Source organism: Scyliorhinus canicula, chromosome 6 (genome assembly GCF_902713615.1).
Source record: "Scyliorhinus canicula chromosome 6, sScyCan1.1, whole genome shotgun sequence".
Lineage (NCBI taxonomy): Eukaryota > Metazoa > Chordata > Chondrichthyes > Carcharhiniformes > Scyliorhinidae > Scyliorhinus > Scyliorhinus canicula.
The window spans coordinates 188,777,236-189,776,399 of NC_052151.1; the positions used below are offsets into that span (position 1 = coordinate 188,777,236).

General features: G+C 47.2%; 4 protein-coding genes and 1 non-coding gene across 10 annotated transcripts; 3 read left to right on the forward strand and 2 right to left on the reverse strand.

The window, feature by feature from the left end:
- Positions 1–107,369: 107,369 nt before the first annotated feature.
- On the forward strand, positions 107,370–110,031 carry LOC119966849 (testis-expressed protein 50-like). Of its 2 annotated transcripts, none has more exons than XM_038798815.1 (2): positions 107,370–107,738; positions 109,816–110,031. In XM_038798815.1, the coding sequence occupies exons 1-2, from the start codon at positions 107,415–107,417 to the stop codon at positions 110,002–110,004; spliced, it is 513 nt and encodes a 170-aa protein (XP_038654743.1). In that variant the 5' UTR covers positions 107,370–107,414; the 3' UTR covers positions 110,005–110,031. The 2 variants fall into 2 exon arrangements, with proteins under 2 accessions (XP_038654743.1, XP_038654744.1); XM_038798816.1 differs by having other exon boundaries at positions 109,819–110,031.
- A 300,981-nt stretch (positions 110,032–411,012) lies between these two features.
- b3gat2 (beta-1,3-glucuronyltransferase 2 (glucuronosyltransferase S)) lies at positions 411,013–597,039 on the forward strand. The gene is made up of 4 exons (XM_038800675.1): positions 411,013–411,759; positions 540,739–540,883; positions 592,298–592,446; positions 596,683–597,039. Exons 1-4 carry the CDS (start codon positions 411,238–411,240, stop codon positions 596,767–596,769), a joined length of 903 nt encoding a protein of 300 aa, XP_038656603.1. The 5' UTR covers positions 411,013–411,237; the 3' UTR covers positions 596,770–597,039.
- A 477-nt stretch (positions 597,040–597,516) lies between these two features.
- smap1 (small ArfGAP 1) lies at positions 597,517–926,808 on the reverse strand. Of its 5 annotated transcripts, XM_038800670.1 has the most exons (12): positions 926,463–926,808; positions 861,952–862,085; positions 855,779–855,864; positions 843,152–843,227; positions 822,170–822,247; positions 820,095–820,175; positions 787,788–787,883; positions 716,505–716,577; positions 654,977–655,104; positions 615,501–615,672; positions 603,855–604,168; positions 597,517–599,594 (listed from the first exon to the last, which is right to left on the reverse strand). In XM_038800670.1, exons 1-12 carry the CDS (start codon positions 926,578–926,580, stop codon positions 599,460–599,462), a joined length of 1,491 nt encoding a protein of 496 aa, XP_038656598.1. In that variant the 5' UTR covers positions 926,581–926,808; the 3' UTR covers positions 597,517–599,459. The 5 variants fall into 5 exon arrangements, with proteins under 5 accessions (XP_038656598.1, XP_038656599.1, XP_038656600.1 ...); XM_038800671.1 differs by lacking the exon at positions 822,170–822,247 and having other exon boundaries at positions 599,453–599,594; XM_038800672.1 differs by lacking the exon at positions 787,788–787,883 and having other exon boundaries at positions 599,453–599,594.
- Positions 926,809–956,458: 29,650 nt separating this feature from the next.
- trnam-cau lies at positions 956,459–956,530 on the reverse strand. The gene has a single exon. It is a non-coding gene; the product is annotated as a tRNA-Met (tRNA).
- A 48-nt stretch (positions 956,531–956,578) lies between these two features.
- On the forward strand, positions 956,579–968,279 carry sdhaf4 (succinate dehydrogenase complex assembly factor 4). The gene is made up of 3 exons (XM_038800676.1): positions 956,579–956,680; positions 965,224–965,373; positions 967,502–968,279. The coding sequence occupies exons 1-3, from the start codon at positions 956,632–956,634 to the stop codon at positions 967,609–967,611; spliced, it is 309 nt and encodes a 102-aa protein (XP_038656604.1). The 5' UTR covers positions 956,579–956,631; the 3' UTR covers positions 967,612–968,279.
- Positions 968,280–999,164: the final 30,885 nt, after the last annotated feature.

A 999,164-nucleotide genomic window follows, 5' to 3' on the forward strand; every position in this document is an offset into this window, starting at 1 on the left:
GACATATACTTGGCAGTGTGACCTCCCACCAGCAGGTGGCCATGCACTCAGCAATGTGACCTCCCACCAGCAGGTGGCGTCAGTTATAAGTCAGGTGACATCCGGCTATCGCCAGAAGGTTGTAAGGCGTACATTTATAAATGTTTTTTATTCAGTTTCCATGTTTTATATTGAACAAATTACAAATTGTTAGAGAGAGAGAAAAAACAAAAAGAACAGGCAAAAATTAACATATATATTTACAGGTAAGCATCTTCGTAATAATAACTGTGGCCTCCCCCCTTTAGCCGGCATACATATTTTACATTCCCCAATATGGCCGAGGCACATGTTTATTGGCATTTATTTACAGTTTGGTTTTGGGCCTTAGCTAGCCATCAAACCCCCATAACGAACCCGTAGCCCCCCCTCACCCCCACCACTTTGGACATAGCCTCGAAGAAGGCTGTCCAGTACTCCACAAGTCTGGGGCAAGACCAGAACATGTGGGCGTGGTTGGCCGGGCCTCTTTGGCACCGTTCACATCTGTCCTCCACCTCCGGGAAGAACCTACTCATACGGTTTCTCGTTAAGTGGGCTCTATGTACCACTTTTAGTTGCGTCAGACTGAGCCTTACGCACGTGGAGGTGGAGTTGACCCTATGCAGTGCTTCGCTCCAGAGTCCCCACCCTATCTCCATCCCCAGGTCGTCCTCCCATTTCCTTCTTGTTGCGTCCAGTACCGTGTGGTCCCTTTCTACCAGTCGGTCATACATGTCGCTACAGTTCCCTTTCTCTAGGATACTTGCGTCCAGTAGGTCTTCCAGTAGTGTCTGTCGTGGCGGTTGTGGGTACGCCCTTGTCTCCTTTCGTAGGAAGTTTTTGAGCTGCAGGTACCATAGCTCGTTCCCCCCAGCTAGCTGAAATTTCTCTGTCAGTTCGTCTAGTGTTGCGATCCTGTTGTAAGGCGTACATGAGGACAGTTGTGCATCAGGGTATTTCCAGGAGTGTCTAATGTAACTCTATGATAACTTGGTATGTATCTGATTGTAACCTTACCACATGTACATTAATAAATCCTAGTTCTGGCTAAATCCCCAGCAGTTCTGTAGACTCATTGCAAGACAAGATCACGGAACACAGCAGGTGGAAGGCTGCAAAGAATTCTCAAAGGTCATCCATGTTGCCTGACTCATAGGGGTAAAGATTCCACAGAATCTGCACCACAGAAACTATCCGTATAACCTAGCTGGTTCACATCAGTGCTTACGCTCAATGAGTCTCCTCTCATAATAAAAGCAAGACACTGTGGATGCTGAAACTCTGAAATAAAAGCAGTAAATGTTGGATAAACTCAGCTGGTTTAGCACCATCTGCGGAGAGAGAAACAGAGTTAAATTTTCGAGTCCATATGACTCTTCCACAGAATTGAAGAGGGATAGAAATGTCGTGAACTATATACTTGGTGGGGGGGTTGGGGCAGAATAGGCAAAGTAAAGTTGCCATAGTCCAAGATGACCATAGGCTGCTTTCCCCTTTGAGGGGGAGAGCTGACTGGTGGCGATTTAATCTGAGGGTCACCGCACCTCAGGCGAGGGGCAAGTTTGACAAGGAGGGTCCAGGCAGGTCCTTCATGAATAACCTCTGCCGGTACGGGAATTGAACCCACGCTGCTGGCCTTGCTCTGCATCATGAACCAGCTGTCCAGCCAAGTGAGTTTAACTGGCTGCCCTGGGGCCGAATGGAAGGTCAGGGATAGGTCGGAGGTAAGGAGAGATTGACAAAGATGCTATGGACATAAGAGAAAGGGGGTGTTAATAGCGCCATTATGGACTGAAGAATTACTGATAGTCTCCCCTCACCTTACATCATCTAACCCTATCGGCATAATTTTCCTATATTTCTTTCTCTTGTGTGTTTATCTAGCTTCCCCTCAAAAACCTCAACTGCTCCCTGTGGCAGTTTCTCCTGAATTCTTTATCGGATGTATTGGCGCCAATCTTATTTTTATGATTCTGAGCTTTCATCTCTCACAGAAATTTATTTATTTATTTTTCTTATAAATTTAGAGTACCCAATAATTTTTTCCAATTAAGGGGCAATTTAGAATGGCCAATCCACCTACTCTGCACATTTTTGGGTTGTGGGGGCGAAACCCACGCAGACACGGGGAGAATGTGCAAACTCCACATGGACAGTGACCCAGAGCCGGGATCGAACCTGGGACCTCAGCGCCGTGAGGCAGCTGTGCTAACTACTAGGCCACTACTTATGCTGCCCTTCTCTCACATAAATGGAACGATTTCCGTTACATGCATCCTATCAAGCCCCTTCCTTTCCCTTCCTCCCCACCCTCCCTCACGTCTCCCAGACTTCCCTTCCTGAGAGAAGAGAGTCCCTGTCCCGTTCCTAAGTGCCAGTTTGAACCTATTGGGTCCGATTTGTAAAGCGCGACTTGCTGCTGTGTCCTTGTTAAGTAGTAACTGTGTCTGGTCACTACACCCCAGCGGCAAGGGTAGCAGAAAGGATAGGATGAGAGCTGAGGACCCAGGCTCATGAGAAAGCAGCTGAATAACCAAAGCACGAGTGGGTAAAGTGGAAAATGCTACCAGGCCAAATCCATCGTGCCATGAGCAGAGGAGGGAGTTGGCTGTCAGGCTGGAGCACGATCTCAGGGAATCAGCAACATTACAAACAGCTACATCACCCTCTGGATCCATGACATCATCTAAATCCCTTTGAGGGGATTGCAGCTTTGTAATAATTTCTGGACATCTGCCAGCCTCTGTTTAAATTTATTATAATCACACTCATTCCAAGGCTGGTAAAGAGCTCTCACCCACCCTGTCATGGATAAGGTGGCAGATGCAACTTTAAGAAGAAAATTGTAATGTCAGTTATGTCGGCCTCATCAGTCATAGAAGCCTGGAGTTAAAAGCCCTGATTCTGAGGCTTTTTAGAGCCCTGAGGTCGTGGCAAGTACCCGGGCATCACCCTCTTCCTGAAGGGTTGCCAGCTCTGATATTTTCAGAAGTTTCATGCGATGATCTTGTGCCTCCAATCGCCCCGCCCACCCACAGACCAGGACAGTGAAGGGAGTCTTGGGTGGAAAGGGAGCTAAATTGTTGAAGCTCGGAAATCTGATTAAGAAGTCCACTGACTGACTGACCCTATAAGAGACTGTTCTGAGAGACACTTGTACATTTTTGTAATTGGTTTCCTTGTTATTGAGAATATTAATCTGGCACTTTAAAAGGGGAGGGATGTGGTTGGATGCCCTCCCCCCCTTTAAGTGGCGGCGGGGTGGGGGGTGTGCGGAATGAGTCTGCAGAGGGTCATGTGACTCAATCGGAGCGCAGGAACCATGGGGATCTCCCAGTCCGTTAGGGGTTTAGAGTCTTGGAGCATGGTAACTTTTATCTAACTCCCTATACATAGATTTGTTGTGTTATGCTTCTTCGTGTAGGGCTACATGAAGAAGCATAACACAAGATCCTTACTTTAATAAATTATTCTTTCGTTAATCCATTTGATGGTCGCCTGATGTCAGGATTTTACACGTGGGCACATATCACACTCCAGATACTTAAACACATAATAATCCAGACTGGCACTCCATGCTGTACTGATGGAATGCTGCACAGGCAGAACTGCCACCTTTTGAATTAAACCTGTTATGTCAGCCCCTGCCACCCCTCTCAGCTAATGGATTCCATGGTAGATTTAAAATAAGACCAGGGGATTGCGGCCTATCCCTTGATTGACATCACACAACCAGCTGCTCATTTATCTCATTGCTTTTGTGTGTGGGACCTCTCCATGTGAAAATTGGCCACCGCATCTTCGACATTAACAACCAACATTAAATTTGAAAAAGCAGTTCAGTGCCTACGGCATGAAAGCATAAGGTAAATGCAAGTCCTTTATTTTTTTTTACCAGAGTTCTCTCATTCGCAATCAAAAATCCCCTGTCAATAACAAGTTTATTCTAAAGGCTCAAAGCTATCTTGTTTTTCCTGGTCGCTGATTCATTGTAGCCTGACTTTCTTGGAGCGCAGTTGGGATTAGTTACCTTGAGTGAACCGCACAGGCTAATGAATAAGGTAGCGACTGTCAATTAACATCTGTACAATGGTCCTTCTGTGTGAGCTTAATCCAACCGCACAAATCTTTGCTCTGCTTTATCCTCTTGTGCTGGCTCGCACGCTAGTAATTGGAGTCACGCTGGCACAACTGATCAGTCAGACGCTTTCTTCACCCTCTTCCCAGAGCACCATGCCGATAAAACACTTTAGGTCAGTGAGCCTGATGAATAAGCAAACTGTGTACCAATGCCTATGCTCATCATATTGACAGCTCATGATGCTGCTGTCCTGAGATCATGTGTATACTGATGATCCCGGTAAAGAAAGAAAGACTTGCATTCATATAACGACTTTCACAACTTCAGGGTTTCCCCAAGCGATTTCGAACCAATAGAGTGCCGTGCGATAATGTAGGAGACGTGGCAACCAATTTGAGCACAGCAAGGCCCCACAAACAGGTATCTGCCCATGACCAGTGCACCTGCTTTTGTGACATCGATTAAGGGATAAATATTAGTCAGGGCACTAGTGAGAACTACCCTGCTCCTCTTCATTGTCATGCAAAGGGATCTTCCGAGAGGCCAAATGAGGGCTTCCGTTTAAGATCTTATCCAAAAGATGTAGCTACAACAACTCTGTGCCCCTTCAGTGTTGCACTGGAGCGTCAGCCTGGATTACGAGACTAGATCTCCGGAGTGGGACTCACAAGTTTCTGCCTCAGTGGCGAGAATGAGACCCATTGAGCCACCGTTGAAACCCTTTAAGAGACATCGGAATTGTCAGCCATCCTCTGGACTGTTTTTTTCACAGCGGTAATGTGCATGCAATAATTCCACTTAGGGAATAACGTCAGCAGAATGAGGTAAGCTTATTCATAGATATTGTGCCAAGTGTTTTAGCTCTAATAATAAAAGGCGGGTGTGGATCCTGCAGTTTAATACGAACAGGTGACTGTGATATTAGATATTTTGCTGCTGTTATGAAGCAATCAATTTCACAGTTAGATAAATTCACAATTTGGTGTCATATATTGGAAATGGAACCTGCATAGAACCTCACTGGAAGGCCTCAATCTAAAGGATTACTTTCTCTACCCCAGGGCGGCATGTGGCACAATGGTTAGCACTGGGACTGCAGCGCTGAGGGCACGGGCTCGAATCCTGACCCTGGGTCACCGTCCGTGTGGAGTTTGTACATTCTCCCTGTGTCTGCGTGGGTTTCACCCCCACAACTTAAAGATGTGCTGGTTAGGTGGATTGGCCACGCTAAATTGCCCCTTAATTGGAAAAGAAAAATAATTGGCTACTTTCTCAACCCCAAATAAAGATTGCAGTCCAGTTTTTCAGGGAGTCGTATGGATTCTGTGGAGACTCCAAAATTGGGGAATGTACCCCAGATCCAAAGGTTCCACCCCCATCTCCGACAAATGGGCAGCACGGTAGCATGGTGGTTAGCATAAATGCTTCACAGCTCCAGGGTCCCAGGTTCGATTCCCGGCTGGGTCACTGTCTGTGCGGAGTCTGCACGTCCTCCCCGTGTGTACGTGGGTTTCCTCCCGGGTGCTCCGGTTTCCTCCCACAGTCCAAAGATGTGCGGGTTAGGTGGATTGGCCATGCTAAATTGCCCGTAGTGTCCTAAAAGGTAAGGTTAAGGGGGGGGGGGGGGGTTGTTGGGTTACGGGTATAGGGTGGATACGTGGGTTTGAGTAGGGTGATCATTGCTCGGCACAACATCGAGGGCCGAAAGGCCTGTTCTGTGCTGTACTGTTCTATAAATCCGATATTTATCGGCAGGGGAAAGGGTGTGGCTCACAAACGAAGGAAACCCAGCAGGGGGCATTTGAACTTCTTCACGCTGAGTTCAAACAGATTCCTTTTCCAATGAAGCAAGAGCCTTAACCCACAATGCGGGAGTTATGAATTTGTCGATTATTCAGAAATGCTCCCAATGGGCAGTAGGCATCTGCAAAACTGTTAAGTTATTGAGTTACTCAAATGCTCAACCCTGTAAAAAAAAGTTTTTTAAAAAACAGGCTGCCTGTGTCAGTGAGAGGTAAGAGAACTCCAAGTTATTTAAATCCCCAGCTCTTTAGAACATAGAACATAGAACAGTACAGCACAGAACAGGCCCTTCTGCCCTCGATGTTGTGCCGAACAATGATCACCCTACTTAAACCCACGTAACCCGTATACCCATAACCCAACAATCCCCCCATTAACCTTACACTACGGGCAATTTAGCATGGCCAATCCACCTAACCCGCACATCTTTGGACTGTGGGAGGAAACCGGAGCACCCAGAGGAAACCCACGCACACACGGGGAGGACGTGCAGACTCCACACAGACAGTGACCCAGCCGGGAATCGAACCTGGGACCCTGGAGCTGTGAAGCATTGATGCTAACCACCATGCTACTGTGAGGCCCCCAATTTTAAAAAGGTAATTAAAAAGAGACGCTGCCTGTGTCTGTGAAAGTTGAAAATCAATTGTTCCAGCTGTTTCAATCGTTTGTTGACATAATCTTAAAAGTGACAAATGGAATTAATCCAGAGAAGTGGAAGGGAATACATTTTGGGAGGGCAAACAAAGCTAGGGAATACTCAATAAATGGGATGAAACTGAGAGGGGTAGGGGAAGTGAGAGTGCAGGTCCCTGATGGTGAAAGGACAGGTAGACAAGGTGGTAAAGAAAGCTTATGGAATGCTTTCCTTTATTACATGAGGTATAGTTTACAAAAGCAGGGATGTAATGCTGGCTGTCATTGTATAAAATGCTGGTCAGGCCACAGCTGGAGTTTTGCATACAGTTCTGGTCATCACATTAGGACAGAAGGACATAGTTGCTCTGGAGCGAGTGCAGAGGAGATTTACAAGAATGTGGCCAGGGTTGAAAAATTACAGTTATGAGGGATGATTAGAAAGGCTAGGGTGGTTTGCCTTAGAACAGAGGAGGTTGATGGATGACTTGATTGAGGTGTACAAAATGATGAGGGAACTAGATAGAGTAGGTGGGGAAGACTTGTTATCCCTAGTGGAGCGATCAATTAACAGGAGGTACAGATTTAAAGTAGGAGGATTAGATGCAATACGAGGAAAAACCTCTTCACCCACAGTGTTTTGAATTCACCGCCTGGTATGAGGCAGAAACCCTCAACTCATTTAAAAGGTACTTGGATCTGCACCTGAAGCTGTAACTTGCAAGGCTACGGACTGGGTGCTTGAAGGTGGGATTAAACTAGGTGGTTAGTTTATTTGGTCGGTGCAGAGACAATGGGCTGAATGGCCTCTTTCTGTGCCATAACTTTTCTACAGTTCTGCGATATCATTATTAAAAGCTGGCTGCTTTTCACAACCTATCATCACAGTTTGAAAGCAGAGTTTAGCTGATGGAACTGCCACCAATGGTGGAGCAAACTCCTCTCAGAGAGCTGTACGACTGGAGGTAGTTACACATCGCGTGGCTCAGCCATGGAGGGATTCGAACACAAAAATGGGAATGTGTTGCCTATTAACGTGGGTCAGCGAGGATAGCACTGATGGGTGACCTCAGTGTGAGGTAGAAAATGGGCTGCAGTGTTCAAATCAATGGAGGGTGGGAGGTGGAATTTCACTGGGCAGGAGTGGGGTCTGAGTCAGCATTCAGTGAACTGGCTGGTGACTTGGGGAGTGTTTCCTCACTTTATCTTGCTCCCTTTATTGTGGTATCAGCACAGAGGCAAAATAAAATGCTAAACATTTTGGCTAGCAAAGCAGATTACTGATTATGTAGTTCACACGACAATGTCCAAACCTGAACATTCTATCAAAGAGTCCTCAACAAACTGCAACGGTTATCATGATAAAGCAGGCAGTCGGGATCATTAAGCAGTTCGCCATTGGCCTTGGTGACTGTAACCCAGGAAGCAAGCTCTCTCTGTAGGCAATTAGTATGATGTATTTTCTCTTGCCTGTGCCCAGAGAGTGTCTAAAAGCAAGATGAAATTCTGAAAGGCAGCACTGTGCTCCGAGGCTCAATAATAATTCAGGAAAAGCTAGTGGCTGTGCAACCTTGCAAAAACATCCAGCTAATAAGATTGTGTTAAGTGCGAGGAAGAACCTGCTGCCGCTCTCAATTAAACTTTAGTCGCCGCTCCCCCCCCCCCCCCCCCCCCCCCCCCAGGCATTGCTTCAATTTGGCATCCTTAAATACTTCATACTCAGATTACTTACAATGCTATTGCACTGGTAGGGTTGTGTGGGTGACAGAGTCACATTCAATTGGTAACTCTCTCAGAAGTATACAAAGGGTTCTGTACAAAGCGCGTTTTGTTTGACCTGACGGTAAGGATTAGTACAATGAATGATTCAGCTGCCATGTGACTGCAATGTCTCCTTTACATAATTATCTATTAGCATATTTCACAACCAGACATCAAACCAGTAGTTTTGGCCAGATGCTGAGCATCAGCAAAGAGCAAGTTAACCGTTTTCCTGCCATGTGTTATAGTTGGTTAACTGTGAGCTCGCAACCACCTGAGAAAACACTTACGGTGCATAGCTAGCTTTCCTAGAATTTAGAGTGCGGAAGGAGGCCATTCAGTCCATCGAGTCTGCACCGGCCCTTGGAAAGAGCACCCTACTTAAGCCCCACGCCTCCACCCTATCCTGTTTATCTCTGTAACCCAGTAACCCCACCTCATCTTTTTGGACACTAAGGGCAATTTAGAATGGCCAATCCACCTAACCGGCACATCTTTGGACATGGGATGGGTTAGGATAGCGAGAGAGAGCCAATGGGGTTTCAAAGCAAATAATGTGTCTGTGTCAGTGTACATATGTGTGTGTGGTATGTAGGAGGAGGTTTTTTGAAATGGAAGTCAGAGTTGAATAATTATTCCCCAGTCCATCTCTGCAGTCAATGGCTCTGGCCTATTATTGCTGCGCTTATTTCACTTTAGCTCCACGCCTTGAGTCCATTTGACTCACTAACATTTGGGTGGATTCACTGTTAGAGGATATGTCTAGTTGCCTCTAACTGAGACTAACAACATTGGGTCTCCAGCTTGAAAACAGTACCCAGATGCCAAAGCATGCCAGTGAGAGAAAAAGGGCACTTTAAAACAAAGGCACCTATCTTTCCGGCTTTTTAAAATCTTTAACAGAAAAGGCTTTGCACCCAAACCATCATGCTGGGTGTGCTGGTGGGTGTGGGGAGGGGGAGGGATAAGTGGGGGACCACCTCCATAGGGCAGTCTGAGGCTGTTGCCATGGTGTCTGGGGTGGTTTCTAAGTCTGTGCAAAGTGCTGCCCCCAGGGTGCCACCTGCTGGTAACTGGCGGCTGACTGCATAATCCCAGTTGGCCTCCACCAATAGGCAATTAAAGGCCTTTACCCACCTTAATTGGCTGTCAGTTATGGGCAGGCAACATCACCACCCCCTGGGACATTGGCAGAGGGTGGGGTGGAGCCAGTGAATCAGCATAATAGCCAATGACATGAAATTTATGCCCGCTCATCACCATGTGTCATAATATACACCAGTATATCATGGCGCAGACACACACTGATGGACACACAGGGACCAATCAACATGTACAAACACTGCAGCCAATCACCAGTTAGAATACACACACTATAAAGGCAGAGGTTACCACGGTTCCCACTCATTCTGGGTGCTGCCTCTGAGTGCAACAAGAACTCATCCAGCCCAGCACAGACTCACACCACGTGCTGAGAGAATCAACTGGTTCAGACAAGGCTTAGGTCTCTAGTTTAAGTTAGCATCACTTAGACCCACAGTCATCGTGTGTTAGTTAGTTAGAAGTTAGTTAATAAAATTGAGTTGAACCTTCATCATTGTTGGAAGTGTCTGTTCATCTCTCAAGTCTACACTAGCCAACACTTCACCATGCCCACGTCTTCGGAGGTGGGGGTTGGGTGGGGCGCAGGGATGGTGGCAAAGATTCAGTTGGGTACCTCACACCCGTCTGGATTGAAGCACATTTGCCAATTCTTCAAATCTATTAATGTCCTTCTTTATTCTGTCACAGTCTTCCTCAATATTTGCTACACTTCCTCGATTCACAGTTTGTAGCACTTGAGAGGGAATCATAAACCGTAGTCTGAATTTGCTGTTCACTCATTTTGAAATTGTACTTGTTATTCCGAAGTCTAAATTGTTCATGTAAACTGTAACGTGCAGTGTTGCCAGCATCGGTTTTCCCAGAACATTTCTGCCCACCTTCTGCTATCCCGAATAGTTACCCTTCACCCCCACTCTTTGTTTTCTCTTCTGTAGCTGGCGTGCTATCAATTCTGCTACTCGTTTCCCAACTCTACATGATCTGACCTGGCATGAGCCTACCAAACCTTATCAAAGGCCTTTTGAAAATCCAAATATATTGGCCTGGATTTTCACTCCCTATGGATTGTTTGAGCCAAGAAATCTCCAGGCTCACCTAATGTGCTCCGAATGGCACGATATATGCTCTCGTTTAGGTGGGTGCAGGTTTGGGATGGAGTTAACACTGCCACTCCCAGAAGCAGACCAGAGGTGCCTAAGCATAGAATAGAATACAATACAATACAATACAATACAATTGCATTCTAAGGGATGAGCCCTTCTCAGTTCTCTGGACTTTGTCTCTATTGCCTAATTACATTTTAGCCCCTCTTTTCCTCACCCGTCACATCCCATCACCCTCACCCACACGCCTCCTCCATACCAGCTCAATGCCAACTCATGCCCCCACCTATCCATGGACCTATACAGCCACCATGCCAGCTCATTGTCCTCCCATGCACATTCATCCTCCCATGCCCATTCATCCTCCCCATGCCCATTCATCCTCCCCATGCCCATTCATCCTCCCATGCCCATTCATCCTCCCATGCCCATTCATCCTCCCATGCCCATTCATCCTGTATCCCACTGTATAGAACCTATGAATCCTACGGTGGCATGTTTCGAACTTCTTAAAAAAAAATCCATGCATAATTTTGTGCAAAAGCATTTGCATTCTTACACCCCTAATCAAGTGTCAATCTACCTGTATCAGTAAATAAAGCTTCATGTACTTTACATCTCTTCATCATGTGTAAATAAGCATGGAACCATTGTCAAAAGAGATCACATAAAAACTTAATGAAACCTCATAGAGCTCTCAATCGAGCAAAGTCAACACTTTGCTTCAGCTGTGTAAGCAGAGTGAGTCCTTTTATAAGTTTGGACCTTCATATTAAGAGGTGTCAAGAGTGTGGTGATATGCATCACTGTAAATACACAAGGAGTTAATGTAAATACACATAGACTAGATAGACACTAGAGGGAGCACCAGAGACATGACACACAGGCATTCAACCAATAGGTTAGTAAGATAGGACACGACCAATGGGCATTCACGATACACACAGAGGTGACACTACCAGAGGGGAGCATTACACCAACCCATATATAATGACACAGCACACATGATCTCTCTCTTTCCAGTGGAGACACTCAGTGAGTACACAGGGTTGATTTGAAACGCATCACACCCACCACGTGGATTGTAGCAGACTGGTTAGATAGTCTGAGTAGCTATAGCAGGATTAACAGGAGAGTCGAATCCAAGTAGGAGAATCGTAAACAGTTTAATAAATGTGTTGAAGCTATCTCCAAGTCTGAACTTTCCTTTGTCAGAGTGTACATCAAGGAAGCAGCTTATGCTACGTCAAGAGCATAACAAAACAAAGAGGTTAAAGCTTCTGTTATTGATACTTTAAAGGTCTGATTGATTGTCAATTTTATAGGGTTGTAGGGACACCAGGATGTTGTAGGGGCTGTTTAGCACAGGACTAAATCGCTGGCTTTTAAAGCAGGCCAAGGCAGGCCAGCAGCGCGGTTCAATTCCCATACCAGCCTCCCCGAACAGGTGCCGGAGTGGTGACTAGGGGCTTTTCACAGTAACTTCATTTGAAGCCTACTTGTGACAATAAGCAATTTTTCATTTCATGTTTTTCAAAAAAACATGTTTTTTTCGTTCTGAAGTTTCATACATGAAATGATTACTATCAGTTTGATTGGTTCTGTACTTTGTGAATGGCTATGAAAAAAACCATGTAATAAAAGCAAAATACAGCAGATGCTGAAAATCTGAAGCAAAAACAGAGCTCTGAAGAAGAGTTGTGAGGCTTGAAAAGTTAACTCTGTTTCCTCTCCACAGATGCTGCTAGAAGTGCTGGGTTTTTCTTGATTTTTCTTTTTTTATTATGGAAGCGTCATGTGTTGGCATGGAGGGCATGGGGGGGGCATTGGAGATGGTAGGGGGCATGAGTTGGCATCGGGATAAAAGGGCCACATGGGTGGGTAGGCAGCATGAGTTGATATTAAATTGGAATGGAATGGTCATAGAGGAAGCAAGGGGAAACATGACTTTACCTTTCAAAAATATTCCGACTATGGTTCACAATGTCTCTGAGGGGCTGCAAGCTATGAATCATGGAGAAGCTGGCCTGACTCCATTAAAATTGAAGTGGGTTGTGGGGATTAACAAGATGCCCAACCTCAAAATGGATCTGGCTACCCACACCCTTATCCTGCGCCAGGGAAAATTGGAGCAGTGGGAATGGGGGCGGGAATCCTGGAATTAGTTCCTGCCCTCCATTTTTAAATTGCTCTTCAAAGAACTTAACACAATTGATCCATCAAGGCCAGTGGGATTCTCCTTCGGCCAATGCCGCAATCGCGAAACGCGATTGGGCGGAGAATCAGTTTTGACACTGAAATCGTGGTGGGCGCCGGTTTCACGCCAAATAGAAATTCTCTGCTGCCTCGACAACGGCATCAATGCATTCCACTCTGCATATAGAGGAAACACCGTTTGCACATCATTAGCGGACCTGACACGGTATTCTCCACGGCCTCCGCGATTCTCCGCCTCCGCTGGGGAGGGGGTTGGGGGGGGGAGGGGGATACCCAATGGCGAGGTTCATTTGTGCTTTTTAAAAATTGAGAAATAGGCGCCGTGGTTGCTGAAGGAGGGAGCAGATAGGACATGGAGAAGCGCGACTGCGGCCTTCCTCCTAGTCGCCGAGCGCTGGGAGATGCCCTGCAGCTGTACGAGCTGGAGCTGCTCGAGGAGGAGGAAGCTGCAGCAGCAGAGCCTGCCCCAGAGGAACAGGAGGCAGCTACTGACGATGGAGAGCTGGCCGCCCAACAGGCCAAGGAGGAGGAGATGCAAAGAAGGCTCACACGAGGCCTCGTGTGTACCGGCAGTGTCTGTCGTTCGAGGACTTGCCAGGGCTGGCATGCTGTCGAAGACTCCGGCTGAGCAGGGGGACAGTGCAACATATCTGCCATGTCATGGCGCTCCTGAAACCGTGGGGGAATGTGGGAGGCCACCTGCTCCCGGTGGCCGTCAAGGTGTGGGTGCTGGTGGAGCTAACCCCAGAGGCTCCTCCACCACCTGGTGCTGCCAGTCCTGGAGGTCCGCTGCCACCTTGGCCAGGGTCTGCATGTTCGTGACCATAGAGCACAGGGAGTGGACCATCTCTGCCTGGGACTGCGCGACATCGCACTGCGACTGTGCCACCACGTTCTGGGTCGGTGCCACATCAGCTGGTGACTGCGCCATCTCCCTCTGGGACTGGGCCACCTCTCTCTGGGTCTGCACCACGTCGGGCAGCGCCTGGGCAATGCCGCCGACGCTCTCAGCCATGGCCCGCTGTGACTGGGCAACACTCAGGAGCACCGCTGCAGTGTCCAGGTGGCTCGAGCACATGGCGACCTGTGAGAGGGCAGCCATGTCCTGGGCCTCGGCCACCACCTGCATAGTTTGCCCCAGGCCTTGGACATGCTGATCTATGGCTGAAATGCTCTCCGCCAAGGCCTCCACTGTGGATGCCATCCGTGCGGTGTTGGCCTGTGTGGCTCACGTGGCCGACACCACCTCCTGCTCCTGCACATGGCTGGACTCCTCCACCTGTAACTGCAGGTGCTGGATGCTCGCTGACAACCCCTCATGTAGTCCCTGGCTCTGTGACTGCATCCCCACAATTGATCAGACCATCTGATCCAGAAGCCCTAAACCCGTCTGGACGGCAGCCCTGGGGCCGGCTGGCCGTCTAACTGTCTGCCCCCTCGAGAATTCCTCCCTCCACCTGCTGTACTGAAGCACGTCTGTAGGGCGCACCAGAGGGTGTCTCAGACGCCTCTTCACTAAAGTGCCCAACCGAGGTGAGTGTCTCTGGGATGGTGGACGGTTTTGGACCTGTGACGGGAAATCTGTGTCATTCCGGACTCGAGCCCCAGGGTGCCCTGAGATTCGGGTCGATGGCTCCCGTCCATGTCAGTATCGTCCACGTCGCTTGCCAGCACCTGGGGTTCTGGCTGAGGTCAGGGGCGGCGGACACCAGAAGGGCCTGCCCCATCGCCACCAGCTCCTGCAGGACACAAGTCAAGACGCATGATTAGACTCTGGACCGAGGGTGGTGGTTGGGAAAGGGGGGGGAGTGTCTGGGAGGAGGGAGTAGAGGTGGTGGTGGTGATAGAGGAGCAGGGGTGTGTGTGGGTGGAGTGGGTCCAGTGCCCTCTGCTCTGTTGCGGTGAGTGGCCACAGGTCTGGCGATCCCCTTCCAGTCTTCCCCTGCTCCCGGCGGTTATAAGCGGCCTTCTCCTGGGGGGTTGGGGAAACAGGAAACGCACATTGTTAAACAGTTCAACGCATACAGCCCAGGAGATGGGTATCTGGTGGCAGCAGTGGCCAGGGGCACTCGTCATGGTGCTGGCATGCGGTGCAGGGTGGGGGCTTGTCTGCCCTCCAGGTGGGTGGGTGGGGTGGGGTTACAGGTGTGTAGGAAGGGCCAGGGGCCCTCTGAGGGGGTCGTGCAGTTTCTTCCGGCACTGCCAGCCGGTCTGGACGATGTTGCCCACAGTGCTGACCACCTCTGCCACCTGCAAATGGCAGCAGCTGGCAGCCTCCTTCCCGTGCCGGGGTACAGAGTCACCCACCTCTTCTCCACGACATCTAACAGGGTCTCGAGCTCGCCGTCCGCAAACGGGGGTGCCGCAGTCCTTGCTGCCATCTTGTTGGCTGGGATGGTGTGTGGTGGGGAGTGCAGTGTGTCCATGCAGCTGCAACCTGTCAGCCTCCCGGGTGTCAATCGCGGAAACGCTGAATCCGACACTGTTTCTCATTGGAATCGATTGTGCTCCACGTGGCATCGGAGCTAGCCCCTCAATGGTCGCTGAATCAGTCCAGGGGCGGCACCCGTTTTGTTGTTGTAGAAGTCCATGAATCCTGCCCCGGCGTCAACACTTAGTCTCAGGAGCGGAGAATCCAGCCAGACCTGTCCTTTTGAAATCTGTGCTGTCTAATCCTTATTATATTTATCATTTCTTTCTGCTTTTCTATCACACCCTTGAATGGAGATTCCATTGTCTTTCCTACCACTGATCGTAAGCTAATTGGTCTTTCGTTCTTGGACATGCTCTTTCACTTATAAAAGATAAGAATAAATTTGGTGGCTCTGCCAATCCTCTGACACCATTCATTTTTGTAATGAAACTTTATATATGTAACAGCTTCTGCAATCTTCTCCTTAACTTCCTTTAATATGTGCAAATGCACGCCAGTCATTTTATCCTCTCTCAGTTTGATTAATTTATTAATTATGTTATGGGCCAGGGTTTAGAGAACCCCACAGTGTATCATGGAGTTCACCTGACCCACAACTTTTACTAGATTGTGGTATGGGGAGCACACGGCCCACTCTACAGGTGTGGCACAGCAGAAATGGAAAAGTATATTTTAAAGCAAAACAATGTTTATTCTATGAACTCAAGTTAACCTTTACACACAGTGAACATCTTAGCAACCATCAGTTCAAATACAACCCCCAAAGAATACAACATTAAGTAATCCTTTAAGCTTTCCTTTTAACATCCATAAGACTTAAAACACCTTTTACCAGAAGCACATCAGATTAAAGTCACGACTGTTATTAGTTTTAAATCACCAGGATCGATTTACAGTCATTAGATTACAGGGAGAGACTCTAATGCACCTGCTGGCTGTGACTGCAGCTATCCAGCTCTGAAAATGAAACTAAAACACACCCTGCAAACAGCCTAAAAAGAAAGTAAAAAGCCGACAGACAGCCCAGCTCCACCCACTCTCTGACATCACTGCAGTAATAAACACCCATTTCTTAAAGGTACTCTCACTACAGATATTTATATACATACCCATTTATAAACACCCATTTCTTAAAGGTATTCTCACATGACAATTATCATTCCTCTTCCCTGGACCTTCTTTGTGCATCTCTCACTCTAAGGTCACGTCCTTGTTAGTTCCTCTGGTAAATATTGAGCCAAGGTAGCAAATTAATATAGGAACATAGAAAATAGGAGCAGGAGGAGGCCATTCGGCCCTTTGAGCCTGCTCTGCCATTCATTACAATCATGGCTAATCATCCCCATATCCTTTGATCCCTTCGCCCAAGTGCTATATCTAACTCCTTGAAAATAAAGGGCAGGATTTTACGTTGGCTGACGCCAAAATCACAAAACACAATTAGCCGGAGAGGTTCTGATGCTAAAATCGCAATGGGCAGCGATTTGACGCCAAATTGCGATTCTCCGTCACCTCGACAATGGTGTCAATGTGGGGGTGGCGCCTGTTTTCGGATGCTCCGCCCCCCCCCCCCAAAACGGCGTCATCGGTGGGTACGCTGCACGCCGTTGGGATGGCCTCAGGACGTCACTTGAAGGCCCTCCCCCGATGCTTCACCCCCGATGGGCTCACTTCCCGACAGTAGGGGGCACATGTGCTCTGAGTTTTCGTCAACCTCGCATGGCGGCTGCAGACTGTGTCCAGCGCCGCCACAGTTTGGGGAGGGGGGTGGGGAGCCGTTCCGCTGGCTGGGGGGACTGGTGAGGGTGGTGTAGAGTGTTACAGTGGGGCACTATCTGGAAAGCAAAGGTCTGTACGTGGTCGGCACCATATTGTAAGGAGTGACCGCTCCGGACATAGCCTCAGAAACGGAGAATCCAGCCCTCAGTCTCAGAAACAGAGAATCCCCCCCAATGTTTTACTCTCAACTGCTTTCTGTGGTAACGAATTCCACAGGTTCACCACTATCTAGGTGAAGAAATGTCTCCTCATCTCTGTCCTAAATGGTCTACCCCACATCCTCCGGCTGTGACCCCTGGTTCTGGACACACCCACCAGTGGGAACAACCTTTCTGCATCTATCCTGACGTGTTATAATTTTATAAGTTTCTATGAGATTCCTCCTCATTCTTCTAACTCCAGTGAACTCGTAACTGAATCAATTTCTCCTCATACGTCAATCCTGCCATTTTGTTGTCATAACCTATGACCTTAGCTTGTGCATCCCTTAGTGACGCAATCCCAACCCTGATTTTCCTTTTTGTTATTTATGTGTCTGTAGAATACTTTACTATTTGTTTTTATGTTCCTTGATAATTTAGTTTTGCGGATCCTCTTCGCTTCTCAAATTGTTTTTTTTGTATTCTTTCCAAACCTCTTTTGAACCTTTTTGTCCCTCTCTCCTTTTAATATCTTTGTGCTCAGTGTGTGTCACTTAGTGTGAGTCTTTTTTTTCAGTTCCAATTTTATGCTTATCCACACTGCTTCATTTTTGGCTAGTTCTCTCCCCTCGTTCAGTGGGATATATTTCTCATTAAGTTTACTTCTCACTGTTTTAAATACTTCCCACCACTACATTGGGCACAAACCTAAAATTCCACCCAACATGTGCTTGAAATTGCATTGGGGGTTGGGTACCGGACACAGAGTTTCTGCTAAAATTTATTTGCATAATCCCAAAGTAAAATTGTCGATGATCAGCAGAATCAGGCAGCGGAACAGAATGTTATCCTTTCTTTCTCTTTGACTTCCACTAAAACGTATTCTTTGCCGTATTTAAGAGCGGTAATCCATTTCTGTTTTATTAATAAAACTCAACATGGGTTTATCATCAAAAAAGCATTTTTGATTAAGGTGTCCAATCTTCCACATGTGAATAATCCCATTGAAAATCGCGGAATGTAGCTTTAAAGAATCTATACTGAACCATTTAATAATTTAGTTGGTGCATATTAGGCAGCTTTTCAGTGAATTAAATATCCGGTGATCTGAAAAAATGTCTTCCCGCGTGCTAGCTACTGCCCATGCACTTCGGAGACTGAAATGCAATTTGCAGAGCCTTCCTGAACCAGCATAATCTGTGAAACTTCACAATTCTGGCCTTGGGCTTTTCCCAGTTTTTTTGTGCCTGATCTGGTCAAACTGAACCTTGCAGCAGCACAAAAGATAGCTTAAAAGTTAGCACGCCAATGTAAATGGGGCAGGGTTAACCGACCCCGCCGCCGGGTCGGAGAATCGGCAGGTTGGGGGGGGGGGGGGCGTAAATCCGGCCCCGCCGCTCCGACGCCGCCCGCCATATTCTCCGCCACCCAAAAAAGTCCCGGCGACGTGAATCGCGGCGTGCACCTCGGCGAGGACCGGCGCGACGCAATGGGACCCGGGGCCGCTCCAATTCTCCAGGCCGGATGGGCTGAAGTCCGTAAATCAAACCACCTATGCTGGTTGATGGCGGTAAACGCAGAGGCAGGGCTCGGCGTGCGGTGGCCGGCGGAGAGGGGACTGCAGTTGTGGGGGGGTCGTGGGTGCTGCTGGACGGTATGTGCCGGGAAGGGTGGGGCGCTGGGGAGGGGAGGCGGGGGGGGGGGGGGGGGTTAGGGAGGGTGCATGCCGGGGAGGGGGTGGGGTTGGGGCAGGTGCGTGCCGGGGAGGGGAGGGAGTGGTTGGGGAGGGTACGTGCCGGGGAGGGGGGCTAGGGAGGTGGGGGACAGGGGTGGCTGGGGAGGTTGCCGGGAGGGGGGTGCATGCTGGGAAGGTGGGGGGTTGGGGAGGATGCGTGCTGGGGAGGGGGGTGTTTGGGGAGGGCTTGCCGGGGAGGGGGGGTGGGGTTGGGGAGGGTGAGTGATGGGGCGAGTGATGGGGAGGGTGAATGATGGGGAGAGTGAGTGATGGGGAGGGTGAGTGATGGGGAGGGTGAGTGATGGGGAGGGTGAGTGATGGGGAGGGTGAGTGATGGGGAGGGTGAGTGATGGGGAGGGCGAGTGATGGGGAGGGTGAGTGATGGGGAGGGGGGTTGGTTGGGGTGAGTGATGGGGCGGGTGAGTGATGGGGCGGGTGAGTGAAGGGGAGGGCGAGTGATGGGGAGGGTGAGTGATGGGGAGGGTGAATGATGGGGAGGGTGAGTGATGGGGAGGGTGAGTGATGGGGAGGGTGAGTGATGGGGAGGGTGAGTGATGGGGAGGATGAGTGATGGAGAGGGTGAGTGATGGCGAGGGTGAGTGATGGGGAGGGTGAGTGATGGGGAGGGTGAATGATGGGGAGAGTGAGTGATGGGGAGGGTGAGTGATGGGGAGGGGGGTTGGTTGGGGTGAGTGATGGGGAGGGCGAGTAATGGGGAGGGCGAGTGATGGGGAGGGCGAGTGATGGGGAGGGCGAGTGATGGGGAGGGTGAGTGATGGGGAGGGGGGTTGGTTGGGGTGAGTGATGGGGAGGGTGAGTGATGGGGCGGGTGAGTGAAGGGGAGGGCGAGTGAAGGGGAGGGCGAGTGAAGGGGAGGGCGAGTGATGGGGAGGGTGAGTGATGGGGAGGGTGAGTGATGGGGAGGGCGAGTGATGGGGAGGGCGAGTGATGGGGAGGGCGAGTGAGGGGGAGGGCAAGTGATGGGGAGGGTGAGTGATGCGGAGGGTGAGTGATGGGGCGGGTGAGTGAAGGGGAGGGGGGTTGGTTGGGGTGAGTGATGGGGAGGGTGAGTGATGGGGCGGGTGAGTGAAGGGGAGGGCGAGTGAAGGGGAGGGCGAGTGAAGGGGAGGGCGAGTGATGGGGAGGGTGAGTGATGGGGAGGGTGAGTGATGGGGAGGGCGAGTGATGGGGAGGGCGAGTGATGGGGAGGGCGAGTGAGGGGGAGGGCAAGTGATGGGGAGGGTGAGTGATGCGGAGGGTGAGTGATGGGGCGGGTGAGTGAAGGGGAGGGGGGTTGGTTGGGGTGAGTGATGGGGAGGGTGAGTGATGGGGCGGGTGAGTGAAGGGGAGGGCGAGTGAAGGGGAGGGCGAGTGAAGGGGAGGGCGAGTGATGGGGAGGGTGAGTGATGGGGAGGGTGAGTGATGGGGAGGGCGAGTGATGGGGAGGGCGAGTGATGGGGAGGGCGAGTGAGGGGGAGGGCGAGTGATGGGGAGGGTGAGTGATGCGGAGGGTGAGTGATGGGGAGGGCGAGTGATGGGGAGGGTGAGTGATGGGGAGTGTGAATGATCGGGAGGGTGAGTGATGGCGAGGGTGAGTGATGGGGAGGGTGAGTGATGGGGAGGGTGAGTGATGGCGAGGGTGAGTGATGGCGAGGGTGAGTGATGGGGAGGGTGAGTGATGGGGAGGGTGAATGATGGGGAGAGTGAGTGATGGGGAGGGTGAGTGATGGGGAGGGGGATTGGTTGGGGTGAGTGATGGGGAGGGTGAGTGATGGGGAGGGCGAGTGATGGGGAGGGCGAGTGATGGGAGGGCGAGTGATGGGAGGGCGAGTGATGGGGAGGGCGAGTGATGGGGAGGGCGAGTGATGGGGAGGGTGAGTGATGGGGAGGGGGGTTGGTTGGGGTGAGTGATGGGGAGGGTGAGTGATGGGGTGGGTGAGTGAAGGGGAGGGCGAGTGAAGGGGAGGGCGAGTGATGGGGAGGGTGAGTGATGGGGAGGGTGAGTGATGGGGAGGGTGAGTGATGGGGAGGGTGAGTGATGGGGAGGGTGAGTGATGGGGAGGGCGAGTGATGGTGAGGGAGAGTGAGGGGGAGGGCAAGTGATGGGGAGGGTGAGTGATGCGGAGGGTGAGTGATGGGGCGGGTGAGTGATGCGGAGGGTGAGTGATGGGGAGGGTGAGTGATGGGGAGGGTGTGTCGGGGAGGGTGAGTGATGCGGAGGGTGAGTGATGGGGAGGGTGAGTGATGGGGAGGTTGTGTCGGGGAGGGTGAGTGATGGGGAGGGTGAGTGATGGGGAGGGTGAGTGATGGGGAGGGTGAGTGATGGGGAGGGTGAGTGATGGGGAGGGTGAGTGATGGGGAGGGTGAGTGATGGGGAGGGTGAGTGATGGGGAGGGTGAGTGATGGGGAGGGTGAGTGATGGGGAGGGTGAGTGATGCGGAGGGTGAGTGATGGTGAGGGTGAGTGATGGGGAGGGTGTGTCGGGGAGGGTGAGTGATGGGGAGGGTGAGTGATGGGGCGGGTGAGTGATGCGGAGGGCGAGTGATGGGGAGGGTGAGTGTCGGGGAGGGTGTGTCGGGGAGGGCGAGTGATGGCGAGGGTGAGTGATGGGGAGGGCGTGATCGGGGGGCGAGTGATGGGGAGGGTGAGTGATGGGGAGGGTGAGTGATGGGGAGGGTGAGTGATGGGGAGGGTGAGTGATGGGGAGGGTGAGTGATGGGGAGGGTGAGTGATGGGGAGGGTGAGTGATGGGGAGGGTGAGTGATGGGGAGGGTGAGTGATGGGGAGGGTGAGTGATGGGGAGGGCGAGTGATGGGGAGGGCGTGATCGGGGGGTGAGTGATGGGGAGGGTGAGTGATGGGGAGGGTGAGTGATGGGGAGGGTGAGTGATGGGGAGGGTGAGTGATGGGGAGGGTGAGTGATGGGGAGGGCGAGTGATGGGGAGGGTGAGTGATGGGGAGGGTGAGTGATGGGGAGGACAAGCAATGGGGAGGGCGAGTGGCCCAATTTCTCCAGGAAAATAAGTCAAACTATTGTAAAAAGACGACAATAAAAAATCCCGGTAAATGTTACCTCATTTCTGTTCATTTTTCACACCACCTCTTTGAAAGACCAACAGGCACATGCTCAGAATCACTATGGTGATTGACTCTTTAAGGGCAACACAGCAGAGTAAGGGTCACATGGCCTGTATGGCCAATCGGGACTCCATCGTGAGAAAACTTTTAAGCCAAGCTAGCGACAGCCATGAGGCTGCTGTATAATTATTATTAATAAACATCTTTTGCTTCACCCTAACCCTAACCCTAATGAAGTCTGTGAATGTGCATTTTTACACCTGGCTCCGAGGATAAATTTTCCTGACACTGCTCTGGCCCGACACCTGTGGCTATCCTGTTTCAATCGATGTCTAAAAAATGGTACTCACCAGAATGCCTCTCTTTGGGTGAATGGACCCATTTGACTTCTCCATGGAGGATTGGACATAATACGTTGAGTACCTTGGGTACTATTTCCAAGCAAACAAAATAGGGGAGGTTGCAAAATGCAAAGCAATTCTCTTAAGTGTTTGTGGAACTCCGATCTAATCTTATTTGCAGTCTTACAGTCCCGACTCCAACTCATTTAGTTGGCTGGGAGATTTAATGAAGGCTCAACTACAACCTCAATCATCAGTTTTACTCCAGAGATTCAAATTTAATTCAAGGATGGGAGCCCCAGGTTAATCGATCGTGACTACGTTGCTATCGGAGTACTGTGATTTTGGAGCCACCCTAAGCGACATGTTGCGGGATAGGTTAGTCTGTGGCATGAACAACACTATTCAACGCAGATTACTTGTGGAGATCAACATGAATTTTAAACGAGTAATGAAAATGAAAATGAAAATCACTTTATTGTCACGAGTAGGCTTCAATGAAGTTACTGTGAAAAGCCCCTAGTCGCCACATTCCGGTGCCTGTCCGGGGAGGCTTGTGCGGGAATCGAACCGTGCTGCTGGCCTGCTTGGTCTGCTTTAAAAACTAGTGATTTAGCCCAGTGAGCTGAACCATGTGCTGGCCATGGAAAGCACTTTAAAAGGTGCACAAGACCTGCAAAGCACACAAAATGGCACCGGTCACTAGTTAGGCAGGAATCTGCAACTGCAAAGTGGGGAACAATTGCAGCCACCAATAAAACAAGAAGGCACAGAGTAGGAAATCAGGCAGTAATGTTCAAAGTGGCATGTTACAGATGTGGAGGTAACCATACTTCAGAATCATCTCAGCGTAAGGAGGCTGAGTGTTTTCATTGTCGCAAAAGTGGACATTTGAGAAAGCAGTGCAGAGCAAAGTCAAAATTGTTGAGTTATCGATCAACAAAAAAGTTACAGGTATACAATGTGGAAGAGTCTAGCACTCGTGGTTCGGCAATTCACTCTCTGTTTAATCTAAAAACAGGCAAGCTAGACCCTATTACTGGAATGCTCTGGGTAAATGGGAAGCCTCTTAAGATGGAAGTGGTTACAGAGTCATCAGCCACTGTGATGGGTGAGCATACATTTCAGTATGCACAAGGATTACACTCTGTGGAAGACACGGTTAAGTCAAGAAAAGAGGCGTTTTCCCCTCACATACATAACTGAACTCAGATTGTTTTTGTGGATGGTAAATTTTTATGGACATTTTTCACCAAACGTATCAACAGCATTGGCCCCCTAAAATATTCTGCTAAAGAGACACCATTGTTGATCTTAGAATGCTCCCCAGAAGAAAGTTTTCAACAGAGTAAAGCAATTGCTGCGTTCCTCCAACCTGTTAGCACACTTCGACCCATGTAAAGAACTGATAATGACCGGCGACACCTCGGCATATGGTGTTGGTGCGATGTTGTACCATGAGATGGACGACAGCTCTGAAAGGCCGATAGGGTGTGTGTCAAGAACCCTCTCAGAGGTCGAAAAAGGCTACTCACAAATCAAAAGGGAAGGACTATTAGTAGTCTTTGGCGTCAAGAAATTCCATCAGTGCTCACATGGTAGATACCTCACCTAGTTTCTGACCACAAACTGCTCTTGGGTCTCTTGGGCGACACGGTAGCACAGTGGTTATCAGTGTTGCTTCACAGCTTGAGGGTCCCAGATTCGATTCCCGGCTTGTGTGACTGCCTTTGTGGAGCCTGCACGTTCTCCCCGTGTCTGCGTGGGTTTCCTCCGGGTGATCCGGTTTCCTCCCGGTGCAGGTTAGGTGGATTGGCATTGCTGAATTGCACCTTAGTGTTCAAAAAGGTTAGGTAGGGTTACTGGGCTATGGGGATAAGGTGGAAGTGTGGGCTTAAGTAGGGTGCTCTTTCCAAGGGCTGGTTTGGACATCAAAGGACCTGTCGACCCGTTATTGATGATGTTTCTGTAAAATGTCAGACGCTTTAACCAGTTTATCAATCAAACATTTTACTCATATGTCTTTATTGATGAGACGAACAAAGGATAACAAATTCAACCACAGTAACAATAATCCTTAAATTATCCCAAAAACATTAACTAAAAGCTCCCAAGATTCATAATTACCCATGCTGATGGACTCAGTTGTGCCGCGGGCCCCATTCACTGATTTTCACGTTCCTCAGGGTCTTTGTTGTGAAGGTGGGTCTCGCTGGCTGCTTCCTTCCGGCTCTGGTAAGTCATCTAAATCTTCATGGTCATCTCCACGCCGAGTCTTTGCTTGGGTGTGTCCTGGACGTCTACCTTTATCCCCCTCCCTTCACGCCTTTCCTGAAACTTCACTGGCCTTCGGCCAATGAGGTCTCACGAGGGGGGGGGTCACAATACCCAATGGACTTGGTGATTGTTTTGTTATGCTCTTGACATAGCATAAGCTGCTTCCTTGATGTACAATCTGACAAAGGAAGGTTCATACTTGGAGATAGCTTTAATACATTTATTAAACTGTTTACGATTCTCCTACTTGGATTCGACTCTCCTGTTAATCCTGCTATAGCTACTCAGACTATGTAAACAGTCTGCTACAATCCACGTGGTGAGTGTGATGTGTTTCAATCAATCCTATCTGTACTCACTAAGTGTCTCCACTGGAAAGAGGAAGATCATGTGTGCTGTGTCCTTTTATATGGGTTGATGTAATGCCCCCCTCTGGTAGTGTCACCTCTGTGTGTGTCATGAATGCCCATTGGCTGTGTCCTATCTTGCTGGCCTATTGGTTGAATGTCTGTGTGTCATGTCTCTGGTGCTCCCTCTAGTGTCTATCTCTGTGTAGTGTGTCCATCTCTGGTGGTGTTGTTCGCACATGACCTATTCCTATATTAGGTAACTGCAGAAACTCTGGGTGCCAGAAAGTCTGACTCGAACTGGGCAACCCAAAACAAATTGGTGCAAATGAATGGAGCCAATTATTTCTTGATGGGTGATTGACAAAGCAGACCCGGATATGTCCTGACAGTTTGTTTGTGCTTAGTGTATTTGAATTTGGTCAAGTTTGAATTCCCGTCAGCCTGCCTGGGGTTGACTGCAGATTTGATTTAAAATGTCCAATTCTTAAATTAGAGTGTCCAATGTTAAAGGGTCTAAAATCTAGCCGTTCCAGATTACCACAGACATAACTGATGTCTCTGTGGAATCAAATAGTGATGAGTCGCCTGTGCCAGCAGAGGTACCCGTTATTGAAGTTCCTGTTAACGTCAATCCTGTGGAAGCATCTCAGACAGCAGTATTCTGCCGCTGTATGAGGAACAGGAAAATCCCTCAAAGACTCGATTTATAATTATCCAACTCATTCACGTAAACTTTAGGACTGAGTGAATTAGTTATTGAAGATTGTGTAAAGGGGGACGGATGTGTGATTGTCCTTTAAGGGCAACACAGCAGAGTAACGGTCACATGGCCAACATGATCAGTCTGGACTCAAGAGTGTGGAATGACCCTATAGTGAGAGAAGCTCTGAGGAAAAGAGACAAAAGGAGCAGCTACAGCCATGTGATTGCTGTACAATCCTTACTCATAAATATATTTTGAAATCTGTAAAAGGTTTTTTTGCAGTTACCTTGGAAACTATTGCTAAAATGTGTTCCGTTTGACAGGAGTTCATGGTAGCCCTCAACGTAAAACGGACTGAAAGCTTTGAGGCCTGTCAAAAATCCGGTGGAAGGGCTTTGGTTCCTTTGGTTGCCAATCTCCGGATGGAACAATCCCCTCGGACCATTAACAGTTCCTTCATCCTGCTTGCTTTTCCCACAGGCAGGAAACTGAGCGGACGCAGGCGAACTCTCTGAATGGTCACCTTTGACCCAACAGGCAGATAAATCACTCTTTCAGCTGTCTTGACACATTTGTCTGCAGACAAATTCCTCAGCAATAAATGAAGCTGAAATACTGCTTCGGAGGATTTCAATCTCAGAAGCTGCTTGTTAACGTCAGTCACTCGGGAACTGGAATGGAAACTATGAACACAAAACTAGCAAATTCACAACTGCAGTGACCTGTTTTGATTTTCCTCCCCTGTGTTTCCTATTATCAAGGTACTTGTGTGTGGAAATTCCTGACTTTTAGCATCCTTTCAGGAACCGTCAATTTAATCCATGCCCCTATCTTTCTATGGCCATGCAGTTTGTAGAATGTTCCAGATTCCCTTTGGGACTTTTACATTGCTGCACACGGCTACTGAATGTTCCACGTTATCTCATACCTTACCCAATTTGAAAAGCACACCAATCTTTCTTTCAAAAGTAATGAACTAGCTCTCTAAAAGAATGGTCTATTATGGAATCGATCGACAGGATTCCATTGGCTATGAACAAGCAAATAAAAAGTTACTCAACGAGTTCAGAAAGTTAAAACAGTTTACAATGTCTATCTGGTACCCGAAGATTCAGGGTATGTATGAGGTGTATATAAATCAGCAGACAAACTGTGATCGAACACTTTGCACTCCAGAGTAAATGGCAAGTGCAGCCAAGACAGAGTCCATAGATTTCTCAACAAATCACCCAGCCGTTAGTCCCACTGTGAGCTGAAAATCTCACTGAAACTTTGTCTTACACATGAGGGCTTTCAATCCCCACCTTTGAAGATCTCTCCTTGGAACACTCTCCAAATTCCATCTCCATTTCACAATGGCCCACTTCACAGGGTTTCAATCCCGCCTTCTGGAGATTCCTGGATTCCCGAGTAACTCAAACACAAGCTGACAAGCATACTTTCAGATCTATGGCTAGGCCACTGCTCCAAAGAGATTCCTTTGCTCCAACCTCCTAACTTGTAGTCTGCCTCCTGCATCTTTCTTTAATTTACTTCACTGACCAAGAAAGCCAGCGATAGGAAGCAAAGATTTATTTTAACACTTTACAATAATCTGCCCAGGGCAGTAACTATCCACAATCGCAGTCTCCGTTGGGTCAACCAACTTCCCCGGTCCCTTTTTGAGCCGGCTTTTGTGTGTAGGTCTAACGAGCTCCAGCTGGGTGACCTTTGCCCCCTACCTGGGAAGATCGTACTCCACAAGCCCCACTGGGAGATCGATAATGGACCTCGTGAGGGGTTATGACAACCCCCCCCCCCCCCCAAAAGTCTGGATGCTCCCCCTCTGCCATCACCAGCGGGGTCTCCTGCGCCATTTACCCCAAGGCTGAGCTTCTGCCTACGACGTTAGTATAACTCTTGGGGCTAAAGGGACATGAGTTGAAAGGGGGAACAAGTTACTGAGTTGGAGGATAAACCATGAACATAATGATTGGTGAAGCAGGCTTGAAGGGCTGAATGGCCTTTTCTATTCTTCATCTCTGTTACGATGAGGAACATAGGACAGGAGTAGGCCGGTTAGCCTCTGGGGCCCCCTCTGCCATGATGTGAGATCATGACTGAGCTGCAGCCTAACTCCGTGCACAAACCTTTACCACGTAATCGCAGTCGGCTATCAGAAATCAATCTCAGATTTAAAATTTATGCCTGGAAATTTCATCTGCACCATCGGAATTGACAACCCTCCTCAAGAGCGGTGCACAGAGTTGAATGCAAAACTCCAGCTGAGGCCTAACCAGTGATTTCTAAAGGTTTAGCTATAACACTTGGTTGCTCTATTTACAAACTAAAATATGAAAGCTCTGCCCATTGTTACTTCCAGCCTGTCTGCAGCTTATTGGCAAGGAGCTCCGCAGAAGCTTCGTTTATACATGTTAACTTCACAATACATTTCAGGATCATGGGAAAATGTGTGCTGATGTTTAATATATTGGGCTGTATTCTGGAACATTAACCCTTAGATTGCTAGCAGGTCTAAGGTAATTCCAAGCTAGTTTTGTATTATCGTGCTTAAAACACTTCCAATAATTGCAACATTTAAATCATTTATAAAACAATTTTCACCTTTTCTTCCATTATCAATCCTGCACTATTTGATTCTCCCTATTTTTATTATTTTTATTTACTCTTTTCATTCAAAGAAACCAAGAGCATTCCCCCCCCCCCCCCCCCCCCCCCCCCGCCCCAAATAAAGTAGTTTGTCCCACTGTTACAGGTCCCACCTTACCCAGAAACAATCCCATGAATCTAAAACCCTCACTCCTGCACCAACTCTTAAGCCACGCATTCATCTGCGTTATTCTCCTGTTTATGTACTCGCTAGCACGTGGCACTAGGAGTAATCTCAAGACTGCAACATGAGAGGTCCTGTTTTTTGATCTACAGCCTAGCTCCCTGAATTCTTTATGCACAACCTTATTCCTCTATCTACCTATGTCAGTGGTACCAACATATACCATGATCTCTGCCTTATCACCCTACCCCTTCAGGATGCCTGCAGCAGTGTAGTGACAACCCAGACCCTGGCACCAGGGAGGCAACACACCATCCTGGAGTCATGTTATCGGCCACAGTAGTATGCCTATATGTTTCCCTGAGTATAGCATCCCCTATTACTATTGCTATTCCTGTCTCACCCCCTCCTGTTCAGACAGGCAGCTGGTGGTGCCAAAAGCATGGCTCTGTCCACTCTCCGTAGATAAATCAGCACTCTCATCAGCCTACAAAATGGAATACTGATTTGTGAGCGGTGCCCAGGGGACTCCTGAACTACCTGCTGTTTCTATTGGACTGCCTGGTGGCCACCCATTCCTTTCATTCCTCAACTCTCTTCAGCTGCAGTGTGACCACCTCTCTAAACGGGCTATCCAGGATGCTCTCAAACTCGCAAATGCTTCACAGTGTCCCAAACCGGCGTTTCAGCTCTGAAACCTGAGCTTCCAGGATCTGTAGCTGAACACTGTTCCTATACGAATGCTGGTCCCGGGCATTGAAAATGTGCCCAACCTCCCACGTAGAGCAGGAGGAGCATACCATGGGCAGCACGGTAGCATGGTGGTTAGCATAAATGCTTCACAGCTCCAGGGTCCCAGGTTCGGTTCCCGGCTGGGTCACTGTCTGTGCGGAGTCTGCACGTCCTCCCCGTGTGTGCGTGGGTTTCCTCCGGGTGCTCCGGTTTCCTCCCACAGTCCAAAGATGTGCTGGTTAGGTGGATTGGCCATGCTAAATTGCCCGTAGTGTCCTAAAAAGTAAGGTTAAGGGGGGGTTGTTGGGTTACGGGTATAGGGTGGATACGTGGGTTTGAGTAGGGCGATCATTGCTCGGCACAACATCGAGGGCCGAAGGGCCTGTTCTGTGCTGTACTGTTCTATGTTCTATGTTCTATGGCTTTGAGCTCAACTGTCATGACTAAACCTTTGAAATTTAAAACTTTAGAAGATTTTTTAAAAATCAAATAAGCCCCTACCCTTGCTTAAACAATGACTTAGAATTTAATATAGTTTGTTTGGTGAGGGCAACAAAGAATCTAGCCTGAGTTTGGAAAATCAAAACAGAAAGTAACTTTATTTACGAAGATATGTACACAGCAGTAGTTCACCACTGCTTCCTTCACGAGCTGGTACCACATTGGCCAGCTCTATTTATACAGGTGTAACTGCTGATGATTTCGCCCTACCCCCTCATTGGCAGGTGCTCATACTCCCGCAGAGTTGTGGGATAACCAATAGCCACAGCCAATAGGATTCTGGCAGGTTATAAAAGTTTGAAAATACCCGACAGGATGGACTCACCAAAGTGCTTTTCTCAAGTACCGAGCTCCACCACCACCGCTGAGAAGGTAAGTATAAGATCATGAATCTAGCATCACCCATCGAGGATCATTAGGCTAGATTCACCCATTGAGGATCAATAGGCTAGGTTCACCCATCGAGGATCAATAGGCTTGGTTCACCCATCGAGGATCAATAGGCTTGGTTCACCCATCGAGGATCAATAGGCTAGGTTCTCCCATCGAGGATCAATAGGCTAGGTTCACCCATCGAGGATCAATAGGCTTGGTTCACCCATCGAGGATCAATAGGCTAGGTTCACCCATCGAGGATCAATAGGCTAGGTTCACCCATCGAGGATCAATAGGCTAGGTTCACCCATCGAGGATCAATAGGCTTGGTTCACCCATCGAGGATCAATAGGCTAGGTTCACCCATCGAGGATCAATAGGCTAGGTTCACCCATCGAGGATCAATAGGCTTGGTTCACCCATCGAGGATCATTAGGTTAGGTTCACCCATCGAGGATCATTAGGTTAGGTTCACCCATCGAGGATCAATAGGCTTGGTTCACCCATCGAGGATCATTATGTTAGGTTCACCCATCGAGGATCAATAGGCTTGGTTCACCCATCGAGGATCCTGAGGTTAGGTTCTCCCATCGAGGATCCTGAGGTTAGGTTCACCCATCGAGGATCGTGAGGCTAGGTTCTCCCATCGAGGATCGTGAGGCTAGGTTCTCCCATCGGGGATCGTGAGGATCGTGAGGCTTGGTTCACCCATCGAGGATCGTGAGGCTAGGTTCACCCATCGAGGATCGTGAGGCTAGGTTCACCCATCGAGGATCATGAGGCTAGGTTCACCCATCAAGGATCATGAGGCTAGGCTCACCCATCGAGGATCCTGAGGTTAGGTTCACCCATCGAGGATCATGAGGTTAGGTTCTCCCATCGAGGATCATGAGGTTAGGTTCACCCTCGAGGATCCTGAGGCAAGGTTGACCCATCGAGGATCCTGAGGCTAGGTTCTCCCATCGAGGATCAATAGGCTAGGTTCTCCCATCGAGGATCATGAGGCTTGGCTCACCCATCGAGGATCGTGAGGCTAGATTCACCCATCGAGGATCAATAGGCCTGGTTCACCCATCGAGGATCAATAGGCTTGAGTCACCCATCGAGGATCCTGAGGCTAGGCTCACCCATCGGGGATCAATAAGCTAGGTTCACCCATCGAGGAACAATAGGCTAGGTTCACCCATCGAGGATCATGAGGCTAGGTTCACCCATCGAGGATCAATAGGCTTGGTTCACCCATCGAGGATCAATAGGCTAGGTTCACCCATTGAGGATCAATAGGCTTGGTTCACCCATCGAGGATCAATAGGCTTGAGTCACCCATCGAGGATCATGAGGCTAAGTTCACCCATCGAGGATCATGAGGCTAAGTTCACCCATCGAGGATCATGAGGCTAGATTCACCCATCGAGGATCATGAGGCTAAGTTCACCCATCGAGGATCATGAGGCTTGGCTCACCCATCGATGATCCTGAGGCTAGGTTCACCCATCGATGATCCTGAGGCTAGGCTCACCCATCGATGATCCTGAGGCTAGGTTCACCCATCGAGGATCAATAGGCTTGGTTCACCCATCGAGGATCAATAGGCTAGGTTCACCCATCGAGGATCAATAGGCTAGGTTCACCCATCGACGATCAATAGGCTAGGTTCACCCATCGAGGATCATTAGGTTAGGTTCACCCATCGAGGATCATTAGGTTAGGTTCACCCATCGAGGATCAATAGGCTTGGTTCACCCATCGAGGATCATTATGTTAGGTTCACCCATCGAGGATCAATAGGCTTGGTTCACCCATCGAGGATCCTGAGGTTAGGTTCACCCATCGAGGATCGTGAGGCTAGGTTCTCCCATCGGGGATCAATAGGCCTGGTTCACCCATCGAGGAACGTGAGGCTAGGTTCTCCCATCGAGGATCATGAGGCTAGGCTCACCCATCGAGGATCCTGAGGTTAGGTTCACCCATCGAGGATCATGAGGTTAGGTTCACCCTCGAGGATCCTGAGGCAAGGTTGACCCATCGAGGATCCTGAGGCTAGGTTCTCCCATCGAGGATCATGAGGCTTGGCTCACCCATCGAGGATCGTGAGGCTAGATTCACCCATCGAGGATCGTGAGGCTAGGTTCTCCCATCGGGGATCGTGAGGATCCTGAGGCTAGGTTCTCCCATCGAGGATCATGAGGCTTGGCTCACCCATCGAGGATCGTGAGGCTAGATTCACCCATCGAGGATCCTGAGGTTAGGTTCACCCATCGAGGATCGTGAGGCTAGATTCACCCATCGAGGATCCTGAGGTTAGGTTCTCCCATCGGGGATCGTGAGGATCGTGAGGCTTGGTTCACCCATCGAGGATCGTGAGGCTAGGTTCTCCCATCGGGGATCAATAGGCCTGGTTCACCCATCGAGGATCGTGAGGCTAGATTCACCCATCGAGGATCCTGAGGTTAGGTTCTCCCATCGGGGATCGTGAGGATCGTGAGGCTTGGTTCACCCATCGAGGATCGTGAGGCTAGGTTCACCCATCGAGGATCGTGAGGCTAGGTTCTCCCATCGGGGATCGTGAGGATCGTGAGGCTTAGTTCACCCATCGAGGATCGTGAGGCTAGGTTCTCCCATCGGGGATCAATAGGCCTGGTTCACCCATCGAGGATCGTGAGGTTAGGTTGACCCATCGAGGATCCTGAGGCTAGGTTCACCCATCGAGGATCAATAGGCTAGGTTCTTCCATCGGGGATCATGAGGCTTGGCTCACCCATCGAGGATCAATAGGCCTGGTTCACCCATCGAGGATCGTGACGCTAGGTTCACCCATCGAGGATCGTGAGGCTAGGTTCACCCATCGAGGATCGTGAGGCTAGGTTCTCCCATCAAGGATCGTGAGGCTAGGTTCACCCATCGAGGATCATGAGGTTAGGTTCTCCCATCGAGGATCATGAGGTTAGGTTCACCCATCAAGGATCGTGAGGCTAGGCTCACCCATCGAGGATCATGAGGTTAGGTTCTCCCATCGAGGATCATGAGGCTAGGTTCACCCATCAAGGATCGTGAGGCTAGGTTCTCCCATCGAGGATCATGAGGCTAGGCTCACCCATCGAGGATCCTGAGGTTAGGTTCACCCATCGAGGATCATGAGGTTAGGTTCTCCCATCGAGGATCATGAGGTTAGGTTCACCCTCGAGGATCCTGAGGCAAGGTTGACCCATCGAGGATCCTGAGGCTAGGTTCACCCATCGAGGATCAATAGGCTAGGTTCTCCCATCGAGGATCATGAGGCTTGGCTCACCCATCGAGGATCGTGAGGCTAGATTCACCCATCGAGGATCAATAGGCCTGGTTCACCCATCGAGGATCAATAGGCTTGAGTCACCCATCGAGGATCCTGAGGCTAGGCTCACCCATCGGGGATCAATAAGCTAGGTTCACCCATCGAGGAACAATAGGCTAGGTTCACCCATCGAGGATCATGAGGCTAGGTTCACCCATCGAGGATCAATAGGCTTGGTTCACCCATCGAGGATCAATAGGCTAGGTTCACCCATCGAGGAACAATAGGCTAGGTTCACCCATCGAGGATCCTGAGGCTAGGTTCACCCATCGAGGATCATGAGGCTAGGTTCACCCATCGAGGATCAATAGGCTTGGTTCACCCATCGAGGATCAATAGGCTAGGTTCACCCATTGAGGATCAATAGGCTTGGTTCACCCATCGAGGATCAATAGGCTTGAGTCACCCATCGAGGATCAATAGGCTTGAGTCACCCATCGAGGATCATGAGGCTGTTCACCCATCGAGGATCATGAGGCTAAGTTCACCCATCGATGATCCTGAGGCTAGGCTCACCCATCGATGATCCTGAGGCTAGGTTCACCCATCGAGGATCAATAGGCTTGGTTCACCCATCGAGGATCAATAGGCTAGGTTCACCCATCGAGGATCATTAGGTTAGGTTCACCCATCGAGGATCATTAGGTTAGGTTCACCCATCGAGGATCAATAGGCTTGGTTCACCCATCGAGGATCATTATGTTAGGTTCACCCATCGAGGATCAATAGGCTTGGTTCACCCATCGAGGATCAATAGGCTAGGTTCACCCATCGAGGATCATTAGGTTAGGTTCACCCATCGAGGATCCTGAGGTTAGGTTCTCCCATCGAGGATCCTGAGGTTAGGTTCACCCATCAAGGATCGTGAGGCTAGGTTCTCCCATCGAGGAGCGTGAGGATCGTGAGGCTTGGTTCACCCATCGAGGATCGTGAGGCTAGGTTCTCCCATCGAGGATCCTGAGGCTAGGTTCTCCCATTGAGGATCGTGAGGTTAGGTTCACCCATCGAGGATCCTGAGGCTAGGTTCTCCCATCGAGGATCATGAGGTTAGGTTCTCCCATCGAGGATCATGAGGTTAGGTTCACCCTCGAGGATCCTGAGGCAAGGTTGACCCATCGAGGATCCTGAGGCTAGGTTCTCCCATCGAGGATCATGAGGCTTGGCTCACCCATCGAGGATCGTGAGGCTAGATTCACCCATCGAGGATCCTGAGGTTAGGTTCACCCATCGAGGATCGTGAGGCTAGGTTCTCCCATCGGGGATCGTGAGGATCGTGAGGCTTGGTTCACCCATCGAGGATCGTGAGGCTAGGTTCACCCATCGAGGATCGTGAGGCTAGGTTCACCCATCGGGGATCAATAGGCTAGGTTCTCCCATCGAGGATCATGAGGCTTGGCTCACCCATCGAGGATCGTGAGGCTAGGTTCACCCATCGAGGATCAATAGGCTTGAGTCACCCATCGAGGATCCTGAGGCTAGGTTCACCCATCGAGGAACAATAGGCTAGGTTCACCCATCGAGGATCATGAGGCTAGGTTCACCCATCGAGGATCAATAGGCTTGGTTCACCCATCGAGGATCAATAGGCTAGGTTCACCCATCGAGGATCAATAGGCTTGGTTCACCCATCGAGGATCAATAGGCTTGAGTCACCCATCGAGGATCAATAGGCTTGAGTCACCCATCGAGGATCAATAGGCTTGAGTCACCCATCGAGGATCAATAGGCTTGAGTCACCCATCGAGGATCAATAGGCTTGAGTCACCCATCGAGGATCATGAGGCTAAGTTCACCCATCGAGGATCCTGAGGCTAGGTTCACCCATCGAGGATCAATAGGCTTGAGTCACCCATCGAGGATCATGAGGTTAGGCTCACCCATCGATGATCCTGAGGCTAGGTTCTCCCATCGAGGATCATGAGGCTAGGTTCACCCATCGAGGATCCTGAGGCTAGGCTCACCCATCGATGATCCTGAGGCTAGGCTCACCCATCGATGATCCTGAGGCTAGGTTCACCCATCGAGGATCAATAGGCTAGGTTCACCCATCGAGGATCATGAGGCTAGGTTCACCCATCGAGAATTGTGATGATAGGCTCATACATCCTTGTTGTTCAGGGGCAGGCTGTGTGCAAGCTGTCTTCTCATTTAAATGATTGCAGCATGTAGCCAGCAGTAATCCAGCTGAAAAGTAGGTGCACACTTGAGGAAGGGACCCAAGTCATGCAAAGTAAAGCATGGGTTGAAACTATCGTCTTTGCCCCACACCTTGTAAAAAAATGGGGGTGGATGTAGATGCGAGCCATGTAGGTGTTAGAATTCATTCTGAAAAAGCTTTTGACCCGGGAAAGACACGGGAATTGCAAACCTTGGCAGGGTGAGCACTCCGAGGATCTCTGACACGGCAGTGGAGGGCTTTATGCAGGTCAGTGGAAAGAAGAGACCCTCTATCCACAAGGGATCAGGATGTCCTCTGTCGTGTTATTCACCCTGGGGTAACACGGACTGCAACAAGATGCAGTTGACTGATAAAACACACAGCAAACGGAGGCGTTGGTTCAATAGAGTTTATTGAACTCCAGTAACGAAACACACAGCTGCCTGTGGGTTGACTCTCTACTCCTGTAAGTAAACTAACACTAACTATCTAGACCAGGCTAGCTCTGATCCACATTTATATTGTGTTGAATGATTTGTACACCCTGACTGTCAGCACAGTTATCACCAGTGGAAAGAGGCCGAGTGCTGATGCCTCGTCTGTTTTATAGTTGGAAGCCGTCCCTTGGTGATTGGTCGTGTTCTGTTCTGTATATTGATTGGCTCACCTGGGTGTCTGTCACTGCCGACTTTTACCTCAGGATGTGCATGGGTACATATTATGACACCCTCCAGGCACTCTCTGACAAGGTAATGGAAACAGATGTCTGTGCAGGTGAATGGAGGTGGGTGCAGTGCTGAAAAGAGTTCAAAGACCTTACACGAGTGGTCAAGGTCAATAAATTCATCCTCGACTGTCATATCAAACTGAATGACTAGCCTTGGACGCCATTCAATTGTAAACCCCTTCACTCACATTTCAACAATCTCTATCAATGACATTTCCGGTTTCATATTCAGACCTTACCCACACCCTTACACACTGAGCTGAAAGTCCCCCCACATAATAATAATCTTTATTGTCAGAAGTCGGCTTACATGAACACTGCAATGAAGTTACAATGAAAAGCCCCTCGTGCCCACACTCTGGCGCCTCTTCAGATTCACTGAGGGAGAATTCAGAATGTCCAAATTACCTAACAAGCACGTCTTTCAGGACTTGTTGGAGGAAACCGGAGCACCCGGAGGAAACCCACGCAGACAAGGGGAGAACGTGCAGACTCTGCACAGATAGTGACACACGGGACCCTGGAGCTGTGAAGCAACAGTGCAAACCACTGTGCTACCGTGCTGTCCACATCTCACAGCTTGCACACATTGCTATCTATTCAACCATGACAGCCACAGCACACCGCACCACATTCACTGACACGCTTCCCTCCCTCTGGTATACAGTTCATAACTGGAGGCAGCAGCAGTTAACCAGGGTCAGACACTGCTGCAAACTTTAATCCCAATCAAGGAGATGGCAATCACCATTACTGTTGCGGCCATGACTCGCGGCGGAGTCCAAACCAATGGAGATGATAGGATGCTGATGCGTAATCCTGCTCCTCACACCCCACTTCACCCTCAACTCGCAATCTATTCTGATAAGCAAGCTGAAGACGCTCTAAGCGTGCCCTCCTGCTTTGTCCTTCCCCCCTCCCCTCACTGCAACCTTATCCTTTCAACCTTTTCCTTTTAGTTACCTGGGAACTGCAACCTGGCCAGGCAGCGGTGCAGGAGCTGGAATCGGCGGAGGAAGGACACAGTTGTGATGTAGAGACCCCATCACTCCCACTTGCTGTCACCAACACAAATACAGACACTGCACTCAGTTCAGAGAGGATAGCTTTGAGGCAGAATGTGCACATGGTGGAACACCAGGTCAGTGGCCTGCAGCCAGAGCCATGGGCAAGAGTGATGCAGCTACTATCTCACCACAGCGCAAATGCTGCTGCAGAAGATTCAGGTGAATACTTTGATGGCCGACAGCAAAATGATGTACGTATATACTCAAACGCTTGGTGCATTGGCAGTGTGGTCACTGTCAAACCACATGGAAGAGTTTGGCATCAGCCTTGTACAGGGCACCACACAGACGTAGATTGCTGTTAGCATATCTTCACACCCAGCCGTGCAGACTCGATGGGCCGAATGGCTTCCTTCTGCATGGTAAATTCTATGATTCAATGATTCTATGACCTCTGTATTGAGATGAAGCTACCGGTATGTTTTCACTAGGAGAGAAATATAAGGGGCGGGATTCTCCGTCCCGCCAGAGCCATTTTCTGGCGCGGTACACGCTGCCGGAAGCGGGATGCTCCGTGCCAGCATCCGGTTAATGATGAAACCTTCTTACACCGAAAATGATGCTCGAATCTTCTTTTTCTAATTGAGCATAGTTCGGCTCAGCGTTAGTTAATACTCCAGAAGCAAATAGTACTGGCCGTTCCTCTCCTGAGGGCGTCACGGTAGCACTGTGGTTAGCACTGTTGCTTCACAACGCCAAGGTTCCAGGTTTGATTCCCGGCTTGGGTCACCATCTGTGCGGAGTTTGCACATTCTCCCGTGTCTGCATGGGTTTCCTCCGGTGCTCCGGTTTCCTCCCACAAGTCCCGAAATACTTGCTGTTAGATGAATTGGATATTCTAATTTCTCCCTCTGTGTACCCGAACAGGCGTTGGAATGCGGCGACTAGGGGATTTTCACAGTAACTTCATCACAGTGTTAATGTAAGCCTACATGTGACAATGATAAAGATTAATAATAGAGATGATTATGTGCAGGACATCTATGCCAAACCCACAGGCTGATGCGTCGCAAACAAACTCTAATCTCAGTTTTGTAATGAAGCAATAACTCGGAATTCTTTAAAACTCATTTGACAGTTTGATAAGAATTTTCACATTCCTTAGTCCAGCGCCAAGCTTATTAGACACAAAACAAAGTGTGTAATGACTTCAGGTTAGGAACAAATTTGCCATAAGAATTGAAGAATCCTAAAAAAGGCCTCAAATGCATCTCATTCAGTGGATATGGAGCTTCTAATATCTCAGTCATCTTCTTTGGTTCTTGATGTAAACCATCTCTGTGAACGATATGACCCAGATAATCGACAGACGACTGTAATAATTGACACTTTTGCTTCTTGACTCTAAGATTGTGTTTCTGTAAACTTGCAAGAGTAGCTTCTAAATTCCTTGCATGTTCTTTGTCATTCAAACCTGGAATAAGGTCACCGAGGTAACATTGCACACAGATAGCCCACTCAGATTTGACCCATGGACCGCTGAAAAAGAGCACGTTTCGAAGTTATCCCAAATGGAAACCGTCAATACCGAGAAAAGTCTTTATGTGTCACTGTGGTACGTAATGATTGTGTTCATCTGAAGACATGCTTGTAAAAGATCTATTTTGCTAAATATTTGACCTGAATGTCCAGCGAATAGATCTTGAATAAGTGGTGGAGGCTAATGGTCAGCACACAATAGTGGGTCGATGGTGGTTTTAAAATCCCCACATAGTCTTACTGTACCATTCCTCTTTAACACAGGGACGATTGGTGTCACCCAATAACTGATGCTAACAGATTCAGTGACTCCTGTCTCAATTAACCTCTCAAGTTCTTCTTCAACTTTTGGCTGGGTGGCAATGCACGTTTTTTTTTTTTTTTTTTAATTTAGATTACCCAATTATTTTTTCTATTAAGGGGCAATTTAGCGTGGCCAATCCACCTACTCTGCACATTTTTGGGTTGTGGGGGCGAAACCCACGCAGACACGGGGAGAATGTGCAAACTCCACACGGACAGTGACCCAGAGCCGGGATCGAACCTGGGACCTCAGCGCCGTGAGGCGGTTGTGCTAACCACTAGGCCACCGTGCTGCCCTGCAATGCACGTTTTAAGATGCTTAGGCACACTGTATGCCTTGATCTTCAGTTTCACATCTACACCAGTCATGGGTCCAAATGACTCTTCAAATATCTTTTGCATACTTATTCAGAAGTGGTTGTAGAATCAACGAGTTGATTCATGGCAGACCAGTTTAACTTTATCTTCCTTAACCATGATAGAACATAGAATTTACAGTGCAGAAGGAGGCCATTCAGCCCATCGAGTCTGCACCAGCCCTTGGATAGAGCACCCCACTTAAGCTCCACACCTCCGCCCTAACCCCATAACCCAGTAACTCCCCCTAACCTTTTCTGGACACTAAGGGCAATTTAGCATGGCCAATTCACCTAATCTGCACATCTTTGGACTGTGGGAGGAAACCGGAGAACCCAGAGAAAACCCACGCAGACACGGGGAGATCGTGGGCAGCACGGTAGCATTGCGGATAGCACAATCGCTTCACAGCTTCAGGGTCCCAGGGTCGATTCCGGCTTGGGTCACTGTCTGTGCGGAGTCTGCACATCCTGGTCATGATAAATTGCCCTTAGTGTCCAAAATTGCCCTTAGTGTTGGGTGCGGTGACTGGGTTATGGGGATAGGGTGGAGTTGTTAACCTTGGGTAGGGTGCTCTTTCTAGGAGCCGGTGCAGACTCAATGGGCCGAATGGCCTCCTACTGCACTGTAAATTCTATGATTCTATTACAACGTGCAGACTCCGCACAGGCAGTGACCCAAGCCGGGACCCTGGCGCTGTGAAGCAACTGTGCTAATAACTGTGCTAATGTGCTGCCCGTGATCTACCAAAATAATTCTGGAAAGTTTGTTTGGACAATGTGGAGAGGCAACTCTGCTTTTTGACCATTAACTTCCACATTCACGTTGCATCCCTTCAGAGGCACCCCCTCCTCGTGCATGTTTTCAAGACAAAATCTGATGGTTGTAAAGATAGATGGTTTTGCTTATGACTGTATATTGCCTCAGGTATGAGTGATACTGCAGTGCCCGTATCCACTTCCATCTTGATAGTCTTTCCATTTAGTTTTGGATAAACTCAAAAGCGTTGCTGAATCCCTTGCATTGATAAAACACCAAGCTTCAATTCTTGAAGCTGACTTGACACATTGTCCCTGAGTGAGTTTTTCGTTCCATCACTAAACTGGTAAACTACACGAACGGACTTGGCTGTATTTTTTTTGGTACACTTCTTTTGTGTTGATGAAGGTTGGTGTGACCAACATGCCTTGGCGATGTGGCCTACTCTACCACAATTGTTGCATTCATTTGCCTTACATCTTCTGTCCCATCTGAGTGCAAAGATAACATGGTAGATTTTTTGCAGCTTATTGTAGTTTGCATCTTATGAACCTTTGCTCGGACTCCAATCAACGAACCTCATTCACTGCAAGTTCCAGGGAAGTAGCGACTTCTGCAGCAATTTTCAGGGTCAACTGTTTCCTTTGGATGACTTCAACACTGAGACCGCAGACCACTCTGTTTCAAAGTGTATCATCAAGTGTTTGACCGAATTCACGGTACTTTGCTAATTGACATTATTTTGCTATGAATTGCTAAATGCTTTACCCTTCTTCTTGTGCATGACTATGGAAGCGGAATCTTTCAGCTATCAACAGCGGACTGGGAGAGAAATGTCCTACCAAATTTTTCATTAACTCTGTAGGCCTTTTCTCCTGGTTTAGCTGGGTGGACTATGTTTGGTAACAATATGAATATTTTTCGCCCAACGGAACTGGGAAAGTAACAGCATGCAGATTTTGCAGTATTTAATTTGCTACAAGATACAATTAGAACAGTTCCTCATAAGAATTCCATGTCTCTTAATCCTCATCAAATGCGTCCGTGGCGCCACTTTTTCCCCCCATTCCTCAGATCCCAGTTCTCTGGGGCGAAATTCTCCGACCCCATGCAGGGTCGGAGAATCGCCCGGGGCCGCCAAAAATCCCACCCCCGCCGTGGCAGAAATTCTCCGCCACCTGAGAATTGGCAGGGGCGGGAATCGCGCCACATGAGCGGCGAGCCCCCTGCGGCGATTCTCCGGCCCGCGATGGGCCGAAGTCCCGCCGCTGGGAGGCCTCTCCCGCCGCCCAAGGTTTGAACCACCTCTGGTGGCTGCGGCATCGGCGGCGGGAGTGGGCCGCCGGAGTCCTGGGGGGGGGGGGGGGGCGCGGGCCGATCGGACCCCGGGGGGTGCCCCCCGGTGGCCAGGCCCGCGATTGGGGCCCACCGATCGGCGGGCGGGCCAGTGCCGTGGGGGCACTCTTTCTCTTCCGCCGCCGCCATGGCCTACACCATGGCGGAGGCGGAAGAGAATCCCCCAGCGCGCATGCGCCGGTGGTGACGTCACCACCGGCATATGCGCGAACCAGCGATGGCCTTTCGGCCAGCCCCGGCGCCGGGCGGCGGGCGTCAAAGGCCGTTGGTGCCGGTTTTGGCGCCAATCGGCGTGGTGCCAACCGCTCCAGCGCGGGCCTAGCCCCAAAGGTACGGACAATTCCGCACCTTTGGGGAGGCCCGACGCCGGGGCTGGCCGAAAGGCCATAGCCATGGGGGGTGCCCCCACGGCACTGGCCCGCCCGCCGATCGGTGGGCCCCAATCGCGGGCCTGGCCACCGGGGGCACCCCCCGGGGTCCGATCGGCCCGCGCCCCGCCGGGTAGGGGAGAATCCCGCCCCTGATCTGTACAACTTCAGCCATCAACCTTTCTCCCTTCTGTATATTTCCCAAAAGCAAGCGCACATGCAAACTAGCTCTTCCCTTGTCTCGACTATTGTGATGAGGGTGGCACGGTGGCATGGGTCTGCATAGTGGCATAGTGGTTAGCACTGCTTCCTCACAGCATCTGGGTCCTGGGTTCAATTCCAGCCTTGGGTGACTGTCCGTGTGGAGTTTGTACGTTCTCCCCGTGTCTGTCTGGGTTTTCTCCGGGCGCTCCAGTTTCCTCCCACAGTCCAAAGATATGCAGTAAGTTGCAACGTCGGCAACCTTCTAGGATTCCGGTCCTGCAGCCCATTTACAGTGCCATGTGCGCGGTCCCTGCAGCTTCTACCCACTGCAAGCAGTAAGTACGCCTGAAACGTTGATTCTCTTGTATGAACAATAAGCTCCAGTAACTCACAGTTGAGTCCTGGTTAATTGTCTCAACCCTTATTTCACCCTAGCGGCTGTCGCGATCGATTGACTGATTCACCGGCGTCTATTTTCAGCTCAAGTGTCACCGATGGTTGTCTTCAGACCTCCAAATCTTCATTGATAGATGTTTATGGCCAAATCCTTGTCACCAGTTTTCGTTTCTGTTACATATTTGTTCTTACCCAATTAGAGAAAAGAAGTAGAGGTGCCACGCTTTACGTTTATATAAACATAGTGCAGGGTTTATTAAAAGGTATTGCTTCTGCAGGGTAAGATGGTGAACTCCGTAAAAGACTGCAAAGTGCACCGCTGATATCACTGAGTATCCATAGTGCCAGGTCCCGCTTTTAAGGACTTGTATCAAATTACGCTCACGTGACTCCCGGCTATTCAGGAGGGGGTGGATCACAGGAGGCTGTTGTATTGGTCTTCCAATACGATAATTGCATTCAAATGAATGCAGATGAGGACTTTGCATGTTCCCACCGGGAATGGTCGGGAAATTCGTCGGGGCTGCTAGGTTGGGCCACGAGAGTCGTAACGGGTTTGACGTCTGGAGTGAAACCCCGATTTTGCCCGATGCCCGATTCAACTGGCCGTCACAAATCCCGTAACTAGCTCGTGGCACCTGGGAATTTCTGCCCCCCCCCCCCCCCCCCAATGTGTATGGAGACTCCATGCCCATGAGAACTTTATGCTAATGTCAACACAACACTTATAAGGCATTGCCAAGGCAACTGGGACTCATCTAACATTCACATCTTCGAGAGATTAGGAACGTCGTCCAGGAGGATGGTGAATGGTCAACGGAAGGATTGAGCTTGAGGGGCTGAGAGGCCTCCTCTGTGCAGTTGTGTCATTTCTTATGGTATTGTGTAAATCTAATCAGGAAGACGTGAAATGAATGGAACACCCACAGCTCTGTCACTGAGGTCACTGACCAATCAGGTGCATCAGACAACAGAGTATCAAATGTTAGCGAACAATCTCCGCCAGTGTGCCGACACATCACCGGGATTCCAAACTTTAACAGAGCCAAACACAAACCCACAAACAAATTGTTTCACACCACATCAGGTGCAGGAATTGCACCACTGCCAGATGAGTTTTTTAAACATGCAAGGTTTCATGAAGAAATACTTACAGTGGCCCGTAAAACATGGCTCTATGTCTGCCCAGCTCATTTTCTTGGCCTCCTTCTAACAAAACATGTTTTTGCATGTACTTGGCATTAAAGTCAACCTTCCGCCCCATTCCCTCAACTCTTTCAGTCATGAATGGTGAAACTCACATTTTCACCTCATGGACACATGTTTACTTACTGGTACCTTACAACTGGGCGCAAGGAATCAAGCAGGTGATGCCCACACAGAGAATACCCGACGTGGTGATTCACAAAGACCGTGATTACCCAGACCCATGCCAGCGGTTCACTTTCATATGTGCTGTATAGGTCGAGTCCTGGTCAGATGACTTTTTCAAGGCTTCAAAGATCGACTTAAACGCCGACATCTACACTATAGGGCTGGTTTAGCTCACAAGGCTAAATCGCTGGCTTTTAAAGCAGACCAAGCAGGCCAGCAGCACGGTTCGATTCCCGTACCAGCCTCCCCGGATAGGCGCCGGAATGTGGCGACTAGGGGCTTTTCACAGTAACTTCATTGAAGCCTACTCGTGACAATAAGCGATTTTCATTTCATTTCATTTCATATGGCGCCTTTGACACCTCAGGAAGCTCCAAAGTGATCTCCAAATTTGGTTCGCAGGTCTCTATTTTTTTTCACAATTCAACACAAGTTTATTTTCTTTTTAAAAATTGTATTTTATTACAAATATGCATCAAAGCAGGTCACAGCAAATAAACAACCCGAGAAACATACTTCCCAACAATCAACTATACAATCTGTACAGACATTTCCCCTTTTTCACCCCCCACCTCTCAAACACAGTCGCAAACATCCCTCACCCTTTTCTCAAACTCCCCTGCTGATCCCCTTAACTCATACCTTATCTTCTGTAACTGCAGGAAGCCCCTACCCCCAGTGGCGATGCCGACCGCCACTCCAGCAAAATTTGCTGCCGTGCAATCAGAGAGGGGAAGGCCACGACATCGGCTTTCCTCCTCTCCATGAGCTCCAGCTTCTCTAAAACCCCAAATATCCCCACCAAAGGGTCCGGATCCATCTCCTCCTCCACTGTCCTGGCTAAGACCGCGAACACTCCCACCCAGAATCTTCCCAACTTTTCGCATCCCTAAAACATGTGTGCATGATTCGCTAGCCCCTGTCCACACCTCTCACACTCATCTGCTACCCCCTGAAACAACCCACTCATCCTCGCCCGAGTCATACGCACCCTGTGCACCCCCTTAAACTGTATCAGGCTGGTTCTCAGGCCTCTGAGGTGAGCACTTGAATCCCCAAGCTCTTATCTCAGAGGCAAGAGAGCCACCAACCGAGCCTCGGCTGACACTGCAGCGAACGCAGAAAATCAATAATGTGTCTCTGAAACAAAGCGCACAGAACAGGGATACATTTAAAAGTCAAAAGAATCAATATTCCCTTTAACCGTGACCGAGATAATCAGTCACTGCCTGAACTATGTGTGGTGAGGTGAGACACGGCCAGCTTGTTTAGAAAGAGTGAAGTCATCCATGCAGAGGGAGCACAACAAAGCTTAGCATAGTTGCAAATTATCTCCTGTATTCTGGGAATTGACACTAAACACACGTGGGCATCTAGCTTCTGCTGCCAGCAAATCATCCAGCAACCGAGGAAACCAACTGTGATGTATCAATAGCAGACTGGTGTTTGGAATTTTTAAATTGGTATTCCACCAAGCCTGCTAAGTGAGGCTTTGCCATTTTTTCTATTATAGAAAAACCCCAACTTTCATCCAGTCGGATCTCGTCAGGATGACTTTAGAAATGGCAGGCGGGACCTATTCCCGGTTTCCCACCCCTGTTCCCTTTTCTGCCAACTTTGGCCAGCGTGGGGTCAGGTGTGTGTATTGCCAGTTGACCTCATTGGTGAGCACTTCTAACTTTCTGCAATTTTCATTGAGTAAGGCAGGTATCATTAGTCGATACGGTTCACGGCCTCTCAGAGAACCATTGGCGATGTCCAGCCCCGAGAACGACAACCAAACAAAAACATTCAACACGGCCATGGAAAGACATTGCTCCTCTGACATTCTTTTTTTTTATAAATGTTTTTTATTCAGTTTTCATGTTTTATATTGAACAAATTACAAATTGTTAGAGAGAGAAAAAAAAAGAACACGCAAAAATTAACATATATATTTACAGGTGAGCATCTTCGTAGTAATAACTGTGGCCTCCCCCTTTTCGCCGGCATACATATTTTACATTCCCCAACATGTTTATTGGCATTTATTTAGTTTGGTTTTGGGCCTTAGCTAGCCATCAAACCCCTGTAACGAGCCCGTAGCCCCCCCCCCCCCCCCCCCCCCCCCTCCCCGCCGGCTACCTTCCCCTGACTATTCTTCCTCTTGTACGTTGGCCACAAACAGGTCCCGGAACAATTGCATGAATGGCTCCCACGTTCTGTGGAAGCCGTCGTCCGACCCTCGGATGGCGAATTTGATTTTCTCCATTTGGAGAGAATCCGAGAGGTCGGACAGCCAGTCTGCAGCTCTGGGCGGTGCTGCTGACCGCCAGCCAAACAGGATTCTACGGCGGGCGATCAGGGAGGCAAAGGCAAGGGCGTCCGCCCTCCTCCCCAGGAATAGATCTGGCTGGTCTGAAACCCCGAAGACCGCCACTATCGGGCATGGGTCCACCCTCACCCCCACCACTTTGGACATAGCCTCGAAGAAGGCTGTCCAGTACTCCACAAGTCTGGGGCAAGACCAGAACATGTGGGCGTGGTTGGCCAGGCCTCTTTGGCACCGCTCACATCTGTCCTCCACCTCCGGGAAGAACCTACTCATACGGTTTCTCGTTAGGTGGGCTCTATGCACCATTTTTAGTTGCGTCAGGCTGAGCCTTGCGCACGTGGAGGTGGAGTTGAACCTATGCAGTGCTTCGCTCCAGAGTCCCCACCCTATCTCCATCCCCAGGTCGTCCTCCCATTTCCTTCTTGTTGCGTCCAGTACGGTGTCGTCCCTATCTACCAGTCGGCCATACATGTCACTACAGTTCCCTTTCTCTAGGATACTTGCGTCCAGTAGGTCTTCCAGTAGTGTCTGTCGTGGCGGTTGTGGGTACGTCCTTGTCTCCTTTCGTAGGAAGTTTTTGAGCTGCAGGTACCGTAGCTCGTTCCCCCCAGCTAGCTGAAATTTCTCTGTCAGTTCGTCCAGTGTTGCGATCCTGTCGTCCGTGTATAGGTCCCTGACTGTCAGTGTCCCCCGTCCTGTCTCCACCTTTTGAAGGTGGCGTCAGTCAGTGCTGGTTTGAACCTATGGTTGTTGCAGATGGGAGCCTTGTCCGACATTTTGTTCAGGCCAAATTGCTGCCGCAGTTGGTTTCAGGATTGGAGGGTGGCTGTCACCACTGGGCTGCTGGAGTGTTTTTTGGGTGGGGATGGGAGTGCTGCCGTGGCGAGGGCCCGGAGGGAGGTCCCCATGCAGGAGGCCTCCTCCGCACGCACCCACTCGGCTTCTGGCTCCTGGATCCATCCCCTTACTCGCTCGGCTGTTGCCGCCCAGTGGTAGAATTGTAGATTCGGGGGGGCTAGCCCCCCCCTGGATTTTGTTTTCTGTAGGACCTTCTTTGGGATCCTAGCATTTTTACCCCCCATACGAACGCCATGATAAGTTTGTCCAGCGCTATGAAGAAGGCCTTGGGGATGTAGATCGGAATGGATCTAAACAGGAAGAGGAACCTGGGCAATACGTTCATTTTGATCGTCTGGACTCTTCCTGCGAGGGAGAGTGGGAGTGTGTTCCATCTTTGCAGGTCCTTTTTACTTCCTCCGCCAGGCTGGTGAGGTTCCATTTGTGGATCCCTTTCCAGTCATGGGCTATTTGGATCCCCAGGTAGCGGAATTTATGTCGGGCTTGTTTGAACGGCAGCCCCTTTAGTGCTGCCCCCCCCCCCCCCCCCCCCTCCCCCCCTTGCTGGTGTACTGGGAAGATCTCGTTTTTGCTCATGTTGAGTTTGTAGCCCGAGAAGGCTCCAAACTCTTTCAGGAGCGCGATGATTCCGTCCATGCTGCTTTGTGGGTCCGAGATGTAGAGGAGCAGATCGTCTGCATGGAGTGAGACTCTGTGCTCTCTGCCTCCCCTTCGGATCCCCCTCCAATTTTTTGCTGCCCTGAGCGCAATTGCTAGCGGTTTCCTCTGACATTCTTAAAAGTTATCAATCAACCACAGCCAACTGTAGTATCAGAAGCAGCTGTCTATTTTCCAGATGGCCTCATTATGAATGCTTTCATTGTGTGACAAGAATTACAAATTCACTTCGCTCTGCAGGCAATCTTTACCACAGCTTGAAGGGGATTGCAACTTTGCTTGATTGACATGTTTATTAGTTTGTAATAATCTGATCTCTCCTTGGTGAGTTTTTTCAATTCTTGTGTGTTTATTGACACATGGGTAAGAGGTCTAAAGTGGATAAAAGCTTTTGAAATTGATACTATGAATGCCTCTAGTTGTTTGACACTTTGATAGGGTGAAAGCTCAGCAGTTTTAAAAATTCAAAATATATTTACGAGGCCTCTGTTTATGTTATCAGTTTCAGGATCATTTAAAAGACTTGCCAGGCTCACCAATGAGGTTAATTGGTTCTGGATATAATAGATACTGGGAAAGCGGGAGGATGCATGAATGGTCTGGAAGGGGCATGGGGGTAATTCATAGAGTTCATAGAGAAATACAGCACAGAATAGGCCCTTCGGCCCATGATATTGTGCCGAACTTTTGTCCTAGGTTAATCATAGATCATAGAATTTTGGACACTAAGGGCAATTTATCATGGCCAATCCACCCAACCTACACATCTTTGGACTGAATTGAAGGTAATTGAAGGAAGAAGGGAAATATGAATGAGCACAGGAGACATAGGAGATATCGGGGCAAGGAGGAGGCATGGGTATACATTCCAATAATAGTGTGTGAAGAAGTAAGTCTGAAGCTTGTCGTTTACCTTAAGAAAGTTTATTCTCAGAACAGCTCAGCAGAATGAAAGCCTCCTACTGCTTTCCTGCACCCAACTGCAACCACTTATAGTTGAGCCAGTGAGCATCACATGTCTTTAACAATGCAACTGCCAAAGGATGCAATTGCTGATACATTGAGTGTTAATGTAAGCCGACTTGTGACACTCAAATTCCCTTTCCGAGATGTTGAGGGACTGTTTCATTTGTGGCATCAATAATACAGTGATCCAAAGGAGGTTGCTGGCTGAACCATCATTAGACCTTAAGAAGGCCATTGAAATTTTGCTTTATGGGATTTTGTTTTTGAATTAGAACAGTTAAGGAGGAATTCATTAAGTGTTATACATAGATTACTGTAGCTGTGGGGTACCTGTATGTTTGTAGTTGATAAATAGTCTTGCAGTGTTTATATAAATGTGAACTAAGTTCTTAGAATAAAACTTACTTGGATACAGTGTCTCGGAAGACTGTTGAATCGCACCTGAAGGAAGGCTATTGTGCTCATCCTAGCCAAATTCAACATAAAAAGTTATAGGTCAGGTGAACTCCAGAGTTTACTTTGGAGTTTTTAAACCCTGGCCCATAACAAAATATAGTAATAAGTTGAGGCCCCAATATAGATCCTGGCAGGACACTGCTAGTCACATCCTGCCGATTACAGAGAAACATACATAGAAAATAGAAGCAGGAGGATGTCATTTGGCCCTTCGAGCCTACTCCGCCAGTCATTATGATCGTGGCAGATCTTCAAGTTCAATACCGTGATCCCGCCTTTCCCTTGACTCCCAATGTAAACAATGAAAGTATATGTCCCATTATCCCAACTCTCTGTCTTGCCGCTTCCCCCACAGGTCAATCATTTTCCCACAATTCGATGGGCTTCAACTTGAACTGCCAGTCTCACATCAGGGATTTACTTACACGTCTTCTGGAAGTCCATAAAAATGGCATTCCTCTGTCACCTTTTCAAAATATTCAGTCGTGTCCTCAAGGCCCAAATATTTCGCAAATTCATGCTGTCTCTTTCTCTGCTCAGCTGAAATGAACCGAGGAGCTATCTACCCTTCTCGGTGATTATAAAGGATCCCATCGCCACCATTCCAGTAGGGAATAAGTGATTGATGGCAACAGGAATTTTCAGAAGCACAAAGTAGGTGGCGCGGGCTGGATATGACTGCGCTGTGTTCATCGCACGTCCACCTCTGACTGAGAAGTCGGCCGTGTGCCCATGTAAGAGTAAAGTCGACTGCCCTGCAGCCGTTTTACGCTTGGCATGGCATTGACTGATTGAGGGAGAGACGCCCATCCCTGTCCGGGAAGGAGGTCCTGCCACTGAAAACTGCCAGCCAACCGGACTGGCCAGTCTCTGAAGAAGAGGAGGTTAAGGAGGCTGGAGTGAGGGGGTATGGGGGTATGGGCGGGGTGAAGTTGGCGGGTGAAATGAAATGAAAATCGCTTATTGTCGCAAGTAGGCTTCAAATGAAGTTACTGTGAAAAGCCCCTAGTCTCCACATTCCGGCACCTGTTCGGGGAGGCTGGTACGGGAATCGAACTGTGCTGCTGGCCTGCCTTGGTCTGCTTTCAAAGCCAGAGATTTAGCCCTGTGCGAAACCAGCCCCAGATTCCAGTGAGGAGGGTGAGGGGTGACAGGTTTGAGCAGTGGGCAGGGGAAAGGATGATATGTGATCCTGGGAGGTACCTTATTTGGACATTCTTTAATGACGGTTTTTGGCAACTTAATCGCTGGCATTTGGGAGACGGGCAGACGGTGAGAAATGGGGATGTTTGTGACCGTGTTTGAGGAGCTGTTCGTCGTAGGGGAGGGGGGCGGGGAGGGTGAAAAAAGGGAAAAATCTGTGCAAACTGTACAGTTAATTGTTGGGAAGTGTGTTTCCCGGCGTGTTATTTTCTATAACCTGCTTTGATACATGTTTGTCACAAAATACATTTTTAAAAAAAGAACTGTGAAAAATGGAAAACGAAACCTGCATTTAAACAGCACCCTCCACCTTTGCAGGAAATTACATTTTGAGGTGGTAATGCAGGAAATACTGCAGCCAATCTGGGCACAGAAAGATCCCATTATTTGATTAATAGCCAGACGCTCCATTTTAGTGAAGTTGGTTGAGGGATAAATAATATAATCCCTACAGTGCAGAAGGATGCCATTTGGCCAATCAGATCCGCTGATAGCAATTGACTTTTCTAATCAGCTACACCCATGAGAGTATACCATGGTATACCCTGAGTATACCAGCAGGGGAGATGATAGAGGTTTAATTGAGAACTCATTAAGAATAATTAACTATAATGATATTAAGCATTACTTCAGTGCAACAATAGCTGGGAATCCAATAAGGGTCAATCCAGATAATACTTTCTTAGGTTTCACATTCCGCAAGCCGCTTGACACTGCAAAGACAGTGACGTCAACTAGCTAAAAGGCCCCATTGAATGGTAAAAACTGGGCGGCGGTCCCAGTACAAGTAGTCCTGTTTCTATGGAAACAACCAGTCAAGAGTATAATTTCTTAGCGAAAACTGTGTTTTTCTAATTAATGAGGTGTGGATAATTTGGAAAATTGGCAAGCGATGATATGGGAAAGTGGCACCAAGATATTTAAATACACATATCTCTTAAATTGATAGAACATAGAACATACAATGCAGAAGGAGGCCATTCGGCCCATTGAGTCTGCACTGACCCACTTAGGCCCTTACTTCCACCCTATCCCTGTAACCCAATAATCCCTCCTAACCTTTTTGGTCACTAAGGGCAATTTAGCATGGCCAATCCACCTAACCTGCATGTCTTTGGACTGTGGGAGGAAACTGGAGCACCCGGAGGAAACTCACGCAGACACGGGGAGAACATGCAGACTCCACACAGACAGTGAGCCAGCAGGGAATCCAACCTGGGACCCTGGCGCTGTGAAGCCACAGTGCTATCCACTTGTGCTACATTGCTGTCCGTGATAGACAGACAGTTTGGCCGAATTGGGTGAATTATAAATTAGTTAAAGCCAATCAGAAGTAAAAAGAAGGCTAGACCGTAAGGTAATAATCTCCTTAAGAATCACTTACTCGGATGGAAAAACACATCCCGGGATTATCACATCTATATTTCTGAAACCTATTTCCTTTGCTGCTTGCTTTTGCTAATTATCATCTTTCTTTTGTTTAAATTACTTAGTTATTTTATCCTGTGTATTAGGATTTGAAGAATTACTACGATCTGGAATTGACTCAACCACTGTATTCGCTAAAGACAATCAATCTGACTAGCTTGCTGCAGGGTTAGTCAGAACTTCCTAAATGTTGTATTGAAAATAAGCTTACCAGTGGCAAAGCTGACAAATCAAGTACCAGTGGACTTTGCCAAAAGCACAGACTTGACCTCTGTTATTTGGGAACTGAGAAGGGATAACAGATATCCAGGGTTCCGAATAGATACAGAGATCCATCACCCGTCCAACCCATCCTTCCACTGTAACCTCATCTGCACATCCCTGGACACTAAGCTGCAATTTAGCATGGCCAATCTACCTAAGCTGCACATATTTGGACTGAGGGACGAAACCGGAGCACCTGCAGACACGTGGAGAAAGTGCAAAATCTACGCAGACAGTCACCCGAGGCCGGAATTGAACCCAGGACCCTGGCGCTGTGAGGCAGCTGTGCTAACCACTGTGCCACCCCCCCAAGGCAGGACAGTGGGGTGAATTTCCCTGCTCTTCTTTGAAAAGTGCTGTGGGATCTTTTGTATCGATCTGAGAGGGCAGACTGGGCCTTATTCAGCATCTCATGCAAAAGGTGGGGTGGTGAAGCACTCTCCATCAGCTTTGAACTGGAGCATCAGTTGAAGTAACCGGAAGTGAGAGTGCTGTGATGAATGATTAATGCACCTTTAATGTAATGATCCCTTTAAGACGGGGTTTGGAACCCTGGGGGACTCCGCCTCCAGCTCCACCCCCCAGGGAGCCATATATAAGGTAATGTTCAGTGGGCAGTGTGCAGTGAGCACACTTCTTGGTAGCTGTCTGGTTCTCTGCTACTTGAAGCCTTTGTATTACCAATCATCTCTCTCTCGAATTGTAATTGAGGGTATCTCAATTTAATTTGCAGATTACTTCAAGGTGGACAGCGGTCTAAAGCCGGAGAAGCCCAATTTGGACGCTCGGTCACCGGAGGCCGCAGAAAATTTTAAATACTGGCTTCGGTGTTTTGAGGCCTACCTGAACTCCTCAGACACTCCAGTCGACGGATCTCGCAAGCTGAGCTTACTACATGCCCAGGTGGGCCACAGACTCTCCTCCGCGATCGAAAAGGCCACCACGTATGAGACGGCGGTTGAAATCCTGCAGAAGCGCTTCGTTAAGCCAATAAATGGGGTACACGCCCGGCATTTGCTCTCGACCTGCCGGCAACGCTCCGAAGAAACGTTGGACGAGTACGTGGAAAGACTCACCGCGCTCGCTAGGAACTGTGACCGCAAGGAGGTGACGGCAGAAGTCCATATGAACTTGCACATCCGAGATGCTTTCGTGTCGGGTATACGATCCACATGCATCAGGTAGCGACTCCTCGAAGACGGAGCAAAAGACCTCCAAGGCACGGTAACGCTCGCCTCCTCTCTGGAAGTGGCCCACCATAATCTCCGCACGTACTCCGCGGACTTTGCGAGCCCCTCTCGGTCCCCTCCCGACTTGGCCACGCTACAGGCCTGCGCCGCATGGCAACCCGTTCACACTGGGGGCACACCATGCTATTTCTGCGGGCAAGGCCAGCACCCATGTCAGCGTTGCCCAGCCCGCTCCACTATCTGCAACGACTGCTGAAAGAAAGGGCATTTCGCAAAGGTCTGTCTAGCTGGACCCAAGGTTCAGAAACAAAAGTCTCATCCTGCCCAAAAATCGAGCTCCCAGGCCCACAGTCCCCGCAACGCGGCTGCGCGCCGGCCGGACACGCCCCCTTCTGACGCGTCATCGGCCTCGTGCGAGTCATGGGGCGGCTATCTTGGCGGCAGCCGTCTTCAAAATCCGACACGTGCAACCGACGGCGGTGGCCATTTTGTGAGTCTGACTCAGCTGAGGACTCTGACTACCCGCAACTGGGAGCGATCACCCTCGGTCAATCACGGCCGAAGCACCGACGGAACTCCATGATGCAGGTCTAAATCAATGGGTGCGACATCCCCTGCTTTTTTGACTCTGTGTGCACGGAGATCTTTATTGACCCAGAAACGGTAGGGCACTGCTCCCTGCGCACCTATCCCACCTCCCAAACTATGGCCTTGGCGTCCAAGTCTCACTCGGTCGAAATCACGGGGTATTGTATTGCGGATCTCTCGATTCAGGGCGCCGAATACACCCATTTCAAACTTTATATCCTCCCTCACCTCTGCGCCCCCCTGCTGCTCGGTCTGGACTTTCAGTGCAGCCACCGAAGCCTGACACTGAAGTTCGGCGGACCCCTGCCCCCACTCATGGTATGTAGCCTGACAACACTTAAAGTTGCACCACACCCCCTCTTCGCGAACCTCACCCCCGACTGTAAGCCCGTCGCCACCAGGAGTCGGCGGTACAGTGCCCAAGATATGACTTTTATCAAGTCAGAGGTTCAGCGGTTTAGAGGCTAGCAACAGCCCCTGGAGAGCACAAGTATTGGTAGTCTGGTCTGGGGAAAAGAAACGGATGGTGGTGGACTATAGTCAGACCATAAACCGTTTTACACAACTCGATGCGTATCCCGTTCCCCGCATAGCAGAAATGGTTAACCAGATTGCCCAGTACCGGGTATTCTCCACGGTTGACCTAAAATCCGCCTACCATCAGCTCCCTACCCGCCCGGAGGACCGCCCCTACCATCAGCTCTCTATCCGCCCGGAGGACCGCCCCTACCATCAGCTCCCTATCCACCCGGAGGACCGCCCCTACTCGGCCTTCGAAGCAGCTGGTCGGCTTTTTCACTTCCTCAGGGTCCCTTTTGGCATCACAAATGGGGTCTCAGTTTTTCAAAGGGCAATGGACCAAATGGTGGACCAGTACGACTTACGGGCTACTTATCCGTAATTGGACAATGTCACCATCTGCGGCCATGACCAGCAGGAATGCGACGCAAACCTGAAAAAGTTCCTCCAGACTGCCCGGGCCCTCAATCTGACCTACAGCAAAGAGAAATGCGTTTTCCCCACAACCCGGCTCGCCATCCTCGGCTATGTCGTGGAAAACGGGGTCCTAGGCCCAGACCCCGACCGCATGCGTCCCCTTAAGGAACTCCCCCTCCCCCGTAGCATCAAGGCACTCAAACGGTGCTTGGGGCTCTTTTCCTATTACGCCCAGTGGGTCCCCAGATATGCGGACAAAGCCCGGCCACTCATTAAGACCACGGTTTTTCCCCTGATGGCTGAGGCCCGGTTGGCCTTCAGTCGTCTCAAGGCCGACATCATCAAGGCCGCCATGCACGCGGTGGACGAAGCCATCCCCTTCCAGGTAGAAAGCGATGCACCAGACGTCACCCTGGCTGCTACCCTCAACCAGGCAGGCAGGCCAGTAGCATTTTTCTCCCGAACCCTCACCGCCTCGGAAATTCGACACTCTGCAGTCGAGACGGAGGCACAAGCCATTGTGGAGGCCGTGCGACACTGGAGGCACTACCTAGTCGGTAGGAGGTTCTCCCTCGTCACCGCCCAACGGTCGGTAGCCTTCATGTTTGATAACGCACAATGGGGCAAAATAAAAAATGATAACATTTTGAGGTGGAGGATTGAACTCTCCACCTACGCGTACGATATTACATATCGTCCGGGGAAGCTCAATGAGTCCCTAGATGCCCTGTCCCGTGGCACGTGCGCCAACGCGCAGAAAGACTGTCTGCGGGCCATCCATGATGACCTCTGTCACCCGGGGGTCACCCGGCTTGCTCATTTCATCAAGTCCCGCAATCTACCTTACTCCACCGAGGAGGTCAAGGCCATGACCAAGGCATGCCAGATCTGTGCAGAGTGCAAACCGCAATTCTACCGACCAGACAATGCTCGCCTTCTGAAAGCCTCTGGGCCATTTGAGCGACTAAGCGTGGACTTCAAAGGGCCCCTCCCATCCACCAACCGCAACATCTGTTTCCAGACTGTCAGCGACAAATTCTCCCGCTTCCCATTCGCTGTCCCCTGCCCCGATATGAACTCGGCCACCGTAATCAAGGCACTGCACAGCATCTTCACCCTGTTTGGTTTCCCTGCCTATATCCACAGCGACCGGAGTACATCGTTCATGAGCGATGAGCTGCGTCGATATCTGCTCAGCAAGGGCATTGCCTCGAGCAGAACGACCAGCTATAACCCGCGGGGAAACGGGCAGGTGAAGAGGGAGAACGTGACAGTTTGGAAGGCTGTCCTTCTAGCCCTCTGGTCTAGAAGTCTGCCGACCCCCTGCTGGCAGGAGGTCCTACCCGATGCCCTGCACTCCATTAGGTCGCTCCTCTGCACGGCCTCGAACGAGACCCCTCACAATCGTTTGTTTGTCTTCCACAGGAAGTCCACCTCTGGGGTCTCGCTTCCACGTTGGCTGACGACTCCGGGACCAGTTCTACTCCGGAGGCACCCGAGGAGCCATAAGACGGACCCTCTAGTCGAGAGGGTCCAGCTGCTGCATACGAACCCCCAATACGCCTACATCGAGCACCTTGACGGAAGGCAAGACACAGTTTCCCTGCGAGACCTGGCACCCGCTGGCTCTCCCACTGACGCCCCCCCCTCTACTGGCGCTCCCCTCCCCACACCAGCTGCCGACTCTGACAGCGCCCCCTGCTAGCCCCCCCACCCCCCCGCCGGCACCAGCACCAATCACCCTAGTCACCCCGGATACCCCCACCTGCTCCAACACGGCAAAAGCCTCAGACCACCGTGCTCCCGGATATACTCCCACCGCAGACGCCCGTGTCTGCAGCACCACCGCCGGAGCTGACAAGGTCAACAAGGATAATCAGACCACCCTAAAGACTGGACATGTAATTCCACTTCACCCCCCGATGGACTCTGCGTTTTCTTTTAAAACAGGGGGTGAATGTGATGAATGATTACTGCAGCTTTAATGTAATGATCCCTTTAAGACCGGGTTTGGAACCCTGGGGGACTCTGCCTCTGGCTCCACCCCCCCAGGGAGCCATATATAAGGTAATGTTCAGTGGGCAGTGTGCAGTGAGCACACTTCTCGGTAGCTGTCTGGTTCTCTGCTAATTAAAACCTTTGTATTACCAATCATCTCTCGAGTTGTAATTGAGGGTATCTCAAGTGCTATTAATTGAAGCCCCCTGTGGACACCTAAAGGTCAAGCAAAGTATCCTCCCCAACCGAGTAGTAGTTCAGAAGTTTTTGTTCAGTTCTTGGCGTATGGCATACAAAAATCCAGTAGGTGGCAACCACCACCTTCGCAAAGTGTTGCTCTCAGTTAAAAACCAACTCTAATAGTTGCCTTCAGTTCAAACCGGCAGCACACTCAACACCAGGGACAATATTGGTCACAATCATTGGAGAAAGATTAGCAGTGAACCAAACTCCAGAAACGACAGTGATACAAACAAGATGTGTCAAAGGTGGTTATGGACACGGGGCAGATGCGCAGTCCTAATGCGACCATGGTTAGGAAAGGTTAGAAAATTACGCTGCACCCGGACTTGTGGGAGAAAGGTTACCAGCCAAATCGGAGCACATTGGGCTAATTGATCGGTCAGCCAAAGGTAAAAGTTGGGTTGGCGGGGGTGTGGCGTCACGATGGTGGTGGTGGAGGGAATAGTCTGGAAGCCATGCTGACCGCAGTGAAGGGCTGAGCCACAAGATAACTCACAGGGTGAACTTTACAGGGAATCACCTTCCATGCATGATGGGCATGAATGCTCTTGTTCACGAGCATGAATCTGTGTTGGGAGCAGATCATCTTCATCTGGGACCCAGAGGGGGTTGGTGGGGGCTGCAAATATGACGGGTGGAATCTTGTGCCCTTCCCAGTGGAGGGTTTAGTGGTGAGGGGGCGTTTAATTAATGCCCAATACTGGGCCTGATTCTGCTGCCAGTAGTGGGCAGGGGATTGCTATGCAGGGAGTATGCAACTGCTTGCCTACAGCTCCTGGGGGAAGGGCTCTTATTTTCAGGCACACAGAGAGCGACACCCCAGCCCTTGCTGTCGATGCACATTGCCCGTGACCCCCCCCCCCCCCCCCCCCCCCTTCTCCTGAAAACACCTTTCTGCCATCACTCACCCCCGTGGCTGGGTCCATCCACCACCCTCAGCCTCGGGTGGGTGTCGTCCCTCCTCGGTAACGCTGCCGTTCGAGAGAGCTACCAGTCTCTGATTGGCCAGTAGCTCTCGGTAGAGAGATCTTTCACCTGCCCCCACCACCCACCATGGGACCCCACCTCCCCCCTTCCCCGCCGGGGTCCGTAATCCTGGGGGAAGGCCTGTTAAGTGCCTGAGTGGCACACAATGTGGTGGGCCTTTCATTCAGTGGACAAGACCTCCCAGCACCTCCATTAAATCCAGCCCTATGTGTGGAGGTTAGAAATTCAGACCTGATGTAACGATTGCAGAATCACTCAGGGGAACGCCCCATCGAATGCAGTTATCTTTTGAGGTGGACAGCTGCAACAATAAAAACAACACCTGGCATTTATATAGTGCCTCCAATGTCATAAAACACCTCAAGGGGCTTCACGAGAGCATCATCAAAGAAAGATTGACACTGGGCCACATAGACGATTGTTGGGTCAAGTGACAAAACACACCTGGCCAAAGATGTAGGTTGTAAGGAGTATCTTAAAGGAGGAGAGAGAGAGAGAGAGGAGGAGAGGTTTAGGAACGGAATTCCAGAGCTTAAGGCCCAAGGCCCCTGCCGGTAAAGTCACTGTGGGTTGTGCGATGGAAATTGAGGGTGAACAGAAGTTCAGGACTGGAGGAGCACGAAGATCTCGGAGGGTCATCAGGCAGGAGGAGGTTACAAGGATAGGGAAAGGAAATGGAGGGGTTGGAAAACATGGATAGGCGTTTTCAAATCAAGGTCTTTCCAGGCTGGGAGCCAAGGGAGTTCAGTAAATTCAGTGATGACGCGCGTGTGAACAAGGGACAAGAGGAAGTGGGTTGCAGATTATTACAGAGGCTGCACGGTGGGAAGCCATTCAGTGAAGAAAACCTATTGTCCAGCCTGGAGGTAACAATGGAAAACGTGGTGCCATGCTGGGAACGTGAGGCATGGAGCAGGATACCCAGTGAAGGTAATGATCATTGAAAAGATCTGATTGGGTAACAGTTATAACTTGTTAAATACACCCTAACATTTTCATGGAAGGCGTTCAATTGAAGCAAAACATGAGTTCAAAGTGCCTTCTTCAGCCAAACAGGAACGGACAACAAATTGTCAATGATACCCACACATCCCAAATAAAAAATACAAATTGTCTAGTGAAACCCCACTGATCCACAAATCTCAGCGATGTGCAAGCTCATGCAGCAGACTTAGTTGCAAATATTGTTGCAAAGTGACCTCTTGTGGTGTAAAGCAGGATTGCTCAACAAGATACCTCAGATTCTGTGAGCTGCAGTCACCTTCATTCATTTCAGAGAAGCATTGAACATTTTAGCCACTGTCCTCCTTCGGCCATTTGTTATTTTATAACTGATTAAGCGCTAAGGTCTGGAAATACAGACAGAAACGTACACCCATCCACCCACAAACACACATACACAAAAACACTCATATACACAGACACACATATACACAAACACACACCCAAAATGACACGGATTTTGGCAGAGTTGTGGAGATTCCACGCATTTTTCAAAATGGTGGATGGAACTCGGATCCGCCCACTAACTCTGTGCCGAGTTCAAACATACCCCTATTTTCACTGCAGCGAGTGTCTTATACAAAGCTTTAGAAATGTCATAAAAGCTTTTAAAAGGCGGATGCGATCTGTGGAACTGTCAAGTTGCAAAGTTATTTAAATAGCCAGCCCTTTGGAATTGAGAAAACAAACAGCCTGCCTGTGTCTATGACAGTCGAAAAACTCAAGCAGTCAAGTTATTTATATCCCCAACCCTTTCAAAATATAAAAGATAGAGGGCGGAATTTCCTCCCAAAAATGTCACGAGTCCGGTTCTGACAGAATACCAATGTGTTTCTCTCCAGAAACACAGTCGAGTTTTAAGACCAGTGGCACTTAGTGCACGGAAAATCTGGGGCAAAGGTTAACGCCGTCACTCTGGCGGGGCAGGGCCTGGTAGAGTCAGCAAGGCCAGCTCACTAAGGCCAGCTCCACAGAGATCGGGGCACCATCCTTAAAGGGTGTCCAAATCCCATTTAAAATTAGTTCCCCCAACCCCCTCATGGACATGGAGGCCCAGCCTCAAAGGCATCAATGCCACCTCCCTCCAACAACAAAGTATTGGGGGGGGGGGTCTCTGCCCCTCTCCCTCCCCACCACACATAAGGGGAAACCCCCCCCCCCCCCCATTCACAGCTGTCATAGAACATACAATGCAGAAGGAGGCCATTCGGCCCGTCAAGTCTGCACTGACTCACTTAAGCCCTCGCTTCCATCCTATCCCCGAAATCCAATAACCCCTCCTCCTAACCTCTTTGGTCACTAAGGGCAATTTATCATGGCCAATCAACCTAACCTGCACGTCTTTGGACTGTGGGAGGAAACTGGAGCACCCGGAGGAAACCCACGCAGACACGGGGAGAATATGCAGACTCCGCACAGACAGTGACCCAGTGGGGAATCGAACCTGGGACCCTGGTGCTGTGAAGCCACAGTGCTATTCACTTGTGCTACCGCTCTGCCCATTGGAGGCGGGTTACCCCCCTAGACCCCACCTTGGCACTGCCCTCTTCATGTGCTCCCTTGGCACTGCCTTTGCATATGTACTCTTGGCATTGCCCCCTTCATGTGCCCCAGATGATCCTACATAACCTATCTGAGCTGTCAGTCGACTTGTGAATTTGCAGCTTCCTATTTTAACACTGATAGGCTGTAGGCTGTAGAAATCAACTGAGCATTAATAATACTACAATGATAGCATTGAAAATTATGTCAACAAGCAGCTATTGAAACTACTGGAAAAGGTTTTTACATTTCTCATGAACAGGAAAGCAGTTTTATCCAATGTTTTTAAAGGGCTGTGCGTTCAAGCAACTTGATAACTTGGGTTTTTTAAACTATTACCAACATCGACATTCTGGGTGACCTGCAGTGGTCCCTTTACCCACGGGCTCAAATCCAGTTAAGGCTGCTAAATCTCGCAAGAGGGCTAAAATGGGATGTGCGCTGGCAAGATCTCGGTTTGAGATCTCCCACACTCCCCCATTGGTGACGTGATAAGGCTCACGCCCGGAAAGGCATGTTTGTTTTTACGTAGATTTTAATATCATTAAATGGCTTTACGCTGAAGTGACCAGACATGCTGAATCCTCTGCCTTTGGCGGTGTGACATCATGCCAGCGAGATTTACCACTGGTTTTCAGAAACAAAAGCCAGTCGTAATGACAACGTTGGGGGTTGCAGAGGTGCCTGGCGGCTCTGGAGTATGAGGGCCAAGTCTAGGCACTGCCCCCGGCACGCTGGCAGTGTCCCCTGGCAGTGCTGGGGCAGTGCCAAGTGGGCAATGCCAGTGGAGCTGCCAAGTGGCAGTCCCGGGGATGTGCCAAATAGGCAGTGCTGTGGGAATTGCTGGCCACTGGCCATGGAAGCCAGCAGACCACAGATACAGCAGGTTTTAGTGTGTGTGTCTGTGTATGTGTGGTCTGGGGTGCGGGTGTGATGATAGGCATAAGCAATCATGTAAATAGTAATGTATATGACCTCCAACCAGCAGGTGGCAATAGAGAACAACCACGTGACACTGTTACGTCAGGGAGTCTGGAGATAGTCGTCGTAGTGGATAGTCATATTTGTAGCAGCTCTTAGATCACATATAATAGTAGTTTTTGATAATTTTCTTATGGTTGTCTAACCCACCCCACGTTATTGTTCAGCAGTAAACACGAACTAAATGTTCTCTAAGTACACATATTACGGCCAACCAAGCACCAGAACGTAACGGGGGGGTTACTGGTTACAAAGATGTAACTGCTGTGGACCCAGGGGGAGCGTCTTCATGCTGTGCAGCCCCTGGCAGGAAGTCTTGAGGCTGACTAACTGCTTCTTTCAGGGCAGCCCGATTTCCCAGAATGCTTTGAAAGCAGCTCTGAAACTTCTGTCAGAAAATGCAAGGAACTCGGTGCCTGTGTTCGGTGGCTGTCTAGAGGCCTGAATATCTAGGCAGGCCAAGATGGATTTGGACGACACCCAGGACATGTTGTGGTTGTTTAGAAGGAGAGAATATTTTTTTGGCACTCATCAAATATAAACAAAATGTTCCCGTTCTCAAGATGAGGCGGAGTTAGTGGCCTAGTGGTCCCGTCACTGGATTAGTAATCGACAGACCCGGGGTAATGATCAGGTTCGAACCCCACCACCGCAGGTGGTGGAATATAAACTCAATAAAATATCTGGGACTTCCGGTTGCGGCTATGACCAGCTAAGTCGCACGTTTGGCTGCTCCTGCTACAAAGGTGTTTTCGGGCCGATTGGAGGGCCCCAACGGCGCTGTAAGGACAAATCCCGGTGGGGGAAGGCTCCCTGAAGAGAACCAGACCAACTTTATGGTCGGTACCCGGAGTGGGGTGGTAAAGAAAGCAACAGCAGCTCCCAAAAAAAAGCGGGGGAAGAAGACCAAAATGGCGGCCGGTGGAGCACCCGAGGAATGGAGGAAATGGGCGGAGGAGCAGCAGGCCGCTCTCCTGCGCTTCTTTACGGAGCTGAAAATGGAGCTCTTGGAGTCAATGAATGCGACGACCACCAGGCTGATGGGAGCCCAGGCGACCCAAGAGGCGTCGATTCGGGAGCTGCAACAGGAGATGACTGTGAGGGAGGAGGAGGCCACGGTCCTCGTGGGAAAGGTAGAGGTGCACGAGGCACTCCACCTGAAATGGCAGAGCCGTTTTGAGGAGCTGGATACCCGAATGAGGCGGAAGAACCTGAGGATCTTGGGCCTGGCAGAAGGCCTGGAGGGGTCAGACCTCCCGGGATATGTAGCAGAAATGCTGAGCTCCCTGATGGGGGCAGGGGCCGTCCCTTCGCCCCTGGAGCTGGAAGAGGCCTACAGGGTCATGGCTAGGAGGCCAAGAGCAAATGAGCCCCCGAGGGCGGTGCTGGTGCGGTTCCAGCGACTCAGCGACCGTGAGAGAGTGCTGGAGTGGGCCAAGAGGGAAAGGAGCAGCAAGTGGGAGAATTCGACGGTGAGGGTCTACCAGGACTGGAGTGCGGAGGTGGCAAAGCGGCGGGCCCGGTACAACCGGACGAAGGCGGTGCTACATGCAAAACGGATCAGGTTCGGAATGCTGCAGCCAGCGCGCTTGTGGGTCACCTACAGGAACCAACACCACTATTTTGAGTCCCCAGAGGAGGCGTGGGCCTTTGTACAGGAAGAGAAACTGGACTCGAATTAGACCCAGGGGATACTTGGCGGCCGTAGCCGCTCGGGTACTTTCAGCTGAATTCTTTGTTTGGATTTTGAACTCTTGCTGTGGTTTTTCTTCTGATGTTTTTCCCCCTTTGCCAACTTCCCTTAGTTATTGTTATTGTGGTTATTCATGGTTATTTATGGTTATTTATGCTGTTTGGTAGAGGGCGACTGTTAAGTACATTGTTATTTGTTATTTATCTGTTATTTATAATGTTAAGTTGGGGAGGTGGGACGGGGGGGAGAGCAGATCGGGGATATGGGCTCCTAGGGGGGGGTTCTTTTACAGGCATGGACGGGGACGGGGGTGGAACTGAAGATGGCGGGGTGGGGTGTGGCAGGGCGAAAGCGCGGGCTTTCCTCTGTTTTCCCGCGCGCGGGGCAGAGGAGGGGGGAGGGGAGGAGTGCGGGGCGTGGCTAGCAATGGCGACCTTTCCCGCGCTGGAGCGGGGCCAGGGAGGAGTGGCAAGGGGGGGGGGAGGCCCCCCCCCGAGCCGGGGGGAGTCGGAGTGGGGCAGGAGCAGCCGGGTCAGCGTGAACCAGCTGACTTACGGGAGTACGATGGAGGGTACATCGCGGCTAGGAGGGGTCCTAGCCTGGGGGGGGGGGGAGGGGGGTTAGGGAGGGACACCGGGTTGCTGCTGAAAAGACCAGAAACGGGAAGTGGAGGACTGGAGAGGTGGGGGGAGGGGGACATCGCCATGGGGAGCGGGTCAGAAGGGGAGGGTCGACCCGGGGCGAGCAGGGAACAGGACATGGCTAATCGGCAGGGGAGGGGGGCGGGTCGTCCCGCGACCCGGCTGATCACTTGGAACGTGAGGGGGTTGAATGGGCCGGTCAAGAGATCAAGGGTATTCTCACACCTGAAGGGACTGAAGGCTGATGTAGCAATGTTACAGGAGACCCATTTGAAGGTAGTGGACCAGGTTCGCCTGAGAAGGGGGTGGGTGGGACAGGTGTTCCACTCTGGATTGGACGCAAAGAACCGGGGGGGTGGCGATTCTGGTGGGAAAGAGGGTGTCGTTCGTGGCGGAGGAGGTGGTGGCGGATAAGGAGGGTAGGTATGTGATGGTGAAGGGTAAGCTGCAGGGGGAGAAAGTGGTGATGGTCAACGTATATGCCCCGAACTGGGATGACGCGGGTTTTATGAGGCGCCTATTGGGCCTCATTCCGGGACTGGAGGCAGGGGGCTTGATCATGGGGGGGGACTTTAACACAGTGCTGGACCCCGGGCTAGACAGATCGAGCGCAAGGACCAATAGGAGGCCGGCAGCGGCAGAAGTGCTGAGGGGGTACATGGAGCAGATGGGAGGAGTAGACCCATGGAGGTTTGGTAGGCCGAGGGCGAGGGAGTATTCCTTTTTCTCCCACGTCCATAGAGTGTACTCCAGAATCGATTTCTTCGTGTTGAGCAGGGGGCTGATCCCGAGGGTACGGGAAGCTGAGTACTCGGCCATTGCGATCTCTGATCATGCACCGCATTGGGTGGATGTGGAAATGGGGGAGGCGCGGGACCAGCGCCCGCTGTGGCGGCTGGATGTGGGGCTGTTAGCGGACGACGAGGTGTGTAAAAGGGTCCGGAAGAGCATTGAGAGCTATCTGGACTTGAATGACACGGGTGAGGTGCAGGTGGGGATGGTCTGGGAGGCCCTGAAGGCAGTGATCAGGGGAGAGCTGATCTCCATAAGGGCGCATAGAGAAAGAAAGGAGAGGCAGGAGAGGGAGAGGCTGGTGGGGGAGCTATTGGAAGTGGATAGGAGATATGCGGAGGCACCAGAGGAGGGGCTGCTGGAAGAACGGCGCAGCCTGCAGGTCAAGTTCGACCTGCTGACCACCAGGAAGGCAGAGACGCAGTGGAGAAGGGCACAGGGCGCGGTCTATGAGTATGGGGAAAAGGCGAGCAGGATGCTGGCACACCAGCTTCGCAAACGAGATGCGGCTAGGGAGATTGGGGGAGTGAAGGAGAGGGGCGGGAAGGTAGTGCAGAAGGGGCAAGAAGTGAACGGGGTCTTCAGGGATTTTTACAAGGAGTTGTATCGGTCTGAGCCGCCGACAAGGAGAGGGGGAATGGAGGACTTCCTAAACAAATTGAGGTTCCCAAGGGTCCAGGAGGGGCTGGTAGAAGGGCTGGGGGCGCCAATAGGGCTAGAGGAGCTAGTCAAGGGAATAGGTCAGATGCAAGCGGGGAAGGCGCCGGGGCCAGATGGGTTCCCGGTGGAATTCTATAAGAAAAATGTGGACTTGGTGGGACCGGTACTGGTACGAGCCTTTAATGAGGCGCGAGAGGGGGGGGTTCTGCCCCCGACAATGTCGCAGGCTCTGATCTCCCTGATATTGAAGCGGGATAAAGACCCCGTGCAGTGCGGGTCCTACAGGCCTATCTCGCTTCTGAACGTGGATGCCAAGTTGCTGGCAAAGATCCTGGCAGCTAGAATAGAGGATTGTGTGCCAGGGGTAATCCATGAGGACCAGACGGGGTTCGTGAAGGGGCGGCAGCTCAACACGAACGTGCGGAGATTGCTGAATGTAATTATGATGCCGGCAGTGGAGGGGGAGGCTGAGATAGTGGTAGCGCTGGACGCGGAGAAGGCATTCGATAGGGTGGAGTGGGAGTACCTGTGGGAGACGTTGAAACGGTTTGGGTTTGGGGAAGGGTTTATTAAGTGGGTGAAGTTGCTCTACTCGGCCCCGACGGCGAGTGTAGTGACAAACGGGAGGAGGTCGGAGTATTTCGGGCTCCACCGAGGGACCAGGCAGGGATGTCCCCTATCCCCCCTACTTTTCGCACTGGCGATTGAACCGTTGGCGATGGCACTGAGGGGTTCAGGGGGGTGGAGAGGACTGACTAGGGGAGGGGAGGAACATCGAGTATCGCTGTATGCGGATGATCTACTGCTGTACGTGGCAGACCCAGAAGGGGGAATGCCGGAGATAATGGAACTATTAGCAGAGTTTGGGGACTTTTCGGGGTACAAATTAAATTTGGGCAAAAGCGAGGTTTTTGTGATACACCCGGGGGACCAGGGAGAGGGTATTGGGAGACTCCCCTTCAAGCGAGCAGGAAAGAGCTTTAGGTACTTAGGGGTGCAGGTGGCAAGGAACTGGGGGACCCTCCACAAGTTGAACTTTTCTAGGCTGGTGGAACAGATGGAGGAGGAGTTTAAGAGGTGGGACATGGTACCGTTGTCGCTGGCGGGGAGGGTGCAGTCAATCAAAATGACGGTCCTCCCAAGGTTCTTGTTTTTATTTCAGTGCTTGCCCATCTTCCTCCCTAGGGCCTTCTTCAAAAAGGTGACGAGTAGCATCATGAGCTACGTGTGGGCGCATGGCACCCCAAGGGTGAGGAGGGTCTTTTTGGAGCGGAGTAGGGACAGTGGAGGGCTGGCACTGCCCAATCTCTCGGGGTACTACTGGGCGGCAAATGTGTCAATGGTGCGCAAGTGGATGATGGAAGGGGAGGGGGCAGCTTGGAAACGAATGGAGAGGGCGTCCTGTGGCAACACAAGCCTGGGGGCCCTAGTAACGGCACCATGGCCGCTCCCCCCCACGAGGTACACCACGAGCCCGGTGGTGGCGGCCACCCTCAAGATATGGGGGCAGTGGAGGCGACATAGGGGTGAAATGGGAGGTCTGTTGGCGGCGCCAATAAGAGGGAACCATAGATTCATCCCGGGGAACATCGACGGGGGATTTCAGAGCTGGTACAGGGTGGGCATACGGCAGCTGAAGGACCTGTTTATAGAGGGGAGGTTTGCGAGCCTGGGAGGGCTGGAGGAGAAGTTTGAGCTCCCCCCGGGAAACATGTTCAGATATTTACAAGTGAAGGCATTTGCTAGGCGGCAGGTGGAGGGGTTTCCCCTGCTCCCCAGTAAGGGGGCGAGTGATAGGGTGCTCTCGGGGGTCTGGGTCGGAGGGGGGAAGATATCAGACATCTACAAGATAATGCAGGAGGCGGAAGCAGCATCGGGGGAGGAGCTGAAAGCCAAGTGGGAAGGGGAGCTGGGAGAGCAGATAGAAGACGGGACGTGGGCGGATGCACTGGAGAAGGTCAACTCTTCCTCCTCGTATGCGAGACTGAGCCTCATTCAATTTAAGGTGCTGCATAGAGCTCACATGACGGGGACAAGGATGAGCCGGTTCTTTGGGGGTGAGGACAGGTGTGTCAGATGTCTGGGAAGCCCAGCGAACCATGTGCATATGTTCTGGGCATGTCCGGTGCTGGAAGGGTTCTGGAAGGGGGTGGCAAGGACGGTGTCGAGGGTGGTGGGGTCCAGGGTCAAACCAGGATGGGGGCTTGCGATCTTTGGGGTCGGGGTAGAACCGGGGGTACAGGAGGCTAGGGAGGCCGGAATACTGGCCTTTGCATCCCTAGTGGCTCGACAAAGGATATTAATTCAATGGAAGGACGCGAGGCCTCCAAGCGTTGAAACTTGGATTAACGATATGGCTAGCTATATTCAGCTAGAAAGGATCAAATTTGCCCTGAGAGGGTCGGTACAGGGATTCGCCAGGCGGTGGCAACCTTTCCTTGACTTTTTAGATCAGAGATAGACGTTCGGGGTCGTGGCAGCAGCAACCCGGGGGGGGGGGGGGAGGGGGGGGGGGAGGGGGGGGGGCAGCAAGGGTCGTGGGGGGACACGCACGACTGTAACGCGGGCAAGCCTGCTCGCTGCTCATGTCTGAAACTGTAGGCTGCCTTGGTTGTTAAGGTTGCCTGGGGGGGGGGGGGGGGGGGGGGGGGAGGACTGGTGCGCGCGAGGAGGGCGGGCGAGGGAGGGACATTTGCCTAGAGGGATTGTGTTGTAAATAATTTAAAAATTAGTAGGGGTAAATGTCTGTATGGAAAAACTCTTTCAATAAAAATTATTTAAAAAAAAAAAAAATAAAATATCTGGAAGTAAAAGTCTAAATTATGATTGTCATAAAAATCCGACTGGTTCACCCATGTCCTTTAGGACTCCAGCCAAACAGCAATGTGGTTGACTCTTAAATGCCCTCTGAAATGGCCGAGCAAGCCACTCAGTTGTATTCAACCGCTACAAAAAAGGAATGAAATAGACCACTGGCATCGACCCAGGCGCCGGAATTAACAATGGCAATGCCTTCCTTACCAATATCTGCGGGCTTGGGCCTAAGTTGGGAGAGAGGTGGTGAGGGAACCAACAAGAGGGAAAACATACTTGACCTCATCCTCACCAATCTGCCTGCTGCAGATGCTTCTGTCCATGACAGTATTGGTAGAAGTGACCACCACTCAGTCCTTGTGGAGATAACGCCCCTCCTTCACATTGAGGATGTCCTCCATCCTGTTGTGTGGCACCACCATCGTGCTAAATGGGATAGACTTCAAACAGATCCAGCAACTCAAGACTAGGCATCCATGAGGCGTTGTGGGCCATCAGCAGCAGCAGAATTGTATTTAACTACAATCTGCAACTTCATGGCCTGGCATATCCCCCACTCTACCATTACCGCCAAGCCAGGGGGCCAACCCTATCCCTGCAGTCCTGCAGCATCCAACCGTGAATGATGGTGAACAATTAAGCAATTCACTGGAGGAACAAACTCCACAAATATCCCCACCCTCAATGATGGAGGAGCCCAGCACACATGTGCAAAAGAGAAGGATTCGCAACAGTCTTCAGCCAGAAGTGCCGAGTGGATGATCCACCTCGGACTCCTCCAGAAGTCCCCAGCATTACAGATGTCAGTCTTCAGCCAATACGACTCACTCTTCATGATATCAAGAATGGCTGAAGGTACTGGATACTGCAAAAACTAAGGGCCCTGACAATATTCCAGCAATAGTACTGAAGACTTGTGCTCCGGAACTTGCCGCGCCCCATCCAAGCTGTTCCAGTACAGCTACAACACTGGCATCTACCTGGCAATGTGGAAAATTGCTCAGGTGTGTCCTGTACACAAGAAACAGGACAAATCCAACCCAGCCAATTACTGCCCCAGCAGACTACTCCCCATCATCAGCAAAGTGATAGAAGCCAACATCAACAGTGCTATTAAGTGGCATTTGCTCAGCAATAATCTGCTCACGGACAGTCAGTTTGGGTCTGTCAGGGCCACTCAGCTCCTGATCTCATTGTAGCCTTGGTTCAAACACGGACAAAAGAGCTGAATGCCAGAGGTGAGGTGAGAGAGACTACCCTTGATATCAAGACAGCATTTGACCGATTATGGCATCAAAGAGCCATAGCTAAACTGGAGTCAATGGGAATCAGGGGGAATATTCTCTGTTGGTTGGAGTCACACCTGGCACAAAGGAAGATGGTTGCAGTGGTCGGAGGTCAATCATCTCAGCTCCAAGGGCAGCACGGTGGCGCAGTGGGTTAGCCCTGCAGCCTCACGGCGCCGAGGTCCCAGGTTCGATCCCGGCTCTGGGTCACTGTCTGTGTGGAGTTTGCACAGTCTCCCCGTGTTTGCGTGAGTTTCGCCCCCACAACCCAAAGATGTGCAGGCTAGGTGGATTGGCCACGCTAAATTGCCCCTTAATTGGAAAAAATATATTGGGTACTCTAAATTTTTTTTAAAATCATCTCAGCTCCAGGATGTCACTTCAGGAGTTTCTCAGGGTAGTGTCCTCGGCCCAGCCATCTTCAGCTGCTTCATCAATGACCTCCTTTCTGTCATAAAGTCAGAAGTGGGGATTGTAGTGATCAGCATATATGTATGTGTATAAAGGGTTAATATACAGAAGTAATAGCTCGGTAACCACTAGATGGCAGCACTAGAGATGGGTATAAAAGACAAGCTGAAGCTGTGTTCAAGCGTCTTCGTGTTTTGAGTGACTAGTAACCAGCGGTAGAGAGAGATAGTTCAGAGTGCAGGCGTTGTTAATCATAGTTAATATATATTTAATCTTGTTAATTTAATCTCTAATTCAGTTGTTGAAGAGAGAACAAACTCACAGTTTATTTGTTAATGTTACTCAATAAACAGTTTGCTTTAATTGGAGACTTTGAGTGTTAATAAACATCAAGTACAGGATCATCTTGAAAAGAAGCAAATGAGTAATAAGATATTACACAATGTAATATAACAGGGATGTTCACAGATGACTGCGCAATGTTCAGCACCATCCGTGACTCCTCAGATAATAAAGCAATCCATGTCCAATTGCAGCAAAATCTGGACAAAACCAGGCTTGGGCTGACACGTGGCAAGTAACCTTTGCGTCACACATGTGCCAGGCAATGAACATCTCTGACAAGAGAGGATCTAAACATCGCCCCTTGACATTCAATGGCATTACCAGCGCTGAATCCCCCACAATCAACATGCTGTGGGGTTACCATTAATGAGTAACTGAACTGGACTAGCCATATTAATACTGTGGCTGCTAGAGTAGGTCAAAGGTTAGGAATTCTATGGCAAGTAACTCATCTGCTGACCCCCCCAAAGCCTGTCCACCATCTACAAGGCACAAGTCAGGAGTGTAGTGGAATACTTTCCACTTGCCTGGATGAGTGCAGCTCCAACAACACTCAAGAAGCTCAACATCATCCAGAACAAAGCAACCTGCTTGATTGCTCCTCCTTTCACAAACATTCAATCCCTCAGTGTCAGCCGTGTGTACCATCTACAAGCTGCATTTCAGGGATTTACCAAGGTTCCTGAGGCAGCACCTTCCAAACCCACGGCCACTCCCATCCAAAAGGACAAGGGCAGAAGATACCTGGGAACCCCACCACCTGGAGGTTCCCCTCCAAGTCTCTCACCATCCTGATTGGAAATATATCGCCGTTCCTTCACCGTTGATGGATCAAAATCCTGGAACTCCCTCCCTAACAGCACAGTGGGTATACCTACACCTCAAGGACTGCAGTGGTTGGAGAAGGCAACTCACCACCTCCTTCTGAAGGCAAACTAAGGGCGGGCAATCAATACTGACCTAACCAGCGACGCCCACATCCCGTAAAATGAATTAAACATAAAATAAAATAAATTTTGGTGATTAGCAATATTGGTACATTGTTTAAGCCATACAGTTGGTGCCTAACTTCACCTGTGTCTACTTTGTGCCCTAGAACCCCTTAATCTTGCAAGACCGACCATTCCGTCCCAGTATATTCCCAGGATGCACAGCAGAAGTTGAGGTGGCCTAGGCCACCTCGACCTGACGTGCATTCTGCAGCCTGAGATGGCCTTGGTGGGTATTCTTTGGACGGCCTGGACTTGTAGGGACCTGGCTGTATTTCAGATATTACCGGTGTTGCAGTGTCACCCTGCTCTGCCTGCTGCTCCTGAGATGCACAAGTGCCAGGAAGGGGGAATTCAAAGGGCCGGAGGCTGTCAGATTCACTTTGGTGGAAGGCCCTGGGAGGGCTCCAGCACATCCTCCTCCCTCAGGGTACTCTTGGGTCCCTGGGATACTCCCTGGGGGGGGGGGGGGGGGGGGATGGGCAGCTGGAGTGAGCTCCAGAAGCTTCAATGTCATCTGACACTACCAGTCCTGAAAGGCCGCCATTGTCTGAACCATGGTGTCAAAGCCCTCAACAATGATCTTCTGTGTCTGGACCCAGATCTGGAGCCCCTCGGCCATGGTCCTCCGAGACAGAGCCATGTCTTGGACTCCCCCAGTCATGGCTCTAATGTCTTGCCCATGCTTTCCACTGTTGATGCCTCCCTTGCAGTGTTGGCGTGGGTGCCACGCAATACTGACAACATCTCCTGCGACTGAGGGATTTGGGCCTCCTCCAATTGGCCTTGCAGTCGCAGGAATATCGCTGACAACCGCCCCTGGAATTCCCGGCTCTGAATTTGCATCTATAGCAGCTGAGGGATGAATGTGTCCAGAGGCACGGTGCCTGATGGGGCACGGCTGTGTCCTGGGATCCCGCAGGCCTCTGACTGTCCGATCCCTGGGATGTTCCTGTCTCCACCTCATGTGCATTAGAAGCAGTGTGATGTTCACCAGATAGTAACCCAGAAGGCTCTCTGCTAAGGGGTGTGTGTCTCTGCAATAGTGGACAGTGCGGGTGATATCTGTGACGCTTCTTCAGTGTCCTTCTTGGAGATCATCTCGGATGTGCTTGGCAGGGGAGGGCTCTGCTCGTGGAAAACCCGGTCTCATCCGTTGATGTTCCTACAAGACAAGGGACATGGTTTTAGTTCATGGCAAAGTCAAGGGTTTGGTCATTCATCAATTTACTTGAGACAGGTCATCTGGATGAAGGTGCAGTGGCTCCTCACTTGCCGGCTGTAGGCCAACCTTGCTGTCGGTGCAGGCATGTCCTCCGCCGTGAGCCCATTGCCCCTTCCTTGCAGAGAGTGAGAATGCGCAGTTCAGGCATGCCCCTGCCCATTATCTCCCGTTCGTGCCTCTTATAGGCTATCTTCGCCTGCAGGAAACCATAGGGGACTTTGTGAGCCAGACAAATGGCAGGTCAGAGGTCAAGGACAGCTGGCATTCGTGAGCAACTGGCACAGGCCGAAAGGGTTTTCGATGAGGAATGCTGGCGGGCATTTGAGGATGTTGCTGGGAGGTTGGGTGTGGGAGGCAGTGAGGTGGCAGCGAGTCGGTTAACGGTGACATTCCGGAGTGACGGAAGGAATGAATGCCAAGGGGAGACAGGGGCACTCGCCCTTGCAGCTCATGGGAGCTCATTTATCTTTTTGCGCCATTGAAACCCCTTCCTCCCGGCCATGCTGCTCACACTAACGTACTGCTGCCACCGTCTTCCCAGGCGGGGTTTCTCACCTTGCTTGGTGGTGGTGGTGGTGGTGGTGGTGGTGGGGGGGGGGGGGGGGGGGTTCTCCTGCCAACACGCAGGTTGATGATTGCCCACCTCTCCTCCACCGCATCCAATAGTCTTGCCAGGGGCCCCTCTGAGCATCTTGGCACGGGTCTTCTAACTGCCGTGGGCAGCACGGGAGCACAAGTGGCTTCACAGCACCAGGGTCCCAGGTTCGATTCCCCGCTGGGTCACTGTCTGTGCAGAGTCTGCACGTTCTCCCCGTGTCTGCATGGGTTTCCTCCGGGTGCTCCGGTTTCCTCCCACAGTCCAATGTTCTGCCATCCTCCTGAGAGTGAACGCTGGGACTCTGTTATTATACAGCGTCCCTGACCCTGGGGGCTGGTGAATCAGACGTGCCGTGTTTCACATGGGGAGAAATCCTGTTACTAAGAGGCCACTGGTGCCGACAGGCTTTTCTCACCAGAAATGACGCTATCATTTTTCGGGCAAATTCCGCCCTTGATCTCTTAATGAACCACAAAGACTGTGGATATGTATTAAATTGCATTACATTTAGCTATGTCAAAGGCTGATCGGCATTTGGGCCTATAGATTCTGTGCCACAGTTGGATTCTTTCGATCAGCTGCCAATGACACTGGTTCTATTCTTTCATAATGCTGGTCACAGTATTAAATATTAAAATGTAAGTGTGAATTAAAAGATATGGGACTGGATTCTCCATTAATGAGACATATGACCGGAGGGTGTGCAGAGGAGATTCACTAGGTTAATCCCAGAGTTGAAGGGGTTGGATTATGAGCAGTGGTTGAGTAGACTGGGACTGTACTCATTGGAATTTAGAAGGATGAGGGGGGGTCTTATAGAAACATTTAAAATTATGAAGGGAATAGATAGGATAGATGCGGGCAGGTTGTTTCCACTGGCGGGTGACAGTAGAACTAGGGGACATAGCCTCAAAATAAGGGGAAGTAGATTTAGGACTGAGTTTAGGAGGAACTTCTTCACCCAAAGGGTTGTGAATCTATGGAATTCCTTGCCCAGTGAAGCAGTTGAGGTTCCTTCATTACATGTTTTTAAGGTAAAGATAGATAGTTTTTTGAAGAATAAAGGGATTAAGGGTTATGGTGTTCGGGCCGGAAAGTGGAGCTGAGTCCACAAAAGATCAGCCATGATCTAATTGAATGGCGGAGCAGGCTCGAGGGGCCAGATGGCCTACTCCTGCTCCTAGTTCTTAAGTTCTTATGACCCCACGCTGGCGTAAAAACGGTGGAGTTTTACTCCTGAAATTCCTGTAAAAAAGTTAAACGGATTCCCAGCCCTGCAGGGGGCTAGCAGCAGCGCCGGCCCTAGGGTTGCTGGCGCCCTGGGCAAGCTGAACTTCGGCACCCTTCGGGGGGGGGGGGGTGTGGGGGGGGCTGGGCTGGGGGGGGCGGGGCTGGGGTGGGTGGGCGGGGCCAGGGGGGGACTGGGGGGGGCGGGGGGCGGAGGGGGGGAGGCCGGGGGGGGGGGCCGGGGGGGGGGGCGGGCCGGAGGGGGGGGGCCGGGGGGGGGGCCGGAGGGGGGGCAGGCCGGGGGGGGGCGGACCGGAGGGGGGGCCAGAGAGGGGGGAGCGGGGGGGGGTGTGTGGGGGGGGGGGGCTGGGGGGGCGTGGGGGGGGCCGGGGGGGGAGGCCGGGGGGGGGCGGAGTGACCACCGGCGAGCCTGGATCCATCCGCCATGTTTGTGCGGGGCGGCCTGAGGGAGGGCGGCCACCGCGCATGCGCTGGTTGGCACTGGCCCAACTGCGCATGCGCGGGACCTGCACTCCTTGATGGCGCCCCCTAGCACATGGCGCCCTGGGCGACTGCCCGAGTTGCCGGTACCTTGAGCCGGCCCTGGCTAGCAGGGACCCGGAGTGAATCCCGCAGCTTTTGCTGCAGATACGGGCCCGCGCATGTGCACGGCGGCAGCCTCCAGCAGCCGCACAGTGCTCCATGGTGGACACGGACCACAAAGCCAGACCGAAGAAAGAGACTCCCCGATCGGCCGCTCGTCCAAGCCTCAACCCACGCACATTAAATCCTCGGCCGCCCACAAGGACCCCCTGGTCTCCGATCCGCCCGCCCCCGACTATGGTGGCCGTGGACTGAGTCCGCAGCCGCCACATGGGCGAGCATCCCGCCCGGCAATAAGTGATTAGTTCCACGCTGTCGGGAACTCGGTCGGTCGGGAGCGGAGGTTTTGCTGATCGGGCCTCTGGCAATGACCCCCCCCCCCCCCGGCGTATTCTATGGTGACGCCGATTGCCGGTGGCCCGATAATTGGCAAACCGGCGGTGAATTCGTTGACTTTCACGACAGCAAAACTGGCGCCGAACCTGGACCGATTCAGCGACTGTGGAGGGGCTAGCACCGGCGCCACGTGGAACACAATCGATTCCAATGAGAAATGATGCTGGAAAGAGCCGGGACCGTGATTGACACACAAGCTGCAGCTGCATCTACAGACTTCACTCCCCACACACATTCATCCCAGCCAACAAGATGGCACTGACTGTGCTCGAGCGGGCCCGTACAGCTGATGGGTGGGCTGGGGCCAGAGGGCAGTTAGGGTGGGGTGGCCTCGGGGGACACCCATACAATCCATGGCCCTATGTTCCCAGTAGGCAGTCAGCGACTTGTGCAGCTGCATGGCTGCCTTCCTATCTGAAAATGAAAATGAAAATTTGCTTATTGTCACGAGTAGGCTTCAAATGAAGTTACTGTGAAAAGCCCCTAGTTGCCACATTCCGGCGCCTGTTCGGGAAGGCTGTTACGGGAATTGAACCGTGCTGCTGGCCTGCTTGGTCTGCTTTCAAAGCCAGCGATTTAGCCCTGTGCTAAGCAGCCCCAGACTGTGCTAAACAATGGTGCTCCGTTCCCATCCACCCCACAGCCCACTGGCCACCCCACGCTACTCCTCCTGGCCCTGGTAGAAGCCCCCGGCCAGCGTCACAACTGTCAGCAAACTCTGGCAAGACACTCTCTGTGCCGCCTCTCTCTCCCTCAGCAGCCACCACGCCGGTTTCACCATTTTTCAAAGCACAAGTGAACTGCGCGGTCAGGAACTTATCGGAGGCGGAGAATCGCGGAGGCCCTGGAGAATTCTGGGTCAGTCCTGCTAATGATATGCAAACGATGTCTACTGTACGTGCGTTCTAGACCAGACTGACGTCGCGGTCGAGGTGACGGAGAATGGCGATTTGGCGTCAAATTGGCACCCACCGCAAATTTGGAGTCGGAACCTACTGTCCGCCCAATCGCATTTCGCGATTTGGCGTCAGCCAACGGAGTACCCGCCCAAGAAATTTGGATTCAGTTTGATAAATTGCTGAGTTTATTCAATTAACTTGCTAACTTGTGACATTTAGCAATAGATTAGCAGAACATTCGCAAAGTACCAGTCTGACCTCCAGTCGATAACCACACGACAATGCCAAGTATCACAGGAAACCTTGGCACCAGTAAAGTCAAAGTTTCAAAGGGGGTCGAGCAATTCGGCCTACTGAATGTTTCTGTGTTACAATACCTTTGCTATTATTCCCTGTGTGCATCGCTGTCTGACAAAGTATGAGGTAGATATGCATGCAGGGAAAGCAAAAGGTTTTGTATATCCTATGTGAATTGGAAACACTGGAAATAATAATACTATTAGCCACTTATTGTCACAAGTAGGCTTCAATGAAGTTACTGTGAAAAGCCCCAAGTCGCCACAATCCGGTGCCTGTTATCTCAGTGGGCTAAACAGCTGGCTTGTAATGCAGAACAAGACCAGCGGCACAGGTTCAATTCCCGTACCAGCCTCCCCGAACAGGTGCCAGAATGTGGCGACTAGGGGCTTTTCACAGTAACTTCATTGAAGCCTACTTGTGACAATAAGCGACTATTGTTTTTATTATTTCCAGTGTTTACAATTCACACAGGATATACAAAACTTTTCGCTTCCCCTACATGCATATCGACCTCATACTTTGTCAGACAGGGATGCACGCAGGGACCAATCAGCAAAGGTATGAGAAACACAGAAACATTCATATTAATAGGAAGTGTGGATACCACTGACACAGAAAGTCTCAGAAGTAAAGGAACTTGTTATTGAAGATGGAACAACATTATTCACAGTGAAACCCTTTGCAGCTGTTATTTATTTTAACAGCGCTGCGGGACGAGAAAAATGCCAGAAAGTTTTTACGAACGTTTTGTGATCTGCTGCTTCCATTGAGCAACTGATAGATGTTGTCAGGATTTTAACTCATATTGACGAGGTACCGCCTCAGTGCGAGCACCGCCATATTTCCCCAGTCATGTTCGAAGAGCAATACAATGCCAGGTGCTCCGCAATTCATTTACAGCGATGCTGTTGTCCCAGTTTCACGCCAATCACGTGATGAGGTTCACGCCCAGGAAGGTCGATAACCTCATTTGAATGTATGATCATGTCATTAGCGGGCAGTCCCACTGTAATCTCCCCCTTCATTGTAAATTCCGACGTGATTTTTAAAAATGTGAAGGGGGGAGGGGGGGGGGGGGGGTTCGGAGATGAGCTCGCAGGTTGCCAGGAAGCCCATGGGAGAAAGATTACTGGAGAACTGGGATGGGTGTGGCGGGGGGAGTATGATAAAGGGATGGCACTTCGGAGAGGTGTGTTCACGGAATCGGGGGTGTGGTAGCCTGTCAGCGGTGAGACGGAGGCTCTTCGTGTGGACACATTTTTAATCAGAAAGGGAAACAAGGGTTATGGGTTAAAGCAGGTGTTAGGAAAGAGTTTGTTCCTTAGCACTTAAATGTGAATTGAGGTTTAATAGATTGCATTTATTGTTTAATGGACTGCACCAATATATAAAGGGGATACAGGCACTGTTTTGTTAGTGATTGTGAGAAGCGAAATTAACATAATCCAACTTTGATGCATGCTGGGAAATGCTTGACTATAGTTCAACACTGCTTTTTAGCGAAAATAAGTAGGTCAGGTAACATAAACAAAACACTGCTTAATATTCTAGTTTCGGCCTTATTATGAAAACACATTGTCCTCCGAAAGATAACAAAATGTGTACTCGAGTTGTTTTTAGCCAAGGGCAAGAACATACGTACTACGTATTTAATCTTACGTACTTTCCAAGGTCTATTTAATATAAACATGGCTGTTTACTTCAAGCTGTTATTTCAGACTATAAAAAATATGCTTCCATCAATCGAATCTCAGAGTGCAATGCACTGACTGTTGCAGCCGAAACACTCTCTCTCCACAAATATATTTGTGTAAATAAATTTCCTTAAATCGAACTTCGAGGAATTTGTCTTTATTATGATTTCCACGACAATGATGAAGTGATTACTGAACACAATAAACGTGGAGTCAAAGAAGAGCTGCTTCCTGGTTCTTATTATAGTGTTACCATTGGAGTTTAACAATGGGGAAGTGGAGTTGAGGATTATCAGATCAGATCAGTCATAATCTGAACGGTGGCGCAAATTTGATGGGCCAAATGGCCTGTCTCTCACTCACTTATTCATAGGAGATTTGTTTACATTTAACCTTCAGTGTGGTGAATCAGCTCAGCTGAGTGGATCATAGAATCATAGAATTTACAGTGCAGAAGGAGGCCATTCAGCCCATCGAGTCTGCACCGGCTCTTGGAAAGAGCACCCTACCCAAGGTCAACAACTCCACCCTATCCCCATAACCCAGTAACCCCACCCAACATCTCTCCTCCTCAGCCTACTGTCCATGTTCAGGTTCCCCGTGGCCATGTCTCCCAGTACGTCCTGCGAGAGCGGAATGGCCAACACGTCTCCCTCCTTTGCCTCCTCCATTGAAACACAGCCTGGAGCCCCAGATCTATTTGCACGTTTGCCTTCTGTACGAAATTAAACATTGAAGGCAGTGATAGATAAAGGGTGAACAAAGGGAAGCCCCCCTCCTGGCAGTGCGCATGGCACTGCCCCGGCACTGCCCAGCCAATGCTCCCTGGCTGTGTCAGGGGTACTGCAGGGAATACTGCCAGATGGCACTGCCCTGGCATGAACCTCTGCCTCTGGGTTGTACTTAGCTGTGTGCCCCTGGCGGGTTCTGTTCAGCGTACTCCTGTTTGCCAAAACCTGTTTGACGTCATGCCGGCGGGGAGGAGAAGGGATGGGGGAGCAAAATTCCCCAAGTGTGGGATTATACTGGGGGCAGGTCCACTAAGCGTATTTAAATATATTTAAATAGGGTTCCCATCATTGTACGGCAGGAATCCCGTTACATCTTAGAAGGAGGGCACGGTCAATCGAGCAGGTAAATCCCACCAGCATGACCACTGTTTTGGGATTCTACTTCGAATATCCATCCCCGTCACCTTTAAGGCCAATGGCAGAAGGAAGTCTCTAACGCCACATGGTGCCATATTTTCCTGAAGAATGTGGTAAATGTGGTGTACAAGGTCTCTGGACAATCATAATAATAATAATCGCTTATTGTCACAAGAAGGCTTCAACAAAGTTACTGTGAAAAGCCCCTAGTCGCCATATTCCGGTTCCTGTTCGGGGAGGCTGGTACGGGAATTGAACCCGTGCTGCTGGTCTTGTTCTGCATTACACGCCAACTGTTCAGCCTACAGGCTGCAGATGCCCCCTGTGACCATCACCATACCCTCTGCAGCTGAGTATGGAGCCTGCCACACTCAGAGGCATTGCCTGCAGGACGGTCAAGCTGTGTATTTTAATCTATGGGACACACAGCTCTAGCCTCTCCCTGCAGCTGGAGGTTACCAGGCTTGCTCCTGTTGCACGCCCGTTGCTCTTCTGCACTGTCTCCTTTCGCTGACTTCAGACTGTGCGGTTCACATACCCCCTGGATTGCCAATCATTTGTGACTCTTTTCCATTTTGCAGCAGGGATGTCTTCACTCTGCACGTCCTGTCTACCAACCCCTTAACTAAAACAGGAAACTTAAAAAAAATAAATTTAGCGTACCCAATTCATTTTTTTTCCAATTAAGGGGCAATTTAGTGTGGCAATTGGGTTATGGGGGAAAAACCCACGCCAACACGGGGAGAATGTGCAAGCTACACGGAGTGACCCAGAGCCGGGATTGGACCTGGGACCTCTGCGCCGTGAGGCAGCAGTGCTAACCCACTACGCCACTGTGCTGCCTAAAACAGGAAACTTGACAGTTCCCATTTCCTAATAAGACTAAGTATAGCAATGACCCTCGCAAATCACTAAAGCCCTGACTTATGAATGTTGCTGCGATCCATCCCGAAGGTGCCACATGAACAAGCCCCCACGCCATGTTCTGGAGTGTGTGTGCATCTCCTTCCAACATATGATGTGTGGCACCAGGAACGGAAGACCCTTTGCAAGAACCATTTCTCTTTATTTCCTTTGTTTCCATTTCTTTCCTTTTATTTTGTAGCTTTTGGTCCATGGGCCCATAATCGGAATGAGCATTTTAGCAGAAGAGTGCTCGCCAGGACAGTGTGTTCCCAGGTCTTGTTTCTTCATGGCCAAGTGAATCAGTTTTGGAGGAAGTCAGCTCGATTGGCTAACTGGCATCCAGTGGGTCGGCCAAGGACAGTGTTCTGCCTGGCAACGGTCATTGATTGGTTCATGGGTGATACTTTCTGAGAGAACTTGCCAGAAGTGTTTAGACCTTGGAAAGAGAAGGAATGCGCTCTTTCTCTGTTGCCTGCTGAAGTGAAAGAACTGCTTAATTGTTCGAAAACCAGTGACTGCCTGGCACATCTTTGCTGTAAACTTGAAATAATCCTGAATCTACAGAGAAAGTAGACAACCTTGCCAAAGAAAAACCATGGGCGCAATTCTCCCAACGGGAGACTAAGTGCCGACGCCAGAGTGAAAACCGGAGTGTTTCACTCCAGCGTCGGAGGCCGCTCCTCGCCCCCTATTCTCCCACCCCCAGGGGGCTAGGAGCGTCAATTTCGCGTGTCGGGCCTTTGCGCCACGTCAAAGCGACGCCGCATAAATGACGCGGGCGGCGCCGCTTAAATAACATCACCCGTGCATGTGCAGGTTGGCCAGCGCCAACCCGCTCATGCGTGGTTGCCGTCCTCCCCTAAGGCGCCCCACAAGACATGTCAGAGTGATCTTGCAGGGCGGTGGAGGAAAAAGAGTGCGTCTTTAGAGACGTCGGCCCGCCGATCGGTGGGCACCAATCGTGGGCCAGACCCCTACTGAGCACCCCCCTGGTGCTCTATCCTCCCTCCCCCTCCCACAGGCCGCACACACAGCATTCGCGCGCTGTTCAAGCCGGCAGCGACCAGGTGTGGTTGGCGCTGGCGTGAACCGGTCAGATTGGGCAGGCCGCTCGGCCCATCCGGGCCGGAGAATCGCCGCTCGACCGTTAGAAACGGCGAGCGGCGATTCTCCGAGCGGCCTGTTGTAAAACCCGGCACGCCGTTTTGGGGGGGTGGGAGAATCGCGTGCGGGTGCCAGGGTGGCGTGGCGGGAATCGCCCGGCACTCCCGTGATTCTCCCACCCGGCGTGGGGGTCGGAGAATCGCGCCCCATCTCAAGCCGAGAAAAAAGAAGTACCTAAACAAAAACCTAAACTTCAGAAAGGTATTAACTGGAAGCCAGCTTAGTGCATCAAAGATCCTTTATCTTTTTACTTGATAAACATTTTCGGTACTTTTCAACCATGTTTTTCTCTCTGTGTTGTTTGTCTGTGTGCACGTCGAGAGTGAGGGTAGTTAGTTGGTTGGGAAAGGGGTAATGGCTTGTCAGTTAATATTTCTGTCACTTTATTTATAATACTGTACACAATAAAAGGTTACATGTGTTAAAGTTACAACCCTGTTGACTATAATTTATTAGGCTCAGCCAAAGACCCTGGATGTTATAAATAAAATCAAATTTCACCTGTGTTGCGCCTCTGGGTTGGAAGTGACCGCACAATAGCCCAGGCTGTCACGGTATGTTGCACTCCCCAACCACGGGTGTAGTACTGATCTGAGTCAATGAAACGGTAGAGTCCATGGGTCTAGAAGCACAATGCTGCCTATCAGGACCGACTTGGCATGGAGCTGGAGGGCATGAACCAGTCTGCCCCAACAGAGTGGCATTCAGCGCATCAGGAGCGGAGCAGCTGGCAGGTGGCTATGTATGTCCCAATCACCTCGAAGGCTCGAGCGAACTGAGGTCTCCCTTATGCACGCCACTCTTTTTCAAATGGGCTGGGTAATTTCCCGCCGGTGTAACACAGAGCAGCTGTTTTAATGAGCATTCATGCGATGCAAATGTTTGTTTTGCCAACAGCCAGTGGGAAAACTGACCTGCCATTGGGAAAATCTCCAACTGTTTTCCCACTGGCGGTTTTCTGACGTTTTAGTTGCTGCTGGATTCTCCGTTTTCAGAGTCAGTATTAATAGAGTCAATACCTGCCTCCACCCCAAATAATTTGTCTTTCAGCGATCTGCATTCACAATTTTCAATCAATATAGCTCATCAATAAAGGAATTCAAGCTTTTCCCCTTTTGGTGCGCCTATTAAATGTTGCTTGCTCTATAACGGTGTTTTTCCGAATACTAAAATAAATACCAAAGGCTTCGAGGATTTCATCACATGTTGCAGTGCATTTACTTATCCCCTGTCTGACCATTAGGTCACCTGCGCTACTTCCCATGGCATACAGTAAGGTACTGACCTGCGCATTCTATAATTCTGTGATCCAGCAGAGACGAGTCTCAGTTGTCCTTTTTTAAGTTTTTAAAAGATATTTAGAGAAGCCAATTCATTTTTTCCAAATAAGGGGCAATTTAGCGTGGCCAATCCACCTACCCTGCACATCTTTGGGTTGTGGGTGTGAAACCCACGCAAACACGGGGAGAATGTGCAAACTCCACATGGAAAGTGACCCAGGGCCGGGGAGCACACCTAAATACTCACATTTAGTGGTTTCGGAGCAGCCGGGGATGGAAAATAAATGGAGCTGTGCCAGAGGAAGCAGTGCTAACCACTGCGCCACCGTGCTGCCCACCCCCCCCCCCCCTTTATAAATTAAAAGGATTGAACAGTTGCATTTGCTCGCCTTACTTTCTCCCTTGGGTGACCGTCTGTTTGGAGTCTGCACATTCTCCCATGTCCACGTGGGTTTCTCCAGGTGCTCCGGTTTCATCCCATTGTCCAAAAATGTGCGGGTTAGGCGAACCTACGGGGATAGGGCAGGGAGGTGGACCTACGTAGGGTCTGGTTCAGAGGGTGGATGTCGATGGGCCAGATGGCCTCCTTCTACTTAATGTTAAAGGTTATTTTCAGTCAAGCTTTCAGCTCCTTCTCTTATGTACTGTATATATGTTGGTGTGCAGTGCAAGATGTCCTAAACCTTTTAGATTGACTCTGTTTTTAACGCTTTCTAGTAACCGTGGACAGCTGTATCCGGGAGATGTGTGGCCCCTCATAGCTCCTGCTCGGCAGATTCCACTTTTAGAAACAGCCACTAGAGGGCGAATGAAACCTGCTTTGTCTGAATCATCAAGCAAATTGCCGAACAAGCATTCTGGTGCATGTCTGTGCATAGCTGCCAGTTTCAGGTGGGAAGTTGCAAAGTAATGATTTTTAAACCAGGAACGTTTTTGCCACCAGGGGTTTCTCTGTGAGACGGGGCACAATGCCGTGTGGCTGGTTGTTTGGCCAATTCTCTGAGAGCTGAGGTTTCTAGCCCCTGCGTTCCGGCCTTTGCTCATTCCGGTTGAGATTTGCCTGGTTAGCCTGGGTCATCTATGAGCCCATTTACCTGTACTCTGAAGCGTCTCCATTGTGGTTTTTCAGGGCCTGTTGCAGTACCAGCAGCGGCCACTCCTCCCGGTGGCACTGCTAAGACTGAAGAGCTGTCGGCCATCTGATTGACCAGCAGATCCTGGAGGAGGGATACCTTGCCCTAGAGGGGTGGAAAACCCAACTGCGTGCATTTAACTGCCCGATGACTGCAAAATGGGACTGGCCTCCAGGGCTGACTAACACCCCATAATATCCCCCACCCTAATGTTTAATCCTTGTAGTCAGAACCTTCTTGAGTGTTCACCTGATTGATTACTCGTGGGAGATTGTGCCGACCCTGGGCTGGATTCTCCGATTTTGAGACTATGTCTCCATGTCGGCGTGGGAACGGTGGCGTTTTACGCCAGAAGAAAATGGCACAAATCAGCCACCGATTCCCTGTTTTGCTGGGGGACTAGCAGAACGGCAGCGTAGAGCACCCGGCTGTAGCTGCCGATACATCCCGGAGAATTGCCGGGTCTGTGGCCGCACATACGCACGGTGGCGACCTGCAGCGGCCGTGCTACATGGCGGAGGCTGCTCGCAGACGCGCCCTGCGAAATAGTGCCTCCCCTTCGGCCGGCTCACACGCCCCGGACCACCCCCACAGTGCTGAATAATGTCCCCACCTTACTGCGGATCGGCACTCCTCTGACTGTGGCAGTGCTGGACTGAGGCCGCAGCCGCCACACCGAGTTCTCGACGGGTGAGACCACACGTGTCCAAGGCCGGTCGGGGGGCGGAGCACCTGGGGGTGGGCCTCGGGCAATGCCCTGAGGCCGTCGATACGTGGCAGGGCGTGCTGTCTGAGTACGCTGTTTTAGAGGGGGTGGAGCATTGCGAAAGCAGCGCCGGCCCCAATTTGGTCGGAATCGGGTATTCTCTGGCCGATCGCCGAACGCGATTTCAGGGTCGGCAAGTGGAGAATCCCGCCCACTCTTTCTGTGTGAACCCAGGGTTCTGTCAGAGTGGTAATAGCCAAGCCAGAAGAATCCACGAGAAAATCCTCACATTTAGTGGTTTCGGAGCAGCCGGGGATGGAAAATAAATGGAGCTGTGCCAGTGTCACCCAGAATAAACCTATTAAACGTCTCCGCAATAGATTACAAAACACAAGACTATTTTTCTACCTGCTTCCCTGAAAGCCTCTTAATCTTTCATCTGCGAATGGATCTTTTGAAAGCATCTCTTCAATCAAAAAGCAGAGATGTCCATGATGAGGCATTCCTGTCTGCTGCTGTGTGGAATGAAGTGGGGGTAGGCGGGGGAGATTTGGTGGTTGTTGCTCGCAGGCAAATAAATGGCTCAGACATTAAATCCTGTGAGAGAGCGGTGGAGAATTCTCAGCCGCAATGTCAGTGACAGAGAGATTCACTGGGGCTAAGCCTGGGTATGAAGCTGTAAATTCAATTTCAGAAACAAGGTCGAGGAGGTCAGTCATTTCAGGGATGGAGCCAGGTGCTTAGACTGCCGAGTCCTTTCCGTCCCCTTGGGCAAAGCCCAGGGTCCCCCACCCGGAGAAGGGGAGATTGTGGATGTAGGTGGTAGATTTATCTTGGAGTGCGAGCGTAGATCGAGATGTAACCAGTACAAAGTTAATAAGCAATATGATTTAAGGTGTTCATTATGTCATTACAGTACAGATAGAGGCCATTCAGCCAGTTGAGTTGGTGCTATCTCTCCACAGAGTGAGTCATTTGCCATTCCCCTTCTCCATCCCTACATGTTTAATGCTCTCTGGTTCCATCCCATTCTTTTCTGAAATAATTCATTGTCTCCGTTCCCACCCCTCTCATAGGCAGGGTGTCCCCCCCCCCCCTCCCAAAACCTTAAATCTGTGTCCCTTAGTTTCCCGCTACCACCGCCCGACACACGGAATGGGTTGGTTAAAAATAATCCCTGCCGCTCCGCAGTAGAATAGTGGGTTCCCTGGAAAGGAAATGGATTTGGCCCGATCGCTGAACCTACAAGGCCGAATGGAGGAGTCTCAAAGCCTTGAGTCGCAAGACAGTAACTTCATTGCAGTGTTAGTGTTACTTGTGACCCTAATAAAGATTGTTGCTTAAAAAAAAGGTTATTATTATTATTGGTGTGGGTTTGCACCTGTTGTGCAGGTTGACAGACTCTCCCAAGATTTCAGCCGATGGCTTCCTCATGAAGAAAGACTGCTTGCACAGATGAAACGCCTGTGCAATGTCCTGGGTTGGGGGTGGGGGGTGGGGGCAATGGTGAGCATGACCAGGGCTGCATCAGCATGACTGCGTCAATCCAGTGGGTCGGGGGAAGAGGAACAACTATTGAGCTGCCATTCTCTCAGAGGAAATTGAGGAGGCGTCGTCGCTGCCCTTCCAGCCTAAGGGTTAGGGTTGGCTGTGTATCCTTCAATGAAATGAGAGCAGGGAGACACTTTTAGGGTGCATAATGTGATTTTTAAAATACATTTAGTGGTGCTAACGTAGGTGATCAATCTTTACTCATGTTAAAAAAATCACCTGTGTCCACTCTACAACTAATCTCTTAAGCTTTCTCATCCTCTCGCTACGTCTAGGTGTATCTCCAGGATCCACTGCTGAGGTGGAGGAGGCCTGCTGACTTCCATGTCCTGTTTCCTGGGATATTCTTGGTGGACAGCCCCTGAGGGGTCGGGACCTTTTGGGTCTGGATTTGCTTTCGAGCTGCCTGGGTGTTGAAGTGCTACCCTCCTCAGTATGTGGGGCTGCAAGTGTGTAGCTCACAAGGAGGCGGGGCGGGGGGGGGGGGGGGGGGGTTGGCAGATGGGCTGGGCATCCCCAGGGTCTTCTGGGTTGAACGCCCCAGGCTATACCGGATGATCCTCCGTCCCCTGCGTGCCCAGCGACCCTTGTGCTTCTCCATGGGGAAGAGGTCCAGCTGGAGCCCCGCCGTCCTCTGCCACTAACACTGGTGGTTTCCCACAAGTGCCTGAACCATGCAGTTGAGGCCCTGCACCATGGAGCTCATATCCTCAGCCATGAGGGTCACGGACTGAACCATGGAGCGGACATCTCCCGCCATGGAGTGCACCTCCTGCACCACTGCAGTGTTAGTCTCGGTGCGTTGGAGAGACGTCGCCATCTCCTCGGACAGAAGGCGATGGAGCTTCTCCAGTCAGCCTTGCATTCCGAGGAGAGATGCTCATCCCGTCCTGATGCTCGTGACTCTGCCTTTGTAGCTCCAGCGGCTCTGGGACAACGGCACCCAGGGTGACACCTTCAGCCGGGCTCTCAGCAGAGTGCTGGGCTCCGCCATTCCTCCGAGCAGAATCCCTGGGACATCCCTGCCTCTTCCCCTGCTGTGGATCAGCAGCTGTGAGGTGCTCACCAGTGGGTGACCCAGAAGCCTGCCTGCTCGTCACTCCCACCAAGGTGCGAGTACCTGCGCTGGTGGAGGATACGGGTGACAGCAGTGATGCTTCAGAGTCGGTCTCCGATAAATTGTCCTCAGATCTGCTCGGCTCCGTGGTTTCCAGAGGATGGTCCGGTCTGGTCGGCCTGCAAGGGAAGCGAGATGGCATTAGTGCAGGGCAGGGGTATAAGGATAAAAGAAATGACCTGGTGTGAGGATGCCGCCACAGCTGGATGTGTTGAAGGGACTCACTTTTGTCTCCTGCCCCCACCGCGCCCTCTGCACAGGTGCCTTCCAGCTCCTCACCGGCTATTTCTTCAAACAGTGTGAAGGTCTTCACCAGCCGGCTGTGCCCGTTCACACTGATTGTGATTGAATTTTTCCTGCAATGAGACCGATGGCGAGAATGTTGGCAAAACCCGCGCCAGATCAGGTGGCAATGATGTCGGCATGTGTGGTGGGTGAGTCAGAGCAAGGCTGTAAGGAGGATAGGGAGGGGTAAGGAGGCCTCGGTGATTGTCTGTGTGGTGTCTGCATGTTCTCCCCGTGTCTACGTGGGTTTCCTCCGGTTTCCTCCCACAGTCCAAAGGTGCACAGTTAGGTGGATTGGCCATGATAAATTAGAGTCCAGGGATGTGCAGGTTAGATTATGGGGTTGTGGGTATAGAGCGGGATGACAGGGGGAGAACATGGGTCGAGTGCTCATTCGAAGGCTCGGTGCAGACTCAATGGGCCGAATGGCCTCATTCTGCATGGTAAGGATTCTATGATGCAGCAAGCCATGGTGATATGGGAGGTCCTTTGGGGGGGGGGGGGGGGGGGGGATACTGGTCACCTGACCAGTCCATATCTTCAATGTGCCAATTGTCTGCTCTTTCAAAGACGGTGTTGCAGAATGAGCAGTGTTGTACCTCTACTCCGAACGACTTTGTGGGCACAGAAAGGGCGTCATCAGCAATGTCTCTTGTGGGTAGCTTTTGTCACCAAGGAGCCAACCTGAGATCCACTGAGGGCCCTCGAAGGTCTGATACATCTGCGAGTTACTCAGGATGTACAAATTGTGGGAATTCCCAGGGTATCCCACACGGACCTGCATAGTCTGCTTCTGGTGGTTGCTGACCAGCTGAACATTGAGAGAACATGGACAGCCTTATCTGTTGGTAAATTGCACTAGCTGCTGCCAAGGAGCTCTGAAAGCCACACTTTAAGAGACGGCACCCTGCCCCTGTGGAAATCTGGCGATTGATACAAAGACCAATGCTCTGGCAAACCAGCCGGCTTCATCCGGGGAGAATTGGATGTCACGTGTCCCTTGCTAAATAGGGCATTGGTAACCTCGTGGATGTATTCATGAGCAGCTGCTTGAGATATTCCACAGGGGTGACCAGTGGAGCCCTTGCAAAAACGTTGAGTGCGGCAGCCACTGGGTTTTTCAAGAGATTCAAATTCAGATCCCGACAGAGTGCAGTGGACAACCTGACCACCCCTGAAAGCCGGGGGCACAAAATCTCAAACTACTTATACGCGGGGGGGGGGGAAACGGGGTTTGGGGGGGGGGGGGGGGGGGGGGGGGAGGCACTCCATAATATTTTTCTTGACTGGCACGATGCCTGGCACTGGCAGGACTGACAAATCCCACCCAGGAGGGAGCCTGAGTCTCCAATTGACCTCTAAAGCGGGAGTGGGAAGGGAAAGGACGATTTGTATTTATATAGTGCCTTTCCCTATCGATCAATGCCTTTCCCAACCTTAGGATATCCCAAAGTCAATGAAACATTTGGAAGTGTTGGAATGTAGGGAACGCAGCAGCCAATCCACGCACAGCAAGATCCCAATGTGAGAAGGATCAGATCATCTGTTTCGGTGTTATTGGTTGAGGGATAAATATTTTCACCAGGACACTGGGAATGGCTTCCCTGTTCCTCTTCAAGGTGGTGACATATGGCTTCCTGAGAAGGGAGATGTGACCTCGGTTTAACGTCTCACCCAAAGCTCTCCTCACTCCCGTGCTGGAGTGTCAGCCTTGACTTTGGAGGGGGGGGGGGGGAGGAGTCAAGCTTCTGGAGTGGGTCTTAGACATGACAATCAAAAACAAAAAGCCACGGTTGACACAGTGACAAAGCACCTTTGGAAACCGATGGAATTAAATACTAATAGGGTTGGAGATGAGGATAAATAATCTGGAGTCTGAGTGTTTGTGCCAACCCGTCCTTCAGGATATTAAGCACATTCCATAATAGATTCTCCATGATTTAAGGAAGGCGCTTGCTTGAAATGCTGGAAGGAACTTTCTCAGTGCTTGCTTTCATATGATCGCATTTTCTAATTGAGCGGAATTGCCTTGTGGGGTAAACTATTATGAAAAATGTGGAGCATATGTCCTGAAGGACCAAGCTGATGCGTCCCGTATGTTAGCAGTCAGATCACATTATTCCCACTCAATGATAATATCCTCCCTTTGCCAAATAGAGCGAGTAACGTTCGGTCAGGATTTGCTAACAACTATTAGTGACAGGAATTGTCGCGGTTACTTAGGATGTAAACGGAATAAAAACAAAAAAAGATGTTGGAAACACACAGCAGGCCAGGGAACCTGGTCAGGGAGCGAAACACGCCCTGCCCCATACCCCAGCAACACTGGCTGCTGTGCCTGGTGGTAGGAAGCAGAAAGGGAATAATATTCCCTGTCAGCAATAAGTTGTGGTTGGAGGAGGCTGCAGCAGTCTATAGTGCCCTATACATGGATCTAATGCAGGAAGGAATTTCATGACTTAATCATTGGGAAAAGGAATTCAATTTACAGAGACACCTACATTCTGTAATACACACACCCCCACCCTCTGCCTTGCTAAATGTACCCCTTACCCCACTTCAACATCTCTCAGTCACTTTCTGTGCACTTCCTCACCTCTTCCTGTTTTCCATCCACTACAATGGTGGCACAGTGGTTAGCACTGCTGCCTCACAGCGCCAGGGACTCGGGTTCGTATCCGACTTGGGTGACTGTCTGTGTGGAGTTTGTATGTTCTCCCCGTGTCTGCGTGGGTTTCCTCCGGGTGCTCCGGTTTCCTCCCACAGATGTGCAGGTTAGGTGGATTGGCCATGCTAAATTGCCCTGAAGTATCCAAAATGTTTTTAGTTCCCCGGTCGGGTACGCCCCTCCCCCAAGGCCACACTCATTGTCATTTTCTTCACTGAGGAGCTCCGGTGAAGCTTTTCAGTACAGGATGAGATCGGGACACCATTTCTAAACCTCTCGTCCCACCAGCTCAACCCCCAGACCTCCCCAACTCACCTGTTGGGGGGTCCTTGGACCTTCCCCCTGCACCCCACCTCACACAGGCAGGGCACCCCCCAGGCCCAATCTCCAATGTGGGCAAAATGCCAGCTTGGCACCTTCACACTGCCAGCCCAGAACCCTGACAGTGCCCCTTCCCTCCTGGCAGTGCCATCCGGGCACCTAGTAGTGGCAGGCTGGCATCCAGGCAGTACTGCCAGGGTTCCCAGGTGGCATGGCCAGGGTGACAGTCTGACAGTGCCAAGGTACCAGGCTGTCACTATCAGTGCCAAGATGCCAGCATGCCCAGAGGTCGACCATCCAGGGGCCTCCGATTGTTTGGGAGACCCCCCCCCCCCTCCCCCCAGGTACTGTTCCGCCTGGTTCCCGTTTCTGGGGACCAGTACTGAACGGCGCTCGGCTGGGGCCTGCTCAGCGAGGTCGGCAGATGCTGGGTAGCCATTAGATCCAGTGCTAGGATGGCTAATTAGATTCTTAACCTCATTTACCTGTGCGAGATTGGGTCCCGCCCATTGTGGGAGGGATTCAGATTGCGACGCTTCACGTGATCTGGTTGGATCTCGTGAGGTGTAATGATCATCGGGAATCCCGAGGGAGACCTCTCCGGGGATCTACTGGCCACTTTTCATCCTGGTTCCGGCAGGGTGCGGCCAGTTGATCGCGCCCTGAGTTTCTATGATTTATTGATTCCTTGCTGATAAATAATGTGCTTCGCTATTGGGTCAACCAATAAAGGAGCGTGTTCACTTGTTCAGCTCCTGTCTTTTAATGTAGACCTAAAACAATCCTCTACAAAAGGAATCTCTTTCTCCAAAGCCCACAAGTTTAGGATTGATCTAGGCCTTGGATAAGCCCAAATTGCTCTGGAAGATTGGATTTCTGATCCATGCTTAAATGGATTTTTAAGTGTAGGTTCAGCATTAAACAGTTGCTGAAATTCAAGATGGAGCTGTTCTTCATTTGAAGACAAAGGGTTTACCTGCACTGGCTGGTTTCCGCGGATTCCCACTCCAATGAGCCCATGCCCATCTTTGAAAATCTTTAAAGAATGGCTGCTTTAAGGAACTAACTTAGACTTCTCTGTTTTGTGCTGTGCTTTCGGGTCACAAATCCAGGCTATTGCTGGTCTTTAAAGCTGATTCTCTTTGTGACTTCTTCGGAATTAACTCATGTTTTTGACTTCGCAGACTGAGACCAGATGCCCTGGGCGGGAGTCTTCCGTACCCGGCGGGGGGTGGGGGTCCCGACGGGACATGGTGCCGTGAACCACTCCGGCGTCGGGCCGCCCCAAAGGTTCGGAATCCTCCGCACCTTCAGGGGCTAGGCCTGCCCCGGAGTGGTTGGCGCCCCGCCGGCCGGCGGGATAGGGGCCTAGCGCCACAGCAGCCGGTGCCGAAGGGCCTCTGCTGGCCGGCACATGTGCGGGAGCGCCAGGGTGTGCTGGCATCATCCCCGCGCATGCGCAGAGGGATTCACTTCCGCATCGGCCATCACGGAGGACCACAACGGCCGATGCGGAAGGAATAGAGTGCCCCCACAGCACAGGCCCGCCCGCGGATCGGTGGGCCCCGACCGCGGGCCAGGCCACCGTGGGGGCACCTCCCGGGGCCAGATCCCCACCCCCCCAGAACCCCAGAGCTCGCCCGCACCGCCAGATCCCGCCGGTACGGGACCAACTCTAATGTCACCGGCGGCACCGGGACTTTGGCCCATTGCGGGCCGGAGAATCAGGACAGCCCCGGGGTCCATTCAGTCGCGCCGGACCCCACCATGCTCCGAGGCGGGCGGCGCGACTCACGCCGGGCTGGTTTTTGGGGGGGCGGGAGAATTGGGAGGACGGCGGGGGCGGGATTCACGCCGACCCCCAGCGATTCTCCCACCCGGCGTGGGGGTGGGGGGGTCGGAGAATCCCGCCCCCTGTGTTTGGGCTTCTACTTGGGAATTTGGTTTCACTGACAGAGTTATTAATTGGCAATTTGTAATAAGTTCACGGAGGCAGATGTCCCTTCACCAGAATTCCTTTTATTTACAAAACCAACAGCTGAACAACCAGGTGCATTCAGCCTGCAGTCTACACTGGGAATGCAGAGGATCTGACGCTCTCAGTAAGATACAGAGACAGATTCCCTGATTGGCCACTAATCAGGGAACTCATATTCTAATTGGCCAATCTCAAAGGCCTGGCCTAAGTCATTACACCCCTCCCCCCCAAAGTCCGAGGAGCCCCCCGTGGTCCTCGTGACTCACGGGTCTCCTGCTTCGTTTTTGCGCCAGGTTCGGCTCCTCCACTTTGGCCTCCAACCGGGGGGGGGGGGGGGGGGGGGGGGGGGGGGGGGGGGGGGGGGGATAAAGGCAAGGCGCCTGTCTTTTCCGATGTGAGCGCCTGAGGGTTGGTATGCCCCCTTCCTCCGGCGGCAGGGGTACAGCTGCAGCATCATCCACAGTGTCCATATCCGAGTCCGATGTCCTCACCAGTGGTGTCGGAGGGGCATGAATAGTTTGTCGGGAGGACTCTCCACGGACCTTGGTATTGATGCACCATCGATTGCACGTGAGGCGAGTGATTTACCAATGTCAGGCTTTAATTAACTAGAACACAGCCTGGCGATCGTCTACAGTGGAAAGGGACGATCGTCAGGCTTCTGAGCATTTATACCTCGTTGATAGAGGCGTGGTTAACTCAGCCTCTCGGCCAATCGGTCGAGAGGCACATGACCGACCAGGGCCAATGGTAAGCCGACGTTCTGGCCCAATGGCAGACGAGTATGCAAATCATATCATCACAGGTATGCTGGTCTGAGTCCGCTCCAGAGGGGGATCGAATCTGAGGCCTGCACCTGGTCCAGGTGTTTCTTTATTACATGTTTTCCCACAAGTAACCCATACGACACAGGTCCTGTGTTGGCCTTGACTGTTCCTGCTACCCATATGGGGCCATTGGCATAATTTCTGACCTATACCTTTTTTCCTGTATTGAACTGCCTTTCTCAGGCGAGTGTTGTCGTGGACCCTAGATTGGTCCTCTTGGTGTCGCTCTACTCTTCTGCCTAAATTTGGGAATAGTAGACTCAAGCTGGTTCGGAGTCATCTGCCCATGAGTCGCTGTGCGGGTGCTATTCCCGTTGTGGCGTGCAGGGTTGTCCTGCAGTCAAATAGCCAGCGTGACAGTTTGGTGTCTAATGATGCTGTTGACTGTTTTTTCAACCCGACTTTTAGGGTCTGTAGCTGTTGAATTTGCAGAGTTAATTTTGTTGACATCCAGCTCTTTGGAATGGGCGTCTACGATGACAAAAAACATTGAACCCATAAACTGGCCTGTCGACATGAAGTCACGACCATGGTCTGCCTGGCCATTCCCACGGGTGCAGCTGTTCTGCCGGTGGCATCTTCTGCCCTTGTTGGCATTCCTGGCACTGACCTACCAATGCCGCTATGTCTGTGTCCAGGCCCGGCCACCAGGCATAGCATCTGGCCAGCATCTTCATTTTTGAGACTCCAGGGTGCCCATGATGTAGTTCAGCCAGTATGGCTCGATGGCCTTGGCTTGGAACTATTACTCGAGCCCCCCATAGCAGTATCCCGTCTTCCACGGTGATTTTCTCTCTTCTTAATGAATTTTTTGTGCACCCACTGGAAGGGTGTCCAGGAAATGTAAAGTCATCACAGTTTCCTCTACTCTGGGTACCGGTAAAGGCAGTCTGCTTAGTGCATCCGCGTTTGCCACCTGGGTTCCTGGCCGATGCTCCAGTTGATACTGGTACGCCGCCAGTAGTAGGGCCCAGCGTTGGACACGGGCCGAAGCTATTGGTGGTATTGCTTTGTCTTCTTTCAATTCACCCCTGCTCCGTCTGCTGACTCCGCACTCTGGGAATTGAAGCTGGGCTTTCAAGAGATCCTACGGAGTCTCACGCTGCAGTGAGGAATGTTAAATAATTGCATTCAGCTTCCAAGCCTTTCTTTTAGGTTTTTCCCTGGCAATTTTCTTCTAAACTTGAGATTTTCCTCAGGTTAGACTGTTTCTTCGCATTTTTCTTTGGTTTTGAAGGATTTTAGTTTTCCCTGTGTGTTTTTTAAAAGGATATGTGTTTTTCCATTTGCTCCTCCATGTTGTAAAGTGTTGGATACTATTCAATAGGTCTTAATTAAGTGTCCTTATTGTTAAGTCGGTTAACGTTATGTATTTATTAATTACCAGAACTTTGCACATATATACAGTAAAAGGGTTCAAGCTGGGAGATGTCTCCACGCTTGCTTGTGCACACAGCTCTGTCCAACACTAAGCTGCAGGTCATGTGGTCTCACAGTGTGATCACTGTACTCAGTCCACCATTAACCCTATACATGCCATACCTTATGGGCGAGGTTTACCAACCAACCAACCCACCGCCTGTTTTTCGGCAGCAGATGTTGATTTACTGGTCCCGCTGTTGTCAAAGGGATTTCCCATTGACTTCACCCCTCATCGCCCGGAAGCCCATGTCGTGGGATTGGAATATTCCCGCCAGTGTGAACAGCTGGGAAATCCCGCCCGATAATACAAGTTTGCTTTTTCTTATGTCCTTGCCAACCTGTGGCATCAGTTTTACAATCCTGAAAGTAGTTGATGATCTGTTGAAATAACACTGGGGAGAAGGTGGGGGTCCTTTCTATTACTGAATGCCTAAACATTCAAAACAAGGCCTAAAGCAGAAGTACATGCGTGTGCCCTGGATGCCATTTTGGACGCAAAACGTCACTTGTACTGCAGAAAGCTCAAAGTCTTTGTTGCTTGTTCTTTAGGGTTTTGGCCAAGGTTGGTATCATGACCAGTACAGGCTTGGAGGGCCGAAGGGCCTGTTCCTGTGCTGTATTGTTCATTGTTCTTTCAGTTGAAAATGCCGGATTTGCCTGCATACGGAATCTATGGGCAGTAACTACTGCAACGTTTGAGATTGTGTTTGTGCAGAGAAGACAGAAACATTTGTCTTTTTTAAAATTAATTTATCCCAGGGCCATCTTTCCTCAGGAAGGAGAGAGGAAGATCCACGGGTTTAACAAAATATAGTCAGGGAGCAGATGTCAGCTGCAATATGAGTTGCAGAAAAGTTATTAGCCGATGGTGTGTGGGCACCGTAGATCTTTATTTTCTTTCATGACAAGTTGCTAGTCTAATAGAAATACCTGAGGGGCAATGCACCCTGTCGTAATATAGTACATCATTGTACAGGATGTCAGGCAGAGAAAGATAACTGAGAAAAATGGTGCTCTACTTGAATTCAATCTTACACACCATGCATGCCCCATGGATACATCTTGTAGCTTTTTTAAAAAACATGTAAATTAAGTCTTTAATGATTCTCCTCGCTGTCTCCTGAAAGGAGCCTCACAGACACCTTTCCAGACCTGTCCTGGGTTGTGTCCTCCTTAAAGGAAGACTGTGGTATGAGGAAGGCTTGTTTGTTGGGACTATTTTCCCTGAGGTCAACTCAGACACAATTCTGAGAAAACGTGGGGAGAAAACACATGCGGGCACCGTCTAGCGTACAACAGCATCCTCCAGGCTCGGAAGGCCTGTGGCCTGCCCTGCTTCGGCCGCTGGCCTTGGGCCTTAGTACAGCCATTTTGTGATGTGGTGGTGAGGGAAGGGAGGGAGGCCACATTATAAGCAGCCAGTAAGAAATAAGGGAGGGGGTGCAGTGGTGAGGTTTGAGAGGAGGGACGTTTGGGAGGGAGAGATGTGGGAGTGAGATGGCGAGGAAAAGTGAGGGGAGAGGAGGGACAGAGGGTAAAGAGGGATGGAGGGGACTTCGGTGGTGGCCATGAGTTGAGCGCTCTCACAAAAAATGGCTCTCTACTAGGAACATCTGATTAGACTTTCTAACCCCACCAAACAGGCACCAAAGGTGCAAAACGTTCCCCAGCTTAACCCTGTGCACCGCTCAAGCAACCAGAATGCCGACGAGCCAGCAATCAGGCCACAAAAACAGTAAGAGCAGGGAGAGGAAAACCTCGACTCCTGAACAGGACATAGATCTACGTGACGGCAAAGAGCTAACCATGGCGGCCCCAATGGGATCGCAAGCCCAGGAGATGATGGAGAAGCTGATGGAGTTCATCAGAATGTTACTTCAGAAACTCGGATAGACAATGAAAGAGGACCTCATGGTGATGGTGGGGTCAGCAATAGAGACCATGCTGGCCCCCATAAAGGAGGCAATGAGGTGAGCAGAGATTGGGGGCCCAAGAGGCAATGGTGCGGGCTCTATGAAAGCAGCCACGGACCAGGGGGAGTGGATAGCCTCGTAGGAAACCAAGGTGGCAACGTTGGTCACGACCCAGAAGGCACTGATGGAGAAGGTCGATGACCAAGAAAACAGGTCCCGCTGGCAGAACCTACGGTTCTTCGTGCTACTGGAGAGCACAGAGGGGAGGAGTTTGTGGCATCGATGCTCAAAAACCTGGTCGGGGAGGAGGGCTTCGTCAAGCCCACGGATGTTGAGTGGATACACAGGTCACTTTGACAGAGACCTGAGTCGGGGGAATCACCACAGGCTCCACAGATTCCAGAGGGACCGGGCCCCCTGAAGTGGATGAGGAATACACAGTAATGTAAGTGGGCAGGACACACCACAGACTTGTACCAGGGTATTGGAGCAGATCTGGCCAAACGAAGGGGCCAAATCCATGTTGCTTAAGAGCAAGGTGCTGTTCAGTATGCCATACTGGTCAGACTATGGGTCACCTACTGGGCAAAGAATACTATTTTGACTCACCGGAGGATGCAAACAAATTTGGCGGAAAGAACGAGCGCGGGAGGAAGCAGTGAGAGACAATGAACTCAATGTGGAATTTAACGATCCAAGGGGGAAAGGGATAACTGTTCTTGGGGGCATGGGGGCGGGGAGGGCAGGTTAGCCTCAGGTCTCCAGTCAACTCAACATAGTGTCAACCCACAGTGCAAGTATGTTTAACAGCTCATAGTTCAATACAATGGAGTTGTACCTCTACAAGGGTTAGTAGCCTGTCTCTCTCACTGCTATGGTAAACGCAGTCCTCGCAGACCCAGCATACCCAACACATCAGATACTGCGCCTAAATAGGGCGGGGTTTTGATGCGGAGTGCCGGGGGGATTTTGAGGATGATGCTGGGGGGTCAGGCGAGGCAGCAGCCTGTAGATTCCAAGTTCCATTCTGGGGTGAGGGAAGGGTGGAGTGCGGAGAGGAGACAGGGGGCACTTACCCTTGTTGATCATAGCAGGTCATTCATCTTCTTCCGACACTGCACTGGTACTGACCAGATGGCTGCCACCATCTCCCAGGAAAGATTTGTGGCCTTTGCAGGAGGGTCTCCTGCCAGTCTGAGGTAGATGGTTGTCCTTCTCTCCTCCACGGTATCCAACATTCTTGGGAGAGCCCGTTCGGTGAATCGAGGAGTTGGCTTCTTGGCTGCCATCCTCCTGGCTTGAGTGTGAGTAACAGCCATGGAGGAATTTAAATGCAGTGGTGCCCCCTTGATTGAAGTGCTCAGGTGACTCCCTTTTTCACTTTAAATTGCCTAAAGATTACGATCTAGATTGCGCCGTCGGGGCCGGAGAGATGCGCACGGATTGTCTTGCCGAAAATGATACTTTGCCATTTTGCGGGAAAATTCCGGCCAATGTGTTCAAGTGGAATGTGAGGTGATTTAGGAATCCCTTGAGCTCTTACAAATTCCCTGGAAGTCCTGTGGAGTGTTTCTGGAAGCATTGCAGCCAAAACATTCCTGAATCCCTCCCCCCGGAGGTCAGGGGGTAGGCCAGCCTGTCCACACAGAGGCTGTGACAGGTACGGGGGCAGCAGTGACAATGCCTCAGGTTCTGTAGCACAGCCGGCAGATGGGGCAGAGGCTGCGGAGAGGACAAACTCTTCACCATGCCCTCTGCCAACTATGAACGGGCACCTGGGCATTGACAGGAGATTGTCGGAGTGGGCCAGTCAATACAAGTAGCATTCCAGTATACATGCCCAGTGCTCTCCTGTTTACCACCCTCACCGGAGGCTCTCAGCTGAGCCCCATGTAGTGGAACTTGTCTGTGAGTTCGCCCTCCAGTAAGCTGGCACGCAAACTATCCCTCACCCAGGCCTGGCTGCAGCCCAGTTGTGTCCGGTGATGCTGACTCTACACTAGTCACTAATCTACGTACAGTGCCTGTACCTGAACTGGTGGCTACGAGTGTCAGGTTCATGTGATGGGGGCCTCGTCATCAGCACTGCGCTGTTCCTCTCTCTCCTACTCCTGAGGCTAATGTGACTGGGCGGGGGAGGGAGCTCTTGGGTGACTGTGAGCAGGAAATCAGAGCTTGGTGTGAGGGACGGTGTTTGAGGGTGTGAAGCACAAAGTCCGTCACCTGCAACTTGTTCGTCATGCCAGATAGCTGGATGAAAATGAGCTGGAAGTGAAGGGTCACAAGGCAGAACCATACTCTCAACATTCAGCCCATGCTGCTGACAACCACCCCTCCCCCCAATAGTGTTCAGGAGATGAAGGTGTCCTCTCCACTTCGCTTCCTTCAACCGTGTGAAATCTCATCCCGCAAGCGAGAAAACAGAATATCGATGATCGTGTGGTACACTGTTTGCTTGGGTAATGTGCCTGCCGTAGCTAAATGGCCGCAGGTGAGTGAGGCTGGTAGCATTGGAATGTGTGTGAGCACAGTATCTGGATGTTGGGTGTGAGTCCTGAGAAGCAGGGGGTGCGTACGGCTGAGTAATGGGTGTGGTCCATTGAGCAGTGTGAGATGTGGTGGCTGGCCAATGTCAGGGGTGGGATGATTGAAGACGCATTCGCTGACCTTGACAACTTCCGTGAGGTTATTCGACTTCTTGTGTTGTCAGGTCCTGACTCTGGGAATTCAGCTCCCAGGCTACCTGGCAGCAGATCCTTGAGGATTTCCTGAGCACCCCCGGAAACATGGCCACTCTCCTCCTGCTCGCCACCACCACTAATATCCTGCAACACTGTACCTGTGAACCAAGGAATGCAAGCTCTCCCTCTCTTCATCCCCTAGTACCCCATCTGTGCAGTTCCTACTTAGTGTCAAGGGGAGCTGGATGACCACACATGAGGGAGAAAGGAAAGGATGAGGTGACAAGGGGTGGGAGGAGGCTCGTGTGGAGCATAAACACCACACTGTTGGACAGAAGGGCCTCATTCTGTGCTGTAGACTTGACGAAACTGACCTCTTTCAGAAGTTCATTGACTTCTGCTCAATTCGAGTGATCTTAGTTCTCCCCAGAAGCCAATCTTATGATCAGTCACCCTGCTCCAATATTTGGGAAGACACGGCCAGTTTGCGATGGGCAGGTTGGGTGCTGACATCAACTCAGTGCTGGACTTGGGTGGAATTGGATATCCCGCACACGGAGGGACTACAGTTCTCTTCTGCCTGATATGCGGCACGCTGTGGTGGGAGACAGTGATGGTGCCTCAGTGTAGAACCAGTATCAGGACTCCCACAAAGTCAGCAACAGCACAAACCACTCACACGCTGGCCAAGAGTCCCTCTTGGGAGGGCTGCGAAATCGATGATCCTGCCATTATTTAAGAAGTGTGAATCAGTCACCTGCTAAATGCAGTGAGATAGCGGCGCGCTGATTAATGGCAGCAGAATTAATCTCAGCTTCCTGGAAGTATTCCCTCCTCGGGAAGGTGTTGTTGTCAGTTACACAGGTGCAGACGGAGCAGTTGTGATCAGAGAGCAGGCCTCCAGACGCTATTGACTGGCACAGCTCAGTAATAACCTCCCCCACCCCTGGATTCTGAATCCTCTGGTTCTCTGACACATGATTAATCAGAGGTTGGAAAGTGGAGCCCGTTGTCCATTGGTGAATCAGCTTTTGCCTTCCTCTCGCCAAATCCAATGTTTCTGCAATGCACCATCTCCATCGCGATAAAACAATCAGGAAAATAAGCACATGGCGCTGTGCAAGCATCGATTGTCTAATCCTGTCACAATAATTATGCACCTCTTGAAGAAAAATTGAGAGCTCCACTCTAATTTTTATGTCCGTTGTTAGATCTGTTCAGCTGGGAGGGCCTGTCCATTGGTGACTTCAAGGTGAAACAATAAGCAGAGTTTGAGATCAATAGTGTACTATTGCTCGATGTTACTGGGCTTCTGGTCTCTTTAAACCTTTAACCCTTCCACATGTGACCACTCCATACATCTCCCCCAAGAGCTGTCAACAGGAGGAAATGGTTGGAGTGAGACTTGTGATGCGAAAGGTGAAAACATTTTGGCACATTTGAAATCATTTGACAATGACAACTTGCATTTATAGCGCACACTTAAAGTTGCAAAAATAAAGCCCTGGGCTTTAATAAAGCACTTCATGGGAACGCTATCAAACACATTTTGCCAAACGGGCCCGGTAAGGAATGATTGTCAAGTGAAAAAAGGCTTGGTTTTAAGGAGTGTCTACAAGGAGGAAAGATAATTAGCGAAGCTGAGAGGCCTGAGGAGGGAATTCTTGACCTTAAGACCCAGGCACTTGAAGCGCGGCCGCCAATGGCGGAGTGATTAAAATTGAGCATGTTTAGCAGACCGGAATTGGAAAGGTGCAGATATCTCAAAAGTGTATAGGTACTGGGAGGGTTACAGAATGGAGTCTTTTAAAGGAGTTTGTCGTAGTCTCCAGAATAACTGAAAGATATTATTAAAAGTAGGTCTAAATGCATATGCACAGCAAAGGGTAGAAGGTCTTAGGTCTCCACCAGTCTTTGCTCAACTCCGACACTGATCCCTCGGTCTAGGTCATGCGCCATGAGTGCCATTTGGGGGCAGTAGAGTAGCACAGTGGTTAGCACAGTTGCTTCGCAGCTCCAGGGTCCCAGGTTCGATTCCCCGCTAGGTCACTGTCTGTGCGGAGTCTGCACGTTCTCACCGTGTCTGCGTGGGTTCCCTCCGGGTGCTCCGGTTACCTCCCACAGTCCAAAGACATGCAGGTTAGGTGGATTGGCCATGATAAATTGCCCTTAGGTTAGGTGGGGTTACTGGTTTACGGGGTTAGGGTGGAGGCGTGGGCTTAAGTGGGGTGCTCTTTCCAAGACCTGGTGCAGTCTCGATTGGCCGAATGGCCTCCTGTACTGTAAATCTATGTACTCAGTATCAAATTCTGTTAATGCCAGACCCTTTAGGGGTGGAGAAGATGACAGAGGTAGGGAACGGGTCTGTAAACAAGGATAAATTCAGGAATCCTTATAGCTTTAAGTAGCTACACTGCTGAAGCCCCAACTCCGACTCATTCTGTCTTCGCATGCAATCTACCACACCATTGAATCTGCTCTGCGATTTTTGACTGTGATGCAATCAGCAAATGTTTTACATCAAGCAGTGAGAGGAGTGTTGGTAATGAGTGAGTCGTTAGGTGAACAACAATGAACTGGTACACAGCACATGTATGATAAAGGGTGTAAAAATAAGCAGAGGAACTGGAGTGAGCACCATTGTTCAGCGAATTGATAAATGCCAGATATCTTTCCACACACTTTCAGGTTCAATAGGTCTTCTTGACAGGCAAGAAATAGAAAGCAAGTGTTGCCATGGAAATCCCAAATTTTGTGAAGTAAGCCTGTCATTTAATAAGTGGATGATAGGTATCAAGAAAGCTCCAATGACATCTGTATAGTACTTTGATCTGCACACCACTTCTGATGAAAAGGTGAGAGTATTGAATCCATTTTTGCTATTGTCAGGATGTGTGGGCAGCTGACAGACTGTGGAGCTCATAGTTCAGGAACTGAAGTGGATCTTCGAATTATTCCCATTTTGTTTTCCTCAGCACATAAATAAACTGCTTGGGCGGGATTCTCCAAATCGGGAAGTGTGATCGGGCGGAGAATAGCTTCCGACGCCAAAATCGCGGCAGATGTTGGTTTGACGCCAAATGGCGACTCTCCGTCACCTCAAAAACAGGGTAAAAGCGTTTCACTCCACGTGTACTTTAGACGCAGTTGGCATATCATTAGTGCGCCCACCCGCGATTCTCCGGCTCCGATGGGCCGAGTTCCTGACGGCGCGGTTTACTTGTGCTTTCAAAATCGCGAACCTGGCGTGGCGGCTGCTGAGAGAGAGAGAGGGCGTGCGGACAGTGTCCAGCACCACCATACCTCATCGACAGTGGTTCTGCTGGCCGGGGGGAGGGGGGGGGGGGGCTTCTGCCAGGGCTGATGGGAGTAGTGGGGGGTGGCCAGTAGGTGGGCTGTGGGGTTGGGGTGGAAGGGCAGACAACGTCATTACCGCAGCCGGCAAGACAGCCATGCAGGTACGCATGCCACTGAAGCCCACTTTAAACCTAGTGCAATGGGTTGTCTAGGCCCCCCCTCCCCATGGGTGCCCTCTGGCCCAGCCGACCCATTAGCTGTATGGCTGCTCCAGCACAACCTGTCCCATCTTTTTGGCTTTGGTAGATGTGTGTGTGTTTACGCGTGGCTGCAGCTTGTCAGCCCTGCGAGTGTCCATCACGGACTTGGCAAATTCCACACCGTTTTTCATGGGAATCGACGGTGTTCCATGTGGCACCGGTGCTAGCCCCTCACCAGTAGCAGAATTGGTGCAGGTGCAGCGGCAATTTTTCTCTCGTGAAAGTCCACGGATTCTCCGTTGGCGTCAACACTTCGGGCTGGATTCTCTGATTGCCGACGCTTCGGCGGGGGCTGGGGTGACTGGTGGGGAGGGGGGGGGTCCGGGGTTGGCGAAGGGGGTTACATTGGGGGCACTGTCTGGCAGGCCAGGTCCACACGCGGCCGGTGACATGTTGTAGGGCGCGACCGCTGCAGATCGGCGCCGTGCGCATGCGCGGCCACGGATCCAGCAATTCTCTGTCCGCATCTGCAGGTAGAGCCGGGTGGAGCATCGTCGATCTTTTTGGTTGTAAAACTAGACACATGCTCCGGATATAACCTCAAAATTGGAGAATCGCTCAGAACGTCACCTGAGGCCAACCCCCGATGCTCCGCACCCAATGGCCCGAATTCCCGACTGTGTGGGGCACTTGTGCTCAGAAATAATCCCGCCCATTGACTCTCTTCCTGAAAGGTCAAAAATTAGATATTCATAGGCTGTTTCAGTGGAGAGCGTGAAATGTGCCTGAGCTACACAAGCTGCTTTGCGATTCCCAGTAATTCTTTACCAGTCAGCAAGGCACAGGTCAGGAATGTGATGGGATTCTCTCTCCATTTGCCTGGATGAGGGCAGCTCCAACAAAACTCAAGAAGCTCGACACCATCCAGGAGAAAGCAGACCCTCTTGATTGATCCCCTTCCACCACCTTAAATACTCACACCCTCCACCACTGACGCACAGTGTCAACAGTGTACACCATCTACAAGAGGCACTGCAGCGACTCAGCAAAGTTCCAGCAACAGAACCTTCCAGACTCGTGACCTCTACTATCTAGAAGGACGAGGACAGCAGATATCTGGGAACACCACAAACTGCAAATTCCTCGCCAAACCACACACCCTGCTGATGTGGAAATATATCTGTTGCTGCGCCATAATCCTGAAATTCCCTCCCTAACAGCACAGTGGGAGTACCTACACCACATGTACTGCAGCGGTTCAAGAAGGCAGCTCACCACCACCTTCTCAAGGGCAATTAGGGATGGGCAGTAAAAAAAACCTAGGGTTACCAACTCTAGCTGGACATATTCCAGGAGATGTTGGCGGAAATTATGCCATGAAATGCTGATGGGGAAATGCAAGCAAGTTGCAAGGATGCGGGGGAGAGGAAAACAGATCACCTGAGATTAGGCAAAGGGAACAAATTTAAAGAGAGGGTGAAAGTTTCGGGACAATAAAAACTTTACCCACTCTGAAGGAACTCAGTGCAAGATCCGAAGCCATGGTTTCAAATTGGAATTTGTAAAGCTGAGGAGACAATAAATGTTTTCCTCTCTCTGACTCAGTTTTTAAAGACTTGTGAACTGAACGAAAGCTCACTGCCCGCGCCCAGTCTCTCACTGAAATTTAAACCCCCACCAATTCCATCGCAGTCTCCAAAATCCCTACCAATCAGAGTGTTCCTGGCTTTCTATTCCCAGGGTGAAGGTTTGAATTTGATTGGGTAGTGTTCCGCCGGATCATAGAATTTACAGTGCAGAAGGAGGCCATTCGGCCCATCAAGTCGGCACCGGCTCCTGGAAAGAGCACCCTACCCAAGGTTAACACCTCCACCCCATCCCCATAACCCAGTAACCCCACCCAACACTAAGGGCAATTTTGGACACTAAGGGCAATTTATCATGGCCAATCCACCTAACCTGCACATCTTTGGACTGTGGGAGGAAACCGGAGCACCCGGAGGAAACCCACGCACACACGGGGGGGATGTGCAGACTCCACACAGACAGTGACCCAAGCCGGAATCGAACCTGGGACCCTGGAGCTGTGAAGCGATTGTGCTATCCACAATGCTACCGTGCTGCCCACGTGGGGGCATGTTCCGTGGGGCTATGGTCTCCGGTTCCCCAGCCGCGTGTTTCTCGGTGGCACGCCTTCCGCTGGTGGCGGGAATCAGTATTCCCGTCGCTTGTCAATGGGATTTCCCATTGAAGCCACTCCATGACCTGGGGAATGCACTGCTGGTGACAAACGTCAGTTACCACGGCTGGAGAATTCCTGACGTCAGGTACTGTGTAGCAATACATCATGATGGGAGTTGCAGTTCCTTCTTGGTATCTGCTGGTCTTGCTGTGGAACTCTGGTGTGAACAATGTCATTCTCAACCTAATATTATTGTCAATTGCATTTGTGGTGATCTTTTTCCACAGAGAACCTTTTACTGTGAGATTACTAATTAACACTGCCTCATTGAACGATACTGCATCTAAAGCAATTCTTCTCCCTGCTGTGTAGTTGCACTCACGATGGATTGCTGTTTGATAGCATTGACAGACTTGGTGGCCTCAATAACCTCCTTGCCTGCTGTACTATCCGAAAATTCCCTGATTCTAGGAGAAGCATCTTTACCCAGATATTTTTTAAAACTTGAAATAGAAGAGAAACTGGCTTAAATAGAATTGAAGGGAAAATTAGATAAACGGATGAGCAAGAGAGGAATAGATGGATATGCACATGGGGATAGAGGAAGTTTTTAAAGATTCGTTCTTGGGATGTGGCTGTTGCTGCCGTTATTGCCTATCTCTCATTGCCCTTGAACTGAGTGGCCTTGCTAGGCCATTTCAATGCGGGGCAGTTAAGATTCAACCACGTTGTGTGGGCCTGGAGTCACATATAGGCCAGACCAGGTAAGGATGGCAGATTTCCTTCCCTGAAGAACATTAGTGAACCAGATGGGTTTTTACAACAATTGGCAATGGTTTCATGGTCATCATTAGATTTTAAATTCCAGATTTTTATTGAATTCAAATTTCACCATCTGCTGTGGTGGGATTCGAACCTGGGACCCCAGAGAATTACCCTGGGTCTCATGGAAAGTCTAATGGAAAGGGTACTGAGGGATAGGATTTCTGAGCATCTGGAAAGACACTGCTTGATTAGGGATAGTCAGCACAGGTTTGTGAGGAGTAGGTCTTGCCTCAGAAGTCTTATTGAATTCTTTGAGGAGGTGACCAATTATGTGGATGAAGGTAAAGCAGTGGATGTGGTGTACATGGATTTTAGTAAGGCATTTGTTAAGGTTCCCCATGGTAGGCTTATGCAGAAATAAGGAGGCATGGGATAGTGGGAAATTTGGCCAGTTGGATAACGAACTGGCTAACCGATAGAAGTCAGAGAGTGTTGGTGGATGGCAAATATTCAGCCTGGAGCCCAGTTACCAGTGGCGTACCGCAGGGATCAGTTCTGGGTCCTCTGCTGTTTGTGATTTTCATTAATGACTTGGATGAGGGAGTTCCTATCATAGAATTTACAGTGCAGAAGGAGGCCATTCAGCCCATCGAGTCTGCACCGGGTCTTGGAAAGAGCACCCTTTCCAAGGTCAACAACTCCACCCTATCCCCATAACCCAGTAACCCCACCCAACACTAAGGGCAATTTTGGACACTAAGGGCAATTTATCATGGCCAATCCACCTAACCTGAAGGGTGGGTCAGTAAATTTGCAGACGATACGCAGATTGGTGGAGTTGTGGATAGTGAGGAGGGCTGTTGTCGGCTGCAAAGAGACATAGATAGGATGCAGAGCTGGGCTGAGAAGTGGCAGATGGAGTTTAACCCTGACAAGTGTGAGGTTGTCCATTTTGGAAGGACAAATATGAATGCGGAATACAGGGTTAATGGTAGGGCTCTTGGCAATGTGGAGGAGCAGAGAGATTTTGGGGTCTCTGTTCATAGATCTTTGAAAGTTGCCACTCAAGTGGATAGAGCTGTGAAGAAGGCCTATGGTGTGCTAGCATTCATTAGCAGATGGATTGAATTTAAGAACCTTGAGGTGATGATGCAGCTGTACAAAACTTGGTAAGGCCACATTTGGAGTACAGTGTGCAGTTCTGGTCGCCTCATTTTCGGAAGGATGTGGAAGCTTTGGAAAAGGTGCAAAGGAGATTTACCAGGATGTTGCCTGGAATAGAGAGGATGTCTTACCAGGAAAGGTTGAGGGTGCTAGGCCTTTTCTCATTAGAACAGAGAAAGATGAGGGGCAACATGATAGAGGTTTATAAGATGATCAGGGGGAATAGATAGAGTAGACAGTCAGAGACTTTTTCCCCGGGTGGAACAAACCATTACAAGTGAACATAAATTTAAGGTGAATGGTGGAAGATATAGGGGGATGTCAGAGGTAGGTTCTTTACCCAGAGAGTAGTGGGGGCATGGAATGCACTGCCTGTGGAAGTAGTTGAGTCAGAAACATTAGGGACCTGCAAGCGGCTATTGGATAGGTACATGGATTACGGTAGAATGATGGCGTGTAGATTAATTTGTTCTTAATCTAGGACAAAAGTTTGGCACAACACTGTGGGCCAAAGGGCCTGTTCTGTGCTGTATTTTTCTATGTTCTATGTTCTATATGTTAATAAAAGATAGTGACGTCACCAACTGTTGACTGTGGCATCACAAGAAAGGTGGCGGTTGAATGTTCCTCGGTCATGACATTCACATGTTTTGTGAATCACCTGGCAACAAAGTGTTGGTGAGAGGACTGCCTGGGAAATGCAGTTTCGAATTGGGCTCCGTTTGCCCCCGATGTTAATTTTCTTGTTAAGTGCTGGCCCCTCAGAAGCCATTTCCCGCCCAGCTTGGTTCCGAGTTGGAATGGAAGTGTTCCCAGAGGATCTTGCTGTGACGCAGCCTGATTTTTCGCAGTGGTGTTTGCCATATCCGCTTGGTGCAATATGCTTCGAAAACGCCGACGCGACACAGATCCAGGAGTGGGCCACAAACCTAGGCTTTCTATTCCTCATCTTGGGATTGCTGTTGTTGACCTCGTTTGTCGTGTTTCTCAAGAGAAGGTGGCTCTGGAGGCCCTCAAGGGCAGTAAGTGAACTTCCCATGGATAAATATTAACCAGAAATCTGCTTTGCAGAATTCGAATATTCCTGGAATAAAAAAGGGTCATAATGAATTCTTGTCTAAATTAATGCAATTCTCTTTGTAAGGAAAGATTGAAAGAGGTTGACAGTTCACCAAGTGATTAGATGCAGTGTGCTGATGTAATGGAAATAGTCCATTTAGTTCGTCGTGACTGTGTCTGTCTTTGAAAAGAATGCCAAGAGAACCCTATTTCCCTGCTCTCTCCCTGTAACTCCTAAAATCCTTCCCCTGCAAGCACTTATCCATATTCCTTCTGAATATTTATTTATTTATTTATTTTAATTTAACTTAGAGGACCCAATTATTTTTTTCCAATTAAGGGGCAATTTAGCCCACCTAATCTGCACATCTTTGGGGTGTGGGGGTGGGGGTGAGACCCACGCAGACACGGGGAGAATGTGCAAACTCCACACGGACAGTGACCCAGGGCCAGGATCAAACCCGGGTCCTCAGCACCGTAGGCAGCAGTGCTAACCACTGTGCCATCATGCCGCCCTTTCCGGAATTTATAATTGAATCTGCTTCCGTTACATCTTCCGGCAGTGCACTCGGGAGTATTTCACCAGGATGTTGTCTGGGATGGAGCATTTAAGTTATGGAAAGATGTTGGATAGGTTTGGGTTGTTTTTATGAAGCAGGGCAACGTGATCGAGGTGAACAAGATTATGAGGGGCATGGACAGGATGGAAGGGGAACAGCTGCTCGCCTTAGTTGAAGGGTCAGTCATAAGGGGACACAAGTTCAAGGTAATGGCAGGAGGTTTGGGGCGGGGGGGGGGGGGGGGGGGATTTGAGGGAAAGCCTGTTTACCCAGAGGGTGGTGATGGTCTGGAACACACTGCCAGGGAAAGTAGTAGAGACAGGTTGCCTCACATCCTTTAAAAAGTACCTGAATGAGCACTTGGCACGTCTTAACATTCGAGGCTATGGGCCAAGTGCTGGATTAGGATTGGCAGATCAGGTGCCTTTTATGTGGCGGTGCAGACTCGATGGGCCGAAAGGCCTTTTGTGCACTGTATTATTCTGTGATTCTGTGACTATCACAACTTACTGTGTTTGAACCAAAAACGCACCTCACCTCTAGTTCTTTTGTCAATTGCCTTAAATCTTCGTACATTTAACAAAAAACATTGTCAGAAAATTAACTTCAAGTTGTTTTGGTTAATTAGGACGGTATGATTCTTAATAAACAAAATAACTCTGATGATACAGGGACACATCAATTCTCACCTTTTTTACCATTGAACATTTGAGCTGTGACCCTCAGAGCACAGTCAGTTAAATTGCTGGTTGATGATGTGCCACTGTTCACTGACCCTTCACTTGATCAGGGATCCGAGTGAAACCAATTAGATCCTCATAACTAAAAGAACAATCATACTTAAGTAAGATCTCTTCAGGATGTGCTGACCCATTGTTTGGAGGATTTTGAATGGGCAATGGATTGACCGGCAATTCAAATGTGACAGAAAGGAGCAGTAGGGCAAGCCATCTTGTCAGCTCAGCACAGAAGGAGCTTGGCTGTGAGGCAGTGGCATACAGAACCAGCTTGCTCCTGCTGCGTATGACTCAGATAGTCCATCTATTCACTGGCGAGGCTCACAGATCTCATTCTGGAGTTTAGGATCGCCAGGAGAGAAATGACCTTTTGCATTGTTGCAGCACTTACTGAATGCTTTCCCAATGTCAACCAGGTTGAACCAGTGTGACGTGCTGAGTAAAGCCACGGAATGGAAAGTACGCATTTTCAACGCTTGGGAATGGAGTTATTGAGCAGCAGAAGCCAAGACAGTGGGTAGTCAATCTGAGTGCAGTGTTGACAGTGGTTTCGACACAGATCCTAGATCACTGTCCAATAGATTATGCCACCCAGCAGAGCAAAAACATAGGAGAAAAAAATTTGTGGCATCGTAGGCTGATGAAAAGATAAATCACATTTAATTTTACAACCATGTTTCTAACTGTTTCTTATTAGCAAGTAAACCAAATGTTTTTTTTTTTTTTTTTTGCCTATTTTTCAGCAGCACTGTCCAGGCCCTAATTATTTAGATTCAAGTTCGGAGAATGACATCTGTTCGAATGTTCCTGAAGATATCTGTAAAATTATTTTCAAGATAGAGGATCTTGAAAAGAGGAAGAAGCAATTAGAAGCCAATTTCCAGATGCTAAGGAAAAGTCGTGCTTTTCCCACAAAGAAACATTCATTCTGATAGCTCAGCCATTCAGCCTCTCTACGCTACCCCCCCCCCCCCCCCCCCCCCCGGCAACACCCCTCCCTCCCCCATGCCAAACTGTACTCCCTGTGGTATATTTAAAAAGCTTCATGCAGTTTAAATTTCTGGATTATATGAACTCATATCTTTGTACAATTTACAATGTATTAAAAATGTTTACATCTGTCACACTTCCTGTCGTCTTGTAAAGCATAAAATTTGATTTCACAGTTATAATGGTAACTGCCTATGTAAACACATCACGTTGCAATTCTGCCTTCAACCAGTGGTGGTGCTCTTGCATCTCAAACATTCTGTTTTTTTTAAGCTGCTTGGCATAAAAACTTCAGCCTTCCAATCAGTCTACTTTTTGGCTTCCCAAGTTACGATATTTTCTGCTGTTAACTTCTTAAATTATATCAAAGTCTTAATATATAAAAATAAGAGCAGCATATGATTTTATAATTGTTCTGCATGCCCAAGGCTGATGATTCCCCGTCCACGAACCCTGCTTTACTGAAGGCTTTGGCCCTGGTGCTCCACATTCTCACCCAGACTTGTGACCCTGGGCTGCTGAGAAGTGTACACTGTAGCCACACCTGGAGTCCACCCAATGCAGTGCAGCAGAGTTGGGGAAAATGAAGCCACGCCCACTGTTTACAACACTGGGTGCTGTAAAGTGCAAAGTTAAAACATCTCAGGCACTTTAACAGGAGAGAAGCTAAGTGTATAAAGGTAAATGGGTGACGTGGTAAGATGGTCGGAGCAGCTTTGTGGTGGGGTTGGCTGGTCAAGTGGGTAGTAAGCAGGGTGTGAGGGTTCAGGGATGGTGGGGAGTAGTTGGGAGGGGGCCGGGTGGCAGTCGGGGGTTGGGAGGGCAGTTGGGGGTTGGGGTTTGGTGCGGTAGCTGGGAGGTAGATTCAGATTATGGTCAGGGGTTGGGAGACTGGGCGGGAGCAGGTAATAATAATCTTTATTAGTGTCACAAGTAGGCTTGCATTAACATTGCAATGAAGTTACTGTGAAAATCCCCTAGTTGCCACAATCCGTCGCCTGTTCGGGTACACAGAGGGAGAATTCAGACTGTCCAAATTACCTAACAGCATGTCTTTCGGGACTTATGGGAGGAAACCAGAGCACCCAGAGGAAAGCCACGCAGACACGGAGAACGTGAAGACTCCACACTGGGACAGTGACCCAAGCCGGGAGTCGAACCCTGGACTCTGGCACTGTGCCACCTTCTGCCCCGCTGTGCGGAGTAGGGTAGTCATGGAGAGGGGAATCAGGGAGTGGAGGTGGGTGGGGATGTTAGGGGTGTTGTCAGGTAGATGGGTTGCGCAGAGGATGGGAGTTTGAAGCTGTCAGGTGATAGGGCAGAGGGGTGTAGTTAGTGGGGGCTCCCGGGGGTGTAGTAGTGTGGGGGTGGGGGGTCGTTGGGAGGTAGTCAGGGTTGATGGTTAATTTGGGGAGGGGATTGACTAGGGTAGTTAGAAGATCAGTACCATAATTATGCAGGAGTTCAGGATGTGGACAGTGGGCGCGATTTTCCGCTCCCATGCCGGGTGGGAGAATAGCGGGAGGTCCCCTCCCGCACCTCCCGCTATTCTCCCACCTCCCCCAAAATGGTGTGTCGCATTTTCGCGGGCCGCCGTTTTTCACGCGCATGCACGGGTTGCCGCCGTCCAACCTGTACATGTGCGGCTGACGTCATTAGGTGTGTCAGCCACATCATTTTCGGCGCGCCGGGCCTTGACGCCAACGTGTCTCCCGACACGGCCCTCCTATTCCCCCCCCCCCCCCACCCCCCCCCCCCCCCCCCCCCCCCCCCAGGGAAGGGAGATTAGGGGGCCGGGAGAGGCTTCCAACGCCGCCGTGAACCTCTCCAGGTTTCACAACGGCGTCGGGCCTCTGGGAGAATTTTGCCCGTGGTTTTAATCCTAACTTTTTCTGGGGAACTATTCTGCAAAGAGAGTCAGAACCAACCAAAATCTCTGCTTTAATTTAAAGCATTGGATCGCTCCAGACACAGGGTTATTGTCCATCAGAAGTTTGACCTTCTCAGGAAATTCCTATTATTATGGGCCAGGGTTTAGAGAACACCAGAGTATATCATGGAGTTCACCTGACCCATAACGTTTAATAGATTGTGGTTATGGGGAGCACAAGGGCCCACTTTACAGGTGTGATGCAACAGAGATCTTAGTATTTTTAAACAAAAACAATGTTTATTCTATGAATCCAGTTAACATTTTCTGAACACACAGTAAACATCAACTACCAACACTGATACTTCCCCTTAAGATACAGTACTCTATTGGGAGCCCTTAGTAACTTTCCTAACAGCATCCATAAGTCAAAGACCCTTTTTAACAAAGACAGTAGGTTTTCATTCCTTGCAGAAACGGGTATTACTTTGAAATCATCAAGTGATCTGGAGACATTCTTCAGCATGCAGAGAGAGAGGCCAAAATACACCATCTTGGCTTGAATGCAGCTCTCCAACTGAAAACGAAACTAAAACTCAGAGCCAAAAACAGCTTCCAGCTCAAAACAAAAGTAAAAAGCCGAGCCAGAGCCCAGCTCCTCCCACTCAATGACATCACTGCAGCCACTTGAGAAGACAAACATTTCTTAAAGTGACATTCAGTTAATTTTCTGGGATACTCCCTTAACATGACCACCCTGAGATTGGAGATTCCGGGCCTTTGTTTTTATTTCTCAAGTTCGCTACTTGACATTGGAAATCGGAATAAGAAGAATCAATTATTTATTAACGTGAGGTTCAAACAAAACAAACCCCCCCCCCCCCCCCCATTTTCTTCCTGTATATTTGTAGAAACATAGTGATGTACATCACGATAATGATGGTCATTGACATAGGGATGATCATTGGCATGGCGATCATCATTGACATAGCGATGGACAATGCCATAGCGATAGTCATTGCTATAGGGATGGGCATTGACTTAGTTATGGACATTGCCTAGCAATTGACATAGCGATGGCTATTGACATAGGGATGGTCATTGAATTAGAGATGGACATTACCATAGTAATGGACATTAACATAGGGATGGATATTGACATGGCGATAGACATCACCATAATGGTGGTCATTGACTTAGAGATGGCCATTGCCATAGCGATGGTCATTGACATAGTGATGGCCATTGCCAGAGCGATGGTCACTGACATAGCGATGGACATTACCGTCGTGGTGGACATTGACATAGCAATAGTCATTGGTATAGGGATGGACATTGACTTAGTTATGGACATTGCCTAGCAATTGACATAGCGATGGTCAGTGACATAGAGATGATCTTTGACTTAGAGATGGACATTGCCATAGTAATGGACATTGACATAGGGATGGATATTGACATAATGATGGTCATTGATATAGCGCTGGACATTTCCATAGCAATGGACATTGACATAGCGATAGGCATTGACATAGTGATGGACATTGACACAGCAATGGTCATTGACATAGCGATGGTCATTGGCATAGTGATGGACATTGACATAGCACTGGACATTGCCATAGTGATGGACATTGACATAGCAATAGGCATTGACATAGCAATGGATATTGACATAGGATAGACATTGACATAGCGATGGACATTGACATAGCAGTGGACATTGCTGTAGCGATAGACATTGACATAGTGATGGTCATTGATATACCAGAGGTCAATGGCATAATGATGGCTATTGACATAGTGATGGTCATTGACATAGCGCTGGACATTGCCATAGCAATGGACATTGACATAGCGATGGTCATTGACATAGCGATGGTCATTGACATAGTGATCATCATTGACATAGCGATGGTCATTGACATAGTGATGGATATTGACATAGTGATGGACATTGACATAGCGATGGACATTGAAATAAGATGGACATTGAAATAAGATGGACATGGACATAGTGATAGACATTGACATAGCAATAGACATTGACATACAATGGACATTGCCGTAGTGATAGACATTGACATAGTGATGGTCATTGATATACCAGAGGTAATTAACAAAACCTTCAAGGCCTTCTACCAAGAGCTATACACCTCGGAGCCCCCAACGGGGAAGGCTGGGATGAACCGGTTTCTTGATGGACTGGACATACCAGTCGTGGGAGAGGGCAGAAAACGGGATCTGGAAGCACCACTAGCACTGGGAGAGATCATGGAGAGCATTAGCTCCATGCAGACGGGGAAGGCGCCGGGACCGGACGGATTCCCGGCGGACTTCTACAAAAAATTCGCGACAGCGCTAGCCCCGCACCTGCGGGAGATGTTCACAGACTCGCTAGCTAGGGGCACACTGCCACCCACGTTAGCACAGGCCTCAATCTCGCTGATACCTAAGAAAGACAAAGACCCAACGGAATGTGGGTCATACAGACCCATATCTCTGCTGAACGCAGACGCTAAAATACTGGCCAAAATCCTAGCCAAAAGGCTAGAAGACTGTGTACCTGAGGTGGTCACAGAGGACCAGACGGGCTTCGTCAAAGGTAGACAGCTTACCGCGAACATCAGGCGCCTGCTGAACGTGATAATGACCCCCTCCGGGGAGAGAACACAAGAGGTGATCGTCTCCCTGGACGCAGAAAAGGCCTTCGACAGAGTCGAATGGAAATACCTCATAGAGGTACTGGAGCGGTTCGGGCTTGGAACAGGGTTCACCGCTTGGGTAAAGCTCCTATACAACGCTCCCATGGCGAGTGTACGGACCAACAATACCAACTCCCAATACTTCCAGCTGCACAGGGGCACCAGACAAGGATGCCCACTGTCCCCGCTGCTGTTCGCACTAGCAATCGAACCGCTAGCAATCGCGCTCAGGGCAGCAAAAAAATTGGAGGGGGATCCGAAGGGGAGGTAGAGAGCACAGAGTCTCACTCTATGCGGATGATCTGCTCCTCTATATCTCGGACCCACAAAGCAGCATGGACGGAATCATAGCGCTCCTGAAAGAGTTTGGAGCCTTCTCGGGCTACAAACTCAACATGAGCAAAAGTGAGATCTTCCCAGTACACCCGCAAGGGGGGGGGGGCAGCACTAAAGGGCCTGCCGTTCAAACAAGCCCGAAATAAATTCCGCTACCTGGGGATCCAAATAGCCCATGACTGGAAAGGGATCCACAAATGGAACCTCACCAGCCTGACGGAGGAAGTTAAAAAGGACCTGCAAAGATGGAACACACTCCCGCTCTCCCTCACGGGGAGAGTCCAGACGATCAAAATGAACGTACTGCCCAGGTTCCTTTTCCTGTTTAGATCCATTCCGACCTACATCCCCAAGGCCTTTTTCAAAGCGCTGGACAAACATATCATGGCGTTCGTATGGGGGGGTAAAAATGCTAGGACCCCAAAGAAGGTCATACAAAAAACACAATCCAGGGGGGGGCTAGCCCTCCCGAATCTACAATTCTACCACTGGGCAGCAACAGCCGAGCGAGTAAGGGGATGGATCCAGGAGCCAGAAGCCGAGTGGGTGCGTGCGGAGGAGGCCTCCTGCATGGGAACCTCCCTCCGGGCCCTCGCCACGGCAGCACTCCCATCCCCACCCAAAAAACACTCCACCAGCCCAGTGGTGACAGCCACCCTCCAATCCTGGAACCAACTGCGGCAGCAATTTGGCCTGTACAAAATGTCGGATAAGGCTCCCATCTGCAACAACCATAGGTTCAAACCAGCACTGACCGACGCCACCTTCAAAAGGTGGAGGCAGGACGGGGGGACACTGACAGTCAGGGACCTATACACGGACGACAGGATCGCAACACTGGACGAACTGACAGAGAAATTTCAGCTAGCTGGGGGGAACGAGCTACGGTACCTGCAGCTCAAAAACTTCCTACGAAAGGAGACAAGGACGTACCCACAACCGCCACGACAGACACTATTGGAAGACCTACTGGACGCAAGTATCCTAGAGAAAGGGAACTGTAGTGACATGTATGACCGACTGGTAGACAGGGACGACACCGTACTGGACGCAACAAGAAGGAAATGGGAGGACGACCTGGGGATGGAGATAGGGTGGGGACTCTGGAGCGAAGCACTGCATAGGGTCAACTCCACCTCCACGTGCGCAAGGCTCAGCCTGACGCAACTAAAAGTGGTACATAGAGCCCACTTAACGAGAAACCGTATGAGTAGGTTCTTCCCGGAGGTGGAGGACAAATGTGAGCGGTGCCAGAGAGGCCCGGCCAACCACGCCCACATGTTCTGGTCTTGCCCCAGACTTGTGGAGTACTGGACAGCCTTCTTCGAGGCTATGTCCAAAGTGGTGGGGGTGAGGGTGGAGCCATGCCCGATAGTGGCGGTCTTCGGGGTTTCAGACCAGCCAGATCTATTCCTAGGGAGGAGGGCGGACGCCCTTGCCTTTGCCTCCCTGATTGCCCGCCGTAGAATCCTGTTTGGCTGGCGGTCAGCAGCACCACCCAGAGCTGCAGACTGGCTGTCCGACCTCTTGGAATCTCTCCAAATGGAGAAAATCAAATTCGCCATCCGAGGGTCGGACGACGGCTTCCACAGAACGTGGGAGCCATTCATGCAACTGTTCCGGGACCTGTTTGTGGCCAACGTACATGAGGAAGAATAGTCGGGTGGCCAAGAACCAGGGGAAAATGGGCGGGAATCGGGGGAAGGTAGCCGGGGGGAGTGTGGGGGGGGGGGGGGGGGGGGGGGGGGGGCTACGGGCTCGGTATGGGGGTTTGATGGCAAGCCAAGGCCCAAAACCAAACCATAAATAAATGCCTATAAACATGTGCCTCGGCCATATTGGGGAATGTAAAATATGTATGCTGGCTAAAGGGGGTGGCCACAATTATTGTTATGAAGATGCTTACCTGTAAATATTCATGTTAAATTTTTGTGTTTTCCTTTTTTTTTTCTCTCTCTCTAATAACTTGTAATTTGTCATATATAAAATATGAAAACTCAATAAAAAAACATTTATAAAAAAATTGATATACCAGAGGTCATTGGCATAACGATGGACGTTGACATAATGTTGGTCATTGACATAGTGATGGACATTGACATAGCGATGGACATTGACATGAGGCAGAGTTCAGGGTCAGTTTATTGGCATTGGAGTCAGTAGAAAGAATTTGAGACGTTTAATCACAATTGCCTGTGGGGTGGGCCAAAATCATGTAATCAGGCAATTATATCAGTTTGTTCAGCAACAGATCAATTGTAATCCTCAACATGAACTCTTCCAGCTTCTGGGGCGGGATTCTCCGACCCTCTGCCGGGTCGGAGAATCGCCGGGGGCCGGCGTGAATCCCGCCCCACTGTCTCCCGAAGTCTCCGGCACCAGAGATTCGGCGGGGGCGTGGATCATGCTGCGCCTGTCGGCGGGCCCCCCCCTCGGCGATTCTCCGGCCCGCGATGGGCCGAAGACCCACTGCTGTCATGCCGGTCCCGCCGGCGGGAATCAAACCACCTCCCTTACTGGCGGGACCAGGCGGTGCGAGCAGGCTCCGGGGTCCTGGGGTGGGAGGGGGAGGGCGCGGGACGATCTGGCCCGCGATCAGGGCCCACCGATCGGCGGGCAGGCCTGTGCCGTGGGGGCACTCTTCTCCTTCCGCATTCGGCACAGTCTTCACGATGGCGGTCGCGGAAGTGACCCCCTCCCCTGCGCATGCACGGGGATGACGTCAGCAGACGCTGACGCTCCGGCACATGCGCGGACTTCCGCCAGCTGGCGAAGTCCCTTTGGCCCTACCTGGCGTGGCGCCAAAGGCCTTTCCCGCCGGTCGGCGGGGCGTCAACCACTCCGGCGCGGGCCTAGCCCCTCAAGGTTAGGGCTTGGCCCCTAAAGGTGCGGAGAAATCCGCACCTTTACGGCGGCCCGACGTCGGAGTGGTTCATGCCACTCCATTCCGCCAGGACCCCCCAACCCGCCGGGTAGGGGAGAAACCCGGCCCTTATTTTTCACTCTCTGTAACCTTCAGCTCATCCAGAGATCAGCTGCATACATCCTAACTTGAATCAAGTCCCATCCCCTGGTGTTCATTGTTTCAAAGCCCAGAAACTGATTCACATTCTTGTTTCCGAATCTCTCTCTGCCCTTGCCTTGCTCTTGCTTTATAATCATCTCCAGCCCCACTGACTTCTCTACACTCCTCTGACTCTGGCCTTGTGAGCATCCCTGGTGTTAATTGCCGCATCATTGGTGACCGTGCCTTCAGTTGTTGAGGCTCTAAGCAGTCAACTTCTCTTTCTTCCTTTCAGACACTCTTTAAAACTAAGATCATCTGTCCTAATATCTCCAATATACATTAGCCAACACTTTACATCCCCCCCCCCCCCCCGGGACAGATTCTGAGGCAGGTGGTGGTGGTGTGGCAGGCCGGCGGGGGGGGGGGGGGGGGGGGGGGTAGAATAGATTTCAAGGATGGGATTCCCTGCCCATTTCTTTAATGTCAGGCCAGGCAGCCCTATGACAGGAAGTCCATCCTTGCCTCAGTTAAGGTCCTTAAGTAGCCAAACTCCTGTGGGTTTAGCCCTGTTAAATTCTGGCCTTTCTCAAAGTTTGAACAATAACACTCATTTCAACTGCCTCGGGATATATTTAACGTATTAAAGAAGTCATGTGAATGCCAGTTGTTGTTGCTGAACAGAAGACAACATGTTCTGTCAGGCAAAGTTATGGACAGGTTCGGGACCGACCTGAGACAGTTGTATCCTTGTACCTTCTGTTTTAGTGTATGGTATTGGAAAGGTCGGAATCAGTGTGTGAATGTCAGTGTGTGAGTGGGTATGTCGGTGCAAGTGTGTGTGTGTGTGTGAGTGTGAATGTGAGTGTGTGTGTATGTGAGAGTGTGTATGTGTGTGATAGACAGTATCTGTGCAAGTGTGAGTGGAAGTGTGTGTGTATGTGAGAGTGTGTATGTGTGTGATAGACAGTATCTGTGTAAGTGTGAGTGGAAGTGTGTGTGTATGTGAGAGTGTGTATGTGTGTGATAGACAGTATCTGTGCAAGTGTGAGTGAGTGTGTGAGAGTGTGTATGTGTGTGATAGACAGTATCTGTGTAAGTGTGAGTGAGTGTGTGAGAGTGTGTATGTGTGTGATAGACAGTATCTGTGTAAGTGTGAGTGAGTGTGTGAGAGTGTGTATGTGTGTGATAGACAGTATCTGTGCAAGTGTGAGTGGAAGTGTGTGTGTATGTGAGAGTGTGTATGTGTGTGATAGACAGTATCTGTGCAAGTGTGAGTGAGTGTGTGAGAGTGTGTATGTGTGTGATAGACAGTATCTGTGTAAGTGTGAGTGAGTGTGTGAGAGTGTGTATGTGTGTGATAGACTATCTGTGCAAACGTGAGTGAGTGTGTGAGAGTGAGTGTGTGACTGTGTGTGATAGACAGTATCTGTGCAAGTGTGAGTGAGTGTGTGAGAGTGAGTGTGTGACTGTGTGTGATAGACAGTATCTGTGCAAGTGTGAGTGAATGTGTGAGAGTGAGTGTGTGTGTGTTAGTCTCACTGAGTGAGTGTGCGCATTAGGCTCGCTGAGTGTGTGGTCAATTTGAATAATTAGCAGAAAGCAGCATGGGTTAAACAAAAAGGGTGATTTATTCCCACAATTCACCCAAAAAGTCGGAAAACAACATCACTCACACACACACTCCACAAAGATACAGGGAATTAAACATGATTAGTTCATAATCCATGGAATTTGCATGCATCCTCCAAAAGAGGGGCAATTTATCATGGCTAATCCACCTAACCTGCACATCTTTGGACTATTGGAGGAAACTGGAGCATCTGGCGGAAACCCACGCACACACGGGGAGAAAGTGCATACACCACACACATAGTGACCCAAGGCTGGAGTTGAACCCTGGTCTCTGGTGCTGTGAGGCAGCAGTGCCAACCACTGATCCACCGTACCGCTGGGGTGGCTGGGTTAGGGTATCCAGTCTTTGTTGCCTGGGGTCGGTTGGGCCCTCGACCATTGGCCTTATATTATCCTGTTCTCGATGCTCGTCATGGGGGATTGGAGGTGGCTGATCATGGTGAGCTATCTCCCCTGGTCAGGGCCTAGACTTTGGGGGCTGGTTTAGCACAGGGCTAAATCGCTGCCTTTGAAAGCAGACCAAGGCAGGCTAGCAGCACGGTTCAATTCCTGTACCAGCCTAATTTTTCATTTCAACTCCACGAAAGTTCGTTAAAGCTTAAAGCTGGCCTGTGCATAGAATCATAGAATTTACAATGCAGCAGGAGTCCATTCGGTCTATCGAGTCTGCACCGGCTCTTGGAAAGAGCACTCTACCACCCAATCCCCGTAATCCAGCAACCCCACCCAACATTTTTGGACTAGCCCTCTAATGACAATTTAGCATGGCCAATCCACCTAACCTGCACATCTTTGGACTGTGGGAGGAAACCGGAGCACCCGGAGGAAACCAACGCAGACACGGGGAGGACGTGCAGACTCCGCACAGACAGTCACCCAAGCCGGGAATCGAACCTGGGACCCTGGAGCTGTGAAGCAATTGTGTTAACGACTGTGCTACCGTGCTACCCACATGAGGTGTTGTTTTAGTACAGAGGGCTAAACAGCTGGCTTGTAATGCAGAACAAGCCAGCAGCACGGGTTCAATTCCCGTACCAGCCTCCCCGAACAGGCGGCGGAATGTGGCAACGAGGGGCTTTTCACAGTAACTTCATTTGAAGCCTACTTGTGACAATAAGCGATTATTATTCTGACTCTGTTGGCTGAGCAGAGAAGCTGGAGAAACCATACTGTCAGCAAATCTCTCATCAGCAGGGTGCTTCCATGCGTGGAATGTGGAAAATAAAACTGTTGATTGTGAAATTGCTTGGTAAATGGCAAGGGGATTGATATGGTCATGCTTTCTCAGTTAAAAATAACAAATTTCTGAGAGAACACCAGCAGATGGGAATCAGGGCAGCAGAGAATCTCACCCACTGGTTGAGCATGACAGGGATATTCAGGCGTGCCGCACTCCGCGACTTCCCATTTAGAAAACGGAAAGCAAATAGACTTACCAACCCTGGCTCAATGACACCCAGCCGCATTCTCCTACCCCAGTCCAAAGATGTGCGGGTTAGGTGGATTGGCCATGCTAAATTGCCCGTAGTGTCCTAATAAAAGTAAGGTTAAGGGGGGGTTGTTGGGTTACGGTTATAGGGTGGATACGTGGGTTTGAGTAGGGTGATCATGGCTCGGCACAACATTGAGGGCCGAAGGGCCTGTTCTGTGCTGTACTGTTCTATGCTCTATGTTCTATGACTTCACCACTGACACCAGTCAGCAGTGCCAACCTGCGCCGGGGGCAATGTCAGAGTTCGGCCCTCTGGGCAACGCTATGGGAGGGGTTCCCATTCTGTATGTTGGGGAGGGCTAGTTCATGTAAGGGGGGGGGGGGAGAGTGACCCCAAGACTGAGATGATGACGGTGGGAGGAGGGCGGGTGTTGTGCGATTCTTGCAGCACCCTTTATAACTGGTGCCCCAAATCTCTGTGGTGCCAGACTTTCCGGTTCTATCAGTCCCTGCCCCACCAGAGTGATGCCGTAAATCCCGCCCACTATTTATTTCTTCTCAGAGAGGCTCATGACCTGGAGTGAATACTGGACAATGCAACTGGGGAGTTACTGGGGAGTAACAGGGGAGTTACTGGGGAGTTACAGGGGAGTTACAGGGGAGTTACTGGGGAGTTACAGGGGAGTTACAGGAGAGTTACAGGGGAGTTACTGGGGAGTTACCGGGGAGTTACAGGGGAGTTACAGGGGAGTTACAGGAGAGTTACAGGGGAGTTACAGGAGAGTTACAGGGGAGTTACTGGGGAGTAACAGGGGAGTTACTGGGGAGTTACAGGGGAGTTACAGGATAGTTACTGGGGAGTTACAGGGGAGTTACAGGGGAGTTACTGGGGAGTAACAGGGGAGTTACTGGGGAGTTATCGGGGAGTTACAGGATAGTTACTGGGGAGTTACAGGGGAGTTACAGGAGAGTTACAGGGGAGTTACTGGGGAGTTACAGGGGAGTTACAGGGGAGTTACTGGGGAGTAACAGGGGAGTTACTGGGGAGTTACAGGATAGTTACAGGGGAGTTACAGGGGAGTTACAGGAGAGTTACAGGGGAGTTACAGGGGAGTTACAGGAGAGTTACAGGGGAGTTACTGGGGAGTTACTGGGGAGTTACAGGAGAGTTACAGGGGAGTTACAGGGGAGTTACAGGAGAGTTACAGGGGAGTTACAGGGGAGTTACAGGAGAGTTACAGGGGAGTTACAGGAGAGTTACAGGGGAGTTACTGGGGAGTTACTGGGGAGTTACTGGGGAGTTACAGGGGAGTTACTGGGGAGTAACAGGGGAGTAACAGGGGAGTTACTGGGGAGTTACTGGGGAGTTACTGGGGAGTTACAGGGGAGTTACTGGGGAGTTACAGGATAGTTACTGGGGAGTTACAGGATAGTTACTGGGGAGTAACAGGGGAGTTACTGGGGAGTTACTGGGGAGTTACAGGGGAGTTACTGGGGAGTTACAGGATAGTTACTGGGGAGTTACAGGGGAGTTACTGGGGAGTAACAGGGGAGTTACTGGGGAGTTACTGGGGAGTTATCGGGGAGTTACAGGATAGTTACTGGGGAGTTACAGGGGAGTTACTGGGGAGTAACAGGGGAGTTACTGGGGAGTTACAGGATAGTTACAGGGGAGTTACTGGGGAGTTACAGGGGAGTTACTGGGGAGTAACAGGGGAGTTACTGGGGAGTTACTGGGGAGTTACAGGGGAGTTACTGGGGAGTTACTGGGGAGTTACTGGGGAGTTACAGGGGAGTAACAGGGGAGTTACTGGGGAGTTACTGGGGAGTTACAGGGGAGTAACAGGGGAGTTGCTGGGGAGTTACTGGGGAGTTACTGGGGAGTTACTGGGGAGTTACTGGGGAGTTACAGGATAGTTACTGGGGAGTTACAGGGGAGTAACAGGGGAGTAACAGGGGAGTAACAGGGGAGTAACAGGGGAGTTACTGGGGAGTTACTGGGGAGTTACAGGATAGTTACTGGGGAGTTACAGGGGAGTAACAGGGGAGTTACTGGGGAGTTACTGGGGAGTAACAGGGGAGTTACTGGGGAGTTACTGGGGAGTTACTGGGGAGTTACAGGGGAGTAACAGGGGAGTAACAGGGGAGTAACAGGGGAGTTACTGGGGAGTTACAGGGGAGTAACAGGGGAGTTACTGGGGAGTTACAGGGGAGTAACAGGGGAGTTACTGGGGAGTTACTGGGGAGTTACAGGGGAGTAACAGGGGAGTAACAGGGGAGTAACAGGGGAGTTATTGGGGAGTTGCTGGGGAGTTACTGGGGAGTTACAGGGGAGTAACAGGGGAGTTACTGGGGAGTTACTGGGGAGTTACAGGGGAGTAACAGGGGAGTTACTGGGGAGTTACTGGGGAGTTACAGGGGAGTAACAGGGGAGTTACTGGGGAGTTACAGGATAGTTACTGGGGAGTTACAGGATAGTTACTGGGGAGTAACAGGGGAGTTACTGGGGAGTTACTGGGGAGTTACAGGGGAGTTACTGGGGAGTTACAGGATAGTTACTGGGGAGTTACAGGGGAGTTACTGGGGAGTAACAGGGGAGTTACTGGGGAGTTACTGGGGAGTTATCGGGGAGTTACAGGATAGTTACTGGGGAGTTACAGGGGAGTTACTGGGGAGTAACAGGGGAGTTACTGGGGAGTTACAGGATAGTTACAGGGGAGTTACTGGGGAGTTACAGGGGAGTTACTGGGGAGTAACAGGGGAGTTACTGGGGAGTTACTGGGGAGTTACAGGGGAGTTACTGGGGAGTTACTGGGGAGTTACTGGGGAGTTACAGGGGAGTAACAGGGGAGTTACTGGGGAGTTACTGGGGAGTTACAGGGGAGTAACAGGGGAGTTGCTGGGGAGTTACTGGGGAGTTACTGGGGAGTTACTGGGGAGTTACAGGATAGTTACTGGGGAGTTACAGGGGAGTAACAGGGGAGTAACAGGGGAGTAACAGGGGAGTAACAGGGGAGTTACTGGGGAGTTACTGGGGAGTTACAGGATAGTTACTGGGGAGTTACAGGGGAGTAACAGGGGAGTAACAGGGGAGTAACAGGGGAGTAACAGGGGAGTTACTGGGGAGTTACTGGGGAGTTACAGGATAGTTACTGGGGAGTTACAGGGGAGTAACAGGGGAGTTACTGGGGAGTTACTGGGGAGTTACTGGGGAGTTACAGGATAGTTACTGGGGAGTTACAGGGGAGTAACAGGGGAGTAACAGGGGAGTAACAGGGGAGTTACTGGGGAGTTACAGGGGAGTAACAGGGGAGTTACTGGGGAGTTACAGGGGAGTAACAGGGGAGTTACTGGGGAGTTACTGGGGAGTTACAGGGGAGTAACAGGGGAGTAACAGGGGAGTAACAGGGGAGTTATTGGGGAGTTGCTGGGGAGTTACTGGGGAGTTACAGGGGAGTAACAGGGGAGTTACTGGGGAGTTACTGGGGAGTTACAGGGGAGTAACAGGGGAGTTACTGGGGAGTTACTGGGGAGTTACAGGGGAGTAACAGGGGAGTTACTGGGGAGTTACTGGGGAGTTACAGGGGAGTAACAGGGGAGTAACAGGGGAGTAACAGGAGAGTTACTGGGGAGTTACAGGGGAGTAATAGGGGAGTTACTGGAGAGTTACTGGGGAGTTCCTGGGGAGTTACTGGAGAGTTACAGGACTGTCTTCCGTCTGCGCCTGACACTGATAGAACATGGGAAACTTCCACCCTGTAACTTCATGTGTTTATGCTTCTGTCCTTGTCTGTATTTCTGTATGTGGATGTGCGTGACTGTATGCATGTATCTGTGTGTGCGTGTGGGTGGTGCATATTTGTGTGTCTGTGCGTCTATCGAGTTGGGTAGGCTTGCCCTTTACCGTGGAGATTCCCATACTTGAATCAACAGCTGGGGCCTTGGAGGTTTGCATGGGCCCGATTTATCGGGTTTGTTAGTCAGGGCGCAAATCCCGTCATGGCCACTGAATGTCGCGAGAGGGCAAAAAACGGGATTTGCGCTAACGAGATTTTGGTTTGAGATTTAGCCCGCCCGATCCCAGTGACGTTATCAGGTGGGCATGAACCTGAGTTCCATAAATTTACATGTGTTTAAATATAATTTAATGTTGCGTCCGGCCCTTGGAAAACCAATCGTGACGACCATGCCAGAGGTGCAGAGGTGCCTGGAGGCTCCGGGGTTGAAATCCAAGGCTGGTCATTGCCCCCTGACACCACGGCAGTGCCCTCAGCATTGCAAGAGGGCACAACCGGGGGTACTGAGGTGGCCAGGGGCACTACCAGGGGTGTAACCATCCTTCATTGGGAAAGAGTGGGGGCGGGATTCTCTGAGCCTCCGAACTGAAATCGCGCTCGGCACGGGATCGGAGAATGGGGCGGACCGAAGAATTGCCGCCAGTCACGTGCGCACAGTCGACGCAGCGCTGGTCGGGGGCCATTGAAAGAGGCCCCCCATGGTGATTCTCAGCCGGCAGCTGACCGAGTTCCCGCCGGCGTGGTTCCCTCATGGTTCCACCCGGCAGGAGCTTGGAGTGGCGTTTGCGGACCCAGTCCGCGGCCGCCCTGGTGGGGGGTGGGGGGGCTCTGTCACCAGGGGGGGCCTCCAGGACGGCCAGGCTCGCAATTGGGGCCCACCGATCTGCGGGTCGCACAATCTGGAGAAGGCCTATATTGTAGGTGCCTGCTTGCTGTGTGGGTCCACCAAGTTGCGCGGGGCCCCCGCCGCAGGTGGCCGGCACGCGCATGCGCGGACCGGCGGCCGGATGTCCAGAGCCTCGTATTGGCAGCCGGAGCTGCAAGGACTGCACAGGGGCCCTGCTAGTCCCCTTCAGAACAAAGAACGTAGCACCATTTTCAGAGAATCCCGCCCGCATTTTCCCCTTATGTGTGAAGGGGTGGTCAAGGGGCGAATGGGTCCCCTAAAACGTCCGTGCTAAGGGAGTTCACCTCATTTGAACCTCCCCACCAGACACCCAAGGCGCCCATCAGAGAGCCCACCAGACACCCTAACAGACCCACCCCACACCAGAATTCCCCATTAGAGACCCCCTTATCGGATATCCCCTCCAGATCAGAGAACCCCGAATATCAGATCCGAATATCAGAGAATACCCCATAACAGAGAACCCTCCATAACAGAGCCATCCCCCTCTCCCTATCAGTCCAGGTAGAAACAGTGAGCAAATCTGTGCGTTTTCACTCAGCTGTTCCTTACAGCTGCTTTCTCCAACAAATGTCTAGAAAGCAGCAGCTGTTACTTCATAGAAAACCAAAACCACTTCACAAAGCTTTAAACCCCCCCCCCCCCCCGATCCTTTCATCTGCAAGGCTTCTATTCATTTCAAAGAGAAATAGCTTTAAGTTGGCTGTAATTGACAGCTTCCAGACAACCTGCTGGATTGCTTGTTTTCATTTCCCTTCATGTTGAATGCATCTCAAGTAGCCTGCTTTGAACCTAACCATTATATTTATAAACATCAAGGAGTTAAGTGCTTTCACTTCCTCTTTTTCTCAGTAAAAAACACTTAACTGCTTTAGATGTGGTCAGGAGCTGTCAATCATGATGAAGGTCTCTGGTGGGGGTTTTTGGTGGGGTGTCTGATAATGGGTCACTGGGAGGGGGTTGGGTTACCCTCACGTGTATGTTCCTTTGGGAGGGGTGACCTAGAAATTCTCATGGTGGGGGGTTGGGGATTATGCCCGCTTGTCGGGGGATGGCAGAATTTACGTTGCAAGGGGAAGGGGGGGATAGCCGCCAGGCCTTGCTATTGGACCGCCCACTCAAAATGGTGGCTTGATAACGTGATTCACGACTGAATCCCTTGTGATCCCTGCCACGCAAAATCCTCTGGCCACCTCTCCCAGTGCCAGCGCCAAACTAAAGCAATTCCGCTCTGGCAGGAGAACATAGTTTCCCGAATGGAGAATCCAGCCCGCAATAAACTATTACTTCAAGCAATTTATATAATAAACTGTTATCCCGTGCAGCTCGCTAAAGCAGTGAACAGTGAACAATCAGCCCATTTAGAAGTGGAAATTTGAGAAATGGAATAGGTGGAAGTGTCATTATTGACTCAGTCAGGAGTTCCTTCAGCATTTCTATTGCAATGAATTAAGCCAATATCAGCTGCAGCAGACGTCACATTTAAAGCAACACAAGCCACTTGTTTAAAAATAATCTATATTCCTTTTGCACTCATATATAACAGAGCTGCCAGTTGCTGTGTAATCATATCACAGTTCACGTTGCCCTGCTCCCTCTATTTGTAACCAAATAATTGTGACATTTTATCAGTCAAACACATTGTGATACAGCGTTTATCATTTGGGCCCATCCATCTCATTAGATACTGTTGTACAGCACAGAAACAGGCCATTCAGCTCAATTGTTCTGTGTTGTTCGTTATGCTCCTCATGAACATCCTCCCACTCGGCTTTACCTCCCCCTATCAAAAAATCCTTTGATTCTTCCCCCCCCTCATGTGTCTGTATAGTGTGACTCCCACACTTGCACCTCTCTCTCTCTCAGGGATGCGGAGGAGATTCACCAGGATGTTGCCTGGTTTGGAACCTGTTAAGTTACGAAAAGAGGTTGGACAGGCTTGGGTTGTTTTCGCTGGAGCAGAGAAGACTGAGGGGGTGACCTGATCGAGATCGAGGTACAAGGTTGAGGGGCATGAACAGGGTGGATAGGGAGCAGCTGTTCGCCTTAGTTGAAGGGTCAGTTCAGAGGGGACACAAGTTCAAGGTGAGGGGCAGGTGGCTTAGGGGGGGGATGTGCAGGAAAACTTTTTTACCCAGCGAGTGGTGACGGTCTGAAATGCACTGCCTGGGAGGGTGGTAGAGACGGGTTGCCACGCACATCCTTAAAAAGCATCTGGAGGAGCACTTGGCACGTCTTAACATTCAAAGATATGGGCCAAGTATTGGCAACTGGGATTAGGTAGACAGGTCAGGTGTTTTTCACATATCGGTGCCTCTTCTGTGATTCTGTAAAGTTGTCTCATCTGTATCCCCAATTGGAATCAATTGGGGATACAGATGAGACAAATATCAGCGGTTGTATGATATTTATAGCCCCAGATTTTGGTCTCCCCCATTTTCTCTATGTCCATCCTCTTATAATTTTAAAGATCTTGTTCAGGTCACCCCTCAGGCTTCTTATTAAAATGGGCCTTTTTTCCCCCTGAGGTGTTCAGATCCATGGCAACCTCCGGTCCCAGTCTGATATTTGTCTTGTACCTGAGCACAACCAAATAAACATTGAACTGCTCATCGTATTGTGTCCTTTTGGGATCTTGGGCTGCACATAGAACTTTCTTTACAGTCTCCCCTTTCCTCGCCTTCCATCATTTTACAATTAACTTCACAACTAAATGCATTGCTTTTGAAAAACACTCAATGCCTGGATGAAAGCGCTCCACCGCCTCCACTGCCTCCTTTATGATCTTCCTCAAAATCGACCCCTTTGACAAATCTTTCGGTCATCCTCTCCTCATATCTCCTTCTTTGGTGCACTGCCAGTTTTCCTTTGCTTCACTGAGGCGCTTAGAAACATTTCTCCCCATTAAAGGTGCGGCATGAAGGATGTGAAGACATTGGGGAATGGTGGAGAAGGAATTCACGGGAATGGTTCCACAGATGAGGAACTTTAGTTCTGTCGATGGGTCGGAGAATCTGGGACTGTTTTCCTTGGGGGAAAAGAAGGAGGAGGTGCTCAAAATCATGAGCGGGTCTGTGTAAAGTAAATAAGGGGAAACCCTTCCCGTCGGTGGCAAGTTCGAGAATTGGATAATTATCTGGAGGATAAATGTGCAGATCTATGGGGGAAAAGGCAGAGGAGAGACTCCAGGTGAATTGCTCCTCCAAAGAGCTGGCACAGATGATGGACTGAATGGCCTCCTCTGCGCAGTAACCATTTTATGATTCCATGGATGCAAATTCTTATTGAGCAAAAATATGGCGGCTTATTTGCACATTGCTAATTTGTACAAATAGTGAGCGCAAGCTGGAAGAGACATGGCAGACAGCTCAACCAACATGCTGCCTTGCCCAGCATTAACAGGCCAAGTGTCAGCAAGCAGGAGGATTAAGGTTGGAAGTGTTGGCGGTAGGGGGGGGTGCGAGTGGGAACGTCGGCAAGTGGGAGGTTTGGGGAGCGGAGTGATGAACGGGAGAGAGAGACGGAGGGAACAGAGAGTTGGGAAGCCGGGGGTCAGCAAGCTGGTGGAACGGAAAGCGTGAGGGTCACGGAGGGAAGAGTCGAGCAGGAGAAAGGCACTGCGCATGAAATAATTGGCAAGCAGGAGGGATGGCCAGCAGGAGGATTAGGGTATGGCACGGTGTGAGGCCTGTGTGGGGCTAGCTGGAAGGCGCAGGGCGTTGGGGGGAGTGGAGGGGGTTGGATTGGTCTTGATAGTCATTCTTTAGAGTCAGGGAGGGGGTTCCCTCCAGCATCCAAAGAGCAAATCTCCCAGTACTACATGTCCAGCTGGGGACATGCTAGGGCCTGGTGTAGCTGGGGTAGGCCTCACTCATTCACCAGAGACTGCATGTTTCGGGTCAGGCATTTTAGCACTGAGCGAGAGGCTAATTGGGGGCCTCCATTGTCATCGTGAGGGGTCATTACTTTATGGGGGGGGGGGTGTATTTTGCTTTGGTGAGGAATTATTTAGAGCCATAGTTTCAATGAAGTTTCATTGTTTCATTGAAGGATTAATGAGGGATTTATAGTGTGGTGAGGGGATTGAAAACTCATTATAATATCTGCTGTGCCTAATGCTTCTTTCGATGGTGCAATCATGGATCTTTTTAATGCAGCTATTGGTTTATCCTATGATTTACCATGTGATTGCATAATCAGGCCATCACATTTCTGCGAGTATTGCCAGAAATGTTTTAATGCAGTGTTTTTCTATCAGCAGGTAACATTTCTACCATCAAATATAACATTAATAGCTTTAAAATGTGAATATAAAAATACATGCTTCAGTGTGGCACGATAGAATTTTACCAGTTGATGGTCAATGAAAGTAGGCATTAAAATCTTTGCTCAAAGGCCTCAGCCTCTCCTAAAACCTAGGTTTCAACTCAGTAATTCTGCCTCAGCTGTAACTCAAAGAGCTGAAGTAGATTGTACAGTCTTGGGATGCACAACGGGCGGGTTTTCCTGGCTGTTCACGCCGGCGGGAAATTCCGGTGCCAACCCGGTGCACAGGTTTCCCGGCGATGACCGATAGATCCCGCTGCCGGGCCGACTCTGCCGCGGGCTGCACAGAAACCGCCCCCCCCCCCCTCCAATTCAACCAGATACATCAGCACTGTTTAGTCAGCTGGTCTGAAGAAATGTTTTTCTATAGTTTTTCACACCTTCTGCACAGTAGCTTCTCTTCAAATATGTTTTGTGAAACAAGAGGCTAAAACGTTTCAAATCTTGATCGAGATGTTCACTGTTCTTTCTGAAAAAGGGCACAGGCAGACTCCGCGAACATATTGGCCTGAATGTGACAGTGTGTCGAAGTTAAAAGGACCGCGTTCTGATCTAGCTTTTATTGCGGTCTATAAACTTTACGTACTGCAATAAACTGAGGAGGATGATAATGCTTTCTTCATTTGACATTACATCAATTTTCAAAAGGCTAGACTGCTGTGTTGGCAAAATATCAGCTTTGACATGTCTGCTGCAGAAATTCCACTTTCTTACATACATCAGACAAAAGAGTAGGAGGTGGAGGAGGCGGTGGAGACAGAAAGGGAAAATGTCATAATCCCCACGAGGTTCATGAGGAAATCATCATTGATCTTCCTGTGGGACTCGCAGAGTACGAGCTCCCCAGATAGGGAACGGAGGCCGACCACCTGGGGCCCGTTATGAGAAAAGGTGAAAAAGCAGCCCCAAAGGGCGGCACGGTGGCGCAGTGGTTAGCACTGTTGCCTCATGGTACAGAGGACAGGGTTCGATCCCGGCTCTGGGTCACTGTCCGTGTGGAGTTTTCACATCCACCCCGTGTCTGCGTGGGTCTCACACCCACAAACCAAAAAGATGTGCCGAGTAGGTAAATTGGCCACGCTAAATTGCCCCTTAATTGAAAAAAGAGAATTAGGTACTCTAAATTTTTAAAAAACCAGGCCCAGATCAGGGTCTGGTGAGATAAGTCCTCCCTGTTGGGACTGCACTGGGAGCGAGATGCAGACCATTGTAAATACTTGTGAATAAATCTATCGTATGTTTGGCATCATTAGAGAAACAAAGAAAGTATTGAATACGTCGAAAAGCAGATCGATGTAGCTCCCCCTCATTCTTTTTTTTAAAAAAGGTCAGCTGCAATTCAAGAACAAGGGAAGCCTTTTTGTGGAATTGGGAATAGGAAGGTTGGAGAAGGAGGGAAACTGTTTGGGATTGAAGAGCAGAGATCGCTGGTCACTTGTCATTAACCGAATGAGTCGGTCAGGATTATATTCGCTGGAGTTTAGTAAAAATGAGGGGGTGTCCTTACAGAAACTCATAAAATTCTAACAGGACTGACTGACAGGCAGGAAGGCTGTTCCCGATGGCTGGGTGTCCAGAACAAGGGGTCACAGCCTAAACTATTTAGGATGAGATGAGGAGAATTATTTGCACCCAGAGGGTGGTGAGCCTATGGAATTCTCTGCCACAGAAAGCAGTTGAGGCCAAAACATTCATTAAGGATTTGGATATAGCTCTTGAGGTTGAAGTGACCAAAGGGTATGAAATGAAATGAAATGAAGTGAAAATCACTTATTGTCACAAGTAGGCTTCAAATGAAGTTTCTGTGAAAAGCCCCTAGTCGCCACATTCCGGCGCCTGTGGGGGGAAAATGGGAACAGCTTACTGAGTTGGGTGATTGGCCATATCATAATGAATGGGGGAGCAGGCTTGAAGGGCAAATGGCCTCCTCCTGCTCCTATTTTCTATGTTTCAGTTCCATATTGCCCTGACTAAGGCCCCTCTCAATTCATTGAGGTTTGTCCTCATTCATATTAGAAATTCTGCTTTTGATTTGTCCTTTTTTTCCCCCTATTACTAATCTAAACTTTGTGATAATAGTCTCACTCTTACCTGAGTGACCCCCCCATAGACACTTACTCCACTAGCCTACCTCACTTCCCAGCACCAGGTTCAGCAAGGCCTCCTTCCTTTAAGAATTTTTTTTTAGAGTACCCAATTAAGGGGCAATTTAGCGTGGCCAATCCACCTAACCTGCACATCTTTGGGTTGTGAGGGTGAAACCCACGCAGACACGGGGAGAATGTGCAAACTCCACACAGACAGTGACCCAGTGCCGGGATTCGAACCCGGGTCCTCAGCGCCGTAGGCAACACTGCTAACCACTGTGCCACCCTAGCAAGGCCTCCTTCCCAGTTGGATCGAGAACATACTGCTCAAGGAAGTTGACCTCAACAGATTTCAGAAATTCCTCCCTTTTCTTCCCCTTTACCCCAACATTATCCTAACTGATATTCAATTAATTAAAGTCTCCCATTGATATCAGTTTATATTTCTTGAACATCTCTGTGATTTCCCTTAAGATTTGCTCCTCTATCTCTCCCTCTCCCTAGTTACAGATCAATATAATACATCCAGTAGCATGATCATATCCTTTTACTTTTTAACTCTAACCAAATGGACTCTTGCCTCCTCCAAGATGTCCTTCCTTTCCAAACCACTCTGCCTTCCCGAATAATACTGCCACCTCTCCTCTCTATTCATAGAATTTACTGCAGAAGGAGGCCATTTGGCCCATCGAGTCTGCACCGGCTCTTGGAAAGAGCACCCTACCCAAGGTCAACACCTCCACCCTATCCCCATAACCCAGTAACCCCACCCAACACTAAGGGCAATTTTGGACACTAAGGGCAATTTATCATGGCCAATCCACCTAACCTGCACATCTTTGGACTGTGGGAGGAAACCGGAGCACCCGGAGGAAACCCACGCAGACCCGGGGGAGGATATGCAGACCCCGCATAGACAGTGATCCAAGCCGGAATCGAACCTGGGACCCTGGAGCTGTGAAGCAATTGTGCTATCCACAATGCTACCGTGCTGCCCCAACCTTTGATCACCTCATCGGAGATAAGTCAGCCCGCTGGATTACATAGAACAGTACAGCACAGAACAGGCCCTTTGGCCCTCGATGTTGTGCTGAGCAATGATCACCCTACTCAAACCCACGTATCCACCCTATACCCGTAACCAAACAACCCCCCCCTTAACCTTACTTTTTAGGACACTACGGGCAATTTAGCATGGCCAATCCACCTAACCCGCACATCTTTGGACTGTGGGTGGAAACCGGAGCACCCGGAGGAAACCCACGCACACACGGGGAGGACGTGCAGACTCCGCACAGACAGTGACCCAGCCGGGAATCGAACCTGGGACCCTGGAGCTGCGAAGCATTTATGCTAACCATCATGCTACCGTGCTGCCGCTAAATTACTGAAATTACTGAAAGATGGCTGAACAGATCTGACAAGGAATGAGCAACGTGAGGGGAAAAAAAGGATGAGTTTATTAATTACAGAAATTAAAGTCAAACGTTGGAGTTTGTTTTAAATTAAAGTGGACAGGGAGAATTTCTGATTGAGTAAAGACATAACAAGGTTGTAAATTAGTCTGTGATTGTAGTGACTGAGACCTTCATCTGACAAATTTCTGCTGTTTTAGCAATGAAGTCATCACATTAGGTGAACATTAATATCGTGCAATAGCATCTCTGTATCAAGGGTTTTTCCACTATTTGTTTCAACAGTCATTTTGCAGCTTTCTCCATCCTTGAAAAGAAGTATTCGAGATGACTTTCAAAGAGGCTTGTCTACCTTCCAGCCCACTCGGGCTGAGATTTCAAATCCGCTGAGGCTGGAGTTACGTGTCTCCCGATTCTCCTGTTGTTGAGCAGCAGACAGGCCGTGACACGTTGACATCTTTCACCAATCCTTGGACATGGTAATTCCTGGCAGACAATGGCCTGTTCTCCCTATAACACTGCCCTTACACTTTGTGGTGGTATGATTAGCATAGCTGCCTGCCATTGGTGCAGAACACCGGCTTACCATTGGCCCTGGTCGGTCATGTGCCTCTCGACCGGCTGGTTGAGACCAGTCATGTGACGGCTCCCCGATTGGTCGAGAGGCTGAGTTAACCCCGCCTCTAGGGCGGGGTATAAATACCCAGTACTCCCGGCGGTCGTCCTTCTCCTGTAATCGACCGCAGGGCTTAACATCTAGTATATTAAAGCCATACTTTTGTTCAGCAACTCGTCTCGCGTTCAATTGATGGTACATCACACTTTCCCACGGGGAGCAGATCAATGTTAATGAGCTACAGCCACAACCTACCTCCTCTTATTCCCTTTTGTGTCGGACATTAGCGGTGGTCCAAGAATGGCTGCATTTTACCAATCTCCTTCCAGAAATTTGCCGTGGCAAGATTTGTACTAAAGATGTCTCAGTTGCTCGGCAGACACTACATCTACAAGGCCACCCATACATATCAGACTGGAATTGGGCAGGTGCCGACGCAAAATGCTTAAATTCACTGGCCCAGGAATTCATAGAATCACTACAGTGCAGAAGGAGGCCATTCAGCCCATCGAGTCTCCACCGACCATTTGAATGAGGTACTTTTTTAAACTCCCCCATCCCATAACCTAACCCGCACATCTTTGGACCGTGAGAGGAAACAGGCGCACCCGGAGGAAACCCACGCAGAGGCGGGGAGAACGTATAGTCTCCACACAGATAGTCACCCAAGGCCGCAATTCAACCCGGGTCCCTGGTGCTAGGAGGCGGCAGTGCTAACCACTGTGCCACCGTGCCGTCCTTTATTGGCAGGATCAGCAACAGGCCCAGTAGGATGGAGGGGGGGGAAGGTTCAGAAGGTCAGCACTGTCCAGCTCAGGCTGCCCCACTAGGAAGTTCAAAGCTGTTCACAACAGCTTGTTGGCCTGGTGGGCTCAGAGTAATCACTGGCATCAATTTTATGGCCCATGAAAAAGTTAAATCAATGCCAAAAGAGATGCAGTACCCCATTGTGAGAAGGAAACGCTGCGGCTGTTATTGGTTTTAAACACTTTGAAATGTATGTCCACCACGGAAATAGGAAAACCTTGACACATCTACTGACCCCTGACCTGTTATGGAAACATTCAAAACCCAGAATGCCAGGCTATTTTAGTGGACTTTCTTATTACAGACCCATCACTTGAAGATTGCCCACATGGCACACGGAGCGGCAATGTGATAGCAGATTGCTTATCTTGCATTTAAATCCAGTCAGGATTGTTCAAGAGCAAAGCTCTATTCATTAAATTTAAAGGCCGACATTTTCCAGCCCTTCACACAATCTCAGCCAAAGGGTGAATGGGTGTGAGTGTATCTGTGAGGTAGAGGTATTATGAAGCTGTGTTATATATAATATCACTTGTCGTGGTGGTTAGCACTGCTGCCTCACGGCACCAGGGTCCCGGGTTCAATCCTGGCCTTGGGTGACTGTCTGTGTGGAGTCTGCACGTTCTCCCCGTGTCAACGTGGGTTTCCTCCGGGTGCTCTGGTTTCCTCCCACAGCCCAAAGATGTGCAGGTTAGGTGGATTATTCTGAAAGGGTGTGGGCCTAGGTAGGGTGCCCTTTCAGAGGGTTGGTGCAGACTCGATGGGCCAAATGGCCTCCTTCTGCACTGTAGAGATTTTATTCTATTCTAATGAGGACACATATATGTATACATTGAAACAGAAAATGCTGAATAAACACAGCAGGACTGGCAGAATCTGTGGAGAGAGCAACAGAGTTAACATGTTGAGTCCTTATGACCCCTCAACAGAAGTGAAGAAGGGGAAAAATGTAATGAATTATAAACCTGAGAGGGGAATGTGCAGAATGGAAATCAGTAATAGGTCGGAGTTAAGGAGCGATTGACAAAGATATCATGGACATGAAACATGAGGGTTATTAATGATGCCATTAGGAATTGAAGTGTGTTAATAGCGGCAAAATAGAATGATAGACTGTGTTAATAGTAGAACAAAGGCCAGTGCTTTGTGGGAGCAAAACTGAAACAACAATTGACTGTGGTCGTGCGCGGAAGGTGGGGGGTGGGTGGGGGGGGTTTATGTTGGGCAAAGCCAGGGAAACACAACACAGAAAACAAAAGGGGGAGTCAAGATGGAGGGAGATGCCTGTTGTTTAAAGTTGCTGAACTCAGTGCTGAATCCGGGAAGCTGTAACGTGGCTAACCAGGAGATGAGGTATTGTTCTTCCAGTTTGTGTTGGGCCTCACTGGAGCATTGCAGCAGGCCAAGGGCAGACATGCGGGCGTGAGAGCAAGATGCGGAGTTGAAATGCCAAGTTTGGGGCCATGCTTGAAGATGGTGTGAAGATGTTCCGCAGAGTGGTCTCCTTATCTGAGGAATGATGGGCGGGAATCTCGCAGCCCGCGCCAGTTTGGAGAATCGCCGGGCCGGCGCGATTCCGCACCGCCGCCCCGACGCCGGTCTGCTGATTCCCCGGTCACCGGAGAATCGGCGCCATTCGGTGCGGTCGGCGTGGCGCCAGTCGGAGGCCGCTCTATGCGCCTCCCCCCCCCCCGGCGATTCTCCGCCCGGGGTGAGCTGAGTGGCCGCCAAGAAAGCCCGAGTCCCGACGGCGCCGTTCACATGTGGTCTTACCCCACGGGACCTCGGCGTCCATCCTGTCAGGGTGGCCTGGTGCGGGGGTGGGGGGGGTGTGGGGGGGTCTGACCCTGGGGGAGCGGGAGCCTCCACCATGGCCTGGCCCACGATCGGCGCACCGGCCCCTGTAGCCCTACAGGATGCTACCGCGCATGGGAGAGTTCGCGCCGGTTGCAGCGTGCATACACAGACCCGCGGCGCACGTTTGGTGCCGGTATCGGCAGCTGAAGCGACGCGAGTCACTCCAGTACCGTGCTGGCCTTCTGTGGGGCAGAGCATCCCTACACTCTCCGGTTTTTATGACGGCGGCAACACTCAGAAGAGAGAATCCCGCGGCATGTTCTTGCTGTAGATGGAATGCAGCGAAGACTGACTCCTGGCAGGATAGATGTCTGGGGAGAGAGTCAGTTAGGATTGTGTTCGCTGGAGTTTAGAAGAATGAGGGGGAATCTCCTAGAAACCTGTAAAATTTCTAAAACAGGACTAGGCAGGGAACGATGTTCCCGATGATGGGTGAGTCCAGAACTAGGGGGTCACAGCCTGAGGAAATGGGGCAGACCATTTAGCATAGGGATGAGGAGAAATTTCTTCACCCGGACAGTGGTGAACTTGTGGAATTCGTTACCACAGGATATCGTTGCGGCCAAAACATTGTGGGTGCAATTCTTCCAAAATGTTTCTAAGTGTGGTAGCAAGTGGGAATTGCCGTGAGCTCCCGGCGCTCGGCCAGGTAAGGCCGTCGCTGCCGTACAACATTAATTGGGCCACTTACGAAGGCCCCACGGCTTTGCGCCGCCAATGAAGGGATGGCAGCCAATTCACCGGGACCGGGCACACCAGCCTCCCTGGTAACTTGGTAGAACAGCACTTAAACTGCTCTTGCTCAGTCAACCTCCCTCAGCTCGCAGCCATGACGCCGAGATGACCGGCCGCACGGTTGGATGATGCAGAACTGGGGAGGCTACTAGAGGTAGTCGAGGCCAGGAAGGATTTCCTGTTCCCCTGAGGGTCCCAGAGGGTCATCCACAGGGCAGCCAGTGCCACCTGGGAGGAAGTGGCAGCGGCCGTCAGCTTGGGCAGTGGCACGAGGAGGACCAGCACTCTGTAAGAAGGTCAATAACCTAACTGGGCCACACGGGTGAGTTGGCACCACCCCACCCCCCTCCACCTGACACTGCCCCCGCCCAGCACCATGCCATGCCCTGGCTCACCCATGCCATTCACGCTGCCCCATTGATGGAACCATCAATTCACCAGACACGTGAATCTAGGCTTTAATCGACTTACTTCAGAGCCAGCCTGTTACCTGTCGATGAACTCGTAGTGAACTCAGGCTGACTCTGGACACGAGTATTTATACAGCTGCACTAGGGGGAGGAGTCGTGGGCGGAGCCAAGGGTGGAGCCCAGTACAAGTTCCGGAGTGCTCCCTGCGCTACTCCCCCTAGTGGTAGGATAGCGCAACTGCGCTTACAAAGACAGTGTGAATTAACATATATAAATCTATATTACATTCACCACACCCCCCCCCCCCCACCAAACCCCTCCACGAAACCCTTTGCCGCCCCATCCGAATCCCCCTCCCTAGCCTCCATGCCCAGAACACTGTGCGGTTAACAATGCCCTCTCTGTGTCTCCGCAGAAGAAGTTGTCCCACAACCATCGGGAGGAGGCCCAGTCTGTCAGCGGAGTGCCTGGAATCAGAATTCTCACCACCTTTGAGGAACGAGCCCGGGTGGTTACAAGGGTGGCCGAGGTCAGAGCTGTCACCAACACGGAGGTCGGAGCATGGCGCAGAGATTACAATCCACTGGGACCCACCCAATGACCTGTCAAACGTAAGTTGGTTTTTTTTTGTTCATGGGACGTGGGCATTGCAGGTTGGGCCAGCATTTATTGCCCATCCCTAATTGCCCTTGAAGGGGCAGTTAAGAGTCAACCACGATGCTGTGGGTCTGGAATTACATATAAGTCAGACCAGGTAAGGATGGTAGATTCCCCTCCCTAAAGGACATTATTGAACCAGATGGGATTTGATGACAATCGACAATGGTTTCATGGTCACGTTGGACATTTTACTGCAGATTTTTATTGAATTACAATTTCACACAGTAGCGGGATTTGAACCTGGGTCCCCAGGAGATTACTCTGGGTCTTTGGTTTACTAGTCCAGTGACCATACCACTATGCCACCACCTCCCCAGAGAATGACCCATCCCTCCCACTGGCCACATGTCCATTTTCCCGGCCTATCCCGGGTGGTTTCCAAGCCCCACCCTCCCTCCTCCAATGAGAACACCTCAGAGGAGTGCTCTGAGGAGATGCATCACTGCTGTCATCCCCAACCTCCACCACCACAGAGACACACACCTCTGTGGTCAATGTTGGTGGGCAGACTTCTGGGGCACATTCTGGTGAGCACCACACAGTTACAGATGCACATCAGGGGGAGGCAGGAATGTCCAGGCGAGACAGCAGTCGGAGGTCTGCTGGATCCCAGGGCCCAGCTGGGTCCCAGTCAGATGCTGAGCCTGTGGAACAGGTTTACCCGGAGCTGATGGAGACGTTAGGGAGCGGCCAGGTGGTGATGTCAGTGACACCCCTGCAGGCCCACAGTCGATTGGAGCCCCAGAGGCTACAGGTGCAGACGATAACATCGGCAATCGTGGCACCGAGGCCAAGACTGCCAGGGTGGGGGCTGCCAGCGGAGAGCCTGGTGCACAACATCAGCAGCACACGTGGAGGTGGCCAAATTGTGGCACAGTCGGTGACGGCCATGGCTAAGGGCCTTAGTAGACTGTCCAACTCGCTGGGGGATGTGACCCAGTACCAGGCTGACCTTGATGAGGTTCTGCAGGAAATCTCATGCTCTCAGATGGGAACGGTCGAGGTGCTGCGGAGCTTGTCCCAGTCGCAGGTGGGCATTGCTGAGGCGCTGCACTGCGTGTCCCAGTCACTGAGGAGCATCGCTGAGGGCATCAACACAATGGTGCAGTCAATGGGGAGTTAACAGGGCTGGCAGGGTTGCAGCTGTCCCTCCGTTCCGAGGTCAACCCCAGAGCCGTATGGGCACCTACCGGGGGGAGGGGGCACTAGGTGCCATGCTAGAACCGTCCCATGCAGTGCTGATAGTGACTACCAACGCCCCCTGAGTTCCACCCCTCTGACGACGCCGCATCCCGCGGCTAATCCACCTGTTTCTCCCCAGCATCCTCCTCCGGCCCCTACTGGTCCTGTACCTCCTCCTCATTATTGTCCTCGTCGCCCTCGGTGGCCACATGTTTTTTTTAATTATTTACACATGGAATGTGGGTGTTGCAGGCTTTCTTGCCCATCCCTAATTGCCCTTGAAGGGGTAGTTAAGAGTCAACCACATTGCTGTTGCTCTGGAGTCAGCCAGACCAGGTAAGGACGGCAGATTTCTTTCCCCAAAGGACATTAGTGAACCAGTTGGATTTTTACGACAATCAACAATGGTTTCACGGTCATCATTAGACTATTAATTCCGGACTTTTATTGAATTCAAATTTTACCATCTGCAGTAGCGGGATTTGAACCTGGGACCCCAGAGTACTCTTGGTCTCTGGATTACTAGTTCAGTGACACTACGCCACTACCTCCAGCACATCGCCCCGCTCGTGCGTCAGGTTGTGGAGGGTACAGCAGACCACCAAAAAGTGGGGTGATCCCGAGATGTAGATGTTCAGGGATGTGGTGGCCTTGATGGCCATTCGGAGCAGGTGCCATCCTCCTCCATGTGGTGCCAAGTCCGCGAGGGCATGGCACAGGTGCCGCTTGTTGAGGCGGAGCCTCCTGTGGCACGCACTGTCAATTATTTGCTTGAAAGACCAGCGACACCTGCATACCCTGGCCATCGCTGGCCTCCCCCTCTGCGTCTCACCCTGGGCTGGTGGGTAGCAGGGTCCTCTGGTTGTGGGGCAGGGCGCAGCAGAGGGGCGCCACCTTGAGCTTCTGTCGACGCTGCTACTGTTGTCGTCTCCGGCGCCTGGCCGCCCGGCCTGCCAGCATCACCACGAGGGCAAGTTCTGCGGAGTCCAAAATATCGTCCATACCGTTCATTATCTGTAAGGAATTGGGAAAGGGTGCAACACTGACAAAGAGCGATGTTTTCCATCCCGGGACCCTCCGTTCCCCTATTGACCCCCCCATCCCCGCCACACCCGGAACGCCCTTCCCACACAGACCCAGTTGCTGCGGGGTCTCCCTCTCAGCAGACCCCAGACTCTGTCCCCCCCAATACCCTCACATAACTTTACCTGGACCGGGCACAGGTGCCCTCCCCGTGGCACTCACCCACCCTCCGGCTACAGACATGTCCCCAGCCGCGGGTGTTGTATCTGTGTTGTTGTCTCCTACAATGTTCAGGCACAGTGTCCAGGCATCATGGTCTAATTGGCATACGAGGCAATTAGTCCCACATTCTAAATGGCCTGCCCACCCACTTGAGATGTGTGAATGCTCACTTAACTGCAATTGCAAATTCCCTAATGGCAATAGCGTTCAGCCGCACGGCCAGAGGCCTCCGCTGTCAGTGCGGGTTATGGGTGATCGGTGGGACAGACAGGCAGGGACCAGGGTTGCTCCCCGAACAGGTAAACATGATCCAGGCATTGGCATGGCAGAGCCACATGCGGTTGCCCCCTCCCCCCCAGCGGTGCCCCTCCTCAGCTCCAAACCGGCTCCCCCCTCCCCATGGCGGACCACCTCAGCCAAGGATGGACCCACCACCGGTTGCCCCCAAACCCTCTCCGAACACAGGGGCAGCAAGACCACCCTGTGAGCAAAGATGGCTGCTCACCTCCTCGGCTCCCCACAGAAGCCCTTCCGCCAGGTTCACGTTTTGCAAAAGGAGTTCTAATCGACGCCAGCGTGACCACTTGCTGGGGAGGCCGCTGAATGACGGGAGGCCTTAGATACGGTGTGGCTCTTGTTAATTGTATGGAAATGGGGCTTAAGAGGTGATAATTGGTTTCTCGCCTTTCTATGTTGAGATCCCGATTTTGCCTGCGCGGGGGGGGGGGCCGGCTGCATCACAAACGGTTTGGTGCCTGGCGCAGTTCTCGTTTGTGGCCTCTCCTGCTATTCACCGGCTTCGTCGCGCTCTCGCTCGAGTGCAACAAGGCCACTGAATCATGCTCGTTATGTTTTGGAGAAGCCGTTAGATAAAGCACTTGGGACAAAGTGGATTAAAGGATATGGAGGGAAAGGCAGTATTAGGCTATTGAGTTAGGTCATCGGTCACAATCATAATTAAAGGCGGAGCAGACTCAAAGGGCCGAATGGCCTGCTCCAGCTCCTATTTTCTATGTTTCTATGTGACTGACAGGGGAGTTTCCAATTGCCTCCATTCTATATGGTTATAGTGATGCGGCTGTTTGTAGCACATTTAACAGGTGTAGTTCTCAATTACACTGTATGCAGTGAAAGATAACGGAAAGTCAGTCATCTCGTGTTGTTCAATTGGCACGGTTAAATTTGCTTTCTCTCAATAGGTCAGCATTGTGATCACAAAGCATTTTTTAAATTATCCAGCACCTCTCCTGAACACAAAGCACTTTACAAACATTAAAATACTCCTGAAGCGACCTCAGTATTGTGACAATTTGCGCACAGCAATCTCTAGTAAACAGCAATGTGGGAATTGCCAAATCTCCTGTGTTTAGCTGTTGGTTGAGGAATAAATGTTGACCAGGACACGAGTGAAACCTCCACTGCTCTTCTTCGAAATGCTGCCTTGGGCCGGAATTTACCGGCCGTTGACGCCGGCGGGATCTTCCAGCCGCGCTGACACACACCACCGCCACCGGTTTCCCAGCGGTGCAGGGCACAGCCAATGGGAAACCCTGTTGGCAGGACTGGATGCCTCCTGCCTCAGTGGATTGGGTGGAAAATCCCACCCTGGGTCTCTTTTACATCCAACTAAATGGGCAGACAGCGCATTGGTTTCTCTGCAAGACAGCACCTCCAACAGTGCAGCCCCCCCCCCCCCCCCCCCCCCCCTTCCTCAGGACCGCATTGGAGCCTCAACCCAAAGTTCGTGCTCAAGTTTCTGGAGTGAGGCCATGACCTGGTGAATTCAGAAACATTTGCGTGGCTTAGGGAATCACAGCTGAAGGCTGCCATCATCGCTTTCCAAGCTGGCATTCACATTGACAATTCATTCTGGCTCCTTCCTGAGCTTCTAAGGGACCTTGGCAAATGGGCACAACCTCTTTACCCACTGTGTGAGACATTTGTCAATCTAATAGGTCGGTTTCTTAATCACTGATGTTCATTCAGTGAGAGCTGTTAGTGATACTGGGTCTTACAGAGCAAACTATTGACTGGCGATGCCACACTGTTGCACCAATGTAATAATGATCATATGTAGCATCAGCAACAACCCAAAGGACTAATAAAAAGAAGCAGTGCCTGGGGCCTGGTCTGTCTAACGGTGTAAGGTATTCAGTATGTGGATTATACATTACTGTGCTGCTATAGCCTGGTCTTACTGTTAGAAAGATTGATCTATGGAGAAGGCTTTTCACTCACAAAGCACTTAACTGGCATTAAAAGAGTCATTAACCAACTACCTTAATGAATCAACCTTAATTATGCAGTTGATATAAAACAACATCATTATTTAATAATCCAACAGAATTATGATCTCAAACATGTGCACAAAAAGGCCTTTGATTCACTGATCCGATTTGTCCTCTAGTTTCAGTATGTTGTAATTCAACAGGGTTTTTCTAACTTTTTTTCCAGGGGATCCATTTTTACCAACCAGCCGACCTTCGGCACCCACGCCAGCTGACCGTCACGACCCAGGCCTGCTGACCGTCACAACCCACGCCAGCCGACCGTCATAACCCACGTCGGCCAACCTTCAGGACCCACACCATTCAACCTTCGGGAACCACACCGGCCAACCTTCACGATCCACACCGGCCGAACTTCGGGACCCACACCAACCGACCTTCATGACCCAAGCAGGACGACCTCTGGGACCTACACCAGCCAACCTTCACGACCCAACCCGGCCGACCTCCAGGACTTACACCAGCCGACCTTCACGATCCACACCAGCCGACTGTCACATAAGAAACATAAGAACTAGGAGCAGGAGTAGGCCATCTGGCCCCTCGAGCCTGCTCCGCCATTCAATGACAACATGGCTGATCTTCTGTGGACTCAGCTCCACTTTCCGGCCTCAACACCATAACCCTTAATCCCTTTATTCTTCAAAAAACTATCTATCTCTATCTTAAAAACATTTAATGAAGGAGCCTCAACTGCTTCACTGGGCAAGGAATTCCATAGATTCACAACCCTTTGGGTGAAGAAGTTCCTCCTAAACTCAGTCCTAAATCTACTTCCCTTATTTTGAGGATATGCCCCCTAGTTCTGCTTTCAGCCTCCAATGGAAACAACCTGCCCGCATCTATCCTATCTATTCCCTTATAATTGTATATGTTTCTATAAGATCCCCCCTCATCCTTCTAAATTCCAATGAGTACAGTCCCAGTCTATTCAACCTCTCCTCGTAATCCAACCCCTTCAGCTCTGGGATTAACCTAGTGAATCTCCTCTGCACACCCTCCAGTGCCAGTATGTCCTTTCTCAAGTAAGGAGACCAAAACTGAACACAATACTCCAGGTGTGGCCTCACTAACATCTGATATAATTGCAGCATAACCTCCCTAGTCTTAAACTCCACCCCTCTAGCAATGAAGGACAAAATTCCATTTGCCTTCTTAATCACCTGTTGCACCTGTAAACCAACTTTTTGCGACTCATGCACTAGCACACCCAGGTCTCTCTGCACAGCAGCATGCTTTAATATTTTATCATTTAAATAATAATCCCTTTTGCTGATATTCCTACCAAAATGGATAACCTCACATTTGTCAACATTGTTTTCCATCTGCCAGACCCTAGCCCATTCACTTAACCTATCCAAATCCCTCTGCAGACTTCCGGTATCCTCTGCACTTTTTGCTTTACCACTCATCTTAGTGTCGTCTGCAAACTTGGACACATTGCCTTTGGTCCCCAACTCCAAATCATCTATGTAAATTGTGAACAATTGTGGGCCCAACACTGATCCCTGAATTAATGTTTTTTATTAATTAACCAATCCTCTATCCATGCTCCTACTTTACCCTTAATGCCATGCATCTTTATCTTATACAGCAACCTCTTGTGTGGCACCTTGTCAAAGGCTTTCTGGAAATCTAGATATGCCACATCCATTGGCTCCCCGTTATCTACCGCACTGGTAATGTCCTCAAAAAATTCCACGAAATTATTTAGGCACGACCTGCCCTTTATGAACCCATGCTGTGTCTGCCCAATGGGACAATTTCCATCCAGATGCCTCGCTATTTCTTCCTTGATCATAGAGTCCAGCATCTTCCCTACTACCGAAAAGTTAAGCTCACTGGCCTATAATTACCCGTTTTTTGCCTACCTCCTTTTTTAAACAGTGGTGTCACGTTTGCCAATTTCCAATCTGCCGGGACCACCTCGTGGTCTAGTGAATTTTGGTAATTTGCAATTTCCCTAGCCATCTCTTTTAGCACTCTGGGATGCATTCCATCAGGGCCAGGAGACTTTAGCCCCATTAGCTTGCCCATCACTACCTCCTTAGTGACAGCAATCATCTCAAGGTCCTCAACTGTCATAGCCTCATTTCTCTCAGTCACTGGCATGTTATTTGTGTCTTCCACTGTGAAGGCCGACCATAAAAACCTGTTCAGTTCCTCAGCCATTTCCTCATCTCCCATTATTAAATCTCCCTTCTCATCCTCTAAAGGACCAATATTTACCTCAGCCACTCTTTTTTGTTTTATATATTTGTCGAAACTTTTACTATCTGTTTTCATATTCTGAGCAAGTTTACTCTCATAATCTATCTTGCTCTTCTTTATAGCTTTTTTAGTAGCTTTCTGTTGCCCCCTAAAGATTTCCCAGTCCTCTAGTCTCCCACTAATCTTTGGCACTTTGTATGCTTTTTCCTTCAATTTGATACTCTCCCTCATTTCCTTAGATATCCACGGTCGATTTTCCCTCTTTCTACCATCCTTCCTTTTTATTGGTATAAACCTTTGCTGAGCACTGTGAAAAATCGCTTGGAAGATTCTCCACTGTTCCTCAACTGTTTTACCATAAAGTCTTTGCTCCCAATCTACCTTAGCTAGCTATTCTCTCATCCCTTTGTAATCTCCTTTGTTTAAGCACAAAGCATTAGTGTTTGATTTTACCTTCTCACCCTCCATCTGTATTTTAAATTCAACCATACTGTGATCGCTCCTCTCGAGAGGATCCCTAACTATGAGATCATTAATCAATCCTGTCTCATTACACAGGACAAGGTCTAGGATAGTTTGTTCTCTCGTAGGTTCCATTACATACTGTTCTAGGAAACTATCGCGGATTCATTCTATAAACTCCTCCTCAAGGTTGCCTTGACCGACCTGGTTAAACCAATCGACATGTAGATTAAAATCCCCCATGATAACTGCTGTACCATTTCTCCATGCATCAGTTATTTGTTTATTGCCTGCCCCACCATAATGTTACTATTTGGTGGCCTATAGACTACTCCTATCAGTGACTTTTTCGCCTTACTATTCCTGATTTCCACCCAAATGGATTCAGCCTTATCCTCCATACCATCGATGTCATCCCTTACTATTGCCCGGATGTCATCCTTAAATAACAGAGCCATACCACCTCCCTTTCCATCCACTCTGTCCTTCCGAATAGTTTGATACCCTCGGATATTTAACTCCCAGTCTTGACCATCCTTTAACCATGTTTCAGTAATGGGCACTAAATCATAGTCATTCACGATGATTTGGGCCATCAACTCATTTACCTTATTCCGAATACTATGAGCATTCAGGTAAAGTACATTTATGTTGGCTTTTATACCTCTGTTTTGGATCTTAACACCTTGATCAGTCACCTCTCCTAAATTATATTTCCTCTTAACTTTTCTCCTAATTTTCCTTGTCGTTGAATCCATATCTTCATGTAACGACCTGCCGCATCACTTACCATTTATGTTTTTACTTCCTGTTTTATTCCTTTTAGTATTACTGGGCCTATTCACTGAGCTCCCCTCAGTCACTGTACCTTGTACTGTCGCCCTTTTTGATTTTTGACTATGGCTTCTCTGCCTTACACTTTCCCCCTTACTGCCTTTTGTTTCTGTCCCTGTTTTGCTATCTTCCGACTTCCTACATTGGTTCCCATCCCCCTGCCACATTAGTTTCAACGCTCCCTAAAAGCTCTAGCAGGACATCGGTTCCAATCCTGCCCAGGTGCAGACCGTCCGGTTTGTACTGGTCCCACCTCCCCTAAAAATGGTTCCAATGCCCCAGGAATTTGAATCCCTCCCTCTTGTACCATCTCTCGAGCCACGCATTCATCCTATCTATCCTGACATTCCTACACTGACTAGCTCGTGGCACAGGTAGCAATCCTGAGATTACTACCTTTGAGGTCCTACTTTTTAGTTTAACTCCTAACTCCCTGAATTCAGCTTGTAGGACCTCGTCCCATTTTTTACCTATATCGTTGGTGCCTATGTGCACCACGACAGCTGGCTGTTCACCCTCCCCCCCCAGAATGTCCTGCAGCCGCTCCGAGACATCCTTGACCCTTGCACCAGGGAGGCAACTTACCACCCTGGAGTCTCGATTGCGTCCGCAGAACCGCCTGTCTATTCCCCTTACGATTGAGTCCCCTATCACTATAGCCCTACCATTCTTCTTCCTGCCCTGCTGTGCAGCAGAGCCAGCCACGGTGCCATGAACCTGGCTGCTGCTGCCTTCCCCTGGTGAGCCATCTCCCTCAACAGTATCCAAAGCGGTATATCTGTTTTGCAGGGAGATGACCGCAGGGGACACCTGCACTGCCTTCCTAATCTTGCTCTGTCTTTTGATCACCCATTTTCTATCTCCCTCAGTAACTTTCACCTGCAGTGTGACCAACTCGCTAAACGTGCTATCCACGACCTCCTCAGCATCGCGGATGCTCCAAAGTGAGTCCATCCGCAGCTCCAGAGCCGTCAAGCGGTCTAACAGGAGCTGCAACTGGACACTCTTCTTGCACGTGAAGGAGCCAGGGACAGTGGACGTGTCCCTGAGCTCCCACATCGCACACGAGGAGCATGACACGGGTCTGGGATCTCCTGCCATGTCTTAAACTTTCGGTTAACTTATACAACTACAATTCCAAAAAAAAAAAACGAAGAAAAAAATAAATATACCAATGAAAAGAAAAAGAAAAAAGAAAAACTACTTACCAGTCACTTACCAGGGATAAAAAGTACCTCCTCCACACCCACGACCAGCATTCTGCCAGAACGTCACAACCCATGCCGGCCGACCGGCAGGACCCACGCTGGCCGATTGGTACGACTCACCATTTTCGCTTACCGGTGAAATATGACAGGTGAGCCTGCTTGATCCTCACAATCTCACTTGCTTTGTCATTCAATGTTACATTTCTGTATACGTTGTTCTTCAGCGGTTCTCGAGCTCACATGCCACTGCTTTGTCCTGTTGTGGACCCTCCTGAACAGCTCACACCAGCACTGCTTTGTCCTGCTGTGAACCCGGCCTCGGAGCTCCCAACCTGGCCTAACAACCGACGGCAGCCCCCGGATCGCCCGGCCCAGCGCCCGGAGCTCCCGACCTCACCCCGGACGGCGAGACCCGGCCCAACTCGACCCCGAGAGACCTGCCTAGCGACCCAACCCGGAGAGGCCCACCCAGCAACCCGACCTACCTGGAGATGGAAGAAAGAATAATCCACGTGAAGGCCCGACCGGGCCTACTTCAAGACCCGACCCTAGGAGCGCCCAGGGAGGGAACAGACCACGGAACTCAGCCCAACCTGCCTCGGGAAGCCCCTGCCCATGACCCAGGACCCCTGAAATGGCGGAGACCCCGCGCGAGGACCCGAATGCGCCGCAAGGTATTCCCGTGCCCGCAGAACGCCGGGACCCATCTGAATTGCAAACATGCCCCCCTAGCAACCCCTATACCTCAACCAGCGCCCGGGACCCTGCCAGACGCGACCCTGGAAACCTAACCAGTGCCCTGGTCCCTGCCAGTGCCCTGGACCCCGCCAGAAGCAACCACCTACCTTCCACAAGGTCAGACTTCTCCCATCGGATCCCAGGACCATCCAGCCGCAGACGGCAACTGAGGAAGTGAAGGAAACGCGGTGGTCTGCAGGTTAGACTGAAGGAACGCAGTTTCAAGACCCCTCTCCCCAGCATACTCCTGGCAAACGTCCAAGCAATCGAAAACAAGCTGGATGAACTTAACTTCTCAGAGGGAAGTAAGAGACTGCTGTGTGATCTGTTCACACACCCTGCCTCACCGGACTGTGCCATACAACCTGAAGGCTTCTCAATTCACCGGGCGGACCGCACAGCGTCATCAGGCAAAGAGAAGGGTAGAGGGGTTTGCCTCCTCATCAACTCCTCCTGGTGCTTGGATGTGGCAACCCTGGCGACCAACTGCTCCTCATACCTGGAATACCTGACCGTGAAGTGCCGCCCATACTATCTTCCACGTGAGTTCACTTCAGCCATTATCACAGCGGTCTACATCCCACCCCAGGCAGAAGTGAGGAAGGCGCTGGATGAACTGTATACAGTCATAAACAACTCCGAAACAGAACATCTGGAGGCCTTGTTCATTGTGGCCGGAGACTTCAAAAATGCCAACCTCAAGAGTGTACTGCCAAAATTCCACCAGCACATCTTCTGTCCACCAGGGGTGACAACACTTTTGACCACTGCTACTCAAAAATCAAGGGCACCTACCATTTCACCCCCTGACCACACTGTGGGAAATCAGACCATAAGACTGTGCTCCTTCTCCCGGCACACAAGCAGAAACTCAAGCGGGAGAATCCAGCTGAGAAGGTGGTGCAGTGCTGGTCCGAGGAGACAGAAGAGCTCTTACGTGACTTCTTAGAGACAGTGGACTGGTCCACATTTAAGAACTCAGTGACCAACTTAAATGAATATGCCACCACCGTCAAAGACTTCATCAGCAAATGTGTGGACAACTGCTTGCCAAAGAAAGCAGTACGTACGTTCCCCAACCAGAAACCATGGCTCAATCACGAGATTGACTCCCTACTGAAGGACAGATCTGAGGCATTCAAGTCAGACGACCCTGACCTATACACGAAATCCAAGTACGACATCCGCAAAGCCATCCAAGATGCCAAGAGAGAATATCAAACCAAGCTAGAGTCACAGACAGACTCTCGGTGGATGTGGCAAGGACTAAACAACATAACGGGCTACAAAGCGAAGCCTAGGATTATCTCCAGCAGCAGCGCACCCCTCCCCGATGAACTCAATGCATTCTATGCTCAGTTCGAGCAGGTCACCAACAATCCGCTGTCGAGTGCACCAGCAGCCATAATAACTCACCCATACCCATCATCACAGCTTCCGAAGTCAGATCGGCCTTCCTGCAAGTGAACCCTCGGAAGGTGACGGGCCCGGACGGGATCCCTGGTCGTGCACTCAGAGCCTGCGCATACCAGCTGGCTGAATTATTCGCGGACATCTTTAACCTGTCCCTACTCCACTCTGAGGTCCCTACTCGCTTCAAGAAGACCACCATTACACACCGGTGCCAAGGAAGAACCAGGCAACATGCCTCAATGACTACCGTCCGGTGGCCCTGATATCAGTCATAATGTAGTGCTTCGAGAGGTTGGTCATGAAACGCATCAACTCCACACTCCCAGAATGCTTGATCCACTGCAATTCGCATACCGTTGCAACCGATCCACATCAGACGCCATTTCCCGGGTCCTACACTCATCCCTAGAGCATCTCGACAAAAAGGACTCCTACACCAGACTCCTATTTATTGACTACAGCTCCGCCTTCAACACATTAATCCCAGCCAAGCTCATATCAAAGCTCCAAAACCAAGGACTTGGCTCTCCACTCTGCAACTGGATCCTCGATTTTCTGACCAACAGACCACAATCAGTAAGAATGAACAACAACACCTCCTCCACAATAGTCCTCAATACCGGGGCCCCGCAAGGCTGCATACTTATCACCCTACTCTACTCCCTGTACACACACCACTGCGTGGCAAAATTTGGTCCCAACTCCATCTACAAGTTTGCTGACGACACGACCATAGTGGGCCGGATCTCGAATAACGATGAGTCAGAATACAGGAGGGAGGTAGAGAACCTAGTGGAGTGGTGTAGCGACAATAATCTGTCCCTCAATGCCAGCAAAACTAAAGAGCTGGTCATTGACTTCCCTGTCAGCATCAACAGGACACAGATGGAGATGGTTAGCAGTTTCAAATTCCTAGGGGTGCACATCTCCAAAAATATGTCATGGTCCGCTCACGTCGACGCTACCACCAAGAAAGCACAACAGTGCCTATACTTCCTCAGGAAACTAAGGAAATCCGGCATGTCCACATTAACTCATACCAACTTTTACAGATGCACCATAGAAAGCATCCTATCGGGCTGCATCACAGCCTGGTATGGCAACTGCTCGGCCCAGGACCGCAAGGAACTTCAGAGAGTCGTAAACACCACCCAGTCCATCACACGAACCTGCCTCCCATCCATTGACTCCATCTACACCTCCCGCTGCCTGGGGAAAGCGGGCAGCATAATCAAAGACCCCTCCCACCCGGCTTACTCACTCTTCCAACTTCTTCCATCGGGCAGGAGTTACAGAAGTCTGAGAACACGCACGAACAGACTCAAAAACAGCTTCTTCCCACTGTTACCACACTCCTAAACGACCCTCTTATTGACAGACCTCATTAACACTACACCCTGTATGCTTCACCTGATGCCGGTGCTTATGTAGTTACATTGTATACCTTGGGCGCGATTCTCCGCTCCCATGCCAGGTGGGAGAATCGCGGGAGGGCCTCTCTGGCACCCCCCCCCGCGATTCTACCAGCCCCCCCAAAGAATCGAAGAATCGCGGGCCGGCGTTTTTCACGGCGACCCGTGATTCTCCGACCCGGATGGGCCGAGTGGCCTGCCGTTCCCGACCGGTTCACGCCGGCGGCAACCACACCTGGTCGCTGCCGGCGTGAACATGGTGCCAAAATCTGGTTTGTGGCTTGTGTGGGGCAGAGAGAAGAGTGAGCACCACGACCGTGCTCGGGAGGGGACTGGCCCGCGATCGGTGCCCACCGATCGTCGGGCCGGCGTCTCAAAGGGACGCACTCTTTCCCCTCCGCCGCCCCGCAAGATCAAGCCGCCACGTCTTGCGGGACAGCGGAGTGGCAGACGGCAACTGCGCATGCGCGGGTTGGCGCCGGCCAACCTGCGCATGCGCGGCTGACGTCATTAGGCACGCTGGCCGCATCATTCTCGGCGCGCCGGGCCTTGAGGCCAGTGACAAGGCCGGCGGCTGAGATTTATGGCACGGCCCTCCTAGCCCCCCCCCCCCTCCGGGTTTCACAACGGTGTCGGGCCTTGCGGAGAATTCCGCCCTTTGTATTGCCCTATTATGTATTTTCTTTTATTCCCTTTGCTTACCATGTACTTAATAATATCTTGAGCTGCTCGCAGAAAAATACTTTTCACTGTACCCCGGTACACGTGACAATAAACAAATCCAATCCAATCCCTCCTGAACAGCTCTCACCAGCACTGCTTTATCCTATTGTGGATCCTCCTGAGCCTCTCTCTCCAGCAGGTTTAGTTTTGAGATCCTGGCCTGTTTGTGTCTCTGGCCCTCTCTTCCGTATTTTAAAATGATCCATTTTAATTTTTACCCTCCTGTTGCTTGTTTGCTGCTGACAAAATGGGGGAATCGCAATCGCGGCCGGAGTACATGACGTCAGTGTTCGGGACGCGACGTCGGCTCCTTGCCTCGTTTCAGACAGGAAGACTGATTGAATTTTAAAAAAATATTCTCCTGTGTCAGTGCCCTGACGTCAGGAGGAGGTGATGCTTCTCACTGGGCTCCGGGCATGCACCCTGATGACCAGGCACACATGCGCAGCGCGCCACATTTTTAACGGCGGCCACGACCATCATTTTTAAAGCCGCTCGCAGCCAGCATTTTTAAAAGCCGGTTGCTGCAGCTGTTGCGCGTTCAGTCCAGCGATCGGGAACGCCGCGGTGGATGGCTCCGTGACACTCTCGACACCTGCCGTGACCCACCCGCGGGTCGCGATTCCGACTTTGAAAATGACTGTCAGTGCCATGTCTACAGACTGTTGCTGCTCGGGGTATTTTGAATTTCTTTTGTCAGGTCTGGCACTGCTTCAGATGAAAGCCCATAATTTAGCAGCAATTTGTTTACTCAGACCCTCTATCATAAGGTCAGAAGTGGGAATGTTCGTTGCTGATTGCACTGCCCAGCACTATTCGCGACCCCTCAGATACTTAAGCAGACCATGTCAATACACAGCAAAACCTGAACAATATCCAGGCTTGGGCTGATAAGTGGTCAGCAACATTCACACCACATCATTGCCAGACAATGACCATTTCCAACGAGAGAACGCATCTAACCATGCCCCTTAGCATTCAATGGGCATTACCAATGCTGAATCCCCCACTACCAACATTCTGTGTGTTATCATTGACCAGAAACTGAACTGTGCTAGCCACATAAATACTACAAGAGCAGGTCAGAGGCTGGGAAGTCTACGGAGAGTAATTCACTTACTGACTCCCGAAAGCCTATCCACCATCTCCAAGGCACAAGTCAGGATTTTGATGGAATACTCTCCACTTGCCTGGATTAGTGACAATAACACTCAAGAAGCGCGACACCATCCAGGACAAAGCAACCCACTCAATTGGCACCCCATTGACCTCCTTCAATGTTCACTCCCTCCACCACCGATGCACAGTGGCAGCCGTGTGTACCACCTACAAGATGCACTGCAGTAACTCACCAAGGCTCTTTCGGCAGCATCTTCCATACCCATGACCTTTACCACCCAGAAAGAAGATGAAGGGCAGCAGCCACGTGAGAACACCACCACTTGGAAGTTCCCCTCCAAACCACTCACCACCCTGACCGTTCCTTCACTGTCACTGGATCAAAATCCTGGAACCCCCTCCCGAGCAGCACTGTGGGCTCACCCAAACCATGCGGACGGCAGTGTTTCAAGACGGAAGCTCACCACCATCTCCTCCAGGGCAATTCGAGATGAGGACCGAATGTTGGCCAAGCCAGTGGTGTTTATCTCCTGTCTAAAATGCCTTACTGACAGCTGAGATGGGGCTGTAGCGGCAGATTGCCTACTCAGCGTCTTGGCCACCTGGTTGAGTGTGGCAGCAGAAGACATTAAAGTGGTAAGTCTACCAAAACAATCTAACAACCAATAAAAAAAAAGACATCAAAAGCAAATAAAACATCGGGAGCTGGAAGGGGAATCAATTTTACAACAGAGACCAGCCTCCAGCAGCTTTTAACAGATTGTATCTTGCTTCCTGTCGCATTTACTTCCCAGTTAGAGCAATTTTTAGTTTATTCATATATTTTCTGTTCAGCACCTCATGTTTTTTATTAAAGGTATTTTATTCCAAGCATAGTCAACATGTTGACACAACCTTAACCCATAAGGTTGCTAAAAGAGATGGCTAGGGAAATTGCAAATGCACGAGTGATAATTTACCAAAATTCACTAGACTCTGGGGTGGTCCCAGCGGATTGGAAATTAGCAAACGTGACACCATTATTTAAAAAAGGAGGTAGGCAGAAAGCGGTAATTATAGGCCAGTGAGCTTAACTTTGGTAGTAGGGAAGATGCTGGAATCTATCATCAAGGAAGAAATAGCGAGGCATCTGGATAGAAATTGTCCCATTGAGCAGACGCAGCATGGGTTCATAAAGGGCAGGTCGTGCCTAACTAATTTAGTGGAATTTTTTGACGACATTACCAGTGTGGTAGATAACGGGGAGCCAATGGATGTGGTATATCTGGATTTCCAGAAAGCCTTTGACAAGGTGTCACACAAAAGGTTGCTGCATAAGATAAAGATGTACGGCGTTAAGGGTAAAGTAGGAGCATGGATAAAGGATTGGTTAATTAATAAAAAGCATTAATTCAGGGATCAGTGTTGGGCCCACAATTGTTCACAATTTACATAGATGATTTGGAGTTGGGGGCCAAGGGCAATGTGTCCAAGTTTGCAGACGACACTAAGATGAGTGGTAAAGCAAAAAGTACAGAGGATACCGGAAGTCTGCAGAGGGATTTGGATAGGTTAAGTGAATGGGCTAGGGTCTGGCAGATGGAATACAATGTTGACAAATGTGAGGTTATCCATTTTGGTAGGAATAACAGCAAAAGGGATTATTATTTAAATGATAAAATATTAAAACATGATGCTGTGCAGAGAGACCTGGGTGTGCTAGTGCATGAGTCGCAAAAAGTTGGTTTACAGGTGCAACAGGTGATTAAGAAGGCAAATTGAATTTTGTCCTTCATTGCTAGAGGGATGGAGTTTAAGACTAGGGTCGTTATGCTGCAATTGTATGAGGTGTTAGTGAGGCCACACCTGGAGTATTGTGTTCAGTTTTGGTCTCCTTACCTAAGAAAGGATATTCTGGCGCTGGAGGGTGTGCAGAGGAGATTCACTAGGTTAATCCCAGCGCAGAAGGGGTTGGATTACGAGGTGAGGTTGAGTCGACTGGGACTGTACTCATTGGAATTTAGAAGGATGAGGGGGGATCTTATAGAAACATATAAAATTATGAAGAGAATAGATAGGATAGATGCGGGCAGGTTGTTTCCATTGGCGGGTGACAGCAGAACTAGGGGACATAGCCTCAAAATAAGGGGAAGTAGATTAGGACTGAGTTTAGAAGGAACTTTTTCACCCAAAGGGTTGTGAATCAATGGAATTCCTTGCCTAGTGAAGCAGTTGAGGCTCCTTCATTAAATGTTTTTAAGGTAAAGATAGATAGTTTTTTGAAGAATAAAGGGATTAAGGGTTATTGTGTTCGGACCGGAAAGTGGAGCTGAGTCCACAAAAGATCAGCCATGATCTAATTGAATGGCGGAGCAGGATCGAGGGGCCAGATGGCCTACTCCTGCTCCTAGTTCTTTTGTTCTTAAAATCTAACAGAGTATACAGTTTGAATATTTGTTCCAGACTTACTACCCCTCTCCCCCCACCCGGTGACAAACAGCTTCTCAAATAGAGCCAAGAACGGCCTCCACCATACCTTGAGACCCTCCTCCGAAACACTTCCGGCAAATTTGATTATCTCCAACCCGAGAAATCCATACAAGTCTCCGAACCAAGCCGCAAGCCCCGGTGACTGACCACCTATTTAAAAGTATCCGTCACTGGACAATCAGAGAGGCAAAGGCCACGATACCGGCCACCTTCGCCTCTCGCAGCTCCGGCACCTCCGACACCCCAAAGATCGCCACCAGAGGGTGCGGCTTCTTCTCAGTCCCAATGATCTTCGATACGCTCCCGAATATCCCCTCTCAAAAGTTCTCCAACTCCTCACACCCACAGGGCATGGTTCACTGGCCTCCTCCCATACCTCTTGCACCCATCCGCTACCTCCAGGAAAAACCCACTCATCCGGGCCCGGGTCATGTGGATCCGATGCACCACCTTAAACTGTGTAGAACTCGTCCTTGCTCAGGAGGAGATTGAGTTCACCCGGCGCATTACTTCGCACCAAAGTCCCCACCCAATCTCCCTTCTCTTTTTTTTTTTTTTTTAATTTTTTTATTGGAATTTTTTGCAGAAAATATAACAAAAAGTATAGCAAAAAGCAGTAATATGCAACTAACAGCCCCATAACACCCACAATTCCCCCCATACCGTAACATCACATGTATCACATTCCCCCACCCCCCCCCCAAACAAGAGAACTTAACCATAAATTAAAATTAGATAAATCAAATTTAAATAAAATAAGCTAACATAATCAACGCCCCGCCCCCCCCTCCCCCCCACCCCCCCAACCCCCCCCCCCCCCCCCCCCCGGGTTGCTGCTGCTACTGTCCCAGTACCCTATCGTTGAGCCAGAAAGTCGAGGAAAGGTTGCCACCGTTTAAAGAACCCTTGCACCGATCCTCTCAGGGCGAATTTAACCTTCTCAAGCTTAATAAAGCCCGCCATGTCATTGATCCAGGTCTCCACGCTTGGGGGCCTCGCGTCCTTCCACTGTAGCAAAATCCTTCGCCGGGCTACTAGGGACGCAAAGGCCAGCACACCGGCCTCTTTCGCCTCCTGCACTCCCGGCTCTACCCCAACCCCAAAGATCGCGAGTCCCCATCCTGGCTTGACCCTGGATCCCACCACCCTTGACACCGTCCTCGCCACCCCCTTCCAGAACTCCTCCAATGCCGGGCATGCCCAGAACATATGGGCATGGTTCGCTGGACTCCCCGAGCACCTGGCACACCTATCTTCACCCCCAAAGAACCTATTCATCCTCGTCCCAGTCATGTGGGCCCTATGCAGCACCTTGAATTGGATGAGGCTAAGCCGCGCACACGAGGAGGAAGAATTTACCCTCTCCAGGGCATCAGCCCATGTCCCGTCTTCGATCTGTTCCCCCAGTTCCCCCTCCCAATCTCCCTTCTCAACTCCACCTCCTACTTCCACTTGATCCTTTTCACCAAGGCCATGCTCTGCTCCCCCAACCACCCAAATATATCCCCAATCCTAACATTCTTCACCCCTCCCATCTGGGTGCAACATTTTCTCCAAAAGTGTGTACTCCGGCACCTGAGGAAACAAAGGCAGCTCCTATGCGCCAAGTCCCGCACCTGCCAATATCTAGACTCACTCCCCATTGGTCGCTCTAACCTCTCTCACAGCTCCTCTCGTCCAGCAAACTTCCCCTCGCGTCCCTGGCCTGCTCTAACCACTCCTCCCCTCTATCTCCTATACATCCCCTATACATCCCATCCATCCCGCCCAGCCTAAACCCCTCCGCGCAGTGCGAAAAGGCACGAAGGGTATTTCTGTGAGGTGGCTGTGGCTGTGGGGCATCAGCACCCGGGGGGGGGGAGTTTCCGGGGATTGGGACCAATGTGGAATTCCGTCCGAGCAGGGGTCTCCTCAGACGGGATGCCACCGCACAACCGTGCCGTTTCAAGTTCAAGTGTGCCCATGGGGCTGAGCACGACCGTTTTGAGGCCTTGGATAGCATTGGCTGTGCACCGGACAGACACCGCTCCGCACCTGGCAAACTCGTAGAGTGTCACCCAGCCAGTCCCTCTGACATCCAGCATGTCCCCGATCCTGGTTACCTTGGCATCTACAGCCCTCTGCTCCGCCAGCTACCTGAATGGATATTGGCGGAGGTGCGGATTCCTGAGCAGCGGCTCCGTTACGACAGCAACTACTCCTGACGGGGGTTGGATTGGATTGGATTTGTTTATTGTCACGTGTACCGAGGTACAGTGAAAAGTATTTTTCTGCAAGCAGCTCAACAGATCATTCAGTACATGGGAAGAAAAGGGAGTTAAACAGAATTCAAGAAAATACAAGAAAATACATAATAGGGCAACACAAGATATACAATGTAACTACATAAGCATTGGCATCGGATGAAGCATACAGGGTGTAGTGTTAATGAGGTCAGTCAATAAGAGGGTCATTTAGGAGTCTGGTGACAGTGGGGAGGAAGCTGTTTTTCAGTCTATTCGTGCGTGTTCTCAGACTTCTGTATCTCCTGCCCGATGGAAGAAGTTGGAAAAGTGAGTAAGCCGGGTGGGAGGTCTTTGATTATGCTGCCTGCTTTTCCCAGGCAGCGGGAGGTGTAGATGGAATCAATGGATGGGAGGCAGGTTCGTGTGATGGACTGGGTGGTATTCACGACTCTTTGAAGTTCCTTGCGGTCCTGGGCCGAGCAGTTGCCATACCAGGCTGTGATGCAGCCCGATAGGATGCTTTCTGTGGTGCATCTGTAAAAGTTGGTAAGGGTTAATGTGGACATGCCGAATTTCCTTAGTTTCCTGAGGATGTATAGGCACTGTTGTGCTTTCTTGGTGATAGCATCGGCGTGAGTGGACCAGGGCAGATTTTTGGATATGTGCACCCCTAGGAATTTGAAGCTGCTCACCATCTCCACCTCGGCCCCGTTGATGCTGACAGGGGTGTGTACAGTACTATGCTTCCTGAAGTCAATGACCAGCTCTTTAGTTTTGCCGGCATTGAGGGAGAGATTGTTGTCGTTACACCACTCCACTAGGTTCTCTATCTCCCTCCTGTATTCTGACTCATCGTTATTCGAGATCCGGCCCACTATGGTCGTATCGTCAGCAAACCTGTAGATGGAGTTGGAACCAAGTTTTGCCACGCAGTCGCGTGTTGACAGGGAGTTGAGTAGGGGGCTAAGTACGCAGCCTTGCGGGGCACCGGTATTAAGGGCTATTGTGGAGGAGGTGTTGGTGTTCATTCTTACTGACTGTGGTCTGTTGGTCAGAAAATCGAGGCTCCAGTTGCAGAGTGGAGAGCAAAGTCCTAGGTTTTGGAGCTTTGATATGAGCTTGGCTGGGATTATGGTGTTGAAGGCGGAGCTGTAGTCAATAAATAGGAGTCTGATTTAGGAGTCCTTGTTTATGAGATGCTCTAGGGATGAGTGTAGGGCCAGGGAAATGGCGTCTGATGTGGACCGGTTGCGACGGTATGCGAATTGAAGTGGGTTAAGGCGTTCCGGGAGTATGGAGGTGATGCGCTTCATGATCAGCCTCTCGAAGTACTTCATTACAACTGATGTCAGGGCCACCGGGCGGTAGTCATTGAGGCATGTTGCCTGGTTCTTCTTTGGTACCGGTATGATGGTGGTCTTCTTGAAGCAGGTGGGGACCTCGGAGTGGGGTAGGGATAGGTTAAAGAGGTCTGTGAATACCTCTGCCAGCTTGTCTGCGCAGGCTCTGAGTGCACGACCAGGAATCCCGTCCGGGCCCGTCGCCTTCCGAGGGTTCACTTTCAGGAAGGCCGATCTGACTTCAGAAGCTGTGATGGTGGGTATGGGTGAATTATGGGCTGCTGGGGCACTCGACAGCGGATTGTTGGTTACCTGCTCGAACCGAGCGTAGAATGCATTAAGTTCATTGGGGAGGGGTGCGCTGCTGCCAGAGATACTGCTCGGCTTCGCTTTGTAGCCCGTTATGTTGTTTAGTCCTTGCCACAACCGCCGAGAGTCTGTCTGTGACTCTAGCTTAGTTTGATATTCTCTCTTGGCATCTCGGATGGCTTTGCGGAGGTCATACCTGGATTTCCTGTATAGGACAGGGTCATCTCCCTTGAACACCTCAGATCTGTCCTTCAGTAGGGAGTCAATCTCACGGTTGAGCCATGGTTTCCGGTTGGGGAACGTACGTACTGCTTTCTTTGGCACGCAGTCGTCCACACATTTGCTGATGAAGTCAGTGACAGTGGTGGCATACTCATTTAAGTTAGTCGCTGAGTTCTTAAATATGGACCAGTCCACTGTCTCTAAGCAGTCACATAAGAGCTCTTCTGTCTCCTCGGACCAGCACTGCACAACCTTCTTAGCTGGATTCTCCCGCTTGAGTTTCTGCTTGTAAGCTGGGAGAAGGAGCACAGTCTTATGGTCTGATTTCCCAAAATGCGGTCAGGGGATGGAACGGTAGGCGCCCTTGATTTTTGAGTAGCAGTGGGTAAGAGTGTTGTCGCCCCTGGTGGGGCAGGAGATGTGCTGGTGGAATTTTGGCAGTACACTCTTGAGGTTGGCCTTGTTGAAGTCTCCGGCCACGATGAACAAAGCCTCCGGGTGTTCTGTTTCGTCGTTGTTTATGACCGTGTACAGTTTATCCAGCGCCTTCCTCACTTCTGCCTGGGGTGGGATGTAGACCGGTGTGATAATGGCTGAAGTGAACTCACGTGGAAGATAGTATGGGCAGCACTTTACGGTCAAGTATTCCAGGTCTGGAGAGCAGTAGGTCGCCAGGGTCACCACATCCAAGCACCAGGAGGAGTTGATGAGGAGGCAAATCCCTCCACCCTTCACTTTGCCTGAAGATGCCATGCGGTCCGCCCGGTGAATAGAGAAGCCGCGAATAGAGAATAGAGAATAGGGGAAGAGCCACGGCGCATGGCGACCGTGTTCCAGACTTTGAGAAGGTCCTGGTACAAGATGGGCAGCGCCAACAAAGAGTTCCGAAGACCATCCCGGTCAATGAACAGGAGCTGCATGTTGTAGTTCAGGCTGTGCACCTGGCGGAAGAAATACGTCGCCGGGGCACAACATCGTGGAGGAGGCTCAACGTACAGGTATGGCTGCAGAGTCTGAAGGCGGAAAGTAGCAGGCTCCCCCCGCGATTCACGGTCCGTGGGCGGCTCCGGCCCCGCCTCCACCGTCGATGCCAGGCTCTCAGAGAGACCTGGAAAAAATTTCCGTGATGGAACCTGGGCTCCCTGGCATCATCTGCTTGGGCATAGAGAATGGGGAGCTTTCTTCGCCACAACCTGCCCATGACCCGAGTATGTAGGGGCTCTGGTGGCTGCCACCGGCCTCCGCCGACGAATAGATGGAGGTAACCGGGGAGTAAAACTCCACCGGGCGGAACGAGCCCTCGTCTCCGCCCAGCCCCGGCTCTCCCTGCTCGGGGTACGACAGCAACCCAAACGCCTCGGGGGCCTCCCTGGCTTTACTCTTCTTTTTAATAGGACTGGGTGTGAGGGGGATGGGAGCAAGCACCGGAGTCACCCACCCCCTCTCGCTCGGGGAGGGGGCAGCGAGAGCCACCATATCCTCCTGCCCCGACAGACGGCGCTTGCGGGGAGGGGGTGGGGCAGGATCGCCTTGCTGCACAGCCTCCATAGCCGGAGAGTCCTCCGCAGCATCCCCCCCCCCCCCCACCCCTCCACATCGCCTGGCCCCTGGGACAGTGAGGAGATCGGGTCGTATACAATGTCCCAGTGACGTATACTGGGACAGTCGCCGCCGCCCTCTGGAGCCCTGTCGGTGGTCTCTCCGGGCCCCTCAGGTTGTTGCAGGGCAGCGGAGACTGGAGGTGGCAATAAGACGTTCTCCAGCTCACGGTCGGGCGCAGGATCCCCGACTCCCTCTGGAGTCCGGTCGGTGGTCTCTCCGGGCCCCTCAGGTTGTTCCAGGAGGCGATGTCCCGAGTTGAGGCTGCGGCCGCTGAGCTGGATGGGATGGGCACGGGGACAGTGGCCGGGGCCAGGCCTAGGTCTTGGAGGGCCCAGTCTGACCGCCGTGCCGTCGCCCGTTTTGCTTTTCTCGACTGTTCGCTGGTCAAGCGGAGGCTCCCCCTCACCCCCGCCAGCAGCAGTGGTGTTATCAGGGGCCGGCTGCTGGGCAGATGAAGAGGTGGTGGAGGAGAGGGGGGGGGCAGTGCCAGCCGCGCCCGCCCTGGAGGTGGTGTTGGCGGCGGCCATCAGGGTGGGGCAGTTACGGCAGATGTGCCCCAGCCCTCTGCAGGCATGGCACCGCATGCCATCCGCCAACCAGAACACTTTATGGTCCTCCCCTTGGTGGGAGACCACGAAACCTCCCTCCATGGCCTCCTCCCAGTTCAGGCAGACAAAAAGCTGACGCCGGAAGGAGTATACATGGCGGAGGGAGGGGTCCCGAGCGTCAGCGGCGCCACCCCGGACCTGACCTCCCCCAGTAGGTTGAGATGGGGGATGAGGAGCTCGGTGGGGAGGTAGGGCGGGACGTTGGAGAGAACGAAAGGTTGGGCGGTGGCCTCCAGCGGGTCCACCGCCACGTGTGCCCCGCCCACTGTGAGCCCCCTTTCCAGGACACGGTGGACCGCCTGCTCGGCCCGCGGAGAAAACACTTGCCGTACATCCTTGAGGCGGCTACGATGGCCGAGGGGCCGACGACCCTGGCACGAGTGCACGCCTCGATGGTCATGGTGGGGTGGGCATAACATTTGACCCCAAGTTGCCGCATTAGTAGGCGGAAGGGCGAGGGGGAAGTGGAGGCAGCGGATGGTCGAGAGGCTGCCGCCCCCGCATAGGTTCTTGGCCGCCCTGCCCCCGGCAGAGTGGAGGATGCCCCGGTGTACTGGCCATGCCCACCCCTGGTACGGCAAGGCCGTGTAACTGAGATCAGGGTAGTGGGGGGGGGGGGGGGTATGGGGTGATGGATGTGGCACCACAACAGCAGGCGCCACAAGGGAAAGGTGCTGCAGGGCAACAGCAGAGCGGGGCAGCATTCTTCAGCCCTGGTGGGGCCTAAAATAATGTCCCGAGCTGCCCCACACCAGAGGTGGTGAAAAGGATGGCAGACAACGCTCTTCAGCCCTGTGGGGGCCCAAAGCAAAGTCCTTTGTCTTCACAGCAGCCCCAAGTGGTCCCACTCCCACCTCGGGCAGAGGGGTGGGAGGACAGAGGCAGGCAGCAGGGCCTTCACCCCGGGAGGGGGCCTACAGCAATAGGCCCGAGGTAGTCCCACTCCCACCACAGGCACAGGGCTGGGCGGACTGAAGGTCTGGAGGAGGCAGAAACAACAGGAAAGCAGAGCAGTTTTGAGCTCGGAGTCCAAGCTGAAGCTCTTACTTTGGTTAATTCACTCAAAAGTTGATGTTTGGTTAGACCTTTTATGTGGTCTCACTACTCTAATTTAACAAATGAAAAATATTTATGTTGACGTGTTTTGTCTTTTTTTTGTTGTTGTTTTTTTTGGTGTTTTTTTGTGAAGTGATGACATAGAACATAGAACATAGAACAGTACAGCACAGAACAGGCCCTTCGGCCCTCGATGTTGTGCCGAACAATGATCACCCCACTCAAACCCACGTAACCCATATCCCAACAATCCCCCCATTAACCTTACACTACGGGCAATTTAGCATGGCCAATCCACCTAACCCGCACATCTTTGGACTGTGGGAGGAAACCGGAGCACCCGGAGGAAACCCACGCGCACACGGAGAGGACATGCAGACTCCACACAGACAGTGACCCAGCCGGGAATCGAACCTGGGACCCTGGAGCTGTGAAGCATTGATGCTAACCACCATGCTACCGTGAGGCCCCATACAGGATAAACCTGTATGTTTATCTACGCGTACAGGGGTTAAGCCAGCATCCACCACTGACACTGACGTGACGCTGGGTGTGACAACCAAGCAAAAGAACATAAAGTGACTGATGGATAAAACAAAAGAGGGGAGTGCCCCAAAACAACAAGTGGAGCACAGCCCAAAAAGAACGCGGCAGGAAACAAAAACTTATCACAAACCCGTCAAATTAAAGTATGAAAATCAGGGTCGATAAGGCAATCCAACCCCTGCGATGCCCACCGAGCATGGAAGTCCTCGGGTGTGCCCGTGGACACCGCATGCTCCCGCTCCAGGGACACGTGGCAGCGAATGAGGCCACGGAAGATGGGAAGACAGTCAGGCTGAATGACCCCCTTGGTCGCCCGCTGCCTGGATCTATAAATGGCAAGTTTGGCCAGGCCCACGGGGGACGTTCACGAGGAGGTCCTCCGCCCTCCTCGCCCCCCCCCCCTCTGCACCGGATGTCCGTAGATCAGGAGCGTGGGGCTGAAGTGCAAAGAACCTCAACAACAATGCTGTCAAGAAGCCAAAAAGGGAGTGCAGCCTAGGACAGACAACATAAACCTGCTCCAGGGTCTCCACCAGGCCCAAAAAGTGGCAGGTCTCTGGCAAAGTCGTGAAGTGGTTCAAACAATGGTTTCACGGCACTGCCATGCGCAGCCCCCTCCACCCAGGTCCCCTAGTTTTACTAGTGGGGGGGGGGGGCACCTCCATAGAAGGACCTCCAGTGGGGACCTCAGTCGCCCGACAGCAACGAGGCATGTTTGGTTTAGAAGAGGGTGAATTTTCAATCAGCTTTAAACAAAGGTTCTACTTGTAGCTACTTGCAGCTGGAGCTAGTTAATTAGTTATTTGGATTAGGCCAGTTTTCAGAGGCTAGAGTCTCAGTATAAAGTTGAGCCAGCTAAAGTACAGACTTTGTTTGCACTGAGTGCTGAATTTGGGTGCATTTTAGTGCTATGGTGAGAGTTTGGTTACTGAGGGAGTGCTGAATTTGGGTGCATTTGAGTGCTGTAGTGAGAGTTTGGCGACTGAGGGAGTGCTAAATTTGGGTGCATTTGAGTGCTGTACTGAGAGTTTGGTGACTGAGGGAGTGCTGAATTTGGGTGCATTTGAGTGCTGTAGTGAGAGTTTGGTGACTGAGGGAGTTAGGTGAGGAGGGAGTAAGGTGCTCCTTTCAGTTCATTTCGTACATTTCCTCAGAGCATGAAGGGAGCCGGGAGTTTACTGAGTGCTGCTGACTGGGAGCAGAGTCAGAGGGCGGAGTTCCAGTTGGTCCACAGGGCAGCTATATTCTGTAAGGTAAGAGGGGATGGAGTCTAGGGCAGTTGCATGCTCCTCCTGTAGGACGTGGTTGGTGAGGGATACCACCGGTGTCCCCGCTCACTATACCTGCAGGAAGTGCACCCAGCTCCAGCTCCTCAGAGACCGTGTTAGGGAACTGGAGCTGGAGCTGGATGAACTTTAGATCATCCGGGAGGCAGAGGGGGTAATAGAGAAGAGTTACAGGGAGGTAGCCACACCCAAGGTACAGGACAAGGGTAGCTGGGTTACATTAAGGGGAAGGAAACGAACGGGCAGACAGTGCAGGGATCCCTCGTGGCCGTTCCCCTTCAAAACAAATATTAAGTTTTGGATGCTGTTGGGGGAATGATCTACCGGGGGAAGGCCGTAGCGGCCAAATCTCTGGCACTGAGTCTGACTATGTGGCTCAGAAGGGAAGCGTTACAGCAAAAAGCGAAAAGCAATAGTGATAGGAGACTCAATGGTTAGGGGAATAGATAGGAGATTATGTGGTCGTGAGTGAGATTCCCGGAAGATATGTTGCCTTCTGGGTGCCAGGGCTCGGATCAAGCCAACAGGATTCTTCAGGGGGAGGGTGAGCAACCAGAAGTTATGGTGCACATAGGCACCAACGACATAGCTAAGAAAAGGGATGAGGATCTAAAAAGTGATTTTAGGGAGTTAGGTTGGAAGCTAAAGGGCAGGACAAGCAGAGTAGTCATCTCAGGATTGCTACCGGTGCCACGTGCAAGTGAGGCAAGGACAGAGAGCGAGTGCAGCTGAACATGTGGCTACAGGGCTGGTGCAGGAGGGAAGGCTTTAGATATGTGGATCATTGGGATATCTTCTGGGGAAGGTGGGACCTGTACATGAAGGACGGATTGCACCTAAACCGGAGGGGAACCAATATCCTGGGTTGGAGGCTTGCTAGAGCTCTTCGGGAGGGTTTAAATTAGTTTGGCAGGGGGATGGGTTATGGATCAGAGGATAGGGTAGCTGTTGAACAGGCAGAAATAGCATGCGCAAGTCTGTGAGGAAGGATAGACAGTTGATAGGGCAAAGTTGCATTCAGTGGAATGGGTTAAAGTGTTAGGGTCATGGAGAGCGATAGGAACATACAGCATGGGAAGGTTTTAAATTGGGGGAGGGGAAATTATACTGCTATTAGACAGGAGCTGAGGAGCATAAAGTGGGAACAATTGTTCTTGGGGAAATGCACAACAGTAATGTGGGGGTTGTTTAAGGAGCACTGACTGCGAGTGCTGAATAATTTTGTCCCACTGAGACGAGGAAGGAATGGTAAGGTGAAGGAGCCTTGGATGACAAGAGAAGTAGAGCTTCTAGTCAAGAGGAAGAAGGAAGCTTACGTAAGGCTGAGGAAGCAAGGATCTGACTCGGCTCCAGAGGGTTACAAGGTAGGCAGGAAGGAACTCCTGAGGACTGAGGAGAGCTAGAGGGGGACATGAAACAGCCCTGGCGGGAAGGATTAGGGAAAACCCCAAGGCATTCTACACTTACGTGAGAAATAAGAGGATGATCAAAGTGAGAGTAGGTCCGATCAGGGATACTGGAGGGAACTTGTGCCTAGTGTCTGAATAGATGGGGGAGGCCAGAAATGAATACTTTGCTTCAGTATTCACTGGAGAGAGGGACCTTGTTACCCATGAGAACAGTGTGAATCAGGTTAATAGACACAAACAGGTTGATATTAGAAGGAGGATGTGCTGGAGATTTTGAAAAGCATCAGGATAGATAAGTCCCCTGGGCCTGACGGGATATACCCTAGGTTACTACGGGAAGCGAGGGAGGAGATTGCTGCGGTTTTGGCGATGATCATTTCATCCTCACTCTCCACTGGAGTAGTACCGGATGATGGGAGGGAGGCAAATGTTGTTCCCCTATTCAAGAAAGGGAATAGGGAAATCCCTGGGAATTACAAACCCATCAATCTTACGTCTGTGGTGAGCAAAATATTGGAAAGGATTCTGAGAGATAGGATTTATGATTATTTAGAAAATCATAGTTTGATTAAAGATAGTCAGCATGGCTTTGTGAGGGGCAGGTCATGCCTCACAAGCCTCATTGAATTCTTTGAGGATGTGACGAGACACATTGATGAAGGTCGGGCAGTGGATGTGGTGTATATGGATTTCAGTAAGGCATTTGATAAGGTTCCCCATGGTAAGCTCATTCAGAAAGTTAGGGGACATGGGATACAGGGAAATTTGGCTGTCTGGATACAGAATTGGCTGGACGAAAGAAGACAGCGAGTGGTAGTGGCTGGAAAGTATTCTGCCTGGAGGTCGGTAACCAGTGGTGTCCCGCAAGGATCTGTTCTGGGACCTCTTCTCTTTGGGGTTTTTATAAATGACTTGGGTGAGGAAGTGGGTGGGTTAGTAAGTTTGCCGATGACACAAACGTTGGTGGAGTTGTAGATAGCGTTGAGGGTTGTTGCAGGTTACAACAGGACATTGACAGGATGCAGAGCTGGGCTGAGAAGTGACAGATGGAGTTCAACCTTGATAAATGTGAAGTGATTCATTTTGGAAGGTCGAATTTGAATGCTGAATACGGGGTTAAAGGCAGGATTCTTGGAAGCGTGGAGGAACAGAGGAATCTTGGGGTCGACGTACATAGATCCCTCAAAGTTGCCACCCAGGTTAATAGGGTTGTTAAGAAGGCGTATGCTGTGTTGGCTTTCATTAACAGGGGGATTGACTTTAAGAGCTGCGAGGTTTTTGCTGCAGCTTTATAAAACCCTAGTTAGACCACACTTGGAATATTGTGTCCAGTTCTGGTCGCCTCATTCTAGGAAGGATGTGGATGCTTTGGAGAGGGTACAGAGGAGATTTACCAGGATGCTGCCTGGGCTGGAGGGCATGTCTTATGAAGAAAGGTTGAGGGAGCTAGGGCTTTTCTCACTGGAGCGAAGAAGGCAGAGAGGTGACTTGATAGAGATGTACAAGGTGATGAGAGGCATGGATAGAGTGGTTAGCCAGAGACTTTTCCACAGCGTGGAAATGGCTGTCACGAGGGGACATAATTTTAAGGTGGCTGCCACTTGAAAAATCTGTGAGCCGAGGTGATATTCCTGCAGGAGATGCACTACCAGGTGAAAGATCAGGTGAGGTCAAGGAAGGGGAGGGTGGGGCAAGTGTTCCACTTGGGGTTTGACTCGAAGTCAAAGGGAGTTGCCATACTGTTTAACAAGAAACAAAACAAAAGGGAGGGTGCATCCACTCCCAGCCCTCAAAGTGACCCAAAGTCTGTCCGGGTACAACGTTCCAACGTACAACACCCCCTTGGCCTTGTTGAACCATGTTTGTCGCAGCTCCCCTGCTCTTGGTCTCTGCCTCAGGGACCTGTGGGCCCGATCCATCTCCGGGGCATTGTCCAGCACCTTCCCATCCACCAACCTGGCCAGCATCCTCGCGACATAGCCTGTTGCACTTGTTCCCTCCATGCCCTCCAGTAGGCCCATGATCCTCAGATTTTACCACCTGGACCTGTTTTCCTGGCCCTCCACCTTTGTTCGTGTCGTCTTAGACACGTCCCCCAGGATCGCCATCTCCACTTCCAGCGTCACAATCTGGTCACTCTGGTCAGACCTTGTCCAACTCCAGTCTCGTTCCCAAAGCCCCACAAAGTGGTGTCATTGCCCCCTCAATCACCTTCCACCAGTCGCTCTGCATTTCTTTACACTGCTGCTGTAGTCCGTCCTTAATGAAGCTCATCAACTGCTCCATTTGTAGCTTTCTAGTCAATAATGAGCTCCCCTCTGCCATTTTCGCAACTGATGCAGCACCACAAATCCCCCTCACTGTCTTCAGGGTCTACCCTGTGCAGACAGGTCCACCCGGGGAGAACTAATCCCCCTCCACTCTCTGTACAACTTTTCCTTCAAAATTCCCCAAAACTCGGGTAAAAGGGGCTAGAACCAACGCCTTTCAAGCTGGAGCGACCCTGTGTGCGACCACTCACTCCATGGCTGGCACCGGAATGCACACCTGCTGTTTTTGATATTTTTCTTCATCTTTTTCGCATTTGCTGCAGTGCGACAAGAAATTTATGCGAAAAAGCTGGAAGACAGGTCCGGACTTGTACTGTGTGGAAACGCAACAGTCTCCTGCAGACAGATCAGAGTAATAATGGGAGGAAATCTCACCATTGAGCAGATTTTACTTTGCCCACCTCAGGGAATTGTTCAGGACGTGCTGCCAAAGAACATGACAGAGTGTTAATGAATCGAAATTTAGACGGTGCTTATAAATGGAAGAAGTAGTAAACAGCTTGAGCGGGATTCTCCCTTCCGCCAGCCGCTTTTTCCTGGGCAGCGCGCCATCGCAGGCAACGGGATTCTCCGTTCCCACCACCTGTCAATGGGATTTCCCATTGCGGCCACCCCACGCCTGCCACCGGGAACTCCGCGGAGGGTGGTGGGCTGCTGGCACATCGGAGAATCCCACTGGTGGACAATTCCGCTGCATAGGTTTGGCGTGCGGTTTGAAAATAAAAGCTTCAGAGTTACTGTACCCGAGTTAACGGGATTCATGATGAAACACTGATGGCTTCTGGGGAATGTTCACCTGCCCACATAACTTGTTGCCGATACTTTTAACGACATGTCAACCATACAGACGGGCGGGCTTCACCCACTGTCCCACCACGTGTTTCTCGGCTGCGGAGGCGGCCTGTCAGCGGGATTTACCAGTCCCACCGTTGTCAACAGGATTTCCCGTTGGATGCGCCCCTCATCATTGGGAAACCCGAGTGCCAGCATGGGATTGAAAATTCCCGTGAGCAGCTGGCGTGAGCAGCCGGTAAATCCCACCCATTGATCCCCACACATTGGTCTGGCCAAAGGACTTTCGGCATCACTTAACTGGCTCAGTAGTGTTTAAATGGCTGAACAACAACTCAAACATGATCTTCAGAGTAAGAGTTAGTGTCAGTGACAGGATTCCTGGGAGTTAACCATTCAGTTCCCGATGAGAGGGTTACTGATGTGGTGGTGTTAGATCTACGATCCGGATTCAGCTGCACTTTGCGAATCACTAAATCTCAGTAGAAATTTAAGTTAAAATTTCTCAGGCACAAATAAGAATCGTTTTATTTGTCTTCTATTGATTACAAAAGAGAGCCATTTAAAGGTCTTATTCTCTAATATGTCCAGTCAGCATAGGACTCAGAGGCAATTTGTAGAGAATTGAATTTTCAAACAATTACAGAAATGATTTTCTTGCTTAGGCAAATGGCTCACAATAACTTTAAAAGTCTGAATATGACATATCAAAGACAGGAAGATAGCGAATAGAAGTCAAAGTATAGATGATTCATAAGAGAGAGAGAGAGAGAGAGAGAAAGACTGTAGAATGACCCAGATAAAAATGGCTGAACGGACCTCACAGTTATACTGTATCATATCTGTCTTCAGCCATCTAATTACACCCCAATGTAATCCTAATTGATTTGGGTTAGAGTCAAATACATTTGATTTGATGGTAAGCTGTCCATCTTCCATATGCAATATTAGTCTAAAATGTTTCATAGATGAATTCCTGTATGAGTTACGGAATGCAATTTAGCGCTGTTATCGCAAGTGGCCTGAACTGGTTTGTTGCTGCCTTGACTGTTAGGACAATAGTCCTTTTGGGTTCTATACTGTTGCTATGCTGTTGTCATGGCTTGGACTGGACTTTATCTTGCAAATGTATTTGTTGAACAATGAGCCTCAGTAGAGTGAGTTTTTCTGAAATGACTTGCGCTGAATATGTGTTTTGAAATGACCTGAGGTTATGAGAGTGCTGAAATTCTTAATTCTAAATGGGTAAACTGGGGTTTAATAGACTAGGGGCGTAATTTTTTCACCAATCAGATGTATTAGAAATAGTTGGCTTCTACAGTCGGGTCTTTGATAAATCAAAAGAATAAGTGAGCTATTATCACAATAAGATAAAAGGCATCATTAATGCGATAGGAAAGGTAAAAGCGCAAAGAGTAACTAATTCATTTTGGCATTGCAGTTTTAAACAACAGGGTGGATAAGCATTGCGTTACAAGCATTTCAGCAATAATTGTTATAATTATTAAAGAATAACAATTAATCATATTTGATACTACTGATTCAGTAGTAATTATACAATATGTCAATACAGTCAAATAATAATTTCATGTGTACAAATAAAATGATTATGCAGTAAAAAGTTGAGTATATGATTTAGTAATAAATGGTTAAATAATTATCAAAGTTGATTATATGATTCAGTAATAAATTATTAATAATAATTCACTAATAAATGAATAATAATGCAGTAAATAATAGTTTAACAAAACCTTTCCATTTTGATATTATTGGCTAGTGGTGCATGTGAATAAATATGAACCATGTGGATTGGTGGGGAATTATGGGTAGACATGCATTAGCCAAAGTAGCTGATCAGCAGAATTAGTACGTAAATCATAAGTCCAAATATGCAAAATAGGAAAAATCCCTTAATTATGTTAATTCCTGTGCCACCCAACCAATTGGAAAGTCAACCCCAATAAGTGTAATCAAAAGGTTGGTCAAGTTTTAAAAAAAAACTTTGTATTGGATGTAAATTGCTAAGTCTTTGACATCTTGTGGATTATACACAAATGCTTGTTGAAAGGGTTAATTTTCCTGCAGAGACAAAAAGGGCGTATAGTGGGTGGATACATTGGAATGATTCCATTTGCATTTCTAAACGTTTTTCATATATGTCAGTCAAATGGACTGGGAGTAAAAGTTGGATTGCTGCCAAATTCCCATTATCAAACGTCTTAGAACAATGTGTTCTCTTTGAATATAGATTTGCTTTTAATCAGAGGTGTGTTTTTAAAAAAAAACAGCTTCCACATTGTCTGAAGTTTTAATTTCCAGGCTAATTTTGAACATTTATTTTAAAATATCAAACACAATAACTTTTGAGTATATGACTGAACCAATCGTGCGCTGAATCTTGGTTTTCTGTAGATGAATTTGTCGATTCTGTTAAAGGAAGCACAGCTAACAAGATATGTTAATTTCTTTAAATTAATAAAGCAAGATTCAAAATAATGACAGTTTTCTCAAGTTGACAGTTCTCGGCAACTTTTTAACGACACGTGACTTATGCTGTATCCCTGTAGCCAGGAGGCTGACCTTCATCGTAGACCAGTCTGCAACCATGAAATCTGAAACTTGCAAAATGGCTGTCTTCAACACGAGAAAGGAATCTTCTGGAATTCTTTTTTGAAGTGAATGCAAGGGTTGGATTTGTCGTTAACGGAGGAGGAGAGGCAACGATTGACGTGCCTTTGTTAGCAGTTGAGGTTTCGGACTGAGGTCTGGGAAGGATCAGTTTAAAGCTGCAGACAGTTCTGGTTTTAAACCAGTGACAAAAACAACTCTAAGCTGTTTGGTGCTTATTGGGCAAAGTTGCATTACACTTTGTTTGCCACGAGGCTTGTTGCTTAACTGAACAGGCTTTTCTTGTTTAAAAATCTCACAGTCTATTAAAGGTGCCATGAGAGGCTTTTGGATCGGGGCCAGCAGCATTTTGTGGTTGGTCTCAGAGTAAGATAACGGTTTGTTCTGGGGTAAAAGTGCCCTTGACAGATAGTTAATTTGGCCAGACCCCCCTTGTGGAACCTCGATCAGTGTATTCATTGTTTTCATGTCAGTAGCAGCTTGCAATAATGTAAGATTTGATTTAGTTATCACTGGTACACCTTGGGTCTTAGTTAACATCATTTCAACTTGTTCGGCTGGTGGCGCTGTTTGCTTTGGAGAGTTCAGCTGATTTTTTAAAAACAGATTTGAAGTAGCTTGTGCTGTTAATTTGTCTGCCAGTAATTTGTTATGACATTTCATGGTGACAATGTCACTTTCCAAAATCCATTTTTCCTCAAGTAACTGGCAATTTTGACTTTTGATTTGCTCAGTTTTTGTTTGTAACTGTTGGTATTTTGACTCTGATTCAACAACTTTACATTGTAATTCTCCATTTTGAAATGATAGTTGTTGATCCTTAAAGGTTTCATTTTCCAACAATGTTTTAATCTGATCACATTGTTCAAGTTTAGATTTTGCATCTCGTAATTCTTCAACAACTGCTGCTAGTTGGTCTTTCGTGGACTTAAGCCCATGATCGAATTTGGTTTTTGCAATTGCCTCTTGATGTTTTTGGAGCTCTGCCATTACTGCAAAAGACCATTTCATACGTTTTCCACCGTTTAACCGTGTGGTTTTCCCCCATGCCTTCTTGATATTATCAAGGGACCACTGTCCTTTGGGGACATCATATTTTGATTCACTTTGTGGCAACCTCAGACAGTCCAAATTGTCTACAAATCAAAGATCCAAGATCATCCAATATATTGTCAATAGAGATGTCCGGTACAGCGCGACCTCCCTTGGACATTGTGGGAAGTAGTTCTCTACATTTTGAAGGTTCTGAATCTATTTTAGGAATCATGTCCGCCATAAATTCAGCCTTACACCCAATATTTTGGTCGTCAACTCCTTTTGTGTATCTGTGTACACTACCATGATTTTTTAATGTCCCGTTTTATTTTAGTTGCAATGAAATGAAATGAAATGAAATGAAAATCGCTTATTGTCACGAGTAGGCTTCAATGAAGTCACTGTGAAAAGCCCCTAGTCGCCACATTCCGGCGCCTGTCCGGGGAGGCTGGTACGGGAATCGAACCGCGCTGCTGGCCTGCTTGGTCTGCTTTAAAAGCCAGCGATTTAGCTGAGTGAGCTAAACCAGCCGGCACCTGATTGAATTAATACAGTCTATAAACATGTCCTTTATAAGGGGTCGAAGCACTGTTTGATGCGGCTTTAAGGATGGGCGAAAAGGATATTTGTTACCCCAGTCTAGCCGTTTTCTTCCTGGCTGGCCCCTCCCCTTTTTGCCAAACTACGCCAAGTGTTAGATCGACCATTCGGTTTTAGCAGCACTTTGCGATCACGAGAACTCAGTAGAAATTTAAGTTAAAACTTCTCAGGTGCAAATAAGAATCCATTTCATAGGGCAGCATGGTGGCGCAGTGGGTTAGCCCTGTTGCCTCACGGCGCCGAGGTCCCAGGTTCGATCCCAGCTCTGGGTCACTATCCGTGTGGAGTTTCCACGTTCCCCCCGTGTTTGTGTGGGTTTCGCCCCCACAAATCAAAGATGTACAGGTTAGGTGGATTGGCCACGCTAAATTGCCCCTTAATTTGAAAAATGAATTGGGTACTCTAAATTAAGAGAGCCATTTAAAAGTCTTATTCTCTGATATGTCCAGTCAGCATAGGACTCAGAGGCAATTTGTAGACAATTGAACTTTCAAACAATCACAGAAATGATTTTCTTGCTTAGGCAAACAGCTCGCAATAAGTCAAAGTCTGAAAATGAAATATGAAATACAGGAGGATAGCGAATACAAGTCAAAGTACAGATGATTCATGAAAAACAGAGAGAGAAAGGGAGAGAGAGAGAGAGAGAATGTAGAATGATCCAGATAAAAATGGCTGAACAAATCTCAGTTATACTATATCATATCTGCCTTCAGCCATCTAATTATACCCCAATATAATCCTAATTGGTTTGGGTTAGAGTCAAATACATTTGATTTGATGGTAAGCTGTCCATCTTCCATCTGCAATATTAGTCTAAAATGTTTCATAGATGAATTCCTGTACGAGCTATGGAATGTGATTTAGTGCTGTTATCGCAAGTGGCCTGAACTGGTTTGTTGCTGACTTGACTGTTAGGACAATAGTTCTTTTAGGTTCTATACTATTGCTATGCTGTTGTCATGGCTTGGACTGGACTTTATCTTGCAAATGTATTTGTTGAACAATGGGACTCAGTAGAGTGAGTTTTGCTGAAATGTCTTATCCTGAATATGTGTTTTGAAATGACCTGAGGTTATGAGAGTGCTGAAATTCTTAATTTTAAATGGGTAAACTAGGGTTTAATAGACTAGGAGCTTAATGTTTTTACCAATCAGATGTATTAGAAATAGTTGGCTTCTACAGGTGGGCAGGCTGGGGGTGGGTGGTTATTTTATGTGAGTGTTGCTGTTCAGCATGGTACACCAAGCCTGGTCCATTAGCTTGAAAGCAACATAAAAGATATAGGACGCGATTCTCCGCTCCCCATGCAGTGTGGGAGGGTCGCGGGAGGGCCCCCTGACAAAATTCACGCCCCCCTGGCGCCCCCTGCGATTCTGCCCCCCGCTCGGAAGAATCGCCGCTCACCGTTTTTCACGGCGAATGGCGAATCTCCGACCCTCATGGGCTGAGCGGCCTGCCGTTCGCGACCGTTTCATGACGGTGGCAACCACACCTGGTCGCTGCCGTCGTGAAACGGGTGAGATATGCCCGTTTGGGGCTTGTGGGGGGAGTACAGGGGAAAGAGCACCACGACTGTGCTCGGGAGGGGATAGGCCCGCGATCAGTGCTCACCGATCGTCGGGCCGGCGACTCAATAGGACGCACTATTTCCCCTCTGCCGCCCCGTAAGGTCAAGCCGCCACGTCTTGCGGGGTGGCTGAGGGGAAAGACGGCCACCGCGCATGCATGGGTTCAAGCTGTCAGCGTTGTGACATCAGCCGCGCATGCGCGGGTTGGAGCCGGCCAACCTGCGCATGCGCGGGTGACGACGTTAGGCACGCCGGCCGCGTTATTCTCAGCGCAACACCCCCGTGGCCGAGATTTACGGAGCGCTGCTCCTAGCCCTGCAGGTAGGGGAGAATAGGGGGCGAAGAGCGTCCTCCGTGGCCGTCGTGAAACTCGGCCGAGTTCACTACGGCCCTCCCGATTTTTCCCGGGAGCGGAGAATTCTGCCCATAGTTTGCATTCTGGAAGGGTTTCACTGTGCCAGTGAGACGAGCTGAGACTCTCAAGGAGAGCCAGTCTTGTTCAAGTGAGAATGCAGAGTGCTGGGCTACGCCCTTGAAAAGGGGTTTTTGGTTTATGGGTATTTGTTTTTGAATTGGAACAGTTAAGGGGGAATTCATTAAGTGTTGGTTTAGATCTTTAAAAATAAATTTAGAGTACCCAATTATTTTTTTCCAATTAAGGGGCAATTTAGCGTGGCCAATCCACCTAACCTGCACATCATTGGGTTGTGGGGGCGAAAACCACGCAAACATGGGGAGAATGTGCAAACTCCACACGGGCAGTGATCCACAGCTAGGATTGAACCTGGAACCTCGGCCCCCTGAGGCAGCATGATTGAAGTCTCTGGGAAGACTGTTGAATCACACCTGAAGTGAAAGCTCTTGTGCTCATCCCAAACATATTCAACATAAAGGTTGTAGGTCAGGTGGACTTCATAACATACTTTGGAGTTTTTAAACCCTGGCCCATAACAACAAGCATATCCTTGTTAGACCACAAAAGGCCCCCTAATTATACTGCAGTGTTACAAGCCGCAGCTCATAACTGGAAGCATCTTAAAAATGCTTAAAGTATTTTGATTTCAGAAACCTTTATGAGGCAACCCAGCTGCACAATATTTATTTAGAACATAGAACATACAGTGCAGAAGGCCATTCAATCCATCAAGTTTGCACTGACCCACTCAAGCCCTCACTTCCACACTATCCACGTAACCCAATAACCCCTCCTAACCTTTTTGGTCACTAAGGGCAATTTATCATGGCCAATCTACCTAACCTGCACTGGACTGTCGGAGGAAACCCACGCAGACATGGGGAGAACGTGCCGACTCCGCACAGACAGTGACCCAGCGGGGAATCGAACCTGGGATCCTGGCGCTGTGAAGCCACAGTGCTATCCACTTGTGCTACACTCCAAATTTACATTTGTATTTGATCTCGGAATGCAGCTGGTACTGTTTGTATCGCCCAGCCCTAGTTGTCCTGAGAAGATGCTGATAGGCCTTCTCGTTGAACTCTGTCGTCAGCCATTTAAAAAGTAAATAAATTTAGAGTACCCAATCCATTTTTTTTTTTTCAAATTAAGGGGCAATTTAGCGAGGCCAATCCACCTACCCTGCACATCTTTGGGTTGTGGGGGCGAAACCCACGCAAACACGGGGAGAATGTGAAAACTCCACACGGACAGTAACCCAGAGCCGGGATTGAACCCGGGACCTCGGCACCGTGAGACAGCAGGGCTAACCCACTGCGCCACCGTGCTGCCCTGTAGTCAGCCATGATTGAATGGCAGAGCAGACCCGATGGTCCAAATGGTCTAGTTCTGCTCCTGTGTCTAATGGTCTTATGGTCCTTGCGGAACAGTTGTTAGGTTTGGAATTCCGAATGTACCAGCCAGGGTAAAGAAATGGAATGACATACCCAAGATAAACACATCCAAGTCAGGCTGGGGTGTGACTTGGAGATGGACGATCCTTTCATGACATTACTGCTCTTTGGGACGTGCTGTCAAAGTAACCTTGGTGAGTGACTACTGTGGATCATGAAAACATACCCACGGCAGCCAGAGTGCAACAGAGGTAGACGGGGTGGAGGGGTGCATTTGTCTACCTTAACTCTGCAATCTTTGACAACTTGAGCCAACAATCATAGAATCCCTACAGTATAGAAAGAGGTCATTCGTCCCATCGACCCGTTGAAAGACCACCCTACCCAGGCCCTATCCCTTGCCCTGTAACCTTGCCCTCATAGGCAATTTAGCATGTCCAATCCACCTAACCTGCACATCGTTGGACTGTAGGAGGAAACCAGAGCATCTGGAGGGAACCCACGCAGACACAGGGAAAAAGTACAAACTCTACACAGGCAGTCACCCGAGGTAGGAATCGAACCCGGGTCCCTAGCACTGTGAGGCAGCAGTGCTAACCAACGCAGAGAACAATGCACTGAAGAAGTTGCATTCAGTCACATCCATTGTCTGGGTGCTTTGAGTACCTTTGGGGTTCCAAAATGGTATCTGCAGTGTTCACACCGACCTCTGGAGAATGCCAGATGTCATCTTGGTAAAGGGCTTCATGCAGGCTCAATAAATATCACAGAGCACATGACGTTAAACAGTGTGCATTGCTGTTTTGATACCAGTGTTGTCACTTTGGAGTGTAACAGCCCAGCTACTGTACTCTGTTAACCACCACTCGCCCACCCAACTCCTCAGTGCTATTTGATGAGATTTGCAGGTTAGTTGCTGGTTGATTTCTTCTGCATGTTTTGTTACTTTCTATGTGTAATCTCGACATGGGACCAGCGGCGTGCAGAGGGGGGGGCCGACGGGGCGCTGGCCCCGGGCAGCGACTGGATGGGGGCAGCACCGCGGTCGGCCCGAGCGCGCCTGCGCACCGCGGTCGGCCCGAGCGCGCCTGCGCACCGCGGTCGGCCCGAGCGCGCCTGCGCACCACGGTCGCCGCGGTCGGCCCGAGCGCGCCTGCGCACCGCGGTCGGCCCGAGCGCGCCTGCGCACCGCGGTCCGCGGTCGGCCCTAGCGCGCCTGCGCACCGCGGTCGGCCCTAGCGCGCCTGCGCACCGCGGTCGGCCCGAGCGCGCCTGCGCACTGCAGAGGCTGGAGAGGGAGCAGAAAGGGCGCGAATTTTCCAGAATGGACGGCATTGCCACCATGGGTGAGTTTTATTTATTCATTTATTTATTTTATTTATTTGATCTATTTTAAAACTCTTCTCTGCACCCTCTCTGTAGCTGTCAACTTTTAAACTGTCGTGCCCAGAATTTGACATTTGGGCCAGGGGCACCCATTTGGGACAGAACCAGTATTTTATAAAAATTCATCATGGCCTCTTAACTTTTGCCCTCTTACCCTTTATACTTAAAGCCCAGGGTCAGCAGGGTGCAGGGGAGATTCTCAGAGACTTGACTGCAAGCTGCTGGAGCTCGGATCTTGAACAGAGCTTTTATATCTGGATTTGGGGACCCTTTATGCACTGGCATAGTGCACAAACAGGCCCCACATGACCAGGGTTTTGTGAAGAAGAAGACTGACCAACCTGGCTTTAATAAGCATTGAAAAAGAATTTCTCACAGCTGATGTAAAAAATGAAGTAGTTCAGGTGTTTTGTGACAGGAGGTATCATTTGGGGAAAAGAACTTAATAAATTTGATTGATTAATATTAAAATCGAATAAATCAGGGTAGCATGGTGGTTAGCATAAATGCTTCACAGCTCCAGGGTCCCAGGTTCGATTCCCGGCTGGGTCACTGTCTGTGTGGAGTCTGCACGTCCTCCCCCTGTGTGCGTGGGTTTCCTCCGGGTGCTCCGGTTTCCTCCCACAGTCCAAAGATGTGCGGGTTAGGTGGATTGGCCATGCTAAATTGCCCGTAGTGTCCTAATAAAAGTAAGGTTAAGGGGGGGGGGTTGTTGGGTTACGGGTATAGGGTGGATACGTGGGTTTGAGTAGGGTGATCATGGCTCAGCACAACATTGAGGGCCGAAGGGCCTGTTCTGTGCTGTACTGTTCTATGTTTAAAGCGTTTATTTCATGTTTCATCTGTGTTTATATATTCAAAATGTTTTCCTTTCTCATAATATTTCTCAGTATATTAGGCCTTATACTTGAGTCTTTGGGGGCATAGAATCAAGATTTGCCCCGGGCATCACCAGACCTCTGCACGCCGCTGCATGGGACTCATCCAGCTGGGGATGATTGTTTCCCAGTGCTCAGTGGACTGTGAGTTAACCCAGCACTGGTAAATATAAGTGTCCAATATAAGGCTGGCTAGAAAGGAGAGAGGACCCGGTGAGGTGTAACAGGGTCCTATGTAAATAATGTTGTTGCTTAATGAAGGTCCTTTTTGAACTCATCGGACTCCCCTCGTCCTTTCTTAAACAGGAGGTTGTGTGGCAATTGCTTAAGCATTCTTTTGTCGATTTCAAGTCTGCAATCTTTGACAGTTTGAGCTAACAATCATAGAATTCCTACATATAGAAAGAGGCCATTCTGCCCATTGACCCTTTGAAAGACCACCCTACCCAGGCCCAATCCCTTGCCCTGTAACCCTGTAAATTGTGGGCCATTCGCCCCACAAACCTGTTCCTCCAAGACATGTGTGCATTAGTGGCCATTTCTCTCGGAATACCACATGACAGAGAATGAGCAGAGATCACACAGAGCAGGACAGTCTGCTAGAAGAGGGAGGTGGAGGAGGGAGGGGGAGGGCTCTCAGCATGAGACCGTATCTATGCAGGGTGTTCAGGAAGCAGTTCTTCCCCTCGAACCTCAGCGATGACAAATATTTGAGACATCTGTGCTTCACTATGGGTGATAGGCCAAGAATACAATTTGTGAAGGATGGAACTGGAGCCAAGTTTCACACGTTCCCTTTAAGCATTTATTCACAGAGTTACACATTAAAACCTTCGAACGCAACTGTAGTCTCAGTCTGCATCAGTTTAAAGAGTGCAAAGAAATCCCTAATTAATGCCCACTGTCTGCATACAATTAAACGTAACTGATATACAATTGACAGATTCCCTTCCCTCTCTTTAAATAAAAAAGTATACAACCAAAATTTCAAAACAGTTTTAATCAGAACTTCGGTATTCTGCAGTATGCACTACATTGCAGATACCCCTGCTCCAGGACCCAAAAACAGTTCTTTGCGTATTCAGTTCCTTTTGTAAAACTTTCCGACAGTGAATTGTATTCACATCCCTTAAGACGACAGGATCAAAGATCACACTCGCTCTCCAGCGGAAGGATGTAAATGAATGCAAATCACCCATTTGCATCCATTAAACAGGCCCAGTGCCCTACTTCCGGCCTTCTGGGCCGGGAATCAGGGTGGATGGGGATTACTACAGGACTCACCAAATGTGAGCCTGATGTGGTTGCCCTCGCTGTGGGACAATGGGGTAACTCCTTAAGGGAGTTGCCCCCAAAGTCCATCCAAGAGCCGCCCTCCCCCCCCCCCCCCTCAATGCGCTACCTGCCCACCACCCATACCCCACAGAAACCCCCAAAATGGAAGAACCACCCGAGACCCCCTTAATAGGGAGACCCTCCCCCGGGACCCCTTTAATAAGGAGACCCCCGGGATCCAATGAATAGGAAGATCCTCCAGGGACCCCATAAATAGGAGACCCCCTCCCCCCAAGAGACCATCTAACTGAAGGGACCGTCCACAGCGACTCCCTAACTGAAGGGACCGCCACAGAGACCCCCTAACTAGAGGAACCACTCATAGAGACCCCTAACTAAAATGACCCCCCACAGGGATGCCCTGACTAAAAGGACCCCACCTACAGACCCAGCCTCTCCAGGAAAGAGACCAGTGTCTGGAAAGCTAGAGGACAGCGTCCATTCTTGGAAAGAGAACCACCATGACCCCGCACAGATCCATTATCTGCAAGCCATTCATTCCTTTCCATGAGTGGGCTGTGATTGGCAGCAGCCACCTCACAGCGGCAGCCTTGATTCATCTATCTCCCTTCATGGGTGAGTGACTCTAAGTGCAGAAATCCCAAAGTTTGCCAACAGCAACCACATCAAAGAGAAGTAAGTGCATTCTAATCACAAAATGCATTCCAATCACTAAGTGTCTTCCAATCACTCAAGAATGTGATTACAATGCACTTGCCTCTCCTTGATGTGGCTAATGTTTATCTATCTCCCTCATAATTTTGTATGCATCAGTTAGGTCACACTTTAGCCTCCTCTGTTCTAAAGAAAACAGTCCTAGCCGATCTAATCTCTCTTTATAGCTGCAATTTTCCAGCCCTGGCAACAGTCTTAGAAATTTCCTCTCCATTCTCTCCAGAGCAATTAAGTTATAAGAACTTGGAGCAGGAGCAGGCAGTTCAGTCCATTGAGTCCACTTTGCCATTCAATATGATCATGGCTGATCTCCTCACACTCTCAACTCCACTTTGCCTCTTGTAATATGATGACCAGACCTGTACACAAAATTCCAGCTGTGGCCTGACCAGCATTTTATATAGTTACATGATTACATCCCTATCTTTGTATTCAATAACTTGCCCAATTATAGCAAGCATATAATCCCTACAGTACATAATGAGGCCGTTCGGAAAGTCAAGTTTGCACCCACCCTCCGAAAGTGCACCCTGTCTGGGCCCACTCCCCACTCTGTCCCTGTAATCCCGCAACCCCACCTAACCTTTGCACACAAAGGGACAAATCAGCATGGCCAATCCATCAAACCTGCACATCTTTGGATTTGCAATTATGGAAAGCATTCCATTTGACCACCTAGTCCACCTGATCTTCCAACTTCACAGACCTGTGAACATGCACTCCAAGATCTCATGCTACTGGAAGCCTCTGTCCATTCACAAATTCATCCATCGACCACTACGCTATCTTTCTTCTCACTGAGCCAATTTTGCGCGGCAGGGTGGCGCAGTGGTTAGCACTGCTGCCTCCCAGCTCCAGGGACCCCGGTTCAATTCCGAACTCGGCTCACTGTCTGTGCGGAGCGTGCACGTTCTCCCCGTGACTGCGTGGGTTTCTTCCGGGTGCTCCGGTTTCCAGAAGATGTGCAGGTTGGGTGGATTGGCCACGCTAATTTGCCCCTTAAGTGTCCAAAAGGTTAGGTGGGGTTCCTGGGTTACGGGGATAGGGTGGAGGCATGGGCTTGAGTAGTGTGCTCTGGAGGGCAGCACAGTGGTGCAATGATTAGCACTGCTGCCTCATGGCGCCGAGGTCCCAGGTTCAATCCCATTCACTGTCCCTGTGAATTTTGCACATTCTCCTTGTGTCTGCGTGGGTTTCGCCCCTACAACCCAAAAGAGGTGCAGGCTAGGTGGATTGGCCATGCTAAATTGCCCCTTAATTGGAAAAAATGAAATGGGTACTCTAAATTTAAAAAAAACAAGTAGGGTGCTCTTTCCCAGGGTTGCTGCAGACTCGATGGGCCGAATGGCCTCCTCATCAACCCCTGTATTACATGCAATCTCACTTTTCTGAACAGCCTGCCATGTGGGACTTTGTGAAATTCCTTACTGTAACCCATGTAGACAACACCACCTCCATTTCCCTCATCAAACCGCCTTGTTACTAGCTCAAAAAAATTGATTTAATTAGTAAGACGATCTTCCCCTGAGAAAACAATGCTGGTTATCTCTGATCTGTCTGTGCCCTTCAATCTGACAATTTATCTTGTCTCTCAGAATTGATTCCAATAATTTGACCAACTAAAGTCAGGCTGACCGGCCTATCATTTTCTGGCCTTTCCCTTGCACCCTTTTTAAACAATGGTACATCATTCGCAGATCTCCAATCCTCTGGTAACTTGCTTGTGTCTAGTGAGGATTGGAAAATAATCCTCAGAGCATCAGCTATTGCCTCCCATTTAACATTCTCATCCACTAGAATTCCAATTCTCTTCCCGCACCTAGTCATGCACTAAGGCAGACTTTCATCTGTTTCCAAGCTAGTAATTCCCGGAACAGGTCGCTCGTCTGTCGTCAGATGTGTGTCACTCCACATCAAGGGTGCTGACCAGGAGTCTCTCTCTCTCGCTCTTACCCCCAGCCATTGACATGTTGGAAGGATTCGTAGGTTAACACAGGCAGCCTGTTTGATTGCGTTATCATCGCACCTTCCTTGGCCATCAAGTCCTGGGTTGGGATTACGAATCCGCAGCCTCTAGCTCAGAGTCAGGATGTTACCCACTGCGCCATAAGACCTCCGACTCACTAGAATGCTGCACTAAAATACCCATCAGAAAGACTAAATAGGACTATTTTTATGTTTTTTGGGACACCTAAGGATGCACGCTGAAGTGCGTACTTCTTTTTTTATAGCCATTTATTTGCCTTTAACACAGTTTTGTATCAGGATATTTCATCATTGTACTTTCAGCTCCAACACATCAAAACTAACATCTGGTTTAGCCTTAAGGCACTGATCAATACACCTTTACCATTGTTCTACCTCTTCTTCAAGTACCTTTCTGTTACAGTGTCATGTGATTTAACCAGGATGTAAGTAAATAGGATTGTTGATTTAAAGCTATTACAAACCTCTTCTGCTTAGTATCTAACCTAACATATTTAACAGGCCTATGAACCTGACTCCCAGGTTTAAATTTTACTCTAATCTTATTAATAACTGGCACAATTTAATGGCGAAGCCATCTGCTTCCACCGCCCTAACTCTTTCTGTGCATTTCAGATGCTGCTGCTGTGCCCACTCAGAATGGTGCTGCATATAATCTCCAAAAGAGTGGCCACTCTGTCAGTGGAGGAGCTCATGCCCTTAAATCCCCAGCCCATCACAGAGCACATACGTGTTGCATGGTCATCTCCATCGGCAGCCCGTGACACCCATAATGCCTCAAGGATCTCCAACAATAGGGATCTCATCCATCTCTGATGGTCCAGAATGACACTTCTGCGATATCTTATATCCCGTACCATCAGCCTGTAGAACATGGCTGTGTCTGCCCTATGTCCTCCGAAAGGGACTGCCCACAGTTGACTCTGCCTCACACTCCTCCCCCTGTTCCTGTCGGAGGTACAGTTCATCCAGTGCTCCCCTTTCTAAGCTTAGACTAAGGTCCAACTGAGATGAGCATATCTATGGTAGTGGGAGGTGCGATTGAGAGGGGGGGGGGGGGGGTTCAGTGTGACGGTACTAGCTTTGGCACTCCACCAGCAGTCTGAGACATTCCCTGCAGGTTACGTGCTTTCTACAGGCTGAAGAGAGGAATACTTATGAAAATTCTGCTCTCCTTCACCTATTTCAGCAATAATATGTAGGTTAAATATGGCTTCCCTCAACCTTGCCCCTGTCCAATTGGTGAGGGCTGCAGATGCCTTCATGATGCAATTGTCCACTTGATCTGACAATGTTACAGAGAACAATGTGCACTCACTCAGACTAGAGAGCTCGCCTCTGTGCTCTCTGCAGTTCAGCACATAATGGGACGTCAAGCCACATCTGAAGCACTTATGAACTTTCTCTAAAGCCCTTTCTCCCTTCCCACCCTTCCTTCATTCCTCTTTCCTTCCCTTCCTTTCTCCCCTCCTTCTTTATTTCCCTCCTTCCTTCCCTTCCCTTCCTCCTTGCGGGAAAAAAAAGACACCTCATCCGGCAGGACAGAGTGCAAGTAAAAACATTTCATTCGAGTGTTGGCATTGGCTGTTTTATAGAATCGTACAGTAGAAAAGGAGATGATTTGGCCTCATTACCCCTCTGCTGAATCTTTGATAGAATTATTTAACTAATCCCATTGACCTGCCCCCTTCCCATCCCACTACATGATTATATTTTTAATTCCCTTTTTAAACAGGTCTGTTGAATCCGCTTCTACCGCCCTTTCAGTCTTTGCAGAACATCCCTGCTCACTGTAAAAAAAAAGTAATCTCCTCTCTGTGTCTTTTGCCAACCAGCTTCAATCTGTAACTCCTGGTTATTGGCCCCACTGCCACTTCGTACATCCTGGTTTCTTCATACTTCCTCCATCAAAATCCTTTGCCATTTTAAACATATTGAGGAGAGGTGGTGGCACAGTGGTAGTGATGTTAGACGTTTAGCTGCTGTAGTATAAAGAGTCAAAGGTTCTGCTGCTTTTCCTCAAAACACCTTTTAATTCATTCAACTGCTGTAGGTGAATCTACCCTTAAATCCTGATCTTCTAAATTTTCTTCAAATCCCCTTGCCACAAGCCTGGCCTTTGCCTTATAAATTCCATCCAGAAGAACCTTTTCTGTGCAAATCCATCTGTGGGATTGAGCTATTTTTCCCCTATCTGGTATTTCCGTGTATACCCCAAATTCACTCCAACTATGCAGTTCTTGCTGGTTGGCATCTTTGATAACTTTTTCATCCATTCTGTTGGAGACCACCAAAATCTCACATGCACGTGGGCTTCTACTCCTATTAGTATTCGTAGTCTTACTCATGTTCCAAGATCTTGATTAACTACATCCCCTCTCCCGCCTGGTATCTTGTCTGTCCTGCTACTGCTTGATCTTTCCCTTCTGCTGTGGGATGTCCTTTCAATAGTTCTCGACCTTTTCCTGCGGATCTGTTCACTATCCAATGTACTATCAGAACTGGCACTGCGTTTCTGTGCCCTCTATTTTTGAACTTCGTTTTCCCAATCCATTGTCTTGACTCCCTCCCCCTGAATGCTGTACACTCAACCAATGTTTATACTTTCCAGTGGCCTTCCCTGCTCTACTAATAACAGTTGCATCCTTCCATTGACTAGACCCTTCAGGCAAGTATGTCACTTTTGTACCAACTTTTGGCATTTGCCTTTTCAGAAAAATAGCCTGTTCTAATTCATCAGAAGTGTTGTGTTCCTCTACAGAAACCCTGTCTACACCAGTTAACTGGTCCTCATAGTTCTGTAACACGTGCGTACCAGATGACTCTGGTTCCTCGACATGTCTGTCTGCTCGGTCTAAATTTGAAAATTTGTAATCTGTACCCATTATCCTTGATGAATATACCCTAACAGTTTGATTACCATGTTGCAAAATAATTGCTTTTCCATCTATGCCTATGATCTTCCCTGGGCCTTTCCATTCATTAGAATTGTATCTCTTATAGTATACCATGTTTCCTTGCTGAAAAATGGCATTGGATGGCCGTACATTATGTCTTAAAGCTCTGCGAATTCTTTCAGAGACTTCGGCTTCCAAAAAGGCTTTTCTACTGCTATGTAATCCATTTAAATGCTCAGCAAAAGCAGTGCTAATTGTAGTCCCTGCCCAAGCTGGAGGCTGGTCATCTAAGATGGATGGAATTTTTGGGTTTCTACCAAACACTAATTGATAGGGACTATAGCCCCCAACCATCTGCAATGAATTCTTTGCATGTACTGCCCATGCTAAAGCTGAATTTAACTTGTCATTTGGTCTATCCACCAAACTTTTCCGGATCATGTCATCTATTCCACGTGGTTTCTTTCACACACACCATTACTAAATGGGCTTTCCACAGCCGTATTCATAACTGTGATATTCATATTTTCACACATATCCCTAAACTTATTAGCAAATTCTCCCCCATTGTCCATAAGGAATTTTGCCGGTAGGCCCATTCCTGTCCGTATCCATTTTTCCACGATTTGATCCAGAATTACGCTCTTTTCTTTACTTCGTACAATCGTTGATTGACTAAATATGGTTGCTAAATCTACAAAATGCAAAATAAATATATTATTGGCTTTATCCCAGATCTTAAGGTCCATGGCCATAATGTCGTTAAAATCCTTGGCCAAAGGTAAGGTTACTATCGGTCACGTTGGTGTCCTCCTGTACTTCCTACAAACTTCACAGCGATCACTAACCTGTTCTATCAGTTTAGTATAGTCTTCATCCCTTACCCCTGCATCCTTTAATACATTTTTCAGCCTCCGAGGAGACGGATGCGCAAATTGCCGATGCAGTTTTAATACAACAAGCTTATTATCAGCTAAAGTCCCATTGTCAACTGCCATTAACACATCCTTAACAACTGTACTTGAACTATTATTTGTTAGTAATGGAATACATTAGTGTCCCAACTATGTAAATTGTAAGTCCACCGTCTTTCCAAAAACTGTTCCTTATCCTGTTCCATATCCAGTTTCATGTGTGCTTTCTTCATCGACGGTCTGCTCAGAAGCAAAGGTATACAACATCCGTGCTAATGAAATAATTCACTCCGGCAATATTGCAAGGGATCACTACTCTTTTCAGCTACTTCAGAATATTATCATCCCCAAACCTGAAACTTGTGGAACTTTCAAATTCCTTAACCTTGTTACGATTTTCAGCATTCAAGGAGTCCAGGTAACATTTTGACAAGTCAATTCCGCACACAGTAGATGTGCAGTCACTGTCCAATACAGCACAATTTAATAATTCTGCAACCAACACTCTCATTACCGGCGTAAAACTGCTTGTTAATAGGACAATGCCTTCTTTCTGGTCACAATCCTTTTCCTCTTCTGACTCTTCCATGTCATGTGTCGCTTCAAACACTATTATTATAACGTGTTGGGCAATTGAAAGCATAATGGTATTGAGAGTCACATCGAAAACATCGATTTATCAGACCCCAGGCATTTCTGGGGTTCATCTTTCTATTGTAGGTTCTAACTGGGTTTCTGTCTTCATACTTTCCGGGTCCCGATCTCCCTCTATAGTCTTGGAACCTGTTTGTAGCCCGTAGCCGTGCGATTTTGCCATCCTGTTAGTAGTGTGTCTTCCATATTCTGCTTTATTGCAGACTGACCTATGTGGGTCAGAGCCAGGGCCATCGGAATCGAATGTTTCCCCAAAAACTTTTTTAAAGCTTCTGTCATCTGATCGAATAAGGTATCCGTATCCGCAAACTGAACTCCTGTCAAAACTAGGAGCCTATCCATGTTGCTCACTCTAGCACAGTCAAGTAATTTAAAGGCCAACACAGACTATGGGAATTCCAGGTTGTGTTTCTGCAGCCTTTTATATAGACTGCCAAATTCCATTATGTAGTCTTCCATAGAGAATTCCTCTATTTTCTGGAAGCTATCAAAATCCGACCATGCTTCATGTGCCCTTAACAAGTCATCCTTTTTATAAATCTTATCCATATAATGTAATAGAGTCTCCAGACCTTCTTCTGAGTCTAACTTTTCCAATTCCAGCTCAGAAAACACTTTGCTTTATTGTCATAAGGGAAAGAAAGAGCCAATGCCATACCTTGTTTTCTCTTTCCCAAGAGAAACCACATAACTACCGCACTTCTCCATTGATCGTACGATCCCCTTTCAGAGAATAAGGGTGGGTAGTCATATCCAGCCGCCTTTATCCTGGGTTCAGCCATATCTTTGTTTGGTCTGGAAAAGTTGTATCTTTCAACCCTTCGCACTTGCACAGCAACCGTCCTCTGCTACCATTTGCTAGACGTTTAGCTGCTGTAGTATAGAGTCAAAGGTTCTGCTGCTTTTCCACAAAACACCTTTTAATTCATTCAACAGACTTTGCACAAAAACTCTAACATCACATCACTTGACACAAGGGCCAGCTGAAGCCCCTTTACATATCAGTGTCAATTATTGGATGCTTAACATAAATGAGACAACTAATTGGAACGTCTCTTAACCCATTACTTAACATTGATACAGGACTAATCATCCAAAAACCTGGTGAATGTGGTTTCGAATCCCACCAGGGCAGGTGGCAAAATTTGAACTCAATGAAAATCTGGAATTAAAGGTGTAATAATGACTGTGAGACCATTGCCAATTGCTGTTAAAACCCATCTGGTTCACTAACTCCCTCTAGGGAAGGGAATCTTACCCGGTCTGGCCTACATGTGACTCCAGACCCACAGCAAGCGGTTGATGCTTAAAACATCCTCGGAATTGGACGGAACCTTTATATTATAAAGATATACAATTCTACAATTCACACATGCCGAACAGCACTTTGGGTGTACCTACACCACAGAGATGGAAATGAAAGCCGCCAAAGTCCCATCGGATCCCCTCCCCGTTTTTCAGAGAGAGATGACTGGTGGTGATTTAACCTCAGGCGAGGGGCAAGGTTGGGAAGGTGGGGCTTTCATGGATAACCTCAGCTGGTACGGGAATAGAACCCGCGCTGTTGGCACCTCTCAGCATCACAAACCAGCCGTCCAGGCAAATGAGCTAACCGACCCTCATCCACAGGGACTACAGCGGCTCAATGAAATAAAAATGAAGTGAAAATCACTTATTGTCACAGGTAGGCTTCAAATTAAGTTACTGCAATAAACCCCTAGTAGCCATATTCCGGTGCCTATTCTGGGGGGGGGGGGGGGGGGGGGGGGGGTGCTGGTACAGGAATAGAATTGTGTTGCTGACTTGCCTTGGTTTGCTTTCAAAGCCAGCGAGTTAGCCCTGTGCTAAACCAGCCTCATCACTACCTTCTAAAGGGCAATTAGGGATGGGCAATAAAAATGCTGGCTTCGCCAGCAACGCCCATGATATAATTTGTAAAAATCTATTTATAATAGGTTCATAATGTGGGCAGCATGGGAAATTAACTGCATTTCAATCATAATCGCTTGAATTCTTCTCACTCGCTGAACTGCCAGACAATCATTGGATGAGTTGCTCCATGTGGGATACAGTTTGAAGAAGGTATTCGGAAAACAAAGACAAGTGTTTCTCACAAAGATACGCAACAGATTGTGCACAATGGGTACCATAATGTCCTTTCTCATTACGCGTAATTAGTGCATGCTGCACTTAAGATTACTGTAATGTGCATTTATTAGAACAGTCTGAGCTGCTCACTTCTGTACGTAGACAATTTCCAACAGCACATGTTAGACGATAGAATTCACTGATTTTCTATCCTGCATAGGAGATATTTGAGAGAAAATGAAGTTAAAAACACACTACCAAATTAATGAATGCATAATGACTCATTATAATTAGGTTACAGGTAATGTGTGCAAATTGTAAATTTATTAGACTTCTATTAACTTGATAATTCATAATTTGATCAAAAATATATATATATACTTCTGTTCCATTTTTGAGTGCTTGAGTTACCTTGGTTACCGACCCCATGAGAGGTATTGCAACCAGAGAGGCCTGTACACTAAAGCTGGTCATCACGGACTCTATATTTTCTTCATGTATTCATTTATTCAGCCTTTTGTCTTTAGTCAATGCAGTTGCAGTTCACTTCAGTCCCAAGGTACAGCCATCTTAATTATTGGTCAATACCTTGCTGATTTGATGACAGGACAAACTCCAGGAGGTGGAAAGAGGAACAAGGTGCAAAGTGCTCAATAAGTAGCATTGTTGTCTGTTAAGAAAATACATTCATTACTCAGATTCAAAAATGACAACTATGGACCAAAATGTAAAACAAATCTTTACTCTATGACAGGAAAGCAATAATTGTACCTTTGTCAATCCAACTCATCAATCAGCTTGTCTAGTGAGGAGCGAGCGGAATTGAACACAGCCATATCCAATAATGCCTACACTGATAAAAGTGATAGTGCTGACAATAACATCTCAGCAATTTGCCTGCTGTGAGTTCCCAGAAACAAAGCACATATAATTTGCTTTGCAAACATCTTAAAGGCACTGTAGCGACTGTAATGCTATTTATCTGGCAGAAAGAAGTGATGTGTTGGGTATGCTGGGTCTGTGAGGACTGCGTTTACCAGAGCAGTGAGAGAGACAGGCTACCAACACTTGTAGAAGTACAACTCTATTTTATTTAACTATGAGCTGTTAAACATACTTGCACTGTGGGTCGACATTATGTTAGGTTGACTGAAGACCTAAGGCTAACCTGACCAGATTATACTGCTGGCACACGGTAGATCTTCGAGCTACTGATTATGGGCTCTGGCTGTCTCAGAGGCTGCATCCCGAATGAGCGGGAAAACTAGTGGCCTCTGGCTTTATAGTGACCGTGTCCTGTCTGGTGATTGGCTGCTGTGTTGTATGTGTTGATTGGTCATTCAGTGTGTCAGTCAGTGTGTGTCTATGCACCATCATGTACTTGTTTGTATATTATGACATCTCCCCTTTTTAAAAAAAATATATGTGTCCGTGGCAATAAATAGTGTGGTCTGTAAATGTTCCTGACTATGTGGGGAATATGTGAGCATATTTACAGGGCTATATACAAAATTGCTAACATATTTACACAGGAAGGTGTCTAGTGCAGATAGACTGTATGTAACATAATACGGAACATCAATAACAGTATGTACAAACTCGTGAACAAATAAACAGGATAACGAAACTATCAGTCCATGAGTTTAGAGAGTCCATAAATTCAGTCTCTGTGGCGGGTGACAAATTCTGGTTGACCGCCTCAAGGGTGGGTCAGAGGCCGCCTGTTCTGGAATGGGCGGGACTGTATCAGTCGCAGAGGGTGGCAGCAAGAAAGGGATATCTGCAAGCTCTTGGACGGGCCTGTCCTGAAGGTGAGGCAGGGCTTGACGATATGGCGGCGAGCATGGAAGGAGCCGCAGTGCCCGCCTATTTCGGCGAAGAAGAGAGCCATCCTGCAGACGAACCAGAAACGACCTGGGGGCCATTTGCTTGAGTACCACAGCGGTGGCAGAACAGCCACCTTCAGGAAGTTGTACACAAACCTGGTCATCAGGAACAAGAACAGGGAGATCTGTGGCATGGGCGGCGTACGCCGATTTGTGTTGGGCCCGAGACAACTGCATTCGATGCAGGACCGGAAGGTTGTCCAAGTCTGGGACGTGGATGCCGGACACCGTCGTTCGTAACGTGCGGTTCATCAACAATTGAGCTGGCGACAGGCCAGTGGACAATGGAGCTGACCTGTAGACAAGTAGTGCGAGGTAGAAGTCGGATCCCGCATCGGCCGCTTTGACAATGTGCACCCCCTTCTCAGCTTTGCCATTGCACTGGGGGTAGTGGGGACAGGAGGTGACATGCGTGAAAATATATCGCCGGGCAAAATTGGACCACTCCTGACCAGCAAAACACGTGCCATTGTCGGACATGACCGTGAGTGGGATGCCATGGCGAGCAAAAGTCTCCTTGCACGCACGGACGACTGCTGTCGATGTGAGGTCATGTAGCCTAACTACCTCTGGGTAGTTAGAGAAGTAGTCCACTATGAGGACGTAGTCCTGGCCTAGTGCATGGAAAAGATCAATGCCAACCTTGGCCCAGGGGGACGACACCAGTTCATGTGGCTGCAAGGCCTCCTTTGGCTGAGCTGGCTGGAATCGTTGGCATGTCGGGCAGTTGAGAACGGTGTTGGCAATGTCCTGGTTGATGCCAGGCCAGTACACTCCCTCACAGGCCCGCTGGCTGCACTTCTCCACCCCCTCATGGAGCTGCTCAAGGATGAGTTCCCGCATACTGTGCGGAATGACGATCCTGTCCAACTTTAGCAGAATCCCATCTACCACTGTCAGGTGATCTTTGATGTTGTAGAATTGAGGGCCCTTGAGCCATCTGTCTGTCAGATGGCGCATGACGTGTTGGAGCAGAGGATCATTGACTATTTTACGACGAATCTGGATGAGTCGTTCGTCCGTGGCGGGCAGGTTAGATGCGCAGAACTCAACATGAGCATCAATTTGGCACACGAAGCCCAACGGCTCGCAGGGCGTGGTGACAGAACGGGAGAGTGCATCGGCGACGATGAGCTCCTTACCCGGGGTGTAGACCAGTTCGGTCATACTGCTTGAGTTTAAGAAGGATGCGTTGCAGGCACGGCGTCATATCATTAACGTCCTTTTGGAATAATGTTGACCAATGGCCTGTAGTCCGTTTCGACCGTAAATTTAGGGAGTCCATAGACATAGTCATGGAATTTGACAATTCCCGTGAGAAGGCCCAGGCACTCGTTTTCGATTTGCTCGGTGGGCGTCATTGTGCACGATGCGTATGCGACTGGAGCCCATGAGGAGGCGTCGCCCCGTTGGAGGAGCACTGCTCCAATGCCGGACTGGCTCACATCAGTGGAGATCTTCGTCTCCTTGGCAGGTCGAAGAATGCCAATACCGGGGCCTTGGTGAGTTTCGCCCTGAGTTCTCGCCATTCTTGCTCCTGGGCGGGGAGCCATTGGAATTCAGTTGTCTTCTTCATCAGCTTGCGGAGAGCCGTGGTGTGGGATGCGAGGTTGGGGATGAACTTCCCCAGGAAGTTGACCATGCCCAGGAAGCGGAGGACCGCCTTCTTGTCCTCCGGTGTCTTCATGGCCTTAATGGCAGATACCTTGTCAGCATCCGGCTGCACGCCAAACTGTGAGATGTGGTCTCCAAGGAACTTAATTTCTGTTTGACCAAAGGAGCATTTGGCCCTGTTGAGGCAGAGGCCATGCTCATGGATTCTCCGGAAGACACATTGGAGGCGATCAATGTGCTCCTGCGGGGTGGTAGATCAGACAATGATGTTGTCTACATAGAACCGCACCCCTTCGATGCCCTCCATCATTTGCTCCATTATTCGGTGGAACACCTCCAAGGTTGAGATGATGCCAAATGGCATCCGGTTGTAACAATACCGGCCAAATGGGGTGTTAAAGGTGCAAAGCTTCCGACTGGATGTGTCAAGTTGAATCTGCCAGAACCCCTTGGATGCGTCCAGCTTTGTGAAAAATTTGGCATGAGCCATCTCGCAGGTGAGTTCTTCGCGCTTTGGGATAGGGTAGTGTTCCCTCATAATGTTTCGGTTCAGGTTCTTGGCATCGTGCAGATACGTAGTTCTTCGGATGGTTTCTTAACACACACCATGGAGCTGACCCAGTCAGTTGGTTCTGTTACTTTAGATATGACGCCCTGGTCCTGGAGGTCCTGCAGCTGCTGCTTGAGGGGCGCCAGTACCCGGCAAGATGCGTGAACCACAGGTGTGGCATTTGGTTTTAAAAGAATTTTGTACGTGTATGGGAGTGTGCCCATGCCCTTGAAGACCCTGTGGTATCGAGTGATGATGTTCTTCAGATGTGTTTGAAAGTCGGCGTCCGGTGATGCTGAAGCCTCAGCGGGTGACGTGGAGTGAACCCTTTGGACGAGGTTTAGGATCTTGCACGCCTGAGCACCGAGCAGGGAAGCTTCAGTGGGCCCTACTATCTCGAAGGGCAGGGTGGCCTTTAAAGAACGGTGCAACACCACAGCTGGCATGAGCCACTGGCAGCAATGGAATTGCCATTGTAGTCAAGAAGCATGCAGGCGGATGGCAGGATTGACGTGGAGGCTTTCGAGGTCAGACCGCGCAATGAGGTTGGCTGAAGCGCCGGTGTCCAGCCGGAATCGGATGCGAGATTTGTTGACCGTGAGGGTGGCACACCACTCATCGTCCGGATCAATGCTCAGCACTGGGAAGGACTTGGCTTTTTTCTCCTGAAGTACCTTGTGCTTGGTGATGATGCCCACCCGGAATAGGGATTTGAGATCATCGGTGTCAGGGTCCGGAACCATATCGGAGTCGGAATCGGTGACCGGTGGTTGGACGGTTCATCCTTACCCTGCAGACGCTGTTGAAAGACGTAGCGTTCAAAACATTCGTTGACTTCGATATCACAGTGGCTGTCGAATTTGAGCAGGACTGTCTTGAACTTGGACTTGTCGTCACCTTCAGCGAATGTGAGGGAGTTGAAAATATGGATGGCGTGGTCCCCGGCCATGGAGAGGAAGAGAGCAACCTTCCTGGTGTCTGAGGCTGCTTCCAGATCTGTAGCTTCAAGGTACAGTTGAAACCTTTGTTTAAAAATCTTCCAGTTCGCACCGAGGTTGCCGGTGATGCGGAGCGGCGGAGGAGAGCGGACGCTCTCCATACTACCGGATGGCTGATCGCTGGTCGAATGCAGATTATTTGAGGGTAGGTCCATCAAACTCTAACATCACGTACTGGTACCATGATGTGTTGGGTATGCTGGGTCTGTGAGGACTGCGTTTACCAGAGCAGTGAGAGAGACAGGCTACCAACACTTGTAAAAGTACAACTCTATTTTATTTAACTATGAGCTGTTAAACATACTTGCACTGTGGGTTGACACTATGTTAGGTTGACTGAAGACTTATTGCTAACCTGACCAGACGATACTGCTGGCACACGGTAGATGTTTGTGCTACTGATTATGGGCTCTGGCTGTCTCAGAGGCTGCATCCCAAATGAGCGGGAAAACTAATGCCCTCTGGCTTTATAGTGGCCGTGTCCTGTCTGGTGATTGGCAGCTGTGTTGTGTGTGTTGATTGGGGTGTGTCAGTCAGTGTCTGTCTTTGCACCATCATATACTTGTGTGTATATTATGACAAGAAGATGGTAATGCTTTGAAAATCAGAGCGATTAACTTGCTGCTTTATTGCAACCCTCGACTATTTTATTGAGCTCTCTGAATGGGTGACCCGGGCGTATATGGGCCCTTGACACATATTTAAAATGCTGGAGGGTGAAGCCTTAAAGGGGCTGATCCTAGACCGACAAAATTCTTCCATTATGTCGCCCCTTGCCATGCTCCCCAAACCTACGATTCCCACACAGCCATCCAACAAATATAAACTTCCCAGCTCGGCTACTTTTTGGAGTTTCCAGGATTCCTGAAATCCCATTCTCCCACCTGTTCCGCACTCACCGCCACACCACCCCCCCACCCTCCATCACCATAATAATAATAATCTTTATTGTCACAAGTAGGCTTACATTAACACTGCAATGAAGTTACTGTGAAAAGCCCCGAGTCGCCACAATCCGGCCCCTGTTTGGGTACACAGAGGGAGAATTCAGAATGTCCAAATCACCTAACAAACAATGGCCAGAGGAAATCCACACAAACACAGAGAGAACGTGCAGACTCTGCACAGAGAGTGACCCAAGAGGGAATAAAACCCAGGACTCTGGAGCTGTGAAGCTACAGTGCTAACCACTATGCTACCGCACCTCACGTTCTCTCACCCAATCAATGGGTCTCCTGCAAACTCTGGGACAGCTTACTGGGAACTATGGAAACAAGGTGCAGCCCACACAGCAGGCACCAGTCAGGTAGAGCTGTCACACTTACCCACACCTTCCCTCCAGACCTGACAGCCACCAACAGGCAGGAACAGGGTGAAAATCATTGTCCAGTACTGTATTTTCTCCAACATTACGATTCTAATTCCAGATACTGGGTGACTAGGCCAGAGCATCATTTCCAATACACTATCAGATTCATTGACATACAAAGGACCCCAACATAACCTTTAAGGACCAGGGCATGAGGTGCCTAACCAGGGGTGTTAACAGGAATCCTTGGAGGCTGCTTAGGATTTCTCTTCCCAAACACACTAAAATCATCTACCCCACTGTCAGCCCATCCACACCTGCAACTCAGAAATACTTGCACTTATATACACTGTCACCATAGTAACAATGTCCCAAGGTGCTTCACGACAGAGATTATCAAACCAAAGTCGACATTGAAGCAAATATAGAGATATTATGACGAGTGACTAAAAGCTGAGTCAGAAAAGCACAATTATGGGAAGAGGGTTTAGGAAGTAATTCCAGAGATTCGGGCCCCAGGCAGCTGAAGGCACGATAGGAATGGAGGATGAGCCAGAATTGGAGGATAAGAGATGTCTCACAGGTTTGTGGGACTGGAGAAGATTACAAAGATAGGGAGGGTCAAGTGATTGGAAAACAAGGATGGGAGTTTTAAAATCTCCCAGAGGAAAATCTCCCAGTCCATTCCCGTGAAGGTTCTATGCTCCCAGTTGACAAGCAACAACGCTTGCCCTTTCCCAGTTTGATATTATCATCGAATTTACAGTGCAGAAGGAGGCCATTTGGCCCATCGAGTCTGCACCAGCTCTTGGAAAGAGCACCCTACCCAAGGTCAACACCTCCACCCTATCCCCATAACCCAGTAACCTCACCCAACACTAAGGGCAAGTTTGGACACTAAGGGCAATTTGTCATGGCCAATCCACCTAACCTGCACATCTTTGGATTGTGGGAGGAAACCGGAGTACCCACTGGAAACCCACGCACACGGGGAGGATGCGCAGACTCCGCACAGACAGTGACCCAACTCGGAATCGAACCTGGGACCCTGGAGCTGTGAAGCAATTGTGCTATCCATAATGCTACCGTGTTGCCCTATTAATGATTTAAAGGTTTAGCATGGTGAATGATAATTTACAGCATAAGCCATCTGTTGGCAGTTAACCATCTGGTTAACGATCCAAGTGTGCCGGAGTATTTGACCAGTCCAGGGGGCTCCTCACTTCAACAAAGCCCAACCAGAAATGTAGGTTTAATTTCTTCAATTGCTTTTAACTTCCACTCTCGGAAGCTCTAACTGAAACTTAGGACATTGATAGATGTGTCTCCTGAGTAACTAAGCCAAGTTACCATTCTTCAAATGTCTGCATTTCCAGCACCTTTCACAACATTGTCAGGTGGATGTAGCTTTAAGAAATGGGTGTTTATCAAATAGCTGCAGTGATGTCAGTATGTGGGTGGAGCTGGGCTGTCTGTCTTTCACTTTTATTTTTGAGCTGGCAGCTGCAGTATGTTTTTGGCTTCATTTTCAGAGGTGGAGAGCTGCATTCAAAGCATTCAGCTGTATAATGATCTCTCTCTCTACAAGCGGAAGAGTGTCTTCAGCTCATTAATGATTTCAAAGCAATACCTGTTTCTGTAGAGAATTTAAACCTACTGTCTTTGTTTAAAAAGGTTTTACCTTATGGATGTTGTTTGGAAAGTTATTAAGGGTTATCTATAGTGTACTGTATCATTTGGGGGTTGGTCAGGGTTGGTAGTTGCTAAACTGTTTACTGTGTGTTTATAAAATGTTAACTGGATTCATAGAATAAACATTGTTTTGTTTTAAACATGCTCTCTGTTGCATCACACCTGTAAAGGGGGCCCTTGTGCTCCCCATAACCAAAATCTATTCAAAGTTGGGGGTCAGGTGATATACTTTGGGGTTCTCTAAACCCTGGCCCATAATCATATCAACAGATCCCAAAGTGCTCAACAGCCAAGAGGTACGTTTGTAGTCACTGGTGTGTTGGGAAAGTACAGCAGCCAACTTGCACACAGGAAGCTCCTGCAAACAGTGTGAAAATGACCCGATAATTGTTTTTTGTCATGTTCATTGAGGGATAATTATTGGCCAGGAGACCAAAGTTGACAGTAACATGACAGGCTTAAATTTTAAGGTTCCATTCCCAATCTCCAGTCTACCCCATCCCCAATCTGCTGTCTACCTCATCCCCAATCTCCAGTCTACCCCATCCACAATCTCCAGTTTACCCCATCCCCAATCTCCAGTCTCCCCATCCCCAAATTCCAGCCTACCCCATCACCAAACCACTCGACTAAATCCCCAATCTTCAGTCTACTCCATCCCTAATCTCCAGTTTACCCCATCCCCAATCTCCAGTCTACCCCATCCACAATCTCCAGTTTACCCCATCCCCAATCTCCAGTCTCCCCATCCCCAAATTCCAACCTACCCCATCACCAAACCACTCGACTAAATCCCCAATCTTCAGTCTACTCCATCCCTAATCTCCAGTTTACCCCATCCCCAATCTCCAGTCTACCCCATCCCTAATCTCCAGTTTACCCCATCCCCAATCTCCACCTCAGCCCCATCCCCAATCTGCTGTCTACCTCATCCCCAATCTGCTGTCTACCTCATCCCCAATCTCCAGTCTACCCCATCCCTAATCTCCAGTCTACCCCATCCCCAACCTGCTGTCTACCTCATCCCCAATCTCCAGTCTACCCCATCCCTAATCTCCAGTCTACCCCATCCCCAATCTCCAGTCTACCCCATTCCCAATCTCCAGTCTACCCCATCCACAATCTCCAGTTTACCCCATCCCCAATCTCCAGTCTCCCCATCCCCAAATTCCAGACTACCCCATCACCAAACCACTCGACTAAATCCCCAATCTTCAGTCTACTCCATCCCTAATCTCCACTCTACCCCATCCCCAATCTCCACCTCAGCCCCATCCCCAATCTCCACCTCAGCCCCATCCCCAATCTGCTGTCTACCTCATCCCCAATCTCCAGTCTACCCCCACCTCTAATCTCCAGTCTACTCCAAACTCCAGTCTATCCTCATCCCCAATCTCCAGTTTACCCCAACCCCAGCCTCCAGCCATTTCCCTTCCCCCATCTCTGGGAGGGTAAAGATGGAGGAAGGGAAGGGGTTGTGAGCTTAAGGCACAGCAGCTGAAGACATTACCACCAATGGTGGAACAAATCAGACTGGAGATCTTCAAGAGGTCAGAATTTGAGGAGCTCAGATCTCTCAGAGGGTCGAGGGAGATTGCAGAGATAGGGAGGGGCAAGGCCATGGAGGGATTGGAAAACAAGGATGATCATTTTAAAACCAGGATATTGCTCGAGTGGGAGTTTGGATAGGTCAGTGAGCATAGTGGCGTTAGAGGATCAGACTTGGTGCGAAGTACCGAGGAAGCAGACATTTGAATGAGATCAAGGTTATGGTGTGTAGGATGTGGGAGAGCAGCTGGCAGTGTGTTAGAATTGTCCAGTCTAGATTTAACAAAGGTATGGATGAGGGTTCAGCAGCAGGTGAGCTGAGGCAGGGCTGAAGTCACATAATGTTCGAGATAAATATGGGAGTGTTATGGGAGCGGCGTTTTCATAACCCCAAAATATATCATGGAGTTCAACCAACCTCTCCCTTTAATGTATTGTTGCTTTTGAAGCACACGGCTTGGTCTCCAGGTGTGGTATTACAATTATGGAAATGCGTTGGCCCCGGGCATCCGTCGCCCCCCCTCTCTGCACGGCGCTGCCCCCAAACCCCCCCCCCAATGCCGCAAACCCCCCCCCCGATGCCGCAACCCCCCCCCGATGCCGCAACACCCCCCCCCCCAAATGCCAGAACCTCCCCCCCCCTGATGCCGCAACCCCCCCCCCAAATGCCGGAACCCCCCCCCCCCCCAAATGCCGGGTCTGTCTCTCGCCTCCCCCCCCTCCCAAATGCCGGGTCAGTCTCTCTCCTCCCCCCCCCCCCCCAAAACGCCGGGTGTCACCACTTCCGCAGCTGGTGAAACTGACGCGAATCGCGTCAGTCCGCTGCTGGCCCCTCCGGGAACGGAGAATAGCCGCCTAAAAGAAGGCCCCGACGCCGGTGTCATCTACTCCAATTTTGCTCGCCGGAAATCGGCGTTACGACGGTCTGCAGAGAATTTCGCCCCAGGTGTGGTATTATAATTATGGACACGTGGGTTTTTAAACACAAAACAATGTTTATTCCATGAATTCAACGTAACCTTTTTAAAATAATTGTTACTGAAAATTTTGTATTTACATAACAACGAACCGCAATAAAATACCAACAATAACAATAATGATAATAGCCATAAACATTCGCCCATCCTCAATGAACAGCAAAACATATTAACAACAACTTAAATTAACACAATATTAAGTTAAATAACCGTAGAAAAAATAGAAACAATAATTTTTTTATTTTTTTAAAATTTAGATTACCCAATTATTTTTTCCAATTAAGGGGCAATTTAGCGTGGCCAATCCACCTACTCTGCACATTTTTGGGTTGTGGGGGCGAAACCCACGCAGACACGGGGAGAATGTGCAAACTCCCCACGGACACTGACCCAGAGCCGGGATCGAACCTGGGACCTCAGCGCCGTGAGGCGGTTGTGCTAACCACTAGGCCACCGTGCTGCCCTTAAATAGAAACAATAATAATGAACCCCCTCCTCCCCCACCACCCCCTGGGTTGCTGCTGCTATTGACCAAGATACCTATCTTTGAGCCAGAAAGCCCAGAAAAGGCTGCCATTGTTTATAGAACCCTTGTACTGATCCACTCAGGGCAAATTTGACCCTCTCCAACTTTATAAATCCCGCCATGTCACTGATCCAGGTCTCCACACTTGGGGGCCTCACATCTTTCCACTGCATCAAGATCCTCCGTCGGGCTACTAGGGACGCAAAGGCCAAAACACCGGCCTCTTTTGCCTCCTGCACTCCCGGCTTTACCGCAACTCCAAAAATCGCGAGTCCCCACCCTGGTTTGACCCTGGATCCAACCACCCTCGACCCCGCCCCCGCCACCCCCTTCCAGAATTCTTCCAGTGCTGGACATGCCCAGAACATATGGGCATGGTTCGCTGGACTCCCCGAACACCTGGTGCACCTGTCTTTACCCCCAAAGAACCTGCTCATCCGAGTCACAGACATATGGGCCCAATGCAGCACCTTAAATTGGATGAGGCTAAGCCTCGCACATGAGGAGGAAGAGTTGACCCTCTCCAAGGCATCCGCCCAAGTCCCATCCTCTATCTGCTCCCGTAGTTCCCCCTCCCATTTAGCTTTCAGCTCCTCCACTGACGACTCCTCCACCTCCTGCATTACCTTATAAATGTCAGACACCTTCCCCTCTCCGACCCACACCCCCGAAAGCACTCTGTCCATCGCCCCCCGCGAGGGCAGCAAAGGAAATTCCTCCACCTGTCGCCTAGCAAACACCTTTACCTGCAAGTATCTGAACATGTTCCTTTGGGGGAGCCCAAATTTATCTTCCAGTTCCCCCAGGCCCGCAAACCTTCCGCCGATAAACAGGTCCCTCAATTTACTGATGCCCACCCTATACCACCCCCTAAATCCCCCATCAGTGTTCCCCGGGATAACTTAACCATTTTAAATAAACATTGGATCATTTACCACCCCTTACTTCAAAGATAACCCCGAAAATAATACAACACTAAATAATCCCTCAAAATGTTCCTTCAAACCTCCAAAAGACTTAACACACCTTTAAACAGAATCACATCAGGTTAAAGACATTACTATTATGAGTTTAAATCACCCAAATGATTCAGAGATAGTCTTTCCTGGCAGAGATCACCACAGATCCAGCTCACTGCAAACACAGACACACCCAAACTCTTTTCCTCAAAACTGGATTTTCCTTTCAAACAGCTCACAGCAAACCAGCCGGGCACTTTTCAGCTGCTCTCTCTCAAACTAAAACCTAAACACAGATGTGTTTGGGTTTCCTCCGGGTGCTCCGGTTTCCTCCAACAGTCCAAAGATGTGTGGGTTAGGTGGATTGGCCATGCTAAATTGCCCGTAGTGTCCTAAAAAGTAAGGTTAAGGGGGGGGGTGGTTATTGGGTTACGGGTATAGGGTGGATACGTGGGTTTGAGTAGGATCATTGCTCGGCACAACATCGAGGGCCGAAGGGCCTGTTCTGTGCTGTACTGTTCTATGTTCTATGTTCTATGTGAGCTCAACTGAGCTACCCCCACCCTCTGACATCACTTCAGTAATATGAGCTGCTCTATTTCTTAAAGGTACATTACTTAAACATCTCACATGGCAGGAGGTTTTATTAATGGAGCATATATGTGGTCTGCAGCTCAACTTGGGGTCAAATATGATACCAAGACAGTGAATAGACTATTTTGGTCTCAGGTAGTCAGCAGGTCAGGCAGCATCTGTGGAGAGAAACAGAGTTAGCATTTCAGGTCAATGATCCTTCTGCCTAACCTGCTGAGTATCTCCAGCATTTTTTCTTTTTATTCCAGATTTCCAGCACCTGAAGTATTTTAGTTTTGTCTGATTTAATCTTAAACTGTTGCCAGGGAAAGGGATGCAGGTGGTATTTGGAAATGGAGTTTGAAGCAACCTCTGCAAACAATGGCTTCAGTCTTCGGCACGGTGGCACAGTGGTTAGCACTGCTGCCTCACAGCACCAGGGTCCTGGGTTCAATACTGGCCTTGGGTGACTGTCTGAGGAGTTTGCACGTTCTCCCCGTGTGTGCGTGGGTTTCCTTCGGGTGCTCTGGTTTCCTCCCACTGTCCAAAGATGTGCAGGTTAGGTGGATTGGCCATGCTGAATTGCCTTTCAGTGTCCAAAGATGTACAGGTGGGTTCGGGTTACGGGGATGGGACGGAAGAATGGGCAGGGTGCTCTTTCAGAGGGTCGGCATCGACTCGATGGGTGAATGGCCTCCTTCTGTACTGTGATTAATTGGAGGACATTTCTGCTCATCCAATACTGAGTGTCAGAAAAACCATCTGATAATTCAGCTGGAGTTAGTGGATGAAATTGTGACACTCTCCTAGCAGCTCCTGCGCATGGATTCCCTCGACAATGAGGGTTTTACTCAAAGCTGCAGTGGAGACGACAGTGGAGGCCACCTTCCCCTGCCTCTGCACTCACTTGCAAGTAGCTGCATTCTCATCACGAGCTCACAGCACAGTGCTGCAAGTCAGGACAATAGCCCAGCTCAGGGGATTGCCTCTCACACCATCCCATTCTTCCAACCTCAACAGAGGCCTTTTTGTGATTCATGCACGAGGGCACCCAGATCTCTCTGCACCTCAGGGTTTCGCACCTCTCACCATTCAGATCATAGGTTTCTTTTTTATTCCTCCTGCCAATCAGGACAATTTTACAGTTTCCTACATGGACTCTATTTGCCAGATCTTTGCCCACTCACTTAACCTATCTGAGCCCCTTTGTCGCCTCTTTACATCCTCTTCACAACTTACTTTCCTACCTAGCTTTACGTCATCAGAGAATTTAGCAACCAGACCTTTGGTCCCTTGATCCAAGTCATTTGTATAAATTGTAAGAAGTTGAAGCCTCAGCACTAATTCCCTGTGGCACATCACTCAGCACATCCTGCTAACCAGAAAAATACCCATTCATGCCTATTTTCTGTTTCCTGTTAACTAGCCCATCTATGATCCATGCCAACATGTTAGCCCATACATCATGAGCTTTTATTTCCCGCAATAACCTTTAGCGTGGCACCTTATCATGAAGCCAGCTGCAGGTAGAACTTGTGTGCGCTGGTATATTCATCAATAGTGGAATCCTGGGGAGGCACAGTCCCAAGGTATGGGAAACACACGGCCAAAGTCACAATTGAGTTTCAAAAACGTTAACAGTTTCGATCTTAGAATCCGAGAATTATACAGCCCAGAAGGAGGCCATTCAGCCCATCGCGTCTGTGCTAACCCTTTAAAAGAGCTATCAATTATCCCCACAGCCCTACTCTTCCCACAAAACCCTGCATGGTTTGTCCTTTCTGAGAGAGAAATTGAACTCCCTTCGAAAGCTCCTATTATATCTCAGTCCCAACAACTGGCCGAGGAAAGGAACTTTTCCTCATTGCCTCCTGGCTTTTTGCCAATTAGCTTCAATCTGGTCCATGTGGAGCTTGCACATTTTCTGCGTGGGCCTCACCCCCACAACCCAAAAGTTGTGCAAGGTCGATGCATTGGCCACGCTACATTGTTCCTTAATTGGCAAAAAAAATTGAATACTCTAAATTTATTTTTAAAATTATCTTCATTCTGTACCGAATGAATATTTTGTCTCTTACTCTCTCCCGCCCTCCACCCGATCACAGGAGCTCCCTTTGCTTCTTTTTCCTTCGTTCTCTCCCCTTTCACTTGCGTGGAATTGATTACATTTCAAACTTCTCCCAGTTCTGATCAAAGGTCACCTTGGCCTGGACTGGGCGGGTGCCCTGGTCCCTGGTCCGAGGCGACAGAGGTGAGATGGGGAGGGGATTGTAAATTAACGGGGGCCACATTGGACATTTTCCTGGCAGCAAGACTGGATGTGAAGCAGCTGCCCCAGTCTGAGGAGGCAGACAGCCAATCAGCATAATTATAGGGCCCCTTTATGGGGCGGCTGATGTTTTGCCAACAGCGGGTGAGCCCACACTCCCGGGCCACATGGGGAGGATGCCAGCTTAATGGAGGCATCACCCTTTGGCTACCCAGAGGGCAACCAGAATCTGAGCCTTGATAAGGGGTCAGAGGGCAAGGAATGCAAGCCCCCTGTGGTGCCAGCCATCTCCCTGGTTTCTTCCTTCTTTTCTGACCTCCAGCCTCACGAATGATTTCTGGAACTTACCTGTGTGGAGGTTTGAGGTCTCCTGCATTCTTTAGCAGCCCCCACCTCTCCTAATGGCACTGCTGAGGTTTCAGAGCTGCCTGCCCTCTGACAGCATCAGGCACCCACCCACCTTCAATAATTGGATGGCAAGCCTGTAGCCGGCCAATCAGGATTGCCATTCACTCTATTTCTCTTTCCCCAGATGCTGCCTGAGCTGCTGAGTTTATCATGCATTTTCTGCTTTTATTTCGGACTTGCAACATCTGCAGGATTTTGCTTTTACCAGATTTTGCTTAACTCTGTCCTCTAGTTACCGTCCCTTGACACTCAATGGCGTTACCATCACTGAATCCCCGTGTCTGCGTGGGTTTCCTCCGAATGATCCCAAAAGATGCATTTCATAATTTGGACATTCTGAATTCTCCCTCAATGTACCCGACCAGGCATGGAATGTGGCGACTAGGGGCTTTTCACAGTAACTTCATTGCAGTGTTAATGTAAGCCTACTTGTGACAATAAAGATTATTATTATTATATATGCCATGGGGCGGGCTTCCGTTGACGCCATCGGAAACGCCGTCGCGTTTCTCACCGGCGTCAACACGGCCTCAGGATCAGCAATTCTGGCCCCTACAGGGGGCCAGCACGGTACTGTAACGGCCCACGCCGCTACAGCTGCTGATCCCGGCGTCAACTGGGTGCCATGGGGTCCACGCATTCGCAGTGGCACCGGCGCCAACACGCACATGCGCAGTGGCTCCATTCTGCGCGCCGGACCCGAGGCAACATGGCGTACGACTATGGGGGCCGGCGCGGAAGAAAGGAGGCCCCCAGAGAAGCCGGCCTGCCGATCGGTGGACCCCGATCACGGGCTAGGCCACAACGGAGGGCACCCCCAGGGTCAAACCCCCCCTCCCCCCGCCCCCGGGCCCTTCCTCGCCAAAGTCCCACCGGCTGAGAACAGATTAGAACGGCGCCGGCGAGGGTTTTTTGCTACAGCCGCTCGGCCCTTCCCAGGCTGAGAATCTGTGGGGGGGGGGCTGCGTAGAGCGGCTCCCGGCTGGCCACGCCGACCACGCTGGCGCCAATGGCGCCGATTGCGGAGAATTGCGCCCCAACGTCGGGGCGGGGTGGCACAATTCGCACCGGTCGTGGGGATTCTTCCGCCCAGCCCTGCACTGAGAGAATCCCGCCCCATGTGTACAAACTCTGGCCGTGATTCTCTCATCCTTCTCATCATCTTACCTTCTCAATGGTAATTAAGTATGGCCTAGCTAGTGACACCCATAATCCCATGACTGAACTAAAAGAAGGTTGCCTGTCACTGGAAGCAGCTTCCCCCTGTTCACTTGATAAAAGCCCTTATCACTGCTCTCAGGCAAACATCCCAAGTTTCTCTTCATCTCCTCATAACTATAAGGAGTTATTGTTAATTAGCGTTAAATTATACGCAGCTCTGCTTCTGTAGGTTTAAGCACTAAATTAACTTGCTCAAACTTCTCCCAGATTCTTCTATAACCCATCCCTCTGGCATTTGTGAATGTACCCACGGAGGGCATGGAATATCATTATTGATGACCTGGCTGGCTGAATATCATTGCTAATTGATTAAAGCATCTGAGCTTCAGATATTTATAGCCTTGGTTAAAGAAAAGGTTTTTGCCTTGAGGTTCTATCTGCTGATTTTGACCTTTCTCGACTGCTAAAAATTTGCAACCACTGGTGACCTACAGCCCTTGCAATAAAACAAACCACACGCTTGACTGAGTCATCTATCTGCTGTGGCCATCGTCAAGGGAGAAAGCAATTAAATGAAAAGTGTATTGAGTGCATTGTATAGAGGAACAGAGGCTGGATCCCTAACACTGCAGGGCTCCTGCAGACTGCCTTGAAAACGCACACTCCTGGAAAACATCCCTAACCACCCTTTAAGCTATAGTTACAACATTGTCCTGTTTAATGGAAGCAATAGGTTCAGGGGTTAATGCTTAGTTGTTAATGCTTAGTTGAGAATAATCGGGGAAAATTCATAATGTTGCAGTTTTGATATAATGTTTTGCCCATGAGGAACACATTGACCATCATTTCTCACAGGTTAATTTTAAAGCACAGGATATCACAGAGAAACATGTCACATGTTTTATAGATGCTCCCGGAGTGTGAAGCTCCGCCCAGTTTTATGACAAGCATCGTATTGATGCAGCCAAGTTTCTTTGGGGTTCAACAGAAAATGGACACAGGGTGAGCCAACAGTGATGGAATCCCGACAGTTCAGAGGTCGGCCCATCGAGACTGCGCTGACCCTCTGAAAGAGCAACCTACCTAGGCCCTCTCACCTGCCCTATCACGTGACCCCACCTAACCTGCACATCCTTGGACACCAAGGGCAATTTAGCATGGCCAATCCACCTAATCCACACATCTTTGGACTGTGGAAGAGAACTGGAGCACCCGGAGGCAACCCACGCAGACACGGGGAGAACGTGCCAACTCCACACAGACTGATACCCAAGGTCGCATTCGAACCCGGGTCCCTGGCACTGTGAGGCAGCAGTACTGACCACCGTGCCACCCATAACTAATGAGGGGTTCCAACTATACTGTCAACCTGCTTTTTCTTCCAAATTCTGACCAAGTCAACCATGTCCTTTCCCGATTTACATCACATTTTCAGCATTTGTGCTTTTCATTTGATGTAATTTTAAATTGACTTCGAAGCAGAAGGAATATCACTAAGCTGGAACATCAGAATTCCCAGCAAGCACACCCAGTGAGTGCAGCATTACACCAAGGCCATAGGCAGAAACGTACTCCTCCATCATTACATCCAGTTCATGCCAGCGCTGAAACAACAACACTCAAGAAGCTCAGCACCACCCAGGATAAATCAGCACTCTTGATTGGCACTCCATCCATCACCTTAAATGTTCACTCCCTCCATCCACGCTGCACAGTGGTAGCAGTACGTACCACCCCATGATGCACTGCAGCAACTCGCTAAGGCTCCCCCGACAGCATCTTACAAGCCTGTGACTTCTACCAGCCAAAAGGACAAGGACAGCAGATGCTTGTGAACCCCACCATCTGGTAGGTCCCCTCCAAGTCATTCACCATCCTGACTTGGAAATATATCGCCGTTCCTTCAGTTTCGTTGGGTCAAAACCCTGGAACTCCCTCACTAACAGCACTGTGGGTGTACCTACCTCACATGGATCATAGCTGCTCAAGAGGCAGCTCACCGTCACCTTCTCTTTTTTTTTAAATTTAGATTACCCAATTATTTTTCCCAATTAAGGGGCAATTTAGCTTGGCCAATCCACCTACTCTGCACATTTTTGGGCTGTGGGGGCGAAACCCATGCAGACACGGGGAGAATGTGTAAACTCCACACGGACAGTGACCCAGAGCCGGGATCGAACCTGGGACCTGAGCGCCGTGAGGCGGTTGTGCTAACCACTAGGCCACCGTGCTGCCGGACTACCACCTTCTCAAGGGGTAATTAAAGATGGGCAATGGCATAGCCGGTGCCGCCCACATCCCATGATTGAATAAAAATAAGAAACGGGCCATTCAGCCCAGTTAGTCCATGCCACCTCTCTTTATCTAACCCGACCAGCATATCTCTCCATTCCTTTCATGTACAAGACTAGTTTTTCCTTAAATACATCAAAACGTTTTGCCTCAATGGCGCGCTTTGGTGGAAAGTTCCACATTCTCACCGTGCTCTTCATTGTGTTTATTAGCGACTACCTTGGGCTGGATTCTCCGGGTTTCCCAGCTGTGTGTTTCTCGGCAGCGGGAGGTGACGTGCCGTTTGCTGGTGGCGGGATTCTCTATACACGCTGCTTGTCAATGGGATTTCCCATTGGAACCACGTCACACCGCCGGGAAACCCACGGGGGGTGTGGGGGGGGGGGGGGGGGGTGAGCTGCCAGCGATAGCAGAGAGTCCCACTGTCAGCAAATGACTAGAGAATTCCAGCCCTCATGTTTATGGTCTCCACCTCTGTGTTCCCCAGAAAGTGGAAGCCTATTTTTTGCATTTACCTACATTTGACCTACATTTTCTACGTTACCTCACAGGATCAAAGGTCCTGGCTCCTTACTTAAAGGGCATCGGGAGAGGCACTCCCTCATACCAAGTCTAAAGCACCACTCTCACTCTCTGAGTGGAGGCCTACATCACAATCTTCTCATCTTTTCCTCCCCCCACCCCCACCAAATAACGACAATTGCTGGCTTGCTATTCACACGTTATTGTCAATGGACATTAAACAAGCTTCAAATTAGACACTGGAGCAGGAGTTTCAGTTCTTTCAGATACAGAACAGTGGCTAAAGCAAGACTTCCTTCAGTCATTAACCATACTTTTTCACAATAAGAAGTCTTACAACACCAGGTTAAAGTCCAACATGTTTGTTTCAAATCACTAGCTTTCGGAGCGCTGCTCCTTCCTCAGGTGAATCAGCAGTGCTCCAAAAGCTAGTGTTTGAAACAAACCTGTTGGACTTTAACCTGGCGCTGCGAGACTTCTTACTGTGCTCACCCCAGTCCAATGCCGGCATCTCCACATCACAACACTTTTATACGGTCTAGGAGGTATTCAACAGAACGTCAAGGGACAGTTAATTGATACACGTAAGTGCAAAGGAAGTGAACTCACAAAAACTTTGCATCCGATCCAAAATCAGGAGTGTTTATTGTTAAGCTGGAAAGCTTAGAATCAATGCAGAAGGCGAAGGATTTGCATTGATACTCACAAGGTAATGGAGAGGCTGGAAGGGGAGTAAGAATGGTAATGGTGTGGTTGAAGAAAAGGTATGGGGCGCGATTCTCCGCAAATGCGGCAAGTCGTAAAGGCTGCCATGAAACTGGCCGTGTTTCACGGCAGCCTCCGCGCCCCCTCCCAGGACCCGATTCTCCCCCCCGGGCGGGGCTAGCAGCGGGGCCCCGTGAACCACGGCATCGCGGCCTTAGCGACCGTCACTAAGTCCGACGCGCACGATGACATCAGCCGCCCATGCGCGGGTTGGACGGCTCCAACCCGCGCATGCGCGGGGCCGTCATCTCCCTCGGCCGCTCCGCGGTCTGATCCTGCGGGGCGGCAGAGGGAGAAAGAGTGCGTCCGTTACGGATGCACTGCCCGCGATCGGTGCCCACCGATCGCAGGCCCATGCCACCCTTGACACGGCCGTGGTGCGGCCGTGCCCATCGGTGCCATGGTTCTCGAGAACGGCACTTTGCGGCCGTTTTCACGAACGGTGAGAGCAGGTGTGTTTGCGTTCGTGAAAACGGCCGTAAAGGCCTGGGAACTCGGCCCATCGGCCTGGGGAGAATCGCTGTTCGCCGTAAAAAACGGCGAGCAGCGATTCGTGTCATGGGGCGACCGTGGGGGGGGGGGGGGGGGGGGAGAATAGCGGGAGGGCGTGAAAAATGTCGGGGACGCCCTCCCGCTATTCTCCGACCCATCGTGGGCAGCGGAGAATCGCACCCATGATATCAAATTTGTACTGTTGCCCCACTCTGCAAATTGCTTTGCTGAGGTTGCTGCAGCAGATGTCGCTGACCCTGAACACTCTTTCTGGTGAGTACTGCAGTGTTCTGCCTGAATAGTCCATGCAGCAGAACATAGGAATTAGGAGCAGAAGTAGGCAATTCAGCTCTTCGAGCCTGCTCTGCCATTCAATCAGATCATCGCTGATCTCTTCCTGGTCTCAAATCCACCTCCCCACCTGTTCCCCATATCCCTTTATCGTTTTTTATCAGAAATCTATCTTTATCCTTCTTGAAATCAGGAAGCAGATTCCACCGCACTGTGGAGCAGCGAGTTCCACAAATTCACCACCCTCTGCGAGAAGTAGTTTCTCCTCGTTTCAGTTCTAAAACCTCACTGTTAACAGTCCAACAGTCTGTAATGGATGCATTGGTGGTCATCTTCCAGGATTCTATAGACTCTGGAACAGTCCCTGCAGATCGGACATTGGCTCATGTCACTCCAATATTCAAAAAGGGAGGTCGAGAGAAAACAGGGAATTATAGACCACTAAGCTTAACATCAGTAGTGGGGAAAATTCTTAAATCCATTATCAAAGGCTTCATAGCGGAACATTTAGAAAACAGTGGCAGGATCACTAAGAGTCAGCATGGATTTGTGAAGGGGAAATCATGCTTGACAAATCTGTTGGAATTCTTTGAAGATGTAACCAGTGCAGTCGACAAGGGGGTGCCAGTCGATGTGGTATACTGGTATACCAAATATAGCACTTGGGGCAAATGGGATCAAAGGCAATGGGGAGAAAGCAGGATTAGGCTATTGAGTTGGATGATCTATATGTAATAGTTGAAGAATGGGCCACATTGTACCTCTCCTCTGCTGAAATCTCTGGGTCCCACATGGTGTCATTAGCCAGGTCTTCTGTAGGTATCCCCAGTCACCCAGGTACCGCGCCTGCAGTTGATGAGGAAGCAAACTCTGGTGGCACTTCAGAGTGAGTGACAGTGTATGAATCATGAGCGCTCCCTGGGCAGTTCGTACAGACACTGAAGGATTTGTTTGTGATGATCAGAAACCAGCTGTACATTCAGAGAGTGAAAACGTTTTCAGTTGATGAAGGCTTCTGGCTGTTTCTCAGCACAATCTGTGTGCAATTCAGATGCTCCTTGAACCTTTGGAAATCCTGTGGTAATAGAAAATCCCACAGCCCCAGCTGCCTGGCTCTCAGGTGAATGAAGCCCTGGAAAGATCCACTGATGTAGATGTTCAATGCATCAGGGATTTTCCGCTACCACATTGGATTGCCTTCCAATCCACGCAGATATATAGATACATAGAAGATAGGAGTAGGAGTAGGAGGCCTTTTGGCCATTGAGCCTGCTCCATTTGTCACGATCATGGCTGATCATCCAACTCAAATGTCCCAACTCAGATGTCCGAACAAATTGCAGGGATTGATCTGGTCAGCATTTTCTCTGAAGCCCACCTGGCACAGAGAGGGACGGGGAAGGAGGCGGCCGCTCATAAACCTGCTCTTGCGCCTGACCAAACTTACCATCAGCCGGTACGGGCAGCATGTAACCGAGGGGATCAGCCAGCCGGACCGTCTGCCCCTCTACCACTGCTATATTCATGGCTGGGTGTCCCTGGAGAAGGGGAACGCAGTGTCTACAGGCACCGTCGAGGCCACAGGTGGTACCACAGGGACTGGGGCATTTTGTTTGAACCACTTAATAACATTTTGGTCAATGAATTAAGTTTCTTTAGCAATTTGTTTTTTTGTTGCTATGTCCCTTTATGGGATTTGTCCCTTAGTTTGTTTAATTTAATTTAATTGTTCCAACCTAAAATTGTTTTCTCTGAGGCTGGCCCACCTGTCCTGAGCATTGTGCCCAATGGGAAACCCTGGGCGGGATTCTCCGATCCAGCGGCAGAGTGTTGACGCCGTCGTAAACGGCGGAGAGCTTTATGACGGCGTCGGCGGGCCGCTGCGGTGCACAGGGGGCCATCATGGCACTGGAGCGCTTTACGCAGCTCCAGCTGCCGATACGGGTGCCAGCGCGGGCGGCGCGAGTCTGCGCATGCGCGTGGATTGCCTTCTCCGCGCCAGCACGGCGCGGAATAACATAGGCCTCCCCCAGGATTAGCCCACCCACCGATCGGTAGGCCCCAATCACGGGCCTAGCCACTGTGGAGGCCCACCTGTGCCCCGGAGTCAGATCCCACCCCCTCCCCACACTAGGACGGCCGCCGCAGCATGAACGCCGAGGTCCTGCCGGGTAGGACCACACGCGAACGACGCCGGTAGGACTCGGCCGAACTCGGGAGCATCCAGCCCGACGAGCGCAGAGAATTGTTCAAAAGGAATTGTTCTTCAGTCGACCAATTGCGCTCACCCAGCCGCCCAAAATGACCCCCCCTCCCACTTATCAGAGCGGAGCAAACTTCCAGGGCAGTTGTGTTTCCAGGAAGAGTTTTCCAAAGTAGTGTGTGTCACATTTCAGACTCGCTCCACCATCTTCCACACACCCCGTCACCCGCCAACTTCCCTGCATCACCCTTGACTCACCCAATATAACCATTTCACTGTTACCCAGAGCCTCTCGCATTACCCTCCAGTCTCTAACCATTACCCTCCACATGCCTTCCCTCCCCTCTGAATCTTCACCCTGACCCTGATTCCTCGCTTTATCCATGCAACTTGTTCTGTTTGATTCCCTGATACCCGATGAAACCATTTGCTACCCAACCATCACCCTAGACCTGGCCGCATGCCCCCCTCTCACTTTGACTGTTCCCTCACATCCCAATACCATCAGATCAACTCCACAGCCAACACCAATCCCGCACTTTAAAACCAGCTATCCTCGACCAGCCCTGCCCGGACCACAACCATGACCCGAGGCCCTTCCCTCTTCTAGCATGTCCCTGCTTTTCCTCCCTCCCTCTCTCTCTCCCTGCCTCCCTCTCTCCCTGCCCACTTGCCCCCATCCCTACCTCAGATGGCCTTTAACTAACACTAGCCAATTAATCTTGGTGTTGTGAGACTGTGCTCCATACGATTTTCCCATTACACAGCTGAGTATGAACTCCCCTGGTAATTGGGAGCGGGGTTTCCCCTTAACAAGGGAAAACCGCACAGTATAAAAACCCTGACCTGGGGGCAGATCGGGGAGGTGGCCCTTCCAGGAGAGGAATTATAGTTCCATTATTTTGTGTGTACTGCAATAAACCAGGGGCGGGATTCTCCGACCCCCCGCCAGGTCGGAGAATCGCTCGGGGCCGGCGTCAATCCCGTCCCCGCCGCGTCCCGAATTCTCTGCCACCCGAGATTCGGCGGGAATGGGAATCGCGGTTGTCAGCGGGCCCCCCGCGGCGATTCTCCGGCCTGCCTACCTGACCAGCGGGATTGGCGGCGCGGGCAGGCACCGGGCCGATCTGACCCCGGGGGGTGCCCCCACGGTGGCCTGGCTTGCGATCTGGTTTTAAAGTTCACCATAGCGGAGGCGGAAGAGACCCCCTCCCCTGTGCATGCGCCGGGATGACGTCAGCAGCCGCTGACGCTCCAGCGCATTCGCAGACTTACGCCGGCCGGCGAAGTCCTTTCGACCCCGGCTGGTGTGGCGCCAAAGGTAGTTCACGCCAGCCGGCAGAGCGGGAACCACTCAGGTGCGGGCCTAGTCCCTCAATGTGAGGGCTTGGCCCCTAAAGGTGCGGAGAATTCCACCTTTGGGGCGGCCCGACGCCGGAGTGGTTCATGCCACTCCAATACGCCGGGACCCCCCGCACCGCCGGGTAAGGGAAAATCCCGGCCCTGTTGTCCATTTCTACTTCACCATGCGTTACTGCTGTCTCAACCATCCGGGTTCTAGACATGAAACAAAAGGAAAAACAGTGGCTACTCACTCAAACTCCAGCAAGTACATGACCTCGCCTGCTGTACACCACTTACATGCAGTCATGAATCCAAAGGCATGTACCTCTCACTCGCCCACAGCTTAATTTGAAAGGTACAGACAATTGCTGGGAGATTTCCTTTTAATGAACATGAATGACATCGACATTGAAGCAGAAGAGTTTCCCAACACTTGCCGTTGGAAAGCTTGACCTGCATTCAAACTCTTGTTTCATTCTGCTGTCGGAGAGCTGATTATTGGCCTCCCACACAATTAGGTTTCCCAGCCTGCCTTGCTTTGCACTCCCCCGAACATATTATTGGGATTTAGGTCGCAGTAGATTCAGTGATATCCTGAAGACTGATAGCTCTTAAGATTTAAAAAAAAACCACCTTTACATATCATGAAGAACACTCTTACCAGTCGCAAGCCGTGCTTGCTTCTTTCGTACTTTTGCTCACATTACCAGTGTATGTCACACCCTTCTATTTCGCCATAGGCTATTACAGTTAACTCTTTATGGGACTTAGTCTGATGTATTTCATTATACTACATCACCCCAAGTCTCTAATCAGACTTCAGCATTCTCTGATGGGGCGGCAGGGTGGCACAGTGGTTAGCACTGCTGCCCCACAGTGCCAGGGACCCGGGATTGATTCCGGCCTTGGGTGACTATCTGTGTGGAGTTTGTACTTTCGCCCCAGATCTGCGTGGGTTTCCTCCGGGTGCTCCGGTTTCCTCCCACAGTCCAAAGATGTGCAGGTTGGGTGGATTGACCATGCTAAGATTGCCCATTCATGTCCAAAGGTTGGGTGGGGATGAGGGGCTGGAGTGGGCATTGGGCCTGGGTAGGGTGCTCTTTCGAAGGGTCGGTGCAGACTTGGTGGGCCGGGTGGCTTCCTTCTGCACGGTGGGGATTCTATGATGTATCTGGAAGCCGAGTGCTTCAGTCCCCTCGCCATTCTGAACATTGTAATGTTTTGAAGTCTGGTCGAAAATGTAGCCTCTTTTTGCTCTCAAATGTAAATGTCATTCGTTTTCTCTCCATATTTTTTTTTATAGAACAGTACAGCACAGAACAGGCCCTTCGGCCCTCGATGTTGTGCCGAGCAATGATCACCCTACTTAAACCCACGTAACCTGTATACCCGTAACCCAACAATCCCCCCATTAACCTTACACTACGGGCAATTTAGCATGGCCAATCCACCTAACCCGCACATCTTTGGACTGTGGGAGGAAACCGGAGCACCCAGAGGAAACCCACGCACACACGGGGAGGACGTGCAGACTCCACACAGACAGTGACCCAGCCGGGAATCGAACCTGGGACCCTGGAGCTGTGAAGCATTGATGCTAACCACCATGCTACCGTGGGGCCCCTGTTCTCTTGGTCTTTCTTCTCCTCCTCTGTTTTTTCCAGATCCTCGCACCAATTAGCATTGTGGTATCTTCACGAGTCTACTGCATCATATTCTCCTCTCATTTGCAGGGAATAAAGGCTTTCTCATTCTGCTGTTGCTTCTCTGGGATTGAGGGTGGAGGGGTCAGTCAACAGGAGGCATAGGTTTAAGGCAAAGTTTGGAGGAGATGCGCGAGGCAGATATTTTACACAGAGGGTAGTAAGTGCCTGGGACGCGTTGCCAGGGGAGGTTGTGGAAGCAGATACATTATCTGTGTTCAAAAGACACCTTGACAAATACATGGATAGGATGGGTATTGAGGGATACGGCACAAGGAAGTGCTGAGGGATTTGGCCAAGATTGGTATCATGACTGGCCGGCACAGGCCTGGAGGGCCTAAGGGCCTATTCGCGTGCTGTATTGTCCTTTACAGTGGGCTAAACTGCTGGCTTGTAACGCAAAACAATGCCAGCAGCGCGGGTTCAATTCCCGTACCAGCCTCCCCGAACAGGTGCCGGAATGTGACGACTAGGGGCTTTTCACAGTAACTTAATTGAAGCCTACTTGTGACAATAAGCGATTATTATATTGTTCTTTGACTGGACAAAATCTGAACTGGTTGATTGGTTTGTGGTTGCCTGCTTCAATGTCTTCTTTCATTTCCTCTGGGATATCTGAGTTTCGCTCTGTTGCTCAATTGCAATCGAAGCTCTATTACTTTCTTCTTACTGTGACTATTCCACCTGGAATGTAAGATCTCGGCTATGGCGACTTCTCCACTATTTCTCCAAAATCTCAATTGATTTCTGATCCAAAAATGATCTTCCTGCCTAAGATCTGAAAATGTTCTTGCTCCATGAATTGTACATGTGGATGTTGTTTGAGAGGCCCAGCTCCCCAAAACTGAATACCGTGCTCTGTCTCTTCTACCTAAATGACCTCGATGTGGGCGTTGTAAGATTTCAAGTCTCAATGTTCCTGGTCTTGGGATTACCATTCTATCATCATCTACCTGTAACTCCTCTGCTCACTGCTTGAAATACGGTCTGAAGATAGGGCTCTGTGGTACATATGTTGGCCATCCTCTATTACAAAGGCCTCTGATCTGCTTACATTCCTCGTCTGAATTTTGAGCCGCTCTGATTTCATTCAATCTTTGTGTGGTTGCCCGTAATGTTTGGACTGTCATTATAGCAAACTTCTCTACTTCCACTGCGATTTCAGCATGACTTTTTTGTGGATTCGTTGCTTCAATGTGTGATAATGCACCTGCTGTGCTCTGTTCTTCCCGTGAATATATATTGTATGATTATCAAGTTTCATCGACCTTAATTTAGACCTTTTTGAAGTCTTGCTGGCATAGCTACAAGGTCATTTGAGTTCATTAAATGACTGAAGGTTTACTCTCTGTTTCTGTCACAGACCTAAGACATGGTCAGGGGTCGGGTTTCTCTAATCCCGCGGCAGTGTCCATGCCGTCGTAAACGCCGTCGCATTTTATGACAGCATGAACAGGCCAACCCCACGACTAATTCTGGCCCCTACAGCAGCCAGCGTGGCACTGTAACGGTTAACACCGCTCCAGCTGCTGATCCCGGCACGAACCGAGTGCCGCGGGATCAGCGCATGCGCAGTGGCGTCGGCGGCACCAACGCATGCATGCACAGGGGCTTCCTTCAACACGCCAGCCCCGACGTAACATGGCGCAGGACTACAGGGGCAGACCGTAGGAAAGGAGGCTCTCAGTCAGAGAGGCCGGCCCGCCGATCGGTGAGCCCTGATCGCGGGCCAAGCCACATCGGAGGCCCCCCCCCGGGGTCGGACCACCCTCCCACCCACAAGTGACCCTTCCACGCCTAGATCCCGCCGGCTGAGAGCAGGTGTGGTCGGCGCCGGCGGAACTTGCCGTTTTCACCACGGCCGTTCGGCCCATCCCGGGCCGGGAATCGGTGGGCTGGCCCGTGACCGGCGCCGATTCTCCGTGCCAGCGTCGGGGCGGCGTGGCCCGATTCGCGCCCTCCGCGGGGATTCTCCGGCCCGGCCCCAGGCTGAGAGAATCCCGCCCAGGAAATTTCTCCCAAATTTCATATGACTGCCAGTGCTTCCTTTTCAATTACTGCGTATCTCTTCAGTAAGGGTTCCCCCTGTTTATTCCCTATTTCCATTTTCTTTTATTTTGCTGGTATCACTTTTGATCCAAGGGTGATTAATGGACATGTGTCTTTAAATCAAGCAGGAGAGAGAATGAGGATTGCAGACGTTACAGGTGAGAACAATTTTTAAAAAATATATTCATGGGATGTGGGCATCGCTGGCTGGGTCAGAATTTGTTGCGCAGTCCTGAGGGCATTTAAGAGTCAACCACATCGCTGTGGGTCTGGAGTCACATGTCGGCCGGGCCGGGTAATTTCCTTCCCTGAAGAAGATTCGTGAACCAGATGAGTTTTTATGCCAATCGACAATGATTTTATGGTCATCATTCATTTTCTAATTCTAGATTTTTATTGAATTTGAATTTCACGATGTTTTATGGTGGGATTCGAACCCAGGTTACCAGAGCACTACCCTGGGTTTCTGATTACTAGTCCAGTGACAAGACCATTATGGCCTCCCCTTCTTTGAACAGGATCTTCAGACTTTTCGGTACCAGAGAGAGATGGGGTGGGAATCGATTTGATTGGTTGACTGGTGGATGATGAATTGGCCAAAACTTCCCGGTAACGGGTGGTGATTGGATCCTATCCCCGTGGAATGGTTCTCAGAGACCCGAGGCAACAGTTCAGTCCTCGACACAGACACAGATTCCCTCTCGAGAATGGCTGTGAGTGCTGTATCCCTGAAGGTGCAGAGAATCGGAATAAATGAATCTACAGGGAAACTATTACAGGCTGCAACAAAGAGCAGGACCATCTCTCTCTCTCTCTCTCTCTCTCTCTCTCTCTCCGGAAAGGCCATGAGTGCTGTATTTCTGTAACCATAGACACCTAAATGAATCTACCGTTAAACCTCAAACTAAAAGCAAAGTCTGAAGAGGAGTAAGGTGCTAAAAACCACCGTCTGAAACAAAGACTATTTTACCCCTTTATTCCCCTCTGTTTTTGTCTGCCTTGTGTGGGTATCTGGAGGGTGGGGGGGGGGGGGGGGCAAGTTAAAGCAGGGAATGAAGAATTAGATAATAGTTAACTAGTTGTATTTGCTACATATTTCATTATCATTCTTGTCATAAATAAACAATAGACATAGAAACATAGAAAATAGGTGCAGGAGTAGGCCGTTCGGCCCTTTGAGCCTGCACCATCATTCAATATGATCATGGCTGATCATGCAAATTCAGTATCCCACCCCCGCTTTCTCTCCATACCCCTTGATCCCTTTAGCCGCAAGGGCCACATCCAGCTCCCTCTTGAATATATCTAACTGGCTCAATCAGCTTTCTGAGGTAGACAATTCCACAAGTTCACAACTCTCTGAGAGAAGAGGTTTTTCCTCATCTCAATCCTGAATGGCTTACTCCTTATTCTTAAGCTGTGACCCCTAGTTCTCGACATCCCCAACATTGGGAACATCCTTCCCACATCTAGCCTGTCCAGTCCCATCAGCATTTTATATGTTTCTATGAGAACCCCTCTCATTCTTCTAAACTCCAGTGAGTACAATCCCAGTCGATCCAGTCTTTCTTCAGATTTCAGTCCTGCCATCCTGGGAATTTGTCTGGTGAACTTTCGCTGGACACCCTCAATAGCAAGAATGTCCTTCCTCAAACCTGGAGACCAAAACTGCACACAGTACTCATGGTGTGGCCTCACCAGGGCCCTGTATAACTGCAGCAAGACATCCTTACTCTTATACTCAAATCCTCTCACTATGTAGGCCAGCACGGTAGCATTGCGGATAGCACAATCGCTTCACGGCTCCAGGGTCCCAGGTTCGATTCCAGCTTGGGTCACTGTCTGTGTGGAGTCTGCACATCCTCCCCGTGTGTGTGTGGGTTTCCTCCGGGTGCTCCGGTTTCCTCCCACAGTCCAAAGATGTGCAGGTTAGGTGGATTGGCCATGATAAATTGCCCTTAGTGTCCAAAATTGCCCTTAGTGTTGGGTGGGGTTACTGGGTTATGGGGATAGGGTGGAGGTGTTAACCTTGGGTAGGGTGCTCTTTCCAAGAGACGGTGCAGACTCGATGGGCCGAATGGCCTCCTTCTGTTCTATGAAATCTATGAAATCTAGCATACCATTAGCTTTCCTCACCGCCTGCTGTATGCTAACCTTCAGTGACTGTTCCACCATGACAACCAGGTTTCGTTGCACTTCCCCTTTTCCTAAACTGCTACCATTCAGATAATAATCTGCCTTCCTTTTTGCCTCCAAAGTGGATAACCTCAAATTTACCCACAATATATTGTATTTGCCCACTCAGCCAGCCTGTCCAAGTCACCCCGCAGCCTCTTTGCGTCCTCCTCACAGCAGGTACTGCCACCCGGCTTAGTGCCGTCTGCAAATTTGGAAATAATGCATGCAATTCCTTCATCCAAACTATTAATGGATATTGTGAACAGTTGGGGTCCCAGCTCTGAACCCTGCTTTACCCTATTCGTCACTGCCTGCCACTCCGAAAAGGACCCATTTATTCCCACTCTCTGCTTCCTGCCTGCCAACCAGTTCTCTATCCACGTAATACATTACCCCCAATACTTTGCTTTTGCTTTGGCTCACTGATCTCTTGTGTGGGACCTTGTCAAAAGCTCACTAATCTCTTGTTTGGAACCTTATCAAATAATTGTGTTTAAACTTAGACACCTGGTAACTGTAATTATTGGGCCGCAAAAGGATAGAGACTTTGCATATTTTTCTAAGGATTATTGGTTAATTCACTTGGGTTCTGACTCCGGGTCACATGGGCGGGAACCTACTGCACACTAGCCCAGGGTGTTGTAACTTCTCTATGTATGCTAAGGCAGCGTTATAGACTCGTCTGCATTGTCCATCTTTTTGTGCCTGAAATTGTACTACACCCAATCCATATTCTGTTGATATTTCTTTTTTTTTAAATTAAGGGCCAATTTAGCGCGGCCAATCCGTCTATCCTGCACATTTTTGGGTTGTGGGAGCGAAACCCACGCAAACACGGGGAGAATGTGCAAACTCCACACGGACAGTGACCCAGAGCCGGGATCGAACCTGGGACCTCGGCACCGTGAGGCAGCAGGGCGAACCCATTGCGCCACCGTGCTGCTCATGTTTCTAATAACATCAATTTGACCTTGATTTTTTTCAAATTATTTCTGATGTTTCCAGAATTTGGCAAAGGGTCAGGCTCAGACTGAAAACTGCCGTGTTACTCTCCAGTTGCATATCAGTTTTTACCCCAAAATATTAAGCCTTGAGAAAAAATGAGTGAGCATGGTTTGCGCCGTCATTCTGGCAGGGCGAGCCTCCTAGCGCCGTGAATTGGCTCCACAGATACCGGGCGCCATCTTAAAGGGCGCCCCTACCATTAGGACAGCCTAACGGCCCCCAGCCCCCATCAAGGAAGTATCTGAGGCTCGCCAGCCTTCCACTCCCCATCCTAACAATCCTCACTGGCATTCCAACCCCCCCAAGACACTCATCGGCGGCATAACATCCCCCCTATGCCACCCACCATTAGTATTCCACACACCCCTGCCATTCACACCAACATTCCACCCCCCCCCCCCCCCCACACCCCCGAAACTCATCACCGGCAGCCCACCGCCCTGTTACTCATCTCCAGCATTCCGTCCTGCCCCCCCCACTGACACTCACCGGCAGCATTCCACCCGATTCCCGCTGGAATTCTGGCCGCACTGCCGATCCTAACCTACTGCGGGCTCAAAGTCGACTCATTGCCTCGGCATGGCAACTGGCAGAGCAGGTCATTGAACTCCACCAAACCTCTGAGAAACATTGCCACTTGATTCACCACATCCATGAACCTTTGCAACTCCAAAACATAGAACATAGAACATAGAACGATACAGCGCAGTACAGGCCCTTCGGCCCTCAATGTTGCACCGACATGGAAAAAACTAAAGGCCACCTAACCTACACTATGCCCTTATCATCCATATGCTTATCCAATAAACTTTTAAATGCTCTCAATGTTGGCGAGTTCACTACTGTTGCAGGTAGGGCATTCCACGGCCTCACCACTCTTTGCGTAAAAAACCCAGCTCTGACCTCTGTCCTATATCTATTACCCCTCAATTTAAGGCTATGTCCCCTCGTGCTAGCCACCTCCATCCGTGGGAGAAGGCTCTCGCTGTCCACCCTATCTAACCCTCTGATCATTTTGTATGCCTCTATTAGGTCACCTCTTAACCTTCTTCTCTCTAACGAAAACAACCTCAAGTCCATCAACCTTTCCTCATAAGATTTTCCCTCCATACCAGGCAACATCCTGGTAAATCTCCTCTGCACCCGTTCCAAAGCTTCCACGTCCTTCCTATAATGAGGCGACCAGAACTGTACGCAATACTCCAAATGCGGCCGTACTAGAGTTTTGTACAACTGCAACATGACCTCATGGCTCCGGAACTCAATCCCTCTTCCAATAAAGGCCATCACACCATAGACCTTCTTCACAACCCTATCAACCTGGGTGGCAACTTTCAGGGATCTATGTACATGGACACCGAGATCCCTCTGCTCATCCACACTACCAAGAATTTTACCATTAGCCAAATATTCCGCATTCCTGTTATTCATTCCAAAGTGAATCACCTCACACTTCTCCACATTAAACTCCATTTGCCACCTCTCAGCCCAGCTCTGCAGCTTATCTATGTCCCTCTGTAACCTGCAACATCCTTCCGCACTGTCTACAACTCCACCGACTTTAGTGTCGTCTGCAAATTTACTTACCCATCCTTCTGCACCCTCCTCTAGGTCATTTATAAAAATGACAAACAGCAACGGCCCCAGAACAGATCCTTGTGGTACGCCACTCGTAACTGAACTCCAATCTGAACATTTCCCATCAACCACCACTCTCTGTCTTCTTTCAACTAGCCAATTTCTGATCCACATCTCTAAATCACCCTCAATCCCCAGCCTCCGTATTTTCTGCAATAGCCGACCGTGGGGAACCTTATCAAACGCTTTACTGAAATCCATATACACCACATCAACTGCTTTACCCTCGTCCACCTGTTCAGTCACCTTCTCAAAGAACTCGATAAGGTTTGTGAGGCATGACCTACCCTTCATAAAATATGCTGACTATCCCTAATCATATTATTCCTATCTACATGATTATAAATCGTATCTTTTATAATCCTCTCCAAGACTTTACCCACCACAGATGTTAGGCTCACCGGCCTATAGTTACCGGGGTTATCTCTACTCCCCTTCTTGAACAAAGGGACCATATTTGCTATCCTCCAGTCCTCTGGCACTATTCCTGTAGCCAATTATGACCTAAAAATCAAAGCCAAAGGCTCAGCAATCTCTTCCCTGGCTCCCCAGAGAATCCTAATAGAATCAGGCCCCCGGAACTTATCTATTTTCACCTTGTCCAGAATTGCCAACACTTCTTCCCTACGCACCTCAATTCCATCTATTCTAATAGCCTGGGTCTCAGCATTCTCCTCCACAATATTATCTTTTTCCTGAGTGAATACTAACGAAAAGTATTCATTTAGTATCTCGCTTATCTCCTCAGCCTCCACACACAACTTCCCACCACTGTCCTTGACTGGCCCTACTCTTACCCTAGTCATTCTTTTATTCCTGACATACCTATAGAAAGCTTTTGAGTTTTCCTTGATCCTACCTGCCAAAGACTTCTCATGTCCCCTCCTTGCTCGTCTTAGCTCTCTCTTTAGATCCTTCCTCACTTCCCTGTAACTATCAAGCGCCCCAACTGAGACTTCACGCCTCATCTTCACATAGGCCTCCTTCTTCCTCCTAACAAGAGATTCCACTTCTCTGGTAAACCACGGTTCCCTCGCTTTACCCTTTGCTCCCTGTCTGACTGGTTCTACTGATCAAGAACACACAATAGCTGTTCCTTGAACAAGCTCCACATATCCAGTGTGCCCAACCCTTGCAGCCTACTTCTCCAACCTACACTTCCTAAGTCATGTCTAATGGCATCATAATTGCCCTTCCCCCAGCTATAACTCTTGCCCTGCGGGGTATACTTATCCCTTTCCATCACTAATGTAAAGGTCACCGAATTGTGGTCACTGTCTCCAAAGTGTTCACCTACCTCCAGATCTAACACCTGGCCTGGTTCATTACCCAAAACCAAATCCAAAGTGGCCTCACCTCTTGTTGGCCTGTCAACATATTGTGTCAGAAAACCCTCCTGCACACATTGTACAAAGAACGACCCATCCAATGTACTCGGACTATATCTTTTCCAGTCAATATTAGGAAAGTTAAAGTCTCCCATAACAACTACCCTGTTACTTTCGCTCTTTTCCAGAATCATCTTCGCCATCCTTTCCTCTACATCTCTAGAACTATTAGGTGGCCTATAGAAAACTCCCAGCAGTGTGACCTCTCCTTTCCTGTTTCTAACCTCAGCCCATACTACCTCGGAAGAAGAGTCCCCATCTTGCATCCTTTCTGCCACCGTAATACTGTCCTTGACTAGCAGCGCCACACCTCCCCCTCTTTTGCCCCCTTCTCTGACCTTACTAAAGCACCTAAACCCCGGAACCTGCAACAACCATTCGTGTCCCTGCTCTATCCATGTCTCTGAAATGGCCACAACATCGAAGTCCCAGGTACCAACCCATGCTGCCAGTTCCCCTACCTTATTTCGTATACTCCTGGCACTGAAATAGACACACTTCAAACCACCGACCTGAACACTGCCGCCCTCCTGCGAAGTCAAATCTGTGCTCCTGACCTCTCTACTCTCAATCTCTTGCACCCCAAAACTACAATCCAGGTTCCATTGCCCCTGCTGAATTAGTTTAAACCCCCCCAAAGAGTACTAACAAATCTGCCCCCCAGGATATTGGTGCCCCTTAGGTTCAGATGTAGACCATCCTGTCTATAGAGGTCCCACCTTCCCCAGAAAGAGCCCCAGTTATCCAGAAATCTGAATCCCTCCCGCCTGCACCATCCCTGTAGCCACGTGTTTAATTGCTCTCTCTCCCTATTCCTCGTCTCACTATCACGTGGCACGGGCAACAACCCAGAGATAACAACTCTGTTTGTTCTCGCTCTGAGCTTCCATCCTAGCTCCCTAAAGGCCTGCCTGACATCCTTGTCCCCTTTCCTACCTATGTCATTAGTGCCAATGTGGACTACGACTTGGGGCTGCTCCCCCTCCCCCTTAAGGACCCGAGAAACACGATCTGAGACATCACTTACCCTTGCACCTGGGAGGCAACATACTAAACGTGAGTCTCTCTCGCTCCCACAAAATCTCCTATCTGTGCCCCTGACTATTGAGTCCCCAATTACTAATGTTCTACTCCTTTCCCCCTTCCCTTCTGAGCAACAGGGACAGACTCCGTGCTAGAGTCCCGTTCCCCATGGCTTACCCCTGGTATGTCGTCCCCCCCACAAGTATCCAAAACGGTATACTTGTTACTCAGGGGAACGACCGCAGGGGGTCCCTGCACTGACTGCTTCTTACCAGTCCCTCTTACAGTTACCCATCTATCTCCAGTCTTTGGTGTAACTACTTCCCTGAAGCTCCTATCTATGACCACCTCTGCCTCCCGAATGATCCGAAGTTCATCCAACTCCAGCTCCAGTACCATAACTCGGTCTTGTAGGAGCTGGAGCTGGCTGCACTTCCTGCAGGTAAAGTCAGCAGGGACACTGACGGCATCCCTCACCTCAAACATCCTGCAGGAGGAACATTGCACTACCTTCCCTGCCATCCCACTTAATTTCAACCAAGTTCTGGTAAACAAATATAAAACAAATAAAAAATAATAATATAATATAGCACTTACCTGCTCACACCAATGGGTCTTATTATTAGGTTAGAGGAGGAGGGCGGGTGGGAGACACTACACGTGTAGTGTCTCGGGTATCCTCTCCACCAGAATTTATTGGCTAGGAGAAAATCCTTCCCAGAAGTCCGCGGGTCGTACTTCCGGTTCTCGCCTTATATTATCTTTGCTCCCACTGGCACCCCGCCGCTCTCAATGTGTCCCCTCCCGCTCTTTCACTGACTCACTGCCGCTCTCCTCGCGCTCTTTTATCCTGTGTCCCTCTGAACTCCCGCTGCTTTCTGGACTCCCTCTGTCTCTGAACTCCCGCCGCATTCTGGGCTCTGTCTCTGAACTCCCGACGCTTTATGGGCTCTCCCTCTTCTCAGCCCTGTTCACATCCGTGGTCACATAGTGAGTGGACCAGGAGTAAAGTTTCCCCCACTGAATACCAGAGCCGTGAAATAATTTCCAACTCTAAGGAAAATTGTGCACATCAAGTAACCTGATCGTCGGCTGAGAATGGGCACTTACTGTTGAGTGTCTGGACCTTGCCTCTTGTCGTCTTCTCAGCCCTGTTCACATCCTCTTTTCATGCTCAGCTTGAGTGGAACCCACACATCAGCCATGCGGCAAACAACTCTGTGTAATGAGGTGGAGATACCGGCGTTGGACTGGGGTGGGCACAGTAAGAAGTCTTACAACACCAGGTTAAAGTCCAACAGGTTTGTTTCGAATCACTCGCTTTCGGAGCACTGCTCCTTCCTCAGACGAATGACTCACCTGAGGAAGGGGCTGCGCTCCGAAAGCTCCTGATTCCAAATAAACCTGTTGGACTTTAACCTGGCGTTGTTAAACTTCTTACTGAACTCTAAATATTTAACACATGTTATTTGAAAAATCTCTGAGGCCAGTTTTGTTCCTAACGGTAAACTGTTAAAACGGAATCTTCCGAATGGTGTTGTCAAAATTGTGAGGAGCTCCGACTCTTCTCGTTGTGATACTTGCCAGAATCTGTCATTCGAGTCTAATTTGGAGAATATCAAACGTTTCCCTAATTTTGCTAATCCCTCGCCCACTGATACCATTGGATGGACTTCTCTTCTCGCAGCTTCATTGAGTTGTGTGAGATCAAACACATATTCTTATGGAATAAAAACAGAAAATGCTGGGAAATCTCAGCAGATCTGAGAGCATCTGTGGAGATTCAAGCCTCTGCATCAATTTGCTTTTTAACATATTCTTACGTAACTGTTTGACTTCAGAACCAGTACCATCCTTTGAGCACCATCCCATTGGCTACTTTACAGGAGAAAGGTCTTACCACACATTATCCTTCTTTACCTTTGGAAGTAAAGGGTGTGGAACCTTTCTGGGAGTATATAAGCAACTTGGTTTCGTTTCTGGGCTTAATGTGATATGATATCATCACAGAATCATAGAATTTGCAGTGCAGAAGGAGGCCATTCGGCCCATCGAATCTGTACCGACCCTTACAAAGAGCACTCTACTCAAGCCTACATCTCTATACCCTATCCCCGTAACCCAGTAACCCCCACTTAACCTTTTTGGACACTAAGGGCAATTTAGCGTGACCAATCCACCTAACGTGCACATCTTTGGACTGTGGGAGGAAACCGGAGCACCCGGAGGAAACCCACGCAAACACGGAGAGAATGTGCAGACTCCGCACATACAGTGACCCAAGCCAGGAATCGAACCTGGGTCCATGGAGATGTGAAGCAACTATGCCAGCCACTATGCTAAAGTGCTGCCCCAATGGTCTGTTCACCTCTTCAAATCCTGTAAATAACTCCAGAATTCTGCTCTGAAGTCTCCTGATTGACCATTCTTTATACCATCTATTTTGTGGATTAGATTTACTTCCATGCATATTTTGCTGCTTAGAATTAACAACTCTATATTTGGATTACATACAGCCGGATGAATGCAGTAATTTTTAATCCAGTTTGTGTTATATTTATCAGTGCAGTAATGTTATTAAAATTTTGGGTTCAGGTAACTATATCTGTTGAAGTAATATTTTTTAAAATGCTGGTTTAACACACAGGCAGATGGTGTGTCTAATGTGTCTAAGGCTGCAATTAATGTGTCATAAAAGTGAGATGATCATTCATTTCAATTTTAAAATAGTTTTTTCCAATTAATGGGCAATTAGCGTGGCCAATCAACTTACCCTGCACATCTTTGGGTTGTGGGGGTGAGACCCATACAGACACAGGGAGAATGTGCGAAATCAACACGGTCAGTGACCCGGATCATCGGTGCTATGAGGTATCAGTGCTAACCACTGTGCCACCATGCCACCACTGAGATAGTCATTCATTCCAACCATGTACTTGTTTACAAAGTGATGCATCTTGGAACTTTATTAGGATTCTTGGAGATTCCCTGGAGAATAGATCATTTGAGACATTGCCTTTAGTCCTAGCTAAGCAGGGCATGGGATATCTGAGTGGGAGAGAGGTGATACAATTAATGGGAGAAGATAGGTCTGCAGCAAGCAATTTTGGCTGTTGGATTCTTTACTCTGACAAAGGCAAAAGGATTTGTCGGCTGTTCCTCAAAGGGTCTCTCACGCTCTCCAAGCAGTCTTTTCAAGAAAGCTCTGCACAATAGTACAGCAAGTATCCCTGTGTTTTCTAACTTTATTTACAAGTGACTTTTCACCTGTCATGGGCTTTGCTTAATTGAAGATAGAAAAGGTACAAGTCAGTAATTAAGGTGTTTACCATTTATTTTAGGAATTGTTGAACTATTAATTGAAAAGCTATTTTCTGTGATGTTAATGTGGTCACTCCTGTGTTAATAATAAAGATAGTTTTGATGTAAAAGATCCCTATTTGTCAATGGAATCACCCTTGGGGCGAAATATCCTTTCTGAGAGGAACTGCAGTTCCAATACCTAAAGTGCGTCCTGTGACTATCCAGCAGGATCTCTGCACTCCAATAATTCTTTAATCTCTCCAAAGAAGGCAATCTCAATGCTTTGTGAATCATCAACTTGACGGACTCTGTTTTCTTTTGTTACAATCCCAGCTGATGTTATTACTGGACAGCCAGGTCCCAGAGCAGAACCCTGGCTCACTAAAACATGACTTTTTTTTTTGTTGAGCAACGTAATAAACAATGTAACAGGACTGTCAACTAACATTTATCAAAAGAATAAAACATTAAATAAATATAAAAGATTAACTATAACACACTACTCCTTCACCTCAACTATATCTTTACAGATGTACACAGATTTTTAAAGATAACACGTTATAAAAGATATCTTATACTCAAATCATATAATCCCTGTAGTGCAGAAGGAGGCTATTTGATCCATTGAGTCTACACCAACCCTCTAAAAGAGCACTCTAACTAGGCCCACTCCCCCGTCCTACCCTGTAACACCATCTAACCTTGTGGACACTAAGGGACAGTTCAGACAGGCCAATCCACCTGACCTTCACATCTTTGAACTGTGAAAGGAAACTGGAACATCCGGAGGAAATCACACAGACAAGGTGAGAATGTACAAACCTGACACTGTCACCCAAGGTTGAATTGAACCTGGTTCTCTGGCACTGTGAGGCAGCAATGCTAACCACTGTGCTATCGCGCCACCCAATATATCCTTAGTAAGTACACAGTGCATGTAAACCAATATTGGAAATGACTTCAGACACATTGCATTCTGAAACTAAGTGACAAAAATCACCCAATACAACTCCTGCGGATTTCTCATCAAATCCCCTAGAGATGGGCAGCACGGTTGTGCAGTGGTTAGCATTGCTGCCTCACGGCGCCAAGGTCCCAGGTTCGATCCCATCTCTGGATCACTGTCCATGTAGACTTTGAACATTCTCCCCGTGTTTGCGTGGGTTTCACCCCCAGAACCCAAAAATGTGCAGGGTAGGTGGATTGGCCATGCTAAATTGCCCCTTAATTTGAAAAAATGAATTGGGTACTCTAAATTTATTTTTAAAAAATGCCCTAGAAATGCTTGTCACATTGTGAACCAACTGGTCTCACTGGTCTCAGTGACTTCCACACGAGTGTTTCCAAGCTTCGCTGTAAAAGAAACATGCTTAGAATCTTCTCCCAAGCAACGGTTTATCTCGGATACCTTCACCAAGGATCCACTTCCAGGATTACAATCTCCCCTTTCAATATTTCTCTGCCTTAGATTGTTAATATACATTAAAGCAATTTCTCAGGTACCCAGTCATGCCTGCAAAACACTACTGCTTCACCAGCTGTATTAAGATGCTGCCAAATTTTTAATTTACTTCAGAAGACTGGCTTCCCATTGCAAATCATGTTCTTGCAGCTGTCTCTTACACCCAGAGCACTAACTTTGCTTTTTACTTTAACTTCACCCAACAGGACCTTGTTCAACTTCTTGTTCTTTGCTCTTCTAACTTAACTGTTTTCATTTTGTTCCAATTCTCTTGTTTCTAGATATACTTTGTTCTTTGAAAGTCTGCTTATTCATAGGCCCTGTTCGCGTCCAACTATGTCTGGCTCCATCCAGAAAACGAAACTCAAAAGTTATTTCCAACCTCGGGTTCGCTCCTGGTTGCTAAGCAACAACCTAGTTTACCTTTAAAACCTATTTGCTTTCCTGTCGTAAACTCTCATTACTATACAGGCATCTGACCCAAACTGAAGTTATTAACACTTTCAAATACAGAACCACAAAATTAAACTTACTTGAAGCAATGCCTTATTTATAATACCCATAACTACAAATATAGATTATTCAAAACTACCTGTGCTTCCTGACGATTTTGAAACATTTTCTTTTTGAGTGTTCCACCCATTTTTCCTACTGCGATGTGCTCCCTAAAAATGCCACATCTTTGGCACCAATAAAATTGCATATTGTCGGCTGGATAACTCCCAAACCTGTGGTTTTCTCTTCTGCACCAGTAACAGCTATTCTGGGTTTCCACCATTAATTTCTTTTCATGTCCATTTCTCTCCCTCTCTCTATTTTTCCTTTTTTAAGTCTGATGAAGTCAACTGTATCTCTTTCTTTGGGATTTGGAAGCCTCTCTCTCTCTCTCTCTCTTTTCCCCTGACTTCTGATTGCTTCTGCCTCCTTATCTCTTGCCTGCTTAAATGGGCAGCACGGTAGCATTGTGGATAGCATAATTGCTTCGCAGCTCCAGTATCCCAGGTTCGATTCCGGCTTGGGTCACTGTCTGTGCGGAGTCTGCACATCCTCCCCGTGTGTGTGTGGGTTTCCTCCGGGTGCTCCGGTTTCCTCTCACAGTCCAAAGATGTGCAGGTTAGGTGGATTGGCCATGATAAATTGCCCTTAGTGTCCAAAATTGCCCTTAGTGTTGGGTGGGGTTACTGGGTTATGGGGATAGGGTGGAGGTGTTGACCTTGGGTAGGGTGCTCTTACCAAGAGCCGGTGCAGACTCGATGGGCCGAATGGCCTCCTTCTGCACTGTAAATTCTATAAATTCTATGAATTGTCTTCTCCAATGTCTAATATTCCCAGGACAGGAAATTATCTGAGAATACATCATCCATTCCTGCAACAGTTATTCTATTACAAGTTAGTTCCTCTTTTAGATTATTGTACTCAGTATTTTGCTAATTGGTACAAATCATTAATACATGGGTCAATGCCTTTCCCATGTCTCGAGCTATGTTTACTGAACTTTGCACCTTTCACAATGGTGTTCTTGCTGTGATTGAAATATGTCTCCTCTGCATTAAGGACAATCAAAATATGTGGCTTTACCCTCATCGACTGCCCAGAACAACTAAAATACCATCAGCACCTTGTGCATAACAGTGTACTGACTTGGTCACAGTCTGGTTACACTGACAGACACATGTGTTGCAAAATCAAGCAAATCTCTTGCACCACATTGACCCTGTGTGGCATACCACCGCTTTGAACCTAGGCTCACACTGCTGTGCAGAACAGAGGCTGCTTTTTGTGCAATGAGATTTCAACGGAGGCCCCAGCTACCTGTTCTGTCCAATGTAAAATATCCCATAATGATGTCTGACAGCCAAGGGACCTCACCCAATGTTCATGCGAATATCTGTTCCGCAACTAATAACATCAAAACAAACCAACATGGAGTTGACCTTCTTTTTGGGACATAGGAACAGGAGTAGGCCATTCAGCCCCTCGAGCCTGTCCCACCATTCAATGAGATCATAGCTGATCTGTGGGCTAACTCCATATAGATGCCATGGGCCCTTATCCCTTAATATCTTTGCTTAATAAAAATCTCTCTACCTCAGATTTAAATTAACAACTGTTCCAGCTTCAACTGCTGTTTGTGGGAGAGAGTTCCAAACGTCTACAACCTTTTGAGTGAAGATGTGCTTCCTCACATCTCCCCTGAATAGCCCCCTAGTTTTACAATCTCCAACCAGTGGAAACAATGTTTCTTTATCTACCCTGTTTTTTCCTGGTAACATCTTGAAGACTTCGATCAGATTGCTCCTTAACTTTCTAAATGTGAGCGAAAACAGGCTTATTTTCTGTAAAATTGCCTCCTAGATTAACCCGTGTAATCCAGGTATCATTTTTGTAAACCTACGTTGCACTCCCTCCATGGCCAATATATCCTTTCTAAGATGTACTTCAATGAGTTCTGTATAGCTGCAGCATAACCTCTGTGACTTTATATTCCAATCCTCTCGATAGAAAACTCAGCATTCCATTAGTCTTTTTTATTACTTTCTACACTTGTTCCTGGCATTTTAAGGATCTATGCACCTGAACCCCCAAGTCTCTTTGCACATCCACCGTACCTAACCTCTTCCCATTTAGAAAGTGCTCAACTCTATCCTTTTTTGGCACAAAATGTATAACCTCACACTTGCAGTGGCTGTAAGGCAATAATGCTAACCATTGTGCCACCGTGCAGCCTAAGAGCGGGTTTCTTCTATGAACTTTACAACTGACTTTTGCTGTCTTCCACACTGCCGATATCACACAATCTAAGCTGAAGAGTTGTTCTGCTTTTTGAAGGCAGAGGTGGTGGTGGTGGGGTGGGGGGGTTAATAACCAATGCTACAGGGGACTCTCCATTCTCACAAGAGTCATAGGAAAAAGCATACAAAGTAGCAAAAATTAGTGGGAAACTAGAGGACTGGGAAATCTTTAGGGGGCAACAGAAAGCTACTAAAAAAGCTACAAAGAAGAGTAAGATAGATTATGAGAGTAAATTTGCTCAGAATATAAAAACAGATAGTAAAAGTTTCTACAAATATATAAAACAATAAAGAGTGACTAAGGTAAATATTGGTCCTTGAGAGGATGAGAAGGGAGATTTAATAATGGGAGATGAGGAAATGGCGGAGGAGCTGAACAGGTTTTTTGGGTCGGTCTTCACAGTGGAAGACAGGTAGTGATGGGCAAGCTAATGTGGCTAAAGGTAGACAAGTCTCCTGGCCCTGATGGAATGCATACCAGAGTGCTAAAAGAGATGGCTAGGGAAATTGCAAATGCACTAGTGATAATTTACCAAAATTCGCTAGACTCTGGGGTGGTCCCGGTGGATTGGAAATGAGCAAACATGACACCACTGTATAAAAAAGGAGGTAGGCAGAAAGCGGGTAATTAAAGGCCAGTGAGCTTAACTTCAGTAGTAGGGAAGATGCTGGAATCTATCATCAAAGAAGAAATAGAGAGACATCTGGATAGAAATTGTCCCATTGGGCAGTCGCAGCATGGGTTCATAAAGGGCAGGTCGTGCCTAACTAATTTAGTGGAATTGTTTGAGGACATTACCAGTGCGGTAGATAATGGGGAGCCAATGGATGTGGTATATCTGGATTTCCAGAAAGCCTTTGATAAGGTGGAACACAAAAGGTTGCTGCATAAGATGGATACATGGCATTAAGGGTAAAATAATAGCATAGATAGAGGATTGGTTAATTATTAGAAAGCAAAGAGTGGGGATTAATGAGTGTTTCTCTGGTTGGCAATCAGTAGCTAGTAGTGTCCCTCAGGGATCAGTGTTGGGCCCACAATTGTTCACAATTTACATAGATGATTTGGAGTTGGGGACGAAGTGCAATGGGCGCGATTCTCCGCTGCCCACGCCGGTTGGGAGAATAGCAGGAGGGCCTCCCGACATTTTTTGCGCCCTCCCGCTATTCTCCCCCCCTCGCCCGATCCATGTCACGAATCGCCGCTCGCTGTTTTTTACGGCGAGCGGCGATTCTCCGTGGCCGATGGGCCGAGCGGCCGGGCCTTTACGCCTGTTTTTACATGGCAGCAAACACACCCGCTTGCTGCCGTCGTAAAAACGGGCGCTTGATGCCCGTTTGGGGCATCCAGAGACCCGTTTGGGGCGGGAGCACCACCGTTGTGCTCGTAAGGGGACAGGCCCGCGATCGGTGCCCACCGATCGTCGGGCCTGCGTCCAAAAGGGACGTACTATTTCCCCTCCACCGCCCGACAAGATCAGGCCGCCACATCTTGTCGGGCGGCGGTGGAGAAATGCGGAACCGTGCACGTTCCGTCAATGGCGTGATGACGTCACCCGCGCAAACTGCCCTCTCCAAATTGCGCATGCGCGGCTGACGTCATATAGACGCCAGCCGCGCGTCACCTTGGTGCGCAGCCTTAACGACGGTCGTTAAGGCCGCGCCGTCGTGATTCCCGAGCTCCCGCTCCTAGCCCCGATGGGGGGGGGAGAATCGGGTCCCGGGAACGGACATGAAGGCTGCCGTGAAACACGGCCAGTTTCACGGCAGCCTTTATGACTCTCCGCATTTGTGGAGAATCTCGCCCAATGTGTCCAAGTTTGCAGACGACACTAAGGTGAGTGGTAAAGCAAAAAGTGCAGAGGATACCGGAAGTCTGCAGAGGGATTTGGATAGGTTAAGTGAATGGGCTAGGGTCTGGCAGATGGAAAACAATGTTGACAAATGTGAGGTTATCCATTTTAGTAGGAATAACAGCAAAAGGGATTATTATTTAAATGATAAATTATTAAAACTTGCTGCTGTGCAGAGAGACCTGGGTGTGCTAGTGCATGAGTTGCAAAAAGTTGGTTTACAAGTGCAACAGGTGATTAAGAAGGCAAATGGAATTTTGTCCTTCATTGCTAGAGGGATCAAGTTTAAGACTAGGGAGGTTATGCTGCAATTGTATAAGGTGTTAGTGAGGTTACACCTGGAGTATTGTGTTCAGTTTTGGTCTCCTTACCTGAGAAAGGACGTACTGGCGCTGGAGGGTGTGCAGAGGAGATTCACTAGGTTAATCACAGAGCTGAATGAGTTGGATTATGAGGAGAGGTTCAGTAGACTGGGACTGTACTCGTTGGAATTTAGAAGGATAGAGAACATAGAACAGTACAGCACAGAACAGGCCCTTCGGCCCTCGATGTTGTGCCGAGCCATGATCACCCTACTCAAACCCATGTATCCACCCTATACCCGTAACCCAACAACCCCCCCCTTAACCTTACTTTTTAGGACACTACGGGCAATTTAGCATGGCCAATCCACCTAACCATCACATCTTTGGACTGTGGGAGGAAACCGGAGCACCCGGAGGAAACCCACGCACACAGGGGGTGGACGTGCAGACTCCACACAGACAGTGACCCAGCCGGGAATCGAACCTGGGACCCTGGAGCTGTGAAGCATTGATGCTAACCACCATGCTACCCTGCTGCCCCAAGGATGAGGGGGGATCTTATAGAAGCGTATAAAATTATGAAGGGAATAGATAGGATAGATGCGGGCAGGTTGTTTCCACTGGCGGGTGAAAGCAGAACTAGGGGGCATAGCCTCAAAATAAGGGGAAGTAGATTTAGGACTGAGTTTAGAAGGAACATCTTCACACAAATTCTTGTGAATCTATGGAATTCCTTGCCCAGTGAAGCAGTTGAGGCTCCTTCATTAAATGTTTTAAAGATAGAGATATATAGTTTTTTGAAGAATAAAGGGATTAAGGGTTATGGTGTTCGGGCTAGAAAGTGGAGCTGAGTCCACAAAAGATCAGCCATGATCTCATTGAATGATGGAGCAGGCTCGAGGGGCCAGATGGCCGACTCCTGCTCCTAGTTATTATGTTCTTATGTTCTATGTCCATCTATCCGGTCACTTCCTACTAATGCCTCACAGCACCAGACTGTGTGGAGTTTGTACATTCTCTCTGTGTCTGTGTGGGTTTCCTCCCAGTGCTCCGGTTTCCTCCCATAGTCCAAAAATATGCAGCTTAGGTGGATTAGCCGTGACAAACTCCCCCTTAGTGTCCAAAAGGAAAAGTGGGGTAACTGGGTTACGGGGGGAGGGGGGGGGGGTAGGGTGGGGGCATGGGCCTAGATAAGGTGTTCTTTCAGAGAGTCGGTGCCGAACTGATGGGCCAAATGGCCTCCTTCTGTATTGTAGGGATTCTGTGATTCTATGATACTGTAGACATGATGTACAGTTGGACAGATGAGCCTCTATTGCTGTTTCCTGGACAGCAAAGCCTTGTTGAGGTTTCAGGGATCAGGATTGACCTGAATTGGCAGATAAATTCCTAACTTTCATAAACAGAGTCCTCACGTTCATAGGGAGGTGACACCTGTGTCTTTGTGCTGGGAGGGATCCCCTCACTGTGTCAAAGCACAATGTCTTGTCCAGCTGGCATCTCCCTTTAATGGGTAGAGTGGCGAAGGTGTTACCTTTGAAAACAGAGTGATTCTCACTTCCCTCGTACCATATCTGCCCTGCATCCTGCCTGACATGTCAGATCTCTCCTGAGGAAGCTTGGAGGGATGAAGCTGCTTAAAAAGCTTTAAACTGTGATAACATTCAATTCTTGCCTCCAGGTTAGAACATTCTGTTTTCAAGTTGCAGCATTTAACCGATGCTCTCCACTGACACTTCAAAATAATACTGAAGGAGAGTTGTGTTGTCAGGGATTCTGTTTCTCAGATGAGACTTGAACCCAAAAGTCTCACCTGCCTGTTCAGGCGAGTGTAAAAGATCAAGAGGCACATTTTAAAGAGCAAGGGCGTGCTTACTGTATCCTGGTTCCGTTCCAAAGCCCGTCTGCTCGAGTGCATGAAAAGAATTCTCGGGAACTACGTGAAGATGAATATGGTGCTCCCCTGTGTCCTGACCAATATTCATCTCTCAACTTAAACCACGGCAGATCATTCATTCATTCATATGCTATTTCTGCACCGATGCTCTGTGCAAATTGATTGCTACATTTTCCTGAGTAGAGCAGTGCTACATTTCAAACAGAAATTAATTTGCTTTTTCAGAATGCCAGCGTGATCACAGCACAGGAGGAAGCCATTCAGCCCATCGTGTCTCTCCGAAGGAGCAATTTACCTTGTACCATTCTCCCAACTTCTCCCCGTAACCCTGCACACTCTTCCATTTCAGGTGACAATCGAATTCCCTTTGGAATGCCTCACTGAATCCCACACTATCAAAATCCTGAGGATTACCATTGACAAGAAACTCAACTGGACTAGCCACATAAATACTGTGGGGAAAAAAACAGGTCAAAGGCCAGGAATCCTGCGGCAATAACTCACTTCATGACCCCCCCCCCCCAAAGCCGGTCCGCCACCTAAAAGGCACAAGTCAGGAGTGTGCTGGAATACTCTCCACTTGCTTGCATGAGTGCAGCTCCAACAACACTCAAGAAGCTTGATACTATTCAATAAAAAACAGCCCACTTAATTGCTCCTCCTTCCACAAACATTCACTCCCTCCACCACCAACATACAGTGTCAGCAGTGTGTGCCATCTCAAAGATGCACTGCAGTAACTCACCAAGGATCCTTAGATCGCACCTGCCAAACCCACAACCACTACTATCTGTAAGGAGGAGAATGGAAGATCCCTGAGGTTCACAAGTTACAACTTCATTTTGAGAACGAAACAGCCTCTGTGGATAATCACCTCCCGGTGCATCAAACGTTCAAGGTTGCTTTGGATCCATATTGATGCGATTATTCCACCATGCTCAGTTTCAACTGTTCCTAGTGAGGTAGAATAGAAAAATGATAAGTAAATGATACCTGAGGTTCCCCTCCAAGTCACCACCTTGTGGAAATATATCACCGTTCCTTCCCTGTCACTGGGGCAAAATGCTGGAACTCCCTCCCTGACAGCACTGTGGGTGTACCTACACCTCATGGACATCAGCGGTTCAAGAAGGCTGCTCTCCACCACCTTCTGAAGGGCAAATGAACAGGTGCCGGAATGTGGCGACAGGGGGCTTTACACAGTAACTTCATTGAAGCCTACTTATGACAATAAGTGATTATTATTATTATTATTAGGGATGGGCAATAAATGCTGGCCTAACCAGTGGCGGCCACGTTCCGCAAATTAATTTTTCGAAAGGTTATGCTTATGTAGCGTCTTTAGTGTTATAAAACATCGAAAGAGATTTTTACAGAGGCATAATAAAATTACATATATTACCAAACCACTTAAAGTCAAAGTGGCACGTTTAGGGACTGGCAGCATTGCAGCAATTGACTTCTGTATGTAAATTTGGTACACTAACCAACAAACTGCTTCACGATCAACTTATCAAAGAAACCTCAATTCCACCAATTAGGGAACACTTCCACCTGGAGGATGATGTCTTAAACTTGGAAAATCCAATCCCAAATTCTCAACACCATGTCCAGCCTGAGGGGGAATAGTATAACTCAAGCTCGCAAGAGTTTATCAGATTGACACATGAGACTGAAGTACAGCACGTGTATGATATAATGGACACAAAAGCGCCAAATCATTTTAAGGAATGGTCAGTAAAGATCATGCGCATTCAATTTCTCTCCTCATGTTGGTGTAGAAATATCCATGTTAAGTGATGAAGTCTGCCAATTGTTAATTTTCACAACTTTTTCTCACTCCTGTGACAGAAGCTCTTCAAGCTTTCAGCGACGGTATTATTCTGGTTTTAGGAATGAATGGAGTTTGATTATGTGATGTCATCCTAAAGATGTTCACATGCAATGCAGCCATTGGCTATGTAGCCTTATGGGGTAAACCTGTTCCGTAAGCTTGGCTTCAACCTTGAACACCCTACCCAGAGCACGCATGAACATCCTCACGGACACTGATTGTGCACAACAATATCCTTCCTTTATGGATTTGAGGAGGTGAAGGAAGGTACTGACAAACTCCTCTTGTTGACATGTAAATTCTGCCAGTTTTGCAAAATGGGAGACATTTGCCGTTTGCAATCTGTGTCGAAGTATCACAAGAGCAAGAGCTGCAAAGACTTGAAGCAGACGTTATCATTGAGCGAATCAGTTCTCCATGTGAATATCAAACCTAGACATTGCATAACACAGAAATGGCAGACTTAGGCTATGCATTTCAGGCAGACAACGAAGCAATTATCCCAGAGTAGTATTCACGTCCGATGATCCAAGGACTACCAGCATCATTTTATAACTCCACAGCCTTCATTAAGCTGAGCATACAGTGAAGCCAACTCCAGACACCACTAGTGGAGCAAAGCTGACGTTTTACGGCTTTTCCTCCTGCTGTGTTCCAGTTCCGCTGAAAGTCTTATGGACTACGTTTAGCATCTGGGGAATTCCAGAAGATGGTTTCTTCAATCTTGCCAGACATTGAGGGGATGCTCAAGTTAGTTGACGATGCAGTTGTCCAGGGAAGAGACAAAGTAGAACACAATCAGTGATTATTAGCGATACTGACTCGAATTGCAAAGCAAAATGTTATGGCCAATAAGGACAAATGCATGTTGATAGCACCAATATTGACTTTCAAAGTACTGAGTGACAGGAGCTGGAGTAGAGACTACACACAACAATTTTAAAGGCATTTATGCATTCCTGACCCCACTTCACGTGAAAGAGTTGCCATAGTTCCTCAGTGCTACCAACCAATATCACAAATTCATTCCTAAATACGCAGAGATCATGCAGCCTTATCAAAGACTATGTTGGCTTGCGAATACAGACATATTAGAAGCTTTGACAAAGAGTCATCGGACTCGAAACGTTAGCTCTTTTCTCTCCCTGCAGATGCTGCCAGACTTGCTGAGATTTTCCAGCGTTTTCTCTTTCGTTTCAGATTCCAGCATCCGCAGTAATTTGCTTTTATATATTAGAAGTATTTTTTAATAAAGCTTGTGTTCACATATAAAACCTGGTGACAGTCATCTGTATTACTCATCGACCTTCTCAAGTCTACCCCAGCACATTGCCCTTCATGGCACCTAGGGGATTTTCAGAGTAACATCACTGTAGTGTTAATGTGAGCCTATTTGTGACAATAATAAAGATTATAATAATTCTGGCCATTCAGATAATAATCTGCCCAGCAGTTGTTGCTTCCAAAGTGAATAACCTAACATTTATCCACATTATATTACATCTGCCATGCATTTGCCCACTCACTCAACTTGTCCAAATCACTTTGAAGCATTTCTACATTCTCCTCACAGCTGACCCTCGCACCCAGCTCTGTGCCCTCTGAAAATTTGGTGATATTACATTTAGTTACTTCATCTAAATCATTAATATATTAATATATATTATGAATAGCTTGGGTCCTAGCACTGATCCCTGAGATATCCACTAGTAGCCTGCTGCTTAGAAAAAGACCCCTTAATTCCTGTTCTTTGTTTCCTATCTGCCAACTAGTTTTCTATCCATCTCAATACATTACCCCCGAACCCATTCACATTAACTTTATATGCTAATGTCTTTTGTGGGACTTTGTCGAACCCCTCCTGAAAGTCCAGATAAACCGCATCCACTGACTTCCCCTCGTCAACCTTACTAGTTACATCCTCAAAGAATTCCCAGCATTGTGGCAATTCCTCTCTGTGTTGCCGTCTCTCGTATATTTTAGTCATCAGGACCAAGGCCATTGTTATTGTCCGACCAGAACAACACTTCAAATAAAAATGCCCACCATTTAAACTGCTGAAGGCCTTTATCAACAACTTGCATTTATATATCACCTTTAACATAGTAAAAGGCACCAAAGTGATTCACAGGAGTTATTATCACTCACGATTTGATTCAAGCCACACAAAGGTTTGGCCAAGAAGATGAGTTGCAGGAAGCATCATAAAGGGGAAGGAAAGAGGCCGAGAGGTTTAGGGAAAGAATTCCAGAGCTCAGAGCACCAGGCAGCTGAAGGAACTGCGACCAACAGCATAGTGATAGAAATTGGATGCCAGAATTAGAAAAGCACCAAGGTCACAGAGGTTTGTGGAGCAAGGGGACATTATACAGACTGGGAGGAGAGTTTGAAAACAAGGAAAACAAGGGTGGTGCGGTGGCACAGTGCCTAGCATTGCTGCCTCACAATGCTAGGGACTCGGGTTCAATTCCAGCCTTGGATCACTGTCTGTGCGGAGTCTGCACTTTCTCCCTGTGTCTGCGTGAGTTTCCTCCAGGTGCTCCGGTTTCCTCCCACAGTCCAAAGATGTGTAGGTTAGGTGGATTGGGCATTGCTAAATTGCCCCTTAGCGTCCAAAAAGATGTGTAGGTTAGGTTGGGGGGTTATTCGGTTCGGACAGGTGGGCTGGGCTTGGGTGGAGCGCTCTTTCAGAGGGCCGGTGCAGACACGATGGGCCGAATGGCCTCAATCTGCCCTGAGGGAATTCTGTGAAGGGCGAGAATTTTTAAATTGTGGTGTTGCTTGACCAGACACAGGTGTAGGTCAGGAAGTACAGAGGATTGATAGGTGAACAGACTTCCTGCAAGTTAGGATAGGAGCTGCCTGGAGCTAATGTTATAATGAGACTGACTCTGGTAAGGATGGTAGGGATCAGAACACACAACGTCAGTCTCTGCCCCTGGCTTTGCTTGCTGCGCACCGGGGAAGCAAAAGATCTGCGCGAGAGGAGGTGGAACATTCCAGCAAAAAAGATGATGCGATCCCTGTTTACATAAAGCTTTACAAATGAACCGAAGCATCGTTTTGATCTGGGACACTGCTAACATTCTTCATGCTTGCTTTGTCTCTCTTTGATTTAGCTCAACACTCCCTGTCAATCATTCGGGCACCGTGAACAATAGTGCCGTCTGTATTTATTTCACTGCTTAGAGAGGCATTAAGAAAAGCAATATAAATGTCAATTTTTAGCTAGAAATTATTATGAAACACACTTGAACTCAACATTGAATGAATCAGGGAATCGACCAGGCTGACATCTCCATAACAACGGACATAGATTCAATAGCTAAATAATTGTCAAGATACCAAAACAACAGATGAGTCAGGAGCCTTAAGTACCGTTGAATATTGTTCTCTGGCAGTTCGCGAATGCCTGTCAATTACTAAGGGCAGATTTTCAATCTCCAATCAGTTTCAATTGGGCACTCTTGCAATGTTTAGTCGATTAACATCAGTGTCAGGCCGGTTAAACAATACATTACCAAACCACTGGGAACAGCACTCCCAAACTTCACTCTTCACTTACCTCAGTTGGGCACTGATCTTAAGAGATCTGTGGCACATCATTTGGACGCCAGCATGAAGGATTTTCCACAGCTGGACGTTGAGAACTGTTTCGCTCGCTCAAGCCCCCATGAGTTTACGGCCAGCTGTCACTGGCACCCGCTGAGTCATACAGAACGTAAGAAGTCCATTCGGCCCATGAAATGAAATGAATGAAAATGAAATGAAAATGAAAATCGCTTATTGTCACGAGTAGGCTTCAATGAAGTTACTGTGAAAAGCCCCTAGTCGCCACATTCCGGCGCCTGTTCGGGGAGGCTGGTACGGGAATTGAAACGTGCTGCTGGCCTGCCTTGGTCTGCTTTCAAAGCCAGCGATTTAGCCCAGTGTGCTAAACCGTCTTCCCCGTGTCAACCTTTTGAAAGAGCTGCCAGCCCAGTTTCACTCCTCCTCCTCAATAAACCTGCAAATTTAATTATATTTATTCAATTCCTTTTTCGAAAGTGTCTATCGCATCTACTTCCACCACCCTCTTAGTCAACGCATTCCAGATCAGAAGAACCCACATGGGAAGGCAATGGAGTTCTCACTAGGCTATTAACCCAGAGACCCAGGGTAATGCTGAGGCACCTGGTTCATATCCTGCTAAATCTGGAATTAAAAGTCTAATGATAACCATGAAGCCATTGTCAATTATTGTTAAAAACCCATCTGGTTCACTAATGTCCTTTAGGGAAGGAAATCTGCCATCCTTACCCGGTCTGTCCTCCATGTGATTCCAGGCCTACAGCGATGCGGTTGACTCTTAAATGGTCTCGCAAGTCACTCAGTTCAAGGGCAATTAGAGATGGGCAATAAATGCTGGCCCAGCCAGCGACCCACGTACCGTGAATTAATTTTGAAAAAAATCATAAAGAGAAAAATTCCCCGAATGTCTCCTCATTGCTTTAACCATGTTCCCCCACCCCCCCCCCCCCCCCCCCCACTTGCTGTCTCGCCTGCCAACAGCAGCAGTTTCCCCCAAAATACTCTGTCATCATAGAATTTACAGTGCAGAAGGAGGCCATTCGGCCCATCGAGTCTGTACCGACACTCTGAAGGAGCACTCGACCTAGGCCCACGTCACCAATCTATTCCCATAACTCGACCTGGCTTTTTGCACACAAAGGGACAATTTTATCATGGCCAATCCTCCTGACCTGCACATCTTTGGACTGTGGGAGGAAATCCACGCAAACAGCGTAGAAACTCCACTCGGATCGTCATCCGAGGCTGGAATTGAACCCGGGTCCCTGGCACTGTGAGGCAACAGTGCTAACCACTGCACTACCGTGTCGCCCCTTGTTGTGAGGGTTCCCACCTCTCCCACCTTTTCAGGCATCGAGTTCCAGATTCCAACCATCCTCTGGATGAAAAAGCTTTTCCTCTAATCTCCTCTAAATTCCCTGCCCTTTAGTTTAAATCTATGTGGCCTGGTTATTGACCCTTCCTCTCAGGGGGCTACCCTATCTATGCCCCTCAGAATCTTTATACACCGGCACCTGATTCGTATACTTAAACACCTCGGTTTCTTCTGCATTAATGAAGCTGTAGCCACCTGGGGTGACCACTGCCCAAACACAAAATGGAAGATTGCAAGGAATGCAGGGAAAATGGACATGTTGTAAAAAGCAAGCAGCCTGCAGAGCGCTTGTATATTTGGACTGCTGCAGAAACCAGTTTTGGCTGTTGCCGAAACCAGACAACGCTAGGAAAAGAAACAGTTAGCATATTAATGAGGCGATACCGGGCGATCCCCATGCACAAAAGACACAAGTTAACACTAATCGATACATTGAATGGAAGGCCAGACTTTTCGGCGCCAAAGAAGCCCAAAACGATAAGTCCCAAGAACCGCCCCAATGATCGAGATACTGTCCCGTTATTGGGGAATTTAAATCAATCGACTGGGAAGAGACCCAATCGATTGCGAGTGTACAGAGGGTCTGCCCAGGTGGGCGCAAGACCCTGAGAGAGGTATAAGACAGAGACCGTGACCCCAGCTCTCTCTCTCTGCCAGCCTCTCCTTGACCAGCCAGCCCTCCCAGCAGAACACCGTTGCAGCAGAAGAACCCCTGTGGAGGAGAGGTCTGGAAAAGCAGCCGCCAACAAGTAAGTGTCACAACGCACGCTCCGGGAATAGACCCTCCTGACCCTTTAGACCATAACTACTGGAAGCCTGCGGACCCAGGACAAAGCTAGAAGCCGTTGTTCCCTGATCCGGCAGTCCCCTTGTCCAGATAAGTATTTGGCCTATTAGTGGTAGGATTAGCCTAGTCTTATAGTTTTATATGCATGATTAGTAGATTACTGTAATATAATAAACGTGTCTTGTTTGAACTTACTAATTGGTGTATGGTTTTATTGTTTTGAACTTGACCTTGAAACTTGTGGCGGTATCTTAACGATATCTGGTGACTCCAAAGCTAAGTAACGAAATAGAGCCAAATTGAGTGTTAAGCACACTCACCCAGAACGAGCAACAAAGCAAAGGTCATCTATTTTTCTCTCTGATAGAGAGCTTGATTTGAAATCTATTGTATTTCTCTACTACAAGTTACTGTCTCTGCACATTTAGAAATTTAAAGGGGGGCATGTGGCGCAGTGGATAGCACTGGGACTATGGTGCTGAAGACCCGGGTTCAAATCCCGGCCCTGGGTCACTGTCCGTGTGGAGTTTGCACATTCTCCCCATGTCTGCGTGGGTTTCCCCCCACAACCGAAAGATGTGCTGGTAAGGTGGGTTGGCCATGCTAAATGGTGTGGTTATTTGCATAGATTGATGCTGAATCATCATTTTAAACGCAATTGTGTCTTGAGGTGGTGGATCTTGATATATCACACTGTGATGAATATGGGGCGGAGAATGACGCCGAAATCGGGAAAGGCGAATGTGCAGAGAATCGGTGTTGACGCCGAAATTGTGGCGGGCGACGTGTTCACGCCAAGTCGCAATTCTCCGATACCTGCCGTTCCTTTTGCATTTAATTAGCGGGCCTGACTCAGTATTCTCCGGGGCCTCCGCGATTCTCCACCTCCAGCGAGGGGAATTCCCGATGTGATGATATGTGAACTATCATCTGTTTATATAATATTATAATATTACTGTATATAAACATTAGTGCCTGCATGTATAGGTTACAATTCTAGCATCCGACCACAGGTGGCGTGGCGACAGAACACCGTTACTGGAACACAGACGCGTGTGAAGCAGAGAATGTGGATGGCAGGCGTAGAATCAAGTCGCATATCGAGTAGCTTCTTAGTCAATTGTAATTAATACTAGTTAATCATAGTTATTTGTATTTAGCCATAGTATCCAACGATAATCATTGTAGACATCATAAAAACCTTTGAGTGTTTTAGTTAGTTAATAAACAGTTTTGTTCATTTACGAGGCCGTTCTCTGATCACTTCAACTACAAAGACATCGCCATCCATGCATACAGAGAACATTACATGATACCACGGAGTAAATGTCAAACGAGTGCTATTAGGAAAAATTAGATACGGCAAGAAAAATTGAAAAGGACAACCAAAAGCTCGATAAGAAAGAGATCGGCTGCGAAACCCGAGACGGCCAGGTGAAGCGAGATAGAAGCACTCAAGGCTCCCGAAGCACTCCTCATGATTGGTAAAGTAGATGCCAACTGGCGTGCTTTTGAACAACAATTTACTTTTTACGTGGAGGCCCAGGGTCTCCAGGAGGTCTCAGATCAGAGGAAAATAGCCCTAATGATGACTGCAGCAGGTCCCCAGGCAATTTACTTGTATAACACATTCCAGTTTGCCTCGGAGGACCACAGGAAAAGCTGCAAGGTAATTGAACGTTTCGATGACTACTGCCATCCGAAGAAAAATGTAAGGTTTGAGCGATATGTCTTTCGTATAGGGTTACAAAAATCGAGCGAAGCATTCCACTCTTTCGTAACAGACTTGCGTCTTAAAGTGCAATCCTGCGATTTTGCAGACCTACAGGATTCATTAATCAAGGACCAAATTGTTTATGACTTAGATAGATAGATAGGTAGAACAGTACAGCACAGAACAGGCCCTTCGGCCCTCAATGTTGTGCCGAGCAATGATCACCCTACTCAAACCCACGTATCCACCCTATACCCGTAACCCAACAACCCCCCCTTAACCTTACTTTTTAGGACACTACGGGCAATTTAGCATGGCCAGTCCACCTAACCCGCACATCTTTGGACTGTGGGAGGAAACCGGAGCAACCGGAGGAAACCCACGCACACAGGGGGAGGACGTGCAGACTCCGCACAGACAGTGACCCAGCCGGGAATCGAACCTGGGACCCTGGAGCTGTGAAGCATTTATGCTAACCACCATGCTACCGTGCTGCCCCATGGCGTGCACATTATGCAAACGATTGCTGCGTGATCGTGATTTAAATTTATCTGATGCAATACGGATATGCAAGGCCAGTGAAGTTGCTTTGCAACAACTCAGGGAAATTCAAGCACAGGGAAGTGGCGCGAAATGAGAAAGCAAGACCGACCACATCTTTGCTGTGTCGCAACAAAACAACCAAGGTGGTCAGCATGGGGGCGGTCATTTTAGAAGGCCGTCGGAACACGCCACTTTATGTCCGAGGAGCGGCAGAACGCACAGCCCGCGTAAGTGCCCTGTATATGACAAAACGTATGCTAGATGCTCAAAGCGCAACCATTTTGCCCAGCAATGCCAGTCCATGGAATGAACAGAGGTGCTGAGGAGCATCAACTATGTAAATGGAATGAGAAGCAACGCTTATACATTGCCAAATGCTGGCCGGAGTAGGTAGGATGAGGACAACAGTGCAACAGATGGAGTTGAAGATTCATTCATCATCAATCTCGTCGAAGAAGACACAGAAGAATTCTCCGAGATAGAAGAAACGGGAACAGGCCAGGTGGACAATTGGACAATTCAGCCAATGATAAATCAAACCAGCACATTCATCAAAATGGACACAGGTGCCGGAACAAATTTAATAAATGAGGCAGACCTCAAGAAGACGTGCATTCAGCCAGATAATGAGTGCAGTCTCACATACTACCACGCGCACAAATTAAGATGCTTGGAAAATGCACTCTGCAAGTAGAGATTAACGAATAATCATATTTGGTAGAATTCGTGGCTGTAGAGGTGGATAAGAGATCATTGCTAGTGCATCAGCATGTGAGGCCCTACAACTAGCCCAGCGACTATACGACCAAGATGATGATTTCTTTGAACTCGACAAATTGCTCAGCGACTATTCAATCGCCGACACAGAAATTCAAGGCACAGACACCGACTGCATACAGTTGGCACACACTCAGCGACCATAGACGAAAAAACACAACATGCGCCAGAGAACAAATCCAAAGCTCAGGCCGCATCTCTGCTCAGAAAGAAGCACTGCCAAGCTGTCACCGAAAGCATGGTGGGCCTAGAAGACAGGGTTGCCTCCGAGAGCGTGCACCAACAGATCGACCAAAACCGCAAGTCAAACGAGATAATAAACACAATGCAACGTGTATCTCAGCAGCGGCAAGAACAACTAAACCAAAACAAAAGAATCATAGAAAACAATCGATGAATCATAAAGTAGCACAACGCTGAGATGAGTGCTCTTGCAGCACACGGACATCAGCCAATATTGAACAGCACAACCAGGTGAGCCCTGGTTTAGCAAGGAAATCCCTGAAGCCAAATAAAATGGAACCACTTCCTTCAAAACTTAATCGGGACGTTGGGCTGGCAGCAAAAGCCAGTAAGACAAGTTCAAGATAAAGAACACCCCACGCATCGAAGGCAACCTATCAGACTAAACCTGTGAACAGTACAAGCCTGACACAGACTTTTTTAAATGCTGGACGTTTAAAATTTGCATGCATAAAATTTGACCCATTCAAAATGTATCTGTATCTTTATATGTGCATGTCAATGATTTAACAATCACCTTGAAAAATCAGTGGATGTGATGAAATGTGAACTATCATCTGTGTATACAATCTAACAACCAAACTGTATATAAACATTAGTTGCCTGGATGTATAGATTACAATTCTAGCATCCGACCACAGGTGGCACGGCGACAGAAGAACGTCACTGGAACACAGACGCGTGTGAAGCAGAGAATGTGGATGGCAGGTGTAGAGTCCAGTCGCATATCAAGTCGCTCCTTAGTCAGTAGTAATTAATACTAATTCATCATAGTTATTTGTATTTAGCCATAGTATCCAACTGTAATCATTGTAGACATCATAGAACCCCTTTAGTGTTTTAGTTAGTTAATAAATCGTTTTGTTCATTTACAAAGCCGTATGTTCTCTGATGACTTCAGCAACAAAGGTATCGCCATCCGTGCAAACAGAGAACATTACACCTGACGCAAAGTTCACCTGTGCTTTCTAAAATTGTGAAACAGGTGTGGTGGCTGCTGAGAGTAAGAGAGGGGACACAGAAAGTGTCCAACATCGCCATAGTGTGCTGACAGTTGTGCTAGCCCCTCAACTCTCGCTGAATCGGGTCCAAGTGTGATGCCAATTTTGCCGTTGTAAAAGTCCACGAATCCTGCCCCGGCATCAACACTTAGTCTCAGGAACGGAGAACCCCGCCCATGATGTTTGAAGTAAAATACTGGAGGGTCACTGCTATAAATTTTATGGAAGGTTGACACAAGGTGCAAGAGGATTAAAAGGAAATCTGACAGAGGTGTTCACAATTCTGAATGGTTTTGATAGTGTAAGTCAGGAGAAACGGTTTCCATTGGCAGGCGGGCCAATACCACACAACACAGACTGAAGATAACATTTTTATTAGTGGGTTTTAGTGCTCTGGAATGTGCTCGCTTTCAGAGAAAGGACTGTTGGGCTGAATGGTGTTCGTCTGTGCTGGAAGGTTCTATAGGCGCAATTAGAATCATGCAGTGCAGAAATAGGCCATTCGGCCCATCGAGTCTGCAGTAGCCCCCTGAAAGAGCACCCTACCTAGGTCCACTCCCTCGCCCCATATCTATAAACTCATAACCACACCTAACCTGCATATCTTTGGGTGCTAAGGGGCAATTTAGCATGGCCATTACACCTAACCTGCACACCTTTGGACTGTGGGAGGAAACGGGAACACACTGAGAAAACCCACACAAATTCAATGGAAAAATGTCTTTGAGGACATTACGAGTGCGGTAGACAATGTGGTGTACCTGAATTTCCAGAAGGCATTAGACAAGGTGCCACATAAAAGGATGCTGCATAAGATAAAGGACACGGTGTTACAAGTATTAGCATGGATAGAGGATTAGTTAACTAAAAGAAAGCAAAGAGAGGGGATAAATGGGTGTTTGTCTAGTTGGCAATCAGTGGCTAGTGGTGTGTCTTAGGGATAAATGTTGGGAGTGCAATTGTTTACAATTTACGCAGATGAGATGGAGTTAGGGACCAAGTGTAATGTCTCAAAGTTAACAGATGACACTAAGATGAGTGGTAGAGCAAAGTGTGTAGAGGACACTGAAAGTCTGAAGAGAGGTATAGATAGTTTAATTCAGTGGGCAAGGGTCTGGCAGATGAAGTACAATGTTGATAAATGTGAGGTCACCCATTTTTGTAGGAATAACAGCAAAATGGACTATTATTTAAATGGTAAAAAAAATGCATGATGCTGCTGGGCAGAGGGACCTGGGTGTCCTTATCCATATATCTCAAAAAGTTGGTTTGCAGGTGCAGCAGGTAATTAAGAAGGCAAATAGAATTTTGTCCTTCATTGCTAGAGGGATGGAGTTTAAAAGCAGGGAGGTTATGTTGCAGGTTTATAGGGTGCTGATGAGGCCACACCTGGAGTACTGTGTATAGTTTTGGTCTCCTTACTTGAAAATGGATGTACTGGCACTGGAGGGAGAGTAGAGGAGATTCACTCGGGGCATTCCAGAGATGAGCGGATCAGCTTATGAGGAGAGACTGAGTAGACTGGGACTATACTCACTGGAATTTAAAAAAATGAGGGGGGATCTTATAGAAACATTTAAAATTACGAAGGGAATAGATAAGATTGAAGCAGGGAGGTTGTTTCTACTGGTGGGTGAAACTAGAACTAGGGGGCATAGCATCAAAATAAGCAGGAGCAGATTTAGGACTGATTTAAGGGGAAACTTCTTCCCCCAAAGGGTTGTGAATCTACGGAATTCCCTGCCCAGTGAAGCAGTTGAGGCTGCCTCATTGAATGTTTTCAAGGCAAAAGTAGATAGATTTTTGAACAGTAAAGGGATTAAGGGTTATGGTGAGCGGGTGGGTAAGTGGAGCTGAGTCCACAAAAAGATCAGCCATGATCTTCTTGAATAATGGCGGAGCAGGCTCGAGGAGCCAGATGTCCCACTCCTTTAGGGGCAGCAGGGTAGCATGGTGGTTAGCATAAATGCTTCACAGCTCCAGGGTCCCAGGTTCGATTCCCGGCTGGGTCACTGTCTGTGTGGAGTCTGCACGTCCTCCCCCTGTGTGCGTGGGTTTCCTCCGGGTGCTCCGGTTTCCTCCCACAGTCCAAAGATGTGCGGGTTAGGTGGATTGGCCATGCTAAAATTGCCCGTAGTGTCCTAATACAAGTAAGGTTAAGGGGGGGGGGTTGTTGGGTTACGGGTATAGGGTGGATACGTGGGTTTGAGTAGGGTGATCATGGCTCGGCACAACATTGAGGGCCGAAGGGCCTGTTCTGTGCTGTACTGTTCTATGTTCTATGTCCTGCTCCTAGTTCTTAAGTTCTTATGAAGTCAGCTGCTGAAGGACCGACACCGCCAAACCATTTTGATATCTGGATAGAATTGGAGAAGAGAGGGACTGACAATCGATCCCGGGACCCTCAAATCTCACAAGCCTCCCCCACCCTTACATATCGCGACTTCGCTCAGACTGCCACCCAACGAGCCTTGCTCTGCACACTCACCCCCAGCTACATCAGGAGCCCCTACGCCCCAGACCCCAGAGCTCTACTGGGAACATTAGGGAGATTACTAGTGTTTTGTGTTTAAACAAAGGAGATTACAAGGGGATGAGAGAAGAACTAGCTAAGGTAGACTGGGAGCCAAGACTTTATGGTGGAACAGTTGAGGAACAGTGGAGAACCTTCCAAGCGATTTTTCACAGTGCTCAGCAAAGGTTTATAACAACAAAAAGGAAGGACGGAAGAAAGAGGGAAAATCGACCGTGGATATCTAAGGAAATAAGGGAGAGTATCAAATTGAAGGAAAAAGCATATAAAGTGGCAAAGATTGCTGGGAGATTAGAGGACTGGGAAATCTTTAGGGGGCAACAGAAAGCTACTAAAAAAGCTATAAAGAAGAGTAAGATAGAGTATGAGAGTAAACTTGCTCAGAATATAAAAACAGATAGTAAACGTTTCTACAAATATATAAGACAAAAAAGAGTGGCTAAGGTAAATATTGGTCCTTTAGAGGATGAGAAGGGAGTTTTAATAATGGGAAATGAGGAAATGGCTGAGGAACTGAACAGGTTTTTTGTGTCGGTCTTCACAGTGGAAGACACAAATAACATGCCAGTGACTGATAGAAATGAGGCTATGACAGGTGAGGACCTTGAGACGATTGTTATCACTAAGGAGGGAGTGATGGGCAAGCTAATGGGGCTAAAGGTAGACAAGTCTCCTGGCCCTGATGGAATGCATCCCAGAGTGCTAAAAGAGATGGCTAGGGAAATTGCAGATGCACTCGTGATAATTTACCGAAATTCACTAGACTCTGGGGTGGTCCCGGTGGATTGGAAATTAGCAAACGTGACGCCACTGTTTAAAAAAGGAGGTAGGCAGAAAGCAGGAAATTATAGGCCAGTGAGTTTAACTTCGGTAATAGGGAAGATGCTGGAATCTATCATCAAGGAAGAAATTGTGAGGCATCTGGATAGAAATTGTCCCATTGGGCAGACGCAGCATGGGTTCGTAAAAGGCAGGTCGTGCCTAACTAATTTAGTGGAATTTTTTGAGGACATTACCAGTGCAGTAGATAACGGGGAGCCGATGGATGTGGTATATCTGGATTTCCAGAAAGCCTTTGACAAGGTGCCACACAAAAGGTTGCTGCATAAGATAAAGATGCATGGCATTAAGGGTAAAGTAGTAGCATGGATAGAGGATTGGTTAATTAATAGAAAGCAAAGAGTTGGGATAAATGGGTGTTTCTCTGGTTGGCAATCAGTAGCTAGTGGTGTCCCTCAGGGATCCGTGTTGGGCCCACAATTGTTCACAATTTACATTGATGATTTGGAGTTGGGGACCAAGGGCAATGTGTCCAAGTTTGCAGATGACACTAAGATGAGTGGTAAAGCGAAAAGTGCAGAGGATACTGGAAGTCTGCAGAGGGATTTGGATAGGTTAAGTGAATGGGCTCGGGTCTGGCAGATGGAATACAATGTTGACAAATGTGAGGTTATCCATTTTGGTAGGAATAACAGCAAACGGGATTATTATTTAAACGATAAAATATTAAAGCATGCCGCTGTTCAGAGAGACTTGGGTGTGCTAGTGCATGAGTCACAGAAGGTTGGTTTACAAGTGCAACAGGTGATTAAGAAGGCAAATGGAATTTTGTCCTTCATTGCTAGAGGGATGGAGTTTAAGACTAGGGAGGTTATGTTGCAATTGTATAAGGTGTTAGTGCGGCCACACCTGGAGTATTGTGTTCAGTTTTGGTCTCCTTACTTGAGAAAGGACGTACTGGCGCTGGAGGGTGTGCAGAGGAGATTCACTAGGTTAATCCCAGAGCTGAAGGGGTTAGATTATGAGGAGAGGTTGAGTAGACTGGGACTGTACTCGTTGGAATTTAGAAGGATGAGGGGGGATCTTATAGAAACATTTAAAATTATGAAGGGAATAGATAGGATAGATGCGGGCAGGTTGTTTCCACTGGCGGGTGACAGCAGAACTAGGGGGCATAGCCTCAAAATAAGGGGAAGTAGATTTAGAACTGAGTTTAGGAGGAACTTCTTCACCCAAAGGGTTGTGAATCTATGGAATTCCTTGCCCAGTGAAGCAGTTGAGGCTCCTTCATTACATGTTTTTAAGGTAAAGATAGATAGTTTTTTGAAGAATAAAGGGATTAAGGGTTATGGTGTTCGGGCCGGAAAGTGGAGCTGAGTCCACAAAAGATCAGCCATGATCTCATTGAATGGCGGAGCAGGCTCGAGGGGCCAGATGGCCTACTCCTGCTCCTAGTTCTTATGAGACCTTGCTCAGGTGCCCTCCCCTGACGCACACTCTTATCCTTTGGTCATGAGAGGTTCCCCATTGTTGAAGGTCTGCTCTTTAGTGTTTAGTTGTTGGAAACTCTCGGTGCTGATGCTCCGAGAGTTCAGGCACACTGTTCAGGCTTCAAAGGTTGCTTGACATGGCATCACTTCCCTCCTCTCCAACACTGATAGCATGTCATTGCACATTCTCCCATTCCTTGCTCCAGGCTATTAAAGCAAAAGTGGCAGCAGGAAGCAAATACACAGTCTTCAGGCGTGAAACATGAAACAACCAACAGTGCAATAAACTCGCCAGCAATCTGCAAACGTGTTTCTTCAACCCTGTCATCAAGCTGCTCGTTCAGATCAGGCATCCTCTCACTCCCAGGGCATAACGTTAGCATAGTGGTTAGCACAATTGCTTCACAGCTCCAGGGTCCCAGGTTCGATTCCCGGCTGGGTCACTGTCTGTGCGGAGTCTGCACGCTCTCCCTGTGTGTGCGTGGGTTTCCTCCGGGTGCTCCGGTTTCCCTCCCACAGTCCAAAGGTGTGCGGGTTAGGTGGATTGGTTATGCTAAATTGCCCTTAGTTCCCTAAAAGGTTAAGTGGGGGTTGCTAGGTTACAGGGCTAGGGTAGATACGTGGGCTTGATGAGGGTGATCTTTGTCAGGGCCGGTGCAGACTCGATGGGCCAAATGGCCTCCTTCTGCACTGTAAATTCTATGATCACTCCCCCTCCCGCAGCTCCAACAAGTAGACCTCAAAGGCAGAAGTAATCATATCAGAAAGTCACACTGACGCAGAGCACACCAGAAGAAAGAAAGAGCAACCATCCACCATCTCCAGCACTGGTCATCTTACATCCTTTCTTCCCTCGCTCCAGGCCACAGAAGTAAAAGAGGTCGCAGCGAACAAAAACACAGCCTCCAGGCAGCCATAGCAGCATTCGGAGCACTCCACCTCTCTCTCTCCCTCCCGCAGCTCCCAGCAGGAGACCCACAAAGTGGGACTAATCACACTGGAAAGTCACACCAATATAAAGCACGCCAGAAGAAGAAAGAGCACCCCTTCCCCCTCTCCAGAACTGGTAGCAGGTCATCTTATGGGGCATAGCCTCAAAATAAGGGGAAGTAGATTTAGGACTGAGTTTAGGAGGAACTATGGAATTCCTTGCCCAGTGAAGCAGTTGAGGCTCCTTCATTACATGTTTTTAAGGTAAAGATAGATAGTTTTTTGAAGAATAAAGGGATTAAGGGTTATGGTGTTCGGGCCGGAAAGTGGAGCTGAGTCCACAAAAGATTAGCCATGATCTAATTGAATGGCGGAGCAGGCTCGAGGGGCCAGATGGCCTACTCCTGCTCCTAGTTCTTATGTTCTTATGTTCTTATGTTCTTATCTCCTCCTATTCCTTACTCCAGGCCACAGAGTGAGAAGAGGCAGCAACAAACAAACACACGGGGCAGCACAGTAGTAAGGGGCAGCAGGGTAGCATGGTGGTTAGCATAAATGCTTCACAGCTCCAGGGTCCCAGGTTCGATTCCCGGCTGGGTCACTGTCTGTGTGAAGTCTGCACGTCCTCCCCCTGTGTGCGTGGGTTTCCTCCGGGTGCTCCGGTTTCCTCCCACAGTCCAAAGATGTGCGGGTTAGGTGCATTGGCCATGCTAAATTGCCCATAGTGTCCTAATAAAAAAGTAAGGTTGGGGGGGGGTTGTTGGGTTACGGGTATGGGGTGGATACGTGGGTTTGAGTAGGGTGATCATTGCTCGGCACAACATCGAGGGCCGAAGGGCCTGTTCTGTGCTGTACTGTTATATGTTCTATGTTCTATGTTCGACACGGCTTCAGGCATTGCAGCTACCAGCAGGAGCAATCAACAAATAGACTCTACAGCACCACTTGATAATATTTTGTTCATTAAATAGCCAACAATACCATCATACAAAAATTGAAAATAACTAGTGAACAATGCAGATATCACACGAATCATGAACCAACACGGAAAAAGGCACCTCACCACAAAATGTCAGTACAAACACAAAGTTGCAACAGTGCATTCATACAAGGAAAACTAAACATACCAGGAACATTAAACAGTCAATGCAGCAGCACGAGAGTATTCTGTTTATTAAACGGTCAACAGTACCAAAGATTTGAAAAGTCACTACGTAACATTCCACATTAACCATTAACCAATAAGGAAATATCACCGTTCATATTTGTACCAATAAAAATCTATATCAGCTCATTTTCCCCCCAGAAAATCCAGCACACGATATCACCCCTTGTAGGTTCCTCAACAGAAGCGGAGATATGCTGAGAATGTGTTAACAGGTCCGTAACTTTGTTGTAGAAATGATCTGTCCATCAATGTGTTACTTGTTCCACATATCAGTGTGAATCTCCGTCCAGGAGTCGCAGTTGTGCAGGCCCTCGCACAGCCCCAATCCCACCGGAACCAAATCCTGGCATCCACATATTCCACTGACGCTCAAGGTGCAGTTGGACAGCCTCGATTTGCAGTGTGTTTAACCCACGGTGACGTGTCAATTTACATGCAGCACTCACCGTACCAGCAACAAAAGCATCAGCAATTTGTAAAAGCATTTCTTCAACAGTATCATCAGGTGGCCCGTTTGGAATAATGCCGCCCCCCCCCAGGTCCCACAGAGTTTTCTTGCTTCAAACCGGATTGCCTTCTGGACTCATACGCATCCCTGAGCTCGGCATTCCAGGTATCTTCGAATAAATTGTCCTTCTTTCTAGTTACAGGAAAGAAAGGAAACAGCAACCTCTCTCTATTGTGGCATGGGTTTACATTGAATTTAGCCCATGTTCTGTCTGATTCCAGACTGTATGAAGCTGATGAGCCAAAACAACCATTTGTCAGAGTGGCACCTTTAGTGAATACAAATTCTTACTGCTGGAAAACTGAAATGAAAACGGCAGATCCTGTCACACACTCAACACATGTGAAGAGTTTTGAGTAAACCAAGGGGGCGGGAGCGGGGGGGGGGGGGGGGGGGGGTCTTTTACAGGATACCTGGTTTGGGTGGAGGTGGAGCGGGGGGGGGGGGGGATATTGGAAAAATACAAGCATGTGTCGACCTCTCTGCTCCAAATGACTGACTCTCACGTTTAACTGCGATGCGTTGGGCTGTGTGTGAGCAACCACCTCGAGGTCGTATTCCCATGCCTGAGTTGCTCAGTCACAGAGATATGGAATTTTAACCTTGTCTCCACAGTTTAGAATAGAACAGGACAGCACAGAACAGGCCCTTCGGCCCTCGATGTTGTGCCGAGCAATGATCACCCTACTCAAACCCACGTATCCACCCTATACCCGTAACCCAACAATCCCCCCCCTTAACCTTACTTTTATGACACTACGGGCAATTTAGCATGGCCAATCCACCTAACCCGCACATCTTTGGACTGTGGGAGGAAACCGGAGCACCCGGAGGAAACCCACGCACACAGGGGGAGGACGTGCAGACTCCGCACAGACAGTGACCCAGCCGGGAATCGAACCTGGGACCCTGGAGCTGTGAAGCATTTATGCTAACCACCATGCTACCGTGCTGCCCACTTGCCAGTGAAAGTGAGGTGAGAAGATAGTTCAGGGCAGTTGAAGTCACGAAAGGGCAGTATGGGAGTAGGTAAAGATTACATCCAGCTGCCTTCCCAACGACCCGTGTGAAGGGGTTCGTTCACAGTACTTGTGCTGGAACTTATTTTACAAACACTGACGATTAATGTTTGACCCAGAAAGGCAAGTATTGGGTTGGCTGCTGGGGATGAATGTTATATGCTCCAGGGGGCCGGTTTAGCTCAGTTTGCTGGGCGGCTGGTTCATGATGCGGAGCGAGGCCAACAGCCCAGGTTCAATTCCCGTACCATCTGAGGTTATTCATGAAAATCCGGTCTTCTTAACCTTGCCCCTCGCCTGAGGTGTGGCGATCCTCAAGTGAAATCACCACCAGTCATCTGGGACTACGATGAAAGTAGGTTATTTACTTTTCTCTGTTGCAGTGCGTTAAGGTGTGCGATATCCCAAGATATGAGCTTGAGTAATAATTGAACACACAATTGAAGGTGCGTAAATCAAACATGGTACATCCTGCAGTATAGACTTTCTGGCCTTAAATAAAACTATTAATTGCTGATCTTATGGTTTGCGAAGGATATAGGAAACTGTATTACTTTCAGTTAGATTGTGAGAATTGGGCAACATAGATCAGACCAATAGAAGATCTTTTTCAGATTGTAGTCAGGAAATTATTCTTCACAGTAAGATCGATGAAACTTCCCAGGTAAAATAGTGGAGGCAAAACCCTTGATATTGTTAAGACATAATGATGTGTCCAATGGGGGGGGGGGGGGGGGGGGGGGGGCGGTCTTAGCTTGTCTCAAGACAAACTAAAGCAGGACAAATACCATTCTTCACCCTTAATTATTTTGCAATCATCACCTTTACTGCAATTAAATTTGGTGATAGTAAACGCTAGGTCTACTGGAGGGTTGAGGGCAGTGGACTCCCTATTGTAAGAATTGAAGTCACATCAGAAACAGTCCCAGGGTATGTTTAATAGAAATTACTGAAAATAAAAGCATCCAGGAACTTCCAAACGTTCATTAACTATACTACAGGCATGAGGCTCCTTACAAAACCACCTCTCTTTATGTTCTAGAGTCACATGATCTGACATTACTGATAATGCATATTAGCTATTGGCGGAATAACTATTAACCCTTTGTACGACAGGAACAAGGCAGATGAGAGGAATACCTTTGTCACAATTTGCTGCAGAACCTAAAAACCGAGACACCCGAGATGGATTGGAAATAGATGGTCAGTGCAGTCCATGTCAAGTCTAATATTCCACACAAACAAAGAAGGTTAATGACCTTACCAGGACAAGCAAGGTAACAGGAATTGACGGCCACTGTCTTATGGTTGGTCAAAGCATCAACGGTGTGTCCAGATATGTCAACCCTTCCTTTTCCAAATATATGGGATCCTCAGACATCAGGTGCTGCCAAAGAGAAGTCAACTAAGCAAAGTGCAAAGAAATGACTCACCATCTAGTTGGGTTGTCCACCATTGATCTCTTCGGCTTCACATATCAGACTTCACGGGCGCGATTCTCTCAGCCCACACCGGGCCGGGCGTGAATTGCGCGACCATGCCTCGACGGTGGTCCGCCAATTCTCTGGAGAGCAGAGAATCGGCGCCATTGGCGCCGGTGCGGTCGGCGCAGCGCCGGTCGGGAGTCGCTCTACGCGGCCTGCGTGGCAAATCTCTGCCCGGGATGGGCCCAGTTATTGGAAAAAAAATCCGAGTCCCGCTGGCGCAGTCCACGTGTGGTCTTACCCAACGGGAACTCGGCGTGTATCTTTCCGGGGGGGGGGGCCTGGTTTTGGGGGGGGGAGGGGGGGTTCAAACCCGGTGTGGGCCTCCGATGTGGCCTGGCCCGCGATCGGGGCCTACCGATCGGCGGACCGGCCTCTCGGGCTTGGGGCCTCCTTTGCTCCGCGCCGGCCCCTGTAGCCCTACGCCATGTTGCGTCGGGGCCGGCGCGGACAAGGAAGCCACCGCGCATGTGCGCAATCCCGCCGGTCACTGCACGCATGTGCAGACCCGCGGCGCAAATTTGATGCTGGTATCGGCAGCTGGAGAGGCGTGGGTCGCTCCAGTGCTGTGCTGGCCTCCTGTAGGGCTCGGAATCACTGCTCCTGGGGGCCTGTTGATGCCGTCGTGAAACGTGTTGGCGCTGAATGGCTTCCTCCTGCTCGTAGTTTCTATGGGCAGCAGGGTAGCACTGTGTTTAGCGCTGTTACTTCACAGCGCCAGGGTCCCAGGTTCGATTCCCGGTTGGGTCACTGTTTGTGTGGAGTCTGCACGTTCTCCCCGTGTCTGCGTGTGTTTCCTCTGGGTGCTCCGGTTTCCTCCCACAAGTCCTGAAAGACGTGCTTGTTGGGTGAATTGGAAATTCTGAATTCTCCCTCAGTGTACCCAAACAGGCGCCGGTGTGTGGCAACTGGGGGATTTTCATAGTAACCTCATTGCAGTGTTAATGTAAGCTTACTTGTGACTATAATAAAGATTATAGATTATTATAATTTTTTTTATGTTTGTATATTCTGCCAGCAGCCTCTCTGTCCTCCCATGATTCTTTGCTTTTCTGACAATGCTCTTTCCCGTAGCTCTGCAATTTCCTCTTGTTTCAACTATCTATCCATTTTCTGATTGATGGTTGTTACTGAACTTGGATGCACCACTGTTCCAGGCAATACATTCCTGATGTAATGAAGGTCGTTAATCAAAGTACACAAATTGGCAAAAAAAATACGGTGGAGAAATATTTTTGATGCAGTCATTTGTTCTGATCTTTCAAATCTCTGTTCTTTTTTCCTTTAAGTCGTTTGAACCTGTGTTTCCTTGTACCTTTTTCCAAAATACTGTAAAATTTCAGATTTCCTGTATCATTTAACTCTCTCTCCTTCAGTTCCCCGGCACTATCCTTGAAAGACTTTACTGCAGGAGGTGCTCCAATTACTCCATGCATCAGAAATCTGCCTTCAACGGCTGTGAGAAAATAGTGCCTTAGAATTGCATATGCAAAAGAACTTGCCTTCAATTTTTTTTCAGCTTCGACACATGTTGTTGGCTCATAACCTCCTGGTTTCCCAGTAGGGGGTAGCCCAGTGATGCACTGGGGTATCTGTCTCGGATATTCCCACATAAAGGTTTACCCGGCAATTTCCCAGGAGTGCTAACTTCATCATAGAATCATCATAGAATTTACAGTGCAGAAGGCCATTGGGCCCATCGGGTTTGCACCGGCCCTTGGAAAGAGCACCAAGCCCACAACTCCACCCTATCCCCGTAACCCAGTAACCCCACCCAACCTTTTTTGGACACTAAGGGCAATTTAGCATGGCCAATCCACCTAACCTGCACGTATTTGGACTGTGGGAGGAAACCGGAGCACCCGGAGGAAACCCATGCAGACACGGGGCGAATGTGCAGACTCCGCACAGACTGTGACCCAAGCCGGGAATCGAACTTGGAACCCTGGAGCTGTGAAGCAACTGTGCTAAGTGCTGTGCTGCCATGCCGCCCTCCTGCTACCATGCCGCCGTCCTCTGAACAAATGCGTTGGGCTGGCAACCATCCAACAGAACAGAGTTAAATCACTTCCCTTTCAATTATCCCTATAAACACCTCCTTTATGACAGCTGGTGTGGTAAAAAGGGGATATTCCTTTCTTCCGCGCCCCCCAGTTACTCCACGCCGATGGAGCCGGGGGCGTGCTTTGCTGCTCCAGTCTCACCTAGCCTGCGTTAGGAAGGTTCCGGCGCCTTCCCGTACTAGCCTCCCTGGACAGGCGCCAGAATGTGGCGACTAGGGGCTTTTCACAGTAACTTCATTGAAGCCTACTCGTCACAATAAGCGATTTTCATTTTCATTTTTCATGTTTCAGATAGGGGGCAGGATTCTCTGACCCCCCGCCGGGTTGGAGAATCGCCGGGGGTCTGCGTGAATCCCGCCCCCGCTGGCCCCCGAATTCTTCGTCCCTCCAAAAGTCGGCGAGGCGTGAGACGCACCGCCCGCCCCAGAGAATGGGGGGGACCGACGCGACTCAATGGGCCCTGGGTCTAACCGAGGTCTCCGGCCCACGATGAGCCGAAGGCTCCCTGGTTATTTGCCGATCCCGCTGGCTTGCATCAGACTAGGTCCCTTACCGGCGGGACCTGGCAGCGTGGGCAGGTTCCGGGAACCTGGGGGGGGGGGGCGCGGGGCGATCTGGCCCCGGAGGGTGCCACCACGGTGGCCTGGCCCGTGATCAGGGCCCAACGATCCGTGGGTGGGCCTGCGCCGTGGGGGCACTCTTTTCCTACACGTCGGCTGTGTCAGCCTCCGCGATGGCCGACGCGTAGGTGACCCCTGCCCTGCACATGCACGGGGATGAGGCCAGCAGCCACTGACGCACCTGTACATGCGCGGACTCTCGCTGGCCGGCAGAGTCCCTTCGGCCCGGGTGGCGTGGCGTCAAAGGCCTTCCACGCCGGCCAGCAGGACGCAAACTACTCCAGCGCCGGCCTAGCCCCTGAAGGTGCGGAGCGGTTCACGCCACTCTGTCCCGCCGGGACACCCCGCCCCGCCGGGTACGGGAGAATCCCGCTGAGGGACTTTAGAATTATAATGTGGCTATGTCTGTTGAGAGTGGCAATCCGCCAGAGAGTGCCACTCTGAGGAAGTTACTATGTGTTTAAACACGGACTTCTGGTGGCGGCCATGGAGTGAGTGGCCGAGCTCATGGCAGCTCCTGCTCACAAGGTAGAATGGAGCTCTTTGTACCCATAAACAGGGGAGATTTCAATGGGAAAGTGCAGTTGAAGATTGGAGAAGTTCCCCTCGGGAGTTGCATGTCTGCTGGTTACCAGACCTGGCAGAAGGTGAAAGATCTGGCCAAGGTGCTGGAAGAGACCCGTGGCGCAGAATCCAGTGGAAGGATGGCGGAGGGGGAAGGGTTGGCACAGGTTGGAAATGCCCCAGATGCAGCAGTTGATGTCTCTCATCAGGGTTCCACGAGTGCCACGAGGTACGTCTAGAAGATGCTTGCAGGGTTGGTGGTGGAGGGGGTACTGGAGATGGCCCAGAGGTGGATCGAGCGCACAGGTCTCTAAGACAGAAGCCAAGAGCTGGGGAGCCGCCACAGGTGGTGCTTGTGAGACTCGACAAGTTTGTGGAAAAGGAAAAGATCCTGGAGCGGGCGAGGGAGAAACGGGACTGCAAATAAGAGTGGAATAAGGTCCGAATATACCAGGACATTGGAGCGGAACTGGGAAAAAGGCGTGCTGGATTTTACAGGGCCAAGGCGGTGCTTTACCTACGGCAGATCTGGTTCGGGTGCTCTACCTGGCAAAACTGGGTGACTTTCGAAGGCCGGGAATATTACTTTGAAACCTCAGAGGCAGCCAATGACTTTAATAAAGAGAACAAAATGGGGGAGAACTGAACTTTGATGGGAGATAGCGATTTGGCACAATGGAGTTCAGTGGATATGGGTAGCGTGGGGGCTGGAGTGTGCGAGGGGGGAGGTTCTTTTCTTCCTAGATGGAGGTTTTTTGTTGGGTCGACTATTTGGTGCAGGAGTAATAAGTTTGAAGGGGATAACTGTCTCCACTCCCCCCCCCCCCCCCCCCCCCGCTGCCTGTGGCGGTGTTTATGTTTTTGAAGGAGGCGACCTGTGGTTTTGGATGTGTCCTTATCTGGGTGGGGGGAGGGGGGTCAACGGGGAGCCTCTTATGCAAACCAAAGAGGAAGGGGTGGTAGCAGTTAACAGGAGACGCCCTTGCGCAGGGGTTGCCGCACTGGGAGGTAATGCTGGTGAACGGAAGTCAGTTGGAGGAGATGGACACGAGGGATGGCCGAGGGGGGGACAGGAAGAAGGGAGTAAGATGCGACGTGGCAGGTTTGGAGAAGAGGCATGGTCAAGGGCGGAGAAGGTGGCCATCTTGGATAGGCCCAGTAGAGGCCGAAATTAAAGGGGATAGAGCCGATAGAGGAGGATAGCGGACGGTAGAGGAGAAAGAAGACGTAAGCCACCGGTGAGGATTATAACGTGGAACACGGGATGTGCTGGGGCTCAACAGGCCGGCGAAGATATCCTGCGTCTTTGCGCACCTGAGGAGTTTGATGGCGGGGGTGGTCTTTCTACAGTAGACACAACTCCTTGTGAGGGTCAGGCTGAAAAAGGGATGGGGGGGTCAGGGTTTGCTCGAAGTCGCAGGGAGTGGCCATTTTGTTGAGTAAAATGATGGGGCTTGTGAGTGCAAAGGAAGTGAAGGACCCGGGTGGACGATATGTGATGGTGAGTGGGGTGTTGGAGGGGATGCCCGTGGTGTTAATGAATGTCTATGCACCGAATTGGGATGATGTGGGATTTGTGAGGGAGTTGCTTGGAATGATTCCGGATTTGGCCATGACATCAGTCGACCATCGGAGCAGACTTTAATTATGTGCTGCAGCCGAGGGTGGACAGGTCGAGCCCCAGGTCAATTGGAAGGCTGCGGATGGCGAAGGAGCTGATAGAGTTTATGGAAAGGATGGGTATGGTGGGCCCATGGCGATTGAAGAACCGGGGGGGGGGGGGGGGGGGGGGGGGGGGGGGAGGGAGTATTCCTTTTTCCCGCACATGTATAAGGTATACTCCAGAATTGAGTTTTTTGTGGTGACCCGTGAGCTGTTTGTGGGGGTGGTGGGGGCAGAGTACACGGGGATGATAATCCGCACTGGCTGGGGGTTCAACCCAGATCAGGACGGGAGCAGCGGCCGGGATGGAGGCTGGATTTGGGGCTGGTAGCAGACAGAGGGTTTTGTGATATGGTGCGGTCGGTGATTAAGGACTATGTGGAGTTGAACTAAAATGGGGAGATATCAGTGGCCACATTCTGGGAGGCATTGAAGGCAGTGGTTCGGGGAGGGGAATACCTCATTCAAGGCGTATGAAGATCGGAAAAGGAGAGAGGAGTACGAACTGTTATCAGGCGAGATAGTCGAGGTGGACAGAGGGGAGTTCGAGGGCCCCCACCATGGATGAACTGGCGATAAGGAAAAAGCTACCGGGACAGTTCGATAGGTTGACGACGGGGAGGGCGGTTGTGCAGCTGCAGAGGGCAAGGGGGTTGCGCTATGAGTATGCCGAGAAGGCAAGCCATGTGTTGTCACATCAGTTACGGAGGCAGGCCACGTCCAGGGAAACTTTAAGGGCACTGACAGGGAGGGGATGGGAGGTCGGAGTCGGGGAAGATAAATGAGGCATTTAGGGAATATTGTGAAGAACTGTATAGGGCGGACCCGGGGTGGTGAAGAGGGGGATATGGGGTGTTTCTTAGAAGGGCTGGAGTTTCTGGGGCTGGGTAAAAAGAGGAGGCAGGCGTTGAGGAACCTTTAGGGATGAGGAAGGTAATGGAAAGCACAAGAGGGTTGAAGTCAGGGAAGGCCGGACGGTTACCCGGCGGAAAAAGGAGTTTGCAGCGGAGTTGGCACCACATTTACTGGGGGCGTTTAGCGAGGTGCTGGAGAAGGGGGAGCAGCTGGAGACAATGACACAGGCGACGATACCAAAGAAAGGAAAGGATCCATGAGATTGTGGGTCATACAGGCCCATATTACTGTTGAATACAGTCGTGAAAGTGTTGGCTAAGCTAGTGGTGGGGAGAATGGAAGGATGTGTCCCGGGGTTGGTTGCAGAGCATCAAACATAAAGGACAGGCAACTCTCGAGTAACATAAGGCGCTTATTGAATGTGATTACGACTCCATCGAGAGGAGGGTGCTGAAGGCAGTGGTGTCTATGGACGCAGAGAAGGGATTCGATCGAGTGGAATAGTGTTCCCTGATTGAAGTCCTGGGAAGGTTTGGGTTTGGGCTGAAGTTTGTGACATGTTGTAGGCCCGGTGGCAGGAATATGGACCAATAAGATGAATTTACACAGTTTCAGGGTACACAGGGGAACGAGGCAGGGCTGCCCGCTGTCGCCGCTATTGTTCGTGCTGGCGTAACAGCCCTTGGAGATGGCCCTTAGGGGGGTCAGTAGAGTGGCAGGTGATTAGGAGGGGGAGCAGGGAGCACCAGGTGTCACTATACGCAGACAACCTGCTATTATATGTGTCAGGCTGCTGGAGAGCATGGAGAGGATTATGGGCCTATTATAGAGGTTTGGGCCATTCTCAGGCTATAAGTTGAACATGGGGAAAAGTGAAGTGTACCTGGTGAACAAGTTGGGACAAAAAGCCAGCTTGGGGGGGGGGGGGGGGGGGGGCTAGCCATTCAGGGTTGCCAGGAATATTTTTAGGTATTAGGGGACGCCGGTGACTGGAGAGTGGGTGACGCTACGTAAGTGGCTCCTAACAGAGTTGGTGGAGAAGATAAGGGAGGACTTTACGAGGTGGGATACGCTACCTCTGACGCTGGCAGAGAGGGTCCAAGTGGTGAAAATGAATGTCCTGCCGAATGTTCTTCCTCATATTCCTGATGCTTCCGATTTTTATTCCAAAGGCCATTTTTCAGAAGTTAGATCCAGTCATTTCGGAGTTTGCATGGGCAGAGGAGGTGCCAAGGGTGAAGAGGGCCCAGCTGCAGAGGCAGAAAAGGTGGGGTGGGGGGGTGGGGTTGGCATTACCGAACTTGTTGTATTGCTATTGGGCGGCGAAGGTGGAGAAGGTGAGACGGTGGTGGGAAGAAGAGGGGGTAGAATAGGTGAGGATGGAGGAAGGGTCCTGTAGGGGATCCTTCAGCCTGAGGTCCATGGTGACAGAGGCACTACCACTTGCATCAAGGAGATATATGGACAGCCCAGTTGTACAGTCCATGATTAAGGTGTGGAAGCAGCTGAGGAGGCATTTTAGGATAGAAGGGAGGTCGGTGTTAAAGCCGTTATGTGAGAACCATGGGTTTAAGCTGTGGGGGACGGACAGTATGTACAGGAAGTGGAAAGAGGTGGGGCTAGTGAGGGTGAGGGATTTGTATCTGAAAGAGAGGTTTGCAAGCATCGAGGAGCTGAGGGAGAGGGTAGAGCTCCCGAGGGGAAGCAAATTTAGGTATCTACAAGTAAGGAACTTTGCACGGCAAGTGTTGAAAGGCTTTTGCAGGCAGTCGAAGTATGCCCTTTTAGACATACGTTCAGACGTGGAAAGGGGGGTAGGGTTGGGGACATATATGGGTATCTGGGAGACTAGGGAAGTGTGCAGGTGATGAGGATCAAGGAGAAATGGGAGGAGGAATTGGGGGGGGGAGATACGTTGGGGAGTGTGGAGCGAGGCACTGCGTAGGGTGAATTCGACAAACCTCGTGTGCGAGGATGAGATTGATACAGTTTAAGGTGGTACACAGCATGCACATGACTCAGGTGAGGATGAGTGGGTTCTTCCAGGGGGTGGCAGACGAGTGCGAGAAGTGTGGGCAAGGACCAGCAAACCACACGCATATGTTCTGAAAATGAAAAATTAAAATGAAATGAAAATCGCTTATTGTCACAAGTAGGCTTCAAATAAAGTTACTGTGAAAAGCCCCTAGTCGCCACATTCCGGTGCCTGTTCGAGGAGGCTGTTAGGGCAATTGAACCCGCACTGCTGGCCTGCCTTGGTCTGCTTTAAAAGCCAGCGATTTAGCCCCGTGCTCTAAACCAGCCCCTGGGGCTGTGAGTTGGAGAGACACTGGGAGGGGGTGTTTGGTGGGCCGCTAGAAAGGATAGTGGGGGAGGAGGTCGGGCCGGACCCGATGGTGGCGATCTTCGGGATATCGGAGAAGCCAGAGCTGATAGAGGGGCGGAAGGCCGATATCATGGCCTTTGCCTCTCTGATTGCCCAGCGGAGAATTCTGCTGTAATGGCCGTCGGCAATGCCGCCAGGGTTGGCGGAGTGGCTAGCGGATCTGTCCGACTTTCTCTGGTTGGAGAAAATCAAGTATGAACTGAGGGGTTCAGCGCAGGGCTTTGCAATACGGTGGGGGCAGTACGTGGCCATGTTTGAGCAGCTGTTTGTCGGGAGGGGGTGGGGCAGAGGCTGAAAACTTGTACAGACTGTAAAACTGGTGAGTTGGGGAGCATGTTCCCTGGATTATTTATGTTTTGTAACTGTTTGGAATAAAATACATTTTAAAAAATGAGTTTAAACAATAGAATTCAGAATCCAAATGAGACTTTGTAGTATTTTGCTTTTATTTGAACCTTTGTACCCTTGGCTTGCTCTAACTGGATAAAGTTGTACAACATGGTTAGAACTAATGTAAATTGATATGGTGTTCTGGATGTGTGAAAATCGTCTTACATTGGAATGTAATATATTCGGAGCTAACCGGCAAATTAAAAATTAATTGTGTGCTCTAATAACTGCTCAGTTGGTTCAAATGGTTTGTAAAGGAGAAGACTAATGAACTGTTTAAAGGATAAAAAGGAGGTCAGACCATGCTCTTTGGAGCAAAGAGAAAATAGCTCCGGAAGGCAGGACTACCTCTCCCCAGGGTTCGAAAAGTCCAAATAGCACAAACTAGGTCCAGAAGTCCAAAGGGATTACAGGAGTGTGAAGCTGGAAACAAAGAATTCGTCGAATCCCTACAGTGTAGAAGGGGGACATTCGGCCCATCGAGTCTGCACTGAAACTCCAAAAGAGCACCCTACCTAGACCTACATCCACTTGCCCCACCCTATCCCCAGTAACCCCACCCGATGCCCACAACTAAAGGGCAATTTAGCATGGTCAGTCCACCTAAGCTGCATATCTTTGGAGAGTGGGGGAAAACCGGACCACCCGGAAGAAACCCACGTAGACACAAGGAGAATGTGCAAACTCCACACATGGCCGGAATCGACCCCGGGACCCTGGTGCAGTGAGGCAGCAGTGCTAACCACTGTGCAAGTGCGCTCTCCTCCCCCCCTCGCCTGCCCCCATGTACGACAAACCCAGTTGGGTTTTTACACACCATATTGTCCACAGCCAAAACAGGGAAATTTAAATTGCTAAGTTGTGTTCATTTCTGCCTCGGTCACTAAGTTATATTTTAAGTTTAATAAATCTTTACAGTTTGTTATAATTTGATAGTGATGGAACCACCAATTCTACGGACACGTGCTTGTAGGATTAGAATAGCGGTTTTAATATACTTACAACAGAGCCAGCCTGTTAGCCGTTGAACTTTCTGTGAACTGGCTGGCTGACTCTATGGCATGGATCTTTATACAGCAGCTCCAGGGGGAGGAGTTCTGGGCGGAGCCAAGGGGGGAGCCCAGTACAAACTCTCGAGTACTCCCAGAGCTACTCCCCCTGGTGGTCAGGTAGTGCAACTGCACTTACAATATTGATACATGTATATACTTGGAACAGAGTGACATTGGTAACTATAATACCGTGTGAATCTCATTCACCACAGACAGTCTTGCTATCAACATTTTTTTTATCATGCCCAAATTCTTTCAATTGCGTTCAATTATTACTCAAGCTGATATCTCGGGATGTTACACAGATGCCTTAAGGCACTGTAGGACAGCCTTCATCTCCAAAGAGCCAGCCCAAGACTTGCCTCCCTGGATGACAGATACTGGCTTCCCTCAAAATGCAGGCATCGAGCTAGCTGCCAGGGCAGTAAAAATATTACCCATGCCTATCAAGATTCTCCTGAATCCCTGACGGCAGGAGATCCAGAGAAACCACATAAACCGTTGGAAAGGGCCCATAGTATCACTGCTGAGGGAGCTCTGGAGATCGCCAGCCAAACGTTAGAGCACACGAGGTACTTGGGCAGCCTCTGGTGGAAATTCATGGTCACGGTCTGAGACGACATGGTTGAAAACAAGCTTCAGGTTGACGTGAGTGGCACCCTCGCTCCGAGGTGGTGAAGGATCCTCATCAAAAGCACTGTCACCAGGCTGTCAAGATCCACAAAGCTCTGAACAGTCACATTCCAGGCTCATTCACTGCTACCTCAGGAGGAGCATTAGTAACACCACTCAATGCATGGAGAATAAATGGATCAATCAGATCATAGCGGGTGACGGTGAGATGGGGAGGGGGGGGGGGGGGGGGAGGGGGGGGGGGGGCTTCTACAGGTAAAATAAGCATCTCTCTGCTCAGAAGTGGAAATCTCCAGCAGGAGCTGGGCAAAATCTGAGAGGATAGTTCAGCCAATATCGATCACAAAAAAAGAATTAGGCATAGGGAAGGGCCATTTAAGCCCAATCAGTCATCCCCTATTTTATTGATTCACCTCATACTCACATACTCACAGCATCATCATTTCCCTCTCTAGTAACATGCCCATATGGTTCATTCCAATGGTCAACTCTGGTCATTTATCTCTCAGTTAATTAACTTTTAGGTAAATGGATTCTAACTGATTCCTCTTCTCCCTCCTACCTTGTTGATTTATAAATTGACTTTGCCACAGTGAAGAGTTTGCCCGAACACGCATTTGACCTCTTTATCAGGTCCACGGCCTCAGAGGGCATAGGTGACCGTGGGCATCTTTCTCCATGGTCATGCTCGGCAAGGTACCGTGGTGGCTTGCTGCTGCCTACTGCAGGTTGTCATAACTGACCAGGGAGCTCTCTCGCACTTACCACCTGTCATTGGCAAATATTGATTGGATCTAGAAGCTGATATTCCACCTGCTTGGCTGTGTTATGAATGCATGAAGAATCTTTGTCAGCCATCAAGTCCTGACGTGGGACTTGAACTGGAAGCTCCAGCCTCCGAGGTAGGAACACTGTCCACTGCGCCTCAAATTCCTCCTTGAGAATGTCAAGTCTACGACATGAGTTTATATGATTTGCTATTTCAAGCATTCAGACAGTTAAAGGCAGCAGATGGAGTCTACATTGTTGGTACATACTTGGTACCTATGCCTGACTTTATGCTGTATTCTTTGAGATTTTTATGTGAGCATCAATGGCAAAGTCAAGTATTTGTTACTCATCCCCAATCTCTTTGGTGGTGGTGAGCTGCCTTCAATCGCTGCAGCCCATGTGGTGGAGGGACAACTACAGAGCTGTTAGGGAGGGAGTTCCAGGATTTTGACCCAGCGACAGTGAAGGAACGGCAATACATTTCCAAGTCGGGATGGTGAGTCGCTTGCTGGGGAATTTGCAGATGGTGACGTTCCCATCCCTCAGCTACCCTTGTGCATCTAGGTTGGAGAGGTTGTGGGCTTGAAAGAGCTGCAGTGCTTCTTACAGACAGTGCACATTGCTGCCATTGTGCATGGTCGGTGGTGTGCAGTCTGAATCACCGCCCACTGGAACATTGCCAACTCTGCTTTGATGGATTCATCACGACGCGAGGATGTGACATTTTCCCCCATGTCTTTTGATCATGTGACACCACTCAGGTGACGCCTAGTCACATGGCATTTGATTCTGTGATTTGCCCATGCTTTGAAAATGTCATCCTATTTAACTTAGTCAAATGGCTCCGTACACTGAACCCCAAATAAATTGTTTTCCTTTCTATTTTACTGTGTGATGAACGTCAATGTTTAACTCGAAGAAAGAATGCAAAAGAATGGAACAGTTAAGGGTGAGATTTTTGTGACTGACAAAGGCTGAAGGCATGGAGTGCAGCCAGAGGCCCTCGGGCCTGTTCCGATTGGGCCGTCAAAGCCTCGTGTTACTTGTCATAAGCTGCAGGCAGTTATCACATCTCTAAATGCAGTTTGTTAGTCCCACTGGACCCATTTGTACCAACTGGCTTAACGCCGGTGACCCTCATTCTGATACCACATAAAGGGACTGTTAAAACAAACATGCTTCCCTCACTGCCAGTGATCTCCAGAGGATCAGGCAGGACAGAGGCTCGTTAGACTACATTAGAAACTAAAAACTGACTAACACAAGTGTTCGTCGAGTGTATTTCTGGGAAATGTCCAGAAGCAGCTGTCGAGTCCTCTTTCACAGGACATAGTGGCTGATTCAGGTCATTGACAGGGATGCTAGGAAAATCTCCATAACCACGAGAATAGTGCCCATAATGTAGCTGCAGATCATGCATACGACGAAATAAGTTATTTTTATGCCCCTGTTGAGTTGGCAATTTCCAAGCAGTTCCTGTGTCTGCACTCGCCACATCCATTTGATTCAGCTTCTGGATGCATCTGGTCTGACTTCAATTCCCTGCACCAGCTGGGCCGTATCTGGCATTGCTGTGTTCATGACCCAAGGGGTTTCTATCTTCACTGCTGGAGTCAAGCCTGCAATGTACACCCGATGATAATGGTCTGTCGATGCCTGCTCCAGATGGCAGCTGAGCACTTGATGAGCTCTTCACATCTGAGTCGCAGAAAAATGAGAGAATTTCGAGCTGAGCACAGTGAGCAAAAGCCGTGTTCTCATTGCATTTTGTGTCTAACTTTATACCTGGAGATAGAATATAGCTAAACATCCGTGCACAATGCATTTCCATTGAATTACAAGATGCACCGCTGCATCTCCCCAAGATTCCTTTGGTAGCATCTTCCAAACCCATGATCATCTAGAAGGACAGATTTCGGTGCAGATTTGATGGGCCAAATGGCCTCCTTCTGCACTGTAAATTCTATGATAACAGTCGAGGGGAGGCGGCGGCATAGAGGTATTTTATAATAATAATAATCTTTATTGTCACAAGTAGGCTTACATTAACACTGCAATGAAGTTGCTGTGAAAAGCCTCTAGTCGCCACATTCTGCCGTCTGTTCAGGTACCTGAGGGAGAATTCAGAATGTCCAAATTACCGAACAGCACATCTTTCGGGACTTGTGGGAGGAAACCGGAGCACCCGGAGGAAACCCACGCAGACACGGGGAGAACGTGCAGACTCCACACAGACAGTGACCGGGAATCGAACCTGGGACCCTAGCGCTGTGAAGCAACAGTGCCACCCACTGTGCTACCATGCCGCCCATTATCACCAGACCAGTAATCCAGAGACCCAGGGTAATGATCGAGGGAACAAAAACACAAAATACTGGACACTCTCAGCAAGTCTGACAGCATCTGTGGAGAGAGAAAGGAGCTAATCTGTTGAGTCTGGATGACACTTTGTCCTCTGGGATCCCGGGTTCAGGTCCCACCACGCCAGGTGGTGGAATTTAAACACAATAAAATATCTAAAATGAAAAATCTAATGATGACCGTGAAACCATTGTCGTAAAAACCCATTTGATTCACTAATGTCCTTTAGAGAAGGAAATCTGCCGTTGTTGGCTGGTCTGGCCTACATGTGACTCCAGACTCCTATACCCTCTTAAAGACTCTTAAATGCCCTCTGAAATGGCCTTGAGTGTCACTCAGTTCTATTCAACCCCAACAAAAAAACACGACAAAGGAATGAAACCAGGCGGACCACCTGACATCCAACCAGGCACCGGAAACGACAATGGCAAACCCAGCCATAGACAGAGCTAAGCGATTCCACAACATATAGAACATAGAACAGTACAGCACAGAACAGGCCCTTCGGCCCTCAATGTTGTGCCGAGCCATGATCACCCCACTCAAACCCACGTATCCACCCTATACCCGTAACCCAACAACCCCCCCCCTTAACCTTACTTTTTTTTTATTAGGACACTACGGGCAATTTAGCATGGCCAATCCACCTAACCCGCACATCTTTGGACTGTGGGAGGAAACCGGAGCACCCAGAGGAAACCCACGCACACAGGGAGAGGACGTGCAGACTCCACACAGACAGTGACCCAGCCGGGAATCGAACCTGGGACCCTGGAGCTGTGAAGCATTTATGCTAACCACCATGCTACCCTGCTGCCCCTAAATGCATCAGATCTAAGCTCTGCAGTCCTGCCACATCCAGCCGTGAATGATGGTGGAGAATTAAACAACTCACTGGAGGAGGAGGCTCCACAAATATCAGGCAAAAGTCTGAGAACATGCACTAACAGATTCCAAAACAGCTTCTTCTCCACTGTTACCAGACTCCTGAATGACCCTCTTATGGACTCAACTGACCGCTCTATGCATCTTCTCTACTGAGTAGCACTACACTCTGTATGCTTCACACAATGTCTGTGTCTATGTATTTACATTGTGTATTTGTCGTATGTCCTATATTTTTTCATGTATGGAACGATCTGCCTGGTCCATACACAGAACAATACTTATCACTGTACCTTGGTGCACGTGACAATGAATCTTAATCTAATATCCAAATATCCCATCCTCAATGATGGAGGAGCCCAGCGCATCTGCAAAAGATAAGCTGAAGCACTTGCAAATATCTTCAGCCAAAAGAGCCGAGTGGATGATCCATCTTGTCTCCTCCGGAGGTCCCCAGCATCACAGATGTCAGTCTTCAGCCAATACGATTAATTCCACGTGATATCAAGAAACAGCTGAAGGCACTGGATACGGCAAAGGCCATGGGCCCTGACAATATTCCAGCCGTAGTACTGCAGATTGCGCTCCATAATTTGCCACACCCCTAGCCAAGCTGTTCCACTACAATTGCAATACTCTACCCGACAATGTTAAAAATTACCCAGGTGTGTCCTGTACACAAGAAACAGAGCTAATACAGCCCCGTATGACATCAAGGAGCCCTTAGCAAAACTGGAGTCAATGGGAATCAGAGGGGAAACTCTCCGCTGGCTGGAATCATACCTGACACAAAAGAAGATGGTTGTGATGGTTGGAGGTCAATCATCTCAGCTCCAGGACATCACTGCAGGAATTCCTCAGGATAGTGTCTTGGGCCCAACCATCTTCAACTACTTCATCAATGACCTCCTGTCCATCATTAGGTCAGAAATGGGGATGTTTGCAGATGACTGCACAATGTTCAGCACCATTCACGACTCCTCAGATAATGACGCAGTCCATGTCCAAATGCAGCAAGACGTAGACAATATCCAGGCTTGGGCTGATAAGTGGCAAGTTACAATTGCGCCACACAAGTGCCAGGCTGACAATCTCCTACAAGAGAGGATCTAACCATCACCCTTCACATTCAATGGCATCACCATCGCTGAATCCCCCACAATCAACATCCTGGGGGTTACCATTGATCAGAAACTGAACTGGACTAGCTATCTTAATACTGCGGCTACCAGGGCAGGCCAAAGGTTAGGAATCCTGCAACTCACCTCCTGACCCCCCCCAAAAACCTGTCCACCATCTACAAGGCACAAGTCAAGAGTAATGGAATACTGTCCACTGCCTGGATGAGTGCGGCTCCAACAACGCTCAAGAAGCTCAACACCATCCAGAACAAAGCAGCTCGCTTGATTTCTCCTCCTTCCACAAACATTCAAACCCTCCACCACGACGAACAGTGACATCCGTGTGTGCCATCTTCAAGATGCACTGTAGTAACTCACCAAAGTTCCTTAAGCAGCACCTTCCACGACCACTACCATCTAGGGGGACAAGTGCAGCGGATAATGGGAACTCCACCACCAAGTCACTCACCACCCTAACTTGGAAATTTATCGCCGTTCCTTCACTGTTGCTGGGCCAAAATCCTGGAACTCGCCCCCTAACAGCATTGTGGGTATGCCCACACAACATGGACTGCAGTGATTCAGCAGGGGGCTCATCAACAGCTTCTCAAGGGCAATTAGGGATGGGCAAAGAAAATGCTGGCCCATCCAGCAAGCCCACGTGCCAATAAAATAATATTAAAAATGCATAGAGATTCAATCCCTGGTGCATGGCGGTCACATGGAAAAATCGTTGGAAAACCAGGTTCATCAAAAATTTCCCAGTCAGTATTGCTAGTCCGGAGAGGCAAGCAGAGGTATGGTGGGGACTGCAAGGCCGCAGGCAATATGGAGGCAGCCCGAGCTGTCTCCCATCATTTCACCCTCCGAATGCAAACAGTGAGCTGCTCCGGGCCTACCGGAGGCTTTTAGTCCACTAGTCCTGCCTGTGCTATTGCACAGATGGATGAAACCATCCACGACAGTGGTGGACCACCCACAATAAATTAACCAGACCAAGCAACAACAAGATCCTTGAAGTCCTCTTCAATGCTCTGAGGCTCATACTTCACACTCTCCAACGGAATATTGCAAGACTGGGCCACCCTAGGTAGCGCAGTGGTTAGCACTGCTGCCTCACGGCGCCGAGGACCCAGGTTTGAATCCCAGCCCAGGGTCACTGTCTGTGTTGAGTTTGTATAGAATTATAGAACAGTACAGCACAGAACAGGCCCTTCGGCCCTCGATGTTGTGCCGAGCAATGATCACCCTACTCAAACCCACCCTATACCCGTAACCCAACCGTAACCCGTATGTTCTTACCATGACTGTGTGGGTCTCACCCCAACCCAAAGACGTGCAGGGCATATGGATCGGCCAAGCTAAATTGCCCCTTAAATGGAAAAGAAAATTGGGTACTCTAAATTAAAAAAAAAAAGAATATTGCAAGGCAGATGCACAGTGAATGAAAAGGAGTTCCTGACCATCTCAAAACAAATATTCAGTGCAGTACACATCGGAGGACACTTTGAGGACACACCTGATCTTCAAATTGGGCCATGGGATCTCTAATGTCCACCCAAGCGGACAGGTCTTCAGTCGGGTGTTGCAACCCAAAATTGGCTCCTCGGATGCTGTTCCTTCACTGAGGTGCTGTCCAGGATTGAGTGCTGGATTCTTTGAACTGATGCTTAAAAAGCAATGATTTTATGAAGTGGAGGTGAGATTGGTGCTGTTGAGTAAAGGCTGACACTAGGTGCTGACATGTTCTTTTCTTTCAAACATTCGCCAGCCAATGAATTTTGTTTTGGACAACATTTTCAGACAACACTGGACAGCAGCCAGGTTCATTAACAAAGGTCAAAATACTAATTTCCAGTCATTATAGTGGTTGTTTGCAGAATTTTATCTCTATTGGACGCTTTGAATTACCACAGATGGTAAATTGCTATGTGGGAACATGGGACAACGCTGTTGCTATGGTTCAACAGTGCATCTCCATATTCACAGTTTGCACAGACTGCCAAAAGTATTTAAATAGACTGATACAGCATACCTCCCACAAGATCCTTCCATCTAATGCTTCATCACTGCGAGTGTTTACTCTGACCTTTTAGATGCATATTTTTCCTCTTTGTTTTTATAGTTATTAATTTCAGTGTCTCAGTAAAATGAGCGTCTGTATTCCATGGGACCTCACTCCCTGCGTCTGATTCTGTATTTTCTCTTTGATCCTGAATACAATAAGAATATTCCTACAGGAAAAATCCTCATGTCCAAGCAAAAGCCTGAATCGGAATTGAATATATTCAGACTGGCATTGAAAAGAAAGAACATTCTTTTCAACTATTAGCATTCCTGACTGAAGCAAATTATGTTAAACTGGATGTGAACTCATTGTACCGTGTGCTGGCCATAGAATGTCAGCAATTAATCGCAAATTATTTCTTAATAACCTTGCAGTAAAGATGCCATAACCTTTAATCCTTCTGTGTGAATATATTAGTAACCCACAGAGCACCAGTGCAGGTAGGTCATGAATTAAATAGACCCCAAACTGAATTAAACTACCTCTTAAATTTATTCATCCAAAGATATGACATTTGGATCTGTGGTGCCCCTGGAGACAAAGCAATAGAAGATGGAGTCCCTCTGCGTAGATTGCATTGTCTCTTCAGCCATCCATCTTCACCTCCTGCGTACCTCATCTTCCACAGCGGGTCATTGACTCAGTACCTCGAGACTTAACGTTCTTCCGAGTTCCATCGATCTGGCCCCTCAGCACCTTTTTATTTTGGCCTAGCTGATTGTGCTCCCTACATTGATATGGGCCCAGATTTTCGTCAACCATAACTTGACAAGGTAACCCCAATCTTTTAACTTCTCTGATTTTGTTTTTTTCAATCTCTCTCATTCCCTCCCCCCTCTCTCTCGCCCAATCTGTCTCTCTATCCAATGATGTATGTCCGAGTGTTTACTGAATGGCAACGAAGATAAAAGACATTGGGTGGAATTTTCCCAGAAAATGGCAAAGTGTCAGGTTCTGACTGGAAACCAGTGTGTTTCTCCCCAGTTTTTCTCTGGATCTTCTGACACTTTTGTCAAAAAAAAGCGGGGGATAGCATAGATTTCATAGATTCATATAATTCACAGTGCAGAAGGAGGCCATTCGGCCAATCGAGTCTGCACTGGCTCTTGGAAAGAGCACCCTACTTGAGCCCACGCCTCCACCCTATCCCCATAACCCAGTAACCCAACCTAAACTTTTTTTTGGACACTAAGGGCAATTTATCATGGCCAATCACCTAACCTGCACATCTTTGGACTGTGGGAGGCAATCGGAGAGCCCGGAGGAAACCCACGCAGGCACGAGAAGAACGTGCAGACTCCACAGAGACAGTGACCCAAGCCGGGAATCGAACCTGGGACCCTGGAGCTGTGAAGCAACTGTGCTAACCGCCGTGCTACCATGCTGCCCTACATGGTGACACAGTGGTTAGCACTACTGCCTCACGTACTGGCGCTGGAGGATGTGCAGAGGAGATTCACTAGGTTAATCCCAGAGTTGAAGGGGTTGGATTATGAGGAGAGGTTGAGTAGACTGGGACTGTACTCGTTGGAATTTAGAAGGATGAGGGGGGATCTTATAGAAACATTTAAAATTATGAAGGGAATAGATAGGATAGATGCGGGCAGGTTGTTTCCACTGGCGGGTGACAGCAGAACTAGGGGGCATAGCCTCAAAATAAGGGGAAGTAGATTTAGGACTGAGTTTAGGAGGAACTTCTTCACCCAAAGGGTTGTGAATCTATGGAATTCCTTGCCCAGTGAAGCAGTTGACGCTCCTTCATTACATGTTTTTAAGGTAAAGATAGATAGTTTTTTGAAGAATAAAGGGATTAAGGGTTATGGTGTTCGGGCCAGAAAGTGGAGCTGAGTCCACAAAAGATCAGCCATGATCTCATTGAATGGTGAGCAGGCTCGAGGGGCCAGATGGCCTACTCCTGCTCCTAGTTCTTATGTTCTTATGTTCTTATGGTGCCAAGGTCCCAGGTTCGATCACAGCCCTGGTTCACTGTCCATGTGGAGTTTGCACATTCTCCCCGTGTTTGCCTGGGTTTCGCCCCCACAACCCAAAGGTGTGTAGGTTAGGTAGATTGGCCACACCAAATTGGCGCTTAATTGGAAAAAATGAATTGGGTACTCTAAATGTTTTTTTAAAGCGGGGGGAGGCATGTTTTGCACCATCGGCAGAATTCTCCATTCCTGAGACCGGGGCAGGATTCGTGGAATTCTACGACAGAAAAACTGGTGCCTCGCCTGGAGTGATTCAGCGACCGTTAAGGGGTTCGCACCGGCGCCACGTGGAACACAATAGATTCCAATGAGAAACTGCGCGGGAGTCCGGTGATTGGCACATATACGCATTACACTCCCCACACACACTCATCCCAGCCAACAAAATGGCACTGGCTGCGCTGGAGCGCGTCCATCCCGCTGATGGGTCGGCTGGTGCCAGAGGGCACCTAGGGGGGGTGGTCTGGGGGGACACCCATATGACCCATGGTCCTAAGTTCACAGTGGGCAGTCAGGTCCTGCATAGCTGCATGGTTGCCTTGCCGGCTACGGCAATGGTGTTCTGTGCCTGTCCACCCCGACCCCACAGCCCGCCTGCTGGCCACCCCCTGTTACTCTTCCCAGTCCTGGCAGAAGCCCCCTGGCCAATGGCACCACTGTCAGCAAACTATGGAGATGTTGGACACCTTCCGTAGCCCCTCTCTCTCCCTCAGAAGCCACAGCGCCAGTTTCATGATTTTTAAAATCACAAGTGAACCTCGCTGTCGGGAGCTCCCCCCCTGTGGAAGCCGAGAAGCCGGAGTGACCAGACAACTTGGTCAAGTAGGAGATAGATCAACAAGGCAAAAAGAAGCAGCTTACCATCTGATACAGACGTCACAGCGAGGCAGATTGGACGAGAGAAAACATTGAACGGTGACGGAAAGAAATAACAGAATTAGAGGAACCAAAGATTGAGGTGCTCCTGTTACATTGCCAATTAAGTCTGAGGAAAATCGTAGTCCATATCAACATACAAGAATAGGTTAGATATGCCTCACGGTGCCGAGGACCCGGGTTCGATCCCAGCCCTGGGTCACCGTGTGGAGTTTGCACATGCGCCCCAAGTCTGCATGGGTCTCCCCCACCCCACCCCACCCCCCGCAACTCAGAGATGTGCAGGCTAGGTGGATTGGCCACGCTAAATTGCCCCTTAATTGGAAAAAAAAATGGAGTACTCTAAATTAAAGAAAACTAATAGGTTAGATAGGTGTCTGAAGGTTAAGGAAATAAAATAAAATTGAGAAGATGGAGAGGCAGATGGATTAGGGACACTTCTTGCGCAGGATAGGTCAAATAGCATCTGTCCGCATAGTAAATTCAAGTTAACTTTACGAAATGTACAAGCTAATATCAATTTGTAAACACGACCCACCTGTATTTTACATCCTATCACGTGAAACCTGAATTTTCCTTTACTCACAGTTAATAATCACTTCTCACTTCACTGAACCCTTGCAATTATTTAACGTGTGCAGTGTGACCCTCTTCATACTCAAGATTCTTTCTATACATTAGCAGAAGCGAGCCCATTGAAAAATAAAGTTTGTGGCAGTCGTTTAGGCGTTGGGATGTTGACCTCCTGGAAAGGTCGTGAGACAATGCCTGCTGCACCAGAGATCCTCTGAGCTGCCTCGCTGCTACTTCCCAGATAACTGCTGCCCCACACCTCGATCAAGTGCCGAGCTGCGAATGTTAATTAATACAGACCATGAGCATTCTGCAAACTCTTTCCGTAATGGGACACGCGTACTCAGATATTACTGAGGGACGAGACAGAACTGTCTGTTCCAATTACCTATGCGTTCTTGCCATTGCAGCTATTGTTCCTTCCAGCTCAATCGGTATGTAATTGCTGGGGGAAGGGGCGAGATGGGAGGTTGTGATTCAGATGAATGCACTTGATAGATTACCTTGTGATTATAAAGGAAAGAGATTTTTCCACAGTATTTGAGATGAGCTCGTTTTTATTTTGCTCGTTCCTGGGAGGTAGGTGGGGGTCACTGGCCAGGCCTGGTTTCATTGCTGATTGCCCTGGAGAAAGTGGTGGCGAGAATCGTTTAATCTGCAACATCCCATGTATATTGGGCTTGGAGTTTGGATCTTGTTCGTTTGCAGCAGAGATATCGAGCACAGCAGCAGCAGTTAAAGAGCTGCTGCTCCTGCTATTTGAAGGAAAGCAGCATGTCCTTTGTGAGAGGATTATTAACATTGGAGATATTTGCCTTAAAATGTTCCTGGACTTAATGCAGCAATGGAACCCTCTTTGAGACTGAGATGTGCACACCTCCCTGTCAAATGGACATAATGCATGAGGACGGGGGTGACAAAGAGTGAATAGTTTCTCCTACAAAATCTGGAAGTATGTTGGTGTACAAAAGGCTTATTTATCCAACATTTACAGTTGAAGTAATGAAGTATTTAGCTGAAGGACAAAGAAAGGGAGATGTTCTGAGTTAGCACAGGCAGAGGAAGACTTCATCACTAGCTGTACCAATCAGTAAATGGATGGCATGCATGCATTTTGAGGAAAGAATTTGCCAAAGTTGTCGAGGGGTCTGCATCAATGTGAGGGACTAATTTATTTTTATTCTGGCGTGGCTTGGATGAGCCAGCAGTGTAAAGTTGAAGGCTGTGGAAGGAACCCTTGCAGAATCTCGCAGGGAGACAGTGATGGACACCTCCATTCGCAGTCCAAAAGCTCCCACCGGCTTGAGGAACTCCGCCGGATGTCCACACACCTGGTGCTGATTGGGCAAACACTGTGCCCCAAAAAAGTGACTCCTGAGGCTCCACATTCCTGCCCACTGGAGTGTCACTGTGACTTTCGCCCCTCTTCCGAGGGGAACTGTGCCTAGATTGCTCTGACTCTGTTGTGGTGACCCTCACACTGTGCCACCAACTCTACACATACGCTGCACCCCTCCAAAGTGCTTGTATCTGAGTTTGCAGAGCGTGGGCTAGTCTGCTGTGACTCTACCTCCTTGAATGTCACTTCCTCTTTTTGATGCTCAAGGGATGATCTGTCCCGGGGGGGATATGTGGGTGGGGTGGGAGGGGGAGGTGGGGTGGTAGGGAGTGATGGAGCCGAGCTGAGAGCTCTGTGGGACACAAAAGGGGTTGTTTAGATATAGCCCTTCCCATTGTGAAAGATGGTGAGCGCCATTGCAGTAGCCATGTTTGCGCTGCCTTTATGACACAGCCGCATTTTTATGCCCCCTCTCATGTTAACGTCCCATTGTGTTCAGTGAACTGACAGTATGACCTCCACCATGATCACTTGCTAACAATGACCCACCATCAACGCCAGTCAGCTGCTTAGACACCCTGGCAATTTCCATGGCTATGCATTCCGCAAGATGGATGTGCCTCAGTCAGTATGACACGCCCCCGACCCCCAGTCTGGGCCATCTCCAATGACGATCTTCACCCTTTCCGACTGCAGTGATGACATGAATTTATGATATATAGCACATGGAGAGAGAGTGGTCTTCACGGTGTCTGTGTATCACGGTGTTTATTCACATGTGTTCTGCGTACACCTATTTGAGCTATGTATACCAGCCTCAATGCTTAGGCAGGGGTATGTGCCAGGTATCACACATTAGCTGCAGCATGTAGCGAGGACCCTTCCCTTGGAGCTCCGTGTGGATGAGCCAAGTTCCTCAGGTTTCACAGAAGTTAACCATTTTCTGCATTGTATCCATGAGTGCTGATGGTCTCCTACTCTGCACACAGCACCCGCTGTTTGAATCCAGTCGTTCTTGGTTGCTCACAGGGGCAGTACGATGGCCAACAGGGTAGAGAACAGGTCTCCTCTTTCACCAAAGCATGAAGGCCCTGGTCAGTAAAGCATAGACACAGCTGGACTCATCCCTTCTCCCGCCTCTCCTCTGTGTGACAGTATATGAATAAAACTGTAAAGTGAAAAGGGTTGTGAGCCATTCAGAATACAATGCTCTGATTCACTTTTGCGTGCGTACATGCACTAACCATTTTCACTGGAGCACCAGTGATTGCTGGTAAGGTTTGGTGAAGAAACAGGCTCTGTGCAAATGCTCGGTACCATGTACTCTGCGGCTGTGATTCCAAGGTCGCATACTGTATTCTTCAATCACTGACAGCCTGCTGGTTTACGCCGTCCTAGTCACACCATTATGCTGCGACAGTGTGCAACTGTGAGGGACCTGATCAACAATGTGGGTGCATCCTGATAGATGGCTGACAAGTGGACAAGTGGATGGGACAATGAGCATGGCACTGTGCATCATTCATACACCTTCTGAATCTTGGCAGCTAACTACATGGTATTGGCGACAGGATGACACAGTGGTTACCACTGCTGCCTCACAGCTCCAGGGACCTGGGTTCAATTCCGACCTCGGGTGGCTGACTGTGTGGAGTTTGCACTTTCTCCCCATGTGGGTTTCCTCCGGCGGCTTCGGTTCCCGCCAACAATCCAACCATGTGCAAGTTAGGTGGATTGGCCATGATAAATTACCCCATAGTATCCAAAAGGAAGGGTGAGGATACAGGGCAAGAGCGGGAATTGGACCTATGTAGGGTGCTCTTTCAAAGGGTCGACGCAGATCTCGATGGGCAGAATGGCCTCCTCTGCACTGCAGAGATTGTATGATTCTAAGATCCCCATGGCTGCGTCTTCTGAATCCACTCCATGCTTTCTAGTGGTTCAGAAGCATCCCATTTGATTCGGCAATAATGACAAATTCTCTCATTGGGAAAGCCCATGATGGACCATCCATTCCAGGGTCTGTTAAACGCCTAAACGACTGCCACAAACTTTATTTTTCAATGGGCTCGCTTCTGCTAATGTATAGAAAGAATCTTGAGTATGAAGAGGGTCACACTGCACACGTTAAATAATTGCAAGGGTTCAGTGAAGTGAGAAGTGATTATTAACTGTGAGTAAAGGCAAATTCAGGTTTCACGTGATAGGATGTAAAATACAGGTGGGTCTTTTTCTGTTTCGTGTTTACAACTTGATATTAGCTTGTACATTTCGTAAAGTTAACTTGAATTTCCAGGATCAGCTAACAGTTAAACAACATTTACAGCATTGACAATCACCAGATAAGACAACGACATCTTCCCCAAGCTACATTGATGACCGAATTCTCAAGTGAGCCTTTCTGAGCGCTGACTTTTTAATCTGTGCTCGAGTCGCCCCACCCATAAGACCATAAGACATAGGAGCAGAATTAGGCCACTGTACTTACTTACTACTTCCAGGGTCACCCACCCTGACTCCTATTTTACCCCAACCCCCTGACCAAAAATCCAAAGTTCGGGTCATCATTTTGAGAGGGTCACGGAATTCACCCGGCTCTACGCCCTTGACCCCGAAGCGACAATCTGCATCGTTGTCTTCCTTTTCACTCACTTTACCAGTAGCATAAGGCTTAAGCAAATTAAATCTTGTCCTGAGAGCATGGTTGAACACTAACCCGTGAGGTACGCAATCTATTGTAGACTGTGGGGGGTTATTCTGTAAGAGAACAGGAAACTGTCTAGCCCGTGCAGAAGAGAAACGTGAAAATGACTGCCTGGCTTGTCACCAAGCGAACACTTCCAAAAAAAAATCTCTTCACAGGCTGTACCCTTCTTTCTGCAGCATCGTTCAGTGCTGGGTGACATGGTGGTATTAGAGACTGCTCGACTCCATTCTGACTCAGATATATTTCAAACTCTTCTGGCATAAACTGAGGACCATTGTCTGACACCAACACCTCTGGTAACCCATAAATTGCAAATCGCCCTCTCAATAGTTTTGGCAGTTGTGTTATTGGACATAGATTTAACATTTATCCACTTGCTGTTGACCAAAACGAGGTGCTCTTTCCCTTCCACTTCAAAGAAGATCAACATGTGTTCATTCCCATTGTTTCTTGAATTTGACCATGAAACAAAAGGACAATTTCTCATTCTGAGACACACTTCACAACTTTTCAACATCTCAACCTACCTTCGGGTATGCAAAACAGTTTCTTGCTGCTGTTTTCATAGATTACCCCCTGTGTGCTCAAGATGAAGTTGCTCAACCATCTCTCAATGATGGAATAATGACTCTCAAACCCCATCAGAGCCAGCCCATCAGACTCAATTCATTTCCACATGCAAAATTGTGCAGTTTCTCATCATCACAATCTTTAGGCCAACCATTGATAACACAATTGAGCACTTTACTGAGCGCCACATCCTCGTGCATTTCTTCACTATTTTCTCTGGCAGACACTCACATGTTAAGAATTAATGTTAAGTAATTCACAGGTAACTCAGTGGCTAGAAATGGAACGGTCTTCATGGGAAATCTCAAAGGATCATCCACATTTGCATTGTGATGCATGTAGATACTGTTATATATTTTATATATGTTGCAGTAATGTTTTTAAAGGACCTAGGTTAAGGTATCCAGACTGTGTGCCTGCTAAAGCTGTAATTAAGAAGTCGTAAAATAGTGAGATCATGATTGATTTTAACCACTTACTTGGTTACAGATAAAGGGCTGATGGAATCATGTTTGATTGCTGGAGAGTCCCTGGAGTGTAGATAATTTATGGGGGGGTGTGCTGTTTAATCCTAGCTAAGCAGGTCATGGACTTTAGTGGGATACAAATGATGTATTTAATGGGGGCATATGTCTATCTGTCGTTTTGCCATAGGATTTGAGTCTGACAAGCCAGATCTGCTCTTGAAAGGAACTCTCTCCAAAGGTTTCTACACAGCACAGCAAGTGTGCCTATTTTGTTAACTATATTTATAAGTAGCATTTGCTTAATTGGAGTTAGTAGCAATTGTGACTCCTGAATTGTTATCGATCTACCACCATCTCAAACTGATTTGTGGCTGTGACCTGGAGCACCACCACCATTCTTTACTCCTGTTTGCCGCCTGGAAATGACTGACTGGAAGTGGTGGCATTTGAACAGTTGGTGGCTAGAGAGTTAATTTAAGTTTTTCCTTGTGTTTAAGAATTGTTGAAAATAGTTTTTTTTAAATTTTAATGTGGTTAATTCTGTGTTGAAATAAAAGTTTATTTTAACATAAAAGATGTATTGGTCAGAGTCATCACTTTTGGGGTGAAATATCCTTTCCTCACAATTTTACAAATTAAAAATAAAAATTTGCCATTCCCGTCCGGTATCCAAACAAATTTTGGGGTCAGGTCTGGTCCGGTATCCTCACAGCATATCTGCTGACTTACAATATTTAATACCATACTGGCGGCTAGTTTTGTCACATGGTCCTTCTTTGTGCTTGATTAGAAATTCCTCAGTGCCAGACACTGTCTTACTGATTCCCTACTGTAAATAACTCAGCCCGGTTTAACCGTATTTTCTTCAGGCAATTCCATTTCATCAAGGAGACTTTGTTCCCTCCTCCTACTACCAATGGCAAGTAAGAGGATACATTATCCTATTCCATTCCAACATTAACTTTGCCTCCCAGTGGGAAACTGCTATTGGAATAGCTAGTTAGGGTTCACACCAGCTTTTTGCTGAGGAGAACGTGATTTAAGAGACTTCCTAGGTGGGGTCTTCCAGTCCCGCCCACCCCAGGACTGGAAGTCCCCACCCGCGGTCAACGGACCTTTCGCTGGTCCGTCAGATTATCCATCCCTCCTGCTACGATACCCTTGGTGGCGGGATAGGAAAATCTGGGCCCTTCTCCTTCCAACACGAGAGACATGGCTGCAGCTGTATCAATGATGAAAGCACGTTGTGAATCCCTGCCTGCTATTTGTACTGTAAGCACTGGAATATTATCTTCATCCCTATTCTTTTATTTCCCATGTGCTGGTTTCCTTGCCCTCTGACTGAAGACGTCTTGATATTCATAGAATTACATAGAACATACAGTGCAGAAGAAGGCCATTCTGCCCATCGAGTCTGCACCGACCCACTTAAACCCTCACTTCCACCCTATCCCTGCAATCCAATAACCCCTCCTAACCCTTTTGGTCACTCAGGGCAATTTAGCATGGCCAATCCACCTAACCTGCATGTCTTTGGACTGTGGGAGGAAGACTGTGGGAACCTGCTCAATAACGCCAACTTCTGTTTCCATATCTATCCCATGCACAGATAGGATCCCCAGACTCCTGAATTGTTATCGATCTACTACCATCTCAAACTGATTTGGGGCTGTGACTTGGAGCTTCACCACCACCCTATACTCCTGTTTGCCATCTGGAAATGATTTTGACTGGAAATGGTGGCATTTGAACAGTTGGTGGCTACCAAGACAATGGTAACATCTACATTTCTGATTCAAGTCTGTGAAGCTGGCTGTTGTGCAATCTGGTCGACCTCCCCTGCCAGCTCAGGAAAATAACTTCCGATTTGCAACAATCTTTTTCTGCCATTTCCATGGATGAGGCCTCAATCACAGGCCTCCTTCCATGTTAGCCTATTGCTTTTGCTCAAAAGCTCGCCCTGGGCTTTATTGTTCTTTAAGCCTCCTACGAACACGACTCCGCTATTTCTAAGTTCATGCCATACCATGATGAGAGAGTATCTTTAATTTGAGAATGTAGCCAGTAACAGTTTCACTTCACAATGCTTTCTTTCATGGAATGAAACTCTCAGTATAATTTCATTCTTAGTCGTACCATAAAATCAGTCCAGATTAATTCTATAGTACTGGGGTCTCGTATTGGTTAGACAGCATCTAAAAATAATTTGGCCCCATTTATTTTATCCTCATCTTCTAGTTTATTCACTTTCTGAATTTCACCTCTGTGTTAGGCTAGAATTCCTCCGTTGTCCCCAAATGTACATCCAGTACCATTTTTTCAATTACGTCCCATGCTGACTTACTGTGTACCTGAATATGATGCACACATGGAGCAATCTTCCAAATTGCTCAAGATCAACTTTAGGAGTTCCAAAAATGTGCCACAATTGTTATGACCCCCGTGTGAATCCCCTTGACAATGACGCAAAGAAAGCTGCTCGACAAAATTTCAACTTGTTGAAACTTTTACTGTGACAGACCATCTAAAATCACCATGGCTTAAATATTAAATCACAGGATATTTCAAATAAAAAGGCAAATTTCACCTGAAATAGTTGATAAAACAAAGATAGCCCTCATGTTGTTACAAGCCAATTGTTGCAACTCTTGAGTCACATTCACCAGAAGCAAGATTTCCTCCAACGTTCCCAGACATGGTTATCACCGGCAAGGGGCAGATTTGCGAGCCCTCTCTTACTTGGGTCACGACAGTCATGCAGCTGTCAGAGACACCCCCTTCTCCGGCACCTTTGGTATGGTGGGCTCTGGCACCACTTCAGCCGCACTAATGGGTATTGTTCAATCCACAGCCCCCTCTCATTTCCTGTCTTTATTTGTCTGATCTTTCTTACTGAACACATAGTAACACACTCTCTCTGCCCTATTCTGGAGACCTGCTTCAATACCAGGACCTGTTCAAAGACTTCCAAACAGGAAGCTATTATTTCGGAGAGAGCCTTGCTCGTTTTCTCTTTGCACAGATTCTCAGTTTCTCAACTGCGAAAAAGGGAAAAAGGCTGAAAATCAAAACCTCACAGCAATTAGCTTTTTATTTCCCTTTCTTTTCCTTAGCTTTTTGTCGCCATCAAAATCACATGGGCATTTCTGGTAACCTAATAATCCCGTCATCAGGAAACCAATTAACCCTTTTCAAAATAAGCTCCAGTCTACTTTGTTCTTAGAATCATAGAATTTACAGTGCAGAAGGAGGTCATTCAGCCCATCGAGTCTGCACCGGCTCTTGGAAAGAGCACCCTACCCAAGCCCACACCTCCACCCTATCCCCATTACCCAGTATCCCCACCCAACACTAAGGGCAATTTTGGACACTAAGGACAATTGATCATGGCCAATCCACCTAACCCACACATCTTTGGACTGTGGGAGGAAACCGGAGCACCCGGAGGAAACCCACGCACACACGGGGAGAATATGCAGACTCCGCACAGACAGTGACCCAAGCCGGGAATCGAACCTGGGACCCTGGAGCTGTGAAGCAATTGTGCTAACCACAATGCTACTGTGCTGCCCAAAGGGACATTGCACAAAAAATGCTCAGCACATAGGTCCATAGAGTCCATACAGTGTAGAAGAAGACCATTTGGCCCATCGGGTCTGCACCGACCCTCTGAAACAGCGCCCTACCTGGATCCACTCCCCTGCCCACCCCTGTAAACCGGTAACCCCACCTAACCTACACACCTTTGGACACTAAAGGACAATTTAGCATGGTCAATCCACCTAACCTGCACATATTTGTGGGAGGAAACCGGAGCATCCGGAGGAAATCTATACAGATAGGTGGAGAACGAGCAAACTCCACACAGACAGTCACCCAACACCAGAATTGAACCCGGGTCCTTGGTGCTGTAAGGCAGCAGTATTATCTGTTGTGCCACCATGCCATGCCACCTTGTCATCACACAATGTCCTCCAGTCTTTAATTTCCCAAACTAAGTGGAAAAGAAAAATCCATATCAGCCTTGTCATCATCCTTATGTTGTGTATTGCACTGACAGGGGCAAACTCATACTCAGATGTCGGCATCTATTATAGAACTAACTTTATTTACACCTCCCCAACAGAAGAGGACAGCATTGTCGAACCGAATGTCCAGATTTTGCAATATTCTACATTTTCCATCAATCCTTAGGTTTTGCTGCCACTGGCAATCTAGGTTTAGGGTTATTGGCCAGCCACCTGTGGGACTGTACCCCAACAGAATCTGTGCTTCCACTAAAATCAGGATGGAGGGAAGAGAGATGCCGATTGGGCAGCACTCCGTTTCTGAGAGAGGGATTGGCATGTAGAACACACTACCACGGGGAACAGTGAGACAAAATGCACCCATTCATTTAAGGGGAAACTGAATGTGCAGATGAAGGAGGAAGGGTGAGATAGGATGAGATGAAGCAAGGTGGGCCTGGTTCATGTGAAGCATAAACACTGACAGCCCATTTGAGCCGGCCAATGTGTTTCTGTGCTGTACCTTTTATGTAATCACTCTCAGGCTTGCACCGTTGGGGAGATGAAAAATAAATACAGAGGATTGTACTTGTTTTCTTACCAAGCTTTGTGTTAAAAAAAAACTGAAAGCAGTAATCATGCAGCCGATGATTGAATCCTGTCAGTAACAACCAGCAATCATCAACAGATGGTAGATGTTGAAATATTGTTAATGGGGCAGAAGTGCAAAGAACTCTGAAAACAGCACTGTAGCACAGCGGTTAGCACTGTTGCTTCACAGCGCCAGTCTCCCAGGATCGATCCCCGGCTTGGGTCTGTGCAGAGTTCAGTTCTCCCCGTGTCTGCGTGGGTTTTCTCCGGGGGTCCTCGTTTCCTCCCACAAGCCCCGAAAGGTGTGCAGGTTAGGTGGATTGGTCATGTTAAATTGCCCTGAGTGTGCAAAGCAGTTAGGTGGGGTTACTGGGTTTGGGTGCAGGTGTGGGATTAGGTAGGGTGTTCTTTCCAAGGGCCGGTGCAGACTCGATGGGCCGAATGGCCTCCTTCTGCACTGTAAGTTCTATGATTCTATGATTTTAAGTCTAACCCAAGGAGGTTGTTGACCTGAATCCATAGGAGCAACTAGACCACCATCAACAACATGCCGACCAACAACAAGAGAACAATCGATGCAGCTCTACTTGCTGCCTAATTCATTAAGAACAATTTGCAGATAGCTGATGTATGAGGATTGCCAGAAGCTGCAGAACTATCCCGAGATGACAGGATGGAATCTAAACAGAAAATGCTGATTAAAAAAGAGGTCACAGCTGAACCATGAGCTTCCAGATGTTGATTGGCTGCTTTCTCTGGCATTATTTTGGGTTTCGCGCACTTGTGTGTTTTTTGTTTCCCATCTCTGCAGGAAAAAGCAGATTGGCCTAAAGGCAAAGAATATTTGTTGAAAGCAATGTCAATCTATCAGCGATGCGGGCAAGCAACTTCCAATTTACCAAGAGACACAGGAAGCCCCATTTTAGGTGAACCTTTCCACAGACCCCCAATTGAGAGGCAGAGAGATAGTCGGAATCAACCTGAAATTTGGGTTTGAGGCACACTGCTCAGAGAGTGAAATTAGGGCAACGCCAATGACAGATTCTGATTCTCATACTTATTAATAAAGTATTCTTTTTCCCACCTGTGATTCACTGTGAGGTAAATTAACAAATGTTTATTTTATTAAATACAGAGGTATGCTCATTGCGATCTGAAAAGCTGATACTATGTCTGTTTGAACCCTCGAACAAAAGGAGCTATCACGCAGCATCGGAGAGACCTGCACCTCGTTAACCCTGAAGAGACTCGAATGACTCCTCCACCCGCCTTGTAGGCTGCACAGACCAAAGAGAGCTATACAAAGGCCACCTGCATCTCATCACCGAGGCAGCACGGTAGCATTGTGGATAGCACAATTGCTTCACAGCTCCAGGGTCCCAGGTTCGATTCCGGCTTGGGTCACTGTCTGTGCCGAGTCTGCACATCCTCCCCGCATGTGAGTGGGTTTCCTCCGGGTGCTCCGGTTTCCTCCCACAGTCCAAAGATGTGCAGGTTAGGCGGATTGGCCGTGATAAATTGCCCTTAGTGTCCAAAATTGCCCTTAGTGTTGGGTGGGGTTACTGGGTTATAGGGATAGGGTGGAGGTGTTGACCAAGAGCTGGTGCAGACTCGATGGGCCTAATGGCCTCCTTCTGCACTGTAAATTCTAATTCTAATGGCCAACTGAGTCGACTCGTCTGCCAAAACAAAGAGCTCGGTAACTTTCTTTTCAATTCTTAATGGTTGAGGTGTTTAATAATCTTGAGGATCTGGACAAGAAGTCATGGGAGTCATGTGACATGGACCTCTGGCATGTGGAACCATTAATATTGCCTTGCTGTATTGCAAAGTCTCGGTCCGCTATTTTACCATCTGACTTGCAGCATCGCAGACAAGGAGCTCTGGCCCAGGTCAGACACCTGGCCCCATTTATACTGTGTCTGCTGGAACTTCTGTAACATTACCCAAAAGAATGAATCATCGCTGCATGCCTACATCATTGTGTGAAGTCAACACCATCGGAAAGAGGAATTATCAAGCATCGGTTTTCAGCTCACCAACCTCCGAGAAGGACTTTGATTCTGGATTCTGGGACCCACATGAAACAGTGGGTGGAATCTTCCCCTCAGAGTACAGCATTCTGGCTGAGGGGAGCTGCAGCTCTCCAGCTGCGCAGCCATGTTTACTCCCCAGATTTCAGTGCAAAAAATAACCTCTGAACCAGGCCACCCCGATCCCGAGGGGGTTACGCCCAGTCCACGGACCTGGCACCGCGTTGTTTCACTGCTGCCCCGGCTTGGGCAGCCACTGCCCCCCGACAATATTTGTAGCTTTTTCAGAGTTTTTCTAGCCTCCCACCCCTCCACCGCAGCCATGATATCTAGGCCCCATATGTAAATACTTGTACTAATGCACACTCGTGGAGAACCATGGGGGAGTGGAGCATGAAGTGTCCAATGATATCAAAATCCGAGCAAATGACAGGTTTGCAATGATCTGTCCACTCAGGCCGCAAACCTCGATATCGCTGCCCATGAGGGATAGGAGCATGGCGTCGGAATCGAATGACTCTTTGAACAGCGGAGCAGATTGGCTGACCGGCCTACCTCTGCTCCGATGTCTTATGGTCAATCACCTACCATTATTCCAATTATCTGTGTCCTTTGGTGATTGTTCCTCCTGCCAGTAAAAACAATTTCTCTTTAATTATTCTATCCAGATCCTAACTTTCAAGGGTAGTGGGAATCTTAAAGGAGAGAAAGGTGGATTAGTTCATCCTTAAATCAGTCAACAGCATCCACAACGTTCAAACTGTGATACAACTCCAGACCACACGTCAAGGACAGAAAAATCGTGGAACAGTTCAAAACATATCAGCCAGCTTTAAGGCTTAATGAGCAGAAAAGGGCATTCGTAGATGGTCCAATAACAATTAATCCTCTTAACCCTTGGAGGTATAATTCATTGACCTTTCTGAAAAATGCAGAGTACCAGTAATTACTGCTTTTGCACAAACCTTCTCTTATATAAGGACTTGAAACATTTTAGCGATATATACATCTTTATTTCGAGACAAATGGAAACCAAGTTGGAGAGATGGATGGAATTAACTTTATGCACTGGAGCAGTTAAACAAACTCCATTAATACACTTAATTAATACATTCCTAAATAGTTTTGCATCACCTACCACCATTGAGCTGTTCCTGTATCTCTAAAATAAGGCTTTGGCATGATGGTAGGTCATTGGACTAGTAATCCAGGGTAATGATCTCGGGACGCAGGTTCGAATCCCACCACGGCAGGTGATGGATTTTAAACTCAATAAAAAATATCTGGCATTAAAAGTCTGATGCTGACCATGTTGATTGTTGTAAAAACCCATCTGGTTCACTAATGTCCTTTAAGGTAGGAAGTCTGCCATGCTTGTCTGGTCTGGCCTACATGTGACTCCAGACCCACAGCAATGTGTTTGATTCTGAAATGGCCTAGCAAGCCATTTGGGGCAGCAGGGTAGCATGGTGGTTAGCATAAATACTTCACAACTCCAGGGTCCCAGGTTCGATTCCCGGCTGGGTCACTGTCTGTGTGGAGTCTGCACATTCTCCCCCTGTGTGCGTGGGTTTCCTCCGGGTGCTCCGGTTTCCTCCCACAGTCCAAAGATGTGCGGGTTAGGTGGATTGGCCATGCTAAATTGCCCGTAGTGTCCTAATAAAAGTAAGGTTAAGGGGGGGGGTTGTTGGGTTACGGATATAGGGTGGATACGTGGGTTTGAGTAGGGTGATCATGGCTCGGCACAACATTGAGGGCCGAAGGGCCTGTTCTGTGATATACTGTTCTATGTTCTAAGCCTATTCAACTGCTACGAAAACACAAAAAAGGAATGGAATCGACGGCCCTGCAAAGTCTTCCTTACGAACATCTAGGGGTTTGTGTCAAATGTTGGGTTGGCTGTCTCACAGACTAGTTGAGCAACAACCTGACAGAGTCACACTCACAGAATAATACCTTACAGACAATGTCCCAGACACCACTATCAACATTCGTGGGTATGTCCTGTCTCACCAGCAGGAAAGTGGTATACAGTCGGGAGGAAGTTGCCATGGCATTCCAGAGCATCGTCTCTGGACCCCATGAAGTCTCATGGCTTCAGGTTAAACATGGACAAGGAAACCTCCTGCTGATCGCCACGTGCCGGCCACCATCAGCTGATGAATCAGTACTCCTCCATGTTGAACACTACTTGGAGGAAGAAAGGATGTAAAATATGCTCTGCCTGGGGGGACTTCAATGTCCATCACCAAGACTAGCTCAGTACTGGTCGGGTCCTAAAGCTGATCGACTGGGACTGCAGCAGGCGGTGAGGGAACCAACAAGAATGAACCAATCTGATTGCCAACTGGATGATCCATCTCAGTCTCCTCTAGAGGGTCCCCAGCATCACAGATGTCAGTTTTCATCCAATACGATTCAATCCAGGTGATATCAAGAAACAGCTGAAGGCACTGGATACTGCAAAGTGCATGGGGCCCTGATAATATTCCAGCAATTGTACTGAGGATTTGTGGTCCAGAACTTGCCGTACCCCTATCAACCTTAATCTGCAACCCCATGTCCCGGCATATCCCCCACTCAACCATTACGACCAAGCCAGGGGATCAATCCTGGTTCAATAAAGGGTGCAGGACAGCATGGCCAGGAGCAACATCAGGCATACCGAAAAATGAGGTGTCAACCTGGTGAAGCTACAACACAGGACTATTTGTGTGTCAAACAGCATAAGCAGCCAGTAACAGACAGAGCTAAGTGATCCCACAACCAACGGATCAGATCTAAGCTCTGCAGTCCTGCCACATCTAGTTGTGAACGGTGGTGGACAATTAAACAACTCACTGGAGGAGGAGGATACACAAATGTTCCCATCCTCAATGATGAAGGAGCCCAGTATATATGTGCAAAAGATAAGACTGAAGCATTCGCAACAATCTTCAGCCAGAAGTGCCAAGTGGATGATCCATCTCAAACTCCTCCAGAAGTTCCCAGCATCACAGATGTCAGTCTTCAGCCAATACGATTCACCCCACGTGATATCAAGAAATGGCATAAGGCACTGGATACTGTAAAGGCTATGGGCTCTGACAATCTTCCAGCAATAGTACTGAAGACTTGTGTTCCAGAACTTGCTGTACACCTAGCCAAGCTGTTCCAGTACAGCTACAACACTGGCATCTACCCGGCAATGTGTGAAATTGCCCAGGTGTGTCCTGTACACAAGAAACAGGACAAATCCAACCCAGCCAATTACCACCCTATCAGTCTACTCTCCATCATCAGCAAAGTGATGGAAGGGGTCAACAGTGTTATCAAGTGGCCCTTACTCAGCAATGACCTGCTCACGGACGCTCAGTTTCGGTTCCGCCAGCGTCACTCAGCTCCTGACCTCATTACAGCCTTGGTTCAAACATGGATAAAGAGCTGAATGCTAGAGGTGAGCTAAGAGTGACTGCTCTTGGCATCAAGGCAGCATTTGACCGAGTATGGTGAATTTTAAACTCACCACTATTCTTAGAATTCCCCCTATACCAAAAAAAGGTTGATATTCTAAATGGTGAACAGGGATTCTCACTCCCTGACTCCGATGCAGGCTTCGGTGGGTGCTATTTAGGTCAAACTATATTTTCAAGTTATCCCCCAGTATAACCCATACCTTCACCGAAGAATTTTACCTACTTACCCCTTAGTAGCATTGATGTCCTGGGTCCTGCGTTGTTAAGGAAGTAAAGTAGGCTAATAACCACTTTTTCAGGTTAAGTTAAGTTATTTTATTATTATATTTTTTCTTTTAAAAGCTGCAAACACTTTCTTTACAGAAAGGAAAAAAGATCTTGCTTCGGGATCCTTCCTGTTGGTTGAAGGGACCTTCAGGCCCTGGCCTTGACAATCGATCTTCTTAAAATCTGGTCTTCTTGAGTTGTATTCGCTGGTGAACTCGGTTGCTGTGTCCTATCCTTCCCATGCACCGAGCTGTGAGAGCTGGCTCTGCTGGCTGTCCCCTTTCTTCAGGTTTATATTCTCTTTCGAAGAGTCACCAAGTTTTAACGACTTTATTGTAAATGAGCTTGTTTCATTTTGATTGTCAAAAAGTATCCTTGATGCAAACATCCAAATACAACCAACTATTCACTTTGCGCATAACGTCACCTCTCAGATCTGATTACAAAACACCCCGGTTTCAATAGGTGTTACCTCCACTTCCTGCTTTTGAATCGCTTAATTTTCCAATTGTCCCCAGCTCATAACTTTGCCTTTGATTTTGACTTCAAATTGTGTCTCCCGTAGACAGGTCGTCTCCAATTTTCTTTTAATTGACTTGATGTCCATAGAATTTTACACTTTAGAATTTACACCAAATTCGACTGAGCATCTTCCATCCTTTCCAGATACTTCCTGAGATAGTTACATTCCATGAAGGTGTGAGCCATTGTTTTAGCTTACCACATGAAACCTGTGTGTTTGATAATCTGCATTTTACAATCCTGCTCTTTGCAGCTGCTATTAACCTTTTGTGGGATCTTTCCCTGTACCCTCTCAGACTTGCCAGACTTCCATGTTTCAAATGACACATTTTTCTGTATTTTCAAGAACAATGGCATCAAGGAGCCTCAGCTAAACTGGAGTCAATGGGAATCAGGGGGAAACTCTCTGCTGGTTGGAGTCATACTTGACACAACGGAAGATGGTTGTGGTGGTTGGAGGTCAATCAGCTCAGCTCCAGGACATCACTGCAGGTGTTCCTCAGGGTAGTGACCTAGGCCCAACAATCTTCAGCTGCTTCATCAATGACGTCCTGTCTATCATAATGGCAGAAGTGGCGATGTTTGCAGATGACTGCACAATGTTCAGCACCATTCGCAACTCCTGAGATAATGACGCAGTCCATGTCCAAAAGCAGCAAGACCAGGACAATATCCAGGCTTGGGCTGACAAGTAGCAAGTTACATACACGCCGCACAAGTGGCAGGCAATGGCCATCTCCCAGAGGATCTAGCCATTGCCCCTTGTCATTCAATGGCGTTACCATCACTGAATCCCCCACAATCAACATCCTGGGGGTTACCATTGATCAGAAACTGAACTCGACTAGCCACATTAATACTGTGGCTACCAGGACAGGTCAAAGGCTAGGAATCCTATGGTGACCAACTCACCTCCTGACCCCCCAAAACCTGTCCACCATCTACAAGGCACAAGTCAGGAGTGTAATGGAATACTGTCCACTGCCTGGATGAGTGCAGCTCCAACAACACTCAAGAAGCTCAACATCATCCAGAACAAAGCAGCCCGCGTGATTGCTCCTCCTTCTACAGTAAGAAGTCTTACAACACCAGGTTAAAGTCCAACAGGTTTGTTTCAAACACGAGCTTTCGGAGCACGGCTCCTTCTTCAGGTGAATGGAAAGGCTTGTTCCAGAAATGTTTATATAGACACAGTCAGAGATGCCCCGGAATGCGAGCACCTGCAGGCAATCAAATCATCAAAGATGCAGAGAGAGAGGTAACTCCAGGTTAAAGAGGTGTGAATTGTCCCAAGCCAGTTCAGTCGGTAGGCCTCTGCAAGTCCAGGCTTGTTGGTGGGGGCCGAATGTAATGCGACATGAATCCCAGATCCCGGTTGAGTCCGCATTCATGCGTGCGGAACTTAGCTATAAGTTTTTGCTCAGCAATTTTGCGTTGTCGCGTCTCCTGAAGGCCTCCTTGTAGAATGCTGACCCGGAGATCAGAGGCTGAATGTCCTTGACTGCTGAAGTGTTCCCCAACTGGAAGGGAACAGTCCTGCCTGTTGATAGTCGCACGATGCCCGTTTATTCGTTGTCGCAGTGTCTGCATGGTCTCGCCAATGTACCACGCTTCGGGACATCCTTTCCTGCAGCGTATGAGGTAGACTACATTGGTCGAGTCGCACGAGTATGCGCCGCGTACCTGGTGGGTGGTGTTTCCACGTGTAATGGTGGTGTCCATGTCGATGATCTGGCATGTCTTGCAGAGATTACCCTGGCAGGGTTTTGTGGTGTTGTGGTTGCTGTTCTGAAGGCTGGGTAATTTGCTGCAAACAATGGTTTGTTTGAGGTTGCGCGGTTGTTTGAAGGCCAGTAGTGGGGGTGTGGGGATGACCTTGGCAAGATGTCCATCCTCGCTGATGATGTGTTGGAGGCTGCGAAGAAGATGTCGTAGTTTCTCCGCCCCAGGAAAGTACTGGACGACGAAGGGTACTCTGTCAGTGGTGTCCCGTGTTTGTCTTCTGAGGAGGTCGGTGCGGTTTTTTGCTGTGGCGCGGTGGAACTGTCGATCAATGAGTCGAGCGCCATATCCCGTTCGTACGAGGGCATCTTTCAGCATCTGTAGGTGTCTGTTGCGCTCCTCCTTGTCTGAGCAGATCCTGTGTATACGGAGGGCTTGTCCATAGGGGATGGCTTCTTTAATGTGTTTCGGGTGAAAGCTGGAGAAGTGGAGCATCGTGAGATTATCTGTGGGCTTGCGGTAAAGCGAGGTGCTGAGGTGACCGTCCTTGATGGAGACGAGTGTGTCCAAGAATGGAACTGAATTTGGAGAATAGTCCATGGTGAGTTTGATGGTGGGATGGAACTTATTGATGTCATCGTGTAGTCGTTTCAGTGATGTCTCGCCGTGGGTCCAAAGGAAAAAAATGTCATCGATGTATCTGGTGTATAGCATCGGTTGAAAGTCCTGTGTGGTGAGGAAGTCCTGTTCAAACTTGTGCATGAAGATGTTGGCATATTGAGGTGCAAATTTGGTCCCCATGGCTGTTCCGTGCGTCTGGATGAAGAATTTGTTGTCGAAGGTGAAGACGTTGTGGTCTAGAATGAAACGGATGAGTTGCAGAATTGCGTCTGGAGATTGGCAGTTGTCGGTGTTGAGGACTGAGGCTGTTGCAGCAATGCCGTCGTCATGGGGGATGCTGGTGTAGAGTGCCGAGACATCCATTGTGACGAGGAATGTTCCTGGTTCAACTGGTCCATGGGTGCTGAGTTTCTGTAGGAAGTCCGTCGTGTCGCGACAGAAGCTGGGTGTACCTTGTACGATGGGTTTCAAGATGCCCTCGATGTGGCCAGAGAGGTTCTCACACAGGGTCCCATTGCCTGAAACGATAGGACGGCCTGGTGTGTTGGCCTTGTGTATTTTCGGGAGGCAGTAGAGATCTCCTTCTACAGGCATTCAAACCCTCCACCACCGACAAACAGTGACAGCCGTGTGTACCATCTACAAGATGCACTGCAGTAACTCACCAAGGTTCCTGAGACAGCACCTTCCAAACCCACTAGAAGGCCAAGAGCCCCAGATACCTGGGAACTCCACCATCTGGAGGTTTCCCTCCAAATCACTCACTATCCTGACTTGGAAATACATCGCCACTCCTTCACTGTTGCTGGGGCAACATCCTTGAACTCCCTCCCTAACAGCACAGTGGGTGCACCTACTCAAGGACTGCAGCAGTTCAAGAAGGCAACTCACCACCACCTTCTGAAGGGCAATTAAGGATGGGCAATAAATGCTGCCCGAACCAACGGTGCCCACATCCCGAAACTGATTTTTTAAAAAACATATTTTTTTCTCCTTTATAAAACAAAAATGGAGCTTGTTCATCATCAAATATAAAACTCTCGCAATGTTTTATGTCCCAATTTACACCCACTGAAAACACATTAGAAGGTATCGTCTTGTTCCAAGCTTCACTCACTGATACAGCGTTTTCTGGAAGAGCTGAAGACACCAAGTGACAGGTTAGCTTTTAGTTTCCAGCAATCCGCTTTTGTCTGCCCCGCCTTATGGAAAAAGGGAACATGTTAGTCCATTGAAACATACTTACCTCCCACACTGCCTTCTCTTACTACTCTGCCACCCCCTCATGATAATTCGTGTTCTGTTCACTGTCACTTCTTATCTCTCCAGCTTCTCTGTGGGTCTTCTGGGTTTAGGGAGGTCGGCAGCAAGCGGAGGAGGTCACTCTGAGCACCACCCTCCCTTCCTGATGTCAAGTACCTCAATCAATTACTGAGTGTCTTCACCCCCTGATGTGTGAGGCAGGCTCGGTCGACGTGGACTGCACTTGATGCAGTGGAGAGAGAGACAGACCTCTAACACAGGATAAGATGCAACACAATTTTATTTAACGTCTTAACTAATATACATGTTCAACTGTGGGTTGACACTATACTGACTTGACTGGAGACCTAGTACTAGCCTGACCAGACTTACTAGCTACCACATGGTGTTTGCACTGGCTAGCTCACGAGCTCTGACTGTCTCAGTGGCTGGGTCCCGAGAGAGCGGGAAACCTAGTGCCCTCTGGCTTTATAGTGGTTGTGTCCTGTCTGGTGATTGGCTGCTGTGTTCTGTGTGCTCACTGGTCATCCTGTGTGTCAATCATTGCCTGTCTGCACTCAATTATACACATAGATGTATATTATGACCCCCCCCCAAAACAAACCCTCCCCCGACCCCGTACCACCACCCCCACGCAACTTTCCAGCTCCTTTCTCACTGAATTGGGGCACAAAGTGACTATCTGTTTGCCTTTCAAGCCCAGGAGCTAAAGGTGACTCTCCGTGCAGTCCCCATGATATTCCCTGTTCACGTGATCAAAGCTCTTCTCTGTCCAATTCAAATTTCCTGACTTCCCCCTCTCCAAGGAATCCTAATTCAAGCCATCACATTTTCTTCTTTCTCTTTGACCGAGTCCTAGTTTGTGGTGTTCTTTGTGATTCTGTTATCAGGATGGATGTCGCAAAGACTACAGAAGCTAAGTTCATGAACAAAGCTAACATTTATTTCTACTACTTATTAGAGCTCGACCACATACTCCTATAGTAGATAATAATCTAGTCATCTACAATCTAAACTAACACTAGTCTCTACATTCTGTCTATAACTATACTCTACACTCTCTCACTGCTCCTCTCCAGCCCTCTCCCAGAAGCCTGTGAGTCAGTGCTTTATATAGTTCTGCATCTAGCTCCATCTAGTGGTTAATTATGATATGACATTCACTCTTTGTATTCTGAACATTTCACATAACACCACATAGTTCTTTTCGTTTCTCTTTCTTTCTCAAAATCAAATCTTTATTTTCCTATTTCAATTCCAATTGTTTATCTTGCAACTGAATACTAGCAGCATTTTATCTGAATTAGGGAAGGCTGTGGTGTAGTGGTGCTGTCACTGGACTGGTAGTTCCACCTAGTATTGCTCTGGGGACCAGATTTCAAACCCCACCACCACCACCACCAGATGGCGAAATTTGAATTCAATAAAAAAATTAGAATTGGAAGTCTAATGATAACCCCATGAAACCATTGTCACAATAACCCATCTAGATCGTTGATGTCCTTTACGGAAGGAAATCTGCCATCCTTACCTAGCCTCATTTGCATGTGACTCCAGGCACATAAGAATGTGGCTGACTCTTAACTGTCCTCTGAAATGGCCGAGAAATGCACTTAGTTCAAAGGCATCGAGGAATGTTGACAAATCTGGTGCTTGCCAGCAACACTCATATATATCCCTTCCCCATGTAGATAAAGAAAAAACCTCCACCTTACTCAGGGTTCAATGCTGAGCCAATATTTTAACAAAATGACAAAAATTAACCTGAAGTTATATTCATTTGAACTCTGAGAAATCCCAGTATTGTTGTCTCTTGCCAGCGCATCCATAATCCTGCAGCATTCCCTAATTTGTTATGAACCACTTGGCGATCGAGAACTTGTGAAAGAATATTTGAATTCCAGTGGCCGACTGAAATGATCACACAGGGTTTCAAGTTTGAAGACTTTTAGTTTAATAAACAAACTAAAACCAACATTGAGTAAATAAATTATAGAAAATGTCTCCCAATTCACTTTTAACATGACTGAAAATGCCTCACCATTTTTATGATATACACGGGTGCAATTTATTGGAAATGACACCGGGTCTAGTTCTGGGTGCATTTAGCTGGGTGTTTCCCCGTGTTGGCAGTGCCAAGAATGACCACGCTAACAAATGGTACTCTGCTTCATTTCTGGGCCTGGGCGAGGAATGCCCCATCGAGGCCATGCTTAGTCTCCTTTCCTGCACAAACAAGCTCAGCTCGCCAGTGCAGGAAGAGATCTCAAGACCATCCCCCCCCCCCCCCCCTCCCCCCCCCCCCCCCTCAGCCTCCGGACTCCCCCAACGTCCCAATTCACCAATTAGGGGGTCATTGTGCCGCCCGCACCATACCTCAGAAGGACCGGGCACCCCTGCGCCCGATCTCAGACACAGGCAAGGTGCCACCCTGGCACTATCAGCTTGGCACACTGGCAGTGCCCCTGCTAGCCTTGCACCCTGGCAATTCCAGGTGGCACTGCCAGGCTGGAAGGGGAACTGTCTAGGGTGCCAGGGAGATGTGCCACAGTGAATGAGTGGCATTGGGGGTGCCAGGGGACCACCCTGCCCAGAGCCCGACCACTCAGGGGCCCCCAATCACCTTAGAGACCCCCCAAGTGCCGTTACGTCTGGTCCACATTTGTGAGAACCGGTGCTAAACTGCGCCCGCTTAGGGTGTCCAAGGCGAGGCCGTTAGGTCTGGCTTGGGTCACTCCAGCGCGAACATATTTAAGGGCGCTTAACTGCACACTTAAATATGCAAATCAGGATCCCGCCCATTGAGGGTGGGAGCCAGATCGCGACACCTCCCGAGGTCTGATTAGATTTCTAGAGGCGCAACGAGCTTCGTAATTTAGGCGAGAAGCCTCTCACAGGATTTACCGGCCTTGTCTGGTCCCAAGTCGGACCCGACGAGTCCCTCTGTTCCTTCAGTAGCCACTTCTTTTCTCCAAGAACTAGTCAAAGGTTATTCCCGGCTCCCGATGGACCTCTAAACAATGTGCATTTTTAGGGTTCAGCTCCGGCAAAGGCAGACCCAGTTGGGATCTACCCTGTGATGTATATCATAATTATTGTAAATAAACAAAGTTTCTTTGAACTACTTCGTGTGGACTCCTTTCTGACCTTATAAAAGGGAATTTTAGTGATAGTAATGCTATTGAATATCACGGGGAGATGATTAGATTTTCTGTTCTTGGAGATTGTCATTGCCTGAATTTGTGTCACGGACAGAAGCGGAGTCAACTCAAACAGCCACGATTTCTCCTGTCGCCCATCTTCGAAACTCCAGCAGACAGCCTGCGCGAACCGCTTTAGTCCTATTTGCAAGGGTTTTCCCGCACAAATCCACCCCAATGTGACAACGTTGGCTGCCCTTTACCTGTTACCTCAGAATTAGAACTCCAAATTCCCTCTGACTAAGTTTGTTTTGCCTCTCCTCGTAGTTATTTCTCAGGTTTATTGCCAACAACCAAAATTTCCCGATCATGAGGATGCCTGCTTTTAGTTCTGTTCCGATGTGCAGCCTTGATGTGTACTTTTATATCTGTCAAACCTACTTCTAGAAGATCTCCCTCTTGCACCATCTAAGGCTCATCCTTCAGTACCTTATCTTTTCCTGAAACCAAAACCACTTCTGCGCTTTCTTATTCTCCATTGTTTCAGCTCACTCTGCCAGTCCATGGATTCCGTTCTTTGGTCACCATCCTGAGTACTTACCCATTATTTACACTGGCCGGTAACGTTTCCTGTATGCCCCTCAGTCGGTGTATCCTCCCCCCCCCCCCCCACCCCCCCTCTTCGCTGGACCTCTTGGGAATATATATGTCACCCGATTACCCACTCTGGTCTGGGCAATTGGTCTTTGGGGCATGATAACACTGTCCTGTGTGTCATTCACTATTACCACTATCCAGCTCTTGATGCACTGTATTCCGCTCCTCAGGATCTTCATCACCAAACATGAGCATTCGAGGGACAGAGTGTCCCGTTTACTTCTATCAGCTGCCCAGTCTGAGATGTTCTAATTCATTCTAATTAATCATGAGGAATGAACCTTCACAGTTTTACTGTCACGTTTGATGAGGTCTGTCTTCCTGTGATGACTAATTACCTTACCAGGGCCCTCGCATTCCCCCCCCCCCCCCCTCCCATCCTTTCTTTTATAATGCATCAAATCTCCCAAATTAAATTCTGCCTCAGATGGTCTTACAGTCTGCCTTTGTGTTCTGCATGAGACCTCAGCCTTGATGAAAGCCCATCTTCCCGCATATGAAACATTCACGTGTTTCATGTGTGCCGAAACATGGAACTAATTGTCATGCTGAACATAGAACATAGAACAGTACAGCACAGAACAGGCCCTTCGGCCCTCGATGTTGTGCTGAGCAATGATCACCCCACTCAAGCCAACGTATCCACCCCATACCAGTAACCCCCCCCCACCCCCACACAATTAACCTTATTTTTTAGGGCACTAAGGGCAATTTATCATGGCCAATCCACCTAACCCGCACATCTTTGGACTGTGGGAGGAAACCGGAGCACCCGGAGGAAACCCACGCACACACGGGGAGGACGTGCAGACTCCGCACAGACAGTGACCCAAGCCGGAATTGAACCTGGGACCCTGGAGCTGTGAAGCATTTATGCTAACCACCATGCTACCGTGCTGCCCTAAATTGTGCTGCCAGAGCAGGACTATCTCACAGAGCAGAAGGAAATTTGGATTTCTTTTGCCCATAGACTATTTGATTGGGGCTATATCCTCTCACCATCTGGAATGAATTTTTTTACATGAACCCCACCCATGCCAGGACGGTTGCCATCTTATAGTTTGGTCGATTAAACCATTTCACCAATCTGATTGTCCTACTGCTCTCCACCCATCCAGGGACAGTGCTGCAGTGGCTGGGAGAGGTACTGCAGCGCTGTGCCTGGGAGTTCGCCAGCCCCTCCGGGCACAGTGCTGCAGTGGCTGGGAGAGGCACTGCAGCGCTGTGCCTGGGAGTTCGCCAGCCCATCCGGGCACAGTGCTGCAGTGGCTGGGAGAGGTACTGCAGCGCTGTGTCTGGGAGTTCGCCAGCCCATCCAGAGACAGTGCTGCAGTGGCTGGGAGAGGTACTGCAGCGCTTTGTCTAGGAGTTCTCCAGCCCATCCAGGGACAGTGCTGCAGTGGCTGGGAGAGGTACTACAGCGCTTTGCCTGGGAGTTCTCCAGCCAATCCAGGCACAGTGCTGCAGTGGCTGGGAGAGGCAGTGCAGCGCTCTGCCTGAGAGTAAGTACAGGGAACCAGTGTCATAGAATCCCTACAGTGCAGAAGGAGGCCATTCAGCCCATCAAGTCTGCACCGACCCTTTGAATGAGCACTCTACTGATGTCCACCCCACTCTCTCCCCATAACCTAACCTGCCCATCCCTGGACTCTAAGGGGCAATTTGGCATGGCCAATCCACCTAGCGCACACATTTTTGGACTGTGGGGGGAAACTGGAGCATCCGGAGGAAACCTACGCAGAGACGGGGAGAACGTACAAACTCCACACAGTGACCCAAGGCCAGAATTGAACCTGGGTCCCTGGCGCTGTGAGGCATCAGTGCTAACCACTGTGTCGCCACGATGGTGAGTGGCAGCGGCGCCAGGAAGGGGCGGGGAGAGAATGCCCTGGGGCGGGTTGAGGTCATGAGGGGTTATTGAGGGAAAAGCCGGGATGGGAGGGATGTCTGGAGGTATCCGGTCCATGAGGGCAGAGTTCTCCCAGTAAGAAGGGAACTTCCGATGGAGCCTTTAGCAATGGGGGAAGAGTGTACAAAAGCAAGGAAGGTATGTTGAACTTGAATGAAACACTGATTCAGCCTCAACAAGGGCTTTGTGTCCAATTCTGGCCTGTGCACTTGAACAAAGATGTGAAGGCATTAGAATGGGTATGGAAAAGGCATTAGAATGGGTATGGAAAAGGCATTAGAATGGGTACGGAAAAGGCATTAGAATGGGTACGAGAATGGTGCCAGGTATGAGGAACTTCAGTTACGTCGATAGACTGGAGAAACTGAGGTTGTTTTCCTTGGAGAAGAGAAAGGGTGAGAGGAGATTCGATAGGGGTGTTCAAATTCATGAGGTTTCTGGATGGAGCAGTTCGGGAGAAACTGTTCCCATTGGTGATAAGGTCGAGAACCAGAGGGCACAGACTTAAGGTAATTGGCAAAAGAAGCAGGGGTGACATGAGGCAAATCTATTTTTGCTCAGTCAGTGGTCGGGATCTGGAATGCGCGGCCTGAGAGTGTGGTGGGGGCAGGTTCAATTATGGCTTTCAGAGGTTGAAGTGAAATATTTGCAGGGCTATGGGGGGTGTGTGGGGTGGGGGGGGGGGGGGGGGGAGGCAGGGAAGGAGCTCTACAGTTCTACGAATTGCTCCTACAGAGAGCCAACATGGGTATGACAGGCCAAATGGCTTCCTTCTGTGCTGTAACCATTCTATGATTCTGCCAATGATTCCTGTGGACGTTACAAACTCAAGTAAACATTGTCCTCTGTTCTTTGTGTCGCTCCCAATCTTCCCGGCACATCAAACCATCTCCCTCACTTCTGGGTCGCACTCGGTGCAGGTCCGAGGGTGCACTACCACATCCCTCACAATACAGGGCGCCGAGTACGCCGATTTTAAGCTATATGTACTCCCTGACTTCTGCGCTCCTCTCCTGTTGGGACTGGACTTCCAGTGCAACCTCAGGAGCCTAACCCCGAAGTTCGGCAGGCCCCTACTCCCACTCACCATATGTAGTCTCGCGACCCTGAAGGTCGGCTCTCCCCCGCTCTTCGCAAATCTCACCGCCGACTGTCAGCCAGTCGCCACCAGAAGCAGGCGGTACAGCATCCAGGACAGGACTTTCATCTGGTCCGAGGTCCAGCGACTCTTGCGGGAGGGGATCATCGAGGCCAGTAATAGCCCCTGGAGAGCTCAGGTGGTGGTCGTCAGGACCGGGGAAAAGAACCGCATGGTTGTAGATTACAGCCAAACCATAAACCGGTACACGCACCGCGATGCGTACCCCCTTTCCCGGATCGCAGACATGGTAAACCAGATCTCTCACTACCGGGTGTTCTCCAGGGTGGATCTGAAGTCTGCATACCACCAGCTCCCAATCCGCCCGAGGACCGCCACTACACGGCCTTTGAGGCAGACGGCCGCCTCTTCAACTTCCTCTGGGTCACCTTCGGCGTCACAAACGGGGTCTCGGTCTTCCAAAGAACGATGAACCGAATGGTGGACCAGTACGGGCTGCGGGCCACATTTCCGTACTTGGAATAACGTCACCATCTGCAGCCATGATCAGCAGGACCACGACTCCAACCTCCGGAGATTTTTCCAAACCGCCCAAAAGCTCAACCTCACTTATAACTCGGAGAAATGCGTTTTCCGCACAACCAGACTAGCCATCCTCGGCTACGTTGTGGAAAACGGGGTTCTAGAACCCGATCCCGACCGTATGTGCCCCCTCCTGCAACTCCCCCTTCCCCACTGCCCCAAGGTCCTGAAAAGATACCTCGGGTTCTTTTCATATTAGTCCCCAACTATGCGGACAAAGCCCGCCCACTGATCAAGGCCACCATCTTCCCACTGGCGGCTGAGGCCCGCCAGGCCTTCAGCCGCATCAAGGCAGATACTGCCAAAGCCGCGATGCGCAAGGGGTCGAGTCCGTCCCCTTCCAGGTGGAGAGCAACGCGTCAGAGTTCGCCCTCGCTGCCACCTTTAACCAGGCGAGCAGGCCAGTTGCATTTTTTTCCCGTACCCTCAACGCCTCCGAAATTCAACACTCCTCGGTCGAAAAAGAAGTTCAAGCCATCGTGGAAGCCGTACGGCACTGGAGGCACTACCTCGCTGTTTGGAGGTTTACCCTCGTCACCGACCAACGATCGGTAGCCTTCATGTTCGATAATACGCAGCGGGGCAAGATCAAGAATGACAAGATCTTGAGGTGGAGGATCGAACTCTCCACCTATAATTACGATATAGTGTATCGTCCTGTGAAGCTTAACAAGCCCGCAGTTGCCCTGTCCCACGGCACGTGCACCAGCGTGCAAGATGACCGACTCCTGGCTATCCACGATGACCTCTGCCACCCGGGGGTCACTCGGCTTCTCCATTACAGGCCCGCAACCTGCTCTACTCCACCGAGGAGGTCAGGGCCATGACCAGGGACTGCCCAATCTGTGCGGAGTATAAGCCGCACTTCTATTGACCGGATAAGGCCCACCTGGTAAAGGCATCCCGATCCTTTGAACTCCTCAGTATCGACTTCAAAGGGCCCCTCCCCTCTATCAACTGCAACACGTATTTTCTCAACGCGTTGACGAGTTCTCCCGGTTCCCCTTTGCAATCCCCTTGCCCCGACATGACCGCGGCCACCGTCATTAAAGCCCTACATAGTTTCTTCACCCTGTTCGGTTTCCCCACGTACGTCCACAGTGACTGGGCCTCCTTGTTCATGAGCGATGAACTGCGTCAGTACCTGCTCAGTAAGGGCATCGCCTCGAGCAGGACTACCAGTTATAACCCTCGGAGAAACGGACAGGTGGAGAGGGAGAACGCAACGGTCTGGAAGGCCGTCCTCCTGGCCCTTCGGTCTAGGAATCTCCCAGTTTCCCACTGGAGGTCCTCCCCGACACGCTTCACTCCATTAGGTCCCTCCTTTGCACAGCCACAAACGCGACCCCTCATGACCGCCTGTTTGTTTTCCCCAGGAAATCCACCTCCGGGGTCTCGCTTCCGTCCTGGCTGAAGACACCGGGGCCCGCCTTACTCCGCAAACATGTCAGGAGCCATAAGTCCGACCCGCTGGTCGAGACGGTCCAGCTCCTTCATACCAACCCCCAGTACACATACATAGAACACCCCAACGGCCGACAGGATACGGTTTCCCTCCGGGACCTGGCACCCTCAGGTTCCACTACCACCGCCACCCCAACTCAGCCTACGCTGAACGACACCCCCGCCCCTACATGGCACCCGCACCCCCTCCTGCCCTCCCTCCCCCCTCCACCAATGCACAGGAACGAAGCTCCAGAAGACACACTTGCCAACTTCAATTTTTTAACAGGTGGTGAATGTGGTGAACATATTGTATTAACCATTCACCATGTATGTCACTGTATCATGCTGTTGCCCAGGTGGGCTCCACCTATGGACCATTGTAAGATATTACCTGGAATGTATCATGTTGGTGCCCTTCTGGGCTTCGCCCCTGGCTCCACCCCTTGAGGGGAGGTATAAAGAGCAGTAGCCCTGTAGGCAGCTCTCACTAGCAGTCGCAGGCAGGCACTGTTCTAGTCGATTAAAGCCACAGTTTACATCTACTCTCTGTTTCGTGTGAATTGATGGTCGCATCACACCGCCAACTGCTTTATGAGCAAATATTCTCCTATACCTGATCTCCAATCCTTTTCTCTCTCCCTCTTTTGTTGATAGCCATTGTCAATCCTGTTGTTCCTGATATTAAAAAAAATATATAAATTCAGTGTACCCAATTCATTTTATCCAATTAAGGGGCAATTTAGCGTGGCCAATCCATCTAGCCTGCACATCTTTGGGTCATGGGGGCGAAACCCACACAAACACGGGGAGAATGTGCAAACTCCACATGGACAGTGATCCAGAGCCGGGATCGAACCTGGGCTGTTGTCCCTGATATGATGTAAAGGTTAAAGCCTCTAGCGTTGCTACCTTCCTATTCACTCCCAGCCTCAATGTCGACCTTACTCTATGTTTGCTTCATTCTACAATCTGCAGTCCTGTGGCAAAAATTAGTATTCCTATCATCAGTTTTGTACAGTGGAAATAACTGAGGCCATCGCAATCTACAGCTATCTTGTACAGCAATGTGTTTCTTCCTGTGTTGATTTTATCCGCCCTTCAGCAGGATTTCCTTTATTCATTTGCAGGGTGTGGGCTTTGCTGGCTAGGTCAGCAATTGTTTCCCATTTCTAATGGCCCGAGAGAAGGTGGTGTTGATACTTGCCACTTGCCAGGTCTTGCTGCTTTTGCACGTGGACTGCTTCAGTATCTGAAGAGTCGCGAATGGTGAGAAACATTGTGCAATCATCAGTGAACAACCCCACTTCTGACCTTATGATGGCAGGAAGGTCATTGTTGGAGCAGCTGAAGATGTGTCTGAACTCTTCCTCCTATTTGACACCCTTCTTTAGCTAATTTCAAATGCATTGAACACATTAATAATGTTCTCCTGCACTCCTTATATTAACTCAATCGTTCCTGAATAAACTATCTGGTTACAAAGTTCTGCTTGCTGCAATAAACTATTCTCTGAACAATACTGGAACAGGCTCGGAAGTGTTGGGTAAGCTGGGTCTGCGAGGACTGCGTTTACTGTAGCAGTGAGAGAGACAGGCTTCCAACACTTGAAGAAATGCAACTCGATTTTATTGAACTCTTAACTATCATACATACTTTAACTGTGGGTTGACACTATGCTGACTTGACTGGAGACCTGAGGCTAACCTGACCAGACTATCTTACGACCACATGGCGTATGCTCTAGTTGTTGCTCATGGGCTCTAACTGTCTCAGAGGCTGCATCCCGAGAGAGCGGGAAAACTAGTGCCCTCTGGCTTTATAGTGGTCGTGTCCTGTCTCGTGATTGGCTGCTGTGTTCTGTGTGTTCATTGGTCATCCTGTGTGTCAATCACTGCCTGTCTGTGTACCGTCATTTACTTGTGTGTATTTATGACAGGCTCTACCCCTTCTCAAACACAATACAGTATTGCTGCAGACATCTGTTTTGTGTTCAAAGACTGCAGCGTTTTCTCAGTGTCTTTCTCAGTGAGAGGTCTTTATTGAACTCATGTAAAATGGCAGCCTGCAGAGAGATTGCCTCATGGCAAAGGTCACGTGGGTACGGCAAGGCAGATGGGGCATGTAGCACTTCGGCATTTCAAAATCCAAACAACATCCACCTGCCGATTTCTATTGACAGTTTTCTTCAATTCCTGCCTTCTGAAATGCTTTGCACACACCTCGCATTTGATTGGGAGTTGGGAAGCTGTTTTCTTGAATGATAAATGTTGAAATTATATCAGACAGATTTCAAGGATATGTACACATCGAACGATCATATCAGATGTAAACGTGTCTTTTTCAGCTCAGGAGCAAACAGTTTCCAATTAAGCTTTCAAATCCTACGCTTAGAAATAAGCCACAAAGCCAGAATCTTGCTAAGAATTGTATAATATTCCGAAGCCTGTTTTTACACTTGGACAGCTTTGTGCAGCATTTCCTAGGGTGAGATGTTTGGATTCTGTTAAAGTCTTCGGTGAAAGCATAACAAAGAAAACCTGGATTCTCCCAAAATGGGAATGTGTCCCCCACGCCGGCAAACAAAAGCCTGGAGTTTTACTCCAGAGATTCCTGGAAAAAAGATCAGCTAATTCAATGCCCTGCAGGGGGCTAGCAGGGACCTGGAGCTTTAGCTGCAGATACGGGCCCCCGCACTTCCGGTTCGGAGTCCGCGCATGCGCACGGCGGCGGCCTTCAGTAGCAGGACTGAGCTCCCTGGTGGACTGGTACTGCGGAGCCAGACACAAAAATTAGACCCCCCCCCCCCCGATCAACCGCTCACCCGAGCATCTGACGGTGCGGATCTAACCCCCAGCCACCTATAAGGCCCCCTGGTGTCCGATCCCCTCGCCCCCCCCCCCCCCCCCCCCCCCCCAACAGGGCAGCCGCAGCTTCCCGACCGGCAATAGGTTCGTTCCATGTGGTCGGGAACTCAGCCGGTGGGGAGCGGGGGATTGCTGGGCTGGCCTCTGGCAATGGGCCCCCAGCTGCACGGCATACTCCAAGATCACGCCGATTCTCGGGTCCCGGAGAATCGCTGGACTGGCGCCGGGCCCGATTCCGGCGTGAAAGTGGATTCTCTGCACTCATGCCAAGCGCAATTTCGGCATGGAGCTGCGGAAAATCCAGCTCCTTATATTTAAAGAAGTTCTGTTTCAAATGAAGACATCGACCTCAATCTTGTGCCAGAGATTTTCACCACTGATCACATGAAAACATGCGATCCTAACTTTTCCGTAAGCTACAGCAAGAACGTACTCTCCTGATTGCAGTCCAATATGAGCGGCGAGGCCTAGTAGCGCAGGATATTTCCAGTGAAGCGCACATCCTATTGACATCACAAGCCGAAGACATGCCCCGTTGAGGTCTGCCCTCATCTCAATCACAAGATTACGCTTCATGACACTTTGCAATTTCTTATAATGTAATTAGGGCTCTTTGAGCTGATTGCAAAGTATGTCTCAACATTCCAAGAGTGGTTCCCATTGCTGTCGAGGACCCGGGTTCGATCCCTGGCCCCGGGTCACTGTGTGGAGTTTGCACATTCTCCCCATGACTGTGTGGGTCTCATCCCCATAACCCAAAGATGTGCAGGTTAGGTGGATTGGCCACGCTAAATTGCCCCTTAATAGGAATGTTTAAAAAAAAATATTAAAATAAAATCATTCCAAGAACCTGTTAGCGTGACTATACTAATTATTACAATTGATTCATAAGGATCACTTTGACCACATTCTGCTTCATATACACAGACATTGATTTTAAAGGCTATTCTTAAATTCACAGAATCACAGAATAATACAGAGCCGAAGAGGTGCTTCGGCCCATCGAGTCTGCACTGATGCTTGAAGCCACCTGACCTGCCTACCTAATCCCATTTGGCAGCACCTGGTCCACAGCCTATGACGTGCCCAGTACTCATCCAGGTACTTTTTAAAGGATGTGAGGCAACCCACATCTACCACCCTCCCAGGCAACGTGATCCAGTCCGTCACCAGTCTCTGGGTAAAAATGTTTTTTCCTCAAATCCCCCCAAAACCTCCTGAAATGAAAAATGAAATGAAAATTGCTTATTGTCACAAGTAGGCTTCACATGAAGTTACTGTGAAAAGCCCCTAGTCGCCACATTCTGGCACCTGTTCGGGGAGGCTGGTACGGGAATTGAACCGTGTTGCTGGGCTGCCTTGGTCTGCTTTCAAAGCCAGCGATTTAGCCCTGTGCTAAAAATCTGCCCCTCACCTTGAACTTGTGTCCCCTCGCAACTGATCTTTCAACTAAGGAGAATAACTGCTCCCTATCCACCCACCATGCCCCTTATAATCATGTACACCAGGAATTCCAGGAATTATTTTCCTACAATGAAAACAATATTTAACTACTTATCTCCTCCAGCAACCCCTACCCCCAGCCTCATCCCCACCCCAGTGTCTTTAGTATCGTCAATGTCGGGATCAGTACTTGCTGCAGGGGTAACACCCTGCATTAACTCTTGTTTCCACGTGTGGGACCAAGGTGGGTTGGGAGCGAGGTGCAGAGAGTACAGTGTGTGTCGGAGACAGAGGAACCAAGGCTACTGGAGGTGCATGGTATGTCAGGGAGACTCGGGGAGTGGAGCCAGAGGAGGGGGTTTTGAGAAGAGAGGTGTTGATGGAGCAGGGTGAAAATAGTGTCCTGCAGCCAGAATTTAAGTGAAGCAGTCTGGGAACCTGCTGATTGGTAAATAGGAACTGATGAGCATCCATTTTATAATTTGATATTATAGTGAGAATATATTATAGTAAGGTTTGTTGTTACAGAGTCAGCATCTGGAGTAGAAGAAGGTGCTCAATGTTAATAATATTCACAAATTTGGAAGTAGTAAGGGGTGATCTAAGGGCAAGTCATGGCAGGACAGCTTTGCTATGTGACATGCTACACCTGTACTATGTGGGAAATACGGCACTCCTCCAGGATGAACATGTGTGCAGGAGGTGTCTCCAGCTGCAGCTACTGGAAATCCAAGTATCGGAGCTGAAGTGGTGGCTGGAGTCATTCTGGAGCATTTTTAAGGCTGAGATTTTCATGAATAGAATGCCCAGAGAGATGATCACTGATGTGACCATCAATTCAGAAAGACACGTGATTGGAAGTGAACAGTGGTTTTAATAGTCTTACAACTGAGCCTGCCTGCAACGAGATGAACTGGCAGCAGGCTCACAACTGCAGATCTTTAAACTTCTGGTTAGTGGGAGGAGCCATGGGCGGAACCATGGGCGGAGACAAGGGTGGAACCCAGTAAAAACTCCTCATCTCCCCCTATGGGCCAAGTCGTGCAACTGCTCGTATACCGAGCTTACAACGACACAACACATACAATATAACACAGTGTGAATTACTAGGATTGTGATCTACCACAATCACACCTCAGATTAAGTCTGCACAGGCAGAAAAGGAATGGGTGACTGACAGAAGAGTCCTGACAGGGTTACCCGTGTCAGTAAGGTTTGAGGGCAGGAACCAGACTAAGTGCAATCCAAAACAAGTCTCCAATGTTGGATCAGGTGGAAGATACTCCAATGGTACCAATGGTTGCATGGCTGTTGAAGGCTGCAGCAGCAAGGAGATCCCGAGTCATAGAGGTTCTCTTACCACTGGAAGTGGACGTACCCTCTGTCAAAGACCATGTATCAGCTAATGTGCAACAGCATACCTATGTTAAAAGATGTCCAGCACCAGGTGTCTACCTGGAGAAACCAACACACCACCCTCCCAAGAGTGAGCAAGAGTGATGGGGAACAGGAACGTGAGATCTGGAAGTCCCTAGCTTTGGACCACAATATAGGTGGTGGAGTTTGATTCAGTCATCTCGCCCTTGGAATAGGAACAGAAGAGTGTTTCGGCAGCTTTCTTCATGACTGGGCAGTCCTTTTTTATTTTTTTTAATTTAATTTAATTTCTTTTTTAAATTTAGATTACCCAATTATTTTTTCCAATTAAGGGGCAATTTAGCGTGGCCAATCCACCTACTCTGCACATTTTTGGGTTGTGGGGGCAAAACGGGCAGACACGGGGAGAACGTGCAAACTCCACACGGACAGTGACCCAGAGCCGGGATCGAACCTGGGACCTCAGCGCCGTGAGGCGGTTGTGCTAACCACTAGGCACTAGGGCAGTCCTTTTAAGGATCTACTCTATTCACTCTGCATGGGGAAAGGGCTAGAAAATGTGCTCTAAAAATAGTTTGTTCTTTCCCCAATCTGACTGGAAAACCGCATTCGGCAGGCTCAGCTACCCGCTGTGAGAAATCAAACCTTAACACAATTTTGCAGCCTACGAACCTTTATGGACAATGGGCAAAAAAAATCGTCTGGAACGGAGAACTGGCCTTGTGGCCGGTGAATTCAGGCACTTCAACGTTGACATCACTGCCCTGCAAGAGACCCGAAGAGCAGGCGAAGAGCAGCTAAGGGAAGATGGCAGTGTTTACACCTTCTCCTGGAGAGGAAAACCCAAGGATCAGGCCAGAATGCATGGAATTGGATTCGCCATCAAGAACAAACTCATCAACTGACTTTCAGAGCTCCCTATTGGTATCAATGAGTACCTCATTACCCTCCGCAAACACCATCACTAACACATTATTCCGCCAAAAAGGAAAGTTCAAGACTTCCTGGAGACATCCACGATCAAAGCACTGGCACATGATAGACCCGGGACCAAAGGGATGCCCTCATCACCCCAAGGCGGTGACCAGTGCAATAACTGCTGGACAGACAACTGGCTGATCCGCTATGTCCATCAAACTCCATCAGAAGCAGCGGAAGTTGAAGAAACAACTCAGAAAAAAGATTAATGTTGAGCCGCTTTAAGAGACAAGTATGCTAGTGAACTTCCAACAATGTCTTGTCCAAAATCTTCAAAGTGTCCACTCAGGGTGGCACGATACTACAGCGGTTAGCACTGTTGCTTCACAGCTCCAGGGTCCCAGGTTCGATTCCCGGCTGGGTCACTGTCTGTGCAGCGTCTGCACGTTCTCCCCGTGTCTGCGTGGGTTTCCTGCAGTTGCTCTGGTTTCCTCCCACAAGTCCCGAAAGATGTGCTGTTAGGTGCATTGGACATTCTGAATTCTCCCTCTGTGTACCCGAACAGGCGCCGGAATGTGGCGATTAGGGGATTTTCACAGTAAGTTCATTGCAGTGTTAATGGAAGCCTACTTGTGACAATAAAGATTATTATTATTACTATTTAATGGAGTGGACGACAGGTTAAGGATAGAACCCTCTTGAAGACAAAGAAAACATCAGCCTTCGCTGGAGAGAACAGCAACAAACTCCTAAACTATGACACAATCGACGATGAGGAAATGTTTGAGGAAATCCCCTATTCCCCATCGAAGATGATCTTGGATTCGCACCAAGCGTTGACAAAATCGAAGACACCATGAAGCATGTGAAGACTGGAAAAGCCGCAGGAGTGGATGGGGTTTCAGCGGAAATTTACAAACTTGGAGAAGAGATCACCCATCATCTCTGTCAGCTGTTCCTGAAAATCTGGGACACAGAAGAAATTCCTGCCAACCTCCAGGATGTAGTCATAGAATAGAAACCCTACAGCACACAAGGAGGCCATTCGGCCCATCGAGTCTGCACCAACCCTCTGAAAGAGCAACCTTTCTAGGCATACACCCCCACCCTATTCCCATGACCCCAATGAACCTCTTGGACACTAATAGGCAATTTAGAATCGCCAATCCATCTGACCTGCACATCGTTGGACTGTGGGCGGGAACCAGAGCACCCGGAGGAAACTCTCACAAACACAGGGAGAACGTACAAACTCTACACAGGCAGTTACCCAAGGCTGGAATTGAACCCAGGTCCCTGGAGCTGTGAGGCAGCAGCGTTAACCACTGTGCCACGGTGCCACCCCCATCGCCACCGTTTTCAAGAAAGGAGATAAAGCAGATTGTGGAAAGAAACTACTGCGGAATCTCCTACACTCCATTGCTGGGAAGATCATCGCCTGAATCCTTGCTAGCCACCTTCTCCCATTTTTTGAAGACATCCGTCCGGTAAGTTGGTGTGGCTTCCGACCAAACCATGGACAAGCAGGCATGATTTTCGCTGCTCGGCAACTTCAAGATAAATGCCAGGAGCAAAGTCAACCACTCTACATGTCCTTCATCGATCTGACCAAGGCTCTTGACTCAGTCAATTGAGAAACACTATGGAAGACCCTGTCAAAGGCCGGCTGTCCAGAGAAATTCATCAACAGAGAGGGAAAAGAGGGGCAGGGCTATAGTGGTAGTGGATTCAAATGTAAGGGGAATGGATAGGTGTTTCTGTGGCCACACAGTGATCACATGGGTTTATGTTGCCTCCCTGGTGCTAAGGTCTAGGGTGTCACAGAGAGCTGCGGAGGGGGAAGGTGAAGATCCAATAGTTGTGGGACACATCGGTACCAATGACATTGGTTAAAAAAAGGGATGAGGTCCTCAAAGCTTAATACATGGAGATAGGTGATAAATTAAGAAGCAGGAACTCTAAGGTAGTAAGTTCAGGATTACTTTCAGTGTCCTGTGCTAACGAGAACATAAGTAGGAGGAGAGGTAAGATGAATACATGGCTAGAGGTGCACTGTAGCACTATAGGAGGATGGATTTCAGATTCCTAAGGCATTGGGACAGGTTCTGGGAAAGGTGGGACCTGTACAAACTGGATGGGTTACACCGCAATGCAACAGGACCAATATCCTTGCAGGGGCGTTTGCTCGTGCTGTGGGGGAAGCTTTCAACTAGCATGGCGGGGGATGTGTACCTGAGCAGGGAGTTAGAGGAGATGGAAACTGGGTTAGAAACAAAAGGCATAAAGAGTGAAGGGAAGGGGGAAGATATGGGAATAAATGGTAAAACACAAACAGCGGTTCTATTGCCCCTAGAGATGGGCTTAGTGCTCGGAAAGGTGGTAGTAAAACAAAATTAGGAATTTTGTATCTTAATGTATGTAGTATAAAAAGCATGATAAAAGAACTGACAGCGCAAATGGAGTTAAATGGGTATGACCTGATAGCTATTACTGGGACATGAGTACAAGGAGGTCAAAGTTGGGAAATCAATATTCAGGGTTATTTGATTTTTAGGAAGGACACGAGGTAAGCTAAAGGCGGTGGGATATCTCTGCTAATTAGAGAGGAAATAAGTACAGTTCTGAAGGACGATTTGGGTGGAAGTAACTAATACCAAAGGAAGGACAAGTGTGTTTGGAGTATTGTGTAGGTCCATGAAAAGCAGCCATACTGTAGGAAAGAGTTTAAATCAAGAAATAATAAATGCATGTAAAAAGAACACTGCATTAACCATGGGTGACAATGATTTTCATATAGATTGGGTTAATCAAATTGGAAATGCCACCACGAGAATTAATTCATAGAGTGCATTCGTAATGGTTTCTTGGAGCACTATGTTATGGAGACAACTTAAGGATCAGATTATTTTGGATCTGGTAATGTGTGATGAGGTAGGTTTAATGAGTGATCTCAAGGTTAAGGATCCCTACAAAGTAACCTTTGGCCTCGTATATGTTTCAACTTAATACCCTCCTTAGCTTCCTTGCTCACACATGGTAGGTTCTTCCTTTCCGTAGAGTCTTTTCTCCTCATTGGGATGCATTTTTGATGGGAGTCGTGAGTTATCTCCTGAAATGCCTCATTCCCGTAACGGCCTCCCCGAACAGGCGCCGGAATGTGGCGACTAGGGGCGACAGTAACTTCATTTGAAGCCTACTTGTGACAGTAAGCGGATTTTCATTTCATTATTTCATTTCAGTTTTTCAGCTCGATATGAGCAAATTGGCACTGACATCAGTGCTGAACTTAAAGAAGGAGAATTCTGAGGGTGTGAGGATGGAATCGGCCAAAGTATACTGGTCATATAGATTAGTAGGTAAGGCAATAGGTGAGTAGTGGCAGACATTTCAGGAGATAACTCACGACTCCCATCAAAAATGCATCCCAATGAGGAGAAAAGACTCTACGGAAAGGAAGAACCTACCATGTGTGAGCAAGGAAGCTAAGGAGGGTATTAAGTTGAAACATATACGATGGCAAAGGTTAGTGATAGGCCAGAAGAGGACAATAGATTCAGAATGCAGCAAAGAAGGACTAAAAAAAAATCTTACAACACCAGATTAAAGTCCAACAGGTTTGTTTTAAAACACAAGCTTTCAGAGCACTGCTCCTTCCTCAGGTGAATGACATTCATCTGTCATTCACCTGAGGAAGGAGCAGTGCTCCGAAAGCTCATGCTTGAAACAAACCTGTTGGACTTTAACCTGGTGTTGTAAGACTTCTTACTGTGCTCACCCCAGTCCAACGCCGCCATCTCCACATCTTAAAAAATAATCAGGAAGGAGAAATTAAACTACGAGGGAAAGCCAGCGAGGAACATAAAAACAGACGATATGAGGTTTTTTTAAGTCCATTAAAAGGAAGAGAGAAATAAAAGACAGCATTGGCCCATTAGAGAAAAAAACAGGGAAGTAATCATGGATAACAAGGAAATGGCAGAGGAGTTAAATGGATATTTTGCATCGAACTTTACTGCAGGGGATACTATACAACATCAGAGAATTATTTTATGCACAATAATGGGACTAAAGGCTGACAAGACCCTGGACCTGAGAGTTTGAACCCGGTAGATAGGTAGGAGGTAGCTACAGAGATCTTGGATACATCGATAGTCACTCTGGGACTGTGCCAAAGGATTGGAAAACTGCCAATGTTCAAAAAGGGAAAGAGGCAAAATGCAGGAAAACAACAGGCCAGTTAGTCTAACTTCAATTACTGGAAAAATATTAGAATTGACGTTTAAGGAGAGAATAATAGTGCATTTGGAAAGTTAGAATCTGATCAAGTAGAGCTAACATGGTTTTATGAAGGGAAAATCATATCTGCCAACTTCAGTGGAGTTCTTTGAGGAGGTATCAGCCAGGCTAGATGGAGGAGAACTGGTCGATGTTGTATATTTGGATTTTCAAAAGGCATTTGATAAGGTGCCACACAAAAGGCTATTTTGCAAGCTCATGGTCTTGGATGTAATATTCTGGCTATGATTGAGGGTTGGCTAATTAACAGGAAGAAACAGCAAGTAGCGATCAGGGGGTCTTTCTCAGGTTGGAGGGCAGTAACCAGTGGAGTACCACAGGAATCAGTGCTGGGACCGCAGCTCTTCACAACATACATTAATGATTCAGTGGAAGGAAAGAGTGTGCTGTGGCAAAATTTGAGGATCATACAAAGGTGGGAGGGAAGGAAGATTGTCAGGAGGATGTAAGTAGCTTACAGGGGGTTTTGAGAGGTTAAGTGAATGGGCAGAGAAATGGCAATGGAATTCAATGTGGGAAAATGTCAGATAGTTCATTTTGGAAGAAAGAATGAAAATATAGATTATTATTTAAATAGAGAGAGACTGCAGAAGCTGTAGCACAAAGGGACTTGGGCGTCCTTGTTCATGAAACTGAGAAAGCTAGCATGCTGGTGGAGAAGTTAATAGGAAAGGCAAATGGAATGTTGGCTTTTATATCAATGAGGCTGAAATATGAAAGTAAAGAGGACTTGCTGCAACTGTACAAGGTGCTAGCGAGGCCACATTTAGAATACAGTGTACACTTTGGTCACCTTATTTAAGGAAATATATATAATCATTGGAGGCAGTACAGAGGAGGTTTATTCAGATGATCCTGCATTTGGAGGGACTGCCATGTGAGGAAAGGTTAAACAGTTTGGGTCTGTGCTCCTTGGAGTACAGAAGAATGAGATATGATATAATTGAAACATATAAGGGGCGCGATTCTCCGCTGCCCACGATGGGTCGGAGAATAGCGGGAGGGCTTTCTCGACATTTTTCCCGACCTCCCGCTATTCTCCCACCCCCACGACCGCCCACGACACGAATCGCTGCTCGCCGTTTTTTTACGGCGAGCAGCGATTTTCCCCAGGCCGATGGGCCGAGTTCCCAGGCCTTTACGGCCGTTTTCACGAACGCAAACACACCTGCACTCACCGTTCGTGAAAACGGCCGCAAAGTGCCGTCCCGGACAACCATGGCACCGATTGGCACGGACGCACCACGGCCGTTCCAAGGGTGGCATGGGCCTGCAATCCGTGGGCACCGATCGCGGGCAGCGGGTCCGATACCCGCGCACTATTTGTTCCTCCGCCGCCCCGCAGGATCAGTCCGCTGGGCGGCTGAGGGGCATGACGGCCCGTGCATGCGCGGGTTTGACACATATGCGTGATGACGTCATCCGCGCATGCGCGGCTGACGTCATCGTGCGCGTCAGCCGCTGTGACGCTTGGCGCGCGGGCTTAGCGACGGTCGCTAAGGCCGCGATACCGTGCCTCACGGGGCCGCGCTGCTAGCCCCACCCAGGGGGGAGAATCGGGTCCCGGGAGGGGGCGCGGAGGCTGCCGTGAAACACGGCCAGTTTCACGGCAGCCTTTACGACTCTCCGCATTTGCGGAGAATCGCGCCCAAGATTCTTCGGGGGTTAGACAGGGTAAATGTTGGGAGGATGTTTCCACTCATGGGAGAGTGTAGGACCAGAGGGCATGGTCACAGAATAGGGGGAAATGGGGGGAAACTTCAGAGAGTCGTGAACACAGCCCAGTCCATCACGCAAATCCACCTCCCATCCATTGGTTCCACCTACAGCCTCCCGCTGCCTGGGGAAAGCGGGAAGCATACTCAAAGACCCCTCCCACCCGGCTTACTCACTCTTCCAACTTCTTCCATCAGGCAGATGAATCAAAAGTCTGAGAGCTCGCACAACCAGATTCAGAAACAGCTTCTTCCCCGCTGTTACCAGACTCCTAAACGACCCTCTTACGGGCTGACTTGATTAATACGTCACCCCTGTATGCTTCACCCATTGCCGGTGCCTATGTATTTACATTGTGTACCTTGTGTTGCCCTATTACGTATGCTCCTTTCATGTACTAAATAATCTGTTTGAGCTGCATGCAGAAAAATACCATTCTCTGTACCTCGGTACACATGACAATAACAAATCCAAATCCAAATAATAGGAATTTGAGGAAGAATTTCTTCTTCAAAGAGTGGTGTTTGTCAAGCATGACTTACCCTTCATAAAACCATGCTGACAATGGTGGCTTGAGCTTTGTCTTTCCAAATGTTCCTTCACCTCCTCCTTAATGATTGATTCCAGCAACTTCTCCACCACAGAGGTCAAGCTAACCGGTCTGTTCTGTCACCATATGACATTTTGGACCTCAATGTACTAACGCAGAATATTTAGAGTCTACTGAGATGAGAAAAACATCAACCTTATTCGAACATTTCTTTTCAGGCAGCCTTGCCACGAGATCTACATGAGAGTGTAAGGTGAGGAGACATTGCATCACTTCCTGTGATGATGTACACTGAGTCTTATGAGTATAGGACACATTTAAATTTAAACCCTTATAATGCACAATCGTCCATTTTAGCACTGCTTTAATCTGGGGCGGGGTTCTCCGATCACCGACGCCGAAATCGCATTCGGCTTTCGGCCGGAGAATTCCGTTGACGCCGGAATCAGGGGTGGCACCTCTTTGGCGATGCTCCGCCCCCTCAAAAACGGCATACCCGGAGAGTACGTTGCACGTCGTATGGATGGCCTCAGGATGTCACTTAAGGCCCTCTCCCGATGCTCCGCCCCAATGGGCCGAGTCCCCGACGGCGTCGCTCGCGTGTGCTCACGCCATTCGGAGAACTTGCGTGGAGGCTGCGGACTGAGTCCAACGCCGTCACAGTCGGGGGGGGGGGGGGGGGGGGGGGGGGGGGGAGCCGTTCCGCTGGCAGGGGGGCCTTTGTCAGGGACTGGGGGGACTGGTGGGGTGTAATCGGGGGGTGACGAGACTGGTTACAGGGAGAGCAGTTTTTGGCAGGCTGGGTCCGTGTGCAGCCGGCGCCATGTTGTATGGCACGGCCGCCACAGGTTGGCATCATGCGCATGCACGGCGGCCACGGACCTAGCCATTCTCCGGCTGTATCCGCAAGTAAAGTACACTGAATGGCTGCTAGCAGCACCCCCCCCCCCCCCCCGCCCCCCACCGGGCATAGCCGCAGGATCGGAGAATCCAGCCCCAAGCTGCTCTTTGCAGCATTTTGAAGTGAATTGTGATCTGTAATTTGAAGCCAAAATCGATAAATTTATTGATTTCAAATGTTGAATCCTAATGCATGGTAGATTCACCATCAGAATACATTACACAAACTCACCCAACCCAATGAAGACTACTTATCAAGTTAAAGATGTCAAATTCTTATTATACTTAATTATGTCGGATCGACAAAAAATTCAATGCTTAGGCCTTGCAACGATTGGCAAATACTAAGGGACCAATTTTAATGCCCAGCTGGAATGGGGCTTTGTGAGGGTCAAACCCTGTCTGGGAGCAAGAGTTGGCTGGCTTGTCCAATTTGGGAATGGTGTGGGGGGGAGGGGGGTGGGGGGGCACTATTGTCCTTTAAAACAGGAAATCTGCCTTCCTTACCCGGTCTGGCCCACATGTCTCTCCAGACCCACAACAATGTGGCTGATTCTTAACTGTCCTCTGAACTGGCCGAGTAAGCCACTCAGTTCCAGGGCAATTCAAGAGAAGGGGAGATTAATGTCATAATATACACATCAGTATATGATGGTGCAGGGACACACACTGACTGACACACTGCAAGACCAATCAACACACACAACACAGCAGCCAATCACCAGTTAGGGCACGGTCACTATAAAGCCAGAGGGCACTAGTTTTCCCGCTCATTCGGGATGCAGCCTCTGAGACAGACAGAGCCCGCAGTCAGTAGCACAAACATCCACCATGTGCTAGCAGGAGAGGCTGGTCAGGTTAGGCATAGGTTTTCAATCAATCTAACATAGTGTCGACCCACAGTGCAAGTATGTTCAACAGCTCTTAGTTAAATAAAGTAGTGTACAATGACAAGTGTTGGTAGCCTGTCTATGTTACTGCTAAGGTAAATGCAGTCTCCACAGATCCAGAGTACCCAACACATCAATTAAATGACAAATACTGCTGTATTTCTGTGCTGTAATATATCTATAATTTAATGTGTGTAAGTGCCTGCAATTATTGTTTTGTTTTCCTGTGAAAAACATCAAAACTTTAATGTGATTCTAACCACGCCTCTTCAGAAATGCAGAGCACACCTTTTCTGGGAATCCTTTCTCATTGGGCAAGGTCATCAGGGAAAGCGAAGTCACACCTCTTTTCTAACAACACAATATATTTTAGTAAGGCTTCATTCACCATCACAGTGAATATCTTTGGGGCATTTAAATAGAATTTCCCTGCCTTAGTGAATGGGTATGAGTGAGGTAAATAGGTAGGATCGCAGGGTGACAGAGTGATCTGGTGACAGTTTGGTTGGAGGGGGAGGGTGGCAGGGTGCGAGAGTTGTAGAATTGGTCGAGTGAGTAGGGTGATAGGGTGGGTAGGGTACCAGCTGGTTAAGGTGGCAGGGTGGTCGGACGGTAGAGTGGTGGAGTGGTAATGTGGATAGAGTGGGTAGTGTCATAATATGTACATAATATGGATTATTTATGCCGCTGTGGTAGCGGCTTACTGATGAAATCTTGAGGCTTGTGTGTTTGAACATCACTTTACCGATAGCCTTTAACTATTTACAGTTCTAAGTATGGCCATGCATGGTGTTTCTGCATTGTTCCGGCTTGCTGCTTACTGAGTGTTGGTCTGAGACTCTCTTACCATGTGACTGCCTACATCACACCGTGGGCAGTGCCACCCTCCAGTCCCACACCAACCTTGCTTTGTCGATCATCTTTGCATTATATTGCATGCAGGCACACATCATCACAGGGAGGGTAGGTAGGGTACGAGCTGGGTGAGGAGGCAGGTGGTTGAGTGGTAGGTTGGGTAAGATACCAGCTGGGTAAGGGCGGTAGAGTGGTAGGTGGCAGAGTAGCAGGATTGGATTGGATAGGGTGGGAAGTGTGGGGAAGGCGGGTGAGGTTGGACCAGGTCAAGACGGGGCATGGATGAGTCAGAGGCTCCGGGGGAGGGGGGTTTGTTGGAGGGTTGAAGGGTCAAGGGGTTGGAGGGCCAGGGAGGTCAAAGAGTAAGGGAGTCAGTTGTACAGCTACCTAGGAGTTGGGCTGGATTTTTTCCTGTCTAATATCCTGGGTAACTGTCCAGGATAGTGAGTCGGAACCCTCCATAGCTACTGACTCTAACTCAGCGTTGGAGACTTTTTTGCAGGGTTCAGGGTACAGCAAATTGCCCATCAGAAGTTTACACGTCCCAGGCAATTTCTGCGGAGTCCTTGCATTTGGACCTCCGAGGGGTCCTTTAGCTCTGCTTCCAGGGTCCGTCTGAGTATAACCATCTGGAGACTGGCAGATCTGGGCAATTAGCAAAATTATCACAAAATATCTATGCTCTGCGGGTAATTAAATTGCAGGTTTATCATGTTGTTGGCCAAGCAACGAATCATCCATTAAATAACTCAATAATTGGGATAATTTCTTCTATTTATTGCGTAGTCTTGACAAAGAGCGAAGACCACGGGTGAAGAGTCAAAGAAATGAAATGAAATGAAAATCGCTTATTGTCACGAGTAGGCTTCAAATGAAGTTACTGTGAAAAGCCCCTAGTCGCCACATTCCGGCGCCTGTCCGGGGAGGCTGATACGGGAATCGAACCGTGTTGCTGGCCTGCTTGGTCTACTTTAAAAGCCAGCGATTTAGCCCAGTGAGCTAAACCAGCCCCTACTAATTGAAACGAGACAATTGAGGACTAATTGAAACGAGACAATTAAGACAGTCAGCATTTCTTTGTACTGAGCATTGAATCCAAGTCAAATTTGAAGAATCTTTCACCTCAGATTATTTCCAAAGCGTTTTCCAAATGATGCAGCATTTCAGAAGTATAGTCTTCTGCTTCACCAATAATTCAAGACTGACACTCCAGTGCAGTGCTGAGGGACTGCTGCATTGTTGGAGATGCCTTCTGTTGATGAGACATTAAAAACCGACTTCCCATTTGCCCTCTCAAGTGGATATAAAACAACCCATGACACTATTTTTAGGAAGAGGAGGCGAGTTCTCCCCAGTGTCCTGGTCAAAATTTATCTCACATTCATCACCACAAAAAACAGATCATCTGATCATTGTGTTTGTGGGATCTTGCTGTGCACAAAATAGCTACCAGGTCTCCTGCCAGGTTACAACAGTGGCAACACTTTGAAAGTACTTCATTAACTCTAAAGTGCTTTGAGCCTAGAGTCATGAACGACATTAATGGGCTGGATTCTCCGATTCTGAGACTAACTGCTGACGCCGATGTGGGAACGGTGGCGTTTTACGACCGAATAAACGGCGCAAAATGGTCCCCTAGCCCCCGTCTGCTGGGGAGCTAGCATGCATGCAGCATAAAGCACCCGGCTCCAGCTGCGGATGCGACCGGAGAATTGCCAGGTCCGTGGCCGCGATGTGCAACATGGCTCGCCACCACCGGACCACCCCCCACCAGTGCCCCCGGTCCCCTGCCTGCAGATCGGCTCCCCCCTGATTGTGGCGGCACTGGACTTAGTCCACAGCCGCCTTGCCAAATTCCCGAAAATAAATACCATACGCGACCGGCGCTGTCGGGACCTCTACCCATCGGGGGCCGTCTCAACGGCGTGCGAGTACGTTGTTTTGGAGGGGGCAGATCATCGCAAAATAATTTTTTTTTTTTTAAATTATTTTTTCCAATTAAGGGGCAATTTAGCGTGGCCAATCCACCTACTCTGCACATTTTTAGATTGTGGGGGCAAAACCCACGCAGACAATGTGCCAACTCCACACGGACAGTGACCCAGGGCCGGGATTCGAACCTGGGACCTCAGCGCCGTGAGGCAGTTGTGCTAACCACTAGGCCACCGTGCCGCCCTCATCGCAAAATAATAATAAGAATCTTTATCATCACAAGTACACTTACATTAACACTGAAATGAAGTTACTGTGAAAAGACCCTAGTCGTCACATTCCGGCGCCTGTTCGGGTACACAGAGGGAGAATTCAGAATGTCCAATTCACCGAACAAGCACGTCTTTCAAAACTTGTGGGTGGAAACCGGAGGAAACCCACGCAGACACAGGGAGAACGTGCAGACTCCACACAGACAGTGACCCAAACCGGGAATCGAACATGGGACCCTGGCGCTGTGAAGCAACAGTGCCAAACACTGTGCTATCGTGCCGCCCCCCCCCGATTTCGGACCCGCCGTGGATTGTCCGGCCGATCGCCAAACACGATTTCACCGTCGGAGACCGGAGAACGCGCCCATAATATCAATTCATGTCTTTACTTCTTCATGTGGGAAATGCAGCAGTGTTTCAAGCCATCTCACTCAAAAGCTGGCACTCCGACAGTGAGATATTCCCAAATTATTCCCAAATCCCACATCCTGACATAAAGTGTAGAACCCCTCTCAGTTGTCTCAAAAGAATAACCGGTTAATTCAGATTTTTTTGCCCTAAACAACATTATCAGGGGCGTCCCAAGTTGAGTGCTGGGGTAGGTGCCCACCCAATATAGTCATTGTAATAAGATAGGACAGGGTGTTCTGGATTTTTACGGTTCCTTTCAGCTGCACAGAGGCAGACGTAAATGGATGGTGGAGGGCAGGCCAGAAGCGGATGAGGAGCAAGACTGTGGGTGCAGTAATCCTGTTAAACTTAATGTCATTGTTGGTATTATTTTCCAGTTCCCATCTGGCAGCCAGCCAAGTTAACAGCTTGCCCAGCTGCACGATGAGCACTGGCAGCAGACCATCGCTCTGGACCTCAGCCTAGCTGCTCCGAACCCACAAGAAATGCTATAAAAGGCATTGCCTTGGAGAGATGCTCCTGTCTCCCGTCCACCCAATGTTTCCTGGCTGGAGGATAAACTTTTAAGCGGCTTCTAATTGCATTTTGGGTGCCTAATGTGATGAATGTCAGAAATTATTATATTTTATATTTCTTGCAGTAATGTTATTCAAAAAACAGGTTTTAAAAATGTTAAAATAAAGTCAGAATGTCTGCTAAAGCTGTGATTCAGGGGGTAGTAACTTTGATTTTAACAATTTACTTATTTACAGATAGTGGGCTAATGGATTTTTTTTTAGGTTTTGGAGGGTCCTGGGGTGTAGATAATTTTAAAGGGATTGTGCTTTGGTCCTGGCTAACCAGGTCATGGGTCATCTTGTGAGAGGAGCAGTAGAATGCCTTATGCTTAGGATAGAGATTATGTAATTATATATGGAGGAGCCAGGTTTGTCTGTCTGTAGTTCCAGTTTGCCATGGGGTTTTAAGTTGAAGAGAGGTATCGTGAGTTGGCTCCTGAAAGGCTCTCTCCAAGATCTTGGTGCAGAAAAAAGTACGTTAATCTGATTTAGTATGTTTTAACACAAGCGATACCTGCTCGCCAGTGTGATCTCTCCTGTGGGGCAGTCACCTCTCCTTACAAATTCCAAATAGTTGGGTTTTCATCGGGATCCTAACACTAATTTAAACATGTTAATTAAGGGTCCCGCCTCACTATAGGACGCACACCACAAAACCCATCACCACAGAGACGGCAATGGGCAAGTAGCTGTGAAGTTAATGAGGGATCAGCTAAAGACAGGCACTTGTGGGAAATAAATTTGCAGGGCTATGGGGACAGAAAGGGTGGTGGAACTATCTAGATTGCTGAACAGAGAGCTGGCATGGATTCAATGGGCTGAGTGGCCTTCTTCTATCCATAGTAATTCTACGGGTTGGATTTTCATGAAGAAGATGTGAGGCATGAGTCAGGAAATTATCAACTGTATTAACAAAACAGGCAGTGCAGATGGTGAGACATTAGTTTTTCCAGATGGCCTTATTATGACTTCTTGGCTGAACTCCAAGAATGACTAATGCATTTATCCTTGGAGGTAAAGTTGATACAGCTTGCAGGGTAGTGCTAGATTTGTCCTATTAATCTTCATTACCTTGTTATAAAATTAACTTACTTTGATGTGGTTTATCAATCCATGTGCGTTTATTTATACAAAATTAAAATGTGTGAAGTGGACAAAAGGTTGTTTCCCATTGATGCCAAAAATGGCCGTGATTGATTGACAGCTTTAAGAGACGGTAAGAGGAGCAATGTATTTAATCAGAATGCTTAAAGGTTGTCTTGCTGTGACAGTCTACTGACAGAACAGCCCTGGCTCCATTAAAATTGCCGTGGGGCTTGAAATGCCCACCGCCATGATGGAGCCAGCAAAGGGGGAAATGCAGCATGCAGACGGGCAGTCTCATAGAACATAGAACATACAGTGCAGAAGGAGGCTATTCGGCCCATCAAGTCTGCACCGACCCACTTTAAGCCCTCACTTCCACCCTATCCCCGTAACCCAATAACCCCTCCTAACCTTTTTGGACACTTTAGCATGGGCAATTTAGCATGGCCAGTCCATCGAACCCACGCGTCTTTGGACTGTGGGAGGAAACCGGAGCACCCGGAGGAAACCCACGCAGACACGGGGAGAATATGCAGACTCCGCACCGACAGCGACCCAGCGGGGAATCGAACCTGGGACCCTGGCTCTGTGAAGCCAAGTGCTAACCACTTTGCTGCCGTGCTGTCCATCTCGCACTTGCGGGAAAATGGGAATTGAGGGCAGGGTGGATCTCAGAATCATGAGCCAAAACCAATTTAAAGGTTTCCCCACTCATCCACAAATATCTGTGATAATATTGAGGCCATAAGATCCAGCAAACTTAGACCACTCCCAACAAGTTACAGAACCGGAGTTTGAACACCAGCACAGACCCATTGGGCTGAAGAACTTGTTTATGCCCTCTGGATACTTTAACATCTTTGTAAAACCGAGCGGGAAATGTAAAAAGTGGCCAAAAATCCATGACAACTGGACCTCCCGCTCTGTGAGAAATTTAAGTCTGCTGACAGCGAGGATACTGCTTCTTGCTACTGCAGTCATTATTATTTGACAATCTGCCTTACCCGCGGGCTCTTTCCATTCCTAAAGCAACTTTTAAAGAGGAAAAGGTAATGAGATGAAGCGAACATCCGGCAGAAACAGGAATGCTCTTAACTGTCAGCCCCTTTCAGAGGACCTGTTTTCTAACTTTGCTTCCTCCAATAGCTATCAATCAGCACATTAACTTGTAAAACATTTGCAATACCCCATGTCTCCCTATTAAGGCTACACCAGGAAGATGCTCTGCTTTGTACTCTTCCACAGTAACAATCCAAACTTCTTTAACTAACTTAAGCTCGAATGAGGTTCATTCTTTTATTGATTCAATTGATTTATGACTGAATCGTGAACGCATAAGAAATGCGCCTGATGGAACCTCCAGAGAATTCACAGACTCTCTGCCCAAAGGAAGAAAGACAGGCATTTATTTTACCACCCTTCACAGGTCTGTGATATCCCAAGTGATTTGCAGTTTCACATTACTATTGTGATGTAGGAAATGCGGCAGTCAGTATGTGCACAGCAAGCACCCACAATAGAACCAACAAGAGGGGGAAAAAGGTGCCTCCGTTGCCCTCACCAATCTACCTGGCGCAGATCTCTCTGCTCATGACTTTGATAGAAGGAGTCACCATCACACATTCCTTCAGGAAACAAAGTCCCATTTTCACATTGATTCTATCCACCATCAACATCCTGGAAGTTACAATTGAGCAGAAACAGAACTGGATCAGCCATATAGTCTGGTGTGGCAACAAGAGCATGTTAAGGCTTGGAATTCTGCACAGAGTAACGGGCTTCCTGACTCCGCAAAGCCCAACCACCATCTAAAAGGTACATGTCAGGGGTGTGATGCAATACCCTCCATTTGCCTGGATGAGTCCAGCTTCAAATACACTCAAGAAGATCAGCACTAGGGCAGCACGGTGGCGCAGTGGTTAGCATTGCTGCCTCACGGCACCGAGGCCCCAGGTTCGACCCCGGCTCTGGGCCACTGTCCGTGTGCAGTTTGCACATTCTCTCCGTGTTTGCGTGGGTTTCGCCCCCAAACCCAAAGATATGCAGGGAGGTGGATTGGCCACACTAAATTACCCCTTGATTGGAAAAAAATAATCCAGAGTTTTCAGAAAGCAGCTTGCCAAGAGAAAATCTAGATGGTGTCATAATGAAAATTTGTCACCATGTACCAATGCATTAATAATTTTGGTATAATTACCTATACCTTCATTGATCCCCATAGTGACTATAGCATCATCTGCACAGTCCCCCATTGTATATAACAGTGTACTGACCTGATCGCTCATAGTCTGGCTTCCTTGAGAGACCCGATGCCAGTGAATTCTCAAAGTCCTGAAAGCAGCTGTGATGCCTTGTTGCTGAGGCAGTCAGCCACACCCTCTGACATTAGGCCAGGTAGAACCAAAGACTGACGACTGGGTGACAAGATCTGCTCCAAGATACCGGACTCATCTCTCCGCTCTGGCACACAACGACATGAGGACAACACAATGTGATCACCAAGTTCCCCTGCCTGGATCGCTTGGAGGCAGCCCTACAATAATTACTGGAGTCTGTTTGGTGATGGTCTGCTGTTCCCTCCACATGTGAGGGCATGGCCCTGGCTACCAGGCCTATGGAGGGTGCCTCAGGAGGCAAAGAAAAAAAGTGGAAGCTTCTGCGACACCTTCACTCTGGATAAGCTGTCTGTGAGTGGACACTGAGATTCTGCTTCCCCTACTATATCACCGCTTCAACATTGATCCAGAATTCCCTGCCTTTCCATCCATGTTCTACAGATATCACAGCACCCTCATGCTCAGAATGCTGAAATGCCAACAAAAAACATTCCATAACAACATTGTCCAAGGCATTTCTATTAATACACCAAAAACTAAACTCTTCAGCCTTATATGTTCCTTTAGACACTGTCTTTGAGAGCCTTGGTCAATCCCAGTGCCCTTGCACACTGTGTTACCCCAGTGCCCCTACACACTGTGTCACCCCAAGCCCCTGCACACTGTGTTACCCCAAGCTCCTGCACACTGTGTTACCCCAAGCCCCTACACACTGTGTTACCCCAAGCCCCTACACACTGTGTTACCCCAAGCCCCTGCACACTGTGTTACCCCAAGCCCCTACACACTGTTACCCCAAGCCCCTGCACACTGTGTTACCCCAAGCCCCTGCACACTGTGTTACCCCAAGCCCCTACACACTGTGTTACCCCAAGCCCCTACACACTCCAGCGTGATGCCACCGCCAAACACATCTTCCCTTCACTCCCTCTGTCAGCATTCCACAGAGACCATTCCCTCCAAGATAATGAAGTCCAATCCTCCTCCATACCCAACTCCTCTCCCAGCACCCATGGCACCTTCCCATGCAATCGCAGAAGGTGTAACACCTGCCCCTTTACCTCTTCCATGCTGAACATTCCAGGCCCAAAACTCTCATTCCAGGTTAAGCAGCATTTCACTCGCACCTCTTTCAATCTGGTCTATTACAACCGCTGCTCCCAATGTGGTCTCCTCTATATCAGAGAGATCAAACGCAGACTGGGTGATCGCTTTGCTGAGCACCTTTGGTCTGTGCGCATTCAGGACCCTGACCTTACCGTTGCTTGGCCATTTTAACACAAGTTCCTGTTCCCATACCCACATGTCTGTTCTTGGCCTGCTGCAATGTTCCAGTGAAGCTCAACACAAACTGGAGGAACAACATCTCATCTTCCGGTTAGGCACGCTACAGCCTTCCGGCCTGAACATCGAATTCAACATCTTCAGATAATCAGCTCCACCCCAACTCAATCCCTTTTATTCACTCCATTTCATTTTAACTGTCTTTTACCTTTTATTTATTTCTTGTCTTTCTTTATGTATATATCACCCCCCCCCCCCATCTTATCCCCCCCTCCTTAGCCTTTTGTCCCCTTTGCTTCGCCTTTCCCCCCTACATCTGTCACAGTTTGCCCTCTGATGTTAGTTTCTCTGCTTTTTAGCCTTTCACATCTTTTGTTCTCTCTGGGGACTTTTTGAAAACCAGCTGTCCCTCCCAGCAAAATAGCCTAATAGTAACTTAGCACTTTTTCCCTTGGTTTCTGTGGCTATGACTCGTCTTTCATTCCCTCACCCCACAGTATAAATATCTCTCACATTTTATGTCTTTTAGCTTTGACAAAGGGTCATCTGGGTCATCTAGGGCAGCACGGTAGCATTGTGGACAGCACAAATGCTTCACAGCTCCAGGGTCCCAGGTTTGATTCCCCGCTGGGTCACTGTCAGTGTGGAGTCTGCACGTTCTCCCTGTGTGTGCGTGGGTTTCCTCCGGGTGCTCCGGTTTCCTCCCACAGTCCAAAGATGTGCAGGTTAGGTGGATTGGGCATGCCCCTTAGGTCCAAATTGCCCCTTAGTGTTAGGTGGGGTTTCTGGGTTATGGGGATAGGGTGGAGGTATGGGCTTGGATAGGGTGCTCTTTCCAAGAGCCAGTGCAGACGATGGGCCGAACGGCCTCCTTCTGCACTGTAAATTCTATGAAATAATTCTATGAAATGTTAGCTCTTTTCTCTTCCTACAGATGCTGCCAGACCTGCTGAGATTTTCCAGCATTTTCTCTTTTGGCCCCAAACACTGTGTTACCCCAGAGCCCCAAACACTGTGTTACCCCAGTGACCCAAACACTGTGTTACCCCCAGTGCCCCAAACACTGTGTTACCCCAGTGCCCTAAACACTGTCTTACCCCAGTGCCCCAAACACTGTGTTACCCCAGTGCCCTAAACACTGTGTTACCCCAGTGCCCCAAACACTGTGTTACCCCAGAGCCCCACACACTGTGTTATCCCAGTGACCCAAACACTGTGTTACCCCAGTGCCCCAAACACTGTGTTACCCCAGTGCCCCAAACACTGTGTTACCCCAATGCCCCAAACACTGTGTTACCCCAGAGCCCCAAACACTGTGTTTCCCCAGTGCCCCAAACACTGTGTTACCCCAGTGACCCAAACACTGTGTTACCCCAGTGCCCCAAACACTGTGTTACCCCAGTGCCCTAAACACTGTCTTACCCCAGTGCCCCAAACACTGTGTTACCCCAGAGCCCTTACACACTGTGTTACCCCAGTGCCCTAAACACTGTGTTACCCCAGTGCCCTAAACACTGTGTTACCCCAGTGACCCAAACACTGTGTTACCCCCAGTGCCCCAAACACTGTTACCCCAAGCCCCTGCACACTGTGTTACCCCAAGCCCCTGCACACTGTGTTACCCCAATGCCCCAAACACTGTGTTACCCCAAGCCCCTGCACACTGTGTTACCCCAGAGCCCTTACACACTGTGTTACCCCAGTGCCCTAAACACTGTGTTACCCCAGTGCCCTAAACACTGTGTTACCCCAGTGACCCAAACACTGTGTTACCCCCAGTGCCCCAAACACTGTGTTACCCCAGTGCCCCTACACACTGTGTTACCCCAAGCCCCTGCACACTGTGTTACCCCAAGCCCCTGCACACTGTGTTACCCCAAGCCCCTACACACTGTGTTACCCCAATGCCCCAAACACTGTGTTACCCCAAGCCCCTGCACACTGTGTTACCCCAAGCCCCTGCACACTGTGTTACCCCAAGCCCCTACACACTGTGTTACCCCAAGCCCCTAAACACTCCAGCGTGATGCCACCACCAAACACATCTTCCCTTCACTCCCTCTGTCAGCATTCCACAGAGACCATTCCCTCCAAGATAATGAAGTCCAATCCTCCTCCATACCCAACTCCTCTCCCAGCACCCATGGCACCTTCCCATGCAATCACAGAAGGTGTAACATCTCCCCCTTTACCTCTTCCATGCTTACCATTCCAGGCCCAAAACTCTCATTCCAGGTTAAGCAGCGTTTCACTTGCACCTCTTTTAATCTGGTCTATTACAACCGCTGCTCCCAATGTGGTCTCCTCTATATCAGAGAGATCAAACGCAGACTGGGTGATCGCTTTGCTGAGCACCTTTGGTCTGTGCGCATTCAGGACCCGGACTTTACCGTTGCTTGGCCATTTTAACACAAGTTCCTGTTCCCATACCCACATGTCTGTTCTTAGCCTGCTGCAATGTTCCAGTGAAGCTCAACACAAACTGGAGGAACAACATCTCATCTTCCGGTTAGGCACGCTACAGCCTTCCGGCCTGAACATCGAATTCAACAACTTCAGATCAGCTCCACACCACCGCAATCCCTTTTATTCACTCCATTTCATTTTAACTGTCTTTTACCTTTTATTTCTTTCTTGTCTTTCTTTATGTATATATCACCCCCCCCCCCCCATCTTATCCCCCCCTCCTTAGCCTTTTGTCCCCTTTGCTTCGCCTTTCCCCCCTAAATCTGTCACAGTTTGCCCTCTGATGTTAGTTTCTCTGCTGTTTAGCCTTTCACATCTTTTGTTCTCTCTGGGGACTTTTTGAAAACCAGCTGTCCCTCCCAGCAAAATAGCTTAATAGTAACTTAGCACTTTTTCCCTTGGTTTCTGTGGCTATGACTCGTCTTTCATTCCCTCACCCCACAGTATAAATATCTCTCACATTTTATGTCTTTTAGCTTTGACAAAGGGTCATCTGGGTCATCTAGGGCAGCACGGTAGCATTGTGGACAGCACAAATGCTTCACAGCTCCAGGGTCCCAGGTTTGATTCCCCGCTGGGTCACTGTCAGTGTGGAGTCTGCACGTTCTCCTGTGTGTGCGTGAGTTTCCTCCGGGTGCTCCGGTTTCCTCCCACAGTCCAAAGATGTGCAGGTTAGGTGGATTGGCCATAATAAATTGCCCACAGGGTCCAAATTGCCCCTTAGTGTTAGGTGGGGTTTCTGGGTTATGGGGATAGTGTGGAGGTATGGGCTTGGATAGGGTGCTCTTTCCAAGAGCCAGTGCAGACTCGATGGGCCGAACGGCCTCCTTCTGCACTGTAAATTCTATGAAATAATTCTATGAAACGTTAGCTCTTTTCTCTCCCTACAGATGCTGCCAGACCTGCTGAGATTTTCCAGCATTTTCTCTTTTGGCCCCAAACACTGTGTTACCCCAGTGACCCAAACGCTGTATTACCCCAGTGCCCCAAACACTATATTACCCCAGTGACCCAAACGCTGTATTACCCCAGTGCCCCAAACACTGTGTTACCCCAGTGCCCCAAACGCTGTGTTACCCCAGTGACCCAAACATTGTGTTGCGCCCAGTGCCCCAAACACTGTGTTACCCCAGTGCCCCAAACGCTGTGTTACCCCAGTGACCCAAACACTGTGTTGCCCCCAGTGCCCCAAACACTGTGTTACCCCAGTGCCCCAAACACTGTGTTACCCCAGTGACCCAAACACTGTGTTGCCCCCAGTGCCCCAAACACTGTGTTACCCCAGTGTCCCAAACGCTGTGTTACCCCAGTGACCCAAACATTGTGTTGCCCCCAGTGCCCCAAACACTGTGTTACCCCAGTGCCCCTACACACTGTGTTATCCCAGTGCCCCAAACACTGTGTTACCCCAGTGCCCCTAACACTGTGTTACCCCAGTGCCCTAAACACTGTGTTAACCCAGTGCCCCAAACACTGTGTTACCCCAGTGCCCCAACTCACTGTGTTACCCCCAGTGCCCCAAACACTGTGTTACCCCAGTGCCCCAAACACTGTGTTACCCCAGTGCCGCAAACACTGTGTTACCCCAATGCCCCAAACACTGTGTTACCCCAGTGCCCCAAACACTGTGTTACCTCAGTGCCCCAAACACTGTGTTACCCCAGTGTCCCAAACACTGTTACCCCAGTGACCCAAACACTGTGTTACCCCAGTGCCCCAAACACTGTGTTACCCCAGTGCCCCAAACACTGTGTTACCCCAGAGCCCCACACACTGTGTTACCCCAGTGCCCCAAACACTGTGTTACCCCAGTGCCCCAAACACTGTGTTACCCCAGTGCCCCGACACACTGTGTTACCCCAGTGCCCCAAACACTGTGTTACCCCCAGTGCCCCAAACACTGTGTTACCTCAGTGTCCCAAACACTGTGTTACCCCAGAGCCCCAAACACTGTGTTACCCCAGTGCCCCAAACGCTGTGTTACCCCAGTGCCCCGACACACTGTGTCACCCCAGTGCCCCATACACTGTGTTCCCCCAGTGCCCCAAACACTGTGTTACCCCAGTGCCCCAAACACTGTGTTACCCCAGTGCCCTAAACACTGTGTTACCTCAGTGACTACAGCATTTTCTGGATGAGGGCTTTCACTGTGGAAGACGACAAACAACCTTCTAGGACACCACCAAGCAGCTAATGGTTACCTGACTTCAGACTGCACCAACTTGAGTGGGCAGCATCAGGCCCAGAGCAAACAGCAAGGAGCACTGGTGGAGTGACAGTGCCGGGAGCACGACTGCCACCACGCTGAGAGAGGAGAGCAGGTTCCTGCTTCATAGAGCCACTGCCACTCCCTAAGGATGGGCCTCAACAATCCTAGCTGCTGGACTGCGGTGAGAACCTTTCAGCTGCTGTTAACACTCGTATCTCACAGCAATGATGGTTACAGGCTGAGCTCCCACCCCCAACGCTGGAGTTGCGTGGTCTGCTCGTGCTGCAATTGGAACCCGAGAATGGTCACCAGATTCTGCTGCATTGGTGAGTTTGCAACAGGAGCTGGCCATCACTTCCATGCTGGAGGGTAAGGAATCCAAGCTCCGCAAGAAGCTCTATGCCAAATTGGAACTGGACTCCTCCATGCTCCCTGACAGTAAAAGATTCTGAGGCAGGCATTCCTATATGTCGGACATTTTGGTGAGCATTCCATCAGCATCTACCTGGAGCTTGCCCCATGAATGTCCTCCTCTGAGTTATTGATGCAGAACTCATGTGAGGGTGGAGTTACTGCCTTTGACCTCATGACCACATTTGACCGAGTGAGGCATCAGAGAGGCCTAGTGCTCAGAAATAGAGATGATGTTACATTTGTATTTGTGAGTGATAGGAAGAAGGTAAAAGTTAAAGTTTAAGCTTAATTTCATGTTTCTGTATTGCTTGCCACGAAACTTCAGTTTTAGCTTCATGATAAAAAGGTGCTTGCAAGTATGTTGGTCAGTTCAGATACCTGCATTATAATGAGGTTTTACGATGTTAAAGCAAATACAGGGGCCGGGATTCTCTAATAATGGGGCTATGACCCCACGCCAGCGTGAAAACCGGCGCCGACGACTCAGGCGTCAACGGCCCCCGAAAGTGAGGAATTCTCACCTTTCTTGGGATCTAGATTGCCGCCGGAATGGTCCCCTCAGCTCCAGCCGGTGGGAAACGGCCCTCACGAATCCGCGCATGCGTGGAATGGCCGGCATGTTTCCGCGCATGAACGCAACGGCCGGCGTAGTTCCACGCATGCGCGGGGGTTCCCTTCTCCATGCCGGCCCCCGGGCAATATGGCGGAGCCCTACAGGGGCCCGGCGCGGAGTAAAGTATGAAGTGTTGGCTAGTGTAGACTTGAGAGATGAACAGACACTTCCAACACTGATGAAGGTTCAAAATGTTATTAACTACTTCTAACTAACTAACACATGATAGGCTAAATGCAAATCATGACCCTGCGTCTAAGAAAGGGGGAAGAACTGGGAGGGGATTCGCCGTTCCCCGACGCCGATTTCCTAATCGGCGATCGGGCGGAGAATCCCTTTTTACGATGAAATGGGGGGGGGGGGGCTGATTTTGGATGCTCCGCTCCCTCCAAAATGGCATCAACGAGGAGCACCCGCACGCCGTTGGGACGGCCTCAGGACGTTACCTGGAGGCTCTCCACCGGTGCTCCGCCCCCAATGGGCATAGATCTTGACCGCGCGGTTGACTCATGGTCTGAGCGGTCGGGACACCGGCGTGGCAACCGCGGACTGCGTCCGGTGCCGCCATAGTTGAGGGGGGGCCGTGCTGCTGGCCAGGGTTTGCTGGGGGTACTGGTGGGCGGTGGCCCGGGGGGTGGCAAGGGGGTGTCCTGGCGCCACAATCTGGCAGGTCAGGTCCGTGCACGGCCGACGCCATGTTGTACGGCGTGGCCGCTGCAAGTCTGCGCTGTGCGCCAGCACAGCCACGGACCCGGCAGTTTTCCAGGCATTTATATCGGGAAGGCCTTGCATTTTATGTGGCGGGGCTGCTAGCCCCTGACCGGTCTGAGGGCAGGGCCGCGCCGATTATTCCCACATAATACACCACAGATCCTCTAGACATATGCCCAAAGTTGGAGAATCCAGCCCCTCCATTCAATTGTTTTCTTTGCAAAGGTAGGCTTTAGAGATTAATGGAGAAGTCAAGTATTCCACACTGACAGGCAGGAATGGCACAGCGCTGTATACGGTGGCAACTTGTAATTACACAAGTGATTTACAATAAAGCAGTCTTTAACCACTTTCCCATTAATCAGCCTGTGAAGTTAACTGCTTTACTATGGTCACTCATCATTGTGGATAGAACAGCGCAGCGGGTCAGATGAAAATTTAATTCACTCCTGATATGAAGTTTGTTCCTTTGCCGTTGGGAATGATGCTTGCAATTGCACTGCCACTGAAATTAATCCACTTTGACAACGCTGAGACCTGGTCCACTTTCCTAGCGATCAACATCAAACCCACTTGGGTGCAGAGAAATCACTGCAAAGAGCTTATAGAGTGAACCCCCCCCCCCCCCCCCACCACTCCTGCACCCCCCACTTGTGCAGAAGACATGAGAGCAAATAGAAAATAATGAGCTGAGATCCTTCTGGGATTTTCTCTTGCAGATGTGAGCAAGAAGACAACCTGACCTAAACCCTGCCGGTTTGCATGATACTGGCCTGCATTAGCCAGGGGCTGGCTGTTTTTAATTGGCACGTTAAATGCATATATTAACTAAAAATAACTCCTGACTCTCAGTTAAGCTCACATCGCTAACAGCAGCAGCCTAAAAGGACCATGCACATGCCAATCACAAATGTTTTTGGGGTCCTATGTGTCAATATTTCAGTAAGAAGACTCACAACACCAGGTTACGGTAGTTTGACTAGGGGTATTACGGTACCTGGAAGTGTGAGCTGCCATTGGTGCAGAGGACTCGCTGCCCATTGGCCCAGGTAAGTCATGTGCCTCTCAGCCGATTGGCTGAGAGGTAGGTAGCTCCGCCTACGAGGCGGGATATAAGAACCCTTGCTTCCCGGCAGTCGGCCTTTCTTCTGTATGTCTGCTGCCGGGTACACTTCCCGTGTATTAAAGCCTATCGTTCAGACTTCATCTACGTTTCGTGTCCATTGATTATGCATCAATTTAATGCACAAGATTTTAAAGGATGGAGCTTCGCATCAAGTCGGAGTGCCTTCGACTCAGCACGCAGCAAAAGCAATGGTAGCAGTTAAACACTGGCTGGCTTGCTTCAATAGCTACTTGAGCACAGCCAAAAGCGTCCCGACGAGGGAACAGAAATTGCACATCCTCCACTCGTGCGTCAGCACCGCCATGTACACGCTCATAGAGGACATGACAGACTATGACGCGGCCATGGACTTGCTTAAAGGACATTTCATTCGGCCGGTGAACCAGGTCTACGCTCAGCACTTACTGGCCACGAGGCAGCAACTTCCAGGTGAGTCTCTAGGCGAATTTTACCGGGCCCTCCTCGTTCTGGCGAGGAACTGCGGCTGCCCACAAGTTTCTGCGGCCGAGCACACTGAACTTTTAATCAGAGACGCTTTCGTTGCGGATATGCAATCTTCGCAGATCCGCAAAAGACTTTTAGAGAAAGAGACTTTAAGCCTTACCGGGGCATGGCCCTCGCCTCCTCCCTAGACGTTACGAATCGTAACGCCCGCGCGTTCGCCCCCGACCGCGCGGCGGCCCCCTGGGCAGCGTGGAACACGACGCCTCTCACCTCCGCAGACTTGGACCCCCCCAGGCCTGCGCCGCAGGGCACCCCGATAAACCCACGGGGCCCCGCTGCTACTTTTGCGGCCAGGCAAAGCACCCCCGCCGGCGCTGCCCGGCCCGCTCCCCAACCTGTAAAGGCTGCGGCAAGAAGGGCCACTTTGTGGCTGCCTGCCAATCAAAAGCGGTCGCTGCGGTCCCGAGCAGCCCCCTCCCCCCCCCCCCCCCCCCGCTCTCCTCAGGGGCCCCGTGTGGCCCGCGGACCTCGCTGCCCCCATCCCCCACCGCCACATGTGATCCCTGGGCACCGCCATTTTGGGGCCCCAACGCCAAGTGCGATCCCCGGGCGCCGGCATTTTGGGCTCCCGACTCCACGTGTGATCCCCGGGCGGCCCCATTTTGTCTACTCCCGACTACGTGCGGCCGACGGGCGCCGCCATCTTGGATTGGCACCGAGGACCCCGCAGGCGACTGCTCTCTGCCCGATGGCGACTCGGAGTTCCTGCCACGACTTGCCTCAGTCACATTTGACCAGTCGTGGCCTCATACGCTATCCACGGCAACCACGAAGATCCTTCTCAACGGCCACGATACAAGCTGGCCTCTGGACTCCGGGAGCACAGAGAGTTTCGTCCACCCCGCCATGGTAAGACGCTGCGCTCTTCCTGTTTACCCAGTCAAACAAAAAATCGCTCTGGCCTCCGGTTCGCACTCGGTCCAGATCACAGGGTGCTGCATAGTGGACCTCACGGTCCAGGGGAAGGAGTTTAAAAATTACAAGCTCTTCGTCCTTCCCCACCTCTGAGCGGCAGCACTCCTGGGGTTAGATTTCCAGTGCAACCTCCAGAGCTTAACGTTCAAATTCGGTGGCCCTTTGCTCCCCCCTTACTGTCTGCAGCCTCGCGTCCCTCAAGGTCGATCCCCCGTCCTTGTTTGCAAACATCATCCCGGATTGCAAACCCGTCGCCACCAGGAGCAGACGGTACTGTGCCCAGGACCGGACCTTCATCAGGTCCGAGGTCCAACGGCTTCTGAGGGAAGGGGTCATCGAGGCTAGCAACAGACCCTGGCGAGCACAAGTGCTGGAGGTCAAGACCGAGGAGAAAAATAGGATGGTCATAGACTACAGTTAGATCATCAACAGGTTTATGCAGCTGGACGTGTACCCTCTCCCACGTATCTCCGACCTGGTCAACAGGATCGCGCAGTACAAGGTCTTCTCCATGGTGGACCTCACGTCCACCTACCATCAGCTCCCCATCCGCGCGAGTGACCGAAAGTACACTGCGTTCAAAGAGGATGGGCGACTCTGCCATTTTCTAAGGGTTCCCTTCGGTGTCACAAACGGGGTCTCGGTCTTCCAAAGGGAGATGGACCCGACCCCGAACGCATGCGCCCCTTGATGGAGCTTCCCCTCCCCAACTCCCTCAAAGCCCTCAGGCGCTGTTTGGGCTTCTTTTCATATTACGCCCAGTGGGTCCCCAATTACGTCGACAAAGCCCATCCCCTCATCCAATCATCCACTTTTCCCCTGTCAATGGAGGCTCACCAGGCCTTTAGCCGCATCAAAGCAGACATTGCAAAGGCCACGATGCGCGCTATCGACGAGTCCCTCCCCTTCCGAGTCGAGAGCGACGCGTCCGATGTAGCTCTGGCGGCCACCCTCAATCAAGCAGGCAGACCCGTGGCCTTCTTCTCCCGGACCCTCCACGCTTCCGAAATCCGCCACTCCTCGGCTGAGAAGGAAGCACAGGCCATAGTAGAAGCTGTGCGACATTGGAGGTACTATCTGGCCGGCAGGAGGTTCACCCTCCTCACAGACCAACGGTCAGTGGCCTTCATGTTCGACAACGCACAGAAGGGCAAGATAAAGAACAACAAGATCTTGTGGTGGAGGATCGAACTGTCCACCTACAACTACGACATACTGTATCGTCCTGGAAAGCTAAACGAGCCTCCCGATGCCCTGTCCCGCGGCACCTGTGCCAACGCACAAGTGGACCACCTTCGAACCCTCCACGCGGACCTCTGCCCCCCGGGGGTCACCTGCTTTTTCCATTTCATAAAGACCAGCAACCTGCCCTACTCCATCGAGGAGGTCAGGACAGTGACCAGGGAATGCTAAATCTGTGCGGAGTGCAATCCGCATCTCATAAAGGCTTCCTGCCCGTTTGAACGTCTCAACATGGACTTCAAAGGTCCCCTCCCCTCCAACAACCGCAACACGTACTTCTTCAACGTGATTGACGAGTACTCCCGCTTCCCCTTCGCCATTCCCTGCCCTGACATGACCACAACCACCATTATCAAATCCCTACACACCATCTTCTCCCTGTTCGGTTACCCCGCTTACATTCATAGCGATCGGGACTCCTCATTTATGAGTGACGAGCTACATCAATTCCTGCTCAGCAGGGGTATCGCCTCCAGCAGGACGACCAGTTACAACCCCAGGGGTAACGGACAGGTCGAGAGGGAGAACGGTAGGGTCTGGAAGACCGTCCTGCTGGCCATACGGTCCAGAAATCTCCCAGTCTCCCACTGGCAAGAGGTCCTCCCAGACCCCCTCCATTCTATCCGGTCACTCCTCTATACCTCCACTAACCAAACGCCTCACGAACGCCTTCTTGTTTTTCCCAGGAAGCCTTCCTCAGGGACCCGGCTCCCGACCTGGCTGTCTACCCCCCGGGCCCATCATGCTCCGGAAGCACGTGTGGGTGCACAAGTCGGACCCGTTAGTCGAGAGGGTCCAGCTACTCCACGCAAACCCGCAATACACGTATGTGGAGTATCCCGACGGCCGACAGGACACGATCTCCCTACGGGACCTGGCACCCGCCGGATCCCGGACACACCCCGGCGCCAGCACCCCCCCCCCCAATCCCAACTGCCCCCAGCAAGTCCCCCCACCGACCCCTACGCACCCACGGCCCAGCGGACAGGATGACCCTCCCCCGGCCTGGCCCCCGCTAGCTCCGACCAGGGGTATGGACGCAGGAACATGATCATCACTCCCGGAGTCACGGACGACCACCGCTCCAACGTCGCCGGCACAGCTACGCAGGTCAAGCAGGACATCCAAGGCGCCCGATCGACTGATTGAATCAATGTGACCTGCTGATGGACTCTTGTTTTCCTTGTCTGTTCTCCTTTTTATTCCCCCCCCCCAATTTTTACACACATAGTTTTGTTGTATTTTGCACATAATTGCGGGCCAGTGGGCAGCCATCAACGCAATGGTACGACCTAACATCTCTAGTCATACTACCAGTCTTTCACATACTCACGGGACACGCACCCCCCCCCCCCCCATGTCCGTGTTTCCCGTACCCCCCCGGTTCCTTTTTTAACAGGGGGTGAATGTGATAGTATGACTAGGGGTATTACGGTACCTGGAAGTGTGAGCTGCCATTGGTGCAGAGGACGCGCTGCCCATTGGCCCAGGTAAGTCATGTGCCGCTCAGCCGATTGGCTGAGAGGTAGGTAGCTCTGCCTACGAGGCGGGATATAAGAACCCGTGCTTCCCGGCAGTTAGCCTTTCTTCTATACGTCTGCTGCCGGGTATACTTCTTGTGTATTAAAGCCTATCGTTCGGACTTCACCTACGTTTCGTGTCCATTCATTGTGCATCACAACACCAGGTTAAAGTCCAACTGGTTTGTTTCAAATCACTAGCTTTCTGAGCACTGCTCCTTCCTCAGGTGACTGAATAGGTGGATTCCAGAAACATTCATACAGACAAAGTCAAAGATGCCAGACAATGCTATGAATGTGAGAATTTGCAGGTAATTAAGTCTTTACGGAGCCAAAGAGAGGGGTAACCCCAGGTTAAAGAGATGTGAATTATCTCAAGCCAGGAAAGTTGGTAGGATTTCGCAAGCCCAGGCCAGATGGTGGGGGATGAATTTAATGCAATATGAATCCATGGTCCCGGTTGAGACGCACTCATGTGTGCGGAACTTGGGTATAGGTTTCTGCTCGGCGTTTCTACGTTGTCGCGCGTCCTGAAGGCTGCCTTGGGGGACGCTTACCCAAAGACTCTGGCCCTCACTGGCTCTATAAAGACTTAATTACCGGCAAATGCTCGCATTCATAGTATCGTCTTGCATCTTTGACTTTGTCTATATATATGTTTCTGGAACGTACCTCTTCATTCACCTGAGGAAGGAGCAGTGCTCCGAAAGCTAGTGATTTGAAACAAACCTGTTGGACTTTAACCTGGTGTTGTAAGACTTCTTACTGTGCTCACCCCAGTCCAACGTGGCATCCCCACATCAATGTTCAAGGACAACAAAGGCCAGCCTTTCCCCCGAACATTTGCTCCAAAGTTCTACAATCAGCAGAATAACTCCAATTGATATGTAGCCGTGTCACATCTACCAGAAAATCCCAATGTGTTTCACAGACAAACTTTGAATTGCTCTCACTGTTACTAAGTAGGTAAATTTGCAGTCAGTTCAAACACACTGAGATCCATCAATCAATAATGAGATGAATGACAAATAAGTCTATATTTGGTCATTTCAGTTGAAGAGGATCCCTCTGCCTTGCTGTCTGGTTTTGTCTCTCTGCCTTGCTGTCTGGCTATGTTTCACTGTCTTACTGTCTGGTTTTGTCTCTCTGCCTTGCTGTCTGGCTATGTTTCACTGTCTTACTGTCTGGTTTCGTCTCTCTGCCTTGGTTGTCTGGTTTTGTCTGCCAGGCCTTGCTGTCTGGTTTTGTCTGCCAGGCCTTGGTTGTCTGGTTTTGTCTGTCAGGCCTTGCTGTCTGGTTTTGTCTGCCAGGCCCTGCTGTCTGGTTTTGTCTGCCAGGCCTTGCTGTCTGGTTTTGTCTGCCAGGCCTTGCTGTCTGGTTTTGTCTCTCTGCCTTGCTGTCTGGTTTGTCTGCCAGGCCTTGCTGTCTGGTTTTGTCTCTCTGCCTTGCTGTCTGGTTTTGTCTGTCAGGCCTTGCTGCCTGGTTTTGTCTGCCAGGCCTTGGTTGTCTGGTTTTGTCTGTCAGGCCTTGCTGTCTGGTTTTGTCTGCCAGGCCTTGCTGTCTGGTTTTGTCTGCCAGGCCTTGGTTGTCTGGTTTTGTCTGTCAGGCCTTGCTGTCTGGTTTTGTCTGTCAGGCCTTGCTGTCTGGTTTTGTCTGCCAGGCCTTGCTGTCTGGTTTTGTCTGCCAGGCCTTGCTGTCTAGTTTTGTCTGTCAGGCCTTGCTGTCTGGTTTTGTCTGCCAGGCCTTGCTGTCTGGTTTTGTCTCTCTGCCTTGGCTGTCTGGTTTTGTCTCTCTGCCTTGCTGTCTGGTTTTGTCTGCCAGGCCTTTCTATCTCGTTTTGTCTGTCACGCCTTGCTATCTGATTTTACCTCTCGACCTTGCCGTCTGGTTATGTTTCTCTGTCTTACTGTCTGGTTTTGTCTCTCTGCCTTGGCTGTCTGGTTTTGTCTCTCTGCCTTACTGTCTGGTTTTGTCTCTCTGCCTTGCTGTCTGGTTTTGTCCCTCTGCCTTGGCTGTCTGGTTTCGTCTCTCTGCCTTGGCTGTCTGGTTTAGTCTGTCAGGCCTTGCTGTCTGGTTTTGTCTGTCAGGCCTTGCTCTCTGGTTTTGTCTGTCAGGCCTTGCTGTCTGGTTTTGTCTGTCAGGCCTTGCTGTCTGGTTTTGGCTGTCAGGCCTTGCTGTCTGGTTTTGTCTGCCAGGCCTTGCTGTCTAGTTTTGTCTGCCAGGCCTTGCTGTCTGGTTTTGTCTGTCAGGCCTTGTTGTCCGGTTTTGTCTGTCAGGCCTTGCTGTCTGGTTTTGTTTGTCAGGCTTTGCTGTCTGGTTTTGTCAGTCAGGCTTTGCTGTCTGGTTTTGTCTGTCAGGCCTTGCTGTCTGGTTTTGTTTGGCAGGCCTTGCTGTCTAGTTTTGTTTGTCAGGCCCTGCTGTCTGGTTTTGTCTGTCAGGCCTTGCTGTCTGATTTTGTCTGCCAGGCCTTGCTGTCTGGTTTTGTCTGCCAGGCCTTGCTGTCTGGTTTGGTCTGTCAGGCCCTGCTGTCTGGTTTTGTCTGTCAGGCCTTGCTGTCTAGTTTTTTCTGTGAGGCCTTGCTGTCTGGTTTGGTCTGTCAGGCCTTGCTGTCTGGTTTTGGATGTCAGGCCTTGCTGTCTAGTTTTGTTTGTCAGGCCTTGCTGTCTGGTTTTGTCTGTCAGGCCTTGCTGTCTGGTTTTGTCTGTCAGGCCTTGCTGTCTGGTTTTGTCTGTCAGGCCTTGCTGTCTAGTTTTGTCTGTCAGGCCTTGCTGTCTGGTTTTGTCTGCCAGGCCTTGCTGTCTGGTTTTGTCTGTCAGGCCTTGCTGTCTGGTTTTGACTGCCAGGCCTTGCTGTCTGGTTTTGTTTGTCAGGCCCTGCTGTCTGGTTTTGTCTGTCAGGCCTTGGTGTCTGGTTTTGTCTGTCAGGCCTTGCTGCCTGGTTTTGTCTGTCAGGCCTTGCTGTCTGGTTTTGTCTGTCAGGCCTTGCTGTCTGGTTTTGTCTGTCAGGCCTTGCTGTCTGGTTTTGACTGCCAGGCCTTGCTGTCTGGCTTTGTTTGTCAGGCCCTGCTGTCTGGTTTTGTCTGTCAGGCCTTGGTGTCTGGTTTTGTCTGTCAGGCCTTGCTGCCTGGTTTTGTCTGTCAGGCCTTGCTGTCTGGTTTTGTCTGTCAGGCCTTGCTGTCTGGTTTTGTCTGTCAGGCCTTGCTGTCTGGTTTTGTCTGTCAGGCCTTGCTGTCTGGTTTTGTCTGTCAGGCCTTGCTGTCTAGTTTTGTTTGTCAGGCCCTGCTGTCTGGTTTTGTCTGCCAGGCCTTGCTGTCTGGTTTTGTCTGCCAGGCCTTGCTGTCTGGTTTTGTCTGTCAGGCCTTGCTGTCTGGTTTTGTCTGTCAGGCCTTGCTGTCTGGTTTTGTCTGCCAGGCCTTGCTGTCTGGTTTTGTCTGTCAGGCCTTGCTGTCTGGTTTTGTCTGTCAGGCCTTGCTGTCTGGTTTTGTCTGCCAGACCTTGCTGTCTGGTTTTGTCTGTCAGGCCTTGCTGTCTGGTTTTGTCTGTCAGGCCTTGCTGTCTGGTTTTGTCTGTCAGGCCTTGCTGTCTGGTTTTGTTTGTCAGGCCTTGCTGTCTGGTTTTGTCTGTCAGGCCTTGCTGTCTGGTTTTCTCTGTCAGGCCTTACTGTCTGGTTTTGTCTGCCAGGCCTTGCTGTCTGGTTTTGTTTGTCAGGCTTTGCTGTCTGGTTTTGTCTGCCAGGCCTTGCTGTCTGGTTTTGTCTGTCAGGCCTTGCTGTCTGGTTTTGTCTGCCAGGCCTTGCTGTCTAGTTTTTTTCTGTGAGGCCTTGCTGTCTGGTTTGGTCTGTCAGGCCTTGCTGTTTGGTTTTGTTTGTCAGTCCTTGCTGTCCGGTTTTGTCAGTCAGGCCTTGCTGTCTGGTTTTGTCTGCCAGGCCTTGCTGTCTAGTTTTGTCTGCCAGGCCTTGCTGTCTAGTTTTGTCTGCCAGGCCTTGCTGTCTGGTTTTGTCTGTCAGGCCTTGTTGTCCGGTTTTGTCTGTCAGGCCTTGCTGTCTGATTTTGTCTGTCAGGCCTTGGTGTCTGGTTTTGTCTGTCTGGCCTTGCTGTCTGGTTTTGTCTGTCAGGCCTTGCTGTCTGGTTTTGTCTGTCAGGCCTTGCTGTCTGGTTTTGTTTGTCAGGCCCTGCTATCTGGTTTTGTCTGCCAGGCCTTGCTGTCTGGTTTTGTCTGTCAGGCCTTGCTGTCTGGTTTTGTCTGTCAGGCCTTGCTGTCTGGTTTTGTCTGTCACGCCTTGCTGTCTGGTTTTGTCTGCCAGGCCTTGCTGTCTGGTTTTGTCTGTCAGGCCTTGCTGTCTAGTTTTGTCTGTCAGGCCTTGCTGTCTGGTTTTGTCTGTCAGGCCTTGCTGTCTGGTTTTGTCTGCCAGGCCTTGCTGTCTGGTTTTGTCTGTCAGGCCTTGCTGTCTGGGTTTGTCTGCCAGGCCTTGCTGTCTGGTTTTGTCTGTCAGGCCTTGCTGTCTGGTTTTGTCTGTCAGGCCTTGCTGTCTGATTTTGTCTGTCAGGCCTTGGTGTCTGGTTTTGTCTGTCTGGCCTTGCTGTCTGGTTTTGTCTGTCAGGCCTTGCTGTCTGGTTTTGTCTGTCAGGCCTTGCTGTCTGGTTTTGTTTGTCAGGCCCTGCTATCTGGTTTTGTCTGCCAGGCCTTGCTGTCTGGTTTTGTCTGTCAGGCCTTGCTGTCTGGTTTTGTCTGTCAGGCCTTGCTGTCTGGTTTTGTCTGTCAGGCCTTGCTGTCTGGTTTTGTCTGTCAGGCCTTGCTGTCTAGTTTTGTCTGTCAGGCCTTGCTGTCTGGTTTTGTCTGCCAGGCCTTGCTGTCTGGTTTTGTCTGTCAGGCCTTGCTGTCTGGTTTTGACTGCCAGGCCTTGCTGTCTGGTTTTGTTTGTCAGGCCCTGCTGTCTGGTTTTGTCTGTCAGGCCTTGGTGTCTGGTTTTGTCTGTCAGGCCTTGCTGCCTGGTTTTGTCTGTCAGGCCTTGCTGTCTGGTTTTGTCTGTCAGGCCTTGCTGTCTGGTTTTGTCTGTCAGGCCTTGCTGTCTGGTTTTGACTGCCAGGCCTTGCTGTCTGGCTTTGTTTGTCAGGCCCTGCTGTCTGGTTTTGTCTGTCAGGCCTTGGTGTCTGGTTTTGTCTGTCAGGCCTTGCTGTCTGGTTTTGTCTGTCAGGCCTTGCTGTCTGGTTTTGTCTGTCAGGCCTTGCTGTCTGGTTTTGTCTGTCAGGCCTTGCTGTCTGGTTTTGTCTGTCAGGCCTTGCTGTCTGGTTTTGTCTGTCAGGCCTTGCTGTCTAGTTTTGTTTGTCAGGCCCTGCTGTCTGGTTTTGTCTGCCAGGCCTTGCTGTCTGGTTTTGTCTGCCAGGCCTTGCTGTCTGGTTTTGTCTGTCAGGCCTTGCTGTCTGGTTTTGTCTGTCAGGCCTTGCTGTCTGGTTTTGTCTGCCAGACCTTGCTGTCTGGTTTTGTCTGTCAGGCCTTGCTGTCTGGTTTTGTCTGTCAGGCCTTGCTGTCTGGTTTTGTCTGTCAGGCCTTGCTGTCTGGTTTTGTTTGTCAGGCCTTGCTGTCTGGTTTTGTCTGTCAGGCCTTGCTGTCTGGTTTTCTCTGTCAGGCCTTACTGTCTGGTTTTGTCTGCCAGGCCTTGCTGTCTGGTTTTGTTTGTCAGGCTTTGCTGTCTGGTTTTGTCAGTCAGGCTTTGCTGTCTGGTTTTGCCTGTCAGGCCTTGCTGTCTGGTTTTGTCTGCCAGGCCTTGCTGTCTAGTTTTTTTCTGTGAGGCCTTGCTGTCTGGTTTGGTCTGTCAGGCCTTGCTGTTTGGTTTTGTTTGTCAGTCCTTGCTGTCCGGTTTTGTCAGTCAGGCCTTGCTGTCTGGTTTTGTCTGCCAGGCCTTGCTGTCTAGTTTTGTCTGCCAGGCCTTGCTGTCTAGTTTTGTCTGCCAGGCCTTGCTGTCTGGTTTTGTCTGTCAGGCCTTGTTGTCCGGTTTTGTCTGTCAGGCCTTGCTGTCTGATTTTGTCTGTCAGGCCTTGGTGTCTGGTTTTGTCTGTCTGGCCTTGCTGTCTGGTTTTGTCTGTCAGGCCTTGCTGTCTGGTTTTGTCTGTCAGGCCTTGCTGTCTGGTTTTGTTTGTCAGGCCCTGCTATCTGGTTTTGTCTGCCAGGCCTTGCTGTCTGGTTTTGTCTGTCAGGCCTTGCTGTCTGGTTTTGTCTGTCAGGCCTTGCTGTCTGGTTTTGTCTGTCACGCCTTGCTGTCTGGTTTTGTCTGCCAGGCCTTGCTGTCTGGTTTTGTCTGTCAGGCCTTGCTGTCTAGTTTTGTCTGTCAGGCCTTGCTGTCTGGTTTTGTCTGTCAGGCCTTGCTGTCTGGTTTTGTCTGCCAGGCCTTGCTGTCTGGTTTTGTCTGTCAGGCCTTGCTGTCTGGGTTTGTCTGCCAGGCCTTGCTGTCTGGGTTTGTCTGTCAGGCCTTGCTGTCTGGTTTTGTCTGTCAGGCCTTGCTGTCTGGTTTTGTCTGTCAGGCCTTGCTGTCTGGTTTTGTCTGTCAGGCCTTGCTGTCTGGTTTTGTCTGTCAGGCCTTGCTGTCTGGTTGTGTCTGCCAGGCCTTGCTGTCTAGTTTTGTTTGTCAGGCCTTGCTGTCTGGTTTTGTCTGTCAGGCCTTGCTGTCTAGTTTTGTCTGTCAGGCCTTGCTGTCTGGTTTTGTCTGTCAGGCCTTGCTGTCTGGTTTTGTCTGTCAGGCTATGCTGTCAGGTTTTGTCTGTCAGGCTTTGCTGTCTGGTTTTGTCTGCCAGGCCTTGCTGTCTGGTTTTGCCTGCCAGGCCTTGCTGTCAGGTTTTGTCTGCCAGGCCTTGCTGTCTAGTTTTGTCTGCGAGGCCCTGCTGTCTGGTTTTGCCTGTCAGGCCCTGCTGTCTGGTTTAGTTTGTCAGGCCTTGCTGTCTGGTTTTGTCTGCCAGGCCCTGCTGTCTGGTTTTGTCTGTCAGGCCTTGCTGTCTGGTTTTGTTTGTCAGGCCTTGCTGTCTGGTTTTGTCTGTCAGGCCTTGCTGTCTGGTTTTGTCCATTCCAGGGCAGGTTATAAGAACATAAGAACTAGGAGCAGGAGTAGGCCATCTGGCCCCTCGAGTCTGCTCCGCCATTCAATTAGATCATGGCTGATCTTTTGTGGACTCAGCTCCACTTTCCGGCCCAAACACCATAACCCTTAATCCCTTTATTCTTCAAAAAACTATCTATCTTTACCTTAAAAACATGTAATGAAGGAGCCTCAACTGCTTCACTGGGCAAGGAATTCCATAGATTCACAACCCTTTGGGTGAAGAAGTTCCTCCTAAACTCAGTTCTAAATCTACTTCCCCTTATTTTGAGGCTATGCCCCCTAGTTCTGCTGTCACCCGCCAGTGGAAACAACCTGCCCGCATCTATCCTATCTATTCCCTTCATAATTTTAAATGTTTCTATAAGATCCCCCCTCATCCTTCTAAATTCCAACGAGCACAGTCCCAGTCTACTCAACCTCTCCTCATAATCCAACCCCTTCAGCTCTGGGATTAACCTAGTGAATTATCAAATGAATGTGCTGCCCTTGCAGTCAAAGTAAGGACATACAACTGTTTGACAGGCATATATACTTTCAGCCCCTCAGTTATTGTCTGTGTTGCACTCGTGCCGATGATCGATATTAGGAGCTGATTTCAGCAAAGAAAATAAAACAGTGGACATTATCAGTTCTTTTGGTTAATGACACAAATAAATGAATGCCCTATGTTGTATTCAAAGAATTGCAAGAACCTTTTGGTATTGATTTCAGAACAGATGGACGTGCTAATCATGTTATTGGCAAATTATTTGTTTTTCTTTCATTGGTTTGTACTAGCAGAGGGGTTATCAGAATTTTATATAACTTTGTGTTAAATAGGAGCTGATGTGACGTGTGTGGTGGACACGATTCCCTCACGTAGTCGTATGAGTATCACATCCATTATAGAAGACACCCATGGGGGGCCTAATTATTTCAGTCCTCTGTTATTTGTACATTGAGTTTGTATTGATCTGGCACAGCGATTATTCTTAATGAGTTGCTGCTTCCACCGAGGAAAGAAGCTTTCTCTTCATAAGAGGGGCATGTAACTTGAAGTTGGTTTCTCTCTCATCATTCAAATTATCTCCCGTATCATTGCTCACAGTCAATCGGATGCCATCCTATAATAATGTCACTGCAGGCGTTCCTCTGGATAATATCCTAGGCCCTGCTAACTCCTGACCTTTCCTTCATCATTAGATCATAAGTGGGGATGTTCACTGACGAATTCAGAATATTCACTTTTAGGAACCTTCAGATACTGTCCATAAGCAGCAAGACGTGGAATTTGTGCTTGGGCTGATATGTGGTAAGTAATATTTGTGCAACACAAGTTGAAGGGGACTAAGAGCTGACCCTGTGTATTTTTTTTATAAAATAGATATAGGTATCCATAAGAAGACCATAAGACATAGGAGCAGAATTAGGCCACTTGGCCCATCGAGTCTTCTCCGCCATTCAATCATGGCTGATATCCTCATAGCTATCTGTCATTTGTTTTTAAAAACAGGGCAAAGACCTTATAAAATGGCAGAATGTATGTCTGTCCATGACGCCTGAACAGAAGATACTTACAGCACGTTAGCTCTGAAGGGGCACTAATGACACATTGCGGGCAGCAGAGACCAGATTCAAAAGAGATCAATACAAAGACCATTTGCATTTCATAGCCCAGGTTGGCCAACCAGAGTGTAATTGTCTGCTCGGACAAAGGGCCCCTCAACCTTACTTTCAAATCTTAATGGTTGAGACAGTTAATCTTGGGACCCTGACGGGGGAGACACATCCTTTGTCAAAGATACTGTGGGGATGGGAGCTATGACATGGATCACTGGTTTGTGTAACCAATGATATTGCTTTGCAGTACTGCAAATCAGTCTGCCATTTTACCCCCTCTAAGCAGTCTCACAGAAAAAGGATTGACTACGTGGCCCAATCTGCACTGTTTCTGCTTGAAATTATGTGTCATCACCAACAAGACCGATTCATCTCTGCATACCTGTCTCATTGTGTGAAGTCAATTCTGCTGGAAAAGCAAATTATCCAGCATTGGTTTACAACCTGCTCACTTCCATGGAGGAATACCTTATCGACCTTTGACTCTGGACTCTGAAACCCACATGAAACAACAACTCTTTTCTTTGTGTTCTTTTCATTTAATTTCTCTGTCCTTCATTTACTGTGTGAGTGCACAGGAGGCAATGTGGTAACCCTCCTCCTAGGTTTGAGTGTGTGCAAATAAACTAACCCTTTGAGTTCATCCTATCTCACATTTTCTCTGGGGATATTGATAGGAAATGTGACTGCACCAAAACCGAAGGGCTGGAAATACATCATTGCTAATAAAGAGGGAAGCAAATCAAAATCACCTACAGATTATAGAGGGGTGGGAAAAGGAGAAATAAGGGTTGTTTAAATAAACCCACCTCCTTTCTGTCACACAAGTGTCAGGAAATGATCAACAAGAGCAAATTTGACGGTTCCCCCATCGCATTCAATGGAATTACTATTGCTGAATCCCCCACTATCAATGTCCTGAGGGTTGCCATTGACCAGACACTGGACTGGAGCAGCCACAGACATGATGCTTTTACAAGAGATAGTCAGGAGGCTGGCCATTCTGCACCTCCTGACTCCCTAAAGCCTGTCCACAATCTACAAAGCAAAAGTCAGGTATATGACGGAATACTCTCCACTTACCTGGATGAGTGTAGCTCCAACGACACTCAAAAATCTCAACGCCATCCAGGACAAAGCAGCTCGCTTGGCAAGCTCCCCCACCCACCACCTTTGAAGTTCACTCCTTCCCCCACTGATGCAGCCGTGTGTACCATCTACAAGATGCACCGCAGCAACTCACCAAGGCTCCTTCAACAACTCCTGCCAAACCGGTGACCTCTCCCACCTAGAAGGACAAGGGAAACAGATGCATTATAACCCTACCTCCAAGCCACAACCTGACTTGGAAATATATCATCGTTCCTTCAGTGTCACTAGGTGAAAACTCTGGAACATCCTCCCTAACAGCACCATGTGTATACCTACACTACAAGTACTGCAGCTGATCAAGAAGGCAGCTCCCCACCCCATTCTCAAGGGCAATAAATGGTAGCACCGTGTGTAGCACTGTTGCTTCACGCACCAGGGACACTGGTTCGGTTCCCGGCTTGGCTCACAATCTGTGCGGAGTCTGCACGTTCTCCCCGTGTCTATCTTGGGTTTCCTCCGGGTGCTCCTGTATCCTCCCACAAGGGGGGGCCTCACGGTAGCATGGTGGTTAGCATCAATGCTTCACAGCGCCAGGGTCCCAGGTTCGATTCCCGGCTGGGTCACTGTCTGTGTGGAGTCTGCACGTCCTCCCTGTGTGTGCGTGGGTTTCCTCCGGGTGCTCCGGTTTCCTCCCACAGTCCAAAGATGTGCGGGTTAGGTGGATTGGCCATGCTAAATTGCCCGTAGTGTAAGGTTAATGGGGGGATTGTTGGGTTACGGGTATACAGGTTACGTGGTTTTAAGTAGGGTGATCATTGCTCGGCACAACATCGGGGGCCGAAGGGCCTGTTCTGTGCTGTACTGTTCTATGTTCTAAGTCCCAAATGACGTGCCAGTTAGATGAATTGGACATTCTGAATTCCCCCCATGTACCCGAACAGGTGCCAGAATGTGGCGACTTGGGGATTTTCACAGTAACTTCATTGCAGTGTTCATGTAAGCCTACTTGTGACAATAAAGATTATTATTATTACCAAACCAGCAACAACCACAACGCAGGAATATCCAAAGCACCTTCGAAGCCAACGAGGCCCAGTCACTTTAAGACTGTTAGAAATGCTGCAGCCAATGTATGCATGAAGGCATGGGAAATTACAGTCTTACTGACAAGATAAACTGCTTTTAGTGATGTTGGTTGATGGATAAATAAGCACTTAAATTACAGCAACAACAAAATATTTCCTAACTTTAATCCTCTCCTGTCAATAAATCAGAACCTCACCTCACTGAAGCAGACACTTAAGTCTGACGGCCGCCTCCATCCTTCACTGAAATGTTTTAGTCGGGAGAACTGACGGATTAATGCTTCAATTGGAGATTGATCTCGGCACCCTTTACAAACACGTTAACCACCTTGAGGAATCATTTTCAGACAGGTAATGGCTGGAATATAAAAGCCAATGGATTTAATGAGCAACGGGGCTGGAAAATCATCGATGTGTCTGTGTCCGGAGGCCCACATTTTCCGGACATCAATCCAAAATATGGCCTAAAAGATCGTGGGCGTTAAGTAAAACGAGCTCAAAGGTGTCTCACTGTTTTTCGATCACCTATTGAACCCTCTCATTCAAATGCTTGGAATAATGGTCTCACTCCCAAGGCTCGTTTCCTGGGATAACCGAGAGGAAAATTGCTGAGTAAACTGGGACATTATTCTCTGGAATTTATAATGGAGGTGCTCTCCTTGCAATGTACAAGATTCTCAAGGGGCTTGACCGAGGTTGGTTTTCCCTGGTCAGAGACTCTAACACGCGGGGTCGCAGACTCAGGATAACGAGCCAATCATTGGGACTGAGATGGGGAAAAGTTACTTCACACAAAGGGCTGTGAATCTTTGGAATTCTCCTCCCCAGAGGGTTGTGGATGCTCCACTGTTGAATATATGTAAGGCTGTGGGATAGACGGACCTTTGACGCCTCAGGGAAATAAGGGATACGGGGAACAGGCAGGGAAGTGAAGTCGAAGCCCAAGATCAGCTATGAACGTATTGAATGGTGGGGCAGGCTGGATGGGCCGAATGGTCTTCTCCTGATCCTGTTTATTTGTTCTTGTGTTCTTGGAAACAATTAGCCGACCTGGCAGCATCCACGGAGAGAGAAACAGAGTTGCACTTTGGAATCAAAAATGCAATTTCTAAATTTGTGGATGAAACCAAATGTGTTGGGGGGAGGGGGGGGGGGGGGGGGGGGGGGAGGGTGTATGTGTGTGTGTGTGTGTGTGTGTGGGTGTGTGTGTGTGATCAGAATGCCCCTGTACTGAGGAGGACTGCAACAAATTACTAGAGGAACTGCAAGATGGAAAAATATTTGGCAAATTAAGTTTACTGCAGCTAAATAGGAGGTTGCACATTTTTGACAGGTGGTCTCGAGCTGCAGTGGGTAGGGTCCCTGCCTCCGAGTCACAAGGTCTGGGTTCAAATCCCACCCCAGGACTTGAAGGCCGAGGAAGGTGAGTTTATAACTGGGTCAACTAGGCTGAGTGCGCCGACCTGCCAATCACGCCAATGGTTGGTGGTAGGAGCAGGAGAGACTCCTGGTCGGCCACACTTGTTGTTGCCCCTCAGGTTATAAGCCCCTGGAGACAGACTAATGATCGATTCCAGGAATTAATTGTATATCTGTGAGTATGTAAAGGGTTAACAACTGTTAGACAACCACTAGATGGCAGCACTAGACTCAGGTATATAAACTGAACCTGGAACATCCGCCCTCTCTTCGAACCAGGAGTGACTAGACAGCAGAATGTTCGAGAGATATGGCTTAGTTGGCACGTGGAGTTAAACATAGTTAATACTTCTTCTGATTTACTGTATCATCAGTTATAGTTCTGTAGAGTGAACAAACTCATTAATATTTATATTCGTTATTCATTGAATATAATTTGCTTTAAATTGAAGATCGATAGTTTAATTGATCATCAGATCATTCTGGAAGTAAAACAAAGTGTAACAATGTATTACGATCACGTAATATAAGATAGTACCAGGTTTTGGCTTCAGATAACTACCTCAAGTGATTTAGTTAAATCATAGAACATAGAACATTACAGTGCAGTACAGACTTCAGCCCTCGATGTTGTGCCGACCTGTGAAACCACTCTAAAGCCCATCTACACTATTCCCTTATCATTCATATGTTTATCCAATGACCATTTAAATGCCCTTAATGTTGGTGAGTCCACTACTGTTGCAGGCAGGGCATTCCACGCCCTTACTATTCTCTGAGTAAAGAACCTACCTCTGACATCTGTCCTATATCTATCTCCCCTCAATTTAAAGCTATGTCCCCTCGTGCTACCCATCACCATCCGAGGAAAAAGGCTCTCACTGTCCACCCTATCTAATCCTCTGATCATCTTGTATGCCTCCATTAAGTCACCTCTTAACCTTCTTCTCTCTAACGAAAACAGCCTCAAGTCCCTCAGCCTTCCCTCATAAGATCTTCCCTCCATACCAGGCAACATTCTGGTAAATCTCCCCTGCACCCTTTCCAATGCTTCCACATCCTTCCTATAATGCGGCGACTACAATTGAATGCAATACTCCAAATGTGGTCGCACGGATTTTTGTACAGCTGCAACATGACCTCCAAAACTCAATCTTCTACCAATAAAAGCTAACACACCGTACGCCTTCTTAACAACCCTATCAATCTGGGGGGTGCGGTACGTTTCAGCGCCGCCGTTTCAGCGCCAGGACATTTCAGCGCCAGAAAAAGAAAATTCTCCAATGTTGTCATATAGTTATGACAGAATTTTTTTGGCACTAAGCAATTTACAAATCTGTAAGTTCATAAAATGAAATAAAACTCAAGTGTTAACAAAATGTTTTTATTGTAAAAGATCCACTTATAAAGATCCAAAAACAGTACATTAAAACAATTTACAAATCTGTAAGTTCATAAAATCAATCATTAAAAAGAAAGTTCATTGGACATTCATTGGATATTCATTGGAAAAAACGCATTTAGTTTGTTAAATTGTGCCCTATTGAACAAAGGTAGTCAATTTCATTCCTGCTGCCATATTCGGAAACAATTTTCAATATCCTCTCATCAGCTTTTCTATATTTAAGTAATTTTAATTTTGGTTCATTGCCAGCTAAAAGTTTCTCGAAGTGCTCGTCTCTTCCCTTTTGAACATGCTTAAGGACATCAATGAACTTCCAGATAGTTGGGTGTGACATTAACAGTTCACTTTTCAATCTCCTGTTGGCCGCCTCAGCATAGTTATTTGTTCTGTCATCCCCATCTAATGTTCTTTGATACATATTCCACATCTCGGTAGGAAATAAAGGACTTCGTCTGCCTGCTCCTCGGCGATTAGGACGGCCGATATAATTGTCTTCGAAATAGTTTAAAACCGGAATTAACTCCTCCGGTAAATTACCTGCTAAAGAATCCACGTGACTGTCAAGGTCGTCAACTGGCACAAAACATAGGGCAGTTATCATTTTCGAATGTAATGCAAAATCGGGATTGCTCTTATATAAACGCATAAGATCAAAACCACTTATCTGCCTAAGTATATTTTGAGACAGATGAAAAATGCAGCCTCTTACTTCTATGTTGGGGAAGGAGTCTTTCATGGCGGTAAAAGCAGCGCGTTCAAAATCACAATTGATAATGGCAGGTCCTGCGTTTGTAATCATCTCTTTTACCGTCGCAAGCAACATCATATAGGTCGCATACTGTTTGTTTTGTAAAAGCGCGTACAATACAGGGTGAACTTAGTTATTTTTCCTAACCATGATGATATAAACTTGATAAAATAGGTGTGGTGCTACCGCAAATGTTCCGTCAGCTTACCAAGTCGTGGAAGTTGCCATGTGTTCTAACCAACTCTCTCTCCCAAATATAATAATCCGTTCGTTGTTCGTACCACTATCCATTAAACAGAAATTTTCCTCAGTTTCTGGGGTGGGTTTATACATCATGTATTCATGAGATAACTGAAGCTCTTGATTCGATCTTGGATTATCGGGGACCTGATTAACTTCGTCTCGTTTTCTACGAATAATTTTTCGCAATGCCTGCCTGTTTGGTAACTGTGCCATACCTGCCACGGACATTTTTTCAATGCACTTGTTGATAATCGTACTTGGAGGCTCACAAGTCTTTTCAGCCCGGTCTCTCGCATCAGTTATGACCTTTTCCACTTCGATAGCAACTGCAGATGGGGGATGAGTATGTTCGTTGATCTTTTCGATCACCTCTCTTTCTAACCTGTGAATGCGGGCCTTGCACCTACCATCCTCATGGCATCGCCAAAACTTAACTTGCTTTTGTTTCTTGCTTTCTTTGTCAAAACGATATATAAAACCTTCATGACACAACTTCTCTCTGCCTCGCTTGCTTTTCACTGATTCAGCCATGGGTTTAAAGATATGGAACTTACCAAATTTACCAAAAGACATTTACCAAATAACTAAGTAAGTATAAAAACTTGTTAACAAAACTCTAACATTATCTAAACAGTAATCATAATAAAACTCCAACAAAATGTAAAGACAGTTAGAACGATGAAACGACCAAATAACTAAGTGTAAAAGCTGGTATACCTGTGTCATACCTGTGACCATACTCAAGAATGATTTCTGAATGAATGAGCGCTGAAACGTCCTGGCGCTGAAATATTTGGCGCTGAAATATTTGACGCTGAAACGTCCTGGTGCTGAAATGGTGGCGCTGAAACGTCGGCGCTGAAACGTCGGCGCTGAACTGTCCCATTCCCCAATCTGGGTGGCAACTTTCAGGGATCTATGTACATGGACACTGAGATCTCTCTGCTCATCCACACTACCAAGAATCTTACCATTAGCCCAGTACTCTGTCTTCCTGTTACTCCTTCCAAAATGAATCACCTCACACTTTTCTGCATTGAACTCCATTTGCCACCTCTCAGCCCAGCTCTGCAGCTTATCTATGTCCCTCTGCAACCTGCAACATCCTTCCGCACTGTCCACAACTCCACCGACTTTAGTGTCATCTGCAAATTTACTCACCCATCCTTCTACGCCCTCCTCCAGGTCATTTATAAAAATGACAAACAACAGTGGCCCCAAAACAGATCCTTGGGTACACCACTAGTAACTGAACCCCAGGCTGAACATTTCCCATCAACCACCACCCTCTGTCTTCTTCCAGCTAGCCAATTTCTGATCCAAACTGCTAAATCACCCTGAATCCCATGCCTCCGTATTTTCTGCAATAGCCTACCATGGGGAACCTTATCAAATGCTTTACTGAAATCCATATACACCACATCAGCTGCTTTACTCTCGTCCACCTGTTTGGTCAACTTCTCAAAGAACTCAATAAGGTTTGTGAAGCATGACCTACCCTTCACAAAACTATGTTGACTATCCCTAATCAAATTATTCCTTTCTAAGACTTTGCTCTCAACAGAAGTAAGGCTCACTGGTCCATAGTTACGGGGTTGTCTCTACTCCTCTTCTTGAACAAAGGGACAACATTTGCTATCCTCCAGTCTTCTGGCACTATTCCTGTAGACAATGACAACATGAAGATCAAAGCCAAGGCTCAGCAATCTCCTCCTTAGCTTCCCAGAGAATCCTAGGATAAATCCCATCCGGCCCAGGGGACTTATCTATTTTCACACTTTCCAGAATTGCTAACACCTCCTCCTTATGAACCTCTAGCCCTTTTAGTCTAGTAGCCTGTATCTCAGTATTCTCCTCAACAACATTGTATTTTTCCTGTGTTAATACTGACAAAAAATATTAATTTAGCACCTCTCCCATCTTCTCGGACTCCACGCACAACTTCCCACTACTGTCCTTGACTGGCCCTACTCTTACCCTAGTCATTCTTTTATTCCTGACATACCTATAGAAAGCTTTTGGGTTTTCCTTGATCCTATCTGCCAAAGACTTCTCATGCCCCCTCCTGGCTCTTCTTAGCTCTCTCTTTTGGTCCTTCCTAGCTAACTTGTAACTCTCGAGTGCCCTAACTGAACCTTCGCATCTCATCTTTACATACGCCTCCTTCTTCCTCTTGACAAGTGATTCAACTACTTTAGTAAACCATGGTTCCCTCGCTTGGCCACTTCCTCCCTGCCTGACAGCTACATACTTATCAAGGATACGCAGCAGCTGTTCCTTGAACGAGCTCCACATTTCAATTGTGCCCATCCCCTGCAGTTTCCTTCCCCATTTTATACATCTTAAGTCTTGCCTCATCACATCATAATTGCCTTTACCCCAGCTATAACTTGCCCTGCGGTATATACCTTTCCCTTTCCATCGCTAAAGTAAACATAATTGAATTATGGTCACTATCACCAAAGTGCTCACCTACCTCCAAATCTAACAGCTGTCCTGGTTCTTGTTGGCCTATCAACATACTGTGTCAGGAAACCTTCCTGCACACATTGGACAAAAACGGACCCATCTAAAGTACTCGATCTATAGCGTTTCCAGTCAATATTTGGAAAGTTAAAGTCCCCCATAACAACTACCCTGTTACATTCGCTCCAATCCAGAATCATCTTTGCAATCCTTTCCTCTACATCTCTGAAACGTTTCGGAGGCCTATAGAAAACTCCCAACAGGGTGACCTCTCCTTTCCTGTTTCTAACCTCAGCCCATACTACCTCAGTAGACGAGTCCTCATCAAACGTCCTTTCTGCCACCGTAATACTGTCCTTGACTAACAATTCCACCCCTTCCCCTCTTTTACCACCTTCCCTGAGCTTACTGAAATATCTAAACCCCTAAAATCAGAAAGAGAAGAAAACCATAGCAGCTATTCGACTGGAGAAACATCGCAGCAAACTAATCCTTTGAAGATAAACGCCTCGATGAACCACACACAAGCTCCACATCACTTCAAGATAACTGGTAATTTGAATGCTAATTGGAAGCTGTTTAAACAACAATTTCAAATATATCTGGAAACTACAGATTTAACTAATGCAACTAATGCTCAAAAAATTTCAATGCTCTTCACAATAGCAGGACAGCATGAAGTCGAAATATACAACTCCTTTCAAAGTTCTGCTGGCCAGAACAAAGCTAAATTTTATTTTATTTTAAGTAAATTCAACGACCACTGCAAGATCCAAACAAATGAGACATTTGAACAAAATGAGCAAAAAACAGGGGAATCGTTTACTAGCTTTGTGACAGACTTAAAACTTCTAGCTCAATACTGTAACTTTTTTGCATGATTCTTTAATTCGTGACCAGATTGTATTGGAATAAATGATGAGCACCTCAGAGAAAGACTTTTGACACAACAAGATTTAACATTAGACATAGCGATTGAAAAATGCCCAGCCCATCAGCAAAACATGAATCAGTACCAGGAGTATTATATCCGTGAAAAAGGCGTGAAAATCCACCACGAGGTTGACTGTGTAAAAATGATGTCGCAATCGATGATGAAGCACGTTTCGGAAGGCAGCCATCTTCTGTGTGTGCATTCAAGCCCTGCTTGGTGAAAAAGGACGAAAGCCGATCTGCGCATGCGCAGACATGTGTTGTGTGTCACAACGTCAACAACATGACGTGTTATAGATGTGGAACCGTCCACTTAAAGAAGAAATGCTCAGCACATGGAAAACAATGCTCTCAATGTGGCAAATTAAATCATTTTGCTGTACAGTGCAGATTGTCACTTGCATTTAAACCTGCTAAACAAAACTACAGGCAGATTGATGTTCGAAGTGTCAAATCAAAAGAAAAAGAAGAAGATAATTTTTCATCCGATACTGACAATTACTCACTGAAAACACGTTCTTCATTGACATAATAGAGAAGTATGAAGAATCCAATGACGCAATAAACATTCCTGAACAAATTAATTCAGTGAATTTTAATAATGAATGGAACACAGTCATACAAGTAAACAACCTACCCAATTCTGTTTAAATTGGGCTCTGGTGCTTCAGCTAACCTGCTCTCAAGGCTGGATCTCATCAAGCTTCAAGATGCAACCGAGATACTTCCAGCAGCCTGCAGGCTGAAGGACTATAACGACAACTTGATTTCTTCAAAAGGGTCATGCCATTTAAAAGTCTCCAATAAACAAATTGAAAAGATCTTAAGAATTGAGATTGTCCAGAATGACAAATCTTCACTTCTAGGTGCACAAGCATGTAAATAATTGCAGTTCGTGCAGCGTATACGCAGCAGCAGCAGCAGCTGCATCTACACCAATATTTTATGATGATATCTAATGCATTTTGAATCAGTATCCTGGTGTTTTCAGAGGCATGGGTTCACTACCATTCCAATATAAAATCCTACTAAGGAAGGATGCCAAGCCAGAGGTACATCTGCCTCAAAGAATTCCTGCTCCTTTACGTGAAAGATTGAAGCAAGAGCTAGGCCGACTTCAGAACCAAGGGATAATCTCACGAGTCACTAAACCGACTGACTGGATCAGTTCATTAGTTTGCGTTAAAAAAAAAAGGCTGGTGATCTACACATCAACTTTTTAGGCAAGTTCATCTCCAAACTGTCCACAAGAACAGCAGCTGTAAGGCACTTAATAAAGAATTCTACATCTTTTGAATGGACAGAGAACCATCAGACAGAATGGCAAGATTTGAAAGTTCAACTCATGCCTGCACCAATACTAGCTTTCTTTGATCCTAAAAGAGAAACCAAAATATCCACTGATGCAAGTCAGGGTGGGATTGGCGCAGAACTCTTACAAAGAGACAACAATTCACATTGGGTTCCTGTAGCATATGCTTCAAGAGCAATGACAGCGACGGAATGCAGATACCCCCAAATTGAGAAGGAATTCGAGGCCTAGTGACAGGAATACTCAAATTCCATGATTATGTCTATGGGCTTCTCACTTTCACAGTTGAAACGGATCACGGGCTGTTGGTCCACATCATCGACAAGGATCTCAATGACTTGATGCCTCGACTCTAAAGGATCAGGGTGCAACTACAACAGTATGATATATTTTTTTCTTTTTAAATTTAGAATACCCAATAAATTTTTTTCCAATTAAGGGACAATTTAGCGTGGCCAATCCACCTACCCTGCACATCTTTTGTATTGTGGGGGTGAAACCCACACAAACCAATCCACCTACCCTGCACATTGCAAACTCCATAGGGACAGTGACCTCGAGCCGGGATCGAACCTGGGACCTCGGCACCATGAGGCCACAAGGCTAACCCATTGCACCACCATGCTTCCCATGGCAGTATGATTTTAACCTAATCTATATGCCAGAGAAAGATTTAATCATAGCGGACATTCTATCATGCTCCATCACATCTGTCAGTCAACCATTTGAATTTATACGTGATGTCAAATCTCAGGCACAAAGCCTACCTGCATCAGATCAGAAGTTAAACTTAATCAGAACTGAAACTAAGAAAGACGCTACATTACAACGGGTCATTCACCATTTTCAAAATGGGTGGCCGAAAGGGCGATGCCAGAAACGTTCAGGCAGATCTGACGATCATCTACTCTTGAGACTCAACAGAATTGTAATTCCACAATGTTTTCATTCTATGATACTTGATCAGATTCGTGAGGGACACCTCGGGATCGAGAAGTGTAAACGACAGGCAAGACAGGCAGTCTACTGGCCGGGAATAAATAGAGACATAACTGACATGGTTATCACCTATGAAACTTGTCAAAAACACCAACCTGCGCAATGCAAGGAGACACTGCAGCAACACGCCTTAATTACTTCTTCTTGGATCAAAGTAGGAATTAACCTATTTCATTCGACTAGTCGTGACTATGTTTTAATTACTATCTAATTACCTGGAGGTAATGAATCTTCCGGATTTGACTTCAAAATCAGTTAATAAAACATGCAAGGAAACATTTTCAAGGCACGGAATACCTGACATCATCATGTCGGACAATGGTCCATGTTTTGACAGTAGTGAATGGGCCGAGTTCTCAAAGACGTACAACTTCACGCATGTGACATCCAATCCTCACTACCCTCTGTCCAACAGGAAGGTAGAGAGGGGTGTTCACATAGTCAAGCAGTTAACCAGCAAAGGTGTAGATTAGGCATCGGCTACCTATCTCGCATTGTTATCCTATAGAGCTACACCACTATCTCCTGGACTTTCACCGGCTCAAATGTTGATGAATTGGGACCTCAGAAGTACTTTACCATCCATTCAACTGCAGAATCCAGATCACTTGACATTGTTAAAGAAGATGGGACAGCAACCTACTCGTCAACAGATGTATTATAACAAGCATGCATCTCAACTCGAACCACTCACTCCAGATGAACATAGAACATAGAACATAGAACGATACAGCGCAGTACAGTCCCTTCGGCCCACGATGTTGCACCGACATGAGAAGTCAAAAACTAAAGGCCATCTAACCTACACTATGCCATTATCATCCATATGCTTATCCAATAAACTTTTAAATGCCCTCAATGTTGGCGAGTTCACTACTGTTGCAAGTAGGGAAATTCCACGGCCTCACCACTCTTTGCGTAAAAAACCTACCTCTGACCTCTGTCCTATATCTATTACCCCTCAATTTAAGGCTATGTTCCCTCGTGCTAGCCACCTCCATCCGCGGGAGAAGGCTCTCACTGACCACACTATCTAACCCTCTGATCATTTTGTATGCCTCTATTAAGTCACCTCTTCACCTTCTTCTCTCTAACGAAAACAACCTCAAGTCCATCAGCCTTTCCTCATAAGATTTTCCCTCCATACCAGGCAACATCCTGGTAAATCTCCTCTGCACCCGTTCCAAAGCTTCCACCTCCTTCCTATAACGAGGCGACCAGAACTGTACGCAATACTCCATTTATAATTTATAACTTATTATTTATAAATTTATAAAATTCCGGACGGAGGTTGGTCTGCTCCAGCAACAATCATAAGGCAAGCAGCTGGACCCTCCCACATTGTGAAATCAGCGGAAGGCACTATTCGCCGCAGAAATCGGCGTGCACTATAAAACATTTGACTACACCACCAAATTTTTCCTGATTTAAATTTGACTGAATCAATTTTTCATGACACTTTGACACATACCAGAAATAATGATGACATCCACAAGCCAGTTAAAACTTCATCAACACCACCTCATCAACTCAAAAGATCGACAAGAAGATGAAAGAAACCGAACAGACTGAACTTGTAATATATCAATTGTTGTGAGGGCCTCACGGTAGCATGGTGGTTAGCATCAATGCTTCACAGCTCCAGGGTCCCAGGTTCGATTCCCGGCTGGGTCACTGTCTGTGTGGAGTCTGCACGTCCTCCCCGTGTGTGCGTGGGTTTCCTCCAGGTGCTCCGGTTTCCTCCCACAGTCCAAAGATGTGCGGGTTAGGTGGATTGGCCATGCTAAATTGCCCATAGTGTAAGGTTAATGGGGGGATTGTTGGGATACGGGTTACGTGGGTTTAAGTGGGGTGATCATTGCTCGGCACAACATCGAGGGCCGAAGGGCCTGTTCTGTGCTGTACTGTTCTATGTTGTGTATAGTCATTACGCATTTTTTGCTTTGTACAGTTATACATCTCATAATTTATTGTTATATAGTTGTACATTATTCTTTTGATATACAGAAAATATTTTTTTAAAAAGGGGATGTAGTAATCTGTATATCTGCTAGTATGTAAAGGGTTAACAACTGTATCATATTGTTAGACAACCACTAGATGGCAGCACTAGATTCAGGTATATAAACTGAACCTGGAAAATCCTCCCTCTCTTCAAACTAGGAGTGACTAGACAGCAGAGTGTCAGAGAGATATCGGCTGGGATTCTCCCCTACCCGGCGGGGTGGGCCACACTGGTGTCGGGGATGACGTGAACCACTCCGGCGTTGGGATGCCCGGAAGGTGCAGAATCCTCCGCACTTTCAGGGGCTAGGCCGGCGCCGGCGGTGTTGGCGCCACGCCAGCCGGTTCGGAAGGGCTTGGCACCACGTCAACCGGCAGCGAAGGGCCTCCGCCAGCTGGCACAAGTTGGCGCATGCGCGGGAGCGCCAGCGTGTGCTGGTGTCATCCCAGCGCATGCGCAGGGGGGGTTCTTCTCCGCGCCGGCCATGGCAGAGGTTGACAGCATCCGGCGCGGAGGCAAAGAGTGTCCCCACGGCACAGGCCCGTACGAGGATCGGTGGGCCCCAATCGCAGGCCAGGCCACCGTGAGGGCACCCCCCCGGGGCCAGTTCCACCCCCGCCCCCCCTCCCGAGGACTCTGCAGACTGCCTGCAGAGCCAGGTCCCGCTGGTACAGACCTGGTTTGATTTATGCCGGTGGGACCGGCCGAAAACGGGCGGTCGCTCGGCCCACCGCGGGGCAGAGAATCACCGGGGTGGGGGGGGGGGGGGGGGGGGGGGGGGTGCCATTGCCAACGGCCCCTGGCCGGCAAGACGCAATTCCAACCCCCGCCAAAAAAACAGCGCCGGAGACTTCGGCAGCCGGAGACAGTGGCGGGGAGGGATTCACGCCCCCCCCCCCCCCCCCCCCCCCCCCCCCCCCCCCCCGCCCCCCACGATTCTCGACCCGGTGGGGGGGTTGGAGAATCCCGCCCATAGCTTAGTTGGCACGTGTAGTTAAACATAGTTAATACTTCTTCTGATTTACTTTATCATCAGTTATAGTTCTTGTAGAGTGAACAAACTCATTAATTTCTTATTCAGTGAATAAAATTTGCTTAAAATTGAAGATTGGTAGTTTCATCGAAATCCAACCATCAGACCATTCTGGAAGTAAGCAAAGAGTAACAATGTATTACGATCACATAATATAACATTACTAGCTATGCAAACGGATGAAAGTCGGCCTTAGTGCAGCACTGGCTGAGGGAAGAGGATTGGAATGGAATGGAAGATTTTGGTAAGAACAATAGGTAGGTCACTTATTACTTAATCAATGTAGATCATAGAATTTACAGTGCAGAAGGAGGACATTCAACCCATTGAGTCTGCCTTTGGAAAGAGCACCCTTAAATCCACACCTCTAGCTTATCCTGGTAACCCTGAAACCCCTCCTAACCATTTTGGACACTAAGGGCATTTTATCATGGCCAATCCACCTAACCTGCACGTCTTTGGGCTGTGGAAGGAAACCAGGGCACCCAGAGGAAACCCACGCAGACATGGGTAGAACGTGCAGACACCACACAGTCAGTGACCCAAGCTGGGAATTGAACCCAGATCCCTGACGCAACAGTGCTAACCAACAGAGCTGACCACTGTGTTACCGTGCCGCCCTTGGACGGTATGAGTCCAGGCGGGGTGGAGGTTCAAAGGGTGTACCAATATATTAATCACTAAAAATGTTGCCATACGTTAGCAAGTTCGTAAAAAGACAAGCTCAGCATTAGGCTTTATTTTAGAGGATGAAAATTTATAAATAGGACAGATATGCTAAACCTGGATCAAACCTCAGTTCGACCACATTTGGAGTACTGTGTGTAGTTCTGGTCGCCATTTTATAGAAAGGTTATAGACTCCCCGGAGAGGGTGTAGACAAGATTTACAACGATTATATCAGAAATATGAGGGTTTATATATCAGGAAAGGATCAACAGGCTGGATCTCCTCTCTCTTCAGAGGCTTGAGAAGTAACCTAAGTGAATCTGTAAAATTCTGAAAGGTCGGGCGGCAAAGTGGCACAATGGTTAGCAGTGCTGCCTCATGGCGCCGAGGACCCAGGGTCGCGATCGAACCCGGGCCACTAACAATGTGGAATTTGCACATTCTCCCCGTGTCTGCATGGGTCTCACCCGCAAAACCCCAAAGATCTGCAGGGTAGGGGGATTGGCCACGCTAAATTGCTCCTCCTTGCTAAATTAGAAACATTTTCAAAATGTTGCCTCGATCTCTGTTGAGTTGGCGTTGCCGGCTCTATTAGGCCGCAGCCTGTCAGTGCAACAGAGTGGGCCACACCGGAGAATGCTGGGTAATCTGGAGGTTCTCTTCCCTAAAGGACATTAGTGAAGCATGATGTGTTGGGTATGCTGGGTCTGCGAGGACTGCGTTTACCAACACTTGTAGAAGTACAACTCTATTTTATTTAACTATGAGCTGTTAAACATACTTGCACTGTTGGTTGACACTATGTTAGGTTGACTGGAGACCTGAGGCTAACCCGACCAGACTATACGGCTCACACATGGTAGATGTTCGTGTTGCTGATCACGGGCTCTGGCTGTCTCAGAGGCTGCATCCCGAGAGAACGGGAAAACTAGTGCCCTCTGGCTTTAAAGTGGCCGTGTCCTGTCTGGTGATTGGCTGCTGTGTTCTGTGTGTTGATTGGCCTTTCAGTGTATTAGTCAGTGTCTGTCTATGCACCATCATATACTTGTGTGTATATTATGACAAACCAGATGGGTTTTTACAACAATCGATAATGGTTTCATGGTCATCATTCGACATTTAATTCCAGATTTTTATTGAATTCAAATTTCACCATCTGCCATGGTGGGATTCAAACTCTGGTCCCCAGAGCTTTACCCTGGGTTATATGGATTACTAGTCCAGTGACAATATCACTATGCTGCTGCCCGCCTCCCACCTTGTACCTTGTACCCAGTAGAAACAATGGTTTGTGGAGCTTCTCTTGCTACTTCCCACCCCACGTCAATGTGAGCCAGATTACCTTGCCAGACCACAAAGGATATCTCCCTCACTTTGGTGTTTCTCAGACTCAGAGGTCATGTCCAAGTGGCCCACCTCCCCTCACCAATTCCCCTCACCAATTCTCCAGACACTGTCAGAGGCTTTGGCTGCTCTGCTCAGGGTTCTCGATCTTACCTGCAGATCACCATTCGAAGGCTCCTCCTTCTGCTCTTTCTGCTGCTCTCTCCCTCTCCGCCTCATGGCTTCTGGCTCCACGCCCTTCCTCTGGCCATGCTCAGGGTTTTAGTCTCCGCTCCCTAACCCATCGAAGATGTTACTTTAGACATTGGGCCAGTACAGTGGCGCAGTGGTTAGCATTGCTGCCTCACGGCACTGAGATCCCAGGTTCGATCCCGGCTCTGGGTGACTGCACATGTATAGTTTGCACATTCACGTCTCCACAACCTAAAGATGCGCAGGGTAGGTGGATTGGGCACGCTAAATTGCCCCTTAATTGGAAAAATGAATTGGATACTCTAAACGTATAAAAAAAACTTAAGACCATAAGCCATAGAAGCAGCAGAAAACATGGGGCTCCAGGGTTCCAGGTTCGATTCCCCGCTGGGACACTGTCTGTGCGGAGTCTGCACTTTCTCCCCGCGTCTGCGTGGGTTTCCTCCGGGTGCTCTGGTTACCTCCCACAGTTCAAAGATGTACAGGTTAGGTGGATTGACTAAGCTAAATTGCCCCTGGTGTCCACAAAAAAATGTTAGGTAGGGTTACGGGGATTGGGTCGAGGATAGGACTGGACTTGGGTGGGGTGTTCTTTCCAAGGGCCAGTGCAGACTCGATGGGCTGAATAGCCTCCTTCTGCACTGTCCTCCTTCTGCACTGTAAATTCTATGATTTCTATGAAGCAGTATTAGGCCACTCGGCCCATCAAGTCTGCTCCGCGATTCAATCATGGCTAATATTTTTCTCATCCACATTCTCCTGCTTTCTCTCCATAACCCCTGATTCCCTTATTAATCAAGAAATTACCGATGTCTGTCTTAAAGACACTCAGTGATTCAGCCTCCACAGCCTTCTGCGGCAAAGAGTTCCACAGATTCACCACCCTCTGGCTGAAGAAATTCCTCCTCATCTCTGTTTTAAAGGATCCTCCCTTTATTCTGAGATTGTATCCTCTGATTCTAGTTTTTCCTACAAGTGGAAACTTCCTCGCCACATCCACTCTATCCAGGCCTCGCAATATCCTGTAAGTTTCAATAAGATACCCCCTCAACGTTCTAAACTCCAAGGGATACAGACCCAGAGTCCTCAACCGGTCCTCGTACGGCAAGCTCTTCATTCCAGGGGTCATTCTTGTTAATCTTCACTGAACCCTTTCCAAGGCCAGCACATCCTTCCTTAGATATGGGGCCCAAAACTCCACACAGTACTCCAAATGGGGTCTGACCAGAGCCTTATACAGCCTCAGAAGTACATTCCTGCACTTGTATTCTAGCCCTCTCGACATGAATGCTCACATTGTATTTGCCTTCCTAACTGCTGACTACTTCCCCTGCCTGCCAAAGGTATTGCCATTTGCTCACGGGAACCTGGTGCCTGGCAGAGAATTCCCCACAGAAGGTGGCTGGTTCCCAACCCCTCACTGAAATCAGGAGTGGGGACAGCGGGGGCTAGAGCAATTCTCCCACTATATTTGGTATTAAAATGAAAACACAAAATGCAGGGAATACCTAGCAGATCAAACAACAATCTTAGACATAGAAACACAGAGTTAATGGGAGCGCTTTTCTGCCTCATTGTGCCCGGCACAAATCCCGTTAGGAAATGTCAGGAAAATCTGGCGAGAGGCTCAAAAGGGGATTTGCACTGGTGTTATCCGGATCTCACCCAGAACCTGATGCATGCGTTTGAATTCATTCTAATCTCATTGACAAGATTAAAGTCAGATGTTGCGGCCTCACGGAATCTTCCCGCCTAGCAACAGGATGTCACACGGTTCGAATTATTAAGGAGGTGAGTACCCCTTTCCACTTAGTGGCAGGGCGCACCAGGGCAAAGTAACCACTGGCCAGAAGATGTGGCGAGGATGCTTCAAGAGAGCTGGGTGCTGCCAAGCTCGGGTTGGGCAGGACGGGGCCAGGTTAGGGGTCTCCCCAAGATGGGGGGGGGGGGGGTCATGGTGGGTCTGTGAAGACTTGAAACCAGCTTTCTTTCATATTTAATACCCTATAACACTGCACAGCATAGCTGCAGCTTGTCTGTCCTAACATCATCTCACAGGACAGAGTCATTCTGCAGTTTGCCTCTTGGAGAAGCATTTCACACCCCTTGGAGTTTTAATAGGCTCTGTGGTATCACTGTTGCAGTAAGCCTCCTCTAATTCTGTCCATGACGTCTTTGTCAATCTTCTCCTATCACTGGCCCCCTATCCAGCCCCACCGCTCCACCCGCCCCCACTACAATATAAATCTGACCCCATTTCCAGTTCCCTCTAGATTTGACAAAGACTCATTCAGACTCACGTTAGCTCCCTTCTCCCAAGATGCTGACAGACCTGCTGATGTTGTCCAGTATTTTCTGCTTTTGTTTTAGATTCCAGCTTTCACAGTAATTTGCTTTTATATTTATATAAATGTAAGTCGTGTTAGTCTCAGATGACCATAGGCTGCTTTCTTCATTGAGGAAGAGAGCTGGCTGGTGGTGATTTAGCCGGAGGATCACCACACCTCAGCCTTCAACAATAACCCGCGCTGTTGGCCTCGCTCTGCATCACGAACCAGCTGTCCAGCCAACTGAGCTAAACCAGCCCCCATGTATTGCGCACATAAAGAATCATAGACTCCCGACGGTGCAAAAAAAGGTCATTAGGTCCGTCAAGTCTGCACCGACACTTCAAAAGACCACCCTACCTAGACCCAACTCCCTGCCCGGTAACGTCACCGGAAGGGGCAACTTATCACGGCCAATCCATCTAACCTACACGTCTTTGGACTACGGGAGGAAACTGGAGCACCCGGAGGAAACCCACGCAGACACGGGGAGAAAGTGCAAACTCCACACAGACAGTGACCCAAGGCTGGAATCGAACCCAGGTCCCTGACGCTGTGGCGCCGTGGTGATTCCCAGGAGGGTAATTAAAAATGATTTGTCAATGAAACACGTGAGGAGTTATCAGGATGGATGACCAAAAGCTTGGTGAAACAGGTACGTTTTGAGGAGTGTCTTAAAGGATGGGAAAGTGAGTTAGCGATTCAGAGAGGCTGAGGAAGGGAATTCAGGAACTGAAGGCTGGTTTAGCACACTGGGCTAAATCGCTGGCTTTTAAAGCAGACCAAGCAGGCCAGCAGCACGGTTTGATTCCCGTACCAGCCTCCCCGGACAGGCGCCGGAATGTGGCGACTAGGGGCTTTTCACAGTAACTTAATTGAAGCCTACTCGTGACAATAAGCGATTTTCATTTAATTTAATTTCATGGCAACCACCAACAGCGGCGCAATTAAAATCGGGAATACTTAAGAGGACAGAATTGGAGGTTGTAGATATTTTCATAGAATCATAGAATACCTTCAGCAGAAGGAGGCCACTTGGCCCATCGAGTCTGCACTGACCCTCCAGAGGAACACCTGACCCAGACCTACATCCCCACCCTATCCCCGTTACCCCACCTAACCTTTTGGAACACTAAGGGGCAATTTAGCATGGCCAATCCACCTAATTTGCGTGTCTTTAGACTGCGGGGGGAAGCCGGAGCACCCGGAGGAACCCCATGCAGACACGGGGAGAAAGTGCAAACTCCACACAAACAGTTGCCCAAGGCTGGAATTGAACCAGGCTCCTTGGTGCTGTGAGGCAGTAGTACTAACCACTGTACCACCATGCTGCCCCATAATTTCAAGGCCCCGCGAGGAAAAACCCATGACCCCCTGGGTTACAAGACCAGTGCCCTAACCACTATGGAGCCAACCACACTATTTACTACCTTTCCACAAGCTTTGAAATGACCCAAGGCCAGTTTATTAATACACATAATGGTGAAAGTTACGGTGAGTGTCATGGTCGCTTGGGGTGTGCTGTCTCCTCATATGTTGAGGGTTTTAATGTGTACCTGAAGGGATCTATCCCTTATGCCCTCTATGCTAGTAAAGATATTGAGAATGATGGAGGTTCTGGTTAAACATGATGACATGAAAAGTATTCCTGTATACAGCTCTGCACAGGCCTTGATCTAGCCGAACACTTAGGTAGGTTGATGACTTGACTCTATGTCAGGCTCGTGTTGGAAACGTGGGATGGGATTTACCGGCCTCATCTCTCCCGACTTGGTTTCAACAGGTTTTTAAAATTTTTTCCAATCTTGCGGCAATTTAGCGTGGCCAATCCGCCTACCCTGTACTGCTTCGAGTTGTGGGGGTCAGACCCACCCAGACATGGGGAGAATGTGTAAACTCCACATGGACAGTGACCCGGGACTGGGGTCGAGCCCGGGTCCTCAACGGCATGAGGCGGCAGTGATAACCACTGCGCCACCGTTGTGTGAAGGCCTGAAAAGTGGGGACCCTCAGCGACCCCACAGCAGGGTGTCCTCATTTAGGGAGGGGGGGGGGGGGGTTGTGGGGTAATGCCGATGTGTGCAGGTGGCGACATTTTCCATGCGAGGGGGGTGTGGGGCACCCTCAAGCTCACTTAAAGATTGGGCCACCGTTTCAAAATGGCGGCCTTATCGCCGAGGAGCCAGTCTCACCAGCGAGTTCAGCTCCCCAGGGATGAAAATATTTCTAAGTGTGGGTTTGTCCGGCGAGAGACTTCCCAAGGCCAAACGAAATGACTAAGTGTGGGTGAATACCCATGTGGCTCTCACCCATAAAACAGACGGGACACACCCCGCCAAACCCGCCCGAAATGATGCTGAAGGCTGGATTCTTCTGCCCCGCCCACCGCAAGAACGCCACAGGCAAAACGCCGACAATGGAAAAATCCATTGGCCTCGGATGGGATTCTCCGGTCACTGGGCGAACGCGGCTGGAGAATCCTGTCCATAAGAATGTTTTGTTTGAATTCCGCCCATGAACTCTGACTGGTACAGATTCAGAGACATCAGTGAACATCTACAATAGGGATCACAGGCAATAGGTGAATATCTAACATGGAGACACCTTCCAGCCTTGCACACGGTGATATCCCGGTCACCATACAGCTTCTTAAAGACACATGTCATAATCTGCATTGGCATCTATGCAACATTACAACAGTGGGTGGCTATTTCCCGAGCCAGTGACTGAGCTATAGCTTTGAGGCTGTGATGTTACATACAATGATGCAGACATACACCACCACTGGAATATCCTGCTTCAAAATAACGCTGCAAACAACTTCGGTTGACTCACCGGGTATTTGCATAGATTCAAAAATGATACCAATAATTAAATAGAAGAGGAGCTCCAGGAAATCTATCGTGAGATGTGCCTTGAACCACATTGCTTCAATGAGGTGAGGTTGCAGCACACATTGCTTAACAAAACAAATGACATCAAACTCAAATCTGATTAGAAGGCGAGCTGCATGTTCAAAATCCACCAGACACACCGGGCGGAATTCTCCGAACCCCGCCGGGTCGGAGAATCGGCACGGCACCGCGCAAATCGCACCACGCCGCCCCGGCGCCGGGACGCAATTCTGGGCCGAGCTGCCGTCACAAAAACTCCGAGTCCCGCCGGCGCCGTTCTAACATCCTCTGAGCCGGCGGGACCTCGGCGTTGAAGGGTCCGGGGGCGGCCTGTGGGGGAGGAGGGGGGGGGGGGCTCCATAGTGGCCTGGCCCGCAATCGGGGCCCACCAATCGGCAGGCCGGCCTCTCTGGCTGGGGGCCTCCTTACCTCCGCGCCGGCTCCTGCAGCCCTGCGCCATTTGGTGTTGGGCTGGCGTGGGGAAGAAGGCCACTGCGCATGCGCTCGTTAGCACCGGGTCAACTGCGCATGCGCGGACCCCACGGCGCCGGTTTCATGCCGGGATCTGCAGCTGGAAGGGCGTGGGCCACTCCAGTGTTGTGCTAGCCCCTTGTGGGCCAGAGAATGGGGTCCCGGAACGGGCGCCGACGCCGGTGTAAAACACTCCCGATTTTACGCCGGCGTTGACACCTAGCCAGCCGATGGGAGAATCCTACCCACTCTCCCTCAAAAGTAAGAAAAATACAGAAAAAAACCATGTGTTACCTTAATTAATATCAGTTTACAAAAACACTGGCGATGATTTACCAGCTATCCACACCGGTGCGATATTCCCTCCCACAATGGCGTACGGGTTCCCCAGCGATGAGGGGTGAAGTCAATGGAAAACCCTTTGGCAATAACGGACGGATAGGTCCCACTGGCAGGCTGCCTTCAGCGCCAAAAAACATGCGGTGGGTTGGTCAGTAAATCCCACCCACAGTTTTTAATGGATGCTTTCTTCTAAAACCAAAAGACAAAGGGGCAGAAGTAGACCATTCGGCCCATCAAGTCTGCTCCACCTTTAGTGATATTGTGACTGATCTGAAATGATAATCCTCAACTCCACTTTCCTGCATTATCCCTATTATTCCCTTTCTGATTAAAATCCTGTCTATGTCAGCCTTGAACATACTTAATTACCCAGCCTCTACAGCCCTCTGCTGTAAAGAATTCCACAGATTCACTACCCTCTGCGAGAAGAAATTCATCCTGAACTCTGTCTTAAATGGGCGACCCCTTACTCTGAGATTATTCCCTTGTGTCCTGGACCCTCCCAATAGTGGAAATAACCTCTCAGTACCTACCCTGTCAACCCCCTGAGAATCCTATATGTGTCATTTTCCTAAACTCCAGTGAGTACGGGTCCAACCAACTCAACCTCCCCTCATAAGGAAATCCCTCCATACACAGGATCAACCGAGTGTCCTTCTACGGTCTGCCTCCAATGCCAGTGTATCTTATGTACTGGTATATTTATGTAACGGCCTTGACACAATTAACGTCAGCGTGTGTGTTTGCAAACAAACAAGAAAAATATATGTTTTACCTCTTTATGAAGACATTTGCCATAATCACATCTTTTCTTAAATTAGACAAATGCTGTGATGCTGGAGAGTGCACTTTATTAGGTATGGTTAATGTCTCCAGATTAAAGTTTTATGGTGCAAGCAATTAGCTAATTATTTTGTTATCAACCCACATGGGCATATTTAACATCATGTGCAAAATAGCTTTTAGCCGCTCCAGTAAAAATGTAAATGAATGCAAGCAAAATTACAGTGCAGTGTATGAAGATATTCAGTTAATTGGCGGAAAAAAATAGAACCTTGGAAATGTTGGCGGCTGGAAATGTAGTTATTCACCTATCCTGCGGCACGGAGCTTAACCCTAGAAGGCATAATGGATGAGCATTAGATTTCAACTGGAATAATGCAATGCAGTGTCGTGAACCCTAAGGAAGGGCATCCGAAAGGAGATACAATGGAATTGAAAGGCAAGCTACGACCACGTCATGTTGCTGCACTATCACCGCTGCATGGCCGATGGATCTCTGTGTCTATTCGCAACCCTGGATATGCGTTATCCCTTCTTAGTTCTCAAATAACAGAGATTCCAGACAGTACTTTTTGGCAAAGTTATTTGAAACTTTATTTGGCAGCTTTTAGTGTCTACTGGTAAACTCAATTTCAGTACAAAATGTTAGGAAGTTCCAACTAGCCCTGCAGCAAGCTAGTGGGGTTGGTTGTCTTTAGCAAATACAGTAGTTGAATTCAAAATACAACATTATATTTCTTGGTAATTTCTTCAAATCAAGATGCGCAGTACAAAAACGAAAGAAAATAGTGATTTTTGCAAAGCAAGCAGAATAGGTTTCAGAAAAAAGCTCAGTGATTCCAGAATGGGTTTTCTCATCCCGACAACTGATCTTTTAAGGAGATTACCATCTTAAAGGTTCACCGTCTGTGATTGGCTTTAACTAATTTACAATTCATTTAATTCGGCCAAACTGTCTGTCCGTCAATTTAAGAGCTAAATTATTTGGGGCAATTTTCCATAACATTGCCTGAGCGAAACACATTTCCCACCAGGACTTATCACCATGGACTGACTGGTCGTTACCATGGAAGCGGAACTGGGACCTCAGCCCAGTTCTTTAACCCATAGGGTCTTTCTACGATTTGACCTTGCAGTCTCTCGCAGTTTGCACAACTTGCAAAATGTGAAAATTAAGTCTTATCTGATCAATTCCCAGCCATTCAGCTTTTCTCGCTCTCATGGTTAATATGATTCATTTAATTATTCTTAATTATTTGTTCACTAAACCTTTTATCTATCTCATCTATAGCTAACTCAAAAGGCTGATTGCTATCAACGGCTTTTTAAACACTCTTTCATGCCTATCCATAATTATCTTGAATCGCTCGGCCATTTTCTTCTTTATTCATCGGATGTGGGCATCAACCATCTAGGCCAGCATTTATTGCCCATCCCTGAGAGGATTTAAGAGTTAACCACATTGCTGTGGGTCTGAAGTCACATGTAGGCCAGACCAGGTAAGGATGGCAGATTTCCTTCCCCAAAAGGACATTAGTGAACCTGATGGGTTTTTACAACAATCGATAATGGTTTCATGGTCTTCTTTGGACTCTTAATTCCAGATTTTTATTGAATTCAAATTCCACCATCTGCCCTGGTGGGATTCGAACCCAGGTTCCCAGAGCATTCCTTGGGTCTCAGGATTACTAGTCCAGCGACAATACCACTACGCCACTACCTCCCCCCTAATTCAAGAGTCAACCATGTTACTGTGGCTCTGCAGTCACGCGTAGTCACCCGGTCATATGACCAGGTAAGGACTGCAGATTCCCTTCTTTAAGCCGTGGGAAGCACGTCAGCACAGTGGTTAGCATTGTTGCTTCCTGGCGCCATGGTCCCAAGTTCCATTCCCGGCTTGGGTCACTGTCTGTGCGCAGTCTGCACGTTCTCCCCGTGTCTGCATGGGTTTCCTCCGGGTGCTCCGGTTTCCTCCCACAATTCCTGAAAGACGTGCTGTTAGGTGGATTGGACATTTTGAATTCTCCCTCCGTGTACCCGAACAAGCCCAGAATGTGGCGACTAAGGGTTTTTCACAGTAACTTCATTGCAGTGTTAAAGTAAGCCTACTGCTGACAATAAAGATTATTCTTATTATTAAAGGGGCAACAGTGCACCTGATGGGTTTTTACAACAATCGATGACAGTAATCATGGCCATCATTACTGAGACTAGCTTTATATTGCAGATTTAATTGAGTGAATTTAAGTTCTACCTACTGCCCCAGTGGGATTTGAACTGTGTCCCCAGAGCCTGGGCCTCGGGATTGCTCGCCCAGCGACATTACCACCACTCCATCATTGCCCCTGAAAGCTACAACTTTTGGGGTTTTTGCTCTTATTGTTACTTCAGGTTCAACATCATGAGCCAAAGTGTACCTTTTCCTGCTGATACATTCAACTGATTGATGGACCTGGAAATTATAATACCGAAATCCCAAAGTGTCACGGACACCTCTGTTGAAATGACAGGGCCAGGGGTGAAGGCGTGTCAGGGCTAATGACTGGGCTCACAATGAACAGTCTATTCTACATCAAGTAAAATATACTCAACGGGCAGTCAACAATGCACTGCAGCAAACTATTTACTCAGCAGTCTAATCAACAGGACTCTCTACAGACGGCAGTGAACAGAACTCAGGACCCGAAACTCCTCCCAGTAAAAGTTGGATTATTTTTGCAGCAGAATGCATTGAATGGAAGATAGTTGCGTAACACAAACTGTGTGGGTAAAATCAATCGCAATCATTGACAGCAGTGCGATCACCAGCCACTGATTGACAGGGGAATTATAGTCATCTCCATTCTGACGGGGAATAGTGGTGTCACGGCATACAACCGAAAGATCTTAAGAGCACAATGATACGGGCGGTACATGGGCACAGTGGTTAGCACTGGGACTACAGCGCTGAGGACCTGGGTTCGGTCCCGGTCCTGGATCACTGTCCGTGTGGAGTTTGCACATTCTCCCTGTGTCTGCGTGGGTTTCACCCCCACAACCCAAAGATGTGTAGGTTAGATGGTTGGCCACGCTAAATTTCCTCAGTGTCCAAACTAAAAGGTTAAGTGGGGACCTCTAGTTTGGGAATAAGAAATGTCTTCACCCAGAGAGTGGTGAATCTGTGGAATTTGCTACCACAGAAAGTAGTTGAGGCCAAAGCGTTGTGTAATTTCAAGAATGAATTAGATATAGCTCTTGGAGCTAAAGGGATCATGGAGTATGGTGGGAAGGTGGGATCAGCATATTGAACTTGATGATTAGCCATGATCATAAAGAATGGCAGGGCAGGCTCGAAGGGCAGAGTGGCCTCCTCCTGCTGCTATTTTCTATGTTTCTATGTTAGCAATGCGTACCAAACTATTTGTTGAGTATAGTTGCTGAACAAGCAGATAATAGTTGAAATAATGCACCATTTTTACTCACCTTATTAAAAACCTATTGCTGAATATAATGGGTACTTTATGGATGAACTTCAACTCTTGAATGAGACCAAATGGTGATGCCAAAATCTAGACGCAATAGAGGCCGGTCTGGAGTAACTAATAGCTATTAACATGCAGTGTCAATGCTGCCTATTCTGTATCAATTACCATTGACATGTTACAAATGTCACCCATTGACTGGCTGATCACTGCACAGCTTTGAACATACTGCTCAACAAGGCCCACAGATCAATCGGATCATCTTGAGTAATCCTGGAGCAGCAGAATAGAAACATCCATGAGGATGACTACATGCTAACTAACTGATGAGCAACTGAGAATGATTTAGAATTTAAGGTCCAGAACAGACTATTCAGCACAACAGGAATCCAAACGAACCTTCTCCCACTCAAATTCCTTTCTCCCTTATGTGTTTAATTAGACTCTTCGTAAATGCATCCCCACTGTCTCGTTAACTGTGCTTTGTGAGTTCCTATTTCTCACCACTCTCTGAGTGAAGAACGCTTTCTCTGAATTCTCCATCACATTTATTAGTGATTATCTGATATTTATGATACATAGTCTTGGATTCCGTTGATGCAATCTCTCTATATATCTGCTTGAAAACCGATTCATCATCTTAAATTTCTCTATCAGGTCACCTCCTCCGTCTTTTTTATTTCTTTCCTACTTAGTTTTGGGATAATTTTTGCATCATTCCCACTCTGGAGACCACAACTGTGCACAATATTCCAAGGACGCAATTTAACTGGAATAAATTCTTGTCTGGTTTTGGGCACATTTGGTGGGGTATTTCTCGGCACTGCAGCCGCTATTCAATGGTGCTTTGCCGTTATTTTGGCTTTGGGGAGTTTCTCTCTGCCAAAGCCACACTTGTTTCCTGCTGGCGAGCCTAATGGCTCATTTAAACTTGCTGCCCGGGCACCTCGCCCTCACTGGGCGTGATCCAGATCGTGGCATCACGCGAGACTCCCTTAAATCACACGAGGTGTTTCAAGCGTCACAAATGTGTTTTTTTTTAATTTGTTCAGAGGATGTGTGCATCGCTGGCTGGGGCAGCATTTATTGCCCTTCCCTATGGAGTCACATATAGGCTAAACCAGGTAAGGACAGCAGATTTCCTTCCCTAAAGGAAATTAGTGACCCAGATAGGCAACAATCAACAATTTCTTTATTCCAGATTTTTATTGAATTCAAATTTCACCATCTGCTATGGTGGGATTTGAACAGGGGGCCCAAGAGGACATAGGCCGCTGGATCACTAGTCCAGTGATAATACCACTCAACCACTGCCTTCCCTAAATCTAATCAGGGTTCCAAATAAATTCAACATAGCCCTGTTTTTCAAAAGACCTTTGTGTATCTTTGTGATCACTCTGTCTTCCATCCTGGAAACCCCTCACAAAGATCAGCACATGGTACCAAGAGTTTATTCCAGAAACGCAAGCAGTAAGAAGGAACAAAGAAAATAAATCAGTGCATCGCTACACATCTGAAAATCTGCAAAGAATAAACAAAAACCAAGGACAACATGGATGCTGTGCAAAGCCAGATAAGTTCAAGATGTCTGGTAAATTAAGTATAAATTGGAAAAACGTCAAGCAACAGTTTAAAGTCTTTCTCTCTGCCACTGCGCTTGAATCAGCTCCCGACACTAGGAGAATCCATCAACCTCTGTAAAGCAAGTGAGCAAGCCACCAATGAATATGCTGAATTCTGATCCCGTGAAAAAGGCACAAACTTCAGCAACGTAGTCAGCGCCATTGGGGCACAGTTTGAAACAAATCGCACTACACCAGGTAGCCATTTTGCACAGGTACAGGTAAGCAAAAACACACAAAATGGACATTTGACGTTCTGCACATGTGCAGGATCCATTCGCACATGTGCACTTTGAAAAGGTACGCAAACTGTAAGTTGACCGATTTGCGCATGCACACAAGCGGTTTACGCATGATGTCACCAATGTGATGACTTCTACATGCTGTGGAAACTCCCACTTAAAGCAACACTGTCCTGCATTTGGAAAAAAGGTGCACAACATGTAACAAACTCAATCATTTTACTACACAATACAGATTTAACACAACAGCACAGCAGAATCAATTGACATGTGAGAGTACATAGAACATAGAACAGTACAGCACAGAACAGGCCCTTCTGCCCTCAATGTTGTGCCGAGCCATGATCACCCTACTCAAACCCACGTATCCACCCTATACCCATAACCCAACAACCCCCCCCTAACCTTACTTTTTATTAGGACACTAGGGGCAATTTAGCATGGCCAATCCACCTAACCCGCACATCTTTGGACTGTGGGAGGAAACCGGAGCACCCGGAGGAAACCCACGCACACAGGGGGAGGATGTGCAGACTCCACACAGACAGTGACCCAGCCGGGAATCGAACCTGGGACCCTGGAGCTGTGAAGCATTTATGCTAACCACCATGCTACCCTGCTGCCCCAGTACCTTTAAGAAATGGGTGTTTAAGAAATGTAACTTTAAGAAATGAGTTTTTATCAGTGACATCAGGGGGTGGGTGGAGCTGGGCTGTCTGTCAGCTTTTTACTTTCGTTTTAGTCTGTTTGCTGCAGTGTGTGTATTAGTTTTGTTTTCAGAGCTGGATAGCCGCAATCACAGCCAGAAGGGTAATCCAAAAAATGTTAATCGATCCTTTGGTGATTTAAAACTAATTGCTCTCAGTATTGACTTTAACCTGATGTGCTTCTGTTTAAAGTTTCTTTTTTAAAGACTGTTGGATGTTAAAAGGACAGCTTACGGATTACTTAGTGTTGTATTCTTTGGGGGTTGTATTTGAATGAATGGTTGCTAAGATGTTCACTGTTTGTTTTAAAAATGTTAACTTGATAAACATTGTTTTGCTATTCCACACCTGCAGAGAGGGAGCGTGTGCTCCCCATACCACAATCTATTGAAAGTTGTGGGTCAGGTGAACTCCATGATACACTTTGGGGTTCTCTAAATCCTGGCCCATAACACAATTTAAAAAGGCATTTCAACAGCATAAACAAGCCAACAGTACACAAAATAAGGAAGAAGAAGAAAAAAAATTGAAAATCAAAATTTGATCTCACTATGCCTACTTCATTGGACAACTTCAAGAAGCAATCTCTAAAAACAAATGGAAACAATACTGCTGATAAAACCCAATCAGGAACTATCCAATAGAAATAAAGATTGGATAGAACTATTGATCATAAATGGATCAGAGGAACAGTTTAAATTGGATGCTGGTGCACACGCTAATCTGATAACAGAATCGGATTTGGGCAAAGTAGCAACCCATCCAAAATATAAAAAGACACATTGTAGATTAACAGACTTCAATGGAAATGAAACAGCAACAAAAGGTTCAGCTACCTCATAGTTCAGAGTGGTGACATTAAAATTCCTTTTGAAATTCTGGATGACACAAAATCCTCACTTATTGGAATAGATGCATGTATCCAGCTGAATCTGATTCAAATAATTCACATTGCCAACTCTTTCCCTGGTTCAAAAGATTTAGTATTTTCAGATATGCTATCCAGAGCCACATTGCATGAGGATAACAAAGTTGTTGACGTTGTACTCAATACTGAAGCACAAACCAACTTCATCACAACAATGCTACCTGTCACTGAGGCTAAACTACAAATAATCAAGGCCGAAACTCTGTGAGATACGACACTTCAGCAAGTGATTCAGGGTGGGATTCTCTCAGTCCGGAGCCGGAGCATCCCTGCAAGCGGCGTGAATCCCGCCACGCCACCCTGACGCCGGCACGTAATTCTCCGCAGAGCAACCCTGGGGGGGGGGCCTCCGTTGTGTGGCCTGGCCCATAATCGGGGCCCACTGATCGGCAGGCCGGCCTCTCACACTGGGGGGCTCCTTTCTTCCATGCCGGCCCCTTTAGCCCTACGCCATGTTGCGTCGGGACCTGCGCGGAGAAGGGAGACATTGTGCATGCACGAGTTGGCGCCGGTGCCACTGCGCATGTGCGGATCCCGCGCTGCCCAGTTCATGCCAGGATCAACAGCTGGAGTGGTGTGGACCCCTCTAGTGCCATGCTGGCCCCCCGTGAGGCCGTGTTGACGCCGTCGAGAAACACGATGGCATTTCCGACGGCATCAACTTTGAGCCTCAGGATCAGAGAACCCCGCTCACAATATCTATGTACTGACTGGCCTAAAGGGAAATGTGCAAGCTTTCGCAACATCAGAGAAAACCTGACAACAATAGATGACTTTCTATTGAAATGGGACCACAAGACATTCTCGCACAAACCCACGAAGTACATCAAGGCATTGAGAAATGTAGAAGAAAAGCACGGCAATTGGTGTATTGGCCGGGAATCAACAAGGATATAGACAACTAGGTTCAACAGTGTCGGATATGCCAAATGCGCCAACCGGCACAATGTAAGCAGACCTGTATGGAAAGCGAACTAGTTACTCAAACATGGACAAAAGTCGCCATGGACATATTTTATGCCCATTCAGCACGGTAGCACAGTGGTTAGCACAATTTATTCACAGCGCCAGGGTCCCAGGTTCGATTCCCGGCTTGAGTCGCTGTCTGTGTGGAGTCTGCACATTCTCCCCATGTCTACATGGGTTTCCTCCGGGTGCTCCGGTTTCCTCCCACAGTCCAAAGATGTGCAGATTAGGTGGATTGGCCATAATAAATTGCCCTTAGTGTCCAAAAAGGTTAGGTGGGGTTACTGGGTTACGGGGGTAGGGTGGAGGCATGGGCTTAAGTAGGGTGCTCTAGGGCAGCACTGTGGCACAGTGGTTCGCACTGCTGCCTCACAGTGCCGAGGTCCTAGGTTCGATCCTGGCTCTGGGTCACTGTCCATGTGGAGTTTGCACATTCTCCCCGTGTTTGCGTGTGTTTCACTCCCACAACCCAATGATGTGCAGGGTAGGTGGCCACGCTAAATTGCCCCTTAATTGGAAAACATTAATTGGGTACTCCAAATTTATATTAAAAAAAGGTAGGGTGCTCTTTCCAAGGGCCGGTGCAGACTCGATGGGATGAATGACTTCCTCCTGTACTATAAATTCTATGATATCTACTTTCAGGGCTGTGATTATTTGATATTCATTGACTATTACTCAAATTTTCTGGAGTTTATCAAATTATCCAACTCAACAACGCATTCAGTTGTCAGGTCAACAAAAAATGTATTTCCTAGACGTGACATACCAGTTATTATTGTCACGGACAATGGACTATGTTTTAGCAGCCTGGAGTGGTTACAATTTGCCAATGACTGTAACTTCACACATGTGACTTCTAGCCCACTATACCCGCAGGCAGACGGGAAAGCTGAGAAAGGGGTGGGAATTGTGAAGCATCTTCTCAAAAAAGCTATGGAGGACAGAAAGCACTTTGATTTAGCACTGTTAGCATACAGGGCTGCGTCATTGACATCGGGGCTCTCTCCAGAAGAAGTATTGATGGGACGAAGGTGAAGTACTCCATTAGAAATGTTATAGTTCCAAATAAAGATGAACAAGTTGTGCATAAAAAAATGTAGCAACTGAAGAGTACTCAAAAGAAGTATTACAATAAAAACTCCAAACCACTATCAACACTCAAAGAAGGTGATATTGTACACATTCATAATCCTGAAGGTGGATGGATGGACATTGCAAAAGTGCTCAATGAACTCAGACCAAGATCATACATGGTCAGACCAGAATCTAGAAAGATTTTTCCTAGATACAAAGAGACCTCTTGAAACTCAAACAACCTGTTACGTTCACAGAATCAGCTACCGTGAGTCAACAACTTATATTTCCTATAAATTACTTTCCAAAAGCTAAATTGTCAAATGTACCAGATAATTCAAATAACACTGTTGTAACATTAAGAGGGTCTACAAGCCGTAGGAAACCTCCAAATAGATGACATCTGTAAATCTAACATTAGTTCTGTCATTGTCGACATGCTGTATAATACTGTGAACAAGAAAATGTATAACCAACATTTTTCTCAAAGAAAGGGTGATGTGACATTCTACAAATGTACACCACTTGAAGAGTTAATGTTCTGTTAGGTCTAGCCACTAGTGGGAGCTAAGGGACAGCACTATAAATTGCATTGGCTCTTAAACTTGGGGAAGGAGATTTGACTGGAACTGGAGATAAGATTCATAGTGTATTGCAGAGCTAGTTAAGATATAAGTCATAATTAGTAGACAGAGATAGTGGGCGAAATTCTCCGACCCCACGCAGGGTCGGAGAATCGGCCGGCGGCGGCGTTATTCCCGCTCCCGCCGGGTTTTGAATTTTCCAAGCGGCCAAAAACCGGCGTTGTGCAAATCCCGCCGGCAGCCTCTGAGAACAGCTGGCGCCGGCGGGATGTCATTTAATTTTTAATGGCCACGGGTCACGTCGGCGAAAATCACAGTAGGTTTATAATGGAATCAACCATTGATGATGGTTGACGCCGTTCAGTAACCTACATCGAGTGTGGGGGTTGCGGCGTTGGGGGGGAGGTTGCGGCGTTGGGGGGGGTTGCGGCGTTGAGAGGGGGGTGCGGCGTTGAGAGGGGGGGTTGCGGCGTTGAGAGGGGGGGTTGCGGCGTTGAGAGGGGGGTTGCGGCATTGATGGGGGGTTACGGCGTTGAGGGGGGGGGTTGCGGCGTTGATGGGGGGTTACGGCGTTGATAGGGGGGGTTGCGGCGTTGATGGGGGGTAACGGCGTTGAGAGGGGGGGTTGCGGCATTGAGGGGGGTTGCGGCGTTGAGGGGGGTTGGGGGGGTTGCGGCATTGAGAGGTGGGGTTGTGGCGTTGAGGGGGGGTTGCGGCGTTGAGAAGGGGGGGTTGCGGCGTTGAGAGGGGGTTGTACCGGAGTTGAGAGAGAGAGAGGGGGGGTACCGGCGTTGAGAGAGGGGGGGGGTACCGGCGTTGAGAGAGAGGGGGGTTACCGGCGTTGAGAGAGAGAGAGGGGGGGGTACCGGCGTTGAGAGAGAGGGGGGGTACCGGCGTTGAGAGAGAGAGAGGGGGGGTACCGGCGTTGAGAGAGGGGGGGGGGGTACCGGCATTGAGAGAGAGAGAGGGGGGGTACCGGCGTTGAGAGAGAGGGGGGGGGTACCGCCGTTGAGAGAGGGGGGGGGTACCGGCGTTAAGAGGAGAGGGGGGGGTACCGACATTGAGAGAGAGGGGGGGGTACCGGCGTTGAGAGGAGAGGGGGGGTACCGGTGTTGAGAGAGAGGGGGGTTACCGGCGTTGATAGAGAGAGGGGGGGTACCGGCATTGAGAGAGAGGGGGGGTACCGGCATTGAGAGAGAGAGAGGGGGGGTACTGGCGTTGAGAGAGAGGGGGGGGGTACCGGCGTTGAGAGAGGGGGGGGGGTACCGGCGTTAAGAGGAGAGGGGGGGGTACCGACATTGAGAGAGAGGGGGGGGTATCGGCGTTAAGAGGAGAGGGGGGGGGGGTACCGACATTGAGAGAGAGAGGGGGGGTACCGGCGTTGAGAGAGAGGGGGGGGGTACCGGCATTGAGAGAGAGAGAGGGGGGGGGTACCGCCGTTGAGAGAGGGGGGGGGTACCGGCGTTAAGAGGAGAGGGGGGGTACCGACATTGAGAGAGAGGGGGGGGGGGGTACCGGCGTTGAGAGGAGAGGGGGGGGTACCGGTGTTGAGAGAGAGGGGGGTTACCGGCGTTGAGAGAGAGAGACAGGGGGTACCGGCGTTGAGAGAGAGGGGGGGGGTACCGACATTGAGAGAGGGAGGGGGGTACCGGTGTTGAGAGAGAGGGGGGGTACCGGTGTTGAGAGAGAGGGGGGGTACCGGTGTTGAGAGAGAGGGGGGGGGTACCGACATTGAGAGAGAGGGGGGGGGTACCGGCGTTGAGAGGAGAGGGGGGGGGTACCGGCGTTGAGAGGAGAGGGGGGGGTACCGGTTTTGAGAGAGAGGGGGGGTACCGACATTGAGAGAGAGGGGGGGGTTACCCGACATGAGAGAGAGGGGGGTGGTACCGACATTGAGAGATAGGGGGGGGTACCGGCATTGAGAGGAGAGGGGGGGTACCGGTGTTGAGAGAGAGAGGGGGGGGTACCGGCGTTGAGAGAGAGGGGGGGGGTACCGGCGTTGAGAGGAGAGGGGGGGTACCGACATTGAGAGAGGGGGGGGTACCGGCGTTGACAGAGAGGGGGGTTACCGGCGTTGAGAGGAGAGGGGGGGTACCGACATTGAGAGAGGGGGGGGGGGTACCGGCGTTGAGAGGAGAGGGGGGTACCGACATTGAGAGGAGAGGGGGGGGGTACCGACATTGAGAGAGGGGGGGTACCGACATTGAGAGAGAGGGGGGGGTGGTACCGGCGTTGAGAGGAGAGGGGGGTACCGGCGTTGAGAGAGAGGGGGGGGGCACCGGTTTTGAGAGAGAGGGGGGGGTACCGGTTTTGAGAGAGAGGGGGGGTACCGGCGTTGAGAGAGAGGGGGGGACCGGTGTTGAGAGAGGGGGGGGTACCGGTGTTGAGAGAGAGGGGGGGGGGACCGGTGTTGAGAGAGGGGGGGGGTACCGGCATTGAGAGAGAGGGGGGGGTACCGGCGTTGAGAGGAGAGGGGGTGTACCGGTGTTGAGAGAGAGGGGGGTTACCGGCGTTGATAGAGAGAGGGGGGGTACCGGCATTGAGAGAGAGGGGGGTACTGGCATTGAGAGAGAGGGGGGGCACCGGCATTGAGAGAGAGAGAGGGGGGGTACCGGCGTTGAGAGAGAGGGGGGGGGGGGTACCGGCGTTGAGAGAGGGGGGGGTACCGGCGTTAAGAGGAGAGGGGGGGTACCGACATTGAGAAAGAGGGGGGGGGTACCGGCGTTAAGAGGAGAGGGGGGGGTACCGACATTGAGAGAGGGGGGGGTACCGGCGTTGAGAGGAGAGGGAGGGTACCGGTGTTGAGAGAGAGGGGGGTACCGGCGTTGAGAGAGAGAGAGGGGGGGTACCGGCGTTGAGAGAGAGGGGGGGGGTACCGACATTGAGAGAGGGAGGGGGGGTACCGGTGTTGAGAGAGAGGGGGGGTACCGGTGTTGAGAGAGAGGGGGGGTACCGGTGTTGAGAGAGAGGGGGGGGGGGTACCGACATTGAGAGAGAGGGGGGGGGTACCGGCGTTGAGAGGAGAGGGGGGGGGGGGGGTACCGGCGTTGAGAGGAGAGGGGGGGTACCGGTTTTGAGAGAGAGGGGGGGTACCGACATTGAGAGAGAGGGGGGGGTACCGACATTGAGAGAGAGGGGGGGTACCGACATTGAGAGAGAGGGGGTGGGTACCGGCATTGAGAGGAGAGGGGTGGTACGGTGTTGGAGAGAGTGGGGGGTACCGGCGTTGAGAGAGAGGGGGGGGGGTACCGGCGTTGAGAGGAGAGGGGGGTACCGACATTGAGAGAGGGGCGGGTACCGGCGTTGAGAGAGAGGGGGGTTACCGGCGTTGAGAGGAGAGGGGGGGTACCGACATTGAGAGAGGGGGGGGGGGGGGTACCGGCGTTGAGAGGAGAGGGGGGGTACCGACATTGAGAGGAGAGGGGGGGGTACCGACATTGAGAGAGGGGGGGTACCGACATTGAGAGAGAGGGGGGGGGGTACCGGCGTTGAGAGGAGAGGGGGGTACCGGCATTGAGAGAGAGGGGGGGGCACCGGTTTTGAGAGAGAGGGGGGGGTACCGGTTTTGAGAAAGAGGGGGGGGGGGTACCGGCGTTGAGAGAGAGGGGGGGGGGACCGGTGTTGAGAGAGGGGGGGGTACCGGCGTTGAGAGAGAGGGGGGGGGACCGGTGTTGAGAGAGGGGGGGGGGTACCGGCATTGAGAGAGAGGGGGGGGTACCGGTGTTGAGAGAGAGGGGGGGTACTGGCGTTGAGAGAGGGGGGTACCGGCGTTGAGATAGAGGGGGGGAGCGGCGTTGGAGGGGGGTAGGGGTGGTGGGGAGGGGGGTAGGGGTGGTGGGGAGGGGGGGTAGAGGTGTTGGAGGGGGGTAGGGGTGGTGAGGGGGGTAGGGGTGGTGAGGGGGGTAGGGGCGTTGGAGGGGGGTAGGGGTTGTGGGGAGGGGGGTAGGGGTGGTGGGGAGGGGGGTAGGAATGTTGGAGGGGGATAGGGGTGGTGGGGGGGTTGGGGAAGGGGGCAGCGGCGTGCAGAGGGGGGGGGCGACGGATGCCCGGGTCGCCCCCCCCCCCTGCACGCAGCTGCCCCTACCCCAACTCCCCCTCACCCCTCCTACCCCCCTCCAATGCCGCTACCCCCCTCACCACCCCTACCCTCTCCTCTCAACGCCGGTACCCCCCCCCCCCTCTCCTCTCAACGCCGGTACCCCCCCTCTCCTCTCAACGCCGGTACCCCCCCCCCTCCTCTCAACGCCGGTACCCCCCCACTCTCCTCTCCTCTCAACGCCGGTACCCCCCCCTCCTCTCAACGCCGGTACCCCCTCCCCCCCCCCTCTCCTCTCAACGCCGGTACCCCCCCATCCTCTCAACGCCGGTACCCCCCCCCTCTCTCTCAACGCCGGTACCCCCCTCCCTCTCCTCTCAACGCCGGTACCCCCCACCCCTCTCCTCTCAACGCCGGTACCCCCCCCACCTCTCAACGCTGGTACCCCCCCCCCTCCTCTCAACGCCGGTACCCCCCCCCCTCCTCTCAACGCCGGTACCCCCCCCTCCTCTCAACGCCGGTACCCCCCCTCTCCTCTCAACGCCGGTACCCCCCCCCTCCTCTCAACGCTGGTACCCCCCCTCCTCTCAACGCCGGTACCCCCCCCTCCTCTCAACGCCGGTACCCCCCCCCTCCTCTCAACGCCGGTACCCCCCCCTCCTCTCAACGCCGGTACCCCCCCTCTCCTCTCAACGCCGGTACCCCCCCCTCCTCTCAACGCTGGTACCCCCCCTCCTCTCAACGCCGGTACCCCCCCCCTCCTCTCAACGCCGGTACCCCCCCCTCCTCTCAACGCCGGTACCCCCCCCCTCCTCTCAACGCCGGTACCCCCCCTCTCCTCTCAACGCCGGTACCCCCCTCTCCTCCTCTCTCAACGCGCCACTTCCGCAGCGGGTGAAACTGACGCGTATCGCGTCAGTCCGCTGCTGGCCCTTTCGGAAACAGAGATTAACGGCCCCGACGCCGGAGTCATCCGCACCGCTTTTGGCCGCCGGAAATGGGCGTCACGCAGGTCTTTGGAGAATTTCGCCCAGTGTTAGTGAGAGTAGTTTAATTTTTACATGTATGTTTGCTATTCAGAAGTAGTGTCAAACGCAAATTTAGTAGAGTTAATAAATTAGTTTAGTTCTTCAAAAGAGCTTTGTGTGTCTTTGTGATCACTACGCCTTCCATCCTAGAAACCCCTCACAAAGATCACCACAATCTCTTTAGCCACAAGAGTTATATCTAATTCCTTCTCAAAAACATACAGGCCAGGATTCTCTGACGCTGGGACTGAATTGCAAGACTTCTACATTGACAAAAGCGGTGCCGGAGCGATTCAGGACTGGTTAATGGGCTAGCACAGGCGCCACATGGCACTAGTGCAATTCCAACCAATACTGGCGTCTGATTCGCCGGGGTCAGGATTGATACTGCAGATACTGACAGGCTGCAGCCACATATAAGCACCCCCACATACACTCATTCCAGCCAAGGTGACGTAACCCCGAAGAGCGGCCCTGAGATTTGCAAAAGCGAAGCTCGAGACACTGTTAGATGGCGTGGAGGAGAGTTGTGACACTCTGTTCCCTGGGTTGGGAAGGAGGCTGCCACCTGTGAACGTAAATCAGGCCTGAGCACAGGTGGCAGATACCATGAGTGCTATGGGCCCCACCAGCCACAGTTAGCCAGCAGTCCAGGAAGAAGCGACACAACCTCCTCAGGGCAGCCCAGGTGAGTAACCACACCCATCCCACATTCACCCAGCACCCCCACCCGGACCCCACCAGGCAGGCTGGCAGGCAGCGCTGGATGAGGGTGAGCAAACCCCCAGGCCAGCCAGGGTGAGCCACCTCCCTCACCGTGCCCCTGGCACCGAACCCCATCTCACACTACCGTACTCCCACCCACCGGCAGCCCTCACACATCCCACCCTGCACCACATGTCAACAGCCATACCGCCCGCCATGGCCGGATGCCCTGTACTCGGAGGCCATTAGCCGCAGACTGTCTGTGCTGCACGCATCCGAGTGTCTCATACTGTGCATTCTCTGCCCCCCAAGAGAAGGCGGCCCACAACTGCAGGGAGAGAACGAAGACTGGCGGGGTCCTACCAGATCTGCAGCCCCTCACCCCTGCAGAACAGAAGCTGTTGGACATGATCAGTGGGCCCAGAGAGCGGCCAGTCACTGAGGCGGAGGTCGGCATCGGAGAAGCAAGTGAGCCCCAAATGGATTGCGGTGACCCTATGGCACATGTCACACCGCCTCTCCACCACTCCACAGATGCTCACATCGGTTGGACACTTTAGTGAAGGGGCTCCTGGGGCACTATCTGGTGTGCACTGTACAGGTGCTTGGTTCATCAGGTGGAGGTAGAAACGCCCGAGGAGGTGGATGGCCGGAGGGCAGCCCAACCCCAGGGACCAGCTGACGTCCAGACGGGTCTCAGTCTTCTGAAAACAGTGGTCCCATCAATGTTGGGGATGCAGGCGCCGAGCCAGGGGCTACATGAGGGGCTGTCAGCAACCATCCAGTGGCTGCAGGGGCAGGAGGCGGTGCTGGCCATGCGTGCCACCCAGGCCAACAACGCATGGGTGGCATCCGGGGCGGAGGCCTTGGGTGCAACTGTATCGGCCATCGGTCAGGACCTCCAGGGCCTGGGGCACTCTGTACAGGCAGCCATGTTGGAGAGCCACATGGACATTGCAGTGGCGCTCCAGATCTTGGCCCAGTCACAATGGGCCATGGCTACAGGCGTCAAGGGCAACGGACTTAGGGCTCCCGTCAATGGCAGCGAATCCTGCAACCTGAGCATTTCGATGGGCCGAGACCAATTTGACGGTGATACAGCCTGATGCTCAGGCATACAGAGCATCCTCCTGGATGCATCGGTGAGCTGACGATTGTGAGTGCTACACAGGTCCCCGCTTCAGTCCTGGAATGACCCTATGACGTGGATGTTTAGTGCTCCAGTTACCCTCACAGCCACCAGGAGCGGGTGTCCTCCTCCTCCACAGATTGCCCTGCCTGTGAGGACGTGGCACAGGGGCTGCACTGTCTCTCTGCTGAGACACAGTCTTCTGCGGCATATGCTGTCCGTCAGCTCATTGAAGGACCAACAACTGCCAAACACCTTGGCACGTCGCTAAGCCTTCTCCTCTGCCCCCCTCCGCAGCCTGATGGGAGGCCAGATCTTCAGGGTGTGCAGTGGCCCCCAGCACATGTGATGCCGCCTCAAGCCTGCGATGGCTTTGCTGCCATTTTTGGCGTCTGCCCGCCTCAGCTGAGGTAAACACAGCGAGGGCTGTGAGAATCTACACCAGCAAACATATTTGTACCTGGAAGGAATTGGGGAAGGAGACAGACCAACAAACAGTTGGGGCTTCCATTCTGTGACCCTTAAATGCCCCAGCCCTCCTTCCCCCTTACCACGACTGTCCCAGTGAGCCTGGTGAGCTGGCAAACCTCGCTCTGCCCACTCACCCCCTGCCACACCAGGAGTCCCTAGACCCCAGTCCTCCGCTCATCCAGACACTTAGCTCAGTGGTCAAGCCCTGTGCTTTAGTGTTTGATTGTTAGCAGCTGCCTCGATGGTGTTGACACTCCTAGAGCACAGGCACACTATTCAGGCATCAAAGGTTACAGGCCATCCTGTCCATTCGTCACCGTCTCAGACTGTTCCTTCGAGGAGGCACGCGAGAGCTCAGGAGTGTGAAGTGCTCTCACAACTAACAAAGCAAATTTCTCATTTGAAATAGCCTTCAGCTGTGAAGCTAGAGGCTGCTCACAGACAAAGGGAGTTAAATTGACTTTTATGAGAGAAGCTGTGGCAGGGCTCTGTCCTGGGTGAGTCAACCCCCCCTGCCGCCCCTCCCTCCCCCCACGTGCACCGGGGCAGCAGCTCTGGTGCTCTTGAGCTACATGCTGGATAAGGAACGGGTTATTCACCTCCTCAGTTCCCTCGGTAGTCATTGTGCCACCTTCCCAGTTTTGTAAAAGAGTACCAAATGACGCCTTTGCGACTTCTCAGAGGGGAGTCTGGTAACTCCTGGGAGGGAGCTGCATTCCACTTCAATCCTGTTAATGAGATTGAAATGAACGCAAATTAGACTAAATGACGTATCGCATTTATTGGGCGCGATATGGAACCCGTCATTGGAAGCGGGCCAGGTGAATTTCAAAATGGATTGCACAGGCACAAATCTCAATTTTGGCCTGCTATTCACCCAGAAAGCCCAGATTGATTGATGCTGGGAAGGGTGGGTTCTCCGATCCCGCGCTGGGTCGGAGAATCGCTGGGGGGGGGGGGGGGGGGGCGTGAATTCCGCGCCGCTGCTCCGACGCCGGGCCACCGATTCTCCGGCAACCAGAGTGGTCGCCGCGGCACCAGTCAGGGGCCACACGGTCGGCCCCCCCCCCCACCCGGCGATGCTCCGGGCTCGACAGGCCGAGTGCCCGCCGGGTTAGGCCGAGTCCCACCGGTGTCGTTCGCATGTGGTTCTACCCAGCAGGACCTCAGCGTTCTGGCTGCAGAGGCTGTCCTGGTGGGAGCGAGGAGGGATCCGACTCCGGGGGGGGGGGGCCTCCACAGTGGTCAGGCCCGTGATCGGGGGCTACCGATCAGCGGCCGGTGTAATTCCGGGGGAGGGGGGCTATGTTCCTCCGCACCGGGCTCCTGAGGGCTCCGCCATGCTGCGTGGGGACTGGCGCGGAGGCGGCAACCCACGTGCATGCGCGGACCTGCGCCGGCCGTGCTGGGGCCTGTATCGACAGTTGGAGCTGCGTGAAGTGCTCCAGTGCCGTGCTGGCCCCCTGTGGGTTGGGGGATCACTGCTCCTAGTGACCAGATGACGCCATGGTAAAACGCTCCGGCGTTTACTCCGGTGTCAATACTTAGCCCCATTATCGGAGATTCCCGCACATGGTGGTTGAATTACACCCAACATCTTTTTGGCTTGATGGCAGCATCCATCCAATGCCATTCAACTTGTTACCGCATAGTCACAGCGTGGAATGGCTAGCTTCATCGGTTGCTCAAATGTTTTCAGGGTAATCTGAGGCAGATTGGGCACTTTTCAGGACCAAAAGTGAGGGACTGAGGCCCATTCACAAGCTTTTTTTTTAGAGAAATACAGCACAGAACAGGCCCTTCGGCCCACGATGTTGCGCCGAACTTTTGTCCTAGGTTAATCATAGAATTTTGGACAATTTTTCATGGCCAATCCACCCAACCTGCACATCTTTGGACTGTGGGAGGAAACCGGAGTACCCGGAGGAAACCCACGCAGTCACGGGGAGGATGTGCAGACTCCACACAGACAGTGACCCAAGTCGAAATTGAACTTGGGACCCTGGAGCTGTGAAGCAATTGTGCTATCCACAATGCTACCGTGCTGCCCTTAAGAAGTTAACCTACACTCCATTATTCTACCCTAATCCAAGTACCTATCCAATAGCCGCTTGAAGGTCCCTAACTTTTCCGACTCAACTACTACCACAGGCAGTGCATTCCATGCCCCCACTACTCTCTGGGTAAAGAACCTACCTCTGACATCCCCTCTATATCTTCCACCATTTATCTTAAATTTATGTCCCCTTGTAATGGTGTGTTCCACCCGGGGAAAGAGTCTCTGACTGTCTACTCTATCTATTCCCCTGATCATCTTATAAACCTCTATCAAGTCGCCCCTCATCCTTCTCCGTTCTAATGAGAAAAGGCCTAGCTCCCTCAACCTTTCCTCGTATGACCTACTCTCCATTCCAGGCAACATCCTGGTAAATCTCCTTTGCACCTTTTCCAAAGCTTCCACATCCTTCCTAAAATGAGGTGACCAGAACTGCACACAGTACTCCAAATGTGGCCTGACCAAGGTTTTGTACAGCTGCATCATCACCTCACGGCTCTTAAATTCAATCCCTCTGCTAATGAACGCTAGCACACCATAGGCCTTCTCCACAGCTCTATCCACTTGAGTGGCAACTTTCAAAGAACTATGAACATAGACCCCAAGATCTCTCTGCTCCTCCACATTGCCAAGAACCCTACCATTAACCCTGTATTCCGCATTCAGATTTGTCCTTCCAAAATGGACAACCTCACACTTGTCAGGGTTAAACTCCATCTGCCACTTCTCAGCCCAGCTCTGCATTCTATCTATGTCTCTTTGAAGCCGACAACAGCCCTCCTCACTATCCACAACTCCACCAATCTTCGTATCATCTGCAAATTTACTGACCCACCCTTCAACTCCCTCATCCAAGTCGTTAATGAAAATCACAAACAGCAGAGGACCCAGAACTGATCCCTGCGGTACGCCACTGATAACTGGGCTCCAGGCTGAATATTTGCCATCCACCACCACTCTCTGTCTTCTATCGGTTAGCCAGTTTGTTATCCAACTGGCCAAATTTCCCACTATCCCATGCCTCCTTACTTTCTGCATAAGCCTACCATGGGGAACCTTATCAAATGCCTTACTAAAATCCATGTACACTACATCCACTGCTTTACCTTCATCCACATGCTTGGTCACCTCCTCAAAGAATTCAATAAGACTTGTAAGGCAAGACCTACCCCTCACAAATCCGTACTGACTATCCCTAATCAAGCAATGCCTTTCCAGATGCTCAGAAATCCTATCCCTCAGTACCCTTTCCATTACTTTGCCTACCACCGAAGTAAGACTAACTGGCCTGTAATTCCCAGGGTTATCCCTATTCCCTTTTTTGAACAGGGGCACGACATTCGCCACTCTCCAATCCTCTGGTACCACCCCTGTTGACAGCGAGGACGAAAAGATCATTGCCAATGGCACTGCAATTTCATTTCTTGCTTCCCACAGAATCCTTGGATATATCCCGTCAAGCTTGTGCAATGTACAGTGAGAATAATCTGATCAGGGTAGCTATATATTTGATGTTACCTATTTCAGCATCAAGCTTGCACGGTGATCAAATGGCTCAGGCCCCATGTACAAAGTTGCTGATGAGGCCAATCTTTTAGCATTTGGAACTGTATGGATCCCAACACATATATTAACCAGTAGAAGTAGACTTTGACAGTAAAAGTGTTAGGAATTTGGAAAATTTACGAACAAGGTTAACAGTGAACCTGAGAGGAAAACAAAATAACAGAAAAGTAACAAGACTAGCAGACGTCTAGAGACTTTGAGGTGTAAATGGCCATATCAGAAATATTGTTTGCCAGAGACCAATGGCGCTATACAAATGATCACTTCTAAGGTATCGAATTTGAGACATGCAGAGTGCCAAAACCACATGGTGGGAAATCAAAGAGACTGAGCAGTATAAGTGCTCGCACCCTCAATGGATGTTGCTTGGGAAAAGGGGAATCAGAGTGAGTTCAGGGAACATGGGTACATTTTGGGATCAAGAGCGAACTTCAGTTAAAAAGGTATGTTTAGTTAAGTATCACGTGTATATTAGTCTTTTGATTTGATTTATTGTCACATGTACCGAAGTACAGTGAAAAGTATTTTTCTGTGGCCAAGGGAACGTACACAGTACATACATAGTAGACAAAAGAATAATCAACAGAAAACATTGAGAAATGGTACATCGACAAAACAGTGATTGGGTACAGTGCGGAACAAGGGGCCAAACAAAGCAAATACATGAGCAAGAACAGCATAGGACGTCGTGAATAGTGTTCTTACAGGAAACAGATCAGTCCGAGGGGGAGTCATTGAGGAGTCTTGTAGCTGTGGGGAAGAAGCTGTTCCTATGTCTGGATGTGCAGGTCTTCAGACTTCTGTATCTTCTGCCTGATGGAAGGGTCTGGAAGAGGGTAAGGCCTGGGAGGGAGGGGTCTCTGATAATGCTGGCTGCCTTCCTGAGGCAGCGGGAGGTGTATACGGAATCAATGTGGGGGTGGCAAGCTTGTGTGATATGTTGGGCTGAGTTCACCACACTGCAGCTTCTTGTGATCTTGGACCGAGCAGTTGCCATAGCAGGTTCTGATGCAGCCGAATAGGATGTTCTTTTTTGTCATGTTTTTTCTTTTACTTTAATAAAGTCTTTATTAATTGTTTATATAACAACTGGACCGTTTTCCACTGGGATGTACAAGGTTCCTCACATTCTTCCAAAAACGTACACACCACTAAAAACCAGTGCTTCAAATTATCCATCGGGATTTTGAGATGCTCTTAGAGGTAATATCAGTGGGGTTCTGAACAACATTTGGGTTTCTTGGACGGGATTTTAAAATGAATAATTCCTTTTGCTTAGTGGATTTGTGATTTTTCAACCACACTGAGAACGAGGAACAATAATAATAATCTTTATTAATGTCACAACATTAACACTGCAATGAGGTTACTGTGAAAATCCCCTAGTCGTGACACTGCAGCAACTGTTCGTGTACACTGAGGGAGAATTCAGAATGTCCAATTCACCTATCAAGCTCGTCTTTCGGGAGGAGACCGGAGTACCCGGAGAAAACCCACGCAGATACGGGGAGAATGTGCAGGCCGGTCCGCACAGACAGTGACTGAAGCTAACCACTGTTTGAACATGGAACCAAGTGAGAATGTTATTTCAAATGAGACGGAAAAGATTGCTCTAGCCCAGGCTTATTTGGAAGGAGACAATATAAAACCTTCGCAAATTTGAAACATGTACCGAAAGCTGGATTTATGGAATGGACAGATCAACTGGAATTAGGATTAGGAGGCGAAGAAAGCTGAAGTATTTGAAAGCACAGAAATCCATTTCAATATACAAGCAGAGTCAGACAGTCCTTTGAGAAGTGGGGAATTGAATTCGATAAAATTCAATTACAAAGAGAAATAGATGTGAAGAAATTAGAAATGCAAGAAAAAGAGGGAACTTTCCAAAGGGAAGTGGAAATGCAGAAGTTAGCAATGGCAGAAGGAGAAAAGGGAAAAAGAGTGAGAACATCAAATTAAAATGCAGCAAATTGCAGCCAGGATAACAGAACTGGAAGAGGAAGCAAGTAATTATAGACATGAAGCCAGTGGGGGGATGAATAGGACGCTGAGGCATTTTTTAATGTCATTGAGAAAATAGCTAAACAGAAATGGTCACATGAGATTTGGAAGTTGTGCTTACCAAGTAAACCTGTAGGTAGGGCTAGTGAAGTCCATGCATCTCTGTCAGAGGAAAGGTCTGGGGAATATGATACGATGCTGAGAGCTGTAGAGAATGCTTATGAGTTAATACCGGAAGCTAACAGACAAAAGTTTCGAAATATAAGAAAACAGTCTGGATAGACTTATGTTGAATCTGAAAGAGTTAAACAATGTAATTTTGATAGGTGAGTGAGAGCATTAAAAATAGAAGAAACATATGAGGCCCTTGGAGAAGCGATATTGTTGGAAGAATTTAAAGATTCCGGGAGAGAATCTCCGCTGACGGGATTCTCTGTCGCGCTGGCAATGTCCCCACGCCCACGGGTTTCCTGGCAGAGTGGGGTGGCCACAGTGGGAAATCCTATTGGCAGGTGGCGAGAACGGAAAATCCCTCTGCTGGCAAGGGCGTGCCGCCAAGGAACAAACGGCTGGTGGCTTGGAGAATCCCACCCTCCTTACTTACAATGATCATGTCTCATGTGCAGGAACAAAGTTAAAGAGTTAAAACTGCAAGACACATAGTGGAGCTTGCAGCCAACTATGAGTTAGATCGTAGGTCAAAGCCTTTCTTTTGACACTCTTTTAAATCTGAGAGAGATAGAAAATGAGAAGGCGCGAGAAAGGACAATCAACCAAGAGAGGGAGGAGCTGAAAATACCAAGAAGACTTCACCTAAAAATAAAAAAGATAGTGCTGAGGGGATAAGAGAAATTAGGAAAGTTGAAGCTTTCAATCTTATAAACTGGGTCACCCATGTCAATATGCTGGTGATTAAATGGAAAGTCAGTTGGAGTTATGAAACTAAAAATGGGAATATGAATTCAGAGGCTGGTGAACATGAGAAAGAGGTAGGATTTATACGCATCGAAAAAGAGAAAACAATAGGAAGGAAAATGTGTGCACAAATGGCACGGCGTATGCTGGGCCGGATTCCAGACCTTGTGACTGGGGGCTTGATAATGGGAGGGGATTTTAATATAGTGCTGGACCCAGCACTGGATCGCTCTAGGTCCAGGACGGGTAAGAGGCCGACGGCGGCCACAGTACTGAGGGGGTTCATGGACCAGATGGGAGGGGTGGATCCTTGGAGGTTCTCTAGGCCGGGGGTATGGAGTTTTCGTTCTTCTCCAACGTCCACAAGGCTTACTCCCGGATTGACTTTTTTGTCTTGAGCAGGGCGTTGATTCCGAGGGTGGTAGGCGCGGAATATTCAGCGATAGCCATTTCAGATCACGCCCCGCATTGGGTGGATCTAGAGCTGGGGGAGGGGAGGGACCAACGCCCGATGTGGTGGGTGGAGGTGGGGCTGCTGTCGGATGAGGAGGTATGCGGGCGGGTCCGGAGGTGCATAGAGGGGTAGTTAGAAACTAATGATAATGGGGAGGTGCAGGTGGGGGTGGTCTGGGAGGCGCTGAAGGCGGTGGTTAGGGGGGAACTGATTTCCATCAGGGCACATAGGGAGAGGGGGGGAGAAAAGGGAGAGGGAGAGGTTGGTGGAAGAAATGGTGAGGGTGGACAGGAGGTAAGCGGATGTCCCGGAGGAAGAGCTGTTGAGGAAGCGTCGTAGTCTCCAAGCGGAGTTTGATATATTGACCACCAGGAAGGCGGAGGAGCAGTGGGTGAGGGCGCAGGGGGCGGTATACGAATACGGGGAAAAGGCGAGTCGGATGCTGGCGCACCAGCTCCGGAAGCGGGAGGCGGCTAAGGAGATAGGGGGAGTTAGGGATGGAGGAGGGAGTCTTGTGCGGAGTGCGAGGGGCATTAACGGAGTGTTCAGGACCTTCTATAAGGAGTTATACCGGTCAGTGCCCCCAGTGGAGGAGGGAGGAATGGACCGCTTTCTGGGCAAGCTAAAGTTCCCGAGAGTGGAGGAGGAGCAGGTGGAAGGTCTGGGGGCGCCAGTTGAGCTGGAGGAGCTGGTTAATGCGATGGGGAGCGTGCAGTCAGGGAAGGCACCGGGACCCGATGGGTTCCCGGTTGAATTTTATAAGAAGTTTTCAGACCTGCTGGGCCCGCTGCTAGTGAGGACCTTGAATGAGGCGAGGGAGGGGGGAGGGCTTTTCCCCCGACGATGTCCAGGGTGTTGATCTCATTGATTCTGAAGCGGGATAAGGACCCCCTTCAGTGTGGATCGTATAGGCCGATTTCGCTCCTCAACGTGGATGCAAAACTGATGGCCAAGATATTGGCTAGGAGGGTGGAGGACATGGTGCCGCAGGTCATACACGAGGATCAAACGGGTTTTGTGAAGGGGAGGCAGTTGAACGTTAATGCGTGGAGGCTTCTTAATGTCATAATGATGCCGGCGGTGGATGGAGAGGCGGACATAGTGGCTTCGATGGACACAGAGAAGGCCTTTGACCGGTGGAGTGGGGATATCTTTGGGAGGTTTTGAAGAGGTTCGGGTTTGGTGACGGATTTATTAAGTGGGTGAGGCTGTTGTACGATGCCCCCGTGGCGAGTGTGGTTACAAATGGGAGGAGGTCGAAGAACCTTCGACTGTACCGGGGGACGAGGCAGGGGTGGCCCCTGTCTCCCCTGCTGTTTGCGCTGGCGATCGAACCCCTGGCCATGGCGCTGAGGGAGTCGAGGAACTGGAGGGGGATAGTGAGGGGGGGAGGAGGAGCATCGGCTGTCGTTGTACGCGGATGATTTATTGCTGTACGTGGTAGACCCGGTTGGGGGGGGGGGATGCCGGAGGTGATGAGGATTCTTGGGGAGTTCAGGGACTTCTCCGGGTATAAGCTCAACGTGGGGAAGAGTGAGCTGTTCGTGGTGCATATGGGGGACCAGGAGAGAGAGATAGGGGGGCTCCCACTGAAAAGGGCAGAGAGGAGCTTCAGATACCTGGGGGTCCAGATAGCCAGGAGCTGGGGGCCCTGCATAGGCTCAACTTTACGAAGCTGGTGGAGCAGATGGAGGAGGAGTTTAGGAGGTGGTATGTGTTGCCACTCTCCCTAGCGGGCAGGGTCCAGTCGGTCAAAATGACGGTGCTCCTGAGGTTTCTGTTCCTCTTCCAGTGTCTACCGATCATGATCCCGAAGGCTTTCTTCAGGAGGGTCAATAGGAGTATTATGGGATTTGTGTGGGCGCAGAAGACCCCGAGGGTGAGGAGGGTGTTCCTGGAGCGGGGTAGGGAACTGGGGGGGTTGGCATTGCCCAACCTGTGTGAGTTCTACTGGGCTGCGAACGTGTCAATGATACGTAGGTGGGTGATGGAGGGGGAGGGGGCTGCATGGAAGAGGATGGAGGCGGCGTCCTGTGTAGGCACGAGCCTAGAGGCACTGCTCCCCCCAGCAAGATATACTACGAGTCCGGTGGTGGTGACTACCCTCAAAATTTGGGGCCAGTGGAGGCGGCATAGGGGGGAGGTGAAGGCTTCAGTTTGGTCCCCGATGCCGGGGAACCACCGGTTTGTACCAGGGAGGATGGACGGAGGGTTTTTAAGCTGGCACAGGGCAGGTATCAGGCGGATTGGGGACCTCTTTCCCGATGGGAAATTTGCAACCTTAGAGGAGTTGGAGGGGAGGCGGGGTCTCCCCCCAGGGAATACCTTCAGGTATATGCAGATTAGGGCGTTTGTTAGGCGGCAGGGGGCGGAGTTTCCACTGTTGCCGCCAAGGGGGGTTCGGGACAGGGTGCTCTCGGGGACGTGGGTCGGTGAGGGGAGGATCTCGGCAATCTACCAAGTGATGCAGGAGGGGGAGGAGGCCTCGGTGGAAGAGCTGAAAGATAAGTGGGAGGAAGAGCTGGGAGAGGAGATCGATGAGGGGACGTGGGCGGATGCCCTGGGGAGGGTGAATTCCTCCTCCTCTTGCACGAGGCTTAGTTTAATCCAACTAAAGGTGCTGCATAGGGGGCATATGACTGGGACAAGACTGAGCCGGTTCTTTGGGGGAGAGGACAGATGTGACAGGTGTTCAGGGAGCCCAGCAAACCACACCCACATGGTTTGGGCGTGCCCTGCGCTGGAGGGCTTTTGGAGGGGGGTTGCGGGGACGTTGTCAAGGGTGGTTGGCTCCAGGGTGGAGCCGGGCTGGGGGCTCACAATTTTCGGGGTAGCATCGGAGCCCGGAGTGCAGGAGACAAAAGAGGCCGGTATTCTGGCCTTTGCGTCCCTGGTAGCCCGGCGCAGGATTCTTTTACAGTGGAAGGACGCAAAGCCCCCAAGCTGCGGAATCCTGGATCAACGATGTGGCTGGGTTCATCAAACTGGAGAGGGTCAAGTTTGCCCTAAGTGGGTCGGTGCAAGGGTTCTTCCGGCGGTGGCAGCCGTTTCTAGACTTCCTGGTGGAGCATTAGGGGGTGGTCAACTTCAGCAGCAACCCGGGGGGGGGGGGGGTTCTTTGTTCGCTACAGGGGCTGTGTATTTGGCTTCATGTTTATTATTGTTGTTAATTTATTGTTTTTTTTATTTGGGGGGGTTACTGTTTTTCTCTTTTCTTCTGTTTTGTTGGTTAAAATTTGTTGAAAATTTGAATAAAAATTATTATTAAAAAAAGAAGGATTGGGATAGAGGCAATAAGGGCAAGCATGAGGTCTTGATAATAATGAAACAGGGAGAATAAAGGTTAAGTTCTGACAGTGACATCCCTAAAATTTATTTGGATAACGAGGAAGTCCTGAAACATTTAAACAACTGGTTACGTTATCTTCCAGATCTGAGCCGGAGTAAGTTAAAAGAATTACTACAGTCCTGTAAATGTTTTGTGGGGATAGATTAGGTAGAACGGAGGTCGCAATGCATGATGTAGATGTAGGAGACACAGTTCCGATAAAGCAACATCCATGTAGGTTAATTCCAGAAAGGTTATCACACTTACAAAAGGAAATTGATTATATGCTCCAAAATGACATTATTGAATTGAGTTCTGGTGATTGGAGCTCCCCATTGTCCTGGTGCTGAAGCCAGATAGAACACAAAGACTTTGTGTGGACTCCAGGAGGATGAATACCATCACCAAGAGAGATTTGTTTTCTATTCTATATTTGGAAGATTGCCTCGAAGGAGTTGGACAGTCTAAATTATCACGAAGGTAGACTTGCTAAAGGGTTACTGCAAGTACCTTTGACCAAGAGGGCAAAGGAGATCTCCACACTCGTGACGCTGAATGGGCTTTATCCATTCAAAGTTATGCCGTTTTGGATGAAGAGTGTACCTGCAGCTTTTCACAGACTCACAAATAAAGTTATTCAACGATTCAACGTCTGCGTCACCATGCAGTATACATTGATGATTTAGAAATGTTCAGCCAAAGTTGGGGAGAACATCTCAACCACTTAGTAGAACTGTTTGACCGCTTGAGAGGAAAAAAATCTCATTATGAATATAACAAAAAGTTCAAATTTCATATCTGGGGACAACTCACGGGACATGGTCAAATGGCTCCATGAGATGCAAAAATACAGGCCATTTTGGATTTTCCGAAACCCACCGCAAGAAAAGAGATCTTAAGGTTTCTGGGAATGAACGGATCCTATCACAAGTCCGTGCCAAATTTTGGCAGTGCAAACACACCACTCACAATGCTCTTAAAGAAAAATAAGCACTTTCATTGGACAGAGAACTGCAAGACAGCATTCAGACATTTAAAAATTGTGTTAGTACCAAAATGAGTGTTAGCTGCACCAAATTACGACATGCAATTCAAACTGACTGTGGATACCAGTGACATTGGTGCTCCATGTTACTACAGGAAGATGAACTTGGCATTGAGAAATCTGTGGGCTATTACTCAAGGAAATTAAATCGTCACCAACAAAGTATCCCACCATTGAAAAAGAGACTTTAAGCTTGGTACTGGCATTGTAACATTTGGAGATTTACGTTGCCAGTAATCATGCAGAAACAATCATATATATGGACCAAAACATCGGAACACCAGGTTATCCCGATGAAATCTGTTGTTAAAACCTTTAATTTAGAAATCATTCATGTGGCCAGGAGAGAGAACATCACTGTGGAAGTTTATCATGAGTATAAAAGAGACTTTTGGGAACACTGGGTAAAAAATTCTCTGAGGCATAATTTTATTGTTAATGCATGCGCTTAAATATGTGTAATAGTCGATAAGGTAAAAGAGCTCAGGATGATTGAGAAATTAAAGTGTCTTTTAAATTAAGATGTTTCATTTTTTAAAAGAGTTAAGTGTTAGGAATTTGGGAAATTAACTGGGTTATCAGTGAACCTGACATGAAAACAAAATCAGACAAGTAACAAGACTAGCAGGCATCTAGAGACATTGAGGTTCAAATGGCCATACATAAACATTGCGTGTGATTCAACCACTGCGTTGCGACAAGTGCAGAGCCAGACACAATGGGTGCATCCCACAAGAGCCACAAGTTGGGCTAGGTGTCAAGTCGATTGCTAGTCACCCGACTTGCTCAGCCCAGTGCGATCTGGATCACGACCTCAGCTTTCGCCCGGCGCCTGGGAGTCAACAGATGCACCTGCACGACCTCAACTGGGACCTTTAGCAGTGCTTAACATAAACATGGACCAGGTGTGATGGCACCTTGTGCGGTCCCGTGGGCCATTACAGACTCACTGATGGTTGGGGACAGGGCAGTGTAGTAACCTGGCACTCCATGGCACCTGGGCACTTTGGCACTGCCAGCCTGGCCAGGTGACATTGCCATGGTGCCAGGCTGGAAGCGCCAGGTGCCTGGGTGCGAGATTGGCATTTCCAGGGATCGAGCCCTGGGGGAGCCTTGCGCTTGATAGAGGGATGAAGGGAGGTTCCAGGGATCAGGAAAAGGTTGTGGGCATGAAAGGGGGCTTGTGAAAGTGGGTGGAGGGCCTGAAAGGTGGGGGCGTCGAGATCAAGGCAGCCAGTCAAAATGGCGCCCCGATCTGCGAGGAGCCCGTCCTGCTGCTGAGATCAGCAGTGCAGGAAATATGCAAAAGTATGGCCTCGATGGTGAGAAACCCCCTGAGACCCCAGAAAATGGAAAAGTATCAGTGGATAGCAGGGTGAATCTCGGTGCTTCAGCCTCCGAGAAACACTCTGACCAACGGACCCAAAAGCAGACTTTGTTTTACGTCCGCTGAATTGCGCTCACAGCTTTGGACCTTCTCTGAACCAGAAGAGACATTTCCCAGACTTGGTCATCTAAACAGTAATGTGTGGTAACTATTAACTGGATTTGACCTATAGCGTTACTAAAATTGGATGTTGCTTGGGAAAAGGTGTTTCTCAGTGAGTCCAGGGAATGTGGGTATATTTTGGGAACAAGTGGTAAAGTCAGATAAAAGAGTGTGTTAAGTTATTAATATACTTAAGCGCCATTGTGTATATGAGTCTTTCTTTGTGTTTCTTTACCTTTAATAAATAGTCTTAATCAATTGTTTACACAAACCAACAAACATGTTTGCGAGAGCTGGGCCTAGAAGAGATTCCATGGCAATACCATATATTTAAGCAAACATGGTGTTATACTGAACTCAGCCGCATGGATTGCTGAGTTCGTGGCTGGGATTCTCCGACCCCGCGCCAGGTCGGAGAATCCCCAGGGGAGGTGCGAATCCCCCCCCCCCCGCCATGACGCCGGCTTCCCTATTCCCCTGCGCTGTTTTTCGGGCGCTGGAGGGATTCCCGCCATGCCAGTCAGAGGCTGTTGACAGCGGCCCCCTGGCGATTCTCCAGGCCCCGATGGGCTGAGTGGCCATCCAGTTTTGCCCAGTCCCGCCGGAGTGGATTACTCACCTCACACACTGCAGGACCTGGAAGGTAAGTGTGCGGGGGCTGTCCTGGAGGGAGGAGGGGGTATCCGATCCAAGGGGGGGCGGGGGCCCCACCGTGGCCTGGCCCGCGATCGGGGCCTACTGATCTGTGGGTGGGCTGGTTCCGTCGGGGCCTTCTTTCCTCCGCGCCGGGCCCCTGTAGGGCTCCGCCATATTGCCCGGGGGCCGGCATGGAGAAGGGAACCCCCGCGCATGCACGGAAATACGCCGGCAGTTCTGCGCATTCGCAAACCTGCGCCAGCCCTTCGGCGCCTGCTGGACCTGCGGGAACCACTCTGGCGGCAACCTAGCCCCCTAGAAAGGTGAGAATTCCTCACTTTCGGAGGCCGTTGACGCCAGAGTCGTTGGCGCCAGTTTTCTTGCCGTTGTGTGAACATAGTCCAATTTTTAGAGAATCCCGCCCCATAAGTTTATTGAATGCAACGGGTGTGGATCTACCCCACCATGATATAGCTTCCTTGAGCGTTAAATTAATGAGTAGGCAAGCAGAGTCGAACAGGCAAATGGACATGGCCTTGCTATCACTAAACAAAAGGCAAGGGGACTTCCATTCCTTGTTTGTTCCCTATGGTGATGCCTTGACCAATCAGAATCAACCTGCCTGGTTTGAATTTGAAACAAAAGCTTGACAGTTAACAGTTAACTGTTCCCTGCTGCATTCTACCTGGCAACACCTCCATGAATCAGAGTCCACTTGCCAACCAATCATCACTCTCTTACAGTATAAACTGCTGTTCCCTTTGAGATTTGGTCTTCTAGTGAATCTGTCCTGATGAGTGTAAGACAAAAAGATTTGGCAGGATGTCTCTTTTTTCAACAACGCTGAATCCCTTTCCTACCAAAGGACTACTTACAATGAATTTGTTTTTAAACAGAGGTATTTGTCAAAACAGTTCACATATTATGCGTGCCAAGCTGATAATATTTGGAAAGACTTGTTGATTAAAATTAATGATCCTGAATAAAGTTGAGGCAAATTCCAAGCATTGGCTCCCCCCCCCCCCCCATCCCCCCCCCCCCCCCCCCCCCCCCCCCACCCCCGAAGACCCTGACACAAGCCTAACAGAGTGCATGGTTCCTATCCTGTTTGTGGCATCCAGGGATCCTATTGCCCAGACGCCCTCCCCTCAAGCACACTTCAGTAAATTAAAGAGGCGTGGATGAGTCAACTCATCGGGAATGTTGGACTGAGGATCCCAGAGCACCATCATAAACTAAATCTTGAAGGAAATAGAAACAGGAAAATAATGCAACCTGATAACCAGACACTGAAGCCAAAATGGTAAAAGTGCATTATTAGTCCTGTACACCATCACAGTGCAGACCTGTCTGCCCTACAGCAAACCACTTGGTCCCAGTTGGAATTAATGGGACACATCTAAAGCTTATTGCATATTGGAAGAAGTTTGATGATAGGTAATATTGCAACATTGAATATAGTGCGGACCAGTGACAGGCTGACAAAGGAAAGAAGACATATAGGCAAAAAACAGGAACTACCAAATAAGACCCGGGCCTGTTCAATATTGGTGGTTTTCTAGACCACCCAAGTCAGCACAGAAACTCATTATCGCTAAATGGAATTTTATGATCACCCAATTACATTATTTATCACCTTAACACAAAAAGACAAGACCATGCTATGAATATGTAACAAACTTCTAGACAGTGGAAATCAACTTTTCAACAGGAAGAACGATAAACAAAGAAACGATCAGACTGCATAATTGGCTAATAGCCGGTCAGACATCAGTGTTTCAGAGAATAATGAAACTTGATTACATCACCCTGGTTAAATAGGAACATCCTGTTTATTTCTATTAATTAATTTAAGCCACGATGAGACAATAGGACTCAGGCCAGGCGTGTGTATGTGTGTGTAACATGTCTCAGCATTAGCAGAACCTGGATAAAAGAAGGGACAATGGAACACATTGTCAGCGACAACCTGGGAACCCCCAGGAGCAGCTATCACAGAAGAAGAGCCCAGAGCTCGGAGCTCAGAAAAGAAGACATCCACACTGAGTCTCCTTCTAGCCTCCTTCACTAGTGCAGGTATAACCTAGCGCTCAGTGGTGAACCTGATTCGATCTGTACAATATTCTCAGAGATCGCGATTATGCTAGCTCTTCCGAATAAAGCATTTGGAACATAGAACATACAGTGCAGGAGGCCATTCGGCCCATCGAGTCTGCACCGACCCACTTAAGCCCTCACTTTCACCCTATCCCCCTAAACCAATTATCCCTCCTAACGTTTTTGGACACCAAGGTTAGCATGGCCAATCCACCTAACCAGTCTTTGGGCTGTGGGAGGAAACCGGAGCAACCGGAGGAAACGCACGCAGACACGGGGAGAACGTGCAGACTCTGCGCAGACAGTGACCCAGCAGGGAATCGAACCTGGGACCCTGGTGCTGTGAAGCAACAGTGCTAACCACCGCAGTTGTAGCAAAGTTGTACTAAATTCTGGGGCATCTATTGTGTCTGTCTAAGCCGATCGAGCTGGGTCTCAATCAACAATTCACTCTGTCGTTTATGTGTTATCGTCGCTGCCTTCCCATCCACCTCAGGGCAGCACGATGGCACAGTGGTTAGCATTGCTGCCTCACAGCTCCAGTGTCCCAGGTTCAATTCCGGCCTCGGGTGACTGTGTGGAATTTGCATTTTCTCCCCATGTCAGCGCGGGTTTCTTCCGAATGTTGCGGTTTCCTCCCACAGTCCAAAGATGTGCAGGTTAAATGATAAATTGCCCCTTCAAGTCCAAAATATTTGGTGGGATTACTGGATGAAAGGGACAGGGTGGAGGCATGGCTTGAAGTGGGGTGCTCTCTCCAGGGTCCAGTGCAGACTCGATGGGTCAAATTCTGCACTATAAATTTTGTGATTCCGAAATCCCTGATTGAATTCGGAATCTCAGGTTGGCTTGGCTGCGGCAGAGAGTGACAGTAGCAAGAGACGGGAGTGAGGAACGAGATAAACAGTCACAGCACAAGGGGAAAATGTGTTTTTAAAAATTGTGAATTTAGAAGACTTCGTGCGCGGGAGTCTTCGGTTGTCGACGCCGAAATCGCGTTCGGCGAGCGGCCGGGCGCCGAAATCGGTTTTGCGATGCTCCGCCCCCTTGAAAATGGTGTTCTCCGAGAGTACGGCGCACACCGTATGGACAGCCTCAGGACGTCACCTATGGCCCTCCACCGATACTCCGCCCCCGACGGGCCATTCTCGACGGTGTGGATCACCTATCCTTTTATCGTGAACCCGGCGTGGCGGCTGCGGACTGAGTCCAGTGCCGCCGCAGTCGGGGGAGGGAGCCATTCCGCTGGCGGGGGGGGGGGGGGGGAAGCTTTGGCGAGGCCTGGGGGTACTGGTGGGGGTGGTCTGGGGGTGGTGAGGGGGGGTTACTGGGGGACAGTATGTGGCAGGCCGGATCCGTGCGCTGCTGACGCCATGTTGGCCGGCGCGGCCGCTGCAGGCCGCGGCCATGGACCCGGCAATTCTCCGGCCGTATCTGCAGGTAAAGCCGGGGGCTCAACGCTGCATGTCTGCTCGCCCCCACCCCCCCCTCCTCCCCACCACCAGATGGGAGAATCAGTGCAGCTTTTGAGCTGTTTTTTTCTGACATAAAACAGCAAATTGGGGCAGCAGGGTAGCATGGTGGTTAGCATAAATGCTTCACAGCTCCAGGGTCCCAGGTTCGATTCCCGGCTGGGTCACTGTCTGTGTGGAGTCTGCACGTCCTCCCCCTGTGTGCGTGGGTTTCCTCCGGGTGCTCCGGTTTCCTCCCACAGTCCAAAGATGTGCGGGTTAGGTGGATTGGCCATGCTAAATTGCCCGTAGTGTCCTAATAAAAGTAAGGTTAAGGGGGGGGTTGTTGGGTTACGGGTATAGGGTGGATATGTGGGTTTGAGTAGGGTGATCATGGCTCGGCACAACATTGAGGGCCGAAGGGCCTGTTCTGTGCTGTACTGTTCTATGTTCTATGTTCTATGTTCTACCACTGTGCCCACGCCGGCATCTGCAAATCGGAGAATCCAGCCCCGTACCTGCACCACCCCCCCCCCCCCCCCCCTCCTCTTCCCAATTAACTTCCCTGTAACTTCTAAATATCCTTCCCACTGAGATACATGAAGAGTTAGGGTGAGGGTGAAACACTTTAACTCCCCTCAACCCCTGCTTCAGGCAGTGAATGAAAGCGATACGCCAGCCCATTCCCCATCACCAAACTCCACGCAGGAATTGCCCAGGTACATTCACAGCTCCCCCTCCTCCCTCAATGCTGACCCCAAAACAAAACCTTCATCGGATCCTATCTGCTGGAATCAATTCTGAAAGCTGAACTCCCCAGGGGGGTGGGGAGGAGGAAGGCTGTTTGATAGAAACATCTCTGGTGGGGTTTCAGGCAGAGAATCTGCCCAACTCTCTGCGGGTGGTCTGTTGTTTGGACGGTTTGCCCCTGGTGTTGATTGGATGGTGAATAAAGACAGGGCGATTTCTTCATCCCCCCCCCCCCCCCCCCCCCACCACCATGACACTGACGTGACCAATCTTCCAGTCATGCCAACACTATCACTGCCTGTCTCTCTTTCTCTCCATCCCTTTCTCTGGCACAAGGTGGGTTAACTGGAGGCTTTTCTCTCTCTCTCTCTCTCACTGCTGGAAGTAACAGCAACTCCAGGCAGGGATGGCAACAACTCTTGTGCCTTTTGTTGGAAAGAAAATATGATGAGGTATCCGAGCAGGCAGACTCCTCCACGCTCACTGGGCACATTATGAAATCTCTCTTCCTTCGTTTCTTCCTCGTCCTGCCCTGGCTCCTCGTTGTTTTCATTGTGCTGGAGATTGAGCCTGGGAGACCCTCCATCCGGAGCCCACTGCCCCCATCCCAGCTGCACAGGAACCCCGGGCTGGCTCGGCTGGGGCCAGTCTCCAACCAGTCTGTCCCCACCATCTATGCCATAACGCCGACCTACAGCAGACCGGTGCAGAAAGCCGAGCTCACCCGGCTGGCCAACACCTTCCGCCAGCTCCACCATTTCCACTGGCTTCTGGTGGAGGATTCCTCGTTCAGGAGCCGCCTGGTGACTGACCTGTTGGCTCACTCGGGAATCCCTTCCTACACCCAGCTCCATGTGCAGACCCCGCGGAGGTACAAGCGGGCAGGTCTACCCCGGGCTACCGAGCAAAGGAACGAGGGGCTGCGCTGGCTCCGCAGGAACAGGTCCCTCCAGCACTCCGGGGTGGTCTTCTTCGCCGATGATGATAACACTTACAGTCTGGATCTATTCCAGGAGGTAAGCAGCAAGTTTCTCATCAATATCTTAATGTTCTCCCCAGTGAATATACTCCCCAGATAATATGCTCCCCAGTGAATATACTCCCCAGTGAATATACTCCCCAGAAAATATACTCCCCAGTGAATATACTCCCCAGTGAATATACTGCACTATGAATATACTCCCCAATCAATGAACTGCCCAGTGAATATAATCCCCAGTTAATGTACGCCTCAGTGAATATACTCCCCAGTGAATATACTCCCCAGTGAACCCTCAATTAATATACCCGACTGTGAATATAATCCCCAGTTAATGTACAGCCCAGTAAATATAGTCCCCAGTTAATATACTCTCCAATGAATATGCTCCACTGTGAATGTACTCCACTGTGAATATACTCTCCAGTGAATATAATCCCCAGTTATTATACTCCACTGTGAATATACTCCACTGTGAATATACCGCCCAGTGAATGTAGTCCCAAATGAATATAGTCCACTGTGAATATAATCCCCAATTAATGTACTGCCCAGTGAATATAACCCCCAGTAAATGTACTCCCCACTGAATATACTCCCCGGTGAATATCCTCCCCAGTTAATGTACTCCTCAGTTAATGTAATCCTCAGTGAAAATACTTCCCAGTGAATATACTCCCGAGTGAATATACTCCCCAGTGAATAGACTCCACTGTGAATATAATCCCCAATTAATATACTCCCCAGTGAATACACTACCCAGTTAATGTATTCCCTAGTGAATATACTCCCCAGTTAATATACTCCCCAGTGAATGTACTCCACTGTGAATGTACTGCACTGTGAATATACTCTCCAATGAATATAATCCTCAATATACTCCACTGTGAATATATTCCCCAGTGAATGTGCTCCCTAGTGAATATACTCCCCAATTAATGTACTGCCCAGTGAATATACTCCCCAGTGAATATTCTCCCCAGATAATATGCTCCCCAGTGAATATACTCCTCAGTGAATATACTCCCCAGTTAATGTACTCCCCAGTGAATATACTCCACAGTTAATATTCTCTCTAGTGAATATACTCCATTGTGAATATACTCCCCAGTGAATGTCCTCCACTGTGAATATAATCCTCAGTTAATGTGCTGCCCAGTAAATATACTCCCCAGTGAATATACTCCCCAGTTAATGCACTCCCCAGTGAATATACTCCTCAGTTAATGTACTCTCTAGTGAATATACGCCTCAGTGAATAGACTCCCCAGTAAATATAATCCCTAGTGAATATACTCCCCAGTGAATATACATCCCAGTGAATATAATACCCAATTAATTTACTCCACTGTGAATATACGCCTCAGTGAATAGACTCCCCAGTAAATATAATCCCCAGTGAATATACTCGCCAGAGAATATACTCTCCAGTGAATATAATCCCCAATTAATTTACTCCACTGTGAATGGACTCCACTGTGAATATACTCCCCAGGGAATATACTCCGCTGTGAATATACTCCCCAGTGAATATACTCCACTGTGAATAAAATCCTCAGTGAATATACTTCACTGTGAATATATTCCCCAGATAATATACACCCCAGTGAATGTACACCCCAGTGAATGTACTCCGCAGTGAATATAATCCCCAGTGAATATACTCCACTGTGAATATAATCCCCAATTATTGCTCTGCCCAGTGAATATACTCCCCATTGAATATGCTCCCCAGTGAATATACAGCCCAGATAATATACTCCCCAGTGAATATACACCCCAGATAATATACTCCACTGTGACTATACTACCCAATTAATGTACTGCCCAGTGAATATAATCCCCAGGGAATATCCTCCCCAGGGAATATACTCCACAGTGAATATACTCCTCAGTGAATATACTCTCCAGTGAATATACTCCCCTGTGAATATACTCTCCAATGAAATATTCCACTGTGAATGTACTCCACTGTGAATATAAGTCCCAGTGAATGTAGTCCCAAGTCAATATACTCACTGTGAATATAATCTCCAATTAATGTTCTGCCCAGCGAATATAACCCCCAGTAAATATACTCCCCAGTGAATATATTCCCCAGTTAGTGTACTCCTCAGTTAATGTAATCCCCAGTGAAAATACTTCTCAGTGAATATACTCCCGAGTGAATATACTCCCCAGTGAATAGACTCCACTGTGAATATAATCCCCAATTACTATACTCCCCAGTGAATATACTACCCAGTTAATGTATTTCCCAGTGAATATACTCCCCAGTTAATATACTCTCCAGTGAATATACTCCACTGTGAATGTACTGCACTGTGAATATACTCGCCAATGAATATAACCGTCAATATACTCCACTGTGAATATACGCCCCAGTGAATGTACTCCCCAGTGGATATACTCCCCCATTAATGTACTGCCCAGTGAATATACTCCCCAGTGAATGTACTCCCCAGTGAATGTACTCCCCAGTGAATATACTCGCCAGTGAATATACACGCCAGTTAATGTACTCCCCAGTTAATGTACTCCCCAGTTAATGTACTCCCCAGTTAATGTACTCCCCAGTGAATATACTCTTCAGTTAATATACTCTCTAGTGAACATACTCCACTGTGAATATACTTCATTTTGAATATACTCCCCAGATAATGTACACCCCAGTGAATATACTCCCCAGTGAATATACTCCCCAGTGAATATACTCCACTGTGAATATACTCCCCAGATAATGTGCTCCCCAGTGAATATACTCCCCAGTTAATGTACTCTACTGTGAATATAATCCCCAATTAATGTACTGCCCAGTGAATATAATCCCCAGTGAATATACTCCCCAGTGAATATACTCCCCAGTGAATATGCTCCCCAGTGAATATACTCCACTATGAATATAGTCCCAATAAATGTACTGCCCAGTGAATATACTCCCCAGATAATGTACTCCTCAGTGAATATACTCCCCTCTGAAAATATTTCCCAGTGAATATACTTGCAGTGAATATACTCCCCAGTGAATGTGCTCCCCAGTTAATCCCCAATTAATATACTCCACTGTGAATATAATCCCCAGTTAATATACTGCCCAGCAAATATACTCCCCAGTTAATATACTCTCCAATGTATATACTCCACTGTGAATGTACTCCACTGTGAATATACTCTCCAGTGAATATAATCCCCACTTAATGTACTCCACTGTGAATATACTCCACTGTGAATATACTCCCCAGTGAATGTAGTCTCAAGTCAATATACTCCACTGTGAATATAATCTCCAATTAATGTATTGCCCAGTGAATATAACCCCCAGTGAATATACTCCCCAGTGAATATACTCCCCAGTGAATATACTCCCCAGTTAATATACTCCTCAGTTAATGTAATCCTAAATGAAAATACTTCCCAGTGAATATACTCCTGAGTGAATATACTCCCCAATGAATAGACTCCACTGTGAATATAATCCCCAATTAATATACTCCCCAGTGAATATACTACCCAGTTAATGAATTTCCCAGTGAATATACTCCCCAGTTAATATACTCTCCATTGAATATACTGCACTGTGAATATACTCTCCAATGAATATAATCCTCAATATACTCCACTGTGAATATACTCCCCAGTGCATGTACTCCCCATTGGATATACTCCCCAATTAATGTACTGCCCAGTGATTATACTCCCCAGTGAATGTACTCCCCAGTGAATATACTCCCCAATGAACATACTCCCCAGTTAATGTACTCCCCAGTTAATGTACTCCCCAGTGAATATACTCCTCAGTTAATATACTCTCTAGTGACTATATTCCACTGTGAATATACTCCACTGTGAATATACTCCCCAGTGAATGTACTCCCCAGTGGATATACTCCCCAATTAATGTACTGCCCAGTGATTATACTCCCCAGTGAATGTACTCCCCAGTGAATATACTCCCCAATGAACATACTCCCCAGTTAATGTACTCCCCAGTGAATGTACTCCCCAGTGAATATACTCCTCAGTTAATATACTCTCTAGTGACTATACCCCACTGTGAATATACTCCACTGTGAATATACTCCACTGTGAATGTTCTCCACTGTGAATGTACTCCCCAGTGAATATACACCCCAATGAATATACTCCCCAGTTAATGTACTCCCCAGTTAATGTACTCCCCAGTGAATATACTCCTCAGTTAATATACTCTCTAGTGACTATACTCCACTGTGAATATACTCCACTGTGAATGTACTCCACTGTGAATATACTCTCCAGTGAATATAATCCTCAGTTAATATAGGGGCAGCAGGGTAGCATGGTGGTTAGCATAAATGCTTCACAGCTCCAGGGTCCCAGGTTCGATTCCCGGCTGGGTCACTGTCTGTGTGGAGTCTGCACGTCCTCCCCCTGTGTGCGTGGGTTTCCTCCGGGTGCTCCGGTTTCCTCCCACAGTCCAAAGATGTGCGGGTTAGGTGGATTGGCCATGCTAAATTGCCCGTAGTGTCCTAATAAAAGTAAGGTTAAGGGGGGGGTTGTTGGGTTACGGGTATAGGGTGGATACGTGGGTTTGAGTAGGGTGATCATGGCTCGGCACAACATTGAGGGCCGAAGGGCCTGTTCTGTGCTGTACTGTTCTATGTTCTATGTTCCATACTCCACAGTAAATATATGCCACTGTGAATATACTCCCCAGTGAATAGACTCCCCAGTGAAAATACTCCCCAGTGAAAATACTCCCCACTGAATATACTCCCCAGGGAATATAATCCCCACTTAATTTACTCCACTGTGAATATACGCCTCAGTGAATAGACTCCCCAGTAAATATAATCCCCAGTGAATATACTCCCCAGTGAATATACTCTCCAGTGAATATAATACCCAATTAATTTACTCCAAGTGAATATAGTCCTCAGTTAATATGCTCTCCAGTGAATATACTCCCCAGTGAATATATTCCCCAGTAAGTATAATCCCCAATTAATTTATTCCACTGTAAATAAACTCCCCAGTGAATATAATCCCCAGTTAATATGCTCCCCAGTGAAAATATTCCCCAGTGAATATACTCCCCAGTGAATGTACTCCCCAGTGAATATAATCCCCAATTAAATTACTCCACTGTGAATGGACTCCACTGTGAATATACTCCCCAGTGAATATAATCCCCAATTAATTTACTCCACTGTGAATATACGCCTCAGTGAATAGACTCCCCAGTAAATATAACCCCCAGTGAATATGCATCCCAGTGACTGTGAATATACACCACAGTGAATATACTCCCCAGTGAATATACTCCCCAGTGAATATACTCCCCAGTTGATGTACTCCCCAGTGAATATACTCCTCAGTTAATATACTCTCTAGTGAATGTACTCCACTGTGAATATACTCCACTGTGAATGTACTCCACTGTGAATATACTCTCCAGTGAATATAATCCTCAGTTAATATACACCAGAGTAAATATACTCCAATGTGAATATACTTCCCAGTGAAAGTACTCCACTGTGAATATACGCCTCAGTGAATAGACTCCCCAGTAAATATAATCCCCAGTGAATATACTCCCCAGTGAATATACATCCCAGTGACTGTGAATATACAGCACAGTGAATATACTCCCCAGTGAATATACTCCCCAGTGAATATACTCCCCAGTTGATGTACTCCCCAGTGAATATACTCCTCAGTTAATATACTCTCTAGTGAATGTACTCCACTGTGAATATACTCCACTGTGAATGTACTCCACTGTGAATATACTCTCCAGTGAATATAATCCTCAGTTAATATACACCAGAGTAAATATACTCCAATGTGAATATACTTCCCAGTGAAATTACTCCACTGTGAATATACGCCTCAGTGAATAGACTCCCCAGTAAATATAATCCCCAGTGAATATACTCCCCAGTGAATATATTCCCCAGTAAGTATAATCCCCAATTAATTTACTCCACTGTAAATATACTCCCCAGTGAATATAATCCCCAGTTAATATGCTCCCCAGTGAACATACTCCCAAGTGAATATAATCCCCAATTAATTTACTCCACTGTGAATGGACTCCACTGTGAATGGACTCCACTGTGAATGGACTCCCCAGTGAATATACTCCCCAGTGAATATACTCCCCAGATAATATACTCCCCAGTGAATATAATCCCCAATTAATTTACTCCACTGTGAATGTACTCTACTGTGAATATACTCCCTAGTGAATATAATCCCCAATGAATATACTCCCCAGTGACTGTGAATATACACCACAGTGAATATACTCCCCCGTGAATATACTCCCCAGTGAATATACTCCCCAGTGACTGTGAATATACTCCCCAGTGAATATACTCCCCTGTGAATACAATCCTCAGTGAATCTTCTCCCCAGTTAATATACTCCCCAGTGAATACAATCCTCAGTGAATATACTCCACTGTTTTGAATATACTCCCCAGTGAATGTACCCATCATTAAATATACTCCACTGTGAATATACTCCGCAGTGAATGTATCCATCATTAAATATACTCCCCAGTGAATTTTATTTTTAAAAATAAATTTAGTGTACTCAATTAACATTTTCCAATTAAACGGCAATTTAGCATTTCCATTCCACCTACCCTGCACATCTTTGGGTTGTGGGGGCCAAACCCACGCAAGCATGGGGAGAATGTGCAAACTCCACACGGACAGTGACCCAGAGCCGGGATCGAACCTGGGACCTCGGCACTGTGAGGCTGCAGGGCTAACCCACTGCACCACCGTGCCGCCTCTACTCGCCAGTGAATGCACTCCCCAGTTAATATACACTTCATGAAATATACTCCCCAGTAAACGTGATCCGCAGTGGATATATCCATCATTAAATATCCTCCCCAGTGAATGTGATCCCCAGTGAATATATCCATCATTAAATGTACTCGCAGTGAAAATATTCATCATTACAAATACTCCCCAGTGAATATATGCTTCATTAAATATACTCCCCAGTGAATGTGTGCCCCAGTGAATATATCCATCACTAAAGTGAATCCCCAGTGAATTACTCCCTACTGAATATTCGCTTCATTAAATATACTCCCCAGTGAATGTACTCCCCAGTGAATATGCACTTCATTAACTATACTCAGCACGGTAGCACAGGGTTTAGCACTGTTGCTTTACAATTCCAGGGTCCAAGGTTTGATTCCCGGCTTGGGTCACTGTGTGGAGTCTGCATGTTCTACCCGTGCCTGCGTGGGTTCCTCCTGGTGCTCCGGTTTCCTCCCACATGTCCCAAAAGACGTGCTGTTCAGGGGCGGGGTTCTCCAATAATGGGGCTATGTCCCCACACTTGAAGAAATCCCAGAGTGATTCTCCTACCTGAAGGGGACTAGCAGGGCCCTGGAGTAGTCCTCGCAGGTACGGCTGCCGATTTGGGGTCCTGCACTTCCTGTCAGAGGTCCTGGCATGCGCACGGTGGCGGCTTGCGGCGGCCGCCCTGCATGACATGGCAGACCCCCACCGCGGACCGGCCCCAAAAAGATAGGCCAAGATCGGTGGCCCCCAATCGATAACCTGGCCGTTAGTGAGGCCCCCCCCCCCCCCCCGGTGAATGATCCCCCACCCCTCACTAGGGCGGCCGCGGACTAAGTCCGCAGCCACGTCGTGTTCCCGACAGGACCATGAGAGACCCACGCTATCGGGAACTCGGCCTGTTACATTTGGAGAATTGCCGCGGGGTCCTCAGTCATTGGCCCACTACCCGCGCCGCTGAGACCGTGCACGCTGATTCGCGGGAGCGACGTCGCGCTGGATTTCAGCGTCAACTCCCATTCTCAGCCCTCCCGCGCCGATTGTGATTTCGGCTCGGACAATCCCGCCCAGGTTATTTGGACGTTCTGAATTCTCCCTCTGTGTACCTGAACAGGTGCTGGAATGTGGCAACTAGGGGCTTTTCACAGCAACTTCATTGAAGTCATGTAAACTTACGTGTGACAATAAAGGTTATTATTATTATACTCCTCAGTGAATGTACCCTCAGTGAATGTACCCTCAGTGAATGTAAATATGCTCCCCAATGAATATATCCTTCATTCACACCCCAGAGAATGTACTCCCAGTGAATATAAAGTAAATACACTCTCCAATGAATATATCCTTTAATAAAAATACCCCAAGTGAATATTCCCAACAGTAAATACATTCCTCAATGAATATACCCTTCAGTAAATATACTCCACATTGAATACATTCCCATTAAATATATCCTTCATTAATTATACTCCCCAGTCAATGTACTTCCCTGTTAATATGCTCCACTGTGAATGTACTCCCCAGTCAATGTACACTTCATCAAATATATTGTTAAATGTACTTCCCAGTGAATGTACTCCCCAGTTAATGTACACTTCATCAAATATACTCCCCAGTCAATGTACTCCCCAGTTAGTATACACTGCATTACTGTGAAAATGCCCTTCAGTAAACATACTCCCCAGTTAATACACACCCCAATGAATATACCGTTCAGTAATTATACCCCCAATAAATGCACTCCCCAGTGATTATATCTTTCATTAAATGTAGTGCCCAGTGAATGGCCTTGCTGGTGAATATATCCATCATTAGATATACTCCCCAATGAAAGTTCTTATCAGTGAATATACCCTTCACTAAATGTACTGCCCACTGAAAGACCTCACTAGTGAATATATCCTTCACTAAATTTCTCCCCAGTGAATATCCTCGCCAGTGAATATACACCTTGGTAAATACACACCCCAGTGAATGTCCTTGCCTATGAATATATCTTTCATTAAATGTACTCACCAGTGAATATATTCCCCAGTGAATGTAGTTTCCTGTAATATAGTCCCCAGTAATATACTCCCCAGTTAAGATACTCTTCTTAAATGCAGAGTCAGAGACTCATACAGTACAACCCCTTTGACCCACCGAGTCTGCACTGACAAAACCACACTAAATCTACACTAACCCCCATTCCAGCCTATAGCCTTGGATGTTAGGCCATTTCAAGTGCACCTCCATGTACTTTTTTTTAAAATTTAGAGTATCCAATTATTTTTTCCAATTAAGGGGCAATTTAGCATGGCCAATCCACCTACTCTGCACATTTTTGGGTTGTAGGGGCGAAACCCACGCAGACACGGGGAGAATGTGCAAACTCCACACAGACAGTGACCCAGAGCCGGGATCGAACCTGGGACCTCAGCGCCGTGTGGCAGCTGTGCTAACCACTAGGCCACCGTGCTGCCCCTCCATGTACTTTTTAAAGGTTGTGAGGTTTCCTGCCTCGACCCTCCTCCCGGGCAGTGCATTCCAGACTCCCACCACCCTCTGGGTGAAAATGTCCTTTCTCAAATCCCCTCTAAACCTCCTGTCCCTCACCTTAAAATTACGCCCCCTTGTTATTGACCTTTCAACTAAGGTAAACGGCTGCTTTCTATCTCCCCTGCCCATGGCCAGGATTCTCCGAAAATAAGGCTATGTCCCCACACCCGCCGGAAAACGGGCGCGAATCACTCCAGACTTTTTTCGAAAAGTCCGGAGTGGTTATCCAACTTCAAGAGGGATAGCAGAGCCCCAGCGTACGCTGCGCAGCTTCTGCTGCCGATACGGGACTCTGCACTTCCGGCCCTGGGTCCACGCATGCGCGCGCCGATCGGCTGCGGGTCCACTCATGCATGCGCCGGCCGTTTTTGTGCTGGCCCCCACGTGACATGGCGAAGCCACACAGCGGGCCGGTGCGGAAGAAGATAGGCCCCCCCATAGATTGGGCGCGCCCGCCGGTCGGTAGCTCCCGATCGCGAGCCTGGCCGTCGTGGAAGTCCCCCCCCCCCCCCCCTCGGAGTCTGAGACCCCATTCTCCGCCCCCACGCCGAGCACGGTTTCAGCACGGAGGCTCGGAGAATCCCAGCCCATATTCTTCATAATCTTACACACCTCAATCATATCCCCATCAACCTTCTCTGCTCTAAAGAAAACAATCTGACCCTATCTGGTCTCTCCTTACAGCTCAGATGCTCCATCCCGGGCAACATCCTATTGAATCTTCTCTGCACCCCCTCCAGTGCAATCACATCCTTCCTATAGTGAGGAGACCAGAACAGCACACAGTACTCCAGCTGTGGCCTAACCAACGTCCTGTACAGCTCCAACATAACCTCCCCGATCTTATAATCTATGTCATGACTGATGAAAGTCAAGTGTCCCGTATGCCTTCTTAACAACCTGTCCTGCCGCCTTCAGGAATCTGTGAAACAGTACCCCAAGATCACTCTGTTCCTCTGAGCTTCCTAGTGTCCTGCCATCCATTGAGTACTCCCTTGCCGTGTTACTCCTTGCAAAGTGCATCACCTCACACTTCTCTGCATCCAATTACATCTGCCATGGATCTGCCCATTTGGCTAACATCTTCCTGCCACCGAAGATATTCACCATGCTGCCAATCTTCGTGCCATCTGCGAACTTGCTTATCGTCCGGCAGGGCCGAGTTCACGACGGCCCTCCCGATTTTTTCCCGGGAGCGTAGAATTCCGCCCGTCGTCTCTCCTTACTGAAGTAGCTGGCTCCTTAATTAATTATGCTATGCCACCTCCTCTTTTACACCCTCCCCTGTCTCGCCTGAAGATACCCAAGAATGTTGAATGGCCAGTCCTGCCCCCGCCCTCCACCACTTCTCTGTGCTGGCAACAATATCACAATTCTACACGTCAATTCACGCCCTATGTTACCTATAATACTCCTGGCATTAAAGTAGAGGCCATCCAGACTCTTATTATTTCCTTGGAAATCAACAAGGGTGATCTCCCTCTTGGTTCAGTCACTATCGAATGCTGTGTATAATACAGCATACTTCCCAATGAATGTTCTCCCAGTGAATGTGTTCCCCAGTGAATATACCCTTGAGTAAATGGACTCCGCAGTGAATGTACTCCCCAGTGAACATACATCCCGGTGAATATACCCTTCAGTGATATATTCCCCAATAATGGGCAGCACGGTAGCACAGTGATTAGCACAGTTGCTTCACAGCTCCAGGGTCCCAGGTTCAATTCCCGGCTTGGGTCACTGTCTGTGCGGAGTCTGCCTGTTCTCCCCGTGTCTGCGTGGGTTTCCTCCGGGTGCTCCGGTTTCCTCCCACAGTCCAAAGATGTGGATTGGCCATGAAAAATTGCGCTTAGTGTCCAACAAAGGTTAGCTGGGGTTACTGGGGTACGGGGATAGGGTGGAGGTGTGGACTTAAGTCGGGTGCACTTTCCAAGAGCCGGTGCAGACTCGATGGGCCGAATGGAATCCTTCTGCACTGGAAATTCTATGTATGTATGTATGAATGCACTCCCCAGTGAATATACACTTCACTAAATATACTTAGCCAGTGAATATGTACTTCAGCAACTATATTCCCCTCTGAATATACTCCCCAGTCAAAATGTTCCCGGTCAATATGCTCATAATAAATATGCTCCCAGTCAATATGCCCCCCAGTCAATACTTAGTAAATATATTCCCCAATAATGATTCACACGAATGAATATGCAGCCCAGTGAATACACTCTCCAGTAAATATACAGACCAGTGAATGAATATACTCCCCAGTAAATATACACCCCAGTGAGTCCACAGGTAAATATACTCACTCCTGTATATATCGCCCAGTGAATACACTCCCCAGTACATATACAGACCAGTAAATACACTCCCCAGTAAATAGAAATACCAGTGAATCTACTACCGAGGACATATTCTCCCATGAACATACTCGCTGGGAATCTACTCCCCATTGAATATCATGATATACTCCCCAGTTTATATATTCCCCAGTGAATATACTCCTGTTATAACGAGATCGAATGGGGATGGGACGATTAGCCTCCCCATGAGCCTCAGGGAATATGGGTTTTTTCCTGAGGCAGGGCCCGATCAATAGAGTAACGGACTCTAATATATGAGGCGGTCTAGAGAGGAGCCGAGTTAAGGTCTTCCCAGCTGAATGTTGTGTGTATACAGTTTGCTTAAACAATAAATAGTTTATCTTCATTTTCATGAACCGGACTTCTCTGTGATCATTAAATTTGCAACGAGGGTTGAAAGTGGATCTATAGTTGAAGCTGCTACCTTTTGAATGTATGGCCATCTCCTCTCCTTCTACTGGATTAAGGTTTGCACTATTTCCAATGTGCCACTCTTTGGCAGACTTGATGTATTCAACGCAAGCGTGGAAGATTGGACGCAATACGCGGAGCGCAAACTTTATTTCTTTAAGGCTAATATTATAGTTGGAGATGAGCGCAAGACAGTGATACTTTTACCAGCCTGTGGGGGCTCCCACCTTTAGCATAGTAAAAGATCTGATGAACCCCACAGCCCTGGACTCCAAGCCATTTGAGGAGCGAGCCGCCTTGGTGGCAGACCACTATGACCCCAAGCAGTCGGTCATAGTACAACGGTACCGTCTCAGTACGGCTAAGAGGAGTCGATAACTGAGTTGTTGAGATGCTTACAGAAACGTGTTGAAATTTGTGATTATGGCCTATCCCTTGCCGAGATGCTAAGGTACCACCTGGTTTGTGGGGTTGGCGCCCCACCCCCAAGGAATGGGACCCCCCCTCCCCGGTATCCCAAGGTTTTTCAAACCGGTGTGGGAATGATCAAGGGTGACAATTGAGGAGCTTCGGCTCTCATTCAGTACCCATGGCATCCCAGAGCTGCTGCTATCAGATAACGGCACGCCCTTTACCAGCAAGGAATTTGGGGGTTTTAGGAAGGCCAACGGCGTGCGGTACGTCCGCACAGCCCCGTACCACCCAGCCACGAACATACGCAGAGCAGACGGTTCGGACCAGGGGAACTAGTTTATATCCAGAACATCGGTGCCTGCGCTGGGTGGGTTCCTGGGACAGTAATGCGGCAGACCCGTCTCATACCCAACTCACTGGGGTGTATATCTGCTGGGATTACACTCACTGATCTGTATATTCCCGGGAGGATATTTACTGGGGTGTATATTATCTGTTGATGAGATTTGCCGTGGAGTATATTAGTTGTGGAGTATATTAATTGTGGAGTATATTGACTGAGAAGCATATTCACTGGGGAGTATGTTTACTTGGAATAAATTTACTGCAGAGTCCATTCACTAGGAATGCATTAAATGGGATTATATTGACTGGGGAATACACTGTGGAATAAATTTACTGATGAGGTTATTCATTGTACATTCATTGGGAATATACTGATTGGGGAGTATATTCGCTGAGTAGTATATTTACTTGGATGTATATTGACTGAGGCATATATAAACAGGGAGTATGTTTACCAGGAGTATATTTACTGCAGAGTATATTTACTAGGGAGTACACGAAATGGAAGTATATTGACTGGGAAGTATATTCCCTGGGTAGTATTTATACTGCAGAGTATATTTACTTGGTGATACATGATGGAACCATCAATTCACTAGACACGTGCTTTAAGATAGGAACAGTGGTTTTAATCTACTTACAACAGAGCCAGCCTGTTCCGCGTTGAACTCTCGATGAACTGAACGACTGGCTCTGAGCATTGATATTTATACAGCAGTCCAGGGGGAGGAGTTGTGGGCGGAGCCAAGGGTGGACCCCTGTACAAACTCCTAAGCATTCCCAGCGCTACTCCCCCTAGTGGTCGGGCAACGCAACTGCGCTTATCAATGCATGGTCTCATGTATATACAATACAGTGTGAATTACGGAGTTACATTCACCACAATATATTCACTGGGGAGTATACTAACTGGGGAGTTTTAGTGGTCTCAGAGGAGTCTGGTTCGTAAATATGAAGACGTTGTTTGAGCAAACAATATATACACAGCATTCAGTTCCCAGCCGGGACTACCTTGACTCGGCTCGTTTCTGGACAGCCTTTAATGGTAGAGTCCGTTACTCTATTGATCGGGCCCCGCCTCTCCGGGGAAGATTGTGTTCCACGAGGCTCATGTGAGGCTATTCGGCCCATTGCCGTAAGATCCTTCTGAGGAAAGTGGAAAAGGAGGACCCTGCTCTTCTTCGTCCGCAGATGTATTTCCTGCACTTTCGGGGCCCGTTGGGGAACGCAGTTTCCTTGCTGATAGCCTGGGGGTACCGCTACTGCCAACTTTTATCCGTTTGCTCCCCGTCAGAAACCTCTGATACTTGGGTCTCCATATCTGAGTCAGTCGGTGACTTCACGCAACTCTGTGTCGGGCCCCCAGGGGGTGCCACCCAGTAACCCGCCCGTGTCAGAGCGATCTGTTTAGCGACTGGCCCCTCCGGAGGAGGTTGGTGTAATGCTGGTCTCCTGCCCCTGAGGTGGGCCACATGTTTCTTTATTGTTCAGTCTCCCAGTAAATATCCTCCCGGGAATATACAGATCAGTGAGTGTAATCCCAGCAGATATACACCCCAGTGAATCCACTCCCCAGAACTGGGTCACTGTCTGTGCGGAGTCTGCACGTTCTCCCCGTGTGTGCGTGGATTTCCTGCGGGTGCTCTGGTTTCCTCCCACAGTCCAAAGGTGTGCAGGTTAGGTGGATTGGCCATGATAAATTTCCCTTAGTGTCCAAAAGGTTAGGTGGGGTTATGGAGATAGGGTAAAGGTGTGGGCTTAAGTAGGGTGCTCTTTCCAAGGGCCAGTGCAGACATGATGGGCCGAATGGCCTCCTACGATTCTATGATTCTCTTTCTAAGTATTCTTTCTCACTTTTGCTCCCTGTAATATCTTTCTCGCTCTCTCTTTTTATTCTCTTTCCCTCTCTAAGGGGCAGTGCCAGGGCGCCCTTCTGGGCACCTCCAATTGGGGGAGGGATGTCCCTTATCTGTAGGAGGGTGGGTTGTACTTATCTGTGAGGGGGAGTGTTCCCCGAATTCATGGGGGAGGGATTTGGGAGGATGGGAATTTTTTTTTTGCAGATCGGGCCGCCCTTTAAAAAAGATGCCTTTGGCGTGTTGGCGCAGTGGTTAGCACAGCTGCCTCACGGCGCCAAGGACCTGGGTTCGATCCCGGCTCTGAGTCACTGTCCGTGTGGAGTTTGCACATTCTCCCCGTGTTTGTGTGGGTTTCGCCCCCACAACCCAAAGATGTGCAGGGTCGGTGGATTGGCCACGCTAAATTGCCCCTTAATTGGAAAAAATTTCAAAATGTTGCCTTGATCTCTGTTGAGTTGGCGTTGCCGGCTCTATTAGGCCGCAGCCTGTCAGTGCGACAGAGTGGGCCACGCCGGGGAATGCTGGGTAATCTGGAGGGGAAAGCCGGTTTGCAGCCTGCAAGCTGAACACTGGGTTTCTTGCTTCAACCAGCACTCTGTGCAAATAATGGATACTTCCACACACAGTATTCTCTCTCTCTCTCTCGCTCTCGTTATTCTTTCTCTTTCTCCGTCTCACTCTCTTATTTAGATATATATATATAACTCTCTTTTTCTCTTTCTCATTATTCTTTCTTTCCCTTGCTATATTCCCTTTCCCTTTCTTCTCTATATTCTCTTTCAGTCTCTCTCTGGGCGAGATTCTCCCAAAACGGGAGAAATCGTAAAGCTGCCGTAAAACCCGGGCGGGTTTTACGGCAGCGCGCCCCTTCCCGACGGGGGACCAATTCTGGTCCCCGGTCGGGGCTAGCAGCCCGACGCCGTAGGCTCCGGCAAGACGGGCTTAACGAAAATCGTTAAGCCCGCTTACCGGAGTTAGCGCCGGCTGACGCGTCATATGACGTCAGCCGCGCATGCGCAGTTTGGAAGACTCCAACCCGCGCATGCGCGGGTGACGTCATCGCGTTTTTGCGCGAAACCCGCGCATGCGCGGGCCGGGTTGCCCCTCAGCCGCCCCGCGAATGGATACTGCAGGGCGGCGGAAGGACAAGTAGTGCGCGGGCATCGGGCCCGCTGCCCGCGATCGGTGCCCACCGATCGCAGGCCCATGGCACCCTTGGCACGGCCGTGGTACTGCCGTGCCAATCGGTGCCATGGTTATAAAAAGCGAGTTGGTGACGCCGTTTTTACGAACGGCAAGACCAGGTGTGTTTGCCGTTCGTGAAAACGGCGGAAAGGGCTGGGACTTCGGCCCATCTAACAGCTGTGAATCGCTGCCGGCCGTAAAAAAACGGCGGCAGCGATTCGGGTCGGGACTTCGGCGGGGGGGTGGGAGAATAGCGGGAGGGCGGCAAAAATGTCGGGAAGGCCCTCCCGCTATTCTCCCACCCGTCGTGGGGGGCGGAGAATTTCGCCCCGTCTCTTTATTCTCTCTCTGTTCTCTCACTCTCTCCCACCCTGTCGTGTACTCTTTTTCTCTCTTCATTTTCTCTGTCTCTCCCTTTTTCTCTCACTCTTTCTCTGCCTCTCTCTCTCTGTCTCCCTGTATTCGCTCTGCCTCTCTCTCTCTGCATTCTCTCTCACTCTGTCCTTCTCGTTCTCCTGCCTCTCTCTTTATTCTTCCTCCCTCTGTCTCTCTCTCTCTCTGTATTCTCTCTCTCTGTCTCTATTCTCCTTCTCTCTCTATTCTTTCTCTGCATTCTCTTTCCCTCTAATCACTCTCTCAGATTGTCTTTCTCTGTGTCTCCCTGCAATCTATCTCTCCCTAGTCTCCCTCTGTTTCTCTTTCTACCTCATTCCCCTTTTCTCTCTCTCTCTCTCTTTTTATTCTCCCTCGATCTCTCCCTCTCACACACACTCTCTCTTTCTGTCTCTGTATGCTGTATCTGTTTTGCTCTGATTTTTCTGATCTCAGTGTCTGCATTCGCTGTGTTACATCCTCTCATGTGCAGTCTCTCGATTTCCGCAGTGTCTGTTTAAATCTGTGCCGAGAACCTGCCTCTGCATCATATCTATGTGTTGCTGTCTCTTGCCTATACCACATCTGAACTCTCTCTCTCTCTCTCCATGTGATCTCTGCTTTTGCATTCAGTCATTGAATTCTCCCTGGATTTGTCTTTGCATTCCATCCCGTTATCCATTCTGTGCTCTCTCTATTAATTCCCTGCACTTTCTCTCCGAGACTGCTTTTTCCATCTGTACTCTCTATCCTTGCAATCTGTGTTTGTATCTCACTCGCTCCCCCAGTCCATCTGAACAGCTCCCTTCTCAATACTCTGAACATTTTCTATTCACACTGGACCTGCTTTCTGCATCCTGCCTCCTTGTTATCCTCACTCATGCATTCTGTTTGTCCCTTCTCCCCCCCCCCCCCCACCCCGCTCCGCAACACCCCCCACTCCGTATATATTCTTGGAGCTTCCCTCTCCCCAATCTGCCCAGCCATGGCGGTTTCTATCACCCCGATGTTCATGCTCTCCATTCTCGCTCACTTCACTCTCTATTTCACGTCCCATTGTGACAATAAATCGAATCAAATCAAAATCATTGCTGTTCTCCTCTTCATTCTGTTTATCCATTCAAGTTTCTAGTTTTCACATGTTAACTTTATTTTGTGTCCCTTTTTGTCTACTTTCAATTACCATTCTCTCACTCCATTGGTTCACCTTGCACTGATTTCTGTGTCCCTCATATCCGCTACTTCTGGTTTCTAACCTGAAAGTATATTCAGAATTATTTCCTCTTATCTTAACGCTCAGTAATTTGATTGAGAAACCTTCACACACAATGTGTTTGGATGTGTGTGTGGCAGCACGGTAGCATTGTGGATAGTACAATCGCTTCACAGCTCCAGGGTCCCAGGTTCGATTCCAGCTTGGGTCACTGTCTGTGCGGAGTCTGCACATCCTCCCCGTGTGTGCGTGGGTTTCCTCCGGGTGCTCCGGTTTCCTCCCACAGTCCAAAGATGTGCAGGTTAGGTGGATTGGCCATGATAAATTGCCCTTAGTGTTGGGTGGGGTTACTGGGTTATGGGGATAGGGTGGGGGTGTTGACCTTGGGTAGGGTGCTCTTTCCAAGAGCCGGTGCAGACTCGATGGGCCGAATGGCCTCCTTCTGCACTGTAAATTCTATAATTCTATGAGTATATGGAGAGTGTGTGTGATCGGGTATGGGACCATGTGTGTGTGATTGTGCGTGTGCGTATGTGATCATTTGCGTGTTTGTGATCATTCATGTGTGTGTGATCATGTGTGTAGGAGTGTGTATGTGTGTGTGATTGTGTGTGATCATGTGTATGATCGTGCCTGTCTGACCATGTGTGTGTGTGAGATTGTGTGTGCATGTGTGATCGAGCATGTGAGTGATCGAGCGTGTGTGTGATCGTACATATGTGATCATGCGCATATGTGTAAGTATGTGTGTCAGTATGTGTGTGTGTGATCGTTCATGTCTGTGTGATCATTCGTGTGTGATAGATCATGAATGTGTATGTGATCATATGCGTTGTGTGATTGTATGTGGTCATGTGTGTATGTGATCATGCATGTGTGTGTGTGAGATACTATGTGTTTAGGACTGTGTGTTTGCATGTAAGTGTGTGTGTGATTAGGCATGTCTGTGTGTATGATCATGCGTACATGTGATCATGCCTGTGCGTCTATTTGAGTGTGTGTCATCATGCGTTTTTGTGTTTGTGATCGTGTATGCGTGGGTAAGGGCAGTATGTGAAAGCGATTAGGTTGTATATGTGTGATTTAGAGAAATTGGGTTGTATATGTGTCTGAATGGGAGTGGGATTTCAGATGTATATGTGTTTGTGAGAGATTGGGATTGTAAATGTGCATACGACGGACATTGGGGTTTCTATGTTGTATAAAATCTACCTGACTCGTCCTCACCAATCTTCCTGTCACAGATGCATCTGTCCCTGGCAGTATCGGCAGGAATGACCACTGCGTAGTCCTTGTGGAGACTGTTCTGATATGTATATATGTAGACAAGTAAAGGTAACACAATCACTAGACGGCACTACTAGTTCCCACTATAAATATAAGGGGCTGGATTCTCCGACCCCCCGCCGAGTCGGAGAATCGCCGGGATGCGGCGTGAATCCCGCCCCCGGTGTCTTCCGAAGTCTCCGGCACCAGAGATTCGGCGGAGGCAGGAATCACGCCGCTCTGGTCAGCGTGCCCCCCTTCCCGGCGATTCTCCGGCCCGTGATGGGCCGAAGTCCCGCTGCTGTCATGCCAGTCCCGCCTGCGGGAATCAAACCACCTCCCTTACCGGTGGGACTGGCGGCAAGGGCAGGCTCTGGGGTCCTGGGGTGGGGTGGGGGTGGGGGGTGCTGGGCGATCTGGCCCCGGGGGGGTGCCCCCACGGTGGCCTGGCCCGCAATCGGGGCCCACCGATCGGCGGGCGGGCCTGTGCCGTGGGGGCACTCTTTCCCTTCCGCGTTTGCCATAGTCTTCACAATGGCGGACGCGAAAGTGACCCTCTCCCCTGCGCATGCGCGGGGATGACGTCAGCAGCTGCTGACGCTTAGGCGCATGTGCGGACTTCTGCCGGCCGGCGGAGTCCCTTCGGCCCCGTCTGGTGTGGCGCCAAAGGCCTTTTGCGCCGGCCGGCGGGGCGCCAACCACTCCGGCGCGGGCCTAGCCCCTCGAGGTTAGGGCTTACCCTAACCTTTGGCCCCTACCTTTGGGGCGGCCCGACGCCGGAGTGGTTCACGCCACTCCATCCCGCCGGGACCCCCCCCGCCCCGCCGGGGAGGGGAGAATCCCGGCAAAGAACTCAGGGGAACCTGGGGATCTTCTACCTAGTAGAGTGCAAGAGAGAGAGAGATAGATCACAGTATAGTTAAGGTTAGATAGAAGCAGCAGGTATAGTTTATTACTTTGATATAGATTACTTGATTACTAGTTATAGTTCTGTGGAGTGTGCAAACTCAATATTAATCAATCATTATTCAATAAATCAGTTTTGCTTCAAGTTAGAGATCGGAGGTTTCTTTATAATCACACCATCAGACGATTCTGGAATACGAAGCAAAGAGTAACGCGATATTATCAAAGATTAATATAACAGAGACAAAGTCCCATCTTCACAGTGAGGATACCCACCGGTGTGTTGTGAGACACTATCACTTTGCCAAATGGGATAGACTTCGAACAGAACCAGCAGCTCAACTATGAGGCGCTGTGGGCCATCAGCAGCAGCAGAATTGTATTCAACCACAATCTGTAAACTCATGGTCCGATATATCTCCCACTCTACCTGATGGAACCATCAATTCACCAGTCACGTGTTTCCGATATGAATCTAGGCTTTAATCGACTTACTTCAGAGCCAGCCTGTTACCCGTTGATTAACTCTCAGTGAACTCAGGCTGACTCTGGACAAGGGTAGTTATACAGCTGCACTAGGGGGAGGAGTCGTGGGCGGAGCCAAGGGTGAAGCCCAGTACAAGTTCCTGCGTACTCCCAGAGATACTCCCCCTAGTGGTAGGCTAGCGCTGCTGCGCTTACAAAGACAGAGTGAATTATCATATATATATATATCCTATATATATATATATATATTTATATATTACATTCACCACATTCACCCCCTGCAAAAAAATCAAGTGCGGCGGGGGTGGTGGCCTACAACGTCAGTCTGTCCGGTGGTCGAATTGTTCGTTGTGATCTGCGGACCACCGGGGTTGCAGCCTCTTGCGGTGGCTGGATGGGTGTTGTGTGCTGGGGTACGATGGCGGACTCCAGGGAGGGTTGGATCCGAGCTTCATACTCTCCTGGTTCGACCGGGGACTGGGGGCGCTGGGGGCTGGCCGGCGCGGGGGCGCGGAACTGGTGGAGCGAGCTCGTGGGCTCGGCAGCATGGGGTGTAGGGTAAGAGGTCCTTCTATGGGGGTAGAGGGGGCGCTGGATCTGGCGGGTGCCAGATCCCGGAGGGATACCGTGTCCTGACGGCCGTCAGGGAACTCGACGAATGTGTACTGGGGGTTGGAGTGGAGCAGGCGCACCTTTTCAACAAGGGGGTCGGTTTTGTGCGCCCTGACGTGTTTCCTCAGAAGTACGGGGCCCGGGGTCCACAGCCATGCCGGAAGTGAGACCCCCGTGGTAGTGCCCCTGGAAAAAATGAAGAGCTTCTCGTGAGGGGTCTGGTTGGTTGCCGTACACAAAAGGGACCTAATAGCGTGGAGCACGTCTGGGAGGACTTCCTGCCACTGGGATACTTGGAGCTTTCTAGACCGGAGGGTCAGTAGGACGGTCTTCCAGACCGTCACGTTCTCCCTTTCCACCTGCCCATTCCCCCTGGGGTTGTAGCTGGTAGTCCTGCTCGAGGCAATGCCCTTGTCGAGCAGGTACTGACGCAGCTCGTCGCTCATGAAGGACGAACCCCGGTCGCTGTGTACGTAGCTGGGGAAACCAAACAGGGTGAAGATGCTATGCAGGGCCCTAATAACTGTGTGGGAGGTCATGTCGGGGCACGGGATAACGAATGGGAAACGGGAGAACACGTCTGCGACGTTTAAAAAGTAAACGTTCTTGTTAGTTGAGGGGAGTGGCCCTTTGAAATCAATCGCGAGGCGTTCAAAGGGCCTAGAAGCCTTGACCAGGTGGGCCCTGTCTGGTCTATAGAAGTGCAGTTTGCACTCCGCACAGGTCGGGCAGTCCCTGGTGACCGCTTTTACCTCCTCGTTGGAGAAAGGCAGGTTTCCGGCCCTGATGTAGTGGGCGAGCCGGGTGACCCCCGGGTGGCAGAGGTCATTGTGGATGACTTTTAATCGGCCGATCTGCGCGCTGGCGCATGTCCCGCGGGATAGGGCATCCGGAGGCTCGTTGAGCTTCCCGGGTCGATATTTAATATCGTAATTGTAGGTGAAGAGTTCGATCCTCCACCTCAGAATTTTGTCGTTTTAAATTTTGCCCCTTTGCGAGTTGTCGAACATGAAGGCAACCGATCTTTGGTCGGTGACGAGGGTGAACCTCCTACCTGCGAGGTAGTGCCTCCAGTGACGGATAACCTCCACAATGGCTTGGGCTTCTTTCTCGACTGAAGAGTGTCGGAGTTCTGAAGCGGAGAGGGTAGGGGAGAAAAATGCAACTTGTCTCCCTACCTGATTTAACGTAGATGCTAGAGCTACCTCTGAGGCGTCGCTCTCTACCTGAAATGGGGTGGTTCATCCACCGCCCACATGGCCGCTTTGGCGATGTCCTCCTTGATGCCGTCGAAGGAGAGGGCAGCAGAGCTACTGATCAGCTGTTCTGGGGGAATTTGCATACGTGCAGTGCGGTCAGCCTAAGTTGAAGGTGGTTTGTGGAGGGGCTGTTGGCAAGTGACAGTTAAACCCGAAACACTTTGTGAGTGTTTCCCACCCTACCTCCTCCTCTAACCAACCCCCCCACCCCACGGTGGTTGGGAAGCGGGAGTAGGGGCCTGTCGTGAAGGTGAGTGAGTGCCTTTAAATTTGCTTACCTTTCAGCGGGAGCAGGGTTTGAGGTAATATCAGGTAAGCTCTTCCTTTCTTTTTCTTTTTCTTGTTTTTTTTTAATCTAGAGGTGATGTCAGGGAAGGCAGTACAATGCTCCTCCTGCAGAATGTTTGAGGTGAGGGACGCCGTCAGTGTCCCTGCTGATTTCATCTGTGGGAAGTGCACCCAACTCCAGCTCCTCAAAAACCGTGTTAGGGACCTGGAGCTTGAGCTGGATGAACTTCGGATCATTCGGGAGGCAGAGGGGGTCATAGATAGGAGCTTCAGGGAAGTAGTTACACCAAAGACTGGAGATAGATGGGTAACTGTAAGAGGGACTGGGAAGAAGCAGTCAGTGCAGGGACCCCCTGCGGTCGTTCCCCTGAGTAACAAGTATACCGCTTTGGATACTTGTGGGGGGGACGACTTACCAGGGGTAAGCCATGGGGTACGGGCCTCTGGCACGGAGTCTGTCCCTGTTGCTCAGAAGGGAAGGGGGGAAAGGAGTAGAACATTAGTAATTGGGGACTCAATAGTCAGGGGCACAGATAGGAGATTTTGTGGGAGCGAGAGAGACTCACGTTTGGTATGTTGCCTCCCAGGTGCAAGGGTAAGTGATGTCTCGGATCGTGTTTTCCGGGTCCTTAAGGGGGAGGGGGAGCAGCCCCAAGTCGTAGTCCACATTGGCACTAACGACATAGGTAGGAAAGGGGACAAGGATGTCAGGCAGGCCTTTAGGGAGCTAGGATGGAAGCTCAGAGCGAGAACAAACAGAGTTGTTATCTCTGGGTTGTTGCCCGTGCCACGTGATAGTGAGATGAGGAATAGGGAGAGAGAGCAATTAAACACGTGGCTACAGGGATGGTGCAGGCGGGAGGGATTCAGATTTCTGGATAACTGGGGCTCTTTCTGGGGAAGGTGGGACCTCTATAGACAGGATGGTCTACATCTGAACCTGAGGGGCACCAATATCCTGGGGGGGAGATTTGTTAGTGCTCTTTGGGGGGGGTTTAAACTAATTCAGCAGGGGCATGGGAACCTGGATTGTAGTTTTGGGGTACAGGAGATTGAGAGTATAGAGGTCAGGAGCACAGATTTGACTTCGCAGGAGGGTGCCAGTGTTCAGGTAGGTGGTTTGAAGTGTGTCTACTTCAATGCCAGGAGTATACAAATAAGATAGGGGAACTGGCAGCATGGGTTGGTACCTGGGACTTCGACGTTGTGGCCATTTCAGAGACATGGATAGAGCAGGGACAGGAATGGTTGTTGCAGGTTCCGGGGTTTAGGTGTTTTAGTAAGCTCAGAGAAGGGGGCAAAAGAGGGGGAGGTGTGGCGCTGCTAGTCAAGGACAGTATTACGGTGGCGGAAAGGATGCTAGATGGGGACTCTTCTTCTGAGGTAGTATGGGCTGAGGTTAGAAACAGGAAAGGAGAGGTCACCCTCTTGGGAGTTTTCTATAGGCCACCTAATAGTTCTAGGGATGTAGAGGAAAGGATGGCGAAGATGATTCTGGAAAAGAGCGAAAGTAACAGGGTAGTTGTTATGGGAGACTTTAACTTTCCAAATATTGACTGGAAAAGATATAATTCGAGTATATTAGATGGGTCGTTCTTTGTACAATGTGTGCAGGAGGGTTTCCTGACACAATATGTTGACAGGCCAACAAGAGGCGAGGCCATATTGGATTTGGTTTTGGCTAATGAACCAGGCCAGGTGTTAGATCTGGAGGTAGGTGAGCACTTTGGAAACAGTGACCACAATTCGGTGACCTTTACGTTAGTGATGGAAAGGGATAAGTATACCCCGCAGGGCAAGAGTTATAGCTGGGGGAAGGGCAATTATGATGCCATTAGACATGACTTAGGATGTGTTGGTTGGAGAAGTAGGCTGCAAGGGTTGGGCACACTGGATATGTGGAGCTTGTTCAAGGAACAGCTATTGCATGTTCTTGATAAGTACGTACCAGTCAGGCAGGGAGGAAGGGGTCGAGCGAGGGAACCGTGGTTTACCAAAGAAGTGGAATCTCTTGTTAAGAGGAAGAAGGAGGCCTATGTGAAGATGAGGCATGAAGTTTCAGTTGGGGCGCTTGATAGTTACAAGGAAGCGAGGAAGGATCTAAAGAGAGAGCTGAGACGAGCAAGGAGGGGACATGAGAAGTCTTTGGCAGGTAGGATCAAGGAAAACCCAAAAGCTTTCTATAGGTATGTCAGGAATAAAAGAATGACTAGGGTAAGAGTAGGGCCAGTCAAGGACAGTGGTGGGAAGTTGTGTGTGGAGGCTGAGGAGATAAGCGAGATACTAAATGAATACTTTTCGTCAGTATTCACTCAAGAAAAAGATAATATTGTGGAGGAGAATGCTGAGACCCAAGCTATTAGAATAGATGGCATTGAGGTGCGTAGGGAAGAAGTGTTGGCAATTCTGGACAAGGTGAAAATAGATAAGTCCCCGGGGCCGGATGGGATTTATCCTAGGATTCTCTGGGAAGCCAGGGAAGAGATTGCTGAGCCTTTGGCTTTGATTTTTATGTCATCATTGGCTACAGGAATAGTGCCAGAGGACTGGAGGATAGCAAATGTGGTCCCTTTGTTCAAGAAGGGGAGTAGAGATAACCCCGGTAACTATAGGCCGGTGAGCCTAACGTCTGTGGTGGGTAAGGTCTTGGAGAGGATTATAAAAGATACGATTTATAATCATCTAGATAGGAATAATATGATTAGGGATAGTCAGCATGGTTTTGTGAAGGGTAGGTCATGCCTCACAAACCTTATCGAGTTCTTTGAGAAGGTGACTGAACAGGTAGACGAGGGTAGAGCAGTTGATGTGGTGTATATGGATTTCAGTAAAGCGTTTGATAAGGTTCCCCACGGTCGGCTATTGCAGAAAATACGGAGGCTGGGGATTGAGGGTGATTTAGAGATGTGGATCAGAAATTGGCTAGTTGAAAGAAGACAGAGAGTGGTAGTTGATGGGAAATGTTCAGAATGGAGTTCAGTTACGAGTGGCGTACCACAAGGATCTGTTCTGGGGCCGCTGCTGTTTGTCATTTTTATAAATGACCTAGAGGAGGGCGCAGAAGGATGGGTGAGTAAATTTGCAGACGACACTAAAGTCGGTGGAGTTGTAGACAGTGCGGAAGGATGTTGCAGGTTACAGAGGGACATAGATAAGCTGCAGAGCTGGGCTGAGAGGTGGCAAATGGAGTTTAATGTGGAGAAGTGTGAGGTGATTCACTTTGGAAAGAATAACAGGAATGCGGAATATTTGGCTAATGGTAAAATTCTTGGTAGTGTGGATGAGCAGAGGGATATCGGTGTCCATGTACATAGATCCCTGAAAGTTGCCACCCAGGTTGATAGGGTTGTGAAGAAGGCCTATGGTGTGATGGCCTTTATTGGTAGAGGGATTGAGTTCCGGAGCCATGAGGTCATGTTGCAGTTGTACAAAACTCTAGTACGGCCGCATTTGGAGTATTGCGTACAGTTCTGGTCGCCTCATTATAGGAAGGACGTTGAAGCTTTGGAACGGGTGCAGAGGAGATTTACCAGGATGTTGCCTGGTATGGAGGGAAAATCTTATGAGGAAAGGCTGATGGACTTGAGGTTGTTTTCGTTAGAGAGAAGACGGTTAAGAGGTGACTTAATAGAGGCATACAAAATGATCAGAGGGTTAGATAGGGTGGACAGCGAGAGCCTTCTCCCGCGGATGGAGGTGGCTAGCACGAGGGGACATAGCCTTAAATTGAGGGGTAATAGATATAGGACAGAGGTCAGAGGTGGGTTTTTTACGCAAAGAGTGGTGAGGCCGTGGAATGCTCTACCTGCAACAGTAGTGAACTCGCCAACATTGAGGGCATTTAAAAATTTATTGGATAAGCATATGGATGATAAGAGCATAGTGTAGGTTAGATGGTCGTTAGTTTTTTTTTTCCATGTCGGTGCAACATCGAGGGCCGAAGGGCCTGTACTGCGCTGTATCGTTCTATGAAGGCCTGGCGTGCCTCGGCTGACAGGGGAAATCGTGTGGCCCTAAAGAGTGGGCGGGCTTTGTCCGCATATTGAGGGACCCACTCGGCGTAGTAGGAAAAGAAGCCCAAGCACCGTTTGAGGGCCTTGGGGCAATGGGGGAGGGGGAGTTCTAAGAGCATACGGTCCGGGTCTGGGCCCAGGACTCCGTTTTCCACGACATAGCCGAGGATGGCTAGTCTGGTTGTGCGGAAAACGCATTTCTCCTTGTTGTACGTGAGATTCAGTTTCTGTGCCGTCTGGAGAAAACGGTGGAGGTTGGCGTCGTGGTCCTGCTGGTCATAGCCGCAGATGGTGACATTGTCCAAGTACGGAAACGTGGCCCGCAGCCCGTACTGGTTCACCATTCGGTCCATTGCTCGTTGGAACACCGAGACCCCATTAGTGACGCCGAAAGGGACCCGGAGGAAATGGAAGAGGCGGCCATCGGCCTCGAATGCCGTGTAGTGGCGGTCCTCCGGGCGGATTGGGAGCTGGTGGTATGCAGACTTCAGATCCACCGTGGAAAAGAGCCGGTACTGGCCGATCTGGTTTACCATGTCTGCAATCCTGGGGAGGGGATACGCGTCGAGGAGCGTAATTCTATTTATGGTCTGACTGTAGTCGACCACCATACAGAATTTTCCCCCGGTCTTAACGACCACCACCTGAGCTCTCCAGGGACTATTGCTGGCCTCTATAACCCCCTCACTCAGTAGCCTTCGGACCTCTGCTCTGACAAATACCCTATCCTGCAGGCTATACCGCCTGCTACGAGTGGCTACGGGTTTACAGTCCTTTGTGAGATTGGCGAAGAGAGGAGGGGGGAATTCACAGCGTAGCGAGGCTGCAGATCGTGAGTGGGGGCAGGGGCTCTCCGAAGCTGAGGGTGAGGCTCTTGAGGCTACATTGGAAGTCTAGGCCTAATAAGAGTGGGGCGCAGAGTTCGGGCAAAACGTAGCGTTTGAATTTCGAGTAGCTAGCGCCTCGGATTGTGAGTGTCACGGCGTTGCGCCCCTGGATCTGGACCGAGTGGGAGCCTGAAGCGAGCGCGATAGTTTGCTGCACGGGGAAAACAGGGAGCGAACAGCGTCTTACCAGGTCTGGATGTATGAAGCTCTCCATGCTCACAGAGTCGAAGAAGCATGGCGTTTTGTCCCCGTTGATATGGACCTCTGTCATCGAGTTTCGTAGATTCTTTGGTCGTGATTGGTCCAGGGTGACCGCGCTGAGTTGCGGGTAGTCGGCGGCTCGATCAGTTGTGCTGGAGTGGCCCCGTGATGACTGCCCTCTGAGTTCATAGTCGAATTCAAATTCTTCCGCTGAGTTGTCCGAGCGCGGAGATGCCGATCGGGCCCGTGGATCGCACGTGGCGGGCGGAGAGAAAGTTGGCGTCCAAGATGGTGACCCCCATGAGTCGCACGTGGCCGGCCACGTGGTGGAGGTTTTCCAAGATGGCGGTCCCCATGGATCGCACGTGGCTGGAGGGGGCGGAGTCGGGGCATAGGCCGCAGCGTTTCAGGCCCCGCGGGCCTGCGAGTGAGGGGAGCGATTACTTCGAGTTGCTGGGGAGTTGGAAGTTGGGGCCCTTTTAGCGACGCACACTCTTGCGTAATGGCCTTTTCGCCCGCAGCTGCTGCAGGTCGCGTTGCGGGCCGGGCAGTGCTGCCGCGGGTGCGAGTTCTGGCCGCAGAAATGGCTGGCAGGAGCAGCATAGTGGCTGTCTGGAGCAGCATAGTGGCTGGCTGGAGCAGCATAGTGGCTGGCTGGAGCAGCATAGTGGCTGGCTGGGGCAGCACGGTGGCTGGGCAGCCGCGTAGCACAGGCCTGGGGGAGTCGCTGGTCGGGGGCCCATGATTGGGTCGCAGGGTCCGCGGTGAATGAGTTAAGGCTGCGGAAGGAGACCTCCATCGTGGTAGCAGCTTCCACAGTCGTTTCTAAGTCCTGGGTCCCCTTATCCAGCAATCGCTGGCGCACATAGTTAGACCTGAGGCCCGCTACAAAAACATCGCGTACCGCAAGTTCTTGTGTTCAGCCGCGGTAACCGCTTGGTAATTATTGAGTTCCCTTAGAAATTTGGCGAGTGATTCTGTAGGCCGCTGGTGGCGAGTCGTGAACACTTGGCGAGCGTAAACTTCATTAATAGGCCTTACGTAAATTTTATCGAGAACTGCTAGCGCCGCAGTATGTGAACTGGCCGAGTTTAGTTGCATAGAGATTCTGCGTGCAGTAGACTTAGCTTTTGATCCTCTGTTTCGGCTGTGCTCGCTTCTGCCAGGTAGGCCTTGAAGCACCAGATCCACTGGGAGAAGATTTCTTTAGCCTCTGCATCCTGCGGGTCGAGTTCCAGGCGTCCAGGCTTGAGGGCCGATTCCATAATCGATCTTTACTGTTCTTAAGTCGATTAAATTGATGGAACCATCAATTCACCAGACACGTGTTTCCGATATGAATCTAGGCTTTAATCGACTTACTTCAGAGCCAGCCTGTTACCCGTTGATGAACTCTTAGTGAACTCAGGCTGACTCTGGATGAGGGTATTTATACAGCTGCACTAGGGGGAGGAGTCGTGGGCGGAGCCAAGGATGGAGCCCAGTACAAGTTCCTGAGTACTCCCAGAGCTACTCCCCCTAGTGGTAGGATAGCGCTACTGCGCTTACAATAACAGTGAATTATACCTGAGGCTCCCCCCAATATATATATATTACATTCACCACACTACCATTACCACTAAGCCAGGGGGCTAACCCTAGTTTAATGAAGAGTGCAGGAGGGCATGCCAGGAGCAACACCAGGCATACCTAAAAATGAGGTGTCAACCTGGTGAAGCTACAACACCGAATGACTTGCATGCCAAACAGTGGAACAACAAGTGATAGAGATGAGGGATCCCAAACTCAACAGATCAGATCTAAGCTCTGTAATCCTGCCACATCCAGTTGTGAATGATGGTGGACAATTAACAATTAACAGCTGGAGGGGGCCCCACAAATATCCCCATCTTCAGGGCTCAGAGCAAAAGACAGGAATCTTTAGCCAGAAGTGCTGAGTGGATGATCCATCCTGTTCTCCTCCGGAGGTCCCCGGCATCACAGATGTCAGTCTTCAGCCAATTGAATTCACGCCACGTAATTGCAAGAAATGGCTGAAGGCACTGGGTACGGCAAAGGCTCTGGGCCCTTCAATATTTCGGCAATAGTACTGAAGACTTGTGCTCCAGAACTTGCCGCACCCAGAGCCAAGCTGTTCCAGTCCAGCTACAACACAGGCCTCTACTCGGCAATGTGGAAAATTGCCCAGGTGTGTCTTGTGCACAAAAAAAAGGACAAATCCAACTCGGCCAATGACCACTTGTAATATACTGATAGACAGTCGACCACCAGGTAGATTAACAAGTAAGGTTTATTAAAGTAAGAAACCATTATCAGAGTGCGATAAAGGTTACCGGGCGGGAGTTTTCAGTCTCCGACGCCAAAAATGTGTTCACCGATCGGCTGGAGAGTCCCCGTTTGTGCCGAAATCGGGGGGGGGGGGGGGGGGGGGGGGGGAGGGGGGGGCACTCTTGCGATGCTCCACACTCTCCAAAATGGCGTACTCGCAGAGTACGGTGCACGTCGTATGGAAAGCCTCAAGGCGTCACCTAAGGCTCCCCCCCCGATGGGCCGACTTCCCGACGGCGTGAGTCACCCATGTGAACCCGACGGGGGGGGGGGGGGGCTGCGGACTGAGTCCAGCACGGCCAGAGTCAGGTGGGAGCCATTCCGCAGGCAGGGTGGTCTGGTCTTGGTGGGGGCTGGGGTCACTGGTGGGGTGGTGATCTGGGGGTGGCGAGCCTGGTCAAAGGGGGGCAGTTTTTGGTAGGCCGGGTCCACGCGGCCAGTGCTATGTTGCACGGGGCGGCTGCTGCAGGCTGCCGCCATCCATATGCGCGGCCACGGACCCGGCAAGTCTCCAGCCGTATCCGCAGGTAAAGCCAGGGGGCTTTACACTGCGTGACTGCTAGCCCACCACCAGATAGAGCATCGATGCAGCTTTTGCGCCATTTTTTCGGGTGTAAAACGCCATTGTTCCCACGCCGGTGCCAGCACTTAGTCTTCAAATTGGAGATTCCAGCCCACCAGGTTCCAAGACTCCAAACTCCTAACTGACTATGACACACATGCTTTGCGCCCCCGCCCTCCCTCACCACCCCCACCACCATGTGTGAGAGGGAGAGACTGGAGTTGTATGTGAGAGTTCATTGTAAGTATGTGACAGATTAGGGTTATATATGTGTGTAAGAGATTGGGGTTGTATATGTGTATTTGGGCAGCATGGTAGCACAGTGGTTAGAACCGTTGCTTCCAAGTTCCATTCCCGGCTTGGGCCACTGTCTGTGGGGAGTCTGCACGTTCTCCCCATGCCTGTGTGGGTTTCTTCCGGGCGCTCCGGTTTCCTCCCACAGTCCAAATATGTACAGGTTAGGTGGATTAGCCATGATAAATTGCCCATAGTGTGCATAAAAGGTTGGGTGGGGTTCCTGGGATGGGGTGTAGGTAAGGTTCCCTTTCCAAGGGCCGATGCAGACTTGATGACTGAATGGCCTCCTTCTGCATCTTCCATGATGAAAGACTAGGTTGTATATATGTGTGAATAATTGAAGTTGGATATGTGTGTGAGAGATTAGGCAGTATATGTGTGTGAGAGATTGCGGTTGTACATGTGTGTGAGAGATTGGGGTTGTATATGTGTGTGAGAAATTGGGGTTGTATATGTGTGTAAAAGATTGGGGATGTATATGTGTGTGAGCAATTGGGGTTGTAATGTGTGTGAGCGGTTAGGGCAGTATATGTGTGTGAGAGATTGGGGTTGTGTATGTGTGTGAGAGATTGGGGTTGTATATGTGTGTAAGAGATTGGGGATGTGTGTGAGCGATTGGGGTTGTAATGTGTGTGAGCGGTTAGGGCAGTATATGTGTGTGAGAGATTGGGGTTGTGTATGTGTGTGAGAGATTGGGGTTGTATATGTGTGTAAGAGATTGGGGATGTGTGTGAGCGATTGGGGTTGTAATGTGTGTGAGCGGTTAGGGCAGTATATGTGTGTGAGAGATTGGGGTTGTGTATGTGTGTGAGAGATTGGGGTTGTATATGTGTGTGAGCGATTGGGGTTGTATATGTGTGTGAGAGATTGGGGTTGTATATGTGTGTGAGCGATTGGAGTTGTATATGTGTGTGAGATATTGAGGTTGTTTATGTGCATGAGAGATTGGGGTTGTATATGTGTGTGAGAGATTGGAGTTGTATATGTGTGTGAGATATTGAGGTTGTTTATGTGCATAAGAAATTGGGGTTGTATATGTGTGTGAGAGATTGGGGTTGTATATGTGTGTGAGCGATTGGAGTTGTATATGTGTGTGAGAGATTGAGGTTGTATATGTGTGTGAGAGACTGGGGTTGTATATGTGTGTGAGCGATTGGAGTTGTATATGTGTGTGAGAGATTGAGGTTGTATATGTGTGTGAGAGACTGGGGTTGTATATGTGTGTAAGAGATTGGGGATGTATATGTGTGTGAGCAATTGGGGTTGTAATGTGTGTGAGCGGTTAGGGCAGTATATGTGTGTGAGAGATTGGGGTTGTGTATGTGTGTGAGAGATTGGGGTTGTATATGTGTGTGAGCGATTGGGGTTGTATATGTGTGTGAGAGATTGGGGTTGTATATGTGTGTGAGCGATTGGAGTTGTATATGTGTGTGAGATATTGAGGTTGTTTATGTGCATGAGAGATTGGGGTTGTATATGTGTGTGAGAGATTGGAGTTGTATATGTGTGTGAGATATTGAGGTTGTTTATGTGCATGAGAGATTGGGGTTGTATATGTGTGTGAGAGATTGGGGTTGTATATGTGTGTGAGCGATTGGAGTTGTATATGTGTGTGAGAGATTGAGGTTGTATATGTGTGTGAGAGACTGGGGTTGTATATGTGTGTGAGCGATTGGAGTTGTATATGTGTGTGAGAGATTGAGGTTGTATATGTGTGTGAGAGACTGGGGTTGTATATGTGTGTGAGCGATTGGAGTTGTATATGTGTGTGAGCGATTGGAGTTGTATGTGTGTGAGATATTGAGGTTGTTTATGTGCATGAGAGATTGGGGTTGTATATGTGTGAGCGATTGGAGTTGTATGTGTGTGAGATATTGAGGTTGTTTATGTGCATGAGAGATTGGGGTTGTATATGTGTGTGAGAGATTGGAGCTGTATATGTGTGTGAGAGATTGGGGTTGTATATGTGTGTGAGAAATTGGAGCTGTATATGTGTGTGAGAGATTGGGGTTGTATATGTGTGTGAGTGATTGGGGAGGGTTGTATAAGTGTGTGAGCGGTTGGGGTTGCACATGTATGTGAGTGATTGAGGTTGTACATGTGTGTGAGTGTTTGGGATTGTATATGTGTGTGAGCATTAGGGGTTGTATATATGTGTGAGTAATTAGGGTTGTATATGTATGTGACCGGTTAGGGCAGTATTTGTGTGTGAGAGATTTGGTTTGTTTTTGACATCTGTGTCCATTCGTATGTCTCAGAATGATGGTGTTGGTGTGTATCTGTCTGTCGACACCTTTTTGCTTAATTGAATCCCTACAGTGCAGAGTGAAGCCATTCGGCCCATCGAGGCTGCACCGACCCTCTGAAAGAGCCCCTCATCTCGGCCCATTCCCCATGCTTTATCCCCACAACTGCGCGCATTGATCATGGCCAATCCACCTATCCTCTTTGGACTGTACTGTGGGAGGAAAGCCACACAGACACGGGGCGAACGTACAAACTTCACACACTCACCCAAGGCCGGAATTGAACCCGGGTCCCTGGCGCTGTCAGGCAGCAGTGCCAACATGCCTCCTGTTTGTCGGTATCTAAGTCTATTAATCCCCTTCTATTTGTGTCAGTGTGAAATTGGATAGTATATCTGCAGCACGGCGCAGCATTTTAGATAAATACCCCCAAAACTGCTAAGGCCGATATATAAATAGATCATTGCTTTATTGAAAAGGCTGAACATTGTGGTGAGGAAACAAGTAATCATATTTCATAACGTAGTTGTAGACAATCATTAAAATAAAAAAGTCTAAAATAACAAAATAATTGCACAATTAAAAACATTTCAGCATTCAAATCGTTACATGTTGCAAAATGTGAGACTCCTTAATTGACAAAATAGAAATGAACCAGCTGCGTTTTGCTTTGTGTTAAAGTCCATCAAATGTATGTGGTCAGGTTGAGTTCATTAAATTCTCAATCGTTCACATATTATTTATGACTTTTATGAAGTAGGGGATTGGGCTGTCTCATAGTCCATTCATTCAACATCTTATTCATTGGAATGGTGTCTTTTCACCTGATGTCCATCGTACATTTTATTATCGTGTGGTTGTGGCAGGAGATAGTGGCAGTGGGGGGTGGGAAGTGAAGAATTTTCCGGTGAAATCTAGGCAGAGCTTTTTCCATCTTCCCGTTGGGGAGCACACGTTCAGGTGTTTGATTGTGTCAGAGTAGATTTGGTACCGAGGGTCAGTGTGACCGAGGATCTGTTTCAGAGTTTGTTTCCAAACACTTTCAAGCTTGTTCACAGTCTCTTTGCTAAGTCCAGCATTCGAAGCAGGCTCTGCTTATTGAGCAATGGAACTTACACAACTATCCAACACAGTGAATAGATCAGTTTGAGATACGTCGTAACGCTTGAGAAAATGTCTTCCAATTGACGTTAAGCATTTCATGCACTTGGTAATCCCATTTGAGATCACTTTGAATGTAGATTGTGCAATCCCGTCATGGTTTCAGTTGATAAGAGTGCCATGTTGTACTCTTGACTACAGGAGGGAGATAGATCACTTGGTTGCATGGTGTATCGAAAACAACCTCTCTCTAAATGTCGGAAAGACCAAGGAACTGATCATCGACTTCAGGATGCGTAGCACGACTCACACTCCTGTCTGCATCAATGGCTCTGAAGTGGAGATAGTCGATAGCTTTCAGTTCCTGGGGGTCACCATCACCAACAGTCTGTCCTGGTCCACTCACATTGATGCAACAGTCAAGAAAGCCCAACAACATTGCTAATTCCTACGGAAGCTAAAGATATTTGGCATGTCTGCATCAGCTCCCAAACTTCTACAGATGTGCCATAGAGAGCATCCTATCCGGCTGCATCACAGCCTGGTATGGCACCTGCTTGATCCAAGATCGCAAGAAACTGCAGAGTGTGGTGAACTCAGCCCAATGCATCACACAAGCTCACCACCCTCCCATTGATTCTATATACCGCTGCCTCAGGAAGGCAGACAGCATTGTCAGAGACCCCTCACACCCAGGCATTGTCTTCTTCCAGACCCTTCCATCAGGAAGTGATATCAATGCAGGCATTGTTTATGATGACTAACAATGTAATAGAGATTAATATGGTTCATTGTGAGACTCCAGCGTGTATAGTCATCCAATTGGAAGTACTCCATTCCCATCAAACACATTGTTGTCGATTGTCTGAGATCCAGTGTACACACGACGTGCTCACTCCTAATTGGTGACGATGATGTGAGGATCGACATGGTCAAATGCTTTGTAAAATTAGTTCACACAACCATTGATGATACTTTCTGATTGTTAGCGTTAAGGTGGTATAGCTGATTGAGGAGGCCCATGAGACAACGGACTGTGGATAATTTCTATTACCAAACGCTGATGGTCAAAATATTTCCTCACCTCACAATGAAGTTCCAGTGTGCCCTGTAAAGGTTTGTTCTCCTCCTCACAACGCCCCCCCCCCCCCTCCCCCTACTGACCCCCACCACCACCAAGTCAGCCGGAGTCATCCCAAGTTTAGGGATTGCATGGGGATAGATTTGGGAATGTCGGAGAATGAAAGGGGCGATCTGGAAGTGGGGATAGTAGGTCTGAGGGTTATAGCAGAGGGTGCACAGACGCACACACACACACTCAAGAGTCTTGCGGGCGGAGATTAGAAGACTGCTTATCTGGATCAATATGGCAGTAAACTGCACCCACTGCCCCTGAATGCTTCCCTCAGAGAATTGGTGCACACATTTATAAGAGACCTCATTCCCCACACTTTGAATCTTGGTGAGTTCAGGCGCAAAATGTAAGCGTTTCTAAAATTTGCAATGAAGAGATTTTCATTACACCTTTAAACCATGGGGTTCTTGGTCTGAGTACATCGGGAGAAACTGTTCCCATTGGCGTAGGATTGAGACCGGAGGGCACAAAGTTAGGGTGATTGGCAAAAGGAGCAAAGATGACAAGAGGAAACATTTTTCACACAGCGATTGGTTAGGTCTGGAATGCGCTGCCTGAGAGCGTGCTGGAGGTGGGGGGGGTGGGGGGTGTTCTACTGAGGCATTCAAGAGGAAAAGGAATTATTATCTGAGAAGAAAGAAGATGCAGGGCTGTGGAAGGAAGGCAAGGGGAGTGGCACGGGGGTAAATCGCTCCATTGGAGAGCCAGAACGGAAACGATGGGTCGAATGGCCTCCTCTTGCGGTGAAATAATTCTGAAATGCTGCAGGGAACATAAGAGGATCTGTATTCAACTGGCTAGCCAGATTATTAGTGCCAACTCAAGGTGTGGATAAACCTGGAGGTTTCATCCGTGGTGACCTCACCCCTGGTCAAACAGCAGCCCCCCCCCCCCCCCAATTTAGCGCAACTTTCAATTTCCAATACCCTGAAAAATAATAACTAAGCTGTTCAAAGAAAATGAAGGAAATGCCATATTTTGGATTTCATGTTGCCATGATTTTTGCTCCTGTATTGATCAATCCTAGAGGGTTGGAAACCCTACCTAGAGGGTACATCGACAGGCACTGTACCCAGTTCTCAATCTCCCCGTACGTCAGGGTCTCTCTTGAATGCTGTGCTGACAATGCAGGGCCAGGGTCAGAGACTGTGCCACTTGGCCGCAGTTCCTGGCTCGCTGGCAAGAATCTGGGTGGGGGTTGCTGCTATCAGCCAACCTTTACAGGCCGCACACTGGACTGGGGGGGGGGGGGGGGGGGGGGGGGGGGTCATCAGCTCGTCAGAACTTCAGCTCCTGATGTCTGCCAGGGAGCGGAGCCAACGGGGTGGGGAAGAGGGGAGTACAAAACAAGTATCGCTTTGTAAACCAAATTGTTGCCTTGACCTCAGAATTTAATTTGCACCGATAGACCAATCCGCAAGTTTTTCGGGGATAAACATCAGAAAATTATGGAAATTCTCGGAATGCAGGTCAGGCTGCATCTGTAGAGAGAGGAACAGAGTTGACAGGCGCGACCCTCTGGCCACGCTACACCGGAAAGGCAGCTCGCCGCAGCGAGATTCAACACAATCGCGCGAGATGTTGCAAGGGGAATCCTGCCCAAGATGGGTGGGATCTCGTTTTAGCAAATCTGCATATTAGAGCGATGCAGTAAGCCTAACACTAATGTGTAGATTCCCAACATAGCTGAGGCTTTGGGATTCAATCCCTTCACCTCGGGGACCTCGGGCGAGCGCCGTTTGGTAGTGGTCCCCACAAACTGGGACCAGACGGAACGGAGGCCCCCAGCTGCATGCCCTTTGGGCAGGGTGGTGCCCTGGCAGTCCTGTCATCCTGGATGTCAGCCTTGTACTGCCAAGGTGCCCAGGTGGCACTGGCAGGAGCACTGCCAGGGTGGCATTTTCTATGCATGTGATCAGGCCGGGGTTGCCCAGTGTGGGTGTTGGGGGGAGGGGTGCGGGTGGGGAGGCAGGAGACCTCCCCGTATTGCATCCGGGCTGTGGGGGGGGGGGGGGGGGGTCGAAGATTCTTTTCAGGGCCTCAGAGAGCAGAGCTCCCCATTGTAAAAAAACGCTGTTTGCGGCGTCGGACGTTTAAGAACATAGAAAAATACAGCACAGAACAGGCCCTTCGGCCCACGATGTTGTGCCGAACCTTTGTCCCTGATTAATCATAGATTATCATAGAATTTACAGTGCAGAAGGAGGCCATTCGGCCCATCGAGTCTGCACCAGCTCTTGGAAAGAGCACTCTACCCAAGCCTACACCTCCACCCTATCCCCATAACCCAGTAACCCCACCCAACACTAAGGGCAATTTTGGACACTAAGGGCAATTTATCATGGCCAATCCACCTAACCTGCACATCTTTGGACTGTGGGAGGAAACCGGAGCACCCGGAGGAAACCCACGCACATACGGGGAGGATGTGCAGACTCCGCACAGACAGTGACCCAAGCCGGAATCGAACCTGGGACCCTGGAGCTGTGAAACAATTGTGCTATCCACAATGCTACTGTGCTGCCCTTAAGAACAAATTAATATACACTCCATTATTCTCCCGTAATCCATGTACCTATCCAATAGCCGCTTGGAGGTCCCTAATGTTTCCGACTCAACTACTTCCACGGGCAGTGCATTCCATGCCCCCCACTACTCTCTGGGTAAAGAACCTACCTCTGACATCCCCCCCCTATATCTTCCACCATTCACCTTAAATTTATGTCCCCTTGTAATGGTTTGTTCCACCCGGGGAAAAAGTCTCTGACTGCCTATTCTACCTATTCCCCTGATTATCTTATAAACCTCGATCAAGTTGCCCCTCATCCTTCTAGGCCCGTGAGTTGCGTTGAATAGCCATGTGTTTCTCGGCACTGCGAGTGCTGGGAAACACGTGACTAAATGCGCTCGGTCGGGGACTTTGTTCCCTTTTGGGAAGATCGCACCCAATGTTTCAAGACCACACCTCCGAACTGGAATCTGCTGCCCGACCGGTGCGCGTTTCCAGCATTTCCTGTTTGTATTCCAGAATTCCAGCAGGGATATTCCGTTAGCTTTTACGGGCAGCTGGAGATATTCTTTTCTTGACTGAAAGGGATATAATGTAGCCAAAGCTATCTGGAGTGGATCATTTTCATAAAACACCCAGCTCGCCCCTCTGTCAATACCCAGAATTCCCAGCCCAAGTAAAGGTGATGTTGATGGTGCAAACCGTCAGCTCTGTGAGACTGATACAGAAACTCCAAGAGAGGGGCAGTTGTGGGGGTCAAGCTCAAATATCCAGATGTTTCTCTTTGAGATTTGCCATTCCGCTGCTACATCCGCACGGTGGATACAATCTGTAACTACTGTAGAAACCTAAGTTTTACCCAGTCCAGTCTCGGCATCCTCTTAATGATGTGTTAAATATCACTGAGAAGAGAGGCAGGCCACTAAAGCTTTGTATCCTGCACTCCTCAGGACAAACACAAGAATACCAAATTTCAAACCATCACACCAATTTATACAGCAGGAATAAAGGATGCTGGTTGGGTGACAAGTTGACTCTGATTGGCTGACGTGGTTGCCATAGAGAAAGCAATGGGAAACAATAGGGCGGGATTTACCGACCCTCCCGCCGTGTTTTTTACGGCGGGGGAGCGGCCCGGCAGCAGGATCTACCGGTCCCGCCGTTGTCAACGGGATTTCCTGTTGACTGCGCCCCTCGTTGTTGGGGAAACCGTTGCGTGGCGTGGGACCGGAATTTCCCGCCGGCGTGAACAGCCGGTAAATCCTGCCCAGAGGCTCACTTGCTGTGGTTGTTTGAAATTTGGGGCAATTCTGCGCGTTTCTCGGCAGCGCGCCGTTCATTGGCGTCGGGATTCTGTCTTCCCGACGCTTGTCAAAAGGATTAACCATTGACTCACCCCACATCGCCGGGAAACCAGCGGGTGGGGATGCGCTGACGGCGGTAACAGAGAATCCCAATGGCGGGAGAATTCCAGCCTCGGTAATCTTGCACATGTCTGGTGAGGAGAAGACAAAAAAAGCTTTGGCAATCTGTCTCTGACTGAGCAATGCTAAAGATTTTCTTTTCTTGGAACCCCAGTGGGTAAAGTGGCAGCATCTGTTAAAAGAATGTTTAAGGCTCCGAACTTTATTGATCGTTTTAGTGCCTCTAACATTTTCAGCTTGTGCTTCGGATTTCCAACATTGTCAGATTCATGGTTGCTGTTGGTCGATGGCCAGGAATCTTAACGCAACAGATTCCTCTCCACTGGCCCTGTTACCTGCTGCAGAAACTGTGACCCTTCACAGCCCCTCTGCCCTTTGACACCCAGTGGTTATCCCACATCCTGGCCTGCAATTATGGCATGATTTGTAGTACTGGAATTGGCGAGTCAAAACTTCCCGTTAATGATAGGAGAGGAAGGACACCCTAAATATACTCACCATTAACCTGCACCTCGGCACCAGTCGTCTAACTGTCCGTGAGATAGATTTGAGCCCATGTTCTCGTCTACCCCACCAGGAACCTTTTCTCTCTATCTACCCCATCAAACCCTTTCATCTTAATTAGCTCCTCTCAACTCGGATGAATACAGATTTGTTCCAGATCTGGCAGCCACCTGCAAATATTGTAACTACCCCAGCACCATATTAAGACTGGCAGCATCACCAGAGATCGAGTAACACTCACATCAACAGCATTACCCAGTCGAAAAGTACACGCACTGACAGCATCACCAGGTCGAATAACACTTGCACTAACAGCATTACCCAGTCGAATAGCACTCACATTGACAGCATTACCCAGTCAAATAACACTCACACTGACAGCATCACCAGGTCGAATAACACTCACATTAACAGCATCACCCAGTCGAATAGCACTCACATTAACAGCATCACCCAGTCGAATAGCACTCACATTAACAGCATCACCCAGTCGAATAGCACTCACATTAACAGCATCACCCAGTCGAATAGCACTCACATTAACAGCATCACCCAGTCGAATAGCACTCACATTGACAGCATTACCCAGTCAAATAGCACTCACACTGACAGCATTACCCAGTCGAATAGCACTCACATTGACAGCATTACCCAGTCGAATAGCACTCACACTGACAGCATCACCCAGTCGAATAGCACTCACATTGACAGCATTACCCAGTCGAATAGCACTCACACTGACAGCATTACCCAGTGTAATAGCACTCACATTGACAGCATTACCCAGTCGAATAGCACTCACACTGACAGCATCACCAGGTCGAATAGCACACACACTGACAGCATTACCCAGTCGAATAGCACTCACACTGACAGCATTACTCAGTCGAATAGCACTCACACTGACAGCATTACCCAGTCGAATAGCACACACACTGACAGCATCACCTAGTCAAATAGCACTCACACTGACAGCATCACCCAGTCGAATAGCACACACACTGACAGCATTACCCAGTTGAATAGCACTCACACTGACAGCATCACCCAGTCAAAAAGTACACACATTGACACCATCACCCAGTCGAATAACACACACACTTACAGCATCACCAGGTTGAATAGCACTCACAGTAACACCATCACCCAGTCGAATAGCACTCACAGTGACACCATCACCCAGTCGAATAGCACACACACTTACAGCATCACCAGGTTGAATAGCACTCACAGTAACACCATCACCCAGTCGAATAGCACTCACAGTGACAGCGTCACCAGGTTGAATAGCACTCACACTGACAGCATCACCAGGTCGAATAGCACTCATAGTGACAGCGTCACCCAGACGAACAGCATCACCAGGTTGAATAGCAGTCCCAGCACCTAACTCATTCTCACGTCACAAGTGTTGCCAACTCTAACTCAGTGTATTCATGGATGCTGCATCACATGACTTTCTGCCTTCAATGTCCCTGCTGCTAATCTCCTGCCATTGGTCCCCCGAGCATCAGCAATCTACACCAATCAGAATGATAAAATATTCTTCAGTGTCTGATGGGATGTTTCTTCAGTGTCATTTAGCCAGCCTTTATTCTCCATGTCCGACAGTTATCAGCAAAATAATTGTTTCAGGAATATTTAATAAAACTGTTTTTTCAATGGCTATGATCTTCCTACTGAGTCGCTTGCAGCAACGCTCCAGAGGATAATCTGTAATTCCTAAAGACTCCACGGCAATCTGCTGCTTTAGCATCTCTTTGGCGTAGTGACTGGACGCAGCACCCACCAGCCAGTCCAGTCTGTGAGGAATCAATCAGAAATTGGACTGGCCATCCAATCACCGGGATTAACCTGAAGCTTCAGTCTGGATAATTCAATCCTGCCTTAAGGTCAAAGTCAGTCAGGATTTGGGGAAAAGCAAAAAATGAAACCACACTAAATCCCTTATCAAACCAATCGCTTCCAGCTAGTGAAGGGAAACATCAAATCCGCAGTGAAGGCTGCACAAAGTAATTGGGACGTGGGGCTTCTGTCTTGTAGAAGGGAACAGTAGTATGCAGATTATTACAACCTCTCCTCCCGACTGCCATACAATCCTGATCCTTCAGTCACTGTACTCTGAGAACTCTCACACTCTTTTGCATTCTCTCAGTCTCTTTCACTCTCTCTCTCTCTCTCTCACACTATGGGCAGGATTCTTTGTTCCCCGACGCCGATTTCATAATCAACGATCGGGCAGAGAATCCTTTTGAAGCCAGAATCGGGGACGTACAATCCTGATCCTTCAGTCACTTTATTTGTCTTGTTATGCTCTTGACGCAGCATGAGCTGCTCCCTTGATGTGCACTCTGACAAAGGAAGGTTCAGACTTGGAGATAGCTTCAACACGTTTATTGAACTATTAACAATTCTCCTACTCGAATTTGACTCTACTGTTAATCCTTCTATAGCTACTCAGACTGACGAACCAGTCTGCTACAATCCACGTGGTGGGTGTGATGTTCAATCAACCCTGTGTCTGTACTCACTGAGTGTCTCCACTGGAAAGAGGAAGATCATGTGTGTTGTGCCTTTATATATGGGTTGGTGTAATGCCCCCCTGTGGTAGTGTCACCTCTGTGTGTATCGTGAATGCCCATTGGTCGTGTCCTATCTTACTGACTTTTTGGTTGAGTGTCTGTGTGTCATGTCTCTGGTTCTCCCTCTAGTGTGTATCTAGTCTACGTGTACTTACATTAACCCCTTGTGTATTTACAGTGATGCATATCACCACAGTACTCAAGAACTCTCAGTTCAGAGAATCCCTTTTGACATCAAAATCGGGGGGGGTGGGGGGGACGCCGGTTTGACACCGGTTTCCGAGTCGCCGCCCCCTCCAAAATAGCGCCATCGCGTCGCACGCCTTACGCCTTGGAACTGCGTTGTCCTGTCATCGGATGACCCTCCCCCAATGCTCCGCCCCTGATATTCGAGTTCGCAATGGCCCGGGACACGTGTGCTCTGAGTTTTCATCAACCTCGCGTGGCGGCTGCGGACTGTGTCCAGCGCCGCCACAGTCGGGCGGGAGCCGTGCCGCTGGCCCGGAGGGGGTGGGGGGGGGGGGCTTCGGCGACGGCTGGGGGGGACTGGTGAGAGGTGGTCCGGGGGTGGCGAGCGGGGTTCCAAATGGGCACTATCTGGCATGTTATATGGCGCGATGGCTGCAGGTCGTCGCCATGCGATGCGCTGCCACGGGACTGGAAATTCTCCAGCCATTTCTGGCGTGGGAGCCGGGAGTTTTTTTTTCCATAAATGTTTTTCATTGGGTTTTTGAATAAAGTATATTTACCGTTATGTACACAAAATAGAATACTTATACACATAGAAGAGAAGGGAACATGCACAAAAAACAAAACAAACAACAACAAAAATCAAGGTGAGAATAAAATAACTAGTAGGGTATTATGTGCTGGCCCAACAGCAGCTCTGTACAATTGGCAGTGGCAATCTGTTTGTGGGGCGGGGGGAACTGGGGGGTGGTACATATACATTTGGGTGCCAGGGAAATAATTACAGAACAATTACAGTGGGCAATACTCAAATGGGTTTGGTGTTGGTGTTGTCACTTGCTTCTCCCAGACGGGTTTCGCTGCCGCTGCCGTCTCGCGTTCACCACAGCTTCAGCCGTTCGTCCCGTCTTTCGCCCGGATTTTCCTTGCTCTCTGTTCCTGTAGATGCCAAGTTTGTTATCATTTCCCGTGCCCTCCTTCCGGCTGTCATTCCCTTGCCTCCCACCTCACCGGTTCCCCTCTATTGTTCCCTGTCTCCTCCCTCTTCCCCCCTCCCCCCTTCTGTCCCCTTCACCCCCCCCCCCCCCTCCCCCGGTCTATCCCTCCCTCCCCCGCCTCAGCTACTTTCCCCTGATTCTTGGATACCTGGCTATTCTTCTGCATGTTCGTTGGCCACAAACAGATCCCGGGGATCCCGGAACAATTGAGTGAATGGCTCCCACGTTCTGTGGAAGCCGTCGTCTGACCCTCGGATGGCGAATTTGATTTTCTCCATTTGGAGAGAATCCGAGAGGTCGGACAGCCAGTCTGCAGCTCTGGGCGGTGCTGCTGACCGCCAGCCAAACAGGATTTTACGGCGGGCGATCAGGGAGGCAAAGGAGAGGGCGTCCGCCCTCCTTCCGAGGACTATATGGTCTGATATCCCGAAGACCGCCACTTTCGGGCATGGCTCCACCCTCATCCCCACCACTTTGGACATTGCCTCGAAGAAGGCTGTCCAGTACCCCGCAAGTCTGGGGCAAGACCAGAACATGTGGGCGTGGTCAGCTGGGCCGCCATGGCACCGTTCACATCTATCCTCCACCTCCGGGAAGAACCTACTCATACGGTTTCTCGTTAAGTGGGCTCTATGTACCACTTTTAGCTGCGTCAGGCTGAGCCTTGCGCACGTGGAGGTGGAGTTGACCCGATGCAGTGCTTCGCTCCAGAGTCCCCACCCTATCTCCATCCCCAGGTCATCCTCCTATTTCTTTCTTGTTGTGTCCAGTGCGGGTCGGCCCTTTCTATCAGTCGGTCAAACATGTCGCTACAGTTTCCTTCATCTAATATGCTTGCGTCCAGTAACTCTTCCAGTAGTGTCTGTCGTAGTGGTTGTGGGTACGTCCTTGTCTCCTTTCGTAGGAAGTTTTTGAGTTTCAGGTACCTTAACTCGTTCCCTCTGGCTAGCTGGAATTTCTCCGTCAGTTTGTCCAGTGTTGCGATCCTGCCGTCCGTCTATAGGTCCCTGACTGTCAGTGTCCCCCCGTCCTGCCCCCACTTTTTAAAGGTGGCGCCTGTCAGTGCTGGTGTGAACCTATTATTTTTGCAGATGGGAGCCTTGTCCGACATTTTGGTCAGGCCAAATTGCTGCCGTAGTTGGTTCCAGGACTGGAGGGTGGCTATCACCACCGGGCTGCTGGAGTGTTTTTTGGGTGGGGATGGGAGTGCTGCCGTGGCGAGGGCCCGGAGGGAGGTCCCCATGCAGGAGGCCTCTTCCGCGCGCACCCACTCAACCACAGGGGCTGGTTTAGCTCACTCAGCTAAATCGCTGGCTTTTAAAGCAGGCCAGCAGCACGGTTCGCTTCCCGTACCAGCCTCCCCGGACAGGCGCCGGAATGTGGCGACTAGGGGCTTTTCACAGTAACTTCATTGAAGCCTACTCGTGACAATAAGCGATTTTCATTTTCAACCTCTGGCTCCTTGATCCATCCCCTTATTTGCTTTGCCGTCACCGCACAGTGGTAGCATTCTTCCCTCCTCATACGAACGCCATGATTAGCCTGTCTAGTGCTTTGAAAAAGGCCTTGGGGATGTAGATCGGGATGGATCAAAGTATGAAGAGGTACCTGTGCAGTACGTTCATTTTAATCGTCTGGACTCTCCCCGCGAGGGAGAGTGGGAGTGTGTTCCATCTTTGCAGGTCCTTTATTACTTCCTCTGTCAGACTGGTGAGGTTCCATTTGTGGATCCCTTTCCAGTCATGGGCTATTTGGATCCCCAGGTAACAGACTTTGTGTTGGGCTTGTTTAAACGGCAGTCCCATTAGTGCTGCCCCTCCTACTTGTGGGTGTACTGGGAAGATCTCGCTTTTGCTCATGTTGAGTTTGTAGCCCGAGAAGGCGCCAAACTCGTTCAGGAGCGCGATGATTCCGACCATGCTGTTTTGTGGGTCTGAAATGTCGAGGAGCAGGTTATCTGCATAGAGTGAGACTCTGTGCTGTCTGCCGCCCCTTTGGAACCCCCTCCAGATTTTTGCTGCCCTGAGCGCGATTGCTAGCGGTTCGATTGCTAGTGCGAACAGCAGCGGGGACAGTGGGCATCCTTGTCTGGTGCCCCTGTGCAGCTGGAAGTATCGGGAGTTGGTGTTGGTCCGTGCGCTCGCCATGGGAGCGTTGTATAGGAGATTTACCCAGGAGGTGAATCCTGTTCCAAGCCCAAACCGCTCCAGTACCTCTATGAGGTATTTCCATTCGACTCTGTCAAAGGCCTTTTCTGCATCTAGGGAGACGATCACCTCTGGTGTTCTCTCCCCGGAGGGGGTCATTATCACGTTCAGCAGGCGCCTGATGTTTGAGGTTAGCTGGCCACCTTTGACAAAACCCGTCTGGTCCTCTGCGACCACCTCTGGCACGCAGTCGTCTAGCCTTTTGGCTAGGATTTTGGCCAGTATTTTGGCATCTGCGTTCAGCAGTGAGATGGGTCTTATGACCCACATTCCGTTGGATCTTTATCTTTCTTAGGTATCAGCGAGATGGAGGCCTGTGCTAACGTGGGTGGCAGTGTGCCTCTCGCTAGTGAGTCTGTGAACATCTCCCGCAGGCGCGGGGCCAGCGCTGTCGCAAATTTTTTGTAGAAGTCCGCCGGGAATCCGTCCGGTCCCGGCGCCTTCCCCGCCTGCATGGAGCTAATGCTCTCCATGATCTCTCCCAGTGCTAGTGGTGCTTCCAGGCCCCATCTTCTGCCCTCCCCCACAACCGGTATGTCCAGTCCATCAAGGAACCGTTTCATCCCAGACTCCCCGTTGGGGGCTCTGAGGTGTACAGGCCTTGGTAGAAGGCCTTAAAGGTTTTGTTAATCTTTTCCGGTTCTATTTCTAATGTGCCTCTGGTATCCATGATTTGTGCAATTTCTCTGGGGACTGCCTGCTCTCTCAGCTGGTGTGCCAACTGGCGGCTGGCTTTCTCTCCATGTTTGTACAGGGTCCCACTTGCGTGGCGGAGTTGGTGCACTGCTTTCCTGGTGGAGAGCAGATCAAAGTTCCTTTGTAGCTCTTTCCTCTCCGCCAGGAGCTCTACGGTCGGGGCCTCGGAGTAGTTACGGTCTACCTCCATTATGGAGTCGACCAGCTGTCGCCCTTTCCGGCCTATCTCTTCGAGCTTTGAAAGCGATAATTTCCCCTCTTACTACGGCCTTCCCAGAACGTGGAGGGTGAGACCTCCCCATTTTGGTTGTTCTCCGTGTACTCTGCTATGGCCTGCGATATCTTTTCGTTGAAGGCCTTGTCTGCTAGTAGGGCACTGTCCAACTGCCATGTGGGGCATTGGGCCCTGCCCGTCTCCAGCCTCACATCCATGTGGTGTGGAGCGTGGTTGGATATCACAATTGTGGAGTATTCTACTTTGTCCATCCCCGGAAGCACCGTTTTCCCCACCACAAAGAAGTCAGTTCTGGTATATACGTTGTGCATTGGGGAGAAGAACTCCTTCTCCCCTGAAATGAAATGAAAATCGCTTATTGTCACGAGTAGGCTTCAAATTAAGTTACTGTGAAAAGCCCCTAGTCGCCACATTCCGGCGCCTGTTCGGGGAGGCTGGTACGGAAATTGAACCATGCTGCTGGCCTGCCTTGATCTGCTTTAAAAGCCAGCAATTTAGCCCAGTGTGCTAAACCAGCCCTGGGTGGATGAACCACCGCTCCCATCTGTTCCATAAAGTGACCGAGTTCCCTTGCCATGCCTGAGGTTTTCCCTGTTTTGGAGCTTGATCTGTCAGTCGTTGGGTCCTGTACACAGTTGAAGTCCCCCCCCCATGATTAGTCGGTGCGCGCTGTGTCGGAGATTTCTGCCATGGTCTTTTTGATGAAGCTCGTGACGTTCCAGTTGGGTGAGTACACGTTAATTAGTACCACTGGTGCCCACCCAGGGCCCCGCTGACCATGACGTACCATCCCCCTGGGTCCGTAACCGCCTTTGTCACCCTAAACATCATCTTCTTGCTGATCAGTATTGCCACCCCCCTGGCTCTCGTCCCAAAGCAGGAATGGTAGGTCTGTCCAATCCAGCACTTTCTTACCCGCAGTCGAACCTGCTCTGGGAGCCGGGAGTTTTACCTGGCGTGATTGCTAGCCCCTTGACGCTCCTGGAATCGGTGAGTGTTCAATTCTGATTTTGTCATAAAATGCCGCTGTTTCCAAGCCGGCGCAGCACTTAGTCTCAAAATCGGAGAATCCAGCTTTATCCAACATCACATTCTGAGCATCCACTGCTTGATTAAGGGACCCAGCATTGGGAAGCAGGGTTTCCACTGACAGCTACTACCCCCCCTACCCTTTCCTCAGAACCCCCCCCCCCAGCAATGCTTGCCCGGGACCCCCATCCGTAACCCCCACCCTGCCCTCACCTTACTTTAGGGATCCCACAATGAACCTCAATGAAAGCACAAGTGTATTACCGTCAGCAGCCGCTGTTCCTGGTAGCACTGCGGTAATGGAGAGTTACTAGCCTCTGGCTGACAGCCTGGGGTGTGATAACCACCCTGCTGGGGAAGTTGTGAACTAAATGCACCATGTGAATCCGGGAGCAGCAGAAGCAGAGACCCCACTGCCAACTAGGGACTTAATTCCCTCATGGCTCCTGGAGATTAAGCTGGCTGGGGTGCCACCAGTTTTGATGGTGGACATTGGCACAACCCCCTGCCCCAGCCTCCCTCCCTCATTAAATTCCACAGTCTATCTCTTTGTCTCCCAATCTCTGTCTCTCACTCTGTCTTTCTCTCTCTCACTCTCTGTCCCTCCCTCTCTCTCTCTGTCCCTCCCTCTCTCTCTGTCCCTCCTTTTCTCTCTCTGTCCCTCCCTCCCACTCGCCGTCCCTCCCGCTCTCTCTCTGTCCCTGTTTCCCTCACAAAAGAAGTTTCTCTCATGGACATGTGACAATGCCCAGTGTCTCCAACATGAAGGTTCAATCAAGTGGTGGAGTTCCTGGTAGAGAAAATCTCAAAGCAATAAGGCAGAGTCAACAGGGTTTTGTCAAAGAGAAATCTTGATCTTTGAGGATGTAATGGGCTGCGTGGATAAGTGGACACCTGTGGGTGTGGCGTACTTAGAATTCCAGAAAGGATTTGACAAAGTACCACATGAAAGTAAGAGCTCACGGCGTAGTGAGTAAAATATTAGCATGGATAGAGGATTGATTAGCCAACATGAAACAGAGTAGACATAAACAGGGCCATTTTTGGCTTGGCAAGATGTACCAAATGGAGTGCCACAGTGATCAGAGCCTCATCCATTTACAATGATTTGGATGATGGGACCAAATATATGGTTGTTGAATTGGCTGATGACACAAAGATAGGGAGAAAAGTAAGTTATGAAGAGGAGTGACGATTGGAGGATTTTAGGAACATTAGCTTCTAAGTATTGGGACAAGTTAAAAGCCTGGGGGGTATAGTGTGTTTGGCTGCAACGGTCATGGTTTTAAAAAGGATTTTGTTTTACTTCTAGGAAACAGCAAGTGAAATTGACCAGAAGAATGTGGTTATGACTGGGGAAGTCCCTGGGGAGTTAATGTTCCTTTGCAGCCTGCAGAGATAATGGACGGGATTCCAGCTGCACCCGCTTTCTGGTGTGGCGTGCCCCCGTGGGCAGCAGGATCCTCCGCCCCGGCAACTGGCCAATGGCATTTCCCACCCCACGCCATCAGGGAATCCGCTGGCGTGAGTGTGCTGCCGGTGAAACGGAGGATCCCACTGATGGAGAATCCAGCCCAGTTTGTTTTTCAGCTTGGAGAGGTGAGGTCATTCCCGGGTGGAGCCCAGGAAAGCAGAGAGACACTGAGTTTGGAGCAGCTGTGAGAGAGAGAGGAGCTGAATTCTGATCTGCCTGACCCCGAGTCCACAATGTTTCCCGGTGAGATAGTTTTAAAAGAAGAGTAATAATAGTTTAAAGCAAAGCAGTCTTGTCTGAAGACAAGGAAGAGGCTGAAACAACCCAGTTATAGCAGCCATTTGAAGATGTTCAGCCAGAGTCTGAAGAGGTTCTAACCAGGGCCCAAATCTGTTCTGCAATTACTCTATTCCCTGCTAATTTTAAGGCTAAATTAAGAGCTGGATGTTTCTTTTCTTGTTTAATGTGAAATTGTAGAGTAGTGTTCAGGGGTAATTGTAAGATGTTCTTTTCGAATGTGAAGTTAAAAGTTTAACATTGTATTAATAATAAAGTTTTGTTTTAGAAACACCAAAGCCCTATTCTTTTCATGCAATCACCCCTGGAGCAAATCATTCTTTCCACACAGTCTTAAAATAAACTAAAATATTGGGGGGTTTGGTCCAGTATCCTAGTCACTGTTGGCGTCTGGTCTCAGATCGTAATGGGAGGCAGAAGTGTCAAAGGGACATAGGTAGGTTAAGTGAGTGGACAAATATATGGCAGATGGAGTATAAAGTGGGAAAATGTGAACTTTGGCAGGAAGAGTAGAAAATATGCAGATTACTTAAATGGAGAGAGGTCTCAGAACGCTGAGGTACAGAGGGATCTGGGTGTCCTGGTACATGAATCACAAAAGGTTGGTATCCAGGCACAGCACGTGATCAGGAAGGCAAATGGAATGTTGTTTATTGCAAGGAGAATGGAATATAGAAGTAGGGATGTTTTATTGCAGCTGTACAGGGCCTTGGTGAGACCACATCTGGAGTACGATATAATTTTGGTCCCCAAATTTGAAAAAGCACATAATTTCATGAGAAGCACTTCAGTGGAGGTTCACTGAACTCATACCTGGGATGAAGGGGTCACATAGAAACATACACGGAAAATAGAAGCAGGAGGAGGCCATTCGGCCCTTCGAACCTGCTCCGCCATTCATTACGATCATGATTGATCATAAAGTTCAATACCCTGTTCCCGTCTTCTCCCCATATCCCTTGAACCCTTTAGCCCCAAGACTACTTTCTGTGGTAGCAAATTCCACAGATTCACCACTCTCTGGGTGAAGAAATTTCTCCTCACCTCAGTCCTAAAATGTTTCCCCCTTATCCTCAAACTATCATCCCTAGATCTGGACCATCAGGAACATTCGTTCTGAATCTACCCTGTAAGAATCCTGTTAGATTTTTGTACGTTTCTATGAGATCCCCTTTCATTCTTCTAAACTCCAATGAATATACTCCGAACCAGCTTTCTTCATATGACAGTCCTGCCATCCCAGGAATCAGCCTGATAAATCTTAGCTGCACTCCCTCCATAGCAAGAAAATCTTTCCTCAGATAAGGACACAAGAACTGCCCACAATACTCCACGTGTGGCCTCACCAATGCCCTATACAATTGTAGTAAAAAATCCCTATTCCTATACTCAAATCCTTGCGCTATGAAGGCCAACATACCATTTGCCTTCTTTAATGCCTGCTGTACCTGCGCGCTTATTTTCAGTTGTCTTATGAGGTTGTCCTATGAGGATAGGTTGGACAGGTTGGGCCTCTATCCATTGGAGTTTAGTGAAAGTGAATTTTTAAAAACACATATGATCCTGAAGGGTCTTGACAGGGTGGTTGTGGAGATGATGTTTCTCCTTGTGGTAAAGAATAGAACTAGGGAGGGGGTGGGGGCACAATTTAAAAGTAAGGGGCAGGATTCTCCGTCGGTGGGATCCTCCGCTTCGCCGGCAGCGCACTCACGCCCGCGGATTTCCTGACGGCGTGGGCGTGGCCACAATGGGAAACCCCATTGGCCAGATGCCAGGATGGAGAATCCCGCCCAAGGGAGTCTCCCATTTAAGACAGAGATGAGAATTGTTTTCGCTCAGAGGTTGAGTCTGGGGAACTCTTCCCCAGAGAGCAGTGGGGACGGGGTCATTGAATATTTTAAAGTCAGAAGTAGATCGATTCTTGACTAACAAGGGAGTCAAAGGTTACCGGGGTAGGTCCTGAAGCCGCAGTCCAATCAGAAATGGTCTTACTGAAAGGCAGAGCAGGCCCAAGGGGCCGAATGGCCTATTCTTGCTCCTAATTTGTACATTTGTACCGGCAGATTGCTTAATGCCATTTAAACCCATGCTGCTGATGATTTCAGGGTTACATCTTTAACCACTTTTTTCCAGAAATTTGCTTAAAAAAGAACCATAAGCAACACAGCCCAACAATGATCAAAGTTTCCTCTCTCCCCCCCCCCCCCCCCCCCCCCCCTCCCCCCCTCCACCCCCGTATAGAATGTGCAGCACAGAATCGGGCAATTCGGCCCACCTGATCTATGCTGGTGTTTTATGATGTACAGAAGCCTCATCTCTCTAAATATATTTGGGTAGCACGGTAGCATAGTGGTTAGCATTGTGGCTTCACAACGCCAGGGTCCCAGATTCAATTCCCTACTGGATCACTGTCTGTGCGGAGTCTACACGTTCTCCCTGTGTCTGTTTGGGTTTCCTCCGGGTGCTCTGGTTTCCTCCCACAGTCCAAAGATGTGCAGGTTAGGTGGATTGACCATACTAAATTCCCCTTAGTGTCCAAAAAAAGGTTAGGAGGGGTTATTGGGTTAGGGGCATTGGCAGGAAGTGAGGGCTTAAGTAGGTCGGTGCAGGCTCGATGGGCTCAATGGCCTCCTTCTGCACTGTATGTTCTATATCTGTCATAATATCCACTCATGTATATAATGAGATGCAGACAGGCAGTGATTGACACATAGGATGACCAGTAAGCATACAACACAGTACAGCCAATCACCAGACAGGACACTACCACTATAAAGCCAGAGGGCACTAGGTTTCCCGCTCCCTCGGGACCCAGCTACTGAGACAGTCAGAGTCCACGAGCTAGCAAGTACAAACACCATGTGGTAGCTAGTAAGTCTGGTCAGGCTACTACAAGGTCACCAGTCAGATCAGTATAGTGTTGAGCCACAGTTGAATATGTATAGCAGTTCTATCATTGAATAAAACAGTGTTGGATCTTCTCCAGTGTTAGACGTCTGTTTCTAACTTCCCTGCATTGAGTGCAGTCCACATCGAACCAACCAGCCTAACGCATCAATATCCTTCTATTTTTTCTCCCCTTTTATATATCCAGCTTCCTTTAAAATATTTGCATGCTATTCACCTCAATTACTTATTGTGATGGTGAATTCCACACTCTGCCCACACTCTGAACAAAGAGGTTTCTCCTGAAGTCATTGTTGGATTTATTAGTCACTATCTTGTACTGATGGGCCCTAGTTTTGGCCCAGGTGGAAACAGCTTCTCTGTGTCCTATACTGTCAAATCAGGTCACCCCGATTCTCTTTTCTCGAGTAAATAGCCCCAACCTGTTCAATATTTTCTGAGAAGTGCAACTTCTCATTTCTGGTGACACACGTGTCTTGGGTTTGATTTTTTTTTTCTTGTGAGGGGGATGTTTCCCATCCCTGATTGTGCTTGACCCGAGTGGTTTGCTAGGCCATTTCAGAGGGCAGCTAAAGGTCAGCCGTATCACTGTGGGTCCGGAGTCACATGCAGGCCAGACCCAGTAAAGACAGCAGATTTTCTTTCCTTGTGGACGTTAGTGAACCAGGTATGTATTCATGACAATCAGGAACAGTTTCACGGTCATCTTTACTGAGACTAGCTTTCAATTGCAGCTTTCATTAATTCAATTAAATGTCACCAGCTGCTGTGGTGAGATTTGAACCCAAATCCCCAAAGCAATCATCTGGGCCTTTGGATTACCAGTCCAGTGATATTACCACTACGGCACAGCCTCCCCGTAACTGATCTGAGCAGAGATGCCTATTGATTGAGCTGTAAGTTTGGGCAGATTCCACCCTCATTTTTCCAGGAATTTAAAGTGAGATGGGGACAATATCAGAAAATGTGCCGGCGGCATGGTGGCACAGCGGTTAGCACTGCTGCCTCGTGGCGCTGAGGACCCGGGTTCAATCCCAGCCCTGGGTCACTGTCCGCGTGGAGTTTGCACATTCTCCCTCTGTCTACGTGGGTCTCAGTCCCACAACCCAAAGATGTGCAGTGTGTGTGGATTGGCCACACTAAATTGTCCTTTAATAAAAGTAAATAGATTTTAAAATGTGGTAGTATTTACAAGGAGCGAAACAGCACTCTGTTGGGGCCTGACTTTAACTCTCTAATGGTGGATGGGTTTTGAATGTATTAAGATCTCATCCTGTGATTGCCACACATATGCATTAATATGTTCTCAGAAAGTCTCTTTAAACGTCAATGCGATGGGGAAAAGAAAGCTTTGCATTTATAGAGCACCTTATCATTTGCCTCAGGAATACCTCATCACTTGCATGCAATGAATTACTCACTTAAATAGGTTAATGGCTGCATTAACGTTCTGTGCAAAGAATTACAGGTAGTCAATTTAAACAGTGCCCTATCAGGTTAAATGAAACACTGCACTGTGAAATGTATTTTATATCCAGCAGCAGAAAATATAGGAGCAGGACAGCACGGTGGTGCAGTGGGTTAGCCCTGCTGCCTCCTGGTGCCGGGGTCCCAGGTTCGATCCGTGCTCTGGGTCACTGTCCATGTAGAGTTTGCACATGCTTCCCGTGTTTGCGAGGGTTTTGCTCCCACAACCCAAAGATGTGCAGGTTAGGCGGAGGCCACGCTAAATTGCCCCTTAATTGGAAAAAATGAATTGGGTACACTAAATTTATTTTTTAAAGTTTAAAAAAAAAGAAAATATAGGAGCATGAGTAGGCCTTTCAGCTCCTTTTGCCGGCACTAGAGCATGGCTGCTAGAGTTTCTCAACTCTACTATAGTGCACTATCCCATATCCTGTGATATCGTTAATATCCAGATCCCTGTCTTGACCATACTCAGTGACTGAGCCTCCATTGCCCTTTGGGATAGAGAGTTCCAAAGATTTACCACCCCCTGGCTCTAGAACCGCCAGAAAGAGGGAAACATTGTTTCCCGCCCTGTAAGAATTTTGTACGCTTTGATGAGATCACCCCTCATTCTTCTAAACTGTAGAGAATATTGGACATCTCCTCGATCTCTCCTCATCGGACAATCCCAACATCCCAGGGAATAGTCTGGTGAACCTTTGTCGCACTCCCTTTTTGGCAAGCATATCCTTCCTTGGCTGTCTTGTCTTATCTCTAGTCTTAGGCAGTCCCTGGGAGTCAAGGATGACTTGCTTCCACACTAAAAATGAGTTCTCGGGTGACTGATGCCTAAAATAGGTGGGAAAGCATATTGCAATAAGGAAGGAAGATATTTACAAATGGATATGGATAGGTTAGGTGACTTGGCCAAAATTTGGCTATTCGAATTTAGCGTGGATGAGTGTGAGGTTATCCATGATGGTCGGAGGAATAAAAAGGCAACTTAATATCTAAATGAAGAGAAACTTCAAAATGCTTCAGTGCAGAGGGATCTGGGAGTCCTCGTGCATAAATCACAGAAAGTTAGTATACAGCTGCAGCAGGTAATAAGTCGCTGCATCCCGGGGATGGAGAATCCCGCCGGTCATCTTAACACTATCGCTTGATACCATTGACAACCTGTAAAAAGAGAGAGCTAAACTACGCACAAGAAGTCGATGCTCCAGAGATAAAGGAAAGGCCTTTCCTTCGGGAAGTGAATGAAATGGAAAATAAACACAGGAATATTAAAATTGAAGCGGAGTTTAAACTTAGACACAGGGGCAGGAGTTTCTGTTTCATCCAATAAAGCTAAATTGCACAAACAGATTAGGTTACCAGATTACATTGTAACCCTCATTGAGCAAGTCACAGAATCCAGATGGGACAACATTGAAAATCACAGGTCATGTCATTGCATCTCATTGAACCTCCCTATATCATCCAGAAGAAATTTCTTCACGAAGCAGACAGGCATGTTTAAAATTGAAGCCCATCTATCAAGTTAATAAGAATAAGAATAAGAATCTTTATTGTCACAATTAGGCTTACATTAACACTGCAGTGAAATTACTGTGAAAAGCTCCCAGTTGATGTAGTTGCCGATGAACATTCAAGAATGAACTTCCTCGAATATTTACAGACTCGGAGAAACGGCAGGCTGAGGGTAATATCACCCTCGGGACTGATGCTAAATGGATTTGTCTCTTTGAACCCATTTGTGGACAAAGTCAAGGGTGAAATTGAGAAACTGCTACACGCAAAGGTTTATCTCCCTGATCACCATGCCAACAAAATGGTGTTCAGAAATGGTCAAGGTCCCAAAGGCAAACGGCTCTGTAAGAATCTGCGTAGGTTGAACTCAACGTTAAATCAGTTTAACGTGCAATCCACCCAATGGCCTCAGAGATGGTAAAGTAGCCAAGGCTTTTTTAATGATGTGTTCATTTGTTACTGAGCTTCAAAGATTCCTTTGAATGTGAACCAGGTAGGTAAGGCCCTACCAGATTTGGCAGAGGTCAGTGTGACAATATGTGTATTGCAAGGATATTGAAGGGTTAACAATTTACTCTAACTATATCCAACCACTAGATGGCGATCAAGTGCATACACATGGATCACGTGAGTCTCTTGCTTCGGGGAGTAGGTTGATAGGCGAGATAGTGAATAGTCATGTATCAGGAGCTCTGCAGTAAGTGAAATGAAATGAAAATGAAAATCGCTTATTGTCACAAGTAGGCTTCAATGAAGTTACTGCGAAAAGCCCTAGTCGCCACATTCCGGTGCCTGTTCGGGGAGGCTGGTACGGGAATCGAACCGTGCTGCTGGCCTGCCTTGGTCTGCTTTATAAGCCAGCCATTTAGCCCAGTGTGCTAAACCAGCCCCAAGTAACATAGTTTTAGTCAATCTGTAATCTTTTATATCTTAGCAAGCAAGATGAATCTATTTTGTCGTAAAATAAATTAGTTTGTTCAAAACATAGCTTGAAGTTCTTTGTGAGATACTACACTTCAAAGCCATCCTCATTAAGAACATCACAGTGAGTGAGCCATTGAGACAGCTGTTGAGACAGGGTCAACAGTGATGATGGAATGTGGACCAGTAAAATACTTCTGAGAAAATCGTACGCCTTTTAATTTCCTCTATAATTTTGGTACATTATAACCCAGAACGACCGACTATTATAGCAGCTAGTGGACTGTTTACAGGTCTGGGGACAAGTGTTATTTCAAGTGCAGAGCGACGGTAAATGGAGACCAGTTTACTAATGCCTCAAGGTCACTCACAGAACCAGAAAAAAGAGACATGTCAGAATTGAAAAACAAGTGTTGACATTAACATGGGCATGCAAATAATTCTCAAATTACTTGATGGGATCGAGGCTCAAAATTGAAAAAGTCATAATCCACTAGTCACTCATCTGAAAATGAATGTAGAAGATGTAAATAATGAGTAATGATTTTAACAAACTCTAGTCGTCAGCAACTTACTTTGGGAGAACAGACAAGCTCCAAAGAAACCCATCTAGACCCTGAGCACGTGACAAAACACAAGGAAGAGGCGTTTAACACTTTGAAAGGTGTGCTGAACATGTATCCAAGTCCTTAGCATCCTACAGCATAGGTAGAAGCCATTCGGCCCATCCAGTCTGTGCTCATTGCAAGGGCTCTCCAACTAGTCCCAGTCCCTTTTTCTTTCCAGTTTTTCCTTTCCAAATATTAGTTCTGTTGCAGAATTCTACCCTACCCGGCGGGGCAGGGGGGTTCCGGCGTAGCGGAGTGGTGCCAACCACTCCAGCGTCGGGCCTCCCCTCGCCAAAACTGGCGCCAACGGCCTTTGACGCCCGCTGCCCAGCGTCGGGGCTGGCCGAAAGGCCTTCGCCGGTTCGCGCATGCACCGGTGCGTCAGCGGCCGCTGACGTCCCCACCGGCGCATGCGCGGTGGAGGGGGTCTCTTCCGCCTCTGCCATGCTGGAGGCCGTGGCGGCGGTGGAAGAAAAAGAATGCCCCCACGGCACTGGGCCACCCGCCGATCGGTGGGCCCCGATCGCGGGCCAGGCCACTGTGGGGGCATCCCCCAGGGTCCGATCGCCCCGCGCGCCCCCAGGACCTCGAGGGCCCGCTCGCGCTGCCAATCCCGCCGCCACCAGAGGTGGTTGAAACCACGTCGGCGGGAGAGGCCTGTCAGTGGCGGGACTTCGGCCTATCGTGGGCCGGAGAATCGCCGCGGGGGGCACGCCGATCAGCGCGATTCCTGCTCCCGCCGATTCCCGGGTGGCGGAGAATTCCGTCCATGGCGGGGGCGGGATTTACGCCGGCCCAGGACGATTCTCCGACCCTGCGGGGTCGCCCCAGATCTCTTTTGAAAAAGCCGATTGAATCGGCTTTCACTGCCCTTTAAGCTCACAACATCTCATTGTATGAAAAATTCTCCTCATCCCGTCTCTGGTTCTTCTATCAATTATTTGTTCTGCCAAAACCCTTTGATTTTAAGTAGTGACCCAGATGCAAGCATCGGAGGAAGTCCTCAGGTTTTTGAAACCAGGGAATTAGCAAAAGAAGCAACCATTATTTGAGAAGTGATTACGGGGAGAAGGCAGGAGAATGGCACTAGGCGAATTAATCCTTCAGAGAGCCAACACAGACATGACCGTCCTAATGGCCTGGTTCTCTGCTGTAACTGTTGTGATATTGCTTTAAGAGAGAATTTGTTCATGACTAAGTAGCCAGGATGTAAACCATGTGACCAGCTGACATTGTTTAGAGGAGCTTTGAGTTTAGCTAGCAGTATGTGGTGTGAAGGACTTGCATCTACACTTTCCTCTTACCAATAGCTGTTGGATATTTATAGTAAATCCGTATGTTGAGTAATCCTGTTCCACATCTTCAAATAAACTGGATTTACACTTTGTTTACCGGTCCTCTGTGAGATTGGTACGTTTATATCAGGCAAACATAAAAATACATCAGTAACTATTCAATGATTCTGTGGCCAGCCTGGGCGGGGTTCTCTGTTCTGGGGACTAAGGCCCGACACCCGCCGGAAAATGGGCAGGAACCATTCCGGACTTTTTCCTAGGAAGTCCAGGGTGGTTCTCCGTCTTCAAAGGGGCTAGAAGGGCCCCAGCGGCGTCCCGCAGCTCCAGCTGCCGGCGGGGCTCTGCAGTTAAGACAGCGCGGCCGCGTATGCGCACAGCGGCCGGCCGTGGGTTCACGCATGCGCGTGGCAGCCACCTTCGCGCCGGTCCCCGTGCAACATGGCAGCATCCTACAGGGGCCCAGCACGAGGGAACATAGTCCACCAGGAATGAGCATGCCCGCCAATCAGTAGCCACCGATCGCGAGCTAGGCCATCGTGGAACCTTCCTCTGGAGTTGGATCCCCCCCGCCCCCCCCCCCCCCACGAGGACGGCCCCCGCAGCCAGAACGCCGAGGTCCCGCCTGGTGGGACCACATGTGAACCACGGCAGCGGGACTCAGCGGAACTCAGCGAGCACTCGGCCTGTCGAGCACGGAGAATCAACGGCCCCCAACCGGCACCGCGCCCATCGCGCATGCGCGACTGGTGCCGATTCTCCGGTCGCTGGAGAATCGCATGCCAGCGTGGGAGCCTATTTTGGGTCATTCTCCACCCCTGCGCCGAGCGCGTTTTCGGCACGGAGGGTCGGAAATCCCACCCCCTATTGTCATGGCTGACTGCTGCTCTGCATTGGTGTAACATCTTTAACCTCAGGCATGTTAAGACCCCCAGGTCTTTCTTGCCCATTCTTCCCTTTCTTATCTACAATACATTGGTCCGCATTAAATTTCACTACCATTGTAAATACATGAATAGGATGGGAATGGAGGGATATGGACCCTGGAAGTGTAGAAGATTTTACTTTAGTCAGGCAGCATGATCGGCACGGCCTTGGAGGGACGACGGGCCTGTTCCTGTGCTGTACTTTTCTTTGTTCTTTGTTCTACCAATGTACATATTTTAACCAGCATTTTCTATGTCAGTTCCGTCTCTTCCAAGTCCACTGCTCCTCTTAATTTGGTTTAATCTGAAAATGTAACTACCTGCTTTGAGTCTTTAAATCCAGGTCACCCACAGAACATGACAAACAAGAGATGCCCTGGGGCATCCACACCCACCCCTACCTGGCTCTCAAACCTCACTTCCCACTTGGAGATTATCTTCGAGAAAATATTCAACACCTTCCACCATTTGAGTATTCTCTCAATCCTTCTCCTTAATGCAGAGGTGGTTAAGAGAAAAGACATGGAATATTTTAATGGAGGAATAAGAAGAAGTCGTTTCCATCAGCAGGAGGGCAGATTGAAAAACATTATCAAGAGAACCAGAGAGAAGACAAAGGGAAATGATTTTGCACCCACGTTAACCTCAGTGACAACACCGACCCAGAGCGCCAAATATTACGAGTTGGGAAACGCGATTCTTGTCAGCGAGGTTAGGTTTCCTGATTTTTCACCCCCTCGCCGATGATGTAACGAGGTTCCCGCCCACTATGGGTGAGAATCTCATTCTGATACATTTGAATATATTTCAATGCAATTAGCCGGCCCCCACCGTATAATTCCCCCGTCACTGAATATTCATGTCAGCCAGGTTTTCGACAGTGTTGTGAAGGCAGGAAACAGTCGAGGGGGGAGAGTGGCATCATAGCATAGAATTTACAGTGCAGAAGGAGGCCACTCGGCCCATTGAGTCTGCACCGGCTCTTGGAAAAAGCACCCTACCCAAAGTCAACACCTCCACCCTATCCCCATACCCCAGCCGTACCAGCCTCCCCGGACAGGTGCCGGAATGTGGCGACTAGGGGCTTTTCACAGTAACTTCATTGAAGCCAACTCGTGACAATAAGCGATTTTCATTTTTAATTTTCATTTCAGTTCACCCAACTCTAAGGGCAATTTTGGACACTAAGGGCAATTTATCATGGCCAATCCACCTAACCTGCACATCTTTGGACTGTGGGAGGAAACCGGAGCACCCGGAGGAAACCCACGCACACACGGGGAGGATGTGCAGACTCCGCACAGACAGTGACCCAAGCCGGGAATCGAACCTGGTACCCTGGAGCTGTGAAGCAATTGTGCTGTCCACAATGCTACCGTGCTGCATGCCGATGTAGTGCCCTGGTACTGCCCCTGCACAGAGGTTGGTGCTCACAGGTTGGCACTACCAGGTTGGCAGTGACAAACTGACACTGGCAACCTGTTCCAGGGCAGTGCCAGAGGTGGGCCTGCTGGGAAGCCCCATGCGAGGGATTCTCCTTCTGCGTGTTGGAGAGGACGGATCCCTGTGAGAAGGGGGAGTATCCCTGAGTCTGCATTTGGGGGGGGAGTTTGGGGGAGAGGTTGAAGAGTGCCCCCAGTGGTGCGGTGGTGGGAGGTGCAGAGATTGATGAGTGCCGCCGAAACTGTGTTGATGGGTGGGGGGAGGGGCACCCTGATCCCTGCGAAGGGGGGGGGGGAGGAAGGGTAAAGTCCTGATGCCTGTGAAGGGGGACGGTAATGTTGTGGTGGTGGAGGTCGGTGGGTGAAGAGACCCTTCTTTCTTGTGATTTTGGATTTGTGGTGGTGGAGAGAGCCCTGATCCCTGTGCTGTGGGATGGGTGGGGGGAGGGGGGGGGGGGGGGGGGGGGGGGGGGGGGGGGGGGGGGGGGGGGTGGGGGGGGGGGGGGGGGGGGGGGGGGGGGGGGGGGGGGGGGGGGGGGGGGGGGGGGGGGGGGGGGGGGGGGGGGGGGGGGGGGGGGGGGGGGGGGGGGGGGGGGGGGGGGGGGGGGGGGGGGGGGGGGGGGTGGTGGGGGGGGGGGGGGGGAGGGTGACATGTTTATGAGGTGCGTTATTCCGTGTCCGTGGGGGGAGAGTGGAGACAATTTATTTTCTGTGGAGCGGGCCTCGCCGGCTCGATCGGGTCCCGCCCCACCAGAGTGATGGCGAAAGCCGTGGTCACTCATCTTATCTTTTCAGAGTGCCAGAACTCTGAACCTGGAAGATAGACGCAGCTTTCAGTCAAATCCTGGCACTCCGAGAAATATGGGAAATTCCGCCCTAAGACAAATTGCTTTATGTGGAGAGTTACGAGCTGATCTGAAAGAGGACGCGTTGGTGGAGTGGGCGATAAAGCGGCAGATGGAATTTAACGCAGAGAAGTGTGAGGTCATGCATTTAGGGAGGTCAAACAGTTATAGGGAGTACACAACAAATTGGTGTATACTAAGAGGGGGAGATGAAGTGAGAGTACTCGGTGCACAAGAACACAGGCCCCTAAAGACAACAGTTCAAGTAGACACGGTTGTTAAGGAAAAATATGAAATGCTCTCCTTCACTGGCAGAGGAATGGCCTATAAAAATAAGGATATAATGTTGGATTGGATGAAACACTGGTGAGGCCACAGCTGGAATATTGTGTGCAGTTCAAGTCACCACATTACAGGAAGGACGTAATTGCTCTGGAGAAAGTGCAGAGGAGGTTTACAAGAATGTTGCCAGGGCTGAAAAATTGTAGCTATGAGGAGAGATTGGACAGGTTGGGTTTTTTTCTCATTGGAACAAAGAAGGCTGAGGGGTTACTTAATTGAGGCGTACAAAAATATGAGGGGAAGAGGTAGAGTGGACAGTATAAAATTGTTCCCCTTGGTGGAGAATTCCAGAACCAGGGAACATGAAAATGAAAATCGCTTATTGTCACGAGTAGGCTTCAAATGAAGTTACTGTGAAAAGCCCCTAGTCGCCACATTCCGGCATCTGTTCGGGGAGGCTGGTACATAGATTCAAGGTAAGTGGTAGCAGGTGTAGAGGGGACATGAGGAACAACCTTTTTACGCAGAGGGTAGTGGGGGTCTGGAATTCACTGTCCAAGTTGGTGGTGGAGGCCGAGACCCTAAACTCTTTTAAAAATTACACAAAATACTGAACAATCTTAGCATGTCTGACAGCATCCGTGGAGAGAGAAGGGAGTCTGGATGACTCCTTTTTCAAAGCTGATGTCCTCGCTGGATATGACCCAGACAATGATATTTAACTGAGCCATTAAGCTCATTCAAATATTCCAACATTGTATCCACCCGGCGCCCGAGATTCACCGGCTGGCCCTGCCAGGCCTCAACCAGGCGCTGATTGGTAATGGTTTCTACAAGTGTGGAGCAGGCACAATGGCAACTTGGGGGGGATTTCAGAAGCCATTAGAGCCTCCCGGGTGGTCGGGGACAGGGCAATGTAGTACCCTGGCACTCCCATGGCACCCGGGCAACCTGGTAGTGCCAACCTTGCACTGACAGTATGCCCAATTGGCACTGCCAGGATGCCAAGGCACTGCTCAGTTGCCAGGCTATCCTGGGTGCCAAGTTGGCACTGCCCAGGGTCGGGCCCTGAGGGGGCCATACCCATGAAAGGGGGGGGGGGGATTTGAAGGGGCCACAGAAAGTTTTGGGGGTGTGCCAGAAAACTTTCAAAGAGTTTCAGGGTGAAACTCCCCAAGGCCAAAACAAAAGGCAAGTGCCGTTGAATAACAGTCTCCATCTTGACATTGCAGCCGATGCTAAACACCCCACCAAACACGGCAGAAGTCACAGATGGGTCAGCTGGGGCCAGAGGCCACTTAGGAGGGTGCCTGGGGGGACACCCGTACGACCTGTGGCACGAAGTTCACAGTGGGCAGTCAGCGGCGTGCGCAGCTGCATGGCTGCCTTTCTAGCTGTGGCAATGATGTTCCGTGCCCATCCACACCAACCCCATGACCCACCCGCTCGCCACACCCTGCTACTGTCCCGGCCTGGTAGAAGCTCTCCGCCCCCCCCCCCCCCCCCCCCCCCCCAGTCAGCACACTATCGTGACATTGAACACTTCCGTACCCTCATCAGCCATTATGCCGGTTTCACGATTTTTAAAAGCACAAGTGAACATCAGTCTATTGGAGGCGGAGCATCGTGGAGGCCCCGGAAAATACCGGGCCAGGTTCGCTAATGATATGCAAACGGTGTTTACTGTACATGCGGTGTGGAACACATTGATGCCGCTGTCGAGGCAACAGAGAATTGCGATTTGACGTGAATTCGGCGTCCGCCGTGAATTCGGCGTCGGAACCAATCTCCGCCCAATCCCCTGTCCCGATTCCGGCGTCGGCAGACGGAAAATCCGGCCTGCTGAGTTTGAGTAGTCCCTTAGAGAGAGAGAGGTTTGGAGGTTCAGGAAGGTCCTGAGCTTAAAACTTAGGCAGCTGAAGGCGACTGCCAATAATTGAACAGAAACAAAATCAAAGGGGGCAGCAGGGTAGCATGGTGGTTAGCATAAATGCTTCACAGCTCCAGGGTCCCAGGTTCGATTCCCGGCTGGGTCACTGTCTGTGTGGAGTCTGCACGTCCTCCCCCCTGTGTGCGTGGGTTTCCTCCGGGTGTTCCGGTTTCCTCCCACAGTCCAAAGATGTGCGGGTTAGGTGGATTGGCCATGCTAAATTGCCCGTAGTGTCCTAATAAAAGTAAGGTTAAGGGGGGGTTGTTGGGTTACGGGTATAGGGTGGATACGTGGGTTTGAGTAGGGTGATCATGGCTCGGCACAACATTGAGGGCCGAAGGGCCTGTTCTGTGCTGTACTGTTCTATGTTCTATGTTCTATGTTCTATGCTCAAGAGGCTGAAATATCTCCTTATGTTCTTAATGTCAAATTGTGTTTGATATCACTCCTGTGCAAAGTTTTATTACATTAAAGTCACTGAATAAATACAACTTGCTATTGCGCTCTCATTTTTCTTCCCGTGTACCACACATCTAATCCTTCACATTGTCCCCAGTTATTAATTGCACAGTTCCCCCAGGTATTGATACACAGGTAATAGGGCAATAGTAACTTTTATTTGATTTTGTTACTTCCTTTTGGAAGCAGTACTATGTTGGCTAGTGTCCAAACCAGCATCATCTTCCCAGCAATTACTGATACCCACACCATTGCTGTCAACATTTCAAAGGTTGCATTGCTCGCCTTGTTTAGCACCCTCGCTGTGGATTTTTCAGCTTTAAAAACCAGCCTTTGATTAAACACAAGTAATGTGAACATCAGTAAGTTCGGATGTGGAATCTCCTCATGATTGATCCTGCGCTGCTCAATGTGCTCTCTAGTTAATATTTAGCGGAAGTAATCATTTATGTCTGGAAATGTCTGTGCTTCAGAGGTGAAACCATAAATTACAAAATATTTTTAGGATCATGAAAATCTGTTGGTTTATTCATGGATTATGCATTTCCAGTCTGTGTGGTAAACTGAGGACTTTAATCGTTCACAAAGTGGGCCAGCCAACAAGAGGAGAATTACATTAAATTTATAACACAGAAACAGGCCATTCGGCCCTATCATCCTGTACTAGTGCTTGTGATCCTCCTCCTTTCATCTAACCCAGGGGTGGGCAAACTACGGCCGCATGCGGCCCGCCAAAGGTCTTTATGCGGCCCACCAAGATCAAGTCATTAAAACAAAAAAAATTTTAAGGTTAATGTGGGGGGCTGTTGGGTTACTGGTATAGGGTGGATACGTTGACTTGAGTAGGGTGATCATTGCTCAGCACAACATGTGTTTCATGTGAAGTTTCTACTTTAAAATATTAATTAATAAAAAATTAATTGTTATTTTTATCTTTAAAAACCTTTTATTTTGGCTATTTTAAATATTAATTATTTTACTTAATATACTATGCGGCCCTTTAAAATTGTGAATTTCTGAATGTGGCCCTTGCACGGAAAAGTTTGCCCACCCCTGATCTAACCCCATGCTGCCATGGATAATGCATGGGCGGGGGTTGAGGGGGGGGGGGATCATGTGAGGAGTGAGAGTTGAGTGCTTTTTTTCAGTTTGAGTATTTATTTTTATAACCCCGATAAAGTGCCTGTACAGCGGGGCCTGCTTCCCGCCCAGCCTTCCTCTGCACCTGGCAGCCTCCGATCTCTTTCCTGGGTCATTCGCCAAGACTCCCGTTTTCAGTCGTCGGCCTACATACCCCTACATGCCCCCGCCCCACCCCTCCCCAAACCTCCGGGGCACTTTTCCCCGGGTGGAGTTTGCGGAGCTGCTGCACAACTGTCCACATTAACCCTTACCAACTTTTACAGATGCACCATAGAAAGCATCCTATCTGGCTGCTTGGCAACTGCTCGGCCCAGGACCGCAAGGAACTTCAGAGAGTCGTGAATACCGCCCAGTCCATCACACGAACCTGCCTCCCATCCATTGACTCCATCTACACCTCCCGCTGCCTGGGGAAAGCGGGCAGCATAATCAAAGACCCCTCCCACCCTGCCTACTCACTCTTCCAACTTCTTCCATCGGGCAGGAGATACAGAAGTCTGAGAACACGCACGAACAGACTCAAAAACAGTTTCTTCCCCCACTGTCACCAGACTCCTAAATGACCCTCTTATGGACTGACCTCATTAACACTACACCCCTGTATGCTTCACCCGATGCTGGTGTTTCTGTAGTTACATTGTATAACTTGTGTCGACCTATTTTGTATTTTCTTTTATTTTCATGTACTTAATGATCTGTTGAGCTGCACAGAAAAATACTTCTCACTGTACCTCGGTACACGTGACAATAAACAAAATCAAATCAAATCAAACCAACTGGATCATGGCCTGTGTTGTTCTGTTCTGGGGCCCACGTGCCAGCTAGATGTGGAGCGCAGCTTGAGGACAGAGCCCCAGGGCCATTGTATTCACAGCAAAACCTACTGTCAGAGCTTGAGCAGCTCTGGCACGCTCACATTCATCGGCAATCTCAGGCAACCTCAAGAGGAGATTAAGAGCTTATCACATAGACTGGACTCTGTGGACACAAGTAGGTCAGACCAGGTCAGAGTGGCCATTTCTTTTTGCTTCAGATATTAGGGAAGTGCAGTCTTGCAGAAAAGTATACCTCGTGCTGGAATATTATTATTGTGGTGTGGGCAAGTGATGAAAGCAGGATAGTGGGAATTCTTGAGGTTTCTTGGGTGGGGTCATTAACAAGGTTCACAGGTTGGGTCTATGGCTGTGTTTACATGGAGTTCCAGACAGCATTTGTTAAAGATCCACATCCAAGAGCGCAAATGTGAGGCACAGAAATGTAGGTTGAGACATGGGTTAGAAGGTAGGAGACAAACACTTATATTTCAGGTGTTATGCAGCCACGTATGGGCAGTAAATGGACAAACCGGGGTCATCCTTTATCCACACCTGAAATGAATGCAGGTCTAATGAATGGTCCAGGTTCCTGTCACAAGTTTGGCTTGTTCTGAGGCAGCCACGCCATTGCCTTCTGTGCTCAGGTTAGTCAACCTGACAGAATGCCTGTGGAACAATGGCAAGTTACTTCGAGTCATAGATGTTTACTGCACGGAAACTGTTCCTTCGGCTCAACTTGTTCACGTCGCCCAGTTTTTACCACCACGCTAGTCCCAATTGCCCGCATTTGGCCCATAATCCCTCTACACCCATCTTACCCATATAACTGTCTAACTGCTTTTTAAAAGACAAAATTGTACCTGCCTCTACCACTGCCTCTGGCAGCCTGTTCCAGATACTCACCACCCTCTGTGTGAAACAATTACCCCCTCTGGTCCCTTTTGTGTCTATCCTCTCTCCCCTTAAACCTATGCCCTCTAGTTCTAGACTCCTCTACCTTTGGGAAAAGATGTCGACTATCTACCTTATCTATGCTCCTCATTATTTTATAGATCTCTATAGGATCACCCCTAAGCCTCCTACACTCCAGGGAAAAAGTCCCAGTCTGTCCAACCTCTCCTTATAACTCAAACCATTAAGTCCCGGTAACATCCTAGTAAAGCTTTTCTGCCCTCTTTCTAGTTTAATAATATCCTTCCAATAATAGGGTGACCAGAACTGAACACAGTATTCCATGTGTGGTCTTACCAACGTCTTCAACAAGACGTCCCAACTCCTGTATTCAATGTTCTGACCAATAAAACCTAGCATGCTGAATGCCTTCTTCACCACCCTGTCCACCTGAGACTCCACCTTCAAGGAGCTATGAACCTGTACCCCTAGATCTCTTTGTTCTGTAACTGTCCCCAACTCCCTACCATTAACTGAGTAGGTGCTGCCCTGATTTGATCTACCAAAATGCATCACCTCACATTTATCCAAATTAAACTTCATCGGCCCACTGGCCCAATTGGTCAAAATTCCATTGCAATCCCAGATAACCGTCTTCACTATCCGCTATGCCACCAACCTTGGTATCATCTGCAAACTCACTAACCATGCCTCCTACATTCTCATCCAAATCATTAATATATATATAACAAATAAAGTGGACCCAGCACAGATCCCTGAGGCACACCGCTGGTCACAGGCCTCCAGTTTGAAAAATAACGCTCTACAACCACCCTTTGTCTTCTGTCGTCAAGCCAATTTTGTATCCAATTAGCTGCCTGACCCCGGTTCCCATGAGATTTAACCTCATGCAACAACCTACCACTTACCTGTAAAACATCCACCTGATCATTGTAGCCACCCAAACCCAAGATCCTCAATCCTTGACTTATAGACCCTGACCCCAAAATTCCTGATCTTCATTCCTGAGATCCAAGATCCCACTCCCCTGAGATCCCAGATCCCCTATTCGAAGATCCCTGATCCTCCTCTTCCCTGATCTCCCTTCCTAAAATCACTGATCCCCTCTCCTGAGATTACAGATCCCCTTAGCCCTTAATCATGGATCCCACTCTCCGCCCAGATCCCTGACCTCCAGGCCCGCCCCCAGAGAATCACTGACTCACAGGCTCGCAGTAATCCCTGATCTCCCTTGCCTGAGATCCCTGATCTTTCACTGAGGTCGCTCTCCCAAGGTTCCTGATTGCCGCTCACCCTAGATCTCTGTTGCCCCCTCTCCAAAGATTCCTGAACTCCCTGTCTCCAAACTGCTTGATCTCCATCCCCCCTCTCTCCAAGGTCCCTAACCTTCTCCTCCCTGAGATCCCTGATTTCCAAACTACAGCGATCCCAAATTATTGGGCCCCCTACGATCCCTGATTTCCGACCCTTGCCAACTTGATCTCTCGCTCTGCCTGAGATTCCTGATTCTCATTCAGCCCATGCAGACCTGTCAGATGTCATGAGGATTTAGTGAGTTAGAAGGAGGCCACTTAGCCCATTCTTCGTGCTGACTATTTGGAAGAACAATCCAATTAGCCCTCTGGCCCCTCCCATGTCCCAGCACTCTTTCCCCACAACCCTGCCACTGTTTTCATTCTCAGGATTACTCCAATTCCCTTTCCAAAGTATTTAACCTATTTCCTCATTCCAGATAATAAAATCTCACTGCGTAAGAACATAGCTCCCCGTTTTCCCATCTGGTTCGTTTTGCCAATTTATCTTAAAGCTGTGAGCTCCAGTTACCATTGCTCTTAGAACATAGAACATAGAACAGTACAGCACAGAACAGGCCCTTCGGCCCTCGATGTTGTGCCGAGCAATGATCACCCCACTCAAACCCACGTATCCACCCTATACCCGTAACCCAACAACTCCCCCCTTAACCTTAGTATTAGGACACTACGGGCAATTTAGCATGGCCAATCCACCTAACCCGCACATCTTTGGACTGTGGGAGGAAACCGGAGCACCCGGAGGAAACCCACGCAAACACGGGGAGAACGTGCATACTCCACACAGACAGTGACCCAGCCGGGAATCGAACCTGGGACCCTGGAGCTGTGAAGCATTTATGCTAACCACCATGCTACCGTGCTGCCCGTGTAGCATGGTGGTTAGCATAAATGCTTCTTGTTGGAAGAAACCACATACTGCTCTATTCTCAGAGTGATGAACACACAAACAAAATGGAAAACTATTTCAGAGGGGTTCACTGATGCTCAGGTACCAACTCGTGGTTCCCTGATGGAATTTGTGATTATTTCCTCAGACTGGTTGGGGAGCACAATGGTTGATTTGTGAGAAAAGATTCTGAATGATTTAATGAGAGAGTGTAATGGGTAGAAAGTGAAGAATGAGCCTTGAGGGGTGGCAGACGTTTAGATTTCCGCTTCTCAGGGATGTCTTGTGACATAGTTGTAAAGAGAGCTAAGATGTGCGACTGGTCACACCACAGGAGAAATTAAATTGTCTGGTTTCTCATGTTATCCCAATTAAGTAAAATCCATTTGCATTCGCTTAACTGCATCGAGAGTGAGACAAATGACTGCTCCTCACGAGGCCCTATTAGAATTTCCTTTCGCAATCTATCTTTCCTTCTTGGCTCAGCTCCAGCATGGTTTTGGAATGTCACCGTGGTTAGCACTGCTGCCTCACAGCGCCAAGGTCCAGGGTTCAATTCCGGCCTCGGGTGACTGTCTGTGCGGAGTTTGCATTTTCTCCCAGTGTCTGCGTGGGTTTCCTCTAGGTGCTCCTGTTTCCTCCCACGGGCAGTACAGTAGCACAAGTAGATAGCACTGTGGCTTCACAGCGCCAGGGTCCCAGGTTTGATTCCTCACTGGGTCACTGTCTGTGCGGAGTCTGCACGTTCTCCCCGTGGCTGCGTGGGTTTCCTCCGGGGGCTCCGGTTCCCTCCCACAGTCCAAAGACGTGCAGGTTAGGTGGATTGGCCATGATAAATTGCCTATGGTGACCAAAAAGGTTTGGAGGGGTTATTGGGTTACAGGGATAGGGTGGAAGTGAGGGCTTAAGTGGGTCGGTGCAAACTCGATGGGCCGAATGGCCTCCTTCTGCACTCTATGTTCTATGTTCATAGTCGAAAGATGTGCAGGTTAGGTGGATTGTCCATTGTTAAATTGCCCCTCAGTATCCAAAGAGTGTAGGTTAGGTGGGGTTGTGGGGTTATGGGGATAGGGCGGGGGAGTGAGCCTCGGTAGGCTGCTCGTTCAGAGGGTCGGTGCAGACCCGATGGGCTGAATGCCCTCCTTCTGCACTGTAGGAATTCTAATGCCAAAGTTCCCATTCCCATGGTGGTAATGTCACGTGAATTGAGAATTGGCTAATAGACAAAAAAAACAGAGAGTAGAATAAATGCAAAACTTTTAAATTGGCAGTCTCTAACCAACGGGTTACTGCAAGGCACAGTACTTGGATCTCAGCGACTTATAATGGCATAAATGTGGCCGGACCGAGTGTCACGTACCCATGTTTGCTGACTAAAGAAAGTGAGCAGTAAGTAAAAGCCCATGGTGTTAAGAGTAAGATCCTGGCATGGATAGAGGATTGGCTGACTGGCAGAAGGGGATCATAGAATCATGGAATTTACAGTGCAGAAGGAGGCCATTCAGTCCATCGAGTGCACCGGCTCTTGGAAAGAGCACCCTACCCAAGGTCAACACCTCCACCCTATCCCCATAACCCAGTAACCCCACGCAACACTAAGGGCAATTTTGGACACTAAGGGCAATTTATCATGGCCAATCCACCTAACCTGCACATCTTTGGACTGTGGGAGGAAACCGGAGCACCCGGAAGAAACCCACGCACACACGGGGAGGATGTGCAGACTCCGCACAGACAGTGACCCAAGCCGGAATCGAACCTGGGACCCTGGAGCTGTGAAGCGATTGTGCTATCCACAATGCTACCGTGCTGCCCACTGATAAAGGGGTCTTTTTCAGAATGGCGGCTGGTGACCAGTGGTGTGCCTCAGGGGTCTGTGCTGGGACCATAACTTTTTACAATATACATTAATGATCTGGAAGAAGGTACTGAAGGCACTTTTGCTAAGTTTGCAGATGATACAAAGATCTGGAAAGGGACAGGTAGTATTGAGGACACAGGGGGGCTGCAGAAGGACTTGGACAAGCTAGGAGAGTGGGCAATGAAGTGGCAAATGAAATACAATGTGGAAAGGTGTGAGATTATGCACTTTGGAAGGAGGAAACTAGGCATAGACTATTTTCTAAATGGGGAAATGCTTTGGAAAAGAGGAGTACAAAGGGACTTGGGAGTCCTTGTTCATGATTCTCTTAAGGTTAATGAGCAAGTTCAGTCGGCAGTTAAGAAGGCAAATGCAATGTTAGCATTCATGTCAAGAGGGCTAGAATACAAAACCAAGGATGTACTTCTGAGGCTGTATAAGGCTCTGGTCAGACCCCATTTGGAGTTGTTATACCATCAATTCACTGTGAGACCGTGAGAACGAGTGAACATTAGGCTTTATTATCCATGAATTCGCCTGCCAGAGTCGGCTGTACAAATGAGTGCCCCCCACAGGTGGCCGGTCTACATATGGCCCCGGTGAGGGCGGAGCCAGAGGCGGAGCCCACCGGGGTTCCAGTACAGTACCTGGAGGTAGCCTGTATCATCACTTCCAGGTCATAGGTCACATCATTATACAGTCAGCTCATGCATTAGGTGAATACATTCACCACAGGAGTATTGAGAGCAGTTTTGGGCCCCGTATCTAAGGCAGGATGTGCTGGCCTTGGAAAGGGTCCAGAGGAGGTTCACAAGAATGATCCCTGGAAAGAAGAACTTGTCGTATGAGGAATGTTTGAGGACTCTGGGTCTGTTCTCGTTGGAGTTTAGAAGGATGAGAGGGGATCTTATTGAAACGTATAGGATACTGCAAGGTCTGGATAGAGTGGACGTGGAGAGGATGTTTCCACTTGTCGAAAAAACTATAACCAGAGGACACCACCTCAGATTAAAGGGACGATCCTTTAAAAAAGAGATGTGGAGGATTTTGTTCAGCCAGAGGGTGGTGAATCTGTGGAACTCTTTGCTGCAGAAGGCTGTGGAGGCCAATTCACTGAGTGTCTTTTAGACAGAGATAGATCTGTTCTTGATTAATAAGGGGATCAGAGGTTATGGAGAGAAGGCAGGAGAATGGGGGAGAAAATATCAGCCATGATTGAATGGCGGAGCAGACTCGATGGGCCAAGTGGCCTCATTCTGCTCCTATGTCTTATGGTCTGAGTAGTGGGGTAGTCACAAAGAGACTGCCCAGAGAAAAGTGAATGTGGGGGCAGCACGGTAGCATGGTGGTTAGCATAAATGCTTCACAGCTCCAGAGTCCCAGGTTCGATTCCCGGCTGGGTCACTGTCTGTGCGGAGTCTGCACGTCCTCCCCGTGTATGCGTGGGTTTCCTCCGGGTGCTCCGGTTTCCTCCCACAGTCCAAAGATGTGCGGGTTAGGTGGATTGGCCATGCTAAATTGCCCGTAGTGGCCTAAAAAAAAAGTAAGGTTAGGGGGGGGGGTTGTTGGGTTACGGGTATAGGGTGGATACATGGGTTTGAGTAGGGTGACATTGCTCGGCACAACATCGAGGGCCGAAGGGCCTGTTCTGTGCTGTACTGTTCTATGTTCTATGTTCTATGAAACAGGTGGTGCTAATGTGGAGGAAAGTGAAGTTATCCACCTCAGTAGCAAAAGTAGAAAAATAGAATATTTATTGAAGGGAAGTGTTGGTGCTCAGAGAGATTTGGATAAAGTTGCATATGAACCAGAATACAGTGAGCAATTGGGAAGACAAATGGTACGTTAGCCTAGATTACAAAGGTCGATGCGATGGGTGGGTGAAGGGAGTTAGCATGCATTCCAATCTTGGGTGCTGGTTTGCTTCACAGTTTCAGTCCCCACCATTGGCGAACAGCTTTGAAAATGAGAACGTAGTAACCAGGGATACGCGAAGATGAAGGTTTAACATATTTTATTTTCAACTCAAAAGTAAAGCCGCATTCACGGCGCACAACACGCGTGTCCCAGCCGAGGACTAACAGGAAATCCCGTTCCGGGCTCCATAATGGATCCTAGCTGGACCGGCCTGTTACCATGGGAATATGTATTCCACGAGCCCCAAGGGGAGATCAATGAGTGATCGCTCGTGGTCTCGTGAGGGTTACCTCCCTCCACACCTTCTTTCCCAAGTCCAGATCCACCATCTCGCTCCCATAACAATGGGGCCTCCGTCGCCGCTTTGGGTACAACCTTGAGACCACCGTCAATGGAGTCAGACCTGGGGGCGCAAAGCGGATAGGGGAACGCCACTTTCTAGCAAAGGAACACTGATGGGGTTCCATCTTAACATTAACTTCTGGTTGCAGGTCCATCACCTCAGTCTCCATGTCGGAACCTGAGACCTGATCCTCTTGGGGGGAATGACTCTTGGGTTGAGCCCCCTGACGGGAGGTAGGTTCCAAGGATGCTGAGGGCATCACCCTGCCTGGAGTAGTTTCCACAGTCCAGGGTTCCCTGCTCCGAAGATGGTCCATGTGCCTTTTCACGGTCCTCTCACTGGTCTTGATCTTGTACGACAAAGGGCTACTCTCCTCAACCACCAGTCCCAGGATCCAAGGGGACCCATCTCCGAAATTACAGCTTCGACTCTGTCCAGGCCTGAAAGACCTGTTGGGTCAATGGGTGTCGTAATATTTTTTTCTGAGCCTCCTGTCTTGACTCCACTCTCCCAAGGGAGACAGTAGACTGAGTCTGGATCCGAAGGTGACGGCCCATAAGCAATTCCGCTGGTGCAAGTCCCGTCATTCCATGTGGCAATGTCCTGGAATTGAGGAGGACCCAAGCCAACTTGGTGTGGACCGAGCCAGTGGTCTGTTAAACAGTTCGGGTCTGGGACAGTATTTAAAGGGCTCGATAATGAGTCGCAGCTGAACTGACCACCAACTCGTAACCATGAGCCCCACGGTGGAAACCGATGAGCGATCCCTCGTAGCCTCGTGAAGGTTATCACAGAGAGGCAAATATGTAAGCCCCTCGCAGACAGGTTACATTCTCTTCCTGTCAGTACACAGCCTATCCTTGAGGGAACACAGTCCCTCTCAGTCAGTACACACTCTCTCCCTGTCAGTACACAGCCTCTCCTGTCAGTACACAGACTCTCCCTGTCAGTACACAGTCTCTCCCTGTCAGTACACAGACTCTCCCTGTCCATACACAGTCCCTCCCTGTCCGTACGCAGTCCCTCCCTGTCAGTACACAGTCTCTCCCTGTCTGTACACAGTCCCTCTCAGTCAGTACACAGACCCTCCCTGTCAGTACACAGCCTCTCCCTGTCAGTACATAGTCTCTCCCTGTCAGTACACAGTCTCTTCCTGTCCGTACACAGACTCTCCCTGTCCGTACACAGTCCCTCCCTGTCTGTACGCAGTCCCTCCCTGTCAGTACACAGTCTCTCCCTGTTTGTACATAGTCCCTCCCTGTCAGTACACAATCCCTCCCTGTCAGTACAAAGTCTCTTCCTGTCAGTACACAGCCTCTCCCTGCCTGTACACAGACTCTCCCTGTCCATACACAGACTCTCCCTGTCCGTACACAATCTCTCCCTGTCGTACACAGTCTCTCACTGTCAGTACACAGACTCTCCCTGTCAGTACACAGTCTCTCCCTGTCAGTACACAGTCTCTCCCTGTCAGTACACAGGCTCTCTCTGTCAGTACACAGCCTCTCCTGTCAGTACACAGACTCTCCCTGTCAGTACACAGTCTCTCCCTGTCAGTACACAGACTCTCCCTGTCCGTACACAGTCCCTCCCTGTCCGTACGCAGTCCCTCCCTGTCAGTACACAGTCTCTCCCTGTCTGTACACAGTCCCTCTCAGTCAGTACACAGACCCTCCCTGTCAGTACACAGCCTCTCCCTGTCAGTACATAGTCTCTCCCTGTCAGTACACAGTCTCTTCCTGTCCGTACACAGACTCTCCCTGTCCGTACACAGTCCCTCCCTGTCTGTACGCAGTCCCTCCCTGTCAGTACACAGTCTCTCCCTGTTTGTACATAGTCCCTCCCTGTCAGTACACAATCCCTCCCTGTCAGTACAAAGTCTCTTCCTGTCAGTACACAGCCTCTCCCTGCCTGTACACAGACTCTCCCTGTCCATACACAGACTCTCCCTGTCCGTACACAATCTCTCCCTGTCGCACACAGTCTCTCACTGTCAGTACACAGACTCTCCCTGTCAGTACACAGTCTCTCCCTGTCAGTACACAGACTCTCTCTGTCAGTACACAGCCTCTCCCTGCCAGTACACAGTCTCTCACTGTCAGTACACAGACTCTCCCTGTCAGTACACAGTCTCTCCCTGTCAGTACACAGACTCTCTCTGTCAGTACACAGCCTCTCCCTGCCAGTACACAGCCTCTCCCTGTCAGTACACAGCCTCTCCCTGTCAGTACACAGACTCTCTCTGTCAGTACACACCCTCTCCCTGTCAGTTCACAGCCTCTCCCTGTCAGTACACAGACTTTCCCTGTCAGTACATAGTCTCTCCCTGTCAGTACACAGCCTCTCCTGTCAGTACACAGTCCCTCACTGTCCGTACACAGTCCCTCCCTGTCCGTATACAGCCTCTCCCTGTCCTTACACAGACTCTCCCTGTCAGTACACAGACTCTCCCTGTCCGTACACAGTCCCTCCCTGTCCGTACGCAGTCCCTCCCTGTCAGTACACAGTCTCTTCCTGTCTGAACACAGTCCCTCCCTGTCAGTACACAGTCCCTCCCTGTCAGTACACAGTCCCTCCCTGTCAGTACACAGTCTCTTCCTGTCAGTACACAGCCTCTCCCTGTCAGTACACAGCCTCTCCCTGCCTGTACACAGACTCTCCCTGTCCGTACACAATCTCTCCCTGTCATACACAGTCTCTCACTGTCAGTACACAGTCTCTTCCTGTCAGTACACAGCCTCTCCCTGTCAGTACACAGCCTCTCCCTGTCAGTACACAGTCTCTCCCTGTCAATACACAGCCTCTACATCGGCCGATCCTCAGCTGTGCCTCCTCACGGTGGCTCATTGAAACTGGGTCCTTCGCGACCTGAGGCTAAAGCTGAACTCTGAAGAGATTTGTTCCCCCAGATATGCAGTGTGTCGTCATATGGACACAGACTCGTGAACTCGCATCAATCGGAGAATAACCCGAACAACCCTTGTTGATGCCTGTTGAAAGCTAAGGGAGTCAACCCCAATAGTAAGTCTGAGTGGAGCCCAATCGTGGGCTAGTATCTATAATCTGTTATCTTCCCAGTAACTCCTGCAGCCATGCTGGTGCTCAATGTAGTGCTTTGCATTCCTTTGGACGCAACCACAGAGGACAAGAGAGGGTCCCTAATGTTTGAACAGTCCAGTGTCTCCATAAATGTTGTTCAGACTTGCACTGTGGAGAGGACACTCCAGTTTCACTGTAGCACGGGAACATAACCCGGGAGCCAGCAGGTGAGTGATGAGCCCACGTGATGTAGAGAATGGGTGGTCCAGCTTATCTCCAACAATGATCACCTTGTCTCACTGGTCGACTCCTACCCACTCAAATCAGGCTACAGGGTATTTCAATGCAAGAGTAGGATCAGATCATGAGGCTTGGCCCTCCTGTCTCGGAGAGCGTGGCCTGGGAGAGGCAGAGGGGAACAGACAGAGTGTACTGAAGCTATGCTGCTGCCACATGTAACTAACACCTTTCAGAACAAACCATGCAGCACAATGTCCTGGAGAGATTCAAGATGAGGTCACTGGCAGCAGCTGGAGCTGATCATCACCAGACGTGATTCTCTAAACACCTTTCTCAACATGTGCAGCTACCACGGCGCTGACTGGAATACTGATCACTCCTTGGTGTACACCAGGGTTAGGATGTAACCCATGATGCTTTTTTCATTCAAAGGAGAAATGCTGCCCTGGTATCAATGTCAACCATATTGCCTACCCCCATTAAAAACTAATAGTTCCTCAGCTCGACTGAACAGGTGTTCTCTGGCACTCGCACACAGAGTGCAGAAGTGAAATGGAACAAACGTCAAGACACCATTTAGAGTACAGCATTCTCAACAAACAGAAGGGTGGAAAAATACTGACTGGTCGAGGCTGCGATCACTGTGATGGAACCTGTTATTGAGGCCAAGCGGTTCGCTCTCATTAAGAGGTCTAAGTGAGAAAACTCTGAATGCACGAAGAGATAATCAAAGTGTGGTGAGATAACCACTGTAGTTATGCGTACTTGCAGTAGGGGGATGTATGCCTGTACCTGTAATACAGGTTCCTTCGGTAAGCCCCTGCCGGCTAGCTCCACCCACAGGGAGCTTGTGTATAAATATGCGTGTGAGTCACTCAGACCTTTAGTCTACAGTTGCAGATGGAGGGACAGCATCGTACAACAATAAAGCCTCTATTGTACTAGTCTCTCGGCTTTGAGTATAATTGTTAGCACTACACAAAACAAGGTCAAATAGTCTGCTGGGCAATGCACCAATTAACACTGGTTACTACTTTTCCAGAATAATCCCGCATAATCCCGCTATCCCCTTATATCCTTTGATGCCCTTCGCCCTATATATATATCCAACTCCTTCTTGAAAATATAATGAAAACTACTTCCTGTGGTAACAAATTCCACAGGCCGACCACTCTCTGGGTGAAGAGATTTCTCCTCATCTCTGTGCTAAATGGTCTACCCCGTATCCTCAGACTGTGACTCCGGTTCTGGACACACCCACCATTGGAAACATTCTTCCTGCATCTACCCTGTCTACTCCTGTTAGAATTTTATAGGTTTCTATAAGATTCCCCCTCATCCTCCTGAACTCCAGCAAATACAATCCTAACAGATTCATTCCCTCCTCATACATCAGTGCCTCCATCCCAGGGATCAGTCTCGTAGATCTTTGCTGCACTCCCGCGAGAGTAAGTACATCCTTCCTGAGATAAGGAGACCAAAACTGCACACAATATTCAAGGTGTGGCCTGGCCCTATATAATTGCAGCAAGACATCCCTGCTCCTTTACTCGAATCCTCTTGCTGTGAAGACCTAAATCAAAGATGAACCAAGCCCTCATCAGAGAGTTGCTCTAAACTGATGATTCCGGACTAACGCTCCATAATGAGAAACACCAACATAAAATCATAGAATTTACAGTGCAGAAGGAGGCCATTCAGCCCATCGAGTCTACACCAGCCCTTGGAAAGAGCACCCTACTTAAGCCCCATGCCGCCACGCTATCCCCTTCATCCCCGTAACTCAACCTAACCTTTTTGGACACTAAGGGCAATTTATCATGGCCAATCCACCCAATCTGCGCATCTTTGGACTGTGGGAGGAAACTGGAGCACCCGGAGGAAACCCACGCAGACACGGGGAGAACGTGCAGACTCCACACAGACAGTGACCCAAGCCAGGAATCGAACCTGGGACCCTGGAGCTGTGAAGCAACTGTGCTAACCACTAAGCTACCATGCTGTCCCAAGTAGCAAACAGTAGCAAATGAACCTGTAAAAAAATGGGTTTGACCATCAGCATCAGGAAGACAAATATCATGGATAGATGGCGCTATGTTGCTATAGCACCATCTATCAGCAATGACAATATTACCCTGGAAGTTGTTGATAGATTCACATATCGAGGCTTGACAATCACCAGCAATCTGTGTCTCGATGTTCAAATCTACACACACATCACAAAAACTGCAGCTAAATGGGAGAGTGCAGAGCAACAGCATCCTGACAGAACACAGAACTACAAACCCATAAAGCCTGTGTCCTCAGTGCTCTCCTCTACAGCATTGAGACCTGGACAACACATGCGTAGCACGACAAAAGCCTAACCAGTTTCCATTTTCGACGCATTCTTGGTATGTCTTGGCAGGACAAGGTCACTAATTAGAGTTCCTGAGCATGCTAATTACATCAGAATACACTCATTGCTAAGCCAATGTTCCTTGCGCTGACTCAGCCATGTTCATTGAATGGATGATGGTCATATCCCCAAAACTGCCCATCACCCACGAGCTGGCCACTGGGTCTCAATCTCCTGGGTGGCCATACCTCTGCTATAAAGGTACTGCTACTGAAAGTAAGATATGAAGGTGGTGGGCGACGGCACTGACATCAAGGAGACAACCATTGGAGGAGCTGAACAGAAACAGGAAGCTCAGCTGTCCGAGAAGAGGATCCAAAGAAAACCAAGGCCAGTGAATTGTTAATCTTCTCAGCCCAGAGTCCTCCTCTGCAGCAAATGTGACAGAAACTGCCATGTCAGAGTGGGCCCCCTGAACCACACCAGGCGATGCTTAGCAGAGCTGACCACCACATTGCAAACCATTGGCTGACAAGACAGAAGTCTGCCATAAACATTACAAAATAATTGGAGAAGATGAGTAGATGCATTCTGTTGCATTTATATAGGACCTTGATGAGGCCACTCTTGGCGTATTGTGTTCAGCTTTGGCCTCCTTACCCAAGGAAGGTTAAAATGACCTTAGACAAAGTGCAACAAAGATTCGCTCGGTTAGTTCCTGGGGCTGAGGCGATTTTCCTATGAGAGAAAATTGACTAGATCCGGCCTATATTTCCTGCACTTTAGCAGAATGAGAGGTGACCTCATCGTAACAAAGCTTTAAGGTCTTTGATCGGATAGCTACTGGAACGTTGATTCCCGTGTTTGGAGGGTATAGAACTGAGGGCCGTGTTCTCAGAATTGAAGAGTCAGCCACTTCGGACGGAGAAGAGCGACATCTCTTTATTCAGTGGATTGCAATTATTCCGATGGGCTACAGATGTTCAGGCGTTCAGTGTATTCAAGACTGGGATTGATAGCTGTTTGGAGACACAGGGGATTAAAGGAGATGGGGAAAGGGCGGGAAAGTTTGAGTTGAAGATTCACCATGATCTAGTTGATTGATGGAGCAGGCTCGATGGGCCGAATGGCCACTTCCAACTGTTCTGTAACTGACAGCTGGACGAGCTGGTAGATGGACATAAGAACTGGAGGCCATTCAGTCCTTTGAGCCTATCCCACCATTTAATTCAATCTTTATCTTAAATCCACCTACCTGCTTTGATATTACTCCCCTTGCTGGACTCAAATCTACCAAGCTCAAGTTTTGAAATTTGTAAACCCAGTTTTTCTGGGCTGAAGAGTTCCACCTTTCCACCCTCTTCGTGTGATGAAGTGCTTCCTGACTACGCCCCCAAGCGGACCAGTACCGTGGACAGCACGGTAACACAGTGGTTAGCACAGTGGTTTAACTGCGCCAGGGTCCCAGGTTCGATTCCTGTCTTGGGTCACTGTCTGTGTGGTGTCTCTGCACGTTCTCCCCGTGTCTGCATGGGTTTCCTCCGGGCGCTCCGGTTTCCTCCTACTCATCCCGAAAGGTGTGCTGACAGGTAATTTGGACATTCTGAATTCTCCCTCAGTGTACCGAACAGGTGCCGGAAATGTGACGACAAGGGGATTTTCATAGTAACTTGATTGCAATGTAAGCCTACTTGTGACAATAAATATTATTATTATTATAAAATTTGATGGAACGTCTCCCTGTTTTGGATTTTGCCACCAGAGGTAATAGTTTCTCATGATTCATCCTATCAACTTCTTCAATCACCTTGGCCAGATCAGCCTGAACCTTCTACATTTAAGGCACCACAAGTGGTGCAGCATGGTAGCATAGTGGTTAGCATCAATGCTTCACAGCTCCAGGGTCCCAGGTTCGATTCCCGGCTGGGTCACTGTCTGTGCGGAGTCTGCACGTTCTCCCCGTGTGTGCGTGGGTTTCCTCCGGGTGCTCCGGTTTCCTCCCACAGTCCAAAGATGTGCGGGTTAGGTGGATTGGCCATGCTAAATTGCCCGTAGTGTCCTAAAAAGTAAGGTTAAGGAGGAGTTGTTGGGTTACGGGTATAGGGTGGATACGTGGGTTTGAGTAGGGTGATCATTGCTCGGCACAACATCGAGGGCCGAAGGGCCTGTTCTGTGCTGTACTGTTCTAAATTCTAAAGTCTAGTCTATGCGGCAGTGATGGGCAACCTCGGCCATTGAGTGACCCTGCTTCATCTCAGTGGGCCGGAAGGTTGAAATCGGGCTTGTTCATTAACCATGACCCCATGAATAAGACTGAATACATTTAATATGCGCTGAATATTTCATAACGAGTTATAGAAAACGCTTCATCATTTATCGGTTAATAGAACTGCCATCAGCTTCAAACAGTAAAAATAAAAGAAATATTTACTTTAGACGCAGAGTGAGCGCTCGGCTCGCACAGTCACTGTTGTGAGCAATCAGCACACACCTCACTTCACCTGCCCTTACTTTACGTGCTCATCACTTCAGTCACACCGGGAGGGAAAAAAAAACTACTTGGACGGAAATCAGTGGGCATCAGTCAGAAAAATGTGTCATGGGAGCACTCACAACCCAGATGGCCACATGTTGCCCCGGGTCGCAGGTTGCCCACCACTGCTATGCGGCTTTACCTCAGAATTGAACCCTTTAGAACATAGAACATAGAACATAGAACAGTACAGCACAGAACAGGTCCTTCGGCCCTCAATGTTGTGCCGAGCCATGATCACCCTACTCAAACCAACGTATCCACCCTATACCCGTAACCCAACAACCCCCCCCCCTTAACCTTACTTTTATTAGGACACTACGGGCAATTTAGCATGGCCAATCCACCTAACCCGCACATCTTTGGACTGTGGGAGGAAACCGGAGCACCCGGAGGAAACCCACGCACACAGGGCGAGGACGTGCAGACTCCACACAGACAGTGACCCAGCCGGGAATCGAACCTGGGACCCTGGAGCTGTGAAGCATTTATGCTAACCACCATGCTACCCTGCTGCCCCAAAACTCCTAAAACATTCTGGTGTATCTATGCCACACCACTCCCAAGGGTAAGATATCCTTCCTGAGGTGCAGTGCCCAGACCGAAAGCAGTGCAGCCTAACCAGACCTCTGTGCTGCTTGAGCCTAACTGACAACCTCTGATACACCAGCTCTCTTGAGAAAAAGGTCAGCTTTGCATTAGCCACACATGGATCTCTAACCGTATCTGCTCAGCCAAAGTTCAGGTTAGCCGTGGTCTAAGAGAGTGGCAGCAGAATAGAAACAACTGTTCCTAAGGTCCTATCCCCTCAGTTGCCCTGAGAAGTTGGTGATGGGTCATCTTCCCAAATCATGATGTGGAGATGCCGGCGTTGGACTGGGGTGAGCACAGTAAGAAGTCTTACAACACCAGGTTAAAGTCCAACAGGTTTGTTTCAAACAAGAGCTTTCGGAGCACTGCTCCTTCCTCAGGTGAATGGAGAGGTCTGTTCCAGACACATTTATAGAGACAAAGTCAGAGATGCCAGACAATGCTTGGACTGCGAGCATTTGCGGGTAATCAAATCATTACAGATCCAGAGATAGGGGGTGATCCCAGGTTAAAGAGGTGTGAATTGTCTCAAGCCAGAACAGTTGGTAGGATTGAACAGATGGTGGCGGAACTTAGCTGTAAGTTTTTGCTCGGCAATTCTGCGCTGTCGCGTGTCCTGAAGACCGCCTTGGAGAACGCTTACCCGGAGATCAGAGGCTGAATGCCCTTGACTGCTGAAGTGTTCCCCGACTGGAAGGGAACATTCCTGTCTGGTGATTGTCGCACGATGCCCGTTCATTCGTTGTCGCAGTGTCTGCATGGTCTCGCCAATGTACCACGCTTCGGGACATCCTTTCCTGCAGCGTAAGAGGTAGACTACATTGGTTGAGTCGCACGAGTATGTGCCGCGTACCTGGTGGGTGGTGTTACCACGTGTAATGGTGGTATCCATGTCGATGATCTGGCATGTCTTGCAGAGATTGCCCTGGCAGGGTTGTGTGGTGTCGTGGTCGCTGTTCTGAAGGCTGGGTAATTTGCTGCAAACAATGGTTTGTTTGAAGTTGCGCGGTTGTTTGAAGGCAAGTAGTGGGGGTGTGGGGATGACCTTGGCAAGATGTTCATCTTCATTGATGATGTGTTGAAGGCTGCGAAGAAGATGTCATAGTTTCTCCACCCCAGGAAAGTACTGGACGACGAAGGGTACTCTGTCAGTGGTGTCCCGTTTGTGTCTTCTGAGGAGGTCGGTGCAATTTTTTGCTGTGGCGCGTTGGAACTGTCGATCGATAAGTCGAGCGCCATATCCCATTCGTACGAGGGCATCTTTCAGTGTCTGTAGATTTCTGTTATGTTCCTCCTCGTCTGAGCAGATCCTGTGTAGACGGAGGGCTTGTCCATAGGGGATGGCTTCTTTAATGTGTTTCGGTTGAAAGCTGGAGAAGTAGAGCATCGTGAGGTTATCTGTGGGCTTGCGGTAAAGCGAAGTGCTGAGGTGACGACGGCATTGCTGCAACAGCCTCAGTCCTCAACACCGACAACTGCCAATCTCCAGACTCAATTCTGCAACTCATCCACTTCATTTTAGATCACAACGTCTTCACCTTCGACAACAAATTCTTCATCCAGACGCACGGAACAGCCATGGGGACCAAATTCGCACCTCAATATGCCGATATCTTCATGCACAAGTTTGAACAAGACCTCCTCACCACACAGGACCTTCAACCGACGTTATACACCAGACACATCGATGACACTTTTTTCCTTTTGACCCACAACGAAGAATCACTGAAACAACTACACGATGAGATCAATAAGTTCCATCCCACCATCAGACTCACCATGGACTATTCTCCAAATTCAGTTGCATTCTTGAACACACTCATCTCCATCAAGGACGGTCACCTCAGCACTTTGCTTTACCGACTTAAGGAGATTGGTAAGAGACACAAAGACAGATGTAGGAAGAGAAATGTTCCACTTGTTGTAACCTCCGTGACAGCATGGTAGAAGCTAATACAATAGGAGTGTTCAAAAGGGAACAAGATAAAGACTTAAAAATAAAAAAATTGCAGCTGGGCTATGGAAGAGCAGAGAAGTGGGACTTATCGGATTGCGTGACCAAAAAACCCATAAAGGCACAATGGATCAAATGTACTATATTAATCTCTGATTCGGTGGCTCAAGGTGGCCTGTGACCCGAATGCTCTGAACATTCTGCATTACATTTGAAAGCAAGGAAAAGTGTGGAGGATGATCATTGCTATCTCTGCCCACGTCCCAACAGTAATTGATGTGTGGCTCACGGACACAGGGGACAAACTAGAAAATTGCTTTTAAAAAGTATTGTGTGCGCAGAAATTCTTAAACACATAATTAGTTGGTTAATTGGGTGGTGGTGGAATAATGATGCTGAATAAATAATAATCTTTCTGGCATCGCATTATTGTGACTATTTACATCCTCTCTCGGAGAAACCACGGAAGTAATTTCGATCTTTTCAAATCCAATTTAGCATTATTCAAATGAGCACCGTGGTTAATTTTTTTGAATATCAGCAATCCCAGGCACGTGATCCTGCTTAAGTAATGGGTTACAGACTCGTGTTTTGCATGTAAATGGGAAACTGAGTTGGGCTGGGTTTTGTGTGGTACCGAGGCATTGCAGCTGACCCATTTTATTTTCCTAGAGCCAAAGGGTTCAGCGATCTCCAAAACTGTGTGAAGGTGTGTGTGGTTTTTGTCCCAAAGGCAGGTGTGTGACCTGATCTGTGTAGAAATGCAGCTGGCCTATATAATCCAGGGAGGATTCGCACCACAATTTATCTCTTGTGACATAGAGCTGGAAGAGGAGTTTTGGACGGAGGAGCACTTAAAGGCCAATAGTCAAGTAACAGTGAACCACTTTGGCATATGACCTGGTTGAATCTCGAGCAAAACATTCATTCCCTTACTGCAAAGAAAAGTTACTTGATATTCTATTTAAAAACAAAACGGGCAGTAAGGTACCACAGTGGTTAGCACAGATGCTTCACAGCTCCAGGGTCCCAGGTTCGATTTCCCGCTTGGATCACTGTCTGTGTGGAGTCTGCATGTTCTCCCCGTGTGTGCGTGGGTTTCCTCCGGGTGCACCGGTTTCCTCCCACAAGTTCAAAGATGTGCAGGTGAGGTGGATTGGCCATGCTAAATTGCCCTTAGTGTCCAAAAAGGTTAGGTTGGATTACGGGGATAGGGTGGATGTGTGGGCTTAAGTAGGGTGTTCTCTCCAAGGGCCGGTGCAGACTCGATGGACCAAATGGCCTCCTTCTGCACTGTAAATTCTATGATTCTATGAGATGGGAAAGATGAGGGGTGGGATTCTCCGCCGGCGAGGATTCTCCATTTTGCCGGTAGCGCACCCATGCCCGTGGGTTTACCGGCGGTGTGGGGTGGCTACAATGGGAAATCCCATTGGCAGGTAGCGGGAATGGAGAGTCCCGCTCCCCCGCCCAAAATCTTTTAGGGTTTTTCTCTCTCCATCTCTCAAAATACCTGTGTGAAGGCTTAAAGTTAAAAACAAGTCAAGAGTTTAATGAAACGCCAGCAGCAATCTGACGTCCAATTCTGGGCACCATTTTTCAAGAAGGGTGTCTCACCCCCGGAGATGGTACAAAGGAGGCTTACTGGAATGGTACCAAAAATGAGGAGTGCCAGTTAGGACTTTAAAAAAAAGGATTATTCTCCACAGATCAAAGAAGGTTTAAGAGAGATTTGACAGAGGCAAGCTTTTGACAGGGAGAAACTGGGCCGTGTTCTCCATTGCCCGACGCCGATAACGTAATCAGCGACCGGGCAGCGAACGGCCAAACCTGGGGCGGCACCGGTTTGACACTGGTTTTCAAGTCTCCGCCCCTCCGAAATGGCATTACCATCACCGTTGAAACGGCATTGGCGCTCATTGGCAGGCCTTCCGCGATGCTCCGCCCCCAATGGTTCGTTTTCCCGACTGCACGGAGGACGTGTGGTCGGAGCAGTCGAAAACCCGGCGTGGTTCAGATCGGATTGTGTCCAGTGCCACCACACACGGCCAGGATCCGTGCCACTGGCTGGGGGGTGAGCTTCCGCTAGGGCTGGCGGGACTGATTGGGGGTGGCCTGTAGGCTCGCATTTGGCAGGTCATGCCCGCACACTGCCGGCGCCATGTTTTACAGCACGACTGCTGCAGGTTGTCGCCATGCGCATGCTCTGCCACGGACCCGGCCATTTTTGGCACGGGAGTCGGGCATTTCACCCGGCACCGCTGCTAGCCCCTCACTGCTCCCGGTATCAGTGAGGGTTCGCCGCCGATTTTGGCATCGGAAAACGCCCGGGAATTCTCCATTTCAGCCGGCATTTAGCCGCTGAAAGGGAGAATCCAGCCTTCTGTTTCCATCGGCAAGTGTGGTGGAATCAGAGTTCATGGGCAGGATTCTCTGACGGCCAAAGCCGAAATTGGAAAACATGATTGGGAGGAGAATTGGGCTTCAGCCGAAAATCGGTGCCTAACACCAGACGGAATGCCATGCTCTGGCCCCTCAATAGTAGCATGAATACATTGTCCACCCATGGTGGCATGGCCATGTATATTATACAGTAAACACCGCTGGCATATCATTAATGGACCCGCACCGGTATTATCCGGGTTCCAGCAATGCTCCGCTCCACCAGAAGGAAATACCAACTTCATGACTCGCTTCTGGTATATAAAATGGGGAAGCAGGCACTGTCGCTGCCGAGGGAGAGGGAATAGCTAGGACCAAAGGCACAACCATGGGCTGCCGCTGGCTGGGGAGGATGTCTGCCAGGGCCGGGGAGTAGCGAGGGGTGATCAGGGGATGGGCTGTGGGGCCGGGGTGACCCCCCGTGATTGAGGTGTCCAGGCCGATGCCTGCATGACAGCCTTCTTGCTGTACACCCCACTGACCACCTGGTAGGGCTGCGGGTGGCCAGGCCCCCTAGTTGATGTACCTGGAGGCGATTAGATTGTCGTGTACGCAGCAGCCCAGGCGCACACATTGTGCGGCCTCCTGTGGCTGCCCTCCGGAAGGGGAGCTCAGGAGGGGGGCCTACATCTTTCCGCGCGGGCCTGTTGTTCGGTCCTGGACATGTTGCTCCGCGCCATCTCGGAAAAGGCAACCACGGCCTGCGCCGGCATGGAGACAGCCGTTGTGCCCATGCGCAGATCCGTGCCAGCTGTGCAGGGCCTTCTTTTGGAGAGTCCCCGTCATAACCTCTAACACTCTCCAATTTGCTGCACCGTGCCAATTTAAATGATGTCTAGCTTTCAGGCCTTATGGGCGTGGGGCTGGTGACTTACCCAGGCCGCCCTGAGGAGGTCGTGCAGCTTCTTGCGACTGCAGGCCCATCCTAGCGGTGGGGCCCAGGGCGCTCACAGCCTCTACCACCTGTGTCCAGGCCCGGTTGACGCCCATGTAGGTGGATCCCCAGGCGGTATATCAGGAGTGGAGGCGGCCTGCTGTGAATACCGCCCTGTGACATGGGCTCCCTTTGGTAGTTGTCCTCTGGAGCAACTGGGCCTGGATGGGCCTGGCAGTCGTTTGGGTCTCCCAGATGGTGGTGTCACCCTGTTCTGCCTGCTGACCAGCGGATGCACCAGGAAAGGAGGGGGGATTCAGAGGTGCTGCGCTGTTCCGGCACCTCCCCAGCGGGAGTCACCTGCACAGGCCATATCACCTGCTCTTCCCTCGGGGTGCCTGATGGCCCATGGGCTACTCCTGGACAATGCGGTGCGGCCGGAATGAGTTCCAGGGGCTCCACCGCTACCCGCCGCTGCCAATCCTGGAGGCCTGTTCTCATCTCGACCAGGGTCTCAATGCTCGCGACCATGGAGTCCCTCTGGGACTGGGCCACATCCCTCTTGGAACATGCCATGCCACTCAGTGATCATACCAGGTCCCTCAGTGGCTGGTCAACCAGTACCAGGCCAATGGCCCGTTGTGATTGGACCAAGCTCGGGAGCGCCGCAGCAATGTCCAAGTGGTCCTGGTATGTGGCTGACTGTGACAAGGCTGCCCTGTCCTGTGCCTTGGCCACCACCCTGCACAGAGTACCCCAGGAGTTGCACATCTTGACCCACGGTCGATACCGTTGCACCTAGGCCTCCACCGCAGACATCATCCACGTGATGCCACCCCCTCATGGAGTCCCCGGCACTGGGACTGCGTCTCCAGCATTGATGGGACCACCTTTTCCAGAACCCCGAGACCCATCTGGACGACAGCTGGACCGTGGGGTCGGGTCGCCCTCTGACCGTCCACAACCTCGCACCAGCTGATGTACCGCAACATGTGTGTGGTGCATACCTGAAAGTGCCCCAGGAACCTCTTTTACTAACAGCCCAACAGAGTTGAGTGTCTCCGTGATGGTGGAGGGTGGTGGTGGAGTGGGGGTGTAGGGGTGGGGGATGTTGGTGGTAGGGTGGGGGGGGTGGTTGGGATGTGGGGCATAGGTATATCGCCATCCATATTGGCTCACTTGCTTCCCCGCAGTGCCCTCCATCTCGGCCTACTCTCTGACCCCATCGACCAGGTTCAACACCCTCCACTCAATGGTGGTGAGAGTCTGACAGGCCCCATCCGGTCTGCTCTTGTCCTGTGTGCAGGGCACTCAGCACGGCGGGGCAGTTTGGCTTTTAGCATTTGGGTGGCCTGCCGGCGGGTGGGGTTCGATCAGACTCGGGGGAGGCGGGGAGGATTTGTGGGACGGGGGCTAGTGGCCCACCCTGCCCACCTGTGCCCAGCACTGCCTACCGGCCCACTTGTCGGGGGCCGCACGGGGATTGTGGGGGGGGTTAGTGCCAGGGGCGCGGGGCTGGTGACTTACCCAGGCCGCCCTGAGGAGGTCGTGCAGTTTCTTGCGACTGCAGGCCCATCCTAGCGGTGGGGCCCAGGGCGCTCACGGCCTCTACCACCCGTGCCCAGGCCCGGTTGACAGGGTATGCTGCCCCTCCGCCATGACCTCCAGCAGGGTCTCAAGCTCCACATCGGTGAAATGCAGTGCCACTCTTTGGGGTGCCAGCATCTTGGCTAGAATGAGTGTGTGTGGGGGGAGTGAAGTGCTTATTACATAGCTTAATTACATAGAATTTACAGTGCAGAAGGAGGCCATTCGGCCCATCGTGTCTGCACCGGCTCCCGGAAAGAGCACCCTACCCAAGGACAACACCTCCACCCAATCCCCATAACCCAGTAACCCCACCCAACACTAAGGGCAATTTTGGACACTAAGGGCAATTTATCATGGCCAATCCGCCTAACCCGCACATCTTTGGACTGTGGGAGGAAACCGGAGCACCCGGAGGAAACCCACGCAGACACGGGGAGGACGTGCAGACTCTGCATAGACAGTGACCCAAGCCGGGAATCGAACCTGGGACCCTGGAGCTGTGAAGCGATTGTGCTAGCCACAATGCTACCGTGCTGCCCTATATGCGGCTGAAGCTTGTCAGCCTCTCCAGTGCCGGCCCCGACCCCGGCAAATCAGATGCAATCCTGCACTAGTTCCCATTATCGGGTCCTGAATTGCTCCAGGACCAGCACTGCTACTGTCAACGAGGAACACTCGCAAATCAGTCCCAGAGTCAGCACTTAAGTCTCTCAAACGGAGAATTGCGCTGCATATATTTAAAATAATTGGCGAGAGGTGAAATAAGAAGACATTATTTTACACAGAGGGTTAATTAAGTTCTGGATTGAACATTCCAAAAAGATGAGAGAATCGGATTCCATCAGAACATTCAAAAGGCATTCGGCCATGTACATGTTGAGGACTAATTTGCAGGATGATGGGGAAAGAGCTGGGCTGTGGGGCTAATTGGGGAGTTTGACAAGTAGCTGGCACAGAGGCACAATCGGCTACACGACCTGCTTCTGCTTCCATCAGAAGGAGGATCAGTAACCAAACTCACAGATTTAAGATAATTGTCAAAAATGCCAAGGGAGTGAGGATGAGACATCTTCTGAGGATCTGGAGCGGGCGGTGGGAGCACATTCCACGTTAATTTTCATTGGAGCTTGTAAAGTAAAAAGCAATCACTGGGGAGTGCAACTGATTGGGTCACTCTTACGCAGAGCTAGCACCGACTCAGATAAGCCGAATGGCCTTCTTTTGTGCTGTCTCATTCTATTTTTCACTGATCTTTGTATTACTTATTTTTGCTTCAATAGCTCCATTGAACATAGTCATAGTGTCATTGGATTGGATTGGATTTGTTTATTGTCACGTGTACCGAGGTACAGTGAAAAGTATTTTTCTGCAAGCAGCTCAACAGATCATTCAGTACATGGGGAGAAAAGGGAATTAAACAGAATTCAAGAAAATACAAGAGAATACATGACAATAGTCATGACAATAGTGAAGAAATTGCTGCTACCAGTATTCGGTTTAATGGTGACAATCATGCTTGGCATGCCTCCCACATCGGACTCAGAAGGATGTAGTCTCATGGTCTCTCACTAGAACTTGAGCCGCTAATCCCGACTAACAAATCAGTCAACCACTGAGCGAGTGTTGCGTTACCACGGTTAGTGGGTTGTGGATGAGGTTAAATTGATACCTTTTCGGGTGGATGTTATAAAATTCTGGGGCATTGGAAGTTTTCCCATTTATAGCCAACATTCCTTCCTTATCCATTACCTCCTCAATACTTCTGATTTACTGTTTTTGGAGCTCTGCTTTGTGAAAATTGATTTCCGTGTTTGTTATCGTAACAGTGGCTGCACTTGGCAAGTTATTTGCTTGCTGCAAAATGCTTCAGGGCATTCTGTGCTAATGTGCCATATAAATGTAAGTGTATTCCTTTATTATTTCCAACTCCGGTCTCCGTACCCTTCTCTCACAGTTCAATTTGAAGTAACTGCTGAGCAAACTCTTCCATAGCATTTACTATTCTCTTTTATGCACCTTTTCACGTTGCAGCCGTGGTTGTAACTCGACAGGACTCAACACGCAACCCTGATCGGGACGTTGCGGGTTCAAGTCCCACTCCAGGAATGTGAGGACAGAAATCTAGGCTGACACTTCAGTGGAGTACTGAGGGAGGGCTGCATTGTCAGAGGTGCCGCCTTCCGATAAGATGTTAAACTGAGGCCCCTTCTGCCCTCCGAAGGGAATGTAAAACATCTGACAGCATCACACAGTCCATTATCTCATTGCTGTAGGTGGGAGCTTGCTGTGTGCAAATTGGGCACCGTTTCAGCAGTGGCTACACGCCAACACAGTATTTCATTGGCTGTAAAGCATTTTGGAATGTTCTGGGTTTGCTAAAGCGAGGGTGCCAGGCAGGAATGTGGAGTTGAGACCATAATCCGAACCGCCGTGATCTTGTGAAATGTCGGAGCGGGCTTGACTGGCCTATTCCTGCACCTGATTCATCCGATCTTATGTTCGTAACTATGTGAAATGAATGCAACTCCTTCTTTCACCTCTACAATATTGGGCTGGATTTTCCCCTTTGAGAGAGGAACCACGAGTTGGGCCATTTCCAAACGTCCTGATCCTGCCTCCCGAGTGTCCGTGCCTGACCATCTTATTTGCATGATAGGGTGGCGGAGAAAGGCTGGAGCCAGGGTTGCCCCGTCCCACAGCGGCACTGAGATAGGGACAGAGGCCGATGGATGCCAAGGCCGGCAGGTTAAAACACTCGCCTCTGTTCAGCGGGACATCATCCCGGTGGGAACCCTAGCCCCCATCCCTCAACCTCGCCGCCCCTCACCCACATCCCATGTCCACACATGTAGGGTTGGAGAAGGTTTCAGAGATGAGGAAGGCAGGGTCATGAAGTGATATAACATGCAACCGATAACATTAAATTGAAGATGATGGGTAATCTGAGAGCCTTTAATCCCCATGTTAGCACGTAAACTCAGAGAGTAATGCCAAGAGAGAATATCAAACCAAGCTAGAGTCACAGACAGACTCTCAGCGGTTGTGGCAAGGATGAAACAACATAACGGGCTACAAAGCGAAGCCGAGCAGTATCTCTGGCAGCAGTGCACCCCTCCCCAATGAACTCGATGCATTCTATGCTCGGTTCGAGCAGATAACCAACAATCCGCTGTCGAGTGCCCCAGCAGCCCACAACTCACCCATACTCACCGTCACAGCTTCCGAAATCAGATCGGCCTTCCTGAAAGTGAACCCTTGGAAGTCGACGGGCCCAGACGGGATCCCCGGTTGTGCACTCAGAGCCTGCGCGGACCAGCTGGCAGAGGTGTTCGCGGACATCTTTAACCTGTCCCTATTCCACTCCAAGGTCCCCACCTGCTTCAAGAAGATCACCATCATACCGGTACCAAAGAAGAACCAGGCAACGTGCCTCAAAGACTACCGTCCAGTGACCCTGACGTCAGCCGTAATGAGGTGCTTCGAGAGGTTGGTCATGAAGCGCATCACCTCCATACTCCCAGAACGCTTGATCCACTGCAATTCGCATACTGTCGCAACCAATCCACAGCAGACGCCATTTCCCTACACTCATCCCTCGAGCATCTCGACAAAAAGAACTCCTACATCAGACTCCTATATATTGACTACAGCTCCGCTTTCAACACCATAATCCCAACCAAGCTCATATCAAAGCTCCAAAACCGAGGACTTGGCTCTCCACTCTGCAACTGGATCCTTGACTTTCTGACCCACAAACCACAATCAGTAAGAATGAACAACAACACCTCCTCCACAATAGTCCTCAATACCGGGGCCCCGCAAGGCTGCATACTTATCCCCCTACTCTACTCCCTGTACACACACGACTGCGTGGCAAAATTTGGTTCCAACTCCATCTACAAGTATGCTGACGATACGACCATAGTGGGCCGGATCTCGAATACAGGAGGGAGATAGAGAACCTAGTGGAGTGGTGTAACGACAATAATCTCTCCCTTAATGGCAGCAAAACTAAAGAGCTGGTCATTGACTTCAGGAAGCAAAGTACTGTACACACCCCTGTCGGCACCAACGGGGCCGAGGTGGAGATGGTTAGCAGTTTCAAATTCCTAGGGGTGCACATCTCCAAAAATCTGTCCTGGTCTACCCACGTTGACGCTATCACCAAGAAAGCACAACAGCGCCTATACTTCCTCAGGAAACTAAGGAAATTCGCCATGTCCACATTAACTCTTACCAACTTTTACAGATGCACCATAGAAAGCATCCTATCGGGCTGCATCACAGCCTGGTATGGCAACTGCTTGGCCCAGGACCGCAAGAAACTTCGGAGAGTCGTGAACACAGCCCAGTCCATCACACGAACCTGCCTCCTTTCCATTGACTCCATCTACACCTCCTGCTGCCTGGGGAAAGCGGGCAGCATAATCAAAGACCCCTCCCACCCGGCTTACTCACTCTTCCAACTTCTTCCATCGGGCAGAAGATACAGAAGTCTGAGAACTCGCACGAACAGACTCAAAAGCAACTTCTTCCCCGCTGTTACCAGACTCCAAAATGACCCTCTTATGGACTGGCCTCATTAACACTACACCCTGTGTGCTTCATCCGATGCCGGTGCTTATGTAGTTACATTGTGTACCTTGTGTTGCTCTATTATGTATTTTCTTTTATTCCCTTTTCTTCCAATGTACTTAATGACCTGTTGAGCTGCCCTCAGGAAAATACTTTTCACTGTACCTCGGTACATGTGACAATAAACAAATCCAATCCAATCCAAGCAGATCTGGGAGGGGAGGGGAAGCGGGGGGGGGGGGGGGGGGGGGGGGGGGGGGGGGGAGAGGGGGGATATGGGCAGCAACCAGCCAGGGGAACTTAGGAATAGTTGTCCCTGAAGTAGATAAGTAGGTAACAGTTTCAGCATCAGATGTGATGAGGGAGGCAGAGGCAGGATGCTGTTACAGAGGGGGAAGTAGGAGATGTTTGTAATGTAGAAAACTGTGATGGCAGCAGGTCACCAGATGCCAAAGATACAAACAGTTTGGTTCAATTTGAGAGAGTGGCCAGGAAGAGGGATAAAAATTAATGATGCAGGTATGAAGTTTGTGGCAGCCCAGAAGGCGAATGCTTTAGCCTTTCCAATAGGTAACTAAAGGAAATTGTGACTGATCCAATCATCATATAATTTGTGTTTATATGGTAACTTGTATAATCTACTATTTTGGATATAGTGTACTATTTTGGAATTGAGCTAGTTTAGCTCAGTGGGCTAGACAGCTGGTTTGTAATGCAGAACAAGGCCAGCAGCGCGGGTTCAATTCCTGTCCCAGCTTACCCGAACAGGCGCCGGAATGGGGAGACTAGGGGCTTTTTTCACAGTAACTTCATACTTGTGACAATAAAAGATTATTATTATTATATTATTATATAATGTTCAACATTCTGTTTGCGCATGCGATGGGATTGACTAAAACCACATTGTTTCTTCCAACTTCAGTGTGAGTCGTTTTTATGAACATTGAAGGCATGTTTACAATGAGCATTTGTTATTCCAATGGCGCAAAACCTTATTTACACTTCCTGGAACATAGAAACATGCAGCTCAAAAGGAGGCCGTTTGGCCTATCATGTGTGTGCTGGTTCTTAGAAAGAGCAGCCACGTTTAGTCCACAGCCTCACGTTTTGTCAATGACTCCGCAAGTTCCTCATCGCAGAGCAAGTATGTACAGAGCAAGTATATACCCCCGAGAGGAAAAGACTACGCTTCACAACAAAAGCAGCCATGGACAACGAAAGAGGTCGGGGACAGCATAAAACTAAAAGAAAGGACTTACAGAAATGCAAGAAATAGCACAGATCGGGATGAATGGGATAGATACAAAGACCAGCAGCTGAGTCTCAAAGCAGCTGATAAGAGTTACTAAAAGGGATTATGAAAGGAAACTTGCAAGGAACATCAAAATCAATAAGAAGAAATGTTATAGTTATTTAAAGGGAAAGCAGGTGGCCAAGGGCAGTGTAGGCCCATTAAAGGCTGAAAATGGAGATATTGTCAATGATAATGGCGAAATGGCAGACATGTTGGATATTTGCCTCAGTGTTTACAGTTGAAAAGGAAGATAACTTCCCGTAAGTCCTGAAAAATTAATAGTTGATAGAGGACAGGCACCTAATACAATTTACATAAATACAGCATCAGTAACTAGGAAATTAGTGGAACTAAAGAGCGACAAATCCCCGGGATCTGATGGTTTCCATCTGAGGGTATTAACAGAAGTAGGGGAGCACATTGTAGATGCCCTAACTATAATCTTTCAGAGTTCCCTTGATTCAGGAGTAGTCCCTCTGGATTGGAAAATTGCACCACTTTTTAAGAAGGGCAAAAGGAGGTAACCAGGGAATTGCAGACCAGTTCCCCATCTGTGGTGGGAAATTGCTGGAGCCTACAATCAAGGATCATTTTGGTTGGTTTGGGAGAGCCAGCATAGGTTTGTGAAGGGAAGGTCATGCCTGACTAATATTATTAACGTTTTTGAGGAGGTGACTGAGGTGATGGACAGGGGAATGTCTATGGATGTCATTTATATGAACTTCCAGAAGGCATTTGATAAAGTTCCACACAAGAGACTGTTAACTAAAGTGGAAGCCTATGGAGTTGAGAGCATATTATTGACATGGTTAGGAAAGTGGTTGAGTGGCAGGTGACAGAGAGTGGGGACAATGGGTAATTACTCTAATTGGCAGGAGGTGACTAGTGCTGTACCACAGAGTATTGGAGCCTCAATTATTCACACTGTTCATTAATGACTTGGATGATGGCACAGAAATTAATTTTTCCAAATTTGCTGATGATACAACATTAGGTGGCATTGTAGACAGCATTGTTGATAGCATAAAATTGCAAGGAGATGTTGACAGACTAAGTAAATGGGCAAAATTGTGACAGATGGAATTTAATGTAAGCAAATGTGAGGTTGGAACAAAAAAGGATAGAGCAGTGTATTTAAATCTATTTCCACTGGTTGGAGATTCTAAAACTGGGAGGCATTGTCTAAAAATTAGGGCTAAACCGTTCAAGAGAGATGTGAGGAAGCACTTCTTCACTCAAAGGGTGGAGGAGGTTTGGAACTCTCTCCCACAAACAGCAGTTGAAGCTGGAACAGTTGTTAATTTTAAATCTGCGGTAGGTAGATTTTTGTTGAGCAAAGATATTAAGGGATATGGGCCAAAGGCAGGTATGTGGAGTTAGGCCGCAGATCAGCCATGATCTAAATGAATGGCAGGACAGGTCGAAGGGCTGAATGGCCTACTCCTGTTCCTATGATGTCCAGCTCCCTTAAAATTAACTTCCACCACCTTTTCCGGTGTGTACTCCAGATCCTGACAACTCCATCAGTGAAAATATTTCTCCTCATCTCCACGACTAGGTCACTTACCAGTGATTTTTAATCTCTGATTATTGAACCAGTCACCTGATGTACTAGTTACTCGATCAGAATTGCCCGATATCTTAAAAACATCAGTTAGGTTACACTGAACCTTCTCCAATCCACGGAGAAATTTACAAACTCAAAACAGTACATTGAAGAAATGTCACTCACTAAAATCAAACAACTAGTGAAGACAACAGCAGTACTGATATGCTATGGCCTTGCAGTGTGACACCAGTGAGACAGGTCTTGGAGCAACCCTAATGCAGCAAGGACAACCGGTTGCATTTGCATCCAGGTCGTTAACGCACACTGCAAAACGCGATGCTCAAATCAACAAAGAGCACAGGGAGGCTTTGTGAGTTGCTGCAATTGATCAGTGCACCATTAGTGATCAGACGTGCCCACCACAGCTTTCTCCAGACATATAAGGTGTAATGTTCTCTGTATGCACGGATGGCGATGTCGTTGTAGTTGAAGTGACCAGGGAACATACGGCTTTGTAAATGAACAATTTACTAATTAGAACACTAAAGGGTTTCTATGATGTCTACTATGATTACAGTTGAATAGTATGGCTAAATACAAATAACTATGATTAACTAGTATTCATTACCAATAACTATGATTAACTAGTATTCATTACAATTGACTAAGGAGCTATTCGATATGTGACTGCACTCTAGGCCTGCTATCCACTTTCTGGTGCACATGTGTCTGTGTTCCAGTAACGTTCTCCTGTCGCCATGCCACTGGTGGTTGGATGCTAAAATTGTAATCTATACATACAAGCACTAATGTTTATATACAGTTTGATTCTTATGTTATATACACAGATGATAGTTCACATATATCACATAAGGCAGTCTCTGGTTTTCCACTGTTCAAAAGGCAGTGTAGAGCTTCACTGTCACAGCCCTCGAACTGTTCCTCGCCACTCAACGAACAGATGTTAAATTCCCTCGAGTGCCCATATCTGACATCGGGGCAACATCAGCAGGAGCTGCAATGACCTCGCTGAACACATTTTTAGAACAAGGTGAGCTGCAACCATAGCTGGCATTATTCGTGCTCAAGGCCACACACTCACCACTGATGGACAGTGCTTAATCATACACATGCAGGATTATTGGGCAATAACTAAAGTAAAGTCACCATAGTCCCAGATGACCATAGGTTGCTTCCCTCTGAGGGGGGAGAGCTGACAGGTGGTCATTTAAGCTGAAGATCATCATACCTCAGGTGAGGGGCAAGGTTGAGAAGGCGGGTCCTTCATGAATAACCTCAGCCAGCACGGGAATTGAATCCACGCTGTGGGCCTCGCTCTACATCACGCACCAGCCTGTCCAGCCAAGTGACCTAAACCAGCTACCAGCAATGTCTATGTGCGAGAAAAGCGAATCCAAAGGAGTTTATTATCAGACTCTAATGGGAACTCCACAGGCCCTTACAATGCCCACAATCATTGAAGCAACCAGCAGCAAAATGGAATCGAGGAAACTTCCAAATGTGCAAGTAAACATATATTTACAAGTGCTAAACTTTTATACAGTGGTTGCGTACCCCAGCCTCCTGTGTGCCTTCAGCACCACTTACACCTTTGTTGTCTACCTAGTTACAGCCCCAACATCCATCTCTGCGGTTGAGGTAGCCTGCTGTTTCCCATGCTCTATTGACTGTGGTGACTTTGGCATGCGTCCTCTAGTGACCCGAGACCTAGAGGACCCTGGGCTGCTAAGGGGACTCCCTTTATTCACGGCCTGACCTGTTGGAGGTGATGGGGTCACCGGCAGAGGAGAGGTGCTGTGGCAGGGGAACCCTTGGAGTGTTTTGGTTGGATGCCCCTGTGGTGACTGGACCTGGATCTTCAAGGCGGGAGCCGCCCTTTCCACGAAGGCAGCCAAGCACTCGCGTGCCAGAACTACTACTACAACATCAGACAGAACGTCGATCCAGTCTGTGGGTGTCCCCCTGCTATCTCTGCCTGGCGTGACCCTACCTCTCTCTGCATCTCCAACTGGCCTCGTAGGGTGGAATCCAGAGGCTTGTCACCTGCATGGGGCTGAGCAGGAGCCTGGACTCCAGCAGCCCATCGCGTTTCAGAGACCATGGCGGTCACTGTCTCTGCCGGCTGTCAGTGATGGGCTCACCAGATTGTGACCCTGAGGATGCTCTGGAACGTGTGCCCACTAGGGTGACTGTATCTGTGCAGGTGGAGGGTGCAGGTGAACATTGTGATGCTGAATCCTCTGAGGCTTCTGAGGCATCTTCCTCAGACATGGAGCTGGATTCACTGTTTTTCAGGGTAAGTGCTGACACCGGGATGGGAGCAGTGGCCTTTGCAACAGCAAGATTGGCTTAGAACCCTCACTGATCCTACGACCGGTGAGGGACTAGCAGCCGCACCAAGTAAGACTCCCGGCTCCCACGATATAAACGGCTGGAGAATGGGCGGTCCGTGATCGCGCATGTGCACAACGTTAACCTGCAGTGGTCGCACCGTAAAACATGGCCGACCGTGTGTGGACCCAACCTACCAAATAGTGCCTGGCCTGGCCACCCCCCCCCCCCCCCCCACCAGTTCCCCCCAGCCCTCGCGGAAGCCCCCCCCCCGGCCAGCAGCGTGGCTCCCGGCCGACTGCCGGATTCCTGACCGCTGAGACCAAACATCCCTCGCGCGGTCGGGAACTCGGCCCATCGAGGGCGGAGCATCTGGGGAGGACCTTCAGGTGACGCGCCAATGCCGTCCCAACAGTGTGTGCCACCCGATACGATGATGCCATTTCGGAGGAAGCGGAGCAGGGAAAACCGGCATCAAACCGCCGCCGCCCCCCCCCCCGGTTTGGGCGTTGGAAGGGATTCTCTGCCCGATCGCTGATCACTATATCGCCGTCGGAGAATAGTGAATCCCGCCAAAGTCTTGGGAATGGGACATGGGGCGATGGCTGGCCCCTCTTGTCAGCTTCCCCATTTCTTTGCTGCTTTCAGGGGAGAAGAAAAGAAATATTTAGTGGATGCCAAACAGGATCCTTAATTAAATCAATGAGTTACACTTTGGGCACAGCTGAGAACCGCAGACTGGAGGTATACTTATTGGCATCATGGGGGAGACCTATCTCATCTTCAGCACCGCACAGTCCTGTTTCTCCCCGGCAAAGGCCTGCTCCTCATATGGGGATGGGGGGGGGGGGAGGGGCAGCTGAATTCTCCTTTTGGGAGATCAATTCCGGTCGGAACTGAATCGTGTACAGTTTGCATTCCCGTTGGGGGCACTGCGTTTTCCGAGATTCAGGATATGCAAATTGGCTAGCATGGCTCAGAGAAGGTTTCTGGGGAGGGGGAGGGAGAGGCACAGGGGGGGCTGGGTGACCTCCCACATGACCAGAGGCTCTCTGAGCATTACGAGGACACAGAGAGCAGTCAGCAGTGTGAACAGCCTGGATATGTTTAAATCACAAAACGGCAGTGTCATAATATCCACTCAAGTATATCATGAGATGCAGACAGGCAGCGATTGACACACAGGATAACCAATGAACACACATGACACAGAACAACCAATCACCAGACAGGACACCACCACTATAAAGCCCACAGGGCATTAAGGTTCTCCCTCTCTCACAGGACACGGCCAGGGAGATAGTCACAGTGCACAGGCCAATGAACATCATCACCATGTGATAAAGAGCTAGTCTGGTCAAGCCAGTAGGAGGTTATCAGTTAGGTTAATAGAGTGTCAACCCACAGCAGGTTATGTACAGCAATCAACAGGTTCAATAAAACAGTGTTGGACCATCTCCTGTGTCGGAAGCCTGTTTCTAGTTTCACTGCATCCAGTTGCAGTCGATGTTAGACCAACACATCAGGCAGCAATGGTGAGTCTGAGCCAGGCCACCCCGATCCCGAGGGGGCACGGACTTGGCACCAACTCATTCCCTGCCAGTCCCCTCGGCCCCCAGAAAACCCAACAAGTTTTAAAGGTTTTCTTACCCTTCGCTCCCCTCAATAGCCATGGCGCCCAGGCCTCAATTGTAAAAAACGTCACCAATTTGCGCCCACATCTCTCCCGCTTGAGAGGTGGGGAGCATCGACGAGGGGTGACGCTTACTGTATCCAACCCATGAATGTGGAGACGACCACGTGACACCACCACCCACCAGGTACGCGGTACATACTCGTGCGACTCGGCCAACGTTGTCTACCTCATACGCTGCAGGAAAGGATGTCCCGAAGCGTGGTACATTGGCGAGACCATGCAGACACTGCGACAACGAATGAACGGACATCACATGACAATCACCAGCCAGGAATGTTCCCTACCAGTCGGGGAACACTTCAGCAGTCAAGGGCATTCAGCCTCTGATCTCCGGGTAAGCGTTCTCCAAGGCGGCCTTCAGGACGCGCGACAACGCAGAATCGCCGAGCAGAAACTTATAGCCAAGTTCCGCACACATGAGTGCGGCCTCAGCCGGGACTTAGGATTCATGTCGCATTACATTCACCCCCACCATCTGGCCTGGGCTTGCGAAATCCTACCAACTGTCCTGGCTTGAGACAATTCACACCTCTTTAACCTGGGGTTACCCCTATCTCTGGATCTGTGAAAATTTAATTGCCTGCAAATGCTCGCATTCTAAGCATTGTCTGGCATCTTTGAATTTGTCTATATATATGTTTCTGGAACATAACTCTTCATTCACCTGAGGAAGGAGCAGTGCTCCGAAAGCTAGTGTTTGAAACAAACCTGTTGGACTTTAACCTGGTGTAAGACTTCTTACTGAACCCATGAATGACATTCAAACCCATGCAAATGACTGTTTAACATGGGCCCACTGGCACGGGCCGCAAACATCACTAATACCACCACGGGAGGCAGGAGCACGGCGTCGGGTTCTGTGCCGGGAGCAAATCGCAATTATTGTATTGCCCGCGATTCGTCAGTCAAATCACAAGCTGCCGGCATCGTGAGACACAAAATCCAGCCCGGGATGAGGACTCTGATGTCAGGAATTCTGCCTCCGTTCTTGGCCTGCTCCCACTTCTTGTGGGTGTTCTTGCCCTGCAGACAGATAGAAGGGTTTATTGTCATCTCAATGGGTGCATGAGCCGTTCAGGAGCTTGCATCCCTCTGGCAACTGTTGAGCACTCCCCAGTAAGTGATTAACAAGCAGGATGTCCTGAGACTGATAGACCATTGAGAGCATGAAGTGGCTTTCAGTGCACGTGCCCCATCTGCTGGTGAGTGCTGCAACCCAAACTCCTGTCTGACATCCCTGTGCACCCACACTCGGATTGCTCGATACCCTTGTGAGTGTCCGTTTGCCGTGAGTAGGGGGGTGCAAATTACCCTGGCGGAGCACAGCAGGTCATTCATCCCCTTCCTGGGCAAACTGGGAAAGGATTTGGAAGGTGACAGCACACTCATGAACTTTGGAGGGGAAAGTAAGGTTGGAGATTGGACAATTGTTTGCAAGGGGGGAGGGGTCAAGGGTAGGTTTTTGGTGTGGAGAGGTGCTGTGTACATGTAAGTTGTTGTTAGGTTGCAGCTGAAGCTGGACTGGCCACACACCCCTCAGTAAGATGTCTGTGCTGTCTGTGGCCATGTGGGGTCTCCCACTCCCCTCCCACTCATTGCCAGCACTGCCAGGGGAGTAATATCACAAGGCCTTGTGTTCTTCCCCTCCTGCAGTCAGGTGCTGCTGTGCCTGTTACCTGCTCTCTTGTCCTGGTGACTGTGAATGAATGTGTAACAGATGTGTCTGTGTGCCTGTGATGTCCCATCTCGTTGAAGATGTGTCGGAGGCATGAGGGGTGTCTGTGAAGGACACGGTACATTTTTAAATTCATTTACGGGATGTGGGCGTCGCTGCTTAGGCCAGCATTTATTGCCCATCCCTAGTTGCCCTTTCGAAGGTGGTGGTGAGTTGCCTTCTTGAACCGCTGCGGTCCCTGAGGTGTAGGCACACCCACTGTGCTGTTAGGGAGGGAGTTCCAGGATGTTGCCCCAACGACAGTGAAGGAACGGCGATATATTTCCAAGTCAGGATGGTGAGTGACTTGGAGGGGAACCTCTAGGTGGTGGGGTTCCCAGGTATCTGCTGCCCTTGTCTTTCTAGATGGTGGTGGTCATGGGTTTGGAAGGTGCAGCCTAAGGAACCTTTGTGAGTTACTGCAGTACATATGGCTGTCACTGTTCATCGGTGGTGGAGGGTTTGAATGTTTTTGGAAGGAGAAGCAATCATGCGGACTACTTTTTTCTGGATGATGTTGAGCTTCTTGAGTTTTGTTGGAGCTGCACTCATCCAGGCAAGTAGAGAGTATTCCAACACACTCCTGACCTTCTAGATGGTGAACAGGATTTGTGGGGTCATGAGGTGAGTCACTCGCCGTAGGATTCCTAGCCTTTGACCTGCCCTGATAGCCACAGTATTAATATGGCTTGTCCAGTTCAGTTTCTAATCAATGGTAACCCCCAGGATGTTGAGTGTGGGGGATTCAGCAATTGTAATGCCATTAAATGTAAAGGGGCGATGGTTAGATCCTCTCTTGTAGGAAGGACATTGCCTGACACATGTGTAGAGTGAATGAGGCTTGCCACCTGTCAGCCCAAGACTGGATATTGTCAGGTCTTGCTGAATTTGGACATGGGACACTCACTTGGGCTGAGTGAATAATAGTGTATAGTGACCAAACAGGTGGATGAGGGTAAAGCAGTTGATGTGGTGTATATGGATTTCAGTAAAGCATTTTCTAAGGTTCCCCACGGTAGGCTATTGCAGAAAATACAGAGACATGGGATTCAGAGTGATTTAGCAGTTTGGATCAGAAATTGGCTAGCTGGAAGAAGACAAATGGTGGTTGATGGAAAATGTTCAGACTGTAGTCCAGTTACTATGGTGTACCACAAGGATCTGTTTTGGGGCCACTGCTGTTTGTCATTTTTATAAATGACCTGGAGGAGGGCGTAGAAGGATGGGTGAGTAAATTTGCAGATGACACTAAAGTTGGTGGAGTTGTAGACAGTGCGGAAGGATGTTACAAGTTACAGAGGGACATAGATAAGCTGCAGAGCTGGGCTGAGAGGTGGCAAATGGAGTTTAATGCAGAAAAGTGTGAGGTGATTCATTTTGGAAGGAATAACAGGAAGACAGAGTACTGGAAAGATTCTTGGTAGTGTGGATGAGCAGAGAGATCTCAGTGTCCATGTACATAGATCCCTGAAAGTTGTCACCCAGGTTGAGAGGGTTGTTAAGAAGGTGTACGGTGTGTTAGCTTTTATTGGTAGAGGGATTGAGTTTCGGAGCCATGAGGTCATGTTGCAGCTGTACAAAACTCTGGTGCGGCCGCATTTGGAGTATTGCGTGCAATTCTGGTTGCCGCATTATAGGAAGGATTTGGAAGCATTGGAAAGGGTACAGAGGAGATTTACCAGAATGTTGCCTGGTATGGAGGGAAGATCTTATGAGGGAAGGCTGAGGGACTTGGGGCTGTTTTTGTTAGAGAGAAGAAGGTTAAGAGGTGACTTAATTGAGGCATACAAGATAATCAGAGGATTAGATAGGGTGGACAGTGAGAGCCTTTTTCCTCGGATGGAGATGTCCGGCACGAGGGGACATAGCTTTAAATTGAGGGGAGATAGATATAGGACAGATGTCAGAGGTAGGTTCTTTACTCAGAGAGTAGTAAGGGCATGGAATGCCCTGCCTGCAACAGTAGTGCACTTGCCAACACTAAGGGCATTCAAATGGTCATTGGATAGACATGTGGACGATAAGGGAATAGTGTAGATGGGCTTTAGAGTGGTTTCACAGGTCGGCGCAACATCGAGGTCTGAAGGGCCTGTACTGCGCTGTAATGTTCTATGTTCTATAGTAGATAGTATTGAGTTTGTGATGCTGGTTGTAATGCATCTAATGAAAATATTGCTTTTGAGATGTGATCTTACCTTGACCGCTCACGTCAAGTCATTATATTTCTTTGGCATGGAGCCATGACCTGTGACCAGCATTTCAGGCTATCATCAGCTCAGTGTTCTGCTCCCACATGCGCTGCCTGTATGACCCCTTTGTCCCTCTTTCTGCTCTCTGCCTCCTCCACCAGGACCTCCAGTGCCACACCAAGAATCTGGCCACCCTCTCTCTTGCTCCTCGAGTCATCATGCACCCTCACCCAGTACCTCTGCCTATCATAGTAACCTTCACCTACAACATTTCCCTGTTATCCTGTCACTGGTGGCCGAGGTGCTAACCTTCTGAAATTTCCTTATAAAATCTCACTTTTTCGGAACACAAGTAGACCATTCAGCCCTTAAAATCTGTCCACCACCCCATTCATAGAATCATTGAGTTTACAGTGCAGAAGGAGGCCATTCGGCCCAGCGAGTCTGTACTAGCCCCTGGAAAGAGCACTCTGCTTAAGCCCAAGACCCCACCCCAACCCTGTAACACAGTACACCCGACTTAACCTTGTTGGACATTAAGAGGCAATTTTGCATGGCCAATCCACCTAACCCGTCCATCCTTGGACTGTGGGAGGAAACCGGAGCACCCAGAAGAAACCCACGCACACACGGGGAGAACGTGCAGACTCCGCACAGACAGTGAGCCAAGCCGGGAATCGAACCTGGGACCATGGAGCTGTGAAGCAACTGTGCTAACCACTGTGCTGTCCCTGATCTCAACACCTTATTCCATAATCCGTTAAACCATTGCCTAACAAAAATGAAAACAGAAACACAGATAGAAATAAAACCAAAAAAGACAATGCTGAAAAATCTCAGCATCTGTAGGCAGAGAAAAGAGCTAACGTTTCGAGTCCAGGTGACCCTTTGTCAAAGCTGCCCCTTTTTTTTACACGGGTAGAAATACCTCCCTCGCCTTTGAAAATGTTTCTGGTCTTTGAAAATTTTAGTCACCTCTCCTTTGACCAGCTTTCATTTTAATTTCTTATCCCTCTGTGAAACGCTTTGTCACATTTTCCTAATCAAAGTTGCTACACGAGGCATGCTGTTGTTCTTGAATTTTAAAAAATATATCTGTTAGTTTTCAGCCCAAATGCTTGTTGTCACAACCAGTTGGACTCCCAGGATGCGATTCAACGGAAAATAAATCTATGTGCCGTTTTGTGCGCATTTAGCTGGATGTTTCTTGGCGGCTGAAGTGACGAGAAGCACTTTGCTATTCAACGGCACTTCGTGTTTTTTTGGCCTGGGGGAGTTTCTCTCTGTCAAGGCCGTACTTGAGTCATATCTGATGTGTTGGGTACTCTGGATCTGTGGAGACTGCGTTTACCTCAGCAGCAACATAGACAGGCTACCAACACTTGTAATAGTACAGCTCTATTTTATTAAGCTAAGAACTGTTGACTGTAGCACTGCAGGGGCACTGCCAAGGATCAGGCTTGGGGGGCCTTACCAGGTGGAGGGAGGTGTTAGGGGGTGTGGGTTACTGCTAGGGATCCGGCTTGGGCGGCCTTACCAGGTGGAGGGGGTGTGGCTTGGGGGGGGTTCAAAAACGGGGTGGGAGGCTGAAGTGGGGGACTTCGCACTGTAGGTCGACACTATGTTGGATTAACTGAAGACCTATGCCTATCCTGACCAGTCTAAACTGTTAGCACATGGTGGAGGTTTGTGCTACTGACTGTGGGCTCTGTCCGTCTCACAGGCTGCATCCCGAATGAGCGGGAAAACTAGTGCCCTCTGGCTTCATAGTGAGCGTGCACTAACTGGTGATTGGCTGCTGTGTTGTGTGTGTTGATTGGTCTTGCAGTGTGTCAGTCAGTGTGTGTCTCTGCGGCATCCGGTTGTAACAATACCGGCCATAGGGGGTGTTAAAGGTGCAGAGCTTCCGACTGGATGCATCGAGTTGGATCAGCCAAAACCCCTTGGATGCGTCTAGCTTGGTGAAGAATTTGGCGCGAGCCATCTCACAGGTGAGTTCTTTGCGCTTTGGAATGGGTTAGTGCTCTCTCATAATATTGCGGTTGAGGTCCTTGGGATCAATACATATTCACAATTCGCCGGAAGGTTTTTTCACACATACAAGCTGGCAAGAGCCTCTGGCAGCAATTATAGTCCAATAGCTGGCAGGCTGATGGCAGGATGGTAGGCCTGACACGGAGGCTTTCGAGGTGAGATTGGCTGAAGCGCCGGTGTCCAGGCGGAATCGGAATCGGTTGACCGTGAGGGTGGCACACCACTCGTCGTCCGGATCAATGCTGAATATTGGGAGAGACTTGACTTTTGTCTTTGGGGGCATCTTGTGTTTGATGATGATGCCCACCCGAAATGGTGCTTTAGGTTGAGCAGACCTGCATAAAGCAGCATAGTGGCCAAGTTTGCCACATTGTAGGCAGCGATGGATTTTGCAGGACATTGCCGCTTTAAGTGGGCGGAGCCACAGTTGTCGCACGTCGTGACGTCAGAATGCTCGGTGCGCCACTCCGCATGCGCGGTGCGGCCGTACGTGGTGCGCGCCTGCGCAGTGCGATCTTCGGCATGGCCGTCCCCTCGTTCAGTGCGCGCATGCGCAGTGCGATCTTCGGCATGGCCGTCCCCTCGTTCAGTGCGCGCATGCGCGGGAAGCCGTGAAAAGCGTTCAAAATGGCCGCCCTCATCCAGGCTGAGGCCCTGGAGTTGCTTGATTGCTTGCACCCGCTCTGCCTCGTGGGGAACTTGCCGCGCCGTTTCAGCCGCTTGAATGTGCGAGTATCGGTTAGTGGCGTGTTCGTGCAGCACGCAGGTCTCGATGGCAATCGCAAGGGTGAGCTGTTTAACCTTGAGGAGCTGCTGGCGTAGGGGGTCCGACTGTACACCGAAAACGATCTGGTCGCGTATCATGGAGTCAGAGGTGGATCCGCAATTACAGGACTGCGCCAGGATGCAAAGGTGGGTGAGAAAAGATTGAAAAGGTTCATCCTTACCCTGAAACGCTGTTGGAAGACATAGCGCTCAAAACTTTCATTTACCTCGATGTCATAGTGACTGTCAAATTTGAGGAGAACCGTCTTGAATTTGGACTTGTCTTCACCTTCAGCAGAAGTGAGAGAGTTGAAGATATGAATGGCATGGTCCCCAGCCGTGGAGAGGAAGAGAGCAATCTTCCTGCTGTCTGAAGCAGCTTCCAGGTCTGTGGCTTCAAGGTAAAGCTGGAATCGTTGTTTAAAGGTTTTTCAGTTGGCACCGAGATTGCCGGTGATGCGGAACGGCGGTGGGGGGCGGACGCTGTCCATTGTGCAGGATGGCTGATTGCTGGTCGAAGGCAGATCACTTGAAGGTAGATCTAATAAATTCTAACATCACGTACTGGTACCATGATGTGTTGGGTACTCTGGATCAGTGGAGACTGCGTTTATCTTAGCAGTAACATAGACAGGCTACCAACACTTGTAATAGGACAACTCTATTTTATTCAGCTAGGAACTGTTGAACATACTTTCACTTTGGCTCGACACTATGTTAGATTAACTGAAGACCTATGCCTATCCTGACCAGTCTAAACTGTTAGCACATGGTGAAGGTTTGTGCTACTAGCTGCGAGCTCTGTCTGTCTCAGAGGCTGCATCCCGAATAAGCGGGAAAACTAGTGCCCTTTGGCTTTATAGTGACCGTGCCCTAACTGGTGATTGGCTGCTGTGTTGTGTGTGTTGATTGGTCTTGCAGTGTGTCAGTCAGTGTGTCTCTGCACCATTATATACTGATGTGTATATTATGTGGCCCAACAGGAAAGATTCCTCGCAGAGCGGGCCGTCATTTTGTCTGGCTGGCTGGATCTTACCCCCTCCCCCACTTCAGCCTCCCACCCCATTTTTGAACCCCCCCCCAAGCCACACCCCCTCCACCTGGTAAGGCCCCCCAAGCCTGATCCCTGGCAGTGCCCCTGCCAGCCTGGGAGTGCTACTGGCAGCTTGGCAGTGTCAAGGTGCCCAGATGCCAGAGGGAGTGCCAGCGCGCCACCCTGCCTATCCCTGACCGTCGGGCTTCTCTAATGGCCTGGGAGATCCCCCCCCCCCCCAAGTGCTATTATAACAGGCCCACTGGCGCTGAGGACCCGGGTTCAAATCCTGGCCCGGGGTCACTGTCCGTGTGGTGTTTGTACATTCTCCCCATGTCTGCATGGGTTTCGACCCCACAACCGAAAGATGTGCAGTGTAGGTGGATTGACCACGCTAAATTGCCCCTAAATTGGGGAAAAAAATATTTGGGTACTCTAAATTTATTTTTAACAATTAAAACAGGTCCACATTTGTGGAATTCTAAACGGCGCCTTAGCGAGGTCTCCCAGGCATGGCCATTCCGTCTTGGATGTCAGGACAATCCCGTGAACACATATATAAATGAGCAGAATGTTTCATTTAAATATGCAGATCCGGATCATGTCCAATGGGAGCGAGATCCAGATTGCAACGTCTTGCAAGATTTTTTTCGCCTATTTCGTGCAAGGCCTCTCGCGAGCTTTAATGAACTCGTCCCGACACTAAGTCAGGTCAAACTAGGAGGTTGAATCACAAACCCCTGAGTGATCTATAACATATAATAAGCAATAGTAAACACACCGGGAGAATTGCATGTAGCATGTAAATGATTTGATTGAATCCTCCTTTGCTCCCTGTCTCTTTGTGAACGTATAAATGTCATTTACTAATTGCCGAAATTGCAAATCTTGCACCCACCAACCTTCCCCCACCCACCTTACCTAGGCCGCCTCCCCCCCTCCCAGGATGCCTCCCCACCTTGGAAAGTTCCAGCCAATAGAGGTTTAGAACTTTTCCTCACTGCTATTCAGTATATCAAAATTCAAGCTCCTCTATCCAGTAGCCAAACATTACCTGAATAGTGATGTTGCCTAATGAGGTTGACTCACGCCAATAGAGATTTAATAGACTAGGGACAAGAATACTAATCATAATGACAGACCTTTATTCCTGTCATTTGGGTTTTCCAAAGGATTCTAATTTTATCCTTCAATCATTCACCGGTGGCTTTCGATCTGAAAGGTACAGAGGGATTTATATTCCCCAGATTGTGAAAGAATAATGGATGATCTAATTGAAGTGTTTAGAAAGGAATAGACTGGGTAGATCTGATGGGGAAGGAAAGGAACATAATTTTAAAAGTATGAAATCGGGAAGGACTTTTTCACACAAAAGGGGAGTGGAATTCCGGGACCCTTCTCCAAACTACGGTGGCACAATTGTTACGGGTTCAGTTCCAGCCTGCGTGACGGTCTGTGTGGTGTCTATGTGGAGTTTGCACTTTCTCCCCGTGTCTGCGTGTGTTTCCTACGGGTGCTCCAGTTTCCACCCACAGTCCAAGGGCTTTTCACAGTAACTTCATTGCAGTGTTAATGTAAGCCTACTTGTGACAATAAAGATTATTGTTATAAAATGTGCAGGTTGGCTGATGTTCAAAGAATCATAACATTTACAGTGCAGAAGGAGGCCATTTGGCCCATTGAGTCTGTACCGGCCCCTGGAAAGAGTACCCTACTTAAGCCCAAGCCTCCGCCTTATCCCCATAACCCCGTAACCCCTCCCAACCTTTTTGACACTAAGGAGCAATTTATCATGGCCAATCCACCTAACCTGCACACCTTTGGACTGTGGGAGGAATCCGGAGCACCCGGAGGAACCCCAGGCAGACACGGTGAGAAAGTGCAAACTCCACACAGACAGTCACCCAAGACCGGAATTGAACCTGGGTCCCTGGAGCTGTGAGGTAGCAGTGCTAACCACTGTGCCACCGTGCCATCAGGGACAGGACGGAGGAATGGGCCGAGGTAGGATGCTCTTTCAGTGGGTTGGTGCAAACCCGATGTGCAGACAGGCCTCCTTCTGCATTGTTCTCACAGCTGCGAATGGTAGGGATCATGTGAAAATGTCAAGACCGTTCCAAAGATGTTTGTTGCGTCAGGGTTTCTTTGTGACGGAGATACTTTGAGATACTTTGTGACATTCTAAGGTTACAAAGGGTGCTACAGAAATGCATGTCTGTGTTTCTTTTGATGTCTTTCTTTTCTCCCAACATTTTGAGCCTTCCGTTGCTTTAGCAGAATATCTAAACCTTTTGCCATCAGACATTTTCTTGTAGATGGTAGCGTGAGCTGTCAGAAGCGGAGTGAGGAAAGCAGGACAGTGAGTAGGGCATCCAACAGGATACCCCCTAAAAAAAACAGATTAAAGGATTGAAAAATAAACAACACAAGGACTGGGAAGGAAGTACAAGGCTGAGCGGGTGAACTCAAATCAGGAACAGAAGAAGAATGAAAGAGAGGAAAGAAAGATAGGGTGAAGAAATGAGCAAAAGCAAGTCAACAAGGGAAGGTTTTTTAAAAAAATGTATGTGTCAGGAATTAACACTTAAAATATCAAATAGTCACTGGGTGGTACAGAATTTGAATATTGCTGAAAAGAAAGACATGTCGCTGAAGCTTTTCATTGTGCACTCATTGACGTGTCAACCAATCAGCACTCTTTATTGCTGCAGTATATACTGTTCCGATTGTTTGAAATTTGGTATTCTTGTGTTTGTCCTCAGGAGTGCAGGATGAAAAGCTTCAGCGACATGTCTCTCTTGACAAGTTGTCTTGTAGAGAGTGTGCAACAGGACATAAGACACGTTAAACTAGGAGGCAAAAAAATTGGCAGATGGAAAGTAACGTGAGAATATGTGAGATTCTTCACTTTGGCAGGAAGAATAGCAAAGCAGAATATCATTTAAATGGCGAGGGATTGCAGAACTCTTGAGGTGCAGAGAGATACATGGGTACATGAATCACAAAATGGGTGGTGAACAGGTACAGCAAGTGATTAGCAACGCAGATGGAATGTTGGGTTTTATACAAGGGGAATGGAATATGAAAGTAGAGACGTTTTACTCCAGCTGTCCAAGCTCTTGGAGAGACCACATCTGGAATACTGTGCACAGCTTTGTTCTCCTCCTTTGAAAAAAAGACATAATAGTTTTAGAAGCAGTTCAGAGAAGGCTCAGTCAACTCATTCATGGGATTAAGGGACTTAACCTATGAAGAAAAGTTGAACTCTACTCAATGGAGTTTAGAAGAATGAGAAGAGATCATATTGAAATATATAAGACCCTGAGGGGATTTGATAGCATAGGAGGGTGTTTCCCTTTGTAGGGGAGACTAGAACCAGGAGACCCAGGTTAAGAATAAGAGGTTGATCATTTCAGATGGAGATGAGTTTTTGTTTTTCTCTAAGAGTTGTCAATCTGTGGAATTTCCTTCTCCAGAGGGCAGTGGAGATTGGGTGGTTGAATTTATTCCAGCTGAGGTAGACAGATTTCTGATAGACAAGGGAGTCACGGGTTATGGGGGAAGAGAAGAGAGTGGAGTTGACGCACAACCAGATCAGCCATGGTTTTACTGAATGGTGGAACAGGCTCGAGGGGCCGAATGGCCTACTACTAAATCCAATGTTCCTCTGTTCAATCAGAATCCAACTTTACTTCCTCCCATCTATTCCAGAAAAGGATTCCTATACTTCTTTCCAGCTGAATCATTCACTGCTGAATAATTGATTTTACAATCTACCAAACCACTTTATATAGTTAACTAAAATTAGATTATGCTGATATAATCTCAGGGAACTGTTAGACAGCGATAAAATGTTTAGACATGATTTGTTATATATTGTCATCATAAATACTAGCTGATCCGCTGTCAGTGTGCATGGACTGGGTTTTTTAAAAATGCTGTCACAGGATGTTGGCATTGTTGGCTAGGATTGCCCATCCATTATAATAATCTTTATTATTGTCACAAGTAGACTTACATTAACACTGCAATGAAGTTACTGTGAAAATCCCCTAGTCACCACACTCCGGCGCCTGTTTGGGTACAGAGGGAGAATTCAGAATGTTCAATTTACCTTACAAGCATGTCTTTCGGGACTTGTGGGAGGGTGAGCCGCCTTCTTGAATCGCTGTAGTCCATGTGGTGTACGTACACCCACAGTGCTGCTAGGGATTTTGATTTCCAACGACAGTGAAGGAACATAAATATATTTCCAAGTCAGGATGCTGTGTGACTTGGAGGGGAACTTGCAGGTGGTGGTGTTCCCAGGTATCTGCTGTCCTTGTCCGTCTAGATGGCAGAGGAAAGTGCCGTCAAAGTAGCCTTGGTGAGTACCTGCAGCACCTGTAGATGGTACACACGGATACCACTGTGCGTCGGTGCTGGAGGGAGTGAATGTCTAAAGTGGTGCCAACCAAGCGGGCTGCTTTGTTCTGGATGATGTCGAGCTTCTTGAGTGATGTTGGAGCTGCACTCATCCAGGCCGGTGGAGAGTATTCCACTACACTCCAGACTTGTGCCTTGAAGATGGTGGACAAGCTTTGAGAGCCAGGAGGAGAGTTACTCTTTACACATTTTCCAGCATCTGACCTGCACTTGTAACCATAGCATTAAGATAGCTAGTCCAATTCTGTTTTCTGATCAATGGTAACCCCCCAGGATGTTGATTGTGGGGGATTCAGCAATGGTAATGCCATTGAATGTCAAGGGATGGTGGTGAGATCCTCTCTAGTAGGAGATGGCCATTGCCTGGCACTTACGTGACCCAAATGTTACTTGCCATTTATCAGCCTAAGCCTGGATATTGTCCAGGTCCTGCTGCATTTGGACATGGACTGCTTCCATATCTAAAGTGTCACAAATGGTGCTGAACATTGTGCAATCATCTGGGAGCATCCTCATTTCTGACCTCATGATGGAGGGAAGGTCATTGACGAAACAGGTGAAGGTGGTTAGGCCTAGAAGACTACCCTGAGGAACTCATGCAGCAACGTCCCCGGGACTGAGATAGTTAGCTTCCAATAACCACAACCATCTTCCTTTCTGCCAGGTAGGAGTGCAATCAGCGGAGAGTTTTCCCTCTGATTCGCATTGACTCCAGTTTAGCTCGGGCTCTTTGAAGCCACACTCGGTCAAATGCTGCCTTGATATCAAGGGAGGTTGCTCACACCTCATCTGTGGAATTCGGCACTTTTGTCCATGAACCAAGGCTGTAATGAAGTTAGGAGCTAGGTGGTCCTAGCAGAACCCAAACTGAGGGTCCATGAGCAAGTTATTGCTGTGTAAAATAGCTCAACACCTTCCGCCACTTTGCTGATCATGCAACAATTGGTGAAAGGCCATGGTGAAAGAGGAGGTAATTCAGATACTAAAAGGGTTTACAATTGAAAAGGAAGGGATTCTGGGATAAGCTGTGTGTACTTAAAGTCGATGAAACACCAGGACCCAATGAGAAGTGAGAGTGGAAAGTGTAGAAGTGCTAGCCATCGTGTTCTCGTCTTCCTCAGAAAGAAGATGCTGCCAGAGGATTGGACAATTGCAAAATAAAAAGGGTGTAAGCATAAGCTCAGCAATTACAGGCTTAGTCAGTTTAACCTCGGTGGGGCAACTTCTGGAAACAATAATTCAGGACAAAATTAGAGTCACGTGGACAAATGAGGGTTAATTAAAGAAAGCCAGCATAAATTTGGGAAGGGAAAATCATTATTAACGAACTTTCTACAGTTTTTTTTAAAGAGGTCACAGAGAGGGTTGATGAAGGTAATGCGGTTGATGTGATGTACATAGACTTCCAAAAGGCATTCGATACAGTACCACACGACAGACTTCGAAGAAAAGCTATCGTCCATGGAATAAAAGGGACAGTGTCAACGTAGATACAAAATTGGCTGAGAGACGGGAAACAGAAAGTGGAGGTTTTCCAGACTGGAGGAAGGTTTGTAGTGGAGTTCTCCAGGGATCAGTGTTGGGATCTTTGCTTTTCCTGGTGTATATTCATGACCTAGCCCTTAGTGCAAAATTTGCAGGTGATAAGAAACATGGAGGCATTGTGAATTGTGAGGGGGATAATCTTGATCATCAAAAAGGACACAAGAAAAGGGGCGGCACAGTGGTGCAGTGGTTAGCATGGTGCCGAGGACCCGAGTCCAATCCCAGCCCCGGGTCACTGTCCGTATGGAATTTGCACATTCTCCCCGTGTCAACGTGGGTCTCACCGCCACAATCAAAAGATGTGCAGGGTAGCTGGATTGGCCACGCTAAATTGCCCTTTAATTGGAAAAAAAATAATAATTGGGCACTTTACGTTTTTTTTAAAAAAGGACAGAGACAAGTTGGTGGAGTGGGCATCTAGGTGGCAGATGAAGTTCAATTCAGAGAAATGCGAACTGATTAATTTTGGTAGGAAGAAATTGGAGCGATAATATAAAAGAAAGGGTACATTTCTAAAGCATTCTGTGCAGAAACAGAGGGATCTGGGTGTGTATGTGCATGGGTCATTGACGATGACAGGACTGGTGGAGAGAGCAATTAATAAAGCATATAGTATTCTTGGCTTTATTAATAGCGGCACAGAATACTAGATCAAGAGGTTATATTGAATTTGTATTAGTTCAGTCTTGGCTGGAATATGGCATCCAGTTCTTGGCACCACACTTCAGGAAGGATGTAAATGCATTGCAGAGAATGCAGAATAGATTCACGAGAATGGTTCCGGGGATGAGGAACTTCAGTTATGAAGACAGATTGGAGAAGTTAAGGTTGTTTTCCTTGAAGAAGAGAAGCCAGGGAGGAGATTGGACAGAGGTATACAAAATCCTGAGCGGTCTGGACAGAGTAGATAAGTAGGCACTATTCCCCCTTGTGATAGGATCAAGAACAAGAGGATGCAGATTTAAAGCAATGGGCAAAAGAAGAAAAAGCGACACGGGAAAAAAAAAGTCTTGCAGCGAGTGGATAGCATCTGGAATGCACTGGCAGAGAGTTTGGTGGAAGCAGGTTCAAACAAACCAATGAAAAGGGAATAAAAGTGTTATCTGAAAAGGGACAATATGCAGGGTTATGGGGAGACGGCTGAAGAAAGGCAATTAGTGAATTGCTCATTTGGAGACCTGGTGCAGACATGATGGGCCAAATGACCTTCTTCTGTACTATACCAATTCTGTGATTCCATGAAGTGTCTGGGTTTGATTTGTGTTACTTTTTGTGTATGTGGACAAATTTCCATCTTTCCGGGTAGATACATGTTGCAGCTGTAATGGAACAGCTTGGCCCGGGAGCGGCAAGTTCTGGAGCACAAGTCTTCAGTACTCCTGCTGGGATATTGTCAGGGCCCAGAGCCTTTGCAGTATCCAGTGCCGTCAGCCGTTTCTTGATATCACGTGGAGTGATTCGATTGGTAGAAGATTGACATGTGATGCTGGGGACCTCCAGAGGAAACCGAGATGGATCAGCCACTCGGCACTTCTGGCTGAATATCGTTGCAAATCTGTTCCACTGATGTTCTGGGCTCCTCCATCATTGAGGATGGGGATATTTGTGGAGCCTCCTCCTCCAGTAAGTTATGTAATTGTCCATCACCATTCATGACTGGATGTGGCAGGACTGCAGAGCTTAGCTCTGATGCTTTTGTTGTGGAGTCGCTTAGCTCTTTCTATACTCCCGGCTTGGTAGTACTACTAGAGTAATAGGGGATATGAGATTACAGATTGTGATTGAACACAATTCTGCTGCTGATGATGACCCACAGCACCTCATGGATGGGATCTCCTTGAAATCTATCTCATTTAGTACAGTGGTCGTGCCACACAGCATGGTGGTATGTGAAGACTGGACTTCATCTCCTAAAGGACTTTGCACTGGTCAACACTATCATGGACAAATGCATCTGCGACAGATAGATTGCTGAGGACAAGGTCAATAGGATTTCCATCAGAACATGCCGCCGCCCACTCTAGCATCTGTGACCTTCAGCACCCGGTCAGCTCGGTCAGTAATCGTGCTGCTGAACCATTCTTGGTGATGAAGATTGAAGTCCCCCACCTAGATAGAGATAGAGAAATACAGCACAGAACAGGCCCTTCGGCCCACGATGTTGTGCCAAACTTTTGTCCTAGGTTAATCATAGAATTTTGGACACTAAGGGCAATTTATCATGACCAATCCACCCGACCTGCACATCTTTGGACATTCTGCGGACATGTCGCCCTCAGTGTTCCTCCAAATGGTGTTGACATTGCAGGAATATTGATTCATTAGTTGAGTGGGGTTGGATGGGGCGGACGGTGTCATAGAACATACAGTGCAGAAGGAAGCCATTCGGTCCATCGAGTCTACATCGACCCACTTAAGCCCTCTCTTCCACCCTAACCCCATATCTAATAACCCCTCCTAACCTTTTTGGTCACTGAGGGCAATTTATCGCAGCCAATCCACCTAACCTGTCGTCTTTGGACTGTGGGAGGAAACGGGAGCACCCGGAGGAAACCCACGCAGACACGGGGAGAACGTGCTGATTCCGCACAGACAGTGACCCAGCGGGGAATCAAACCTGGGACCCTGGCGCTGTGAAGCCCCAGTGCTATCCACTTGTGCTACCGTGCTGCCAAGTCCAGTAGTTTGTAACCAGCAGGAAGTTTCCTTGCCCATATTTGACCTGATGCCAAGAGGTGTCGTGAGGTTTGGAGGCATTGTCGAGAACAATTCCCTCCCATCTGCATAACACTGTGTCGTAACAACCCACCACTGGTGGGTCTATCCTGTCGGATGGACAGGGCATACCCAGGAAGGGTGATGGCAGTGTCTGGGCATTACCTGTAAGGTACGATTCAGTATGACTATGTCATCAGTCTGTGACTTTGCCATAAAGCCCTGTTCAGGTCTTCAAGTCATGCGCAGAATGTCCTCTTCCCAGGCTTACCGATGATCTCTAGATAGCCAAGGTTTTGGCTTAGTGGCTGGAATTTCTTCTGTTTCGCCAACCTTTCAGGTTCCTGCTGTTTGAAGGTGGGAGTCATCACTACAATCATTAGTCTACCTCCAAATCTAATTTTGATTGGCATGGGGAAGGGATCGGAGAGGAACTTCCCAGATTCTTTTAACCCCCCACCCCCAATTTGGCCAGGGTTTTAAATCTGTTTCCTTTTTGCCTCTCGAAGAAGACGATATATTGTGATCCACAAGGCATCAATGTTGTGTGGGACAAATTGGATGGAACAGGGGGTCTTTTCCGTGTCTGTATTTGTTTATATATCACTGATGTCAGCTCCAGTGACTTTGCTGCTTCCTCAAATTTTCCTGTAGGTTGAACCACTTCAGAATTGAAAACTTGGCCGGGAATCTCCCCTACCCGGCGGGATGGAGTGGCGTGAACCACTCCGGCGTATGGCCGCCCCAAAGGTGCGGATTTTTCCGGACCTTTAGGGACCAAGCCCTAACCTTGAGGGGCTAGGCCCGCGCCGGAGTGGTTAACGCCCCGCCGGCTGGCGGGAAAGGCCTTTGGCGCCACGCCAGCCGGGGCCAAAGGGACTTCGCCGGCTGGCGGTAGTCCGCGCGTGTGCCGGAGCGTCAGCGGCTGCTGACGTCATCCCCGCGCATGCGCAGGGGAGGGGGGTCACTTCCACGTCCGCCATCGTGAAGGCTATGGCCAACGTGGAAGGAAAAGAGTGCTACCACAGCACAGGGTCTCCCGCCGATCGGTGGGCCCCGATCGCGGGCCAGGCCACCGTGGGGGCACCCCCTGGGGCCAGATCGCTCAGCGCCCCCCCCCCCCCCCCCCAGGACCCCGGAGCCCGCCCGCGCCGCCAGACCCGCCGGTCAGGTAGGTGTTTTGATTCCCGCCGGCAGGACCGGCATGACAGCAGCGGGACTTCTGCACATAGCGGGCCAGAGAATCGCCGGGGGGGGGGGGGGGGGGCGCCGATAGGCGCGGCGCGATTCCCGCCCTCTCCGAATCTCTGGTGCCGGAGACTTCGGGAGACCTCGGGGGCGGGATTCATGCCAGCCCCCGCCGATTCTCCGACCCGGCGGGGGGTCGGAGTATCCCGCCCCCCATCTCTGGAATTCTGCTCCTGAGATGAGCGGATATCGAGTTGGACAGACTGGGTCATCCCCGAATTCACAATGAACTCTTCTGGTGCTAATGCTCTTTAGCCAAAGTGTAAACTTGCAGCTCGAATCCCCATTCCTGATCAGTAATGTTTATTGCACTCATCCAACATGTCATTAAACAAAATATGGCATGGAGCCACAAAGGGCTGACATGGAAAGAACAGGCTGAATGGCCTCCTTTCCCGGTGTAAATGATTCTAGGATAAAGAATTGCTGCGACAGGGAATGAAAAGCTTGGTCAAGCAGGTGAGTTTTATGAAGCAATTCTGCAGTCGACTGCAGTGTACTATTTTAGGTTTTTCGTGAAGGCCCTGCCTTCTCAAACTTCCCCCTTGCCTGAGGTGTGATGATCCAGGATAAATCGCTATCACACAGTCCCCCCCCCAACCCACAAAGGGGAAAAGCAGCCTATGGGACAATGGGAACTTTACCTTAACCATTACTATAGAGCAGTGAGATGTGGGCTGTGTATGAGCGACATGAAATAGCGGGAGAGAAACTCCGCCAGTGATGCCTCTGCTGCATCCTCTGGATTCAATGGGAGGACTGTCGAACAAATGCCAGTGACCTCCTCGAGGCCAGTACTACAAGTATTCCGGTAAAACTACTGCAAAGATCAACTACGACGGCTGAAAATCCTCTCCGCCTTCAGGGCCTGTTTTCTTAAGTCTCGATTGACCAACCTTCCTGGGGAGGACAAAGAACATGCTTCAAAGTCACTCTGAAGTGCAGCAGCATTGACTGTTAATGACTGGGAGGCACTGGCGGTCAATCGTGTAAAATGGCGGCAACTTGTCCAACAAGCGGCTTCACGCTTTGAGTCACAACGTCCTAATGAAGCAGAGCAACGGCAGAGAAGGAAAGCAAAGGAAGGAAACCCTACATGGGATGGCCTGTCCCACGTGCCCAAAATCTGCCGCTCGAGAATCAGCCTGTTCAGTCAGTCACATGAAGCCCAATTGCAGAAACTCCCGACCCTGAGTGGACATCATCCTTGAAGCGAGGGACGGCCAACAAGGACAGAACCTTCGACAAGAGCTGGAGAGGCGAAGAGGTTTTGGGAGGGAATCCCAGAGGTAAGGATGAAGGACCGGCCACTAATAATGGAAAGATTAAAATGTGGGAGGCCTTATTCATCTACTTCATATCCAGTTGTACTGTGCAGATTTTACACAGTATAATTAACCCCTTTCAATAAAATATAGGGCAGGCTACCAACCCAAGGGAACTATTAAGAGAGAGTTTTAGCCAGCAAGAGTGATGCAGACAGCAAACGCATGAAGCAATGGGTTATTTTCCCAAGTGACTCATATCAAAATAAGCAATACTTATTCAACCGTCGTGAATGACACTTGGAGAGTATGCAGAATCTTTCAGTGAAATAAAACAGCAGTCAAAGCTTCCAATCTGCCAACGGGCATCTGCTACTGCATCCAAATACCTTCCCGGTCCATATTTGGAACACAGTCTGGGCTTTTAATTCCATTCTGAACACAGCACAGCCCAACATGCTTCACAATGGGTAATTTATTTTGTTATGCACTGGGAGTGTTAAAAAAAAGCCTTATTAAAACAGTGTTTATATGCAAGAAACCAATCATATATTACCATGTTAATAGAAAGCAGAAAAATAATGTGAAATAAGGCAAGGCAGCCAGACAATTGCCAAGGATTCGGCATTGAAATGTCCAAAATACCACGGGAGAACATAAGAACTAGGAGCAGAAGTAGACCGTCCGGCCCATCGAGCCTGCTCCGCCATTCTATAAGATCATGGCTGATCTATTCATGGTCTCAGAACCACTTACCCGCATTCTCGCCATATCCCGCAATTCCTTTATTTTTCAAAATAAAATACTACCCTATCTTGAAATATATTCAATGAAGTAGCGTCTAGTACGTCTTTCGGTAGGGAATTCCATATTTTGACCACCCTCTGACTGAAGAAGTTTCTCCTTGATTCAGTCCTAAATCTGCTCCCCCTAATCTTGAGGCTATGCCCTCTTGTCCTACTTTCACCTTCCAGTGGAAACATCCTTTCTACTTCTATCTTATCCATTCCCTTCAAAATTTTATATGTTTCTATTAGATCCCCCCTCAACCTTCTGAATTCCAGTGAATATAATCCCAATCTGCTCAGCCTCTCCTCATATGATAACCCCCTCAACTCCGGAATCAGCCTAGTGAACCTCCTCTGCACCCCCTCTAGTGCTATCACATCCTTTCTCAAGTGTGGAGACCAAAACCGCACACAGTACTCCAGGTGTGGCCTCACCAGCACCTTGTACAACTGCAACATTACCTCTCTGCTTTTAAACTCAATCCCTTTCGCAACGAAGGACAAAATTCCATTTGCCTTCCTAATTACTTGTTGCACCTGCAGACCAACCTTCTGTGACTCATGCACAAGTACACCCAGGTCCCTCTGCATAGCAGCATGCTGCAGCTTTTTACCATTTAAGTAATAATCCTTTCTATTGTTACTCCTACCAAAATGCACGACTTCACACTTATTGACATTATACTCCATCTGCCAGACCTTTGCCCACTCACTCAATGTGTGTCAATGTTCCTCTGTAAGGTTTTACAGTCCTCAGTACACTTTGCTCTGCCACACACCTTCGTGTCATCTGCAAACTTGGATACCTTACACGTAGTTCCCAACTCCAAATCGTAAATAATTGTGGTCCCAACACCGATCTCTGAGGCACACCACTCGTCACTGATTGCCAACCAGAATAGCACTCATTTATTCCCACTCTTTGTTTCCTGTTAGACAACCAATCCTCTATCCATGCTAATACTCTACCCTTAACACCATGCATCCTTATCTTATGCAGCAGCCTCTTGTGCGGTACCTTGTCAAAGGCCTTTTGGAAATCTAGGTACACCACATCCACTGGGTCCCTTTTGTCTACCTTGCTCGAAATGTCTTCATAGAATTCCAAGAGATTCGTCTAGCATGACCTGTCTTTCATGAATCCATGCTGTGTCCGTTCAATGTGAGGGCTTGGCCCCCAAAGGTGCGGAGAATTCCGCACCTTTGGGGAGGCCCGACGTCGGAGTGGTTGGCGCCACTCCGCTACGCCGGGACCCCCCGCCGGGTAGGGGAGAATGTTTGGATTTAAGATTGCGAGAAGTGAAGTGTAGACTGTGCGAGTAGTGAAACACCTCAAACAAACGGAAGATGGCGGAGATTCGGAAGTTTAGCTCTCTGCGGAAGTGAGGAGATCACTTTTATCAACTGTTAGACTGTTGGGCTACCTGGACCCTTTTTTAAAACTTGGTATTTTGGGTGCCAGTTCCCCAAGAGTGTACTTGCCTGCCTCACTATCCAATTAGAATTTGTAGCATTGAAGGAAGAATCTTATCCAGATTATGGTCCCCTATTGTTGCTTTCTTTTGATCCCCACAGTGTTTGTGATGCGCAATCAATGAACACAGAAACAAAGGAACACTCAGAATCGAAGGCTTTAATCAGCAAGAAGTGTGCCCAGCAGCAGGAGTACAGAAATGACTTGGCTGCTGGGGAACACGGGTTCTTATACCCCGCCTCGTAGGCGGAGCTACCTTCCTCTCGACCAATGAGAATACAGAGAACACGATACTTGGGCCAATGGGCAGCGAGCCCTCTGCACCAATGGCAGCTCACACTCCCAGGTACCGTATTACCCCTAGTCATACTACCACAGTGTGGAAGGTGGCGGAACAGCACAAAGCTACTTCAGGATTTAGACTTCAACTGCCACATTTCTCAGTTTTATTCTTTCACGGGTTGTGGGCTTCGTTGTCTCGGCCAGTACTTGATGCCCATCCCTTGAGAAGGTGATGGTGAGCTGCCTTCTTGAACCGCTGCAGTCCATGTGGTGTAGGTAAACCCACAGTGCTGTGAGGGAGGGAGTTCCTGGATTCTGACCCAGTCACAATTAAGGAACACTAATACATCTCCAAGTCATTGTACATTATATATATCTCAGGGCAATGAAGAGATGACGCCAGTTCTTAAGTGTGCAACAGGTTTATTTAGAAGTTTTAAAATGGCTGGAATTCTCCAGCCATTGTGGTTCTCTGTACCCGCCTGGCAGCACACCCCCACCAGCAGGTTTGCCGGCAGCGTGGGATGTCTTCAATGTGAACTACCATTGACAAACGGCGGGAATAGAGAATCCCAGCAAATGCACGCACCAAGAAACATGCGGTTGGGGGAACGGAGAGCCCGCCCAGTATCTCTGCAATCACAAAATGTCTATGCTCATGCTTACGGCCTAGCCTCTAGTAGCTTCTGTGCTGCTTGTTTATTTTGTTCACACCCAGTCCACACCCAGGCATAACCAATCAAGCACAGTGAGCATAGATCAGTTACTAGGCTGTCATAATCAATTACAGAACAATTTAATACTACCTTTTTGGGTAGTACGTGACTTGGAGAGGAACATCCAGGTGGTGGTGTTCCCATCCATCTGCTGCCCTTGTCCTTCCAGATGGTAGAGATCACAGGGTTGGGAGGTGCTGTGGAAGAAGGTTTGGCGAATTATTACAGAACATGTTTTATCATTACTGCTACTATGCATTCGTGGTGAAGACAGTGAATATTTAAGGTGGTAAAGGGGTATCAGTCAAGTGGGCTTAGGTGTTGTTGGAGCTGCACTCATCCAAGCAAGTGGAGAGTATTCCTTCACACTCATGGCTTGTGCCTTGTAGATGGTGGACAAGCTTTTGTTGGGGGGGGGGGGGGGGGGGGGGTCAGGAGGTCAGGAGGTGAGTTACTGAATTCACAGCCTCTGACCTGCTTTGGTAGCCACAGTATTTATGCGGTTAGTCCTGTTCAGTTTCCGGTCAAGGGTTAACACCCGGACATTGATAGTGGTGGCATTCAGCGATGGTAATGCCATTGAAGGTCAAGGCGCGGCGGTTAGATCCTCTCTTGTTAGAGACGGCCATTGCCTGGCACTTGTGTGATGCACAGGTTACTTGCTGTTTATCAGCCCAAGCCTGGATACTGCCCAGGTCTTGCTGTGTATGGGCACGGACTGCTTTGTATCTGAGGAGTTGCGAATGGTGCTGAACATAAAGCAATCATCATCAATGGCAAGAAGATTGTTTCAGGATATAGAAGACCACCCATCTCCGTGGCTCTAAACAAGGACCTTCTCTGCCAAATGGAACTGCAGGAACTGTGTCGCTCGGGGCAGTTTTAAGATGAAAAGCACAATGTAAATGCAAGTCTTCCTTTTTCCTTGGCTGATTTGGAATGGCCTGAGCTCATGAAAGAGGCTGAAAAATCACGTGTTTTTTCATTGTGTTTGAGAACGTCACCCTGTGCACATGTTCTTAGCCATTTCAGTTGAGTACGGTTCCCACAAACCAAATAACTGCTGTTGGCAATCTTTGACTGGAGGATTAAAGCGATGAATGCAGAATTTTAAACAGTGCAGAACTGATCCAAATGCCAGACTCAGAGTTAGTATTATGAAGGCAAGGAACCTAATTAATGCAGTAAACATTTCAGTGTTTTAAAATCTATTGACAAACGTCAGTCATCAGTGGAAGTTTAATCGGTTTAAAGGACTGAATCATGAACTAAGAAAAATTGTATTCATCTGCTAAAACCCAAGGGACTGTGGAGAAGGCCTGACGCTGAATGCAAAAGCTGTCAGTCCTACAAAGGTAATTCCTTTTTATTGTAATCAGCCTGAGGAACTGGAATGCTCCCATTCCAAACGATCAGAGCATCAGAATGATCAGTCATTGCGACACAGACAACTTTTTATTCTGCTAGTGTGTGGTAGTCACCACTGTTGTATTGTTTATATCACATATGAGGTGTATTACGGTAAGGCCCCTGTACTACAAGCACGGGGGTAGATCCCTGCCTGCTGGCTCCGCCCAGTAGGCGGAGTATAAATGTGTGGGCTCTCCGAGCTGCAGCCATTTCGGCAGCAGCTGCGGGAGGCTATACATCTCTGCGTAATAAAGCCTCGATTACTTTCTACTCTCGTCTCGTCGTAATTGATAGTGCATCAATTTATTACGCAGAGATTGTACAATGATGGATCTCCGCATCAAGCCTGATCGCCTGCAGCTGCACCCTCAAGCAGACAACGGCAAGTTACGAGCAGAGGGTCATCTTACATCCGCCCACGCCTCTTAGAAGGGGCTACCCTTGATCTCACGGGCGACCAGGAAACTCGCAATCTCACTCACAGTCGCCTCCCGCAATTTACAGGCGTACACCCCCGACAGCACGGGCCACCCCTCCTGGGCATCAAGGACCCCGCGTGGGTCCATGCTGAACACCCCATCGTGGACTCCACCAGCGACCGCCCCCAGCTAACCCCAGGCCTGCGCCGCGTGGCAGCCAACCAACCCCGGGGGACCCTGCGGACAGACAAAACACCCCCAGCAGCGCTGCCCGGCGCGGAGCGCGCTCTGCAAGGCCTGCGGGAAGAAAGGACATTTTGCTGCTGTGTGCCAGGCCCACTCGATCGCCGCTATTGTCCCTGCACCCCCCACGTGCGACCTGTGGGCGCCGCCATCTTGCTCGCCTCACAACATGTGCGGCTCGTGGGCGCCGCCATCTTTAACGCCGCCCACCATGTGCACCCCATGGGTGCCACTATCTTCCCCGCCCCAGGACCCCTGCTTGCTCGTCGGGCACCTCATCGGGCCGCTCATCGCCTGCAACCGCTGCCGACCAGCCAGGGGCCTTCCAACACTAGCCGCGTCACGCCTCTATCATGATCGGCCAGTCCCGACCGCACAACCTCGCGACCGCGTCGACGACAGTGTAGGTCGATGGGCACGAGACATCGTGCCTTCTGGACTCCGGGAGCACTGGGAGCTTCATCCACCCCTGTAAGGCACTGCTCCCTCACGGTACACCCCATTAACCAGAAAATCTCCCTGGCCTCCAGATCCCACTCCGTGGCGATCCGGGGGTACTGCACCGCCACCCTAACCATCCAGGGCGTAGAGTTCAGCGGCTTCCGGCTCTACGTCCTCTCCAAACTCTGCGCTGCCTTGCTACTTGGCCTGGACTTCCAGTGCAACCTCCAGAGCCTAACCCTGAAATTTGGCAGACTCCCCTACCACCCCTCACCTAATCTGCGGCCTCACGACCCTTAAGGTCAACCCACCTTCCCTGTTTGCGAACCTCATCCAGGATTGCAAACCCGTCGCCACCAGGACCAGATGGTACAGCGCCCAGGACAGGACTTTCTTCAGGTCTGAGGTCCAACGGCTGCTACGGGAAGGCATCATCGAGGCCAGCAACAGCTTCTGGAGAGGCCAAGTGGTAATTGTAAAAACTGAGGGAAAAAACAGGATGGTTGTTGACCACAGTCAGACCATCAATCAGCACACGCAGCTCGACGCGTACCCCGTCCCACACATATCTGATATGGTCAGTCAGATTGCACAGTACCAGGACTTCTCGACAGTGGACCTGAAATCTGCCTACCACCAGCTCCCCATTCACAAGTCAGACTGCCAGTACATCGCGTTTTAAGCGGACGGCCGCCTTTACCACTTCCTTAGGGTTCCATTCGGCATCACTAACGGGGTCGCGGTCTTCCAACGGGAAATGGACCGAATGGTTGACCGGTACGGACTGCGGGCCGCCTTCCTGTACCTGAATAACGTCACCATCTGCGGCCACGACCAGCAGGACCACGACGCTAACCTTTCCAAATTCCTCCACACCGCCAAACTCCTCAACCCAATCCACAACAAGGAGAAGTACGTGTTCAGCACTACACGATTAGCCATCCGCGGCTATGGGGCTCAAAATGGAGTTCTTGGGCCCGACCCCGATCGCATTCGCCTCCTCATGGAACACTCCCTTCCCCACTGCACCAAGGCACTCAAACGATGCCTGGGGTTCTTCTCGTACTGCGCCCAGTGGGTCCCAAACTATGCGGACTAGGCCCGCCCACTCATTCACTCCACCGTTTTCCCACTGACGGCCGAGGCTCACCAGGCCTTTGACCGTATCAAGGCCGACAACGCCAAGGCTGCGATGCACGCTGTCGACGAGACGCTCCTATTCCAAGTCGAGAGCGATGCATCAAACGTCGCTCTGGCCGCCACCCTCAACCAGGCAGGCAGGCCCGTGGCATTCTTTTCACGCACCCTCCATGCCTCCAAAATTCGGCACTCCTCTGTCGGGAAGGAGGCCCAAGCCATCGGAGAAGGTGTGCGGCATTGGAGGCATTACCTGGCCGACAGGAGATTCACTCTCCTCAGTGATCAAAGGTCAGTTGCCTTCATGTTCAACAACACACAGCGGGGCAAGATCAAAAATGATAAAATCTTGAGGTGGAGGATCGAGCTCTCCACCTACAATTACGAGATTTTATATCGCCCTGGTAAGCTCAACGAGCCCCCCGATGCCCTATCCCAAGGTACATGTGCCAGCGCACAAATGAACCGACTCTGGACCCTGCATGACGATCTGTGTCACCCAGGGGTCACCCGTTTTTTCAACATCGTAAAGGCCCGCAATCTGCCCTACTCCATCAAGGAATTCAGGGCTATCACCAGAGACTGCCAGGTCTGCACGGAGTGTAAACCGCACTTCTACCGGCCACACTGAGCGTATCTGGTGAAGCCCTCCTGCCCCTTTGAACTCCTCAGCATGGATTTCAAGGGGCCCCTCCCCTCCACCGACCGAAACACATACTTTCTTAACGTGATCGACGAATAATCCCTTCACCATTCCATGCCCCGATATGACATCCGCCACCGTCATCAAAGCCCTCAACACCATCTTCGCTCTGTTGGGTTTCTCCGCTTACGTCCACAGCGACAGGGGATCCTCATTTATGAGCGATGAGCTGCGCCAGTACCTGCTCAACAGGGGCATCGCCTCGAGCAGGACGGCCAGCTACAACCCAGTGGTAGCAGCAACACTAAGCACCTGGAACCAAATGAAACAACACTTCAATTTAACTGAGGATCCCATCTGTGGTAACCACCGGTTCCCACCAGCTATGGTAGACGCTACCTTTTAGAGTTGGAGGCAGGATGGGGGGACTCTAGCGGTCAGGGACTTTTACATGGGGGACAGACGTGCGACCTTAGCCAAGTTGATGGAGAGACTGGAACTACTGAACAAACAGGAACTCCACCATTTACAAGTCAAAAACTTTCTCCGCAAGGAGATGACAAGGTACCTTTGAGCCCCGAGAAACAATGTTGGTGGAGCTACTGGACATGGACAGTACGGAAAAAGGAAACTGCGGGGACATATAAGAACGACTTATAGAAAGGTTGAGAGTACCACTGGATGGAACAAGACAGAAGTGGGAGGATGAACTAGGGAGGGGGATAGGGTGGGGACTCTGGAGGGAATAACCAATAGGGCCAACTCTACCTCCTCCTGTGAAAGGCTAAGCCTCATGCAGCTTAAAGTGGTGCACAGAACGCACCTAACGAAAACCCAAATGAACAGGTTCTTCCCAAAGGTGAAGGACAAGTGTGAGCGGTGCCAGGGAGGCCTGGCCAACCACGCCCACATGTTCTGAGCTTGCCCAGAACCTGTTGGGTTCTGGGCAGCCTTCTTCGAGACAATGTTGAAAGGTTGTGGAGATCAGTGTGGAGCCATGCCCGAGAGAGACAGTTTGGGGTATCAGACCAGCCCGAACAGGAAGAGGGCCGACCCCCTAGCGTTTGCTTCCTTAATCCCACACCGGCGAATCCGGCTCGGCTGGCGATCAGCAGCTCCACCCACAGCTGCAGACTGGATGGCAGACATGGCAGGATTTCTCCGTCTGGAGAAGATCAAATACACCTGATGGAACCATCAATTCAGCGAACACGTGTAGTTGGATCTGAACAGAGACTTTAATACACTTACAACAGAGCCAGCCTATTCGTCGTTGAACTCCATGAACTGGCAGGCTGGCTCTAAGGCACTGATCTTTTTACATAGGTCCGAGGGGGAGGAGTCCTGGGCGGAACCAAGGGAGGAGCCCAGTACAAACTCTCGCGTACTCCCAGAGTGACTCCCCCTGGTGGTCGGATAGTGCAACTGCACTTACACTGGTGGATAGTGAACTTATATACACGGAGTTATATTGGCAACTATATACAGCATTGATCTTACAACGGGTAGATAACGAACATATATACATGGAGTAATATTGGCAACTATATATAGTGTGAATCACATTCACCACAACACAATCCAATGTTCGGATGATGGCTTCCACAATGCATGGGGGCAATTCATCAACCGGTTCGAGGACCTGTTTGAAGCTAATAATGGATAGAAAGGGAGGGGGGGGGGTGCGAGAGGATGTATAGGAACCACCAGGGCCACACAAAGGAGACAGAAACAGTGGGGGGGGGGGGGGCAGCAAGGGAGGAATCTAAGGAAACGCTGGGAGGGTACCCAGGCAGAGATCGAGGGTACCCCCTCAAAGCCATAAGAACAAAAACCAGATGAACAATAGATAATAACATCTGTGGCAGACGAAAGGGCCCAAGACAGAGGCCGAATAGCAGAAAAGGGAGGGAGGGAATGGGGGGGGGGGAGGAGAGGGAGACATGGGGGGGTGCCTAAAAAGAAGCAGCGTGTAAACTATAAATAATAACCATTTCAATCACCTTCTGCATAGTGTATAAATGTAAAATGCAATAATAATATTTTTTTAAATGATTGTTGGAGTGTTTACCATCAAAATATGGATATAAAAATATGTTTTGATAAACTGCTTTGTACCATCCTTTGCTCCTAACAGCCCTAATGAACCACCATTCTAGTAAAATGACCTGTGATAATTACATCGTCAGGACAGTGACTGCCTGAATGGGGGCCCGGGCACCTGGCTGCATCCTTTGCATTTTCCTTCGCCCGCCAACCGGGACAATATGTTTCCCCAGCAGGCTATTGATCACGGGGTACCATTGCACATGCTCCATCCCCAGCAAGGTTTACTGGATGTTATATCGGCCTTGTTTTGTGCTTGGTGGCGGTTGCTGAGCCCTGGTACGTCTGCAGCTCATCGCACTGTGCGTCTTGACACTTTTTTTTTTGCTGCAGATGCGCTTGACCCGCAAAGTGTCCGTGTGGCCCGTCGGTTTGGTGGGCGGCCGCCGCTACGAGCGACCGTTGGTTGAAGAAGGGCGCGTGGTCGGGTGGTATACAGGCTGGAGACCAGACAGGCCCTTCGCAATCGACATGGCAGGTAAGGCCAATACCCACTACTTACTGAATCCTCAAGACGATTGAACTCCCACGGGGATTTAATTCCAACTTTCTCGGGAGGAAGGGTTTTTAGACAGCTTTCACGGTGGCCCCATGCCTATATTTGCAGTCACTCTGCCCGTTTCAGAGAGTCACTCATGCTGCTTTCCCCCATCAGAGTTAGCACACTTCAAAACATAATTGCTGCAATTATAGATTTCTTTGTATGTAAAACACGTTGAGTGGACATGTGTGCAAAGCAGATACCATTTAGGACATGGGTCAGGTATTCCACATAATGCGCTTTGAACATTTGAACTTTTATTAGTGTTGTTATGGCATTGGACTGGAATATGTAAATCCGATCATTTTAATTCCATTAAAGAGTACAACCTGAGACTCATTAACAGGGCACTTCTTGTGGCAATAATGATGGTGAAACTGTCAGCATTCTCTATCATTACTCCCCCTGGAGCTGGCAGTAATTGCAGGAGCTTGCGCAGACGCAGTTAAACGTGCAAAACCGGAAGCTGCTCAAAGTGATTGTACTTTGTCCAGAGATTCGGCTCCTGGGTGCAGTCAATGAGAAATCTCCTGAACATAGAACATAGAACAGTACAGCACAGAACAGGCCCTTCGACCCTCGATGTTGTGCCGAGCAATGATCACCCTACTTAAACCCACGTATCCACCCTATACCCATAACCCAACAACCCCCCCTTAACCTTACTCTTTAGGACACTACGGGCAATTTAGCATGGCCAATCCACCTAACCCGCACATCTTTGGACTGTGGGAGGAAACCGGAGCACCCGGAGGAAACCCACGCACACAGGGGGAGGACGTGCAGACTCCGCACAGACAGTGACCCAGCCGGGAATCGAACCTGGGACTCTGGAGCTGTGAAGCATTTATGCTAACCACCATGCTACCGTGCTGCCCCTGCTGAACTAATGGGAACTTGCATTCTCACACGGTCACTGTAACACTGCCAAAAGCACAAGGTACACCTTGTTGAATAAGGTGTTGAATGAGGGTTTTTAATGGTTTAGTTACTTTATAATCATTCCTCAACATCTCTCTGACCCTGAAAAAAATCATTTTCTATTTTTGGAATGTCGATTTTCTCCACACTGATAAACTCCATACATTGATAGAATTCATTGCCCCCGTAACTTCCTCGGAGTAGCAATCAGCGGCGGATTGCCACTCCGCATCGATTTAACTTGCAAAGCTCCGGTCATGCCTGGCCCTCCTCACTCAGGCTGGGTGAGGCTAAAGAAGGGAAGTGGGTCCACGGCCCAGGGGGCAAAGTGCAAAATGCACGAAGCAAAAGAGGGTTCGCCCTCTTTTTACCATACTGGCTGCAGTAATGATGGGGAGATGCCGGCGTTGGACTGGGGTGAACACAGTAAGAAGTCTTACAACACCAGGTTAAAGTCCAACATGTTTGTTTCAAACACTAGCTTTCGGAGCACAGCTCCTTCCTCAGGTGAATCTGCCTTAAAGCAGGTGAGTTTAAAAGTGCTGAGGAAAGGAGCAGGTAAGTATCTACGGTAAGCCAATGGGATGTGGGGGTTCAGGTATCGGTGGTGGGAATGGGAGATTCGGACATGAGTGATGGGATCTGGACTTGGCAAGGGGGTCCGGACATGGGCGGGCCAGATCCATCCGGATAGGGATGGGGTGTCCAGAAATGCATGGTATCCAGACATGGGGCGGAGGACCAGGACATGGGGCGGAGGACCAGGACATGGTGGGGGATTCAGAAATGGGGTAGGTTTGTACATCAGAGGGGGTAGGGGTTCATACATTGGGGTGGAGTCAGACAGTGGAGGGAGTGCGGGTGGGGGCATGGGGCTGGGTCGGGGGCAGGTCAGGAGAGTGGTGTCGGTTTGGTGTCAGGGACATGTTGTTCGGGTCGGGGAGTTGGGTCAGAGGGTCAGTGGGGCTTTTGTTTTGGTCGGGAAGGTGGTCAGGTGGGCTGAGGGGGGGTTTCGGGTCGGGAGGGGTTTTCGTACCGGTATGTGGTAGGGCCCGATCAGGTCGAAAGAGGATGGTAGGTCAACCGTGCGGGTGAGGAATACCGTGGGGTACGTAGTTTTGGGGGGGTGGGGGGGTTTATAGGCAAGCCACCTGGGGGGGGGGGGGGGGGTCTGTGGTTAATGGGGTGTCCAATGCGGGGTTCGATCTGAGTGTTTAAAATAGTTAGCCGAAACATCCAAAGTTAGCAATTTAAATTGCTTTGCCAGGTGCTTTCTAGCCCAGCGCAATTGTCCAGTAGAAGTTAGCACTTCTGCACAATTGTTAGGTAAACCCTTACATGGGAACTTTCAAGAGGGATTCCTAAACTCATCATTGGGATCTCCCCCAAATCTGATGCTGGGGAGCCAGGAAGTTATTGTTGTACCTGTAAAACCTCAGGTACTTTCGACCAGTTTACTTATTCAAAGGTTTTACCTCGGGTGCCTTTATTTACGAGGAAACAAAGCACAAACACAGCCTGTGTTCTCAGCATCCAAGAGATTTCTACTGGATTCTCTAAAAAAAAACTCCCCACCTGGCAGGACCCAATCGCTGTCTGTTGCCAGGCAGAATACCATCCCTGGCCAATCCATTTGCCACTGACCAACCAATTAAACCGAATCCCTCCAATCACTAGGGTGCCATAAGTTCTTCTGTTCAAAATCTAAATCTTCATAGTACATAGTACATGTAATATTTTGCAACCTTTGAGTTCCTCACTTCTCCTGTTCAACTTAAAGGTAGATGTCCATTAAAGATCCATGGATCAAAAATGATAACAATAAATTGAAAGAAATAGCAAATAAGGGAATCAACAGGAAGGGCCCTTACATGGGTAACATGTGAGCAAAAGTAATAATAAATTTTACTTCCGCTATTACTGTTATTCACATTTAATCATTGCCTACTATGGATAAAAGAAAATAAAACCTCACGAAAACTTAGTAAAGAAAAATCTTTTGAAAGGTCATTTTTTTCTCAGTAGAGTACATGTAATGGAAAATGTGCCTCGAGGTCCCATTCAGAATGGGTGTTAATGATGGGGAGGGGAAGTGTCCAATTTTTGAACAATATCATTATGGAGTATCAGTTAAAGGAGAGGGAAACCTGTGAACCTGAAAATCATAGTAAGCACTTTGGCTCAGGGGAGTGAGACTCAGGGGAGTGTATTTGCAGCGAGCTAGCACAGACATGATGGGCTGAAAGGCCTCCCTCTGTTCTACAGTCTTTGAATGGCTGCTGACCGTCATCTTGATTGGCAGTGTTAAAGTAAAAGAAAAACATGTGGAATAAAATGTTACCTTACTGAAAGACAGAAATATTCCCCAGGATGTTTGGAAGGGTGTTGAGTGCATTGAGCACACACACGTCTATAAATTCTAACCACAGATATTGAACTGTTACAACTTTAGACCATGTAGTAAAATGCTATTGAGTAAAACACATACTGTAGTGTGGTACTGATCTATTGTTACCAAGATCTCCACCAGAATAATAGCTGGGGTACACAATGTCCCTGCTGGGCTGCAGTGGGACCAGGTAGTCTCTTTCTGAGACCCTGTGTAGACGTGATGGGCACTGTATGGATTCTGTGATTCTGCACGCAAGGTTCCCATTCCTGGGCCAGAATTTTACCGAGCTTCAGCGGGCGTGCACCTGACCCGAACTCGCATTAAACCGTGCGAGAAGATGTTGGGCGCACCTCCTGATGTCATGGCGCCCTTGAATGAAATTCTAGTTGGCGGTGACAATCGAGTTGGAAGCGCGCCCGCCGAAATTGAAAGGCCGATTAAACCCATTGAGCAGGCGAATGACCCTAATTTTGCATGGCCCACGTGCTTTCACACTTGGTGCACAGGCCAATGAGCCAGGCGGTGTTTACGTTTGATCACTATTCCTGATGCAGGGTGGGATAAAATGTCTGGAATGGGTGGGATTCTCCACCAGTGGGAATCTCCGTTCCACTGGCAACGCGCCTACGTCTGCGGGTTTCCCGGTGGCGTGGCCACAATGGGAAATCCCATTGGCAGGTGAGGGGAACAGAGAATCGCACCACCGAGGAACATGTGGCTGGCGGATCGGAGAATCCCGCCTCGTGTTTGAGGTATTATGTGTTATGCTGCCGGTTGCTTGCCTCTTTTTGATAGAGAGGGTTCTCAGCATTGTTTTGGTGCAAATGTCATTGGAACAATACTGCAGCACCCTAAGGCAATTGGAAATGCCTGCCTTCACCATCACTGCTCTCAGAGCCCACCCTCTACCTGCTCTCCCCACCAGCGGTCAGCCTTTCAGAGTACGCATTTCACAATGGCTGGCCGTTAATTGGCAAGCCAGCGCGAAATGGCTGGAAGCAAGTTTTGCGCCCCCTTCTAGGTTTGCCATGTGCTCGCACCCGACGAGCAAAAAGATCAGGCCCTGATCACTCTGTGAAACGTCGGTGGATGAGAAGCAGGCAGTCACACAGAACACAGAACAGTACAGCACAGAACAGGCCCTTCGGCCCTCGATGTTGCGCCGAGCAATGATCACCCTACTCAAACCCACGTATCCACCCTATACCCGTAACCCAACAACCCCCCCTTAACCTTACATTTTAGGACACTACGGGCAATTTAGCATGGCCAATCCACCTAACCCGCACATCTTTGGACTGTGGGAGGAAACCGGAGCACCCGGAGGAAACCCACGCACACACGGGGAGGACGTGCAGACTCCGCACAGACAGTGACCCAGCTGGGAATTGAACCTGGGACCCTGGAGCTGTGAAGCATTTATGCTAACCACCATGCTACCGTGCTGCCAATGGGAGAACGTATTGCAGACCATCAGCATTATTCCAATCTGTAAGTGATTTCATCATCTTGTGTTGGCCCTCTCACAACTGAAGTGTCTGATGTGAAAACAACATGGATGTCCGCAGGCCTGGCAGTTCATGTTATGGGTGGTGCTTGGTGGGGGGAGGGGGGGCGGGGCTTCTGCAACCAGGTCACCCTTGGTCTTCAACTTGGCTTGTTGCGAATTTGGTGTAGATGCTCCCTGAATCACACTGAACTAAATTTCAGTCTCTGCCTCCCCATGGACCAGCCGGCTTCAGGATTTTCCTGAGAGAGACAAAGGAAGATGGGCAATGGTCAGGAAGTAAAGTTGACTTGGAGGTTCAACCATGACCTAATTAAATGGCGGCGAAGACTCCAAAGGACCTGTTTAGAATTTAGAACAGTACAGCACAGAACAGGCCCTTCAGCCCTCGATGTTGTGCCGAGCAATGATCACCCTACTCAAACTCACGTATCCACCCTATACCCGTAACCCAACACCCCCCCCCCCCCCTTAACCTTACTTTTTAGGACACTACGGGCAATTTAGCATGGCCAATCCACCTAACCCCGCACATCTTTGGACTGTGGGAGGAAACCGGAGCACCCGGAGGAAACCCACGCACACACGGGGAGGACGTGCAGACTCCACACAGACAGTGACCCAGCCGGGAATCGAACCTGGGACCCTGGAGCTGTGAAGCATTGATGCTAACCACTATGCTACCATGCTGCCCCATTTCTGCTCCCATTGTTACTGCATTGCAACAACCATCTGTCATGAATGCTGAACTTTACAAGATGAATATATTTTGAAATATATCTTTAACTCAAAGTAAAACTGGCAACTGGATAACACCTCAACTCGGAGACATGACCACACAATTCAATTGTTACTGGGACAGAAACTCACCCAGGAACCTAGTTCAAACTTTTGACCCGGACATAATAACAATAAGGGAAATTTTTAATAAGTTTAAAATGTTTGGAGAATCTGTTTTTAAATTTGTTTTTAGAAAAGTATTTTGTATCACTTATAAATGGATCAGTTATAATTTTTGGATGATGAAAAGCAGGCCCATGTGACCTGGTGGCCCTTGACCTGGAAATAGTACCGACAGGAAGTTAAATCCGATCCCGCAGTCGAGAGGGTCCAACTGCTACACGCAAACCCTCAATACGCCTACGTCGAGCACCCCGACGGCAGGCAGAACGCCGTCTCCCTGCGAGACCTGGCACCCGCTGGCTCTCCCACCGACCCCGACGCTATCCCCACCGCCCCCCCCCCCCCCCCCCTCCTACCGACGCTCCACTCCCCGCACCGGCTGCCGACCCCGACAGCGTCCCCCCCCATAGCACCCCCTGCCCCCCAGCCGGCGCCGGCACCGATCACCCTAGTCATCCCGGATACCCCCTCAGCTCCAAGGCGGGCAAAGGCTCAGTCAACCGTGCTCCCGGAAATACCACCATCAATACCCACCGTATCCACGGCACCACCACCGGAGCAGAGAAAGTCAGCACGGACGGTCAAACCACCCGCAAGACTGAACTTGTAACGCCACTTCACCCCCGAAGGACTATGTGTTTTTTTTTTAAACAGGGGATGAATGTGATGAATGTTATCAGTAGCTGATATAATGGTACCTTACCTTTAATGCATTGGCCCTTTAAGACCGGCCTTGGAACCCTGGGGGACTCCGCCTCTGGCTCTGCCCCCAGGAAACGGTATATAAGATAAGGCTCACTCGGCAGCATGTGATGAGCACACTTCTCGGCTGCTGTACAGTTCTCAGATGATTAAAGCCATTAATTGAGGGTATCTCACCATAGTAGGTTAGCTGATTGGTCAGAATAGAAAGAACACTAGAGAATGACCAAAAGGTTAATCAAGAGGATGAAATTAGAGTAGGGGATGAAGCTATCTAGAAATGTAAAAATGGATAGGAAGTGTTTCTACAAGTATTTAAAAAGGAAAAGAATAAGTAAAGTGACTGATGGTCCTGTAGAGAGTGACAATGATAGACAATAGTTGATAATGGTAGATTAAATGAATAAATATTTAGCTTCTACTATAGAAAATTCAAAAACGTTCCCATAATAGCTGTAAATCAGGAAGTGAAAGGAAAGGAGTAATTTGGTGAAATTTCACTCAGTAGGGAAGCAATACAGAACAAACCGTTAGAGCTACGGGCTGACAAGTGTGTGGGTCTTGAAAGAGGTGTCTAATGAGGTAGTAGATGCGTTGGTGTTGATTTTCCAAAATTTGTTAGATTTAAATAGAGGCATACAAGATGATCAGAGGATTAGATAGGGTGGACAGTGAGAGCCTTTTTCCTCAGATGGTGATGTCCAGCACGAGGGACATAGCTTTAAATTAAAGTGAGATAGATATAGGACAGATGTCAGAGGTAGGTTCTTTACTCAGAGAGTAGTAGGGGCGTGGAATTCCCTGCCTGCAACAGTAGTGGACTCGCCAACACTAAGGGCATTTAAATGGTCATTGGATAGACATATGGATGATAAGGGAATAGTGTGGATGGGCTTTAGAGTGGTTTCACAGGTTGGCGCAACATCAAGGGCCGAAGGGCCTGTACTGAGCTGTAGTGTTCTATTCTATTGTCTATTCTGTAATGGCGTTGAAGGGGTTCAGAGGATGTTTACTGGATTGATACCTGGAATGAGCAGGTTGTCTGATGAGGAAGGGTTAGTCAGACTGGGTTTGTTTCTACTAGACTTTAGAAGAGTGAATTGATTGACGTGTATAAGATTCTGAATGGACTTGGCAAGCCGGATGTGGAATGGATGTTTCCTCTTGTGGGTGAGTCTGGAACTAGGGGACACTGTTTTAAAATTAGGGGTTACCCTTTTAGGACAGAGATCAGAAGAGGAAGTAGACAAGCTGGAGAGAAGAAGATTATCAGAAAGCTAGATCAGAGTAGTTAAAAGCACATTTAGGACATGTGGTATTTCTTTCACTTCCAAGTGATTAAGTGCTCCATATCAGCCACATCCTACGAAGGTAAAGACAATTCTGATAGATTCAAGCCACTACAACTGGTGGGAGAGGAGAGTGCTTGTGTGGAAGCTGCTCCCTGCAGACAATCAGTTCGATCCTTGAAGGAAAGGGACTGGAATTATGTTTTGGAGAGCTGTGTGACTGAAACAGGGGCTATCCAGGTGAAGTGGGCTGCCTAGAAAATCTATAAGACAGTCTTTGTATCTGCCAATCCAGGTGTAATTTATAGTTTGTACCGACCATGATTTGCCTGTTAATTCAGGTTTAGTCTACATTGATTTTGATTCATTTTAAAGTAAAAGTTTTTTTTAAAAATGAAATGTTGTGGGTAATTTCTTCATTTGTGGGGTCATTGGGTAAATTTGGTCATTTTTGTTTGCTAATCCCCGAAGGGATTGTAACACAGTTGTATTTCTTGGTTATCTAAAGGAGAATTCTGGTTTTTAACAATATGTCAAAATCATCAGATGCATATAACTCTGGGTTTGGAATACAATGGGTGAATGTCATATCATAATTAACCACTAGATGGAACTAGATGCAGAACTATATAAAGCACTGACTCACAGGCTTCTGGGAGAAGGCTGGAGAGGAACAGTGAGAGAGTGTAGAGTATATTTATAGACAGAGTGTAGGGACTAGTGTTAGTTGAGTGTAGATTGCTAGATTATTGTTTAGTATGGTATATACCAGGCAGCATCCTGGTATATTTACCAGACAGCATCCTGGTATATTTACCAGGATGCTGCCTGGATTGTTGGGTGGGTCTTATGAGGAAAGGATGAGGGAGCTAGGGCTTTTCTTATTGGAGCGAAGGAGGATGAGAGGTGACTTAATTCAGGTGTATAAGATGATGAGAGGGATAGATAGAGTGGACATTCGGCGACTTTTCCCTCGAGTGGATGTAGCTGATACAAGGGGGCATAACTATAAGGTTCAAAGTGGAAGAAATTCGGAGGGATGTCAGAGGTAGGTTCTTTACTCAGAGAGTGGTTGGGGTGTGGAACGCACTCCCAGCTCTCGGAGTGGACTTGGACACCTTAGGAATGTTCAAGCGCTTATTGGATAGGCATATGGAGTGCACCAGAATGATTGGGAGTAGGTTGATTTGATCTTAGTTTCAGACCAGTTCGGCACAACATCGGGGGCCGAAGGGCTTGTACTGTGCTGTACAGTTCTGTGCTATAGAAGTAAGTGGTCGAGTTTTAATAAGTAGTTGCGTTAATGAACTTAGCTTCTGTGGTCTTTCTGAACACGACAACATCCATCCTGATAACAGAATCGCAAAGAACACCACAGAGCTGATTCAGTAAGTGTGGAAGCAAGTTTCCAGGATTAGAGGATAAGGTTCACAGTGGGTTCAATAACGGATATTAAACAGTAAGAAGTCTTACAACACCAGGTCAAAGTCCAACATGTTTGTTTCAAACACGAGCTTTCGGAGCACTGCTCCTTCCTCAGGTGAACATCTTGGATATTAAACAGTCAGAGAGTAGCTTTCATGACACAGTTTCTCTCTATGCCATGAAGATGAAGAAAGACTTACATTTATATAGCTTATTTCACGACTTTAGCCATGTCCCCAAAGCACGTTACAGCTAATGGATTACTTTGCAAAGTGTAGTTGCTTTTGTAATGTCATAAATATGGCAGCCAATTGTGGTACATAACCAGCCATGTGATAGCGACCAGATCAACTGTTTGAGTGCTGCTGGTTGAGGGATCAATATTGGTCAGGGTACCAGAAATGAGAGAATAATTCAATTTCCTGGGAAGCTGACATGTGGAGCCAACATTATCTAAAGGAGGTCAGAAAGCAGAAGGTTTTCTTGTCACTAATGTTAATGACTTGTTGGCTGCCATCTCTGAAATGACACGGTTCAGGAAGACGAGGGGAAAATTACCTCTGTGCTCAGTGAAGAGCCAGGGCTGTCAGTGCAGTCACAACTGGGAACACAATCGTACTAACTGATGTGCCAGCTGACACAAATAGACCACTTATCAGAATGGCTGGAGAAGCTAAAGGAGAAAACCTCCAAAGACGTTCAAGAGGACGACCCTGAGCAAAACGGAATGTTGCTACAGCAGAGATAATAATATCCATTGGAGTTTGGAAGAGTGAGGGGAGATCTCATAGGAAGTTAGACAGGGTAGATTCAGAAAGAATGTTCCCCATGGTGGGGGAGTCCAGAACTAGGGGGTCATAGTTTGAGGATAAGGTGAGGGGAACTTTCTTCACCCAGGGAGTGGTGAATTCACTACCACAGAAAATAGTCGAGGTGAAAACATTGTGTAATTTCAAGAAGGAATTAGATATCGTTCTTGGGGCTAAAGGGATCAAGGGATATGGGGGGGGGGGGGAAGACGGGTTCAGGGCATTGATCTTGATGATCAGCCATGATCATAACGAATGGCAGAGCAGGTTCAAAGGGCTAGATGGGCCTCCTCCACCTATTTTCCATGTTTCTCATAGATTATCATAGAATTTACAGTGCTGAAGGAGGCCATTCGGCCCATCGAGTCTGCACCGGCTCTTGGAAAGAGCACCCTACCCAAGGTCAACACCTCCACCCTATCCCCATAATGGAGCTATTTAGCACAGGAATGGGGCTGTTTAGCACAGGGCTAAATCGCTGGCTTTGAAAGCAGACCGAGCAGGCCAGCAGCACGGTTCGATTCCCGTAACAGCCTCCCCGAATAGGCGCCGGAATGTGGCGACTAGGGGCTTTTCACAGTAACTTCATTTGAAGCCTATTCATGACAATAAACGATTTACATTTCATTTCAGTAACCCCACCCAACACTAAGGGCAATTTTGGACACTAAGGGCAATTTATCATGGCCAATCCACCTAACCTGCACATCTTTGGACTGTGGGAGGAAACCGGAGCACCCGGAGGAATCCCACGCACACACGGGGAGGATGTGCAGACTCCGCACAGACAATGTCCCAAGCCGGAATCGAACCTGGGACCCTGGAGCTGTGAAGCAATTGTGCTAGCCACAATGCTACCGTGCTAGCAACATAGGAAGCTTCACAGACGGGGCTGTGGGAAGATCCTCAAAATATATACCACAAGGCTGCAAGGGTGCAACTATGTCACCGATGTACACATGTTGGACACTCAGCAGAGAATGTTGGAGTAACACAAATACTGTTACAAATAGTGACAGTAAAAGCAAATGGCAGACGATGAAGTTGCCTCTTCACGTTGTCTGTGGAAATGTTCCTGCTTTATTTGGCAGAGCATCGTTGGCAATGATTATTCTTAAATAATTGAAAACCTGTTTGCTGGACTTTCTGAAGGGCAGAAATTCAGTGAAATTGATTTTTCCCAAGGATGAATGTAGCTGCCGTATCATAACCACAACTCATCATCGTGATGCAGAAAGGTCTGTTTCATTACAGGAGACTTCCTTTCAGAGTAACATCTGCTCCTGCTCTTCTTCCAAGATCCATGGATCAAATTCTAAGTGGGCTGAATGGAGAGAAATGTTATTTAGATGACATGCACGGCGGGGAGTGGGCAACGCGAGGAGCGGGGAGGGGTCGAGGCAGAGAGGGGACGAGGCAGATAGGGGGCAAGGTTGGTGAGGGTCGAGGAGGAGAGAGGGTGTGGTGGGGAGGGTGTGTGGTGGGGAGGGTGTGAGGTGGGGAGGGGGCGAGAGGGAAGGGGAAGAGGGAGGTAGGGGAGAGGTACAGAGTAGGGTTATTGGCGAGCGGGTGAGGCAGAGCGCTGGATATAACAAGTTGACTTCTTTCCAAATTTATTTTACACATATAGGAATTTAGAAATTACAGTATTTTAATTTAGATTTAATTTAATTTTTATTTATAATGTTTTAATGGTCCTTCTTTCAAGAAGACGGGTCCTACAGATTTTACATCAGTTAGAATGGGAAAATCTGACTCGCTAATATTGTTATGCTTAAATGTACACTTTTCAGGAACAAACAATAACGTCAAGTTAGAAATTGCTGCAGGTAAATGTGAGATCAACCACATTGGATCTAAGTGGTGCAAAGCTTGTGGACATTCAAAAAGACATGTGGGTCCAAAAACAAAAATCATTAAAATGCCATGAACCGTCTGCAACAATAATCAATAAAGCAAATGGAATGCTGACTTGTATATATAGAACATAGAACGTAGAACAGTACAGCACAGAACAGGCCCTTCGGCCCTCGATGTTGTGCCGAGCAATGATCACCCTACTCAAACCCACGTATCCACCCTATACCCGTAACCTAACAACCCCCCCCCCCCCCCCCCAACCTTACTTTTTAGGACACTACGGGCAATTTAGCATGGCCAATCCACCTAACCCGCACATCTTTGGACTGTGGGAGGAAACCGGAGCACCCGGAGGAAACCCACGCACACACGGGGAGGACGTGCAGACTCCGCACAGACAGTAACCCAAGCCGGGAACCGAACCTGGGACCCTGGAGCTGTGAAGCATTTATGCTAACCACCATGCTACCGTGCTGCCGTATATGGGGGATGAGCCTACCAGGAGGTAGGAGTCAGGCTTCAGTCAAATCCTTAGTTAGACCACATCTCGAATAACCTGAACAGTCCTGGGCAGCACACTTCAGCAAGGATGTCACCCTTCGAGGGAGTCACGTAGGGAGATATTAGGGCAGATGAGCATCAGCTTGGTTTTAAGGGATTGCCTTAAAGTAGGAGAGAGAGGTAGAGAGAGACGGAGTGGTTTAGAGTCCTTTACAGAAGAGAAGAAGGCCAATTGGCCTATCTGGTCCATGCCAGCTCTCCGAGGTTCCTGTTCCCCTGCTCGATCCCATAACACTGCAAACTTATTTCCTTAAGGTTTCCCCCATCCAATTTACGTCTGAAATGGTTAAGATGGAATTGCAGAACTTAGGGCCCAGGCAGCTCAAAGTGCAAATAGCAATGTTAGAGCGATTCGAGGTTCTCAAGAGGCCGGTTAACAACACAGTTTAATCTCATACACAGATTAACAACACAGTTTAATCTCACACAAAGATCAACAACAGTTTAATCTCGCACACAGATCAACAACACAGTTTCATCTCACACACACAGATCAACAACAGACTGTTTAATCTCAAACACAAAGACTGTCGAGGTGGACTTCTTCCAACTAACTACAGGAGACCCAGGAACAGGTTACAGTAGTGTATTCATGATTCAAGCATGGAGGGCAAGACCCCAGAGGAACCTCTGGAGCAGCACCCTCCTCTGATACAGCTCTTACTTTGAATACAGCTGTCACAGGGAGAGTATTCTAATCCAGCTCTCCGCCCCAAGTCACAGATACAGACTGCGCATGCAGTTAGTCAGTACACAGAACATTGTTTTATAATTCCAATCTTGTGTTAAGAAATCTTCACCTAAAAGCGTGTCTGTAATCACCTGGCTAGTATGCTGACTGTTCTTCAAACAAGTAAACAAACTTGCTGTCGAATTCTGCTGATCTCAAGTCCTTGAGGTACAGCATTTGACTAGCATGTGATTTTACTCCAATGCTGGGTTAGGTTACCGGGATAGGGCGGTGTTACATCTATCCCCCTTTTTATTCAATCTATTCATTGCCCCTTAAAGTCCCCCCTTTTGTCCCTTGGTTTCTGCGCAGGTAGCTAACTTCCTTTCTCTTCACCCTTATCTTCTCACAACTATTTTTTAAAGATATAATTGAAGCACTATAAATGAATATAAAGCAGCAATAACATATAATTGCAGTATAATTGCATTGGCTTAAAAGCTTCTCAAGCTCTCCCTTCACATGTAACTATCTTGTAGATCATTCTTATTAAGCATTATTTCTCCCCGGCCTTCATTTCTCCCAAACCAAAATTGATTTGACTTTAATTTGATGTTAAAGTCTCTGGTGGTAGGTGTCAGTGCTTTGATTATTTTTTTTAATGTTTTCTCACTCTTCAGGCCATATTAACCATTTCAGGTAACACTGTTTGTCAAGTAGCTGAGCAAGTCCCATTCTTCAGTGCAGTGGTGTGTTAGTTCATTCACAAGTTACAGATCACTTCTGCAATCTCGCATCGGCAATCCAATTCCTTCTTTAATCCTCTATTGGATTCTCACATTCGGAATTCATCTTCACACATTTTCCTATCCTAGTGGATGTAATCCTGCGTGTTTTTTTTAACCGCAGTGTTCTTTTGTCATGCTTGTTGGCACCTCTCTGCCCACTCCCACAAATTGCTGTTTTGCATTTGTGAAAGGTTTATTGGGCTTACAGAAATTGTGCTGTGTATTTTACCAATTAATGTCAGCATCCTGGATTCCACTGTGTTTCGAAGAAGGCACCTTTCAATAATTCTTCCAGAACCTTCTCCAAAATTCATTTATTTCCCTCTGAACGATTCCAATATGGCGGCCAGATTATCAAATTCACTTCTCTTAAAAAGTTCATCGGCAAAGACACAACTATCTCCAAAATAAAGCTATCACCTTATTCACCTCATCTATACTTTCCTTTCACTGGAATGTTTATTATTATCCATATTTCTTATTAAGTATTAAGTATAAAGGGGGAATGCTTTTAACTGTCTTGGTTTTGGAGATGGCAACTATAACTACCTGCTGATGGCTGGTTTTGTGTCTCAGGTTGTTTGAATTTAGCTGTACACGAGGAGTAGTCTGCTTCAGGGGAGGTAACACTTTGAAGCTGAATTAGCTTCCTCAAAGCCCCCACTGCATCTTCTAACTCCTCACTTGGTCTGGTATTTTCTGACTGTGAATTGATATGTTGTTTCAGTCTTTGGTCTAATAGCAGTAGTTCTTTTCTTAGCTTAATACACCCTATCATAGGTCCCCTGTTCCCAATGTAACTGATTGTTCATGACAGACGTGCCCTCCCATCAGCAATCAGTTCCATTCTGTAGTTTATCTGCCAGTTCCCTTAACTCACTGCACCTTTTACTCAGTTGTAGGCTAACTTATTCTGGATTTTCTCCAATTTGTTGTTCCCTTTCTGAATTTCTTCAGCAAACCTATCAAAGATACGCCCTTAATCTCCTTCACATTATTATTTTTTTAATTTTTAAAGTAACCAATTCATTATTTTTCCAATTAAGGGGCAATTTAGCGTGGCCAATCTTTGGGTTGAGACCCACGCAAGCACGGGGAGCATGTGCAAACTCCAGACGGACAGTGACCTGGGCCGGAATCTATCCCCGGGTCCTCGGCACCGTGAGGCAGCAGTGCTAACCATTGCGCCACCGTGCCACCCCTCCATCACATTCTTGTACAGCTCCCAGGGCATCGTTGCTACTGTTTCCTCTGTTGAACTGTCTATTAGTCACTTTCTAGCATATGCCAAAGCCATTGTGATTCCTGCTTCTACTACTCTACACTCTGATATATTGGTGGCGATTCTCCGATATTGAGGCCAAGTGTTCGCGCCGTCGTGAACGCCGTCGCGTTTCATGACGGCGTGAACAGAGCCCGGGCACGACCTATTCTGGCCCCCACAGGGGCACGGCGCTGGAGGAGCGGTTCACGGCGCTCAAGCCTCCTTACCGCCGCGCCAACCCACGCATGCGCAGTTGGGCCAGCTCAATCCTGCGCATGCGCAGTTGGGCCAGCTCAATCCTGCGCATGCGCAGTTGGGCCGCACCATCCTGCTCATGCGCGGGGATCTTCTTACGCGCACCGGCCCCGACCCAACATGGGGTCGGTGTTCAGGGGGCGGCCGCGGCGGAAAGTAGCCTCCGGGGGGAGGGGGGGGGAAAGAGGCCAGCCGCTGTTCGGTGGGCCCCGATCACGGGCCAGACCCCTGCAGAGGGCCCCCCCGGTGAAGAAGTCCCCCTTCCCCCCCCCCCACCCCACAGGCTGCCCCCCACGCCTTCACAACGAGTACCCACCAGCAGTGACCAGGTGTGGACGGCGCCGGCAGGACTGTCCTTTATTTTGCAGGCCGCTCGGCCCATCCGGGCCGGAGAATCGCTGCTCGCCGTTTGCAGCGATTCTCCGAGCGGCCCGGCCCAATTTTCGCGGCGATGGTTTCGGGCGGGTGGGAGAATCACGTGCGGGGGTTGGGGCGGCGTGGCGCAATTCGCGCGGCGTGGAGGGGGAGAATACCGCCCATTGTTCTGCTGTAAACCTCACGATGGAGCGCTCAGCTCCCCAGACAGAATTCATGGTACTTTGCCCCTCTTTTCCTGATGGTATTCTATCACTGCTTGTCTCTGCACAGTTTGTTTTCGAACCTGCATTGTTCTTACCAACTTCCTTACATATGGTTTCCTTCAGGCGACTGGTCTCCCTGCTTGGCTTCAGATACTGTTTTTCCCAACTGTAACCCACCAACACTACTCTGCCTCTTCAACCTATCTAGGAGTCTGGCCTTCTTGCATGGCTCTGCCTCCTCAACTTACAATTCCTGTCCTATGTTCTCCTTTCAGTTCTTTTGTTACTCGACCAGACCATCCTCAGGTGGGTTTGCTGCACTAACTATGGCTGGTAAATAAAATATACTCACCCAGTTTGCAGAGCCATTCCGATGATCTGATACAAATATCCTGCCAATTACGCCAAATTGTTGTGTGGGGCTTCTTCTAACAAACCACAGGAGAGCCAGGGACCGGTTACAATAGTTTATTTATGACTCAAACATGGAGGGAACTATCTCAGAGGAACCTCTACTGGAGCACCCTGCTCTGATACAGCTCGAACACAGCTCTAACACAGCAATCACAGAGAGCATTCTAATACAGCTCTCTGTCCCAGGTCACAGATGCAGACCACTTAGACCGCGAGTCAGTACACAGAACATTGTTGGAAAATTCCAATTGTTATTGCCTAGCTGGAATACTGATTTCTTCAAACAAGTAAACAACCTTGCTGGTGAGTTTTGCTGCTGGGCTCAAGTCCTTGGGGTATAGCATTTGACTAGCATGCGATTTTACCCTACTGCAGGGGTGCTAAATCTATCTCAACCTCTTCATTTCTCCCTATACAGACCATCAACACACAGTTCAACCTCTCACATAAGAATGGTAATTTGTGTGAAACACCACAGATCTGGTGTCACCTTCCAAACTATATTCCAGTATCAGCTCTTTTCAATGGAGGATGAGGTGCATCTGTCTGGATTAGTGAGATCCTGTGGAGGGTAGTACAGGAGGACAGTTTGTGGAAGGTGTGACTCAGATCCCAGCCCAGCATGTCCCTCTCTTAGCCGGAAAGGAGGGCGAGAGGAGATCAGGGTGAAGCTTACTTGCTGCAGTTGGACAGTCCAACAATGCAGTGCAGGGTAAGAAGTTAAGAGGGAGGAACGCTGTTCAAATACATTACAAATTAAATACAAACACAGGTTTGTATTACTGATAAATAGGTAATTTTGTAATATGTGGGCAGCACGGTAGCACAAGTGGATAGCACTGTGGTTTCACAGCACTAGGGTCCCAGGTTTGATTCCCCGCTGGGTCACTGTCTATGCGGAGTCTGCGCATTCTCCCCTTGTCTGGGTGGGTTTCCTCCGGGTGCTCCGGTTTCCTCCCACAGTCAAAAGACGTGCAGGTTAGGTGGATTGGCCATGATAAATTGCCCTAAGTCACGAAAAAGGTTAGATGGGGTTATTGGGTTACGGGGATAGGGTGGAAGTGAGGGCTTAAGTGGGTCGGTGCAGACTCGATGGGCCGAATGGCCTCCTTCTGCACTGTATGTTCCATGTTCCTATGTATGTATAAAACATTTTTCATAAAGAGTAGTGTGTGTGCTTCTGAATGCCTATCTGCCCACTGGTGAGCGAAAGAATTGATTTTTAAAATGCAGCAAACTCTCCCAATTTCTAGCACAAACAACCTAATGTGGTAAAATCATTCTGGCAGTTCCACTGAGGCAATCAATAGGCGATGAAGGGTGCTGTGATGAGATTTGCTTTTCCTTGTGCGGGCAGAGCGGTTAAGAATTCATTTCTGCTGGGAAGTAGATATTACAGTCCATTGCCTGACATAAATAATTTGGATTGACTACAAATTGTCCTCAGGAAGGGGGAGTACATTGATGACCAGTCAGAGCTAATATTGCATTCAAATAATTATTTCAAAGTAAACATCACTTCATTTTCCTCTGTTATGTACTTGAATGAGCAGGACTTGTTATTCAACCAATTTGAATTTATTTAGAACCATAGAATTCCTCCAGTGCAGAAGGAGGCCATTCGGCCTATCGGGTCTGCACTGACCCTCTGAAAGAGCACCCTACCTAGGCCCACTTCCCCGCAACCCCACCTAAACTTTGGACACTGCGGGATTACTTAACATGGCTAATCTACCTACCTGCACATCTTGGGACTGTAGGAGGAAATTGGAGCACCCAGAGGAAACCCGCACAGTCAAGGGGAGAAAGTGCAAACCCCACACAGACAGTCACCCAAGGCCGGAATTGAAAAATGAAAAAAATGAAAATCGCTTATTGTCACGAGTAGGCTTCAATGAAGTTACTGTGAAAAGCCCCTAGTCACCACATTCCGCTGCCTGTCTGGGGAGGCTGGTACGGGAATCAAACCGTGCTGCTGGCCTGCTTGGTCTGCTTTAAAAGCCAGCGATTTAGCCCAGTGTGCTAAACCAGCCTCTAACCCAGGTTCTTGGTGCTGTGAGGTAGCAGTGCTAACCACTGCGCCACCATGCTGCCCATATCTCAAGTGCTTGCTATGGGATCAATTAAACTGTGAGATTATCAATTGGACTATTTCAACAATGTTGTTATTTTATATATACATATGTGTATTTATATATACACACACACACACACCCATACATACATATGTATATATGTAAATACCAACAAAGCTTCAGCTGTGTCCTACTGGATTCAGATCACATTTTTAAAGGGCTGCATTATGATTGGCTGTGTAAAGAACATATACCAATCTTCAAAGATAGTTTATGATGAAGGAATAATACAGCAGCTTGTCCTTTACCTTCAGCAAGTTTATTCTGCATTCAGCTCGGCAGAGAAACAACTCCCTTATGTGATAAAATGGGTAAATTATGAAAATAGATGTATTGACTATGGGTGGGATTTTCACCCACGCCTGCTCTGCCCCCCCCCCCCCCCCCCAACTACGTGTTTTCCGGTGGCAGAGGCAGTCCGCCATTGGTCAGTGGGCTCCCCGGTGGCATGGCCCGTGGCGCGCCTTCGCGGTGCCCCGAAAGATCCTGCTGCCAGCCAATGGCGGGCCAACGGAAAACCTGCCGTGCGGATGGCCTGAAAATCCCGGCCTATGATTATATTGCCTTGGAGATAAAAGATAATCGAATTGAGGCATTTGAAGTAATTAGAATATTGAATGGGGAGAAACCATTTCCTCTGGTGGTGGGGAGTCCTTAACAAAGGGGCATAATCTTAAAATTAGAGTTGGGTTGTTGAGGGGTGGCATCGGGAAACACTACTGCAGACAGTGGAAATCTGGAACTCTTCCCCCCCCCCCCCCCCCCCCCCCCCCCCCCCCCCCCCCCATCCCACATAAAAAGTGCTGTTGAGGCTGGGAGAGCCAATGGAACATTTCAAAACTGAGATTGAATGCTCGGCAAGACGATTAAAAATTATAGAATCAAGGAGGGTAAATTGAATTGGTACAGGTTAGACACAATGTCATTGACTGACAGGATGGGCTTGAGGGGCTGAATGGCCTACTCCTGTCCTATGTTCGCTACAACTCCTGTCAATTTTGGTTGTCCAGTCAAGTTTAGGGGCTGGTTTAGCTCACTCGGCTAAATCGCTGGCTTTGGAAGCAGACCAAGCAGGCCAGCAGCACGGTTCAATTCCCGTAACAGCCTCCCCGGACAGGCGCCGGAATGTGGCAACTAGGGGCTTTTCACAGTAACTTCATTGAAGTCTACTCGTGGCAATAAGCGATTTATTTATTTATAAGTACACCCTGGTCAAGTACAGTAGAAAAAAATCCAGAATGCTTTGGATAAACAAACCAGCGTTGATACGGAGTGAAGTCACATTTACCCTACACATCAATATGCCCCAGCTCCAGTCTATGAAAAGCAGCCTAATTAATACAACAGTTTCCTGCGCCAGTGGCCTTTTGAAATGAGATTGCCAATTTAGTGCTGAATTAAGGGACGTTTTAGATACTTGTCGACTCGGATCAGGGATAGAGACTGTGAAACTGATTTCATCAATCCTTACAACAAACAGATTTTTCTCCCTGGTTTTAATCTAAGGTGGATTTGAACATAAATTACAAAGGCCTGTGCCTATCGGGTGGTTCTGTGAAAACTAATTTTGTCCTTGATTCAAACAAATGATTGGGCAAATTCATGTCCCAAGCCTGAGACATTCTCGTACAGCGTGAAGCAGCTCTGGGGATGACATGCTGAGGGGGGTGAATTGGTTGCAGGAATTCATCCCCCTGAATTTGTTGAGGTGTTTAATCCTTTTCATTGTGAAGAGGTTAGAATAAGGAGCAGCTGCTGTTATGGACTCTGCTGCCAAAGCAATAAAAAAAATAACATTAAAAAATCTGCTGTAATTATAAAAGCCAACTCCTGCCGATGCTGGAATTCTGATAGCAAAACAGAAAATGTTGGATAAACGCAGCAGGCCTGGCAGCATTTGTGGAGAGAAACAGAGTTAATGTCCATATTGGATTGGATTGGATTTGTTTATTGTCATGTGTACCAGGGTACAGTGAAAAATATTTTTCTGCGAGCAGCTCAACAGACCATGGGAAGAAAAGGGAATAAAAGAAAATACATAATAGGGAAACACAAGGTATACAATATAAGCACCGGCATCGGGTGAAGCATACAGGGTGCAGTGTTAATGAGGTCAGTCCATAAGAGGGTCATTTAGGAGTCTGGTAACAGCCTGGTAACAATATGACTCTTCCTCAGAGCCTAGCTGGAAGAAGTATTGCTCTCCTCTCCGACGGGATTTCTGTCTGTCTCTTTCACCGTGTCCACCTTCATTGCCTTCCATTTCCCTCTTGATATTTGATAAGATGTTTACCAAAACTCGCTTCCACACACACAGTCTTAATCTCCGACTCACCTTACGTGGGTTCCAACTCAAGTTCCATGCCTCGTGTTTTGAATCCACCCAGGATTCCAGGCATTTCTGGGAAGTGCACGATTCCTCGAATTGTCGCATTCTGAGATCCAGTCTCAGTGCCATGCGCCCCCATATGTAATAATAATAATCTTTATTATCATCACAAGTAGGCTTACATTATAACACTGCAATGAAGTTACTGTGAAATTCCCCCAGTCGCCACACTCCGGCACCTGCTCGGGTACACGGAGGGTGAATTCACAACGTGCAATTCACCTAACAGCACGTCTTTTGGGACTTGCGGGAGGAAACCGGAGCATCTGGAGGAAACCCACACAGTCACGGGGAGAACGTGCAGACTCCGCACAGACAGTGACCCAGCAGGGAATCGAACCTGGGATCCTGGAGCTGTGAAGCAACAGTGCTAACCACTGTGCACACTCGACCTCTCTCTCCAGCAGCACCGACTCACCCTCTGTCAAACCTGTCCTTGACCCCAGTTCTATTTTATTCTTTGTCTCACCCGACGCCTTCACAAGAAGCTTTTTCTCTTCTTTTCAGATGTTAAGGGATGTACGTTCCAGCAACTTATGGATGCCAACGTCCATCCGGGACTCTCCACATCTTCCCGTCCTTCTGACCCCATTCCTTCCTCCAATGCCAGCTGTTGCCATGTATTAACCATACCCTCCGAACTGCCACTCTCTGATGCAGAATATTCTGTATTCAGCAAAGGATTCAGTTTCATTCCCTTATGTCCTCTACTCAATGAATTTTAGGCTTGGCATGATGCTGAGCTCTTCTTCCATCGCCTCCTCCTCTGGGCAGGAGTTCTCCCCCCAATCAATGGATCCTTTCACTCGCCTCCAGTAATCACCCTCTACCTGGACCCCACCCTCTGGCTTCCTCCCTGCTTTTGATTTTTTGATGGTTGGAGACATCGGCCGTCTCATTTTCTCTGTTCCCCTCACCCATTCCAACCTGTCTCCCTCTGAGCTTCCTACTCTGTTCTCTTGGGTCCAACCCTGACCTTGTAATCAAACCTGTTGACAAGGGTGCCGTTATTGTTGGACGTATTGACCTCTATCACGCAAAGGGTGAACGGCAACTCTCAGACACTGCCTCCTACCTCCCCCTGGACCAGGGGTGGGCAAACTACGGCCCGACAATGGTTTTTATGCGGCCCGCCAATGAGGTGCCCGGAATCATAACCGGCATTTTTGAAAAGCCGCCGGGGAATAGCCGCTGAAGTAAATGCGTTTATTCAATAAGCGCATTTACTTCAGCGGCTTTTCCCTGGCGGCTTTTCAAAAATGCCGGTTATGATTCCGGGCACTTCATTGACGGGCCGCATAAAAACGCGCGTAGTGGGGTGGATGAGTCGGGCTGTCTCATTGGTCGGTTTAGTTGGGTGTGCGACCAATAGGAGTCCAGGTTACAAACAATAAGCCTTATTATTGTTTGTAACCTGGACTCCTATTGGTCGCACACCCAACTAAACCAACCAATAAGGCAGCCCCACTCATCCACCTGACTATGTGCGTTTTTATCGTTGACTCGGCCAGGCTGTGCTTCTTTCAGTGTTAAGGATCAGCACAAGCAACTTGACACCTGATTTCAACAAACTGGTAAATGACTGCAGTCAGATGCATCATTCTCATTGACATTGTTCTGTTACTTACTGAGTTATTTTGTTTTTCAAATAAATGTGCTTTTTTTCTTTAGAGACCTTTTATTTTGGCTATTTAAAATATTAATTATTTCACTTAATATACTATGCGGCCCTTTAAAATTGTGAATTTCTGAATGTGGCCCTTGCACGGAAAAGTTTGCCCACCCCTGCCTTGGACCATGACCCCGCCACCAAACGTTAAGCCATTGTTTCCAGGACCGACACTGACCTCAATCGCCTCTGGAGATCTTCCCTCCGCAGCTTCCAACCTCTGTCCCCCAATCCCACAGATCCCGCTTCAAATCAAAACTCTTGCTGCTCAACTCTTGAATCTCCTTCGTCTTTGACTTCTTATTGCTTCTTGCAGCTCTTGGTGTCCCAGTTGTTCAACTCCCAGTTGTGGTGTGTTTAATATTCTCCTGACTGGCCACCTGCCATAACCTTCAGCTCACCAAAAACTCTGTTACCTGGATCCTAACTCACTGACCCACATTGACTCTCCGTCTGGCCACGCCACCTCGATTTTAAAATTCCCAACCACGCTTTCGAACCCCTCCATGGCCTTACTCCTTTTCTTATTCGTTCAGGGGATGTGGGTATCGCTGGCATTGATTGCCCATCCCTAACTGTCCTTGAAATGAGTGCCTTGCTAGGCCATTTCAGAAGACATTTAAGAGCCGACCACATTTCTGTGGGTTTGGAGTCACACGTAAGCCTGACTAGGCAAGAGCAGCAGATTTTCTTTCCTAAAGAATATTAGTGACCCAGATGGCTTTTTAGGACAATGGTTTCATGGTCATCATTAGACTTTTAATTCCAAATTTTCATTGAATTAGTTAGCACTGCTGCCTCAAAGCACCAGGGACCCGGGTTTAATTCCAGCCTCGGGTGATTGTCTCTGTGGAGGTTGCATTTTCTCCCCATGTCTGCGTGGGTTTCTTCCGGGTGCCCCGGTTTCCTCCCACAGTCCAAAGATGTGCAGGTGGATTGGCCATGATAAATTGCTCCTTAGTATCCAAAGATGTGCAGGTTCGGTGGATTGGCCATGCTAAATTGCTCCTTAGTATCCAAAGATGTGCAGGTTAGGTGGATTGGCCATGATAAATTGCTCCTTAGTATCCAAAGATATACAGGTTAGGTGGGGTTAAGGGGATAGGGTGGGGGAGTGCTGTTTCAGAGGATCAGTGCAGACTTGATGGGCCAAATGGTCTCCTTCTATACCATATGAATTCTATGTTCATTATCTGCTGTGGTGGGTTTCGAACTCAGGGCCCCAAAGAGTTATCCTGGGCTACTAGTCCAATGACAATACCACAGTGCCACCACCTCCTGTCTGAGGTAAAGTATTTAGCGAAGACTAATAAGGCAAGGAAATACAGTAAGTGGGAGGATATGAGAGATGTAGAGGGACCCAGGGCCACATATCCCTGATGAAGGGTCAACAGGTAGAGAAGGTGGTCAAGAAGACACATTGGCTATTTGAATTCATCAGCTGAGGCATAGAGTTGGGTGTTTGTGCTGGAAGTGTATAAAAGACTGGCTCAGTCACAGCGGGAGTACAGTGTTTAGTTCTGGTCACTGCTCTATAGGAAAGATTTGCAAGAGAGGGTGTGAAGGAGATTGACAAAGATACCAAGAAGATAGAATTTTAATTATGAAGAAAGATTAGACAGATTGGTATTGTTTTCTTTTGAACAGAGGAGGCTCAGGGATGGTCCAATTGAAGTGTCTAAAATGATGAGGGATCTAGACGGAGTGGATGGGAAGGTCCCAATCCCTTGAATCAGGGATCATGGAATAGGGTAAAGAGGTAGGATGTTTAGAGGGATTTAAGAGGATATTCACCCAGAGCGTTTTCGGAATCTGGAACTCACTGCCTGAAAGGGTGGCAGAGGCATAAATCCTCAAGATGTTTAAAAAGTACATGAAGTGCCATAATCTACGGGGTTGTGGGCCATGCTCTTTGTCAGCCAGAACAAACACAATGAGCTGAGTGGCCTCCTTCTGCATTTTAAATTTCTCTGATGCCATGAGAAGGAATTTTGTCTGGTCCTTGGTGGAATTGTGATGTTGACACTGGATAAATTAAACAAGGCCTTACCTTGAAGAGCACTGAAAACTAATTTAAACCAGCATGTTAAGAATGGTCTAAGAAATGGCGGCACGGTGGTGCAGTGGGTTAGCCCTGCTGCCTCACGGCGCCGAGGTCCCAGGTTCAATCCCGGCTCTGGGTCACTGTCCGTGTGGAGTTTGCACATTCTCCCCGTGTTTGTGTGGGTTTCGCCCCCACAACCCAAAGATGTGCAGGGTAGGTGGATTGGCCACGCTAAATTGTGTGTTAATTGGAAAACAATAATTGGGTACTCTAATTTTTTTTAAAAGAATGGTCTTAGAAATATTGGGTAGGATTTCCTTCATGAGTGAACATAGAACATAGAACATAGAACAGTACAGCACAGAACAGGCCCTTCGGCCCTCAATGTTGTGCCGAGCCATGATCACCCTACTCAACCCACGTATCCACCCTATACCCGTAACCCAACAACCCCCCCCCTTAACCTTACTAAGTCCCGTTATTATTTTGGAAGTATAAATAGAGAGACTTAAGAAAAAAACCTTTGTACTGTACAATAAACAAAAACGAACAGCAATGTGTATAATATGCCAATAAAAATATTTATTAAAAAATATTTTGGGGGTTAGGGGGCAGTATACAGCTGACGGTATTTCTGGGAGTAACTCAGCCATATTCACGGTGAGGTCTCCACAAGTTCCTACAGGCTATCCAGGGAGGTATCTCACCTGAGGAAGGAGCAGTGCTCCGAAAGCTAGTGTTTGAAACAAACATGTTGGACTTTAACCTGGTGTTGTAAGACTTCTTACTGCCTCCAAACTGACAATGGAGATGAGGTGGGGGCAGACCTCCATCTTGCCCCGCCTCCTTGTAATGAAAAGAATGGTGGGCAGGGGTCCGTTTCAAGGGAGATGGGTTTTCCAGGCTGGGAAGTTTTCCAACTCGACCTTCCTGCCTCCTCCACGAAAATCAGCCCGCGGTGTCCAGAACTGAACAGTTACTCCAGCTGGGGACTAACCAGAGCTCTATGCAGCTGCAGTATAACCCCCATCCCTTTCCAGACCCTTTTGGATAAAGATCACCATTGCAATAGAATTATAAATAATTTCTTGTGCCTCACGAGCAGATGTAGTTTTCCTGGGGGGAAGAGCCTTACATGTGATGTGTTGGGCAGGCTGGGTCGATGTGGACTGCACTTGATGCAGTGTAGCGAGAGACCGACTTCCAACACTTGATAAGATGCAACACAATTTTATTTAACGTCTTAACTACTATACATGTTCAACTGTGGGTTGACACTGTGCTGACTTGACTGGAGACCTGATACTAGCTGAACCAGACTTACTAGCTACCACATGGTGTTTACCCTGGCCATGCTCACGAACTCTGACTGTCTCAGTAGCTGGGTCCCGAGAGAGCGGGAAACCTGGTGCCCTCTGGCTTTATAGTGGTTGTGTCCTGTCTGGTGATTGGCTGCCCTGTGTTGTGTGCTTACTGATCATCCTGTGTGTCAATCACTGCCTGTCTGCACCTCATTATATACATAGATGCATATTATGACAATTTGGACCTGAATTAGGACAGGAAAGATCTTTAACGTGCTGAATTACCTGATCTCAACTGGGCTCAACAGTGAGCAGGTTAGGAAAGGGAGAAAATCACTTGAGCAAAGGAGATCTCACTCCGGTGATGTGTCCAACACATATCCCTTCACCAACATCACAACCACAGATTATCTGCTCATTTATCTCATTGCTATTTGTGGGATTGCTGTGCACATGAATAGACCCACTGCCCAACATTGTAAGTGACTGCACATTATGATTATATGAAGACTGTAAAGGACTTGGGCATGTCCGGAGACCATGGAAGTTGCTATGTAAGTGCAAGTTGTTTCTTTTGTAGCCACCAGTCTGGTCTAAAACCAGAAATAATTCCCATTGATTTGCTTGGAATCCATGTTATTAAAAAGCTTATTATTTTTGGCTGAGAACTGGCCCATGGATTTCAGGTGATCCGCAGAAACAGATTTGTATTTTCTCAGCAATGTTGCTGTCTGTAATAACTATCACTCGCAAAGTAGCAACGCAAGGTCAGGCAACAAATAGAGAACGGTATAATGTGCAAGCACAGAATGAAGGAGATTGATTACTGAATAAAACACAAGTGTATCAACTGATCTCAGACCATTTGAAGTATATATTAGATTCCAGGCTGAGGCTGTTCTGCAATCAATGTGAAACAAGGCTTTGATACATAACATCTGCTATCCATCAGATTGTTTGAGTGCATTTCACCAGATACCAACCTTGATCCTGTAATCACGATCAAATTCCCCTCTTGGTTATTGTGTGTACTGATAAATGTTGAAGCTGCCCGATATCCGCTCGGCACTGAGCAAAACAAACGGCTGGACCCCACCTGTTCCGACTTAACTGACCACAGTCAGGGTGCGGTGCGACTGGAGTGTGGAGAACTGGGCCGGGATTCTCCCCTACCCGGCGGGGCAGGGGGTCCCGGCAGGACGCATCCGCACCTTTAGGAGCCAAGCCCTCACATTGAGGGGCTAGGCCCGCGCTGGAGTGGTAGGCGCTCCGCCGGCTGGCGTGAACGGCCTTTGGCGCCACGCCAGCTGGGGCCAAAAGGACTTCGCCGGCCGGCGTAAGTCCGCGCATGCGCCAGAGCGTCAGCGACTGCTGATGTCATACCGCCGCATGCGCAGGGGAGGGGGTCTCTTCTGCCTCCGCCATGGTGAAGACCATGGCGAAGGCAGAAGAAAGAGAGTGCCGCCACGGCACATGCCCGTCTGCTGATCGGTGGGCTCCGATCGCGGGCCAGGCCACCGTGGGGCACCCCCCGGGGTCAGATCGCCCCGTGCCCCCCCTGCAGGACCCCGGCGCCCGCCCACGCCGCCAATCCCGCAGGGCGACTTTGGCCCATCGCGGGCCGGGGAATCACCGGGGGGGGTGGGGGGGGGGTGGGGGGGGAGCCGACCGGCGCAACGCAATTCCCGACCCCGCTGAATCTCGGGTGGCGGAGAATTCGGGACACAGCAGGGGCAGGATTGACGCCAGCCCCGGGCGATTCTCCAACCCGGCGGGGGGTCGGAGAATCCCACCCCTGGTCTCGGAACCCCAGGCTGAGCTGTTCGGAGTGCCCCTGGTTTGGGTTGCTGTTGAGTGACTTTCACTGGAATGGGCAGGTGCGTGCTGAGGATCGGAATCAGACTCTGGTGTGATGGCTTCCACTGGCGAATAGCTCCCTGACCACATGCTGCCTGTCGCTCACATCTGGAAAGTGGGGACCTACCAGAGGTCAGCTGGTGCTCCTGGAACTGGACCTCAATAAGGATCAAAACCCTGAAATTATTCAACCAAACACCTAATAGTTAGAAAAATTGACTCAAATGCAAGTCATTCATGGAAATAAAGGAGATGTACATCACCGCAACAACAACTTACATTGACATACTGTCACCTGCTTGCAGGTATGCTGAAAATCTATGGGAAAAAATGAATGCCGCTATTTAAAAGCGGAATGGAAAAAGGACAATTTACCTTGAAACAAGATGGAGTCAAGGGGTCAGGTGATCACCCTCCGTGTCTGCGAATGGACGTGAAACTGTCCAAGGCTGAAGTCAGCCTGCCTATCTGGTCAGAGTATTAAAATGCAAACCACCTTTTTCAGACACTTCATTGATGAGACATTAAAAATGCAACAAATCTCTCCTGTAGTGTTAACAGCTACTTTTGTCAAAAAGGCGACAGAAACTGGTGTACCATAACCATGCAGACTTTGTAACTGCAGTCTAAAATTTCACAAAATGGGTGCGAAGGAAAATTCAATCACATTGAGGTGTAAACAGCTAATATTCAAACCCTGTGTGTGTCAATGCCAACATCATCAGGGCAACACGGTAGCATTGTGAATAGCACAATCGCTTCACAGCTCCAGGGTCCCAGGTTCGATTCCGGCTTGGGCCATTGACTGTGCGGAGTCTGCACATCCTCCCCGTGTGTGCGTGGATTTCCTCCGGGTCCTCCGGTTTCTTCCGACAGTCCAAAGATGTGCAGGTTAGGTGGATTGGACATGATAAATTGCCCTTAGTGTCCAAAATTGCCCTTAGTGTTGGGTGGGGTTACTGGGTTATGGGGATAGGGTGGAGGTGTTAACCTTAGGTAGGGTGCTCTTTCCAGGAGCCAGTGCAGACTCGATGGGCTGAATGGCCTCCTTCTGCACTGTAAATTCTATGATGATAAGAAACTATGGTCACCTGATGGAGACCAGCTTGCAACAAGAAACATTTGTTTAACACATGTTAGCACAGAAGGGTCAGTCAGTCCGGAAGACAAAGAGACTAAAAGGGAGGAGGTTCCTACCAGCAAAGGAAGAAACCAGCCTTGAAATCCACTAACGGGCAGAGAATCTGGGCTGTCAGTTTACGCAGATTTCTGGAAGCAAGCAACAGGGTGTTGGACAAGTACCTCAAATGGATCAAAGCCAGAAATCTTCTCTGCAAGGAGTAAGCTACGGTGAATTAATTGGCAGTAACCTCCAACCTCCATTTTATTCAGTGAACCAAAAGGAGCGCCTCAGTCTGCAACATTTCCAGCTTCCATTTTGAAAAATAGCGTAATAGTGGCTTTTTGGGCTCTTTAAGTAGCTAAGTGCATTTAAAAATCACCTTTTCTTGTGTGTCCTGTGTGAATGCGAGCTGTTGTGACTGCATTTCAAGTGTTGGGAAATAAACACTTATCCTTTCTTTTTAGTTAAATTGATGAGAAAACCGGTCTCGGGTCTTTGTTTGAGAATCACAGCACTCCAGGGATTAATACACATCTTTGATAAAGCACATCTTGTTGCGGTTAATCAAGAGATGGAAAAAAGGAGGAACCATCCGACTGTCTTTCCACTGTCCGTAAGAATAGAACCTTAAACATAATAAAACATCACGGCGCTTCCCAGCAGCGTTATTGAACAAATGGTGACATTAGGCATAGAAGGAGATATTAGGTCAGGGAAATAATCCATCAGGTCTTAGATCTTCTGTCTAAGGATTGTCAACTTTGACTGGACTCTGGTTTTAATCAGCCTCCTGCCTCCAATTGCCCCACTCCCACATTCCACCTATGTTCATATTCAGAGTATCCAGCTAATCAAAAAGTGAATGGGTTTCATACCTGATTGGATGCTTCTTCATTGCCAGGCAAAGAGTCTTTATTCCCCAGATCCAAAGTTTTTACAACACGAGTGATCTTCGCTCAGCTGGGTCTAAGAAAGAGCTTGCAGTTTTATATTACCTTTTACAACTCTAGGATATCTGCTTTACAGACAGTAATGTAATTCTGAGGTGCAGTCACTGTCTTAATGTAGGAAACGCAGAAGTCAATTTCCACACAGGAAGCTCCCATAAACAACAATGAGATATCAAGCAGATAATCTGTCTCTGTGACGTTGGTTGAGGGATAAATATTGGTCAAGATAAGGGAGGTCTGACACAGTTGACACCATAAGACATAAGTGCAGAAGTAGGCCATTCAGCCCATCGACTCTGCTCCACTATTAAATGAGATCTTGGCTGATCTAATGTGGTAATCCTCAACTCCACTTTTCTGCCTTATCCCCATAACCCTGGATTCCCTCGCTGATTAAAAATCTGTCTATCTCAGCCGTGAACCCAGCTTTTACACTCCTCTGCAGTAAAGAATTCCACAGATTCACTACCCTCAGAGAAGAAATCCCTCCTCATCTCTGTCTTAAATGGGTGACCCCTTACTCTTTGATTATGCCCCCTGGTCGTAGGCTCTCCCACAAAGGGAAGCATCCTCTCAGCATCTACCATGTCAATCCCCTGACAATCCCGTATGTCGCAATAAAGTTGCCTCTCGTTCTTCTAAACTCCAACGGGTACAAACCTAACCTATTCAACCTCTCCTCATAAGAAAATCCCTCCATACCCAAGATCAACTACTGAACCTTCTCTGGACTGCCTCCAATGTCAGTCCATCTTTCCTTAGGTAAAACTGTTCACAGTATTCCAGGTGTGGTCTAACATGTGCCTTGTACAGTTTGAGCAAGACTTTCTTTTTATACTCCATTCCCTTTGAAATAGAGGCCAACATTCAATTTCCCTTCCCTATTACCTGCTAAACTTACATGCTAGCTTTTTGTGCACGGGAACCCCAAATCCCTGTGCTGTAGCTTTCTGCAATCTTTCTCCATTTAAATAATATTCAGCTCCTTTATTCTTCATACCATAATGCATAAGGTCACATTTTCCTACAATATATTCCATTTGCCAAGTTTTCCCCACTCATTAAACCTGACTCTTTTGTGTCACCCTGACCACTTGCCTTCCCACCGATCTTTGGGATATCCACAAACTTGGCAATAGTACATTCACTCCTCTCATCCAAGTCATTAATATTAAAGTAAATAGTGAAATCGCCATAGTCCCAGATGACCAAAGGCTGCTTTCCATTTTGAGGGGGAGCATTAACTGATTTAACCTGAGGATCACCACACCTCAGGGGAGGGGCAAGGTTGAGAAGGCGGGGCCTTGATGGATAACCTCAGCCGGTACGGGAATTGTCATTAATACATATTGTAAATAATTGTGGCCCCAGCATAGATCCCTGTGGCACTTCACTAGTTACAGGTTGCCATCCTGAAAGTGTCCCTCTTCAACCCAACCCTCTTTCTTCCATCAGTTAGACAATCCTCTGTCCATGCTAAGGAAGGATGCGAGTCGTCTTTCAGCTGCAGTGGCCGCTCCGTTAACTCCAGATCCAGATTCTCCAGGGTGGCTGTAGCTTGTGACAGAGAGAGTTTGAGTGAGGTTATCTGTGACCCGAGGAACTTTCTGTCCGACTGCCTGCCAGAGAACCCTGCAAGCAGTGCTTGCACACAGTGCCTGTGTGTCATTCTCTTGTCAAGGATGTGGCTGTGTGATGGTAAGTAGCTGGGGGGAAAGAAAGATAACAACATTTGTGATTAGGTCAACTCAACATTTGGAATATCTGCAATCCTCACAATTCAGGTTTTCAGCAGACGCATTTTAAACACGTCACTGTTGTCGACTGTGCCTTTTCTCTCTCACATTCTTTATTGCTCTGTCTCTCGGGCAGCATGGTAGCACAGTGGTGAGCACAGTTGCTTCACAGCGCCAGGGTCCCAGATTTGATTCCCGGCTTGGGTCACTGTGCGGAGTCTGCACGTTCGCCCCGTGTCTGCCTGGGTTTCCTCCGTGGGCTCCGGTTTCCTCCCACAGTCCAAAGATGTGCAGGTTAGGTAGATTGGCCATGATAAATTGCCCTTAGTGTCCAAAAAGGTTAGGTGGGGTTACTGGGTCATGGGGATAGGGTGGAGGTGTGGGTTTGAGTAGGGTGCTCTTTCCAAGGGCCGGCGCAGACTCGATGTGCCCAATGGCCTCCTTCTGCACTGTAAATTCTATGACTCTATGATTCTACTTGTACTTATCTCCATTTACAATTTATCAGACTGATTTACCTGGCCTCTGACACCCCAATTTTCATCCCCCTCCAGAGCACAAGTTGACTGGAGTTCACCCAGAGACACAGCCTATCTCAGGAGATCTGAACCCAGTGTTGGGTGGTGATAGGTGCAAGATTCTATACCATCCCAAAACAGTAACAACACCTCCAGTTGTAACACCCGGGGCTTCACTTAACTTTTCCAGCTGTGGAAGTAATCAAATTGTTCATTCAGCAGTAAGCTCAAGTGTGATGGGCTGAATGGCCTCCTTCTGTGCTGAAACATTCTCTGATGTCTCTTGGTGTTTGCTGCCCATCTGTCTATTCGTGATGGCCTCTCCTACGTTTGGTCCTCGACAGTCCCAGGATGACGCCATCATTCCTCCCACATTTTCATGCCTTGGGGGCTGCCAATTCTCCTGGAGTTTGCGGGTTACACCATCACGTGCCTCCGACTGTCCAACCCCACACTCCTGCTATTGGTCACTCAGCCCATTCAGCATCACGTTGTGTCATCGTCCCACTCCAATCAGAAAACACACTGGCACTTAATAACCAATTTGAATGTGGCTCAATTGCCAATCAAATAGGCTTTTTTATCCCATCTCCAATATTTATATAAGTAATCAGTTTGTTGAAAATGAATGAAAATCACCATTTTCTAAATGTTCCAATGGATTTTCTAATGCTGCTTTCTGATTCAAGGGCATATTGGCTATAAGGATCACTGAACATCATTTTGCACACCTCTATGGAAACTATTAAAAAGAAGATTTGCTTTTCACGCAGAAAGTTCTGATGATTTGGAACAACGGTGGGCCTGAAAGGAGGTTAGACGTGAATTCAATAGTCACTGCCAAACAGGAATTGGAAACAATTCATGAGGTGGGAGGGGGGGGGGGGGGGGGGGGGGGGGGGGCGGGGGGGGAGAACATTATTGGGTTTGAAGTAAGACAAGGTGAAAGACACTAGTCGTGAATAGCTGTTTCAAAGGACCAGCTCTGGAATAATGGGCACAATGAACTGTAACATTCTAAATTTGAGGCTTGGATGTGTGACATAACCTGATATAAATATAAGACTGATGTGGTTCATGTAGCTGCGTCAATCTTAGACGTATTAATTTTCGAGGTTGAAGACAAATAAAGTTCTCTGCCTGGGCAACGTGGGATGGAAAGGAAGGAGGGGCTTTAGCTAACATCTTTGTGTGTTTGTGAAGCCTGTGGGAGGTGTGGAGTGGTAAACAATAAGACAGGACCATTTAGAGAAGACTCCAGATATTTCATAAAATTACATTTTCTTTAACATTTGTTTCAGGGAAAGTCTTTAAAACAATTTCAGGATATCTAGTGGATGAACTTTTGGAAAGTTAGGTGTAACAGAACAGTTAGAAAAAGGGAGATCCACACTAGTGAACTTGCTGGATGAAGCAGGAGGCACATATTTAGATTTTCTCATTCGGAGCACCGCAGCTCAAACAGGAATTGGAAACAATTCGTAAGGGACATTGTGCATGGCCCAGTCACTGAGGAGCATTCCCGAGGATGTCGACACCATGCTGCAGACCATGGGGACCGGCCAGGACTGGCAGAGCCAGATGATGCAGGGGCAGCCGGGGCTCGAATCAGCTCTAACCCAAGGTGAACCCTCGGGTCCTATGGGCACTGATTGGGAGGAGGGGGCGCTGGGTGGCCACCCAGACTCATCCCACGGACTGGAGACTGTGGCTACCAGCTCCCCCGAGTTCCACCCCTCCGACCAGGCCGTGTCTCACAGCCAGCACACGGGAGAGGGCGGCATGTGCTGTCAACAAGTGAGCCTGGGCCCTCTAGTCTCAGAGGACATCCGCCCGGGGGCCACGGGACGTGGTAAGCAGCTGGCTGCCTCAACCTCTGATGTGCATCTTAGGGAGGCACCTAGACGTAGCGGTAGAGCTAGGAGGGCCAAGCACATCGAGGATCTCTGAGGGTACTGGGGGAGGGGGGAGGGGCCATAGGAAGAAAGGGGGAGGGAGTGGCACCGTCGGGAGAGTAGGGAATGGTTACAAACATTAAACACCCTGGTGCACAACCAATATGATGCGGGTTGACCTTCGAACTCTTGGCCCATCTCTCCAGACATCTTCCCCTCCCCATGGCACTCACCCACCCTCCAACTTTGGACATGTCCCTGGAGCTGGGTCCCATCCAGCTGTTCGGATGTTGGCTTCTGCGTGTGTGGTGTTGCCTCCTGCAGTGTTCGGGCACAGTGTCCAGGCATCAAGGTGTGATTGTGATGTTAGACAATGATTCCCACATGCCACATTGCCCGCCCACCCATGGGGTTTCACTTGGGTTGTGTGAAGTGCTCACTTAACTACGGTTGTCAATTCCCTAGTAGCGATAGCCTTCAGCCGCACAGCCAGAGGTCTCAGCAATCCATGGGGGTTCTGGATGGTCGGTGGGGCAGACGGGCAGGGACAAGGTTTCCTCCCGGAACGGGTAAACGATCAAGGGGTTAGCATGGCGCCGTGAGGCAGCAATGCTAACCAGTGCGCCACCCTGTGATTACCCACTTAATACCTAATGAGTTAGAGAGGTTGAGAGGTCAGGGATGCACTTGAAAGCAGGATGAGAATTAAAAAATTGGACTGGGGGCCAATGTAGGTTAGCGAGTACACAAGTAATCGGTGAATGTGATTAGGTGCGAGTTAGGTACAAGCAGCAGATATTTGGATGAACTCATTTCACAGAGTTTGTAAGATGGCAGTCAGGCCAGGGGAGCTTTGGAATAGTCGGGACCAGTGGTTAATATGGACCTTCTGGCCGGGGAGCATGGAAGAAGATTTGCTTAGCACTAGGGCCCCAAGTAGGCCAAGCTAGCACCATGCCCAGTCAGATGTGGGAGGACAGCCAGAATTGGGATTTTGGGAGTATTTATGGAGCAGAGTTGGGAACAAGCATCTCCTCGTCCCGATGCCAACCCTCCCCTCATCCCCCCACCATGACCATGATAATCTGCACAACCAACCCTGTAGTAATGGTGATAGTCCCACACACTGACACAACACTCCTCCCACTCAAGGAAACTCAAATGAGGCGTAACACATGACGTATTACAGATACTGAGGCAAAAAGGGGATCAAATTAGTCCCCTCCAGTTCCCTGGGAATGGTTCAAGCTGTAGGTGTGAATGGCAGCATGGCCCACAATTCTGAGTGACTCAGGCTGTATCCCGAAATAATTTCCTCACTGATTCCACCAGCGCATCTTCCCCAAGAACCATAAACAAAACTAGCGTGACTAACTGCACCCCTGCGCCAACTCGGGCCTCATTACTGATGGACTTCCTCCTCTTTCTTCATTTTCCATTTCTCTCGGCCTGCTGGAGGATGTCAAAAAGCTCTGGGAGAACCTTGTCCAGGGGCTCGGCATCTGGCTGGGACCCAGCTGAGTCCCAGGATCCAGCAGACCTCCGACTGCTGACTGACTTGGAAAAAGCGACAAGGGCTTTTGCAGTTGAAAACAGTGCAGCTTCTGCAGGGTCGACCAGAATAACTTCAACTTCTCCTCCAAATTCTCTCCTGCTCTGGCTGCTGCTCCCACCAGAGATTCTGGGCCCGATTTCACAGAAAAATGTTGACGTGTTATGTTGGGCGCGATTGCCGGGGTGTTTCTCAGTGGCGAGACTGCAGCTCGGAACGTGAGCTCCCACGAGCGTGTCACCATCGCTGGCTGGCTCGCCATCTGATTGGCCAGACTCGCGCCTCAGCGTCTCGTCGCTAACAAGGGGGAGCTGCTTTTAAACGCTCCCTCACTACTCACTCCCAGTCAACACACAAGCATGGCAGCGCACAGACTTGCTCCTCGCTTTGGGGGTGCCATCCTGAACAGGCTTCTCGACGCTGTGAATGAGAGACGGGGCATCCTGTTCCCCTGAGGGGGTCGGAGGACCAACAGCAGGGTCACCAATAATGCCTGGGAGGCAATGGCCGTGCAGGCTGCATGACCAGCCATACAATGACGGAAAACCGACGGCCTCCACTGAGCTGCAAGGGCAAGTTACCTCGCACCCTCCCCACATCTGAGCTTTGCGCTTGTTCCTCAGCACCCCCTGGCACCAACCCCATGTCCAGTTGGGGTGCCCACACATGCCACCTTGTGTAGACTCCCTTGATCCATCAAGTGCACAGTTCACAAAGCCTGTTCATCCCCACAGAAGAAGATAGCCCATAATAAGCAGCATAGGGTCAAGACTTAGGGTGGAGTGCCAGAGACACGATCGTCACACCCTATGAGGAATGGGCCCTGGAAATCGGGGGTTGACCGAGGAGAGAGCAGTCACTGACAGCGAGGTTGGCCTGTGCTGCAGAGGTGAGGATCCACTGCCCCTTCACCCAGATGGCCTGTCTCAAGTCAGTTGTTCATGTCAGACAAAATGATCCTTCCCTCTTGCTGACCACATGTCCATTCTCTCGCAGGATCTCCATCTGATGGGGCTACCTGGAGAACTCCCCCACCCCACCCCAACCCTTCACCCAAGAGACCACCTCAGAGGAGAGCTTCGAGGAGACCACTATTGAAGTGTCACACTATCATCCCCATCTTCCACCAGTGCAGACTCACACACCGCTGCGAACAGGCTCCTGGGGCACAATACGGTCAGCACCAAGCAGTTGCTGATACACATCAGGTGGAGGCAGGAACATCCCGGGGAGTCAGCAGTCGGAGTTTTGCTGGATCCCAGGACTCAGCTGGGTCCCAGCCAGATGTCGAGCCTCTGGACAAGGTTCTCCCTGAGCTGATGCAGTTGATGGACACAGGCGTGACATTCAGGAGTGGGTGTCAGCAACATACCAGCGAGGGCATAGCCGATTGGAGGACACCCAAAGGCTATGGGCGCAGGAGATGATGCCGACATTGCATAGCACTGAGACCAACACTGCTAGGGTGGCAGTGCCAAGCCTGGAGAATTAAATCAGCATCGCGAGTGGTGGTGTCCAAGGCATGGATCAGTCTGTGACGACCTTGGCTGAGGGCCTTGATATCCCCACCGCCGAGGGGCACGTCCCGGACTCAGGTGGACATTGCCGAGGCTCTGCAGAGTGTGGCCCAGTCACTGAGGAGCATCGCTGTGGGCGCTGACACCACGGTGCAGACAACCAGCACTGGGAGAGCCAGATAACATAGAGGCCTCTGGAGCTCACTCCAGCTGCTCCTCCGTCCAATGGGGACCCTCAAGAGCCTGACAGGCACGGTCAGGCTGGAGGAAACACTGGAGGCCAACCCAGGCCCTGCCACCAAAGAGAGAGCAGCAGCCTCCAGTTCTTTTGAATACCTCACCCCCTCCCCCCGGCGCATCTCAAGGACAGTGGGCAGAAGACAGTGGCATGGACCAGTGACACAGATATGTCAGCCGGGGGCTGCCCCTGCTCCAGGCCCTCCAGAGGACGCCCGCCAAGAGCATCAAGGACCACAGGGCGTGGAAAGTAGCAGGCTGCCTCCACCTCGGATGTGCATCCTGGGGACATAGCTAGATATAGCAATAGACCATGTAACATCATGAAGATTGAGGAGCACCGAGTCGGTAAGGGGAGGGAGGCACTATGCGCAGCTCGGAGAAATGCCCAGAGTTCACAATTAACAAAAATGTTATACCTGATATATGTGAAGCCTCTGTCACGTTAATCTTCACAATGGGCCTGCCTGCACCCCACGTGGGTTCCTCCCCCTGCACACGGCGGTCCAAGATCAAGCTCCCCTAATGCAGACCCCATTCAGGGGATGGGTGTGAGCGCGCTGGAGTCAGACTCTGGCAGAAACTGAGGAGCACCAGAGCTTTCCTCACAGCGAGTGATCATCACTCTCCTACCTTGTATAGTGACCCACTGACCGTGCCGAAACAGGCCCCTCCCCCCCCCCCCCCCCCCCGGGGGTTATGTTACACAGTTCCTAAGAGGGTGGAACAGGGTTGTCAGGTGGTGGGGTGGGGGGGGGGGGGCAGGAATGAGGAGAATGGGGTGAAGGAACAAGAGGAATTGGGGGGTAAGGTAGGAAAGGAATGGGGGGGGGCAGTAAGTTGACAGACAAAGCCCCATCCAATGCAAATTGGGTAGGGATGAGGACCACCCTAGTCCTCTGGGCCCCCTGGTCCTCTGGGCATGCCAGACCCTTGTCACCGCCTGTCCTCAATCCTCTGGCTCCTCCTACGGGTCCTTCCCGGGCTCACCCTCAATCCTTTCCTGGTCCGCCTCCTCCTCAGATGAGGCTGCTTGTCCCTCCTCCTCTAGCATGGCGCCCCGCCCCCCCAGCCGAACACCACAAAGCGGGCGACCCCCCCCCCCCCCCCCCCCCCCAGGGGTGGTGTGCCACCAGAGTGGAGCAGGCATCAGAACCGCATGTTGAGCAGTCCGATGCACCGCTCAATGACAGCCCGGGTGTCCACATGAACCTCGTTGTATCGGGTCACCGCTTTGGTCTACGGCCTCCGCACTGACATCATGAGCAAGGATCTCAGCCTCATCTCCCAACAGCCAACCTGTCATCCTGGGGTAGTCCTCGAAGACGTTGGGAATCTCAGAGTGTCCCAGGATGTAGCCATTTTGTACACTCCCTGGGAAGCGTGCACACACGTGCATGATCTGGAGATGGTGGTCGCACCCGAGCTGAAGGCTCAGGGAGTGGAACCCATTCCTGCTACAGAAGGTCACTCCCTGATGCCCCGGTGCGGGCAAGGCGACATGCATGCCATCAATTACCCCCTGGACCTGGGGCATCTGGGCGATGGTGGAGAATCCAGCAGCTCGGTTATCCAGGTGGGCTTGGTCCAGCTCAAAGTTGATGAAGGCTGATGCCGGGGCACACAGGGCATCTGTGACCTCACGGATGCACTTGTGGGCTGTAGATTTGGAAATGCTGCAAAAGCCCCTGCTCGGGCAATGGAATGGACCAATTGCACAGAAGTTCGGGGCTTCGGTGACTGACATGGCCACCAGGAGTAAGTGTCCGCCACGGGGTGCCAAGTCCGCACTCTCTCTTTGTGGAGACAGAGTCTCCTGCAGTACATGCTGTCTGTCATTTCCTTGAAAGACCAACGATGCCAGGGGCGGCACAGTGGTTAGCACTGCTGCCTCACAGCACCGAGGACCCGGATTCGTTCCCAGCCCCGGATCGTTGCCCATGTGGAGTTTGCACAGTCTGCGCATGTCTGAGTGGGTCTCACCCCCACAACCCAAAGATGCACAAGGTAGGTGAATTGGCCACGCTAAATTGGCCCTTAATTGGATAACAATAATTGGGTGCTCTAAATTTATATATTTTTTAAAAAGACCTCCCGCTCTGGGTCCATCTTCAGCCTGACGGGTGGCTGGGTCTTCAGGATCTGCCCATGGGCCACCGCCTCCAGCCTGCGTCAATGCTGCTGCTGTCTCCGGTGCCTGGCCACCTGGGCTGCCATCAACAGCATGAGGGCAATCTCTGCAGGATTGACACAGCCTGCCATATTTTTATATCTGCAAGGGATTGGAGAATCAGTTAGGGTTTCCATCTCGGGACCCTCATATGCTGTCTCTATGGTGCTGACGCTTCTAATCGTCAGGCAAACTGATCAGGCTTTAATGTTTGACTGAAATGCAACGTAATTATCATCATCTGAGACATGGCTCGTGCACCTACGAGAAGCCACTTGAGAATATTTTGCTTATTAAAGTCAGCAATACTGTGGTAGTCGGTATTAATGGTATCTAGGTTGGAGGCACCTGATACTGTCAGATCATTGGTGAAGCCTGCCTGCTGGTTCCGCCCAGTAAGGCGGAGTATAAGAGTCTGTGTTTCCCTAGCTGCTGCATTTCTATACCCGCGCTGCTGGGGGGGGAACATCTAGTTCAATAAAGCCTTCAATTGTCCTACTATCTAGCTTCGGGAGTTATTGATCGTGCATCAATTTATTGAACTAGATTTGAAGAATGGAGCTCCGCATCAAGCCTAAGTCTGCAACTTAGCCCCCACGCAGCAAACTAAGCGGTGACCTTTAACATTGGCTGGCGTGTTTCAATGGATACATCAGGACGGCCACAACTACACCCACGGAGGACCAGAAACTGCAGGTTCTCCATTCAAGGGTGACAAAGGACACTACATCCGCCCAGTAAATCAGGTTTACGCCAGACATTCTCTAGCTAACAGATGACAAATTCCGGGGGAATCGCTAGACGAATTCTACCGCGGACTGCTGGTACTAGGTAGGAACTATGACTGTTCGCAAGTTTCAGCCAACGACCACACCAAACTTTTAATCCGAGACGCCTTCGTTGCAGGTATGCAGTCCTCTCAGATCCACCAGCGGCTGCTGGAAAAGGAGACACTAAGTCTCAAGGAGGCACGGGCCCTCGCAAGCTCCTTAGACATAGCCTCCCGCAACATCCGAGCGTATGTCCCTGACCGCGCGGCAGCCCCATGGGCAGCGTGGACTCCACCCGCAGCCGATTCCGACGCATCCCCAACCCCCCACAAACATGTGCTACGCGGCTGCCAGGCAACCCCAAATACCTTCATACAAAAAGATGAAAATCTATTGATCAGTCCATAAATCACAATAACCACGAACCGAATAAGCACCGTGCCGTACACACAGCACCATTACGCTACAGAATATTGGTACAAACAAACAAAGCTAACAGGGCATTTATACAAAGAAAACCAAACACACTTTAAACATTAAATAGTCAACAGTACAATAAAGTTGCCAGTAATCTGGAAAAGCATTTGTTTAACGCCTTCGTCACATTGCTCTTTCAGGCCAATCCACCTCTCTCTCCCCCTCCTGCAGTTCTCACCGGTTGGCTCTCAAGAGTGGAAATTACATCAGAAAGTTACATCGCTGCAGACCACGCCAGAAGAGAGAAAGAGCACCTCTTACTCAATAGGTCATCTAACATCCTCCCTTCGTTCAGGGTCACAGAAGCAAAAGAGACGGAAGCAAACAAACACATCACCTCCAGGCATTAAATATTGATCAGTCAATAATACAATATATCCATCAGCAATCTGCAAAGCCATTTCTTCCAACACCTTCATCCAGTTGCTCATTCGGATCGATCCGCCTTTCTCTCCCACTTCTGCAACTCCCAGAAGCAGACTCTCAATGGCGAAAAGTCACAGCAACACCGAAGAGAAGTGAGAACAAGCACCCCTTCTCCAGCGCTGGAGGATCACCTTACATCCTCCCTTTCCTTACTCCAGGCCACTGAAGCAGAAGAGGTGGCAGCAAACAAACACACTCCCTTAAGGCATTTGCAACCACCAGCAGGAGCGAGCAGCACACACAACCTGCAGCCACTTAAGAGCTGCGAAGGGCTCTCACAACTAACAAGGCCAATTCCTTATTAGCAATAACCTTCAGCTGTGAAGCTAGAGGCTGCTCACAGTCAAATGGAGCATGTAACCAAAAACAGGCTCTGTCCTGGAAGTGTTTGGTCAGACAGACAGGCAGCAGCTGCAGTTGTCCCTGTTATGGGCATCCACAATATTTAAAAATGATTTGATGGCCGCATAGACGAAAATCCCCCCCCCCTCCCCCCCACCCCCACCAACCCAGGAGTGACCTCCAACCTGGAACACTTGCAGTCCCCTCCCGGCCAAGCCCAGCACCCCCTGCTGAACACTGGGGCAACAGCTCCTGGGCCCGTGAGCTGGATGCCCAGATAATGGAAATGACTACTCACCTCCTCAGTTCCCTTCAGCAGCCAATGCACTGGCTTCACATTTTTAAGAAGGACTACTAGACAGCGCGTGCGTGATTTCCCGCTGCCAGTCAGATTGAAATTAGTGTAAATTGGGGGTAATGATATGCTCGCCATATTTGGGGAACCTGTTGTTTAGATAGGAAACTGATCTGCGCTTGGCGCAAATCACTATTTTGGTCATTCCTACTATTTTCTTTTCTTTTTCTTTTTAAATTTAGCGTACCCAATTAATTTTTCCCAATTAAGGGGCAATTTATCGTTGCCAATCCACCTAACCTGCACATCTTTGAGTTGTGGAGGGGGGAACCCATACAAACAAGGGGAATGTGCAAACTCCACACGGTCAGTGACCCAGAGCCGGGATCAAACCCTGGACCTCGGCGCCATGAGGCAGCAGTGCTAACCACTGTGCCGCCCTGACCTTTCCCACTATTTAACCGGTGCGCTCAGATCCAAGTTGGGTGCAATGCGGTGGTTAAATCGTACCCTCGGTCTCTGAAAAAACAGCGAGAGGGAAGGAGGAAATCTGTATTGGAAGAGCTGAAGAAGCAAATGTGTTGGGCAGGTTGGGTCGATGTGGACTGCGTTCGATGCAGTGCAGCGAGAGACAGACTTCCAACACTTGATGAGATGAAACACGATTTTATTTAACATCTAACTATTTTACATGTTCAACTGTGGGTTGACACTATGCTGACTTGACTGGAGACTTAATGCTAGCCTGACCAGACTTACTGACGACCACATGGTGTTTGCACTGGTTATGCTCACGAGCTCTGACTATCTCAGGGACTGGATCCCGAGAGAGCGGGAAAACTAGTGCCCTCTGACTTGGGGGAGCAGCTGTGTTTCTTGGGTTGACTGCCCCTCCAATCACTGCTCTGCAGTCAGTTCCCGCTCTCACTGACCAACAGGATCATGATTTTATTTTAAAGCCCATAGCAGTCCGTTAAGGCTGGAATATATATTTGAAAATGGCAGATCTACAAACCACTAATGTCAGAAGTTCGCCGAATGGTGAAAATTTCCCATCCCTGGTTGCAAGAAACTCTAATTTTCCTCTGCTGTGTGCAGCCTGATTGTTGCACTGCAGTCCTTCCAAGATGGCTCCAGTCACACATCTTAAAGGGAGCACGGTTTGTGCGTGACCTGTTGCTGAGTGGTACGTGACTGATTGCTGCACAGCTACCCACCTGTGCATCGTGAAGGTGCATTGCTTGCAGGGCTGGTCGGGATTACAGAAGCTGGTTGGGGTAAGGCCACTGGGAGGTATTGAAATAAAAACCATAATTGCGGCACGATATTCATCTTAATGGATTGAACCCAGGGCAACATGGTGGCGCAGTGGTTAGCACTGCTCATGGTGCTGAGGTCCCAGGCTCAATGAGTGCTCTGGGTCACTGACCGTGTGGAGTTTGCACATTCTCTCCATGTCTGCGTGGGTCTCAGCCCCCACAGCCCAAAGATATGCAGGATAGGTGGATTGGCCACGCTAAATTTCCCCTTAATTGGAAAACAATAATTGGGTACTCTAAATTTTAATTTAAAAAAAGCTTAATGATTGAACCCGACCGGCCAGCGACAATGGGAGGCTTCTGCAGACCTGCCCTGAGCCTGCTTGGCAGGCTAGTGCAATGGCCAAAGCTGCACCCAATCCCGAGCCACCAGGATTCCAGATACTGGAAACTAAACCCAGCCAGATGGAACTGCAGCTTCTCCCCCCCCTCCCCCGAAGGGGCAAACACTGATGTGCTATCAATTGCACTTAAAGACTCGAATCGGTACAAGAGAGGCGTTATTACCATGAGATGTTCCATGGGCGTGACGGCCTGACAGTCACAGTCCCGTACTAGAGGGATAAGGGCCCACCAGAAGTCTTCAATCGACTTACCAGGTAGTTGTACGCGAGTGGCGAGTACATGCCTTGCAAACAGAGTGTCCTTCTTCTGGACGTAATTTTCTTTAAGGAGTTCCATGGCGCGTGCGTAATTCGGCACGTCCTGTATCAGCGGGAACACGCTGGAGCTCAATCTTGAGTAGAGAAGTTGAATTTTCTGAGCTTCCGTCGGTGCGGGGTCCGCTGAGGTGATGTAGGACTCGAAGCAAGCCAGCCAGTGGTTAAAGTCTTTTCTGGCGTTCGGCGATTGCAGATCCAGCTGCAAGCGATCTAGTTTTATCCTGATGTCCTTGATGCGGAAAATCTCACTGTAATAAATTGATGCGCTATCAATTGCACTTAAAGACTCGAATCGGTACAAGAGAGGCTTTATTACAGTGAGATGTTTATCCTCCGACTGCAGCTGGTAGAATGGCAGCTCAGGAGAACTCATACATATTTATACGGCTCCCTGTGGGCGGAGCTAGCCGGCAGGGGCTACCGACGAACCTGTAATACAGGTACTGCTGTACATCCCTAATACAGGCACACACACAATTACACAGTGGTGGATCACCACAATCACAAAGTACTTGCACTTCCCAAAGTTTAATTTATATCCTGAGTAGGAGCTGAATCTCTTCAATATACCCATGATATTCCCCGTAACTGGCCCTGGATCTCTTAAGTACAACATGAGGTAATTTGCATACAGGGAGGCCCTGTGTACCACTCCACCCCTCACAATTCCCCTCCACTTGTCCGAATCCTTCAATGGATCGATCACCAACTCAAAGAGAGGAGACATCTGTTACCCCTGCCTCACCCCCCATGCAGCCAAAATGATCCCAAACCCATGGTGTTAGTGCGCACATTAGCAGACAGAGCTTCGTCTAACAGCCGCACCCACGATACAAACTTGAGAAGCCAGCCCAAGCTTCCTCAGAACCGCAAAAAGATAGCTCGACTCAACCTTACCAAAAGCTTTTTCTGTGTCCAGCGACACGATTATCTCCAGATCCACCGCCAGTGTAAGAACTAAGTTGAGTATTCGCCTCACATTGGACAGTTTCTGCCCTTCACAAAGCCTGTCTGATCCTCCCCCATTACCCCCGGGAGACAGGGCTCCAACATCAACGCTGACTTGAGCCAAAAGCTTTGCATCCACATTGAGCAGCAAAATCGGGCAGTACGACCCACACTCTGTGGAGTCCTTCTCCTTCTTCAGAAGGAGGGAGATGGACCCCTATCCCAACGTCTCTGGGAGAGAACCCCGGCCAGTGAATCATTAAACATCCCCCAACACCAACAGGGCCAACTTCTGTAAAAATTCTACTGGAAAATTGTCTGGCCTTCCCTGCCTTCATCTTCTCTAAAGCTGTTTGGAACTCTTCCAACCCCTCCCGCAATTCATCCCCCACCTGTGGGAACTCTAAACACACAGAGAACTCTCCCATCACCTGCTCGTCCTCTGGCGGCTCCGACTTATAAAGTCCCTCATAAAAGGTCCGAAACGCTCGGTTCACCTTTTCTGGGACAGGCATACCTACCACCCAGCTCCCGTTACCTGCACAACCTCCCTAGTGGTCTGCTGCCACCGTAACCGATGAAGAAACAGATGACTGGTCTTCTCCCCTTATTTATACACCACCCTATTTTGCACCTAAGCTGGCGCACCGCCCGGCGCATGGACATCAGGTTGAACTGCACTTGCAGCTTCTTCCCTGCGTGCCCATTACCCCGGCGTCGGGCAACTCGCATTCTCCAGATCTGCACCCAGAATCTCATCCACCAGCTCCTGACTCTCTTTCCTGGCCTCCCTATCTATGTGTGCCTTGTACGAGATGATCTCCACCCACAGTCATTGCCTTTAACACCTCCACAAAGTAGTGGGCAAGACCGTCCCGTCCTCTTTCAATTCAATGTACTCCTTTATGGCCATAGAAATCTTCCCACAAAATCCACTATCCGATATCAGTTCCACATCCAGCCTCCATCCCATTTGCTGCACCCTACCCACCTCCAACATCACGTCCACCAATGTTGCGCACGATCAGAAATAACCACTGCCGAATACTCTGCATTTTTCATCCCAGGGAGCAGAGTCCTCCTCATGCCAAAAAGGTAAACACTCGAATACATCTTGTGTACCGGGGGAAAAAACAAACTCCTTAAACCTCGGGTACGGAAACCACTACGGCTCCGCCCTCCCATATCCCCCACAACGCCTGTCTCCTTCATGAATGCGGCTAACACCTTTGCCATCCCTGAAGCGCCTGGAGAGATCCAAATTCGGATCCAACTCGCAATTAAAATCCCCTCCCGAAGATCAATTGATGTGTATCTAATTCTGAAATTGCAGCCAGCAACTATCCCATAAACTTAGCATCCGTCCCAATTCGGGGCGTACACGTTAACACCGCAGCCTTCCCCTCCAGTGTACTTGTAACCAACACATAGCAACCCTCCTTATCGACCAGAACCGTTCCCACCTGGAAACGGACCCTCTTGCTGACCTAAAACGCCCCACTCCTCCCCACTGTCAAACCCAGAGTGGAAAATCTGGCTCACCTAGACCTTCCGTGCAACCTGGTCTGGTCCCATACTCGCAGGTGAGTTTCTTATAAGAACACCACATCAGCCCAAAGCTCTTTAAATGGAAAGTAAACTCTTGCCCTCTTCATACGCCAGAGGTACATGTTCCAGGTGATCAAGATTGTTGGGGGTCTCTCATCCCATCCCTCGAGTCAGCCATCGCCACCCTGAGACAATACTCCTGAACAAATTCCTGGGTCCCAGGCTCACCCAAGATGGCTTCCAGCCCCATCCCTAGGGTGAGACAAAGAGAATAACTTGGTCACTGCTAGTCCTCCCCTCCCTCCCACCCCTCCCTTCCAGCCTCGCAGACTGCCTGTCACAACCTCGCCACCCCCCCCCCCCAATTAAACAAACAAGTAGACCCATTGCGCCCCACCTAACCTAGCCCAACTCCACTCCAGTTCACTCGCCACCCTCTCTCCTTCCCACTGGCAAAATGCTCAGGGTCCCCCTCCAAAACCATCCCAAAAACACCAACCCTCAAACCCTTGCTGACTGACTTCCCAAACCAACAAATCCAAACCCCAACAACATTAACAAGCTTCTCTCCCCTCCAAGGAACATAACAATCTTCCTTCTGACAGCCCCAACACCCAAAGAACAAAAACAAAACAAAAACACTGCACAAACACAGAGTCCCAAACAATTCTCCTCAGACCAGTCCTAGCTTCTTCTCTGATGAAGGTCTCCGCCAGCTCTAGCATATAGAAGAAATAATCTTTTGCGTCCATTGTCACCTGCAGACGCGCTGGATACACCATCCAGAATCGCACACCCTTGTTATAGAATCATAGAATTTACAGTGCAGAAGGAGGCCATTCAGCCCATCGAATCTGCATGGGCCCTTGGAAAGAGCACCCTACTTAAGCCCATACCTCCACTCTATCCCCGTTAACCCAGTAACCCCACATAACCTTTTTGGACACTAAGGGCAATTTAGCATGGACAATCCACCTAACGCACATATCTTTGGACTGTGACACAGACACGGGGAGAACGTGCAGACTTCGCACAGTGACCCAAGCCGGGTATCGAACCTGCCTTCAGGGGCACGTCTCTTCGCCAGCTCAGTCCCAACGCCCTGATATATCCGCACCGTGTGCCTGTCCCAGTCAATATTTCGGATCTTTTTCGCCCACTCCAAGATCCTCTCCTTTGGTAGCTGTGTAGCTCACCTCCCGGCTTGGCTCATTCGGCCTCTGCTTCTGCCAGACCCCCCCCCCCCCCCCCCCCCCCCCCCCCCCCCCCCCTCCCCCACCAGCTGAGGGAACATCTCTGAAAATTACTCGGTCTGCTCTGAGATCTCCACTGCCTCTGGCAGTCCCTCCAACCCGAGGGTCAACCGCCTCGGCCTGTTCTCAAGATCCTCCACTTTTAATCTCAGTCCTTGCTGCTCTCCGCCACGAGCAGCAACTTCGTTTCCAGCGAGGCAAACCGATCCTCATGCTGCGGCAAGACCTCCTCCACGCCCTTCAACGTCTCACTTTGCACTTTCACCCCATTAAAGGCATTTGCTAACTGTTCGCAAATCGGGCCCAAAGCCTCCTCAAAACAGTGGCTTTAAATGATTCCTTTATCACCTTGCCCTGCTGCTCAAAATAACTCTCACACTGCCAATCCTTCTGTTTGCCGAATTTTTCCTGCTCCTCCGCCATTATAACAGCCAGCGTGCCTAATGTAATGGGTGCAGCAGCCAACTTCTTTGCTTCAGCTCTATTGACAGGCTACCTTCCTGGGGTTTCTCCTCATTGGGCCTCTACGTTGACGATTCTTACATGCCTCCGCGGGCGAAAGTCCACCAGATCAACTAACTGGGTTTGGACACCAAAATCCCCCGACAAACAGGTAAAAGGGATCAAAAACAAAGCCTGCGGGGAGTCGCTTTGTGAGCGTCTTGCTCACGCCACCGGAAGTCCTTTGCTATGATATTTTTAAAGGTTCATTTACCTCTATTAGCTTATTGAGGCAGTAATCCCAAAGTCAGTCACAGTACTGTATGGTTACCCAGACGGCAGCTTTGGGAGATACAGGACGTGACCGAATGGCCGAGAAGCAGCTTGGCGTGGCACAGCATGGCCGATAAAAGCCGGGAGACCCCGCTCCCAGGATCTACCCGGCTCGCAACTCCTCATGAGATCTAATGTGATCCCACGAGAGGTAGCGATGTAAATACTGCCCTCACTTTTGAGCAAATCTGTATTATTCAAGCAGAACAGCTAGTCTCACTTTAATGTGCAAATTCCTGAGGTACCGAGGCATTGGGATCCACCTCTGTCGGCAAGTGCCGTTCAGCACTGGTCTTCACAATCGGGGACTCGTGGGGGTCTGGCGAGAGATGCTGTGGTATTTGTAAAGGTTCATCCCGAGCAGCTCTGTGACACAGGCATCTGTGCTCTACGGACTGTTTCCAGGGACACACACCGAGACAAACATCAACTGCTACTGGAAGACGCTCTTTGGTCTGCCCGAAACTTGCTGATCTTCCAGTGCAAAGAATTGTCCTCGACCGAGTGTTGCAGACTGGCACATTCCAAGGTCCAGGACTACGTGCTGAGGGACGCACTCAAGCTTGGGGCAGCTGCCGCCAAGGTGCAATGGGGAAAGACCACTGTGTAAGGTCTCACCAGCAAATGTACACCGAGGGGTGGGTAACAGTGTAAAACCCCTCGGTCCGGGTCTTCAATACCACAATGTATGAAAGAAACAAAGCAATGTAAATATTTAAGAAAGAATTGTAACATAAAGAGGGATATGTGTGTAATGTCATCCCAATTGAATGGAAGAAACAGTAAGAAGTCTTACAACACCAGGTTAAAGTCCAACAGGTTTGTTTCAAACACGAGCTTTCGGAGCGCAGCTCCTTCCTCAGGTGAATGAGGTGAATGGAGCAGTGCTCCGAAAGATAGTGTTTGAAACAAACCTGTTGGACTTTAGCCTGGTGTTGTAAGACTTCTTACTGTGCTCACCCCAGTCCAATGCCTGCATCTCCACATCATGAATGGAAGAAAGTCAAGGGAAAGTGTAACTTTGATGGAAATGTACAGTCAAGATAATTCAAAATGTTTTGTAATGTTTATTACAGATTTTATGAATAAAGTATATTTTTTATGAAAAAAAAACTCATGGGGGTCTCCCAGGAGATTGGAGGCCACCAGGTGCTTGCTCTTTAGGTAAAGTGGTGCCCTGGCACCACCTGTACACCCTGGCATGCCACCTGGGTGCCAGCCCAGCGGTGCCCAGGTGGCACTGCCAATGTGCTCTATGAGCATTTTTTGTGCACTGCCAATCAGGCTGGTGGTGCCCTACGCGGGTGTTGGGGTGCATGGGGGGGTTTCCGGGGACCCTCCCAAAGTGCTTTGGGGGGGGGGTCCGGGGGCTTCTAGATCGGTCTGCCATTATTGCGGCAAGCGGAGCTCCTCAGTGCACAGAACTGTGCGGCCTTGGCTGCATGCACCCCGCCGAGGCCCCCGAACACGGGGGCATTTTATAGCCAAGTGTTTTGTGGCATTGCGAATGCTGGGAAATGCGCGGATAAATGCGCTCGCTATGGGAATTTGTTCTCTTTTAGTTAAATCGTGCCCACTGACACTGGCCCAAACAGGTGCCTTTTATTGCTCCCTCTGCAGGCAACATAAACCAGTGTACTTCAAACTTTTTTTCTGGGGACCCATTATTACCAACCGGTCGACCTTCGCACCCACGCTGGCCGACCTGCTCGACCCACCATTTTCTCTTACCTTGTTTGCTGCTGACAAAAATGGAGGAAATGGTTTTGGGTCCCTTTGGCCCTCGTACACGCTCCTCCAATGGACCCTGTTGGATGAAAGTGAAGCCTTCCAGTGTCGGAAAGTATGGAGCCTCCATCTGTCTAAAGTTCTGCATTTTCTTCCTGTAAAATTTTATCAAATAAAACCCCCCTGAAATTGTAAAAAAATAAAAATAAAATGAATAAAATAAATGAATAAAACCGGCCCGAACTTGTAAAACAAAAAGCTGTGGCCAATTTTTTTTTAAAAAGCAGCCGCACTGCGCATGCGTGCCGATGATCGGGTACGCATGCGCAGTGCGCCCGCATTTTTAAAAATGTTTGCGGCCATTTTGAAGGCCCCTTGTAGCCGGCATTATTAACAGCCTGCTGCTGCGGCTGCTGCACGCAGATTTGTGCGATCAGGAGCGTCGCGAAGGACGGCTCTGCGACCCTCCCGACACCTGCTCGCGACCCACCCCCGAGTTTGACAATGCCTGACATAAACAATAGAGCCACAGGCCTCTTTGCTTTGTTGCAGGTCGACCATGTGCTTACCAAATGATCGGCATTGCCCAGCGACTAGGCAAAGTCAGTTAGCTAGTCGGACAATACAGAAACTGAGCCGAACTTTTACTTGAAATTACACTGATTAGATTTCGCATCAAGTTTTCCTTAAAATTAATTTGCCTAATTACAAAGATAAAATCTTCCGCAAACCAGCACGGTCTATTCTTTTTGTTTTCCTTTTTAAAAAATCCTTTGTGTGTTTAAGTGATAACCTGGTTCAGTTTTATTAAAAAAGCCAGAAGCAACCAAAAATAAGCTTTTCGAATAAGGGTGCCCTTACACGTGAGTAATCTTATTTAAAAATCATTAAAATTACTCAGAAAAACCATACTGAACCATTTCATAGTTTTATCGTTGTCCACATCAGTAAATATTTTCTTTTTTGGTGTGATTGTGCTAACTAGCGGGTGCGCGCCGAGTGTCATTTTAAGGTAATTAACAGTTTGATAAACTTTCACGTTCGGAAGAGCCATTGACCTGAAACATGAACTCATATTTCTCTCTCCAGATGCTGCCTGACCTATCGAGTTTTTCCAGCAGTTTCTGTTTATACTTCAGGTTTCCAGTATCTGCAGTCCTTTGCTTTTGTAAACAAACAGAAACTTGACCCCCGATGTCTTTTAGATAGCATGCACAGAATATCACTCAAAATAGCGGTTTGCTGATCAGCTGCTGTGCAAATTAGTGTTGTGCAAGTAAAAGGAGCTACAGAACCAACTCTTCAGGGAAGGATTTCTAGTGGATGTGAACACATCAGAATAGACTAAGAGACTTATTTTGTTTTCAAATAGGATTTGCGGTGAATCTGAAAGTTATTCTATCACATCCCAAAGCTGTCTTCAAGCGAAGCGGATCGCAGCCTGGAATGCAAGAATCAGACTTCCTGAAACAAATTACCACTGTCCAAGAACTTGAGCCAAAAGCTTCTAACTGCACTAAGGTATGACCCAGCTGTCACCATCATAAGACCATAAGACATAGGAGCAGAATTAAGCCATTGGCCCATCAAGTCATTCAATCATGGCTGATATTTTCTCATCCCCATTCTCCTGCCTTTGCCCCATAACCCCTTATTAGTCAAGAACCTATCCATCTCTTAAAGACACGCAGTGACGTGGCCTCCACAACCTTCTGTGGCAAAGAGTTGCACAGATTCACCACCCTCTGGCTGAAGAAATTCCTCCTCGTCTCAGTTTTAAAGGATTGTTCCTTTAGTCTGAGGCTGTGCCCACGGGTTCTCTTCATGGAAAAATCCTCTCCATCTCCACTATCTAGGCCTCTTCGTTTTCTGTAAGTTTCAATAAGGTTCCTCCACCCCCCCCCCCCACAACCCCCACCCTCATCCTTCTAAACTCCTCATATGACAAGCCCTTCATTCCGGGATCACTCTTGCGAACTTCCTCTGGACCATCTCCAAGGCCAGCACATTCTTCCTTAGATACAGGGGCCAAACCAGCTCACAATATTCCAAATGGGAATCAGTCCAGTAGTCAATCTCCACACAATGGTAGGGTCACAGCACTGAACTAGCACTGTAAACGAAGGCAGAATTGGTAGAGGGGTAGTGAGAATAGGGAAAGACATTCAATGCCTGTGATGAGAAAAGATGTTTGCGATACAGGTAACCGTTTTCTACCATATTTGCTATTGAACCCATCCTCTTAGGTAAAGCTTGCAGCTAGTTCATCAGTCAATGCATATATTTTACAAAAGTACTTTTACCATTATTGGCCTCTACATATATTTGCCTCATATTGAGGTTCGACGCATTCAGCCACATTATCTAAAAGTCCGAACTGCAATTTTGAACTGAACTGCACAACATGCAATATGTTTATGCAGGTGTAGAACCATAAACCCGTAGAAAGGTTAAGGCTCCGAAAGAGGCTATTCAGTCCATCGTGCCTGGGCGGTCCAAAACAGAGGGGAAAGTAGCCACTGACTTTAATCACACTTTCCAGCACCTGGTCTGCAACCATGGCAGGTTACAGCATTTCAAATGTAGATCCAAGTACCTTTTAAATGAGTTGAGTGTTTCCGCCTCAATTACCAATTTGGGCAGTGAATTCCAGATGCCAACCACCCTCTGGCAGAAAGGGTTTTTGTTCAGATCTCCTCTAACCCTTCTACCAATCCATGCTCCCTGGTAATTGACCCTTTACAGCTAGGGGAAACGGGTCTTTCCTGTCTACCCTATCTAGGCCCCTCGCAATTTTGTACATCTAGTTGCTTTATAGTTGTGCTGATAACTTTCAATTGCATAGATGTTTCACACAAACAAATTAGATTTGTTGCTGGACCGGTATTAGAACATAGAACATAGAACAGTACAGCACAGACAGGCCCTTCGGCCCTCAATGTTGTGCCGAGCATGATCACCCTACTTAAACCCACGTAACCCGTATCCCAACAATCCCCCCATTAACCTTACACTACGGGCAATTTAGCATGGCCAATCCACCTAACCCGCACATCTTTTGGACTGTGGGAGGAAACCGGAGCACCCGGAGGAAACCCACGCACACACAGGGAGGACGTGCAGACTCCACACAGACAGTGACCCAGCCGGGAATCGAACCTGGGACCCTGGAGCTGTGAAGCATTGAGGCTAACCACCATGCTACCGTGAGGCCCCAAAGTTAAAGAGCGAAAGTTTCCATAGCCAGGGAGCAAGTTCTTTTAGGTCAGGGGCACTACTTTCATACAAAGACTAGGGGAAATGGCATTAGGGGAAATCCTGGATTTGAAGCAGGAGGTACAAGTTTTAATCCACAAGAAGAAGGGATATGGTTTTGAGAGTAGGTACCTAAGCACCAAGTAGACAGAAATGGGTCTGGGATGGAAATTTGCTTGGAAATTTGTTACAGGATCCGAATGGGCTGAATGCCAAGAAATTTCCTAATACATTTCCCTAAAATTTGCCTGATCATCCCTAATTGATTTGAACATGAAGGAACCATTGTGAATTAATTCAACAGTATATTGAACTGGAAAGATGACAGCCAGATTTCTCCTGGGAGTGGTCAATTGCTTTACTGAGAAACTAGAATCAAGCTCCCACCTTTTAAAATGAGTTTGTGAATGAATGAAAAATATGTGCCGTTAATTGCGCAAACTCATTTAGGCCACCCCATAATCACACTGCAACAAAGGCTGGAGGAGAAGGGGCCATCAGGTACTTTATGCAATAAAAAATTATATCTTAAAGGAAGGAAAACTTGCATTTATATAACACCTTTCGCCACCACCAGCCATTTCAATGCACTATGTAGCCAATGAAGTGTTTGGGGTGTAGTTACTTCTGGAATACAGGAAACGTGGCGGGCAATTTGTACACAGCAATCTGATAATAACCAGATAATCTGTTTTTTGTAATGCTGATTGTGGAATAAATGTTGGCCAGAACACCAGGAATATCTCCCCTGCTCTTCTGCAAAACAGTGTCCTGGAATCCTTAACATCTGCCGAAGGCTAGAATAGTGCCTGGGTTTAATGCCGATTCTGAAAGGCCACAGTGCATCACTCCCTGAGTAGTGCACTCAGCTTTTATTTATTCCAGTCCTGGGGTGAGATTTGAGCCCACAAATCTTCTGACTCAGAGGTGATAGCACTACCAACTGGACCTCAATTGACACACAAAGATAGATAATTGAAGTAACTAGTCCTCTTACAAAATAGAATCCTAGGTCAAGATTAAATAGATTGATTTGGAGTGTTCTCCTTAGAATATAGATTTAATGGAGGCATTCAAAATTATAGGGGGGGCCTAATAAGAGGAGTTAGGGCGAAACTTCCCTCAGTGGCAAGAGGGTCAGTAACCAGAAATGTTAGAGTCCGTTATAAAGGATGTAATAGCAGAGCATTTAGAAATACATAATATAATCAAGCAGAGTCAGTATGGCTTCATGAAGGAGATATCATACCCAATAAATGTCTTAGAATTCTTTGAGGTGGTAACGAACAGGATAGGTAAAGGGGAACTAGTAGATGCAATATACATGGATTTCCAAAAAGCATTCAATAAGGTGCCACATTAAAGGCTATTTAAGAAATGAGCACATGGTGTTGGGGGTCATATATTAGCATGGATAGAGGCTTGGCTAACTGATAGAAGACAGTTGGGATAAGAGGGCTATTTTCAGGATGGCAAGCTGCAACTAGTGAGGTGCCACAAAAATCAATGCTGGGGTCACAATTATTTGCAATATATCTTAATGAATTGAACGAGGGAAGTGAATGTACTATTGCCAAGCTTGCAGATGACACAGGCAAGTGGTGAGGATGACACAAAAAGTCAGGTTAAGTGAGTGGGGAAAAGTTGGCAGGTGAAAAATAATAGAGGAAAATGTGAAGTTGTGCACTATGGTAGGAAGACTAAAGAAGCTGAATGTTAGTTAATGGAGAAAAACTGCAGAAAAACAGAAGGATTTGGGGGTCCTCCTACACAAATCACAAAAGCTAGCATGCAAGTTCAGCAGGAAGGCAAATGGAATGTTGACCTTTATATCAAAGGGAATGGAGTATAAAAACTGGGAAGTCTTGCTCAAGCTATACAAGGCACGGGTTAGACCACACCTGGAATACTGTGAACAGTTTTGGTCCCCTTATCCAAGGAAAGATATACTGGCGTTGGAGGCAGTGCAGAGAAGGTTCACTAAGTTGGTTCTTCTCTGAGGGTAGTGAATCTGTAGAATTTTTTATTTATTTTTTTAAATCACAGAGAGCTGTAAAGGCTGGGTTCAAGGTTGAGATAAATCGTTAAATCAGTAAAGGAATCGAGGGTTATTGGGATAAGGCAGGAAAGTGGAGTTGAGGATTATCATAGATCAGACATGATCTTATTTAATGGTGGAGCAGACCTCTGCTCTTACATTTTATGACAGGGTAGTCAGTAACCAAAAATCACAGATTATGGGGAAAATGAGGCTTTAAGAAAATACAGCCCACTGTGCAAAATGCACTGCCTAAAAAGGTGGTGGAATCAGGCTCAATAATAATTTTCAAAAGAGGATAACTAACTGAAAAGGAGAAATCTGCAGGGCAATGGCGTGAAAGCAGAGTGGGATCACTTTGAAAGCTCTCTCAAAGGTCCAGCATAGTCATAAAGAGTTAAATGGCCTTCTCGTCCCTGGTAAGATTTCATCAAAAATAAATTCTTTCCTTTCTTATGTTTTAGGTGCTTGTTTGGCACACAAGGACCGAGAAGGCAAACCTTGTATTTGAGCCCAAACACAACCAGGACGTAATTCACATTGAAGTCTAGAAATCACTGGTTTAACATTATTGAGGGCTATGTGGACACGGAGAGCCCAGCATGTGCCCTGGAAAATCTGCATCTAAGCAGTCTACATGGATCTATGAAAGCAGCAGGAAGAAGCAGCTATTCACTTGGGACATTTTTCAAGGCAAAACAGTTCACAGACGCTTCAATCTCAAATCAAAAGTTTACAGAAGTTTCATATTTCCCCATCTGCATGTTTATTAGCACTGCATTCATTTCAATAAAAGATGTGCCATAAGCTAATGAAACATAGTGTTGCTTGTGTAATGAATCATTTTTATACCTGCATGCATCAAATTTTCCACTTTTAAATATGCCTTTGGCACAAAGTGGTATGAACTGACTTTTTGACAATACTTCAATCTCATTACTTAACAGAGACTGAACGCAGCATGGTTCTGTTGAACAGCAGTACACTAACTGGTGCGTTCATATTCAGCAAGTTTAGTGCCAAGCTAAAACCACTCACACTGACACTAAACGTGCCTCATGTAAATCAGCTTCTAAGACCAGAGTTGATACTGAAGAGAAAGAGTGATGTTGCCTGCACCAGGCTGCCTTCACATTCGCTGACGTTAGTGTGACCCCGACTTTGACTGAATTCATACTATAACCGTGATTTAAGTACTATACCAAACTAGCCATCATAGACATTGCGGTTTACTGTGTAAATAAACCAGACAGTGTTCACTGGAAACATGAAGTGAAATGATTCGAAGAGACAAAACATGCACACAGATAGTGGTTTAATTGATTCAATACAGGGAAATAACATACTTGCTATACTAGGCACCATAAAATGTAAACACAACCGCAGTAATAAACCTGGATGTAGCTCAAGGGAAATTTAAGGTTAATGCAAGTTCATGTTTGGTGCACTTAGTTGATAACACTTCACTAAGTATCTGTTATTAAGCAGTCTTTAAGGTTTAACAAAGCTATAAAACTCAAAAGCTTTTTTAAAAAGTTGTCATTTATATTACCAGTGAACCACTAACTAGTAATACTGCTTTAAAATCTGAGAGTACATAACCACACACTGTTTAAGGTGCGACAATGTGGTGTGATGTGCAGCAGTAATTTGAAACTGGTACGATAATTTATTTTTTTAAACATGCAGGGGTAGGAGTTCGAACTCGGTGTCTGTGAGCACGAGATGTTTTTAACCTTCAAAGGAAATGGGCAGAAAGTCATAGGTTGGAGAGCAGAGCTGGAACTTCCACTCCAGGTGATTTGCTCCTGCATCTCATCTCACTTAACTATATCTTACCTCAAGGAGATTTCTCCAGTGGGTTGGTGATTCAAAAGGAGTAAAACCACTTCAGAAAAATATTCCTTTCATTTGCCTTTTCAAAGGCCCACAGATATTCCCAATCAAAATTGGTTCAAATAATTAAAAACAAATTTGGAACATTTGCCAGAGTTAATGCTGTGACATTTAGTAGCAGCGTGTGTGTGAGTATGCGAGAGAGAGAGAGAGAGAAAGAGTGTTTCAGGATTGACAGTCAAAATAAATGAACATTAATGAGAACACTGAAAACATGCATAGGCTGATTACAGATCACTATTTGCCAAGTTAGCAATTCTAAATGTGGTATTGAAAACTCCTAATGGTTATTGATATTTCAGTGTTACTAAACTTTTTATTTCAAATAGATGAGAATTTCAGCTTTGTTAAACACAAATTTATAGCAGACACTTAAGGGAATGTGTTACCTATTTATGGGTGTACCTTGCAACATGTTAAAATACCACATTTGATAGTTTGCATTACATAATCAATATTAGCAGTGCTTTGTCTTTTCATATTTAAATCAATGCACTACTAAGTTATTTTCGAAGGAGGGGGACACGGTATAAGGTGATGTATATCATACAACTGTGAGAAGCCTTTAATGCAGAGAAAGTAACACTTCTAGTGACAGGTTAAGATGCAATGAGGCCTGAAGAGCCTCTGGAATTGCCAGTTACCAACGGGTAGTTTGCCAATTGCAGCAACACGGATCAAACTCTGAGTTGCAATGTGTGGATTTTGTTTCCAATTGCTGGGGTCTGAACCCAAGTACAAATGGTTCGCTCTACCATCCAGATTTATTTTTCTTCGAACTTTGCTTTCTTTTATTTGCTCCACATCATTGTATCACCACAAAGAAAAAAGAAACAAATGGTTGGAACAAAAATAAAAAAAGATGGTAATCCAAGTACAGCCTTTTAAACACACCGACAGCTAGTTATTTAACACACATCGGCTCATACAATTTCTTCTACAGGGAGTTTGGGTGATGATCGTTAAGAGTACTGGACTTTGGGAGGGCGGGAGGGAAGTTGCTAAGCCAACAATTCACTTCCCTTTCTCCGAGCAGTACGAGAACTAGCTACTGGTCACATAACAATATCGTTACAATTTATCCTAAACTGCTCAGACAGCATGTGACGGACACATTTTAGAAAAAGACGGCGGTGAGGAAAACCTCTGAAACCGATATTCCACAGCTTAACCAGGGAATGACTTAATTAGACTGAATCAATAATAAGACTGCCAGGAATGGTCTAGATCAACTAGGTAATATTTGCAGTCAAACCAGGGCATTTCTTTTTACATAGATAAAATAATAAGTCTGTTATGCAACAAGAGATGATAGAGAATTCCAGGATGGTGGCCTCATTTTGCATCATTTCCACAGTTGAGTACTGAGTGTCTGGCCTGTCGGATTGCCCGTCCATGCTCCCATTGTGCCTGCAGGTTGGCTAAAGCCCATCATGCCACTGGGGCAACTTAGATTCATCCCCGCCATCTGCTGATTCATCTACGAACACAATGAGAGAAAAATGCTTACAGTATTATGCCCAACTACTGAAGTCCTATACATGTGGTAAGTGAAACACTTGCTAACTTTTTACGTTGATTTTGAGGGAAGAGAGGACAATGGAGCATGAGATAGACAATTATTGTGCGCACACCCAGCAGACCTATTCATGGAAAACTGATGGGCAGGTAGAACATTTTGTCCATCAGGTCTGACCCACACATCAATAAATGCAGTTGTGTGACCGAACGTCTCCAATCTTCATCTCTTGCAGCAGCCATATAATCCCCTGGGAAAATGAGAGTGAATGCAAGAAAACAAGTGAGCGTGTGTGCGCGGCTGGGAAAGGACAGGAAAGTGACATCCAGGAGACATGATGCAACAGCATACATAACCAGGAAACAAAGTGTTTGTGCTTGAGGAAGATGGACACAAGAAAACATGTGCATACGTGAAAAAGTAAGAAGTCTTACTACACCAGGTTAAAGTCCAACAGGTTTGTTTGGAATCACTAGCTTTCGGATTGCAGCTCCTTCATCAGGTGAGTGAGGAGGTGGAACCCACCTCTCTTCACTCACATGACGAAGGAGCTTCCAAACAAACCTGTTGGACTTTAACCTGGTGTTGTAAGAATTCTTACTGCGCCCACCCCAGTCCAATGCCGGCATCTCTACATCATGTGAAAAAGGAAAGCTCTCACATGCACAAGAGATAGACAGACTGAAAGCCTGGGGGACGGGTGGTGGGGTTCAGTGTAAATATTTATAACTAATGGCGGCTTCCACAAGACATGAGCCAGCATATCTGCCAGAAACAAAACCTGCATGGTTAAGTTGAATTCATTTGGAAAGCTTTTATGTTATCAATAGTGTGGTTTCAGTTTGGCAAATATTTTCTAATTATGGAACTAAGGGCATCAAAAAGTATAACCCCATCCTAACTCCTTTCCTAAGGTAGGTTTACAGAGGAGAGAAAGGATCAACTTTAAAAGAAAGCTATACGAGCTGTTTTACAACTGTTGAGATAGCAACTCCACCAATTTAGACTGCACACATTGTCAGGAATATAACTCTTGTCAAGGTATCAAACTGAAGGACATTTTGAAGACTGTTGGTACACTTCATCAAGGTGGGCCAATTAGCTTCCAATTAAGAACGTACTAAAAATCCTGATTGCTACCCGAAAGTACTCTCCTTGTACATGAAGAAATCTCCAAGTGCTTTTACATCTGCAATTTGCATCAAATACCAATCCATTCTATACAGATGCCATTAGGACGTTATTACTAGGATTGCTCCCAGCAGTCAATAGGATGGCAAACCACTGATTTAGCATGAATTTGGAAGGAAATGCAATGTGCATTTTCACACAAACACCATGTAAAGTAATCGCAGTGCCCCAAGGATTCCATATATAGGATAATAGGTTACGAATGGGAAAAGAGAGATAAAATTATTTCTTTTAAAAGCCCATGTGTGCAAGTGTAAAAAGCACGTTAATTTCCCTTAAAGTAAAATGAGTGTAATTCATCAAAATTAACAAAAGTAAACATTCTTTTAACTGGCTACAATTGTGAGAGGGTGTTTCTGAACTATTTATCGGAAGGATGGGGAAGTCAGCTTGAGCTATTCTTCGCAGGCCCACTCCAAACATAATGCAGAGTCTCATGTTTGGAAGGGTGGATGAATGTTTCAGCAGCCCGCCATTCACGCCAATTCTCACAAATCAGCCATTAGAGGGATGATGGCACCAAGGGATGGTAGGGATCTAGGCACCACTGCAAGTAAAACATTGCAATCAGTTTGAACATACATTAACCATGATCCTCAGAGTTCTCATGATAGGAAAATGAAATGAAAATCGCTTATTGTCACGAGTAGGCTTCAAATGAAGTTACTGTGAAAAGCCCCTAGTCGCCACATTCCGGCGCCTGTTCGGGGAGGCTGTTACGGGAATTTTACGGGATATTGTTACGGGATATTTAATGAGTGCCATTTATCTAATAAATGTTTTCAAGTTCCATTTCTGAATCCTTCTGTTGAGAGATCAGAGTGGGCAACTATTACATTAATTTTGGATGCATCTAATTCAAACAGTTAGTGTAAATGCATACAGCATCAAAAACACAAAGTGACACTAGGAGGAACAGGCATTTTATATTTACCAACTGCTCTAATGCACCATTGGAGCAATGCAATGTCGAAATCAAGACAGAACAGGGTGATTGAAGGTTCTACCGCTGCTCAATGTTGAGCTAGCTATCTCACCCTGAGCAGCAGCTGGTGAGCTACAATTGGTCTCAGCCATCCAGGACACAGAAGAGAGAAATGGATAAATGCAATCAGGTAACGGCACTGAGGCTCGGCTATGATATGGTCACGTAACTTGGTGACACAACTTGCCTTTTTTTCTCATTATTTTTTCATTGGCAAGGCCAGTATTTGTTATCCAACCCTAATTGCCCTTGAAAAGGTGGTGGTGAGTGGCTTATGTAGCAGTTGGTACAACTGAGTGGCTTGCAAGGCCATTTCACAGGCAACTTAAGAGTCAATCACTTTAGGTCTGGAGTCACACGTAGGCCAGGCCAGGCAGCCAGCAGATTTCTTTCCATAACCAGATGTTCTGTGACAAAAAATTATAATTTTGTGGCACCATATTAGATTTCAACTCCAGATATTAAAAAATGAATTGAATTTAAATTCCACCATCTGCCATGGTGAGATTTGAACCTGTGCCCCTGAGGCATTAGTATGGGCCTTTTGATTACTGGTCCAGTGACATTACCTCAAAGCCACCATGTTCCCCTGCCCCACCAATAGATTTTCAAATTGCACTCCTCCAGTTCTCCACTACAGATTTTCCTTCTATTTCAATGGAAAAAAAACAGAGAGACTATTTTTGGACACCAGGCTGGCAATCTGCATAGCCAGTTTGAGAGCTTGGCATCAAGTTCAAAATCTAACTTTGTCTACATTCATGGTAAATGACAGGATTGGAGAGAACAAAATCAAATGTAACGCTGTGCCTGACGGTCCTAATTTCGAAAAAAGCGTAAAGAAAGACACTTATATAATATTACCTTTATATGTGGCAGCATTTTTGTTTCGTTAGTGCAGCTATTTGTTCCCTGGGAGTGGTCATGCCTGGGAATCAAGACCATTTTGCTGAGCCCAATGAGGTTGAGTGGGGCGGACAGTGAAGCCAGACGTGGGTCTCACAAGGATTAATTGGCAGCCATGCTAGAATATTGCTATCCTTGACAGGGTTTTAAGGTACAGCAAATACACAGGCATTTTAAGGGAAGAAAATGTACACTGCCTATCTGTACGACCGAACTCGACTCTATTAATTATAGCACTGGTCACATGAATTCTCAAGTCATTTTCACCTCTGACACATCCATGACAAACAGTACCTGCAGATCAGTGCTATAGAGGTCTATTTCATAGAGGGATGGTTTAGCACCCATAAACCTACAATGTGCATTAAATTGGTTTTCATTCTGCAAAAGGTGACTGAACATTTTACAATTTTAAACAGCTGAGAAGAAGCAAATTAATCGAACTTGAAAACCTCCTCCGCACTTATTGCCTTCCGATGATTGTTTCCAAGTGCCATGTCATCCCTTAGTGAGGAATGGAAAGGCATTACAGATCACTCATTCTCTTGGTCAATTTCTGGGAATGGAGCATCTGTTACTACATTACATCTTACTGATTATCCCAAATCCCAGCCAGAAACAATGGAGGTAAATTTCAATGACTATCACAACTTGGGATCTGAATTCCCAACATTGTACCCCCCCCACCCCCCCCCCTCCTATACATCAGGCCACAATTAGCATAATGTTCATTGAGATAATCAGTAACTTTCTTATTTAAAAAAAAATACTATGGCAGTATATAGAATGAGCAATCAAAATTCTGTAGCATGAATGGATTCAGAATAAAAAAGGAGCATTTTTAGTTCTAGTCTCTGTGACAATGATTAATGTCACACCCCAGGCAGCTTTCTTCACAGCATCCAGTACTGTAATACTGCCATCTTTTAATTGATTCAGAAACATGGAAAACGCAACTATCAATCGCTTGATTTATTACAGTGAGGAAACAATGCAGCAAACGTCCTCAGACAAATCCAAATGGTAATTTTTAGTCTACAAAGCAACAATTCAGCATTACATATTATTGATAATCAATAAACCTGCTGCCAAGTGTTTTTTTTGCTTTATTCCCCCTTACTATATGTGTCTTCACTGACCTGACCAAGGTTCCACTGTGGTTGCTGGCTTTGTTGCACATTGTATGAATTTCCCATCATTCCTCCTTGGGGAGCCATCATGTTCTCTGGAACCCTGACGGCACCAGTTTGAGCATTACCCATAAATCCATTTGGCATTCCAATGCCAACCACCATTCCCGCTGGCTGGGCCATCATACTCACTGACTGTCCCATCATATTTCCCATCATGCCAGTGGGTGCAGGCATAGGTGCTCCGAGGTTAGGGAAATTAGGGTAACTGGCCACAGGGTGTGACACAAAGGGCAGCGGAGAAGGTGCCATGAACACAGCAGCTGGAAAGTAAAGAATATATTGAAAATACAAAGTTACATCGGGGCACACAATTCAGAGCACCCTTCATAAAAATGGAAACCAAGCAAAGCGAAATTGCATATATATTTCACCTAATATTCCCTCCACCCTCTTGCTGCAGCCAGTATGATCTTAAGGATGTACTTTGATTGCATCTATCTCCCTGAAATCTCCACAACAAGGGAGGCAATGTTGTGGGAAGACCATTAGGCCAACTTCATTGTCTTCATAGCTAATCAATATTAGCTTTCAAATACATATCCACACCATCACTGACGGCAGCTGTTTTCACCCCCATAACATTGCCTGACTTCTCCCTTGTTTTCAGCTGCCTCGACCCAAAGTTCTGGAATTCAAGGTGTCTTAGCTACCTGGCAAGCTTGTTCAACTCTTTGTAAACCAGTTCCAGACTTCTGGGTTGTTTTAAACTGTTCAATATCCCAATTGTATTGCTCAACTAGGTAAATAGCGACATTTGTAAATATCCCAGTTCAACAGTTTACAGAGTTACAAAAAGTGTCCGGTGACATGACTCGAGGTGCAATGGTCATATCCAGTAATTAATGAGAGAGTACACAACAGGTCTGGTAGCATTTGTGGAGAGAAAAAGACCGTTCAGATTGATGGAAGAGTAATTGACCTGAAACACGGCTAGAATGTACGCTCCCCTGGCCGAAGGCAGGAGGTTCATAGAATGCAGGGCATGGCCTTCCCACCACCTACCCGCTCATATCTGACCTCTCCTCCAATTTAGTGGGGTTGGTGGACCTTTGGAGGCTTCAGAAAGCCTCAAACCTATTGAGACCTTTAAGCCGTCATTTTAAGTGCCTCATCCCCACCTCCTCTGGGGGGGCTCAATGTTCCCATTGGAGCCATGATCATATCCCCCATCCCACCTCAGAAACCACCCCCACCCCTTGCTCGCTGGGTCCTGTCAGTCATCGATTTAACCAGTCCAGCCTCCATAACCCTCTCTACTTTGGGGACTATAGTCCTAGAGATAACCACCGCTCAAACATGGCACGTTGGGCTGAAAACTGGCTGAATTTCCCCCGCAGATGGGACAGAAGTCTCTAGCGGAGTCAATTAAGGCCATGCTGTGTGTAAATTGGCCACAGGGTTGCATGCCATCCCGTTAAATTCAGCCCACTAACTCTCTCAGCACCCTGACCTACAGAGTTTTTCCAGCATTCTCGGTTCTTCCATTAGGGGCCTGTCCTGTACTGCTCTATGTTCTATTAGGGTTGAATGATGAATGGGAGGAGTGGCATGTAGAGCCGAAACAGTAGCTTGGACCCGATGAACTGAATTGCCTGTCTCTGTGCTGTACATTCAATGTACAATATTATATTTGTTGATTTGCGAACTGAATGTTTCTTCAACATATACCTACAATAGACCTCAACCAGCTTAAAGTGGCCGGAGATCCTCATGGCCCCAGGTTTGCAGTTTTCATAGAAAAATGGACAGAATTGCAGAAAATGTCCCAATAAAATACCAATCGAGGATCCCGAAACCCATGCAACACCAGCTCAATTTGAATTAAGTCGAACAGTTGTCCTGCTTATTTGGAATAAATTTGCAACATCTATTTTAAACCAACGTTGTTGTGCCAGGTAACACAAATGGAAGCTTCCCGATTGTTTTAGAAAGAAGTGACAGTCTCCTGATTCTAGTTTATTGCAGCACTTGGGAGTTTAATGTCTGATTGGATGAGGCTCAGTCATTTCTGATTGGTTATCTCAACAATGCCGAATCGTACTTCTTGGATCTTCAACCCAACCACTGATAAATCAAGCTGTATTTTTAAAAATTAATTGCATCTTTTCTGAGGAAACGAGCAGGGGTGCAGCACAGCACACTGAGCTACTAATTAACTTCAGTAGCATAATCGTTGAAAAGCACATTGAGTGAATGCAGTGAAAGCTGCTAAAATGCATGAGCAAGAAATTTAATATATGGTATGTGCAGGTGCCCACTTTTTACATGATACTTTGTTAATACGGCAATATTTAGCAAAGGCTAAATGTCCTCAATGCAATGGATATGCAAACAGTGCCTTTTTGTAGCAATACCACCTATATCAGTTTTAGTTCAATCCGTGATGCTGATGTTTCTGAAACTCTGAGGGCCGGTAATTGCAATCATGTTGGACTAACCATAGTGAAAATGAAATGAAATGAAATGAAAATCACTTATTGTCACAAGTAGGCTTCAAATAAAGTTACTGTGAAAAGCCCCTAGTCGCCACATTCCGGCACCTGTTCGGGGAGGCTCGTACAGGAATTGAACCATGCTGCTGGCCTGCCTTGGTCTGCTTTCAAAGCCAACGATTTAGCCCTGTGCTAAACCAGCCCCTGATGATTTGATTATTGGGAGCTGGGTGTTTCAATCTCCTGTGTTTTATTCCCCTCAGATGTTTACAAATTGGTAGCATGAACTTCAAACACTGGAATTAGGTGAGGAGGTGTCAGAAGGCAGGAAGGGACAAGGGTCCGCTTAATCTGGTTGGATAGAGCAGGAGTTACAGAACTTGTCAACCACTCCGTTGTTCCTTTAGATGAACAGATAAACAGGATAATGCCCAGGTTAATCAAAATGATTAGTGGTTAAGGTGCGACTTCCATTGAAAATCTGACGTGTAGGGCAACTGTTATTGTAAAACACCGACAGATTATGGGCGCGATTTAACGAAAATGAACCAGTTCCGTTTGAGACAGGTTTAGCGGAGTGTTTCTCAATGCTGACCCTACTATTAAACTCAGCTTGACAGTGCAAGAGATGGGGGCGCCAAGTCGCTGGGGAACAATCAGAATAATCATCACACCTGGCACATTATTAACAATGATGCCTCATTATTCTTATCAAAATGTGAGGCAATGCAAGGTAAATAGCACAATTTTAAAAAGGGAGTGCAGGAACAGAGAAACCTAAGTGTACAAATCTTTGAATGTTTGGAAAGCAGTTAATATAGCATAAGGTATTCTGGGCTTATAAACTGAAGCATAAAGGTCCCAAGCCAGGCAGTTATGTTCAACCTACACAGAACATCTGGATTGCTCTTTGAAATAGGCTCGATGGACCAATTACCACATTTGTGCTTCGTTATTCAATGGTAACCAGTCTGCATTGACGTCCTCAATAGTCACAAAAAGCAAAAGAGTCAGAATAACAGGCTCATTTACAAAAAGAGTGTTTACATCAGGAAAACCAAGCTCCCTCTTGGATTTGTAGTGGGCATAGGTTAGCTTTGAGATTTCATTCACTCTCAATGTCCAATTTATTTCTCGTTTCCTAAAGTTACTGACTTTTGGCAGTATTGATTTTAATGGGTGCTGATAGGTATCCATTGTCTTGGCCAAGGCTCTATGCTTCATTATAACCAGTTTGCACTGTTAATAGGCTGCTCAACCAAAATAGAGTCAAATCTAATCTTTATGAATGTTCACACAAACACTTCCAGCAGTGTTACTGGAAAGACAATCAGGAAAGGATTTTGACTAAGTTTTTGACATAGCCAGGAGACATTAATATCAAATAAAAGCACTGAAATGAAGCTGTTCAGCAACATAGCCAAATGCGCTCATAATATTGGTATTACAATTCCTCCCCCCCCCCCCCCCCCCCCCCCCCCCCCAGCAGACACAGTAAAGAGGCTCCGCAATCAAAAAGGTGTCTCTACCCCTCTTGGACTTTAAATTTGGAAACCCCCCCCCCAGCAGACACAGTAAAGAGGGGGGGGGGGTTTCCAAATTTAAAGTCCAAGAGGGGTAGAGACACCTTTTTGATTGCGGAGCTTGCTTCATCCATAGTATATAGTCAAATGGCCTTCTACATATGCTCTAATACACCACTAAAAGTCATACAACTGCCTGAATGGACCAACAACCTACTTTTAACGTAGAAAAATGAACCAAGGCACATCTCAGAAGCATTATTAAACAAAGTATACCCAATCACATAAGGTGATCTTCGGTAAGATGACTAAAAGCTTGGTCAAAGGGGTAGATTTTAAGCAGTGTCTCAAAGGAGGAATGCCTGGATGAGCCCATCAAAGGCCGCCAAGAAGCTGTTTGCTTATCTAACAGGGAGTCAAGCCTGGGATGGCACCAAGAGAGCAGGAAGGTTGGGGTAGGGAATTGGGAGGATAGAGTATCTGAAAGTGAAAAGAGGCATGACCAGAGAATAGAGAGATCTAGGAAAGGTAAAGGGAAAAGTTAAAAGAGCAAAAGTGAAAATAAATTGATAGACTGAGTCCAGAATGACAGCAAAAGGTGCATGCTAATGGTATCAGGTGGCACAATGTACAAGCTACTTTTAAAAAATCAGGATATATTAGACACATGATAGCAAATGGGCACTAGGAAGTAAAGGTTGATACTGTAATAGGAAGTAGTCTGTAACTCAAGGCTGAAGTCCCATGGTGACGATCTAGGTATGTGGAATCATCATGAAGCATCGGTTGGAGTTTGGAGAAGGGTGAAGCGAGTGAAGTCTGTCATAATATACGCACAGGTATATGATGGTGCACAGACCGGCAATGACTGGCACACAGGATGACCAGTGAACACACAGAACACAGCAGCCAATCACCAGACAGGACACGACCACTATAAAGCCAGAGGGCACCAGTTTTCCCGCTCTCTCAGGATCCAGCCTCTGAGACAGTCAGAGCCCGTGAGCAGCAACTAGAACATACACCATGTGGTAGTAAGATAGTCTGGTCAGGTTAGCCTCAGGTCTCTAGCCAAGTCAGCATAGTGTAAACCCACAGTTAAGAAGTTGCATTTTTCTTCCAGTGTTGGAAGCCTGTCTCTCTCACTACTGCAGTAAACGTAGTCCTCGCAGACCCAGCTTACCTAACACACCAAAGTCCAGAAGCTGTTTCAGCATAAAGAAGTACTGGAGAGGTGCTTCCATAGGAATTTGATCCAAGTGTACAGACTTGTTGCAATACAGAAAGATGGGAAGGGGGTTTGGGGGGGGGGGGGGGGGGGGGGGGGGCACCATAAAATGCAAAAACAGTTGAGGATTTTCATCCTGATATACTGGTCACAGACAGACTGAGGCTGAAATACCCGTCGAAATGGTAGCCAGATGTAGGGTCAGGAGGAGTCTGAAGTCTCTCGATCACAACAGGGGGGTGGGGAAAGTGAACTAGACTGATACAAAATACTTTATCATACAAGAACAGCATCATACAAGAACAGCAAGTCAGAGACGAGTCGATTCTTATTGTATAACCAGTGTAACCCAGAGCAGAAACGTCACTTTGATGTCAAAAGGTGCCCAGGAATTTAAAACCAAGCTTAAAAAAAGATGGGAGATCATTTTCACAGTTCGCAGATTGAAACAAAAAGGAAACGGTCCGCAGAATCTGGTCAGCAGTGGAGGGTTACAGGTTTTCCAATGATGTCCAGCGTAGAAACATGGTCTTGAAGTCCAATGGAGACCAGGAATTTGAAGCCCATCAAAGGATGCCAAGAAGCTGTTTGCTTCTTGAAAGAAATACCACAGCCAGGCCTTTCCAGATTTCCCAGAGTTCACAAGGTGAACACTCAACGTGACGTTTGGGTTAAAATGAAATCACTGTGAGAATCAATGGGAACTCTGCATAGGTGAGGGTTTAGAGGGAAAAATGATGAACGATGGCTGCAGGTGGTCCTGGATATATAGACACAAGGAGCTCTTTAAGAAACTGTGTGCACAGGAGCCAGCTTGAATCACAGGACCTCAGCATAAAGTGAACTGAAAGTTGTGAAGATGGCAGTTTCAGGATAATAAAAGACCGAGGACTTGGCTTCTGTCATCTGGGTAGTCACATGATAATACTAATCTTTATTAGTGTCACAGGTAGGCTGACATTAACACTGCAATGAAGTTACTGTGAAAATCCCCTAGTCGCCACATTCTGGCGCCTGTTCGGGTACACGGAGGGAGAATTCAGAATGTCCAATTCACCTAACAGCATGTGTTTCGGTACTTGTTGGAGGAAACCGGAGCACCCAGAGGAAACCCTCGCAGAAGGAGAATTATACAATAATAGCATTATAATGCTAATCAAGCTCCATCAATTACTCAATGGCAGGTCAAGCAAAGATGTGGAGACACTTGGGGAACCAGTGTTCAAAGTTGTCCTTCCTTACTAGTGCGATACACTTACTACCTTCCAAACCCACAACCAGCTAGAAGGGGCTGGAAAACAGATACATGGGAACATCACCACCTGCGAGTTTCCCTCCGATTCACTTACCATCCTGACGTGGAAATATATCACTGCTCCTTCACTGTCGCTGGGTCAAAGTCCTGGGATTCCTACCTACACCACATGGACTGCAGTTCAACAAGGCACCTCACTACCACTTTTTCGAGGGCTATAAGAAGTGGACAATAAATGCTGGCCTAGCCAGCAACACCCACATACATCCCTTAAAAAATAAAAACTAATCAGTCATGGCTGAAATTAATTATATATTGTATCCCAAAATATTGTTTTCTGACAGAAATGGAATTGGCATTTAAATGAATCAAAACTACCTGCTTTCATTGTTGCCCAAGGGAACCAGCCCCACAGGCTTCCTTCTCCTTTATCGAGATGAATTTCCCCTGTGCACAGGTTGCGGCCTCAACTTCTACTGTTCTGGACCAAGTTAAAAAGATCAGCATGGTCGAAAGCAAGAATTTACAAGGTGTGGATCGTGACCAGTGGCTGGGCCACAAAGTGATCGGTTAAGGCTTTCCTGTGGTGGTCCCAATCGTAGAAGAAGTGCCCAATGGCCGCTACCGGCTTTTAAATGCGAACGATGTAGTCTTCCGGCCAGAAGCGGCACCAGTGAGAAGGTCATGCGCCCTGAATGTCCATGCTTTTGGCACGGAATCATGGGGAGGAACTCCCTCCATTTTCTAGCTGTGAGCAAGCAAGGCAACAGGACTGTTAAGATAGATCATTTTGGTGTAAGGAAGAGAGGGTCAGAGACACAAACAAGCAGTGTACCTCCTGGCCAGGATCTGAATCTGATGGAGAGAGCTGCTTAGGAGAGTCCATGGCAGGACGGAGCAGTGCTCACTCTGTACAGAGCTCCAATGTCTCTGGTGAACAGCCTATAAAGAAACTTAACTCAGTAACAAAGCAGTATAAAAATGATTTGTTGAATGCAGGGAAGTACTGGCAAATGAGAGATTAAAACCCTCAAAACGTCAAAAGCATTTGAAGACTAAGCATGGAAAGTTTGAGGTCATCCTTTTCAAAGGATGTAGCGAGTTCTTAAATCATCAGCTGAAGTCCTTATCCGAAATGTAACACAGAATGACAAAGCACAATTAGCCTCTTACATAGGGTAAGCCATTCAGGGCTGAGATGAGAAAGAACTTCTTCTCTCAGAGAGTTGTGAAATTGTGGAATTCTCTATCACAGAAAGCTGTTGGCGCCAGTTCATTGGATATATTCAAGAGGGAGCTGGACATGGCACTTGTGGCTAAAGGGATCAAGGGGTATGGAGAGAAAGCGGGATACAGAATTTACCTTGTAGCCAAGATCCCTCATCCCTGATCCATACTGATAAATCTCCTCTGCACCTTCTGCAGGCCCCTCACTCACATCCTCCCTGAAATGTGGTGACCAGAACTGGACACAATACTATAGTTTTGGCCAAGTCAAAGATTTCTAAAATTCAGCACAACTTTCGAGATTCGAATACCGCTATTCATAAGTGTATCATTAGACCTTCAATGTTGTCCAAGTTCTTTTTAACCTCCAATTAGGTGAACTAATCTCCCTGCCAAAGTAAGATTTTGTGCTTTTAAAACTCTTGCTTTGTATTGACTGTATTGATCATATACGAGCACAAGCTTTTATTAAACTATAATAATGGAAAGCCAGAAGTAAAGAAAATCTTTACAAGGTTTCGATTTTATTAAAACAAAATCTGGTTCACACTGCTGCCTCGCGGCGCCGAGGACCTGGGTTCGATCCCGGCCTCAGGTCACTATCCGTGTGGAGTTTGCACATTCTTGTCTGCGTGGGTCTCACCCCCACAACACAAAAAAGATGTGCAGGGTAAGTGGATTGGCCACACTAAATTGCTCCTTAATTGGAAAAATAAAAATAAAAGCCAGACAATACGACAGAGAGCAATGTGAAAGTTGCAGGTTATCTTAGTACTTGGGGTAACCTGCACCATTCTAATGGGCCCAAGGTACTTATGACATTATTCATTCTTCCTCCCTTGCAGGGCAATATGCTGACTACTCTCTGGTTTATAAATCATTTATTTTTGTGCATGTTAAGTGGTCCATTGAAGACATCAATCTGATCATTTTGCGTTGCACAAGCATTTTATCCAAATCTGGAAGTTATCAACTTAGTGTTTATTTTGGGAGATAATTGTGTCTCGTACACCCGCTTGCAGTTTTCCATTTCTCACTTTTGATCTTTACTGATACACATACAAACTCTTCAGTTTTCTATATAAATCCAGCAGATATACGACTGGCTGGCTCGGAATGAGTTGATTTTTCTTGCTTCTAAGAGCACTGTGATTTGACTTCTCCATGCAGACACTGTACATTATTAAGTCTCAATTTTTATGTTACACTTGAGAAACATTTCATTTCCAGAACAAAGTGCCCTTTTCTTTTATGTGCAAAATTAATTTCCTGTCACTTCCCAATATCTGAAATAAATTTAATTACTATAATTAATGTCAGCAAATTTTTTTTTTATCATTTGGCTACAAAGGACATTTAGGGAGCACTGCAGATTTGCTTGAGCGGTAAATGAAATGACAAACTTAAGACTTCTTCCGCATATTAATAGCGCATTTCTATAAACTTACAAAGATCCCTGCAGGAGTAGTTGATTGGCCGTTCGAGAATGGAATTATCAACTGGACAAGCCATTTTTCAGGAGAAAACACAAGTTTAATTACTTCAAGCACTACTGGACTCACCAGTACGGTTGGCCCCATAGCTCACTTAGATGTAGCTGGAATTCACAGGTGGTTTACAATATGCAACACAAAATGCAAGCTTTGAATGACTGGGAAATGAGAAGCAGATCACAATCTGAAAAGTCAATTCCGTTTCTCTCGTCCAGGCACACAGAGTATTTCTAACACTTTCTGATTGGGTTTCAAGTTTCCAGCATTCACACTATCTTGCTTTTGAAGAAAAACATGTGCCAGGATTCTCCTACCGCGCGCCGGGTCGGAGAATCCCCAGGGGACGCGAGAATCGCGCCACGCCGCCGGCTTCCCGATTCTCCCCCGCCGATTCTTGGGCTCCCCTGGGATTCCCGCTGCGCCGGTCGGGGGCTATTGAAAACGCCCCGGCGCCCCGACGGGTCGAGTGGCCACCGAGTTCGGCTGAGCCCCACCGGCGTGGGTTACTCAGGTCCCACACGGCGGGACCAGGAAGGTGTCTCTGCGGGGGCCTTCCTGGAGGAGGGGGATCTGACCCTGGGGGTGGGGGTGGGGGGCCACGGTGGCCTGGCCCGCAATCGGGGCCTTCTGATCAGCAGGCAGGCTGGTTCCGTGGGGGCCTATGTTCCGCCGCGCCGAGCCCCTGTAAGGCTCCGCCATATTGCCTGGGGGCCGGTGCGGAGAAGGGAACACCCGCACAAGCACATGCCGGCGGTAGCACGCATGCCATTCCGTGCTGGCTGGAGCGGCGGGGACTACTCCGGCGCCTACCTAGCCCCCTTAGAAGGGGAGCATTCCCTATTATCGGGCACCGTTGATGCCGGAGTGGTAGGAGCCGCTTTTCACGCCGGCGTAGGGACATAGCCCCATTACTGGAGAATCCCACCCCATGGTATTCATCTGATACATAGACAATGTACAGACCTGACCATGAGACAGGAAAGCACCAAAGTGTTATGTGATTCAAGACACAATCATACAACCCTGTATTTACATGTAAAACTGTTACTGTGGACTGGATATCAACACAAAACATTCCAATTCTTGATGGTGTATGGCTTTGTGAAGTAATTAACTATTTAAAAGGTACAACTTGCGACCTCAAAATGCCAGTCTCATTTAGTTGCAGAAACATTTACTGGTCAACCTGCTGCTATGTTCTAATTTAAGGAATGGATTATAACGGTCAGTTAAAAATCGGGTCAACAGTATTACATCAACTTTTGTTTTCTAATCTGCTCGCCATCATTTCATTCGCTGTAAGACTGGCAGCTTGGGGGTCAGTTAGCTGGACGGCTGGTTCGTGATGCGGAGCGATGCCACAGCGCGGGTTCAATTCCCGTACTGGGTGAGGTTATCCATGAAGGCCCCGCCTTCTCAACCTTGCCGCTGGCCAGAGGTGCGGTAATCCTCAGATTAAATCACCACCAGTCAGCTCTCTTTCAAAAGGGGAGATCAGCCTATGGTCCTCAGTGTCTATGGCGACCTTCAATTGAATTTATTCAATAATCCTCAAAAAGGTATACTGTTTGAGACTACCTAATTTTCCAAGCACATGCATATTCACTGTCTCCCACGTATACAGGCACAGGCAGATGTGCACAGACACATATATACCAAGTCCTCTGCACTCCTGTGTAGATACAAATGCACAGGTGCACTCAAAATGTTTGCCGTGCTCAGTTTCTGCTGGGAAACGTCAGCTTCAAAATGAAGAAATTACGGAGAACATCATCTTGGGGACAGTCAAAAGCTGAGATACTTCCTTCACTGGCAATAGGAGGCTTAATTCAACTATTCTGCATTCAGCTAGCACAAGGATAGCACTGAATTCAACATCTTGAGAATAAGTCTTACACTTCAGATAGTGAGTTTATGGTCCTTTCTGCAGAAATTTAGACATTATTTCAGCGAATGTTTCATTTAATGAATAGACTTTTGTACTTCAGTGCATTTAGCAATAAGAATGTATCAACTAATTAGTTACAGCAAAGTTTATGGCCAGCAGTGGTGTGAAAAATCTATTCATGAGGCTGCGCACCTCGGCACTGAATTATTCCTGATGGATACCAGTCAATCTTAAGTAACGGCCAATGTTTGATTAATAAATCATCCTCTAAGTAACAGACATCTATTTGAACATCTTTTCTCCAGCAAGGTTGTACTCTACACTGAAAATGTTGCTGCCCCATTCATTGAAGCAATAGACATTATATATTACAGCGGTGCTCCTGTAACGAGAACTTAATATTGAAGTTTCTGATATGACCAGATAGAATGCATCATAACATAAACCTTCCCATTTTTAGACAGAGTACCTAAAAATCACCAGAGTCAGGTACTGAGATGTTCATTGCCCCAACGATTTGTATTGTGAGCAGTGCCAGTACTTTACCTGGGGTGCCTTGCTGTTGTTGTATCCCTCCTGTGCCATATAATGATAAGATGGAGTCCTTGGACAGTGGTTTCTTAGCAGAGTCTTCTGATTTTGTGGTTGTCTCAGTGAAAAGGTCAAGATCACCTGCCGCTGCAGATAACGCTGCTCCTGTTAGTTTTGTGGAAGTGGGCTGTGAAGAGAATGTCAAAAGTTGCGATTACAGAGTCAGAGACAAATTTCTTTATCCACTGAAAGGCAAAAGGACACGCAACTAAAAAAAAAAAACATTTTCCAGGTTTCCATTGAGCATTTGAGATAATTTTCGACAGATGGATCTGTATGAGACATCTCCACATGATTGGCATCTTTTTAGGAAAGGAATTCAAAAGGGGATAAGTGGTCTTGCCGGATGTCAATGCAGGACCTCTGCTTTTCAAAAAAACACTTTAAAAATTGATCAAAAGTAAATGAGGTTATAAGACAGAGAGAATCCTCTGTGAGATACACATGATCAGCTTACAATGCTTGTAGGCGCGATTTAACAGAAATGAGTCTCGAGTCGAGCGTGTTTATCCGGATATTTCCCAGCGCTCCTAGCGCCAAGAGAGACCACGCTATCCAACGGGGCCCTGTTTCATTTCGGAGCGTCAGCAGGGAACACCCCGCGAGGCCGCACTCAATCCCATTCACTGCACTCCTCCACTCGCCAATGCAGGAACAAATCGGGGCGCCATTAATCTCGAGACCCCCCAACACGACGCCTGGACCCAGAGTGCGTGGCTGGTGGTGTCAAGGTGCCTGGATGGCATTTTACCAAGGATGGCATCGCTCCCAAAGTGGATAACCTGCATTTATACAAATTATACTGCATCTGCCACTTCCACAAAACTAACAGGAGCAGCGTTATCTGCAGCGGCAGGTGATCTTGACCTTTTCACTGAGACAACCACAAAATCAGAAGACTCTGCTAAGAAACCACTGTCCAAGGACTCCATCTTATCATTATACGCATCTGCCATGCCCAATCACTCAACTTGTCTAAATCACACCGAAGGATCTCTGCATCCTCCTCACAGCTCACCCTCCCATCCAACCTTGTGTCATCTGCAAATTTGGACATATTACATTTTGTTCCCTCATCTAAATTATTAAAATATATTGTGAATAGTTGCGGTCCCAGCACCATCCCTGCGGTACCCCACTAGTCACTGCCCCCAATTTGATAAATACCCGTTAATTTCTAATCTTTGTCTCCTGTCTGCCAACCAGTTTTTTTTTTTAAACAAACAGTTTTTAATGAGCCAACCAGTTTTTTAACCACTTCAATACACAACCCCTAATCCCATGCACTTTAATTGTACACGCTAATCTCTTATGTGGGAATTTGTCAAAAGCCTTCCAAATGTCCAAATAAACCATGTCCATTGGCTCCCTATCATCAACTCGACTAGTTACATCCTCAAAGAAATCCAGTAGATTTGTCAAGCATGATTTTTCCCTTCATAAACCCATGCTGACTCTGTCCGATCCTGCCACTGTTTTCCAATTGCTCGGCTATAAAATATTTTGATAATGGACTCTAGAATTTTCCTCACTACTGACATCAGGCTTACTGTGTATAATTCCCTGTTTTCTCTCCACCTTACTTTTTAAATAGTAGAGTTACATTGGCTACCCTCCAATCTGTATTAACTGTTCCAGAGTCTATAGAATCCTGGAAGATGACCACCAATGTATCCACTATTTCTAGAGCCTTAAGGACTCTGGGATGTAGATTATCAGGACCTGGGGATTTATCAGCCTTCAATTTCCTCAACACCATTTCTCTACTAATATAGATTTCCTTCAGTTCAGTCACACAACCCTGCATTCCCCAACATTTCTGGTATCTTATTTGTTCAGACAGAACCAAAGTATGTATTTAGTTGCTCAGTCATTTCTTTGTCCCCGATCAAAAATGTCCCTGTTCTGACTGGAAGGGACCTACATTTGTCTTCACCGATCTTTTTCTCTTCATGTACCTACATAAACTTTTACAGTCAGTTTTTCTCTTCCCTGCAAGCTTTCTCTCGTACTCTATTTTCCCCTTCTTAATCAATTCCCTGGTCCTTCTTTGTTGAATTCCTCATCAATTCCCTGGTCCTTCTTTGTTGAATTCTTCATCAATTCCCTGGTCCTGCTTTGTTGAATTCTTCATCAATTCCCTGGTCCTTCTTTGCTGGGAGAAAACTGCTCCCAATCCGCAAACGTGTTTTATTTCATGGCAATTTGTATGCTTCTTCCTTGGATTGAATAATGGATTGGCCACTTTTCGCATTTTACTTTTGTGCCAAATATGAATAACAATTGTTGCAGTTCCCCCATGTGCTTGTTGAACTTTTTTTATAAATTTAGAGTGCCCAATTCATTTTTTCCAATTAAGGGGCAATTTAGCGTGGCCAATCCACCTAGCCTGCACATCTTTGGGTTGTGGAGGCGAAACCCACGCAAACATGGGAGAATGTGCAAAATCTACACGGACAGTGACCCAGAGTCGGGATCGAACCTGGGACCTCGGAAACATAAGAACATAAGAACTAGGGGCAGGAGTAGGCCATCTGGCCCTTCGAGCCTGCTCTGCCATTCAATGGGATCATGGCTGATCTTTTGTGGACTCAGCTCCACTTTCTGGCCCGAACACCATAACCCTTAATCCCTTTATTCTTCAAAAAACAATCTACCTTTATCTTAAAAACATTTAATGAAGGAGCCTCTACTGCTTCACTGGGCAAGGAATTCCATAGATTCACAACCCTTTGGGTGAAGAAGGCCCTCCCAAACTCAATCCTAAGAGACAGCAATGCTAACCACTGTGCCACCATGCTTTGATTTGCCCAATTTATATCCAGATTAAAATCACTCATAATTACAGGTGTTTCTTTATTGCATACATCTCTAATTTCATGCTTCATTCCCAACATCACCAATTCAGTTTGGGAGTCCATTTACAACCCATACTAATGTTTTTCATCCCTCGGTTTTTCTCAGCGTGACCCGTACAGATTTCACATTGTCGGAGCTAATATCCTTCCTGACTATTGTGTTAATTTCCTCTTCAACCAGCAATGCAACTCCAACTTTGTCTGTCCTTCCTGAATACCGAATACCCCTGGACGTTCAGTTTCCATCCTTGGTCACTCTGCACCAGTATCTCTGTAATCCTGATTGTATCACACCTATCTATTTGGGCGATTTGTTTGTCTGCTTTATTGTGAATGCTCTGCATGTTAAGACACAAAGCCTTGGGCTTATCTTTTTAAAATTACTTATACCACTCCAAATATTTTTCACAGTGGCCCTGTTAAAATCTGGACCTTGGTTTCTCTGCTTGTCACTTCTCTTATTCCCTTTTCTATCTTTTGTTTTTGTCCTTGTTTCCTCCTCCTCTGACTCCTTGCATAGGTTCACATTCCCCTGCCTTTTTAGTTTAAACTCTCCCCAGACACACTAGCAACTACTTCCCCTAGGATACCAGTCCCCATCCTGCTCAGGTGTAAACCGTCCAGTTTGTTCTGGTCCCACCTCCCCCAGAACCAATCCCAATGCCCAGGAATCTGAAAACCTCCCCCTCACACCATCTCTTCAGCCACGTATTTATCCAATATAGCCTGCTATTTCTACTCTGGCTAGTAAATGGCACTGGTAGCAATCCTCAGATCACTAACTTTGACGTCTGACTTCTCATCTACCTTCCTAACTCCCTATATTCTGCTTTTAGGACCTCATTCCTTTTTTTAACCTATGTCGTTTGTACCAACGTGTACTACGACCACTGGGTGCTCACACTCCCCCTCCAGGAATGTCCTATAGCCGTAAGACATCCTTGACCCTAGCACCAGGGAGGCAACATACCATTCTAGAGTCTCGTTTGTGGCCACAGAAACCTCTTTCTTCCCCTTACAATCGAGTCCCCTATTACTATTGCATTCCCACACTTGTTACTCCTCCCCTCAGCAGTAGAACCACCATGGTGCAATGAATTTGGCTGTTGCTGCTTTCCTCTGAGAGGTCATTCCCCTCAACTGTATGCAAAGTGGTATATCAGTTTAGCAGGAGAATAGCCACAGGAGATTCCTGCACTGCCTGCCTAGCTCTCTTGCTCTGCCAGGTGGTCACCCATTCCCTTTGGTCTGACCATTAGCTAAGCGTAATATCCACAACACTCTCCGCTGTGCGGAAGCTCCATAGAGTCCCCAGCTCCGCTCCAGCTCAGAAACCCAGGCTTCCAGGAGCTGTAGCTGAAGACACTTCCTGCACACATGCTGGCCCTGGGCACTGAAAATGTTCCTGACTTCCCATATGGAGCAAGAGGAGCAAATGATGGCTTTGAGGCTCCTGCCATGACATACATCTGTAAATGAAACCTTTAATTTGGCATGTGTCATATTAACCTGTTGTGGAACAACAAGGATAAGGGTCATTCAACTGAAAGTTGAATGTTTACGTAGTCATCAGCTGAATTTCACCATGGTTTTCAATGCTGTGCAGCAAACACATCAGTCAAAACAATCAATTCCCAAGGGTACAATACCCCATAAACATTTTCAGTGTAATAAATATCTAATTTAAGGAAAATAGTAAATTTTTAATGATTTTCATTATGTTTAAACATCCTAATCCTCAGCACACAACAAACGCAATGACGATAGTGCAGGACCCATTCAGATGCACTGACCTAGGAAAAACAGTGTTCATTATTCAACACCATGTCAGGCTGCCTGATGCAAATATCAAGTTCAGCATTTGTTCCGAGAGGCAGGCAAGATCTGAACTTGAAAGGCACAGTGAATAATTCTGCAATGGGAAACACTGCAGAAAAACTGTGGGTAACTGCGCACAAACAATTCCCTTCTGGGGTCTCCAGGGTTTCAAAGTCTAAAGCTAATAATAATAATAATAATAATAATAATAATAATAATCGCTTATTGTCACAAGTAGGCTTCAATGAAGTTACTGTGAAAAACCCCTAGTTGCCACATTCCGGCGCCTGTTCAGGGAGGCTGGTATGGGAATTGAACCCGCGCTGCTGCATTGCTCTGCATTACAAGCCAGCTGTTTAGCCCACTGTGCTAAACCAGCCCCGGCAGATAATGCAGCTAAACACAGGAAAGGTGATATATGATCATACTCATTTCATGCTCACTTCATCATGAACAGTACTATCTGCACAGATGGAGAGTACCGACCATCCACACCATGGACAGAAAACTGCAAACACTTGATTAGCACCCCTTCCACAAACATTCATTCCCTCTACCACCGATGCATAGCAGCCATGTGTACCATCTACAAGATGCACTCACCAAGGCTCCTTAGGCTGCACCTTCCAAACCTACGACCACCACTATCTAAAAGGACAAGGGAAGCAGATACAAGTGAACACCACCACTTGGACCGTCCCCTCCAAGTCGCCCACCCTCCTGACTTGGAAATATATCACCGTTCCTTCACTGTCGCTGGGTCCAAACACTGGAACTCCCAACCTAATAGCACTGTGGGTGTACCTACACAGTTCACCACCACCTTCTCAAGGGCAATTAGGGATGGGCAACAAATGCTGGCCTAGCCAGCGACACCCACACCCCGTTAAAAATGAATTTTAAAAAACTACACGTGTTATTTCCCAATACGCACAAGAGTGGAAAAGGACTGTCAGCTGCAAAACTTTACAAATCTCCCCTCACTAATAATCAAAAAGCCTAGCTACACCATCAAGGCTCATGCATAAATGAGAGTTACTTAGAAATGGTACAGGAGTGCAACTCAATTTCCTCGTAAGACGTTACTGTCCTTTGAAGTGGAAAGCAAGGGGAAAAGCACCAAGTGCCAAGCAACAATTCCAGATCTTTTCCATTTGCCTGAGAGAGAAAGAGGGCGAGAGAGAGAGAGCAAACACAATGAGTTTGTCAACTAATTGAGATAAGAGTTCAGTGTTTCAAATACCATGGAGTCAAACACGAAGCTTCCAGTTAGAAACCTTTTGGAGAAGAATGCAGTACTCTGACAATGACATGACAGTGCTCTTTACACAAGTATTCCCGAGCCAGTTTTTGCTAAATAATTAGGGCACTCAGAAAAGTCATGGTGAAGTTTGGTCAAAACCTACTCGAGCTTTACCGTGACATTTTAGGATATGAAAAAAAAATCAAAAAATCACCAGATATAGCAGAGAAATGGTGAAAAACTCTTCATTCCCTATATTCTGTGAATTAGAAAACAGCTTCATTCTATTTGCATTTTGGTGTCAATGTGTTGGAAGATGCAGAAATTCTTCCATTTTGACTTGTATTACCGTTCAAACTCTTAACGAATAAATTGTGAAGATCAGTCAGCTTTGTCTTTTGGGTGTTAAGGTTAATTGGTTACTATAGTTCTGGAACTCAACACACTACCCATTCTCCATTACACTTTTCAGGCATGAGATGGGACTGGAACTAGAACCTTGAAACAGATGGTTATCAAGTCGCACCGCTGCAGCTTTAACCATAGGTTACATTCTTAAAGAACACAATTTTTAAAAATTCAATAAAACACAGAAAAACTCCTTGCATCGATCCCAAAGGAATGCTGGGAACTTAAAAGGCACAGTAGAACTATATTTCAGATGAAAGACAAATCGTTCCTCATACTTTCAAATGTCCCGGAAGATTTCTTTGCAAACTTGTACCTTGCATGAGGCATCACTTTTTCATTGTCACCCTCATCCATCATCAGTCAAAATAGTTTGTACAGTAAGACTATTTTGCTTTGCTTCTATGCAAAAGCATTAAATAATATTGCACAGAACAGCAGTAAGCTGACCAATCAATTTACAGCACTGCAGCTCTCAGTAACAGACAGCCACATCTCCAAGGTGATGATTCTTAACACTTTTATTAAACATGCAAACTTTGAAGCTGAGTTAGTTTCTTTAGTTCACATTGTCCATCTTTTTATTAATTTTTTCCCCCATCTTCCACAACCGTTTTAATGTTGCCCAGTGATGCTGAAGCCCGATTGTGGATAGATGCCGTCAGCTCTCCCACATAATGACTCCTTACACATGCCCAGATGTGAACTATCCTCAAGCTACTTGACAAGCTGGATGTAGCACAAATGAGTCTCTTCAAACAAAGGCAATACCTGTATTTTCTGTCAGGGGTCATTGGAGAGCAATTCCTGAATGTCAAGACGCCTGGCTGATTTTAGCCCTCCTTAGGCCAGAGGTACTGGTGTTATTCAAGGTACCCCAATGGCTGTTCTAGCTGGGATCAGTTAAATAAATGATTATGTTGTTTTTTTTAGAATATATATTCTCCCCATGTCTCCGTGGGTTTCCTCAGGGTGCTCCGGTTTCCTCCCACAGTCCAAAGATGTGCAGGTTAGGTGGATTGGCCATGATAAATTGCCTTTAGTGTCCAAAAAGGTCAGGTGGGGTTACTGGGTTATGGGGATAGGGTGGAGGTGTGGGCTTAAGTAGCATGCTCTTTCCATGGGCCGGTGCAGACTCGATAGGCCAAAAGGCCTCCTTCTGCACTGTAAATTCTGTGATAGAATCCTGCATTGACCAAGTGCTGAATTTACCACATGGGAAGCTTGCATTTCCACTCCGGTTGGTACTGAAGGACACCATGGCACCTTCTTTTCTGTACATCTTGTAAACATACACCTTCAACCCAATCAACAATTATGAACCTTAATCCAAAAATATTGGTCGTTCTTTCTTCTGCCACTATGTTTGTGCATCTGGGGCTGTCACCACTGGCACAAAGGATGTGATGCAATAAATAGTATTTTTGCAGTTTTGTGTTCGGTCAGGTCATTGTGGAGCGGCAGAACTAAAACTGGGTATTCCATCCATAAAAATAAGGTACCACGCTGTTCTCGAGTACCAACCTCAGAGGGGCAACGTTGCAGACTCCCCATGTGGTAAATTACTGTCCAATTAAGTCATCAGAGAAAGGCCAGACACAGACAAATAAATGGCACTTGCCACTTCAGACTGACGATGTACCTCCTAAATGTTCCTCTCAGAGAACCACCATTCATGGAATCTCGGCAGCACACACCCAACAACAACTTGCAACTTGGAAAAAGTGAAACGGCTGCAGCCATGTACATGTACTCAGAACTTCTAATTCCGTTTATCCTACGTTTGCTTTTCAGTATGCCTGCTTGAATCACTAATTTCAAAATAGCACACATCAAACTTCAATAGAAGCTGTTCACATCAGAAAACCCATCTCCCTGCGGGCAATTTCTAAAGAGACAAATTCAGCACGTAAAGCATTACAATAATATGCAGTTGTCTGGCGTTCCTGTCAATTGAGACAGCAAATCAGAATAAGTTTTAAAACACTCATCAAGCACCTGCTCTCTTCTCAACTCTCTAGAAGACTGACAGGGTAATGAACCATTACTGCAGTACTGAACTCAGCCAGAGTGCATGATTTGTCTGCAATACTCACAAATCTCCACATTTGAATTAATGATGGTGTACTACAAATGCAGACAAAGCCCCTTCCACAGTTGGCAAAGTATGGGCCAACCTCACCCAGCAAGCTCTGCATGCACTGATCCTGGAACCCTGCATGTGACAAATCAAATAATGCTGGCAAAACACTAATTTCAGGCTTCAGATTTCTTCGGATTTGATTTGACCGTTATCAGATGGACAAAAGCCAGATTTGCTGTCAAGATCAAAATTTCCTCCCTTGACTCCGCCGGAATCAGAAAGTAGAGTTACAAAGTGGGAGACTCCTCTTCTTTTGGTAACTTTTCTGAATGTAAAGGAATGACTTCCCAATTTATTTAGGAATTTGGGAGAGGTGAAATCAGAAACGAGCCAACAACAAAATGCTGTCATTTTGTTTAACTAATATTGATCAAAAAGATTGAATCTCTCCATTGCTGGCATTCTCAATAAACTGAAATGTTATAATGACAATGATTTTGATGTAGAAATGCTATTTCAATCCTTTCAGAGTCATGCAATTTGCAAGGCTTACAATAACGTATCAATATGCAACCTTTTCAGTTGGAGACTGGATTCTACAACCTGACTTTAGTGTTGTGTGGTATTAAGTCTCTGCTTCCTCGCTACCTCCTGTGCATACTGCAGATGATTGAAGACAAATATGCGGTGTGCTTTTCTGTCTGTTCATTCTCAAGGCCACAACCCAACAAATTTTCATTAAACACTTGACTGAAGTCCTATAAGATGAATTTCACGAAATAACACTAATATATGCAAAAATGAATTTAAACTTGCTTTATCCAATGAATAATCTTGTATTAAAATACTTGTGTTCTGTCAACCAGTAGGACGAACAGAAATTAATAGGAAAAATTAGATTTCAGTGAATTAGCAATGGTAGCATTAACAAAGTGAAGACAGCATCAATCTAGCTTGCTGCATACTACACAAATGGCCTTGTTGTACCAGAATCGGTGATGCAACGAGACCAAGATTTGCGACGCTCGGAACGCCTCGTGAAACCTAATGCGATTGGTATAGGGTGCAAGCTGGGTTAGGGGGTTAGAACCACAGAAGATCAAGAAGGCTGAAGTGGATTAGTAGATGAGCATTTTGAATTACACAAACTGAGGGACAAGTACGATTTTTGAAAAATGAAAAAAATGAAAATCGCTTATTGTCACGAGTAGGCTTCAATGAAGTTACTGTGAAAAGCCCCTTGTCGCCACATTCCGGCGCCTGTCCGGGGAGGCTGGTACGGGAATCGAACCATGCTGCTGGCCTGCTTGAAAAGCCAGCGATTTAGCCGAGTGAACAAAACTTGAGAAAAGGATAGCAGTGGCAGGTTCTATGTGGTAAAACGGAAGGTGAAACAAGGAGATAATTAGAACAGCCAAGCCTAGACATAGCAAAGGCTGGAATAGCAGGAGGTTGAGGTAGAAGGGACATATGTTAAGTGGAGAAGCGGGTGGTCTTAGTGATCAATCGGATGTGGGTTTAAAGCTCAGTTCAGGGTCAGCTAGTATTAACAGGCAGTGTACTGGGCGAGTCACGGCGGGGCTGTGTAGGAGATGAAGTATTTGCTGTGGATGAAAACAGTGAAGTCAGAAGCATAAGATCTCTATTATCTGATCAATGCTAATCGTCATCATATATTTAGCTGGGTCAGAATTGAAATGCTTACTGAACATTTTTTAAAAACGGCTGCTAAAACTATAAATGATTAGCAAATTTACGAAGTGCTTGGGAATTATTTGCAAATGTAATCTATAAGTTTCAGAGATGTCCATACAATGAACATTGATAATACGTTCACGATTAACGTTACCTGATGGATTGAGCAATGCAGCCCCTCTAAAGGATTATATAACATCAAAAACATGAGGGAAGGGCTTTACATGACTGAAAATTGTATTCCCCTGCTTTGCAATATATTATACTGCTGTAGTAAGAAACCTCATGAAAATAATGCAAAAATTACTCTCTGCCCTCTTGACAAGCCATTATTATCTAACTGATCTGACCCATTTAATCTCATGAGAATATATCTGACAGAGTTTCCTCTCCCTGGTAACTGGTCAGGATCCCAGGAAATTTTGGCAAGAACATTTTGGTATTATTACTACCTGAGAAGTAGATTTGGTGCAGCCTGCAGTTCAAGTAGCACTGCTTTGATACAAGCATCCAATTATGTTTGTGTCAGAACGTTATAGGCTCAAATCACTTTCATAAAATTACAGAGCCAATGCGCAGAGTGGACATGGCAACCCCTTAATTCATCACATTGCTTTGCTCCAAAAACCAATCCAAATTAAATCCAATTCATGGTACCCACAAAAAACACAAAAATCTAAACTGACACCAACAGGCATTACACCTGATCTTAGGCTTCATCTTAGTCCCACTCCAGGACTGGAGTACAAAAATCAACCTGACACATTCCAGTGTAGTACTGAGGGAATGCTACACTGTCAGAGCTGCGACCTTTCAGATAAGATGATAAATCAAGGTCAAGCCTGTCCCTTGGGTGGAAGTAAATAATTTGCTGGTGCTCTCTGGAAGAAAAGGTGGGGGCGCTCTCACAGTGTCCTGACCTTATATTCATTCCTCAATCAATGCCAGAATTATGGGTTACCTGGTCATTATCATATAGCTGGTGGGAGCTTGCTGTGTGTAAATTGGCTGCTGTTGCTCACATTACAACAGTGACTACACACTCAATAGCCCTACAGCATTTTGAAACGTCTGGCGGTTATGAAACTTTCGGTGTACATCTAAGTACTTCTTTCCTTCATTTGAAATCAAGTCCAGAGCACCTTTGCTAAAGAGTTTTCTCGGTCAAGTGAGAGAGATTTCTTCACGCTTTTTAAACCAGCGCAAAAGATCGTGGAAACGCAATATCACTGAACTGTAAAGTTCACTGTAAAGTTCTGCAATCTTTTTTCGAGGTTTGGCTGATTTCAGACGAGGAGGTTGGAACCTCCACCTCTTAGTTTTCAACAACTCCTTAAGAGTGCTTCCTTCAGCAGAGAGGCCTATGGCATAATGTTTGGACTTCAAAACAAAAACACAGTGCAAGGCCAACTGTCTGTGACCCTGTAATTTTACTTCTTTCAGTCTTTTCTTTTTTCTGACCTTGCGTTGAACCACTGGCACTTGGGACTTCTTTTTCTTTTTAAATTGGAAGTCTGAAGATGTATTCTAGCTGAACAACTTGCTTAGAACATCAGGATGCTGCCGACTAACTGCATCCCACCCAGCTCTCAAGAAGTGCACATACCTGAGGGAAATTGGGCGATCTAATTGCAAGACAAAATTACTATTTGATACTCTCTACTTTGGTGTTAAAGTGCTTATTGAATTGGCTCCCCAGTACAACAGCTCGTAATCAAGCTTGCACATGAATGTGCCTTACTTATTTAAGAACTATTAAGATAAAACAAGGACAATGTTCCAAAAACAGCAGCATTTAAAAATCAGTAGAATGCAAAATGGTTTGAAAGACTGGTTGGCATATGATAATTAGAAAATCTGCACACAAACTGAAATGTCACATTAGCCTTGGCACTCGACGCTCAACTGACAGAACTATATTATGTTAACAATATAATTGTTTGTGTGAAAATAAATGAACACATTGTTTGAGACAGAATTAGGAACCTGAAATAGGTGCAGCAGCCAATGCACTTGACAGCTACCCAAGGGTTCTCAGGAAAATGGCCCAGGTGTTATCAAGGCTCTTGCCATATCATAAATAGCTTGCTGGAGTCACAAACTGCTCCTTTAGATTGGAAGAGTGCTAATATAATTCCAACTTTTATAAAAGGAGATACGACAGATCAAGGCATATATATGCATATTTATGACTGAGATTTGCAAGGTGATGACACTGTGGATCGGTAAAAACTGTTCCCATTGCTAAAAGGATCAGGAACCAGAGGACATAGATTTAAGGTGACTGACAAAGCAATGGTGACATGAGGAAAAGGTTTTTCACACAGCGAGTGGTTAGGACGTGGAATACACTGAAGTTGATGATCTCACTTTTACAACATCCTAATTGCACCTTCTGTAGCCACCGTGTCCGCCCTTCTTTTAAATCAGCATTTTTAAAAAAAATTACTGCAGCAGATACATACACACCCTCACCCAGGCTGTTCAAACCATTACTGCGCCAGATACATATAATCCAATAGATAAGAAATTCCTACATTCATTGCAGATGGTAGGAAAAAAAACACGAAAAGCTATTGTCAAAAATCATTATAGCTAAATCAAATCAGAGCAAAGGCAAAGGAGAATAGCTTGGTTCTTAAGTATGAAGATTGCTCAAGAGAGGTGTCTCTGTGTTGGGATAATTTTATCAAACTGCTGCACAGTATTTCCTCATCATTGGTATATGATGCCTTCAGCCACTTTGACCACTTGCTTAAATGCTGTAATAAAACTCCTCCACCTTTCCGCCTCTGTTGCTCTTAAAACACATTTCATTAGCCAAGCTTTTGGTCATACTTCCTACTCTGCCTGGGTCAGTGACCATGCCTGTGAAACTCTTTGGACAGAAATTAAGGAAAGATTAAGGAAATTAATGCTGTTTTAGTGAGAATAAATTTTGGAATAATCGCATTTCGATTAAGGCTTAGAAAAGGATTTACAAAATTAGTCAAAACAAATTGTTCAAGAGTTCAATTATTAGTTGATAGGAGTTAAACAGTCTCAAGGGTAGTATTGGGTAAGTTACTGTCAAGCATTTAAACTGACAATATAAAGGAGTTCAAATAGGTGGAATTGATCATGTGATGGACAGGAAGGGGGTTAATCTAAACAGCACTAATATCTCCTCTCACTATCCGTTCATAAACAGAAAAGTGTTTTTGATTTGCGTCCCCCTTTATAAATGGTAGCATATTTCCCAACCCTTTGATTTTGACATGGTCCAGTTTTCTATTAATTACCGAGTTAAGATGAACTCAAAGGGTTAGTTTATTCGCAGACACACAAAACACAGGAGGAGAGTTGCAATGTTGCCTCTGTTACATTCATACAGTAAAAGAGGGATAGAGATGAGAAAGATTTACCATTCAGAGACCACAGAGAAAAGAAAGTGTTTCACATGGGACCCAGAGTCCAGAATCTTTGTTCAATGAGGCATTCCTTTTCAGAGGTTGGTGAGCTGAAAACCAAAGCTAGATAATTACAGTTTCCAATGGGTTGACTTCACACCATTATGTAGGCATAGAGATTATTGAGTCTTGTAGATGGCTGCACATGCTTTCCAGCCACCATGTAGATGGGGCCAGGTGTCCGACGTGGGCCAGAGCTCCTTGAGCCCGTTTCTGCTAGCTGGGATGGTAAAATGGTAGACTGGCTTTGCAGTTCAGCAAAGCAACGTCACTGGTTCCTCAACCAGAGGTCCATGTCACATGGCCCTCACCCACTCTGGCTTTGACAAAGGCCGAGGATCTTTTGTCTGGGTCCCCAAGGTTGTTGAATGCCTCAGCCATTAAGAATTAAATGGAAGGTTGCAGGGCCCTTGGTCTTGGCAGATGAGTAGGGTCGGTTGGCCAACCTGGATGATGTATGGTGCTCTTTGGATTTGGTGAATACAGCCCACAATGTATCGTTAGTGGTTCTTCATATATAATGATGTGGAGTTTCCTGGATATTGGCATGTGGCGTCTTTTGTTCCAAGGTTGCAGACAGATGTAGATTCAGCCATTTCAAGTTTTTATCTGCTTTTAAATCTCTAGAGATAGTGATGAGCATATCCCTCTCACAGGGCACTTGGAGAAGCTGCTCCATCAGTGATCAATGAAATGTTCATGCACTTTGCCTTAGCATTGTAGGGCTCACATATCATTGAGTAAATGATCTTGAGTACACAAGAGGAGATCTGCTTACTGTTTTACTGGTCTTTCGCAATACAAACATTTTTTTAGGATCCCAATATGGTGGGCGGAAAGGGCATCTATTCACCTCACCAAATGAGAGTCTGAAACAGTTTAACCTTATGGGAAGTTTATGCCTTCATAAACCAGGTGCAAAGCAGAATTATTCTTGCTCTTCATAAATATTTCACAGACATGTGCAATTAAAAAGAAACACGGTTTCTCCAGCCAGCCTTCTGCACAGAAAAGAACAAGTTCCAAAGGGAGATGAGTCATCAAGCTTTTCAGATTTTTAAATTGCTTCTAATTCAGTGAATGGATTTCAGTGAGTTTCCAAAGAAGCTTCAGGATTTGCTTCAAGATCAGGTTTTGCCACCAATTGCTCTCAATTAATGATGCAGGGCATGCAGACAATTTGGGAAAGTTGTCATGCGTTTTCTAGAATTCAGTAATCCATTTACGGATTCCGACATTGCCAAAACATAGTTACTGTGGATAGGGCACCAGCAAGGGTAGCTCGGCTTTCTGAACAACCGCTAACCAAGGTATCTATGGTATCAATGTCCTGGGATTAATCTTTTACTGTCAAACTAGTCTTCCTTCATGCTGCAATTATTGAGACAGTACATCGGGAGCACAGTAACCTTGTTCTCAATTCTTTCCCAATCCCTGAACAGAACTTACACCAGATGGACAGCAGCAGTTCACAAAGGCAGCTCACCACCACTTTCTCAAGGGCAGTTAGAGATGGACAATAAATCCAGGACTTGCCAGTGACACTCGCATCGCATGAAATAATTATTTTTTAAATCCAACAATAGATATTCAGATAGACATGCATGTTTAAACCTAATCACAGTCAAGATCAGAACCATGAAATAATTGAATTCAACTTTGGCAGCTATTTTTATCTACCAAAGGACTGCAATATTATGAACCCTGACTTTCATAAAACCTTTGGATTGACGTGTTACTATAGTTACCTTAGCTGAACATCTTAGAACCACCAAACCCTGAAGGCGACGATAACATTTATAAATCAAAGAATGCAAAAGCAGAGAAAGATATAACGTGAAATTTAAACAGAAACTATTTCTGTGATGTTTCTACATTATTGGCTACAAGGAGAAAAAAAGTATCTGTGATTCAACAAAAATATAATTGATGTTAAGTGCCGTCCAACTAAAGTTTTGTACAATTGCATGACTATTTAACGATACACAGCATCTTATATTAAAACCAAAATCCCATTTGAAAAAAACCTCAGAACTTTTTGCAAAATCTGTGGCAACATGCTAACAATTTGTACCACGCTTGGTTGAACTCTAATTCAGTTCTACCCCAAGCAGCAATATTTTCCTCTCCTACCATCTTGAGCGTGGGTCTAGTTTGTGTAACACAAGAAAGCCTAATCATGACAGCACCTTGCCTATCAACCTATAAGATAAACAGGCCCAAAACAGAAGCTTCAACAAATTCTTGACAGCACAGTGGGAAATACAATGAACATTTATCCATCTCCACTCCCTCACGAAACCAAAATATTAACATGCTCTCAGGTTAACTGCGCAGTGCACCCCGGGTCTCAGACTCAAAGTAGAGGCTCAGCTCGGCAAAACAATTATATGTTCTTAGAATTATTAAATCTGAAATCCACCAAAAACAATGTGACACTTTAAATACCAAAAATAATTTTCATTCACAACTATTCACCACTTTTGCTGCACTCTTCGCACCATTGTGCCTGCGGAGCTCTCCCGAATAAAATATATTCTTCTCCCCCGATCTTTACCAGGCTCATCCTCACAAAGTTGGGAATGTGAACCTGCCATGCCAGAATTCTAGGTGTTTTGGTGTGTTACAATTCCAGTACTCTGAACAGCTCTAATAACATCCTTAAAGCTTCCATTTCTCTTCGAAGGGAAATGTCTTCATTGTTTTGGCAGTCTTCATGTTCCGCTTGAAGGAAGGTCCTTGCTCCATCATCGCTGATGCTTCACTCTGAACCATTTTTCTTGGAAGTTTTTGTCAGATGTGGTTTGCCATTCCCAGGGCAGGACAAGGAAGCAGGTCCCAAGTCTATCTCAGCCGGAACGGGAAATTAACCCACGCTCTGTTGGTGTTATTCTGCACCACATGCTAGCCACCTAGCTGACTGAGGTAGTGACTGAGGTGGTGACTTGTAATCCAGAGACCCAGGGTAATGCTCTGGGGTCCTGGGTTCAAATCCCACCATGATAGATGGTGAAATTTGAATTCAATAAAAATTTGGAATTAAAAGTCTAATGATGACCATGAAACCATTGCCAATTGTTGTAAAAATCCATCTGGTTCATTCATGTCCTTCAGGGAAGGAAATCTGCCGTCCTTATCTGGTCTGGCCTGCATGTTGGATTGGATTGGATTGGATGTGTTTATTGTCACGTGTACCGAGGTACAGTGAAAAGTATTTTTCTGCAAGCAGCTCAACAGATCATTCAGTACATGGGAAGAAAAGGGAATTGAACAGAATTCAAGAAAATACATGAGAATACATAATAGGGCAACACAATATATACAATGTACTACATAAGCATTGGCATCGGATGAAGCAGACATGGGTGTAGTGTTAATGAGTTCAGTCCATAAGAGGGTCATTTAGGAGTCTGGTGACAGTGGGGAAGAAGCTATTTTTGAGTCTGTTCGTCCGTGTTCTCAGACTTCTGAATCTCCTGCCCGATGGAAGAAGTTGGAAAAGTGAGTAAGCCGGGTGGGAGGGATCCTTGATTATGCTGCCTGCTTTCCCCCGGCAGCGGGAGGTGTAGATGGAATTAATGGATGGGAGGCAGGTTCGTGTGATGGACTGGGCGGTATTCACGACTCTCTGAAGTTCCTTGCGGTCCTGGGCCGAGCAGTTGCCATACCAGGCTGTGATGCAGCCCGAGAGGATGCTCTCTATAGTGCATCTGTAAAAGTTGGTAAGGGTTAATGTGGACATGCCAAATTTCCTTAGTTTCCTGAGGAAGTAAAGGCACTGTTGTGCTTTCTTGGTGATAGCGTCGACATGAGTGGACCAGGATAGATTTTTGGTGATGTGCACCCCTAGGAATTTGAAACTGCTCACCATCTCTACCTCGGCTCCGTTGATGCTGACAGGGGTGTGTACAGTACTTTGCTTCCTGAAGTCGATGACCAGCTCTTTAGTTTTGCTGGCATTAAGGGAGAGATTGTTGTCGTTGCACCACTCCACTAGGTTCTCTATCTCCCTCCTGTATTCGGACTCGTCGTTATTCGAGATCCGGCCCACTATGGTCGTATCGTCAGCAAACTTGTAGATGGAGTTGGAACCAAGTTTTGCCATGCAGTCGTGTGTGTACAGGGAGTAGAGTAGGGGGCTAAGTACGCAGCCTTGCGGGGCACCGGTGTTGAGGACTATTGTGGAGGTGTTGGTGTTCATTCTTACTGACTGTGGTCTGTTGGTCAGAAAGTCAAGGATCCAGTTGCAGAGTGGAGAGCCAAGTCCTAGGTTTTGGAGCTTTGATATGAGCTTGGCTGGGATTATGGTGTTGAAGGCGGAGCTGTAGTCAATAAATAGGAGTCTGATGTAGGAGTCCTTGTTTTCGAGATGCTCTAGGGATGAGTGTAGGGCCAGGGAAATGGCGTCTGATGTGGACCGGTTGCGACGGTATGCGAATTGAAGTGGGTCAAGGCGTTCCGGGAGTATGGAGGTGATGCGCTTCATGATCAGCCTCTCGAAGCACTTCATTACAACTGACGTCAGGGCCACCGGGCGGTAGTCATTGAGGCACATTGCCTGGTTTTTCTTTGGTACCGGTATGATGGTGGTCTTCTTGAAGCAGGTGGGGACCTCGGAGTGGAGTAGGGATAGGTTAAAGATGTCTGTGAAAACCTCTGCCAGCTGGTCCGCGCAGGCTCTGAGTGCACGACCAGGGATCCCGTCCGGGCCCATCGCCTTCCGTGGGTTCACTTTCAGGAAGGCCGGTCTGACTTCGGAAACTGTGATGGTGGGTATGGGTGAATTATGGGTTGCTGGGGCACTTGATAGCGGATTGTTGGTTACCTGCTCAAACCGAGCATAGAATGCATTAAGTTCATCGGGGAGGGGTGCACTGCTGCCAGAGATACTGCTCGGCTTTGCTTTGTAGCCCGTTATGTTGCTTAGTCCTTGCCACAACCGCCGAGAGTCTGTCTGTGACTCTAGCTTAGTTTGATATTCTCTCTTGGCATCTCGGATGGCTTTGCGGAGGTCGTACCTGGATTTCTTGTATAGGACAGGGTCGTCTGCCTTGAACGCCTCAGATCTGTCCTTCAGTAGGGAGTCCATCTCGCGGTTGAGCCATGGTTTCCGGTTGGGGAACGTACGTACTGCTTTCTTTGGCTCGCAATCGTCCACACATTTGCTGATGAAGTCTGTGACGGTGGTGACATACTCATTTAAGTTAGTCGCTGAGTTCTTAAATATGGACCAGTCCACTGTCTCCAAGCAGTCACGTAAGAGCTCTTCTGTCTCCTCGGACCAGCACTGCACAACCTTCTTAGCTGGATTCTCCAGATGTGACTCCAGACCCACACAGCGATGGGGTTGATGTTTAACTGCTTACTCAATGGCCTCTCAGTTCAAGGGCAATTAGGGATGGCAATAAATGGTGACCCAGTCAGGGGCACCCACATCCCAAGAACAATTTTTTAAAAAAACTTAATAGTTGGCAAACCAGTCAAGTTCAAATTGATTTGAGACAAGTGGGATGGACAAATGGCTCTTTGCCACCTTCAGTGAGCCTTTTAAGCTTTAGCTGGGATTGAGTGGACATGCAATCAATTGTACTGATCCACAGAGGTGGATGAATTGGCACATGTGGGGGAAGGCGAACAAGGCAATGAACTGGATTCCTGAAGAATTGTGGACAGCTTTGACAATGGCAGCATGACCTTGAACTTGTGATCCAGTTGTCTACTCCCCTCTGAACACAAAATGACAAGTTATAATTTATGCAAGCTATGATGGGCTATTACTTCAAACAATGCAGTCCCTTTACCTATTGCAGTGCCCATTACAATCTACCACTGATCACATGGTCACACTTCAGCAGCCCTTCCTATAGAGCATGCACATTCTGCCCTGAAAAAGTTGAGACAACCATGTCAGCTGCTTTCCATTTCAGTCATCTCCCATGAAACACAGCATCTACATCTGACTGCCAAGATTATTTTCACTATGGTGCTGACAGAACTGTTAGCTTAAAGTTGAACAGTTTCAATAAAAGGTCATATTTCAAATATTCCTGCAGGTAAGAAGCTTGGCACATTAAAACTGAAAAAACATTATCTAATCTAAAGTAAAATAATCAATGAAATATTGTGAATGAATGATAATTTAAATAATTGGAAAATGGTGGTTTTGAAAAAGGAGGCAATTACTTGAATCTTAAGAGTAAAGTAGTAGATAAATAATAAAAAATTATAAAATAAAATTATAACTTTTGGTATCAGTGCTGGATGCAACATTTTTACTTTGTTAACTGTTAAGTTTTGGTTCAGTATAATTGGAGTGAATCACGGTCATGCTTTCATTGCATGGGTGCCATTGGAAAACATCAGAAGCCATAGTAGGTTCCAGTCTAACCATGAAAAGTACAATTGTGATCTACTAGAATCGGAAAAGAAATCAGTGCGCAACACTACTCTGGGAGGCGCCTGAAATAAGCCTCACTCTATCGTTTGACAATGTGGCAAAGAGATAAGAACACGGAAACATTTAAATTACATAAACATATTACCAGAAATGACAAAATCCACATATTTACAATAAATCATAAAAATGATTAGCAACTGCAGCTTTATTAATTCATGTGGACAATTTCAATTATTTACGTGGGGAGTTTAGCACAGAGATATACAAAATGAGGACTGACTTATGTCTGTGTGCCCTTGAGCACACACCAGGTCTTAACTACCCATTTACTGCTGAGGTGCTAGAAAGAAAGAAAAGAAAGAAGAAAATCGCTTATTGTCACAAGTAGGTTTCAATGAAGTTACTGTGAAAAGCCCCTAATCGCCACGTTCCAGCGCCTGTCCGGGGAGGCTGGTATGGGAATCGAACCGTGCTTCGGGTCTGCCTTGGTCTGCTTTAAAAGCCAGCGATTTAGCCCAGTGAGCTAAACCATCCCCTGCTAGTTTCCGAGGCTGGCTTTACTATTTCTTGAAATGGTAGCAGTACTCATGGGTTCATCCTATTGAAACCAGACTTTGCAGTTTTGTCCATTCATTAGGGACTTTGAATGGTTCTACTGTAAAATCCAGACTCATAATTGAGTCTCCTTTGCTCAGTATCCATAAAAAAAAGTAAGAATATGCCTTGTAGCATAAAATTTGTTTACAGGTATTGAAATACAGGGATTGCCATGGACAGAACAATATTTCTGAGGTGGCAACATATGGCATTCGGTAGTTTTGTGAAATTGTGTAGGACAGTTCACATTTTCATGGAATATTTGAACTGTAAAACTAACTAATTTGATAAGTGAAACCAAAGAGAAAATGCTGGAAAATCTCAGCAGGTTGGTCAGCATCTGTAGGGAGAGAAAAGAGCTAATGTTGCGAGTCCAGATGACCATTTGTCAAAGCTTTGGATTACTAGTCCAGTGACAATACTACTACACCATCACCTCCCCATATCTGAATATTTATGTTTGATGGAGGGGGGGTGGGGGTAGTTGACTGATCACTGTACTTAGTTCAAAAGTTGGTCTATCTAATATAGAACATAGAACAGTACAGCACAGAACAGGCCCTTCGGCCCTCAATGTTGTGCCGAGCCATGATCACCCTACTCAAACCCACGTATCCACCCTATACCCGTAACCCAACAACCCCCCCTTAACCTTACTTTTATTAGGACACTACGGGCAATTTAGCATGGCCAATCCACCTAACCCGCACATCTTTGGACTGTGGGAGGAAACCGGAGCACCCGGAGGAAACCCACGCACACAGGGGGAGGACGTACAGACTCCACACAGACAGTGACCCAGCCGGGAATCGAACCTGGGACCCTGGAGCTGTGAAGCATTTATGCTAACCACCATGCTACCCTGCTGCCCCTAGTCTAATATGTAGACTTATCTGCTCCATTGTTACTTTCCCTTCTGATTTACAGATTTCCTTTTTCTTAATCTGGATCCCTACTTAAAAGGGCTCTTATCATTGCCAAACCAATGGGCAAATTGCAAGGTAGAGTCATGGAATATGATCATTACTGAAATATAAACAGTAGCATTAGGGAGAGCGAGAGCCAGGAAACAATAACCTGAAAATACACTTGTACATCCAGAGACAAGATTGCATTCCTAACCTCCGGCAGCTTGTTTTCAACTCCTGTTGTTGGGTGATACACAAAGAATTTTAATGCTGTCTAGGTTAAAATAACTGCTGTTTTACTAATGATTGCACAAAACCATCCTCCAGAGGAGCAGTGAGATCTTAGCTCTGAGACCGGAGAATTGGATTACCTTAGCAGAAGAAATAACTCAGGGCTGTAAGTTACTGCAATCACAGGAGGATTTCAAAGGTACTTGGGGGAGGGGGTCGGAGAAAAGAATGAGCAAGCATACTCTGCAGTTTCAGCATCACTTGCTGTAATAGCATAAGCAAACATTCATTTATCTCAAGCTTCTACAAAAAAAAACTAAGATTGGAATGCACTTTCCATTGACTTAGACAATGATCAGGGATTGATAATAACTTTACACAGATGAAAACAAAGCTTTAGTGCTCATCATTTCAGGAATTTGCACATACTCATGATTACAACAGATTATCTGCATTTGCTAGGATATGTACATTTTTCATTTATATATTAAACACATATCATGTTCAAATATTAGGGGGCGTGAATTAAATATTAAGTTTGGTGCAACTTCTAAACACAAAGACAGAAAGATAGAAAAAGAAATGTACATTTATATTAATACAAGCGGCCCGAGACTATTAAATACTTCACTGCCAATGAAGTATTTTTGAATTATAGTCATTATTGCAAACTCAGCAGCCAATCTGCACACACAGCAATGAGATAAGTAGCCAGATAATTTGGATTTAGTTGTTTTGGTTGAGGGAAATATGTTAGCCAGGACACCGGAAAAACCACAACTCTATTTCAAATAGTGTCAAGAAATCTTTTATAACATCTGAGGGGGCAGAAGGGTCTAGTTTAAACATCTCATCTGAACAATCAGACTTCCAATAATGAGGCACTTGCTCAATATTGCACTGTAGTTTCAGTCTAGAATAGTAGGTCAAGTCTCTGGATTAGGGTATGAAGCCTTGATCTCCTAGTTCAGAGGCACATTTGAGCCATGGTACAAGGACTTGAGCAAGTTGCCAGCAGAGGCCATTCAAATAGATAATATACATAAGAGTCCAGGGACAGCTAGACCCAAGGTAAGATTACAATCCACAAGAAATACAGGTCTGACCGAATATTACAGGAGACAAATTTCCTATGTTGTTAAACTCAGGCAGCCTGATCACATTTTTCAGTCAACAGCAACCTGTATTTATATAGTACCCTCAACACATGAAATTCATCCCGGGTGCTTCACAAGAGCATTGCAGGTTGAGCATCCCTTATCCGAAATTCCAAAAATTGAAAAATTCTGAAATCTGCACTTCGAGCACAGTGCAGTTCCCAACGCATACCACATATGCACAGTTCCCAATGTGCTCCACACATGCACAGCTCCCAACGCATACCACACATGCACAGTTCCCAATGTGCTCCACACATGCACAGTTCCCAATGTGCTCCACACATGCACAGCTCCCAACGCATACCACACATGCACAGTTCCCAACACATACCACAGTTCCCAAAGCATACCACACATGCAGTTCCCAATGTGCTCCACACATGCATAGTTCCCAATGTGCTCCACACATGCACAGTTCCCAATGTGCTCCACACATGCAGTTCCCAATGTGCTCCACACATGCACAGCTCCCAACGCATAACACACATGCACAGTTCCCAACACATACCACAGTTCCCAAAGCATACCACACATGCAGTTCCCAATGTGCTCCACACATGCACAGCTCCCAACGCATACCACACATGCACAGTTCCCAAAGCATACCACACATGCACAGTTCCCAATGTGCTCCACACATGCATAGTTCCCAATGTGCTCCACACATGCACAGTTCCCAATGTGCTCCACACATGCACAGTTCCCAATGTGCTCCACACATGCACAGTTCCCAATGTGCTCCACACATGCACAGTTCCCAATGTGCTCCACACATGCACAGTTCCCAATGTGCTCCACACATGCACAGTTCCCAATGTGCTCCACACATGCACAGTTTCCAGCGCATACCACACATGCGCAGTTCCAAACGTGCGCCACACATGCGCAGTTCCCAACACATACGACACATGCACAGTTCCAAAATCCGATTCACACTTGGCCCCAAGCATTTCGGATAAGGGATTTGAAGCCTGTATAAAACTAAATTTGACACCAAGCTATATAAGGCAATATTAGCACAGATAAACCAAAACCTTGGTTGACGAAGTAGGTTTTAAGGAAAGAGTGGAGTCGATGGAATTTAAGATGGCGACTGTCCTACAGTTAGCCTAACATTTTTAATTTGGGGAAATTTCTACTCTTCAATATTGTAAATTAGACAAGCAGTCCAACAATGGAGGGATTGAGACAGTGCGGTAGAGTTGAGTGTTGTCAGCATACATGCTGAAATTAATGCTGCTTTTTTCAGATAACGCCTCCGACATGCGGAGTGGCAATAGGAGGAAGTCAAGGGTGAAGGAGCAGAAATATAAAACCATTGCAGGTGATTCTCTGGCTATGATTAGAAAGATAAAAATAGAACTAGCCGCGTGTAGTCCCACCCATCTGGATGGGGTGGAGGGGGGTCAGCTTCATGTATAGATACTTGTATGAATAGATCTTTAACTTGGCTGTTCCTTCCTGCCCCCTCTGCTTCTGCATTTGCTTTCTTTTTCAAACTTGCCCATCTACAAGTTTTTTCCCATTTCCCAGGGCAATCTCATGCACCCTTCTGCCTAACAAGTGGTGAAACTCATTATATGTAGCAAGTGGATTTGATTGCAAAGGCAGGCTGGAACCTATAGCTCCAACCATAGTGATTTAAAAGAATGGTCTCATCTCCTGGGCTACTAGGAGTTTTTGACAGATTACTGATTGATTCAGACCTATTTGTTCTCCCATGGCAATGTTGATGGGTTGCTGCATGCTACAAATCATCGAGCAGAGGAATATCACCATTCAACTAAGCTACACAATCATTTCCAAAAGAAAAAAACCTACTGAAGTAATCATTCACAAAGAAAAAGCTGAACAAAGATACAAGAATAAGACTAAATTGACTGCTGCTGCTCAAGGCTTTACACATGCTAAAGATTACCGAGTGCAGTTTGTAGACAGAACAGTTTCTAGACCCTTTTCTAGTTTATGACTTGTGCCGTAAAATGTTTTATAATAGGTGCTACCAACTCCCGTAGATCAGAGTGGAGACTAATGGCTTCAATGCTTCTGTTTTACAGAAAAAGCACTGGGTGGTTGAGTTGTGTGAATCTGTAAAAATCACTTCAAAGTTTCAAATAGACTTGAATTTGTTCTAGTGTTACAATTCACACCGTCTCCTTTTGTGCATTACCTTTGGGTCCCAACCGTATGCTAATGTTTTCCATTTACAAATGTCATTGTTATTGGTCGACTGGTCAAAAATCTTGATGAAATACTTGATAATCAACATCAGTAACATCTGGACATCATCACCTTCTGTTTGTGGGCCTCTGCTGTGCACAAATTGCCTACCACCTTTCCTACAGTGACTACACTAACTTAATTGGCCGTAGAGTGCTGTGAGACAGCCGGCCGTTGGGAAATGCAGCATAAAAATACAAGCTTTCTTTTTCTACAATCTGCTTTTCAACTCTGAAAAAGCATGCACAAAGTAGAATACAGTTATTTTCTCTGACAATTAGAGTTACAGCATCCTCCCCATTTAATTGGGCTTCCATTGACAGTAAACATTTCAAACGGTTTACATATTGTAAGACATCTGCAAAACGCCCAAGTTAGCAATCATAGAATTTACAGTGCAGAAGGAGGCCATTCGGCCCACCGAGTCTGCACCAGCCCTTGTAAAGAGCGCCCTACTTAAACCCACGGCTCACCCTATCTTCATAACCCAGTAACCCCACCCAACCATTTTTTGACACGAAGGGCAATTTATTATGGCCAATCCACCTAACCTGCACATCTTTGGATTGTGGGAGGAAACCGGAGCACCCGGAGGAAACCCATGCAGACACGGGGAGAAAGTGCAGACTCCGCACAGACAGTGACCCAAACCAGGAATCAAACCTGGGACCCTGGAGCTGTGAAGCAACTGTGCTACCGAGCAATATTCTTTGTCCTTTTTCAAAAGACATGAACCACGTCAATGATGATCTCATTCTTACAGTGCGAGGTTAACTACTCTGCAGTACAGCAGACAGTTCATTCATTGCTGGCTTCTATAAATAAATTGGAAGAAGTATTTGATATATTAAATACGCAAATTGTCTTAACATGCAAATAAAATATCTGACTTCTTGTCATTGGCATTGTATGATCTATCACTGAAACTTACAGCACAGGTGCTGCCATTCGGCCCATTTTACCACTGCCGATTCTTTCGAACAGCAATGATGTTTAGTCCCACATCTATGTTTTTTATTGTCCATAACCCATTAAGTTGTTTATCATCAACTACCTATCCAACTTGGTTTTTAAATTATTTAGGAAATCACTTCCACCAATTTTTCAGATAGCATATTTAAGATCCTGACAATTCTAAGTGGCAAATTCCTCATCTTCTGTCTAGATCTTTTGCCAACAGTTGCTTATCTATGGTTTCTACTTATTAGCTCACTTGCTGGAGGGACCTACCTTTCTGTATCTACTCTATAGAATCCCTACAGTGCAGAAGGAGGCCATTCGGCCCATCGAGTCTGCACCGACCCTCTAAAAGCACAGCCTCCCTCGGGTCATGCCACCACCCTATCCCCATAACACAGTAATTCCACTTTGGGACACAAAGGGGCAAAAAATCTAACCTGCACATCTTTGGACTGTGGGAGGAAGCCGGAGCACTCAGAGGAAACCCACGCAGACACGGGAAGAAAGTGCAAACTCCACCCAGTCATCCAGAGCCAACATTGAACCCGGGTCCCTTGCACTGTGAGCCAGTAGTGCTAACCACTGTGCCACACATATAAAAACCTCAAGTTGAAAACCTCTACCAGATCACCTCTTTACCTTTCCGGTTTCAAAGAGAACCATTCTAACTTTTTTTTTTGAAATAATTTTTATTGAAAAATTTTGAATTTATACAACAATAACGCACCATAGTAAAATACCAAAAATAACAATAATATTAGCAATCATAAACATTCGCCCCACCTACATGAACAACACAGCATATTAACAACGCAAATTAACACAATATAAAGTTACAGAATAGAAACTACAATAAGCAGCCCCCCCCGGGTTGTTGCTGCTATTGACCAAGATACCTATCTTTGAGCCAGGAAGACCAGAAAAGGCTGCCATCGTTTATAGAACCCTTGTATTGATCCTCTCAGGGCAAATTTGACCCTTTCCAATTTTATAAATCCCGCCATTTCACTGATCCAGGTCTCCACACTTGGGGGCCTCGCATCCTTCCACTGCAGCAAGATCCTTCGTTGGGCTACTAGGGACGCAAAGGCCAGGACACCGGCCTCTTTCGCCTCCTGCACTCCCGGCTCTACCGCAACTCCAAAAATCGCTAGTCCCCACCCTGGTTTGACCCTGGATCCAACCACCCTCGACACCGTCCCCGCCACCCCCTTCCAGAATTCTTCCAGTGCTGAGCATGCCCAAAACATATGGGCGTGGTTCACTGGACTCCCCGAACATCTGGTGCACCTGTCCTCACCCCCAAAGAACCTACTCATCCTAGTCCCGGACATGTGGGCCCGGTGCAGCACCTTAAATTGGATGAGACTAAGCCTCGCACATGAGGAGGAAGAGTTGACTCTCTCCAAGGCATCCGCCCAAGTCCCGTCCTCTATCTGCTCCCCGAGTTCCTCCTCCCATTTAGCCTTCAGCTCCTCCACTGACGACTCCTCCACCTCCTGCATTACCTTATAGATGTCAGACACCTTCCTCTCTCTGACCCACACCCCCGAAAGCACTCTGTCCATCGTCCCCCACGAGGGCAGCAAAGGGAACTCCCCTACCTGTCGCCTAGCAAACGCCTTTACCTGCAAGTATCTGAACATGTTCCCTTGGGGAAGCCCAAATTTATCTTCCAGTTCCCCCAGGCCCGCAAACCTCCCGCCAATAAACAGGTCCCTCAATTTACTGATGCCCGCCCTTTGCCACCCCCTAAATCCCCCATCCTTGTTCCCCGGGATGAACCGATGGTTGCCACCCAGTGGAGCCTCCATCGAGCCCCTTGTTTCCCCCCGATGCCGTCTCCACTGTCCCCAGATTCTTAGGGTCGCCGCCACCACCGGGCTCGTGGTAAACCTCTTAGGGGAGAGCGGCAACGGCGCCGTTACCATGGCACCCAGGCTCGTACCTCTACATGACGCCATCTCCATTCTTTTCCACGCCACCCCTCCCCCCTCCATCACCCATTTACGCACCATTGACACATTGGCCGCCCAATAGTAACCCAGAAGGTTGGACAGTGCCAGCCCGCCTCTATACCTCCCTCGCTCCAGGAACACCCTCTTCACTCTCGGAGTCCCATGTGCCCACACAAAGCTCAAAATACTGCTAGTCACTCTCCTAAAGAAGGCCCTGGGGATAAAGATGGGCAGGCACTGAAAGAGGAACAAGAACCTCGGAGCACTGTCATTTTGACGGACTGTACCCTCCCCGCCAACGGCAATGGCAGCATGTCCCACCTCTTGAACTCCTCCTCCATCTGATCTACAAGTCTGGTGAAATTATATTTGTGAAAAGTCCCCCAGTCCCTGGCCACCTGCACCCCCAGGTACCTAAAGCTCTCCCCTGCCCGCCTAAGCGGGAGCCTACCAATTCCTTCCTCCTGGTCTCCAGGGTGCACCACAACCACCTCACTCTTGCCTAAATTTAGTTTATAACCTGAAAAGGTCCCAAACTCAGCTAGCAGCTCCATCACCCCCGGCATCCCTCCCACCGGGTCCACCACATACAGTAACAGGTCATCGGCATACAATGACACCCTATGTTCCTCCCCACCTCGCACCAAACCTCTCCACCTCTCTGAATCCCTCAACGCCATCGCCAGCGGCTCGATTGCCAGTGCAAACAACAAGGGGGACAGGGGGCAACCCTGCCTGGTCCCTCGGTATAGCCGGAAGTACTCCGACCTCCCCCCATTCGTGGCCACGCACACCATCGGGGCCTCATATAGCAGCCTTACCCATCTAATGAACCCTTCACCAAATCCAAACCTCCCCAACATCTCCCATAGGTACCCCCACTCCACTCTATCGAGGGCCTTCTCCGCATTCAGCGCCACCACTATCTCTGCCTTCCCCTCAATCGCCGGCATCATGATGACATTCAACAATCTCCGCACATTCGTGTTCAGCTGCCTTCCCTTCACAAAACCTGTCTGGTCCTCGTGCACAACCCCTGGCACACAGGGGGCAGGATTTTTGCCAGCACCTTGGCATCCACGTTGAGGAGAGATATGGGCCTGTATGAACCACACTGCTGGGGGTCCTTGTCCCTCTTTAAAATTAACGAGATCAGCGCCCGCGACATCGTCGGGGGCAAAGTCCCCCCTTCCCACGCTTTATTGAGTGTCCGCACCAGCAAGGGGCCCACTAGGTCCACAAACTTTTTATAAAATTCCACCGGGAACCCATCCGGCCCTGGTGCCTTCCCTGACTGCATCTGCCCGATCCCCTTAACTAGCTCCTCCAGCTCAATCGGCGCACCCAACCCCTTCACCAGCTCCTCCTGCACCTTCGGGAAAGAAAGCCCGTCGAGGAACCTCTCCATTCCCCTCCTCTCCCCCGTTGGCTCCGACCGGTACAGGTCCCCGTAAAAGTCCTTGAAGACCTCATTCACCTCTACCCCCTTCCGCACCACATTCCCACTCTTGTCTCTCACTCCAGCAATTTCCTTCGCCACATCCCGCTTGTGGAGCTGATGAGCCAGCATCCTACTCGCCTTTTCACCATGTTCGTACACTGCCCCTTGTGCCTTCCTCCACTGTGCCTCCGCCTTTCTAGTGGTCAGCAAATCAAATTTAGCCTGCAGGCTGCGCCTCTCCCCCAACAGTCCCTCCTCTGGTGCCTCTGCGTACCTCCTGTCTACCTCCAGCATCTTTCCCACCAGTCTATCCCTCTCACTCCTCTCCCTGTGTGCCCGGATGGATATCAGCTCCCCATGAATCACTGCCTTCAGGGCCTCCCAGACCACCCCCACCTGAACCTCCCCCATATCACTCACCTCGAGGTACCCCTCAATACTTGCCCGGACCCTCCTACACACCTCCTCCTCTGCCAACAACCCCACATCCAACCGCCACAACGGGCGCTGGTCCCGCACCTCCCCCATCTCCAACTCTATCCAATGCGGAGCGTGGTCGGAGATTGCAATGGCCGAATACTCGGCCTCCTCCACTCTCGGAATCAGTCCCCTACTCACCACAAAGAAGTCTATCCGAGAATAGACCCTCTGTACGTGGGAGAAGAAAGAGTACTCGCGTGCCCTCGGCCTCACAAACCTCCATGGATCCACCCCACCCATCTGGTCCATAAACCCTCTCAGTACCTTGGCCGCCGCCGGCCTCCTACCCGTCCTAGAGCTGGACCGATCCAGTAAAGGATCCAACACCGTATTGAAGTCACCCCCATGATCAGACCTCCCGCCTCCAGATCCGGGACCCGTCCCAACATACGCCTCATAAAGCCCGCATCATCCCAATTTGGGGCATACACACTAGCAACCTTCTCTCCTTGTAGCCTGCCCCTAACCATAACATACTTAACCCCCTTATCCGCCACCACCTCTGATGCCTCAAACAACACATTTTTCCCCACCAGAATCGCCACTCCCCGGTTCTTCACATCCAACCCAGAGTGGAAAACCTACCCCACCCATCCCTTCCTCAGACGGACCTGGTCCGCCACCCTCAGGTGGGTCTCCTGAAGCATTGCCACATCCGCCTTTAGCCCCTTCAGATGAGCAAGTACCCTCGACCGTTTCACCGGCCCATTCAATCCTCTCGCATCCCAGGTGACCAACCGAATCAGAGGGCGTCCCGCCCCCCTCCCCCGTCGACGAGCCATAGCCCGTCGACTGCCCGCCCCAGGCCAGCACCCCCTGCCCAACCCAGTCCCCACAGCGACAACACCTCACCTCTGTCCCCCAAGCCCCCACCAGCTCCTTCCTGACCCTACCACCAGCAACCCGGTATTCCCCTTTCCGACCCTCCCCTCCAGGTTAGGAACCCTCCCAGCCGCGAACCGTCCTCCACTGTACTTCCGTGGGTCAGCTAACTTCTGCTGACCCCGGAAACTCCCGCCAATAACCCGACCCCTCCCAAAGTGGGATCATCCCCCAATCTACCCCTCCTCCAGGCACCGCTCCAGCGCGGGGAAGAACCAGTTAAGGCCCCGCCTCCCCCCGTCATAGTCTTCGCCCCCCCCAGCGCGGGAAACCAGAGGAAAGCCCGCGCTTTCGCACTGCCCCACCACACCCTTCTGACGCAGTTCCCAAATACCAGCCCCACTCCATACCCCCAACCCAACATAGAATACAACAAACCCCCCCAACCCTCCCCAAAAGATACAAAACTCAAACATTGCCCCACAGCAAAAAAAATAACAGAACAACACCCCCATAAATAACCATATCAAAATTGCAAAAGTAGAAAAAAAACAAAAAAAAAAGAACACAGCAACAGTAGAAACCAGCAATAAAGCATTACAACCGACCCCGCAACCCCCAACCCCTAGTTCAAGTCCAGTTTCTCCGTCCGCACAAAGGCCCACGCCTCCTCTGGGGAATCGAAATAATAATGCCGGTCCGAATAAGTTACCCACAGGTGCGCGGGCTGCAACATTCCGAACTTTATCTTTTTCCTGTAAAGCACCTCTTTCGTCCGATTAAATCCGGACCACCGCTTAGCCACCTCCGCACTCCAATCCTGGTAGATCCGTACTACCCCATTCTCCCAATTGCTGCTCTTCACCTTCTTGGCCCAGCGCAGCACACACTCCCGATCACTGAACCGGTGGAACCTCACCAGCACCGCACGCGGGGGTTCATTCTCCTTAGGCCTCCTGGCCAGTACTCTGTGTGCTCCCTCCAGCTCCAAGGGCTGATGGAAAGACCCGGCCCCCACTAGCGAGTTCAGCATTGTAGCCACGTAGCTCGTCGGGTCCGACCCCTCTAGCCCCTCCGCAAGGCCCAAGATCCGCAGGTTTTTCCGCTTCATGCGGTGATCAAGCTCCTCGAAGCGTTCCTGCCACTTCTTGTGGAGTGCCTCGTGCCCCTCCACCTTACTCACGAGGATCCCGGCCTCCTCCTCTCGTTCGGTGGCCTGCGTCTGCAACTCCTTGATGGCAGCACCCTGGGTCGTCTGAATCTCCAACAGCTTTCTGTTCGTTTCCTGCAGAGAGCTCAGTACCTCAGCCTTGAAGTCTGTAAAACAGCGCAGGAGAGCAGCTTGTTACTCCTGGGCCCACTGCTTCCACTCCTCTGGAGCTCCGCCGGCCGCCATCTTGGATTCCTTCCCCTGTTTTTTCTGGGGAGCTGCTGCCGTTTTTTCCCCCTTTCCACTCCGAGTTCGAGTCATGGACTGCGGGGAAAGTCGATCAGCACACCGTCTCCCACCGGGAGACGTCGAAGAATTTCCGTTTTGGGCTCGAAAAAGAGCCGAAAAGTCCGTTTAAAACGGGAGCTCCCAAATGTGTGGCTTCCTACGTCATCGCCGCCACCGGAAGTCCCATTCTAACATTTTTAACTTCTGCACCCACTCTAAAGCCATTGAAGTGTGGTGCCCAGAACTGTACACAATACTGCAGCTGAGGTCTTATTTAAGTTCTAACAAAGCTGGCATCAAAGCACTGACACAACCTGCTGGTCTGATGACACTGGAATTCAAATTTGATATTCTGCATGCAAGTGCAATTGGCAAGCATCTGTGCAAATTGGAAAGCAAGAAATAAAGAACCCTGTCCCTCTTCACATCTGAAGCATACCCCATCATGGAGTTAAGAATGGACCCGAGTGCAGATGTCGATCTCGACAGCATTGGCCTTTTCATCCTTTCTACTAAACAAGAAAGTGTCGAACATTGCCATAGTTTGCTGACAGTTGTGCCGCTGGCCGGGGGGGGGGGGGGGGGGGGGGGGGGGGGGGCTACTACCAGGGCGGGGGAGAGTGGCAGGGGTGGCCAGGAGATGGGCTGTGGGGGAGAGTGAGTTCTCCCAGTGAGCCAGAGAAAACACAGCAAAGAGTGAGTTTGGGAATTCAAAGCTGGGATGGGAGGAGGTGCTTTTTATCCGTGGTAGGTGACTGGTAAGTAGTTTTTCTTTTCATTTGTCTTTTCCTTTATTTTTTCTTTCATTTTTTTGGAATTGTAGTTGTATAAGTTTACCTAAGGTTTAGGACATGGCAGGAGATCTCAGTCATGCTCTTCGTGTGCGATGTGGGAGCTCAGGGACATGTGCCCTGTTCCTGGCTCCTTCACGTGCTTTTTGAAGTATTTCACCATCTACAAAGCATTTTGAGGTGTTCTGCGGTTGTGTGAGGCGCTATAGAAATGTGAGTTTCTCATTTTTCAGTGGAGGAAGAGACGTCAATATGAATCAGAGAGTATTGCAGCACGAAAGGCCAGCCGACCGACCATGTGAAAGATCTAGCGATCCCCTCTTTGTCCCGTTCTCTTGCCTTATTCCTCCACTCTTGAAATCTTATTTCAGGCACTTAGTCATTATGGATTCCAATTAACTTCAGTCAAGAATCGCACATCTCTCTCTGTTCATTGGATAATGATTTTAAAACAGATGTCTACTATTGATGAAATTAAGTGCCTGAATCTGATGGAGAGTAGAAAGGATGAGAACTGGAGTAAGAAATCCCATCAGTTTACCGAGCCCATCAGTTTTGTTTGCTGCCACTCATTTGTGCTGACTCTCGCCTAAAGTCTCAGAGCTTAAGGATAGGACAAATATAGCCATTTTACAGATTGTGGCTTGAATATTGGATACTTTTTAATCCCCTGCTTAAAAAAATATTTAGAATTTTAAACTAAGGTTATGGTGGGAGCCATCATAGTATGTTCAGTATCGTGCACGAGTAATTATCTCGTTAAGAACAACTAAACTTTCTAATCCCAATTTTTAAACAGTAAAACTTTCACTACAATTGCCCCTGCACTTCAACATTGGCATTTGAGGAAAAATAATGGAGTACTGGCGACTTATGAAAAAGTAAGGTTATCCATAGCATTTTAAAATTTTGATTACACATCCAATATTGCAGATCAGAAGACAGAACTGAGGGGAGGGAGGGTTACAAGTGAAAAGGAAAATGAAAAGCTCAGCTAAACAGTAGGAAAAAAAAAATCTACATTTGAAGTTCTCAATTCCAAAGGAAATTCAACTGTGAGAAACAAATAGCAGAATCGATGGAGTTTAGGATGGTGCATATAAGGCATCAGGGATTCACAAACTTTTTGCAGATCTGTATAACTACCTTGATTTGTTTGCAATTTCTTTTTGTAATTTCGACATCAGAAAGTAGCACATATTTCTGAACAGAAATCTTGAACTCAGGGTAAGTACATTATTTTATAAATACTCGCGTTTAGAAGGTACTGGGCGAAATTCTCCCCCCCCCCACGACGGGTGGGAGAATAGGGGGAGGGCCTTCCCGACTTTTTTGACGCCCTCCCGCTATTCTCCCCCCCCCCCCCGCCGAAATCCCGACAAGAATCGCTGCCGCCGTTTTTTTAGCCGGCAGCGATTCTCAGCTGTTAGAAGGGCCGAAGTCCCAGCCCTTTACGACCTTTTTACGAACGGCAAACACACCTGGTCCTGCCGTTCGTAAAAACGTCGTGACAAACTCGCAAAAAATAACCATGGCACCGATTGGCACGGCAGTACCACGGCCGTGCCAAGGGTGCCATGGGCCCGTGATCGGTGGGCACCGATCGCGGGCAGCGGGCCCGATGCCCGCGCACTATTTGTCCTTCCGCCGCCCCGCAGTATCAATACGCGGGGCGGCTGAGGGGCAACCCGGCCCGCGCATGCGCGGGTTTCGCGCAAAACGCGATGACGTCACCCGCGCATGCGCGGGTGGAGTCTTCCCACCTGCGCATGCGCGGCTGACGTCATATGACGCGTCAGCCGGCGCTAACTCCGGCAAGCGGGCTTAACGATTTTCGTTAAGCCCGACTTGTCGGAGCCTCCGACGTCGGGCTGCTAGCCCCGACGGGGGACCAGAATCGGTCCCCTGTCGGGAAGGGGCGCGCTGCCGTAAAACCCGCCCGGGTTTTACGGCAGTTTTACGATTTCTCCCGTTTTGGGAGAATTTCGCCCACTGTGTTTGAATTGGGTCCACGTTTGATCCCAGACTGTTTTGGAAGCTTGTCATAGGCTCTCATCCTCTATTCCTCCTTCCCAATCATAGGAGCGCTTGCCATGTTATAAAACAAACTGATGATTGTCTTCTGTAGTCAAACACACTTGGTGCATTGCCTTTTTTAAAAATTGTATTTGATGGTGACTGCTTCTTTCAGTGACCATGTACAATTTACCCATCAATGAATCCTACCCCCTCTACAATACCAGTAGTGCACCAATACATTGGAGCTGTGCTTTTAAAAATAGCATTAGAAGAACCTTTTCAACACACATATGACCTTCCTCCTTTCCCAGGCTACCCAGATTTCAGTATTTGTCTTGAAGTTGTAAAATCATTTGAAAAGATTAATTAACTTACACAATGTGAAGTAATTGACTGAACAAGAGTTTAAGTCTTGAATTGGCAAGAGGTGTCATGGAGCACGTGAATGGCAGCAATAACCTGGAGAGAGCATCCAGGAATACTGGGCCGAAAATACATTTCAAACACTTTACATTGTGGGGTTGGAAGCTACATTTTACAGAATGCTGATACCTTTCCTTCATGGATGTTTGTTTTTTTGGAAACATCTCCAATTAGGCTGCAATCTGTATTATGCACTGCAGATGCTGCATTGAAACATTTGCATCAATTTTTATTACCGTAAGGCATTTCAAAGTAAATTTCAGGTGTTTGTTTATGCAACTCCGATGGTAACAGATGGCAAGTTCTATCAGCGCAGGTTCACATTTTCTTTGATCTTGCCAATATTTTAAAATCAAAGTTTCTTCTTTCCAGCTCACCCTCACACACCCAGTCTGAGGGGGACGCCTAGCAAGTTCCTACACAATGGGCAGTGACAATCTTGTTTCATGCTGAGCTGATGAGAAGCAGGTTTTTTATTAGTCAGGCAATATCTTAAATGGGAAGCAGTGAAATATTCTCTGTAACCCCACATCAATTTACAAAAAAAAAATCAAACCAGCACCAACTTACAAAAACAGGAAATTAACAAGCATTCCATCAGTTTTGCCAAATTACTAAGGAAGCAGTACATTAAGAGTTAGGTGATAATGAGTGACATTACGGATTGGAGCTGAACACTGAACCCATTCCTTCAAAACAAAGTTTTCGTCGTCAGTCCCTCAAAAAGAGGATGCCGTTTGCCAGGATTGATCATGTGTCTCGTCTGGTGAGTCATCCTGAAGCCACAAGTCTTTGGGAAAAGAGTTGTCCTGAGGAAAGGGGGAGAGGGGTCTTCTCAAGACAAGTTTCTGCTTCCTCTCCTGCCATTTTTGTTGCTTCGCTGCAGCAGAATTTAGGCAGACAGTGTTGACTTGCGTTGCGGCTTGCTGGATGAGGCACTGGCATGGTTTGTGGCAAGTTCCTCCCATGCACAAATGAGAGGACACCCTGAAGTCCTTTGGCAGATGACCCAAGTATCACTGCAGTATAGAAGGGTGGTAACAACAACAGCGTGCAGACTAAAGCCTTTGTCCCTTTATGGAGAATCTCTGTTGTCAAAGACCCTGTTGTGCAACCTATGGAAGGCTGGCACCGCAAATTGTGTGTTTGATCTCCTCTTTGCCTTTGGGAAAGGTGGCTGCCAAGATCTTGTAAAAGTCTTTCCCATCGATAATAATAGCTGGAGACGAGATGGTTTCCCAGGAGAGGGTTGGAGGATGATTCTGGTCTTGATTTGAGCGAGAGGTCAACCCTTCTGTATGTGGTATTGAGGAGATTGACGGCATTCTAAATGTTCTTTCGAGTGCGGTCCATAATAGAACATAGAACAGTACAGCACAGAACAGGCCCTTCGGCCCTCGATGTTGTGCCGAGCAATGATCACCCTACTCAAACCCACGCATCCACCCTATACCCGTAACCCAACAACCCCCCCCTTAACCTTACTTTTTAGGACACTACGGGCAATTTAGCATGGCCAATCCACATAGCTTGATTTAGCTGCATATAAACATAATAGCATTAAATTTGAAAGTTAAAATTAATCGAACTCTTAGTTCCAGACCAACACTGCTGCAGAGAATAGCTACATCACTGCAGTGTGTGAAGGAGGCATCAGGCACCCTCCATACAATGGGGAAATACCATTATATAATTCTAAAGCCCCGTCATTGGTATTGTGACTGATCTGCCAGATATTCAGGTTCCAATCGAGAAGCAACAAATGCTTGACTGGATCTAATTTGCAAATAGATTGGACAAAAGGATGAACGGATGCCCTGACTAAGGACCCAAAAATAGAATTGCAGATTTAGAACTTTTTGAGACTTTGAAGTCGGACAGAATCTGTGGAGAGAGAAGGGAGCTAACATTTCGAGTCTGGATGACCTCTTGTCAAATGCTGTCAGACCTGCTGTGATTGTCCAGTGTTCACTGTTTGTTATACAGGTGCGCACACATGTTATAGGCAAGGGATTGTGCTGAGAAAATTCTGTAAGTATGGGTATACACGAGTGCAACATGCTAATTGTGCTGTCACCAGTAATTTTTCTCATATAAACCATGGGTCCAGAAAATTGCTTAGGTAACTTCGATCCTTAATTTTTGAAAAACATTCAATGGCCTTCTTGTTCAGTAATATGGAAATAGGGTCTTTCAAATGACTGAACTGCCAACTGACCCGTTCCCCTTCCTGCAGTTCGCTCCCTTCTCTCTCCACAGATGCTGCCAGACCTTAGGTGAATGCCCAGTGTTTTCTGTTTTTGTTTCATACTCCAGCATCCACAATAATTTGCTTTTATCCTTCTCAAATGCTTCACCGCTACAATGCTGCAGCTGAGTAGACCTGCAGTGGTCTGATTATACTGTTTCTTATCCAGTAGTAGGCAGATTTTTATCCTGCAATGGTTTATTTTCCCGCAACCACATTGTTACATCTTCTTAGTCTCCTTAGGATCTATTCTTGATCTCCCCTATTTATTTGCGTGCTGCGCCTTGGCACAATTATCCAAAAATATATCAGCAGCTATACGATCACAGATGACATCCAGTTCTACTTCAAAATCATCTTCACCCAGTCCTGGGTGAACTTCAATTCAACACTGAAAGACCAAAGAGATCATCTCTGGCCCCGACAATCTCCGTTCTCTGGCCACCGCCTTCAGGTGAATTAGACCACATTGGCATCCTATTTGGCCTGCATGCCTTAAATCAGAGTTTCCCTCCTAGTCACGTACAACCCTATTTTATTGCTTTTTTGCTTGGCCCATCCCTGAGATGTTTAAGAGTCAACCATACTGCTGTGAATCTGGAGTCACTGCTGTGGACCTGGGGACCAAGTAAGGATGTCAGATTTCCTTCCCTAACGGACATTAGTGAACCAGATGGGTTTCTACGACGATCAACATTGGTTCATCATCATTAGACTTTTAATTCCAGATTTTTTCATTGAATTCAAATTTCACCATCTGCCATGGTGGGATTTGAACCTAGGTCCCCAAAGTATTTCGCTGGGTCTCTGGATTACTTGCCCTGTGACAATACCACTATGCCACCGCCTCCTCATGTTCCTTCACTGTCACTGGAACTCCAGGAACTAAGCACTGCGAGCATACCTACACCAGAATTCCTTTAGCAGTTCAGGAAAGTGGTTCATCACCAGTTTCTTAAGGACAATTTAAGGATGGAAAATAAGTGCTGGCTGAGGCAGTGAGGTTCAAATCTCATGAATGAATATGAAATTAAAACAAACAGCTACGGCCTGGTGCTTCCCCATGTACAAGGAAGGCAAAACCAGTTGTAGTTGTCTGCTTCTTAAAAGTGGCTGTGGAGAGGGCGGCACCGTGGCGCAGTGGTTAGCACTGCTGCCTCTCGGCACCGAGGACTCGGGTTCGATCCCAGTCCCGGGTCACTGTCCGTGCAGAGTTTGCACTTCTCCACGTGTCTGCGTGGGTCTCAGCCCACCAGCCAAAGATGTGCAGGTTAGGCGAATTGGACCTGCTAAATTGCCCCTTAATTTTAAAAAAAAACACGTTGCCATGGAGAAGTCCTGGGGCGAGAATGTATCTCTCGGCTGCATGATCTGGGAGAACAGAAAAATTCTGCTCAAATAATAAAAGCGGGGAAAAAAATTTCAGGTCTGCCTGCATCAAAGTTTTTTACTATATTGGCCGTCTCCAGGAGTCAAAGCTTAACGACGTACTCAGTCGGCCCACCAATTCAAATTAGCTGCTCAGCCTTTACATCAAAAGTGGACAACCACACACTTTACACTGGAAAAGAAATCTGCTATAACTTGCCCTGCCACAAGTATGGTAAGTAAAGAAAATCCAAAATGCTTCAAAATTATGAAACATAAATAGTCAGCACAATTCTGAGCTTGTCAAGTGAATAAAACCAAGCCTGGAACAGGAAACCTGCAAACATGCTCCCTTCTCCACTGCTGCTTCCCCGCCCCCTCCAAAAAACAAATTGGGGAAACATAGCAAATTTTACCTGATGTAAGTGTGTGTCCGATGGTGGAAGAGGATTGGAAACCATAGGGCCAAAAATATCAAGGTCATCATTCAAGCTTGTACCTGAAGTGCTGCTGCCGTTAGCAATAGGAGTTTCAATAGGAGTATCTAGATGGGAGAAAAGCAGACAGTGTAAGACGACCAATGTACAACAGAGAATAGACTTTTCAGGCTGCTTATAACATCTGCTGGAAAGTAAAACGGAGTAACCTATTGGTTGCTTGGTATAAGAGAAGTCACTTCAAAATGCTAACATTTGAAAATAGGATTACATTAATACTTATTTAGTTTGGTTTAGAGAGCCACTCCTTACCCTGATAATTCAATGCTGTAGTTCTATTGAGCTTGCATGAGTTTTAGTCAGGAGCCTGGTCACAAAATAGGCTTGATGGTGGAGCATGACACAACCAGCTATGGAGCCTGAGGTAGGATGTGTTTCTGCTGATTACAACTGATCAGAGCCTTTGCTGGGGACTGATAATTGTATGATCCACAAATGCACAACACTATTTTTTTTAAAATCCTCTTCAAGGGAAGCCTAACATCAGACACCGAAGGATGCAAATCAGAGCCCGTTACTTTGGCAAAGGGAGCTCTTTTAGCTGCCTGGCATTGCAAAAAGAAATACCAACAGTTCTGAAGCTGAACTGGTATCAGCAACAGATTTAACGTCTCTAAATGTCAAAGACCAGGAAAAGTTAATAGATACAGTATTACTTATTGACAAAGTATTTGCAGCCAACAGTACAAAACCCAAGCCTTCATTCTTAAATACCATTGCCATTATAAGAAAAGTTAACAAATTCTTGAATTTACATGATATTCAAATATTCAATGATACACGAAGATTAAAAGTAGAATCCCCAATCGGGCATTTAACAAAACACAGGAGATATTGGGCTGGATTCTCCGCCCCCCCCCCGCCTCGTGTTTCTCGGTGGTGTGCTGTTCACAGGTGGCAGGGTTCTCTACTCCCACTGCTTGTCAATGGGATTTCCCTTGAAGCCACCCCACGCCTCTGGGAACTCTGCAGACGGGGAAGCGCTGCTGGTGGGAACAGAGAAATCCCATGGACGAAGGATTCCGGCCATTATTTATATCCTTCCTTAAATGAGACCAAAGCAGCACACATTATTCGAGATGTTGTCTCACCAACACCCTGTATAGCTGAAGCATAACATCCTTATTAAATTCTTCTCATAATAAAGAAAAGGTGCGCGCGTAGACGCCTTCTGTGGATGAATTAAAGATAAATGGCAGCAGCTAAGAGAAATGTATGCCATGGAGCACCATTGCCAGAACACAACCCTGTTTGGCCCCACTGCAGATCTGAATCGCTTCCGATGTTGCCCCGTCATAGTTGACCGTACCCCTCATGTTGTCACATTGAGCAACTTCAGGAAGCAATCAATTTTCTCCAACAAAATAAATAGGCCACCTCCATTCACACGGTCTAATGCCTCAGTGAGACTGGTTCTGGCAATGATGGAACCATCAATTCACGAGACACGTGCTTTAAGATATGAAAAGTGGTTTTAATCTACTTACTACAGAGCTAGCCTGTTACCCGTTGAACTCTCGATGAACTGCAGGCTGGCTCTGGACAAGGGTATTTATACAGTAGTCCAGGGGGAGGAGTTGTGGGTGGAGCCAAGGGTGGAGCCCTTACAAACTCCTGAGCATTCCCAGAGCTACTCCCCCTAGTGGTCGGATAACGCTACTGCGCTTACAATGGTATTGGTAAATAGTGTGTGAATTAGTAAGTTACATTCACCACAGGCAATGTGTAGATGTCTGATTCATTCATGGCATTTGTTTTGCAGCTACTGGAATCAGATGTACATGACATAGATGGGGCTGTTTAGCACAGGGCTAAATCGCTGGCTTTGAAAGCAGGCCAGCAGCACGGTTCGATTCCCGTAACAGCCTCCCCGAACAGGCGCCGGAATGTGGCGACTAGGGGCTTTTCACAGTAACTTCATTTGAAGCCTACTTGTGACAATAAGCGATTTTCATTTCATTTCATTTCAATTGTACATCTTCCAGTTCTAAAACCACACTGGGATTTGGGGTGATGCATTCAACCAGGATCTGCAGGCTGACAAGGACAACAAAATCTTTTTCCACGATGTCCAGCAGGAGGATGCCGGATAGGTGCCGAAATCGCTGCTGTCACCTTGGTTCTTGTGCAGGATCACAATCTTTGCACCGTGCATATCTTGGGGACACGGCAGAGACAGAGAGGTTAGTGCAGGCACTGCAAAGACTGCCGGTCTCCAATGCTTGATGTGCTCAGGTGGCAGTGAATCAGCAGCTAGAGTTTTGCCAATGGCAAGCGAATCATGACTTCTGTGTCAAACTAAGCAGTAGTTAATGGCACACCACCTAGCTGTCCGTTGGACTTTACTTCAAACAGCTTAGTGCATTCTGAATTGTCTCACACACATCTCTCTTGTAATCAATGAGAACGGATTGCTTGGCTTCAATGACAAGTTCCATCACAATGCCATTAGCATTGAATCAGTCAGCATTACCCCACTCTTCCATCCCATTTTTTTGAGAGGTGTTGTGGATGGTGTCTCGAAGTTTGTTCAACGTTGCTTCTTCACGGTGTGTGAGAATGCCAGAGGGCATCTGTTCAATTGAGTTGAGGAACTGTTGATGTCAAATTGGGTTGGTAATATGGCTGACACTGAAGAAAGCATTGCTGGTTTGAATTTAAAAATGTCACGGGTTGCATCCTAACCTTATTGCACACCAAAGAGTGAGCTGTATCAGTCAGCGCCGTGGTAGCTGTGTGCTATCTGGTGACAATCCGATCCAGCTGATGCTAATGCCCTGATCTTGGATGTCCCCAAGACACCCTGTGGCATGATTTGTTCTGAAAGGAGTTGGTTGCACAAAACTCATGAGAGCAGCAAAGCTCAAGCAGTCTCGTTCCCTTGGCAGATGGGCCATGCCTCATGGTCTGCACCCTCTAGTGTTTGAAATTCCTGAGTAAATAAATATGTTCAGTTAGGAGATTAGCGAGATCCTTACAGCAAGGCTTACACCCTGCTCATGTATGTCCTCTGATCGTCTTCCCCTGCTAGGTGAACGTGCCATGTTTTTCTATCAGTGATCCACTCAGCCAGCCTGGCCTCATGTGGGAAGCCACATCCAGCTCAAGTTCCATGCCGATCAAGCTGTCGTTTGTGCAATATTGGCAAGTTGCACACTATCAATCAAAGAGTTAGCATCCTCTATATAATTATCCCCAAACACAACATGTTTGGGTGATTGTCACCTGAAAGATCCAAGTTCCGATTTTGATTTCTTTACTGAGTTTTGTTTTAGGAGAAATGGGGCAAGGAAGAGACCAAAATCTAATTCAGTGTTCCATTGCTATCTTGAAGCTGTTCAGGACCAAGGTTTCTAGGTGGGAATCTCAGTAATCTATTCAAATTGGTGGTGGGGGCAGGACATACATCATACCTAGATCGGTGGCACGGTAGCACGATGGATAGCACTGTTGCTTCACAGGGCCAGGGACCCGGGTTTGATTCCCGGCTTGGGTCACTGTCTGTGTGGAGTTCTTCCTGTGTCTGCGTGGGTTTTCTCCAGGTGCTCCGGCTTCCTCCCACAAGTCCCAAAAGACGTGCTTGTTAGGTGAACTGGACATTCTGAATTCTCCCTCCGTGTACCCGAACAGGGGCAGGTGTGTGGCGACTAGGAGTTTTTCCACAGTAATTTCATTGCAGTGTTAATGTAAGCCTATTTGTGGCACTAATAAAAGATTATTATATAATTCTGAAAAAAATGCAATGCCAACCCCCGCCATTGAATCGGTAAAATGGACAAAGTAGCAGTTCTTACAGGGCCTGTGGGAGATCACTCCTGAACTAACATTTGAGTTTGAAGAATTTTCCGCAGAGCATGAAAATTAATTCTCCTGGGGCTCCACAAACATCTTCCTACTCATTACCTAACCTTCCATCCCCCCCACCCAACCTCCCCATTAAATCAAAGCTTTCAGCACTGAGATTACTGATTTTATTGGGGGGGGGGGGGGGGGGGGAATCAGGCTCGAGATCAGCCATGATCATAATGGTTAGCAGAACAGGCTCAAAGGGCCAAGTGCTATGACTGCTTCTTGAAAATGACCGGGTCTGCTGGGAAGCATCACCAGGTAAGCAGTGAGCTCAGCGTGCCCACCGTTTGAAAGAGGCTCTTCCAATAGGCTAAATGATCAATGCATTGGCAGAGGAATTACAATAATTCAAAGGGCCAGGGTAGGTTTTAAGTTTTGATTTCAGTTGGAGCAGTAGTTGAGGGGTGACAATTCAATGTAGAGACCCTGGTTACAGAGAAAACCTTCAGCCTTCTTTCGCCTAGTTATTATTCTGCAACAAGGTTGGAAAGGAGATGCTTTTATGGTCAGCGTGAGCAGGATTGGCTTTGCCTCCGTTACTTCCCCCATGGTCAGAGGCTGCCAGCATTCACTGTCCAGATTCACAAATGAAGAACTATAAAGTAGCTATACAATGTACAGACCAAAGAGAAATTAAAAGACTTCCATGATCAAGAAGTCATTAAGTCATTCAAAAGAGAAATGAAACCATAAATATTTCATAATAGGCCTGTCTAAAATTGACACACTCTTATGAAGAAAAGATGAAGAAGCTGATTGCCCCAAAAGAACACTACTGACAACTTGAAATTATTCAACCCTTCTTAACTTTTTAAGGTAACTGAATTATCACACAGGACAACACGGGCATTCCTTATTCGGTGACATAAAGGCTGGTCGGTTTTTAAAAATTCATTTAGGGCGTCACTGGTTAGGCCAGCATTTATTGCCCATCCCTAATTTCCCTTCAGAAGGTGGTAGTGAGTTACCTTCTTGAACCGCTGCAGTCCTTCAGGTGTAGGTACATCCACTGTGCTGTTAGGGAGGGAGTTCCAGGATTTTGTCCCAGCGACAACGAAGGAACGGCGGTGATATATTTCCAAGTCAGGGTGGTGAGTGACTTGGACGGGAACCTCCAGGTGGTGGGGTTCCCAAGTATCTGCTGCTCTTGCCCTACTAGATGGTAGTGGTCGTGGGTTTAGAAGATGCTGTCGAAGGAACCTTTGTGAGTTACTGCAGTGCATCTTGTGGATGGTACATATGGCTGCCACTGTTCGTCAATGGTGGAGGGTTTGAATGTTTGTGGGAGAAGGAGCACTCAAGCAAGCTGCTTTGTCCTGGATGGTGTTCAGCTTCTTGAGTGTTGTTGGAGCTGCATTCATCCAGGCAAGTGGAGAGTATTCCATTACACTCCTGACTTGTGCCTTGTGAATAGTTGACAGGCTTTGGGGGATCAGGAGGCGAGTTGCTCACTGTAGGATTCCTAGCCTTTGAGCTACCCTGGTAGCCACAGTATTAATTTGGCTAGTCCAGTTCAGTTTCTGATCAATGGTAACCCCCAGGATGTTGATTGTGGGGGATTCAGCAATTGTAATGCCATTGAATGTAAAGGGGCGATGGTTAGATCTAATCTTGGAGGAGATGGAGCATATTCCAACATTGTCCTTTGACCTGGAAGCTAATCCTTCAGCAGCAAAGACATCAAGGTTCCGGTCAGAAAACCAATTCAGGTAGCTTGAATTTAGTTATGTCATAGGTGTAAAATTAATGGGAGATTGAAGAGATTTTGTCGACTGTGAATGATCCTGCGTGATGTGGTTCATGACTGAAACAATTATAACTCATTTGCTGGCCCGAAAACTATCACTTATTTTCCCAGTCTTAAATCAGATTGAGGGCTTTAGATAGGAACTATCATACCGTCAAACATGGGAAGTCCCTTCTGGAAAGAATCGATTACCAACCCACAGACTTCCTACTATTGGAAATGAGGAGAATAGTTCAGGGCTAAACAAAAATTACACAGAAAGTATATTGAATGGATTGAATCTGTACGGACAGAGCACTCAATGCTAAACTCGGAATCTGTACAAAATCATAGAGAACAGAAATATGCCTGTACAGTCCAGAAATCTATCTATTTCCTTCTTAACTATATTCAGTGACTTGGTCTCCAGCCATCTGTGGTAGAGAATTCCATTTCATCACCGAGTGAAACAAATTCTTCTCATCTCAGTCCTAAATGTCCTTCCCTGCATTGAGACGATAACCCCTTGTTCTTGACCCGCCCAGCCAGAGGAAACATCATCCCTGCAACCAGGCTGTCCAGCCCTGTCAGAATTTATACTTCAATGAGATATTCTCTCATTCTTCTAAATTCCAGTGAATACAGGCCTGGTTCACCTAATCTTTCCTCATAAGACAACCCTGCCATCGGAGGAATCAGTCTGGTGAACCTTTGTTGCACTCCCCTATGTGAAGTATATCCTATCTTAGGTAAGGAGACCGAAACGGCACATAATACTCCAGGTGTGGTCTCACCAAGGCACTGTATAGCTACAGTGAGATAACAACGAAGGCCAACATACTATTTTCTTTAACTGCTTGCTGCACCCGAACGTTTGCTTCCAGTGACTGGTGCACAAGGACACTCCGTCCGGTCCCTTTGTACATCAACATTTCCCAATCTATGACCATTTAAATAATACTCTGCCATTCTGTTTTTCTGGACAAAGTGGATAACTTCATACTTATCCACGTTACACTGCATCTGCCATGTGTCAGCACATTCAAAAACTTGACTCACCTTGAAACCTCTTAGCCCACTCAGCACTCACATCCTCACAAAATTTTACACTGTCAGGAAACTTTTGAAAAATTACATCTAGTTCCCTCATCTAAATCATTTAATTGTGAATAGCTGGGGTTCAAGCATTGATTCCTGGGGTACCCTGCCACCATCTGCCACTCCGAAAAAGACCCATTTATCCCTACTCTGTTTCCTGTCTGCTATCCAATTCTCAATCCATGCCAAAATATTACCCGCAATCCCATTTGCTTTAATTTTGCCCTCTTATGTGGGCCTTTATCAAAAGCTTTCTGAAATTCCAAATACATCACATCTCTTGATTCTTCATTATCTGGTCATGCCCTCAAAAAGAAAACTTCAGCGGGTTTGCCAAACATGATTTCCCATTCATAAATCCAAGGTGACTTTCTCTAACCTCATTGGTAGTTTTTAAGTTTCCTGTTATTGCATCCTTTATAATAGATCTAGCATTTTCCCTATTGATATTAAACTAACTGGTCTCACATTTCCTGTTTTCTCCCTGTTTTAAATAGTGGAGTTACAGTTGCCACCCTCAAATCTGCCAGAACTATTCCAGAATTTTGGATGATGGCAATCAACACATCCACTATTTCCATGGCCACCTTCATTCGTACGCTGGGATGTAGATTATCAGAATTTATCGCCTTTCAGTCCCATTAATTTCTCCAGCACTATTTTTTTTTAGGAATACTAACTTCCTTCATTGCCTCCTGCTCACTCGGCCATTAGTTCCCTCGCATTTCTGGCATGTTATTTGTGTATTCCTCTGTGAAGGGAAGACGGAACTTAAAGTCGTTTAATTGCTCTGCCGTTCCTACTATGAATTCACCTGCTTTCAGCTGCAAGACATTTGTCTTCAATAATCTTTTTCTTTGAAGCTTTTACAGTCCACTTTTATGTTCCTTGCAAGCTGACTCTCATACTCTATTTTTCATCTCAATCAATCTCTTTGTCCACTTTTGCTGTATTCTAAACTGCTACCGATCCTCAGACTTGCTATTTTTTCTACGAACTTCGTAGGATCCCCCTTTTGATCAAATATTATCCTTAATTTATTTTGTTAGCCGTGGTTGGGCTGCTTTTCCTGAAAGGAATGTAAAACTGTTTCAATGCATGCATTAATTCTTAAATATCAGCCATTGCCTATCCATGATCATGCCTTTCATTGAAGTTTCCCAATCTATCGTAACCAACTTCCACCTGATAACTTTGTTGTTTCCTTTGCTCAGATTTAAGACACAAGACTTCCCTTTTAAGGAATTTAAATTCAAACAGAAATCAGTAATAATAACTGGAATAGGTGTTTCTACTATACAAGGTTAATAGCACCTAAAACCAATACTGTTTAGTCTAAAAAGTACACTCAGATTCAAGAAAATTGTCCTCTGATTTTCACAGTAGTGGTTCAATACCAGAAACTACTTACAAACCACTCAAGATCTCTGAAATGCTACCTGTGTTAGCTGTGGTTCAGTTAGTAGCTGTCTCATGTCCAAGTTAGAAGGCTGTGGCATCGTGTACTGCTCAAGGACCTGAACACAATCTATGCTGAGAATCTAGTGCAGTACTGAAGCTGTCGGTGGTGCTGTCTTTTAGGCAAAACTTTAAACCAATGTCCCTTCTGCCCCCTCAAAAGATCAAGATCCCATGACACCATTTTAAGAGCAGTTCTCCCCAGTGTCCTGACCTATAATAACTATTTAATCAACATCACAAAAGCAGATATCTGGTCATTGTCACAATGTTGTTTGTGAGAACTTGCTGTGTGCAAATTGACTGCCATGTTTCCTACAGATTGAATGGCAGAGTAGACTCGATGGGCCGAGTGGCCTAATTCTGCTCCTATGTCTTATAACTGCGATTGTACTTCCTGGTTATAAAGTATTTGGGACCTCCTGTGGTTATAAAAGATGCTACTGTATAGAAAATGTGCTACATAAAATGCACATCTTGAATCAATAACAGGCTCAACAAATGATGTCTTAAGGGAGTTCCCATAATTAGTTGGAGTCTCTGTAAAATGTGCCTCCATACTAAATACTAATCAAATTTAGAAAAATGACTTCTGCAAAAGGTTGGTATTTGCAGCTCAATGCCCAGACACAAATTCAGAGGAAAAATGTAACACCGGGGTGTAATACCTACAAGATCATAATCTAGGATAATTTTAGTTTCATATGATCAACAGGAGAGACTGTGTAGACCAAACGTCAAATAAGTATTTTGCCATATATTATTGCAATGAGCTCCAAGTTATCCAGCAACTTAATTTAAAAACTTGGATTGGATTTATGATGGTTGGGGATTAAAGGCTGCATAGGCTCATAAGTTAAATAAGACTGCAGCGTTGATATGCTTCACCCGTTTTAAAAATAACATCTTTAATGAATTGTAGAATTGCGTACAATATCAAATATTGACTCAATAGGATAAAGCTATTGAGAGTTGTGAAGTGTATAAACATGAACTAGAATTCATCAAGAAAAAAATGATTAATTTTGAATCCTCGTTTCATGTATCATGTTAATATTTTTCTTGGCAAGGAGGAAAATATATTTTCTGTGTAAAGTCTCTTCCTCTGATATTAAATTTTCCATTCATCATTTATCTCAACCATCTCACACTTTTTCTCAAACATTTATAGTTTCTCAGATGTCCACACCATCCGGTTTACAAACAGAAGTACACTACTCTTGATTACCAACAATACCATCAGCGCCCTTGTAAATTAGAAATTTAACTGCGCTCAAGAGCTTCTGATCAAAGTTTTGCCTGAGAACAAAAAGGATTAAAGGAGCGGGTTTTACTGCATCACTTCAAATTAACTGACTGGTTTGCTGCAAATTTGAATTCTGATTAAATCTTGGTTACTATACTGTTGATCACTCCTGCAGATTTCTCCAACAGTATGCAAAATAGCCCTGGTCTAGCCTGCTCCCAACCAACAATGTGATGGCAAGATTCAACAACATTCCCGTCAAATGGCACTCACTCACTACAGTAATTGTTTGCTCACTGATAGCTCAGTTTAGGTTCCTCCCAGGCTGTCTTGGTTCAAGCTTGTACAGATGAGCTGAATTCCAAAGGTCAGCTTAGAGTGACTGTGCATGACATCAAGGCTCCAAAGTCAATGGAGATCAGAGGAAACTTTGACGAGCAGCTGCAGTTATATTTGGCACAAGGCAAGGTGATTGTCGTTGCTGAAGATCAATGATCTCGGCCTTGGAATATTACACCATGAGTTCCAAGTGTCTGGGAACAAGCTGCATCTTCAACTGCAATCAATGATCCTCCATTAGAAGAATAGAGGTGGTGCTCTGGCTGATCATTACACAGAGCTCAGCTCCATTTGCATTTCCTCACATAACTCACATTCCAACATGCAGAAAGAGCTGGAGAACATCCAGTTTTGAGCTCAAAATGGCAAGTAATATGCACATCCACAAGTGCCTGGCAACGACCATCTCCAACAAGAGAAACCTCTGCTTATCATTCAGTGGTATTGCCACCAGCATCACCTTCACTATAAACATCCTGGGAATTATTGTTTACCAGAAACTCAACTTGATCAGGCTATTGGAGCTGGTCAGAGGCTGGGAATACTGCATGATGTGGAGATGCCGGCGTTGGACTGGTGTGAGCACAGTAAGAAGTCTTACAACACCAGGTTAAAGTCCAACAGGTTTGTTTCAAACACGAGCTTTCGGAGCACGGCTCCTTCTTCAGGTGAATGGAAAGGCTTGTTCCAGAAATGTTTATATAGACACCTCTGGGGCATCTCTGACTGTGTCTATATAAACATTTCTGGAACAAGCCTTTCCATTCACCTGAAGAAGGAGCCGTGCTCCGAAAGCTCGTGTTTGAAACAAACCTGTTGGACTTTAACCTGGTGTTGTAAGACTTCTTACTGGGAATACTGCAGCCAAGGGCTCAGCACTTGCCTTTCCCAAAGCTTTTTCATCAATCACAGGGGACAAATCAGGAGTGCGATCAAATATTCTCCATTTGGCTCGCAGAGTGCAGCGCAAAAATATTCAAGAAACTCAACACCTTCCAATACAAAGCTGCCCCCTTGACCAACATTGCATTTTAAGCTTAAACATCCATTCCCTTTATCACCACAGCTACACGACAGCAAGTTGATCAGATTCCTTCAGAGAAACATCCCAAACTCCACCACCTAAAAGACCAAGTGCAGCAAGTGCATGAGAATACGATCATTGTCAGTTTCTTTCATAATCACACAGCATCCCAACTTAGGCATATGGCACTGTGTCTTCATTATTGTTTAATCAAAAACCTCGACCATTCTACAGAACACATTGCGTGTACTTCCAATACATGTACTTCAACAATCCAAGGCTGCCTATAACCACCATCTTAAGGGGAAACCAGAGGTGGACATTTAATGTCCTCTTTGCCTCGTAGAGTTGTAGTGTAATTAATTATAGCAGATTTAGGTTCTTTCATCAAACAAACTGGCAGTGAAGTAAAGATATGAAGTTGTTGGCAAGATGCTGTTCTAGTTGTGAGTCATAACATTCTAGCATTGTTGCAAAGTGCTGTGTGTATAAATGCATTTTGTTCTTAAAATTGTGCCAAGATCATTACGCTAAATGTGAAGCCCTGCCCAAAGAATGGTAAATAAGCATGGGGAATGGAATTCTCCAGTTGGCAAAGGAAAAAGTAAGCTGCTGCTACTAACTATATGACTCTCCTGATGAAGAAGCTACACGCCAAAAGCTAATGATTCCAAATAAACCTGTTGGACTTTAACCTGATGTTGTAAGACGTCTTCCTCTGCCCACCTGAGTCCAACACCGGCATCTACACATCATAACTATATGACCACAAACTTTGCCAAGAAACCTATCTGCAATTTGCACCAAGTGACACAGCAAAAACTCTGGTGAATTCCTTAGCTTATAAGTTTCTGTGGAAAGAGAATTCTGAAACATTACCTAACCAGGGTGGGGCTTCAAAGGGGGAGGAAAAAAGCTTGACGAACTCAGAAGTTCTTTTTAAAAGCCCAAAATATTTCCATTCCCATAAAACTGAGATATCTTGCCATTCTATTTTCTTCCAATTTAATTTTAACTTCTATACTCCTTCACATGAACTATTACCAAACTATCACACGGCTTTTCACGTTTTGTAAAAAATAATCAATTTATACTGCTCAAGAAAACAAGTTTTCGCTTTCGGTTTCACCATATAGCTCAGGTAGAAAATTACATTTTACACTTCTGGATTCAAATGAAATGACACTCAATGCCTTTATTTTTGTGTCCTTCCACCCAAATCTTTGCCAGTGCATCCTCAAGAGATGAGTCATTCATACTTACTCAATCTAACATTTTCTTTATTAACAGAACTTGTTAATAAAGTTCACGGGGCTGGTTTAGCACAGTGGGCTAAACAGCTGGCTTGTAATGCAGAGCAAGGCAGCAGCGCGGGTTCAATTCCCATACCAGCCTCCCTGAACAGGCGCCGGAATGTGGCAACTAGGGGTTTTTCACAGTAACTTCATTGAAGCCTACTTTTGACAATAAGCGATTATTATAGGGGCAGCAGGGTAGCATGGTGGTTAGCATAAATGCTTCACAGCTCCAGGGTCCCAGGTTCGATTCCCGGCTGGGTCACTGTCTGTGTGGAGTCTGCACATCCTCCCTGTGTGTGCGTGGGTTTCCTCCGGGTGCTCCGGTTTCCTCCCACAGTCCAAAGATGTGCGGGTTAGGTGGATTGGCCATGCTAAATTGCCCGTAGTGTCCTAATAAAAGTAAGGTTAAGGGGGGGGGGGGGTTGTTGGGTTATGGGTATAGGGTGGATACGTGGGTTTGAGTAGGGTGATCATGGCTCGGCACAACATTGAGGGCCGAAGGGCCTGTTCTGTGCTGTACTGTTCTATGTTCTATGTTGTCTAATAGATTCTGATAAAAAAACTGGGATAGAATGTCTAATGAGTAGCAATGCGTCATTCATCTGAGTGGGCAATGACCAAACCTGATTATTTTTGCAGTTTTTATAAGTGCATTCTGAAGCAAAAAATACTTCCTTAATTAAAGATCTCTAGTGCCTTACACTGACTTAACATCATGATCTTGGCTCAATTTTTAAAACAAATGATACTCAACACAAATCAGTTTCTAACAAGGTAGTGTTGAATTACGATGTGTTTTACTGGAATGTTATGACTTTCTTACCCAGAGCAGCACCTTACTGTTACGACACCCTGGGCCGCTGTGTAGTCAATTCCAGTCCCATTTGACCCAGAGTCGTAACACGGTTAAATTAACTTTTATTTTAAAATACCCATGTTCTTCGGCTGCCCAATAACTGTAGTCACCAGGTTTGTAAATTTAAACACTTAACTTTTTATTAACAGTAACTATAATTAAATAGGCAATAAATAAAACTGGTTAACTACTATCTAATCTCCAACCCCCTTTTTAACTCACCCATCCTCAACGCACACAGACAAACAAACACAATGGGGAAAGAGGGGTGTAAAATAATGATGAAAATAAAAGGAGACAAGTCTTTGTTTTCGATGGACATCTTCTGATCAGTTGCTTTAGTCTAGGGGATGGATGTTATCTTTTCTTTCAGCTTGTAATGGTTTTCGCTGTACACTCATAGAAATAGCAGGTTGCCAGCATTTGAGAATCAGCTTCTACTTTCAGAGTCTAGAAACTTCTACCTTCAGATAGTAGCAGGGCAGGGCTCGAGAGAGAGAGAAAGAGAAAGCAAGAGAGAAAAAGAGAGAAAAAAAAAAGAGGGCTTCTTCTAGGTTCTCTCCGAAATAGCCCACCTGACAAGAACCAATCACTGTTTGTTGCCGGGCAGAATACTGCCCCTCGCCAATCAATTGGCCATTAGCCAATCAATCAAAACTAACCCCTCTAATCTCTTGTGTGCCATAAAGTCTGGGTTCTTCTGCCGAAAACTTTATAATAGTGTACTATTTTGACAGAGTTTCTTACTTCCTCTGTTCGACTTAAAGGCTATGTCTCCATTTATGATCCATGGATCAAAAACAATAAAGACAAAACAAAAGAAATGAGAATTAAGGGAATCAACAGGAAGGGCCCTTACATTACCAACAACATATCTTTACTTTATCACTGTTAGTTTGTACAAACTGATGAAAAAACAGAAAACTATTGTAATTAATTATACTATAACTCACAAGGCAAAGAGAGCGAGGGACCATCAGAATGGAACAATGGAAACTCATTAAACACCAGCCACAAACAAATGCAGCTTTCTCTATCATGCTAACATCTGCTGCACAAACAGTTAAAAACCTTATCAGTCAAACTACTGAGTTAATTTGTGAATTCCGAATATGCCATAGTTCTAATTTTGCCTTCCTGTATGAAATGTAAGGAATAAAAAGTAACTGTTAATATGGAGAAAACTTTGGGTTTTTTTGCTGTTATTTCATCTCCTTTTGTCTTTAATCCCATCATTTCAAACGACAAATAGAAAACGCATCAAGAAGTTGAAATTCAGTATGTTTGTTTGTTTTGCAGTGATAGAGGAAAAAACTCTAGCACATGTGTTCTATTGCAGGGTCTGTAATAAATGATGACTATCGTTGATAAGGACCCAATGCTGGTCCTATCGATTTGCAACAATCCTTGCAGGGCCAGGAGCTGACCCCAGCGAGTCAGGTGAGATGTAAACAAATCTACATAAGTTTTAGAATTGCATTCAAACTGGTCGTTTTGTTGGCTTGCATTTTACAAGCAGATTGGTTTCTTATGATAAAGTAAGAGTCATTAAACATACAGTAAGAATGCAACTCAGGAAAACGTGCAAAGCTCACCTCATAATTTAAAAGATTGCTAAAAACAAACTGCCACAGATGCAACATAAAACAGCAGTGCAAGTTTATTCAATAGTTAGGCATTACTTTTTCCTCCTTCTCAACCCATGTCCTTTTTAATGGAAACTACTGGTTCAATTACACTTGTACAGTCATGTCTATTTAGAATTAAAGCATTATTTTACTGCCTGAGGCATGTGGAGAAGAGATCATGTAAATGATCAACTTCAGGCCAAACTTTGCACCTACATTGGGGGCTGAAGACAATGCATGAGCCTTTTGTTTATTAATTTATGCCATATAGCAAAAAGGGGACTGACTTTTCCTACAAAAAGGTTGTTAGTGAAGAGCATTTTTGGTTCAAGGACATTGGTTGCAGCCTCTGGAAACACTGAGCCAAAGAGCATATTTCTGAAGAGCTATTGCGGCGTTTACCTCCACTTCTGAATTTGCACTGAAACAAGGGGTGAATAATTTAGATCATTTCTCCTTAATGGCCTCTATGGATTGTAAATCAAAAACAAAAGCACTTCTGGCAGATTGCCTAGTTCCTAGTGGATGGGTGCTCTTCAAACACAACCAATTCTTACTTTTAACAATGATGTAGAGATGCCGGTGTTGGACTGGGATGGGCACAGTAATACGTCTTACAACACCAGGTTAAAGTCCAACAGGTTTGTTTCGAATCACTAGCTTTCAGATTGCAGCTCCTTCATCAGGCAAGTGATACAGTACTCACCTGGTGAAGGAGCTACACTCTGAAAGCTAGTGATTCCGAAAAAACCTGTTGGACTTTAACCTGGTGATGTAAGACTTCTTACTGCACTTTTAACACTCCAGGTCAGGTTCCACTTGTACTTCCCGAGGAGATACAGGGCTGCCTACGATACACAAAACTAAAGTAATTTTGAATTAAATACTCCACTTCCATTGGCATTACATTCTTGGTTCAGTAATATGCTTGTGATTTGACCTGGTTACCTGCAGCAACATTCTAGAATCACATATTTCTATCTATTCAAGTTTAGATTTTTCACTCTGATTTGCAAAGTGTAGATGAAGGAGAAACCTGGGAGACTCTGGGAAGTTTGACCGCACACAGATATTCCTCATTCTTCTTGGAGCTTTAAAATACCCATTATTATTTAATCTTCTCCCCCCCCGCCCCGCCCACCCCAACCTTCTATGGAGAGTTTCAGTCTGGGTTGCAATAGCATGACAGTCAAAGGAAGCAATACAAGGACATTCTGGAGGCTTCATTTAGGAGTTTTAATATCGACTCCAATCCTGGGAAAAGCTCGCCCAGGATGACTGAATCCTGCGCAACCAAATAAAAAAGGGTGCAGCCTCCATCGAAAGCAAGCACATATCAGGGACATGGAGAAAGCCCAAAGAATGGAAGTCCTTGTTCAAAACACCAAATCTGATGTATCCTCCTATTTTTGCAGCAGAACCTCCCATGAATATAGCTACCTTAGCCTTGACGGGCGAAGAGTTTTCAAATAAAATGTAGTAATACTATCTTCCAGCCATATTTAATTTCCATTGTGCCATTAGAGTTGATAAACTAGCAGTGGGTGATCAGCGAAAGGCACTGTCCCTGAAAATAAATTCTTAGCACTGTTCTTCCTGTTCAAGTCAAGTGGAAGGTGCTGACCAAACATCAAGGGTGAGAGTAGGAACAACTCATTTTATTACGTTTGGCGATTACCTTGGCTATGAGCGAAACACGGCACTGTAAGAGGGAGGGAGAGGTGGGAAATGAGTCATTGGCAAGCCAACCAGCTGATGTATCTGGCTCCAAAGGCTTTGCTTACATAAAAAAATGTTTAGGATCTCCAGATGGGGCACACTTTGCTGATTGGGACAAAGCAAATCATTACCCGGGTCCAGCAGCCACTGCTGACTGGAGCTACTGTTTTTTTGTATTTAAGTTATTTTTATTCAGGTTTTAATCGAAACAAAATTTTTACATAACCATTAACAACATTTAACAAAACAAGGTGAACGTTAACATTATATAAAAAAAAAGAATATGCAGTAAGTAAACATTTCCCCACCCCCCGGATTACTGCTGCTGACCTTTACTGCTCTCCAAGAAAGTTGAGGAACGGCTGCCATCTCCGAGAGAGCCCCATCATGGAGCCTCTCAAGGCAAACTTTATTTTCTCAAGACTGAGAAACCCAGCCATGTCACCAACCCAGGTCGCTACACTCGGGAGCTTCGAGTCCCTCCACATTAAAAGGATCCATCTCCGGGCTACCAGGGAGGCAAAGGCCAAAACCTCGGCCTCTTTCACTCCCTGAACTCCCAGATCGTTTGACACACCAAAGATCGCTATCTCTGGACTCGGCACCACCCGCGTGTCGAAGATCTTGGACATTGCCTCAGCGAATCCCTGCCAGAATCCTTTGAGAGCCAGACAGGCCCAAAACATATGGACATAATTCGCTGGGCTTCCCGCACACATTGCACATTTATCCTCAACCCAAAAGAACGTGCTCATTCTCGCTGCCGTCATGTGTGCCCAATGGACTACCTTGAACTGAATTAAGCTAAGCCTGGCACATGATGAGGAGGAATTAACCCTACTTAGGCCCACAGGTCGGCATCCAGCTCCCCGCCTTGCTCCTCCTCCCACTTGCCCTTAAGTTCCACCACTGGGGCTTCCTCCACCTCCTGTAGTTCATGGTAGATGTCTGACACCTTCCCCTCCCCTACCCAGGTGTCAAAACACCCTATCCTGTATCCTACGTGGGGGTAGCAACGGAAATGCCACCACCTGTTTTTTTTAGAAAGGCGCGTACCTGAAGGTATCTGAAGGCATTTCCAGGGGCCCTTAACGAAGCCTGTCTGATCCTACCCTATCACCCCTGGGACACAGTCCTCTATTCTAGTGGACAAAATCTTAGCCAGCAATTTGGCATTTACGTTCAAAAGTGATATCGGCTTGTAGGATCCACACTGTAGCGGATCGTTCTCCCGTTTGAGAATGAGCAAGATCTAGGCCTGTGACATTGTTTTGGGGGGGGGGGGGGAGGGGGGGGGGGGGGGGGGTTCCTCTCTCTTTAGCCTCGTTAAAGGTCCTTAGCAGGAGTGGACTCAACAGCTCCGAAAATTTCTTGTAGAATTCTACAGGATATCCGTCCGGCCCCGGGGCCTTGCCCGACTGCATACTCTCTAGGCCCTTAACAATCTCCTCCAACTCAATCGGGGCCCCCAGTCCCTCCACCAGATCGACCTTTGGAAACCTCAATCGGTCTATGAATTGCTTCATCCCTTCCCCTCCCGCCGGGGGTTCTGACTCGTACAGTTTACAATAAAACTCCTTAAAGACTTCCTTCACCTCCTCTGGGTCAAAGACCGTGTTACCTTCCTCATCCCTAACTCCCTCAATTTCCTTGGCCGCCTCTCTCCTGCGAAGTTGGTGCGTCAGCATTCTATTTGCTTTCTCCCCATAATCATAGACTGCCCCTTTTACCTTCCTCAGCTGTGCTACCGCTTTCCCTGTGGTCAGCAGTTCAAACTCTGCCTGCAGACTCTGGCACTCCTTCAGTAGCCACGTCTCGGTGGTCTCCACGTAACTCCTGTCTAGTCTGAGTATCTCCTCTACAAGCCTCTCTCTCTCTCTCTCCGCTCTTTCTTTCTTCTCCCTATGGGATCTGATAGAAATTAACTCCCCTCTGATAACTGCCTATAGAGCCTCCCAAACCGTAGTCGCCGTTACCTCTCCCGTATCGTTTGTTTCCAAGTAGTTTTGGATGTTCCTATTTATCCGCCCACAAACCTCATCATCCACTCGCAGTCCCACATCTGGCCTCCAGAGTGGGCGCTGCCCTCTCTCTTCACGGAGTCGCAAGTCCACCCAGTGCGGAGCATGGTCAGAGACTGCAATGGCCGAGTACTCCGTCCCCTCCACCCTTGGGATTAACGCCCTGCTCACAACAAAAAAAATCTATATGAATAAACTTTGTGAACAAGGGAGAAATAAGGAGAACTCCTTCGCCCTCGGCCAAGCGAATCTCCATGGGTCTACGCACTCCCCCCCCCCCCCCCCCCCACCTGTTTCATGAAACCCTCAGTTTCTTAGCCGCTGCCGGTCACTTTCCTGACCTGGACATTGACCGGTCCAATACTGGGTCAATGACTGTGTTAAAGTCACCCCCCTCGAGGGCAGCAGGGTAGCATGGTGGTTAGCATAAATGCTTCACAGCTCCAGGGTCCCAGGTTCGATTCCCGGCTGGGTCACTGTCTGTGTGGAGTCTGCACGTCCTCCCTCTGTGTGCGTGGGGTTCCTCCGGGTGCTCCGGTTTCCTCCCACAGTCCAAAGATTTGCGGGTTAGGTGGATTGGCCATGCTAAATTGCCCGTAGTGTCCTAAAAACGTAAGGTTAATGGGGGGGGGTTGTTGGGTTACGGGTATAGGGTGGATACGTGGGTTTGAGTAGGGTGATCATGGCTCGGCACAACATTGAGGGCCGAAGGGCCTGTTCTGTGCTGTACTGTTCTATGTTCTATGTTCTATGATCAAATTGTGTGACTCTAAGTCCGGGATTTTACCCAGCACGTGTCTCATGAATTCCACGTCATCCCAGTTCGGGGTGTAGACGTTCACTAACACCACCCGGGTCCCCTGCAGCTTTCCACTCGCCATTATGTACATGTCCCCCTTGTCCGCCACAATACTCCCAGCCTCGAATGTCACCTGTTTACTGACCAGAATTGCTACCCCTCTGGTCTTTGAATCCAGCCCCGAATGGGGAGCTACTCTTGAGGCAGGCGGGAGTTTAACGTCTGAATAAAGTAGCTAGAATTATTTCTCGACTTGCCTGTAAGTCTATGTATTTTTGGGCCTACTGCATTTAAAACTGTGGTACACAAATTATATATAATAACGGTACGGTAAAGTCAGCATAGTCCCAGATGATCCCAGCTGCTTTCCCCTTTGAGATGGAGAGCTGACATGGTGGTGATTTCCACACCTCAGGCGAGAGGCAAGGTTGAGAAGGCGGGGCCTTCATAAACAGCCTTAGCCAGTACGGGAATTGAACCTGTGCTGCTGGCCTTGCTCTGAATCACAAACCAGCCCCCAGTATACATTATAGACATTGAAGATATCGGGGGGATGTCAGAGGTAGGTTCTTTACCCAGAGAGTAGTGGGGGCATGGAATGCACTGCCTGTGGAAGTAGTTGAGTCGGAAACGTTAGGGACCTTCAAGCGTCTATTGGATAGGTACATGGATTATGGTACAATAATGGAGTGTAGATTAATTTGTTCTTAAGGGCAGCACAGTAGCATTGTGGATAGCACAATTGCTTCACAGTTCCAGGGTCCCAGGTTCGATTCTGGCTTGGGTCACTGTCTGTGTGGAGTCTGCACATCCTCCCCGTGTGTGCGTGGGTTTCCTCCCACAGTCCAAAGATGTGCAGGTTGGGTGGATTGGCCATGATAAATTGCTCTTAGATTATCATAGAATTTTGGACACTATGATTAAACTAGGACAAAAGTTCGGCACAACATCGTGGGCCGAAGGGCCTGTTCTGTGCTGTATTTCTCTATGTTCTATATTATATCTGCATATTATAGACACGAATACTGATAAGAGGAATGTAAATCTTTCTCTTGAAACAAAGGTAAACCCAAACTGAAGACTCAAACGACAAAGAATTACATCTGCCAAAAAGCAACTTTTACTCTTATACAAGGAAATGTCAGCTGATCTATTATTCAGGAGGGATGTTATTCACTTAAATTATTCAGGTAGTATCGTTAACAAAGCTCTCAAAATTCACTGTTGGTTATTGTCAGATTACCTCAAGTTGTGCAATTTTATTTGTTAAATCTTTTAGGTTAGTTTTCGGAAACCAACAGCTACTCTTTGCATCATTATCAGCTTCCCATGCTCATTTTCAAAACTTTATGGTCTGCAAAAATAAACATAGAACATAGAACAGTACAGCACAGAACAGGCCCTTCGGCCCTCGATGTTGTGCCGAGCAATGATCACCCTACCCAAACCCACGCATCCACCCTATACCCGTAACCCAACAACCCCCCCCTTAACCCCCCCTGAAGTGGGGTCTTGCCATAAACACCAAGTTTGCAACATATCTTCTCCCATCCCACCTATCTTTTTGAAGCTGCCAAATTCATTGAAAATTGAGTTAAGCTGTTGGTAAAATTTTATAAATTGGAAAAAGAGAACATGCATGTACACAGTGCCTTGGCCCTCCATATCCCAGTGTGCTTCACTACCAATTATCATAGATATGTATTCACTATTGCTGCACAGGAAATCTTGGCAGCCTTCCTCTGCTTTCAAATCTACCTCTTTTGTCTAATTTGTCTCCCTCCAAGCATCTGTTCGGTATTCACTTTCTTTCTTGTGCTTCAGTGCAATACCTAGGGACATTTTTCTACTTTATAACCACTGGTTAAATACAAGTATTTGATCAAGCAGTATTTTACACCAGGTCAAAGTGAGAAGTGTTTTTCAGTAATTCAGAACTCACAAATAGGGAGATATATTTTACTCTTGCGTTGTGCGTTTGCAAAAAGTTAAAGAAAATCTCAACCTATTCTCATTTGTTTTTAAGCACAACTGAGCAAAATAATTTTTAACATTGCACGCAAAGTATGTTCTGGGGTTCACTGGGCGCCATTTCTGCCCTCTTTCTCATCAAAGTACAAACCTGCAAACTAATCGAGAAGGGGGCGATTCAGTGTCCTAGCATACTGATGTTTCAGAATTGCACTCACATGCACTGTGCAACATCACTGTTGGAAGTTTTACTTTGCTCATGAAAATAAAAGTCAGCATCTGGCGCCCACACGTTTTAGTGTCATTGAACTCCACCGCATTCCAACCTATTAGCTTGGAAGAACTGCAATCCTAATACGTTTGACAATATACGGTACCGGGCATCTCGTCCAGTGAGACGAAATCCTGGAGAAACCAAAAACTAGCTACACCAGACAATGATGCCTGGGGTAGTATTGGTACACAGAGTCCTTCAAGCTGTGGCCTTATTTGATGGTGCCACTGATTCCCACGTCAATTACCACAGTTGGAACACTGTTCAACAAAGTGTCGCTCTTCTAGTCTTAGTTCACCCTAGTTTCATGTTGAAAAGGCCAACAGGAAGTCCTGTGGCTGGCGGCAGCACCAAGGGGGAACATACGTCACTGAGTATTAAGCAGAAAGCGGAGTTACAATGTGTCTGGAGAAGGACGCCTCAGTGAAATGGTTCAGTGCAGAATATGGCATTGGTACATCAACCGTTTATGATTTGAAAGGGGAAAACTTACATTTTATGCTGACCAGGATGTGCCTAACTTAATGGATAATGGGAAAATACTCCAGGTCAGTCAAAGACGAGTGGATCATGCACACTGGAGCAAAAAGAAATCCACTGATGCCTTTATCAATATGGCCCAGGGAGAAATGTCCTTGAAGAGGAAGTCTAACACCCAGCATGCAAAGACCCATCAGGATGCTTTAACAAATTTTAAAAACACCTCTGTGTACACCTGCTGAAAATATTCAGTGAAAAAGCTCAATCTGACCATGAAGCTGCAGAGGCATAATTGGATGAATTTTCCATAATATGAGAAGAACGTCCAACAACCAAGCAAGTGCACAATGCTGATGAGACCTCATATTAGGGGCATGTTCCCAGAAAAACCAATGTAATTGCAGATGAGACAGCAGCATTGGGATTTAAAGATTCTATGGAACAACTTGCTGTTCAATTGCAGCAGGTACCCACAGGTATAAATTGCTCACTGTTGTTTAAAAAAAAAACAGGGTCCAAGGTCTTTCAAGGGGATCCAGATTTTCCCTATTGTTTCTACAGCTAATAAGTGCCCATAGATGACTGGATAAATTTTGCTTGATATTGGTATGTTAACCATTTTGACCCGAAAGCCAGGGCTCATGGTCGGTCTACGGGGGTCAGAGATAATGCTTTTGAAGTTTATAAGCCCCACCCTCCCCTTCCACACCAAGTGTATATTCCTCATCCAACTTATGGATCAAGGCATTCTGTGAGCATTCAAGATCCGGCTGAATTTAGGTTTTGCTAAGCAAGTGCTGCTTAATAGCGCTGTTAATGATCAAGAGTGCACTGATGGGTGGCATTGCCGAACTTGCTTCATTATTATTGGGCGGCAAATGTGGACAAGGTGCGGCGGTGGTGGGAAGGAGAAGGGGTAGAGTGGGTTAAGATGGAGGAGGAATCTTGTCAGGGGTCTAGTTTGAGAGCTATGGTGACGGCAGCATTGCCAATGGCTCTGCGTAGGTATTCAAGGAGACTGGTGGTGCAGTCCACAGTGAAGATATGGAATCAGATGAGGAGGCATTTTAGGGTAGAAGAGTTGTCGATGCTAACGCTGCTGTGCGAGAACCATGAGCCGGGAGGGATGGATAGTGTATACAGGAGGTGGAGGGAAGTGGGGCTGGTCAATGTGAGGGATCTGTATTTGGAGGAAAGGTTCGGCAGTCTGGAGGAGCTAAGGGAGAGGGTAGAGCTGCCGAGGGGGAGTGAGTTCAGGAACCTGCAGGTTAGGGACTTCGCGCGAAAGGTCTGGAAGGGATTCCCTAGGTTGCTGGGGATACACCCTGCTGGAGCGACTGCTGCTCCTGGATGTAGAAGGGGAGGGAAGAATTGGGGATATACACAAGTGGCTGGGGGAGCAGGAAGGCGAGCGGGTGGTGAAGAACAAAGAGAAATGGGAAGGGGAGTTGGGAGGGGAGATCAATTGGGGAGTATGGAGTGAGGCACTGCGTAGGGTAAACGGGATCTCCTTATGTGCATGGATGAGCCTGATACAATTTAAGGTGGTGCACAGGGTGCATATGACTCGTGCGAGAATGAGTAGATGAGTGTGAGAGTGTGGGAGGGGGCCAGCGAATCATGCGCACATGTTTTGGGATTGCAGAAAATTGGGAAGATTCTGGGCGGGAGTGTTTGCAGTCTTAGCCAGGATAGTGGAAGAGAGGTGGACCCGGACCCATTGGTGGCGATATTTGGGGTCTCAGAGAAGCCGGAGCTCATGGAGAGGAGGAAGGCCGATGTCTTGGCCTTCGACTCTCTGATTGCACGGTGGCGAATTTTGCTGGAGTGGCGGTTGGCATCGCCGCGGCTTGGTTGGGTGATCTGTACGACTTCCTGCGATTAGAGAACATAAAGTATGAGTTAAGGGGCTCTTCAGGGGGGTTTGAGGAAAGGTGGGGGATGTTTGTGACTGTGTTTGATGGGTTGTTGTTCGAGGGGGAGTGGGGTGGTGGGGGAGTGGAAAAGAAGAAAAATCTGTAGACCGTATAGTTGATTGTCGGGAAGCATGTTTCCCGGGTGTGTTCGCTGTAACCTGTTTTGATACCTATTTTTTTTTAAAAAGAGTGGACTGATGGGGTGCCAACTGGCCGGGTTGGATTTGTCCGGATTTGTTCACAGGCCATAGTTGGGCAATTTTCCACACTTCTGGGTAAATGTCAGTGTTGTAGCTGTACTGGAACAGCTTGGCTATGGACGTGGAAAGTTCTGGGGCACAAGCCTTCAGTATTATTGCCGGAATATTATTAGGGCCCATAGATTTTACAGGATCCATTGCCTTCAGCAGTTTCTTGCCATCACATGGAGCGAAAGGAATTGGCTGAAGTCTGGCATCTGTGATACTAGGCAGCTCTGAAGGCCTTGGTAGATCATTCACTTGGCACTTCTGGCTGAAGATTAGAACAAATGACTCAGCCTTATCTTTTGCACTGATGTGTTGGGTTCCTCCATCAGTGAGGACAGGGGTATTTGTAGAGTCTCCTCTTCCATTAAGCTAGTTCTCCATCACCATTCACAGTTGCATGCAGCAGGAATGCAGAGACGAGATCTGATACGTTCGCCATGGGGCTTAGCTTATCTGTCACTTACTGCTTGTGCTGTTTGGCACACAAGTAGTCCTGTGTTGCAGCTTCACTAGGCTGATACCTCATTTTTGGGTATGTCTGGTGTTGTGCCTGGCATGCCCTCCTGCACTCTTCATTGAACCAGGGTTGATCCCCTGGCTTTATGGTAATGGTAGATCGGGAAATATGGCAGGCCATTAGTTTAGAGATTGTGGTTGAGTAAAATTCTGCTGATGTTGATGCCGCTCCTTGGCTAAGCAGTCTTGAGTTGCTAGGTCTGTTCAAAATCTATCCCATTTAGCATGGTGATAGTGCAACACATCACGGGAAGGTATCTCAATATGAAGTCGGCTCTTTGTCTCCACAAGGACTGTGCGGTGGACTTACCGATACCGTCATGGAGAGTTGTACCTGCGGCAAGCAGGTTGGTGAAGATGACATCAAGTGTGTTTTCCCCTTTTTGTTGGTTCGCTCACCACCTTCCACAGATCCAGTCTAGCAGTTATGTTCTTTAGGACCCCGCCAGTTCAGTCAGTAGTGGTGATGGACATTGAAGTGCCCCCCTAACCAGGGAACATTGCGTGCCCATGTCCCCCTCAGTGTTTCCTCCAAGTGGTGTTCAACATGGAGGAGCCAAGAGACATCGTGGCGTCTGGTGTTGATGTTGAGGTGCTCCCAGGGCAACTACCTCATGACCATATACCACTATGCCAGTCATCTCTGCTGAGTCTGTCCTGCCATTGGGACAGGATGGTAGTGTCTGGGACTTTGCCAACAAAGTATGATTTGCTGAGTATGATAAGGCAGCACGGTAGCATTGTGGATAGCACAATGGCTTCACAGCTCCAGGATCCCAGGTTTGATTCTGGCTTGGGTCACTGTCAGTGTGGAGTCTGCACATCCTCCCCGTGGGTGCGTGGGTTTCCTCTGGGTGCTCCGGTTTCCTCCCACAGTCCAAAGATGTGGAGGTTAGGTGGATTGGCCATGATAAATTGCCCTTAGTGTTGGGTGGGGTTACTGGGTTATGGGGATAGGGTGGGGGTGTTGACCTTGGGTAGGGTGCTCTTTCCAAGAGCCGGTGTAGACTCGTTGGGCCGAATGGCCTCCTTCTGCACTGTAAAGTCTATGATCTATGTCAGGCTGGTGCTTGACTAGCCTGAGACAACTCTCCCAATTTTGGCAGAGGCCCAAGATATTATTAAGGCGGGCTTTGCGAGGCAGACAGGACTGAGAATTTGCTGTTGTCGTTTCCAATGTCTAGATCAATGTCGGATGGTCGGTCCAGTTTCATTCCTTTGAGGCCTTTTTTGTTGAGCTGTCCTGAGTTTGCACTGAGTGGCTTGCAAGGCCATTTCAGAAGGCAATTAAGAGTCAACCATATTGCTGTGGGCCTGGAGACAGATGTAAGGCAGACCAGTTAAAGATGGCAAATTTCCTTCCCTAAAGTACATTGGTGAACCAGGATGGTATTGCAACAAATCAATAATAGTTTCATGGTCATCATTAGACTTTTAATCTTAGACTTTTTTATTGAATTCAAATTTCAACATCTAGCATGGTGGAATTTGGAGGCGGGTGCCCAGAGCAATATCCTGGATCTCTGGATTACTAACTAATCCACCATGCCATTGCCTTCCCAAAATGTCATTTGAAAGTTTGGTCCTATTAAAAGATTAAAAGTAGTTCATAGAATCATTGAATTTACAGTGCAGGAGGAGGCCATTCGGCCCATCACTTCTGCACTGGCTCTTGGAATGAGCACCCTACAGAAGCCCACACCTCCACTCTATCCCCGTAACCCCACCCAACCTTTTTGGACACTAAGGGCAATTTATCATGGCCAATCCACCTAACCTGCACATCTTTGGACTGTGGGAGGAAACCGGAGAACCCGGAGCAAACCCACGCACACACGGGGAGGATGTGCAGACTTCGCACAGTGACCCAAGCTGAGAATCAAACCTGGGACCCTGCTGCCGTGAAGCCACAGTGCTAACCACTGTTATCATGCTGTCCGTTGCTAGATATTTCATATTATTTCAAACATCGGCTTTCCGATCAAGAGACCTGGATCCTCCTCTTTGTAAAAGCTGAGGGTGGAAAAATAGTGCAATCTTCTTGGACCAAAGAGACCATAAGGCGCAAGAGAAGCAGGCCATCTGGCCTATTAAGTCTATTCAATGAGATCATAATGATCTGATATAATCCTCAACTCCACTTTATCCCGCCTTATCCCGGTAACCCTCGATTCCCTTACTGATCAAAAATAAGAGATGTGGGTGGGATTCGATGAGATCTGGCCCACGATTGGGGCCCACCGATCGGCCAGCAGGCCTCTCCAGCCCTGGCCCTATTTTGTTAAATGACCGGTCCCTGAACCCCTGCGCCATGTTGCGTCGGGGCCGGCGTGTTGAGAAAGTGCCCCGCACATGCGCAGGTTGGAGCGGCGCCGGGAAGGGAGGCTGGAGCGGCGTGAACCGCTCCAGCGCCGCCAGAATCGGTCGTGCCAGCGCCCGTTTCGCACCGTCGCATTTCACGACGGCACAGACATTCTGCCTCCATTTTGGAGAATCCCGCCCAGGGTGTTCACCATCAGCTCTTCAAATTCAACCTACACTGCTTAAACTGAGATATGCAAGAGTCTACCCAGACTTTCCCCTCGTCTGGGGTGCAACACTTTGCTCCCTCCCACGCTTTCCCACGGCAGCAAATTTTGTATCAGAAATCTGGACAGGCGATGAAGCAAATTCACACGGCACCAAGAAGGTAAATTTCAGGGACTGGATGGATTATCTTGCTCAGTAAAACTGCTCAATTCCACAATGAGTGACAGCGTGCACCACAATCCTCATGTACAGCTCCACCACAAATCTACTGCACTATTTTGGTGTGCTTATCCAATCAAAATCAACGGACAGGTTGCCACGATGCAGCAATGCAAGTAATATAAATGTATAGCAACAAAAGGCAGAGGAATACTAGATTAATTACTCACTTTGTGCAATCCTAACAGGGGTCAGAGCAAACCCCACGGACAGCAAGAGAATTTCAGAAGATATCTCTGGCTGACTTTAAACACCTAAAAGTTGATTCAAGATTAACAGAAGCCTTGAACTAAATTCCTGACATGTGCATGGGTGGAGGAGAAGGGACTGTTAATTACTCCAACAAAAAAAGCCTCAGGAGAATAGCAATTTTCTCTGTAATTAACACCACCTAAACAAGTATAAAATCTGCAGATGCTGGAAATTAGAAACAAAAACAGAAAACACTGGCAGCACTCAGCAGATAGCACAGCAGCTGTGGAGGGGGAAAGCTGTGGGCCATCTCCCTGACTTGTTACTGTTTATGAATTTACGTGATTTCTCTCCTAGCTCTCAACTCACTGGAACGACAGGTATTAGCAAGCGAGATACAAAAGTAACAACTTGTATTTGTTTAGCACTTTGTAATATCATGCCTCAAAAGCACTTCACACAGGGAAGAGATGGGTCATACGGTACAAACCTTTAGCCAAATACACAAAACGATAACTGGTCTAAACAGTTTTTTAAAAACATGGTGTTTGCTGCTCTGCATAGAACAGGATACCAAGGTGAGGCAACATCCAAAATAACAGTGTAGCACAATGGTTAGCTTCACAGCATCAGGGTGCCAGGTTCGATTCCCGGCTTGGGTCACTGAGGAGTCTGCACGTTCTCCCCGTGTCAGCTATGGATTTCCTCCGGGTGCACCGGTTTCCTCCCACAAGTCCCAAAAGACGTGCTGTTAGGTAATTTGGACATTCTGAATTCGCCCTCTGTGTACCCGAACAGGCTTTTCACAGTAACTTCACTGCAGTGTTAATGTAAGTCTACTTGTGACAATAAAGGTGATTATTAACAAACTAATTTCTTCAAGGAGCAGCATGTAAACAAGGAAAATAAAGGTCAAACGCAAGAACCTTTGAAGTACTCGAGAAGTGACTGCTTAAGGACAGGGCGTCAGCTTTAGTGTGACAATTTTGGGGTTGAGTCAGGTGGAAATGAGAAATAGGTGGTGGTGAAGGGTGGTGTGGCTGACAATATTGAATGCCATTACAATGTTGCTAGCTTGTCAATTTTGTGGTCAGGTTGCACTGAGGGAGCAATGCATGAGCCAGAGTGGTGAAGCACATTTAAGCAGAATTTTGCAGAGAAGAATCACAAATGATGGCTGTGTGCAACTTTTAAGCCAATTTTGTTCTTGAAGCAGGATTACCTCGGGGGTCATAATTCATCGTCAAATTTGAAGATCAAATGTATTTTTTACATTTGACCTTTAAATGGTGTAATTGCATTTCTTGGGAGGAATAAAATCTTGGTTCGATTGGCTGTCAAGTGTTGGAAGGAAATCTCACGGTTCCAAAGACATTTAACATGTAGGACTCTCTGAAGCCTAATCGAAGACATCAAGTCATTAACAACCTTACATTGTCCGGTTTTATCATGAATCCAATTATAGAAAATTGTGCTTGCACCTTGTTAAATCAATCTTTTCTCACAGCAAAGTATATGAACTAAACCAAAATGCCTCCACGGGTTTATAATTAATTGTAAAATACCAATGAAGTCTTTAAATACTGAATCCAAGTTATTCCTTTTGTCCTATATACTTTAGCAGCAGGTGGCCTTCTGACATCCATAGAACAGTACAGCACAGAACAGGCCCTTCGGCCCTCGATGTTGTGCCGAGCAATGATCACCCTACTTAAACCCACGTAACCCGTAACCCAACAATCCCCCCATTAACCTTACACTACGGGCAATTTAGCATGGCCAATCCACCTAACCCGCACATCTTTGGACTGTGGGAGGAAACCGGAGCACCCGGAGGAAACCCACGCACACACGGGGAGGACGTGCAGACTCCACACAGACAGTGACCCAGCCGGGAATCGAACCTGGGACCCTGGAGCTGTGAAGCATTGATGCTAACCACCATGCTACCGTGAGGCCCCTATCGGATGACAAAATCCCATCAACATTCCTCCAAAGGCAGTTACAAACTACCGGTTACATGAAACCAATTCTTCTGGAAATTGGTTTTGCTCTGTAGGTGAAATGACAAGAACAAATTGGCACTGGAAACCCAAACTTGAAGTGCTTTGCATTTTAAACAACAAGTTGTCTGCACCTCCTGTTTTCATTTTGATCTGTCAGTAACATGTCTCTCGTAAGATTTGGCTCAACTTCATATCTTCTGCTGTATTTTAAGATATTTTCATATTTTATATAAAACTGCATCTTCAAAGCAAAAAAGAGTAAGGCCCAGACCGAAATGTTGAATTTGAGCACAGCTAGAGAAGTTCAAAAGCAATGGATAACATTCATAAATATCATAGCTGTATTTGGCAAAGTGCAGGAAATATTCTGCTTTGCTCTCGACAGTCCAGTGAGAGGTTGGTGGACTAGAAATGGATACATTGTCCCACAACATCACAAGGGTGCAGTCTGTAACAGGGCAATGCATCATTTCTACTTCATCTGGCAGGCAGCCAAGCTTTTTTAAAAATAAGATTAATATTAAAGGGCACAGAAAGGGAGCACCTACTCTGCCAAAATTTGTGTCTTGACCAGAATAGAGCCAAAAAGATTTTTAGACCTTCAAATGCTTGTGCCACACGAGGGCTGCTGGAGTTGCACTTCAACATTTAGCAAAAATACCAAACATAATTCCAGATTGGAAGAATTGGCCATTGCTTTTACTATTTATGAAACAGGGCCATCACCTAGGATTGAAACTGAAAAGTAAAGTTGACCACCACTTCGTAAATTAGATTTGCTGAAACAAAAATTCAGCTATTGGGAAACGTGAATCTTGTCCGTTTGCGCCTCAACCTAAATTGCTGTAGCCTTTCTGTGCACAGGGAAGACCAGGGTCCGTTTTTGAAAAATAAATTTAGTGCACTCAATTCATTTTTTCCAATAAGGGGCAATTTAGCGTGGCCAATCCACCTAACCTGCACATCTTTGGGTTGTGAGGGCGAAACCCACACAAACACGGGGAGAATGTGCAAACTCTTAAGGGTCAGTTTGGAAAGACATATTTTATCAGTATCATTTCTAGTTTCACCTTAGTTATTTTACCCTAGCTCCACTCAAACCTATTTCACATAGTTAAACAACTGCACACCTAGGCTGCAGAAAACTAATGACTCATCAGAGAGAAGCCTTCATGAACATAGGAACACCTTTCATAGATACACAATGGATAATATTAAGGAGCAATTGAAAATTAGGATTTCAGATCACAGCAAATTACAAGATTAATTGAGCCACTTAACAAACTGTTCAAACTTCTAAAAGCAGGAGCATACGGACTTGTACATTGGTGCCTGCATGCGCTAGATTTGCCACAACAAATGCAATTTCTTTCAGAACATTTCTTCCTTCTGTTGCCATTCAATGAACATTGTAAATCACATGTTGAGAATACTGCAGGTAGAAGGACATCACAAATTTTTAGCACAGTACAATGAAGGGTATATGGATTTTTAACAATAAGGGGTTTCCGGTGAATAAGTGAAAGCTTAACAGGTTAGCAGAGACAGTTTAATGTCAAGACACAGATGAACAGGGGTAGGCCATTCCGCCTCTCGAGCTTGTTCTGCCATTCAATGAAGTCATGCCTGATCTGTATAACTTCTCTGTCATGTATCATTTTATACCTTCAGTTAACAAAAGTCAATCTCAGAATAAATCCATTTGGACACGCAATCTAATAACATCTTTGTAATTTTGTATTTCCACCCACACTGCGAACAATGGTTCTTTTGTCTCATCGACAAACTTGAATACCTGGCTTTCTATGCCATCACCCTATTTATTGACTACTTTCTATGAATTGTTGATGCCCCAACATAGATCCTTACGGGATGTCACAGTAAAATTGTCAATTAAAGTGCCTTCCTGCTAACCAGAGAATTTTCTAACCAGGCAATAAACTGCCTTTAATTCCATAAGCTTCAGCTTAAGCCAACTGTCCCTTGAAGCACTTTATTAAATGCCTTCTGAAAGTTCATAGTAGTAATATCCATTGATATTTCCCTGCCCACTAATTTATTCACCACTTTAAAAACGTGATTTAGGTCCATCAGGCATGACCTAGCTTTTGGAAACCCATGCTGGCTCGATCACATCAGCTGTAAACTTTCAGATATTCGGTTACTGTATCCTGAGATGTCGACTTTAGTAATGTCCTGACAAATAGCTAACTAATTGCCTCTCCATGCGACGTGCACTATCTTCCAATCTAAAAGAAAGATTCCTGAATCAAGGAGATTGAGAAGGTTGTAATTCCGAATCATATGCAGTGCTCTGATCAATATCCTTTGAAATTCCTGGATGGAAACCATCTGGTCCTGGGGCCCCGTCTTTATGAGGGGTCTGGACAGATAGGGCGAAACTGTTCTCACTCATGAAAGTATCACAAACGAAAGGGTACAGAGTTAAAGTAGAAGCAAATTTTTTTTTTTTTTTTAAATTCACGCAGCGAATGCACTGCCTGAGAGAGAGTGGTGAAGATAGGTTCAATTGAGGCATTCCACTATATCTGAAGAGGAAGAACGTGCAGGGTTATGGAGAGAAGGCGGAAGAATGGCACAAAGGGAATTGCTCATTCGGAGAGCCGGTGCAGACACGTTGGGCCAAACGGCCGCTTTCTGCACCATAACAGTTCTGTGATTCTGTAACTCCTCACACTTCAGCACGAGTTTTTTTTTTTCATTCCTATTATTCTGTATACTTTAATTTGTCTTGTTGTGGGTCCTAATTCAACATTGGTCCCGTCAGGATGCTTGGCATGCTGACCTCTACTCGACATGTAATGATCCCCATCATTTTGCTTAGGTTACAAGTGACCCTCAAATTTTTCTCACCTTTTTATGCTAGCTTCAGAAACATTGTGCTGGCAACAGAACGTGGCCAGAAAAATGGCCAAACTCCAAGTACAAATTAATCAGTGGGAATTGTGCACATTAAAAATAAATTGGTTATTTTGACAAAGAAAATGAAAAGTATGTTTTAAATGCATTTTTTAAAAATTTGTTCATAGGATTAAGCATCACTGGCAGGGCCCACTTATTACCCAATCCCTTGACCAGTCTCATCCTACCTAACATTCGTGATTCATAGGATTTACAATGCAGGAGGCCATTTGGCCCATCGAGTCTGCACCTGCCCTTGGAAAGAGCACCTTACCGTATCCTATCCCGTAACCCAACCCCACATTTCTTGGACACGAAGGGCAATTTAACACGGAAAATCAACCTAACCTGCACATCTTTGGACTGTGGGAGGAAACCGGAGCACCCGGAGAAAACTCCCGCAGACACGGGGAGAACATGCAGACTCCGCACAGACAGCGATCCAAGCCGGGAATCGAACCTGGGACCCTGGAGCTGTGAAGCCACTGTGCTGACCACTGTGATACCGTGCGGCCCCGAACAGTTTCCATTTTCCTGACCCTAAGGACATCGAATCCCTCTACACCTCCACCAGGAGGGTCTTCCGGCTCTCTACCTCTTCCTTGAACAGAGGCCCGAACAATCCCTATCCAGCACTACTCTCCTCCATGTAGTTCAACTTGTCATACTGAACAATTTCTCCTTTAACTTGTCTCAACCTGCTCAAACAAAGTGTCCACTCCCTGCTGAAGTCCTGGATGGAGGCATTCAAGTTTGACAACCATGGCCTATATGAGAGATCCAGGTACGGGCTTACGGAAAGCCATCAGGGACGCCAAAATATAATACCGGATCAAACTAGAGTCCCAGGCCAACGACCAAACCCACGTCTATGGCAGGGCTTATGCAAGATCACAGGCTACAAAGCCAAGGCCAGGCAGAATCTCTGGGGCTGGAGCAACCCTCCCCGATGAACTGAACAAGCTCTATGCCCACTTTGAACAGTCTGCAAATACATCAGTGCCACCCGCCGCAATAGCCCTGGACGCACTATTACAGCCTCGGAGGTAAGAGCTGCCTTCTTGAAAGTAAACCCGCGGAATGCAACGGGCCCCGGAGTGCCTGGGCGAACACTCAGAGCCTGCGCTGAACAGCTGGCGAGTGTAGTCACAGATATCTTCAACACCTCACTTCTCCACTCCAAGGTCCCCAACTGCTTCTAAGAATATCAGTACCAAAGAACAACAAGGGAGCCTGCCTCAATGACTACTGACCGGTACCAATGAAGACGCCTGTTATCCTGAAATGCTTTGAGCGGCTAGTCATGAGACGGATCAACGCTAGCCTCCCAGACGGTCTCGATCCATTGCAGTTCGCCTATCGCCGCAACGGATCGACAGCAGATGCGATCTCCCTGGCTCTACAATCAACACTCGAACATCTTGACAACAAGGACACCTATGTCAGACTGCTGTTCATAGACGACAGTTCCGCCTTCAACAGCATTATCCCAACAAGACTAATAACCAAACTCTGCAATCTTGGACTTGACTCCTCCCTGTGCAGCTGGACCCTTGACTTCCTCACCAACAGACCACAATCTGTCAGGATAGGTAACAACACCTCCTCCACGAGTCCTCAACACTGGGGTCCCCTCAAGGATGAGCTCAGTCAGTCCTCTACTGTATTCTCTATATACACACACGACTGTGTGGCAAGATTTAACTCCAATTCGATCTATAAGTTTGCGGATGATACGACTGTGGTGGGTCGTATCTCAAACAACGATGAATCAGACTACAGAAGGGAGATAGATCACTTGGTTGCATGGTGTACCGTATACAACCTCTCTCTACATGTTGGGAAGAGCAAGGAACTGATCATCGGCTTCAGGAAGCGCAGCACAACAACTCCCACCCCGTCTACATCAATGGCTCTAAAGTGAAGATGGTCAATAGCTTTAAGTCCCTGTGGGGTCACCATCACCAACAGTCTGTCCTGGTCCACTCACGTTGATGCAACAGTCAAGAGAGTCCAAAAACATCTCTACTTCCTACGGAAGCTGAAGAAATTTGGCATATCTGCATCAACTCTCACAAACTTCTACAGATGTGCGATAGAGAGCATCCTATCCGGCTGCATCACAGCCTGGTATGGCAACTGCTCAGCCCAAGGTCGCAAGAAACTGCAGAGTGTGGTGAACTCAGTCCAACGCATCACACATGCTTGCCACCCTCCATTGATTCTGTCTACACCTCCCTCTGCCTCAGGAAGGCAGACACATTGTCAGAGACCCCTCCCACCCAGGCCTTGCCCTCTTCCAGACCCTTCCATCAGGCAGAAGATACAGAAGTCTGAAGACCTGCACAGCCAGACATAGGAACAGCTACTAGACTCCTCACAAATCTCCCTCGGACTGATCGGTTCCCTGTAAGAACACTATTCACAATGCCCTGTGCTGTTTGCCATTGTTCGGCACTGTAACCAATCAATATTTGTTGATGTATCATTTGTCAATGTATTCTTTTGATTATTCTTTTGTCTACTATGTAGTATTGTGTACGTTCCCTTGGCCGCAGAAAAATACCTTTCACTGTTCTTTGGTACACGTGACAATAAATATCAATCGATCAATCAATCACTACCTGCAAATGAGCCCCTGACAGACTTGTCCTTTTGTAGGATATGTGGAACGTTCCTTATTCAAGTCTGATTCAGGCCCCATCTCATCTATTGTTTTAGTTACATTGATTACTCTTATCGGTGCCACTTCATACTCTCTCTGAACCTGGAAAGATTTATCAATTTTGCTTCCAATTTTCACTCCTCTCACAAGGTCCAGCTCTGACACTTCCCTTTCTTGACTTCAGTTTCCATTTATGATGAAGAATTGTCTACCAATATTCATTACAAACCTGCCCATTCCCATAGTTTTCTTAACTACAACTCCTCACACCCCGCTCGCAGTTTCTCCACCTCTGTTCCAATTTTGCTACCTTCCAAAACGGCACTTGTCTTGTCTTCCTTTTTACTGAACCAAGATTCCATCCCCCCCTCCCCCGGGACCAAAATACCAACTATGGTCAACAGGGCCCTCACTTGTGTCCATCCATCTTCTACATACCACATAGCCTTTCTCCCAGAGCCATGATAGGGATCCCCTCATCCTCACTTTTCACTCCACCAGCCTCCGCATTTAAAGGGTCGTCCACCGCCATTTCTGCCAACTCCAGCATGATGCCCCCACCGAACATTTATTATCCTCATCTCCCCATCAACATTCTGGAGGGACCATTCCCTCAGTGACACCATGGTGCACTCCATCACCCCCAACACCTCATTCCCTCTCACAGAAACGCAGACGGTGTAACGCCTGCCCCTTTATTCCCACCCGCACCCCCCCCGCCCAATCCTCCTCACTGTTCAAGCCCCAAATGTGCCTTTCAGGTGAAGCAGCATTTCACTTGCAGCACCTTCAGTTCAGTCTATTGTATTCAATATTCAAAATACGGTCTCCTCTACATCGAGGAGACGGAAGACAGACTGGGTGACCACTTTACAGAGCAACTTTGCTCAGTCTGCAAGCATGACACCGACCTCCCCGTTTCATGCTATTTTACCATCTTGCTCCTGAGCCCTTGGCCTTGCTGCAATGTTCCAGCGAAGTCCAACACAAACTGGAGGAACAGCGCCTCATCTTCTGATTAAGCACTTTACAGTCTTTCGAACTTACCATCAAGTTCAACAACTTGAACTCTCTCCTCCATTGACATTTTTTCCTCCAACCCCCCTCCCCCAAAAGAGCCATCTCTAACTTGAGCTTTGACAAAGAGTCATCGGACTCGAAACGTTAGCGATTTTCTCTCCCTACAGATGCTGCCAGACTTTCTGAGATTTTCCAGCATTTTCCCTTTCGTTTCAGATTCCAGCATCCGCAGTAATTTGCTTTTATCTCTAACTTGTTTTGCTTTCAGAATGTTAACTCTTGTTATGCTATTAACACATTCTGCTACCTTTCCCTTTATGCCATTATTAGCACCTTCTTTGGTGTTTAAACTATATCATTAACACTCTTTGCCTTGTGTCCATTACTTCTTTGTCAATTTCTCCTAAGCTCCCACCTTCTATTCTGCTCCCGCTGCCCCCCTTCCCCATATAATCTATCACATTTATACCCTTCTTCAGCTCTGAAGAGTCTCAGAATCACTGAATAATACAGTAGTAAAGAGGCCCTTTGGCACATTGAGTCTGCAGCACCGCATGAAAAACATGATGTGGAGATGCCGGCGTTGGACTGGGGTGAGCACAGTAAAAGTCTTACAACACCAGCTAAAGTCCAACAGGTTTGTTTCAAACACAAGCTTTCAGAGCACTGCTCCTTCCTCGGGTGAATGGAGAGGTATGTTCTAGAAACATTTATATAGACAAAGTCAAAAATGCCAGAACATGCTTGAACATAGAACATAGAACAGTACAGCACAGAACAGGCCCTTCGGCCCTCGATGTTGTGCCGAGCCATGATCACCCTACTCAAACCCACGTATCCACCCTATACCCGTAACCCAACAACCCCCCCTTAACCTTACTTTTTAGGACACTACGGGCAATTTAGCATGGCCAATCCACCTAACCCGCACATCTTTGGACTGTGGGAGGAAACCGGAGCACCCGGAGGAAACCCACGCACACAGGGGGAGGACGTGCAGACTCCACACAGACAGTGACCCAGCCGGGAATCGAACCTGGGACCCTGGAGCTGTGAAGCATTGATGCTAACCACCATGCTACCCTGCTGCCCCTAAATTGCGAGCATTTGCGGGTAATCAAATCATTACAGATCCAGAGATAGGGGCTGATCCTAGGTTAAAGAGGTGTGAATTGTCTCAAGCCAGGACAGTTGTTAGGATTTTACAAGTCCAGGCCTGATGGTGGGGGGTGAATGTAATGCGACATGAATCCAAGATCCTGGTTGAGGCCGCACTCATGCGTGCGGAACTTAGCTGTAAGTTTTTGCTTGGCAATTCTCCATTCACCTGAGGAAGGAGCAGTGCTCCGAAAGCTCGTGTTTGAAACAAACCTGTTGGACTTTAACCTGGTGTTGTAAGACTTCTTACCGCATGAAAAATACCTGCCGTGCCGATCTAATCCAATTTGCCAAGATTTAGCCCATATCCTTGAATGTATGATGTGTTCAGTGCTCATCCAGGTACTTTTTAAAGGATGTGAGGCAATCTGCCTCTGTCACCCTCCCAGGTAGTGCATTTTAGATCTTTAACACCCTCTATGTAAAAAATGCTTTTCCTCAAATCACCTCCTGCCCCTCACCTTGAACTGGTGTCCCCTCGTAACTGGCCCTCCAACTACGAGGAACAGCTGTTCCCTATCCACGCCCCTCATTATCTTGTACACCTCGGTCAGGTCACCCTCCATCTTCTCTGCTCTAGCGAAACAACCCAAGTCTATCTAACCTCACTTCATAGCTTAAATGTTCCATCCCAAGCAACATCCTGGTGAATCGCCTCTGCACTCCCTCCAATGCAATCACATCCTTCCTATAATGTGGCAACCAGATTTGCACACAGTACTTCAGCTGTGGACTCACTAAAGTTCCAATCAACCCAAACATGACCTCCCTGCTTTTTGATTCAATTGATAAAGGCAAGTATCCCATAATGCCTTTGTCACCACCCTTCTGCCTTCAGAGATCTATTGACAAACGTGTCAGTGTCCTTTTGTTCCTCGGGACTTCCCAGTGTCAGGCCATTCACTGAATACTTCCTTGTCACATTACTCCTTCCAAAGTATGCCATCTCACACTTTTCAGGGTTAAATTCCATTTACCACTTTTCTGTCCATTTGACCATCCTGTATCTTCCTGTAACACAAGACACTCAACCTCACTGTTAACTACCAGGCCAATCTTAGTGCAAACTTACTGATCCTACCCCCACAGTCATCTGTGTCGTTTATATAAATGACAAACAATAGGGGACTCAGCACAGATCCCTGTGGTACGCCACTGGACACTGGCTTCCAGTCACTAAAGCAGTCGTCTGTCATCACCCTCTCTTCTACAGCTAAGCCAATTTTGAATCCCCTTATCAAGTTACCCTATATCCCACGTAAATTTGCCTTCTTTATAAGTCTCCCACGTGGGACCTTGTCAAAGGCTTTGCTGAAATCCATGTAAACTACATCAACTACACTACCCTCATCGACACACCTGGTCACATGCTCAAAATATTAAAGCCACGCTGACTATTTCTGATCAAGTCTTGCCTCACCTAGTGCCGATAGATTATCTCCTTCAGAATTTTCCCTAATAGTTTTCCTACCACTGACATGATTCTGTAGTTCTGGCTTATCTCTACAATCTTCCTTAAATAATGGGAACACATTAGCTGTTCTCCAGTTCTCTTGCACCTCCCCGAGGCCAGAGAGGAATTAAAAATTTGGGTCAGATCCCCTGCAATCACTTCCCTAGCTTCCCACAGCATCCTGGCACACAATTCATCCAGACCTGGAGGTTTGTCCATTTTTAAGCCTGCCAACACCTCCAATACTTCTCCACTTCCTATGACAATCTGTTCAAGAACCTCACAGTCTCTCTAAAAAGTTCTATATTTACCTCCTCATTCTCTTGGGTCAAGACAGATATGAAGTATTGGTTCAACATCCTACCAATGTCCTCTGGTTCCACCCACATTTCCCTGTAGGTCCCTAATGGGCCCTACTCTTTGCCTTGTTATCCTCTTCCCATTGATATCTTGGGATTTTCCCTACTTTTACCAGCCAAAGCTTTCTCATATCCCTTCTTTGTTCTCCTTTAAAAAAACATAAATTTAGAGTACCCATTTCATTTTGTCCAATTAAGGGCCAATTTAGTGTGGCTAATTTACCGAGCCTGCACATCTTTGGATTGTGGTGGGAACCTTACCCAAACACGGGCAGAATGTGCAAACTCCACATTGATAATGACCCAGAGCCGGGATCGAACCTGGGACCTCGGCGCCGTGAGGCAGCAGAGCTAACCCACTGCACCACCGTGCTGCCCCTTCTTTGCTCTCCTATTTGCTTTAAGCTCAAAACTGCACTTTCTGTACTCCAATAATGCCTCCATTGATTTGCTCCCCTTGTACTTAAGAATAATTTGGACTCGGAATGTTAACTCTCTTCCTCTCTCCACAGGTGCTGTTAGACCTGCTGAATCTTTCCAGCATTTTCTGTTCTTATTTCAGCCTTCAGCATCCACACTTCCTTGATGTTTATGTATTGCCCATTGCTAATTGCTCTCGTTTCTTGTTTCATTTAACAAGGATCATGCACACAAATGCCAATGTAACTAGAAAATAGTTTTATATCTTTTTAACTGAATTTCTGTCATTTAAAACCAAAGTGATGGATTGACACAGATTTTAAAATGATTTGTTTTTTGCGACAATCCTATTTTTAAGCTGTTTTAGTTAACTTCAAGAATCCACTTTTAAAGCAAGACCTTAGAAAAATTATATTTGAAAACCCAACCTAGTTGAACTGATTAATGGCAGATTTTTGGGAGTGGACACTTTTTGTTTGGGCCGATGAGATTTTCAAAATAGGTGCAATTATAATCCGCAATAATGTCCAGGGCATACAGTCTACCCCAGGGAATTTAGACCTGCGGAGCAGAGGCCACACTTTGTAGTGTGTAATATTACCCAAAAGATGGGTAATATTATTTGCTGTTGCACACTCGGCTAAATTCATTAAAGGGTCCATCGTAACCAAATTGTAATAAAGTCGGAATAACTGGGTGACTTGATTGCACAACTTGGAGAATAACTTGATCTAACTGGCTAAAATAGTACGCCTTCAGTGTTAACTTTTCCAAAACAGAGTTTGAAATGCTTGATGAAAGTAGATTTGTAGAAATATCATGTACAAAAGATTAGATATTTCCCCTGCTCTCAGCGTGCAACAGGAATACAAAATATCTCTCAAAATAATTGGGAATCGAAACTGCATTCAAAAGTTTATGCAACATGTCCTGTGCAATAAACTTTTTGAGGAAAGGATTTCTGAACATGATATACAGAACCATGTTCATCAATACCCATGTCAAAAATCACCCAGGCTGACAATAAGCTGCACTTCATTCTGTGATGGATGCCAGCACTAAATTCAGTGTAATATTAGTCCTCATGCTAATGTATGCAAGCATTAATCATTTTGCCAATTAAGTTACTATTATTTTTGCAATTTAGAAAAAAAGCTGGAAGTAGGCGAGATTATTGATGGCAATATGAGGTGAAAGGTTCCTTTGTTATGCAGCTACCGAGATACCTTATTTAAATGGAAGTACTTCACCTTCTCTGCCCTAATGTCATATTTCTTTAGGCTACTTTCTTTCGCTGCTCCCATTTAAAAATATCTCATCAACCTTGGAGAAAAGGATTTCATCTACAGGGTCCTGTGTAATCTTTTTAAAGCATCAACATTAAAGATTTAGTGATAACTTGTGAGCAGGCAACCACGTTGCTATGGTGATGGCGAGGTAATGGAACAAAAGCCGTTATGGCCATTCTTCACCCTTTTCCATCTCTATTTATTATCAGATCATCTGTCTTGGACCCTTTCTCTCCTGGCAAAAAGAAAGGCATATCAGAAAAACAGTATTCAATTTGAACCACATCATTCAATGATCCTTCTATCTAATGATGCTCACAGAGGCAGGCTCAAGATTCAATGTGTACTTAAAAACCTATTTCTGCAGCAATGCTCCCATCCCAAGAGGTTTTAAACCTGTAACATGAATAATGAATCTGCACTCTCAGAACCAACAATCCCTTTGTTCACTTCGGAACACAAAAGGACTGCTTGTTTATTCACAACATATGTCAAGGATAAATAATCAAAGTAACAAAGATTTTGAAATGTAGATTTTCAAAACATTGTACAAAACATACGTTAAAAGAAATCAGAACGATACGATAACATATCCAATATAATGAATAGCTACTTTTTAAACAAATATTACATTCAGTGAAAATAATAAAACTAATAAGAAGCATTTAAGAGTCTTAGATATAATAATGCATCAACTGAAAGCGCCATGCCTGCAGTCATGTGATTAGCTTTCTCTAAAACACAGATTTGTTTGAATCTCATGCAAATTCAAGCAGTCACATCAAAGACTGACAAAATCTACAGTTCAGTTAACTTGAAATAATTTATTCCTCTTTTAGGATCCTGGGGTATACAAACCGAGACAGAATGTACAAAGTCAGGATGTTGTGCTGAACATGTATTTAAATAAAGCTAGTTCAGCCCCATCCGGAGTATTGCACCCAAATCGCGGCACTGCACTTTAAGATGGATGTAATGTAGATAAGCCGGGGTAATTTTCCTGAGAGTTTAGAGCGGCTAAAAGAGATGGGAGGTATTTCAAATTATCAAGGATTTAAGTCCGGTAAATAAAAAAAAAGTTTCTAATAGCTGAAGGGTCAATAACCAGAGCCAGCTATAGAGGAACAGCACCTCCACTTTCTACTGGGAAATTTACAGCCTGCTGGACTCAACATTTGAGTGCAACAATTTTAGATCAAATTTAGATTAATTTTAGATTTAAAAAAAACATTTGAGTGCAACAATTTTAGATCACAGTTCTACCCTTATTTTGTGCCAAGGTTCTTTGCTGGATTGATTATTTAATCTTATTTCTCTCTTATTTAATTGGCTGTCACCCTGCCATCAACACCTCCTTTCGATGGCATCCTTGGTTTCTTTACCTGTCCTTTTGTCCTTGCATGATGAACTCATTTAATTTTAGGAATGAAAGAGACAAAAGAAATGCTTTAAACACCAGCCCCATAAAGCATGACTAAGTTAATACCAAAATACTAAAGCCATTAAATTTTGATCATCAATTACACCCCATTAGTCTATGCTCCAGCTTCAATTTCCTCTTTTGGGTGGGATGTCAGCATGTTCCTTCACTATATAAACCTAGTTTAATTATTTGAGCAGATCACTGAGGCAAATTTTCTCTCTGATAACTATAGGAATTTCCAGAAGTGGTTTAATAAAGGTTTTCAGAAGAGATTATTAACAATAATGAAAGTACACAAAATTGAAGGCAATCATGGGACATAAATTACCAGGGTGAAGGAATAGATGGTAGTATACCCAGGTGGGCAGCACGGTAGCATGGCGGCTATTTCACAGCTCCAGGGTCCCAGGTTCGGTTCCCGGCTGGGTCACTGTCTGTGCGGAGTCTGCACGTCCTCCCCGTGTGTGCGTGGGTTTCCTCCGGGTGCTCCGGTTTCCTCCCACAGTCCAAAGATGTGCGGGTTAGGTGGATTGGCCATGCTAAATTGCCCGTAGTGTCCTTAAAAGTAAGGTTGAGGGAGGGGGAGGGGGGAGGAGGAGGGGGGGGGGGTTGTTGGGTTACGGGTATAGGATGGATACGTGGGGTTGAGTAGGGTGATCATTGCGCGGCACAACATCGAGGGCCGAAGGGCCTGTTCTGTGCTGTACTGTTCTATGTTCTATGTTTGCAATTGACTCTAAGTCAGAGTCAGAGTTATTTACAGCACAAAAGTAGACCATTCAGCACATCAACCCTTGCCAACTCTGTGGAGCAATTTGGTCAGTCCCATTCCCCCCACTCGATCCCAGTAGCCCTATAGGATTATTTCATTGACGTTTCAACGGAAACAGAAGGCTGAGTTTTTTTTGTAGATGGCAGCAGGAGGCTACAAAAGGACCTAGTGAATGGGCAAAAACCATGTTCGAGGTACTTGAAAGTATGTTTCAGGGAAGTATGAAGTTGTCCATTTTGAAGAAAAATCAGAATACTCTCTAATAGGGTGAGATGAGGAACTGTGGCGAGTAAAGACCTTACAGATCCATGAACACAACTCATTAAAAGTGAATGCACAGGTACAAAATAATCAAAAAGGCTAATGGAATTAGGGTTTCAAATATGTGAAAGTAATATTTCAACTGCACAGAATCCTTAGTCAACCACAATCCAGAGTGCCGTGTTCTGCCAATGGCACCACATCTCAGGAAAGATGCATTTGACTTGGAACAGTAATGTGGACTCATTGCAAATGCACAGAGGATAAAATGCACAATCAATGCACGCCAAGGCCGCAGTTAGCTACACCGCCAGTGCAGGAAGAGATTGGAGCGCCATTTTAAATGGCGTCCGATTTCTAGACACTCTCACCCAGCCTCTGGATCCCCCTCCCCTCCCAACTCACAAATTACAGGGTCATCGAGCCCCCCGCACCACACCTCATAATGGCAGGACACAGCCGTGCCCAATCCCCGGCATGGACAAGATGCTACCAGCACCAACTGGGCACTCAGCCTGGCAATGCCATGGTGCACGGCGGCATCTGCAATGCTAGGTTACCACCCTGCTCAGAGCCCAACCATCCAGGGGTCCCCTATCGCTCAATTTGAATAAGAGAACAGGCACAATGGCCTGCAAGCCCAACCATGTTCTTGTGCTTTTTATAGTGCCCTGGTATATGATCCTGCCACCTATTTTTCACCTTAATTAGGTGCTCATTTTCCTTGCAGTTTTGATTTTATACACGAGTAACACACTCTTACAGTATTTTTATATCAAAGGTTTGTGCAATTTCTTAGAGCATCTTGAAGACATTTTAATACGTGTGAACTTTCTTGAAACAGATAGGGGCAACAGTGGCATAGCTGCTGTAAGTTGGTGATATAGTACTTTGCCCACAGTACTGTTTGACCTGGTTTTCTGAAGGACAAACAAGGATTCAAACAAACATGCCCAAATTGAAAATGCAGGAATGACGAACAGTGCACGGGTAGAAACCATATAAACAATAGCTCAGGGATATAGTCAGGTTATCATGGGGATTTCTTTAATATCAAACTCAGTTTTTCCCCCTACAGCCACTGGATTGTACTTTGAACAGAATTTCCCCTGACTTTTAAGCTGCCATTTCTTTCTGTATTTATGAATGAGATAGCTTTGGTAACTGGCTTGTAGCCAGCACAGCCGACATTCGGACTATGATAGAGTGGATCAATGTTGCACAACTATTTGGTTTATGGATCTCTGGTGCATAGGGAGCATCTCACTCTGCACTGATATTTGAAAATGAGAAAATCACAAATTCTTCCCAGTCAAAGTGTATATTTTTTCATAGGGTGAGGGGCATCATTGGCAATTAATTACTCCATTTGCCCCTAACCCGAGTGGCTTGCTAGGCCATTTCAGAGGACAGTTATGTGCTGTGGATCAAGAGTCCAGAGTCACACGTAGGCCAGAGCTGTTAAGATCATCACATTTCCATGAGTGTGCCAGATGGGTTTTAATGACAATAACACCATTACTAAGATTTTAATTCCAGATTTTTATGAATAAATTGAATTCACCAATTAGTCAAATTTAAATTTCACCCGCTGCCATGGTGGCATTTCAACCAGAGTATTAGCCTGAGCCACTAGTCCAATGATATTACCACTACACCACCACCTCAAGTAGGAACAGCGATCTAACGCTATTCTTAAGAATGCAAAACCGACAATCCTCTCTTCGAATTCCCATTCCACGTGAATAAAGCAGATGAACAGCAAAATTGAACCTGCTTTTGACGTGACTCCAGAAGGAAGAACGTGTACCTGTCAAGAGTGCAAGCTGACCTCAAGCGCTTCACAGTAATTAAGTACTTTTTGATGTGTAGTCAGAATGTAATGTAGGAAACAGGGCAGCTATCCCAAACAGCAATGAGATAAGAACCAGATGAGAATACTGCACCAATATCGATAGAGATAAATATTGATCACTTCAAGTCGCACCACAGAACCCTGCACATCTTCCTCAGAGGGAATAATCCCTGCTTAACATCTCATCTGAAAAACAGCACCTCTAATAGTACAGAACAGACATCAGCTGAGGTTTCCTGCTCTATTCCCTCTGAAATGGGACTCAGGATAAACACACAACCTCCGACACAGAGGTGGAAGTATTACCATTGAGCCACAGCTGATATCTATACAATTATTCGTGGTGCATGTTAGCGATTCAATTTACTCTACCACTGTATTGTCTTGAAACAAAAGAGAAAATGCTGGAAAAAAATCTCAGCAGGTCTGGCAGCATTTGTAGGGAGAGAAAAGAGCTATTGTTTCGAGTCCAATGGGTCTTTGTCAAAGCATTCAGAGAATATGGGAAATATTTATACTGTGGTGTGAGAATGAAAGATGAGTCATAGCCACAGAAACCAAGGGAAGCGGGGTGCTAATAGCCACAGAAACCAAGGGAGAAGAGTGCTAATGGCAGTCCCCAGAGAGAACAAAATATGTGAACGGCCAAACAGCAGAGAAACTAACATCAGAGGGTAAACTGTGATAGATGTAATTGTGGGGGGAGGGGAAGGGCTAAGCAAAGAGAAGAAAGGGTAAGGAAAGGTGGATAAGATTGGGGGGGGGGGGGGGGGAATATATATTAAGAACGAGAAGAAAGAAAGAAATGGTAAGAGACAGTTGAAATGAAATGGGATGAAAACAAATGGGTCGAGGTGGGGTAGAGCTAATCATCTGAAGTTGTTGAATTTGATGTTGAGACCGGAATCCGCAGTGTGCCTAACCGGAAGATGAGATGTTGTTCCTCCAGTTTGCGTTGAGCTTCACTGGAACATTGCAGCAGGCCAAGGACAGACATGTGGGCATGGGAGCAGGGTCTTGTGTTAAAATGGCAAGCAACGGGAAGGTCCTGGTCCTGAATGCGGGCTATTAGCACCCCGTTTCCCTGGGTTTCTGTGGCTATGACTCATCTTTCATTCTCACTCCACGGTATAAATATTCCCCATATTCTCTGACTGCTTTGACATAAAGCCATTGGACTCGAAACGTTAGCTCTTTTCTCTCCCTACAGATGCTGCCAGGCCTGCTGAGATTTTCCAGCATTTTCTCTTTCGTTTCAGATTCCAGCATCCGCAGTAATTTGCTTTTATCCAGTGTTGTCTTGAAAACTGCTTCCAATGTCTGTGCATGAAATAGGCTGAAAATAATGCTGGAAACGGACTTTCATTTAAGATTGATGCTTCTGCAGCTTCAATTTTAAGCTCATTTCTGAGACATTGAAGGAAAAAATGGACAAATTATAGAACTGCAAAACCTCTCCGCTGCATATCACCCTTCTGCTTTGATTATGCTGTGACTGGCTGATTCTGCTGTTGTTCCAGAAGAGACAAGCTCGGAGCAGAATTGGGGGAGCAGAATTCTGACCTGATAGGAGTACTGACAGAACCCCCAAGAAACATACTTGTCGTGTTGAAGAGTCAAACCACAAAAAGAATATATTGTTTTGGCGCAATAGGTAGAAACATGCGTCTTGGATGCATACATTTACTAGAATTATAAAGTTCTATTAAACAACGTACTCGGACAGAGAGATCAATAGAAACATAGCAGAGGGAAGCAGATGATAAATGGATGATGGATATAATGAGCGGGTGCAATCGATCTATGTGGCATGTGTAAGCACAGGACAGTCAGAGATGGGAATCCAAATCAGTCAACCTTCTGGGAAGAAGGTGACACCAATTAACAAATGGTTAAGAGACTCAGAGAGAGTCCAGAGGACAGGTCAATAATTCAGAGAGGCAAAAGATGATCTTTACTCAGGCAGCAAGGGCAGCCCACCATTTTGGCTTCAACCAGCCAATTATTTTAGATATAGAAAGATATCCAATGAGTATGAAGGGACAAAGTTCTACTCTCAGAAACAGTCCAATATACATCATTACTATTTGGATAATGACAAGTAGAAACAATGAAATACAAGGCACAGTAATAATGAGCATTAGTCAGTGACAATCCATATCCACCTGTTCTCATAACTCAGCAAATCCTCCTGAAACAAGGAAACAAATGGATGCTCAGTCATCCTGGAGAAAATTCTAGTTATTTAGCCACCAATCCAGGCAGTTTAGTGTCTCTTCTCCATTAGGTTCAAAGAACAAAGAACATCAAAGAAAAGTACAGCACAGCAACAGGCCCTTCGGCCCTCCCGTCCTGTGCCCTCCATGGTGCCCTAACTAAAAACGAAACCGCTGTCCTTACTCAGTCCGTATCCATCTATTTGTTCCCAATTCATGTACCCATTCAGATGCCTCAGATGTTGCTAATGTGCCTGCTTCCACCACATTCTCGTGCAGCACATTCCAGGCACCCAACACTCTTGTGAAAAACATCTCCCGTAAACTTTCCCCCGTCTCACCTTGAACCTGTGCCCTCTTGTAATTGACACTTCCACCCTTGGAAAAAGCCTCTGACTATCCAGCTGTCTATGTCTCTCATAGTTTTGTAGACCTCTATTAAGTCTCCCCTCAGCCTCAGTCTTTCCAGTGAAAATAATCCTAGTTTATTCAACCGCTCCTCAAAGCCAACACCCTCGAGATCAGGCAACATCCTGGTGAACCTTCTTTGCACTCTCTCCAAAGCTTCCACGAAAGCATTTTATAAAATTTTATGCTGCAGATATTATTGATCATGAAATACTTCCGGTTTAGGGGGGGGGGGGGAGGGGGGGGGGGGGGGGGGGGCTGAAATGTTCATACAAAGCCCATCGACGGCAGCCATTTTGAAACTGTAATTTCATGCACCATTATTTGTTCTAATGGCCGCAGCCCATTTACTGCTGAAACCTTCATACTTGTTTCTGTTTGAATTGACTATTCTAACATTCCCCTGGCCAGCCTATCTTGCAGCCTCCATTAATCTGAGCCAAGTCAAAATTCCACAGTCTTAATCCAAACTTGCAATGAATCTTATTCGTCCATCACTCCTTCAGTCTACACTGGTTCACAATTTAGCAACACCTCACTTCAAAAATTCTCTTCCCAGGAATTTTTGAATCCTTCATGAATTCTGCATCCTCCAATTCTGACCACTTGGGTCTCTCTTCGTTCCCCCACCAATAATCATTATGCTGTCAGTGACCGGAGCTCCAGGCTCTGGAATTCCCTTCCTAAATATGTCTACTCCACCTCTCCTCTAAGATGTTTTCAAAAACCTTTGACCAAGCTTTTTGTCATCGATCCTAATCTCATGTGACACAGTGTCGAATTCTATTCATAATACTCCTATGCAGCACTTTGACGTAAAAGTACATTGAAGGCCTAATATAAATGGAAGCCATCCTTTGATGGTGACCACAGGTCTCAATTTACCAGAGACAAAATAACCTTGTTCCGAAAGTTAAAAGTTTTCTAACTACTAACTTACTTTGCAGTGATGTTATTTTGAAATCAAAAAACCTTTGACACGCCCAATAACCCCACATGCCCACACAAAACTCAAGTTAAAGTTCAGCATCTTCCCTTTACAAAGAGAAAGGAAATACTTCCATTTCAATAAAAGGCAGCTTACTGGGAGATCGGGTGTCCTAAATATGTAAATTATGGTCATGGCATTGCAGATAATGCATTTTGGAAGGTCTAATACAGGTAGGGAATATACAGTGAATGGTAGAACCCTCAAGAGTATTGACAGTAAGCGAGATCTAGATGTACAAGTCCACAGGTCACTGAAAGGGGCAACACAGGTGGAGAAGGTAGTCAAGAAGGCATACGGCATGCTTGCCTTCATTGGCCTGGGCACTGAGTATAAAAATTGGCAAGTCATGTTGCAGCTGTATAGAACCTTAGTTAGGCCACACTTGGAGTATAGTGTTCAATTCTGGTCACCACACTACCAGAAGGATGTGGAGGCTTTAGAGAGGGTGCAGAAGAGATTTACCTGGATGTTGCCTGGTATGGAGGGCATTAGCTATGAGGAGAGGTTGAATAAACTTGGTTTGTTCTCACTGGAACGAAGGAGGTTGAGGGGCGACCTAATAGAGGCCTACAAAATTATGAGGGGCGTAGGCAGAGTGGATAGTCAGAGACTTTTTCCCAGGGTAGAGGGGTGAATTACTAGTGGGTATAGATTTAAGGTTTAGAGGAGAGGTACGAGGCAAGAATTTTTTATTTATTTTTTTTACACAGAGGGTAGTGGGTGCCTGGAACTCGCTGCCAGAGGAGGTGGTGGAAGCAGGGACGATACTGACGTTTAATAGGCATCTTTTAAATACATGAATAGGATGGGAATAGAGGGATACTGACCCCGGTATTGTAGAAGATTTTAATTTAGATGGGCAGCATGGTCGGCGCAGACTTGGAGGGCCGAAGGGCCTGTTCCTGTGCTGTACTTTTCTTTGTTCTTTATAAGTGGCACTGTACAGTCTCCTACTATACTGTATGAAGTACTCAAAACTGGCACCAATTAATTTTGACTTGAAAGAAAGATTGAAGCCAAACACTTTTCCCCAGCTTCTCCAGTTCCTCAAAGTTGTCCCTCCCAGGCCTGGAATTGTGAACCCATGGCACACAGTTTTCTAATATTGAATGTGACTTTCCCAATTACTCTGCATTTCTCTCTCTTTCGAAATGTAACAATGGTAGCACAGATCGCAGAGTTGCGGGTGTGGGGTGTTGGTTGCGGGATGTAAAAGTCCATTAAACCACCTGTCAGAATTGTGCACCACAGGAGGTGGTGTACTACTCCAAGTCTAGACATTGTGTGGTAGATTTATGAAGGTTGTTCCATGTGGCAGCAATGTAGGATGTGACAAAGGGATCCTGGAAGGCTACAGGTGGAGTGACCCGCATATTGACTGCCTTTTCTGTTCCTGTTAGCAACACAAGATGTATTAATCAGCCATTTATCTGCCATGTCAACACTGTCTTAAACATGTCTTAAATCTTTCATCCGAGGAAGCGACCGTCAAGACAGCTTAACATTTCTTTGACATAAGAATAAATTTAAGAAATTTAGTGCAGAGAATGATTAAAGAAAAGGCCACGAAAAGATTGAAGAATAGGTTAGGCTGGTAACTGAAGAAAGGGGAACAGAAAACCATCAGAACTAAGTGGGATTGGAGTTACTGCTCGCAGGGAGGATAAAAATGAAAACAAATTGGTGGAGTTGTTTCGCTACTGCAATATCTATTTAATTCTACACAACATTATGATGATTTGTGTGATGGGGATAGAATGGAATCATTTTCACAAATTTTGTGACAAATTAATAGATGGTGATGAAGAGAAGGCAGTGAACAATGTCTATAGGGAATTTGTGGATAAACCAAATACCACATAAAATATCGGTTAGCAAAATTGGGGCTTATGGAATTGGAGGGTCTGAGCCCAATTGGATAAGAATTTGACTGAAGGACAGAAAACAGGAAGTCGTGGTCAATGGTTATTTTTCAGACTGAAGAACAGTAGACAGTGGTGTTCCACAAGGGTCAATGTTAGAACTACTGCTTTTCTGATGTATATAAATTATTAGGATATCAGAATAGTGCGAGAAGCGATGAGGCAGTGTTAAATTACAATGGTGATTTATCTAAACAAGAACTATGCAGGCCAGTACAGCTCCAACACAGGGGCTGCACACTGGCGCAGTGGTTAGTACTGCTGCCTCACCTGGGGCCACAGAAGGAGTTCGGTCCCAGCCCCGGGTCACTGCCCGTCTGGAGTTTACACATTCTTCCACTGTCTGTGTGGGTCTTACCTACCCACAACCCAAAGATGTGCAGCGTAGGTGGATTGGCCACGCCACATTGCCCCTTAATTGGAAAGATTTAATAAAAACCAACCCCAACACAGGTCATGGGTCTCTCAACTCCCAAGCTTACTCTGACAAACCCCAACAGCCAAATCTGGGCCTAGACACCCAATAGACTGGGTTTGCGCTTTCCGGGTGGCTCAAGTGGCCCACGATCACCCCTAAAAAAAGGTCCACACCACCACATTGCTCCCCTTAAGTTCCCTGAAATACAAAAACAAAAAAAACTATTATTTACAATAATGTACAGTCAAAGAGGATTACAGTAAGGGAGCTCAAAGAAAAGTTGAAAGATAAGTCTATCAGGTGACTTCTTAACTCTCGCCGAGCACTTCAACTTGGCAACGGGCTTCGCCAAACGCGAGGCATCCAAGTCCAGAGCAGAGGCAGGCAAATTCCCAAGAAGGGGCAGGACTGACTACCTCAAACTCCTTCTGTGGTCCCACGTGATTCCCCTTAAGATGTTGTCGGTTCTAAAACCACTGACTCGCCAAAATGTATGTTGGTAACATAAACCGGGTCCGCACACCCGGCTGTGGAAACGACCATTTCTTCTCAAATGATCTGCATGTTTTCTCGCTTCTCGGCCCTCTAGGTCGATGACAGAAGACACTGGCCCAGTCCTGGCTTCAATCCTCCCAGGTATCCACTCTGGTCCTCCTCCAATGTTCTCAACATAAACTAAATCTTCTGCTGGGAACAACCTGCAGCCCTTGGCAGTGCTGAGATACCTTCCCGACAAATGTGGAAAAATGAGGTCAAGCCAGGTCCTGAGGCGCCTGCCCATCAACAACTCAGCTGGGCTAATTTCAGTGGTGGTGTGCAGGGTCGTATTGTTCGAGAGCAAGAAGTTCGCTAAACAAAGCAGCAGTGGCCGATTAGACTAATTTTCCATTGACTCTTTAAAAGTTTGGACTACTCTTTCAGCCAGTCTGTTTGAAACAAGGTGGTGGTGGCGGCGGTTTGCGGGGGGGTGCTCCATATGTGTTTGATCCCCGTGCACTTAGTGAAGAGTTCAAACTCTTCGGCTGTGAAGGCAGTACCGTTGTCCGAGACGAGCATATCTGGTAGGCCGTGTACGGCAAACATTTGGCGCAGATTGCCAATGCCGGGTGCCACGGTCATCGAATGCATGAGCTGGACATCCACTTTTGAATGAGTGTCTACGATTAAAAACATCATTCCCAAATAAGTGTCTGCTAAATCGATATGGACCCTCATCCACGGTCGCCCCGGCCATTCCCAACGGTGTGCGGAGTCTGACGCTGCTCACAATGGTTGATTATACGTTTGATCTCCTTGTAGATCCCTGGCCACCAAACATAACTCCTGGCCAGCATCTTCTCTTGGACTGACCAGGATGTCTGCTCTGCAATTCTTGGAGAAGAGGCTGTCGTCTATGGCACTATTTTTCTGCAACCTCACAGCAGAACCTTTGTTCTGACTTCTCAAAATGCTAGCTAGTGAGAACCATGACATAGAACATACAGTGGGAGGCCATTCGGCCCATCGAGTCTGCACCGACCCACTTAAACCCTCACTTCCACCCTATCCCCGTAACCCAATAACCGCATCTAACCTTTTTGGTCACTAAGGCCAATTTATCATGGCCAATCCACCTAACCGGCATGTCTTAGGACTGTGGGAGGAAACCGGAGCACCCGGAGGAAACCCACACACACACGGGGAGAACGTGCAGACTCCGCACAGACAGTGAACCAGCGGGGAATCGAACCTGGGACCCTGGCGCTGTGAAGCCACAGTGCTATCCACTTGTGTTACCGTGCTGCCCACAGTAGCTTTTTTAGCTTTGACAACACAGGGTCTCTGTTGGTTCAAGTCCTAATATGGGCAGGCAAAATAGGTAGGTAGACTGTTGAGAAAATTCAGAGTCAAGATGAAGTCCTCCAGAGTGAGAGCTCAGATACAGTCTGTGGAAGTGGAAGCCTGCTCAAAGCATCAGCATTTGATATCTGGGTACTCAGTCTATCCTGAAAAGGTAGACGAATATGCAGCCAATGATATGCCCATGTGGCGAATGATGTTGACGGGACCGGTATATCTTCTCGAAAAATGTCAAGTAATGGTTTATGGCCTGCGACAATGTGGTGTCGCCCATAAACATGTTGATTAAACTTATTTTACGGCATAAATGACCGCCAGACTTATCTGGGAATATTTCATTGCAACATCCGACAATGTTCTGAACGCGAAGGCGACAGGCCTACCCACGCCATTTTCCACCTTGTGCGAGAATACCGTACCAATGCAAAAGGGGATGCTTCCCGTGTGACTATTATGGGTTTGTTTGGGTTAAAATGGACCAGTAAGGCCAGCGATTGCAAGACCTGTTTAACCTGGGCGAAAAACTCCCTCTGGGAATCTTCTTCCAAAGTTGGTGCTTCTTCAGTAGTTGATGCAGGGGTGCCAAAATGGAAAACAGACTGGGGACAAAGTGGCCATAATAATTGACCATCCCTAAAAAGGACTTCAATTCTGATGTATTCCTTGGTTCAGGTACCCCTTGTATTGCCTTTATCTTATCTTCGAGTAGATGTAATCCCTTTCCATCAACTCTGAAACCTAAACAGGTCCTCACCAGCCTGAAACTCCCGTTTTCGATATTTATCAGCCTTCTTAAACCTCTTTTGAGGACGTCCTCCAAATTGACTGTGTTCCTCTGGTGTTGCTCCCACCACTAGGACATCATCCAGATACACGACAACATTTGGAATTCCCTGCAAAAGATTCTCGACTGTGCCCTGAAATATAGCGTAAGCAGAGGAAATACCAACGGGCATCCTCGTATATCAGAATAAACCTTTGTGGGTCTTTTATGGTAAAGAACTTTCTTGACTTATCTTCCAGCTCGTATGCCTTAAATCTAATTTGGTGTACTTGAGGCCCCCTGTCAATTTGGCTTCTAAATCCTCTATCCTAGGATTAGTATATTTATCTACTTTAGCAGCCTTGTTCAATCACCTTGTAATCACTGCAGATTCGGATTGTGAGGTCCAGCTTCAGCACTGGGACAATCGGTGCTACTCATTCGGAAATCTGTACTGGAGTAATTACCCCCAGGTCTTCCAGACCCATCAACTCCTGTTTGGCATGAAAATCTTCTGGCATTGCTTGTGGTTCTACGTAGATATTTGCTTTCACTCCTTTTATGCACCCCGGTTCTCTCTGGAAAACCTTGTGATATTTATCTGGAAGCTTCAGTAAAACCCTGTCACTGATTCCAAATATTTCCAGCCAATTTAGCTTTATTTTCTTCAGCCAATCCCGACCCATCAGGCTTGGCCTTTGTCCTTTCACTATGATTAATGGCAGCTGGGCAGTATAGATGGCTAAGGTGACCGATGTATTGCTGAGATTCGCAGGCTGCAGCCTTCCCTGCAGAAACCCAAATGTTTGCTCGCCCAATATTGTGGCAGGTGCCCCTGTATCGACCTCCATGGCCACCACTTCCCATCACAACTGAATCACCTCGCGTTGCACACCTTCTAGTTCAAAACTGCATTGTTCAGTGCTTTCAGTCACTTGAGCCAAATCAACTGTTTTGTTCAAGGCTATCTTTGTTTCTGCCGGCAATTTCTTCTGAATATTTAAGTTGTTTGCCTGACAGACCAACCGGTCACACGACATGTCGTTAAGAGAAGTACCAAGTTCTCAATGTTCTGACATCTGTCGAAACCTGGCTGCAACAGCGGATACTAGCTCTCCAGGACCTCTAATAAATGTATGAAATTTATAGTGCTGCATAATAATGGAGGGTTGGGGATTGTAATGGTCCCTCACTTGTTGCAATTGGTTAAAGGGCTTAAGAGTCCGGAGCCTCCAAAGATGTTATGCTTCGCATGAGATCTACCGGTCGCTTTGCATCACAACAGGAGCACGTCGCAGCTGGTAGATGCCTCCGGCGGGCTTCCGGATCGCTAGTACGCCTTGCGAGATCTACCAGGTTTCATGAGGCGGGATCACGCCTCACATATCTCAGTAGGTTTAAACCCTTCTTGGGCATGCTGACCTAGGATCTATCGGGCTCCCGGCATCTAACAGACTCCTCAGGAAGTCCACAACTGGCGCTGTTCATTACTGGTCCACGCAAATGTCTCACAGCCATCAAAGGCCCCTGGGTGATCAGGAAAAGGCCAGGGTCGTGCCTTGGACTCCACTTTGATCGCACTGCCAAGATGTCCAAGTGACATTGTAAAGCCGACAGGACATTGTCTGGGCGACAGGGTGGCAGTACCAGGGTGCCCAGATGGCACTGCCAGGGATCAGGGCCTAAGAGGGGACACCCTCCTTGGGTTGATGGGTTGGAGGTCCTGGAAGGTGGGGTGGAGGTCCTGAAAGGGGTTGTGGGAAGGCCTGAAAAAGGGGGAGGGAGGACCTCAGCGATCCCATAAAGTGTCATTACTTGTGGGGGGGGTGGTGTTAATGTCCATGTGTATGGGGACGTGACATGGCCCATGGGTGTAGGGTGTGGCACATTCAGAGATCAGAGCACCCTTTCAAAACGGCAGCCTGATCTCAGAGGAGACAGTCTGGCCAGCAGGTTCAGCTCCCCAGTGATGAAAATAAATCGCTGTGGGCTTGACTGGTTTTAGAACATATATTTTTCAAATATATCTGGAGTCCGATGGCAGTTTTTAGAAATCCTTTATTGAGGTACACAGTTATTACATCTTCAGCGAAACGCATCTGTAGATGCTGATGTACAAGCTTATTTATATCAGCACATGCACGTTTGACGACATTTAGGTGTTGACGCACACATAGTTGATTAGCTTAGTTTTAGTAGCTGATTAGCTTGCTTCACCGTCTACAACTGGGGATAAACTCTTCAGGGTCAAAATAATACAATGTGTGGTTAGATAGTAGTGGGGATCTCTCCGAGAGCCAGGGTGAAGCTCCTCGCAAAACACACCACAAATGACACTCCGATTGCACCCTACATGTTTAGAAACCTTTCCGTTAGATCACGCCGTATAGGTTTGTGGGTCGCAAACTGTAAGTAATATTACTTTGTTTGTCTTCTGATTTCATTGGCAGCAACAAAGCCGGAGAAGAAGAAAAGTGACTGGCAGTCACAAGGTTTACAGGCTTGTCATCATTGTGGGGAGAGCATTCCAAAGACAAGTGTAAGGAATTCATCTGTTTCAGTTTTAATAAAGAAGGCCATACACAAACCAGATGCAAAGTCAGACAAATTACTTTCCACATTTTGGACCCAACTTTGAACCTCTGGATAAAAAGGATCAATTTTCTCAAACAGTGGCATTGCTATTAGACAGCCGACTAGCTTTTAACTTTTCAGGACTCAAGAGGCCACTTTCAATTTACGACGACTTTCCTGCGATTGGATTGATTTATTCTTGTCGGCAATGTTGTAGTGTGAAGGGAAGCGAAAAGGTAGTGTTGATTTACTTAAACAGGAAGAACGATACAGAACTGTACAACTCCAACACAGGTCTAGTTCCCTCAACTCCCAAGCTAACTCTGCCGATACTCCAACAGCCAGGTCCACGCCTAGACACCCAGCAGGTTAGAATTTACGCGCTCTGTCCAGCTCCTTGCGGGTCACGCGGCCAGTGAAGGAGTGCCCCTTAAAGGGGCCATGCTGCCACAATACCGAACTCGGAGGAATAGCAAACAGTGAGGATGATAGGAATTGACTGCAGCAGCAGAATGGCAGGCAAGTAGCTGCAGGAATGGAGAGAACTGCGAGGTGATGCATTTTGACAGAAGGGATAGAAAGAGGTAATATAGACTCAACGGTACAGTTCTAAAGAGTGTACAGAAACTGAGGTGCCGAAGGGTACATGTGCATTGATCTTTGAAAGTGGCAGGGCATATTGAGAGAAGAGTTAGCAAAGTACATAGGATCTTGGGCTTCATGAATAAGAGGTAAAAGCAGGCCCGTAATGCTGGGGTTGTTCTTTTTGCAGAAAGAGATTCAATAGAATTCGCTGCCCTCCATGGTAACGGAAGTAGAGACGATTACCTTAAGGAAATTGATTGAGACTTGAAGGAAATAAACTTTCAGGGATACGGGAATAGAGTGAGGTAATAGGACTCATTAGATTGCTCCATAGAGGGCTGGTACAGACTCAATGGGCCAAATGGCCTCATACTGTGCAATAAATCAGTGATTTTCAAAGTGGGAGTCATGACCTGTGGATGGCTCGCAGGATGGTGTAGAATGGGTCGGCAAAAGGTCACCAAAAATGATCCCCAAAGATCGCCTGACCAGTTTTTCCATTTTCTCTTTAGGTAAATTCTCACTGCAGTACGGCGTATGAGCACACGAGGCTGATGGAGAAGCCGGTGCTGTGGACTTCCTTGTCTCTCTGGGCCACAGTGTAGTTGGACAGTTTGCAGTCAGAGACCTGTAAAATTCTCTTTGGGTGCCATTTCTTGCTCCTGTGTTCAGGGTCAGGATCTGTATTATTTCTTGGGTTCAGTGTGTCACTAACAAACCCCGTGCATCTTTTATCATTCTCTCCTCCGCCCCTACGTCCACTCCTTCCACTTCCAAATTGTCTCCCCACATCGGGCTCTTGTCCTTCAAGAATGCTTCATATATTGATCACCTCCCATGCCACTCTCCAGCCCCTCGTCCCAGGTACTCGTCCCCAAGCGTCAGTCCCTGCCATGTGGCTACATGGATTCCATCAGCTGAATTGGTTCCTCTACCGCAAGGACTTCTACATCTTTATTGGGACTTCAATTGTTCGCCAAATATGGCATTAGCTGGTGACTAAACTACACATATATACAGGAGCCGCTAAAATGTCGCAGGTGTCTGGAATGGAATGGGCCTGCACGTTTTGCATATCAGTCAGCTGAGTTAGGCCCAGCAATGGGTTTTTTTCCACGCTTTTAGTCTGTTGCATAATTACCTGGGAAATGGTACCGACAGGGGTACCGACATTCTCTCTGACCGTGTTTTTAGTTCAGCCGTTGGGCTCCTGTTTCTGAAGTGGAAGTTTTAAGTTTTTTAATTTCCTATCCAAGATCGTGCCAGGTTTAGAACGAGCAAACGTGACGTAGATAAAACTGCAATATTGAGCCTGTTAATCTTTCCAGGGCTTGCAGGCAATTCCCCAAATGTTAACAATTGATGTGAAGATTTAGCTAGGTGTCAGGGTGGAACTGTCATTTAAGGTGAGATATGAAATGAAATGAAAATCGCTTACTGTCACAAGTAGGCTTCAAATGAAGTTACTGTGTAAAGCCCCTAAGTCGCCACATTCCGGTGCCTGTTCGGGGAGGCTGGTACGGGAATTGAACCGTGCTGCTGGCCTGCCTTGGTCTGCTTTCAAAGCCAGCTGTTTAACCCTGTGCTAAACCAGCCCCTAGCAGCTCAATTTACAATTTTACATTTAATAATACAGAAGCACCAACAATGAGTGTAACTTCTTAAAAGTAACTGTGGAGAATATTTTATGACGTTGGTTGGCGTAAAAAATGTTTGAAAAACACTGCCATAAATGACTGACTCTTGAGCAAAACTGGAAATTAACCCTGGAGTAACAAAGATAATAACTAGGGTAAGTTTCAAGAAATGACCCATGAGAATATGAAAGAATATGTCAATGTCCAGTAAGAGCTTGCAGACACGACTACTGAGAGAAGATGACCTTTGCTCTACAGTTTTCTATACAGTAAAGGCTAAACTGGAATAATGATACCCTAACTAAATACAATTTCTGAATATTAATGAATACATAAAATGGAACATCAAAGGTGAGCCCCAGGCATTCTTCTCAAAAAGGTTACAGAATAAAATCGCTGTAACATGAACCCAAATATAACGGAGTTAGCAACATTAAGTAGATGCTGCATGTATTATAGAATGTGAAGGACAATGTGTAATATGGGACTAATTGACTGGGTACCACCATATATAAGCTTCATTTTAATTATTATCTCTATTAATAGAACATAGAACAGTACAGCACAGAACAGGCCCTTCGGCCCTCAATGTTGTGCCGAGCCATGATCACCCTACTCAAACCCACGTATCCACGTAATGGAATTAATCAAAATATCAACCATCTGCCACGGGTGCTCTTTACAAAATGTGGTTTTCTTGTACCATCAGGTCAGATGTATGATGTTAGCTGATGATTGCAAAATGTTCAGCACCATTCGTAACTTTGCAAATACAGAAGCAATCCATATCTAAATATGACAAGACCTGGACAAATATGACAAGACCTGGGCTGACATTTGCACCACACTAGTGACCATCTTCAACAAGAGAATCTAACCATCGCCCCATGACATTCAATGGAATTACCATCACTGAATCCCCCACTATCAAGATCCGGTGGGGTTACAATTGACCAGAAACTGAACTGGACTAGCCACATAAATGCTGTGGCTACAAGAGCAGGTCAGAGGCTAGAAATGCTCCGGTGAGTAACTCACCACCTGACTCACTAAAGCCTGTCCACAATCTACAAGGCACAAATGAGGAGTGCAATGGAATACTCTCCAGTTGCCTGGATGCATGCACCACCAACATTCAACAAGCTTGACACCATCCAGGCAAAGTAGCTGCTTGACTGGCACCCATCCACAAAACACATTTCTTCCCTCCGCCATCAATGGAAAGTAGGGCAGTGCGCGCCATCTACACTGCAGAAGGTCAGCTAGGCTACTCAGATAGCACGTCCAAAACCCATGGCCGCTGATATCTACAAGGACGAGGGCAGCAGACAAATGAGAACCCCACCACCTGGAAGTTCACCTCCAAGCCACACACGATCCCAACTTGGAAATATATCACCGCTCTTTCACTGTCGCTGGATCAAAATCCTGGTACTCCCTTCTAAACAGCACTCAGACGGATTGCAGCGGTTCAAGGTGGCGGCTCACCAACACCCTCTCTAGCGATTTTAGGGATGGGCAAGAATTGCTGGCCTAGCCAGCGGTGCCCACATCCCATGAAACAATGAAAACAAATTTCCACTGAAACATGCGTATTTGCAATACAGGTCTATCAGAAGAATCTCTTGACATTCAATAAATCCTGATTCTATTCATTGTGAGCATCTGCATTAATGGTTTACAGGACCAATGAAGTAACTGACATAAAAAAATGCTGAAAGGGAATGAATTTAAGTTAATGTGGAATATGGAGCAATTAAAGGGAGACTGTTCACCATTTATGTTGGCAGAATCTGTCATTATCCAGAAATCCAGGTTTGTGGCTGTCCGAATACGCAAACAACTCCACCTCTTGGCAATCTGGATATTGTATTTACTCATATCTGCTGGACCTTCAACTCATCAAAGTCAGACTTAACTTACCAGTAACATTCTTTCACCCGAGTCATAAAGTTGCATGTTCAAGACCTACTCCAGGAACAGGGGCACACAATCCAGGCTGATGCTTCAGTACAGTACTGAGGGAGTACTGCACTGTCGGTCGGAGGTGTTGTCTTTCAGGCGAGATGTTCAACAATGTCCCTGCCTATCCCTTCAAGTGCATGTAAAAGATTACTTGGCACTATTGAAAGTATGGAAGAGCTCTCTGGTTCCTGGATAATATTTATGCCTTAGCCAAGATTACTTACTAAAAGATTTTAGATTCATAGAATTACAAATAATTCATATTTCCTTCCATAATTGAACTTTATCAATTTTAAAACTCACATTAACACTTTTTCGTTCTCTATAGAAACGTAAGTAGAAGAAGCAATCTCTTCCTTCAGGCTACTGAAAGGACAACTTTTCCGAGTTCCATTAATTTGCAAAAGAATAATCCTTAATTTGATTTAAACTGAACTTGGATCTGACTGTAGCAGTCTTTTGTAGCCAAATGTTTTAAGATCACTGTGACAACCGTACGTGCAGATCAAGAAATAGCTAGAGAAGTTAAAACGATGGTTCTATAAACAAAGGCAAATATGGTTTTCAGGGCAAAAAGCAAACTAGTTGCAAATTAAGACAAACAACTGACAGCAAAAAAGATAGGCATTGAAGATCAAAATGAACTTGCACCACATGGGGCGAGATTGTAATTCAAATAGAAAGGAAGATAATTTGTCAAAAATGCTTGGTTGCTTGGTCAACATCTGTTGAAAACAACCTATTCAGCAGGGAAGATTCAAAATATGCTCTTCATATACAATACTAAAATATAATACTAAAATACAACTATTATACCAGCCTTCCTAAAATCTTGTGTGTTGCAAATGTTGAAATGCCACAGACAAAGAGTCTTTAGATAGAAATTCCTTCCCCGAGGTGTTCATTACTTACACTCCTAAGCTGCACAGCAAGGCATGTATAGATGTTTTATGCCAGAACTACCAATTCATAGGCCCTCTGAAGACTACCTGTACCATTACAAGTTTTACCAACAATGACTATTGATGCAAAGAATAATTGTTATTTTCATTTCAGTAAAAGGTTGTGTTACATCTTACACAATCATAAAATAAAATTCACCTCAATATTCATTACTCACCCAGGCCTAATAGGTCGATGTTGGATTGCGCTATCTTCTGAGGGCTCATCCTAGTGTCCAATTGATCTTTCTTCTGTCGTTAAAAGCAAATATGAATTAGTAAACTTATTAAAATTATCTTAAAGAATTGCTGCAGTCAGGTTAACATTTGCACCCTTTGAAAGATCATTTTCTTTCGTTCTGGTCTCTTCCACATGAAATTCCTTCTTTTTGCTCTACAACACTGGTTCAGCACTTTCCTGACTTAGAACACCACAAATGCCAGAGTTTTCTTTCTCACAGTAAGAGGAGCAAATCTACAATACACCGTCAAGGAGCACGGGGTATTGATACAATAAATTTACATTTGTACAGTGCCTCTAACCAGGATAAAAATTCCTAAGCATTTTGAGGGGAGGAACAATAGACCCTACCTCCAAGAAGGAAAGTTTACAGAGATTAGCAAAATTGTGGCAAAGTGTGGAACGCCTATATCGAACTGACGGTACTTTTTGGTCATCCTCAAAAGCGAGAGATAAAGTGGGCTGGAGTGATTTGGAGAGGAAGTTCCAAATGATGGGTCACAACAGGGGAAAGGTCTCCAATAGATTGTGTTATGAACCACGCGGATGTTAAAGGCGAGGGTATCAAAACCTAGACTGGTTCATAATGGTGCTTGTTTTTTTCTGGGAAAACGTGAGGAACAGTGTACAACAGTGTGAAAAAGTTCAAACTATAAGTTAGAAACAGGAAGAGGTTGTTAGGCCCCTCGAGCCTGCTCTGCTGTTTGACAGGATCATGGCTGATCCGACATTTCTCACGCCCACTTTCCTGCCCCTTTCCCTGTAACCCTTGATTTCATCACCGACCAATAATTTGTCTCTCTCAGCCTTATATATACACAAGGAATCTGCCCCCACAGTTCTCTGTGGCAAGGAGTTCCAAAGACTCTCAAAGCCTCAGTGAAGAACTTCATCATCTCAGAAATTCTTCATCTGAAATGGGTACCCCTTTATTCTGAGACTAGGCTCACTGACCCAAGACTTTCCCATGATGGGAAACATCCTCTCAGCATTGAACCTGTCAAGTCTCGTAAGAATCCTATATGCTTCAATGACATCACCTCTCATTCTTCTAAATTCTAATGAGTAGCTTCCCAATCTATTTATCTTTTGCTCATAAGACAATCACCCCATACTGGGGATCATTCTAGTGAACATTCTCTGAACAAAGTCCAATGAAATAGTTCCTTTCCTTAAATGAGGGGACAAAAACTGTTCACAGTAATCCGGATGCGGACTCACTAGCACGCTAGCCCCCTTGCAATAAGGGCCAACATTCCATTAACCTTCCCGATCACCTGCTGCACCTATGTGCTAGCTTTCTGTATTTCATGCACAAGTTCTGCCACATCCACTCGTGAGTGGTGGTGGACAATTAAAGAACACATTGGAGGAGGGGGCTCCACAAATATTCCCACCTCAATGATGGAGGAGCCCAGTAAAAAAAAGGTTGAAGCATTCGCAACAATCTACAGCCAGAAGTGCCGAATGGATGATCCATCTCGGTCTCCTCCGGAGCTCCCCAGCATCACAGATCTTCAGCCAATTTGATTCGCCCCATTTGATATCAAGAAACAGCTGGATACTGCAAAGGCTCTGGGCCGACAATTCCAGCAATATTATTGAAGACTTGTGCTCCAGAACTTTCCGTGGCCCTAGCCAAGCTGGTCCAGTACAGCTACAACACCTGCATCTACCTAGCAATGTGGAAAATTGCCCAAGTATGCCCTGTATACAAAAAGCAGGGCAAATCTAACCTGACCAATTACCACTGTGGAAAATTGCCCAAGTGCGTCCAGTACACAAAAAGCAGGACAAATCCAACCTGGCCAATTATCGCCTATCAGTTTACTCCCAATCATCAGTAAAGTGATAAAGTCAATAGCGCTATCAAGCAGCACTTGCTTAGCAATAACCTACTCACTGACGCTCCGTTTGGATTTGGCCAGGGTCACTCAGCTCCTGGCCTTCGTTCAAACATGGGCAAAAGAGCGGAACTCCAGAAATGAGGTTAGAGTAACTGCCCTTGACATCAAGGTAGTATTAGATCAAGTATGGCATCAAGGAGCCTTAGTAAAACTGGAGTCAATGGGAATCAAGGGAAAAACTCTCCATTGGTTGGAGTCACACCTAGCACAAAGGATGGTGGTTGGAGATCAGTCATCTCAGTCCTAGGACATCGCTGCAGGAGTTCCTCTGAGTAGTGCCCTCGGCCCAACCATCTTCATCAATAACCTTCCTTCCAACATAAGGTCAAATGTTCACTGATGATTGCACAATGCTCAGGACCATTCGTGTCTCCTCAGACACTAAAGCAGCCCACATGCAAATTCAGCAAGACCAGGGCAATATTCAGGCGTGTGTTGACAAGTGGCAAATAACATACGTGCCACACAAGTGGCAGGGAATAACCTCACCTATAAGAGAGAATCAAACAATCACCCCATGACATTCAATATCATTACCGTCACTGAATCCAACACTATCAACATCCTAGGGCTACCATTAACCGAACACTGAACAAAACTAACCATATAAATACTGTAGCTACAAAAGCAGATCAGATGCTAGTATCATGCAACGAATAACTCACCTCCTGACTCCCCAAAGCCTATTCACCATCTACAAGGCATAAGTCAGGAGTGTGATGGAATACTCCTCATTTAGCACCCCTTCCACAAGCATTCACTCACTCCACCTGCGTGGCAGCACTGTGGACCATCTAAAATATGCACTAAAGGAACACACCAAAGTTCCTCCGCAGCACTTTCAAACCCACAACCACTACCAGGAAAACAAGAGCAGCAGATACATCAGGACCGCCACCTAGCAGTTCCCCTTCACCATCTTGACTTCATCCCTGGCCCGTCACTGGATTAAAACCCTGGGGTGCCCTCCCTAACAGCACTGTGGATGTACCTACACCACATGGACTGCAGCGGTTCAAGTCGGAAGCCCACCACATCTTCTCAAGGACAATTAAGAATGGGCAACAAATGCTGGTCTCGCCAGCGAAGTCTACATCCTGTAAAAAAATAAATTTAGAAAAAGTACCAAGTCCCTTTGCGTTGCAGCTTGCTAAAAATCTTCTCAATTTAAATAATACTCCTTATATTCTCCCTTTCAAAATGAACATCACATTCCTCCCCATTATATTCCATTTACAAACTTTTCCCCCCACTTACTTAACCTATCACTATATCTTTGCAAACTGTTTGCATCTCTCTCGCAACTGGTGAACAATTAATTTTTTTAAAATTACTTAAAAAGACAAAACATGAATAACAAGACGGACTAAAATAAGCTATAACACTTAAGTATACTGATGACCGCACACACAATTATACATGAAACAATCCCTTGGTCCCCAACTACCTACATTTACCTGAACTCGGAGACATCCCTTTTCCAAAACAATATCCAATTTTAAGTAACTTTATGAACTAAATCCATCAAAAAGTTATCACAACCAGGTTAAGCTGGCCATATCTGGGAAATAATCTTCCGGTTCAACGAAGGCAAAAATGGCTACTAAGTTCTGGAGATTATATCTGAAACTTGATGCAGTTCTAATGTTATCTATCCCTCTCTCTTTCCTTAGTTATACTATTTCTTTCTCTTTGCTATTGTTCACCCCGTGGAGTTGGCTTTGGTACGTGTCTATTTCCTTATCTCTTCACTTCGAAGTTACCACCTCCAAAGCCCCACTGGTTCCTCTAATCGCATATGTAAATCACTTGTCCACCAATAGGCGAATTTGCATCTCAATTTCTCCTCTGATCAACTCCCTTTTCTTTCTTTGTTTTTTAATCTTAATTTTCCAGGATTCTTAACATTTGGAATAAAAACGGTTTAGATGGAAAGGAGACTAGCTAGGGAAATAAACAATGTGAAATGGGTGGGGCAGCACGGTAGCATAGATGTTAGCACAATTGCTTCACAGCTCCAGGGTCCCAGGTTCGATTCCCGGCTTGGGTCACTGTCTGTGCGGAGTCTGCACGTTCTCCCAGTGTCTGCGTGGGTTTCCTCCGGGTGCTCCGGTTTCCTCCCACAGTCCAAAGATGTGCGGGTTAGGTGGATTGGCCATGATAAATTGCCCTTAGTGTCCAAAATTGCCTTAGTGTTGGGTGGGGTTACTGGGTTATGGGGATAGAGTGGGGGTGTGGGCTTGGGTAGGGTGCTCTTTCCAAGAGCCGGTGCAGGCTCGATAGGCCTTATTCTGCACTGTAAATTCTATGATAATGGTTGACAAAGTCAGAGATAAATTGAGCAAAGCTACAAAAGGATTTGTATACGAGCATAAAGATTTTGAAAATCAACATTCTCGGGAACAGGCAGTTAATATACCGTGACAAGGATTGGAGTAACGGCCACAAATTACATTTCACACGAGGACAGGATGGGGGTAATGGAACTTTGGATTCATTGAATTTATGGAGGAAAGTGGAGAAATCAAATCCAGAGGTTTGAATATATGAGTAAGGCTTTGGCCATGATGGATTAGTGGAAATGGGCAGAGATTGTCACAGTGGCAGAAGTGGGTGAGCTTGTCTGATATACTAGTACTGTAAACTGTTGGCTGGTCACACGCTCTTCATTATGTGGTTGCTAAAGTCAGGTTCAACTTATCATAGAACTGCATTATCCTTTTAAATCACAAGTTTACAGTGAAATAAATTGTCACCATATTGATACCAGTGATGTCCTTGGGAGATCAACAATTAACTTTAAACCATTATTGCAATGGAATTCCCCATATATAAATATTAATGGGAAAACCAGAAGCACTTTAACCTCAATAGATTTTCATATCTGAGAAGAACCTTTAAGATCCCAATGAAATTCATCACTGCACACTATCTCAATTTTAAAAGAATAATTGGTCAGTATTTCATTTATACGCCCAATCCTTTGTCTAGAATACAAATCTATAAACTGCTGTGGAGGAAAAATACAGATAATAGTGCACGAGGCATCCCTGTTTTCATAATAAACAAGAGTAATATGATGGCAGCTGGTAGGAAACAGCACACACAATATCAGAACAATGGATCTTACAGATTTGCAAACCATAATGCCTCGACAGAATTCATATTTTACACAAAGACAAAATTGGTGTTTTTTGTCCCTCCCCGGAGTAGAATTTGCTAATATAAATCTTAAGATGTGAAATAACACCCCTGTTCAAAAAGAATGGGGGGGGGGGGGGGGGGAAGAGGAGAAAGAGAGAGAAAATAGGTAATTACAAACTATTCAATCTAACATCAGTGATGGGAAACATCGAGACAATAAACTGCGACAAAATTAACTGACACTTGGAAGACGTTAACCAAAAGGACCAACATGGATTTATTAAAGGAAAATGGTGTCTGGCAAACTCGGTTCGAATTCTTTGATAAAATAACAAAAGACGATTGAAGGTACTGCAGTTGATGTTGTGTATATCTATATATATTAACTTTCAGTAAGCATTTGTTAAAGTTATTGTAGAATAACCTCTTCCCAGTGAGTTAAGTTTGTCCTAACTTATTACCTCTCGATGTTTGCTAACCGCTGATGTAAGACTGAATAGTTCGTAATTATCTCTCCCCACATTTTGAACAATGGGTTTTCTTTCTCATCAAAGGAACTGCATTAACAAATTGTATTCCTGTGAAGAAAGAAAATACACCAATTTTATAAACTTGTGCAATGCTGAATTCTGCCACAACATCCCGGGGTGCAAACCTGTGCACAGAATAAATGTGTTATCTAGGTTGAAGCCCATAGGAGTAAAGAGTTGGCGGCAGCATGAATACAAAAAAGAAAGAAAGAAAGAAAGAAAGAGAGTAGTGATGAATAGTTACAAAAACAGAAAACACTGGACAATCTCAGCAGGTCTGGCAGCATCTGTGGAGAGAGAAGGGAGCTAACATTTCCAGTCTGGATGACCCTTTGTCAAAACTCTCTTGACAGTTTTGACAGTCATCCAGACTCGAAACATTAAGGCCCCTCTCTCTCCACAGATGCAGCCAGACCTTCTGAGATTGTCCAGCATTTTATGTTTTTGCTTCAGATTCCAGCAGCCGCAGTAATTTTCTTTTATCAGAGATGAATAATCATTCGTCAGAGTGGAGGCAAGTATACAGTTGTGTGACCCAGGGATCAACCACTGCTCTATTCGATTTATATTAAATAATCTGGACTTGACCATGAGGAGGAATCATTCAAAATTTTGTAGATAACAACTTTCAGCAATATAATAAATAAAGTGAGGAGGGTATTGGCAGATTCCGGGTGGACATTGCCAGACTGGTGAACCGTAGGACACAAGGCAGATAAAATTTAGCAGGAACGAGTGGTGCATTTTGGAAAGAACATGAGAACAGAAGAGATAGGATCACGAATAGGTCACTTGGGCCCTCCAGCCGGCTCCATCTTTCAATAAGATCACATGTGGCCTCAATAGCACTTTCCTGCCTATTATTCCCCATAACCTTTGAATTCCCTGTAGTCTAAGAATCCATCTGTCTCAGTCTTAAATATACTCAATGACTCAACCTGCACAACTCTTTGGGGTAGAGAATTGCAAATATTCACAACACACAGAAAACATTCCTCACCTCCCACTATTTAAGAGAGGGAGAGAGGATACTGAGAACGACAGGCCTGTTAGTTTGGTGTCAGCAGTAGGGAAAATGTTAGAATCTGTTATAAAGAACGTGATAACTGGACACTTGGAAAATAATATGATTTGACAGCACGGTAGCATTGTGGTTAGCACAGTTGCTTCACAGCTCCAGGGTCCCAGGTTTGATTCCTGGCTTGGGTCACTGTCTGTGCGGAGTCTGCACGTTCGCCTCGTGGGTGCTCTGGTTTCCTCCCACAGTACAAAGATGTGCAGGTTAGGTGGATTGTCCATGCTAAATTGCCCTTAGTGTCAAGTGGGGTTACGGGGATAGGGTGGAGGTGTGGGCTTGGTAGGGTGCTCTTTCCAAGGGCCGTGCAGACTCAATGGGCCGAATGGCCTCTTTCAGCTCTGTAAATTCTATAATTCCATGACAGAGCCAACATGGATTTATGCAAGGGAAATCATGTTTGACAAAACTATTGAAGAGGTTTTTTTAATGATGTTACTTGAAGCATAAATAAAGAACAACCAGTGGATGTAGTGTATTTGGATTTTCAGAAGGCTTTTGATAAGGTTCTATACAGAAGGTTAATAAACCAAATTAAGCACATGGGATTGGGGGTAATATACTATGGATTGAGAATAGGTTAACAGAAAACAGAAGGAATAAATGCGATTCCCAGGATGAAAGATTGTTACTGTAGTACGGTACCACAAGGATCAGTACTTGGGTCACAACTCTTCATGATCTATATAAATGATTTAGATGTGGGAACCAAATGTAATATTTCCAAATATTTGCTGATGACACAAAGCTCGGTGGGAATGTAGGGAGGAGGATGCAAGGAGGCTTCAAGTGGATTTACACAGGCTATTTAAAATGGGCAAGAACATGGCAGATGGAATGCAATGTAACTTGCTGTGAAGTTATCCATTTGGTAGAACAAACAGAAAATCAGAGTATTTCTTAAACGGAAAGAGGTTGAAAAATGTTGATACCCAGGTGACCTAGGTGCCCTTGTTCATGAGTCACTAAAGCTACTATTGCACGTATGGCAATCAATCAGGAAGGCAAAGGGTATGTGGCCTCGTAAAGGAATTGGAGTACAGAAATAAACATGTCTTGCTGCAATTGTATAGAGCCATGACGAGACCACATCTACAGTAGTGTGCGCTGTTTTGGTTTCCTTTAGGAAGGATGTAATTACCATAGATAGTGTGCAACAGAGGTTCTCAAGAACATATGGGGTAGAAGTATCCCATGCATCCTCAAGTTTGCCTACACAGCTCAACATCAGCGCTGATCTTCTACATCAACTGCACTTTCCCCTCAGATCCCCATTTTCCTCCGTTCCTTTAGTACCCAACAATCTATCAATCTCAGTCATGAAGATTCAAAGACTGGCCATCCACAACTTTCTGGGACATAGAAAATCCCAAAGATGCACAAATGGCAGTGAAGAATTTTCTTCTTTCAGTATCAAGTGACCATCCTAAGATTATGCTCTTAGATATTTCTTCAAATTTTTAGCATTTTACACAACAAAACACGTCACACTCCCAAATACAATAAATCCTGCACCAACACCTCCCCAAATAAATAATTGTTGCAGTTCAACCATGCGCTCTTCGAATATTTGCCATTGCCTATCCACCATTATCCCTATAAGTAACATTTCCCAATCTATCATAGCCAATTCACACCTCAATCGTAGCTTCCTTTATTAAGATTCTGGGCCCTGGTCTCAGAATCAACCACTCCATCTTGATGAAGAATTCTATCTTATTATGGTCGTTCATCTCCACAACTAGATTGCCAATTATTCCTTTCTCCTTGCACAATACCCAGTCTAGGGTGGCCTGTTCTTTAGTTGGTTTCTCGATGGGCCAAATGGTCTAATTCTGCTCCTATGTCTTATAGTCTTATGGTATTGGTACAGAAAACCATCCCGTATACAGGAATTCTTCCTCTACGTATTGTTACTAATTTAATATGCCCGATCCATGTGTAGATTAAAGTCACCCATGATTGTTCAGATGAACAAATGATTGAACAGATGTTCCTTTATTGCATGCATCTCTAATTTCCTGTTTAATGTAATTCCTGACATAACTACAGCCATTACAAGGCTACAATGCTTTCAAAAAATAGTGGACAGCTATTTTCAGGTAACTAATGAGTAGTAATAGAATACAAGTGCACACCAGTAAAAGGTCTGAAGAATTATAACATGGTAGGTGCCTTTTATCCAGAGGGAGGGAGGCAAATATTTCTCTCATTTACCCTTCAAAACTGCTGTGACAGATCACTTACTCACCCCTTATGGGAGGAGGACATAACATTAGGAAACTATAGAAGGAAAGGAGAAAACCCATTTCTGCACAAATAGCTCTCTTCCTTTATTTCTTCCATAACTACTTGGATTTTGCAACCCACAAGTGTGATTGCACCTGTCAGATTCAGACAACGGAGATAAAACATTTGAGTAACATTTCCGTTTTACTTAAGACTTTCAGATTGAATCGATTGATCTATGTGAAGGGGAATGGGCTCAGGAAAGAAGTTGGAAAGCTTTGGTTAGGGAGTAGCTCAAATGTCTATGTACTCAAATTGGCAGGATGCGATCAGTGCTGTTCTCCAGGGATCTGCATTGGGGTTGAGGCTCGCCACAATACTTATGAATGACTCAGGTGAAAGGTAAGTGCATATATCCAATTTGATGATGACTCCAAGTCAGGTGCCACCGTAACTATGAAGGGAGTAGCAAGTTGTAAACTAATGTTGAAAGTAAATGAGTGGGGAAAAACTATGTGGAGAAGGTTGAGGTAATCCATTATGAACGCAAGGCCCTCGAATCAGAGAATTTCATGATTAAACTAGAAATGGGGGAGGAGTAGATAGATTCAAGGATCCAGAAATTGAAATGACAAAGCTACTGAAGAGCTACAAAACAAAATACTAATGCAGAGAAGGAGGGAGGTAGGGAGGAGAGAGTGAGAGAGAGAGGGAGAGAGGAAAGAGAGGGAGAGAGAGAGAGAGAGAGAGAGAGATATCCTTATTAGTTTTTATAAAAGTGCACTTTAAAATTGTGCTGAGAAACTGATAACTTTTGAGCCGGTAAGCAGCATTTGGATTTCAGCACATTAATTAACGGTGAACAATATAGGCTGATTTATAGCAAGGCAGTCAGTCATTTACTTACTTTAAGGGTTTTGTTCCAGTGAAAGCTCAGCAGACATTACAATTATTTTTCACAATGCTAAAACTATCTCTATCTTGGGTAAACGTGCTTCCAGGATAAAACACCAAAAAGGATTAATGAAGCAATTTGGCTGTTAATTAGCTAATGTGGGGAAAACTTGAAAATATACAAAACCATTAAATTTTTGTTCTGTGATTACAACTTGGTTGTACACTTCATCAACACAAATGTCAAAAATAATACCAACCATCTGCAGGTATCCAAATTCGTCTACTAGAATTAAATTCAAGTCATACAAGTTTTATTACACTACTTCTGATGCTAACGTTCTGATTGTAAGTCATTCAGCCCTTCAAGCCTGCTCCACCATTCAATGAGATCATCATCTTCTCGCACTATCCCAATATTCCTTCATTCCCTTTCTATCCAAATAAATCAATCACTGTCAGCTGTGATCACATGGCTGAATATCGATAGCCGCCTGGGGCAGAGAATTCTAAAGATCATTACGCTTTGAGTGAAGCTATTTTGCTTCTTCTCCATCCTAAATGACCGATGCATTATTCTGAAACTGACCCCAGAGGGATGATCCTTCCAGTATCAGAACTATCAAACGCCCTAAGAGTTTTCTGTGTTCCAATGAATTCATCTCTCATTCCTCTAAACTCTTCAAAATTCAGGCTAATCTTCTTAAATTCTGCTCATAGAACAATCCGGCACGGTAGCACAGTGGTTAGCACAGTTGCTTCACAGCTCCAGGGTCCCAGGTTCCATTCCCAGCTTGGGTCACTGTCTGTGCGGAGTCTGCACGTTCTCCCCATATCTGCGTTGGTTTCCCCAGGGTGCTCCAGTTTCCTCCCACAAGTCCCGAAAGACTTGTAATTTGGTAATTTGGACATTCTGAATCTTCCTTCCGTGTACCTGAACAGGTGCCGGAGTGTGATGACGAGGTGCTTTTCACAGTATCTTCATTGCAGCGTTAATGTAAGTGTACTTGTGACAATAAAGATTTTTTTTGTTAAATCCTTACGTTCCAGTCTAGTGAGCCCTCATCGCATTTCTTTCAAGCGAAGTATATTTTACCTTAAGACGACTAACAGTGTACACAATACTCAACAGCTCTCACACCAAGGCCCTATAACAATGCAGGAAATCATTTCCACACTTATATTCCAATCTGTTAGTAATAAAGGGCAAGATACATTTGCTTCCCAAATTATGTGCAGTATCAGCATGTTAAATTCAGTGACGTGTTCAAGGACACCCAGGTCCATCTGAATATCAACATTTCCCAGTTTCTCCCATTTAAATAAAAAAGTCTGCTTCTTTATTTTTCCTGGATAATTTCACACTTCACATTATATTCCATCTGCCATGTTCTTGCACACTCATTTAACCTGTCTATATTCCTCTTCTGCCATGTTTTTCCCGCCTCTTAACTCTCCATCCAGTTATGCATCATCACCAAACTTGGAAACAGTACACCTGATTGCCGCATCAGAGTCAGATTGTAAACAATAATAATGATCGTAATAAAAACAAGCACTGACCCTTGCAGTAACACACTATTTACACTGGTGTCTCCAAAATGATCCATTTAGTCGGTTCTGCCTTTTGCCTAATATTTAATCCACGTTAATGTATTACCTCCAATCCCACGAGCTCTAATTCTGTATAATAACCTCATGTTTGACACTAAATCAAATGGGCTTTGAAAATCCAAATACACTGCACCTTAAACTATTGTACTAGTTGTGTCCTAAAAGAATCTACTAGGTTGAGAAACATGGTTATTTCATAAATCCATAAGCCTAATCATGTTATGATTTTCCAAGGGTTCTGTCACCTCATCCCTAATAATACATTCCAGCATTTTCTCTACTACAGTACGTTAGGCTAATGGCCTGTTGCAGGCATGATTGGGTGGCAAAAAAATTATATTCCATAAATTTATTTTCCATAAATATTGCTACAGAATAATCAATGTTTTTTACACCCTCACATCAACAGTTTGGGGAAAGGGGGGCTGCTTGATTTGCAAACAAATTCTGGAAGCTCCGTAGAATTTCTACATTAATTACATTATCTTTTATATGCCAACATCTTCACACTGACATTAAAATACTGGATATGGTCATTTCAATAGGCATTCTGCTCATCAGAAAATGGACGGCAAGGTTCTATACTAGTGATGGGCAACATAGCTCTCAGTGAGCCTCAAGGCAGAAATCAGGCATATGCACCAACCATGACCCCATCAAAAAGATTAAATACATTTAATTCACACCAAATATTGCTAATGTTTTATAGAAAATGCTAAATAATCCAGAAATTAATAGAACTGTCAACTTCAAATGGGAAAAGCAAAACAAATATTTATGTTTATTGTTTACAAACAACATATATTAGAATTTACTCTGTTTGTCAAAGCTAATACTGACGATAACTAAAAGTCATACATTTCTTAAATATACATATGTGTGTGTTAGGTGCTGATTTTATATTTATTTATTTATAAATTATAACGTAAAAGGTAAAGGGTGGGACCAACACATCCTGAGAACCCTAATGTCAAGGAAATAGAGCATTGGATAAGGGAAAAAAGGGAGACATGGTATATCCAGGGGGCTGAGGGCAGTTGACGTTCTAGAGGAGTACTGAAAGTAGGGGGTACTTAAAAAAATTAGGAGAGCGAAGAGGGGGCATGAAAAAACACTGGAGGGACAAAATAAAGGAAAATTCCAAGGTGTTTTGTCAGTGTATTCAGGGCAAGAGGATCAGCAGGGAAAGAATAGGGCCCATTCGGGGCCAAAGTGGCAACCTCTGTGTGTAGTCGAAAGATGATGGTGAGAAAAGAGTATTTTGCATCTGCGTTTACTATGGAGAAGGATGCTGCAGGTATAGAAAGCAGGGAGGGGGACTGTGATATAATTGGACAGATTCGCACTGAGGGAGGTGGTGTTAGCAGTTCCGGCAGGCTTAAAAGTGGGCAAGTCTCCAGGCTCAGATAAGATATATCCCAGGCTACTGTGAGGCAAGGGAGGAGATTTCTGGGGCTCTGACAGTAATTTTCAAATCCACTCTGGCCACAGGAAAGGTGCCAGAGGATAGCTGACATGGTACCGTTGTCCAAGAAAGGACGTGGGAAAAAACAAAGTAATTACAGGCCAGTGAGTCTAACATTAGTGGTCGGGAAATTATTGGAAAACATTATGAAGAACTGAATTAATCTGCACTTAGAGGGGCAAGGATTAATCAAGGCTAGTCAGCATGGCTTTGTCAGGGGATGGTCATGTCTATCAAGATTGATTGAAACTTTCAAGGAGGTGGCGTGGTGTGTAGATGAGAGAAGCACAGTTGATGTAGTCAACTTCTTCAGCAAGGATTTTGACAAGGTCCCGCACAGTAAACTAATCAAGAGGTAAGAGTCCATGATTTGGGAAATTGGATCCAAAATTGGCCTAGTGGCAGGAGGGAGAGGATGGTGGTCAAAGTTTGTTTTTGTGACTGGAAGCCTGTGTCCAGTGGTGTACTGCGGGGATAAATGCTGGGTCCCTTTCTGTTTATGGTCTGCATTAATGACCTCGCTGTGAATGTGGGTGGTATGATCAGTGATTTTGCAGATGACATGAAAATTGGTGGTGTGGTAAAAAGTGAGGAGGAAAGCCGGAGATCACAGGATGATAGAGACGGGCTGGTTAGATGGGCAGAAGTGACAAATAGAATTTAACCCTGAAAAGTGTGAGGTGATTCATTTAGGGAGAACTAACGAGTCAAGGAAATACACAATGAACGGTAGGAAGCTAGAAGTACAGAGGATCAGAGTGACCTTGGGGGGCATGTCCAAAGATCCCTAAAGATAGCAGGACAGGTAGGTAAGATGGTTAAGAAGGCATGTGGGATACTTACCTTTATTAACCGAGGAATAGAACACAAGAGCAGGGAGATTATGATGGAGCTGTATAAAATGCCACATTAAGCCACAGCTAGAATACTGTGTGCAATTCTGGTCGCCACACTACAGGAAGAATGTAATTGTACTGGAAAGGGTGCAGAGGAAATTCACCAGGATGTGCCTGGGTTGGAGTGTTTCAGCTTAGAGAGGCTGGACAGGCTGGGGTTGGTTTCCTTAGAGCAGAGAAGGGAGGAGGAGGTGCGAAGAGAAGAGAAACCTGATCGAGGTGCACAAAATGAAGAGAGATGTAGATAGGAAGAATCTTTTCCCCGTATTAGAGGGTTGTTAACCAGGCACAAAGCATGAAATTTAGAGGGGATAAGACTTGAGGAAAAGCTTTTTCACCCAGAGGGTGGTGGTAATCTGGAACTCACTGCCTGATAGGGTGGTAGAGGTGTGAACCCTCACAACATTTAAGAAGCATTTAGTTAAGCATTTGAAACACAAGAGCACACAAGGTTCATGCAAATGGGATTCAAATAGATAGGTGTTTGATGGCTGGCACCAACACGATGTGTCAAATGGCCCCTTTCTGTGCAGTAAAACTGTATAACTCTATATTTAATTATTTTGAATATTTAAACCTACTGCTCTCAATAAGCTTCACTGCTGTTATTAAAACTTTATTATGAAATAAACATTATTTACAATAAATGTTAAAGTATTTAAAGATGAATTAGGAAAACCATCCAAACTCATCACTTTCGGTCTTGCTTCCTCATGCCCTTACATTTCCTGGCTCCACTCTCAGTCTCGCTCTTTCTCGGGTTATTCCTCCTGACTCTGCCCTCAGAATTGCCATTTTTCAGGTTATTTTATCCTCCTGGCTCTGCTCAGTTTCGCTCTTTACCACATTCCTTTATCTCCCAGCTCTTCTCTCACAAACACCGCTCTTATTCTCTCATCAAAATGTCTCGCGGGCCGCATGCAGAACCCTGATGGGGGCCGGTGGCAGGTTGCCCAGCACTGTTTTATTCTATCTAAACTTTACTCAAAATCAAAATGGCTATTTTATAGTAAACGCATGCAATCGTTCATTGTCAAAAGGGACAGGATTCCGAGGACAATGGAAAGTGAAACAAAGTTAGAGGACGGGGAAGCAAGAAGAGAAAACACATAGAATAAGTCATGTACAGCATTTGGTATTGTCCCCATCATTTATTCTGGGTGCGTTTGTGGGATGGCAATTTGTTTGCTATATGCAATCAACAGTATAACAAGATATTATTCCTGTGACAGAACTTCCTTTCAAACAAGATTGGTTGGAAAAACCCTTTAAGCTCATCACTGGATCTTAAATTTGCTGAAATTGGTCAGCCCAGATTTGAGCTCATCCAATCTTTTTTATATTCCATCCTTTGATCACTTTTTCTCAGCCCTTAGAACCGTGATTGGTATCTTGTCAGAGACTGCCTGCGAGCCAAACCTCAATAGAAATGCTATTTCTACCCAACTGCTTAATATCTGACGACTAACATTTTAAATTGTGCATTACAATTACCAGCATGCTACCATTCTCTGTATTGTTACTGAACTGATGAACCTACAGATAAAAGAATAAAAATCCCATCATCAAGTAATCTGGGGAATTTAAATGCAATAAATTGAATTAACCTTGAATAAAAAGCTAATCTCAGTAATAGTGACAAAGAAACCACCAGATTATGGTTAAAATCCATTTGGTTCACTAATTTCTTTTTCAGAACGTCTGCCGTTCTGTCCTCAAACGTACAAAGTGGACATGTCCTCTCCAAAAATAAGAGCGGTAAGGCCAAATCTAGAGCTCCCCCCCTTACCCAGTAGTCTGGACAAGTACAGAAAAGATCAAACAGAAAAAGAAAGCATACGATAGGCACAAAGAACTAAGCACTGCAGATAGCCGAGACGGGTAAGTGCAGGGACGAAGTCAAAAAGGAAATAAGAAAATCAAAGAGAGGGCATGAAAAAAGTTAGCAATTAAAGTGAAGGAAAACCCAAAGATATTTTACCAATGTATTAATGGTAAAGGGTTAGTTACAGAAAAAGTGGAACCTATCAGAGATGAAGAGGGGAACTTGTGTGGAGATGCAGAGGCTGTGGGAAATAAATATTTTGTCTCCAATGATTACAAAGGAAATAGATGGTGCAGATATTGTAGTAGAGGAGATATTGGATGGGTTAATCATAAAGAGAGAGGAAGTATTCGAAGGGTTGAAATCCTTGAAAGTTGATAAATCGTGAAGAGGTTTACAAGAATGTTGCCAGGCCTAGAAAAGTATAGCTACGATGAGAGATTACGAGGAGAGATTGGACAGGTTGGGGTTATTTTCCTTGGAACAAAGGTTAGTTGGATGGCACAAAGTTATAAGGGGAAGAGATAGACAGGATAAAATTGTTTTCCTTGGTGGAGAATTCTAGAACCATGGGACACAGATTCAAGATAATTAGCAGAAGGTGTAGAGGGGACATGAGGAAGAACCTTTTTTACGCAGAGGGTAGTGGGAGTCTAGAATTCGCTCCCTGAGTTGGTGGTGGAGGCACAAATACTGAACTCTTTTAAAAAGTATCTGGACCTTAAGTGCTATCAACTACAGGGCTATGGAGAGGGTGCAGGAAGGTGGGATTAGAAAGGCCACCTGGGAATCCTCGAATTGGCATGGACTTGCTGGGCCTAATGGCCTCCTTCTGTGCTGAAGCTTTCTATGGTTCCAACCGAGTCTGGCTGTGTGTTACTCCAGAGCCTCAGCAATGTGGTTGGCCTCTTAACTACCCCACGAAATGACCAAGAAAACCACTCATTTGTATCAAACTGCTGCAGAAAAGTTGAAAATATTAAAATCAGACACATCAACTGGAAACAATAATAACGCGTTCCAAGCGATGGTGAAAATTCTTCTCACTAATGTCTGGAGACTTGTGCCAAAATTGGGGAAGCTATCTCACGTACTAGTCAAGCCTGATTCATTCACTGACAGTCAGACATGAAGAAACAAAGCTGACAGCTAATGTCCCAAATGCCTCCATTCCCATCCCTGGTCATGTCAGATCCACAGGGAGGTCAGATCCAGCAGAGGTGACAGCTCAGTGGTATACAGTTACCCTGGGAGTCCTCGATATTTGACTCTGGACCCAGTGAAGACTTATGGCACGGCTGGTTTAGCACAGGGCTAAATGAAAGCAGGGCTTTTGAAAGCAGACCAGGGCAGGCCAGCAGCACGGTTCAATTCCCGTACCAGCCTCCCCGAACAGGCGGCGGAATGTGACGACTTGGGGCTTTTCACAGTAACTTAATTTGAAGCCTACTTGCAACAGTAAGAAAGGAAATTTCCTGCTGCTTACCACCTACCTTTGGTTGATCAAATCAGCATGTTGAATGCTACTTGGAAGTAACACCAAGGGTAACAAGGCAACATGTACGCTGGGTAGAGGAATTTCAATGCTTATTACAAAGAGTGGCTCGGTGAGACCACGACTTGAACAAACTGGCCAAGTTTTGAAAGATATATCTGCCAGATTGAGACTGCGGCAGGTGGTAAAAGAACTAACACAAGGAAAAACCTACATGACTTCAACCAGCTACCTGTCGTGATGCATCTGTCCGTGATGCTATTAACAAAAGTGAGAAAATGAAGGCTCGTCTTCATGCGGAGGGCACATTCCATCATGCTGTGTAATACTATCACATGTTAAATGAGCTAGATATAGAACTGGGCACCCATGAGCATTGTGGGCCACTAGCTGCAACAGAATTACATTCATTCACACTCTTGCCTGGATGAGTGCAGCATCAACAATTAAGACGCTCAATGCCATCCGGGCCGGCAAAGCAGTTCACTTGACTGGCACTCATGTCTGCATTCCGAATGCTAGAGTAAAGAACCATCTTCAGCAAGACAAAATGCTGTCAAAAGTAAGAGACTATTGCACCAGTAACCTAGAGATCCTCCATTCAATAATTAGGTTTTTATGCATCCCTTCCCTGCATCCAATGCAAAATTCTTTATCTTGGATATGCCCTCTTTAAAACAGCGGCACCCCTCCCTATTATAGCAGCAACAGTTTATATCCCTGTAAATTTCCCAAGCACATCCTTACGTAGCATATCTACAGTATTTTTTCAAGTTTCCCTTGCTTTTTACAGAGTCTCTAATTCCTTGATTATACTGGCAAAGCCCTTGGGCATTTCCGTACAGCATTTTGAACCATCTGTTATCTCACTGCCTCAACATATCTGTTCTTGTTTCAAAGTTCTGTCACTACCTCCCCTGTGGTTGCATCACTTCAAGCTTTTGAGCCCCTCTTTTGTTCTGAAATATCAGGTTCTATCTGTTCCAGTCACAGTATAAATTTTCCTTTTTCAATCTGTCCTATTTTCATCCTCCTGTTTGCTATTTTACATGTTCTCCCATTGTATTTTCAACCCTTCTGAACACTAGTGTAGTTCAGGCAAAGCCAACTCGATCTAAACAGATCCGAATCTGAACAATCCAGAATTGGAGCCAATCTCCTTGGAATCTGAAACCTTCCCCTCTACAGCATCTCTAAAGCTACTGAAACATTTAATTTCTTTCTCCCAGGCTCTGTATGCCAGAAAGGAAACAATTCAGGGATAACTACCCTTAAGAGTTTTGTTCTGTAACCTGGTACATATCCATCCAACTCTTGAATGTGTTTAAGGCTTCCACATAAACCATGCCTTCTGACCATTATTTTTCCTATTCTATGATCTTATTATCCATTTACTCCACTGCTCCCATTAGAACCATGGAATTCCTACAGGACAGGAGGCCATTCGACCCATTGAGTCGACACCAACCCTCTGAAAGAGAACTCTATCTAGCAACCCTGCCCCACCCCCCTCCCCGTAATCCACCTAACCTGCACATCTTTCGACTGTGGGAGAAAACTAGAATACCCAGAGGATGTCCACACAGACAAGGGGAGAAAGTACAAACTCCACACAGGGATTTACCACCCACGGCCGGAATTGAACCCAGGTCCCTTGCGCTGTGAGGCAGCCGTGTTCACCACTGTGCGGCCTATTGCAAGGCAATTTACGAGGAAACACATCATTCACTATTTATGATACAAAACAAGGCTGAAGTCCAAGATTATCCAAAGTTGCACACTGGAAAAATGAGTTTTCTTCTCCCATGGGTAACCCCCAATTCGTTGGTGCTGTTTGCAATTACACACTATGTTACTGAACAGTTTTTGCATACTGCTGTTTAGGTAATTACCCAATCTATTCACATCGCTTCAGGCTCCACACATTTTATTATCATTCGTTCTTAGGAAACCTGTGTGTCTAGCAGGGCCAACATTTATCCGACTCGAGTTACTATTATGGAATAGGTCACATTCTTGAACCACTACGTGGTGAAAGTGCACCAGAATTCTGTTGGATAGGAGGAGTTTGGCATTACAACAAAGATGCTTTGTGCTAACATGAAAACTGAAGACTATGAAGCCAAGTCTTCATTCTTCATTTCTGATTAATCTACTTCCTTGGAATAACAATCTCCAATACATTACTACTCTTTCTGAACTGATGAAATATTAAACGAAGGCAGGCAAAAACAGTCATATTGATAAATAGTTGTTTGGCAGTATAGAACTGGAGTATTGGTGAAAAAAGACATTTCGAAGCTTTTATTCCTGCATTCATCAGGATAATCCCAAGAATATCAAGCTCAGGGGATATCTTTATACTGTACGAGAAGGGGAATGTCATTCTTCTCGTACGGTATAAAGTTGTTTCCCCCGACATTATTTTTCTTGTGATTGTCCTGATATTTTTCTTGTGATTGTCCTGATAAGTGCAAAATGAAAAGTTTTGACAAAATACTTTCTTTCAGCAATACCAATAACGATAAATGAACAGATATAAATGGTGGGCAGAACACTAGCACAGTGGTTAGCATTGTTGCTTCACAGCGCCAGGGACCCGGGTTCCATTCCCAGCTTGGTTCACTCTCTGTGCGGAGTCTGCACGTTCTCCCTGTGCCTGCGTGGGTTTTCTCGCACAAGTCCTGAAAGACGTGCTTGTTAGGTGAATTGGACACTCTGAATTCTCCCTCAGTGTACCTGTACATGCAACAGAGTGTGGTGACTAGGGGTTTTTCACAGTAACTTAATTGCAGTGTTAATGTCAGCTACTTGTGACATCAATAAAGATTATCATCAATAGACGTGAGCGGCACATTGGTTAGCACTGCTGCCACACAGCGCCCAAGACCCGGGGTCGATTTCAGCCTTGGGTGACTGTGGAGTTTGTATGTTCTCCCCATGTCTGCGTGGTGCTCCGGTTTCCTCCCCCAGTCCAGCCCAGGCTAGGTGGAGTTACGGGGATAGGGCAGGAGAGTAGGCCTAGGTAGGGTGCTCTGTCGGGGGTCGGTGCAGACTCGATAGGCTGAATGAACTGCAGGGATTCTTCAGATATGAAGAATACAATAGATTGATTGATACAACAAATCATACAATCCAAATACCCCGGTGTTCTGCATGAGTAGCACGGTCGCTCGCGCGGATAGCACTGTGGCAGTGCCAGGGTCCCAGGTTCGATTCCCCGCTGAGTCACTGTCTGTGCGGAGACTGCATGTTCTCCCAGTGTCTGCGTGGGTTTCCTCCGGGTGCTCTGGTTTCTTCCCACAGATGAAAGACGTGCAGGTTAGGTGGATTGGCCGTGATAAATTGCCCTTAGTGTCCAAAAAGCTTAGGAAGGGTTATGGGGATGGGGTGGAAGTGAGGGCTTAATGTGGGTTGGTGCAGACTCGCTGGGCCGAATGGCCTCCTTCTGCACTGTATGTTCTATGTCCTCAAATGAATCATTCATTCTGATAATTTAAATCTTAAAAAATATATAAACATAGATTTGGAAAATAAAGTTCTCATTATTGGCAATTAGTCAGATTGTGTTTAGGCATCCTTCTAGTCTGGGGAAATTGGAACTAAATTATTTATGGAAAGAAAGTTGAATATTAACCGATGCTTTCCTCCGACAATACACTGAACTGTAGAAACCGATCAACTTTCTGCATAATATCGTTTGCAAATACATTTTTAATACTATCTAATCAATAGCAAAGGATGCGTCAATGTTGTTTGTATATGCTAAGTCACAGCAAAATAATAAGATATTCAAAAATAAAAGCAGCTAACATGATCTTACAGCAGCATCTACTTGCCTATATAACAATCACTTTATTCCAATACAAGATCAACAAATGGGGAAAGATCTTTTCCAAGATGTTTTCTGAGGCTGCAATTAATAGTTAAAAATAGTAGCCTGTTGTATTTAATTTAAACTTGCATAATTCACATTAACTATATTAAAACTGTTAAACTGAAGTTTCAACAAAAAATACGACAATCGGACATCCTTATGCTAGAGCAAACCTGCACATTAGGATTGTAAGGGACATCCATCAGGATTTCTTTTTTAACTTAAAGTTCTAAAATGTACATTGTATGCACAACAAAATGGAAAAGCCAAATGTAATGGGCTTGACTGCGTCTCCAGCACAAGTTTTTTTTTTGCCCTCACCTGGGATGCCTAATTCTGGACCCCTGTCAGTGGATGTGATTGCAGTACATTCTGTTTGTTAGCTTCCCAGCTCATTGCCACTCCGCGATCATGGGATCTGCTACATTGGCAGCCTGCACAGGGTGGCTGTTGTTTTCTTGGGCAGTCCCTCGGGCTCGAGGATGCCCTGTGCGGCTCCTGTTCAATGGGTTCCGAGACGGCTAATAAGTGCGATCTGCAGACTTTGCCACATGCAGGGCATGTGATGCTTGGGAGAGTCAAGGTCAAACAGATGAGTAGTTTGGAGGTTTGTGCACTCCCTCTCAACTTCACCTGTGAGCTCCCAAAGTCTCCTCACACAAAAGCCTTTGCCAATTTGGTTGTTCACAAGTCGGGGATTTCCACGAGGTTGGCAGGAATGTTTTATCTCTCCAGTGATGCCTCGAGGGCATCCCCAAAGATTTTCTGCTGCCCTCATGGAAATCTGCTGCCTTGGGAGTTTTGGGCAGTTACTTCAGGAATCAGGTATCAGGCAAGTAAGTGCCATGTCTTAGCTGAAATGGGACATTGGAGGCGATGAAGCATTTCATAGTCCTGCGAGGGCAAATAAGGGTGGCGACAATTTCTGGCTCTGCCGGCAGCACTCACATCAGCTGCAAAAATAACCGGTTCCCAGGCTTTGGAAAATGGTCCACATTTGCTAAGATCATGCCACTGATCTTAACCGATGGGGATGGGGAGCTTTTCCATGTGATCTGGTTGGAAGGGGAACCTTGCTTTCCATAGATTTACCGAAAGGCCCATTTTCTCATATTCTTCGAAGGAGTTAACAACGACCTGGAGCTTGATTCCCAAGTGAATGCAGATACAAGTGTCATTTGTGTACTGGGACTCAATGACTAAAGTTAGAGCGATTATGGTTTGGACTAAAGTCAGCGTAAGTTGAACAGCTGCTGGTCTTTTCTACAAATTATCTCCACACCTGTGAGTAGATTGTTGGAGGTGAGGTGAAGTATTGCAGCAAGCAAGATCGAGATGAGAGATGGCTTCTGTAGAACTAGAGTGCCTGGCAGATTACAGCCAAATTGGGGGACGAACATCCTACAGAGCTCTCTCTGGGAACCTCTCCTTCTGCGCATTGCAGCTACCCATGTTTGAAGTCCTGGAGTGTAGATGGGCAACTGTTAGCAGATCTGTTGTTGCCCAATGGACAGAAAGTGCTCAATCCCAGAGGTACAGCAGTTTTTCTGTTGTCATGGATGCTTAATAAAGAGCAACACATTTGACAAAAGTAGTAACTAAGTTGCCGAGAAATATTTTTGGCTTTTTGGCCAATTAACTATATTTTAATTCAATCAATCATTCTTGGGATGTCATGTTGTGGAGAAGCCGACATTGGAGTTGGTGGGCACAGTAAGTAGTCTTCCAACACCAGGTTAAAATCCAATAAGTTTGTTTTGAATCATTAGGTTTCGGAGCGCAGCTCCTTCCTCAGGTGAATGAAGAGGTGGGTTCCAGAAACACATACATAGACAAAGTCAATGATGCAAGACAATACTTTGAATGCAAGCCTTTGCAGGTAATTAAGTCTTTACAGGTCCAGACATAGCAACTGGAGAGAGGGTTAATCACAGGTTAAAGAGGTGTGAATTGTCTCAATCCAGGACAGTTGGTAGGATTTTGCAAGCCCAGACCAATGGTTGGGGGGGGGGGGGGGGGGGGGGGGGGGGGGGGGGTGAATGTAATGCAACATGAATCCAAGGTATTGGGATGTAGACATAGCTGTTAAGATCTACATTTATTACCCATTGTTAATTGCCCTCAAGAAGATGGTGATAAGCTAGCTTCTTATTGTGTTGCATTGGTACATGTACACTGCTGTTAAGTAGGGAGTTCTTGGATTTTGACCCAGTGATAGGAGATGGTCATTTGACCCCGAACCTGTGCTGACTGTCTGCAAGACCCATTTACCAAGATGCACTCCAGCTGTCCTTTCTTCAGTTGCGTTACTTTTCCCCTTCAGATGCTTAGCCAATTCCCATTTGAAAGCCGCAACTGAATCTGCCATGACCACCAAGGAAACCGGCTCTGTTCATGGACCCACTTTTAGAATTGTATCCGGCAGTTAATATTGACTCCCTCAAAATGCATCACTTCACTCTTCATCTACCTTCTCCTCTCCATTTCAATCCATGTTCACATATGTTACAATCCTCACTGTTTGCTACTTTCCTAAAACACATGTCACCTGCAAGGCTTGCAATTATGCAAATATAGGTCATTAATATGCACCAAATGGAGCACGGAATGAATCCTAGAAGCTTCTTTTTGGACTGAAAATCAACCAATCACTGCTACTTTCTGCGCGGTAGTCAATATTGTATCCATGCTGCCGCTGTCCCTTTAATCCCATAAGCTCCAATTTTGCTAATAAGTCTATTATGTGGTACTTTATCAACCTTGCCAGAGACTTAAAAAAATCAGTTTCACTGGGATACTCAAAAGAAAATCAATGCTTTCCATAAAATTTGCATGTAAATACTACTCTCTGGCAATTATGCAAATAGTATCGATTGTCAGCATATCACCATCCAGCCTTTCAAGTTTTTAAGACTACCCACTGGTGGTGAAGTAGTCAAAGACAAAATTTGTTTTCTATTTTGAAAATAAAAGAAACAATAAAAGAAATAAGTGAATAAAATTAGGCCGTATCTATTTATTAAACTTTTCATTGGTTGAGATGCCACAGATCAAGTAATGTCCCCGAAATGAAATTTCCTCCAAGTCCTGTCCAGAGATTGTCTCAAATTATTATAATCTTTATTAGATTACAGCTGCCGATTTTTAGTTTCTAAAGCAGTTCACACATCAAATGAACACATCAAGTTACGTGGTTTCTCCTGTCCAAGGCTCATCCTACACATTTTTCGGTTCCTAAGTTTGTGAAATAAACTCAACAGCTTCATCAGGCAAATTAATTGGGAGTATCTTTTGTTTGGAATAATTCTCCTGGACTTTGACAGCAATATCCAGCAATGCTCCCAGACACTAGTCAGGGTTAAACCTGGTAAATATGTAGGCACACAAGAATGGCAAGATGTCATGTTCAGATTCTTGAAAATGTGGCATTCTGTATAACAAGAATTCAATTTCAACTCAATCAATTTATATTTAAATCAGCAACATTCTGCAAACTGGAATTTGCAAACATTTCAGAATAAATCTAAAAGGTACGCATCTCTCAAAATAGATGTGGCGGCTTTCATGGTGATTGATGATAACATTTCAATAAATTGTCGCTGAAGACCCCCTTTAAATTACATTTGCAAACGAAAAATGTCCCAGTAATACAGGTGAAAAAATATCTAATTTCTTGATATTGGTTCCAACCGTTACATTTTCGGGTTTGCAAAGACCAGGGGGCAGGGATAGGTGCAAAAGCGATGATGGGCAATCAAGCAGCTGAGGGTATAGAACCATAGAATTTACAGTGCAGAAGTAGCCACTCGGCCCATCGAGTCCGCACCGGCCCTCGGAAAGAGCACCCCACCCAAATAATGCCATTGATGTGGTATACATGGACTTCCAAAAAGGAAGAGGTATGAATCAACTGGTGGAAGTAATCTTTCACTCTAATCTTTCCACCCTTTTAAACACTTCTGTTGATCTCTCAACAATAATTAAGCTAGTAAATATAGACCAGATTTCAGAATCACATGACATTAAAGCACCTGAGGTAGTGAAGCCATTAAAAAAAAGTTAATGGAATTCTTGATTTTTTTTCCACTTCTATATTCCATTCCATTCGGAATGGAATATAGAAAGTCAAGAGGTAACAACAAGCCTCCATAAAAGTTAATAACAAGACCTCCGTTAGAACACCGTGATCACTACTGGGATTCTCACTATAGGAAAGATATTACACCTTTTGAGAGGGTACAATGCAAAATAATAAGACTGCTACCTGGTAATGAGGTACTCCAAATAAAGATTAGAATAAAAATGGATCTGTTTTCCTTAGAAACCAGTGATGTGCATTGTTCTATGATATAAATTTTTGAAATTATCAAAGGGTAGATAGAAGTATGCTGTTTTTGTGAAAGATTAAAGAATAAGGGGCTACAGATACAAGATATGAAAAAATAAATTTAAAATGAAGAGGAGAAATTTAAAGCTGTGGAATTGACTTCCAGGGTAGTGTGCAGCAGAAACCATGTCAACATTCAAGATTACACCCGGTAGGTGGTAGAATTATAAGCAATAACATGGGTGGCATGGTGGCAAGCACTGATGCTTTACAGCTCCAGAGACCAATTCCAGCTTCTGGTGACTGTGTGGAGTGCAAACTCCCAGTGTGCGCATGGGTTTCCTCCGGTTTCCTCCCACAGTTCAAAGATGTGCAGGTTAGGTGGATTAACCATGTTAAATTTCCCTTTAGTGTCCAAAAGGTTAGGTGGAGTTACTAGGGTAGGGTGGAGGTGTGGGGTGATCTTTCCAAGGGCCTGCACACTTGATGGGCCAAATGGAGTTCTTCTGCAGATAAATGTGAATAGAAGAACGTGTCGATGTGCAGTCAATACTGTCACAGAAAGCTGGGCTGAATGGCCTGTTTTTATGCTGAAACATTTTTTCATCGGTCCCAATGTGCAGAGTGAAAAGTCTGAAAAAGTGAACATTGTGAATAGAAACTACATTGGGTTTACGAATGTGAAGTTTTCATTTAACAACTGTGGTGAATATGATTCACACTACATATAGTTGCCAATATCACTCCATGTATATATGTTCGTTATCTACCCAGCTGTAGTGTTCTATGTTCTATGTTCTATTGTAAGTGCAGTTGCACTATCCGACCACCAGGGGGAGTCGCTCTGGGAGTACGCGGGAGTTTGTACTGGGCTCCTCCCTTGGCTCTGCCCAGGACTCCTCCCCCTGGGACCAATGTACAGTGCCTTAGAGCTAGCCTGCCAGTTCACCTGAAGTTCAACGACGAATAGGCTGGCTCTATTATTAAAGCCTCTGTTCAGATCCAACTACACGTGTTCGCTGAATTGATGGTTCCATCACAAACCAAACTTTGTAAATTTGTTTTAGAAAGGCTAAAGCAATGTATCAGATAATGGTCTTCATTTGCAATCTCGTAAGTCATCCATTCAACTATTCTATGTGCAATCGCACAGTCATTATCCATCTTTATCAGGCAAATAGCCCCATTAGCAGCAACTATTTTCATAAGTTCAAACAATTAAAAGTCAGTTCCTCGAACCTTCGCACAATCAAGTGCTTCCTCGCACAATCAAGTGCTTCCTCGCACAATCAAGTACCGAATTGATGTGGCTGTATGTCAGTGACGATTTTAGATTTCCTTTTGTCTTTTCATCATCTCGGCGACTTGGGCTAGGCAGTCCACATCATCGATGGTCAGGTTAGAGTTGGATAGGCAGGATAGTGGCCTGGATGACGGGTGACACCTCGCAGTAGTTTGACCAGCTCAGCATTGCAGAGTGAGCTGCAGGTGGCAGAGACTTTGCCTTACCAGTCAGCTTTTTGATGACAGCAGGCAAGTAAACAGCAACTGTGCTGCAGCCAGTGTAGTTACTCCACTTCCAGAATTGGCAGTGTAAACAGCTGACTGGGAACTTGACTTTCACATTGATAGGCTGCACAAAATTTACCGAATTGACTCAGGAATTAAATCCTGTGCTGTGTTATAATCACTTTTAAATCAGATTTTTACTTTGTCTTTTAATCAATGTTTAATCTGGTTTATTATCCTTCCTTAATCCCTTATTCTTTAATCCTCATTCTGGATATGTGCCTTTTACAGGTTCATAATTCAGGTTTTTAAAGTTGTGATTGAATGGGGCTCCCAGTGGCGGCATGTAGGAGGAAATCACACGTTGTGTTGCTCCCGCCAGAGCTCTGGGTTTTAGGCCCTCACCTGTTTTCTATGTACAAAATTGCATGAAAGGTTGTCCCTGTCAAGAGTGGTTGGATGAGGATGGCCAAGAACCTGTGGAAAAACCTGGGGAGGAAGAATTTGAGCGCTAGTCCGCCAGGAAGTTTGAGCACAATGAAGGGTGTGTGGGCAGGGAAGATGATGGAGGCGAGTGAGCCGGGAGGGGCCGCCTATATAACGGTGGATACAATGAAATGAAAATCGCTTATTGTCACAAGTAGGCTTCAAATGAAGTTCTATCAAAAGCCCCTAGTCGCCACATTCCGGCGCCTGTTCGGGGAGGCTGGTACGGGAATTGAACCATGCTGCTGGCCTGTCTTGGTCTGCTTTCAAAGCCAGCGATTTGCCTGTGCTAAATCAGCCCCAATGGCGGAGGTGATGACGGTAGAGTTCGATCGGCAGTTCAGTAAACAAATCGAGAGGCAAAGGAAAGAAATGCAGCACGGTAGCATTGTGGATAGCACAATTGCTTCACAGCTCCAGGGTCCCAGGTTCGATTCCGGTTTGGGTCACTGTCTGTGCGGAGTCTGCACATCCTCCCCGCGTGTGCGTGGGGTTCCTCCCACAGTCCAAAGATGTGCAGGTTAGGTGGATTGGCCATGATAAATTGCCCTTCGTGTCCAAAACTGCCCTTAGTGTTGGGTGGGGTTACTGGGTTTGGGGATAGGGTGGAGATGTTGACCTTGGGTAGGGCGCTCTTTCCAAGAGCCAGTGCCGACTCGATGGGCCGAATGGCCTCCTTCTGCACTGTAAATTCTATGATCTATGATGCTGGAGTCCCTCAAGCATTTAGTGAAGGACCCGTTGACCCCATTAAGGGAGACACTCGGAAGAACGTCGGAGACAGTGCAGAACAAGGTGACGTATTGAAAGGGATGGAGGATGTACTATCGAGGCAGAATGACCAGCTCGCCTCGCTTGATGGTGAAATGGCCAATATGGAAGATCAGAATAGGGGCCTGAGAGCAATGGTGGAGGACCTTGAGAACCTGTCTCAGAGATAGAACTTACAGATTGTGGGGCTGCCAGAGATGTTGAGGAAATACTTGTGGGGAACGAAAAAAACGTTTCTCCCGTGAATTTGGATAGGGTCCACCGATCGCTCCGTGCGAAAGCCACAGGTGAATGAGCCGCCGAGGGCGATGATAGTGTGCTTTCTTAGCTACCAGGCGAAGAAGAATGTTTGAGGTGGGTGAAACAGATGCGGGAGATGACGTGGGAAGGCACTGTGATTTGAATTTACCAGGATCTTACGATGGATTTGACAAAAAGGAGAGCTGCCTTCAATAAAGCAAAGGCAGTGATGTATACGGGTGGAGTCTGTTTCGGGGTGATCAACCCAGCAAAAGCGAGGGTCCGATGCAATGGGAGACCTTTATTGTGAGACAGTGGAGGAGGTGAGGCATTCGCTCAAGCAGAAGGACTGGGACTTGCCTGATCATGGCGGACAATAGACATTGGTGTTGGTGTTGGGTAACTTTGATCAATTTGTTTGCTTTGGTTGGCCTAGTTGTTCTACTGCCCTTACTTTCTTGGAGGGTAACTGGGAAGGGGCGTAAGAGTTCAAGGGCTGGTCGTTTGGTGGGGCTTTTGGTTTTTCAGGTGGCAGGATTGAGGGGTGGTGTGGAGAGGCTTTGCTGCCTTTGTTTGAGAGGGTGGGGGGGTGTTCTGGTGGAGGGGTGCCCACCTGAGCACAGCTTGGTTAGCTTGCGAACAGGAGAGCGGGGGGGGGGGTGTCTCGGTGAGCCTAGAAGGTGTGTACGATAGGGGGATGGGTAGAGTGGGGGAAAGGTAGTTTTGAGAGAGGTTAGGAGGCCCGGTGAAATGGGAAAGGTTTTTCACGCACTTCGAAGAGTTTGAAAGCTAGTGCTGTTGTAGGAGACCCACTTTCGAGTGAAGGATCAGGTAAGGCTCCGTAAAGGGTGAGTAAGTCAGGTGTTCTGCACTGGCAGCACGGCTTGGCCATGATAAATTGTCCTTAGTGACCAAACAGGTTAGGAGGGGTTATTGGGTTACGGGGATAGGGTAGAAGTGAGGGCTTAAGTGGGTCGGTGCAGACTCGATGGGCCAAATGGCTTCCTTCTGCATTGTATGTTCTATGTTCTATTCGGGCTTAATAGTAGGGCACAAGAGGGCGGTAGTTCTGATAAACAAAATAATCCAGTTCCAGGCGGAGAAGGTACTGAAGGGTAAATCGGTGGTTTTGGTGAGTGTTTACCCATTAGGACGATGTAAGCTTTATGAAGAGGATAATGGCTGTGATCCTGGGCATGAACACACACCACGAGATGGAGGGGAGGGGGAGCCCAGACCAATGGTGATTCTTACATCCAGCAGGAGGGATTGTCCTTCTCCCCGGTGCATAAGGTCTACTTGCGGAGGGCTCTGCTGCTGGTGGTAAGGAAAGAGGAGTACTTTCCGACTATGATCCACACCTGGTGTATGTGGTTTTGGAGATGGGGGGTGGGGTGGCTCAACGGTTGGCGTGGAGTTTTGATGTGGAGCTGTTAGCGGACCTGTGTGTTTGTGTAAAGACGGCCATGATGTTGGATATTATGTAGAGTTCAACAGGAATAGGGAGGTTTACCTCTCGGTGTTTTGCGAAGCCCTGAAGGCAGCGGTGAGAGAGGAGGCGATTGCATATAAGGCGTAGGTGGGTAGGAAAGCGTGGGAGGAACGGTAGCAGATGGTGGATGAGATATTGGAAGTAGATAGGAAGTATTTGGAGTACCCTACCCCAGAGCTTTTGGTGAACCGGATGCTGTTGCGAATGGGGGTTCGGCCCCAGAGAAAGTGAATAGAGTGTTTGAGGCATTTTACAAAACGTTAACAGCTCAATCTCCGGAGGATAATTCAGACACGGTTGATTTTTTGGGGTGGGGGGGTTGGAGTGTCCAAGGGTGGAGGAGGAGGACCAGGAAAGTTGGAGGAGCCAATGGAAGCAGAGGAAGTCAGGAAACCAATTGAGAATATGCCGATGGACTAGGCACAGGGAGCACACGGGCTCCCTATGGAGTTTTATAACAAGTCCGTGGATAGGTTGGTTCCCCCGCTGGTGGAAGCATTTGAGGATGCAGTGGCACGGAGGGTGCTCCATGAAACGATGAGTCAGGCCTCCATTTCACTCCTTCTGAAGAAGGATAGGGGCCCGGTAAATGTGGGTCATACCAACCAATCTTGTTGTTGAATGTGGACGCAAAGATTTTAGCGACAGTGTTGCCGCTCAGATTTAAGGGGGTGCTACAATAAGGGGTCACCCATTTAAAATGGCGATGAGGTGGAATTTGCTCAATCAGAGGGTCGTGAGTCTTTGGAATTCTCTTCCTGAAAAAGTGGAGGAAGCAAAGTCTTTGAATATTTTTAAGGCAAAGGTGGATAGATTCTTGATAAGCAAAGGGGGTGAAAGGTGCGGTATTTGAAGTGCAGATGAGGTTACTCGAGTGGAGATTTGAGTTTACTATCAGATCAGCCATGAAATTATTAAATGGCAGAGTATGCTCGAGGGGCTAAATGGTCCACTCCTGCTCCTTGTTTGTATGCTCAAGCTCTGTGTTTTGATTAATTAAAGTAGCCTGACCAGAGCACGATACCCCCTTCAAAAAAGGTGAGCACTCGGATTTATTTTTAAACAGCTGAAATGAGTGTACTTAATGCTCATTCTGTCAAATCTTTCAGTCCGGCTCACATCATTTAAATGTGCTTACCTTAACCATTTTGTTTATCCAATGTGCAACATCTTGCACTTATCTGTACTAGTTTTTAATCTGCCGTAATGCGGATCACATATCAATTTCATCAAGTTCCATCATCGTTCCTTGATTGAATAGTTAGGTTAGATTGTTCTTACTAGTTGGTCTCATTTGCATCTTGACAGATTTTCTTCAAGTTTCTGAATCAAACTTGATTCCACAAGTCATAAAATAAAGGGATTCACCACTAATCTCTTGTTTTTGGTCCACTCGGAAACAGTAGTTGTTTTGGCCACCAACACTGCAACTACTGCAGAGAGGACAGCCAACACCAGTCAATGGAGAATTATCAAATATTAGGCTGGGCAGCTATTTTAATAAAGCAATTCTAATAAAGCAGTAGAGCAAACATTTCTGTAGGATTTCAATCAAAATTAACCACTGTGAAATGAATAAACGGTAAGAGTCAGGTGTGTATGGAAAACGCAATAGCTGACCACTTTCAACCTGCCAGAGACGGGAGGGGCGTCTGCACTGCAAGATTGATCATATCATTTATATACAGAAAAAGCATCTACAAAGCACATATATACCACAAGTACTTTTTAAATTGTCTTCCGGTGCCAGGATAGAGTAGCCAGATGCTGGAGCACTGTGCCCAAGAGAAATTGAGCCCAGCATTTTAAACTGTCAACTAATTTTGTCCTTAGATGTAATTTCAGTTAATGGCTTGCTGTCAAATATTAAGCTGGCACTTAAATTAACATAAGCAATTGGTATTATATGTATGTATCTGGTGCAGTAATAGTTTCAAAAGCCTGGGTTAGGGGGTGTATGCATCTACTGCTGTAATTTTTTTTTAAATATTGGTTTAAAAGTCAGACAGATGTGGTTGCAAAAGATGCAATTAAGATGTCATAAATGTGAGATCATCATTCTTTCTTATGATTTCAGGGAATTAGATAATTAGAGACATTATGTTTCAACTTAAGTAACTAGGTCATGGGATTCAAGTGGAATGGAGATGATGTAATTAATGGGAGTAGCCAGGTCTGTAGCAGTCAATTTTGAGTTCGTATATGGAAACTGTGAGCTGAACAGCAACTTTTGCACAAGGCTGTCAGATTCTCGCAGAAATCTGACAGACTGGGTTCTGCAGGTTGTTTACCGAAAGGATCTCTCTCTTCAAGCAGTCCTTAAAAATAACTCTTTATCCAGAGACTGGCAAGAAACTGGTATTTGCTAACTTTATATTTGAAAATGAGTATTGACCGGTGTTAGTTTTTGCTTGATTGGAGATAGAGAAGGTGTCAGTTATAAATTACAATGTTTCATGTTATTGTTGAGCATTGTTTACTGACAATTGTAAGCAATATTTCTGTGGTGTTAAGGTATTTAAAACTGTTAATACTGAAGTCTGTTTTAATATATTATATCCTATTTGAGAGTGGAATCACTCCTGGAGCGAAGTCTGGTTTCCTCACAGTTTTAGAAATTTAAAAACATGATTGGGGCTCCTGTCCGGTATTCGACAAAATGTTGGGTCTGGTCCGGGATCATAATACCTCCGATGTCAGCTGGGAGGCCAGACCACCTTGCTTCAAGGTCGTTCATGAAATACATTTACCTGCCAACATGATGTGTTCCAAGAACCGGATTAATGAATTTTCGATATTCTTTTGGTGGATTTAGTTGCATTAAGTTGAATTTGATTCAATTTCTTTCTGTTCAACAAAGCAATTTTACAAGCTTTGTTGTAACACCCAAATTGTGTTTTTGCACTCATTGCACAATGTAATTCAATGTGCTTTTGATTGCTCACTTTGTACCTCCAGAAAAGACAGATTACCTTCATTTTGCAAATGCTGTGAACTCTATTTGCTGCATGAATGGCACTTAGCTTGGTAAGTTCTGAGGAAACCTAAATCCAGCGCATGCATGAAGCAGTGATCCATGCAGCCCTTTAGATAGAGTCATGCAAAGGTAGGACCAACATTATAAAGAGCTGTTTTGACTTAAATATTAGGATGGGGAGAAGGAGGCACATACACAGCAATTCAAATGAACATCAACTAATCTGTCAAAGGCATTTTTGCCTGGTGTAAAATATAGGCAATGATATGATTTAATGTAGAGATTGTCTTAATGGCAACCTTCCATCAAGTGGGACACGACAGACAACCGTTTTGCACCTAGTAAACTGTTGAGACCACCTGATTTATTGAAACAAAAACTTCAATTCAGCATATAGCAACTTAATGGCAAAGATCTTAGAAAAAAAAGGGGGCTTTATCTTGACTCAAATGAAACAGGACAACTTCCTTAAGGAAATTAAACAGTAAATTCCAAGGGCCGACCAGTCAGAATATCAAATCAAATATAGTTGATCTCTATTAAAAGTTTAATAACTAAGTGATCGAACTGGGAATATTTGCATTCAGATACAGGATTCCTATGAAAAATACATAATTTATAGGAACACACGAGGTGGTCTATCAAGCCTGCGTGCTGCCCTGGTGGCCAGAGCATTATGAAATACACCCTTTCCTTCATTCCCACCCCCGAGTCCTGGGAAAGGCTAAAATACAAAGTGGGGGGGGGGGGGAATCCAGAGACAATGGGGAAAATACACAAATCAGAATCGGGAACACGAAATGAAGGCTTGCAGTAGAGCTCTGAAAAGAACATGATTTTAAAGTTCAGACATTGGGGAACTGGGAGCTAATGAAGGTTAACAAGGATGATGTAACAGGAGTTTGGGACTTCAATATATAATCCAGATTCTTGGAGGGTTGTGGATGGAACTTAAGGCCAGTGAGAACTTCAGAGAAAAATCAATCCTCAAGATGACAAAAACAGATGAGATTTTTGGTGATTAGGGACATCAATGACAAGAATACAGTCTAAATACACAGGGGATGGATTGAATGTGCAGTTTAAGGTTCAATGTAATAGTCAAGCAGGCTTCAAAAGGCATACTATGAATGATCATTTGGGACAGGAGGTGGGCATGTTATCAGTACCTTTGATGCAAAGTTTCCAATTTGTGACAATTTCAATGTCACAAACATTGAGCTGAAGTAAATTCTAGCCAACTATGAAGTTACTTTCCACAGTCTATGTAAACTATATTTGTCTGCTCACTCTGTTAACTTTTGTTTTCTTACACAACCCTCAGCACAATTTGATAGAGATATGGCAGTCAATTTCAGTATAGTTCTCTCAAGCAACATCATGCATTATTAGAATGGCCCAAACACTCAGCACATTGAACTAGTTTTACAAAATGTACTTCCTCTTCCAACATGTTGTCTGCCCAACGATTTCTCGAACATCGTAGCCACATTCCTCCTATTCCCTTACATTAGGGTGTAGGGTGAAGTCACTTCACTTAAAAAGCATTTCATTTTCGGTGAAGTGATTTGCAATACCCGAGGTTGTGAAAGGTGCTACTTAAGTGCACTTTCCCTCTTCATTCCCCTTTTAATATTTTTGAAAAATCTCTACAAGGTTGCTCAAGCCAGACTCTCATTTCAGAAATCCATGTTGATTAGCTGCGATTGAATCCCCCGATTGAAATTAAATGAATTAAATGAAATGAAAATGGCTTATTGTCACAAGTAGGCTTCAAATGAAGTTACTGTGAAAAGCCCCTAGTCGCCACATTCCGGCGCCTGTTCGGGGAGGCTGGTACAGGAATTGAACCGTGCTGCTGGCCTGCCTTGGTCTGCTTTCAAAGCCAGCGATTTAGCCCGGTGCTAAACCAGCCCATGTCCAAGCCTTACTGGAGTATAGTTGATCTGCATCCTCTACATTCCATGTTTAAATATAATTTTGAAATGGCCTGTCAGTCTAGAATTAAGGATAGGCTCACTGAACACCTTAAATTGTTTCTGCTGACCAGAGAGTGTCTCAATGGATTTGTAATGCCTGATGAACTTGACTGATTTTTTTGAAAAGGTGATCAAGTGGTCGGCAGGAAATGTTTATGGATGATATTATATGGATTTCCAGAAGACTGAACTTGAAGCTTGTGGAACTGAAGGCAAATTATTGATCTGCGAAGCAAATTGATTGAGCGACAGAAAGCACAGCAGGGATAATGGTCAGGTATTATAATTGGTAAGATTTGACTAGTGGTGACATGCAAGACCTCAACTATTCACTATTTATTAATGACACACATGGTGGAACTGATAACACAAAGATAGGCAGCACTGTAAGCATAAAATTACAAAGCTAACTGATGGATTAAAGGAATGGGAAGAATCGTAGCAAATGGATATTAATGTAGATAAATGTGAGATCATGACATTGGACCTAAAAAGGAGAGAACTGTATGCTTTCTAAATGGTGGAAGGCTCACGAACATACAAAAAGACATGTGGGTCCAGGTATAAGAATCATTATTTTCTGCAGCCGCCCATGACATTTCAATCCAAAAGGTTATATCCATCTGGATAATCAGAATATAAGGGAGTAAAAAGTCATGCTTCACGTATGCTGTACCTCTGGATAAACCATATCTGATACCGAGTGTGTTTATGGGCACCTCGTTCAAGAAAAAATCTATGGAACTTTGAGGGAGTGACAGTGTAAATTTACAACAACAATACCTGAATCCCAAAGGTTAAATCACAAGGAGAGATTACAAAGTAGGATGTATTTCCTGGAATTGTTATCCAAAGGAATAACAAGGTATTAAAGGATATGGGGCAAAGGCAAGAAACTGCTAGAGTCTACTTAGTTTTGTGAAAAATAAATTGTGCGTAACTAATTTATTAGAGTTGGAGGCATAGAATCGCTACAGTGCGGAAGGCAAGTATAATGCAAGGCAGGGTGCAAATCAGCCACAATCACATTGAATGATGTAACTGATTCAAGGGGCTAAATGGGCTCCTTCTGTCCCCAACTATACAGAAATAGAAGAACTTGTCTTGGCATGATCAAGTGTTCAAAACATTTTCCGTTTTAGGCACTGTTTGTTAGCTTGCAACAACAAACACTTTAAAAGGGTGAAGCAGTGGGCCGGATATTGAAAACAATTAAGCGATTGTTTGATTACTTTTCTAAATTATCATAACAGGATAGAATTTCACATTCAGTTTGAAGGTGAGAAGTGTGGGTCCAAGACGAGTTTGTAATCCTAAATAAAGGTAAAGGTTACAGAGGCAGAGTTGGCTTAAGGTAACTGGAAATCTAGATTAAATGGTCGGAGAGTAAAGATGCAGTGGCAGATTATTAAGGAGCTACTTAATACTCTCAAAGATTTATCCTAGTGAAAAAGGCTCCATGAGAAGAATGCATCATCAGTGGCTAAATAAGAAAGTTAAGGAAAGTGTCAAATCAAAAGAAACATTGCATAATTCTGCAACGGGTAGTTACAGGTCCAAGAATGAACTGATTTCAAGAACCAGAAAAGAAAGTATATATATACATACACATATATATATGTATGTTGGTAGAATACAGATAATAAAGCAGAAGAAAAAAGTGTTAAAGAGGGCAAAATTATGAATATGAAAGAAAATCAATTAGAAATATAAAAACAAATACTAATAGTTTTTAAAGTATTAATGAAGGAAAAAAGTAACTAAAGTGAGTGTTGATCTTCACCAGATTCTGGAGAACAAATAATGGAAAACACGGACATGGTAGATGCCTTGAACAGGTATGTATGATGATCACCACTGTAGACGACTTCCCAAATATACTTGAAAGTTAAGTGGCTTTGAGGCAAAAAGGAGGGTGGCGCTTAAAGCAATCATAACAGGGGAAGGTGCTGGGAAAACGATAAGACTGCCAAGTCACCAGGACCGGACGGCCTATGTTCTAGGATCTTAAGTGGCTGCAAGGCTAGTAGAGATGTAGGTTATAACGTGGAGAAATTCTTTAGATTCTGGAAGGGTTCCAGAGGATTTGAAAGTAGTAAATGTAACGCCTTTATTGAAGAGAGGGAGGCAGAAAACAGAAATCTGCAAGCCAGTTAGTTGAACATCTGTCATAAGGAAATTACTAGAGTCCATTTGGTTTTGTGAAAAATAAATTGTGCCGAACTAATTTATTAGAGTTGGAGTCATAGAATCGCGACAGTGCAGAAGGAGGCCATTTGGCCCTCTGAGGCTGCCCCGTCCCTCTGAAAGAGCCTCCATGCCACACCCTAGCCCCATAAGCCAGTAATCTTTTGGAGACTAGGAGCAATTTAGCATGGCCAATCCACCTAACCTGCACATTTTTGAACTGTGGGAGGAAACCGGAGCACCCGGAGGAAACCCATGCAGACACAGGGAGAACATACAGACTCTGCACAGACAGTTATCCAAGGCTGGAATTGAACTCGGATCCCTGCCACCATGTCACCCTTGAGGGAGTAACCAGCAATGTTGATAAAAGGGAACAGGTAGATGTGTCGTACTTGGATATCCAAAAGGCATTCGGTAAGATGCCACATCAAATATTGTGACACAAAATAAGAGTATATGGATAACATAACAATATGGCTAGTTAACAGGAAACCGGGTTGGGATAAATTTAGTCATTTTCGGTTGGCAAGCTGCAACTATTAGAGTACCACAGGGATCAATCAATATCAATGACTTGCATGAAGGGACCAAATGCATGGTAGCTAAATTCGCCAATGACACCAAGGTGGATAGGAAAATAAGTTGTCAAGAGGAGGTTAAAAAGGCTATGAAGGAATATAGCTGGGTTAAACGAGTGGACAAACATTTGGCAGATAAGTATAATGTGGGAAAAAATGAACTTGTCCACTTTAACAGGAAGGATAAAAAAGTAGTTTACTATTTAAATGGAGAGAGATTTGGTGGGTCAGAAGAATCTGAGTGCATTGGTATGTAAATCACAAAGTCAGTATGCTGGCACATTGATTAGGAGAGCAAATGGGAATAATGGGATTATTGCAAGAGGAATGGCATATAAAAGTGGGAACGTTTACTGCTACTGTACAGGACCTTTGAGACCTCTGAAGTACTCCTTAGTTGAAAAATAATATAAATGCTTTAGAAAGTTCAGAGGAGGTTCACAGGACAGATTCCTGGAATGAAGTGTTTTATCTTATATAAAAAGGTTGGCCAGGTTTTCCCTATACTTATTGAACTTAAGAAGAATGAGAGGCGATCTTTTTGAAACATACAAGATGCTGGGAGAACTTGGATGGGGTAGATACTAGGAGGATGTTTTCTTTTGTGGGGGAGACGAGAACTAGAGAACGCATTTTAAAAATAAGAGATCTTCCTTTTAATATGGAGATGAGCAATTTTTTCTCTGAGGGGGCTGTTATTCTATGGAACTATCTAATGCAGAAAGAAGTGGACACTGGGTCACTGAATGCATTTGAAGCTGAGCTGGATAGGGGGTCAAGGGAAACGAGGAGTGTATGGCAAAACGGAGTTGGAAATGTTACCAAACAGCAGAGCAGAGTCAAAGGGACAAAGGACCTACCCCTACTCATAGGGCAGCACGGTAGCACAAGTGGAAAGCACTGTGGCTTCACAGCGCCAGGGTCCCAGGTTCGATTTCCCGCTGGGTCACTGTCTCTGCGGAGTCTGCACATTCTAACTGTGTCTGCGTGGGTTTCCTCCGGGTGCTCCGGTTTCCTCCCACAGTCCAAAGACGTGTAGTTTAGGTGGATTGGCCATGATAAATTGCCCTTAGTGTCCAAAAAGGTTAGGAGGAGGGCAGCACGGTGGCCTAGTGGTTAGCACAACCGCCTCAAGGCGCTGAGGTCCCAGGTTCGATCCCGGCTCTGGGTCACTGTCCGTGTGGAGTTTGCACATTCTCCCCGTGTCTGCGTGGGTTTCGCCCCCACAACCCAAAAATGTGCAGAGTAGGTGGATTGGCCACGCTAAATTGCCCCTTAATTGGAAAAAATAATTGGGCAATCTAAATTTATAAAAATAAAGGTTAGGAGGGGTTATTGGGTTATGGGGATAGGGTGGAAGTGAGGGCTTAAGTGGGTCGGTGCAGACTCGATGGGCCAAATGGCCTCCTTCTGCACGGTATGTTCTATTCCTATGAAGCAAAGGAAATATGGGTCCTAAATGAAGAGTCTGGGAGTGTACAAAAACAGCACTGAGAAACACTTCAGGAAAAGCAAGAGAAAAGGTCAATAGAAAAACACAAATGGCTGCTGGGGATTGGAGAGAAGTCAAATTCATTATCAGTAAAGGAAAACAGAAAAATACAGCAAAACTAACATTTTAAATTAAACCACGTGCTACAATATCCAACCAGCTTTACTTGTGCAATAAAATCATTCCTTTTAAAAAAAATAAATTTAGAATACCCAATAATTTTTTTCCAATTAAGGGGCAATTTAGTGTGGCCAATCCACCTCCACTGCACAACATTCGGTTGTGGGGGTGAAACTCACGCAGACACAGGGAGAATGTGTAAACGGCACATGGACAGTGACCCAGAGCCGAGAACGAACCCGGGTCCTCAGCGCAGTAGGCAGCAGTGCTAACCATTGGGCCACCATGCTGCCCTATAAAATCATTCCTGTCAGCTATTTGCACTTGGAGCTAGAGGGATCCTCCAATGCATTTATTTTTTATTTGCAAATGGTGCTAATCTCAGCTTGGTTTGTTCCTGGATTTATGATTAACAGTGAGATCAGTGAAGAGCAGGGGTCAATACAATTCCTGAACTACTTTAACCTCAAGACAATATCCAAAGATGAACACTGACATTTCTTTTTCGGGGAGGGCAGCAGGGGAGAAAGAGAGCAAATTAACTTAAAATTGTCAGTTTTTAAATCAATGTATAGAGCAGTAGAGATTTGGATTGGTAAACAGGAAGCTGAGTCTTTTATATAAATTGATGAAAATTCAGGAGCTCTAAAATTTTCTTATTGCAAATTTTGTTCACCAATTACTGTCTTGCTTTATCCCACATCTGTTTTATTTATGAGGAATCCGTTCTAATCCACAACAGCGTGAATTTAAATCAGCTCAACTCTCTTTTCAATCTTATTAAATAGGAAACAGCAGCATCCTCGCAGTGATTGATGGAATGTCAACATGTAGTAATGCGCCCCATATTTAAAGAGAAGGTATTCTTATGCCAGTATATTTGTTTTGTCCAGTACTTCAAGTTTCTCATTTACGAGGCACTCACAAAACCCAAAATCTTTTCAAGGCGAGTTTCAGAAAAGTCTAATCTGAACTACAGGTATAGAAAAAGAGTAGAGATTGCACATCCATGTAATAACCCTTCCTACCCTACCCAGTGACTTGCCTCAGCTGAAGAATCCTTTGGACTGGATCTGCCTGCTCTCTCATTTCTACATATCAGCATTTAGATGGCAGTGGTTGGGGAAATTCCTGAGCATCATTAACATAACCTTCATACACTGTGATAAAGAACCCAACATTCATGGGGCAGTATCTACCATCCATCCTTCATCACTACAGATCTTGAGCCATGAAAAGAGAATAGAAGAATGTAAATACAAATTAACTTTGCTCTAAAATAGCCTTTACAGCGTAGTGTTGCAGAGTGGCCAAGTTGGGAACCAAATATTTCAGGATACTTGACCTTAAGAAAAATGGGCAACATGGAAAGGGAAGGGGAGAGGCATCCATAGTAATAACAAATGGGATAAAGACAGGAGAGAGAAAAGCGGCAGGATGCTCCGTCCCACCACATTTCTGCCTCACCCTGCCAGCGGGATGCTCCGTTACAACGGCCGGTCAATGGAGTTTCCCATTGTGGGGCAGCCCCACGCCTTCGGGAAACTATAAGGCTGCCGGCAAAACGGACCATCTCTCCGGCAGAGAATCCAGCCCAGGGTCTTAACTTAGAAAATATAAATGCGGAGTCAGTTTGAGTAGGGCTAGGACACTGAGGCAAAAAAGAGAGTTGTTTATGCGCCCCCTCATTGCGATTATAATGTAAGGCAGAGTATACATCAAAGTTAGATGTGCCTTTCAAGTGTAATACAGTGATCACGAGGACTTTAACTTTCTAATAGACTGGACAAAACAAATTTGCAGGATATTGTGGAAGAGGAGCTCATGGATATCATAAAAGATCATTTTCTGGGGCAGCACGGTGGCGCAAGTGGTTAGCACGGTTGCCTCGCGGCTCCGAGGTCCCAGGTTCGATCCCGGCTCTAGGCACTGTTCGTGTGGAGTTTCAACATTCTCCCGTGTTTGTGTGGGTTTCGCCCCCACAATCCAAAGGTAGCATGGTGGTTAGCATAAATGCTTCACAGCTCCAGGGTCCCAGGTTCGATTCTGGCTTGGGTCACTGTCTGTGTGGAGTCTGCACATCCTCCCAGTGTGTGCGTGGGTTTCCTCCGGGTGCTCCGGTTTCCTCCCACAGTCCAAAGATGTGCGGGTTAGGTGGATTGGCCATGATAAATTGCCCATAGTGTCCTAAAAAAGTACGGTTAAGGGGTGGGGGGTTGTTGGGTTACGGGTATGTGGGTTCGTGGATACGTGGGTTTGAGTAGAGTGATCATGGCTCGGCACAACATCGAGGGCCGAAGGGCCTGTTCTGTGCTGTACTGTTCTATGTTCTATGTGCAAGGTTGGTGGATTGGCCACGCTAAATTGCCGCCTTAATTGGAAAAAAATAAGGAAAGAAATAACATGACAGCAAACTAGCATGACATATGTTAAAAAGGAAAAGATTAGCAAATTAGCAAAATGAAAGCATGCATCCCTCAGAGGCAGAGAGAGGAGAAATTAGGATTGGAAATAAATAAGGAAATGGTAGAGTCGGTAACAAAAACTGTCTTCACAACACATTCTGAAAATTGTGGAAAACCCAGTACCTTTCGATAAATTAGGAACCTAGGAAATTATTAGCAAAGAAATAGTACTGGAGTAATTAATGAGACTTAAAATTCGGTGAATTCCTTGGACCAGATGGCCTGCACCCCAATTTTTTTTTAGATGGATTGGTTTTGATCATGCAGGATGTCCTAGAAATGAAAATGAAATGAAAATCGCTTATTGTCACGAGTAGGCTTCAGTGAAGTTACTGTGAAAAGCCCCTAGTCGCCACATTCCGGCGCCTGTCCGGGGAGGCTGGTACGGGAATTGAACCGTGCTGCTGGCCTGCTTTAAAAACCAGCAATTTAGCTCAGTGAGCTAAACCAGCCCCTGGATAGATTCTCAATCGGCAACACGGTAGCACAGTAGTTAGCTCTGTTGCTTCACAGCCCCGGGGTCCCAGGTTCGGTTCCCGACTTGGATCACCATCTGTGCGGAGTCTGCACATTCTCCCAGTGTCTGCGTGGGTTTCCTCCGGGTGCTCCGGTTTCCTCCCACAAGTCCGGAAGACGTGAAGGAAGGATGTTCTCCTTCTGTGTACCCGAACAGAGTGTGGCGACTGGGAGATTTTCACAGTAACTTCATTATGCAGTTAATGTAAGCCTACTTGTGACAATAAAAAAATATATTATTACGATTGAATGGCAGAAATGAAGCCCCGCTGTCCATGAAAGAAGGGAGAATATAAAGAAAGATGCTTTAAAAATTCATTAAAGTGTCTGGGCATCAGTGGTGAGGCCAGCATTTATTGCCCATCCTTGATTACCCTCGAGCGGGTGGTGGTGAGCTATTTTCTGGAACCACTGCCGTCCATGTGGTGCAGGTATATCCACAGTGCTGTTAGGGAGGGAGTTCTAGAATTTTACCAAGCAACAGTGAAGAACGGCAATTTAGTTTCACGTCAGGATGGCTGTGGCTTGGAGGGGAACTTGCCGATGGTGGTGTTCCCAGTACCGTGGCGATACGAAAAAAGGGATTGGAGTACAAGACTGAATACGGTTTACGGCAATCGGGTGGGGAGGATGCTCACCAGTGAGGTTGGGGACAATTTCAATTAAGTTGGCAAAGGAATCAGCACCAACATATAGAACTTGAGACGAGAAATAAGGTTCATAAAGTGAGAGTGTTGGATAACACTGAAGAAGGAAGCAATGCCATAGGAGCAGACTAAGGAAAGCTATTAGGAATGTAAATAGAGGAACCAGAAACTGACCAGAAAAACAATGCATCTATGCGAATATACAAAGTGTGGTGAATACGGTTGGTGAGTGTCAAGCAATAATGGCTGTGTGGAACTATGCTGTAGGCACTACTTGAATTGTAAGCCCAAAGTGTTCAGACAAGATTGGGAAGGTGGGGTGGCAGTACTGATTTGGGAAGACATTGTAGAAAGGGAAGGTGCTTTCAAGCAGGGGAAGTCAGAATCCAATTTAAGAGTTGATCTACACAAAGGGGATAATCATACTACTGGAGGTATCCATTGGCTGCGAGACAGCAAGGAGCAGATCTGCAGAATCATCACATACTGGAGGACTTTGATTATTCAAATATTGATCGAGGTAATGTCAGAATAAAAGGAAAGGAGGGCTACACGGTGGCACACTGGTTAACACTGCTGCCTACGGCGCTGAGGACAAGTTCAATCCTGGCCCCGGGTCACTGTCTGTGTGGAGTTTACACATTCTCCCCACAACCCAAAGATGTGCAGGGTAGGTGGATTGGCCACACTAAATTGCCCCTTAATTGGAAAAAAATAATTGGGTACTCTAGATTTATAAAAAGAAAGAAACAACAACAGAATAAAGGGGAAAGGAGGGGAGGAATTTCTAAGAAGTGTTCAGGAGAACTTTCTTGACCAGCACGGTAGCACAAGTGACTAGCACTGTGGCTTCACAGCGCCAGGGTCTTAGGTTCGATTTCCCGCTGGGTCACTGTCTGTGCGGAGTCTGCATGTTCTCCCCGCGTCTGCGTGGGTTTCCTCCAGGTGCTCCGGTTTCATCCCGCAGTCCAAACACATGCGGGTTAGGCGGATTGGCCACGATAAATTGCCCTTAGTGTCCCCAAAAGGTTAGGAGGGGTTATTGGGTTACGGGGATAGGGTGGAAGTGAGGGCTTAAGTGGGTCAGTGCAGACTCAATGGGCCGAATGGCCTCCTTCTGCACTGTATGTTCCATGCTTTATGCTCTCAGTCCAACTAGGACAGAGGCGTTGGTGCTGGGAATGAGATGGGTCACGTAGACGAAACGTCTCTGGGGAGAATACCTGGGTCAGAGTGATCATTGTATCATAAAATTTAGATTAGTAATGGAGAAAATCAAGAAACAATTTAAAATAGGGGCAACAAGGTGGCGCAGTGGTTAGCACTGCTGCCTCATGGCACCAAGGACCCGGGTCCGATTCCAGCCCCGGGTCACTTTCCATGTGGAATTTGCACATTCTCCCCATGTCGACATGGGTCTCGTCCCCACAACCCAAAAAGATGCGTGGCGAAGGTGAATTGGGCATGTTAAATTGCCCCTTAATTGGAAAGAAATCTTTTTTTTTAAATTAACAATCTAAAATAGAACTTCTAAATTGTAAGAGGACTAATTTCAATGGGATGAGAAGGGATCTAGCCAGGGCAAAATGGAACCAGAGACTGACCAAAAAAACTGGAATGGAACAATTTTAAAATTTTTATTATTTTTAATTTTATTTTTTGTGTTTGCATTGTTTTTTTGGGGGCAGCAAGCTATCATTGTATTATTTAGCAGAATAACCAATTTTAGAAGGTTCACTTGGGAGACTAGCAACAGTATATATTTTTTTTTTCAAGGCCTAACGGGTGTTTAATCTTTTCCCCCCCTTTAAATAACTTTGTGAATTCAGATCAGAGGGGATGGAGGCTAGGGCAGTTGCATATTACTCCTGAAGGATGTGGGTGGTGAAGGATACCACCGGTGTCCCCGCTGACTACACCTGCGGGAAGTGCACCCAATTCCAGCTCGTCAGAGACCGTGTTAGGGAACTGGAGCTGGATCAACTTCAGGTCATACAGGAGGCAGAAGGGGTAATAGAGAAGAGTTACAGGGAGTAGCCACACCCAAGGTACAGGACAAGAGTAGCTGGGTTACAGTCAGGGGAAGGAAACGAACGGGCGGACAGTGCTGGGATCCCTCGTGGCCGTTCCCCTTCAAAACAAGTATAACATTTTGAATGCTGTTTGGGGGGGGGGGGGGGGGGGGGGGGGGGGATGACCAACCAGGGGAAGGCGCTAGTGGCTAGGTCTCTGGCACTGAGCCTGGATCTGTGGCTCAGAAGGGAAGGGGGGAGAATAGAAAAGCAATAGTGAGAGGAGACTCAATGGTTAGGGGAATAGATAGGAGATTCTGTGGTCACAAACGAGACTCCCGGAAGGTATGTTGCCTCCCGGGCTCCAGGGATGTCTCAGATCGAGTCTACAAGATTGTTAATGGGGGGGGGGGGGGGTGCAACCAGAAGTCGGGGTGCACATAGGCACCAACGACATAGCTAAGAAAAGGGATGGGGATCTAAAAAGTGATTTTAGGGAGTTAGGTTGGAAGCCAAAGAGCAGGACAAGCAGAGTAGTGACCGCAGGATTGCTACTGGTGCCATGTGCAAGTGAGGCAAGGAACAGAGAGAGAGTGCAGCTGAACATGTGGCTACAGGGCTGGTGCAGGAGGGAAGGCTTCAGATATGTGGATCTTCTGGGGAGGGTGAGGCCTATACATGAAGGACAGATTGCACCTAAACTGGAGGGGCACCAATATCCTGGGTGGGAGGTTTGCTAGAGCTCTTCGGGAGGGTTCAAACTAGTTTGGCAGGGGAATGGGAACCAGAGCTATGGATCAGAGGATAGGGTAGCTGTTGAACAGGCAGAAATAGTATGCAGCAAGTCTGTGAGGAAGGATAGACAGTTGATAGGGCAAAGTTGTACTCAGTGGAATGGGTTAAAGTGTGTCTGTTTCAATGCAAGGAGTGTCAGGAATAAGGGAGATGAACTTAGAGCATGGGTCAGTACTTGGAACTACGATGTTGTGGCCATTACAGAGATATGGATTTCACAGGGGCAGGAATGGTTGTTAGATGTTCCGGGGTTTAGATGTTTTCAGAAGAATAGGGAGGGAGGTAAAAGAGGAGGGGGAGTGGCACTGTTAATTAGGGAATGCACTACAGCTGCAGAAAAGGAGGTAGTTGAGGAGGGTTTGTCTACTGAGTCAGTATGGGTGGAAGTCAGAAACAAGAAAGGAGCAGTCACTTTATTGGAAGTTTTCTATAGCCCCCCCCCCCCCCCCCCCCCCCCCCCAGTAGCAGCAGAGATAGAACATAGAACATAGAACAGTACAGCACAGAACAGGCCCTTCGGCCCTCAATGTTGTGCCGAGCCATGATCACCCTACTCAAACCCACGTATCCACCCTATACCCGTAACCCAACAACCCCCCCCCTTAACCTTACTTTTAATAGGACACTACGGGCAATTTTAGCATGGCCAATCCACCTAACCCGCACATCTTTGGACTGTGGGAGGAAACCGGAGCACCCGGAGGAAACCCACGCACACAGGGGGAGGACGTGCAGACTCCACACAGACAGTGACCCAGCCGGGAATCGAACCTGGGACCCTGGAGCTGTGAAGCATTTATGCTAACCACCATGCTACCCTGCTGCCCCTAGATAGAGGAACAGATTGGGCGGCAGATCTTGGAAAAGTGTAGAAGTAACAGAGTTGTTGTCATGGGTGACTTCAACTTCCCTAATATTGACTGGAACCTCCTTTGTGCAAATGGTTTGGATGGAGCAGATTTTGTCAGGTGTGTACAGGAAGGATACCTGACTTAATATGTAGATAGGCAGACTAGGGGGAGGCCATATTGGACTTGGTGCTCGGAAACAAACCAGGCCAGGTGTCAGATGTCTCGGTGGGAGAGCATTTTAATGACAGTGACCACAACTCCTTGACCTTTACCATAGTTATGGAGAGGGATAGAAACACACAGTATGGGAAGGTATTTAATTGGGGGAGGGGAAATTATACTGCTATTAGACAGGAGCTGAGCAGCATAAAGTGGGAACAATTGCTCTTGGGGAAATGCACAACAGTAATGTGGGGATTGTTTAAGGAGCACTTGCTGGATAGTTTTGTCCCACTGAGACGAGGAAGGAATGGCAAGGTGAAGGAGCCTTCGATGGCAAGAGAAGTGGAGCTTCCAGTCAAGAGGTAGAAGGAAGCTTACGTAAGGTTGAGAAAGCAAGGATTTGACTCAGCTCTAGAGGGTTACAAGGTAGCCAGGAAGGAACTCAAAAATGGACTGAGGAGAGCTAGAAGGGGGCATGAAAAAGCCCTGGCAGGAAAGATTAGGGAAAATCCCAAGGCATTCTACACTTGGGAGAAATAAGAGGATGATCAGAGTGATAGTAGAGCCGAACAGGGATAGTGGAGGGAACTTGTGCCTAGAGTCTAAGGAGATGGGGGAGGCCCTAAATGAATATTTTGCTTCAGTATTCACTGGAGAGAGTTGCTCATAAAAACAGCGTGAATCAGGTTAATAGACTCAAACAGGATATTAAGAACGAGGATGTGCTGGAAATTTTGAAAAGCATCAGGATAGATAGGTCCCCTGGGCCTGACGGGATATACCCAAGATTATTATGGGAAGCGAGGGAGGAGATTGCTGCGCCGTTGGCGATGATCTTTGCGTCCTCACTCTCCACTGGAGTAGTACTGGATGATTGGAGGCGAATATTGTTCCCCTGTTCAAGAAAGGGAATAGGGAAATCCCTGGGAATTACAGACCCATCAGTCTTATGCCTGTGGTTAGCAAAATATTGGAAAGGATTCTGAGAGATAGGATTTATGATTATTTAGAAAAACATAGCTTGATTAAAGATAGATAGTCAACATGGCTTTGTAAGGGGCAGGTCATGCCTCACAAGCCTCATTGAGTTATTTGAGGATGTGACAAGACACATTGATGAAGGTCGGGCAGTGGATGTGGTGGATATGGATTTCAGTGAGGCATTTGATAAGGTTCCCCATGGTAGGCTCATTCAGAAAGTTAGGGGACATGGGATACAGGGAAATTTGGCTGTCTAGATACAGAATTGGCTGGACGAAAGAAGACAGCGAGTTGTAGTGGATGGAAAGTATTCCACCTGGAGGTCGGTGACCAGTGGTGTCCCGCAAGGATCTGTTCTGGGACCTCTGCTCTTTGTGGTTTTTATAAATTACTTGGATGAGGAAATAGAAGGGTGGGTTAGTAAGTTTGCCGATGGCACGAAGGTGTTGAGATTTGTTGCAGGTTACAACAGAACATTGACAGGATGCAGAGCTGGGCTGAGAAGTGGCAGATGGAGTTCAACCTTGATAAATGTGAAGTGATTCATTTTGGAATTTGAATGCTGAATACAGGGTTAAAGGCAGGATTCTTGGAAGTGTGGAGGAACAGGGGGATCTTGGAATCCACGTACATAGATCCCTCAAAGTTGCCACCAAGGTTGAAAGGGTTGTTAAGAAGCCATATGGTGTGTTGGCTTTCATTACCAGGGGGATTGAGTTTAAGAGCCCAAAGGTTTTGCTGCAGCTTTATAAAACCTTGGTTAGACCACACTTGGGATATTGTGTACAATTCTGGTCGCCTCATTATAGGAACATAGAACATAGAACATAGAATGATACAGCGCAGTACAGGCCCTTCGGCCCTCGATGTTGCACCGACATGGAAAAAAATCTAAAGGCCATCTAACCTACACTATGCCCTTATCATCCATATGCTTATCCAATAAATTTTTAAATGCCCTCAATGTTGGCGTGTTCACTACTGTTGCAGGTAGGGCATTCCACGGCCTCACCACTCTTTGCGTAAAAAACCCACCTCTGACCTCTGTCCTATATCTATTACCCCTCAATTTAAGGCTATGTCCCCTCGTGCTAGCCACCTCCATCCGCGGGAGAAGGCTCTCGCTGTCCACCCTATCTAACCCTCTGATCATTTTGTATGCCTCTATTAAGTCACCTCTTAACCTTCTTCTCTCTAACGAAAACAACCTCAAGTCATCAGCCTTTCCTCATAAGATTTTCCCTCCATACCAGGCAACATCCTGGTAAATCTCCTCTGCACCCGTTCCTAGGTGTGTGGTGAAGGGTGTGGATGCTTTGGAGAGGGTACAGAGGAGATTTACCAGGATGCTGCCTGGACTGAAGGGCATGTCTTATGAAGAAAGGTTGAGGGAGCTAGGGCTTTCCTCACTGGAGCGAAGAAGGCAGAGAGGGGACTTGCTAGAGGTGTATAAGGTGATGATAGGCATGGATAGAGTGGATAGGCAGAGACTTTTCCCCAGGATGGAAATGGCTGTCACGGGGGGACATAATTCTAAGGTGATTGGAGGAAGGTATATGGGGAGATGCCAGACCTAGGTTATTTACACAGAGTGGTGGGTGCGTGGAATGCACTGCCAGCGGAGGTGGTAGAGTCAGAGTCATTGGGGACATTTAAGTGACTCTTAGACAGGCACATGGACAGCAGTAAATTGAAGGGGTGTAGGTTAGGTTGATCTTAGATTAGGATAAATGGTCGGCACAACACCGTGGGCTGAAGGGCCTGTACTGTTCTATGTTCTAATGGATGACCTTTAAAGGGGGGCGGTTTCAGATACAGGCTAGACACAGTTCAATAAGAGCAAAAGGTAAGGGAACCAAAGCCAGGGCTCCCTATAAAACAAGGGAGAACAATGTCAACAGGTTTGAGTTAATTAAGATGAGCCAGCACATATTGTAAAAGGCATGCTCAACTAATCTAACTGAATTTTTTAATGCGATAACCAAGGCTGCTGAAGGGAATATAGTCAACGTTGCTGCCATGGATTTTAACAAAGCATTTGATAAAATGCCACATAAAAGGCTAGTTAACAAAATTGAGGTTCAGGATCAGTGTCAGCTTGAATAAAATAATGGCTTAAGGACAAGAAAATAATGAGCCATTTTTTTCAGATGGGAGGATGGTAGTCAGTGGTGTTCCCCAAGGACCAGTGCTAGAATCACCACTTTTTGATACAGAATAGAGTAGAAGTTTAAAATTTGACCACCGTACCAAACTTGAAATTGTGACAGACAGTGAGGATGATACCTGGCTAGTAAAATGGGTAGACATGTAGTAGATGGAATTGAATACAGAGAAGTACGAGTTGGTGCTGTTTGACAGTAAAGATATAGAGAGGTAATATAGACGTAATGGTACAGTTCAAAAGGGTGTGCAGGAACAGAGGCCAGAATGTGGCGACTAGGGGATTTCACACTAACTTCATTGCAGTGTTAATGTAAGCCTACTTGCGACAATAAAGATTATTATTAGGGACTTGGGGTTCCATGTTGCTTTGATCTTTGAAAGTGGCAATATATATTGAGACAACAGTTAGTAAACCATATAGCATCTTGGGCTTCATAATAGAAGCACCAAGTACAAAAGCAGGAAAGTTATGCGAAAACTTTATAAAGTCTTGGTTATGCCACAACAAAAGTACTGTGTGTAGTTCTGGTAGCCACACTATAGGAAGGATGAGAAGGTGCAGAAGAGGTTTACCAGAATGGTTCCAGGGATGGGGGTTGTCAACTGCAAGGTTAGAATGGAGAAACTTTGTTTGTTCTCCTTGCATTGAAGGGTGATTTGATAACATTGTACAAGATTGTTACAGGTTTAGATAAGACAGAACAAGAAAAATTGTTCCTCCCATTAGCTGATGGTACAAGGCCTAGGGGCCACAGATATGAGGTTTTGTGCACAAGATTGTTTAATAGTAACGTTAGAACATAGAACATAGAACAGTACAGCACAGAACAGGCCCTTCGGCCCTCAATGTTGTGCCGAGCCATGATCACCCTACTCAAAACCCACGTATCCACCCTATACCCGTAACCCAACAACCCCCCCCCTTAACCTTACTTTTATTAGGACACTACGGGCAATTTAGCATGGCCAATCCACCTAACCCGCACATCTTTGGACTGTGGGAGGAAACCGGAGCACCCGGAGGAAACCCACGCACACAGGGGGAGGACGTGCAGACTCCACACAGACAGTGACCCAGCCGGGAATCGAACCTGGGACCCTGGAGCTGTGAAGCATTTATGCTAACCACCATGCTACCCTGCTGCCCCTGCTACTTTTTGTTTAAATTAAGTGGTAATGATCTGGAACCCAAAAAGTCAATAATTTCAAAAGGAAATGTGATGGGCACTCGAGGGAAATAAAGTTGTATAAAGTAAGGGAATGGCACTGATTGATTTGCTCCATCGGGAGCTGGAATGGGCTTGTTGGGTTGATTGGTCTTCTTGTGTGCTGTAATGGCTCTATGACAAAGACCAACAGATTTTTAGATACCAAGGGAATTGAGATATATAGGATAGTACACAAGAGGTGGAATTAAGCTTGAATATCAGCCATGACGGCATTCAACAGAGTGGCTGAAACAGTAAATGGCCTGCTCCTACTCCAATTTCTTACGTTCTTGTAATAGGTTAGTGCAAATTGTACTTCAATTCTCCTTGCACCCCACCTTAACCCAAATAAATATATTCTCTCTAATGGATTGCAGTGAAGCATAACTAAAATATCTTAAATGCTAAATGAATTACTGCTTGCAACCATGGGATGGATTAGCAGATTGGAAGATAGCCATTTACTCAAATTGGCACGAAATATGATCAAGATGTACAAATCTGAAGGTAGTCAAATGAGTTAAAAATTATACAATTTAGTGAAAGGAAATTTTTGATGCATTTCTCAATTAATCCATTGTTAAAAGGCTATAATCTGCAGTCATAAATCAAGCACAAACTTCACGAGGCAAGGTGGCAAATTGGCTGTCAACCTCTTGAGGGAAATACCATTGAATCTGAAATCAGCGCCAAAAAAACACCTTTTCCAATGCGGCACGCAAATGGGTAAGATAGCACCGTGCCAGCTGTTGTGCAACATCTGGTGTTGGCAGTGCCCAGAGACTATGCGTGACATTGTGAAAGTGCACACATTTTAATCTGTTTACTGGAATTGCAGCAGTAAGCAGATTGAAGTATGTGTAGGTAATTGAAGCATAGAATGGGTTCTCTTTTCCTTTGAAATTTGAGGGGAAACAGCAGAGCATCATTGTAGATTAGCATAATCGTGCAACTTCAGTCATGCTAACAGTATGATATACGTCTTAAATAATAATGTCACAAAAATGGGCACACATAAAAAGACACACTTATCTATGTTAAATTGCGCATTACAAACCAAATCAAAACTAAGTATGAAGCCTACCAAATTCTTGTGAAACCTGCTTGCATAAATAAGTGAAATCCAACAAAGGTTCTTTAAAGCTGGAAGCGGAGTGAAATGAAAGGTGGTTTCAGCTGAACCGAAGACTTTCTACAAAACAACTGTCATAATAAAAAGAACAGATATTAGCTTGTGTCACTCATCCACATTTTCTCTCTAGCTTACTGCTAAATTGCAATAGATGTCTGGTAACAGGCCAGGGGTGTACTGTAGCAAGTGAATTTTTCTTTTGAAGGAGTCATGTGTGAAATATTTCTGATCCAGGCTAAACGCATTATACACCATATCAAAACAAGGAGTGCAATATTTAGAGATTCCTGGGCTTATCCAGCCAAAATAACTAATTATAATCCACCAGATGCTCTGTAAAACTGCACTTTCAGGGATGGATTGCAAAGAGAAAGCTTGGAAGGAAGAGGAATTCCTGGCTTTAACCCGGTTTTTCCTGCCTCTGTACTTTCTTAAACCTTATTTTCAGTTCTGATAAAAGGTAATTGACTTAAAATGCTTACCGTTTCTCTCTCCACAGATATTGCCCGATCATGCAAATGCTTAAGGTATTTGAAAATCTAAAATTCTTCCTACGCATGCTTATAAAAATAGATTAAACAAAAATCAATATTAAACAAAAGACAAAGGCAGCAGAGATACTAACTAATGACTTTCAAGTGAGCACTTTAAATAAATTATCACTATCGAGAGAGATCATATGGGGGTGGGGTGGGGGGGGGGGTACTTCTTTTCCTTGAACTTTGAACTAAAAGACTTACCAGGAATTTCCACACTTCCTTTTTAAATATATCAATTTATTTTAGATATGAAGACCTCAATTAAGTTGGAAACCACTGAGGTTGCTCTCATTTCCCATTAATGTGATCTGGTAATGTCAACTGAAGGAGGAATCCCTGACATTTGATTTTCTAAACTGGACAGTGGTTCCAAAAGTCACGACTGATGCAAGGTCAACTTTCTATCTCTTACTCTCTCTATAGGTGCTGAGAGAAATGGTAACTCGGTTTCTCTCTCTATAGGTGCTGAGAGAAATGGTAACTCGGTTTCTCTCTCTATCGGTGCTGAGAGAAATGGTAACTCGGTTTCTCTCTCTATAGGTACTGAGAGAAATGGTTAACTCCGGTTTCTCTCTCTATAGGTGCTGAGAGAAATGGTAACTCGGTTTCTCTCTCTATAGGTACTGAGAGAAATGGTAACTCGGTTTCTCTCTCTATAGGTGCTGAGAGAAATGGTAACTCGGTTTCTCTCTCTATAGGTGTGGCGAGAAATGGTAACTCGGTTTCTCTCTCTATAGGTACTGAGAGAAATGGTAACTCTGGTTTCTCTCTCTATAGGTGCTGAGAAAAATGGTAACTCGGTTTCTCTCTCTATAGGTGCTGAGAGAAATGGTAACTCGGTTTCTCTCTCTATAGGTACCGAGATAAATGGTAACTCGGTTTCTCTCCCTATAGGTGCTGAGAGAAATCGTAACTCGGTTTCTCTCTCTATAGGTGCTGCTAGAGCTGCTGGGTATTTCCAGGATTTTCTGTTTTCATTTCAGATTCGAACACCAGCAGTATTTCAGAACTCGACTGGCCACTGGAAAATGCTACAAAACCTCCCTAACACGGGACTGATTTGAGATCACCAACATCATTGAGATGACCTAGTAAGGGACAGAATTTGTGCGATCAATAATGCTAACCAAGAAAACATGCAGTAAAAAGTAAATTCCTGCTAAAACAGACGAGAGCCAGATGAAAATGAAAATTTAGCTCAGTTGGCTGGACAGCTGATTCGTGATGCAGAGCAAGGGCAATAGTGCAGGTTTAATTCCCGTACCAGCTGAGGTTATTCATGAAGGTCCCGCCTTCCCAACCTTGCCACTCGCCTGAGGTGTGGTGATCCTCAACTTAAATCACCACCAGTCAGCTCTCCCCCTCAAAGGGGAAAGCAGCCTATGGTCATCTGGGACTACGGCGACTTTACTTACTAGCTTACATATGGTGGTGCAGTTAAGGAAGTGCGCGGCCAGTTGCTCTGCTGGTGGGGGAAAGGGCAGAAGAATATTTTAGAAGTGCTGGGTAGGTGGACATGGAGGAGATGTGATAGTGGGCCTTTCCATCTCAATTCCTTAGGTTTATGCCATTAAACCCTTCAATTTCAGGCAATGTTTTGGAAGTGTAATTTATTTTCTTTGGTAAGGAGTACTCTGAAACATTTGGCCCTTAAAATGGGAACATGTGTTCCATTAGAAGCAAATGCAATTCGGCCACAATGTCATGGAGTCAGAGATCTACAGCACAGAAAAAGTCCTTTGGCACATTGCACGTGCGCCAGTCAATTCTTTGCCTATGTGAATATAAATTCTCCAACCTAATAAATGCAATTACTCAATTACAAAAGACATAATATTATCAAGTCAGACTCAGTTTCACAAGATATATACATGATTAATGTTGGTGACAGTCAACTGATTTCTTACGAAACGTAGCACCAATAAACGGTAGTGCAGTGGTTAGCACTGTGGCTTCACAGTGCCAGGCTCCCAGGTTCGATTCCCCGCTGGGTCATTGTCCGTGTAGAGTCAGCACGATCTCCCCGTGTCTGCGTGGGTTTCCTCCGGGTGCTCGGATTTCCTCCCAAAGTCCAAAGATGTGGTTAGGTTGATTGGACATGCAAAATTGCTCTTGGTGTCCAAAAAGGTCAGGAAGGGTTATTGGGATAGGGTGGAAGTGAGGGCTTAAAGTGGGTCGGTGCAGACTCGATAGGCCGAATGGCCTCCTTCTGCTGTATGTTCTTTATGACTGACCCTCAATATTTTACTTGCGTGTGATGAGCAAGGTAATTTAGCCTGAAGTTAATAAAAGATTTGTGCCCGTCTACACTGGAAATTATACAATAGATTTTTGTGGCATTGATCTACACTGCTCAATAGTTTATCAACATTGACGCATATAGTCTATGCAATTCTGCAGACCTGTAATGCAGCCAATAATTAAACCGATCACTGAAAGACTTAAATTCGTTGTTCAAACGACCAAAAGTAATATTTCAGACAAAAATTAGTTTGTAGCATAATGTGGTTAACCTTATAAAAAATTGAAGTGTATTTAGCATTTGAAGTCAATTTTAATTAAAAGTTCTAGGCAGTCATACAAAAATTTAATTGGCCTGAAATGACAATTTTTTTACAATAGGTTTGAGATAAGCAAGTCGGAATATGACAACAAGACAATATTTGATGAGATTTTAATTGGCTAATTAAGCATTCTTCTAGAAAAGAAACTGGCAAATAAAACAGCCACAGTGTTGTGCTCCAAGTGTCTGGAAAATTGTCACCGTTTTCAATACTTCATGTTTCTTTATTCTATGAAATAGATAGACAAACGTAGACACAAAGTGCCTCCAACTGAGAGTGCCTGAGCCTAGGATCTCAGCCTTATTTAGAATTGGAGACAAACTAGCACACCAGGTTTTTTTTATGAACAACAGTTGCAGAGGATAATCACCTTGTCGAGAGGTATTGATTTGATAGTGGTGCCTACCTGGAGGTTAGAGAAAGCAAGACAGTATAGATTCACGCAGGAACATGCAAAGCAAATTACTCTTTTCAACAGATTTGAACCAGTCTTTCCATTGGACGATTCAAGAAGCACGATCGGTAGCACAGTGATTAGCACTGTTGCTTCACAGCGGCAGAGTCTCAGGTTCGATTCCCGGCTTGGGCCACTGTCTGAGCGGAGTCAGCACATTGTCCCCGTGTCTGCGTGGGTTTCCTCCGGGTGCTCCGGTTTCCATCCACAAGTCCCGACAGATGTACTTGTTAGGTGAATTGGACATACTGAATTTTCCCTCAGTGTTCCCGAACAGGCGCCGGAGTGTGGCGACTAGGGGATTTTCACTGTAACTTTGTTGCAGTATTAATATAAGTCTACTTGTGACACTAATAAAGATGATAAAATCTCAAATTGTTCAGGGGAATCACAAGATTAGCAATTAAGTTTTCACTGCCATAATATTAGGATAAGGGATAGTTTGAGGAATGAAAAGTATACTTTGCATCGAAAATAAGAGTCCAGGATGCTTTGTTGTCTCCCAGGTACTAGGATATTTCAAAAAGAGTGGAATACATTATAGAAGAGAAAAGAGAACAGCAAGACATTGTGCTCTATATATAATTGCCAATTTCGGAAAGGAAAAATGTCTGCCAAACAGTCGCAAATTTATGAGCAGAAACTCAAGATTGCTATTCACTGGATTGCTAACATCCACCATGTGCTAGAATAGAAAGCAAACGTTAGGGCAGTTCAACATATGATTGAAGGGGTGGAGTTAAAGAGGATTGGGGCATTGGCAGAGATAAATACCAACCATGCCATTTAAATAAGGGGCACAGAAAATTAAAGCAATCCGAAAGAGCAAGTAGTGAAGACAGAAATAGGTGAGGGGAGTGTGTCAATCAAGAATTTAGCAAAAAAAGATATCATGCAGAAGGAATAAAGGCAGTTTAGAGTGAATATTAAATCAACTTTATATAAGCTGAGATGAAGGAAAAGACTTAGCAAAAACGTCAATGGAAAGAATGTAGCCCTAAGTATAGAAACAATATTTGGATATTCATTGATCATGTTTCCTTCTAGAAAACTAAATTGAAACGTCATCATAATGTCTCATTCTCATGATATTACAACAATTTATTTTTTTAAATGCCATTTCAGAATGTAGGAAATAAGCTACGGAATTAGAAACAATTATATCACTGGAAGATATCAATTTAGTGACTAACTGAACAAACTGGCTACCCAATAGAAACTTATCAGGTTATTATTGATTTTTGCAAGAACACAAGAAGCAAATAACGAGTATGAAGAATCAACTGCATGCTGTCCAGTGGACCAATGTACACCAAAACAGGTAGTAATTCATGCAGATAATCATCAGGGGCTATTTAAAAGAATTAGTATTTTAGCAGTGCTGCATTACAAACCCCTAATTTAGGAAGTGAAACCAAAAAACAAAATCTGCTGAAAGATCTGGTTGATGTGTCGGAATAACAAAACTGTTGTCGATTTGGAAAACGAGCCAATAAAAATGGGGAAATGGGAATGGAATTCCTACAATGTTGATTTTTATCATCAAGCATATGTTCATGTGACCATATATAGTACAGAAATTAGCACATTGAAGTTCATCTGGAATTCTGTGATTAATGGAGTTGTCTCTTAAAAAAAGACTTACATTTCAAATGCAGCAATAGCACACAGATATGACAGAACTTAGAATACGAGCAAATAAGCAATGGTATGCACGTTCTAGCGCCGGAAGATAATCTCAGAATCAATTTTAAAACAGTAAAGTATTTTATAAATACCATGTTTTAGACCCAATATTTGGCTCATCTTGGTTGAACAATGATTGAAGGCTCTGTACCCTCTGGCCACTTCTTGTGGCTAGCATCCCTATCTGAGCTAGAAGATCAGGTTCAAGTCCTACCCCAGGATGTGATGACCACAAAAGGTGTTCATAATATGGTCAAATAGGTTGATGATCAAGCCAGAATTCCTTCCTTGCCCTAAAACAAGCAATAAGAGCGCGAGGGAGGATCCTCAACATACAATGTGCAGACAATAAAAAACATAAGTCCTGAATTTCAATGTGTTACGAAGTAAGCAACTCGTGCTGCAAATCAGATGACAATTTAACAAGATATACCAATACAAATTGGTTTTAGAGGAGTAATTATAATAATGTAAATGCCCAATTTTTTAATGTCCACAAAAACAATTGCTTGCCTCACCGCATCATAAAAATAGTTTCCACATTAAATTGGTAATTATTTTTCACAACAGAGACCAGTTAACAGATGATGCCTTCATGTTTACTGGATAATGGGCAATTTTGATGAAAAGCACTTCTTTTGATCATGTAAAACTACAAATAAAAAACAATCTTTGTTCTACTGCATCATATGGATTTATCTCTAGTCATTTAAAGCCATTTAAACTTCAATAGTACCATGCAGTCAAATGTTGTCTGAAAATGATCATGTGAAGTGCAACAGGATGTATCAGTACATTGGAGGTCTTATCGTAATTCAAGTTGTCATTGCAGTCAGTCACCACTGTCGACTTCCAGTGGTTGGTTTGAAGATTTGTTCAGAAACTAGAACAGGCAAGGGGTGCTGATACTGCTGAAGGTTTGATATATCTGGAAGCACCACCTTTGTTCTACATCTTTATCCCAAATCTTCCCAAATGGCTTTAGTTTCATAGAAACACAGAAGATAGGAGCAAGAGACAGCCATTCGGCCCTTCGAGCCTGCTCCACCATTCCTTAGGATCATGGCTGACCATCTAACTGAATAATCTAATCCTGCTACCCGCCCCCCCCCCCCCCTCTCATATCCTTTGATACCCCCCTCCCCCAAAGTGTTGTATCTAACTGCTTCTTGAAAACATACCATGTTTTGGCCTCCTGCGGTAACATATTCCACACTGAGTGCAGAAATTTCTCCTCATCTCTGTCCTAAACGGTCTACCCCATATCCTTAGACTGTGCCCCTGGTTCGGAACACCCCCACCATTGGGAAGACTTTCCCTGCATTTACCCTGTCTAGTCCTGTTAGAACGTTATGGGTTTCTATGAGAACCCCCTCATTCTTCTGAACTCCAGCGAATCCAATCCTAACTGACGCAATCTCTCCTCATACATAGAACATAGCCAGGAATAAGTCAAGTAAACCGTCACTGCAGTCCGTCTCAAGCAAGAAAACCCATCCTCCGATAAGATGGCCAACTGCACACACTATTCCAGGTGTGGCCTCACCAAGACCCTGTATAATGGCAGCAAGGACATCCCTGCTCCTGCACTCGAATCCTCTCACTGTGAAGGAGACATATCATTTGCCTTCTTTACTGCCTGCTGCACTTGCATGCTTACCTTCAGCGACTGGTGTACAAAAACACCAGGTCTCGTTGCACATTTCTTTGTCCCCTGTCCTAATTTATGGCCATTCAGATAATAGTCTCTCTTCTCGTTTTTGCAACCAAGTAGATAGCTTCACATTTCTCCAAATTATACGGCATCTGCCATTCATTTGCCTACTCTCACAATTTACTCCAAATCCAAAGCTTGCCCTTGCATATTCAAAATCCATTTTCAATTCGTCATTCAGTTACATTAATAAACTAAAACCATGGAGTCACTGTCGTAATAGGAGCAGATGAGAATATCTTCCCATGACATTATTCTTAATTTTAATGAACATGTTACCCCATTTAAAGTACAAAGGTTGGTACTTACACTGATTCAGTGGAATGGGGAAATACCATTTTTTTTTTACACACCAAAAATGCATCCACAAAATGTTAGTGAAAGTAATTTCAAGGCCTAAATGGGCTTGGTAATACACTCAACCGATTGCCTATTCCAATAATCGGCCTGCTTCAGATCATTTAAATTGTCATAAGTACTTGGACTACCTCTAAATAAGTATTGATATTTTTCGGACAATTAAAACATTGCTCCTTAACAGCATTCCTTTCATTCTTATTTGTAAAGATTAACCTCCCATACCTTCACATGAAAGGAATAATTTTACAATCAAAAGCAATGTTATACGGATTGAACTTCAATTTCACTTCATGTCGGTGGCTAGTTCTTTGCTGGAACCTTCATTAGCATTTCCAAATAGTTTTTCATCCCACTGTGCAACCTTTGTACAGAGAATAATACAACTGCCAACATTAATTCCTGTTGCTGCAGAAGGGAATAATGCTAGCAAGGAAACTTACTAACATTAAAATGGGTTTCAAAATTGAGTCCCTGGACCTTTTCGCAAGATCCTTGAGAAATTCACATTTGTTCCTTCTGTCATCAGATTTCTAGATATATATTATATATATTACATATTGACAAACTGCCATCTCCATGCTATGATTAAAATAATATTTACAACAATTCAAACAGGAAGACAGAGCAGTGGGATCCTATTCCGGGTAAGAAATTAGAGCAGAAAAATGGAGGAGAGCATGCCAACCATTGAAGCCTAAGCACCAAAGGCTGCCTAATCCTGTTATTTACTATACCCATTTTTAGTGCTCGAATACACTCTATCCCTTACACACTTCCATGCCCAGCTCCTCTCTAATACAGGCCTACCAACTCCTTTATCATTCCCTCTTCATATCTACCGAATGTTTATTTCCACAGTTTTCAAGGGGGGCACAGCTCGGAGTCTGATTTCCAGTTTCAATTGAAGGCTATGATAGAAACGGAGAGGTAGAAACCAATGATATGGGGGGGAAACACAGATGAGGACAGGGAAGAGCAAGGAAGTCACATTGGAGGTATATAGAACATTGGTGAGGCCACAGCTGGAATACTGTGTGCAGTTCTGGTTATAGGAAGGATATGACTGCACTGGAGCGGGTGCAGAGGCATTCCACCAGGATGTTGCCTGGGATGAAGAGAGGTTGCATAGGCTTGGGTTGTTTTTACTGGAGCAGAGACGAGCGAGGGGTGATCTGATCGAGATTATGAGGGACATGGACAGAGTGGATAGGGAATAACTGTTCCCCTTAGTTGAGGGATCCAAGTTCAAGGTGAGGGGCAGGAGGTTTAGTGGGGTTTGAGGAAAAACTTTTTTTTAAACCCAGAAGGTGGTGACGATCTGGAACGCACTGCCTGAGCGGGTGGTAGAGGCGGGTTGCTTCACATCCTTTAAAAAGTACCTGGATGAGCACTTGGCATTTCTTTCTTTTTTTAAATCAGCAAGGGGCACCACCAGTTTTTTTTTGCTCTAATTACAAAACCTTGTTTACTGAACACATTTAAAGCAGAAATTGCAATATAGCTAGCCATATCTGGTGGGCTTGGCTTCCTAAAGTAGACTTTTGTCTTCAGCATCCTGACAACCTGAATGAAGCCAGGAAAACTTTATTCGGGAACTGCAAACACCTTGCTGGTTAGTGAATGCAGCAACCTCTTTTAAACATTCACATTCACTGTGGAGTTTGTGCATTTCAGTAGCTAAACGGAGCATTTCAGAACTCTGGCCTGAAAGCATGAAATTAGTGATCCTGGAAGAAATAAAACCAAAAGTTAGAGTTCACTGCATTTATTGCTGTCACAGAGAGCACTTTTAAAAGACTAGATCATTTACTATCATTATACAGGAAAGCTCGTGTTGTGTGGTTGGCGTCCTATGTGCTTAATTTCCATAGATTCATCATGACCACCAGTTCAGAATCTAAACTCAGCTCAAATGTGGCAAGGAGATAACTTACTGGAGAGAATCATGAAGAGAAATAAAATGTTCTGGGGACAAAAGTATCTTAAGGAGTAATAGATCTGCAAACCACAGGCCTAAAGTATCTAACCACAAGGGCTGCACGATTAATTTGTGGAAAATGAAATAAGATGACCTCAAGGGTGGATTATGCATTAAATCATCCTGACTTTGAAATCTTATTCTTTCCAAGAGATACCCAAAACTGAAAGTGAACCTGAAATGAGCCTGTCTTTAAACTGCACTGGTGTTGTAACCTATTTATTTCCAGCATTTTAGGTTAGATTTCAAATTAGCAGTCTCTTCCAAAATGAATTTATAGGATGTGGACGTCACTGGTCAGGCCAGCATTCATTGCCCATCCTTAGTTGCCCTTGAAGTCATGTCTCACGAATTTGATTTAAGTTTTTTGAAGGGGTAACCAAGATAGTAGATGAGGGCAGTGCTGTCGACGTTATCAACATGGACTTTAGCAAAGCATTTGACAAGGTACCGCATGGTAGGTTGTTGCAAAAGGTTGACTCTCACTGAATCCAGGGAGAGGTAGCCAATTGGATACAAAATTGGCTTGGCGACCGAAGCCAAAGGGTGGTTGTGGGGAGTTGTTTTTCAAACTGGAGGCCTGTGGCCAGCGGTGTGCCTCAGGAATTGGTTCTGGGTATATACAAATGATTTGGGTGAGAATGTAGGAGGCATGGTTAGTAAGTTTGCAGATAACACCAAGATTGGTGGCATAGTGGATAGTGAAGCAGGTTAAATAAGATTGCAACAGGATGTTGACCAATTGGGCCAGTGGGCCGATGAATGGCAGATGGGAGTTTAATTTGGATAAATGTGAGGTGATGCATTTTGGTAGATCAAATCAGGGCATGACCTATTCATTTAATGATAGGGAGTTGGGGACAGTTACAGAACAAGGAGATCCAGGAATACAGGTTCATAGCTCCTTGAAGGTGGAGTCGCAGGCGGACAGGGTGGTGAAAAAGGCATTCAGCATGTTAGGTTTTATTAGTCAGAATATTGAATACAGGTGTTATTGAAGTTGTACAAGACTTTGATAAGACCACACATGGAATACTGAGTTCAGTCCTGGTCACCCTATTACAAGAGAGATATTGTTAAATTAGAATGAGTGCAGAAGAGATTTACAAGGATGCTACTAGGACTTGATGATCTGGGTTATAAGGAGAGGCTGGAACTTTTTTTCCCTGGAGCGTAGGAGACCGAGGGGTGATCTTATAGAGGTCTATAAAATAATGAGGAGCATCGATAAAGTAGATATTCAACATCTTTTCCCGAAGGTAGAGGAGTCTAGAACTAGAGGGCATAGGTTTAAGATGAGAGGAGAGAGATACAAAAGAGACCGGAGGGGAAATTTCTTCACACAGAGAGTGGTGAGCATCTGGAATGGGCTGCCAGAGGCAGTGGTAGAGGTGGGTACAATTTTGTCCCTTAAAAAGCAGTTAGACAATTACATGGACAGGGTGGGTATAGAGGGATATGGGCCAAATGCAGGCAAGTAGGACGGGCTTAGTGATAGAAACTGGGCGGCATGGACCAGCTGGGCCGATGGACCTGTTTCCATGCTATAAACATCTATGTCTCTAAGTAGTGGCGGTGAGCTGCCTTCTTGAACTGCTGCAATCCTTGTGGTACACCCACAGTGCTTTTGGGAACAGTTCCAGGAATTGGAACCAGCAACAGTGAAGGAACAGCAATCTATTTCCAAATGAGGATGGTGAGTAACTTGGAGGGGAACCTCCAGGTGGTGGTTTCCCAGGTATCTGCTGCCTTCATACTTCTACATGGCAGCGGTCATAAGTTTGGAAGGTGCTGCCTAAGGAGCCTTAGTGAGTTCTTGCAGTGCATCTTGTAGATCAGGGGTTTTCAAAGTGTGGGTCGCAACCCCCAGGGGTGGGTCAGGAGCAAATGTCAGAAGGATCGCGGAGGCAGGGTCAAATTGCTATTCGTTATGCCCATCAGCCACTAAAGCAGAGTTTCCCAACAGCAGCATTCAGAAGCCTGCTGGAAAAATCCTACCTGAAATATCAATTCAGTCCTCTCCTTAAACAATTTACAATGAGGACTGATTTGAGTTAGGAATTCTGGCTTATTGCACCAGATTAATGTTTATCAATTTTGCTCCTTTAAATATTTTAAAGAAGTAATTTCAGTGCACTGTAATTGGTTTCGGGGGACAAGAGGAGCTGATGGACGTACATTTATCAGGAAGGTCACGCTAGAGTGAATGCATCTCAGGGGAATTAACCGTGTGAGAACCAGTGTAGGTGAGAAAAGAACGGGGCTTCATAGCTTTAAATTCTTCCCTAATTTGTGCTCAGCATTTCTGTCCAGAAATGTGATAAAAACGGATGCTGATGAATGAAAAAATGAAAATCGCTTATTGTCACGAGTAGGCTTCAATGAAGTTACTGTGAAAAGCCCCTAGTCGCCACATTCCGGCACCTGTTCGGGGAGACTGGTATGGGAATTGAACCGTGCTGCTGGCCTGCCTTGGTCTGCTTTAAAAGCCAGCGATTTAGCCCAGTGAAGGGCGCTTAAGGTGGCATTTGATTAACTTACCAAATTGTTAATGTAGGGGAGGTAGTTTCTGTATTCAAGAGCAGGATTGGCAAGATCATAAATATCGTAGTTAATCAATTTATTTGTCTATTGATAAAGGGAGTGAGTCACCAACCCTCATTGATGGTGGAGGTGAAATTGCACATTGCTGATTACAATTGAGCATTGGAACTGTTTAGAAAGATCTGCAAATGGGATTCAGACTGTTTTGTGATTCTGCACATATTTGTTTTTAATCCCTCCACATGACTGATGACAAAAAACTGTCATTCCCTTCTCTCTCTATTTTAATTAAATACCTGTCCACTTGTGCTGATTTCATATGTATGTGAATGCGGGTGTATTCAACCACACAACTCAGCCAACTAACATAACTCTCAGCGGTTTCAACACTTTGAATATGTAAGACACCATGTTACTGAGAAAGGGGAGACAGGATGACTGTATAAGGATATGCCTTTACTTTCTCTTACCCTTCATTTTGGCTTTGAGTAGCATTTCAAAGTTCAGTGATAAAAAAGAAATGGCTAAACTTTTCAGATCGATGACCTTCGATTACAGCCATCAAGTGCATTTGATCTGCTGACTATTTCCAGTATTGTGTTTTAAATTCAGGTACTTCATATTCTGGGATTAGCTCGATTATCCTGTCCTCACTCAATGTTGACATAAATTCAACGCACCAGGGGCTACTAGATAGTGATTAAGAACAGGAAAACTAGATGATTTTCTTTCTCTCCCTTGTCTGGGGCAAGGAAGCTTTAGAGTCCCAACGATTGCCTAGACTCAGGGAAGACTGGGGATGCAAACAGGACGTGGATTTTGGAGGTCGGCTGACAATGGTCCTGAAGGTTAACAAATTGGTAAAAGTTTGAAAAAACACTGTTGTAGATGGTACACTCAGCTGCCGCTGTTCGGCGGAGGTGGATGGGGTGCCAATTGAGTGGGTTGCTTTGTCCTAGATGGTGTCGAGCTTGTTGGAAATGGTCATTGCCTGACACTTGTAGGCATGAATGTAACTTGCCACTTGTCAGCCTGAATACAGTCCAGGTTTTGCTGCATGTGGACACAGATTACTTCAGTGTCTGAGGAGTCACGAATGGTGCTGAATGTTGTGCAATCATCAGTAAACATTTCCACTTCTGATCTTATGATGAAAGGAAGGTTATTGATGAAGCAGCTGTAGATTACCCTGAGGGACTCCTGCAATTACGTCATCCTTTGTGCCAGATATGACTCTGGCATATAAATATATGTATGCACAACATACATATCTTTATGTACACACAAAGAAAAATGGACTTTGACTTTTTATTTATGTAACCTGAAGCAATATTTCAAAGCTGATGTCCTCCACCCCAACATTGGCCTACAGGATGAACAACTGCTTAAAATACTGAGAAAGCACAAGGCAAATGAGGCTGTCCAATTTAATTTATTTACTTTGAAGAATTGTTGAAGCATATCACAAGCACAAAATATTTTTTTTCTCTAATTTTTTTTGTCTAAAATAGGGGGGGAAAGCTAGTCTTTGTCATCAATCTGACAACTACATTTAGGTCAATATACAGGGCAACAGTAATTCCTTTGCTCTTTCCTATCATGCTTTTCTGATGTTTGTGTCACTGACAAGGTCAAAGCAATACTTGCTCCAGAAGCATACACCTGTCTCCCTGCCAAATCTCTGAAGTGACAATTGCAATAGGGTCCGGGAGGTTAGTTTTCTTACATAAAATGAAGGTTAGGCTACACTGCTCCTATTACTGTCTTGCAAACTTCTTTTAGAGTGCGAAAAAAGCATCTTTCTCAGATGCAAAACATCTACAAAGTAAACAGGATTCAACCAATCACAAAATCTCACAAAGATAAAAATTGTTAAAGAGATCAAGTGATGTTCAAACTTTTTGCTCAATTTTGTTTTCAAAATCGGCTTCAGGCCATTGACAAGGGCTTAATGTGTTAACTAGAATTTTTTCACAAAACTAAAGGTTTTTAAAAATCAGTTGTTTATGTTCAGGATACAGCAGAACTGGCACATAAGAATTCTGTTTTCCAGTAATGCATTCAAATATGACCCACAATGCATTAAGATGATTCTGGATGTTGATTCAACAGGGAATTGGATAAATATTTGGAGGGAAATTTTACAGGGTTATGGGGAAAGGGTAGGGGAGAAGGACTAACTGGATAGCTCTTTCACACAGAAGAAACACAATGGATCAAATGGCAATCTTCTGAGCTATACAATCGTACTGCATTGTTTAAAACAGAGACAAAGGAACCAGATTGGTGGCATTAGAGATCTACTCAAACAGCAATCAGAACTGACCTTTGGTCTGGATACTGGAGATTTCAGCTTAGCCATATTCATACTGTATGGAGCTAAACAAAATGATGAGCTTTTTATGACAATTATAAAAGACTCAAATAGTCCAAATTCAAAACTAAATGGAATTTTCTCTCGATACTTCTTTACACAATATGCCCTCCCTTACCAAAGCATTGTCACACATCCATCTCTAAAGAGATAGAACTAGTTTTCTAAAATCTTCAGCCAATGTTGCTCCATGATCAGCTGGCAAGATGCATTTCTCCCAAAAACAACATGCCTCTTGCTTTACTGAAAAACAATCTAACAGCTTGACTAAGACTGACAACATTCAGCACTGGAAACACTGATTAACATCTCTCAGAATTGTCAGACAAAATGCTCAAGTCAGAATGCTATGAGTTCAGATCTTGGGGAGTCTAGGCTCTTGCTGCAATACGGAGGCTACTGCATTGCATTTTAGATGAGGGTGGCACAGTAGCACAGTGCTCAGCACTGTTGCTTCACAGCACCAGGTCAATTCCCGGATTGGGTCACTGGGAGTCTGCACATTCTCCCCGTGTCTGAGTGGATTTCCGCCGGGTGCTCCGGTTTCCTCCCGCAAGTCTCTAAAGTCGTGCTGTTAGGTAATTTGGACATTCTGAATTCTCCCCGTGTATGCAAACAGGCGCCTAGTCGCCGGAGTGTGGCGACTAGGGGCTTTTCACAGTAACTTCATTGCAGTGTTAATGTAAGCCTACCTGTGACAATAAAGATTATTATTATACTTTATCAAAGATAACATCTGCTTCTTTAGTTGAACACAGAGCATGATTCAAAGAAAAGCAGAAAATTGGCCGAAACCAAGGAGCCATTATTTATTTGATGCTTGTGGGATACGTTTTGCATAAATCGTTGCTCCATTTACTTACGAAACCATAACTACTCTTCAAACTTCCACTGGCTATAAAACATTTCAGGATGCCTGGAGGACATGAGGTTTTGTTAGGATATCGGACCAGGCCCCAATTTTTGTTAGGGTACTGGATGACAAACCGCAACCATATTGCAATGTGTAAATCTGTGAGGAAAGGATACATCACCCCAGGAGTGGTGATTATGACCAAAAGGTTATCGTTCATCTTAAAAACAAACTTTAGTTTAAACACAGAATTAACCACATTATCAAATAATCGCTTTCCAATTAACAGTTAAACAGTGCTTAAATAAAAGGAAATACTTGAACTCACTATTTACACTTGCCACTGCACATATTCTAACTAAGCAACCCAATACAGTTCAAAATCCACTCTCAAAAGTTAGCAATCAAAGTTATTTGCTTTTCTCTGAGTAGACCTTTCTGAAACAACCTGAAAATCCTTGCGTTATCAGACTCCAATCCTCTGGTAAAACTGCCGAAACCACAGTCAGACCTTGCTCCTCCCATCAATTACATAATATCTATCCTACTAACATGTCCCATGATCTGCTTAGCTAGGTCTAAACACCATCCCTCAATAATTATCTACACCTCAGGGAACCTCATTTCTATAAACAATATTCCATTAGCTATCTATATGTAAACACGTAAATAATCAACGATTAGATCACCTTTGTGACTCCTTAATCACAGCTTGAGCAGACATACTGGCTGTATGTATTTGAACATTTTAAGAACATTTCAACAAAATGTAAAATGTAATATACAACAATTTCCTACATTCCTCAGAATATAAAGTTACTCCTTGACTATTTAATCATTGGACATCACGAGTGGGAATCACAGCCGATTGTTCACCCAACCTCCCTCAATTCAGGAGTATGGAATCCAATTGTCGTCCTTCTACTGCCATCCAGAAGAGACCAGCTAAATCAGCACTAATCAGGAATGAGATACTCTGTTCCATTGATATTTTTCATTTGACAGTAAAAAGGATATAATTTTGCACGCTCCAAATGGTTTGCTTGTCTCATGCTCTAATTGTTTAATGTTGAAGTAGAACGTTAAACTCATATGATTGTGGGGCCAGGTGGAAGAGATTATCAAAATTATTCAGCGATAATATTCTGCCCTACTTTCATACATGCGGAGGTTAAGTGAATAAATGCTTTGGTTAATAGCTTTCATTGTGTATCTTCCCACTGCTATGAGGAGAAAACATTTTTGTTGCAAAAGGAAGTTGTTTCTCCTTAATAATTAAGAGAAGGAAAAAAAGATTGATCTCCAAATTAGCTCAAATTAAGAAAAAATATGTAGCCTATGCATAAAGTCCAATTATAACACACATTTTGAAAAATAAACTGGTGTCAATTTTCTCTCCTTTTGTACAGGAGGGGGGAATAATCCAAAGCATCCACCATCTTCTCGCATCTTGCACAAATACCTATTATTCACAGGAGTTTTGATGCCGACTTATCGAGTATTCACCTACCCCCAGCTAGAAATGCAGAACACGGACCAGGAGCAGAAATTAATGGTCAATTTTCCTGGGAAGGGGCATTGTAACAACCCCACCTGACAGCATCCCACCCAGCTTCAACATTCCAGTGCCATTTCCAAGATCCCTTACTAACTGCACCACAGCCTCAAATCCACCTCAGACCTGTGGGCCCAGCCAAACCCCCATGTATCCCAAAAATCAGCTTCATCTTCCCCGTGCCAGCCACAGACCCCGATACACCCTTACCTCAACCAAAATAACAGCCTCAGTTCAAGATCACTCTGGATTCAAACTCTTCAAATCCATCACTGGATAGGGCTAGCAATGTATGCACAAGGCCCTGACCACAGCTCAGTTTGGAAGGAAACAAATTAGGTGTACGGCAACAAATAGAAGATAAAAGAATTGTAAAGAGAAAAATATTATGCAAAGCAGTGGGTGATCCAGTAATATCCTAGGCACTCTCTTTTTGACTGCATGGCAATCTGGAAAGATTACAAGTGCAATTACAGTAGTGTCAAAACCGAGGAACCAAAACATACAAGATGAAAATGAAGTGGAAACAAAACATTGGGAGCCCAAAGAAGTTCAAAATGATATTACAATGGAAAGTTTTATTTATAAAATATATAACACAAGGGGAAAAGTAATCATGTTTCAGTGATCTGTTCTGCAACTGAAAATGTTATCAATTTTGATTCCAATTTCCGCTGTTCCCACACCTTCACATCTCACTCTTCCCTTCCTCAATTTCTGGTCTCTCGTTCTGGGGATAAGCTGCCGGCCAATATCTACTGGTAGCCCAATAACCATGGACAGCTAATTCCCTCCCCATTTCCTGCATTTTCTCAGTTCTCAGTAGCATCTCATTCTGACAATGACATCTGCCAAACCAGTGTGTTCAATAGGTCTGTCTGCCTTTCTCTTCAACCAAAGATTCTTCTCATCGACCACCTCCATCCCATTTCCCACACGCCTGCACTCATCCCTTCCCCTCTCTCCAGGACAACTATGATTCACTTTCCATCCCATCAGCCTCCACATTCAATAGATCGTCCATTGCTATTACCCCCAACTGAACACCTCTGTTCTGTTTGCAATATGACCCCAAGCTTCTGGTCACATTATTTTAATTATCTGTCACACTCTCACTCTGACCTTGGCCTCCTACAATATCCTAATAAAGCTCAATGGAAGTTCAAAGAGCATCACCTCATCTATCAATGAGGCAATTTACAGCCTTCCAGATTCAATGAGTTTGACCATTTCAGATCATAGCCACTGTTTCCACCCTCTCCCCCTCTCCCCTCTCTTCCCCCCCCCCCCACCCCACCACAGACAGCAGTTGTCTTGGGGGGGCTGCAAAGTAGTATTGTCACAGGACAAGTAATCCAAAGATCCTGCTGTCTGCTCTGGGGACCTAGGTTCCAATCCACCCACAGCAGATGAAGAAGTTTGAATAAAATTCAATAAAATCTCAAATTACAAGCCTAGTGATGACCATGGAACCATTATTAATTGTTCTGATTCACTAATGTCCTTCAGGGAAGGAAATCGGCTGTCCTTACCTGGTCTGGCCTACGTGGGATTCCAGACCCACAGTAATGTGGCTGCCTCCTAACCGCCCTCTGAAACGGCCTAGCAAACTACTCAGATCAAGGGCAATTAGGAATGGGCAACAAAATGTAACCCACATCCCATGAAACAATTTTAAAGAAGCCAATGGTTACTATTCCACTGTTGCTGTTAGTTTCATTTCTTGACCCGCCCCATTACTATGTCTTTTTTGCAGTGCAACAGCATTCTAGTCATTTAATCACTCCTGCCTAGCACCCCTATCAGATCTTCTTGTGTTCTTTCATCCTCTCCTCACTTTCACTGCCTCTGTATTTGCTTAAACATTGTTATATCTCTAGATTGCTCTTATAGAAAATCATCGACCTGAAACGTTAAATCAGTTTCTCGCCGTAGATACTGTTGAGCATTTTCAACACTTTCGATTTTTATCCACAGTATTTTGTTTCTGTATCCATTTTCTATCCCTCGGGGAACAGTTAAGCTTCAATATGTTTAAGATTGACCCAGTGCCAGAACAATAGCAACAGTATAAATCATCCTCTTGCAAAAATTGAAAATGATACAAAATATAAACAGGAAATACTAAAAAGGTCTAACAGCACCTGCAACAAATGGTAGAATGATAAATGACAAAAATGATTCTTTAGAAACAAGTTGTCTTTTATTTCACCTGCCATAAAAGTGATAGTAACATTTTAAAATTAAACATGAATTCAGGGTTGTACAATTTTTCAAGGTGTGCAAATCCTGGAGTCAAGAATGGCTACATTTATTTGTGCCAAACACTAGGGGGAGTACTTCCTGCACATGTGTAGTTGCAGTCTCATTGTCAGTGCTCCCCCTAGTGTCGTAGCAGAAATAAATATCAATATCAAATTCTGCAGTGAGGTATCGTGTGATAGGGTGAAACAGCACATCAAGCTAGTGTGATATAGACTCTGCCCGCTATTCTAACAGAAACACGGATCACTACCATTGTTCCCACATTCAAAAATGTTAAGTAATACTCACTAGAGCTGCAGAAACAATGCATTCCTTCTCTGTACTAAGGTCTTCTCCAGTTAGGCTGATGATGCTTGGAGGTAGACCCATGGCATGGGGAGGAGACTGGAAGTAAGAGAGGTCCTCATGTCAGACGAGACTTAATAAAATGAGTGACCAGTATTTGCAATTGCTTCAGATAGGGTATCGGAGGCAGGCAATAAACCTTTATTCAGGAACAAGTTAGGTTATTCAACACAAACAATTCCCTCCCCCCCCCCCCCCCCCCCCCCCCCAAGCTGAATGCGCCAAACACCTCCCTCATTTACCCAAGTTTTTACCCACTTAACATGTAGTTCTTTTTAATATTGTTAGTGACTGGTAATGAAACTTTAATGTGTGAGAAAAGTGACAAGGTAAATACTTTACTTTTACTGGATTTACCTTTTGAAATTTTGTGAAGCCAATTGGTTAGCTCAATACAATAATAATAATCTTTATTGTCACAAGTAGGCTTACATTAACACTGCAATGAAGTTGCTGTGAAAAACCCCTAGTCTCCACATTCCGGCGCCTGTTCGGGTACACAGAGGGAGAATTCAGAATGTTCAATTCACCTAACAAGCACGTTTTTCAGGACTCGTGGGAGGAAACCGGAGCACCCGGGAGGAAGCCCATGCAGACACGGGGAGAACGTGCAGACTCCACACAGACAGTGATCCAAGCCGGGAATTGAACCTGGGACCCTGGAGCTGTGAAGCAACAGTGCGACCCACTGTGCTATAATACAATCCCAGTCCCATTGTTAACAAGTTAAAATTCTCCCACTGCATCAAACAACCCACAATCTCAGCACAGCCACAGGCTTATATTCTAATATGTTCAGGTAAGCACCCCATCAAAGACACGTGCAGCTATCCAAGAAAACACCAGTTAACAATAATGAGAAAGAATTAACTGAAGCTAATGAAAAATTTATTTAAATAACTGATAACTTGTGGAGAGGGGAGTATTTGAGAGAGAGAGAGAAAGGAGGAGAAAGGTAGGATAAGGAGATGGTTGAATAAAGGGGAATGGGAACACCAAGACAGTAGAAATGAGTCACAAGAAAAGCAAACTGCTTCCCTAAGAAATCCAGTGAAAAGCAAATTAACAGTGATTTTGATCACTTATTATGTATACTCTGGGTGAGAGCTCTGGCAAATAAAACTAGAGCTAACACCCCTCTTTACCGAGTACCTTGGGAGCTTCCTCTCTACAAAGGCAGACATATACAACAAAATTCATCACCATCTCCAATGTGCTAGTTCAGTCATCTGCCCACGATGAAAACTTTTATGCGCTTCGGAGACTTGGATGAGCTACAGCAGGCTCCTCGGAGCACGGAGGAAGTACTGGCAGCAGTGCCTACATGGGATCCTTCAAATCCGCGGCAGGAAATGCAGCACCACAACAGCATCCTTGCCCAAGCCAGCTTGCCCAGTGCAAGTCACGCAAAAACAGCTGGATGGGATATGTCCTTCACATGTCTGACGCCAGACTCCCAAAGCAATCGTTCCACATAGTTGTGGCAGAAAATTCCCAGGAGGACTCGAAGTAGGTACTTTTGAAGCAACAATTGACAGGTTTCCAAATACCAATGACAAAGGGATATGCAGATACTGTGGGGAAAATACATTGAACTGAATGATCAGCCATGATCATATTGAATGGCAGAGCAGACTAGATGGGCAGAATGGCACAAGAGTGACTATTTTGTGGTGTCTCAGCCGGGTGTGGGGGGGCTGCCATTCCATAGGGCAGGGACTCACTTTAGGTATCTGGGGGTGCAGGTTGACCGGGAGTGGGGGGAGGACTCCACAGTATATGATTTCTAGTTTGGAGGGGAGAGTGAAAGCCGAACTGGCAAGGTGGGATGGTCTCCTTCTGTCACTGGCGGGCCAGGTACAGGCTGTTAAAATGAACGTGTTGCCACGATTTCTGTTTATTTTTCAATGCTTGCCGATTTTCCTCCCAAAGGCTTTTTTCAGGGAGATTCAGGGAAGGATTACCTCATTCATATTGGGTGGGAAGGTGGACAGAGTGTGGAAGGTGCTGCTACAGAGGGGAAGGCAGGCAGGGGGTTTGGGTCTCCTGAACCTGATGTATTACTACTGGGCGGCGAATGTGGAGAAGGTGCGGAGCTGGGTCAGAGGGGTTGATTCCTAGTGGGTCAGAATGGAAGTCAGTTTGTGCAGGGGGTTGGGAGTGAAAGCACAAGCAACAGCGCCGCTCCCGATAGCTCCGGGGAAATACTCAGGGAGTCCGGTAATAATAGCTTCATTGAAAATCTGGAAGCAGTTTCATCCACACTTCGGGTTGGAGGCAGGGTCAAGGGAAATGCCGATTCGGGGGAACTACAGATTTGAGCCAGGGAAGTGGGATGGAAGTTTTTGGAAATGGGAAGAGATGGGGATTAAGACGCTAAAAGATTTGTTTCTTAGGGGTCGGTTTGTAGGATTGAGGGAGCTGGAAGCGAAGTATGGGATGGAGCAGGGAGAAATGTTATAGATACATGCAGGTTCGAGATTTTGCCAGGAAGGAGATACAGAACTTCCCGGAGGAACCGGCTCCCACATTGCTGAAGGAGGTGCAGACGACAAGGGGACTGGAGAAGGGGGTAGTGTCAGCGGTGTATGGAGCTATTTTGGAAAAGGATAAGGCACCACTGGAAGGGATCAAAGCAAAGTGGGAGGAAGAGTTGGGAGAGGATATGGAGGAGGGGGTCTGGTGTGAGGTGCTCCGGAGAGTGAATGCCTCCACCTCATGTGCGAGGTTGGGGCTGATACAGCTTAAGGTGGTATACAGAGCACACCACACGAGGAAGAGGATGAGTCGATTCTTTAAAGGAGTAGACGATGTGTGTGAACGTTGCGGGGGGGACCCTGCTAATCATGTTCATATGTTTTGGTCCTGTTTAAAGCTAGAGGATTACTGGAAGGAAGTTTTTAGGGTAATTTCCAGGGTCGTGCTGTGAAACTGAACCTGGGTCCCCAGGGGGTGCTATTCGGGGTGTCGGACCAGCCAGGGTTGGAAACAGAGGCAGATGTTGTAGCCTTCGCCTCATTGATCGCCCGAAGGCGGATCCTGATAGGTTGGAGAGCAGCCTCGCCACTCTGTGCCCTGGCGTGGCGGGGGGACCTATCGGAATACTTGACCCTTGAGAAGGTTAAGTTTGAAATGAGGGGAAGCTTGGAGGGGTTCTACAAATCATGGGCATTATTTATTATGCACTTTCAAGAACTGGATAACATCGAACATTAGTTGGGAAGGGTTTGACTATGGGTAATCCCGGATTCCTATTTGGTCATTTGTTTATTTAAACATGCGGGCTGATATTTCGGGGTTGGTGGGAGGATAGGATCGTTGTTATTGTTATGGGGATTGACATATCTGTTGCTGATTGTTGTTTATTGTTGGTGGGTGTACATTTGGGAGAAAATGTGAAAAAGGAGAAAATATATTTTTTTTTTAAAAGATGGGCAGAATGGCATATCCCTTCTCCTATTTTCCTATGACAGGGAAATTTCAGGGACAACCCAAAAGGATCCTTGAAGAGGTCAAACATACGGGAGACACTGGCTTGTGTACGGCCATTTGGTGCAGCAGGGGAAGGAGATGCTGGGTTCTGTACCTTCATTAAGCCTCCAGTAGCTGGTGAGCATTCATAGGCATTAATTAGGTCTCCAAGGCGGCCTTCAGGACGCGTGGCAACGCAGAATCACTGAGCAGAAACCGATAGCCAAGTTCCGCACACGAGTACGGCCTCAACCGGGACCTTGGATTCATGTTCCTTTACATTCCACCCCACCATCTGCCCTTGGCTTACAAAATCCTACCAACTTTCCTGGCTTGAGACAATTCACACCTCGTTAGCCAGTGATGATCCCTCTCTCCAGTCACTCCGTCTGGACCTGCAAAGACTTGCATTCAAAGTATCATCTTGCATCGTTGCCTTTGTCAATATATGTGTTTCTGGAACCCACGTCTTCATTCACCTGAGGAAGGAGCTGTGCTCCGAAAGCTAGTGATTCAAAACAAACTTGTTGGACTTTAAACTGGTGCTGTCAGACTTCTTACTGTGCCCATCCCAGTCCAATGCCGGCATCTCCATTAGGTCAGCAGATAGGTGATTGGCTGGTTAGTAAGTTTTAAGATTTTTATCCCTCTAAACAAGCGCAGTAGTTTGAACCAGTACTGGGGAAATACAAGTATTGCACTAAATTTATAGCTTAACTAAACTACTTAATATAATTGCAGATAACAGCCGAGTGACTTTGTTAAACCCAAAATCTAATTAGTTAAATAAAACACAATAAAAGATGGACGGGCAAGTGGTGTGGTACAGCTGCAGCATGTGGGTGCTGGTGACAACCATTTAGAGTCAGAGTTTCACATCACAGAAAACAGCCCTTTGCATCTGTACCTGCCATCAAGCATTTATTCTAATCCCACTTTCCAACACTTGGCCTTGTATGCTATGGTGTTTTAAATGCTTATCTAAATGCTTCCTAAATGGGTACCACCTTTCAGGCAGAGAGTTCCAGATTCCTACCACTCTTTGGGTGAAAATGTTTTTCCTCAAATCCCCTCTGAATCGCCTGGCCGTTACCTTAATTTTTTGTTTTTATTCATTTACAGGACGTGGGTGGCGCTGGTTAGGCTAGCACTTATTGTCCATCCTCGGTTGCCCTTCAGAAGGTGGTGGTGAGTTGCCTTCTTGAAATGTGTACGTATACCCACATGCTGTTCGGAGGGAGTTCCAGGATGTTACTCCAGTGGTTGTGAAGGAATGGCGATACATTTCCAAGTCAGGGTGGTGAGTGACCTGGATAGTGTTGAGCATCTCGTGTTGTTGGAGCTGCATTCATCCAGGCAAATGGTGATCCATTAAACTCCTGACTTGTGCCTTGTAGATGGCGGACAGGCTTTGAGGGGGTCAAGAGGTGAGTTACCCGCCGGAGGATTCCTAGTCTTTGACTTGCTTGGTAGCCACAGTAATAAATCTGACAAGATTAGTTAATTCACCAGAAGTGGAAGTGAACCGCAGATTTGCTAATCTACAAGTTTCAGACAGTGCATATGGAGTAATCCTGAGGACTTCAATTTACCAAGGGGGGAAAACTATTCTTTCATGTCACCGTGTGCACTGAGGCAGGATTCACAGGCACAGTTCCACCTTCCAAATTACAAAATATCCTTAATACTGCATTAAGAATTTGGAATAAAATGGCATTGTTTGCTTCATAATTTTAAATAAGGACTTATGATTAACCATGAAGTGCATGCACTAATCTTCCGGTTAGAAAGAACACCATGAATATAACTCAAGGCCTCCAACAGATGAATAGTCAAATTTGTTGAAGCAAATAGGACTGTGAAGGATCTCAGGAGGTAGCAATTGAGCTGCCCCATTACAAAGTTTGAAAACGTCTTAAATTTGAATTACGACTCAGATTTAAGGCACATTGATTGACGCTCGGTGTAAGCCTAGCAAAGAAACCACACAGTTAAAAATAAATTACAAAATGTATTTCACATTAATATTTAACTACATCAGGAATCCCTGCAGAAATGAAAAGCTGTTCAACTAATCTGTATGTTTACTTCAAAGAGCAATTGAAAGATTACATACCGGTGAGAAGAATCTGCTGTCCAAGAGACTGTGCACATTTATAATATTTCAAGTTTTTTGAAAAACTATTTAAGGTCACATATTGGATTGGATTTGTTTATTGCCACGTGTACCGAGATACAGTAAAAAGTATTTTTCTATGTGCTGCTCATGATTTAGTACATTAAAAAATACATAATCAGGCAACAAAAGGTCCACAATGTAAGCACATAGACACTGGCATCATGTGAAGTGTAGTATTAATCAGTTCAGTCCATAAGAGGAATCCGGTAACAGCAGGGAAGAAGCTGTTTTTGAATCTATTTGTGCGTGTTCTCAGACTTCTGTATCTCCTGCCCGATGGAAGAAGTTGGAAGAGTGAGTAAGCCGGGTGGGAGAGGTTTTTGATTATGCTGCCCGCTTTCCCCAATGATGGGAGGCAGGTCCGTGTGATGGACTGGGCAGTGTTCAAGACTCTGTGAAGTTTCTTGCGGTCTTGTGCCGAGCAGTTGCCTTATCAGGCTGTGATGCAGCCAGGTAGGATGCTTTCTATGATGCATCTGTAAACGTTGGTAAGAGTCAATGTGGACATGCCAAATTTCCTTAATTTCCTGAGGAAGTATAGGCACTGTTCTGCTTTCTTGGTGATAGCCTCGACATGGGTGGACCAAGACAGATTTTTGATGATGTACACACCTAGGAATTTGAAGCATCTCCACCTCGACCCCGTTGATGCAGACAGGGTTGTGTACGTACTTGGCTTTCTGAAGTCAATGACCAGCTCTTTAGTTTTGCTGGCATTGAGGGAGAGATTGTTGTTGTTACACCACTCCATTAGGTTCTCTATCTCCCTCCTGTATTCTGACTTGTCGTTGTTCGAGACCCGACCCACTATGGTCATGCCGTCAGCAAACTTGTAGATGGAGTTGGCGCCGGAGTGTGGTGACTCTCTGCGAGCTCGCTCACATATTGTAGACCTTGGTCTGAGTTTAAAGACAATTTCCAAAATGAACTCAAGAGGATCACCTGACTTTTTCCCTCATGGATTCAGGCTTGAACCATTCAGCCAGATAAAATGGAGACTTCCCAAACATTTAAAATTTATGATGTGGAGATGCCGGCGTTGGACTGGGGTGAGCACAGTAAGAAGTCTTACAACACCAGGTTAAAGTACAACAGGCTTGTTTCAAACACGAGCTTTCGGAGCATTGCTCCTTCCTCAGGTGATTTAAAATTTAAATCAAAAGAGTAAACAGAAACTCACTGATTTCATGGCTTTTCCTTCAAACACAAAGACAATAACTAATAAGGTATGAACAAACTTGACCCTTTTGATCATTAGAGGCTAAACTGCCTTCCGATAACTAATGGAATTATAACATATAAGCAGCTAAAAGTGCCACACATAACGAAATAAAGAACCTTTTTTCCTCCCTGTAAACTCGATTCCACCTACTAAGGTCACCTGTTAAAGCAAACTTTGGCAATTTTACAATGGAACCTATCGCAGCTGCAGAGAATACCCTGCAGCATTTTCACATCAGACAACGCAACATCTCAACTTCAAAACATATCAGTCCTGCAGCAAATATAGACTTAGAAACATGAATCCAGTTTAGTATAGTTTTATCTTAATTTGTAACCAATCTTTGTGTGTTAGCACCTGTATCTTCTCCAGAGCAAGTGTGAAATCAGCTAACCTTTTCCTTGAAAGTTAACAAAAAAAGGCTTTGCTGCTAGGTTATTTTAAACTAAATTACTCACTCCAAGAGTAAGATCCACACACTCACGTACAAATATATTGTTCACTGGTAACTTTAGGGAAACACCTTTAAAGTGTCTGTGACACAAAGAAAGGTCATTCTTGCAGAGAGGGTACAGCAAACTGCAATGCGCTAAATAACAAATTGGGGTTGATCCAATCCAGATGAAAATTTATCAAAATTTTTAAAAAAACATCTTTCAAGTATTTGGATCCTTGAGCATTCAGGCAGTAAAGATGAGCAGTTTTATTACACAACTTTTGTCGGATATGAACTGGCATAAACAATGTATCCTCCTGCAACAACTCTCCAAGTAAATATACTGAAATTCTTATGCTGTGCCATTAGTTACAAAACTCCTACTGATTTCAGCATGTTCAACATGGATTGGGCACTCTTTGATATTGTCTGAAAAATATAAGCTCAGAAAAGGCCAACATTTTATGACAGCAGCATCTTCACATTTAACAGTGTGTGATATAGTGGATCCTCTGTGGCACGTGAAAATAGTCGTTTCACCGCTTTTTCCTGCTGATTCTTTTTGTACCCCAACGATCCCTCTCCCATCCCTCTGCATAGCACTGAAAACATTTTTCATTGCTGCATCCACAGTGCTTTCCACTGCTTCAGTACTTGCTCCCTTTTTATAAATTAATTTGTGGGATGCGGACATCGCTGGCTGGACTAGCATTTATTGCCCATTCCTAATCACCCTTGTGAAAATGGTGGCGAGCAGCCTTCCTGAACCTCTGCAGTCGACGTAGTACAGATACACCCACAATACTGTTACGAATGGAGGTCTAGGATTTTGACGCAGCGACAGTGAAAGAACGGTGATACATTCCCAAGTAAGGATGGTGTGTGGCTTGGGGGGTGGGGGGGCGTCCAAGTGGTGGTGCTCCCATGGGTCCGTTGCTCTTGTCCATTTAGATGATAGAGATCATGGGTTTGGAGGTGCTGTCTCAGGAGCCTTAGCAAGTTCCTGAAGTGCATCTTGTAGGTGTCACACTTTGCTGTCATTGTGTCGGTGGTGAAAGGAGTGAATATTTGTGGATAGGATGCCATCAACCTGGCAACAGTAATGCCATTAAATGTCATGGGGTGATGGTTAGGTTCCCTCTTGTTGTAGAAGGTCATTACCTGGCATTTGTGGGGCACAAATGTTACTTGCCACTTGCCAGCCTAATACTGAATATTGTCCAGGTCTTGTTGCATTTGGACATGAACTGCTTCAGTATCTGTAGGTCTCTAACACCTCGGCATGTCTCTTACATGTTGTTTTGTCTGATGAACTGAATATTTATCCTCTGAGGATACAGTCAGTGGAGGGGACGGAAACATGGAAGAGGTAAAAATTTTGACTTGTAAGTCTTGGGAGAAAAAAAGAGAAAGAGAAGGATGGAATCAATCTTAGCGTGTAGAATGGGATCTGTCAGCTTTGCTAGCTCTGGCTTTGAGAAAAGGAAAAAGGTAATCGGGGAAAAGAGATAGGTTGATGAGCTTCAGGTGAAGGGAGAAGCAATAGAGGATTGGGGATTGGAAGGTGGGGATTTGGAACAGTGAAAATGGATGCTCTTACCAAGCTGTGAGGAGTCGATTAGCTCTAGGTTGGGGGTTTATAGAAGGGGGCAAAATGTTATCATGTGCCAATGGGGAGGGAGAGCAATAACATCTGCAAAGCCACAAGAAGAGAAAGGAAATTAAGCCTGCAAGCCACGTGGAGAGAAGTAGATGATTGGGATTGGGTTTATGAAAAAAATGAAAATGAAAATCGCTTATTGTCACAAGTAGGCTTCCGTGAAGTTACTGCGACTGGGGAGTTTGGTGGTGATAACATGGTGGCACAGTGATCAGCACTGCTGTCTCACAGCACCAGGGACCCAACTTCAATTGCGACCTCGGGTGACTGTCCGTGTGGAGTTTGAGCATCATCCCCGTGTCTATGTGGGTTTCCTCCAGGTGCTCCAGTTTCCTCCTGCAGTCCAAAGATGTGCAGGTTAGGGGGATTGGCCATCCTAAAATTGCTCGCAAGTGTCCAAAGATTAGGTGGGGTTATGGGGATAAGGTATGCATTGGGCTTAGGTAGGGTGCTCTTTCGGAGGGTTGGTGTAGACTCGATGGGCTAAATGGCCCCCTTCTGCATTGTAGAGATTCTATAATTTTATGGTGAAGATAGCAGGAGCTTAAAATGAACCAGTGAGGTGTTTGGGTCTTCAATTTATAACAAAACACTGGTTTGGACTGATAACTGGAAACGTGACAGCATCTGTAACTTTCAAAGTGAAGTACAGCAGGACTGACAGTACACTGGTAGTATTCTAGGTTGCTACCATTGCTTTTGTAACAGTCATTGCACTCCAAAGCCAATTCATTATGTGGCACACTTAAACAAGTATCATCATCAGGTGTTAAGTATCATTTTTTAAACTGGGAAGCTGAAAATACAGCTCAGATTCCCTGAAATTTGAACCACAAATAGGAACCATTTTCGTGGCTTCTGTTGTAAGATGAGCAGTCGGGAGAGCCAAGGAAACAATTAAGCAGTACTTGAAAATATATCAACAGGATGATAGCTAATCATCTAATTCTCCATCAGGTTATACAAGATCTATCCAAAACAGCCAATAATTAAGTATTTGTGTGCATCAAAATGTTATTACACTCTAATCTTTCTTCCTCCAAAATACAAAATCTCTCCGAGAAATCATGGACATAAGTAATCATCAACGATACGAAACATTGGAAATCTCAGTGAATCAAATCTTTTCTTTTTAAAAAAAAAGGATCGAGCAACCAAATTAAAGATTGAAAATCCTGATTGTTATTCCAAGGCTACAGCACAATAAAACCAAACTGCACAATTTCTTCAGTTTTATCCACTTTCTTCCTTTTCTCATAGAGAAATGTGCATATAAATTACATTTCCAAGAAGAAAAGAATGCAGCAGTCTGCTCTCCTGTCCAAGACCTGGGGTTCAAATTGAAAAATCGATCTGGACTGGCGCTTGGAATTCTATCAAGTTGACAAATTAAGAATGAAATGAAAGGAAAGTCGCTTATTGTCACGAGTAGGCTTCAATGAAGTTACTGTGAAAAGCCCCTAGTTGCCACATTCCGGCGCCTGTTCAGGGAGGCTGGTACGGGAATTGACTGTGCTGGTGGCCTGCCTTGGTCTGCTTTAAAAGCCAGCCCAGTGTGCTAAACCAGCCCCTGGTGAGGCATAAGTATGTGAGGCAAAATGAATTATTGTGAAAAGAATTCACTGGGGTTGTACAGGACAGCTGGACAAAAAAATAAGACAAGAGCTTCTATTGGAAAAGTATGTGACAGGTGCGTGTGGCAACTGCAGTTTGAGGCCAGATGCTGCGACACAGCCAGAAAACACACTGTTTATGCCTAAACTAACGATGATTAGTATTTTCATCTTGCGAAGGGGGTTTACGTTGGCACCAGGGTTCATAAAGCACTTTGATCCTCACCTGGAGTACTGCAGTTGTGTTGTGAGCCAGCCATCTAGTCACAAAAGAGTGACTACCTAGCATCATAACTTCACAGGATCATATGTCCTTGAAGGCGGCCATTTAGTCAATCGTGCCTTTAATCGTTCTTTGAGAGTACTGTCTAAATAGACCCACTGCCTGCCCTGGTAATTTCTTTACATTGAAGCATTTAACCAATTTTCTTTCACACGTTGCCATTGAATCTGCTTCCATAACCCTTTCAGGCAATTCATGATTCAGTGTAAAAACAATGGGGGCGATTCTCCAAAATGGAGACGGCGCGAAATGGGCATGGGGACGACCAATTCTGTCCCCGACAGGGGGCCAGCATGGCGCTGGAGTGGTTCATGCCGCTTCAGCCTCCTTTCCTGGCACCAAATGGGCACCACGCCACCCCACACATGCACAGTTGGGCCGCGCCAACCTGCGCATGCGCGAGGGACTTCTTCAGCACGCTGGCCCCGACTCAACATGGCGCCGGGGTTCAGGTGCCGACCATGCAACAAAGTAGGCCCGGGGGGAAAGGGGGGGCAATCTGTGGGCCCCGATCGCGGACCAGACCCCATCGAAGGCCCCCCTCATCCGGGTGCATAATGAGGCTGGTGTTGGAAGATTAGGACCGTGTGCTCGCTGGCTACGGCAGCAAGTAACACTCAGGTTCCTGTATTCATCACGGGGCTTAATCGCAAAATAGGAGAATTTCACCCTTTGTCTTCTCAAAGGACACCAGTCAACCCTCCAAAAGCACACCCTAACCAGGCTCCCACCCTCTCCCTGCAACCTTACTTAACCCGCACACCCCTGTACACCAAGGGGCAATTTAGCATGGCCAATCCACCTAACCTTCACATCTTTGGACTGTGGGAGGAAATTGGAGCACCCGGAGGAAATCCACGTCGACACAGGAAGAATGTGCAAAGTCCACACAGATCAGGCCGGAATTGAACCCGGGTCCCTATGAAGCAGCAGTGCTAACCGCTGTGCCACCATGCCACCCAACTCCTTTAAGCATTTTAAATTAATTACCCCATCACCTTGCTAACCATAAAAAAACAAAAATAATAACCTAACAGCTCATCATAAGTGTTCTATGAAGTCACCTTAACCTTCTTGGTTGCAGTGAAGAGTTTTGACTTCTCATCTCACTCGATGACTGTAAACCGATTTGTTTCCTGGAATGTTCCAGCAAATTGGTGTGGCATCATTTTCATTGTTCTATATCGTTACAGACAGAGATGTAGACTGAACCCGCCAAAGCCCTTTCCCTCGTCCCTGTAATCAGTGTAGCTTCATTTTGCTACAGTTGATATGCATTCCCAAACCCCCATTAGTACACAGTCAATATAAAAGTCACCAGCAGCATGGATTTAAACAAGGAGTATTATTGATTCACACACTCACCCATGGTGGCACAGTGGTTAGCATCCTGCCTCACAGCGCCAGGGACCTGGGTTTGATTCCAACCTTGGGTGACTGTGTGGATTTTCCACATTTTCCCCATGTCTGGATGGGTTTCTTCCGGGTGCTCAGCTTTCCTCCCGAAAACCAAAGATGTGCAGGCTACGTGGATTGGCCATGCTAAAATTGCCCACAGTGTCCAAAAAATTAGGGTGGGGTTACAGGGATATGGCGAGGGTGTGTTTTGGACAGTCGATGCAGACTTGATGGGCAAATGGCTTCCTTCTGCACTGTCGCGATTTTACGATTCTAAAGTAGTAAATTCCTACAAATTTTAACACCAAACAGAATTGTTAGCAGCTCACATATCGTTGAGAGTTTACGTCCGACTCTGAAATAGAATTTCAGATGAATTGAGATGAAACCTGGATTAACTGCAGGGTTCCTTAGAAGTAAAAGCTGTTCACCAGGTGGTGCAGACAGGTCCTGGTGGCTGCTGTAACTGGAGGTCCAACTTCTTACAGAATTAGCAACTGAGAACTGTTTGAAACAGGTTGGAGGAAGCTTTTAAAGTAACTTCAGCCTTGCATGCTTTGATACGGTCAGGTGACACAGCCTCCCCCTACAGCTGTAATGATTTTGCTGGTGCTCCTGCAGACTGCCCAGTCAGTTTTTGGATAAAAGGATTTTAAAATCAGAGGGCAGTTTCGATCTCATGATAAATGGCCATTGATACATATCGGAATTGTAAGAAATGATGGTCTTTCAAGGCGAAGGAGTTTCAGTCTCAGAATCACGGTTTCGAAGAGGCCCTTCAGCCCATTGAGGCTGCACCAATGCATGAAAAACACCTGACCTGCCTACCTAATCCCGTTTGCCAACACCAATCAAATGGTGAAAAGTTACTGATATACAATAAAAGTTAGATAGTGATCTTCAGAACTTCATTGTGGATACTCAGTCTCAATACTGACGGGCAGCACGGCAGCACAGTGGTTAGCTTCACAGCTCCAGGGTCCCAGGTTCGATTCCTGGCTTGGGTCACTGTCTGTGCAGAGTCTGCTCGTTCTCCCAGTGTCTGCGAGGGTTTCCTCCCACAGTCTAAAGACGTGCAGGTTAGCTGGATTGGCCATGCTGAATTGCCCTTAGTGTTGGGTGGGGTTACTGGGTTGCGGGAATAGGGTGGAGGTGTGGGCTTGAGTAGGGTGCTCTTTCCAAGAGCTGGTGCAGACGATGGACCAAATGGTCTCCTTCTGCACAGTAAATTCTATGATTCTACGATACTATCCCTCTTTTGTTACATGACAGTCTGTGTTTTGCAGTAACCTCGACAACAGCATGTGCGAAATTTCAGAGTGTGCTGTTTCAGCATATCCATTGTTTCTTCAATTCTCAAATTATTTATGCTGTAATATAAAAGTACCCCATTGCAGTGCAATAAATTCGAATTTTTACTGCTTCCTGCCAATTAACCACCTCTGTCCATGTGACCACATTCCTCTTCATGTGCCCTTCATCTTTGCTATTAAGTTCTTTTGTGGTACATCAAATATTTTTTGATAATACATATTAATCCATATTCACAGTCCTTTATCTTGACAGCCCTTCAATTTCTGTTTCCCCGCTTGCTTAGAAATGTTATCAATAACTCCGCTCTCGGTTCTACCAGCAAGATTACCTAGTCAGCTTCGGCTTTTATTGTTCACTAATTGAAATTCATGGCCTCTAGTCCAACTGGCCTAATTTGCCTTGCAGTAATATCCTGTGTATACCTTATCTTTCAATGCATTTTGTAAAGTTCAATGAAGTCCACATTTTCTCATCTCTCCATAAATTTAAGCATTTGTTTCCTTGTAAATCCCTTGTACTTGGAACATTCATGCTGCTCATCTCTGCAGCTATGCCCCTCAAAACATGAGGCTGGTCTCTGCATTGTGGTGACATTTGACCAGATTTTGCAGTTTTTTCACCATTTCCTTCAACTGTTTTGGTAACGTGAATCAACATTCTATTCGCTTTACTGATTGTTACTCTTGAGAGTTGAACATAGCATGTACAACTCAAGTTACTGTGTACAGTTTTGGTCTCCTTACTTGAGAAAGGATGTACTGGTTGAGAGGATTCGTTTATGAAAGACTGAGTAGACTGGGACCATACTCATTGGAATTTACAAGAACGAGGGGGGATCTGATAGAAACACGTAAAATTATGAAGGGAATAGATATGATAGAAGCAGGGAGGTTGTTTCCACAGGCGGGTGAAACTAGAATTGGGAGGGATGGCCTCAAAATAAGGAAGTGCAAATTTAGGACTGAGTTGATGAGGAACCTCTTCACACAAAGGGTTGCGAATCTATGGAATTTCCTGCCCTGTGAAGCAGTTGAGGCTACCTCGTTAAATGTTTTTAAGGCAAAGGCTGATAGATTTTTGAACAGTTAAGGAATAAAAGGTTACGGTGAGCGGACGGTAAGTGGAGACACGTCCACAAAATTTACAGCAAAGAATAAGGTTTTGCAGCTAGAGCACAGACAATGAGCTATATTTGTTCAGCAGGTATGAATTTTTAATGTTGTGAGACTCACTATCACACTGTAGAATCAATGGTGATTCACATTGGCTGAATGTGGACGGGTTAGTGGAGATGAGTCCACAAAAAGATCAGCCATGATCCTATTGAATGGCGGAGCAGCCTCAAAGGGCCATTTGGCCTACTCCTGCTCCTAGTTCTTATGTTCCAAGTCCCTCTTAACTTCATCCTCAACTATTTCTGCACCATGTATGCCGTTTGTTCCGGGGCTATTTTTCATTCTGATGCACAATACTGCAAAATTAGGTTCAGTAAAAGTTACCATTGTTCTATCCCCATGCAAATAGTGTGCAACTCTTTCTATAATTTCTGATTTCATGGCCCATTTCATAGCACTTTGACAATACACAGAATTGTGTCAACAATGTTAGTAGCCTGCATGTCAAGCTGCAATCTCTCCCCACAACCCTCCCTAGTGGCCAGTGTTTGCAACTGTGACAAAAGACTGAGGGCGGGATTCTCCCAACGGGAGACTAAGTGCCGACGCCTGAGTGAAAACCGGAGTGTTTAACACCGGCGTGTCGGAGGCCGCTCCTCACCCCCTATTCTCCCACCCCCGGGGGGAGAGGAGCAGTGCCGCGTCATTTACACGCATCGGGCCTTGGCGCCGCATAAAAGCGAAAATAATGTCCTCCCCGCGGGTGCCCCACAAGAAATGGAGGGGTGAACTTGCGGGGCGGCGGAGGAAAGGACTGCGTCCTTCAGAGACGCCGGCCCGCCGATCAATGGGCACCAATCACAGGCCCTTTTGAGCGCCCCCACGGTGCTCGATCCTCTCTTCTCCCCCCCCCCCCCCCTCCCCCCCCCACAGGCGTTTGCGCGCTGTTCACACCGACAGCGACCAGGTGTGGTTAGCGCTGAAGTGAATACGTCGTATTGGGCAGGCCGCTCGGCCCATCCGGGCTGGAGAATCGGCGCTCGTCCGTTACAAACTGTAAGCGGCGATTCTCCGAGCAGCCTGCCGTAAATCTCGGCGTGCCGTTTTGGGGCGGGGGGGAGAATCATTGCGCCCCGAATAGGAAGAGTTGACATTGAACACAATTATCAACACAAAATTACCCAAAATTGTGATGAGGGATTATAGACCAAAACTGCATTCAGAATTACTGACACAAAATGCTCAATTCATTCATCTGAATTTCCCCTGCTATTTTAGTGTTAACCCATTTAAGAAAAAAAAAAATCAGGTTAACCTTTCAGGCAAGGTAACAGATAGGAATTTCCGATAAATGCAGCGTACAACAGAATCTCAAAGCATAATTTCAAGAGTATTGAAGGGTAAGGATCAGTGAAGCAAACTTTATTCATGCCCTCTTCCCCTATCTTAAAGGATTGGTTTTAAAAATAAGCAACTTTGACAGCGAGTAGCGGGCTTCATTTGTCCCCGAGAACCTACTTTTTAAAACCAGGTTTTTGGCCATCTGCCCCAATGTCCCGTTGAGTGGCTTGGGGTCAAATGTTATTTGATAAAACTCCTGTGGTGCACTTTGGGACATTTTCCTGGACACTATACAAATGCAAGTTGTTGCTGTTTTGGAAAACCACGGAATCTAGCTAATTTAATATATTAGGATACCGGGAAAATAATGAGATGAAGCCAAAGGTGTATATATCTCACACACCATCTGTTTACTAAGAAGTTAGAACAAGAATTTTGTAAAACATTACATTCAACAGATTTCCCCATGACAAAAAAAAATCTTTAAATCCACTATTCACTGACTCAACTGCAACAATATTATTTTTCCCCTTGAATGAGCATTCTACCAATGTGAATCATTGGTTCTACAATGTTGAACTGAGTCTCACAACATTAAAAATTCATACCTGCTGAACAAATATAGCTCATTGTCTGACCTCTAGCTACAAAACCTTATTCTCTGCTGTATATTTTGGACGAGCTGCCAAATATAAATCAGCAGTACTCTGCCTCATTCGCTTTATTGTTGCCTGCTGTTTGGAACCAAAGAATTATTAAGCATCAAGACAAATGTTTTTAAAAATTATATTGATTTGAATACATCCTGCCTCTGAATACTTCTATCCTTTTGAAGAATGTGATTGCCTGCAGCAATTTCATTTAAAATCACTTTCGCTGGCGCAATTTGTGATCTAACTTTGTAATTAAAAGAAAAACATGGTTCATTTTAATAATAGCTCCCGTCAAACAAAAGACCAGAACTAATTTATATGGCTCCGAGCTGCCAATTCAGAGGTGTTAAACATATAGGAGGTCAGGTTAGACTACGCATGAATAATCAATTTTAAAAGTCTTGGAACGTAATGTTGATGCATTACGCAGTTAGTTTAAAAATAAAAAAAAATTACAGGTTTGAAATGACAAGGTCTCACTTTTGAATATCAACCTTTTGTAATTCAGTTTCATCCCCCTCCTCCTTGACAAGACGTTACTAACAAACCAAATTGTTTGTCTCCCACACATTTAAATAAAAACCCCAAGTCCCTTCTTAATTTTTTGACAGTTCAGAGATGGTGACAAGTCAACAAGGCATATTCTTCTGACACAGTGGAAGTGACAGGTCAACTGGCTAGTGGTGTCCCAATGTCAAACGGGGTTTTGGACAGGGCTGCTATTTTACTTTAACTTGGCTGTTCAGAAGCATAATTCAAGCTATCCAATTACCATCGTTTGCACGGGACACCAACGGCAAGCAAAGGGTTAAAAGACAGTGGCCTGGATTCACTGCCGTCCGCCGCTGTGATAGAGAATCGGAAAATCGGGATCGGCGCCCGATCGCAATGCTCTGACCCACCACTAGCAGAGGGATCAAAGTTAGTGCCCACACATCACCAGGAGGATGTAAATCAGTTGCAGCTCTTGTTAGACCGCTTGATGGCTCTGGAGCTGCGGATGGACTCACTTTGGAGCATCCGCGATGCTGAGGAGGTCGTGGATAGCACGTTTAGCGAGTTGGTCACACCGCAGGTGAAGGTTACTGAGGGAGATAGAAAATGGGTGACCAAAAGAAAGAGCAAGAGTAGGAAGGCAGTGCAGGTGTCCCCTGCGGTCATCTCCCTGCAAAACAGATATACCGCTTTGGATACTGTTGAGGAAGATGGCTCACCAGGGGAAGGCAGCAGCAGCCAGGTTCATGGCACCGTGGCTGGCTCTGCTGCACAGCAGGGCAGGAAGAAAAATGGCAGGGCTATAGTGATAGGGGACTCGATCGTAAGGGGAATAGACAGGCGGTTCTGTGGACGCAATCGAGACTCCAGGATGGTATGTTGCCTCCCTGGTGCAAGGGTCAAGGATGTCTCGGAGCGGCTGCAGGACATTCTGGGGGGGAGGGTGAACAGCCAGCTGTCGTGGTGCACAAAGGCACCAACGATAGAGGTAAAAAACGGGATGAGGTCCTACAAGCGGAATTCAGGGAGTTAGGAGTTAAACTAAAAAGTAGGACCTCAAAGGTAGTAATCTCAGGATTGCTACCAGTGCCACGAGCTAGTCAGAGTAGGAATGTCAGGATAGATAGGATGAATGCGTGGCTCGAGAGATGGTGCAAGAAGGAGGGATTCAAATTCCTGGGGCATTGGGACCGGTTCTGGGGGAGGTGGGACCAGTACAAACCGGACGGTCTGCACTTGGGCAGGACTGGAACCGATGTCCTAGGGGGGGTGTTTTCTAGAGCTGTTGGGGAGGGTTTAAACTAATGTGGCAGGGGGATGGGAACCAATGCTGGAAGTTGGAAGGTAGTAAAACAGGGACAGAAACAAAAGGAAGTAAGGGGAAAAGTGCAAGGCAGAGAAGACATAGTCAGAAATCCATAAGGGCGACAGTACAAGGTACAGTGACTGAGGGGAGCACAGTGAATAGGCCCAGTAATAACAAAAGGAATAAAACTGGAGATGTTAAGATTCAAAACAGAGGTAAAAAAAACCAACATAAGTGTACTTTACCTGAATGCTCGTAGTATTCGGAATAAAGTAAATGAGTTGGTGGCACAAATCATCGTAAATGACTATGATTTAGTGGCCATTACTGAAACATGGTTAAAGGATGGTCACGACTGGGAGTTAAATATCCAAGGGTATCAAACTATTCGGAAGGACAGAGTGGATGGTAAGGGAGGTGGTGTTGCTCTGTTATTTAAGGATGACATCCGGGCAATAGCAAGGGATGACATCGGTGCTATGGAGGATAAGGTTGAATCCATTTGGGTGGAAATCAGGAATAGTAAGGCGAAAAAGTCACTGATAGGAGTAGTCTATCGGCCACCAAATAGTAACGAGATGGTGGGGCAGGCAATAAACAAAGAAATAACTGATGCATGTAGAAATGGTACAGCAGTTATCATGGGGGATTTTAATCTACATGTCGATTGGTTTAACCAGGTCGGTCAAGGCAACCGTGAGGAGGAGTTTATAGAATGTATCCGCGATAGTTTCCTAGAACAGTATGTAATGGAACCTACGAGGGAACAAGCGGTCCTAGATCTTGTCCTGTGTAATGAGACAGGATTGATTCATGATCTCATAGTTAGGGATCCTCTCGGAAGGAGCGATCACAATATGGTGGAATTTAAAATACAGATGGAGGGTGAGAAAGTAAAATCAAATACTAGTGTTTTGTGTTTAAACAAAGGAGATTACAAGGGGGTGAGAGAAGAACTAGCTAAGGTAGACTGGGAGCTAAGATTTTATGGTGGAACAGTTGAGGAACAGTGGAGAACCTTCCAAGCGATTTTTCACAGTGCTCAGCAAAGGTTTATACCAACAAAAAGGAAGGACGGAAGAAAGAGGGAAAATCGACCGTGGATATCTAAGGAAATAAGGGAGAGTATCAAATTGAAGGAAAAAGCATATAAAGTGGCAAAGATTGCTGGGAGATTAGAGGACTGGGAAATCTTTAGGGGGCAACAGAAAGCTACTAAAAAAGCTATAAAGAGTAAGATAGAGTATGAGAGTAAACTTGCTCAGAATATAAAAACAGATAGTAAAAGTTTTTACAAATATATAAGACAAAAAAGAGTGGCTAAGGTAAATATTGGTCCTTTAGAGGATGAGAAGGGAGTTTTAATAATGGGAAATGAGGAAATGGCTGAGGAACTGAACAGGTTTTTTGGGTCGGTCTTCACAGTGGAAGACACAAATAACATGCCAGCGACTGATAGAAATGAGGCTCTGACAGGTGAGGACCTTGAGAGGATTGTTATCACTAAGGAGGGAGTGATGGGCAAGCTAATGGGGCTAAAGGTAGACAAGTCTCCTGGCCCTGATGGAATGCATCCCACAGTGCTAAAAGAGATGGCTAGGGAAATTGCAGATGCACTAGTGATAATTTACCGAAATTCATTAGACTCTGGGGTGGATTGGAAATTAGCAAACGTGACGCCACTGTTTAAAAAAGGAGGTAGGCAGAAAGCAGGAAATTATAGGCCAGTGAGTTTAACTTCGGTAATAAGGAAGATGCTGGAATCTATCATCAAGGAAGAAATTGCGAGGCATCTGGATAGAAATTGTCCCATTGGGCAGACGCAGCATGGGTTCGTAAAAGGCAGGTCATGCCTAACTAATTTAGTGGAATTTTTTGAGGACATTACCAGTGCAGTAGATAACGGGGAGCCGATGGATGTGGTATATCTGGATTTCCAGAAAGCCTTTGACAAGGTGCCACACAAAAGGTTGCTGCATAAGATAAAGATGCATGGCATTAAGGGTAAAGTAGTAGCATGGATAGAGGATTGGTTAATTAATAGAAAGCAAAGAGTTGGGATAAATGGGTGTTTCTCTGGTTGGCAATCAGTAGCTAGTGGTGTCCCTCAGGGATCCGTGTTGGGCCCACAATTGTTCACAATTTACATTGATGATTTGGAGTTGGGGACCAAGGGCAATGTGTCCAAGTTTGCAGATGACACTAAGATGAGTGGTAAAGCAAAAAGAGCAGAGGATACTGGAAGTCTGAAGAGGGATTTGGATAGGTTAAGTGAATGGGCTCGGGTCTGGCAGATGGAATACAATGTTGACAAATGTGAGGTTATCCATTTTGGTAGGAATAACAGCAAACGGGATTATTATTTAAACGATAAAATATTAAAGCATGCCGCTGTTCAGAGAGACTTGGGTGTGCTAGTGCATGAGTCACAGAAGGTTGGTTTACAAGTGCAACAGGTGATTAAGAAGGCAAATGGAATTTTGTCCTTCATTGCTAGAGGGATGGAGTTTAAGACTAGGGAGGTTATGTTGCAATTGTATAAGGCCACACCTGGAGTATTGTGTTCAGTTTTGGTCTCCTTACTTGAGAAAGGACGTACTGGCGCTGGAGGGTGTGTAGAGGAGTTTCACTAGGTTAATCCCAGAGCTGAAGGGGTTGGATTATGAGGAGAGGTTGAGTAGACTGGGACTGTACTCGTTGGAATTTAGAAGGATGAGGGGGGATCTTATAGAAACATTTAAAATTATGAAGGGAATAGATAGGATAGATGCGGGCAGGTTGTTTCCACTGGCGGGTGACAGCAGAACTAGGGGGCATAGCCTCAAAATAAGGGGAAGTAGATTTAGGACTGAGTTTAGGAGGAACTTCTTCACCCAAAGGGTTGTGAATCTATGGAATTCCTTGCCCAGTGAAGCAGTTGAGGCTCCTTCATTACATGTTTTTAAGGTAAAGATAGATAGTTTTTTGAAGAATAAAGGGATTAAGGGTTATGGTGTTCGGGCCGGAAAGTGGAGCTGAGTCCACAAAAGATCATCCATGATCTAATTGAATGGCGGAGCAGGCTCGAGGGGCCAGATGGCCTACTCCTGCTCCTAGTTCTTATGTTCTTATGTTCTTATAAATGGATCTTAATGACACATTTATATCCACTTAGCAGGCCCAGTTCTCCGGTCCGCCGTGATCCTTAGGGAGTTTCCCCCCAAAGTCCTTGCGAGGGCCCCCAGGATAGTGCGACCCCCCCCAAGGACCCCCTGTAGAGCCCCTTAATAGGGATCCCCCCCCCACAGAAATCCCCTAAATAAAGGGACATCCCACCACAGGGATCCAGTAACCAAAAGACCCCCCACAGGGACTCCCTGATAAAAGCCCCTCCCCTCCCCCGCAAAGAAAAGAGACCCTTGTTTGGAAACTAGATATCAGTCCAGACAGAGGGCAGAATTAGAGTTCTGGGGCTGAAGTAGATTAGAGGCATAGGGAGGGGCCAGGACATTGAAGGATTTGGAAGCAAGGATGAGAATATTGAGAGGTGTTAGTTAGTCAAGAGCCAGCATCGGACAACGGGCACATGAGCGTGGTTGAACTGAATTTGGTGCAAGTTAGGACACAGGCTTCCGAGGTCTGAATGAACTCAAGTTTACAGAGGATAGAACATGGGGAGACTGGCCAGGAATTCAATAGAATAACCAAGCTTGCAGGCATCTGGGAGGGTTTCAGCAACAGGTAGGCTGAGGTGAGATGAGGGGATTCAAGCAATTATACGGATGTGGATGTAAGAGGGGCTGTTTAGCTCAGGGCTAAATCGCTGGCTTTTAAAGCAGACCAACAGCACGGTTCGATTCCCGTACCAGCCTCCCCTTACAGGCGCCGAAATGTGGCGACTAGGGGCTTTTCACAGTAACTTCATTGAAGCCTACTCGTGACAATAAGCGATTTTCATTTTCAAGTGGTCTTACTGGTGGCATGATATACGGTTAGAAGCTCATCTCTGGGTCAAATACGTCATCCAGGTTACAAAGATATTCTCAGACAGCTGCCAGGGAATATGATTAAGTCAATGATTTAAGAACAGAGTTCAGCAGCTGGACCCAAAGTTACTGGCTTTTATTATTTAATATTAATAAAATTTAATTGGGAGAATATTCATATTTAACCAGGGGAGGGGAGGGGGAGGAGGGTGAAATTAAATCAGCCATGATGACAGAAAAGCAGGATCTAGAAGAGATAGAAAAGTCGGAAGGGATAGACAAAATATGGACATAGAAGTCATGAGTTTAGGATGAGCAACAGTCAAACACATGCACACGAGTGGACAGGGAAAACTTGAATTACATAGCCTTGGTTACATAGTAATTACTCAGACACAAAAAAATCATGGAACTACGTTTTGAAGAGAAGACAACAGGAGGGAGTCCAGAGTTGAAGCGAGGGGCCCTGTGGTAGGATAAGGTTAAAGTTAGTAGGCTGGTGTCAACATGGGAGCACTGACGAACTGATGTCCAATTTCACAGTAGGGAGCTCCTTAGGGAACTGATAGTCCAAGGTGCAATCATCACAATCATGCACTGTACTTTATTTTTAAAACTGGAGGGGGCAGATAGGACTTGAACCCATTTGATCTTCCAATTTAGAAGGAGCGCTCCCAAAGCTTGTGATTTCAAATAAGTTGGACTTTAACCTGGTTTTGAGACTTCTTACTGTAATCACTAATGGCAGAGCACATGGAAGATAAGCCAGAGTTGTGGCAAATTCTGAGAGATTTGCTCATCAACATCGGCCCTTAAACCAACAATTCGTATTTTATAACTTTTATCCTTCTGTTCAACTTCCAGCATGTACTTGAGTTTTATTAATCTCTTAATGGGAGATAGATCACTTGGTTGCATTGTGTACCAAAATCAACCTCTCTCTAAATGTCAGCAAAACCAAGGAATTGACCATCCACTTCAGGAGGCGTAGCCACGACACACACCCCCATCTACAACAATGGCTCCAAAGTGGAGATGGTCGATAGCTTTAAATTCCTGGGGGTCACCATCACCAACAGTCTGTCCTGGTTCACTCACGTTGGTGCAACAGTCAAGAAAGCCCAACAACGTCTCTATGGAAGGTAAATAAATTTGACATGCCTGCGTCAACTCTCACAAACTTCTACAGATGTGCCATCGAGAACATCCTATCCGGCTGCATCACAACTTGGTATGGAAACTTCTCGGCCCAAGATCGGAAGAAACTGCAGAGTGTGGTGAACTCAGCCCAAGCTTGCCACCCTCCAATTGATTCTGTTTGCACCTTCCGCTACCTCGGGAAGTCAGACAGCATTGTCAGAGACCCCTCACATTTAGGCATTGCACTCTTCCAGACCCTTTTAAGAGGCAGAAGATACAGAAGTCTGAAGACCCACACATCCAGACATAGGAACAGCTTATTCCCCACAGCTACTAGACTCCTCAACGACTCTCCCTCGGACTGATCTGTTCCCTGCAAGAACACTATTCATGATGCCCTATGCTGCTCTTGCTCATGTGTTTGCTTTGTTTGGCCCTTGTTCCGCAATGTAACCAATCATTATTTGTCGATTAGTCTTTTTGTCAGTGTACGTACTGTGTACGTTCCCTTAGCCGCAAAAAAATACTTTTCACTACACTTCGGTACATGTGACAATAAATCAATCAATTTCCAATGAACCTAACTCAGACTGAAGTGTCATGTACAATCCTGCCATTGGTAATTAAGCCTTTAGCCACTGAAATACACTCTGGAATTGCCTCAAATTCCTGTGCCTCTTCACATCCTTCACTTTAAGACCCTGCTTAAAACGTACCTTTCGTTAGGAGTTTCATCACATCTCCAAACCTCTCCTTTGGTCAGGAACCCATTTCTCCCTTATGCCAGTAAAAAGGCTACCATGTAAATTTGAGGTGAAATTGATCATTTCAAGTTAGATAAAGGTATCAAAGCACATGGAAAAAAGTAAAGCAGACTTGAGGTATAGATCAGATATAACCTAATTAAATGGCAGCACGAGTTTGAGGTGTTGATAGGCCGGCTACTTTTCCTATGTTGTTAAAAAGCAATTAACAATTTTTACAGATTAGAAAACTCCAAAACTTTGAGTACAACTATCAACCTGTACATTACATCCTGCAATCCTTTGTTGCAACTCACTCAGAGACCCAGGCAGTGAAGGATTGAACTGCAGTCTCCACACATTCAAAAGCTTTAATTAGCAGAAACACACATCACTTCCAAACCACCACCATTTCAGTCTGCACTTGCGTGAGCACAGGTGAATCCCCAGTTAATACCCACATCTGAATGCAATTAAACACTCAATTAATACAATTAACAAGTTCTACACTGCAAATACAGCTGCTTCATTTTTGAACCACTAATTATTTTAATTCAATGTTCTTCACTGGTTAACAAATTCTGCAATGCCAGTAACCTGACAGAAAGTGAATGCTGCTTTACATCTCTTCCAATTTGCTCATTTAATTTATATTCCATCGTACTCAAAATAGGTCAACATAAAGTTTGTTAATATTGTTCCCCAAAAAGTCTGGGACTGAATTAGAAAGATTTTTGATCTGCAAGGGAATCAAAGGGACAGAAAAGTGCAGTTCAGCTCACAATCAGATCAGCCACGGCATGACTAAATGGCACAGAAGGCTTGAGTGGTCAAATGGCCTATGTTCCTATTTGTTATGTTTTTATGATCTGGAGTGTACTGCCTGAGTGTGCAATGGAGGCAATTGAATTGTGGCTTCTAAAAGGGAATTGGATAAGCACCGGAAGGTTTGCAGGATTTTCTTATAATCATACCGTTTCATAGAGGATTTACTTGGGGAAAGGGTGAGGAATGGGACGAACCAATTAAATTGATTCAATGTCTGAGAGCTAGCACAGACACGACAGGCTGACCTTCTGTGCTGTAACCAATCTATGATTCTGTATGTCTGTTCAGTAAGCCTTTGAAAATAAGTGCAAAGAAGTGTAAAATGAGATTCAGTAATGTGGATCATCCTACTTCATGTCTTCAATCATTGTGTGGGTGGCACTTTGACGGGACTGCTTTGCGAAATTTTGCACTGGGGTCTAATGGGGCTTGGACTGCAGTATTTGTAATCTGGTCCCATCATAACTCCCCACACCAGCTCGCTGCCAAGCAGAGATGAGGAGAAATATTTTTTCCCGAGGGTCGTTAGTCTGTGAAACTCACTTCCACAGAAAGTAGTGGAAACTGGGTCATTGACTTTATTCCAGGCCAAGTTCAACAGATATTTGATGTACAGAGGTCAACGGGACAGAGAGAAAAATGGAGTGGAGACCACACCAAATCAGCCACAATCTTATTGAATGGTGGAATAAGCTCCTGCTCCTAAGCACAATGTTCCTGTGTACCAGTTATAGGTTGTTGGTGGAGATGGATCCAGAACATAAGAGCACAAAGAAAATAAGTTCCGATTAGCTGACGGTGCACTAGTGGACCCAAACGAAGGGGATGCCAGAGGGGATGTGATGAATAACGTTTTTATGCAGTCAGCGGTAACGATCTGGAACTCGCGTCCTACAAGGGTGATAGAAGCAGGGACAATGAATGGTTTCAAAAGGAAATGTATGAGCTCTGGTGGGAAATAAACTTGCAGAGTTTGGAAAGGAACAATGTGTAGGACTGTAGGCAGAAAGCAGCAGAATGGCATTCAGTAAATTGCTCAGTCTTAAAGCCGGTTCAGGTCTGAATGGCCTCCTTCTGCACTGTACAAATGTGTGAAAGTCTGCGAGGTATAGGGATAGAACAGGGTAATATAACTGATTATGTTTCTCTGCAGCAGACGTTCCCAAACTATGTGCCATGAAGGTTCCACAAGAGTGCCAAAAAATAAGGTTTAAAATGATTACACATTAATGTAAATCAACTAAATCTAATCTTTGTTTTCAGCTCCGCGGTCAGCATCTTGCAATGAAGCTCAGGCCTCCCATGCGAGGGTCGGCCTGGAATGGGCTGCACACGTGTGGTTCGGTTTGTTTAATATTAGTAATTCGAACCGTGCATGTGCTGGCTGGGAATTGGCTGCACATGCGCAGTACTGAATTTTTCTACATTGGTTAGGCCCATGGGCGCAACCCTTTCCTTGCTGATGCATACACAGGAGATCTCAGGTTCTCTGGGAATTGGAAATGCCGACCACGTGTCAAACTCCATGTGCATGCACAAAAACACAAAAAGGGCACAAACGACTGGGAGAAATGAGGCAGACAGAAAGAGATTGGCGGCACATGGTTAGCACTGTTGTTCCACAGCGCAAGGGACCCGGGTTCAATCCTCAGCTTGGGTCACTGTCTGTGCGGAGTCTGCACGTTCTCCCCGTGTCTGCATGGGTTTCCTCCAGGTGCTCCGGTTACCTCCCACAAGTCCTGAAAGACGTGTTTGTTTGATGCCTTGGATATTCTGAATTTTCCCTCCGTGTACCTGAACAGGCGCCGCAGTGTGGCGTCCAGGAAATTTTCACAGGAACTTCATTGCAGTGTTAATGTAAGCCTACTTGTGACTAATTAATTAATCAATTAATAGTTCCAAAACCCAAGATCAATAAGTTTTTATTTGGTTAAATTATCAAGGATTAAAAAATCAAGGCAGGTAAATGGGGTCAAAATGTACATAGAACATACACTGCAGAAGGAGGCCATTTGGCCCATCGAGTCTGCACCAACCCACTTAAGCCCCCCACTTCCACCCTATCCCTGTAACCCAGCAACCCCTCCCAACCTTTATGGTCACTAAGGACAATTTATCATGGCCAATCCACCTAACCTGCACGTCTTTGGACTGTGGGAGGAAACCGGAGCACCTGGAGGAAACCCACGCAGACACGGGGAGAACGTGCAGACTCCTCACAGACAGTGACCCAGCAGGGAATCGAACCTGGGACCCTGGTGCTGTGAAGTCACAGTGCTATCCACTTGTGCTACCGTGCTGCAGTTCAGACCTGATCTAACTGAACGGGAAAAAGTGTCTGATGGACTGAACAGTTTATTCCTGTTTCTACTTCCCAACGTGTTGACTTCATTGCTGCATGAAACAAAGCCTGGACAACATACACCTACCAAGAACAAACATTCAATAGCTTCCCATCTCCAGCCTCTACAATGCATCCTTGGCATCATATGGAATGACAACGTCATAGAGATCTATAGCACAGAAAGGTTCCTTTGATCCATCGTATTTGTGCCAGTCAAAAACTACCATGTGCGGTGAGGTGGATTGGCCATGATCAATTGCCCTTAGTGTCCTAAAGAATAAGGTTAATGGGGGGGTTGTTGGGTTAAGGGTATGGGGTGAATATGTGGGTTTGAGTGGGGTGATCATTGCTCGGCAACATCGAGGGCCGAAGGGCCTGTTCTGTGCTGTACTGTTCTAATTCTAATTCTAATGTAACTATTCTAATCCCATTTTGCAGAACTTGAGGTAAATGGAGAGCATCCTGAATTTTAGACCCGATATAAGATTAGACACTAAGTTATGAATTGGGTATTTTAAATTAAACCATAGCCAGTTCTCGGCCTCACTTGACCAAGTTGGAATACATTGAACGCAGTCGGACTGCCAAGACATGCCCTGTAAATAACACATCAGATATTAGCCATCCCATTCAAATTGATCCAATGTTGTGGATTGCCCAGATAAAGCTAGACTTTCTGGCACCCAGTTACCACATATGAAATAAGGTTACGTGCAAATAATACACCTAGAGATGGATCCCATGGTGGTGGGTTCCTGGTGTCCTGCAGAGTTGCAATCAGCAACTCCATTGGGTATTGCGATCCCTGCCCCGAGGGCTCATTGGCTAGGGCCAGAGAACTTTCTGGAAAGGCACTTTCCAGGAGTATAGAGATACTCCTGGATCTCTATAGAGAGTATAGAGATCGATCACCTAGGACCCGCCCCAGCAAAGATTCAACGAAGAGTAACAGAAAGATTTGACAACAGTCTAGAGAAGGAAAAAAGGAGCGTGCGAGATCCACCTTCATGGACGAAGGCCCTGAGACAAGTGTGACTCAGAGAATTGGGCCCGCCACTCAAATGAGTGGCAGTGGTAGTAGGAAGAATCTTGGGATTGACTTCTGATGGTGACATGCGAGAGGGAGGTCCAACATCTGATAGTTCCGGCCTGGATCTGATTTTTTAAAGTCTTTTTGACCATTTATTCGGGAGAATTTCACTAGAAAACATTCTGGAATGGAACGACAAGTTCCCCGCACCGAATTCATGCCCAAAAGAAAGGGGAAAGGAACAAAGAAACCCGAAGTACATAGTCATTCGATGGACTCAGGAGCCTTGTGCAACTCGACAGAAAAGATGGTGAAGGCAGAGTTGCCGTTTTTGGAGGCCCCAATTGTGATGGACATGCTCTTAAACGTGTTGGCTAAGAAATTTACTATACATTTCGAGAGGCAGTGGAAGTTGGTCTCGGAGAGATTATTTAAGTCGACTGAGGAAGAGCTGGGCCCGGTCCAGGTGGAGCTTGATAAAGCCGTCGAGACAGTGAAGAAACATGGTGAGATTCTGGAAGGTGTGGAGGAGGTGCTCATGAGGCATGGTAAGCAGCTTGCTTCATTAGAGACCAAAATGGCAGGTGGTGGCCGATGAAATTAAAAGGTTGAAGGCGAAAGTCGATGACCTAGATAATCGTCAAGGAGGCAAAACCTCAGAGTTGTAGGGCCCGTCCCGTCCCCCGTTTCCCCCCCGTTTCCCCCCCCACCCCTCCCCCCCCGTCCCCGGGCAGGCCCATTGACCGAAATGGGCCGCCTAGTGCGATGACTATTCTAACCTGTAGAGCCTCCGGACAGTGCATCGTACATGGTGGAGCTTCTGCGTGGATTACCCTTCCAGAAATTAGAGGGGGAGAGTAGGAAGGAGTTGGAGGCCTCGCTCGGCTTGAAGGAGGTGCTGCTTGCGGTTGGGTTATTGCAAACGAGTAAGGTTCCGAGCCTAATGGATGTCCTGTTAAGTTTTCGAAAACAAATTCAGACCAGCTGGTGCTATTAATGGTAGATATGTTCAACAACGCTTTAGCCTGAGGTTCCCTGCCTGCTGCACTTCCACGGGCTTCCATCTTCCTCATTAAAAAAAAAAGATATGGACCCCATGGAGTGTGGTTCTTACAGGCCCATTTTATTGCTGAATGTGGATGCCAAGGTATTGGCTAAGGTGCTGGCTCTGCGTTTAGAGCCATGTGTCCCAGGTATAGTTACAGTGGACCAGAGAGGATTTGGGAAGGAGCAGCAAGTGTCGGCTAATATACAGGGGGTTCCGAATGTTGTCCTCTCCCCTTCTCTGGCCTGAGCCGGGGAGAATTATATCTATGGATGCAGAGAAAGCATTCAACAGGTTGGAGTGAGAATACCTCAGAGGTGATTCGGAGGTTTGGATTCAGGCAGAAGTTAATTTTTTCGGTGTGGCTTCTGCATCGGGCTCCCATGGTTAGTGTTCGCACTGAGCGATGAGCCCGCAATACTTCTCACTGAACAGGGGTGCCATTGCTGAAACTATCTTTTTGCAAGGAGTTAAAACCCCTGGTGATAGCACTGAGGTCTTCGAGGGATAAATTGGGACAGAAGGGAGCACAGTGCATCTCTATGTGCAGCTGACCTGTTCTTGTATGTCATGGATCATATCTCCTCTGTGGACAAGATTATGAAGCTGCTGAGGATCTTTGTTTCCTTTTTGGGCAATACGTTAAACCTGGGAGAGTGAGAATATTGTCTGGTTAATTCCTCTGGGGAGGGATGCAAACCTAGGCGTATTACCTTTTCGCCGAGTCAGAGGTAGCTTCTGGCATCTGGGTATCCAAGTGGCACATGATTGGCCTAGGCTTCACAAGTCAAACTTTACCAGTCTGTTGGGACGGGTGAAGTCTGATTTGCAGAGGTGAGGTAGCCTCCCATTGTTCCTGGCAGGTAGAGTCCAGACGATCAAGATGAATATTCTGCCAAGGTTCCTAATTTTGTTTCAACACCACCCTAAATTTCTCGCTAAATCGCTCTTTGCGAGGGTGAACAAGCTAGTGAATTCCTTCATATGGGCGGGTAAGGCACCAAGAATTCACAGAGGGGTCAGCAGTCGGGGGGCTTGGCACTACCCAATTTCCTCCTGTTGGAAAGCCAATGTGGAGGTGGTGAGGGGGTAGTATAGGGAGCAGGATACCATACGAGGGAAGATAGAAGCAAGTTCGTGTAAGGGGTCAAGCCTCTGGGCTCTCGTGACAGTGTCACTCCCACTCTATCCAGTGAAGTATATCTCAAACCCAGTGGTGATTTCTACTTTGAAGATATGGAGGCAGTTCAGACAACATTACAAGCTGGGTGCCATGTCATTAGTGACCCCTATATGCGGTAGCCATTTGCGCCATTGGGTCTGGATTTGACTTTTACGGTCTTGGAAGGTGTAGCCATCTGGGATGGCCACTTACAAAAAGAAACATGGACATTCGCAAAGCCTAAAGGGAAATATGGACAATGTAAGATTCAGGCAGGCACAAAGCCTGCATGTATATTCGTGAGCAAAGAATCCAGACAGCATCGAAACCCCCAACCGATTAGCATTTTAATGGCCCATCTCCGTAAGACAAAGGACTGATACTCAGGTAACCGACAAAATTCCAGGCACATCGGCGCCACTCCCTTTACTCAGGAAGCATAAACAGCGAGGTCAATGACTGCTTAGGACATGCCCAACCATCAAGGCACCTCCCCCCCCCCACTTTATTGGCTCAGATCGAAGGCAGTGATCGAGAACTGACCAATTAATTGGGTCCAGACCCAAGGACCGCCCAAAAGTGCGCAAAACCCCCCAGGATAAATAGAGACACTGCCATGTGTTCAATCTCTTATGGACCTGGCACTCCGGCAACGTCCGTCTCCAACTGCAGCACCACGAGCAGAAGCAAGTCCAAGTTCAACGCTCGCTACCAGACTGATGATCCTAGCTGAACCGCAGTTACTTCTCCAGACCCAGATTCGAACAAAGGCCACCGATCCTCTGACCTAAGCCGGGTGCCTGAAGTTAAGTACAGGTTGTCATAGGTGTTAGGTGTAGTTTAGCTCGTAGTGTTTATGTTGCATGTGTAAGTTAATCTTGTGTAAAAATAAAGTATCATTGATCTTGAACTAACTGACTGGTTGTTTGGCTCTTTGATCGATACCCGGTTGAACCTTGTGGCGGTATCATTTGATACCTGGCGACTCTGAAAGCAATATAATATCAATATCTAGATAAAAGAAGGGCAACCTCATTAACTACCATATTTATAACAAATAAAGATAGCAACAAAGAGAAGGGGCTAGAGTGCTTTAGAGACCTGTTTATGGAGGGACTCCAACTATCAGAACACTGTTCTGAAATTTTCAATTGCACAGCATAGCTTGTCCTACTTTTGCCTTAGCACAGCAACCCTCCCTGTTGGAGGAAATCTTATGGTTGGCGAGGGCTTGGGAGGGGGGGGGGTTTGAAGATCAGTGGAATCTGTGCCGCTGGATCGGGTGAATGGGACGCCAATCAAGCAGGGCATTTGTCCTCGATGGAGTTGAGTGTCTTGAGCGTTATTGGGGCTGCACTCATCCAGGCAAGTAGAGAGTATTCCATCATACACGAGATTTGTGGATGAGATGCTTCTACTTAACAGCATACCGGTATCCCCTTCAAATTTAACTGACACAATATGTACACGCTGGAACCTTTGAAAATTGATCAATTATTGAACTTACCATTTTTAGTTTTTCTAAAGCAATAGGTTTCTCTTGCTCTTTTCCCTTCTTCTTTTCATCTTTCCGTTTGTCTTTTTCTCTCTACAAATATAACATTATACTGTTATAATCTATATTAAAAAAACAAGATAACACATGGTCCCTACTTGTTACCACCTGTGTAAAATAGTATTTACAGGTATAGCATAAAGCTGGTAGGAGTTTCAATTGGATGGCGGGCAAGTGAGAGTGAGAGTGAGAATGAATGCGAGAGTGTGAGAGTGAGGGAGTGAGGGGAAACGGGAGGGAGGGAGGGAGGGCGAGGGCAGGCGGGAGGGAGAGAGGGCAAGGGCAAGTGGGAGAGAGGGTGAGGGCGTGGGAGAGAGGGAGGGAAGATAGCAAGGGGGAGGGAAGGAGAGCAAGAGGGGGAGGGAGAGATGCCGAAGGGGAGGGAGAGAAGCCAAAGGAGAGGGAGAGAGGCCGAAGGGGAGGGAGAGAGGCCGAAGGGGAGGGAGAGAGGCCGAAGGGGAGGGAGAGAGGCCGAAGGGGAGGGAGAGAGGCCGAAGGGGAGGGAGAGAGGCCGAAGGGGAGGGAGGGAGAGAGGCCGAGGGGGTGGGTGGGAGAGGCCAGGGGGGAGGGAGGGAAAGGGGCCGAGGGGGAGGGAGGGAGAGAGGCCAAGGAAGTGGTGGGGAGGAGGGGAGGGGGAGGGGAGGGAAGGGAGAGGGGGAGGGAAGGGAGAGGGGGAGGGAAGGGAGAGGGGGAGGGAAGGGAGAGGGGGAGGGAGGACAAGGGGGAGGGAGGGCATCCTCAGATCAAATTAATAAACACATGTTTGAAACCATTTAAGGAGGCTCTCTAGACAAATAGACACCCTTTAAAAAAAATTTAAAAGGTAAAATTTACTACGAAACTGGCAATGTACATCAATTTAACTAGTAAAATGTTTTTTAGAAATTCAAAGTGGTTTAGTTTGTGTTACTCTCCAATGGTGCACTATGCACTAAATAAAAATGCTTGATATTCAGCTGCGTTGGCAAAACCATACCTGGTTTCCCCACATATATCAAAGAATATGTTTTGATGCAAGAAATTAGAGGACAATATTTCCGTTTGTGATCATGCATGACTTTGGGTAGAAAATCAAACCGTAAAATGAATTTGCAAATCTAGTGCTATTTTGTTTTTATAAATTTAGTGTACCCAATTCATTTTTTCCAATTAAGGTGCAATTTAGCGTGTCCAATCCACCTAACCTACACATCTTTGGGTTGCGGGAGCAAAACAATCTAGTGCTATTCTGAACGCGATATGTACCCTGATTGCCAATTGGGGTAGATATTTTGGGTGCATTTCTTTTGTAAAAAAAAGCATTGAGCCATGTTCAGAATTCAAAACTTTGCTTTTGCTATCGCTGAAGATGACAGTAGCCAACTGGGCCAGGCGGATCAGGAAAGTCTCCCGCTGAATCACTTCTGCCCTTAGGTGAATTCCAGCCAGGGCAGGAAGAGAGATGCTGCAGTTGGTTGCTCTGGCCTGAGGTTTGAAAGGTTGTAGGGATTGGAGTAAGATCCCCGGCTGGAATGCACTGATTAGGGCAGGGAGGGCATTGACAGAAAGAGAGCTCAAAGTGTATCTGGTTGTAGGTTTTAACAGTTGTTGGCTACATTCTGCGGAGACTCAGAAGAGGCCAAAATGAAAAGGATGTGGGGTTGGTGAACCAAGCTGTCCGCTTTTCTTGCAAACTTTGCATCAATAAGGTGACAACTGTGAACATTTCTGGTGGTCTGTTGACAATATGTCCTCTGTTGATCAAATGGTGTGGCAGGCAATCAGAATAATCGCTGGCCAATGATCGTTTGGCAAAATAAAGACCACTGAATATCGACATTTTAAGCTTAAAAAAAAAGTCAGCATGAGATATTTTAAACAGACAGAACAGGTTCTCTCCAGAAAGCTTGGTCTTCTGCCAAAAGCAGATCCGCTTTCCCACCATGGCTTACTAATGAAAAAATATTCATAAAAGTGATCAGAAGATCATGCACTGCAGAGTGAACAACATCACATTCAGTGTCCATCAATACTTGATAAGATAATACCTCTAGCTTGCTCTTCTCAGCTGCATTTGATAAAGAGGGAGATGATGGCAAGGGTGCAGCAGCATCAGAGGAGGTTATCTGCACAGAACAGGTGAAAGGAACAAGCAGACGCATATGAAGAAATAATAGAAGGCGAAAACAAGCATTAGCATAACATAAAAGACCTACATGTTGAAATATCAACAACCAATATTAGTAGCCAAAGAAAGATAATGATCACCAATTTTTTTTTTGGGGGGGGCATAAATTGAGAAATTGCAAAACCTCAAGTCAGGAATCCAAGTTTATGACTACAGCAATTTAAACTCCTTTGAAATGCCTATATTGTAAACCTATCCACAATGCAGAGGGCTGTGTGATTACAAATCTCAAGCTGCCAATACCAGATCTGTACACACAATTAAATATAGGATAATTTCAGATTAAGCTCCTTTATATACTCGGGATTTTAATACTGCTATAATGGTGGGCAACATCCACAAGTTACCTCTTTCCTTGCACAGAGGTTTCTAAAATCACTCAGTCAACATCTTGTATACTCAAGTAGAAGGCGCTCCTCACATCGAAGACCACAACTCAAAATCAGCTAGGGAGCTTTAGGCTACAAAACAATGAATCCCCTTTCCTCATGTTATCAGGGCTGCGATAAGGAAAATGGTGAAAAACAAATAGCCATTATTGCACAGCCCACTGCACAGTGTCAACAAATCTATTATTTAGCCAATAAATTCAGCAATAACCCTCCAATTTAAACTGAGCTCTGTCAACGTGTTTTCTTCAGAATTATGTTAGAGAACCCAGCCATTACTCCAATGGCAGAGATGTTGGTAATAGAAATCTGCTAATAACATGAATGCAGTAGCCTTTGGGACATGATCTTTCACCAACTGCAGAGCAGAGACAATACAGATTAGGTAAATTGCAATGCTGCCACAAGACATAATACACGACTAAAAGAAAAGGTGGACTTGCATTTATATAGCGATTTTCATGACCACTGGATATCTCAAAAGCACTTTACAGTCAATGGAATACTTTTAAAGTGTAGTCACTGCTGTAATTTTGCAGTTTCCACATGACAGGAGTAACTATAAGCAAACTGTAAAATGACTGGTTTGAAAGAGTTTTGATGCAACTTCCTCTCATCACCACCTTGCTAACATTTTCCAATGCAATAGCAGTTTAATAGGCAATGTTTCTCGTAGATTGCTCCGAGTATTTATAACGAATACAAAACCAATTTCCTATTAAATTGCTCAATTGTGTATTGGGCCCACAAGAGTGCTCAAGTTTGATAGATTTGTTGTTGAAGTAAAAGAAAATTGATTTCTCTCAGGCCATTACAACATAGAACAGTACAGCACAGAACAGGCCCTTCGGCCCTCGATGTTGTGCTGAGCAATGATCATCCTACTCAAACCCACGTATCCACCCTATACCCGTAACCCAACAACCCCCCCTTTAACCTTACTTTTTAGGACACTACGGGCAATTTAGCATGGCCAATCCACCTAACCCGCACATCTTTTGGACTGTGGGAGGAAACCGGAGCACCCGGAGGAAACCCACGCACACACGGGGAGGACGTGCAGACTCCGCACAGACAGTGACCCAGCCGGGAATCGAACCTGGGACCCTGGAGCTGTGAAGCATTTATGCTAACCACCATGCTACCGTGCTGCCCTAAACATGACCGGGTACTCCGATACTTCCATCCAGCAGTGGCAGAATACCAACTTGATTGGGGGCAGCATGGTAGCACATGAGAATAGCACTGTGGCTTCAAAGAGCCAGGGTCCCAGGTTCGATTCCCCGCTGGGTCACTGTCTGTGCGGACTCTGCATGTTCTCCCCATGTCTGCGTGGGTTTCCTTCGGGTGCCCTTCGGGTGCTCCGGTTTCCTCCCACAGTCCAAAGACGTGCAGGTTAGGTGGATTGGCCATGATAAATTGCCCTCAGTGTCCAAAAAGATAAAGAGGGGTTATTGGGTTACGGGAATAGGGTGGAAGTGAGGGCTTAACGTAGGTCAGTGCAGACTCGATGGGCCGAATGGCCTCCTTCTGCACTGTATGTTCCATGTTCTATTCATTCCACATGATATGAAGAAACAGCTGAAACTAGATACTGCAAAGGCTATGGGCTCTGACAAAATTCCAGCAATTGTACCGAAGACCTTGGACCAAATTGCCCGGGCATGCAAAACGCAGGACATATCTAACGCGGTCAATTACCGGCCCATCAGTCTACTCTTGATCATCAGTATGTAATGGAAGAGGTCATCACGAGCCTGCTCAAGCACTTACTCAGCAATACACTGCTCACTGATGCTCAACTTGGGTTCCGCCAGGGCCACTCAGCTCATACCTCACTACTGCCTTGGTTCCAACATGGATAAAATAGCTGAACTCCAGAGGTGAGATGAGAATGACTGCCCCTGGCAACAAGGTAGCATTTAATCGAGTGTGGCATCAAGGATCCGTAGCAAAACTAGAGTCAATGGCAATCGGGGGGTGGGGCAAAGCAATATGGTTGTGGTTGTTGCAGGTCAATTATCTCAGTTCCAGCACATCACTGCAGGAGCTCCTCAGGCCCAGCCATCTTTACCTTCCTTCCGTCACAAGGTCTGAAGTGGGGATGTTCGCTGATGACTCAGATAATGAAGCAGTCCCTGGACAATATCTAGGCTTGGGCTAACAAGTAACATTCATGCCACACAAGTGCCAGGCAATGACCACCTTCAGCAAGTGAGAATCTAACCATTGCCCCTTGACTTTCAATTGCATTATCATCGCTTAAGCTCCCACTATCAACATCCTGGGGAGTACCATTGATAAGAAACTGGACCAACTGTATAAATACTGAGGCTACAAGTGCAAGTCAGAGATTAGGAATCCTGCTACAAGCAATTCACCTGACTCCCCAAAGCCTGTCCACCATCTAGAAGGCACAGGTCAGGAGTGTGACGGAATATTCTCCAATTGCCTGAATAAGTGAAGCTCAGACAACATAAGAAGCTCAACATCATTTACGGCAATGCAGCCACTTGATTGGCACCCCACCTGCAAACATTCATATCCTCCACCTCCGAAGCAGTGTGTACAATCTACATTATGCACTGCAGGAACTCACCAAAGCTCTTTAGACTTCACCTTTCAAAACCACCGACCGTCTAGGACAAGAGCAGCAGGTACCTGCAAGTTCCCATTCAAGCCATACACCATCCTGACTTGGAAATAGATAAACATTCCTTCACTATCGCTGGGTCAAAATCCTGGAACTCCCACCCTAACAGCACTGTGGGTGTACCTACACCTCATGGGCTATAGCAGTTTAGAAGGCAGCTCACCACCACTTTTCAAGGACAATTAGGGATGGCCGCTAAATGCTGTCCTAGTGAGAGAGGTCAACATCCCCTGAATGAATTTTTAAAAAGGTTTAATCCAACTAGCTAATCAAGTGGTGGAGCTGGGATGCTATGGTCCCAGATTTTATAAGAGCTAATTTTCCAAAAATCACCCAAACTCTGGTCAAAATTAAGACTAGAAACCTAGACAGGCAACCAAATAAAGGGATTAAATTAAAACCAATTCAAAAGCAGTATGCCCAATGGCATATCAGAACCATTATGGTTGACAAGGAATCTACAGAAACAGGTTGCAGCTGAATTCTGCACACAAAACAGTTGATCTCTTAGGAGAATTGGATTAATCGTCTGTTGCAACTGAGCCAGCTAAAAACAGCCGAAAGGTCTCTTAAAAACATGATAGCATGTAATTGCAGCAGTAGAAACAAATGCCCTTTCAGCAATGCCCGGTCATTAAGGTCACTGAAATATTTGAGGAACAGATTCAAAGAGATTGTCTTTAGCAGAGCTGCTAAGCGACTTATTTACATTTCTGTAGATGACGCTCATGTTCCAGCTGTGAGGTATCCCATATTGAACAACAGTGAAGTAGAGATGCAGCTCGGATAGTTGCCTTCACCAAGGTTCAAGGATCCATCCAATGATGATTCAACAGGTAGGACACTGTGCATATTTTCGATAGTGTCGGGAATAGTTCCCTTCGACTAGAAGCAAAATTGTGCAGCACCCATTTTCAATATGAGAATAAATCAGAGCCAGGTAAACATAGAAAAGTTACAGCACAGATAGAGGCCATTCTGCCATGCCAGCCCAAGGACTCCTAGGTGCCCTTTTTTAATCCCACTTTACTGCACTCGCTCCATAGTCCTGTAGTTTACAGCACTTAAGGTGCAGATCCAAGTACTTTTTTTAAAATGAATTTAGGGTCACTACCTCCACCCACCAACTTGGGCAGCGAATTCCAGACTCTCACTATGCTCTGTGTCAAAGAACTCTTCCTCACGTCTCCTCTACACCTTCTGCCACTTATTTTTTTTAAAATATAGAATTTACAGTGCAGGAGGAGGCCATTCAGCCCATCGAGTCTGCACCGGCTCTTGGAAAGCCCGCACCTTCACCCTATCCCCATAACCCAGCAACCCCACCCAACACTAAGGGCAATTTAGCATGGCCAATCCACCTAACCTGCACATCTTTGGACTGTGGGAGGAAACCAGAGCATCCGGAGGAAACCCACACACACATGGAAGAACGTGCAGACTCTACACAGACAGTGACCCAAGCTAGGAATTGAACCTGGGACCCTAGAGCTGCGAAACAATTGTGCTAACCACTATGCTAGCGTGCTGCCCTCTTGAATCTATGTCCCTTGGTTCTAGACTTCTCAACCAAGGGAAACGATTTTATTCTGTCCATTCTATTTTTTCCCCTCATAATTTTGTACACATCAATTAAGTCACCCCTCAGCCTTCCTTGTTCCAAGGAAAATAACTCCAACCTTTTCAAACTCTCCTCATAGCCACACTTTTCTGGCCCTGGCAATTCTTGTAAACCTCCTCTGCACACCCTCCAGAGCAATTTCGTCCTTCCTGTAATTTGGTGACCAGAATTATACACAATACTCCAGTTGTGGCCTCACCAGTGTTTTATACAATTCCAACATTATATAGAATTTAGAACAGTACAGCACAGAACAGGCCCTTCAGCCCTCGATGTTGTGCCGAGCAATGATCACCCTACTCAAACTCACGTATCTACCCTATACCCGTAACCCAACAACTCCCCCTTAACCTTACTTTTTTTTTAGGACACTACGGGCAATTTAGCATGGCCAATCCACCTAACCCCGCACATCTTTGGACTGTGGGAGGAAACCGGAGCACCCGGAGGAAACCCACGCACACACGGGGAGGACGTGCAGACTCCACACAGACAGTGACCCAGCCGGGAATCGAACCTGGGACCCTGGAGCTGTGAAGCATTGATGCTAACCACCATGCTACCCTGCTATATACTTACTTTTATATTCTCTGCCAGTGAAGGAGAGAATTCTGTATGCTTTCTTTACAATCGTGTCTACTTGAACTGCTGCCTTTAGGGACTGGTGCACTTGTAAGCCAGGATCTCTCACAGATCTCACTCTCATCTATCTTTCTTGGTATATTCCCATTTATTGTTTAATCCCTATGACTGTTTGACCTCCTTAAGTGCATAACCTCACACTTTGTTGTGTTAAATTCCATCTGCCACTTTGTCGCCCACTCCACCAACCCATCAATATCATTTTGGAGATTGTAGCTATGTCCACCACTCGGCCAATCTTTGAGTTACCTGGAAATTTCCCAATCGTGCTTCCCACGTTCACATCCAAATCGTTCATATATAACACAAACAGTAAGGGTCCCAATACTGAGCCCTGTGGAACACCACTTGAAACAATGTTCCAATTGCAAGGGCATCCATTGACCTTTGTTTCCTGTTACTAAGCCAACTTTTTATCCAGTTTGCCACATTGCACTGTATCTCGTGAGCTTTCACTTTCTTGACCAATCTGCCATGTGTTGTTTTGTCAAACACCTTGCTAAAATCCATGTACACAACATCCACTGCACCATCTTCATCAACCACTATCACTTCCTCAAAGAATTTAATCAAATTTGTGAGGCAAGACCTTCCTTTAACAAATCCATGCTGACTAGTCCATGCCTTTCCATGTGACAGTTAATCCTATCTCCCAGGATTGATTCTCCTAATTTGCACCACTAATGTAAGACTAACTGGCCTATAATTGTTTGACATTTCCTTTGATCCTTTTGAAACAATGGAACCACGTTTGCATTGCTCTAGTCCTCCAATGCCTCCCCTCCATCTACTGAGGTTGGAAAATCATTCTCAGAGCATCTGCAATCTCCTCTCTGACCTCCTTCAGGAGCCTTGGAAACAATCCATCTGGCCCTGACGACTTATCAACTTTCATGGGTTTCAGCCCTTCGAGTACTTCCTCACTCTTTAGGATTATCCCATCTAATATCTCCCAGTGTTCCTCCTCGACTACTATATCTGCATCAAACATTTCCTTTACAAACATGGAGGCAAAACATTAATTGAAAGCCCTTCGCATAGCCTCAGCATCGACACACAAGTTCCCCTCTTCATCACTGATAAGTCCCACTTTTTCTTTAACTAACTTTTTACCATTAATCTATTGATAAAACATCTTCGGGTTTTCTTTAACTTTACTCGCTCATCTTTTTTCATGCCCTCTCTTTAATTTCCTTATCGACTTCAGCCCTGAACTTCCTATACTTGCCTAAGCTATCTGCAGTGCTTAGTTCTTTGTACCTATAACACTTTTAACCAGATATTCCATTGTTGGGAAGATACTACAAGGAATTGTAAAGTTCACTGGGAAAGAGAAGAGTCCATGAGTAATACACTTGCAACTTTGAAAAAGCAGAGTGTGTTTTGGACTGTGGTATCAAATGTATAGCCGGTAAGTATATGGAGAAATAGGAAATTTGTGCATGGGTTAAGGGAAAGCAATCAATTACAAAAGAGATTTAGATACATTGAGGGAGTGGGCCACAGAGGCAATTGCCATTTAACTTACATGAATGCAGTGCACGTTGGAAGGACAACCAGGATACACAATTTACAGGGAAGTTAGCCAAAAGAGAAAAAAGATCCACATGTTATAATGCACAGATCGCTGAAGGCTCATGATCATTTTAGAGAATCCTTGAATAAAGCCAACAGGGTATTTATTGGGTTGGATCAATTGAACATTTCAATTATTCTGTCATTAACCATATCACTGATTAAACCACATCTGGAGGACTGCACCTAACTTTGGTCACCTATGGTGCAGTCTCAGAAAAAACAAAGCTAGGAGAATGATTACTAGTTTTGGTGCTCAAGAAGATTTAAAGAGTTGGGTCTATTTAGAATAGTATAGAAGTGACCCCTGATTGGAGTTTATAAAACAATAAAAGGCCTAGATTGCATTCTCCCGCTTAATGAATTGGAGACGACATTAAACTACAATGGGCTAGAAACTTGATGTTAAATAAGCAATTTTAATTTTTCAGGTAGTAGTAGGCTTCTGACATGTGTTGCTGGCCGATGCGGGGTCAGCACAGGCTCTGCATGCCTTCGGGAGAGAGCTGCATCAGTTCCCGAGATGAAAAGGATTGCTTCCTATTAAAAGATAAGTGACACTAAAGGTAGTACTTGGGCTGTTTATTGCCGAAAAGATGAATAGATTAATTTTCCTTACTGGTCCTGGATTTTGGCCTCTTCTAGGGGATTACACGGTTTGGGGGGAGTGGGGGCTGGTTTGGTGATACAAAGGGGGAGGGGCGGAGTGCAGGTAGTGAAAGTGTCTAGATATGAAGTTCCAGCCATCATGCACTAGAGCTGCCAACCTTTGCCAACAGAAATCAGTATTCCAGATACCAAAAATCAGTATTTTGGCAGTAAAATCCGGATTTTCATTTCAAAGGAAAAATGCCCCAATCTGAAGTATCGCACCTTTATTGCCCAAATCTAAAAACAAAAGCAGGAGTGTAATGGAATACTCTCCACTTGCCTGGATGAGTGCGACTCCAACAACACTCAAGCTTGACACCATTCAGGACAACGCAGCCGCTAGATTGCTTCCCCTTCCACAAACATTCAAACCCTCCATCACCGACGGTGGAAGCCATGTGTACCATCTACAACAGGGGTGGGCAAACTTTTCCGTGCAAGGGCCACATTCAGAAATTCACAATTTTAAAGGGCCGCATAGTATATTAAGTAAAATAATTAATATTTTAAATAGCCAAAATAAAAGGTCTTTAAAGAAAAAAAAAGCACATTTATTTGAAAAACAAAGTAACTCAGTAAGTAACAGAACAATGTCAATGCGAATGATGCATCTGACTGCAGTCATTTACCAGTTTGTTGAAATCAGGTGTCAAGTTGCTTGTGCTGATCCTTAACACTGACAGAAGCACAGCCTAGCCGAGTCAACGATAAAAACGCGCGTAGTGGGGTGGATGAGTGGGGCTGCCTTATTGGTCGGTTTAGTTGGGTGTGCGACCAATAGGAGTCCAGGTTACAAACAATAATAAGGCTTATTGTTTGTAACCTGGACTCCTATTGGTCGCACACCCAACTAAACCGACCAATGAGACAGCCCCACTCATCCACCCCACTACGCGCGCTTTTATGCGGCTCGCCAATGAGGTGCCCGGAATCATAACCGGCATTTTTGAAAAGCCGCCGGGGAAAAGCCGCTGAAGTAAATGCGCTTATTGAATAAGCGCATTTACTTCAGCGGCTTTTCCCCGGCGGCTTTTCAAAAATGCCGGTTATGATTCCGGGCACCTCATTTGCGGGCCGCATAAAAACCTTTGTCGGGCCGTAGTTTGCCCACCCCTGATCTATAAGATGCACTGCAGAACTCACCAAGGTTCCTTAGCATCTTCCAAACCCACGACTGTGACCATCTAGAAGGACAAGAGCAGCAGATATCTGGGAATCCCACCGTCTGGAGGTTCCCCTCCAAGTCACTCACCATCCTGACTTGGAAATGTATCGCCGTTCCTTCACTATCGCTGGGGCAAAATCCTGGAACTCCATCCCTAACAGCACAGTGGGTAGACCTACACCTCAAGGACTGTAGCGGTTCAAGGGGGCAACTCATCACCACCTTCTGAAGGGCAACTATGGATATGCAAAAAAATGCTGGCCTAACCAGCGACACCCACATCCCGTAAATGAATTTTTAAAAAATGAAGTCAGGCAACACTGAGGATCAGTGGGAAATCTTCAAAAGAGGGATTAAAGAAAGAGCAGAAGTCACCATTGGATGGAGAAGGGGAACCAAAGAACAATGGATCAATTGTGGAAGCTGACTGGTTTTTAAAAAGCTGGCAAGACTCAGGAAAAGAACATTGAACAAAGACCAGAAGAGGTACAAAAGACTGGATGAAACGTGAAAATGAGCTGCAGGAAGGACAAAGGAGGATAGAGAGTGTCAAAAGGCAGGGAGGTACAAGCAGCAGCAAAGCAGAACAATTCTCAGATGGTCCACAGGACTGTGTGAGAACTGACTGGTACAAGAAGCAACATCACTGCACCAATCAAGGGCAACAGGACACTATCGATGGATGAGGAGCAGGTAGTTAGGGGGAGGAACACTTTTGTCAACCTGGGAGAACCTGCCAGATCGGGGAACCAAGCCATAAAGAACAAGGGACCTAGAATTACCGTGATACCAGCAGTTTTTTCTCCTCCCAAACGGGACCTTACTATCATCATTCAAAACACTGATGAATGAGCATCATGCTGGAAGTGGTCAAGAGCAGACCGCCTCTGCCACTTTTAGCCTTGACTGGCAACACCAAAACCAATGGCATTAGTCAAGTTTTGTGGCCTCCAGGTTACAGTCCTATATCACTTAATATTGTCATAATGAGAAACGTAACTGTCACGTGGTTATTTTTTCACCCTCCCTTGAATGCGTCTTACATCAGAGTACTCTAGTTTAGCTCACAACCATGAAGTTGTATTCAGTGGTAGCCTTGACCTACTCTAGCATTGTTGAGCCATAATGTAACTCTCGGAGGCAACATCCAAAAATTAATTATGCATGTCATTATTTGGACATTCACTTGCAACGAACCAAACTCCTTGGGCCAATGCAGTATGCAACGGTTGGAGTAACAATGCCTGCACACTTCTCCGCACTGTATATCCTGGATGGCACTTCACACACACTGGGTATGCATAAGCAGCGATGCCTCCAGAGATATCTGAAGCATGCAATGTGAACAAGTACATTGCTCTGCCACAACTGAAGGGCATTAGAACCATAATATTAAAGCAAAATATTGTCACTGCTGGAAATCTGAAATAAAAACAGAAAATGCTGGAAAAACACAGGTTTAGCAGCATATGTGGAGAGAATGTGGAGTTCACATGCCTCTTTAGATCTAAAGAGAGGGGGAAAGGTGTTTAGGAGGAGGTGGAGAAAAGGAGGTCAGTGATAGATGAAAACTAGATCAGACAAGGAAGTCACAAAGAAGGGCGTTAGGACCATGACCTGTACATTAACATGGAAGATGATGCACAGAAGATTCAAACTTCACCAAACTAAGATTTCCTTACTGAAGGAGCAGAGAAGTGGAAATATATGCAGCCATTTCAGCTGGACAATAACATCCAAAGGTAATTAACAGGGAAGAGGGAGAGAGGTTTAGTTACATGGGCTAGGGTCAAACCTCCGCTTTGGCAACATTGCAGCAAGATCCTGGGGATCGGCAAAACAGGGATGGTCAATGAAGAAACAGAACCGGGATTCAGCAGACCCAGCAAATGGGGGAAGTAGTATATGGGGTGCGGCTCAAGAGTGTTCTTTTGTTACCAGTCAGCAATGAGAAGAATTGGAAATCACAGACCATGAAGAACTTAGATGTCAGATCTAAAGTCTAGTCTTTCTTTTATTTAGTTAATTAACTTAAAAGTTGCTGCTTGGTTCAGACCTTTTATATGGTCTTACTACTCTAATTTAACAAAGAAAAAATATTTTTGTTTATGTGTTTTGCCTTTTTATATTTTTTGTTTCTTGTGGTGGTTTTTTTTTTGTGAATTGATGACCTGTACGTTTATCTACACGTACAGGAGTTAAGCCATCATCTGCCACTGACACTGGCATCACGCTGGGTGTGACAACCAAGCAAAAGAACATAAAGTAACTGATGGATGAAACAAAAGAGGGGAGTGCCCTACTGAGTCAGTATGGGTGGAAGTCAGAAACAAGAAAGGAGCAGTCACTTTATTGGAAGTTTTCTATAGACCCCCCCCCCCACCCCAGCAGCAGCAGAGAGATAGAGGAACAGATTGGACGGCAGATCTTGGAAAAGTGCAGAAGTAACAGAGTTGTTGTCATGGGTGACTTCAACTTCCCTAATATTCATTGGAACTTCCTCAGTGCAAATGGAACCTCCTCAGTGCAGATGGAGCCTCCTCAGTGTAGATGGAGCAATTTGTCTCATGTAGATAGGCCATAATAGACTTGGTGCTCGGCAACGAACCAGGCCAGGTGTCCAATATCTCGGTGGGAGAGTATTTTGGTGACAGTGACCACAACTTCCTGACCTTTACCATAGTCATGGAGAGGGATAGGAACACATAGTATGGGAAGGTATTTAATTAGGGGAGGGGAAATTATACTGCTATTAGACAGGAGCTGAGAAGCATAAAGTGGGAACAATTGTTCTTGGGGAAATGCACAACAGAAATGTGGGGATTGTTTTAAGGAGCACTTGCTGAGAGTGCTGAATAGTTTTGTCCCACTGAGACGAGGAAGGAATGGTAAGGTGAAGGAGCCTTGGATGACAACAGAAGTGGAGCTTCCAGTCAAGAGGAAGAAGGAAGCTTACGCAAGGTTGAGGAAGCAAGGACCTGACTCGGCTCCAGAGGGTTACAAGGTAGTCAGGAAGGAACTCAAAAATGGACTGAGGAGAGCTAGAAGGGGGCATGAAAAAGCCCTGGAAGGAAGGAATAGGGAAAGCCCCAAGACGTTCTACACTTATGTGAGAAATAAGAGGATGATCAGAATGAGAGTAGGGCCGATCAGGGATAGTGGAGAGAACTTATGCCTAGAGTCTAAAGAGATGGGGGAGGCCCAAATGAATACTTTGGTTCAGTATTCACTAGAGAGAGGGACCTTGTTGCCCATGAGAACAGTGTGAATCAGGTTAATAGACTCAAACAGGTTGATATTAAGAAGGAGAATGTGCTGGAAATTTTGAAAAGCATCAGGATAGATAAGTCCCCTGGGCCTGACGGGATATACCCCAGGTTACTACGGGAAGCGAGGGAGGAGATTGCTGCGGCATTGGCGATGATCTTTGCGTCTTCACTCTCCACTGGAGTAGTACCGGATGATTGGAGGGAGGCGAATGTTGTTCCCCTATTCAAGAAAGGGAATAGGGAAATCCTTGGGAATTACAGAACATCAGTCTTACCTCTGTGGTAAGCAAAATATTGGAAAGGATTCTGAGAGATAGGATTTATGATTATTTAGAGAAACATAGTTTGATTAAAGATAGTCAGCATGGCTTTCTGAGGGGCAGGTCATGCCTCACAAGCCTCATTGAATTCTTTGAGGATGTGATGAGGCACATTGATGAAGGTCGGGCAGTGGATGTGGTTTACGTAGATTTCAGTAAGGCATTTGATAAGGTTCCCCATGGTAAGCTCATTCAGAAAGTTAGGGGACATGGGATACAGAATTGGCTGGACAAAAGAAGACAGCGAGTGGTAGTGGGTGGAAAGTATTTCGCCTGGAGGTCGGTGACCAGTGGTGTCCTGTAAGGATCTGTTCTGGGACCTCTGCTCTTTGTGATTTTTATAAATTACTTGGATGAGGAAGGGTGGGTTAGTAAGTTTGCCGATGACACAAAGGTTGCTGGAGTTGTAGATAGTGTTGAGGGTTGTTGCAGGTTACAATAGGTCATTGACAGGATGCAGAGCTGAGCTGGGAAGTGGCAGATGGAGTTCAACCTTGAGAAATGTGAAGTGATTCGTTTTGGAAGGTCGAATTTGAATGCTGAATACAGGGTTAAAGGCAGGATTCTTGGAAGTGTGGAGGAACAGAGGGATCTTGGGGTCCACGTACATAGATCTCTCAAAGTTGCCACCCAGGTTGACAGGGTTGTTAAGAAGGCGTATGGTGTGTTGGCTTTCATTAACAGGGGGATTGAGTTCAAGAGCCTCGAGGTTTTGCTGCAGCTTTATAAAACCCTAGTTAGACCACACTTGGAATATTGTGTCCAGTTCTGGTCGCCTCATTATCAGAAGGATGTGGATGCTTTGGAGAGGGTACAGAGGAGATTTACCAGGATGCTGCCTGGAGTGGAGGGTATGTCTTGTGAAGAAAGGTTGAGGGAGCTAGGGCTTTCCTCACTGGAACGAAGAAGGCAGAGAGGTGACTTGACAGAGATGTACAAGGTGATGAGAAGCATGGATAGAGTGGATACTTGAGAGACTTTTCCCCAGGGTGAAAATGGCTGTCACGAGGAACATAATTTTAAGGTGATTGGAGGAAGGTATTGGGGGGATGTCAGAGGTAGGTTCTTTACACAGAGAATGATGGGTGCGTGGAATGCACTGCCAGCAGAGGTGATGGAGTCTGAATCATGAGGGACATTTAAGAAACTCTTGGACAGGCACATGGACAGCAGTAAATTGAAGGGGTGCAGGTTAGGTTGATCTTAGATTAGGATAAATGGTCGGTACAATATCGTGGCTGAAGGGCCTGTACTGTTATATGTTCTATCTCCGGTATTTAAGTTTGAATGTATTCCATGGAAATTAAATTGTGCGCAGCAATTAGTTTATATTAATCCATTGATATTAACAAGCTTGGGGACATGAAGCCCCAAAAAGGTTTTTGCAAGCTTGTCAGGTAGTAAAAAATTAAAGTGTGCATCATTCAAGCCTACAGATCTTAGCCATCATGAAGCCATATCGCTTGCACAATTTTCAATACCACCACCCTCTCAAATTTTAAACATTCCTAGTGTCTGAATGATCTTCTCTGACACCATGGCTCAGACAGAATCTTCTTCCTTGGTAAAGACAGGTGCAAAGTATTCACTTCATATCTCAGCTTTGCCCTCTTTCTCCATACACGAATCCCCCTTTTGGTGTCTAATTCGTCCCACTCCTCCTTTTAACATCCTTTTACTACTTATACACCTACAGAGACTTTGGGATTCCGTTTTAGGTTAGCGGTTAGTCTCTTCTCATACTCTCCCTTTGCTTCGGCATTCAGCCTGGTCCTTGGTTGCATCATCCAGTTGACATCTGTGATAAGCACACTTTTTTTTCCCCCCCATCTTAATCTATACCCCTTTTGTAATCCAGGGAGCTCTGGGTCAGTTTGTCCGACCATTCCCTTGTGGGAAATGCCTTGGCTGTGCCTGAACATAAACTACTTTGAATGTAGCCCATCGTTCGGCTATGGATTACCTGCCAACCTTACAGATCCTTTCTTACCCCAATGAAGTTGGCTTTCGCCCAGTTTACTATTCTTACCCCAGATTGTTCTTTTCCATAACCAACCTAAACCTTATGATACAATGATCACTATCCCCTAAATGTCCTCCTGACACTTTATTCACTTGGCCAAACTCATTCCCAAGACCCAGGTTTGGCAGTGTCTCCTCTCACTTGACTAGAAACATACTGTAGAAAATGTTCCTGAACACATGCTGAGTATGCTTGCAGCTCTGCTCCCTTAACTAATATAATCCTGGTTGATATTCAGATGATTAAAATCCCCCCCACCGGTTATTTGACATTCATGTTACCTTCAAATAACTGAAACAGTTACCACAATTTAGTCTCAGCTTCTGGATCTAACTTGGCTTCTTCAGCTTGCCTGTACTGCACCACTGGACTCCAACTGCCAAAACTAAATTTGGATGACTCTGCATGCCTTTAATAATAGCCTGAACCAATTTCAGTCTGCCCAGAAGTTTTGGTTTCCATTTTTGGTTTCCTGAGGAAACGGACATTTTCTTTCCATGTTTGTTTTCTTTTTTTTTTAAAAAGGGTTTGCCTCAAAATCATGGATTCCGTCACACTTTCTACATGGATTATATCTTAATACAGTTCCCAAGGCATCATCATGGTGGAATCCTTTGAGAACATTTCCATCTGACTCACCTCTTTCCCACACCATCCCGTAGCTCCCTCCTATTTTTCCTGACTATGACACAACCAAGAATAAAGTATTGAGGACAAAGCAAAAGATAATAATCAAATAACAACAGCATGTTGTAGGAAGTGATAGGGAGATCAAAACATGGGAAAAACTGAAATTATAGAAGAAAATTACAGCACAGGAACAGGCCCTTCGGCCCTCCCAGCCTGCGCCGATCCAAATCCTTTATCTAAACCTGTCGCCTATTTTCCAAGGATCTACTTCCCTCTGTTCCCCGCCTGTTCATATATCTGTCTACATGCATCTTAAATGATGCTATCGTGCCCGCCTCTACCACCTCCGCTGGCAAAGCGTTCCAGGCACCCACCACTCTCTGCGTAAAAAACTTTCCATGCACATCTCCCTTCAACTTTCCCCCTCTTACCTTGAAATCGACACCCCCACTCTTGGAAAAAGCTTGTTGCTATCCACCCTGTCCATACCTCTCATAATTTTGTAGACCTCAATCAGGTCTCCACTCAACCTCCGTCTTTCCAATGAAAATATCCTAATCTACCCAACTTTTCTTCATAGCTAGCACCCTCCGTACCAGGCAACACCCTGGTGAACCTCCTCTGCACCCTGTCTAAAGCATCCACATCCTTCTGGTAATGTGGCGACCAGAACTGCACGCAGTATTCCAAATGTGGCCTAACCAAAGTCCTATACAACTGTAACATGACCTGCCAACTCTTGTACTCAATACCCCATCCGATGAAGGCAAGCATGCTGTATGCCTTCTTGACCACTCTATCGACCTGCGTTGCCACCTTCAGGGGACAATGGACCTGAACTCCCAGATCTCTCTGTACATCAATTTTCCCCAGGATTCTTCCATTGACCGTATAGTCCGCTCTTGAATTAGATCTTCCAAAATGCATCACCTCGCATTTGCCTGGATTGAACTCCATCTGCCATTTCTCTGCCCAACTCTCCAATCTATCTATATTTTGCTGTATTCTCGGACAGTCCTCCTCGCTATCTGCAATTCCACCAATCTTAGTATCATCTGCAAACTTGCTAATCAGACCACCTATACCTTCGTCCAGACATTTCTGTATATCACAAACAACAGTGGTCCGAGCACGGATCCCTGTGGAACACCACTAGTCACCTTTCTCTATTTTGAGACACTCTCTTCCACCACTACTCTCTGTCTCCTGTTGCCTAGCCAGTTCTTTATCCATCTAGTTAGTACACCCTGAACCCCAAACAACTTCATTTTTTCCATCAACCTGCCATGGGAAACTTTATTATTAAAGTCAAATGTCATATCTTAGCAACAAGCAATTTAACAATTGCATCAGCAAAATGTCATCAGCAATCATTAACATGCTGTTGAATTTTGAAGTTTCAAAGTTTTCTGATGCTGCAATAATCTGATCCTACTTGTGGATATACTCCATTTTGCGACGGGCAATAAATTGCATGGACCATTTTTGAAGGCAACTCCAATATGTTCCTCGGTCTTTATTTACTTTTATCTCAAGAAGCATATGATTAACAAAAAGCATCTTTGCTTTTCTTTCTTGATCGACACAAGTGGGTCAAGATATTTGACTATGATTTTCATACACCTATCCCAAAAAGTACAGTCCTGCATGTTAATTATCTGCTGATGCAGTTCAGTACGTTTGAGAAACCTGGAAAAAACACCCCAAGCTGGAGAGTTTTGTAAATAAATATTAACGATTAATACATCGAGTGTAGCCTAATCTTACCAGGAAGAAGGAGTATTTAACCGATCTCAGGAAGTTATAATCTAAACCTTCAGCTGAAGATGATATACAGCATATCAGGACAACATATACAGTAGTCCCCCGTTATACCGCGCTCCGCAATACCGCGGTTCGCGATATACGGCGGGGGGGCTTATGGACCCCAACTTACTTGACTCATTTTAAACTCTTTTTGAAACAGCACCTTTTTTAGCCGCGATGATTAGCCGCGATGATTAGACCGATTAGCAGCGATGATTACCCGCGATGATTAGACCGATTAGCCGCGATGATTACTGTAGAACGATTAGCCGCGATGAGTAGCCGCGACCGATTAGCCCGATTACCCAGCCATAAAAGGGATACCTTTTCCAGTGCAGGTATCTTCGAGTTCAAAATGTTTAAGCGCAAGTCTTACACAGTGAAGCAAAAGATACATTTGATAGACCGGCTTCGAAACGGGGAAACTAAGGCAAAATTATCCAGAGAGACTGGTGTACCAGAGTCAACCCTCCATGGGTGGGTGAAAGATGAGCCCAATTTAAGAACATATGTTGGGACAGTTTCTCAGAGTGAAGGGCTTACCAGGAAAAAGTCAAGGAACGCTAGTGACATTAACTTGGAGAAGGCTGTGTTCACCTGGTTTGTCCAGGAACAGTCTGGTGGCACCCCCCTATCTGGACCTATCATCAGGACTCAGGTTGAGAAGTTCCATCACCAGCTCCACCCAGAGGACAGCAATTTCGTAGCCAGCAAGGGTTGGCTCCATCGGTTCCAGAAAAGACATGGGATAGGTGCAGTTACCATCAGTGGTGAACAGAGATCCGCCGACTCAGGAGCAGCAGCAGCCTTTCCCGACATCCTCAAGAACTACATGGTGAAAGAGGAGCTGACCCCAGAGCAACTCTACAATGCAGATGAGTCAGGGCTCTACTGGAAGATGCTGCCTGACAAGACCCTAGCTGTCAAGGATGATGCCCACAAGACTCTGGGGTACAAGCAAGCCAAGAACAGGCTCACCATCCTGTTTGCCAGCAATGCCACGGGAACACACAAGCTGAAGCCATTGATTGTGGGCAAATTCAAGTCTCCTAGATGCTTTCACCACATCAACATGGAGAACCTACCCATTACCTACCGGAACTCTGGCAAAGCCTGGATGACAGCTTCCTTATTTGAGGAGTGGTTCTTCAAGTTCTTCGTACCCAGTGTCAGGGACCACCTTAGTGCCCGCAACTTACCACAGAAGGCCACACTCCTACTGGACAACTGCTCAGTCCACCCTCAGGGAGATGTTCTCAAGACCAGGGATGGGCAGATCCAAGTGCTCTATCTCCCAAAGAACACCACCAGCAAGATCCAGCCATGTGATGCAGGCATCATTCAGACCTTCAAGTCTGTATACAAAAAGGAACTGATCCTGGAAATGATAAGACTCTCCTCTCACTGTCCCAGATTACCTGAAAGCCATCGCCATCAAGGATGCCTGTTATCTGGCAGGGAAGGCCTGGGGAGCAGTGACGGAGAAGACCATCGCCAACTGCTGGAACAAGGCCCTAGGAGCAGCACTCCCACGACCCCAACATTACCCGGATGAAGAGGACTTCATAGACTTTACTGAAGCAGAGATCAGGGCAGCTGAGGAGAGGCTAGAGGACCACCTGGATGAGAACCTAACACTCCAGGATTGGGTGAACAGGTGGGCAGCAGCAGAGGACGACATGGCACCCGCAGAAACATTCACAGAGGAGGAGATCATCGACCAAGTCACCCAAGAGGAGGCAGAAGAAGAAGAACCCCAGCCCACAGTGGCAAAGAGCCACTCGGATGCCATCACGCACCTGAAGTGGCTCATAGCATACACAGAGCAACAGGACTTCGACCCGATATACATCCTACACCTGAAGAACCTCCAGAGGCAAGCACAAGTCAAGATGAGGAAGGGGATGTGCCAGAAGAAACTCAGACTTTTTAAAATGATTTTTAAAAATATGCTTGTAAGTACAATTTTAAGTATATTATTGTATGTATATATTATTGTATATATTTTAATAAATTTAAAACTTGATTTAAGACTTGAACGAACTTTGATGTTTTTTATGTAAAACGCCCTTCCATTCAGCAATGTTCAGCACAGTCAGCGATGTTTCCTCTCGTTCATTCATTTGGATATCCGCCATCTTGGATATCCGCGGCTCGGATACAACGCGGGTGGCTGTCTTGGACCCGAACACCCGCGGTATAACGGGGGACTACTGTAGTATGATCTACAACACCAAATGCCACTGGCGAGGGTAATTTTAAGTTGGGGCATAGCTTGATGTTCTGATGAAAGGTCTCCATATTTAATGCATCACCACCTGCCATTTCTGTTACCAAATACATCTAACTCCTCCCCCTTCCTCATTCCAAAAATGACCACTTCCTCTGCAATGCTCTGATCCATTCCGGTCATTCCCTACTCCTCCTACAGCACCTTTTGATTCAAGCACAGAAGGTACAACATCTGCCCTTTTACATCTTCCCCACCATCCAAGGCCCCAAACACACTATCCAAGTGAAACAAAGATTTACTTGCACTTCTTTCAATTTAGTTGCTTGTATTCACTGCTCACAATGTGGCCGGCTCTGCACTGGGGAGGTCAAACGTAGATTGGGTGATCGCTTTGTGCATCACTTCCACTCATTCCGTAGGCATGACCCTGAGTTTCTGGTTACCTGTCATTTTAATTCTCTACCTAATCCAGATTTCTGTCCTTTAAGCTCAACTCGAGCTCAAATAACAGAAGCTTATGATTTTGACAGTGCACTTTTCAGGACTCGAGACTATTTCAACAAACTCAGATCGTAACCTCTGCTCCCATTTTGTTTCCTTTTTCTTTGCTGGTTTTGGCTTTTCTGGGATTTTTAAAACCCTTCTGCTTTCAGACCACCGTTGTTCACGATTGCTATTCACATCTCCTCTAGATCCATCTTTTGTTTCTTTACTTCTCCCATTATGGGGCAGCAGGGTAGCATGGTGGTTAGCATAAATGCTTCACAGCTCCAGGGTCCCAGGTTCGATTCCCGGCTGGGTCACTGTCTGTGTGGAGTCTGCACGTTCTCCCCCTGTGTGCGTGGGTTTCCTCCGGGTGCTCCGGTTTCCTCCCACAGTCCAAAGATGTGCGGGTTAGGTGGATTGGCCATGCTAAATTGCCCGTAGTGTCCTAATAAAAGTAGGGTTAAGGGGGAGTTTGTTGGGTTACAGGTATAGGGTGGATACGTGGGTTTGAGTAGGGTGATCATGGCTCGGCACAACATTGAGGGCCGAAGGGCCTGTTCTGTGCTGTACTGTTCTAAAAAATTATCACTCCCTTCAGTCTTGCACAATGAATAATTTTGCCATTTAATATCTCCGTCTTTCACTCTACCAAACTTATCTTTTGTTCCTTTTACTACCCCTTCCCCTCACTTGCTTAAAATCCAGACATCTCTTAATTCCCCCAGTTTGATAAAAGATTATTGACCTGAAACATTTAACTGTTGCTCACGTCACAGATGTAGCCAGAGTGCTGAATATTTCTAGTATTTTCTGTTTCTATTTCAGATTTCCAGCATCTGCAATATTTTGCTTTGCTATCAATAAAGCAGTTCATCACATTACAATAGTGATGATGCTTAAAGTACTTAATTGACTAAGAGGTGCTTTTGGATGTCTAGGAGTTTGTGAAAAGTGCAAGTTCATTCTTTTTTTTCATAGAGCCCCCAGGAAAAAAAATAGGCTCCCAATTAAAGGAGAGTTTACGAGAAGTGATCAAACATTCAACTGAAGGTAAGTTTTAAGCAAGGCCTTAAAAAGGAAGGAAGATAGCGAAAAGGCTTAAGGAGACAATTCCAAATCTGTGCTCAAGCTGGTCTTATGAACTAAAGTTTGGAATCAGGCAACTATAAACTTGAAAACAGGCAAAATTACGAAGTATTGGGCTAGCAATTTAACACCATGGAGCACCAATCTCAGCGCACACACTTTCGAATCACATTTAATTTGAAATCCCCTTTTGTAAAATGACCGCAATCTCGACAGGGCTTGCAGTAAAAAGAAACACTTTTGAACAGTTAGTAAAGAACTTGAGGTTTTAAGAAGTGTCAGGCAGTACTTACTGTGATTCCATTGTTTGCATTTTTGTCCATGTACTTCTTTTTTTCATATTTGTCTCGGATGAAAAATTCTACAGCTCTGAAGAATACTTAATCAAGGAAAATATCTTTCCTTTATAAATAATGGAGGCATTTCATTTCCTGCATGACAATGCAACAGTAGAAAATATTTCTGATTAAATCTGGAATCTAATTAAACTATGCATTAGGAACATTTTCAATAAGTTTCAAGCTCAAACTTCAAAAACATAGCTCTTATTGCTGAAAAAAACAACTTTGGTACCTAATAAAAAATTATTTAGCTTTTCCACACCTTTAACCATAAGCCAAGTAATTTCTTTTGAAATTACACCTCAATGTCTGTTGAGGGGAAAAAATTATTTTTTTTAATGTTTGCTTCAACAGACTTATTTAGTGTTTGCAGTTATACTGCTAACCAAATGGTTTCTCAGCGTCTTGATTAGTTCATTTATCTTAAATGGCTATCAAATAACCGGTACTCATTAAACATCTTCAATGTTATTATTATTATAAGATGCTTCACAGAGCAATGCAAAGCAAAACATTAACACCAAGCTACAAAGAGACATTAGGGAAGATGACCAAAAGCTTAGTCAAAGAGGTAGGTTTAAGGAATGTCTTGGGGGAAAGGCCCTGACAGCTGAAGACACGATCACCAATGGGAAAGCAACTAAAATCAGGGCTGTGCAAGAGGAAAGAATTGGCAGAATGCAGATTGGAGAACTGTGGGACTGGAGGAGATTACAGAGATAGGGAGGTGTGTGACCATGAAAGAATATGGAAATACTGATGAGAAATGTATGAGAGTTCTGATGAAGGCAGCACGGTGGCACAGTGGTTAGCACTGCTGCTTCGCAGCTCCAGGGACCCGGGTTCAATTCCAGCCTCGGGTGACTGCGTGGAGTTTTCACTTTCTCTCCGTGTCTGCATGGGTTTCCTCCGGGTACTCCGGTTTCCTCCCACAGTCTAAAAATGGGCAGCTTAGGTAGATTGGCCATGCTAAATTGCGTCTTCGTTTCCAAAAGGTTGGGTCAGGTTGCGGGGATGGGGGTGAAGGTGTGGACTTAACTAGTGCGCTCTTTCCAGGGGCCGGTGCAGACTTGATGGGCCAAATGACCTCCTGCACTGTAAATTCCATGATTCTAAGTGTCATATTAGACTCTCAACATTAACTGTTTTTCTCACTCCACAAACACTGCCTGGTCTGCTGAGTTTTTGCAGCATGTTCTGTATTTGAGAATTTAACAAATCATACCATTGTTGAACAGGGAGTCAGTGTAAGTCAGTGAGCACAGGGGTGATTGGTGAATGGGATTTTGCGCAAGTTAAAACACAGGCAGCAGAATTTGGATGGCCTCAAGTTTACAGAGGATAGAACATTATACAAGTGGCTGGTCAGAAATTAACTGGAATAGTGAAGTCTAGATGCAGCAAAGAGGTAGATGAATTTTTAACAGAAGATGACATGGTAGGGACAGAGTCAGACAATGTTTAGGAGATGGAAATAGGCAGTCTCAGTGGTGGCACTGGTGTGGTCGAAAGCTCATCTTGGGGTGAAATGCGACACAAAGCTCACAAACAGGCTGGTTCAGCTTCAGACAATTGCATGGGAGATGGAATCGGTGGCCACAGAATACAGCTTGTAGCAGAAAGCAAAGACAATGTTCCCAATACTTAGTTGTGTTCCCAATATTTAGTTGGAGGGAACAGGGTGCTGATCAGGAACCATTTAACAAGTAAAAACAAAATTGTGGCCATCTTAGTTTATTCAATTATTTGTGACTTTTATATTACCACGCATTAAAGTGGTCTATGTTTTGTATTTCTACAAGTGTAGCATGTGCTCACCATCTTCAAGTACCATGGAGTGTTGATTTTGGTCCAAATAAGTCAGATAAATGAGAACGTTGGGCCTATATTTATAAATTCCAGTCAGTCAAAACAACCATCTCAGCTTTGTACTCTGTTTCCACTCTTCAACAGATATATCTAACAGGTCAAACAAGTGTTAGCAAATGATCCACATCCAAACATTAACACATGCTTCTCTCAACAGTTGTTGCTGACTTAAAGCGTGTGCCTCACAATTTTTTGTTATTTCTTTCAACACCTAAATCTTGCTTTCATAGGTAAGAATCAGATTCCAGCACATATTCAGTATCAAACTGACATCAATCTAGATCTGGATCCATTCCACCATTTCCCCACACTCCCATAACAAGCGATGTTCAAAAACTCATTGCATTTAAATTTGATCCGTTTGCAATGTCAAACTAGAAGGAACAGCCCAGATTGACGAAACAACTAAAAACTTACAAAATGAGCCAAATAATGCAAGTAGGCAGATCAGTGGACAATAAAACTTAAAATGAATAAATATCAAATTTTAAAAGGTGACAACAGGTATATCATAAATCACTGGTTTTCAAACTTGAACCTTGGGCGAACATGAATCCGCTTCAAAGCAATGGGCTAACTGAAACGCAAGAAGATCCCCACAGCATACACAGGAATGTTCTGCTAAATCTTGTATATGGGAGTTCTCCGGCTGAGAGTTGCTGATTGGGGTACTTGAGGAAACATATTCCAGTAGGCAGTCATTTGTATTTGGGTGGGAGATGCAGGCCTGGCAAAAAAGGATTGCGGGGCATTGCTGGAAATGAACTCTGTGCAGGAGTATCTTTGGGGAAGAAATTTAAACGGAATTGATTTTTCTTTGAAACGCTTCAGTTTTAGTTGCAGGTGCTGACTAATCTGGTCGATCAGCTGCTGCAGGAATGGGAGTCACTGCTGGAAGCTGGAGGCAAGAAAGTCCACAGCACCAGCTTCTACATCAACCTCATGTGGTCACAGACTATGGCAGTGAGAATTTATCCAGAGAGAAAGCGGAAAAAATGGTCAGGCGATCTTTAGGGATCATTTTTGACGACTTTTGGTGACCCATTTTACACCCGCCTGCGACCCATCTGTGGGTCACAACCCCCACTTTGAAAAACACCATCATAATTAGTGCTGTAAGTACTTATTTTAATTTCCCTTCACTGTACATGGTCCATTTGTGGCACTGCACAGCCCCTTTAAGATTGACATACACATAAAACATACAGTGCAGAAGGAGGCCACCATTCGGCCCATCGAGGATGCACCGTCCCACTTAAGCCCTCACTTCCACCCTAACCCCGAAAACCCAATAACCCCTCCTAACCTTTTTTGGACACTAAGGGCAATTTATCATGGCCAATCCACCTAATCTGCACGTCTTTGGGCTGTGGGAGGAAACCGGAGCACCCGGAGGAAACCCACGTAGACACTGGGAGAACGTGCAGACTCCACACAGACAGTGACCCAGCGGGGAATCGAACCTGGGACCCTGGCGCTGTGAAACGACAGTGCTATCCACTTGTGCTACCGTTGTACATGTCTATGCACATCTCCAAAAGACTGTTGCTTATACATGGCGTGTTTGTCCAGTGTGCAACATGCCTGAATGTTGAAGGGCGGTACGTCTACGCACCTTAGAAGGAAGTTGGTTGTAATAGCTGAAGATACAGTCAAAAGGCGGATATTTTAGTAGGTGCGTAATTTAATATTTCTGGTCGTAATGAAGCAATAATTTACCCAATACATCAAATATCAGTAGACAAGTCACATGATGTCATATTCAAATAGTCCAGTCTTCTAACCAGCCAAGATTTTGATCAGACTCAAGGAAGACAGTGAAATTCGGCAGATGCTGTCAAACAGCCATGAGAAAAAGAGTGGAGAATTTAGCTCTTCAATCTTGAAATGTGGCAATGAAGGGACCAGATGTATGTCCAGGGTGTTAAATTTGAACAGTCACATTAAATTAAACTTTTTCTGTAGGACAAGAAAGCACAAGGTCAAACTGAAATGAGAACTTTAGTTCGAATATCACCAGAAACGCCTTGCATAAAATGCAACTTAATATGTACAGTGGTGTACAAAATATTTGGTATCAAGTTAACTGTGATGGAGGACAGAAATGTCATCCAATTTCCTGACTGGATTGATGAGTTACTACCTTAAATTTCTGACCCTAGTTTTGAACACCTCCGCAAGTGATAACATCTTCTTTAAAGCTACCCTCACAAACTCCTCAAACGACCTATATCAGGCCACCTCCCAACCTTCTTGGGAAAAGGAGTGGGTCATTTAGTCTCTCAAGCCTGTTACGCCATTCAATAAGATCACGGCAGGACTGGGTCCGAATGGAAGAGGACTTCTGCACTCGGACGTCTCTCTGAGCACTGGCACCACTCTCGGCCACCCCCACGCAGACTCCAGGGGCCGGTGGTAGTGGCCACACTCAAGACATGGAACAAGTTCAGGCGCCATTTTAAACTTGACGAGATGTCCAGAGGCCCCCATCTGTAACAACCATAGGTTCACACGGGAGAGGTTACATGCCACATATGGGACATGGAGGGAAGACATGAAGGGATGTACGTGGACAACAGACTGGCGACTCTGGGGGAACCACAGAGAGGCTCCAACTCCTGAAAAGGCACAAGATCAGGTACCTGCAGCTACGCAGCTTTTTCCATAAGGAGACAAAATCGTCGTGTGTTTCCACCCCCGAGACCCGGATATATATTTCTGGGCACTGGCAGGCTAGACTGGTTAGAGGACAACAAATGTGGCAACATCTACGGACTCATAGAAAAAAGTCAGGACCCCACTAGACGAGACCAGATGGAAATGGGAGGAAGAGCTAGGCATGGAGATATAGCGAGGACTCTGGATTGCTCAAAATAGTGCACAGAGCGCATCTTATGAGTGGGTTCTTCCCGGAGTTGGAGGATAGGCGCGAACAGTGTCAGGGGGGCCCAGCCAACCACACACAAATGTTCTGATCCTGCCCCAGTCTCAGAATTCAGGACAGCATTTTTCAAAGCCATGTCCAGGGTTGTGGGGCCAAGCTGAAGTTGTGCTTATCTGTGGCGGTCTCTGGGATGTCAGAGCATCCAGAGCTCTGGGAAAGGGGATGGGCGTTCTGGCCTTCGCCTCACTGATCGCCAGGCAGGGATTTCTGACAGGCTGGAAGTTGGCAGCACCACCCAGGGCCTCATAGTTCTCAGACCTGGCAGAGTTCCTGAAACTGGAAAAAATAAAATTCTCGCTGAGGGGGGTCCGAGAAGAGATTTCACAACACATGAAAACAGTTTGCAAACCTTTTTGCAGACCTGTTTGCAACCAGCAATTATCTTTTTTGGGGAGGGGGGGGGGGGGGGGGGGGGGGGGGGGGGGCAGAATGGGTGGGGCAGGGAGCACTTCCTGGATGAAAGGGAGCTCGCATGTAGCAAAGAAGGAACGGGGAGGAAGGCCATTCACAGGAGGGGGACACGGATCCCTCCCACACCTGCCAAACTGGAACGGCGGACCATTCTAACCCCCTTGAGAACTCAGAGGGGAGGGAAAACAGGACTTTTCTTCCCCCTACCCTCCCCCAGCAAAACAATTTGAATTATGAACTATGTAAAGAGTCCTGGCAGCAATTGGAAATACCTGTGTAAAGTTGTGTATAATTCTTATTACTAAACGCTAAAAATCCCAATAAGAACACTTCTAAAAAACTGTACGATTACACTAATGTAAATAATGTAGGGAAATTATAGGACTGGGACTGCCACCGATGCGGTGGCAACTTGTGATACTGTGTTGCTGTTATTAGTGTTTTGATTATCATTGTTTCTATATTGTTCTGCAAAGTTGATATTAAGTGCAAAAATTCCACAATATTTTCAAAAAACTAAGATCATGGCATGTCTGTAACAACGATCATACACCCATAACCCTTAATAACTCTGGATAACAAAAATGTCAATCCAACAGTTAAAATTAACTGATCTTGCATGAATTGTTGTGTAGAAGAGAGTTCCAAACTTTCACAGGGAGCACCTATCATTCCCCTTCTCCTTTCCCAAGTACTGCCTCATTGCTCTTACATTACTAACTACTGATGGATAATCTGGTTTACTTCACGGTTACAGCTATTCACATTCGAAGGGTGATAGTTTTACCTGCATTGTCCATCTCAAAGTCTACTCTTGCATCTTTTGATGAATTGTTTGCCACAATCAAAGCTGAAAGGATCGCGTTGTATATCTTTGAACCAATTATGTGACCTTCCAAAGTTATGTTTATGGTGACTTATTTTCTCTGAAATCACCATTTTTTAAAAATTAATTGCTCAATTCTCATTTATCCATTAAGGGTTTCCATGCAAAAGGTGTTTGGACCATTTTGATTTCCTGCGATGTGGTCAATGCCTTGACTAGAGTTGATGTAGAGACAAGGCGGTCGTCAGGACACGCGACAAAGCAGAATTGCCGAGCAAAAATTTATAGCTAAGTTCCGCACGCACGAGTGCGGCCTCAACCAGGATCTTGGATTCATGTTGCATTACATTCACCCACCACCACCATCTCCCACTGGACTTGCAAAATCCTACCAACTGTCCTGGCTTGAGACAATTCACACCTCATTAACCTGGGATCACCCCCTAACTCTGGATCTGTAATGATTTGATTACCCGCAAATGCTCGCATTCCAAGCATTGTCTGGCATCTCGGACTTTGTCTATGTAAATGTTTCTGGAACATACCTCTCCATTCACCTGAGGAAGGAGCAGTGCTCCGAAAGCTCGTGTTTGAAACAAACCTGTTGCACTTTAACCTGGTGTTGTAAGACTTCTTACTGTACTTGACTAGAGTTGACCCACCTGGTTTAAATTTGAATAACAACTTGGCAGTTAACTGTTCCTTATTGCATTCTCCATGGCAACACCTCTACCAGAGTCCACTTGCCAACCAATCTGCACATTCTTCTCATGCAGTATAAACTACTGATCCATTTATTGTTGGTAATCTTGCATGCTACCTTGATAAGTACAAGATGAAAATCTTAAACAGCATTTCTCTAGTTCTATCCTATAAATGACTAATTGCCATCGTCTTTGCCATCCAAGGTCCCCAGTTATTGGCTGCCGAACCTTGTTGGAATATACCTAGCCTGTACCTGAAGTATCACCCATTGTTCCTTTACAGATTTTCTTGTAAGGCTTCAATTCCATTTTGCACTGGTTGGATTCCTTCTCATTGCATCATGATGAGCTCTCTTACAATTTAGATGTTCCATCTGATATTGCTCCTTCCTCTTCCAGATTGGTCTGAACCTTATGACACAATAATCACTCTTAACCAAATGTTCCCCCACAGACACTTACTCCATTTGGCCCACCTCATTTCCTAGCACCAAATCCAGCATTGCCTCCTTTCTAGTTTGCCGAGAACATACTGGTCAAGGAAGTTCTCCTGAACACATTTCAGAAATTCCTCCCTCTCCTTGCCCTTCACTCCAATACTAAATATCTAAATAGTGATTGGGATAAAGTACCCCAATATTAAACCTACAATTTATCAATGTCCCAATGATATACATTGGGTAAGAAAGGAGAATCTGGGATCAATAGTTGAAACCAAAATGCTTAGAAAGGTGATATTACAGAAGGGAAGGCAAAAGGGGGGACTGGGCCTTCCGAACTTGCTTCACTATTATTGGGCGGTAAATGTTGAGACGGTGAGAGGATGGTGTAAGCAGGGAAAGGCTATGTGGGTAAGGATGGAGACAGGCTCTTGCAGGGGGTTGGGGTTGCAGCCATTGGCAATGGCACCACTTCCAATGGCGCCAGGAAAGTATTCGGGAAGTCAGGTGATTATGGCTACAGTGAGGATTTGGAGACAGTTTAGGCTACACTTTGAGGGCTGGGGCAGAGGGGATGCCAATTAGGGGGAATGCCAATGGTTGGGTCAGGAACGATGGATGCGAGTTTTGGGATTTATTTCTCGGGGATGATTTGCGAGTCTAGAAGAGTTGGGAGAGAAATACGGATTGGCTCAAATAGAGGGGTTTTGCCAAATGAAGGTACCGGAGTACCTTGAGGGCAGCACGGTAGCATGGTGGTTAGCATAAATGCTTCACAGCTCCAGGGTCCCAGGTTCGATTCCCGGCTGGGTCACTGTCTGTGCGGAGTCTGCACGTCCTCCCCGTGTGTGCGTGGGTTTCCTCCGGGTGCTCCGGTTTCCTCCCACAGTCCAAAGATGTGCGGGTTAGGTGGATTGGCCATGCTGAATTGCCCGTAGTGTCCTAAAAAGTAAGGTTAAGGGGGGGGGGGGTTGTTGGGTTACGGGTATAGGGTGGATACGTGGGTTTGAGTAGGGTGATCATTGCTCGGCACAACATTGAGGGCCGAAGGGCCTGTACTGTGCTGTACTGTTCTATGTTCTAAGCTCTCTAGGAAAGTGTTCCAACCTTCCCAGGAGCTCCTTCATTGTTGGAGGAAGTGTTGTCAGTGGGGAGACTAGAGAAGGAGTTTCGTCTCGACGATTAACGGGAGGATCTGGAGGATGACGAGGTATCCCTGGAGGGGATTAAGATGAAATGGGAAGACGAACTGGGGATGGTGCCTGAAAAGGGATTGTGGTGTGAGGTGCTACGGAGGGAGAATACCTCAACTTCTTGGGCGAGGCTGGGGCTGATACAACTGAAGGTAGTGTAGAGGGCACTCCTCACTAAATCAAGAATGAGCAGGCTGTTTGTGGGGAGAGGATACCTGTGAGCAATGCGGGAGAGGTCCTGCAAATCACGTTCACATGTTTTGGTCCAGTCCAAAACTAGAAAATTTCTGGAAGACGGTATTCAGGACAGTTTCAGGGGTCCTGCATGCAGATGTGAAACTGGACCAAGAGAAGCCACTTTCGGGGTGTCGGACCACCTCAAGCTGCAGGTGGGCGTGGAGTTTGCCGTATTGATCGCTCAAAGGCGGGTTTGTTGGGGTGGAGGTCAGCCTCTCCACCCTGTGCAAGCATGGCAGGGAGGAGGGAGGGGGGGGGGGGGGGGGGGATTTACTGGAGTTTTTGACCCTAGAGAAGGTAATGCATGATGCGCGGGGGGGGGGGGGGGGGGGGGGGGGGGGGGGTCTACAATTGCTGGTGTTTGTTTATTATGCATTTTCAGGAATTGGTTACCATTGATTGTTGAGGGGGTGGATAAAGAGATGGGGGGGGGTTGCTTGGGGCTGTTTGGGTATTGTATTATGAAAATGTTGGGAAAAAATACTTTTTTTTAAAATCTGCCAAAAGAATTGGTGTTTTGTAATAGATAAATAATAACTGGTGCACAAATGTGACAAAGATATACAGGAGAATGAGAATTAATGTTGGCAACGGTACAATCAAATCTCATTCTGGCCAAATGGAGAGATTAAAAAAGGGCCACAGAGACCAGGGTGGTTTTATGGGATGTAAATATTTGCATTAGAGATAAGCACAGAAGCTCTTGAAATGTGCAAAGATTGGATTCAGTCTACAAGGTAAAATCTGACAAAAGTGAGTGAAATAGGTCATGAAAGCACAAGGAGGAAGCATTCCCCAAATAAAGTAAACAGAGAATGAAAAACTACTGACCGATTATAAAGAAGTTAAACATTAAGGAAATTATGCATTTTAGATTTATTTTAACATTTATAATAGACCACTATGTGAGCCAGATGTTTGCACTCATGGCTCCTAAGGGAGGTATGAACTGAGATATGTGGTACTGACATAATTGAAGAGCGATTCCAAAGACCAACAAGTGGCTTAATGTGTGTTGTAAAGGTGGGCAGGGAGTGGTTGCATAATGGATCAGATATTCCTCCAGGAAACAGCCACATACCGCCCACCTACTGCCCACCCACCACCAAAACCATTACCTACCAGTTTGGAAATATGAAGTCACAATCAATAACACCATACAGTTGAAATTGCTACCAGCGAGTACAGGAACCTCCCAATCAATTCTTCCCACCTTCCACAGATGACCTAAATGAGACTGGCAAATTGTCAACTGGCAAAAGACTGCTGCACATGAATTGACTTTTAAGTGCAGGCAATTTGCTTTGCAGCCAGCACTTGCTTTGTTTTCTCCCTTATGGCATTGCACTTAATTGTTGTGCATTTAACAATTCCACTATATCCTTTGTAGAATTCAGGTTCTCAATCTGTTGTCTTGAGCCAGTTTCTTTAATCAAAATTTGAATCATAAGCCTAAAAAATGAAGCTGTGATGCTGAACTGTTGCCAGTACTGTTATTTTTGGATTCAGTTAAATATATGTAGCATTGGAATTGAAGAAACCTTTTCTTGACATAAAGGCATTGTTTTGAAAATAGGAAAAAAGTTCTATACTTAATGGATTAACTTTTCGAAAACCCAATTGTGGAGTTTAATAGAGTTGGCAAAAAAAACCAGAATAAATGCAATAAGGAAAATTAATTTTGGATCTTCTGGGAGTGCAGACAGTTGGAATTCTATTTCCAAGGATTACTGAATTTGCACAATCAGATTTAATCACAAAGTAATCATTGCTCCTTTTTTAAAAAAATCTTTCATAGCTAGTGGTCAAAATTCGATTTAGGAAATTTACACAAGCCAACAGAAAAGCAATAAAATCTTAATTCTGCAAAGGATGTAATGAAATACTTACTCTGCTCATAAAAGTAAAATGTGATGTTATGGGAGACGGGGTCGGGGGGGGGGGGGGGGGGGGAGGAGAAAAAAAAGGACACATCCATTATTGAAGAAATGCAACCTGCTAAACAAATTACATCCATTTAAAAGATAGTTAATAGGCATCTTCCAAATTATTCATCTAGACAACATGGATCCAGAAATTAGAACATGTGATTTGTACCAGCTGCTTCATAAATACATGAATTTAGTACAACATTTTACTACAGAAATTAATTTTTTTTTAATGCAGTGGATAATTCAACGTTTAATTTGAGAGGTCCATTGTGACAAATCCAGGAACATTGGGAGTGCAAACAACAGCTTGTGCTAAAATGATTTCTGCTTCAGGTCACAATTTAATGGTGTTGCAAGGAAGATGCTCATTAAAGCTAAGTGTTTTATGCTAAGGTTCCGTTCTCATTTCCACAAGTATAGAGTACAAACAAAAAAACTTCAAACATAAAGTAAAATCAATATCCTTCTAATACATTTGCAGAATGCTGTTCTGCAATAAATAATTTTATTTTAGATTCACCATTGTACAGATTAGAGATGTGGAATATACTTGGCATTTGAACTGACAGGGAAACAACATTATACTGCACTACCACAGTTAAAAATCCCAAATGGATGTTTAAAGCAGAAATTAACTCAAAACATTCACTGGAATAAATCATGTCTCATCAAACCATTAAATTTTTTGAGTAATAAACTCGTATTTTAGGTAGATGAACTAAAAGCTGTTTGTAAAACACAAGAGATTGGAGTTTTGAATTTTAATTGTAAGTGGAGAATTGCCAGATTGCAAGAGGAGAAATTTGATTTTACGATTCATTGGTCAGTTATGGATAAGCACAATTCTGCAGACATCTGGGATAGAGTTATCATCTCTGTTCTCAAGAATTGTGTACATGAAGCGGATAGATCTAGACTGAAAAACTATCGAGAAATCCTAGATTAGAGAAAAGTATATAAATTCCATGTTAAAAAAAGGTATAGGATTTTTGAAATACCTTTGGACGCTCTAGTACGAGAATTTATGGATGTATGTTATTAAAATACAATTTAAATTATTTCTGAATGATTTATAGATCCAACACCCGTGTTTCTGAATCTCCAGGTATTGGGTGGCGCGGTAGCACAGTGGTTATTACTGCTGCTACACAGCGCCAAGTTCCCAAGGTCGATTCCCTGCTTGGGTCACTGTTTCGCGGAGTCCGCACGTTCTCCGTGTCTGCGTGGGTTTCCTCCGGGTGCTCCCGTTTCCTCCCACAAGTCCTAAAAGATGTGTTGTTAGGTGAATTGGACATTCTGAATTCTCCCTCAGTCTACCCAAACAGGCGCAAGAATGTGGCGGCTAGGGGATTTTCACAGTAACTTTATTGCAGTGTTAATGTTAGCCTACTTGTGACAATAAAGATTATTATTAAGTACCACTCTGGGGCTAATCCACAAAAATCAATGCTGCCACTCCAAGTGCAGCACTGAGGGAATACTGCACTGCTGGAGGTGCTACCTTTCGGTTAAGGCATTAAACCAACGCCACATCTGCCTGTTTGGCTGATATAAAAGACCCCGTGGCACTATTCTAATGAAGAGTTCTTCCTGGTGCCTTGCTAATATTTGTCCCTCAATCAACATCACAAAGGGAGGGGGTGGGGTGGGGTGGGGGGGGGGGGGGGGGGGGGGGGGGGGGAATTATTATTCAGTCATTCTCATGTAGCTGTTTGTGGGAGGTCGCTGCACACAAATTGGCTGGCATGTTTCCTACATTAAAGCAGGGACTACACTTCGAAAGCACTCCATTGGCTATGAGGTGCTTTTAGATGTTCAGTGGTTGCTAAAAGTGCAATAAAGCATTAGTCTTTCTGTTTTACATGAAATCCAAACTAAGATGATAATATAGTACTCTCCCAAAGGTTGCAGAACAGAAATATAAACACAGATTCAGATCTTTTACAGAGACTAGCAGAAAGTGCTCCAATTCACTCCTTATGAGCTGATACCCAGTTTTATTTATACAAAGACATCAAGGATACTGGTCAGTCTGAGGTCTCCGGAAATGTTCAGGAAGGTTTGCTTCATAGAGATGTCGAGCCTTGGTGTTGCCCATATCTTGCATACACTGCAAAACAGGAGAAAATATCAGTCAAGGATTTATTCTTATTGCGGAGGGTAGTCAAGGATCACGGTGGACTTGAAATCCTAACCGTTTTAAAATTGATAGTAAGGATAGTGCTGGGACAATGTTTCAGAATCAACAATGTGCTACATGGTGGGAGTTTCAGCCCCCTGATCACAACAGGGATAAAATTGTTTTGAAATGCATTGACACTACTTGACAAGCTAGAGTTCTATTTTGCCACAATGGTCTTGAAAAGGCAAAATTAAACAGCCATTTTCAGCAGCTGTGATGTTGTTGCTGGTTCTCTGTAGATTGTCCAGGGTCTCAGTTTTTGGATAGAAAGAATTCACAATAATCACGAAGAATGATACACATGATCACATGACACACAATGGAAGGAATGAAGGTGTTTCAGTAACAGTAAAAAGCCACTGATATACCAGAGAAGGTAACTCTTCATTGTGGATACTCAGCCTCAATAGCCCTTCTTTCTTACACAGCCGACCCAGAGTCAGACAGTCTGAAAGTTTATTGTCCCTGTGGCTTGGAGTGCACTTTGAAAATAGAGGAAATTCCGCAGAATGTCATTTAGGCATGACCATTCAAGGGAGACCCCTGTCCATTATAATCCAATTTGAGCTTTCTAGACAGCTTGCTGGGCTGTTGAATTTGGCAGCCATCTTATAGTTCATCCATTTTAAAAGGAAAAGTTTTTAAAAATGTAATGTCTTCCAAGTCTGCACTGGCATGACTCAAGAGCAACAAGTTGAAGATTTACCAGCATTGTCCATCAGCTCTTAAATGTAGACACATAAACGGTTGGCGATAAACATACTAAATACAAAGAATCACATATAATAGAGTTCAAGTGGAGTCTTCAAAGAACTATGAAATTGGCAGGAGATACTTTTTATAGAAGAGTTTTCCCCTCAGCATCTATCTCCCAAGTCCCTTAAAAGGCACAATTGTACAGTGGTTAGCACAGTTGCTTCACAGCTCCAGAGCACGGTAGCACAGTTGCTTCACAGCTCCAGAGTCCCAGGTTCAATTCCCGGCTTGGGTCACTATCTGTGGGGAGTTTCACATTCTCCCCCATGTCTCCGTGGGTTTCCTCCGGGTGCTCCAGTTTCCTCCCACAGTTCAAAGATGTGCAGGTTAGGTGGATTGGCCATGCTAAATTGCCCAAAAGGATAGGTGGGGTTATGGGTTCCGTTGATAAAGTGGAGGCCTTGGCTTGGGTAGGGTGCTCTTTCCAAGGGCCGGTGCAGACCCGATGGGCCGAATGGCCTCCTTCTGCACTGTAAATTCTATGATTCTATGAAATGCAGAGCTCACCAGGTATGAAACGGATTAAAATCTCAATCCCATTGTGACATAACAATTTGGGGGTTAACTGGGTGGAGCTTTCACTCAAACCACTGTTTGGCTGTGGCCTTAGATAATGTAATTTTCTGTAGTCCATTTCAGCTTTGATTCAGAGTTTGCATTTGCTTAAAACCTTTACTGGGACTAATATTTTTCAGCAGCTTCCTTATGGCAAGAAGTTGAGCTGCTTTGTATTATAATTCTGCAATTCTGAATGAACAAATATATCTGGCAAAAATCTGTTTTATGCTTATTACTATTTCAATACCCACTGAATGCTCCAAGCTATTAAATTCTAATGTCTTTATGTTCCACAATTGTGGCTCTGATGCCTCCCATGGAGAAAAACGCCAAAGCAAGCATCTCAAATTGCTGTTTTGCGTAAGAAACAGCATCTGCAGACGATATGAAAGTCTTCAACTTCAAACATATACAGTAACCTTCACACTGCTACAGTTTTAAAAAACTAAGAAAAAGGGAAGGTTCTGCATCAAAAACAATTTCAATGTGTTGTGAATTTTTCTGTCCCAGGTAAGGTGCAATCAAAGATCGTCGGGCAAAATGGTAGCTGAACAATGATCTGCCTTTAAAAGAGGAGATGGTTCCCAAAAGGGTAAAAGAAAAGTCAAACAAAGCCAGGGTGGCAAAATGTGATGAAAAGATTATGCAGAAAAAAGGGAGTGTATGACAAATGCCAGGTTCATGATAGGTGTCAGGTTGGTGATACGAGCAAGAGCCAGGCTCAATATAAACGGTTCAGAGCGGAAGTGAAACAGAAAGTCTGGCAAAGAACTATGAAAAGATATGCTTGGTTAATACAAAAGTGATTCCAAAGTAACCTAAAGGCATAAAAATGGAAAATAGGTGGTAACAATTTTTTATTTTTTTAAAAATTAGTTCACAGGATGTGGGCAACACTGGCTAGTCCAGCATTATTGTCCATGTCTAATTGCTCTCGAGAAGGTGGTGGTGAGCTGCCTTCTTGATCTGCTGCAGCCCATATAGTGTAAGTGCAACCACTGTTCCTTTAGTAAGGGAGTTCCAGGATTTTGACCCAGTGAAAGTGAAGGAACAGAGATATATTTTCAAGTCACAATGGTGAGCAACTTGGAGGAATTTCTAGGTGTTGGTGTTCCCATGTATCTCCTGCCCTTGTCCTTCCAGGTGGTTAGACCAGAGGTTATGAGTTTGGAAGGTGTCGGCCAAGGAGCCTTGTTGAGTTCCTCTAGGAGATCTTGTAGACTGTTCGTTGGTGGTGGAGGGAGTCAATGTTTGTGGAAGGGATGCCAATCAAGCGGGCTGCTTTGTCCTGTATGGTGTTGAGCTTCGGGTGTTGTTGGAGCTGCGCTTACCCAGGCAAGGAGAGAATATTTTATCACGCTCCTAACTTGTGCTTTGTTGATAGTGGACAGGCTTTGGTGAGTCAGGTGAGTTACTCGCTGCATGAATCCTGACCACTGACCTGCTCTTGTAGCTACAGTATTGATATGGCTAGTGCAGTCAACAACAACAACAACCCCCCCCCCTCCCCCCAACCCCACAGGATGTTGATAGTGGAGGATTCAGCAATGCTAGTGCCATTGAATGTTGGAGATGGTCATTGATTAGCAACTGGGTGTCCCGTGCGTTACTTGTCAACCGAAGCCTGGATATTATCTCGGTCTTGCTGCATTTGGACATGAATTGCTTCTGTATCTGTGGCATCATGAATGGTGAACACTGTGGAATCACCAGCCAATAGTCCCAGTTCTGACCTTATAATGGAAGGAAAGTCATTGATGGAGCAGCTGAAGATGATTGGACAGAACTGTAAGGTTGTGTGGTTTGTGAGGTTGATGTGGCATATCAGGGACCAAAAAGGGTATCTATGCTTGGAGATAGAGGGATCTATGCATAGAGACAGAGGACACAGGTACGGTACTAAATGAGTACTTTGCATCTGTCTTCACCAAGTAAATAGATACTGCCAGAATCATTGAGAAAGCCAAAGTAATTGAGATACGGGATGGGTTAAAAATTGATAGAGATATTATAAATTCTGGCTGCACTGAAAGTTTATTTATCAGAACCAGATGCGATGCATCGGAGTATGCTAGTGATGCAAGGGCATAAGTTGTGGAGTAACTGGCTAGAATCGTCTAATTCTCTGTAGATACAGGGGTGGTACCAGAGGAGCAAATGTTATACTCTTGAACAAAAAAGGACACAAGGATAAGTCCAGCAACGACAGGCCAGTCAGTTGAGGGAACACTTCCAGAAACTATAATCTGTGACTAAAATATTTGCTTGGAAAAACTTGCATTAATTATAGAAAGCCAATATAGATTTGTTAAAAGGTAACCCTTACTCACCTAACTTTGAGATTTTTTGAGTTGATGCATTTACATGGACTTCCAAAAGAAGTTTGAGAAAATGCCACATAACGAATATAAAGTTGAAACCCATGACATAAAGGAGGCGTTGCAGCAGATATTTTAACAATTTGCTGAACATCTGAAACAGCAGTGACAAGCGCTTGTTTTTTCAGACCGGAGGCAGGAGCAGCACGGTAGCATTGTGGATAGCACAATGGCTTCACAGCTCCAGGGTCCCAGGTTCGATTCCGGCTTGGGTCACTGTCTGTGCGGAGTCTGCACATCCTCCCCGTGTGTGCATGGGTTTCCTCCGGGTGCTCCGGTTTCCTCCCACAGTCCAAAGATGTGCAGGTTAGGTGGATTGGCCATGATAAATTGCCCTTAGTGTCCATAATTGCCCTTAGTGTTGGGTGGGGTTACTGGGTTATTGGGATAGGGGGAGGTGTTGACCTTGGGTAGTGTGCTCTTTCCAAGAGGCGGTGCAGACTCGATGGGCCGAATGGCCTCCTTCTGCACTGTAAATTCTATGATAAGGTTTTCAATGGGGCTCCCCAGGGGCCAATACGCTAACCATTGCTTTAGACAGGCAAAAAAGAGTGGGCAGAAGCAGATGAAATTTAATGTAGGAAGAATGAGGAGAAAGGCAATACAAACTAAAGAATACAATTGTAAATGGGCTGCAGGAGCAGAGCATCTGGAGGAGTACGTGCACAAATTGCTGAAGGTGGCTGGATAGGACGAGTAGTTAAAAAGGGAAGTCGGATTTTGGGCTTTACAAATAGAGGCATGGTTCAGCCTCCACTGCACTTGTACATTCATTTCTGGGCAACGCAATTTAGGAAAGATGCAAATGCTTTAGATATGGCGCAGAAACAATTTGCAAGAATTCTCAGGATGAGTGACTTCAGTCACGAAGATAGATTGGATAAATTGGGATTGCTCTCTTTACAGAAGAAAAGCAGAGCAGATACCTATAGAGGCGCTTACAGTAATCAACTGTCTAGACAGAGTAGATAGGTAGAAACTTTTCATGGTTAAGAACCAGGGACGGGTTTACAACGATCGGCAATAGAAAGGTGGTTAGGATCTGGAATGCACTGCCTGAGAGTGCGATGGAGGGATTCAACCATGGCTTTCAAAAGGTAACTGGGTAGCATCTGAAAAGAAAATAATTGTTTGGCTACTGAGAAGAGCAGTGGGTGAAGTAGGATGGCTGCTTTTGCAGGGAACCAGAATGGGCATTGTCTGGAGGGAACTGGGTAACTTTGTTGTTTTTTCCAACGACTGATGGTGTGGTAAATTAACCACAAAAGGGTAGTCAAAATACATAGAAGAGAACAGTACAGCACAGAACAGGCCCTTCAGCCCTCGATGTTGTGCCGAGCAATGATCACCCTACTTAAACCCACGTAACCCGTATACCCGTAACCCAACAATCCCCCCATTAACCTTACACTACGGGCAATTTAGCATGGCCAATCCACCTAACCCGCACATCTTTGGACTGTGGGAGGAAACCGGAGCACCCGGAGGAAACCCACGCACACACGGGGAGGACGTGCAGACTCCACACAGACAGTGACCCAGCCGGGAATCGAACCTGGGACCCTGGAGCTGTGAAGCATTGATGCTAACCACCATGCTACCGTGAGGCCCCAAAATCTTAAAGTTAATTTTTTTTTTTAATTTAAAAACAACAAAGTTTAAAATACAATATGGATTCAAAAACAGGTGTAGCTAGTTTATTTAAACATTGAAATAACAGTAACAGAATGGAATTAGAATTAGTTAAATACAAATATACACGGCAACACAGTGGTTAGCACTGCTGCCTCAGAGCACAGAGGTCCCAGGTTCGATCCCGGCTCTGGGTCACTGTCCTAGTGGAGTTTGCACATTTTTCTCGTGTTTGCATGGGTTTCGCCCCCACAACCCAAAGATGTGCAGGGTAGGTGGTTTGGCCACCCTAAATTGCCCCTTAATTGAAAAATATTAATTGGGTACTCTAAATTTTTTTTTAAAAAAGAATTTGAAACACACAAATACACACAGGTAACAACTAATGATGTCACAGCACTTACTGATGACATCAGCATGGTCTTAAATAAGAAGATGCATAATAATAATGCTGCCAGATGGAAATACATTCCTCCACATAGATGCCACCCTCCTTTGAGTATTATACAGAGGGCTTCTTTGACAGGAACCAATGCTAATTTCCTGCAGGGTGGGTTAGAATTATGAAGCCAACACCAAAGGATACAATGTTTTCAAAAAACGTTTTAGCTGAGAGTGACATTTAAAACTCCATCAATGAAGTAGGATGGACAAGGCAACACACACTGAAGTTGATGAAATGGCTTATTACCTGTATTTGTTCTGGTGTCCATTGGTCCAGGTTAACCGACTTTACTCGGGATATATGAACGCCAAGATTTCGGTGGATCCCTGCACACCGGATACAAATAAAAACACCAAGATTCCAGGAAGCCCATCTCGGACCTGTAGGGAAAAGCAGAGCAAGAATCAAGATGAAATCCTCAAAATACTTTGCACAAACTGAAGAATTCCTTTCATTAGTTTTTCTAATTAAGACCCTCCCAGCTAATTTTTTTTTTTTTTAAATGTAGAAAGTCCAAATTCAGGCGTATGGAAACAGATTTAAAAGTATACTTGGGGGAAAAGAAAAGCCATGATGGATGACAAAAATGAGAGGTTAGAAATCAGCCAGATGCGTTGAGGTGGCTTTCTCTTGTTCCATGGCAAATAAACATACCTAGCAAGGAATAGACATTAAAATCAAGATGCACTCAAGTCAGTGGAAAACAACATCACATTTTACAAAAGGAACACTCAGGGAATCAGTGAAGCTTTTCAGGTGTGCTTGAAGGGTTTGGATGCTGTTCACTTCCTCCTGCTCCTGCCCCAATCAGAAACTTTCAATCAACTTGCCTTCTAATTTCCACCCCCATCACCTTCACACGGTCTATCTGGTTCTTCCCTTCCTGATTTCAGAGGATAAGCTGTCAACCACTTTCCAATATTTTCCAAAATTCTGGAAAAGGCTCCAGTGGTTTGAAAACTGCAAATGTAACGCCTCCAATAAAGGGCGGAGAATCAGCAAAGCTTTCCAGGTGCGCCCAAGAGGTTTGGATGCTGAAAAAACATTTTAACTGCAATGGAAGAAACAATTTTCAAATGCCTGTTTATCTATCCAATGTGACAGATGAAAGTCAGTTCCAGGTAATGCTGAAGATGCATTATTATTTTACAGTGAATTAAAAAGGTTTCAAATTGGTTGTAAAACCCTTTATTGCCACTCAGCAGACACTAGCTGCTGTGAAAAATCACAGACCGGTGCGATGGGAAATTTAAATGCCAAGAAATGCATTTGAGATAACCTGAGTTTTCATTCACTCCTTACTTCCCGAGTTTTCATTCACTCCTTACTTCCCGAGTTTTCATTCACTCCTTACTTCCCGAGTTTTCATTCACTCCTTACTTCCTGAGTTTTCATTCACTCTTTACTTCTAGACCCAAAATCTCCACCAACTCTTGATGAACTCATAGAAGTGTTATTCCAATTGTTCAATCCAGCCTCACACAATCATTAGCAACAGGATATTATGGCTCAAATGATAAAGTGTCCATATTGATTCAAATGCATACTTTAATGCAAAAGCAAATACTGCTGATGCTGGAAAGTGATCAGAAATGTTAACTGTTTCCTCAAACGTTGCTAGAGCTGTTGAATATTTCCAGCATTTTCTGATTTTATTTCAGATGCCAACTAGATTGGACAATAAAAGAGAAAAAAATTCATGGTATTTGATTCAAACCTGAGATGTGAATGTTTTAATTGACATTTGGAGACAAAAAAATTAGATAAAGATCGATTGGAAAACTATCACCAACTAAAATATTCATCCCACGGAAACCCAAATAGGATTATTTTACTGCCAACCAAGTACACAGCTCAAAAGCCAGTGTCAAAGCCTTTGGCACACCATATTCAGAGACCTGAATGATTGCCACATTTCTGAAGTTGAGCAAAAACTTGGCCAAAAAGCTAGGATTTTAAGAAAGATTTTTAAAAAGGGAAAGAAAGGCATTCAGGAAGGAAATTCCAGAGCATGAGGCCAAAACGGCTGAGAGTGAGGCTGCCAGTGGTGGGGCAAAGACATTGGGTGATGTTCAAAGCAATGAAAGTTCGGGTGGATGTTATGGGACCAGAGGAGGTTGCAGAGTGAATGATGGGTAAAGCCCTGAAGCGGAAAACATCAAAGACATGAATATCTGGTCGAGGACACACATTGCCCGTGCTCGTACAATAGCATAATATGCTATTTAATATGCCTTTGTTATTTATGCTAAGTAAACATAAGTCAACTCCCAAAAGGCTCAAATTTTTCATGATAGCAACTGAATCCAATCATAATTCATAAACAGGTACTTTTCAATGCGAGGAAACAAAATTATTCAATCTTCGGTGAAGAAAAAAAAAATGACAGACATGGGGTAGACAGATAGTAAATGTTTTCAAAACAAAGGATAAAATCATGGGTTTAGAAAGATTGGAAAGGTAAATTATACTTTATATGCCAGGACCACAAACTGCAGATTCAGTTTTACAGATGGCAAGAAAGCATATTAAGATCAACGGGTGTATAGCTAAAGGCTGCCAGAACTAGTCATTTTGAAATTGAATTTAACTTTGCCAAGATATTTTCAATATTGTTCAACTCTGGTCATGCAGACTAAAAGAAGCCAACAAAGCCAATTTCTGAAGTGACAGATGAGAAGAAATGGTCTACCCTAATCGCTTACTTTCCTTTGGTCAAAAGTTGTGGTGTCTTACTGAAGTCTCTGAAATGCAGCAATGGAAGAATTAAAACCGGAAAAAAACTTTTCTATTCTGTGTAAAGTTAGGAAAACAGGGGAAGCAGGACATTTTCTCACAAGACGCGGCTCCTCGCTTGCCAGTGGTGGCTCCTGGTTTGCCATTGGTGTCTATTACAAGCTGAATAGATGAGTGCAGTATTTTCCTTTGTTAACGGAATTCATTTCCCCTCCGAATACAGTGAATAGTGTGTCCTCTATAGATATGATGCCAGGTTAGATTCCCAGCTTGGGTCACTGTGCGTCCGTGTCTGTATGGGTTTCCTCCCACAAGTCCCAAAGATGTGCCGTTAGGTAATTTGGACATTCTGAATTCTCCCTCCGTGTACCCGAACAGGCGCCGGAATGTGGCGACTGTGGGCTTTTCATAGTAACTTCATTGCAATGCCTACTTGTGATAATAAAGACTATTATTATTTCAGTGGCCAGCGCGATCCTGGAAGGTGACCTGGTAGTCTTGGTAAATATATGCACCCTGAGTTGGGACAATGCGTCAAAACGACGATGGTCGAAATCCCAGACCCAGACATCCACCGACAAGAGACCCGACAATCGACAGATCCAAACCCAGAGCTGGGCAAAATGGTGGAATGCATTAATTACATGCAGTCAGGGAAAGCGCCAGGACCGGATGGGTTCCCAGCAGACCTTTCCAAAAAATTTGCAGATGTTCAACGACTCTGTCAAAGGAGGCCCTGCCAACTACGCTGGCCCAGGCCTCGATCTCATTGATCCCCAAACGAACAAAGACCCATCTCTCCCTCTTAAACATTGGTGCAGAAGTCCTAGAGAAAGCACTAGCGAGGCGCCTGGAGCGCTACCTGCCAGAAGTGATCACGGAAGATCAGACCAGGTTTGTCAAGGGCAAACAACATGAAATTCAGACACCTGCAGAATGTAACACTGACCCCATCCAGGGACAACACCAGAGGTGCTCATCTCCTTGGGTGCTGAGAAAGCCTTCGAGTAGAATGGAGGTATCTCATGAACAGTTTGGGTTTGGGGCAGGGTTCATCGCGTGGGTGAAGCTCCTGTACAGCGCTCCCACAGCGTGCATACAAACGAACACAATAGGCTCAGAATTCTTTCAACTGCACCGGGGAACAAGGCTTGGGTGCCCGTTATCCCCACTCCTGTTCGCACTGGCAATCGAACCGCTGTTACCTTTATCACCCTTAGATCAGCAGTATGGGGTGGCACGATGGTGCATTGTTTAGCACTGCTGCCCCATGGCACCAAGGACCCGGTTTGATCCCGGCCTCGAGTCACTGTCCATGTGGAGTTTCCACATGCCTTCTTGGTCTGCATGGGTCTCACCTACACAACCCAAAGACGTGCAGATTAGGTGAATTGGTCACGCTAAATTGCCCCTTAATTGAAAAGACAAAAATTGGGCACTTAAAAGTTTTAAAGACAGATTGGCGGAGTGGGAGACAGGCATTCGGAGAGGAGCCAGAGAGCATAGAGTCTCGCTTTGCGTGAATGACCTGCTCTGCTAAGTGTCGAACCCCCTAGCCAACATGGGAAAGATATCAGGACTCCTCAGGGAGTTTGGTGCCTTCTCAGGTTACAAACCCAACCTGGGAAAGAGCAAAATCTTGCCGGTGAACCTCTGAGTGGGTGGAGCAGAGCTGGAATAACTGCCGTTTAAAGTGACCCAAACCAAGTTCAGGGACGTGGGGATCCAAGTGGCTAACACCTGGACGAGGATCCACAAATGGAACCCGAGGTGGAGGTGAAGAGAGGCCTACAAAGATGCAAAGACTGAGACGTACAGGTGGTCAAAATGAATGTGCTGCCTGGGTTCCTCTTTGTATTCAGATCACTCCCCATCTTCAGCCCCAAGTCGTTCTTCACCAGGGTCGTCAGATTAATCGTGGCCTTCATCCGGGAGAGGTTTTTTTTGGGGGGGGGGCCTAGGATACGCTTGGCAAGATGTCCATAGTGGCCCATAGTGGCCTCCATCTTCCCAGCTGCACCAACCATAGGTTCATAGCAGCAAGGATTGATGCCACATATGGGACGCAGATGGAGGATAGCGGGAAACAGTAAAGGACATGTATGTGGAAGATAGACTGACAACCCTGGGAAAACTCCCAAAACAGAACAAGCTCAGATACCTGCAGCTGCGCAACATTTTCCGTGAGGAGACAGAAACTGGGAGGCAGCATGATGGCACAGTGTTTTGCAATGCTGCCTCACGGCACCAAGAACCCGGGTTCGTTCCCGGTCCGTGTGGAGTTTTCATTCTCCCCTTGTCCTCATACAGTAACAGACCCATGTTGCCTTGTGTGCTTCGCAGATTTGTGTTATTTCTCACAAAAGTTTTTGCAGGTTTCTGTTATTCTTTAGGAAGGCTACACGACTCCTTAGGTCTGATTGGATTGCTTGAGAGCAAGCATAGCCTCGATGGACTAAAGGGCCTTGTTCCGTGATGAAACTGACTGTGTGCAGATAGTCTTAAAATGTAGCTGAGTTTTTTTTTTAATCACTGCTATGATGGCAATGAAAAAACTACTCAAAAGTTATTTAACCTCAGACTGATTGGAGGTTCAAATATATGTAATATCAAGTCAATTTAATAGCTACAAGCCTCTATTCTGCCCAACTAGCATTAGTTCTGTCCACATACAATAATTGCAGCTGAGTAGTATTTCAAAACCTGAACATGAAGTAATAGGCACTCAATATTATAATTTGGCATTTTAAAAGATTAAGTTGACAATAGATCACCATTACATAAAACTGGAACATTATTAAATGTGATTGCGATACTAAAGTTGAGTATTACATAATGAGTGCATCTTCAAAGCAGCAACCAATTAACAAAGGAACATGTTCTCTTGTAAGATACGGATTGAGAAAACATACATTTATATCGTAGTTCTCAGATAAAACATCCTGAGGGGTTTTACAGGATTTCTATGAAACAACATTTTACACCAAACCACACAGATATTAGGGCAGATTTGAACAAGCGTATTGAGGGAGGGAAGCAAGGTAGAGGGGCAGAAAAGGTGCAGGGAGGATATTCCAGCCCTTAGGACCTAGGCAGCTGAAAGTATGGCCACCAAAAGGTGCAGTAATTAAAATTGGGAAGTCTCGAGGCAGAATCTAGGGGAGGTTATACGGATCGGAGGTGGTTATGGACAAGAGGGGGCTGCACAAGAACAACCGACATAAATCTAAATATAATCCCAGAAAAATGATGTCTGGTGGGGTCATGAAGGAATCAGTGCACAACAGCAGGCTCTTATTAAAATTGAAATTCTGAGACTTCCGGTGGCGGCGATGTCCGAGTGAGCCGCACATTCGGTGGGCTCTCACTCCGGCGGGACTGAACAGCTGTTTCCCCGCGATAGCGGGACCACGGAGGCGGCAGAAAGGCTGCCGGGAACAGAAGAGGAGAGCGGGCTGCAGAAAATGAAAGTGTGGGAGGCCAGCAGGTGAGGAAGAAAGAGAGAGAGACGGAGGCAAGGAGGAAGCTGACCTGCAGGGTAAGATGGCGGACCCACGGACCTTCCTTCCTCCAGGACAAAGAGAAAAAAAAGTTTGGAGTTGCTGAGGAGGGACAGCTTGGACCCACTTCAGATGCCCAGGAGGGGGTAAAAATTTAAGGTGCTGGGCAAAGGAAAGCGGCAGCGAAGGCGCTGAGGAGCGGGCTGCGGCATATGGAACAGCGGGATTCCAGAAGGCAGAAGAAGAAGGAGAAAAAGGGACAGAGACAAGGACCTGAAGAAAATTACCTGGGACCTAAGATGGCGGACACACGGACCCCGGACTCAGCAATCCAGTTGGCGCTGGATAACATGCTCCAGGTAATGAAGTCCAGTTTTGAAGCGCTGAAGCGGGACAGCTTGGACCCAATCCAGAAAGCGGTGGATCAGCTGAACCAGAGGATGGACGCCCAGGATGTGAAAGTTAAGGAGCTGGGAGAGGCGGTGGAGGAGCAGGCGGATGCGCAAACGGGTGCAGCGGTAGAAGTGGACGGCCTGAAAGAGCGGCAGAGAAGACTGCTGGACAGAGTGGAGGAGCTGGAGAATAGAATCCGCAGGAACAATCTGAGGATGGTCGGCCTCCCGGAGGGGGCGGAGGGAGCTGATGCTGCAGCGTTTGTAGCAGACCTGCTGAAGCAGCTGATGGGAGCCGAAGCCTTTCCACGACCGTTGGAGCTGGAGGGGGCACACAGAGTGCAGGCAAGGCAGGGGCGGCCGGGCGGACCCCCCCGCCCGATGGTGATTAGGTTCCACAGGTTCGTGGACAAGGAGCGGGTGCTGCAGTGGGCAAAGAGCGCCAGGAGCAGCACGTGGAACAACAGTGTTCTCCGCATTTATCAGGATCTAAGCCAGGAGGTGGCTCGGCGGCGAGCAGCCTTTAAGAATGTCAAGGAGGTGCTGTTCAAGAAGCACGTGAAGTTTGGTCTGCTGTTCCCAGCCCGGTTATGGGTCACGCACCAGGGTCAACACCACTACTTCTCCGAGCCCGAAGAAGCGATGGATTTTGTGAGGGACCTGGGGCTGGTCCCGAAAGGAGGCCCCAAGGACGCGAGTTAGGGCCCGAGGATTTCTGTGGGAAGGAACGCCGAATGTGCCTGGACCGCTGCTCAACGGTTTGCTGGGCCAAAGGGGCCAAGCGGAACATTTGAGACTCTTTCCTTTGTTCATGGACATTTATGTGCTTTTTCTCTTTTTTCTGTGGTTTTTTTTCCCTTTTTAGGGGGGTTTTTTTTTATTTTTTTTTTTATATTTTTATTTTTATTTTTTCCTGTTTGGGCTCTTTGTGCAGCTCGTGGAAGACACTGGAACTGGCTTGCCCCAGTGGGTGGGGAGGAGGGCGGGGAAACAAGGGGAATGGGACAGGAAGGCGCCGGAGTGTTGAGTCACCGGGCTAGCAGATTGGCTAGTCAAGGAAGTCAGATGGGGGGGGAAGTAACAGCCAGTAGATGGCGGGGGTGGGGGTATCGGGGGATGGGGTTAGGGGAGGGGGGGGTTGTTCTGCTGACGGGAGAGGGACTTGAAATAGGCACTGGAAAGGAGGTCGAGGGTGGAGGCAGCCGAAGGGCGGGCCAGGAATGGCGCGACGCACGGGTCAGGGGCCGGCCCGAGAAAGGCTATGGCTGACCGGCGGGGTGGGGGGGGTGGGATGTGCCCCCCGACCAGGCTGATCACCTGGAACGTCAAGGGACTGAATGGGCCGGTTAAGAGGGCGCGGGTGTTCGCGCACTTGCGGGCCCTGAGGGCGGACGTAATTATGTTGCAGGAGACACATCTGAAAGTGTCAGACCAGACCAGGCTAAGGAAGGGCTGGATTAGCCAGGTCTTCCACTCGGACTTGGACTCGAAGTCCAGAGGGGTGGCAATCATGATCAACAAGCGCGTGCAATTTGAGGCAGAGGGCATATCTGCAGACAGGGGGGGCAGATACCTGATGGTACGGGGCAGACTGGAGGGGAGAAGGGTGGTGCTGGTGAATATATATGCCCCGAACTGGGATGATGTGGACTTTATTAAAAGAGTGCTGGGGAAGATCCCGGACTTGGATTCTCGCAAGCTAATAATGGGAGGGGACTTTAACATGGTCCTTGACCCGACTTTGGATCGGTCGGGTCCCAGAACGGGTAGACTCTCAGCAATGGCAAGGGAGCTGAAAGGGTTTATGGGGCAAATGGGGGCAGTGGACCCCTGGAGAGAGGGACAGCCAACAGGAAGGGGCTACTCGTTTTACTCGCACGTCCATAAAGTATATTCCAGGATAGATTTCTTTGTAATAAGCAGGGACTGTATGGGGGAGGTAAAGAACACGGAATACTCAGCAATTACCATTTCAGACCATGCCCCGCATTGGGTGGACCTGCAGTTCGGGGGAGCGAGTTATCAACGCCCGCAATGGAGGCTAGATGTGGGACTGCTGTCGGAGGAGGGGATCTGCGAGAGGCTTCGGAAATGTATAAAAAATTACCTGCAGGTGAATGACACTGGGGAGGTCTCAGCGGCGACCGTGTGGGAGGCGCTAAAGGCAGTAGTTCGGGGGGAGCTGATTTCAATTGGGGCCCACAAAGCCAAGGCAGACCGGGCAGAGATGGATAGATTGGTCAGGGAAATGGGCCGGATAGATGAAGAGCACGCGGAGTCCCCGGGGGAGGTTTTACTCAGGGAAAGGCGGAGGCTACAGGCGGAACTGGGGGCACTATCCACGAGCAGGGCCGTGGAACAGCTTAGGAAGGCGAGGGGAGTGGTGTACGAGTATGGGGAAAAGGCTAGCAGGCTGTTAGCGCAGCAACTCAGGAGGAGGGAGGCGGCCAGGGAAATAGGTAGAGTGAGGGACGAGGGGGGGCGCAAAGTGGAGGATCCGGCAGAATTGAATAGGGTATTCCGGGACTTCTATCGTAAGCTGTATACTTCGGAGCCGCCGGAAGAACCGGAGGGGATGAAAAGGTTTCTGGACGGGTTAACATTCCCAACAGTTGGGGGGGGGCAAGTGGAAGAGCTGGGCGCCCCGATTAGAGTAGAGGAGGTATTGGGGGGCCTAAAGGCCATGCAATCGGGGAAGTCCCCGGGGCCGGATGGATACCCAGTAGAGTTTTATAGGAAGTTCTCTGAGCTGGTGGGCCCGGTCTTGGCGAGGGTTTTCAATGAGGCAAGGGACAGAGGGACCCTGCCGCCGACAATGTCACAAGCCACCATATCTCTGATATTGAAGCGGGGTAAAGACCCGAGGTGTGCGGGTCCTACAGGCCAATCTCCCTGATTAATGTAGACGCCAAGCTCCTGGCAAAGGTACTGGCGGGGAGAATGGAGGACTGTGTACCGGAGGTGATTGGGGAGGATCAAACTGGGTTCGTTAAAGGTCGGCAGCTGGCGGCCAATCTGAGGAGATTGCTCAACGTGATAATGATGCCCCCGGCGGGTAGAGATGTGGAGGTAGTGGTGGCAATGGACGCCGAGAAGGCCTTTGACCGGGTAGAGTGGGACTATCTATGGGAGGTGCTCGGACGGTTTGGGTTCGGGGAGGGATTGGTGGATTGGATCAAATTATTATATCAGGCCCCGAGGGCCAGCGTCAGGACTAACAGAGAAGTGTCGGAGTACTTTAGGTTGTACCGAGGGACCAGGCAGGGCTGCCCGCTCTCCCCGCTGCTGTTTGCGCTGGCCATAGAGCCGCTGGCGATGGCGCTGAGAGCCGCAGAGGGTTGGAAGGGGATGGTGAGGGGCGGGGTTGAACACAGGGTTTCTCTTTATGCAGACGACCTGCTCCTGTACGTGTCGGACCCAGTGGCCGGGATGGGAACTATACTGGGAATGCTGAGGGAGTTCGGCCAGTTCTCAGGATACAAATTAAATACGGTCAAGAGTGAAATGTTTGTGGTCCAGGCAAGGGGCCAGGAGAATAGATTGAGAGGGCTACCGTTTAGGCTGGTTGAGGAAAATTTCCGGTATTTGGGAATCCAGGTGGCACGAGACTGGGGCAGGCTGCATAAGTTAAATTTGGCCAGGGTGGTGGAGCAAATGAAGGGAGAGTTTCGGAGATGGGATGCACTCCCGCTGTCGCTGGCAGGGAGGGTGCAGACTGTAAAGATGACAATCCTCCCTCGATTTTTGTTTATTTTTCAGTGCCTCCCGATCTTTATCCCACAGTCCTTCTTCAAAAGAGTTAACGGGCTGATCATGAGCTTTGTCTGGGCGGGAAAGTCTCCGCGGGTAAAGAAGGCGATGTTGGAGAGGAACCGCAGCGAGGGAGGGCTGGCTTTGCCGAGTCTGGTCAATTATTACTGGGCGGCCAACATCGCTATGATAAGGAAGTGGATGGTGGGTACGGGGTCTATTTGGGAGCGGGTGGAGGCGGCTTCGTGCAGGGGCTCCAGTTTGGAAGCCCTGGTCACGGCTCCTCTACCGCTGCCGCCGGCCAAGTACACCACCAGCCCGGTAGTGGTGGCGACCCTGCGGATATGGGGCCAGTGGAGGAGGCATGTGGGGGAGATGGGGGCGTCTGTCTGGGCGCCAATCTGCGACAACCATCGGTTTGCCCCCGGCAGTATGGATGGGGGGTTCCGAGTATGGCGGCGAGCAGGGGCGGGAAGGGTGGGTGATATGTTCCTGGAAGGGAGCTTCGCGAGTTTGAGGAGCTTGGAGGAGAAATTTGGGGTGGTAAGGGGAAATGATTTTAGATACCTACAGTTGCGGGACTTTGTTCGTAGACAGGTCCCATCTTTCCCGCGCCTCCCGCCAATGGGGATCCTAGACAGAATAGTCTCTGGGAGGGATGAAGGGGAGGGTAGAGTCTCGGGTATTTATAAGGTGCTCATGAGGGAGGAAGGGTCCCAGACAGAGGAACTGAAACTTAAATGGGAGGAGGAGCTAGGCGGGGAAATGGAGGATGGGCTGTGGGCAGAGGCCCTGAGTAGGGTAAACTCGACCGCGACATGTGCTAGGCTCGGGCTGATCCAATTTAAGGTCGTTCACCGGGCCCATATGACGGTGGCTCGGATGAGCAAATTTTTCGGGATAGAGGACAAATGCGCTAGGTGTGCGGGAGGACCAGCGAACCATGTTCACATGTTTTGGGCATGCCCTGAGCTGAGGGGGTACTGGGAGGGATTTGCGGGGGTCATGTCCCAGGTGCTAAAAACAAGGGTGGTGATGAGCCCAGGGGTGGCAATTTTTGGGGTTTCGGAAGACCCGGGCGTCCAGGGGGAGAAAGAGGCCGATGTGCTGGCCTTTGCTTCCCTGATAGCCCGGCGACGAATACTATTGGCGTGGAGGGACTCAAAGCCCCCGAAGACGGAGTGGTGGCTAGCGGACATGTCGAGTTTCCTGGGGATGGAAAAAATCAAGTTCGCCTTGAGGGGTTCTGTGCAGGGGTTCACCCGGAGGTGGCAACCATTTATTGACTTCTTTGCGGGAGAGTGAGCGTCAGCAGGGGGGGGGGGGGGGGGGGGGGGGGGGGTTAGAGTAGAGTAGGAGGGAAAATATGGCGGGTAGTACCGATGGGAGGGGAGCGGGCTTGTGCAATATGTTACGGTGGAAGTATTGAAAGAACGTGGATGTTTGCACATTTTTGCCTTTTTTGCTTCCTTTCTGATGATGTCTGTAACTGTTTATAAAGCCAAAAACTACCTCAATAAAATTGTTTATTAAAAAAAAAAAAAAAAAAAATTGAAATTCTGACAATCAATTTCATGCTGAGCAGAAAAGAAAGTGGCTTTCTTCATCGGGAAGTCAGTATAAAAATACTACATTGGAAGATCAGGAATACAGCGAAGAAAATTGCAGTTTAACCCAAAATGTATAAACGGTAATAACATGCAAATTAACCATTTTGTAAATTGCAATAGATATTCAGATACTAACATTGGGTCTGGAATGAACTGCCTGGAAGTATGCTGGAGGAAGGTTCAATTGAGGCATTCCAATGGCATTAGATGATTACTTGAATAGAAAAATTTGAAGAGGTACGGGGTAAAGACAGGGGAACTGCACTCAGCCACCATGCTCATTTGGAGAGCTAGTGCAGACACAATGGGCCAAATAGCCTCCTGCGCCGCAACAATTTGGTGATTTGAAGTTGTAATGTTTAACTTACTAATATCCTGGTGACAGCCACCCTCCAATCCTGGAACCAACTGCGGCAGCAACTTGGCCTGACCAAAATGTCGAACAGGGCTCCCATCTGCAACAACCATAGGTTCACACCAGCACTGACTGACGCCACCTTCAAAAGGTGGAGGCAGGACGGGGGGACACTGACAGTCAGGGACCTATACACGGACGACAGGATCGCAACACTGGACGAACTGACAGAGAAATTTCAGCTAGCTGGGGGGAACGAGCTACGGTACCTGCAGCTCAAAAACTTCCTACGAAAGGAGACAAGGACGTACCCACAACCGCCACGACAGACACTACTGGAAGACCTACTGGACGCAAGTATCCTAGAGAAAGGGAACTGTAGTGACATGTATGACCGACTGGTAGATAGGGACGACACCGTACTGGACGCAACAAGAAGGAAATGGGAGGACGACCTGGGGATGGAGATAGGGTGGGGACTCTGGAGCGAAGCACTGCATAGGGTCAACTCCACCTCCACGTGCGTAAGGCTCAGCCTGACGCAACTAAAAGTGGTACATAGAGCCCACTTAACAAGAACCCGTATGAGTAGGTTCTTCCCGGAGGTGGAAGACAGATGTGAACGGTGCCAAAGAGGCCCGGCCAACCACGCCCACATGTTCTGGTCTTGCCCCAGACTCGTGGAGTACTGGACAGCCTTCTTCGAGGTTATGTCCAAAGTGGTGGGAGTGAGGGTGGAGCCATGCCCGATAGTGGCGGTCTTCGGGGTTTCAGAACAGCCAGATCTATTCCTGGGGAGGAGGGCGGACGCCCTTGCCTTTGCCTCCCTGATCGCCCGCCGTAGAATCCTGTTTGGCTGGCGGTCAGCAGCACCGCCCAGAGCTGCGGACTGGCTGTCCGACCTCTCGGAATCTCTCCAAATGGAGAAAATCAAATTTGCCATCCGAGGGTCGGACGACGGCTTCCACAGAACGTGGGAGCCATTCATGCAACTGTTCCGGGACCTATTTGTGGCCAATGTACAAGAGGAAGAATAGACGGGGGAAGGTAGCGGGAGGGGGGGGGGCTACAGGTTCGGTACGGGGGTTCGATGGCTAGCTAAGGCCCAAAGCCAAACTAAATAAACATGTTGGGGGGGGGGGGGGGGGGGGGGGGGGGCAGTTACTACTACGAAGATGCTTACCTGTAAATATGTATGTTAATTTTTGCGTGTTTGTTTGTTTTTTTTGTTCTTTTTCTCTCCTAACAATTTGTAATTTGTTCAATATAAAATATGAAAACTGAATAAAAACATTTATAAAAAAAAAACTTACTAATATCCACATCTGATGAAAGGTGATGAACGGGACCCAAATGGTTATGAACTGTAACACCAGCAGATTATCACTGTACGTGTAATGTTTACAACCAGGATATGAGGAACGCACAGTTTATTTAGCTCCACTGCTCCACAGGCAGCGCCATTAAATTTAAAGTTTGATTCACTCATTAAAATGGCCAATTATTTACCTTTGCTACTGTTAGCCATAATAAGAGACTTTAACCTGGCTTCTTTTAACAAATTTAGTTTATTATAAAACCAGTCTGGTCGAATAGAAAGGCAAAGCTTATTAAGATACAGTGTCTTAAAGTATAATAATTGTTCTTTTAAAATACCGGACGTCTTGTACACATAATAAAGGAATCCTGCCAAAGGTTAAAAGTCAATTATTCATGGAAAAGGACAGATGGAGGAGTGCTTGAAATTGTGTCTGGGTTATACGTTGGTCTCTGCGCAGGTCTGCGAAACAACCAATGACTCACGCATTGCCTTTCAGGCGGGCTCAAGGAACACTTGTAGGTAGTCAATCTCAACATGTACACTGTCCACCACAATCAAGAGGTTTCCAGCTTCTTTAAAACTGCTAAATTACCTCTTCTTTCAAAAAGATATTTTCCAGGAGTAGCAATGTCGTACACCAAAGAAGCAAATATAAGCTTCACAGAAATTCTGAGTCTGGAGTGTATACTTTTCGGGTAGTAGAACCCAAGTTGCTCCTTCACAGACAGTCCTCATTTTAAGCCTTTATTTCAGCAACAAAAGTTGAGCCTTGGTGATATTTTGAAGCAATTGGTAAATACAAGAGGCAGGAGTAGGCCCATCAAGCCTGTCATCCATTTAACAAGGTCATGGCTGTTCGGGCTGTGGCCTCAACCCCACTTTGTCGTCTGTCCCCCCATAATCCTAGACTGCCTCGCCGATCAAAAATTGATCTAACCCAGCTTTGATAATGGCTGAACCTCCATTGCTGGGCAAGAGTATTCCAAAGACGAACAATCCTTAAAAAGAAAATCCTAATTTCCATGTTAAATGAGACACCCCACTTTTAAACTGTGCCCCCTCTTTCTAGAACCCTTGTGATGGGAAACATCCTCGTAACATCTACCATGTCAAACACCCTCAGGATCATCAAAGTTTCAACAAGATCACCTTGCATTTCTCTAAACTCCAATGATATTCATCCCAACTTGCTCAGCCTTTCAAGCCTCACTGCAGAAATCAGCCTGCCTTGCTGCACTGCACACGCAAGTGTGTCGCTACTTAAACAAGGTGACCAAAAGTGTATACAGCACTCTAGGTATGGTCTCACCAGTGCTCTGTACAATTACAGTTTCAGCAAGACTTCCCTACTTTTATACACAATCATTCTTATAATAAAGGCCAAAATCCTATGTGCCTGCTTCTTCACTTGCTGTACCTGCCTGCTAATTGTGATTCATATACAAGTACATCAATATCACATTTGCATTGCAGTATTTTGTAGTCTCTCTCACCATTTAAATAATAATTAAATTTTCTGTTTAGGAGACCTTCTGTGATGCTCAGGCCATTGAAATGGAAAATTTTCAATCAGATTTTCTTTTCATTCACTTCTCAGGCAGTCTCTTGGAATCATGCATAACCCGCTTCCACTCCAGTTTGATGGGTTCTTGAATGGCTGCTAAGTCCAATGCGCAATCAGCAGACTCTGCCGCAGTAGGGGAGGTGGTGCATACGTACGGTCGTACACTCAATCACTGAAGCTGGCCTGACAGATATAAAGTGACAGAACCTTAGGGCCCCATAAATCTTTGCCTCTCAAAGTCACAAGATTATAATTGATCTTGTCGTTTCCACCAATAATTTTATTCCCCAATAAGAATTTTATGCTGGGGTTAAAATCCAAACACCAGTTTCTCATTTTGCCTTTTTATATTTGCATGTAGGATGTGAACATCGCTAGCTGCGCCAGTGTTTATTGCCCATCCCTCTATACATGACTCTATGATGGTGGTGAGCCACCTTCTTGAACCACCGCAGTCCAGGTGATGTAGGTACATACGCAGTGCTGTTAGGAAGTTCCAGGATTTTGATCCACCAACAGTGGAAGAATGGTGATATAGTTATTCGTCAGGATGGTATGCGAATTGGAGCAGCATTAGCAGATGATGCCATTCCCATGCGCCTTCTGTCTTTGTTCTTTAGGTGGCAGAGATTGTGGGTTTGGAAGTTGCTGTCGGAGGAACCTTCATTGCTGTAGTATATTTTGTAGATGGTACACACTGTTGCCACTGTGCATCAGTAGAGGGAGAAACTGTTTCGCAGTATATTTAGACTCTGGCTCCACCTCATGGAGGAACAGTATCAAATACTTTTCTTCAAGCTGTTGACTGAAAAGCTAACATTGCATTGCCATTTGGTTTAATTTTCCAGCTGTCAAATAAACACTCTTGAGATTATGTTTTTGATTATGGAGAGGATATTGAATGACTGCCAGTCAGGTACAAGGTAGTAACCCAATCAGTAGTTCCAGATAACATCACACCATGTAGGAAAAGCTAGAGCTGATACAGTCATGTGCTGAAACCAGAAACTGGATTACTATTTTTAAATATTCAAGCAAAACATGGAATCATTGGAGGGAACAGGTTGTTTTTTTTTAAATAATAGCAAGGCTATTAAAGTTACAACAAATTTGTTGCAAAGCACAGGAGCTTGCCAGTGATCATATTTTATTCATTAAAAAGGCACTAATTAATCACAAAGTGTCCAATGGCATAAATGAAGGGCTGGCATCCAGTCCGAAATGTTAGAACGAGAGAACAGGGGCCAGAGGATGACACAGGAGTTCCACCAAATCTGAACTCTACCCTTCCTTTCTCAAATAACTCACACAGCTCCACCAGCAGTCCATAAAAAGCAGTGTTCTGCTTTGGGAATTAGGGTAGAAAGCAAAATCGGTGTGCTGCTTCTTTCTAGCAGCGGATATCTACTTTATGGGTCTTAATGAGTCTTTACATATTTCTTCCCAAATCTGAAGGGCATAGGTGCTGCGAGCCAATATGCATCCACCAACCTGCTCTGAAAATTCTGCTCACGTTTTGACAGCTGTGATAAATGTTATCTCAGCAACTGAGGCAATTCACAACATTCTAAATAAAACAGCCAACATTCTAAAACAGATTAGCCAGCAAGGCAATTAAAAATTCACTGCAGTATGCAGTCGAACCTATATAACCAAATCTATAAATTCAGTCATGCTAATAATTTGAACAAATTGTAAACTAAAGTCAAGAACCTTTCTCAGCTTTGAATTTTGTTTATTCTACGTCTCAACTCAATCACTTCCTCCACCACCGACATTTAGTGGCAGCAGTGTGTACCTTCCACAAAATTTATCCTTCAACTGTACTTCACAAACCCAAAACCCCGACCATCCTAGGACAAGGGCAACAGATGCATGCAAACACCACCATCCGCAAGTTTCCCTCCGAGTCACTCGCTATCCTGACTTGGGGATATGTCACCGTTTCTTCACTGTCGCTGGGTCAAAATAGTGGAATTCCTTCCCTACAAACCCCTCAGGAACTACAGGGTTAAAGAAGGCAGCACAGCACTACCACCTTCGAGGGAAATTAGGAAGGGCAGTGATTATTTTTGTTAATTTACAAGATGTGAATTGCTGGCTAAGCCAGCATTTATTGCCCACCCCAAGTTGCCCAGAAGGGGGTGGTGAACTGCTTTCTTGAGCCACTACAGTCACTGAGCTGGAAATACACCCAGTGCTGTTAGGGAGGGAGTGCCAGGATTTGGACCCAGTGACAGTGAAGAAAAGGCAATATATTTCCACGGCAGGAAGGAGAGAGACTTGGAGGTGCTCCCAGACATCTAGAATAGAAATCCTACAGAACAGGAGGCAACAATTTTGCCCATTGAGTCTGAACTGCTCCTCTGAAAGAACACCCAACCTAGGCCCACTCACCTGCCATATTTCCACCCAACCTGCACATCCCTGGACACTAAGTCAATTTTAGCATGGGCAATTCACCTAAGCTGCACATCTTTGGACTGTGGAAGGAAACCAGAGCATCCAGAGTAAACACATGCAGACGGGGGAGAAAGTGCAAACTTGACCCAGCCACCCAAGGCTGGAATTGAGACCGGGTCCCTTGTGCTGTGAGACAGCAGTGCCACATCTGCTGCTCTTGTTCTTCTAGATGGCAGTGGTCCTCGGTTTGGAAGATGCTGCCTAAGGAATCTTGGTGGATCCCTGCAATGCATTTGGAAAATGCCATACACCGTTGCTACTGTTAGTCAGTGGTAGAGTGATTGAACGTTTGTTGAAAAGGTAGCAATCAAGCAGACTGTTTTGGTGTCGAGCTGCTTGATTGTTGGAGCTGCACTCATCCAGGCAAATGAAAAATATTCCTTTATAATCCTGAGCTGTGCCTTGTAGATGGTGGACAGACTTTTGGGAACCAGGAAGCAAGTTACTTGCTGCAGGATTCCTAGCCTCTGATTTTCTCTGGTAGCGGTTAATGGTAATCCCCTCCCCCTCCCCCCGCCAGTGGGAGATTCAGCGATGGTAATGCCATTGAATGTCATGGGGTGATGGTTCAATGCTCTCTTGTTAGTGATGGTCATGGCACTTGTGGCATGCAAATGTAGCCAAATTAGGCAAACGTGGCAAGATACCACAAAAGGCAGACATGAATGAACTAATCTATTTTGGTGTTAGTTAAAGTCTGAGTGAGATCAGAAATGTGCTCTTCAAAATTTGTTAAATGTTTGCGAATATACACCCGAACAGGCAGAATTGGATTTGGTTTAATGGCAACTCCAACATCTATCGATACTGCACGGACATAATCAACGTGGTCAATACTGCAAGTAATAGTGTAGTGATAGTTTAGAGGTAGACGCCTCATTGTTTGACTATGTCCAGGCATCTTTGGTGGAAACAATCCAGAGAATTGATGTGGCCCTCATAGCACACCCAGGATTCGACGTCACACAGAGTGGTAAGGACAATGAGGTGGTAGAGTTTGATTTTTGTTGTTTTATGCAATGCTGCTTCCAGGTACAATCAGAGGCTGAACTTGCTTTCTGGATATATGCATGCTATTTTCATCAATAGTGGCGTTCCGAGGGAGCATCATCAAGGATATAATTACATTACGAGTGCAGTGGTTAGCACTGCTGCCTCACAGCGCGAGGTCCCAGGTTCGATTTCTGCTCTGGGTCATTATCTGTGTGGAGTTTGCACATTCTCCCCGTGTTTGTGTGGGTTTAGCCCCACAATCCAAAGATGTGTAGGGTAGGTGGATTGGCCATGCTAAATTGCCCCTTAATTGGAAAAAATGAATTGCATACTCTAAATTCTTTTGTTTTTGAAAAATGCAGAAAAGGTTCATTCAACTGACTCCTGGGATGAAGGGTTATCTCTTGAGGAAGTATTGGGCCGATACTCAATGGAGTTTAGAAGATTGGGAACATTGTTGAAACATAAAAAAAGTCGCCTAATATGTTGGACGCTGAGGGTATGTTTTCCCTTTTGGGAGAGACTAGAAAAAAGGAACGGTTTTAAAAATTAGAAGTCTTCCATTTCATCCCATTTAAGACTGGGATAAGGAGAATTGTTTTCTGAGGGTCATTAGTCTGTAGAATTCCTTTCCCCAGAGAAGAGCGGGAGGATGGGTCATTACATATATTCACTGTTGAATGTGACACAATTCTGATATAGACAAGGGTTAGGGTTAGGGTTATTGGGCAGTCAGGATAGTGAGTTGAGGCTACAACCAGTTACCCATGACTTTATTGAATGACAGGGCAGGTTTGAGAGGCTGAATAGTCTACTGCTGCTGCTAATGCCTGTGGACAGAGAGAATGTTTCTACTGCTCCAAGACGGGTATCAACAACATTTAGCTCTGCCGCTTCAAGGCACATGCCTGGTGCTGGCTGAAACATATCCTCAGACTTGGGAGACAGATTTTGGCAGCACTCAAAATAACTTGTTTGTCAGAGTCTGTGATCAGCTAGAGTACAGTCAACCGGAGATGGCAGTGTGTTTTAAAAATTAATTTTCCGGGTGTGGGCTGCGCTGGCCATCCCTAGTGGTCCTCGAGAATGCTACCTTCTTGAACCACTGCAATTCATGTGGTCAGGTACACCTGGTGCAGAGAGAGAAGGAATTCCAGGATTTTGACCCAGCGACATTGTAGGAGCGACACTGAAGGAATGGCAATATATATTCAAGTCAAGATTGTGAATGACGTGGAGGTGATTGTGTTCCCAGGAGTCTACTGCCCTTGAGATGGTAGAGGTTATGGGTTTGGAAGTTGCTGTCTGAGAAACATCGGTGAGTTCCTGCAGCGTATCTTGTAGATGGTACACACTGTTACTGTGCATCAGTGAAGGGATGGAATGTTTTGGATGGGATAGCAGTCAAGTGGGCTGCTTGATCCTAGATAGTGTTTAGCTTCTTTAGTTTGTTGGAGCTGCAGTCATCCAGGCAAGTTGAGTATATTCCATTACACTCCTGACTTGCAGATTATGGGCAGGATGTTTTTGGGGGGGTAATCAGGTGGTGAGTTACTCACCTCAGGATTCTTAGCCTCTGACTTGCTCTTGAAGCTAAACTATTTATATGGCTAGTTCAATTCAGTTTCTGGGCAACGATGTTGCTAGTGGGAGATTCAGTGATAGTAATGCCATTGAATGGTTGATGGTTAGATCCTCCCATGTGGGAGATGGCCATTGCCTGGATATTGTCTCAGTCTTGCTGCATTTGGACACAGACTGCTTCAGTAATGATAATGCCGCCAGACTAGAAATCCACGTGCCTGGCTAAAGCTCTGGGGACGCGGGTTCAAATCCCAATATGGCAGCTGATTATATTTAAATTCAATTAATAAATCTGGAATAGAAAGCCAGTCTCAGGAATGATGACCACGACAACCATCATTGATTGTTGTAAAAACTGGGATACTGTCTAGAAACCCCAATATTTTATTTCAATTTTGCAAGATTGTGAGGAAAGGGTATCTCACTCCAGGAGTGATTGCACGAAGAAAGAGGGACATGGTATATTAAAACAAACTTCATTACTATCCGTATTAAAATCTTAAGCATCACACCAGAAAATAGCTTACAATTACCATTTAAACAGTACAACTAAATACAGTGAATACAATATCCTTAATTCACACTTAAACAAAAAAAACATCTCAGCTCTCAATCCACTTTAACTACCCATGTCACATTGGAATAGAGATCTTTTGACACAGCTTTAAAGACAAAATCTGACTCATGTCAGATCCATGCAGAAACTCTGACTGTATGTCTTCAGAAAATACTTCTTGCAGCAGAAAAGAGACGGAGAGTTGGGAGCCACGACACATCCTTGCGTTATGCAGCTGGTTGCCACAAAGGTATTGGACATCTCACCACCATGCATCAGGTACAGGATTTTAATAACTTGCTTGAATGTCCTGGCTTGTTCTCAGACAAGTCTGCACTGCTCTAAAGACTGTCAATCACTTTTAACTGAACTGCAGTGAGGGCAAACTGTTCGACTTCTGGACACAGCTTCATTTAGCTCAGAACAGACCTGCTTTCAGCAAAATTCCAGATGCCTTAGCTCCTTATTAGTGACACATCTTACCAAGCTGGAATCTAATTAAAACCACAGGGAATCCCTTTAATCAAAACAACATTCCGGGGGTGGCACGTTGACGCAGTTGTTAGCATTGCTGCCTCACGGTGCTGAGGACCCAAGTTCGATACCAGCCCCGGGTCACAATCCGTGTGGAGTTTGTACATTCTCGCTGTATCTGCTTGGGTCTCACCCCCACAACCCAAAGATGTGCAGGGTAGGTGGATTGGTCACGCTAAATTGCCCCTTATTCAGGAAACAAAATTGAGTACTCTAAATTTTTTTTTTTTTAATCAAAACAACATTCCATTAGCCCAAGCCTTTTGCGATGGTTTAATAGTATCCCTGGCTCCCAAAAGCTTTGTCATCTTTCAAATTAGGATTTTTTAAAAAACATAATTGCAGCAGTCTCACACAAAGACATTAACCCAGGCTTTTAACCCTTACTGTACCAAATAGCCATAACACAAAACATCTGAATTTCAAACATTCATCACACACTTGGCCTTACAACTACACTCATATTCCATGAAAGCTTCTTTGTTTGCACAGAGAAGCTCTCTGATTACTGCCTCTGACCTTGGCGGAGACAGTCTGGAGAGATTGAAGAGCTTCCCTGTACAGATCCTAATGTTGAAGGCAGCAGGCTCGTCTCTGGTGACATTGCAGCAGAGAAGAGACGGAGAGTTGGGAGCCACGACACATCTTTGCGTTGTGCAGCTGGTTGCCACAAAGGTATTGGACATCTCACCACCATGCATCAGGTGCAGGGTTTTAATAACTTGCTTGAATGTCCTAGCTTGAACAGCAAATCCCCAGACAAGGTAGACTGACTGTTAAAATCTAGTTAGGTCTCTGAACAGTATGTTTAGATCCTGATATGGCTCTGCACTTTTTTGGTCAATGTCTTACTGCAAACAATTAAATGCCAGCTCAACTTGGCTGCTAGTGTTTTCACCTCAGTTGACATCTGTCAAATCTAATATAAGCCACTGTATACACAACAGGTGTGCGGTGCCAGATATGTGTTGTAATTAAATTTAAAACCAATGCCAGTTCTGTTGAATAGATACTTAACATGTGTCCAAACTGCAATCTGTCGACCTGCCAGTGAAAATTGCTGGAAAGGGTTTTTACAGTTCTTCAGGTTATGTCTGAAAATTTAACCTCCCTATTCCCTTTACAAGTGAGGCTTCTGTGCATTTCCAGTATACCAATCAGCAGTAGAGTTAAATGCAATACCAATGCATGACAGCAGAGGGCAGCTAAAGACCAGCATCTCAAGCTCCCAACAATTTTTCAGCTTTGGATATTGCATGGATATGCTGGGGGAAATCCAAACAACTCAATACTCCAAAGAGTTTCAATTGAGTCTACAAATGCTTTTACCCCTTGGGAGTGACTGTTTTTTTGGGAAAAAAAAATATTTCCAGGATAAGGAGAGAATTCCTAGGGGTGCACATCACCAAAATTCTATCCTGGTCCACTCACGTCGACGCTATCACCAAGAAAGCACAACAGCGCCTATACTTCCTCAGGAAACTAAGGAAATTTGGCATGTCCACATTAACCCTTACCAACTTTTACAGATGCACCATAGAAAGCATCCTATCTAGCTGCATCACAGCCTGGTACGGCAAATGCTCGGCCCAGGACCGCAAGGAACTTCAGAGAGTCGTGAATACCGCCCAGTCCATCACACGAACCTGCCTCCCATCCATTGATTCCATCTACACCTCCCGCTGCCGGGGGAAAGCGGGCAGCATAATCAAGGATCCCTCCCGCCCGGCTTACTCACTTTTCCAACTTCTTCCATCAGGCAGGAGATACAGAAGTCTGAGAACACGCACGAACAGACTCAAAAACAGCTTCTTCCCCACTGTCACCAGACTCCTAAATGACCCTCTTATTTACTGACCTCATTAACACTACACCCTGTATGCTTCAACCGATGCCAATGCTTATGTAGTTACATTGTATATCTTGTGTTGCCCTATTATGTATTCTCATATATTTTCTTGAATTTTGTTTAATTCCCTTTTCTAATGATCTGTTGAGCTGCTTGCAGAAAAATACTTTTCACTGTACCTCAGTACACGTGACAATAAACAAATCCAATCCAATAATTTAGCAACAGTTTGTACATATTTCACACTTGTTTTCCATCATAGATATAGATATAGAGAAATACAGCACAGAACAGGCCCTTCGGCCCACAATGTTGCGCCGAACTTTTGTCCTAGGTTAATCATAGAATTTTGGACAATTTTTCATGGCCAATCCACCCAACCTGCACATCTTTGGACTGGGTGAGTTTCGAAAATCATGCATCTGCCTTAGACAACATATTGTGCACACAAGTATCGTCAAATCGACAAATATTTATTTGCAAAATAAATTTTCACTTGTACCTGAATGATCACAAGGAGAAAACCAATCGACCAAAGGGTTAGAAATTATTTTGGCAGAGCAGAAATGCAAATTACATTATTTAAAACAAGCAACTAGAATGGCTTTAGAACTAAACCTATGCTGGTTCAATGCAGCCACAAATCTCTTCCTGGTTTAGTTTCACTCGAGGAGTCTCACGAGGTTGATATTATTAGTGGTCTTTAATGAAACATCAATGGAAATGCAGCACCAGGTTGTGCCATTATTTTTCACCCTAAATTTCACATGGACTAACCATGCTCAACGTCACCATATAACAGCGGTCGCGCAGGATCAGCAACACAAGGACATTGCAAGAGTACCCATACAAGCAACAAACTGGAAGAATGTATACATTAACATGGAGGATAATATATCCAGCATTCAGAATCACTGTGTATGGACAACCTGGTGTTCAAAACCACTCCATGGTATCGCCTCTCCCCATCACTAACCCTCCTCCAGCCCTACAGTCCTCAGAGCATGGTTCCAACGCTTGCGCAATGCTCCACTTCTTTAGCCACACCATTGGTAGTTGCACAGTCAGCCATTTAAGCCCGAAGATTTGCACTTACCCTTCCTGAACCTCTCTGCCCTCAAACCTGTGCTTAAAACCCAGGGCTGGTTTAGCACAGGGCTAAATTGCTGGCTTTGAAAGCAGACCAAAGCAGGCCAGCAGCACGGTTCAATTACCGTACCAGCCTCCCCGAACAGGCGCGACTAGGGGCTTTCACAGTAACTTCATTTGAAGCCTACTTGTGACAGTAAGCGATTTTCATTTCATTTAATTTCAACCCATCCTGATCAAACATTTGGTCACTTCTCCTTTGGCTCAGTGCCAGAGTACCCTTCCGTACAAGGGCTTTTGGACAGTTAAAAAGTAGAATATAAATGCAAGGTGCTTCACAAAGCAACATATCGTGGCCGAATTCTAAAACATGTAGTGAAAAAGATTGGTTCCCCTCATTTGCATTTTGTGAGCAAATTTAAGGAAGAGTTCGATAGATTTTTAATTGATAATGGGTTGAAGAGTTACGGAGAACGGGCAGGACAGTGAAGTTGAGGCCAGGATGGGATCAGCTTTGATCACATTGAGGGTGTTAGGCTCGGGAGGCTAATTTGCCTACTCCTGCTCCGAGGTCATGTGTTCTAGGGAGGAGATGCTGTGGCTGATTTCCCAATCCAGTGCTTGGTCTGTAACATTATAGGTAGCAGATGAGGTACATATCAGCCATGATAGAATGGCGGAGCAGACTTGGATGGGCCGAATGGCCTAATTCTGTTCCTGTATCTTATGAACTCACCCTCACACAGATTAAAGATTATACCCTGAAATATTGGAGCATATTAAATGGTGTTTATCTGTCTATTCCACAGATAGAATAATTAAACCCACTTTGCTCTCTTAGTTCCCAACAATTAGACTATCTTCCCAGCTTAATGGACAATGTTCAACACTGAAAGGGCAAGTGTCACAAGTCAGGTTGTGATTTAATATTCATGGCTGCCAACCATGTTTTAAATACAGCAACATAATGGTTCCTGATCCCGATGCACAGCAAATAGGGCTTTCCAAAATTTGTAGAAACTGCAAACATGCAACGTAAAACTTGAGGAGCTATTTGCAAAGCAGTATTTATTTACAATGTTTAGAAATTTGCAGGGCAAAATTGCAGCACGGCCGTGCCGGAATGAACAGCACCAGCTCCAGTGATGCAAATCACTGGAGCAGGTGGAAAGCAGGGCTTCAAATATAGTCAGAAATACATTTGCTTCTCAACACTTGAGTGACACACCTGGTTACAGTATGACTCACCCGAACTGAAAACTGTAACGGATGGGGGAGTCGCAGGTCAAGTCGGAGTGGGGGTGCAACAGCTGTTACCTCAGGGCAGAAATGTGTACATCCTTTGATGAAAGCAAGCAGGGAGCACGGGAATTTGTAATAGGGCCAAGCACAACAGCCAATAGAGTCACCAAATGACGTGACAAAAATTATAACCGAGGCTAACACATTTCTGTTCTTGTCCCATCACCATTCCCTTTCGCCCTTGGGTCATTAAGTCTCTCCCAGCTTCCTCCCTATCGCAGGCCTTTCTGTCCTTGTAATAGAGATGTTCCACCCACCCCTTGATCAAAATCTAACAGTTCTGCTGGAAGGTCACAGAGCTGAAACACTCGCTGTTACTCGCTCCACAGGTGCCGCCAGGCCCGAGTATTGCCAACATCTAGTATTCTGCTTTGGTACGTATCGTCTCCAACTTAGTAAAAAGACTGTATTGATCCCAAGTCTCAAAAGTGGTACTATTCAGATAGACTGCGGTCCAATCAATATTACATCTCACTTCAAACAAGCTTGATCAAAAAGTTTGGCTGGGAATTGATTTTTTTAATTAATTGCAATCAAGTCCATTTTTACACAAGCAAACGTCTGGAAACTGTCAGATTGACTTACATAGTAATGCATTATAGATGATGCACACTGACACACAAGAAGCATTGCCCTTTACTTACAATGTCACATTTACTCAAACTGAAACCCAAGACAGAACGGAAGAGTGATTGCGATTCAAAACCATCTACAAATCAGGTCAATGGAAACATTAGACCAGGGGTGGGCAAACTACGGCCCGCGGGCCGCATGCGGCCCGCCAAAGGTATTTCTGCGGCCCGCCAAGTCATTAAAAAAAAAAAAAAAAAAATTTTTTTTAAATTTTTTTTTTTTTTTTACATTTTTTTTAAGGTTAATGGAGGCGGGCTGTTGGGTTACTTACTGGTATAGGGTGGATACATTGACTTGAGTAGGGTGATCATTGCTCGGCACAACGTCGAGGGCCGAAGGGCCTGTTCTGTGCTGTACTGTTCTATGTTCTATATGAGGCGCCCAGAATCATAACCGGGTGAAGTAATTATTTTACTTAATATACTATGCGGCCCTTTGTGAATTGTGAATTTTTGAATGTGGCCCTTGCACGGAAAAGTTTGCCCACCCCTGCATTAGACCGTGCAGTGTAAAGACCTTGTACTTTTAGAAGGAGAAAACACACCATTTTGAATGCTAGCAGGGAAAAACAGAGCACTGCCCCCCCTCCCCCATTGATCGCAGAATCAACAGCCACTTCCTCACAACCCTATATACCATTGTCACACACCCAACCTCAATAGCTACAGCAGGCCACTGCTCTTCTTCAACTCCCCCCCCCCCCCCCCCCAACGCTTCGCGTGGCTCCTCAATAGGGAAGATGGCGGCCGCTCCGATCAGAGCAGGCACGTTAACTGGGGCACTGGCAACTGAGTAAGCATTTCAACAGGCAATGGAGAGTAATGTCTGAAACCCTAACTATTGAGGCGGTGCACTGGGTCTCAACCAAGAAAATGAGGAAAAATCTTTGGAGGCGGTGAAGGAGCTTGGCGAGGTATGGAAAGGTGTGGAGATGGCTTTCGAGACACAGCCATCAATTTGCCTCACTGGAGGCCCAGATCTCATTGGTGGCAGAGAAAAATAAGAGTCCGAGTGCGGACGACCTTGAGAATCGGTTACGGAGACAAAACCTCAAAAGAGCCGTGGGACTGCTGAAGGAAACTGTCCATTTCTAATACGTAAAAGGGTAATTGATTTAGCCATTAAAATGTAAAAACTAAAGCCCAGTTTAAAATGGATTTCATCATATAACATCAAGCATAATTTAGACTACAAATACACAGCTTGCAGAATTCGTAGTGGCAAAACACAGGATCTGAAATATTCAAAGAAACGAGCTAGAGCGTGTGCAACATTTTTGCTGATATCATAAACTGACCACTGTTTTAAATAGCAAAAGCTATGCAGCATACCCAACTTCGCCATGACTATGTGAAGCCACCATTGTTTAGAATATGGATAAAATGAAAGCAGAAAACCAGTAAGAACCAGACTCGGTTAGAGCACAAAATCATTCCATAGCACACACAAAATTCAAACATTTAAAACTTATGTTGCACATTGAGGATTGACAGTTAACTATCCAATCAAATGTATTTGAAACTCACCCAAACCAATCAGGATGACATAGAGGCAGGGACAGATGGAGTTAGACTGACAACATTCTCCTTAAACATAGAAGTTCGGGAAGCGATTTTCCATCTGGATCAATGTATATTTTTACGTGACTATTCGCTATCCTTATTTTCATATTTTCTCTTCTAAAACTCTTGAAGTCTGCGCAAGCTGACTTTGCCTTAAGCAAGAAAACATTTCTGTACAATTTTTGAAAGTTAAAATTGTTTTATAAATTACTTCTCTAAGTCTTTTGCTGGCAAGGCTTTATTTAGGTTTAGATTTCTCTCAATTGTAGTCAGTAGAGGCAATAAAAGATTCTTACTTCACATCCGAGAAGTGTAACTCAAATTTCTACCGTGTTTTAATGTGTATGCGAGGCTGCACTTGAACCGCATGGTAGATCTCTACAATTACCAAGCGGGTGTGGAGGGCCCGAATTCTACTGCACATTTCTCATGTTCAGGACGATGATGGTGGAAAGTGGACTCCTACCCCTCCAGAGCTGGACGGGCAGTCATTTTAAGCTCTCATAGCTTCCAGAGGGAGCGGGTCCTGAAGTGGGCCAAGAAGCACCGTGGTTCAAGGTGGGATCAAGATAATGGAGCGAAGCTTAGGAGGAGGCAAATGGCCTTCAATAAGGCTACGGCCACATTGTAGAAGAACAGGGTGTGGCTTGGAGTGCTGTATCCGGCGAAGCTGCGGGTTACCAATGAGTCAAAGGATTATTATTTTGATACTCGAGAGGATGCTGATTCCTTTGTTAAAGATCATGACTTGCATCAAGTTAATGGAGCTCCATGGAAATGTTTGTTTGTTGATGGAAATGGGTTTTGGGGTATTTTGTATATATTTATTATTTCTTTGTTCTTGGGATGGAGATGTTTTGCACCTATTGTATGGTTGTGGGTTGGGGTTTAACTATTCTGTGGAGTATTATTTAAGATAGTATTGTTGCAAATATATGGCTTATGGTGGGCTGGAATTTGGTCTTTGTTGGTATATTGAATTGTGATTTACTTTTTATTCAACCTGGTCAGGTCGTGGCGTTTCTTTTCTTTTTTTTACCCTGGTTGGGGGAAGGGGCTGCAGACCCGTGTAGCAGGTACGTAACGGTTCTTGGCAGGCATGCTGGTGGAATTGGGGCGATACTGCAATTATTAGGAAATTGCTGGCTACAGTTCCCGATTTGGATTCACACCAATTGAATTTGGGTATGTCGGCATTTTTAGATGGATTGGCTTTTCCAATGGTTGGGGTTGAGAGACAGGAAGAGTTGAAGCCCCCGTTAAGCCCAGAGGAGATTCTGATAGGTAAAGCTCCCTGGCCTGATGGATTTCCTGTCAAATTTTACGGATCAATTGCTGGTGGACATGTTCAATCATTCCTTGTCCCAGGGATCTTTGACCACTACACTTTTGCAGGCTTTGATTTCTCTTCTGTTGAAGGCGGATAAGGACCCACAGAGTTTGGCCTATCTTGCAACTGAATGTTGATATTGGTTTCTTTCTGGCGGTAGAGGACAGGTGCGCCGGGGGCCATCAAACCACACTCACACGTTCTGGTTGTGTCCCAAACTGGTAAACCTTTGGGTCTCTTTCTTTAGCACCATGATAACAATTCTGAATATTGATCTGGGGCCTTGCCCTTTGGTGGCCATTTCCAGGGCGTCAAGTCTCGCCGCGGCTGCAAACGGGGGTGAATGTAGACATTCTCACCTTCATTTCGTTCATCATCCGGAAGAGAGTTCTCCTGGGGTGGAGGTCTCCTACTCCACCCACTGCCTCAGTATTGTTAGATGAGCTAATGGAATTCTTGTACCTGGAGAAAATCAAGTACACTCTCAGAGATCAGTTGAGGGGTTCTATCTGAGATGGCAGCCATTCATTGCCCACTTTAGGGAATTAGTCACCGTCATTGCCAAGGGTGTGTGAGGTTTAGGAGGTTTTCTTTTGGGGGCCGGGGGTATTTTTCCTTTCTTTTGTGGGTGAGGTGCACACGGTTGGTTATGTTTTGGTTACCTTGTTCTGTGTTACATCCGCTGTTTGCGATATTGGCTTTATCAAATTTATTTAAATGGAAAAGCTTCAATAAAAATACAAAATTTATCCGAGCTTACACTAAGTTTTGCACTGTAGGTTATGAGGAGTATATAGATTTAGCATAAACTGAAATAACATTGAGACACATTGTAAATTACATTTATACACATTCCAGCTATCTGTATGACCCACGGTGAGTCTAATTATTTTCTTTATGCCAAAGTTATTTTGCTCACTTTGACTCTACTATCAAAGGCCAAGTCTCAAATGATGGGCTAGTCCGCCAATCTACTGCTACCTCCATCACCTCATAGAATTCTGACAGTGCAGAAGGAGGCCATTTCATCGAGTCTGCACCAACCCTCTGAAAGAGCACTCTACCTAGGGCCACTCCCTCACCTTATCCCGGTAACCCCACCTAACCTGCACATCTTTGGACAATCAGGGGCAATTTATTTTTTTAAGCATGGCTAATCCACCTAACCTGCACATTTTGGACTGTGGGAGGAAACTGGAGCACCTGGAGGAAACCCATCCAGGCCGGAATTGAACGCAGGACTCTGGCACTGTGAAGCAGCAGTGCTAACCACTGTGCCACCATGCCGCATGCACAGAAAACTTAATACCCATTAACTTTTTTTTTTTAAACTTGCTGTTGGAGCTGCACTCATCTGCCAAATGGCACCAAGAAGCTCGACACCATCCAGGGCAAAGCAGCCCCCTGCTGCCCCTTCCACAAACATTCAAACCCTCTCCACCACTGCCGAACAGTGGCAGCTGTGTGTACAATCTACATTCTACAAGATGCACTGCAATAACCCTCCAAGGTTCCTTAGGCAGCAGCGTCCAAACCCCCGACCATGACTATCCAGAAGGACAAGAGCAGCAGATACCTGGGAACCCCACCACCTGGAGGTTCTCCTGCAAGTCACTTCCCACCCCGGCTTGAAAAGTATCGTCATTCCTTCAATGTCGCTGGGGCAAAATCCTGGAACTCCCTCCCTAACAGCACAGTGGGTCTACCTACACCTCCAGGACTGCAGCGGTTCAAGAAGGCAGCTCGCCAGCACCTTCTGAAGGGCAACTAGGGATGGGCAATAAATGCTGGCCTAACCAGCGATGCCCACATCCCGCAAATGAATTTTTAAAAATGTAATTCTCACTATATTGGGAAACACTGGTCAGTTTCCAAAACAAAGGGGCTTCTTTTCTCAATCTTCAAATCTGCATCGTGAGGAGTGCCATAAAATGATAATTCTTGATTGTTGTTGGCCTGTTCCAATTCTCAAGAAATTGCCAACCATTGCATTCTTTGTAATAAATCAACCCTTTCAGAAATCAAAACCATTGATATGTTTGCACAATACTGCCTGGGAGAGAGCTTTCTTACAGGGGGTAGGAAAGACAGGCACTTGCATTAATACAGATCTAGTTTTAATGATCTAGGTTTAAGAAACATTTTAGGAGAAGCATTCATCTCTTCAGGTAAAAGGAACCTGATACTCAAATCTTTGGTTGCTGGCCAGCATTTATTAATAATATGCTTTAAACCGAGATACCATAATACAATGTACCAAACAGGTATTTTACACTACATAAAAAGACTGGATTCTGATACAGACTGAAATTATGGGATGAGAGCTAGGGCATAATTTGAGGGGCACTAAGTTACGCTGAACAGCAAGTGATGAGCAGAGACCCTAAATCCTAAACCTTTCCACTGGTTTAATTGCAAGACACCTGTATCAAGAGTTAAAATATCAAGCGCATTGTGTGCAAGGGGGCGAGGATCTAAGCCGACATACCAGTGTGTTTAACGTGCATACAACAGGAATCTAACCTTACCAAATGAGTTTGCTTTATACATGGGCTGATGTACAGCAAGATTAATGGGTGGCAACAGGAAAATGGAAGTCCAATTTAGCTTTAGATCAACGTAGAAAGAATTAAAATTCAGGTAAGTCCACTTTGTTTTCGTGAAAATTGATCAGACTAGCTAGGTTTCCGACAGGTGAGGCACCGTAGCTGGAATTTTCAAATACAGACAGGCAGGCCAAGCAGATTGCAGCCACAAGCCCCCATTCACCAACAGCATTGCCCCATCTTTAAGACAACAATTAATGCCTTTTATTCTTTGAAGAGAAAGAGTGCCACCAGCAAGTAATATAAACTATCCCTTTCAATACAACAGCAGAGGGTAGGGAACAGGATCTGGTTATGCAAGCACTACCTCTGGCTGGCACCAGAAGGCAGTACGGCATTGCTTTCCAAAAACCAGTGCTGCAATGTGAAAGTGCCGATTCCGCAATGTCATGACATAAACAATGATCCGTACAAGCAGTCGGAAAGAAAAACAGCACCAACTAAAGAACATTTCCACATGGATTAAGGTAGTCACACATTCATTCAAATATAAACACACCATGCAATTTCAAACAACAAGTTGTGCAATAGAATCTGACAGGAGCCAGTCTACAACTATCAACTGCTGCTTTCAGCCTCTGGAAAAACACCTTTTATTACATTAAGGATGTTATAGAAAAACAATGTCCTCAAGGTACAGCACAGGAATGCCAGAGCACTGTTTGATAACAAGCCACAAAAAAAATTCAGAAAGGTGACCATAGGCTTGGAGAAAAGGGTAGATCTAAAGAGCGCCTTCAAGGAGGTGAGTCAAGGAGACAGACGGAGGGGAGGGAAATTCAGAGTTTAGGGCTCAGACAGCTGAAGGCATGGACACCAGTAGTAGAGCGATTAAAAGCAGGGATGTTCAGGAAGCTAGGGGTAAGGGGGGGGGCACGTGGCACTGTGGTTAGCACTGCTGCCCATGGCACTGAGGACCCAGGTTTGTAACCCGGCCCTGGGTCACTGTCCATGTGGAGTTTGCACATTCTCCTCGTGACTGCGTGGGTTTCACCCCCACAACCCAAAGATGGATTAGGTGGATTGGCCATGCTAAATTGCCCCTTAATTGGAAAAAAATTAATAAAAATAATTGGGTACTCTAAATATGTTTTCAAAAAAAAATTTTTAAGGTTTTTTTTTTAAAGTGTTGGAGGAGTGCTGGGCTGGAGATCACTTGAGAGATAGGGAGGGGTGAGGCCATAGGTGGATTTTGGAACAAGGATGACAATTTAAAAAGGAGGTTGTGCTTACATGGGAGCCAATGTAGTGCAAGTTAAGACCCTGGCAGTTTTGGATAACCTCAAGTTTACAGAGTGCAGAATGTGAGAAACCAGCAGGAGTGCCCTGAAGTGTGGAGCTAACAAAGACATGAATGAGGGCCAATGTGGTCAGAAACTCATATTGGGGTCAAGGTTAACAACTGTCTGGTTCATCCTCAGAGTCTTGCCGGGAAGACATGGAATTGGTGGCTAGGGAACAGAGTTTGCCACAAGGAGTAACGGCAATCTTCAGCCTTCTACATAACCGGAGGAAATCATTGCTCATCTGGTAGTGGGTGTCGGACAAGCAGTTTGAAGATTTAAAGACAGGGGAGTTAACAGAGAACTACTAATCTGAAATGAGTTTGAACCCTGCAATCCATCAAAACAAGCTTAGATTCAAGTTAAAATAACAAAATAAAGGAATTGCCATACAAAATTGCATTAAAATCTTGTATTTTTCAGGCGTGCGCCATACCGAAGAATTGCAAACCATATTAGACTGAAAGGGAGTAAAAATATGGTGCATGATTTTCCAGCAGGCTTCTGAATCCTGCCAACAGGCTCAAATGCAGTTCAGGAAACAGGTGCCTCTGGGAACCTGAAGGAGGAATGGAAAATCTCAATCAACCTCTGACAACCGACCTCAATGGGTTTATCGTTTACCTAATTGGCTAGCCACCACCCCTCTGATCCTGGGCATGATGAAGATAGGAAACTGGCCAGTGGTGCTAATTTTAGTGCCCGCCCTCCTCCATTCCCACAGGCCTAAAACTTCTGCCGGCAAATGCCATTCGTTGGACAAGAGAATGGAACAGTCGTGCACTTAGAACATAGAACAGTACAGCACAGAACAGGCCCTTCGGCCCTCAATGTTGTGCCGAGCCATGATCACCCTACTCAAACCCACGTATCCACCCTAAACCCGTAACCCAACAACCCCCCCCCCTTAACCTCACTTTTATTAGGACACTACGGGCAATTTAGCATGGCCAATCCACCTAACCCGCACATCTTTGGACTGTGGGAGGAAACCGGAGCACCCGGAGGAAACCCACGCACACAGGGGGAGGACGTGCAGACTCCACACAGACAGTGAACCAGCCGGGAATCGAACCTGGAACCCTGGAGCTGTGAAGCATTTATGCTAACCACCATGCTACCCTGCTGCCCCATACCACTTACAGCAGTTGAAATGACAGCTTCATACGGCAGGTCTGCCAGAAGTGGTTTCACCTTGGATTGTCAAGGTGAATGAAATCCAGACTAATGTATTTCTACATCAACCCCAACACAGAATGCTAAGCAGTCGCATGAGAATGTGTTAGCGTTCATCACTGACATGGTCCATACCAGCAAATGGGTTTGATCTAGTGTAAATGGGAATGCTTCTTTAAAGTGCATTTGAATAGGGTGAGCAAGCTTGATGCATATGAACTTATTGAATATGGTGATAGCTTTTTTGCCATCAATAAGTAATTGTCTACAGTACTTCCAGCAAGGTACAGCTGCCTCCACTTCCCATCGTAAAACTTGGCGATCCAGCATTTTCATACACAACATAATGAGGGCATTTCCAATATAACAGCTTCAGTGTAGTGTTTCAATCACAAATAGATTGGGCACAAGATAACAGATTCACCCTCTTGCTGCTCTCTAAGCAATCTGATCCAGCTGGAGCCCATTTTAACAACTTCAGAGAGCAATGATTTAGAACTAAACAGTGAATTAACAATATTACCAAAGCACATACAATTCAGGTATGGGCTAGCTACATCATTTCCATAAATGCAGTGGTACTTCAAGCCCGTACCCAAAATATTTTGTGCACACTGTCATCCAAAAGCTACCAGTCTTCACTAAAGTATTGAAGAAACCATATGCCAAGCACCATGCTGAAGTGCCAATTGAATACAAGCCTCATGTCGCACATTATCTCTCCGTGCATCATTCTCACCAATGATGTGCTTTTTTGGCAGAGCTTTGATTGCTACCATTGTGACTATGCAATTTGAAATAGCATGCAGTTTTAAATCATTATAAATCACTGGTTAGGCCTCAGCCCTAATTGTTCCCAATTTTAGGTACTGGAAAGTCCTTCAAGCGGATGACTTGGAGATTTACGAAGATTCAACAACCTCAGTTATGTGGAGAGACTAGAGATGCTGATACTGTTCTGCTTCGAGCATAGAGGTTAAGGGGAGGCCAAAGAGAGGCATTCAAGATTGAGTGGCCTTCATAGAACAAGTAGGGAGAAACTAGTTACTGAGCCATTTGCCAGAGAAAACCAAGGTCATTGTATTAAAATAGTTGGTACATTAGAAAGGAAATGAGAAATTGTTACAAATGCTTCTTAAGAACCAGAATGGAGATTTCCATAGGAACCTTGAAAACAATGATTCAACACACCGAGGACTGATTTGCAGGGTTATGGGGCGAAACCTGGGGTGGACCAAATTGGACAGCTCTTTCAAAGATCTAGTTAGTATAGGCATGATGGGCTGCAAGACTCTTCATCCAAATTTGCAATAGACTAATATAGGAGAAACTACACCATGCGTGTATAAAATATTGGTTCAGCCTGAACTGCAGCATTTCATCCAGTTCTGGGCACTGCAATTTTGGAAGGATGCGAAGGATTTAAAGGAGGTGCAGAAAAGATTCACAAAAAATGGTTCCAGGAATATCAGAGTTCAGTCACGTGGCATTTTGGAGAAACTTGGCTGCTCTCCTTGGAGAAGGTTAAGATGAGGAAGGTGTTCAAAATCAGGTGGTGTCTGGACAGAGCGGAGAGGGAGAAAGCATTCCCACTGAAGATGAATTGAGAACAGAGAACACTGGTGCTGTAGAAGGATTATTTAGATCCAAAACATTAATATGGTCCCAATTGGGACGATGTGGGATTTGCGAAGGTGTTTGGGGCCATCCCGACTTGGACACACACATACTGATGGTGGAGTTGGGGGGGGGGGGGGGGGGGGGGGGGGGGAGAGACTTCTTTGTGTTGGAAAAGGCTTGCTGGCTGGGGATAAGGTCGGCATACTCGGCAATTGCAGTATCAGATCATGCTCCTCATGGGTGGATATGGTACTGGAGAAGTGGGTTAGCGCAGAGGCGGGGTGGAAACTGGATGTGGGGCTTTTGGGGAACCAAGTGTTCTGTGAGAAAATACAAAAGGTAATTAAGGAATATGTAGGTTTCAACTATACAGGCGAGGTGTCGAAGACATTTGTCTGGGAGGCTCTAAAGTCGGTGGTGAGGGGTGAGGTAATTTTGTTTAAGGCCAGGGTGGACAAAGAGGAGAGGTTGGAGTGGCAGAAGGTAATAGATGAGATGTTGGAGGTATATAGGAGTTATGCAGAAGATGGGGACCCAGCGAAGCTGGAAAAGAGGAAGAAACTACAGGCGAGCTTCAACCGACTGTCTACCAGGAAGGCGGTGCGCCAACTGAGGAGAGCAAGGGGTGCAGTTTATGAACATGGAGATAAGTATGTTAGCAGGTCAGCTCCGGAGGGAAGCAGCGGCAAGGGAAATTCTTCAGGTGAGGGATAGGGCAGGGAAGTTGGTGGTGGCATCTGAGCTGATTAACAAGGTTTTTGAGGGGTTTTATGAGAGGTTGTACAGGTCAGAGCCACCCGGGCGAGACCGTGAGATGCAGGAATTTCTAGATGAGTTGGAGTACCCGAGGCTAGAGGAGGGGGACAGGGCTACATTAGAAGGGAGTGATAGTGGAAGCAGGAGATAAAGGATGCGATTGGGAGGATGCAGTCCGGGAAGGTGGCGGGGCTGGATGGGTTTCTGGTGGAATATTATAAAAAATTCAAGGATAAGCTGGCAACCCTGATGGTGGGGATGTTTGAAGAGGCAATAGGGAAGGGGGTGTTGCCACAAACCTTGGGGCAGGCATCGATTTCACTGTTGCTAAAAAATGATAAGGATCTGATGGAGTGAGAGTCATAAAGGCCCATATCACTTCTGAATGTGGACACAAAGGTATTGGCGAAGGTACTGGCAGGTAGGCTGGAGGAGTGCCTCCCGAAGGTGATAGGTAAGGATCAGACGGGGTTCCTGAGAGGGAGGCAGCTTTTTCAAACATTAGGAGGATTTCGAACATCATCATGGCAACGGCGGAAGGGAAGGAAACAGAGGTGGTTGTGGCATTGGACGCCGAGAAGGTGTGACCAGGTAGAATGGGGGTACTTGATGGCAGTTTCTGGAGCGGTTTTGGGATTGGTGCAAGATTTGTGAACTGGGTAAAGCTACTATATAAGGAGCCGAAGGCGAGTGTCTGCACAAACACATCAGCTCGAGATACTTTTTCTCTCCACCATGGGACGAGCAGGGATGTCCTATGTCCCCCCTGCTGTTTGCACTTGTGATTGAGCCGTGGCTATCCCACTTAAGTAGTCGGGAGCATGGAAAGGAATAGTGCGGGGTCGGGGGGATTGAGCATAGGGTCTGTCCCTATATGCCGACGACTTGCTGGTATATGTGTCGGAACCGAGTGCGTCGATAGGGGGAATATTGGAGTACTGCGAGTATTTGGGTCTTTCTCGGGGTACAGGCTGAACCTAGACAAGAGTGAGTATTTTTGGGATGTCTCGGCCGGGGGTGGGGGTTGCCATTTTGTAGGGCAGGGACTCACTATGTATCTGGCGGTTGCCCGGGAGTGGGGGAGACTTCGCAGGTACAACATCTCTAGTTTGGTGTGGAGAGTGAAAGCCGATCTGGCAAGGTGGATGGTCTCCCTCTGTCACTGGCGGGTCGGGTACAGGTGATTAAAATGAATGGTTTGCCGCGATTTTCTGTTTTATTTTTCAATACCTACCGATTTTCCTGCCAAAGGCTTTTTTCAGGGAGATTGAGGGAAGGATTACCTCGTTCATATGGGGAGGGGAGGTGGCCAAGTGAGAAAGGTGCTGCTACAGAGGGGAGGGCAGGCAGGGAGTTTGGGTCTTCCGAACCTGATGTACTACTACTGGGCGCGGGCGAATGTGGGAGGAAGGTGCGGAGCTGGTTCAGAGGGGTGATACCCAGTGGTCAGAATGGAGGAGAGTTTGTGCAGGGGGTCGGGGCTGAAAAGCACTAGCAACAGCGCCGCTCCCGATAGCTCCGGGGATGTACTCGGAATCCGGTAATAATAGCTTCATTGAAAATCTGGAGGGCAGTTTCGCCAACACTTCAGGTTTTTGGCAGGGTCAAGGGAAATTGCGATTCGGGGGAACCATAGATTTGAGCCAGGGAGTGGGATGGAATGGGAAGAGAAGGAGATTAAGACGCTTAAAAGATTTGTTTCTCAGGGGGACAGTTGCAGGATTGAAGGAGCTGGAAGCGAAGTATGGGCTGGAGCAGGGAGAAATGTTAGATACATGCAGGTTCGGATTTTTGCCAGAAAGGAGATTACAGAGCTTCCCAGAGGAACAGGCCTCCACATGCTGGAGGAGGTGCTGACGACAAGGGGGACTGGAGAAGGGGGTAGTGTCAGCGGTTGTACGGAGCTATTTTGGAAAAGGATAAGGCACTACTGGAAGGGATCAAAGCAAAGTGGAGGAAGAGTTGGGAGAGGTTATAGAGGGAGGGGTCTGGTGTGAGGTGCTCGTGAGAGTGAATGCCTCCACCTCATGTACAAGGTTGGGGCTGATAAGTCTGAAGTGGGTATACAGAGTGGTATACAGAGCACACCTCACGCGGAGAGGAGGATGAGCCGATTCTTGAAGGAGTAGACGATGTGTTTGTGAGCGTTGCGCGGGAAGGGGGGGCCACTAATCATGTTCATATGTTTTGGTCCTGTCCAAAGTTAGAGGACTACTGGAAGGAGGTTATTAGGGTAATTTCCAAGGTGATGCATGTGAAACTGGATCGGGTCCCGGGAGGCCATATTGGGGGTGTCGGACCAGCCAGGGTTGGAAAACTGGTGCGGAGGCAGATATTGTAGCCTTGCCTCGTGATCGCCGAAGGCGGATCCTGCTGGGCTGGAGAGCAACCTCTCCCACCTGTGCCCTGGCGTGGCGGGGGGACCTGTTGGAATTCTTGACTCTTGAGAAGGTTAAGTTGAACTGAGGGGAAGGATCGAGGGGTTCTACAATTCATGGGCATTATTCATTATGCACTTTATGAACTGGATAACATCGAACATTAGTTGGGGGGATGGGTGGAGGGGGGCTGTGTGTATATTGGTGACTATGGGTGATCATTTTTGTCATTGTTTATGTAAACATGCGGACTAATGCTGGGGTTTGGTGGGAGGATGGAATCGTTGTTATTGTTATGGGGATTGACATATTTGTTACTGATTATTGTTTATTGTTGGTGGGTGTAAGTTGGGAGAAAATGTGAAAAGTGAGAATAAAATATATTTTTTAAAACTCTTGTCAGACCTGCTGAGTTTATCCAGGATTTTCTGTTTCCATGTCAAACCGATGCATACAAGGGAACCAGACCCAAAACAAGGGTTTGGGTTTGCAAATCCTATGGCCATGATGGCAGCCGTGGGGTGGAGACTCTGTCAGGAAGTCCTTGGACTGGCCCATGATTGCCTGCCTGATTTCCCATCTTACAGTGTAAAGTGCTGTCGATGGTGACACTATTTTTAATGATTGGGGAGATAAAGGGAGAACTTATTCTAACGGAGCTAACATTCATGAAGGAAGAACCCTGCACAACCCATGGGCAGCACGGTAGCAATTGTGGTTAGCACAATTGCTTCACAGCTCCAGGGCCCCAGGTTCGATTCCCGGCTTGGGTCACGACTGTTGCGGAGTCTGCACATTCTCCCGGTGTATGCGTGGGTTTCCTCCGGGTGCTCCGGTTTCCTCTCACAGCCCAAAGATGTGCAGGTTAGGTGGATTGGACATGCTAAATTGCCCACTAGTGTTGGGTGGGGCTACTGGGTTATGGGGACAGGGTGGAGGTTTGGACCTTGGGTAGGGTGCTCTTCCAAGAGCCGGTGCAGACTCAATGGGCGAATGGCCTCCTTCTGCACTGTAAATTCTATAAAATTCTATGCACCTATAAGGTTTCTAGGGCACAGATGATGGCGGCCCGAGTAATGTTGCAACCATACTGGAGTGGCAAACGAATGTCACACACTTGTATGTAAAAGCAAAATACTGCAGATCTATAGACGGGACTTTAGTTTGCGGATTAGTGCCTTAATACCCTGTATTCATTTTAACCAGCTGCTTGACTATATTGGCAAAGCATGATGGATATTTAGCCTTATTTCAGTCACGGGTTTTTGTATGAAATAGTCAGACGGTCATACAATGTAAACAAGCGTACAGCTGCACATTCTTTTGCTGACCGCATATCATTTTTATTTTTCTTAGGCAAGGAACCCAAGGCCCTGTTATCAAAATCTAACTCAGTTTTCTGTCTCTTGCTAATCTAAAGAATGCTTTCTGTTCCAGGTATTGCTTACTGTATCATATAAATTGACTGCTTTTACCTCTGTAAACTGGGGTATTTGAAATGACTGCGGTCTCTCCAACCCTCCATGAACTTTGTGTTTAATTAAAGTACCTTTGGTGAAAACTCAAAGTGCTGACTTGCAATTTCCACAAAAATCCTGATCAGAAACCAAAAACAAAAGTGCTGGAATAATCAGCAGGGCTGCTGGCAGCCATGGAGAGAGAAACTGAGTTATGTTTCGAGTCAAGATGTTCCCGAGCTGGTGGGTTGAAATTCTCTCGATCGACTGGCATCTCATCTACCAGGTAATGGTCAATTTTCCTAGGTAAATTGTCCAGTGTGCAGATCACCCACAAATGTCATTTTACTAGGCTAGTGTTGAAAACATTCCCAATCTGTCAAAGCGACAGAAATGATTTAAGATCCATAATGGCTCTCAAACCAATGAGAAATACTGGAATATCTCAGCAAGTCTGGCAACATCTGCGTTTGCTTTTATCCAATGGCCTCGCAATGTTTGTTGCGTGCATAGGTGCATGGTTGCAACTTTTCCATTCTGCATTGTAGTTGATGCAAATGAATATCAGGAGCCATAGCTTCAGTGCCTCACCCTAAGTCTCTGCAATAGCATGCAGGATACAGATCAACACATTCAATAATTGTACCCTTTCCTATTTCTGGCCATCACAGGTTCGTCGGATGATATCTGCAGCAGCACACTGGTTCTAGAAAAGGCAACCTGCAGACTGAAGAAGCCAACAATCCCATAGGCCTCTTCTTTTGCCACGGCAGGTTTCAATAGCAAATTAACTAGGTTGTGCCCTGCAGGATGTAGCATCCATGACCCGATGAACACCATTCCAGGTAATGCTCCACATGTTGCCAATGCCCACCTGAAAGGATCGCTACAAGATATAAAGGGCCAACGGCTGCTAGATTGTGGCTGCATGTCCTCTTTAAAAAAGATAGTTAGTTGTTGAGACTGTCTTTGCACCGTGTGCCTCAGGCCTTTATTCCCTGTAGATTTTTAAGTGGAAAAGTTATAGAATTATAGAATTTACAGTGCAGAAGGAGGCCATTCGGCCCATCGAGTGTGCACCGGCTCTTGGAAAGAGCATCCTACCCAAGCCCACACCTCCACCCTATCCCCATAACCCAGTAACCCCACCCGACACGAAGGGCAATTTTAGACACTAAGGGCAATTTATCATGGCCAATCCACCTAACCTGCACATCTTTGGACTGTGGGAGGAAACCGGAGCACCTGGAGGAAACCCACGCACACACGGGGAGAACATGCATACTCCGCACAGACAGTGACCCAAGCCGGGAATCGAACCTGGGACCCTGGAGCTGTGAAGCAATTGTGCTAACCACTATGCTACCGTGCTGCCCAGTTACGTTAGTTATGGCCCTCTTCCCACCTAGATGATCCTGTTCTCAGACCTCTGTTATCAGAGAAGAATGAACCAAGTTGATCTGCCACCTCAACATTTTCATCCTCTTCCGGTTGTCAAAGTAGCGTGGATGGCAAATGTAATCACAAAGTGATCCCAGAAATCGGAGACACAAAGCCTCATCAGCATTCGCTACCTGCTGGATGGAGACGCCATAGCTTCACTGGACCTTCAAGAGATAGAGTGTGACGCATGGACCATAGATCACAAGACTGACAAGGTCCTCCACAAGGCCGCAGCAAGAATAATTCACATTAACATCCAAAATCCAGCAACTTCATGATCACAATTTACTTCAATGAGTCTCGGTGAGAAGGTCATTTTACCAGTTTTAGTGAGGCCAAAAGTGAAGTAATTTATGGAGAATCGGACTTATGATATCTTATGTTGAAAGTTGCTGAATTTATGACAATGAAAGAGAGCACTTGCAATACATCACTATTTCCCCCACCGATTTCTGGTCCATTGTTAAACTCTCTCTCATTCAAATTTTAGTTAATTCTAAGATAATTTTGTTCTGACAGAAGCGACTGTAAAACAACAGTTGACAAAATGTCTGTAATGTTAACTCTTTCTCTAAGCACTGTGACTGCCTAACCTGCTGAGTATTTCTGGTACTGTTCTTATTTGATTTGTACACTACCTATGATTGAATTTGGATGAATTGGGGTTAGACTATAAATGAACAGAACTAGGAAGCTATTCTCTACATTCGGGATTATTCAGAAATCAACTCAACATGTGTAAATCAGAAACCATTGGTGTAAATCAAGAGGTGTAAATTGCACACAGTAGTAGCTGAAATACACATACAGAACATGGAACATTTAAATCAGCAGCACATTTGTCACACAATAAATAAAAAGGTTTGCTTTAAGTGGTATAATGCTATTAATTGACAGAACCTTTGTCAGAAAGGTTTCATCTTTCCGGCAATCCAAGTGTTTAACAGTTAAATATCATCTTAGTCACAGCACTGTGGATTCAGTTAATAGGAAAAAACCTAATGTTTACTGCATATCACCAAGTCAGATTTTAAGGGAATTTAAACTCAGCTTTGATTTAAGTAGGTCAAACACTCATGAAATAGTGTCCCTCCAAAAAATACACAAGTTCTATTTGCAAACCTTCCAAAACAACTCAAAATTATTAAACTTGCTGTAAGAAAACAAAAACATCAGAAACTTGTGTGGTTAAGCAATGCTAATTAAGAATTACAAATGGTCTGATATGATACAAAGTACTATTAAGCAGTAATTTTAATTCATTTGCAGCATTTAACCAAGTACAGTACCTCCTTCTGAACTTGGATGCAAATAAATTTGTGTTCAAAGCACCTTTCTAAAATTGAGATTCACGGTGGGAGCTTGCAGAATAAGCGATGTCGGTTTGCACAAAAAACAATTTGACAATGAAAAATGTTTTCCAGGATACAATTAAGCATCCTTCATCTATGAAGTATCCTTCATCTGTAACCCTTGGTACCAATTACGTTTCAGATTTTATATCATTTCAGTTTACTGGATATCGCACACAGGCCTACTTGCATAACAACGGCCGATGCCTACGCTAGCTATAATCTAAAACAAGCAAAATAGCTGAAAAAGTACAGAATAACAAATACAGGATTAAGTTCCCACCCATGGTACCACCTGCAATTCTGCATGTACAGGGGAGTTCACAAGGAAGAGAGCAAGACTCCTAGCACTAACAGTTGGGTGTGGTTAGCGAGGTTCGTGTCAGTTCAAGGTCAGAGCCTTCCCCACGCTGAGGTCGGTTGCAGTTGACAAGGTTTGTCTCAGTTCCGACGCTAAAGGTCGTGTACAGTCAATGAGGTTCATATCAGTTTGGGTCACAGACTAAAAATCTATGAAGAAAAATATGATTTTGGACGTTGTCAGATTTACCGACAAAAGGATACTCGACCTGTATTTCATTTTTGACTAGTTGCATTCACCCAAGTTTAATTGTCTTTACCTCCTTTCTAATCCCTCAAAACACGTCTAAGGACGTGGAATATATGTTTTTAATTAGCTATGATGTGCAGATGCCGGCGTTGGACTGGGGTGAGCACAGTAAAAGTCTTACAACACCAGGTTAAAGTCCAACAGGTTTGATTCAAACACGAGCTTTCGGAGCGCAGCCCCTTCCTCAGGTGAATGGCGAGGTATGTTCCAGAAACATTTATATAGACAAAGACCCCTGGATCTGCAATGATTTGATTACCTGCATTTCACCTCTTTAACCTGTGATTATCCCTCTCCCTGGATCTGCAATGATTTGATAACCTGCAAATGCCTGCATTCCAAGCATTGTCCAGCATCTCTGACTTTGTCTATATAAATGTTTCTGGAACATACCTCGCCATTCACCTGAGGAAGGAGCTGCGCTCCGAAAGCTCGTGTTTGAATCAAACCTGTTGGACTTTAACCTGGTGTTGTAAGACTTCTTACTTTAATTAGCTAGCCAAAGGAAAAATCATTACATGGCTATATACTCTATTTTAACAATGAGGTACATTTTACATAATGGAAATTATGTCTACAAATACTTCTTGTGTAACCTCCACTTCCTAAATTGTTTCTCTGCAACACATTATTAGCTTTGGAAACTTGGTTACAAACCGCATAAGAAGATTTATAACTAAACTTTAAGAACGTTTAATGTTTAAAACAATGTTTTAAATGTTTACTGTTGTACAACAAACAAATATCAAAAACAGCTGCTGAATGTGCAATTATTAGCTCATGAGTGGAGAATCCTAGATAACGAGCAAAAATAAATGCACAATGCGAGACTCGGTTACTTTGGGTTCCTATCTAATCTTAAACACAAAGTATTTTCTTGACAAAAGACTAACTGGGCGTTGGTTGCAAGCATAACTGCCTCTCACTTATTTCCTAAAAGATGAAACTGTTAAGAAACAGTCAATCTGTGAAATCCAGTCAATCACACTGAAGACAAACATCTTCAGGAATACAATCTCACAATCAGCAGACTTTCAATCTCTTAATTGGAGCCTTCGCTTGCTACTGGAGGTTTGAACAGGATGTTTGAAACAGATTTACAGAATTTCCATGACATTTTGTCAAAACACCATCAAGCTATCAACATTTAGTCTGGAAATTGAGGATTTCACGAAAGAAGTATGCTACTCTACCTTTATTGGACACACATTATAGGAATCACCAGGAGAAACGGGCTGCTTGGTCTTTAGCACCTTGTGACCCTCCCCACTTTGGTTCAAGGAGGAATGAGAAGGCGACATGACACCTGTCAGAGCAGCATCAACCGCTGCAGGAGTGCAGGGGCAAGAGGGAGAAGTGAACACTTTCCCTCCCCTGTAGATACAGGACATTCCCCTCCAATGGGCCTCCTCCACCAGGACCTCCAGTGAACATCCAAAAACCAGTCAACCCGCAGTAGCTGAGCCACCCTGAAACATGCTGCCTTGTGCTGATCAGTCCACTACACATCGGCAGCACTATGGAACCTGCATATATTTCTTTTTGACTAAACAAATAAATTAAATCAAATGAACTGAAAAAGAATGGAGGGAAAAAAATCAAGGTTTTACCAAACAGAAATTAAATTCTTACAGCTCAAAACTTACATGGTACAATGTTGGTCACCTTGGAAAAAATAATGCACCTATCAGACTTAGTGAACAAAGACTCGAGGACTAAAGGGAGAAGGGTTTAACTCTCAGGGATTAAAATTCCCTTTCTGAAGTACTGCCAGAGGGCGAGGTCAAAACACATTGATTTGGTTGGTGGCTGGTTTTGTTTTTAAAAAAAACACATTTGATGAATCTTGTATAGGTGTAATTAAAAGGCATCTTAAAATTCTAAAATCCACATTCAATTGCGGTCCTGAAGTGGCATTCTCAAACTAAAGATTCATATGCATCTAGCTTTAAATTGTACAAAATCATATTCTTCATCTCTTCCACCCCCCCCCCAACATACATAAGGTGAGTTGATACAAAATCAATTGTTTTTGAAAAATTGAAAACTAGTTCATTCATCTCAAATTCCAACATAAGTACTTGAAATACTTCCATTACAAAATGGCTCTAACTGACCTAATTTGGTGAAAACGTTGTACATTAAATATTTTGAAACAGAAAATTGTTAAAATTCTACGAGTGAGATGCTATGAAGCATATATGTTAAAACCGATCTAACAGAAATGATGACAGCGTTTTTAAAAGTGTGCCTTTCAATGTGAACTGTATAGCATGTAAACACTTGCTGCCAGATTAAGCTGCACTGAATGACTCGGGATTTGGCAACTTTATACCAAAGACCCCTTCCTGGTCAGCCATTCAGTACATCCCCCTTCAACTCTCCACTCCTATTACCCGCATTTTCAGTTTTTTATATGAACTCGAGAACATCATGAACAACTACTTTGTTTCAACATAATTTCAAACGCATTCACAAAGCCACCAGGAAGGGATTAAAGTTTAAACAACTGATTATGTGCCCCATGACAGGGATCCACAAAGAGCTCCGCATGTTTATCCAGTTGAGTAAAGAAAAAATTCAATTATGTAAAATTCTTTTGTTGAATGTGGGCATCGTTGGCTAGGCCAGCATTTATTGCCCATCCCCAATTGAAATGAAATTAAAATCGCTTATTGTCACAAGCAGGCTTCAAATTAAGTTACTGTGAAAAGCCCCTCGTCGCCACATTCTGACGCCTGTTCAGGGAGGCTGGTATGGGAATTGAACCGTGCTGCTGGCCTGCCTTGGTCTGCTTTAAAAACCAGCTCTTCAGCCCTGTGCTAAATTGCCCTGGAGATGTTGGTGCTGAGATGCCTGCTTGACTGCATTGCAGTCCATGTGGTTTATCGGTTCACCCACAGGACTGTTAAGGAGAATGTTCCAAGATTTTGGCCCAGTGACAGTGAAGCAACGGTGATATATTTCCATGTCAGGATGTTGAGTGACTTGGAGTGGAACTTGCAGGTGATGGGCTGACAAGGTATCTGGTGCCCTTGTTCTTCAGGATGGTGGTTGTGATGGCAATCAAGCTTGAATGTAATAAAACACGTGTATTATCAGCCATAGGCCACATATCGTGCAGAAGACCATATCATGCAGCAGACCAAAGCAAGTAGGTCTTATGGAGGAAGGAGGACAAGGTTGAGAGACAGAGAGGAAATTCCAAACCTTAGGGTCTTGTCAGCTGAAGGTACTGCTACCAATAGAGGAGTGATGGAGATTGAGGACACTCAAAGGGCCAATATTGGAGGAATGCAGAGAGCACAGTGTTATGCGGCTGTGAAGGTTACAGAGATAGGAAAGGATGAGGCAATGGCAGGATTTAAACATGGTGAGTGTTTTAAATTTGTGGTGTTGCTGGGCCAAGACTCCATGTAGATCAGACACGGAGCAACATATGGCAGCTTAGATCTCAAGGCAATGCAGCAAGGACATTTCAGGCATAAGAAAACACAATGGATTAAGGAAGGAGACACAGACGATTTTAAAGAAAAACACAGCCAAGGTTTTGATTCCTCATTTACTTACCAGTAACCCACTCTAGATGTACATATGGACATCAGAGGGGGGGCTGGGTCAAACTCGGTGATGATACTCTTCCCACCTTTCTTGGCCTTCACAGTCGTATAACTCTCTGTGCTCTTTGCATTCCTCCAATAATGGTCCTTTGAGCATCCTCACTGCATCACTCCTGCATTGGCAGCTATGCATTCAGCTGACAAGACTCTAAGCTTTGGAATTTTTTCTCTGTCTCTCAACCATGTCATTGTCGAAGCTTGGGCCAGGAAGAATGCTCATTTCAGAAAATATCAGAGCCTTCGCAGTGGACTGAAATCAGAGAATGGTTCAACAGTGGGAGGTGCACAAAGACCCACATCGCCATGAAAGAAAATGCACTGACCACAAGCTAGTTGTTCACCCCATTGGTAAATTTGTGAAATTAACACGGGTTAAGTTGTCAATTTGCACTGTACATAAGCTTAGTGATGAAAAGTCTTCACTTGTCACTTCCGGTGGTGACCATGGAGGAGTAGGTGGCACATTTGATAGCTCCTGCTTATAACGGAGGTTTGGACCTTTTTCTCCTGGATTTTTCCTGATTTTATGGGATAAATCGGTGAAGAGTGAGACAGTGAGGAGAAATCCCCCTCTGGTGTATGGAGAATCGGACTAGAAAAGTGGCCGTGTGAGAAGACAAAGTCCTACAAGGGAGACGCAAGTAGAGCTGGCAACGCGGGAAACCATGGCGGAGAGTAAGGGCCGCAGGGATACGGCACAATGGTCGACAGAGCAGCTGGTGAAGTTTTTTGAAGATTGCTTCTCCAAGCTTAAGGAGGACACGCTGGACCCGAGCAAGGATTCTATTGATCAGGTGGTGCAGTATCAAGGACGAGCGATCTAGGAGGTGGAGAAAAAGGTGTCCGAGCACAGGGATTACATAACCGCGCTGGAGACCAAGATGGAGTTGATGAATGACCGCCAGAAAAGAATTCAGGAGGACCTGGAGAACAGGTCCAGGAGACAGAATCTGAGAATCGTCAGCCTTCCTGACGGCAGTGAGGGATCATATGCGAGGGCCGATGTGACAAACATGCTGGAGAAGCTGATGGGAGCTGAGGCGTTCCCTCAGCCCTTGGAAGTCGATAGAGCGCAGAGAGCCCTCATGAAGAAGCCCCGAACGAGCCGCCAAGGGCGATGGTGGTACGTTTACACGGATTCCTGGACAAGGAACACGTTCTGTGGTGGGCCAAGAAAGAACGGAGCAGCCAATGGGAGAATTGTGAGCTGCGCAGTTATCAGGACCTGGGCGTGGATTTGGCCAAGAGGCAAGCTGGGTTCAATCAGGCAAAAACGGCCCTCTTTAAGAAGGGGGTGAAGTTCAGAATGTTGTACCCAGCCCGTCTGTGGGTCACACATGAGAAACGTGACTTCTACTTTGAAACATCGGACGATGTATGGACTTTTATCAAAGAAAAAAGACTGGAGGTGAACTAAAAGACACTGAAGCCTTGTAGAGTACTGTAGTGGCAATTTGTTGTGCTAGGTCAGGGGTAGGCAAACTATGGCCCGCGGCCCGACAAAGGTTTTTATGCGGCCCGCCAATGAGGTGCCCGGAATCATAACCGGCATTTTTGAAAAGCCGCTGGGGAAAAGCCACTGAAGTAAATGCGCTTATTCAATAAGCGCATTTTCTTCAGCGGCTTTTCAAAAATGCCGGTTATGATTCCGGGCACCTCATTGGCAGGCCGCATAAAAACGCGCGTAGTGGGGTGGATGAGTGGGGCTGTCTCATTGGTCGGTTTAGTTGGTTGTGCGACCAATAGGAGTCCAGGTTACAAACAATAACAAGGCTTATTGTTTGTAACCTGGACTCCTATTGGTCGCACAACTAACTAAACCGACCAATAAGGCAGCCCCACTCATCCACCTGACTACGCGCGTTTTTATCGTTGACTCGGCCAGGCTGTGCTTCTGTCAGTGTTACGGATCAGCACAAGCAACTTGACACCTGACTTCAACAAACTGGTAAATGACTGCAGTCAGATGCATCATTTGCATTGACGTTGTTCTGTTACTTACTGAGTTACTTTGTTTTTCAAATAAATGTGCTTTTTTTTCTTTAAAGACCTTTTATTTTGGCTATTTTAAATATTAATTATTTTACTTAATATACTATGAGGCCCCTTAAAATTGTGAATTTCTGAATGTGGCCCTTGCACGGAAAAGTTTGCCCACCCCTGTGCTAGGTGGTATAAGTAGTGTTGGGCTGTATAAGTAGTGTTATGTGCAATAAGGGGCTTTGATGTTTTGCTGGCTAAAGTTAACTGGTTTGGGGGCGGGGAGAGAAGGAAGGAAGGTTTCTGGGGCTTTTTTTTGTTCTTCTGTGGTTGTTTTTTCACTGTTTTTTCTGATGTTTGTTTACTGGGGAACATGATGCTTTGAAAATGTTTGTCTAAGTGGGGGGAGAGGGGAGAGAACAATGGGTGCCATGGGCGGGCACTATCAAGTCAGCTTGGGTCAGCTGACTCACGGAAAAACAGTGGGGGGGGGGCGAACAGGTGTTACGCTGGAGCTTGAAATGGGGGGTTGGGTTTCTAGTGCTGTTGCTGGGGGGGGGGGGAGGAGGAGGAGGAGGAGAGAACAGAAGAGAGGAGCTATTTGCTGACAGGGGAGGAACTGTTACCAGGGGACAAATGGGAGATCGGGGAAGGCGAATGCGCGGCGCGGGGCGGGGGGGGGGCTCGAGGATGCTGGCCTAAAAAGGGTGATGGCTAATTGGCAGGGGGAGGTGCGGAAAGGTTGTACACCATAAGGTTATAGACCAGACTAGATTGAGAAAGGGGTGGGATGGCCAAGTAGTCCACTCAAAGACCTGGGGGGGTAGTGATTTTGATCAATAAACGAGTGGCATTCGAGGCAGGGAGAATCGTGTCAGACAAGGGGGGGTAGGTAAATAATGGTGAGTGGGAAGCTGGAGGGGGTGCGGGTGGTACTCGTGAACATATATGCTCCGAATTGGGACGATGTGGAATTTATGAGGCGGGTGTTAAGTAAGATCCCAGACTTAGAGTCACATAACCTGATTATGGAAGGAGATTTTAACAGTCATTGATCCGGAATTGGACTGGTCAAAATCCAAGAGAGGGAGGATGCCTGCCGCGGCAAAGGAATTGGAAAGATGGGCGGAGTAGACCCATGGCAGTTTGCACGGCCACGGGCGAAGGAGTTTTCTTTTTTCTCCCATGTGCACAAGGTATACTCTCGCATTGACTGTTTTGTTCTGAGCAGGGCGGTGATACCAGGGGTGGTGGATACTGAGTACTCGGCAATCACAATGTCAGATCATGCCCCACATTGGGTGGACCTACGGGTTAGTGTGGAGGGAGGACAATGCCCGCTGTGCAGGCTGGATGTGAGGTTGTTAGCGGACAAAGCAATCTATGGGCGGGTGAACAAGTCCATCCCGAACTACCTGGAAACAAATGATATGGGGGAGGTCTCTGCAGCGACGGTTTGGGAAGCTTTGCAGGCAGTGGTCAGAGGGGAATTAATCTTGATAGGGGCCCACAGAGAAAAGGCGGAATGGGCTGAGAGGAATAGGTTAGTTGAGGAGATACTCCAGGTGGCAGAAGATACTCAGAGGCCTCGGACGCGGGGCTACTGAGGGAGCGGCGGAGGTTACAGGTGGAGTTTGGGCTGTTGACTACAGGGAAAGCGGCGGAACAGTTGAGGAAGGCGGGGGGGGGGGGGGGGGGGGGGGGGAGACGATTTAGGAGTACCAGGAAAAGGCAAGCAGAATGTTAGCGCACCAGCTCAGGGAGATAGGGAGAGTAAAGAGTAGAGGTGGGAATACTGTCCTGGACCCAGTGGGGGTAAATGAAGTGTTTAAGGACTTTTACAGTAAATTATATGAGTCAGAATCCCCGGCTGGAGTGGAGGGGATGAGGCAATTTTTGCATCAGTTGAGGTTCCAGAGGGTTGACGAGGTTCTAGTGGAAGGGCTGGGAGCCCCAATTGAGATTGAGGAAATAATCGAGGGGCTGGAGGGCATGCAGTCAGGCAAGGCCTCGGGGGCCGGACAGCTACCCGGTAGAATTTTATAAGAGGTTTTCAGAGATATTGAGCCCACTGCTGGTGAGGACATTTAATGAAGCACGAGAGAAGGGAGTCCTCCCCCCAACAATGTCGTAGGCATCGATTTCACTGATCCTGAAACGGGAGAAGGATCCGGAGCAATGCGGATCATACAGGCCAATTTCTCTACTGAGTGTGGACGCCAAACTGCTGGCTAAGATACTGGCCACAAGGATAGAGAATTGTTTCATAGAATTTACAGTACAGAAGGAGGCCATTTGGCCCATCGAGTCTGTACCGGCTCCTGGAAAGAGCACCCTACCCAAGGTTAACACCTCCACCCTATCCCCATAACCCAGTAACCCCACCCAGCCATAAGGGCAATTTTGGACACTAAGGGCAATTTATTATGGCCAATCCACCTAACCTGCACATCTTTGGACTGTGGGAGGAAACCGGAGCACCCGGAGGAAACCCACGCACACACGGGGAGGATGTGCAGACTCCACACAGACAGTGACCCAAGCCGGAATCGAACCTGGGACCCTGGAGCTGTGAAGCGATTGTGCTATCCACAATGCTACCGTGCTGCTCCCTGTGTCCCGGGAGTGATAGGGGAAGACCAGATGGGATTTGTAAAGGGCAGGCAACTCAAGGCCAATGTTCGAAGGCTTTTAAATGTAATTATGATGCCCTCGGAAGGAAGGGAGGTGGAGGTAGAGATAGTGCGGAGAAGGCTTTTGATCAGGTGGAGTGGGATTACCTGTGGGAGTCGCTGGGAAGGTTTGGGTTTGGTGAGAGCTTCATTGACCGGCTGTGGTTGCTCTATCAGGCACCAGTAGCGAGTGTGCGTACGAACTGGCTGAGGTCGGGGTATTTTAAACTACACCGAGGGACGAGGCAAGGGTGCCCCCTCTCCCTGCTACTGTTTGCTCTGGCCATAGAGCCATTGGCCATGGTATTAAGAGCCTCTAGGAAGTAGTAAGGGCTGGTGGGGGGGGGGGGGGGGGGGGGGGGGGGGGTGGACCCCGATTTTTAATAATCATTTGTTTGTATCAGGTAGGCTGGATGGTGGGTTCCAGAGTTGACAAAGGGCAGGAATTAGATGGATGAGAGATCTATTTATAGACGGGAGCTTCCCCAGCTTGAAAGCCTTGTAGGATAAATTTGAATTGCCAGCAGGGAATGGGTTTAGGTATTTGCAGGTGCGAGACTTCTTGAGAAAGCAGGTTCCGGCTACAGAGTAGTTTCCAGTACCTGAGTGGGAGAGGGGAAGGTATCAGATATTTATTAGGAGCTTTCGGAGGCAGAGGAAACTCCAGGTGGAGGAGCTTAAGGGCAAGTGAGAGCACAAGCTAGGAGGAGAGATAGAGGCGGGTCTGTGGGCGGACGCCCTAAGCAGGGTTAATACATGGACAGCACGGTAGCATGGTGGTTAGCATAAATGCTTCACAGCTCCAGGGTCCCAGGTTCGATTCCCGGCTGGGTCACCGTCTGTGCGGAATCTGCACGTCCTCCCCGTGTGTGCGTGGGTTTCCTCCAGGTGCTCCAGTTTCCTCCCACAGTCCAAAGATGTGCGGGTTAGGTGGATTGGCCAGGCTAAATTGCCCTTAGTGTCCTAAAAAATTAGGTTAATGGGGGTTGTTGGGTTACTGGTATAGGGTGGATACGTGGGCTTGAGTAGGGTGATCATTGCTCGGCACAACACTGAGGGCCGAAGGGCCTGTTCTGTTCTGTGCTGTACTGTTCTAATTCTAATAATGCACCAGGCGTAGCCTAATACAATTTAAGGTAATCCATCGGGCACACATGACAGCGGCTAGGATGAGTAAGTTCTTCGGGCTTGGAGGATAGGTGTGCGAGATATGCGGGAAGCCCAGCAAATCATGTCCACATGTTTTGGGCATGCCTGAAGCTTAGAGGGTTTTGGTATGGTTTCACTAAGGCAATGTCCACGGTACTAAAAACATGGGTGGTGCCGAGTCCAGAGGTGACGATCTTTGGAGTGTCGGAAGACCCGGGAGTTCAGGGGGCGAAAGAGGCTGACGTCTGGGCCTTTGCCTCCCTGGTAGTCCGAAGATGGATCTTATTAATGTGGTGGGACTCGAAGCCCCCCGAGTGTAGAGAGCCAGGTTAGTGACATGGCTGGGTTTCTCAGTCTCGACAAGATAAAGTTTGCCTTAAGCGGGTCAATGTTAGGGTTCTCCCGGAGGTGGCAGCCGTTCGTCGACTTTCTCGGGGAAAATTAAAATGTCAGCAGATGGCAGTATTCCAAAGGGGGGTGAGGGAAGAGGCCGGATTGTTGTATGGTTCAGGTGGGTGAAGATTGGGATGGGGGTGGAAATGTTTATTATACCATGTTTATGTCATTGTTATTATTATAAAAACCTGCAAATACCCTCATAAAAGTTTTTTTTTTATTAAAGTCTGCACTTGTATGTATTATTGGGATGATTGGTGAATTTTGGCATGTAATGTTATGAAGAAACTAAAGGTATGGTTAGGAAGGTGAACAGAGCACTGGGTGCTCAGAACAGTCTATCAAAATGATACTGTACAAATAATGGTTAGAAGTTAGAAGGTCAGAAGGGACAAGAAGGCTGTTAAGTTGATTGGCTCAATTTGTTGTGGGGAAGCTAGGAACACTCTTACTATTGGTCAAGATTGCCCTTAGTGTCCTAAAAAAGTAAGGTTAAGGGGGGTTGTTTGGGTTACGGGTATAGGGTGGATACGTGGGTTTGAGTAGGGTGATCATTGTTCGGCACAACATCGAGGGCTGAAGGGCCTGTTCTGTGCTGTACTGTTCTATGTTCTATGAGTTGCAAATGTTTGGCTAGTTGGTATTGGTTTGACACTGGCACGCAGGCTAAAATGTTGCAAAACTAGCTCCAAAACAGGTAGAAAAGTAAGAGTGCATCGCTGAGCACTTTTGCATTTGACAGGGGATGTTCATCCGGAGAGTCAAAGTTAAGAGTAAGACACATGCTAGGGAGTCAACATTTGCACGTAGGTTGCCAATCGACAGGGAAATTGACACAGGCTGAGGAAGGCCATAGAAACCCAGAAGTGACTAAACTAACTGTCACAGGTTTAAGGTTTCTGTTTGAATCCAGTAGGGATCAGTAGAGCAGTCTTCAACTTTTAATTAAGTCAGTCTTTGTGAGGGTGGTTTTCAACAAAAAGTGAAACTCCACAGCAGGAGTACTGTGTTCAGCTCCAGCAGTTAAGGTGGATTAGAAGCTTTATCAGTTTAGACTGGGAAACTGTTGAAGTCTTAAAATCTGTAAGGGAATTTGTATCTAAGTTGACTCCGTTAAAATATTAAAGGACATCATGAGTCAAGAGATCTGGTTCAAGGAACCGAGAAGAGAAGGCCTCATTTCCGCAGAAAGAAAAACCAACACGTGCTGAACTTGTCGTCTGCAATGCTTTAACCAGTGGAACATTCAGTATTAATCTTTATTATCCAAAGAACCATGTTCATTTGCATTCTAAATTAGTAACTTCCCTTTTTGCCAGATCATTATTGGGCTGCACAGTGACAGTGGTTAGCACTGTGTTTAGCTGGTTTAGCACAGGGCTAAATCGTTGGCTTTGAAAGCAGACCAAGGCAGGCCAGCAGCACGGTTCAATTCTCGTACCAGTCTTCCCGAACAGGCGCCGGAATATGCCAACTAGAGGCTTTTCACAGTAACTTCAATTGAAGCTGACTTGTGACAATAACCGATTTTCATTTCATTTCACTGTAGCTTCAAAGTACCAGGGACCTGGGTTTGATTCCCAGCTTGGGTCACTGTCTGTATGTTCTACCCGTGTCTGCATGGGTTTCTTCCGGGTACTCCGGTTTCCTCCCACAAGTAAGGAAAACGTGTTTGTTTGGGGAATTAGACATTCTGAATTCTCCCTCTGTGTACCCAGACAGAAGCTGGAGTGTGGCGACTAGGGGGTTTTCACAATAACTTCATTGCAGTGTTAATGAAAGCCAACTTGCGACACGAATAAAGATTATTATTCCCCAAAAAATAATTTTCTTATTCTAGGATTTAATACAGACTCCGAACCCCAAACCCATTTTGACATTTAGTCCACTAGTCCTAATTCAAACTTTTCCTAAACCATGAACACTTCAAATTGAGATTTTATTTATATGAGAATATTCAGAACACCCTGGCAACATTTAAATCACCTGAAAGATACTACATTCATACAATCCCCTAATGTTTTCCTCCCCAAAATACTGCAGGTAACGTCTCTCTTTATAAAATTCTCAAGTTACATAACAGCTCAGTTCTTCCTCCAGATCATTTTTCCTTTAAAGTTTAAAGCAAGCAAGAACTATTTGCATCTCCTGCATCTCCACATCAGCTTGAATGAGACGATGACACATTTCTTCCTCAGCACTGCCTTTGGGAGGTCGAGAAGGTGCAGTAAATTAATCTAGTCAGCAATTTAAAATGCAAGGTGGCAGATATATTGCTCTAATTTATCTCGGAATTAAGTGCACTAACATGGATTTTGCCACCTCGGCGAATTGTTACTTCTGAGCAGTAATCCCACAGGCATTAAAACTTGAAAGAAATTAGTGGATTGAAATGCTTGATTCTCTACAAACAGCTCCCAATACAAGTGATCCCAGAAAAATAGTAATAGTATCAGTGTAATGCATGAACAGTCCCTCTAGTCTGTAGATCAGTACTGTATGGAGTTTTACATTTTTCATTGTTCCTTTCAATTATTTCGCTGAAGATGTGATTTCTTTTGGAGGGAGAGGCAGTGGGCAGTCACTCTCTGATAAACAGAGTTGTCACGCAATGTGAGACAATGATTGTCAAGCTAACAATCGTAGAAGTCACTCCTCCTCTGCACAGGTACATAGCACCCTGGAGGACCCGACTGCCATCAGTAGAGGGGGGCGGGGAGAGAAATAGAAATACTTCATTTATATAGACCTTTTGAAGACCACCAGATGTCTCAAGGCACTTTACAGCTAATTAAATACATGGTACAAGTGTAATCACAGTTGTAACGTAGAAAACATGGCAGCCAATTTACACTCAAGCTCCCACAAACAGTAAAGTGATAAAGACCAGATAATCAGTTTATTCAATGTTAATTGAAAGATAAATGATGACCAGGATATCTGGGCTAATGCTGCCGCTCTTCAAAATAGAGTTTGTTACATCCATAGCAGGCATATGGGGCCTCAGTTTAACATTCCATTCAAAAGACGGCACTTAGTGTGTTCCTCAGTATTGAACCGGAGTATCACACGAGCCCTGGATTGGATTTCAAACTCAAACCTTATGAGTCTGAGGCAAGGGTGCTACCAACTGAGCCATAGCCGAGAAAGATTTTACCTTTCTGATTCAGGAATATTGGAAGCCAGTCACAACTCCATTGCCGGCGTGCAAGTGACAAGCATGCGAGTGGCGGAGGGAGGGGCGTGCAGGCGGGCGACAAAAATGCGTCTGTCCAATATTAGAATCAGCTTTCCAGCAATGATTACGGAAAGATAACACGGTGACGCAGTGCTTAGCACTGCTGCCTCACCTGGGTGCGATCCCGGGTCCCTGTCTGTGTGCAATTTGTACATTCTCCCCGTGTCTGCGTGGGTCTCACCCCCACAATCCAAAGGAAGTGCAGGGTTGGCCACACAAAACTTCCACTTAATTGGGAATAAAAGAATTAGGTACTCTCCAAATGTATTTTTTTTATGATTACGGAAGGCTTATATATTTTTAAAATCAGAGAACCTTTTAATTACCAGATTAATGTATGCATGGATAAAATTAGAAAATACTTGTTTGCATTTGCTTTGTGTTTGCAGCTTTTGTTTATATTTGCTTTGTGTGTTCGCAGCTATTTCACGGCAAAGGGTCGCTAGCATTATGAAATTGCTTGGGTTCCCCGATACTCTTGGTAGATCACGGTTCAAAACGTTTCAGAAACCCTGATGCAACGGATAGCAAATAGTGAATATTTTTTTTAATTAATTTGGTATTGTGCTTGAAACCAATAATGCTTTGTCCAAAAGAGGAACGTTTAATTCCATCATGCAGCACTGTGGATGTCTGGGACTCGAGTAAAAAAACGACAATCCGTAATTGGCAGCATTTTTCTTTTTTTTAAACCCAACAACAGGGGATTTTGACTATGGGGGCAGCAGTGGCGGAGATCACACACAAAATTAATTAGGTATTTAAATTTATATTTTAAAAAAACTTTGGGTTTCTTCTATGAGCACACCCAAGTCTCTTGACCACAATAAATGGATGCGAAAAATAGAAGAAAAACACCACAAACAATACCATGATGGAGGTGCACCTTCTGCATGTTAGGCCAAAACCTTTTGTGTATAAAAAGAAAGCTGTACCTGGTTACATTCAATGCTACCAATTCTCAATGCAAAGTCATCAGGCCTCAATCCTCAACTTCCGGTTCCATTGACAGTAGAGGAAATTTACTACAATAGCATAAGTTATGTTGAGAAATTCGCCTGAGACTATAGGTGTTCAAAATTGAGGGGGTTGGATCATTTTTCCATTCTGCTTCCACTGGCAGGAGGATTAATGACCACAGCAGGCAACTTTAAATGTGATGAGCAATCCTTTTTTCAAAATGCAGCAAGGATTTTGATTTAATGTAAACAGTGCTCATTGAATAAATCAGACAGGAAAATGCAGAGTCCGCACATGTGTATTTAAACAGATATGGCAATTGTTGACCAGGTTTCCTTGCTTCACCATAAACTGCAATACAACAGAACCTTGTTGAGTGACTAGGCATTGTAATCCATTTAACGGACATGAACTTTAGGTACATGCCCATTACACATGCCATTTAAAAATTGTTGGTGCATTCAGATGCAGGTGAATTTTTGAACAGTCCGATGTCAATAACTGATAAGCAACTTAGCTGGACTGAAATTACATTTTTGAAAGTAAAAGAGCGTCACTCCTTCTGAATCTTTTTTGTTCCTATGTCTCGTCTTCCCCGCCCCCCCCCCCCTTTTTTGCTTTCTATGTATGATTTTACAATCAGTTAAATGTTCCACTTTATATTTCATTCCTCTGCACACCTCGGTAGACATTCTGAATTTGATTGATTATGGGGCGACACTGTTGCTTGCCCTGTTCTCTCCCACCCTGATGCCTGAGCAAACTTCAGCAACCACTCCCCTTGTAAAAACTCTTTTGGAAGCTGTATGCATGATCAATGACAAGCATTCTTTCTTTGCTGCTAATTACAAAATCTAGGCCAGTCATTTTCAAACGCAGGTCGCGACCCGGTGGGTCACAGGCGGGTACCTGGAGGGTCAGGGAGCGATCGGTCGCGGAGTTCCCAATCGCGGGAAGAATTGTCCAACAGCTGCAACCGACTTTCAAGAATACCGACCGTCCCACGCATGCGTGTCCCCTCAGCAGTGCGCAGGCCTGGAGCCCAGCAGGGCAGACTGCCTCCTCTGGCTGACAGATGAGCAGATGTTTCTTTCTAAATTGATGGCGTCTTCCCTCCAGATGTGGCAGCAGGTTACGCTGTATATGGACGTCATGTACTCTGGACCTGAAATCACTGAAGATAGATTCCTGAGCAAGCATCAGGACTGAAGAACTTAAAATGGGTCGTTTTGCAATGAGGAAGAGGGGGCCAGAGACATAAACAAGCCAGGATATCACAACTAAATCTGGTGTGATCTGCACAGGAGAGTCCACAGCAGGACAAAGCAGTGCTGAACACCCAAAAAAAAAAACTGAAATCTGGAACAAAGCAGCACACAAATGATTTGAGGTGTGGTTTTGTTAATTGTGTCAATGCAAATCAAAATGCAAAGCCCATGCATATTATATGCAGGGAAGTACTGGCAAATAAAAGTTCAAACACAGTTAAAAACTAAGCATAGCATATTTGAGGACAAACCTCTTGATTTTTTTCAAAGGATGAGCGAGAACTTGCTGAAGTCCTTAGCAGAAATGTAAGATTGAATGAAAAAGAGATCATGAGGTCCAAGCTAACTCACCTATTGCATTCAAGTAAAGAAATAATGGTGTGCCACGAAGGTAGGCTGGCATGGGTCTAGAAGGTTGGCCAATTGGTAAAAGTGGTTCCCAGGAAAAAGAGTTTGGAAAACACTTGATCTAGGCCATTATGTTACATTGCCCGAATGGGGCAGCAGCCCGAATGCGGCAGCAGCAGATTCGTCAACTTTCAAGAGGAAGTTGGCATGGACGGGGAAGATTTTATGGTTCTTAAGAGTTAGCACATGCAAGATCAGGCATCACTCACCCTAACAAGTATAACTGTCTACCGTAGAAACTCTTACTGGTCATGGGTTTGGTGAGTTCTTGCATGACTAATGAGCCCGATCCAGGAGCCACATCTTTTGATGGCATGTTTGGTAGGCGTTTCCGGGAGGTGGGATCAGTCCTTGGACTCTGGATCGCTGGTATTTCTCTCTCAGGATATTTTTCCAGGCCTCCTCTTGCCATTGGGTGACCTCGAAGAATTGCTCAATCAGGAGGTACCACTAAGTAGGTCTCTTCTGAGTAAGGGTCTCCCAGACGTTGATGTCCATGTTACATTTCTTGAGGTAAGCCTTCAGTGTGCCTTTGAAGGCGCTTCCTTTGTCTTCCTCTAGTTCAGAAGCCTTTCTTGAGCTGATCAAAGAAGCTTTGTTTCGCCAGTCGGGACTCTGACATTCTAAGCACATGGCCGGTCCAGTCAAGTTGGTTTTGGATGATCATAGCCTCTATATGCTGGTGCTCTTGGCTCCTTCAGGGACGCTGATGTTAGTGCGCCTGTCCTCCTGACTGATGCTGAGAATCCGTCTCAGACATCACTGATTGTACCTCTCCAGGGCCTTGAGGTCCTGTACATAGTCGAAATTTCAGTTTCTGAGCTGGATAGAAGAGAGTTGGGAGAATGACCACCTTGTACACACGGATCTTGGTGTCAGCATAGATGTCACGGTCATCTAAGACTCACGTCTTTCGGTGTCTAAAGGAGGCGCTCGCGGATTAGATACAATGTTGGGCCTCTGCATCAATATCAGCCTTGGGTGAGAGGTGACTCACCAGGTATGGGAAATGTTCCACGTTATGTAGGGTTTCTCCATCGATCAGGGTGGAGGAAGAGACTGGATTTTGCCCTGGGACAGGTTGGTAAAGGATTTGAGTCATCTTGAAGTTGAGGCTGAGACCAATTCTTTGGTGTGCTTTCACAAAGGTGTCAAGCCTGACTTAAGAGATTCTCTTTTGAGAGAGAGTAGAGATGGCGATGTCATCTGCTTACTGAAGTTCCACAAGCGATGTCAGTGTTGTTTTGTTCTTGGATTTCAACCAGTTGAGGTTGAAAGGTTTGCCGCCCTTCCTGTAGACGATGTCCACTCCACTGGAAGCTTGTTCTTGACAAGGATGGTGGTCACAAGATGGAGAAAATAGGTGATGGCGACAACTCATTCCTGATTAACTCTAGTCTTGACCTGAAAGGTTTCTGCTTTATTTCCATCGATGAGGAGTGTCTCAGACATCTTGTGATGGAGGAGTTGGAGGATGCCGATGAATTTCTCTGGACAGCCTATCTCTGACAGCGTCTTCCACAGCACTTCCCAACTGAGTCAAAAGCTTGGTCAGATGAACGAATGCCATGCAGAGTGGTTGATATTGCTCCTGGCAGTTCTCTTGACGTTCCCAAGCAGTGAAAATCATGTCCGCTATTTTAAAGTTTGGTTGGAAGCCAAGCTAGCTTTCTGCAAGGACTTCTTCAAAGAACGGGAGATGGTGGCAAGCAAGGATTCGGGAGATGGCCCTCCCAGTGATGGAGAGTAGGGATATGGACATTCCTCGCTAGTTCCCACAGTCCGCTTTGTCTCCTTCCTTGATGGCGATGACGGCATCCCTTACGTAGGCAGGAATTTCATCTCTGTCCCAGATTTTCAGCAACAGCTGATGGGAAACGACGGGTGACCTTTTCTCCTCGAGGTTTGAAAATCTCCACTTGGATCCCATCCACTTCTGCGGCTTTTCCATTCTTCATGTGTTTAATGGCGGCTTCAACTTAGTCAACACTTGGTGGGTGGGAGTCCAAGATCATCTTTGATGGGAAGTTGGAGGGTTTCCTCCAACACGTCCTTATCCATGGTTGTATCACGATTGACAAGTTTATCTTAGGGTGAAACCAATTCCATGCTTCCGGGCTGATCCTCTGTTTTCCTCTCCGGTCCAAGGTATAACCACTGCCATCCTCCCTCAGCCGCCCTTCGAATGCTCTTTAGGTCTCTTGCAACATCAATGCTGAAGTGCCCGAGTTCACGGGCAACAATTCTCCATTCCAGTCGATGTCTTGCTCATTATCATGAGGGTTTGTACATTCCAGGTTCCAAAATTTGATCGTCCTTTAAAAGATGCACATGCAGGATCAGACAATTCAGGCTGGGCCTCCTTCTCTGATGCAAGATTGAGATTCCTAAATTCATCTACCTTTTACAGTTTTTTTATGCCTTGAAATGAGGAACAATAATGGAGGGCCAATAAAAACAGGATTACATGAAGGGACTTGACAATTTCCATATCACCAGGATACGACACAAATAGCAAGAAAAGTCAAAATTCTGTCATGAACTACTGCAACCTGTGATTAAAACAATATTTAATAAAGTGCTGTTAGCAAGGTCACTTACGACGCAAATGTCCTAATGGGAGCTGAAAAAAATGGCTTGCAGTGGAAAGAAGCAACTGCAAAGAGAGGCTGAAGAGAAGCCTGTACCTGTTTAAACAGCAACGGTAAGACAACAGCAGCACACGCTGTCCTACACTTTGAAAATAAATGCCTGTGCAAAGTTAAGCAGAAAATCAGTTAGCAGCTATAGCAAGCACATTTCTCCAACCTGACCATCTTAGATTGTGGCCAAAAGGAGGCCTTCTCATTCTTCACCAGGCAGTCACTTGATGCACCAAGGACATCTGGTCTTATTGGCCTCAGTGTTTATAGCCACTGAATCAGTAAAAGTATCAACTTACAAAAATGCAATCTTCAGCCGCAAAATAGAACCACACAAAAATGGCAGAATGGAAAAGAGCAGCAGGTGAACCAAACCTTCCATGTCAGCCCTTATGGAAGAGCATAGCTATCAATATAAGATAGTCACCAAGAATTCCAGCTGAGAATTCAGAAGAAACATGATTATCCAAAGAGTACTGACTATGTAGTACTCTGACCACAGGGAATGGTTGAAGCAAATAGTAGATACCTTCAAGGGGAAACTAGATGAGCATATGAAAGAGAGGGAATAGAGGTTCACATGGTAAATGTAAAAGAGGAATGATGGGAGAAGCAAAAACACCAGCACGAACTGGTTTGGTTGAATTGCCTGTCTGTGTGTTATGTATAGAATCATAGATTTTACAGTGCAGAAGGAGGCCACTCGGCCCATCGAGCCTGCATCGGCACTTGGAAAGAGCACCCTACCCAAGCCTCCACTCTATCCCCATAACCCAGTAACCCCACCTAAGCTTTTCTGGACACACTAAGGGCAATTTAGCATGGCCAATTCACCTAACCTGCACATCTTTGGACTGTGGGAGGAAACCGGAGCACCCAGAGGAAACCCACGCACACACAGGGAGAATGTGCCGATTCCACAGACAGTGACCCAAGCTGGGAATCGAACTGGGACCCTGGAGTTGTGAAGCAACTGTGCTAACTACTATGCTACCGTATTGCCCATGTATATTCCGCGTATATTCATACTAAGATAGCTACACTTCTCATGTCCCTCTAACTGTCCTCTCATCACACTTCTCAAATACTCAGGTATATCTGGTATTTTATTAAATTGATGAAAGCAATATAAATGCATTGTTATCTTTAGTTTTGAATTTTGGTATATTTTTTCAGTCCTTGGTGAGAGCAGTGCTGGCAAAGGTAGCATCTGCTGTCCATCCCAACTGTTCCAAGATAAGGACCCTCAGAAAATCAAATGAAGCAATTATCATGTCCAATCATCAGCAGTATCACTCCAAGGATACTGCCATCTTAGAAATCTTGTCATTCTTGACATGAAATGTGTCCCGCTATAAGATGGCTACCTTCAAATGTACACAAAGACCAGTAATGAATACAGATAAGCACAAGGAATAATCAATGTGTGACCTTCCTTTAAAGTAAGAACCATGTCTCATGATAAATTAAAATTCACTCACATTTAAACTTTAAAACAATGTTTTCTATCCCTGACCATCATACCATAATAGTCAAAATTGCCTTCAATGCAAGAGCAAGCTAGATATTTTAATATGTGGCATAATGATCGTGCAAAGATGCAATCAAATCTTTTTTACAATGTGCAAATATATTATACTAATCCATAGGCTTAAATCATTCTGACTGAGAAATTAAAGTAGGACATTGTCTAAAACATATTTTTCTGAAGACTTGGGAAAAGATTCTCCGGACTCCATCCAGATTACTTTGGTTGGCAACTAATAATTGCAGGATTGTGTGACACCAGCAGACAGAAAACACAGTCACCACTACAACAGTATACAGAATCCAATGTGGGTACCTTAACACACCATTTCGCAACCCAGTGTTTTGTAATTGATAGGTACAAAATAATCTAATTGTTTCAAAAGGAAAGAAATGTTCTGGAATAGGAAGTTGGAATCCAAGTAAATCAATGTTTTAACCACACTTTTGCAAATACAGAAAACAAATTCAACCATACTTTGGTAAGTGCAGAATTTCAAGTTTATCCAAACAGAATGAATGCACCTCGGAATTCCTTCAAGAATGACTGAAGAGACGGAAACGCACACAACTTGTTACTGTTTCCAACCGATTTAGTATTAGTCAGGATAAATATATACTTGCTGTTGCACATCAGGTGCTGGCTCTGGGGCACCATCATCAATACTGGAGGAACTGATCCGAGAGAGTGAATGTCACATATTCAGTGACAGCTCAAACAATCACGCCCCTCTGCTACATTAAACAGCGAGGGGTTTGATTCAAGTACTGGGCGTGCCATCGCTTTTATTTTAACCCAATCCGTGCAGGTTCTAATAGGTGGATGGGACATTTTCACCAGTCACAGGAGGGGGGTGACAGAGAAGGGCGTGTGAAGTCTCCAGGTGACAGCTCTGCCAGTACAACCCGGCACAGGCCAGAGGGGTGTGACAATGAGCAGGCCGGATGAATGGGGGTGGGAGTGACTGAGCTGGATTAATGATTGGAAAGTGTAGGCATCCCGCTTCCTTCCTTTTTAAAAGGACCTTGAGACCGAATCAGGCCGCCTCCTGGTCAGACTGACTGAGCCGCAGACCCCCACCGCCCCCGGTACCTTTGGCCTCGCAGTCGGCACAGTATTTGTTGTCCTCCTCCCGCAGCAATTTTGACAGGATGAGCTGGTGCTGCTCGTTCTGCTTCTGGGATTTCTCCCGCTCCGAGCGGGTGCTCATGATGCCGCTGTCCGGGCACACGGGCTGGCCTCCACCCCGGGCACACAGGCCCTGTCTGTCGGTTTGTTTGCTTGTCTCCCCGGGCTCTCAGCACAGTCTCTCTCCCCCCTCCCGGGGACACTCACTCTCCCGGCTCCTTTCGCTCCCTCTCCTGGCTCCTTTCGCTCCCTCTCCTACAACATGGCCGCCGACCGGAAGCAGCGGCGGCCGACTCACTCCCTAGCAGCGCCACAACAACGCTACGTCCGCCCGCATCACAGAGTTCCCCCGACTCCCCTTTGGAAAGGGGTGGCAGGGCAAACACAGGTCGATCCGCATCGTTTGCCTATCAGGCTTGCAATCGGACTTTGTCAAAATTTGCGCAACTTCGATCTGCATTTGAAGTGCGGCGGAATCCCCCCCCCGGTTTGGGAGTTCCGGGACGGTTCACCGCTCAGAAGCGGGTATCCGTGCGCCGGCCAGCAGACGGGCTGACGTCAGCAACCTGGATGACGAGCTTTCCCCACATCACAGGTATTGGCACAGAGGGCGGGGTCTCGGGCGAGGGGCGGGGCCTCGGTATGAGGGGGCGAGGGTGGGCGGGGCCTCAGGATTGTGGGTGGGTGCATCTGGAAGCCCAGGGAAGGGGTAACTGGGGGGGGGGGGGGGTAGGGGGAATCATGTGATGTCAGAAATAACTATACACATTATGTATGTATCTGTTGTACTATTTGTTTTTAAATCCTGGTTTAACATACAAGCAGGCAGTGTGCCTGCAAAAGGTGCAATAAAAATGTCATAAAAGTGTGATCATCATTCATTCCACCCAAATATTTTTTTACAAAGAGGGGCCAAATGGAAAATTCCCTGGATTGTAGATAATTTGAGACATTATGTTTAGATTTAGATAAACAGGTCATGAGATCTGAAGGGAATAAAGACCTAATCCACAGATTCACCACTCTCTGAGTGAAGCCATTTTTCCTCACCTCAGACCTAAAAGGTCTTAAACCCCTCATTGCCAAACTATGACTCCTAGTTTTGTAATCCCCCACCATCGGAAACGTTATTTCTAATTCTACCCCGTGTTCTCCCCGTGTCTGCGTGGGTTTCCTCCCACAGTCCACAGACGTGCAGGTTAGGTGGATTGGCCATGCTAAATTGCCCTTAGTGACCAAAAAGTTTAGAAGGGGTTATCGGGTTACGGGGATAGGGTGGAAGTGAGGGCTGAAGTGGGTCGGTGCAGAATTGATGGGCCGAATGGCCTCCTTCTGCACTGTATGTTCTATGTTCTACTTACCTCACTAGTCACTACCTGTCAATCGGAAAAATACCAATTTAGTCCAACTTTTTGCTTCCTGCCTGCTAACCAGCTTTTTATCCATCTCAAGACATTATTTCCAATCCCATGTTCTTTAACGTTACATAGTAATCTGCTATGTGAGACCTTGTTGAAAGCCTTCTGAAAGTCTAAATAAACCACATCCACCAGGTCTCCCTGGTCAACTCTATTAGTTACATTTTCAAAGAATTCCAGTAGATTTGTCAAGCGTGATTTCCCTTTCATAAATCTATTCACACCTCATCTGATTATGTCACTGCTTTCCAAATGTAGTGCCATAAAACCCTTGATAATGAACTCTAGCAACTTCCCTACTACCGACGTTAGGCTCACTGGTCTATAGTTTCCTATTTTCTCTTTACCTCCCTTTTTGAATAGTGGGGTTATTGTATGCACGCCAAGGCCCCAAACAATTGGTTGAAGGGCCAATGAATCTGCTCTTGGTGGTGGTGTCTGAGGAAGGGTGTTGGCCCCTCCAGCTGAACAAGCAGATCATAGAAGCAGAAGATGGCCTTTTGGCCCATCGACCCTGCACCAACCCTGTGAAAGACCATTCTACCTACGCCCAATCCCCCGTGCATTCCCCATAACCCTATCAAACCTTTTGGGCACTTTGAGACAATTTAGTATGGCCAATTCATCTAACCTGCACATTTTTGGACCGTGGGAGGAAACTAGAGCAACCGGAGGAAACCCACGCTGACACGGGAGAAAGTGAAAACGCCACATAGTCACCTGAGGTCGGAATCGAACCCGGGTCCCTGGTGCTGCGACAGAGCAGTGCTAACCACTTTTCTACTGTTCCGCCCTTAAATGAGATGAGGCCTTGCGTTACATCTGTTCTGATGTGCATAGTGTTGCACTCCCTCAGCTCTGCACTGAAGAATGACCTGGATCATATGTTCAAACCCTGGAGTGGTTGCATCCTGCATCCTTTGAGCCAGAGTTCACAGTACTACCAGCTAACCAAGCTCACACTTCAAGCTTGATGGGAGTTTTACATGAGCAATAGACCGGACACACGACGCGCTTTGCTGTCCACTCAGAAGCTGAAAAAGTGCTGTGAAGCAACAGTGCTAACCACAGGAGTCACCACGGCCACAGAAAGACTGGAACGAAGGGGCAGGCAATCGAAGGAAGCACCAAGGGGGAGCACAGAGACAGACCGACATGGGGATCAGATGCCCAACACAAAGCTACAAGAAAAAGGTAAACACCAACCAAATAACCTACGGTGAAAGAAAGGGCCTAGGATAAGACCCAGAAATAGCAGAAGGGGTGGGGAGTGAAAAAGTACAACATGTAAACGGTTATCGTCTCATCCATTTTTTTTTCTTTGTGTGTACAGTGCAAAATGCAAAATGTAATAAAAATATATATTTTTTAAAACTTTGGAAACTTCTTACTTTGTGCTGCTATTCTGTATTGTTTGTGAAAACTTCATAATTTTCTTCATAGCCAAGTCATTGTAGAAACGGGCCTCTTTTTGCAACACGAAAGTTGGTGTCTTCCCAGGAACTGATGTTGGCCCTTCGATCAGTGCTCCACTCTGTCGAGTCTGATTTATCTACTGTATTTCTGTGTCTACAAGCTTTGGTCCAAACATGTGCAGGATAGGTGGATTGGGGGTGGCACGGTGGCACAATGGTTAGCATTGCTGCCTACGGCGCTGAGGACCTGGGTTCGAATCCCAGCCCTGGGTCACTGTCTGTGAGGAGTTTGCACATTCTCCCTGTGTCTGCGTGGGTTTCACCCCCACAACCCAAAGATGTGCAGGTTAGGTGGATTGGCCACGTTAAATTGCCCCTTAATTGGAAAAAATTAATTGGATATTCTAAATTTATAAAAAAGGAAAAAATAAAGGTTAGGTGGATTGGCCATGCTAAATTGCCTTTAGTGTTCAAAAGGTTAGGAGGGTTTATTGGATTCAGGTGATAGGTTGGAAGTGAAGGCTTAAGTGGGTTGGTGCAGACTCGATGGGCCGAATGGCCTCCTTCTGCACTGTATGTTCAATTAGTAGGAGCCATTCCAGAGGCCAAAGAATTTTGAAAAAATTACTATTTCTAGGGCCACATCCTTAAATACTCTGGGATGAAGATTATCAGGCCCTGGAGTTTTATCCACCTTCAATCCCATTAATTTCCCTAAACCCATTTCTCTACTATGACTAATTTCCTTCAGCTCCTCACTAAAACTCGTGTTTCTCAGAACGGCTGGTACATTATCCATGTCTTCCTTTGTGAACACAGACGCAAAGCCCGAATTTAGTTCCTCAGCCATTTTTTTTGGTCCCCGTTATGAATTCCCCCATTCCTGACTAAGGAGTTTACGTTAGTTTTTATCAATCTTCCATGGGCAGCACAGTAGCACAGTGGTTAGCTTCACAGCTCCAGGGTCCCATGTTCGATTCCCAGCTTGGGTCACTGTCTGCACATTCTCCCCATGACTGCGTGGGTTTCCTCCGGGTGCTCCAGTTTCCTCCCACAGTCCAAAGATGTGCAGGTTATGTGGATTGAACATGCTAAATTGCCCCTTAGTGTCCAAAAGGTTGGGTGGGGTTACTAGGTTACAGGGTGGAGGTGTGGGCTTGGGTGGGGTGCTCTTTGGGGTGTTCTTTCCAAGGGCTGGTGCAGACTCGATGGGCTGAATGGCCTCCTTCTGCACTGTAAATTCTATGATTCTTCTCTTTACATACCTATAGAAACTTTTACAGTCAGTTTTTCTGTTCCCTGCCAGCTTTCTTTCCTATAGTATTTTGCCCTTCTTAATCAATCGCTTGGTCTGCCTTTACTGAATTTTAAACTGTCCTCAATCCTCAGGTCTATTGCTTTTTCTTGCTGACTTGTATGGCTCTTCTTTGAACCTAATACTTTCTCCAATTTCTCTTGTAAGCCATGGTTTGGCCATGCTTCCCTTTCTACTCTTGTGCCAAATAGGAATAAATAAACTTTGGAGCTTATTCATTTGTTCCTTAACTGCCTGCCGATGCCTGTCCACTGTCCTTCCTTTCAGTAATGTTTCACCATAGCCAGCTCATGCCTCAGGCCATCATTGTTACCTTTATTAAGATTCAAGACCCTAGTCTTAGAATCAACTACCTCGTTATAAAGAATTCTATCACATTATGGACACTCATCCCCAAGGGTTCTCTCACAACTAGATTGTCAACTAATCCTTTCTCATTACACAACACCCAGTCCAAGGTGGTCTGTTCCCTTGCTGTTTCCTCAATGTATTAGTCCAGAAAACCATCCCGTAAACACGCCAGAAATTCTTCCTCAATTGTACTGTGACTAGTTTGACTCATCCAATCTATATGCAGATTAAAGTCAACTATAATCACAGAAGTTCCTTTAACACATGCATCTCACATTTCCTGTCTAATGCTATTCCCAACATTATCACTGCGGTTTGGTACACCACCCCTGTGAATGATTTTTCCCCTGTGGTGTTTCTGAACTCAACCCATTTGAACCTGTATTATGAATAAAGTTTGTTCTAATATAAAAGATACATATTCGTTAGCGGAATCACTCCTAGAGTGAAGTAGCCATTCCACACAGTATTAAAAATGGAAAAAGAAATGTTTGGGGTTCTTGTTCAGTATCCTAACAAATATTGTGGATTGGTCTGGGATCATAACAATTAGGAAACCCGGTGACTGGGGAGAGGGGAGCATCAGGAACCCTAGTGACTGTGAGGCAAGGTGGGGGGGAGCATCAGGAAACACAGTGACCAGGAGGAGGTGGGGTGTTTCAGAGTGTAATTTTGAATGCAGTGTTCTTTTAAATCTTCTACTATATAACTGTTTTACTGACTGATGAGCCATCAATTGCATGAGAGACGAGTTGCTTTACAAAAGTTAGGCTTTAATAAACTAGAACGTAGCCCTGCGGTTGCCTACAATAAAATAGACGACCTCCGGGAGTTTGACTATTTATACCTCGGCGAGGAAGCGTGGTTAACTCAGCCTCTCGACCAATCGGAGAGCTGTCACATGACTGTTCTCAACCAATCGGTCGAGAGGCACATGACCGACCAGGGCCAATGGTAAGCCGGTGTTCTGCCCCAATGGCAGACAGCTATGCAAATCATATCACCACACTGACATCTGTTGAGGGTTCTGAGCATGTGCGAGCTTGGGCCAGATTTTTTTCAATCTGCAAAAGCGTGTTCTGCAAGCAAGATCTGTTTTACTACCTGCTCCTGTTTTCGCTGCTATTACTGTTATTGTTAAACTTCATTATCTATTTATGTGAAGAAGTTCCTTCTTTTAAATAACGCATGACCACATTTTTGGCAACAAGGAGAAAATGGCAAGAAAACAAAACAGGGATTCTCTGTCCCGCCAGGTTTCTGGTTCAGCACGCCGGCGGGATGCTCTGGTCAATGGGGTTTCCCATTGTGAGGCAGGCCCACAACGTTGGGAAACCGGCCAAACGGAGCATCCCGAACGGCGGAGATTCCAGCCCAAGGTTTTCCGGGGTTCAGTGCGGCAACATGAGGATACATTCACTGAGTAGCTGCTTTTCATCATGGATTTATTCAACAGAACTAAAAATTAGCAGCAGCACAGTCAGGGCGGTCGGAGAGTTTCATAAGTGAAGTGAGAACTGAGCAGGATATGTGGCGAGGCTGCGGCCCTTCTTTTAGGAAATGGAATAGAAGATATGGCAAAGCAGAGTGAAGATTTTTTGAGTGTGTGTGGAGCGAGCACTTATAAGTTGATAAGGAATCTGGCCATACTACGGAAGCCAGGGGAGATTTCATTTGAAAACTTAGCTGCTCTGGTCCAGAATCATTATGACCCGAAGCCCCCAGTGATTATTCAAAGAATCAAATTTCAATGCCATATTCGAAAAGCATGTCAACCAGTTGCTGACTTTGTGGCAGAATTATGCCAGATTTCAGAACACTGTGATTTTGGTGAAATTTTAGAGGATATGCTTAGAGATAAGCTGGTCTGCGGCATAAATGCTTATGTAGTTATATTGTATATATTGTGTTGCCCTATTATGTATTCTCATGTATTTTCTTGAATTCTGTTTAATTCCCTTTTCTTCCCATGTACTGAATGATCTGTTGAGCTGCTTGCAGAAAAATACTTTTCACTGTACCTCGGTACACGGGACAATAAACAAATCCAATCCAATCCAAATGAGGATAGCTTCCAGAAAAAAAGTTAAAGCAGTGGAACTTTTTAGTTGTGGAGGGCCGCACTATGCGAATCAGTGCAAGTTCTTGGATGCTGTTTGTCACCGGTGCAACAAGAAGAGGCAGTTAGCGAAGAAATGCAGGGATGCAAAAGGCAAGGCAAAGGCTGAGCAAGAAAATTTAAATTCCAGGAAGCCTCAAGTACCTGTGCACCACGTGGAAGGCTCGGAGCAGGCCGAGGGGCATACTTACAACATTTCTTATAGAAATGAGGCACGAGCAGAACCCATTTATACTGCAGTGGTGGTGAAAAGGAAGGAAATCAAGATGGAGGTGGACACAGGAGCCTCTGCAGTCATAATTAGTTATGCAGTCATAACAAGTCGACATGGGATTCTACCCATCATCAACCCTTACTGCGGCATAAATTAAACTTAGGACGTCTATCAGAGAGTCCATCCTGTTACTTGGGGCGTCGGAAGTCCATATTGCTTATAATAGTCAAGAAGCAAGGGCATGCTTCCTTGTAGTTAAAGAGAAGGGTCAAAGCGTTTGCTAGGGCGGGACTGGCTCAGCGAAATTCCATTAAACTGGGGCGAGCTCAAGTACACGAGGTTGACCGAAGATGTTTTATGCGGATGTGTTCAAAGAGGAGCAGAGTACATTACATGGTACTACTGTGAAGTTAGATGCTCAGGCTACGCCTCGCTTTTTTAAGCCTAGGCCAGTGCCCTATGCCATGAGAAGGAAAGTAGAGGAGGGGTTGGAAGGGCTGCAAAAGCTTGGAATTATTGAGCCTACAGTTTTCTCATTGGGCAGCTCCAATCGTTCCTGTCCTTAGAATTGATGGGACGGCGTCTCCTCTGGATTTGCTGCACACAAATCTCAGAGCAGAAGTGAGCAGGAGACAAGAGAAATAAAAGGAGAGACACAACTACCACACCAAACAGGGGCAGTTCAAACCGGATGATCAGCTTTACATTAGGAACTTTGGTAGTAACCAGAGGCGGTTACCGAGAATAATTTTCAGCCCACGTGGTCCTTTATCTTGGGCCGTGAGAATGCGACAGGAAGTTGTTGCAGACAGTAAAGACCATAAGCGGGTTTCTCCGCCAACTGGCGGGTCGGGCAGTACCGGCGCCAGGGAGTGGCGTGAACCACTCCGGTGTCGGGCCGCCTGGATGGTGCAGAATCCTCTGTACCTTCAGGGGCTAGGCCAGCGCCGGCGGGGTTGGCGCCACGCTAGCCACCGCCGAAGGGCCTCCGCCGGCCGGCGCAAGTTGGCGCATGCGCGGGAGTGCCAGCGTGTGCTGGCATCATCCCTGCACATGCACAGGGTGGTTATTCTCCGCGCCGGCCATGGCGGACCGTTGCAGCGGCCAGTGCGGAGGGAAAGAGTGCCCCCATGGCACAGGACCCCCGTGGATCAATGGGCCCCGATCACGGGCCAGGCCTCAGTGGGCCCCCCCCCCGGACTAGATCCAGCGCCCCCCCCCCCCCCCCCCCCCCCACCCCGAGGACTCCACAGGCCGCTCGCAGAGCCAGGTCCCGCTGGTAAGGATCTGGTCTAATTTATGCCGGCAGGACCGGCCGAAAACGGGTGGCCACTCGGCCCATCGCGGGACGGGGAATCATCGGGGGAGGCGGGGGCTGCCAACGGCTTCCAACCTACGCGACGCGATCCCTGCCCCCGCTGAAAAACCGGCTCCGGAGAATCCGGCAGCCGGCGGCGGGATGGGATTCACGCCGCCCCCCGGCGATTCTCCGGCCTGGCGGGGGGGGGGGGGGGGGGGGTCGGAGAACCCCGCCGCATATTTGTTTATGTTATGGCTCAGAGTCAGGAAATGTTTCGGAGTCAGCAACCATCACAGATAACATGGCAGAAGGTTCGATTCCCGGCTGTGTCACTGTCTGTGTGGAGTCTGCACGTCCTCCCCCTGTGTGCGTGGGTTTCCTCCGGGTGCTCCGGTTTCCTCCCACAGTCCAAAGATGTGCGGGTTAGGTGGATTGGCCATGCTAAATTGCCCTTAGTGTCCTAATAAAAGTAGGGTTAAGGGGGGGGTTGTTGGGTTACGGGTATAGGGTGGATACGTGGGTTTGAGTAGGGTGATCATGGCTCGGCACAACATCGAGGGCCGAAGGGCCTGTTCTGTGCTGTACTGTTCTATGTTCTATGTTCTAAGGTAATGCTGCTATGGGAGTTAACCAGGAACTTGTCCCTGTGTTTCCAGGTTTGCCCGCTGACTGTGCTGTGGGAATGGAAGAGGAACGTTCAGGTACAGATTCTCAATCTACCTCCTCACCTGCAATTCCAGATCAACCGTTAAAAGATTCACCTGTGGTATTGTGTAGGTCACAACACAGCCGCAAAGCATCTGACAGACGTTCGTAGAGTTAGGCTATTACTTTCGTTGTATTTCTGTCTTGATGGGGGATTGAAATCTAAGGGGGGAGGAGCACCACAGAGTACAGAGTGTTCTACTGTGTAATGGTTTACTGGTATTTGTTGATGTTTCTGAGCACGTGTGGGCTTTCGTAGGCTTTTTCAATCTGCAAGAGAGTGTTCTGCAAGTAAAATGTGTCTTATTACTGCTCCTGTTATCATAGTTATTACTGTCATAGTTAAACTTTGTTATTTATTTATATAAAGAAGTTCCTTTTAAACAGTGCACTGTGTTCTCAGGTTACCACAGGGGGTATTAAAAAATCAAAGTGAACAGGGAGCATCGGGAATCCCAGTGACAGACGGGGCATCAGGAAACTTGGCCCCTCCCCACTGGTCACTTTCAGGAAACCTGGTGACTGGGGTGGGGGTGCATCAAGAAATGTCTTTACGGGAAGGAAATCTGTCCTCTTTGCCTCGTCTGGTCTCCAGGAACAGGATCTACAGGAACAAATGGTCCTGCTATCCTGGGGCTGAGCAATTCATAGAATCATAGTGAAGTTCAGTAGATTATCACTGTAAACTGCCATGATATGCAAACATGCAACCAATGAACACTCAGAATAGGACACAACCAATGGGCAGTGAGGACATTCAGAGGTGGCACCACCACAAGGGGCGTGACATAAACACTATAAAAGGAATGCGGCACTCGCACCCTGCCTCTTTCCACAGACAGACATCTAGAGAGTTAGACAGGGTTGATCAGCAGCATCACACCCCAGCACATGGCTTAGAGCAAGCTGGCACAGTTAGACTGAGTTACTACAGTTAGATTAGCAGAGAGTCAAGCTCATTTGAGAACTGTGTTAATAGTCCAATAAACACGTTGAACTCATTTCAGAGTCTGGAGCATCCTTTAGTTAAGGCTGCATTAAGTAAGGGCAGCACGGTGGCACAGTGGTTAGCATTGCTGCCTACGGCGCTGAGGACCCGGGTTCGAATCCCGGCCCTGGGTCACTGTTCGTGTGGAGTTTGCACATTCTCCCCGTGTCTACGTGGGTTTCGCCCCCACAACCCAAAGATGTGCAGGTTAGGTGAATTGGCCATGCTAAATTGCCCCTTAATTGTAAAAAATAATTGGGTACTCTAAAAAAAAAAAAAGACTGCATCAAGTAGCAGCCTGTGTTATCCGAAGCAGCATAACACAACATGATACCAGGAGTCACTGTTCAATCTATTTAGTTCAACTCAGCAAGATCCGTGACAACCAGCTACTTCATACAGGCACAATGGACAAGATTCAGGCTCCTCATCAGCTCAGGACCACCAGCAATCATAGGGCCAACTGGCGATCATTCAAGCAGAAATTTCAACTCTAGGTGAAAGCATCCGAGCTCAATAGCGTGACCGATGCGCGGAAGATAGCTCTTCTACTCACCACTGCGGGTGACCATGCGATAGAGTTTTTCAACTCCTTTCACTTTTCTGAAGGGCAGGACAAAACAAAGTATCAAACCATCAAACCATCCTGGACAAATTCAACAGCCACTGCGAGGTGGACACCAACAAAATCTTCGAGCGCTATGTTGGAACCAACAATTCTACGGACACGTGCTTGTAAGATTAGAATAGCGGTTTTAATATACTTACAACAGAGCCAGCCTGTTAGCTGTTGAACTTTCGGTGAACTGGCTGGCTGACCCTGTGGCACGGATCTTATACAGCAGCTCCAGGGGGAGGAGTCCTGGGCAGAGCAAAGGGAGGAGCCCAGTACAACTCTCGAGTACTCCCAGAGCTACTCCCCCTGGTGGTCAGGTAGTGCAACTGAACTTACAATATTGATGCATATATACAGATTATAATACCGTGTGAATTCTCGTTCACCACACGCTACATCTTCAAGCAGAGGATGCAAGGTAAAGACGAATCCTTCACCTCACATCTAACTAACAGACTGCTTGCGCAATCCTGCAACTTTGGTGATATCACTGACTCCATGATCAGAGACCAAATCGTTTTTGGAGTCCACTCTGATCCTCTGCGAGAGCAACTGTTGAAAATCAAGCACATAGCCCTGCCAGTCGCGATTGAAAGATGTACTGTGCATGAGCACTCTAAAAATCGCTATTCACAGTACAAAACGGCAGAAAGTGAAAAACGAGCCTTCCACGAGGTGGAGTGTGTTCAGGCCATCTCCCGGATGCAGCGCATCCACATTGACGAAAGTGGACATTTTGCACGCTTTTCCTGGGGCCCGACGCATGCGCAATGCGATCGGGAACACGAAACGGCGGAAAACCGCACTGCGCAGGTGCAGACGTCCGAGAACCGCACCGCGTGTCATGACGTGTGCGAACTGCAGCACGCCCATTTTTTTAAAAATTGCCCTGCAAGAGACAAACGCTTTTTAAACTGTGGGAAACCAAACCACTATGGAGCCCTGTGCAGAACTGCACCACCAGTCAGGCGCCAGCGCTCCCAATTCCGACAGCGACGCATCAGAAGTGTGCAACACCGAATGCATGACTCTGATCCAGGCAGTGCGACGGATCCAGATGAATACCTGGACAACACTTACCGAGTGGGCATTATTACAAAGTGCAAATGAGCCACACCGGACACATCGCAAGTCCAATCAATCCTGGCCGTGGATTCCGAGGACGAATGGCATGCAGTGATGAAGGTCATCACTGCCCCATCCAGTTCACACTGGACACAGGTGCCTCCGCCAACCTGATTTCGCAGGTTGATTTCAAGAGAAACAAGAAGCCCCCCACAATCCTTCCAGCTGCCTGCAAACTCCTGGAAACACAATGGAAACACAATCAAGGCACTGGGGTCCTGCCATCTGCAGGTGTCCAGCCGACACACAAGCAAGCTTACGCTTCAAGATTGTTAAACTAGACAGGGCGTCCCTGCTAGGTGCGCACGCCTGCAAGCAACTGAACCTCAATCAAAGGGTCTACACCATGACGCTGTCCCATTTGGATCTTCAGGCCAGCATCGACGACATCCTAACCCAGTACCCGGATGTATTTAGTGGGATGGGCACGCTGCTGTACGAGTACAAGATTCTATGCGGCCTGATGGCAAGCCAATGGTCCACACACCACGACGAGTCCCTGCTCCACTGAGAGAACGCCTCAAGGCAGAGCTCACGAGTCTACAACAAAAACGCATCATCTCCAAGGTCACTGAACCAACTGACTGGGTCAGCTCGATGGTGTGTGTAAAGAAGCCTTCGGGGACCTATGCATCTGCATTGACCCCAAGGATCTAAACAAAACCATTATGCGAGAACATTACCCCATCCCGAAGAGGGAAGAAATTACGAGTGAGATGGCACACACGCGCTTCTTCACAAAATTGGACGCATCCCAAGGATATCGGCAAATCCAACTTGAAGAATCCAGCAGAAGGCTCTGCACCTTCAACACGCCATTTGGCAGATTCTGCTACAACCGATTGCCATTTGGCATCATCTCAGCATCGGAGATTTTCCATCGCATCATGGAACAGATGATGGAGGGAATAGAAGGGGTTTGTGTCTACATTGACAATATCATAATCTGGTCCACAACCCCAGAGGAACATGTGTCGCGACTCAAGAAAGTATTCCGACGCATATATGAACATGGCCTCAAGCTAAACAAGTCCAAGTGCTGTTTTGGGACATCCGCGCTGAAGTTCCTGGGCGATTAGATTTCACGACACAGTGTTCGCACAGACACAGACAGAATTAAAGCCATTGAGGCAATGAAAGTCCCCAAGGACAAGAAGGCAGTACTGCGCTCCCTGGGAATGGTCAATTTCCTTGGCAAGTTCATCCCGAATTTGGCCACACACACCACGACCCCACGCAGCCTGGTGAAAAAAATCAACCGCCTTTGAGTGGAAGGCGGAGCACCGATAGAATGGCTGGAGCTGAAAGCCAAGCTCACCACTGCACCCGTCCTTGCATTCTTTGACCCAGACCGAGAGACCAAGATATCCACAGAAGCGGGTCAGGATGGCATTGGGGTGGTGTTGCTTCAGAGACAACAGGTCAACCTGGGTACCAGTCGCATACGCGTCACGGGCAATGACACCCACTGAAACCAGGGGCGAAATTCTCCGACCCCACGCAGGGTCGGAGAATCGGCCAGCAGCAGCGTTATTCCCGCTCCCGCAGGGATTTTAAATCTCTGACCGGCCAAAAACCGGCGCTGTGCAAATCCCGCCGGCAGCCTCTGAAAACAGCTGGCGCCGGCGGGATTTCATTTTTTTTTTAGTTTCCACAAATCTCCGGCCCGGATGGGCCGAAGTCCCGCCGACGTGGCCACGGGTCACGTCGGCGAAAATCACAGTTGCTTTAAAACGGCGTCAACCATTGATGATGGTTGACGCCGTTCAGTGTCGGGGGGGGGGGGGGGGGTTGCGGCATCGGGGGGGGGGGTGGGTTGCGGCATCGGGGTGGGTTGCGGCATCGGGGGGGGTTGCGGCATCGGGGGGGGGTTGCGGCATCGGGGGTGGGTTGCGGCATCGGGGGTGGGTTGCGGCATCGGGGGGGTTGCGGCATCGGGGGGGAGTTGCGGCATCGGGGGGGGGTTTGGGGGCAGTGGCGTGTAGAGAGGGGGGGGGCGACGGATGCCCGGGGTCAACGCACCGTCGCCCCCCCCTCTGTACGCCGCTGCCCCCTACCCCAACCACCCCCCCTCACCACCCCTACCTCCCTCCAACGCCCCTACCCCCCTCCCCACCACCCCTACCCCCTCCCCACCACCCCTACCCTCCTCCAACGCCGCCCCCCCATCTCACGCAACGCAGCAACCCCCCACCCTCAACGCCGCAACCCCCCCTCATCGCCGCAACCCCCCCTCATCGCCGCAACCCCCCCCCCAACGCCTGTACCCACACCCCGTCCCCCTCCCTCTGAAGGCCGGTACCCACACCCCCCCCCCCTCTCTCCTCCTCCCCCACTTCCTTCCTCCGTTAGGGGGGGGTGCGGCGTTAGTGGGGGGGGGGTGCGGTGTTAGTGGGGGGGGGTGCGGCATTGGAGTGGGGTAGGGGTGGTGAAGGGGGTAGGGGTGGTGAGGGGAGGGGGTTGGGGTAGGGGCAGCGGCGTGCAGAGGGGGGGCGACGGTGCGTTGGCCCCGGGCATCCGTCGCCCCCTCCTCTGCACGCCGCTGCCCCTACCCCAACCCCCCCCTCACCACCCCTACCCCCTTCACCACCCCTACCCCCCTCCAACGCCGCCCCGCCTCTCTCAACTCAACGCCGCAAACCCCCCCTCAACTCAACGCCGCAAACCCCCCCTCAACTCAACGCCGCAAACCCCCCCTCAACTCAACGCCGCAAACCCCCCCTCAACTCAACGCCGCAAACCCCCCCCTCAACTCAACGCCGCAAACCCCCCCAACTCAACGCCGCAAGCCCCCCCTCAACTCAACGCCGCAAACCCCCCCTCAACTCAACGCCGCAAACCCCCCCCTCAACTCAACGCCGCAAACCCCCCCCAACTCAACGCCGCAAACCCCCCCCTCAACTCAACGCCGCAAACCCCCCCCAACTCAATGCCGCAAACCCCCCCCCTCAACTCAACGCCGCAAACCCCCCCCCCAACTCAACGCCGCAAACCCCCCAACGCCGGGTTTGTCTCTCTCCTCCTCCCCCCCCCCCCCAAATGCCGGGCTGTCTCTCTCCTCCTCCCCTCCCCCCCCCAAAATGCCGGTCTGTCTCTCTCCTCCCCCCCCCCCCCAAACGCCGGGCTGTCTCTCTCCTCCTCCTCCCCCCCCCCCCCCCCCCAAAACGCCGGGTCTCACCACTTCCGCAGCTGGTGAAACTGACGCGTATCGCGTCAGTCAGCTGCTGGCCCCTCCGGGAACGGAGAATAGCGGCCTAAAAGAAGGCCCCGACGCCGGAGTCATCTACACCGATTTTTCTCGCCGGAAATTGGCGTTACGACGGTCTGCAGAGAATTTCGCCCCAGATGTGCGCAGATTGAGAAGGAGTGTTTAGGTCTTCTCAACAGCATGACGCCTTGTTTGCGGAGAATTCTGCTCAAACTCCGGAGCTATGATTTCAATTTGGTGTACACTCCTGGCAAGGAGCTCATCATCGCCGATGCATTGTCCCGCTCCATCACCTCACCCAGTGAACCACTGGAGATCATCCAGCACATTAAATTGCAGGTACAACTGTGAAAACACTCTTCCAGCAACAGATGAGAAGATAGTTCTCATCCGAGAAGAGACGGCCAAAGACCCCCTGTTGCAGCGAGTCATCTACAGCAATGGCTGGCAGAAAGGGCAATGCCTTCAATTCTACAACGTCAAGGATGACCTGACGCTGATCGACGGAATCCTGCTCAACTGGACAGGATAGTCTTCACACTACATCTCCAGAGCATGGTGCTGCGGCAGATCCATGAGGAACACCTGGGCGTAGAAAAGTGCAGACACAGGGCCCGGCAAACTGTCTACTGGCCCGGCATCAACCAGGACATCACGGACATGGTCCTGAACTGCGAAACCTGTCAGAGGTTCTAACCAGCGCAGAGCAAGGAGACGCTCCAACCACATGACCTAGAGACCTCTTCGTGGTCCAGGGTTGGCATTGACCTATTCCACGCGACTGGTCGCGACTGTATATTAATTGTAGATTACTTTTCGAACTATCCTGAGGTGCTGAAGCAGCCAGATCTCACCTCACGGACCATCATCAAAGCGTGTAAAGAGACATTCTCACAGCATGACATCCCGAACACCTTCATGAGCGACAATGGTCTGTGCTTCCACGGTCGAGAATGGTCCACGTTTGCCAAGAGCTACAATTTCAGGCATGTCACCACCAGTCCGTACTATCCGCAGTCCAATGGCAAAGTCAAAAAAGGGGTGCACATCGTTAAGCAGCTCATCCGCAAGGCCTCGTACTCCATTTCCGACATACACCTTGCACTACTTGCGTACCTGGCGACTCCCTTGTCCACTGGCATGTCGCCAGCTCAACTCCTGATGAACAGGGACCTGCGGTCAATGCTTCCAGCCATACACCTGCCCAACCTTGATCACCTCCCGGTGCTGCAGAAGATGCAGCAGCTTCGCCACAGCCAGAAGTAGGGCTATGATGCACATGCCACCGATCTGGCCGGGCTATCCCCGGCAGACATGGTCAGGATCAAGGTACCGGATGCTGGGTGGTCTGCTCTGGCTGTCGTTGTTCGACAGGCTGCGCCCAGGTCCTATGTCATATGTATGGCTGATGGCTCCATTGTGCGAAGGAATTGACGGTCACTGCGAAAAGTTGCTTGCCCATAACCACTTTCCCCTCCATTTCCACATGTCGAATTGCCACCTCCAGACACCACGAGGCCACCAGTTGTGCCTCCCACTCGCCTGTCAAGACACCGTCATCCCCTCCACCACCTCTCCGGCGGTCGACGAGGATCAGACGCAAGCCACAGAGACTGGACTTATGAGCATTTGTTTTGTTTGTTCTGTTCTGTATTCCTCAGTCAGTCACGTTAGACAGACACATTCGCATGTATATACATCAAAAGAAAAAGGGGGAGATGTCATGATACACAAACATGCAACCAATGAGCACTCAGAATAGGACACAACCAATGAGCAGTCAGGCCACTCAGAGGTGGCATCACCACAAGGGGACATGACATAAACACTATAAAAGGGACGAGGCACTCGCACCCTGCCTCTTTCCACAGACAGACATCTAGAGAGTTAGACAGGGTTAATCAGCAGCATCACACTCCAGCACGTGGCTAAGAGTAAGCTGGTTCAGTTAGACTGAATTACGTCAGTTAGATTAGCAGAGAGTCAAACTCATTTGAGAACTGTGTTAATAGTTCAATAAACACGGTGAACTCATTTCAGAGTCTGGAGCATCCTTTAGTTAAGACTGCATCAAGTAGCAGTCTGTGTTATCCGAAGCAGCATAACACAACATAAAACATGAAGTGAAGGAGGTGACGCTGAAGGTTGAGGGTAGTATGTCCACCCATTGAAAAGCACCCTTCCATCAGAGCAAATATGGTGCGGTTAACATGTATCCAGAGTGTTTTGATGAGATGGTTGAAGATTTTGAGTATCACACGACTATTTTTTTTTAAAATTTAGATTACCCAATTATTTTTTTCCAATTAAGGGGCAATTTAGCGTGGCCAATCCACCTACTCTGCACATTTTTGGGTTGTGGGGGCAAAACCCACACAGACATGGGGAGAATGTGCAAATTCCACACGGACAGTGACCCAGAGCCGGGATCGAACCTGGGACCTCAGCGCCGTGAGGCGGTTGTGCTAACCACTAGGCCACCGTGCTGCTTGTATCACACCCCTATTGACCCAGTAACGAAACTCGTGATTCATCTCCACCTGAGGTACCGAAAGAACTAAAAAGAGAGCTTAAAAAAGAGTTCCAAAAGATGGAAGAAAAGAAAGTTGGAGTCACAGAGTCTACAAATTGAGTAAATCCCATCATGGTGAACATGAAGTTAAATGGACAGATGACAGATCTTAATTGAGACATTAAGAGGAATCAATATCCTATTCCAACACTGGAAGAGATCACACCAGCACTGGCCGGGGGGTGGGGGGGAGCTTTCAGCAAACTCCATGCCAGAAATAATGACTGGTATCTGAAACTAGACAAGGGACCTTCCCTGTTGATTACACCCAAAACACCCTTTTGACAGTACAAATTCCTTAGTCTACCTTTTGGCCTTAAAGTGGATCAGGATGTGTTCCAGCAAACTGTAGACTAGACATACAGAGAATGTAAAGGATCGGTCAACATTGATTGAAAGGGTCACATGAGTACCATCTACATGGAGCCATATATGTAGGGCAGCACGGTAGCATGGTGGTTAGCATAAATGCTTCACAGCTCCAGGGTCCCAGGTTCGATTCCCGGCTGGGTCACTGTCTGTGCGGAGTCTGCACGTCCTCCCCGTGTGTGCGTGGGTTTCCTCCGGGTGCTCCGGTTTCCTCCCACAGTCCAAAGATGTGCGGGTTAGGTGGATTGGCTATGCTAAGTTGCCCTTAGTGTCCTAAAAAGTAAGGTTAAGGGGGGGGTTGTTGGGTTACAGGTATAGGGTGGATACGTGGGTTTGAGTAGGGTGATCATTGCTCGGCACAACATCGAGGGCTGAAGGGCCTGTTCTGTGCTGTACTGTTCTATATAGAGGACCATGAAAGGAGGGGTCATGCTAAGTGCAGACAGATGCATTGTGAAGGTGACAGAAACTCTGTTCTTAGCCACTCCACTGTATCAATCTGCTAAAGGGTAATGGGTGTACCTATACCACAGGGACCACAGCAGTTCAAGACTGCGGCTCACTCCCATCTTCTGAAGGGCAATTAGGGATGAGCAACAAATGCTGGCCTAGCCAGCAACACCCACATTGCAAGGATGAATAATCATAGTTTTTTAGAATGGCATACACACCAGAGTCAAAACATCCTGAAAAAGTCACAGCTGTCTCTGAGATGGAAGCTCCAAGAGACGAGAAATAGTCAAGAAGTTTCCTTGGCTTGATCCAGTACATCAGCTCTTTCCTACCTCTCATGCCACAACACACAGCAACACCACGAGAGCTGCTGAGAGAAGATGTTGAGTACCAGTGGTCAGAGTCACACAAGAGGAGTTTCAACAAACTCAATGAAGTAGTATCCAAAGAGACGTGTCTGTCACACTACAAAAGAAACCTGTCACTTTGCAAATAGATGCTTCAGCAAAATGACTGGGAGCAGCCCTGGTACAGGAGGAAAAAAACAATAGCATTCACATACAAAGCTCTAACGTCACCTGAGACCACATATGCCAACATAGATAGAGAGTTTTTGGCAGTTGTGTATGGATGCGAGAAGTTCCATTCTTATTTCTGCAGGAGAAAGTTCATCGTGACAAGTGAGCATCAGCCACTGAAGCAAATCTACTGGAAGGTTCCCAGTGAACTTTCTCTGAACCGCCTCCAACAAAATTATGGGCGCAATTTAACGACCTCATCTCACATGACAGGGCAGTTTAATCTCGTGAGAGGCCTCTCTTGAGATTTGCAATGCTCGGAACTCCTTGCGAGATTTTGTTAAATCTCGCGAGACATCGCGACCTGGATCTTGCCCTCACATGGTGTGATTGAGATTAACGTATTGAAATAAACCATTAGGCTCATTTAAATATGTCTACATCGTGTTCCCGCGAGGCCTGGAAACTAACGGCCTCACTGGGAGACCACGCTATTGTGCCGTTTAGCACTGGTCCACACAAATGTTGCACCTGGGTGGGGTCTCCCAGGCCTTCAGAGGCCCCTGGTGGTCAGCCTCTGAGCAGGGTGGTATCCCAGAACTCCCACTGGCACCCAGGCACCTTGGCACTTGCAGCCTCGCACACTGGCACTGCCAGGGTGTCTGGGTGACATTTCCAGACTGGCAGAGACACTTCTAGGGTGCCAGTTTGGCAGTGTCTGGGTGCCAGATTGCCCGTGCCAGAGATCAGGCCTGGGAGTGCCCTGTTCTTTTTTTAAAATATAAATTTAGAGTACCCAATTCATTTTTTCCATTTAAGGGGTAATTTAGCACGGCCAATCCACCTATCCTGCACATATTTTGGGTTGTGGGGGTGAAACCCACGCAAACACGAGGAGAATGTGCGAACTCCACACAGACAATGCCCCAGATCGAACTTGGAACCTCGGCGCCGTGAGGCAGCAGGGCTAACCCACTGCGCCACCGTGCTGCCGTGGAGTGCCCTGTTCTTAAGAGATGGGATGAGAGGGGCGCCTGAGGACTTCCTAGCAGGTAAGTTGGGCCAATGTGGCAAGTTCCAGAAGGCGCGATGGGGGATTAGAGGGTGGGGGAGGGGTTGAAAGATCCAGGTGGCATTTAAAATTGACGGCCTGATCAGTGAATGCCAACATTCCATTAGTCTTCCTGATGACCTGCTCCACCTGTGTGCTAGCTTTCTGTGATTCATGCACAAGTTCCTCCAAGTCCCTTTGTGTTTCAGGTTTCTGCAGTTTTTCTGCATTTAAATAACACTTTGTTATTTTGTTCTCCCTTCCAAATTGAACAACTTCACAATTTCCCGCTTTATACTCCATTTGCCAACCTTTTGCCCACTTACTTTGCAAACTGTTTGTATCCCTCTCGCAACTTGCCTTTCCACCTACTTTTGTGCTGTCTGCAAATGTGACGACAGCACATTCACTTCCTTCCTCCAAGTCATTAATATATATTGTAAACAGTTGTGGTCCCAGCACTGATCCCTCTGGAACTCCACTGGTTACAGGTCACCAACCTGAAACAGAAGCCCTGATTCCCACCTGCTGTTTCCTGCCCATGAGCCAATATCCTACCTCCAACACCATAGGTTCTTATCTCATGACTTAACCTTTTGTGAAGTACCTTGTTGAATGCCTTCTGGAAGTCCGAATACATCACATCTAGTGGTTCACCTCTATCCACTGGTTGAGACTGCCTTGAAAAATTCCAATAAATTAGTCAGATGTGAATTCCCTTTCATGAAGCCATGCTCACTCTGCTTGATTGGGTTATGATTTTCCAAATGTGTTGCTGTTCCTTCTTCACTAATTGATTCCAACATTTTTGCAACAATAGATGTTAAGCTAATCAGCCAATAGTTACCCTCTTTTTGCCCCCCTCCCTTTTTTAATGGGGTATCATGTTGGCAGTTTCCAATCCTCTGGTACTTCTCCAGAACCAAAGATTTTTGGAAAATTACAACCAATACATACACTATCTCTGTAGCTACTTCTTTTAGGATGTTGGGTTGCAAACCATCAGGGCCGGGGCCTTATCTGCCTTTAGCCCCATTAGTTTGTCTAATACGACTTCTCTAATGATGTGCTGGTATTTCATTCTTCCCTCGTATTCTTTAGTACTAATGGGATGTTCAAAGTATCTTCCACTGTAAAGACAGATGCAACTTATATGTTTAACTCTTCTGCCATTTCTTTGTTCCCCATAACTATCTCCCCAGATACATTTTTTAAGGGGCCTGTGTTCATTTGATCTCTCTCTTCCTTTGTATATATTTAAAGAAGCTCGAGCACGACTCCTACAAGACAGAACATCGCCGGTGCAGATGCCAACTCACTACTGCAAGCAATTAATGTCAAACATGCAAGATGGAGGCACAACATCGTACCACCTAAACAATACAGTGAATAAGATTTTCAGAAAAGAAAAGAAGCTTTAGCAGCCTCTAAAGGTGTTTAATCTATTTTCAAAAGCCGATTGTTAATCATCTTGTGTTTAACTAATATAAAAAATATTAATGATTGGAATCATTTATATACAGTCTTTTTCTTTTTGTAAATAAAGTGTGATGCTATATTGTTTGTAAAGAAATTGTAACTAATTGTTTTGAGAATGTATATCCAGGGTACCATATTTTACCACTGCAGTCTACCAGCCTCGTGGAGAGCTGTAAGAAATAAACTTGATAAAACTCCAGCATTTTGAGTCTAAACTGTAATTACTTCATACTTAATGGGAACCAGAAAAATGGGCGGAATTTTCTTTAAAAATAGCAAAGTGTCAAGTTCTCACTCAAAACCCACATGTTCCACCCCAGAATTACACCTTCTGACATTTTGTTTTTTTAAAAAAAGCAGGGGGGCCGTGTTTTGCATCATTACTTGCCAAGCCTGTCCCCACAGAGATTGGGATGCCCTTTTAAAGGACACCCCACCTCAAAGTAAAGGCCACCATACATGCGCGCTGCCCCCTCCCCCCGCCCCCCCCCCCTCCCCCCACCACCTCATGCACATTGGGACCCCTGGCAGACAAGGGGGGGGGCACCTCCAACCTTTGAAGACACGGGGGCAACCTCCCCCTCTACCACTCTAAGTTTGGGTCACGCACCCATCCTGCAGCACAGACTCCCCCTCAATTCCCCTACTGATCAAAAACCTATCGGCCTCAGCCTTGAAAATGTTCTCGGGGTAAAGAATTCCCAACGATTCACCATTCATTGAGAGAAGAAATTCTTCCTCAAATCCATCTTAAATGAGCACCCCCTTATTCTCCGATTATGCCCTCTGCCCTCCTCCACTCTCCCATGAGTGGAAACATCCTCCAAACATTTACCATGTCTAACCCCCTAAGAATCTGTATGTTCCAATCTATCATCCCTCATTATTTTGAACTCCAAGGAGTACAGTCCCAACCAGTTTAACCTTTCCTCATATGGTAGTCCCTCCATACCCAGGATCATCATAATAAATCTCCTCTGTACTGACTTCAATGATAATATGTCCTTTTTAAATTTGGGGACCAAAATTGTACACAGTATTCTAAATAATCTTTATTAGTGTCACAAGCCAGCACACATTAACACTGCAATGAAGTTACTGTGAAAATTCCCTAGACGCCACACACTGTCGCCTGTTCGGGTACACTGAGGGATAATTCAGAATGTCCAAGTCACCTAACAAGCACGTCTTTCGGGAGTTGTGGGATGAAACCGGAGCACCTGGGGGAAACTCACACAGACACAGGGAGAATGTGCTGACTCCATACAGACAGTGACCCAATGTGGCCTCACTAGTACCTTTTACAGTTGCAGCAATACCTCCTTACCTCTATACTCCAGGACAATGATCATTGTATGTTCAGGCTGACTATGGAACAGAACAAAGAATAGAACATAGAACATTACAGCGCAGTACGGGCCCTTCGGCCCTCGATGTTGCGCCGACCCATGAAACCATCTGAAGCCTATCTGACCTACTATTCCATTTTCATCCATATGTCTATCCAGTGACCACAAATGCCCTTAAATTTGGCGAGTCTACTACTGTTGCAGGCAGGGCGTTCCACGCCCCTACTACTCTCTGAGTAAAGAAACTGCCTCTGACATCTGTCCTATATCTACCACCCCTCAATTTAAAGCTATGTCCCCTCGTGTTGGTCACCACCATCCGAGGAAAAAGACTCTTACTGTCCACCCTATCTAACCCTCTGACTATCTTATATCTCTCTCTTAAGTCACCTCTCAGCCTTCTCCTCTCTAACGAAAACAACCTCAAGTCCCTGAGCCTTTCCTCGTAAGACCTTCCCTCCATACCAGGCAACATCCTAGTAAATCTCCTCTGAACCCTTTCCAAAGCTTCCACATCCTTCCGATAATGTGGTGACCAGAACTGCACGCAGTACTCCAGGTGCGGCCGCACCAGAGTTTTGTACAGCTGCAGCATGACCTCGTGGCTCCGAAACTCAATCCCCCTACTGATAAAGGCTAGCACACCATATGCCTTCTTAACAGCCCTATTAACCTGGGTGGCAACTTTCAGGGATTTATGTACCTGGATGCCGAGATCTCTCTGTTCATCTACACTACCAAGAATCTTGCCATTAGCCCAGTACTCTGCATTCCTGTTACTCTTTCCAAAGTGAACCACCTCACACTTTTCCGCATTAAACTCCATCTGCCACCTCTCAGCCCAGCTCTGCAGCTTATCTATGTCCCTCTGTATCCTATAACATCCTTCAGCACTATCCACAACTCCACTGACCTTCGTGTCATCTGCAAATTTACTAACCCATCCTTCTACACCCTCTTCCAGGTCATTTATAAAAATGACAAACAGCAGTGGCCCCAAAACAGATCCTTGCGGTATACCACTAGTAACTGAACTCCAGGATGAACATTTGCCATCAACCACCACCCTCTGTCTTCTTTCAGCTAGCCAATTACTGATCCAAACCGCTAAATCACCTTCAATCCCATACTTCCATATTTTCTGCAATAGCCTACCGTGGGGAACCTTATCAAACGCCTTACTGAAATCCATATACACCACATCAACCGCTGATGCAGAGTTAGAATAATTAACCGGGGGAAAGCCAACTTCAATGCGGTGAGAATGGGTCTGGGCCAGATAAATTGGATTCAAAGGTTGGCAGAGAAAATGATAACTGAATAATGAGCTAACTTTAAAGAAGAGATAGTTTGGACACAGTCAAGGTATATTTTTACAAAGGGAAAAGGCAGGCAAACAAATACAGTGCTCCCTAGATGAGGAAAGAGACAGAGAGTAAGATGAAGAAGAGAAGGTGTACATTTGACGGGTGTCAGATGGCAATACAATGGAGAACTAGGATGAATATAGAATGTTCTGAGGGTAAATGAGAACACATGCAAGAAAAGCAAAGAGGGAATCTAGAAAGTATACTGGTAGCCAACATAAAAGGAAATTCTAAAGTTTTCTGTTCCCATATAAAGAGTAAAGGGATTATATAAAGAGTACAGCCGATTAGGAACCAAAAACGAATTTACACAAGGAAGCATATGACATAACTCAGTGTCAGAACATTTAAGAAGCATTTAGATGAGCACTTGAGACTCCATAGCATCAAGACTGCCGACCAAGTGCTGGAAAATGGGATTAGGATAGATTGGTGCTTGGTGGCCGGCACAGATACGATGGGCTGAAGGGCCACTTCCTGTGCTGCAAACTTCTATGACTCTATAACTGAGCTAGTAAATTGATACTTAGCATGTGTTTGTACCAAGAAAGCAGATGTTGCCGAGGTCATCCTGAAAGAGGAGGTCATTTAGGCACATGAAGGATGTAAAATTGATGGGAAGGTATGGATTGACTGTCTGCACTCAAAGTTGATAAGGCACAGGGCAGCACGGTGGCACAGTGGTTAGCAGTGCTGCCTTACAGCGCCGAGGTCCCAGGTTCGATCCCGGCTCTGGGTCACTATCTGTGTGGAGTTTGCCCATTCTCCACGTGTTTGCGTGGGTTTCACCCCCACAACCCAAAGATGTGGGAGGATAGGTGGATTGGCCACTTTAAATTGCCCCATAATTGGAAAAAATGAATTGGGTACTCTAAATTTTAAAAGAAAAAAAAAATTGATAAGGCACCAGGACCAGATGAGGTGCATACAAGGGATAACGAAGGAATGGATGGTGATTGCGAAGGCACTGGCCATAATGTTTCAGTCTTAGGTTCAGAGTGGTGCCAGAGAACTGGAGAATTGCGAATGTGTTCTCTCAAAGATAAGCCCAGCAACTACAGGCCAGTCAATTTAATGATGGTAGTGGGGAAATCTCTACAAACAATAATTCAAGACAAAATTCAGGACTTGACAAATACAATTTAATTAAGGCAAGCCAACACAGATTTGTAAAGGGCAAATTGTGTTTAACTAATATGCTTCAACTTTCAGGTAACAGAGAAGATTGATAGGCACAATGCTGTCGATATTGGGGTGGGTTCTCCATTGGCCGACGCTGAGATCGTGATTCCCACGTTGTGATGCCCCGATCCCCTGTCGGAGGCCTCACTGCGCTACCCGCCCTGTGCTGTTGGGAGGATGCAAATCACCTATTTGCATCCATACCATTAATTATATTTATATTGATATCAATATAATTAATGGGCTGGAAGCCCGATTCATCCCCCCCCCCCACCTTCTGTTATGCACCAATCCCTTCAGTGGGAAATCCACATTGGCTTGGATGCTAGTTTGCCCAAGTGTGGCCCTGCCTCAGTGGACCCTGAGGTGGGTCAAGAAGGTCAGTGCTTAACCAAGGTGGCCTCCAATGTCCAAAGTGGTTTCACTTCTTCTTATTCACAGCAGAAAGCACTTAGCTCTTTTTGATGCGGTGAGGAGTTGTCAATCATAGCGAGACTGTTTATAAACATTATGGTTAACATCAAAGCAGGGTCCTTGACATGCATTCAAACGTGAAGTGTGAGATAGATAAACAATCCACCAAGCACCTTATGCCCTCATTGCTTCTTTTGACAATTACTTGAAATCCTCTCAGCATTTACCCTGTCAATAGTTAGAGGAACAGACAGGAGGTTCTGTGGGAACGAAAGAGACTCACGGTTGGTATGTTGCCTCCCAGGTGCCAGGGTTCGTGATGTCTCTGATCGTGTTTTTGGGATCCTTAAGGGGGAGGGGGAGCAGCCCCAAGTCGTGGTCCACATAGGTACCAACGACATAGGTAGGAAGAGAGATGGGGATTTGAGACAGAAATTCAGGGAGCTAGGGTGGAAGCTGAGAGCTAGAACAAACAGAGTTGTTATCTCTGGGTTGTTACCCGTGCCACGTGCTAGCGAAATGAGAAATAAGGAGAGAGAGGAGTTGAACACGTGGCTACAGGGATGGTGCAGGAGGGAGGGTTTTGGTTTCCTGGATAATTGGGGCTCATTCTGGGGTAGGTGGGACCTCTACAAACAGGATGGTCTTCACCTGAACCAGAGGGGTACCAATATCCTGGGGGGGAGATTTGCTAGTGCTCTTCGGGGGGGTTTAAACTAATTCAGCAGGGGGATGGGAACCTAAATTGTAGTCCCAGTGTACAGGATGTTGAGAGTAGTGAGGTCAGGGATAGGGTTAAAAGTTCGAAAGAGGGCACCGGCAAGCAGGACGCTGGTTTGAAGTGTGTCTACTTCAACGCCAGGAGCATCCGGAATAAGGTGGGTGAGCTTGCAGCATGGGTTGGTACCTGGGATCTCGATGTTGTGGCGATTTCGGAGACATGGGTAGAGCAGGGACAGGAATGGTTGTTGCAGGTTCCAGGATTTAGATGTTTCTGTAAGAACAGAGAAGATGGTAAAAGAGGGGGGGGTGTGGCATTGTTAATCAAGGAAAGTATTACGGCGGCAGAAAGGACGCTTGAGGACTCGTCTACTGAGGCAGTATGGGCCGAGGTTAGGAACAGTAGAGGAGAGGTCACCCTGTTGGGAGTTGTCTATAGACCTCCGAATAGTCCCAGAGATGTCGAGGAAAGGATTGCAAAGATGATTCTTGACAGGAGCGAGAGTAACAGGGTAGTTGTTATGGGGGACTTTAACTTTCCAAATATTGACTGGAAATACTATAGTTCGAGTACTATAGATGGGTCAGTTTTTGTGCAGTGTGTGCAGGAGGGTTTTCTGACACAGTATGTAGACAGACCAACAAGGGGCAAGGCCACATTGGATTTGGTACTGGGTAATGAACCCGGCCAGGTGTTAGATTTAGATGTAGGTGAGCACTTTGGTGATAGTGATCACAACTCGGTTATGTTTACTTTAGCAATGGGCAGGGATAGGTATATACCGCAAGGCAAGAATTATAGCTGGGGGAAAGGCAATTATGATGCTATTCGGCAAGATTTAGGTGGTATAGGATGGGGAAGGAAACTGCAGGGGATGGGTACAATCGAAATGTGGAGCTTTTTCAAGGAACAGCTACTGCGTGTCCTTGATAAGTATGTACCTGTCAGGCAGGGAGGAAGTTGTCGAGCAAGGGAGCCGTGGTTTACTAAGGAAGTTGAAGCACTTGTCAAGAGGAAGAAGAAGGCTTATGTTAGGATGAGACATGAAGGCTCAGTTAGGGCACTTGAGAGTTACAAGTTAGCCAGGAAGGACCTAAAGGGAGAGTTAAGAAGAGCGAGGAGAGGACACGAAAAGTCGTTGGCGGATAGGATCAAGGAAAACCCTAAGGCTTTCTATAGGTATATCAGGAACAAAAGAATGACTCGAGTAAGATTAGGGCCAATCAAGGATAGTAGTGGAAAGTTGTGTGTGGAATCAGAGGAGATAGGGGAAGCATTCAATGGATATTTTTCGTCAGTGTTTACACTGGAGAAAGACAATGTTGTCGAGGAGAACACTCAGGTTCAGTTGACCAGGCTAGATGGAATTGAGGTTCAAAAGGAGGAGGTGTTAGCAATTTTAGAAAATGTCAAAATAGATAAGTCCCCTGGGCCAGATGGGATTTATCCTAGGATTCTCTGGGAAGCCAGGGAGGAGATTGCAGAGCCTTTGTCCTTGATATTTATGTTGTCTTTGTCGACAGGAATAGTGCCGGAAGACTGGAGGATAGCAAATGTTGTCCCCTTGTTCAAGAAGGGGAGTAGAGACAACCCTGGTAATTATAGACCTGTGAGCCTTACTTCGGTTGTGGGTAAAATGTTGGAAAAGGTTATAAGAGATAGGGTTTATAATCATCTTGAAAAGAACAAGTTGATTAGCGATACTCAACACGGTTTTGTGAAGGGTAGGTCATGTCTCACAAACCTTATTGAGTTTTTTGAGAAGGTGACCAAACAGGTGGATCAGGGTAAAGCTGTTGATGTGGTGTATATGGATTTCAGTAAGGCGTTTGATAAGGTTCCCCACGGTAGGCTATTGCAGAAAATAAGGAAGTATGGAATTGAAGGTGATTTAGCGGTTTGGATCAGTAATTGGCTAGCTGAAAGAAGACAGAGGGTGGTGGTTGATGGCAAATGTTCATCCTGGAGTTCAGTTACTAGTGGTGTACCGCAAGGATCTGTTTTGGGGCCACTGCTGTTTGTCATTTTTATAAATGACCTGGAAGAGGGTGTAGAAGGATGGGTTAGTAAATTTGCAGATGACACGAAGGTCGGTGGAGTTGTGGATAGTGCTGAAGGATGTTGCAGGTTACAGAGGGACATAGATAAGCTGCAGAGCTGGGCTGAGAGGTGGCAGATGGAGTTTAATGCGGAAAAGTGTGAGGTGGTTCACTTTGGAAGGAGTAACAGGAATGCAGAGTACTGGGCTAATGGCAAGATTCTTGGTAGTGTAGATGAACAGAGAGATCTCGGCATCCAGGTACATAAATCCTTGAAAGTTGCCACCCAGGTTAATAGGGCTGTTAAGAAGGCATATGGTGTGCTAGCCTTTATAAGCAGGGGGATTGAGTTTCGGAACCACAGGGTCATGCTGCAGCTGTACATAACTCTGGTGCGGCCACACCTGGAGTACTGCGTGCAGTTCTGGTCACCACATTATAGGAAGGATGTGGAAGCTTTGGAAAGGGTTCAGAGGAGATTTACTAGGATGTTGCCTGGTATGGAGGGAAGGTCTTACGAGGAAAGGCTCAGGGAATTGAGGTTGTTTTCGTTAGAGAGGAGAAGGCTGAGAGGTGACTTAATAGAGACATATAAGATAGTCAGAGGGTTAGATAGGGTGGACAGTGAGAGTCTTTTTCCTCGGATGGTGATGACCAACACGAGGGGACATAGCTTTAAATTGAGGGGTGAGAGATATAGGACTGATGTCAGAGGCAGTTTCTTTACTCAGAGAGTAGTAGGGGTGTGGAACGCCCTGCCGGCAACAGTAGTAGACTCGCCAACTTTAAGGGCATTTAAGTGGTCACTGGATAGACATATGGATGAAAATGGAATAGTGTAGGTCAGATAGGCTTCAGATGGTTTCACAGGTCGGCGCAGCATCGAGGGCCGAAGGGCCCGTACTGCGCTGTAGTGTTCTATGTTCTAAGCCCCTGAAGAATCCTCTGGGGGATTCTCTGTCGGCGGGATCCACCGCTTCACCGACAGCGCACCCACGCTCGCGGGTTTCCCGATGACATTGAGGTGGCCACAATGGGAAACTGCATTGGCTAACTGCGGTGACGGAGAATCCTGCTGCCGGCGGAGGTATGCCGTGCTGGAAAATGGGGCTGGTGGGACGGAGAATCCCGCCCCTTTATATTTCAATGAGATCACCTCTCCTAAATTCCAATGAGTAGAGTCCCGACCTGTTTATCCTTTGCTCATAAGACAATCCCTCCACAACAAAGATCATCCCAGTGAGCCTTCCCTGAACCGCCTCCAATGAAATAATATGTCTTATATAAGAGAACCAAAACTTACTGCTCACCAGTACCTTGTATAGTTGGAGCTAGACTTCCCTACTCTTATACTCCAGCCCCTTGAAATAAGGACCAACATGCCATGAGCCTTCCGAATCACTTTAATTAGTTCAAAATCTCCTTAACTTAATTTGAAGTAGAATTACTTTAGACCTGGGTAACGGTGACATTAATTGTACATATTTATTTTGTATTACTTATATATCATATTTTATACATTCATTTGAAATCTACCTTAAAAAAAGTTAATGTAACACTTCAATTAATTTAAACACAATTTTTATGACTTAAAAATATTAATTCTGGACAAGGCTGACATTATGTATTTTTCCATTCCATTAGCTCCTTATGGAACATTAAAAATGTCAGTTAGCAGAGGATGGTTTCGATCCATCGACCTCTGGGTTATGGGCCCAGCACGCTTCCGCTGCGCCACTCTGCTCCTGATAGCGAAGTGGGAGAAACGTCCGCTCTTCAGTCTACACACCGCGTGACAGCTCTGGATCCTGGATCACGTGGTTAGCGTGGGGGGCGGGGAACAAAATGGCGGCGGCGCTCTCAGGCCGCGGCTGGTCGGCGAGGCGATGGCAGAGTGAGTGGGGGAAGGACTGCGGCGGGACCGGGGAGATCAGAGAGAGAAAAAGGACACTGGGGTGGGGGAGATTAGAGAGAGAGAGACAGAGAAAAGGACACCGGCACCGGGGAGATCAGAGAGGGAGTTTGGGTGTGGGAGACAGAGAGAATGTGGGTGTTGCCATCGGGATGGGGTACAGATGTGCAGGATAATGAGTGAAATGGGTGCCCCCTGATTCTCATTTGCGAATAAATCGGCTGTTAGTGTCCTTAAATATTCTGAACAATCCTTCAGATCCACCAAGTTTCTCTCTCTCTCACACACACACTGACTGAACAGGGAGATTGGACACTTGTGGTCTATACTGCAGCCATTCCTCTCTTTACAAATCCCTGTTTCCATCCAATGGACCCTTAGTTTGGGTCGTTTCCGTAAGTAGAAATATCTTCCCTGTGTCCACTCTATCAAACCCTTACACCATTTGATAAAACCTCTATCAGGTCCCCCTCCACCCTCTGTAAAAATATATTTTTCATGTACCCTTGTCACTGCCTCTTCCCTGGAGAAAAATGGAAGCGGAATCGTTGAATATATTCAAGGCTGAGTTTGGTAGATTTTTGCTTGTTCGGGTAGTCCAGGGTTATGGGGGACAGGAAAGTGGAGTCAAGGCCACATTAGATCAGCCATGGTTTTATTGACTGGTGGAGCAGGCATGAGGGACTGAATGACCAACTCTTACTCTTAATACTTCTGTTAGTCACATAAGACCTTGATTCATCTCTGAACATCTTTCCAATTATCCTCTATCCTTTCTGAGGTTGATAGACTTAAAATACACATTATTTGCCAGTGATCTGTACACTGTCAGTATTATTTGTTTGTCAAATTCCAGTTTTGCTCAAGTATCATCAATGGTCACTTCAAATTCTTTCTCCTTTTATATTTCTACCCGGGGAAAATGTTAAACTGAGGATCTGGCTGTTCAGATAGAGGAAAGAACCCATGTTGCTCTTTAAAGCAGGACAGAGTTTACGTTGTGTCTTTGCCAAAAACAGACTTTAAAATAAGCCACTGGGTATTACAGGATATGGTAGATTCAGGATTCTGGTTTTAGATTCAAAATTCAAGAGATTGTGAGTTCAGATTAACTATGTCCAGCTGTGGAATTGAATACATAATAATGCCAATTCTGGGTTAACACTGGAAACTGACTTCAATCTGTGGACCTAGCTCACTAACGTCCTTAAGGATGCTATCTCAATCCGGTCTGGCCAATTTCAGATTCTTGTCAAACACGACATGCTAATTTTTTTCAACTAATTAGTGCCACCCACACAGCAAGAACAAATTGCAGAAAAAAAATCATTATTTAATGGTTGTTGTTTTTCATATTCAATACCCAATACTTCTTCAAACTATTTAAATTCCATACCTCGCCCCATTGACACTTAGTTTTCTATTTGTTTTCCACTCACCTAGTTGGAAGTACAGCAGAGAATGATAAAAGGAGATTTGATATAGGTGTTCAAAATCAAATTGGGTTTTGATCGAGTAAATAAGGAGGAACCATTCCCATGGTAGTTAGGTTGTTAACCAGGGGACACATCTAAGGTAATTGATCAAAGAACCAGAGTTCGATGTGAGGTGTTTATTGCAGTGACTTGTTGAGAACCAGATCTCAACACGCCACGGTAGCATAGTGGTTAGCGCAATTGCTTCACAGCTCCAGGGTCCAAGGTTCGATTCCTGGCTTTGGTCAATGTCTGTGCGGAGTCTGCACATTCTCCCCGTGTGGGTTTCCTCCAGGTGCTCCGGTTTCCTCCCACAGTCCAAAGATGTGCAGGTTAGGTGGAATGGCCATGCTAAATTTTCCTTAGTGTCCAAAATTGCCCTTGGTGTTGGGTGGGGTTACTGGGTTGTGGAGATGTGGGCTTGGGTAGGGTGCTCTTTCAAAAAAAAAAAGAGCCGGTGCAGACTTGATGGGCCGAATGGCCTCCTTCTGCACTGTAAATTCTATGATATATCTGCCTCAAATAGTGATGGAAGTAGATTCAATAGATAGTTTCAAAAAGGAAATTAAACACTTGAAGGGGAAATATTTGTAGAGCTATGGGGGAGGGGCAGTGGAACTAATTGGATAGCTCTTTCAAAGAGTTGGCAAGGTATGATGGGCTGAATGGCCTCTGCTGTTTGATTCCTTGATGTCACCTGCAAGTTTAATACTGCCACGCTCATTGTATTTCACATGCAACTATGTGTTTCTAGGCAGAATAATTTCCATTTCTCATTGGCACTTGCCTTCTGTTGAAAAGCTATTCTCCGTTTGGTCTCAATACATAAATAGTCATCTGTTCCCTGAACCTCAGCCTCCACGTCTCATGTCAGGACCTTTGTTGATTTTCCACTGCAGGCAGACCCAGAATTATTGCCCAGAAAATAGTCCATTTAAATAATTTTCCCCAGTATCTTAAAGAGTGTTGGAGTCTCTGCACACAGTGCCAAAATATTATAAACGCGCAACAGCATACACCTCAATCACAGCGCGTGGTGCAAAGAGGGAAAACCAGGCAAACAGCCTAGAATAATCTAACTGACACGCAACAGATCAGGGTATGTTAAAAGCAAATTACTGCGGATGCTGGAATCTGAACCAAAAACAGGAAATGGTGGACAATGCCAGCAGGTCTGACAGCATCTATGGAGAGAGAGACCCTTTGGTGGTGATATTTGAGGTTTCAGAGAAGCCGGAGCTCATGGAGAGGAGGAAGGCCGATGTCGTGGTCTTCGCCTCTCCGATTGCGCGGCAGCGAATATTACTGGAGGGGCGGTCGGCATCGCCACCAAGGGTAGCCGCTTGGTTGACTGACCTGTATGACATCCTGCAGTTAGAGAAGATAAAGTATGAGTTAAGGGGCTTAGCAGGGGGGTTGAGAAAAGATGGGGGGTGTTTGTGATCGTGTTTGAGGAGCTGTTCGTCGCAGGGTGTTGGGCGGTGAAAATGGGAAAAATTCTGTACAGATTGTATAGTTGATTGTTGGGAAGTATGTCTCTTGGGGTGTTTATTTGCTGTAACCTGTTTTGATACAAGTTTGTAATAGAATACATTTTTTAAAAAATCTGTGGAGAGAGAACAGAGCTTATGTTTTCAGGCTTGATGACTCATTGTCAAGGCTGGGGAGAACTGGGAATAGGATGAGATTTATACTGGGGGTGGGGTGGGGTGGGGGGTGGAGCAGTGGGGCTGGGTAGAGAAGATAAGGGGAGATTGACAGATGCCATGGACAAAGGGAATTAAATGGCGGTGATAATCAGCAAGATGGTTGCTGATAATGGCATATTAAGAGATCAGAATTGTGTTAATGGAGAGGTAAGCAGTGTGTTCAAGGACAATTTGGAACAGTGGGGTGGGGTGAGGGGAAGGGAGACAATGGTGTGGAGAAAACGGATCGATGGAAGAAATTAAAATAAATTGATAGAAATTAAAATAAGGTGGAGGAGAGAGTTTACAGTCAGAAATGAATGTGTCCTCTTTGGGATCGAGGATTAAAAGGTAGTTCTAGAAATATAACTTTTACTTGCTGAATGAGAGAAGGGATCTCAATATTTAAATAACCCCTTGCATTAATTTACATCTATGAGTTGTGCTGAAGTTATGTTTTTGTTAAATAAGATTTGCAATTTTAATTATTTAATATATCAAGAATTTGAGTTACGGTCAAACAATTCGGCCAACATTGAGACAACGTACTAACATTGCGTCAATGAACATTGTTGTAGAAATATTGATGCAATACTATTATTAACAGTTTGATTTCCTTCTATTCCTACCCTACCCTGCACCCCCTCCCCATCCCTCCCCCACGATACAAAAATAGAGGGGATGAATTTGCTAAATAGATCAATGCCTCAATCTCATTGCTAACTAGTTAAAAGTCTGCAAATATTTAAACCTATACAGTTAATGTTCATTATGTCAGGTGTGGATGATGCTTTAAATAATAGGGATACTGTTAACAAATAGCCTAACTGAATCAGCCTTCCCACCCAGTAACAAGCTATCTTCTCTGTATGGTTATTTAATATGATTTACTTTAATACTGCTAACATACTCCGTGAGTAAATGGTTGATGAAGGCAATGGAATTGACATTGTCTAGGTGGACTTTCAAAAGGTATTTGATCAAGTTAAAGTTAGAGGGGCAATGGCAGCATGGATATAAAATTGGCAAAGCGACAGCATAGACGTGCAGTGCACAATTATCTTTCAGATTGGAGGGAGATATAGAGTGGTGTCTCCCACAATGGGATTCAGTACTCAGGCCAGTACTCTTTTTGGTGTGCATTAATGACCTAGACTTGGTATATTGGGTATCATTTCAAAGTTTGTAGATCACACAAAACTCAGGAGTGGAGTAAACAGCGAGGGAGACAGCAGCAGTTCCGGCGGATGTAAACAGACTGGTGAAACAAGAGCACATGACAGATGAAATTTAATACAGAGAGGTGTGATGTAATGCACTTTGGCAGGAAGAATGAGGAGAGGCTATAATAACTCACAAGTACAGTTTTAAAGGGACTGCAGGAACAGAGATGTGGGTTTCATGTACACAAACCACAGATGGTGACAGGGCCAGTTGCTCTAGTATTAAACACAAAAGGCATCATTGTCTTTATTATTAGAAGTACCGAGCACTAAAGCAAAGAAGTTCAACTAAACTATAATGAACCACGAGTTGGGGTTCTGCTAGAGTATTGTGTACAACTCTTAGGAAAGATGTCAGGGTTTTGGAGAGGGTGAAAAAAAATGGTCACGGCATTAAATATTATAGGTCTAGGGATTGTGGTTCTGGAACTTATTCTGATTGCCTTTGGGGCGGGGAGAGGAATTTACCAGAAATGTTCCTTTCCTTCAACAAGCCTGAGGTTTTTAAAATCTGTGTCTTTTTGCCTCTCCTGGTGGGTGCTAACATTGGGGTGGATCGTGATGCCTAATTAGAGTATAGATTTGTACAACAAGTTTGATGAACCAATTGCTTCAGGACCTAATAAGACCCCCTATTTCCATCTCTTTAACCTCACTCGAGTTCACCTGGTTGGGAGTCATTTGCTGCCGATACTCTCCTTACCCATACCTTTTTCCCTCCTAGACTTTACTATTCCAATGCCCTTCAGATGCGCCCCCCCCCCCCCCCCCCCCCCCCCCCACCCACACATTCTTCCTTCCATAAACTTGAGGTCATCCAAAACTTTGCTGCCTGTGGCCGGATCTATCTCTATGGTCTCTTCCAGCCCTAAGACCCTGCAAGATCTCTGCATTCCTCTAATTTGAGTCTCCTGATTTTAATCGCTCCACCATTGGTGGCTGTGCCTTCAGCTGCCAAAAGCTCCAAGCTCTGAAATTCCATCCTGACATCTCTCCACTTCTCTACCCCCCTTTCTTCCTTTAAGACACGCATTAAAACCTAACTCTTTCACCAAGCTTTTAGTCACCTGTCCCGTTTGTGGTGCTGCAAAATATTTTGCTTTGTTAAGCTGTAAGTGAAGCTCTTTGGGACAATTTATCACATTACGGGGCTAAATAAATATAAGATGTTAGAATACTGCCTTATATATAAGAAAAAATGACATTGATTCACTGGGCGCCTCCACATTAGCTAGCAATTCTAGTTAGATTTCAGTGTACAGATGTCAGACAATTAATTTTTAGTATCTACATTGAGTGTATTTCAACATTGGTTTGTTAATGATGTGGAGATGCCGGCATTGGACTGGGGTGAGCACAGAAAGAAGTCTTGCAACACGAGGTTAAAGCCCAACAGGTTTGTTTTGAATCACTAGCTTTCAGAGCACAGCTCCTTCATCAGGTGAGTGAAGAGGTGGGTTCCATAACCACATATATAGACAAAGTCCATAATACAAGGTGATATTTTGAATGTGAGTCTTTGCAGGTAATTAGATCTTTACAGGTCCAGACGGAGCAACTAGAGAGAGGGATAATCACAGGTTAAAGAGGTGTGAATTGTCTCAAGCTGGGACAGTTGGTAGAATTTTGCAAGCTCAAGCCAGATGGTGGGGGATGAATGTAATGCGACATGAATCCACCGTCCCGGTTGAGGCCGTACTCATGTGTGTGGAACTTGGATATCAGTTTCTGTTCGGCGATTCTGCGTTGTCGCACGTCCTGAAGACCTCCTTGGAGAATGCTTATCCGAAGATCAGAGGCTGAATGCCCTTGACTGCTGAAGTGTTCCCTGACTGGCAGGGAACATTCCTGCCTTGCGATTGTCACGCGATGTCCATTCATCTGTTGCCGCAGCGTCTGCATGGTCTCGCCAGTGTACCACGCCACAGGACATCCTTTCCTGCAGCGTATGAGGTAGACAATGTTGGCTGACTCGCACGGATATGTACCGCGTACCTGGTCAGTGGTGTTCTCACGTGTAATGGTGGTATCCACGTCGATGATCTGGCACGTCTTGCAGAGATTGCTACGGCAGGGTTGTGTGCTGTCGTCGCTGTTCTCCTGAAGGCTGGGTAGTTTGCTGCAAACAATGGTCTGTTTGGGGTTGCACGGTTGTTTGAAGGCAAGTAGTGGAGGTATGGGGATGGCCTTGGCAAGATGTTCATCTTCATCAATGACGTGTTGAAGGCTGCGAAGAAGATGTCATCGTTTTTCCACTCCGGGGAAGTACTGGACGACGAAGGATACTCTGTCAGTTGTGTCCTGTGTTTGTCTTCTGAGGAGGTCGGTGCAGTTGTTTGCTGCGGCGCGTTGGAACTGTCGATCGATGAGTCGTACGCGATATCCCGTTCTTACAAAGGTGTCTTTCAGTGTCTATAGATGTCTGTTACGCTCCTCCTCCTCTGAGCAGATCCTGTGTATACGGAGGGCTTGTCCATAGGTGATGGCTTATTTAATGTGTTTAAGGTAGAAGCTGGAGAAGTGGAGCATTGTGAGGTTATCTGTGGGCTTGCAGTAAAGCAAAGTGCTGAGGTGATCTTCTTTGATGGAGATGCATCCTGTTAGATTTTAACCTGGTGTTGTAAGAAGTCTTACTGGTATATTAATGACTTTGCAGCACTGTCTGACTTGTTTCCTTTCACTTCCCTATCTCACATACTCATAGATATAGAAACTTGGAAAATAGGAGCAGGAGGAGGCCACTCGGCCCTTTGAGTTTGCTCCGCCATTCAATATGATCATGGCTGATCATCCAATTCAATTGCATAATCCTGCTTTCTCCCATATCCTTTGACCCCCTTCGCCCTAAGTGCTACATCTAACTGCTTCAAAACACACAATATTTGGCCTCAACTACCTCATGTGATAATGAATTCCACAGCTCACCACTCTCTGGGCAAAGACATTTCTTCTAGGGCAGCACGGTGGCCTAGTGGTTAGCACAACCGCCTCACGGCGCTGAGGTCCCAGGTTCGATCCCGGCTCTGGGTCACTGTCCGTGTGGAGTTTGCACATTCTCCCCGTGTCTGCGTGGGTTTCGCCCCCACAACCCAAAAATGTGCAGAGTAGGTGGATTGGCCACTCTAAATTTCCCCTTAATAGAAAAAATAATTGGGTAATCTAAATTTATATTTAAAAAAAGACATTTCTTCTCATCTCTGTCCTAAATGTTCTACCCGTATCCTCAGTCTGTGACCCCTGGTTATGTACACATTCTCCATCTTTCTTACATCTATCCTGTCTAGTCCTGTTAGACTTTTAGAGATTTCTATGAGATCCCACCTCATTCTTCTGAACTCCAGCGAATACAATCCTAACCGATTCAAACTATCCACATAAGTCTGTCCTGCCATCCCACGAATCAGTCTGGTAAACCTTTGCTGCATTCCCACGAGAGCAAGAACATCCTTCCTCAGATAAGGAGACCAAAACTGCACACAATATTCCAGGTGTGCCCTCAGCAAAGTTCTGTATAGTTGCAGCAAGACATCCCTACTCCCGTCCTCAAATCCTCTCGTTACAAAGGCCAAGGTAGCTTGTTGTTCTTTACCGCCTGCTGTACCTGCATGCTTACCTTCAGCGACTGGTGTACAAGGACACCCAGATCACCTTGCACATTCCCCTCTCTTAATTTATGGTCATTCAAATAATAATCTGACTTCCCAATTTTGCTATCAAAGTGGATAACCTTGCATTTATCCAAATTATATTGCATCTGCCATTAATTTGCCCTCTCACTCAACTTGTGCAAATCACTGGAGTTTACATATTCTTCCCATGTCTGTCCGGGTCTCACCCTCACAACCCAAAAAGATATGCAGGGTAGGTAAATTGGCCACGCTAAATTGCCCCTTAATTGGAATAAAAGAATTGGGTACTCTAAATTTAAAAATAAACTTGTGCAAATCACACTGAAGGATCTCTGCACAGCTCATCCTTCCACACAACTTTGTGTCATCTGAACATTTGGAGCTATTCCATTTTGTTCCCTCATCTAAATCATTAATCTATATTGTGAATAGCTGGGGTCCCAGGACTTGTATGCTTACAGACAAATTCAGTTATTTATTTCACATTGATTGGGCATGTACCATTCACAGGTTTTGTACTGTGGAACGCCTGGAGATCAGCTAGTTCTAAACCGGAAGGCAAACAGAGGCTTGGAAAGGAACCACTGAGGCAGCCTAAAACTCCTGTCGGCCGCTTGGATCATCCACAAAAGGAACCAGCGGGAAAAGATCCACTGGAAAGTGAGTGCTCTTTGTTTTGGAACGGGACTGCTGTATTTAATACAGGAAATTTGAATGAAATTCATATTGAAATTCATAATTATATTTGAATCCTTACAAAGAGGAAATTCTTTTATTTGAGAGCAAACCCCCTATGGTATTGCTGGCTGATGCTGAGGAGGGAAGTGACCAGGAATGCTGACCCACCTGCCTATATGTGTATAAAAGCAGTTGGCACAACATGTCCTTTGATTCTCCCTCCTGAAGCCCCTTACCCTGTGGCAACTGTGATGGAGCACAACACTGAACCTGTAAGCTGCCGCTGTGCCAGTGCATGCTAATGCTATGGTTCATTGTATTGCTCATTGCAGTGGATTGTGAATCAGACTGGAAGCTCTGTAAATTATTTACCATTCTCTTCATGACTATTCATGTGGAACCACATTTAAGTAAAGATATTTAAACCTAGGATGTGGCTATTCTTTTTGGGAATTCTCTGATCTCTAATAGTTTAATTTTGTAGTAGCATAACAAAAGACTTATTGATTGTTTACTGGGATTATTGGCAAGAATTTGCTTTCTACAGACAAAGAATTTATTTAAAAAATCTGACTTTTTACTTCTAGCGAATCAAATTCACAAGTAATTAGCATGCTTTATCACTATACCAAACAGTCTGCGTACCTGGGGTCCTTTGGGAACTTTGGAACATTTCTCTGTCCGTATCAACTCAAACTGGCACTGATTGTTAAAGGGATAAGCTCTACAAGCTATTATTTATCATGTCAGTCTTCCTGTTGAAGTATTGTTTTACATGCCTGCAGCCTGAGATGGCAACACCTTTAACCTAATGAAATGTCGCAGTGTGCTTCATGCGCTTCATGAAACAAATATGATTCCAAGCCACATAATAAGATATTAGATCAGATGACAAAATGTCATCAGTTATTTCAAAGGGGCTGGTTTAGCACACTGGGCTAAATCGCTGGCTTTTAAATCAGACCAAGGCAGGCCAGCAGCACGGTTCAATTCCCGTACCAGCCTCCCCGAACAGACGCCGGAATGTGGCGCCTAGGGGCTTTTCACAGTAACTTCATTGAAGCCTACTTGTGATAATAATCAATTTTCATTTCATTTTGTGTTTGGTCATCTGAAGTAGGTTTTAAGAAATATCTTAAGCACAGAGTTGTAAGGAGCGAATTTCAGAGCTTAGGGTCTATGTAGCCGAAGGCATGACCACCAGTGGCGGAACAACGGAAGTTAGGGATACTCAAGAGGCCAGAGTTGGAGGAGTGCAGTTATCTCGGAGGGTTGGAAGACTGGAAGATATTAGAGAGATGGGGACGGATGAGGCCATGGAGAGATTTCAAAATTAGGATGTTTAACTGGGGTCTGTGCTCTACAGTGAGCACGGGTGATGGGTGAACTGGATTTGAACAGGTTGGGACATGGGTAACAGGATTTGGGTAAGTTCCAAGTTTAGAGAGGGTGGAATGCGGGTGCCCAGCCATAAACTAGTTAGATTAGTCAAGCATAAAGGTAACGGAGGTATAGATCAGTGACTCAGTGGCAGAAGAGCTGAGGCAAGAGCAGAGTCATATAATGTTAGGAGGCAGAAATAGGTAGTCTTAGTGTTGACACAGATATATGATTGCAAAGTCATCTTGGAGTCAGGTTTGAACAACCTGATTTAGCTTCACAGTTACCAGGGAAAGTGATGGAGTCAGTAGCGAGAAAGTGACGTTTATTACAGGGACCAAAGACAGTGGCTTCATTCTTCCCAATATTTAATTGGAGATAAATTCTGTTTACCCTGTCGGATAAGCAGACTGGTAATTTAAAGACAGTGGAGGAGTTGAGAGATGGTGGTGAGGTAGAGCTGGGTGACGTCAAGATAAATGTTTTCGGTTAATGTACCATGGGGCAGCACGTATTTGAGGAATAATAGGTGAGCCAATGATAGATCATGGAAAGACACCAAAGATATGTGAAAAGGTGGGAAGAGAAGCCATTATATCAAATGGAGTGAATCAAATTGATTGAAGTTTCCCACCTGTGATGCCGGGGAGCTCACGGCTCTGGTGTCCAGTTTCTCATGTAACACAGGTTTCACGATTGATAATTATATAACTGGTGTTCTGTCTTCCAGGGTTTCCTGATGACATCAATCCAGTCACAAAGGAAAGGAATGGACCAAGAGGTCCTGAACCAACGCGATATGGGGACTGGGAGAGAAGGGGTCGCTGTATTGACTTCTAGGATTTTCTGCTCTATATGAATACACTTATGCTCATTTTGTACATAAATTGAGGTTAATTTGTCCAGTCTAGCAATGACATGACAATGTTCAATTGAGGGTTTTGAGCAGATACACCCTGAAAGATATATATTTTGTCTCAATTTAGAAAATCTAGGATTAATAAATAGTATTGAAACAGGCGTCTCAAAGTTCTTCATCAGAGTTATTTTGCAATGTAGAAATAATTCAATTCACATCAGAGATGTGTGTGCTTGTGTTTCAGATGACCTGGTAGCTCAGTATGTGTTTGGGTGCAGGCACTATTATGTGTGTGCAAATATCATTAAGAATAATGTGACACACCATAATGGGTGAGGAGAAGAATGTAATGTCTGGAGGAACTACTGTTTAGGCTGTTCTATCCACCCACTTCATCCATGGTGGATGAATCAGGGCCTGCTAGGCCCTGCTCATTTCCCAAGTCTGTGCAGCCAGTGCACGAGGATCCATTATTTGATAAACTGTCCTGTGTACCAGACAGCAGATGTTTAGCAGACTTTTGTACACAATCGGTCAGGCTACTGAAATAGAAAGCTGCAAAACTGAGATTAACCCACTGATCGGGTGAAACGTAGCACCTTCATTATGCTCAAATAAATTACATTGATTGAAGTGAGTCTGATCATAACTATTATATGTTCATTTTAGTGTGAAATAAAGTTGCTTATTCATTATTGAATCATTTAACTATCCTGGGTGATGCACTTCAGGTAGGGTGCAAAGGCCATTTGGGAGAATGCAGAAAAGATTCACGAGAATGATTCCGGGGATGAGGAACTTCAGTTATGAAGACAGATTGGAGAAGTTAGGACTGTTTTCCTTGGAGAAGAGAAGCCAGGGAGGAGATTTGATAGGTATTCAAAATCCTGAGGGGTCTGGACAGATTAGATAGGGAGAAAATATTCCCACTCATGAAAGGATCGAGAATGAGATTGGCAAAAGAAGCAAATGCCAATATCAGAAAAAAAGTTTCTCACAGCCAGTGATATTATTATTATTGTTACGGTCTGGAATGCACTACAAGAGAGTATGGTGGAGGAGGGTTCAAGTGAGGCATTCAAAAGGAATTGCTATTTGAAAAGGAAGAATATGAAAGGTCACCAGGGAGAGGGCAGGGCAATGGCACTCAGTAAATTGTTCATTTGGAGAGCTGCAGGCAATGGACTGAATGGCCTCGTACGCTGTAATAATCCTGTGGTCAACTCACCAAATGTTGCCTCCGAAGTGCGATTGAAGAAGCACAAATGCAGAAGACATGAACATCCAGTTAAAATCACAAAGCAATAATAATGTAAACTAAGCATTAATAACCTCAGATTGCTCACAGGAATAGCTAACTGTATTGTTTAAGCAATTAACATAATCATGCTTTTGCACACAAATGTTCTAAATAGCCAATATTATTATAATAAAGATCTTTCCTGTTCATGGCTTCCTGTGAGAGGCTGCTACCGGGATTCACCTATTAGGATTGTCAGTGCTATCAGCAGAATGGAACCTTCTACCCATTTAATTTAATTATACTGATAATTGCCATTATAACATCTATTCTCGAGCATAGCTGTTGATAATCTGTGTTAAGAAATACTGGCCAGAATTCTCCAGTTGTTGTGATTCACTGTTCCTCTGGCAGTGTACCCCCAACTGCAGGTTTCTCAGAAGCATGGGGTGGCTTCAATGGAAAATCCCTTTGACAGGTGGCAGGAATGAAGAATCCCGCTGCCGGGAATGGCGCTGCCAAGAAACATGGGGATGCGGGACTGGAGAATTCAGCCCACTTACTGGAATTTGCCCTAAATTAGACCCTGACAAGCATGGTAGCACAGTGGTTCGAACTTGCATCACAGCACCTGGGTTCACTTCCCGCCTGGGTCACTGTTTGTGCGGAGTCTGCACATTCTCCCTGTATCTGCGTGGGTTTCCTCTGGCTGATCCGGTTTCCTTCCACAAGTCCCGAAAGACGTGCTTGCTAGGTGAATTGGACATTCTGAATTCTCCCTCTGTGTACCTGAACAGGCGCCAGTGTGGCAACTAGGGCATTTTCACAATAACTTCATTGCAGTGTTAATGTAAGCCTGCTTGTGACAACAATAAAAAAAAAAGCTCTTGCCTTTCCACCCCAGCAGACCTAGAAGTACTGTTTTACTTTGTCAATCCAAATAAAAATATTGTATATCATTCAGAACCCTTCCAATATGTCTTGTTTAAAATTGAAGAGCCTTTACTTATAAAGTCATTTCCCATTGGTATTTGATACAATGCATCAGCTTTTCTGCACATTCTTGAGATAACCCCCTGATATCACAACAAGCAAAACTCCATCCAGTTGCAGCTTGACCAGAAGTTTGATTAGCTTCAGTATAAATGAGGGATTCAAACTTATTTGCTTTATGAATAGATAGAAACATATAGAAAATAGAAGCAGGAGGAGGCCATCCCGCCCTTCGAGCCGGCTCCGCTATTTATTATGACCATGGCTGATCATCAAGTTCAATACTCTGATTCCGCCTTCCCCCCATATCCCTTTAGCCCCAAGAGTTATATCTAATTCCTTTTTGAAATTCCACAACGTTTTGGCCTCAACTACTTGTTGCAGCAAATTCCACAGATTGACCACTCTCTGGGTGAAGAAATTTCTCATCTCAGTCCTAAAAGGTTTACCACTCATCCTCAAACTATGGCATCTAGAATCATGCGCACATGTTTTGGGGTTGTGAAAAATTGGGAAGATTCTGGGCGGGAGTGTTCGCGGTCTTTGCCAGGATAGTGGAGGAGGGAGTGGACCGGACCCTTTGGTGGCGATATTTGGAGTTTCAGAGAAGCCGGAGCTCATGGAGAGGAGGAAGGCTGATGTCTTGGACTTCGCCTCTCTGATTGCACGGCGACGAATTTTGCTGGAGTGGTGGTCAGCTTCGCCACCAGGGTTAGCAGCGTGGTTGGGTAACCTGTACGACTTCCTGCAGTGAGAGAAGATAAAGTATGAGTTAAGGGGCTCAGCAGGGGAGTTCGTGAAAAGGTGGGGGATGTTTGTGACCATGTTTGAGGAGCCGTTTGTCACAGGGGGGTGGGTGATGGAGAGGGGGGGGGGGGGGGGTGAAAAAGGAGAAAAATCTGTACAAACTGTATAGTTGATTGTTGGGAAGAATGTTTCCCGGGGTGTTTATTTGCTGTAACCTACTTTGATACAAGTTTGAATAAAATGCGTTTAAAAAAACAAAAAAAACTATGGCATCTAGATTTGGACCCCACCATCACGAATATTGTTTCTGAATCTATCCTGTCTAACCCTGTTCGAGCTTTGTAAGTTTCTATGAGATTCCCCCCTCACTTCTAAACTCCAATTAATATAATCCTAACCAATTTAGTCTCTCCTCCTATCAGAGATCAGCCATCCCAGTAATCAGCCTGGTAAACCTTCACTGCACTCCATAGCAAGAATATCCTTAGATAAGGACACCAAAATTGCATACAATAGTCCAGGTATGGCCTCACCAATGCCCTATGCAATTTCAGTAAAACATCACTATTCCTATACTCAAATTCTCTTGCTATAGCCTTCTTTACTGCCTGCTGTACAGCGATTGATGCACAAGGACACCAAAGTCTCACTGAGTATACACCTCTCTCAATTTACATCCAATTTGCTAATTATTTTTGCTACCTCACATTTATCCACATTATACTGTATCTGCCATACATATTCATTCAGCCTGTCCAAATCATGCTGAAGCATCTCTGCATCCTCCTCATAGTTCACTCTCCCACCCAACTTTGTATCATCTGCAAATTTGGAGATAATACATTTAATTCCCTCGTCCAAATCATTAATATATAACGTGAACAGTTGAGATCCCTGCGGTATCCCACTAGTCACGTGCATGCCAATTGGAAAAAGACTCATTTATTCCAACATTTTGCTTCCTGTCTGCCAACCAGATTTCTATCTATCCCAAGACACTACCTGCATGCAATCCCATGCACTTTAACTTTACATAGTAATCTGCTATGTGAGACCTTGTCGAAAGCCTTCTGAAAGTCTAAGAAAACCACATCCATTGGTTCTCCCTGATCATCTCTACTAGTTACATCTTCAAAGAATTCTAGTTGATTTGTCAAGCATTATTTCCCTTTCGTAAATCCCTGCTGACTTTATCTGATTAAACCACTGCTTTCCGAATGCTCTGCTATGAAATTCTTGATAATGGATGCGAGCAACTTCCTAACTACCTACGTTCACTGGCCTATAGTTCCCTGTTTTCTCTCCACCTCCTTTTTTGAATAGCACGGTTATATTCGCTACCCTATAATCTGCAGTAATCATTCCAGAGTCCAAAGAATTATGGAAAATGACCACCAATCAATCTACTATTGCTAGGGCCACTTCCTTAAGTATTCTGGGATGAAGATCATCAGACTCCGTAGGTTTATCTGCCTTCAATCCTATGAATTTCCCCAAAACTATTTCTTTGCTCATACTAATTTCCTTTAGTTCCTTGTTGAAACTTGTGCTTCTCAGAAATGTACAGCACAAGAACAGGCCCTTCGGCCCTCCAAGCCTGTGCTGACCATGCTGCCTGTCTAAATTAAAATCTTCCACACTTCCTGGGTCTGTATCCCTCTATTCCCATCCTATTCACTTATTTGTCAAGATGCCCCTTAAACGTCACTATTGTCCCTGCTTCCACCACCTCCTCTGGCAGTGAGTTCCAGGCACCCACTACCCTCTGTGTAAAAAAACTTGCCTTGTACATCTCCTCTTAACCTTGCCCTTCGCACCCTAAACCTATGCCCTCTAGTAATTGACCCCTCTACCCTGGGAAAAAGCCTCTGACTATCCACTCTGTCTATGCCCCTCATAATTTTGTCGACGTCTATCAGGTCACCCCTCAACCTCCGTCGTTCTAGTGAGAACAAACCGAGTTTATTCAACTGCCCCTCAGAGCTAATACCCTCCATACCAGGCAACATCCTGGTAAATCTCTTCTGCACCCTCTCTAAAGCCTCCACATCCTCCGGTACATTATTTGTGCCTTCCTTTGTGAAGACAGCAGCAAAGTACGAATTTAGTTCCTCAGCGATTTCTTTATTCCCCGTTATGAATTTGTCTGTTTCTGACTGTAAGGGGTCTACATTTGTTTCAATCAATCTTTTTCCCTTTTCATTCCTATAGAAACTTTTACAGTGAGTTTACTTTCATGTTGTATTTTCATACGCTAGCTTACTTTCATTTTGTATTTTCCCCTCCTTAATCAGTCCCTTAGTCTGCCTTTGCTGAATTTTAAACTATTCCCAATCCTCAGGTCTATTAATTTTTTTGCTAATTTGTATGCTTTTTCTTTGAATCAAATACTATCTCTAACTTCCCTTGTTAGCCATGGTTTGGCCACGGTTCCCTTTCTACCCTTGCGCCAAATAGGAATAAATAATACAATTGAACACCCTGTTTGCTTTAATATTGCCACCGTGCACAGTTGTAGGCGCATTGGATCCATTGGAAGGGGTGGCTAATAAATTCCAGTGGCTGGACCATCCTAGGACCAGTGCTGCCTCCTTGCACCATATCAGTCTAGAAGTGGCCCAGACACAAATACTCCCCACCTTTGCCTCAAAACTGTTCATTTCTTAGGGGTGAAGTTCTGGGTTTATTGGGTCCCACTTCATTTGCCCCTCCTCGTTTCTGATTGTCCTAAAGGTGCCAGAAATCTGCCTGGATGTTAGGCCATTGATATAATCTAATATTGGGATGAAAGCATGCTGTCCGCTGGATTGGACAGAGTAATTTTTGTTGGTGGTATATTCAACGTTAACAATGTTGAAATTAAACTGAAGATACTTTGATTCCACTGCTTCTGAAGATGCCTAGGCAAGCAGGACAAAGTTTCTGCCAATATCTTGGTGGCATAGTTTTGGTCAAATGGACCAGGGAGGCAGGCTATTATGTCCTCACACATTTTTGTGATGTTTTCTGCAGGAAGTGATGGGTGATGCAAAAATGTGCCTGCCTAAATATTTTCTGTCATTCCCAACATAGCAATGCCTGTGGCTGCTTTACCCCCCCGGTGTCAGATGATACATTGGAGTAAGGCACTTAAAAATGAAAGCCCATAGACCCTGTGAAACTGATCACATCTGATGGCACAGAGCACAATGTAGTTTTAAAATAATACAAGTTAATAAAAGCAAATAGAAGCAATAAGTTTCCAGTCACATCATGGGTTTAGTAGATCTGTCAGCCAATCTCTGGCATTGTAACTCCAGCGTTCGTTGGAGTTCCTGCTAAGTATTTAAATAGAGTAGAAACTTGGCCCAGGTCAATGTTGTAACTTTGTCGAAGCCCCGTCGCATCGAAAATTCATCAAGTTTACCTAGCTGCAGAATACCTTGTTTGTGCTGTAATCTCCTGAAACAGAGATCTTCCAATCTCCAGGTTGTTCCCCCTCCCCCCACTAGGGTGTGTGCTGGGACCCTGCGGAGGTCCTGACTCGCTGATCTGTGTGGGAATTGTCCAGGAAGTTTGAACTTCCCCCTCGGCAATTCCCTGCACCCCATGACCCCCTAGAACAACAGTCAATGTAAAAATAGCCTTGTATTTCTTTGCCACTAGATCCCAGCAAAGTTCAGCTGTGGACCTCTGCAGTATCTCACAATTAGCTGCACACCACGGCATCTCCCTGGTGACAGACAGGATGGGAATAGAGGGATACGGACCCCAGAAGTGTAGATGATTTTAGTTTAGACGGGCAGCATGGTCGGCGCAGGCTTGGAGGGCCGAAGGGCCTGTTCCTGTGCTGTACTTTTCTTTGTTCTTTGTTCACTCAGGCCAAGACAACGCTTCAAATTCCTGACCAACGGGGCACCGCAGGCTGCGGTTTTGTCAGATTCCTCCAAGTGCTAACTGCACCCATGTCACTGTCAAGGCAGGTTTATGTGGGAATGTGAACTGTGAGGAGTGCGCAAAGAGGCTTCAAGGGAATTTAGACAGGCTATGTGAATGGGAAAGAACATGGCAGATGGAATATAATGTGGCAAAATGTGAAGTTATCCACTTTGGTTGGAAAAACAGAAAGGCAGAGTATTTATTAAATGGTGAGAGGTTGGGAAGTGTTGATGTCCAAAGAGACCTGGATGTCCTTGTTCATCAGTCACTAAAAGCTAACATTCAGATGCAATTAGGAAGACAAATGGTATATTTATTGCAAGACGATTTGAGTATCGGAATAAAAATGTTTTGCTGCAGGGTCAAAATCCTGCAACTCCTTCCCTAACAGCACGGTGGGTGTAACTACATCACATTAACTGGGGGGGACACAAATGACCTGTGGCACTAGTGCAGTCGGCGGCGGCATGCGCAGCTGCATAGCTGCCCTGCAGGCTGTGGCAATGGTATTCCGACCCCTCAACTCACCTCCTGGCCACCGACCAGCTACTCCCCCCCCCCCCCCCCCCCCCCAAGCCAGCGGCACAACTGTCAGCAAACTATGGCGATGTTGGATACTTTCCGTACCCCCTCTCTCACCCCCAGCAGCCACGGCTGCTATTTCGCGATTTTTAAAAGCACAAGTGAACCTTGCCGTCAGGAATTCCCCCTGGTGGTGGCGGAGAATCGCAGAGGCCCTGGAGAATACTGGGTCAGACCCGCTAATGATATGCAAATAGCGGTTACTGTACGTGCAGAGTGGAGTGCATTGACCCTGCTGTCAGGCATCGGAGAATTGCGATTTGGCATGAACCTGGCGCCTGCCATGATTTCAACGTCAAAACCCATTGCCCAACCGCCTTTCCATTGCCCAACCCCCTTTCCTGATTTTGGCATTGGCCAACAGAGAATCCCGATCAACATTGGTGCAGGGCTCAACAGTGTAGATGCAAAAGGATAATCCACTCTGGCTGTGAGAGGCGTGGATGGAGGGTGAGGGTGGGGTTGCGGACTAGAACCAGGGGACACAATCACAATAAGGGGCAGGCCATTTAGGACTGTGATGAGGAGGAATGTCTTCACTCAAAGGCTGGTGAATCTTTGGAATTCTCTGCTCCAGAGGGCTGAGGAGGTTGAGCCATTGAATACATTCAATATAGCGTTGTACAGATTTCCAGACATCAAGGGATATGGGGAGAGTCACGAAAATGGCATTGAGGTAGATCCACCATGATCTAATTGAATGATGTCACATGCTCGAGGGGCTGAATGGCCCACTCCTGCTCTATGACCAATGTTCCTAAAGGACTGACAGGAGAGGTTTATTAACAGGGAAAACTACCCAGTCCCAGCTGGTCTGCTACCACAAGACGAGCCCCCTCCATGTGTGTACAGGCTTTCCTGGTAACCGCTAGGCCACTTTCACTCTCCTCCAGTCAAGCTTTCCGTAGCTATCCCATTCCACCCACTAATCTCTGGGTGGATTCTAGGGGACAGCTATCCTTTGAAGTGTTGGCTTCACACTCCATACAAGGAGGGGCCGCAGAGACGGAATCCTCTGCTGCAGGTGGTTGGCAGGTTGAACGTGGAGGTGGCCAGGCCCCGGGTAACAGAATTAGACCTTTCCAGGAAGCCAAAAATATCAGGGATCATCTGATCCATCAGAGGTGCAGTTGATGAACTCCAAGGCCTGAGGGACTTATCAGGTGTGAATGGTCCAAGCCTGTGCTGACAAAATGAATGGTAACTATGCATGAAGACTCTGGAATCTTACCATCATAGGGAGTTGGATTACCCCTTGGAGTCTTCACTGTCACTGGTGAGGAGCTGCTATTTGATTGACACTTAGTTATAACAATAACTATTTTTCTCAATGTTCATATAACCACGCAACTTAATAACTTAATAAAAACATTTGCTGAGCACCTTCGGCCTGTGCGCATTCAGGACCCGGACCTTCCCGTTGCTTGGCCATTTTAACACAAGACCCTGCTCCCATGCCCACATGTCTGTTCTTGGCCTGCTGCAATGTTCCAGTGAAGCTCAACGCAAACTGGAGGAACAGCATCTCATCTTCTGGTTAGGCGCACCGCGGACTTCCGGTCTCAACATCAAATTCAACAACTTCAGATGATTAGCTCTGCCCCAACTCGACACCTTTGTTTTCATTCCATTTGATTTTAACTGTCTTTTTCCTTTTATTTCTTTCTTATCTTTCTTTATATATATCTCCCCCTCCCACCCTTTTCCTCGATCTTATCCCATTTCCTTGCCTTTTCTCCCCTTTGCTTCCCCCTTTTCCTCACTTTTTCTCATTTTACCTCTCTCCCACCAACATTTACATCTGTCACAGCTTACCCTTTGATTTTAGTTTCTCTGCCGTTTGGTCTTTCACACATTTTATTCTCTCTGCGGACTGCCATTAACACTCTTTTCCCTTGGTTTCTGTGGCAATGACTCGTCTTTCATTCCCTCACCCCACAGTATAAATATCTCCCACTTTCTATACCTTTTAGCTTTGGCAGAGGGTCATCTGGACTCGAAACGTTAGCTCTTTTCTCTCTCTACAGATGCTGCCAGACCTGCTGAGGTATTCCAGGATTTTCTCTTTTGGTTTCAAATTCCAGCATCCGCAGTAATTTGCTTTTATAACTTAATATTTACATAACTTTACAGATGCACCATAGAAAGTAGAAAGTGAGCAGCACGGTAGCATGGTGGTTAGCATAAATGCTTCACAGCTCCAGGGTCCCAGGTTCGGTTCCCGGCTGGGTCACTGTCTGTGTGGAGTCGGCACGTCCTCCCCGTGTGTACGTGGGTTTCCTCCGGGTGCTCCGGTTTCCTCCCACAGTCCAAAGATGTGTGGGTTAGGTGGATTGGCCATGCTAAACTGCCCGTAGTGTCCTCAAAAGTAAGGTTAAGGGGGGGGGGGGGTGTTGTTGGATTACGGGTATAGGGTGGATACGTGGGTTTGAGTAGGGTGATCATTGCTCGGCACAACATCGAGGGCCGAAGGGCCTGTTCTGTGCTGTACTGTTCTATGTTCTATGTTCTAAAGCATCCTATCTGGCTGCATCACCGCCTGGTATGGCAACTGCTCGGCCCAAGACCGCAAGAAACTTCAGAGAGTCGTGAACACAGCCCAGTCCATCACACAAACCTGCCTCCCATCCATTGACTCCACCTACACCTCCCGCTGCCTGGGGAAAGCGGACAGCATAATCTTATTTTTTATAACTTTAGAGTGCCAAATTCATTTTTCCAATTAAGGGGCAATTTAATGTGGCCAACCACCTACCCTGCACATCTTTGTGTTGTGGGTGCGAAACCCACACAGACACGGGGAGAATGTGCAAACTCCACACGGACAGTGACCCAGAGCCGGGATCGAACCTGGGACCTCGGCGCCGTGAGGCAGCAGGGCTAACCCACTGTGCCACCGTGCTGCCCCCCGGACAGCATCATCAAAGACCCCTCCCATCTGGCTTACTCACTCTTCCAACTTCTTCGATTGGGCAGGAGATACAAAAGTCTGAGAACATGCATGTTATCAGCCTCCTAAACGACCCTCTTATGAACTGACTTCATTAACACTACACCCCTGTATGCTTCACCCGATGCCAATGTTATGTAGTTACATTATGAACCTTGTGTTGCCCTATTATGTATTTTCTTTTATTTCCTTTTCTTTTCATGTACTTAATGATCTGTTGAGCTGCTCGCAGAAAAATACTTTTCACTGTACCTCGGTACACGTGACAATAAACAACATCCAAATCCAATCTACTAAGTCTGTTACGGACAGAAGGGGATTTAATTTAAACAGCGCTGATTTCTCCTCTCACCACCCATCCATTAATAGATTTTGCTAACCCCGTTATAAATGGGGGTGTATTACCCAATCCCTCAGTTTTGGTGTGATCCAATTTCTATTAATAACCCCACAGCAAACTCAACATAGGTGAACTCAGAGGGTTAGTTTATTCGCGCACATTCAAAATGTGGGAAGGGGTGTCACTAGGGGCTGGTTTAGCTCACCAGGCTAAATCGCTGGCTTTTAAAGCAGACCAAGCAGGCCAGCAGCACGGTTCGATTCCCGTACCAGCCTCCCCGAACAGGCGCCGGAATGTGGCGACTAGGGGCTTTTCACAGTAACTTCATTGAAGCCTACTCGTGACAATAAGCGATTTTCATTCATTTTTCACTATGTAGCCTCCTGTGCAATCACACAACAAATGAGGGATGGAGGAAGAACGATTTTCAGGGCACAGACCATAGAAGAAGAAAATATTGTTTCATGTGAGCCCAGAGACCAATGAGGTTGGCAGGCTGAAAACTGATTCTAAATAATTCACTTTTTCAGTAGACATGACAGGCACGCAGAGATGGCTTAGTTTTGCCGGCAATGGTATAGAAGTTCAGAAGTACCAGGAGGAACAGTGTAGATGGAACGAGGCATTAAAACCTGGACACAGCCCCTTTTATGTGCTGCTATTTGCTAGATGGAAAGATGGTGGACTGATTTGCAGTAGACTTTTTTTTCTTTTATAAATTTAGAGTACCCACCTCACTTTTTCCAGTTAAGCGGCAATTTAGCGTGGCCAATCCACCTAGCCTGCATATCTTTGGGTTTTGGGGTGAAACACATGCAAACACGGGGCGAATGTGCAAACTCCACACGGACAGTGACCCAGAGCCGGGATCGAACCTGGGACCTCGGCGCCGTGAGGCAGCAGGGCTAACCCACTGCGCCACCGTGCTGTCCTTACAGTAGACGTAAATGTGGGAGGCATGATCGGGAAATTTGCAGAAGGCCACCCAACCCGGCCAATTTCCGGTCCATCAGTTACTCTTGATCATCAGTAAACTGATGGAAGGAGTCATCAACAGTGTTATCAAGCAGCATGCACTCGGCAATAACCTGCTCACAGACACTCAGTTTGAGTTCCGCCAGGGTCACCCAGCTCCTGATCTCATTACAGCCTTGGTTTAAACATGGACAAAAGAGCCAATGCCAGAGGTGAGGCGGGAGTGACTGCCCTTGGCATCAAGTCAGCATTTGACCGAGTATGGCATCAAGGAGCCCAAGCAAAACTGGAGTCAATGGGAATCAGGGGGAAAACACTCCACTGGTTGCAGTCAAACCTGGCACAAAGGAAGATGGTTGTGATGGTTGGACGACTATCATCAGGACATCACTGCAGGTGTTCCTCAGGGTAGTGTCCTAGACCCAACCATCTTCAGCTCCTTTCTTTTTTAAAAATAAATTTAAAGTTCCCAATTCTTTTTGTCCAATTTCGGGGCAAGTTAGCGTGGCCAATCCACCTACTCTGCACACCTTTGGGCTGTGGGGGATGAGACCCACAAAGACACGGAGAATGCACAAACTCCACATGGACAGTGGCCAGGGGCCTGGATTGAACCTGGGACCTGTGGTGATATGCATCACTGTAAATACGCAAGGGGTTAATGTAAATACACTTAGACTAGATAGATACTAGAGGGAGCACCAGAGACATGACACATAGACAGTCAACCAATAGGTCAGTAAGATAGGACACGACCAATGGGCATTCACGATACACACAGAGGTGACACTACCACAGGGGGGCATTACACCAACCCATATAAAAGGACACAGCACACATGATCTTCCTCTTTCCAGTGGAGACTGTCAGTTAGTACACAGGGTTGATTGAACACATCTCACCCACCACGTGGATTGTAGCAGACTGGTTAGTCAGCCTGAGTAGCTATAGCAGGATTAACAGGAGAGTCGAATCCAAGTAGGAGAATTGTTAACAGTTTAATAAATGTGTTAAAGCTATCTCCAAGTCTGAATCTTCCTTTGTCAGGGTGCACATCAACGAAGCAGCTTATGCTACGTCAAGAGCATAACAAAACAGGACCTCGGCACATTGAAGCAGCAGTGCTAACCACTGCACCACTGTGCAGCCGTATCTTCAGCGGCTTTATCAATGACCTTCCTTCCATCATAAGGTCAGAAGTGGGATGTTCGCAGATGATTGCAGAAATGTTCAGCACCATTCTTGATTCATCAGATACTGACACAATCCATGTCCAAATGTAGAAAGAACCGGGCAGTATGCAGGCTTGGGTTGGCAAGAGGCAGGTAACAATCGTAAAGCCCTGCCAGAATTCATTAAGCGCCGGGCATGACCAAAACATATGAACATGGTTCGTTGGACTCCCTGCACATCTCGTGCACCTGTCCTCCACCCCAAAAAACTTGCTCATTCTCGCCGTCATCATGTGAGCCCGGTGCACCACCTTAAACTGAATTAAGCTGAGCCTGGCACATGATGCGGACAAATTCACCCTGTCCAGGGCGTTAGCCCACAGGCCCTCATCCAGCTCCCCGCCCAGCTCCTCCTCTGAGGCTTCCTCCGCCTCCTGCAGCTCCTGGTATATGTCCAACACCTTCCCCTCTCCTACACAGATGCCAGACGCAACCCTGCCCTGTATCCTTCAAAGGGGTAACAGCGGAAATGTCCCCACCTATTTCTTGAGAAAGTCCCGAATCTGGAAGTATCTGAAAGTATGTCCCAGGGACAGGCTGAGCTTCTCCTCCAGTGCCTGAACGCTGGGGAAAGTCCCATCTATAAACAGGTCCCCCATCCTTCTAATGCCTGCCCTATACCAGCCAGGAAACCCCCCCATCTATCCTGCCCGGAGCAAGTCTATGGTGTTCCGTATCGAGGTTGAAACTGAGGCCCCCTCTTCCTTCCTGTGCCTCCTCCACTGACCCCAGACCCTCAGTGCCACCGTCACCACCGGGCTTGTGGTGTATCGTGCCGGTGAGAATGGCAGCGGTGCCGTTACTAGTGCCCCCAGGCTGGTGCCTTTGCATGACGCTGCCTCTAGCCGCCCCCACGCCGCCCCCTCCTCCATTACCCACTTCCTAATCATGGCCACATTCGGCGCCCAATAGTACCTGCAGAAGTTTGGCAGTGCCAAACCCCCCCTCCCCCCCCCCCCCCCCCCCCCTTCCCGGCTATGCTCCAAGAATAACCTTTTGACTCGCAGGGTCTTATTTGCCCACACAAATCCCGTGATAGTCCTGTTCACCCGCTTGAAAACGGATTTGGGGATGAAAATGGGGAGGCACTGAAAGACGAACAAGAATCTGGGAAGAACAGTCATCTTCACAATCTGCACTCTTCCCGCCAGGGAAAGTGGGAGCATGTCCCACCTTTTAAAGTCTCCCTCCATCTGCTCTACCAGCTGAGACAAGTTGAGCCTGTGTAGGGCATCCCAGCTCCTACATATCCTAGATACCTAAATATCGAAAGCTCCTCTTCTCTTGAGCGTGAGCTCCCCCAGTCTCTCATTCTGACCCCTGGCGTGGATTACAAACAGCTCACTTTTCCCCACGTTCAACTTGTACCCCGAGAAGCTCCCAAAGTCCCCCAGGATCCGCATGACCTTCCCCCATCCCTTCTAGCGGGTCCGAAATATACGACAGCAGGTCATCCGCGTAAAGGGAAACCTGGTGCTCTTCCCCTCCCCCCCCGGACCAGCCCCCTCCAGTTCCTTGAAGTCTGAAGCGCTATGGCCAATGGCTCAATTGCCAGGGCAAATAGCAACGGGGACAGGGGGTACCCCTGCCTTGTCCCTTGGTGCAACCTGAAATACTCCGGCCTCAGCCAGTTCGTGGACACACCCGCTCCAGGAGCCTGATACAGTAGCTTGACCCACCCTATGAAGCCCTCCCGAATCCAAACCGACCTAACACTTCCCACAGGTACTCCCACTCCACCCTGTCAAAGGCCTTCTCCGCATCCATTGCAGCCATTACTTCTGTGTCCCCTCCGTCCAAGGGCATCATAATAATATTCAGGAGCCTCCTCACATTTGTGTTCAATTGCCTGCCCTTAACGAAACCTGTCTGGCCCTCCTCGATCACTCCCGGGACACACTCCTGGGGCAGCAGGGTAGCATGGTGGTTAGCATAAATGCTTCACAGCTCCAGGGTCCCAGGTTCGATTCCCGGGTGGGTCACTGTCTGTGTGGAGTCTGCACGTCCTCCCCCTGTGTGCGTGGGTTTCCTCCGGGTGCTCCGGTTTCCTCCCACAGTCCAAAGATGTGCGGGTTAGGTGGATTGGCCATGCTAAATTGCCCGTAGTGTCCTAATAAAAGTAAGGTTAAGGGGGGGTTGTTGGGTTACGGGTATAGGGTGGATACGTGGGTTTGAGTAGGGTGATCATGGCTCGGCACAACATTGAGGGCCGAAGGGCCTGTTCTGTGCTGTTATGTTCTATGTTCTACAGTCCTCTATTCTGGGGGCCAGAATCTTTGCCAGCAATTTGGCATCTACATTCAGGAGCGATATCGGCCTGTAGGGCCCACACTGAAGCAGATCCTTCTCCTTCTTCAAAATGAGTGAAATCAACGCCTGCGACATCATCAGGGCCGGCTCAAGGTACCGGCAACTCGGGCAGTCGCCCGGGGCGCCATGTGCTAGGGGGCGCCATCAAGGAGTGATGCCTTTGGTTGGAAGGTAGCGAGGGAGCTTAAATATTCATGATTTTTTTTCTCTCTCTCCCTTATGCAGCTACTGGGTTTGTCCTCTGAATTGATGTTGAAATGTGGAGGAATTGCGTTAATGAATACAGGCCTGCACATCTGGAAACAGAGACCGGGTAAAGAAATAACTTTTAAGCTTTGTTTCTTTAAAATCTACCACTCAACCAACTGTTCCCATGGAAAACAGGTCAGGAAAATATTGTGTTATTAGCAATTGCCAGATTTAATTCTAGACTCCCATCAATACAAAATGCAACCTGTGATCTCCGTTGCCCCCTCCCACCCAAAGAGAAACTCTCAGTGAGGCTTGTCTCCCGGTGGTAAACATTTTATTTAACTGGTGTTTTTTAAATTTAAAAAGTAATTGAGCACCAAAGTAAAATAGAATTGTTTTGGGCGGTGACCAGTCAAGTGTCCATGTTGTCGTGTTATCATGTCATAAAGTTTGACCATCGGGAGGGGTTAATGACTGAACTACGGAAATTATAATCGAACAGTTTGTCAATGTGTTTTTTTTTAACCAGTTCTCCTTTGACAGCCTGGTGCTGACTAAAAGCAATGTCTTTCGAAGTTCAAAGCATGTTTAGAAGCGAGGGAATACAGGAATGGGTTAAATTAAAATTGTGCGTTTTAAATTTGCAACGAATCGTTTTCTTCCTTTGTTTTAACACAAGTCAGCGACATGTCACCACACCTTGTATCATCACAGTTCCATCTCAACATTAATATAGACACAGATGTTTGGAACTTCTTTGTGCAAAGCACCAGTTTGGTTGATGAATTGACATCGTGCTGAGAGGAAAGAAGAGAACACGTTTGCTTCGGCGTCAGGACGTTGGAATGTTGTCCATTTAGCACTTGAGGGAAACGTGTTTTCTCTCTCCCCAGGCGATCGGTAAAAATACTTCTGTACCACGACAAAAACAGGCGCCATGACTAAATGTTCAAGCGGAGACTGACCAGAATGGATTAAATTCGTAATCATATTTTTTCTCTCATGTATTATTTGACATTCCACATCTGCCCACACCTTCCCACATTATCTGCCTCTGTCTTTTATGGACAACGAGGCTAGCTTTAATTGGGATATATGTGCACTTATAACAAAGTACGTTTTTAGTGTATTTTCAAAGTTAGTGTGTTTGCCAAAGTTGGCTGTCCATAATGAAACCTCGATAGAACAATTTTATCATTACAATCCATTTTCAGACTTTTAGAAATAAACGTGTTACTGATCCGTACAATTCTGTATCCAAAATCATTATATCACGTTTCATAGCTTACTTTTCTGCTGCGCCCCCAATCACAGGTCCACCCAGTGCGGGGCATGGTCCGAGACCGCAATGGCCGAATACTCAGCCCCCTCCACCCTCGGGATTAACGCCCTGTTCAGCACATAAAAGTCAATCCGCGAGTAGGCTTTATGGACGTGGGAGAAAAAGGAGAACTCCTTCACCCTTGGCCGCGCGAATCTCCATGGGTCAATGCCCCCCCATCTGATCCATAAACTCCCACAGGGCCCTGGCCGCCGCTGGCCTCTTTCCTGACCTGGACTTAGACCGGTCCAACTCCGGATCCAAGACAGTCCCCCCATAATCAAGTTACTTGACTCCAGGTCCGGGATCTTACCCAGCATGCGCCTCATGAACTCCGCATCATCCCAGTTCAAGGCATACACGTTCACCAATACCACTCGGAACACCTGTAACTTGCCACTCACCATTATGTACCTACCCCCCTTGTCCACCACGATGCTCCCTGCTTCAAACGCCACCAGTTTACTAACCAAAATTGCCACTCCTCTGGTCTTTGAGTCTAGCCCCGAGTGGAACACCTGGCCCACCCTTCCTCTCCTTAACCTCATCTGTCAGCGAGTTTTAAGTGCGTCTCCTGTAGTATAGCCAAGTTCGCCTTCAACCCCTTTAGATGCAAGAACACGGGGGACCACTTGACCGGCCCGTTCAGGCCCCTCACATTCCACCCCTCCCTGCTGACTAGCCAGCTACGTGCCCGCGCCCCCCAAGCGCTCCAGCGAGAGGCCAGAGGCCCCGCAGCCCGACTCTCCATCCATCCCCAACAACTGGCTCCCCATCAGTCAGCAAAGCAGCACCCCCCCCCCCCCCTCGGCCAAGCACCCGCTCAGCACTGATTTCCCCCCCATTGCGCTTCCGTGAGTCAGCTGACCCCGGTCGCTCCCGCCTCTATCTCCAAACGTACTATTGTCTCCTCTCTCAGGCCCCCCAATCCCCCCTCCCCTGCGGGATAAAAGGGCAAGTGCCATCCGGATTCTTCCGGAGCGCAGCACAACACAACCCCGGGCGTCACCCCGCCCCCTGATAAAAAAACAGGAACAGCAAAGCAAACAAACTTAAATTCTACAAATAGTCTTACACCAGACTGACCCCCGATTACACATTCCCGCCAACACGTTACACCCACGTGCAGCAGACCCTTTGTTCAAGTCCAGCTTTTTATGCCTAATGAATGTCCATGCCTCATCTGGCGTATCAAAGTAATGGTGCCAGTCCTGGTACGTTACCCAAAGTCACGCCAGATGCAGGAGCCCGAATTTGACCCCTTTGCTGTGGAGGACCGCCTAGGCCCGGTAGAAACCCGCACGCCTCCTCGCCAGCTCAGCTCCCAAGTCCCGGTATATGCGAATCTCGCCGTTCTCCCACTTACTGCTCCACTCCTTCTTTGCCCACCGCAGGACACGCTCCCTGTTTGTAAAGCGGTGGAATCTTATCACCATCGCCCTCGGTGGTCCATTCGCCCTTGGCTTCCTGGCGAGGACCCTCTACGCCCCATCCAATTCCAAGGGCCGCGGGAAGGCCCCCACGCCGATCAGCGTCCCCAGCATTGCAGTCACATACGTGCTCCCGTCCGCCCCCTCCGCACCTTCAGGGAGGCCCAGGATCCACAGATTGTGACTCCGAGACCTGTATTCGAGATCATCCAGCCTCTCCTGCCATCTCTTGTGTAAGGCCTCGTGCGCCTCCACCCTGACGGCCAAGCCCAGGATCTCGTCCTCGTTCTCAGACACCTTCCTCTCCACCTCTCCTGTGCCTTCTGGACCTCCACCATCTTTTCCATGGAGGCCTTCATAGGGGCCAGCATCTCCGATTTTAGTTCCGCTAAACAGCTCCTCAAGAAGTCCTGCTGCTCTCTGGCCCACTGGGCCCATACTTCTTGATCCGCGCCGGCCGCCATTTTGTCCTCCCGGACCCGCTCTGTCTTCCTCCCCGCAATTGCACGTTTTACGGCCCTGCTCCTGGTTCCCTCCATACAGCACCAGGGGGAACCTCTCCAGCGTCTGTTCCCACACTGGTACCGCCCTTCAAGTGCCACCGCCGCCCCGTTTAACGGCCCAAAATCCCGATCCCGGCGGAACCTGCCATGTATGCGACCTAGGTGGTCATGGCCGCTACCAGTAGTTGGAAAATCATAATCTAGTCAAACAGAGTCAGCATGTCTTCATGAAAGGGAAATCTTGTTTGAATAATTTATAATAATAATAATAATCTTCATTGTCGCAAGTAGGCTTACACTAACAATGCAATGAAGTTACTATGAAAAGCCCCTAATCGCCACATTCCGGTGCCTGTTGGGGTACACAGAGGGAGAATTCAGAATGTCCAATTCACCAAACAGCACATCTTTCGGGACTTGTGGGAGGAAACCGGAGCACCCGCAGGAAACCCACGCAGACAGGAGGAGAACATGCAGACTCCGCACAGACAGTGATCATGTGGGAATCGGATCTGGGACCCTGGAGCTGTGAAGCAACAGTGCTACCATGCCGCGCTACCGTGTTTTTCGAGGAAGTTTCAACCAGAGTGGATAGAGGAGAACCAGTAGATGTGATATATTTAGACTTCCAGAAGGCATTCAACAAGGTACCTCACAAAAGGTTAAGTGTTGGCATGAATTGAGAACTGGCTAATGGGCAGGAAACAGTGAGTGGGGAAAAGGGGTTATTTCTCGGGTTGGCAACCTGTAACCAGTGGGGTTCCAGAGGGATCAGTGCTGGGACATCAACCGTTTACAATATATATTAATGACTTGGAGGAAGGAAGTGAATGTGCTGCAACAAAATGTGCAGACGACACACAAGTTGGTGGAAAGGCAAATTGCGAGAGGGAGACAAACAGTTTGCAAAGTAAGTGGGCAATAAGTTGGCAAATGGAGTATAATGCGGGAAATTGTGAAGTCCATTTTGGAAGGGAGAATAAAATAACAGAGTGTTATTTAAATGCGGGTAAACTGCAGACAGCTGCAACACAGAGGGACTTAAAGCTAGCACACAGGTGCAGCAGGGAATCAGGAAGGCTAATGGAATGTTGGCCCTTATTTTAGGGGGGTTGGAGTATAAGAGTAGGGACGTCTTGCTGCAGCTGTACAATGTACTGGTGAGACCACATCTGGAATACTATAAGCAGTTTTGGTCCCCTTATTTAAAGAAAGACATTATTTCATTGGAGGCGACTCAGAGAAAGCTCACTGGGATGATCCCCGGTATGGAGAGGCTGTCTTGTGAGCAAAGGTTAAACAGGTTGGGAATCTACTCATTGGAATTTAGAAGAAGGCGAGGCAATCTCATTGAAACATCGAATTCTTCAGGGGCTTGACAGGGTCAATGCTGAGGGGTGTATCTCTTCAGGGGAGAATCTGGAACCAGAGGGCATCGTTTCAGAAAAAAGAGATGCCAATTCAAGACTGAGATGAGGAGGAATTTTTTCTTTCGTGTTACGGACGCCTAGTCAGCTCTCAACAGTGGCTAAGTGACTGGACCAAAACCAGATCTTTACAAAATTTGTAAGGCAGTGCGGAAAGGTCCATTTCCAGGAGTGATAATATTAGAAATTGAGCTTAGTTATTATATAAACAAACATTATTAAACCAAATAAAAAAATAATATTTAAACTTTGCAAATTCAACCCTAACAATAACAGATTACAAGCAGTTTCTTAACATTAACACACTAGTTCCCATTATACAGCACTTCAAATGAACATGCAGCTCTCATTCGACTTACACAGACAGGCAAGGGCGATCCTTTCATTTGCAAAGCAATTTTTCTTCTGTCTGGGGAATTCCTTCAGAACCCCTTTCTAATGCATGCCTTCTCCCTGTACCTGTTCACTACAGGATTATTTCTTTCTCTCTCTCAAAGTTCCACCCAGCCCCTCAAACAAAGGGGTATTCTGACTTGAACACTTCAGCATTATCTTGGTTGTTTGATTTCTCACTCCAATTTATACAAAAGAACAGAGCCATACTATTGATAAGCAACTAACCTCCCATCGACGGACAAAGGGACCATCAGACTCTGTAATGGGCTAATAGCTGGTCAGACAGGGGTGTCCCGAAGGACAATAGATCTCAAGTGACTCATCCTTGCTGAACAGGTCCATGTTGTGTATTCACATTAGCGAGTTGAAGTCTGAATGGGACAATATAACTCATGCCAGGTGTAGACGTATCCCTCTGACTCCGTGCTAGCCGTTTTTTCCCTCTGTCTGTTCAACCCCTAAATTTACTGCTAAATCTTCAATCCAATTTCTGGAACCAATATCCTAATCTCTCCCTCATTTCTCCAGAATCCCTTGCTGGGATTTATTAATACTATTGTATCTTATATTCATAACCCTTAGTTTTTGTCACTCCCACAAGTCAAAATGTCTTTGTTTACCCAACAAATGATTTCATAATTTTAAAGATCTTCACTTTGCTACCTCTCAATCTTTCATGGGGAAAAGGAACCATGGCTTAGCATACATTTATCAGATCTCTGATGGTCACAATCTGCTTGTTTGGAAATAGCAATCAAAGCCAGGGTCACGTCCCACTCAAATACACACACACTATATTATACGCAAAATCTACATGGCAACATCAAGGTGCCTACAAAATGCACCATTTCAGATTCATGGCGATGTACACTACAATTTAATTGTCATTAAAAATTTGGCAAAATATGGAGCAAATTATCAGTGGCGAAAATGGTATGCCAGGACGTCTGGTGGCGGCCATGGAGTGAGAGGTCGCTTATTTGGTAGCTCCCGCTCGTGGTGGACTTTTGGGACCTGTTCCACCGATTTATGGGGGATTTGACTGGTGAGGCAGAGAGGAGGAACCCCCACCGGTTTATGGAGTCGTGGACCAGAAGTGGTCTGCAAAGGAGAGAGTGTTGGGCAAAGAAGAGAATGGAGCCTGCAGCACAGGAAAACATGGCGGAGGTTGAGGAGCTGAGATTGCCGGCCCAGTGGTCAACGGAGAAGTTGGTGAAATTCCCCCAGGAGAGTTTCGCCAAGCAAAGACAGGAGTACCTGGACCCAATTAAGCCGGGGATTGATCGGGTGGAGCAAAGGTTGGAAGCCCAGGTGGAAGAGAAGATGGCTGAGCAGGAGGACCAGTTCACCGCGATAGCAGCGAAGATGGATCTGATGAGGGACCATCAGAAAAGGCTGCAGGAGAAGGTGGAGGGTTTGGAGAACAGGTCGCGCAGGCAGAATTTGAGGTTTGTTCGCCTCCCGGAGGGCATAGAGGAATCGGATGCAGGGGCATAGGTGGCGCATATGTTTGAGAAGTTGCTTGGCCAAGGTGCGTTTGCTCGACCCCTGGAGGTGGACAGGGTGCATAGAGCGCTTGCAAGGAAGCCGCGGGTGAATGAGCCGCCAAGAGCGATGGTGGTGCGAATGCACCGGTTACTCGATAAGGAACAGATCTTAAATTGTCCAGACAGACGAGGGGCTGCAAATGGGAAGACAACGAGCTGCGCATTTACCAGGACTTGGGCGTGGAACTGGCCAAAAGAAGAGCGAGCTTTAAGAAGGTTAAATCAGCCCTCGTTTGTGGGTCACTTACGAGGGCCAAGAGCTTTATGTCGGATCGCCAGATGAGGCGATGAACTTTGTCAAGGACAGGGGACTGGCAGGTGATGGAGGACATTGAACTTGGGGGCGAATAATTCTGTGCCTGTGCTGCTAAATTTATTTGCTTTTTGAGCTGTGTATGTTCGTGTTTTTGTACCAATGTTTTGGGAAGTTGCTCAGTTTTGTGTGCGGGTTAACTTTGTTCGTGGGGGGAATTGTGGTTGGTATTTTCTTCTTTGTGATTGTTGAGGATTGTGATGTTTTGCCTATGTATGTTCGAGCGGGGGGAGGGGGAACAATGGGAGGTAGGATGCTTGGCACCATGGGCAGTGGCTACCAGGCTAGCTGGGCGGGCTAGCTCACGGAAGCGCAGTGGGGGGAGAGCAGGTGACTAGTTTGATATGGATGGTTGGGATTGTTGTTTTGTTAGTGTGGGGGGGGGGGGGGAGCTGGGAGGGGGGAATTCTTCTGCTGACAGGGGAGGGACTGGTGTTGGGAGACAGATTGGTGGCCGAGAATGGTGGGCGCCCGAGGGCGGACCTGAAGAGGCGTGGGCCACGAGCTGGAGATTGGCTTAAGAAGATTGATTACATGGAACGTGAGTGGGCTGAATGGGCCGGTCAAGAGGGCTTGCGTGTTTGCGCATTTGAGGAGGTTGAAGGCGGACGTGGCAATGCTACAAGAGACACACCTGAGGGTAGTGGATCAGACAAGACTGAGGAAGGGGTGGATCGGACAGGTATTTCACGCAGGGCTAGACTCTAAAATTAGGGGGCTGTGATCTGATCAATAAGGGGTGTCCCGTGGAGGTTCGGACGTCAAGAGCGAAGGAATTTATTTTTTTCCCCACGTGCACAATGTGTACTCCTGGATTGATTTTTTTTTCTCATTTTAAACAGGGTCTACTGGCAGGGGTGGTGGATACGAGTATTCGCGATTGTTGAGTCGGATCAAATCCGACAGGCATGAGTGGACAGGGATCCTGTCCGGACCCATCGCCTTCCGAGGGTTCAGTTTCAGGAAAGCTGATCTGACTTCGGAAGCTGTGATGGTGGGTATGGGTGTGTTATGGGCTGCTGGGGCACTCGACAGCAGATTGTTGGGACTCTTCATTGCCCCCTCAAGAGCAATTAGGGGCGGGCAATAAATGCTGACACAGTTTGCGGTGTCCATGTCCCATGAACAAAATTTTTTAAATGTGGATTTTTGAAAAACTGGATCAAAAGTGTACACCTCTCACAAGTATTATCAGAAGGTAGAGCCACGTGTTGAATGGGTTCCTGTCAAGTGCTGCTATTAATCAGTTGAGTATTGAAAGTAAATGTAAAATTGATCATTAAAATGGGAGAGCAGCGGAAACAAAGGGTGCAGCAGAATATTCATGGAAGGGTTTTTATAGGATTATGGAATTGGAAAAATGGTAAATAAGATTTGATACAGAATCAGATCAGATCCCACTGTTTACTTCATAATCGGACATTCTCAAAGGGGTTTAGACCAGACCTTCCCTTTGCAAATACTTAAATGATTAAAATACAGGATCTCCTGTTGGCCATTCACCAGAAACATTTGTCATCGAGATCAGGTTGCAGAATACTGGACCTCTGACTGCACTTGTAGCCACTGTTCCTTTCTGAAACAAATTGCGCCACATTAATTGCGGCCACAAAAACAAAGAAAGCACAGGTTCACATCGGCTACAAAGTTATTGAAAGTGCCTCATTAGAAATGACAGGATCTAGCTAACCTGTCAACAATCACTGCTCAGATTCAGGCATGAAATGTTCATACAGCATACGAAATAAGAACAAGTGTATATTATATGGTTCCTCCTCTGCTTCCCTCCCCATTCCCAGTATCTTTTTAAAAATAAATTTAGATTATCCAATTCATTTTTTCCAATTAAGGGGCAATTTAGAGTGGCCAATCCACCTAGCCTGCACATCTTTGGGTTGCACATCACGGGGAGAATGTGCAAACTCCACACGGACAGTGACCCAGAGCCGGGATCGTACCTGGGACCTCGGCGCCGTGAGGCAGCAGGGCTAACCCACTGGGCCACCGTGCCCCCCCCCCCCCCCGCCCCCCCATTCCAATATCCACAGAATAATTCACAGGACTATAGGTAGGGGCGAACTGCATCTGCAGCACAGGCAAAAGCCACTGCTAGAATAATACAAAATTGAGCTCATTGCCTTGCTCCGCCCACAGGCCTGTACCGCAGTTTCCACTGTTTTGGTCACTGAGTATTCAAAGCCTGCAATGGTCCTGCTATAAGAACAGAGTCGAGGAGTTAAATGGCTTAGCTCTGTCCCAGCAGCAAGCTATATCTCACTGTAAGGACTCGGGATCACCTCCGAACACCTCTCCACACCAGAATTTAAATAGATGAGACCTCCGGTGGCACAATGCAAGGGGAAGATGCGCATGAGGTAGCTCCCCCTGGAGAACTGATCTTTTGGCCCTTTTTCTTGGTGCCACGGGTTGTTTATTTCTGGGGAACTCATAAATCTTATCAGGGCAGAGTTCTCTCTCTTTGTTGATAGGGCCCCCCAAAAAAAACAAAGTTAAGAAAGATCTGAGCAGACACTCGGCGATAGTCTGATGCCTCTCTACAAGAGTGGAGTCAGGTTGGGGATGGTCTATCCAGCCCGTCTTAAGAGTCACGTTTGAGAAAAAAGACTATTTAACTAACTAAGGAAATAGTTAACGGGAGTGGTTTCGGAGGGTTTGCTGCAGCTCGTGATAGCAGTTTTTTTTAGAAAATGAGCCTAGAGTTTTTGTTTAATTTTATTAATTGTTGAGTGTTGTTAAATTTAGGTTTTAGGATAAGTTTTTGTTTAGCTTAATTTTTGCTTTTGGGTGAGGTTACATTCAATGGTGATGGTGTTTTTGGGTGGGCTTAGTCTGCTGATGGTGCCTGTTGGCTTTCCTTTGTCCAGTCTTCTGACCTGACTTGGTGGCCATCTTGGGTGGATCTTTCTGCTTTATCTTTTCAGTTTCTCTTGGTTGACCTCTCTTGGTGGGAATGGCTGACTCCGGATAAGGGTTGGTGGGAGACCTCCAATCCATTTGGTCACCTGGAATATAAGAGGTTTGAATGGCCCAGTGAAAAGGTCGAGGGCATTTGCCCATCTCAAGAGCTTAAACTTCGATGTTGCTTCCTTGCATGAAACCCACTGGTATGTCATGGCACAGGCCAGGCTGTGCAAGGGGTGAGCTGGGCAGGTTTTCTTTTCTGGTTTCGATGGCAGGGCCAGGGGTATGCCGATTTTAATTAATAAAAGAGTTTCTGCCCCTCTCCAGCCAATCCTAATGGTCACTATGTTTTGGCTGTGGCTGCCTGTTGAATACCCAGGTAGCCATTGTCAACATTTATGCCCCCAACTGGGATGATATGAATTTTATTAATACCTTGCTGTACTCACTCGCCAAGTTCTCGACTCTCATCAGCTTATTTTTGGTGGGGACCTGAACTGTGTTTTGAACCCGAGATTCACGGTCCGATTTATACCATCTTCCACGCTGTGGGAGGCCCTTAAGGCAGTCCTGGAGGGAAAAATGATCTCTTATGGAGCATATATGTTGAAGACAATGAAGTTGGAGCATCAGCGGCAGATGGATTCCATTCTCGAGGTGGATCACCAATATCTAGTGATCCTACTCTGGATATTTTGGCAAGTAGGAAAATAATTACGGACCCAGATAGAGTTATTGTCCACCAGCAGGATGGTATGTAAGCTCATATCAAACTCCTTGCAGGGCCCCGGTATTGAGGACTATTGTGGAGGAGGTGTTGTTGTTCGTTCTTACTGATTGTGGTCTGTTGGTCAGAATATCGAAGATCCAGGTGCAGAGTGGGTGCCAAGTCCTAGGTTTTGGAGTTTGATATGAGCTTGGCTGGGATTATGATGTTGAAGGCGGAGCTGTAGTCAATAAATAGGAGTCTGATGATGGAGTCCTTGCTGTCGAGATGCTCTAGGGATGAGTGTAGGGCCAGGGAAATGCATTCTGGGAGTATGGAGGTGATGCGCTTCATGATCAACCTCTCGAGGGACTTCATTACGACTGAAGTCAGGGCCATCGGACGGTAGTCATTGAGGCACGTTGCCTGGTTCTTCTTTGGCACCAGTATGACGGTGGTCTTGAAGCAGGTTGGGACCTCGGAGTGGGGTAGGGACAAGTTAAAGATGACTGCGAACACCTTTGCCAGCTGGTCCGCGCAGGCTCTGAGTGCACGACCAGGCCCGTCGCCTTCTGAGGGTTCACTTTCAGGAAGGCCGATCTGACTTCGGAAGCTGTGATGGTGGGTATGGGTGAATTATGGGCTGCTGGGACACTCGACAGTGGATTGTTGGTTACCTGCTCGAACCGAGCATCGAATGCATTTTCATCGGGGAGGGGTGCGCTGCTGCCGGAGATACTGCTCGGCTTCGCTTTGTAGCCCGTTATGTTATTTAGTCCTTCCACAATTGCCGAGAGTCTATCTGTGACTCTAGCTTGGTTTGATATTCTCTCTTGGCATCTCGGATGGCTTTGCGGAGGTTGTACCTTAATTTTTTGTAGAGGTCAGGGTCGTCTGACTTGAAGGCCTCAGGCCTGTCCTTCAGTAGGGAGTCGATTGAGCCATGGTTTCTGGTTGGGGAACGTACGTAATGCTTTCTTTGGCACGCAGTCGTCCACACGCTTGCTGATAAAGTCTGTGACGGTGGCGGCATACTCATTTAAGTTGGTTGCTGACTTCTTAAATATGGACCAGTCCATTGTCTCTAAGGGAGGGTCAATTGATTGATTTCATCTGTTATATGGGTGGGTGGACAAGACTCTGAGGATTTGTAGTGGTTCTTCAAAGGCATAGGCAGTCAGGGGGCCTAGCATTGCCGAATTTGCTTTACTATTATTGGGAGGCCAGTGATGAGAAAGGTGCTGGGGTGGTGTAGTGACCCAGATTCTTTATGGGGGCAAATAGAGGCAAGGCTGTGTAGGAGGCCCAGCCGGGGTGTGTTGGTGACAGTCTCACTTCAGTTTTCACTGGGTAGGTACTCCTCGAATCCTGTGGTCGTGGTTACTTTTACTGGGGACAATTCAAGCGGCATTTTAGGCTTGGAGCCATGTTGAGGCTGGTCCCTTTCCATACCAATCATTTATGAGTTGTTGAGATTGGACACAACGTTCGGGGAGTGGGAAGGTAAGGAGCTGGAGAGATTCGGGGATATGTTTATTGAGGGAAGATTGCCAGCTTGGAAGAATTGATGGCAAAGTTTGAGCTGGGGGGTGATGGGGACGAATTCATTCATGTATCTCCAGATAAGGAACTTTATGCGGATGGCTTTCCCAATGTTTCCTGAGGCACCACAAGGGTCGCTGTTGGAGGATACTTTCGCTGGCTGGCAGGGTCAGAAGGAGGAGCACATCTGGTACTTATGGGCGAATAATGTCTGAGGACTCGGATTTGGCGGATGGAGTGAAGGCGAAGTGGAAGGGGAGGAGGCTTATAGCAGTTGACTAGGTGTGAAGTGATGCCCTTCGCAGGGTGAAGTCCACATCTTCATGTTCCCGGCTTGGTCTGATCCAGCTTAAGGTGGTACACAGGGCACACCTGACCAAAGGTGCCATACAAAGTGGCAAAGATTAGTGGGAGACTAGAGGACTGGGAAATCTTTAGGGGGCAACAGAAAGCTACTACTAAAAAAGCTATAAAGAGTAAAATAGATTATGAGAGTAAACTTGCTCAGAATATAAAAACAGATAGTAATATATAAAACAATAAAGAGTGGCTAAGGTAAATATTGGTCTTTTAGAGGATGAGAAGGGAGATTTAATAATGGGAGGTGAAGAAATGGCCGAGGAACTGAACAGGTTTTTTGGGTTGGTCTTCACAGTGGAAGACACAAATAACATGCCAGTGACTGATAGAAATGAGGCTATGACAGGTGAGGACCTTGAGAGGATTGTTATCACTAAGGAGGGTAGTGATGGGCAAGCTAATGGGGCTAAAGGTAGACAAGTCTCCTGGCCCGAATGGAATGCATCCCAGAGTGCTAAAAGAGATGGCTGGGGAAATTGCAAATGCACTAGTGATAATTTTTTTTTTTAATATAATTTTTATTGGAATTTTTTACAGAAAATATAAAACATAACGACAAACAATGAAATGCAACAAAATAACCCATAATAACTGACACTAGTGATAATTTACCAAAATTCACTAGACTCTGGACTGGTCCTGGCAGATTGGAAATTAGCAAACTTGACACCACTGTTTAAAAAAGGAGGTAGGCAGAGAGCGGGTAATTATAGGCCAGTGAGCTTAACTTTAGTAGTAGGGAAGACGCTGGAATCTATCATCAAGGAAAAAATAGCGAGGCATCTGGATGGAAATTGTCCCATTGGGCAGACACAGCATGGATTCATAAAGGGCAGGTTGTGCCCAACTAATTCAGTGGAATTTTTTGAGGATATTACCAGTGCAGTAGATAACGGGGAGCCAATGGATGTGGTTATCTGGATTTCCAGAAAGCTTTTGACAAGGTGCCACAAAAAAGGTTCCTGCATAAGATAAAGATGCATGGCATTAAGGGTAAAGTAGTAGCATGGATAGAGGATTGGTTAATTAATAGAAAGCAAAGAGTGGGTATTAATGGGTGTTTCTCTGGTTGGCAATCAGTAGCTAGTGGTGTCCCTCAGGGATCAGTTTTGGGCCCACAATTTACATAGATGATTTGGAGTTGGGGACCAAGGGCAATGTGTCCAAGTTTGCAGATGACACTAAGATGAGTGGTAAAGCAAAAAGTGCAGAGGACACTGGAAGTCTGCAGAGGGATTTGGATAGGTTAAGTGAATGGGCTAGGGTCTGACAGATGGAATACAATGTTGGCAAATGTGAGGTTATCCATTTTGGTAGGAATAACAGCAAAAGAGATTATTATTTAAATGATAAAATATTAAAACATGCTGCTGTGCAGAGAGACCTGGGTGTGCTAGATAGTTGGTTTACAGGTGATTAAGGCGGCAAATGGAATTTTGTCCTTCATTGCTAGAGGGATGGAGTTTAAGACTAGGGAGGTTATGCTGCAATTGTATAAGGTGTTAGTGAGGCCACACCTGGAGTATCGTGTTCAGTTTTGGTCTCGTTACCCGAGAAAGGACGCACTGGCGCTGGAGGGTGTACAGAGGAGATTCGCTAGGTTAATCCAGAGCTAAAGGGATTGGATTATGAGGAGAGGTTGAGTAGACTGGAACTGTACTCGTTGGAATTTAGGAGGATGAAGGGAATAGATAGGAGAGATGTGGGCAGGTTGTTTCCACTGGTGGGTGAAAGCAGAACTAGTGGGCATAGCCTCAAAATAAGGAGAAGTAGATTTAGGACTGAGTTTAGGAGGAACTTCGTCACCCAAAGGGTTGTGAATCTATGGAATTCCTTGCCCAGTGAAGCAGTTGAGGCTCCTTCATTAAATGTTTTTAAGATAAAGATAGATAGTTTTTTGAAGAATAAAGGGATTAATGGTTATGGTGTTCGGGCCGGAAAGTGGAGCTGAGTACACAAAAGATCAGCCATGATCTCATTGAATGGCGGAGCAGGCTCGAGGGGCCAGATGGCCTACTCCTGCTCCTCGTTCTTATGATTAAAACTAAGAGGAGTGTTTTTCCCCCCGGAGATGCAGGACACGTGCGAGCGGTGTGCTGGCCAATCACACACACATTCTGGTCTTTCTTCAAATTGATGAGCTTATGGATCGATTTCTTCAATACCATGTTGGCAATTCTGAATATTGTAAAATCTTGGATCAGTGACCCCAATTCTATTTGGGGACAAATTCAGGCTTGATCCTGCACTACCTCTATCTCTTCATGCCATACTCACTGCACTCTCCCCCCACTAGATTTTCCTCAAACCCAGTAGTGGTCTCCTCTCTTCGAATTTGGAAACAATTCAGGCATCATTTTAAGCTCCTTTCCCTGTTTTCATTGGCCCCTTTTTTTGCAATAGTCACCTTTTCCTAACTCGTGGTCTGAACCCAACATTTAAATCTTGAGACTTGAAGGGTCATTTTGGGGACATGTTTGTGGAAGGAAAGTTTGCCAGTTTTAGGGAATTAGCTGATAAATTCCAACTGTACAACTCCAGTCTTTTTCAGTATTTTCAAGTTTGCGACCTCGCATAAGGCTTTTCCTTCTGTGCCACCTTCTTCCTTGAGGATTTTGTCCTTGGCTCAGACTGGTGAAGGGCCCATTTCAGATGTATTTGACCATATTTACTCTTTGGATTCCGCTCTGCTAAGTGCTGTGAGGACGAAATCGAAAAGTGAATTGGACTTTATTCTTACTAGTGAGGTTTGGAATGGGGCCCTTCACAGAGTCAACTCCAAGTCCTCATGTGCTTGGTTGAACCTAATTCAGTTTAAGGTGTTACAAAGGACGCGCTTGACTCGGGCAAAGATGAGTGGGCTTGCCCAAATGTTGAAGATAGGTTTGATTGCTCTTCTCTTGGCCTGGCTAGCCACACATATTTGTTCCGATCCTGCTCCAAATTTGTAGGCTTTTGGGTTTCCTTCTTTAATACCATTTTGGAGATACTCCCAGTGGATTTAGCCCCATATCCACTGATAGCCATTAAAAAAAAAAAAAAAAAAAAAATTTTTTTTAAGTAAGAGTAGCCAATTCATTTTCTTTCCAATTAAGGGGCAATTTAGCGTGGCCAATCCACCTACTGTACACATGTTTTTGGGTTGTGGGGGCGAAACCAACGTAAACACAGAGAGAATGTGCAAACTCGATACGGTCAGTGACCCAGAGCCGGGATCGAACCTAGATCCTCAGCGCCATGAGGCAGCAATGCTAACCACTGCCCACTTGCTGCCCTCCGATGGCCATACTTCGGGTGTCGGATTCACCGGTGATTCAGTCTGGGGTAGAGGTGGATTTTGTCACCTTTGCCTCACTGATAATCCAGATGCAAATATTGCTTGGTTGGAGATCTTCCACTCAGCCCATTGCCTCTGCTTGGTTGGTGATTTAATGCCATTCTACACTTTGAGAAAGTCACCCCCTGGGGATCAGTGGAGAGGTTCTCCCAAAGGTGGCAACCATTTATATTCTTTTTTAAGGCTGGAGTCACAGTCAGCTGTTCGGGGGTTTAGGTTAGTTTTAGTATTTACGTTAATTTTGCGTTGTT

Coding starts and splice junctions, on each gene's coding strand:
- LOC119966849 (XM_038798815.1), top strand. CDS start 107,415: ATGCAGTTTCGAATTGGGCTCCGTTTGCCCCCGATGTTAATTTTCTTG. Junction 107,739..109,815: donor TCTGGAGGCCCTCAAGGGCA/GTAAGTGAACTT, acceptor CCTATTTTTCAG/CAGCACTGTCCAGGCCCTAA.
- smap1 (XM_038800670.1), bottom strand. CDS start 926,580: ATGAGCACCCGCTCGGAGCGGGAGAAATCCCAGAAGCAGAACGAGCAG. Junction 716,578..787,787: donor GCATTGTTTCTGCAGCTCTA/GTGAGTATTACT, acceptor TTTTAACGACAG/AAGAAAGATCAATTGGACAC. Junction 604,169..615,500: donor ACAACAGCAAGGCACCCCAG/GTAAAGTACTGG, acceptor TTTACTTTCCAG/CTGCTGTGTTCATGGCACCT.
- sdhaf4 (XM_038800676.1), top strand. CDS start 956,632: ATGGCGGCGGCGCTCTCAGGCCGCGGCTGGTCGGCGAGGCGATGGCAG. Junction 956,681..965,223: donor GTCGGCGAGGCGATGGCAGA/GTGAGTGGGGGA, acceptor TACCATTCACAG/GTTTTGTACTGTGGAACGCC. Junction 965,374..967,501: donor GGGAAAAGATCCACTGGAAA/GTGAGTGCTCTT, acceptor TCTGTCTTCCAG/GGTTTCCTGATGACATCAAT.
- b3gat2 (XM_038800675.1), top strand. CDS start 411,238: ATGAAATCTCTCTTCCTTCGTTTCTTCCTCGTCCTGCCCTGGCTCCTC. Junction 411,760..540,738: donor GTCTGGATCTATTCCAGGAG/GTAAGCAGCAAG, acceptor TTTTTGCTGCAG/ATGCGCTTGACCCGCAAAGT. Junction 540,884..592,297: donor CTTCGCAATCGACATGGCAG/GTAAGGCCAATA, acceptor GTTTTCAAATAG/GATTTGCGGTGAATCTGAAA.